The sequence below is a fragment of the Rhinatrema bivittatum genome, chromosome 5 (genome assembly GCF_901001135.1).
Source record: "Rhinatrema bivittatum chromosome 5, aRhiBiv1.1, whole genome shotgun sequence".
Lineage (NCBI taxonomy): Eukaryota > Metazoa > Chordata > Amphibia > Gymnophiona > Rhinatrematidae > Rhinatrema > Rhinatrema bivittatum.
Window position 1 is genome coordinate 171,509,352 of NC_042619.1, and position 1,153,433 is coordinate 172,662,784.

Consider the following 1,153,433-nt stretch of genomic DNA (forward strand, 5'->3'; position numbering starts at 1 on the left):
AAAAACTAAGTCTATTCCATGTTACCATTGCTAATGGCAGTGGCTATTTTCTAAGTCAACTTAATAGCAGGTAATGGACTTCTCCTCCAAGAACTTATCCATCCTTTTTTAAACACAGCTATACTAACTGCACTAACCACATCCTCTGGCAACAAATTCCAGAGTTTAATTGTGCGTTGAGTAAAAAAGAACTTTCTCCGATTAGTTTTAAATGTGCCCCATGCTAACTTCATGGAGTGCCCCCTAGTCTTTCTATTATCCGAAAGAGTAAATAACCGATTCACATCTACCCGTTCTAGTCCTCTCATGATTTTAAACACCTCTATCATATCCCCCCTCAGCCGTCTCTTCTCCAAGCTGAAAAGTCCTAACCTCTTTAGTCTTTCCTCATAGGGGAACTGTTCCATTCCCCTTATCATTTTGGTACAGAGAAAGGTGACCAAAATGATAAAAAGGATGGAGATGTGGCCTCAAGAACTGGACACAATATTCCAAATGAATTTGCACCAATAATTTGATGAGAGGTATTGCCATCTTTTTCTGCTGATTGCACCCCAGCATTTTTTTTATTCTTTACTCACTGCTTGACAACCTTGACATCATCAGATATGCTCATACTCATGACAATTTGATTGTCTTCGGTAAGAATGTGCATTTGTTTTGCACAAAAGTGAAAAATGTGAGAAATAAGACTTTTTTTGGTTCATACAAATGATAAGAACCAAAAAATAGAACTCAGATAAAGATAACATTAAAATATTGTAAAATTAAAAAAAGCAAAAAAGTGGACCTCCAGCAGAAGCAGGCCTTGGCCTAGGCCGGGCCCAACACTGCCTGATCGAAGCTGGGTTCCAGTCACTGAGGCCCTTGGACCCAACTTCAACACTGGAACCTGCCAAGGCAGGGTCCTGGCTTCAGGCCTGGGCTGTGCCTTTTTTCTTTTACATTGAAGTCAAAGGGGCTTTCCCCCATTGACTTCTATGTCAAATGAAAACCAAATTGGATGAATGAACAATATTTTTTATTTGTTCCAAAACTAATTCAATTAATGAGGCACTTACCAAACAAACTGAACTAAATTTTACAAGGTTGGTATATCCCTAGTCTTCATTAATGCAACCCTTGTCATTTAGTGATTCCCTGGGTTTTTGTGCCCTTAGTATATGTTTGTATGTTTTGCACTTATCTTAGCTGGAATGCTCTTATTTATTTATTGGTAGATTACAATGGTACATATATGATCATGACTAAACAGACATCCAATGATATTAAAAGACAGGAAACAGAGAGTAGGGTTAAATGGTCAATTTTCTCAGTGGAAAAGGGTAAACAGTGGATTGCCTCAGGGATCAGTACTTGGACCTGTGCTTTTCAATATATATATAAATGATCCAGAAAGGAATACAACGAGTGAGGTTATCAAATTTGCGGATGATACAAAATTATTCAGAGTAATTAAATCACAAGCAGATTGTGACATGTTACAGGAGGACCTTGCAAGACTGGAAGATTGGGCATTCAAATGGCAGATTAAATTTAATGTGGACAAGTGCAAGGTGTTGCATATAAGGAAAAATAACCCTTGCTGTAGTTACACAATATTAGGTTCCATATTAGGAGCTACCACCCATTAAAAATATCTAGGCATCATAGTGGATAATACTTTAAAATCATCAGCTCAGTGTGCTGCAGCAGTCAAAACAGCAAACAGAATGTTAGGAATTATTAGGAAGGGAATGGTTAATAAAACGGAAAATGTCATAATGCCTCTATATCGCTCCATGGTGAGACCGCACCTGGAATACTGTATACAATTCTGGTCACCGCATCTCAAAAAAGGTATAGTTGCGATGGAGAAGGTACAGAGAGGGGCAACCAAAATGATAAAGGGGATGGAACAGCTCCCCTATGAGGAAAGGCTGAAGAGGTTAGGGCTGTTCAGCTTGGAGAAGAGACGGCTGAGGGGGGATATGATTAAGGTCTTTAAGACCATGAGAGGTCTTGAACGAGTAGATGTGAATCAGTTATTTACACTTTTGAATAATGGAAGGACTAGGGGGCATTCCATGAAGTTAGCAAGTAGCACATTTAAGACTAATCGGAGAAAATTATTTTTCACTCAACGCACAATAAAGCTCTTGAATTTGTTGCCAGAGGATGTGGTTAGTGCAGTTAGTGTAGCTGGGTTCAAAAAAGGTTTGGATAAGTTCTTGGAGAAGTCCATTAACTGCTATTAATCAAGTTTACTTAGGGAATAGCCACTGCTATTAATTGCATCAATAGCATGGAATCTTCTTAGTGTTTGGATAATTGCCAGATTCTTGTGGCCTGGTTTGGCCTCTGTTGGAAACAGGATGCTGGGTTTGATGGACCCTTTGTCTGACCCAGCATGGCAATTTCTTATGTTCTTTCTTAATACTCAAACCACAAAATAAAAAACTTACCCAGACTGTATATATAGGGTGCAAATCTAAAACAACATATTTATAACAAAAAACACAAAACACCTGTCAGGCAGTAGGTGGCATTGCAGCCTATCCTGTTAACCATTGGGGAAAATTTAAGGAGACAATACCATTGATAAAACTTGGGGTAGATTTTCAAAGAGTTACGTGCATTTCTGGTCTTACATGTGCCAGGCCAATTTTCAAAGGCCTGGTCACACGCGTAAATCCCCAGGATGTGCGTAATTCCCAGGGCCTCGGGAAAGGGGCGGGGAGGGGGGTGGGGTGGGGCGGGGCATATGTGTAAGTATGACTGGTTCCATGCGAGTACATAAAGGAGTGTGTATTTTTATATTTAGCTCACAACGTTTTATTGGTATCTCAAAACAGGATTTGAATCCTGTCTTCCCTGGTTTGCACCCTTTTGCTCTAACCGCTAGGCTATTCTGTATTCTTCTACATCACATGTTAGGCATGTTTTGTTTTTGTTTTTTATAACTTCAGAAGACTATTTTGAATATCTATTTTCATATAAAATCTGCTATTATAAATGCATAGTTTTTGTATGTGGGAAGGCTGAGACAGAGGAGGTGCAAGGCTATTCGATGTATCTGCCTATGGTACCTAATACCCTTGCACTTGCACCAGCTGTGTCTGCGCTGGCTCCATGTCAGAAAGCAAGATTCCATCCGGAGCTGTGCTGCTCTGGGTCAGTGGCTGTCTCCAGACTTGGCTGTTTTTGTTTTTAATTTTTTAAGCCCCAGACGAACAGCAGGGGAAAGTGCACAAGGGAGTTGGACAGATCCCCTGGGCTGATTTTTCCCATCTCCAGACCTGTATCATGAGAAGTTTTCCCATCTCTAGACCCGTATGACGAGGAATTTTAAATTATTGATTGACTGTTGGACCCTACTTTGTGAAGCATAGTGGGCACACACTGAACTGCACTTTCTCCTAGGGATGTGAATCGTTTTTTGATGATTTAAAACAATCATCAGATATATTTTAAATTGTCAAAAATTGTTAGAGCCACGATACAATAGCAATTCCCCCGATTTATCGTCAAAAAATCGTAAATCGGGGGAGGGGGAGGGCGGGAAAACCGGCACACCAAAACAACCCTAAAACCCACCCCGACCCTTTAAAATAAATCCTCCACCCTCCCGAACCCCCCCAAAATGTTTTAAATTACCTGGGGTCCAGTGGGGGGGTCCCTGCGCGATCTCCCACTCTCAGGCCACAGCTGCGTTAAGAGAAATGGCGCCGGTGGCCCTTTGCCCTTACCATATGACAGGGCAAAGGTAGCGCCGGCGCCATTTTGGTTCCTGTGACCCGACATCACGAGTGCAGGAGATCGCTCCCGGACCCCCGCTGGACCCCCAGGGACTTTTGGCCAGCTTGGGGGGGTCTCCTGACCCCCACAAGACTTGCCAAAAGTCCAGCGGGGGTCCGGGAGCAACCTTCTGCACTTGGGCCGTATTGCCAATATTCAAAATGGCGCCGGCGCTACCTTTGCCCTCACTATGTTGACATAGTGAGGGCAAAATGGTGCCGGCGCTACCTTTGCCCTCACTATGTCGACATAGATAAAACAATTTTTTAACCTAAAAAACTAAGACGATCAGATTCCACCCCCCCCCCCCTCAGCCAAAATCGATCGTTAAGATGATCGATCACACAATTCACATCCCTACTTTCTCCCCCTTTCCCTCCTGAGCTTCACCCTTTGAATTATTCCAACCTATGACGTTTTCCCTTCCTGAGTGAGACTGGAAGCAGAAGCAGTAGAGTTTTGACAGCTGCCACATGTGGTTGCCTGTTTCTCATCACACTGACTTCTTCTTCTTGATGGTTGTCATTTTTTGGGGTATTTTCTAAAACTGCTTTTATCTAATTCTCATTTCTATTTTCAATTAGGTAGTTTGAGGAAAAAAAATATGGTACCTATCTCCCCCCCCCCCCCCCCAAATAAAAACACATTTCAAGAGGGCAAGCCTCAGTCCAGGAAGATCCACTTTTCCCAGGAGGATGTGAACCTCTTCGCTTTGCTTATCCACCCGAAGGGAAAAAAAACTGTATAATCCTACAGGCTGCTGACCTAATCTGGTGGTGAAAAATACAGCCTGGAGGGCCCTCCAGGAGGAATTCTGTGGAAATAGAAGACCTTAAGAAGAAAAGTGAGAATAGTACTGGTTATTTGGCAGCTAGTTACTAGGGTTTGATCTGAAAAGGTGTTAAGGAGAAGTATCATTAAGAATCAGGAAGGGGAAGTAGCCTAGAGGGCTAATCTTAATATACTTGCAGTATAAATCACTCACTGAAGATTGTTTTGAAGTATGTAATTGCCTTTTAAGCAAAGATCTTTCTCTCTCTCTCTTTCTCTCTCTCTCTCTCTATCTGTATAATATATTAGAAAGTAAGACCTAAGTAAACCTCGGTCCAGAAGGAGTGCTGACAGTAAAATCTTCATTTGCTGGCAGTAAATTAAGATTTGGGCTGAAGTATTTTATTCTTATAACAAAATAAAACAAATCTAACAATTATAATTCAAGGAGGTCTATATAATAATGAGCAGAATGTTACAAAGACTAGGAGACACTCAATGAATGAAGTTACTAATGCATTTAAGACAAATATGAGTAAGTAATTGTTTACTCAATGCATAATTACACTCAGGAATTCATTGCCACAAGTTGTGGTAAAATCTGTTAATGTAGCTTGGTTTAAAAAGGTTTGGATTAGTTCTTGGATAAAAACCATTAAAGTGGACTTGAAAAGAGGATACTGGTCTTGATGGGCCTTTGGTTTGATCCAGTATGGCAAATCTTATGTTCATCTTAAATTCTAAGGTCACTTCTCAAGGCTCCACAAAGAGGACTGGCTAGAGGAGGTCTGCAGAACACTTCATCCTCTCTTACTAGATAAGATAGGTTTTGTGAATACTTGTATGTGATACAATATAGTGTCAAAGAAAAATATAATTGTAATAGTACTGAAATATAGTATGCTTGTGTTTCTTCATGATATCACCCCTCTGTTTCAGATGACTTAAAATATCATATGCTAGTTGCTTTAGTAGAAGCATGTCATATGTAACATTTATTCTTTCTCTTTTCTACTTCATTACCTACCTGTATTTAAGGTTGAAATTTTCTTTTCATTTTGCACAATCCTAAATTATCATGTATGGGAATGCTAGTGGTGCCCACAAATGCCTATTGTCTGTCTGCACATGTTTTAATATATTGTATTTAGTGAACTTTTCAGATGGGTGTGTTTAGAAGAACTACTTGGCTGTATTTGTATGCTTTTTTCTCAACATTATATATAGTCAACTCTTAGTGTTGGATATTTTACAGAACATAACACCATGGAAAAAGGGGCTTCCTGGGCTGAGCCAGGCACCCGGAGCAGCAGCCAACACTGAAGTGGGGCCAGGGCAGGAATCTGTTGCCCCAACCAGTGAAACACCTATCACTTGCAGAGGTCAGTAGTAGTGGGTGGGAGGTGTGTGCTACTATGGCTTACAGGGAGGGTGGTCTCAGTGTGGTGTTGTATTAGGAGCCAAAGATGTAATCAGATCTGAAGCATAGCATTTTTTAATAAGCACTGGATTACTTGATGTTTCCTTTATCATAAAAAGCTGTACTATAGTACTAGCTAGCTGTAACTAACATGTTCCTGAATAATATGCATATATTTCAGAAATCCAATGTCTGTTTAGTACATACAGTGACAGTTCTCCAGCAACAGGGCCTGTGGAAATGTGACTGGTTTGTAAAGTTTTGCCCTTTCAGATGCTTTTTTGCTGCTGTCTCTAACAGGAGTGGGAAGAAGAAAAAAATGTATTTTGTTTTTCGTTTTGCTTTTTGGGAGGGTGGTTTTCCACGAATTTCATTTTGTCTAATGTTTATTCATTTATTTTGTTAAAAAAACAAATAAACTAAAAAAAAAAAAAACAAAAAAAAAAAAAAAAAGAGAAAGAAACGAGACCTCCCATGCTTCCCCAACCATCCCTCCCACCTGAAAAAAAAAACAAAAAACGGGGGCCAGGATCCTCCCCGGCACCTGGTCTGGAGGGGATCCAATCAGTTTTATGCAGTTTTATGCAGGTTGAAAATCTGCCCCATTGGCTAAGTTAGACAGATAAGTTTACCCAGCTAACTAGCCAAGCTGCACAGTGGCTGAATATGGACCTCTATGTGCCAAAATTCACTTTGAAAATACTTAGGTAACTGGCTGAGTACATTTACACATTCATACATATCAAATTATGCCTTCTTTTCAGATGGCATAACTTAACACATGTACATTTATGTAGTTACTTACTTATAAAAATCAAAAGGTTTGCATGTGCATGCTGAATCCACCCCTGGAATTCCTTTCCTCAGGGTCCATAAAAGTGCATGCCAAATTGGGTTGTGTACCAAGCCCGGTTCAGTTTCAGAACCTGCATAAAACTGGGATTTAGGCACATAAATATCTTTGAAAATTATCCCTTGACTCTTGTCTACTACTTAAATGTATAAAATAAATTAATTATTTCCACTATTTACATACAGGCCGATGCAATAAGAGGTGTGGGAGAGCCGGCGCTCCGAGTCATGTGCACACTCTCCCGAGGCGCGCCCAGGCATCTCTCCTGGGCGCACGATTTTGTATTCAAATTAGGTCATACGCTAATAAGGAGTCGGCGGCTGTCAGCGGGTCCAACAACTGACACTTAATTTTAACAGTGTTGGTTATCGAACCCGCTGACAGCCACCGGTTCGGAAAACGGATGCTGGCAAAACTGAGCGTCCGTTTTCGAACCCACCGAGCGGCGGGCAGATTTTTATTTTTTTTTTATTTCTGGTGTCTCCAACTTAATATTACTATGATATTAAGTTGGAGTGTGTACAGAAAAGCAGTTTTTTCTGCTTTTCTGTACACTTTTCCTGGTGCTTTCAAGTTAACACCATTTTTAACATGGTGCCGGCCATCCATTGCTTCTACCATGTGACAGAGGATGGCCAATTACACTGATAGCCTGTCTCATGGTAAGGGCAAAGGGTCATCAGTGCCATTTTGATTACTGGCAGCTGACGGCTCAAGAGTGGAAGATTGCTCCCGGGACCACTGCTGGACCACCAGGCAATTTTGGCAAGTTTTTGGGGGGTCGGGAGGGTGCTGGGGATATAATTAATTAAATTTGAAGGGTTGGGTTGTTTTTGGTTTTTTTTACAACCCCGTTCTAATTAATTAAATTGGAAGGGTCAGGGCGGGTTTTGGATATCGTTTCAGGGGCAGCCAAATTAAAATCGGCCTGAACTGCGGGAAAACAAAATTTCCCACGGTGGGCCGATAATGAAGGCCAAACCAAAAGGTTCGGCCGAATCACATCTCTACTGTTTACCTTTTTCCACTGTGAAAAATGATCATTTAATCCTATCCTCTATCCTGTCTTTTAACCAGTTTGCAATAGGGATGTGAATTGTTTTTTCTAATGAATTGAAATATCGCTCGATATTTCTAAATTCGTTAATATATCTGGTAAAAAAAGAAACGATCACTTTTCCCCCCAAATTTTTGGAAACATCATTTTTCGGGTTAGTGCGTACTAACCCGAAAAACGATTTTTCACTAAAAAAAACCCAACTGGGAATCCTCAGGAAAAGGAGATTTTCCCACAACCAGACGATCCCGAAAGCGGGAACAATTGGGTACCCGATTCACATCGCTAGTTTGCAATCCACAAAAGGACATCTCCTCCTGTCCCATGACTTTCACTTTTTTGAGAAGCCTCTCATGAGAAACTTTGTTAAACACCTTCTGAAAATCCGAATACACCACATCTGCCAGTTCACCTTTATCCATATGCTTAATCACCCCTTCAAAAACATGTAGCAGATTTGTGAGGCAATCTGGCCTACTACATCTTCCTGGTTCACTGTGATTTGGTTCAGTTCATCTGAATCATCACCATTGAAAACTGTCTCCGGAATGAGTATCTCCCCAAAATCCTCTTCAGTAAACATCAAAGTAAAGAAATCAACTAATCTTTCCATGATGGCCGTATCTTCCCTAAGTGCCTCTTTAGGGAGGCACTTAGGGAAGATCATCTAATAGTCCAAACGACTCCCTCGCAGGCTTTCTGCTTTGGTTATATTTTAAAAAGTTTTGTTGTGAATTTTTGCCTCTATGGTCAATTTCTTTTCAAATTCTCTCTTAGCCTGTCTTATCAATGTCTTACATTTAACTTGCCAATGCTTATGCTTAATCCTGTTTTCTTCTGATGGAGCTTTCCAATTTTTGAATGAAGATCTTTTGGATAAAATAGCCTGTTTCTCCTCACTTTTTAGCCCTGTTGGCAATCGTTTGACCTTCCTTCCACATTTCTTAATGCAAGGAATATACGGACTGTGCTTCTAGGATGGTATTTTTTGTTACAATGTCCACACCTTTTGTACACTTTTACCTTTGTAGCTGCATCTTTCAGTTTTTGAACTATTTTTCTCATTTTATCAAAGTTTCCCTTTTGAAAGTTTAGTGCTACAGCCATGGATTTACTTATTGTCCTCCTTCCAGTTATTAATTCAAATTTGATCATATTATAAACATTATTGTCAAGCAGCCCAATCACCATTACCTCTCTCACCAAATCCTGCACTCCACTGAGAATTAGATCTAAAAATTGCTCCTTCTCTCATCGGTTCCTGAACCAATTGCTCCATAAAACTGTCATTTATTCCATTTAGGAACTTTATCTCTCTAGCATGTCCTGATGTTTCACTTACCCAGTCAATATTGGGGTACTTGAAATCTACAAAAATACTAACAGTTAATCGCAATGTACAACGAACCACTTTCCAAAAAGGAAGAGCACACATCCCTTGGTTATGAATCAAAAAACGTAGACTCACCAAACCTTGCCGCCTTTTCCTCTTGTCGGCGTCTGAGCAAGGCTACCGCGAGAATGCTGCTGATTATATGTGATTTATCAACTTCCACCTGTGTGTCTGATTTGACTGACGAGCGGAATTCACATGAAGTGAATCCACTCAATCTCCCTATTAAGTCCATGAGGGTTCACTGTATGTAATTGGTGAATCCAACGTTGTTCACATTGGTAGAGACATTTAATTCTGTCTCCAATGTGCCGCCACTATTTCCAAAATGGTCCATTTAATTTCAGAAAAGGCATGATGGTATTCTGTAAAATGAGCCACAAGAGGTTCCTCAATTCTACCCATTTCAGAATCATGTGCTGTAAAAATAGTTTGCTATGAAACATGTGAATCTGCTTCTTTTAGAATGAAACTCAATAACAGTGTGGATACGAAAAAACTAAACTTCTCAGTGGATAGTCCTGGAGATTCATGTCTGTTGCAGTCCCTGAAGCAGCTTTGCGAAACGTACGTCGGATTGGATCTTTGAAGCACGGTAGCACAGAATTGGATTTACAAAGCATGGCAGTGCTACCAACAAGGACTGAACCTCTGAAGTGCGGTAGCACCCACAATAAATAAGGGAAGTACCGTTCCACATATTTTTAGAAAAATTCACAAAAAAAGAAAAAAAGTACAGTTGTTAATTAAATGAAAGACTTGGACCAATGATTAAACATGACCCATAGCGGTTAAAATATAAGCTAACTTGCTTGTGTACCGTGAGTGTTATGATGGTCACACATATAAATTAACTCATATGAAATATTTCACATAGAAGAAAAAAATCTTGCTTACAACATATTATTGTGGGTACTTGAAATCTCCCATTATTAATGCACTACCAGTTTGGTTAGCTTCCTTAATTTCTCTTAGCATGTTGAATAGGTTCGGCGGCACGCGCAAGCCCCAGGATGCGCGTAAGTCCCGGGGCTTTCCTGGGGGGGGGGGCGTGTTGGGGGCGTGTTGCGGCGGTGTGTCATCCAGGGGCGGGGCTGCGGGTGTGGTTCCGGCCCGGGAGCTTTTCGGGGGCATGGCTGAGGCCTCCGAAGCTGCTCCCGGGCCAGGGAATCCAGTGCCGGCAGCCGGCTGGCGCGCATGAGTTACGCCTGCCTCAGGCAGGCGTAACTTTTATAATAAAGGTAGGGGGGGTTAGATAGGGCTGGGGGAGTGGGTTAGGTAGGGGAAGGGAGTGGAAGGTGGGGGGAGGCGAAGGGAACGGAGGCAGGTTGCACGGATCAGCGCATGCAGGCTGCCGATTTTGCGCAGCCTTGCGCGCGCCGACCCCGTATTTTAAAAGATATGTGCAGCTACGCGTATCTATTAAAATCCTGCGTACTCTTGTTTGCGCCGGGTGCGCGAACAAAAGTACGCGCGCGTGTACTTTTTAAAAATCTGCCCCAATATGTTCAGTGGCACGGCCACACCGCTGAATATATCCAGCTATCTTAAAAGTTAGCCGGATAAGTTTCTCCGTCTAACTTTAGGTCAGGTGTATGGATCAACTAAAGTCAGTCAGGTGTTATCCGATTAATTCTGAATATCACAGGTAGCCGTATAACTTATCCGGCTAACTCAGCTCCTCCTAGTTACGCCACCAGAATGCCCCTGACTTATACGGAAAAAATGTTATAACTTCTGAGTTATGTGGCTAAATGCTTCTGATTATGGACCTTGTAAAATTGCTTTGGAAATACTCAGTAAAGTCTATGATGGTAACTTTCAAATGGGCGAGTGGGCGCACAGTTTTTTAAAATATGCTCACATACGCATGTGTGTTATAAAATAGCCTAGGTGTGCATATGTGTTCACCAAATTTTGCAAGTGGGCACGCACAGCCATGCAAAGTCAGGACTGAGGCACGCAAGTGGGGGAATTTTATATCAGGCGCACGTCCATACCATAACCAGTTTCACCAGTTTGTCCAGTCTAGAACTATGTCCTCAAAACCACCCTAGTTCTTTAGCCTGCTCTCCCCCAACTTATCCCAGATCTCTCAAACCCCCTCATAGATGCCTATTTATTATCAGGTAAATTTTAAAACACTGGTGCCTGTACAAATACAGAGATATGCACGTGGTCAGGCCAGGCGTGCACTGAGTGCATTTTCATAATGGCCTGGCCACGTGGGTTTCTCCCTGTATTCGTGGAAGTGCCGGGTTTTCGAAGAGGGGGAGGGGTTTGAGTGGGGTAGGACCTAGGCATGGGGCTGCCGGGACAGCGCCACAAAGCACTGATGTGGTGAAGCATGCGCCGGCAGGCCGCCCGCATGCACAACTTACTACAGCTCCTGAGCAGAAGTAAATTATAAAACAAAAAATTTTTGATTAGATAGGTGGGGAATAGGGTTCGGGATGGAGAGAGGAAAAGGGAGGAAGGATAAGTAGGGGTTTTTGTATGTTCTCTCCCAGTCTGTTCCTTTATTGTAGTGGATTGGAGGGAACCGCGGAAAGACCTATTTGCGTCACCGCGCATTTTTAAAATAAAATATCCCCTTGCGTGCGCGAGTCGCCATGGCCCGCACATGTGCGCACTGATATAAAATTGGGCATGCATGTGCGCATGGCTATCGTATTTTATAACGTGCACAGTGACACCTGGAATCGCGCACATATGGATGCCAGTGCACGTTTAAAAATCTACCCCTTTTTTAAAAAGCTTACACCTTCTCCACAGCAGAAGTAAAGTTACGTGGCACTGGACATAGGTGCATGCACATCTCTTGGCCCTGCTACTGAACGTCCCCGCCCATGTCCCACCCACACCATACCCCTTTTCCGTTCCACGTGAGATATTCGCATACCGGGAGATGTGTGTGCAGGTGGGTAGCTCTTAATATCAGCTGGACATGCGCATGTCCTACGTGCATGCACATCTCCTGATTTTGGCCTGCGCCCGGCTTTTAAAATTCACCTCTTAAGTGTGCAATGTACATGCAGACTTTACTGCTATGTGAGCTTATGTACATTAACCCCAGCCTTTGAAAATTGCCCAGGGGTGCATTTATAGAATAATGCGCAAAACCAATTTTGCACATTCTTTTACTTGTATTGCATAGAGTCATTCTGGGGATGGAGTTAGGGTGGAGACAGAACTTCTGTACATATTTTCAATTTTCAAAAATACCTGCATTTAATTGCTCCCTAATCCTGAGCAGGTGTAACTTTGTGTGTGTATTTTGATGCCCACTACACACACACCCACACATTTTCATAACAGGTTTATGCACCTAAATCCACTTTTAAAATTCGGGCTTAAGTATGGTGGTAAAAAGCACCCACAGACTTTAGTCTATGTGAGTTGTTTGAAACTTACCATCTTAATGTATTCATTTAGTCATAAAAATGTGATCGAGAGGTTAATGGGGCACTTAGAGAAGATAAGGCCATCGTGGAAAGATTAAACAGTTTCTTTGCTTCGGTGTTTACTGAAGAGGATGTTGGGGAGATACCCTGGCCGGAGAAGGTTTTCATGGGTAATGATTCAGATGGACTGAACCAAATCATGGTAAATCTAGAAGATATGGTAGGCTTGATTGACAAACTGAAGAGTAATAAATCAACTGGACGGGATGGTATACACCTCAGGGTTCTGAAGGAACTAAAAAATTAAATTTCAGATCCATTAGTAAAAATTTGTAACCTATAATTAAAATCATCCATTGTACCTGAAGACTGGAGGGTGGCTAATGTAACCTCAATATTTAAAAAGGGCTCCAGGGGCGATCCAGGAAACTACAGAAGAGTGAGCCTGACATCAGTGCCAGGAAAAATAGTGGAAAGTGTTCTAAAGATCAAAATCATAGAACAAATAGAAAGGCATGTTTTAATGGAACAAAGTCAGCATGGCTTTACCCAAGGCAAGTCTTGCCTCACAAATCTGCTTCACTGTTTTGAAGGAGTTAATAAACATGTAGATAAAGGTGAACCAGTAGATGTAGTGTATTTGGATTTTCAGAAGGCATTTGACAAAGTTCCTCATGAGAGGCTTCTAGGAAAAGTAAAAAGTCATGGGATAGGTGGTGATGTCCTTTCATGGATTACAAACTGTTGAAAAGACAGGAAACAGAGAGTAGGATTAAATGGACAATTTTCTGAGTGGAGGGGGGTGGGCAGTGGAGTGCCTCAGGGATCTGTACTGGGATCCTTACTTTTCAATATATTTATAAATGATCTGGAAAGGAATACGACAAGTGAGGTAATCAAATATGCAGATGATACAACATTATTCAGAGTAATTAAATCAAAGCAGATTGTGATAAATTGCAGGAGGACCTTGTGAGACTGGAAAAGTGGGCATCCAAATGACAGATTAAATTTAATGTGGATACGTGCAAGGTGATGCATATAGGGAAAAGTAACCCATGCTATAGTTACACGATGTTAGGTTCCATATTAGGAGCTATCACTCAGGAAAGAGATCTAGGCGTCATGGTGGATAATACATTGAAATTGTTGACTCAGTTTGCCATGGCAGTCAAAAATGCAAACATAATGTTAGGACTTATTAGCAAGGGAATGGTGAATAAAACAGAAAATGTCATAATGCCTCTGTATCGCTCCATAGTGAGACCACACCTTGAATACTGTGTACAATTCTGGCCACTGCATCTCAAAAAAGATATAGTTGCGATGAAGAAGGCGCAGAGAAGGGCAACCAAAATGATAAAGGGGTTGGAACAGCTCCCCTATGAGAAAAGACTATAGAGGTTAGGACTGTTCAGCTTGGAGAAGAGATGGCTGAGAGGGAATATGATAGAGGTGTTTAAAATCATGAGAGGCCTAGAACAAGTAAATGTGAACCGGTTATTTATTCTTTTGGATAACAGCAGGACTAGGGGCACTCTATGAAGTTGCATGTAGCACATTTAAAACTAATCTGAGAAAGTTCTTTTTCACTCAATGCAAAATTAAACTCTGGAATTTGTTGTTAGTGTAGCCAGGTTTAAAAAAGGTTTGGATAAGTTCTTGGAGGAGAAGTCCATTACCTACTATTAATCAAGTTGACTTAGAAAATAGCCACTGCTATTACTAACATCAGTAGCATGGGATAGACTTAGTTTTTGAGTACTTGCCAGATACTTATAGCCTGGATTGGCCACTATTGGAAACAGTATGCTGGGCTTGATGGACACTTGGTCTGACCCAGTAATAGCCAGTATGGCATGTTCTTATGTTCTTAATATCTTATGTATCCCATTTTGCACAGTCTGAATCATTTAGAGCTAATTTTGTATCAGCTCACATAGGAAAATCAGCGAATGCATGTAGAATTTACACCTATTTTCAAAATGAACTTACATGCGTATGTTTGCATTGAAATTTATCCCACCAAAATTACCCCCACACAATTAGACTAATGTATATGTAGAAATAGTTTTGGAAAAAATTTACATGCACAGTTTTGAAAATCCAAACGTATGTGCATAAGGCCAAACCTCTTCCCAACTTTGACCCCAAGTAAAATCCAGGTAAACTTATATCTCTATGGGATACATGCACCTAGATTTACCCATGTAACGAGCAGGGAATTTTATAAAAATCCATTTCCATGAGTAAAGCCCTGTTGTACTCTAGGAAATTCCTTTGAAAATTACCCTCTTAGAAACAAAATTATTTTGAATCTTGATGAGCCTGTGCAAGGTAAACAGGCAGACATTTTACAATAGTGGCTATAAATCAAGCAAAGAGGGACTGGTTCTCAACCCAGATTAGCAAAGCTGCCTCACAACCTCATGAGCTATTTAGAATTGTGCATTCACTCTCTACCCCTACCTCACATTATCTTATAGGTATCTATGAGTCTTTTGAGCAGGTTGCATCGTTCTTCCTAAAAAAATTGAAAGTTGCATCATTGCCTAAGCCTAATTCATCACTAATTGCTGTTACTCGTAATCTGGAAAACTGCTGGGATAACTTCTCTCCTACTACTAGACTTGAGGTAGAATCTATTGGTAACAAAATAAGGATTCTTATTGCATTGTTGATTCCTGTATGACAGCGCTAATTAAAGTTCTGTGCACTAAGATTAGTGGGCATTCAGCTACCCTGGTTAATGCTTCCTTCAATGAAGGTTTTGTTCCTCTCACTTTAAAATCAGCTGTAATCCATCCTATTTTGAAGAACCCATTTTTAAATCAGCTGAGTTGTCCAATTATCATCCAATTTCCAAATTACCACATTTGGCAAAGATTATGGAAAAAATAGTCCTGAACTAGCTTTAAGATTATATTGAGCAGCATAACCTCTTAGACACAATCCAGTTCAGGTTTCAGGCCTATCTTAACACTGAGACTCTTCGGTTAACGTCTTTCAATATTATCAGGAGATGATTTGACTCTAATGTTAATTTTCTGCTGGTCCACTTGGATGGGTCCACGGCATTTGACACAGTGGATCACGCTATCCTGTTGAGACCTTTGGTTTCTTTGGGTATTATTTCATCTGTACTCTCTTGGTTCTAATCATACCTTTCTTCTTGCTCTTTCTGGGTTTTGATGGGTGATGCTATGTCTGATTCACATAACCTGTCCACCAGTGTACCTCAAGACTCATCTTTGTCTGATATGCTCTTCAACATTTATCTATGACCCTTCTGCGTTGACCTCAGAAAGCTTGGTGTACTGTTCAGTACCGTGTTGCTCCGAAAATAAGACAGGTCTTATATTCTTTTTTAGCTTTGAAAAAATGGTTAGAGCATATTTTCAGGGGATGTCTTATTTTTTTCCATGATTGGTGAATGAGGACAAGGTTAAGCCCGCCTCCTCTTTCATTCACCAATCAGATTCAATTTTTGGCTGAACCTTTTGGTTCGGCCTTCACTATCGGCCCGCCGAAGGAAATTCCATTTTCCTGCGGTTCGGGATGACGATACCCGAAACCCACCCCAATCCTTCAAATTTACTTAATTGCAAGCCCCCATCCTCCCGCCCCCCCAAAACTTGCTGAAATTCCCTTGTGGTCCAGCGGGGGTCCCGGGAGTGACCTCTCACTCTCGGGCTGTTGGCTGCCAGTAATCAAAATGTCACCGATGGCCATTTTCCCTTACCATGTGACAGGCTATCAGTGCCATTGGCCGGCCTCTGTCACATGGTAGGAGCAATGGACAGCCGGCGCGGGCCATCCATTGCTCCTACCATGTGACAGGGACCGACCAATGGCACCAATAGCCCCTGTCACATAGTAAGGGCAAAGGGCCATTGGTGCCATTTTGATTACTGGCAGCTGATGGTCCGAGATCAGGACATCGCTCCCAGGACTCCCGCTGGATCACCAGGGAATTTCAACAAGTTTTTTTTTTTGGGGGGGGGGGTGGTTGTAATTAATTACATTTGAAGGGTTGGGGTGGGTTTGGGTGGATTTTTTTTTATAACCTCCCCCATCTGTCCCCCCGGGTTTTATGTACCCCTAGGGACTTTCGGTAAGTCTTGGGGGGGGGGGGGGGGTTGGGCAAATCTTAGGGTGCAACCACGCGTCCACCTATAACTAGGGCTTATTTTTGGAGTAGGGCTTATATTTCAAGCCCACTCCAAAAATCCTGAAAACTCAAGCTAGGGCTTATTTTCAGGGTAGGGCTTATTATTGGGGAAATATGGTATGTATGCTGATGACATACAGTTCTTCTTCTCTATAGCATCTACCCCTGCAGATGCCTTTCTTAAGCTCTCAAACTGAATGACTGAAATCATTAATTGGTTCTCTTTAAACAGGTTAGCCCTGAACATCAAGAAAACTGAAATCCTGCTCATGACCAGGTCTGAGGTGGCTGGCTTTTCTCTATCTTTCATATTTGAGGATCAGACTATCCCAATTTTCTCACATGCTTGGAACCTAGGGATAACTGTGGATTCCTCTCTCATTCTTCATCAACATATTAATTCCTTAATCAAATCTTCCTGTTTCAAAATGTGTGTGCTTCATTCTGTGAAGCCATTTCTTTGCTCTTCTGATTTTCTTACTATTGCACAAGCTTTGGTTCTCTCATCTTTGGGCTATGGTAACTCTCAAAACCTAGGCTTACCTGTGTCTTCTATTACATTTTTACAATTCATCCAAAATTCGGTGGCACGCCCAGTGACAGGTACCCCAATTTGTGAGCACATTTCTCCAGTTCTGGCTACTTTACATTGGCCCTTCATAACCTTGCTCCACAATGTATTGTTTCTGCTTTTTAGAAGTATCACCCTGTAAGGGTATTACACTCTGCTTCACAAAAACTCTTGGAGATACCATCTCATAAATTAATTAAATTTGCTATATCCCAAATAGAATGTTTTCTGTTGCCACCCTTAGTCTATAGAATAATTTGCCTGATGAATAAGGGTGCATACAGTCTGACTGTATGCTGTAAACATGTTTGTTGTCTATGGCATATACTAGATAGCATCTTCTGCTTGTTGTGAACTCTCTATTGGTTTTCTGTTGCTAATATTGCGCTTGTATGAATTTTTCTGTTGTATTTATTTGTTTTATATTGCTAATATTATTTCGCTTTGTCGTGTTTTAACTGTGTATGTACTGATGTAATCTGCTGAGAATTGTAGATCAGCGGAATATACATTTCTTAAATAACTAAATAAATAGGAGTCTCATTGTAGAATTTTCTAAATGATGATGGTTCTTGGTACACTTCAGTCAGTTTAATGCAAACATTTCTCATTCAGAGCTAGGTGTGTCCAGAATTATAGTTTAATGTGGGATACATTTTAAACTGGAGAAAACATGTCTAGGATAATGTTTTTTTCCCCATTGGGTGAACAACTGCAGTGTTTGAATGGCCTGAGGATCAGCACAGTCTGGATACATCTTCAGCACAAGGTGACTTCCTTGACCTATGTAACTTTCTGGGGTAAGTTAGCCCATTGAGGATTTCAGATCTGTGAGAACTCTTACATAACTTCCATTGTACAGAAGCTTTTTGAGTATGATTAAAATGTTATTAAATATTCAGAAGGGGAATGGAAATATGCTGGGTTCAGCAGCAAACCTATTTCTAGATCTTTGGGGACCTCCGATTTATGGATGTAACTTTCTGAGTTGCACTGATGTGCTACGCTCATTAAACTAATCTCTACCAGATGGTAATGTTCGAAATTGCAATAAAATTCTCTCATTGCAATCAACATTTAAAAATAATTTCCTTGTAGAAAAAAAAAAAAGAAAGACTGAATCTAAAATAATCATTTGGCATTTTGGTAAGTCTGAGGTATCCACAGTAATCTTTTGTTCTATACAAAATGCTTTATTTAACCTTCATGCCTCCATTCAGATAACTATACAAATGCATACATTTAAAGATTTAAACTCTATTTCAATTCACAGCTCAATTCATAGGAAAAATTGAATACAGAAAAAGCAATGCACCAAGAGAATGTCTGAGACGCTATTAAAACTGTAACACTTTTTTTTTTCTTCATTTAAATCTCTGAGAAGAGACTGCAATAATCATCCTATGACAGAATTTCATTAAAAGGGTCTCCCTTTTACATTATCTTCAGGCAAAAGTCACCAGCTTACAGTAAGTGGGGAAAAAAAAAGCTCTGAGTATATTTACAATACATACACTATACATAAATACAAGAACACACTTACAGAAGTTTAATAAACATATCACATAGGTGTTGCCTAAACACTACATAGCCCATAATGCAGCAAAATCAAATTGCTGGGAAACTTGATCTAAAGGAGAAAAGATCTTAGCAAATAAAATCCTTTCAAGCAGAAAACCAAAGCAGGATTTTAAAATGTGAAGAATTACTATGTATATATTTGCTTTTTTGTGTTGGTATTTTACCCTTTAAATATAGCACCTAATATTGACACTCTTAGGGCTTTAATCAAAAAGGACATTTTCCTTTTCTGTGCTCATGGAAAAAGTTCTCCATTAAATAAGGCCCTTATTTGTATAAGGTTGTTAGCCAAAGAGTCTGTCTATTCAATTCTAGTGAAAAGAATGGGATCAAGTTTTGTGTAATATACTAATTCATCAGTTGTAAAAACAGTGCCAGTTTAAACTGATTTTTGTATTCTGATTTTACGTAGGAGGGTTATGCTAAGCAGTGATGTGCACAGTACTGACAGTGTGCAGTTAAAAGTGCAAATATGTGCGCTTGAGAGTACCTCTGAAGAGGCTATTTCGACCAGTTCTTTTGTTTTTTCAGCACAGCGGGGCTAATATTTGAAAATATTTTCTGACTTATGTTCCCAGCACGTAGATTTCTGTTGCAAGAACAGGGCAGGTCCTGGATAAATAGGGAAGGCCTTTCTGTATTCATGCTGCTGAGAACAAAATTGTTTATCCCCCCCCCCCCCCCCCCAAAAAAAAAAAATATTATGAAAAACAAATCATTATAAAATGTGATATAATACAGATTGCTGAGTAATCTTACCTTTTGTAAATGTAATCATAACCTCTATTATATCTGGTGAGATCTGAGTCATGATACAGTGCACATCAGTATAAGAAAGAAGGAAAGAAAACAAACCTGCTTGTTTATTTTCTTGAAGTACCTTCTAGTGAATTTAGGTGAAAGGTGCCAAGTTGAATGCACTAGAAACTGAATTCCTGAACTTATCCCTTGAATAACTACATGTTCATATTCATCTGCTGGCCAGCTAGCAAAGTTAGCCTGATACATTTATCTGGCTAACTTTACAAGGTGTTCAGCGGCATAGGCACACCCCTGTATATACCTGCCTATGTTAAAGTTAGCTAGATAAGTCAATCCAGCTAACTTTAGAGTTGTCAGCCTAGGCAGTGCTCTGAATCACTAGGGTCATTTTTTTAAGGTAAGGAAAGTTCTGGGGATATGGGCTAGGGTGGAAATCCATAACACCATCAGGGATCTATTTTTTTTGTTTAAGGAGGCAGTCCAAGTGGTCCATTTCACCAACAGGACATTTTTTCCTAAGGTGGGAGTGTCTAGGGTGGTGGGGGTCCTGACCTGCTGACATCACAGGGTAAAGAAGTGGGAGTGGGGGGGGGGGGGGGTGAGAGTGGTACTTGCCATGGTCATATAAAAAGTTTCATGTTTCTTTTTAAACAGGCCACCTGCAAGAGCAGTGGAGGGATAGGATGAGGGGGCAGGGGGGTTATGCAGACCCCCCCCTGGATATTTCCACTAGTTTTAAGAGTGGGATGTTCTCAGGGTCGCCATTGCGCATTGCTTTTGGGTGCTTTCGCTGATGTGGCATTTTTTTTCCGAAGGAAAATACCATGGTACCAGCGGGGAAGAATACCATGGGATCTACTGCAGCTTGGCAAAAGAGGTCCTGTGTTTGCCATCTAACTTAGGCGGTCATTCATCAAAATGCATTAGGGTCCTAATGGCAATGATAACACCATATCACAAAATGTGTATGCAAATTTTAATTAAGTGGGAGGAGTAAATGAGGGCTGGTTAACATTGCATGCAATAACATAACACACTATTTACACCTTTTTTCTGGGCATTGAGAGAGAGATTTTTGAACTATTTATACCACTGTAAGAGGGGGCCCTAGTAACTCGGGGTGAGGTTTGTGGGGATGATTTGGGTTTTAGGGGGCAGATTAACATGCACAGTTATACGTACAAATAGCACAGTTACCATCAGTGAAGATTTTATGTGATTTGGAGAGATGAAAGATGAAAGAAGAGTAGATTTGTACCATGTTTCTCTACCTTGCTTGATTGCAGCTAGGTAGATAGTGCATTAAGCTAGGTAGAGAGAACATGGTACAAATCTATTCTTTCACCTTTCATCCCTCCAAATCACATTAAATCTTCACTGATGGTAACAGTGCTATTCGTACATATACATTGTTCACCTTTTTGAGCCCCTACAGAGTTTCTCTCTTGCTCTCTCCACCTTACCAGCAGGCACTTCTGAGCTTGTGATGTGACAATATCATGGGTGTGATAAATTTAACACATGTTGCGGTAAAATAGCTATGCAAAGCAGTACCAGGGAAATTACTCTAACCCTGCCCCTTTTTTTTTTTTTTATTGCAGGCACTATTTCTGCTATACTTATAGCTGTTGGATAAATCTAGGCCTTAGCAAGATAGGTGGCTTTAGCCCGGAACGCCCCTGCCCTGCTTCTGAGCTAGCTGGATAACTATTTGGCTAAACAGTTATACTGCTATCTCAGGGCTGGTTAGTGCGGTAGGCCTTGAACAGCTCAGGCAAGAACAATGAATACTTCCCTACACGATCCTGCCAATGTTCCTCAACCCTGCTCTGGAATGACCACTTTTAATGATGAGAAGGTAATTCATTTTTTGTTCTTTCTGCTCAGACTGCCAACAAAGGTGTCAGTTAGTCTAACCTGGGATGTGAACACCTTGCACTGGGAACTAGATTGAAACCACCAATTCATTTAACATAGCCCATCAAATCATTTTATTTTTATTTAATTACTACACTCCTTTCCAATGACTTTGAGTTACTATTGACCTTAACTGGATTTGAATGATTATGTAATCCTTTGCCAGTTTAATTGAAACATCCAGTTTGTGTAGATCTATTCTTTTCAAAGTCACTCTCCCATGGATACTGCTAAATTTGTTCACTAACCCATGATAACTCTTATTTCATTCCATTATTCTAATGCTATGGTGATATCATATTGTTCTTTTCTTAGGGATTATTATAGTTCTATCTTCATTAATAAATAAAGCCCTTACAATTATTTTTTTAAATCACACTCTTTTGAAATAATAGACTAATGTTGGGTTTACACTTTCTACCAAATGACAAAAGAAAAAATAAAATGTTTCCCAATGTAGAAAGCAAGAAGTTATATTTTATTAAAATCCAAAATCTATAATTTTTAAATAAAACTTGAACAAATATTTGTTTAGAGGCAAAAAATAAAAGAGTTAGTTGCCACCCCTTTATAAAAAATCCACATCTTCTTTGGAAACCTATTTTAATATCTCCATAGAGAAAACACAATCCAGCTAATGCACTGGGTACAGAATAAGAAAAAATACTCTCCATCTGAGAGAAAGCTGGTGAAATTTCAATATCAGTTAATCACTTAACTTCAGTACATATTTATGTGCTTTTCAGAACTCCCCAAGGCGAAAGGTCAATGGGGTACAAACAGGCAGTTCCTAAGGTGATTGCTTCTTCTCATTATATTTTATTTTAAAGTTTGGTTTTACTGGAGAGGAGAGTTGCTCTGCATTGCTGTAGGCAACATTAATGCTCACAAACAGAAGTATTCATTTCATAAGTTAATTGGAAGAAGGTAAATTCTAAGCAATTAAATTTTATGCATTAAAATGTAGAAAAGTATAGGAAAGAGAATTCTTGAATAACAAAAGCTTATTGTGACATTTATGGGAAATGTTTAATCCTTTCTCAATCTGGGCCTGATTTTCAAATGCATTTACATGCTTAAAACTGGGCTTTACATATATAAATTCACTTTAACTGTCTAAGTGGGCTTTTGAAAACTGTAACAATACATGCCATTGAATTGTCCATAGGATTTGCCCGGGTAAATGGCTTTTAAAAATTGCTATAATACTGTTATATTTCCAGGCATAACGCCTTTGAAAATTCACCTGATTATGCACAGATAAGAAAATTCTTAGTACAATAGTCCTATATATTCAATGAGTTTGTATTTGCACTAGTTGAGGACCCTGGACATACATATCTAGGAGAGTGTCTATTCCCTATATCCAGCTGATGAGCAGAGAAGCACTTTGGACATTGACATATTCCTAAAAGTGAATGTCCAAACCTAAAAGAAGCATCCCAAAGAGAAAAGTTTGCTTCTTTTAGGTCAAAGGGCAAAGAAACCTACAGTAACCGGACATTCTGTTAGTCATATGCAAAGAGAGACCAACAGTTTGGCAGTGGACAAAATGTTGTCAAAGCCAGCATTCAATCTTTAATATTCATTCCTGGAGGCAAAACCGGGAATTTTTCATTTGAGCGCTATTTGAATCCACAAGTGAATTTTTATGCATATCCAAATATGTATTAATAGGTGACATAAACTTCTGTGGGTTTTATTCCATGAACTCACAGGCAGGGCCCAGTTAAAATAGTAAAGTTTTAGAAGTAAAATATGTTGTATAATACAGAATCCACATTCAGAAGTACTCTCCTGTTTATAAAAGTTACAATTATAACAGAGCCCCAGTTTTGATAGAAACAATCTATTTTTGAGGTCACATACTTCTAACCTCCTTTGTTTGAAGGTACAACTTCTTAATTTATGCAAACCCCACTCCAAAGTAAACAACTGGGCCTTCAACCTCACTTGTATACAGAGCTTTCTGTTATGCATTTAAAGCTAAGTGTGCCCTTCTTGCTGTGTCAGCCTATTCGTATTATCTAGGGATGAGAAAAACAAAATTAAGACCCGTAGTTCTGTCGCCTATATGAATGTGAAAAACAATCTAGGCTTCAGTCAACTTACATAGAGAAGATGTTGTCAGTGAGTTGACAACAAGATGCCTAAAGGAATGATTTTTAACACAGGATTACCAATATGTTTCATCAAAAGCTGTTTATAAATATGTAATTAATTTAAAATGAAATGTCTGCTTTCTGCATGACAAACCATTAAATATTATGCTATAGTAAATTAATACACAATTAAAAAGCCCTTTGTGTCTGTTTTGAAAGTTCATAAGATCTCCTAGAGCAATGTATTAACAGTCCGCTCTCAATGACCTTTGATAAGCTCAAGCGAGGTTCTGAGCAGACTTTTAAAGGCCCCAAGCCTAGATATGATTGATTATACCTACTGCAGGTTGTCCTGCTTGAAAAGTGCAGAGGGAAGTTTGCCCTCTTAGTTCACTCCCTTCTAACCTAACACTTCTCTGGAAGCTGCCTTATATGGAACATGGCTCCCCTTGATGGTATCTTCTATATCTTAGGTTTTGCCTAAGAGCCAAGGGCATGGGTTAAAAGAAAGAAAGAGAAGCAAAAAGAAAGCAAGACTGTAATGGAGGGCAAGACCCGAAAACAAACCAGGCGTTCTGCTTTCTCCACGAACATCCTATATCCCTGCAATCATTTTATTATGCCCTTTGCAAACTGAACGTTGGACATTCTTGCTATTCAGATGTAGACTTTTTGTTATATAATATCTAGCATTTATTTTTCTTGGGGGAGGGAGTAGCAGGCTGAGAGATGACTTTCTAACAATTTCCTATCTTCTCAGGAAAGATTTTAGAGCTGTTCATGAGTGCTACTTATGAGCTTTGTAGGTATTTTAAGTTTCAGTTTTGTGAGTTCGTGAGTGCTACTTATGAGCTTTGTAGGTATTTTAAGTTTCAGTTTCATAGAAGCAAACTTGACTCTAAAGGCTCCTTCTCTTTAGTTTGAAAGTGTAGTCGAGTCAGTTCACTACCTAAGCTGGAAAAATTGCCACTGATTATATTTGAAAATAAAATATTCCACAGCCATACTGCTGCCACTGCATATGACTTGGTCTTGCCTATTTTTCCTGGGAGCTTGACATAGCTGTGCTACCATTCCATGTAACTTGACTTTCTCGAGTCCCCTGTTTTATGTTTTCCAACATATGAAAAAATATATATAAAAAGGATCCATATCTGTCTCTTTGTCTGGGAGAAAAAAAAACTCTCCAAAGAAGGGATGGAAAGTCACCAAATTTGGCCGTCTGGAAGAAAATGGGAAAAGTTTTGGATGTTTGAAATCAAAAAAAGGTTTAGGTACATGAATCTAACAAAAAACATACATATATAAACCAAAGATGCATCTAAACTTAAACATATATCAAAACTAAATTTAAATACTACATTAATCTAAATTTTAAAGAATTTCCAGATTAAACATAATATTCAAACTTTTTATACATGAAAGCCATCAAATACATAAAAAGAACATGAGGGCCCACACAACACAGACAAAAAACGCAAACCAAGAACATCTTATACCATAACCCCTCAAAAATATCTAAAACATTCCTTTAAGAAATTTATTTCCACTAAGCCAAATTATATCTTAAAATCCCCAAAGGAATGTTGCAAAGTATAGTACATACAGATACTTTCTGTAAATGAGCCAATAATTAGCTCATGTTAAATCTATCTAAAGAAAAAGAAATAACAGTCTTCATAAATCCAAACTGAAATATTCACTCAGAATGAATCCAGAGGCCATTCAATTAGCCACAGGGACTTTACTTGGAAGAATTGTAAAGGACACATTTTATAAGCAAAGTTAAATGTATCTCTATAGGGGGCCACAGTGGCCCCTGTTATTGCTTGTTAATATGTTTCAATACTTGAATGAGATTTTGTGTACTCTTCTTGGCTTTTTGTCTTCAGTTCCCTTCTGGCTGAGGTATATTGATGATAGTTTTATGATTTGGCAAAGTACTGAAACAGGTTTTCATGAATAATTTTCATTTTTGAATAATAGTAATCCAAATTTGTTTTTTACTTGTAATATGGAACGATATCCAGATTCCTTAAAAAAATCTATATGTGAGTCTGTGTTGTAGATGCCATTTTTGAGATCACTATCTTTAGGAAACCTACTGATAGAAATAGCTTGTTTCATTTTGAGAGTTTCCATCCATATCATCTTAATAAAAATATACCTTGTGGGTCAGTTTTTATGGTTGCCTAAGTTTATTCTTCAGTAAGGGAGTTTAATTAAGATCAATGTGGTTATTATGTGAGAATGTTGTTTATAGTGGGGGTTATCCAGAAGGGGTTATAAATGGCTGTTGTATATTAACCGTGATATCTTCTTTCAAAAACCAAACATCCAAGATCAGGATTGCGTGGTGTGTATGCTTCCTTACTTAAGTTGTATACGCCTACAATTGTGGGCCATATTAACAAACATTGGTCCCTGTTACAGGTACATAAGGTATTTGAGCAACTTCTTATATTTGCCTTTAGGAGATCATGTAATGAAGTTAATTGGTTTCTTCTCATTTTTCATTACCATTGGTTGATAGTAATGATCATGGCCATCACTGTTGTGGTCACTATAATGTTTGCCTTTTTTTTTTTTTTTTTTATCAGTTTAGCGATTTTGTCATATAATTTTTGAAAAGCAACACATATTATTGAACATTGTAGTGCCATTTCTAACAATTGGATTGAGGCCCCTTTGAGTCAACATTGGTCTGATTTGGGCCATTCCATTGAAGAAATGCAGTATTTTTTTGTATTACAGCAAGTATTGAATATATAGGTGGTGATATAAACCACATTCTTTTGCACAAAGAACAAAGATGGATTTTTGGACTTGGGTCTCTAAATAGTTTGAACAATAGAATTGAATGGGGCATAATTTTGTAAACATGTGGTGTGTGAGATACAGTATATAATTGGCTGTTGTTTTTGAAAAATGGGTTGTTTCCTTTACATATTTGTTAGGATAGATAAGTGGTGATGGTTGTGTAGATGTGACCGTTGTTTGGAGATGGCAGCGAATGTTGTGGGCATATAACAGTGCTGTATTGTGTTATTTTTCTTTTTTTTTGTTATGGATGTTAGTTAAGTTTATTTTGTGATTTGTATGTTTATGATTTTAGTAAGGACACAGGTGGGGCTGGTAGTAGTATGAGAAGCTTTGTGCGAAACATGTTGAGTTTTTGTTACCGCTGTACCTCCACTTTAGAGTTCCGCCAACTAAAATTCCCATGGCTTATTGAATTGCCTTTGTATTCATCTTGCATAGAGTTTTCAGTTTGGATATATGAAGACTGCTATTTCTTTTTCTTTGGAAAGATTTATCATAAGCTAATCTTTGGCTTGTTCATTCTAAAGAAAGTATCATCTGAGAAATACTTTGCATAGTCCTTTGGGGACTTTAAGAAATAATTTGGCTTGATGGAAACCCATTTCTTAAAAAAACATTTTTAGATTTTTTTCAAGGAGGTTGGCTTATGGTATATGATGTTTGTTTTGTTTGTCTGTGTTGTGTAGGCCCTTATTTGTGTTCTCTTTATATATTTGATGGGTTTAATGTTTGAAATTTTTGAATATGATGTTTAGTTTGAAATTTCATTAAAATTTAGATTGATATAGGGTGAGTTCAAAAATCAGTAATATCAGATCTGCATTTTCATAGAAAGAATTCTGCCAAGTAATCTCCATTGCTTTAGTTTGGGAAGCAGTTAGAGGCTACAGAACACTGGTGATTGGTCCATTGCAAATGTCCACCCACTGCCAAAAGCAGTTTGAGCAGAGCAAGAAAGATAGAAAGAGAGGTACAAGGGAGAAAAAAAATAAAGCAACTGGTGAAGGATGGCACACTCCTTTCACACACACACACTTTTTTCTTTTATAATAACTTGCTAGGATTTCACCCATGTTTTTTTTCTGCCTTTTAAACTATATATGTCAGGGGTAGCCAGCGCCAGTCCTCAAGAGCCACAAACCTGCCTAGTTTTTAGGATATCCATAACGAATATGCATAGGATAGATTTGTATGCAAATATATCTCATGCATATTCATTGTGGATAGCCTGAAAACCAGGTCTGCTGTTGCTCTTGAGGACCAGAGTTGGCCACCCCCAACATATTGTAGTTTACAATATGTTTTTAATATTGTAAACTAGTCCAAGCTTTCTTAAATGGAAGTGTGGTATATCAAACAATAATAATAATAATAAACACCCATCTCAAAACACATGTCCATACACTCTACGTACATCACAATCTGCATACTTCTCAACATGCGCCCACAGACACAAACACATCTCTCTGACACATACATACCCCCCCACACACACACACACAACCTACACATTCCACCACACAGACCCTCACATACAGACACACAGACTCACACCAATAAACACTCACACATACACACCCATCTGAGATTTATCATATTTCATGTATCTGTGCATATTGCTCATGATTCCTTGCTTGCTTTTTAATGTTCGACTTTATACTAGAATGTTTTGTGGTAACTGAAGAAACTGGGATACTGATTCAGCTTTCTCTGGCCCAAATTAATTTGTAGTCTCTAACTGCCTCCCATAAACACTACAGTCTTATCTAAAGTCTCTCTCTCTCTCTCTCTCTCTCTCTCTCTCAGACACACACACACACACACACACACACACACACACACACACTGTACAATTTCCAAATTGCTTCCCCCTTACCCCATGGTTGCAACAAGTGAAACGTTGCAAGAAGTGGAAAACATATACTGAAGCATGGCTTTTGATCAATATGAAATATAAGAAGCCTATCACCTCGTTTTATAAATCTATGTTGGAAAGTATTCCCAAAGCCAAGTTTCTGCATGCTTCCCCCACTTGTTGACTACTGTTCTGAGTAGATGAGCATATAAGATTCCATACTTAATTCAACACCCAGACCCTCTATTACTTTTATCCTACTCCTCCCCAGTCTCTGCTTTTATTACCTACCTCTATTCTAAAATGGCCCAGATTACCCAAAAGGCACACTAAGCTTGTGTCTAGGGTGGCAACGTTCTGGGACAAGCAGGCCAGCTGGACTGAATTTCTCAGCAAAGAACAGTCCTGGATTTCCTACCCAAAGCCCTCCCACCCCAGGCAGGATACAGAGGGAAACAGTGGAGGGTTTGAGGCTGGAGCAGACAGAATAGAGCTGCTCTGCTCCCTAATCTAGCCCCTCCTCTCCTGTCCTGGTGTTGGAGTGAATGTGACAGCAGCAATAGTGCCTAGGAATGACCAAAACATAAATCTGTCACTGGTTCTAAGCATGCTTTAAATTATGTCATGATTTGCATTACTACTACTTTTACTGTTAGACTATTTCAGGCACCTACAGCCATATCAATAAAGGCATATTACCTCAGTGTCTCTCTCTCTCTCCAACTTCATAGAATAACCTAGTCTTTGAATTTCTTTTTTTCTATAGAAAATGCCAACTACTTGATATTTCTTAATTTTTTTTATAACAGTGTATAATTTTAAACATGAAATTTCAAAATTATACAATTATGAATGTTCTTATAGTGTTTATTGTAATAAAAATTAATATGACTATGTTGGTTTACATAATTGCACTTCAGATGATTAAATAATATGATTGTAGTCTGAGTCCTGCAATTGGAAAAGCTATTCCTTGTTTCAGTAATAAATCTGAATTTGAGAGTAACAAAAACATCATAGGAACATATGAGGGAGGTACCTAACTAAGCAAAACAGGTTGATTCAAACTTAATTCTGCCTGGTTTGAGTATTTTAAACATTGGCAGATTTTTCTGCAATCCACAGGAAATATACATCAGATCTTTTGCCATGTATCTCAAGAAAATCCATAATATTCACAACAGATTTATAGGAATTTATAATCTGTGAAAATCTATGGATGTTTTTGAGTGAATCTTCCATTAGGTTTCCAAGGATCCAAATTTTTCCACAGATTTGATAGATTGGTTCACAAACTTCTTGTGCATCCCTATGCCAATCAATTCTGAGATTGTAAATCCTCAAATCAGGGTAGGGGTATTATTGGTGACCTCTCCCACCCATGGAACTTTATAATCACAGAGAGAATGAATATTCTGAATTTGGTTCCTAAGAGGCTGGTTTAAATTCTATTCGGTGGACATGCCCTATTTACCTCCAGAAGTTTAACATGAAACACAAATGAGTTGGCAATTCAGTAATGCATTTCTAGCAATGCATGATCAAGATATATCCTGTAAAGATTAGTGAGGACTGTCCCATAATGTAGTGGAGTTTACTAAGAGCTAATGAATACCTTATACATTAAAAAATTCTTATTAAAAATTTTTATGATATCTGGGTTTCTTGGGGCTTGAGAGCTGACAATAATGAAGTATTTATTGTGTTTTTGAGGCAAATATTTATATAAATAATAATGTTCCAAATTAAGATCTTAGAATTAAAGCGTCACATAGAGAAAGCAGATGTGATTGGTGGTAGCCTTTATCACAAGTTAAATTAATTAAGTCACTTATACTTTTGGAATTGATGCTTTGCATGTATTCTGAAGATGACAGAAGCACAAAGCTATCACCCTAGGAACAGAATTGAAACTATAGTCATAACAGTAGTTCACAAGGATAGATTAATATAATATTTATCTGACAAGGGAAATAGTGCATATAAAACATTACTATTTTTTGGCATTTAAGTTTGAGAAAACAAGCATTTTATAAAGAATACTGACATTAGTATATGGCAAATTCATTAACATTTTAAGAGTACTTTTGCACTGAGAATCAGTAGTCATAGGTGAAGAAAGTACAATTTAGAACTGTATACAGTTTTCTGATTAGTTTAGTGTAACAGGGGAATATCTATTGTATCTCACGTTTTCAACGTACAACTGGAGGCTTTAAAACCGCAACTTCTATTGATTTATATGTGAAGACAGAATAATCAGGAAATACAAAACTGAGATAAATCTATCTAGACATCTAGAAATAATGCCATAAGGAGAATTTGACAGTCAAAAAAACATCTTTTGAGGTTAGAGTTTCCCACTGGCCTTGTTTGGCTCATATCATGACAGGAATGGACTTCATTTGTATGTCAGGGTAAGCTGAGTATGATCTCAATAAATCTTTTCCTATTCTTGGGAGTCCATGTGACTATATCCAGCTCTTTTATTCATTCTAGTACATTCCATGGTCTATTTCCTCCTGCCATGCATTCATGAACAAATTCACTAGCTCTGTGTCTAAATGGGGTTGTCTTTGCCTGAGGATTCTACACTATCACTACCACAATCAGCAGCCTCTAGCAAAAGTATTGCTATCCTTCTGGTTTAGATTAATGCTGTTGGAAATTGGAAATCTGTTTTATGACCTTGAATGGAAGATGGATGCATTTCTTGTAAACACATTTCCTGTATCATTTTATTAAGTCACTAGACCAAAAAGTTAGGTTTTTGTTGATATTCACTATAAATGACTTGCACTACATCCTCTAAAGCAAGGCTTCTCAAACCTGCCTTATTGATACCACAGCCAGTTGAGATTTCAGGATATCCACAGTGAATATGCATGAGATAGATTTGCATACAATGGAAGCAGTGCATGCAAATATGCCTCATGCATATTCATTGTGGTTATCCTGAAAACCTAAATGGATGTGGTATCAATAGGTTAGGTTTGGGAAGTCTTGCTTTAGAGGGTGTAGTACAAGTCATTTAGTGTGAATATTTATTTATTTGTGTGCTTTTAGATACCAAAGTTTGGAGAAGTCCTTCACTCTGGTTTACAGTTATATCAACGTAATACAGTAAACAATAACAGGCATATTGAGCCTAACTTTCAGGTCTAGATAACAAAAAGATGGAGGAAATCAGTTTGCAAGAAATACATCCATCTTCAAGCCAAAGCATTAATCTAAACCAGAAGGAAGGATCGCAATACATTTGCTAGGGGCTGTTGATTGTGGTAGCAATAGTGTAGAATCCTCAGGCAAAGAAAACCCCATTTACAGACATAGAACTGATGACAAGACAGATTTGGGACTCCTTTCACTCAAATATCTTATTGCTATTATATTATGTTAAAAAGGTGTTTGTTTGGATACCAGTAATATGTACTTCTCTAATGTTCCTGGAAATTTATCTGATAGGACAATAAGAAGGACATTGTAAACTTGTGGTGGCTCTCCTGTTTATCATCATGATGCAATTTTGTTTGTTTCAATTATTGGCAAGACAATGTCATACCTATGGGCTGGATTTTAAAAGGGTTACGCGCATAAGGTACGCGCTTGATCCTTTAACCCACCCCCCCCTGCGCGTGCCGAGCCTATTTTTCATAGGCTTGGCGGCGCGCGTAAGTCCCGGGGCTTGCAAAAACGGGTGGTCGGGGGCATGGCCAGGGGGCGTGGTTTCAGATTGGGGGCGTGTTCGAGGGCGTGTGGGCGGTCTGGGGGCATGGCCCAGTGCCCTGACAAAGCGGCCTGTGTCGGGGCCTGCCGCGCCGCGTGCGTAAGTTACTACTGCCCGGAGACAGTAGTAACTTTTCAGATAAAGGTGGGGGGGGGGGGTCTAGATAGGGCCAAGAGGGTGTGTTAGGTAGGGGAAGGGAGGGGAAGATGCAAGGGGGTGGAAGGAAAGTTCCCTCCGAGGCCGCTCCGATTTCGGAGCGGCCTCGGAGGGAACGGGCAGCGCGCGCAGGGCTCGGTGCGCGCAAGTTGCACAAATGTGCACTCCCTTGCACATGCTGACCCCGGATTTTATAAGATATGCGCGGCTACGTGCGTATCTTATAAAATCCAGTGTACTTTTGTTCGTGCCTGATGAGCGAACAAATGTACGCGCGCGCGCTCTCTTTTAAAATGTACCCCCAAATGGTTACTGGAAGTCGTGGCACTGATTTGCCCTATAAAAGACACATCATAGCCTTTGATAATTAGTGTCCAGAACCATTCTGCTATTTACTGATTTAGTTCATTTGGAATAACTACCAAAGAATTACAAATATGACTGCAGGATGTGATTGAGAAACAGCTCTTATCGACATACGGCTGACTGAAATCATTTCTAGAACCAGCTGTACGTGAACAAGTGCCTTGTGCGGAAACTGACACTGGCGACCCACCCTTGGCAGCAGCTCTGGCAGAGACTCCCTCCTTTGATAGTGGCAGTAGCCCTGGCACAGTATACCCATTGTCTCCCCCCCTCCGCTTTCCCCCACCCTCTGCCCAGCCCCAGTCTCCTCTCTGCTCTGTGCTTTTCCCCCTGTCCACAGTGCCCAGCACCCCCTCTCTCCCCCGCAGCATCCTATTCTTTCTCTCTCTCCCTTGTCCTGCCCATCAGCATCCCCCTGTTTTTCTCGCCTTCCCTCTTCCTCCTCATGCAGACTGATCCTTCACCTAACACCATAGACAGAAGCCTCTTTCCTCCTGCACAGCATTTCTGACTCTCCTACTTGCAGACATCATGCAAATGGCCATCATATGCCCGGCAGTGGTGGCCCCTTGAGCACAGCGCCCTGTGCAGCCAAAACTGGCCCTGGTCATTTGAACAATCCCATATTGAAAAGCAGGTTATAAAACTGAATGAAAACAAATGAAATGAACTCAAACTTCATTTTCTTGTTGGATGCTTTTCATCAGGGCAGAGCTCTGATAGCCCCACCAGTCCAGAAGAAAACTGGTATCTTTGTAAGCTGTGATACGTTTTAAAGAACCAACAAAAAAAGATGTTGTACCACACGAGCTTTCAAGACCTCCAAGGTCCCTTCTTCAGCTGTGACTCTGTCACTGTCTTCAGGTGTCATTTCTGAAGAAGAGGCATGTGAGGTCTCCAAAGCTCTTGAGGTACAACATTGTTTTTGTTGTTGGTCCTTTAAAAGGTATCACCACCAACAAAGGCTTCAGGCTGAGAAACAAATGATATTTAGTATTTTCCCTGGTTGTTATAAGTTTATAGGTTAATTCATTGCTCTTGCATTTTTTTTTTTACACTCTGGATCACACTTTATATGCACTGGAATTGTATTGCTGTGTAAAAGTATAGGACCATCTCATGAGCCCTACATGCACCAGAAGAGGCACGTTTACATTTTGTCTTCTCTGATGCCAGGGGTTACACCCTGATCAGAACCATATCTAGTGGGTACATTCTAAAGCCACGACTACCACTTAGCACAGAGTTTTGTTGACACGCAAATAGACTTATTGGCTCAGTTCCCCTGCTATTAGTAAAGTGTGACTACTTGTTTCTGTTTTTAGTTTTTGTTCAAGAGGTAGGTGAGGCCTGATTTTTCAACCAACTTTAGACAGAACCTGTCCAAATTCTTTGCAAAGCACCTTTTATTGTATTAATATAAGACTGCTGTGGCTTTTATTTAGCAGGATGGGGGGAAAGAGCCAGCAAGGGACACAGAATAATTGTCTGCTATGTTAAGCACTTCTTAAGCACTCTTTTAGTACATTTTTGTTTATACTAAGGCATTTTGAGTTTTGACTCAGTCAATTCAGATGGACTGAACATTTCCTTCCCTGCCTCTGATACCCTCTTGGATAAACCAAGTCAAGCGGGCACTCTCTTACATACAGAGTATACTCTGAAATTGTGCAACAAATGTGTTCCTATAGTACTATCGTTGGCCGTGTTTAAGATTTACAAGGCATACTTGAATCATTCTTCAGAGGAAAACCAAAAGTGTTTTTAAACATATTTCAATAGACTATTTACAACTTGTGTAAAATTGTGATTTTCAAAATACTTTTCCACTTTCACATATATTACAGAATATTTAAACTGTTACAAGTACAGTAAAACCTTTGTTACATATTTTAAAGATGCAGTATCCTTAGCTTTCTTATCAAAAAGTTAAATTCTGTTGAAATCCTTCAGTATTTAACATATTTAAGGTACTGATGGGCATGACTTGCTAAACATACATTACATGGTACTATTGCTCAATATGAAACTGTGAAAAATATATCAGTTTTCAATTTTTTATATACATTTTTCAATTATAAAGGCAGGCAAAGGCATGTATAATAATACAAGTTGGTTTCTATTAAAGGGAAACTTTTTTTTTTTCCTAAAGTACATATTTCCAGCTTTTTAGCTGCATTTTTTGAAATCTTGTTTTTTTTTTTCTGTGGGCAAATTGCAAGGGCAGTTTGATTAGATCTGTTATTATACTGAAAAGACATTACTGAATCACTGAGAAACAGAAGAGGGAACTTATACAAACAACATATATCTTCATATTTATACATTTCATAGACTTTCAAAGCATACAGACTGTTACCTTGAAAAACTGTTTAGGGACATATTTTCCTTAAAACTGTGTTGAAAAAACCCTTCTTCATCACTTCTATATTTTCAGGAGGCAGAATTTCACAGTACATGGAATCAGTTCCTGCCATTAATAGCCTCATTCCCTACATAATGTGCTGAATGTGGACTCCGAAGTGTCAATATTGGTATGATAAATATCTGTTAATACTTATTACAAAGTCAACTGAAAACTGTCAGCCAATTACTTTTCTTCATCCTGTCTTACAAGTTCCACCCTCTCTCTTTATTGGGGAGAGGGTAACTTGCAGCTCTACAATGTGAGTCATGTTGAAAGTGAGTGTGTCCATTTATGTTTTACTAACTTGTGATTTTCAATCACCAGCAATAAGCACACATAATCAGTAGGATCCATCCTTCTTGTTGCTGGATGTTGTCTCCAGAGAATCCTGGCTCAGCTTTGTTTAGCTGTTTTTAAACATCCCAGAAACACTCATGAGACACCAGCTCTGACAAGAACAGAGATTCTCAAAATTCATACAAATATATAATACTGTCTGCATATAATCTGAACAAGCTATGGGTAATTTCTTGAGTTTGCACCACACAGTCACACATCTGCAATTGCCATGTAGGGCTCCATTAGTTTCCCTTTAAACGCAGGTAAAATTGATCAGGAGTGCCACTTGATTTTCCCATCATGGATTAAAATCGACATTGCTTTAACAAATATATATTGCACTTATATTTATAACAGAAGTGGTCAGTGTGCCTGTTTCCAGACAGTGCAAACACAATTACTACCAGTAACATTACCAAGTTTGAAATTTCTACAGTAGAGTGCCTTATATCCAAAGCTCTTTTATCTAAAATCCATCATATGGGGGAAAAAAAAATAATGTTCAACTCGTGTTGCATTTTCTGTAAATAAAATATCTATTTTCTGTAAAAATTCAAATACTCAATAAACAGTTGTACTTTACAAAGTCATTGATTCTCAGTTTCTTTGTTAACATATAGGGGAACTTCCATGATTCAGAACAAGCATGGTCATAGCTCTTTCAGATATAAGGTGCTCTACTGTATTAGCAAATCTATCCAATTTTTATCTAAGTGACTGGAACAACTGAAACACAGAATAAGGAAAACTGCATCTTTAGCCTCTGTATAAACTGCCACTCTAATGAACCTACTTTCAAAGTGCTGGAGAGTACTGTTTCAAATAAAGAATAGAAAAGTAAAATGCAATGGCAATTTGAAGTTTAGACAAACCCTACATCAAGGAGCATTAGTTCATTGCTTTTTTCAGAAAATGTTGGCTATTGGACAACCATGACCTGAACAACAGCACTCCCTCAAATCTATTGTAGCATAGCTTCATCGTCTAGGTTTATATAAGCAGACTTCCTGTTTACCCTTCTCACGCAGTAATTGAGAACGAAAGTCTGCTATAATACAGTTTATGGACCAGACAGAAAGAATATGCTCATACTATTTCATTGCTTTAACCATTTTTTTTTTTTAAAGAACAAATGTACAGTGTTTTGTGAAATGGGCACTGTTAACGAAGTATGCACCACTAGGGTGAAAAGCTCCCAAAATTCAGTTTTAGGATCCCATTCCACCCAAATGGCCATACAGCAGATTTATTTGTTAGCCATCTACAGGTTTGAATTTTGGTGGAGCCAAAGTTTACAGATTGCTTTTACCTCAGTATTTGCTTTAAGATCTTCAACTTCTCTCTTCTTCCGAGTTTAAAGTGTGGATACATGGAAACCATTCATTTGTTTGCATGCTGTAATGTTTCCAAATTACAAAGCAGATGAAATAAAAGGTTAAGTAAACTTGAGAGATGCTATTACCACTCATTAATTGCCATTCCTGAGGGCTACAAACAAGGCTGGTTTTGTGATCAGACTTGGTTGTTGTTGTTTTTTGTTTTTTTTTAACTCTTTCTGGTCATGTACCAACTTTCATCAATCAAATCAAAGTCTGGTTTCTGAGATGCAATCCTGGGGGAAAAAAAACATGTTATGTGCTTTTATTTTCAAAAGGGTTTCTTTCATTCTCTGCCTAACGCAAAATCATTTTGGAAAGAAGGCCTTCTGTATCGAATATGCATGGAAGGAGAAGTGGGAGAAATTCCCCCGCAAATATCAATACTTCTGGATTGTTTTCTTTATACAACTTATTCCTTTTTTTCTTTCATTTTAATAATAATGTATTATTGTATTTTGTCTACTTTTATACTTTTTTGAGTCAGATGTGTGCACCATCAGTTTGGATAGACTCTTCCATAAGGTGCTAACCCTTATTTATTTTTTTAATGCAAGTTCCATTCCCCATCACCCCAACTATTCCATGCACATAGGGAAGGCAATAATTAAAGCCATTTCCATGCGTAAACGCTGCTTTACTCACACAAATGGTTTCTTTGATTAATGACCAGCTTCTATATGGGTACAAGTAATTTGGGTATTGTCACCCACATGTATTTGGAGGCAGTCCCAAGGTGACAGTTTGGTTGGGGGAGGCACATGCCCAAATATTTTTGTATACTAAAAATGACCCATGTATCTTTGTGTTGAAAACAGATCTGCACCAAAATGCAGGTGTACATTTGTGCGGGCAATTTTCTATGGGGGCAATAAAGCAAAACTCCTTGCATAGTTTCGCTTTGGTTATTCCAGCAAACCACATGGGTGAAATCTACCTGTTGATACTACAGAAATGTGGGCAGTTTGCTTATGGTTGCCTTAATATTTATTATACACCACCAAATTGGAAAAACTGAAAATGGCTGGTCTGGAAAAAAGTAGCGTGGATGCCGTATTAGTCCACTTGAATGCATGGAAAGAAAAGTCAATAAACATAAAACATGTTTACCCTTTTATTGGACTAACTTAATCCATTTCTCAAATCAATTTTGGGAGTTATCACCCTTATAGCTGAAGTCAACAACTGAGCAAGGGAGTGAGTCAAAATGTAAGGGAATGTGAGCTCCTGAAAGCTGGTTAAGAAATGTAGTGTTGGTCCAATAAAAAGGTATCACCCTTTATACATTTTCTAAAGGTTAATTTTAAAAGCCCTATACAGCCGGGAGATACATGCAGATGTTGTGCCTGCATACGCTGCATGGATTTTAAAACGCACAGGGGCTTGTGCATATCTCCCAGTGCACGCACCAACATGTTTTCTTTAAAAAGGGGCAGGGAATAGGCATGTCTGGACGGCGCATGGGCATTCCAGGATTTTTTTTTAAATGAAATCTGCGTGTAAATACTTATGTGCACAACTGCGAGCCTGGGTCTCTTACCACGTAACTTTACTTCTGCTATGGATGGCCTGTAAGTTGTAAAATAAAAAAGTCTAGGCTAATCAGCGGGGTTTTAAGAGTTGGAGCTAACAGGGTAAAAGCGAGGTGAGTTAGCTAAGGGGTTAGGAAGTCCTATCCTTTACCTGGGTGAACTGGAAACGAACTGGGGAAAGTGGTAATTGCGTCAGCGTGCATGTCTCTTAAAATCCCTCCCCCACTTTATACGGCAGAGGCGGCATTTGCGCACACATGTGCATGCCCATATAAAATTGGGCGCACATGTACGTGCACACAGCCTATTGTATACCATGCACACATATATGCACGTATGTTATAAAATGGTTGTATCCTTTTGTCGAGCCAGCACACGCGTGTACATGTGTGCCCATGCCGCTGTTTATAAGTTACCCATGTTTATTGACTTTTATTTTCATGTGGTCGAGAAAATAATCACAGAAAAGGGATTGAAAACAAGAACATATTCCTAAAATATTATGTCCTATTCAAGAGTCATGTGGTGCTCTGAGGATGCTGCTCCTAACCCTTTGCTAAAAGGGTTACTAACTGCGATTTTATCATGCTCATGCATGCATTTCAAACTGTTCTGACTGTCTGAGATATCCTGGGCAGATCTGTAACTCTTACTACCATTTCAATCAATTTCAATTTAGTTACTGCTCTCGTTTGTATTTTTTTTTTTTTTTTACATTTTAGAACATTAAAATACAGAAATAAAAATTATTACACCCAGTTAAAAATGTTACAACGGCGAGCTTGCATTATTAAGGTTAATTTCATTTTCATTTTGTGCAGTCTTCAGAGCTAAGAACTTGTAGGTATTTGTATGTAAAACATATTGCAAAGGGCTTCCTTGTATACCCTTTATTTCCTATCATACAAAAAATTGTAACCAATAAAAAGTGTACCAAGCCTCTTTGTTATATTTGTCTGGATAAATGGCTAAACATTGTTCTGTTCTCCCTCTAATTTGATTCATATGGTCCTCCTCAGAAATCTAGGGATGATGTGTAGGTTGAAATGATTTGCTTTCAGTCCACATGGTGGAGGGTTGGTGCTTACTCCCTGTGGAGATATCTATGCAGCCCATATGCAAGGTTTTATCTTATTAGAGGATTTGCTCATGTTCTCTTCCCTCCCCCTCTTGTTCTCAAGGGAGGAAATCAGGAGAAAACAGTGCATGGATGATCTCTCCAAAAGCCCACGGAATTTACTGGCTCATGCCAAAAGCATAAAACTGGCGTGATGAGTGAGGCGGAGTTTACCGCTGTGCCTGTGACAGCTTTCCAGCCTTAAAGCAACTGCCTTGGCAGTAAAGGGGAGCTGGACCATTGTGAGGGACCATTCAGGGATATAATGAGAAAGGGGAGTACCCTGAAATGTAACTTTTAGAGAAGGTGTTCAAACTTTTTATTTTTGCTTTCTACAATTTAGGGCCCGTTTCAGATGATCAGGGCACCTGAATGATATGGAAAATATATTAAATCCTTTAGAGCAGGTCAAGTACGCAAAGAGTTATACTATGAAAGAAACTTTCTTCATTATTGCTTTTATCAGCAGGGGGCGCAGCGGTCCCAGTTCTCTGTTGCTTGATTAAGTACATTCATTGCTAGGCCTGGCTTGCCACACCCCCCACGCCTTCTTGACAAAAGGTATAATAACTTATAAATAAGTTTCACTTTCCTAATTCCTTGTAACAAAGCACTGTAGTCGGACGGGAGTGAGCTGCAACGTTGCAAATAAGCAGCCCTTGTGAGGGAGCTCTCAATACACACCAGAAACCTGTCTGAACAGCCTCTACATGACGCCATTAGTTTTTTTGGAGAACAGACCTTGCATGTCAGCTGAAATGTTTGCCCCCCCCATCTTCATTTACAGGCTTCAATAAATAAAACAACAACAGAAGATTACTGCAAGTTGGTTTTCCACAGGGCAAGGCAGGGTGACAAACCGAATGTGATATCTAATTGCCTCCATCACGGCAATATTCTAGTGACTGGCTTTCCCTTTCTTCCAGCGGAACCTTTCCCCGCAGTGTCTTCTTATTTACTTTATAGTGACTGGTAGCACAGGCCAGATTGATTTCTCTCTGTGTAGATTAGATGATCCTCCAAAAAAAGGAACAACAGAAACCAAAAGCACAAAACAAAAAGCACAAATCAAAACAAAATGGACAGCAATCCTCCAGAGATATTTGTGTTACTAGATCTTCAAGTGAGGAGCAGCTCCTGAGGATATTATATCCAACTGCAGAGAAAATACCCAGGCTATAAACTTTACAGGTGCAGGATGGAAAATAATGCCTGTACTTTCAGCATCAAAGTCTCCATCTAACAGGCCCATGTAATGATGTTTTCCGGTCTAGTCATTCTTGGGACTTTGTTTCAGACAGAAAGGAGAAGAGTGGCACTTCCTGTCTTTGTTTCTTTTCTTTTTTTTTTTTTTCCTTCATTGTGGACACTGGCATGTCCTTTCTTGTGAACACTGTAGACTGGGATTCAGCCCTGCTGAACTTGCTGTTAGCTAAGAGAGCCAGCTCTTATGCTTGCCATGATGTGCAGCTGCCTCAAACCAGCATGTGCCTCCGGCGGTGGAGCGCCAAATGATCCGAGCGGGAGAAGCTGCGGTCACAGTCCGCGCACTTGAATGGTTTCACTCCTGTATGCTTGCGGTAATGCCTGGTCAGTTCATCTGAACGAGCAAACTTCCAGGTACAACCTTCCCAGGTACACTTGTAGGGTTTCTCTCCTAGATGAAAAGACAATGACAAAAACATGTGTGAATACTGAATAGTATTAATTTGGGCATACACTGATGATGGCAGGACATAAAAATTACTGGTACTCAGTCAAGCTTCAGAGAACATGGTGTCCCAAGTGATAGTGACAAAACAGGACTGCAGACATCTTTTTATTCATGAAGCATGTATAGAATGTTATTACTGAGGCCTCAAAAAAATAAGTTTTGGAAACCAATGGAAACATTGGTTAGGCTCCTATATTAGCCAGTGAATAGCATTCTTAGGATCTTATTTACAATGCTGGGATTGCAAATACATTCATTAAATACCTAATTCAGCATTTAAAGCATATTAGAATTGCACTGTAGCATATTTGTGGCATTTATAGGGATGAGCAACCAGCCAGAAAATTTGTGTGTGTTTTTTTATTTGTTTTTTGGAGGGGGGGGGGGTTCTAATTGTTTTGGGGGTTTTTTGTTTAATTTTTGTTTTATTTGGTGCTTACTAAATTGAAATAGTATCCACTACATTTCATATGCACTCATGTTTTGGTGTGCACCAGGGCTTAATTTGTGAACAAAAAGGAAGTGGAACTGTAGAGTACGGGTGGGGGTAGAGTAAGGGTTGCGAGTGAACACTCTTTTTTTCTCTGCCCCTCTCCAAACACAACTCACTCACACACACATATATGAAAACATGCTTTCCACTTCCCTTTTCTGTGGGGGAGCTCCAACTTATTTACACTGCCAGCTCTATTGCAATTCAGCAGATCCAAAAAAAGATTGCAGAATGCCCATTCTGGGTCATTCTATCAAATATTAAGCCCTGGGTAACAGACACAAAAAAGAGTTGATTTAATACAAGTTCAAAACTTGTGAGCAATAGTGCCAATCATCAAGGCAAAGGCTGAAGCCTTAATGATTGGCACTACTGCTCACAAATTTCAAACTTGTGCTAATTCATCTCTTTTTTGGGTCTCTTCTTTGTTCTGCAATGTTTGCTTCTGAATCAACCTTCTCTCCCCCTTCCCTGCAGAACAGGAGGGCAGGGCTGGATTAGGGAGCACAGTGACTGTTCTCTGCTTTGTCTGCTCCAGGCTCCACCCCTCTCCTTCCCTCTAAACTGCCTGGAGGGGAGGGGCTGGAACAGAATATCCCTGCTGCTCTGCCTCATAAGTCTGAAAAGAAGTGGTGGAACTCCATTCCAGGCCATTCCCCCCAAAATTAAACCCTGATGTGCATTAAAAAATATTAGTGCACACTAAAAAATGAAAACAAATGAAACAAATGCATATCCCAATTTGGCAATGATAATGTAAGCATTTCCAATATCACAAAGCAAAATCAGACCAACATGAGTAAAATATGAATGAGCTGTCCTGCATGCAGAACAGCTTATTAATATTAAAATAGATGTTCATGGATTGCATTAAACTTGCTTCACAATCTGTCTTTTCCTTTGAAACTTTATTTCTTTAGGAGTAGTTTAGTTAGCTTTCCCCTATGAGAGCATAGGTAGGCTGATTACTGATGCCGTCCAGGCACCACCTCTAAGATGCCTAAAAAAATATATAGAACTGAGTTCATCCCTTGCACCAAAATCCCCATTCCCAAATAACATCCCCCCACCCAGACCAGTATAAACCCCCCACTCCGACACCTCTAACAGAGTTATACTATAGGCTGCAATTATTGTAATAACTAGACATCCTAGCAAAAATATAGATGCTTACATAGTTGGATATGTCTGGTAAGCTACACAGGAAATCTTGGAGGCTTAGTAGTAATGGTAGCTATTTAGAGTTAGCAGCTGGATTTCTCTGGTAGGCTGTACTCACTTTAATAACTAGAAGTCCTAGCAGAAATGCAGGTACTCACGTAGTGAGATCTGTCAGGCACATAAAATAGTTACACATTCCTGATGTCAAGGAAGTTTGCTTGCAAGGAACTAGGAGCTGTGAGGTCCATATTATGTTACTGTCCAGACAGCAAAGTTAGCCAGATAAACTTATCTGGCTAACTTTGGAGGTATATTCAATAGTGCAGCTGTGCTATTGAATACAGCCAGATATCTTAAAGTTAGCCAGTTAAACTTAGCTGCTAACTTTAGGACCACTCTTTGATCCAACCAGACTTAGGCCTGGATTTATCAAAATGCAGTAAATATCACATGAGATAGGAAAAGGGGGTGTGTTTTATGGTAATGCCCTGTTTATCACAAAGTGCACTATCTTTTTTGCACTAAGTCCCACAATTGTTGCAATTCCTACCTACAAACACTGGTTGAGAGAACATTGTCCAAATCTCAATTTTGTGTGAGTTTCCTCACTCCGAAGGTCATCAAATCTTCACAAGAGTGTACTGTTCTGTTCGTACATCTTACTCTGAATGTCAAAGTGGCCACTAACCCCGTCACTACTACCTAACCCTCACCTCGAGGTACTTGATAGGCCTCATATAGAGGTATAAATACTACATACTATAAGGGCCTTATATCTACTCTCTCTCTCTCTCTCGCTCTTTCACTTCAAATAGTAAAAAATCACAAAGCGCAATAAAGCCATATCACACAAATGAAAAAGGTGTAGTTAAAACTGTGCAATATGGAATTGCAAAGCCAGCCCACTTGGCCAAAAACCCCAAACTCCTCCCCTTTTCCAAATTTGCATCGCACCATGCATTATGGTGCTTTTCACATGCATTAAAGGTGTTTTTTTGCATGCGAAAACGCCATAAAGCACTTTGAAAAAATGACCCCTTTAGTCAGCTAAGGTAGCTGGCCAACTCTGAATAATGGATTTAGCTGGATAAGTGCCCAAATATTCATTTAGCTGGCTAACGTCTGAGTGGTGGCTGTGAGTTGGGGTGATGTTAGGGGTGGCAAGCTATGATAGGAGAGTGAATTATGTTTCATAATTATTCTGGTATTACTATTATGCTGTAAACTGTTCTTCAAATTGTGATGATATGGGAATGGATGATAGGGAGAGGAGAAGTTGGAGAGGGTTATATTATTGTTATGCGGTAGGATGATGTGTTTTATATTGTGATTTTTATATGTTGTAAATCACTTTAAGCTCATTTTGTAGTGGTGATAAAGATAAAGATAAAGGTTGTGAAGGGGATCTGAATGACCAGATTCTTGGGCAATGACCACACTTGTATTACTGCCTATATAGATTATTACAGAGCTTTGTGGTTGGACATAAGAAAGGTGAGGTGCAAGAAAGAACTAAATGGGAATCTTGCAAGCTCATCTACCCATGATGGTGGAGTGCCAAGCAGGAAGTCACAAAAGACTGGGAAAAGACAACTATCTTGCAGGCAGTCATACTCTACCTAGTAGCTAGGAGGTATCCTTACCAGTGTAGACAGAATAACTGGTCAGATTGGATAAGCCATTGGTTTTTTTCTACCTTATCTATTGTTTCCATATTTCTACTCTCTACAGAATCTACCCATGAGACTGCAGGTGACTAGGAATATCGCTAATAGGCAAGTTCAATACTGATACATCCAAAGGCATTTCTACCATTATTAACACACCTGAAAGACTACAAAATATTGACTTCCATCAAATTCTACACATTAGACCAACAATGACTCATTCTCTCATTTCAAGTCCTTCTTTACTGAGCACTGTACATCATCTAAGCAATTAACATTTGTGCTCCACCATTTGCAGTATGTTTTATTCATGCAGGAATTCAATCATTTTTGAAATATTTTTTAATTTAAAAAAACTAAGAAGTAATGGCATGTTTAATCATGTAATGAAAATTCTATCAACACATATAAAAATATATATTTCAGTTAAAGGGATATGTGCAAGTGGGAGTAGTATTTCAGTATCATTATTCTGTTCTGTGATACTGTGGCTAGGGTAGATTTCTCAAGAAAAATGTCTCATTAGAAAGATGCCTTGTGGGTTGAAATCCCAAATGGTTATAACCCTTCATGAAAGATAATCAATTTTTACAGAGCAATATGAATGCCAGAGCCAAATAAAATGGCTTATTTACCAAATAGCTTAAAATATGATGATACATAAATACACAAGCCATAATACATACTGGTGTACTGCACACAGTGAGAAATCTGTTTATGGATGAGCTGCAGTTAAATGTTTAATTTACTTAGTCCTACAAACATTTAGAATATTAAATGTGTGTTGGGAAAAAAGTCTGAAACAATTTCGTTTAATACAAAAGCATGATGCCTTTTCTGCTGTGTCCTGTATTACTTTAATAGGAAATGGCCTATACAAGAAGTATGTATGAGAAGAAACAGAACTGATATAGAGTATGCAAGTGTAAACCACCAAAGGAGGTGAGTCTAGTGGTTAAGACAAGGATTCAGGAGAAATCTGTGAATCCAGGAATACCTGCTTTCTGAAATGATTTGCTTATTTATATCTGGGCTAAGTATATTTCTTGTCTGATTTTTGGAATATTTTGTGCCTTTGGGGGGGGTTATTTTACATGTCAAGAAAAGGCCAAAAGTATGTATTACGACTGAAAAAGAAAAAAAAAGTTCATACTTTTCACCAGTGTGTCTGGGGGGCAGGGATTTTTGTAGATTTCATTGGTCTAAAGACCAGCATTTGGGAGGAGACATTTGCCATTGTTTGCAGTTCTTCCTGTGAAAGACAGCTACAAAATATCTGAAAATAAAAACTTTTCCTGCAAGTTTAGTTCCCTCCCTCCCTCCCTTTCTACCCACTCACCCCTGAGTTTACTTTTTTTTATATAGTATTCCCTGGACTCCTAGGTAATCAGCTTCAATTATGCTTCATCTCCCATTAAAAAGTAGTTCCTTACAGCTCAGATAATAGTAACTTAAACTGTCATTATTGCTTGTAAAAATTGCTTTTCATATTCTACCTATTAATCTTTACTGGCTAAAACTAATACTTTTAATTTTTATCTCAAATACCTATTAAAAATCTTTGCTAGAGCCTAAATTCTACCTTGCCTTATCTATATGATTTTAAGGAATTAGTTATAATTTAACAAAATGTCTTTCATTCAATCAACAATTGTAGTGCTTATGTCCAGGTTTCAATACACTCCCCTTCCTTGAACCATCCAGTATCTCTCACCCATTTCCCATAGAGGTTTCAGAAGCCCAGGAAAAAATGGTTTACAGTGGGCTCTGGTAGAACAAGACATGTGGCAAATAGACATACACCTTCCCCAACTTTACAGCATCCTGTGCATAAACCCCCACTCCCAAAATGAGATGTCAGACATCCAGGATTCAAAAACCCAGGAACAATTGGATAACAGTGGGCTCTGGCAGAATAAAGCCTGTGATGAAGAGACACCCACTTTCCTCACTGTTATCCCTTGAATACTGTGTATAATTCTGGTTGCCGCATCTCAAAAAAGATATAGTTGCGATGGAGAAGGTACAGAGAAGGGCAACCAAAATGATAAAGGGGATGGAACAGCTCCTCTATGAGGAAAGGCTGGGCTGTTCAGCTTGGAGAAGAGATGGCTGAGGGGGGATATGATAGAGGTCTTTAAGATCATGAGAGGTCTTGAACGAGAAGATGTGAATCAGTTATTTACACTTTCGAATAATAGAAGGACTAGGGGGCATTCCATGAAGTTAGCAAGTAGCACATTTAAGACTAATCAGAGAACTTTTTTTTTCACTCAACACACAATAAAGCTCTGGAATTTGTTGCCAGAGGATGTGGTTAGTGCAGTTAGTGTAGCTGGGTTCAAAAAAGGTTTGGATAAGTTCTTGGAGGAGAAGTCAATTAATGGCTATTAATCAAGTTTACTTAGGGAATAGCCACTGCTATTAATTGCATCAGTAGCATGGGATCTTCTTAGTGTTTGGGTAACTGACAGGTTCTTGTAGCCTGGTTTGGCCTCTGTTGGAAACAGTTTGCTGGGCTTGATGGACCCTTGATTTGACCCAGCATGGCAATTTCTTATGTTTTTATATAATGCTTTTTCTGCATTGGAGAATGAAGAAACCTCAGCAATAGACTTTGAAGTGATTTCTATACGTGAAGTCACCAAATGCAACTAGAAGCCCTTCAACAAAATCAAATGTCATAAAACAAAGCTGCTACTGCTGGAAGACTCAGTCATCAGAGGAACCAACTTGGGAGCACATTTCAATGGTGACACAACAGCTAAATGCCTTCTAGGATCCTCAGTTAGTAGAAATGCAAACCATATAGTCATCTCATTGAAAAAGAAAGTAGGAACTTTGATATCAGTGTTATCATCCATCTGGGGACCAATGTCCTCAATAGAAATAGTATCCATGAAGTATAAAAAGATTTCCAAAATTTAGGCAAGATGATAAGACACACTGCATAGACTATTGCCTTTTCAGAAGTATTACCTGTTAATGAAAAGGGAAATGAGAAGTTATGTCATATAGATAATTTCAATTATTAGCTCAAAATCTGGTATATAGAAAGTGATTTGGGATACATTGGAGGCTGGGGTCATGTATGGAGCAGTAAAAGGCTATATGGTGACCTACATTTGTCTTTAGCAGGAAGAAGGATGGTAAGTGAGAAATTCAGATAATATATTATCAGACATTTAAACTAAAACATGGAAGTGGCAGGAAATGGCCAATGAAATTGACATGTCACCCCCAAACAATACATTAAGTGAGAGGAAAAAGTAACAAAATAAATCAGCTCAAAAAAGCGGAAAAGTTATATAGGAAGTGCAACAAATCAAGGGAGAAAAATTGGAAAGCTATGACTACAAATGCTTGTAGTTTGGACAAGAAAATTCCACACCTGCAGGCCATAATGGTGGAGGCGGACTTGGACATTGTTGCTGTTACAGAGACATGGCTCACGGATTCTCATGATTGGGTATGGCCATACCGGGCTATAACTTGTTAAGGAAGGACAGAGAGGACAGATAAGGAGGAGGAGTAGCTCTTTATGTCAAAAACAACATCCAAGCAACTGAATTGTAAGGAATGTGGAGTAGAGAAGAAACATTATGGGCCATCCTAAAAAAAGATGATGGCAAATCCATTTTTGCTTAAGAACCTAAGAGCATGCCATACTGGCTCAGACCAAGGGTCCATCAAGCCCAGCATCTCGTTTCCAACAGTGGCCAATCCAGGCCATAAGAACCTGGCAAGTACCTAAAAACTAAGTCTATTTCATGTTGCTGTTGCTAGTAATAGCAGTGGCAATTTTCTAAGTCAACTTAATTAATAGCAGGTAATGGACTTTTCCTCCAAGAACTTATCCAATCCTTTCCTAAACACAGCTACACTAACTGCACTAACCACATCCTCTGGCAACAAATTCCAGAGTTTAATTGTGTGTTGAGTAAAACGAACTTTCTCCGATTAGTTTTAAATGTGTCACATGCTAACTTCATGGAGTGACCCTAGTCCTTCTATTATCTGAAAGAGTAAATAACCGATTCACATTTACCTGTTCTAGACCTCTCATGATTTTAAACACCTCTATCATATCCCCCCTCAGCTGTCTCTTCTCCAAACTGAAAAGTCCTAACCTCTTTAGTCTTTCCTTATAGAGGAGCTGTTCCATCCCCTTTATCATTTTGGTCGCCCTTCTCTGTACCTTCTCCATCGCAACTATATCTTTTTTGAGATGCGGTGACAGAATTGTACATGGTATTCAAGGTATGGTTTCACCATGGAGCGATTCAGAGGCATTATGACATTTTCTGATTTATTCACCACTCCCATTCTAATAATTCCCAACATTCGGTTTGCTTTTTTGACTGGCACAGAACACTGAACCGGCGATTTCTATGATACCTAGATCTCTTTTTTGGGTGGTAGCTCCTAATATGGAACCTAGCATTGTGTAACTATAGCATGGGTTATTTTTCCCTATATGCATCACCTTGCACTTATCCACATTAAATTTCATCTGCCATTTGGATGCCCAATTTTCCAGTCACACAAAGTCTTCCTACAATTTATCACAATCTGCTTGTGATTTAACTACTCTGAATAATTTTGATTCATCTGCAAATTAGATTACCTCACTCATCATATTTTTTTCCAGATCATTTATAAATATATTGAAAAGTATGGGCCCAATACAGATCTCTGAGGCACTCTACTGCCCACTCCCCTGCTTTTAAATGGAAGAACTAGACAGAAATCTGGTTAAAGATATCCAAAAGGTGGGAAAGAAGGGAGAATTGTTGATTGTTGATTTAATCTGCTGGATGTAGACTGGAGAATCCCTTCTGTGGAATCTACCAGAAGTAGAGAGATAGTAGATGCCCTGCAGGGGGCTCTGTTCAAACAAATGGTAATGGAACCCATGAGGGAGAGAGTTATACTCAATCTAATGCTCACATGGGGATAATGTCTCTAATGTCCAGGTGGGTGCCTACTTCAGCACCTGTGATCATGAAACGGTATGGTTTGATATAAAAAATAGAATACAGAGAAGTTATACGAAGACCCGAGTTTTGAATTTCAAAAATATGGACCTTCTCGAAATGGGGACATACCCAGAGATTGAACTAGAAGACAAGAAGAAAATGAGAGAGGTGGAACAACAGTGGGCCAGACTAAAAGGAACAATTACAAAGGCAACAAATCTATATGTTAGAAAACTAAACAAAAGTAAGATCTGGTTCTCAAAGGAGGTGTCTGATAAAATAAGAGCAAAAAGAACAGCATTTAAGAAATATAAAGGATCCTAAAAAGAGGAACACAGGAAAGTATATCTGGTGAAACTGAGGGAGACGAAGAAAGAAATCAAGAAAGCAAAAAGTCAGGTGGAAGAAAGAATTGCCAAAGAGATAAAGCGAGGTGAGAAAACATTTTTCAGATATATCAGAGTAAAGAGAAATGTCCGAAGTGGTATTGTGAAACTGAAAGATGACACAGATCAGTATGTGGAGAGAGACAAAGAAATGGCTGAAATATTAAAAAAATATTTCAGCTCTGTGTTCACTAAAGATGACCCTGGAGAAGGACCATCACTAGTTAACAAGACTGTGGATGGGGGTGAAGTAGATGAACTCTGTTTACAGAAGAGAATGAATGGGAAGAGTTAGGAAAACTGAAAATGGACAAGGCCATCGGGCCAGATGAGATACATCCCAGAATACTGAGGGAGCTCAGAGATGTGCTGGCAGATCCACTGAAGGACCTGTTCAATAGTTCCTTGGAAACGAAAGTAGTGCTGCAAGACTGGAGAAAAACGGTGGTGGTCCCACTTCACAAGAGTGGGAGCAGAGAGGAGGTTGGAAACTACAAGCCACTTAGGCTCACCTTGGTGCTGGGAAAATTATTGGAGACTCTGCTAAAGGAAAGGATGGTGAACTATCTACAATCCAGTGGGTTGCTCAACCCAAGGCAGCGTGGATTCTCCAGGGGAAGGTCCTGTCAGACAAATCTGATTGATGTTTTTGATTGGGTGATTAGAGAATTGGATCAGAGAAGAGTGCCTGATGGGGTTTACTTGCATTTTAATAAAGTTTTTGATACAGTCCCACATAGGAGATTTGTGAACAAAATGAGAAGCTTGGGAGTGGGTGCCAAGGTAGTAGCGTGGATTGCAAAACAGTTGACTGACAGGAGACAGCGTGCAATGGTAAATGGAATTTACTCTGAAGAAAGAACGGTGTTAAGAGGAGTGCCACAGGGATCGGTTTTGGGACTGAATCTGTTCAATATCTTTGTGAGCAACCTGGCAGAAAGGATAGAAGGTAAAATTTGTCTGTCGATGATACTAAGATCTGCAACAGATTGGATACATCTGAAGGAATAGAGAGTATGAAAAGTGATTTAAAGAAAACTTGAAAAGTGGTTAAAGATTTGGCAGATGGGATTCAATGCCAAGAAGTGCAGAGTTATTCATCTGGGGTGCGGCAATCTAAAAGAGTTTTATATGATGGGCAGTGAAAGACTAATACGCACAGACTGGGAGAAGGACCTTGGTGTGATAGTGTCTGATGATCTGAAGAAAATCTAAAAATCTAAATAAATAAGATGGCAAAGCAATGTGACAAGGCAATAGCTAAAGACAGAAGAATGTTGGGCTGCATAGAGAGAGGAATAACCAGTAAGAAAAAAGCAGTGATAGTGCCCTTGTACAGGTCCTTGGTGAGGCCTCACCTGGAGTACTGCATTCAATAAAGGATAAAATTAGGATAGAGCTGGTCCAAAGAAGGGCAACCAAAATTGTGAGGGGTCAGCACTGGAAGACTTAGGAGGAGAGGTTGAATGATCGGAATATGTACAGCCTGGAAGAAAGAAGGTGCGGGGGAGATATGATACAGAACTTCAGATATCTGAAAGGTTTTATTGATACATAATCATCAAATCTTTTCTGTTGGAAAGAAATCAATAGAACTAAGGGTCATGAAATGAAACTCCAGGGAGGACAACTCAGAACCAATGTCAGGAAATATTTCTTCACGGAGAGGGTGGTAAATGCCTGGAATGCCCTTCTGGAAGAGGTAGTGAAGATGAAAACAATCAAGGAATTCAAAGGGGCATGGGATAAATACTATGAATCTAAAATGCTAGAGGATGGAAATTAAGAAAAGAGTGCATGGGGATGACTGGGAGTAACTTGCTGGTGTGGCAGTTGCTTCCCTTAACAATTAAGCCTTGATACTGTTAATGCAACTTCATCATTGCTCTCGTAAGAAAAGGGGAATTAGATTCAGACAGCAACCAACAAGAGCCCGACTTTTATGGTTTGGGGAACAAATAAACATGGAGGTAACTAGCTGATGTGGTGCTTACTATTCTTAATCACTAAGGCCTGGATTCTAGGGATGTGCATTCGTTTTGAACGAATGCGCAATCTGCAACGTATAGGTCCCTATTTGTTGCATTCGTGGGGTTCCGAAACGTATGGCAAACCCCTATGAATGCAACGTATCACTAACAAATAAAACCCCCACCTTCCTGACCACCCCAAGTCTTGCCAAAAGTTCCTGGTGGTCCAGCGGGGGTCCTGGAGTGATCTCCTGCACTCAGGCCATCAGCTGCCGGTATTCAAAATGGTGCCAATAGCCTTTGCCCTTACTATGTCACAGGGGCTACCGGTGCCATTGGTCGGCCCTGTCACATGGTAGGAGCAATGGACGGTAATGGACGGCAGGGACTGAAATCAGGTAAAATTTTTATAGAAAATAATTTTGTTGATTTTTCACAGGTTACCACTTGTGTATTTATGGGTGTGGGAAATGCAATTATGTGATATAAATCTTGCATATATGTAATTTCTGCACCTGAAAAAAAAATATATAATTGCCATATGCAATTATGTATATCGAAATGTCCTTATGTCCTTCCCATTCTTCCCATCATTAGTAAATAATTCAGCCTGGATAACAATCCAGGGTTTACCTGGCATTTACATCCTTTCTTCCGTCCTGTAGAACAGCATTGATTCAGTGGGAAATGTAGTTGACTTTCTTGTTAAAACATTTAATATAGTTTATCAATAAAAGTATTTTTTTTTGCTTTATCTTTTCCTATTGCCAATGCCATTTTAATTCCCATCCCAATCTAACTATAAGAAAATCTTTAGCCCTAAGGGAATTTCATATACTCCCACAACTGCATGTTTTGTGGGTTTACAACCAAAATATAATTAGCAATTTTTGAGCTAAAATAGTATATCTGTGCCTGTGTGTGTTTGTGTATTTGAGCAGATCTTTTAACCACTAAAACTTGACAATACTGAGCCACATCCGTATTATGCAGTAATGATACTATATACATTGGGACCATTGTTAGTACAGAATATTAAGATAATTTTCTAAACTGACAGACAGGAAACAAGTGGATTCTAGTAGCATCAGTGTTCATGACCTAACATTTCAGCATATTATGATCTTCTCCTGTTTCCCTATTTCCCATGCCACAAAGTCTGGTGTTTATTTTTCATGCAGTATGCACTATAGTTAAAAAAAAAACAGAACTGGGTCAAAAATCTCTACATGCCAGGGTGTCAGGCTGGCCACTCTGTACCACAAAGGTTTTACTCCACAGTCAAATCAACTGTTGCAGAGAACATCAAAGAGCAGAGAGGAAAGAATCTGGCACCTACCACAATCAGAAAGCAACTTCAAAGTCAAAGCAACTCAACACAGAAAAGGCTTTATTGTGCAGATAGCAGAAACAAGGTAAAACCCTGACACACTGAGGGAAAATGCATTTCTTTCTAGTGGTTGAAAAATTTAGCCGCAAGCTGAAAAAAAAAATACACAGACTCTTTAGTTGCACAGCTTCCTTCAATGTTTGGCACATGAGGTATGCTCATTCAAAACCCAGTTTTTCCAGGAAGCCCAGTTCTGCTTTAGTACACAAGCCAGTATTCCTGACTTCCTGCTTAGCACTCCCTTCTCCAAGTATCTTGTTTGCACTTGTCAGACCACTTTGAGATACGATTTTTAGGATATGGATCTGCAAAGCCTGAGCCTAGTGGGGCACAATGGTGCTGTGGTGGAGCTAAGGACCTTCGTTTTCAGCTTTAATTTTATTTTTTCCTGGGAATTTCTAATTCTGCTTAGAAAAATGAGAGAAAATCAGTTGATAAAAAATGGGTTGTCTTTTCCTACTGCTTTGTCTCCCATTTATGTTTCTTAAAATAAATAATGAGAAATTCTAGGGAAAAATAAAATAAAAACTGAAAACGAAGAGCCCCTGGTGTATCATATGACTCAAGCAATGATGTTGCTTGCTAGCACTGCATGATTTTTCTTCCATACCCTTCAATGTGTTCCCCCTCCCCCAGGGGTATTTGTGGCTGCTCCTGAGTATACATGGGCAGGGATATTCCGCTCATGATGTCTGGTCCTCCGATATAAAGTATTGCATACAGTAGGGGTGTGCATTCGTTTTCGCCGTATTGGCGATCCGCAACGTATATTGTACTATTCGTAGTATTCGTGGGGAAGCAAAACGTATCGCGATTCCCCACGAATCTTCGCCGAATTATACGGCTACCTAAATAAAAATTTAAACAAACCCCCCACCCAAGACTTACCAAAATTCCCTGGTGGTCCAGCGGGGGGTCCAGGAGCCACCCCCTGCACTCACACCCTCGGTGCCGGTTTCATCATGGCGCCGATAGCCTTTGTCACAGGGGCTACCGGTGCCATTGGTCAGCCCCTGTCACATGGCCATCGGTGCCATCTTGTGCTCCTACCATGTGACAGGGGCTGACCAATGGCACCGGTAGCCCCTGTGACATAATATGGGCAAAGGCTATGGCGCCATTTTGAGTACTGGCATCGGATGGCCGGAGTGCAGGAGGTCGCTCCGGGACCCCCGTTGGACCCTCAGGGACTTTTGGCCAGCTGGGGGGGGGGGCCTCCTGACCCCCACAAGACTTGCCAAAAGTCCAGCGGGGGTCCGGGAGTGACCTCCTGCACGTGTATCTGCCCCCCCATAAATACAAATACCAAATGTAACATATGCAGTCCCGCTTCACATCCCTATTGGGTAGTCCCTACATACCTTGCAAGCATCTCAGCGCAAAAGTATTCACTCGTCACACATTCTCCCCCCCCCCCCCCCCCCCCTGCACTCTTCCACAGCATTCATACATCATAATCACACTCACTGTCACACACCTACACCACCTGCACTCATACTCCGGGCATCACTCACACTCATATGTCACCAAACCCATTCAATAACACAAACAGCTTTCCAAAAAGAAAAACATCTATTACAAAAAAGACAAAGGGAAAAAAAATGAAGTTTGACCCCTCTTCCTGGATTCAGGGGGGTAAGGAGTGGCAGAACACTGATGCTTCTTTTGTGGGGGTGAGGGTCAGGGGGCCCTGATGTCATCTCCAGAAGGGCTCTCTCTATCACTTGTCGCTATGCCAGGATGCAGGGCATGAGCATATTCCAGCAAGGCTACAAGACAGAAAAAAGGCAATCACTGATACTGTTCCATAGACATAACAGAAAGCAACTGGTGTACAGCAGAAAATAAGGCAATGTATACAACTATACCTGCAATAGGGAACATCTTTTTCACTTTAGAGAAAATCCCAGGAAATATATATATAGTTAGATAGATATATCTATATTGCAGGAGTGAGCTACTCTAAGTCTTGATTCCTTACAGTCATATTTTCAGGATATCATTAATGAATATGTATGATAGAGATTTGTATGCATATTGCCTCACTTGAATGCAGATCTATGTATGCATATTAATTAGGGCTAACCTGAAAAACCCAAGAGTTAGAGATTCTAGAGGGCCATAGTTGGGTACCCCTTCTCTTCTGCATGCAAATATCTATCAATCTCTATCTCTGTCTATTTTCTTATGTTCTTATCTATCTATTTATCTTTATCTCTATCTTTATCTATCTATCTATATATCTATAGATGTATATCCCTGCTTCTGTCGATGGCATACAGCACCTGGACTGCAGTTCTTTGGCACTTTGGAAAGGCTCCTGCATCCTGCATGCTCTATGTAGTCAGAAGAAAGGAGGAAAAATCTTAGATACAAGGAGTTAACAGGTAGACTGAAAGACATGAGCAAAATAAACCAAGACAGGATGCACAGTAGATCAAAGACATCCAATGTAACCTAGAAAGACAAAAACAACATGACAGACAATGCTCAGGGAAGAACTCAGCAAAATTACTACTACTACTTAACATTTCTATAGCACTACATGACATACGTAGCGCTGTATAAACATACAATAAAAAAACAGTCCCTGCTCAATAGAGCTTACAGTCTAATAAGACAAACATACAGGACAAGAGACTTGGGGTATAAAGCAAGACAATGTAAGAAAACAAAGTTAGTTAACAAGACTAAAAGTAGACAATCAGACATAAGATTGAAAATCGGTTTCAAAAAGGTGGTTCTTTAGATGGGATTTAAACATGGCAAGAGAGGGAACATGAAGACAAAATCACATACCTTTCATTTGCATGCAGAAGAGAAGGGATACCCAACTATGGCCCTCTAGAATCTCTAACTCTCGGGTTTTTCAGGTTAGCCCTAATTAATATGCATGCATAGATCTGCATACAAATGAGGCAATGTGCATGCAAATCTCTATCATACATATTCATTAGGACTCTTAAGGCTTAGAGTAGCTCACTCCTGCAATATAAGACAATACCTAGGGCTGACTCTTGGGGGTATGGGGCCAGAACAAATATGCCAGAGCGGGGACTTCCAGAGACTGAAGAGCAGGAGGAAGTTCTCTCTCTCCCCTGGAGGTTGAAGAGAGGGGGCAGCTCTGTGTCTGCTGTGCTGAGGTTTCCACCAACACTGGCTGCTGCAAACCTGAGCCCACCAGTGCACTGGAAGAAGCAGTGACTTTAATTGTATCAACAGAAGGGCTAGTATTTACCTGGTGGTGAAGGTGCCTGAAGTTGTGGAGCCCAGGGCAATCACTCCGATTCACCACCACCACCACCCCCTCACCCCCTTAAGGACAGCCCTGTTCAAAACACAGAAAGAAAAGAATGCATACACTCCCAGGCATAAGAGAGAGGGGCAGAAGGAGGCAGCATATATTATGTTAAAGTTGAACCAAATGGCACACAAAACCCAGACAAGAGAACACAACAGATATCACACCAGCATTCCAGGTAGAACCAAACACTACACAAAAAAAGATACTTGCAGACACATACACACAAGGCACCAGGATGATCAACAAAAGGCATGTATAGGAAATACACATGGATTGGCTATCTTTCATCAGTCACAGCTGGCCCTCCATGCCACCAAACCCCAAGGCCATTGGGCACTCTTTTAACTCCACTTCTTCCTCCTGGCATTCAGAAGGCAATGTGCCCTCCTCTGAACCCCTAAAAAAAGGAACAAGCACCTCACAGGATCCAGGTTGGTCTGAAAAAACATAAAAAAGACGACACTTGTTTATGGACCGAGTCCTAGCAAATGCACACCTTTTGCAAGGCAAAGTATTATTCGAGAGAAAAGACTCATTCTCACTAGGTCACCACACGCTGGACCCATCAACAGATCTTATCCTTCTCACACAGAAAGACGGACAAGGCATGCCAGAATTACGAGAATTGGCAGGAGATTCCATCAGGGAACAGATGATCAGGTGCAAGATATCCAGCCGGTGGTGAATGGGGTTTCACAGTGGAAGTGCCGGTCCTGGCTGCCATTATGGTTCTTAATGAGCATGAGATGTCAGTAGGGTGCTGCATTACCAGTTGTGATACCACAATTTAAAGGGACCACATCTGTTTGTGGTGCCTGGATACAGAAGCAGGGATCATGTGTTTTTGGGTGATTATAAGCAGCAACTTTTAGAGAAAGGGCAGGAACAGTGACTGACAACAGACACTCTTTCATCTCCAGATATGTCCATTTGTGTGTGTATGGCATGGTTACCTGCAGATGTAACATGAATTGTTATTCAGAGTTGTGATGGCAGGAGGTATTCAAGCTGTCCTAGCTCAGAGAGCACTGTGCCAGCTTATATATAAGATTGTGTTGCAGAAAGTGGCAGGGTCTTGCTGGAATGGGATACATGAAGGCAGAATCCCCTCTATTACGACACGAACCGCTGTGGATGCAGGATAGGTAATGCGTTTAAGAAGCCCTCTTTTTTGTTTGACAGTGGTCAGGGGCCCCTAGCCTTACTGACCTGTGTGAACGGCGAGATTGTGGGGTCATGACAGCAATGTAGGGGGTGATATTCATATGATCAGTGGAAGGGAAATGTGTACGTCAGTGTTCTCTGCATGCTTTCCCTTCACAGAGAGGACAACTTTGAATAAAGAAACAAATGTATTATTTTCACATCTGGCCTCATGTTGGCATTGCATGCCAGCGGCTCCTCATGTACTGCAGCTTGGTAAAACTTTGGTGGTTTGTTTCCTGACTCTAATCAATTTTCTTTTTTTTGTGAGCGGTAGGATTTTCCCTATTGATTCCTGTGGAGCTGGAGCTGTTTCAGAGGACATGCCAATGAGACAGTGTGGAGGCCGATGTGCGAGCAGCTGGTTTGGGCTTTTGCCATTAGCTCACACTGACATCATGACCTACGCATACTCGTTGTGCTTTTCCAGCCTTTTTTCAAAAGGGAACATTATCACCCAAATAATTTTGCAGAAAGAGCTAATGAAATTCATGCATAAAGACATGAGAAAATTAATTAAATTCCATGGCTCAAAGCAGGGCAGGCACAAAATGCTTGGCTATATTCCCGTTATTGGCCCAAATCACCAGTATTTGGCTTCCTGTGCAGTCTCTCCTATAAAATTATTTTGGGGCCCTACAGTTTTTTCCTGCTTCTCTGGGCTTCCAGCTCAGCTGGAACCGGGACTGGAATTCAGCACCATGAGCCTTCATTTACAGCTACTCAGGAATTTCTTCCCATTATTTGATATCCTCCCCCCATCTCACTTAACTCAGTCATCACGATAACAGTCTTTAGCCTGGGGCCATGCACCAGGGCTTCTTCTGGAACCCTGCAATCTTGGGATCGGACAACTAGATCTCACCATTGTCTGATGACTGTTGTTCCTTCCACCCAAGGGCTATGTGGCAACCCTAGCCCTGGTAAGTGCAAGGGATAAAGGACCTGATCTACGTGTTAAATCCACTGAGCCACCAGACTGGCTCCCTCTGCTCTGACTTTGAATAGCTAGGGGCTATTTTTTCATGTTTGTATTCCTGAATCTTCACTACATCGTCCTTACCGGTCTCAAATTGAAGGAATCAAGATTCTTGGTTTTATTAGAAAGAAACCTGGATCAAGCCTAAGTTTATCTAACCAGTCATTTTATTTTACCAAGGAAATAAGCATTGCAAGTTTCTGTTTGGATGCACTCATACAATAAGTCAGATTTCAATTTTGTATGTGCTTATAGATTGGTAACGTTTGCCTTTAAAAAAAATGCAAAGGTAACTGAACTGTGTCTTCTTTTTGGTTTTATTACCACTGTTGAATGAATAAAATGTTCCTTTATAAATGCTGCTTATTTGTGGCTCTTTTCTTAGTTATCTTTCTTTCTGGATATCTCTTGTATACTTAAGGAATAAATGGGAAATTCATAAACCAGGTGTATCTTCTTTTGAGATGTGCAGGGGAATGTTTTTTGTTTGGTTCCTTTCATTCATTTTCAGATCATTGTTTATTCATGTTTTCTTTTCATGAGCTTGTTTTTTTATTTTTATTCATTTTGGAAAATAGTGTACACTATTCTCAGAGTACATGCTATTTCCAAATAGCATACGCTCTTTTTCTGAAATGAATAAATCCAAAAATTATTGAGATTTTTTGGGGGGATTGTGAATTTGTTTTGGGGTAAAATGAACTAACACAAAAATGAGTGATTTGGTGCAGATTGCATTCACTTTAAAATACATGCACATCCCTAGTCTCCTTTAATGTTGCATAAACATTAATTTACACTCTCAGAGAATATAGTGTAACACTTGACTTTTTTGCTTTTTTTGGTCCTGCAGTTTCCCCCATAAACGTATAAAAGAAAAATCCTTTTCATAAAACTTTCTAGATATCCTCTTAGCATACGGCAACCAATTACAATTATTGCTTTGATAAACTCTTGCCACATAGGTATGCAGTCATCTTCAAAATGTGAGGTGTATAAGCAAGAAAATCACCACCACATCATGGTGTAATTAGCTTTGTTGATAACAAAGTTACCTTTATGACACTCACATGGTTTGGCTGGAGAAATAAGGAGATGATCTTACATTAAGACAAAAACAACAGACAGAACAATTTACATCGGGAATGATTGAACCTTCTTCCTTTCATCTTTTTAGGCTTACTCATTTAAATGGTTTCAGGATGAAAACCAAAAATTGGGTATATGGTATGTGACCACACTTTTTGTGATTTGAATTTCTTTGTCTTTTGAAATATTCTGGCATGCCTGGCTTTATATCTCTCTAGTTCTGGCATGTTTTAAGGGCTTTCTTCTACAGTGAAGAACACCCATTTTGAATTATATATATTATCGGTACTGACTGACATAGCACATGCACACTTTGATGCCTCTCTGTATCACATCTGATGACAAGAACTATAAATAGTCATGAAAGCCCATGTATGGTATCTTTGGTTAATTGCTAGGTTGGTCCAATAAACAGTACCACAACCTTCAAAGAATGCAGTACTTTGCTTTGTAAGAAATAGGCATGGGAGACTGAAACTACACTGTCTTCTTGAGAAAACACATGAGGTGATTTCTCAGTTTATGCCCATGAACTGGCACATTACTTCCAGCCACAGAATGATTGTAGCCCCCTGTAGCTCCAAGGCATCCTGACATTAAATTATTTCCTAATCACGTTTGATGCTACGAGACAAAAAAAATTCCTGATGTAAGAGACAAAAAGATCAGAAAAGGTGCAATAACCAGTATTAGTTCATGGCTGGAGAGGAGTTCTAACTGTGGCGAAGCTATGCCAGTAACTAACATTATCCCTATGTGATTTTTGTATCTGGGGTAGTCGGAGGAGTTTTGATATTGTTGATTCCGCCCAATGCTATAATCCCACTTTTTTGGGGGAGAGCCTTTTTGGGGTAATGGGAATATATAATGTTGGAACATGCCCAGTGCTTCAGTGGGAAGGTGATAGAGGAAGAATGGGTCAGCTGCTAAGGAGAAGAAAGTAAGATAGAGTTTGCTCAAGGATCTCAAGGCAGCAGTACAAGACATTTCCCCAGGATCTCAAAGCAAGATGCTTGAATAGCTGGAGATTCCCTCTGGATTGCACAGAAGGCAATTCAAGCATTTGGCAAAGAGGTTTTGAGGAAGAGATTTTTGGATTTTGACTGCTCAGTGTCTGAAGGAGGGATATACTCCCTGCATACCAAAGGACTGGAATCAGAGATCTTTTGACTTATTTGACCAGTTAATAGATTGGGTGAAGAAAAAAACGTAGGCCAAGGTTGAGGTCACAGTGATCTACCACAGTCTCTGCCTATGAAAGGCTGAGTCCAAGGCATTGGGACCCAGCCTCCAGGCTGGGTCTGGCTGTTGGGCCTCAGTCTAGATCAAGGCCCTGGCATCAGGACCCAGCCTTTATGCCAGGCTGTGACATCAGGCCTGGGCCTATGGTCAGACCTAGGCCTCACCGGCAAATCCCCACCAAACTGAGTAAGTGGGAGCCAGGGAGGGAACCTGGTCCTGGCATTTTTCAGGGTGGGTGGGAGGCCTCGGGGGGCGGGGGGGGCTGTTTTTGTTTTTTTGGCCTTTTTTTTAAATGATTCATTTTTGTTCACACAAATGAAACAAATGAAACATTTCATGAACTGAAATTCGTGGAAAAAAAATCTCCCGAAAACAAAACAAAAACATTTTATTTCCCTGCACATCCCATTCCCTAATCTGTAGTTGGTGTTCAAATAAAAGATAGTCTTTACTTTCTTTTATTTCTTGGTAGTTGACTTACATTTGAAGATTTTGACTTGTTAGAACCCTCTTTTGGATATTTTGCTTGGGGATTTTTCCAGACCAGTTCAGCAAACTGGAACTACAATCTAGTTATCCCACTCTGATTGGTGGGGATATTTTCAACCAGGATGGTCAGAGAAACCATCCGTTTTTTTTTATTGATCACTGGATGTATGTTGATTCTTATTTTTGTCATTTTGACCTGGATCCTCTTCTTTAAGTTTTAGTAAAGACTATCTTTTATTTGAACACCAGCTACAGATTAGGGAATGGGATGTGCAGGGAAATAAAATGTTTTTGTTTTGTTTTCGGGAGGTTTTTTTTCCACGAATTTCAGTTCATGAAATGTTTCATTTGTTTCATTTGTGTGAACAAAAATGAATCATTTAAAAAAAAGGCCAAAAAAAACAAAAACAGCCCCCCCCCCCAGGCCTCCCACCCACCCTGAAAAATGCCAGGACCAGGTTCCCTCCCTGGCTCCCACTTACTCAGTTTGGTGGGGATTTGCCGGTGAGGCCTAGGTCTGACCATAGGCCCAGGCCTGATGTCACAGCCTGGCATAAAGGCTGGGTCCTGATGCCAGGGCCTTGATCTAGACTGAGGCCCAACAGCCAGACCCAGCCTGGAGGCTGGGTCCCAATGCCTTGGACTCAGCCTTTCATAGGCAGAGACTGTGGTAGATCACTGTGACCTCAACCTTGGCCTACTCAAGGCTACCAAGGTGCAGACGCCACAGCCCAGCTCAGAGACCTGCAGCTCCTGATGCTGGGACCACAACTGGACCCAGGCCTGATGCCTGGGCCTTGGCCTAGACTGGAGCCCAAGCCCAAAGCCAATGCCACAGCCTATCCCATAGGCCAGATCCTGATCCCAGGGCCTTGCCTGGAGGCCGAGTTCCGACACATGAACCTCGGTCTAGGTCAGGCCCAGCCTTGGAGCATCTGATATCCTCTTCTTTTTCTCTTCAACTGACACAGTCTGCTGGGGTTGTGCTGGAGTTACTTTTTTGGGTTCAACAACTTTCTGGTCAAGCAGAAGGTAAAGTAGACCCAGGTTAGAGGCAGTGGGGTATAGGTTCATCCTCTTCAGTTGAACAGGGAGCCCCTCTTTGAATCTCTCCTCTGTGAACCCTGGTCCCTTCTTATATCTCTGGATCTTCATTTCTGGCAGCCCAAGATATGTTGCAAATCACCAGTCTAAGGCAAACCATGAATTCTGTTTTCTTTGATTACCAGCCAGCAACAATTTACAATTGTGAGGATGTACAAATTTGCTGAATAATGCAGTGTTCACTGGATACTCAGCCAAGGTATGAAGTACACATGTCAATTAACCAGTATCATAAGGCTTATGACATCATTCTCATACAACTCTACCTTGTCCTCAAAATGTATTTCCCTCCTATGACCAAATTACTACATGGGACATGGGGCTCCCACTCCTAAACTCTTCTGGAGTCACTTGTTCCCCCCAAGTCAACTCTATTTCCATTTTCCTACTCACAGTTCCTTGGGCCACTAGTCGCCTCTCCTCATAGGTCCAGTGTCACTTCTTTCAGTGGTGTGCAGCTCTCTATGGGCTTCTTTATACCCTGGTTCTCCTTGAGGAATCCCTCCACTTGGAAGACCCTGTCTCAGGCAACTCCAGATCATTATCTCAGGGGGAGAAACACTTCTTCCATTCCATGGACTTGGGATTCTTCCCTTCAGGGGAAGAGCTCCTGCAGGGCCCACCCCTCATTGGAGGGGTCCCCGGACCCACCAGCTGACTCCTCTGGGTGCCCAACATCCTGGCAGTTCCTCTCCTCCTCAAAAGCCAAATTCAATAGAGCGGGCCCATTGCACCAATTGGACCAGGTTTTTATACTCTTCTAGGCCACTCTCAAGGAATTATCTCTCCTATCTCCCTTAAGGGGAAACCCTCTTCAAATCCCTTGGTAACTTCAAGATGAAATTTCACAGCTAAACCCATACAACCCAAGGCTCAGTGCTGTGCTAGAAAGCCTTCCAGTAGCTATTCAACAGTACTGTTTGCCTTGAAAACTCAAGATCAAGGATGCGCGAGGTCTCCCCCACCCAAAGTTCCTTGAAAAAATAAGCAAGTAAATGGAGAAGAATGGTGATCCCGTCACATAACAATTATACAAACCTCTATATACTGTACATACTGTATGTTGATGATTTGTCATCTAGAGAGAAGAAAAACACCTACTATGAGAAGTCCACAAAGACTTCAGCAACTTCCACCCCTCCATCAATCTTAATATAGAACACTCCATAATCTAAATACCAATTTCTTCAGTACTATTATATATATATCAAAGAAAATGGTCATAGAGAGGTCAATTTTCAAAAACTATTTAGATGGATAACTTATAAGTTAACACTATAACCACAGACTTGAAATAGATGATAAATTCTGGGTAGGTCGTTTTTACTGGGCTATGTGAACAAAGCTATATGCAAAGCTAAGTAACATGCCTGATTAGATTCGGTATCATGATTTAAAAAAAAAAGCACATTACAGGTGGCATTCACATGAGAGGATTTGCAAAGTAAAAAACATAACAAAAATTAAACATCAGTATTGACCAATGATTAAATATAAGGTGGAATATGAAAGTGAAACTATGCTATACGATGAAGCCTATTATGAAGGTCAATGAAGCCTAGTATATAATATATTCACTTTTAAGGTTCTTGGTGAAGGAAATATTAATTTGGACACTTTTGGTATTCTTTGTGACTATAACTTACAAGTTATCCATCTAAATGGCAGGTTTGGTCATATCTAACCATTTATCTGGCTAAATTATAGTTGAATAAGTCATTATCCGACTTTTAATTTAGCTGGATAAAAAAGAGGCATTCTGGGAATATTCTGGGGTATGGCATAGTTATCCAGATAACTAAGCCAAATTTCAGATCTATCTGGCCTTGTGTGGCCAGATAACTTCCTACTTAACCGGATATCTCCAAAAGATATCTAGTTAAATAAGGATGTGAAGCAAAACAAACAAAAAAATAAAGGGGTCTGCAGTCTGATTCCTCTTGCCCCTCCCTCCCAATTTACATTGAAGTTCTATCAGGCCTTGGACCCCCATATCACACCCCTTCCTAATTATAAAAAATGTTCTGGTATCCACTGTAGGCCCCCTTCTCCGTTGCTCAACCATATAATATGTTTCTGCTGCCGGACCCTCCATCCCCCTTCAAGTTACAAAATGTCACTTGGCAACCTCCTCCAGCCCCCACCCCCAAGTCCCTTCCCTTTCTCCCAAAAGGAAAACAAATCCCCGCTAGGACCGGGTTCCCAATTCACCCATGCCTGGTGATCCAGTGCATTTTCTGTCTATGAGCTACATGTTCGAAGTGTAATCTTGACACTGTTTATGCTTCCAGTGCAGGAAGGGTAGATTTTGAGTTATTTAAATATCTCTATCATAACTCTCCTATCTCACCTTTCATCCAGGGTATACATGTTTAAAACTTTAAGCTTATCCCCATATGCTTTAGAATGAAGTCTACTGACCATTTTAATAGCCACCTTCTGGACCGATTTCATCCTGTTTATACCCTTTTGAAGGTGGGTGGCTCGCGGGAATGACGGCTACTGCCTGGAGATAATACCCTTATTCAATAAACATATACATGGTTAATGCAACTCCAACATTGCTCTAAGCTTCAACGGCAAGAGGAAATGTGGAAAAAAGGATTTGCATTCACAAAAAAGCGGGGAGTAGCTTGCTTGTTACGGTGGTTACTACCCCAAGCCAAATAAGCCTGATACTTCACTTTCAATGCATATCCAGCATAGCTCTCTGCTTCAACAGCAGGGGAGAAAGACTGATACTTCACGCATATCCAGCATAGCTCTCTGCTTCAACGGCAGGGGAGAAAGACCGATACTTCATGCATATCCAGCATAGCTCTCTGCTTCAACGGCAGGGGGAATGAAGAAAAGTGGATCTATATACAGACAACAACCAACCAACAAGGACTGAATTACATAGTCTGTGTAAATAAATAAGCATGGGTGTAGCTTGCTTATTGCGGCGGTTACTACCCCTAACTAATTAAGCTAGATATTTCACTTAGATGCAGTTCAAAACACTGCTCTCTACATTAATGGTGGTGTGGAAGGGAAATAGAACCAAAAGGTTACTAAGAGCCAAGAGAAACAGATAAGTATGAGAAAAAAAAAAGTGAGAAGATTGCTGGGCAGACTGGATGGGCCATTTGGTCTTCTTCTGCAGTCATTTCTATGTTTCTATGTTACAGTCTTCAAAATTGAACACAGTTTTCCAAATGAGATCTCACCACAGACCTATACAGGGGCAATATCATCTCCCTTTTTCTGCTGACCATTCCTCTACATAGGCAGCCACACTAGAAGTGTGCATGGGGCTCCACAAAGTGCATATTTTAAATTGCTTTAAGAGCAAGAGTTCCCCAGAGTGTGTTTAGGTCAGCAGAGGAAAATAACACAGGTAGGAGTAGAGGAGAGGAAGAATGAAGGAGTGGCCTAGAAGTCAGAGCAGTAGATTGAGAACCAGGGAAGCCTACTTCTCACACTGACATTTTTTGTGACCTCAACTTGTCACCACCTTCTAGGGATGTGCATTCGTTTTGAACGAATGCACATCCCTAGAATTGTGCATTCGTTTTGAACGAATGCACAATCCGCAATGTATAGGTCCCTATTTGTTGCATTCGTGGGGTTCTGAAACATATGGCAAACCCCCACGAATACAATGTATCACTAACAAATAAAACCCCCACCCTCCTGACCCCCCCCCAAGACTTGCCAAAAGTCCCTGGTGGTCCAGCGGGGGTCCTGGAGCATTCTCCTGCACATGGTAGGAGCAATGGACGGCCGGCGCCATCTTGTGCTCCTACCATGTGACAGGGGCCGACCAATGGCACCGGTAGCCCCTGTGACACAGTAAGGGCAAAGACTATTGGCGCCATTTTGAATGCCGGCATTCGATGGCCCAAGTGCAGGAGATCGCTCCAGGACCCCCGCTGGACCACCAGGGACTTTTGGCAAGTCTTGGGGGGGTCAGGAGGGTGGAAGGGTTGTAGTTAATTAAATTTAAAGGGTTGGGATGGGGTTTTTTTTAACTTTAATGGGAAACGAATACCATATGAAATTAATGGATGAATCGGGGTCCCCCGAAAACGGATGTAACAGATTTGGGTCCCGACGAATACGAATACCAAATCGAACGTATACGTCCCTGCTGCACATCCCTACCACCTTCCATTGCCTCAAGTACAACCAAGGTGCCTAACTTGCAAACCTATTGCTGGTACAGCTTTTGCATGTGTAAAAGAATGCGTGGAGATCAATTCAATTATTTTATAAACTATGCAGTAAAAGCTGTGCTTTTTATAAAATACTGCACATTTCTACTCCAAAAGAATGTATGTATGTTTCGGTAGCATGAATATTTCTAATGGAAGAAAACATACTTTCTCTACCCATTTTAAAAGCATATGTGCATATATTTTCTGTGCAAAATAACTGTGACACTGTGCAAATAAACACCCAGAATTAAGCATGGAAACAGGTACAAAGTATGATCTAGTACACTGACTTACTAGTTTGCCAATACCCAGGGCCAGTGCAAGGGGATTAGGCGCCCTAGGTGAGCCTTCTCCCTTGCGCCTCCCCCACCTCCTCCCGGTCGTGCCGCCACCCCCAGTCTTGGCCCTCACTCCTACCTCATTCTCGATCACACCCACTGAATGTGTGGTTTTCTGGGTCACGAGCAGGTTGGGCACTGCTTGCGGCCCTCCAATTCTCCACTCCTCTTTACCGCCGCTTGCGGCCCCATATGGCTTGCACCCAGTGGCGCACCAAGGGTCTCCGGCGCCTGGGGGCCAATGCATTTGTGTGCCTCTCCAGCGTCTCCCCCTTAATCCTTCTTGTACTATTTATATGATACATTTATATTTATATGATAATTGAATGATAAGCCAATCATTCAATTGTTCTTTGACCCTGTTACTTGGCACCAAGTTATCTTATAACTGTTAAATGTAAAAGCATTCTTACATGCTAGTTTATGTTATACTGTAAACCGAAGTGATATGTAATTTTCGACATGAATTTCAGTATATAAAAGTGTTAAATAAATAAATAAATAAATAAATAAATACTAATGCTTAAGGTCACAGAAAATCAGTGGCGTCTCTAGACAGAATTTTTTTTTTTTTTGGGGGGGAGCCAAAATGACATTTCTTCACACACCCACCTCTATAGCATGGATCCTGCTTTAAAATTGGTTATAAAAAAAAAGTGTTAATAAAAAAGTCCAAAGGGTCTTCTGCATAATTTTAAAAAGCTGGCCAGTTTCACACTTCTAGTAAAACTACTATAAAATTATTTGATAGCCTCATTCAACTAATTCTATATGGTTATGAGAGTAAAGTCTGGAATATATAGGAAGGAACAGAATGTTAACAGTTCTGTAATACACTGAAATTCCTCCAAACAATGGAGCTTGGATGTTTCCCTTACAGCTCATCATACTAAAAGATATTTTCAAATTCTGTGTCACCTCACAGTAACAGCAGCACAAACACCTTCCACTGCCAGACACATTGTGAACTAACACAAAACCCTGAAAAAAGACACTCAAAATCTAAACTGCAATCCTATCATGAAATAACAGTAACAGCACCAAGGACTCAAACAACAATAACCCTACCTGTGAAAAAGCAAGGGTAAATATTACACTGGGTCCTAGAATACAAAAGCACCACCTGCTGAGGAAACAAAGCAAACCCAATTGCTATAGATCCCTAAACAGACACTATATGCTAGCAGAATCTCTCATCATGGTCACACACACAAAGCAGAGACAGACCCTCACCAAGTACAGAATACAAAATAAAGGAGCACAAATTAGAAAAAAACTGAAATGGAAACCCCAAGAAGCCAGACTCTATGTATTAACAATGGAAAAACAGAACTACCCAGACAAGCTCCTAGTCATTCTCTCTCTCTCTCTCTCTCTCTCACACTCACACACACACACACACACACACACACACACACTGACCCCCCAGGCAGGCAGGCTCCCATTCATTTTCAACACCACTCCCTCCCTACCCCCCAGGCATACAATCATTCATTCTCACACACACACACAGACCCCCAGGCAGGCACCAATTCATTCTCACACACACATACACCACACACAGGCAAGCACCTATTCTCACACATACAAACCCCAGGAAGACACCCATTCATTCTCATACACAGACACACCCTCAGGCAGGTACCCATGCATTCACACACATACACCCCCAGGCAGACTCCCATTCATACACATGCACACACTAAAGGCAGACCCCCCTCTCTTTCTTTTGCCAGCAACCTCGGAGCCTCTCTCATTACTCTGCTGCCACTGTCACTGTTGCCACGTGGCTATTGGGGAGGTGCTGATTGCTGCTACTGGCACTGAAGCCCATTCTGCTGCCTCCTCTGTGCAGGCCCCGTGGACTTCCACTTCCTCCATGCTGATCTCGTACATCGTGAGATCCGCATAGAAAAAGTGCTACTCTTGCACATTCCCAAAGATTACATGTGCCAATCACTAAAATGTGATTTATTTTTTTTACCTTTGCTGTCTGATCTTAGTTTTCTAATCGGTTGGTCACAGGCTTTTTTTTCCCACCTTCCCTTTCTTGTTTTTTTGCCAATTCCTTTTACATTGTCTTTTTTTTATTTCTTTTCTTTCCATCTGTCTTCTTCCCTCAAACACACAGTCAGGTTCTCATTCTCACATACTTTCTCTCTCTCTCTCTCTCTCTCTCTCACACACACACACACACACACAGGCTCTCACTCTCACATGCTCTCTCTCATACAATAATTCATACACAGTCTCTATCTTGCACATGCTGTCTGACTCTCTCACACACAGGCTCTCTCTCACTCCCACATGCTGTCTCTCTCACACACACAGAGGCTCTCACATGCTGTCTCTGCAAACATTCAGGTTCTCACTCCCACACACACAGTCTCTCAACTCACTCTCTCACACACACACACAATCTCTCAACTTATCTCATACATACACACACACACACACACACACACACACTCTACAGACCCTCAGCATCTCTCTTGCCTCTGGGCCTCCTCTTCACGGGTCGCCACAGGATGGGCTCTGCAGCAGCCCTGATCTTCTCAGGCAGCCCACAATGTGGGATCCGTGGTGGCCTTGCTACCCGGACTCCTCCTTTTCTTAGCCCGCTGCGACTTGGGATTCAAGGATGACCATAAACACTGCTCTTCTTCTGCACACAGCTGAAGCTCCTCCTCCTTCCTGCCCTTGCGGCTCTGGCAACATTTTTCTTCCGGGGCCGCGCAGGCAGGAAGGAGGAGGAGCACCTGCAGGTTTGGACATGAGCTCCACCATGGCCCCGTCAGTCTTCCTGCTGTGTGTGTCTGGCCATGTTGGCCATCAGCGACCCCCCCTATGGCCCTGCACCCGTGGGAATTGCCCCCCAACGCAGTACCCCACTGCTCACGCCCCTTAATGCTCAGTGCCCTAGGCCCAGGCTTACTTTGCCTAGTGCTTCCACTGGCCCTGCCAATACCTCCACCAGTTCTCCCAGTCCTTCCCAGTTCACCTAGACCTTCTAGCACTTCACCCTGAATCCCCACCACTTCCCCCAGACTTCCCACCCAAAAACTGCAGAAAAGTCTTGATTTCACTTGCCCCAGTCAATTATCAAGTACAAAAGTATATGAACAAGCTTGGTAATGTAATTGTGTATATCTCTTTCAAAATAGCAACTAGTGCGCATATTTCTTAACCCTATCCCAGCGTGCCCTTAGACCATCCCTTTTATCCCTGGTAAAATGTACACATTACACCAAAATTACACATGTACTCTCAATATTTACGCAATAGCATGCGTGAAACTCCTTTGAAAATTCATTCCATAAATTCTTAAGCCATCCAGGACAGGGAACTACCTACTGTACCTGAACCGTAACGTGCCTTGAGCTTGTCCGGCATGTTATTTTCCATGTAAAATGTATCCAGGGCAAAAGTAGTGCATATGTTTGCGTATACTTTGCTCCATGAAAGCATGAGCATACAGTACATTTACTTTGAAAACTGGTTTAAAGACAGCAGATAAAAAAGTAACTGCAGACTTTGTAGCAAGGCAGGCAGTGCGAAAATCACCCCTTACAAAATAAGACATTGAATTTATGGTTCATTTTGGAAGTCTTTAATACCTTTTGCTGTCAGATCTAATGAGGTTTTTAATACCTGAATACCCTGTTCACAAGTATTCTATCAACTTCAATGACAGGGATCCTGTTAAATGTCTCCAAATGGTGCTGATCCAATTTCATGAGGACCATTCCTGATGACCTCTAATATGGAAATTCCCACTGGACAACATTCTTTCGATATCAAAAGTTATTTCCCCAGGTGTACAGTCACATCTCAAGCAGAGTCTTAAGACTTCTTGAAAGTTCTTGGTCAACACATTTTTTTAGTTGTTTGTCAAATTATGGGACTTGAATATTCCAGAACGGTATTTTCCATAGTCACAGAATGGTAAAAGGTCTTTAGTTGAAGAAAGCTCTGTCTGTATCTGCTGTTCCAGTGCACCACCCAGTGGTTTCTCAAGACCATAATTCATGAAAGAGCTTTAAAGGGAAAATGATGTAAAATACACTCAGATGCACTGTGTGTGTTCTTGCCAAGAGGTCTGTGATCGGGATAAATTCCCAAAATCTATTGCATCTATAATGAGTGTAAGACTGATTGATTTATCTGCATGATTTTTAATCCAGATAAGTGGCATGCTGGATTGTGTTACTCAAGTCTGACAATAAACTGAGATAAGAGAGAACTCAGGGGCTCTTTAAAACATTGGAATTCAGTACTGAAAGGGTAAGGAGGTGCAAAAAAAAGGGAAACTTTGAATTTTCAAGTAATACACAAAATTAGCAAATTTAAAAAACATTTGGTCTAGACTTGTATAATTCTGGTAGCAGTGGTGAGGTGTTCTCGAATGCAGTGAAAAAACTGAATGGTGTCCTTTATTTACACATGTATTCAAAGGGATGATTGCTCAGTGTCCAAGAGCTGTACTGAAAGCACTAGAATACATTTCCCAAACATAGAAGTTGCTACAATTGTTTTCTCCAGTGACAAGAAGTCTCATTTTTACCACTTTCACTGTGGATATTTTTACTTGCCTCTACCGAAGCTCATGTGTAAGTAGAATATTCTTCATTTTTAAAACAAAAGAGCTCTTAAATTTAAATGGTCAGAAAAAGAAAAAAAAACCCAAAAAAATGGTATCCTCAGTGGTAAAATCTCTGTCACCGTAACCTCTTTTAACAGCACACAAGCCAGTGCATTAGCTAAAGGGAAACAGTCTGTTATAATCCAGGTGTTTAATTTATGTGAATTTAGCTCACGCTTTATGATAGGTAGCTCAAATCAAGTTATGTTGACGGTATTTCCCTGTCCCAGAGGGTTTACAATCTAAGTTGTTCCTGAAGCAATGGAGGGTGATGTGGCTTGCCCAAGATCAGAAGGAACATCAGAAGTATTTGAACCCTGGCTTCTTTGGTTCTTAGCTTGCTGCTCTGACCACTAGGCTACTCATCCAAAAACTGGATCATACTAACCCTAGTTAAAGTTAGAATATATTAACAGGATTAAGCTGTAGAGGCAGTGCTGGGCTACTTGCAGATCCTGCCCACCAGCAAAATGGGTACAAGGGGGGGAGGGGAGGTGGGAAAAAGATAGAGCGAGGAGCAAGTGATGTCATCCTGTCGAGCGGCCCCACACCACTGAGCCAATCCAACCCACACATGGCCGCTGGGCTCCACCGGACTTAGCAGCCCTCGCACTGGGGAGGCGGTCCATGTGGTCATAGCTAGGGGTAGACCCATACCATTACAGGGTTGCATTCCTATATATACTGGAGTCCAGCAAGGGCAGAAACAGAAGGGGGGATAAGAGAAGAGCCATATAGGCTCCAGCCTACTCCTCCTTCCTTCCACATTTGGAGTTGCTAGGCTGTTTTCCTACCCATTCACCCTATTTCTGCTTTTGTCTGGGGGAGTGTGCTAGACTAGTTACTATCGGGCCGATTCAGTAAAAACGCGGGAGAGCGGACGAACGCCCGCTCTCCCGGCGCACGTGATTCAATATGTAAATTAGGTGGTGCGGTAGAAACGGGCAAAAGGAGGCGCTAGGGACACTAGCGTGTCCCTAGCGCCTCCTTTTGACCCGGAGCGGCGGCTGTCAGCGGGTTTGACAGCCGACGCTCAATTTTGCCGGCGTCGGTTCTCGAGCCCGCTGACAGCCACGGGCTTGGAAACTGGACGCCGGCAAAATTGAGCGTCCGGTTCTCGGCCTGACAGCCGCCGGCCAAATTTAAATTTTTTTTTCTTCGGGACCTCCGACTTAATATCGCTATGATATTAAGTCGGAGGGTGCACAGAAAAGCAGTTTTTTACTGCTTTTCTGTGCACTTTCCCGGTGCCGGCAGAAACTAGCGCCTACCTTTGGGTAGGCGCTAATTTCTTAGAGTAAAATGTGCAGCTTGGCTGCACATTTTACTTACTGATTCCCGCGTGCATACCTAATAGGGCCATCAGCATGCATTTGCATGTTCAGGGTGCTATTAGGTGCCGCGGGTTGGACGCGCGTTTTCCGCCCCTTACTGAATAAGGGGTAAGGGAAAACGCGTGTCCAAGGGCAGGTTAACAGTGCATTCCGTCGGAGCGCACTGTACTGTATCGGCCTGTATGTTAGCAAGTCCAATTGTTTACATACTAGTTTTGTTTTTATGGACCATAATTTATTGCTTGTCTCTTACCAAGTCATATAATCACAGTCAGGGTGCAGTACCCAAGCCAGGTGTGTGGGGGAAGTGGGGAGAGAAGGGGGGGTGCATGTTTGAGCAATGTCAGCTGATTGCAGGTTCCTAATGGAACAGCTGGGGGGCCCAGCTAGGGAGGGTTAGGTTCTGGTGTAGTATCAGGCTGGTGGCTCCCGCTCTAACCGTGTCTTAGGTCCGAATTTTGGCAGATTAGCTTGCATGGGGCGGGCTGTCCGGTAAGGCAAGACCTAGGCTCATTAATGATCCAATTACAATCTAGCTTACTTCAGGAGAGGGTGTTCGGTCCCAGGGATCTCTCATATCCCTAGGTGCAGTACATTATTATGTTTATCATAAAGTTCAGGCTAGACTCCCTTGCTAAGGTTATAAATTAAGATGCAGTGTTTTCCTTTTCCACTTGATTACTTATGTCAGAGGGCTTCTGGACTCTTGGAAAAGGTTCATGAGGGCTTGGTCAGGTTACAATTGACCCGGTTAGAATGAGACAGAGGGAGAGGGAAGGAGAGGTTTTTTTTTGCTGCTGCAATCCATGATTGCCTACTCAGACTTGCTCAGTCTCATATAGCGTGCTTGAATTTCATAATTCATTGATACCAAATTCTGCATTGCACATCAACTACTACAGATCACAGATATAAAAAGAATGACTCAATCTGCCTGAAGCAAAGTAAGGGCTAAAAAGATTTTCAGTGCATGCAAGTTATGATTATTACTTAAATATATGGTTACCGTCATACCTGAGGGGCAAATACTGTAACTTGCTTGCAAAGAACATGGGGGCTTCTTTTGAACCACAGACATTTTTAACAAACTAAATACAATTTGCTAAGCTAAAATCAGGCAGTAGCCTAGCATCAGTTGACAGCATATCTGCAGCGCCTGAGGATTGCTTACTGGTTCTCTTTTTATTTTGTTACAGAATTGTGTTGTAATTGTGCCTTCGTACACTTGAGACTATTACACTTTTGTGCGTGAGCAGAAGGCGATGCATTTATTTCTCGGCTCTGTATTTCAACGAAAACATGTATTTACAGTTCTCTGGCAGGACACTTGTCAAGCTTTTGCAGAACTTTAACCTTGGCTCTGTTAATGATCATAAGATCTTGTGTACGGTGTCACAAATTCCTCACTTGCAATCCGAGACACTGTGGGACCATTTAGTTCAGGTAGCAGAGAATGTTCACATCTTGTCCAGAAAATCTGTGGGGTTTTCTGTTTCACTGCTTTAGGGCTGAGACTCATTCCAGAGCTCCCCCAAATCCTTAGTGACATTACACACACTGCCCATTGAATGGCAAGGGGAACTCAAACCCTCGTATGTGACAGGATATGTCAGTATCACTGACTTTTGATGAAATTACCGTATGTTGATCTGCTTCTTATACTCTTATGCTGGTGTAATAAAAGGTGTAAGGACCTGCAAAGACCTGACAACTGCTTCTAAATATTGGCCTCATTTACCTTTCATCCTGATACTAAACACCTCCTCCCCTGCTGTCAGGCCTGCCCTTAAGTCTAAATCTCCCCAATTGTCTATTTAGCTTCAGGGGCAGACAGTCTGGCTCCTGTTCAAGTAAACTTGCCAAACAAAGAATATTGCAGGAACAAAGTTTAAAACAAATAAGAAAATTGTAAAAACCTCTTCGGAGAATGGTGGAGAAAATGGAAAATTGCAAAATTCGTAGCTTTTGCAGAAGCATTTCTGTTCCCTTTAATGACTAAACTGTCTTTTCTCAATTGCTGTTATGGCACAGGCAAAGTACAATGGATTTTACAATATTTCCTTAGAACCAGGAATCATGAGATATTCTTATTTCACTGGTTTTCAGCTGATTTCATTTTTTTAACTGAAAGGCTAATCCAAGTCTAGGTTTTACATGCATGGAATTTACAGTTCAGACTTCCTTAAAAAAACAAAAAATAGCACTACATCTATGCAAAGTCAGTTTCAGGCATGAGCTTCCCAAGCTACAGATGAGGACCTCAGATTATGATGGCCCTCTAAATAACAACTTCACTAAATTTTAAGCATGGCTAAATCCTGCTATGCATCTACGTATGGTATGGGGAAAATTCAGGACAGAATCAGCGTGCCAATCATACATAGACCTGGCTTACACCTCTACTGTCTGTTGATCTTAGCTCTTGACAGACTCAACTTGAGCTCTGCATCCTATCTCTGAAATTGTATTCACTGGCTGGGCTACTGCAAAGTTTGGTAACTTTTCATTCTGTTGTATTTTAGAAATTCTGAGACATGAAAAAGCCACACTGAAATCTCTGAAGTCTCATAGTACAGTAAAATTGCTAGATTAGTCATTCTGCACCATGTATAATTATGTTGGACATGTCTTTTACACGAACAAGTCACTTGGAGCTTTTGACCAGACTGTCAAGTCAAGTATTCTAAATTATAAATTGCAATCACTTTGGGCTAGATGAACCAAAGGGTTTTTCCCATTTTGAGTCTGATTTACAAAGTATTTTCTTCTATCCTGAGTCTACTGTGTAGAGACCGCATAGAAATCTCCACTAGATATTTTACCTAGTGTTAAGGCTCAGCATGTAGGTCAGAGCGTATCATTTTGCCACAGTGCCAATGTTGGAGGTTGTTGCAATGGTAGCTTTTTGCCTTTATACAAGCAGGTGATACCTAGGTTCAGTGTGACATTTTGAGTAAAGGAGAAGGATTTGATTTTTGTAATTCCCCTATCCCTACAAAGTATTGGCTCAAAGTCTTTTGCTCAGTAGGTAGTAAGTGAAAAAAAACAACACATTTTCTGACCCACTCCCAGTGAATAGGAAGTACATCTTAGTATTTTGAGGGTATTGAGTATATAGTGATTTTATTTGGGAGGAAGTTTTCTGTCCACCTTTCCTGCCAGTGAGATTGAAATGAGAAAGAAGAAGTATTTCCCCTTTTTGTATTAATATTGGATCTTTTCAGTATGAAGGATCCCAGTTTTTTACGCATGCAAAAACACCTTAACGCGTATGTTAACGCCATAACGCATTTTGAAGAATGATGCGGTTAGCTGGGTGAATATCTGACTATGAACATTTTCTCTTGCTGACCTGCTAAATGTGTCTCCACAAGGTGCACTAATTTAGCCAGTCAGAAAACGGGTGACTCTGAAGGCATTCTTGAAGTGGGTTTTTTATTTAACTGATCAATGCAGATTTTTAGCACTAATCAGATACATTTAGCTGGATAACTCCAATTGAACTAATAGTTTCCCTAAATCAAATTGAACAAATTTTATCTGGATAGAGTAGATTTAGGAAAATGTTCAGCAACCAATATAACATAAGAACATAAGAAGTTGCCATACTGGGTCAGCCCAAGGGTACATCAAGCCCAGCATTCTGTTTCCAACAGTGGCCAATCCAGGTTATAAGTACCTAGCAAGTACCCAACATTAAATAGATCCCATGCTATTAAAGACAGTGGCTATTCTCTAAGTCAACTTGATTAATAGCAGTTTATGGACTTTTCTTCCAGAAATGTATCCAAACATTTTTAAACCCAGCTACACTAACTGCTTTAACCACATCCTCTGGCAATCTAACTGGTTAGGTTAGGCTGAAAATTCAGCTAAAGATAAGGTACCCGTGTGAAATTATCTGTTTATTAGTGCCACCCGGTAGCTTATTAAAAAATGAATACTTAGTGAATCGGGTAATTTGTGCCTAGTAAATTATGTGATGATAGAATTAATTATCAGCTGGGACTGTTTGGCAGGCTGCAAGTATAGTAATAATTAGAAGTCCTAGCAGGAATACTGGTGATGAAATAGTCAGGTCTGTTTGGCAGACTATATATACTTATATATATACTTCATGCTCATTGGGTCAGTGCAATTGGTTGGTGTTGGCAGGGAACCATCCAGAAAGTCCAAAGGGACTAAGGAGTCCAGATAATTGAGAAACAGCTGCACTACTGTTGGTGGCTATTTGGATTATTGTGGGACCCTGTAGTTGGATGGAAGGAAAGGTGAGGGGTGGTGGCTGTGAATTGAAAAGTGGATATCATATGCTCAGCTATTCTGGAGGGTGGCATACAATGAGGAAGAAGAAAAAACCTTCTTGAAGAAGAAATAATATCCTATAGGTGAAGGGTAGCCAACTCCAGTCCTTAAAAGCCAGAATCAGGTCAAGTTTTCAGGATATCCACAATGGATATGAGTGAGATAGATTTGCATATAATGGAGGCAGTACATGCAAATCTATCACATGCATATTCATTGTGGATATCCTGAAAACCAAGCTTGTTTGTGGCTTTCATGGACCAGAGTTGATCACCCCTGCTTTAGGTGGTCACGTTTTATGGTTGGCAGCTAGAATATATTCTTAGCACTGTGGAAAGGAAAAACTGTGAAGATTGGATGGACATGTGATCTTTTTCTGCTGCATCTACTATGATACTATGAAGCTTAGTTCATAGGGCCTTTTGTATAGAGAGTCTGGAAAGAGGTACTGTTGCACAATCCTACCCAGTCAAAGCTTCCTGCGCAATAAGACTGATCAAGAAGCATTTTCATTGCTTCTTGTAAAACATGAGTGTGCTCATTACAGTCATTATTATATCTTGAAACTGCCAAACCAAGTGCAGGAGACTGGTTGGAAAGAGTCACGAACTCCCCAGTAAGGTGAGACTCTGGGCTGCAGATGGTTATATTCAAGTTGCGGTAATTCAAATGAACACCAGCTTCTGCTCCCAAAAATAATAGTTAGGGAATAATTCAACAAAGACTTTTAAGAGTCTTGGGGACAGGGTCACATAAACAGCATTCACATGTTCATAAGTTTTGGGGAAATGACATCAGGAGAGGGCACTGACAGAGTCTTCTCCAAAATAACCTTTTTAGCTAGAAATCCTGGTATGAGGCTCTCTCAAAGATGATTAGCGATGTCTACTTCAGTTTTTCTTCAACAAGCCTAGGGTCAGGTCCAGACCTTGGAGCCCAGGACTCAGAACCTCTTCTTTGTCCTCTTCATTCTTTGGCACATGGAAGCCAAATGACACCGTCCATTTGGGTCACGCCAGAGTTAATTAATTCCGGCGCATTCACCCCAGTGGATGGCACCATTTTGATGTACGGCAATATCTAGGCCCAAATCATTAGCTTAAAATGAAACAAACAAATAAGATTTGTTTCATTCAGGGGCACCCACAATTCATTTCAGAGCTGCCTGAATGAAATGAATTAGCCTTATTCATTGTGTTTTACAATTTTGTTTTAAATGAATGCACATCCCTATTGTGTTATGCATTAATGACATTTACTCTTAAATCGGGCTAGGTAGGGTGTGATTTCAATTTCTTGACTTTAGTCAGAGCTGCCATCTTGCCCAGATTTAGGGAGAAGTCTTAATCACCCTTGGTTTTCGAATCCCCATTCTAATGCATTGTGGAATATGTAGTCCCTGTATCTTTCATTTGAAATTAGCACTACAGGTACAAAAATCCATGGCTGGGGAAAATGTTGTCAAAAGATAGGACCAGCCAGTCTCTCTCCAGGAACCTGGTCACTTGACAGTTCTGATTTACTGCTAGTACTGTTCTGAAGACATGCTCCTACCTGTATGAGTTCTCCGATGAGCTTTCAGGTGGGAGCTTTTGGTGTACACTTTATTACAGCCTTCAAAGTCACACCTATGGATACGTCGCTTCCTGGAATCTGGAGATTCGGACCTCCTCTGGCGTCTTGTGCTCTCAATACTGAATGGTGAAATTGAACTAAAAAAAAAAAAATAGAATGGTTAAAGAAAATATGAATAGAATGCAAACTATGCCATCAATGAAAACCCATACTACTGTTGTAACTTTGTGCGGGGAGAAATCAATCCAAGAGTAATCATAAAAGGCAAATACAGAGCTATCTCTATGATAGGATCCTAATGCTAATTCTTTAAAAAAGAAAATAAAAATGAAAATAAAAACTTCTGCCTACATTTTGGTAAAGGCTATTAATGCATATAGCAATCTGAAGCTCATGTCTATTTTAGCAGGTTCTAATCAAATCAGATACAACAGAAAATTTGTATTTCCTGATTGATAGCAAGATTATATAATACCTGCATATTATAAAGACAAAAAATGTCTTCTGTTTATCTTGAATGTCCTTTGTGTAAGCCACTTAGGGTTTTTAAGCGGGTTATAAATAAACCATAAACCAGTGCATCTCTCTATTAACAAATATCTCTGTCTCCTTGGCCTCTATCTCTTGCATGCAATTCCTTATCTATTATTAAACAGTGACATAATAAGATACCCTTTTCATAGGTGCTCATTTTTATGGTTTATACAATGCTATTCGCATCTGTTTCAACTGTATAATCATTAACTTGCCAAATTCTTCCCTATTTATGCTACAGAATCTCTTTGGTACGGACAGAGAGGACTTGTTAAAGGCAGCAACTAAGCTGTTCTGAGCTTCCAGTGGTATAGGTATATCAATCCCATTGAAGTCAGAACAGTAAAAGAATAATGCTGTTTCACTCTGAATCCTGGTGAAATGCACTTATAGCATTCAAATGCAGTAACAGAGCAATCATGACTTTGTCCATAGCTATACATGAAATTTCATGGAAGTGCAGTAACCATCTCTTTTGCAGATCTTCACATACTGGTGTATGTAATAAGTTTTACATGGTTAGGCTTAAGCAGCAATTCAAAATTACAAGTCAAACTGTATTCACACACTCTTCAGAATACACAGGGCCACAATTTACTAAGCTTTTTTTTCCATATATCTAAAATGGGGGGGGGGGTCCTTAGCATGTAATAAAATAGATCAGAAAATGTCTTATAAAGCATGTGATCTGATTGGTCAATAAGCTGGGCAGCCATTTGTCCACTCTAAAGGACATGTCAAATCAGTGTGTTTTCCTAGCTGTCCTTGAATGAAATGTTGGGAGTTTACTACTGAGTTGTGACAGATCCAGTAGGCTAGTTGGAGACACATACATACACAGAAATCGAAAAAGAAAAACAGATGTGGGCCTGCTTCTTGTACTAAATTTAGAGTCAGACTTAAGAATTGGGATGAAGGCCCCACTACATTATTTTAATATCTATCTATAGAGAGAAAAGATTTTTTTTTGCATTTTTTTGGTTAATGTCCAGAATGCAAGGGTCACACAGAGTGCCCAAGGCAAATCTAGCTTCCCAGACCTTTAATTCTTCCTTCCATTTACCATGACTGTGAGCCACTGGGGTTGCTGGGATTCTACTGGCAGGAAGAAGGACAAGCCTCCGGGGACCCTAGGTGCACAGAGCAGGGATCACTGCACAATCTCTCTAATCCTGCAAGCTCTACTTGATCTTTCTCACAAGAGTACTCACTCCAGTGGATCTCAGCAGGCTTGTGCTCAAACTCAGAAAAAGCAGGCAGGATGCTTGAACTTGTGTTCAAATTAAAAAGTTCACTGTAACTTAAAAGAACTTGATCCAATGAAAAGAATAGAAAATAAAATAAAAATCAATTGATACGGAAGGATTGAAAACTTCAAGAGCCTTAATATCTTTCTCTCTCTCTCTCCAACTCTGAGTCAATGCCCCTTCCTGGTGACAGGAAAGTAGGAAAAATCTCTTCTCCAAAAAGTAGACAGGAAGGTGTCCCATCCAAGAATAAAGAAAAAAACTTCTCCAAAATGGTTCTTACTTCTGGCAACTACAGTCCCCACTTTAACTGGATACAGGGAAAAGTAGCATCCTACTCCAATCCCCTCAGGCAGGAATGTCTGCCCTCCTGAGCTAGGAGCAGGTCCAGGAAAAAAATAATAAACTCTCTCAATAGATAAAAATTCATTCTTTTCTTCTCTACTCGCCCAAGGCAATACCTCCAGGCCATGAGGGCTCTAGCAAGACTACTGTCCTAGTTTTCCCAATTCTGCTGGCTGAGAAGCCATCTTGGAACAACCAGAAAAAAAAACATTCCTTCTAAATACTCCAAAATCCAAAGTACAACCAATCACATATGGCCCCTGTGTGCCACAGAGAGGATGTGTTATATTAAAGATGTGATTTCCTCCTAAGGGAAGTCCTGTAAGGGCTGTGCATTGGGGTTATGGGAAGGTTGCAGTGATAGAGGGTTGTCAGGCATCTATGTGACCTACAGCTGGGTACAACCCTTTGGGCATGATTTAGAGTAGGAGTATATAATCCTTGTTCACATTAGAGCTGGGGCTTCTCCAGAATCACAGATCAACAAGGAGGATTTAGCTGTTAACCTCTCCTGAGGTTATAAGATGGGAGAAGCAGGAGTCAGGTGGCGATACTCTCCAAGTGCCTCAGAAAACCTGAGAGAAGTAAGGAGACAAATGAAGAGCCGAAGGAACTATAAGGAGGGCAAGCAGTACCAGAAGGAATCCTGTGCCTGTGTGGAGTCTCTGAGCAGGGCTGGGAACGAACTGTATCCACCTACAAATGATGGGAGAACGTGTCTTGCAGCTATCCTAGAACTTTTGTGAGTTGTGAACTTTGGGATTAGTAAATGTAAGAAGAGTCTGAGTGCTTTCGGGCCTGGATCCAACCCAGGCTTGGGGCTGAGAGAAGAAGAGAATGAAAGAGTATTTGTGAGAAAAGTGGACCGTGATACTTGATGCTTTTTGTTGCTGGACTCAACTGTGTGATTCACAAGTTATATCTGAAACATAACTCAACCTGAGATTTTTGTATTGGTCTGACCATTTCTTCAGTAAACTAGCTGTCATTCTGATGCACAAATTCTGGAGTGGACATTCGATTTGTTGAAGTGAGTAGAAAATGTGCCCGGCCCTGTTTGGCCTTGCAAGTTGACCTGTCCCCAGCTGGTGGGCCAGGAAAGATTGTTCCTCATCTTGGAGGAATAAGCCCTAAGTCTCCCCAAGGATGAGAAGGTGACCCTTAGGAAAGAGGGTTACACACACACACATTGTACATACTTAAGCTAAACTATACAGGGGGAGCCTGACCAATCCCTGCACCCCAGGTGGAAAAAAATCTAGGGATGGTCCAAAACATGCCAAACAACTTTCCCTAGAAATGGGAAAGAGGAAATAAATGGTAAGGGAAAGAAGGACCCCTTACACATGTTTTTACCTTGTGCCAAAATTATGCCTTTTGTAAAACTTGCTGTGCAAGCTAAATGATTACCTTCAAATTTTCAGCTTTTCTGATGCAGTTTCCTAATTAATTGCCATTTTAGGGATGGAGCTATTTTTTTGGGGTGGGCAAGTGGGGTAAGCAAGATTCATCCCTCATGCAAAATACTGCCAGTTTGGTGGATTTCACAGATTTCCCCATTACTCCTTAACTCTTGACACTTAAAACTTTGAATTCAACAAAAAGTGGGGCCTTTGCTTTGAAAACAAGGGTTTTGTAAGCACTCTCAAGGGCAGTTTTTAAATAAGAGACTATTGCCAACGTTATTTTCAGAATTACTTATACCACGGATCAGAAAGGCATCAATGTGCATTGACTTGCTTGCAAATGTTTAATCTCTGTATGGTAGTGTTACCCTACCAGGGCCAGATACACTTTGATAGTTTTCTGGAGCTTCTAAATACTCTGGGGCCCCTCTAGGATTGCTAACAGATAATTTGGGCTCCCTGATTCTCTCCTCCTATGGGCACACTCCTAGTTTCCCTCCCTTTCCCCTGGTCTCTATTCTCTGCTCTCTCTCATTGACAGTCCCCAGTATCGTCCTCCCCAATCACCATCCCTGCCTTTCTCTCTGCTCCTTCTTTCTCCCTCATTCCTAATTCTTTATACCTGTGTTAGCCTACTCTGTTATGTGATGCAGCTCCAAACAGTCTTCTGGTTTGAATCTTGCAGTATTGGCAGCTCCCATGAAATGACAGGGTTCATACCATGAAACTGGACATGTGTGGCAGAGGAGGTTGAAATTGTATGAAAGAGCAACACTGCTCTCCTGCCAAGACCAGGAGAATGACCAGGGATGGGGGTGGCATGAGGGAAGGAGGGAGAAGGGAGAAGGAATCAAGGGGAATGAGCAGTATAAGGTCATTGGCAATATAACCAAGGCCCAATTAACTTGCATATGGGCCTAGCGCACTAGATCCACCCCTTAAATCTCAGGATCCAGGCTGCAGTCCCAAAGGCCTTTGATGTTAATTTGGCCCAGCACCCTATAAATAGTATGCTAAGAGGGTAATTTTCAAAAGTGTTTACATGCTTAAAACTGGGTTTCTCGTGTGTAAATGCACTTTAAGCGCGTAAATGGGCTTATGAAATTTGCTACAATATATACTACTTTTATGCGTGTAAATAATTAAAAAAATTACCCCCATATTATTTAAACAATATAAATATCTTAATAGCATTCTTTAGTTTAATACTAAACATTAAAATTATATCAATGAGATGTTTATTACAATGAAATGAAATTAAAAACTGGACATATGTTTTATTGGCTTAATATTATTTCATCCATATCCACTGTCAGTGCAGTAGGCAGAGATTACAGATTTATATGGGAAGATTAAGATTTCCTCTTCTTCAATCATCTTGGGTCAGGGTAAGTGTAAGCAAGTCCTAAACCCATTTCTGTCAGGGTTATGACAAAATCTCTATTACATTGATTTCTGTTTCATTTATTTAACTTTGTTACTTTAGATTCATGTTACATTATTTTATGCATTTATAGAGATCCTGTCAGATCTGACTAGGAATAATATAGAATAGTACATTTGTGTGGGGGTGAAACAAAGTAACAGTGTAGGTAGTTAATTCTCTTATGTGGGAGAGAGTATTTGATAGATTCCTCTGCTATATAAAGCCAGACCACCATCTTAGGGTGTGGATCTTCTGTTTTCCTTTCAGAGGCAGCATTCCATCGCTGTCCACTGATTTTTCTATTGTTTAAGTCTTAGTGCCTCAATGGAACTTTTCATTTGGATGGGAATTTATTTCCACCCTCCCTATTCTCTTTTTCTATATTTTTTTTATTGACCGTTCAAGTTCTGAGTATCCATTATCTAGGGTCTCTAGCTATTTTCTTTGCTGCTTTAACATCAAAGGGAGAGGTTTCTTCTCTGAGAAGGAATCTGTAGATCAATATTCAGAGAAGAGATGACTTCCAGTATCCAGAGGAGAAGAAGGAGAGAAGGGAGAAAGAAGTTGGGATGGACCCCCTCTAGGGCCCATGAACGTCTACTGAAGATTTGGAGAAGAGGAGTAACTGGAGTATCATTTTGATACTAGAAGGGAGAAGAGGAGAATAATTGGTGCCATTCAGGTACTGAAGAAAACTAAGGAGTTCAGAGGAGATAACATTAAGAAGGAGGTAGGAGCTATCAGTGTGTTTCATTGTCTAATGACATTAACACTCATCAGTGCTGTGATTATCACTGCTGTGTACAAAAGCTGTAAATTGAGACTTAAGAAATTGCAATGCAAGGGCTTTGAAAGTTATCTTTTCCCCCCACTCAGGGAACCCTGAAGTACAACCTTTTAACATTATAGGACGTTCACCACCTAAACGATGCTTGTGGTACCACTAACCAGGTAAAACCAGCCCAGGGATTACACACTATTTGCATTATATTGCATAGTTATTGTAAAGTAGGGTGACACATAAAAATTAAAATTCATATTATTATTATTTGCTTCTGTAAGGGTTTCACAAGTGCTCCTTACTAGTCACATCAGTCTTCACAGACCCTGAATATGTGATGTCAGAGAGAGTAGGACTGTATCGTGGCTCCTCTTGTAAAGGAGTGTGTTTAACAAAATCCATAAGCCCACTTTGGCTCACGTTCTATTCTTTCAGTTTCCTGTCCTGACAGGGTTGCTGGGCCCTAAGGGTAAGAGATTTGCACGGGACTCAAGGATGATCTTGAAAATGGAAAGGACAGAGAGATGATGAAAAGAAGGAGGCAAGTTAGTCCCTTACTCCTCATACTCTACGGGTTCTGAAGAATGGATTTCGGTAGGAGTCAACTTGAGTCCTGTCAGATTCAGAAATCTATTTGTAGAGAAGATGTTGAAAGAATCTGTCATCACAGACTAATCTGAAGTTGCATCAGGAGGAATTTCCAGTTCTCTTCTGTGAAGGAGTCTGTATCCAGCTTGCAGGTATCATTCAGGAAAAGTGCCCAGAGAGAGTCCCATATAATAGCATTTACTGCCAGAAAGTATATATTTACCAATGACTGTATCTGTATTGAAATGCATTATTCAAAGTATATCTACTGTGAATTTTCACCTGCTAACCAGTTAACCAGTAAAATGATTTATTTCTGAATAGGAGGCGATTTATGTACATGCAGTGTTTTTGGGGTTTTTTTTTAACTGGAAGAATACAGAAGAACACCAGACAGCCTGAAGGCCTTGAAAGATTTTACCTTATCCCTACCCCTCCCCCCCCTTTGGTTGGGAAATGAACCTGGAAGCATTCGTCAGAACAAGGTCGCAGCCCTCCCAAGGGAGCCCTTGCAACAGACTAGCTGGCAGAACAGGAATTATGCATTAAAAGGGGTTGTTTGTATTTTTTTGTGAATTTGAATATTGACCTGTTTCAACAAGAATATTGACTTGTGGGTTGAAGGCGCTTAATTTCGCCTTTTATCTCACATAACCACAAGGCAACCTTATATATAATATATATCTGAACACTCATTTTGGTATTATTGCTTAGTTACATACTTTATAGAGGTAGAAATAACTTTCCATAGAAACATAATTTCTATTACAATTTTCAAGTTGTCATCCTGTTCCTGAATTATCAGCTGGCTTTCAGACTGACAGGGTGCATTTGGTCTTAAGGATTTTAAATGCATTATCTAGAAGGACCAAGGAAAAAGGGAATCACAATGTTCAAATTTCTAGACTTCAATAAAGTACAGGGCAGTAAACATTCTTCAAATAAAAACAAGCTCAAGGATATGAAGTTGGAAGGAGCAAGACTCAGAGGAGACGGGCAGATGTGCATAATTACTGAGAGGATGGCAGACACCTGGAATCATTAACCAGAAGAGGCAGTAATAATCAAAAGAAGAAGAGTTCGGACAGATAGAGAAGGTGGTTGTAAGGATAAAAAAGAGCCACGACCAGAGTGAGGTCTGCAGTGATGGCAGGAAGGGACAATAGGGTACACTGGGTGGTCTGAGAGGTCCTTCTTCCCTATCTACCACTATGATACTGCGGGGGAGGGGATCAATTTACTCAGCCACTGTAAAGCACTGGATTTCCATACTGTTTTACTGAAGAAAATTCCTATGGGATTTACTAAACCGTGATATCCTATGCCCTGTCAGAGGTAAAGAAGCACCTGGGGGTCAGCTGGCACCATTTTCCAAGATAGCATCAGTGAGGTAGGATTGGGATTGCTCCTGCTTCTTCAAGACACCACCACAAACTGGGGAAGATAGGGAAGTGGAACAAGGGGTGATATTTCTTTTTATAAAGGTTTAGGGTTGTAAAATGAAGACTTTTAAAAAACTTACGGGCTGATTTAAAACCCCACCGCATGTAAAAAAATGGGGGGTTATGCGTGCAGACAGGTCTTGTGCATGCTGCGTGCCTTTTAGAAGAGACCCGGTTGCGCAGATAACCCCCGTTGTGCGCACAAGAGCCAGGCCTCTATCAAAGGGCAGTCCCAGGGCAGGGAGGAACAGTCCAGGGGGCGGGGAGGAGCATCCAGGGGGCGGAGCAAGGACCGCCGATACAGCAGCCATTTGCCGCTGTGCTGGGAGATCGTGCACCGGCAGCCTGCTGGTGTGCAGAAGTTATTTCAGGTCGGGCCCAGAAAGCACTCGACGGAAAACAGGTAAACACAAAAAAAAAGGGATTTAGAGGGTAGGGAGGAGAGGGGAAGGGAGATTAAGGTAGGGGGTAGGAAAGTTCCCTCCCAGTCCGCTCCTAAATTGGAGCAGACTGGGAGGGAACTGGGGGGGACCCTCTATCTCGTCGCCGCGCAAATGTGCATAATTTTACTCCCTTGTGCATGCCGCCGGCACATACGTGCGCGGATTATAAAATTTGGCACGTATGTGTGCGTGGCCTATGTATTATATAGCATGCGCGCACTGGTGCGAGCATGTTATAAAATCGGCATGCCCATGGACATGGACATGGACATGCACGCAGACGTTTTAAAATCTACCCTTTAATGTGCTGGGCTGGGGTGGCAGAGAGAACAAGCTCTTGACCCAAGGCCTACCAAAGACATTTTTATGTAGAGAACCCTGTGGGTTCCTACTAAGAGGATTGTTCCATCTTTATTGGGGGGAACAGATATAGCATTATTGTATGTTTTTGCTCCCCCATTTGGGACCCTGAAAAAGTGAGCTCCTAGACTATATAAATCCCTGCCACCATCTTAGGGTGTGGAGTTTTCAGTTGTCCCTCCTAGGAGCTGCATGTCCTTTTACTGCTCCATTTGTATTTAGAGTTTTCCTTAGGTAAAGACGCTTGGACTGAGACCTGGGTGAAGTAAGGAAGAAAGGATGTTTTTGCCTAATTTACCATGCTTTTTGGAAACCTTCTGGTTAGGAGGAGGACATTTTTCTATCCTTTCTTCCTCTGATTTTTGGTTCCATTGCTTAACAACTTTATTGTTTTTCCTGTTTTTCTGAATACTCTAGGGTCCAGGGACTCAGTTTCATTGCCATGTAAAGGACGTGGTGTCTTTCACAGAGAGAGAACCAGTGGACAAGCAATGTACTTGGTGGGGAATGAGTTTTCATTAATTCCTAGAGAGAAGGAGTAAGAGGATGTTGGAAGAAGATCTGTGGCATCCATTTTGGTGTATTCACGACCATCTCATGAAGATAAGCCAGGAGGAGAGGATCATGGAGGTACCATTCAGGTTCAAACAAGGGGATGAGGAGAATATGGAGTTACTGGACTAAAGGTATGAGAAAAAGGATCTTTCACTAACACATCTAAACTGGGATATCATCATATCTACAATTTACTGGGAGTAAGCTTAAAAACTACCCTGGTGATTATAAAGGAAAAAGGATAAATTAAACCATTGGTATTAACAACAGTATACATTGACTAGAAGAATAAAGTCACAAATTTATTGAAAATCTATATCTGTGCCATGAATTGACCATCTGCAAAATAACATTTTTATCAATTGTCATTTAATCAGTAAAAGTTAAGTTGGAAACCATCAATGCTTCCAGCATGATTATTTCTCCTGTTTACAAGAGACTTTAAATGTTAATGTAATTCTTGAACAATGCTCAGGGCCCAGTAAGTAAACCCCCCCCCCCCCCCCACACACACACACATGTAACAGGGAATCTTGGTCATCAGATTTTGTTTAACATAAGAAGACTTTACCAGTTTAAATCTTACTTCCGGTGTGGTCTTTGGGGCTCTGTGATGGGATGCTAGCTCAGGGATTACATTTACAAGGTAAAACCTTTCTTAGGAGCTTGAGGCCCTTTTAAATCAGCAGTCCTGGGGACATCCTCAGGCACTTTAGCATGGCAGTGCTCTGCAGGGGACAGTTATCTACACCCTCTTGAAGTGCAGCTAACTTTCCCCCCAAGTATTGAGGCTTGTGAAGATTTTTCTTGAGTTGTGATTCTAGTTGCCATTCCAATGAACGTTTTTGCATGTAACATGGATCATTAACATGGTGGTATTGAACCTGATTTATGGGCCACTGAAGTTTGCAATAATCACAAATTCCACAAGTTACTTGCGTGTATGTTGTGATAATGCATTTTCCATTGTGATAAACACTCTTTATTATGTTCAAACACAGTATTGCACCATGGTAAATAGGTCCAGGCTCCTATATTATAAATATCCCCATAGCAGTAGAATCAACCTGGGAAGGACACATTTGTTCCTAGTAGTGTGTGTCACCTGAAACATTCTGCAGGTACAATGATATATTTTTTATTAAAGGTTATTTTTATTTTGGAATGATTTATATTTCTATATTAGAGCCTAAGATACCCATATCTGAGCATTTATCCAATGGATTGTTTAGTCTGGTTCTCTTTACTGAAATGCTATAGTCATAAAAGTATCAACTTGTACATTTTTTTACTTTGTATTTCCTATGTCTTTCTGTTTTTTTCCTGGCACTTTCATTTTTACATTTCTACATTTACTAGCGTCCTATTGCATTTCTACATTTACTGTGTCCTATTGCTATTGTTGTTTCATTGTAATACCTTCAGATATTTTGTTGTTTTTAAAAATCTATTCTTCTTTAACATTACCCATTAGCTGTGGAAGTTAGTATCATACTTAAGATGCATCGGGAAGTGGAAAAACATGTTCCTGAAGATGATTAGAACAGCAGCATTCATTTTAGCAAGGTTGATAATGATGGATGTAGGATCCCTGTCAAAGCTTTGAAAAACTTCAGCCACTGGTATCTCAATAGAAGTTACAACAAAATCAGAATGTTCTAAAAGTCAACTTTATTATGTAAACAGCTGGTTACTGCTTGGTTTAAAGAAAGGAGAATACAAACTATCAGCATTTTATGTCAGATCATGAAATTGATTAGCTGTACCTATTTTTTTCAGGCCTTCTGGTAATATTCCAACAGATCATTAAAATTTAGCATCAATCCTTGCCTGTCAGGCATTTGCCAGTCTGAAACTAGCGACCTGGGGTTTTTGAGGGGGTACCACCATTGCTCCTGGAGGATTCTGGCTCCTGGAAACTCTATTTCAACCAATTTGTTACTGGCCGTGCCATGTGCTGCATGTGCATGTGCTTCCCTGTCCTGATTGGCTCAACAGAGGTCATTCCAGGTGGGCCTGGGTATTTCTTCCCTGCCTCTGGCTGTGCTCTTTGCTGTTTCATTGCTTGTTTCTTTGGCCACTATCAATGGTTTGCTCTGCCTCCCAGGTTCCAGGTTCCCTGCACCATTTCTTATCTGCCATGAATTCTGTTACTTTGACTCCTTAGACTATGTGATTCCTGACATTTGCCTGCCTTGGTCTTTGCTTTTCCTTGGACTTTCTGTTTCCTGTATGTTATAGTGAATAAAATAACCTTGTTTAGCTAACTGACCTGGTTTCTGGCCAAGTGTTGGCAGGCTTGTGCTAGCAACGAGCCCAGGGACACAAATTCCTGCCCATGTCTCAGCCTTGGGACTCTCTTGAGCAGATCAATGTTTGCCTTAATAATTTGCTAGATCAGTATCGAGAAATTATATGTGATGACCTCAGTTCTCAATCAGTCTGAAGGTCCTAAGAATTTTCCCCCATAGACACAAAATGAGAAAAAGACTTTAATACATCCGCCAATCTTTAGTGTTAAACATTATTAAAAATTACCCGCAACCCTTGAGTTCACAGGTTTGGGAGAAAGGGCATTTTGATACATTTTCAGATTAATAGCATTTTGAAACAATGTCTAAAGTTAAAATCTAGTAGGGATGAGTGAACTATTCAACACTGAGCTTGAACCAGGGTGATTTCAATTTGATGGGAAAATGATTGGAAAATGTGGATTTCCTCAAAATCAGCTGGGGAAATCCACATCCACTGCTTAGGGAAGTCCACATCAGAACTGTGAATATTCAATATGGATCCATTGATTAGGAGATTATATGGTAATCCTTAGTTTCTACATTTAAGATTTTCTGCAAATCTACATGGAGTTCTTTAGATCTGTAAATTCTTCAATTGCCGATTACTTTAAAAAAGAGATTTATCAAAAATGTTTTTCCAGGTTTTATGAAATGTTTCATTAACCGCTTATGAAGACGCTTTCACAGTCTTTCTTCCTGCCTCCCTGGACCCTTTCCATATCTTTCCAATTCCCTTTTGATGTCATTGTAGCTGTATCTTTGCCTTTTGCTTATTTACAATACCAGTCCTTCCGTTGACAGGGAGTTCAGCTCTAGCTCTCATGTTACCGCCCACCCGTAGACAAAGCCCAATCATAACACTACAGTGCTTTTACTGACAGAGGGACCAGAAACTGGACGAACCAGATCTAGGAGCACTTAAAATAATTATCTAGCATTACGGCATAATCCTATTTGCTTTTTAAGATGCATTACAAATAAAAAAAAAAAGCTCCAAGTAAAGGCTGCGTTTTATAGTCTTTAAATTTTAAGGCTGATGGTAAGATAATCCTCTTACATACAATACTTTTACATCCATCACCAAGCTAACTCACAAAGATAGAAAACATGAAGGGGGTCTTATAAAAACAGAAACATAGACTTTTGAAAGCAATAGTCACTTGCTGATATGCATCTCATAATGCACTGATCTCATTTCTTTCAATGCTGGCAAGACTTTTCAAGGCATTATTTCGTAGTGCGACTTAAAGAGATCCCCTCACCAACCTGAAGGTAAATCATTAAATATTTTTTTCACAGACAATTATTGAAGATTTGAACCTTTGATGCCCTGATTGCTATTCTAGGACTTTAACTACCCTTAATATTACCCTTAATATAACAGCAGGCCACTTTCTGGATTAGCCTTTTGTATGTGCAGCAATTACCTAAAAGTTTTACCGTTCTGTATTTGAAACAGTTGCAGTGCAGGATTATAAAAGTATTATAAATTTCAGCTTTTCTGCTAAGTGATTTGCCTCATTGTAAGGACTGGACACATAACACAATAATACACTGAAAACCTGCTAAAAGGATTTAATGGGCAAAACTGTGCCATGGTAACAACTGAAGAACATATAAGGGGTATTAAATTTATCTTTGCACTCTATGAGGTCTGCATGGGACATCTTTGGAATACATGTTTTTCACACTTTTTTGAGTTGCAAGCCTTGAGCTTACGTGCAAATAATAGATTCCATACAATGAATTTTAGCTTTGGAGAATGACCCCATGTGCAGTCTTATACAATTTCTTTCAGACAGACAAAAAGCTTTATATGTCTGCTAAAGGAAATCCTTAAAATAATAAAATTTTATATGGTCATAAATCTTCCATTAAATGTACTACAGAGGGTTTATAACTTTGTGCTCCTTCAATAAATATTTATTTTAAAAAAGGCAAATTTAAGTGCAGGTCTCAAAAACAGTGAACTTTATTTCTTCTTTAAGTATTCAGTCCATAATATTAATGTAGCTTATATTCAATCCATAGACATTTATCTAAATTAGGTGGATAGACTTATCTGGTTAACTTAGATGGGATAATCAGCTGCATGACTATGCAGCTGAATATCCCCAGATAAGTCGCTACTTAGCCGGATAAGTCTTATCCACCTAAGTTTAGACCTGCTATTAAGCAGGTATAACCTAGAGAGATAATCTATTCAGCTAAGTCTCAATATCGCTACTTAGCCGGATAACTTATCTGGCTAAGTAGTGCTATCCCGTTATGCCCACAAGTTATCCATCTAAAACCGGCTAAGTGCCATTTGATTATAGGTCTTGAGAAGATTTATCAGGATATAGGCTGTCATAACCTATCATGGAATCATGTCTGTCTATAGTTAATGAAATAATACAAAGCCAGCATATAATTAATTCTATATGCATAATGTTCCATTCAGAACAAACAATAAATAGCCTCATTTGTGGCATGTTTGGCATTTGATAGAAACAAATGCACATCCCTATTGGGAACCACTGCTTTAGAGTATTCTGGATGTTAGGAATTGAAGTTAAAACTGCATAGGATTTTGCAGGAGGGATTCAATGTGTGATCTCTGGTGTGTCCTCAGAAAAGTTGCCTGACCAGAGGAAAGGATAGGTAAGTACTCCTTCTTTTGAATTTTTGGGGGACAACATCTAAAAGGAAATAGTATTGAAAATGTGTGTTTCTAAGAGAAAGGACTAGTGAAGGTGTGTGAGAGTTCTCCATCTATTGTGTGAATGTTCTCATGCTTAAGATTTCTGTATATAAAACTGGAAATAGCCTCCTATGACAATATCCAAAAAATTGAGTATTTTTGTATTGGTGGCATTGTTGAAAAAAATTCCTGGACTTCTAGCAGCTCTGGCTGGGCTGCCGTGGACTGAAAAACGAATCTGGCCTGCCCTAGAGCCTATTCAGCCAAGGCCAGTGCCAGATCCCTCCCATTTAAAATGATGGGGTCTGTGAGCTCCCAACCTGGCCCCCACTTACCCCTTCCTGGATCCTGATTGCAAAAGGAGTGAGGTTCACTTGTTCCTGGTGCTTTAAATAGTGCATTAAAAATCTCACTGTCTGCCTGGAGGATGGCACATTTAAATGGGGAAAGACCCGGCTTTCTTTTTTGTTTTGGGTTTTTTTTTTCATTTTTAATGAATTATTTGGTTTGGGAAATGAACCATACCATAAAAAATAAAATTAAACAAACCAAGAAAAATGAAAATAAATCTCAACATGAAAATATTAAGCAAATCTGAAAATAGGTAGCTGCACATCCTTAGTTATCAAGCTTGTCCTGGGGAGCCCTTAGCCAGTCAGGGTTATAGGATATTCAAAGTGAATATGCATGAGATAGATTTGTATGCATTGACTCTATGCTATGCAAATTTATTGCAGGAATTTTCATTTTAGATTACCTAAAAATCTGACTGTCTGTGGGTCCACAAGTACAGGTTTGTGGACCACTGCTCTAGAGGTCCTTCTATTTACTATAGGAATGATCCATTATGGAAACCTCCTAAAGGGATGCTCTAATAAAAGAATCATAAGAACACAAGAACATAAGAAGTTGCCATACTAGGTCAGATCAAGGGTCCATCAAGCCCAGCAACCTGTTTCCAACAGTGGCCAATCCAGGTTACAAGTACCTGGCAAGTACCCAAAGATTAAATAGATCCCATGCTACTGATGCCAGTATAAGCAGTGGCTATTCCCTAAGTCAACTTGAATAATAGCAGTTAACGGACTTCTCCGAGAACTTATCCAAACCTTTTTAAACCCCCAACTACACTAAATGTCCTAATGACATCCTCTGGCAACAAATTCTAGAGCTTAATTGGACATTGTGTGAAAAAGAATTTGTTTCTGATTTGTTTTAAATGTGCTACTTGCTAACTTCTGGAGTGCTCCCTAGTCTTTCTATGGCAGGAGTTCACTGATTCACATTTACCCATTTTAGACCTCTGATGATTTTATAGACCTCTATCATTCGGCTGTAACCTCTTTAGCCTTTCCTCATAGGGGAGCTATTCCAGCCCCTTTTTCATTTTGGTTGCCCTTCTCTGTACCTTCTCCAGTGCATCTATATGTTTTTTGAGATGAGGTGACCAGAATTGTACACAGTATTCAAGGTGCAGTCTCACCATGGAGCGATATAGAGGCATTATGACATTTCCGTTTTATTAACCATTCCCTTCCTTCCCTTGCTTTTCTGAATGCCACAGCACACTAGGCTGATGATTTCAATGTATTATCCACTATGATGCCTAGATCTTTTTCCTGGGTAGTAGCTCCTAATATGGAACTAACATCATTTAACTACAGCATGGGTTATTTTTCCCTATATGTATCACCTTACACTTGTCCACAATAAATTTCATCTGCCATTTGGATGCTCAGTCTTCCAGTCTCACAAGGTCCTCCTGCAATTTATCACAATCCATTTGAGATTTAACGTCTCTGAATAATTTTGTATCATCTGCAAATTTGATTACCTCACTCATGGTATTCCTTTCCAGATCATTTATAAATATTTGAAAAGCACCGGTCCAAATACAGATCCCTAGGCACTTCACTGTTTACCCTTTTCCACTGAGAAAATTGACCATTTACTCCTACTCTCTTTTTCCTGTCTTTTAATCAGTTTGTAATCCATGAAAGGACATTGCCTCCTGCCATCGATAACTTTTTAGTTTACTTAGAAGCCGCTTATGAAAGACTTTGCCAAATGCCTTATGAAAATCCAAATACACTACATCTTCCTGTTCACTTTTATCCACATGTTCATTAACCCCTTCAAAAAAAATGAAGCACATCTGTGCGGCAAGACTTCCCTTGAGAAAATCCATGCTGTCTGCATTTCAGTAAACCATGTCTTTCTATATGCTCTGTGATTTTGATCTTTAGAATAGTTTCCACTATTTTTGCAAGCCTGAAGTCAGGCTCACTGGTCTATAATTTCCTTGATCACACCTGAGGCCCTATTTAAATATTGGGGTTACATTGGGTACCCTCCAGTCTTCAAGTACAATGGATGATTTTAATGATAGGTTACAAATTATAACTAATAGATCTGAAATTTTATTTGTGAATTCCTTTAGAATCCTGGGGTGCATACCATCCGGTACAGTTGATTTGCTACTCTTCAGTTTATCAATCTGGCCTACTACATTTTCCAGGTTCATGGTGATTTGGTTCAGTTCATCTGACTCATCACCCTTGAAAACCATCTCTGGAACTGGTATCTTCCCAACATCCTCATTAGTTAACACAGATGCAAAGATTTCATTTAGCCATACATTTCCCTACACCTGAATAGGTCCATTGCAAAAAAACACATTATTTAGCAAAGAATCCTATAGGTCACTCCACACACATGTTACATGTCTATCCATATGTATAATTATATAGATGGGCAGGCAAAAAAATGTTTCTGGTTACTCATGTTCAGTCAATGTCTACCCATAAATTAATATGGGTGGTCAAACTGCCAGAGATCTGGTTTTTCTTCTAGCCCAGATTATTTGACTCACTCTGTATTTTAGGACAGTGGTAAAATACCTAGGATTTAGATGTGAATTTCATGGAAAAGCTCATATTTGCTTAGATCAGTGGTTCTCAACCCAGTGCTCAGAACACATCCAGCCAGTCAGGTTTTCAGGCTATCCTCAAGAGAGAGATTTGCATGCACATTGTTTGCAGTCTAGCTCATGCATATTCATAGTGGACAGCCCGAAAACCAGACTAGCTGGATGCTCATGTCACCATGTGTCCGGCAACTCCCACATGCCCTTTTGGACACTTGCATTCAGGTCCAATCAGCAATGTCTCTAAATCAAATCAAGGCATACTACAGAAACTTTAGTTATACTCTGAAATGGAGGAATCCCTGGGGGATCATTAAACATGGTAAAGCTACAAGGTTAGGTTAAACATTCTTGACATGACAGTTTGATTTAATCCATACTCCACAGTAATTGAAAAAAATTCAGAATCTGATATTTGAGTTATTCCAAACCATCATATTGGATTATTGCACTCATGGCAGTTTGTTCAAATTATGAACATTTTATAAAGAGCGTAGCATTAAAACTGACAACTATCCTAGCAAATCTAACTGTAAATGTAATTATTTAATAATGTCACATTAGAGCCATTTATTTCTAAAATCATGTTTCATGTAAAGATGCCCTATGTCATGATTGATCATAGTTTGTACTCCCTCAGCATCTGGTTGCTTTTTCATTCATGTTTTAAATATAAATTCTCAGACTCAGTAAACTCTACCAAAAATCAAAAGCATTAATGTGCTTAATTTTTCCAATTATTACATGATATTATTCACAAGGTAACTAGCTAAAATTTACAATGTATGAACATTTTTCAAACCTTTTATCATCTGAGACTCATTTTTCAAATCATGGGTGCACAGAAAATATTGTGAAATCCTGTGACTTTACCCTGTGAGATGTGCATGTTGGGACAGGCTGAAGCAAAGCAGTGTGCATGCATGTTGAAAATTCTGCAGAGGGGTTTTTACAAATTCTAACAAAAATACATAACACGCAATAGTTAAATGGTGACTTCTTAGTAACGAAGTGGTTGTGCCCTTTTATAGTCTATGAATGGATGCCTGAGGGAGGCCTGTAAGCAATGGGGCTTAATAATCAGGTTTAGAGAGAACAAATGCATGAATCATGACAGCCACTGAATGACAGTGCAGGCAGGAATAGCGAGTTAAATTAGAATTAAACAAAGGGGAAACAGAGTGATGGTCACATTAATGATTTCTGTTAAAAAGCTCAGTAGGCAACTGATAGAGTGCTGGTCAGATCTCAAGCAGATAAAGGTCTGAACTTGGACCATAGGCAACCTATCACAGTGCTACAAGATACCCAACTTTGATAAAAGGAAAATGAGATGGTATAGGGATTGTTGGACAACATGAAGTATATACAGGCTCCAGCATCAAATAAGATCTGTGGTACGACAACAGGAAAGGAAAATAAGCCAATCCAATGGGCCATGCAGATTGTATCTGACATAATATTCTACAATATTCAGTTTCTGTAAGTCCTTCAAGCAGATCTGAAAATGTGGGCGTGTCCTCCACTTCTCTTCACTTCCAGGTTGCTGCTCCTCCCCAATGTTGGCTTGTACTATAGTTGCTGTTAATACTGCCACCATTTCTTGTCCCGCCGGAAAGAAACCTTCACCAGGGAATTCTCCTTGAGTGAAACCACCTGCTCTTGGACCTCTTCCTGCACATTTAAGGAAATTGAGTAAACACAACAGTCCTACGTTGCTTATATTGTGCTCACAAGAGGAGACTAGATGCAGGAGAATGGACAAGGCGGATGTGGTTGACACTAGTGCTGAGGAAACTATACATTTCTTAATTCAAAAGATGATAAGGTGGGATAAACTCCAGTATTCTGAAGGAAAATCCAAAATTGAAAAAAATTGATATACTGCACATTAAAATTAAAATGTCAGCACAAAATGTCAAACAAGAATCTATCTTATATTATGTGCAGTTTAAACATTACACTTTAAGAATAAACTTGAGAAGCATAAAACAAAAACAAAATAAAGTTCACAGATAAACCATATATATTATTCTGTTCAGTCTTCAAATAAAATGTAAGGGGACCCTCAAATTTCTCCTTACTAGTGGAGTTTGTCCTTAATTGTAATGGTCATAGTGGTCTCAAAAGACCATGCCCTGCTAGTGTGGGAGTGTGTTAAGAGGTTTGACAGGCCTCAGTAGGTGGGTATTAGTTTAAATAAAACGTTCACCCATGTGATGCAGTAGGAACATGCAGCAGGATTCCTGAGGGTTGGAATCAGGAGAAGCCAGTCTGCCCGTAGCACTGTGAGGGTGCTATCTACCTACGGAGTGCTATTGAGGTCTTTCCATACACAGGGAAAGTACCTGGAGTGGAATCTTCTTACAACTGAGGAGAATCTGGAGAAGAGAGGATTTCCTGTCCAGTGTTTGCAACAGGAAAAACCATGATGAATTGAAGAGATTAGATGTGTTAGAATTTCTTCAGCTGTTATGAGAGCAGGTGGCAGAAGTGCTTATTGAGATGGCATTTGGTCCTTTGTATGAGTATGAAAAAGAGAAGAAATGTCCATTGGCAAAAAAATAATAATAATAAGTGAATCGTGTGCCCGATCGTTTTAACGATCAGGTTCGGATGGTGGGAGAAAAAAATCGGATCGTTAGAGATGTGAATTGGAATCGGTTCCGATTCCAATTCACATTGTTAATTTTTTAGTGAGGCCTGAGCAGATTAAAAAAAACCCACCCCGACCCTTTACAAATGACCCCTTTGCTCTCCCACCCTCCCGAACCCTCCCCAAAATGTTAAATTACCTGGTGGTCCAGTGGGGGGGGGGGTCCCGGTGCGATCTCCAGCTCTCGGGCCATCGGCGCCATTTTGGCTACCACTGATAAAAATGGCGCCGATGGCCCGATAAAAAAACACCCATACTGGCAGTTGATCGCCTTTGCCCTCACTTTGTCACAGGGAGCGACGGTCGCTCCCTGTGACATAGTGAGGGCAAAGGCGATCAACGCCATTTTGAAACCTCCAGGACTTGCACCGAGGGTATGATTGAAGGGATGGCTCCCGGACCCCCCGCTAGACCACCAGGTACATGCAAAAGGTTTTTGGGGGGGGGTCGGGAGGGTGGGAGAAGCAAAGGGGTAATTTGTAAAGGGTCGGGGTGGGTTTTATTTTATCGGGCCATCGGCGCCATTTTTATCAGTGGTAGCCAAAATGGTGCCAATGGCCTGAGAGCGGGAGATCGTGCCGGGACCCCCCCCCCCCACTGGACCACCAGGTAACATTACATTTTGGGGGGGTTTGGGAGGGTGGGGGAGGGTAAGGAATTGGTTTTAAAGGGTTGGGGTGGGTTTAGGGGTTGTTTTGGTGTGCCGGTTTTCCCGCCCTCCCCCAAATAATTCCCGTGCCCTATTTAGCGATACAATACAAATGCCCCTGACAATAAATCGGGGGCATTTGTATTGTATCGTGCACTCTAACGATTTAGAACGATTTTAAAATTATCTGACGATAATTTTAATCGTTCAAAAATGATTCACATCTCTAATAATAAGCCAATGAGTTGCCGGTTGGATAAAAGAGCCAGCCAGAAGCTCAACAGAGTGGGATGAACTGCCTCCAAAGTAGGTTCTCAAGAGGACCTAGAGGGAGAAGTGTTCCTATCCCAAGAGATAACCTGGTAGGCAGGGCAGTTGTGATTTCTGCAGAATGGGACTGAGATTTTTTTTTGTGTTACTATGGACCTTTATTTGCTATTGGATGCACTAGCCATTAATGTGTCACTATTTGGACTTTATGTTACTTGACATTCAGTGCCAGTACACATCCACACAGACGGTTTGGGAGTCTGTGTGGATGTGTACTTGTTTGCTAGGATTAGGGATGTGAATCGTTTTTTGACGATTTAAAAAAATCGTCAGATATTTTTTAAATTGTCAAAAATCGTTTGAGTCACGATACAATAGAAATTCCCCCGATTTATCGTGAAAAATCGTAAATCTGGGGAGGGGGCGGGAAAACTGGCACACCAAAACAACTCCTAAACCCACCCTGACTCTTTAAAACGAATCCCTTACCCTCCCCCACCCTCCCGAACCCCCCCAAAATGTTTTAAATTACCTGGTGGTCCAGTGGGGAGGTCCCGGCACGATCTCCCACTCTCGGGCCATCGGTGCCATTTTGGCTGCCACTAATAAAAATGGCGCCGATGGCCCGATAAAAAAATAACCCACCCGACCCCCCCAAAACCTTTTAAAATTACCTGGTGGTCCAATGGGGGCACGGGGAGCGATCTCCCACTCTCGGGCCATCGGCTGCCACTAATAAAAATGGCGCCGATGGCCCTTTGCCCTTACCATGTGACAGGGTATCCGTGCCATTGGCTGGCCCCTCTCACATGGTAGGAGCACTGGATGGCTGGCACCATGTTTAAAGATGGCACCGGCCATCCAGTGCTCCTACCATGTGACAGGGGCTGGCCAATGGCACGGATACCCTGTCACATGGTAAGGGCAAAGGGCCATCGGCGCCATTTTTATTAACGCAGCCGATGGCCCGAGAGTGGGAGATTGCTCCCCGCGCCCCCACTGGACCACCAGGTAATTTTAATACCTTTTTGGGGGGTTCAGGAGGGTCGGGGAGGGTTTTTTTATTATCGGATCGGGCGCAGCCAATAATCAAAAATCCAATCGGGCCGGGCGATAAAAATTTTAAGATTTGGATCGGAACCGGAACCGATCAGATTCCGGTTCCGATTCACATCTCTAGCTAGGATGATGTGCAGAAGAGCCTTAACAAGGAGAAACACTAGCACCTTGAAGAGTTCAATCTTTTCCCCTCTGTGCAAGAAACCCAGAAGGTCATGTAACCTGCTTCAGGCCCCTGTATCAGGACCGGATTTGGGCAGGGGCTACAACATTATGAAAGGGTCAAGTTACTATCAATTGGAAATTATCTTATACAAAACAGATTAGATAGAAATCACCTAATGTTTTAATGAGGGTAATTTTCAAAGGAACTTCTCTGGTTAAAGTAGTGCTTTAATTGCAGAAATAGCCTTCTGGAAAATTGTGATATGAGCGTAAAATTACACACCCAAGGCCTGATTTTTAAAAACATTACATGTTTAAAAATTGGCTTTTCATGTGTAAATGCACTTTACCTGTTGTAAGTGGGTTTTTGAAATTTGCTAAAATATATGTCATTTAATTGTCCATAGGATTTACCCAGAACCTATATACCCTCGTCATCCAACTTAATAATACTTTCTGGACTTGAAATGTTTAATTCCTGTTTAACATTCACTTTGTTATACTTTTGCACAAATGTTAAGAAAAATGTATACTTTGTAAACCGTTATGATGGCTCTACCGAATGACGGTATAGAAAACCCAATAAATAAATAAATAAATACATAAATAAGTGTAAATGTACTTTGAAAATTGCCACACTAGGAGTTGCATTCACCGTTAAAATCCTTTTGAAAATTACCCTGTGCTATGAAGACTGTATACATATTTTTACGTGCATAGAGAGAGGCATTCCAAGGGGTGAAATCTCGGCGGGGTTGGGACTTGCATCAATACATTGATTTTAAAAAGTATAAAGTCAATTTTAAAACCCGCGCACTGGAGTCCTTGTGCTCGCATTTCCCGACATGCATGCATGGACACACCGGTTTTATAACATGCGCGCATCGACATGAGCGAGTTATAAAGTCCGCTACCTGCGCACACATGCTCACCCGATTTTATATGGGCACGCGCATGTGCGTGCGAGTGCCGACTCATGCACGTAAAGGGGGTAAATATTCTAAGAAGCACATGGCGATGCGATAGGGCTTTTCCTCATTTCCCTCCCAGTCCGCTCCAATAAAGGAGCGGACTGGGAGGGAGCTTCCTAAACCCTCTAGCTAACTTGCCTTCCTTTTCCCTTATCCTCCCTGACCCCTAAAACTTCTCTAACTAACTTTCTTCTTTTGTTTCAATACTTACTTGCTCTTCACAGCTGAATTAGGTTTCACAGACTGGCCAGCTGCTGGCGCGCACTTCAGCGGGTCAGTGCCTAATGGCACTGTCCCAGCCCGTCCATGCTCCACCCATGCCCCTCCCGTACCCTGCCCCCAGCCCGCCCCTTTGCGGTTAGCCAGTTCTTTGGCGCATACCGGGAGATACATGCATGGTCACGCATCTTTGAAAAGGCCCACGGCACGCGCGCGGCCTGGCCATGCAAATATCTTCCAGTATACGTGCGTGTACGATTTTTAAAATAGGGCCGTATGTATGTAAATATTTTCTGCAAGACCATACCCACCAGATATCAAGTGTAATTGTGTGTGTGTTTGTATGTGTGTAGTTTTGCCGGGATAATTTTTAAAGCAAGTTTATGTGTATGAGTCTGCATAGTAGTAGTAGTAGTAGTAGTAGTAGATAAGGTGAAAAGTGATGAAAACCAAAGGGAAGTAGAATGATACCGCACAAGTCTGGATGAAACAAAGTATTAAAAAAGGGGATTGTAGACCAAAAGCTTCTATGTTGAAATGATCATTTCATAATATACCATAATCTGTAAACAGCATGAAGGATTTGACTATTATTTCAACAAGAAATACATCAGGTAGTTAATGACCAAAGGTTATGGAAAAATTGTAATCACAAAACAAAGGTAACATATAGAAAATGGACAAAGCCACTTATTAGCCAGAAAAGCTGTAATTTATCTGGCTATGTGGCATGCAACTGCTCTGAGTATTTTTATTTCTTTAAAAATATACGTGGGGAAATTGTACACACATAGGGGTAGATTTTCAAAGGGGTACGCGCGTACGATATGCACATACCCCCCCGAAAACCTAACCCAAATCCCCCCTGCGTGCGCCGAGTCTATTTTGCATTGACTCGCGGCGTTTCAGGAGCGTGCCGCGAGTGACGTGGCGTTACGGGGGTGGGCCCGGGGGCGTGGTGCCGGCCCGGGGCGTGGTCGAGTCCTCCGGACCAGCCCCTGGGTCGGGTGATGGTGCGCCAGCAGCCTGCTGGCGCGTGCAGATTTACGCCTGCTTTCCGCAGGCGTAAATCTGCCAACAAAGGTAGGGGGGGGTAGATAGGGCCGGGGAGGGGGGGTGGGTTAGGTAGGGGAAGGGAGGGGAAGGTGAGGGGAGGTGGAAGGAAAGTTCCCTCCGAGGCCGCTCCAATTTCGGAGCGGCCTCGGAGGGAACAGGCAGCGCGTGCTGGGCTCGGCGCACACAGGTTGCACAAATGTACACCCCCTTGCACATTCCGACCCCGGATTTTATAAGATACGCGCGGCTACGCACGTGCCTTATAAAATCCAGCGTACTTTTGTTCGCGCCTGGTGCATGAACAAAAGTACGCCCGTGCGTACATTTATAAAATCTACCCCATAACTTACATGCATTTACCCCTGATAAATCACCTTTTACGCATGTAAGTTGGCAGATTTTCCAACATTCGCGCATCAATGAAATTACCAGTTTTACAAATTAGTGCACCAGTTTCCCCTTTGCATCTGAAGGTCATTGAGACCTTCTTCACTCTTCAGCTTGAACTCCATCTAGTTCATCCAGGCCAAGCACCTAATCAGTATTTAACATTAAAGATATTGACTATCACTTACGTCAGATAAAAAGCAGGCAAGTAAGCTGCCAAATCTCCATACATACATTTCTTATAAAATAGCAATTTACACACGTAAATGTTGGCCCTGCCTTGGAATGCCCTAGATTGCCCCATTGTTACATGCATAAATTTCCTCACAAACTCCTACTTATGCATGTATTTTTGAGGTTTATAAAATAGCATATGTGCAAATACATGCAGCTGAAAGCTTTCATGTTCAACAAAACTTCATTTCTTGAAGTTAGCCTTGTCTTTTTTCTAGCAACAGCATGGAATAATTACTTACTTAAAGATATTATATATTACAATATTTTGTATTTAAATTGTTTTTATGTATTTTACTTATTTTATTTTTGCTTATAATCCACTTAGTAAGGGTCTCCTGCATAGGTGGAACAGAAATTGTTGAAAATAAATAAAAATGCTATTTACATGCATTTATGGTAATTTTTACACATGTAAGGTTTTGAAAAATTTCCTTTAAATCTTGAACTCAATAAATGCTTTGGAGAACACACAATAAGGATGATGCTATGTAATAACAGAAGCAATATGTAGGATGTGCCAAAGGAAAATACATATGTTCTCATTGAATTGTTTTTCAAGGTAACTCTTATATTGCTGAATGGAAAATGAGCAACCAGAAAAAAATTTAAGAGGAAAAATTAAAAATTAATCACGTGAACCCGTATATGCATGTATATGGTCATACACAAAAGTTGCTACAGTATTTTATAACCTGTGTGTAAATGATATACACAGATTATAAAATATGAGTACATAAGCATGCAAACATACTCATGTATGTAAAAACTGCAAGCTGCGCTAATTCATAAGTAATGGCACTTATCCATCTAACGTAGCCAGAAAAGTCTGAAAAGCGCTACTTGTCCATCTAAGTAGCAGTTTTTGGACTTATCTAGGTATGTAAGAAAGTGTAATTAAGGTGATTTAATGATCTCTCTCTCCCTTCTAGTACACTTTTTATAGTCTAACCAATTTTTTATTTTTTTGGTTTTCATTGTTCCACATGGAAACAGTTTTTGGGATCATAAATTTAATGGTGTTCTTATATTAGTTTATTTTGTTTTCTAGATACATTGAATTGAACAGAGAGATAACAATAGTTTTTTCAGTAATGGATGGTGGATATAGTGTGAATATACGAACATAAAAAGTGCCATAGTCCATCAATCCCAGCATTCTGTCTCTGAGAGTGGCCAGTCTGGGTCATAAGTGTCACTAAATTAATTAATTAATTAAGTTACAAGTATTTATATCCCACTCCCTCTACAGTTCGGGTTGGGTTACAATAAAAATTCACATAATAAAAACATGTAATCAATAAAATATATGGTCATCACAAAACTGTCTGTGGCAGGAAAAAGGATCCTAAGAGATAAATTCAAATCCTACGTCATAAGGCATTTAAACTAGATGACGGGGATGGCAGAAGGACAATGGAATGTCACCCCTAAATACAAAAACAAAGGAAATGGGTGAAAGGAATAACAAAAGTCAATTGAATAAGGCACAAAACAGGTCCAAGATAAGCAGTAACCTGAATAAGAGAAACTGTAAAGCTATGAGCACAAATCCTTGTAGTCTAGGCAATAAAATCCTAGACCTGGAAGTCCTAATGGTGAAGGTGGACTTGGATATTGCTGCTATTATGGAGACATGGTTCATGGATGCTCATGATTGGGATATGGCCATACTGAGCTATAACGTTTTAAGGAAGGACAGAGAGGACAGAAAAGGGAAACGAGTAGCTCTTTATGTCAAAAACAATATCCAAGCAATTGAACTGCAAAGAATGTGGGGTAGAGAAGAAGTATTATGGGTCATCCCAAAAAAAGAGGATGGTGCATCAATTTTTACTAGAGTAGTTTCCAGGCCTCTGACTCAAGTGGAAGAAATAGACAGAGATCTGGTTGAAGACATCCAAAAGGTGGGAAGGAAGGGAGAAGTGTTGATTGTTGGAGATTTTAATCTGCAAAACGTAGACTCAATTCGGTTTTAGAAAAGCCTCAAGCACCGAATCCCTTCTCATCTCACTGACTGACTACATTATTTTGGGCCTCGATAAAGGACAGGCCTTCCTACTGATCTTATTGGATCTATCGGCAGCGTTCGATACTGTGAACCATGCCATATTACTAAATCAACTAGCGAACATCGGTATTGCAGGATCAGCACTAACATGGTTCAAAACATTCCTAGAAAACAGAGGTTTCAAAGTTAAAATTCACAACAAAGAATCCCCCAGATACCCATCATCACAAGGAGTTCCTCAGGGTTCCTCTCTCTCACCTACACTTTTCAACTTATACCTTCTCCCGCTTTGCCAACTGCTAAACAAATTGAACCTAAAACACTTCATATTTGCCGACAACGTCCAGGTTGTGATCCCTATCAAAGAATCCATCACTAAAGCGCTAGAACTTTGGGAAAATTGCTTTCAAGAAATTAACGAGCTCTTATCCAGCTTAAATCTAATCCTAAACCAATCAAAAAGTGAATTCATTCTAATCTCTCCAGATAACTGCAAAATCACTACAAATCCGCCACCCAACTTGCAAACCTCAAAAGTAAGAGATTTAGGAGTCTCCATAGACAACAGACTAAATTTGAAATCGTTTATCAACCAAACAACCAAAGACTGCTTCCACAAACTGCACGTATTAAAAAGAATAAAACCCCTATTTCACTTCCATGATTATAGAACAGTGCTCCAAGCAATAATATTTGCGAAAATTGATTACTGCAACTCCATCCTACTAGGCATCCCATCATCTCATACTAAACCGCTCCAAATGATACAGAACACCGCAGCAAGAATTCTAACAAACAAAAGAAGAAGAGATCACATTACACCAGTCCTTAAAGACCTACACTGGTTACCTATCCACTACAGAATAATTCATAAATCCCTCACCACAATCTACAAGAATATTCATGGACTGGCTCCACTCCATTTACAAATAGCTCTTAAAAAACACTCCTCCAACAGACCCATCAGGGAAGCATATAGAGAATATCTACAGGTACCACACAACAATACCACCCAACATATAACATTGAGAGATCGGGCCTTCTCCACAGCAGGTCCCCCACTGTGGAACTCCATCCCCCTAGAACTAAGACAGGAACCATGTCTTCAAACCTTCAGGAAAAGACTGAAAACATGGCTGTTCTTGAAAGCATTTCCGGACCCTTAAAGATTCTCTACCATCAAATGCAGCATTACTGATCATTTCCTATTAAACTGAAACAGTCTCTATCTACCAATCATTACAATGTTTTACTTCTCGTTAAACTGTTTATCTTTCCTCTAACTCTAATCCCAGTTAGAATGACCCCGTTTTATTGTAACTTTTTTTTTTTTTTTCTTCCATGCACTTGTTTTACCTTTTAATGTATACTCTTATGTTATTAGTTATTTACGTTATAATGTATTTCTCACCCCTTGTTTTATGTAAACCGACATGATACGAACTCCGTGAATGCCGGTATAGAAAAATACAAATAAATAAATAAATAAATAAATAGACTGGAGAATCCCTTCTGCAGAATCTAACAGAAGTAGAGGGATAGTGGATGCCCTGCAAGGGGATCTGTTCAAACAAATGGAAGGGAGTAATACTCGACTTGGTGCTCACTAATGGGGATGGTGTCTCACTAATGGGGATGGTGTCTCTAATGTCTGGGTGGGTGCCCACCTCAGCACCAATGATCATCAAACGGCATGGTTTGATATTGCAAATATGATATGGAGAAGTCACATGAAGACCCGACTTTTGAACTTCAAAAATAAGGACTTTGTTAAAATGGGGAAGTACCTGGAGGTAGAACTAGAAGACTGGGAGAAAATGAGAGAGGTGGAGCAACAGTGGGCCAAACCAAAAAGGAACAATTACAAAGGCAAATAATCTATATGTTAGAAAAGTAAGCAAGAGAAATAAGAAACCTATCTGGTTCTCAAAGGAGGTGGCTGATAAAATACAAACAAAAAGAACAGTTTTCAAAAAATATAAAGGATTCCAAAAAGAGGAACACAAGGAAGAATATCTGGTGAAATTGAGGTAGATAAAGAAAGTAATCAAGAAAGCAAAATGTTAGATGGAAGAAAGGATTGCCAGAGAGGTGAAGAGAGGTGACAAAACATTTTTCAGATACATCAGAGAAAGGAGAAAGTTCCGAAGTGGTATACTGAAACTGAAAGGTGAAAAGGATCAGAGTATGGAGAGAGATGAAGAAAAGGCAGAAATATTAAACAAATACTTCAGTTCTGTGTTCACTAAAGAGGACCCTGGAGAAGGACCATTGCTAGTTAACAATGCATTGGAGGGGGGTGGAGTTGACAAAATGCCATTTACAGAAGAGAATGCATGGGAAGAGCTAAGAAAACTGAAAGTGTACAAAGCCATGGGGCCTGATGAGGTTCATCCCAGGATACTGAGAGAGCTCAGAGATGTGCTGGCAGGTCCGCTGCATGACCTGTTCAGTAGATCACTGGAAACTAGGGATGTGAATCGTTTTTCAACGATTAAAATTATCGTCCGATAATGTTTATATCGTCTTAAATCGTTATAGAACACGATACAATAGAAATTCTAACGATTTATCGTTAAAAATCGTTAAATCGTGTTAGTGCGCACTAACTCCCCGTTAGTGCGCACTAACTCGATTTAGTGCGCACTAACTGAAAATGATACAAATAAACACTTTCCAGGTCACTGAAGGTCAGTTAGGAATGAATATGAGTTCCTATTGGCTGGCTGCCCTCTTATCTATTGATATTACCAAGGTTACCACTGAGGTGATGGTTGGGGGGATGGGAAATGGAACTGGAAACTAACGAACACCAACAGAAAATGAAACAAAGTGTTCACACTTCCCAGGTCAGTAAAGGTCACTTAGGAATGAATATGTATGTATGTATTCCTATTGGCTGGCTGTGCTCTTATCTATTGATGTTACCAATATGGTTGGGGGGATGTGAAATGGAAACAGTTGGAAGCTTGACAAAAAAAGTAATGTAATGATCAGCACTCACGTGACTAGAACTTGTTTGTTTATTATTTTTGTTAGCAGGCACCTGAAATGCTAGTGCATGTTGAATTTGCCAATCACTGTGCATTTTAGAAAGGTGGTCCTGGCTGGAACTGTACACAGTTCAAATATATGTAATTGATTGTTGGTAAGTGTATTTTTTAAGTAGCCACACTGGCACCAGTATGTTTACTTTTCCTCCTACTTAACTCACTAGCTCAGCTTTGTAAGAAGGGCTTCTCTGCTTGTGTGTTGTTTTTGTTTGGTGTGAGGAGAGCAGAAACATCAGATCTTTATTCAATCTACTACAGTCATCTCTTACAGTGCCCTATCCCTATTAATACCAGGAGTGTTGTGATCTTCCTGCACACAGTGCCCTAACCCTGATACCAGTCTGAGACAGCTCCCTCCCTGCATTACTAGTGAGAGGCTGGCTTCACAGACAGGGGGGAGCTGCCTGACCCTCACTCCTGACTTCCCCCATGTCCCAGCTAGTGAATGGTGTGTGGGTGAGGGGGGGGGGAGCATGGTGAAGTCTGAGACAGCTCCCTCCCTGCATTACTAGTGAGAGGCTGGCTTCACAGACAGGGGGGAGCTGCCTGACCCTCACTCCTGACTTCCCCCATGTCCCAGCTAGTGAATGGTGTGTGGGTGAGGGGGGGGGGAGGATGGTGAAGTCTGAGACAGCTCCCTCCCTGCATTACTAGTGAGAGGCTGGCTTCACAGACAGGGGGGAGCTGCCTGACCCTCACTCCTGACTTCCCCCATGTCCCAGCTAGTGAATGGTGTGTGGGTGAGGGGTGGGGAGGATGGTGAAGTCTGAGACAGCTCCCTCCCTGCATTACTAGTGAGAGGCTGGCTTCGCAGACAGGGGGGAGCTGCCTGACCCTCACTCCTGACTTCCCCCATGTCCCAGCTAGTGAATGGTGTGTGGGTGGGGGGGGGGGGGGGAGGATGGTGAAGTCTGAGACAGCTCCCTCCCTGCATTACTAGTGAGAGGCTGGCTTCACAGACAGGGGGGAGCTGCCTGACCCTCACTCCTCCGGGGTATTGTGATCTTCCTGCACACAGTGCCCTATCCCTGATACCAGGGGTGTTGTGATCTTCCTGCATGCAGTGCCCTATCCCTATTAATACCAGGAGTGTTGTGATCTTCCTGCATGCAGTGCCCTATCCCTATTAATACCAGGAGTGTTGTGATCTTCCTGCATGCAGTGCCCTATCCCTGATATCGGGATGTGTGCAAGAAGATCACAACACCCCCGGTATCAGGAATAGGGCACTGTGTGCAGGAAGATCACAACACCCCCAGTATCAGGAATAGGGCACTGTGTGCAGGAAGATCACAACACCCCTGGTATTAGGGATAGGGCACTGTGTGCAGGAAGATCACAACACTCCTGGTATTAATAGGGATAGGTCACTGTGTGCAGGAAGATCACAATACCCCTGGTATCAGGGTTAGGGCACAAGTTCTAGTCACATTGACTGATCACATTACTTGTTTTGTCAAGCTACCAACTGTTTCCATTTCCCATCCCCCATATACTGTCAGTAGGAAACTTGGTAACATGAATAAATAAGAGGGCAGCCAATAGGAATACATATTCATTCCTAAACTGACCTTAACTGACCTGAAAAGTGTCAAATTGTATCATTTTCAGTTAGTGCGCACTAACTCCAAGTTAGTGCGCACTAACTCCCAGTTAGTGCGCACTAACTCGAGTTAGTGCGCACTAATCGGAAAAAACGATTTTTAACGATTTTTTAACTAAAAAATCGTGCCTAAGACGATTTTCTTGCCCTGCCACACGATTTCTATCGTTAAGACGATATGGAAAACGATTCACATCCCTACTGGAAACAGGATTGGTGCTGAGTGATTGGAGAAGAATGGTGGTGGCCCCACTTCAAAAGAGTGGGAGCAGAGAGGAGGCTAGAAACTACAGACCAGATAGCCTCACCTCAGTGGTGGGAAAAGTAATGGAGACTCTGCTGAAGAAAAGGATAGTGAACTATCTAGAGTCGGGAGGATTGCTGGACCCGAGGCAGCATGGATTCACCAGGGGAAGGTCCTGCCGACAAATCTGATTGATTTTTTTTATTGGGTGACTAAAGAAATGGATCGAGGAAGAGCACTCGATGTGATTTACTTGAATTTCAGCAAAGCTTTTGATACGGTCCCACATAAGAGGCTTGTGAATAAAATGAGAGGCTTGGACTTTTAGGTGGGGAGGGAATGGGGACTTGGGGTCCACTGAATACCAAATGCTGATTATGGAGCTTTGGGGTGGGTGCCGTTGCTGTGCGGGCACTACTGAGGCTTGATGCATCTCCCAGTCTATTAGTTGCTTGACCATGTCCTCCATTTGCCTTTCTCTGTACCTTTTCCAATGCAACTAAATCTATTTTGAGATGCAGTGACCAGAACTGCACAGAATACTTTAGGTGCAGCCTCACCATGGAGCAATACAGAAGTTTTATGACATTCTCCATTTTGTTCTCCATTACTTTCCTAATAATTCCTAATATTCTATTTGCTTTTTTAGACAGCCACACACACTGAGTCAAGAATTTCAAAACATTGTCCACCCAGATCCTTTTCCTGGATAGTAACACCCAATTTGAACCTAGAATCATGTAACTACAGTGTGGGTTACTTTTCCCAATGTGCATCACCTTGCACTTGTAGACATTATATTTCATCTGCCAATTGAATACCCAGTCTTCTGCAATTCTTCACAATCCACTAACAGATTGGAATAATTTGATCACCTCACTCTTTGTTCCCCTTTCCAGATCATTTATAAATATGATCTGGAAAGAGGAACATCTGGGTTTTGTCAGCTTTTACAATCACTTCTCTATTGGGACACTCTAACTTACTTGACTTTTCATTATCCTTTGAAGATACCTTCCATCAAACCATGTGACTACTGGCTTTCCCTCATGTTCTAATCTAAAAGCTGCTCTCACCTTTGTAAGTTAGTGCCAACAGTCTGGGTCCACTCTGGTTAGGTAGAGCCAATACTATCAGAATAGGCTCCCTCTTACCCAGATTGTTCCTCAGTTCCTAACAAATCTAAAACCCTCTTCCATATACCATCGTCTCATCCACGCATTGAGACTCTGGAGCTCAGCCTGCCTTTAGGGTCCTGCACGTGGAATGGGAAGCAATTCTGAGAATGCAACCCTGGAGGTTCTGGATTTCAATTTCTACCTAAGAGCCTAAATTTAGCCTCCTGAACCTTTAAGCCTTGATGAAATCATATGGTGACATCTAGTAGTATCAAAAAGTGAGACTGGCAGTGAATGCATACTCCTTTTTATCTGCTATTTTCCAACTTTCAGTTGAGTGGCTGTGCTAATGAAATCAGTACAATTTTACTCATGTAGAGAGTAACTCTAAGCCTCTATTCCGAGGTTGAAGACCAATGTACAGATGCTTTGAAAATGTTTTCCTTTGAAGCTATCATTACTACACTGTGAAATTATACTGATCAGACTTGCAAAAAACTGTCCAAGCTTGCTCACATGTCAGTATATGCTGAAATACTAGAATGTATACTAAAAGTAAAAACGTTTGTCAAAGTTCAACATGATGTTTTGTTCCTGCCTTCTGGGCTCAATTTACAAGACATCATATGACTTACAAGAACTTAATCCTATTAACATACATGAGATAAAATTATAATGACAACCAATTAGGAAAATGCTATGCAAATTAACGAGCTCATTGGTATGTAAATTGGAGGTATGACCTATTTAATCTACTGTATCAACAATGCTTACTGAAACTGCTTATGAATTGCCTTGCTGGTAATCCCACATTTTCCTGGGATATCCCATACTTTAAATAAAGATCTTTCTTTAAACTGCCGGTATTTAAGTGTTTATTTATAGCTCACAACAACTAGATATCCTTTTGGAGGAGGCCCTGGGAGGAATCATTCGGACACCACTAGAAAAATAGTCTGACACCTTATCATTTATCTCACCTTTTTAGTTGGAGTAAGTGAAGTATTTTTTTAATGGACTATATAGATATTTTTGTTTCTGAGGAGTTAATGCTACTGTAAAATGTTTGGCTTCTGACTGCTTATTGTAATTCTTGCTATGGGAGCTTGTGGAACTTGTTGAAAACCCGTTTTGTGTTTAACCAAATGTGGTAGTATTGGAAGTACCTATCTGAGTTGTGGATGGAATCCTTTCCCAGGATTTGGATTTGTCTGAGGTGGAGTCTGTCAGTGCACTGTTCCTGGACAGAAGAAGCCAAGTACTTGGCGTTGGGGGAGGTTGTCTGTTCATTCATAGAGGCTTGAAATGTCCCTGAAGAAAAGAAACACATCTGGACCCACACCACTACTCCATCTGCTTGACCACCTTTTTGAACCCACAGACCAGTAATGTAAGCTATTGTGGGATTACATATGTGCTTTTGAATTTTCAAAAGCATACATGTAGTTTTTGCCAAGAAAAGTACCTGCAGAAATGTCGCTAGCATTGTCTATGTCACTTCAAATGAAAGCACATCCCTAAAATTTACCCATAATATCTACTGTATTACTTTGGCAAGACATACAAGTCGTCGAGTTAAGTAAGGTTTCCTGGATCCAAATTGTAATGTTCACCTATAGGCTGAAGGAGAAAGGAATAGATGTGAGCTGAGCAGTTTTAAGGTATTGGTAATGTCTGCAGTCTTTGCTGTGAGGACTGTGTTAACTGCATCAAGTATTAGACTTATCTAACTCAGGATGAGTAAATATCTCACACCTGGGATACAAATTGCTCAAATAACTTGTTATAATTTTAGATTGGGACAGTATGCTCAATTCCAGTGGTGGGTGAAAGAAAGTTCACTAATAGTAGCTACCAAATGGATTGGTAAGAAGTGGAAAGTCTTGTTGGAGAAAAGGAATGAACTTGTTTCTGAAGAAATTTCCCACATGTTGAAATGCCTTTTAAATTAAAGGATCAGAAGATCTGTAAAGAGACTGTTCTTTTGCAAATATTTTGCCTTGCCAATTTCATAAGCAAAGGGATTTTACTTTGTGCTATTTTGGTAAGTGAAGTGGTATAAGGGGCCTACAATTCACCAGAGGCCCTTGGAGAGTTATGATCCCCAGCTTCCTATTAAGAAAAGAACCACAGCATTCTTTTAGTCTATCAAGGAGCTGGGGATTACATGGCTACCACAATATTCAACCTTCCAGTTATAAAGTGAATGGATACTGCAAAAGAACTGCGCGTCCTCTTTTAAATCAAATTCTAGTCTGGTGAAAGTCACATCATTTTATTAGTAAAGCATGCTTGCACCATAGGAACACAATGGGAAACATCCTTAAAGCCGAGTCATTTTCTATGCCCTGCTGCATTCCAATAAGACCAGCAGATGGAGCCAACCTACTAAAAATCTCAGTGTCCTGAACCTGTAATAGAGGAAAGGATGAGAATCAGACAACACAGTCAGAAGAGGCTTTCTCTGCATGCTGCATTACACACATATTCACTTCAAAGGTATGATTCTGTAACTCTTGTGTACACATAGAAAATTCTTCTCAGATGATACTGAATAAGCCTAGGTTAGCAAAGGACCTGAACAGAGCTGCTAAAAAGGATCTATTTTTAAAGGGATGTTTTCAGTGTGGGACATTGTATGCCTTCATGGCTTCCTCCCAGCCTACCCTAGGAAAATACTGTAACATTCACCACAGAGCTGAAGGGGAAGGGCAAATACCATCGGTTTCTGTCCCCCCTCCTTGGAGACAAAGGGCAGAGATCAGCCATTCCCTTCTTACCCTGGACATACCCCAACCTATTGTGTCTGAAATCTTATTTCTATTCTCACTCAGGCCGATTCTGTAAGGTCCGCGGGAAAATGGGCGCTCAGTGTTGAGCGCCCGATCTCCCAACACGAGCCCAGCCACCTCTCCTAGGCGCGTGATCCTGTATTTAAATGAGGGGTTGTGCTAAAAGCAGGTGCTAGGGATGATTACAAGCCCCTAGTGCCTCCTTGGCCCAGGAGAGGTGGCTGTCATCGGGTTCAGAAAATCGACACTCAATTTTACAAGCGTCGGTTTTCCGAACCCACTGATAGCCATGGGTTAGGAAAATGGATGCCGGTAAAATTGAGCATCTGTTTTCCTAACCTGACCTTCTCGCACATTTTTTTTAATTTAAATGTTTGGGTTTTTTTACATATTTGGTTCCTCTAACTTAATATCACTAGGATATTAAGTCGGAGGGTGTACAGAAAAGCAGTATTTTCTGCTTTTCTGTACATTTTTTTGGGCTGCTCAGAAATTAACGCCTTGGGCAGCTGTTAATTTCCGAATGTAAAATATGCAGATTGGCCACACGTTTTTTTTTTCAGTATCCCGGGTGAATAACTAATAGCTCATCAACATTCATTTGTATGTGATGAGCACTATTAGTTTTGGGGCAGGGGGGGTTTGTACGTTCATTCATTTCATTCATTTAAAAAATTTATTAAACGCCTAACACAAAAAGGTCTAGGCGATATACATAAGAACATACATAATGATAAAACAAACAAGACACATATAGATATCAGGTTCCATAGGAACTATACCATAATATACCAAGCGAGTATAGGGAAGTTATCCCTATTTGCTAAATAAAATATCACAATAAAACAATCAGAATGATCAAACAATTCACATTTCCATGGGATTATAGTAAAAATAGTTTAGCACATCGAAAACGTGCGTTTTCGATGTGCTAAACCCCTTACTGTATAAGGGGTAGTAAACTGTGGATAAAACAGTGCGCTCAGCTGAGCACACTTTACAGTTTCGGCCTGTTTGTTTGCTCTTAGTCTTCTCTTAAGCTTCTTCTCTGCATGCTCATTCATGCTCTTTTTAAACTTATCTTCCTTTTTTTTTCCTCTTCCTAGCATGTGCTCTCTATCCACAACCTCAGAGCCTGATTTAAGATTTTGGCGTTCGTAGGCATAATGCTGTGGTGATGTCCATTGAAACTGTACCTGCACATGGTCCTAAAGTAAGCAGACAATCCAAGAAAGCACTTGAGCACAAGTGCACTCTGCACAAGTAATTGTTAACACCAAAAGCGCACACGAAACTTTACTTGGTCAAAGTTTTATCTCTCAGAATTTTTTATTTCAGCACGGTGACTCCTTTCATTGAAACACAGTATTTAACAGCAGTCCCCGACACGGACCCGTGTTTCGCCAGTCCGGCTGCTTCGGGGGGATGTTTTAACAACAGTTGTTAAAATATCCCCCCGAAGAAGCCGGACTGGCGAAACACGGGTCCGTGTCGGGGACTGCTGTTAAATACTGTGTTTCAATGAAAGGAGTCACCGTGCTGAAATAAAAAATTCTGAGAGATAAAACTTTGACCAAGTAAAGTTTCGTGTGCGCTTTTGGTGTTAACAACACCTAACGTAAGCAGAAACAGGATCCTCTTTGAGCTGGATATTGGTGCTCTAGGTAGTGGCCTATGTTGCCTATGCCTGAATCCAGGCCTGTGCAGCCTCTCTCTCCACAGCACAGTTTCTTACCTTTTCTTATATCTTTCAGTTTCACACCTCCCATATTTCTGCATCTTCCTTTCCTCCCCTTCTTCACCCCTTCCTGCCTCACTCTTGCATAATCCTCTCTCATTTCACAACCCTTCTCTTAGCTTACCTCCTCCCTCAGCTCCCTTCCCTGTCCTCTTCCATCCTTCTTTCCCACCCGGATTCAGGAAACTGTATTGGCATGACAATTGGCACATGTGCTGTCAAAGTAATACATAAAAGGGAAAATAACTGAAGGTAAAAATGCACTTTGATTATTCCCCTTTCCCCCATTAGTGTGGGTAACAGATCACTCCATTTGATGGCTAGGGAAAAGTGGTGGGATTAGATTGGGGGACAGAAAGTATAAATGGTGATTTCATTTCCAAATGATCACACAAACTTTGTATCTGCTTCTATGCAGGTGCAAAAAAATATGGATGCAAAAGTATTCCCCCCCCCCCCCCCCCCCACACACACACACCTCCATTATATGTACCATCCACATTTTCTAAGAGAAACTGCAGGGACTTTCCCTTTAAAAATCCACTCACAAGCCCATGGTTTCAAGGCACCCGCAGGCCTACAAACTGTCTATGGGGTTTCAAAATTGCCTTTGAAGAAGTTAAAATGCAAGGAGAGAAAAAAATTTCATAATAATGATAATAACAGTGAAATAAAATTTCAGAATACAGAAAGGATATCAACGATTCACTGCCAGATCCCCCATCATCATCATCACGGTATAATCTTAAAATTATTGGAAGGTCAGCAGAAAAGGAAAGAAATATATCAGTTCATGACTTGAACTTCCTTACATCTGACAAGACTGAGAGGGAAGAAGTCAGCATCCCGCTGAGCCAGAGATTTGCCAACTTTAGTGTGGATAGTCTGATCCTGTATCTGGGGCTAGATTAAGGTATAGCAGCAAAGGCACTTGCATAGGATGCCAAATTTTGAAGGTGCTCAACAATGGCCCCAACCCTGCTTTCTAATCTCTGAAGAGGACCCCTCTTCTTCCACTTACCAGTCTCCAAGGGGGATCTCCCATCTCCACCTTTGGATTCCTTAAACTTAAATCTGCCTGTGGATTCTGTAAACAGCAACTGGTAATCTCAAGTTCTTCAGTTCCTGGGCTCATCTAGTCTTGTAGAAGAAAAAAGACCTCCCAGAGTTCTCAGACAGACATATTATGAGTCATGGAGAACATCACAGCATCATTAGCTAGCAAGAAAAGGAAAGAAATCTGCAGCCAAAAAATCTGAGGAAAGAATTGTGCTTTAAGGGCATCACCTCAGAGCCAGGGTGTAGATGTATGGTCATGCTGGGAAGACTATGCTGGATCGATATTGACAAATAGAGACAGTGTTACTGTCATCATGGTAAGGGACAACTTAGGGTCTAGTGATTACTGTATGATGTAGTTCAATATTAAATCTAACCTAAACTGAACCATACTATGACTAGATTCTTGGAGTTCAGGAGAGATGACTTCAAAAGGATGAGTAACAATGTCAAAGAGTCTCTATTGGGATTCCAAGAGCTGACAAGTATGGAGGAATTTGGGTTGACAATAAAAGGGAATATTGAGAAGGCAACAAATATCCATGTAAAGCAAGTTAGCTTGCAAGAGGTAACAGGAGAATGAGAACAATATGGTTGTCAAAAAAGGAAACAAATGGTAAGAGTAGAGAGGTTAGCATTCAAAAATTACAAATAAAAAGCTGAAGAGGTTAGGGCTGTTCAGCTTGGAGAAGAGCTAGCTGAGGGGGGATATGATAGAGGTCTTTAAGATCATGAGAGGTCTTGAACGAGTAGATGTGAATCGGTTATTTACAGTTTCGGATAATAGAAGGACTAGGGGGCACTCCATGAAGTTAGCAAGTAGCAAATTTAAGACTAATTGGAGAAAATTCTTTTTCACTCAACGCACAATTAAGCTCTGGAATTTGTTGCAAGAGGATGTGGGTAGTGCAGTTAGTGTAGCTGGGTTCAAAAAAGGTTTGGATAAGTTCTTGGAGGAAAAGTCCATTAACTGCTATTAATTAAGTTTACTTAGGGAATAGCCTCTGCTATTAATTGCATCAGAAGCATGGAATCTTCTTGCTGTTTGGGTACTTGCCAGGTTCTTGTGGCCTGGTTTGGCCTCTGTTGGAAACAAGATGCTGGGCTTGATGGACCCTTGGTCTGACCCAGCATGGCAATTTCTTATGTTCTTAGTTCTTATGTTCAGAGGAAGAGGAGTACAGGCAAAGTAAAACAAAGGGAGGCAGTGAGGGTGGTTAAAGTGCAAAGGCACAAATAGAAGAGAAAATTGCCCAACTGATAAATAAAAAAGGATGCAGCGAGAGTATTAACTAATTGTAAGTTTGGAGGCATGTGCTGAAATTATACATCCACATTTGTTGACTATTGTTTACTGCTTGACCTAATTCAAATAGCAGCATAAACCAAACAGTCCAGATGATTGCTTCCATAGAGCAGGGAATTACCACCCTGTGTACCATTTACTCAGATTGCAAGGATCTAGCCAGAATCTGAAATGCTGAATGGAGTGTTATTAAGACTTCTGTTTGGCTATTACTGTAGTAGATGAAAATCTGTGAAGTAATCTATATTTTCTAAAATCAGAAACTTTTGTTGAATGCATTATTTATTGGCATCCATTTTTAGGACCTCAATATGGAGAGGTTTTCTCCCATTCTGTGACTATGGAAAACCATTTTCAAAAATAGGGCTTTCCTTTAGCATGCTAAGTCAGCAGGAACATGGCTTAATAGTATTTATAATAGATTCAAAATGGCAAAAGAAAGAAAAGACAATGAAAGCCCACCATTCTTCCTCACCAACATTGACATAATTATAAGAAATGACTGTGGGGTTTTTTTCTCAGTCGCACTCTGATCATCTGAATTCCTGTTTTAAATTCACTACTACTGATCAATCAAGGCCTCGAGAATGCACCTTGCCTAGGAGCCAAATCCCAGTTCCAGTTCTGGGCATGTACTGCCTCCCTCTTGGCATCTCACTCAAACCTGGAAGAACACTGTTGAACAGAACAATATAAATGTCCAAATGTAATACCTCATTTAAGACCCAAACATCTCAGTTCCTGGCTTTATTTCAAAGCGGATTACATTCTGGTACTGTATTCTTTGAAGACAATGGAGAGCCATCAATTACTTTAGAACCTCAGAAGGCCAATGTCTACATCCCTTTCATAATTTGGACAAACAACAGTGCAAGTCTGGCAATGCAAGTCAAACTATAGACCATATAATGAATCACTGTGATCTGTGCTCCTTCAGCGGAGGAAGAGCACTGATTATAAATACTTCCTTCTGAATGCCTTTAATGGCTTGACATTGATATTGATCTAACCCCCATTCCAAGTTATTGGGCTGGTTGAGATCATTAGTATAGGGAAAAGTAGTTATATCACACCTATGTCACTAGCCACTCTGCTGGTTCTTTTGGGTTTGGGGGTGGGAATACAACTGGAAGGCCATCAGTTGTAATGCTTAGTAATTGTTTTACACACTACACAATCATTCATCACTAAATAGTAGCACTGGATGACTGCACCAATTCTAGATTCTCTCTGGAAGTGCTCTGAACCTTCCTCTTCTCACACAGCTGAAAACAAATAAACTCAAAGGGGTACATATTCAGTCACTGTCCATATAGCAAAGTTAGGGCCCTATTTACTAAAGGTTTTCTCTTGTTCTGTGTCTATAGGGAAAATGCTTAGTAAATAGGGCCATTAGTCAAATTTGTCCAGCTAACTCTGGGCATATATTCAACAGTGCAGGCGCACTACTGAATATAGCTGGCTATCTTAAAGTTAGATGGATAACTTTATCTGGCTAACTTTAGGACATCTCTTTGGAGTGACCAGACTTATCCAGATAAGTTATTCAACTAATAGGGATGTGAATCGTGTGCCCGATCGTCTTAACGATCGGGCTCGGCTAGAGGGGGAAAAAAATCTGATCAGTGGTGATGTGAATCGGATTCACATCATTATTTATTTTTTTTAGTGAGGTCCGACCCTTTAAAATTGACCCCTTACCTTCCCCTACCCTCCTGAACCCCCCCAAAACTTTTTACGATTACCTGGTGGTCCAGTGGGGGCGCAGGGACCGATCTCTTGCTCTCGGGCCATTGGCGCCATTTTGGCTGCCACTCAAAAATGGCGCCGATGGCCCGATAAAAAAAAAAACCCCACCCGACCCTTTATAAAGGACCCCTTAGCTTCCCCCACCCTCCCGAGCCCCCCAAAACATTTTAAAATTACCTGGTGATCTAGTGGTGGTCCCAGGAGCGATCTTCCGTTCGTGGGCCGTCAGCTGCCACTCATAAAGATGGCGCCGATGGTCCTTTGCCCTTACCATGTGACAGGGTATCCGTTCCATTGGCCGGCTCCTGTCACATGGTAGGAGCACTGGATGGCCGGCGCCATCTTTAAAGTTGGCGGCGGCCATCTTTACGACGGCGGCGGCCATCTTTAAAGACAGAGTTCGCCATCATTGCCCTAGGGGCTTGGTCATTGAGCAGAAGTGTTATAAACCCTGGCTCTACTGAGCTTGGGGCTGCTCCCGATTGCAAGTGAAAAAGGCTGGTTGGAGCTGTGAGCCTCTCCTAGGATTACAGAAGGGAGCAGCAGGAGTGGGGCATGGATTTTCCTCTAAAAATTCCCAGAGGCCTGTGGAGCAGAAGGAGAGGATTGCAATACAGTCTGGAAGTTAAAAGATAAAACCTGTGTTTAACTAAGGCGAGAACTCATCTGGACCAGGAAACCAAACTGTACCAGAGGGAACTTGTTTTGGGGCTCGAAGGATCCTGATGCTGCACCAGAAGGATTTTTCCTTCCTGTGAGTAACTATTTTGACAACCTAGAAAATTAAAGAGAGGACCAGGGTAAGTTGTGCAAAGTCTGAGGAGAGAAGAGCAACAAAGTAACCAAAGCTACTGTGTTATTTAAGAGGAACTATAAGGAGAAGAGTTAAAGATTTTCTGGAGCTGAAATTCTGTTTCATTTCTGCATCTACCTGAACTGTCACTATGTTAGATTCAGAAGATTATTCAGTAAACTATTTATTTTTTTGGAGCACAACTCGAGTATGGAGAGTGGTTTGTTTGTGTGGAGAGTTTTCAGCCTGTTACTGGCCCTGCAGGTTATCCTGCCCCGAGCTCACGGCCCTGGAGATTTAATTCCCTACCTTGGGATTGTGACTATAATGCTCCCCGAAGCTAGGAAGGTGACCCCCAGCATACAGGGGGTTACTTCCATATATATGTGTTTTTTTAAACTGTACAATAAAGTGTATATGCGTGTTCTTTATGGTTGTGTCTGCTCTTGGGCTGTTTATGCTGAATTTGTATACTACATCTAGCTATGTGATGCTTGCAGAAGGTTCTAATGAGGAGCAGCCCAGCAGTGCTGTGACTGAGATTCACAAATTTGCTAAGTAGGAGAAGCTGCCTAAAACTAATACATCAAATGGAGTTAACTAAAAAAAGAAGGAAAAAAAAAGGGAATCAATGATTTTGTTGGTTTCAGCCACTGCTTGCATTGTCTAACAAAACTGTGCAGCCAGCCTTGAGGCCTGTATACATCTTTTGTTAATAGACGTTAGATTTCAGGCAGAACTACATGGAAACACAGAGCATTAACACCGAGCCTTTGGGCTCCCTGCAGCACAAACTTTAATGATCCTCTTAACTCCAATTGAACTACCATGCCACATATAAAGGACTTGGGAAAACACTGACCTCCATCTATTTTATAGCGAGCATAAAGAATATTTCACCTTTGAGATTTGTTTTACTAAAGATCACTGAAATGATAAGTTTACATCAGTAAATTATCCTTAAGCTCTCCATATAAATTATTGACTGCATCTATGGCCAGGTTGGGGAGTCATAAATCATGAGATGAATTAGACTTTGCTTGCAGTGTTTTTCTGGATTTCTCACTGCTTGTTCATATATAATACATATGTTCTGAGCTAGCCTGGTAGCATGTGCAAGGGCCATGGTTTGATTTCTAGTTGGATATTCAGCTCCCTGAGTTGACCAGGGGTATGGATGATGGGGGGAGGGGGGAGCAGGCATCAGTCATAGCCCCCAGATACAAAAGACTCATGGTCATTGCTCAAGAATTGCATCCAGTGACTGGATTAGGGGCCCAGGCTTCTGGGGCATGGCCCCCAGCTCAGCACCATCCTTATACAGTTACCAGACTTGATGCATTTGTTGGAGGCAATAGAAAATAAGGAAAAATTCCCATGAGGTTCAGAACAAGTCCTGGTTCCTATTGAACTGAAAGCCCAGAGGAGCATATACCTCTGAGTTTATACTTTCTCCATGTGAAACAAAAACATTTTCATTTTATTTTCATTATTGAGGAGGCAGAAATCAAAATGAACTCACTGGTCATTTTTAGGATGTCTCCTCTACTCAGAACATCAACCTCTTCCCTAGATAACTGATCTGGCTGCTGCTGCTGCCCCTTTGGCTAAGGTGTAGATTGAACGCTGTCTCCTTCGTACACTCCTTAGCTTCACCTCAGCATTTATGTGGACAATTTTCAAACTCCGTGAGTGATTTTCCCACTTGTACTTTAACTGCATTTTGAAAGGGAAGCCATACATCTGCTTTCTCCTTCCATATTTTCATAGAGCATGGACACTGAAAAAAATCCACATGCTTTGCACCTGCTCCTCTGTGAGGACGGCCTAGAGGAAGAAAATAAAAAAAAAACAGCGCATGGACTTTCAAAATTGCCGTGCACATGCGCTGTTTTCCTCCCTGGCCTGAACATGCGCAAAGGGACGCCTCCTTTGTAATGCAGATGAAATGTGGATCTTGCACCTTCTCTTCAGCCGGTTTGAGAAGGAAAAGTTTTATTCAGGAGAATTTACTCTGGGTCAACTGGTATTTATCCACATAAAAAGCTTTGAAAATTGCCCTTGCGGAGAACAGTTTTCCAAAGCCATCTCCCCAGGTAAAGACCGATGTAACTGTGTAGAAGGGCTGAATATTGCCCTCCCTCTATGCAACTACAAGCACATACGCTGTTCCACTATGCACATTGTTTTATCTGCATGGAGAGGAGGTATGCTCAGGGAAAGAAAATAGCAGGCAGGAAAATAGCGCATTCAGATTGAATATTCAAATCGACGTGTTATTTTTTTAAGCTTAAATTTTACGAGTTTTGAACAATAAAACAGTTTTATATAACAAAGGCATGTGTACATCGATATAACATAAACAAAGAAGAAATACCCAACACTCCCCCAATTCTCCACCCTCCTAAAATAGAATGCCAAGCCCCACATTTACCTATATCACCCTCTTTGATACTCCCGTTCATACTTCCCCATGTCCCAACTCCTTCTCCTGCCATTAACCTCCACCCCCCCACACACACACACACACAGCTCAGGAAAAGAAAGGAAAAATCAAATCTAAATTCAGGTTTCCATCCATGCCTTATATCCTGAAAACCCGACTGGTTTGCAGCCCTCGAGGACCGGAATTGCCCACCCCGCCTTACAGTCTACTATTTAAAAACCATAAAACAGGCTCCCATAACTTTTTTTACCTTTTCTGACCCATCCTTAATCTTATCTGTCAATACCTCCATTTCTTTCATTGCACTCATGCCCACATACCATTCCTTCAATGCGGGGTAGTCTTTAAATTTCCAATTGCCCAAATAATATTCTTCCCACCAACCACTCTTCTTTATAACACCTCGTTTTCTCCTCCTGCATTATTTCTAGTATCAATATGTAAATAAAGATTCTCAGTTCATCTGGGTTCTGTGTCTTGGTTATTACTTCAACTGATCTCTTCAACTCCCTCCAAAATGTTGCTATAACTGGACACTTAAATATAATGAGGCTGATATTTAGCACTTGTTAGTTGGATAAGTGTTGGCCATTGAATATTGAATATCTGGCTAAGTATATAGGCAGATATCTTGGGGGTGGGCAAAGGGAGGATTGAGGGGGGCTATTTATCCAGTTATCTTAACCAGATGCCTGCTAATATTCAGTCTTATCCAGTTGTTAACCAGATAAGTTAGACCTGCCATGGAATAGGTCTAATTTAGCCAGATTTAACTTATCTGGCTAAGTAGCAATTTGTACTCAGATATTTAATGGCATAGCTGTGCTGCTGAATATCCCATCTAACTTAAATAAATGTTTAGTTTTGATTATTGGTCTCTACATGCGTAAGGTGTCCAATCTCTCCATACTCCCGCCAACACTTCTCAAAATGAGCCGCATCTACAGCACGTAATCTTACGGGAGACAGGCGCTCTCTTTGAATGATACGGTATTTTTGATCAACAATATTTGCTGATTTCCTCCCATTCCACTTCCTCCAAACTTTCATCAATCTCTACCATGTTTTGACTATTGATAGATTATGCATATCCTGTAATCTATGAATAGCTTTATATATCCAATTTATCCACCCTCTCTGAGTACCCTTCCCAAACAGCATTCTCTCTACCAATTTAGGGATTTATAGAATTATCCATTTGTTTTCTATTGCTAATATAAATGCTCCAATTTGAAAGCACCCATATAGTAGCAATTCCTGAAGACCAAACTTCTCATTGAATTTTTCCCATGAACAAAAAATCCCAGCATCAAAAAGCTGTGAAAAAGTCTGGAACGAAGACTCCTATATCATATCCCTTACTTTTTCCTGCTATAATCTTGACAGTTTTGTACATGCTCAAAGAGGTGTATACCCCATAATCCTTTCCTACCCTACCATCTACAATATAATCACCATTTCTTTGAAGCAATTGCTAATCCATACACTCTTTGAACACCTATGCTTCCAAGGGCAACCATAGCTGCTTTAGTTTCCTCTCCGCTGTCTCAAACTCAATCCAGTGCTGGCTAGGTGTGGGGTGGCATCCCCGTGCAAAATAATTAAACAAACCTGCCATATAATACTCTTGAAAATTTGGTAGACCCACCTTACATTCTACCCTTGCCCTCTGTAAAGTTTTAACCCTATTCTGGCATGCTTATTATTCCATAAAATATCACTGATAATTTTATCTAGGTTTTAAAAAAGGAGGATGGGAGGACTAAAGGCAACAGTGTAAATAAATACAAAATATAAAACAGCCAATTCATCCTCACCACAGTTGCCCTTCCCAGCCAAGAAATATATAGACCCCCTTCATCTGCAAGCATCCTCCTTAATCTTGAGAAGAATAATGCCATCATTTAATCATAATTTAATCCCCTAACTTTGGAGTAAAAGGATCCCAAATATTTAATCCAACCTCTGGCCCACTTCAGCAGGCTATCTACCCTAGTTTCCAATTCCCCTGATTTTTGTCTCACGCAACACAAGAATCTCAGACTTGCCTATGTTATCCTTATACTCTGAGATGGCTCCATATTCATGAAGTTTCTCAAATTTGCTGGCAGCGATTTCTCCAACTGTTACATATAACATATCATTATATACTGCAATATTTGCTCCATTTCCCCCTCTCTTATGAATCTGGAGGCTTTGGGGGGATTCAACACAACCCCAAATTCTCCTTTTGTAGATCTGAACCTTTCACAATTTACAATCCTAAAATGTGAGGTTGCTTCCTGGAAAAGCTGCAAGCATTCTAGTGGACAAGCTTACCAGACTCCACTTGGGAACTGGCATCTTTAGTCAACCTCATCGTGCTCCTTTGCAAGCGGCGTGTGTGAACCAGCCTGCCATATCTTGGGCAGAATGCCAGACATGAGCATAGTGCTGTATTTAATCATTTGGGCCACACCATGCTGCCCTAAAGAAAAAGACTCCCTTTTGCCCTAGTGTCAGATATCCAAAATGTGAATTAATTTCATGAGAAAGTCTGCCCTTTATTACAGATGAGCAGGGGAGAGGACAAAGTACCTAGTGTTTAGCATGAACAGTCATATTAATTGGGAATAGACTGTCTTTCTTTTCTTGCAACAATTGTACCTCTAAATAAAGTGCAAATCCTTCAGAAAATAAAGCTCTGAATGGAGATTCATTGTGTCTTCTCTCCCATCGGATGCCCATTTTACCATCTCCAAGACTTAATTAAAAGAATCCAGGTCACTGTGTATAAGCTAACAGCTAAACACCAGTTGTATATGCATCAGACAGACACAAAGGGAACTTAGTGATGGTCAAGGGGAGGAAGAAGGCCACAGATTGACAGAGACCTAAGACAGTGAGGTACAAATGGGCAGATTGAGTGGACCTAGTGGTCCTTATCTGTCAAGATTTAAAATTTTATTGGTGCATTGTATGTTCAGGCATTTCTTGACCTTATTACAAAACTGCATATTAGATTAAATAAGGTATGTCTCAAGTCTATAAGTTCTAGTGCTGGTTGGTATATATTTTATCTTTAACTTTACGTTATTTTACACTGATCTGAAGAAAGGAGTTCATTCTCAAAAGATAGTGTAACCTGCGGGTGGTTAGTCCCAGATAGGGAACCGAGAGCACATACCTCAGTTCAAATTTTTACAGTTCAGTTCTCAAAAATGTGTCAAATCACTCTAAGTGTCCAGAATTCCCTGCAGGGTAAAGAATAACTTCTAGGCCCTATTGTGTTGCTTTACACCAAGTCACCCTTTAAACAGCACTAAAGATCAAGTAAAATAGACTGCAGTAATGATCATGCTGGTCAGCTGGTCTGGTTTCCAACTCAATTTTACTGATGGTTTATAAAATTGAATGAATGTTCAACTCATAACCTTCGGACATGTGAGTAGCAGTAACTAAAGATTTTGTGACAAAGAACATGCCTAAATGTTACAAATTGCCCCCATTTTAAGGAGTAAGCTTCTACAGGAAATTCGCTTAATATCCAATTTCAAGCATTTTAGGAAAGGTCTGAAAACCTTTCTCTTTAAGAATATTTTTATGTAACCAGTATGGAATTCTATACTTAATTTTAATGTTGATGTTTCATGATTATATTTTATGATATTGTATAAGGAGGTGCTGTTCACTGCTGTGAACACTAGCATGGTAACGCTGCAGTATGGATATTTTTGTAAATAAAAATAAATAGATCCCTGGTGTGGACAGTGGACTTTGTGGAAAGCGAGTAAGTCTTCCCCTCGGCCTCCTGGATTAACTTCTGGTCCCTGAGTAGCGATCCCTGGTGGATCCTGACTGATCCTAGGGCTACAGAAGGAAACACAACACCCCTACAGTCCCTGAAGGTGGCCTCTTTTAAGGATGGGGTTACATTAGTATGGTTTTGCTATGATGAATGGGGTTTTATATTTCTTGATTTTATTTGATATTTTATGAGGATTGGTGGTGATTCTCTTTTTCCATTATTGCACTGCATAATACAGTTGCGATTTCTACTTAATGGTCTCTATTTTTGTCCTGTATTTGGTCACAGTCTGTCTGTATTCTGATTCTATGAGGTATTCTGCTAGCATAGGGGTGGCCAATTGGCATCTCATGAGCGTTATGCACTGGCTGTGGCACCAGTGAGTCTCCTGGAGATTGTGGGTGCCAAGAAGGTGCCAAAAGGCTGATGCAGGCTGTGAAAGGGCTGGCAGCAAGCAAGAACTTTAGATAAAGTGGCAGTACTGGGAAAGGGGGCACACACTAAGTAACCACTTGAGCAACAGCACAACAGAGATCATGTGTATGACTGTGTCTGTATCACACAGTGTGAGTGTGTTTGTGCCTTGTTTGTCAGAGAGAGTGACTGTGTATTTGTGCCAGAGAGAGAGTATATTTGTCTATGTGTGTGTGTCTTTATGTCCGAGAAAGTGTGTGTGTGTGTGTGTGCGTGTATCTCTCCTGCCCACTTGTGAAAGGCATGGAGGCTCTCTGTCACTGTGAATTCTGATTCTTGACGTGTGAAAGGCTTTCCGCCCCCCATAGTATAGCTTGCATCAGAGTTTGCATTTCACTGGAGTTTGGCTAGGGGGTGCCAGCAGGCCACTATGAATTTATTAATTCATTCATTCTGGATGGTTTCATTAAGGGAGGTTAGCATCTAACATGGCCTTAGAATCAATAATATAATTGCCTGCAATCCACCCACTGTTGGTCTCCTCACTCCCAACTCTACTCCCCTCAAAAGACCTCTTTACTCCTTCACTCAGCACCAGCTCTCCCTTTCTTATCATTGGCAGCTAAAAGAGAGCGGTGACTAATGCAGAAGCAAGGTGTGACTGATTACAGGGCCTGTGAGCTCAGTGAATGCTCATTAGTTCCAAAGCAGCTCCATCTCCTCTCGCAAGGGTTTTCTTTATCAATACAAAGCCTGTGCAGGAGGAGGAAGTGCCACCATGGGGGTCTGTGAAAATGCACTGGCTTACAGGCGCCCATGCTCACTTATACCCTACTAATGCCACCACCACCACCACCACCACCACCACTCTCTCTCTCTCTCATAGTTGCCAGTGCTGGGAGTGGTGGAAGAGAGAATCAGCTGAAGGACGTATGGGAGCCAAGGTCCATAGTGACAATGGTGCCAATGGTCGGGGGGGGGGGGGGAGGGGGATGAGAGTTGAAGCTGTGGTCCGTGGCAGGGGTGATGGAAATGAATGTCCACAGTGGCAGGGAATTAGCTATTTCTATTTTTTTTATTGGTTGGGGGGGGGGGGGGAACTGAGTTGCCAAACCTAACTCCAGCTTCTCTTTCACTTTTTTTTAACACACTATTGGCACAATTGCTGAAAATAACAAACATAGGGGGTAATTTTCAAAGGAGTTACGCGCATAAATGTAACTACTATTGTAGCAATTTTCAAAAGCCATTTACTCACATAAAGTGCACTTATGCGAATAAATCCTATGGACGATTCAATGGCATATATTGTAGCAATTTTCAAAAGCCCACTTACTCGAGTAAAGTGCATTTACATGCGTAAAACCCAGATTTACGCATGTAAATGCTTTTTAAAATCCGCCCCATAATGTGAAGCTATTTTTCTTTCTTTTGCCCTGATTCATCTGTTGCTTTTTTCTTCTGGTGCTGCCCAAACAGCAGCTATCGTCGATAAGTCTTCCTAGTTTTTTTCCCACGTGACAGGAATTCCAATTAAAGATCATTAAAACTTTGAATATTAGGCAACCACGAGATGAACTTCAGTAATACCAAAAAAACATTTAAGCATTGACACTGATGGATGGTTGTTATGCAATCACTGCCATCTTGGGCATTAGCTGGAAATGTCTCATTTCTGAGAGAAGCCTTTTCTTCTTTGTGTTGCTCTTAGTGGCCTGGGTCTCTGATAGGAGTTCACTTGATACCATGGCACTGAACCAAGCAGTAGAGCATGGCATACCTTGAAACTTTTCAAGAATGAGGACAATAAGAAATGTGAGAATGACATCTCTGGGAATCTTGGAAAATTAAAGAAAAGGAAAAGACTGTAAGCTGAAATCAGGCACTTAAAGACCAAATGATATAATAGTAATTGAAATACAGTTTTACTCAATTTAGTCAAATAACATTTTGCTAAGGTGGCATCTTGTCATTGTCCAGTGAAGGAACTGGACTCTTAGACACAGAGCATCTTATGCAGGAACCTGTCATCTTATTGTAAGTGCTGACTGGAGAATGTGGCTCTTCGAATGACAAGGAAAAATGCATTCATTCTGGGTGGGGGGGGGGGGGGGGGGGAGGGATTATTACCCTGAAGTCCTTATAGTCAGATTGCTTACAAAGAAATTATGTATTCAGTCGAATTTGTAATGTTATGTATGTCACAGAATTATATGAAGAATTATATGTGACTGCTAATGAATAGTGTCTTTGGGTAAATATTAATACAGATACAAATGGGGCACTTACATATATTTGCCTATATAGAGCTGATTTTGTAAAACTGATTTGCATTTCTGAGTAGCTTCTCTCTGTACAGCCAGATCATCACTTTCTCTCACTGGTCTGCAGCTCAGTGAAGAATTTAAGTACTGCCTTTTTCCTCTGGGTGGCAATAGCTTTCTTTTATGTTCCTAGCTATTTTTTTTTGCTTTAAAATTCACACCATGAGAATTGTGTTGTTTTTCCTGAGTTGCTTTGTCCTTAGGTTAATTCTACCCTTTCTCCTCTACCCAAAAAAAGCCAGAGTGCCTGCGTTAGGCAGTGTCAGACAGATGACTGCAGGTACAACCTGTTTTCGAAGGACAGATCCCAGCCCTGCATGGCAGCTGCAAACATACAGAAAAAAATAATAGGAAATGATGTTTTTATCCTGATCACTATCGACTGTATAAGGTTAGACCAAAAATATACAGATAAAAAAAGAAGAAGAAGAAAAAAAAAGGATATGACTCATGATAATTCCAGACCTGATTTGGTGCATGTTGCAGTGGGTGGGTGGGCAGAGGGCATGGGGACAGGCGATAAGAGTATCTGCAGCTTCCTTACTATTCTGAAGACTTAAAAAGGAGAGTAAAATAGTAGCAGTGAAACAGAGCATGACTGGGAATGGAAATAAAATCACCTGTATATGTCTGCTGGATTGGACAATACACTCTGTTTCATCTTGCATACTTTAAATTCTTCAATGCATTTTCAATTTATATTCATATTTGGAGCGAGCTCATTTGATTGGAGGGGGAGGGTTATAAAGACTATGGTTTATCAGTAGGCTCTTTGTTGTCTCTAATGTATCAGGTTTGTAATGAGGGAATAAATAGTTTCTAACCAATGGCTTGCCAGAAATAAAATACTTGTGGACTATCAATCGGGGAAACTTTTCACCGAAGCCGTGACCTTTATGGCAAAGGATAAGCTTACAGTCTTATCTGGTACAATTAAGCAAATCATTATAGTCAAAATCTTCCATTTGCATCGGTTTATCATCATTATGTTGGCTCAGTTGCTAATGCAGAACAACAGCTTATTACAAATGCTAACTGAAAACACTACAAGAGCAGAGATTTACCCCTGACATCACATATACTTAGAAGATTGTATATATCTATATAGTTGTTCATTTTTAGATAATTAAGAATTATGTCTGATAAAAATCAGTCATCGCCCCTGCCCTTAGCAACCTATTATTCACTAGATATTTTGAAGTAAAATTGGAAACTAACTGTCACTGCATCTAAAGTCTAGCTAAGTGTGCTAACAATTGAAAGAGGATATTGGTCTCAGGTATTTTGTGGTTAATCTTGAGCTGTGTATACAGAAAGTAAAGAAAACTGCAGAGGAGAGGATGTAACTAAAATAAAATTCTGCCAGAGACTTCTGGAAAGTTGCAATCTGCCATTCAGGATTCAGTGTTCTAATAGGTGTGCAATTACATCAGCTATAATTAAGCATCTGTCGAATAGCATTCTTAAATGTTATAGAGCTAAATATGTTTGCAAGCATATCTGAGATGGCTACTCTCTAGTTATTTTAATTTCCGTTTGGTAGGCCACATGTACAGAAGTAAACATACTTAGTTAGTTTAAACAGCCCAGAGGGGTTTTAAATTTGCAGGCCCTCTACATTTAGTCAACCTAAATGTAGAGGGCTCCATATTCAAAACACCTAGCTGTTCAATTCACTGACTGTATCAACCTCAGTCTAGTCTACTCAGAATGGTAACAAGACTGAAATGCAAGCTGGGGTGAACTGGGGTGAACTAGCACTAAGGAGACATTAATAATGCAAATGTAACCACTTGGTTAGGGGAGGGTAAATCCTGTCCTGGTTTAATGTTCTTATGCAGTCAGTAGTTGATCAGTTGTTGTAGATCTGCTGTGAATCCTTTACCAATAAAGGCCAACCAGACCTCTCTGTAAATGGGTAATACATTTTTGTGTAGTGCAGACATAGTGTGGATAGAAGGAAACCACTGATTGACCCTACAGCCAAGTTACGATTGGGTGATAAGTCCACATTACTCTAAAAACCTGTGGTTCTAAAACAAGTTTACCTTTATTTATAGGAAGATTATATTTATGTATGCCAATCCACACTTCACAGTTAGAGGGCTTTACAACATTGTGTGCTTCATGAACTGTTACATGGTGAGATGTTCACTCTCCAGGAACCTCCTGCAGAATACGGTAGAACTAATGATCTTAAACCTCTTGGGTTCCTTCATCTCATGCTAAGGACTTTTCTAATTTACTTTACGTGGGCTCAGGGTACACAATCAGCCAAAAGCTGATCCAAATAGGACTTCTTGCTAATACATACCAAGCAATGCCTCCAGAATTACTGTGGAGCACTTGGGCTCCACTTCACAAGATTATAATTTCAGCATGGCAGCTGATTGCCCCTTTCTGGAAGCTTCTGTGGGAATTTATGACTCCCTTAGAAATTTCCGCATAGGGTGGAAGTACCAACAGTGTAGGAACGTAGAACTCCTGGTGTTCCATATTACAGGCAGGTAGAGGTTGATATTCAAAGGGGTTTGTCTGGCTAAGTTTGAGAATTGTCCAGTTGATCCAACCTGGGTAATTCTGGTGGCTGCGAATACAATCCTGAAGTTATCTGATTAACTTTACCTGGGCATAGTCAGCAGTCAATTTATTCTGTTACATCCCACTGAAAATCCCTGCTAAATTTAGTTGGGTAACTTTATCCGGCTAACTTCCCACTCCACACACTGCCAAATATTGTCCTCATAGAGTTATGCAATTACTTTCAGTAGCTATATCAAACTCTATTGTAGCACAATACAGATTTAGGGGTAATTTTCAAAAGGAGTTATGCACGTAAATTTAACTACTATTGTAGCAATTTTCAAAAGCCATTTTCTCGAGAAAAGGGCACTTACATGGGTAAATCCTATGGACAATTCAATGGTATATATTGTAGCGTTTTAAAAGCCCAGATGTACTCGAGTAAATGCTTTTTAAAATCAGGCCCTGGTGTTCCATATTACAGGCAGGTAGAGGTTGATATTCAAAGGGGTTTGTCTGGCTAAGTTTGAGAATTGTCCAGTTGATCCAACCTGGGTAATTCTGGTGGCTGCGAATACAATCCTGAAGTTATCTGATTAACTTTACCTGGGCATAGTCAGCAGTCAATTTATTCTGTTACATCCCACTGAAAATCCCTGCTAAATTTAGTTGGGTAACTTTATCCGGCTAACTTCCCACTCCACACACTGCCAAATATTGTCCTCATAGAGTTATGCAATTACTTTCAGTAGCTATATCAAACTCTATTGTAGCACAATACAGATTTAGGGGTAATTTTCAAAAGGAGTTATGCACGTAAATTTAACTACTATTGTAGCAATTTTCAAAAGCCATTTTCTCGAGAAAAGGGCACTTACATGGGTAAATCCTATGGACAATTCAATGGTATATATTGTAGCGTTTTAAAAGCCCAGATGTACTCGAGTAAATGCTTTTTAAAATCAGGCCCTTAGGTAGAATTTCAGTCTGGTGGACTTTCTGCAAAGGTTAATCCTAAATATTGCTTTAAATGCTATCTCGGCATTCAGACTATTCCCCTTTATTATTATCACTATTTCTTATATTTCTAAAATCTTTCCAGGAGGCAGACATAACCAGTTGGGTGTTCAGGATAACTGTAATTAATATGCATGAGATAGATTTGTAAACATTTGAGACCCAGTGCACGCAAATATGTCTCATACATATTCATTGTGGTAAACATGAAAATCCAATTGGATAGGTGCTCATCCAGGACAAGGTTGGGAAAAACTATCTTATATAATGCTTTTTTTTTAAACTACTAGATAGGGATTTCATCATTATGGGATACATGTACTGGACAAAATAGCAGAGTTTTCCTGAGTGCAATAATATCCTCTCTGTAGGAGAAATTAAAAACTGGGTAGGTGGGTAGAAATGATATCATCATAAGGCCATGGCCAATCCAAGATTACCATAAATTGCTTCAAGTATTGTTGTCCACCCACAGGCTCTCTTCAGTTTGACCCTGAGGAATACTCCTCCATTGGTTCCTCCCCCCCCCCCCCAACCCCTCCTCCTCAGGCTTCCCCCTCCATCCATTTCCGGCTTTCGACTCCCACCAGACTTCACCTCTGCTAGCCCTTTTCCTCCCAAACCTCCATCAGATCCCCTACTCTTTTGCCCCCCTCCAGTTGGATCACTGCTAGTCACCTTCAGCACCTGTTCAGTTCCTGCATCAGATTCTGGCTGTCCAGCATGGCCGTGAAGAAGTGGGGAGGTGGTGTCTTGGAGGAGAGACCAGTAGCGAGAAGATGGTGGCATGTCTTGGCAGCAGGAGCAGCCGCAGTGATGACTGAGATAATCAGGGACAGCAGCAGAGGCCCACTGGGTCACTTTCATTGCCCCTTTCAGGTTGCCATCTTCATTGGCAGCCTATGCTGCCTTATGAATTATGATGACTGCATAATACTAATGAATGGTGAAAAATGAAAGCTTTGAGTAACTAAAGTATCTTCATCTCGCAATATGAAAGATCTTGGTTTCACAATTAGTATCTTGGTATATACTGGTTGAAGCTAAGATGTTATCTGCAGGATCTGTTGGAGAAATTCACCTATCCCAGCCCTCTCTGCTGCTTGAGAGTGATCCTGTTCCAGCTGCTGCTATCTTCACTCCAGGGTTTACCTGCAACCCAGCTCTCTCCTGCTGAAGTCATTGGGGGTTGACAATAAATACAGACCCATTGCAGGTAAGAGGAGACAGCTGCGATGTTATCTGCAGGGCATGTTACAAGGGGAGAAATTCATCCACTGCAGATCCCTCTGCTGCTTGACAGTGTTCCCGACTTCTGCACACTGCTGCAGCTCTGGCATTTACCTACAGTCTCTTCCCCTCTGCAGTTGGAAGGTGTGCCCGGTCCCTGCTTCAGATGCTGCAGTACTGGTACCGATGTGCACCTGCAGCCCAGCTCTCTCCTGCTGAGTTCATCAGAGGCTGACAATAAGCAGAGGCTGTTAATGACTCTCCCTCTGTGCATTCTCATATCTAATTTTTAAGGGGAAACTACCGGATTACTTTGCTTTTGAAAATTAGCTATCAGTACACCTGTACTAAAGTGCATGCAAATTTACTACAATGCAGGCCATTCAAAATTGCTCCCAGGGAGGATAACTCAAACAAATGCATGTAGCAGCATATACGCAGTTATATATCCATGAAAACATCTATACTAGTATTTTATAATATGCGTGTATGATATAAGTGCATTTTATAAAATACCTATACCTCTACCTTGCAATATCCATGCGTACATGCTTGTAGGCTTACATGCAAATACAATCAATGCATTGAAACCACATATATTAATGCATTGAAACTGTATACTTTTCCAACCTGTTTCAAAAATGTATGCATGCAAATTTTGTGGCAGATTTTAAGATGTACGTGCGGGCGTCCATTTGTGTGCACAACCCGGCGCGCACAAATGTATGCCCAATTTTATAACATGCACACGCAGCCACGTGCATGTTATAAAATCCGGGGTCGGCGCCCGCAAGGAGGTGCACACTTGTGCGCGCCGAGCCCTAGGGGAGCCCCGATGGCTTTCCCTGTTCCGAAATCAGAGCAGCCTCGGAGGGAACTTTCCTTCTGCACCCCCATCTTCCCCTCCCTTCCCCTATCTAACCCGCCCCTCCAGCCCTACCTAAATCTTCCCCCTTATCTTTATTTTGATATTTACGTCTGCCTCTGGGCAGGCGTAGGTTGCACGCGCCGGCCAAGCCCCGGCGCGCGATCCCCCGGCCCGGCCGCTGTGCCGGAGGCCCTGGTCCCGTCCCTTTCACAAAGCCCCGGGACATGCGCACGTCGCCGGGCCTATGCAAAATAGGCTCAGCGCATGCAGGAGCGGTTATGCGCGTAAATCCTGAGGATTTACGCGCGTAACCCTTTGAAAATCCGCCCCTTTATGTGCAAAAGCAAAGCAGGACTTATGTAAGTCCTGATTTACATGTGTTAAGTTGGCCAATAGTAAAACATGAAATTAACTAGTTCATCTAGTCTTTCTCCAGGTTATCACGACCAGCCTGAACACCCCCAAGTTCATTCATGTCTCCTATCTGGCCAAAAGTACACAATAAACACATTTAATATCACTTACACTAGATAGTTAACATGAGTGAGTTGGCAAATGTACGCGCATGTCTTTTAAAATAGCATGTGTTGGTCCCATACCAACTTCCCACCTCTGAAAGAAAAAAAAAATGTAGAGCCAGGACCCAACCCTTTCTTGCACCCCCTGGACCTTAAATTCAAGATGGGGCTCCCACAGTGGGGCCGGGGCGCACCCTCACACCCAGTTTGGTCAAACCATTTCCAAAAAATGGCACTGATCTGACTTTGTCCCAGTTATGATACTGTGGCAAAGTCAGGAGACTCGTTCCAGGCCATGTGGCAGAGGTCCAATCTCCAGACTTTGCCCCAGTCACATGGTTGGGGCTAAGTCGGGTTGGTGCCATTTTGGAAAATAGCGCCAATTGGGCTGGGTGCGAGAGTGCAGCCTGGCCCCATCGTGGGAACTCCATCTTGAATTTACTGTTTGGGGGTGCTGTGCCAGTCTTATTCCTCATCCCACACACCTGCCCTCGGACTGACTTCTGGATCCGACCCTGGTCTGAATATTGACCATTCTCGCTTGCTGCCTGCCACTGACCCTTGCCTGGACATTGATCACTCTCGCTTGCCATCTGCCACTGACTCTAGCCTGGCCCTGGACCTACTCTTATGCCATTTCCATAGAGACTTTCATCTAACACCTGCTGGCCCCTGGAACACGAGGTCTCAACCCATGGGGAAAGGGATTGGAATAGGTGAAGCTCCTGTCCAGTCTCTTTCCTGAATAGCTCTGTCAGCTGTTAGTGAGGACCTACGGGACCTACCCTTTAGGTTGAGTCAACCTCACCACAATATCAAGGGTCCACAAATCTTACATAAAATCATTAATTTTTGGGAGTGTTGTTTCGACAGAGGGATTTTTTGTTTTATTAGGATTTGTTGGGGCTATTGGGGTTGACATGATTGAAGTTGGGGGAGATTATTTTGTGGAGAATTTTGGGGGGTTGTGATGATTTAAAATTATGTATTTGTGAGTATGTTGGGTGGTTTTGCATTAATTGTATTTTTTATTATATTGTTCATGACCTTGGGCAGGACTGGTACTTGATGACGCAGTATGATAAGCCGGAAACAGAGAATCCTTCCGATTCTGGATAGTTAACAAATCTTGCTTTAAATCTTGAAGTAATTTCCCCAATGTTTGATTTTGCATCTTAGAGAAATATTATATCTACAATTAAAATGGTGTGTAGATCTTTGAGTCTGATACTTTCACTTCAAGGATTTTTCACTTCCTTTTTTTGTCCTAGAAAGTCTGCCTGTGTCCTAACATTAGACTGCAATTTATTTACTGTAGATTGCAAAGTCTCATTTTTCCAGTCACAGCAACTTCTAAATAAGTAACATTTCACTATAAAATTTCTAATGTAGCTTAGTACAGCAGACTCTCCTTACCTACTACTTAAAACACTGCAGTAGCTCTCTGGACATCTGCAGCTGATTTCTATTATGGGCCCTCTTTGAAATCCCTGACAGTGTTGAACATCATCAGGATTGCTGAAGCCATTGTGGTCAATGTTTAAGAGGAAGCATTTCATCCAGCTTGGGCTTCAGTAGAGCCATTGACCCTCCAAGGTCCACCAGCTGCCATTCATGCTACCCTTGCCCTTGTGCGGCCTCAGAAGGATGCTGAGGATTCACAGCTTCCTAGTGCAGCCTCATTGCTCTTTTTTGTTCAAGTTCAAAATTAAATCAATATCCTAGTTTTCCGTTGTTAATCCTACATATTCCCAAATCTAGCAACATTTGATTTCTATCCTTATTTATCCTGCCTTGGGTTCATATTGTGATGCTGAGAAAGCTGCTGTATGAATTCTGAGGTAGAACACATTGGCTATAATACAGCTTCTTTTCATTATAATACATCAACCCCAAATTATCAATTTGTTGTATTGAGAAGAGTGATAATTTTTTCAGACAAAAATGCTATCATTTTCCATTTATCCTTCTACTATTTCCATTTCTACTATGTTTAAATGAAAAAAGTGATCTTATGCTAACTGCTTGGGAAAAATTAGCATTACAACTTCTTTCCTGCCTGGCGGGTCAGTGAAGATTAAGCAATAGAGCTGTGGTTCTCAAAGCAGCTGTCCTTGGGCCCCTCCAAGCCAGTAAGGTATGTAAGATATCCATAATCAATATGTCTGAGATATTTGCCTACATTGGATGCATTGCATATGAATATATACCATGCATATTTACTTATTAGAAATTGCCTAAAGACTCAGTTGGCTAGGACCAGTGTGAGCCGCACTGCAGTGAAGGACATCAGAGGGTGTAGTTAATGTGATTTTTACACTCTCTCAAACCAAAAAGACACTCAACAAAATTGATTTACATTCAAACTAGACAAATGTGAATAAAGTAGTAATCAACAGTACATCTACAGGAAGTGTTTGTGCCACAACTCAAGGGAAGCAGGTAAAGAGTTAAGCAATTCGAATTAGATAAGAAATCAAGGTTTGATTGGCTCAAACAGGTTTGGATTTCAGATCAGCTAGAACGAATATGCATAGCTATTTGCGTACAGTTTGTCTAAGAACTAGATTTTGGTTACCCAGGAAACTCTATTAGCGGCCCTTGAAGACTGGATGTGTACTCCCCTGTGACATGCTCGTTGTTATCTAATAAATGGTTTGCTAATATCTGAAGCATTTTATTATAACTGGCACTTTCTCTTCAAATCCAGTACCTTAGAGAAAGTATTGATTTCTGTAATTCAAAAAGTGATTTCTATTTTTACTGAATTTATAGTCTCTGGATTAATTACAAACATTTATATATAAATATGATCAGCAGCAGGTAGAGATGGTGGCAGACGCAGGACTGCAAGCTGGTGTTGGGAAGGAGCTGGTGCAGGTGATGGCAGCAATTATAAAACAGATTCTGAGCAAAAGAAGAGCAAAAGTATCAATGCCTAATTGCAAAAATGTCATTTCCAGAGTTCATTAGCCCTGGATCTGGCAGTATTTTTATTTGCTATCAGATGAGACATAAAAATTCAACAGTTACCCTCTCTGTCAAAACGGCACAGTTGCTCCTAGATGGAGAGTAGATAAGTGTGGAAAATTTAAGTTAAATTCAAATCAGGTGAATTTCAACCTGATTTGACTTTGATGGAATTTTTGGATTTTCTCTAGATTAATTGGGGATATTCATGAAAATCTCCTGCTGCAGACCACACAAATCAAGGGGAATTTGACCTCTGATACAGTTTCACTACTTCAAGAAATCCACATCAGAATTTCTTTTTAAAGTACAATAATTAAGTTAATAATTACACAAACATTTTGTGGGTTTATTCAATTATTTTGCAAACATTGTCTTAAAAGTTCATATACCTTTAGTAAAGAGAGTGCACATCTCAGGACAATGGATCTACTAAGTAACTTGCATAAGGCCTCATTGGAAACCCTACTGAGGAGTGTGCCCTATAGAAGGGTTATTCTATATAGAGTAGGCCAGAGAAATGTACCATCTTTGCTGGTACCCACTGGAGATTGCTACAATGGTCCAATCCAGTTATCATATTGGTGGTTGAAGAAGTATTTGAGTTGGAGTTTGAAAGTGTAGGAACGTTTTATTTCCTTCTCCTTAGCATTCGATCTCTAGGCCTGATATTTTGGTGTTTGATCCTTGGTGTTCTTCCAGAGACTAGCTACTAGCTCACAGCAAGGGATTGGTGAGTTAGATCTCTACTATGGTATATTTGTTTTGGAAGGAATTTTGTTCCATCCATTCCTTTCTAAGGAAAGGAAAGATGTTGCCTAAGATCATGTCAAAATCCTAAATTCCTCTAGGTTGTGTCCTTTGTGGAAAGGAGCCTGGTAATATTTTTTGGATAAAAGGGGTTTTGTTTTGTATAACTGGAGGCTATCCTATGATTTTGGGGAGCCTTGAAATTTACCCTATGTTACTCAGCCTGAGGGACTCAGTGCCATATAACAGAAATCTTGTGGAGGAGTAAGCACCCAGTTAGTACCATTTAAAAGGAGAGGAAAGTAGAGCTATCCATCTGGCGATCACCCAGTAGAGACAACAGAGGTATTGTAACTAGAGATGTGAATCGTGTGATCGATCGTCTTAACGATCGATTTCAGCTGGGGGGGGGGGAGGGAATCGGATCGTCGCAGTTTTGTTTTTTTAAATATCGTGTAAATCATAAATCGGGGGAGGGCGGGAAAACCGGCACACTAAAACAACCCTAAAACCCACCCGACCCTTTAAAATAAATCCCCCACCCTCCCGAACCCCCCCAAAATGTCTTAAATTACCTGGGGTCCAGTGGGGGGGTCCCGGTGTGATCTTCCACTCTCAGGCACACTAAAACAACCCTAAAACCCACCCCGACCCTTTAAAATAAATCCCCCACCCTCCCGAACCCCCCCAAAATGTCTTAAATTACCTGGGGTCCAGTGGGGGAGGTCCCGGTGTGATGTTCCACTCTCGGGCCACGGGTGCATTGATAGAAATGGCGCCGGCGCTACCTTCAGGGCAAAGGTAGCACTGGCGCCATTTTGGTTCCTGTCCCCCGACGTCACGAGCATAGGAGATCGCTCCCGGACCCCCGCTGGACCCCCAGGGACTTTTGGCCAGCTTGGGGGGGGGCTCCTGACCCCCACAAGACTTGCCAAAAGTCCAGCGGGGGTCCGGGAACGACCTCCTGCACTCGAAACGTGTTGCCATAATGCAAAATGGCGCCGGCCGTATGGCCAGCACCATTTTGCAATACTCGTTGCAAAATGGCACCGCCCGTATGGCCATATTGCTGTACTGCAAAATGGCACTGGCCGTATGGCCGGCGCCATTTTGCATTACGGCAACACGATTCGAGTGCAGGAGGTCGTTCCCGGACCCCCGCTGGACTTTTGGCAAGTCTTGTGGGGGTCAGGAGGCCCCCCCAAGCTGGCCAAAAGTCCCTGGGGGTCCAGCGGGGGTCCGGGAGCGATCTCCTATGCTCGTGACGTCGGGGGACAGGAACCAAAATGGCGCCGGTGCTACCTTTGCCCTGTCATATGACAGGGCAAAGGTAGCGCCGGCGCCATTTCTATCAACGCACCTGTGGCCCGAGAGTGGAATATCACACCGGGACCCCCCCACTGGACCCTAGGTAATTTAAGACATTTTGGGGGGGTTCGGGAGGGTGGGGGATTTATTTTAAAGGGTCGGGGTGGGTTTTAGGGTTGTTTTAGTGTGCCGGTTTCCCCGCCCTCCCCCTTCCCCTCCCCCTTCCCCCAATTTACGATTTTTGACGATAAATCGGGGGAATTCCTATTATATATCGCCTCTAATGATTTTTGACGATTTAAAATATATCGGACAATATTTTAAATCGTCAAAAAACGATTCACATCCCTAATTGTAACAAGCTACATTGAAGAGAAGAGGAGAGAAGAAATTCAGCAGTGGACCCCATCTATAATGGAAAATCAAATAGGCAGAAACTTGTCATTTACCTGGGTGCAGCACTAAAATCCAGAAAGGAACGGAGGAGGCCTCAGGGTGAGATCCAGGGAAACATAATTCAATAATTAAATACTACAAATAAAAAAAACCAATTGTTTAATTTCTATATTATGGATGCCATAAGGAGGAAATTGTTACATGTGCTGGCCGTGGCAGACCCACGGCCCAGCCTCCTCACCTCTCTCTGTCGAATCCAGTGCCTGGTTCCTCATCCCTGGTGGCGGTGGGCTGCCGCTCCGTCCTCGGGCTGCCTCCGCTGCCTCAGCTTCAGCTACAAATTCCTGTGCTCCGCGGAGAGATGCCGCCATCCAGCGCCGCGCCCCTCTAGGTATGCACGCAAACGCATCACTGACTCTTATGAAGGGCCCGAGGTGGGAACTTGGCCGCGGCCCTGGATGATGACTTCGCTGGAGCTCCGGGACTTAAGGCCGGGCTCGGCTTCCAATGATTGCCTTTGAAACAGGTCTCCACGCTGGTCGTGAACTTGTTGCCTCCTGGTGATTTTCCTGCCTTCCTGGTTCCTGATCCTTGCAAGTTCCCTTTCCTGTTCTCCTTCTTTCCTGCGTTCCTGATTCCTAAACATTTCATCGGATTGCTTTCTCGGATACAACCTCTGCATTGCCTGACTACGCCATTGACTCTCTCCAAGCCCGGACCTCTGCATTGTCTGACTATGCTACCGACTCTCTCCTCGTCCAGACCTCAGCCTTGTCTTGCCACTGCTTCTTGATTGCCACCAGCCCTGACTCCAGCTTGCTCTACAATGCCTCTTCAGTCTACATCCTGGACTTGGCCTATTCAGGCTTTGGCCTGTTCTTGCTTGTGCGCCCCCTGTCTGACTTTGGTTCTATTGGCGCCTGGGTCTCTGGGACTCCGCCTCGTCCAGTACAGACTTCTCCATTCCACTGTTGCTGCCTCTGGGCTGACCTCACTGTCTTTCCATCAAAGACGACATACGGAGGTCCACCTAAGTCCAGCTTGCCCCGGTACCCAAAGGCTCAACCCGCGGGGAATGAGGGCTGGTATTAGTGAAGCACCAGCCGGCCTCTGTCCTTCAGCCCACTCCAATGGGGACCCATAGGATCCCTCCTATGGGTAGCATCAACCACCTCGGCCCAAGGGTCCACCTCCGGTGCAACAGAAATGTACAAAATGCCACATTGTTTATACTGAAGAAGTAACCAGGTATAGTTTTGTTTTAGGTTGGAATACCATATCTGTGTACCAGTTATTTATTTGCACATACATCAATCAATAGTTTGGGTTCTGAAAGTATATTATTCCCCCACCCCAATAGAGAATCCATACTGGTTTGAAAGAGTGAGTCAGATATTCATTCCTGGATTTGAATGTAAGCTCTTCATTTTAGGATGAGCCTGGGAAGGGGTTTCACTTGAATACTACCATCCCAGACTTCTGAAATCCTTTTAGCATCCTTCTGCTAATGTTACTTGAGTTGTTCTATTGAAGCAGTTCAAAATGACAACCTTGCCTCTTCATCTTTCAGTGATGTTTCCTCTTCCTCATCCATGCTATCCACTACATTTACACTTCTCAGAGTTAGCAAGCATCAGTCAACAGCTCCATATCCCCAGGATCATGACACTGCTCCCAATACATCTTGCTTACTGTGTGTTTCTTAGGAACACTGCAATTTCTGTGATGTCATTGTGAGTCAAGAATAGCGTGCCTCTGACACAACAGAAGTGATTCTGGCTAACCATCCACTTATCTAAACAGCAGAGGAAATTATTTATTTTATTTATTTATTTATTTAACAGTTTTATATACCGACCTTCATAGTAAATAACCATATTGGATCGGTTTATATTTAACAAGGGGTATAACTGGAGTAACAATTAATTAATATAGCCATCTTTTGGTAGAGACATTTGATTGCACTGTATGAGTTCTTAGTATAATACATTGATCAAATGGTGTGATGGACCTCAATGGATAAGGAACACAACTATCAACTTGATTTGGAATAAGCTGTCATGTGAATTTTAAAAGCCCTACGTGCGCCAAAGCTGGGAGATATGCACTTGTATTGGCCCAGCGCATGCCGCACAGATTATAAGAAGTGCCTTGGTATGCGTGGATCTCCTGGTATGACAGTAAAAACAATTTTTCATAAAAGGGGCATAGGCTGGGCTTGGGCTGGGCGGGGCATGGGTGTTCCAGGAAATATGAATGAAATCAGCATGTAAGTATTTATGTAACCAGTGTGCACCAGGGTCCCTATCTGTGTAACTTTACGTCTGCTATGGACCGCATCTATGTCATGAAACAAAAAAAACTAGGCTACTCAGTGGGATTTTAAGGGTTGGGGCTAATACGATAAAAGGGAGGCAAATTAGCTAGGGGGTTTAGGAAGCAAACTGTGAAAATGGGTAATTGCATCGGCAAGCATATCTATTAAAATCCCCCCCCCCCCGCCCACACTTATACGATTGAAGTGGCATTTGCATACACATGCGCACTTCAATGTAAAATTGTACCCACATATATGCACGTATAGCAGATTTTATAACAGGTGCACATATATGTCCGTATATTATAAAATTGCTTCATTCATGTACATGAGCCGGCAAACATGCGCACATGTGCTCTCGTGCATAGGTCTTAAAATTCACCTTTGTATGCTCAAGTTACTATATTTTTTCTGCAAAGGCAAATCATGCTGGAGTCGTGTTCCAAACTTAATTTTTTGTATTTACATAATTCATAATGGGTTTTTGAATTGAATACTTATCCTACTACTTCTTACAGATAGCACTGTAGATTCTTACTACCTAATGAACACAAGAATAGGGCAAATCCCACACTCTCAAGTCCAGGGTCCTCTGGAGTCACAACAAAGTCATAGACTGGTTTCCCAACATTGATTCCTGAGCAGGAAAACATGATGTCCTCGTTCTGGTTTTGCCACAGACTGGCAGCAATGTCCCACCAGAATGAGGACTCCTTTTTACTACCACAGATTGGATGATTGGGTTTTCACAGGCATCTGTCTTCCATTTTGGCAATTAACTTCATGGACACTTCTGCCACTGTTTCAGCCTGCTTCACTAATAGTTAAAGAGAGCTTCAGGTGCCATTGAGCAGTTGGCTCAATTTCCTGATTGTTTCTCTCATGATTTTCCTTTCCCAAAGGATGCTGTGCTCGGAATCCTACTCCTGCTATTTTTATAGGAATCTGATTCTTTTATTCGACATGGACTTGAGCCATCTTCCTGGATCTTGACGGCTGCTCTATTCAGATTTCACGCTCCTCCTTTGAGCACTGCATTCCTGTCAGGGACTCAGATGGTTCTGACCCTTTCCATGCCAACTTCTCCCTCCCTGCATACTGCAAACTCTGTAAGGAACTTTCACTCCTTCTCTAGGAAGATAGATTTTGCAGCTATTTTACTAACTGCTCAGCATAAACTCTGAAATCTAACCACATGAGGTTTTACCTCATGAGTATTTCAGGGGAATACCTCTCTTGAATGAAAAGGTTATATTAATGTAGTAGCTAGAAGAACGTAGCACATGCCTGTCAAGTATTAATACTGTTTTGTAGAGATGCAATGTCATACAAATGTGCTTAGGGTTTTCACTGCAAATTACTACCAGTGTCTATGCACATAAATAGAATTGTTCATCACGAGCACTTAGAAAACGTTTTTAAAACCCATTGAGAAGAAAAAACTCACCAAAAGTCAAAATTATCATAGACTATTACGAGAAACTCACTGTGAATTTTGTCTTATCCCACTTATACACATTAAGTGGGATAAGAAAAAATTCAAAGTGGTGGCTTTGCCACTACTTAGCTAGAAAAGTAAAAAAAAAAACTGCTAAGCAGTGCTGTTCCAGACATATCCGACTAACAGGCCAATTCAGTAAAGTCCGCGAGAGAGCAGGCGAACGCCCACTCTCCCGGTGCACGCACAGGCCACTCACCTGTGCGCGCGATACAGTATTCAAATGAGGCCCGGCGGTAGAAACAGGCAAAAGGTGGCGCTAGGGACACTAGTGCGTCCCTAGCACCTCCTTTTTGACAGGAGCGGTGGCTGTCAGCGGGTTTGACAGCCGACGCTCAATTTTGCCGGCATCAGTTCTCGAGCCTGCTGATAGCCACGGGCTCGGAAACCGGACGCCGGCAAAATTGAGTGTCCGGTTTTCGACCCGACAGCCGCCGGCAGACTTCAAATTTTTTTTTCTTTTTTTTCAACTTTTTTTACTCTTCGGGACCTCCGACTTAATATCGCCATGATATTAAGTTGGAGGGTGCACAGAAAAGCAGTTTTTACTTCTTTTCTCTGTACTTTCCCGGTGCTGGAAGAAATTAGCGCCTACCTTTGGGTCGGCGCTAATTTCTGAAAGTAAAATGTGCGACTTGGCTGCACATTTTACTTTCTGAATCGTGCGCGAATAACTAATAGGGCCATCAACATGCATTTGCATGTTGAGGGTGTTAAGGGGTAAGGGAAAACGCACGCCCAATGACAGGTTAACAGTGCACTTCATCGGAGCGCTCTGTACTGTATCGGCCTGAAAGTAAGATAGCCGGATAAGTAAAAGGAAAATGATACTTAGCCAGATAAGTAAGACAGCCAGATAACTAATGGTTGAAGACTTATCCAGCTATCTGATTTATCCAGTTACTTAGCACTTTTTTAAGACTTATCTGGATAAGTCAAAATTTAATTGGATAAGTCATGCCCATCTGCTATATGCACATATTTTTGGTTCTAATTTTAATAATTTACATAAGGAAATTCAGCTTGTGAATTTTCCTTAGCACTTGTGTTTTACACATGTAAATCATCAAATTTTGTAACATGCCCATATAAAGGAAATTTCAAGTTTTACCAATTAGTCCTTTAGTTTGCTCAGTCTATCTCTGGGTCATCAAGACCCCTACTGTTTCTTCAGCAAGAACTCCCCCAGTTTACCCAGTTTCCTCACCTAGTCAATATTTGTCTATAAAGAATTTTATTCTGACTTATACCAGATAATTAGCAGGTGTAAATATATGCAGGTAGTAGGTTTATGCACATCACTTTCACAGATTATAAAAAAAAAAAGCAACCTATATGCATAAATGTTGGACCCGCCCTGGATCGCCCCTGGCTTGCCCCTTCTTTATGTGAGCAAATTTATTTGCATACCATTACTTGTGTGTATACGTTTGAGGTTTATAAAACAGCACTGAACACTGTGGTTTGTACATGGAAATGGCTTGCAGGTAAAAGCATGGGTGAAATGCTCATACGGAGGCGTTCTGGAGAGTAGAGTCTGGGGGTGGTTAGTGTTTACCCACATTCTTTTCTATTTTGAAAAGCACACACGTAAATGCTCTCAGAAAAACTCTGAGCAAATTAGCAGGTATAAACTTGTGTGGGGCTTTATACCAGATAATCTTTAATGCAAACGTACACATATGTTTGCTTTGCAAATTGGTATAAGCTGTCTGTCCAACAGCCCACAAATTTCTGCAGGCTGTTAGAAAATAACTCCCCTCAGGAGCAGATATGACCTTTCCCAGCAATTTGCTCACTCCATTAATGCATATAGTTTTGGTCCAACAATTGGTCTCATGTCAGTAGCTGCAAAGTGAAAATAAAAATCACAACCAAGGCAATTGGGCTTATGGTTTTCCAATATTAATCAAAGTACTTGTACGTATAACTAGTGCCCTTAGGCTACCATGATTCTGGAGGTCTGGGAAAAATCACATAATTAGCCTATTTTTCCATAATTTTACAACTTGTCACATAATCTACAAAGCTGAAGTTCTCCTACTACTTAATTCAGCCTGGAGGCCTGATTCAACTGCTGGCTGTTCTGTCTTAGTTTACTGCTTTAGCCCCTTCTCTCCCAGGCAGCATGCAGAGAACAGGAAGGGAGGGGGTGAGGCTGAGGCTGATGAAAATGGAGCAAAGAAAAATCACTCTGCTCCTAATCCATTCTTTTCCCTCCTGATGCCCCCCCCCCCCCCAACCTCCTGTCCTGAAGGGAAAATGAGAAGGGTGTGATGTCGGAGTGGACATAGCAAGCAATCAAAATGCTTGATCCCTCAAAGATCTCTTAAGACAAACCAAAGATGATTTTGATATGATTCCTGGATGGAGTGATGTCCTTCTACAATAATTTCATTTTTATACAAAGATTCTTATATGGACATACGTGGACAGCCAGCTGACAAAGATCTGATTGTGTGTTGGAAGTCTGCAATGATTCAAGTTCCACAGCTATCTGAGATGGCACTAATTTTAATTAAAAGCTTGACAAACTCTGCTGATGTTGTGCACAACTTTAGCATATGTAAGATGACAAGGGACTTTTTCCCAAAAAATATAAAAGAGAATGGTTGCACTGTATATCAATTCAAAACAAAATTGTTATTTCACAGTTAAAAGTTTATAATGTCTTTTTTTGATAAATAGTTGATGTTTGCATATGAACATTTACCAAAAAATATTGCTTAAAACAATGTGAAAGATTTTCATTAAAAATTTGACTTTTTTCCAAACTATATGCAAAATTATGTAAATTTGCCATATAATTGCCACACTTTGAAACATTTTCTGATTCTTGCAGCAGAATTTTGAAAAATCAGATTCAGTAAACCCGGGGCTATATGTAAGAACATAAGAAAATGCCATACTGGGTCAGACCAAGGGTCCATCAAGCCCAGCATCCTGTTTCCAACAGTGGCCAATCCAGGCCATAAGAACCTGGCAAGTACCCAAAAACTAAGTCTATTCCATGTTACCATTGCTAATGGCAGTGGCTATTCTCTAAGGGGCAGATTTAAAAAACTTGCGCAAGCGCAAACAAAAGTACGCTGGATTTTATAAGATATGCGCATAGCCGCGCGTATCTTATAAAATCCGGGGTCGGCGCGCGCAAGGGGGTGCACATTTGTGCAACCTGCACGCGCCGAGCCCAGTGCGCGCTGCCTGTTCTCACCGAGGCCGCTCCGATTTCAGAGCGGCCTCGGAGGGAACTTTCTTTTGCCCTCCCCCCACCTTCCCCTCCCTTCCCCTACCTAACCCACCCCCCCGGCCCTATCTAAACCCCCCCCTTAACTTTGCACGCGTCAGCCGGCTGCCCCGCTCCATGGTCCGGTCCCGGGGCCTGTTCCGGAGGCCGCGGCCATGCCCCCGGAACACCCCCGGGCCAAAACCACGCCCACGTCGCCACCCCCGAAACGCTGCGCCCTGCCCCCTAAACGCTGCGTCATCTCGACACGCCCCCCGACACGCCCCCGACACGCCCCCGACAGGAAGCCCCGGGACTTACGCACGTCCCGGGGCTTTATGCGCGCCGGTGGCCTATGCAAAATAGGCCGCCGGCGTGTAAATCCGGAAGGATTTACGCGCGCGGGCCTTTGAAAATCCGCCCCTAAGTGAACTTAATAGCAGGTAATGGACTTCTCCAAGAATTTATCCAATCCTTTTTTAAACACCGCTATACTAACTGCACTAATCACATCCACACAATAAACATAGCAAAATATCAAAGTCAGCCAATAGACAGACATCAGTGGCAGCAGAAGGATTCACTGGCATCAGGGCAGGGGGACATTCATTCATTCATTCATTCATTCACTCATAAAGCAGTCCCTAATGTGTGTATACCGCTTGGATATTACAAAAAGTTTCAAATGGAAGGATATAATTTCTCACAAGAATATTTCCTGTCTTTTCTAGTATTGCTATTAGTAAAGCTTGAACAGTATTTCCTTTCTCTAGAGTCTATTTCATACTCTTTACTATAGTATGCTGCCAGTATCTCACCTGCTACAGCAGCAGGCACATCTGCAGTGGAGAACTCAGTCAAACCCAGAGCATTCCTTGCTATGATTCCCTGGGTTCAGAAACCTTCCTCCAGGTTTCCAAGAGATTTTTTCAGTTTCTCAGGGCCTGGAGTGTTGCTGTACAAAGAATGACCGATGTGATATTGGTTCAATAATCAGGCAGCCATGGAGGCAGGCAGTAGGGGTGTGCATTCGTTTTGAACTTATATGTAAAACGCTACTTTTTTTTTTTTTTAACTTAAAAAAGTGATGAGGCGAAAACGATCGGATTTCCAACTTATTCAACATAGCTATGTTGAATACGTTGGAAATCGCGATCGTTGATCCTAAATAAAAATTTAAACCCCTCACCCTCCTTAATCCCCCCCAAGACTTACCAAAACTCCCTGGTGGTCCAGCGGGGAGTCAGGAAGCCATTCCTCTATTCCTTTGCGAGGAGCACGTGACGGCCGCGTCACTCCGACGTGACGCGGCCGTCACGTGGTCCACCGCGGTTCCGCTCCCGGACCCCTCGTTGGACACAAACGGAACTTTTGGCCAGCTTGGGGAGGTCAGGAGGCCCCCCCAAGCTGGCCAAAAGTTCCGTTTGTGTCCAACGAGGGGTCCGGGAGAGGAACCGCAGTGGACCACGTGACGGCTGCGTCACTCCGACGTGACGTGGACGTCACGTGCTCCTCGCAAAGGAATAGAGGAATGGCTTCCTGACTCCCCGCTGGACCACCAGGGAATTTTGGTAAGTCTTGGGGGGGGGGGGGATTAAGGAGGGTGAGGGGTTTAAATTTTTATTTAGGGAACCGGTGCACGTATGGACATAGACTCAACTTATGGAATTCTCCATATGTCCATATTGACCGAAATTGACCCCCCTTTTCGACTTATGGACTTATGAACATAAACTTTTTGTCTGCACATCCCTAGCAGGCAGACATTCTTCTCCCATGTGTGCTCCTCCCTTTTCCTGTATCCTACTGATTTGCAAAATGAGTACCCAGGACCAATAAACCATGGGAGGATGAGAGAATAAAATTGATTGAGAGAAGCTATCTCTACCCTTATTTAGCAGTCACTTACCCAGTAGCATGTGCACAGTCCCTCAGTATTTACTCTGGAGTGAAAGGATGAGAGCAAAAAATAGAGGCAAGAAGGGGAGAAAGGGGCTGGAGAGATCTGAAAGGGAAAGTAAAATAGCATAGGAAAAAAGAGCTCAAAGCATGAAGAGAAGACAAAAAGGGGAGAAAGTGAACAATGTGAAGAAATGGGTGAACTTAGGGGGTCAGGGAGTAAAGAACAAAAGGAAATAGAGAGCAAAAAGAAGGGGATTGGGAGAAATGACAAGGTCACTAAGGGAAGATGAGCTGGAGCATTGAGCATAGGAGGGAGAAAGCAGAGCACATAAGGATGGTAAGGAAAACATAGAAGGGAAAAACGGGGAAGTGAGAAGGAACAGAATAGGGAGGAGAGAAATAGTGACGGGAAGACAAAGAGGCAGGGAGGAAAAAACCCAGAAGAGAAGATAACAATATACTTATTAGTATATTCAGAAGAAAAAAGCCCAGAAGAGATGATAGAAGTGTGCTTATCAGTATATTCAGGAAGAAAAAAGTCCAGAAGAGATGACAGAAGTGTGCTTATCAGTATATTCAGGAAGAAAAAAGCCCAGAAGAGATAATAGCAGTGTGCTTATCAGTATATTCAGGAAGAAAAAAAGTCCAGAAGAGATGATAGAAGTGTGCTTATCAGTATATTCAGGAAGAAAAAAAGTCCAGAAGAGATGATAGAAGTGTGCTTATCAGTATATTCAGGAAGAAAAAAGCCCAGAAGAGATAATAGCAGTGTTCTTATCAGTATATTCAGGAAGAAAAAAGTCCAGAAGAGATGATAGAGGTGTGCTTATCAGTATATTCAGGAAGAAAAAAGTCCAGAAGAGATGATAGAAGTGTGCTTATCAGTATATTTAGGAAGAAAAAAGTCTAGAAGAGATGATTGCAGTGTGATTATCAGTATATTCAGGAAGAAAAAAGTCCAGAAGAGATGATAGCAGTGTGCTTATCAGTATATTCAGGAAGAAAAAAGTCCAGAAGAGATGACAGCAGTGTGCTTATCAGTAAATTCAAGAAGAAAAAAGTCCAGAAGAGATGACAGCAGTGTGCTTATCAGTATATTCAGGAAGAAAAAAGCCCAGAAGAGATAATAGCAGTGTGCTTATCAGTATATTCAGGAAGAAAAAAGTCCAGAAGAGATGATAGAAGTATGCTTATCAGTATATTCAGGAAGAAAAAAGTCCAGAAGAGATGACAGCAGTGTGCTTATCAGTATATTCAGGAAGAAAAAAGCCCAGAAGAGATGATTGCAGTGTGCTTATCAGTATATTCAGGAAGAAAAAAGCCCAGAAGAGATGGCAGCAGTGTGCTTATCAGAAAATTCAGGGAAGGATATATTTATAAATGATCTGGAATGGAATACGACAAGTGAAGTTATCAAATCTGCAGATGATACAAAATTATTCAGAGTAGTTAAATCACAAGCGAATTGTGATAAATTGCAGGAGGACCTTGAGAGATTGGAAAATTGGGCATCCAAATGGCAGATGAAATTTGATGTGGATAAGTGCAAGGTGATGCATATAGGGAAAAATAACCCATGCTATAGTGACACGAAGTTAGGTTCCTTATTAGGAGCTACCACCCAGGAAAGAGATTTAGGCATCATAGTGGTTAATATAATGAAATCATCAGCTCGGTGTGCTGCGACAGTAAAAAAAGAAAACAATGTTAGGAATTATTAGGAAGGGAATGTTGAATAAATACAAAACACAAAATAGAATCTTTATGGGTAGAAATCCCTTGTGTGTCGGGGAAGACTATAGTGATAGGGGTATCTACCGTCCACCTGGTCAAGATGGTGAGACGGACAGTGAAATGGTAAGAGAAATTAGGGAAGCTAACCAAATTGGTAGTGCAGTAATAAAGGGAGACTTCAATTACCCCAATATTCACTGGGCAAATGTATCATCGGGACATGCTAGAGAGATAACATTCCTGGATGGAATAAATGATAGCTTTATGGAGCAATTGGTTCAGGAACCGACGAGAGAGGGAGCAATTTTAGATCTAATTCTCAGTGGAGCACAGGTCTTGGTGAGAGAGGTAATGGTGGTGGGGCCGCTTGGCAATAGTGATCATAATTATTATTATTATTATTTATTATTTTAATTTTTATATACCGAAGTTCTTGTAGGGACTACAAATCACTCCGGTTTACATAAAACGAAGAACTGCTCAACAGAGAGCTGAGCTTTACATGGAACAGTAGAACATATGGAACAGTATAACTGGTTGACAATTTAACATAGATCTAAATAAAGAAATAATAGTTTAACTGGTAATAAATAGGGATGTGAATCGTGTCCTCGATCGTCTTAACGATCGATTTCGGCTGGGAGGGGGAGGGAATCGTATTGTTGCCGTTTGGGGGGGTAAAATATCGTGAAAAATCGTGAAAAATCTAAAAATCTAAAAATCGCAAAACCGGCACATTAAAACCCCCTAAAACCCACCCCCGACCCTTTAAATTAAATCCCCCACCCTCCCGAACCCCCCCCAAATGAGTTAAATAACCTGCGGGTCCAGCGGCGGTCCGGAACGGCAGCGGTCCGGAACGGGCTCCTGCTCCTGAATCTTGTTGTCTTCAGCCGGCGCCATTTTCCAAAATGGCGCCGAAAAATGGCGGCGGCCATAGACGAACATGATTGGACGGCAGGAGGTCCTTCCGGACCCCCGCTGGACTTTTGGCAAGTCTCGTGGGGGTCAGGAGGCCCCCCACAAGCTGGCCAAAAGTTCCTGGAGGTCCAGCGGGGGTCAGGGAGCGATTTCCCGCCGCGAATCGTTTTCGTACGGAAAATGGTGCCGGCAGGAGATCGACTGCAGGAGGTCGTTCAGCGAGGGTTCCGGCGCCTCGCTGAACGACCTCCTGCAGTCGATCTCCTGCCGGCGCCATTTTCCATACGAAAACGATTCGCGGCGGGAAATCGCTCCCTGACCCCCGCTGGACCTCCAGGAACTTTTGGCCAGCTTGTGGGGGGCCTCCTGACCCCCACGAGACTTGCCAAAAGTCCAGCGGGGGTCCGGAAGGACCTCCTGCCGTCCAATCGTGTTCATCTATGGCCGCCGCCATTTTTCGGCGCCATTTTGGAAAATGGCGCCGGCTGAAGACAACAAGATTCAGGAGCAGGAGCCCGTTCCGGACCGCTGCCGTTCCGGACCGCCGCTGGACCCGCAGGTTATTTAACTCATTTGGGGGGGGTTCGGGAGGGTGGGGGATTTAGTTTAAAGGGTCGGGGGTGGGTTTTAGGGGGTTTTAGAGTGCCGGCTCACGATTCTAACGATTTATAACGATAAATCGTTAGAATCTCTATTGTATTGTGTTCCATAACGGTTTAAGACGATATTAAAATTATCGGACGATAATTTTAATCGTCCTAAAACGATTCACATCCCTAGTAATAAATAATATAATCAAATATGATAATATGATCAAATTTGATTTAATGACTGGAAGAGGAACAATGTGCAAATCCAAGGCTTTCGTGCTAAACTTTCAAAAGGGAAACTTTGATAAAATGAGAAAAATTGTTAGAAAAAAACTGAAAGGAGCAGCTACAAAAGTAAAAAAATGTCCAAGAGGCGTGGTCATTGTTAAAAAATACCATTCTAGAAGCACAGTCTAGATGTATTCCACACATTAAGAAAGGTGGAAAGAAGGCAAAACGATTACCGGCATGGTTAAAAGGGGAGGTGAAAGAAGCTATTTTAGCCAAAAGATCTTCATTCAAAAATTGGAAGAAGGAACCAACAGAAGAAAATAGGATAAAGCATAAACGTTGGCAAGTTAAATGTAAGACATTGATAAGACAGGCTAAGAGAGAATTTGAAAAGAAGTTGGCTGTAGAGGCAAAAACTCACAGTAAAAACTTTTTAAAATATATCCGAAGCAGAAAGCCTGTGAGGGAGTCCGTTGGACCGTTAGATGATCGAGGGGGTTAAAGGGGCCCTTAGAGAAGATAAGGCTATCGCGGAAAGATTAAATGATTGCTTCAGTGTGTACTGAAGAGGATGTTGGGGAGGTACCCATACTGGAGAAGGTTTTCATGGGTAATGATTCAGATGGACTGAATCAAATCACGGTGAACCTAGAGGATGTGGTAGGCCTGATTGACAAACTGAAGCGTAGTAAATCACCTGGACCAGATGGTATACACCCCAGAGTTCTGAAGGAACTAAAAAATGAAATTTCAGACCTATTATTAAAATTTGTAACCTATCATTAAAATCATCCATTGTACCTGAAGACTGGAGGATAGCAAATGTAACCCCAATATTTAAAAAGGGCTCCAGGGGAGATCCGAGAAATTACAGACCGGTTAGCCTAAGTTCAGTGCCAGGAAAAATAGTGGAAAGTGTTCTAAACATTAAAATCACAGAACATATAGAAAGATATGGTTTAATGGAACAAAGTCAGCATGGCTTTACCCAGGGCAAGTCTTGCCTGACAAATCTGCTTCACTTTTTTGAAGGAGTTAATAGACATATGGATAAGGGTGAACCGGTTGATGTAGTGTACTTGGATTTTCAGAAGGCGTTTGACAAAGTTCCTCATGAGAGGCTATTAGGAAAAGTAAAAAGTCATGGGATAGGTGGCGATGTCCTTTCGTGCAAACTGGCTAAAAGACAGGAAATAGAGAGTAGGATTAAATGGACAATTTTCTCAGTGGAAGGGAGTGGACAGTGGAGTGCCTCAGGGATCTGTATTGGGACCCTTACTTTTCAATATATTTATAAATGATCTGGAAAGAAATACGACGAGTGAGATAATCAAATTTGCAGATGACACAAAATTGTTCAGAGTAGTTAAATCACAAGCAGATTGTGATAAATTGCAGGAAGACCTGGTGAGACTGGAAAATTGGGCATCCAAATGGCAGATGAAATTTAATGTGGATAAGTGCAAGGTGATGCATATAGGGAAAAATAACCCATGCGATAATTACACAATGTTGGGTTCCATATTAGGTGCTACAACCCAAGAAAGAGATCTAGGTGTCATAGTGGATAACACATTTAAATCGTCGGTTCAGTGTGCTGCGGCAGTCAAAAAAGCAAACAGAATGTTGGGAATTATTAGAAAGGGAATGGTGAATAAAACGGAAAATGTTATAAATCCTCTGTATCGCTCCATGGTGAGACCGCACCTTGAATACTGTGTACAATTCTGGTCGCCGCATCTCAAAAAAGATATAATTGCGATGGAGAAGGTACAGAGAAGGGCTACCAAAATGATAAGGGGAATGGAACAGCTCCCTATGAGGAAAGACTAAAGAGGTTAGGACTTTTCAGCTTGGAACAGAGATGGCTGAGGGGGGATATGATAGAGATGTTTAAAATTATGAGAGGTCTAGAATGGGTAGATGTGAATTGGTTATTTACTCTTTCGGATAATAGAAAGACTAGGGTTCACTCCATGAAGTTAGCATGGGGCACATTTAAAACTAATCGGAGAAAGTTCTTTTTTACTCAACACACAATTAAACTCTGGAATTTGTTGCCAGATGATGTTGTTGGTGCAGTTAGTATAGCTGTGTTTAAAAAAGGATTGGATAAGTTATTGAAGGAGAAGTCCATTACCTGCTAATAAGTTCACTTAGAGAATAGCCACTGCCATTAGCAAAGGGTACATGGAATAGACTTAGCTTTTGGGTACTTGCCAGGTTCTTATGGTCTGGATTGGCCACTGTTTGAAATAGGATGCTAGGCTTGATGGACCCTTGGTCTGACCCAGTATGGCATTTTCTTATGTCCTTATGAAAATGTCATAATGCCTCTGTATCGCTCCATGGTGAGATCGCATGTTGAATACTGTGTACAATTCTTGTCATCGCATCTCAAAAAAGATATAGTTGCGATGGAGAAGATACAGAGAAGGGCGACCAAAATGATAAAGGGGATTGAACAGCTCCCCTATGAGGAAAGACTAAAGAGGTTAGGACTATTCAGCTTGGAGAAGAGGCGGCTGAGGGAGGATATGATGGAGGTCTTTAAGATCATGAGAGGTCTAGAATGGATAAATGTGAATCGGTTATTTACACTTTCAGATAATAGAAGGACTAGGGGGACACACCAAGAAATTAGCATGTGGCACATTTAAATCTAATCGGAGAAAGTTCTCAAAGCACAATTAAACTCTGGAATTTGTTGCCAGAGGATATGGGTAGTGCAGTTAGTGTAGCTGGGTTTAAAAAAGGTTTGGATAAGTTCTTGGAGAAGTCCATTAGCTGCTATTAATTGAGTTGACTTAGAAAATAGCCACTGCTATTGCTAGCTTCAGTAGCATGGGATAGACTTAGTTTTCGGGTACTTGCCAGGTACTTATAGCCTGGATTGGCCACTGTTAGAGACAGGATGCTGGGCTTGATGGACCATTGGTCTGACCCAGTATGACATGTACTTATGTTGATATGAAAAACCCAGAAGAGATGATAGCAATGTACTTATCAGTAAATTCAGGAAGAAAAAACCCCCAGAAGAGATGATATCAGTGTGCTTATCAGTATATTCAGGGAGGAAAAATCCCAGAAGAGAAGATAGCAGAGTGCTTATCAGTATATTCTGGCCCACACATTAATGGAATATTCATCAACCTGTAAAGTTGCAAAGCATGTGAGTACTTTTATATCTTTGTACCTTTAGGGACATTTCAAAGAGGAACTACCTGTATTCATTGACTGATATTTCTGTAGATGCGGTTAGGTAGGGGAAAATACTTGTGTATATTTGAAACATTCATAGTCCCCCCCCTCCCAATGAATGCCTATATTGAAACTGGCTAAACATGGCCCAGTAGTTAAATGACATGCCTATGCTAATCTGCAAAGCAGCAGGGTGATTTTCAAATAGATGCCTGACTACTTTGTGAAGCTAGAATCTTTGAAAACCACTTTCCACAGTGCCAGAAATTGCCATGTAGGTGACAATGTACCTTTCAAACAGATAAGCAAAAAGAAACAGGGAGAGGTTTATCATATTAATAGAACATACCGGCATGAAAGGTGCATTAGAGAAAACATTATAGTTTCTAGAACTCTCAAGGGTGCAAGAAAATACTGAGTGAATTTGTATGAAAGCCTCCCAAGGTAGTTCTTGATTCATAAAATGATTGTTGGTATGTAGGGCTCTCTGTTGACACATCTTGTAATTTGATCAGGTATTGCATTTGAAGTATCATATTGGCCTAGGCCTGTACACTAGCAATCAGGCACCAGGAGCATGTGCTGAAAAGAGAAATAATTGTTTATAAAATCAGCAAAGAACAGGGCTGTCAGTCAACTGACATTGCTGATCTGTTCTATATAAGAACACAACAAGGTGTACCTACAAAAAAGTCAGGGAAACAAAAATAAGGGTTTACTAACTTTTTTTGGAATTGTCAATACTCAGTACTAGGGTGTTCGGTCCACTGTCCATCAATGACAGTGAAAAACAGAGCCCGATAACAATTTTCCCACTGTACATATCCTGCCTAGTTTCCTACCACGTCCGACTCTTGATACCTATTTATGATTGGCTACTGAACCCTTTCGCGTCAATTTTCTAAAGTTAAATGGCTGCCGATTCTAGGTTCGCGTTGCACTCCCAGTGATGCCACCGTCTGAATTACACTAAGGTATGTCGGTATTTTATAATCTCTGGTCATTATTCAATATGTTTTAGTTAATTTAAAGAACAACCAATTGTTATCGGGCTCTGTTTTTCACTCTCTGCTTACTGTACACACTCAGTTAAGTAAGTTACCTCTGCTGCATTTCTTCATACATTCTTTGTGATTTCTCTACTGCGTTCATCCTAACGATATTAAATTTGATCGATTACTGTACCTCTCTGAGCTAAAATGTGAAACAATTGTTAATTTTAGTATTATTTTGTAATTCTTGCCACGCTATTCTTTGAATTGCATGAGTTTAGAGTTTTGCTTGTTACGCTTGGGCTCCGGTCAGGAGGCGTGAACACCACCCAGCAGGGTGGCTCCAGGTGGAGAGAGACAGGAAGCTAGAAACAGTGTCTGGTTCCAGGCTGGGTCAAGGCAGGCAGCAATAAGCAGTGTCTAGTTCAGGCTGGGTCAGAGCAGGCGACAAGGAGCAGAGTCTAAGTTCAGGCTGGGTCAGGGCAGGCGGCAATGAGCAGAGTCTAAGTTCAGGCTGGGTCAGGGCAGGCGGCAATGAGCAGAGTCTAAGTTCAGGCTGGGTCAGGGCAGGCGGCAATGAGCAGAGTCTAAGTTCAGGCTGGGTCAGGGCACAGTAAGCAGGGCAAGGCAGGTCAGAAGGCCCATAGGCCACACACACACAGAAGGCCCGTAGGCCACACACCATAAGCGGGGCAAGGCAGGTCAGAAGGCCCGTAGGCCACACACACACAGAAGGCCCGTAGGCCACACACCATAAGCGGGGCAAGGCAGGTCAGAAGGCCCGTAGGCTCCACACACAGAGACAGAAGGCCCGTAGGCCACACACCATAAGCAGAGCAGGGCAGGTCAGAAGGCCCGTAGGCCACACACACACAGAAGGCCCGTAGGCCACACACCATAAGCAGAGCAGGGCAGGTCAGAAGGCCCGTAGGCCACACACACACAGAAGGCCCGTAGGCCACACACCGTAAGCAGAGCAAGCAGGTCAGAAGGCCCGTAGGCCAGGTGAGAACAACGAGGAAGGAGGCCCGAAGGCTGCGCAAGGCAAGGCAAGGCAAGGAAAGGCCCGAAGGCCGCGCAAGGCTAGAGCAGGGAGCCCAGGTGAGCTCGATGCCGAAGCCCCGAGGCAACTGGCAGGCAGGGTTATAAGGACACACCCAGAGCACAGAGTGGACAGATAAGATGGACTGGGCCTGTCCGGAAAGCCAGCACTAGAGGGACCCCTGGTGGTGAGGCGGTTGCACTGCAGCCAAAACTGTAACATTGCTAACTTGAGTCCCGCACTGTTATCACAGCGATGTTATTTCTCGAATTGCTACATGGTAACCCCTGGTTAATAATATTAGTTTTAACTACATAAAACTAATGGTTATTGGGTTCGATCCCTCACTGTTTACTATATACACCCTGAGAAGTATGTTACCTTCTTGGCGGGTTTCATTTCATTTTTTATTTCTTCACTCTCCCTGCCCCCTTTTTTCAATTGGTTTCACTGATGCCAATTGTAATCCTCCTGTTGGCCACGTCCAGTCTATAACTTCTTTAGTTTATTTCTAGATCATTTGACATGCTGGTATTGTGACATAATGAATCTTGTAAAATTGTAAAATTGTTTAAATTTATCATTGCCGTTTTCCACCTTGTTTATTGTCCACCATATTTTTAAGGCTTCTTTTTTTACTTGATCCATTTTACTTTCTAGAACAACTAAAAATTTTCTGCCTGTCCCTCCGGACGCAGCCTCGCGGCGAAACACGGGTCCGTGTCAGGGGACCCCTCCTTTGCATCTTGAAATGCTGTAATTTACACACAGTGGAGTTGCCATCTAAAATGAAAAAAAACTATACCACAAAGAAGTCTGTGTGGACATTGAATTTATTCTGCACATTTCCTGTTGGTTACTGTTATTATTTGCGTGCAGTAGTGCTCCTATTTGCAATTTAAATATAAAGCATGACATTTCCATGCAATGAGTAAGGTAGCACATACACACACACACACACACATAAACACACACACATATTTAGCCATATAACACCCCGATATTTGAACTCAATTAATATGGTAATTTTGTGTTAGAAAATTGAGTTGCTCTATGTGTGCTTGATATTACTTGTGTACATTTGCAGTTAGGTAAACTACTGATAATTTACCCCAGAATATATCAGCAGATAAGAACTGCATGATCCATGCATTCGAGGCAATACCATAGACCTTATTTGATCCCCAGCTTTACCAGCTTTTGCTCTGTGCTTACCTCATACTATCTTGAATTCTATTATTAGGGGTGTGCAAGACAACAATTTTTGTTTTGAATTATTTTTTCATTTCAGAGGAGGGGTTCATTTTTCAGATTTTTAATGTATTTCTAGGAAGGGGGGGGGTTGTTTTCCAAAGCAAAAAAATAAAATCAGAAAAAAAAACTCCAACCCAAAAAGGGCCTCCCCAAAGCCATCTTGCTTCCCTCTTACCACTACCTTCCAAATTTGTTGGGTCTATGGATCTCCCTGGCCTCCACTTACCCCTTCCATGGGAGTTCCTATGGTGCAAAGGGCAGGAGCAATACCCACTTCCTTCTGCCCTGATTCTCCAGTGCTTCAAAAAAAGCAGCTGGGGGCACCGAGGTTGCCCCCAGCTGGTGACAGACAGGCAACTGAGACAGGTGCCAAAGTGATCTCACTTTGGCACCTGTCTCAGTTGCGGCTGGCACCATTAGGTTGTACACCCATACATTTGTAGGTTTGTACATTTGTACAGCCAGGCGACCTAATGGTGCCAGCCGCACATGAGACAGATGCCGAAATAAGTCACTTTGGTGCCAGCTTCAGGGCTGCTGGCACCATTTTTAAAGCACCAGAGAATTAAGGTAGGAGCAATTAGACATGGCATCTATCCTTTGCACCATGGAAACCCCCCCCCCCCCAATAAAGGGGTAAGTGGAGGCCAGGTAGGCCCCCAGGATTATTTTCAGGGGTGAGAAAAGAGGGTCGGAGGGGCCTGTGGAGGCCTCGACAATGCACAGCTCAATCTAGCTGGATAATCCCGGGCCCCACAGTTATCTTTGCAGAGAGGAAGGGAGAGGGTTGGAGGCCATTTTTATTTATTTATTTTTTTTACAAAACAAGAATACCCCCAAAGTTTAGCATATTTTCATGCAAGGCCATTTTCAGATCATTCCATATGACCTTTGTAAGTTCAGATGTGCAATTCATTTAAAATTAATGCATAGCCTTATCTGCTATTGTTTTTGTCCCTACCACTTCAACTAAGTTGCTGTTCCATACATTTAAAACCCTTTAATGCCAATTATGGAACTATGGCAAATGGCAAAGATGACTTTGTATGCTAAAATCGGTATTAGTGTAGAAAGTTTATTTTTCTTTTACAAATAGCTATTTTAACTTGCATAGTTATTCTCTTCTAAATTCAATAACAATTTCAAATGACAGACTGTGATAGAAATTATGCAAAGTTCATTAGCTATGGCAACATAGTTAAACTAAGGGCACAAACAACTCACAAATTATATTTCGCAAAACATTTAACTATACCTCAATGAGGTGTAGTTAGTTTCTCAATAAAGTTCATAGAAAAAGTGCACACACTGGGGTAGATTTTCAAAGGGTTACGCACGTAACTTACGCGTGTAACCCCGAAAACCTGCCACTGCGCGCGCCTAGCCTATTTTGCATAGAGATGTGAATCGAATCTTGTGTTTGTGTCATTCTTTGTTTTTCGGCTGCCGCTGAAAATGTCGTTTTTTTGCCGTTTGGGTTTTTTTTTCGCGAAAAATTGTTTTTTGAGTTAATGCGCGCTGACCCCCTATTAGTGCGCACTAACTCTCATTAGTGCGCGCTACCTCCTCGTTAGTGCGCACTAATAAAAAATTTTAGATTTTGTTAGTTTTTGTTAGTGCGCACTAATCCAAAAAATGAATTTGTGAAAAAACGGAAAAATCCCAATCATTTTTCAGGGTCCCCAAAACATGCCGAATAGGACAATTTAATTGAAATTTTCCAATTCGGAAAAAACGAATCCACATCTCTAGTTTTGCATAGACTCGGTGGCGCGTGCAAGCCTCGGGAAGCACGTTTGTCCCAGGGCTTAGAAAAAGGGGCGGGAAGGGGTGGGGTCGTGAGCGTGGTGCTGATCCGGGGGAGGTCCCGAGTCCTCTGGCACAGCAGCCGTGCCGAAGGTTCGTGCACCAGCAGCTGGCCGGCTCGCTCAAGATACGCCTACAAGAGGTAGGCATAAAAAATAAAATAAGGTAGGGGGAGATTTAGGTAGGGCTGGGGGCGGGTTAGAGAGCTCTTGATTTTGCAGGTTTTGCTTTTGGTATGAACATTTTCACACTTATGCACCCAAGTCATTTTTATTTGCCATTCAGCAATTATTCTGTATAGCAAAAGTGCAGTGTTAGGCCATAGAAAAACAAATCAATACTCTAACACATTATTTGAGAAGATGCAGTGCAATCTGGGCAATTAGCTTGCAATTCATAATACCGGTCTTCTACTTGCTAGTACATTTAAGTATAGATTCAAAGAGTTTAAGAGCTAAGTATCCTATAAATGAAAGAACCTGAAAGACAAATCAATGTGGGGCATTATTTATTCATGCTCCCTTAATACTTATGAAATTTTATTTTACTCTTCGAGTGCCTTCAAAAATAGATTCCTCTGTCTCTAAAGCAGATTGTTGATGGAGAGTAAGAATATCGTTAACATATCAGAATCCCTAAAATGTACTATGAAATCAACAATTACTATTAAAGGCAGAGCTCAGGGAATGCTAGTAGGAACTTCTTTCTGCAATTACAAAGTTTATATCTCTAAATATAATACGGCATCTGTAAATGGGACCTAAGCGGTCTCCAAAGCTTATGCACTACACTGTCTTTTTCAGTGGTCTTATAAAAAGCTGAACAACCTACAAAGATGCAAGTTAGCCCAGTGTTAGGGCTACTGAAACTGTACTACAAAGCTAACAGTATATATTTAAAAAATGCTCAAGTGATGAACAATAATAAAATCCTGTGAGAAGTCAGAAAGCATACAAAATTATTCGGGAAAACCAATATTCTGAAAGCAGTGTGGTTAATGTAGCTGCGGCTGCTGACTACAGATATTTTCAAATGCAAGAGAATGATGTAAGGTCTCACTGGAGCAGAGAGGCAAACAACTCAAGCCTAGCAATTCGTGCATGATTCTGCATTGTGCATATGATATACTCTATACTGTCCAACATACACACACATCACATCCTTCTAGGGTTTATTTTTGAGGGTGAGGATGGACTGGGGGGAAGGTTGCTAGTTTTCTTGCTCATCACTTTTTAGACTGCAGCATCATAATTAAAATGTAGAAGCTTTCATCAGTGTTTTTCCCATTTTAAATACTACTATTTGGCATCCGTGACAAAACTATTTGCGGCACCGATGCCTGATTTCAGTTTCCAGATAAGTTTATTTATTTATTTGATCTACTGTATTTTCCACTTTCCAGGCACTTCAGAGTGGATTACTTTCAGGTACTGTAGGTGTAGTTCTGGCTTTCCCTTGTGAGGGAGAAATAGAATTGCAGAACTTTACATTGTTTAGCTCAATGTGAAAGTAATAAGAGGTAAATTTAAAGATCCATGCGTGGGCACACAATTGTGAACATTTGCTGGCACGTGCAGACGGCTGCAGCGCTGTTATAACATATGCTTATGTGTTATAAAATCGGCAATACCCGCATATATGTGCACATGATTTTATATCGATGTGCACATATGCCGTCTAGCACACATAAATGTGGGAAATTTTAGTAGCTACACACACTAACGTAATAGCCCTTTCCCCCTGCTCGCTCCCAGTTTGCCCCAGTAAAGGAGAGGACTTCCTAATCCACCTAGCTAACTTGCCTCCTTTTTACCCTATTACCCTCGACCCTTAAAATCCCGCTGACTAGCGTATTCTTTTTTTGTTATGCCGTCCATAGAAGAAATAAAATGACGCTGTCAGGGATCCCAGTGTGCGCATAACTACTTACTCACTGGATTCATGCTACAGACCTGGCCAGCCCATGTCCCGCCCAAACTTTGCCCAGACTATGCCCACACCCTGCCCCTTTTTGGCAAAAAGATTTTTGTGTGCATAATGGGAGATATGCACTAGGCCACGGGCCTTTTAAAATCCTCACAGCATGCGCGGGCCCAAGTAACACGCGTATCTCCCGGTTTTGGCGCACGTAAGCCTTTTAAAATTGACCAGTAAGTATTTACTACTCAAAGCTAGATACAACTCCAGCTTTCATATTCAAATATCTGATAAATTAATACATTCTCTGTTTAAGAAATTCAGTTTAACAAATATTAAAATGAAACCCCATTTAAATGACATGGAAGAGCTGCTTTTATTCATCGATTTCACTTCCATACAGAATACATGGAAGACCCAATGCTTATGAAAATAGAGCAAATATGCATGGTTTGATGCTTTGCTAATGTGTTAAGTACTCACAACTTTCAAACTTGTACTAATTCAACCACTTTCTCTTTAACCTGAAGGGGGTCAATTTTAAAACCCCCCACTTAAATCCATTTTTTAATTTTCTGGGTTGTGCTGGTCTGCATATGGACCTATGCGCAGGATTTACACCAGGGCTAACCAAACCTGTGCTGGGGACTCCAAAGCCAGTTGGGTTTTCAGGATATCCACAATGAATATGCACGAGATAAATTACCATGTTCTGATGTAAGGAACCTCTAATTTCCTTAGCAGAAAGAGTGTACTAAGTAGATGGGGAGGTTCAGAGAGATTTAGTAAACAGTTGGGTTGGTTTTTATTCCCCCCAACAGAGAGCGGCAGATGGTGTGCATCCATCTGGCACCATCCTTTTTATCTAATAGAACATTCCAACTCAAATTGGGCAATCTGATACTTTCCATATTGATACAGGTGTCCTTCAAGGCTCAGCACTCTCGGCAACACTGTTCAACATCTATATGACCTGACTATGCAAATTACTGGCAGATTTAGGAATTACATTCTTCCGTTATGCTGACGACATAAAGTTTTACATCCTCCAGATCAGTAGAAAATACAGTATCAACACTTTTAACCTATATGAAAGCAATACAGCAGGATCTATCGCAACCTAAACTAACTTTAATCCCTAAAAAGACTGAAATCATTTGGTTAAGTAGAAACTCTTCGATAGCTAAACCACTGGCTGTTAGGGATGTGAATCGGTACTGGACTCGTTTCCAGTATCGGGTTCGGGTAAAAACCATGGGAAATCTTCGTTCCCGCGGTTTTTACCGGTTTTTGTCGGCTGTCTCATGCCGAAAAAAAATCCCCACCTGACCCTTTAAATTTAATTCTTTCGAATCCCCCCCCTCAAACTTTTTTAAAGTTCCTGGTGGTCCAGCGGGGGTCCCAGGAACGATCTCCCGCTCTTGGGCCATCAGCTGCCAGTAAACAAAATGGCGCCGATGGCCCTTTGCCCTTACCATGTGACAGGGGTATCTGTGCCATTGGCCAGCCCCTGTCACATGGTAGGAGCAATGGACTGCTGGTGCCATCTTTAAAAATGGCACGGGCCATCCAGTGCTCCTACCATGTGACAGGGGTATGGATTCTGAGTTAAACTTTCAGATGGCAGGATGCCCCTACTTTCTGTTTATTTTTTCTAATTTAATTTAAATGATTTTTTCTGATTTACCCCTGTGGGATCAGCCTTTACATCTGATCCAATTTTGGCTGATTTTTACTCTTTAATCCATATTTTGAGACTATTTCTGTGAGAGACTTGGTATCTCCTGCACAGAGGATTGGGGGACATCCCTATGAAAGGTTTGGATCAGGGGTAGGGAAGATTCTGCTCCTCTCTATCTCACCTGCAGTGGATAGATCAGTCAGTGACCTGATGCAGAAAAGTTTGAACTCTTACTGGTCAATTTTAAAAGGCTTGCACATGCCAAAACTGGGAGATATGTGCGTGTCTTGGATGCGCACATGCCACGCGGATTTTAAAAGGGCCGAGACAGTGCGCGTATCTCCCGTTACGTGCACAAAAAATTTGGGGGGGAAAGGGATGGGGCATGGGCATGGTCTGGACAGGGCATGGGCAGGCCGGGGCTGAGGCATGATTTCTGCGTGTACTGATTTACAAGCGCGCGCCAGGGTCCCCTACCATGTAACTTTACTTTTGCTATGGACAGCGTGTAAGTCATAAAATAAAAAAAAATAGGCTACTTAGCATGATTTAGGGGGTCTGGCCTAACAAGGTAAATGGTAGGCAAAGTAATAGGGGGGATTAGGAAGGCTGATTGGTTAACTCAGTGAACTGGAAATGAACTGGGAAAATGCTCTGGCTTCGGCGCGCATGTTCCCCCCACCCCCCCTTCCGCCAGCAAGGTGGCATTTGAACAGTATACACATGCGCATGTCAATATGAAATTGTGCGCACCTCTATGTGCGAATAGCCAATTTTAAAACAAGGGTGTCTATCTCCTTACTTGAGAGACAAGGACGTTTTTTCCACCCTTCGTGTCTCTTGTTTTGTTTCCCCCCTTGTTTTTGAGACAAAGTCTAATTTTGTTCCATTTGGAACTGATTGGCTTTTGTAACAGGGAGTCAGTTTCCAATCCACCAATGCAGAGTAGTATTTCCCTAAGGAAGAAGAATCTGAGGAGTGTTGTTCAACAAAGGAGAGATGAACCCCCTGGTCCGTACCAAGCGGAAAGAAGCTAAAGGTATTGTTCAAGAGCTGTTGTTTCTATTGAAAGGAGAGTACTCCATTGCTGCTTGCAGAAGGAGAGCTGGAAGACATTGGGAAGACTACAGGAAAGGTAAGAGAATTGGGGCTTGCCATGATCTTTTGAAGAACTGGGACAAAATTCTAACCACAGCACAGTGGGGAGAGGATTGACATACATTTGGGACTCTGAAGTCAGCTTTCATCCTTGGTCAGCTGGAGTAAATGGAAAGGAGAAAGAGATCTAAGTTTAAGAAATTGGCTTTCATGAGTCAGAGACTTTGCTCGAAGAGTGAGGTCACAAATTTATTAAGCTTTCTTTTCCATTGTTGCTCATCAATTTTATGTAAACCTAAATACTGTAAAAAAATCTTCAGTCATTTTAATCAACTATGAGTGAAGAAGTTGGAAAGCACATTGCCTCTCAGTGTGATTTTTGCTATTAAAGACTGTTGAGATTATCTGTGCCATTTATAGAGACTGAGAAAAAGGGCTGTGTACATTGGTGAATGCAAAAGGACGTTGAAACTATGCTTCCCACTACAGGGAGCCCAGGACCTCAGAGTGTGGAAGCTATCCATTAAGAACTAGTAAAGATAGGGTCCATTTCTATTTCTATGTGCCCCTGGGTTCAGTTTAAGGGTTTCATCCTGCCCAGGGCTTAAACTGAGTTTCCATGATAAGCAAATTTATCTCATGAATATTTATTGGGATATCCTGAAAACCTGACTAGCAGTGGGGTCCCCAAGATAGGTTTAGGAAGCTCTGATTTATACCTTCTTTCAGAGAGGTGTAACTTTCTACTTATAAATTTAAATGCATACTTTTAAAACTTGAAAAACTTGAAAGTATGAACCTAAATGCCTTTGCTGTCCCAACTCTGCCCCAGAGCATCTATCATGAGTGCAGGGAAATGTATGTGCAAAATAGTGTACTTTTCTCTGCACACCCCCCCTGGTTTATTTTCAGAAGGCAATTTATGCATATAAATCAGTGTTTATGTATGCAAATGCTTTTGAAAATGACCCTCTTCAAAGACATATTTGTGCTTAAAATTTTTGAGAAGCTCTTCCTACTCTATAGAGGTCTTTAAAATAATGAGAGGTCTTGAACGAGTAGATGTGAATCGGTTATTTACACTGTTGGATAATAGGAGGACAAGGGGGCACTCCATGAAGTTAGCAAGCAGCACATTTAAGACTAATCGGAGAAAATTCATTTTCACTCAACGTACAGTTAAACTCTGGAATTTGTTGCCAGAGGATGTAGTTAGTGCAGTTAGTGTAGCTGGGTTTAAAAAAAGTTTGGATAAGTTCTTGGAGGAGAAGTCCATTAACTGCTATTAATCAAGCTGACTTAGGGAATAGCCTCTGCTATTACTGGCATCAGTAGCATGGGGTCTTCTTAGTGTTTGGGTACTTGCTAGGGTCTTGTGGCCTGGTTTGGCCTCTGTTGGAAACAGGATGCTGGGCTTGATGGACCCTTGGTCTAACCCAGCATGGCAATTTCTTATGTTCTTATGTTCTTATCTGAACAGCAGTAATAGCTAATAGCATTATAAAAATGATAAGCAATAGTAATACTTAGCTTTTCACCATCATGATTCTAAGTAAATCAGAATGCTTTTTGGTTATGTAGTTACATAACTGATTAGGCTAAAAAAAGATTAGAGGTACTTTAGAGCCAGCCATCTTCCAAAAGCTAAAACCTCTCTCTAAAAAGAAATCCAGGGGAAGAAAAAAACACCACATTTGTGTCTAACTTTGAAGAATACTTTAATTTCTTCCTCAACTCCAAATTTGACAACCATTTTCCTAGAGTCTAGCAATATCATCAAACCAGTTATCCCAGTTTCCTTCAAAGCAAAACATTATTCAGTTTTCTTTTCAATGAATTTAGGGCCTGATTCGCTATTGCTTTTCTCCCACTGTGTCAGTCAGTCCCGTAGTGTTAAAACCATGACTTTCTCCAGAATTTTATCATTCCTTCTGAAGATATTGAAATCTAAATCATTTTAACTTTAGAGAATATCCCCTTGTTTTGTTTATCATTCCTGGGTGGCAAGGTCACTGGTAGGGTTGCCAACTGGCTCCAGATTTTCAGAACAGATTGATCCAGTGCTGGTTTTATTCCCTGCTTGCAGATACTTATAGTCTTGTTTTTCTTAGGGAATGCAATGGGGAAATCAGAATAAGTTCCAGCATGCAATGGGGTAAAACCAGGACTGGATCAACCTGTCCTGAAAATCTGGAGCCAGTTGGCAACCGTAGTCACTGGCAAAATCTCCATGAGTTCTATTTATCAAAGTGTATGGAGGAATTAAATCTCTCCTCAATAATTCTCTCTTTTTTTTCTCTCTAAGGAAAGAACCCATTTTCACAAATTTCCAAGCATATATGTCATTGAATTTATTATCTTTCTAGTCTATAGATGTATTTTTCTAATATTTGGATATTGTTTTTGAGGATGGGAATAACATATTCCTAGCTTTGACTGCTGCTTTTTGGCTTTGCACAGTCATTCCCAGGTTATTTTATTACTTGCCATATTTGGCACAGACAAAATTTGTGTCTGTTTCAGAAGTTTTGTCTGGATTCAGATATTCTAATCATTCATCTTATTCTGGTGTCATTTGAAGGTATAGACACCAGATGTAGCTATCATCATTCCTACTTTTCGATCAATGAAACAATTTCCAAATGTTAGATAGAAAACATTTGTGTCACCTAATGAACATTCTTCATCTAGCTTCATTCTATATGAGTTTCAAACACATCTCGTTCAATATATTGGTAACTCAAATGGTATGTGCATTTGAAACTGTGGAAAGGAAAGTTAAATGAGGACTGTATCATGTTTGTCAGTCATGTCGAGCTCTAGTGATTGGTGTGCATCCCTTTTAGTAGTTAATCAGTTATATGATTATAAGTCTCTCCCCCAACAGAATTCTTTGACAACTACACTTTAAACAAGTGTCTATGGAGACACTCTGCAAAACATCTTATTAGCTTCTAAGCAGTCAATGTCAACAGGAATCTATATGCTGTTTATAGCACTTCCTTTTAGGGCCAGTGTAAGAGTATTTGATGCCCTAGGTGAAACTTGAGTCAAGTGACCCCCCTCCCCAATTCACTTATTGACTGCAGCTCCAGCACAGCTCTTCCTCCTACTGGCAGCAGTAGCTCCAGCAGAGTGCTCCCTTCTTTGGCAGAACTTGCTCTGGCACAGCACCACTCTAGGCCTCACCCTGGCAGGATTTTGTTTCCTCAAAAATTTTGATGGTCTAGGCAACCACCTAGTTTGCTTAATGCAAACACCGCCTTGATCTGCCACTATGCTGGCAGGCTGCCTTCTAGGGATGTGCATCCGTTTTCCATGTATTTGTAATCCGCAACTTATTTTGTCCTATCTGTTAAATACGTGGGGAGGCGAAACGCATCGCGACTCCCCACGTATTAAACAGATTTCTGTTTTATTTGGCCTCCTAAATAAAAATGTAAACCCCCCACCCTCCTGACCCCCCCAAGACTTACCAAAACTCCCTGGTGGTCCAGCGGCGAGTCCAAAAGCCATCCCTGCATTCTCACACCTTCGTTTGCCGGTTTCATCATGGCGCCGATAGCTTGTGTCACAGGGGCTACTGGTGCCATTGGTCAGTCCCTGTCACATGGTCACCGGCGCCATCTTGTGCTCCTACCATGTGACAGGGGCTGATCAATGGCACCGGTAGCCCCTGTGACATAGTATGGGCAAAGGCTATCGGCGCCATTTTGAGTCCTGGCATCGGACGGCCGGCATGCACGAGGTCGCTCCGGGACCCCCGTTGGACCCACAGGGACTTTTGGCCAGCTTGGGAGGGCCTCCTGACCCCCACAAGACTTGCCAAAAGTCCAGCGGGGGTCCGGGAACGACCTCGTGCACGCCGGCCGTCCGATGCCAATACTCAAAATGGTGCCGATCGCCTTTGCCCTCACTCTGTCACACAAAGGCAAAGGGCAAAGGTAGGCGCTAGTTTCTGCCAGCACCGGGAAAGTGCACAGAAAATCAGTAAAAACTACTTTTCTGTGCACCCTCCGACTTAATATCATAGCGATATTAAGTCAGAGGTCCCGAAGGGTGTAAAAAGTAAAAAAAAAAAAGAAAACAAATTTAAATTGGGCCGGCGGCTGTCGGGTCGAAAACTGGACGCTCAGTTTTGCTGGCGTCCGGTTTCTGAGCCCGTGGCTGTCAGCGGGCTCAAGAACCGACGCCGGCAAAATTGAGCATCGGCTGTCAAACCCGCTGACAGCTGCCACTCCGGGTCAAAAGGAGGCGCTAGGGATGCACCACCTAATTTACATACTGAATCGCATGCACCGGGCATTCGTCCGCTCTCCTGCGTTTTTTACTGAATCAGCCCATAAGTGTGGTCAGAAAAATGCCTATCCTACAGTTATATGGATAACTTTATCCAGATAACTTTATCTGGGTATTTTCTTCTAAATATCTATGTAAAGATATCCAGGTAACTTTACCCAGATAAGTTTCCTGCACAACGGCCTGCTAAATATCAACTTTCATATTTGCTAGGATAAAAAAAAATAATAAAAACTAAGTTTTGCTATAAAAATCCAAATACCATATTTAAAACAAAAAGTTGATGAATATGTTACTTAAAATCTTAGGGCAGTTAAACTATCTGGAAGGTAAGGGCTGCCTCTGCCATGATTTATGTGAATAAATGTACTTGTGAAGGTCATAAAGCAAGAAGCACTGGAAACTGAAATCTTTTATTTACAGGGCAGGTGCAGACAGCTGCCGTATGCGCTCCCTGACTCTGCCCTCCCCGTGACCCAATGGTATCACCGCCTCCTCTCCCCCTCACAAGACAGCTAATTTAGTCACTGCGTTCCTTGTACTGCACAAAAGCAGCAGATACTACCAATCCATCATGAATGCAATCTAGTTCATTTAGGACTAGATTGCTTTCATGATGGGAGTAAGCTTTAATTTTTTTAACAAGTAGTCGACTATATCAAGCAACGGTTCTACAATTATTCTCGTATTTGCTAACTGTTGAGTTGTCATTACCCTGAGATTGTTGTTGATAAGCTGGTGATGGAGAATGGTGGTGGTGGAGAAATGCATATCAGCTTTCTCTGTTCCATAACCTCCCCCCAAACACACACAGTGTCTCTCTCAATTTCTATTATCTTCCTACTAAAGAAGAGAAGATAGATTATTTTAGTAACATGCTGTTCAGGACCCTCATAATTAGCATAATGTTTAAAAAGTAGACATCATAAAGGTTATATAGCAGATACTATTAAAATATTTCAGAATTTCCTGGTAACCTGTGCCCAGTCTGCAGTAATAGCAATTGAAAGTCAAACTCAAACCAAGTGCATTTTAGCCTGATTCAAGTTTGATGGAATTTTTACATTTTTTCCCAGATTACTGGGGAAATTTGCCAGATTTGTACCAGCACATTTGGGAAGCATTCAAAAGATGTCTGAAAAATCTGAAGCAGATTTGAAAAGTTCAGATATTTTAAAATCTGAAGCAAAGTCTACAATCCCACTAAATCCATTTCAAATTTGTATTTAAAAATTGAAGCAAATTTTCAAATTTGCTTCAGATTCTTGTAAAAACGTTCTAAAAACCAGTTTAAAAAATGTCAAGGTTTGTTGAAATTTTTGATGAATTAATTTTAAAGAAATTCCTCACATATATAATAATGACATTTCTTGTAGGAATCAACAAAGCATCCATAGAAATTAAGGGTGTGTGAATAAATTTATCACTGAAATCTGATATATTTGCCAGTTTATGGTAAATTTTTTGCAGTGTTTTTATAATCTTTAAAATATATTGCTTTGTGGCAAAACATTTGGAATGGAGCTGAATGCATTTTGTCTGTAGTGGTGAATTTTCTATTTCCTATAGTGGATTTTGTTGCAAATTATAACATTTACAAAAGATCTGCCCTGTTACATTTTGATTGCTGAACCTGGGTAGAAATGAACTTAAATCTTTGTAAACATTATAGGCTGAGGAAGAGAAGGGTCCCAAGAATGGTCCTCAAGGGTTGCAAATCAGTTGGGTTTTCAGGATTTCCACAATGAATATATATGAGATTTGTTTGCATACATTGGAAGCAGTGCATGCAAAAAGATCTCACAAATGTTCATTGGGGAAATCCTGAAATCCCAACTGAATTGTAGCCCTTGATGACCATGTTTTTGGAGCTCTGCATTAAGACAGAAACATTCGATAAATACAGGAACCAAACAGGGTCATTATTAGGGTGGTAGTGGTGATACTGGGGTGGGGAGTATTGTAAAACTAGAGTTAAAAATGCCATTGGAAAGATCAAGAAAGGCATAATAAATCAAAATTATTACTTTACTTTTCTTTACTCTGGGACCCATGACAGAACATGATCAGAAACTGGCTTTATTTTATTTTGCAGGTATTTTTAGGCAACCTGGCTTGTTCTCTACCTAATAAATGGTTTATTGAGATTTTAGGCCTAACATAATATTTGCATTGTTGCCTTTTTATACATAAGGTTTTTACTGTTTGAGTACTGGCAGTTAGTGCTGTTTCGGTATGCGAGGTTTTCCTATATTGTAATTGTTTATTCATGGCTTTTTGAGGGCCAAGCCCACACCCAATGCATATTACAAAAAGCCTAATGCCATATGGGTTCCAACTGTTTTTTGTATATTGGGGAAAAGGGACAGAGGGCACGAGATTGATGAAGGGCTGGGGAGGGGTGTATGGATGGGTAGAGAGAATGGAGGGAGCAAGATTGTTGGGAGCTGGGGGGAGTTAGAAGTAGAAAGGGGGCTGAGGGAGCGAGACTGAATCCCCAACTATAGATGACACCACCCGTCACTGGCACTTCGGGACCAGAGTTGCCTACCCCTACTGTAGCAATGGACGGCCAGTGCCATCTTGTGCTCCTACCATGTGACAGGGGCCGAGCAATGGCACCGGTAGCCCCTGTGACATAGTAAGGGCAAAGGCTATCGGCGCCATTTTGAATACCGGTAGCTGACGGCCCGAGTGCAGGAGATTGCTCCAGGACCCCCGCTGGACCAACAGGGACTTTTGGCAAGTCTTGGGGGGGGGGGGGGGGTCAGGAGGGTGGGGTTTATTCGTTAGTGATACGTTGTATTCATAGGGGTTCACCATATGTTTCGTGACCCCTACGAATAAAACGAATATGGCATATACGTTGCGGATTGCCAATACATTGCAAACGAATGCACACCCCTATGCACAATAGCATGTGCGGTGAGTTGAGAAAACCCTCTATTGTTTGATATAGCCATTGAGCCACTTGTTTCACTGAGTGGGTCTTCACAAAAAGTGGCAAGTTTTACATTTCAAGATAAATCACATAAGATTGCATAACATGCACCAATGTCCAGTCCAGTGTTCCAGTTTTGGATAATTATAGTTCAGTCTCAGGTTATAAAATTACTATTCCAAATCAGAAATCGTTTCAATAAGTCTTCAAGCATACACTATCTTTTGCTTAACAACATAAAAGGTGGCTAATCAAGAAATTAGATATTTGGGAATTCAGGTTATGACCAATTGCAAGATCATTTTAAAGCCAATTTTAAGGTTAATTTACTGTAGAAGATAAATGAACTACGTTAGATTGGTTCATGTCTGACCTCCTCACCAGGTAAGATTAATCTCCTATATTTGTTCCTGCACATCTCATGCAATATACCATCCAAAGTATTTATATGTGTCCATGACTATATGTCTAGTTTTACCTGGAATAACAAACTACCTATTGAATTATAGGGGTGTGCATCCATTTTCCAAATATTTGTGATCCGCAACATATTTTGTCCTATCTGTTAAATACGTGGGGAGGCGAAACGCATCGCGACTCCCCACGTATTTAACGGATTTCTGTTTTATTCGGCCACCTAAATAAAAATTTAAACAAACCCTCCTGAACCCCCCCAAGACTTACCAAAACTCCCTGGTGGTCCAGCGGGGGGTCCGGGAACTATCCCCTGCACTCACACCCTCGGTGCTGGTTTCATCATGGCGCCGATAGCCTTTGTCACAGGGCCTACCGGTGCCATTGGTCAGCCCCTGTCACATGGCCATCAGCGCCATCTTGTGCTCCTACCATGTGACAGGGGCTGACCAATGGCACCGGTAGCCCCTGTGACATAGTATGGGCAAAGGCTATCGGCGCCATTTTCAGTCCTGGCATCGGACGGCCGGCATGCAGGAGGTCGCTCCGGGACCCCCGTTGGACCCACAGGGACTTTTGGCCAGCTTGTGGGGGCCTCCTGACCCCCACAAGACTTGCCAAAAGTCCATCAGGGGTCCGGGAGCGACCTCGTGCACGCCGGCCGTCCGATGCCAATACTCAAAATGGCGCCGATCGCCTTTGCCCTCACTATGTCACAGGTACTGACGGTCGGTCCCTGTGACATAGTGAGGGCAAAGGCGATCGGTGCCATTTTGAACACTGGCAGCAGATCGCCTTTGCCCTCACTATGTCACAGGGGCCGACTGTCGGTACCTGTGACATAGTGAGGGCAAAGGCGATCGGCGCCATTTTGAGTCCTGGAATCGGACAGCCGGCGTGCAGGAGGTCGCTCCTGGACCCCCGCTGGACTTTTGGCAAGTCTTGTGGGGGTCAGGAGGCCCTCCCAAGCTGGCCAAAAGTCCCTGGGGGTCCAATGGGGGTCCCAGAACGACCTCCTGCACGCTGGCCGTCTGATGCCAGGACTCAAAATGGCGCCAATAGCCTTTGCCCATACTATGTCACAAGGGCTACCGGTGCCATTGGTCAGCCCCTGTCACATGGTAGGAGCACAAGATGGCGCCGGTGACCATGTGACAGGGGCTGACCAATGGCACCAGTAGCCCCTGTGACACAGGCTATCGGCGCCATGATGAAACCGGCAAACGAGGGTGTGAGAGTGTAGGGGATGGCTTCTGGACTCCCCACTGGACCACCAGGAAGTTTTGGTAAGTCTTGGGGGGGTCAGGAGGGTGGGGGGTTGTAGTTAATTTTAATTTTAGCTGGGACACGAATATAACTCGCTGTATTAACGCATCGAGGCGCCATACAACCGAATGCAACGCATTTGCTCCCTGACGAATCCGAATCACGAATGCAACATATGACGTCCCTCTACACATCCCTATTGTATTATTAATAAGTAAAATTTGTCAGGCTGAATTTTGTTTTGTCATGGTCTTACTGAATTTAAAAATGCATTATTAGGTAGCTAGAATTACTTGTCTAGGTGCTTGGATACAATCAAATCTCCCTTCTCCTTGTTTTTTCTTTCTGAAGCACTTTCAATTAAATGGGTATGAATTAGCATCTCTCCTTGATATCTCAGCTACTTTTCCAATATTCATACTGTTATGTACACTTTACCCTTGCCTTATGCAAGCACCAGAAATGGCCTTGGCTGAGGGCTCCCCAAAGAGCACATGTGTGCACGCCAGGTTATTTCATAACATGTGCACATATGTGTGCGTATGTTATAAAATGGCTGTGTCTCTGAGTGTGGGCTGATGAATATGTGCACATGTGCGCCTGTGCGCCGCTTTGAAAACTATAGTCCCTGAGAAGAGGCATCCTTAGGGTAGAGATGGGGTGGAGTTGTGACTTACATGCACACTTTCTGATTTTAAAGAGTATGCATGTAATTTACCCCAAACAAGTTATGTGCTGCTTGAAGCAGGTATAACTGCATGCAAGGTAATTGGTGCACTTAGCCAATTATCGGAGGATTTTCAAAGTAAAATTATGGGTGGAAGTTCCCTTTGAAAATGTTCAGTAATGTATGCGTGGACAATGTTCATACAGAGACTTTACTTCTATGAGGGCTGTTATAATATTATCTTCCCTAGTGCTATAAGATTTGTTTCTGCTCTATATTTGAGGAATGAATGATATATTCTATGGTTTCTCTTTCTTCTGTATGGATGGCTGAAGCAATTAAGCAGGCTACTTTGCATTTTTGTATTCCTATTTAATCTCTTCATCTATTTCAGTAATTGTATATGTTTTGTTTTATGAAGAAAACATTTTGGGACATTGACTATTGCACAATGTATATATCAAGGGTAATTTTTTAATATTGTGCATAACTCAGCACACACAAACATAAGTATGTGTACCTAAAATCATATAAGACCACTAGGAATACATACAGGAAGCATTGCATCAGCTATCAAATCCACAGTTTTACAAGAAACTTCCAAATTATCCTATATTACATATTTAGCTAATTGTTAAAGGACTTTGGTCATCTGCCACTGACTCTCATTTTATTAATGGAAGGAATTTGATTTTTTTGTCTGAACCATTTCTTATTTTCTAGAAACTGTTATAAAGAATAAAATCACAAAACATTTAGTTAGACATGGTTTAATGGGACACAGCCAGCATGGATTTACCCAAGGGAAGTCTTACCTCATGAATCTCCTACATTTTATTGAGGGGTGAATAAACGTGGAAAAAGGTGAACCAGTAGATATGATGTATTTAGATTTTCAGAAAGTGTTCGACAAAGTCCCTAATGAGAGGCTTCTAAGAAAACTATAAAGTCATGGGATAGGAGGTGATGTCCTTTTGTGGATTAAAAGACAGGAAACAGAGATTAAGAGTAAATGTTCTGTTTTCACAGTGGAAAAAGTTAAACTGTGGAGTGCCTCAGGGATCTGTACTTGGGCCAGTGTTTTTTAAAATATTTATAAATGATCTGGAAAGGGGTATGACAAGTGAGGTGATCAAATTTGCGGATGACACAAAATTATGCAGAGTAGTTAAATCTCAAGTGGATTGTAATAAACTACAGGAGGACCTTGTAAGATTGGAAGACTGGGCATCCAAATGGCAGATGAAATTTAATGTAGACAAGTGCAAGGTGATTCATATAAAGAAAAATAACCCTTGCTGTAGTTACCTGATGTTGGGATCCATCTTAGGAGTTACCAGCCAGGAAAGAAATCTAGGCATCGTAGTGGATAATACATTGAAACTGTCGGCTCAGTATGCTATGGTGGTCAAAAAACAAATAGAATGTGACATAGTGAGGGCAAAGGCTAGTGCCGGCGCCATTTTCAGTACTGGCAGCCGCTAGCCTTTGCCCTCACTATGTCACAGGGGCCGGCCGTCGGCCCCTATGACAGTGAGGGCAAAGGTAGCACCGGCGCCATTTTGAATACTGGCAATACGGCCCGAGTGCAGGAGGTCGCTCCCGGACCCCCGCTAGACTTTTGGCAAGTCTTGTGGGGGTCAGGAGGCCCCCCCAAGCTGGCCAAAAGTCCATGGGGGTCCAGCGCCGGCCATCCAGTGCTCCTACCATGTGACAGGGGCCGGCCAATGGCACAGTTACCCTGTCACATGGTAAGGGCAAAGGGCCATCGGCGCCATTTTTATTAGTGGCAGCCGATGGCCCGAGAGCGGGAGATCACTCCCCGCGCTCCTGCTGGACCACCAGGTAATTTTAAAAGGTTTTGGGGGGGGGGGGGTCGGGAGGGTGGGGGAGGCTAAGGGGGTCATTTTAAAGGGTCGGGTGGGTTTTTTTTTTTATCGGGCCATCGGCGCCATTTATATTAGTGGCAGCCAAAATGGCACCGATGGCCCGAGAGCGGGAGATCGCGCTGGGACCCCCCCCCCCACTGGACCACCGGGTAATTTAAAACATTTTGGGGGGATTCGGGAGGGTGGGGGATTTGTTTTAAAGGGTCGGGGTGGGTTTAGGGGTTGTTTTGGAGTGCCGGTTTTCCCGCCCTCCCCCCTCCCCCGATTTACTACTTTTCACGATAAATCGGGGGAATTTCTATTGTATCGCGACTCTAACGTTTTTTGACGATTTAAAAAATATCTGACGATTTTTTTAAATCGTCAAAAAATGATTCACATCCCTAGTATATACCAACCCCAAACAAATAACTCACTGCCGATTCCAGTAGGGAGTTATCCCCAGAGATAGACTCTCAGCTTGCTTGGAACAGCTGAAACTGAGAGCAAATTCCTCAGGGAAGAAATCCAGAAATACTCCACTAAGAGACAGGAAGCTGGGTTGCTGCAAGTTCAACCCCTGTTGATCAGGATTTCTTCACCTGTCCAAAATCCCTAATGGTACCAGGGCAAGGCCAGGGTGAGATTGCAAAGTACTTGACTTAGGTATTAATACCCAGCCATAATTGCAAATATTTCCCCCAAGGAAGCTCGTGATACAGTAATGAACAATACTTGCATGAACCAGAACTGTCCGCAGACAGGGATATTTCTAAAATGGGAAAGTATAGCTTGCAGACCACAGCAACCAAGAGCAACACCTCTGTTGTGGGCTCCCTTGTCCCCAAACTCCCTCAGCTATGGATACGGTGATAGATTGAAAGGCATTCTCGCCAATTAGATGGACTAGAATCCTCCTCACTGAGGAGGGCCCACAGGTAGAATGACTGGCCAGAATGACTCATTGAGCTCAGCAGGTATCAAGATGACTCCTGGATAGGAGAAACCCTTAAGGTTCACCTAGGAGCTACTCTGAAAAGGCTCCCTTGTGAAATAGCCTACTTGGCCTTAGAACAACCTGAGAAGAGCACTACCACTCGACCGGCTCTCAAAGCTTGCAAGGAACCAAGAGCAATCGCCAGTCAGAAGTGGTGACATCCCTTCCCCAGGAACAAATGAGGGACACCCCTTGTGGGGTAGACAATCAGCTTCCAGAGGGGAACCCATAAAGGTCCCAAAAACCTTTCAACTCTCCTTTTGAGAGTTGAGTTACAATCACTGATCACTGAGGTTCAGAAGCAACCAATCCACTACAAGCAGCTACCCTCAGTTGGGATAGGTCACAGTAATCAATGGAGTAGCCCCAGCAAAATGGTCCAACATCCGCTGCTGCTGTTTGCCGGCTCTGGCTTCCCAGGAAATGCACTAATTTGAAGAATCGAGGCTCCGGCTCAGAGATAAACATGTCAGGGATGGAACCTCTGGGGCTTCCCCACAAAAGGGGTTTATGACAAGGGAGGGATCAAAAGACATATTCCTCTTCCAAGGCTGGAACCCTGGCTTTCTCGGAAAACACAGTCTCTTTTACCAAGGGTTTGGATCCTTGAATGGGTGGGTGGAAAGGTTATCATTTCAGGGCACAGAGTGCTTGAGGTGCCTTTCTCTCTAATCTTTGTCTTCCTGTTCACTGTGGTCAGTAGTGCCAAATAAAGCACTGAAGACTTCTCTGTGGATGTACAAAATGAAAGTCTTTACTGAGATGAATCAGAATGATAAATGGCTCAATTACCAAAGTCCTCAATACCACAGTGGCTTTTCCATTACATACTCTTCCCTCAATCTGTGCACAGGTCTTAAATACCAGACACAGGGAACTTCCACCCTCCAGGCCTTCAATGAGTGGGATCCTTAAGAAGAAATCCCTTTCAAAATTGGTAAAATTAGCAAAAAACAGTCACTGCACAGAGAGTCTAACCCTCTCACTTCCCAGGGGTGGAAAGACTTCAGATAGGGGTCCTCCAGGCTCTAACTTGTTCTTACTCACAGTTAGAAGGTATTCTTTCTTCTATCTCTTGCTTGTCTCTGGATTCCAGATGGAAGGATCCCTGTGGGAGCAGACGGATCCAAGTATACCAGGTCTCAGGCAGAAAAGGGGGCAAAAATCATTCCTCCTGACCAGCAACCAAAATCTATCTTCCCCCAACTCAGTTTCAACACTAGAAGATGCTGCTGCTAGTCACCAACATTCCTCTGATTCCAAAGTAGGTCCCAGCGGGACAGGTCTTCCCTACCTAGGGCCCCCCAAGGGGAGGCTTCCTATAAGACCTTTCCCCAAGCAATACTCTGAAATCTCATAGTCCTCTTACAACATAAAGGTAAAATCCCCAAATTATCTCAAGACAACTGCCCTGCACCTAAGGAGTGGGTAGCAGAAATGGAGTCCCTGACCTGTTCCAGATGTTTCAATCTGGAAGGAACATAGACCTCCAGGAGGCCCAAAATCTAACTTAAGACATACAACTCTCCAAACTCTTCCAAACTCTCAACGAATAGTGTCTCCTTGAGCTCTCTGTAGAGAGCTGCTTTATAACCCACAGAAGGGGACATCCATCTCAGCACCCTCAAAGGGAGAGGCTGTATAGAATAGGTCTTCTCCTAACTACACTATCTGAAACAGGAATTTCCCAGGTCTTACTGGTAAGAGAACAAGGTGTCTGTTACACATGATAATAATGTGACCACACAATCAGGGTTGTTGTTTTGTGTTGTTTTTTTTATCATGCACACACTAAATTTGTTTGCCTCTCTTGTTAAGTGGTATTTTAATATACCCATAAAATTGTTTTGCTAGTGTATGCTAACCTTTTCTTATGCAAGTGCTTTATTGCATAGCCCACTTAGTTACTTTTATATTAGAATCCGACAGAAACTGAATTTTAAGATTTTACAAAAATGTGATTTTTTTTTCTAGATAAGTAAATCAGCATTTTTCCTAATGTTGCACAAGTAACAGAAGACAAAACTTTCTTAGCCGATGGCAAGATGCGTTTAAAATGAGAGCTATTTTTCTTCTACAGTGTCCCTGCATGTAATTAAAATTGATGAAGCCTTGTATGCCTTTTTGAGTCAGAAGCACTGAGTAATTTATTTAGATGTAAGTTGGGGAAACTGGAAATTGATCTAGCACACCAGCTAGCTTTAGCTTGCTTGAAGGTTGAGTTTGTGATTAGATATTTCCTGTTTAGAGTGTCTTGGTTGTTTAATGCTTGTTGATAGAGATTTTCTTTTTGTTAATGCTATATTGTGCCTATTTTGTAATTAATGTTGATTCTCATTAGCTTTTGAGGGCTTATGAGGTAGCCCCTTGTCCTGATTTGGTTGAACACAGGGTTAGATGAGGAGGCCCCATTACCTCCTAGGGATCCTATACTGGTTGAGAATGATTTAATTCTTCAAGGCTCTTAGGGTTGTTTTGTTTTATCCCTTACTTGGGCTCTTCTACTCATCAGGACATTCCAGGTACCCACCACATCACTTAGACAGCAATACAATACTTTTATTTTGAAGTTCCTTACTGGCACTGATGGCAGGCAAAAAAAAAAAGTCTAACAAAAGTGTAGGGAGACAACCAGATTGGACTCTTTGTTTGGTTTCTTGTAGCACAAGATAGTCTTGGGGGAGGGGGGGGGGAGACCCAGGATTTATCATATTTTACATAACTAAGAATATAGTTTGGATGTTGAAATTGTGTTTAGAGTAAATGCCACTGGCTGGCACTTTATAGAGTGAGCAATGCAAAAACTTGTATTAGGTATTGTTGGGTTGTGGGATGTGACGGGTTACTTTAAAACTCTCTATTATGTGATGGGTGAACACAGTTTAGTGGAAAGTATATAAGAGAGCCTTTTGTGCAGGACTTGGCTTTTCCCTTCTTTTCTTTGAGTCCTGCCCTATCTGGCATGGGGCTGACACTGGAAGGGACTTCCAGGATGTGGTGGCCTGGAGTGGCCAGCCTACGGGTTAGTTAGCTCGGGGACCATCTTGGGTTGAATTGGAGCCCTGCAGGGTCTCTTCCCCTCAATGGAAGAAGTCTGATGCTATGAAGGAGAAGATTTTTTTTCTGCTTCCCAAGGAAATGACCAAAGACTGGGGTGAAGACAAGGTGGTTCATCCCTATGAGGAAAATGGCCAGGAATTCAGTAGTTGGGGTAATTTTGAAATGACAAGGGCTCCAGGAGATCCATTACATGAAGAATATGGGGAAATCTATGTGCTATGGGAGTGGAGAAGTGTGGAAAACAAATGGGAGGTCAATAGACTAAGGAGTCATAAGTAGTTCTGGAAATTGCATGTCCTTTTTGGATGTGAATTTTGATAGGGTATATTTTGGGAGAAAAATGGAGTACTTAAGAAGTTGTGAGTAAGATAAAGGGGTGCAGCTTATTCCCTGGAAGGATGTCAAGGCTGGGGTTAAAATGAAGAAGAAGAATCTATCAGAGTGGACTGGGTCCCTTGGGGTATGGGGCTTGGGAGATATGGAGAAACAAAGAGTATGCTATGGGAGGATTGATGAATTAGGAAATGTAAACATTATATTCCTGGTAATTTGTTGGCAGATTTAAAGAATTTTGAAATGATGGCTGAGGGACTTTACTGTAAGCCTTTTGGTGGAAAAAATATGCTACAGTATGGGTGGAAAAATGTGCTACTGAATGCTGAATCCCATGAATTCTGAGTATTCATTATGGCCAATGTTTTACTATCTATTAGGACTCTGATGTATTGCAGCCTCCTCTTCATCACAAGGCCTCAATGAGCTTCAACTCCAGAATTGTCAAAGCTCCCCCTCACTGCTCACACTGCACCCAAGCTTCAGATCCACCTTGCAGTTTCATAGAGTCACTCTTGGCTCCTTGACCTGGCCTCTGTCTCTCTTTCTAAGCCTTGTGGCCTCCAGGCCTTCTGTTCTCCTGTTCCTAGCTCTGTGCCCTTCTCGGGCCTTCCTCGCCTTGTGGCCTCTGAGGCTTCTGATCTCTTATTCCTTGTGCTGTGGCCTTCTCAGGCCTTACCATACCTAGTGGTCTTCAGGCCTTCTTTTACGCTGCCTTTGGGCCTCAGTGTTCCTTGTTCAATGTTATCTTGTCCAACCCTTGTCTAATCCAGTCTGCCTTGCCTAGTTCTGTCCTTGGCTGTTCCGGTTTGGTCTTGCCCCAGTCCCTGTTGTTACTCCCATCGGTCGCAGATGGCTGCGACCACTTCTGCTCACCTTTCTCTCTTCTGCAGTGACTCAATTGTGGAAAGTGGCGGCCTCCACCAGCTACCGCGGACCCTCCTGGCGTTCCCGGGTCGGCGTGGGTGCTGCCGGCCGCCATCTTGATTCCGGGATCACATAGGCGCGCGCACATACAGGTCAGGTTAAGCACTGCTTGGCAGGAACCTCAGGGGCGTCCCCCGCTGATGATGTCTCCACTCCCGGATACTTAAGCCGACCGAACCTGACCACTGACGACTTGGCAAGGAGTTCCCTCATTGCTGATTCCACACCTCATACTATGGACTTCTGTTCCAGCTTCTACTCTGGCGAGACACCCTCTGGGTTACCGCTCCTCAAGGGCCCTTCCTTGTCATGGGCTATCTGCTCCTCGGAGGGCCTTCTGCCTTGGGCTATCACTCTATCCTCATCCCAGGACTACTGCTGGAATGCACCCTGCTGTGAGTACTCTGACTCTTTTGATCTACTCCCTCTCTCTCCAGTGTTCCCCGTGCTGAGGCCACTACTGCATTCATCTGCATAGGACCCTCCTATGTGCACCTTATCCTGGGGAATCTGTGGGAATCCTTTGGCGTACCCCGCGCTGCGGGCCACTACCATCCCTGATCTACATGAGGAACCCCGTTGGTGTACCCTGCGCTGCAGGCCACTACCAAGCCATCTGCACAAGAGGACCTTATCAGCGTATCCTGTTCTGCGGACCATTACCGGATACCCCACCACACAAACATTGTGTTTGCTTTTGCACTACCCGCTCCTTGGGCAGTGTCTCTCTCTCTAATAAAGACTCTATTCCACAGCTGTGTCTGAAGCCTGCCAAGACCTCGCTTCCCAACGGTGAGACTCACAGGGCTCCTCCCTGTGGGTGGTACCATCGCTCCCGTCGGCCCAGGGGCCCACAAACATATCAGAACAGCAAAAGGTACTAGAGACTTTGGCTAACGCCATTAATCAGCTAAGTAATCGGCTAGATGCTGCCTCAATGCCTGCCAAGCCTACTCCTGCTCCGCAGGTGCCATCGTTCTGGCCTTCAGTGCCCTTGTCGGCATCTCCTCATTTTGCAGGTGGCCCCTTGTCCTGTAGGGGTTTTCTGAGTCTATGCAACATGCACTTCGCCTTACGACCTGCATGTTTTCCTGATGTAGCTGTCAAAACTACATATCTTCTGTCTCTCCTGGACGGGAAGGCTTTGGCCTGGGCATCACCTCTTTGGGAGTGGATGGATCCAATACTCAATGACCTGCCGGGCTTTCTTGCTCTATTCCGCTCAGTGTTCGATGACCTGTCTTGCCATTATCTTGTCTGAACCCAGTCTATGTCTGTACCTCATCTTAGTCTTTGTTCTGAGCTTGCCCCAAGAACCAGCCTTGCTCCAGTCTAGCTTCACCCTGATCCAGCCCTGCCCAGCCTTGCTCATGCCTACCCAGCCTGACTCCAGACCAGCCCAGTCTGTTCCAGCCTCTAGCATTGTACAGTTCAGCCCAGCCTGTTCCAGTCTCAGAACAGCCCAGCTTGTTCCAAGTGTCTAGCCTTGTATCAGTGTAGTCCAGCCTGCTCCAACTTCCAGTATGTAGAGCCAACAAAGCCAAGTCCCAGAACCTAAGGGGCCAACCTGTGGGGGCTGGCTAGGCAGAAGATAATCCAAGCTCCAGTCATGCGGTCCTCATTATTCCTGTGAGGTTATTCCCTATTCTCAGCCCAGCTCCCTGTGACACCCTATGCAAGAAATATATGTAGTTGCTGGCAGGAAAAACCCAGAAATAAAGTTTGTGTTTTGTGCATGTGTTCATAGCACTTCATTTGGGCCAGCGCTACTGGGCAACATGGGGTCAGAGTTCATAGAGGGGAGATTGGGGTGATCTCGCTGTCCAGTAAGAGAAAAGAATTGGGGTGAACTGCCACCCCTGCTGTCTCTATACAGGTCCACTTCATGCATTACCTAACTACAGAGTCCACCAAACAAATTTGGGAATATGACCCTTTCCCAAACAGGGAAAACCCCATCATTTTATGTACCCAAGCTTGAGGTTACAAAAGTATACCAATTGCTAGTGCACCAAACAGCTACAGAAAATCCATGAATAACAGAAAATAAATCTCAGTACTTTCAACAGAAATACTCTACCCTACCAATATAGATCAGCTCTACTGCATATGAACCTTTCTCCCTTGTGCCCTCCCAGGGATCTGTTTGAATGCAGTTCTCGTGTTTCCTTTCAGCAACTTCTCAAACTCTGGGAACTTCTGATTGACTCCTCAGCAAGCATGAATGCCTTAAGATTTCTTCCTCAGCTGGTCAGGTCCTTCCCTTCTCACACTCCCACCAAGGATAAAATCCTTTTTGCAGTGAACGCTTCTCTAAACCTTCTTCCAAGACATATGAGGAATTTCAAACACTTCAGCTTTCTTCAGATTTCTTAAAGTTCTCCCTGTTGAACATCGTTTTCCTTCCTAGAAGATCTGGGTTCCTTGAGTCTCATTTCCCTTCACTGGACAGGAATTCTTCTTTCTCCAGACTGTTCTCAGTTGTGAGAAGGTCCCACTCCAGGTACTTTCCATGTCAAAGAAAAGACTTGACTAGCATCATTTTGTGAGGAGGTGGCACCTTCAGACTGTGGTTTACAGACTGTCTTCAACTCCAGTCTCCTACTACATCACATGAGTGCAGGAATTTTATTAAACCAATGGCTCTTCCCAATGGGGATTGTCACAACTCCTTAAACAGTCCTACCTGCACTGATCTCACTAGAAAGGCAGGGTCGTTTGAGACCATGATCTTACACTACTGACACACCAGGTCTGTTGAGACCAATGTCGCCATTACATTTAAGGTCAACTGTTTTAGTAAAAGGCAAATTGGAAGTTCCCCTTATATGTTGAGATGAATGAATTCTTAATGCTGTGATTGATATTATATTTATTTTCATTCTTGTGGTGTCACTTTGCCATAATTATCTTTATTAAATATTTGAAATACTAATATAACCATAAATGTAAAAAAATACATCACTGGTTCAATATGCTATTCTTGCTACAAAGATACTTGGCAGTTCTAAAACAGCATGGACCTATCACTTGTTCTGTGTTATGCATCCAGTTGGTCTCATTCCAAGAAGAGCTAGCTCAGCACACATTTTGAAATGCACTCCCATGCTTGTACACTGCTGAGTTATACACATTAGAACAAATACACAATTTCTTCTAATGGATTTTAGGATGTCCTGGTATAAACAGTGCAGTGCACTAATATAAAAACAGGATTTCATGTCCCAGAATACTAGTAGATAGGAATTGGAAAGCCAGGACTGGGTAAGAAACACACAGACGATGTGAGGCCAGCTTGTAATTATAGCTTAGCATGTTTTGTTTGAAAAACAAAAACAATAAAAAATAAAACAGTATATTGATTTGTCCTTTGCATCCAGGGATGCTAAAAGTCTGGTCTGATTACAAAGGCGGTGAGAATTTAATTCTTTTTAGGTCCTACCTAAAAAGACAGAACAAAATGACAAGGTACTGTGGAGGAGCAAGACAACCCAAGTGCATCAGGAACCTTCCTTGCAAGCTTCCTTCTCTCTGCAGGTGCAGGAGGCTTGGATGGGTTTATGAATATTTCATGTTGTGCAAATGAGGCTTTGGTTGGTGTAGGTTTTGACTCAGGTCACCTGCCTGGCTGATCAGTACATCAAAAGCTGTGTGTGAAAACTGAGAGGATGGAAGGTTACATGTCTCAGGGTAAGAAACAAAATCCACAAGAAATGCATTCCTTCTTCTTGCTTAGCATGCTGACAGTCTGGTTCCTTGGCATTTATTGAGGACTGGAATGTATATTGATTATTCATGAATTTCTTCCTCAGAACTAACTAGGCTCCAGGGTTCCATTTTTTACCTTTTGCACTTAAAAAACTTACCCTGGTAAGAATTTATTTTCTCTTTCTTTTTCCCAAGAGCTAGTGGGAAAATAATACTTTCAAGGGCCTTTCTAAGTGCTGTTGAGCCATACTGGAAAGTGTCCATTTATTATGTCAGCATTTGTTTTGACTTCAGTAAGGTCAGTGAACTTCATTCTAAAAAAAATTGCAGGCTTTCTGAATGCTGAGAGTGTAGATGAATACAGACTCTGATAACAAGGAAAGAGCTCACTTCAAGACAATTTCATGCATTTCCTATTTAAGGAAGTCAATTGCTTTTACGAAGAAACCTTTTCATCTACCGGACCAAACAAAACCCCGAAGAGCATCATCTGTGTAAACTGGAGATTTCTCACAGGCTCTTATGACCAGAACCCTGGCTCTTCCTGCATTTGGCTCTCTCATGTTAAACATATTTTACTGTAATTAAGTGATTACCAGAAAATTATTTGTCTTGTCTGTGCATCTCAACTAGATTGTATGCTCCATGGAGAAAAGACTGTCTCTTTTATATTTCAGTGTATGCCTAATAGTGCTAAAACGTTTACATAGTAGTAGTGTAGTGGTAGAGTGTTTGTTAAGAAAAAATCTTTAAAAAATCCTTATTGGTAAAAAAAAAAAATTAAATTTACGAAGAAATCATTAGATACTTTGGAATTAGCATGAAGGCGGGTATTAAATACATAGCAATTGGTAATACAGCTTCAGAAATACTGCAATTAAAAAAAATTCAATTATTTAATGTATTATCAGATTACATTTGCCATTTACATACTTAAAATTGAACAGAAGATGAAATAACACTTAGGAGCCAATTACTCCTGGGGGAGAATTCTGCACTCAAAAATTTAAAATTCTGCACATAAAATCTTAAAATTCTGCAAAATTCTTCAAAATTCTGCATGCTTTATATTGGTCAAAATAACAAAATATACATGACAGTATATTTATTACATTTAAATTAAGTAATTATTTTAAATGTAATACAGAAAAAAAATTATTATATAAAGATGCAGAGTTTTAAATATTTTGAGCAGAATTTCCCTAGAAGTTCACTGTAAGAGTATCTCTTCCACCTTTTCTCCCTACTCCCCTGGCCAGTCTCCTTTCAATTTGCCCTCTCAGGCCCCAACTCCTCTATCTGCCACTAACTCTCCCCTCCCCCTCTAGGCTCAATCTCTTCCACTCTATCTCCACTTTCAGAGTTTGATCCATTTCTCAGTACTGCCCCTCACACAGGCTCCCCTCTTCCCACTCTCTCTCTCTCTCGCACATACACACAGGCTCCCTCTCTCTAGTGCACATGCACATCCCCTTATACAGGCTCCCTCTCTCTCTGTCTCACACACACACATCCCCTCATAAAGGAGTACATTTTAAAAAACAGCGTGCGTGCGTACTTTTGTTCGCGCAACTGGCGTGAACAAAAATCCGGGGTCGGCACTCATAAGGTGCGCAAAATCGGCAGCCTGTGCGCGCCGAGCCGCACAGCCTGCCTATTCCCTCCGAGGCCACTCCGAAATCAGAGGGGCCTCGGAGGGAACTTTTTTTTTGTCCCCCCCACCTTTTCCTCCCTTCCCCTATCTAACCCACCCCCCCAGCCCTACCTAAATTCCCCCCCTACCTTGTTCGATGACTTGTGCCGGCTGGCCAGGCCCCGACACAGGCCGCTATGTCGGGGCACTCGGCCACGTCCCCGGACCGCCCCGGACCTCAGACACGCCCCCGGGCACGCCCCCCAGACCGCCCATTTTAGCAAGCCCCGGGACTGACACGCATCCTGGAGCTTTGCGTGCGCCGGCGGCCTATGGGCTTTAAAATCTACCCCAAAGGTTCCCTCTCTCTCTCTCATGCACACACATACACACATCCTCATATAGGCTCTCTCTCTCACCCCACCCATATAGGCTCTCTCTCTCACGCGCACACACACACACTCATACAGGCTTCCTCTCTCTCTTGCACTCACACCCACAAAGGATCCCTTTTTCTCTCATGCGTACACCCTCACACAATTTCTCTCTCACATACCCCTGCACACTGTTTCCCTCTCTCACTCATCCCCCCTACACATAGGCTCCCTCTCTCTCTCTCACACACACACACACACACACACACACACATCCCTTCACACAGGCTCTCTTTTTTACACTTACACACACCCTTACACAGGCTCCCCCTCTCACAAACAAACAAGTACCCTCACATATACACAATCTCTTTTTCATACACACCAGCTCCAAATCTCTCACTCATATACATACTCCTTCATAATCTTCTCACATAGGCTCCCTCTCTCTGGCACCCCCACCCACGCACCCTCACACCCGCACCCTCTCTCTCTTTCACCCCCCAATCTTGCAGTCTTGAACACACACACACACACACACACACACAAACACACAGACTCATTCTCACCAGGGCCTGATCCATCTTTGCCATGAGTGGGATGGCCTCCACTCGTGAACGCTGGGCCTGCTTCATCTTTGCCATGAGCAGCACAGCCTCCATTTGTGGTGAAGATGGAACATGCTGCGAGCAGAGCCTGGCCCATTCACAGCAAAGATGGAACAGGCCTCAGCGTTCTGTGAGTGGAAGGCCAACTCACTTGTGGCGAAGAAGGAGCAGGCCCTAATGTTTCATGAGTGGAGCCCATCCTGCTTGTGACAAAAGATAAAGCAGGGCCAGGTGTGCAACAAGCAGGACAGCCTCCACTTGCTGCACACCAGGGCCTGCTCCATCTGCGCCGTGAATGAGATGGCATCCATTCATGACATGCTGGGGCCTGCCAAATTTTACGCAGTTGAGCTGGAGGGGAATTCTGCAGGAATTCTGCACTCTGCAGTAGTGCAGAATTCCCCCAGTAAAAACTTTTTAAAATATATCTGAAGCAGAAAACCTGTGAGGGAGTCAGTTGGACCGTTAGATGATCGAGGGGTTAAAGGGGCACTTAGAGAAGATAAGGCCATCGCAGAAAAATTAAATGATTTATTTTCTTCAGTGTTTACTGAAGAGTATGTTGGGGAGGTACCCGTAATGGAGAAGGTTTTCATGGGTAATGATTCAGATGGACTGAACCAAATCACGGTGAACCTAGAAGATGTGGTAGACCTGATTGATAAACTGAAGAGTAGTAAATCACCTGGACCGGATGGTATACACCCCAGAGATCTGAAGGATCTAAAAATTGAAATTTCAGACCTATTAGTAAAAATTTGTAACCTATCATTAAAATCATCCATTGTACCTGAAGACTGGAGGATAGCTAATGTAACCCCCACATTTAAAAAGGGCTCCAGGGGAGATCCGGGAAACTACAGACCGGTTAGCCTAAGTTCAGTGCCAGGAAAAATAGTGGAAAGTGTTCTAAACATTAAAATCACAGAACATATAGAAAGATATGGTTTAATGGAACAAAGTCAGCATGGCTTTACCCAAGGCAAGTCTTGCCTCACAAATCTGCTTCACTTTTTTGAAGGAGTTAATAAACATATGGATAAAGGTGAACCGGTAGATGTAGTGTACTTGGATTTTCAGAAGGCATTTGACAAAGTTCCTCATGAGAGGCTTCTAGGAAAAGTAAAAAGTCATGGGATTGGTGGCGATGTCCTTTCATGGATTACAAACTGACTAAAAGAGAGGAAACAGAGAGTAGGATTAAATGGACAATTTTCTCAGTGGGAATGGGCAGTGGAGTGCCTCAGGGATCTGTACTGGGACCCTTACTTTTCAATATATTTATAAATGATCTGGAAAGAAATACGACAAGTGAGGTAATCAAATTTGCAGATGATACAATATTGTTCAGAGTAGTTAAATCACAAGCAGATTGTGATAAATTTCAGGAAGACCTTGTGAAGCTGGAAAATTGGGCATCTAAATGGCAGATGAAATTTAACGTGGACAAGTGCAAGGTGATGCATATAGGGAAAAATAACCCATGCTATAGTTACACAATGTTAGGATCCATATTAGTTGCTACTACCCAAGAAAGAGATCTAGGCGTCATAGTGGATTACACATTGAAATCATCGGTTCAGTGTACTGCGGCAGTCAAAAAAGCAAACAGAATGTTGGGAATTATTAGAAAGGGAAAGGTGAATAAAATGGAAAATGTCATAATTCCTCTGAATCGCTCCATGGTGAGACTGCACCTTGAATATTGTGTACAATTTTGGTCGCTGCAACTCAAAAAAATATAATTGTGATGGAGAAGGTACAGAGAAGGGCTACCAAAATGATAAAGGGAATAGAGATGTGAATCGTGTGCCCGATCGTTTTAACGATCAGGTTTGGATGGAGGGAGAAAAAAATCGGATTGTTAGAAGTTTGAATTGGAATCGGTTCCGATTCCAATTCACATCGTTAATTTTTTAGTGAGGCCGGATGGTATACACCCCAGAGATCTGAAGGATCTAAAAATTGAAATTTCAGACCTATTAGTAAAAATTTGTAACCTATCATTAAAATCATCCATTGTACCTGAAGACTGGAGGATAGCTAATGTAACCCCCACATTTAAAAAGGGCTCCAGGGGAGATCCGGGAAATTACAGACTGGTTAGCCTAAGTTCAGTGCCTAAGTTCTGAGCAGATAAAAAAAACCCCACCCCGACCCTTTACAAATGACCCCTTTGCTCTCTAGAGGGGGGGTCCGGGAGCCATCCCTTCAATCATACCCTCGGTGCTGGACTGGTTTCAAAATGGCGACTGCCAGTATGGCGCCGATCGCCTTTGCCCTCACTTTGTCACAGGGAGCGACGGTCGCTCCCTGTGACATAGTGAGGGCAAAGGCGATCGGCGCCATTTTAAAACCAGTCCAGCACCAGCACCAGCACCGAGGGTATGATTGAAGAGATGGCTCCCGGACCCCCCACTAGACCACCAGGTACATGTAAAAGGTTTTTGGGGGGGTCGGGAGGGTCAGGAGGGTGGGAGAAGCAAAGGGGTAATTTGTAAAGGGTCAGGGTGGTTTTTTTTTTTTATCGGGCCATCGGCGCCATTTTTATCAGTGGTAGCCAAAATGGTGCCGATGGCCCGAGAGCGGGAGATCGCGCCGGAACCCCCCCCCCACTGGACCACCAGGTAATTTAACATTTTAGGGGGGTTCGGGAGGGTGGGGGAGGGTAAAGGATTGGTTTTAAAGGGTCAGGGTGGGTTTAAGGGTTGTTTTGGTGTGCTGGTTTTCCCGCCCTCCCCCCAAATAATTCCCGTACTCGATTTAACGATTTTTCACGATAAATCAAGGGAATTCCTATTGTATCGAGTCCCTTACCGATTAATGACAATTTTAAAATTATCGGATGATAATTTAAATCGTTAAAAAACGATTCACATCCCTAAAAGGGAATGGAACAGCTCCCCTATGAGGAAAGACTAAAGAGGTTAGGACTTTTCAGCTTGGAGAAGAGACGGCTGAGGGGGGATATGATAGAGGTGTTTAAAATCAGGAGAGGTCTAGAACAGGTAGATGTGAATCGTTTTTTTACTCTTTTGGATAATAGAAAGACTAAGGGGCACTCCATGAAGTTAGCATGAAGCACATTTAAAACTAATCGGAGAAAGTTCTTTTTCACTCAACGCACAATTAAACTCTGGAATTTGTTGCCAGAGGATGTGGTTACTGCAGTTAGTATAGTTGTGTTTAAAAAAGGACTGGATAAGTTCTTGGAGGAGAAGTCCATTCCCTGCTATTAATTAAGTTGACTTAGATAATAATCACCGCTATTACTAGCAACGGTAAGATGGAATAGACTTAGTTTTTGGGTACTTGCCAGGTTCTTATGGCCTGGAGTGGCCACTGTTGGAAACAGGATGCTGGGCTTGATGGACCCTTGGTCTGACCCAGTATGGCATGTTCCTATGTTCTTTTGTTCTTATGGCTAACCAATGTACTAAAGAGCATGAATATCAGCTGCCAACATGCATAAGTATACGGCTGAATGTTTATTCTCCTGCACACATAAAGAATGAGGGTTACGTGTGTGGCCAGGCCATGCACGCGGCGCGCATCTTCAGAGGGACCCTGTTATGCCCTGAAATGCCAGGCGTAGATAAAGGGGTGGGGAGGGGTGGGCTGGAGGCGCCTATAAAGCGGCCATTTGCCGCTGTGCCAGGGAAACGAGCGCCGACACCCTGCCGGTGCATGCAAGTTAATACTGCTGCAGAGAAGCAGTAACTTGAAAAATTTAAAAAAAAGGTAAGGTAGGGTAGATTTAGGGGGTGAGGATGAGAGGGGAAGGGGAAGGAACGTTAGATAGGGGGTAGAGAAGGACTGGGGGGGGGGAACTGGGGAAGGCCAGAATGTGTCACCACGCAAAATTTGCAGAACTGTACCCCCCTTGCGCGTTGCGCACACTGCACACACAGATTACAAAATATGGCGTGCATGTGCGCACTGCCCAATGATTTCATAACATGCACGTGCCGGCATGCACATGTTATGAAATCGGCGCATCTATGTGTGCGCGCCGCGAAGTGTGCGCACATGGATGCACGCGCGCACCTTAGAAAATCTACTTCATAGTGTTTAACAAGTATATGCACCACAAACAATGGGAATGAGATGCAAATGAAGCATGCTTTACATCAGACTGTAAAGTACGCATGAGAATTGTGTATGTTAATATGGAGCATAATGTAAACATTTGCCAACGCTTTCCCGAAGTGTACATGCATCTGCATTACATTTTGCAAGTATAATTTCTGGCTGCACTAATAGGTAATTAGTTGTTTTGCACACTTTTGCATCTTATTAGCATACATTTTAGATTAATAGAAATGCAAGCTAATTTATGCACATTTAACTGTGCTGTTTATGTGCATTAACTGCTTGTGAAAGATAATACAGCCATTTAATGTGGGTTAACATGAGCATTCATGTTAAAACAAGCTATTTATTCATTCATTCATTCATTCATATAATACATTGTCCATTTTAGTGATCAATATTAGGTATATTGCTGTTGGAAGAAGTCAAAATACACTGATATTCACACAATAGTTCAGTTACATAACTATTTTAACTGGCAATTTACATAAGTCATTTACAATCAGATAATAAATTACAAAGCTAACAACTGTTGACATTTGATGTCACAGTATCAAATAAATTGCATATTGCCGTATGGAGCAGTTTGCAGATATTAGCGCCTAAGCACTAAAGCACAATGTGTACACTAGGGCTGTTTAGTGTGTGCTAAAAGTAGCATGTTAGGCACTAATTTCCTAGCATGCATTCCAAACTAATCCTTCAAGCTAAGGTCATTCTGGGAAAGGTGTGGAGTGGGGTAAATTGGAGCAAAAGCCCTAGGTCCCACACTTTGCAGGGCCCCATGACAGCAGGAAGAGGATGAGGTAGATCAGACAGCCTGACCAACTACACATCTGTTTATACAGAGGAAGGAGTGGCATCTTCCAATATGTTATCCAACATACTGCTGAATAAGAGTGAGGAATAATCAGCCACAGAATCTGCATTTAGTAGCATGCTAAGGAGTGTTTGGTGCCATCGGCTCTCACAGGCCAGAAAGCATGGGGCTGTGGAAGCATTGAACAGTCACAGTCAAACAAGTGCCTAGATGGAAGATGGTGCTGGCTAAGATGTTGGAGGTGGGGGAGGGGGGGAGTGTTGGCTGGGGTCTTATGTGTGACAAAAAGGGCAGTGCTGGAACATGTCTGATGTCCTAAACTGGCCCCAACCGCTCTTCAATTTTAGGAAGACTCCTACCCTTGTCACTCTTCAATCTCTCAGGGGAGCCCCTCTCTAGTTGATTCATCCAGGGCCTAACACAGCTCTAAGGTAAGTCCTGCAATCCTGCATTAGTATGAATGTGTAATAATTTACACAGACCTACATGTTAATGAAGAATCACCATATGCAAATGATGATTGAGCAAGCACAGGTAATATGTATGGCATATTGTCCTCCACCAACTATGGCCAGAAATGTAACACTTACTTTGAACCAGATATTAACATTTTTGAATACATGCTACCTGTTGATATCCCTCATATTTATTTATTTATTTATTTATTTATTTTTAACTTTTATATACTGAGGTTCCTGTATGGGATACAAATCACCTCAGTTAACAAAAAACTGCAACTTCGCACAGAGGCGGTACATAAAACAAGTGAATACAAGAACTGGTTCAGGGAACATAAACTGAATATTCTATAGTATGAAACGGTTCAGGAGACCGCATCATTGAAATTAATGGGAGAGATTATACAATCAAGAATAAAACGGGTATCGTATGCAGGTAAAAAATATTAACTGGTCCAAAATAAAAGGTCTGACTAACATGGGGAAAATGATCAGGATCCTTTCCCCTCTCCGTCATGGTACCATCAGCAACCCTCGTCAAGATCCAGTCTCTCTCTCTCACCCCTGCATCATTATGAGACCTTCCATGCCATGAAGTATATGGGCCCCCCATCAAGCAAACCCACAGTGGCTGGAGTTCCCCTCTCACCCGGCGACGCAGGCGTGGTTTCGGCCCGGGGGTGTTCTGGTGGTGTGGCCACGGCCTCCGTACCAGCCCCCGGGACCGGAACACGGAGCGGGGCTGCCGGCCGGCACGCGCAAAGTTACGCCTGCTGAAAGCAGGCGTAACTTTGCCGACAAAGGTAGGGGGGGGGTTTAGATAGGGCCGGGGTGGGGCGGGTTAGGTAGGGGAAGGGAGGGGAAGGGAGGGGAGGGGAAGGTGGGGGGAGGGCGAAAGAAAGTTCCCTCCGAGGCCGCTCCGAAATCGGAGCGGCCTCCAGAGGGAACAGGCAGCACGCGCTGGGCTCGGCGCACATAGGTTGCACAAATGTGCACCCCCTTGCGTGCGCCGACCCCAGATTTTATAAGATACGCGCCTGGTGCGTGAAGAAAAGTACGCGATCGCGCAAATTTTTTAAATCTACCCCTATATGTGTATCACCCCTATCACTTGAGAGTGGTGAAGTGCCCTAGCAGCATGAGGATTCTGCGCTGGTGTCAGCAGGAAGGCTTTTACATACCTTTTGCCAACAAAAATGGGAATCTCTTGAGAATGGTAAGGATTAATTCTAGAGAGGTAAGAAGGGGCTGGGGATCTCCTGCAGCTAGAGGACTGCTTTGAGAGGGTTCTGGGTACTTGATGGGGCTGCTCATGGTGTGAGAGCTGTTGTTGATGGTGCGAGAGGGGGATGATCTTATTGGGGAGATATTTTGATGGTCTGTGTTTGCGTGGATTGCTGATGGTACCACGGAGGAGGGATATATCCAATATTGATGGGTGTTGGGAGGATAACATTTCCCTCTACTAGCCAGCCCTTTCATTTCAGGCTGCTTAGCATGGGGGATTTTGGCAGCAGTTAGAATTCAAGCTATACTTGTTTGGGTTAGAGTGCATGCTATTACGCTAGGCAGGCAATTGGGCTAAATCTTTTGGCACATGTAGTAGGGCTTTGCCAGTCATGAATATTTGCTCCCGTGTACGTTTTACAGCAATGGGCAGTAGGAGGATTTTTCGATATTTAGGATTTCTCCCCTTGCCATAACCCCACATTTTGGGGGGAGGCTTGTGTGGGATATAAAAATCACCATGAGCATTGCTTAGTCTTCAGTGGGTTAGGAGCTATAAGAAAGGCAGAAGCTAGAGATTTTCCCCGGGTCTCAAGCAACTACAATTGGAGGAAGAGTTTGGAGCTTAGCTGAAGGATCTTTTTTTCTTATCCCTGGAGGTTAGGATGTACAGTTTGGGCTTTTGGATTTTGGTTTAGTCTGGATGGAAGGGCATTCCCTCCCCCTGGGATCCTGAAAGACTGAATTCAGAGAGATGTTTTGCCTGGGCACAAGAAGAAGCAAAGGTGAGAAGAAATGGCTGGACTCGATTAAAACAAGCAAGAGACCTGGATTTTGAGATTTTGGATTACAGATTTTTTACTAACTTGTTGGATTTTCTAATATTTATGGACTTGGGGATACATTTTCCACTTCAGACCCGTGTATGCTGGAGCTGTGCTTCAGTTACGTCACTCTCACTAAGGAGGATATTTTTGATGTGGATGGTGGTGCAAGAGAATGGAGAAAGGGAGACTGGTGAGAAGATATAAAATGAACAAGGAAACCATTGTTTCATTATTCTGATATGTTTGTTGCTATTTTTGATTGCCGTGATTTTGGCCGGGATACTTTTAAGTTAAAGTACACAACTGAATTTAAATCTACCAAGGACTCTGTGTGATTATTTTTGCAGCGCTCCATATGAATAGATGGACATTGGCTTGATTATTTCTTTTTACCCATTCTGATCATTTTTGCTTCCTTGCTCTTACTTCGGACACTCTTGCATGTGATGGGATTCATCCAGCAGGAGTGTGAGCCATCAGACTGAAAGGGCAGTGACCATACCAAGGACCCAGAATGATTTCTTTCCCCCCCACCAGAACAGAACCTTGGAAACCCTTAGCACCCCCGGATGATGTTTGTATGCACAAACAGGGGACCGGCTACATATGCATAGTGCATAGCCCATTAAGTATTGTTTTATTACCCATATTAAAATGTTAGTGCTACACACACATAAATAACATGTGCTAAAAAATGTATTATTCTGTTTATATCTCTTCTTGCAGGCATTTCAAAGCAGATTACATTCGGGTACTGTAGGTATGTCCCTACCATCTGAGGGACATTACAATTTTAGTGCATAGCTCCCAATATGTAGATTTGGTAGATTAGCCTGGTAACATATTATTAGTAGCAGAGTCTAGCCAGCCACCTCCTGGCAATGATCCAGTTGGCTTCTGGTGGTAGTCCAGCTACTCCATAACCTGTAGTGTTTCTACATTGAAACTTATTTCATCTTCCTCCTCTGGTCCTTCACTGATGGTATAGTTCTGGAGCAAGCTCTAGATCAGGTTGTGGCAGACTTGATTATCTCCGTATGGCACATGAGGCAGTTCCTGGCAAAGATGAGTATGCCCATGATGTAGGAGAGGTTTTTAGGCAAGGCATTTCCCCTTACAGACAGTGGCTAGTGTAAAGGTGCATTAGGTCTTCAGGTATTTAACGGAAGGAGAGATTTTAGTTAGTGTCTATTTTGGGGGTTTCTGAATTTTAGTTAAAAATTCAGGTTCACTGATTCTTGTGACTGTTTTACTTCAAACTTCCAGGGCTGTGGCTTCAGAATGATAAAGACATCTGCTGTAGATTTATAACAAGGAGAAACTGAAAATGTTTGACTACAACTCGAAAGCATAGCTGAGATGTGACCGTGACTATAAACAGAGATGGTGAAATGCAGCCCCATAATCTTTTTTTTTTTTTTTTAAAGCAGTTCCCTGCATAGTTTCTGTGGAAAGCCACACGGTAATGTTGCAATCCTCTGTTTTTTTGTATTTCCTTCTTTCGGGTATCTGGAACAAGAGCCAGCTCTCATTTCTAGCTGGTTCAGTCATTTCCGCTAGGCCCCAGCTTGGGAGAGAGCCAAGATCAACAGGTGATCCTTGTAGCTGCAGAACAGCAGGAAGCGGGCTGTATGTGCATGAGACAGTTCAGCAGAGGGGCTGTCTGGCCCGTCTCCACCACTGAGCATAATTAACAGCAACCCCCATGCTGAGCGGAAAATCTGTGCAGAGCAGCTGAGCCATAGAGCAGTGAGCGAAGAAAAGAATGTTAATAAGGAGTCTTGGAAGAATATATGCAGGCCGAGTGCAAAGGTGTATCTGGGTTTTAGTAAAAAGCAACTGTAAAAACCAAAAAAACCTACTAGCTGGATCCTTCAACTTAACAACTTGCCTGGCAGTATCTGGAGCTGTTTGCTCCCTTGGTCTTATTTCTGGGTCACTTGCCTTTCATTTGTCCTTTATTTCTGTAATTGACAGATTTTGTGATAAAAACTGTGCCCTTTTTATGATCCTACATCTATATTTTTAAAAGTCTCCTTTTGAAAATCTACTTATCTGGTGTTCTTGCTTTATTCATACTTTGCTTATGTCAGTGAGAAAGTTGCATGCTTTTCAGATGTACAACAGTGTCCTAATAGCCTTAGATTTATAATGTTAAGGGGGGGGGGGGGGGGGGGGTAATTCAGGGTTACCATGAACAACTACTGGTGGTTTTACCTTCTCTGCAACCATGAATTTGTATGTCCTTTTGTCTATGTATCTCATGCATATTCATTGCTAATATCCTGAAAACCAGATTGCCTGAGTGGTCCCTGAAGACCAGGTTAAGAATCACTGAAATAAAGAACTTAAATAATAGGGAAACTTTACTAATTTTGTTTGACTGCCAACTAAATTATTAAAAAACACAATAGTGTTTTAAGAACTAGAACAAAATATTGTCACTTATAAGTTAATACTAACTGAGCTCCTTATTATAGGAGACAGGGCTTGAAGACTATAACCTATGGGGTAGATTTTAAAAGAAGCGCGATCAGCCTACTTTTGCTTGCGCATCAGACTCAAGCAAAAGTACGCTGGATTTTAGTAGATACGCGCGGAGCCGCGCGTATCCACTAAGGGGCGGATTTTCAGAGCCCTGCTCGCGTAAATCCGCCCAAAACCGGGCGGATTTACGCGAGCAGGGCCCTGCGCGCCGGGAAGCCTATTTTACATAGGCCTCCCGGCGCGCGCAGAGCCCCGGGACTCGCGTAAGTCCCGGGGTTCTCGGAGGGGGGCGTGTCGGGGGCGTGTCGGGGGGCGGGCCCGGTCGTCGCGGCGTTCCGGGGGCGTGTCGGCAGCGTTTTGGGGGCGGGTACGGGGGCGTGGCTACGGCCCGGGGGCGTGGCAGCGCCCTCCGTACCCGCCCCCAGGTCGCGGCCCGGCGCGCAGCAGGCCCGCTGGCGCGCGGGGATTTACGTCTCCCTCCGGGAGGCGTAAATCCCCCGACAAAGGTAAGGGGGGGCTGTAGACAGGGCCGGGTGGGTGGGTTAGGTAGGGGAAGGGAGGGTAAGGTGAGGGGAGGGCAAAGGAAAGTTCCCTCCGAGGCCGCTCCGATTTCGGAGCGGCCTTGGAGGGAACGGGGGGAGGCAGCGCGGCTCGGCGCGCGCAGGCTATACAAAATCGATAGCCTTGCGCGCGCCGATCCAGGATTTTAGTGGATACGCGCGGCTCCGCGCGTATCTACTAAAATCCAGCGTACTTTTGCTTGAGTCTGATGCGCAAGCAAAAGTAGGCTGTTCGCGCGCCTCTTAAAATCTACCCCTAAAATCCTGGATCGGCGCGCGCAAGGCTATCGATTTTCTATAGCCTGCGCGCGCCGAGCCGCGCTGCCTCCCCCCGTTCCCTCCAAGGCCGCTCCGAAATCGGAGCGGCCTCGGAGGGAACTTTCCTTTGCCCTCCCCTCACCTTACCCTCCCTTCCCCTACCTAACCCACCCACCCGGCCCTGTCTACACCCCCCCCTTACCTTTGTCGGGGGATTTACGCCTCCCGGAGGGAGACGTAAATCCCCGCGCGCCAGCGGGCCTGCTGCGCGCCGGGCCGCGACCTGGGGGCGGGTACGGAGGGCGCGGCCACGCCCCCGGGCCGTAGCCACACCCCGTACCCGCCCCCAAAACGCTGCCGACACGCCCCCGCAACGCCGCGCGCTCCGGCCCCGCCCCCCGACACGCCCCCCTCCGAGAACCCCGGGACGTACGCGAGTCCCGGGGCTCTGCGCGCGCCGGGAGGCCTATGTAAAATAGGCTTCCCGGCGCGCAGGGCCCTGCTCGCGTAAATCCGCCCGGTTTTGGGCGGATTTACGCGAGCAGGGCTCTGAAAATCCGCCCCTATATATTTACATTAAGATTAAGAGTTACATTTGTTTATAACTTTTCCCATGCAATGGATACAAATTAAGAGAAGCCTCTTAGTAAGGTTTGCCCAGTGTTGGACCCGTGAATTGTGTGGTTGAGTTGTCATTATTCTTCCTGAGATGTTGAGAAAGGTTCTGTTTTAATTTTAAAATGGCAAATGAGAGATACTGGTAAAAGGTGAAGCCATCTGATTATAATAGAGTAGAGGAATATAGACTAAGATCGTTTCTCCTTCAAGGTCAGGCATGGGAAATTTTTTTCAGCCTGAAGACCAAACTGAGGGCCCAGTCTGGGTTGGGGGACCGACTGGGGGAAGGGTCCCCCTGGGTTCATGAGATCTAACAGTCCAGAGGTTAGCAGTAAAATCACCTTCAGACTGATGGAGAGCTGCAACTACCTCAGGCCAAATGAAACCCTCCACTGGCAAGAGGTGACCCATGGACCATAGTTTCCCCACCTCTATTCTAGGTCACCTAGGTCAGGAAGGTTGTTCCTTTTCATCAGTGGCAAAGCATAAGGTAGAAATTGCAGGTTGAAGAATCATAGCCCAGGAGGCCCACTCTTCCCCTTTTACATCCCCACCTCTCAGAATTCCTGCTGGGCTTCATCTTTCATATGCCGGATCCATAAGCCACTGATCACCTCTAGCATGGCCTCTACCTTTTTCCGAGTCTAGAAACTGCTCTAGTAGTAGTAGTACATGCTGTAAAGAAAGAGGGCAAGAGCACACTATCTCTGCAGCCACCCCACCTTCACACCACAGCACATGTTGTGGGGACAGAAATAGTATGCACCTTCTCTGTCCCCCACAGCAGCTCCTCTTCCTCCCTCTCTACACATCCATGTGCTTCTGGTTTTAAAAAGATAAGGAAGAGCCAGGGCTGTCATGGGCAGATGAAACATAGCTTCTTTATCTGTCCCCATGGCTTATGCTACTACAGTCATGATCTTGATACACTAAAGGAAATGGAGAGAGAGAAAAAACAGTGACCTGGAAGAGGGATGGGGGAGGTGAGAGTCAAAGAGGGAAACCTGAAAATGGAGATTGAGATACAGAGGGAGGATAGAGATCACCTGAGTTTCTGGGCAAGAGGATAAGAGATAATGGGAAGGGGGGGGGGGGGGCGCCTAGAAAAGGGATGATAGAGGTAAGAGACAGAATTAGCCAGACTTAGACATGGGAGTTGAGAGACAGAGAGAGAAAAGAAGAGTCCTGGGTTTGGGGAAATGAGGGGTAAAGAGTCCGAGGGAACAGAGATAAGGAGTTTACAGTGGTGAGAGACAGAAAGAGGGAGTATTTGATGGGTGAAGAAAGGTAGGGTTAGGCTTAGAATTGATATGGAGGTGGGGAGATACAAACAAGATACAAAATTGGAAGACAGAGAGCTGGGAAGAGGGAAGAAACCAGGATGGGGGGCAGAGAGCTTTGAGGAGGAAATAGAAGGGAAAATGGAAGACTGGGAAGGGGAGAAAGACTGTAACAGAAGAAAGTGAGATATAGAAATCAGACATGATAGGATAAGACAGTTGAAGGACATGGAGAAGTGGGCTGAACATGAATAGGTGGCGAAGTAAAGAGGGGCAGAAAACAGAGATGGAGGCAAGTAACATGAGAAGAGAGAAAATAGATGACAGAGAGACAGAGAGTAGAGAGATATGGAGAATGGAAGAAACAAAGAAGGGAAGAAAACAAAGGAAAGAGAGCAGGAAAAGGAATAAGAAGTAGAGCTGTGCATATGTTTTAAACAAATGGAGGAGGAATAGCCTAGTGATTAGAGCAGTGGACTATGAACCAGGAGACCAGGCTTCAAGTCCTGCTGTCGTTCCTTGTGACCTTGGGCAAGTCACTTTACCCTCCATTGCCTCAGGTACAAAAACTTAGATTGTAAGCCCTCTGAGGATAGTGAAATACCTACAGTACCTGAATGTAAACTGGTGTGATATCTCAATTGAGATTGAATGTCGGTATATAAAAATAATAAATAAAATGAATGAGTTGATTTTCAGTTCATAATGAATGAAATTAAATGAAACATCTCATACTGAAAATTCTGAATATTTTTCATGTTATTCTTTTTTATCAACTTGTGTGCAGAAATTGCAAATTGAACATAAAAATGACAATATGTATGTGCAAGTTGCTGAAAATGAATAAACCCAAAAAATCTAAAGGGGAATAATACAAAAGGAAATAAATTAACAAAATACACCAAAAATGGAATAAATGAATCAAACCTAAACCTTTTCCATGCACACCCCTAATAAGAAGCCAAACTGACAGCAAAGGGAAAGTTGAGAACATCGGGGCCAATATTCAAAAAAGTAGAGCTCCTAAATTTCGACCCCTAAATTAGGTTCCTAATGAGGCACCTGTATTCAAGCAAACTTAGGGACCTACGTTTTCAACTGAAAACTCAGGAAAATTTAGGAACCTAAAAGTTAGGTCCCTAAATTTAAGCCTGCTATTCATTTGCCTGGATTTAGACCCCCATACAGGGTCATTTATCAAATTGTGTTAGGGCATTATCACGGGCATTAGGGCCCTAACATCCGAGATAGTGCCATAATACATGCGATAAATAATGTATTGTGAGATACGTATGCACATTTTTAAAATTTAGTCCAAGTGGCAGGAGTTTATGAAAATGAAGGGTGCTTAACGTTGCATGCAATAAGGTAACATACACTATCTTGAGATTTAACTACTCAGAGGTTGGGGAGGGAGAGAGAGAGAGAGCCTCTGGGGAGGCACACATATTAGGCAACTTTTTATACCACTGTAAGATGGGCCATTCTGAACTTGGGGTGAGGTTTTGGTGGTGGCCTAGGTTTGGGGGGGGGGGGGGGCAGTTTTACATGCACAGTGAGAGGTGAATTGTAAAAAGTAGGTTGCCAGTCCTATGCTGGACCTAAACCTGCTGCAGGGGGCTACTATAAATGCATTTCTACTGACAAAATCTGTGTGTGTGTGTGGGGGGGGGGGGGTGTTATGTTTTTATTTTTGTAACATACCATATCACAAATTCATGTGTTATGAAAAGTCTGCTTGATAAGTAAAGATAATTTACTGTCATGATTCAATGACAGATTCCTAGCAATAATGAATATGGTGGAGATCCATTGTTCTGATAGAATAAGCCACCATGAGGCATATCAACTTGAGAGTCTTACTGAAATGAGCTGAAACTGTAAGAAATTTCATCTTGCAATACTAGATAATTTAAATATTATTCAGATGATACTCATAGCATTTATTTTGTAGTAAAGACCACCTTGAGATAACCTACTTAAGATGTTATGTTTAGCAGAATCCTGTGATTTTTTTTCCAAATATAATTTTGTTATTCATAAATCACTAATGAACTGATTTGCCTCATTCATCAGCTTATTAGTAATTTTGCATAATGTTAGAGAATGCTTCTGCAAACACAAAATTATGCAAACAAAAGCGACAAATAGTGCACAAAATTCACATAAATCATTATACATGTTATTGGCTTTTGCATGCATAACTTGTTTGTAAAGCCATTCATGGCTTAGTCCATCGGCCTTCACAAATGTTAAGAATTGAAAATAGCAACGTTAATCCCCCTGACAGCGTTTACTTTCATTTTCCATCTGTGCTCAGCAAACAAGCTCTTTCAGTTACAGTTTTCTACGTACTGCAGGATGGAGGCCCAGGTTCCATATTCTTACATAGATACCTTATTTCTTTTCACCAATTGCTCTCTGGATCTTTACTTCACATGTTCAAATGTGTTCTTTCTCAAGGGTTTTTTTTTTTATCCTAATCCCCGGCAGCAATCAATAACCTTTAACCAGTTAATCATGCCTAAATTCAGCATACAAGTCAAACAATGACTGATTTTCATCAGGAATAATGACAAAGGGCTGCCCAATTATGCTGAATCTTGTTTCCTAGGAAAGCATAGGACTATGTAATAAAATTAATATTTTATGGAGCATCTGCTTTATTCTCTTCTGTTTAACATTTTATTTTACTTGCATATTCTTTAAAATTTTACTTGTTTGCATAAACCTGATGTAAATAACTTACAGAATTGAATAAAGCATCAAGGCTACTATAGCAGCAGTTAATAAGGTTATGAATGGGCAAAATTTTGTTTTTATATTTTTGTATTTTTTTTCATTGTGTTTATTAATTTAATTTTGTTTCATTTCATTATTTGCATAAAATGCATTTTATGCATTTACCCATTTGTGTAGGTTTAGATGTAAATCATTTTTATACTCATAAATATAATTTTACTTGCATAAAAAATGTATGAGCTTAAAGCAATGAAACAAAACAATTGCACAATCCTAGCAGTTAATGAACATCCTTCATTACCTCAAGCAATAGAACTCCTGTACCAGTAATATGCAAGGGGCTCTTATTGAGTGATGCAGAGCTGATGAGAGCCTTTGATAAAAGGAATATTTGTGGCAGTAGAAACCCCTTGATGAGAAGTGGCAGTATTACAGTATATCATTGTGTTATGCTAATTTTAGAGTTAGAAGACTCTGGTTGAAGTCCTAGAAAAGACATATGTTATTCATTACACAGGCGCCCAGCTTGTGGTCCTATTAGATAATGTCTACTATAGTATACAGATGAGTGACTTTGCTACAGTTCTGTATAGGCATTAGCCAATAGCCAGTGGAGGACAATATGGCAATCCCTTTCTAGAGACAATGAGATTGATGTGTTACATGATTTTAAAATTTGTACCTTGCTTCAGTATTTTTTTTGAGGAGCATGTAATAAAATTGTAGCAAATAAATAAATAATTATTCAAAAGGGTGTGTGGTTACGGCAATTAGTGTAACTGGGTTAAAACCAGTTTTGGATAAGTTCCTAGAGAAGTCCATAAACTGCTTTTAATCAACAAGAAATAGTAGCTTGGGATCTGTTTAATGTTTGGGTACTTGCCAGGTACTTGTGACTTGGATTGGCCAATGGCCAGTGCTGGACACAGGATGCTGGGTTTGATGGACCCTTGTTCTGAACCAGTATGCCATATTTATTTATTTATTGTTAATTTTTATATACCGACATTCTTGTATAATATACAAATCATACCGGTTTACATTAAAACAGGAGATGCAGGAATATCTTATGTTCTTATGTTCTTATGTCTGGGTAACTTTTAAGTTTTCAATTTCCTGCCCCTCTTAGTGGTGAAATTTTAGCCAGGTTAAGTCATTATCCAGTTAAAATTTATCCAGATTAAATGAGGTAGAGGGATGTTCTAGAAATATGGCTAATAGATATGAAGCTAGCGCTGATTTAACACTTCACTGGATAAACTTACCCAGGTACCGTAAATCATTGATCAAGTAAATCGCTACCCTAAAGTTAGCCAGATAAATTTTGCTCAGTAACCTTAGTGGGGATATTCAGCAGAATACTTACCTGGCTAGGTTCTACTGAATATCTATTTAAATTCCAAACAAACACCCTCTATTAAATAACAACATGGACTTGTATTAATTATCAACACAATTCATTACATTAATCAAAATTGTCAAAAACTGATTGTATGGAAAGGGCTGGTAGTTTCATTCCAGGCAACACTCAAGGTTGTCAGGGCCTTTATCGCTGTATTCATTAACTGCCAGCCTCCTTCCAATAAGTGACCAATTTTTAAGCAATTTAAAAACACAGTATGCTGAAGAACAAATAATCAAATATTTATAGTCTTTTTCTAATAAACTAACAAGTCAGTATTTGTGAGCGTTGATGAATCAAATGTGGAATAATCTACCATAGCTCTAGGTCATTCACTAAGAAGTTATCTTTATAAGTCCCCAGCATCTAAAATTTATTGTTTAATCTTAGTGCCCTCCCACCATGGCCACATTTCAAATGAATGTCCTTTTTCAGGGGTTGTCACTCCAAAGACAATATGCCGGTGAACAGGATATTCCAGCTTTGGGAAGGATTAGGCTGGCCATCATAGTTGGTGATTTGATTATTAGGAATGTAGACAGCCGAGTGGCTGGTGGGTGTGAGGATCACCTGGTAACATGCCTACCTGGTGCGAAGGTGGTGGACCTCATGCGTCACCTAGATAGGATTTTAGACAGTGCTGGGGAGGAGCCGGCTTCATGGTACATGTGGGCACCAACAACATAGGAAAATGTGGGAGGGAGGTTCTGGAAGCCAAATTTAGGCTCTTAGGTAGAAAGCTTAAATCCAGAACCTCCAGGGTAGCATTCTCTGAAATTCTCCCTGTTCCACACGCAGGTCCCCAGAGGCAGGCAGAGCTCTAGAGTCTCAATGAGTGGATTAGACGAAGGTGCAAGGAAGAGGGATTCAGTTTTGTAAGGAACTGGGGAACCTTATGGGGAAGGGGGAGTCTTTTCCAAAGGGATGGGCTCCACCTTAACCATGGTGGAAACAGACCGCTGGCGTTAATCTTTAAAAAGGAGATAGAGCAGCTTTTAAAACTAGACCAAAGGGGAAAGCCGACAGTCACTCAGCAGCTCATGGTTTGGAGGGAGGTATCTTCAAAGGATACTAATGATGCATTAGAATTAGGGCATCCTGACAGTGAGGTTCCAGTAATAAGAAAAGTAGTCCAAGTGCCTGTAACTAAAAACTCACCTGAGCTAAAAAATTCTAACTTATCCCTAGCAATTAAAAAACAGAATGAAAATACAAACAAAAAACAAACTTTGAAATGTTTGTATGCTAATGCCAGAAGTCTAAGAAGTAAGATGGGAGAATTAGAAAGTATAGCAGTGAATTATGACATAGACTTAATTGGCATCTCAGAGACATGGTGGAAGGAGGACAACCAATGGGATAGTGCTATACCGGGGTACATATTATGTTGCAATGACAGAGAGAAGCACCCAGGAGGCAGTATAGCGCTTTATGACCGGGATGGCATAGAGTCCAACAGGATAAACATCCTGCATGAGACTAAATGCACAATTGAATCTTTATGGGTAGAAATCCCTTGTGTGTTGGGGAAGACTATAGTGATAGGAGTATACTACTGTCCACCTGGTCAAGATGGTGAGACGGACAGTGAAATGCTAAGAGAAATTAGGGAAGTTAACCAAATTGGTAGTGCGGTAATAATGGAAGATTTCAATTACCCCAATATTGACTGGGTAAATGTATCATCGGGACATGCTAGAGAGATAAACCTGGATGGAATAAATGACAGTTTTATGGAGCAATTGGTTCAGGAACTGACAAGAGAGGGAACAGTTTTATGTCTAATTCTCAGTGGAGCAGAGGATTTGGTGAGAGAGGTAACGGTGTTGGGAAGGCTTGGCAATAGTGATCATAATATGATCAAATTTGAATTAATGACTGGAAGGGGGACAGTAAGCAAATCCACGGCTCTCGTGCTAAACTTTCAAAAGGGAAACTTTGATAAAATGAGAAAAATAGTTAGAAAAAACTGAAAGGAGCAGCTACAAAGGTAAAAAGTGTGCAAGAGGCATGGTCATTGTTAAAAAAATACCATCCTAGAAGCACAGTCCAGATGTATTCCACACATTAAGAAAGGTGGAAAGAAGGCAAAACGATCACCGGCATGGTTAAAAGGGGAGGTGAAAGAAGCTATTTTAGCCAAAAGATCTTCATTCAAAACTTGGAAGAAGGATCCAATAGAAGAAAATAGGATAATGCATAAGCGTTGACAAGTTAAATGTAAGACATTGATAAGACAGGCTAAGAGAGAATTTGAAAAGAAGTTGGCTGTAGAGGGAAAAACTCACAGTAAAAACTTTTAAAAATATATCCGAAGCAGTCAGCCTGTGAAGGAGTCAGTTGGACTGTTAGATGATTGAGGGGTTAAAGGGGCACTTAGAGAAGATAAGGCCAATGCGGAAAGATTAAATGATTTCTTTGCCTCGGTGTTTACTGAGGAAGAAGTTGGGGAGGTACCCATACCGGAGAAGGTTTTCATGAGTAATGATTCAGATGGCTGAACCAAATCACAGTGAACCTAGAAGATGTGGTAGGCCTGATTGACAAACTGAAGAGTATTAAATCACCTGGCCCGGATTGTATACGCCCCAGGATTCTGAAGGAACTAAAAAATGAAATTTCAGACCTATTAGTAAAAATTTGTAACCTATCATTAAAATCATCCATTGTACCTGAAGATTGGAGGGTAGCTAATGTAACCCCAATATTTAAAAAGGGCTCCAGGGGCGATCCAGGAAACTACAGACCAGTTAGCCTGACTTCAGTGCCAGGAAAAATAGTGGAAAGTGTGCTAAATATGAAAACACATAACATATAGAAAGACATGGTTTAATGGAACACAGTCAGCATGGTTTGTGAGGCAAGTCTTGCCTCACAAATCTGCTTCACGTTTTTGAAGGCGGTAATAAACATGAATTTTCAGAAGGCGTTTGACAAATTTCCTCATGAGAGGCTTCTAGGAAAAGTAAAAAGTCATGGGATAGGTGGTAATGTCCTTTCGTGGATTACAAACTGGCTAAAAAACAGGAAACAGAAAGTAGGATTAAATGGAGAATTTTCTCAGTGGAAGGGAGTGCCTCAGGGATCTGTATTGGGACCCGTACTTTTCAATATATTTATAAATGATCTGGAAAGAAATACGAGTGAGGTAATCAAATTTGCAGATGATTCAAATTTGTTCAGAGTAGTTAAATCACAAGCAGATTGTGATAAATTGCAGGAAGACCTTGTGAGACTGGAAAATTGGGCATCAAAATGGCAGATGAAATTTAATGTGGATAAGTGCAAGGTGATACATATAGGGAAAAATAACCCATGCTATAGTTTCACAATGTTAGGTTCCATATTAGGAGCTACCACCCAAGAAAGAGATCTAGGCGTCATAGTGGATAACACATTGAAATCATTGGTTCAGTGTGCTGCGGCAGTCAAAAAAGCAAACAGAATGTTGGGAATTATTAGAAAGGGAATAGTGAATAAAACAGAAAATGTCATAATGCCTCTGTATCGCTCCATGGTGAAACCACACCTTGAATACTGTGTACAATTCTGGTTGCCGCATCTCAAAAAAGATATAGTTACGATGGAGAAGGTACAGAGAAGGGCGACCAAAATGATAAAGGAAATAGAACAGTTCCCCTATGAGGAAAGACTAAAGAGGTTAGGACTTTTCAGCTTGGAGAAGAGATGGCTGAGGGGGGATATGATGGAGGTGTTTAAAATCATGAGAGGTCTAGAACGGGTAAATGTGAATCGGTTATTTACTCTTTCGGATAACAGAAAGACTAGGGGGTACTCCTTGAAGTTAGTATGTGGCACATTTAAAACTAATCGGCAAAACTTCTTTTTCACTCAATGCACAATTAAACTCTGGAATTTGTTGCCAGAGGGTGTGGTTAGTGAAGTTAGTGTAGCTGTGTTTAAAAAAGGATTTGATAAATTCTTGGAGGAAAAGTCCATTACCTAGTATTAATTAAATTGACTTAGAAAATAGCCACTGCTATTATTAGCAACAGTAACATGGAAGAGATTTAGTTTTTGGGTACTTGCCAGGTTCTTATGCCCTGGACAGGCCACTGTTGGAAACAGGATGCTGGGCGTGATGGACCCTTGGTCTGACCCAGTATGGCATGTTCTTATGTTCTTATGGCTTTCTAGCCCAATGGCTCATACACTGCAGTGTCCTGATGTAGGACATACATTTGAAACGTGGCCACTTTGGGAGGGCAGTAAGATATTAATTTTTTTGATGGCGGGGACGTATAAAGATAACTGTTTAGCAAATAACCTACAGCTACGGTGGATTATTCCACATTTGATTCAACACTCACACAAATACTGATTTGTTTAGTTTATTAGAAAAAGACTAAGCTTTTGATTTTTATTTTTCATTATTTGTTCTGCTGCATACACTGTTTTTAAATTGCTTACAAATTTTTTTTCAAAAAAAATGGTCAGTTATTGAAAGGAGGCTGGCAGTTAATGATTACAGTGAGAATTACCCTGATAACCCAAAGGTTATCAGTAGTGGAGCCTGGTATGAAACCACCACCCTTTTCCTTACAATGATTTTTTGACAATTTTGATAAATGTAATGAATTGCTTTGATACTTAATACTAGTCTGTTTTGTTGTTTAATAGGGGGTGTTTGTTTGGAAGTTAATGTGTTGGTGTCACACCTTCAAGTGGAGATTTAGCTGTTTGGAATATACATTTACATGGGGGGGAGGGCTCCTAAACTGCAGACCATGGCTGAATTCCAACCGGCCCTTGGCAGCAATGACAGAAGGAGCTTGATCTGGTTCACAGCAGTGATGATAGGAGTTTGATCATGAAACGGCACTGGTAGGAGCCCATGTCACTGCTATCAGCAATTCAAATACTTGAAATGAGAAGTGCAAGTGACAGCATGTCAGAGCAGCATGAGTGGGGCTTGCCAGTGTAAGGCCACCACTGATTGGCAGCATTATCCTTTGTTGGTCTTAGTGTTGCTTGTGCTGGTGAAGCAACGTGGCCGGAAGACAGGGAGAGAGTGTTCAACACAACCATGAGGAGTTTTGGGCCACTGTGGAAGGTGGTGCAGGTCACAGGAAGGAAGTCACTGGTGGTATTGAGCCATGGGTTCTGCAGGGCTGTCAGGAATATACAGGTAAGGATGATGGTTCCTGGAGCACCCAACCATGCTGCCATCACCTTGTATTTGTGGGAAAGAGGGCATGAACATGGTACCTTTAGGATGCAGAGTTCAGAAATTCTCATTATTATAGCCCAGATACCAAATATGAGTGTCTCTCTGTGCATTAGGGTCTCCAGCGGGGATTTTTTCACTAATATTACGAATCTGGCATATTGTTAGAGAGTTGAGTGAGAGGAGGGTAGATGAAAAAATAATGAGAAAGGAGAAGGCAATAGAAAGGGAGTAAGAGTGCATGTGGGGGTTATGTGAAGAAGAGACCCCATATCACTCATAAAAACACCCCATCCAGCCATCCATTCACCCTCCACACTCCCTACTTCCCTTGGTGGACAGATATTAGGGGACAAGCAGGACAGCAAGGTTGCAGGAGGTATGGCAGGGTTGCCAACGATGAAGAAATCTAAAAATATTATTACTGACACTATCTGCCACACCCTGAACATCTTAGATCCCTGCTTCTTGACTTCCCCCTTTCCCAGTATTTCATATCACTGAAATGGCCCCCAACACTTCTCGGCAAATCACTTCAAAAAGTTATCCCTCCCTTCATTCCCCTTCCCTCCCTCCGTTCAGTAAATCTTAAGGAGGATTCCTCCTGCCCCCCGGCCCCCGGGGCCATCTGGGCGATTTGAAGTGTGCTATGTGGTATTTCTTGTGAAAAGTTTAAGAACCCCTAATGTAAAATTACACAGGTAACTTTCCTGCTTCCTGGCTTGCTCAACATGGACCTCAGTGATCATACCTGAGAATTTTCAATTTAGAGTCACTCTGAGATTTTTATCATTTGGAGGGAGGGTGGGTTTAGGCGTGAAAGGGCAGGTCAGGTGGTGTGCACACAAGCTTTCTTCTCTTTCATACAAACATTCTCATACACACTAACTCTCATGCTCTCTCTCTCACATGCATACATGCTCATTTTCACACACATGCTCTATCGCATTCCTCTCAATCTCCCATGCACATGCCCCTCTCACATACATTCCCTCTCCCCACTCCAAACCCACCGGCGGCGGCAACATCCTCCTTAGGGCCCTGCTGCCAATGGGACTCCTCTTTCTTCCAGCCATGCTTTACCCTGCTCCTGCCCTGGGCAGATGGGAATCCCTTTTTCCAGTCATGCAATGCCATCTTCTAATCCTACTGTGGGCTGATGGGATCCCCCTTCTTCCTGCCCTCTGCAGGCCAATCGTAAGAGCAGGATGAAAGAAGGAAGTAGCCAATTAGCCCATGGAGGCAGGAGAAAGGGAAGAGGTATCCAATTGGACGCCTTCCAATCTGTGCAGTTGCACAAGCTACTTTGCTAGCAGCAGGGCACCTGAAATATGTAGGTTTTGCCAGGAGAGCTGGCAATTCCATTAGAATCCCAGAGTCTCATGTCAAATCCAGAGAGTTCCCAGGTTTGTCAATGATTCTAAAATCTGACATCTTCTTGTAACAGTGGCAATAATATGAAGGCTCTTTTTCAATCTAGTAATCGTGATTGTGGTCCTTAAATTCTAGCATGAATTTTAAATTAAATCAATTAGCTTCAGCAAAAGAAAAAAGGCCATTAAGTGCCTGAAACCGCATTTAAAACAGCAAAATTAGCTCCTGCATGTGTGTTTTAGATTCATTAGTCTACTCCCCCTTAGAAACATGAACATGTACATGTGCAGCATATTTATGTGTGCCATATGTATGCTGTATATGCACCACATATTTAAAACATGCTCTAAGCAATCTGTATACATGAGGCACCCATGCATGTTTATAAGTGTTGGTCTCTAACGCAGGCAAAGTTATTTCAAAGAAAAGATCACTTTTCTTACACTGAGAATGAGCTGCTTGGCTACTTTTCCAACAGAAGGTCCAGTGAAAAAGACAGTACCAGTCAAGGAGCGTGTCAAATTTACTAGTTGTAAAATTCCAAAGCATCCAGGGAACTCACTCAGTAGGTTAATTAAGTTGCTTAGGAGGAATGTCTTCCACAGAAATGTTAATGGCATCTGGATCATTCTGTATGTAATTAGAAGGGCTGTATCTTACAGAAGTAGAGACAAGCTAGGAAGGAATGTAAAAGATGTCTGCTTTGAGGCTATAACTCCTGTCTGCAAGATCAAGAAGAAAAGAAAAGGAGAAAAAAGAGATAATAAGGACATGCATGAAGATCCTGAAAGTCCAGAAATTGTGAGGAAGGCCTGTTATTAATGAACCCCGTTTCCACTCCAATGCTGAAAATTGTGCTGGCACATGGTAATTGAGAGCAAACATCAAGATTCTGCAGCAGCCAAAGTTAATCTCAGACTTTGAGGCCGATTTACAAATGGGAAATAAGCTTTGGAAATGCTATTTTGCATGCTAATGCACGTGGGTTTTTGTTTTTTTTATAATGCACACCATTTCCCATTTTAGCATGCAAAGCACTATTTGCTAAGTTTGTCTCCTTCAAAAATAGCCAAATTAAATGCAGGCTTGCTAATGCAAAAGACACCTTTTGAAGTAGAAAATAAGGAAGTTGTACCCACCTGCCGTGCTCAAGGTGATATGGTAGTTAGTGTATTGCATTAGTAATAACAGAATTCCAAAATGTCTGATTTAGCACATTACACCCGGTGTTTTTCTTCATAGTAGAATGGCAGGACACCTGAGCTAAAAGTGAGACTAAAAGGTAAAACTAAAATCTGACATTTTCTTGTGAGGAAAGGTTAATGGGATCAGACAATGAAGTGGTAGAGATGGTGAAGCATAAGGTCGGCAGGCAAACCATTGGCAAGGTATTCGGTGTACCTCAAGCTGAAAGCTATGAGCTAGGGTTTAGCTACTCTGGGCAGGGAGGGGAGGGGAGGGGGTGCATCCTAGCTTGCACACGGCAGGACCCCTGGGACTCAAAATGATATGATACTGGGAAGCTGGCTTATCTTGAACAAAGCAGGCCAAGAGATTTTGGGTGCTGAGTAAGCTGATGGGATTGTCTTGGATACAGAAAATGTGTTCAAATAAAGCTTTACATCCACAATGAATGTTGAAGTTTTTGCAACTTATAATTTGTGAATGCTGTATTTATTTTCTAAATTTATATACCGCATAACCAATAGAGTTTAAAATAAAAGCAGTTCACAAATTTAACACACATAATACAATCCAACATGAAACCAGTACCAACAATACAAAATTACATATACAAATCAAATAACCCAACCACTCCTACTAGAAAGGTGGCATTCTGCCAATTGCCACTGCTATCCCCCACCCCCAAAGAACCTACTATACTCTAGGGCAGGGGTGGGCAATTAATTTTCCCATTGGGCCGCATGAGAAATTGGGATGGTTTTAGAGGGCCAGACTAATATAATTAACTCAGTTCTCAATAGCCCTACTTATGAAAAGACAGCAGTTTACCACCAATGCATGTCCTCTGAGAAAACACAACAAATAAGACCGATACAAACGCTTACATGCTAGCAAAATATCTCATCTCGGTAACAGACACAGAACCGACCTAACATACTCCCAGGATCTGTAGTAATGCACATAAACTAATCCGCACACAGTTACACCTGTATTATGGAATACACTCAAACAGGAGCAACCCTATCTATGAAAAGGCAACACTACAAATATTAAATCAGGTCCTAAAAACCAATACACCTCTTATTAGGAAAACAGAACTAGCAAGCACTATAGATCCCCACACAGAAATAATTGTAAAACTATACTAATAAGCAGAATAAATGTTTCAAAACAGCTATGAACAGAATAACATCCAACAATTAAAAACTCATAAAAACTATTAAACATTCTCCAAACACCAATAAAATATTTCAAAAAAGCAGACATCACACAATTAAAATGGCAGTCAAGAAAAATAAACAAAGCCACATTTACTTACCCCCTCCAGCAGCTCTCCTACTCCCCTTCCCTGCAGGCCGTGGCACACACCAGAAGCAGCAGTAGAAGCCAAGCTCTATACTTATGGTCCTCTTCCTTAGTGCCCATGTCTCTTACACACACACCATACCAGTCATGCCCCCATGACCAGTTTCTGTCTCTCACACACCAATCATCTCCCAAACAGTCTTTGGCACACACACACCAGTCACCTTCCTGAACAGTTTCTCTCATGCCATACACACACACACACTCACACAGGCTTCCCACTCCCGTGTTCTACTTACATATATGGTCTTCTCACTCTCATAATCACTTTCTCTGTCTCTCTCTCTCTCTCTCACACACACACACTCACTCACCAGTCTCTCACTCCCATGCTTGTTCTCTCCACATGCACAGGCTTCTCATTCCCATAATCACTTTCTTTCTCTCTCACACACACATACCAGTCTCTCACTCCCATGTTCTCTTTCAGATATACAGGTTTCTCCCTCCCATGATGTGTCTCACACACACCCAGGTTTCTCACTCCCATGCTCACTCTTCACATGCACAGGCTTCTCATTCCCATAATCACTTTATTTCTCTCTCTCTCACACACACACACACACACCAGTCACCTGATCTCACTCATGCATACACACACACACACAGGCTTCCCACTCCCAAGTTCTCTTTCAGATATACAGGCTTCTCCCTCCCATGCTGTGTCTCACACACACCCAGGTTTCTCACTCTCATGCTCACTCTCTTCACATGCACAGGCTTCTCATTCCCATAATCACTTTCTCTCTGTTACACACACACCAGTCTCTCTCATTTCCATGCTCACTCTCCACGTGCACAGGCTTCTCATTCCCTGAATCACATTCTCTCACATTCACACACACCAGTCTTTTTCTCTCACACACACAGTCACCTTACCAAGCAGTCTCTCTCTCTCATGCATGCACACTCACCCAGGTTTCTCACTCCCACAACTCCAGGCTTCCTTCGCTCATGCTTTCCCACATACCCAGACTTCTCACTTCCATGCTTTTTCTCTCTCACACACACACTCACATCAGTCACCTCCCTGACTAATGTCTCACACTCTCACATACACATCAGTCATCTCCCTGAGCAATCACTTTCATTGTCTCTCACATACATACACACATCAGCTCTCTGACCAGTCAATCACACACAGGCTGGCTGGCTGCTTCTCACTCTCTCTTACTCACTTCCTCTTCCCCCCCCCCGAGCACAAATGGGAGCTGCAGCAGCCCCCGCAGGCCAAGAAAGAAGAATCCCATCGGCCGCGGGAGGCTCATGCTGCTGACTCCTTTCTCGATTACCGGCTGCTTCAACTGCTCGGGGACCGACGCTGCAGCTGACGCGGCACGGCTCTTTCTCCTTCCCGCGCACCACTCCATGTATCACTTCCTGTTCCGGGTCACGGGAGCGGGGTGCAGGCGCAGGAAGAAGAAAAGGCCAGCCGCGGGTGCCACAGCTTCTAACACCGCTGCCGTTACCACTGGGCTTGAATGTGCTGACAGCCCAGCGGCAACGGCAGTGGGAGAGACCGGGAGCGCGCGCCGCGGCCCGGCAAAAAACTCCCACGGCCGGTCCCGGTCTGCGGACCGGTGGTTGGGGACCCCTGAAAAAAGACCACAAAAGGCGGAACTGTGACATACGGTATGTAGGAAAGAAACTCGAGCGAAGGCACGCTGTCCGATTGGCCGGTGCTTGCCCAGCACCGGCCAATCGGGCAGCGTGCCTTCGCTCGAGTCACTCCCTCCCCCCGACCGGACACTGTAAAAAAAACCAGTTCATTCTCCGCTCCCTCGCTCGGCCGGCCAATCGGGGAGCGAGGGAGCGGAGAATGAACTGCTGCCTTCCCTCTGCAAGGGAAGGCAGCGTTCCTCATTCCCCGTCTGCTCTCAGCAGTGGGCGGGCCGGTCACAGACCGTAGGCGGGCCGGATTCAGCCCGCGGGCCGCCCCTTGCCCAGGTCTGCTCTAGGGCCTAATCTCAAACTCTGCACAGCACCAAAAGCCAACCCTAAATCAGATTAACCATACCCCCTCCTTTGAAATCTGTAAAGAAAACAAATGGGCCTTAAATCATTTGAAAATTTTCATATAGCTCAGTTCATTTCTAACCAATGGTGGTAGACTAATCTAGGCAAAAGGGGTAGCTGCTATACAGCCATGCTTAGAACTACTATTAGATCTAAATTTTCATTCATATGAAAATTCCAAGCATGCTTCCTGTATATAAGGAGGGAGAGGGGATGGAATGTCGCAGTTATCTTTATTTTAAGCTTAGAGGATAATTTCAAAAGAACTTCACTCAAGGACATATTCACACGTATATGGGCTCATGTGCACATCCTCATGAATTTTATATCGTGAGTGCACAAGTGCACACTCATCATAAAATATGTGTAACTTTTACGTATACATTGTGTGTGTATGTTCTGTGAACATTTGTGGTTGGTCTTTCATTTACATGCAAATTTGCTCATGTACTATACACATGTATGCTTCTGCAACTTGCAACTTCCAGTTTTTCCAGGGCGCTCTTCTTCTGTGATGTCACCACCCACTCACCAACTAAATTTCACCGCCAGGGAGTCCTCTGACTGGCATCCCTGGTAGTGGAGCATGAGAGGGTATTTTTGCCAATCATTGGTGTGAAGAGGAACCTGAGGGAGCTAAAGCAGGCCTGGAATGGCCTGCAGTGGGAGTTTAATCACTGAGCCACATACCCATATGATGAAAGTAGATTGTAGCTAGTAGGGGTGGAGGCTGGTTAGGATGTGCAAGGGGGGGGGGTCACTAGAGGGGGTTCTAGGGGAATGGGGCTGGGGGCTGGTTAGTATGTGAATGGGAAGTCACTAGGGGGGCTGGTAAGGGTGAGCATGGGGAGTCACTGGGGAGGAGGGGGGGCAGTATGGCCTATAATAGCAGTATAGCCTGTTCAAAAGCAGGTCTAAATTTACCTGGATACCCTAGCTGCATAAGTTTGAATATCATACTTATCTGACTAAGGGCCTGATTCTCAAAGCCGTTTTCCTATCGATACAGAATGAAAAAAAAAATAAGTTATCTGGATAAGAAGATCCTCCCAGTTATGCCCTGGGATGCCTCGTTTTTATTCAGCTACATTTTATCAGGATAATGACTTACCCAGCTAAGATTTAGCCAGAGAAGAGGCTGAATATAGGGCTTTTGAATATCTACCTCAGGATGATCAATATACATGTGTTGTCAATGTAATATAAGAGTGAAATCATAGGCAAGGATAACAAGGGACAACTTAAAACAATAGTCACGAGACTAGTAAAGGTGCAATTATAGGCTAGAAATTCCTCTGAGAAATGTATCACAGTTAAAGGTGGTCCCAATAGCAGAGTAAACCAATGACCTTCTTTCAGAAGGGAGAGATCTGGCTCTGTCGGATACTTTCTGTTACTCCCAAAAGCTGTGTGCTCTCTGTTGTACCAGAGCTATCCCTTTTTAATAAGCTATTCCCGCTAGCTGGACTGACCAGCTTCTTCCCTCATGAATAGGGGTACATGGCAGTCCATGGAATGTCCCTGCTCTGGGGTACTTTTGGGCCTGGTGGTAGCACACCACTTATACTTGCATTAAGGGAGTGCTAAGAGCCATGCTACTCATGTCAGATGTCATTAGAAAACATAGATACATACCACTATGGAAGTCACAGTAACAGCTACAGTGCACATTATATTCCAATTTCTCTGTATAGGTTGAGGACCTGAAGGAGAAGGCCTGAGAGCTGCACTGGAAACAGAGGAGGTGGATGGACTGGCTACATGCCAGGTGGGATGGGGCTAGAGGTAATTTTATAATATGGCCATCAGGGAGATTTTCAAATGATCTGTCTATATCATGTTTCCATCACTTGCCACATTATTGGCCTACCACTCAGCATGGCATGACACTGTCTCTGCCTTCAGCTTATACAAACCATTATGCAATGTTGGCAGAAAAGGACCAAACAGTTCATTCAGTCTGCCCAGCAAGCTTATGGTAGTATCTACTGCGCCATACAAGTCACCTCTATTATCAGTTTCCCAGACCATCAAAGTCAGGGCCCTTGTTGGTTGCTGATTGAGTCCAATTCCCTGTTACCTCTTGCCATTGAAACAGAGTGCAATGTTGGAGTTGCATCAAAAGTATCAGGCTTATTGGATAAGGGTAGTAACTGCTACATCAGCAAGTTACCCCCATGCTTGTTTTCCTAGACTGTACAATTCAATGTCCTTCTTGATTGTTGTCTGAATCTAATTCCCCTTTTCATCTCCCCCCCCCCCACCGTTGAAGCAGAGAGCAATGATGGAGTTGTATCAACAGTATGAAGGCTTATTGTTTAAGGTTAGTAACAGCCACACCAGCAAGTTAACCCCATGCATTCTTTTCTTCATTCCCATCCTCTAGCCTTAAGGGATCCAAGGTGTTTATCCCATGCCCTTTTGAAATCTTTTACTGTTTTTTTGTCTTCACCACCTCCTCTGGAAGGGCATTTCAGGCATCCACCACCCTCTCCATGAAGAATTATTTCCTGACATTGATTCTGAGTCATCTTCCCTGGAGTTTCATTTCATGATCCCTAGTTCTACTGATTTCTTTCCAATGGAAAAGGTTTGTTATTGATTGTGAATCATTAAAACGTTTCACATATCTTAAAGTCTATATCATGCTCCCCTGCACCTCTTCTCCTCCAGGGTATACATATTTAGTAGGGGTGTGCATTCGTTTTGAACTTAAATGGAAAACGCAACTTATTTTTTTTTTTTACTTAAAAAAGTGATGAGGCGTAAACGATCGGATTTCTAACTTATTAAACATAGCTATGTTGAATACATTGGAAATCGCGGTTGTTGATCTAAATAAAAATTTAAACCCCTCACCCTCCTTAATCCCCCCCCCCAAGACTTACCAAAACTCCCCAAGCTGGCCAAAAGTTCCGTGAGGGTCTGGGAGCGGACGCGTGGGGAATCACGTGACATCCGCGTCACTCCGACGTGACGCCGACGTCACATGGTCCATCGCAGTTCCGGGAGCGGACCCGCGGAGAATCACGTGACGCCGCGTCACTCCGACGTGGCGCCGACGTCACGTGGTTCCCCTCGGGTTCGCTCCCGGAACCCTCGTTGGGCCCAAAAGGAACTTTTGGCCAGCTTGGGGGGGCCTCCTGACCCCCCCAAGCTGGCCAAAAGTGCCTTTTGGGCCCAACGAGGGTTCCGGAAGCGGACCCGCGGGGAATCACGTGACGCCGCGTCACTCCGACGTGGCGCCGACGTCACGTGCTCCTTGCAAAGGAATTCAGAAATGGCGTCCTGACCCCGCTGGACCACCAGGGAGTTTTGGTAAGTCTTGGGGGGGGGGGGGGGATTAAGGCGGGTGAGGGGTTTAAATTTTTATTTGCACATATGGACATAGACTCAACTTATGGAATTCTCCATATGTCCATATTGACCGCAAATGACCCCCCCTTTCGACTTATGGACTTATGAACTTAAACTTTTGGTCTGCACATCCCTAATATTTAGGTTCTTCAACTTCTCCTCATAAGTCATTTGATGGAGATCACCCACTATTTTGGTCCCCTTTCTCTGGACCGCCTCCATCCTGTCTCTGTCCCTTTTGAGATACGTTCTCCAGAACAGAACACAGTACTACAGGTAAGGCCTTACCAAGGACCTGTACAAGGAGATTATCACCGCCTTTTTCTTACTGGTTATTAGGGATGTGAATCGGGTGATTGATCGTCTTAACGATTGATTTTGGCTGGGGGGGGGGAGGGAAATCTGATCGTCATGGTTTTTGTTTTTTTTAAATTGTAAAAAATCGTAAATCGGGGGAGGGCGGGAAAACCGGCACCCTAAAACCCACCCCGACCCTTTAAAATAAATCCCCCACCCTCCCGAAGCCCCCCAAAATGTTTTAAATTACCTGGGGTCCAGTGGGGGGTCCCAGCGCGATCTCCCGCTCTCGGGCCACGGCTGCATTAAAAGAAATGGCGCCAGTGGCCCTTTGCCCTTACCATATGACAGGGCAAAGGAAGCGCCGGCGCCATTTTGGTTCCTGTCAGCCGACGTCACAAGTGCAGGAGATCGCTCCCGGACCCCCGCTGGACCCCCAGGGACTTTTGGCCAGCTTGGGGGGCCTCCTGACCCCCACAAGACTTGCCAAAAGTCCAGCGGGGGTCCGGGAGCGACCTCCTGCACGCGGGCCGTATTGCCAATATTCAAAATGGCGCCGGCACTACTTTTTCCCTCACTATGTCGACATAGTGAGGGCAAAAGTCAAAATGGCGCCGGCGCTACTTTTGCCCTCACTGACATAGTGAGGGCAAATTAGTTTAAATGTTAGCAGAAATTTCTAATTGCTTTGTGGAAAATAGATTGATTTTAAATATTACTTTGGCAAAACATGTAAAATTGTCATGCCAATAAAGTTATCTGAATTTGAATAAACCTTGCCACAAAAGGTCATCTAGAACCTTGATGCATGCTTCACAGTTGCATTTCCTTACAGGATATGAATGGTGACAGGCTACTAGAAAGAAAAAAAGCTAGCTAAGCAGAGACAGATTTAGGATTTTGGGATATTGCCCCCTGTAACCCTCCACCCCCCCACCCCAAGGTTGAACAACAATGAGCAGAAGGTATCTAAAATACAGTCCCCTAGTTTCTTGTGGCAGCTTGCGGTAGATTCTATAGGAACATTTTAAAAATTATGAAATAAAAATATTTCTATCTTTTATATTACATCATACAAATAAATTAATTTTACAGTATGTATATTAGTGTAATGTATTTTATTTTTAGTGGTGAAGACAATTAATTTCAAGTATCAGCACAGGGAGGAGACCTCAGAGATGGGGAGAGGAAGAGAAAAAGGCAGCAAATCTTCAGCCAGCCCTGCTGTCCCTCAGATTTTTGCCGCCTTAGGCAAAGGCCTAGTGGGTCTAATAATTCCAGGCCTGAAGCTAATAGTTAAGTTGGAACTTAGCAATCAGCCGGACTAAGAGAAGAGAAAAGGAAAAAATGGAAGAGATTGCACAGGTAAATTAAACATGAACTGTGACATAATTAAAGTTAGAGGAAAACCATACTGTGCCAGCGACCAAACATAAAATCTCACATCAATGAGTCAAATGCCTTTTCTGCATCTAAGCTTAGAACCAGGCCATCAGACTTTGACTGATCAGATAATGCTACGATAAGATGTCATACATTCTTAACACTGTGGCGTCCTTTAACAAATCCAGTTTGTTCTCTGTAGATCAAATTGGAAAACACCAAATTTATTCTACCAGTTAAGCCCGCAGCTAGAATCTTCATATCCATGTTTTTGAGAGATATAGGGCTCTAAGATCCAACTTCTAGGGTATCCTTTCCCTTCTTTGGTAACACTATTATTACCAATTGGCTCGTGTCCGATGAAGAGACCCTTGGCTTACGATGAAGTTGTAAAACACAACAAGAGAAGGCAGTATGGGGAAGTGTAAGATTTTAAAATATTCTGTTCCCAGCACATCAATCCCAGCCGCCTTTCCCAGTTTAAGACTTTGTAACACCCAGAAGATTTCCCCATCATTCACTGGTCTATTTAACTTGTCCACTTGATCTGGAGATAATTTAGGCCATTTAAAGTTTTCAAAGAACCCATTTCTATTTTCTACATCCATATTTTTCTGATTATACAGTACTCTGATAGTACTCTATAAAAATCTCTTAGTAATATCTTCTAGAGATGTGAATCGGAACCGGAATCTGATCGGTTCCGGTTCCGATCCAAATCTTAAAATTTTTATCGCCCAGCCCGATTTGAGTTCTGATTATCTGCTGTGCCCAATCCGATAATCAAAACACCCTCCCGAACACCCCAAAAAGGTTTTAAAATTACCTGGTGGTCCAGCGGGAGCGCGGGGAGCGATCAACGGCTCTCAGGCCATCGGCTGCGTTAATAAAAATGGCACCGATGGCCATTTGCCCTTACCCTGTGACAGGGCAAAGGTAGTGCCGGTGCCATTTTTCGCCATCTTGTGCTCCTACCATGTGACAGGGGCTGACCAATGGCACCGGTAGCCCCTGTGACATATTAAGGGCAAAGGCTATCTGCGCCATTTTGCATACTGGCATCGGACGGCCGGAGTGCATGAGGTCGCTCTGGGACCCCCGTTGGACCCCCAGGGACTTTTGGCCAGCTTGGGGGGGCCTCCTGACCCCCACAAGACTTGCCAAAAGTCCAGCGGGGGTCCGGGAGCGACTTCCTGCACGTCGGCCGTCCGATGCCAGTTCTCAAAATGGCACCGATCGCCTTTGCCCTCACTATGTCACAGGTACTGACAGTCGGCCCCTGTGACATAGTGAGGGCAAAGGCGATCGGTGCCATTTTGAATACTGGCAGCCGATCGCCTTTGCCCTCACTATGTCACAGGGGCTGACCGTCGGTACCTGTGACATAGTGAGGGCAAAGGCGATTGGTGCCATTTTGAGTACTGGCATCAGACGGTCGGCGTGCAGGAGGTCACTCCCGGACCCCTGCTGGACTTTTGGCAAGTCTTGTGGGGGTCAGGAGGCCCCCCCCCAAGCTGGCCAAAAGTCCCTGGGGGTCCAACGGGGCTCTCGGAGCGACCTCCTGCACTCCGGCCGTCCGATGTCAGTACTCAAAATGGCGCCGATAGCCTTTGCCCATACTATGTCACAGGGGCTACTGGTGCCATTGGTCAGCCCCTGTCACATGGTAGGAGCACAAGATGGCGCCAATGGCCATGTGACAGGGGCTGACCAATGGCACCAGTAGCCCCTGTGACAAAGGCTATCGGCACCATGATGAAACCGGCACCGAGTGTGTGAGTGCACGGGATGGCTTCCGGACCCCCCGCTGGACCACCAGGGAGTTTTGGTAAGTCTTGGGGGGGTTCAGGAGGGTGGGGGGTTGTAGTTAATTTTAATTTTAGCTGGGACACAAATAGAAATCGCCGTATTGACGCATCAGGGCGCCATACGGCCGAATGCAACGTATCTGCTCCCCGACGAATCCGAATCACGAATGCAACGTATGGCGTCCCTCTGCACATCCCTACTTTTTACATATCAGGGTTACAATGGCCATCTTCCAATGTTCAGGTACAATGATGATTTTAATGATAGGCTATAAATTAATAGTCATAGCTCTGAAATTTCATTTTTGAGTTCCTCCAGAACCCTGGGGTGTATACCATCTGATCCAGTTGATTTACTACTCTTCAGTTTATCAATCTGGCCTATTACATCTTCCAGGTTCACCGTGATTTGGTTGGGTTCATCTGAATCGTCACCCTTGAAAACCATCTCCAGAACAGGTATCTCCCCAACATCCTCTTCAATAAACACAAAGCAAAGAATTTGTTTAGTCTTTCCGTGATGGCCTCATTTTCCCTAAGTGCTCCTTTAACCCCTCTACTATCTAATGGTCCAACCGAGTCCCTCGCAGGCTTTCTGCTTCGGATATATTTTTAAAAAATTATTATTTTTTGCCTCTATGTCCAACTTCTTTTCGAATTCTCTCTTAGCCTGTTTTATAAATGTTTTACATTTAACTTCCTTTGCTTATGCTTTATATTACATACATATTAAGCTAGCTAAAAGTTTTCTAGCTTTATTGCCATATCAGTAAAGCTGGTACTGAAAGAAGTGGTGCGATTTTGTTAATATCTGAAATAAGTGATAAAATGTGTCACAAGCAACACTACAAATCACTTATTCTGCTCTGTGATGTCTGCAATGTGTCTAGCCTGTGCATTTATAAGTGTTTTCCACATTTGTAAAATATCAGCATTTCTAATTCTATTAACTCTCAATACAGAGACTATTATATGGCCACGCATCATTGCTTTCCCGGCTTCCCAAAATGTTAACTCTAAAATCACTTGATTGGAACTTGTATTCACATAATAACCCATTTTTCTTTTAGATAAACCTGAAAGTTGGCATCAAAACTATAAAACTGGATTCATCCACCAAGAAAAAGGCAAGTGCTTATGCTCCCCCAGCTCCAATCCCAAAGAGACTGGTGCATGATCTGAAATAGAAATTATACCAATGTTAGAACCTCAAACCCTGAGGAAAAAATCCTCTGAAATTTAAAAATAATCCAAATGTGAATACACTTTATGAGGATTAGAAAAAAATGTAAAATCTAACTCACCAGGTTGGAGGGTCCTCCAAATATCCAAAAGACCAAGTTTTTACTTATGAAATTGACCCCTTGATCTTCAACACCAGGCTTGGAAATGTTAGCAGGTTTACAATCCTTTCTGCCATTGCAGCTGTATTAAAGTCACCTCCCACAACCAAAGTATAGCCTGGGAGAGCTATCAGGTTTGCCACAATTTCACTAAAAAAAGATTGAGGTGATGTGTTTGGGGCATACAAATTTTTGCTGGTACAGCATGCCAATCACCATAATATACCATTCCTCAGCATCTTGTATTTAACACTTTACTTGGAACAGCAGTTGCTTATGGACTAGTATGGCTACTCCCCTCTGCCGGCTAGAAAATGAGGAATACCAACACTGCTCCACCCAATCCTTTTACAACTTAGTGTGTTCGTTGAAGCATAGCTCTCTGCTTCAACGGCAGGGGAGAAGAAAAACTGATACTTCACACATATCCAGCATAGCTCTCTGCTTCAACGGCAGGGGAGAAGAAAAACTGATACTACACGTATATCCAGCATAGCTCCCTGCTTCAACGGCAGGGGAGAAGAAAAACAACCAATAAGGGCTGAATAACATAGTCTGGGTAAAACAAATAAGCATGGGTGTAGCTTGCTTATTGCGGCAGTTACTACCCCCACTACCCCTAACTAATCAAGCTTGATATTTCACTTGGATGCAGCTCCATCACTGCTCTCTACATTAATGGTGGGGGTGGAAGGGAAATAGAACCAAAGAGCTAAGAGAAACAGATAAGTATGAGAAAAAAATGTGTGAAGCTTGCTGGGCAGACTGGATGGGCCGTTTGGTCTTCTTCTGCCGTCATTTCTATGTTTCTATGTTTCAGTATCATTTAGGTGTGTATCTCTTGGTGAAACATGAGCTGTGATTTTAAATGCTTAGACATGTTTAATAACTTGCTGCGCTTTACTGGTGAGTGGATTCCATCAACATTATGAGCTAGCAAGTCAACCTTCACCATGTTTCCAACTCAGTGGTGACCAATGTTGGATATATATATATATATATATATATATATAAAACAACCTTAGGCCTACATTTATCAATCTGCAGTAAATATTGCATGTGATAAGAAAGGGGTTGTGTTTATGGTAATAGCCTATTTATCACAATGTGTGTTATTTTACTGCTTCACATAGGTATTACCACAAAGTGTGTTAACTTTTCACACTTTGTGGTAATACCTACATAATTGCATTTTTATATCTGCAAAGTGCTCATTTCAGAGAGAAAGAGACTGAGAGAGAGAGACAGCGAGAGAGAGACTATTTACCTGGCCTTTGTGGTAGTTAGCTATTTATATCTCTATAGGAGGCCCATCTAATAACTCGAGTTGAGATTTAGGTAGTAGTGTAGGGGCCACTTTTACATGCAGAGTAAGTTGTACGTACAGAACAGTACACTCTTCTGAAGATTTGATGTCCTTTGAAGTGAGGAAACTCACACAACAATGAGATTTGTACAATGTTCTCTCAACATAGCTTGATGGACTCTCTATCTAGGTAACATCAAGCTAGGTTGAGAGAACACTGTACAAATCTCATCTTTGTGTGAGTTTCCTCACGCCGAAAAACATCAAATCTTCACAAGAGTGTACTGTTCTGTTTGTACTTCTCACTCTGCATGTAAAAGTGGCCCCTAACCCCTACACTACTACCTAAACCTCACCTCGAGTTATAGTTGGGCCTCCTATAGTAGCATAAATAGCTGCTTACTATGCTGTAACCCCCAGAGGTTCTCTCTCTCTCTCTCTCTCTCTCTCTCTTTCTCTTTCTCTCTCTCTCTCTCTCTCAGTTCCCCAGCCTATAAATACCCAAAATGGAATTTGTAAAAAAGTCATGAGATTGCTTAATGCAACTGAAAAAGGTGCAGTTATTTTCAGTGTTAAAACTGTGTGATATCATGCATTATGGATTCATGAAGCCAGCCCACTTTTGCAGAAATCCCACCCGACTTTCAAAAATTTGCATCGCACCATGCGTTATGGTGCTTAACGCATGCAAAAACACCATAACGCGAGTTGATAAATGATCCTGTTAGCTTCCAGCCTGAGAGACAACCCAGCTGAGCCCTCATCCCAGACAGCCAAACCATTTGTGTAAGTCTGCTTGAATTCATGCTAGATACAATACCCACGACACCCATACCAATACCACAGTTTTCCCTCTTACATTCACACACATTCTCACATTCACACTCCCAAGCAAACTCATATTTGCGTAGTCTTTCCCTCATGAGCAACTGATACTCCCCCTTAATTAACTGCTCCTAGTATCCACAACCCCCATACCTTCCTTTATCTTTAGGGATGCATCCTCTAGTGCCTCCCTTATTTATGCATTATAACACCTACCTGCCAGGCAATTATCCCCATACAGAAACAAGGAAAATATACTTAAACCAAGGAAAGGTAAATAGTTAATATGCATGAAGAACACTAGCATTGGAAAAGCATCAATTACAAAAAACTTGTGAAACTTGGACCCAATATGGTACAAGCACCTCACCAGATCCCACCTACTGTAGCAGAGCTACTGGTGCCCTCATACTTCTTAAGTCCTTGACAGTGGTCTTTTTATTGTCTGATGCCCTTTCTTTTCACATAGCTTGAGATGCACTGTTTATACTTTTTGTGGAGCCATTTGTGAAGCCGTCTACAGAGTAAACTTGGGACCAAACAGATATTATCCAACAAAAAACATACTTTCTTGCATAGCGAATTAATAATTTAAGAGAACAACAAACAAGAGTCTCACCTTACCTGTACAATAAAATGTTTATGTTTATTGAGCCAAATAGTTGGGCCATGAAAAAATGGCCACCGTTTCCCTTCTCTACGCACACTCCACCAGCGACTCGTAAAGAATTAACGGTCACCATCTTGCACAGGCAGAGATGCAATAAATTCCACAACTTCAGTGTATTTGGAGGAATAGAGTACCTTATTCCCATGGTGCACACAAAGCTTGGCTAGGAATAATAGTGAGATGTGAACACCCCTGCGAAACAACTCTGAATAAGGCCCAGATAGCTCTTTTCATATTGCATATTCAAGGAGTTCCTGAGTTCAATATGCACAAAAGATCTTGGTTTTGTGGGCCCAATTAATTATCCGCGCTATCACCAGCCATGGCTTACTGCCAGTATTACGAGGTGAACCCAGACGATGCATATGCTTGCACCACAAACAATCATTATGAAAGATAGGTCCAAGCACTTGAGGAGCCATTGCTCCACAAAATTATACAAATCTTCTTTGTGAAGAGTTTCTGGAAGCCCAACAATTTTTATGTTATTTCACCTTCTCCGATTCTCTTGGTCTTCTATCTGCTTTACACAGGACTCCCATTATTCTCACTGCTATTGCTAGGCTGGACTGGTTCTATAGCAAATCCTCTACCCCTGCAAAGGCTGCTAAACCTGCTATTCCCTGCTCTCCCTTTTCTTCTCAATGGCAAGATGTAATTTTGGGTTTGGATATTAAAAATGAATTAATTTATTGATACTGTAACTGTACTGTCACTGACAGTACCACTCTACTGTGTGTGTGGGAAATTGTCTCACAAACACATAAACAGTGTATGTGTGTGATGTGTGCACTCAGTGCTGACTGGCTCCTTTTCCAATCTACACAAAAAAAGAAATCTGTTAAAGAGAACTAAAAAAACTGACACCCTGGTAAAACTTTTCTTCTTTTCAGTCTGTCAGTATGCTACCCTCATTGCTGTCCTATCTCAGACAAGACAGAGACAGAAAAATCACTAGCACTGCCGCAATCTCCACACTCCCTCCCTCAGTGAAGAGAAAAAGCAGCAGTGCCACAGCCTGTCTTTCTGACACAGTGAGTAAGACCACAGTGAAAAGAAAATCATAAACAGCCATTTACCAGTGTCAATGCCAAATCTTTTTAAAGCTTTTTTTTGAACTCTCAGGGATATTCTCAAAAACAGAACTTTCTTTACCAAGAGCTAGAGAGGAAATGGAGAGTTTCTTGCACATGTCAGACCTTTTAGTGGGAGGACATCAGGGTCACTTGATTTAGATGGCAGCTATAGGCTACATAATAAAATGCTGCACCATGATTTCTCCTCTGTTTGATCTCCATGCCAACTTCTCCTGCCTCAGCTTTGACAAGGCTGTGATGTCACACATGTAAGAGTTGGTTATTCTTACATGTGTGACATCTTCACTGAGGGAGAGAGTGTTTGCTCAGTATACAGCCATAGACTTGAATGTGCCATAGGCTTCAATGAGAAACGAGACAAAAATATTTGCTTCAGTAATAGGACTCCTTTATTCATTTCAGGGACCACAAATGAAATACAAATAGACTCATTTGTTGTGTTTTATTCATTCATTTCAAACAAATGCACATCCCTATTGCATAGCTTTCTCCAGATGAATGGAATGTACTTCTTATCTCCCAATTCAGTCTCCTCCCTTCACTATCCAGCATAGTGGTCCATCTACAAAAGTGACACTGTTCTTCTAAAGACTACATCTCCTCCCCAGAAAAATGAGAATTCATTCCTATAGTAACCTCTAAAGGGTTATTGAGTAGGGATGTGCAATCGTTTTTTCAGAACTTACCTTTCTTCCTAATTCGGAATGGTTTGGGAGAACCGAAAAATGATTGATTTTTTCCAAAATGTCAGAAAAAATTAATTTTTGAGTTATTGCGTGCTAACTCCCGATAGTGTGCACTAACCAATAATAGGGCCCCCCCAAAAAAAAAAACCCCTTGAAAAAACAAAATTCCCGTGGAGGGGCCCAAAACAAAGCCCGAATTAAAATGTTTACCCGAAGCACATCTCTATCATTAAGTCTCTTTAGATGAGAAAATCCTATACTATTTTAAGTTGACAATATCTGAGCTCCTGAATCCAAAAGGGACTTCAGATAAAAGACAAAAATAAAACCAGTTCCAAATAAACTTCTTCCCCAACAACAAAAGAGTCAAAGGTTGGAATCATTAATATGAGAAATTTTATTCTAAACTATACTCCATGGGGTAGATTTTCAAACCGCGCGAATTGGCGTATTTTTGCTGGCGCATCAGCTGCAAGCAAAAGTACGCGGGATTTTAGTAGATATGCGCGTAGCCGCGCGTATCCGCTAAAATCCTGGATCGGCGCGTGCAAGGCTATCGATTCTGTATAGCTGGCGCGCGCCGAGCCGCACAGCCTACCCCCGTTCCCTCCGAGGCCGCTCCGAAATCGGAGCGGCCTCGGAGGGAACTTTCTTTTGCCCTCCCCTCACCTTCCCCTCCCTTCCCCTACCTAACCCACCCGCCTGGACCTGTCTAAACCCCCCCCTTACCTTTGTCGGGGGATTTACGCCTCCCGGAGGGAGACGTAAATCCCCGTGCGCCAGCGGGCCGCTAGCGCGCCGGGACGCGACCTGGGGGCGGGTACAGAGGGTGCGGCCACGCCCCCGGACCGCCCCGGGCCATAACCACGCCCCCCAAAACGCTGCCGACACACCCCCAAAACGCCGTGCCGACCGGGCCTGCCCCCCGACACGCCCCCCTCGCCAAACCCCGGGACTTACGCGAGTCCCGGGGTCTGCGCGCGCCAGTAGGCCTATTGAACATAGGCGCACCGGCGCGCAGGGCCCTGCTCGCCTAAATGTGCCCGGATTTAGGCGGATTTAGGCGGATTTAGGCGAGCAGGGCTCTGAAAATCCGCCCCCATATTTTTTTCCAGGAAACCTAAAGGTCCTCCTCCTAAATATGAAACAAAAGCCAGGAATAAGCATGAAAGCATGCTGCCCCTAAGAAAGGTGACTCAGACTCTATATTTACAAAATGGTGCCTGGGTGTTTTATAGGCAAGGAATCCACCATTAAAACTCTCCTACATAGGACAGCTAGAACCTAATTAAACCCAGTAGGGTTCTCTACACATATATATACCTCTGAGTTAATGTTGCTTTTCTAATTTAATATTCATAGATGAAAGATTGAAAGTATTCTTCCAATGCACAAAAAATATCTTGATTGGCCAAAGTTAAAATAATCTATTTTTTTTATTTATAGAGTTTTATATACCGTCGTTCGGTTTTGCCATCACAACGGTTTACAAGCTTCCATTTAGTTAACAAGCATGCTAAACGGGTTATGTACGTTGTTGTAACCGTGAGGACATGGGATAGTTAACAGATTATTAATGGTATAATGTAATATAGGCTAAAAGTAGATTTCACATAATACACATGGTTTAACAAAAATAATAATAATCGTAGGCTAAAAAGTAGATTTCACATAATATAAATGGTTTAACAGAAATAAGAGTTCTAGAGCATTTGGGTAGTTAACTGTGGGATGGCTTTGACCAAAAGGAGTGATGTGGGTGCTGATGAAGAGTCATTGTGTGTCTTGATAGGCTTGATATGCTTCTTAGCAATCATATATTTAGATACTGCAGGTTGTAAGTTATTTAAAAAACAATAAAACTTATATATAAAGGTTGATGTGATATACATCCTCCATTCCTTCCAATCTGAGGAATTTAACTGAATTGTTTTAATAAAATGTTCTCTTCTGAAAAACTGCTAATAGGATGTGTAAGTAACCTCAGATTTTGAGCTGAGGCATATTCAGTTGTTAGAAGCTGTGGTACATTTATAGTCACAAAACAGAGAAGATAGTAAACTAATATATTGGAATGTGTCCCATCAAAGGAGACTAGTAAATTAAAAAAATTGCTTTCCAGCAATAGCTTCATGCTAGTAATGAACTGATATATGACATGTACATAGCATATTCATATACAGTATATTATAACCTAGCCTCTGAATATATGACTAGTTGAATTATTTTACATTGCCCATGCCAATCTCATTATCTTCCAATTTTACACATTGAAATTCAGAACATTACATCAGCCTGTCCAGCCAGTCTGTCCATATTTCATATCTTATGCAAAATTACAGGCCCCACAATTTCTGGCTGTACCCTCAGTTTCCCCACTACTAAGGATATTAGCTTTACCGTCTTTACTAGGAGACTCTCCTATGCATATATCATCCATATGATGAATAGCTACAGTGCAGTTGCTAAGAGTTACACTGGGAGCACCCAGGATCACCACAGACTGTGATCATAGGCCACATATGGGCCTATTTGAAGATACAAGATAGATGAGAGACCTTGGGTAGGATGGCAGTGTGAAGCGGGGGGGGGGGGGGGGGGGGTGTTGATGGTACCAAGGAGGCACTAGCTCTTTAAATATTTACTGGGGAGGGGAAGAGGAATGGAGGACCTGCACCTTTAAATGCAATTTTTAAAAATCTTGTGGCATTTGAAGGGCCTGCTGGGAGATTAAAGATTAATGGTGGTCTGGTGGGAATCGGGCCTGGAGGCCCACAGTGCTGTCTTTTTTTTTTTTTGAAAGGGGGGTGCCATGCAATACGCAAATTAAGGGGTCGTGCTAGTGCCTCCTTGCTAACGTGACCCCATGGTTACCGGCGGTCTGCCGGCTATGAAAACTGATGCCGAGTTTATCGGTTTTGGTTTTCATTACTGCAGCCGGCCAGTTATGAAAACCAACACCAAGCATATTGGTGTTGGTCTTCTAAGTGGCCGGCAGAGATTTTTTTTTTTCACTTTTACTTTTAAAAAAGTATAGAAAAGCAGTTTTTTCTGCTTTTCTGTACTTTTTTCAGTGCGCTCAGCTATTAACGCCTGTTCCAAGCAGGCATTAATATCTGAGTGATAAATGTGCGTCTGAGACGCACATTTATTTTTTTGCATTTGGAGTGAATGAGTAATAGTCTCATTCACATGCATTTGCATGTGATGAGCGCTAACTCATTCACTCCGTGTCGGACACGTATTAAATAGGCGCTAATCCCCCTATTGTATTAGGGTGTGGATTAGCGCCTATTTAACCCGTGTCCGACAGCAGGTTAAGCAGTGCGCTCTGCTGAGTGCACTGTATTGCATCGGCCCCTATGTGACTGCATTTATTGCATTACATCTTGCTACCATGCTCTAAGTACTCCTCAAGCTTCCTTAAAGCCTTTCTTAATTTCTTTTAACTTCTCCAGTGATAGATCTTAGTTTTATTTGCTCAGCTACAAAATCCTGAATGAACACATTGAAAAGAACTGACCTCAACACTCTTCTCTATGGCATCCTGTTAGTCATCTTCTCCTCTGAGTGAATTACATTTATTGCTACTTTGTTTTGCTAGTTATACCATTCAATTACATCCAAATGTCAAAATTAAAACAAACTGCTGAAGCTGAACATCAACTTAATGGTTGTAATTTGAATGCAGCAGAAATGATTTATGATATTTGACCTAGAGAAAGATGCTCTCAGACAGTTATATGAATTAATGTTTTGGCCCTCCAAATACTCGAGTAACTTTTTGCTTCTAGCATACAAAATCTGTGCTCAGTATACATGAGGTTGGGAAGACTGCACATTAAAATTACCCAGATAGTTCTGAAATCCTGTCAAAATCTACCTAGCATTTTATTGACATAATCATAGAATGCCGTTAACTCAGATTATGAATGGGCTACTATCGTGTCAACAGGCTGCTCCACAGTCCTCTGCCACTCTTCACCCCAAAGCTTTGTACAGGACAATAACACAAAACAGATTATTAGAATGTGAATTACCGGTATATGTAGCCCCACCAGCTAACGAGGCTCAAGGACTCACTGGGGAATGCTGGGGCAACATTTTGTCTCATGCTCCCAGTTTCCTTTCCTGACCCAGGGAAGTGGGGAAAAGGTAAAGTCTTTCAAGGCCCTTAAGCTTCCTGTAGAGTTCTTCTGTTTCTTTCACTTACAGAAACACAGTGCACAAGTTAGTTGTTATTAAAAAATAAATCTTAATGGCAGATAAAAAGTCAAAAGTGGTTCACTAATGAATAGTGCTCATCAATGTAGAAAATAAAGTTCCAGGAGAAAATCATAAATATAGTCACTTGCAAATCGGTACTCACTGGCAAGAAACATAGAAATGATGGCAGAAAAAGACCAAATAATCCACCCAGTCTGCCCAGCAAGCTTATGCCTGTATCTGCTGCACTGTGCAGGTTACCCCCCCATGCTTATCAGACTCCCAGACCGTAAAAGTCAGAGCCCTCAGATGCTTTTTTAATCCAATTTCCCTTAGCTATTGCTGTGAAAGCAGAGAGGAATGTTGGAGTTGCATCAAAAGTATCAGGTTTAGTGATTAAGGGTAGTAAGTGCCAAATCAGCAAGTTACCCCCATGTATATTTGTTCCCCAAACTGTAAAAGCTGGTGTCCTCGGTTATTGGCTGAATCCAATTCTCCTTTTCCCATTTTTCATTAAAGAAGAGAGCAATGATGGAGTTGCATTAACAGTAATAAGGCTTATTTGTTAAGGGTAGCAACTGGCACACCAACAAGTTACCCCCAGTTACCCCTATGCACGCTTTTCTTTATTTCCAACTTCTAGTCTTTAGGAATCCACAGTGTTTATCCCATGCCCCTTTGAATTCCTTCACAACCTCTTCTGGAAGGACATTCCAGGTATTCACCACCAATATTTCCTGACATTGATTCTGAGTCGTCCTCCCTGGAGTTTCATTTCATGACCCCTAATTCTATTTATTTCTTTCCAACAGAAAAGGTTTGTTGATTATGCATCATTAAAACCTTTCCGGTATTTGAAGGTCTGTATATCATATCTCCCCTTCACTTCTTCTCTTCCAGGGTATACATATTCAGGTTCTTCAGCCTCTCCTCACAAATCTTCAAATGTTGACCCCCCTCACCATGTTGGTCACTCTTCTTTGGACTGCCTCTATCCTGTCTTTATCTGCATAGAAACCCTAATGAACTGTGGGACAGGAGATGGAATCTTGGTGCCTACTTGAGAATTTGAGATTGATAAAATGTTATGATTTTTTTCCCTCTGTTTGTCATCCCTTGTCTCTTTTCAAATTTGCAGTGGGATCTCTCAATTCTGCTATTAGATCTTGACCTTTTTTTAGGCTAAGCTCTGAAGAGGTGCAGGTTTAGCACTAGCCTCCTTCTGACCCCATCCTCTATTAGGCCGGAGCTCTTTCACCTTATCATGAAGCCGGTGATTGATCCTAGTAGCCAAAGCCATCAGTTCATCCAGCGAGTCAGGTGTTTCACGAGCGACCAGCTCGTCTTTCAAACGAGTATCCAGGCCTCTGAAGAAGAGGGTTTTCAGGCATTTGGGGACCCAGCAGATTTCGTAGCAAGAGTCTTAAACTCTATTGCAAAATCAGCCAGTGGTCGGTTGCCTTGCTTCAGGTCCACCTGAGCAGAACCAGCAATGGTCACTCGAGCAGGATCATCGAAAACGGATTTAAATAAGTCCAAAAATCCATCTATGTCCTGCAAAATAGGATCCTTGCATTCCCACAGTGTAGAGGCCCAAGACAAAGCCCTTCCATCAAGATAAGATAGAATGTAAGGAGTCTTGGAAAAAGCTGTGGGAAACTGAGAAGGCTGTAATGCAAAATGCATGCAGCACTGATTTAAAAAACCCCTGGTCTTCAGAATCTCTCCCAAGAAACGAACTGGAGCATCCAGCGGTACAGCAGTCTTTAAAGTTACTTCATGTAAATGACCTTCATATCATTGCTGGAATCAGCGCCTTGGGTCTTCTGTGTGTGCAGCTGATGAAACGCTAAAGTAAGTTTCTCCAATGAGTCTTGCTGTTCAGAAATGCACAGGGCCAGGCCTGGAATGGCCCACAGGGCATTGAGCTGCGCTGGATCCATGGAGTTAGCAATCTGTTATTGTTTGTAAGGTTTTGAGTGGACCCTTGGACACAGAGGCTGTTGACCACGCCCATGGGAGCAGGTCCTGTGAGGGGCCACAGGTCAGGATCAGCTTAGGACACACAACACAGATAGATATTTTATTAACAGTATTGAGGAGCCACCAGAGGTGGCAGTAGTGAGTAGAGATGAAGCCTGGCTGGGCCAGTAGTCCCTCAGGGCTCTGGAACAGCGATCCCTCAATGGCTGTGCTGTAGTGAAGAGAAGCTGAGATAGTGAGTACAATGAAGTATATGCAGGGTTCTGGAATAGAGCCTCGTTGGTTGAGTACTCACACAGCAGTTTCTCTCGGTAGGAAACACAGGAGCTGGAGTAGAGGCAGGCCCTCGACGAGCGAGTACCTGGTTCCAGGGAACAGCTCTGAGAGAAGTAGATGGTAACTCACTGATGGTATAGGCAGCGGTATCTTCCAGGCAGAAGTGAAGTCCAGACAGCAAGTCTGGGAACATGGGCCCTCGAGGAGCGAGTACCGGTTCCAGAGAGCAACCTGAAAAAGAAGAGAGAGGCCCCTGAGGAACGGGTACCTCAAATAGAGTAAGTCCAATAATGGAGAGGCAGAGCAGCTAGGTACGGAGATCGAATCCCTTCCGTAAGGAGTTCCTGTAAGATTACCTTTGCTAACTCGATTAGCTAGCAGTAGTGTAGGCTTTTTATATCCGGGATGCGTGACATCATCACAGGGGGACGCCCCTGAGGTTCTCGCCAAAGAAAGTATTTGAAGCAGGGCCGCCTGGCGCGCGTGCCCTAAGGCAGCTGGACAGCATGGCGGGAGGCAGTGCTCAAGCCGGACCGGGGATGCCGGAGAGGATGGCAGGCAGACGCCATGGCAGCCAAACATCCGTCAACCGCGAGAGGAGTCACCAGAGAGGTAAGGAGGGCGGAGTGGAGACGTCGAGCAGCGACAGTCGTAACATGCAGATCTTGTTCCAGTGTTATCTCACAATATATCTTAAACAAATAGGATGCCTCTATCACTCCATTATGCTGGAGGAATTGTGTTCAGGTAGGTTCTTTCCTTCATTTGTGGTAGGAGTGTCCTAGGCATTCTGGAAAGATGTACATGATTGTATTTTTAGGATTGTAAATTTTGACTTACCTTGTACAATTTCTGGCTTTTTATTAGGGGAGGATTTCCAAGGCATTTTTCTAGGAGAAGCTGCTGCTTAATCCAAAGCTTGATACAAGTAGCATAGAGTGTGCCAGCTAGGCATTGGAAAAGATCCTTCTCTCCTACAACATTGAAATGGGTGCATAAGGTATGGGGTATTGTAAGCTTGAAAAATATGACTTTTTAGAATGTATTGTTTTCATTTGACTCTAGGGTAGGAGGTGGGGGAATTTTATTTCTCCCTTTGTATGGGGTCCTTCTGTGAGAAGTAGGGGGCCTTCTTGTTTCTTTCTTTGCTGTACTGTTTCTTTTTTTTCTTGTTTTAATTTAATTTATTGATATTGGGTGATCTGTTTGATATCATGGGTTTCTGATATATATGCTCCTCTCTTCATTTGATTGTATTCTTGTGTTTTAAATGATGAACTGCCTTATGTTTATTATTTCAACTGTTTTTGATAATCAATAAAACTTTTTTAAAATAAAAAAATTATAATAATCCATCATAACAAAAATGCAAAATGCTAATAATAATGTAAGTTAAGCAGGTATTGAAAAGAGAAGAGAAGATAAATAATAAAAACACAAGGCAGACAAGCTAGTCAACAAAACACTGGCAACATAAGAAAATGCAGGGGTCATTGACCTATCCTAGCACTGAAAGAAGAATTTTCAACATGTTATGTGTCTAAAAATTAGCATATACATGCATAAATAGCATGTATCTGCATATAAGCTATTTTATAAACCTCAAACATAGACGCAGAAATATGAGTTCATGTGTAAAAAAGGGGCGTTCTGAGGTGGGGCCAACATTTATGTATGTAAGTTGCTATTTTATAAGAGACTTACATGTAGATTTGGCCACTTAACTCACGTATATATACACTGCTATTTATCTGGCATACAAGTAATATTAAATATCTTTATTGAAAAGTACTGACTGGATGAGAGGTCTGGGTAATCTGGGAGGAATTCAGGCTGAATCCTCAAAGCACAATTAAGCTCTGGAATTTGTTGCCAGGGGATGTGGTTAGTGCAGTTAGTGTAGCAGGTTTAAAAAAGGTTTGGAAAAGTTCTTGGAGGAGAAGTCCTTTAACTGCTGTTAATCAAGTTGACTTAGGAAATAGCCACTGCTATTATTGGCATTAGTAGCATGGGATCTATTTAGTGTTTGGGTACTTGCCAGGTAGTTGTAGCCTGGATCGGCCACTGTTGGAAAAAGGATGCTGGGCTTGATGGACTCTTGGTCTGACCCAGTATGACATGTTCTTATGTTTTTATATTCTTATGAAGGAACAGGATGACCTGATGACCTGAAGAAGAACTGGGCAAATTGGTAGACTAGTTGGTAAAACTGGTACTTTCACTTTTATGTGCATGTTAGAAAATGTGTTGTCTTAACAGGCCTAAAAACCGACTTACCCAGGGTAAGCGCTACTTAAATTTGTATTTAAAATCATAAATATATTATTAAAATTTAAAGTAAAAAAAATGCACGTACAGCAATTCAACACCACTTAGTCACATAATGTTTGACATACTCGGCCTGCTAAGAGATGAACTGCTATTTATCCAGCTAAGTAGCACTTTTTAAGACTTATCTGGCTATGTAGTGGTAAAGCTGCCACTTAGCTGGATAAGTTGTAACTTATCTGGTTAACTTGAATAGCTATTCATGTATAGTTTTTAAATATGAATGAATGTTACAGGAAAGAATCATGCGTGTTTTATAACCCATGCGTATATGATATGTGTTGGCTATAAATTAATGGGTAGATCTGCTTGTTACCATATATAATTGTATATGGGTGCACACAGGCCTTTTAAAATTATCTTCTATAGCTTTATTCTAGGCAAAGACAACCCTCCATAATTACAGTATGGGCATACATCTAACCAGACTATGCTTTCCAACAAGAGTAGACACTAATCACAACCCTCCTTGGATCAGCCCATGAAATATAATGCACTAATCAGCCTAGTATTATATACAATGACACAACACAACTGGCAGATAAAATGCCCATTCTACATATAAAATGGCTTAATCCCCTCTATAATTCAGGGACATTATATTAAGATTAAAATTTTGTACTCAAAGGTTTATACTCCATAATCTCTCAAGAAATATTTTAGATTTTTTCTGGAAATGAAATTGATATCAAAGGATTAAAAATAACAAATTCATAATAGTCCATTTGCTATTGTGCACATAAAATATTCTAGTTCAAAGACAAAATGGGAACATTTCCCTGGATCAAAGAGAGCAATTCAAACATCAAGAGATATCATAAGGACATGATATACCAGCAAATGGGCAATAAAGTCCAAGCAACCACATGAAGACACATGTTCTAAAGATTCACATAGGGTAAAAATCACAAGGCCATTTGGCTACCTGAAAGTCAAAATAGCAGCTTGTAGATATTTGGACATATGATTCACTCACCCTTGAAATAGACTTTGTTGAAACATGGAATGTGTTGCTGTATCTACTTGTTCATCTTCCGATATCTCAAATATTTTAATGGCATCTTCAGAACGTAGACTGCTGTGGGAAATCTACGTATCTCCCCACAAGAGATCATAGACTCACAGAAAGTTGTTAGTGTGGAGAGAACTATACAATTAGGTCCACCATTTATGATGTGGGCCTCTGGGTTCAATATCGGATTTTCCAACCCAGGGGCTATACATGGAATAAAAGAAACAATGGATTTGATTCATTCAAATTTAGGACCTACATGGCTCTAATATCAATTATCAATAAGCCACTTAGTAGCAAAGTTAATTGAGTAATTTTATCTGGTCAACTGAAATTTTAGTGCCAAGCGCACTGTTTAACCCGCAGTCAAACGCGTTTTGGACACGTGTCCACAGCCCCTTATGCTATAAGGGGATTAGCGCATCCAAATGTGTGTCCAATACGCTGTAAAACTAATAGCGCTCATCATATGCAAATGCATGCCGATGAGACTATTAGTCACCCCACATGCAAAAAAAAAAATGTGCAGCCAGTCCGTACATTTTTACACTCAGAAATTAACGCCTGCCCAGAGCATCCCAAAACGTTGTATAGAAAACCAGAAAATACTGCTTTTCTGTACATCCTCTGACTTTATACCATGGCAATATTAAGTCAGAGGAGCAAAACGTTTAAAAACAGTAAAAAAAAAGAGTGCCAGCGATCAGGTTAGGGAAATGGGTGCACAGTTAACCAGTGTCCATTTCTCTAACCCATGGCTGGGCACCGGTTAGGAAAATGGACGCCGATAAATTCAGAATCTGTTTTCTTAACCCTTGGATAGCCGACCTCTCCAGGGTGCCTGCTGCCAAGGAGCCACTAGGGGCACACAATTGATCTTAGCACCTCCTTGTCAGCACGATCCATAATTTAAATATTGCGTGGCGCCCCCAGGAGAAATGCTTAGGCGTGCATTAACAAAGCGGGTACTGTGCAATGAGCACCTGCTTCTGGCACACTTTTTTTGCATTGGCCCCAAAATGTGTATATCTAGATTTAAGACAATAATTTGTGCAACCAAAGTTGTCTGATTAAATAAGAACATAAGGACATGCCATACTGGGTCAGACCAAGGGTCCATCAAATCCAGTATCCTGTTTCCAACAGTGGCCAATCCAGGCCATAAGAACCTGGCAAGTACCCAAAAACTAAGTCTGTTCCATGTTACTGTTGCTAGTAATAGCAGTGGCTAATTTCTAAGTCAACTTAATTAATAGCAGGTGATGGACTTCTCCTCCAAGAGCTTATCCAAATCCTTTTTTTTTAAATTTTTTATTTCTGAATTTTGCAATTATTAAACAAAGAACAAACTTTGTTAAATATGCGGTTACAATAGTAACAAGAAATATTTTTAAGTCACAAAACAAACAAGCTTCAGGAGAAGCAATCATATAATCCCTTATGTTACTATCAAACCATAATAAAGAAATGGGGGGGGGGGGGGAAGTAATTTCTATATTTGAGGAATTAAAGAATATCTCACAAAGAAATAAAGAGGCGACACAATACATTATTGACTTTATGCCCCAGTTCTATCGATGGCACTGTTATGTCTTCTGCTATCTAGGAATTGTTTTAAATGATCAGGGATGAAAAAGACAAAGGTATTGTTAGACATCTTTATAATACAGTGACATAGGTAGCGAAGTAGAAATTTTGCCCCAGTCGCTATTACATCAGGCTTCAGTGTCAAAAACTCTTTACGCCTGTTTTGAGTTGGTCTGACTAGATCTGGAAACACTAATAATCAATATCTCTCTCCGCTTGTGATGAGAAATCCAAATAAATGTACTCTCAAAATTCCGTGCTCTCACCCACTAAAAATGTGTTCAATGAACTATCTTATTTTTATTTATATTACCAATCAGTTTTAATAAAATATATTGAAGAAAGAGGTAAGTTTCATATTACTGGTGCATGCCTCCACGGCCTTGCGCCCTTCTCGTAGTCTAATCATTAACTTGCCTCCTTCCTCCTTTTGTAATTTTTGTGTGTTTTATAAATAATTTTAATATAATGTTTATGTCAAAAAAAAATTTTTAAATCAAAAAGATTTTTAAATCAATTATAATCTCCACTTTGCATAATCGGGGTAAAGCAACTTATATTTTTTCTGTTGCTTTCAATGTCATCTTGACTTTCATTGAATAGCTAAAATTCATGTATCCCTTATGCTCATGGACAATTATATTTCAATCTCCATTAAATTTATGCGCTATCCATCTTAAATGTCCCTACAAGGGTTTTGTGAACGCCGAGTTCCTATATATTAAACTGCCACTGTCCAAATGAAACTATTAGAGACTTATCTCCCGACACAGCTGCGTTTCGGTCTTTCTTCGTCAGGGGAGAATGTCCATTCCTGTTGTCCTTAGTTCATAGTGGATCCAAAATTCATGGCGTTTTTTCAGGCTATCCGGCGTCACTCGGAGCTTGTAAGCCGGAGCTTGTAAGCCGGAGAGAGAGAACGGATAGCCTTGTAAGCCGGAGAGACAGAACGGATAGCCTGAAAAAACGCCATGAATTTTGGATCAACTATGAACTAAGGACAACAGGAATGGACATTCTCCCCTGACGAAGAAAGACCGAAACGCAGCTGTGTCGGGAGATAAGTCTCTAATAGTTTCATTTGGACAGTGGCAGTTTAATATATAGGAACTCGGCGTTCACAAAACCCTTGTAGGGACATTTAAGATAGATGGCGCATAAATTTAATGGAGATTGAAATATAATTGTCCATGAGCATAAGGGATACATGAATTTTAGCTATTCAATGAAAGTCAAGATGACATTGAAAGCAACAGAAAAAATATAAGTTGCTTTACCCCGATTATGCAAAGTGGAGATTATAATTGATTTAAAAATCTTTTTGATTTAAAAATTTTTTTTTGACATAAACATTATATTAAAATTATTTATAAAACACACAAAAATTACAAAAGGAGGAAGGAGGCAAGTTAATGATTAGACTACGAGAAGGGCGCAAGGCCGTGGAGGCATGCACCAGTAATATGAAACTTACCTCTTTCTTCAATATATTTTATTAAAACTGATTGGTAATATAAATAAAAATAAGATAGTTCATTGAACACATTTTTAGTGGGTGAGAGCACGGAATTTTAGATCTGGAAACAGACATACTTTCTGATCATGAAATAGAGCGTTCAAATGTTTAAAGTATGCTTTCATGATTAAGGAAAAATCCTGCTCAGAGTAGCAGGAAATAAACAGTGCAGCTCTATCAACCACCTCCAAAACAGAATTCTCCAAATAATGAGTCAAATTAAGAAATTGAGAATCCGTCTCTCCTCTTTGTTGAGTTGAAACCGTTCTCTGAAGCAGGAAATTTATCTTTTTGAAGGCAGGTATTTTTTCTTCTTGAATCTTTAAGACATCCTTTAAATATCTTCTCAACGTAAGCAGCGGCAATTTTCCCATTATCTTGGGAAAGTTCAAAATTCTAATATTTAGATACCTTAAATAGTTTTCCACTGCTTCCAGTCTACGTGACAGAATAATATTTTCATGAGCCAGACCTCCAGTAATATCTTGGACACTCTTAAGATCTTGCTTTATTACTTCCACCGTTTGTGTCTGTTGTTGTATAACCATACAATCTTCCTTTCTCATTAAATCCAATTTCTTCTCAACATTACCAACAGGCATAGTTTGTTCCCGTAGCAGTTTAGACATACCTGCCATGAACTCCCATAGCGAGTCCATTGTATCCACCTCCGGTTTGATAAAATCCTCGGTCTGCTCGCTAGATGTTCCAGGGAGGCCTCCTTGTACCCCTTCCTCCACTGCGAGGTTCCCTGGGCTTCCAATCGTCCCTCCATCCACAGGCCTGATTTTTCACTTACCCACGGCCGCCTCCGACCCCGACCACGAGGCAGCCCCTGCCGGCCTCCGTCGAACCGAGACGCTGACGACATCCATCTCACCTTCCTCCGCCTCCGAGGGGCACGCCGACCACCTTCAGCCAATCAGGGGACAGCCTTGATTTGGCCTCCTAATTTAAATTGAGAGACACCCAGGCGTCGCGCGCCTAAGGAGCTCGACAAAGGAGCCTGCTCCTTTGTGCGCTCCTTAGTGCACTCCCTTTGTGCACTCCCTATTTGTGGGACCAGTCCTGGTCCCATTCCTCCCAATAGGAGGCCTTCAACTTAGCAAAGGAACCGATGCTACCCAACTACCATACTAGCATGTTATCTATCAACCTATTCATCAGAGTCCGGAAATATAATAGTCCTCGATATAACTGCCGTGACCAGAATCATCCCAGCAACCAGTCAGGCAACCACTCAAGCTCACAGAGGACAAAGCATTCTACCAGCCGAACCAACTAACTTACAAACACTTTCAGCAATTCACCCAAACATCTACTCATACAGATAGACACCTCTCTCTCACCCACTCTCTGACACCTCGTGAATTCCTACAGACTCACACCTCTGGGCCCCAAACCCAGACCCAATCAACCGCATCTCAAAACAAACCTCCACCTGAACCACTCTCACCATGCTCACTTTTAATATCCCAATCATCCACAACCAAAGGCGAACCCCCTTAACTAACTTCACCAACGTCATACAAAAAAGAATCATCCCTATTACGACATCACCATTGAACCAACTTCTAGGCCTCACGCTACTCTCAGTAACTCTCATCAATGCGCAATCCTTAACTAAGAAGACACACATCCTCAATGATTACCTCTTGGATAGCAACCCAGACATCTGCGCCATCACAGAAACCTGGTTAAAAAACTCGGACATTGCATTAACCAATCAACTACCAATTCAGACATACGACATCTTCACCTTCCATAGACTCAAAAAAAGAGGAGGCGGACTTCTTCTAGCCACGAAGAAAGAACTCAGATTGACCGCACATACTATCAAGACAGAATCCAAATTAGAATTGGGTCTAGTCAAATCTAAACACCTACAAATTCTGTTAGTCTACGCTCCCCCGGGAGTTCTAGAAACGGACCCATCACCCCTCGTAGAATCCATAGTGAAACATATTAATGCAGACCTCCCAACAATAATTATGGGGGATTTCAACCTCCACACAAATGCAATACCTCGCTCTACCAACTGTGAAGCTCTCCTCACCACCCTCGGCGCGATGGGATTCACTCAGACCATCAACAGCCCCACACATAAAGCTGGTCACACCCTGGATCAAATATTCATCAATTCGAATTTCACTTGCACAATAGAACCTTCCTGTACCCCAATCCCTTGGTCAGATCATTTCCTAATAGAATCTTCCTTTTCCACACACAAACAGACACACACCTCTCCACACACCTCTACCATTCAATACAGGAAAGCATGTCCTTCTGACATACTCGGCGATCAGCTATCCAAAGAACTCTCCAACCTAGACCTAGCTAATCCTGACTCAGCCCTATCCTCCTGGCAAAAGATTACAGAAACAGTCGCAAACAAATGGTGTCCAATAATCTCCAAATCAATCAACCCAACAAAAAAGGGAAACCAACCTTGGTTCTGCTCGGAACTGAAACAAATGAAACAGGACTTACGCCAGAAAGAAAATAGATGGCGCAAAACCCCAAACAAAACAACCCTCTCTTCATACAAGGGACTCTTAAATCACTACAGGACCGCCATTCTACAGAAAAAGAAGGAGTATTATGCAAACAAAATACACCATTTTCAATATGATGCCCAGGCCCTTTTCGCTTACGTATCACAAATCACTAAATCAACCCCACCACCTATTCCAGATGAACAAGCTCTCTCAAAAGCTATTGAACTCGCTTCTTACTTCCAACAGAAGATCTTAAATACCCTCGCCCTCCTTCCTACAAATACAACTCCCATCAAGTCAGGTGAGAATTCCAATTCTCTAAATAGGCCCAAATTTGACTGTTTCGAATCAATCTCCACCAAAGAGATTGAATCCCTTCTAAAAAAACTGAAACCTGCTAGCCATCCGGCTGACAATATTCCATCGAGACTCCTGCTTCTAATCCCAAACTTGATCTCAGGACCTCTGACCAGCATAATAAACAGCCTCCTATCCCAAGGAAGCTACCCAGACATCCTAAAAACCGCTTCACTCAAGCCCCTCCTCAAGAAACACAATTTGGACCCAAATGTACCAGAAAATTTCAGACCCATCTCTAACCTCCCTTTCGTCGCTAAACTAATGGAGAAACTGGTAAACACACAGCTTTCTGACTACCTGGAAGACCACAAGATCTTACACCCTTCGCAATATGGTTTCCGTAAATCACGCAACACTGAAACCCTCCTCATCTCACTAACAGACCATATTATTATGGGGTTAGATAAAGGACACTCCTTCCTACTAGTCTTGTTAGATATTTCGGCGGCTTTCGACACCGTCAATCACACCATCCTGTTGGATCGCCTAGCAGATATCGGCATCTCTGGATCTGCGTACAACTGGTTCAAGTCCTTCCTCAGCAATAGGACTTACAAAGTCAAAATCAACAATAAAGAGTCACCCCTAACAAAATCTAATCTTGGCGTACCACAAGGATCTTCTTTATCCCCAACCCTCTTCAACATATACCTCCTCCCCCTCTGCCAAATGTTAACAGATCTCAACCTAATTCATTATCTGTACGCAGACGACGTACAGATTCTAATCCCTATAACAGAATCAATCTCAAAAGCGCTCACCCATTGGAATAACTGCCTACTTTCCATCACCAATCTACTCAACAGCTTAAACTTGGTCCTTAACGCTTCTAAGACAGAGCTTCTCCTCATCTCTTCAAATGACAACAATATCCACCAACCAACACCACTCAACTCTCACATCACATGTAAGCAGGTTAGAGATCTTGGGGTGATACTAGACAACCGACTAAACCTAAGGAAAATGGTCAATACAACAACGAAAGACTGCTTTTACAGATTACAGGTCCTAAAACGACTTAAACCTCTCTTATTCTTCCACGACTTCAGGACAGTCCTCCAAGCGCTACTGTTCGCCAAAATAGACTACTGCAGCGCCCTTCTACTAGGACTCCCCAAATCCTCTACTAAACCTCTGCAGATGATTCAAAATGTGGCAGCAAGATTGTTAACCAGTACCAGCCGCTACGAACACATTTCACCAATTCTCAGGAACCTACACTGGTTACCAGTAAATTACAGAATTCTATACAAATCAATCACCTTAATCCATAAAACCATCCATCATCAACTTCAACTTGACCTGGAAATACCTTTCAAACTCTACTCTTCTATCAGACCAACTAGAGACATTTACAAAGGCACTCTTAATGTTCCCCCCACTAAAGCCACACGCCTCGCTATGACCAAAGACAGAGCCTTTTCGATAGCAGGCCCATCGATCTGGAACAGTATCCCATCAAACCTCAGACTGAAGCCATGCCTTTTATCTTTCAGAAAAAGACTTAAAACCTGGCTCTTTCAACAAGCCTTCCCTGAACCACCAGACAATCACTAGTTGGCCTTCATTCCTACCCGGTCTGGCACTCCGCTTCACAAAAGAAAAATTAAATGGACTCTGAGACATTCAGGTTAAAGCACCGTCCTTAAGTTTTTAACTTGTACACTCTATGGTAAAATTCCTTTTACCGGCCTTTCTTCTTTCCAGCTGATTGCAAGCTTCCAAGTTCTCTCCCCCTGTTGATTGTAACTTTGACTTATTCCTACTTACAGTTATCTTTCGTTTACGTGAATTTGTTACTCTAGTTTTTCCCTTTGTTAAATTGTAAACCGATCCGATATGGTAATTTACTATGAAGGTCGGTATAAAAAACTGTTAAATAAATAAATAAATAAAGGTTCTCGGGATAACAGGTCACCAAACTCCGCAGATACTTCCGGGTTAATGATGGAGATCCCAGCATGATCAGGACCTTCGACGGGTGTCCCACCTCTTGCCTGAGCATTCCCCGAAGTTCCCGGAGAGGAAGCCAACGGAGGCGGTCTGGGGTCCAGCGGGGACAGAGTAACATCCCCTGATGAGAGTAAGTTTCCTCCCCTTGCTCCGTCAATGGGGCTTAGCCCCGGTGTGGTTTGTATTGGAACGGCGTATTGAGATATTAACCTCTGCTCCGTAGAAGGACCGGGTTCTGCTGGGTAAACCCGGACCTTACCCTTGCGTTTATGCGGCATTTGAAGTAAGGAAATCCCGGCTAACCAGGTATTAACAAAATTTCAGGAGGAGCAGGAACAAACACGTCCGTTCACGCCGCCATCTTGGACACTCCCCCATCCAATTCTTTTTTAAACACAGCTACACTAACTGCACTAACCATATCCTCTGGCAACAATTTCCAGAGTTTAATTTTGCGTTGAGTGAAAAAGAACTTTCTCCGATTAGTTTTAAATGTGCCCCATGCTAACTTCATGGGGCACATTTAAAACTAATCTTTTAAAACATTTAAAACTAGTCTTTATACTATCCGAAAGTAAATAACTGATTCACATCTACCCGTTCTAGACCTCTCATAATTTTAAACATCTCTATCATATCCCCCCTCAGCCATCTCTTCTCCAAGCTGAAAAGTCCTAACCTCTTTAGTCTTTCCTCATAGGGGAGCTGTTCCATTCCCCTTATCATTTTGGTAGCCCTTCTCTGTACCTTCTCCATCGCAATTATATCTTTTTTGAGATGCGGCGACCAGAATTGTACACAGTATTCAAGGTGCGGTCTCACCATGGAGCAATACAGAGGCATTATGACATTTTCCGTTTTATTCACCATTCCCTTTCTAATAATTCCCAACATTCTGTTTGCTTTTTTGACTGCCGCAGCACACTGAACCGACGATTTCAATGTGTTATCCACTATGACTCCTAGATCTCTTTCTTGGGTTGTAGCACCTAATAAGGAACCCAACATTGTGTAATTATAGCATGGGTTATTTTTCCCTATATGCATCACCTTGCACTTATCCACATTAAATTTCATCTGCCATTTGGATGCCCAATTTTCCAGTCTCACAAGGTCTTCCTGCAATTTATCACAATCTGCTTGTGATTTAACTGCTCTGAACAATTTTGTGTCATCTGCAAAAATGATTATCTCACTCGTCGTATTTCTTTCCAGATCATTTATAAATATATTGAAAAGTAAGGGTCCCAATACAGATCCCTGAGGCACTCCACTGTCCACTCCCTTCCACTGAGAAAATTGCCCATTTAATCCTACTCTGTTTCCTGTCTTTTAGCCAGTTTGCAATCCACATCACCACCTATCCCATGACTTTTTACTTTTCCTAGAAGCCTCTCATGAGGAACTTTGTCAAACGCCTTCTGAAAATCCAAGTATACTACATCTACCGGTTCACCTTTATCCACGTGTTTATTAACTCCTTCAAAAAAGTGAAGCAGATTTGTGAGGCAAGACTTGCCCTGGGTAAAGCCATGCTGACTTTGTTCCTTTAAGTGAAGAATAGTCAGAACACAGTCCAAGTCGAATCAGGTGGCAGTGGAGCGTAGACAAGGGAATCCGTAGGTCGAGGCAGGCAGCAGTGATGCAAGTTGAGGAAGCGGACCAGATGTCAGGACAGGCAGCAGGCTAGCAGAGACTGGAGAGAAACCAAGGATCAGGGCAGGCAGCAAACAAGGGTACCAGGAGCAAAGCCGAAGTCATGAACCAGGAAGACTAGCTGAAGAGGAATCAGGAACTGGAGCAGGAGAACAGGAGCGGAGCAGAAACACGGAGGCTGGGCAGGCAGGATCAGGAACACAGGATCAGGAACGCAGGATCAGGAATGCAGTAACTAGTAATTTAGATGAGTGAACCTTGTTGCAAGGCAAAGCATAGAAGCAGCTGATGGGTTTAAATACCCAGTGGCTTCTGATGTCATCCTAGGGGCCGGGCCAAGGTTTCCCGCCACGGCCCCTTTAAAACCCGAGCCCTTGCGGGCACGTGCACCTAAGGGGCGGGGTTTGCAGCAGGAGCTTGGCGGCATCTCCCTTGTGGAGATGCCGCCACGGAGAAGCCCAGCCATGACCCAGGGAAGGCCGGAGAACGCCGTGACTTGGCAAGAGCTGACAGCAAGGCAGGTGAGAGCCCGGCTGAGTCCCGCGGCCGGGATTCATAACAGTGGATGACACACTAGATTTGCTGGGATGACATTTTTTATCCTGGAATTTTTTACTTTTCGCAGCTGCAGGACCCATGAACAGATAATTTTATAATGAGGTTTAAAACCAAAGTCTCCACAACCAAGCCTGACTATAACAGTGACACTGTAACAAAAAGGGAACATGTTGACATAGACCAATTACAATCTCTTTAGATCCCAAAATTAGATGAGCGTTTTTGTATCAATGTAGATTCTGGAGTCTCAAGATGCTGTAAAACTCTACAAAAAGCTTTAGATGAGCATGCTCCATTAAAAGCTGTTGTCAATAGCATTCCTTAATGGATATCTACTAGGGATGTGAATCGTTTATCTGACGATTGAAAATATCGGACGATATTTTCAAACTCGTCAGATATCGGGGGGTCCCCGATAGCGATAGGAAACCCCACGATTAATTTTGTGGGTTCTCTTATCATTATGGGGGGGGGGGGGGGGTGGGTGGGAAGAAAGGGCACTTAAAAGTAACACAAAAACACAGCCCGACCCTTTAAAATTAGTTCTTTAGTATCCCCCCCCAAAAAAATGTTTAAGTACCTGGTGGTCCAGTGGGGATCCCGGAAGCATTCTGCCATTCTCGGGCCGTCGGCTGCCAGTAAACAAAATGGCGCTGATGGCCCTTTGCCCTTAGCACGTGACAGGGTATCCATGCCATTGGCCAGCCCCTGTCACATGGTAGGAGCACTGGATGGCCCGCGCCATTTTTAAAGATAAAAATAATTTTAAAGATAAAAATTATTTCCCGATGGTCCACGAATCCAAAACTGGAACCGATTCCGGTTCCGATTCACATCTCTAATATCTACAAGTGTTCTTTTGCATTTTAAACTTGATAATTGTTTTTACTATGCATGTTATGTTGTAAACCACTTAGATTTTTAGACAGGCATGCTATAATTTGTTTTATTAATAAATACTCAATATAAATATCTGGTGTACACACTAGCAATGTAAATGATTTTCAGATAGGCAATATGCCAATACTCACATATGCAAAGGCATAGCTATGCTCCCCTCATGGTATAAATTATTAGGGATGTGAATCGTGTCCTCGATCGTCTTAACGATCGATTTCGGCTGGGAGGGGGAGGGAATCGTATTGTTGCCGTTTGGGGGGGTAAAATATCGTGAAAAATCGTGAAAAATCGAAAAATCGAAAAATCGCAAAACCGGCACATTAAAACCCCCTAAAACCCCCCCCCCCGACCCTTTAAATTAAATCCCCCACCCTCCCGAACCCCCCCCAAATGACTTAAATAACCTGCGGGTCCAGCAGCGGTCCGGAACGGCAGCGGTCCGGAACGGGCTCCTGCTCCTCAATCTTGTTCCGGCGCCTCGCTGAACGACCTCCTGCAGTCGATCTCCTGCCGGCGCCATTTTCCGTACGAAAACGATTCGCGGCGGGAAATCGCTCCCTGACCCCCGCTGGACCTCCAGGAACTTTTGGCCAGCTTGTGGGGGGCCTCCTGACCCCCACGAGACTTGCCAAAAGTCCAGCGGGGGTCCGGAAGGACCTCCTGCCGTCCAATCGTGTTCGTCTATGGCCGCCGCCATTTTTCGCCGCCATTTTGGAAAATGGCGCCGGCTGAAGACAACAAGATTGAGGAGTAGGAGCCCGTTCCGGACCGCTGCCGTTCCGGACCGCTGCTGGACCCGCAGGTTATTTAACTCATTTGGGGGGGGGTTCGGGAGGGTGGGGGATTTAATTTAAAGGGTCGGGGGTGGGTTTTAGGGGGTTTTAGTGTGCCGGCTCACGATTCTAACGATTTATAACGATAAATCGTTAGAATCTCTATTGTATTGTGTTCCATAACGGTTTAAGACGATATTAAAATTATCGGACGATAATTTTAATCGTCCTAAAACGATTCACATCCCTATAAATTATATATACCTGTGATCATGCCATAATTTTTATGGCCCTTTCAGTTTTCTAGCTCAGGAAAAATGAATATTACCATATCAGAAAGGCCATCATTCACCCTGACAAATTTAAATAAAAGGTTTTCACATTTAAAAGATCAAACAAATAGGGAGATTTACCAAGCCATAATATTTAATATTACAGGAGGCACAATTTATCATGGGAGGGTTATCCCACCCCCAACAAAGTATTGCGGTATTCATGTTGCATGAATTTTTTTATCACAAGAGAAGCGATAAAAAAATTGTGCATCAAAACTGACCCAAGCTCCCAAATCCCCCCCCCCTCCAAATTTGCTAAAAAGCTCTTGGGGAGGTCAATGGTAACCTGTCCCCCCTCCCCCAGTGCCTATAGAATTGCCCTGACTATGTGAATTAGGTCCTGTCCCCAAACCTTGTCCCTATCACATGCTAGGGGCAAGGTCAGATCGACGCCATTTTGAAAAATGGTCTCAACTGGGCTAAGAGCAAGAGGGTGCTCCAGGGCCCCAGTGAACCCCAATAATGAATTTTGGAACTAAAGGGGACTGAAGGGTGAAGGTCCATGTGCCCCCTCCTAGACCACCAAGGTATTTTTCAAATTGATGGGTGGGGGGGGGGAGGCTTGGGGAGGCCATTAGATCTCAGAGATATGCTTGTATTTGGACCAAAGGGTAGGGGGGGACAGAGGAGACTTGAAGCTTGGAGGAAACCTTGAAGGAGAGCCATTTGTCTTGGGTGGGGGGCTTGTTTTGGATTCATAAGGGGTTAAGAAAGGGGGGGCAAGGCATTATTGCATGTCTTAAAACATTTGTTTACTTGTGGGGATCACCACTGCCTCTAACAGCAGCAAGGATCATCATTGACCCCTGAGCGTGATTTGAGAAGGGGGAAGGAATTGTTTGGGGCCACTTGGACCTTTACATTTTCTGCAGGATAACTGGAGACCCAAGCTAGTATCCCAATACTCCCCTGGGAAAATTACTCCTTCCTCACATGCAATAAAACAACAAGGCTGACTTTTTTCTAAGTCAGCCATTATTTTATTTACTTGAATTGCCAATGCATAAGCTGCTTTGCATGCATTAGGCAATTGTGTTCATGCAAATGCACACAAAGTAACTTACTCCCTTAGGGTGAGGAATACACTGAAAATATTGTGCTATATGTTTGTGATATAGCGATATTGTGTGATAAACGGCATTTAACACGTAATATCACCATATTGTGATTTAATAAATTGCCCTGAAAGGTACTTCTTGAAAGCTTTTCTAAGGTCATGAGGTTCATAATTTTAATATAGAGCATCTCCCTAGTATTGCTGTTTTATGTAGCATGGAAACTGTCCATAGGTGGGATTTTTCAGAATTAAATCACATCTTAGTACAGGCAAACATGTTTTTCTCTTATCCAAATACTAACAAGTTAATTTTCAAAGGAGTTATGTGCATAAAATTTGAATATATGTGTGTCACTAGCTTGTATTCACATACATGCTATTTTATAAACATCAAATGTACACATGCATTTACAGTTCCACTTGTGCCTTTACCTGCACTAAGAAGGGGGCAGGATAGGGGAGTTCTGGGAAAGGGCCCAGAGATTTATATGAATACAGTAGGCAACTTATTCATTCAATTTCATAACAGGGATGTGCAGCTGTAAAGTATTCATTGGATTCGGGATACGTATTCGTCGGGGCCCAGATACGTTGTATTCGATCAAGGGGGGGAAAGACCGATCCGTTAATACGTTGAATTCGGCATTCATTCCCTTTAAATTTAATTAACTACACCCCCCCACCCTCCTGACACCCCCCCCCCCCAAGACTTGCCAAAAGTCCCTGGTGATCCAGTGGGGGTCCTGGAGCAATCTCCTGCACTCGGGCCGTCAGCTGCCAGTATTCAAAATGGCGCCGATAGCCTTTGCCCTTACTATGTCACAGGGGCTACCGGTGCCATTGGTCGGCCCCTGTCATAGGGTAGGAGCACAAGATGGAGCTGGCCATCCATTGCTCCTACCCTGTGACAGGGACTGATCAATGGCACCAGTAGCCCCTGTGACATAGTAAGGTCAAAGGCTATCGGCGCCATTTTGAATACTGGCAGCCAACGGCGTGAATGCAGGAGATCGATCCAGGACCCCCGCTGGACCACCAGGGACTTTAGGGAAGTCTTGGGGGGGTCAGGAGCGTGGGGGGTTTATTCGTTCAGGATTTGTTGCATTCGTGGGGGTTCGCCATATGTTTCGCAAACCCAGGAATGCAACGAATAGGGACCTATACGTTGCCGATTGCGCATTCATTCACAACGAATGCACATCCCTAATAATTAATCAGCACAACTGATATCAGACTCATCTGCTATTATTGGATGGGAAGACTGGATAAACTGGGGGAGTTCAGGATGAATTAGTAGGAGGGTCTCAGTGAACTGAAGATGGACTGGGAGAAATGGAGGAGGTTAGGTAAACATGATTTTAAATATGTAAATCAGGGTTTTATGCATACAAGTAATATTTTTTTTCACACATGAAATATACGCACGTCTGTTTATAAAATAGGTGGAGAAAGTGTGTGCTTTCAAAGCATTGCAAATATTTGTGATTATTGAAATATATGCATGAATGTTGGGGGGTGGATATATGTGCTTTTACATTCTGTGCAGACCAGATATAAGGGGATTATAAAAAAATTTAATTGAACTTCACGTGCCCATATACTGTAGGTGTGTATATGGGGCCATGTGGAGATCTTTGAAAGTTATCCTGTAAGGCTGGATACATGATCAAATACATTTTAACATTTTTTCTAACTTTTTAAGACTGAGAGCTAATTTAATAAGCGAAACAGTTTAAAATGGATGTATTTCTTGCCTTTTCATATTTTCTATTTCTTGTTTGATTTTCAGCGAGGAAGGCATATGAAAGATGAGGCCACCCATATTGAGTTTATATAATTTTATATATTCACTGCTGTGTTGACACATGTTGTGCAAAGCATATAAACTCTCAAAAAAGGAGGTAATTTTAATAGTTATGTGGGGGTAGCAGAAATGAATTAGCATATTCACGTGTAAGTAGCATGAATGCAAATATGACATTTTATTAAACTTGACAATAAAATCGTACTTGCAGTGTCATGCCAATGTGAACAGGGGAAACAAAATGTGGTTAAGAGGCATTCCATGGTGGGGTTTGGAAATACATACACAGGTTTCTATTTCATAAGTGCATACATTACCAAACCTCTCAATACACTTTGACATATGTTAATTGAGTCACACAATTAAAATCAAATTTGTCTTTTATCTGTAGTTTTTGGATGGAAGGTCTGGGAGAACTGATGGTGGGTCAGGGTGAAATACTGGAGGGTCTAGGTGAACTCGTAGAGGTATCGGCAAACTAGTGATTTCAGATATGCACAAACTTTCATATTTTCAGAAGCGCAGTATGCACATACTTTGTAAAATACCTGACTCCACATTTAATGCTGTGTTTTTACATACAAATTGTTACAATTATCATACACATAAAATATACACTTAGGGCCAGATATGAAATCACCTATGCGCGTAAGTGGCCTTACGTACACTGGGCCAATTTTCAAAGGCCCGGCCACGAGCATAAACCACCGGGACGGGTGTAAGTCCCGGAGTTTGTGAAAGGGTGGTCTGGGGGGGGGGAGGGGTGGGGCAGTTTGGGGTGGGGCAGGGTGGAGCTAGAGGCACCCGGCACAGCGAACATTTGCCGCAGTGCTGGGGGATCGCGTGCCGGCAGGGTGCCGGTGAGCACAACTTGCTCCTGCACAGAAGCAGGCGCAACAGGTAGGTTAATGATTTTGGGGGGGAGTTAGGATAAGGATAGGGAGAGGGAAAGATAGAGGAAGAGAGGTCAGGCTAGGGGGTTGGAAAGTTCCCTCCCAGTCCACTCCTTTATTGGAGTGGACTGGGAGAGAACTGGGGAAGGCCCCGATGCGTCGTCATGCACGCAACTTTTTAAAATCTAACCCTTATATTTTTAATGTGAGTTAAGAAAGCATGCATGTTCCTGCATATCCATATGCACTGAAACATATGCACATACTTTCCAGACATGGCATTTTATAAGCAATGAGACTCCCATCAAACAATTTATAAAATGCTAGCATAAATCTCTGCAGGCCCACTTAATGTGCGCAAATTGTATACCGTGATGTTTTGAAAGCTGCGCTCATAACGTACAAGAATATTTCACTCATCTTTAGTAAATATCTCAACAAAGGGTTCAATATTCAAAACTAAACATTTAAATGGCTAATTTAGATTTAGATGGATAATTTATGAGACAGATGGTTAACTTGTGAGTTAGATGGAAAATTTGCCATTTAGAGGGTAATTTATCAAAGGCTTATCGCACGCGATACGGTCGTATAGCATGCGATAAGCCTTTATCGCATGCGAAAAGGCCATTTTCGCGTGCAATAGCATGTAAATTAGTTAGGGGCGGAGTTGGGGCGGGGCGGAGTCGTGGTGGGGAGGGGGCGGAGTCAGAGGTGTCTTCGCTGCCGGTGATAATGTTACTAACATTATCGTCGGCAGTAGCACACCAAACAGCACCACCTTTCATGGTGGCACTATGTGGTGCGAAAGCTGGCAGCCGGCGCACAGCGGCTGCCAAAATCATACCACCGTGGTGCGAAGGCTGCGGGCTTTCACAGGCCCACCCCCCTTCGCCCCCCGTTTTCGCAGGATTCATCATTCTGCAATGAATGATGAATCCAGGCCTTAGATGGATAACTTGTGAGTTATCCATCTAAATGGCTTTGAATATTGACCTCAAAATGTATATAAAGTTTACAGTACTAGGGCAGACATCAAATTGTATAACATCTTGGAAAAATTGCCTAGGTTATCAGAAAATGTGCAAATCAAGATAAAGAGATTTTAAGAGCTAACCAGGTATATGGATGGAAAACTCATTGACGAGTGACTAGAAATTAGCAGAGCTTTCGAGAAGTTCCAGGGCTCACTGTACTGGTGATCTACTGATTGCATGAATAGCAAGACAAACTGTAGTGATCAATAAAATTAGGGATTCTTTATTGGTGTTAGCCCTAATTTTACCGATCACTACATTTTGTCCTGCTTTTCAGCATTATTGATCGGCTTCCGATTTGTTTCTTGGGTCCTACCCTGATTGCATGAATGTCGCATATCTACAGTTAAAATCTTTTTTATATTTCCTTGAAGAAAAATTCAATATAATCATCCTTTCCATTTTAACGTAAGAAGAAAGAAAAGATTCACATGACAGAAAATGTCCTTATAGGAATGTCACATTGAAGTTTATAACAAGGGCTGTTTCTTTCAAATTATAAAAAGAACAGAATTTTTTTCTCTCTGTCTCCTTTCCAGTCTTTACGACCAGGATTTTCACTTTGTGTCACATTGAGTTCTTTCCTCCCATGCAAACAGAAGAAATGGTGTGCTGCAATGTCAATGCCTATGTCTTGTGGAAGACTGTAACACACTTTCTTAGTTTTCCCTTTCATTATTCTGTCATTTCATTGGCTGTCCATGTCAGCTTTTCCCAGCGGGACAATCAAAACACAGCATATAGAAAAGGCCAAAGTCGTGTTCCTCTATAATTTAAAAACTATATAAGACATTACAGTTTTTATATTTCATTCAAGTGGCAAAGATTAGAACAAGCACAGAAAGGGGTATACTATGAATCACCATCATACCAATAAGTACAGTAATAATAGTAATTATATGAGCATAATCCCTTCTAAACCCTTTAGGCTGTAATTGCTTGGGCCTCTTTGGGTCTATATTCATAAGGCAGAAGTTTTTAGAAGTCTGCAGCTAAGGTGATTCAACCTTATTTGTTTTGGGGCTGAGTTACTGTTGTGAGAATTTCTTCAAATGATTTCTACTCTAGAGATAGGAATTCAAACTGGAAGAAAAAAAAAATTGTCAAGGACCTAGCTGATTCGCATTGCAGAAAATTACCTGAGCAAATGTATTTGACATGGAATTAAATAGCAATATTTTTATGAAATTGGCAAAAACTAATAATATGCCTATTTTTGCTGTATTGCTACAACTCTTCTTTTAATTTTAGAAAACTAATTAATCTGCTGAAGAACTAACAAAGTTCACAATTTTTCATAGCTCAGGAGTATTTCTTCCTACAAAAGCTTATAGTAAATAAATTCATGTGTTTGTGAATTTTAGAGAATATTTGAATTTAATCATAAAATAAAAAGCTGAGCTCTTTGCAATTCTAAGTAAAAAGTCTGCAATTATCAGTAGTGCTGCCATTCACAGCAACATGCATTGTCCTTGTGTAAAATAATGTTAAAATCAGAGCCCGAGGTGTCCTATGAAGGGTTTTTCAAAGTCCTGCAGCAATTATATGGCAAATTTTGCAAAAAGATTCACACCTCTGACTATGCAAAAAGGCAATTATTTTAATTAAAAACCATTCATATTGCTTTTTTAAATATTTAAACTATATACAAATAAAAAATGTACCAATTACAAAAATCAACAATTTATCAAGTTGACATATAAGTTACAAACTTTTAACTGTGAAATGTTACTTTTCTTTTGAATTCTGTTCTGTTCCATATCTTTGTGACATTGTGGAAGGGATAGAAGATAAAGTTTTCGTATTTGCGGATGATACTAAGATCTGCGTCAGAGTGGACACGCTAGAAGGAGTTGAGAGAACGAGATGTGAATTAAGAAAACATGAACAGTGGTCGAAGATATGGCAGCTGGGATTCAATGCCAAGAAGTTCAGAGTTATGCATCTGGGATATGGCAATCCAAAAGAGCTGTATGTGATGGGGAGAGGGGTGAAAGGCTGTTGTGCATGGAGCAAGAGAGGGACCTTGGGGTGATAGTGTCTAGCGATCTGAAGATGGTGAAGCAACGTGACACCTAAAGCCAGAGGAATGCTGGGCTGCAGAGAGAGGAATAACCAGTAAGAAAAAGGAGATGATAATCTCCTTGTACAGGTCCTTGGTGAGGCCTCACCTGGAGTACTGTGTTCAATTCTGGAGACCGTATCTCAAAAGGGACAGAGACAGCATGGAGGCGGTCCAGAGAAGGGAGACCAAAATTGTGGAAGATCTCCATCAAATGATTTATGAGGAGAGATTGAAGGACCTAAATATGTATACCCTGGAGGAGAGGGGGTGCAGGGGAGATCTGGTACAGGGCATCAGATACCTGAATGGTTTTAATGATGTACAATCGACAAACCTTTTCCATTGGAAATAAATCACTAGAACTAGGCATCACGAAATGAAACTCCAGGGAGGAATACTCAGAAGCAATGTCAAGAAATATTTCTTCATGGAGAGGGTGGTGGATGCCTGGAATGCCCTTCTGCATGAGGTGGTGAAGACAAAAACATAAAAGGTTTCAAAGGGGCATGGGATAAACATTGTGGATCCCTAAAAGCTACAGGATGGAAATGAAGAAAAGGGTGTACGGGGGTAACTTGTTGGTGTGGCGGTTACTACACTTAACCAATAAGCCTTCATACTGTTGATGCAAATCCATCATTTCTCTCTGCTTCAAGAACAGGGGGAAAGAGGAAAAGAGGAATTGATCTCTACTTCAATGGTAGGGGGAAAGATGAATAGGAGAATTAGATTCAGACATAAACCAACAAGGGCATTGAATTTTATAGTCTGGGAAAACACATAAGCATGGGGGTAACTTGCTGATGTGGCTGTTACTACCCTTAACTACTAAGCCTGATACTTTTGTTGCAACTCCACCATTGCTCTCTGCTTCAACAGCAAGAGGTAACAGGGAATTGGACTCAGACAGCAACTAACAAGGGCCCTGACGTTTACAGACTGGGAAACTAAGTATGGGGGTGACCTGTTCAGTGCAGCAGAAACAGACTCTGAATATTCTGTAATAACTCTCACTAGGACAAAGCAATCTGAATGAAACAATGTGCAATGTGCTCCTTAATATATGGAGCTTCGAACAAGCCGGGATGCCCTCATGTCGGAGCGATGAGGTAGGCACCGCCCAGCCGTCACAATGTTTAACCTCTGTTTGCGAGATGGAGCAACGTGTCACACATTGGCAAAGAGTATAGCAGAAATTGAGTCCTTTTTTTGGCAGCAGGGTAATTTCAAAGGGGCTTTGGCCACCACGGTCACTGGATCTGACACCACCAGACTTCTTCCTTTAGGCTATTCTCAAAGGAAAAGTCTATCGGAACAAGCTTCGCACTGTGGAAGATCTGAAGGAAAACATTCAACGTGAAATTGCTGCTATTCCCCCCAATATGTTTGCAGCCATGTTCAGGAACATGGAGTGCTGCATCGAAATGTGTCTGGCAGAAAACAGCGATCATTTCCAGCATCGCATGTAATGCAAAAGATTACACATACGTCAAGGTATGTAACGTATTTTTTGGTTCAGATTGCATCATCCTAACAGAAGTTACAACATAATATTTGGGGCCTCTTTCGAGGGAATCTTCCATAAGCTTGCTGGGCAGACTCAAGGGACCATTTGGTCCTTTTCTGCCATCATATCTATGTTTCTGTATGTGTGTATGAATTGAACTATTTCAACCATCCTTATTGTTTTCTTGAGAAAATCCTTATCGTCTTTCCAAGTGTATAAGCTTCTGATGCTAAAAATTGTCTCAACATTAGCAGTTTATGATGCTGTTAATTACACAGAAATATATGTGCCCATATATTGGACACATGGTATCAGATTAAAAAAGGGATTGAATTAGCACAAGTTGAAGTTTGCCAGCAGTAGTGTCAGTCAACAAGGCTTCTGTGATTTGAAATTAATGCCTTGTCTGCCAGCTGTGAAACACCAACAGTTGAAGACTTTCAAAACACATCCAGATCTTTGTAAATGGTGTATGATTGGCCTCATATGCAGATATAAGAACCTTTGTACAAAGGTAACATTCTTCTTTAGGGAGATCATGCCATCCATTTATTATTTCAAAAATCTCTCTGGTTAGATAAGGATTTAAGAGATCACTGAGGGATCAATTATTCTGACTGCTTTCTCTGTCCACTCCAACTTCACTTCTCCCCCTCCTTCACTTCAGGACAGGAAGAAAAAGAGGGTTGGTGGGACAATAGAAGAAAGTACCCTGTAGATTGTTTGCAAGGGAAGGGGCTGTAGCAGGAGCAGTGAAAGAGCACAGACTGAAGGTAGGCAGGTTCTCTGCAGCTTTCTTGAAAAGATGAATTAAGATATATAAAAGCTTTCAGGAATGTTGATTCTGTGGCAGATTATAAATTATGTGGCAACAAGCTAATTATACAGTTTCTCCCATGGCAACACAATTGTGGGAGGGTAAGGGCACTGGTTATATTAATAATATATATGAGCAGCAGTGGTATTTCAAATTGTCTATCAGGGTCATTTTAAGGTAGAGTGCGGTCTAGAGCATTCATGAAATATAGGGTTTTCCATAGACCCTACCCACACTGACAAATTGTTATCACCATGATTCCCACACCACTGGGTCCATGATTCCCACACCACTGGGTCCATGAATGACCCAGTGGTGTGGCTAATATTCTTATAATGCAGTTCCATATCCTTTTATAGACCCATGGATCTTTAGGCTTATTTAATACAGGTACTGCGGGGCACCTTTAGTTGCTAGCCCTGTACAGTTCTGCCATTCATACCTGCTTAGAGATGACCATGAATGTCTAGTATTATTGGAGTAATTTTGTAACAGCCTACAAAAATTAAATAGTAAATATGCATATGTTACACCAATTTTCGAAGCAAACTTATGCATGTAAGTTCACTTTGAAAATTATTCCACCAAATCCACCCACATTCAATTACACCTGGTAATTTGTGTGCAGTTTACGTTTTCAAGAAAATTGACCCACATAGTTTTAAAAATAAAAAAAATATATACGTAAATGCAAACCAGCTTTGCCCCCTTGAAGTCCTCTGCTCAGTTCAAATAAACTTACTCATACGTGATACACATACTTTAGCTTAACCCCATATCAGGCCATATCTGTGGGTAAAGTTCTGTTTTACTCATGGAAATGTAGTTGAAAATTACCTTCTCTATGACCAAAAAAGGAAGAAAACACATTCAAATGCACCACATAGCACTGCATAGTAACTTCTATAGTAAAAGATAAGAACATTAATAAATTCATAAAATACAGTTTGGATATGCTGAATCAGCTCTGTCCCCAGTGTATGTTTCAGACAGCCCTGATTGAAAAGTGAAAATTATAGAAACTAAAGTAACAGGCCACCCTCAGTCCAAAGTATAGCAGCCGTGTTGTCTACTGCCTGTAGGCATCAGTTTTCATGTTTTAAGAGCTAATTGTCTATGAATGAATCCTATGTCTCTGGAGCTTGACAGCTGATGGAATAATACTTAAAAAAAAAAAAACACACAGACTTTATAAAAAATGTACCAATAACAAAACTATTTCAAATGATGCAAGTGTGTTAAACCATTCAAAAGCCACAGAATCAACCTAACAGTCTGCAGATGCATTTAAGGAATATTTGCCAGTCATGCAGCTGTTTCACACTTAGAATATTCCTGCTTTCTGCCATGACCTGGATAACCATCACCAGCACTGGTTTATCTAAGTACAGGACCTTTCACCAAAGAAAACCATTCAGTTCAAAACATTTTTCAACTCCCTAAACAAATTGCTTTTACATCATGAAAATTACAACCAATATTCTTGGAAAGTTAAAGGTCAATACCAGAATAAAAGAAACATCTTTTAGTTTACTGACTTGTAAACTTCTATTGCCTGTGCATATTTTACTTTCAAACCTTAACTTTTTCTTCTTCCTGAATATGCATCTTCCAACAAAGTACACTCTACTGAACCTATCCATGAGACTTGCCAATATATCCCTGAAACTAATGAAAATCTTGTAAGTGGCTCCACTATACACAACTTGTAGCTAATCAGAGAAAAGAAAGCACATTTTTCAAATGGGATATGGATGTGTTGTATTAGGCGTTGGAGCACAAGCCAAGGAAACAAATAAACTCTAAAGGGAATAAAACTGAATGGAAAAATGTCAGGATGCATGCAGGCCCAGAGCTAGGATAAAATGTTTGTCGAATAACTGATGAGTGGTGTTTCCATTAGCTACTGAGCATCTTGGCAAGGCTTATCCCACCCTGAGAAAGCGATACTCACTCTTGTACTGCTCTGGCTATGGAAAGAGCCGTGGATCCAGTTTCATTAACACTGTCTAAGGTCACATTTGGCAGGTCATCATCTTCACTGTCACTTTTAATTTGCATGGGAGACAGGCCCCGGGGATCCATTTGTGCTGGAATAAAAAAACAAAACAACATGGATTACAATGAATATAAAGCCACACTAACACCAGCATGTACAATTTTAAAACAATAATGCACTTCTCCATAACATAAATTATATAATGAATGTGTAAAGGATAGGGTATGTGTTATACCATATCTAATGTTTTCATCTGCTTTGACATTTGTTTAGCTTAATTTACATTGTTAAATAGTGTTTTTATGCCTCTCTCTCTTGTCACAATTATTCTTTTATTAGTGCTTCCAATAGCATGCACACATCTTTATACTCTACACTGCTGTGAAACTGTTCTTAAAGAAAAAGTATTAATTTTCACTGTCTCACACAATTTTTACAATCTTATAAACCCCTCAATTATCATCACAATCTATTTGAGATGGAAGGTGGCCATAGATATGGACAAGAGTGATTACTTTATAATTATTAATGGAAGGCGCCCCAGCACAGATGTGCGGGTGCCCAGAATAACTGGGCGCCCGCTGTATCCATACAGGCATCACCACCGCCGTGCCGGGATTACCGGACACGTGCAGAGGGAGGGGGGCCCTTCTCACCCCCTCCCATGGTGCCTGGTTGTAATGGCGCTGGCAGCATCCGGCTGTCGCCAAGAGTGGGAGATCTTTGTCTTTGGGCCGGGGCACTGCTGTTGATGTTGCTCCCCCGGTTGGCCTGGAATTGGGCATGCTGATGTCGTCAGAACATGCTCTGATTTTGGTCCACATGATTGGCTGGGGGAGTGATGCGATGATGTCAGCAAAGGGGGAGGGACCGGCAGAAAACTTAAAACTCACTGGTTCCTCTTTGTTCAGTCTCTTCATCTTCGTCCCCTAGCGTGGCACAATTCCCCGTCCAACCCACCCTTTATTATCCAGTACGAATTGTTAGCAAATTATTGTGGTTCATTGTTATTCTGTCGCAGTAGCGGCGGGCGACCGAGCCCTGGAAAGACTATTGTAGTGCTGGAAGCTGTAAAACCAAGCAGAGAGGTGCCGGTAAGGAAGAGAAGGGCTACAGAAGACGAATGATAGGCCTGGGTATTGGGCCTTGATGAATCAACGGCCAGGCACATTGGTGAGGGGCTCCGGTGGGACCTGCTGCATGGCAGCCTGCCTGGACCCCTTCAGTGATGGTGCTCTGCTGCCGGTTGGGGGCTTGTGGGGAGCGAGACTACCCCCTCACATTTCCTCTTGGGTGGAATGAAACAATGATATCGGCACCTGCACTGTGGCTGAGATTAGGCAGTGGTGGCAGGACTCGGTGCCTAAATTAGACTTCCCTGTAGGGGTCCTCTAATAAATGGAAGTGGCCATTTGCATCTCAATTATGTCTCACATTTTCCTTATATGTGTGTTTAATGTTGGGTTTCGGGCCCGGATGGGCAGGGCGGGATAGAACGAGAGGTATCTGGGCTGTCAGGTTATAGATGATCTCATTGTAATTACACAACTAAACGAGGCTTCATGCCTCAGGAGGTTTCCCTTTGAAAACTGACTTTGCTGGTCCGCAGATACAAAGTGGCCTGGGCCTGCAAGTACTAGAGAGAGGCTGAAAATTGGCCTCTCTCTAACCAAAATACTAATTTTCAATATTTTATATCAGAAAGTTAATGAATTTAAATCATCAACATAACTTAAGTCTATAATCAGAAAAGATTTACAAAAATGGAAGAAACTAAAACCCTGCTTTTTGATATTAAATCAAGCCTGCAGTGGTGGTTACCATACTTGTTTCTCATACAAATGTGCCAACTACAGAAGACACATCTTCATTAAGTTTTGTATGGATTAGCAAAGCAGAAATTGTTCATTTGACCAGCATAATAAGGTTTGTGAAACTACTGAAATCCAACATTCTAATTTCAGATTAATCAAATTTAAACTATTAGATTTGTCACTCCATCTAATAGTTTAAATTTGGCCTTAAGTTGAAACTTGTGCTAGAAGCAAGTTCTGCTCAGGTTCATAGAATGCTAACAAAATTACTGTGGATCCAGTTCATACTTTCCAAGCTGGTGTATATATATACTCACTTGGAAAAGGAAAGATTAATTGGTCAATCCAATTGACTTTTCACTGCCAATTTCCTCTATACAATAGATGTACTCCATTGAAGAGGGTCTGAACTGACCCCTAATATTTGTTTAGAAACTAGAACAGTACTGTATCTTCCAAACAACTGTATTTCAACTTGGAGGCAGTCTTCAAAGGCTTGCTTTGCCATGTCCACTTTGTAGAGAATCCAGGGAATATATAGTAGCTTATTGAAAAGGATCATAAATATGATGACATCATTCTAAATGTCAACATTGCTAAAGTTTTTCCTTATATTTAGTATTATTTTAAATTTGCAGAGTTTTTATGAAACAATATGAGCATCAGTTTTAAGTGGTTAAGAAAGTATTGTTTGACTAGATGAGTATCTGTATCATAAAGTAAAATATATCATATAGGGATGTACAGGGAAAAAAATTTGATTTCATTTTTTGATTTGTTTTCGAGAGGTTTTGTTCCCAAGAATTTCGGTTTGTGGAATGTTTGATTCATTTCATTTGTGTGAAAAAAAAGAAATCAAACATAAAAAAGTTCAAATAAATAAAAATGGGGCTTTCCGGGGCCCCCCACCTACCTGGAAAAATGCCAGGGCAAGAATCCCCACCCGGTTCCCACTTACCCAGTCCGGTGGAGATTCTCTGGTGAGGCCTAGCCATAGATCGAAGGCTCAGCCTTGTGTAGGCTGAAGCCACAGTAGGTTGCTGCGACCTTGGCCTCGGTCTATGCAAGGCTGAAGCCTTGGCCTCAGCCTAGGCAAGACACCTGACCAAAGCTTGACTCTGTGGCCCAGCATGGAGGTGAGGTCCTCAACCCGGACCCAGGCCCAATGCCAGAGCCCAGCCTAGAGGTCAGATCCTGATGCCTGAGCCTTGTCCTAGACCGGAGCTTGGACCCAGGTCTGATGCTGCAGCCTGGCTTGGAGAATGGGTCCTGACACCAGGCCTGGGCCCAGACTGAGATCTGATGCTGGGATCTGGTCCAGAGGCTGGGTTCTGATTCCTGGGAAGCAGCCTAGGCCGAAGCCCAGACTCAGGCCTAATGCCGTGGTCCAGTCCAGAAGCTGGGTCCCGATGCTAGGATCTCAGCCCAGGCCCATTGCCTGATGCCACAATCTAGCCTAGAGGCTGGGTCCCGATGCGGGGGCCTCGACCCGGACCCATGCCTGACCCTACGGCCTGAACCTAGGGTCAGACTCAAGCCCAGAGCCCAGGTCTCACATCTCCTCCAGTGATGTCCTTGTCTTCTTCTTTCTTCTGATGCCATGCACTGGGTTGTGCCAGGGCTATTTAACTCCAGCACATTCACCCCAGTGGACATTGTCATTTTGATGTTTTGACATTGCAGTACAATTGCTGTACATCAAAATGGCGCTGTCCATTTGGGTGAATGTGCTGGCATTAATTAACTTTGGCATGACCCCAGCGAATGGTGTCAGAAGAAATTAGAGGAAGGGAACACTGCTGGAGGAGCTGCTAGACATGGGTTCCAAGCCTGGGCCTGATCCTAGGCTGAGGCCCAGGCATTGGGACCCGGCCTCTGGGCCAAGTCATAGCATTGGGCCTGGGTCTGGGCCAAGTTCACGGCATTAGGACCTGGCCTCTGGACTGAGTTGTGACATCTAGCCTGGAACTGGGATGAGGCTCTGCAATCAAGACACAGCCTCCAGGCCAGGTTGCGACATTGGGCATGGGTTCATGCTCCAGTCTAGGCCAACACCCTGGTGTCGGGACCCAGCCTCCTTGCTGAGTCACAGAGTCGGGTGTGGGTCTGGGATTTGGCCTAGGCCAAGGACAATGTGTCAGGACCTGGTCTCAGGGCTCGGTCCTGGCATAAAGCCTGGATCTGTACCAAGGCATTGGTACTGGGACACGACCTTCAGGCTGAGTTGTGGTTGCAGGTCTCAGTCTGGGCCAAGGCCCTGGCATCAGGACCCTGTATCTGGGCCAGGTTGCAGTGTCAGACCTGAGTCCAGGCCAAGAACCCTGGCATCAGGACCCGGCCTCTGGGCCAAGTCGCATTGTTGGTGCTAGGTCCAAGTCAAGGTCCCAATGGGTGGGTTGTGGCATTGGGCCTAACTCCAGACTCCAGCCTAGGTCGAGGCGCAGGCTTTGGAGCCTGGCTTCTGGACTGGGTCCTGGCATTGGGTCTGGGTTCAGGCCCAGGTCACGAAATCAGGCCTAGGTCTGGGCACCCGCCTAGACTGAGGCCCAGGTATCTGAACCCTGCCTCTGGACTGGGTCACAGCACTAGGCCTGGGTCTGCACCCAGGTCCCAGGTCCCATTAGGCCTGGGTCTGAGCCAAGGTCCCAAATTGGAATCCGCCTATGGACTGGTTTGTGGTGTTGGGCCTGGTTCCAGGCTTTGGGCCTTGGCCTAAGCTGAGGCACCTGCATCATGCTCAGGTGTAGGCCACTGGCCCTGCTTTTGGCCTCAACTTATGCCCTAAGCGAGGCCCTGGCCTCGGGCCTATGCCTAAGCCGGTTGCCTTCATTTCAAATGAATACAATGAATAAAGTTTGTTTCATTTGGAGGGGCCTCCTAATCATTTTGGGTCCCTAAATGAAACAAATTGTCCTCATTTGTCACATTTTAAAATTTGTTTGAAATAAATGCACATCCCTAATATCACATCCTTTCTTATTACTGGAAACAGATTCTTTAAATTATACAGTCAGGATTACATAAATCACAAACCTGAATATAATACATTATATGAAAAATCTCAGGGACCTATGGATTTACTGATGTGATTTGCTGAATTTATCTCATGTGTTGTTGATTTTCCTTCTATGTGGCTATGTTGACATTTTGCTGTCAGTGCTTTGTTTTTATTATGCTTTTATTATTATTACAGGTACTCTGTAAATAGCAGCTAGTTAACACCTGCCTGGGAACTGCTGTTAACTAGTTACTGTGCTAAGTTTTGGCCTTAAGATTCTCGTGCTAACCAGCTCAAAACAATTGGGTTGGTTAACAGTAGAGATTTCCTCCCTCCCATGGAAAATTCAAGCTCCTACTGAGGCATGCCCTTTTTCTTGTGGTAAGAAACCAGTCCCCAACTTGGTGATGAGAAAGTTCCCCGCAAATTACTTGCTACAGAGAAAACACCCTACCCCAAGTTATCAACTCACCAAGAGAGGAACATTTCCCATACACATCAGGCTCCCTTGATCAAGTAAACTCCCCATAAGCCCTTCTGACATCCTTCTAGAAAGTGAGCTTACCATTTGGAGAGTATACAGTCTTCATGGGCAGAAGGGTCAGCAGATCTCGCCTGTATGTTGTGTAGCTCTATATTGAATGGCACTCCTTCGGGTGCTCCTTCTCACTATCACATGATAGTAGTGAAGTGCACCTAATGGTACTATTTGACATATAGCAACACTATGGTACAAAGGCTTTAAGAACATAAGAACATAAGAAATTGCCATACTGGGTCAGACTGAGGGTCTATCAATCCCAGCATCCTGTTTCCAGCAGTGGCCAATCCAGGTTACAAGGACCTGTTAAGTACCCAAACATTTAATAGATCCATTGCTACTAATGCCAGTAATATCAGTGGCTATTGCCTAAGCCAACTTTATTAATAGCAGTCTATGAACTTCTAATGCAGGAACTTATCCAAACCTTTTTTAAACCCAGCCCTAACCACATCCTCTGGCAATTAATTCCAGAGCTTAATAGTGTGTTGAGTGAAAATGAATTTTATCCGATTGGTTTTAAATGTGTTACTTGCTAACTTCATGAAGTGCCCCCTAACTTCATGGAGTCCTCCTCCATTAACGGCTATTAATCAAATTTACTAAGGGAATAGCCACTGCTATTAATTGCATCAGTAGCATGGGATCTTCTTAGTGTTTGGATAATTGCCAGGTTCTTGTGGCCTGGTTTGGCCTCTATTGGATACAGGATGCTGGGCTTGATGGACCCTTGGTCTGACCCAGCATGGCAATTTCTTATGTTCTTATGTTCTTCCCATAAAGATCAGGGACCATCCAGAAGTTTGCCGTGGAAGGGTGCCAGAGTGCTCTGAGGGTGCTTTGATGAAGTGGGTGGAGCTCATGACTCTGGAGTCATTCCTCTACTGGGGAGTTTTGATGACACTAGAAGTATTTTCTCTGCTGAGGAGGAGAGGTTGTTTGTTAACAGAAGAGAGGAATGCCTCAGTGGGGGGGCTTGATCTTGCTATAGGATCAAGGAAAGAAAAGAAGAAATCACTACTACTAACTGACCCATTTAGCTTGGGTCATTTTGCAAGAGAGATTTTGAACAGCAGTAGTATGCACAGCATTTTGGGGGGTTACCATTCAATCGACTAATATTCCCATGCTAGTGTAGTCAAAATTTAATGTGCTGACACTAAAATGATTTGCATACCATGTTAAGTGGTGTTTTAGTATGCATGTTACATGTTTTTGCATGTGCAATTGTTAATTAGTTTTTTATACAAATGTTATTGCTAGATTCCTGGGTGTAAGTAATTTTGAGCATAGCATGTTGTAATTTAAATCAATTCCAGAGATCTGACTTTGAAGCCAAAATGATTTACATATTTGATTGTTTTGTTTATCATTTTAAATTTTTACAGATTCTTCACTGTGCAAATGTTATGTAAACTTGAATGCGTAATGAATGAACGTAACTTGTTTACTGCATAACAATGGTTATTATTAAATGCTTTTCATCTCTTGCTTATCCCATAATAATTACCTCATATCAAGGCACCGAAAAGAAGATGTGCCTCCTACTTAATGATAAAATTAAATTTGCCTTGAAGTGGGCAACCCTAACTACAATAAAAGAGGTGAACTGCTGGGGCTATTTTTATTACAGTGGCCCTGTTCTAGGAAAAAGTCAACTGCTCAAAATTAATTACATTGAACTTGAGAAAGTGACTGATGAGCTCTGTCTCCCTGCTTTTGCTATGCCTTTGAATGCCAACTGGCTGGTTTTCAAGTAGACCTGTCACATTGGCAAAAAAGTATTAAAATAAAAAAGAATTAACATTTAAATTCAAGGTCCATCTATCTTAAAGTCAAACTAGAAAAACAGGTGTATTATATGAGTTCTGAGGTTATTATGCTGTAGCTAGGCATGATTTTTCACATATAAGAGTTTATTTTTATTTTCTTTTTCTATTTTCTTTAGTAACCCAACATGCAATATCAATATTGATTTTTAAAATACAGTCCCCAAACACCAGAGTATGAACATTACTTACTTCACTTTCATTCAAAGATTACGCACAAACTACGAGATTCAATTAAACGTCAATGTTACCCATCTGCACTCTGCTGATGTGGTAGATGACTGAGAACATAATTTTTTTCCTTGGCACAGCCATGTGGGTGTAATGCAGACAGATTTACAAAACTGCCAATGTTTTTGCAGATGGGGGTCCTATGCATGTTAAAAAGTTGAAAGCACTCCGCAACGTGCAAAAACAGGTGCTTGGGTCATTTCCACTGTTTGCATGTTTGCTGCAGGTGGTAAAGATTCACTTGTCTGCCATGTACAAAAGTTTACTAAAATGCCGCATTGATGAGCTACTGCTACGCACTATTCCGTGAAGTTTCCTGCAAATGATTCCTATGGAGCACATTCCATAGCAATCTCTCATGTAAGCAGGCTGCTAACCCACAGGAAATCCCACAGGCTAAACTAGAATATCAGCTCCTATGTTGGAGACTGGATGTATGAGGTAAATAATTAAACTACTCACATTTTGGCAAACCCCATGGGCAGATTTTACCCATGGGGTTTGCTGGAATGATCAAAGCAAAACTACATGGGTAGTTTTTCTCTGATTACTGCCTCTGTAGGCAGTGCCTACAGAAAAGTATCTGCACAAAATTGTGTCTGCTTTTTATTTGTGTACTTTTCCAAGGCATTCTTATGCAGGCAGTTTTGATTATTCAAAACTTCCCATGCAAGTGCCTTCCCTGACCAAACCCCACCCAGGGAATGGCTCTAAACATACACAGATAAAATTAACTGTGCTGCTGGCATGAAAAGCATAATTAAAGTTCATTTATGCAAATAAAACAAGATGTTATACATAAGAAGGGCTTTGGATACACAGATATCATCAGCATGCTTAGTAGTACTCATGGACTGGATACATAGTTATCAGCCTGACTGGAAATATTTTTCAGAATATCTACCATGCCAAGTTGAGTTTTCACAGAATTACAGTCTTGTATAAGGTTATCAAATGTTTAAAGATTTCTGGACTACAAAAGTCCCTTCCTCAACAAATGTCATTGAAATCCATAGGTAAGGCAGGCATTGCCAAAGGAAAGAACGTTCATAAGCATGGAAGCTTCATCTTAAAGCAATCATTAACCTATAAACATCTACTCAACTATTTCACTGTCTTTCTTTTAATGAAATTTAGTTCTGAAGGGAAAACATGGTGCCACTATTTTTATTTCCACAGGCAAATAACCAATTGTACAGCTAGAGAAAAGTGAAAATGATTTTGGGGTCCATGTAAAATAATAGTCTCTATTAACGCGTGACAAATGAATTAGGGTTAATGATGCTAAGTGTGGTTTGCATTTAAGGAATTTTGCTCATTTCTGTGTTTTTCTCATAAATTTCAATGCTGCCTGTGCTCATTCCTGTTATCTCACTGGGAGCATACCATTTGACTTTTTCGCTCTACTCCCACCCTTGGGCCACTATGTGGTCTCCACCAGGTACCAGGGATCTGATCTAATCTTTTGCACTGCCACCTATTTGGCACTGTCCAGAGCTGAGCCCTCCAAAACTGACAAGTTTACAATACAGTATGGAACATGTAAACTTGGCAGTTATGCCCTGGAGGAAGAAAGTGGAGAGGAATGCCATATTTCTTGATATGGATTTTGAACCCTGGAAAACTACTGGACATAAGTGGTTTGAACATGTCAAACAAAACCCTTTGGGCTTAAATACTGAGCTCAGGTTTGCTTAATATACCTTTATGATTGGCAGCTATGACAGGAAACTAAATGCCTGTTTTGCTGACATGAGAAAGTATAAATATACCATGTGATTTCTTTTTGGTCATACAATGGTGCCATTTCCCCATAATACATTTTCAGACATTAAAATCTTTATCAGCAAGTTATACTTTATACAGTAAAACTGTAAGACAAAGAACAAATAATCTTTTCATGAAAGCAGTTTCAGATATCATTGTGATAATAACAGTCAATTTATTCTATAAACAGGTATATACTAAGAGAAAACCTCTGCAGTTATCAATAGAGCATAGAGTTTTACAGAGGCAGTTTTTGAGGATGATTTTCAAAGCCTTTATATGCACAAATTGCATTTATAAATGGTATACGTAAATGGCTGTTCTTAATTTTATCTGAGCCCAGTGTGTCTAAAAGTGCACGCGTAACTGAGTTCTGAGCATGCTTTTATAGGCACCGAGGAGCGGTGATCTGAAGAATGGACTTGGGGATGGAGTTGTGACTTATATATATACTTTCAAATTTGAAAAAGGGATGCACAGAAGCCACACTGCACAAGTTATGCCCTCGCTTGGTGCAGGTGTAACTTTGTGCGAGGTAATCCATGTACGCACTAGGCCAATCACCCGAGGATTTTCAAAGCAACTTTCCAAATGTAAGGTCACTTTCCTCAGAAAAGTCTGCATGTATGATAAAACATAACACTGAATGTAGAAAGAAACAATAACAAGAAGGTCAAAAGATACTAACTGAAGCATGAAGAGAATGAAAGAATCAATACAACGTAATAATTAAGGGAGTCATTCTTTAAAATGCGATATGGCCTTATGTGTGTTAGGGCCTTATCGCGTGTGATAATGCCCTAACACATGTGTCAGCGACCACATCACGGTTATAATTTAAATGAGGGAAAGCGGAGGGGTTAGCGTGTGGTTTGGTTGGGGCTAGGAATTTTTTTTTTCCGGTACCGCTGCGGGCAATGCTTTAGACATTATTGTCAGCAGTAGTGCTGGAAATAACACCAACTTTTACGGTGGCACTATGGCGGCGACAGTGTGTGCTGCGCTGCAACTGCGGCGGGCAAAAATTATAATTATAGTGGAATAATGAATCCCCCAGTAAATGTGAAATCCATTATATTATTTTATTTTATTTTATTTTATTCTTTAACTTTCTTTACTCTTGACCATGTCTTAAACCTTGAGTCAAATGTAGCAGAATAATTTGATTGATAGATGTCAATGCCTATTTATGAAAACTACCTCCTTTACCTGTTACTACATGTTGATTTATAACTATGAATGTTACTATTGTGAACCATTGTGATCTTTCATATGGAACGACGGTATATAAAATGTCTAAATAAATAAATAACACTATTACAATAGCACAGAAACATACTGAACCATAGTTCATTACTCTAATGACTAGATCATACTTCCTACAATAGATGTTTTATGAAACTTTACATGTTTAATGCATTAGAACTTGCTTAGAGGTCTGCTGTCCTACCCTAAAATCAATTATTGCCACCAAAAGATGGCAAAATTTCATGTGCTGGACAGTAGTGAGCAGAATATTTATTTAGTATTATTTATATATTTAGTATTTAGATTCTTCTTGATTTCCCAGCTTTAATTCAAGCATTAAGATGGATTGCAACCAATTTCTAACTGCCACAAAGAGGGCTGGCTCTAAGGCAAATGATACTCACATGTCTTGTATATTTCTATGAAATATATATATTGTACTTTATTTTTTATAATAACAAGCAGAATATTTTCAAAATAATAATACCTTTATTTTTGACATTGCTTGCTGCAATAATAACCAAAGCATGTTACAACATACTAGAATTAAACAACTCTCCAACAAATCCAAATGTTGATAAAATGCTAAAAATCATATACATACCAGTAAACACACAAATTATTAGACCCAATAAATACCAACACTCTTACAAATAACATAATATATATCAAACCTTAAAAATATAATTTAATAGTATATTCTTAAACAATATCTAAGATTCAGTTTTCAATATTTAAAGGAAAAGTATTTAATGAAACACAAGGCAGAACAGTAGTCTTGATGTTCATATTGGGGCGGATTTTCAGAGCCCTGCTCGCCTAAATCTGCCCAAATCCGGGCGGATTTAGGCGAGCAGGGCCCTGCGCGCCGGTAAGCCTATTTTACATAGGCCTACCGGCGTGCGCAGAGCCCCGGGACTCACGTAAGTCCCGGGGTTCTCCGAGGAGGGCGTGTCGGGGGGCGGGCCCGAACCACGCGGCGTTTAGGGGGCGTGCCGGGAGCCTTCCGGGGGCGGGCCCGGGGGCTTGGCTACGGCCTGGGGCGGCCCGGGGGCGTAGCCGCGCCCTCCGGACCCGCCCCCAGGTCGTGTCCCGGCGCGCAGGAGGCCCGCTGACGTGCGGGGATTTACGCCTCCCTCCGGGAGGCGTAAATCCCCCGACAAAGGTAAGGGGGGGGGCTTAGACAGGGCCGGGTGGGTGGGTTAGGTAGGGGAAGGGAGGGGAAGGTGAGGGGAGGGCAAAAGGAAGTTCCTTCCGAGGCCGCTCCGATTTCGGAGCGGCCTCGGAGGGAACGGGGGTAGGCTGCGCGGCTCGGCGCGCGCCGGCTATACAAAATCGATAGCCTTGCGCGCGCCGATCCAGATTTTTAGCAGATACGCGCGGCTCTGCGCGTATCTACTAAAATCCAGCGTACTTTTGTTTGCGCCTGGAGCGCAAACAAAAGTAGGCCTATTCGCGGAGTATGAAAATCCGCCCCTTTATATTCAATATCCCAAAAATAAATAAGTTTACTTAAATCAAAAAATAAACTTAAAACTTGACTTTTCAATCTTTTATCTTAGCAAAGTGCCTCACATTGACTAAGAGATCAAGATTTTAAGCAATTTGATTCTCTATGGATAGTGTGGCATATGGCTGAGTTTTACATCCTACCATGGTAGACTGCAAGTCAGTTTTGATTATTTTTTTATTTTCAGAAGCTACATTCATTACTAGCAACTGTAACTGTAATTGTCAGGAGAAATCACAGTGCTACCCAAACATTTGAGAAGGCATTGCTTACATTCATATCATGTGTATACTACAAAATATCTCATGGGGAGCCTTTTCCAGGAGGTAACATCATGTAAATAGTTTAGCTTATCGCAAAGTTCTACATCTTTAACATCACTAACGGAGAGGGTTCATGAAGAGCCATACAAAATGATGGTAACTTTTAAACAGGCACGTGGGCGCACACGTGCGTGTGTTTGCCAGCTCGCACCCAGGGACGTGAACATTTTGTAACATACGCGCGTATATGCGAGCATGGTATAAAATAAGCTGAACGCATGCATATGTGTGCACAATTTTAAATAGGCAAGTGCCTATGTGCTCAAATGCCGCTTCTATTATGTAAGAGGGGGGATTTTAGTAGACACGCACGCCGACGCAATTACCAGTTTTTCCAGTTCGATCCCAGTTCGCCCAGGTAAAGGATAGGATTTCCAAAACCCCCTAGTTTACTAGCCTCCCTTTTACCCTGTTAACCCCAACATTTAAAACCCCTACTTATCTCTTTACTTTTTTTTTTTGTTTTCTGACTTACACGTCATTCATAGCAGAAGTAAACTTGTGTGGTAGGGTAGCCCTGTACGCACTTGTGTGTGTATTACAGACAAATTTAAAGGTAAAATCCAGGAAGTCCCTTGCCCTGCCTAGAACACACCCTCACCAACCCCTTTTTGGGGCAAGTACACGCATATGAGGGCACCTTTTAAAATCCATGCGGCCTGTGCTGGCCTGACTTGTGCGTGTATTTCCCGATTTTGCCACACATCAGGCTTTTAAAATTCATGTTTATGAATGCAATTCATTTTTTCCTGGTAGTTTCTCTAAATTGCACAAAAATCCACAGATATTTCTCTGAGATTCAAGCTGTTCAAATCATCATTCAACTGATATGTAAGATATGTTGACAAGAGTACAGACGAAATCATGTTTGAACATTTCTTTGTTCTGCCAAACTCTTCGTCATGTCCCCTGTATTTAAATTGTCTTTTCTTGCATCATTGGCTTAGAGGACCCTTGAAAGCTGTTCCAGCATCAAGAGATTCTGCCATCTCCTTAACTGTGATAATTACATAGAAACATATAGAAACAGAAATGCAGGCAGAAGAAGACCAAACGGCCATCCAGTCTGTCCAGCAAGTTTCGCACTTTTTTTTTCTCATACTTATCTGTTACTCTTGGCTCTTAGTAACCTTTTGGTTCTATTTCCCTTCTACCCCCACCATTAATGTAGAGAGCAGTGTTGGAACTGCATCTAAGTGAAATATCTAGCTTAATTAGTTTGGGGTAATAATCGCCGCAATAAGCAAGCTACACCCATGCTTATTTGTTTACCCAGACTATGTAATTCAGTCCTTGGTTGTTGTCTGCATATAGATCCACTTTTCCTCATCCCCCCTGCTGTTGAAGCAGAGAGTTATGCTGGATATGCTTTGAAAGTGAAGTATCAGACTTTCTCCCCTGCCGTTGAAGCAGAGAGCTATGCTGAATATGCATTGAAAGTGAAGTATCAGACTTTCTCCCCTGTCGTTGAAGCAGAGAGCTATGCTGAATATGCATTGAAAGTGAAGTATCAGACTTTCTCCCCTGCCATTGAAGCAGAGAGCTCTGCTGGATATGCATTGAAAGTAAAGTATCAGACTTTCTCCCCTGCCATTGAAGCAGAGAGTTATGCTGGATATGCATTGAAAGTGAAGTATCAGGCTTATTTGGTTTGGGGTAGTAACCACCGTAACAAGCAAGCTACTTCCCGCTTTTTTGTGAATGCAAATCCTTTTTTCCACATTTCCTCCTGCCGTTGAAGCTTAGAGCAATGTTAGAGTCGCATTAACCGTGTGTATGTTTATTGAATAAGGGTATTATCTCCAGGTAGTAGCCATCATTCCCTCAAGCCACCCACTCTTCATTCATGTCTAGACTTTATGGATCCACAGTGTTTATCCCACGCCCCTTTGAAGCCCTTCACAGTTCTGGTCTTCACCACTTCCTCCGGAAGGGCATTCCAGGCATCCACCACATCCATTACATCTGTAAAATTATTGTCTCTATAGAAGGCGATGAACTCAAAGCATGTTTTCATGAGTGTAGTATCATTTGCTATATCCATATCACGGCTTTGCATAGCTTTACTTGTGATATTAACCTGAATTAGTAGGACATATCATACTACAAATGATATTAAACACTTGAAGCCCAACATTGTGCCTTGTAGCAAAGTATGGCATTTACTTGAGATGAGTCTTCTACTTTCTCTAGAGTATCATGTTCTTCTTTAGTTTGTTATTGAATAGCCTTCACACTGTTGATTCAACTTTCCCAGCGAGTAGTACTTGGTGACTTAACAGTACAGCTGGATACATGTTTTTGTCAAGCTTTTCCATCTTTGAACTGAGGAAAAAAACAATACAAGAATGCACTGAAACATACCAAAAAGAGGAAAAACACTGCTTTGAAGATGAAGTGGCATCTGAAACCACTAAATTGAGTGAATAACAGCCATAGGATACATATGAAGCTCATCGGTTAATTGTCAGTATTCTTGCCTAGACACCTTTATTTCTGCCCTTCAAGTTGGTGCCATTGTCATAGCCTTTACCCTGGCAGTCCATGAAGTCTATATTATTCTCTTTTAAGGTGTTCTGTAAAAGTTCTGCAATACCTTCACCAGTTGATTTATCAACTGATTTAAATCCTAAGAAATGTTCCTTTCTAGGATAGTTCCTTTATCTTTGTCTACGATACTCCCAATAAAACAAAACAAAACTTGTCAGTGACTTAAATCAGGAGTGAAATCCAGTATTACATGGAAGTATTTAGCATTTCAAAATCAATTTTTTATGATCTCTAATACTTTTCTTCCTGTTACATTAATTAATTTGCATAATTTAACTGCAATAGTGATCAGTACACTATGAAGGACACACATCTCAAATGTTTCTGCATCATGTCATTATGAAGCTCCACAAATCTTAGAAAATTTCTGTTATTTTCTGTATAACCCCCTCTCCAGCTTAGAGTCCTGGAGGGCAATGGCCCACAAGAGTCCAGGGGCCAGTCCTTCAACTTTCTCCCTCTCTGAAACAGTCTACGGGTCCTAAGACAGGTTCTTTCTAAGGGGGGGGGGGCAGATTAAATCCTCCATGCCCCAAAGTAGCTGGGGTGTCTCTCAATTTGTTGATGGAGGGATGGGGGGGAATAACAAATCTTGTTTAACCTTAAAGAATGTCCGTGCCATAAAAGACTCTGGAGGCTTAGAGTGAGTGTCCAAAAATAAATCTTTACTGTCAGATTTTTTCAATAACTTCCACTCTTTATGACTCCTAACCAAACTACCACTTTGTAAAATGTTGCAGGCTGCTTTTAAATACAGCAGGGGGCTGGCCATTCCAGTAACCTCAGTGGAGGAGCTTTTCTGAATGGTGCATACCTCCCTCTACTACTTTTTCTATCCTAGCTCGAAAAGTTCAGGGTTATGGTCTCTATAGTGATAATTCCAAAGGGTCATCACATCTGTAAACAACTTGTCTCTAAAGCCTTGAAAAGTCAGGTTTGCCTCAACAAAAACAATGTTATAGGTATAAAACACCTAAGAATAACCCTCCAATGCTGTACTTCTCAATTTATAACCCACTGATTCTCAGTATCATTTCACTTATTTAATTTTAATCTTGATTCCATTTTCATCCATGTAAATGTTGCGAGTGCAGGAGAGCGGTCACTTGTTTGGGACACAGTGTGTGCCCTTGGACCACAGCATGAGCCCAGAGGAAAACCCAGGGCATGCGCCATGGCAGGCAAGGCATATCCAAGCATGGCAGACAAGCTGAAGACTCTTCTGGTGTCGAACCTGAATGCACCAGAAGAAACCCAGCAACACAATACTGGTCTCTGGGGTAGCCCTCTGGCCACTTGATAGCCCTTATGGACCTGCCACCTGGGATGGCAGGTGTGACAAGACGGACAGAGGTCAAGGACAAATATTGACTCTGGAACAAGGATGAGACATAGGCACTTGGAAACTTGGACGAGACAAAGGCAATTGGAAACTCAGGCAGGCACTGCCTCTCAGTGCGCCCTACACAGCCCCCATGGGCTGGTTGCGGACCACGCTGTCCCACTGCATGCCCTACACAACCTGAGGAGGTTGGTCATGGACGACGCAGGGAGCAGGATGAGCACAGGACTGAAGCTCAGGAAGAAAGAGGAATCCAGGCAATGCTTGAAGAAAGGTCCAACCGGAACAGGGCTCCAATGACCGGGAAACAGGACACAGGATCAGATACAGATTTATTCACAGGATGGTCACCTGGAGACTGGATAGAGCAGGAAGGGACAAGGCTGGAACTCCTGGAGCTAGGAACTGGAGAAACTAGAACATCCAAAGACAGGAACCGAAGAACTGGAACATCTGAACAACGAGACAGATGAGGATGCAGGATCTATCAAGAGACCAGGAACACAGGACAAAGACAAGGGAGCTCCCATGAAGAACAGAGGACCTTGAAGGAATGAAGATGGACCTCGGAGCCTCCTGGATGGAAGAATAGGAACGGAGCATCCAGGAGCAGACAGCTCCTTGCGAAGGCCATGAGGGACATGAAGGGCCCTTTTATAGGGCTGAAGAGGTGAAAAGGGACTGACATCATCCATCAGGGCTGCGGGGCTTTTCTCGCCATGGGCCCTTATAGAAGATAGGTGCGCTGCATGCCTAGGGGAAGCCGGGGCTAGGAATAGAAGCAGTGGTTTCTTCGAAGCCGTGAAGAACAGAGGACCTGAAGGGAACATTGGCGGCAACAGGCTGCAAAGATGAGGCGGTATCAGCAGCACCCGGGCCTCAGGGGAAGCGAGAACATCGGCGGCCTCCAGGCCGTGAGGGAAGGAAGGCAGCATCAATCATGCCACATGGCGAGTGTCGGTGGCTCCTCCGCCGTGGGGAGAGGGAGGCAGGCTTGGCATCGGTGGCACTCCCACTGTAAGTAGGATGGCAGCATGGACCTAGGGAGGCCGTGGCGGTGGTGGCTCCATGACGCAAGACGGGCAGGCCTCAGCAGCACTCGGGCTGCAGGGAAATGGCATCGGCAGTTAGAGGAGAGAGGCTGCTCACAGTTGGGCCCCATAAGCAGAATTGTAACAGCACCCCCTCCTCAAGCCTCCTTTCTTCAGCTTGGAAGGCTCAAAGTTATAACATCCATACCATCAGGGGGAGATTGAGGGTCCAAGAACTGGAGCTGGAATTCGTTGGTGAGGGACTGAAGCGATGAAATATTCAAAGCTGAAGGCATGGAATGGAGGTAGTCAAAAATTCAGACGAGAACATACCCAAGAACATCACTGAAGGTGCAGATTATACATCTTACTGGATTGCAGGATAGCTGGACTGCATCTTTGGGTTCTTACTTGGATATTTATGTTACCTAGTTCATCATATTATATTATGTTATCTGTTATATGTATGGGCACTGCCCAATGGTTTTTTGTTCACTGTGAACCGATACGATGTGCAAACGGATATCGGTATAAAAGAAATGTTAAATAAAATAAATAAATAATATTGACAATAAAGGTCGTAGGAAAAGGATTGTCCATATACCGTCTTGGAAATGGCAGAGAGATTAGTTGTAGGGTACCTATTCTTGAATTTTCAAAGGCTGAGGCTGAAGTTGAAAAGATAAGGATTTGATCCGCAGGGTTAAAGCTGAGTTGAAGGTTCCTAGGAAGACTAGCACTCCAGTGATTCTACTGTGGATGAAGCTGTAGACAAAGAATCTGGATGACAAGATAGGAAATACCAGTGACCCTTGGCATTTATTGAAGACTGGAAACATTCCAATGGTTGTCCAAGTCCTGGTTCAGCATGGAGTGGCTATGAAGTATTGTCACTAGACAGAGGTTCAAGAACAAGGCTAGAGATTCCAATGTCTCATAGATGATAAAATGTTAGGTCAAGCATGAACTCTTTTGCGTGCGGTTTTCTGATGGCAATAGGCTGAATGAGGTATCTACTTCCAGGTGGTCAAAGAGTGGACTTTACTTCCGGCAACAGACTTAACAAAACGTCTCTGTGCTGGAGTTCGATCATCATGTAGCAGAAGCATAGGTGTTGGTTGAACTCACACTTGATAGAAGAGCTGGGGACAAGCTTGTGAAGAGATGCCATTTTTTTAAAGAGAGGAGTGGCAAGGAACCACTGCCATTAGGGTGTACCTTTATTTATATATTTATTTATAAATATGTCATATTTTGCTTTTAGCTAAAGGTAGGCCCAAGGCATAATTTAAATGGCAGAGGGGAAATAAAATAGCAGGCACACAGTTGAAAATTGAATGTACATGTATCGCTTTCCACCCTCCGTCTAAACATGCCTCCAGGAAAAGCTGTTATTAATGCATCCAGGAGTACATGTGCTATGGCAGTCGGGTGCTAGATGCATTTCAAGGGGGCAATTTTTAGTCAGGCTCTGAGAACTGCTCTTATGTTTTTTTTTAATTTTTTTTAATGTATTACAATTCAAAGAGGAGATACAATATATTGCAAACTGTACTATAGATACTTAATGTATACTGGATTATGGGGTTGCGGAGGTGTTGACTATTTAAAGTTCCTCTTTCACAAACATTTAACCTGTATGGCACCAGGAGTGAAAAGATTGTTGATTTGGTTTGGTTTCCTTTGCACAGTCCTGAAATACTGCTTTCTTTGCTGTTTCCCTGCATGCTTTGTTCAGCTTCCATAGTTAAAATTATAGCATTGTGATGGGAAAAGAGTTAAAGGGCCATACTTTATGGAGTCAAGGGCTTCCTTTCTTCCCTTCCATGCCCAGAGTTGGGAGGTGTAACTTTCCCTCCTGTCTCAGTAAGCACTCCTTTTTCCAGACTCCTGGCTCCCAGACGTGAGAATGAACATTTTCTCAACCTATCCAGGTAACAAGATGCAGTATTAACAGGACCAGAAATGATCTCTGCTACCAGCTCTGCTCTATCTTCAAGGGGGAGCCAGAACTGATTTACACTTCCAGCTATGCTCCGTTTCCAGTAGTTTCAAATTTGTGCTAATTCAATCTCTTGTTCTTTGTTCAGGCTCACCTCCTCCTCTCCTGTTCCCTGCAGGCTGCCTGGAGTAGAGGGCTGGCCTTTTTAAGTCAGAAAAATATGGTGGAACTTCATTCCAGTCCGTTCCAACAGAAATCAAGCCCTGAAAATAAATACTCTTATGCTAAACTGCCTCTTGGCACAACTCAGTTATTTTCTAGGAGTATTTTCACCATAATGTTTATTTTGTTGGAAATGATGGCTCTCAGTGACAAAGCATATGGACCGTGACTGTATCATAAATGCAGGTTTCCATAAATCTCAGGATTTCAGTAACATCTTTCTGTTGAGGCTAATTAATAACACCTATTTGGTCAGTCTCCCTTCCGGACTGTATTACCTCCTGCTGTGAATCCACCCTTATGACAGAAGCTTGTGATCCAGTTAAGGATGATGTCATAAGCAAACTTGTGGCTCTGTGTTACAATAAACAAGGACACAAAAAGGCTCATAATTATTTAAAGCATAAAGGGAAGAACTTTAATGTACTATAGTTTCAAAGTCATATGATAATTTTGTGTTTCAGGTCAGTTTTGTTGCAGTGCTCGCATTTTAAGCCAAGTTTTATGAGAAGGTGAGTTTTTCAATCACAGGACCTCCCCAAAAGAAACTTTCTGACGCGGGAAATAAGAACGAAAAGCTTGACAACAAATGCAATTACAAAAATTGCCGGTGCTATGATGAAATTCTTACAGTCGACATCGACAGCAGATTCTTCAAGTAAGAGAAATAAAAGTAAACATTTTGTTTTCCTAGTCGAAAACAGCGTTGATATAAATTCTTATTCAGTTCACGATTCTCTTCCTGATCAAGATTTAGTTAATAATGAAGATAACTCTGGAATATTGAAAGAAAGAACAATTCCAAATGCATGATAGTATTCTGCATGGTGGCAGCTCTTTCTTGGACTGGACCTGGCTCCTGTAAGCCCCCAAAGCTGCTCTTTTGGCCGCAGGCGCCAGGTGTCCAATTTTAGGCACCTGTGTGACCTGACTTCTAGGATTTTCCCATATTTAACTAGGGTTGCAAACTAGTACCAGATTTTCAGGACAGGTTGATCCAGTCCTGGTTTTACCCCATTCCAGGCTGGGATTTATTCTGATTTTCCTGTAGCATTCCCTAAGAAAAACAAGACTATAAGTACCTGAATGCAGGGAAGTAAAACCAGGACTGGAGCAACCTGTTCTGAAAATCTGGCAACCCTAGGTTTAACTCAACCCCCTTCTCACATTCCCACTATTGATCACCTCTCTCCTCTATTCATGGTCTATCCTCCTCTTTATCATCATCTCTCTTATCCCTCTGCTCATCCTCTCACTCCCCAGTGCATTCCTATCTGTCCCCCTCAAACTTCCTCCCAGTAATACAGTTCAGAAAGAGGGAATATTGTTTTTACCCCTTCTCCAGTCCCAATTGCTCACTCTCATTTCTTCAGTCCCAACTGTTCACTTTCCTGACGCCCAGCAGCCTCCGGCGTTCTCCCTCACCTAAGTCAGATCCTGCCTCCTCAAGGATGGCCGGAGAGGAACCCTATGCAATTGGGTTGCAGTAAACTTTCTCCTGAGGAACGCCTTCAGTGCTGACAGTCCGGCCTCTGTTTGTACTGTGGAGGGTCTGGCAATGACCTAGCCTCTTGCCCAGTGTGACCGGTAAACTCACAGGCCTAGGTCCTGAAGGAGAACTGCTCCTAGGCCTGACCTCCAACTCCTCCTCTAACTCTTCCCATGACCCTTCCGGTAGGATCCCGGGACTTTCACACCCTGGCTCATGTGGACTCCGGGGCAGGGGACAGCTTCACTCTGAAACAACTGGTGAAGCACCTCCAGATTTCCACCTACCATTTCCCAGTATCCTTGGTGCTTCCTTCCATCCAAAGCGAATCACTGCCAGGCAGGGTTACCCACACGACGGCTCTTCTCCAGCTCCGCACAGGTTCTCTACATGTGGAGTCTCTTTCCTTCCACGTCCTAGACAAGGTTGTACACCCTGTGGTCCTTGGTCTACCCTGGCTCCAACTGCACTCCCCTCAATTTGACTGGGCTACGCTGCAACTATCCTGTTGATGTCCATCCTGTCACACCTCCTGCCTTGAAGCTGTCGCTCCCCTATTCTGCCTAGCGACTTCTGTCCTCTCTCCTGGCCTACCACCTCAGTACGCGTCCTATGCTGACGACTTTACTACAACCCCCCACCCTCCTGACCCCCCCAAGACCTGCCAAAAGTCCCTAGTGGTCCAGCGGGGGTCCAGGAGTGGTCTGGGAGTGATCTCCTGAACTTAGGCCATCGGCTGCCAGCAATCAAAATGGCGCCGATGGCCCTTTGCCCTTACTATGTCACTGGGGTCGACCAATGGCAGCGGTAGCCCCTGTGATATAGTAAGGGCAAAGGGCCGTCGGCGCCATTTTGATTACTCCCGGACTGCTCCTGGCCAGCGATGGGAAACCAGTCACCGACCTGTGATGACGACGTCTGGCCCTCCGGCCTATAAAAGGACCACCTCAGCTCCAGCTGACTGACTTGGCAACGAGTTCCTAGGTTCCTGCTTCAGCATTCCTACTTCAGTGTTTCTTGCCTCAGCATTCCTACTTCGGAGGTTTCTGCCTCAGTGAGCTACGTCAGAGGTTCCTACTTCAGCGGTCCTACTTCTAAGGTCCCTGCTCAGCATTCTCTACTTCAGAGGTTCCTGCTTCAGCGGTCCTACTTTTGAGGTCCCTGCTCAGCATTCTCTAGTTCAGAAGTTCCTGCTTCAGGAGTCCCTGTTCATTCTTCCAGCCTCAGCAGACTTCTCTCCACTTCGGGGTGACAGCAGCTGGATCCCTGTCTTTGGCTCTGGCTCCTCCTGGGCCCCATGGGGCTCCAGCCCGGAATTCACCAATGCCTGCTGTCGCTGGCCTTTGACCTCGGACCGGACCTGACCTTCGCTTGTTGCTGCCCACCTTTTACCTTGGACTGGACCTGATGGTTACTTGTTGCTGCCTGCCTTTGACCCCAGATCAAACCTGACCTTCGCCTCTTGCTGCCTGCCTCTGACATCGGACTGGACCTGACCTCTCCTTCATCTAGTTGCCGCCTGCATCGTCCATCTTGGGCCCAAGACCTGACACCTCCATCTTCTGGCTGCTCCCAGGACCAGCCATGCAGAGGACTGCCTAAGACTAGTGGGCCCCGGCATCCAAGGGATCAACCTGCAGGGAACATGGGCTGGTACTGGTGAAGCTCTTGTCTGCTTCTGCTTCCTATCCGGCCTCGCCTCCCGATGGTAGGGACCTGTGGAGCTCACCCTTCACAGGATGCACGAACACCACCTTGGGCCAAGGGTCCACAAACCCTAACAATAAGTACCTGGCAAGTACCCAAACGTTAAGTAGATCCAATGCTACCAATGCCAGTAGTAGCAGTAGCTGTTCCCTAAGGTAACTTGATTAATAGCAGGTAATGGACTTCTCCAGGAACTTATCCAAAACGTTTTTAAACCCTGCTAACTAACTGCCCTAAACATATCCTCTAGCAACAAATTCCAGAGCTTAATTGTGCATTGAGTGAAAAAGAATTTTCTCTGATTTGTTTTAAATGCTAAGCTCATGGAGTGTGCCCTAGTCCTTCTATTATCTGAATGAGTAAATAATCAATTTACATTTACCCATTCTAGACCTCTGATGATTTTATATACCTCTATCAACCCCCCCCCCCCCCCCCCAGCCGTCTCTTCTCCAAGCTGAACAGCCCTAACCTCTTTAGCCTTTCCTTGTAGGGGAGCCATTCTATCCCCTTTATAATTTTGGTCACCCTTCTCTGTACCTTCTCCAGTGCAACTTTATCATTTTTATTTATTTATTTTATTTAAATGCTTTTATAGACCGATATTCGTAAAAACATCATATCAGTTTACATAGAACTAAACAGTAAAAATACAATTTTTGAGATGCGACGATCAGAATTGTACACAGTATTTATTTATTTATTTATTTTTGGTTTTTATATACCGGAAGTTCCTGTATACAATACATATCACTCCGGTTCACATTTAACAGAGATAACTATCGCCGGGGAGGCGGTTTACAAGGAACATATCGTATATAATAAATGGATAATCTAAAATAAAGTACAATCAATTATAAAACAACTAAGATCAACTTAGAACACAACTTGGAACATATAACTGAAGTAATATAAGCAATATGGACATTACATTATTGTTGTAAGACAAGGGTGGTTGTTGTTCTTCTTGCTTTAGCTCTCTGGGAAAGCTTGACGGAAGAGCCAAGTCTTGAGTTTCACTTTAAAAGTAGTGTGGCATGGCTCAAGGCGGAGGTCCGGTAGTAGGGAGTTCCAGAGGGACGGGCCCGCTGTAGATAGAGCGCGTTTCCTCAGGGTAGATTTTGCAGGTTGGGTGATCATTCTGTTCTGGTATGCCCATCTGGTTGGTTTTTTAGAAGAGTGTAGTTGAAGCTGGAAGGTTAAGTTGAGGGGAGAGATGTTGTGTATGGCCTTATGAATCATCATGCAGGTTTTGAACTGAGCTCTGTATTTGATGGGAAGCCAATGAAGATGCTGAAGGATCGGGGTGATATGGTCCCTTTTTTTGGCATTGGTAAGGATGCTTGCAGTGGCATTCAGTACCATCTGGAGTGGTTTGGTGGTGTATGCGGGAAGGCCCTGCAGGAGTGAATTGCAGTAATCTAATTTGGGGAGAATGATGGCTTGGAGTACTGTGCGGAAATCCCTGTAGAGTAGCAGGGGCTTTAGTTTCTTTAGCACTTGTAATTTAAAGTAGCATTCTTTTGTAGTGTTATTTATGAATTTATTGAGGCTGAGTCTGTTGTCTAGTAGTACTCCCAGATCTCTGACTTGAGGTGCGGTGGCATATCCTGAGGTGTCTGGAGAGTTGCTGGATGTTGGCGGGGCAGCTTGATCCGGTGCTATTATAAGGATTTCTGTTTTGTTGGTGTTTAGTATCAGGTTGAGGCTGGATAGAAGATCGTTGATGGATGAGAGGCATTTTTTTCCAGAAGGCCATGGTTTTGTGTATGGTCTCAGTGATGGGGATGAGAATTTGTATGTCATCCGCGTATAAGAAATGGGTGAGCTTGAGGTTAGTAAGTAGCTGACAGAGTGGGAGAAGGTAAATGTTGAAGAGGGTGGGGGAGAGTGACGATCCTTGAGGTACCCCCATCTTGGCTTGGATGGGGTGAGATTCCTTGTTGTTTATCTTAACTTTGTATGTTCTGTTCTCTAGGAAGGACTTAAACCAGTTGAAAGCTGCTCCTGTGATGCCGATGTCTGTTAGTCGTTGTAGTAGGCTATGGTGGTTCACGGTGTCGAATGCTGAGGAAAGATCCAGAAGCGCGAGGAGACAAGGGTGGCCTTTTTCAAGATTGAAGATAATGGTGTCCGTTAGTGTGGCTAATAAAGATTCGGTGCTCTTTTTCTTCCGGAATCCATATTGGTTAGTATTCAAGGTGTGGTCTCACCATGGTGTGATACAGAGGTATTATGACATTTTCCAGTTTATTCACCATTCCCTCTCTAATAATCCCTAACATTCTGTTTGCTTTTTGACTGCCACATCACTCTGAGCTGATGATTTCAAAGTTTATCCACTATGACGTCTAGATCTTTTTCCTGGGTGGTAGCTTCTAATATGGAACTTAACATCGTGTAACTACAGCAAGGGTTATTTTTCCCTATATGCATCACCATACACTTGTCCACATTAAATTTCATCTGCCATTTGGATGCCCAATCTTCCAGTCTTGCAAAGTCCTCCTGTAATTTATTACAATCTATTTGGGATTTAACTACTCTGAATAATTTTGTATTATCTGCAAATCTGATCACCTCACTTGTCGTATTCCTTTCCAGATCATTTATAAATATATTGAAAAGCACCTGTCCAAGTATAGAGCCCTGAAGCATTCCACTGTTTACCCTTTTCTACTGAAAAAATTGACCATTTAATCCTACTCTCTGTTTCCAATCTTTTAACCAATTTGTAAGCCACGAAATGACATTGCTTCCTATCCCATGACTTGTTAGTTTTCTTAAAAGCCTCTCATGAGGGACTTAGTCAAACTCCTTCTGAAAATCACATCTACTGGTTCAACTTTCTCCACATGTTTATTAACTCCTTCAAAAAAATGAAGCCGAGTCATGAGGCAAGACATTCCTTGGGTAAATTCATGCTGACTGTGTTCCATTAAACCATGTCTTTCTATATGCTCTGTTACTCTGATCTTTAGAATAGCTTCCACTATTTTTCCCAGCCCTAAAGTCAGGCTCATTGGTCTATAGCTTCCTGGATCACCTCTGGAGCCTTTTTTAATTATTGGGGTTACATTGGTCATTCACCAGTTTTCAGGTACAATGGATGATTTTAATGACAGGTTACAAAGTTTAACTTAGATCTGAAATTTCATTTTTTAGTTCCTTCAGAACCCTGCGATGTATACCTTCCAGTCCAGGTGATTTACTACAATTTAGTTTGTCAATGTGGCCTACTACATCTGCCAGCTGGTCTCCCATAGTATTACGCCATGCTCCCCACAAGTGTAAGCAGTGGCACTATAAGACACATTGTCTTCTAAACTACATTACTAGTTATAGCAGTTACAGGTACACATCCCTTTTAAAAAAGGCAGAAGCAATTAGCAGCATTTTGTCCTGCTGCTCTGTCTATACCAATGGATTGCTAAACCCATGATGTAGTGTATTCAGGAGAGGGGTGCGTACAGAGCTGGGTCAGAGCAAGTCAGATGTCCTCTCCTCCCAGAATGGTTTGCAACTGCTGAAGTTGGTTAATTTGCAGTGCCTGCAGATCATTTTCTCCCTTCTCCTCTCCTTCTGGCTTCCCACGCCTGTCTGATATTTTGTTTTGCAGATGGCTGAGCTATTCTCCTGCCTCCCCTCTATTCTGGATGCTGACATCAAATTTTTTGAGACCTTGCCCTTCTTTCTGACTAGGCTGGGACATCAAACAAATGAGCTAGAAAGGGCCGCTGTACAAAACTGTGGGAGAAGATTGAAAAATAAGTAACTTTACACAGCACAATGGGTGATTCTGGCAACTACTTGGGCACCCTTCATCTCATAGCTTCCCAGGTATCTGCCCAGTTTGTACTACCCAAGGACCAGCACTGCATACAAAATGTGACTTCCTATGATGTTTTCATGGTCCCATTATATTAATATACAAATTTAGGAGCTAGAAAATACGACCCACCACAAATATACTTCAACAACCAATTTAGGCCATTTGAACCTTGCTTCTGATTTTTTTGGGGTGCAGTCAATCCAAGCCTCAGTGAGTTGAGTGAGTGCTGTGATGACCTATATGAAGTGCTTTTTCTACTTCCTTTTGTTTGTAATTATAGTTATGCAGTATCTAAAATCCCAGTTTAAGACTGGAGTCCACTGAAAGAAACAGAACAATAATGAGATTAGATTTGTGTAAGCATGGAGGTCCTCTAAAAATAATTTTTGATAAATCTATTCATGAATGAAATGAATTATCTTTATTCATATTTTCTTAATAGTTTGCAATCAGTTTTACTGAAGCAAAAGGGAAGAAAAAAAGCATATAATCTTGGAAATATAAAATATAAATGCAAATATCATAAAGGTATTCAGAATAGTAAGTCACATGCAAAAACCTTTGCTACATATTTTAATATATAGTCCTTTTTTGAAACATCACGCAATGTAATGCAAGGTAAACAGAGGATACAAAGCGATCTCACCACATCTCTATCCTACTGTGTCTAAATACAATGTAGTCCCTTTTTGCTTTCTCTTCCACTCTTGGAACTGTTTTAAATTCTACAATCTGAAATGCTTCAGGTATCTCCCATCCCAATAGCGTTGTCTCTACCTACAGTCCAGACTTCTCTTCCCTGTGGTTAGTAACTGCAATGCTATGCTGCCTCTCCTTTCCCAGAACCTCTCCAGCCTGTGCCAGATTAAGCAAGGAGTAGGAGAACCAACAGGCATTTCATATAAATAGCTAATGAAAAAGTATATCCAATCTCAGTTTCTGTACACACACCCACAAACCACGTTGCATAGCTGAGTATAAAAATTTCCACTCTTTTGAACAGAGCCAAAATAACAGCTCACTGAGAAATAGAAACATCAAACATAGAAGATGTTGACAGAAAAGGACTATTTGGTACATGTAGTCTGCCCATTTATACCAGCCTGCTATGCTGCAATAGACTTTATTTTATGTGTGTTCTTCTCCCTCCCTCCAGCACCAAGGTCCCTTTATGTCTTTCCCATGCATGCTTGAATACTGCCACTGTTTTGGCTTCTGTAGAGAATTATTGAGCCAGACAAAACAATCTTCCACAGAATTCCTGTTTCTAATTAAATGCATACAGTCCACTATACTGCAGATTCTATTACAATCAGATTACTTAAGGCTTAGACTCACTTAGTGGCTATTGTATTAACCAGTGTTACCTGCCAGTTTTAATATCCTACGTACCAAATAATGAGATGCATTATTTGGTACGCAGCATAATAAAGAAGGTGTGTGATGCTCATTTGTTTCAAAACAAAATGAAAATCCCAACAAAAATGTTTGATTTGTTGTTACTGAAATAAAATAGCCCTGCAAATGAAAAAGCACTTTTTTTTTTCATTTCATTGCCATTAAAGTCTATGGAGAAGGATTTAGCAATGCATATTTTTTAACAGTCTCAGGATGCCTTGGACCACTGGGGAATGGGGCATGGAGCAGGACCAATCCCTTGTAGGCCATTTTTTTAACTAGGCTATACAATTTGTCTCTTTTTTTTAAAGCTGAAAGTGGCACAAAAAATTAAGCTTGAACAAACATCATTTTCAGACAGGTGTGTGATTGATTTCACAGGGTCAACACACAGATTTGAAGCTCCTTGTTTCAGAGTTGAGATTTCCAGGAAAAGTTGTGAAAAAGAATTGAGAGAAAAATGTGTGCTATCAGTCATTGGTTCAGCACTCTGCTGTGCTACTGCTTGTAATTGGAGTGCACTTTGCAGTGCAGCATTACTAGTAGAAGGCAGGTGTAAGTGCTTACTTTTAGAGAAATATAGTATGTAAGCAGAAGGGATGTACAGCAGAGACGGATTCGTCCCATTCGGTATTCGGATTTGTCAGGACCCAAATCCATTGCATCCATTCTTGGGGGACCCCGATCTGTTCATTAGTTACATATGTATTCATTTCCCAAAAAAAACTCCATCCCAACCCTTTAAATTTAATTTATTACAAACCCCCACCCTCCTGACCCTCCCCCCCCCCCAAGACTTGCCAAAAGTCCCTGGTAGTCCAGCGGGGGTCCTGGAGCGATCTCCTACACTCAGGCTGTCGGCTGCCGGTATTCAAAATGGCGCCGATAGCCTTTGCCGTTACTATGTCATAGGGGTTACCGGATGGCCAGACTCCCCAAGACTTGTCAAAAATCCCTGGTAGTCCAGCGGAGGTCCTGGAGAGAGCTCCTGCAATCAGGCCATTGGCTGTCAGTATTCAAAATGGTGCCGATAGCCTTTGCCCTTACTATGTCACAGGGGCTATCGGAGTTGTTTGATTATTTCAAGATACATATTAGCCAGTTGCATTGTTTCTTCAATTGTGTTTACAATGGGTAACAGTAGTTGTATGTCATCTGCATATATGTAGTGTATTATTCCAAGTCCAACGAGTAGGTGACATACTGGTAGGAGGTAAATGTTAAAGAGTGTTGCGGACAGGGCTGAACCCTGTGGGACTCCTGTTTGTAGTTTAACTTTGTCTGATAGTGTGTTTTTGATTTGTACTTGGAAAAATCTGTTTAAGTATGACTCAAACCAGTTTATTGTTTTGTTATTGAGTCCTATTTCCTTTAGTCTATTGACTAGTATTTTGTGATTTACAGTGTCAAATGCTGCAGAGAGATCCAATAGGATCAGAATATAATGTGTTCCTGTATCAAAGCCTCTTAAGATATTGTCTGATAAAGCTAGTAATAATGTCTCAGTACTGTAGTGTTTGCGGAAACCATGTTGTGCAGGATATATGTTATTACTTTCTAAGTGGTTTTATGGTTGTTTTTGAACTGTTATTTCAATTAGTTTGGCTATTAGGAGTAAGTTGGAGACTGGTCTATAGTTGCTCAGATTTAGTGGGTCAAGGGTTTTTTTCTTAATGATTGGCTTGATTATGGCTCCTTTCAGGATATCTGGCATTGATCCTTCATCTAGGGAAAGGTTGATGATCTTAGTTAACGTTGGAGCTACTGTGTTGGCTAGATTTTTTAATTCCATTAAGGGTATGGTGTCAATTGAGTGAAGAGCAGAGTTCAGTTTTTTTTTTATCATGTTCTCGACTTTACTGAGTGATATCTCTTCAAACTCTGACCATATGTTGATGTCCCTTTTGGGCATCTTAATCTCTTGTTTGGTTGTATTAGGGATTTTTGTTCTTAATTCATTACATTGATTCTCTTGTAGGTTCTGATGATTGTATTGTCGCTGGTGAGGTTTTTTTTACTATGTTAAATAGAGTTCTAGCATTATTTGCAAACTTTTCTATTTCTGAGCTGAAGTATTTCTTTTTGGTTTCTAAAATTACTTTTTTGTAGTAAGCCAGTTGTTTTCTGTATTTTGTTAAATTATCAGTTGTTTTGTTTTTATTCCATTCTTTTTCTTTCTTTCTAAGGATCCGTTTCACTTCTTTGATTTGCTTGTTATACCATGAATTTTTCTGTTTTGGTTCTTTAATGCGGACATTTTTTGGGGGGTTTGTTTCGTTTGCCAAAGTCATGGTTCTGTTTATCCAATTGGATGTTGCAGTGTGGATATTTGTGTAATTGACGTGTGTTAGTTCTTCATGTAATTTGTCTTTTAGAATATCTGTGTTAAAGGGTGGGCGGTATTTGAATTCAGCTGGTTATGGCTTTGTTTCTTTATTGGGCCTGTGTGTTTGATCTGATAATTAATGAGGAAGTGGTCCTACCATGGGATTTATGTGTATTCAGTTTTTATATTTTCTAGGAGGTTACTGTTAATGAATGTTAGGTCTAATGAGTGGCCTGCTTTGTGTGTTGGTTTATCTGTGATAAGTTTGAAACCTAGTGCAGTCATTATATCAATTAGAGTTTGGCAGGTATTTGATAAGGGGTGAACGTCCATGTGAAGGTTAAAGTCACCTAAAATTATTGTAGGTTTAGTTGGGTTTAGATGTGTTGTAAAAAATTCTATTAGTGGGGAGATGTTTAGTTCGAGTAGACTGGGTGGGCAGTAGAACAGACAGATTTGAAAATGGTTGGTGTCAAAAAAGGCAATTTCATGATTTGCTGGAGTCTTGATTGAGAGCAGTTTAGTTTTGAATTTCTTTTCAATGATTAATATTATAACATGCGCGCATATATGCGTATATGTGTACACAATTTTATATCAATGCACGCATGTGCACGCAAATACTGCCTCTACCACGTAAGTGGGAGGATTTTAGTAGACACACGTGCCAATGCAATTACCAGCTTATCCAGTCTGTTCCCAGTTCGACCAGGTAAGGGATAGGACTTCCTAACCCCCCTAGTTAATTAGCCTCTCTTTTACCATTAGTACCAACCCTTAAAACCCTATTAACTAGTAGGGATGTGAATAGTTTTTGAACGATTAAAATTATCATCAGATAATTTTAAAATCGTCCAAAATCGTTAGAGTGCACGATACAATACAAATGCCCCCGATTTATCATCAGGGGCATTTGTATTGTATCGTTAAATAGGGCGCAGGAAAACCGGCACACCAAAAAACCCTAAAACCCACCCCGAACCTTTAAAACAAATCCCCACCCTCCTGAACCCCCCAAAATGTTTTTAATTACCTGGGCCCCAGGGGGGGATCCCGACGCAATCTCCCTCTCTCTGGCCATGACTGCGTTGAGAGAAATGGCGCCGGTGGCCCTTTGCCCTTATCATGTGACAGGGCAAAGGTAGTGCCAGCACCATTTTGGTTCCTGGTTCCCGACATCACGCATCCAGGAGATCGCCCCCGGACCCCCGCTGGACCCCCAGGGACTTTTGGCCAGCTTGGGGAGCCTCCTGACCCCCACAAGACTTGCCAAAAGTCCAGCGGGGGTCCGGGAGCGACCTCCTGCACGCGGGCCGTATTGCCAATCTTCAAAATGGCGCCGGTGCTACCTTTGCCCTCACTATGTCATACGGGCGACCGTCACCCGTATGACATAGTTAGGGCAAAGGTAGCGCCGGGCTTTAAAATTCATCTCTTAGTACATGGGCATTAGCTAACACCTATTAGTGCATAAGCCCCCTAATGAAGGCTAAAAAGCATATTCCAGTCAAGTTGTTCCAGAACTTTGCTTTTAAGTGTTTTTGAAATAAATAAATAAAAGGAAAATAAAGATGCTTGCAGCAGGTGCTTTCATTAATGTACAATTTGCTGCAGATCACTCATGCTTCAGGGCCAGTCACACAAAATAAAGTATGTGCACGGTGTCATTTCAGATATGGGGAAAGGATTTCTTTCTAAGAACATACATCTCAGCTCATCTTAATCTCAAAGATGTCACCCTCTTTAAAATGCATTTACCCTCCTCATCACATTATTTGCCTCTATGCACTTTTATGGCACCGCCCAAAAAATACAAGAATTGTTTGATTATAAGAATAGTATTGAAAATCATAGATGACAATCATTAGTTAACTAATAGGATGAAAAGTGAACAAGGGAAAAACTGCTGGCGATAATGATGAATGAAACAATGTTCACTTTCAGTCTACAGCATGAAATGAGAAAGAATGTCCAGATTATCCTCAATGGGAAAGATGAATTCACAGATACAATATCTAAGAGTGATGTACAAAATTGCTACTTTTCTCTTCTTAGGAAGGAACATACTTGTTCATTGGCTAAATTAAATACTCTTTTATACACTTTTACCACTTCAAATTTTCTTTTCTATCAATAAACTTCAGCTGACATGTAAGGCATCTCCTTTTCATCCAACCCTCCTTGAGAAGTTTCAGATATTGGCATGCAAGATAGGAGGGGTTGACAGCTCATCTGGAAAGTAGATGAATGTGACTGAATAAGGAGAAGGAATTCTTCAGTCAGGCTCACTGTACTCAGGTTTTCGCAGCTATAATTAGGCTAACAAATGTTTAAAGAGAAAGGTGCTATTGTAGTCTTGAAAGCTTGCATCTTTAAATATTTGTAAATCTTCCAAAGGTATCATCTCTGTCAAATTACTTTGATTTTCTTTTGATACATTTATTTTTGATTGGCTTGCATAGCATTCTGTTTCCACTTTTAGGCAAGGATAATTATAATAAAATTGTGCCTTTTCCCCATCCCGAAGCAATTGCAAGTTCAAGAAACAAAGACCTTGCCAAGTTATGTACCTTCAAGGAAGGCTGCATGTATGTTTCTGCAGTGTTTGTAAGGTGAAATGGAAAAAGAATGGGATTCTGTTTGGATGAGCAGCATGACAGGATTCTGAATTAGTGTTGTTGTATAAGCACAGTACTCTTGTAAGCAGCATTCCGCAAGCTGTAGCTTTGCTAATGTATTTCAGTCCCAACTTGCAGTATCATCACTTTTGCAGACTCTTGGGCCTCTTCTATACAGAAATTGCCAATTAAGCCACGTAATGTCAAATTATGTGGTGGGTTTGTAAGCTGGGCAAACATCCAGTAAGATCTAAAATAAGCTGTGTGTTGTATTTACATAAAAATTCAAATTATTATGCAGTCATTTCATGAAAATGACAAGTATGTGAGCACCTACTGTTATTACTAACATCAAACTTTGCTTATTAAATCTTTATAGTTCCAAAAGCAAATATTTAAATCATAAAATTCCAAATACTGAAATGAATTATTGTTCACTTGTGAACATGAGTCTGTGGTTTTATTTTGTTTATTCTTTTTTATGATATATTTATGGATTTTAAAATATATTCAAGCACAATGCTTGAAAAAATAAAAACATGCTACCACACAGTCACTATGTATATAAATCACTTAGAAAATAAAGAAAAATGATAGTAACAATCTCTATGAATGTAGAAACAAGTCTCCAATAGGCAAGAGGGAACTCAGGACACAAGAAAAGGGAGCAAATTAAAATGCCAAAAATTTAAGTAAACCCACAAATTAGGCAGCTGGTTAGTACAATCCCATTATATGGAGTAAGTTAATATAAGCAGAGCATATGACAAAGCAAGAGCAAAGACATATGAAGGGAATGCAGCTACAGATTTAAATGTATTAGGGAAGCGCACAAAAAATTGTTTAGATTGTTTTCTTACATGGAGGTAGGTGTGGTTCATAAGAACATAAGAACATAAGAAAATGCCATACTGGGTCAGGCCAAGCGTCCATCAAGCCCAGCATCCTGTTTCCAACAGTGACCAATCCAGGCCATAAGAACCTGGCAAGTACCCAAAAACTAAGTCTATTCCATGTTACCATTGCTAATGGCAGTGGCTATTCTCTAAGTGAACTTAATAGTAGCAGGTAATGGACTTCTCCTCCAAGAACTTATCTAATCCTTTTTTAAACACAGCTATACTAACTGCACTAACCACATCCTCTGGCAACAAATTCCAGAGTTTAATTGTGCGTTGAGCAAAAAAGAACTTTCTCCGATTAGTTTTAAATGTGCCCCATGCTAACTTCATGGAGTGCCCCCTAGTCTTTCTATTATCCGAAAGAGTAAATAACCGATTCACATCTACCCGTTCTAGACCTCTCATAATTTTAAACATCTCTATCATATCCCCCCTCAGCCGTCTCTTCTCCAAGCTGAAAAGTCCTAACCTCTTTAGTCTTTCCTCATAGGGGAGCTGTTCCATTCCCCTTATAATTTTGGTAGCCCTTCTCTGTACCTTCTCTATCGCAATTATATCTCTTTTGAGATGTGGCGACCAGAATTGTACACAGTATTCAAGGTACGGTCTCACCATGGAGCAATACAGAGGCATTATGACATTTTCCGTTTTATTCACCATTCCCTTTCTAATAATTCCCAGCATTCTGTTTGCTTTTTTCACTGCCGCAGCACACTGAACCGACGATTTCAATGTGTTATCCACTATGACGCTTACATCTCTTTCTTGGGTTGTAGCACCTAATATGGAACCCAACATTGTGTAATTATTGCATGGGTTATTTTTCCCTATATGCATCACCTTGCACTTATCCACATTAAATTTCATCTGCCATTTGGATGCCCAATTTTCCAGTCTCACAAGGTCTTCCTGCAATTTATCACAATCTGCTTGTGATTTAACTACTCTGAACAATTTTGTGTCATCTGCAAATTTGATTATCTCACTCGTCGTATTTCTTTCCAGATCATTTATAAATATATTGAAAAGTAAGGGTCCCAATACAGATCCCTGAGGCACTCCACTGTCCACTCCCGTCCACTGAGAAAATTGTCCATTTAATCCTACTCTCTGATTCCTGTCTCTTAGCCAGTTTGCAATCCACGAAAGGACATCGCCACCTATCTCATGACTTTTTACTTTTCCTAGGAGCCTTTCATGAGAAACTTTGTCAAACGCCTTCTGAAAATCCAAGTATACTACATCTACCGGTTCACCTTTATCCACATGTTTATTAACTCCTTCAAAAAACTGATGCCGATTTGTGAGGCAAGACTTGCCCTAGGTAAAGCCATGCTGACTTTGTTCCATTAACCATGTCTTTCTATATGTTCTGTGATTTTGATGTTTAGAACACTTTCCACTATTTTTCCTGGCACTGAAGTCAGGCTAACCGGTCTGTAGTTTCCCGGATCTCCCCTGGAGCCCTTTTTTAATATTGGGTTACATTTGCTATCCTCCAGTCTTCAGGTACAATGGATGATTTTAATGATAGGTTACAAATTTTTACTAATAGGTCTGAAATTTCATTTTTTAGTTTCTTCAGAACTCCGGTCCAGGTGTTTTACTACTCTTCAGTTTGTCAATCAGGCCTACCGCATCTTCTAGGTTCACCGTGATTTGATTCAGTCCATCTGAATCATTACCCATGAAAACCTTCTCCATTACGGCTACCTCCCCAACATCCTCTTCAGTAAACACCGAAGCAAAGAAATCATTTAATCTTTCCGCGATGGCCTTATCTTCTCTAACCCCTCGATCATCTAACGGTCCAACTGACTCCCTCACAGGCTTTCTGCTTCGGATATATTTAAAAATGTTTTTACTGTGAGATTTTGCCTCTACAGCCAACTTCTTTTCAAATTCTCTCTTAGCCTGTCTTATCAATATCTTACATTTAACTTGCCAACGTTTATGCTTTATCCTATTTTCTTCTTTTGGTTCCTTCTTCCAATTTTTGAATGAAGATCTTTTGGCTAAAATAGCTTCTTTCACCTCCCCTTTTAACCATGCTGGTAATCGTTTTGCCTTCTTTCCAACTTTCTTAATGTGTGGAATACATCTAGACCAGGGGTGGGCAGTTCCGGTCCTCAAGGGCCACAAACCAGTCTGGTTTTCAGGATATCCCTAATGAATATGCATGAGAGAGATTTGCATGCACTCTGCCTCCGTTGTTTGCAAATCTATTTCATGCATATTCATTAGGATATCCTAAAACCTTGACAGGTTTGTGGCCCTCGAGGACTGGAATTGCCCACCCCTGATCTAGACTGTGCTTCTAGAATGGTATTTTTTAACAATGACCACGCCTCTTGGACATTTTTTACTTTTGTAGCTGCTCCTTTCAGTTTTTTTCTAACAATTTTTCTCATTTTATCAAAGTTTCCCTTTTGAAAGTTTAGCACGAGAGCCTTGGTTTTGCACACTGTTCCTCTTCCAGTCATTAAATCAAATTTGATCATATTATGATCACTATTGCCAAGCGGCCCCACCACCGTTACCTCTCTCACCAAGTCCTGTGCTCCACTGAGAATTAGATCTAAAATTGCTCCTTCTCTCGTCGGTTCCTGAACCAATTGCTCCATAAAGCTATCATTTATTCCATCCAGGAACGTTATCTCTCTAGCGTGTCCCAATGATACATTTACCCAATCAATATTGGGGTAATTGAAGTCTCCCATTATTACTGCACTACCAATTTGGTTAGCTTCCCTAATTTCTCTTACCATTTCACTGTCCATCTCACCATCTTGACCAGGTGGACAGTAGTATACCCCCATCACTATAGTCTTCCCCGACACACAAGGGATTTCTACCCATAAAGATTCAATTTTGTATTTAGTCTCATGCAGAATGTTTATCCTGTTGGACTCTATGCCATCCCCGACATAAAGCGCCACACCTCCTCCCGGGTGCTCCCCTCTGTCATTGCGATATAATTTGTACCCCGGTATAGCACTGTCCCATTGGTTATCCTCTTTCCACCATGTCTCTGAGATGCCAATTAAACATAGAAACATAGAAACATAGAAATGATGGCAGAAGAAGACCAAACGGCCCATCCAGTCTGCCCAGGAAGCTACGCAGTTTATCCATTTTTTTTTTAATCTCCCCCCCCCCCCCCCTTTTTCTCCCTCCCACCCATCACTATTGGCTTCCAGCACCCTCCGGCCCCAATTCCCTTCCACCCCTCCACCATCATCATTCACTGCTATACATTCTAATTCTCCCATCTTACTTCTTAGACTTCTGGCATTAGCATACAGACATTTCAAAGTTTGTTTTTTGTTTGTATTTTCATTCTGCTTTTTAACTGATAGGGATAAGTTAGAATATTTTAGCTCAGGTGAGTTTTTATTTACAGGCACTTGGACTATTTTTCTAATTATTGGAACCTCACTGTCGGGATGCCCTAATTCTAATGCATCATTAGTATCCTTTGAAGATAATTCTCTCCGAACCATGCACTGCTGAGTGACTGTCGGCTTTCCCCTTTGTTCTAGTTTAAAAGCTGCTCTATCTCCTTTTTAAAGGTTAGCGCCAGCAGTCTGGTTCCACCCTGGTTAAAGTGGAGCCCATCCCTTCGCAAGAGACTCCCCCTTCCCCAAAAGGTTCCCCAGTTCCTAACAAAACTGAATCCCTCTTCCTTGCACCATTGTCTCATCCACGTATTGAGACTCCGGAGCTCTGCCTGCCTCTGGTGACCTTTGCGTGGAACAGGGAGCATTTCAGAGAATGCTCCCCTGGAGGTTCTGGATTTAAGCTTTCTACCTAAGAGCCTAAATTTGGCTTCCAGAACCTCCCTCCCACATTTTCCTATGTTGTTGTCATTTTAATGTTTATTTCAGTTTGGATCATTTGACAAGCCAATATAAACATTTAAAAACAAAAACCATTATGGGCATCCCTGGCCCTCACTGCCAGGGATGCCCATGGACCATTATGGTCCAGGGATGCCCCTGCCATCCCTGGACCCTCACTGCCAGTTTCCAGGGCCTTCAAAGGCCTCTATGATCCCTCTCTGGCACCCCCAAGCCCCTGTCAATAAAACGGGGCCTAGGCCTAGCTAACTGTGCTGAGTCAACCCAGTATGGTCCTCCCTAGACCCCTCTAGCTCCCCTCCTGCCCCCAGAAATGAGTCAGAGCTGGGGACCTCCTCAATCTCCACTTACCACTTCCATGGTGGTCTTGCTAGAAGAAAGTGGAAGGAGAGATCAGCACCAAAATGGCACCGGTCTCAAGACTGGCCTGGTTCATTTTCTTATACATCCATACAAACATATGGCAGGGGAGAACCTGTTTACAGGGAAAGGATTGTACATTTCCCTTGTATTTTTCCATAGCTTCAACAGTTTACAATAAGGACTGTTGTGCAGTTTGTGTACAGTGTGTGACATCTCTTTAGATGCCACCACAATTGTTGGTTCTTCCAATAATTACACCTTTCAACTTCATCATGGGTCAGTTTGCAGGGCGTGTGGAATGACATACATTTTGTTGTGCCCTTGTAATAAAGCATATGTTAGTAAAACTATATGCAGAGTGGGCACCAGGATGGTGGAACAGAGAAGTTGCTTGAGAAATCAGAAACTGACCACACCTACTGTGGCCCATTGAATATAGTTTGACCATTTCTTTTGAACAAGTATGATTTGGGATCACTGAAATTGTGCAGCCCGATTGGCGAGGTAGTGATTTTGCCAAAAGACTGTTGCAGAGAGAACGATGATAGACTTACCAACTAAAGACATTTCATCCATATGGTTTAAGTTCTGAACTTGACCTTTTATGTTTTTTACATTACATTTTGACAGCATATTATTGTTTTTTAGAGTATGTGATTGTCAGTCACTATTAAACAACCAATTTTTGCAGATGAATTTTTCTCTTGGAATGACTCTAGGGACTTTTAATGCCCCTTTAAGCCCTTTTAAGTTGTTTTTGAAGATTTTTGTCATCAAAGTGAGACAGCCCTCTTATGATGAAAGCATTCAGATCAGTTAAATGACATTCTCCATGCAGCTGATGACATAATGCATGGGATGTGCAAATGTCTTCAAGGACTCCTCTTAATAGAGTGAGATGCTATGCTCTGGTGGGAGCACTGTATCCAGACAAGTTTGGTTTATGACATTTCTCCTGATAAAGTCCTTTGTAAGAAACAATGGCTAATGTCAGGTGATTTAAATGTAGAGACCACTGTTATTTAATTGTGTAAGGTTGCATGGACATTAGTATTTTTATGCTACCGGTTAGAAGAACTGTTGAAATTTTACAACACTATGATGGACAGTTGAACTTTCCAAAAAAGTTTTTTATTTGCTCAAAAACACTCTACTATATAAAAAATAATGATTGAGACTTTCTAGGAGATATATGAATGAGAAATTTGGCTGTGGTTGTAATACACTGCTGACTGATACCTCATTCCCCCTACATGTAACTTTGTGCTTTTCCACATTAGTTTTGATACAATGTCTGAGTATTGTGGTATTGGTGCTCGTCTAAGGTAGATTTGCTGGATCAAACTAAGCAGTGTCCATTTTGACACTTCCCCACCCTCTACTGAATTTGTGGCATTACATGGCCTCAGTTTCTCTCTTTCAACAGAAAATGTAAATCAGGTTACAATATTTACAATAGTTTCTCTTATTCTATGTGAAATACTATACTATGTTATAAGCACAGCAAACATGAAAATATTTTGACCTTTACTCTTTCTCTGTTTGCAGTATAATAGAGTAACTGGGGAGTGCTATGCACCCTTCTGATTGGTAGGAATATACAGGGAGATTCACTTGAAAGAGGCCCCAAATATTCTGTTGTAACTTCCGTTAGGATTGAAGCAATCTGAACCAAAAAAATACGCTACATACCTTGAAGTATGTGTAATCCTTTCATTACATGCGATGCTGGAAGTGATCGCCATTTTCTGCCAGACAAATTTCGACGCAGCACTCCATGTTCCTGAACGTGTCTGCGAGCATATTGGAGGGGGAATAGCAGCAATTTCACATTGGATGTTTTCCTTCAAATCTTCCACAGTGCAAGGCTTGTTCCAATAGACTTTTCCTGTGAGCATACCCCAAAGGAAGAAGTCTGGTGGTGTCAGATCCAGCGACCGCGGTGGCCAAAGCCCCTTTGAAATGACCCTGTTGCCAAAAAAGGGCTCAGTTTCTGCTATACTCTTTGCCAATGTGTGACACATTGCTCCATCTCATAAATGGAGGTTAAATGTTGCGATGGCTGTGTGGCGCCTACCTCATCGCTCCGACGTGAGGTCATCCTGGCTTGTTCGAAGCTCCTTATACTGAGGAGCATATTGCGCATTGTTTCGTTCAGATTGCTTCATCCTAATGAGAGTTATTACAGAATATACGGGGCCTTGTTCGAGTGAATCTCCCTGTATTTAATAATAAATGGGGAGATGATTATATCTCCTTGTCAAAAGAAATAAGCTGAGCCGATTCTGGTTCTACTCCCAGTGCATACATTTCACTGTAGTTCTATTTATCCTAGGAGAAAAAAAGATATCCTATCAGCAACCATTTCATAGAAATATTGTTTCATGATGTATCAAAGTCCTGATACTTTGCTTTCCAGTAGCTAAATGATGCCTGCTATATAAACAGTAAAAGGTCAATTCAGGGTCAGATTTTGAGTAGGGCGACTTGAGTGATCACCCAGGGTGTTGTGTGACAAGGGGCACCACCAGCTCTGGGTCATAACCATTACTATTCCCTGTGGTGTGTGCATGTATGGCTGAGAAGAGTTTTTTAAGAAGCTGCGATTGACACACCTCAGGCCATGCAGACCCAGACTCGGACTTGGCAGGAGAAGCAGCAGGAGCCCATGCCATCACTGTCACCATTCCTTCCCATTTGTGCCAGTCCTGCAAGCATGTTCAAAACTCATGGCTTGGCACTTCCTGTATGCTGATCTGGTGCATTGTGAGATTAGTATACAGGAAGTGCTGACCCACGAGTTTTGTTTGCAGAGCCAGCGCAAATGGGGAGGAATGATGGCCACAGCTTTGTTTCTAAACAAGTATTTTGCCCAGGCAGGAGACTGAAGAATGAGCAGATGCAGTTGTAGCAGTAAGACAGGGCTGAGGGAGGCAAGAGGGAGTTGCTGGGAAGAGGAAAAGAAAGGCAGAAAGCTAATGGTGGGGAGAGAGACAGAGTACGATGGGAAAGAATGGGGGGTTTTAAGAGACAGTGGAGTTTACACTGGGGTAGGTGTGTTTAAGAGGTAGGGAGAGGATGCTGGAGATGGGGAAAGTTTAGAGGCAGGAGAGAGGATGGCGGGGAAGGAGGCAGGGGACAGATGCTATGGATCAGATTAAGAGATGAGGGCAAAGATGCTTGGGGAGTGGGTTAAGGAGGCAGGAAAGGGGATGCTGGGAGAGGATGGAATCTGCCAGCACTGCTCACTTTTAGACAAACCTTGCACAAACCCTCACCCAGGCTAATTCACACCAAGGTCTGGAGAGACAGGGATTTTTTTTTTTTTTTTGGGAGAGGGTGCCGTCAGTGATTTTTGCCCAGAGTAATTTGCAATAGAGCCGGCCCTGGGTCGATTTTCAAAGGAATCCTTTGAAAGCTGACCAGACTCAGTGACTACATTTAGCCTTTATGTTTCATTATGTGGGAAACTTCACCATTTAAATTCTGTGCGGTACAGGAGGCAGGGTTAGGTTAGGGGGTAGAAAGTTAGGTGGCCACTACAGATTTTCAGTGTCAGATACCTAACATGGCTGTCAAAATCTAGGTGCTGCAATAGCAGGCTGATATCTGACTGGCCAGATTACTCCTCTATTGGGGCAGAATGTTAAATACAATCGCAGGTGGCGTGGGGAATAGGTCAACTGCCCCATTTATGTATTTATATTTTTATTTAAAAGTATTTGTTACCTGCTCTTCCAAAAAAAAACATTCGGGGCGAGATAAAAAAAAACATGCATAGCTTATAAAACAACAATAAAAGACAAAGAAACAAATATCTTCTTGTTAGCGAGATGCCACAGAAAACAATTACAATAATAATAATAGGGATCAGAGACAAGGCAGAATGGAAAAACAGCTATTAAGGAGACCACAGTAATACACAGAATGTATAATTTGATGGTTCCATTCATTGGAGAAGGCTTTAGTGAATAGCTGTGTTTTTAATAGTGTGGCAGGCCCTTGGTCAGCCACTAGATGGCCCTAGTTTCCTGCCCATTAGTAACAGCTTAGTTAGATTTTCCATTCCATTTTAGTCTCTCCTATGAGGTTGACTGTGATTGGCTATCCCTAGGGCACTTGGGGGAGCTAGTGGTATAAAGAGTATGGTCATTTTTAGTTGCTCTTGAATAATATGGAGCTATTTTTTCCCTGTCCCCCAATGAGGTGGGCCCACTAACCCAATTTGGTGTTTTCCTGCATTTATAGGATTTTCCTCAACAGTACACTCCCTATCTGAGAGGGTCTGCTTTAGGTTTTTGAACAAGATTTTGAACAGGTGTTTGATTAGTTTTTGCTCTGGGGAACACCCTGTACCCTGACGCATTGCCTTGTTCTCTCCATTTAGTTGACTGTGTATGTTCTTATTGTACCCCATTCTGAATGTAGGAAGAATGGGTAATAAATGTTTTAAATAAATAAATAAATAAATAAATAGATGATGTCATCCATGCTGCCCTATAAAAGGCAGCACTGGTAGAGCAAGTTGCCTCAGCGTGTTCCTAGTTTTCATTACTGCATTCCTGGTCATTGTTCTTGTGGTCCTAATGTTCATTCCTATGGCCCTGGTTTTAATTTCTTCAGTTCCTGGTCTATCCTCATCTTGTAGTCAGTCTACAGTTTTCAGTGTCTTGTGTGTGATCATCTGCTCACCTGTGCTGTTCCTCGCCTCCCTTCCAGCCTATTGATCCTACTTTCCCTCAGATGGATTTCTGGTTTTGACTTCAACCTGCCTGACTTCACCTGAACTCTGCCTGCCACTGACCACTGCCTGACTCTTGAACATGCCTGAACCCCGCCTACCACTGACCACTGCCTGATTTACGACCATGCCTGAATGCTGCCTGCCTCGACCACCACCTGCCTCAGACCCTGGCCTGTGACCCGAACATCTCTCTAGACATACAGCTCATCAGCAGAGGCCCCCACCTAAGACCTGCCAGCCCTGGCATGTGAGGACTCAACCTAAGGGGAATGAGGGCTGATATAGATGGCTGGGAATGATGAAGCTCTAGTTGGGCATTTGCCACAGCCAGCTCCGCCAGCCAATGGTGGTAACCTGCAGGACTCCTCCCCTCAACTTGCGCCAATTCCGCCTTGGCCCAAGGGTCCACATCTGAAACAAAAATTGAGTTGGAAATCATCCAGCTTCCAGCATAATAATTGCTGCTGTCTGTTTTTATGAGATCCTTTGTGCTGTTTACAATGAACCAAAGGGGCTTAGATCCAAACAAAGCAATTCAGGGCTGAAATATTTATCTTCCACCCGGCTCAAAGAATTCTGGAAACTCAAGGTCCAATATTAAAAACTAAATGTTAATGCTTAAGAACATAAGAACATAAGAACATGCCATACTGGGTCAGACCAAGGGTCCATCAAGCCCAGTATCCTGTTTTCAACAGTGGCCAATCTGGGCCATACGAAGCTGGAAAGTACCCAAAAACTAAGTCTATTCCATGTAACCATTGCTAATGGCAGTAGCTATTCTCTAATTGTGTAATTATAGCATGGGTTATTTTTCCCTATATGCATCACCTTGCACTTATCCACATTAAATTTCATCTGCCATTTGGATGCCCAATTTTCCAGTCTCACAAGGTCTTCCTGCAATTTATCACAATCTGCTTGTGATTTAACTACTCTGAACAATTTTGTATCATCTGCAAATTTGATTACCTCACTTGTCATATTTCTTTCCAGATCATTTATAAATATATTGAAAAGTAAGGGTCCCAATACAGATCCCTAAGGCACTCCACTGCCCACACCCTTCCACTGAGAAAATTGTCCATTTAATCCTACTCTCTGTTTCCTGTCTTTTAGCCAGTTTGTAATCCACGAAAGGACATCGCCACCTATCCCATGACTTTTTATTTTTCCTAGAAGCTTCTCATGAGGAACTTTGTCAAATGCCTTCTGAAAATCCAAGTACACTACATCTACAGGTTCACCCTTTATCCACATGTTTATTAACTCCTTCAAAAAAGTGGCGTCCATTGAACATAGCCAGATATTCAGCGGTATATTCAGTGGTTGCCATTTAGCCAGATAAGTTGCTACTTATCCGACTAAGTAGCGCTAAATATCAGCATCTCAGAGTATTTTGACCACCCTTTTGAGAACTGAGCAGTGAATATCTGAACTGAGGTGCTTACCTTCTGACCCCTACTTGAGAATATCCACCTGGGGATTACATCAAGAGTTTACAGTCTATTCAAAACAGATAAACAGGTCAATTATGAGGTTTCATTTATTATGGATGTAGAGACCTCCTGGGATCTCCACTGGATGACTCTAGCTCCCAGCCCATGGTTAGTCATCTAGAGGGACATACAATGCCAAATAGCACCTCTCCCAGAGGCCTGCTAGAATCTGTAGCCCTTAGTCCATGGGGAGGGGGGGAGTGGCGAGGAGAGAGCAGTGTGAGATTAGATTTGGAAGGAGACAGAGGTGTTTAAGTGTGCTTTCCAAGTTTAGGCCCTCAGCCTAGATAAGGAAAGGATGGATACTACCCTGACAGATCTTGGTGACAGACGAGGGAAGAAAGGATTAGAGAGTGGGGTTTTCTTTTTTTGATAATTTTACTAAATGTGAGATTTATTTGTCTGGATACCTTTGCTTTCTGGGAGGTAGCAATCCCTTCTCCAGAAGTGCAGGAGGGACCTGTATACTTCTTCACTCCATCAAGAGGAGATGCACAGACTAGTCATTGAAATATAGTTTGTTTTTCCATCTGATTGGGAAGGAAGTATTTTTCTGCCTCTTTCCTTAGCAGAGCTGGACTGTAAGACCTGTTCCAGTAGAGGCCTTTCCTTCAGAAAGGTCAGCAGTCTGACTTTTGAAGAGGATACTGAAGAAGAAAATTGGGAGACCCCCAACTGGAGTTTCCACTCCTGGGACACAGGACACAAGTAGGTTGGAGTTTGGGAGGGCCCTCTGGACATCCGGTACTGTGGGGAAGGGGATATCTGCCCTGCTTAGAATACCCAGCCACCTGGGTATTCTACTCCATGCTGGTTACATGAGTTCTAAGTTCCAATACCAATGGGCACTTCCATAAAGGGAAATACCTATTAAACCTGTACTCCCATATGGATAAAGGATCTGGATATAACTGGACACTTTATAATTAGCTCCTATTGATTATTCTACAGTCAAGCACTGTAAAATTTATTTTGAACCCTCATCAAGAAAGTCCAGCCTGTTTTGTCAAGGTACCTATCTAAAAGAGCTATAGTAACATGCACACAGAGAAGGTTTACAGTGCCTTGGCCCAGAAGGTTAGCCTTCTCCCCATAGAAAATAATCTACCCCTTGGAGACAGAAGAGTTGAGGAAAGGGCAAAGAAGGTAATCCTGATATTTTATGGATCCTTAGGATACCTTGGATTCCTAGAAAAAGAGCTACATAGAAAAAAGGGATAAAACCACCAGCAAGTGTATGATCAGGTGAACTAGAAGCTAAGATTTAAATGCAGCCTCAAAAAGTTGGGGTTTTAGGCTGCATTTGAATAAGGCCAAATAGGAAGCATGCGTCAGGAAGTCTACTCCAGACATACAGAGCAGCAAAGGGCAAGGCATGGAGTCTGGATTTGTTGAAGGAGAAAGGCATAGATAAGAGTGACTTGCTCAAGGAGTGAAGTTCATGAGGAGAAGTGCAGGTAAAGAGATGAGAGGAGCGGTAATGAGAAGCTGTAGAATGAATGTACTTGTAGGTGAGTATTAAAAGCTAGAAATCTATGTGGGACTAGACAGGGAGCCAATGAAGTGGCTTGACAAAAGAAGTTATTTGTATGCAGTGATATTGGTGGAAGATAACTCACACAAATGAATTTTGAACAGATTGTAGAGAGAGGATGCTTCAGTGGGAGATCTGTGACCAGCAGGTTGCAGAGAGAGATGGTTCAGTGGGAGATCTGTGACCAGCAGGTTGCAGAGAGAGATGGTTCAGTGGGAGATCTGTGATCAGCAGGTTGCAGTAATGAAAGGGGAGGTGATGAGAGCATGGATAAGGGTTTTGGTAGTATATTTAGTAAGGAAGGATAGCAATGTTTTAGAGAAAATATATGTTTTAGCAATGTCTGGGTTTGTGTGTAAAGAGAGGAGTCAAGGATGATTATAGGCTATGGGAACTGGGAGGATGACAGTGCTAGCCACAGAAATAGAGAAAGGAGGACATGGGGAAGTGTGTTTGGGAGAAAAGATAAGAAGTTCTATCATGGACTGTTTAAGGTGACGATGGGATATCTGGGTGGCTATCTCTGACAAACAGGATGAGATATGGAGATGGATTCCTGCTGAAATTTCTGCTGTAGGAGTTATATCTGGGAGTCATCAGCATAAAGATGGTACGGAAATCATGAAAGCAGCTCAGAGTGCTGAGGGAACGCGTATGGAGAGAAAGATGAAAAGAGATTCCAAGACAGAGCCTGGAGGCACACTGATTGATAGTGGGATAGTGGAGTATCTACAGAGAATACAATAAAAGTGTGATGGGGGAAGTAAAAAGAGAACCAAGACAGAATGGAATCCCAAAATCCAAGTGAGGACAGAGTATCAATCAATAGGCAATGATCAACTGTGTTGAAAGCAGAATATAGATCAAGGAGGATGAGGACAGAGTAAAGGCAATTGGACTTGGACAGGAACAGGTCATTGTAGACTTTGGCAAAGATTGTTTCTGTATAATGTAAAGGGCAAAAACCAGATTGAAGTGAATTGAGAATGACTTTAGATGAAAGAAAATCAGGACAGCATAAATGACCTGCACGCTCAAGTACTGTGGATGCAGATAGAAGGAGGGAGATGAGATAATAGCAGGGCAAGTAGGATCCAGTGAAGGGTTTTTGAAGTGTGATATGATCACAGTGCATTTGAAGGCAGTGGAAATAGTTGCAGTTGAAAGTGATAGATTAACAATGCAAAAGATTGGGGAGATAATGACAAGGGAGACAGAGCAGAGAGCTGAGTGGTACAGTGTCAGAGGAACAGGTAGTGAGAGCTGGAGGAGGAGGATAGATGATGTGCATGTTCTTCTGTGGTTTCAGAAAAGGAACAATGGGTTTCAGTGGCCAAAAGAAAAACAGAAATGAAGTAGAGGAAAGGGAGGTGGAGTGTCCTGAAGGAGAACTAATGATTAATCTTGTGAACATTGTTGTGGAAGTATTTCAGCTATTGTCTGGACAGAGAGTGAAGAGGGGCACTGGGGGGAGTTTGGCGGTAAAGGCAGTTTGAGGCAGGTGTTGAGTGTGGCAAAGACAGTGAGGGTTGGAGCAAAGGATTCTGTCAGATGGAATAGTGGTTTTGCCTGGCAAGTGCTTCCAGCAGATTGGAAGGAGGTCAGCATGAATTTGAAAGGTATGAAGTTAGTATGATCATGGAATTTTAGCCTGAAATACTTTGCAGACTGAGCAAGGCTGATGTTTGGTGCATCTTACAGGACAGGGAAGGAGAGAAACAACAGTGTCCAAAGCAGAGGAAATTATAATGTAATATGAAAAAAAACTGCCTCTTCAACAGACTTTGACAACATAATAGAAGAAAAGAGAGATGAAACAGTGATGGAGATGATACAGTTATCAATAATCTGGATATTCATAAATGTTATCAATGTGGGAGGGAGGGTAAAGAGCTAGCTCAGAACATCTACTTCAGAGTGCTTTTCGATACAGCTACTACTTTTGCTACTGGAAGATTTGGGCTTTGTCATATATCAGCCCCTATTGCAGCTGACTTCCTTGCTCTGCCTTCCTCCTTCTCACTGGTTCTGATGACAGTAAGGGGATGAAGTCTCACCCTCCCACTGAGATTCTCAATGTGGGGATGAAATGCCAACTCAGGACCCTGGAGGCACCTCGAACTGGAGATATATGCACTCCATAGTACTCAAGAAAGACAGCAGCAAAGGAGTTCCTTTGTATGCAAGGAGTGATGAGGAGTCGATGATAAATTTCTCATTACAAGAAGGCCATGTTCCTTCTTCTCTGTAACTTGCATCTCTCAGGCCTTTATTTAAAAAATGTAGATGATATTCAGTTTTACATAGTGGTTGATCCATCTTGAGAGGAGAGTTCTCCCATAATCCTCTGCTGCATTTCTGACTATAACATCGGCACAATAAGATGGGTCTGAACATCGCAAAGATGGAGATTGTTGTAGAGCTCCATTGTGGAGATCCAGTGATTTGTCCCATTTTTTTCAAATTGATGACATAATAATTCTATCATTTTCACAGGTAAAGAGTCTGGGCTTAATCATCCATTCCGCTTTGACCTTTACAAAGCAAATCAAAGCAGTTTCATGCACTGGGTTCTACAAGTTCCTTCTGGTGCAAGGTTTGAAGCCTCTATTCAATGCGGTCAATTTTCGAGCAGTTGTTCAGGTATTGATATTATCCACAGCTGTGCTTACTGTAATACTCTATATATTGGTTTCCCATCTAATGCACTTTGCACATTGCAGTTACTACATAATTTAGCTCGATCACAATGAATTAATTGCAGGTTAAAGAATAGAGAATTTCACAAAATGAGGTGGCTATTGAAAATGTGCACTGTCTTGTCACAGCTTGATGGATGGTTGGAATTTCCAACAGGTCTCTTTGTAAAGAGTGCAATGCTTGTGCAGGGATGTAAATGTGCAAGAGAGCATTTACCCAAGGACATGAGTCCACTGCCAATTATTTGTGCACCAACAATAAAAGTAGATAAACATTATAATGGTTGCTTCAGAATAAGACAAAAATCTCCAGAAACTCAGGAAGCCCAGATTACAATAAATATGGTAAGTGAAACAGATGGCTTTTCAAATTTGCTTTAAGTGAAAGAGCACAATGCTTATGCGGGGATGTAAATACACAAGACAGCATTCACCCAAAGATATGAGTCCACTGCCAATAAATTGTGCACCAACATTGCAATCCTATATAAGATCTTTGATTGAATTGGGATCCAATGTAACTGGCAAAACACAGAAGAGCTGTGTTCCTGCATTAAATATCTGTTGATTTATATAAGATTGCAATGTTAGTGCACAATTTATTGGCAGTGGACTCATGTCCTTGGGTGAATATGCTTGCATATTTACATCCCCACATGAGTATTGCGCTCTTCGTAAAGGGGCCTGCTGGTAATTCCAACCATCCACCAGGCTGTGACAACAGAGCGCACATTTTCAAAAGCAGCCCTGGATTTGTATTATTCTCTTTCCTTTGAACTACGTGTAATGAACTGCGTAAAGACATTTAAAGCAAATTTGAAAACCTATCTGTTTCACTTGGAATATTCATTGTGAACTGGGCTTCCTGAATTTCTGGAGTTTTTTGTCTTGTTCTGAAGCAGCTGTATATGCTCTGTAGATTTGTTTTATGTGCTTTTATTATATATAGTTATTTTGTTAACTGCCTTGGGCTATGCAATAGCGGTATATACATTTTTAATAAAATGAAATGAAAAAAATGTGTTGGTGGCAACTGCATAAGACTGTGGAGGAGGATGGTTAAGTGTGAACATTATCAGAAAGCGATCTGCGAGGGGAATAACTGTGGTGAAGAAGTTTAACTTGAGCAGCTAAAGAAAAGGACTAGGTCAAGGCAGTGGCCATGCTGATTAATAGGGATGGAGCAGCATTGTTGGATGTCAAATGAGAAGGTTAAGGCAAGGATCTTAGAGGCATAAGAGTAAGAGCAGTCATCAGTATTGACATTAAATTTGGTAAGGATAAGGGGAAAACGGTTCAAGGAAGAAGGAAAGCCAGAAATCAAAGTCAGTGAAAAAGGTAGGAGGAGGAGGATTTCTCCGGGGGTCGATAAATGACATCTACCTAGAGAGGTAGCGGGGTAAATAGGCAGATAGCATGAACATCAAAGGAAGAAAAAGAATGGGACTGAGGTGGAACAAGAGGTTTAAACCTATAGGAGGGGGACAGAAGCAGCCTGGCTCCACCATCATATCCATTGAAGCGAGGTGTATGGGAGGAAAAGTAACCACCATGGCACAGGACAGCAACTGAAGCAAAGTCCTCAGGGGAAAGCCAAGCCTCAGTCAAAGCAAGAAGATGAAGAATGTGAGAAACAAAGAGGTCATGAACTTATGCAAGCCTGTTGAAAATAGAGCAGGCATTCCAGGGGAAGCATAAGAAAGGGGGAGAAGAAAGAGGAAGGAACAGGATAGGGGTAAGATTGGAGGGGTACTGGTTTGATGTGCACAGAATTTGGATTGATATCCTCACCTGAGAAGACAAGAAGGAGCAAGAGAATACTGAGAAGAGAAGGGAAGTTGCCATGATAGTGATGAGGATGAGATGCTCTCCAGAAGAATGAAAATAGTTGGATAAGATGAAGGAATCTGACATTCAAGAGTAGTGGACAGTGCAGAAGACAGAATGACTGGTGAGGTGAAGAATATAAATATTGCAGTAGAGAATAAGAAGGAAAAAATTAGCATATGGAGAAAGTGAAGCATAGCCATACAAAACAAAGAAAAAGGGTTAAAAAATCTATCAACATGAAATGATAGTGATACACATGCCTTCTGGCAACCCACTGACAAAAAGCACAAGGTGGCAACAGCTCAAGCAGGTTACGGTGGACTGGGAAGTCCACCACAGAAAAAGCTGGGAGAAATATGCAGATGACTTAAAGTCACTAAACTATTCTCTAGTTTTCAACCAAGTAGACTATTGTAACTCTCTCTATCATGGCTTGTCTGTGCATTCCATCAGCTAGTTCCAAATAGTGCAAAACACTACCACCAAGCTTATCTTTGGCAAGATAAAATTTGATAATGTCTTTCTCCTACTTCAGCTGCTGCACTAGCTTCTGGTCTCCTTGCGTGTACAATTTAAAATAGGATGCCTTATGTTTAAGGCTCTTCGTTGGGGAGATCCCCCATATCTTGCCAAGCTTTTACATCTTTACCTGCCCTGGCACACCTTACGATCATCTCAGCATGAGTTATTAAGAAGTCCCTCATTTAAAGAGATTAGATTAAATCTCTTTGGGCCTCATTTTCTAAAGTATCACAGGCCTGCGACACTTTAGGGAATGAAGGGCGGGGGGCCGAAATGGGGTGCAGGCCTGCGCTAGCCAGCAGCGATCGCACCGTCACGGTGCGATCGCTGCTGGTTTCATACCCAATAACACCACCATAGGAGGTATAGCTATTGGGCGCGAACTCGGATGCAAAAAGGGCCTTACCTTTTTGTCGTCCGCGGCGTCTTCGCGGAGTCGGCCCCAGTGATGCCCCGACTCCTCCTCTTCCGGGGCCGACTCCACCCCATTTTGGTATCGCGCGCAAAAAGGGGCATTTCAAGTGCGAAACGTCCCTTATCGCGTGCGATCCGGGTGGAAAATGAGGCCCTTTGTAGCCCCCAATCCCTGTAATTTCTTTTTTCTCACACTCTGGAGAAAGAGATTTTTGGTAAATTCAGGAAAACCCTCAAAACCTACCTTTTCTCAAAAGCTTTTGACATTGAATAGGTTTAATTTTAATTTAGTTTGTATTTATTATGTTTTTGGTTCTTATCGTTTTATTGCATATCATCTCAGTTCCTTAGGGAAGAAATATGATTAATCAAATAAACTAGCTAACTATGATTTTCAAGCTTCACACTTAGGCCTGGATTCTCTAATACCACCGGGCTCTTTGAATTGCGTGGTACAGGGGGGCAGGTGGCGAAGCGGGGGACAGGCCTGCAAAAGTCGGCAGCGATTGCACCTCTGCGGTGCAATAACTGTCGGCTTTTGAACCCAATAGCACCATCATAAAATATTGTGCTATTGGGCATGAAATTGGCAGCGAAAAGGGTTCTTACCTTTTTGCTGTCCGCGATGTCTTCACAGCGTCTGCCCCGGTGCCACTCTGACTCCTCCCGTTCTGGTCTTGATGCCACCCCGACTCCGTCCCCATTTAGTGATTGCACGCGAAAAGGAACTTTTCACGTGCAAAAAGTCCCTTTTCGCATGTTATCTCTTTGGAAAATGACCCTCTTAGCTAGCAAATAGCTGGATGAAGCACAGTTGTAATGGACAAGAGTTCATCACCAAGGAAACTTGGAGAAGTTCCTCCCTATTACTTAACAAGCAACTCAGGATGGCAGCAGACAAATCCCAGTTGGCATATGGTAGATTCAGAAGCCCATCATCAAGGAAGCTAGGAGATGAATGCAGATTGACATAAATCTCCCCAGTTATTAGCAAGTGGCTGGAAGGAGCATGGGTTGGCAGCAGCCAAAACTCAGGTGGGTTGTGTGGACTGAGAAAGCTGGGAGACATCTACAGATGAACAGCAACCTCCCCTTTTGCAATGGAGGAAAACCTGATTTAACCTGAGTCTTTTAGTATTTAGCTATCTAGTCATGTTAGTAATCCTCAGTAGTTAGCATGGAGCTAAATATGCTAAAGTCAGCTTAAATATATTTTATGCAACATGAGAAAAAATGCTATGGCTTGAATATTTCTAAATATCCAGGCATTTATAGAACTAAAGAATTTTGCAACATATAGGACAACATTTTTAGCAAACTTAAATTATAAAATTATAGCCAATGGATTGTAAATTATGAAATGAAATATATATTTTGTTTATGCAGTTAATATTTGGTGCACTATGTTTAGAACTGTATGCTGTGAAACAGTTATCTTTATTTTTTTTTGTATTATTTTATACAAAAAGAACACACATGTCAGAAATGGCTACCCAGGTCTTCCTGTTATTCCACTGATATTATTTAAAGTCATTTACATATTCAGCAATAATGTCTGTCATTTACATGTCCCCTCTTAGATAAGTTTCTTGAGTCAATTTGGGACATGATCTGCTGGTCTTGGATAATTGCTCAAAAAACTAGAGCTGGAATTGCTACTGTGCTTCAAATTGCTACGAAGAAGCAAACAGTTGTTTAATCAACCCATTTGACTCCACTTTGGAAGGCGGGTGCTAGAAAGACAAAAAAATGTCTATCTGCTTTTCTCTGTTGTTGGCATTGTTTGCTCTTAATATGCCTGAGGAGGCATCACATCCCAGGCATATCAAGTGACAAGTTCTTACCTGAGTCTATGAAGCGAGGTACATTTCAGTTTCACAGGAAACTTCTTATTTGACTCATCTTTCATGATGGTTTCTGAGATGATATAACCAGACAAAAAACGGTACCCAGTTCAAACTTTAGGTACCGACATATATATTTCATATATAGACTGAATTAGCCAATTAAGACTGTGTTGGCATGTAAATCCTCTGAAACTACAGAGACACACCTGCCACACTGACCTGTATTAGATCAAAATCATACCAAAAATATGGGAAACAATAGCATAGTATTAGCACATTATATGACGCCTGCTTTTTATGCAAAGAGAAGTAATCCAGCTACATGATTGTTTTCCATGTTTTTTGGTATGATGTATATTTACTCAAAAGAGAATGAGGTTTCCATATTTAGATGTTGCCATACCCAAGATTCCTTGCAATAAAGTCTACAATGGGAGGAAAAAAAATAACAAAAACAAATTTCACAGCAGAGTAGAAAACAATGAGAATCATGGGAAGTCATAGAATTTTAATTTAGATTTGAAGGTAGAAAGCATGGATGTCAAGGAGTAGTTTATTTCAAAGTAATGCAGCAAAGAAAGAAACAATCCAGATGCAGACAGAAATTTGTTTGGTACATGGCAAGATGAATAAAGTACAATTAGAAGAGCTCAGTGAATGAGGAGGAAAATTGCATTCAAAGAAGACAAATAGCAGAGTTGCTTACCTGTAACAGGTGTTCTCACAGGACAACAGGATGTTAGTCCTCACATCTGGGTGACATCATCAGGATGGAGCCCAATCACAGAACACTTTTGTCAAAGTTTCTAGAATTTTGACTGGCACCTAATGGGCATGCCCAGCATAGCACCAACCCTGCATCCAGCAGGGGTCCCCCTTCAGTCTTGTAATATAGCAAAAGTACGTGCGAAAATAAAATAAGAAAACGTAAACGAATCCAACTCCACCGGATGGTGGGCGGGTTTCATGAGGACTAACATCCTGTTGTCCTGTGAGAACACCTGTTACAGTTAAGCAACTCTGCTTTCTCACAGGAAAAGCAGGATAGTAGTCCTCACATATGGGTGAGTACCGAGCTGAGGATGCCCGAGCAATGCACCAAATGCACCCAAAGACGTGCAACAGGCACAACAACAGGGATGGAATTTGGTTAGGAGGGCATCCTGAACCCTAACGGGTCGGTGGAAGGATGTTGGTAAGTCAAACTGAAAATAAGTTGCGTAGAACAGACTGGCCGAAGATGGAATCTTGTCTGCCAACCTTATCTAAGCAATAATGGGCTGCGAATGTATGGAGGGAACTCCAGGTAGCAGCCTTGCATATGTCAGGAAGCGGCACCGAATGAAGGTGCACTACTGATGTCACCATGGCCCTTATTGAGTGTGCTTTCACATGGTCTTGGAGTGGAATGCCTGCTTGCTGGTAGCAAAATGATAGAGTCCGCCAGCCAGGAGGAGAGGGTCTGCTTTCCCACAGGATTTCCAAGTTTGATGGTATCAAACGAAACAAACAATTGAGTGGATTTCCTGTGGGCTGATGTGCAGTCCAGATAGAAGGCTAGATCACGCTTGCAGTCTAAGGAATGCAGAGCCTGTTCTCCTGGATTAAAATGGGGCCTGGGAAAAAAGGTAGGTAGGATAACGGATTGATTAATGTGAAATTCCGATACTACCTTTGGTAAAAATGTAGGGTGGGTGTGGAGCACCACCCTGTCATGCAGAATTTTATTGTAAGGTGGATAGGTAACTAATGCCTGTAATTCACTAACTCTGAGAGCGGATCTGATTGCGAGAAGAAAAACTACTTTCCAGGTGAGATAACGGAGATCACAGGAGTGGAGAGGCTCAAATAGAGGTTGCATAAGCTATCCCAACACTACGTTAAGGTCCCAGGCAGGGGCCAGAGGGCACAGTGGAGGTTTTAAATGGATCAAGCCTCTGTTATAATTAGTGAGGTTTGGGTGGACCCTTGGACACTGTGGCAGCTGACTACTCCGACGGGGGGAAGTCCCATGAGGGGCCACAGGTCAGGCTCAGCTTAGGACACAAACACAGAGATTGATCTTTTATTAGATAATGTGATGAAGCCACCAGAGGTGGCAGTGGTGAGCAGCAGAAGTAGCCCGGCCGGGCTAGTATCCCTCAGGCGCCAGAACAGCGACTCCTCCGATAGCAGTGCTGTAGTGGAAAGAACTGAGAATAATGAGTACAGTGGAATATGCACAAAGCCCCAGTATGGAGAACCCCAGGATAGGGAGAGCAGGCCCTCGAGGAGCGAGTACCTGATCCCTGAGAGCTGAGAGGCTTGAAGGTAATGTACTCAAACAGCGGTTCCACATAGGAGATGGCACTAGGGCTGGAATGGAGGCAGGTCCTCGAGGAGTGAGTACCTGGTTCCAGGGAACAGCTCTGAGGTGAAGATCACTGGTGTTGAAGATAGCAAATCCTTCCAGGCAGAAGAGAAAGTAGGAGCAGGCAGCAAGTCAGGGAACATGGGCCCTCGAGATGCAAGTACAGGTTTCCTGATAGTGGCCTGAAAAGTAAGTGAGGCCCCTGAGGAGCGGGTACCCGGTTAGCGTTAAGAGTCCAATGGAAAATGGGAGAGGCAGAGTAGCTGGGTACGGAGAACGAATCCCATCCATAAGATCACCCTTGCTAACTCAAAGGCTAGCAAACATCGTAGGCTTTAAATATCCGGGCAGCGTGACGTCATCACAGGGGGACACCCCTGAGGTTCGCACCGTAGGAAATAAGAGTGAGGGCCATGCGGCGCACGCACCCTAAGGTACCAGTGGAGCATGGCGGGAGGCAGCGCCCAAGCTGGTCCGGGGACACTGGAGAGGACGGCAGGCAGACGCCGCAGCAGCCAGGTGTCCATCCATAGCGAGAGAATGTGCAAAGAAAGAAAGATAGGCGGAGTGAAGCTGTCGAGAAGGGATGGTTGCAACAGCCTCTCATGAAGCGTGATACTAAGGGTTGTGTCGAAATGGAGACATTTCCTATACCCTTATGGTACGCAGACGCTGCTCTGACATGCACCCTGATAGAGGAAGTTTTCAGGCCTAACTCTGACAGGTGCCAGAGATAGTCTAGGAACCTCGCAGTCGAACAAGTGAAGGGGTCTATGGACATGGAAGTGCACCAGACCATAAACCTCTTCCATTTAGAGCAATAAGACCTTGTTGAAGGCTTTTGTGAAGCCACCAGGACTCGGAATACCGACTCTGAAAGGTTAAGAGGTTGGAGTATTAACCTTTCATCATCTAGGCCGTCAGAGACAGAGCCTGGAGGTTGGGGTGGCGCAGGTATCCATCGTTCTGAGTTATCAGAAGGGGATCCTTCCCCAGGGGAATGTGCCAGCGAATTGATAGGTCCTGGAGGATTGGAAAACACACCTGGCGTGGCCAGTGGGGAGCTATCAGAATCATTAAGCGCTTTTTCCTGCCGGAGCTTCACAAGCGTCTTTGAAATGAGAGGAAGTGGAGGGTACACATAAAGGAGACCGCTGGCCCAGGAGAGGGCGAAGGCATCTCTTGATTGCGAGTGGTGACTGCGAATAAGAGAGCAGAAGTTGTCTACTTTGTGGTTGTGGATAGATGCAAAGAGGTCTATGCGAGGGTAGCCCCAATGTTGGAATATCGAGTCCGCTACCGTGGGATTGAGAGACCACTCGTGCGGATGGAAAGTGTGACTCAGTTTGTCAATCAAGAGATTATCCACTCCTGGCAAGTAGGTTGCTTTGAGGCACATCGAGCGAGAAAGAGCCCATGCCCATATCTGTGCAGCTTCCTGACACGGAGGTAGGAGCCCATTCCCCCTTATTTGTTGATGTACCACATCGCAACCTGATTGTCGGTTTGAATCAGGATGGCTTTGTTTGATAGGCAGTCCTGAAAGGCCTTGAGGCCTGATTGACTTTTTTGACTGGGTAACCAAGGAATTGGATCAAGGAAGAGCGCGCGATATCATATACTTGGATTTCAGCAAAGCTTTTGATACGGTTCCGCACAGGAGACTGGTGAATAAAACGAGAAGCTTGGGAGTGAGTGCAGAGGTGGTGACCTGGATTGCAAATTGGTTGACGGACAGAAGACAATGTGTGATGGTAAATGGAACCTTCTCTGAAGAGAGAGCGGTTTTAAGTGGTGTACCGCAAGGATCGGTGTTGGGACCGGTCCTGTTCAATATCTTTGTGAGCGACACTGCGGACGGGATAGAAGGTAAGGTTTGTCTTTTTGCGGACGACACTAAGATCTGCAACAGAGTGGACACGCCGGAAGGAGTGGAGAGAATGAGACGGGATCTAAGGAAACTGGAAGAGTGGTCGAAGATATGGCAGCTGAGATTCAATGCCAAGAAGTGCAAAGTCATGCATATGGGGAGTGGAAATCCGAATGAACTGCATTCGATGGGGGGGGGGGAAAGGCTGATGTGCACGGAGCAGGAGAGAGACCTTGGGGTGATAGTGTCTAATGATGTGAAGACAGCAAAACAATGCGACAAGGCGATAGCAAAAGCCAGAAGAATGCTGGGCTGCATAGAGAGAGGAATATCGAGTAAGAAAAGGGAAGTGATTATTCCCTTGTACAGGTCCTTGGTGAGGCCTCACCTGGAGTACTGTGTTCAGTTCTGGAGACCGTATCTACAAAAAGACAAAGACAAGATGGAAGCGGTACAGAGAAGGGCGACCAGGAAGGTGGAGGATCTTCATCGGATAACGTACGAGGAGAGATTGAAGAATCTAAATATGTACACCCTGGAGGAAAGGAGGACCAGAGGTGATATGATATAGACTTTCAGATACTTGAAAGGTTTTAATGATCCAAAAACAACGACAAACCTTTTCCATAGGAAAAAAATCAGCAGAACCAGGGGTCACGATTTGAGGCTCCAGGGAGGAAGATTCAGAACCAATGTCAGGAAGTATTTCTTCACGGAGAGGGTGGTGGATGCCTGGAATGCCCTTCCGGAGGAAGTGGTGAAGACCAGAACTGTGAAAGACTTCAAAGGAGCGTGGGATAAACACTGTGGATCCATAAAGTCAAGAGGCCGCCAATGAAGAGTGGGTGACTCGCCAGAATGATGGCTACTGCCTGGACACAATACCCTTATTCAATAAACATACACATGCTTACTGTGACTCCAACATCGCTCTAAGCTTCAACAGCAAGAGGAAATGGAAAAAAGGATTTGCACTCACAAAGAGGGGAGTAGCTGGCTTGTTACGGCGGTTACTACCCCAAACAAAATATGCCTGATACTTCACTTTCAATGCATATACAGCATAGCTCTCTGCTTCAACGACAGGGGAGAAGAATAACTGATACTTCACACATCCAGCAGAGCTCTCTGCTTCAACGGCAAGGGAGAAGAAAAAGGGTTCGCACTCACAAAGCGGGGAGTAGCTGGCTTGTTACGGCGGTTACTACCCCAAACCAAATGTGCCTGATACTTCACTTCACTTTCAATGCATATCCAGCATGGCTCTCTGCTTCAACGACAGGGGAGAAAAAAACTGATACTTCAAGCATATCCAGCATAGCTCCCTGCTTCAACGGCAGGGGAGAAGAAAAAACAACCAACAAGGGCTGTACAACATAGTCTAGGTAAAACAAATAAGCATGGGTGTAGCTTGCTTATCGCGGCGGTTACTACCCCTACTACCCCTAACTAATCAAGCTAGATATTTCACTTGGATGCAGCTCCATCACTGCTCTCTACATTAATGGTGGGGGTGGAAGGGGAATAGAACAAAGAGCTAAGAGAAACAGATAAGTATGAGAGAAAAAATGTGTGAAGCTTGCTGGGCAGACTGGATGGGCCATTCGGTCTTCTTCTGCCGTCATTTCTATGTTTCTATGTTTCTATATGTTTCTATCTGATCGCCCGTAGCTCCAGGAAATGAGACCAGGTTCTTTGAGTCTGCATGTCTTCCACATGTGCACCCCACCCTAGGTTGGATGCATCTGTTGTTAAGACAATTTGAGGTCCTGGAGACTGAAATGGAAGGCCTTGAATGAGATTGGAGTGGTGCATCCACCAAGCTAGAGACAGACGGAGCTGTTTAGTAACCTGGACAATGCTGGACATTGGCTGACAAGCTTGAATCCACTGGGATTTTAGGGTCCACTGCATGGTCCTCATGGCAAGGCGAGCCATTGGAGTGACATGCACTGAGGACGCCATATGACCCAGCAGTATGAGGAAATGACAAGCAGTTGAAGATGCTCGAGTTTGCATGTGATGCACCAGAGAGGTTATGATGAAAGCGCGATCCTGGGGGAGGAAGGCTTTCTCCTGTAGGGTGTTTAGGTCTCCCCTATAAAGGAAAGGGTTTGGGATGGAACTATCTTGGATTTGGGATAGTTGATTAGAAACCCTAAGGAGATCAGGGTATGGATAGTGAGTCGCAGGAAGGCTAATGCATCCTGATGAGTCGGAGCCCTTATCAACCAATCGTCGAGATGAGGGTAGACATACACTCCCTGATTCCTGAGAAAGTCTGCGACCACCCAGGCACTTGGTGAATACTCGTGGAGTGGACGCTAGGCTGAATGGTAGTACACGGTACTGGAAGTGACGAGGGCTGACCAGGAATCACAGGAATTTGCAATGAGAAGGAGTTATGGAAATGTGTGTGTAAGTGTCTTGGAGATCTAGAGAGCATAGCGAATCTCCTCTTTGTAGAAGAAGAAGTAGAGAGCCCAAGGTTACCATTTTGATCTTTTTTTTCTGTAAAAATTTGTTTAGGGTGCAGAGGTCCAGTACCAGACGTACACCACCTAACTTTTTTGGTATCAGAAAATACCAGGAGTAGAACTCTTGCCCCTGTTGGGAGAGAGGCACTGGTTCTATTGCTCGGATTCTGAGGAGGATTGAGACCTCCTGTTTGAGTAAGAGAGAGTGGTCGGAAGTTCCCCATGTCAGCCGAGGTGGGGAGTCCGGTGGAACAGTCAGGAAATTTAGATGGTAACCCTGAGTGACTACCGCAAACACCACTAGTCTGTTGTGACTATATGCCAAATGTTGTTGAAGTGGCAGAGCTGACCGCCGACCGGTATGGATGGAAGAGGAATTTGGTTTACACTCTCTATGAAGGAGTCAAAACCCTGACACTGGCCCAGGCTGAGAGGCTGGCTCAGAATTTTTGGTAAGGTCTGGAACGACGATCTCTAGAAGCCGGAGGATAGAATTTTCTTGGCTTGTAGGCCGCCCTTTTAGCGTCACGCCTGAAAGTTCTCTTTGGGGGTGGATGGAAACTTAGACAGCACAGAAGAAAGCTGGCACAGTATTTCATGATGGTCCTTCAGCTGTGCCACAGTCTCTCAGATTTTTTCACCGAAGAGATTATCGCCTACACAGGATAGATCAGCTAACCTGTCTTGCACTGGTCTTGTCAGGATTTGAACCAGGCCCATCTTCTTGCACTAATACCTGCTGCAGACACTCTAGAGGCAGTGTCAAAAATATCATATGCGGCGCATACCTCGTGTTTTCCAGTATCCAGACCTTTTTGAGTTGCTCTGGTAAAGATTCAGAAAAATCCTGGATCCTCTTAAAAACGTCTCTGTTATACTGAGTCATGTATAACTGGTAAGAGGCAATGCGAGATATGAGCATTGAGCCATGGAAGACACGTCTACCAAAAGCATCCAGGGATTTTTGTTCCTTCCCTGTAGCTATGAAGGAATGAGGTTTTGAATGTCGTGTCTTTTTCTGGGCTGATTCAACAACAACAGAGTGATGATCCAGCTGTGACTTTTGAAATTCTGGAGCTGACTGTACGAGGTAAGTTGCATCTGTCTTACGGTTGACAGGTGGGACTGAACCTGGGTGTTCCCAGTTTCCCTTGAGGAGGTCAATCAGGATTTCATGAATAGGTATAGACATTATCTCCTTAGGAGCATCAAGAAACTGGAGTACTTCCAGCATCTTGTGCTAGAGTCCTCTTCTGTATGAAGTTGAAATGGAATGGTTTCAGACATTTCCTTGATGAAATTAATGAAAGAGAGATCTTCTGGTGGAGAACGTCGTCTTTCATCTGGAGGAGAGGGCTCTGAAGGCAGATCATCGGTATCCTGGGAAGTATCATCAGTCCAAGGATCATAAGGCTGGTCACCAGCTCCCATAGGATCTCCAGAAGGGAGGAATGGTGTTAATCCCAAAGGACCAGGTCTAGGCATTGATAGCATCGGAAGTGGAACTGAGGGCATTGATGAGGGCATCGACGGCATCGATGGAGGCACCGATGGCATTGATGGAGGCATTGATGGCATTGATGGAGGAATTGATGGCATCAATGGAGGCCCCAAAGGAACCGGTAACATCGATAGATGAGTTGGTGGTAAGATCCCAGATGGTGGAATGGGTATCGGTGTTTCCTCTTCATCCAATGATAATGGAATCGGAGTAGAAGGTACTGGATCCACCAGTGCTCTCAGTTCCAGCGGTGGAAGGGCTCCAATCAACACATCCAGTCTACCCAGTAGCAGTGCGAGAGCTACAGGAATCGCATCGGTGACCGGCTCGGGAACCGGCACCGGCATCGATGGAGGTTGGAAGCCTTGAAGTGCTTTTCCGATGGCCTCTTGGATCATCTGATCCAATTCCTCTCGGAGACCTGGGGAGAGTAACCCCGGATCCGGACTAGGAGGCAGCACTGGCGTAGCCAGAGGGTCCACCGGTGTAGGTGGAATCTTGGATCCCTGCACCACTGAAGGTGGGGAACGCCTCAGTGACCCGGTCACAGAAGAGGATGGGGCCTTTTCTGGATGGGGCTTCTTTGTCGGTGGCTCTGTCGATGTCAATGACGAGGGCTTGCCTGCATTGGCGGACTGAGCCTTACGATTACGGTGTCGATGTTTTTCACAATGATCTTCTCGGTCTTTTTCTTGAGGAGGCAAGGAGGCGATCGACACCCTTGGAATCGTCGATGCTGGTCAGGCAGCAGCGGTGTCCCGGTGCTGACGAGAGGTTGATGGAACCGGTTCAGATGAGATCGAAGCTATCGATTGAGCTGGGTTTTCTGACTGAAAGAGAAAGTCCATTTTCTCTAAATGAGCCTTGCGTCCCTTCGGTGTCATTTGGGCACATTTGGCACAAGTTTGGACATCATGGTTGAAACTTAAACACAAAACACAGACCCTATGTGGGTCAGTCAGGTTCATTGTCCGAGAACAATAGGGGAACCGACGAAAACCCGACGCCATGGCTTCGACAAATATTTAGCCGCGGTGTGGTCGATGGCCAGTAGGCCCTGAAGGAATAACTCGACGGGAATCGACCGCAACTAGGGTAAAGCCTTACCTTTCAACCGCGGAGTATAGATATTGATAGGGGGACCCATATGGGGTAACATCTTTTGAAAATTTTGAGAGTTCCGTGAGGAAAATTTCTGTCAGGAATTTGAAGAGAGCTCCTTAAACCGTGTGGCTACTGCTGCGCGGAAAAAAGAAGACTGAAGGGGGACCCCTGCTGGATGCAGGGTTGGTGCTATGCTGGGCATGCCCAGTAGGTACCAAAGTTCTAGAAACTTTGACAAATGTGTTCCGTGATTAGGCTCCATCCTGAAGATGTCACCCATATGTGAGGACTACCATCCTGCTTGTCCTGTGAGAAAAAGTAGTGCAAGACTATAAAGGGATATAAAGGGATCCAGCTTTCAACGTCATAACACCCCAACCCACAGTAAGAGACCTTGGGGTTATCATAGATCAACAACTCAATCTCAAAAAACAGATCAACTCCATCCTCAAAGAAGGTTTCTTCAAGCTTCACATCCTGAAGAAACTCAGACCCCTCCTCCACTATCATGACTTCCGCACCGTCGTCCAAGCCACCCTTTCCTCAAAGCTGGACTACTGTAATGCCCTCTTCTTTGGCCTACCCTCCTCCACCACCAAGCCCTTACAAATGCTCCAGAATGCCATCGCCAGGGTCATCACCAACTCAAGGAAAGCTGATCACATTACCCCAATACTCAAAGAACTCCACTGGCTCCCCATCGCATCCCGAATTCTCTTCAAAATTCTAACCATAGTGCACAAGTCCATCCACTCGCACAATTCCAATTGGTTGGATGAACCCTTTCGTCCTATACGCACTGAACGACCCACTCGCACTGTCAACAAAGGCACCCTCTCCATTCCCCCATTGAAAAAAGCCCACCTCTCCTCTACTAGGGACCGTGCACTATCCATTGCAGGCCCTAAACAATGGAACACCCTCCCTACCACTCTCAGGCTAGAGCCATGTTACGCCAAGTTCAGAAAAAAACTTAAAACATGGCTCTTCCGACAAGCCTACCCTGATTAAGTACACCGACTTCTGCAAGTATCTTGCCTACGCCTTGTATATTCCTGTAAATAGTCCGTTGCAGTTTTTATTTATTGCTTTAATTCCTCCACCTCCTGCTCTTTGTATACTCCTCCTTGTTCGCCCTCCCTGTTCATTGTAATTTCTACCTTTAAAGTTACATTGTAAACCGGTATGATGTATGCATACTAATACCGGTATATAAAAATTTTTAAATAAATAAATAAATAAATAAATAAAATATAACCTAATTCAAAGTTTAGAACAAAATTTTGCAGGGAGCCAAGGGCAATGGGACAGCATAGGAAAAGCAAGATAACAGTAAATAAAAACATTAGAGTAAGACTTAAAGAGACTGAGGGGAAGAGTTTAGAAGGTCAACTAGAAGCCTGCTGTGGTATTCTAGTCATGAGAAAATGCAGAATTCTAGTCATGAGGTAAACAATTTCTGGAGAAGTAAGCATCATTAATAAAAGAACGGGTTGTATATTTTATGAATATTATAGAGAAAAGCACATTCTAGTTAAAGAGCTCTATTGGGTCTCTACTAAGAAGACTGCACCATCAGTAGAAGTGTCTATATTTGTTTAACAGCTCTCTCTTGTGGGCTGCTGTGTTGGTTGCTTCTAACTAACATAAGAGAGGGAAACATCTAGAAAAGGTATGGATTTTCAGTTAGTCTTTCTTGGAGGCAGGATGGTGCTTTTCCTGCTCCTATTTTTCTTCCTTTAGTTTTGGAGAAAGACTACATTGTCTTAAGGATTAAGGCTTGGGCTAACAAAGTAGAAAGGGTGTCTTCATTCCCATTTTTTTCTCAAAGCTTTTTATTAAATTTTTAAATGTTACAGACAGTAAACGAAATATAACACTTGAAACAGGAAGATACCCTCACCCAAGAAGAAGACAGATAAAATACAGTAAGAGATCACATAATGCACTGAGGAGAACAGATGTAAATTCCCCTCTCGGGTCCCAATCCATGCATCCAGCCCCATCCACCCTGTTAACTAACAATTTTTACCAACCAGGCAAATCTTTGATTGTGAGTATCATCTTAGAGATTTACTTTTGGCTATAATGGCATCTCGGATGGCAAAAAACGACAGGGAAAAGGATAAGGCCCACCTTGCTGATTCACCGCAGGATGACGATGCAGGGCTCCTGGACATGGCGTCGACGGCAGCTGTGATAGAAATCAAAACGGCCATAGGGGAAGTTCTCGCACCTAGTAACAAAAGATATCGGCGCAATTGTTGGAGCTTTCGGGGACTTTAGCAGGCTATGAGGCGCAATTTGGTGAAGTGGAACAGCGGATCTCTGATACCCAAGATGGCCTCGCTGCTGCCCAAATGGAGATTGCTCACCTTAAAACTTCTTTACTGAAACAAGAAGCGCGCATTGATGACCTTGAGAACCGCTCCTGCCGATCAAATTTGTGATTTGTCGGTCTGCCCAAGGCCCTAGAAGAGAGAGACCTTTCTGGATTTCTAGAAACATGGCTTTCATGAGAGCTGAGCCTTCCCCAGGTGAATGGCCCTCTCCGCGTGGAGCGTGCGCAAAGGTTGGGGCCTAGCAGATAGCCGACAGACAAGCCCAGGGTGGTCAATGCAAAGATCCTCAATTTTGCGCACAAAGCCGAAATATTGTGCAGTATGTTCTATGGGAAGGTTCTAACATACAACAACAAAAAGATCCTAGTTTTTCAGGACTACTCCACCTCGCACTACTCCACCTCGCACCTTCTTGCAGTAAATTGTTTAATCTGGGGCTTCGGGCCGTCCTGGTCTATCCCACTAAGGTGCGGGTACAGACCCCCAGAGATGTGCACTGGTTCACTGACTCAGAGGACCTTCAGCGTTTCATGGCAGAACAGAGATATCGAGCTCGCCGGGAGATGTACCTTAGTGGAACGTGATTTTTTCTTTGCCTTCCTTGCCCGTTTCATCTGCCTGGTATCTGTAGCCACAGAAGGCTACCCGGGAGTTCAATATTGAGCTCAGACCCTGTGGCCCATTTGGTGGGTCATGACAGTATTTATACTACCTGAACTGAGACTCCTGGCTTGTTTTGAACTAGGCTTTGAATATGGGATCCTGGCACTTTTTTTTAGCTTGGATGTTTTACCTTTTCTGCAAGTTTTCTATTGTTGATCACTGTTACTGTAGCCGGGGCAGGTTTGGTTACCCCTGTGCTTATTTGCAGAATACATCAGAGACTTCTTGTTTTATTACTTTTCTACTATGAACCAAGTTTGATGTCTTAGTCCCCCCTGGTTTCAGGGGGGAAAGGTATTTTGTTCAAATTGTATGTCCCCTTCAGTGGGGAGGTTGCTTTGTGTATACAACAGGGATGGGGCTGGAGCTCAGGACGGAGCCCAGCACGTTTGGTGGTGATCTCCGATACCCCCTAGGGGTATTTTCTGAGAAACGTGAACTTGGGATAGGGGGTAGAGTGAGGGTGGGAAAGGGAAGAAAGGGGGGGGGGGGAGAAATGCTCATCATTTTTCTGTTAAACTGTGTAGCTACCTTGCTCATTCTCTGTGGTCAGCGTTCTTATGTTCGCCTTTTCGCCTGTTAGAAGGGAAGGCCCCTGCTGGGAGGGTCTTCCTTTCATTTTTCAACCATTTTTTATGGTATCTTATATGTCCTCAGGTGAATAGATGATCCAGAATGGATCTCGAATAGTCTCTTGGAATGTTAGTGGTATCCTCTTCCCCATTAAGCGGGCTAAGATTCTGACTACCTTAAAGAGGAAATTTGCAGATATAGTATTTTTACAAGAAACCCATCTCACAGACCTGGAGCATAAAAAATTATGTCAAAGCTGGGTTAGAGCCATATACTTTGCTTCGGCAACTACTAAATCAGTGGATGTCGCGATCCTGGTTCATAAAAATTTGACCCTTACGGTCCAGAAAGAAATTAAGGATCCCCCAGGCCGCTATATAGTGTTGATTGCGGATCTCAATAAGGTTCCTGTAGTTTTATGCAATTTGTATGCCCCTAACACCTGTGATTCAACTTTTTTCAGGAACCTCTATGGTATATTACTGCCCTATGACATGCATATCCTGGTGGTAGGGGGTGACTTCAATGCAGTTAAAGACCCTTTATTAGATGTTTCCCAGTCCATCCCTTCGGAGCGGAGGCCAAGTAAAGGGATTTTATTTTTTGAGCAATCCCTTCATTTGGTTGATGCCTGGAGAACTTTGCACCCCACTGATAGGGATTTCACTCACATATCCAGAGTCCACTCCTCCCATTCCCAGCTCAATTATTTGTTGGTCAGTGCGCATGCTTTTTCCCAAATCACTGATATGGGCATTGAGGATATTATTATTTCTGATCACTTGCCAGTTTTGGATTGAATTTATGGATTCTAACCCTTCTCGAGTGCACCCCCTCTGGCACTATCCATATTTTTTGGCTGAAGATGCCCAATTTCAGGACTATTTGCATACTAAGTGGTCTGATTATGTGTCGATTAATCATGAGTATGCAGATTCTCCCATTCTGTTTTGGTATGCTGCTAAAGCAGCCTTACGTGGAGACATTATTTCTTACTTGGCCCATAGATGGAATACCATGGATAAACACTTAATGGCTTTTAGTGTGCAGTTGCAACAGGCGAAACAGGCACTCCAGGTTGCTCATACTAAGACGAATTGTGTCAATTCAAATTGCCCATAATACTTTAATACATCAAATGACACAAAAGAGTTTGGTCTATTACCAATTTAAACTTTTCAAGTATAGCAGTAAGTCTGGGAAATTGTTGGCAAATTTGGTTAGATCTGTGCGGGACCCCAGGAATGTTGCGGCCCTATGAGACTCCTCGGGTCGAGTGGTTATTGATACCCCAGCCATTGTGGCCACCTTTAGGCAATATTATTCAGAGTTGTATGCTTCGGAGGGGCGGCAGAGTAAGGGATATGCTAGCTTTCGTTTGCACATTCCATTACCTAAGTTAACCTCTGCACAACGGGCCTACTTGAATGAACCCATTACCACTGAGGACGTTACCAGAGCAATTCATCACGCGCCACGTTTAAAAGCCCCAGGCCCAGATGGGTACACAGTGGAATTTTATAAGACCTTGGTAGATTCCCTAAGTCCCCCCTCTAGTGCTGGCATGTAACAAATTGATTCAGTGGGGTGAATACCCTCCACACATTAACTCAGCTCATATTACCCTCATACCCAAGTCCGGCAAGGATCCCATCTTTCCGGCTTCTTACCGGCCCATTTCATTGTTAAATTTTGACCAAAACTTGCTGGCTAAAATATTGGCAGATTGTTGGCCACTATTCTGCCTCTCTTGATTGCTCCAGGTCAAGTGGGTTTTGTGCGACAGTGTTATGCTTTAATAAATATTAAGCTAGTACTAAATGCAATGGCTCTTTGTAACAGGGTGGCAGTGCTCTATCTAGTTGTTAGCTTCGACGCTGAGAAAGCGTTCGATAGAGTGGAGTGGAATTATCTATTTCAATGTTTGCAAGATATGGGGTTTGATGGGCTGTTTTATAAGGCGGTCGCTTTGCTATAAATAGGTCCAATGGTATCCATTATCGTAAATGGTTCCAGGTCCGACCCCTTTTTGATTCATAGGGGGACTAGACAGGGCTGCCCCCTCTCACCGCTCCTTTTTATCCTCACGCTTGAGCCTCTCCTTCTCTCTTTTCAAGCCATTAAAGAGGTTAGGGGGATTAAATTCCAAGAGACTATATTTAAATATGCAGCATTTGCAGATGACATTTTGGTCTTTTTGAAGGAACTAAGATTTTTTATGGAAGTTAAATAAGATCCTGGTGGCTGAAGTTTCAGATAAGTAACTGTTATGTCAATCTTCTCCTGGCCTCCATTCTGAAGGACTTAGCTTGGGGAATTGTACAGAGTTTAATAAAAGGAAAGATAATTGTTGATCTATTTTCATGCCTCATACTAAACGGAAGGCCTGGATTAGGGAGATAATGTCTTCCTCTCTCGTACCCGGACCAACCCAACCTCAGATATCTTCTTTCTTTTTAGCAGCAACCAATGTATTACCGGGGGAAATAGCCGCAGTAGGCTCAGTTCAGGAGCGAGAACCTGCGCTACAGGCTGAAGCCATCTCCTTGAGCCCCGGAGCTCCAATACTCTATCCCCACCAATAGTTTCAAAAGATATTTTTGGAGATTCTCTGTTTGAAGAGAAATCTCTTGTTTCAAATAATCAAACAAATGTGGAATTGGGAATGGGGAACCATGCTGCAGGGGGTGGAAGGGAGGAAGAGCCTAAATTGAATGTTATTTTACCAGAAAATATTACTGAAGTAACTATGGATATACTCTGGGGTGCGATTAAATCCCTTGAGGTGGCAATATTAAAGCTGACTAATATTAACATAGATTTGCATCAAAAAGTATTAGAATTAGAAAAAGTTGTGTCTCAACATAATGTTAAATTGGAGGCTCAAGATAAAAAGTTGGGAAAGATTGAAGCTATTCAAAAAAAATACTTTAAAGATGGAGATGTTAAATTTCAGGAAAATGGAATATATGGAGAATAGTTTAAAATATTCTAATTTAAGGATATTAAATTTCCCTTACTTAAAAACTAAGCTCCCCAGGGAAATGTTTAAAGATTATTTATTACATATCTTGAAAATGCCAAGCCAGTCTATTCCAGCTCTGGCAAAAATATATTATTTAACACAAAGATCACAAACAGGAGACACACCACCAGAGCAATCCATAAATATTTCAGATGTTTTAGAAATAACTACAGAAACTGAGATATTAACAAGGTCAACTTTATTTGTTTCCTTTATTTTTCCATCGGAGAGAGATACATTGTTACGTCAATTTCTTTGAAATAGAGCACAAAAATTCCACGGTCAACAAATTTGGATGTACCCCAACCTGGCAAGAGTGACTCAATTAAGAAGACAGGAATTTCTTAAGTTAAAATCTGAAGCTCTTGCTAGAGAGGCAACATTTTTCCTACATTACCCTTGTAAATGTGAACTATTCTATAAAGAACAAAAATATGTTTTCTATGAGATTCCTGCTTTTCAGGCATTCCTAGATAGCCACCCCCCTAATGCAGCAAATGGATGAGAGCTAATAATGAGATAATGTTGCTTTCTCTGATTATCCTAAATGTAAGAGTGTAGAATATTCTCTTTAATACTTGAATCGCTCAATTATATAGCTAAATCTCCTTCAGTTTTCCTAGAAAACAAATACTGATATATGAATTGTAAGAGGATATATTATTGAGTATAAGTATATAAATGTTATTAATGTTGCTAAATATTCATATTCAGTATATATTACATAACATTGTTGTTTTATAAAAATTGAAACTTGAAAATAAAAAATTGAAAAAAAAAGCAATAAAAAAACTAAAACATCAGAATCAATGGTACAATGACTTTATCAGATCTGCCAAATGAGAACTCAGAAGAAAAGAGAAGGCCTGGCACAAGAACAAAACAACCCCACCACTTAACGCCTACCGAGCACACTTAGCTCACTACAAAAAACTTATTCACAATGCAAAAAAGGAACTCTACTCACAAAAATTAATAAATTCCAACGTAACCCTAGAATGCTCTTCGCCATTATCCAAAATCTCATCAAACCCCCAAATGATCAGAAAACACAACTCTACAAGAACAAAAGCAATAAATTTGCCGAATTCTTTGAGAAGAAAATCAACAACCTAATCAACAACAACCTCAATGGCAACACCCAAATCATCAAAATGCTTACCAATCAAACCCCAAGCTGGTCCAAATTCGAAGAAGCCTTATCACTGGAAATACAATCAATCATAAAAAAAATGAATCCAGCAAATCACCCCATCGACAGCATACCTATGCCAATGATCAAAGCTATAGAAGCTAGCGAAGCATCAATAACCAAAACTATAACCAACATAGTTAACCTATCCCTCGTAGAAGGAAACTACCCGGACTCCTTAAAGTCAGCTGTTATCAAACCCATTTTAAAAAAGACCAACCTAGACCCAAACAACCCACTAAACTATTGACCCATATCTAACCTACCCTTCATCGCCAAAATCATTGAAAAGATCATCCACTCCTAACTATCCAACCACCTAGAAAAGAACAATATCCTATTCCCCACACAATTTGGTTTCAGGAAATACCTGAGCACAGAAACACTACTTCTCTTTCTAAGTGACACTGTGCTCAGAGGCTTTGAAAATGGCCAAAGCTACCTATTAATCCTCCTAGACCTATCAGCCGCATTCGATACCATAAACCACGCAATCCTTATGGATCAACTGACTGAAATAGGATTAACTGAGAAAACTTTGCAATGGTTCTTGTCCTATCTATCACACAGAAGCTACCAGGTATTAATAAATAATACTCTCTTGAAGAAAATAAACCTAAACACTGGTGTTCCCCAAGACTCTGCACTATCCGCAACCCTTTTCAACATATACCTTCTCCCTCTTTGTCACTTTCTAACTGACTTAGGGCTTACCCACTTCCTATACGCAGACAACATCCAAATACTAATCCTAATCCAAAATACTCTGGATGAAACCTACAAAAAAAAGCCTCTCATCTCTCCAAAATAAAACAACTATTAACCAACATGAAACTCACAATAAACATTGAAAAGACAGAAATAATTCTCCTGGATAGGAAAAACACACCATTACCCTTACCACCACTCAACATAGAGAACCAAAAGACAGCAATCTCCCCAGTCTCACATGCTCGTAACTTAGGAGTCATCATCGACAGGGAATTATCCTTCAAGAACCACATCACAAATAAAATTAAGGAAGGATACTACAAACCACTCACACTAAGATGATTAAAACTGTTCCTTACTCCAGATGACTTCAGAACAGTCCTTCAACTACTCATCTTTTCCAACCTGGATTATTGCAACTCCCTATTATTTGGATTACCACTCTCCACCATCCACCCACTACAAATCTTACAAAACACTGCAGCCAGAATCCTCACAGGAACAAAAAAATATGAACATATTACGCCAATTCTCATAGCTCTACATTGGCTCCCAATAAAACATCGAATAGATTACAAAATACTGACACTACTGCACAAAACAATATACGAAGAACAAACCAACTGGTTAAGTAAAACAATAAAAATACACACACCTCAATGAAACCTCCACTTAACCAACAAAGGCCTTCTGAAAATCCCACCTGCACACTCCAAACAACTAACCTCAACCCATGAAAAAGCCATATCCCTCGGCAGTCCCAAACTCTGGAAGACCCTCCCAATGGAACTAAGAACTCAACTAAACCTAAAAACCTTCAAAAAGGAACTTAAAACCTGGATGTTCACCAAAGCCTACCAAAACAACAAATGACTCATACACACCCTCCCCAAAATATAACACAAATCTGGACTGAAACCTCCTCATCCCCACCCTATTAACCTTCATTCAGAACCCCACCATATTCCCCTTGCTACGTTAAGAATATCCCCTCAATCTTAATAATGCTTTAAATGAACGCTGTGGGGCGGATTTTCAGAGCCCTGCTCGCGTAAATCCGCCCAAAACCGGGCGGATTTACACGAGCAGGGCCCTGCGCGCCGGGAAGCCTATTTTACATAGGCCTCCCGGCGCGCGCAGAGCCCCGGGACTCGCGTATAGCCTGCGCGCGGCTCGGCGCGCGCAGGCTATACAAAATCGATAGCCTTGCGTGCGCCGATCCAGGATTTTAGTGGATACGCGCGGCTCCGCGCGTATCTACTAAAATCCAGCGTACTTTTGCTTGAGTCTGATGCGCAAGCAAAAGTAGGCTGATCGCGCTTCTTTTAAAATCTACCCCTGTATGTATAAATGAACGCTGTGGGGCAGATTTTAAAAAACTACGCCCGCGCATACTTTTGTTCGCTCGGCACAAACAAAAGTACACCGGATTTTAATAGATACGCGCGTAGCTGTGCGTATCTTTTAAAATCCAGGGTTGGCGCGCGCAAGGCTGCGCAACATCAGCAGCCTGCATGCACTGAGCCACGCAGCCTGCCTCCGTTCCCTCCAAGGCCGCTCAGAAATCAGAGCGGCCTCAGAGGGAACTTTCCTTCCACCTCCCCCCACCTTCCCCTCCTTTCCCCTCCCTAACCCACCCCCCCGGCCCTAACTAATTCCCCCCTACCTTTATTCCTAAAGTTACGCCTGCCCGAGGCCATGCCCCCGGGCCAGAACCACACCCACGGCCCCATCCCCAGAACGCCCCCGATGACATGCCGGCTGCAACACGCCCCTGACACGCCCCCCCAGGAAAGCCCCGGGACTTACACGCAGCCTGGGGCTTGCGCGCGCCACCGAGCCTTTTCAACATAGGCTCGGCGCGCGCAGGGAAAACGTGGGGCAGGTTTTCAGGGGGGGGGGGGTACACACGTATCTTACGATCGTACCCCTTTGAAAATCTGCCCCTGTATGTATAAAAGAACACTCTATGTACGTCAATGCATCTACTAACCTTCTAACCTTTATCCATCGAAAACTTGTTAACCAATATGAAAACAATGTTAATCCCCATCCTAACCTCTTAACATTTTACCCATCGAAACTTATAAACCGTTATGATGGCGAAACTGAATGACAGTATATAAAACTTGATAAATAAATAAATACATAAATACATGCTTCCACACTCATTGCCAAAAAAGGATAAGAAGGGGCAGAATAAAAGCATGTAAGACAGAATTCCCATACCCATATTGCAAGGCCAACAGGCAAGAGCCCCATTATGTACCAACTTAGCAACTTTAACAGGAGTTCAAATGGCCTTATGAGCAACGAAAAACAGGGATGCACGAATGGCCTTATCTCAAAATTTATGCCACGAACTTGGGTCCAACTCCATATCAAGGTCCTTTTCCCAGATCTTTTCTCTGCCAACACACCATAACCTAATATTGAATTTAAGAAGTTTATAAAAACTAGTAACTTGCCAATTAGAAGAAGAGATGCTTGTACAAATCAGAGAGGCAGCCAAATGCTCAGATAGTCCTGAAATGTCAAATTTTAGTGAAGAAAAACAATGCTTTAGTTGTAGCTAATGAAAGTATTGACTATCAGGAAGGTCAAAATCAGCCTTTCCCACTTTTAAGGAATACTACTGCCTCTCTTTTTGAATTATGTTGAAGGAAGTTTATATCTACACTTTCTTCCCTTTTAGGTCTGCATTGAAGACTGGGTTTTATTTTTGGAAGCCAACTAAATTCCTCTAGGCCAGGGGAATTTAGATACCATCTGTGGAAGAGTTGTTTTTCAGAAGAGTCTCTCACTCATGAAGATCCAGCGACCCTTCAAAGTCTGTACAAAAAAATGGATTTTCATTCATTCCTGGAAGGAAGAGAGATTATGAAGAAAGGAGAACCATGGTACCCGTCCAGTGTTAACCATTACAATATCATGAGGACTTTCTGGCAGAAGATTGGATAAGACATAAGAAGCTTATTCATGACATCTGAATCAAGGTATGAGAAATGAGATTTTGAATTATGCAATCTAGACTAATTCAAGTATCATGTCTGTAAGCTCCGAAACAGCCCCTGATATTGGGATGGGATGGGAAAGAAAAGATCAGAGAAAAACCATCATAACGGAGTCACAGATTAATCATCCAGCATGCTTTTTACTGTTAATGTGAAAGACTGTAATAATAATGCTCAGGGCTATGAAGAGTAATCTCAGCCCACTATGGAAGGTAAAGGAAGTGTGAACTTAATAAGCCCATGAAATTAAAGTGTGCCCTTGGACTCCTTAGAAAGGTTACACTAGAAATATGAGAAGAGAGGTAGAAAGAAGACTCTAGAATGGTGACAAGATTTATGACAACATCAGATAAAAAAAATTAAAGCAACAGGGTTTATTGGAGGGTTAGAAGAGATAAAGACAACCTCATTTTTTGAGACACTAAGCAAACGAAGGTCCATATTCGGACATAGTCTGGATAGCAAAGTTAGCTGGATAAATTTATCCAGCTAACTTTGGAGGTATATTCTATACTGAAAGTGCACTATTGAATATAACTGATTATCTTAAAGTTAGCCAGCTAACTCTGAATATCAGATTTTAGTCAGGTATATATCCAAATATTCATTTAGTTGGTTAACTTCTGAATTAGCAGGCTAAATGCTTTTGAATATGTACCTCAAGGTGCTTTAAGTTTATTCAAAGAGAAGGTGAGGTAAATTTGTGTGTTGTAAATGATACAGTGATTAGTACAGCCATAGAAAAAAACCAGAAAACTCAGACCAGTTAGATTGGAATAAGGAAGGGACTTAAGATCAAGCTCTAGGAAACACAATAGGTAGAGAGGGATCAGAGAATTAATTCTGAAAAAGAAAAGAGAACAAACAAGATATGAGAACCAATCAAGAGAAAGAGCAGAAATACTGAGAAAAGAATAGAATGATCAATGGTGCTGGATAGGGTTGCCAACTGGCTCCAGATTTTCAAGACAGGTTGATCCAGTCCTGGTTTTATTCCCTGCATGCAGATACTTATAGTCTTCATTTTCTTAGGGAATGCAATAGGGAAATCAGAATAAATCTCAGCATGCAATGGTGTAAAACCAGGACTGGATCAACCTGTCCGGAAAACCTGGAGCCAGTTGGCATCCCTAGTGCTGGAAGTAACAAACAGTTCATGAATAAGGATAGAAAAAGAACCAGTAAGCTGAGGTATGAAGAGATGATTAAGAAGGTGAATAAGAACAGAAAGCAGACTGAAAATGGTCCAGAGCTGTGATATTCTTGAGAAAAATTTCAGAGACTCCAAAAATCTCTTGTTAAGTTTTTTTTATGAACACTGGGAGGATAATTTTCAAATAAAGTGCAAGTATATATCCATGTATGTGGCTGCACACATATTTGTTATAGTGTTTTATAATATGAGCATATGATATGTGCGCATCATAACATATGCATAATTCCACCCTATGTGCATAAATACGCTTACGCAGCAATGCATGCAATGCATTGCAACATATCAATGAACTAAACATGCATACTTTACTCACCTATTTTAAATATATATGTGCATATATTTTAAGTGTGAAAGTAAACAGGACCTACTCATGTAATCCTGATTTATACGTGTAAATCGGCCAATTTTAAAACAAGGGCACTTTGAGGAAATTAACTAGTTTACCTCCTAATCTACCGCCTAGTCTTTCTTCAGGTCATTGAGACCCTCCTGGTTCTTCAGCCTAAACTCCCCCCCCCCCCAAGTCCACTCAGACTTCTCACCCTGTCAATACTACACAATAAATATATTTACTATCACATAGATAATGAGTAGGTATAAAAATACATGCGTAAGTTGGAAAATGTACGCATGTAAATGTCTTTCAAAACAGCAACTTACACGCATAATTGTTAGCCCCTTTTTTCACGCATATATATGCACATGAAAGTGAACATACATGTGCATTTTCGACTTTTATAAAATATGGAATATGTGAGTAGAGTTTACATACGCCTTTTAGTGAATATCGTTAAGTGAATCAGAGATAGCAATATCCCTTGATAAGAAATTAGTAGGTTTGATGGCCCCTTTATAAGAAGCTGGTAGTGCATCACATCCAGATCTGACAACAATGAGAAACAGTATAGGAGCTAGTGGTGAATTACCCACTCAAGGACCTACAAAAGAAATGGGAGCAGGTGATAGGGTAATAGAAAAATTATGGGAGAAAAAAAAAGTCAAAAGCAGATACAAATAGAATTCAAAAAGCAATTTTACTAAAATTGGCGCGAACAAAAGTATGCTGGATTTTATAAGATACGCGTCGGCGCGCTGCCTGTTCCCTCCAAGGGAACAGGCGGGGGGGGTGGAACTTTCTTTCCACCCCCCCGCACCTTCCCCTCCCTTCCCCTACCTAACCCACCCCTCCCCCCGGCCTTATTTAAATCCCCCCTAAATTGTTGGCAGATTTACGCCTGCTTTTAGCAGGCGTAAATCTGCGTGCGCCAGCGGGCTGCTGGTGCGCCATCACCCGACCCAGGGACTGGTCCGGAGGCCTCGACCACGCCCCCGGGCTGGCGCCATGCCCCCGGTCGCGCCCCAAACCGCCCCCTGACCCCGGACATGCCCTGGACACGCCCCCTCCCCCACCCCTTTTATGAAGCCGAGGGACTTACGCGCATCCCGGGGCTGTGTGCACGCCGGCGGCCTATGCAAAATAGGCACGCAGGCCCCTTATGTTCTTTATCTGATCCTGGTTCTTTTCATTCCTTATATCACCTATATTGTTAATAAACTTTTCTTATAGAAATCTACTTTTCCATTTTAGCAAGTTAGTGAATGGCTACATCAAATAGGCGGTAAGACCATAAATCAAGGACGAGTAATCTATTATAAGACAAGAACCCTTTCTAAGATGCCTTTTCACATCAGGGACTATCTTACCTGCAACTATAAATTATAGAAGTACTTACAGTCAGCTAGCCCCTTCTTATTTAGTACATTAAACATTTTTTAAGGAAAAACCATTACATTTTAAAAGAAAGATATTGGTAGAAATAAATGAGCTCTCCACATAGAAAATTCCAGTAAAAAGACCAGCCTGACTGTATCCTCTTAAAAGATTAAATAAAAAAAATACACCAAACTCTTCATCAAGGGCTATGATGCCAGATTTGGGGAATAAATCAAGGGAAATAGTACACAGGAACATGAGGGTTGTGATTCTGTATATTTTCATAACTCACTTTTTTGGTCTATCTGGAAAAGCTATTTCTTCTGATACAAATCAGATGAGACTAATAAGGGGTACCTCCAGTGTTAACAACTTTCAACAATATTCTGTATACAAGATATCTGCCAAGTTCTGAATGAGTGGAAAATACATCTTGATTATTCAGTTTTTACATCAGAAAGGAATTACTTTAAAGCTATGCTAATACAATCCATTATTTTCTATTTCCTCACAATTAATTCCATGTCCTTCACATGGCTTTCTTGTCTCACAGTGGATCATGCCAGTTTCTCTCTTTTGCCCACATATTTCATTCATTGGTGTTATATAAAGTGTGTATATTGTACAATACAATCTATAATAGTGTGCACATATGTATTAATATATCTATATATTATCTATATATAATAGCTTAGCAATTTCATATTTGATGATGCTTCATAATTGTTTGCTGAACAAACTTTTAAAAATTCAATCATTTGTAAGCCAATGGAGCCTCCTGTTCTTAGAGAAACAACGTACAGTACTAGCTAAAGATTTGACCATCTGCGGGTAATCACTTCATTTTTTTTTAATTATATATAAATGTCACCTTATCTGGAAGGGATCTAAGCATTATACAGCAGTATAAAAACAAAAAAATACACAATACATAAAAATGTCCAAACAACATAGACATACCAAACATAAATCTGCACAGAGAACACAATAGCCATTTCCAAAAACCAAAAGCTATAATGGAGTCAAACAAACTGGAGATACAGAGATCAACATTTAGCAGGCCTATGAGTGGGAAAGTTACACAGATGACTATACCTGGGCATTCAGCAAAACATAGCCAGATACATGTTGCACTGAATGAACTTGGTTAAAGTTATCTAGATAAAATTATCAGGGCTATTTTAGGCCTGGTACTTTTCTGATCAGACGTATCTGACTAACTTTAGCCAAGTAACACTAAATATCACAAGCTAAATTCTATCTAGGCCCCTAGAACACCTATCTTACCACCTCTGTCTAGTCTGCTCAATTTTGTGCTGCTAATGATTTACCCAGCCAAACGTTAGCTGGGCAACGGGTGGAAATATTCAAATCTTGGATTTTGTCTCGGTAACTCAAATAGTTATCCAGACAAACCCTTTGAATACCAACCTCAATGTGGATATGACTTGACCAATGACTATGAAGGGGAAAAATAAATTTACCATGAATCAGAAGTATTTACAGCTCAACCGTAAAGCCAAGTTTTACAGAACTTTCTTTTTTTCCTTTTAGCTTAGAAGTGTAGCCAAGTGGACCTGCTGCATATGCTAGGATTTTTGCCACTCCTCTCAATTATATCAGAGAATATACCACAGCCCTGCCACTGCTGCATTTTCATTGACCTTTCCTCATCTTCTTGAAAGCCTGACATAGACATACTGCTACTCAGAGAAAGTCAGCTTTATAATGTCCTCTTTTTGACCCTTTACCTTTCTGGGTATACAAACATAGGCTTCCAAACCTAGTTCAAAAAGCTTGCCAATTTCTTGTATCCTTCTATTCCCCTACTACTTTCCATTGTTCATATTCTATTGTGATTTGAGGTTTCTATCACATCTAATTTAATTCAATTTAATTTTGAACTAAAATTTATAAATTGCTATTTATAAGTAAAAACTAAGTAAAAAAAAAAAAGGGCATGCAAATAAAATAACAATAAAATGTATAGAGCAGATATCATCACAATACAGGAGAAATTTACCATTAATAAATAAAAATAAAAATAAACACACATTAGAAGTCATAATCTTCACACAGATACTGACCCTATGCACAGTTTGTCCCTGAATCATAGAAGCCCAGTGCCTCAATCTATACTTTTCTAAAATTAAGCAGGAACAATAACTCATTCCAATAAACTCAAATTGCTGAACTCTTTAAAAATCTATAATTAAAAACTTTTCCTTTGATGAGTTTACTTTTGTGAAAATAGCTAGGCTGTTATCGCTTTTCTAAAAGCAAGATAATGTGTTTCTTCTCTAATCTTTGGGAATGCATTCAGAAAGTGAGGAGTATACAAAAGCATATTCTCTAACTTAGGCCCAGCTACATTTTTGGACCAAGGGAACTATAAGTAGATCTACTTAGCTAGATATTAAAACTTCATCCATGGGTTGGCAACTACAGTCCTAGAGTACCATAAACAAGTCTAGTTTTCACGATAGCCATAAGGAATATGCCTGAGATATATTTGCAAGCTTTGTCTCCATTGTATGCAAATCCATCTCAGGCAAATTCATTGTTGGATATCCTGAAAACTAGACTTGCTTATGGCACTCCAGGATAGGAAAGTTGCCTAACCCTATTCTAGTCTGTTCATACCAACCTAAGATATCTCTTAAATATCCTAGGTGTTCCATCCACTTGGCCCTAAAAGTAAGGGTAATAATCTTAAATTTGACACTATCCCTAATCAGCAACCAATGGAGTTCCTGTAAAAGGGGGAGGAGTGCTCTTTCTCTGTGAGATTTTCCAAATATCACTCCTGCTGTTGTATTTTGCATAATTTGTTACCTATCTATCACATTTCCTGGAAACTCCACTAATAGGTGCATTGTAGCAGTCCAGAGGTAGGCAACTTTGGTTTTAGGGTGCCACAAGTCAGTCAGGTTTTCAGGATATTCACAATGAATATATGAAATTATCTTGGAAACTCAACTGGCTTCTGGCACTCAAGTGGGATAAGAGTAGGGATAAGAGCAGTGAACACACCATAGTTTTTAATAGGGATGTGCAGCAGGGACGGATTCATCCCATTTGATATTCGTATTCGTCGGGACCCAAATCCATTGCATCTATTCTCGGGGGACCCCGATCCGTTCATTAGTTACATATGTATTCGTTTCCCCCAAAAAACCTCATCCCAACCCTTTAAATTTAATTAACTACAACCCCCCACCCTCCTGACCCCCCCCCAAAGACTTGCCAAAAGTCCCTGGTGGTCCAGCGGGGGTCCTGGAGTGATCTCTTGCATTCGGACTGTTGGCTGCCGGTATTCAAAATGGTGCTGATAGCCTTTGCCCTTACTATGTCACAGGGGCTACCGGTGCCATTGGTCGGCCCCTGTCACATGGTAGGAGCAATGGCCGGCCGGCGCCATCTTGTGCTCCTACCATATGACAGGGGCCGACCAATGACACCGGTAGCCTCTGTGACATAGTAAGGGCAAAGGCTATCGGTGCCATTTTGAATACCGGCAGCCGATGGTCCGAGTGCAGGAGATCGTTCCAGGACCCCCGCTGGACCACCAGGGACTTTTGGCAAGTCTTGGGGGGTCAGGAGGGTGGGGGTTTATTCGTTAGTGATATGTTGTATTCGTGGGGGTTCGCCATACGTTTTGCGACCCCACAAATACAACGAATATGGCATATACGTTGCGGATTACCAATACGTTGCCTGTAGTTCTCAACACATCTCTCCTTTTGATCCATATAACATAATATCTCTAATCAAAATAAATTGTTGGGAAATTCATCTAAAAAAAAAAATCCAATTAAATATCCAGGGATAATTATGATTCTACAACATAAAATGTATTTGTGGTCTTACCTTTTGCATGAGTCCTTCCATCCTCCAATAGTGGTACCACTATAGTAGAATTCATATTTCCTGGAGATCTCACAGCTGTATAGACAACAGGTACTGACTGCACCACTACCGGAATGCGGTGAACATGACTCAGTTTGTTGGACTGTAAATTCATGGGGCTTGAAGGCGGTACTGGATGGATAATGTGCAAAAACTGCTGCCCTCCAACACCAGATGCAGAGGCTACAAGAGGACCTGGAGTTAATACTGTTGGTGCAGATGCTGCTGAAGATACTGATGTTATTACTGTCGGGGATGAAGCAGGACGACTGTAAGATGATGAAGTAGAAGACGTAGAAGATGGCGATGATGCAGATGCTGGTATAGAAATAGGTGAAGATGCAGCTCTTGTAGGTGATATTCTGGCTTTGTTTATTGACAAGTCCACTGGCTCAGTTTGCGTTTGAAAATGGTCAGTAGATAACAAATCCTCTGGGGGTTCCGCCTTCATATTATTTAGCAAGAGAGGGACAGCTTCCATGTCTGGGTAGCTATGCACTTTTGGAGACTGTTGGAGGAAAAATTGGACATGCATCAGTTTATGAAAGCTTTAGACTAGAAAAATTTAATTTGTGTTTGCTTTTGTTAAAAAAGTTACTGCAGAAGATGAATGGCAAAACAAACCCTTATGAGTTATGATTGCACCCATAATTCTTTGGCCTCCTCCCAAAGATAAAATTACCTTGTATCCTTAAATGCATATCTGTATATTTGCTCCCCATGCCTCTGTAAAATTGCAGTTTAATTTTGGAGACAATAATAAGTTGTAACAAGACACCCTAATTAAAACATCAACAAATATTTGAAAAACCTGATTGCACTACAGTTTGGTATGAATATTAGAGATGTGAATCGGACCCGGAATCTGATCGGTTCCGGTTCCGATTCAAATCTTAAAATTTTTATCGTCCGGCCCGATTGGGTTTTTGTTTATCGGCTGCGCTCGATCCGATAAACAAAAAACCCACCCCGACCCTTAAAAACCGACCCCTTAGCTTCCCCTACCCTCCCGACCCCCCCAAAAACGTTTTAAAATTACCTGGTGGTCCAGTGGGGGAGCGGGGAGCGATCTCCCGCTCTCAGGCCATCAACTGCGCTAATAAAAATGGTGTCGATGGCCCTTTGCCCGTACCATGTGACAGGGTATCAGTGCCATTGGCCAGCCCCTGTCACATGGTAGGAGCACTGGATGGCCGGCCATGGCCCGTGCCATTTTTAAAGATGGCTCCCCGTGCTCCCACTGGACCACCAGGTAATTTTAAAACGTTTTTGGGGGGGTCGGGAGGGTGGGGGAAGCTAAGGGGTCGATTTTTAAAGGGTCGGTGGGGGTTTTTTTTATTGGGCCATCGGCGCCATTTTTATTAGTGGCATCAAAATGGCGCCGATGGCCCGAGAGCAGGAGATCGGTCCCAGGGCTTCCACTGGACCACCAGGTACTCGTTAAAAGTTTTGGGGGGGTTCAGGAGGGTGGGGGAAGGTAAGGGTTTAGTTTTAAAGGGTCGGGGTGGGTTTAGGGGTTGTTTTGGTGTGCCGGATTTCCCGCCTTCCCCGCAAATCCCCGATTTACGATTTTTCACGATAAATCGGGGGAATTGCTATTGTATCGCTCACTCTAACGATTTTTGACGATTTAAAAAATATCGGACGATTTTTTAAATCGTCAAAAAACGATTCACATCCCTAATGAATATATGAAACCAAATGTAAAAGGAAACTATGATATCATTGGTTAATCATCATTTCTTCCATTATGTGAAGCTGGTAAAGTAGATGAATTGGTATATTCAAAATGAAAAAAAAAATGGTTTCATAACCACAAGGTATGATATGGTAGTTTAGCTTTAAGGCAAAATGGGAATGGAATACATCCCTAAGCTTCTTGATGTTGCCATAGAAACTGAGTTCTATAAGGATTAAAGCTTAGATCTAGTCAGATACTGTTTTGCTCTGGAGGTGACTGGCTTTGTGTATCTCTTTCAGAGCATCAGCATTATAAAAGAAAACAGTGACACTGACTTCCACATAACTGCAGTGTAGTTTTGAAAAATGTATTTATACAGGAAAATGTCATAAATTCTTAAATACTGCAAACCTAGACCCTCCAATCCTAAATTGTAAAAAGGAAACACAGGGCATTTGCTGTCTTCTAATAAACATTTAATAACTTTAATCCTGCTATGAAGGCAGGAAGAAGAACATCTGATGTTCCCAGAAGGAAAGAATGTGGCACTGTTCTTTATTCCCTGTATGGTAGTTTGCTGTACTGAGCTACTACAGGGTAGAATAATGCAAAGCATCTCAGTTATGGTAAACACAACTTTTAATGTACAGCATGTCTCTTTCGATCTTAGTACTAAAACACAATTCACTACTATTAGCTTGGATTTTTTCTTCCTGGTTAACATACTATAAAATAAAATATTGTTATAGAAACAGAATTGCCCCATGTTTCTGCAGCAGCAATGACTATAAGATAGCAAGTACAGTACAACCCTTAACTCCTTTATTTTATTTTACTATACCACCTTTTTCAGATATCTTTCTTTCTTTCTTTTTTTTTTTAACAATGACCTCATTGCTACAGAAATGAAATGTGGCCATGCTTTAAATACTCTCTTTATAAGCTTATGCCACAGAAACCATTTAATCCCTAATTTGGATTGAAATAGTAATGATTCTGACCATGTACAAAAAAAAAATATCATCTTTACTGTAATAAACGAAAACAAAGTTTAGCATGAGTTTACTATTGCTATTCAGCCAGCAGAGTACTCAGGGTGGAAATTAAATTATACTTATTCTAATAAAGCCTCATTTGTGCACTGGCCTTTCATTTTCTGAGCAGATGAATTTTGTCTGGAGGTCACCATGACTGTTTCTCTTTCATACCTATTACTCATACTTTCTAACGATCCAATAAAAATTAATGTTAGCAGTTGTCATAGGGAGCCTAATACAAATCTTTCAGCTTGAAGAAGTAATTTGCAGAGCTTCCTCTCTCCTCGCTGGCATATAGATTTTAACTTTATCTGATATTATTGTGGCTAGCTGGGGCAGAACGGATATTTGTAAAAGCCAGACCCAATGCAAGTTAGACCCCATAACTGGAGCTTATTTTGCTTCACAAAAGACCTCTAAAGTTCATGTAAATGATTAAGCAGTAGCAACAGTAATATCATAAACAGGGAAGATCTGCACTGCTGGCCTTAGATAATTGTTTAGATGAAAGCCTGAGGGTTGAATTTGCAGCCAGCATGCCTCCAGGTTGGGGGGGGGGGGGGGGGGTGGAGGGGTGATACTTTAACTTCTAACAGAATGGGAGGGTCCATCTCCATCTTCTTTGTCCCCTTCATAAATCATCTGTCCTCTACCCCTCTTGGAGGAGGAAATACACGCAGGCATGGTCCCGTACCCCGAGGAATGTGCCTAGTCGAGCTAAAGGAAAATGTGGACCCGGAATTCCCCCCATCATTTGTGTGCATCCCCTTACAGTACCTGTTATTTTAATGTAGGGAGACTGGCAAAAGTTGAGCCTTTATTTGATTTCGAATTGTAGAAGATACTCTGGGTGGGGGAGGGCTGGGATCTGTCCTGGTTGACATGCCTGAGAGATGTGTTGAATGCTTGAACTTTTAGTAATAGTAAATGAAAGAAAGGAGCATTGTAAGATAATGCATGAACATGGTTGGGATTACGTGGTAGGTGTGTGTGTGTGGTAGGGGGGTGCCCTTAAGGATCTGGGGTATGTGATTGGAGGAAATGGTTGAGCCAAAGGTATAAAAGTAAGGAGATCTTGCTCTTTTTTTCCATGCCCTTCTAGGATAGAGCTGGTAGAGGAAGGGACCTCCAGGATATAGTGGCCTAGAGTAACCAACCTGTGGGTGGGTGGGGCCCAGAGACAACCCCAGGATAGGTGCGGGGGGCCTCAAGGGGAGAGGCCCAAGGCCATGGACTGAAGCAGGTTTTCCTCCTTCTGAGGAAACAAACAATGGAGAAAGGAGTGGAGAAGGGAATGGCGAAGCAGATGAAGACAGGGGCTCTGAGGGTAAAGTGCCCCATGAAAGATCCATGGCATGTTGGAAGCCAGGGAAATGTATATACTGCTGGGTACAAGAAGTGGCAACATAATGGAATGGAAGATGGTAGAGAACTGGGGAGTTGTGAGTAGACCTAAGAGAAAATTGTAGGTCCCTTTTGGATGTGAATATTTTTATGAGTAATGGCTTAGGAAAGGAAAGGGAATGGTAACCAGGACCCACAATAAGACATCAAGATACTAGTAGTGAGGGAAAATACAAGTACAGTCATATTCAGGTCGATTTTTAAAAGCATTGCTTGAGCAAAAATGCCACATGTGTGTGTGTAAATGGGCCGTGCACAAGCAACATGGATTTTAAAAAGACACAAAATACATGCATGTGTACCCATATGAGCATGGGGAACACGGTGGTAGAAAAGGGGTGTGGCCTGGGCGTTCCAGGGCAGGGCCAAGACTTACGCACGTACCTCCATATTTTAAAACTGAAAACCGCAATGCATGTACGCTAGATATCTGCATAACTTTACTGCTGCTCCTGATGAGGAGCAAGTCTGTAGAACTCAAGTTGTAGAGCTTACGGAACACGGTGAGGGGTCCAGGTTAACTGGGCAGCATGCAGGGTGAAGAACCAGAGAGGGCTGAAAGACCTCAATATTAACTGGACAAACTGGCGGACTAATTGGAAAACTGGGAATGTGCCCCCTCACACAAACATGTTTTAAAATCTTCTGACATACGCGAGTAAAAGCCGACAGATTTTATGGAAGACACACATGTGTGCTAGCTGTGCTCGAATCACCTCTTAAAATTAGGAGTATACTTTCGCACGGTTGTAGGTGAATTTTCAAAGAAGTTACTCATGTAAATGTAACATACTATAATCGGAATTTTCAAAAGCCACTTACACGTGTAAAGTATATTTATGCAAGTAAATCCTGTGGACAATTCAATGGCATATATTATAGCAATTTCCAAAAGCCCATTTATATGGGTAAAGTGCATTTATATGTGTAAAACCCATTTTTAAGTGCATAAATACTTTTGAAAATCAGGCCCTATGTGCATTTTACAACATACATGGGTAAGTGTGCGCATAATTTACAATTCCTATGTATCTTCACTCGTGCACCAATATACACGTGTATGAGTACACGTGCACTCATTTTACGTTTCCCATCATTCTGTGGGGAATGATAAGGGGGTGATAGGTAACTGACTGTAAGTCTATAAGTGCTTTCAAATATGAGTACCATTCTGTATGAACATAAAGGGATGTTTGGAATCCCATGAATTCTGATTTATTCAGTATTTATAATTGCACCCAATTTATTCTCCTGTAAATAGTGCTGGTTACCTCTAGAAATAAAGTTTGAAGTTGTTGGTTATCTAGAAGTGATGTGTAACTGGGTTTATTATAGTACAGTACCAGCACTAATGAGATGTCATAGGGCTTGGGGTTCATATAGATAATGAGGTTGATGACTCTCCCTGACCAAAGGGTATAACTTTCCTTCCTACTGGGCACTCTGCAGCAGAAGATGCCTAGGGACAGTGTGTATATTATCAAGAATGTCCTCTAAAGGAAACAATTCTTGCCAGAGTAAGATTGCAGAGAACATTTATATGGGAAGGCCATACGCTGGAGGCATTTAATGACCTCTCACCAGTTACCATATGAGAAGTAATAACTAAGCTTCAGAGTGAGAATGAGTGCTACAAATGGCTTTTCCATTTGGTTTTTCAATGTAAATAGCACAAATTTCAAAGACAAAACTCTCAAAGAAGTTAAGATCGTGTTGCACAGAGTGGATTTGATTGCTCCTGATCCTGTAGCGGGAGAGAAGAAGAAGATAGCATCAGCTGCACATCCCCAGCAAGATTTTTCCAAATGACAAAGAGAAACAACAGGAGAATCAAAAACATACTAAATGCTGAAGAAATGTTGAAATAAGGAATCTTATGCAGCTGACATTTGAAGAGGAGATCGCTGCTGTTTTAGCATCTGAAAGTCTACTATGTGATGAGCCTGGACATTGTTAAACAAAGTGAAGATTTATTTTTTTTTTACTTTGTTTATGTTTGCTTGTCTTTTCTCTTGTTCTTCTTTCTCTCTGGTCTGCTGGTATATGGTTGATGTCCTTGGTGAATTAGAGGGCTAAATGTTGATGGGTGAGAGTCAATAATGGTGATTTTTGAGTGGAAGGGAGTGCTTAGGATGGATTGTGTACACTGATTTTGAACATAGGCAGTACATCTGGGTGGTGGTGGGGTTTCCACTGTAGGGATGCTGCCTAGAATGACAGAAAATTGGTGAACAAAGGGAAGGGGGCCTAGGAGTTGGGGCTAGAGGGGTTCTGAAGGGTTGAGAGGGATGGGGAAGAGGGGAGGAGGGGAGGGAATGGATGGTATAGTGGGAGGGGGAGGGCTATATATAGGGGAAGGGATTATAGGAAGAGGGAGTAGAGTACTGGCAGAAGGGATTATGCATGGTGGGATAATATGATCAAATGGCATTGCAAAGGATATTATCACTGAATGTTTAGGGTTTGAATATCCCAGTTAAAAGACAACTGTTGTGTAAGGAGGTTACTAGACTGAACACAACTATTGTCTTGTTGCAAGAGATGCACTTTCAAAAAAGGGATGAGAGATTACTGAAACCCAGGGATTATCCTCAGATTCTCTTAGCATCAAACTGTTTCAGGAATAAACGTGGAGGTGCAGAAATTTTGTTTCATAAAACTTTCAAGGCCTTGACGTGGAAGTTATGAGCAATAGGGAAGGCAGATGCATCTGTGTGAATATGAATGTAGAGGGGGAGATTATTACGATTGTAAACATTTATGCTCCCAGTGTGGATCAGGCAAATTTTATAATGATCTAGTGGTACAGTTGCAATATTTGTCAGGAGGCTTGTTATTTTTGGAGGAAAATTTAACTTAGCCATCAAACCAGCTCTTGACATTTCCTCCAGGGGGATGACGACACACAGTAAACAGAGGGTCAAACAGTGTAAACTGATCGATATATTTAATCTGATGAATGTATGGCAGGTCTTGAATCCAACTTCGAGATGATATACTTTTTATTCAACTCCACACTCCGTCTATTCTAGGATTGATAGGATTTTTGTTACTTCCTCTCTAATGGCACAAGTTAAGAAAGTAGACTGTGAAGCTATGGTTTGAGCAGATCATGCTCCAATGTGGGTGGAGATCACTGGCTTCCAACAACCTATTCAGAGAAAATTTTGGAGATTGAATGACACTTTATTTAGGGTTGAGAAATTAGTTCAAACTATTGAACAGGAAATATGTGATTATTTCAGCTTAAATGGCAATGGAGAGATAAACACTTCAATAGTTTGGGACAGCTTGAAAGTGGTAGTGAGGGGAAAATTGATAGCAAATAGAGATAGAGAGATGTAGGATAAAAGAGAGGGAGAAAGAAGCAAATGATTTGAGATGACTTATTAGAAGCCTAGAAGATAAGCATAAGATAGTGCTGGGGGAATTCTGCACTACTGTGGAGATCAGAAATTGCGCAGAATTCCCCCTGCACAGAATTGCCAAATTCTGCGCAGAAAATGGCAGAGGAGACCCCAGCATGCCACAAACAGAGCGTGTGCCATTTGTGGTGAAGATGAATGCTCTGACGCGCTGTTCACGGTGAAGATGAAGGCCCCAGTGAGAGTGAGTATGTGTAGAGAGGTGTGTGTATGTGTGTGTGTGTGTGTGTCTGAGAGAGAGGGGGAGGGGGTGGGGGAGAGAGGGTGAGAGAGGAGAGGGGAGAGAGGAGAGGTGAGGAGTGGAAGGGTGAGAGAGTAAGCAGGGGGATGAGAGAGCAGAGGGGTGAGCAGGAGGGTGTGAGAGAGAGAGCAGGGGAGGTGAGAGAGCAGGAGGGTGTGAAAGAAAGCAGGGAAGGTGAGAGAGCAGGGGGGTGTGAGAGACTGGGAGTAAGCAGGGGGGTGAGTGAGAATTGGGGGGGGGGGTTAATGTGGGTGCCAGAGAGAGGGAGCCTGTATGAAGAGATTGTGGAGTATGTATGAGTGTGAGAGAGATTGGGAGCTGGTGTGTATGAAAAAGGGATTGTGTGTGTATGTGAGGGTGCTAGTCTATATGAAGTGATTGTGTATGTATGAGAGAGCTTGTGTGAAGGGGTGTGTAAGAGAGAGACATAGGTAGCTTGTGTGAGGGTGTATGCATGAGAGATAAAGGGAGCTTGTATGGGTGTGTATGCGTGAGAGAAAAAAGGGAGATTGTGTGGGTGTCTATGCAAAAGAGAGGGACCCTGTATAAGGGGATGTGTGTGTGTGAGAGAGAGGGCCCTGTATGAGGGGATGTGTGTGTGCGACAGAGTGAGGGAGCCTATATGAGGGTGTGTGTATGTGCACTAGAGAGAGGGAGCATGTGTGTGAGAGAGGGAGGGACAGAAGGAGCCTGTGTGAGGGGAAGTAATGAGAATGGGGTCAAATTCTGAGAGTGGCGATAGAATGGAATGAGTTGAGTCTAGAGGTGGTGGGGAGAGATATTGGCAGGTGGAGCAGTTGGGGCCTGAGAGGGCAAAGTGGCCAGGGGAGTAGGGAGAGCGAGTTGAAGAGACACTCTTACAGTGAATTTCTAGGGAAATTCTGCTCAAAATATTTAAAATTCTTCATCTTTAAGTAATAACTTTTTTCTGTATTAATTTAAATTGTATTTACTTAAAGGTTGTCATGTGAATTGTGTTATTTTGACCAATATAAAGTATGCAGAATTTAAAGTTTTGTGTGCAGAATTTAATAAGAAAAGAGGTTTTAGTACTGCACTGAGGTAGTTAAAAAGGATGAGGAGAAAATTAAAATTGTTGGTGATAGATGAAATAGAGCATCACTTGTGTTTGGTTTGCCAGGTGTATTATGAGCATGGCAATAAATCATGCAGATTACTGGCCTATGAATTAAAAGCCAGGATGACACAAAATCATATCACTCAAATTAAATCTGGGACTGGGATCCCTCAAATTTTGCAATGGTTTCAGGAGTCTTATCAAGAACTCTATTCTAAGGATTGAGGGATAATGAAGGGGGTCATAACTGAAATGTCCTTACCAGTGTTATCACAGGAGCAAAGAGAGGAATTGGTTAGGGAGATTTCTGAAAATGAGATTTTTAAAGTGATAAAGTTTTGATGGTAGTGTCACCAGAGCTGGATGGTAACTCCTGATGTTTTTATAATAGGTTTGAAAATCTGTAGGTCAAACCCTTACAAGACATATTTAACTCACTGCTCAGGGTGGAACTCTTCCGCCGTCAATGCAGAGATTTCAGTTTTCCCGAAGGAAGGTAGAGATAAGATTAGCTGTGGCTTGTATGGACATCTAGAAGTAGATATTCAAAAGACATTTAGATGAATAATTTAAAGTTATCCATCTAAATGGCAAATTTTGGGATTTTTAGCCTCTTATCTGACTAGACTTTAGCCAGATAAATCTAAAATCTAGCCAGATAAAAATAGAAGCCTATTTGGGGCATAACTGGGAGGAATTACTTATCCGGCTAACTTCAGATCTGCTATTGAGCAGATCTAAAGTTAGCTGGTTGTCTTATCTGGCTAACTTTAAACTTATCCTGTATATTCAGCTGCACTGCTGCATCATTGAATATCCTTTAGAAAGTAGTAATTTTTTGCTATGGATACCTAAAGTTATTTATTTGCAACAAACATTTTTTTTTTAAGAAAAATAGTTGGTATACATCATTAGTTTGCATAAAGGACAAATGATTATACATGACCCATTATAGTTGTAAGGAAGCATTCTAAATTTTCCTCAACATGGATGTTATGAAGGCCCATTTCATCACTGTATGGCTTATATAAGAAGCAATGTTTAAAATGTGAATTGAATCCTGGTTTTTCTTTTAATTAAGTGCCAAACATAGCCAGACAAATGCACTGAATTTGAACATGAATATAAACTATGCAACACACATTTAGTATAAATACTACTCTCATGCTCTTAGGCTAATGGAAAATATGTGTACAAAAATATACTTTAACTGTTCAAAATATTATTGTCTTAGACTAATCCTTTACAGTATACAGTCTGAACGATGATACAACTCTGAGAGAAAATCACATAGGTGTTGATTTTCATAAGATCTATCTGGCTAAAATTGGGTTTTACCCAAGTAAATCTTACTCATTCAGAATTCTTCCTTTGACCAGGCTACATTTTTTCAGGTAGTTACCTTCCCAAATTTAGCCTGAAAAGAAAAGGGGGTGAGGTGTTCCTGGGGGTCGGTTTTTAAACTACAGCTGGGTAGCATGATACTCAATACTACCTGGGTAAGTACAGCACCAGAAAACCTAAAGCTGATCACGCAAAAGTGCAGTCAGACTTTCTGCAGACCTGCTTTCTTGTGGTAATAAGCTGGCCACAATTCCCTGGACTGGTTTTAAATTCCCTGGTGTGCAATTAATGAAGAACGTATTACTGATAGACGAGAAAGAGAGACCATCTATCCTGGCTCATTTTTCTTTTTCTCCTCAGACTTTGTGTTTTGTCTGCATGTTCCTACAGCTCTACTGCATATTAACTATAGTACTCTCTGCATGACTGGCAGAGAAACATTTGGCTAGATATAGTACAATCTAATTTGCTGCTCAGAAACTCAAAAACAGTATTTTTCACATAAATTGTAATGTTCTGATGTGCATTCAATATAATATAAGAGTGCTTAATTAGAAGTGGTTGTGGGAGGAACATGAGGTGGTAATTAAACATGTGCATAGCAGGTTGTTCAGATATGAATATGTGTAGTATTTGTAGCTAGTGATATGAGTATTAAATGCAGTATAAGTGAATTATGATTGATAAGATACTGTATCTCTTATATATCACAATACCATTGCTTCAACTGCATGCAGTGCTGGGGATTCGTTGGCCCATCTTTGAGACAACAGGAGGCTGCTCAATAATTATGAGGTGGCATACCTATTGAAAATGTGTTGGCTGCAAGTTTAAGCGTGTGAGCTGTGACTGAGTGGCAGAGAGAAAGGGAGTTAAATTCTGAATGGGTGGAATAGAAAAGAGAAAGCAAGATGTATAGGTTATACTGGAGAATACAGCTCCAAGGAAATATAAAGGCCCTTTTTAAATGGTGAGCGCTACTAAGCCAGCATGAAAAAGCAACTTGGGTATTTCAAAACATCTTTTTGCTTATAAAACTTTCCTTGTAGAGTGTGCATGAATTGTAGTGTATAGCAATTTTAGGTTAGTGTTAGAGAATTGTCTTCAATGCCATTTACGTGTATAAAAAGCGATTTACCAGCAGAAATTGCCCTTCCTCAATGCAACTAGCAGTATGAGCCGAGTTCCACACCATTTTATTTCATTTTATTTATTTAAAAACTCTTCTATACCGTCGTTGAGTTGGATAACCGTCACAACAGTTTACAAAAAGGCACGATAATGAAAAAATATGAGTGGTATAGATTACAGATTAACCATGTGCCATCATAGAACGGTAACAATTTAGTATAAAAACTATGGGCTAGATTTTAAAAGCCCTGCATGGTAAATCCTCCCAGATTTATGTGCGCAGGGCACTCGCGCGGTGGCGCGCCTATTTTGCATAGGCCGCCGGCGCGCACAAAGCCACGGGACTTACGTACGTCCCGGGGCTTCCTAAAAGGGGCGGGAATGGGCGTGTCTGGGGTCAGGGGTGGGCCGGGGCGGGTCCGGGGGTGTGGTGACGGTTTGGGGGCGGGCCAGAAGAGCAGTCCCGAGTCCCCCAGCACTGCGGCCTGTGCCGGGGGATGCGAGGCGGCGCGCGCAAGTTACGCCTGCTTCAAGCAGGTGTAACTTGCCCAACAAAGGTGGGGGGGGGGGGGGATTTAGGTAGGGGCTGGGGTGTGGGTTAGGTAGGGGAAGGGAGGGGAAGGTGGGGAGATGTGGAAGGAAAGTTCCCTCTGAGACCGCTCCGATTTCGGAGCGGCCTCGGACCTTCGCGGCTGGAGACGCCGCACTTCGCGACCCCAGGATCCCAAGATGCTGATGGCTCCACATGGCATCCGCCATTTCCTGCCAGTTTCGCCGCGCGTGCGAGAGCGCTCACTTTGTGCGTCCAGCACCCGGAAGTCGAGCCCCGCCTAGAATGATGACGTCACGCACCCAGGGCGATTTAACCGGCGCCCGGACGCTGTCTCATCGCCTTGCAACGAGGTTCACTACTGCCATGTAGTTCTAAGTTGCGCATCGTCTTCACAGAGTTCCTGTCGCTGACCTTGGATTGCCTTGACTACGCTTTGCCTGCTGCCTGCCTCTGACCCTGGTTTGTTCCTGACTACGCTTTGCCTGCTGCCTGCCTCTGACCCTGGTTTGTTCCTGACTACACTTTGCCTGCTGCCTGCCTCTGACCCTGGTTTGTTCCTGACTACACCTTGCCTGCTGCCTGCCCTGATCTTGGCCTGTTCGTTTGCCCAGCCTGCTGCCTGCCACTGATCTCGGCTCATCCCAGGTCCTGCTTCAGCCTTCAGCTTGCTCCAGTTCCTGCTTGCTACGGAACCCGTTCCAGGTTACAGCGTGTGCCAGCTCCTGCTCGTTACAGACTTTGTTTCAGGCTACGCCTGCTCCTGTTTCCCGCTGGCCACAGTGACTCTGTTGCTTTCCTCCGCCTGCCTCAGTATACGGTCTCCTGCCTACCAAGTACCTTTGGACTTCCTTGCTCTCACCCCTGTCACTGGACTCTCTTTATTGCCCAAGTCCCAAGGAGCCAGAACCCTACGGGCTCCTCCTGGGGGGTTCCTGGTTCCCGGGTGAACACCTCGAGCCTCTGGCTCCGCCTCCCGGCCTACCCTATCACTCGAGGTAGGCCGGCCCAAGGGTCCACTACTTCGCCTGCAGTATTGGACTGCAACAATCTGTGCTTGCGAATATCATTGCCTGTAGAACTGTGCGAAAATTGTTTAGCATTGCATGTTGGCCTCCCTGTTTCAATGATTCACCCTCTGGAAGTCTTGCAGAATTCTGCTGCAAGGTTGATTTGTAAGGCCAAAGATGTGACCATGAGCCCCCAGTATTAATCAATCTTCATTGATTAACATGATGCTTGTGTTTAAAACCTTAAAATCTGAGGGTCCTGGGGGAGGATCCAAGATGGCTCCCTGAACGGAGGCAAACTCAAATGCTCCTGCAGATTCTCCAAACTTTCTTTGATTATCTTAAGATTACAGCTTTAATATGCCACATAAGAGAAAAAGGAAAGTCAGGGTGTATCCACCTGAACCCTAACTTCCCACAGGACAGCGTACAATACCTCAGTTTGCTTCGCCCATATTGCAATCTGGGGTTCCGAGCCCCGCTGGCGGGTTGGGAGGAGGAGTCCCTTCGCCCCCTGGGGAGATATCATTGAACCCCCCCTCCAGAGCCGCAAGTACAGCTAAGAGCAACTCCTCCTTGCGGTGCTGAGCATGTGGAGTCGCCAGTGAGTGATGTCACAATGGGGCGACGCTATCAGGTGGACAGCTTAATGCTGCAGTGGAAAGGGAGAGGTTTCCTTTTCCCCCATGCATCCAGAGGTCTCAGCGAGGAATGGAGAGAGAAGTGAGCCGTCTTCGCAGATGGGAGTAGGAGTAGGAGAAAGAGAGGTAAAAAGTAGGGATGTGAATCGTGTGCCCGATCGTTTTAACGATCGGGTTTGGCTGGGAGGGGGAATCTGATCGTTAGGGATGTGAATTGGGATCGGTTCCGATTTCAATTCACATCACTAATTCTTTTTAGTGAGGCCCGCACCGATAAAAAAAACCCACCCCGACCCTTTAAAATTACCCCCTTAGCCTCCCCCACTCTCCCAACCCCCCCCCCCCCGAAAACGTTTTACACATACCTGGTGGTCCAGGGGGGCCAGGGGGAGCGATCTCCCGTTCCCAGGCCATCAGCTGCGCTAAAAAAAAATGGCGCCGATGGCCCTTTGCCCTTACCATATGACAGGGTATCAGTGCCATTGGCCAGTCCCTGTAACATGGTAGGAGCACTGGATGGCCGGCACCATCTTTAAAGATGCAAATCTCCTATTACAATATCCTGCAAGGTGCGTAATAAAGTATTCTGGAAATATCTATGTATTTTATAATCCTGATCAACTCAGGGAGTTCTTAAACGTTAGAGTGGCTGTCCCTGCAAGTTATAATCTGGAGGGAGGAAGGAAACAGATTATCCTCCCTCCAGATTATACTAGGTATAATCTGGAGGGAGGAAGGAAACAAAGAGGACACAATAATCAGGAAATCTTAATTAAGACAAAGACTCTCCTGAAAAACCATATTTTTATTAATTGCATGAAGAGTAGATCATGCAATTAATAAAAATATGGTTTTTCAGGAGAGTCTTTGTCTTAATTAAGATTTCCTGATTATTGTGTCCTCTTTGTTTCCTTCCTCCCTCCAGATTATACCTAGAAAAAGATTGAGAAATATTGTTTCTTGTGAGATGTAAATTGTACGGATTAATAGATTTCTCCTATGTAATCTCTTTCATTTCAAAGCAAAGGTATATTTGTCTGAATTATAAAAGTTGATAAATAAAAAAAAACAAAAAAAAACATAGAAAGTGGACAGTCTGAAAACTGCCCCTTAAAGATTATGTTTAACAGAAAAAAAACTGAATATATTTAACTTTCAAACAGCCACATGGGCGTATATGTGCGCGCGCATGCCGGCTCGCGCAAATGGATGCAGCCATTTTATAACATATGCGCATATTAGAGGCGGATTTTAAAAGGGCCACGCGCGTAAATCCTTCAGAATTTACGCGCGTGGCCTGTATACCTGTGGAATATTCCTTTTTATGACATTTGATATTCATTAAAACCCAAACATTTCTTGGGGTTCTCATATTTTTTTAGTTCCTTTGTTTGTTACAGAGGAATAGAAATGACAAATGTTTTCTCTGATGACAGAAGTCACTCTCACTTAATTGTGAGGGTTATTTACATTCTCTTGGATAGCCCAGTAGGGGGTGACTTTGGCTGGAAGCCAATGCTGTATTATTTGCTATATTACATTGACAGCCAGTCCACATTACTGGAAAGAAGGAATACGATCATTTTAAGTAATTTTCCATGAAATGCTATTTATATTTAATTAAAAGGACCAGGTTTTTGCATCACAGCTTGGGTGGGAGATACCTGCCTGGAGCCAATGAGGGGCAAGGGATTAGAGGACAGGGAAGAAAAAGAATGGACAGACAGACAGCCATGAGGTAAAACTTTTTATTCTGAAGGGAAAAAAATGGAAAGGGAGTCTTCTTTATTTTCCTGCAGGGAGTTTGTTCCTGTATTCATCCAGCTGAAACAAACATTGCCACTTTGTGTGTGTGTGTGTGTGTGGGGGGGGGGGGTTTAAGCAATTAAATACATTTTTTCCCTTGTTAGGTAAACTTTCTTTTGCTATTTTCTAGTTAGTTTTTCAGTCTTAGAGTAGCTGTTCTCTTACTATTAGTATCACACTAGTTTAATTGCAGGGGAGTTTCTGAAGATTTCTCGCAATGTTATTTAGAGAGGGAATATTATTTCTTTTGTGAGATGCTGGACTTTCATCTCTGAGAAGCAAGTTGACCCCAAGCATCTGCAGCTGTTTCATTAACCTTCTGCATGGCAGAGATTCAAAAACCACATGAGATTTAACTGAGAACTTTTGCAAATATTCTAGACAGAATCTAGATAGGAATTTTAAATCTTTTTTCTTGAACTGATCTTAGATATTGGGTGGGGTAGTGTTATTTTATTGTTTTAACTTACCCAACAAAACTGATTTTTTAAATTTTCCAATGCAAATACTTTTTTTTCTTTTACTATAATGCCACGTCTTTTGTCCTATAGAATATACAAACCCTAATGTGTTATGTAAATCTGCATGAACTGCTTTTGTTTGCATTACTTGCAATAGTAATACCTTGTGTACTTATTTTATTTTATTAGCTGTATGTTATTCTTATTTTCTGATCCAGCCTCTCCTCACCATCCCTGGCAGTACCTTTAGTTGTGTGTGCATGCTACACATAGCTCATTCTAAATCACACAGCTGAGAGCTGGAGTTATTTATGTGGTTCCTCCCATAGGTGGTGGAGGTTTATATTACATAAACATGCATACTGCACACATAAAGAAAAATGACAGATTTTGCAGTGATTTATATTTAAAAGGGAAATATCATCATAGTCTATGGAGGCAAGTGTTAAAGGGAAGAGATATTTAAAAGGGTGATGTCATTGAAGTCAATGAAACTGAATGATTTGGCTTGAAGAGTCTTTTCATGTGGACATCACTCTGGTATTGAGAGTAAGCTGAGGATATGATGTGCATTTGGGTCATCTAATGCAAAATTTGATCCAAATAAGTCAATCTTCAGTTTGGTTCAGGTTCCCTGAAAATTCCAAATCCTTTCCGACTGGTTCTATTGAAGTCTATGGGGGAAGCAAAGTCAGACAGAGCAGAGCCATTTGGAAAAAGGACACAGAAGGAGATACACTAATCATTTTATCACTTTTTCAACCATCCTATTCCTTCTAGAAGCTGTATGGATTGAGTTTATCATATTTTAACCTGAAAGTAAAAATAAGAGCACTTTGAGCAGTTACCATTTTGTTCTCAGGGATTCATCTATTATATCCCAGAGAGAAAAAGAAGAGATTTTGAAGCTCCTTTCTCAAAGATCCAGAGTTAAATGAATGATTAGAAAAATAGCTTTAGATTTAGAGGAGAAAACAAAGTATGCTCTTACAGTCACTGTCACTGGGTCTTAAGCTGTGCTGCTAGCAGCAAGAGAAAGTGTAATTCCTGTCAGAGCATTAAAGTATAACTTTTAGCCAGCAGGGTAAAATTAGTTAGAACATAAGAACATAATATATGCCATACTGGGTCAGACCAAGGGACCATCAAGACCAGTATCCTGTTTCCAAATGTGGCCAATCCAAGTCACAAGTACCTGGCAAGTACCCAAACATTAGATAGATCACAAGCTACTATTGCTTATTAATTACTGCAATAGCAGTTTATGGATTTAACCTTTAGAAACTTATACAAACCTTTTTTAAACCTAGTTACATTAACTGCTGAAACTACATCTTCAGGCAGTGAATTCTAGAGCTTAACTATGCGCTGAGTGAAAAAGAATTTTCTTCGATTTGTTTTAAATTAGTACTTGCTAACTTCATGGAGTGCCTCCTGGTCCTTCTATTACCTGAGAAAGTAAATAACTGATTTACATTAACTTATACAAATCTTTTCATGATTTTGTAGACTTCTATCATATCCCCCATCAGTTGTCCATTCTCCAAACTGAACAGCCCTAACCTCTTCAGCCTTTCCTCATAGGGCAGCCATTCCATTCCCCATATCATTTTGGTTGCCCTTCTCTGTACTTTCTCCAGTGCAACTATATCCTTTTTGAGATGCAGTTACCAGAATTACACACAGTATTCAAGGTGCAGTCTCACCATGGAATGATTCAGAGGCATTATGACATCCTCTGTTTTATTTCCCATTCCCTTTCTAATAATTCCTATTATTCTGTTCGCTTTTTTGATTGCCACAGTACACTGGGTCGAAGATTTCAATGTATTATCCACTATGATGTCTAGATCTTTTTCCTGGGTGGTAACTCCTAAGATAGAAGCTAACATTGTGTAACTACAGCAAAGGTTATTTTTCCCTATATACATCACTTTGCACTTGTCCACATTAAATTTCATCTGCCATTTGGAAGCCCAAGCTTCCAGTCTCACAAGGTCCTCCTGTAATTCATCATAATCTGCTTGAGATTTAACTGCTCTGCATAATTTTGTGTCATCACAAATCTGATCACCTCACTCATCATGCCCCTTTCCAGATCATTTATAAATGTATTAAAAAGCCCCAGTCCAAGTACAGATCCCTGACGGAGCCCACTGTTTACCTTTTTCCACTGTGAAAACTGACCATTTAACCCTATTCTCTGTTTCCTGTCTCTAGCAGGCATACAGTATATGTCAGTGTCTTTAAGAAACATACAGAGAAAGAGATTGATTTTCTCTTGCATCATATGCAGAGTGACCAGTGACTGACTGTGACAGGTAACACCATGCTTTGAGCAAGTGACACTGTAAAAATTGATTGGTCTCCTATCTGTGGGCCTGATTTTCAAAAGCATTTATAGGCATAAAACTGGGGTTTATACATGTAAATGCACTTTACCCATGTTAAGTGGGCTTTTGAAAATAGCTACAATATATGCCATTGAATTATCCATAGGATTTGCTCATGTTAGTGCACATTCACCATATCAATGGGTTTTCGAAATTGCTACAATATATGCCATTGAATTGTCCATAGGATACCCTTGTGTAACTGCACTTTCCACGCATAAATGGCCTTTGTAAATTGCTATAATAACATGTTGCATTTACGCATGCAAGTCCTTTGAAAATTCACCTGTATGTGTGTCCACATGAAGGTGTCTGTTGATTGTAACATTAAAAGCCCCTACTCTAAACCTTGGGTCCTTCATACTTCATGCTTGCTGCCATACCCCTCACTCTATGCCACTGTCGGTGCTCTTTCCCCCTCTTTTGATGCCTTGCTTTGTTCATTCTATCGTTTACATTATTTTGCCCTTCTTTTGGAGCTTCAGGGTGTTCATGCCACTATATGCGCCACTTTCACCCTTGGGCTTTTCATGCCATTGTTGGTGCCCTTTGCCCCTCTTTTGGTGCCATGGGATGTTCATACCTCTCTTAGGGCCTCATTTTCTAAAGTACCGCAGGCCTGCGGTACTTTAGAAAACTGCAGTAATGAGGGGCGGGGGGCCGAAACGGGTGGGCGGTCCTACGCTAGCCGGAAGCAATCGCACCTCCGCAATGCGATCGCTGCCAGCATCGCACCCAATAACTACACAATAGAAGGTGTAGTTATTGGGCGCGAAATAGGCAGCGAAAAGGCCCTTACCTTTTCGCTGTCCGCGCAGTCCTCGCAGAGTCGGCCCCGATGACGCCCCGACTCCTCCTCTTCCGGGACCGACTCCACCCCGATGTAGGCAGCACAGGCGTGCGCTACCTTTGCTAGCTATCGCAGGCTTGCGCTGTTAACGCAAGCCTGCGATAGCCTTGGAAAATAAGGCCCTTAGTGTTTTCGGTTGCTGTTGCTTCTGTTGATTCCCGCCAGCAAGTTTCTTAAAACTTGGATGGAAAGCCCCCCCCCCCCAAATTAGAGTAAAAAATAGGATGCATTGCTTCCCTCATTGACTTTATTAGAAATGAATGAAACAAATGAGCCAAAAGAAAGAAATGAACTTGTGATCCAAACCAAATGAATTGAATGAAACAGGAAACTGAACCTAAAATCCAAACCAAGTTGAACATTTTATCAGTCACATCCCTGTCTGAGAGGTATAATACCTACTGCAGATACGGTATAGTGATTTCCAATAGAATATTATAATCTCATGAGGAATGGAAACTCATGGATGCATTATAGTAATGCACATCCTAGGCACATTACTTTAATAAATAAGGCAAGACATTTTGAAAATATGTGTAAAGAAACAAATCCTTTTACAGTGATCATAAAAACGAGTGATAAAATTGATAAATATTGAATACTTAATGTACTAGAGATACAAACTTATTTATCTATAAAACTTTATATACGATAATCCTACAGTCAGTGCATAATAAGATAAATTGCCAGCAATTTATGTCTACTCTACATTAATGAACAAATATTATATTTTATTGTATGCATGTTTGCATCTTTCATTTATCTATTATAGAAATTAAAATATTATAAGAAAAAGAAAAAAAAATGGTCATGTGGTATTTCAGCAGACAAAATAAACAGTGTTAATGTATATATTCTACTCCCATAACTAAAATGATACATTATACTTTTATAATAAAATACTATACCAATTAGTTTTACACAGAACTGTTACATTAGAATGCAGAACCAACTGTTAATAAAAAGAGATATCATCCAATAAAAAGCTTCAATACCCCACTAGGTTTTGCATTTTAATATCTCAGGACTGAAACTAATCAAAACAATATCTTTTAAACGTTTTTGTTGCTAACTTTATCAGTGTTGCCTTTTGGTTTTGTTTGTCTATTTGTATCAGAGTTGGGCAAGAAAAACATAATTATGCAATGCTAAATCATGCACACTGTCTGAGTATTTGCCCATGCCTGCAGGAAAGGGGATTTGCTGATTGAAATCCAAAACTGACAAACACAAAGCAGTGGACATATAGGTAAAAGAAGAATGTCCTTGCTTTTATCTCTTTTTGTATGACATATATGTCTGAGCCACAGGTAGAAAATATTGAAATAATCAAGAGTTGTAACCTCATGTTCTCCCTGTTCCTTGAAATGAATATTCTTGTGCCCCTATTCTTGATGTGAAGATCATGATGATATCTGGGGGATGCAAATCCCCCTAAAAAAAAATCATGAGGAAAGAAGAGAGTCAAACAAGGCCAATAATGCATTTTATAGCCTAGAGCAGAGGAAGGACTTACAAATCAAATAAATCTCAGTTATACAAAAATGTTACTATATACAGTCCTAATTTTGAACTCAAAATGCAATAACCTGTGAAGACTCTGTCCTCTCATCAAGAAGACAAACCTAATCAAAGTAGTCCATATAGTAGTAACCACACAGCAGGATTAGTATAACATGCTATATAAGAGTCTAACAGATAAGGCCCTTCACATGTTCCAGCTAATGCAAAACTCTGCTGCATGACTGATAAAAGGATGTAAGATGCATGACAATATCACTCTTGTCTTACAAAAACTACACTGGCTAACAGTCCCCTACAGAACCAATTTCAAAGCTCTGGTGCTGATTTTCAAGGCTCTAAGACAGGGCTTCTCAAACCTATCCTGGGGATTCCACAGTCAGTAGGGTTTCCAGAATACCCATAATTTTATTTATTTATTTATTTATTTTAAAAACTTTTCTATACCGTCGCTAAGTTATATACCATCGCAACGGTTTACAAATAGGCACATAGACTAAGGTAAGTAAATGTAGGATATCTTACATTCTAACAGGTGCCAATAAAGTTCGGTTACAATTTCATAATAAAATCATTATTTGAGTAATGTTGGTCAAGTCCAGGTATATTATTGAGTTACTATCGCTTTGAAATATTACTTCTTAAAAGTAGGATTGATTAAATTCATTCTCATCTGCATTACCTTGTACTTTCATTCTCTACCCTCCACACTCTTTAGTGAAGGCTTTTTTAAAGAGCCATGTTTTTAAATTTTTCTTAAAAGTTTTGAGATTATTCTGTAATCTGAGTTCGGGGGGCATCGTGTTCCATAGTATGGGCCCAGCCAATGATAAAGCCCTTTCTCTCACTTGGGTTAATTTTGCTGACTTTACTGAAGGGATTGTTAGTAGTGCTTTGTTTGCTGAGCGGAGGTTTCTTTGTGGAACGTGTACTCGTAAGGCTGTGTTTAGCCAGTCTGCTTCTTTATCATATATTAGTTTGTGTATGGTGCATAAGGCTTTGTATTTTATCCTGTATTCGATGGGTAACCAATGTAAGTCTGCTAGAGTTTCGGTTATATGGTCCCTCCTCTTTTTTCCCGTTAGTATTCTGGCTGCAGTATTTTGAAGTATCTGGAGTGGTCTTATCGATGTGCTTGGGAGTCCTAGTAAGAGTGCGTTGCAGTAGTCAGTGCTAGAAAAGATAAGTGTTTGCAATACTGTTCTGAAGTGGGCAGGTGTGAGTAATGGTTTTAATCTTCTGAGGACCATAATGAATTATGCATGAGATAAATTTGGATACCATGAAGATTTGGTATATGCAAATTTATCCTATGCATATTCATTATGGGTATCGTGAAAACCCGACTGGATGTGGGGTCCCCAGGACAGATTTGGGAAGCTCTGCTCTAACAGGATACAGACCAATTAACTGGAGAGAGAGGCTTTTCTCTTCATGCCTTCAAGACTACTAAGATCCTCACTTAGGGCCGGATTTTCTAAACTACCGCGGCTTCCTGAAACCCGGCGCTAACGGGAGCCGGGGTGGGGGGTGAAGCGGGGGGGCGGGCCCTCGAAAGTGGGCAGCGATCACACCACCATGGTGTAATTGCTGCTGGCTTTCGTACCCAATAGTGCCATCGTAAAAGGTGGTGCTATTGGGCGCGCTCCTGGCAGCGATAAGGGTTCCTACCTTTTTGCCACCAGTGATGTTTCCACTGCGTCCGCCCCAGTGCCGCCCCAACTCCTCCTCTTCCGGTGCTGATGCCGCCCCAACTCTATCCCTATGAAGCTATCGCACATGAAAAGAGACTTTTCGCGTGTGATATCAATAGAAAATGACCCCCTTAGAGACTCTATAAAAACTCTATCAACAGAATATAGAAAAAAAACTAATGACAATCGATGAACGTATTTTGGGAGAAGCAAGTACCCTATGAAACTCTCTCCAGGAAGAATGCCTCGAAATACATCACTACTCTCATTTCTGGAAGCAGATAAAAGCCTGATGACTACCAGCCCTTTAAAATAAACCATGACACTATTATGAGTGCCTGAACATGCTGCTACAACCTATTGCTTTGCTGAAAAGTGTATTTCGAGATTAGTCAATATTGTTGATTTATTTCAAGTTTAGACCTTTCTGGCCATCTTCTTAATACTAAAACTGTTAGACTGCCATTGGTCTCTGATTCTATGCTGCCATTCTAACAGGTTGTACTCCACCTCGCGTGAATTTCTTATTCAAAAAGGCAGGTAATAAGTCCAAATAAATAAATACATTCTGTTTATATACTGGTCCCCTCCAATATTCCTGTATCTGATTATTCACGGAGCTCAGAATTTTGCCTCAGTCAAGTCCTTCATTTAATCTCCTGCAGTCTAGCTTTGTCCCAATCTACATGGATAGCAAACCATTCTTGTATTTAGTGAAATGCCCTTCTTTTCAGCACACTTAAATACTTTACATGCATGTAACTTTAAGCTCCTGCTTCCAGAGCGCTTCAATTCAACAGAATATTAAACAAAAATGTCTTTTTCAATGTATCACTCTGCATTTCTCAAGATCGCCACCAAGTCCTGCTTTCTTTTCTATTTCTTTTTTTTTTTTTTTTTTTTCAGTATACGTTTTAGCCAAAGGGAGCTAGAGTGAGGCTATGAAGACTGCTCAGGAGCTTATGTAAGCTTTCCATTAGTGCTCTAAATCAAATATGCTTGTAAAACATTGCCCAGGGACAAGGGCTTTATTATAGAAGACTAGCCAGTTTTCATTTTAATCTATCCCCAGTGCAACACTAACTTCACACTTATAAGCAGATGTTTAAGTATTAGAAGAACAAAACAATAGGCTGGTCTGACACATCATCTCAAATTTAGGTTACATTGTCCAATCATTCCTATGTTTTTTGCAATGATCTCTGCAAAATGGTCTCAGTTTTCAAGTGACTGGCCTATGACCTAAAGGTATAATTTGTGATCACTACCTAGGTAATTTTCAAAGAAACATATAAATATAATATACTATCATGGCAATTAAGAACACATTGAGAATACTAGAACACTTATCACCGGTAAATGGACTTTTGAAAACTGCTACAAGAGTATGTTACATTTATATTTTCTTTAGAAAATTACCCTGCAATTATTGTATTTAATAATACAAAATATAAGGCAACTACTGGAAGTCTTAATAATCAATATTAAGATTCCTCTGGCATTACCAGTCCTCTTAAAAGCTATTCACTGGGGGAATTTTTGATGTTCAGACTTGTAAAACTTTGCTCAATAAATTCATAAGATATCCAGGCTATCTTGTAGGATCTCTGTCTCACTTTGATGCTCAGCACAATTTTTGCCTGCCTATGAAGTTTACAAGGAATAAAAAACTTGCTGTAGGCTTAGACAACCAGATAATCTAGATAATAACCAATGCATTGAGATTCCAGCTATAACAAGTTTAATGAGACTTTCTTCCTTTTCACAACATATAAGCTTCAGCAACCCTTAGAAATAGTTTACATTCTTTCTACTTGTGCAACAGAGTAACATGGTACATGACAGCAGAAAATGGCTAACTTGGCACATCTAGTGTGCCCAGTTGCAGCTCTTCCACATTACGATGATGAGCATGCACATTTATATTCTTAAGCTAACAAAAGCTTCCTTCTCTTGCTGGGGTAGATTTTATAATTTTGTGTGAGCGTGTACTTTTGTTCACCACCAGGCGCGAACAAGAGTACGCGGGATTTCAATGGATACGCGCGTAGCTGCACATATCCCTTAAAATACGGGATTGGCGCGCACAAGGCTGCCGATTTTGGGCAGCCTGCGCGCACTGAGCCGCGCAGCCTGCCTCCGTTCCTTCCGAGGCCGCTCCAAAATCGAAGCAGCCTCGGAGGGAACTTTCTTTCGCCCTCCCCTCACCTTCCCCTACCTAACCCACCCCCTCGGCCCTATCTAAACCCCCCTACCTTTATCGCCGGATTTACGCCTGCCGGAGGCAGACGTAAATCTGCGCGCGCCAGCAGGCTGCTGGTGCCCCATCACCCGACCCGGGGGCTGTTACGGAGGGCGCGACCACGTCCCGGAACGCCCCCGGGCCGAAACCACGCCTGCGCCATACCCCCGAAACGCCACGTCATGACCGCCACGCCCCCGCCACGCCCCCCGGAACGCCTCTCCATGCAAGCCCCGGGACTTACGCCCGTCCCGGGGCTTGCGCTCACCGCCAAGCCTATGCAAAATAGGCTCGGCGCACGCAGGGGGGGGGTTTGGGATAGGTTTTCGGGGGGTATGCGGGTATCCTACGCGCGTACCCCTTTGAAAATCTACCCCTTTGTGTTTTACTTTTCCTTGTGCTACCTCTGGCATGCATATCAGTCCCAAGCATGCCCAGAATCCTGGGGGGATGGCAAGGTGTTAGCTCTAGGGAAATACAGTGGCAAAGGAAATTCAAGGTGTAAGGTCTGGACATGGAAGCAAGGCTGAGTGGCACGAAGATCCCCAAGATGCAGGGTGGAATTTAGATTTTCTAGTAGAATGGGTTTGCCAAATGAAAAGGTTATTATCATAATTAGTACATCACAAAAGTTTCTCTAATGATTGTGGGCTGGTTATCCAGGAAAGTACTGAGGGCTCAGCCTCTTCCTGATTTTCTGGCTTTGCATGGCACTACTCTACGTTTTATCACATCTGTACATCAGAATGATTTCTCTTGGGCATCTTTTGTGATGTGCTAAGTGTTATAGAAATTAGAAATTAAAAAAAAAATACATACAAGCTAATTAACGACTTTCCAACGTCAAATAATCAAATATTTGAATTTAAAATAAACATTTTTACCTTTTGCCTTTTCCCCACATCATATAGTTCTTTTTTCTCTACTTTCATCTTCTGGCTTCTCCTGACTCCTTTCTCTGTTTTTCATTCCATGTTACTTTTCTTTCTATGACTCTAGCTCCCCTCTCTTCCCATCTGCCTACTCTGCTTCTTCCAAACCTCACCACTTTACACCTCTCATTCTTTTACATCTCATCTATTTTTTACCTCTCACCTCTTATCCCATCTTTTTCCTCCATTCCAGACCTTTATTTCTGGTATCTCCCTCCCTCCCAATCATCGTTCTGTTATTCCTCAACCAGCTATCTCCCCTCTTTCCCTTACCCTCCTCCAGTCTTCCATTTCCCGTTCCCTTTCTCCTGCCTTCCCTGTACCCCCTCCCCACTGCCATGCTCCTTAAATAATTCTTTCCAATTATCCTTTCAATTCTGTCCTGCTCCCCTATCTTTCCTGTGGCACCTTTGCCTCCCTTGCGTCATCCTCTGAACCTCTCCCCTTCCGTTCTTCCCTATGCTACTATTCTTTTGCCCCCTTTTCTCCCTCTCTCGTGATTCTTCTCTTCCACTCCCCTCCCTCTCCCTTGTGGTTCTCCATCCTTTGCTGTACCCTCCTTTCTGCCCTATCCTTTCCCTTCCTCCCTTTCCTGTGCCCCTCATTTCTCTCTCTCTCTCCTCCCTCCATGGTTGACAGGTTTTTAAGCAGCAATAAACAATGTAGTTCTTTTACAAGGCCATGAATTAGCAATTATTACTTTCCTACATGTTCCCTTTCCAGGGAGAACTTAACTTTGCTTCTTAAGTCCCCTCATCCCCCAAGGTAATAACACAGAACGGAAAGCAACCAACTCAGGGTCCTGTCAGAGGTGTACACACACTGATTTAAACAATTTAAAAGACTAATAAAGCCTAAAACACAAAAATAAACAAAGCTATGTTAAAAAAAAGCAGGACTTATCATGCTGTATAATTGTACATATAACAGATGTGAAGACAAAGTGGCTTCAAAAGATGAAAGCTCTTTGAGTTTATGCAGTCGTCAGAGCCTTTTATTTTTCTAGGAGCAGCTCATCTTTGCAGCTCCCCCCTCCCCAGAAACAGCTGCTCTGTGCAGATGTACGGTTTACACAATGGGTAGTGTTGGCCCTGTCCTTGCAGGCTATCCCCATGGTCTGAGCTGCCACTATGTTCTGCTTCTACTCTCCATTCACTTTTTGCAAGTAAGAATCCTCAATTTTTATCCCATAACTTTTTGAAGTCTGTTACCATTTTAGATTCCATCACCCATTCTGGAACGTTATTACAGGTATCTACCACTCTTTCCATGAAAAATATTGACAGTTGTTGTTCTTGAGTCTACCCCCTTGGAGGTTCATATCATGATCCTTAGTTCTACAACTTCTTTCAAAAGGATTTACTTCCTGTGCATTATTAATATTTTTCAGGTATTTAATTGTATCTATCATATTTTCTCAGTCTCTTCTCTCCTCTAAGCGAATATATATTTAGTTTATGAAATCTCATCTCACATTGCATTTGGTGCAAAATCTGTACCCTTTTGGTTGCCTTTCACTGGACCACCTCTAGCTTATCTGTATCCTTTCAGAGATATTGCCTCCAAAACAAAACAAAACAAAATATTCTAAATGAGGTCTTATCAACAACCCACACAGAGACACTATCATTTCTTTTCTTGCTACTAATTCTACTTCTCCCTATGTAACCTAACACCTCTCTGGCTCTAGTCCCTGCCTTATCACACCTATTCTATGCCCTGAGATCATGGGATACTATCACTCCAAGGAAGTGACTAACAAGAAACATATTTATGTTTTGGGATCTTCCAGGTACTTGTGACCTAGACTGGTCATAGTCAGAGACAGACTTTGTTATGAACCAGCATGGAAAATATGTTATGTTCTTGTAGTTGGTGCACATCAACTTCTCACCTCCCATCATGTACCGTTCCCTCAGATTTCTGCACCCAGATGCATACAATTTTTTTGACAAAGTCTTAATTATTAAACATTAAAGGGTAGATTTTCAACTGCCCGCACACATAAATCCAAGCATTTACATGCGTGGCTGGGCCTTGCGCGCACTGGGCAAATTTTCAAAGAGTCCTGGCCATGCACGTAAACGAATAAGTGTTGGGCCTCTTTGAAGGGGTGGGCCAGGGGGGGCGTGTTCTAGGTAGGGAGGGGCAGGGCGGGGGGGGGGGGGGGGCTGGGACAGCGCCATTGTTCGCTGTCCCGAAGACCCGACTGAAGGCGCATGCAACTTCAGGTCGGGATTGAAGCAAGTTGTGTAACAAAGAAGAAAAAAAGAAAAAGGTAAGGTATAGGGTGTGGGGAAGTGAGTGGAAGGGGAAGGGAGGTTATATAAGGGGGTGGGTAAGTTTCTTAATTGGAGCAGACTGGAAGGGAACTAGGAAAGGCTGGAATGTGTCACCACACAGAAATTGCAGAAATCTCTCCCCCCTTGCGCATGCTGCCCACACATACCCGTGTGGATTATATAATCTGGTGCTTATGTGCGCACGGCCCACAGATTCTCTAGCATGTGCTCACCAGCTCACGCATGGTAGAAAATCAGTGAGTCTCCTAAGTGACTCCTCAAGCTTTCTTAGATCATTCTGATTCAGTTTACTCCCTCAGAGTTGTCCACTCTTTTGTAGATCTTGGTGTCATCAACAAAAAGGCACCGTTCCTTCTCACTTCCTTGCTATATTAGGGGGTGCACTGAAAAAGCTTTCATTTTGGTTTTTCTTCATTTCATGTTCTAATCAGTTCAATTTGTTTTATGGTATTTTCTGAAGGATAGTGGACCCTTGTACTGGTTGATGCAAACATACTAGGTCCACACTAGCAGCTGGGGAACGTGCCCTGGATTGGGACTAGACTAGACCTTCACCTATACCAGCCTTGTTCCCCGCAAGTAGAGACTTTGGGTTCCAGGGGCTGGCAGGACTTAGGTGAGGAACCCTCAGGATATATATATATAGAGAGAGTCTGGGGCAAAGCCAAGGTGAGACAGTTACCAGGACTTAGCCAGAGGCTGAGGCAGGTGGCAAGCCTGGTATAGGCAGAGTTCATAGCTGAGGTCAATGGCAGTCAGCAGGCAAGAAGGTAATCTGGGTTCAAGGCAGAGGATAGTGGCAGGTGGCAGGCAAGAGGATAGTCCAGGTCCAAGGCGGATATCAGAACCAAATAGAATGAAGAAAGATCGAGATGAAGGAAAGCCAAGAACAGAGCAGACTGGGCTAGACAAGACAGGCTGAGCAAGGCAGGACAGGCTGGACAAGGCAGGCAAGGCAGGACAGGCTGGACAAGAAGCAGGATCAGGAACAAAAGTAGGAGCAACACACACTGGGGTAGATTTTAAATACTTGCGCGATCGCGTACTTTTGTTCGCGCACCAGGCGTGAACAAAAGTACGCTGGATTTTATAAGATACGCGCGTAGCCGCGCGTATCTTATAAAATCCGGGGTCGGCGCGCGCAAGTGGGTGCAAATTTGTGCAACCTGCACGCGCCGAGCCCAGCGCGCGTTGCCTGTTCCCTCTGAGGCCACTCCGATTTCGGAGCAGCCTTGGAGGGAACTTTCCTTCGCCCTCCCCCCACCTTCCCCTCCCTTCCCCTACCTAACCCACCCCCCCGGCCCTATCTAAACTCCCCCTACCTTTGTCGGCAAAGTTACGCCTGCTGAAAGCAGGTGTAACTTTGCGTGCGTCGGCCGGCAGCCCCGCTCTGTCCTCCGGTCCCGGGGGCTGGTCCGAAGGCCTCGACCACGCCCCCGGGCCGGCGTCACGCCCCTGGGACCACCCCCGAAACGCCGCGGCACGCCCTCAAAACGCTTCGTCATTTCGGGAACGCCCCTGGACATGCCCCCTCCCACCCCTTTTCGAAAGCCCCGGGACTTACGCGCGTCCCGGGGCTTTACGCGCGCCAGCGGCCTATGCAAAATAGGCGCGCCGGTGTGTGAGGGCCCTGCGCACGTAAATCCAGAAGGATTTATGCGCGTGGGCCTTTTAAAATCCGACCCCACTGTGATCAAGCAGCAAGTCTGTTGCTGATACAATCCTTTGGAATGTGGCTGGGCATTTTGTATCCAACCGCATGATGTCATCACTGTGGCCGGCAGCTGGGTTTCCTGCTGCGGGGTCTTTATAAGGCACCATGCCGCGTGCACGTGCCTAGGGGAGCCTGGGAAGCAACATTACGGATGGTGTCATGGCGATATTTCTGCCTCTTTGGAGGCCATTGGCGTCCTGAGGTGAGTGCTGCCAGTCACGAGATGACCCCGCATCTGGTAATCATTATGTTTTCATTATGTTTCTGTTATTTTAGTGCATACTAAATAGAATGCACTAAATAGCTTTAACATGCACTATAACAATTTAACGTGAACTAAAACAGAAACCAAATGATATTTCAATGTTTTTGTTTTGTTTCAGATCAGAAATGACACAAAATGGACAGGGGCAAGATGGCGGTGTGAGCCAGGCTCGTTTGGAAGTGCTCTCCATTTTGTTCGGTTTCCTCAAAGATGCCCCCTAAAAGAAAAGGGAAGGTCCGTGTCTACCCCCCCCCCCCCCCCGACACCTCCTCCCCCACTGGGTAGCGCTTAATAACATCTTATACACCTGGAACAACAACAGTTGAAGGAGTATGTGGCCCCACTGCGATTACCGACAAGGGAGCCTCGGAATCACCAGGGGATGTTACCTTAAGTCCCCCGGATCTTCGTCCTCCACTGGCTCCTGTGAATGCCGGCTTCTTTCTCTTGACCGCGGCACAGAATGGTGACGTCGCTGCTGTGACCGCGGGTGGTGGGGGCCAGAGTGGAGGGTAGCTCATGTTGTCTCTGCTCCCCTCCCTGCTCACCGGAGGCCTCTGGAATTTTGGACTCTGCTGTTTTTGTTCCCACTTCTACACCGACGGAGATCTTGGGAGACTGTGGAGGAGCCGCGGCAGTGCCGGTGAGCGCCATTCCAGAAGCAGATTCTTCTCCTTCTGGATATGTGGGTGAGCTTTTTCATCTTCTACCTACTACCCATCATATTAAATTGGAAAATCTTACTACCAAGATAGAATCACTTGAAACTAAAGTCGACGGTCAAATTAATGTGTTTAAATCTCAAATAGAGACTATGGAGTCTTCTATTTCTAAGACTCAAGCTTGTAATATGAAAATGATCAAAGATCTTGGCAATGTTTGGGGGAAGACCCCTACCATACCTTCAAAACTTATTTTCTTGATAAACCTAGATTTGAAGCTGGGAAAATTCCTTGTATTAGTAAAATGTTTTTCTTGCCAGTTTTAGCTAAGGACAGACCTTTTCAAGAAAATCGTCCTGAGGTGATGGAAAATTTGACTCAATTCCTAGAAGATTCTATAGCTGAGATTTATAAATGAGCTACTCTTTTAGTCTCATTTGTTTCTGAACAGCAATTAAGTGAGGTTATGAAAAGATATTTTAAGAATATTACAGCTTCTTTTCATGGTCAGGCAGCCCGTACTTATCCGGGCTTTGCCCGTGCTACACAGGCAAGGAGACGTGATTTTCTCACATTAAGGCTGCAGATAATATCTTTGGGGTTCTCTTTTGTATTAAGATACCCATGCAAATGTATCATTCGTTCTCTGAATGTTTTGGTTTTTTTCTTCCTGAACAACTCAAATCCCTTATTAATTCCAGGAGTATAACTATTTTGTCTCCTGGTAACATCTAGGTTGGAAGATCCATAAGCAATGTATTGCTATGTCCATGGTAAGGCTGTTTCTTTAACGGTATTATCTCATATCTCCCTTATATCTGCCCCCAACTCTAGGGTATTTCCTTTTGCAAAAATGCTATATCAAGAATGGATTTCATTTTTTAATATTTCCTCTCTCTTTGGATATGTCATTTTTATTTTCTGAAAGTAAGGATTGTCCTGCTTGTAATTGTTAAAAATTAATAAAAGAAAAAAAAATGACACAAAATGAAACAAATGCTATTTCTTTGTCATTTTAAAATAACAGCACATCCTGATGCAATATCACTCACAAAGGTATTAATCAAAAGCCTCCCCCAACTGATCCCAGGTTACTCCACTGTACATTTTTCTCTCATCTGTCATTCAACCATTTTCTATTTCTGAATACCAGGAGAGAAAACCTGAAGCTTGAATGACAGAGATATTAATCACTGATGTTTAAACAATTGCTTAATCTGTCGTTATCATCATCATCATTATTTATTTGTTTTACACTTTTTCCAGCAGAAAGAATTCAAAGTACAATACAAAGGACTAATGTTGCAGAGCAATCTTTGAGAATACAGTATCTTGGAGGGCTAACTGTTTACAAAAAAAGAAAACGTGGGTTCTAGTCATAGATAAATAACTTGGAATTTAAAGTTACAGGTATTGAATGAGGGTGTCATTCTACAATGGGGTAACATATTGAGTTCAGGTTTTTCTCATATATATATATATATATATATATATATATATATACATATATATATACATATATATACAGATAGATAGATAGATAGTTAGATAGATACACACATTATATATACACATGTGAATGTATGGAGTTTGTTAGGGGTAAGACAACTAGGTGTACTCATTGGCAGAGGTCCAGGATAGTGTCTGGAAAAGTGCAGTGGTTATTTCAGAAGGATAAGGTTATTAAGAACATAAGAACATAAGAATGCCATACTGGGTCAGACCAAGGGTCCATCAAGCCCAGCATCCTGTTTCCAACAGTGGCCAATCCAGGCCATAAGAACCTGGCAAGTACCAATAAACTAAGTCTATTCCATATTACCTTTGCTAATGGCAGTGGCTATTCCCTAAGTGAACTTAATAGCAGGTAATGGACTTTTCCTCCAAGAACTTATCCAATCCTTTTTTAAACACAGCTATACTAACTGCACTAACCACATCCTCTGGCAAAAATTCCAGAGTTTAATTGTGTGTTGAGTAAAAAAGAACTTTCTCTGATTAGTTTTAAACGTGCCCCATGCTAACTTCATGGAGTGCCCCCTAGTCTTTCTACTATCCGAAAGAGTAAATAACCGATTCACATCTACCCGTTCTAGACCTCTCATGATTTTAAACATCTCTATCATATCCCCCTTCAGCCGTCTCTTCTCCAAGCTGAAAAGTCCTAACCTCTTTAGTCTTTCCTCATAGAGGAGCTGTTCTATTCCCCTTATCATTTTGGTAGCCCTTCTCTGTACCTTCTCCATCGCAATTATATCTTTTTTAAGATGCGGCAACTAGAATTGTACACAGTATTCAAGGTGCGGTCTCACCATGGAGCGATACAGAGGCATTATGACATTTTCCGTTTTATTCACCATTCCCTTTCTAATAATTCCCAACATTCTGTTTGCTTTTTTGACTGCTGCAGCACACTGAACCAACGATTTCAATGTGTTATCCACTATGATGCCTAGATCTCTTTCTTGGGTTGTAGCACCTAATAAGGAACCCAACATTGTGTAATTATAGCATGGGTTATTTTTCCCTATATGTATCACCTTGCCCTTATCCACATTAAATTTCATCTGCCATTTGGATGCCCAATTTTCTAGTCTCACAAGGTCTTCCTGCAATTTATCACAATCTGCTTGTGATTTAACTACTCTGAACAATTTTGTGTCATCTGCAAATTTGATTATCTCACTCGTCGTATTTCTTTCCAGAACATTTATAAATATATTGAAAAGTAAGGGTCCCAATAGAGATCCCTGAGGCACTCCACTGCCCATTCCCTTCCACTGAGAAAATTGTCTACTTAATCTTACTCTCTGTTTGCTATGGCCAAAGGCTGATTGGAAAAGCCATTTTTTAGGCGCTTTCTGAAGGCTAGCAGGTCTGGGGGTTGTCTATTTTTCAATGTCAACGTGTTCCAGGGGATTCATGGAACATCTCAAAAAGTCTTCTTTCTGGTTCTTGCGAGGTGTAGTTATTTGACAGCAGAGATCACCAGATGTCTTGTGACAGCAAGTGGATGGAACGGGATGCCATATAAGGGGTGAGATGGTCGCTGAGAGATAGGTGTGTTACCTGGGAGGGTCTTGTAGGGTTAGGATTTTGAATTTCTGCCAGTAGAGAGTAGGGAGCAAGTGGAGGGCATTTAGGATAGGCATGCTCCTATTTCTATTTTATTCCTCATTAGTCATGCTGCAGTATTTTATATGAGTTGTAGTCATTTACTGCATTGTTCTTATCCTTCAACATATTCGACAGGAAATCTACTTCATTCTGGAACTCTATACTATGCATGTCCTGTACTATACATTTCCTTGCTCACCTCACATTGGTGATATTTTTCTCACTATGGAGTAAGTAATTAGTTATATAGTGCCATCCATTAAACAACAGGAATACATGAATGTGCTATGGTGATTTCTGCAATAGTTTAGTTCCATTGCTCCTCTGCAAACATATCACATCACTTTCTTCTTATTTTATAATTCATTATAGTTTTGAAAACAAATGCCACCATGCCACCATTTTAATCCAACTTGCAATTTACTTGTATATTTGGGCAGCTTCCTTAGCTCTTTCTGCACTGACCTGATAAAGGGAACCTGGGTCATGAAAGCTATTTGGAAATATATTGCTAGCTTAGCAAAAAGGTATCACCTACAACTTGTTTATTTATCTTTATTTCTGCAGTAATTCCACAAATTTTCACCAAACTCCCTACGGATTACCACTGGAGCCACAAAACAATTCACAACATGTCATGGATTTCTGTTGTGCTGTGGATGGAAGGGAGTGCCAGGGGACGCTCCCCAGTGCGGGTGTGCCCTTGCGGTGAGATGTCCCTGACCCTCGACCGAACCTGCATGCTTCCTTGAGATCACCAACACAATGGTGGTCTCTGAATGGTCCTCTGACTGTTCCAAGCCCTTTCGGACTGCCACTAGGGAGCGGCGGGAAGCAGCAGGTCGGACAGAGGACAACTGGCACAAGACAAGACTCAAACACAGGAAGACGAAGACATCAGGCATGGCAAGGCAGACGAAGACATCAGGACGTTGCAGGACAGACAAAGACTCAGGACGTTGCAGGGCAGATGAAGACTCAAGCATAGCAAGGTACGGACAGGCAAGGCAAGGTAGGGCAAGGCATAGCAAGACAGGCATGGCAAGGCAAGACTAAAACCAATGGCTAAAAGTCCAGAACCTCCAGGCAAACAATGTCCATACTGGCGCCCTACTCAGCCCAGCCGGGCTGAGTCACAGACCACACAAGAAGGCATCAGAGCCACGGAAATCCAAGGACAGGAACAGGCAGGCGACCAGATCCCTCAGGCGCCCTACACAGTCCAGCCGGACTGGTCGTGGATCACACTAAAGGGTAGGACCTGTCCAGGGAAGGAAGACATCAGGCAAGAGCATCAAGTCAAGGCACATCAGGCTTGCGGACATCAAGACAGAGTCAGGAACAAGGCAGGCCAGACAAGAGGTGAGAAGACTCCATGGCACCGTCGGATGGAATGACCCACCATCACCCTACACAGTCCAGCCGGACTAGTCGCGGACCACTACTCAACCCAGCCGGGCTGGTCGTGGACTACGAGGGATGGGTCAGCGGAGCTGAAGACATCAGGAAACAGACGGGCATCAGGACATCAGGAACAGGCAGACAAATGGACGTCAGGAACATCAAGGAAATGCAGAGACCGGAACATGGAACATAGACGAAGACACGGAATCCCACACGGAACAGCGTGCCTAGGAGAAGCAGACATGGTGTCCTAAGGAGGACTTACTCCTTGCGAAGACAAGGAAAGAATGAAGACTGAAGCCTTTTATACTGCAGGATGAGGCGGATCAATCGATGACATCAGAAGTTGACACTCCCTCGCTGTCCCTTTAAGAAGGGAGAAGAGGTACGGCTTCGCCGCTTCGGAGGAAGCAGTGCAGGAGCCCTGGACAGCGGCCCTGCAATGCTGAGGAAGAGAAGCAGGGCCTGACGCTGGAACTTAGGCTTCAGACAGACCCCGGGATGGACCAAAGACGACTTCCTGCTGCAGGAAAGGCCAAGGATGAAGGCCTTTCCCTTCAAGGTAAGGTTGGTGGCCTCCGGGTCACATGGGGATGCCAGTTGGTGGCTTCCTGCTGCACATAGATGTACCCTGACAGCTCCCTGCCGCTGGGGAAGACAGCAGCGACGTCGGCGGCCTCCAGGCCGCTTGAGGGACGGAAGCGCGGCTCCTGCCGCCAAAGGAGAGAGGCGCGGCTCCGGCCATGTGTGCAGCGTTTTGGTGGCCTCTGGGCCGTGAAAGATGCAGGAGCACGGCTCCTGCCGCGAGTGAGATACGTTGGCGGCCTCTGGGCCACAGAAGAAAGAAGGGAGAGAGGTGGAGAGGCGGCCTGTGGCTCCTGCCACAGGCCGAATCGCAACAGATTTCAACCATGTTTTATCCAAGGGTAACACAATTGAAATATCCTGAGGAATTCAAAGTAAATTGCGGTGTACCATGAAACACTCCTAGAAAGCAATAAAAATCAGAGACTGAGATTAGGAGAGGGAGACAATATGTCAAAGCCCAGTATGCTTCCTCCATCCCCATCCTCTAATGAGGTTTTACAAGGGACCTGGGAGGATCAGGCCTCATCCACATGGATCCAGTTTTAACACCTTTTGTTTTCTGGAATTTTGTTATCCAGCCCCCCCCCCCCCCCCCCCCCCCCCAACCAACCCACTACTTCCATCAGTCAGAAGTCACCTCGGAGATATCTGCTCAGGTCTGAGTGACCTCTCTCTTTAGCAGCAGCAATCAGAAGGAGGTTATCCCTCCTGCTCATGTCCAGAGGGACAGCTCTTTTCAGTTGCAGTGACATGAAATGGAAGAGAACTTCTACTTGTGTGTTTAAGGCTTCATTTTTGGCAGCAATAGGTGAAACTTCCAGTTCACTCACACAGTGCTTCTCTCCTCAGCAGTGTTGAAAAGGAGTGAGACCTCCTGCTCCTCAAACAAGGCACCTCTGTTTGACAGCAGGAAGGGGTGAGGCCTTCTACTAAGGTCCAGTGGGGCATCACTTTTTGGTAGCAGCAGCCAAAAGGGTGATGAGGCCGTTCCTCTCTTTGGCAGCAGCAGGAAAAAGGTAAGGCCTGTGACTCAGGTTTGTGGGACTTCTCTCATCAAGAGCAGGGAAAAGGCCTAAGGCATCCTGTGCATAAAATAGTACCCCTCTACTGCATGTGGGCTTTTATAGAGTTTCATCTTTCGTTGATAGCTGCAACAAATTTCATTGATTTTTATTTTATTGATGACATGATGTCATGTCAGCTCATCAGGTTAACTTAACAAACAGAAGGCCAAACAAAAAGGCAGAAGAAAAAGTTAGGGACGATGGCTAGATAGTTGAAATAAAAGCCAGCAGAGGTAGCCTGTAGGCCACTGTGCTTTTTAGTAGAAGGAAGCTGGATAATGTTAATTATAAACAGCCAGTTTTCCGTTACAGATACAGTTTACATTTTGGAGACATAATGCTGGCCCAAGAACAGGACTGCTTTGTATGTAAAATGGCTGTGCTTTATCCAAACAGAAATGTTATGCACCTATCATTTTTAATAGAGCTGCTGTCTACATTCTCCAGTACATATCCCTGTGCACCATAGTCTTTTGTTCAGAAATGTGTGTTGCTATTCAAAAGAGGTTGTGCGTGTGCATGCACAATTATCTTTGAGTGTGGAGCTTTTAGAGATCTGGGAAGGGGAATGTACAGTCTGGACATGTTATAGATGCCCATGTTATATCTGTCAGGAAACCTCTCTAATTATCCACATTCTCCATTCTCCATTATTCTCATTTGTTAATTTATGATTAATGTCTTCCACCGGATTTAATAATGGATTGTTACCCCCGTCAGTTGCAGATGGCTGTGACCACTAATGCTCACCTCTTTCTTTGCTGCCTTGTCATCATTGGGGAGAGTGGCAGCCTCTGCCAGTTACCGCCAACCTTCCTGGTGTTCCTGGGACAGCGTGGGCGCTACTGACCGCCATCTTGCTCGTGGGATCACTTAGGTGCGCACGCACAGAGGCCAGTCTTAAGCACTTCATGGCGGGAACCTTGGGGGCCTCCCCTCTGGATGACGTCTTCACTCTGCTATACTTAAGCTGGCTGGCCCTGACTATTGATGAGTTAGCAAGGAATTCCCTCGTTGCTGAATCTTCTTCACTCTTTCACACTTCCTGTTCCAGTTGCTGCACCTCGGCGTGAGACGCTCTGGGTACCCACTCCTCGGAGGCCCTTCCTCATATCTGGCTATCCATTCCTCGGAGGGCCTTCTGCCTTGGACTGCTGTCTGTTCCCATTCCCCGGGACCTCTCCTAGAACTACCTCTGTGAGTACTTTGACTCTACGGACCACTACTATACCAGCCTTATTATGGGATCCTCTCCGGTGTACCCCTGCCTCGGGCCACTACCATGTCATCTCTAAGTGAGGAACCATTCCATTCTTGAAAATTCAAGACTACCTGACCACTCTGGAATCTCACTTGATATATTTAAAGGATCCTTTGCTTCTTCATGGACAGGAGGGTTGCAATCTCCATCCTTTCAGCACTGCTGACTTGCACTGAATGATGTCACCTAGCAACAAGTGGCATCATTCAGTGTAAGTCAGTGGCACCTACTGCAAAGAAGAACCTCTAAAGTCATCAGGTCCCTCTAACAGCATCAGGAGAGATGATGGACAGGGGGAAGGGTCCTTCATTTCCCTGGGAGGATTCCTGCTGATGGGGAGGGGGGGCAGGGGGGGAAGGGGTTTGTTTAACATATCAATACTGGGCTGAGGATTGCTGCATTTGGATGAGGGGTTAAAATAATGAAGATCATGAGGGGAGTATCAACAGACAGGCAGGGTGATCCCTGGCTCAAGCCTACCTATCCATGTGCTTAGATTAGGCACTTTGTGCTGAAAATCGGCGCTGGATGCCTACATTTCCCCCCCCCCCCCCATCCTAACCCTGCCTACCTGCCCGCTCATTTAAGTACCTTGTGAAATTTAGAACCCTAAATTAAGATGCTCAGTGGTATGAAATTTTCACTTACACAGATCGAGATGCCTTTTGAATATTGACCCCACAATTACTGTCTCACCTTCAAGATGGATTATTAACTGTTTTCCGGTCCAAATTAGAAGCTCATCTTTTCTGCTTGCCTATATTAATGCCTAATTCCTAATATTTTGTTTTGATTCATTAATCGCTTATACTTTTTATTGTGTATTTTTCTTATGGTGAACAATTTTAGATCTAATTCTCAGTGGAGCACAGGATTTGGTGAGAGAGGTAACGGTGGTGAGACCGCTTGGCAATAGTGATCATAATATGATCAAATTTGAATTAATGACTGGAAGGGGGACATAAAGCAAATCTACAGCTCTCGTGCTAAACTTTCAAAAGTGAAACTTTGATAAAATGAGAAAAATAGTTAGAAAAAAACTGAAAGGAGCAGCTACAAAGGTAAAAGGTGTGCAAGAGGTGTGGTCATTGTTAAAAAAATACCATCCTAGAAGCACAGTCCAGATGTATTCCACACATTAAGAAAGGTGGAAAGATGGCAACACAATTACCGGCATGGTTAAAAGGGGAGGTGAAAGAAGCTATTTTAGCCAAAAGATCTTCATTCAAAAATTGGAAGAAAAATCCAACAGAAGAAAATAGGATAATGCATAAGCATTGGCAAGATAAATGTAAGATATTGATAAGACAGGCTAAGAGAGAATTTGAGAAGAAGTTGGCCAAAGAGGCAAAAACTCAAAGTAAAATTTTTTTTAAATATATCTGAAGCAGAAAGCCTGTGAGGGATTCAGTTGGACCGTTAGATGATCGAGGGGTTAAAGGGGCACATAGAGAAGATAAGGCCATCATGGAAAGATTAAATGATTGCTTTGCTTCGGTGTTTACTGAAGTGGATGTTGGGGAGATACCCTTATCGGAGAAGGTTTTCATGGGTAATGTTTCAGATGGACTGAACCAAATCAAGGTGAACCTAGAAGATTTGGTAGGCCTGATTGACAAACTGAAGAGTAGTAAATCACCTGGACTGGATGGTATACACCCCAGGGTTCTGAAGGAACTACAAAATGAAATTTCAGACCTATTTTTAAAATTTGTAACCTATCATCAAAATCATCCATTGTACCTGAAGACTGGAAGGTGGCTAATGTAACCCCAATATTTAAAAAGGGCTCCAGGGGCGATCCAGGAAACTACAGACCAGTTAGCCTGACTTTAGTGCCAGGAAAAATAGTGGAGAGTTCTAAATATCAAAATCACAGAACATATAGAAAGACATGGTTTAATGGAACAAAGTCAGCATGGCATTACCCAAGGCAAGTCTTGCCTCACAAATCTTCACTTGAAGGAGTTAATAAACATGTAGATAGATAAAGGTGAACCAGTAGATGTAGTTGTGTATTTGGATTTTCAGAAGGCATTTGACAAAGTTCCTCATGAGAAGCTTCTAGGAAAAGTAAAAAATCATGGGATAGGTGGCGATGTCTTTTTGTGGATTACAAACTGGCTAAAAGAAGGGAAACAGAGAGTAGGATTAAATGGATAATTTTCTCAGAGGAAGGTAGTGGGCAGTGGAGTGCCTCAGGGATCTATAATGGGACTCGTACTTTTCAATATATTTATAAATGATCTGGAAAGAAATATGTCGAGTGAGATAATCCAATTTGCAGATGATACAAAATTGTTCAGAGTAGTTAAATCACAAGCAGATTGTGATAAATTGCAGGAAGACCTTGTGAGACTGGAAAATTGGTCATCCAAATGGCAGATTAAATTTAATGTGGATAAGTGCAAGGGGATGCATATAGGGAAAAATAACCCATGCTATAGTTACACAATGTTAGGTTCCATATTAGGAGCTACCACTCAAGAAAGAGATCTAGGCGTCATAGTGGATAACACATTGAAATCATTGGTTCAGTGTGCTGTGGCAGTCAAAAAAGAAAACAGAATGTTGGGAATTATTACAAAGAGAATGGTGAATAAAACAGAAAATGTTATAATGCTTCTGTATCCATGGTGAGACCACACTTTGAATATTGTGTACAATTCTGGTCGCAGCATCTCAAAAAATATATAGTTGCGATGGAGAAGGTACAGAGAAGGGTGACAAAAATGATAAAGGGGATGCATCAGCTCCCCTATAAGGAAAGACTAAAGAGGTTAGGACTTTTCAGCTTGGAAAAGAGACAGCTGAGGGGGGATATGATAGAGGTGTTTAAAATCATGAGAGGTCTAGAACAGGTAAATGTAAATCAGTTATTTACTCTTTCGGACAATAGAAAGACTAGGGGGCACTCCATGAAGTTAGCATGTGGCACATTTAAAACTAATTGGAGAAAGTTCTTTTTCACTCAACACACAATTAAACTCAGGAATTTGTTCCCAGAGGATGTGGTTAGTGCAGTTAGTATAGCTGTGTTTAAAAAAGGATTGGATAAGTTCTTGGAGGAGAAGTCCATTACTTGCTATTAATTAAGTTGACTTAGAAAATAGCCACTGCTATTACTAGCAAGAGTAAATGGAATAGATTTAGTTTTTGGGTACTTGTCAGTACAATCTTATGGCCTGGATTGGCCTGTGTTGGAAACAGGATGCTAGGCTTGATGGACCCTTGGTTTGACCCAGTATGGCATGTTCTTATGCTGTTACCTTGAGTAGAGAACCATGTAAAAACATGAAAAATGTATATTTATAAATAAATGATTATGTCACAATAAAATATATGTTCATGATGTATCACTTCTTTATTCAAAACGAGTTCTTTGAATAGAAGAATGTCTCTTTAAGATTGTATGAGTTTCAGATTCCTGTGCCTCCTGACGCAGCCCTTGTGGCAAAACACGGGGTCCATGTCGGGGGACAATTTTTACTGTACTACTTGAACATTTCTAAGGTTTAGGAGTTTTCCTTTTGACTAAAGAAGTGATAGACCATGAACTTGTAAGGACTGTTACTTCTTTTACACTCCCACCTTATTTGATTATATATTGAGTGTGGACTTTTCCTCCGCTTCCTTCCTGACAATAAAATATATTTCATTAACTTTGTTAGTTAAATGGTATTTTGCCTTTATCTATATATGTCAACCTTTATGCCTTTATCTATATGTCAACCATGCCACCCTCCTCAACCGTCTCTCGGACATCAGAATAACAGGCTCACACATGGTTCAAAACTTTCCTTAGTAACAGAGGTTACAAAGTTAAAATCAATAATAATGAATCCCCCCCACTACAATTCTTCACAAGGAGTCCCTCAAGGCTCCTCACTATCCCCAACACTATTCAACATATACCTTCTTCCCCTATGCCAACTGTTATCTAACCTACAACTAAAACATTTCTTATATGCCGACGACATTCAAATTCTGATACCCATCAAAGAATCTATCACAAAAACTCTTAAACACTGGGAATACTGCCTCCAAGAGATCAACAGACTCCTCGCAAACCTAAATCTGATTCTAAATTTGGCCAAAACGGAACTCCTCCTCATCACACCCGAAAACAGCAACTCCCCACAAACTGTTCCAATGAACACCATTGTTACACAAGCAAGAGACCTAGGGGTAGTAATGGACAAACACTTGAATCTAAAAACATTTATCAACAAAAAACCAAGAACTGCTTCTACAAGCTGCAGTTAATCAAAAGAATGAAACCACTCCTACACTTTCAGGACTTCAGAACAGTCCTACAATCCATTATATTCTCCAAGATAGATTATTGCAACTCTATCTTACTGGGCCTCCCGTCCTCTTCCATTAAACCATTTCAGATGCTCCAGAATGCGGCAGCCAGAATCTTGACAAATTCCAGAAGAAGAGACCACATCTCTCCCATTCTAATAAATCTACACTGGCTGCCAATACACTACAGAATCCTACACAAGTCCTTCACCATCATCCGTAAATCCATCCACGCCCTAGCCCCCCTCAACCTCCAAATCCCCCTCAGACTACACACATCATCCAGACCCATCAGAGAAGCCTACAAAGGATCACTGACTGTTCCCCCAATTAAATCTACTCACCATATTACACTCAGAGACCGGGCCTTCTCTACAGCGGGACCCGCTCTTTGGAATACCTTACTACCTGATCTCAGACTTGAACCTTGCCTATTAACATTCAGAAAAAGGCTTAAGACCTGGCTATTTAAACAAGCCTTTCCCAAAACTAATATCCAAGGAGAGATCCTACAGCAATCAAGCACTCCAGAGTCTATAATCCATTGAGAGACCTTACTGCACAATGTAAATAAATTCCATAAAGAGACATTACTGCACAATGTAAATAATCTACCTCTGTAAAGATTGATATTTATTCTTGTCTATTCTTGTCTTCTTCCTCCCCCAGTTTCAACAACCTTGTTATATTGTAACTTTTTACTTCCTCTGCACTGGTTAAAAAGAACAAAGTTATTGCACCCCCTGTTATTTGTAAACCAGCATGATATGATTGTATGATGAATGCCGGTATAGAAAAGCTTTAAATAAATAAATAAAATAAATATTAAATGAAAATGCACATTATTTAAGAGTACATTACAATTATTTTTCTGTATTTTTTTTTATTTTATAATGGCCTGCCCCCAAAGCACACTTTTGTCATATGCGTCAGCGCTGTCTGAGAGGTTCTTCCCTGGCCAGTATATGTAATCTTATTTTAACTTCACAGCAGATAGTGAGATAAAACTGGTGTCCCTGTAAAAAATTTCAAGGCAGTGAACCATTATCACTTCTCTTATGCCTCCCACTTAGACAATTGGCCATGGCCTTTGAGAGGTCTACTTTGGTCTGCACATCAAAAGAAAATCACAAAAATGTTGCATCTTACTAGACAAAAAGAAATAAATCACAGATCTCCTGTGTTACAGTCCCACTCACTGACTTCTGATACTTGCCTTGACTCTCTGCCCAGAAACAATGAGTAGTCTTTCCATAGGAACAGCAGGAGAAGATTAAATTTGATATCAAGATTCTTCCACAAAGCATTCCTTAATCCACTTTATGAGTTGCTTTTAAATCACTGCTAGCAGTTTGCAAAGAAAATTGTTTTGGTTTGATCCCAGTTGCATTCACATTTAGCAAAAGCAAAACAAGTATATATTCTAGTGTGCTTTTTCAAAATAAAACAGATTTATAGATAGATATTCTTGACAATATTTGAATGTTTCCATGCAAAGTAAATATACGAAGCCAAACAAGAGACACAGTTAATGCAGAGTCTGCTAAACCAATAGGAGAAGTACTAGCAACATTATTTTGTAATAACTCAGTTGGCTCTTAGATCTTTCAAGATTCTAACTTTTCATTTCTGTTTTTGCTTCATTTCTAGACGCTGGTCATCCATTGCCCCTACTATGTGACAGGGGCCGGCCAATGACACCACTAGCCCCTGTCACATGGAAGGGATTAAAGGCCACTGGCACCATTTTGGTTAGTGGCAGCTGATGGCCCGGGAGTGGCAGATCAATCCTGGGCCCCCCTCTGTACCACCAGGGCTTTTCGTTAGTCTTGGGGGGGGGGGGGGTCGGGAGGGTGGAGAGGTTATGTTATTTAAATTTGGGTGGGTGGCGCAGGGGGTGGGGGAGTGGTGGCATGTGGTCCTCTCCCTGGAATCTGGACTGTGATTGGGGGCGGGGTGGGGGTGTGGTGCAACCCGGGGGGGGGGGAGGGGGATGGCACAAGACAGAAGGTGCCGAGAGCACCTAATACCCTTGCACCAGCCCTGTATCTAACCAATAACATATTCACATACCAACATGTATTTTCAACTTAGCCAGCTAATTGGTGACAAACGTACAGATAAGTCACACTGACTATTGTAATGCCAGCACAGACTATTGTAATGCCCTGTTACTAGGCCTACCCAACACTACAGTAAGACCTCTACAGATTTTACAAAATGTTGCAGCTAGAATCCTCACTGAAAAAAACAAAAGAGACCACATAACAGATGCACTTGCCACCCTACATTGTCTTCCCATGGAACAAAGAATACAGTTCAAAGCACTGTGCCTAATACACAAACTTATCCACGACGATAAAGCAGAATGGCTGAACACAGCACTTAGAGTACACGTCCCACACAGAAATCTAAGGTCAGCAAACAGAGCCCTCCTTCCCATTCCTTCTGTGAAAACCGCAAGACTTACCCAAGTAAGGGACCGAGCACTGCCTCTAGTCGGTCCCATATTATGGAACTCCATGGCCCTTGACCTTAGACTCCAGAGCAATCATAAACTTTTCAAAACACAGCTCAAAACCTGGCTTTACATACAAGCCTTCAAGAAAGAAAACTGATGCAGGCAATTAATCAAGGATATGCGGCTTAAAGCACCGAATGCCTAATTTAATGCTCCTTACTGAATTAGTTCATCCTATTTTTAACTGTAGTCAACCATCAGGACATATTACCATAAAACACTCAATCCCTCAATTAAATGCCTTTTTGTTACCGAAAACTAATGGCACCCCCTATGTAATGTACGACCCATATTTTTTTGATACAGGTGCCCTATTGTAAACCGTTATGATGGTGAATAACTTAATGACGGTATACAAAAACTCCTAAATAAATAAATAAATAGTGATTTATCCAGCTAAGTAATATAGCCGGATAAGTAAAAGAAAAGTGCTACATAGCTGTATAATTAAGATAGATGGATAACTAGCACTTGAAGACTTATCCAGCTATCTTACTTATACAGCAAAGTAGTACTTATGCGTAAGTGACTTTTGAAAATTGCTACAATACTATTTATATTTAGGCATGTAAATCCTTTTGAAAATTACTCCTTATGTGTGACTTTTTTCCTCTTCATTCCTATTTCCTTTCTCTTCTCTGTTATTGCTAATGGTGTAGTTTCTTCAGCAAGTGTAGTCTTGTTTAAAACTTTTGAAACTTATAATTAAAAAATTTAAAAAATATATTACACTACCCCTGCTCAAAAACTGTCATTCAAAATTAAAACAAACAAATGCTTTGAAACTAACACATTATCAGATACAGTCCTCATATAGCTGAAAATTCTAGCTTGACTTCTTCAGTTTTCTCATGTTTCTGAAAAAACCTTACCCCCTTCTTTTTATTTCGCAACTCCTTCCAGTTTGGAAAACAAACCGCACCACCACAGTAATGCAATCCGAGAAAGTCTATAGTGATGTGAGACTCTAGAAGAATGAGCTGCTGAGAATTGAACAACCATGAATCAAGAAAAAGCGGCTTAAAAATCCCTTGGGTTTTCTATGGAGATGTTAAAATAATCAATATACCTCATCCTAGGTTAGAGATTGCAAAAGGATTACATAATCAACTGGTGTGCAACCACATTCTAGCATTTGTGCACAACATAGTGCTCCTCAGTGCAAATCCCATGTTAATGACAGCATTAATTATTGCCACCCAGCCCCCCATCCCATGCAAAGAGGTCATAGGCTTAATCCATGTTGTTTTTTAGTGCTCAAAATTTAAAGTTCCTCTGGCCAATGTTAGTCTATGGGATTGAACCTGAGTTTGTGATGCAGGGGTTCTGTACTTACAAAATCATATGATCTTGCTCATACTATAGAGATATCTGTTCAAATATCCGGGTATGTTATAACCATTAGTGATTAACAGCCCGAGGTATATGATGGTCACTTTGAGATACTATATAAATATGTACACAGTCTATTTTTGAACAGATATCTCTATAGTAGGGGTGTGCATTCGGATTGACCGCATTAGTAAAACGCAACTCATATTTTTTTTTTACTTAAAAAATTGATTCGACATAAACGATCGGATTTCCCACATATCGAACATAGATATGTTCGATATGTGGGAAATCGCGATTGTTGAGCCAAAATAAAAATATAAACCCCCTCACCCTCCTTAATCCCCCCCCCGACTTACCACAACTCCCTGGTGATGGAGCGAGGAGTGAGGACGCCATTTCTGCAATCCTTGGCGAGAAGCATGTGACGTCGGCGGCACGTCGAGTGACGCCGGCGTCACGTGATTCCCGGCTCGTTCGCGCCGGACGGCTCGTTCGGCCCAAAAAGAACTTTTGGCCAGCTTGGGGGGGTCAGGAGGCCCCCCCAAGCTGGCCAAAAGTTCTTTTTGGGCCGAACGAGCCGTCCGGCGCGAACTTGCCGGGAATCACGTGACGTCGCGTCTGAGTGACGCGGCGCCACGTGATTCCCGGCGAGTTCGCGCCGGACGGCTCGTTCGGCCCAAAAATAACTTTTGGCCAGCTTGGGGGGGTCAGGAGGCCCCCCCAAGCTGGCCAAAAGTTCTTTTTGGGCCGAACGAGCCGTCCGGCGCGAACTCGCCGGGAATCACGTGACGCCGCGTCACTCGACGTGCCACCGACGTCACATGCTTCTCGCCAAGGATTGCAGAAATGACGTCCTCACTCCTCGCTCGATCACCAGGGAGTTGTGGTAAGTCTGGGGGGGGGATTAAGGAGGGTGAGGGGGTTTAAATTTTTTTTTTGCACATATGTACATATACCCAACTCATTGGATTTTTTTTATGTCCATATTGGCCGCAAGTGGGACCCCCTTTCGGACATAAAAAATATGAACATAAAATTTTGCTCTGCACATCCCTACTCTATAGTATGAACAAGATCATATGATTTTGTATATATTCATTTTTTGTATAGATTGGGTTTATTTGAAATGATTGTGGGTTCTGTACTTGGCATTCATGTACAGAAAACCTGATTTGTGTACAAATTCTGTGCATAAGCTGTGTTTTATATGCAAAATCCTCCCCCATGAATTTGTGTGCAGAAATAATGCTTTTTGCATAAATAGAGTTGTAAATCATGTTTTATGCACAGGTCAGTACAGGGGTGGCAGCTAGTCTATGGAGGTCTGCCTGGTGCCAAGCAACAGCAGGCCTCATAGCTGTCTGCTCTTGGCCTGTGGGGATTCTCTAGCCTATACAACTCCCTCACTCCTTATCAGTTGTCACATAGCTGCTGACATGGTGTTATAGCAGCCTGAAAGTAGAAGACATTTTGTTTAGTGTGAAACCTAAAAAAGAGTTTTGTCTAGATTGCCTTTTAAGTGGAGTGAGGACACAAGTAAGGGGCTCAATGCTGAGTCTTGCGGGGTGATTACTGTAACTTCCCCTGAATACAACATAAGTTTTATATGTACACTATATACTCTGGCCATGGCACATGTAGCTGCACATATACGTTCCCTGGAGATGAATCACACCTAGTCCTTTATGTACTTTTCAAGTAGACCTCTGACTAAAGACTTATGTTATGATAGCATTCATGCTAGAGCCAGAGAGAAGGCCCATTGTTTGGTGAAAGGTGATATTTCTTCACATTGGAAGAGGCCAATGGTTTGTTATAGCTGCACTATGATCTTCACATAGCTAGACAACCTATTGGTCCCCAACAGAGCGAAGACATAGCTACTGCACCTCAAGCCAAGCATTTCTACACCTATTATACCAAACTGAGTATGGAGGTGAATACTTACTAACTAATGCCCATCTCCCATACATGCCCATACTCAAGAGTTAGCTAAGAGTATGCTCTCTGGAGAAGACAACTGGAGCTAATTGTGAAGCTCCACAGTAAGGAGCTTTCTGTTTAGCTCTTGCTGTCTTCCTTGGGAGCATTCAATGAGTTTTTTGTTGTAGGCCCTAGGCCATATGGTCTTGCCTGCCAAAAAAGTGCCTAGTTGGCATGGCCAATGGCACTCTAGCATGCATGTGGATCCCAAAACTTTGACCTAGTCAACTCTTAAGACAAAAAGTACATTATGAAAACAGATATCCAGAAAGTGGTTTGTTTTTTTTCAAACCTGTGACCACTTTATTACACAACAAATGTCGGCAACAAATTGAAAACAAGTCAACATCTTTGGTAATCACATTCTGCAAGGACAAGATATATAATACCACATGACTGTAACTGAAATGAACACCATATTGACTGTACACATGTACATACATTGTTCCAAATGGCAACATTATAATTACAGTCTTTCATCTTATCCTTTTGAACAATCATGATTACAGCAAAGAACACAGAAAACAGAAATGGTACACCAATAGCTACAGTACAACTCTAATGTTAGAGTTGATAGCAGCACAACTATATGATGTTAACCAAAAGACCCCAGACAGTCCATGTTGAAAGAGTGCACTAATAGGGGGACATCCTAAGAGCCAAGGCAGCAGAGTTCAACAAGAAGGCCCTAGATAGTCCATGTTGAAAGAGTGCACTCAAAGGGGGACAGACAAAGGGCCAATGCAGCAGAGTTCAACAAGAAGGCAGCAGGACCATGAACAAAGAGCACAGCATGGAGGCAAAGGAACAGGTTAAAATTTAAATATCAAACACTTTAGTAAAAATTCAAGTTTTCAGAATTTTCCTATATTTTAGATAATCACTCTCATAATGCTCGACTTATCTGCAGCCTTTGATACAGTAAACCACAAAATACTACTAAAAAGACTTGAAGAAATTGGATTATGTGACAAAACAATAAACTGGTTCAGATCCTACCTAAACAACAGGTTCTTTCGAGTCCAGATAAAAAACACATTATCAGAAAAATTTAAACTTGAAACAGGAGTACCTCAGGGTTCAGCGCTGTCTGCTACCCTCTTTAACATATATATGCTACCCTTATGTCATCTGCTGGCAGGCCTAGGGATAATATATTACATTTACGCAGACGACATTCAATTAATTCTACCAATAGACGACACAATTGAAAAAACATTAAATCTAACTAACATGTACCTAGACATAATTAAACAACTACTAAACCAGATGGAACTGGTTATCAACATTGACAAAACTGAATTCCTTCACCTTGAGAGAAAACATACTAAAATCATTCAAACACCAATAACCCTAAGAAATAACCAAAAACTTGAGCTAGCCGAAAAAGTAAGGAATCTGTGAGTAATAATGGACCCAGAAATCAACCTGAAGCAACACATATTTATAAAAGTAAGAGAAGGCTACGCAAAACTTATGATTCTCAGAAGATTGAAACCATTACTCACACCTGCTCACTTCAGAACAGTATTGCAAACACTTATCTTTTGTAGCACTGACTACTGCAACGCACTCTTACTAGGACTCCCAAGCACATCGATAAGACCACTCCAGATACTTCAAAATACTGCAGCCAGAATACTAACGGGAAAAAAGAGGAGGGACCATATAACCGAAACTCTAGCAGACTTAAATTGGTTACCCATCGAATACAGGATAAAATACAAAGCCTTATGCACCATACACAAACTAATATATGATAAAGAAGCAGACTGGCTAAACACAGCCTTACGAGTACATGTTCCACAAAGAAACCTCCGCTCAGCAAACAAAGCACTATTAACAATCCCTTCAGTAAAGTCAGCAAAATTAACCCAAGTGAGAAAAAGGTCTTTATCATTGGCTGGGCCCATACTATGGAATACAATGCCACCTGAACTCAGATTACAGAATAATCTCAAAATTTTTAAGAAAAATCTAAAAAATGGCTCTTTAAAAAAGCCTTCACTAAAGAGTGTGGAGGGTAGAGAATGAAAGTACAAGGTAATGCAGATGAGAATGAATTTAATCAATCCTACTTTTAAGAAGTAATATTTCAAAGCGATAGTAACTCAATAATATACCTGGACTTGACCAACATTACTCAAATAATGATTTTATTTATGAAATTGTAACCAAACTTTATTGGCACCTGTTAGAATGTAAGATATCTTACATTTATTTACCTTAGTCTATGTGCCTATTTGTAAACCGTTGCGATGGTATATAACCTAGCGACGGTATAGAAAAGTTTTTAAATAAATAAATAAAATATGTTATTTCATAGCAATGGATCCAAAGACTGAAAAGCAGCTTGATGGTTATTATCTAGTCTAATCTTACTTGGTGGTAGAATATACAGTAACTCTATCACAACTGAAGCAATTGAATAGGATGGTATAGGATCTAGAAATCTGCTAAATAAAGCAGACAGCCCCTACAGCTACATTTAAAACCAATATATACAATTTTGAATCTAATTCTGTAGACCACAGGGATCCAATGAAGCTCTTTTAGTAGTGGAGTTCAATTGTATAACCATTCTTTTCACATTTAAATAGTAGCTTAGCAGCTGTATTTTGAACAAGTCAAAATTTTGAGCAAAGATAATGTATACCCTTGATATAGAGAATTAATAATAAATATGCCTTGAAAGAAAAGCATGTACCGGAACTTGAAGACTGTCCTACCTAAATTACCTTAACTAGCAGAGGATGCATAATTAGTTATTTTATTTAGAAAACCTCATCTACCAGAGAGGCCATAAAATGTTTTTGCATACCTATGCTAAAATTGGTTTTGTGTGTTTTATTTCATAGGCCCCTTAGTCTTTAAAACAGGGCTGAAATAGACAAAGTGATAGCAGCTGATTTTAAATAAAGAAAAATAAATTCTTTAAACAAGCATACTTAATGGTTAGAGGATGCAATGTGACCGAGTCCATCACTAACTACTGATTCAACCACTACCTGCAACACTAGTATCCTTGTTGAAACTGGTCTTACTACACTGGATGCTATCACCCATGTTCAGATCTCAATGTGCTGGGACTGTGTATTTCAGCAAAAGAATGTCAGCTTATGGATAATATCCATTGTGAGAAATGCATATCTGGTAAATTCCCATAGGAAGCATATCAGGGGGCTGCTAGTAGGGGTAGCAAGGCTGAGGAACAGCCATAGAAATGAAGATTTTGTTAAACGTTATATGGAGAGACCTCTAAAGCCATGACTGAGAATCAACTGGAGAGGTCAACAAGGGAAGCAAAGGAAAAGGAAGATCTTTCATCCCATTTACAGAAAAAATGGAAGATAGCCACTTCTAACAGCAGAGAACATACTACCTTTGAGCTCCCATTAATTCAGTCACAGAATCAATATCCAGTCCTAGAAACATTGAAGGAAAAAGACATGCAACACACAGAAGATAAGCAAAACACACTAGAGTCCACAATGAAGAGAAAGAAGGTTGTTGTTGCTGTTGGTGTCTCTCCTACATGGGACAGAGAGAGACCTATCTGCTATAAGCAGGCATGCTGCTCAGGGAAGTGTGCTGCCTGCCAACGGACCAAATCCAAGGCATAACAAAAAGGTTGCTGAAACTTATCAGACTCTAAGACCAGTAACCCACATTGTCATTCATGTAGGCACTGTTGATACAATAAGATACGAGCCTAAACAAATCAGAAGGGCTACATGGAACTCAAAGTATATGTAGTAGAGGCAGGGACACAGGTAATGCCCATGTCTATCCTTCCAGACAAGGGTAAAGGCATAGAAAGGGAAGTTTTATCCTAGAAACAAACATAGAGGCTGGTGTGTGGTATTGATGACAAGACTTTGGATTCTTGAATCGTGAACTCATATTCACTGAAGAAGATCTGTTAAGTAAACATGAGATACACCTTTCAAGAAATGCAAAGAGTGTCTTTGGTCATAGGCTTGCCAATCTAATGAGGAGATATTTAAACTAGGTTCATGGGGGAGGGGGGATGTGACAAAAGCCCATAGGTAAACAATGTGCACAATAATCAGAATTATTATTGGTGCTGGAGCAGTTTACAGAGTCATGTATTAGAGGATGAGTTCACTGAAGAGGTAGTAAATTAGAATGAATGTAAAATAGCAGATGCATATTTAAAAATTAATAGGAAGAGGAACGGGTCTAGTCAAGTAGCAAAAGAGAAGTTGGTGCATTTCCTAATAAGGATCAGATACAAAACAAGAAAGAACTGGGAAAGTGATATGGGCAAATGCTCATAGCTAGCAAACTCATTTGACCTAGAAGTCACAATGATTGAAAAGAACATTGATTTGTTTGCAGTAACTGAATTATGGTTTAGTGATAGTCAGGGCTGAAGGCACATATACTAGGATATATTTTGTTTCAGACAGGACAGGATAGATAAGGAGGAGGGGTAGTTTCTAGTTTTATACATTTAGAACAAAACAAAACCATTCAGATGCCAACAGGCCGATGCAGAAAGGTGTGGTCAGTCGAACACTTTTTGCTAGCATCTCAGCACACATTTTCTAGGAGCAAAACTTACTGCTGATGCAGCAAGGAGTTTTGCATGCAGAAAATGTGCATTCCTAAATGAAAATACTACTTGGAAATACCATGCAAATGGCATTAAGCAGTACTTCCTGATGCAGAGAGTCTGCATCTGGCCAGCACACCTATTTTAGTCTCAGGTCAGGGCTGGAGTTAAGTTTCCAGTGCTATGAAAAAATAGTAGAAAATTAAAAACAAGTTTAAAAAATAATCAGGAACTCTCAAAGTAAGTAGAGATGTGCTTCGTTTTTTTCTACCGGGTCGTTTTTTGACTCGGATACTTCGTGGTAAAATTCGGTTATTCTCGTTAAGTTTTTTTGAAAAACGGAACGAGGAAAACCGAAACCGGGCCAAAAAACGAAGCGGGAAACGAAGCTAAAAAAAAACCCACCCCAAGCATTTAAATTCATTTCCGTACATTACATACAAACTCCCCCCCCAATCCCGATCCCTCCCCAAGACTTACCAACATCCCTGGTGGTCCAGCGGGGTCCCGGGTGCCATTTGTTCCTCCGTGCACATGTGCGCCATTGTCAGCCTTGCTCCTCAAAATGGTGCCGAACAGCCTCTGAACTACTATGTCACAGGGGCTACCGGCGCCATTGGTCAGCCCCTGTTACATGGTAGGAGAACCGACCAATGGCGCCGAAAGCCCCTGTGACATAGTATGGGCAAAGGCTATCGGCGCCATTTTGATTTCTGGCAGCCGACAACGAAATCGCTCCCGGACCCCCGCTGGACCCCCAGGGATAATTGGCAAGCCTTGGGGGGGTCAGGGGCCACTCCTGAACCCCCCAAGGGCCGGCGTCGGCCATCTTTAAAGATGGCGCCGGCCATCCAGTGCTCCTACCATGTGACAGGGGCCGGCCAATGACATGGATACCCTGTCACATGGTAAGGGCAAAGGGGCATTGGCGCCATTTTTTTTTAGAACAGCTGATGCCTGGGAATGGGAAATCTCTCCCCGAGGCCCCCCTGGATCTCTCCTCTCCCGAGGTCCCCCTGGATCTCTCCCCGAGGCCCCCCAAGGCCCCCCTGGACCACCAGGTAATTTTAAAAGGTTTTGGGGGGGTCGGGAGGGTGGGGTTGATTTAAAGGGTTGGGTGGGTTTTTTTTTTTTAGCGTCACGGGCCTCCCTAAAAAAAAAGGGTCGGGAGGGTGGGGGGGTCGATTTAAAGGGTCGGGTGGGTTTTTTTTTTATCGGGCCATCGGTGCCATTTTAATTAGTGGCAGCCAAAATGGCGCCGATGGCCCGAGAGCGGGAGATCGCGCCGGGACCCCCCCCACTGGACCACCAGGTAATTTAACATTTTGGGGGGGGGTTCGGGAGGGTGGGGGAGGGTAAGGAAGTGGTTTTAAAGGGTCGGGGTGGGTTTAGGGGTTGTTTTGGTGTGCCGGTTTTCCCCCCTCCCCCAAATAATTCCCGTGCCCTATTTAACAATTTAGGACGATTTATGACGATAAATCGGGGGCATTTTTATTGTATCGTGCACTCTAACGATTTAGGACGATTTTAAAATTATCTGACGATAATTTTAATCGTTCAAAAACGATTCACATCCCTAATGATAGGTAAAAACAGTAGCAGCAGTAGTGGCATGATAATGGGAAAACTAAATCTAATAAATGGAGACTGGATAATGCCAGCTGCTGAATCAACTAGAAACAGGGAGATTCTTGGGAGAAGACTTTGTGAAACTAAGGAGCTTACTTGTGGCAAAGTGACCCTGGACTTAGTATTGGCAAATTGAGACAGTATTCTTGAGGTTATGGTATGGGGCAACCTGGGACCCAGTAATCATTGTACTGTTTAGTTCTAGATTCCAAAGGTTTAACTTTAAGAAAATGAATGGTTATTTAAAAAAAAAAAAATTACCCCCTAAATGGCAACACTTGCATTTTCAATATAGTCACCACACTTTCTTTTTTGTCACGTTCAAGATTTACCTTCTTATTTTTTTAAGGATGTTACTGATCCAAGACTAATTATTAGACAGTGATGAATTAGCCCCATAATTTGAGCTTAAAGCCTAAAAACAGATAAATAGTACATCAATGTGAAAGAAATATTTGAGATTGAGGAAGTGTGCTCTAAGGATATCTCCATAGCAACAGAAAGGTCCCTACAGATGTCTCCCTTCCAAACTTAATGCAGTTTATGAAAGGCGGCTTGCTATACAATCTGTAATTATCATTAGGTAGAAAAAGGTTGTAAACGTGGGTGGACTGCTTGGCTGATGCTTTCTGACTGATTTGTTCAGAGGAGCTTTGAAATACAATTTCAAAGGAATATTCAAAACCCGAAATCATTCCACTTTGCATCTCAACAGGTGAATCTGTAGCTAATTGCTGCATCTTTACTGAATAAAAGTGAAGTGTCTAGACAAACAGAAAAAAAATAATGAAGACAAAAAAGGACTAATACATACTTTGATATATTACAACTGGCATGACTTGCCTTGACCTTTATTAAGTTCCATCCCCTTTATTCAATTTTCAGCTTCACAAAAGGGAGCTCTAATGATGCTGTGTTTTAAGATTTGATTCAGTACAGTATGTCTAGTGCTGGAACTTATTCTGTGTACCTGGGAGATTGTACCAGACTTCCAGGAGAAAATTAAGAACAGACGTGGGAAAAAAAAATTGAAATGACCCAGCGATACTGCCAAGCCAGACTTGCTGTTCCTCCCAGTGTTGTCTGTGTGTCTTCTCTATACCTGACTGGCATGAGCTTTTGGTGCCCAATTGCATGCCGTTATTGCAGGAAGAAATACATCAGCTCTACATTAGGCAGTAATAATCAGTGATGCCCTCAAGATTTTCTGCTGATGAATACATGACTAGAGTTGGCATTTCAAATTGCAGCTCAGTCAGTAGATGCAAGGTGATATTTATCATTAAGTCAGCTAATAAACTTGATTCTTACTGATGTTGGCTGCTATCTTTTCTATTGCTAAATTGGAAAAAATGCCAGAATAATGTAGCACAAAATCAACTAATTTGTACAGTACTAACATTTAACATGATTTGTCAGTAATATTTGTGAAGATATTTTACATAGTTCTATAAGATCTTCATACCTACTGCAGTATTACTACTATTGTCTTCAGGGTATCATTGTAGACAATTTAGTACTATTAAGATCATTCTTGGCATAGTTAAGTAAGTTTATTTTCAGTCTTTTGTAGACTAATTACTGTAAACTGATTATGCTGTCACAGGGCCTCTGCAATATTAGATTGAATTCTTCTGAAGCTTGGGTGATTTTGAAACTTGCATGTTTACAAACATTTGAATACTGTTCCAAAAAATCTGTTTGCTTTGTGCTATAACTTTTCAAAAGCTGATTTTACCTTTACACAAAGTCTAAACTTTTGATCATAGAAGGATTATACATACTAACACTTACCTGACTTTGAAATGTGATAAAGTTCTGATTTTAATCTCCATAAAGATTATCAACATAAAACACTTTTTGTGGAATTTCAGCAATTATTACAAGTGATGCATCTAAAATCTATGATTTTCTTTCCTGCACACAAAGATGGTCACATTTTGGATCAATTGTTAATCTCTGAAAAATTTAGTGAGACTAATTTAATTTCTCTTTTAGGTAACACAGCTATTTTATAGTCTGATCACAATTTAATTAGTTTTCAATGAAATCTTCCTTTGTTTTTCAAAAGTCACAAAGCTTTGCCGTTTGGAAACAATGTAGAAAACCATTGAACTGTGAAGGGTTTTGTGCTCAGTGGTTACAAAATCCAATACTTTAATACACAACTCTGGTAGATTCATTTTCCTCATTGAACTTAACTATGCAAGAGTTTACTACCATGACATTAAAATATGTGAATAGACAAAATTGGTCTAATCAACAACTAATTCAAAAAAAGCAGGTTTTATGTCAAGTAGAGCAAAAGTGGTGCAAACTTGGGGTGTGCAAGCCAAAGATTTTGTGATGTGCCATTTTGCATCATTTGGGGGCAAATTTTGGTGTCATTTTGGTGTTTTCCCAATTTTTCATTGTTTTTTTGGTTTCAGAATTAGGGCACACTATTTGGAAATAGTGCACTGAAAATGATAGAAAGAAAAATGTGAATTTTTGTGTTTTTCTATCATTCCTGTTAGAATTCAGCTACCTTCCCAAACTTCTAGGCTTTGGGCACACACTGGGGTAGATTTTAAAAAAGTGCGCCTTCGCTTACTTTTGTTGGCGCACCAGGCGCAAACAAAAGTACGCTGGATTTTAGCAGATACGCGCGTAGGCGCGCGTATCTGCTAAAATCCAGGATCGGCGCGCGCAAGGCTGCCGATTTTGTGCAGCCGGCGAGCGCCAAACCGCGCAGCCTGCCTCCGTTCCCTCCGAGGCCGCTCCGAAATCGGAGCGGCCTCGGAGGGAACTCGCTTTCGCCCTCCCCTCACCTTCCCCTCCCTTCCTCTACCTAACCCACCCCCCCGGCCCTATCTAACCCCCCCCCCACCTTTTCCGGGGGATTTACCCCTCCCGGAGGGAGAAGTAAATCCCCGCGCGCCAGCAGGCCGCTAGCGCGCCGAGACGCAACCTGGGGGCAGTTCCGGAGGGCACGGCCATGCCCCCGGACCGCCCCGGGCCGAAATCACGCCCCCGGGCCCGCCCCCAAAACGCCACATCCCGCCCCCAAAACGCCACGCCGATCGGCCCCCGCCCCCCGACACGCCCCCCTCGAAAAACCCCAGGACTTACGCGAGTCCCGGGGCTCTGCGCGCGCCGGCAGGCCTATGGAAAATAGGCGCGCCGGCGCGCAAGGCCCTGCTCGCGTAAATCCGCCCGGATTTACGCGAGCAGGGCTTTTAAAATCCGCCCCACTGTGCGGCAAGGAGCCGCCATTGCACGCTCTGACACATGTGTTACTGTTACTAGGACTCGGTGAAAAGATGCATAGGGCATGTGTGCACATGTGTGCACATGATTCTGCCCACTCTGATGGGAGACTTGGGAGTCACCCTGGCGATGATGTCACATGCTCGAGACTAGTTTAGCCTGCCTGGACTGGCCCCCTTGACTTGGCAACAGGTTCCAGTGCTTTGCTGCTGGCTCTGACCTTGCTTGCTACCTGCTTGGGACTTGGACTGTTCTGGATTCTGCCTATCTTGACCACAGACCCTTCTGGATTCTGTCTGCCTCAACCTCAGACTGTGTTGAATCTTGCTTGTCTACCACCTGCCTAATCCCTGGATTTTTTGCTGGTCTTTGCTGCCTGTTCCATTCAGCATGTGAGTCTCTCTGCCCGTGGTCAAGGTAAACACTAGGAATGTGAATCGGTACCGGATTCATTTCCGGTATCGAGTTCGGGTAAAAACCGTGGGAAATCTTCGTTCCTGTGATTCTTACCCATTTTAATCGGCTGTGTCAAGCCAAAAATAAACAAAAAACCACCCCGACCCTTTAAATTTAATTCTTTCGCATCCCCCACCCTCCCGACCCCTCCCCAAAATTTTTTTAAAGTACCTGGTGGTCCAGGGGGGGTCTCGGGAGTGATCTCCCGCTCTCGGGGCGTCGGCTGCCACTAATCAAAATGGCGCCGATGGCCCTTTGCCCTTAGCATGTGACAGGGTATCCATGCCATTGTCCGGCCCCTGTCACATGGTAGGAGCACAGGATGGCTTGCACCATCTATTAGTTTCTCTTTTAGGTAACACAGCTATTTTATAGTCTGATCACCATTTAATTCGTTTTCAATTAAATCTTTCTTTGTTTTTCAAAAGTCACAAAGCTTTGCTCGTACCATCCATTGCTCCTACCATGTGACAGGGGCCGGCCAATGGCCCACGCCATCCATTGGTCCTTTCTTCCCGCCCCCCCCCTCCCAAAACAATAAGAGAGCCCCATGAAAAATGTTGTGGGGTTTTCCTATCGGGTTTGGGGCCCCCCCCCCCCGAATTCTGACAAGTTTGAAAATAACTTCCGATATTTTCAATCGTAGAAAAACAATTCACATCCCTTGTAAACACTCGGGTTTTCCTGTGCCATGCTTCAGCTACTTTAACACACAGGATCCTCACTGCATAGACTCAGTCTGAAAGGGCTTACAGAGTGGCTGGAGGGCTACCCCTCTGATACCAGGAAGGGATAATCTCCTTAGAGTTTGCTGAGGCCATGGGCCTGGCACAGCTGGCCACAATCCACACCATTCCTGGTATGGTGCAATGAATCTAGCAGCAACAGAATGTACTGGACCAGATCATGGGGGTTTTGGAAGGACTTGCGGCCTGGATGCTGGCACCAAGTAAAGAACCTCCATTACCAACCCCAGCACACCTACTTCAATGCTTTCTCAATTTCCTCCTCTGCCGATGTATCACGGTGACCCACGAGAATGTCGAGGCTTCATCAATCAATTCCGTATGCATTTCACCCTGCAGGCAGCCCTCTTCCCTACTGACAAAGCCCAAGTAACCTTCATATTGGGGCGGATTTCCAAAAGGTTACGAACGCTAGGCCTATTTTCAAAAGGCCTGGTGACGAGCATAAAGCCCCGGGACACTTGAAGTCCTGGGGCTTGCAAAACGGGGTGAGGAGGGGGGTGGGGTGGGGCGGGACCAGAGGCTCCCGGCACAGTGGCCATTTGCTGCTGTGCCGGGGATCACGTGCCGGCTAACTGCCGGCGCACGCAACTTACTTCAGCCCCAGCAAGAGAGGGATAAGAAGCCTCTTATACTATCTGATCTTGCCAGCCTGAATCCTGAAAAGAAGGAGACCAATTCTATGTTCCCATCACCTGTGTCACATGGCAAACCAAGCACCTGCTACAAGCCTACCCCCCCCCCCCCACACACACACACATACAACCCATGCACCAGGTTTCTCAGTACATGCAGTGTCTACAGCTTTATGATGGTAACTAGGGATGTGCAGAGCAAAAGTTTAAGTTCATATGTCCATATGTCCAAAGGGGGTCCCATTTGCGGTCAATATGGACATAAACAGAATTCAATGAGTTGAGTATATGTCCATATGTGCAAATAAAAATTTAAACCCCTCACCCTCCTTAATCCCCCCCCCCCAAGACTTACCACAACTCCCTGGTGGTCCAGCGGGGTCAGGACGCCATTTCTGACCAACTTTGCAAGGAGCACGTGACGTCGGCGTCACGTCGGAGTGACGCGGCGTCACGTGATTCCCCGCGGGGTCGCTTCCGGGATCCTCGTTCGGCCCAAAAGGAACTTTTAGCCAGCTTGGGGGGGCCTCCTGTCACCCCCAAGCTGGCCAAAAGTTCCTTTTGGGCCGAACGAGGATCCCGGAAGCGACCCCCCGTGGAATCACGTGACGTCGGCGCCACGTCGGAGTGACGCGGCGTCACGTGATTCCCCGCGAGTTCCCTCCGGCACCCTCGTTCGGCCCAAAAGGAACTTTTGGCCTGCTTGGGGGGGCCTCCTGACACCCCCAAGCTGGCCAAAAGTTCCTTTTGGGCCGAACGAGGATCCCGGAAGCGACCCCCCGTGGAATCACGTGACGTCGGCGCCACGTCGGAGTGACGCGGCGTCACGTGATTCCCCGCGAGTTCCCTCCGGCACCCTCGTTCGGCCCAAAAGGAACTTTTGGCCTGCTTGGGGGGGCCTCCTGACACCCCCAAGCTGGCCAAAAGTTCCTTTTGGGCCGAACGAGGATCCCGGAAGCGACCCCGCGGGGAATCACATGACGTCGGCGCCACGTCGGAGTGACGCGGCGTCACGTGATTCCCCGCGAGTTCCCTCCGGCACCCTCGTTCGGCCCAAAAGGAACTTTTGGCCAGCTTGGGGGGGCCTCCTGACCCCCCCAAGCTGGCCAAAAGTTCCTTTTGGGCTGAACGAGCCTTCCGGCGTGAACCCGCGGGGAATCACATGACACCGCGTCACTCCGACGTGGCGCCGACGTCACGTGCTCCTCGCAAAGGATTTCAGAAATGGCGTCCTCACTCCTCGCTGGATCACCAGGGAGTTGTGGTAAGTCTTTGGGGGGGGATTAAGGAAGGTGAGGGGTTTAAATTTTTATTTTGGATCAACAATCGCGATTTCCAACTTATTCAACATAGCTATGTTGAATAAGTTGGAAATCCGATCGTTTATGTCTCATCACTTTTTTAAGTTAAAAAAAAAAATAAGTAGCGTTTTACATTTATGTTCAATACGAATGCACACCCCTAATGGTAACCACTCATCACAATCTGCCCAATAGGCTTAGCATTACATACTCCTTTACAGTGCCTGTTCCATGCATCATGGCATTCGCCCAATAACTGGTCAATTTCTTAAGCAACACAACCTCCCTCCATAACTTTCCAAGGGTCTGTGCCCGTACTAGTTGGGGTAGGCAGTACTCCATAATTCAGCCTACTCCAAATCGTTGTTGGTAAAACCTTGGTGCGGAGGGCAGGGCATGGTGAGAACAACAGCCAAATGTAAAGTACAAAATTCAAGTTGTACACCATACTGGAAATGTCACCATGACAACCCAGCAAAGGCTACTGGTGTGCAGCTGCCTACCAACCTTCAACACATTCGTAAGAGGTGAGTTACCTGTGGTACAAGCTAATGCTGTAACTAATGCTGTGCAGCTGAATGTCCGTGGCAGCTGTGCAGTCTGTCCAGCAGAGAAACCCATTACTGAGCCCACACACAGGGAATATGGCAGACCTGCAACATGCAGTGCAGGCTGCTTGTGGGTGTGAGGCTGTACAGAAAATGTTGGTGACTATCTTCCTGATGCCGCAATTACAGCCCACACATAAAGGTGCAGTACCGGCAGTGTGCACAGTGCATGGTTTGGATTCACCTGAGCCATTGTAACAGCTCCAAAGGGGAGGATAGGAATGGGGCCTTTTAGGTTATAAATATGTGCCTCATATATAGTGGATCCTCAGTTTAGGTTCTGTGCCTTGTTTGGCTGTACTGCTTTGGCAGGCCTCTGAAACATGGCTGGAAAAAGACATGCCCTTGGCCAATGACCTGCATACACAACTGCACAAGCCAGTTGTTATGCCACTGATCATGCCCTCCCCCACAACCCTCCCCCTCCCCATTTGGGTGCCATTAGCCACATACCCATAGGCAGAGATGGAATTGAGAGAGAAAAGTGTGTCGTATCTATGAGCGAAGCGTCACCATACAGGCCAAGCATCACCATACAGGCCGGCCTCAAAATGTCAAAGAGGGCCGATTGCCTAAAGAATCGTGGGCCTCTCCTGGGTACCAGACCACCACATCCAGGATGCGCACATTGAGGGAGTAGAAGAGCTTTCTGTTGCGGTTCGGCTCCTCCCTCTGACGGGGTGGAACGATGGCCACATGAGTGCAGTCAATAGCTCTGATGACACTGGGAAAGTGTGTGAAGGCATAGAAACCTCTCTTCAAGTCCATCAAGTCCTGCCTGTTGTGAGGAAATTTTACGTATCGATTAATGTGGTCAGTGACAGCTCGATGACCTGGACAAGACAGTGTGAGAATGTGCTTTGGGACATTCCCCCCACAACCCCTAATGTGGTTTGGAAGGAACCGCTTGCCATGAAATGGAGGGTGGCCAAGAGTTTGGTGAGGCTGGGGATGGCGTGGGACCTTGTGGTGACAGGATCCAGATCCACTCGGATGTCTTCATATAATTCCAGGATTGACCAAGAGCTGAGACGATACCTGCTTACCATAAAGTCCTCAGGCATGCCCAGAAAGGATGTTTGTGGCAGAAAGATATGCTCCCTGTATCTCCTGGGCCATAGCTAGAGGCATGCCTACCGCTGGGCCAGGGCCTGAGCCCGCGGCAGCAGAACCTCTGCCTGATCTGCTGGTACTTCTCTCGGACGTCTTGGAAGTGGCCTTGGCTTTTGTTCTGGTTGTCCTTCTTCCACGTCTTGTCATCTGCAATGAACCTGGCGAGGCATGAAGCATCCTTGTACAACGTGAAAGTGACAAAATGGTGTTAGTTGGTAAAAACCAGTGTCTTTATTGATCCAGGAATATTTGGTAGGTGTGTGGGGATTGTTTAGAGTGTTTATCACACACAATACATGCCGCGATAATACCATAGCCCGCGATACCGCCCATGATCGGAACTTACCCTCAAGAAAAAGGTGTAGCTTGTAATTGATTTCGTCTGTCTTTGCTAATGATAAAATATATTGAACATAAAGGTGTAGCTATTGGCCGCTTTACAGACCCGCGATAGAGAGATAACGTTCCTGGATGGAATAAATGATAGCTTTATGGAGCAATTGGTTCAGGAACCGACGAGAGAGGGAGATATTTTAGATCTAATTCTCAGTGGAGCACAGGACTTGGTGAGAGAGGTAATGTTGGTGGGGCCGCTTGGCAATAGTGATCATAATATGATCAAATTTAATGACTGGAAGAGGAACAGTGTGCAAATCCAAGGCTTTCGTGCTAAACTTTCAAAAGGGAAACTTTGATAAAATGAGAAAAATTGTTAGAAAAAAACTGAAAGGGGCAGCTACAAAAGTAAAAAATGTCCAAGAGGCATTGTCATTGTTAAAAAAATGCCATTCTAGAAGCACAGTCTAGATGTATTCCACACATTAAGAAAGGTGGAAAGAAGGCAAAACGATTACCGGCATGGTTAAAAGGGGAGGTGAAAGAAGCTATTTTAGCCAAAAGATCTTCATTCAAAAATTGGAAGAAGGAACCAACAGAAGAAAATAGGATAAAACATAAACGTTGGCAAGTTAAATGTAAGACACTGATAAGACAGGCTAAGAGAGAATTTGAAAAGAAGTTGGCTGTAGAGGCAAAAACTCACAGTAAAAACTTTTTAAAATATAGCCGAAGCAGAAAGCCTGTGAGGGAGTCAGTTGGACCGTTAGATGATCGAGGGGTTAAAGGGGCACTTAGAGAAGATAAGGCCATCGTGGAAAGATTAACGGGTCGATACAGTAAGGCCATGTTAGAAAGAGTGCGGCATACTGCTCGATACTTTATTGAAATGGCACGCAAATGCAAGCCGCGTCTACGAAGCGTTAGGCGAAGCGTTAGGCCCACACAACCCATTTTACTGTATGGGCGCTTAATACAGCGCCTATACAGTATCCTGGGTGTGCTGGTACCTGTCATTTCAAATGTCATTTCAAATGACATTTGAAATGACAGGCACCAGGAAGTGAATCCCAACTTTAACCCATGAAAACCTAAAAACCGAAAATCCCCTCCTCCCGAAGCGGCTCGACATGTGCTAACTTACCTTTTGTTGCTTTTCAGCCCCTTCCCTTCTCTGCCGCCCTGCGGAGGGGGCAGCCGGCGGCGAAAGCGGCTCGCAGCGGTCAGGCCAAGGAAAGAACGCTTTGCTCTGCTCGTGCCGGAGAGGGCACAGAACAGTGGGCTCTCACCTCACGCCGAGCCAGGAGAACCGGGACCTGCGCTGGGGGGGGGAACGCTGCAAGCCGCTTCACAATTTGGCCGAGCCAGGAAGGAAGGAAGGATTGGGGTGGATGGAGCCCTAGCTGTGGCTGCAGGTGGAGAATGTGAATACAAGGGGAATGGATATGGAAACTTGTGCCAGACTGGACAAGTTGCTTTAATTGGTGGTCATTGTACTGCTGTTGCTGTTGCCGAGCCAGGAGAACTGGGACCTGCGCGGGGGGGACGACTGCTGCGAGCCGCTTTCACCGCCGGCTGCCCCCTCCCGGAGGGCGGCAGAGAAGAGAAGGGGCTGAAAAGCAACAAAAGGTAAGAAAACAACAAAAAGTAATGTCGAGTCGCTTCGAGAGGAGGGGATTTTAGGTTTTTAGAGGTTTCCTTTTGGGGGAAAGTTTGCCGCCTACCCTTACCCCTGCCTCTAACGCAGGGGTAAGGGTAGGCGGTAAGTTAGCAGGTTAAACGCGGGGCAAAATGGCAGGGTAAAATAGCGATAGTCGGGGCGCGCGTTACTGTATGGGAGGGAATAGCTAATTCGATCGTTTACATCTAATATACATGCCGCGTGCGGAAGGGATTACCCGGTGATTTAAAGAGGCAGTAAGGATGGGTTAAAGGGGATAGTGTATAGCAGGTTGGACTAATGCGGCCAAAATGTGAGTAGAAAGCGGGTTAGGAGCAGGGTAACCGCGGCCACACTTTACTGTATCGAGCTGTAAATGATTTCTTTGCTTCAGTGTTTACTGAAGAGGATGTTGGGGAGATTTACCCATAATGGAGAAGGTTTTCATGGGTAATGATTCAGATGGACTGGATCAAATCACGGTTAACCTAGAAGATGTGGTAGGTCTGATTGACAAACTGAAGAGTAGTAAATCACCTGGACCGGATGGTATACACCCCAGAGTTCTGAAGGAATTAAAAAATGAAATTTCAGACCTATTAGTAAAAATTTGTAACCTATCATTAAAATCATCCATTGTACCTGAAGACTGGAGGATAGCAAATGTAACCCCAATATTTAAAAAAGGCTCCAGGGGAGATCCGGGAAACTACAGACCGGTTAGCCTGACTTCAGTGCCAGGAAAAATAGTGGAAAGTGTTCTAAACATCAAAATTTCAGAACATATAGAAAGACATGGTTTAATAGAACAAAGTCAGCATGGCTTTACCCAAGGCAAGTCTTGCCTCACAAATCTGCTTCACTTTTTTGAAGGAGTTAATAAACATGTGGATAAAGGTGAACCGGTAGATGTAGTACACTTGGATTTTCAGAAGGCATTTGACAAAGTTCCTCATGAGAGGCTTCTAGGAAAAGTAAAAAGTCATGGGATAGGTGGCGATGTCCTTTCGTGGATTGCAAACTGGCTAAAAGACAGGAAACAGAGAGTAGGATTAAATGGACAATTTTCTCAGTGGAAGGGAGTGGACAGTGGAGTGCCTCAGGGATCTGTACTTTTCAATATATTTATAAATGATCTGGAAAGAAATACGACGAGTGAGATAATCAAATTTGCAGATGACACAAAATTGTTCAGAGTAGTTAAATCACAAGCAGATTGTGATAAATTGCAGGAAGACCTTGTGAGATTGGAAAATTGGGCATCCAAATGGCAGATGAAATTTAATGTGGATAAGTGCAAGGTGATGCATATAGGGAAAAATAACCCATGCTATAATTACACAATGTTGGGTTCCATATTAGGTGCTACAACCCAAGAAAGAGATCTAGGCATCATAGTGGATAACACATTCAAATCGTCTGTTCAGTGTGCTGCGGCAGTCAAAAAGCAAACTGAATGTTGGGAATTATTAGAATGGGAATGGTAAATAAAACGGAAAATGTCATAATGCCTCTGTATCGTTCCATGGTGAGACCGCACCTTGAATACTATGTACAATTCTGGTCGCCGCATCTCAAAAAAGATATAATTGCGATGGAGAAGGTACAGAGAAGGGCTACCAAAATGATAAGGGGAATGGAACAGCTCCCCTATGAGGAAAGACTAAAGAGGTTAGGATTTTTCAGCTTGGAGAAGAGACGGCTGAGGGGGGATATGATAGAGATGTTTAAAATTATGAGAGGTTTAGAACGGGTAGATGTGAATCGGTTATTTACTCTTTCAGATAATAGAAAGACTAGGGAGCACTCTATGAAGTTAGCATGTGGCACATTTAAAACTAATTGGAGAAAGTTCTTTTTTACTCAACGCACAATTAAACTCTGGAATTTGTTGCCAGAGGATGTGGTTAGTGCAGTTAGTATAGATGTGTCTAAAAAAGGATTAGATAAGTTCTTGGAGGAGAAGTCCATTACCTGCTATTAAGTTCACTTAGAGAATAGCCACTGCCATTAGCAATGGTAACATGGAATAGACTTAGCTTTTGGGTACTTGCCAGGTTCTTATGGCTGGATTGGCCACTGTTGGAAACAGGATGCTGGGCTTTATGGACCCTTGATCTGACCCAGTATGGCATTTTCTTATGTTCTTATGATAATGTGATACTTATCGCACACTGTGCTACCGCCCCCTACTTTACATTTATCCCATCCCAAGTCCTCCCAATTGCATATGCAATTTGCAATAGGTCATTTTAGCGCGTGGCGTGGTAGTATCGCATGCAATACTGCTGTAACGCTTGCAATAACGGCCTGTCACAATTTGATAAATGACCCTGATAGTTTGGCAATGGTAAATTATGCATAAATATTGGATACAATGTAGAACCAGAAACATGTTCTATGTTTCTGTTCTACATTTTTTTTTACATTTTGGAACATCAGTTCAGTGTATTCCTCTAGTTGTTCCTTCTAAAGTTCCTTATTCAGAAAGAAACTCGTTAGCTTTTCTATATTATGCTGGAATGTATACTTGCCTGTTCAAAAAAACAAGGCTTTTGAATTTCTGGTTCTACAGTTTATCACAAAACATGCTATTAATGAGCAGTTATCTAGGATCGGCAAAGTTTTATTAGCTGTCCTTACCATCCAACAGGCATACCTAGGAGAAGTACATAGGAGGGCTATATCAGTTGCTGTTCCTATTCTGTGGGACACCTTGCCTCACTCGATCCATATGACAGGAGATATTAAAAAAAAAATTTAAAATCTAAAAACTTGGCTATCTAAACAAGCAAACAGTGAATTTATGTTATCAAAAAAACAATGAAACAACCAGAAAGGTCATGAATAGGCAAATGATTGACACTGTAAACTGAAAAGGGAAATGATGAATATGTCATACTATTTATGACTGTATTTTTATGTGCACTATATTATTTTATGTTTATGCTTTAATTATGAATGCAATTCCATTAGTCACTATGATCTCTGGAGCGTGCAACCAATAAATAATTTTAAAATAATAAATAAATAAATAAATAAATAAATAAATAATAGTACAAAATTACAATTTAGCTGGATTTACTAATGATATTAGTATTTCAGTATCGTCTTTGGTGAGCCTTAGAATGATGATGGCCTTGGCTCAGAGGATTACCTTGAAATATAAAGAGACTAGTGTTCCATTAAAAGTAGTATGAATAGCAGATGTTCTGAACATGAGCCCTAAAGAAAAGGCTGTGTATTTACATAGGAGATATATTAAACAGTTTATAAATATCTGGAAGAACTGCAGGATATTTTCCATTTGAGATAGATAATGAATATGCATTTTGGCTGTCAACATGTATTTTCTGATTTTGTATTATTTTTAATGAGTGATACTGACTCCTTTTGGTTTTCCTCTTGTTACCTGCTATTCATTTTGTTTAAGTTATAAAATCAATAATAAAATATGGAAGACCATTCTTGTCTTAGAAAACATCATTGCTTGATATAATCCTGAGGCTTCAGCATGCATTTCATCTCCCATGACAATATGTACTCATGTCTACACACAGCACAATATGAATGCAATATGAATGCAAAAAGAATGGACACCTCTAAAAGATACCAAAAGCATCTTTAGGCTCACATTTCATTGAGAAAATATACTGATATCTGTTTTCACTCATGTAAACTATTCTTTTTTCAGGGACACTTCAACCATACTGGATATAATGATTAACTGTAGGCAACTTTGGAATTCACAGAGATGGCAGGCTAATAGGGGTGTGCATTCGTTTTGAACTTAAATGTAAAACGCAACTTTTTTTTTTTTTTTAACTTAAAAAAGTGATGAGGCGAAAACGATCGGATTTCCAACATTCAACATAGCTATGTTGAATAAGTTGGAAATCGCGATTGTTGATCCTACATAAAAATTTAAACCCCTCACCCTCCTTAATCCCCCCCCAAGACTTACCAAAACTCCCTGGTGGTATAGCAGGGAGTCAGGACGCCATTTCTGAACTCCTTTGCGAGGAGCACGTGACGTCGGCGTCACGTCGGAGTGATGCAGCGTCACGTGATTCCCCGCGCGATCGCTCCGGGACCCTCGTTGCACCCAAAAGGAACTTTTGGCCAGCTTGGGGGACCCCCCCAAGCTGGCCAAAAGTTCCTTTTGGGTGCAACGAGGGTCCCCCGGAGCAATCGCGCGGGGAATCACGTGACGCCGACGTCACGTGCTCCTCGCAAAGGAGTTCAGAAATGGCGTCCTGACTCCCTGCTGTACCACCAGGGAGTTTTGGTAAGTCTTGGGGGGGGATTAAGGAGGGTGAGGGGTTTAAATTTTTATTTGCACGTATGGACATAGACTCAACTTATGGAATTCTCCATATGTCCATATTGACCGCAAATGGGACCCCCTTTCGACTTATGGACTTATGAACATAAACTTTTGCTCTGCACATCCCTACAGGCTAATGGTACTTGTATGTCATCTCATCTCATCTTTCGTTAGAAGATACCAGGAAGGCATTTTTTCAAATTCTGCTCTTCCAGGTATGCTATGGCACAAACGTGCCATTTCAGTATAAATGGTCATAAAACAAGAAGAGCAATGTGTCAACTATATACACATTCATACCATGATTCTGTTCATGTTGGGGAGATACTGGTTCTGAAGATGGTTTTCAAGGGTGATGAGTCAGATGAACTGAACAAAATAAATGTGAACCTGGAAGATATAATATGCCAGATTGACAAATTAAAAAATAGCAAATTACCTGGACTGGGTGGTATGCATCCTAGGGTTCTGAAAGAACTAAAAAATGAAATTTCAGATCTATTAGTTAAAATGTTGAACCTATCATTAAAATCATGCATTGTGGGGGAGCGAGAGGAGAAGGAGAGGGCCGCGAGCCAAGCATCCCTGAGGTTACCGCCAAGTAAGGACTTCTTTTAAACAACTGCAGTTTCATGCCATGGACTGCTAAGGAAGCCCTGAAGTGAAATACCTGCGAGTGAACAGACGCCGATCCCGACGCCTGAGGGGGCGTGTCTGACGTCCCGGACATCGGAGGGGGCGTGTCCTCCACTTTAAAATCAGCTGTGGCGTGCTGTCTCCCTGGGGAGCGAGATGAGAAGGAGAGGGCCGCGAGCCAAGCATCCCTGAGGTTACCGCCAAGTAAGGACTTCTTTTAAACAACTGCAGTTTCATGCCATGGACTGCTAAGGAAGCCCTGAAGTGAAATACCTGTGAGTGAACAGACGCCGATCCCGACGCCTGAGGGGGCGTGTCTGACATCCCGGACGTCGGAGGGGGCGTGTACTCCACTTTAAAATCAGCTGTGGTGCGGCGCTGTGACGCCGCCGGCGGGACGCCTAAGCCGCACGCGCCGAAGGGGCGCGCGGCTTTGTCCGGCTTTGTCCGGAAGAGTTTGGGAGTTTGGCTATAAATCCTTGCAGAAAATTTCTTCTCCGAATGGGGAAGAAGAGGAAAGCAAGGAATATGACATCGTCCCCACTACAACCTGTAAGCACCGGCCCAATGGATCAGCATGTCATCCGGCAGAGGTCTGATCCAGGGGAGGAAGGGGTAGGAAGCTTTTCTTTAGCTTCCATAAGCCCAGGTGAAGGACCTACATTACCACCACAGCCAACTGGGAGCCACTCTCCACAGAAGGCTACAGAACTGGTAGGAATTGGCCCCTTGGAAGCCAGATTGGAATTCCAGCCTGGGGACCAAGGTGCTAATAAACCTTTGATTACTATTTTACCTGTGGATTCCATTACAGTTCTTTCAGATAGCAATATTGGGGGGTTTTCCCCAGATAATATTACGTTGTCAGATGTTTGGAAAATAATCTCTAAGTTAGATAGTAATATTTCCAGAATGAACAATTCCTTGTCTGCAGTGATAAATGCTAATGCTGAAAAAATAAATGAGCAAGGGTCTAGGATGGTGATTATAGAAAAGGATATATCTGATTTGAAAGGTAAAATGCAAGTGGTACATTCATCTGAGAACTCGTTTATTAGAGATAGCTTAAATATCCATAGAGAGTTAGAGCGAATGGAGAATATTATGCGTGTAAAAAATCTAAGGATAGTAAATTTTCCTATAACTCGATTACTCTCTCCTATGGAATTATTTAGGAAGTTTCTTAAAGAGATATTGATGTATAAAGATGAAGAAATTCCTAATTTGTCAAAAATATATTATCTAAATAAGAGGAGGGAGGGAACTGCTGCCGATCAGGGTCAGGAGGGTCCTCCAAGTTTGGGTATTTCTACCTTCTTGGAGGACTCTCTTGACACTATTGATAGCAGGGCCACTCTTTTTATTTCCTTTTTATCTGAGTCAGATAAGGATAAGGTGTTCAGAATTTTTTTTCCTAATAGGGAAGTCTCCTTTTGTGGACACAAAATCCAGATTTTTCCGGATGTAGCTAGACCCACCCAAGCTAGGAGAAGGGCCTTTTTATCAATGAAACATCGTGTGATAGCCTTGGGTGGAACTTTCTTTTTGAGATTTCCCTGTTTATGCTATGTGAACTACAAAGGGAAAAAATTTGGGTTTACAGATCCAGCTCATTTGGAGACTTTCCTATTAGACAAATCAGAGTCTAATTTGGGGTTGATAGAGGTAAATAGGTCCTTAAGTTAAAGGTAAATCTCCTTCTCAGTTATATTTGTTTGTGATCTCGATTAGCCCTCTAAAATGGAGGGACATCTAGATTCAGATTTCCTTAAAAATTATGGAGGATGTTCTCCCTCAATTATGATTGATATCACAAGATTATGTTTATGATGCTGTAAGTTCTTAGGATATTGTGATGTACAATATATAATTTCTTTTATGATTGTATCATTGAAAAAAGTAATAAAGAATAAATTAAAAAAAAAAAAATCATCCATTGTACCGGAATACTGGAGGGTGACCAATGTAATCCCAATATTTAAAATGAGCTCCAGGGGTTATCCGGGAAACTATAGACCAGTAGGGGTGTGCATTCGTTTGCAATGTATTGGCAATCCGTAATGTATATGCCACATTTGTTGTATTTGTGGGGGTCAAGAAACATATGGAAAACCCCCACAAATACAACGTATCACTAACGAATAAACCCCCACCCTCCTGACCCCCCCAAGACTAGCCAAAAGTCCCTGGTGGTCCAGCGGGGGTCCTGGAGCGATCTCCTGCACTCGGGCCATTGGCTGCCACTATTCAAAATGGCGCCGATAGCCCCTGTGACATAGTAAGGGCAAAGGCTATCGGTGCCATTTTGAATACCGGCAGCCAATGACCCAATTGCATTAGATTGCTCCAGGACCCCCGCTGGACCACCAGGGACTTTTTGAATACTGACAGCCAATGGCCCGAGTGCAGGAGATCGCTCCAGGACCCCCGCTGGACCACCAGGGACTTTTGGCAAGCCTTGGGGGGGTCAGGAGAGTGGGGGGTTGTAGTAAGGCTGAAACTTGGTTCTGTCATTCCCTATCATGTCCTTGGAAAAACTAACTGCTTCTCACTTTCCTACATTTGATGGTTTGTTCCAGCCATCAAACGCAACACCCTGCCAGGTCATGTCAGGGTCACCAAAAAAATTGTTGAGTACTCCTTTTTGGCTCCACTACTTCCTACAAGTATACGATAGAGTGGCAAAAGCGAGGTCTTCCCCACATCCACATCCTCCTATGGCTGTGAGATCGGATCAAACTGGACCTCATTGATCAGGTGATCACTGCAGAGATTCCTGACCTTGAAGTTGACCCGCTACTCCACCAAATCATTAAGTCAACAATGCTTCATGGACCATGTGGACTCCAAAACAGAAACTCCCCTTGCATGGTAAGCAGATCCTGCAGTAAGAAGAGCCCCCGTCCAATCATCAAAAAAACTCAGACAGGAGATGATGGATAACCCCAATACCGATGTCATGCTCCTTCAGATAGTGGCCACACCATCACCATCAACGGAGTTGAACTAGACAACAGATGGGTGGTCCCTTACAACCGTGTACTCTCCCGAACCTTCCATGCTCATATTAATGTCGAGTTTTGCAATTCTGTAAAATCAATCAAGTACATCTGTAAATACATCAACAAGGGCAGTGACCAGGCCGTATTTGCCCTGGAGAAACAACATGATGAGGTATCATGGTATGAGACAGGGCATTACATCAGCAGCTCTGAAGCAGCCTGGTGCATATTCTGTTTTCCTATTCATGAACATTTTCCCCCAGTCGTTCATCTCGCTGTTCATCTGGAGAACGGCCAGAGGATTTACTTCACAGCTGACAACGTTGTAGAAAAAGTACACAATCCTCCCCAAACAACCATCTTGGAGTTCTTTGATCTTTGCACACAGGATGATTTTGCCAAACAGCTCCGGTACTCTGAGGTTCCAGCCTACTACGTTTGGAAAAATAACCAATTTGTTAGGAGGAAACAGGGACAGCACGTACCAGGCTACCCAGGAGGGAAAAGGGATATAAAAGTCATCGGCAGAGTGTTCACAGTCCACCCAAACAATTTGGAGTGCTATCATCTCAGACTCTTGCTTTATGAGGTCAGAGGGCCCACGTCCTTTCAATATCTTAAAACTGTCACTGGTGTGCTACAACCCACATTCCAGTCTGCCTGTCGAGCACTCAGTCTGTTGGAAGACAATACGCACTGGGACAATACTCTCCAGGAAGCTGCACTCTCACATTCGCCACCTAGGATCCATCAGCTCTTCGCTACTATGTTGGTGTTCTGTCTAATGGCAAACCCCTTAACATTATGGGAAAAACATAAAGATAGTCTTTCAGAGGATATTTGTAGGCAGCTGCAGAGGGAATCTCTCCAAGACGATGTCCAAATACGGTCATCCATAATCTATAACAAATGCCTCACCTTCCTTCAGGATTGGGTACTGGCTATAGGAGGTCAATCTCTTTACAAGTACGATTTGCCCTCACCATCACACGAACATGAACATGCTCAGCTTACCCCAAATATTTCAGAGAGCTGGCTTACAACATCTGTGATCTGGCCAAGACAGTCGACAACAATGAGCCAAGGCTGAATACTGAGCATAGGAACGTCTATCACTAAGTCATGACCAACGTTCACTGTCAAAGTGGCCAAATCTTTTTCCTAGATGCTCCAGGAGGTACTGGTAAAACATCCCTCATCAACCTGTTGCTTGCAAGGGTATGAAGAGACTCAAACATTGCCATTGCTGTGGCTTCTTCTGGCATCGCAGCGATGCTTCTGGAAGGTGGACAGATGGAATACTCTGCCTTCAGGCTTCCTCTCAATCTCAACAACACCAAAATACCTCTGTGCAACTTCTCCAGAGCAACATGGCGCAGGTACTCCGATAGTACAAACTCATAGTGTGGGATGAGTGCACCATGGGGCCTACAGAGGCGGCATTGAGGCTCTCCATAGGACACTCCCAGACATCTGAAACAACAACAGCCTCATGGAAGAGTTGACAGTACTGCTCGCCGGGGACTTCAGACAGACTCTGCCAGTTGATCCGCGGGGGACCCGTGCCAATGAAGTTAAAGCCTCTTTCAAGTCCTGTTACCTGTGCCCCACAGTGAAAGTCCTGTGAGAGTGAACATGAGGGTGCACCTGACAGGTGACATCAAGGCAAGAGAGTTTTCACACCTTCTTTTGGCTATAGGAGATAGTACACTCCATGAACAAGATGGCAAAGTGAAACTGCCGGGAAATCTATGTCACCTGGTCACAGATTTGAAAAGTCTTACACAAAAGGTATACCCAGATCTTCAAAACATCCACATGAAGGACACATTGTGGTTTAGAGAGAGGGCAATTTTAACTTCTACAAATGACATGGCAAACTCTATCAATGACACACTCCTGCAGGCGTTCAGCTCAAAACTTATAAGTCTGTGGACTCAGTCGTCGAAGTTGATGATGCGGTACATTACCCTGTTGAGTTCCTGCACAGTTTCAACCCTCCAGGCATTCCTCAGCACAATCTCATTTTGAAGGTCGGCGCACCATGTTTCTAAGAAATCTACAGCCACCAAAACTCTGCAATGGCACCATACTTCAAGTCAAGTCCTTCCACAGAAATGTCATTGAAGCAATCATTTTCACAGGTTGTGGACGAGGGGAAACAGTTTTCATCCCTCGCATCCCCCTTATACCATCAGAAGTACCCTTTCAATTTAAACGCCTTCAGTTCCCGGTCAGAGTGTGCTTCGCGATGACTATTAACAAATCTCAGGGCCAGACTCTCAAGGTCGTTGGTGTTGACTTGAGGCACCACTATTTCTCGCATGGCCAGCTATACGTGGCCTGCTCTAGAGTCAGCTCAGCTGATAGCCTCATCATACTGCAGCCAGTTGTCACACAGCAAACGTTGTATACAAAGAAATCATTACGTCGTGACAGGCAACTCACAGTACATTCATTCTACATATTCATTTCACATTTTTTAATTACCACTATCCTCACTCTATAATAATAACATGTTCATTTTAAATATATAAACTCCAAAGCCCTCACTCACTCAAAACAATTACTTTTCCACTTGCGTGAAATAAACTCACACGTTTCTATCAACTTCTTCACCGTAGCGAAGCACGGGTATTCTGCTAGTGATAGATATAAAATCATGAGTGGACTAGAACAGGTAAATGTAAATCAGTTATTTACTCTTTCAAAAAATACAAAGTTAGTAAGTAGCACATCCAAAACAAATTGGAGAAAATTATTTTTCCCTCAATGCACAATTAAGCTCTGGAATTCATTATCGGAAGATGAGTTTAAGGGAGTTAGCATAGCTGGGTTTAAAAAACATTTGGACAAATTCCTGGAGAAGAAGTCAATAAATAGCTACTACTTATCATATCTTAACATTATGCTACCAATTGTTCCATGCAACTGTTATTCTATATTATTTAATTATACTGTTCCAAGTAAACCGATACAATGTGCAAATGGTTATCAGTATATAAAATCTGTTAAATAAATAAATAAATAAATACAATGTGCAATATCAGTATGGGATCTATTTACTGCTTGTGTTTGGTATCTTGGCATGTACTTGTGACCTAGACTGGCCATTGTTGAAAACGGGTTACTGGGCCTGATCGACCCTCGGTCTGACCCAATATGGCAAGATCTTGTGTTCTTGGATGTAACTTTCAATGCGACACACAGGTGCACATGCATATGTGTTTATCAGTCCATGCCCAGGGACGCGGTCATTTTATAACATACACACATATATGAGTGCATGTTATAAAGTAGCCTGACCACGCACACATGTGCGTGCAATTTTAAATGGACACACGCCTGTGAGTACAAATGCTGCTTCTACTGATTAAGTGGGGGGATTTTAAAAGCCACACAAACTGATGACATTGGCTGTGTTTGTCTCCAGTTCACCCAGTTAAGTGATAGAACTTCCAAGCCCCCCTAGTTTAATAGCCTTCCTTTTCTCCTTTTAGACCTGATCCTTTAAAGCCCTCTGATGTGTCTAGATTTTTTTGTTTTAAGACTAGAACGTCATCCATAGCAGAAATAAAGTTTTATGGCGGGGACCCTGGTGCGTGCCAGTGCGCATAAGTATTTACGTAATAATTTCAAGTTAAAGTCCAGGAACGCTCATGCCCTACCTAGTCCATGTCCATGCCCTTCCACTTTTAAAAATATTTTCATTTGTGCGCACAGTGGCAAGTATGCATGTTTCTGATTGACTTATAAAATCCACTTGGTAATCACGAGTCCAACTTATTGTTGTGCCTTTTGGTCATGGGCGGCCCTACCTAGATTCACGGCGTCGGGGCCGCTGTGGCAGCATTGGGGAGGCCACTGGAGTCCGTCCCCACTCATCCCCGCTCCTCGACGCGGGTCCCCACGGAGATTGCCGGCGGGGGAGGCGCCCCAGGCCTCCCCTCGCAGCGTCAGGCCACTCTGCAGCCATCCCCGGGAACAAGATGGTCGCCCTGCCCTTAGGCGCGAGGCTGCTCGTCCTCTGAGGATTTAAAGGGGCCTCGTCCTCTAAATTGTCTTTACCTGCTCCTGATGGGCTAGGCGCAGGGAAGTATATAAGGAGACTTCCTCCACTCACTCCTTGACTTGGCAACAAGTCTGCTCACTGCGGTGTGTCTCCTGTTGCCTCGGGTTCCTGGTTCCTGCTTCTTCTTGGACGACCCTTCGGTGTGTGACTTCGGACTGGCAAGCGGTGATCCTTTGGTGTGTGACTTCGGACTGGCAAGCGATATTTCTTCGGTATGTGACTTCAGACAGGCAAGCGGTGACCCTCTGGTACTCAACCTCGGACTTCTTCGACAGACCATCCATCTTCAAGGGCCCACCTTAGTCCCAGTGGCCCAGGTCCCTACGGGCTCCTCCTGGGGGGGGCCACGGGCTTCCAGTGGCGAAGATCCAGTTGGCCCTTGCACCGACTTCACACCTCTTTGACCTCTCAAAGGTCCACCTAAGTCCCAGCGGCCCGGGTCTCTATGGGCTCCTCCCGGGGGGGACGGGGGGACGCGGGCTTCCAGTGGCAAAGATCCAGTTGGCCCTTGCACTGACTTCACGCCTCTTTGACCTCTCAAAGGTCCACCTAAGTCCCAGCGGCCCGGGACCCTACGGGCACCTCCTGGGGGAACCCAGCGGCGAAGATCCAGCTAGTTCCAGCTTCGGTTCTGCCTCGCCACCCGACGGGGGAACCTGAGGAGCCATCTCCTAAGGTCGTACCAACTCCCTGTCGGTCCAAGGGTTCACATTCCTCCTGGTCATAACACTTATCCGCGCATCCCCCAATTGATGTGCACATCGGGCTTTTAAAATTCACCCTTAAATGTTTTCACAAATATCTTTTGAATATCTGCTTTTAATATAGCTACTATTTGGGATTTTGCCTCTATTGATACCCCCCAGAGGCCAAAAAGAATTGGCGTGAATGGAGCCATAGTGATTTGTGGATCATGATCCATAAAAGAGGTAACCTGTGATTCATTTTGATTTTCACAATCCTATTCAAAAGTATAAGAATAGTTGCTCTTGATTTATGGACCTTGCCTTGAAGGGTTTCTGATCTTAACCATGTGACCTGGCCTATTTATAGTGTATGAGTTCTAAGCTATGTCTCTTGTACTTTAAAGCCTATTTCTCAGCACTACCATGCTTCTAAACAGAACAAATTATACAGCCACAATTAGAAATCCTTAAAAGTGCCAAATGCTATCTTTGATTGAATAGGATCCATACATGTGTCACTGTATTAGACTCTTATTGTGAAATAAAATCATGTAATCTGATACTTTGAAAATGAATATTGCTTGGTCTGTTATTATTTACTTTGATTAAATTTGAGAGCCTGGGATACAATAGAGGTAGTGGAATACAAGAACAAATAAATAAATAATAAAAACATTTGCTTTTTTTTTTTCAGGTAAAATGAAATAAAAATTATTCAGATTAAGACAACTGAATATTACATTGTCTGTTGTATCTAATTCAACAACAAAAAATATAGTTTACAACACCAAATGTACAGACTCTGATGATACTACAGCTAAGAAACTCTAATGAAATCCTGAGTTATTCCTATTATGTCTGTTTTATTTATTTATTTATTTATTTTGATTTTTTTTATATACCGATATTCTTACATAAAATGTAAATCAAACTGGTTTACATAAAACTGTAGAAGCAGGAAATATACTTCCGTTGTCAGAGTTCTTGCACTATATATATTGGTATGCAATATGAAATAAAATTATCGGTACTCTAATCTACACCAAGAGCCCAAAGTGACAGCCAAAGAAAGTTCCAACTTGCAATTTCTTTGCACAAAATTGTGTGGTGTTTGGAAACTTCAGATACAATTTGCAAAGTGCAGTTCTCTGTCAGAGAGCAAGAATTGCATCACTGAGGCAATCAGACTCAAACGGTGCACTTGGGAATGAGGCAGATAAGATTCCAGAACATTAGTGCAGTAACTTGGTAAGTAAACTGCAATACTCACACCGTACTTATAAATAACAAGAAGGCATCCCAGGGACATATTGGTCAAATAAATAGGGAATGTGTGGTAGAACTGTTTTTATGGGATTTTTAATTAAAGATCTAAGATAAAATACAGTGGAACTGTTGTTTACTGGTGCATAAAGGCCTATTGAAACACAACAACTACTGTAGTTCAGAAGTAGCAAGGCAGAGGAAGTACTCAAAATAGTTGAAAATGTTATAAGATAACCAGTGGCATACCTAAAGTATTTGGCACCCGGAGTGGATACTTCTTTTGGCACACCCCCTCCCAGATTCACTTCTCTGTCCTTCCTCTCCCCTCACTTCTCCATCCCTCCTCCCCCCGTTAACTTCTCTGTCCCTTCTCCCACCTCCCCCCTCCTCCCTCACTTCTCTGTCCCTGGTTCCCCTCTCCCTCACACAGGCTCTCTCTCTTTTTGTACACACTTTCACATACCCCTTCACACAGCTTCCTCTCTCACACACAAACATGCTCCCTCACTCCCATCCACACACACATGCAGACATACTCTTAGCACACACATAGACACATACAAACTCTCTCACTTCCTACTCCGCTTCCCATCAGATGCACAGCAGCAGCTTTCCCCTTCAGCCCCCGTGACAGATGGGGAGTCTTCATTTTTCTTGAGGTGGCTCTACTTCCTGCACCTGCAGTGGGGAGGGTGGGGGGCAGCGCTGTTGCTGTTCCTCCTGCTTCAGGCCGCGACTGCATGACCTTTCCTTCTTCCCTCCTGCGCGGACCCATCACTTCCTCTTCCAGGCTGCGGGGAGCGGGAAGAAGAAAAGGCTATGCAGTTACCGGCTCCAGACCCATGGCGCTCTAGGCGGTCACCCAGTGCTCCCACTGCTTGCGGCTGCCGACTCCCGGCTGTCACTCAGGGTGGACTGCACCCCCCACACCCATCTTTAATATGCCACTGAAGGTAACTTTAAGAGAATAGGAAATAATGAATTCAGTATCTAAAATAACCAGATCAACTTATTCTACAGTGCAGAATTTATTGGCAGTTCCATCATCTTGGGTATACAGGTTACAACAAACAAGGCTTACTTTTGGAATGATCTGCCAGCAGAGTTGAGAGGACATAGATATTGGACTTTTAGGCATAAATTCAAATCTGTGTTTTTTAAAAAACATTTTCAATAGTCATTTATTATATTGCTTATATTTATATGATTATGGCTATGTTATGTATTGTGTTTTTAGTGTTTGCTTTATATAATATTATGAATGTTTGGTTGTAAACCATACTGAACTGTGATTGAAGGTCGCAGTATATAAAAATTTTAAATAAATAAATAAATACATTTAAACATTTATTCAGCATGCTCAGCATGGCCTATTTATGCCAGAGTGCTAAACACATTGGAGCAAATTTTGAGCAAAATGCCTAACTGCAAAAATACATGAGTACTTGAAAGCCTGTATACAACATCATTTTAATAAAAAGCTTCCCACCTATACACTGCATTTGAAAAGCAGATTGTTATGAGGGCAAATGTACACAGTTTTCTCCTGTTCCATTTGGGGTTCCAGCTCATTTGGATTCGGAGCTGGCATCCGGCACATAGGCTTTCATTTGCAACTAGCAAGGGATTTTTCACACTACATTATACTAGCTCATTTAGCCCAATCATCACAGAGACATTCTTTGGCCAGAGACCATACACATAGACTCCTTCTGAAACTCTGAAACTTAGGGCCCTAAGTTCAGCCACTATGTATTGCTGTTATAAGATGGCTGGGACATACTCCAACCAGCAGCCCTTGTTGGCCTGGGGAGCTGAAGACCTAAATTTTGAATTTATTTTACTTAAAAATCTTACATTCTGCCACCTCCGAATCACTTTGTTTGGCACAAATCACATAATTTACATTCACAGAATAAATAAACAGTATTTTACACATGACAGACAAAACATAATCAAAGTGAAATAAATACTCTTTAAAAATTACATAGCAAAATTACCATATGCCTCTGTAAATAAAATTGCCTTTATTTGCTGTCTCCCTCTTTCTTTTCTTAATTGCTCCAGGAGCGTATTCCATAATATTGGAGTATTGAAAAAGAAAGCATTTTTTCTACATTGCTCAGTTGCATACTGTTGAGGTGAAGGCACCTGAAGCAAATGAGTACTTAATGAGCACAAAGGCCTAGAAGGTGTGTTCCACTTAATGCCTTTTTTCAGAGAACAAGGGTAAATCATATCATATCATGACCAACAACCAAAATTTGCAACTGCTTCTTACAGGCAGCCAATGTAGATCTCTTAAAGCTAGAGTCACATGCTCATATCATGACAATCCTAGCACTATGTAGGCAGCAGCTTGCTGTACAAGCTGTATGATCCTCATAAGGTTATATGGTAGTCCTACCAACAATAATCTGCAATAATTAATGTGACCCAGAACGAGGGACTGAAGTACAATTCAAAATGTTTGCTGGCAGATATGGTTTTACCGAATGCAACAGCTTAAGCTCATAAAAAGCAATGTTTGCCAAATGACATTTTTGTAGCTTGAATGACAACAGGGATGGTAACTTTCAAATCAGAATGCGGGCACACATTGGAGTGTATATGTTGGCCTGCACCCAGGGACATGGCCATTTTAGAACATACTGTTGTGATTCTGCCTGTTATGCAGTCTTCTAACCACCAGAGGCCCTTGGGGAACTGCTCTTATGCTCTCTCCACTCATAGTCAATATGGTCCCATGACTCAGCAGAATCCAAACTATTTAACCCTGCTTCTAGTTATGCTCAGGGCCTTGTCATCAAGTCTGCTCGGCTCCCTGCTTGGCCCCACATTTCTGAATGCTTTGTGGTTTTTCTAAGCCTTCTGTTCCAAGTTTGTTTTCTGGCTTTCCCAAGCCCCCTGCTCTAGCTTGGCTTAGTGACCTTCCTAGGTCTTCTGCTTTTGCCTTGCTCAGTGGCCTCCCTAGACTTCTGTTTTTGCCTTTCTGGTCTAGTCTTTATCTTGTTTGTCCTGAACTGCTCCAGTTCCCAGCTACTCCAGTGCTCCAGGTTCCAGCCTGTTTCAGTATCCTACTCAGTGTTCCAGGTCCCAGCCTGTTTCAGTGTTCCAGCCTGTTCCAGTGTGCCATGCCTCCCTACATCTGGTCCCAGACTCTAGTTCTACACTTGCCTTTGGGTCCAGCCCTAACCTGAGTCCAAGCCCCTGTCTTCTGGCTGCCAAAACCCAAGGGCTCAACCTGCGGGAGAGGTGGCTGATATAGGCTAAAGTTTCCCTAGCTTAGTTCTGTTGCACTGTAGCCCTGGACTATTTCCATGGGGGTTCCCCAGCCTAGTTAGGTCCTCAACCACAACACATACACTCGCATATGCTGAATCCCTCATACTGTGCATTAAACGACCACTGTGCCAGGCACCTCTAGCCCTACCCCCGGACCGCCCTTCCCAGCCCCTTTCAATAACCCCGGGGTTTTACACATGTAGGTGGGCCTTACACATGCCGGGCTAATTTTCAAAGGCTCGACCATACGTGTAAGTACCGGGATTAGTGAAAGGGGTGGTCCGGGGGGGTGGGGTGGTGCAGGGCTAGAGGTGCCCAGCACAGTGACCATTTTAGAACGTACTATTGTGATTCTGCCTGTTATGCAGTCTCTCAACCACCAGAGGCCCTCGGGGAGCTACTCCTACCCTCTCTCCACTCATAGCCACTATGGTCCCATGATTCAGCAGAGTCCAAACTATTTAACCCTGCCTCTAGTTATGCTCAGGGCCTTGTCATCAAGTCGGCTCAGCAACCTATTTGGCCTGCGTGCGCATGTTATAAAATTGTGTGTCCATGTGCGTGTACCAGGTAGCGTGCGTACATGGACGCATGCGTGCAATGTTTTAAAATCTACCCCTTAGTTTTTTGAAGATTCAGCACTAACCCATTTTCAGACAGCCTTCTTAATGAGTGACATAAGATTACAAAATAAAATTAATTTTTTGGTAATTCATTATGGGGCCTATTTTATAAAGGCCCGGTGATGCGCGTAAAGCCCTGGGACACGTCTAAGTCCTGGGGCTTTACAAAAGGGGTGGTCTAGGGTGGGGCCTCTGGCACAGTAAACAATTGCTGCTGTGCTGGGGGATTAGGATAGGTTAGGGGGAAGCCCATGGGTGTCGGTGCATAACTGTGCACCCAGGAGAGGGAGAGAGAGAGAGGGAGAGAGAGAAAGAGCACCTAGCCATAATGCCTGTGGCCCTAGATAGGTGTTTATATCTCTATGGGAGGCCCACCTAGTAACTCAAGGTGAGGTTTAGGTATTAGTGTAGGGGTTAGGCGCCACTTTGACATTCAATGTGAGACGTACGAACAGTGCTTTCTTGTGAACATTTGATGACCCTCAGAGATTTGTGCACTGTTCTCTCAGTCTAGCTTGACATTACCCAGGTAGAGAGTATCCTACATGCTAGTACTGGCACCTTTTTTTTCCAGAAAGAAAACACCAATGCAGTATAATTATGTTTCAAATGTTAAACCAGTGCTTCTTAACCTTCTTCCCATCATGACACACCCGACGGACAACACTCAAATGTATGACACACCGCTCATTACAATCCATGGTGAAATAAAAAAATAAAGGCCCAGTATTACTTTTATTGTTAAGAATGAAATAAGAGAAAAATAAGTACTCTGTCTGAACAGAAATTGCATAAATAGTAAATATCCCATACCAAACAGCACCAACTTCCAGCCAACAGTAACCACCTTACCTAAGAAAAGGCAACACCTAAAATATTACACCGTGCCTTAAAACACCAATATACCTCCTATTATTAAACGGAACAAGCCAGGCTGCTATAGATCCTTAACCAGAAACTTCACGCCAGCAGAATACCTCACCTCCATCACATGTGCAGACCCTCACCTAACAAAGAATAAAGGGACCCTAAAGCATAAAAAGAAACATGCAAACAAAAACTGAACTAGAAACCACAACAAGCCAGGGAGACTGTATGCAGTGTAACAGAGGAAAAAGAGAAACTTCACCAGTCCTCATAAAACAAATCAAGAAATATAAAATCTATAACAATAAAACCATACAAATAAAAAGTACAGCTTATTTCAAAACAGCTGATGATAATTAAAAACTCAAATAAAAAATTTCAGAACACCAATAAAATATTTCAATACAGCAGACACAAAAACCAAATAATTAAAAATAATGATATAAAAATGCTTTGCTCCATACCTGGGAATGTTTGATATCCAGGTGCCCTAAGATTGTTTTAAATTAGCAGGAGGAGGAGGGGGGTTTGCTTGTAACTTTCTCCTCTCTCTCAGTCACACACAATCTCTCTCGCTCACACACACATAGGCCCTCAATCACACACATATACACATGTTCTTTTTCTCTCTCTCTCTCTCAATCTTACACAGGCTCTTAATCACACATTTACATACATGCTGTCTGTCTTTCTCATACTTACACATTGGTTTTCAACCACATACTTACATAATGCTCTCTCTCTTGCACAGGCTCTCTTTCACATAGTTACACACATGCTCTCTCTCTCTCACACACACCACACAGGCTCTCAGTCACACACTTATATATATGCTGTCTCAAAACACATGCTCACTCACTCACTCACTCTCTCTCTACCTTCCCCCCCCCCCAACTGAAGAACAACTGGTTGGAGGATCAGCAACCTCCTCTTCTTCCAACCCTTGCAGCCTCGAGAGAGATGACCTATTGGCCACGGGAGATGACGTTTTTTCTCGTTTTGCTTCGGGCCAATGCTGCATGCACTGGTAAATTACCAAGGTCTCTTCTTCCCCACATGCGCGGCAGCTGTACATCACTTCTTCTGGGCCGCAAAGGCAGGAAGAAGAGACCATGGTACTAGTGCTGCTGACTCCAGTTATCTTGCTACATTCTGCCCGGATTATCAGCATTACAAGCCCGGGTGGAAGAAAAGATTGCATCTCGCTGGGGCAAGGGGATCAGCTGGACCAATGGGGGACCGGGAAATGTGGCGACACACCTGTGTGTGCTTGGTGACACACTGGTGTGTCACGACACACCAATTGCGAACCACTATGTTAAACGATACTATGTATGTCTAAGTGTAAGTTGCCTAGACCTATGGATTGCACTACTGATACATTTTTTAATTAAATTAAATTAAATAATAGTTTTTAGAGATGTGAATCGTGTCCTCGATCGTCTTAACGATCGATTTCGGCTGGGAGGGGGAGGGAATCGTATCGTCGCCGTTTGGGTGTTTAGATTATCGTGAAAAATCGTTAAAATCGTGAACACACACTAAAACCCCCTAAAACCCACCCCCGACCCTTTAAATTAAATCCCCCACCCTCCCGAACCCCCCCCCAAATGCCTTAAATTACCTGGGGGTCCAGCGGCACACTAAAACCCCCTAAAACCCACCCCCGGTACACTAAAACCCACCCTGACCCTTTAAATTAAATCCCCCACCCCAAATGCCTTAAATTACCTGGGGGTCCGTAGCGGCGGTCCGTAGCTTAAATTACCCCCGGGTCCGTAGCTAAATCGGGGAAAGGGGGAGAGCAGGAAATCCGGCACAGTAAATCGTGGTGTCTTCAGCCGGCGCCATTTTGCAAAATGGCCGCCGCAAAATGGCGGCGGCCATAGACCAATACGATTCGACGCAGGAGGTCGTTCCGGACCCCCGCTGGACTTTTGGCAAGTCTTGTGGGGGTCAGGAGGCCCCCCCCAAGCTGGCCAAAAGTTCCTGGGGGTCCAGCGGGGGCCCCTGGAGCGATCTCCTGCCGCGAATCGTTTCCGTACGGAAAATGGCGCTGGCAGGAGATCGACTGCAGGAGGTCGTTCAGCGGCGGTCTGGAACCCTCGCTGAATGACCTCCTGCAGTCGATCTCCTGCCTGCGCCATTTTCCGTACGGAAACGATTCGCGGCAGGAGATCGCTCCAGGGGCCCCCGCTGGACCCCCAGGAACTTTTGGCCAGCTTGGGGGGGCCTCCTGACCCCCACAAGACTTGCCAAAAGTCCAGCGGGGGTCCGGAACGACCTCCTGCGTCGAATCGTATTGGTCTATGGCCGCCGCCATTTTGCGGCGGCCATTTTGCAAAATGGCGCCGGCTGAAGACACCACGATTTACTGTGCCGGATTTCCTGCTCTCCCCCTTCCCCCGATTTAGCTACAGACCCGGGGGTAATTTAAGCTACGGACCGCCGCTACAGACCCCCAGGTAATTTAAGGCATTTGGGGTGGGGGGTTTAATTTAAAGGGTCGGGGTGGGTTTTAGGGGGTTTTAGTGTGCCGGGGGTGGGTTTTAGGGTGTTTTAGTGTGCCGCTGGACCCCTGGGTAATTTAAGGCATTTGGGGGGGGTTCGGGAGGGTGGGGGATTTAATTTAAAGGGTCGGGGGTGGGTTTTAGGGGGTTTTAGTGTGCCGGTTTTCCTGCCCTCCCTCTTCCCCCGATTTACGATTTTTTGACGATAAATCGGGGGAATTGGTATTGTATCGTGGCCCTAACGATTTTTGATGATTTAAAATATATCGGACGATATTTTAAATCGTCAAAAAACGATTCACATCCCTAATAGTTTTAATATGATTAATGAAATATATTCCTAAATTTTCAAAATGTTGCCTAGTTAAATTTGGTCATATTACATGCTGTGAATTGACATGACTTTTTAAAGTCTCCTACATTGTCCATTTGACTGAAATATAATAGTGTGCAATGATGATTGGCAACAACTTGTTTTAGATTAAAGACAATTTTTAATTTAATGCATTAAAGATCAAGTTGTAGGAGAATATGACTGTTACATACTTTAGCTGGGGAAATAAATCATCATATCAATGTGTTCAGATTAAAACAATGTTTTTTTCACATTTATTTCCAATCATAAAAGATATATAACTATAATTTCAGACCTCAATTCATCTTTTCAATAACATTATCCTGAATCTTTGCTGCTGCATAGACAAAGTGGCTTGTAAAATATAATTTTAAAAAGTCCCTCTTACCATAGCATTAGTAGGTTTTCCCATTAGGCTGTATCTAGGTATTACTATAATAATGCTTGAAGATTTTGACTTTTTGGTCATACAGCAAAGTGAAAAATAAAGCATTCTGCAATAGCTAGTAAAATATGTATTGTTATAGCTTAATAAATAATAGGTTAGGCCTCTTCTGTAATTTGATTTAATATGTTTTCAAAATGTAATTATAATATATGAGCTGGAACTTATTTTCTGTAATATAAAGCATATGAACTTTATACATCCAATTTTATACATAGGTTCCGAGTGGTCACACCTAACCACTAGTTGAAAAAAAACATGACATTTCTTCAGGTCAATATACTATTTGAAGTCATAATTCCAAAACCATCTTTCAAAACTTTAATTGTTTTATTGCTATGTGTAAAGAAAAGCCCTACATTTACACAGGAAAGTTAAAATAACCATGGTAAACCATAAGAGCATGAGAAATGAGAAATGTATCTAGGAACACAACTGCATCCCATATACTGTAATAGCTGATGGCTATTTTATGCAAAATAACTTATCCTCATGTTAATATGCATTATCCATTTCATTTAGGAGTAGCGTTGAGATAGACCAGAGAATCAGAGGAGCTCTTCTCTGAGGGTTTGGTTTTTTTTGATCCTTGGAAGCCAGGCAGAAGATATAATATAGACATTTTAATTTTTTAAATAAAAATGTAGTTGTGCTTTCATAGCTATAAGGGTTGTTGATGAGTTCGTAGACCCTTGAGCCGGCTAGAACTGATGATGGCGCACCATGGGAAGGCCCACAGTGGAGGTCATAGCCAGGAGGCGGTTCAAGCCAGGAGACCAGCCAATCTTCACCACTGGAGACCCGAGATCCCCCCCAGGAGGAGCCCTTGAGGATCCGGGCCACTTAGACTTACGGGTGGTCTCCTGAGGGCGAGTATCTGAAGAGTGGCCCAGGAGTACGTAGAGGAGGAAAAGCTGGAACCAGGAGGCCAACCGGAACTTCACCACTGGAAGCCCAAGGTCCCCACAGGAGGAGCCTGTGAGGACCTGAGCCACTTGGACTTAGGCGAGGCCTCCTGGATGGAGCAGTCCGGAAGACGAAGAGCAGGAAGGAGAACAAACCAGGATTCACGGCTGACAGCAGAGACTGAAGACGAATCAAGGTCGAGGCAGGCAGCGAGCAAGATGTCAGGGGACGAGCTGAAGTCAGAAGCCAGAGGACAACAAGGAAGGCTGGAAGGGAAGCAAGGCAGAAACAGCAACTAGCACACTCACAGGAGCTAACCTTATTGCAAGGCGAGGAGTAAGGCTGACTGCAGGGTTTAAATCCCTGCCAGCATCTGACGTCGTTTGGGGGCGGAGCCGTCTCTTCCCGCGCTGGCCTCTTTAAATTCAGTGCCCCAGCGCGCGCGCCTAGAGGAGCGCGGCCAGCTGAGGACGTTGGCGGCGTCTCCCTCGCAGAGGGAGCATTGTGCGAAGGAGCTAGGCAGGCCCAAGTAGGCCTCAAGGATGCCGCTGCCGTGGCGAAGTGTCCTGAGGTAGGTGGGGGACCAGCCCGCAGACCTCCGCAGGTCGGGACCATAACAGTTGTATCAAAAAGACCTACAAAAAATGAATTACATGAGCTCTTGACATCTGTATTACATGGAAGGTATCTTGGGGATGGGGACTCTAAATTTGTAATACCCTGCATATGCACACTTCTTATAAAATATCCTGGCTGCACGCACATGTGCGTAAAAGTTTAAGTGGAAGTGTGCAAGTGAGCATAAATGCCACTTATACCACCTAATAGGGGGATTTTAAAAGGGGAGAATGCCGATGCTATTCCCAGTTTTACCAGTTCATTCCCAGCATGCCCAGTTAAGAGATAGGTCCTCCAAACCCCCTAGTTTAATGTTTAATAACATGGAATTAGATGGATAACTTTAACATGGCGTTAGATACATAGGGGTAGATTTTAAAAGAAGCGCGATCAGCCTACTTTTGCTTGCGCATCAGACTCAAGCAAAAGTACGCTGGATTTTAGTAGATACGCGCGGAGCCGCGCGTATCCACTAAAATCCTGGATCGGCGCGCGCAAGGCTATCGATTTTGTATAGCCTGCGCGCGCCGAGCCGCGCTGCCTCCCCCCGTTCCCTCCAAGGCCGCTCCGAAATCGGAGCGGCCTCGGAGGGAACTTTCCTTTGCCCTCCCCTCACCTTACCCTCCCTTCCCCTACCTAACCCACCCACCCGGCCCTGTCTACACCCCCCCCTTACCTTTGTCGGGAGATTTACGCCTCCCGGAGGGAGACGTAAATCCCTGCGCGCCAGCGGGCCTACTGCGCGCCGGGCCGCGACCTGGGGGCGGGTACGGAGGGTGCGGCCACGCCCCCGGGCTGTAGCCACGCCCCCGTACCCGCCCCCAAAACGCTGCCGACACGCCCCCGGAACGCCGCGACGACCGGGCCCGCCCCCGACACGCCCCCGACACGCCCCCCTCCGAGAACCCCGGGACTTACGCGAGTCCCGGGGCTCTGCGCGCGCCGGGAGGCCTATGTAAAATAGGCTTCCCGGCGCGCAGGGCCCTGCTCGCGTAAATCCGCCCGGTTTTGGGCGGATTTACGCGAGCAGGGCTCTGAAAATCCGCCCCATAACTTGTAAGTTACATGGATAACTTGTCATTTAGATGGACAACTTGTGAGCGATACAGAGACATTATGACATTTTCCATTTTATTAACCATTCCTTTCCTAATAATTCCTAACATTTTGTTTGCTTTTTTGACTGCTGCAGCACACTGAGCCGACGATTTCAAAGTATTATCACTATGATGCCTAGATCTTTTTCCTAAGTGGTATCTTCTAATATTGAACCTAACATTGTGTAACTACAGCAAGGTATATTTTTCCCTATATGTAACACCTTTTAAATGTCAACATTAAATTTCATCTGCCATTTGGATGCCCAATCTTCCAGTCTCACAAGGTCCTCCTACAATATATCATAATCCACTTGTGATTTAACTATTCTGAATAATTTTTAATCATCTGCAAATTTGATAACCTCACTTGTTGATTTCCTTTCCAGATCATTTATAAATATATTGAAAAGCACCAGTCCAAGTACAGATCCCTGAGGCACTCCACTGTTTACCCTTTCCCACTCAGAAAATTGACAATTTAATCCTACTCTCTGTTTCCTGTCTTTTAGTCAGTTTGTAATCCACTAAAGGACATCACCTCCTATCCCATGACTTTTTAGTTTTCTTAGAAGCCTCTCATGAGGGACTTTGTCAAATGCCTTCTGAAAATCCAAATAGACTACATCTACCAGTTCACCTTTATCCACATGTTTATTAACCCCTTCAAACAAATGAAGCAGATTTGTTAGGCAAGACTTCCCTTGGGTAAATCCATGTTGACTGTGTTCCATTAAACCATGTCTTTCTATATGCTCTGTGATTTTGATCTTTAGAATAGTTTCCACTATTTTTCCCAGCATTGAAGTCAGGCTCACTGGTCTATGATTTCCCAGATCACCCCTGGAGCTCTTTCTAAATATTGGGGTTTCATTGGCTACCTTCCAGTCTTCAGGTACAATGGATGATTTTAATGAAAGGTTACAAATTTTATCTACTGGATCTGAAATTTCATTTTTTAGTTCCTTCAGAACCCTAGGATGCATACCATCTGGTCCAGGTGATTTGCTGTTCTTTAGTTTGTCAATCTAGCCTACTACATCTTCCAAGTTCAGTGATTTGGTTTAGTTCATCTGGCTCATCTAATGATCCAACCAATTCCCTCACAGGTTTCTTGCTTCAGATATATTTTAAAAAGTTATGAGTTTTTGCCTCTACGGCCAACTTCATTTCAAATTCTCTGTTTGCCTGTCTTATCAATGTTTTAAACTTAATTTGACAATGCTTATGCTTTTCCCTATTTTCTTCAGATGGATCCTTCTTCCAAGTTTTGAAGGATTTTTTTTGGCTAAAATAGCCTCTTTCACCTCACCTTTAAAGCATGTCGTTAATCATTTTGCCTTCCTTCCACCTTTCTTAATGCGTGGAATACATCGTGGCTGCGTGTCTAGGATTGTATTTTTAAACAATGTCCATGCCTGTTGAATACTTTTAACCTTTGCAGCTGCACCTTTCATTTTTTTCTATCTATTTTCCTCATTTTATTAAAGTTTCCCTTTTGAAAATTTAGGCCTGGATTCTCTAAGGTTACAGACCTTAGAGAATCCGGCGGTAACGGGGGGCAGGGGAGTGAAGCAGGGTGTGGGCCTGCCAAAGCCGGCAGCCATCACACCACTGGCTGCCGGCTTTTGCACCGAATAACTACACCATAAGGTGTAGTTATTCGGTGCGAAACTGGCGGCGATAAGGGTCCTTACCTTTCACCACCAGTGATGTCTCTGCAGCGTCGGTCCCAGTGCCGCCCCGACTCCTCCTCTTCCCGGGCCGACTCTGCCCCAATTTAGGTATCGCAGGCGATCCCTTTAGAGAATGACCCCCTTAGTGTTAGAGCTGTAGATTTACTTATTGTCCCCCTTCCAGTTATAAGTTTAAATTTGATCATGTTATGATCACTGTTGCCAAGGGGCCCCACCACCATTACCTCTCTCACCAAATCTTGCATTCCACTAAGAATTAAATCTAAAATAGCTCCCACTCTTGTTGGTTCCTGAACCAACTGCTCCATGAAGCAGTCGTTTATTACATCCAGGAACTTTATGTCTCTAGCATGTCCTGATGTTACATTTACCCAGTCAATTTTGGGGTAATTGAAATCTCCCATTATTACTGCACTGCCCTGATTTCTCTTAGCATTTCATCACCTGTCTGACTATTTTGTCCAGGTGGATGGTAGTATACTCCTATCACTATACTCTTACCCAACACAGATGGGATTTCTACCCATATAGATTCTACTGAGCATTTAGTATCTTGTATGATCTTTATATTGTTGGACTCTATAGCCTCCCAGATATAAGGTGCTACACCCCCATCAAGTTGATCCTCCCTATCATTGCGATATAATTTGTACCCTGATACAGCACTGTCCCATTGGTTATCCTCCTTCCACTGGGTCTCTGTGATGCCAATAATGTCAATCTCATCATTTACTGATATACACTCTAACTCTCCCATCTTACTTCTTAGATGTCTAGCATTGGTATACATGTATTTGTCCCAAAAAACAACATGGTAGGCGATCCAGTAGAGCATCCATCATACATGTATTTGTGCTCCTAATTTTAAACATTTGCATATATTCCTTAGCACCTTCATGCATGTATGAAGGAAATTACCAGTTTACCAATTAGTCCACCAGTTTGCCAAGTCTATCTCTAGGTCATCAAGACCTCCTTGGTTTTTCAGCCTGGACTCCACCCAGTCAGTATTTAGCTATAAAGAATTTTATTCTGACTTACACCAGATAATTAGCAGGTGTAAATATTAGGGATGTGAATCATTTTTTGATGATTTAAAACAATAATAAGATATATTTTAAATTGTCAAAAATCATTAGAGCCGCGATACAATAGCAATTCCCCCGATTTATCGTCAAAAAATCGTAAATCAGGGGAGGGGGGAGGGCGGGAAAACCGGTACACCAAAACAACCCTAAAACCCACCCCGACCCTTTAAAACAAATCCCCCACCCTCCCAACCCCCCCCCCCAAATGTTTTAAATTACCTGCAGTCTAGTGGGGAGGTCCCGGCGTGATCTCCCGCTCTCGGGCCACGGCTGCGTTAATAGAAATGGTGCCGGTGGCCCTTTGCCCTTACCATATGACAGGGCAAAGGTAGCGCCGGCGCCATTTTGGTTCCTGTCACCCGACATCACGAGTGCAGGAGATCGCTCCCGGACCCCCGCTGGACCCCCAGGGACTTTTGGCCAGCTTGGGGGGGGCCTCCTGACCCCCACAAGACTTGCCAAAAGTCCAGTGGGGGTCCGGGAGCGACCTCCTGCACTCAGGCCGTATTGCCAATATTCAAAATGGCGCTGGCGCTACCTTTGCCCTTACTATGTCATAGGGTTGTTTTGGGGTGCCGGTTTTCCCGCCCTCCCCCGATTTATGATTTTTTAACAAAAAAAACATGACAATCAAATTTCCCTCCCCCCCAGTCAAAATCGATCGTTAAGACGATCGATCACACGATTCACATCCCTAGTAAATATGTGCAGGTAACAGCCGTATGTGCTAGGGATGTGAATCGTTTTCCATATCGTCTTAACGATAGAAATCGTGTGGCAGGGCAAGAAAATCGTCTTAGGCACGATTTTTTAGTTAAAAAATCGTTAAAAATTGTTTTTTCCGATTAGTGCGCACTAACTCTAGTTAGTGCGCACTAACGGGAGTTAGTGCGCACTAACTGGGAGTTAGTGCGCACTAACTGGGAGTTAGTGCGCACTAACTGAAAATGATACAATTTGACACTTTTCAGGTCAGTTAAGGTCAGTTTAGGAATGAATATGTATTCCTATTGGCTGCCCTCTTATTTATTCATGTTACCAAGTTTCCTACTGACAGTATATGGGGGATGGGAAATGGAAACAGTTGGTAGCTTGACAAAACAAGTAATGTGATCAGTCAATGTGACTAGAACTTGTGCCCTAACCCTGATACCAGGGGTATTGTGATCTTCCTGCACACAGTGCCCTATCCCTATTAATACCAGGAGTGTTGTGATCTTCCTGCACACCGTGCCCTATCCCTAATACCAGGGGTGTTGTGATCTTCCTGCACACAGTGCCCTATTCCTGATACTGGGGGTGTTGTGATCTTCCTGCACACAGTGCCCTATTCCTGATACCGGGGGTGTTGTGATCTTCTTGCACACATCCCGATATCAGGGATAGGGCACTGCATGCAGGAAGATCACAACACTCCTGGTATTAATAGGGATAGGGCACTGCATGCAGGAAGATCACAACACTCCTGGTATTAATAGGGATAGGGCACTGCATGCAGGAAGATCACAACACCCCTGGTATCAGGGATAGGGCACTGTGTGCAGGAAGATCACAATACCCCGGAGGAGTGAGGGTCAGGCAGCTCCCCCCTGTCTGTGAAGCCAGCCTCTCACTAGTAATGCAGGGAGGGAGCTGTCTCAGACTTCACCATCCTCCCCCCCCCCCCCTTACCCACACACCATTCACTAGCTGGGACATGGGGGAAGTCAGGAGTGAGGGTCAGGCAGCTCCCCCCTGTCTGTGAAGCCAGCCTCTCACTAGTAATGCAGGGAGGGAGCTGTCTCAGACTTCACCATCCACCCCCCCCCCCCTCACCCACACACCATTCACTAGCTGGGACATGGGGGAAGTCAGGAGTGAGGGACAGGCAGCTCCCCCCTGTCTGTGAAGCCAGCCTCTCACTAGTAATGCAGGGAGGGAGCTGTCTCAGACTTCACCATCCTCCCCCCCCCCCTCACCCACACACCATTCACTAGCTGGGACATGGGGGAAGTCAGGAGTGAGGGTCAGGCAGCTCCCCCCTGTCTGTGAAGCCAGCCTCTCACTAGTAATGCAGGGAGGGAGCTGTCTCAGACTTCACCATCCTCCCCCCCCCCCTCACCCACACACCATTCACTAGCTGGGACATGGGGGAAGTCAGGAGTGAGGGTCAGGCAGCTCCCCCCTGTCTGTGAAGCCAGCCTCTCACTAGTAATGCAGGGAGGGAGCTGTCTCAGACTTCACCATCCTCCCCCCCCCCCCCCTCACCCACACACCATTCACTAGCTGGGACATGGGGGAAGTCAGGAGTGAGGGTCAGGCAGCTCCCCCCTGTCTGTGAAGCCAGCCTCTCACTAGTAATGCAGGGAGGGAGCTGTCTCAGACTTCACCATCCACCCCCCCCCCCCTCACCCACACACCATTCACTAGCTGGGACATGGGGGAAGTCAGGAGTGAGGGTCAGGCAGCTCCCCCCTGTCTGTGAAGCCAGCCTCTCACTAGTAATGCAGGGAGGGAGCTGTCTCAGACTTCACCATCCTCCCCCCCCCCCCCCTCACCCACACACCATTCACTAGCTGGGACATGGGGGAAGTCAGGAGTGAGGGTCAGGCAGCTCCCCCCTGTCTGTGAAGCCAGCCTCTCACTAGTAATGCAGGGAGGGAGCTGTCTCAGACTGGTATCAGGGTTAGGGCACTGTGTGCAGGAAGATCACAACACTCCTGGTATTAATAGGGATAGGGCACTGTAAGAGATGACTGTAGTAGATTGAATAAAGATCTGATGTTTCTGCTCTCCTCACACCAAACAAAAACAACACACAAGCAGAGAAGCCCTTCTTACAAAGCTGAGCTAGTGAGTTAAGTAGGAGGAAAAGTAAACATACTGGTGCCAGTGTGGCTACTTAAAAAATACACTTACCAACAATCAATTACATATATTTGAACTGTGTACAGTTCCAGCCAGGACCACCTTTCTAAAATGCACAGTGATTGGCAAATTCAACATGCACTAGCATTTCAGGTGCCTGCTAACAAAATAATAAACAAACAAGTTCTAGTCACGTGAGTGCTGATCATTACATTACTTTTTTTGTCAAGCTTCCAACTGTTTCCATTTCACATCCTCCCAACCATATTGGTAACATCAATAGATAAGAGCACAGCCAGCCAATAGGAATACATACATACATATTCATTCCTAAGTGACCTTTACTGACCTGGGAAGTGTGAACACTTTGTTTCATTTTCTGTTGGTGTTCGTTAGTTTCCAGTTCCATTTCCCATCCCCCCAACCATCACCTCAGTGGTAACCTTGGTAACATCAATAGATAAGAGGGCAGCCAGCCAATAGGAACACATATTCATTCCTAACTGACCTTCAGTGACCTGGAAAGTGTTTATTTGTATCATTTTCAGTTAGTGCGCACTAAATCGAGTTAGTGCGCACTAACGGGGAGTTAGTGCGCACTAACTCGAGTTAGTGCGCACTAACACGATTTAACGATTTTTAACGATAAATCGTTAGAATTTCTATTGTATCCCTAGTATGTGCATCATTTTGTACTTTATATAATAGCACCTTATATGCGTAAATGTTGACCCTGTTGCGGAACTCCATATGTAAGCAAATTTATTTGTGCACATATGCGAATATGCACAATTTAAGGTGAATTGTAAAAGCACAGCACATGCCAAAATTGGGAGATGCCAGGCATGTAGGGCTTACACACGACCACCATATTTTAAAAGCTGCCTACTTGCATGCATATCTCCTGCTGTGCGCACATCTCACTCAGAATCAAAATGGGGCATGTTGTGGGCATGGCATGGTGTTCCGTGGCAGATCCAAGAGATGTACACGCAAAGACTTATGTGCCTGGGCACACACCCAGGTCTAGTGCCACAAAACTTTACTTCTGCTATGGAGGAGGTGTAACTTTTAAAAAAGCCCTGAGAGGTTCAAAGGGTCTAGGGTAATTGGGGGGAATGCAGGCTATTAAACTGGAGGGGTTTGGAGGAACTAGACATACACTGGATGAACTGGTGAAACTGGTCTTGGCGTGGACGCATGCCTGTTATAAAATTCCCTGGCTTATGTGACTGAAACCCGATGTGCACGGTCGGAAGCACCTACATGCAAAGTTAGGCGCACATGTATGCGCACCTAGATGATTTTATAACGCATGCGCATGTTATAAAATTGCCTCATTCCTGGGTGAACGCCAATGCACCCAGGAAATTTAACATCCCTGTGCATGCATGTACTCATTTTTATATGTGCAACTCTTAAAATTCACCTATAAATCTCATTTGTAATTTTCCTTTTCACAAAACTGCATCCTAAATTTCTGATACTATGCAAGATGACTTTTACTACATTTTTGTTCGGTTATATCACAGATTCAACTATTTCAGAGCTAGAAATAGTGTTGGTTTTCCTCAATAGAGATCGGGCTTTGTTTCCTTTCAGTTTTTTTTTTTTTATAAATACTTTTTTATTTTAAATTTACTTTAGTGGGGACATGGTTCTACAAGTGATCTTATAAAGGACATCCCACTTCATTGAAACAAAGTCATTCATCCCCCCCAAAATGTATTTAGTGGTTCAAAAAAAAAACCAGACTGCAAGGGCCTTGAGAACTTTTACTGTGAGATGAAATCAAATCCCTTAGTGAAAGCAGCACCCTAGGGGAGTCCTTTAACCTACCACAAACACATGAATGCTCAGCACATACTCTGCATGTCTCCTCCACCAAAGGACAAGGAATTGCTGACAAATCAGGGCAGAATTGATTTTTCAGCTTCAGTACACCCTGTCAATAGTAAGGAAGGAAACAAGTGATTACACTGTGATGTCTCCCAATAGTTACTACAGTACCTTGCTCCTAATATGCATAGAAGCAAAGTAAATGATGTATTCAGACCTGCGGCTGTAGGTTCAGGCATACCAGGTATACTGTACCAGGCAATTCCATAAAACTAATAACACAATATATTGTGGAGACCATGCCGTATGCTGACTTTCTTTGTGCACAGCATGTGCTGAGATTTCTAATGCACAGATGTCAGTTTCCGAGGCGAAGCGTAAGCATGCAGAATGCCATTGCACATATAATGTCCCTTAGGAGACTGAACATATGTTGGGCTTGGTGTTAATGATGATGCAAACCCAAAGGATTTCTTTGTCTCCAGTTTAGGAATCATTATCTTGTAACTATAAATGTTCTGATTTATTTCAGTGTATTATGCCTGTTAATCAGGCATAGTTTCAAGTAAAAAGCAGCTACAATTTGCCTGTTCCTGAAATAAATTGCCTAGAACAGAATGCACTTTATCTATTATATATAGATAAAGATACATAGATAGATACATGAAAGAGAAAGGTATGTATATATATATCTGTTCATATTATACAGAGACAGTAGTAGTAATAAACATTTCCTCCATTCTCCTGTGCTTATGTTTAAAAATAATTTTTTTAGCAATTGTGTGCCATTGATAGCCTCAAGACCATACTTGGTAAATTTGGTTCAGGTATTTTCATTGTGAAAGATTGGATAAAAAATGCGCTTTGAAAAATTCTATGACATCCCATCATCATCATATGCTATAGAGGAAAATCATAACCAAAGGGTTAGTGACCCCACTCCCAATCTGTGTGGCTTTTATTTACCTCAGCCTGAATATATTTACACCAACTCAGAGAAAAAGTAACTTTTTTGGGGATCCATGTTTGCCGCACAGCTTCCATTTTCTTTCGTGGGATGAAAAGTCTGACAATTATTCTCTCTTCCCATGGGAAATTATGGGACCTAAGCCCTGCTGCCATTTTTGTGTTTTACTTTTTTGTATTCCATTCGCATGTAAGAGGAAAAAAAAGTATCAGGACAAAAATGACTAAGGGTCCCATTTTGGGCACCTTTCACGCTGCTTTTAAAGAGAGAGCACCACGAGATCATGGCAGTAATCGTTTTAAAAGCATTTTATCGGACCCTACCAGTTATATAAACATTCTCAGTCACAATTAACAAGTGTTCAGGTAAAAAATGTTGTTTTCCTTTTCATTTTGTTTCCTTTTTATTTCATTTCTGTAGATTTTAATTTCTTTTAGGGGTTTTTTTGTTTTAATATTTGCAAATGGTGTACTCTAAACAACAAAAATGACAAAAAAGTGTTCGTTTTTTCTATTGTTGACATCTGCTATGTTATTTCAAATGACTGCACATCTCTAGTCTCCATATATGCCCCTCCATGTCTTTCATATCTCATCCTCATATCCTTTCCCACAGACATACACTACCTGTACCTACATTGTATATAAACTGATACTCCTGAAATCACACCCATTAATCATGCTCACACACCACTAACTTTAGTAAAGAAGATCCAGGACACTAAAGTTAAAAAAAAATACAATAATTTTATTAGGGATGTGCATTTATCCTGGTTCGGGGACCCCTGAAACCCGAACAAATTTTTCCTGAAATTTCAGGAAAATTTCATTTTCGGGTTAATGCGCACTAACCCAAAATTCGGGCCCACCTGAATTTCAAGGCCTGAACCGCGAGAAATACAATATTTCCTGTGGTGGGCTGAAAACGAAGCCCAAACCTTTTGGTTCGGGCTTTGCCCATCCTTAAATGTTACTGTTGAACTTTATGGGAAATAAGGATGCTATTTTTATTCTTTTTTACTACTCCTTGTAGGTTAGTGTTCCCTTGCACAGATCTTCTTCCATATTTCTTTTTTCCTGAGGGTCCTCCTTCTTCCTCTTTAGGAGTGCTGATGTCTCCTGTGGCTGTTCCTGTGCCTGCAGAATGAGAATGTCCAACTGAGGCTGAAAAAGTGAAAGGCCTATCAGAAAGGGCACACCATAGACCCAGAGTCTCCAAACTCAATTTTTGAGGACTCAGGACTGCAACCCAGTCATATTTTCAGGATTGCCACAGTGAATGCATGAGATCTATCTGCATACACTGTCTCCATTGTATGCAGATAGAATCCATGTATATTTATTGCGGAAATCCTGAAAACCTGTTTGGATTGTGACCCTCAAGAACCCAGCGCCAGATTCATTAAGGCTCTTCTCCCATTTTGTGTCTACGGAAAAAACCCTTAGTAAATCAGGTACCAAGTTGTAGGCCTCTGCTATAAATTCAACAGAATCATGGAAATACCAAGCAAGACATTAATTACACAGATAGATCCACCTCCAAAATAGGGTAACCTTTCAACTTCAGGGAAACCCCAGGAAAAGCATTCATGAATACACTGGTGGGAAACCAGTCCTGGAAGGATCACACCATTTCCAGGCCCAATTGCATGGTCTGGGCATTCAGCGAGAAAAAAGAAGTAACAGTTACACAAATATCCATATACAAGATGAGGAAGGCCACAATATCCAGAAAAGAATTAAAAAAATGTTAGAATGGATTGAATAGATGGAAGCAACATTTTACTTGCTCATAAACATCATGTACCTTTCCTTGGCATGCAACAGGGGACATTAAGCTAAGTGCAGGATAAGAACTACTGATCACACTTACCCAAAAAACAAACACACAAGCAACTGGAATGCAATGTATACTGGGTCCTTGACAGACACAAAACAGAGTAGCTGTAATACCAGCATTCCAAACACCGTCACATATTCAGTGACACATATGCTTCCAGGTTGGACAAGGAGAAATATGTGATGGTTAATATTCATGGAGTAGTTATTTTTCATCAGCTATAACTACTCTTTTGAACCCACAAAACTCTGAGGGACCTCTATTAGCCAATGGGAAATCTGTGCCCCAGCACTTGGTTCTTTTGGTAGCTAGGAAGGATGGTGCCTCTCTCTCTTAGGGATGTGCAGAGGGACGCCATACGTTGCATTCGTGATTCGGATTCGTCGGGGAGCAAATGCGTTGCATTCGGCCATATAGCGCCCCGATGCGTTAATATGGCGATTTATATTCGTGTCCCAGCTAAAATTAAAATTAACTACAACCCTCCACCCTCCTGACCCCCCCCAAGACTTACCAAAACTCCCTAGTGGTCCAGCGGGGAGTCCAGAAGCCATCCCCTGCACTCTCACACCCTCTGTGCTGGTTTCATCATGGCGCCGATAGCCTGTGTCACAGGGGCTACCGGTGCCATTGGTCAGACCCTGTCACATGGTCACTGGCGCCATCTTGTGCTCCTACCATGTGACAGGGGCTGACCAATGGCACCGGTAGCCCCTGTGACATAGTATGGGCAAAGGCTTTCGGCGCCATTTTGAGTCCTGGCATCGGACGGCCAGAGTGAAGGAGGTCGCTCCAGGACCCCTGTTGGACCCCCAGGGACTTTTGGCCAGCTTGGGAGGGCCTCCTGACCTCCACAAGACTTGCCAAAAGTCCAGCGGGGGTCCGGGAGTGACCTCCTGCATACCGGCCGTCCGATGCCAGGACTCAAAATGGCGCCGATCGCCTTTGCCCTCGCTATGTCACAGGTACCGACGGTCGGCCCTTGTGACATAGTGAGGGCAAAGGCGATCTGCTGCCAGTATTCAAAATGGCGCCGATCGCCTTTGCCCTAGAATGCATTCTGTTTTGCACATGTTTAGACATAATTTTAGGTGGTTTAGCATATTCCTGATTGCATCTAGGTGGGAGGCTGCTAATGATAGTGCATCTTCTACGTTGGAGGAGATAGGAATAAGGAGTTGTATGTCGTCGGCATACATATAATACGTTACTCCAATGCTCGTTAGAAGTTGGCATAGTGGGAGTAGATATATATTGAAGAGTGTAGCCGAGAGAGCAGATCCTTGTGGCACTCCTATTTCAAGTGGGATTGCTTCAGATGAGTTGTTGTTGATGGATACTTTGAAGAATCTGTCTTTTAGGAACGAGGTGAACCAGTCCAGGGTTTTACCAGTGAGTCCTATGTTTGCTAGACTGGATATTAGCCTTTTGTGGTCAACCGTGACAAATGCTGCGGAAAGGTCGAGGAGTATTAGAAGATGGCCTATTTTGTTCTCAAATCCTCTTAGTATGTTGTTGATAGATTGAGCATTAGAGTTTCCGTACTGAGATTTTTCCTGAAGCCGTGCTGATTGGGATGTAGAATTTTGTAGTTATCGAGGTGTTCATTGAGTTGTTTTAGAACAGTTTTCTCTGTCATTTTTGCTAGGAGAGATAGAATTGAAATTGGGCGGTAGTTGTTCAAGTCATCTGGGTTCAGGTTTTTTCTTTTTAGTATAGGTTTGATTGTTGCTGTCTTTAATTTGACTGGGATCTCCCCTTCTTCAAGGGATTTATTGATAATTGCTGTTACTGTTGGGGCTATTGAGTGTGCAATTTCCTTTAGGTCTCTCGGGATGGTGTCTAGCTGCGTTTATTTTTCTTAGCATTTTTTCTGTTTCCGTTGTGGAGATGGGTTCGAATTAGGGCCATGGCGTTGTGTTTGTTGTGTTTATTTGCATTTCTGCAATCTGGTTATCTAAGATAATGCCAAGATCTCGTACATGTTGAGCGATAGGGAAAGAAGGGGAAAAAGAGTTGATGTCAGTGGTGGTCAAGGTATTAGGGCTGTGTGATATGATAAGGAGTTTAATTTTGGAGGTATTGAGGGCGAGGTTAAGATTAGTGAGGAGATGGTTGATTGAAGTGAGGCAGGTTTCCCAGGTCTTGAGGGATTTGGAAATGGATTCAGTAATGGGGATAAGGATTTGGATGTCGTCTGCATAGATGAAGTAAGTGAGACCTAAATCGGGAAGGAGTTGTCATAGGGGCAGCATGTATATATTGAACAATGTGGAGGAGAGTGAGGAGCCTTAATATTTAAGTCCAGTTACTTCTTTACCTCTCTAATGTTTTTGTAGTTATTTTTTCATTCATGTAACACTGACTTGTGGATTGCAATTTTGTAGTGTCCACTGTTACTCTAAGACAGCATCTTTGGGTCATTTAAAAGGTACCACATCACTTTGTGCTCCCTTGGCACTACTGTAAGATTCCATGTGCTCTTTTATGACAATGAACAGAAGTCTTTATAAAAGGAGCATGAACAATATGAAATTATTCTCAATCTTTTGGCTCCAGATGCAACCATCGTCTGATTACATGTAACCTTATACAGAGTAGGGATACGCAGGAATTGTTTTTGTTTTTCAGTTCATTTTTGGGAGGGTTTTTTTCCTATGAATTTCAGTTTGTGGCTTGCTTGATTCATTTTATTTGTGTGAAAAAAATAAATCAAGGAATTAACCCCCCACCCCAAAAACAGCCAAAAACTGAAAACAAGCCTTCCCTCCCACCTTCCCAGAAATATGCTAGGCACCTGATCTGGTGGAGATTCACTGACTTGGATTAGGCCAAAGCCTCGGACTTGCTTTGAACCTTGGCTTATATCATAGGTGAGACCCTGATTTTGGGCCTACACCTAGGCCCAATGCATTTGTTTAAAATGAAAGAAATGAATAAGGTTTGTTTCATCTGAGGGGCCCCTGATTCGGTTTGGGTCCCTAGAATGAAATGAATTACCTTATTTGTCACATTTTACACTTTTGTTTTAAACAAATGCACATCCTTAATACAGAGAGGAAAGAGCAGGAGATGAGGAAATCTTCCTGTCATATAAGTATAGCCCCTGTTCCATTGGCTACAACAACTCTGAGGCACATTCAAGATGGGTGGGGCAGGTAGACATCCCATACTTCCTTGAGATCTTTGCTGATAGGGGAAAGTTGAAGCCTTTTAAGGCTTTTATGCTGTTTGGAGGTCTTTGGACATATTCCAGTAAAAATAATGCACTGCAACACAGTCTGGTGCTTTTCAGATCTCAATTCTTTATTGGAATAATTCATGAAAATGAATAAAAACAAAAGTGCACACTGAAGAATAGTGCATTACATACACCAAAACCAAAAGCCAGTGGATGGTCCAAAATTTACAATCACTGAAAAATCTTCAAATCCTAGGATTTTCTTCCTCCTCTTTCTCTACACACTAGTTCTGAGGTATTATTAAGAGAATGGGTTCCTCCATGAACTTTCCCCTTGTAAGTACCTGCTTTCTGGTGAGCATATCTCTATAGTCCAGTAGCTGCACTGGAACACTCGCCTAAACAGATGAGCTTCTGAATCCTGCCAAGCAGCAACTCTGAAAGCAGATCACCCAGTAGGGCAGGCCTTGCTCTGACTCCAATCAGGAATCCACTCTCCAAAATTTAAGGCAAATCTTCAGGGAGTATGTAACTAACCTCTATTTCACTTTTCTTCATCTCTATTGGTTTTCTCAGGATCCTCCTCAAACTGCATGAAAATCTCATTCCTACTGGATGGGCTGAGGCCTCTAACCTTGAGTCTTGGCCACCTTTTCAGGATGGAAGACTGGATATAAGAACACAAGTCAAAGTGGGCTCATGAGTTTTGTTATTCACTTTTCTGAAGACACCTCCCATGGGGGTGTCAGGGAACACTACATATTCCTGCTCTCTTTGACCTCATACATTCATGGTCACCAAAGTATAAGTATATTTTGGTGACACCCTTACATAAGTCACTGTCTCAGTGTGTATGTGATAGATGTGGTGCACAAGTTTAGAAGGTCCAGCAGAAAGAGGAATCTAAGAAGTCAGTGTCCCCTGCTTGGGATACTGTGTACAAAGTCTTGTAGGGGAGGTGATGCACATCTGGAATCCTTCTGAGGGACAGATAAGACTCCATTTCTCACTGGCTCTATCCTTGATGCCCTATTTTGGTATGTTGAAGACTTTTGAGAAATGTCAGTCCATGAAATCAGTATAGGTGATGACTATTGATTAGTTTGTGTAAGAAATCCAGTATAGGTGATGACTATTGATTAGTATATGTAAGAAATCCTATATCTCTGTGAACAGACAAGCTGTCAATGTATGGTGGTAAAAACAGATTACATAGATGGAAGGTGTTTTTATGTTTTGTCATGACGATCTTCCATGGTACAGGCTGTTTATCATTATATGTTGCTGAATCATTGCAACTTTTGAACCATTAAAAGCCTTGTCAAATAAATTTCTTGTTAATGTTTCTTTTCTCCATTCTGACCCATGGAGTCAGACTAAACAGGTGATAAGTGTTTCAGAGGGCAAGCATTTTTATATTTTTCTTGTTTGGTACTCTTTGTATTCCCCTTTTTTGTAAGGGACCAATATAATCTGGTGGCTTTGCATGTCCAAAAAGGGATAATAATGTTTATGCATATTTTAATTAGGCTGATAATTCATTTTGTAGCTTGGAGCTTTTACAGTTTATACAAGGTTTCATGTATAAATAATAGAAGAATTCAGTTCTACTTTATACCAATGCATGCATAGATTTTTAGTTCTGATTTTCCTATGGACAATAAACATCTATGGGAAACTCAGAACTACAAATTTATGCATGCAATGGAGTAAAACCTAGATTAGGTTAGGCTGTTCCTTAAGACATGAAGTCATTTGCAACCCTAACACAAAGTCCAAAAAAGTAGGAAGAAACTGCTGGGCCAAAAATAGAAAAACTATATATTGTTATACCAAAACAGTGAATTTTCAAAGAAGTTACATATATAAAAGTAGAATATATCAGAGCAATTTTCAAAGCCCATTTAAGTGCATAAAACCTTTTGAAAATTACTTTCTATGCCTTTTTGGTATTTTTCCCCTTCATATTTGAAACCCCTTCCCAGGTGAGGTACCAGGGTTGCACTGGTAAACATACTGTGGCTTGAGTGCTGAAGAAATACATGCTCTAAGACTCATCCTCAGTGTTGCTCTTTGGCTGGCAGAGCAGCTGTCTCCTCTCCCTTCAGTGGTCTATCTTTCTAGTGCATCTAGGCCTGACTAGCCCCAATGGATGAGGTATCTGAATTTGAATTTACCAGGCAATATTATGCAGCACTAGTCCAGAATGTTACCTTTTCATCCAATTATTTACTGTTAGCTAAACTTTCTTTACACAGTGAAGCCCTTAGGTATTGAAGTTAACTTTCTGCAGGTCAGTGTAGATGTGAATCGGTTATTTACACTTTTGGATAATAGAAGGACTAGGGGGCATTCCATGAAGTTAGCAAGTAGCACATTTAAGACTAATCGGAGACCATGGTGAGACCGCACCTTGAATACTGTGTACAATTCTGGTCACCGCATCTCAAAAAAGATATAATTGTAATGGAGAAGGTACAGAGAAGGGTGACCAAAATGATAAGGGGAATGGAACAGCTCCCCTATGAGGAAAGACTAAAGAGGTTAGGACTTTTCAGCTTGGAGAAGAGACAGATGAGGGGGGATATGATAGAGGTTAAAATCATGAGAGGTCTAGAATGGGTAGATGTGAATCGGTTATTTACTCTTTCAGATAATAGAAAAACTAGGAGGCACTCCATGAAGTTAGCATGTGTCACATTTAAAACTAATTAGAGAAAATTCTTCTTCACTCAATGCACAATTAAGCTCTGGAATTTGTTGCAAGAGGATGTGGTTAGTGCAGTTAGTGTAGCTGGGTTCAAAAAAGATTTGGATAAGTTCTTGGAGGAAAAATCCATTAATGGCTATTAATCAAGTTTACTTAAGGATTAGCCACTGCTATTAATTGCATCAGTAGCATGGGATCTTCTTGGTGTTTGGGTAATTGCAAGGTTCTTGTGGCCTGGTTTGGCCTCTGTTGGAAACAGGATGCTGGACTTGATGGATCCTTGGTCTGACCCAGCATGGCAATTTCTTATGTTCTTTTGTCTTGACTGTAGAGAAGAGTTCTGACAGAAGGCCATCAGATTTTTGTAGGTTATGATACATTTTATTGGCCCAGCCATTAAGATGTTTCAATACATAAGCTTTCTAGATCACATTGGTTCCTTTTTCAGACAGGAATGCAAGATAATGTGATGCTGTGACAATTCACTATACTTGATGTTTCTCTCTTTGTCTCTCGCTCTATACATACACACACACACATACACACACACACACACAGATATATCTTTATTTATTTAGATTTAACTCACAGTTTTTCACTGGTAGCTCAAGATGAGTTATACTCATATACAGTAGATTTTACCCTGTCTCCAGATGGCTTACACAGAAGATAACTTTCAAACATGTATGCATGCGCCCATATACGCGTGTATAATGGCACGCACAATTTCACTATGGTATTTTGTAGCATACTTGTTTCAGATATGCTCATATTATAAAATACACGTGTGTTTGCTACACAACTTGCATGCATACGTAGGCCTAGGCACAAATACATATAATGCATTGAAACCACATATTTCAATGCACTGAACTCACCTACTTTAACCACCTATTTTAAACATATACACACATAAAATTAGGGACAGTAATTTTTAAACAAGCGCGCAGACACATATGTGCGCATATTCATAGGCCCGCACCCAATGACGCAGCCATTTTATAATATATGTGCATCTATGTGCACGTGTTATAAAATAGCCTGACTGCATGGACACATGCCTATGCATGCAAATGCCGCTTCTACTGCGTAATGAGGAGATTTTAATAGACACGCGCGCTGATGCCATTACCAGGTTTCTCAGTTTGTCCAGGCAAGGGGATAGGACATCCAAACCCTCCTAGTTTAAAAGCCTCCCTTCTCCCTTATTAGTCCTGACCCTTAAAACCCTGCTAATCTATTTATCTTTATTTTATTACTTACACATCCTCCATAGCAGAAGTACAGATATGCGGAGGATGTCCCATGTGCGCGCCTGTGCTTGCAAATATTTATGCACTAATTTGAAGTTGATATCCTGGAATGCCGATGCCCTGCGCAGACCATGCCCCTGCCACGCCCCTTTTTGGAGCTTTTCATTTGTGTGCGCAGCAGGAGATATGCGCATAATCGGATGGCTTTTAAAATCCATTCAGTGCATGCCGGCCCAACATATTCATGTATCTTCCAGTTTAAGTGTAAGTCGGGCTTTTAAAATTCACCTTATTGCACAAAAGTAAACAAGGATTTAATCGCACAAGTCCTTATTTGCATGCGTAAACTGCCCAATTTAATAACATGCACTTGTCAAGGAAATTACAAGGTCCATATTCAGTAAGCCGGGAAGTGGAAAAGTTAACTGGCAAAAGTTAGCCAGAATGCTTGTCCCTTGTATTCAGTTAAAGTTAGTCAGATGAATATCCCACTAATCCCCCTAAAATAGCCAGATGACTCAAAAACCTGAATATACTAGCCTACATGTGGCCGGATAATTTAAAAATATAATAGGCTATATTTATAGCCAGGTATGATTTTAAGTTATTTGGCCTTGCACTGGATTTCTTTAAAAAGATATCTGGCAGTGTAGCGCTGTCAAATTCTTAAAACAAAAATGAAATAAAAGGGTCAGCAGCCCAGCCAAATCTTCTCCCTCCTTCCCTCCATCTAAAAGTTGCATCTGGAGCCATCGGACTGTGTTTCCTGCACTCCTGCAAACCTGCAATAACTCTGTTCAAGTGCCCATGTTTGCAGCCAGGTACCCTGCCCCAGTTTTTTCAACTAGGAAAATTGGCTTGCCCCACCCACCCACAGTGATGAAATAATGTGGCAGGCCCACCCATTTCTCCTAATCCTCCCTATTCCCCCACCTGATAACTTCAATTTCCCTGCCAGGAGTGAGGGGCACACTTCCTCACTCCCAGCGCCTCCAGTGCTACTATAACAGAGGCAGAACTGGAAGCGTAAGCTTATGTTATTTCATTTTTGTTTTAAGCATTTGAAAGTGCTACTTAGTCGGATTTCTTTTAAAGATATCAGGTTAAGTAGTTAGTTATTAGGTCATACAAGGCCAGATTATTTTAGGCTTGCTCTGAAGAAGGCCTAAAGTTATCTGGCTAACCTAGATGGAAATACCCAATATTTAGTTAAGTTGGCTGGATAACTAACCCCCTCCTTCGAATGCCCCCAGGTCATTCCTTTTTTATTCACCTAAATTATAGCTGGATAACTATTTATTTGCCATTTAGACAGATAATATTTTAGTTATCTGTCTAAATGGCTTTTGCATATGGACCTCTACCAGTTTTACCAATTAGTCCAGAAGTTCACCCAGTCCTTCTCCAGGCCATTGAGACCCACCTGGCTCTTCAGCTTGAAATCCCTCTGGTTTCAACAGACCTCCCCCCCCCCCCCCCCCCCAGTCAGTACAACACAATAAACATCTATTATCACTTACACCAGATCATTAGCAAACGTAAAAATATGCAAGTAAGCTGGAAAAGGCGAATGTGACTTAGAAAACAGCAATTTATATGTGCACCTGATGGCTCCGCCCCAGAATGTCCCTAGACCGCCCCTTTTTTACATGTGTAAATTCATATGTTACTGTGAACATATGTCCGTACTTTCAGCTTTTTTAAAATATGAAATCCACGGGTAGTAGCTACTCATGCATGTGTAATACTTTTGAAATTTACCTTGTAGGTTGTACATGATGCAATAAAGGGATTTATACAAGATCACAAGGAGCATGAGCAAGATTTGAACACCTGCTTACCTAGTTCTTGTCCTACTGCTCTAACCACAAGGCTGTTTATGGATAGAGCAATGAGCTGATGAGATATAGGCAAATTTATATAGAAAGTGTGTGTGTGTATATATATAGAGAGAGAGAGAGAGAGAGAAAAAAAAATTACAATTTTTTCAGAACAGACAAGTAAACAAATATGAAACACTGAACCACACTTCTTAATTCAAGCACTAAAATTTCAAGCCAAAGCTCTCACCAAATAATTATTACTAAAAAAATCTAAGCTGAAATATTTATTGCTGAACTGTACAGTAAAGCATTAGAGAATTAATGATTAATAAAATAATGTAATCTTCAGTATCTCATCTTGTAAAGTCATTTTCTTTCTTATTGCATTTCTAATCATTCTTCATGGTACATTTTATTTTAATTTTTTTTAGAAGCATTTCATTGACTAGCAACTCCATCCCATTCTGAAATTCTCTCTGACTGATATTCAACTCTGAGAACGAATGATTGCATTTCATCCCCAAACTGTCAATCTCTCTAACTTTTAATACTACACATACATAATTAAACTGCATCTGGCTTCAAGACAGTAGATCATACATTCAGTTCACTTAAGGTGCATTCAGTATTGCAGTATGGGCTTCATTCATCCTAAATGGGGCTCGGAAAAGTTTCCAACAAAATGTGTTTACTAAGATGTTGATTTACCCATGGAAAGGGCAATTTTTAAAGGAATTTCTGCAAGTAAACAGGGGCTTACACATGGAAAATTCTCTTTATATATGTCCCTCCCTCCACTAGGAAAGTATCCACGCTCTCAACAGCATGTGTACTTTCCCCTGAGGGGAAAAGGGCTAATGTGGTCCAGCTGAAGTACATGCCAAGATTTTGTTTCCACCTACAAAGCATGTGGAGTAAGAAATCCCTGCAGCACTGGCCAGTCCATGGATTTATAAAGAGAATCTCCATGGGGAGTTTCTCTTTTAAAAACAGTATCAGCTTGCAGGCCCATGAGTGCAAAGTATTTGCAGTCCTGAAGACTTCCCACATTCACTAAAACTTGCCATTGCAAGACTATAAAGGAAGCCCTGGCAAAAAACTATTTGGCAGATTGGGCAATTACTTTAAACAATATGCTGAGATTTAAAAAAATCTGCCATTGGAGCTTAAACCATGTGGGGCCAATCCAGCTCTGACTGCGGAATGCATGTTTAGCTTTATTAAGAGAAAATAACAAAGAGCCAAAATCGTCCTCTAATGTGACAACCAACAAAATGCAAAAGGACTTCTTCTTATGTTTTTCATATGCCCACGCTAGCTCAATTGAATAATAGTTCAACAAAAGCTTTTTTTGAGAAAAATTATTTTTTGAAAAAACCGCATCAGCAAGCCTGACACCGACTCTGCACTCAGCAAAATCGTTCGGTCTTATCCTCATCTGCACACACACACACATATATATATATTTATATATATATATATATCTTGCTTTTATTTACATTCTGGATTCCATGGTTAGTCAACCACTTCAAAGCAGATTATATTTAGGTACCATGGACATTCACCTGTCCCTAGAGGACATACACTCTAAGGTGACTATTTACTAAAGGTTTTCTCCCAACTTGTGTTTATGGGAAAAATGTTAAGTTAAATAGAGGGCTAAGTTTGTGCCTGAGGCAATGGAGGTGAAGTAAATTGCTCAAGTTCACAAGGTGTGTCGGCATTACTGGCACCAAGCCCTGGTATATGTTTAAATTATCAGTGAGCTCACTATAAATCTCGAAGGTTTATATTTACACTAGTAATTGTGCCTAATAATATACGTGCAATAACAAATACAATTGTCCCCAGACACTCTGAGAGCAACAGACAATGGTAAAGCATGCACGCAGTTCAAATGGGATGTAAAAAAGGGATGCCAGGGTATGGTGATAGCTGATAGGACCATAAATTCAAGGATTTAACACTAGAAATGCAAAACTTGCATTTAACTGTAATCCATAGACTTATGTAGGATTCAGATGAATAAATATATTTTTTAAATGATGATGAATGTCATTGACAGCAAGGTAAGAGCACACATTTATTTATCTATCTATTTATTTATTTATTTATATATATATATTAAGTATAACAATGTACAAGATGCATATGTAAACCCTGAGCTGACAGTCCCAGATAAGGTCCCAGGAACCACACTTCAAACAGTCTTTTAAGTTCAAGTCTTCCCATGATTAAGACCTCTTATTTCAAACTGCACATGCTACCGAGACTCCAACCTTTTCTAAATCAAGTAGACATGAGAACCAACATACAGTCTATGGACTTGTCTCCTTTCAACTACTGCAATTCCCTGTATTTAGGGCTGCCACAAAAGTCATTAAAAGCCCTACAGATGATACAAAATTCTGCGGCTAGGGTTATCACTGAGGTGAGGATGAGGGAGCATATAACTCCATCTCTGATGAGTCTACACTTTTTACCAATAAAGAGGAGAATTACTTTTAAAGTTATTATGTTAGTGTTTAAATCCATTAATGAATTAGCTTCCCCTTCCTTGAATATAATATTGAAATCCTATCAAACTTCTCTGTGTTTAAGGTTTTCATTCCAACATCTTCTGGTTGTACCTTCACCTACAAATATTAAACTCAATGAGATGAGAAAGAGGCTTTTCTTGGTTCAGGGGCCCATGTTATCGAACGCGCTGCCTCTAAAACTAAAAGAAGAGATATCAATACTAAGATTTAGAAAACACCTAAAGGCTTATTTGTTTTTCCAGGCATATGCTAATGCATAGCTGTAGAAGAAACTGTCAAACTAAATGAATAAGTCTAGAGTACTGTGATAAGCTGGGTTTCGGGTTCTGTATCTAAGCTAAATTGCTGAGTAAATGTAAATTTAATGAATGCTATCATGGTGTTTATATTATTTCAATGTTTTATTATTTTAGCTGATTGTGTCTTTTTAAAGAGTTTATTATGAATGCATTTATGTTAAATTGCATAGAATTTTGGATATATGGGATATAAATATTTAAAATAAATAAATATTGATTTTGTCTGACAATCCAGGATTCCCTAAGTGGAGAGAAGATAATCCTTCTAGGTCCTATATGTTGCTTTACTCAAACCCCAAAGCATTTGATTATAAGCTACAACAATAAGCATGCTGGAAGTAGGGATGGTTTACAACATAACTTTTGCTGATGAATGGTGAAATTGATGAAAGTTCTTTATTTCTTTAGTTGTTTGTAATATGATGTTACAAATTTATCCCTAGATTCATCATTCTGACAGAAATCTGGTTCTGGTGGAGTACTGGGAGGATCTTTACATATACACATGTAATTGGGGAAAAAAAAATAAGCATAACTTAAATTTTACCAAATCAACCATTAAGGTTTATTGTTATTTATATACCGTTGTCTCAGCATAGCCTTCACAGCGGTTTACATTTCAATAAATATACAGTGAAGAAATTACAATCAGTTATAAAAGATGAAAGATAAAACAGCAAAATTAACCAAACTCTAATGAAATGCCAGAATTGAGATGGATATAAAAAGTATTTTCAAAGTCACTAATATATAGGCAGGCGACGTCGGGGGCCATAGTGGCCCCTATGAAGGTGCCTTTTGTTTTTTGATACATTTTATCATCAAAACTAAAGAAGTTATTAGTAAAAACAATCCGAGTGAAGGCTTGCTTGCTTGTATGTGACTGAAAACAAATTTTTATAGCCATCTCAATTCTGGCATTTCATTAAAGCTTGGTTAAGATACATCGATGATACACTTCTTGTTTGGGATGGTACTGAAGTCCAATTCTGTATGTTTCTAGATTAGTAAAACTCATGCAACTCTCATTTGCAGTTTTCTGCATCTGTGGATCCAGCTAAAATTGCTTTTTTAGACGTCACAATACATTTCATAAATCATAAGTTCATTATCTCCATACATAGAAAACCTACTGACAAGAATGCATTATTAGTATACATGAGCTGTCACGCATGCCATTTATGCCCCAATATTCCAGTTGGTCAGTCTTTTTGACTGCGCTGACTATGCACTACACAAGAAGAATTTATTTTCAAATCCTATACCATGACCTCTGAATTTTATATTGGGGCTTCCCTGAAAAAGTCAGCAAATGTGCCTTCAAGCATGTTCTCTATATAAATCAGGATCTCCTTTTATAAACCCCCCTCCTTCTGTTGAGGATGTGATTACATGTGTTCTCCCTTATTCACCTATAATCTCATTTAGTCTTCCAAAAGCATCTTTGCTTTGTGATTAAATGTTCACAAAACCTACGAGACAAACTTGTTTCCATTGAAATGAAAAAGAAGGTAGTTTCCAAATCTCACACCCTCTGGCCACTCCCCATGTGGCCATTGTATAGCATGTTCACTTTCTTTAACTATTTCTTCATTTGCAGCTTAAGTTCACATCTGACTGCTCCACCATTGGTGTTGTATTTATTATTCAATGCCCATGCACATTCCTATGTGGGGAAAACTACTCGCAGAATATGCACACGCATATATGAACATTTATAAATGATCTGGAAAGAAATACGATGAGTGAGATAATCAAATTTGCAGATGACACAAAATTGTTCAGAGTAGTTAAATCACAAGCAGATTGTGATAAATTGCAGGAAGACCTTGTGAGACTGGAAAATTGGGCATCCAAATGGCAGATGAAATTTAATGTGGATAAGTGCAAGGTGATGCATATAGGGAAAAATAACCCATGCTATAATTACACAATGTTGGGTTCCATATTAGGTGCTACAACCCAAGAAAGAGATCTAGGTGTCATAGTGGATAACACATTGAAATCATCGGTGCAGTGTGCTGCGGCAGTCAAAAAAGCAAACAGAATGTTGGGAATTATTAGAAAAGGAATGATGAATAAAACGGAAAATGTCATAATGCCTCTGTATCGCTCCATGGTGAGACCGCACCTTGAATACTGTGTACAATTCTGGTCGCCGCATCTCAAAAAAGATATAATTGCGATAGAGAAGGTACAGAGAAGGGCTACCAAAATGATAAGGGGACTGGAACAACTCCCCTATGAGGAAAGACTAAAGAGGTTAGGACTTTTCAGCTTGGAGAAGAGACGACTGAGGGGGGATATGATAGAGGTGTTTAAAATCATGAGAGGTCTAGAACGGGTAGATGTGAATCGGTTATTTACTCTTTTCGATAGTAGAAAGACTAGGGGGCACTCCATGAAGTTAGCATGGGGCACATTTAAAACTAATCGGAGAAAGTTCTTTTTTACTCAACGCACAATTAAACTCTGGAATTTGTTGCCAGAGAATGTGGTTTGTGCAGTTAGTATAGCTGTGTTTAAAAAAGGATTGGATAAGTTCTTGGAGGAGAAGTCCATTACCTGCTATTAAGTTCACTTAGAGAATAGCCACTGCCATTAGCAATGGTTACATGGAATAGACTTAGTTTTTGGGTACTTGCCAGGTTCTTATGGCCTGGATTGGCCACTGTTGGAAACAGGATGCTGGGCTTGATGGACCCTTGGTCTGACCCAGTATGGCATTTTCTTATGTTCTTATGTTCCTGCTTAAAACTCAGCTGGAAGAACGCGCCCCTCATGAAACACTGGCAAGAAGCTCAACATGCCATAGTAGACCTTAGGTTCTTTATTATTGAGACAGGCCACCGATCCCCCATGGTGGTGATTTCTCCCAGTTTCTGACACAACACGAAAAGAAGTGGATCTATACTCTAAATACAATCTCGCCACATAGACTAAATTTCATTATTGACTGGTAAGTGCTTTTTGGACATCCTTCTAAAATTTGGGTTCCCCCCCCCTTCCCTTCCCTTTGTCTCGCCCACAGCCTTCTTCCCCCTTTTCCTTCCCTTCCCTGTTGTAATGCAACAGTGGAATAAATGAAAACCCATCTCACAATGATATTGAAAAATAAATCAGAAGGGCAAGAGAGCAATTTTAGTGGTCCATGTTTTATTCTTCAGTATGAATTCAAACTATCAGATGGTCATGCAATGTACCCTTTGATTTAAAAAAAGTATTTATAGATTTAACATTTCATAATTAGTCACTACATGCCTCTACATTTTAGCAGTGTCAGTAATTGAATTACGCTATCTACAGTAGCTTTCAATTTCTGTCAAGGAGATGTCACCACAAGTTTTTTTCACATAATAATGAAAGAATGGTCACATTCATTTCTTTTACAGAAAATGCAAGTTTGACAGAGAAGTTAGTTTGAATACATTGCAATGCTGTTGAGTGTTTGGCACGTTTAAGTGTTAAGGTGTCTCATTATCTGCAGGAGAATGGAGGAAATCAGTTAGTGACCAGTGAGGGCAATACTCTATTTCTGAATGGAGATTGTTCCAGAAAATTTTTTTTTTCAACTTCAGTGATGCAGCATGAACACTGAACAGAATGATTGCCTGAACATTTATTAACACCCCTGATACAGAAAGCAGAGTTGCTTACCTGTAACAGTGTTCTCCTAGGACAGCAGGATGTTAGTTCTTACACATGGGTCACAACATGAGATGGAGCTCGACAAAAAAAACTTCTGTCAAAGTTCCTAGAACTTTGACTAGCACACTGAGCATGCCCTAATCCATGCGTCCACACAGGGTCCCTCTTCAGTCTCATAACACAGAATTATGAAAAATAAAATAACAAACACAGTCGAAACCCAACTCTGCGGGGTGGCGAGCATGTTTCGTGAGGACTAACATCCTGCTGTCCTAGGAGAACACCTATTACAGGTAAGCAACTTTGCTTTCTCCTAGGACAAGCAGGATGGTAGTCCTCACACATAGGTGAATCCCTAGCTACAGGCTGTCCCCGAAAACGGAAAAGACCAACAAACACCTAAATCGTGCCAATGTGCACAACAACAGGGGAGCTGTTGGTAACATAGGGAGATAGCCTGAACCTGAAAAAAGGGCCATAGGCAGGAAGAGCTGGGTTTAGAGCTGAAAGAGATTCCTGAGAATGGACTGCCCGAAGCTGATGTCACTTCGGTCATCCCTATCCAATAGTGAGAGGCAAACTTGTGGAAGGAACTCCACATCTCAGCCTTGCAGATCTCCTCCATAGGCACAGCCCATTAGTGTGCCACTAAAGTAGCCATGGCTTGGACGGAATAAGCCTTGACATGACCACCAAGCTGCATCCCTGCCTGCACATTACAGAACAAGAAGCGGTCTGCCAACCAGTTGGACAGTGTCTGCTTACCAAACGGCAACTCCCAATCTATTTTTTTCAAAAGAGACAAAGAGTTGCGTGGATTGCCTATGACTTTCTGTCTGCTCCAGACAGAAGGCTAAAGCCCTCTTGCATTCCAGACTGTATAGGGCCTGCTTGCCTTGGAGCAAGGGAGACTTGGGAAAAAAAGGTCAGCAGGACCACTGACTGTTTAAGATGGAACTCCATCACTACCTTGGGGAGGAACTTGGGGTGCATCTGGAGCACAACCTGGTCATGAAAAAACTTTGTATATGGAGGATAAGTCACCAGTGCCTGCAGTTCAATGACTGCATGCTAAAGTGACCGCCACAGAAAGACGACCTTCCAGGTCAGGAGTTTCAGGTCACAGGAGCTCAGTGGCTTGAAAAGAGCCTTCATAAGCTTCAATTATGCTCAAGTGCACCCTAATGGAGTTGATTTTTAAACCAGCCTCCGAGAGGTAAAAGAGGTAATTAAGCAGCTTATGAATGGAGCAAGAGAAAGGATTCAGGCCATGTTACTCACACCACACCAAAAAACATATTCCACTTCAGCCCATAAGACTTCCTAGTAGAAGGCTTTCTGGAAGCTACCAGGACCCGAGAAACATCATTTGAGAGGTCAAGGAGTTGCAGAGTCAGCCTCTCAAAATCCAGGCCATGGGAGACAGGGCTTGGAGGTTGGGATGTCACAACCTGCCCTGATCCTAAGTGATGAGATCTGGAGAAATCCCCAGGCTGATCGGTTCCTGAAAGGAGAGATCCCGCAGGAGTGGGAACCAGACTTGCCTTGGTCGACGTGAGGCTACGGGGATCATGGTCCCCCAATCCTGGCAATGCTTTAAGAGAGTCTTCATCACTAGTGGGATTGGAGAATATGCATACAGAAGTCCCTGACCCCAGCTGTAGGCGAAGGCGTCTGAGGCTGGGACACCGCCCACTCACTACAGAGAGCAGAACTGAGCCACCTTGCTGTTGCCGGGGGATGCAAACAGATCCATGTCCAGGGTGCCCCAGAGACAGAAGATCTGATTCGCTACCGACTGTTTCAGGGACCACTCATGGGGGTGGAATGCTTTACTGAGCTGGTTTGCTATCACAGTTTGTTGCTGCCAAGTGCATGGCTTGGAGCACCATTCCATGGGACAAGGTCCAGGACCAGATATCGACCACCTTCTGGCACAGGAGGAACGATCTCATGCCCCCTTGCTTGTTGAGGTACCACATCACGACCTGTTTGTCTATCTGGATCAGGACCATCCAGCAGGCCAACTGATCCTAGAAAGCCCAGAGGGCATACCTGATCGCTCGGATCTCCAGGAAGTTGATCTGGCATTGTGCTTCCTGAGCGGACCACAAGCTTTGAGTGCAGAGCCCCTCCACATCCATGGTGAGCACAGCCTGCACAGGGGGAGACTGAAATGGCACCCTGCTCTCCAGGTCAGGGAGGGTCCTCCACCAGGATAGAGAGTCCAGAGAGGCTGCATAACCTGGATGTGGACCTGAGCTTCTGAGTGGCTTGATGTTACTGAGACCTCCGAGTCCATTGGGGCCTGTACATATGCAAGGGGGCAAGGGGAGTAACATGGACGGTAGTGGCCATGTGCCCAAGCAGCCTCAACATCTGCTTGGCAGAGACTCGCTGACTATGTTGCACCACTCCCACCAGGAATGCTAGAGACAGCGCCCTGCTGTGGGGTAGAAAGGCTTTCACCTTTGTCATGTCCATCAGGGTTCTGATAAAGTCCAGTCACATTGACGGACTCAGGTGAGACTTTGGGTAGTTGATAATAAACCCCAAGTAATCCAGCACCTGGATGGTTAAGCACAGGGAGCACATTTCCCCCCCTGGGTAGTGCTTTTGAATAGCAAATTGTCCAGGTAGGGAAAAAGCTGCACTCCCCACCTGCACAGGTATGCCCCCACAATGGCTAGACACTTGGTGAAGACCCGTGCTGTGGAGGCCAGGCCGAACGATAACACCCAGTACTAAAAATGGCGTTCACCCACCACAAACAGGAGATACTTCCTGTGACCTCAGAAAATCTCGATGTGGGTATAGGCGTCTTTTAAGTCAAGGGAGCATAGCCAGTCCTGTTTTGCAAGAGGGGAATCAGGGTGCCCAGAGATACCATCTTGAACCTTTCTCTTTTTAGAAACTTGTTCAAGGCCCACAGAAACAGAATGGGATGGAGGCCCCCAGTTTTCATTTGTATCAGAAAATATTGGGAGTAGAAATCCCGTCCCAAATGTCCTGGGGGGACAGGCTTGACTGCCTTGACTGTTACTAGGGAGGAGAGCTCCTGCAAGAGGGTCTCTTGACATGCTGATGGCCCCCAAAAATGGCTCAGAGGAGAATCTGGCAGAACATCCAACAGATTCAACCAGTACCCCCGCCGTACTATGGACAGAACCTACTTGTCTGAGGTGATCACTGGCCACCATCTGCAAAGAATCATAGTTGACCTCCGATAGGGGGGGTCCCACAGTATGGGGATGGGGGGATGGGTGGCTGGCTGTTGCTTCTTGTCCTCCAGTCAAAACACCGTAGTGAGGCTTGGCTAGGGAGCTCGCTGTTGCTTGGGTGCTCACTGCTGCCTGGAACAGCCCCAAGAGCTCACCCTCTGCAGGCAGGAGTGAGATGCAGGCGTAAATATTTCCACTGATGATAGAATGATTGGCATGACCCTTGCTGCGTTGACTTCCTAGCTGAAGAGGAACTGGTGGAAAGATACTGGATGGTCTCATTGTCGTCTTGCAATTGAACCACCACATCCCACACCTTATTACTAAAAAGATTCTCGCCAGTGCACGGTAAGTCAGTGAGCCTCTCTTGAACCTCCGACTGGAGGACTGAGGCTGAGAGCTAAGCCATTCGGCAGGCACCAATGCCGGTGGCTGCGACTCTTTCCACCATTTCAAAGACATTGGGGCGGATTTTAAGAGCCCTGCTCGCCTAAATCCACCCAAATCCGGGCGGATTTAGGCGAGCAGGGCCCTGCGCGCTGGTAAGCCTATTTTACATAGGCCTACCGGCGCGCGCAGAGCCCCGGGACTCGCGTAAGTCCCAGGGTTTTCGGAGGGGGCGTGTCGGGGGGTGTGTTGGGGGGCAGGCCCGAACCGCGCGGCGTTTTCGGGCGTGTCGGGAGCGTTCCGGGGGCAGGCCCGGGGGCGTGGCTACGGCCCGGGGCGGCCCGGGGGCGTGGCCACACCCTCCGGACCCGCCCCCAGGTCGCGTCCCGGCACGCAGGAGGCCCGCTGATGCGCGGGGATTTACGCCTCCCTCTGGGAGGCGTAAATCCCCCGACAAAGGTAAGGGGGGGGCTTAGACAGGGCCGGGTGGGTGGGTTAGGTAGGGGAAGGGAGGGGAAGGTGAGGGGAGGGAACGGGGGTAGGCTGCGTGGCTCGGCGCGCGCCGGCTATACAAAATCGATAGCCTTGCGCGCGCCGATCCAGGTTTTTAGCAGATACACGCGGCTCCGCGCGTATCTACTAAAATCCAGCGTACTTTTGTTTGCGCCTGGAGCGCAAACAAAATTAGGCCTATTCGCGGAGTCTGAAAATCCGCCCCATTGTATGTAGAGCATACCTCATGCTTCCCACATTCGAGGCCATGACATACGACTGCCTGTAAAGCGTCCTGCTGTTGCTGGGGCAGACAGTCGGCCACCTCCTGAACCTGCTTCCAGAGGTTGCGGGAGTACTTCGTCATATAGAGCTTGAAGGAGGCTATGCGAGCTATCACCATAGCACCTTGAAAGACCTTCATACCCAGCACATCCAACACCTTGTGTTCCCTGCCTGGGGCAGCTGAGGCATGGGTGCAGGATCACTTAGCCTTCTTCAGCGCAGACTCAACCATGACCAAGTGGTGGGGGAGCTGATGCTTTTCAAAGCTGATGACATGCTGGACCAGGTACTCCTCATACCTTCCTATTTACAGGCAGAACCAAGAAGGGGTGTTCCCAAATTCTGAGGAGCAGCTCCTTGAAGATGTCATGAATTGGGATGGCCACCACCTTCTTTGGGGCATCCACAAACTGGAGGACCTCTAACAACTTGTGCCGGGCATCCTCTTCTATTAACAACTGGAATAGAATGGCTTCCACCATGGCCCGCACAAAAGCAGCAAAGGTTAGGTCCATGGGAGGGGACCTCCGCCATTCCACTGATGGAGGCGGTCTGAGGGAAGGCCCTCATGATCCTTCGAGGAGGAATTGGAGGTGTGATCACCCCAGGGGTAATAAGGGTCATCATCCTCACTGAATTGTGCTGGTGACAAAGGCCCTGGTCCACCCTATGGTTGAGGCATCATAGGCACTGATGGCCCCGATGGCGCCAACGGATCTACAGGTAAACCCTGTAGGACTGGCCGAGGAGCGGGAAGGTGCAGCGGCACCACCAGCCTCAAAGGGTCTTCCCTATCTGAAGAGTCATGAACCAGGATGGCACTGGGCTGAGGAAGCAATGGTGTTCCCTGTGGCATTGATGGACCCCAAGACACCGGAGCTAGCTGAGTCAGGAGGACGCTGAGAAGGACATTGAGGTCTCCATCAGCAGCTCCAACAGGGAGCTTCATTATACTGACCATATATAATTCAGCAGCACAAGATAAGTAATACAGAAAGATAAGTGGCACAGAAAGAATTTTCAATTTGGAAGTGGACTTTAACACACTCTGCACAAATACAAACAAGTTACCTATTGATTGATGAAGCCTAATAACTCAAGGCTCACAGACATGATAGCTAAATCTTTTATAGCATCGTATGAAGGTAAACTTGATTCTCCTAAGAATTTTCTTTTATAGCAGGTCTTATATTTTGGATGATTTTGATCACATGCTATATACTTTGGGTCTTATATTAAGCTGGTATAAGACAAGCAGGAATAGCAGGGTTACAGAGTTGTGGCTGAGCCCAGGTGGTGGTCCCTGTGGAGGACCAATATTAGGATGGGTAATTGAGATTCCTTTGTGTGAATGTTGATGATTAGGCTAGCTGGAAGCGAGATACAGTAGCAGTAAGGAAAAGTGTTAAACATGTGGAAAGTCCCAGTAGACAAGAAGAGACAACAAAGAGTTGGACAGTAGCTGTTATAACAGGTCAGCTTCTCTGTAAGGCAATGAATGATCCTAATGTTCTATTTTTGCCATCGTAGCGCTTAACAAAGGTACAATGTTTAGACTATGAGTTGCCAACATATTGCTGCAGAAAATATGTGAGTTGCAGTCATGGGCACAGTTGCAGCATCTAGATGGGCAGTAGTGGCTATGTGAGGAGCCCTTCACATTGGTTGAAAGGGAGGAAACCTGGCATATATATTAATTAGATGTCCTTTCCTTTAGCTGCATCCGGCCTGATAGGTAGCCACTCCACCCATTCCTCTTCTGTGTGCCTCAGCATTCAGGCCTTCTTTTTGAGGTCCTCAATCCATTAGGAAAAATAGAAAGAAGTGGAATTAGGTGAACGATGCTACATAAGCCAAACATTCTTGCATATTCCCTTGGCAGAAACATTACTCATCACCCTCCTTTGTGTTGCACTGTCGTGACCTTTTAATCATCTGTGGATGCTGTATGGCTGAACTCAGGTTTAGGAAAGGAATTTTACATTCTTGAGATAAGCTCTTCCTTTTGAGACTCCTTTGTATTAAGCCCCACTTTGGCATTTGGTCTTAGACCATAATAAAATAGGAGATAAATGCAATAAATGTCTTTTTTGCCCCAACAGTTTGTGGAACTGTATTGCTTCCACTTCTTTCCAACTGGCCCATCTCCCTACCAGTGTGTGCTCATTAACCCAGGTGACCTTCTTCCCTCCCTTCTCTAGTCTGTATTACAGCCTGTTGTGTGGAAGAGCCTTCAATTTTCCCACTTAGCTTTACAGCAACATCCACCTTTCCCTATCCTAAATGGCAACTTCTGCATCTATTTCCCTCTAGGCACTTACCCCATGGCAATGGTCTGCTCTTCTATTGTAGCTCCCTCATGGAGCCCTTCCAAGTAGCATGCATGGTGTAGAGGTTGCTCCTGATCCCACAGGTGGGGAAGTGCTCACCCTCATGCTGGATGACAAGGACAGCTATTGTCCTTACATCCCAAAGCATGAAGTTGGATGCCAAGCTGGAGCCTTTATTTTGTTGAGGTGTCTGCCTTAGCGGAACTGGAAAAATAATCCATGTGAAAGTACACATGTGCTTTTGGAGGCAGATATACATGTGTTTTAAAACCTATGTGGCACCTATCACATAGGTTTTAAAATATCTCATAATATCTCCACAGACCCCCTTATGCACACCAGTGATGTGCCCTGCACAGTTTTGTAAGCCCAGCTCTATGAGGTTAAATGCTTTGAAAATCAGGCCCCTAATTTCCTTTTCCTACTCCCAATTCCTTTCTTCTTTCCCCTTTGCTTCCTCTCTCACCTCACATTCTATCAGTCTAGCCTCTTTCCCATTTCCAAAGGTGCATCTTTTCCTTTCATCTATATCTGATCTCCAGTCTATCCTCTTCTCCCTCCCTTCCTTTTCTTCCCCTCAATCTCACTTTCCTTTAATCTATAAACCCTTTCGCCTACATCCCATCCCTCTAATCTCTCCAACCCCATCATCTCACCCTTCCCTCTATTTTCAACCTCTCTTCAAGCTTATAGCTCCTTCACATCTCCTCTTCTACCATTCTTTCTCTTTCCATCCTACATTCTCCTCATGTCTCTAGTTCCTTTTCATCTTTTCTCCTTCTCCCTCTTTCCTTCCCCTCCACCTTTGTCACCTTTTCTTCTCTCCTCTCTGGCTCCATTGCTCTCTCCCCTTCTCCCTGCACTGGTTATTCCTCATCTTCTCTCCATCCTTTTTCCCCTCCCCTCTCCTCTCTTCCCCTCCCTTCCTTCCCTCCCATCCACTTTTCCCTTAGGTTTTTCCCCTCTGTGGCTCTACTCCATCATAGATGTAACTGCCTCTTTCTGCAGCAGTGACCAGGGACAGATTCCTATTCGAATGGCTGCATAGAAACATAGAAACATAGAAATGACGGCAGAAGAAGACCGAATGGCCCATCCAGTCTGCCCAGCAAGCCTCACACATTTTTTCTCTCATTCTTATCTGTTTCTCTTAGCTCCTTGTTCTATTCCCCTTCCACCCCCACCATTAATGTAGAGAGCAGTGATGGAGCTGCATCCAAGTGAAATATCTAGCTTGATTAGTTAGGGGTAGTAGGGGCAGTAATCGCCGCGATAAGCAAGCTACACCCATGCTTATTTGTTTTACCTAGACTATGTTGTACAGCCCTTGTTGGTTTTTTTTTCTTCTCCCCTGCCGTTGAAGCAGAGAGCCATGCTGGATATGCATTGAAAGTGAAGTATCAGGCACATTTGGTTTGGGGTAGTAACCGCCGTAACAAGCCAGCTACTCCTCGCTTTGTGATTGCGAATCCTTTTTTTCTTCACCCCTGTCGTTGAAGCTATGCAGGATATGCGTGAAGCATCAGTTTTTTGTTTTTGTTTTTTTTTTTTTTTTTCCCCCTGCCGTTGAAGCAGAGAGCTATGCTGGAAATGCGTGATGTATCAGTCTTTCTCCCATGCCGATGAAGCAGAGAACCATGCTGGATATGCATGGAAAGTGACCATCAAACGGTATGGTGACCATCAAACAGTATGGTGACGGTATGGTGACCATCAAACGGTATGGTTTAATATCAATAAAAGAATAGGGAAAAGAACCACAAAGAATAGGGAAAAGAACCACAAAGACCCGAGTTTTACAGTTCAAAAACACAGACTTTGAGGAAATGGGTAAGTACCTGGAGGAAGAACTAAAAGGATGGGAGAACGAGAGAGATGTGGATCAGCAGTGGACCAATCTAAAAGGAGCAATCACCAAGGCAACTGCTCTATATGTTAGAAATGTAAAGAAAAGCAAAAGGAAACTGAAACCTATCTGGTTCTCAAAGGAGGTGGCTGACAAAATTAAAGCTAAAAGAACAGCATTCAAGATATATAAAAGATCCCAAAGGGAGGAGCACAAAGAAGCATATTTGAATCAACTGAGGGAGACAAAGAAATTAATCAAGCTGGCAAAAAGTCAAGCGGAGGAGAGGATTGCCAAGGAGATAAAAAATGGTGACAAAACATTTTTCAGATACATCAGCGAAAAGAGAAAGGTCCAAAGTGGTATAGCAAAATTGAAAGGTGGTAATGATCAATGTGTGGAGAGTGACGAAGAAATGGCAGAAATATTAAATGAATACTTCAGCTCTGTGTTCACTAAAGAAGACCCTGGAGAAGGACCATCTCTACACAACAAGAAACTGGAGGGAAGTGGAATAGATGAAAATCCTTTCACAGTAGAAAATGTGTGGGAAGAGCTAAAGAACCTGAAAGTGGACAAAGCCATGGGGCCTGATGGTATTCATCCAAGGATATTGAGGGAGCTCAGAGATGTTCTGGCGGCTCCACTGTGCGACCTGTTCAATAGATCCCTAGAAACGGGAGTGGTGCCGAGTGATTGGAGAAGAGCGGTGGTGGTCCCGCTTCACAAGAGTGGCAACAGGGAGGAGGCTGGAAACTACAGACCAGTTAGCCTCACTTCGGTGGTGGGAAAAGTAATGGAGTCACTGCTGAAAGAGAGAATAGTGAACAATCTACAGTCCGGAGAATCGATGGACCAGAGGCAACATGGATTCACCAGGGGAAGATCCTGTCAGACAAATCTGATTGACTTTTTTGACTGGGTAACCAAGGAATTGGATCAAGGAAGAGCACTCGATATCATATACTTGGATTTCAGCAAAGCTTTTGATACGGTTCCGCACAGGAGACTGGTGAATAAAACGAGAAGCTTGGGAGTGAGTGCCGATGTGGTGACCTGGATTGCAAATTGGTTGATGGACAGAAGACAATGTGTGATGGTAAATGGAACCTTCTCTGAGGAGAGAGCGGTTATAAGTGGTAGGGATGTGCAGAGCAAAATTTTATGTTCATATTTTTTATGTCCGAAAGGGGGTCCCACTTGCGGCCAATATGGACATAAAAAAAATCCAATGAGTTGGGTATATGTACATATGTGCAAAAAAAAAAATTAAACCCTCTCACCCTCCTTAATCCCCCCCCCAGACTTACCACAACTCCCTGGTGATCGAGCGAGGAGTGAGGACGTCATTTCTGCAATCCTTGGCGAGAAGCATGTGACGTCGGTGGCACGTCGAGTGACGCGGCGTCACGTGATTCCCGGCTCGTTCGCGCCGGACGGCTCGTTCGACCCAAAAAGAACTTTTGGCCAGCTTGGGGGGGCCTCCTGACCCCCCCAAGCTGGCCAAAAGTTCTTTTTGGGCCGAACGAGCCGTCCGGCGCGAACGAGCCGGGAATCACGTGGCGCCGCGTCACTCAGACGCGACGTCACGTGATTCCCGGCAAGTTCGCGCCGGACGGCTCGTTCGGCCCAAAAAGAACTTTTGACCAGCTTGGGGGGGCCTCCTGACCCCCTCAAGCTGGCCAAAAGTTCTTTTTGGGCCGAACGAGCAGTCCGGCGCGAACTTGCCGGGAATCACGTGACGTCGGCGTCACGTGATTCCCGGCTTGTTCGCGCCGAACGAGCCGTCCGGCGCGAACTTGCCGGGAATCACGTGACGTCGCGTCTGAGTGACGCGGCGCCACGTGATTCCCGGCTCGTTCGCGCCGGATGGCTCGTTCGGCCCAAAAAGAACTTTTGGCCAGCTTGGGGGGGTCAGGAGGAGGCCAGCTTGGGGGGGTCAGGAGGCCCCCCCAAGCTGGCCAAAAGTTCTTTTTGGGCCGAACGAGCCGTCCGGCGCGAACGAGCCGTCCGGCGCGAACGAGCCGGGAATCACGTGACGCCAGCGTCACTCGACGTGCCGCCGACGTCACATGCTTCTCGCCAAGGATTGCAGAAATGGCGTCCTCACTCCTCGCTCCATCACCAGGGAGTTGTGGTAAGTCGGGGGGGGGGGGGGATTAAGGAGGGTGAGGGGGTTTATATTTTTATTTTGGCTCAACAATCGCGATTTCCCACATATCGAACATATCTATGTTCGATATGTGGGAAATCCGATCGTTTATGTCGAATCAATTTTTTAAGTAAAAAAAAAATATGAGTTGCGTTTTACTAATGCGGTCAATCCGAATGCACACCCCTAATAAGTGGTGTACCGCAAGGATTGGTGTTGGGACCGGTCCTGTTCAATATCTTTGTGAGCGACATTGCGGACGGGATTGAAGGTAAGGTTTGTCTTTTTGCGGATGACACTAAGATCTGCAACAGAGTGGACACGCCGGAAGGAGTGGAGAGAATGAGACGGGATCTAAGGAAACTGGAAGAGTGGTCGAAGACATGGCAGCTGAGATTCAATGCAAAGAAATGCAAAGTCATGCATATGGGGAGTGGAAATCCGAATGAAATGTATTCGATGGGGGGGGGGGAAGGCTGATGTGCACGGAGCAGGAGAGGGACCTTGGGGTGATAGTATCTAATGATATGAAGTCTGCAAAACAATGCGACAAGGCGATAGCAAAAGCCAGAAGAATGCTGGGCTGCATAGAGAGAGGAATATCGAGTAAGAAAAGGGAAGTGATTATTCCCCTGTACAGGTCCTTGGTGAGGCCTCACCTGGAGTACTGTGTTCAGTTCTGGAGACCATATCTTCAAAAAGACAAAGACAAGATGGAAGCGGTACAGAGAAGGGCGACCAGGAAGGTGGAGGATCTTCATCGGATGACTTACGAGGAGAGATTGAAGAATCTAAATATGTACACCCTGGAGGAGAGGAGGAGCAGAGGTGATATGATACAGACTTTCAGATACTTGAAAGGTTTTAATGATCCAAAGACAACGACAAACCTTTTCCGTAGGAAGAAAATCAGAAGAACCAGGGGTCACGATTTGAAGCTCCAGGGAGGAAGATTCAGAACCAATGTCAGGAAGTATTTCTTCACGGAGAGGGTGGTGGATGCCTGGAATGCCCTTCCGGAGGAAGTGGTGAAGACCAGAACTGTGAGGGACTTCAAAGGGGCATGGGATAAACACTGTGGATCCATAAAGTCAAGAGACCGCCAATGTAGAGTGGGTGGCTCACCAGAACGATGGCTACTGCCCGGAGACAATACCCTTATTAAATAAACATACAGATGCTTACTGTGACTCCAACATCGCTCTAAGCTTCAACGGCAAGAGGAAATGTGGAAAAAAGGATTTGCAATCACAAAGAGGGGAGTAGCTGGCTTGTTACGGCGGTTACTACCCCAAACCAAATAAGCCTAATACTTCACTTTCCAAGCATATACAGCACAGTTCTCTGCTTCAACGGCAGGGGAGAAGAAAAGAGGGTTCGCACTCACAAGCGGGGAGTAGCTGGCTTATTACGGCGGTTACTACCCCAAACCAAATGTGCCTGATACTTCGCTTTCGATGCATATCCAGCATGGCTCTCTGCTTCATGGCATGGGAGAAAGGCTGATACATCAAGCATTTCCAGCATAGCTCTCTGCTTCAACAGCAGGGGAATAAGAAAAGCTGAGGCTTCACGCATATCCAGAATAGCTTCAACTGCAGGGGAGAAGAAAAAAAAAAGGATTCACACTCACAAAGCAGGGAGTAGCTGGCTTGTTACGGCGGTTACTACCCTAAACCAAAAGGGCCTGATACTTCACTTTCAATGCATAACCAGCATGGCTCTCCGCTTCAACGGCAGGAGAGAAGAAAAACAACCAATAGGGGCTGTATGACATAGTCTGGGTAAAGGGAATAAACATGGGTGTAGCTTGCTTATTGCAGCGGTTACTACCCCTACTACCCCTAACTAATCAAGCTAGGTATTTCACTTGGATGTAGCTCCATCACTGCTCTCTACATTAATGGTGGGGGTGGAAGGGAAATAGAACCAAGAGTTAAGGGAAAAAGATAAGTATGAGAGAAAAAAATGTGTGAAGCTTGCTGGGCAGACTAGATGGGCCATTTGGTCTTCTTCTGCCGTCATTTCTATGTTTCTATGTTTCTATATTTGGTTTGGGGTAGTAACCGCCGTAACAAGCCAGCTACTCCCCGCTTTTTGAGTGCGAACCCTTTTTCTTCTCCCTTGCCGTTGTAGCAGAGAGCTCTCCTGGATGTGTGAAGTATCAGTTATTCTTCTCCCCTGTCATTGAAGCAGAGAGCTATGCTGTATATGCATTGAAAGTGAAGTATCAGGCATATTTGGTTTGGGGTAGTAACCGCCGTAACAAGCCAGCTACTCCCCTCTTTGTGAGTGCAAATCCTTTTTTCCATTACCTCTTGCTGTTGAAGCTTAGAGCGATGTAGGAGTCACAGTAAGCATGTGTATGTTTATTTAATAAGGGTATTGTGTCAATAGCCATCATTCTGGCGAGTCACCCACTCTTCATTGGCGGCCTCTTGACTTTATGGATCCGCAGTGTTTATCCCACGCCCCTTTGAAGTCTTTCACAATTCTGGTCTTCACCACTTCCTCCGGAAGGGCATTCCAGGCATCCACCACCCTCTCCGTGCAGTAGGTGATTCAACTGGAAAGAGGGAATTACTAGCTAGATCAGGCAGTGAAAGCAGTTACAGGATGGTGCGGTCCTGCCAGAGGCAGCTCATAGGGGATGAAGGCAGTATGCTAAAAATCTTCAGCAAATTCTGCATTTCATTGACAAACTGGGGGGCTTTCCCATTACACTGTGTATTAGGAATGTACACTGCACATGTTTATTTGCAGCTTTCATGTGCAAAGAGAAAACTGACAATGTATCTTATGTTAGTAAAAATATAAACTTTCAAAAATATTGAATCTGTTCATAACATTTGAAGAAACTTCATTATTACAAATCAAAATGAATAGATGTTATTTATGAATAATAAAAACATTTCTGAAAACTATGAAAGTCACAGGTTTATAGCAACAACAGAAGAGCAAAACACATGCAGATTCCTCTTAATAATAGTTTATTAAAACACTCAGCTTCACAGCTGGCAATAAGGAAACAGGAAACCTAACAAGGCAAAGTAACATAAATGATTAAAGTCATCATCCTCACAGAAAAACAGCAAAGTCAATAACCTTACAAAATACTTCTTTTAATATTTTCTCAGCAGGGTGTGGAGTAAGAAAAAACAAGAAAATGAAAAGAAACAATATTACAAAATCCTCAGTAGGATGTAGTATAAAACAAGACAAAAATACTTATAACCAGTCTGAAATACACTATTGACCTTAGAATCAATCAATGTCTAAAAGTGCATCAATATAATGGTTGAATTAATTTGAAATGTTGACGTTTTTAGACTGACACTAATATCCCTACTAGAAACACAAGAGCTAGGATGACAACTGTAAGGCTCAAACCATAGTCTATCCATACAGAAATGCTTATGTGTCCTAAGCATGCTGCATTACTACTACATGCAGAATAGAAGTGTGTAGTAAAGGGGTATACAAGAGGGAAAGAAAGAGGCATGGTCACCATTCTAATCCTAACTCCAAGGCTTACATAGAGTTCAGCTGTACATTTACCTTTTTAGCCATACTCAGTCTAGTCAAACTGATAATGCAGAAAGGGGATGATGCACTTAAGGCAATGAGGAGAAGAGGCCAGGAGGGGATACATTTACATGGCAATTTTTGCCATAAATGAACTGGCGGGTAAAAAAGAGAGAAAGACATATTGAGAGTAATTTTTCAGGGATCCTCAGTAAGGTAAAACAGTGTTTTATGCGCAGAAATGGCCTCTTACAAAATTGCCTGCCCAATATGTAGGTGTACTTGCACGCATATGCCATATGTGATGGCTGGGCGTGTGCATGACTTGGGAAACAGCCAGGAGGATGGAAGGAGGCAGACACACACACACACACATACACACACCCCCCCCAACACACAAAGTTTTATTTACACAATGAAAAAACACATTCCAAAGACTGCTTACCTTAGTAGTCCTTAAAGGCAGTTCCAAAAGCATCAAACATAGGGCCTCATTTTCTAAAGTATCGCAGGCCTGCCATACTAGAAAATCGTGCTAATGGGGATGGGGGGTCGAAACAGGGGGGGGGGCAGTCCTGCGATAGCTGGCAGCGATCGCACCGCGGCGGTGCGATCGCTGCCAGTTTCGCACCCAATAACGCCACCGTGAAAGGTGGTGCTATTGGGCACGAAATAAGACACGAAAAGGCTTCTTACCTTTTCGCTGTCCGCGCCTTCTTTGCAGAGTCGGCCCCGGTGATGACCCGACTCCTCCTCTTCCGGGGCTGACTCCGCCCCCATATCGCTAGTGCACGCTTGCGCTGATAACGAAGACTGCGCTGCTAGCCCAAGCATGCGCTAGCATTGGAAAATGAGGCCCATACTTTGTACGACTGTATGCTGGCTTCCTGCATATACCTTGGAGGCTCCCTAACTCTTCTAAAACATGTCTTCTTATCTTGCCTTGAAGGAATTCTCCATGGGCCCAAAATTCATTGCTGGTTTGACTCTTAAAGAGGACTGGGCCAGATAGCAGTGGTCAGTCCATTAAGGTATTCTGAGGAAATTTCCTATACACTCCCTTACACTATGTTTGTGCATAAATTTACCTAAACTGAGTGGAGGTGTTTCAAGAAGGCAGAGATTGCAATTATGTGTATACTTTTGCATTTTCAAAAGTATGCATGTAAAAATTCCAGGAAAATGTCTACATACAATTTAGTAAGTGTACTTGTGTGTAAGTTGTCTTGGTGGGATAAGTTTCAAAAGATAAAGTATGCACATGTAGAGATCACCTTAGATCTCTACCAGTATCATTACCCAAGAGGAATATTCCACTGATATGGGGAGATAATAGTTAGAATGGCTGTGTAGCCTCCCACCCCACATGTGAAACCTGAGATGGTATGCTCTTAAGTGTATATAAAACTTTGACACCATTTTAGGGTGTGGAATCTTTAGTTGACCTTCACATTAACAACATGTCTAAGGGCTGTTCCCTAGTTTTCTATATTTTTAGGAGAAAAGCCTCTGAGGGTCTCTGGATTGAGACCAGGGTTCAAAACAGGAGACAGAAAGCTTTTATTTTTTAGAAGCACTGTGTCTGAAACAGTGCAGACCATATCTGGAAACCTGTTACAGTTTTGTGTTTCCTGAGATAGATTTTCCACCCTCCTCATCTCATATTTTGGTTTACTTTTTTAAGATTTTATTCTTTTAATATGCCTGAGCATTCACCCAGGGGCTCAGTTATGTCATGTACATGATTGGTGTCTCTCAGTCTAAGAGTACTAGTGGACTGTAAGGAATCCTGGAGGAGGTCTAATCATCTCAAGGAGTTTTGAGGAGAAGAAGAGTAAAACCAGTGCCTCTTGGATACTAAGAATATTGAGGAGGAGAAGGAAGGATAACAAAGACTATCCTATACCTATATCAGTTGGGGATCATATTAGAGCATAAGAACATAAGAAATTGCCATGCTGGGTCAGACCAAGGGTCCATCAAGCCCAGCATTCTGTTTCCAATAGAGGCCAAACCAGGGCACAAGAACCTGGCAAGTACCCAAAAACTAAGAAGATCCCATGCTACTAATGCAATTAATAGCAGTGGCTATTCCCTAAGTAAACTTGATTAATAGCAGTTAATGGACTTCTCCTCCAAGAACTTATTCAAACCTTTTTTGAACCCAGCTACACTAATTGCACTAACCACATCCTCTGGCAACAAATTCCAGAACTTTATTATGCGTTGAGTGAAAAATAATTTTCTACGATTAGTCTTAAATGTGCTACTTGCTAACTTCATGGAATACCCACTAGTCCTTCTATTATTCAAAAGTGTAAATAACCAATTCACATCTACTCATTCAAGACCTCTCATGATCTTAAAGACCTCTATCATATCCCCCCTCAGCCATCTCTTCTCCAAGCTGAACAGCCCTAACCTCTTCAGCCTTTCCTCATAAGGGAGCTGTTCCATCCCCTTTATCATTTTGGTTGCCCTTCTTTGTACCTTCTCCATCACAACTATATCTTTTTTGAGATGCGGAGACCAGAATTGTACACAGTATTCAAGGTGCGGTCTTACCATGGAGCAATATAGAGGCATTATGACATTTTCTGTTTTATTAACCATTCCCTTCCTAATAATGCCTAACATTCTGTTTGCTTTTTTGACTGCTGCAGCACACTGAACCGACGATTTCAATGTGTTATCCACTATGATGCCTAAATCTCTTTATTGGGTAGTAGCACCTAATATAGAACCTAACATTGTGTAACTATAGCATGGGTTATTTTTGCCTATATGCATCACCTTGCACTTGTCCACATTAAATTTCATCTGTCATTTGGATGCCCAATCTTCCAGTCTTGCAAGGTCCTCCTGTAATGTATCACAATCCGCTTGTGATTTCACTACTCTGAATAATTTTTTATCATCCCAAATTTGATAACCTCACTCAACGTATTCCTTTCCAGATCATTTATATATATATTGAAAAGCACTGGTCCAAGTACAGATCCCTGAGGCACTCCACTGTTTACACTTTTCCACTGAGAAAATTGACCATTTAATCCTACTCTCTGATTACTGTCTTTTAACCAGTTTGTAATACACAAAAGGACAGCGCCTCCTATCCCATGACTTTTTAGTTTTCTTAGATGCCTCTCATGAGGAACTTTGTCAAATGCCTTCTGAAAATCCAAATAGACTACATCTACCAGTTCACCTTTATCCACATGTTTATTAACCCCTTCAAACAAATGAAGCAGATTTGTTAGGCCAGACTTCCCTTGGGTAAATCCATGTTGACTGTGTTCCAGTAAACATGTCTTTCTATATGCTCTAACGATTTTGATCTTGAGAATAGTTTTCCACTATTTTTCCCATCACTGAAGTCAGACTCACTGGTCTATAGTTACTTTGATCGCCCCTGGAGTCTTTTTTAAATATTGGGGTTACATTGGACACTCTCCAGTCTTGAGGTACAATGGCTGATTTTAATGATAGGTTACAAATTTTAACTAATAGATCAGAAATTTCATTTTTTAGTTTCTTCAATACCCTAGGATGCATACCATCCAGTCCAGGACTATCCCAAATTGATTGGAAAGGAAGGGAAATACTAATTTTATTAATTGGATTTCTTTTGGTCCATCAATATAGACTGAATTAAGGAACAAAAGTCACATATTTATGAAAAAACTAACTAGTAACAACATCTTTTGAAACATCAAAAGCTGTAATGAACTTATCCATCAATCAACTAAATAATTTATCAGTAAAGTAATGTTGGAAATCACAACTGTTTCCAGCATGCTTATTGCTGAGGGTTACCATTGAACATTTATCAATACTGTTTACTATGAACTTTACAGTGGAATTTGAGTAAAAGCAACACACAGGGCCTAGAACAGTATTCTTCCCCCTGCTCAGGGAACTATGGATTGTCTTGAGAAAATTTAATATCATGGGAAGATTGGAAAGAGACTATGGCCTGGATTTATCAAAAGGGGCATGGTTTATGCTAATAGACAGTTTATTGCAATTTGCCTATGTGAAGAACTTAAGTTAGTGCAAATTGCCAGACTGGTGTATTTGAGAGAGAGATGGAGAGAAAGCACCTAGCTGTAATATCCTCTCCCTAGATAGGTATTTGTATCTCTATGGGAGGCCCACCTAGTAACTCGAGGTGAGGTTTAAGTATTAGGGTAGGGGGTTAGGGGGCAATTTGACATTCAAAGTGAGACATACGAACAGAACAGTGGTCTCTTGTGAAGATTTGATGACCTTCGGAGTGAGGAAATTCACTCCAAGATGATATTTGTGCAAGGTTCTCTCAACCTAGCTTGATGGACACTCTAACTGGGTAATATCAAGCTAGGTGGAGAGAACATTGCACAAATCTCATCTTTGGGTGAGTTTCCTCTCTCCGTAGGTCATGAAATCTTCACAAGAGACCACTGTTCTGTTTGTACATCTCATGTTGAATGTCAAAGTGGCCCCTAACCCCCTACACTATCACCTAAACCTCACTTCGAGTTACTAGGTGGGCCTCCCATAGGGATATAAATACCTATCTAGGGAGAGGACATCATGGCTAGGTTCTCTCTCTCTTTCTTTCTCTTTCTTTCTCTCTCTTCTCCCTCCTAAAACAGCTTAATACTACTGAAAAAGGTGTAGTTAAAATTGGCACTAAGTCTATGCAATAGCACTTCACAGACTGGCAAGCCCACTCCTCCTCTTTTTCGGATTTGCATCACACCATACGATATGGTGCTATCGCATGCATTAACGGGGCTTTTCGCATGCAATAAGCCCTTAATGCATACGAAAACGCCTTAGCGCATTTTGATAAATGACCCCCTATGATTGAGGTAGGGTTCCTGAAGCCTTATCCAGGACTTTCAGCTCAGGGGTTAAACACATATGTATATGTAACCCACCTTGTGAATTCACAGTCTGAATTCAGGGGTCATGGAAATTTCCAGGGCTACACTCCATATCCTGGATCATTTCTCTTTCACTCTTCTCACAATCACTACAGAAGCTAGCCACAGGGAGGCTGGGGTCCAATCCAGTGAGGAGAGATTAAACCTCCAGGGCCCTCGATGCTAGTGGTATTTTCACATAGTCTCACCAACCTTCTGCTTCCCCAAATACTCACTGAGAATCATTTCTCTCTCTCTTATCCTGCAGTCGCTCCACAGGAAACACTCCAAAAATTCAGGCAGAGACAGCAGAGTTGTGTTCAAAATAAAAAGGGAGTTTACTGAAGTTTAAAGAAAGTATCCATGCAAGCACTGCAAAAATCATGATCATCACAAGCAAAATTACAATTCCTTCTCCATCCTCCATCTGAACCAGTGTCATTTCACAATTTGGGAAAAAGAGGAAAAACAGCTTCTCAAAATATCCAAAATCTTCACAGTCTCTTTCCAGGCCCCAAACTCTCTTCAAAAAACCTGCAATTCCCTCTTGATGGTTGAATATATAGGCAGTTTCAAAGTCCATTCAACCCTAGAGGGGGCTCCTCTCCAATACTGGGTAAAATCTCACAAAGATAGGCCTACAACTGGAAATCCAAAAATATCTTAGCTCTTTATTTCTGGACCAAGAGGGTACTGAAATGTGATTTTCTTCTTTGTTATCCCCATAGTAGCAAGTTGGGGGCTCACTGGCATCATCATTAAAAAAAACAAAACAGGAACCAGCTCTAACTTTGAACCAGCAACAAGAACTCAACTACAGAACCACAAACGAGAAACTGAGCTGAGCTGAGCATGCTCTACCCAAGAATATAAGGGGAATCCCTGACTAATCCCAAAACAGGGGGGATGGTCACCACCTGGGTAGAATGTCAAAAATGCAAAACACTTCCACCAGAGGCAAAGAAGGAGAATATTAATAATGGTGCAAAGCTTTGCAGCCTTTTCCTTTGAAAATTGTTGTAACACATGTGCATATTTGCCATCTAATTTATGTGGGCTAATATAAAACTACTCCCTCTGAGTATTGTGTCCATGAAGCAGTTCATCTGATGAGGTGAGGAAAATGGAAAAGGTAAAATGAAGTAAAGAATATACACTGGTTCCACTGCTGTACAGCCACAAGGCTCCAGTATGATGAAGGTAAGGAGAGAGAGAAAAAGCAGAGATTCCCTATTATTGCTCAAGTGAAGACTGACCTCACTTCTACTTGGGCATCTGGACATGGAGGAGAAGATGAATGTGAGAAAGTTTAGTATGGTCTCTTGTAGGAAACAGCAAGAGATAAGAAGGAAAAAAGAGAGGTGGAGGTTATAGCAGGTTAATTCTGCTTCTTACACAGGCAGTTGGAAACTGACTTCTGGTCTCCTTATTCATGAAAAGGGGAAGATTGGGTTTGCTTGTCATTTGAACTGTGGATCTCTAAAGGCTAGAGCATGGAAATGAGTTAAGAGTTCAAGGGGGATAACTTGCTGGTACAGTGGTTACTATTCTTAGCAGAAGGCATGGAGATTATTACCCTTAACCAATACGTTTTGATGCTTTTATTGCAACTTCAAGATTGCTTCCTGCTTAAACAGCAGGGGGAAAAGAGGAAATTAATTCAGATTCCAACCGAGGGCCCCAGCTTCCATGGTCTGGGATACTGATATAACACTAATACAGAGGGCAAATATTAACAGGTTCTCTATTCTCAATAAATGACTACACTTCTAGAGAACTCCACACATGATATCACATCACACTAATATTCAATTATACAAAAATGTTTATTCAAACATATATCATGAGCTCCTATCTAGACAAATAAATACTAACTAACCCATTCACACTATCACATCCACACTCATTCAATCATTAAAACAATCCAATATGATAATCCCCAAATACAGAATGTATCCCACCAATTTTTTAATCCTTATGTCTGATATGCAGACATAAGGGAAAAAGACCAGGACTGCTTCGACAGCCAAGTCCTAAAGGAAACAAAGAAAGCGTGCGTGGGGGTAATTTGCAGGTGTGGTGGTCACTACTCTTAATCAGTAAACATTGATTCTTTTGATGCAACTCCAATGGCGGGGGAAAAGGGGAATTGAATTCAAACAGCAACAAATGAAGGCTCCAACCTTTTCTGAGGAACTGATAAGCTTGAGGATAACCTGCACAGAGCAGCAATTACTACCCTTAACAGAAGGTATGGGATTACTATACTTAACCAATAACTCTGGATGCTTTTGATGCAACTGCTCTCTGCTTCAACGGAGGGCGGTGGAGGTGGAGGGAAAGAGGAATTTGGATTCAAAGACAACCAATATGTCTGGGGTATGATGCGCAGACATTGGGGGAAAAAACATAGGACTGCTTCTATGGACAAGTCCATAAGCAATGCAGATCAAGCAACATTGACTAAAGCATAAGAGTGATCTGCACAGCACAGCAGATACTACCATGGGAAGCTTGCTGGGCAAACTAGCTAAACCATTGGTTCTTTTCTACCATCATTTCTATGTTTCTGTGTGTCTATGAACACAGTTCATTTGCTTGCCAGGATCTTCCATAATGTTTAGGGCAGGGTCAAATATTCCATAGCAGTTTCTTAGGGAACACATCTGACCACTCAGACCATGATCCCTAGAAGCCTGCTTTAAAATAACCAGTTTTAATACTCTTATTTTAACTTTGACAGCTTCCTTATAGAGGGCCAAACTGAAGGAAGAAATTAAAATTGCTTATTGAAAGATGATTGAAAAGTCTTATTTGTCTTTTACTAGGCTGTGGCATAGACCTACGGTGTTGTAACATAAGAACATATGACGTGCTATGATGGACCAGACCAAAGGTACATCAAACCCAGCATTTTGTCTCCAACAATAGCAAATCCAGGTCACAAGTTACCTGACAGATCCAAAGAATAGATCCATTTATTTTTGCTCACTCCCAGGGATAATCAGTGGTTTTCTCAAATCTATCTAATAATGGTTTATATCCAAACCCCCTTTTAAACTCAGCTATGCTAACATGCCTTGACCACATCCTCTGGCAACACTTTCAAAACAATCCAGTAGATTGATAAGATAAGACTTTTAAGTTTGTCAGCTCTATTCAGTTTTCACAGTGATTTGCTTCAGTTTTCTGAATCATCATCATCAAAGAATGTTTCTGATATAGGCATCTCCCCAATATCCTTTTCATTAGAAACCAAAGCAAATAATAATTGTTTATCTGCTATGACCCGTCATCCCTGAGCAGGTCCTTTTACCCCTTGGTCATCTAGTTTCTCAAGTGCCGCCCACATAGGCTTCTTGTTTCAAATGCGCTTGAAAAAGTGTTATTATTAGCTTTTCCTTTTGTGACAAGTTTATTTTCAAATTCTCTTGTTTTACTACAGATGGTAACTTTTAAATTGGCATGTGGGTGTACATGTGCGTGCGTTCGTCAGCCCGCAGCCAGGAATGAGGTCATTTTATAACATACGAGCATATATGCACGCCAGTTATAAAATAGCCTGACCATGCGCACATATGTGTGCAATTTTAAGTGGCTATGCACCTGTGCATGCAATTGACGCTTCTACCGCGTAAGTGGGGAGATTTAAAAAAAAAAAAAAAAACGCACGCACCGACACCATTGGACATTTTTCCAGTTCACCCAGTTCTGGGTCAGGAATTCCAAACCCCCTAGTTTAATAGCCTCCCTCCTCTCTTGTTAGCCCCTGCCTTTAAAACCTCGCTGATCTACCTAGAGTTTTTTGTTTTAAAACGTACATGTCATCCATAGCAGAAGTTAAGTTACTCAGCAGGGGACCCCCGGAGCATGCTAGTATGGGTAAGTATTTACGTGCAAATTTCACGGTAACATCCATGCCCCCGCCAGACCACGCCCACGCCCCGCCCCTTTTCTGAAACCTTTTCTTTGTACATGCAGCGGCATGTGTGCACATATCCTGGTGGCTTTTAATATCTGCTCAGTGCGCTCCGGTCCAACATATTCGCACATTCCCTAACTGATGCATGCGTCAGGCATTTAAAATTCACCTTTCAGAATTTTCCATAGAACTTCCCAGCACTTATGCTCATTCCTATTTCCCTCATTGGATCTACTTTCTGTTTTCTGAAAGATGTCCCTTTGACTTTAACTGCCTCTTTCATTTCAACATTTAACCATACTGGCAGTCAATTGGTCTTCCTTCAACTTGATTTACTACATGGAACACATTTTAATGTAGGCTTCCTTCCAATATATTTTAAAATGACGTTCATACATCTTGAAAAACTTATAACCTTTGCTTCTAATTTCCTTATTTTATCATAGTCTCCCTTTTTAAGGTTTTATGCTTCTGCAGTAGTTTTGTTTAATGCTCTCCCAACAGTGAATCAGTCTAATAACATGTATTTATTTATTTTGCCATTTATAACCCAACCTTTCCAGAAAAGCCCAGGGCTTTAATTGTATTACGATCACTATTGCTAAGCAGGCCAATCAAGGTTACCTTTTGTACCAAGTTCTGCGTTTCACTGAGATCTAATATAGCTCTGCTCTCCTTTCATAGGCTCCAGGATCAGTTGCTCTGTGAATTAGTCATTTATGGTATCAAGAAATCTAACCTCCTTAGCATGCCCTGATGAAACATTTACTCAATCAATACTGGGGTAATTGAAATCTCCCAATATTATTGAGTTGTCAATTTTATTTGCCTTTCTAATTTCTGTTAGCATTTGACTGTCTGATTTGTCACCCTGGCCAGACAGGTGCTATTTTTCTTTTCAGAAGAACCTATTACTTGCCAGTACTCACTGGGGGAAAAAGCACAGGAACCAAGAACAGTGAGTAAATATCAATTGTTTATCACGTTATCTTTTATATTGCAGCCTTACTTAGAGTAGCATTGTAAAGAATCAAGAACACGGAACTTGTAGAGCTAAGCTATACATCTAAAAAATCAATCTACCAGAACATCAACAATTATTTTCTTATGACATCTGAAAATGTCACTCACAAATAGGAGGTAATATTCAAAGGAAAATGCAAATGTAAATGTAACATACTATTGTAGTAATTTTCAAAAGCCCAGTTACCCATGGGGATTGCACTTAACTTGGGTAAAACTTATTGACAATTCAATAGCATATATTGTATCAATTTACAAAGGCTTTTAAAAATTGCTATAATACATGCATGTCAGTAGGTTTATGTGCGTATGTTATAAAATGGGCGCTTCTCTGGAAGCGAGCAGGCAAGCAAGCACACATGCACCTGTGCACCAGTATTAAAGTTAGTCTCAGTGCACTTAACACTGGTGAATGGGCTTTTGAAAATTGCTACAATAGTATGATAACATTTACATTTGCCTTTGAAGATTACCCTGCAAGTATTTAAATTCCAGTTTTGCCTTGGTTAAAACAATTCATAATCATGGATGAAAATGGGTTTTTTCTACATTTTCCACCCCTTCCCTATTGAGGAGCTGCACAGCTTCTCAGCACGTTTCTCTCTGAATCAGGGCCCTGACACGCACAAAGATTTTACTGCAGATCAAAAGAACTAAAGCAGTAGGTCACCAGAGACTATTAAACGATAAACAAATTCACATTCTAAGGTAATTCTACCAATTTATTAGCAACCCTAGCTCCTGCTCCACAGTAGGGGAGGTAATAATGAAGCTTTGTGAAAGAGCAAAGTAAGTGTCTTTTTTTTTTCTATTGCTTTTTCTTCACTTGTGATAAAGACATTAATGCAGCACGGTGTCTTCTTGAGATCTTACAGAATAACCTCTACTACATTTCCCATGCACAATTAAACATGGTTCAATTGAAAAAAAGGAGGCATCTAATTTTACTAATGCTGACACTTAAAAAAAAAAATCGTATATGTGCCCTAGGAACTAGCAAGACTGTATGAACTGTGGAATGACACCATGCCATTCAAGATCAACAGAAGTCACAGCAAATTTCAAAGACTTACCTGGGTAGTGAAAAAAATAACATCACCACCAAGAATGATTCATGCATCTATAGTTAGTGTATTGAAAATGTTATTCAGTTTAACATGTTTCTTGATTGGTACTGAAATAAAATGTATATACACACCCATGGAGCAGATTGTATTGTGTTTTGATGCAAATGGAGTGTTTGTAGCATACGTATAGCTTTCCTTTTCTTCCCTTCATTGTTATGTGGAGTGGTAGTGACAGGAGAGCTCTCATGACCCTCAGGCTGGTGAAGATGGAGATCCTCCGGAATGGTAAATATTCTATATGTTTGGGAGGGTGGGAGGTTAGGAGACACTGGTCTGGACTGAGGGAGAGATGCACTTCATTGGGGGGGGGGGCTCTCCCCAGTGTTAAACGTTAGCGTAATGGCCATGCAGGCATGCCGACATTTAACACCCTGTCCAGAGCAGGTGCTAATAAGCCTTGAGGGCCTCATGCTAATTTGTGCAAGGTATAGTGCATAGGGTGATAATGACTGTTTGCTCATTTTCACCCTAATTTTCATCTCGTTTTGTCTTGTTTGTATGCATGTGCATGCTATTTTTAGATAACATGTTGCGAATGGGTTTAGCTTGCATTCTGGAAAGATAACTTTCAAACAACTCTGAGTGGCGGCATAGATGCACTCATAGGACCACACATAGTTTTGCCGTAGTATTTTATAACCCATGCATATGATATTTGTATACTTTATGAAATATGGTATCTATTTTCTGCAACATACACGTGTATGTAGGCTTACGCGTGATTACATGCATTGCATTGGAATCATGTATATCAATGCATTTTAAAAATATATGTATTTATATTTTACTCATGAAAGAAGTACATACTTCCATAAATCCTGATTTATGCACATAAGTTGGCCAATTTTAAAACATGCATGTGTAACCAGTTTAACAATTAGAGGCAGATTTTATAAATTTGCACGAGCGCATACTTTTGTTCGTGATTTTATAAGATACGCGCGTATCTTATAAAATCCGGGGTCGGCGCGCACAAGGGGGTGCACATTTGTGCAACCTGCGCGCACCGAGCCCGGCGCACGCTGCCGGTTCCCTCCGAGGCTGCTCCGAAATCGGAGCGGCCTCATCTTTCCACCCCCCCCCCCGCACCTTCCCCTCCCTTCCCCTACCTAACCCACCCCCCCCCGGCTCTATCTAAATCCCCCCCCCCACCTTTTGTTGGCAGATTTACGCCTGCTGAAAGCAGATGTAAATCTGCGTGCGCCAGCGGGCTGCTGGCGCGCCATCACCCGACCCGGGGGCTGGTCCGGAGGCCTCAACCACGCCCCCAGGCCGGCGCCACGCCCCGGTCCCGCCCCAAACCGCCCCCTGACCACGGACACGCCCCGGACATGCCCCCTCTCCACCCCTTTTACGAAGCCCCGGGACTTACGCGCATCCCGGGGCTGTGCGCGCGCCGGTGGCCTATGCAAAATAGGCGCGCCAGCGTGCTAGGGCCCTGCGTGCGTAAATCCGGCCGGATTTACATGCGCAGGGCATTTAAAATCCGGCCCTTAGTCTACCAATTTGCCCATTCCTTCTCCAGGTCAAGAAGATCTCCTGGTTCTTTAGCCTCAACGCCCCCTAGTTCACCCAGACTACCCACCCAATCAGTACTGCACAGTAAAAATATTTAGTCTCCCTTACATTAGATAATTAGCAGGTGTAAAATTATGAAAGTAAGTTAGAAAATGTACACAAATGTCTTTTAAAATAGCATCTTACACATGTAAGTGTTGGCCCCGCCCTGGAATGCTGCTAGACCACGCCTTTTTTACTCATGTATCTGTGCACATGAAAGCAAAAATACATGCAAATTTTGACGTTTATAAAATATGGAGCATGTGAGTAGAAGCTACTTATGTGCAAATATGCTACTTTTATGTTTGAAAATTCACCTTTAAGGGTTTACTACATTACACACAATTTTGTGTGCATGCTATGCTTTAGCATACAGGCCCTTATATTTAGACTATCCTATTTAGATTGCTCTCTTTTATAGTGTATATAAAATGCTTTAGTATATACTGGAGTTCCTGCTCTACCTGCAGCAAAATTCAAAAATGGAATGCAGCTGACCTGAGGCTCTATTTTCTCCTTCATATGTGGGGCAAGAGTGAGATTTAAGTCAGCTTGTATCATTTTGAACTTTGGTGACAGTGGAGCAAAAGCAACTAGATATCACTCCTAACCCAGAAGACATTCCACCTTCAGACTGGGTAAGGAGCTCCATGGGCCTCTGCAATCTAAAATTAAGAATAGTCCACAATTTAGCATGCATTGGGTGGGATGTAGGGCTTTTATAAACTCTCCAGGGGATTATGATGGGGCAGGGGCAATGGCTTTCTAATTTTTTGACATTTGATGGGCTGGCAATGCAGCCAAGGTAAATTTAACTCTCTTTAGTAACTACCACAGTTCTCAGTAATAAGTTTGGTATTTGCATATTTAAAACAGGCTCCCATGCTAAAAATAAATGCTATTAATTTTAAGGGAGCCATGTTCACATACCTCATAGATGTTAGCAGCTTTAGTATCTCTGCGACAGCTTATGTGTAAGTTGAACATATAATGTGCCTTAATATGGGAGCTATGGCTAAGGAGGGTTAGTAAATAGATCCCATTGTGAAAAAAAGGTATTAAAATGAAAGAAAAGAAAAAATGTCAACATGAACAATAATCAAAATCATTTTTAAGCTTCTCTCAAATGCTCAGATTATTTTCTCAAATTTTCAGATTTGAGGTAAAAACAGTAGAGGCACAGCTGACTAGCAAGATAAACTTTTCCAGTTAGTTTTCAGGGAATATTACCAGCTATCTTAAAGTTTATCCAACTAACTTTAGGTCAGCGCTTCAGTTCTCCTAAATATTATCTGACTATAGGGTATATTTACTAAGCTGTTCTAAGTGTATAATGTGTGAAGAACATTGTATATCACACAATATACACTTATCGTGGCTATATTATGCAATATTTTCCCTAAAAATTCACCACTTATTGAAATGAGCTGCTTTTCTTGCATAAAATTTGCAAATACTTGCAAAGCATCTCAATGCTACCTAAATTCATACAAATGATGTGACTTGCTTAAATAACGCAAGCTGTGTTATTTTCCTGAAAAGTTAGCTGTGATTCAGAAGTTGTGGCTAACCTTTCTACAGAGCATTGGGACAGCAATGTGACAGGGACAGAGGCCAGGCAGTGCCATTTTGTAAGATGGCGGCATTCGGCCTGGAGTCTAAGGAGTATTCTGGGCCCCACTAGACCAACAAAGACAACATTAGACTAGCACGGACATATTCTAAAGTATGGGGACCTGGAGGGTGGGCCGGGATTTGAATCAGGGGGGGGCTACTTTAGTTGGCAAAGGTAAGGTTTGGGAGGGGGTTTCGAGCATTGCTGCATGACTTTTTTATTTTATTTTTTTTATGTTTTTCCTCTGCTGGCCACCTCTACAGACAGCAGGGGGGATCGTCAACCCAGGCCCCCAAGGGGGGATTTTATAGTCTTGGGTAGGATATTTGGGATTGCTGATGGCTCTTTTAAGAGATGTTGAACCCATGTGAAGGGAACCTCCATTCTGTATTTTTCCAGTTTCCCCAGAATATTTATTCTCATGGAGTTTTTCCATAAGAAAAAATAGTGTGGGAAGCCACCACAATATTTTTTCGTGATAGGGTATAAATACTGTAGCAATGCCCCAACCCCTCACAGTATTTGTCCCACAATACAATTTTGTGGCATAGTAAATTACCTCCTATGCTAGCTGGATATTGCTGAAAATCATTTACATCCAGCTAACCTAGCTGGAGAGCCGATTCTGCCCTGGACACCATGACCCACCCCAGAATTAGCTGGATAACATTTTAGCTCAATAAAAGGTTTTGCAGCTAACTTGTGGTCAGTCAGAATGGCTGGATTTTCAAATCTTGCAACTTGTCCAGCTAAGTCCTAACTTAGTCCTGGATGTTCCTACGGCACAGAGCTCTTTGAATCATGCGGTAACGGAGGGTAGGGGGGCGAAGTGGGGGGTGGGCCTGCGAAAGCCAGCAGCGATCACACCACCACGGTGTTATCGCTGCCGGCTTTCGCACCCAATAGCACCATCGTAAAAGGTGGTGCTATTGGGCGCGCTACTGGCAGCAATAAGGGTTATTACTTTTTCGCTGACAGCGATGTTTCTGCCACGTCCGCCCTGGAGCCGCCCCGACTCCTCCTCTTCCGGTGCCGACGCCGCCCCGATTTAGCTATCACACGTGAAAAGGGACTTTTCACGTGTGATAGGGTTAGAAAATGACGCCCTTAGCCAGACATATGGCACTGAGTATTGGAATCAGCAGTCGTTTACTTTCAGTAAAACCGGCTGAAATTGGCAGCAGATTGGATGTCAGAAGCATTCTATTTTCCAGTTCTTTTTATGAACACTTTTTAAATACTGCATAGAAAATATAGGATTCTGGATATTTTTTTAAAATACATTGAAAACTTAAGGATATTTCTATATTACTCTCAAAAAATGTGCTGTGGTTGAAGCTTAGATGATTCACACTATTGCTCACAAGTTTCAAGCGGGTACTAAGTCAATCCCATTTTAAGTCTATATTGCTTTGAAACACTGGTGTTACTCATTATAATGCTTTTGCCCTTTGGAAAGGAGGGATCAGTACTAGGGTCTTAGTTGCTCTCAACCATGATTGACATAAAATTCATCCTAGGTAGACAAAAAGAAAACATCAGGCTGAGGAGAGACCTGTAGCCTCCGGAAGGTCTGGAAATGATTATCCCCATCATGAAGAAGAATGGTCTAGAAATGTCTGCTTACCCCTTGCTCGGACTCCAGCAGCTCTGCTTTGACTCTGACTGCCGGCATCCCGTCAAGCATTAACATTCTGTTTTCAAAAGCGATGATGCTCTAGAAGAAAAAAAAGAGGGGAGTCAGTTAAATAAATGAGGTAATATGAGAAGGAAAAAGAAGTTCAATTGAAATCAGATCTTTCCAAGTTAATATAAGAATTCCAGGGTAACTAATTTCAAACCCTAAACATAGCAAAATGTTTTATGGAAAAAGAATTGTTGAGAATTTGTTATAACCTGTTTTGGCTTGAAAGTTAAGAAGACTAAATAATGAGCAATCCAGATGTGACTAAAGAAAAAGTTGACATTACACAACCATTTCACATTACTAGAATATTGATACATTTTAAAATTAGACATAACATATATAAGGACATTTTTACTTATTAATGCGTTTTTTGCATAACATTTGGTGCTTATAAAATATAACATTGATTACATAAGTCAGAAAGACTGATGCAAAGTGCTTTATTGTATTTATATATAACAGATAGCTCCAATTTTTGTAATCAATAATCTACCTATTATAACCTAACAAGCATACAACTGAAAAGATGTAGAAAGTAAGAATTCTGTTGGAGGGAAGGATGTGCCACAATCTAGTCTCAGTCTAGAAATAGATGTGTGAACATTGGGAAAATAGGTTCATGAACTAAGTGAAAAGATTTACAATCCACAAATCAATTTTGTTTTAAATGGCATTCTTGATTGTGGATGATGAATTTTTAGGATATTCGTTGTAGATGGAAGGATATAGGATGGGATGGGTTTTATTTTGTAACATTCTTGATGTTATGATATTTCTTATTTTACTATGTAGTTTTATTGTGGATTATGATGGATTATGAGTGTTTGTTTTTTGCCATGGTTATTTATTATTTTGATATTTGTTAATTTGTATGATATGGTATTTTTATTGCTCCTACAACAATGTAAATTGCTTTCAATGATTCATAGAATGGATTAATATGTATAAAATTAAATCATCAAAATAAAAAGAAACATTTTAAGTATGTCAACCTTAAAGATATAAATATTTAGATTCTGACATTGAGAATTTTATATTAAAGTGAAACCAGATTTTGAACGAATGTTCTCTCGACTTACTGCTCTTGGTAAAAGAGCATGCAAAATCAATAGCAGCCTCTTTACAGGCAGAGGTAGATGATTTGATGTGCCAGTTGAAGACAAATGTCCTATTCAGTTATTTGAAAATTGTTTGAAAGAGTTTAAACATACTCTTCATATTTTTACAGAAGAATTGAAACAATAGAAATTAAAGAAGTTTGTACAAGATGAACAAGATTATTGAAAGGATGTGATTTATTTTTGGATGCATCCTAAATCTAAACGCAAAAGCTCACATAAAACAATATTTGATACAGATTTTGATGACTCCTCAAGGGAAGAACTTGGTAAATCAGAAGAGAAACTTAGTATTGATAACTCAGTACTCTCAGGACATTCTAATAGCAAAAATATTTTACAGGGGTAAAGGCCACACAGGGTTTGATTCCAGCCAATTTCTAGAGAAGATTCACAGATGATGGTGTCACCTACAACATTAGAGTAACAGTATTTGACATGGTCAGTCAGTCGGATACAATCAGAGAGTGATCTGCTGTAATTAATTTGTCACAAAAGATATTAATGACATATCATATTACTGTACTTAACAAAGAGCTTTCTTTTGTGCCTTCTAAGAAGTTTAATATGTTTGAAGTGAGTAAGGGCCTCATTTTCCAATATCGCATAGGTAACGCATTAAGGGGTGTTTCCCATGCAAATGAGGCTTTTTTCGTGCAGCAGGGAAACTTCGCGTGCTGTGATGTTTTTGCGATGCACGATAAAACAACCAAAGAATCATTGCACTGCATGAAACAGGCTGTTTCATGAAAGGATTATTGTGGTTCATGACATTTCCAGAGTTCTGCAGGTGGGTGGGAGAGAGTGAGAGAGAGAGAGACTTGCTATAATCTCTACTCCCTAGACAGGTATTTGTATCCCTATGGGAGGCCGACCTAGTAACTCGAGGTGGGGAAACTCACTCCAAGATGAGATTTGGGCAATGGTCTCTCCACCTAGCTTGATAGACACTCTACCTGGGCAACAACAAGCTAGGTGGAGAGACCATTGCCCAAATCTCATCTTGGAGTGAGTTTCCTTACTCCGAAGGCCAGCAAATCTTCACAAGAGACCACTGTTCTGTTCGTACGTCTCATGTTGAATGTGAAAGTGGCCCCAACCCCCTACACTCATACCTAATCCCCACCTTGAGTTACTAGGTGGGCCTCCCATAGGGATACAAATACCTGTCTATGGAGTAGACATTATAGCAAGTCTCTCTCTCTCTCTCTCTCTCTCTCTCTCTCTCTCTCTCTCTCTCTCTCTCTCTCTCTCTCTCTCTCTCTCTCTCTCTCTCTCTCTCTCTCTCTCTCTCTCTCTCTCAAACAGACTGTTATGGGCCTCTAGTGCACAACATATTGCAAATGAAAGGGCTGTGCTAATGATAACTTTACTTGGAAAATGACCCCCTATGTCTTTGGAAAGATTTGTGAACACTTTAAGATTGAAACTTTTTTTTCAAAAGAACCCTGTCACTTCTTTGGATACATCTGTGGTAACTCCTTGATCACGCTGGTGTCCTCCTGGAGCAATTGATCCTGCAATTTATAACTTTATGAAACTGGTATATAAGGATATATATAACAGACACCAATGAGAGGCCCCTCTAATTAGACATACTAGAGAAACAAGCAATGAAAGATTTACAAAATGATAATTTTGAAATAAAGGCGGCAGACAAAGGGGGAACAATAGTGATTATGGATAAAGACATGTATCATACAGAAGCGCTTAGACAATTAAATGACAACAAGTTTTATGTATTATTGGCACAAGATCCTACATCGATCTTGAAACAAGAAGTTGACCAATTATTAAACCAAGGTCTAATGGAAGGTTGGCTAACACAAAGAGAGTTTTTCTTTTTCACAGTCAATTGGTCGCTTGTCCCGGTCTCTTACCATTTGCCTAAGATACATGAATCATTACATCATCCCCCAGACTGGCCAATTATTTCAGCTAAGGGTTCACTTTTGGAACCTTTGTTTATGTTTGTTGATACATATTTGGAACCACTGTTGCCTTTATTAGACTTGTATGTATGAGTTTCAGGAGATGCCATCAATACTTTGCAGAATTTTATTGGACCAATTGATGGTTTAGCATTGGCCATGATTAATTTTGTGTCTTTGTACATGAATGTGCCTCATGATGCAGCCTTAACAGTGCTATATGACGCGTTGTCGATTAATATTTCTATGAAACTTACACTCATCGATTTCATTGTAAAATTGGAGTCATTGGCTTTGAAAGAAAATGATTTTCTGTTTGATAGTAAGTTTTACCAAATTAGTGGCACTGCTATGGGTGCAACTATGGCCCCAAGCATGGCCAGTTTGTATGTAGGAGCTTTCATACAGAAGTGGCTGCCACTAAATCCATATTAGCAACATATTCATTGCTGGCACAGATTTCTTGATGATATCCTGATTTTATGGACAGGTGGGAGCCAGCTTTTTGAACAATTTATAAACTGGCTCAATAGTTATAGTGTACATTTGAGGTTTGCTTTTACTGATAGTGAGACAATTGTTTCATGTTTGGACATTACAATCACTATGCAGGAATTGGACTTTTTCTTTTCAATATTTCAAAAACCCACTGATAGAAATACACTTTTAAAATATTAAAGTTGTCATCCGGTATGAATAAAAGAGATAATATTACTTTTGGGTAGTTTTTGAGATTGTGCCATCTGTGCTCTCCTGTGGGAGAGTATACACTTAGGGGTAGATTTTCAAAGGGTTACGCACATAACTTACGTGCATAACCCCGAAAACCTGCCCCTGTCCACGCTGAGCCTTTTTTGCATAGGCCGGGCAGTGCGCGCAAGCCCTGGAACTCGCGTTTGTCCCGGGGCTTTGAAAAAGGGGTGGAAAGGGGGTGGGCTCGTGGGCGTGGCGCTGATCCGGGGGCAGTCCAGGGGCAGTCCGGGGGTGGGTCCGAAGCCTTCGGCACAGTGGCTATGCCAGGAGATGGTGCGCCGGCAGCCAAACGGCGCACTCAATAAATGCCTGACAGAGGCAGGCATAAAAAATAAAACAAGGTGGGGGGGATTTAGGTAGAGCTGGGGGGTGGGTTAGATAGAGGAAGGAAGGGGAAGGTGGGGGGAGCAGAAGAAAAGTTCCCTCCAAGACTGCTCCAATTTCGGAGCGGCCTTGGAGGGAACGGGAAAGCCATCGGGGCTCCCCTAGGGCTCGGTGTGCACCCCCTTACACACACTGACCTCGATTATAAAATTGGGTATACATTTGTGCGTGCTGGGTAGCGCGTGCGCTCGTTTAAAATTCTGCCCCTTAGACTGAAAGAAATGCCGGACAAGTTAATGATGAGGATATCCTTCATCTGTTGTTAATAAAGCCCTTAAGCATGCCTGTTGGAATGATAGAGAGACTCTTTTGCAGAATCATCGTCATTTCCTAGCGTCTTACTTGTGTTCTTCCTTTTCTGAATCTACATACCAAGCTACTAAAAGTATTAATCAACACTGGTATGTATTACAATTGCATTCTAAATTTCAAGAGAAACCCCTTATAGCTTACCAAAGAGGTAGAAACATTAGAGATAAAACTGTGTGATCATAATTTAAACAACAAAATATGGAAGTTACCTCTTTGGGCACTGGTCATTTTGCATGTGGAGGTTACACTGTATGTCTGCAGGCACACACTAATGTCGACTTACCTTTTGAAAAATTAAGAACTTATAACCCTATAGTGAGAGCCACATGTACTACTAAACAAGTCGTCTATTTATTAAGATGCCCATGCCCAATGTTATACGTTTGTAAAATCACCTGCTTGGTAAAAACACGCATGATTGAACATTGCAGTGCCCTTAGTTGCCAAAAATTAGAGGCCCCTCTGGTTGAACATTGTTTACAGTTTATTCATAGTTTTGAAGATCTATTTTTTACAGTTCTAGAGGAACGTAAAAAGAGTATATGAGGAGATGATCTGAATCAGAAACTGTTATAACGAGAGCAAAAATGGATCTTTACTTTGAATACAGTTACACCTTTTGGCCTTAATAAGAAAGTAGATTGGTTGATGTTTTTTTGAAAATACTTTATTATATGTGTCATGGATCAACTCTCTGTTTATTATTATCAGAAGAAATATATTTATTGGCTTGGACCATAATGACTCAGTGCTCGTTGATTGATCTTGTTTATAGTTTGGTTGAATGGAGTCGTCATCTATTTATTTATTTATAAAATTTTCTCTACCGATATTCGTAGTGACATCATATCAGTTTACAGCATAACAGCAGGTAGAAAGTACAATGAACAGGTATAGGGGGAGGGATTACATAGGAAAAGTAAGCTTAGCAAAGAAATGTAATCATTAAACCAGTAAAACATTAACTTAAATAACAATTATAAATTATAATTATAATTATAGTTAAAATTATAACAGAACTATGTACAAGGGTTCAGTTAAGAGCTGGCATGATGAGTAGAGGAAGAAGCGGAGGGTTGGGATTATTGAGGGTACACTTGTTTGAAGAGCCAGGTCTTTAAGTTAGCTCTGAATTTGGAAGGACATGTTTCGAGCCGTAGGTTAGTCGGTAAGGAGTTCCAGTGTGTAGGTCCAGCTATGGAGATAGCTCGTTCCCTTGTGGATGTGAGGTGAGCTTTTTTTAAGGTGGGCACATGAAGGGTCCCATTATTGGAAGCTCTTGTGAGGTGCTTTGAGCATATGGGTTGGAATGGCTCTTCAAGACACTTGGAATTATGAATGTGTATGGCTTTGTGGATTATGGTAAGGGTTGTATAGATGATACGGGAGGGGATAGGGAGCCAGTGCAGGTCTTTGAGGATGGGAGTGATGTGGTCATATTTACGGGCACTGGATATAGTTTGCACTATTGCATTCTGAAGTAGTTGTAGTGGTTTTAGAGTGGAGGAGGGGAGGCCTAGGAAGAGTGAGTTAAAGTAGTCAAGTTTTGTAGAGAGTGTGGCTTGGATGAAGGTGCGGAAGTCTCTGGTATGCAGTAAAGGTTTTAATTTTTTCATCACTTTGAGTTTGTAGTAGCCTTCTTTGAGGATTTTGTTGATATGTTTTTTTAGGTTCAGTTGCTGGTCAAGTTGAACCCCTAGGTTTCATGTGCAAGGCTGCATTAGATAGGCATTATAGGCAGGATCATTTGCAATGTCGGGTTTGGGGGGAATATGTTGTGAGATGAGGAGCAGTTCTGTTTTTGAGGAGTTTAGGGTGAGGTGGATATTGGAGAGAAGGGTATTTAAGGAGGCAAGACAATTCTTCCAGAATTCAAGGGCAATGGTTAAGGAGTTGCGAACGGGAATAATGATTTGTACGTCATCGGCGTAGAGGTAGAATTTGAGGCCAAGATCTGATAGGAGATGGCAGAGAGGGGTGAGATAGATATTGAAAAGGGTGGATGAGAGGGAGAAGCCTTGGGGAAGTCCTTGAGAGAGAGCATGGTGGGAAGATTCAGCATTGCCTCTGTTAGAAAGATAGGAGGTGAACCATCAAAGTGCATCGCCTGAGAGGCCAATGTCAGTTAGGCGGGAAAGAAGTTGGGTGTGGCTTACAGTATCGAATGCAGCAGAAATGTCCAAGAGGGCAAGGATGAAGCATTGTCCTTGGTCCATGCCTCTGATGAGGTAATCAGAGAGGGAGAGTAGCAGGGTTTCTGTATTAAGGTGCTTACGAAAGCCAAATTGCTAGGTGTGGAGTATATTATTTTCTTCAAGGTAGTCCGTTAGCTGGGAATTGACCACCTTTTCCATGATTTTTGAGATGAAAGGGAGGTTAGAGATGGGCCGATAATTGGCTGGGTCTTGTGGGTCTAGGGAGGGTTTTCTGAGAAGGGGTTTGATCACCGCATGCTTGAGGGGGTCCAGGACAATGCCTGATGAGAGGGAGCTGTTGATGATAGTAGCTAATGGTTTGGCTATGATATCGGGTATCATGAGTAGGGCTTTGGTGGGTATGGTACCTGAGGTATGGGATGCAGGTTTAATCTTTTTGAGGATAGATGTGATTTTGATAGATGAGGTGAGCTCAAGGGAGTCGAGTGCAGCAGGTGTAGACTGTGAGCCCAGTGAGGGATGTTGGGGATCGGGAGGGAATCTAAGAAGGGTATTTGATATTTTGTTGTGGAAGTAAAGGGCCAGTACTTCACTTTTGTTCTTTGCTTCATTATCAGGGATTGGGGGGGGGGTCAGACTTGGTGAGTTTGGTGACATATGAGAAGAGTGCTTTCGGATTGTAGACATAGTCATGTATTTTCGAGGAGTAGAAATCACGTTTTGGAGGATCTGTAACTGTGAAAGGCGGATTTGAAGATGGAGGCTTTCTGAGGAGAGGGGTCTTTCTGCCAGGCTCTCTCTTTTTGTCTGAGATCATTTTTTGTTTGTTTCGGCTCACCAGTATACCAAGGTTTTAGGTTCTTAGCCGCATGATTCAGCTCACTTCTGATGATCGGGCAAGGTTTTTCTGCAATATCTAGGGTGAAATTGCTTCAGGATTCGATTGCAGCATCGGGATTAGTGCAATCAAGTTTGTATAGAGAACTGGAGAAGGTAGAGAAGATCCTCACTGGGGCAGGATTTTCTGTAAGTGATAGTATTATTGGGAGTAGGAAGGTTCAAAGTGGATGTCTTTATTGAGAGAATAGTTTTGATGAGGGAATGGTCTGAACATGGGACAGGGATGCATGAGGGCATGTTAGTGGAGAGGATCCGAGAATTAATGAACAAAAGATCTAGCTTGTGCCCTGCTTTATGAGTGGGAGAGGAGATGATTTGTTTGTATCCAATGGCCTGGAGGGAGTTAAGGAGGGCTTCACAGGATGAGGAGCAGGGGGAGACATCAACATGAAGGTTAAAATCTCCTAGGATAATGGCCAGTGTTTTGATGTTGATGTTGTCAGAGATGAATTTGATAAGGGGGAGGGATTGAGTTCTATGAGGCTGGGGGGGGGGGGGGCGAGTGTAGATGCACCATAGACGAGCATAATGACGTATTGCTTACTGATTGGTCTCTTATAGAGCCTTGATTGTAGTTATAAGGTGCATTCTGTGATTCTTTTAATGAGCCAGTTGCCATATTATTTGATAAGATTGTGCCTGTTCAGGCCACAAGCTAAAGGTGAGGTCGTCTTTCATTTTTTATTTGTCCTATTGTTTAGTGATTTGTATTTGTTTCTGTTTTAGGAATGTGTTCAAAACTTCCCCTAATGCAGCTGTTACAAAACGCCAAACCTTTGGCAAGGTTTGGATTTAAACAGTGGGACTTCTAAAGATAAGTGTTTTTATACTAATTAAATAAAAAGTTGTTTTCAGAACTATAAAAAGGAGATTCTAACTTGGAAACTGGTAAATGGCATGAATTGAATGAGTGGTTACTGATACTGGTTGAAGGCCATTGTAAGCAAGAGCCTGCAGATTAAAACCTAAAACCATTAAAATATTTCTGATTGCAACCCTTCTTGTTTTATTTATTACAACTGCTGATATACAACTTGTTATGAAACAATACTTTAGTAAATTTCCTGTAAAATTTATGGATGAAATAATCAAGATCTTTCCAGATTTAGCCTCAGTTACTCAGATACGTCGTAGGGGGTTTTTATCCCTACGTCAGGAAGCTTTGAATTTGGGATTTACTTTTCTTCTGTTTTCTAAATTCAAGGAAACCCACAACTTCATCCCCAGTAGGCTTATAAAAGTTAATTTAATGCAGGGTTATGCATGTTAAGCCCTATTATTATAAAGATAGTTTCCTCTATTATACTCTCTTTAAATTTAGCAGGATTGGATCTCCTCCCATTATAAATATGATTTTTGGTAACAATGGATAAGAGTTTCAAATTGTGTATGATTAATGTTCTATTTACTTTCTCCATGTATTGCTGAGCTCAAAATGATTGGTTTTTGTTAATATTGAAAATTCATAAATTAAAAATTAAAAAAAAATTATTTCTGATACCATTTTCTCAAGTTGGATCTAAATATTCATATCTTTAAGGTTGATATAGTTGAAATTCTGCTTTTTACTTTGATGATTTAACATTCAAGTTTTTGCTCAGTGTTCCTTATGGTAAAGAAATTAAATAACATGAAATAAAAATCCACGGCAGGATCCAGGTGAAATTAGGCTGAAATTCACTTGGGGCGAGGATTTACTAAGGGGTAAGTTTTAAAAACTTGCGCATGTGCAGCCATGTGCGTGTGCTACCCGGCGCGTGCACAAGGACGCCCAATTTTATAACATGCGCACGCTAGGGTGTGCATGTTACAAAATCGGGGGTCGGCACGTGCAAAGAGGTGCACAATTGTGCAACTTGTGCGCGCCGACACCCGTGACCTTCCCCCATTCCCTTTCAACCCCCAACTTAACCTCCCTTCCCCTTCCCCTAACCCTCCCGCCCCCTAGCCCTCTCCAAGACCCCTCCCAACCTTTATGTTACCTGTTGCACCTGCCTCTGGCTCTGGCCCCGCCTGCCTCGCCCCCTCCCCGCCCCCTTTTTGAAGCCCCAGGATTTTTTAAAATAGGCTCGGTGCATGAAACCCCACCTACGTGCATAAATCCAATGAATTTACGCACGTAGGCTTTTTAAAATCCAGCCCTAAGGCTTTTCTCCCAAACTGTGTCGATGGCAAAAATGCTTAGTAAATAAGGCCCTTGGTTTGATTCTGGGATGTGGAAATCTATACAAGCTTACTTAGAAACACATTATTTTTTCCATTAATGCCACAAATTGTCCCTTTCATTATATCATCAAGAGGAAAGCCAGCACACAGTGGTTTCAATTTATAATCCAGTCACTAGATTCAGTTTAGGGTTATTGATACATTAACTCACTAATTTGACAAAATGATAAACTACAACATTTGACTTTGTAACTATTCAAGTACATTAATTACATATTAGCCTGTAGTAGTATTTTTTCAATTGGAATTCTTGCAGATGAAATTATTAAAGTACATTTTATTTGGAAGCATATTTGATACTTATGATTGGATTAATGACAGTAATTGTGTTACAGATGATAAATTAATTTTAAATTAAAATTCCTACCCAAAGCATCTTCCTTTTCGACATAAAGTAGAAGATGTATTATCCAGCATGCATGGTATCAGTTAATCAAATAAGAATTCATATAAGAAAAACCAAACCCTCATTGTTTAAAAAGCGTTATGTAGTCCTTATTTCTTGAAATCCAACAATTAAATGTATAGTACAGTGAAACAAAAATAGGTAAGCCCAGATCATGCAATGGTCACACTTATAATACCCCCCCCCCCCCCCCCCACACACACACACACACACACTGCTTATTTCCATTCCTCCTGCCATATGTGCTCCTTGCCCTGCGGAACTTCACACCTCTGTGCAGTCATACAGCCCAAAAAACGTTACACAAGATGCATTCCAGATGGTAAAATGCTGGATATATGGAGCTTTTACTATGTGATGAAAAAGATCTTAAATACCTTTTCAAAGAGTAGACATTGATTAAGAGGCTGATATTCTAAGGTGTGCAGAGTTTCACAGAAAAATCATGATTGAACCTGCGTAACTTCTCTGTTGGGACTCGCATGCAGATAATAAGCCCAGAAGAAGTTGCATGCATACACTTCTTATGGGCAACTTCACAACAGTTATCCTTACTGCAAACACTGGCTTGCAAAGACATCTTTGTGTGCCAGTTTTCATAGGATTCTGAGATAATGAGCAGCTTTGCATGATATAGTATTTTAGCAGCCCATTATCGCAGAATTTTCGTAAATTTATTTGCATAGCAAAGTACACATATACGTTTACTACATGTGACAGGGACAACTTTGCAGATGTTTTTGTAAACAGGCCCTACACATGTAAAATATGCAAAAGCCCCAAATGCTAGTATTTCAGTGCATTTTGGAAAGACCTGCATGTTTATAAGAATGCAGGCCCAGGGTTAAGTGGAGAGTAGGAAGGAAAAATGACAGGAAGTGAAACTAGAAGCTCAGGTCACATAATCCAGTTCAAATTCACAAGTGATTTTAATGCAAAGTCATACTTTAATTGACAACCAATTAAATCCACTGATGAAAAAGAAAACCTATTTTACAGAGAAACAATATATGTGTTTTGTTTAGGATACTTTTGTACATCTAATATTCGTTCAAACCTTGCTTTTATTAAAATTAATAATATGAGATCAGTATCACAATAACACAAATTTAACAAATTATGTGCAAATGTGCATCTTCTTGGTCATAGATAAATGCAATTATGAAAATTGTTACACACAAAGATAGTGCATTGTTAATAGCATAATAAACCTAATATATTCAAATAATATATAATATTAATATAGTATATATATATATATATATATTATAATAGTATATAATATATAATATATATAATATGTATAATATATATAATAATATATACTCTTGCTATGATGTTTCTTTTAAAAAGAACCCTAATCACCTCCCTTCCAAGTGACTACAAAAAGGGAGCCCAACTTTCAAAACTAGATGTGGTATAGCATTTGTGCTATACCACATCTAGTTTGGATGTGCAGAGAGGTTAATGCTAGATTTTTGTAAACCACATGGCGAATGTTGCAGTTTATAAAATACAGTGCATTTCTGCTCCAAAAGTACATAAGAACATAAGAAATTGCCATGCTGGGTCAGACCAAGGGCCCATCTAGCCCAGCATCCTGTTTCCAACAGAGACCAAACCAGGCCACAAGAACCTGGCAATTACCCAAACACCAAGAAGATCCCATGCTACTGATGAGGTTAGTTGGTGAATACTGATGCAATTAATAGCAGTGGCTATTCCCTAAGTAAGCTAGATTAATAGCAGTTAATGGACTTCTCTTCCAAGAACTTATCCAAACCTTTTTTCAATCCAGCTACACTAACTGCACTAACAACTTCCTCTGGCAACAAATTCCAGAGCTTTATTGTGCATTGAGTGAAAAAGAATTTTCTCCAATTAGTCTTAAATGTGCTACTTGCTAACTTCATGGAATGTCCCCTTGACCAGTGGTTCTCAACCCTGTCCTGGGGACCCCCCCCCCCCCAGCCAGTCGGGTTTTCAGGATATCCACAATGAATATGCATGAGAGAAAATTTGCATGTATGCATATTCATATTCATTGTGGATATCCTGAAAACCCGACTGGCTGGGGGGGGGGTCCCCAGGACAGGGTTGAGAACCACTGCCCTAGACCTTCTATTATTCGAAAGTGTAAATAACCAAGTCACATCTACTCGTTCAAGACTTCTCATGATCTTAAAGACCTCTATCATATCCCCCCTCAGCCGTCTCTTCTCCAAGCTGAACAGCCCTAACCTCTTCAGCCTTTCCTCATAGGGGAGCTGTTCCATCTGCTTTGTCATTTTGGTTGCCCTTCTCTGTACCTTCTCCATCACAACTATATCTTTTTTGAGATGCGGCGACCAGAATTGTACCTGTGTATGTGAATATTTCCAATGCAAGACAACGTATACTTTCTTTTCCAATTTTATAAACATGCACACATATATTTTTGAGCAAAATAATTATGACGCTATGACAGTAACTTTAAAACTGGCATGCGATTACACATATACATGTGCATAAGGGTGCATGGCCAGATCAGCGGCAATTTTCATATCCTGTGTGCATATGTGGGCATGTTATAAATAATAGCTCTGGTGCATATATGTGTGCTCCTAATTTTAAGCTTGTATGCACACTGCAGCATAAGCTGGCTTTGGGACGCGCAAGTGAGGGAATATTATAACAGATGCGTGTCCAGGCCATGACCAGTTTCACGAGTTCGTCCACCAGTTTGCCAGTCTACAGCTAGGTCCTCCAAACTCTGCTGTTTCTTTAGCCTGCACTGCCCCCAGTTACCCCAGACCCCCATCAAACACTTCATAGATGCCTGGAAATAGTTTTATTAAGACCTACACCTCAGAAATAGCAGAATTAACTTTGCAGTGAAAAAATACTGGGTGTGCACCCAGGCACATAGCTACATGCATGCATATCTCTTGGCCCCGCCATGAAATGCCTATTCCCCACCCACATTCCACCCTTTTTTTTCACAATGAGATATTTGTGCATGTGGGCGGCTTATAAAATCGGGTGGACAAGTGCATGTGCTAGATGTGCGCCCATCTCCCAATGCATCTGGTTTTTAAAATTCACCTTTATGCGAATAGACACCCAGAATGATACATGCAGGAAGGTATTTTATAAAGAATGCATGTATGAAATTACTTAACTGAGTGCATACTTGCAATCACCAGCTCTCTACCTCCCGCGGTTCACCCAGTCCTTCTCCAGTTCACATAGACCATGGAGCACGTTACCCTGAATTCCCAGCAGTTTACCCAGACCTCCCAGTCCACACTGCAGACAGCAGACAAGTCCGATATCCCTTGTGTGAGTCAATTAGTAGGTGAAAAAGTGTACAAAGACATTTGGTAATGTATATGCACATATCTCTTACAAAATAGCAATTACCATGTGTACTTCTGAACGATGCCCCAGAATGCCCAGAGGATGCCCTTCCCCCCCCCCCACACACGCACCTCCCAGTAAAATGTATGTGTGAAACAGAAAATTTCCACATACTGTCACCATAGATAAAATAGCTTAAACATGCATTCTTGCTGTCTACGCACATATATGCTATGTTTACACATGAAACCTCTGAATACACAACTTTATGTGTTATTTAATTATTAACTATTTGTAACAAAATTTGTGAACTGGCAGAATATCAGAAATTGGTAATCAATAAATGAAATAACTAAAGACCTAGATTTATCATTTTTCTATAAATCTAGCAAAAATAGCACCCGCAATAAAAAAGGGGCATGGTTAGGGTAATTTTTGAGATACCACACTGCGCAATATTTTGCCACATTGCATAGTTGGTTTAACGCTCACTGCATTGTGTCTTCGCATACTGCATTGCCTCATCGCATGGCTCATTGCGTCACTGCGGCATGCGGGTTTTTTTTTTCCCTGTATAAATGCAGGCTTCCTGCATGTGCCTCTTTGAGGGTGTGTCAGGAGTTTGGAGAGAAAAGGTAGATAAATGTTGTCGTTGGCTACTTGGAGGTTATTTAGAGTGATTACTGAGTGCATTGTCTTGTCCTCTGTTCCTCTTTACCTTTTTTTGTTGGAGAGAAAATGTTGGTTTGTTAATCCAGTTTGTCTATCTGTTTTTTTGTATGGAGATGGTGAGGAGTAGAGGTGGTGGTGAAGAGTGGAGGTGGTGAGGAGCTATGTATGTGTGTGTGTGTGTGTGTGTGTGGGTGCAGTGAGGAGGGGTGTGTGTGTGTGTCTGTGTGCAGAGGTGTATGTGTGTGTGTGTGTGCTGAGGAAAGGATGGAGCGTGACAGGCATGGAGAGAGAGGAGAGAAGAGGTGTGAGAGTAGGAGGGGGAGGAAGCGGGAGAGGGAGTGGGAGGATGAGGGCAGGAGTGGCAGGGGAAGGAGGAGTAGGGACAGGGGCAAGATTAGAGAGAGGCAGGAAGGAAGGGATAGGAGGATGCGGGCGGAAGAAGGGGATAGGCAGGCAAGTTTGGAGGGAGGAGTAGGGCAGCCTAGGGATAGACAGAGAAGGCAGAGGGGAAGGGAGTTGGTAGGCCTGGGTCAGGAGGGGAGGAGGTAGGGAGAGGAAAGGAGAGCAGGACAGAGAGTGAGGAAAGTGAGGACCTCTCCAGAAGAGGAAGTGGCATCCCCTTCAAGCGGCACCATGGCAGCGCTTCAGGGCCATAAAGTTTAGCATGCACCAGTACCTGCAGCAGTATCTGCACCAGTAGCATGCACCAGTACCTGCAGCAGTACCTGCACCAGTACCTGCAGCACCGACACCCAAACCTGCAGCACCGATGCATGCTGCTGAGATCGCACATATGTGCAGAACTACAGGCCTTGAGGAGGTCTGTAAACTGCCAGAACTGGATCCTATAACAGCAAACATACAAAATATCAATACACTGGTTGTGCCATAAGCAACATGACAAATGTGCTCTCACACAAATCCTCAAAGGATGGCAGAGCAGCCGTCGAAGTCCTCCCCTGCCTATGTGGAGCCAACACCCCCACAGTACTCCCCATCAGGGGACTCACCCAAGGGGTAGGCCACCCAAAGCTATGCCCCCCAAAGTGGCAAGCCACGACATGGTCGGGATCCATGATAAACAGAACCACCTGGCCTACAAGCTCCAAAAAGAAAATTTGTAGGAGAAGCCTGGCCTTGCCTCACAACAGAGTTGCTGTGCCGTCTAGATGGAAGAAGACAGCTGTACTCTCAACCATTTTCTTTCAGCACTAAAAAGGTCTTTTCAATGCTCTGCACATATTCCAGCCTCCTTTAATGCCCCTCCACTCAGTGTCCACCTGCTGCCTCTAGTCATCATGTCTCATCTCCTACTCAATGCTGATGTCTCATCTCATCTCAGCTCCTGCAACTGCTGCCTCCATGCTGCTGGGTCTCCTCCTGGACTTCCTGCCCCCATGCTGCTGGGACTCCTCCTGGGTCTTCTGCTTCTGGGTCTCCTCCTGGGCCTCCTTCTACATTGTCACTTCCTGGGTCACCTGCCTCCATGATGCTAGGTTTTGTCCTGGCCTTCTACTGCATCATCTCCTCATTGACCTCCTGCCTCCATGCTACTGGGTCTCCTCCTGGGCCTCCTGTTGTGTCATCTCCTTCTGGGCCTCCTGCTCCATGCTGCTTGGTCTCCTCCTGAGCCTCCTGCCTCCATGCTGCTAGATCTTCTGCTGGGCCTCCTGCTGTATCCATGCTGCTGGGTCTTCTGCTGGGCCTCCTGCTGCATCCATGATACTGGGTCTTCTGCTGCCCCTGCTGTGTCCATGCTGCACCATCCAGTCCTGGTCCTGCTGCCTTCATGCTGAACTTTGCTGCCTTGCCCCTTAGGCTGTCACCTTGAGTGCACTCTTTCAACATGGACTGACTGGGGCCTTTACTTGAACTCTGCTGCCTTATCCCTTAGGCTGTCCCCTTGAGTGCACTCTTTCAACATGGACTGTCTGGGTGTTTACTTGAACTCTACTGCCTTGTCCCTTAGGCTGTCCCCTTGAGTGCACTCTTTCAACATGGACTGTCTGGGGCCTTTACTTGAACTCTGCTACCTTGCCCCATAGGGCCTAGCTGGCACTAAATGCATGTCTGGCAAGACCACAACATAGAAAGGCCATCAGCAAGCATGGCAATGACATGACGGTCCTGGGAGCAGTAGGGCTATACATTCAGCACTCTGTTCCCTTTACTATGTGGGCATCTAGTAGGCTCATTACCTCTTTAGCTGACAAGATTTTCTTTACCCATAATACAATACACAGACCACTTCATTGCCAGTGGAACAGCAGACCTGGCATGCTCAATATAAGCAGAAGTGACTTATAGCATATGATGCTTAGCCTAGAGCACAGCAGCTCTTCCAGATTCCCCAGGAGTGGTGACATGCATGTCCATCAGCAAGGGCATGCAACCATGAAAGCATGGAAACATGCACAGTGATTTTGACAATTGAACTCTCTGCAAACAATTTGGGGTAGGGCTGCTCAGCCTATGTGCTTTCCCAGTGTTCAGATGTCATTGTTGTACTGTAAGAGCTTGTAGGAATAGGTAAAAGGCCAATACTCAGCATATATTAACTGTTCATACATATGTGCATACACTTGCACCACATTAATGTCATTGATTTATTTATTTATTTTATTTAAGGTTTTTATATACCGACTTTCTTGATACAAATCAAATCAACTCGGTTTACATCGAACAAGCAGTAACTATAAACAACCATTAACCAGAGACAATTTGAAAGGAGTATAAAGTTACATTATAACAAGGATATGTTAACTTGGAGTAAGAAATAAGAGACGGCACGAAAAGGGTATAATATACAATTGATGCAAAGAGCAGTGTTGGAGTTGTATCAAAGTGAAGTATAAGGCTTAATGTTTGAGGGTAGTGTCCGTTGTATCGAGCAAGTTACCCTGATGTTTGTATACTCATAATGCCAGATCAATGCCTTAAGAACATAAGAACATAAGAAATGTATAAGGCACAATGGCGTTGCACGTTCGTGACATCTTCTTATCTGAGTAAGGCTACGTGTGAGGGAAGAGTTGAAGGCAGTAGGTTCAAACACATCTTACCATTGGCCTGTATGACATAAACCTTTGCTCTTGATAGATGTGGATACTGTAAGAGTGGTTAGAAAATAAACTGTGACAATGACATGACCAGTGAAGGGAGGATATCATCTGATCCCTAATCCTGTCCTCACATAGAAACATAGAAACATAGAAATGAAGGCAGAAGAAGACCAATAGCCCCATCCAGTCTGCCCAGCAAGCTTTCACACTTATTTTCTCATACTTATCTGTTACTCCGACTGCTGAATTCAGGGCCCTTATTGGTAACTTTTTGATTGTAATTTCCTTCCACCCCCGCCATTGATGCAGAGAGCAGTGTTGGAGTTGTATCAAAGTGAAGTATAAGGCTTAATGTTTGAGGGTAGTGTCCATTGTATCGAGCAAGTTACCCTGATGTTTGTATACTCATAATGCCATATCAATGCCTTAAGAACATAAGAACATAAGAAATTGCCATGCTGGGTCAGACCAAGGGTCCATCAAGCCCAGCATCCTGTTTCCAACAGAGGCCAAACCAGGTCACAAGAACCTTGTTAGATGTTGGTTGGATGTAAATCCTATTTCTTCATCCCCCCCCCCCCCCCCCCCCCCGCCGTTGAAGCAGTGAGCTGTGCTGGATATGAATTCACTAAGCATGACGTGCATCCTGCTGTACGCACACCAAGAAGCTAACGCAACATACATGACAGACAAGGGCCTCACCTTTTTCACAGTATTATTTATAAATTGCATCCCTAAGTGTAATTGGATGCATGTGTTTTGGGGTGCATGTAAACACCAAGAGGAAGGGTAGCTTGTAAGGAGTTGTGCACATAGTGTCTACGGCACCACATAGCACTGGTGCTTTCAGTAATGGAAGGGATGTAACTAAAACACTGTGATGTGTGCATTACTCTTGCTAAGTATATTCAATTTTTATGACTTGTAACTCCTGTGCTGGCTTGGAAACCATAACATGCAGGCATTTCCTATGATTAGCCTATAGGTATGACCTGCCTAACCAAGGCTATCAATACCTGCATCCATGGCAGTAAGACCAGGACTGGATCTACATATGCTGTCAATGTGGATGCAGTTGCAATTCCTAGTCTGCAGTGGCTCTTTAAGTGACAAGGCTGTGGTGTCAGCTCTGTGTGGCCATGGCCATGTGACAGTAAGCAGACCCAATACAGGGATAGCACCACATATATACATGTTTCAGAAACTTGGAATAAGGCTATATCCAGCAAAATCGGTTACTGAAACCTTTAACTATGTACCTGTACCTTTTACATGTACGTTCTTAATATTATTTCCCATTTATAGCTTTTCTACAGCTGGAGCTCTCAATGTTCCAGGAGGAGCTGGGGTGGCTGCACATTGGTGGGTCAATGTCACACACTTGTGAGCGGTAGAATGGGGACCGCTGGGGAGGGCTGGCAAGGTACACCATGCTGGGTAGCCCACAAAGTGTCGCGCAATACGTGCCTCTTTTAGTGTTACTATCAGGCAGAACACATGATGGCAGAGACATGTGTTTGATGTAATCTTTACTTGCACCACAGTTTTTGCTGTACCATGTACTGCTACATTGTGAAGACAAATGCTGAGTAGGCATACGTGTTTTCTGTTACACAGGGACTTACACATGGTAGCAGTGAGAAAGAAAGATAGTAGCGTGGAAAGGAACAGCAAACATGCTTCTCGACTACCTCCCCTGGAAGGGGAAGTGGTATGTGAGGCCTATCAGGCAAAGTAGCATTCTACAAAGTTTTGCCAAAGCTGGCTGCTCCTCAGCATGCTCTTCTGGCATCGTGCAGGATGACATGGTGGATCTGGGGGAAGATCTGGATGTACCTCCATTCATTAAAGCTCCACCCATCTTGCTCAAATAGCGAAAGTGACTTTTGAGAAGTCCGAAAGTGCGTTCGATGATACATCAGGTAGCACATAAGGCCTCCTTGTACCTCCTCTCTGCTGGCATGTTGGGAATGGCAAAGGGGTTGAGAAAGCTAGGTCCTGCAACTGTACCCAGAATCTCCTGCAGCAATGACAGATTAAAGGCATGAATTAGAGCATTGTCACTTGCGGATGTGAGTGGCAAACCACAGCATCCAGTAAGACTGTATAAGGAAGCCTGTACCTTTGCCGAGCCTTTAAGGGTGATTTGTACAGTCTAAGTGCCTATCATGTTGTTGTAGGTCAGTATATGTACAGGCTAGCTGTAGCATTAAGGAGGGCAGCTGCTCACAACTACTACATCACATGCGGGTATTGGAACTATTGCGTTCCATGCCCTCACATCCCAGCAAAGGCTACTGGTATGTAGCGGCCTACCAACCTTAAAGACATATATAAGAGCTGCCACACTTGTGTTACCTGCAAAAGCCGTACTTCACGGTGTGAATGCAAATGTCCGTGGCAGATGTGTTGTCTGTTTTGCCTAGAAAACCAATTGAAAGCCCACAAACATGGAATATGGCAGGCCACCAACATGCACAGGACACTGCTTGTTGTATAGGTATGTGAGCCTATACAGAAACAGTCTGTGACAATCTTCCTCACACCTCTATAATGGACCACACGTGATGGTGCTGTGCCAGCAGTATGGACAGTTGATGCTGGTGAATCACCTGTGACATGAAAATAGCACCCAAGGGGAGGATAGAAATGGGGCCATTTAGCATATGAAGATGATCTAAGTATATAGTGCCTGCTCACTCAGTGGGCTTTATGTGACATGCATTGTTGGCATCAAAGTTTGCCATGCTCTGAAGCATGGGGATAAAAAGCCATGGCCAGGGCCAATGGGCTGCATACATGACTGTACAAGCCACTTATCATGCCACCAATCCTTTCCTTCCCCGCAGCCACCACCCATTTGGGTGCCATTAGCCACAAACATATAGGCAAAGATGGAATACAGAAAGAAAAGTGTGTCTTACCTACGAGCCAACACGGTAATTAAACAGAGGGAAATCCTAACACAACTCTCTGATATCCTATAAGCTATATTACTTCACAGAGAGACAACATACATAATATAATTTATTATTATTTAGAAAACACAAGGTATTCACCTATCTAAACATTTTAAAATCTAAACTTACACATTCAACCACCATTCACACACCAACATAAAAATTCTGTGTTACACAAACAATTCTGAATTACAATTAACCAATACACATCGTTATTATAATATTAAGACAAAGATTTATTTTATATTGCTTGACTTATTTTGTATATCCTATCCATGTCCTGTCCATGTCCTGTCCAACAAAGGATCTCCTTGTTTCGCCTTCCAATCAGGCTTCCTCAGGGACTTGGTCTCAAAAAAGCCGATTGATTTTCTCCCAATATTTCTGTCTTGAGACCTCTTATGTTTATATCCTTACTAAACAACCAAAAAACAACATACAAAAACTTTATCATTTTCTTCAAAAAGTTGATGAATCCACCAATGACCATTATATTAACCCACAGCTTACCTCTCAGAAAATAGAAATCTCCACACAATTTTTATTCTACCTTCAATATAAGTCAGGGTTATTTCCAAACGGACACCTCTTCCAAAATCAACTTTTGATCACTACAATAAAATAGCCAAGACGTTATATAAACCTTACCCCAGAAAACTATCCCAAACTTTTACCCCATATCCCAATTTACTCACATAACTCAATAATGAAAAACGTTACAACCAAGCATCAACACCGGTTCCAAGCCTCCAATAGTATTCCTCCGATAATTCATAAGCCTTAATTCATTATGGAACCTTGCGTGTGCCTCATTGTATCTATTAAAAACCAACAATAAAACATTCTTTATAACATATCCTTTAAATACAAACTTACCATTTACTTTATAACACTCCTGACCAAAATCGATTCACCTTCGCCATACTTACGTGTGACCTGACGTAACATTCTACGCCGGAAATGAAGTAACGATGTTGAATACCTGAAACTTTATATACTATCCTTCAAACAATTCATTTCTCCACCCCTTCAATTAGTTCTCATTTAGAAAAATGCATGCCATTCAATGGCATCATTTAAACCCAATGGTATAACAGTACGCCAATTAAAAATGAAACGTTGTTCCATTCTTCTCAAAGCTCCGGACAAATCCCCACCATACTTTAATGTAACTTTATTAATCACAAAAAATCGAATCTCATCAACAGAATGATTTTTTAGCACCCAATGTTCTACCAAAGGGGCATGTTCTCGGCGCGTCCTAATGCGACTACGATGCTCAATAATTCTTAAACGTATTGGACGCGCCGTTTGACCCACGTAGATCAACCCACATGGGCAAAGTATGGCGTATACTACACCACTGGAATTGCAATCAAATCTCCCCGGAATCTTGTACGGATGCTTTAAATGGAAATGTTCAAAAACCTTGCACACCATTGCAAAAGAGCAAACCGAACAAGCCTCACATCTAAATTGCCCACAACTATCATCAGGGTCCCTCGGGTCATTATAGTTTCTTAATTGATCACGTAATGACTGGCGCATTACGTGATCAATTAAGAAACTATAATGACCCGAGGGACCCTGATGATAGTTGTGGGCAATTTAGATGTGAGGCTTGTTCGGTTTGCTCTTTTGCAATGGTGTGCAAGGTTTTTGAACATTTCCATTTAAAGCATCCGTACAAGATTCCGGGGAGATTTGATTGCAATTCCAGTGGTGTAGTATACGCCATACTTTGCCCATGTGGGTTGATCTACGTGGGTCAAACGGCGCGTCCAATACGTTTAAGAATTATTGAGCATCGTAGTCGCATTAGGACGCGCCGAGAACATGCCCCTTTGGTAGAACATTGGGTGCTAAAAAATCATTCTGTTGATGAGATTCGATTTTTTGTGATTAATAAGTTACATTAAAGTATGGTGGGGATTTGTCCGGAGCTTTGAGAAGAATGGAACAACGTTTCATTTTTAATTGGCGTACTGTTATACCATTGGGTTTAAATGATGCCATTGAATGGCATGCATTTTTCTAAATGAGAACTAATTGAAGGGGTGGAGAAATGAATTGTTTGAAGGATAGTATATAAAGTTTCAGGTATTCAACATCGTTACTTCATTTCCGGCGTAGAATGTTACGTCAGGTCACACGTAAGTATGGCGAAGGTGAATCGATTTTGGTCAGGAGTGTTATAAAGTAAATGGTAAGTTTGTATTTAAAGGATATGTTATAAAGAATGTTTTATTGTTGGTTTTTAATAGATACAATGAGGCACACGCAAGGTTCCATATGAATTAAGGCTTATGAATTATCGGAGGAATACTATTGGAGGCTTGGAACCGGTGTTGATGCTTGGTTGTAACGTTTTTCATTATTGAGTTATGTGAGTAAATTGGGATATGGGGTAAAAGTTTGGGATAGTTTTCTGGGGTAAGGTTTATATAACGTCTTGGCTATTTTATTGTAGTGATCAAAAGTTGATTTTGGAAGAGGTGTCCGTTTGGAAATAACCCTGACTTATATTGAAGGTAGAATAAAAATTGTGTGGAGATTTCTATTTTCTGAGAGGTAAGCTGTGGGTTAATATAATGGTCATTGGTGGATTCATCAACTTTTTGAAGAAAATGATAAAGTTTTTGTATGTTGTTTTTTGGTTGTTTAGTAAGGATATAAACATAAGAGGTCTCAAGACAGAAATATTGGGAGAAAATCAATCGGCTTTTTTGAGACCAAGTCCCTGAGGAAGCCTGATTGGAAGGCGAAACAAGGAGATCCTTTGTTGGACAGGACATGGACAGGACATGGATAGGATATACAAAATAAGTCAAGCAATATAAAATAAATCTTTGTCTTAATATTATAATAACGATGTGTATTGGTTAATTGTAATTCAGAATTGTTTGTGTAACACAGAATTTTTATGTTGGTGTGTGAATGGTGGTTGAATGTGTAAGTTTAGATTTTAAAATGTTTAGATAGGTGAATACCTTGTGTTTTCTAAATAAATAATAAATTATATTATGTATGTTGTCTCTCTGTGAAGTAATATAGCTTACCTACGAGCCAAGCATCACCGTACGTGTCGGCCTCAAAATTGTCAAAGAGGCCTGATTGGCTAAGTATAAAGGAATTGTGCCTGGCTCCTGGGAACCTGGGCATGATGTCAAGTATGCGCATTCGAGCAACGCAGACCACTTGCATGTTGATGGAGTGGAAGAACTTTCTGTTGTGGTACATCTCCTTTTTCTGACCGGGTGGCATGATGGCCACATGAGTGCAGCTGATTGTTCCGACAACATTGGGAATGTGTGCAAAGGCATAAAACCCTCTCTTCAAGACTATCAAGTACTGCTTGTCACGAGGAAATTAAATGTAGCGAGGAATGTGGTCTGTTACTGCTTCAATGACCTGGTTGAGACAACGTGAGAAAGTGGTTTGGGACATTCCCCCGACCACCCCTACTGTGGTTTGAAAGGAGCCATTTGCCATGAAATGCAAGGTAGCCAACAGTTTGCTGAGGCCAGGCACAGCAAGGGACCTTTCGGTGACTGGATCCCGATCCCCTTGGATATCTTCATATAATTCCAGGATTGCCCAAGAGCTGAGCCGATACCAGCTAAGCACAAAGACTTCTGGCATGCCTAAGCCCACGGGACCCATGGCTCTGCCTGCACTGCTGGCTGTTCACTAGGAGACCTTAGAACAGGCCTTGGCTGTTCTTGAGGGTGTTTGGGTTCCATGTGTTGTTGTCTGTGGTGAGCCTGCTGAGGGGTCCAGTATGCCATAACAATTACACTTGCAAAAAAACAATATGGCTTTACGAAGGTAGAGCAGGTAAAAATGGGTGTTTTCATTGGGCCAGGAAGGCCTGGTAGGTGGGTCCATGATCATAGCTTTTTTTTATTGTGTGCAATAATCACTATGAAAATTGCATGATCCTGATGTGGCACATGATAATTACTTTTTCCATTGTACGGCTCCCAAAAAAGGTGTAGTTATTTCCAGCGATAGATCTTGCGATAATGAACAATAATGTATTGCATGCAGTGCTAGCACACCCCAATTTCCATTAACTCCACCCAAACTCCTCTCTCTTGAATACTAATTTCTATTTTGCATATGCAATGTGTGATACACTATTTATCACATGTATTACAGCATTATCGCATGCGATAACGCCCTAATGTGATTTGAAAAATGACCTAAATGCTGTTATGACAGGTATTAAACCTGTCATAACAGCATCTTATCTTAAAAAGATTTGGGGAAGGGGTCTACTAGACCCCAGGGATTATGGATTTTGATGGGCGTCCTGATACCAGGGTGTTTGTCATTGGTAAAGGGAGTCTGGGGAAGAAAGGTAACTTTGCATCTAATGGGAGGGGGTTAGGGAAGGGGGTGGGGTGTTGCCATGCAATCTTTAATTATTATTATTATTATTTATTTATTTATTTATTTATTTATTTATTTGCTTTTTGGGTCAGTGCCACCTCCCAAGGTGGCAAGGGGGTGGGGAGCTAGGGACTTCTGGGTGGTCATTTTTGGGCTACCTGGCACTTTAAGCTGATGGTGGCCCCAGGCAACGGGGCCACCATTGCACACTATTTGCCATTTCACGGCAATACTTTTTATTGTGGATTTTTTCTGTGTTAAAAGTATCACTGCAATATTGCTGTGATATTTGTCAGGGAGAGAAGAAATATCACAGGAACATCTCCCATTATATTTTACCCTTCCCATGATAAAATACTGAGGCTTGATAAATGACCCCTTAAACAGATCGTACTTGGAAAAAGGTTTATAGGTACAGTTCAATATGTTCAAGATGAGGAAAAAAGTAATACTTGCTTACTGTAAAAGTGATATACAATACTGAATGTGGAAGCTTTGGATGTGTATTTTCATAATGACTGATGGAAATCATTTTGCAAACATGCCTATAATAAGCAGCATAGGAAACTAAGCAAGATGAACACCAAAAATGGCAAAATTGGGTCACATAGAAACAGAACAAGGCTTTGCAGCAGTTCAGTGCTTCTCTTGATGATAGTTTAGAAATCCACAGAGATCTATACAATTCAACACATAGGGGTAGATCTTAAAAAAGTACGCGCGCGCATACCTTTCTTCGCGCAACCGGCGCAAACAAAAGTACGCTGGATTTTATAAGATACACGCATAGCCGCGCGTATCTTATAAAATCCGGGGTCGGCACGCACAAGGCTGAGCAAAATCGGCAGCCAGCACCCTCCGAGGCCGCTCCAAAATCGAAGCGGCCTCGGAGGGAACTTTCCTTCCGCATCCCCCCACCTTCCCCTCCCTTTCCCTATCTAACCCACCCCCCAGTCCTACCTAAATCCCCCCACACCTTTGTTGCACAAGTTACGCCTGCTTGAGACAGGCGTAACTTGTGCGCGCTGCCTCGCCATCCCCGGCACAGCCCGCAGTGCTGGGGAACTCGTGCCCACCCTCCCAGCACTCCCCCGAACCGTCGCCACACCCCCGGACCCTTCTCACACCGCCCCCTGACCCCGGACACGCCCCCAGACACACCCCCGGACTGCCGACACGCCCCTGGACACGATCCCCTTGCGCGTAAGTCCCGGGGCTTTGCACGCGCCGGCACGCCTATGCAAAATAGGCGTGCCGGCGCGCGAGTGCCCTGCGCGCGTAAATCCGGCAGGATTTACGCGCGTAGGGCTTTAAAAATCTACCCCATACTTTTCAAGTATAAGTAGCTACAATGAGATTTGATGATCACCAGTGAACAAGTCCAGAATATTTGTGATGACAGACATACACTATGATCTGTGTGCAAGAAGCCTGAAAATCAGTTAAAAAAACCCCCCAAAACACTGGGTTTCAGTGCAGGTAACACAGAAATTAATCATCCATTCTTTTTTTCCAAAAGGGTGGAGAAGCACAGCTTGAAAGTACAGTGAAAAGTTATGTATGGAAGCTCCAGAACTGAACTGAAATGCATCCAAGCTTCTTTGCTACAAACATCACATGGAGACTGTAATCCATGGCCATTTAGGGTAGGATCAATAAACTGAACGAAGTCACACCTGATAGTCACAATCTTGCTAATCCTCACTTTATATCTGAAGAAGTCCACAGACTGGTTGTGGAATGACTGCAATCAGCTGCACGTTTTCCAACTACAGAATTGTTGCATAGAATCTCTGGAAAGCAATAATGTGAGTCACATTTCCTATGTATGTTCATAACAATATGGGTGATAAGGAATTCATTCAAATCCTGAAGTAAATGAAACTCTTCATTTCTTACAACAAAGCTTCTGATGCACTTTCAGCATGGACACTGCAGGAATGCTATAAACATGATTGTAGTTTAATACTTTCAGTGGGTAAACCACAATCAATTCAACATGCACAGTGGTGGCCAAATGAAATTTCTCGAGGACTGTCTTGTACTGTTGTCATGGATAGCAGTTATTTCAACGAAGATGAGATGACAGAGTCCACAACAAGCCATTGTACAAACGTTATAAAGCAAGACTAATTTCTATTCAACAAGAACAATTCTAGACATAACAATCTTGTTTATATCATAACCTGAAGTTTGGAACAGCTGAGTCTGCCCAGTTATTGGCAAAAATTCTGGGAGTGACAAATTACATTCTCAACCCCAACCATTAAGTTGGGAGGTTAGTGCAGAGGGATTTCTGGTACACTAGTTAACAATCCATGGATTTCTCTTGAAACCAACCTTATTGTCATTATGAATAAGTGGCCCTCTGGCTGCTCTTTGTCCCTCTCAGATTTAAATATCTCATATTAGGATTGATTCAGGCTCCTTCATATGGCACATTATGCCCTCTGTCTTTTTCATTCCTGATTTGTCTTCCTAAATATACAGCTGCTAAATCTACTTACCCATTGTGAGTGCAGCAATCGCTCCCTGATTTCAACCAGTATTAGAAAAGTAATCATCATCCTAAATTTCATCCTAAGAATCTCAAAACATTATTTTCCGTCATAAAATCTTCACCTAAAACATACAAATGTTATATAAATAGACATTGGGGTAGATTTTCAAAGGGTTACTATAAGCACGTAACCCCTGAAAACCTATCCCTACGTGCGCCGAACCTATTTTGCATAGGCTTGGCGGCGTGCGCAATCCACGGGACGCGCGTATGTCCCGGGGCTTTCAAAAATGGGTGGACCAGAGTGGAACCGGGGGCAGGGAAGCAGCCCAGGGGAAGTCCGGGGGCGTTCCCGAGTCCTCCAGCATATTTTACAAGCACAAGGCAGGCCTTTGTAATCTGTATAATCATGTCCTTTTTTGAGCATCAGTTGTTAAACGGAAGTAGTTATGAACCTGATAAATTCTTCAAGCACTTTTCATTTTGTACCAGAACAAAACAGAAATTCTGGCCAGTATTCAGTCCTACAAGTTATTGGAAGATTTGGTTAAGAACATAAGAAATTGCCATACTGAGTCAATTCAAGGGTCCATCAAGCCCAGCATCCTGTTTTCAACAGAGGCCAAACCAGGCCACAAGAACCTGACAATTATCCAAACACTAAGAAGATCCCATGCTACTGATGCAATTAATAGCAGTGGCCATTCCCTAAATCAACTTGATTAATAGCAGTTAATGGACTTCTCCTTCAAGAACTTATCCAAACCTTTTTTAAACCCAGCTACACTAACTGTACTAACCACATCCTCTGGCAACAAATTCCAGAGCTTAATTGTATGTTGAGTGCCCCCTAGTCCTTCTATTATCCAAAGTGTAAATAACCAATTCACATCTACTCTTTCAAGGCCCCTCATGATTTTAAAGACTTCTATCATATCCCCCCTCAGCCGTCTCTTCTCCAAGCTGAATAGCCCTAACCTCTTTAGCCTTTCATCACAGGGGAGCTGTTCCATCCCTTTTATCATTTTGATTGCCCTTCTCTGTACCTTATCCAATACAATTGTATCTTTTTTGAGCTGCGGTGACCAGAACTGTAGACAGTACTCAAGGTGCAGTCTCACCATGGAGCGATACAGAGGCATTATGATATATATAATATGGGGGTCAATTCTCAAATAGTTCACATAGTTATCAAGTATACCAGCTCTTGTAGTATGTACTCTTTACATTAATTTTTAAAGTGGAACAATGCATATTTTACCTTTGAAAGCACAGTCGGGCGGATTTTCAAAGCCCTGCTCGCGTAAATCTGGGCGGATTTACGTGAGCAGGGCCTTGCGCGCCGGCGCGCCTATTTTCCATAGGCCGCCGGCGTGCGCAGAACCCCAGGACGCGTGTAAGTCCCGGGGTTTTCGGAAGGGGGAGTGTCAGGGGCGTGTCGGGGCGGGGCCGATCGACACGGCATCTTCGGGGCGGGGGGTGGCATTTTGGGGGTGGGCCCGGGGACGTGGTTTCAGGCCGGGGCGTTCTGGGGGCGTGGCCGCACCCTCCGGAACCTCCCCTGGGTCCGGTCTCGGCGTGCCAGCAGCCCGCTGGCGTGCGTGGATTTACGTCTCCCTCCAGGAGGCGTAAAACCATGGATAAAGGTAGGGGGGGTTTAGATAGGGCCGGGGGGGTGGGTTAGGTAGAGGAAGGGAGGGGAAGGTGAGGGGAGGGTGAAAGTGCGTTCTCTCCGAGGCCGCTCCGATTTCGGAGCGGCCTCGGAGGGAACGGAGGCAGGCTGCGCGGCTCGGCGCGCGCCGGCTGCCCAAAATCGGCAGCCTTGCGCGCCCCGATCCAGGATTTTAGAAGATACGCACAGCTACGCGCGTATCTTATAAAATCCAGCATACTTTTGTTTGCGCCTGCTGCGCAAACAAAAGTACGCGATCGTGCAGTTTTTCAAAATCTACCCCAGTAAGTATAAAATGTGCAAAAGAAATCGCATACTTTCTACCTGTTCTTTAGTGTGGCCAACCGCAATGGGTAAAATAGCATAAGTACTTATGAAAATGTCATATACCAATTTTTGTTTTGGTTTGTTTTTTTCATTTTACAATTTAAATTTTTTAATTTAAATTTAAATTTAATTAAATTAAATTTAAATTTTGTAAACCATTATGATGGCTTTACCGAATGACAGTATATAAAACTCAACAAATAAACAAATAAATAAATAAATTTTGGGGGAATGCTTTTTTCATTTAATTTATTTTTTTTTCACTTTGGTTCATTTACCTACTTCCCCCTCTCCCCAAAAAAAATTAAAAATAAAGAAAAACCCAAAAAACAGTGCCAAACTTATTTTTTAAAAAATGGGCCTCTGGGAGCCATAGCTTGCCCTTCCTGAGCCCCTCTGACCCCCACTCCCAACCACAAAATGTAACAGGATCTGGCCATCACTTGTGCCATCCTCCAGGCAGACCAATATTTTTAAAGCACAAGAACCCAGGCCATTTTTCACAGAGGATCTGGAAATAGAGAGAGCCAGGGTGGGAGCTCGAAGCTTTAGGTGCTTTAAACAGGTGAATTCCAGGCCAGCCCTAGGCAGGCTCTGGGTAGGCCCTAGGCAGGTTGTAAGCCTTGGGCAGAACCCAACAGGGCAGGATTAGTGTTTTTGGGCCAGGAATGGGGGTAAAAGGGGCCTAGTAAGGCTCAGCTATGGCAGCCAGAAGCTCCTTTTTTTTTTATTCTTTTCAAAATGCCACCCATACAAAAATACCTGAAAATTTTGGGGTATTTTCATAGGAGGCTTTTTCATTTCTTTCCATTACAAACAAACTGAAAATGGCCTTATTTGCTGCATTTTTGCATTTCTTTGAAATGAATGCATATCCCTAAAGTATACATATTATTTTTCTCCTTTGGCTTACGAATACCTCTGGAAACAACTCCTTGCAGCCTGGCTGTAAGTGTGCACCCTATGGAGGACCATGCACACTTGTAACCAGAGTGAGAAGAACACATTTCAGATAATTCATTTTAACAGAGCTGGATTGCTATGAAAATGTGCCTCAGCGTTATAATTATGGAGGAAATGAAAGCATAGATACTTCAGGGCTGATGTACTATAGCATGATGAATTTTGCACAGAAGTTGCAATTTTCAGTGCATACATTTTCCGCAGGGACTCGTAGGCAGATAAGCCCAGTAGCAAACATCTGTAGACATTTCTTATAGATAACAACACAAAAAAGTCAACTACACCTCACTGATGTGCAGTTACCTTTTCAGCATAAACCAGCCTATGAGGCCTTTATGTGCATATTTTAACACTGCAAATACAGTTAATGAACTGCTATGGATGATGTAGCATCACATCAGCCCATTAAGGGGCATATATATAAAGGTATGTTAGGAAATTACTATGCAGTATTACTGTGCAGTAAAAAAAAGTGAACAGCAAAAACCTGCTGAGCGCCCAAACTGGGAAATACACGAAGATGCCGGGTCAGTGCACGCCGAGCAGATTTTAAAAGCTGCCCGAATACACATGTATCTCCTGCTGTGCACACAAAAATAATTTTCTAAAAAAGGGGAGGGGAATGGGCGTGGTCTCGGCAGCTCATGAGTGTTCCTGGATTTCTCAATGAAATCAGCGCGTAAATACTTACACGCACAAGTACGTGCCAGGGTCCCCTCCTGCTTAACCTTACATGTGCTAAGGATGACGGCTAAGTCATAATACCAAAAAAATAAAGGTATGTCAGCAGGGTTTTAAGGGTCGCAGTTAACAAAGGAAAAGGAAAGCTATTAAACTAGGAGGACTTGGAAGTCCTATCCCTTGCCTGGGCGAACTGGGAAAGAACTGGTGAAACTGGCGTGGACGAGCGCCTCTTTTAAAGTCCCCCCACTTACGCAGTAGAAGTGGGATTTGCATGCATATGCATGCGTCCACTTAAAACCGCACCTATGTATGCGCGTGCTAAGCCTATTTTACAACATGCGCACATATATGTGTGTATGTTATAAAATAGCTGCGACTCTGGGTGCAAGCTGGCAAATGCACGCGCACCTGTTTAAAAGTTAATGCAGCAGTAATGCATGATAGTTTCAACCATGCAGAATTTTATCCCTAATATCCCCAAAATGGTAAAGAGCTATAACATGGGAATTGTAGCTAACTTTCCGCAGGAGCATTGGGATGCTAATGCACATCCCAGTGCTCCTGGCCAATTTCTTGAAGGGCCATATTATCGGCCCAATCACCCCTCCCCCCCCACCAATGTGTGTAAACACCACAGGTGTCTTATGAGACTCCTGTACACCCACCCCCATTGTCTCTTGAGGTGGCCTTCAAGTAAAACAAAAAATTCTTAAAATTGTGCAGAGAACATAAGCCCTCCCTACCCAATCTCACCCCTTTGCAATAAATTCTCCCCCCCCAAGCTCCAACATCTCCAACTGTAAAATTGATCCTCACCCCACTCCACCCTAGCACATCCCCTGGGCATACCTGATGGCTTATTGGGACCCCATAGTCTCCCAGAGCACCGCTAGGATCCAGGCCCAGTGATGTCTTCAAATTGGCGCCAGTCAGCCACGATATAAGTGATGCCCCTATTACGTGCTAGGACATCAAGTATATTGCGGCTGGCTGGCACCATTTTGAATGGAGATGGCACTAGGCTCGGAGCCTAGGGAATTCTCTGGGCCCCGCTAATTCACCAGTTATGCCCAGGGGGTGGGTTAGGGTATGTTGTGGATCAGGAGGCATAGGAGGGATTCTACAGCCAGGGAGACAATTTATTGAAAAAGGATGGGGATTGGTAGCGAGCAAATTAATTAACTGTGCAATTTTAAGTAATATGGAGATGGTGGAGGATGGGCGGGGTCTCCCAAAAACACCCCGGGGGTTTTACACATATTGGTGGGGGAAGGATCGATCAGGCCAATAAGGCACTTTAAGAAAATGGCAGCCCTGTGAGAAGGGGCTGCCATTATCAGGCTTTTGGGGCCTCTGCCCAGCGGTATTTTTGCCTATGTTATTTTAGGGGAAATACTTCAGTGATTTACTAAGATGCAATACTGCAGTATTTCCCCCTCTGGGGGAAAATACCACAGCTTAGTAAATGGCCCTCTAACTTAGGTCAAATTTTAGTAAGTGTAAACTTTAGTACATTCATACGTTTCTACATGTGATGACAAAAATTATCTCAAACTCCACCTAACTCAGCCTGCAGGCAAAAGTTGCTGTTTTTAAATGTGAAGCAAATGTTGTGAAATTCAGTGCACTCTGGTACTTCGGCCCCCAGATCTGTGGCTTTTTTGTTTTGAAATATAGTTCAAAAAGTCTTTTCCTAATACATAGTGGGCTTGATTTTCAAAAGCATTTACATGCAAAAAACTAGGTTTTGGATGTGTAAATGCACTTTACCTAAGTGGGCTTTTGAAAATTGCTACAATATATGCCATTGAATTGTCCATAGAATATTCAAGTGTAAGTGCACTTTATGCACGTAAATGGCTTTTGAAAATTGCTAGGATGGGATGTTACGTTTGCATGCATAATTCCTTTGAAAATTCACCTGTTAGTTTGCACTTCATTTTTATTACTGAAATGTGACTGACAGAATTTCCACCCTCCAAAAAAAAAAAAAAAAGTCAGGTTCAAAATAGATCTGTTGGGTCCAAATCATATAGGGAACAATGTTCAAAAAGCCTGTGTAGTTGCAAATTGTGCTTATACGGATACATTTAAAAAAAAAGACGTACGCATGTTATAAAATCCAATACCTGCACTCACTTGTGTGCACGGGTGCCCACTAGCACAGTGATGGGACCGGGCCTACCCCAGTTCCCTAACCCCCTAACTACCCTTCCTCCCTTTTCCCCTCTCTGCCCTGACCCCTAATCCCCTCCTTACTAATCTAATTTATTTTGTATTTTTACTTAATTCCTCTCTGGAGTTGAAGTAAGTTGCGCGCGCAGGCGAGCTGCCAGCCTGTGTTTCACCACCCCGGCTGGTCCCTGCCCTGCACCGCCCAGACTCTGCCCCCCGGCCCTCCTCTTTTTAAATGCCCGGCACTTTCGCGTGTACCGGGTGATATGTGCTTGGCTGGGCCGCTTGGAAAATGCGCTTGATGAGCTCGCGGCCCGACCGCACGCCATGTCTCCAGGGATTTGCGCGTGCCGGGCTTTTAAAATCGGTCCCATAGGTTTTAGATGCATACTTTGCACATGTTTGCACATCTAGCGTTGCACATGTTTGCACATCTAGCGTTGCACATTTTTGCACATCTAGCGTTGCACATGTTTCCACATCTAGCGTTGCACATGTTTGCACATCTAGCGTTGCACATGTTTGCACATCTAGCGTTGCACATTTTTCCACATCTAGCGTTGCACATGTTTCCACATCTAGCGTTGCACATGTTTGCACATCTAGCATTGATCTCTTCAACAGTCAGAAATTACAAAGTATACGAACTAAAAGTGTCTGCCTGCTTTGCACTGGTCCTTTGTACGGTAGTATGGGGGAGGGGGATAATATGCTTACTTTTCCTCCCCAATCCTAAACACACCCACAGGAATGCCAAACGTGCATGCACTGTGGTACCCACTCAAAGATGAGGAGGCAATGATCAGTCAAGCCACGTCACCCAAATAAAATACCAATTTACCCAGGTAAATATCTTTGAAAATTGCTGTTATCTTCCCCCCCCCCCCCAAGGAATTTGTCCTTTTTATTTTGTATTAGGAAAGATTCATGACCGAGAGCACCGCTTGTTTCAGGACTTGTATGATAGCTCAGGGTGGAGGTGCAGAAGCAGCCAGGTTGGCCCATTCTGTCACTCACGTTGTATTTTGCCTGACTTCCATTTTCTGATTCATATGAAGTTTTTACAGCAAGATCAGGAATGGTGTTTGCCATAATAAAGCATCCCTAAGGCTACTCACTTTGTAGACAAAGAAAAATGGACTGATACTGCTTCACATCCCCTGGGAGGTCTTACCCAGACAAGAGCGGAGATTGACTGCCTGGCATCAGAGGAACAGGTAGCAGAAGAAAAAGAGCAATTCAGGAAAAGTAGGTTTAATGAACTGTTAGATTCTGATTACAGGCTAATGTCCCTTTTAGTGCTTTGTACCAATTTATAGCTGATACACTTTAACCATTTTCCCCACTGTCTGTGACAGACTCATTAGATTAAAAAGTGAAAGCTAATCCAGGGCCTTTGAAGTTTTAAAAATGATACATCACGGAAACAGGGCTCTTTCATATACCAATTAGCATATTTAACCTATCCTCTGTTTCTTTATGGCAAGATTTTGTATAAATAAATCTTGGATCCTAAAGGAAGGTGGCAATACATGAGCCCATGCATGCTCGATGGACATGGCAACCCTGTTTCAAATAATCTTTAATATTCTGTCCCTAATGCCCAGTAATATTCATGAAGAGAGGTTTCATCAGAACGACCTATTTGTTGTCCGTTTCTTTTTACCAGGTAGGCATGATCTAGAGGGATGATAAGGGGAACAGGGTTCTGCAGCATGAGTTGTTGCTAGCTAGATTTAAATACAATAGCAAGGATGACATTTCAGGCTCATTCAATTCATATTTCATAAGATTTTAGATTAAAGCATCGCTTTCTAAGCCATCCTATCAAAGTGGTGTAATGTTAGTTCTGCTTTACTTCGAATGCACCTTGCTTCTGTTCTGCATGGTTATGTCACAGAGAGAACAAACTGCTGCAACTTGCCAAGAAAAATCCCAGTTGCATGTATTGTGATGAGAAAAAGCAATCCTATAACTGTGTGTTAGATAATCAATCTTCAGTTAATTAGACCTCAGTAAGAGAAAACAAAATACACTATCCTATGGTGGACAGGAGGGAACACACATCTCTTACAGAAATAGTCACATTTCAAGCAAGAACTAGCAGGCTTTGTCTAATCAGCCAGAGAAAGAAACAGCAAAAAAAGAGAAGTATATGGAAGATTTCTTTTTACTTAAGGGTCCATATTCAGTAGGGATGTGAATCGTTTTTTGACGATTTAAAAAAATCGTCCGATATTTTTTAAATCGTCAAAAATCGGTACAGTGTGCGATACAATAGAAATTTTCACGATTTATTGTGAAAAATCGTTACTCCCGTTAGTGTCCACTAACGGGAGTTATTTGGGGGGAGGGCGGGAAAACCGGCACACCAAAACAACCCCTAAACCCACCCCGACCCTATAAAACTAATCCCTTACCTTCCTCCACCCCCGAACCCCCCCAAAACCTTTTACGAGTACCTGGTGGTCCACTGGGGGCGTGGGGACCAATCTCCTGCTCTCGGGCCATCGGCGCCATTTTGGCTGCCACTCAAAAATGGTGCTGATGGCCCGATTAAAAAAAAAAACCACCCGACCCTTTAAAGATGACCCCTTAGCTTCTCCCACCCTCCCGATCCCCCCAAACCATTTTTAAATTACCTGGTGGTCTAGTGGTGATGCCGGGAGCGATCTCCCATTCTCGGGCCGTCGGCTGCCAATCATAAAGATGGCGCCGATGGCCCTTTGCCCTTACCATGTGACAGGGTATCCGTGCCATTGGCCAGCCCCTGTCACATGGTAGGAGCACTGGCTGGCCGGTGCCATCTTTAAAGAGGCTGCGTCGGGAGGGACACACAGTAAGTCTCAACAAATTCTGCACAAAGTTTACAGAGTTACATGGCAGGAGACCCCTGCCATGTAACTTCTTAAACTTTGTGTAGGAGCCCCCTGCCATGTAACTCCTTAAACTTTGTGCAGGAGCCCCTGCCATGTAACTCTGTAAACTTTGTGCAGAATTTGTTGAGACTTGCTGTGTGTCCCTCCCAACGCAGCCTCGGCGAAACACGGGTCCGTGTCTGGGGACCCTTCTTCTTGAAAACATGGTTGTTATATACAGTGGAGTTGCCGATTTAAAATAAAGAACCCTCCTAGATTTGAAATTCTTTGAATCTTGGACTGTGTAACCCTATACCTAGCACTCTTTTTTGGTGTGTTATTTGTATTCAGAGTGCTAGCTGTGCTTGGATGTTGTTGTGGACTCACATTCCAACTTGTAGGCCATGGGGCCCACTGGGATCACCAGCAAACAACTCCAATCCTCCTAAAATCAAAAGTACTTCCAAACCCATCTTGAGCATGCTCAACCCAATTTATATAGGGGAGCTCGGCCAATCACTGCACAAGGGCAGAGAACATTCTTAGGGATGGTCTAAAAAGACGGACTTTCTCCTAAAGTAAGTACTCTCAAAACAGCTAGATCTAGCTGCCTAATTTCACTACATGAAATTTAACTAGAGCAAACAATGAGCTATCCTAGGGGTGGACATGGATCAGGGAGGGAACATATTTCAACTTGTAGGTCCACAAGTACTTCAGTACTCATATTTTTGTAGATAATTTTTAAAAAGAAACTTCTAGGTATGCAGGTACTGAAGTACTCATGGAACTTCAATCTTAATGTACTGTATTAATTAAAATCATGTCCCCCCCTCCCCCCATGCAGAATATTACCTTTTTTTTCCTATTAATGATTATATCAGACACTTCTACAACATTCATTAATCCATTATTTCCTTTTATAGCTTGGAAGTCACTCAAAGGTAAATTTATAAGGAATTGGGCTCTCTCCTACTTCTGTAAAAGAGCACTTCTCCCTCCTTAGGTTTGTCCCAACAAATTTCAACAAGAGTCTATCCATTCATTTGTTTTCATCCCCCAGAATTCAGTATGGTATTGCAATATAATATTATGGCCCTGGCTGCTTGAACTCATAGACCACTTATATTAGGTGATTTTATATTCATGAAGATATGTCCCTGAAAAGTGCATATACTGAATTTCAAGTTATATTGGATATGGTGCAAATGAAACAAATAATATCTAGCCCAATACATCGGGCAGGTCATATACTTGATTATTTATTAGTGGGAGGCAGTTATGCAAAGGAAAACAAAACAGAATAGATGCCTCAGTCTTTTTTCAATATTTATTAAAACAGAGATGTGTTCACAGGATGCTGGGCATCTCTGTTTTAATAAATATTGAAAAAAGACTGAGGCATCTATTCTGTTTTGTTTTCCTGACGGCTATCATAGATCGCCTACCTCTTTGTTTTCTTGGGCAGTTATGCAAATACAACTTTAATCTCAAATTAAAGTATTGAGGAAATGCTTTGATCTGATAATTATTTGATCAAGTTTTTGTGCTTAGCAATAACAAGAAAAGACATTCAACAAAACAAATTATGGAAATGGGGGAGGAGTCAAGATGGCGGCCTAACACCAGCATTGCTCTGCTCTGCGCTCTCCTTGTAACTTTGTTTCAGCGAATTTATTACCTTCAAAATGCCAGCAAAACAAAGGGGAAAGTGAAAGTCTTCCCCTCGGAACTTCCTCCTTTCTCCGGGCAGCAAACGATCGTGCAATGCTTGGCAACATCTTCATTTTCTGGGCCAGGAGTTCCGGCTGCTGAGGTGAGTGGAGAAGAACTCATCACAGCCTCAGAGGAGGTGTCCCTGAGCCCGCTCGACATCAGACCTCCACCGTCGGAGCAGGAGGGGCCGCAGCAGCTTGTCGGGCAGAGTACCGATGTGGTTTCTTCTGTAGCCGACACCAAGGGAGCACCTGCGGGGCATATACTGCTCCAGAAGGGCTGGAAACTGCAACGGGAGGACCAGGAGGGCTCTCCCCTGATGAAATATCTTATGTAGCAAGCGGTGATCCAGAAACCAGCCACAGTTACTCTTGATTCAATCTGGGACCTTGTTATAAATATGGGCAATGCTATTTCTGATTGCTCTCTCAAGATTTCTACACTATCACAACAATTAGAAACAGTTTTTAAAAACCAGGAAAACCAGGAAAATTCAATCATATAGAAGAAGAGATGAAAGTAATTAAAGGAGTACAAAGTTCTCTAATTCAGGATGGTGCCATCCTGAATAGAAGGACTGAGTATGTTGAAAACAGGTTGAGACACCTAAACCTGTGTTTTCTAAATTTTCCAAGGGTCATGGAGGAATTGTCACTTTTTACTCTAAGGAGATTTTTCCTTGAAAGTCTTGAATTTTCTTTGGAAGTTATCCCCCTCTTGGATAAAGTATATTTTTTACCATTTGGTTCAGGAGTTCAAGCACAGACACAGGCTGTCGATTTGAATAACCTTACAGATTATCTGGAGTCTTCCAATTATGAAGTAACAGAAAGTGCTACGCTACTGGATACTTTCCTAACTGATAGTGACTTGAGTGTAGTTATTAAAAAGTACTTTAAGAAATCTAATGTCTTATTTATGGGATAACCTGGGAGAATTTTCCCGAACTTCTCCAAGACTACTCAAGAAAGAAGAAAGAGCTTCTTAGCTTTGAGGCAGAAAACCCTGGCCTTAGGGGTGTCTTTTTTTTAAGATACCCATGCAAATGTCTGGTCAGGGGAGATAATTTTGTATTTCTTGCACCAGAACAACTTAGAAAGTTCATTGAAGCAAGGAAAATGATATCACCTGCTGGAACCATTATCTAGCCGTGTTATGCTATGTCATTTCAAGTATTTGTTTCTTATATTCTCCTCGATTTAAGTCTGCCTCCCCCTTAGACTGGGGTCTAATGGATACAATGAGTAGTAAGGGAAATATATTCTTTCTTTTTTACCTTGTTTGTTCTGTTAATATTGTTGCTTATTTGATGTATCATGCTTCTGTAGCAAAGAGGATTCTTTGTGAATTATTTTTTAAATTTCAATAAATAATAAATTTGAAAAAAAAATTATGGAAATGGCATCATAATGTGATAAATTATGATAATTTTTGTAATCAGTGGCAGCAGTAAGAGAAGAGAATCCATATGATTCTATGCAGAGGTTGGTAGACACATTCAATGCTTTTGACATCATGGAAAAAGTAGAACTTTTAAAAAAAGATGAAAATCAATAGACGCAACAGGCCTGTTCCATGATATGTTAAAGATTTGCAAGAAAAAAGTGAGCCATCCATCAACTGGAATGAAAATGGAGAAAAAATAAATCATTGGAAAATGAAGCTAATTATGTCTTTGCAGAGATTATATAGAGCCACTTTTAAGCAAAAAAAAAAAAAGGAATTTTACACAAAAAAATGAAATGAGTTAATTAATAGACCTGAGGAAGTATTTCAAATGGTTCAAAAACTGACTACTAAACCATGAATTGGGAACTGTTTAGGAAAAGATTTTTTCCACTTTATGTTAAAAAACACAGTAGTTAAGTCTGATTGATAAAGCCAGACTTGGAGTATCTCCTGGTCAGCCTAGTTTTCAGGATATCTGCAATGAATATGCATGAGATAGATTTGCATGCAATTGAAACAGTGCATGCAAATCTATGCCATGCATATTCATTGCAGATATCCTGAAAACCTAACTGGCTAGGGCATACTCCAGCACTAGATTGATAAACACTATTTTAAGCTATACATTACTTGAAAATTACATGTTGCTGACCACAGTTAACTGAAAAAGTATGTATATACTACACAAATGGCATTGAAGTTGCTCGTCAGCAAAAGTACTTCTTAAGGCAACCAAAATCTTATTAGGAATAGCTAAGGAAGTGCTGATCAGATCTAAATTCAGAAGAAAACAACATGCTTCATTTAGAAAACCAAAATCCATCATGCTCTATTTGCCTAGCCCCAACCTTAGTCAGAAATATCAGATCCAGGGAAGGCAACTTTCTAATAACTTTGTGCGGCCCCATATACATACGTATATGGCTGTATGTAGATCTACTACAATATTTTATAACCTGCGCATATCAGCTTTGTGCAGATTATAAAATACATGTACGTCTATCCCCCAACATACGTTCATATGTTTGATTATGTGCAAATTTCTGCAATACATTGAAAGCATGTAGTTTTCCAACATAATTTATAAAAATAAGTGCGTATATTTTATGCACGAAAAAAACAGAACTTGTTCACAAAAAATCCTGATTTATACGTGGAGGTCAATATAATTTAAAACATGCATGCTGTCGCCACCAGTTCACCCATTTCTTTTCCCAGCCATCGAGACCCCCTTAATTCTTCATCCTCAACTCTGCCCATTTCACCCAGACCTCCCAACCAGCCAATAATAGACAACAAACAATTAGAGATGTGATTCGTTTATCACGAATTAGGCAATTTCAACAAAATTGCCTAATTTGTCGTGAGTCAGGGGCCCCGAATCCTGAAACTGATTTTCCCAGAACTACGAGGAAAATTAGTTTTTTGGGTTTGTACGGGGGGGAGGGGCACATTTTATTTTTTTAAATAAAAAACCACCCCAAGCATTAAAATTCACTGTAATACAACCCCCTCCACCATCCTGATCCCTCCCCAAGACTTACTAACGTCCCTGGTGGTCCAGCAGGGTCTCACAAGGGATTTCTCCCTCTGTACTGTTGGGCTGTCTGGCCTGCCTTGATCAAAATGGCGCCGATAGCCTTTGACCTACTATGTCACAGGGGCTACCGGTGCCATTGGTCAGCCCCTGTCACATGGCCATCGGTGCCATCTTGTGCTCCTACCATGTGACAGGGGCTGACCAATGGCACTGGTAGCCCCTGTGAGATAGTATGGGCAAAGGCTATCGGCGCCATTTTGATTACTGGCATCCGACGGTCCGAGTGCAGGAGGTCGCTCCCGGACCCCAACTGGACCACCAGGGACTTTTGGCAAGTGTTGGGGGACCCTCCTGACACCCACAAGACTTGCCAAAAGTCCAGCAGGGTTCCGGGAGTGACCTCCTGCACTCGGACCGTCGGCTGCCAGTAATCAAAATGGCGCAGATAGCCTTTGCCCATACTATGTCGCAGGGGCTACCGGTGCCATTGGTCAACCCCTGTCACATGGTAGGAGCAATGGAGCCCCTGTGACATAGCATGGGCAAAGGCTATCGGCGCCATTTTGATTACTGGCAGCCGACGGTCTGAGTGCAAGAGGTCGCTCCCGGACCCCGCTGGACTTTTGGCAAGTCTTGTGGGGGTTAGGAGGGTCCCCCCAGACTTGCCAAAAGTCCCTGGTGGTCCAGCAGGGGTCCGTGAACGACCTCCTGCACTCGGACCGTCAGCTGCCAGTAATCAAAATGGCGCCGATAGCCTTTGCTCATACTATGTCACAGGGGCTACCGGTGCCATTGGTCAGCCCCTTTCACATGGTAGGAGCACAAGATGGTGCCAATGGCCATGTGACAGGGGCTGACCAATGGCACCAGTAGCCCCAGGGACATAGTAGGTCAAAGGCTATTGGCGCCATTTTGATCGAGGCAGGCCAGACAGGATGGAGGGAGAAATCCCTCGCGGGACCCCGCTGGACCACCAGAGATGTTAGTAAGTCTTGGGGAGGGATCGGGATGGTAGAGGGATTGAATTTAATGTATTAAAATGAATTTTAATGCTTGGGGTGGTTTTTTTTTTAGCTTCGTTTTCCTGCGTCGTTTTTTGGGCCATTTTCGTTTTTCCCCGTTTAGATTTTGGTCGTTTTTCCAAAAAACTAACCGAGGAAAAATGAACTTTACACCGAAGCGTCTGACTCAAAAAACGACCCGGTAGAAAAAAACGAAGCTCATCTCTACAAACGATATCTGACGAGCCTGATGTCACTTGCACTAGGTAATTGGCAGATGTAAAATTCCACAAATAAGTAAGTTGCTTAATGTAGTTGTGCCTCTTGGTTATGCCCAGGATCATCCATAGACCACTACTTTTTTTTTTGGTGCAGGTAAATATGCACGTGAAACTAAAAATACGCCTGTATTTCCTTTGAAAATTCACTCCATAGTGTTTAGGATTTTCTTAGTACTACTGAACTCAGAGTAAGCCTATTTTTGCTAATATTTATCTTTATAAATATTATATTAAGTGTATCTTAAACTGAAGGAATTGGAAATCAGCACAGGCTTACCAGATAGCTCCATGATATCAGGGAAAGATTTTGCTCCATTGTGTCTATGGATTTACAGTTTCAGTTTCTCTAACAAAGGAAGCATAGAATTCCATGGATGTAGTGACTCAAAGCCAGAATTAGTTCTACCTGTCTTGATGATATTAACATAGGGGCAGATTTTTAAAGTTATGCACGTGGGGTACATTTGTGCACGCTACCCGGCGCGCACAAATGTACACCCAATTTTATAACATGTGCACGCTGCCGTGCGCATGTTATAAAATCCAGGGTTGGCGCGCGCAAGGGGGTGAACACTTGTGCACCTTGCATGCGCCGAGCCCAAGGGGAGCCCCGATGGCTTTCCCCGTTCCATCCAAGGCCACTCCGAAATTGGAGCGGCCTTGGAGGGAACTTTTTTTTCAGTCCTTCCCATCTTCCCCACCTTCCCCTATCTAACCCACCCCCCAGCCCTAACTAAATCCCCCCCTACCTTTGTTTCTGAAGTTACGCCTGCCCGAGGCAGACGTAACTTGCGCATGCCGGCCGGCTGCCGGCGCCATGCCTCGGCACAGGCCGCTGTGCTGGAGCAGTCGGGACCGCCCCCGGACCGCCACCACGCCCCTGGCCCCACCCCTGTACCACCGCCATGCCCCGCCCCGCCCCCGGACCGCCCATTTTGGAAAGCCCAGGACATACCCACGTCCTGGGGCTTGCGCGCGCCACTGAACCTATGCAAAATAGGCTCGGCACGCGCAGGGGTAGGTTTTTGGGGGTTACATACATATCTTACGCGTGGAACCCTTTGACAATCTACCCCACTGTTTATGCTTATTTTTACTTTTATAATTTGTCTGACTTACAAAAAGTGTTCTGCTGCTTTGGTTTTGTTTTTACATATTATATAACTTTTTTTTCTCAAGTTTCCACATAATTGTATCTCTTCCTCTTAGTTTTCACATTAAGTTCTGAGGTCTGCCTTCTGCTACATTGGTCCTATGAGCAGGGTCTCCATGACCTACAGCTGTACCAGAGAAGTTATGTTCACCTGAAGGGTCTGTACTGTGTTGAAGCTAAGTGTGGGAATATTCTAATCCTGGGTGATCTGCCGCCAGTATGAATTTTTCTTTTCACTTCCTTTCATACTTTATTAATGATCATCTCGCTGCGATTTAGTCTACATGATGTTATACAAGTTCACCATGAAAAGATACTCTGCAAGACCTGGTGAGATAAATTTACTCGATTCCATTATTCGCTTCGCCTCAAACCTCTATTCTCTCCCCCTCAGATCTATACTTTGATGTTTTCCTTGGTATATATTATATTTAGACTGATGTATATTGTACGTCTAGAGCATTAGCAGCATTTATTAGGTAATTGTCTTGGTTTAGATTCTCTTTTAGCGTGACCAAAAATATTTCCCTACTCAGACTTTAAGATAAATTTGATGTGATAAATATTTTGTTTTTCTCATGGAAATGCTGGCTTGTGATAGTTTCTGCTGGTACTTGCATACTTTTAAAAAGAGGAAAAAAAAGACTAAAGTTGTGTTTTTAACAGCCCCATGTTGCAATGTTAATTCTTAGCAGTTGTGTAGTAATATGTTAATATCTACAATAATTATTTGGCTATTGGGCTATTGTAGCACCCATTAGAGAGTACAGAGAAGTACATATTGCTGCAATGTTCTTTTGAAAGACACAAATACTTCAGGTAATAGCCTTTCTTTATGGATGTGTTAAAATAGTAATATTGGCAAATGTTGGCATCAGATGGAAACAAAAGGATGATGTGCTCTCTCTTCTATTTGGTTCAGAAAATCTAGAAGAATCAGTGTTCAAGCTTAAATTAGCAAATGGAAAACTTTTGTCTCAGAACAAAGGATTAATGAAGTGATATCTGATTAAATAATATATTACCCATTTGTCCCTGATAGCCAATAAGAGATCAGTAAATGAATACCAATGAGCTTAATTAACCAATAACACTGGTAAAGAAAGAAAGGATCTTTCTTTCTTTTCATGCACAGAGAGCCATATGGTGAGATGAAAAGGATGCAGCCCTGCTTTCGACTGGTAGGAAAAAAAAAAACTGTATGTGTAGGCAGTTTTAAAACTCAAAGAATAATCTTTAAGGGGTGTTTTAATTGGTTGAGAAAAGAGTACTGAGAGCAAGTAATCTGAAACAAGTTTAGGACTGTTGTTTTAAGAGAGAGATTTGAGTAAAGTGATCTAGAGATAACTTTTGCTTATTTTTTAATGTCCAGTTTAGTGAACAGATTTCGATGCATACACTTTTTAGGTCAAGCCAAATGCATTAGAAGGGATTAATCAGAAGAAATATGACAATTTTATTTGGGAACACAGAGCGTTATAATCAGAGTGGGGTGTTTATTCTTTGTGAGTCAAGCCATTTTTGCTGGTTAACATTTAAAGAAGTCATATCAGAAAGATTAAATGGTTTGTTTTGGTGTTTACTGAGGAAAGTGATGGTGAGATATCCAGTCTGGAAATGGTATTTAATGGTAATGATTCACAGGAAGTGAAATAAATCACAGTGAACCTGGAAGATGTAATAGAGCAAATCACCTGGACTGGATGTTATACACCCAGGAGTTGTTAAAGAAGTAATTGAAGATCTATTACTAATAATTTTTAACCTATCAGCATCATCTATTATATCTGAAGACTGGAAGGTGGACAATGTAATGCAGTCTTTATAAAGAGTTCTAGGGAAAATCTGGGAAACTATAGACTGGTAAGCCTGATGTCACTGTGTGGCAAAATAATAGAAACTATTCTGAATAACAAAATTACTGACTATATAGATAGATATGGTTAAATGGAACAGAAACAATATGGATTTACCCAAAGGAAGTCTTGCCTCATGCTACATGTTTTGAAGGGACTAATAAATATGTTGATAATAGTGAGCCAGTGAATATAGAGAATCTGGATTTTCAGGAAGCATTTGACAATGTCCCTCATGAGAGACTCCTGAGAAAATTTAAAAGTCATGAGAAAGGAGGCAATATCCTATTGTGGATTGTAAACTGGTTAAAAGATAGGAAACAAAGAGTAAAACTAAATGGTCAGTTTTCTCAATGGAAGAAAGAGTGCCTCAGGAATCTGTACTGCGACTGGTGCTTTTTAACATATTTATAAATGATCTGCAAAAGGGAGCAAGTGAGGTGGTCAGTTTTGCAGATGACACAAAATTATTACATGTTGTTAAATCACAGGTGGATTGAGAGAAATTACAGGAGGGCCTTGAAAGACTGGGAAACTGGTATGACTTTACCTAGAATACTATGTGCAATTATGGTCACTGTATCTAAAAAAAGATATAGCAAAACTAGAAAATGTACAGAGAATGGTGACTAAAGTGATAAAGGGGATGGAATGGCTCCCCTTTGAAGAAAGGCTAAAAAGATTAAGGCTCTTCAGCTTGGAGAAGAGACAGCTAAGGGGAAATATGATAGAGATCTACAAAATCATGAGTGGAGTAGAATGGGTTAACGTGAATTATTTGTTTACTTGTTCAAAAAATATATAAACTAGGGGGCACTCCATGAAGTTACTAAATAGCACATTTAAAACAAATCAGAGGGAAAAAAACATTATTTTCATTCAGTGTACAATTAAGCTCGGGAATTCATTACCAGAGAATGTGGTTGAGGCAGTTAGTATTACTGAGTTTAGAAAAGGTTTGGACAAGTTCCTGGAGGAAAAGTCTACAGTATAAACTGTTATTAATCAGGTAGACTCAGGGAAAACCAATGCTTATTCCTGGTCATAAGCAGCGTAAAATCTATCTACTATTTGGGGGTTCTGCCAGGTACTTGTGATCTGGATTGTCCAAAATTGGAAAAAGATACTGGGATTGATGGACCCTTAGTCTGACCCGGTATGGCAGTTATTATGCTCTTATGTTCTTAAGACTGGTATGGTCATCTTAATATTTGCTTAGCATATGACGATAACAATATGTGCTGTTTAATCTATGATGTTTTTAGGTGTTTAATAAGCCAGACTTAGCTGTTATGTGTTCCTAGGTGGGAAGGGGAATTCCTGCCTCTAAAACCCAAAGTCCATGCTGAGAGTAAGGGGATCAGAACCTTTGCAGAGAATAGGGTGGAGATGAAGGTGGAGGTGACAAATATTCTATTTTCCTCCCATCCTCCTCTTCCTCATCTCTTTTTCAGCATATGCACTCCTTTCTTTTCCCAGCATCAATTGCCTCTGTCCCCTTTCTTCCTCAGTTAAATTAATTGGTTGGTGAGAGGTAGTCCTGCTACTTCCACTGCCAGCAGAGGGAGAATCGAAGGCAATACCCATGCCAGAAATGATATTTAAAGTGATAATTTAGAAGAACTGAAACAATTCTCTGTGAACCTGGACCAGATGGTATACATCCCAGAGTGTTGAAAGAACTGACAATTGGAACTGCAGAAAAGTATTATTAATTTGTAAACTATCTTTAGAATCATCTACGGTACATGAAGATTGGAGGATTGCCAAAGTAATGCCAAATTTTAAAAAGGGTTCCAGGGATGATCCAGGAAACTACAGATCCCTGAGTCTGACATCAATGCTGGGCAAAATGGTAAAGAACACAATTATTGAATATATAGATAGACATAGTTTAATGGGACAAAGTCAGCATGGACTTAGCCAAGGGAAGTCTTGCCTCACAAATCCGCTACATTTTTTTGAATGTGTAAGTAAACATGTGGATAAAGGTAAGCCAGATGTCATGATACAGGGTATCTGGATTTCCAAAAAACCTTTGACAAAATCCTTCATGAGAGACTTCTGAAGAAATTAGAAAGACATGGGATAGGAGGCAATGTCCTATTGTGGATTGGGAACTAGTTAAAGGATAGAAAACAATTTTCTCAATGGAGAAACGTGAATAGTGGAGTGCTCCAGGGATCTGTTCTGAGACCACTGTTTTTTTAAACATATTTTTAAATGCCTAGAAATGAGAGCAACAAGTGAGGTGATCAAATTTGCAAATAACATAAAATTATTTGTTGTTAATTCACAAGAAGATTGTGAAAAATTGCAAGAGGACCTTGCATTACTGGGAGACTGGGCATGCAAATGGCAGATGGCACTGAATGTGGACAAGTGCAAAGTGATGTACAAAGGGAAGAGTAATCTGAAGTATAGCTACAAAATGCAAGGTTCCACATTAGGATTCACCATTCAGAAAAAGGATCTAGGCAGGCAGTTTGTCTTAATGTATGGTAGTGAGTCTGGAGGCTGAAGCTTATAAGACTCCTTGCTTAATTTTGGGCAGAGGAATATAAGGAAGTGCTTGGAGCTTCTCTTCTATCTCATTTATTCAACAGAAAGTCTATCTACCCCTTGGGATTCTGCCACTTGTCACCTGGTTTGGCCACTGTTGAAACAGGATACTGGGCTTGATGAACCTTTGGTCAGACCCAGTATGGCAAATCTTATGGATGCTCTTATGATCCTTGTTGGCTTTGAATGATGCTGTCTCTTGTTTCTGTTTTTGGTTTCTTGTTTTGTTTAGAGGAATGTTTGTATGTTGTCAAATGGGAGGGATGGGAGTGGAATGCTTTGACTGCTTAGTATGACTTTTCAATAAAGTGATTCTATATTGTGCCAGTGTTTCATAAAAAAGTTAAATCTCATCCATAAACCCAGCATTTTATGTCCCCTCCCCCTCTTCCTCCTTCGCACATACCCCACCACTACCTTCTCATGCATTTCACCCCCTGGGTTCTATCTTTTTTCTTTCTTTTTCTACTGTGGGGGAGCTGTTAACCTTTATAGTGCCCTCTTCTTCCATAATTGAATTCTATAGCATTTTGTAGTACTTTTGCATCAGCATAATATAAAAAGTCATATATTCCACCAGGAGCAATAGAAATTTGGAAACTGAAGAGGTTGTCTGTGCTGTTTACATATGAACCTTTTCCCTGTGCTGAGGACAAAGTCATTGCAGATTGCCAAGAAAGTGTTAAATGACCTGTTTTGTTATCCAACCTGTTTTTCATGATACATGTCAGGTATCTTGGATTGGGTGCTTAGTATATTTTAGGGGAAAAGTTGACCTTTGAGTGCAGCTCTCAAATGAGTGCTTAGGGTGTAACAGTTAATTTTTACATTTCTTAGAGGACTGTACTCCTGGTGTTGAGGCTGGATAGTAAGGCCCTATATGTAATGAATCCAGGCCAGAAGATATCAGTAAGACTCTGATAGACTTAAAGCTATGATTGGAGATTGCTGAAGATTTCTACCTCTCTAGGAAAAATGTAGCACTGGAAAGATTTTAGTTTCCAGTGCTTCCATGCAGAAGTAACTTAAATAATTAATGGTACTATTTGTCCCAATTGGAAATGGAATTGTGAAAGTGTGAGACTTTCAAAAGACAAATGATGCAAGGTACTATGATGACAGTGATTACTGTTTCTTTTAAAATGGTAAGAAATAGCGCAGAAATACCACATTTTTCTCTTTCCTGAAATGTTATTTTTTTCTAATTTCATTCCCATAGAATCAGACAGAGTGAAAAGAAAGGTGGTGGTGCTGTTCAGAAATGGAAAAAAATAAATACACATTGCCTCCCTGACAGGGCGATTTTTAAAAGGAACACGCATGCACTCATAAACGTGCATATCGGTGCATGAGTGCAAAGATGCTGCAATTTTAAATGGTGCATACAAGTACGCACGTATCATTTAAAGTCCCCCTCTCACGTGTACTTCGGCTAGGGCTGTAGCGGCTTTTGCACGCATACGCAGGCAGATTTTAAAACATGTTCGCATGAGGGAAAAACCTGTTTTTTACAAGTAGGCCACCAGTTTGCCCATTTCATATTGAAGTCTTCAAGACCCCTCTGGTTCTTCATCCTGCAAGCCCCCCACTTGACCCCGAACCCTCATGCTGGGCCAAAACAACTTAAAAACCGAGATCTCCAGGCTTGCTCCTCATCAAGACCAGAAGTAAAGTTACGCGGATTACAAGCCAACATACGCCATGGTAAGCTTTCCTAAAATGTGGACTTATGCTCATGAGTCTTGGCCCCGCCCCGGAGTGCTCATACCCATGCCCCGACCCATGTCCCACCCCTTTTGTTCCCCCTCCTTCTTGACGTGCACATGGGTATGTACACACATACTTCGCGGCTTTTATAAATGTGTGGCCCACATGCTAACATGTGAGGCCCAATGTGAGGCCCACATGCGAACATATGTGGCTGTTTTTGCACAATCAACACTTTTAAAATTGACCCGATAGAAAAGAGGAACAACATGGGGCAAAGGGACAACATCCAGAATTACTCCTGCTCTGAGCAAGACCAACTCTATTTGGGAGAAAGGCCTTAAAAATGAATTAAAACTGTGTATCTAGGAAGAGTGTTTCAAAACTACACAAACACTGATGGGATAATTCCTATTGAGAAGTTCTGATATTTGGCTGTTATTTGCTTAGTGGTGGCCCAAACCTCTGGGGATGAATTGATCTCTATCTCACAAACACTTTATCTAAAATACAATAATATTCCTTATAACAATTTTCAATCATATTATATTCATATATCAACAGTTATTCTTGTTTAGTTAGCCTTTCCAAACGGAACTGTAAAAAGAAACCTGGAAAGCAAAAATGGCTGTAGATCAGATAGTGAGGCCCCAATAATTTTCCTTTTACAAGGACATCTGGCAACTCTATCCTGTTTTAAATAGTTTATAATAAGAGCTGGAAAATCCTTTAAAAATGAGCACATGCACTAAAAACAAGTATGTACTACAGAAGAGCACTTAAGGCGGCAAGCTTTTACGGGACAATTAAAACAGGACTAATAGCCCACATGCCACTGGGAAATCCTTTCTGTTCTGATACATTTTCTACTACGATAACCAGTGAGAGCTGCCTTAGGGAAAGACAGCAGCTGTAGGGTACAAGAGAAAAGAGATGAAAATAACGGTAAATTGGAAAGGTGCAGACAGATAAAGCAAATATCCCTTAAAAAAAATTACAACAGTACAAGGCAGATGTTTAATTAGGGCAGCCTCGTAATTACATTTCGACTTTAGGTTTGAAATCCTTCAGAATTAGAAGTCTGATGATGCAGTGAGCTAAATGGCAAAATATCCTCCCGCATGACAAGTTAAGTGATATAGTAACTGCTCTATTATTTCCTAGTATTTGCAAATGAATAAAAATAAAATTTACACAAATCAATAGAACCCACTGGAAGAAAATGCAATGAATAGGAAGCAAAACCAAATGACATCATTTTCATGCCATTATTTGTATTATTATCTCCTCCATATACACAGAAAAGTATAGCATTTTTGAATAAAACGAAGGAATAATGTTAATAGCATAGAATACTTTAATCGACTGACATAGTTTCTTCCTTTTTTGCAAACATCAATGATGCTATCCCATTTTATCATACCATACAATGAATCACTGAAGAACATATAACAAAAAAAAAAAAAAGCAAAAAATCTAGAAAAATTTAAAATATATTATCCTTATTCTAACCTTAGCTGAACTTGGACCAAGAAGGCAGTGTCTTCCTTTTCTGATGCTCAAAAGACACCATCTCTGTATGAAGAAGTATATTTGGTTGAACTCATAAAGTTTGATGAAGGAGGTTTTTGAAGATCTGACACCAGTAAAAAAAAGGTGTTTGATGTCGTAGAGGAGTAAAATCAGGTGGTTGAACATTAACTAGTTCCCTAAAGCTGGAAGTTGGAACTTCTGAAACACGAACCACATTGCATTAGCGTTCTTTTCAATCTGGATCAGCAATCTCTTCAATTTATGTGAACATTTATATGAAACATCTATACAACAGGTTATGGTGTCTTTTCTACATGATTTTCTTTATGAGTGGTTAAGTACCAAGTTTTATTAAGATTCACTAACATAATTTTTAAAAGGTTTAATAGTAAAAAATGTTGTTTGGATGGCAATTTTGAAAAAAAAAAGATTTAAAAAATGGAATGATAATGGTGGGCAGACCTATGATTATAGACTTAAGGCAGTTGAGCAGTTGAGCTTGCAGCAATTCATATTGTCTATTAATATGATGGTCTTTCTATATAAAATGATCTATTTGCTGTGTCTACTGTTAATATTTGATATTATAATTTGAAAGGATTATTTATAAATGTGATTTTGTTTTTTTCCGTTTTTGGACTTTATCTTTGGATCATATAAGAATATAAGAACATAAGATATGCCATATCGGGTCAGAGCATAGGTCCATTAAACCCAGCATCCTGCTTCTGAAAGTGGCCAATTTGGAGCACAAGTATCCATCAGATTCCAAAAACTAGATCCATTACTTGTTTCTCATTTCCAGGGATAAGCAGTGGCTTTCCTAAGTTTATATGTCTAATAATGCTTTATGGATTTTCCTTCCAGTGACTTGTCTAAATCCCTTTTAAACCCAGCTATGCTAGATGCCTTGACCAAATCTTGTGGCAACAAATTCCACATCTTGATTGTGAAACATATTTTCTCCAACTTGTTTTAAAACTGCTACCTGCCAGTTTCATGAAGTCTTAGTACTATTTAAAGCAGTAAATACCAATAATCTATTTACCTGTTCTATTCCACTCATGATTGTAGAGGCCTCTATCATATCCATTCTTAGTGGTCTCTTCTCAAGCTGAAGAGCCTTATCCTATTTAGGTTTTCTTCATAAGGGAGTCATTCCAACCCCATTATCATTTTTGTTGCCCTTCTCTAGTTCTGCTATACTGTATAATTTTTAATATGGGATAACTACAACTGAACATAATACTCAAGATGCAGTTGCACATTGAATCGATAAAGAGGTATTATAATAATTCCCATTTTATTCTCCAAGCCTCTCCAAATAATTCCCAACATTCTATTTGCTTTTTGACCACTGTCATGCATGGAACAGAGGATTTAAACATCTTGTCCACAATGCCACCAAGTTCATTTTGCAGGTTGGTGAATCCTAATATGAAACCCATCAATGTGTACCTATGGTTACACATAGTTAGGATTATTTTTCCTTTTGTGCATCACTATACACTTATCCACATGAAATTTCATCTGCCAATTAGATGACCAGTTTTCCAGATTGGTAAGGTCTTTTTTTAGATCCTGATAGGCAGCTCATGTTTTAACAACTTTGAATAATTTTATATCATTTGCAAATTTGACCAGCATAATTGTAGCTCCTTTTCCAGAGCAATAATAAAAATGTTAAACAGCACCAATCCCAGTGCAAATCCCTGGACCACTCCACTATTCACCTCCTTCTTTTGGGAAAACTGAGCATTTAGTCTAATTTTCTGTATCCTATCTTTTAACCAGTTACCAACCAACAGTAGGCTGTTATCCCCTATCTCATGACTTTTTCATTTCCTGAAGAGAATCTCATGAAGGAGTTTGTCAAATGCCTTCTGAAAATCAAATACATTATATCAGCTGGCTCACTATTATCAATATGTTTATTTATACCTCAAAAAATTCTAATAGATCAATAAGGCAAGACCTCCCTTTGCTGAATTAATATTGGTACTTCCCCATTTAACCAAGTATATCCAAAATAATAACTTCATTTTATAAACATTTTATCAAAAAATCTTAAATGCACCAACATAAAGGTCAACAAAAAATATATGATGTGATTCCTTTTTATTGGACTAACAATACAATTCTTGACTAATCAAGAAATGTCTCACAGAATCTGAAATGTTGACCAGTGCCACTATCAGGCAAAAGGTATATTGTTTGAATCACTACGACATTCTTCTACCTACTTCAATTCTAACTACAGTGGTGAATTTTATTTAGAAAGACTCACCAAGATAAGGTGAGTCTTCTTTGCCTCAGTTTGATCCTGCAGAGAGAAAAATGATATTGGAATTACAGTTCAGTTAGATTATTGATATGTTCCATGGTATATTCTTAAGGGAATTAAAAGAAATAGAAAAGATTAAACAAGATAAGATAGTCAAAGTCTAGAACAGCAGATGTCAAAGGTAATACTGGAGCAGTTATAGTAACATAGTAAATGCTGGCAGATAGTCCAGATGGCACATCCAGCCTGCTGAGTTCCCTTCTTCTCTGGTTCTCTACCACTTTTGGTAGATGAGCATATAAATTCCCATGTTTAAACCATTGTTCCTTCCATGCTTTCTACCTAACTCCTTAACCCTGTTCCTACCAGTGTGCTTTATATTTATTGTAGCCCTCTCAACCTTCGTGCTGTTTCATTAAAAGAAGAAAACCTTCATGTATACTGTATGAACTGCAAAACTTATTTATGTGGGGCTCACTCCCTCAAAATGATATATGCTCGCTCCCAAAAAAATAATTATTCACAAAGGTATACATATATTTTCTTTCTGCTGTGAGATTACTAAATTGAAATAAAAACCTTTCAGGTCATTTTGAATGCCAAGTTTATACCTTTCTTTATAGAATATTTAGAAAGGACATGGTAGGAAGAAAGGGAAGAGGAATGGCACTATATATTAGGGATGTGAATCGTTTTTTGACGATTTAAAAAAATCGTCTGATATTTTTTAAATCGTCAAAAATCGTTAGAGTCGCGATACAATAGAAATCCCCCCCAATTTATCGTGAAAAATCGTTAAATCGGGCACGGGAATTATTTGGGGGGAGGGCAGGTAAACCAGCACACCAAAACAACCCCTAAACCCACCCCGACCCTTTAAAACCAATCCCTTACCCTCCCCCACCCTCCCGAACCCCCCCCCAAAATGTTAAATTACCTGGTGGTCCAGTGGGGGGGGGGGCCCGGCGCGATCTCCCGCTCTCAGGCCATCGGTGCCATTTTGGCTGCCACTAATATAAATGGCACCAATGGCCCGATAAAAAAAAAACCTACCCGACCCTTTAAACTGACCCCCTTAGCCTCCCCCACCTTCCCGATCCCCCCCAAAACCTTTTAAAATTACCTGGTGGGCCGGGGGGGGGCACGGGGAGTGATCTCCTGCTCTCGGGCCATTGGCTGCCACTCATAAATATGGCCGGCCATCCAGTGCTCCTACCATGTGACAGGGACCGGCCAATGGCACGGATAGCATGTCACATGGTAAGGGCAAAGGGCCATCGGCGCCATTTCTTTTAGCGCAGCTGATGGCCTGGGAATGGGAGATCGCTCCCCGCAGCCCCCCTGGACCACCAGGTATGTGTAAAAAGTTTTGGGGGGGGGGTTGGGAGAGTGAGGGGGGCTAAGGGGGTAATTTTAAAGGGTCTGGGTGGGTTTTTTTTTATCGGCGCGGGCCTCACTAAAATAAATTAGTGATGTGAATTGGGATCGGAACCGATCCCAATTCACATCCCTAACGATCAGATTTCTCCCCCCCCCCCCTCAGCCGAACCCGATTGTTAAAACAATCGGGCACACGATTCACATCCCTACTATATATAAAAAACAATATTAAAGAAAGAGAACTATGAGGTTCGAAAGAGGCACTGTGGATTAATCTGAAAACAGGGAATCGGATTTCCATTTATATTGGTGTGATATACAGACCTCCATTGCAGACAGAAGAAATAGAGAGTTAATGGAGGATATTTACAAAATTTCTATGAAATGGGAGGTGCTATTGCTAGGTAATTACAATCTGCTATATGATGATTGGAAGTCCTGGTTGCAGGTGTCATCTAAAAGCAGGGATTTCCTGGATTGTCCGTACATAGATCTGTTGTGACAACTGGTAATGGGACTGACATATAAGGGGGCAATACTGGATCTAGTGCTTATAAAGCGGGGAGAATGTTTCTGATGTCCTAGTGGGGTTTCACCAGGGATCCAGTGATTATCAGATAGTGTGGTTCATTATTAGAGCACAGGCATTGGTGGTTCATTCAAAGCCAAGGATTCTGGATGTCAGGAGAACTTTCAGGCCGGTACAGTACAGTGCGCTCCGAAGGAGCACACTGTTAACCTACCCTTGGACGTGCATTTTCCCTTACCCCTTTTTCAGTAAGGGGCGGAAAACGCGCGTCCAACCGGCGGCACCTAATAGCGCCCTCAACATGCAAATGCATGTTGACGGCCCTATTAGGTATTCCTGCGCGATACAGAAAGTAAACTGTGCAGCCAAGCCACACATTTTACTTTAAGAAATTAGCGCTTACCAACAGGTAGGCACTAGTTTCTGCCGGCACCAGGAAAGTGCACAGAAAAGCAGTAAAAACTGATTTTCTGTGCACCCTCCGACTTAATATCATGGCGATATTAAGTCAGAGGTCCCGAAGGGTAAAAAAAGTAAAAAAAAAAAGAAAAAAAAATTTTAAATGGGCCGGCGGCTGTCGGGCTGAAAACTGGATGCTCAATTTTGCCGGCGTCCGGTTTCCGAGCCCGTGGCTGTCAGCGGGCTCAAGAACCGACACCGGCAAAATTGAGCATCGGCTGTCAAACCCACTGACAGCTGCCGCTCCGGGTCAAAAAGAAGTGCTAGGGATGCGCTAGTGTCCCTAGCGCCTCCTTTTGCCCGTATCTACCGCACCACCTAATTTAAATACAGAATCGCGCGCACAGACGAGTGGCCTGTGCGCGCGATAGGAGAGCGAGCGTTCGTCCGCTTTCCCGCGGACTTTACTGAATTGGCCCGTTTGTTAGGATGGGGGAAGTATCTCAAAGAGTCATTAACTGAATAGGATAAGCTGTGGGAAGAAGAAGACCAGCAGGCAAACCTTTTTTTTGTCAGGAAAGTAAATAAAGTTAAAAGGAAAGAGAGGCCTCTGATTGTCTAGATCAAGTGGTTCTCAACCGGTGAGTCGCGACACACCAGCGTGTTGCCAAGAACACGCAGGTGTGCAGCCACACTTCCTGGTCCCCTGCTGACCCAGCTGCTCCTCCTTCCCAAGCAAAATAGGTCCTCCGCCCAGGCTTAAAATCCTGATAGTCCAGGTGGAACGCGGCAGGACAGCTGGAGTCAACGGCACCGGCATGCTCTCTTCTTCCCGTGCCCGCACCATTTTCTAAGATGGCGCCGGCTGACAATTGCTCCTACCATGCGACAGGGGATGACCAATGGCATCGGTAGCCCCTGTCACATGGTAAGGGCAAAGGGCCACCGGCGCCATTTTGATTCCTGGCAGGCCCGATGGCCCGAGAGTGGAAGATCGCCCCTGGGACCCCCGCTGGACCACCAGGGTTTTCAGTAAGTCTTGGGGGGGGGGGGATTGGGATGGTGTGGGGGGGTTTGTAATCAAATAAATTTGAAGGGTTGGGTTTGTTTGTTTTTTAAATAAATGTACCCCTCCCCCCCCCACGCTAGCCCAAAAACAAATTTTTCACGAATTTCAGGAAAAATCCATTTCAGGATTTGGGTCTCCCGAAACAGGACGAATGCACATCCCTACTGTTAAGTGTTGGAAATTGGTGCTGTTTTGGTGTGGGATGTTTACTATTTATGCAATTTCTGTTCAGACAGAATACGTATCTTTTCCTTGTGTCATTCTTAACAATAAAAGTAATACTGGACCTTTATTTCTTATTTTCGCTGTGAATTGTAATGAGCAGCATGTCACATATGTGAGCATGGTCTGTCAGGTGTATCACAATGGGAAAAAGGTTGAGAACCACTGGTCTAGAAGAATAGCAGAAAAAGTAAAGGAAAAAAGGTGGGTGCAAGACATCACAGAATGAGGAAGATAGACAACAATATCTGGAAAAACTAAGAGAAGCTGGAAAGTAGTCAGGAACGTGAAGACGTAAATGGAAAAAATAGCTAAGACAGTAAAAGAAGGCAACAACTATTTTTAGATATGTAAATGATGGGAGGAAATACAAAAGTAGCATAGTGAGAAGAGGTGAAAAGAGGAATATGTAGAAACTGACAAAGAAAAAGTAGAATTACATAACAAATGTTTCTATTCAGTGTTCACAGAGGAAGGATGTAGAATAGGACTACAGAAAACTGCTACAGATAGGAATGTGATGTGGATCTCAATTCATTTTCAGAAGATTGTGATGAGCTAGCAAAACTATAAGTAAATAAAACAATGGGGCCAGATGTGTTACCTCCAAAGGTATTAAGGGAACTTGAAGAAACTCAAGCAACTCTGCTCTTTGACCTTTTCAACTCTTCTTTAGAGACAACTGTGGTTCCAAAGGACTGGAAACAGGCATATGTGATTCTTCTTTATAAAAATGAAAATAAGGAGAAGTCTTAGAACTGCAGGCTAGTTAGTCTGACCTTGGTGGTGAGTAAACTAACAGAAATACTGCTAAAACAAAGACAAAGTAAACTAATGCACATCACTATGAGTTACATTTAATAATAGTGTGGCACCCCTATCGGGTCTGGCCAATAAATGCTAGTATCTAGAGAAGTGAATCGAAACCGGAATCAGTTCGGATTCCAGTTCCAATTCACATGTGGGTTTTTTTCCATCGGGCCCGATTGGGGTTTTGTTTATCGGCTGCGCCCCAGCCGATAAACAAAAAACCCACCCCGACCCTTTAAAGCTAACCCCTTAGCTTCCCCCACCCTCCCGACCCCCCCCCAAAAAAAAACATTTACAGGTACCTGGTGGTCCAGTGGGGGTCCCGGGAGCGATCTCCTGCTCCGGGCTGTCCTCTCGCTCCCGGGCCGTCGGCTGCCACTAATCAAAATGGCGCCGATGGCCCTTTGCCCTTACCATGTGACAGGGTATCCGTGCCATTGGCCAGATCCTGTCACATGGTAGGAGCACTGGATGGCCGGCGCCATCTTGTGCTCCTACCATGTGACAGGGGCTGACCAATGGCACCGGTAGCCCCTGTGACAAAGTAAGGGCAAAGCCTATCGGCGCCATTTTGAATACTGGCAGCCGATGGTCCGAGTGCAGGAGGTCGCTCCCGGACCCCCGCTGGACGTTTGGCAAGTCTTGTGGGGGTTAGGAGGGTCCCCCAAAACTGGTGGTCCATCAGGGGTCCGGGAGCGAACTCCTGCACTCTGACCGTCGGCTGCCAGTATTCAAAATGGCGCCGATAGCCTTTGCCCTTACTATGTCACAGGGGCTACCGGTGCCATTGGTCAGCCCCTGTCACATGGTAGGAGCACAAGATGGTGACGGCCATCCAGTGCTCCTACCATGTGAGAGGATCCGGCCAATGGCACGGATACCCTTTCACATGGTAAGGGCAAAGAGCCATCGGCGCCATTTTGATTAGTGGCAGATGATGGCCCGAGAGCGGGAGATCGCTCCCTGTGCCCCCACTGGACCACCAGGTAATTTAAAAATGGTTTTGGGGGAGTTCGGGAGGGTAGGGGAAGCAAAGGAGTCATTTTTAAAGGGTCGGTGGGTTTTTTTTTTATCGGGCCATCGGCGCCATTTTTATTAGTGGCAGCCAAAGTGGCGCCGATGGCCAGAGAGCAGGAGATCGGTCCCGGGGCTTCCACTGGACCACCAGGTACTCGTAAAACATTTTGGGGGGGGTTCGGGAGGGTGGGGGAAGGTAAGGGATTAGTTTTAAAGGGTCGGGGTGGATTTAGGGGTTGTTTTGGTGTGCCGGTTTTCCCGCCCTCCCCCCATAACTCCCATTAGTGGACACTAACCCATTAACGATTTTTCACGATAAATTGGGGGAATTTCTATTGTATCGCGCACTCTAACGATTTTTGACGATTTAAAAAATATCGGACAATTTTTTTAAATCGTCAAAAAACGATTCACATCCCTACTAGTATCCCTGTCCTTAGAATACACTTAGAAAGGGAGCCAACCATCCCTTCAGGCCCTCCTACCAGGAGGCTTTGGATTGGGCGAATCAGTGTTATCTAGCCCAGCCATTTTAAGACTCAGGGGTACAGTTAGAGAGAGCAGCTGCAGAGTACAAATATATTTTTTCCGCACTCTGACAGGGCCTCCTGGCCTTGCCCAAATGAGTTTTCTTTTAGAAGAGATCCTTCACCATGCACTCCCTGCCAGAGGGTGTTTCTTATAATTTACAGTGAGAGAGACTTTTAAGCCTGATACCCCTTTGGGGCAAGGAGCTCTCTTCAGGGGACCAAAGACTCTACTCACTGGGAAGGCAAGCACCAGTGTTGGATCCTTCTGCGAGAGACAGAGGGCAGAGAAGCTCTCCAGATTAAGACTTAAAGCATTTTTTGGAACTACTGAGTAGTGGTGAGGGTTTTGGAACCCCCTTCCCCACTGGGATTCCAGTGCTGTGAATAGCCTGGTCCCCAGACTTTTGACCAAGAGAAATCACCAGAATTAACAGCTAAGGAAAATGAGCAACTGACTCAAAGGAAAAGCAAGAGAAGGAGATCCCACCTGGATTTCCCCCCAAGGAATCAGGACAGGCCGGGTGCCCACGGGAAAGAAGATGTCTAAAGGTAGAATTTTTGCAAAGCAAAGGGGACCCATCACTAGGATTCCCACAGCATAGCCGTTGGGGTAGTGCGCACATTTAAAATCACCATGAGCTCTTCCCAGAGATCTGTAATAACCCTGTAACTAAGGTCAGATGTACACTCATCATTTTGGACAAATGGACTTTATTTAACTTTAATAATCAGTAAACTTAATTTTAATACGCAGACCTTGTACTAATTCTTAAAGCCTCAGACCTCATAGGAAGCATCTAAAGAACAGCACATACATTGGTGTCCTTCTTTCATCATCTGGGCCATAAGCAGGAGCTTTCCCCCATAAAAAGAGTCATCCCCCCCAGGGATTAAGAGTCAGTGTGGGAATGTATAGCTACCCGGAGCAGCCTCACAAGATATAAATAAGATTTTGGGCCCTTGGGACTTATCACAACCCGCTAAGAGTTACAATGGTCTAGAGTTTGGCAGCTAATATTTAATGCTTAAAAATGCACGGTCATAAATTTGGGTTGCAAAAACCTGAGGAAGCAGTACAATATAGAGAGTGAATTTCTTCTGTGCTCAAAATAAGAGTGAGATATGAGGGGTGATCACATCTGAAGATATTTACGAGGCCAAACAGGTAGGTAAGATGACAGCAAAAGCCATAAGGATGACTGGTGCATAGGGAGAGGAATAGCCAGCAGGGCAAAAAAGGTAATATTGCCTCTGTATAAGTTTCTGGTGAGACTTTATTGGGAATATTGTGCAAAATTCTGGAGACTGCACCTTCAAAAGATGATAGACCACATAGAGTTGGTGCAGAAAGCAGCTACAGAAATAATGTTCCTCATCATAAATCATATGGAGACAGACTTAAATATCTAAATATTTATACCCTGCAGGAAAGAAGGGAAAACTGGGATATAAAAGTGACATTGAAAAACCTCCAAGAACTAAATGCACAGGAGGCAGAATACTTTCAAAAGAAGACTCTGGAAAAAAAGAGGTCAAGGGATGAAGGTGAAAAGAGGTAAATATTTCTTTATAGAAAGGGTGGTGGACACATGAGCATTCACTGTGGAGGTGGCAGATAAGAGAGTAGTTTCAGAAATCATAAAAGCTTCGGACAAGCTCAGAGGATCTCAGAGGAGAGGAAAGGACTATAAAGCTGAACAGGAGATATGGACAGGCAAACTGGATACGCCATATAGTCTTCTTTATATGCCATCATGTTCTGTTTCTGTTTCTTCATCTGATTATATGTTGTCTATAGTAGAACAACATAGTCTGGTGTTATCAAATACACATTCATAATAGTGATAGAACAATGATATCAATGTCCTTACTACGGTACTATAACTCTCATTTTACATTTTATCACTATCACAGACTCCCACTATCCCACTATCATTTTACATTTTATCACTATCACAGACTCCCACTATCCCACTATCATTTTACATTTTATCACTATCACAGACTCCCACTATCATCAAAATGTACAGTAACCACTACTGCTCTAACTCTATGATTCTGACAAAAAGGGGGGTGGGTGTGGGTGGTCCGGGGCGGTCCGGGAGGAGGGGTGGGGGCATGGCCTGAACCTCCACATCCCGTCGGCCGGCATGCGTAACTTCTTCAATAATGGTATGGGGGGGTTTAGATAGGGCTGGGGGGCGGGTTAGGTAGGGGAAGGGAGGGGAAGGTGTGTGTGTGGGGGGGGGCGGAGGGAACGGAGGCAGGCTGCGCGGCTCGGTGTGCACAAGTTATTTATTTATTTAATTAATTTCTTTTACTATACCGATGCTCAAGACTAGGTCTTATCGTACCGGTTTACAATGTAACTGAGGGGAAACCAATTAACATCAAGGTAGAAAGTAAAGTTACATTAAACAGGGAGCGTAAAACCTGGGCAATGGAAGACAGTACAGAATTTAAACTAAGAAACAATTAGAGAGAGATAAATATATAATCAACAAAAACTATAAGATACGTAAACATAGATTTATCCTAGGCAGTTATTAGCATGGTATGTCCAGTGGGAGAAGGAAAGGGTGAGGTTGGGTGGGGGGGAAGGGGAGAGGGAAAAGAGGGGGGGTAGGGATTAAGGAGGGGTGGGAGAATGAGAGACAGTGATGGTTGAGGAGATCCTTCAGCGGTAGGCTTCTGCGAACAGCCAGGTTTTCAATTTCTTTCTGAATGTTGAATGGCATTGTTCTTGGCATAAGTCTAGGGGAAGTTGTCTTGGGGAAGTTGTCTTGGGGAAGTTGGCGTAAGTCTTGGGGAAGTTGCACAATTGTGCACCCCCTTGCGCGCACCAACCCTGGATTTTATAACATGCGCACAGGTTTTAAAATCTGCCCCAGAAGGCATATCATCCCCATCTTTCGCACTGTGAGAAAGTCAGCCCTCTGGAGGCAGAATAAATACCTACAGTACCTGAATGTAATATGCTTTGAAGTGTCTGAAAGGTGAAATATGAATTAAATAAATACTAATTCTGAACCATCGCTGCTATGATGTCTTTTGCAGTATATCTGGATGCTGCTATTGCCATAACTTTATAATACATTGCAAAGTGCTTCATAATTTTAAATACATAAATAAATTACATCTTTTCCAGTGTATACAGCTATATCACATAACATACATAACATTGTAATATTGTATTGTTGACAGAAAAAGACCAAATTAGTCAATCCAGTCTGCCCAGCAAGCTTCCTATGGCAGCAACTGATATATGTGCAGTTTACCCCAAGTGTCCGCAAAGGGTAGTAGCTGCCACTCTGTGCATGTGGATATCCTGAAAACATAAAAGGCTATGGGATCACTAGAACAGTTTTTGGAAGCACTGGTCTAGCAGAGCCTTCAACACTATAATTATAGTGGAACTGCCTGGATGTGTGGACACTATTGAATAGGACCAACAGATTTTGACATTGCAATAGGGAAGAACTAGCTATAATAACCTCCTCTCTCTCCTCCCTTTCTTTTCTCAACAACACATACAAAATAGCACATGTGCAAAATGAACCCCTATTTATAGTGTATAATAGAAATTTTAAATATGGTGGATTATCATAAATTCTTGCAGAAAATAAGGAAAAGTTTCTTCTATGAGCAAGACTCAAAAAATAGAAGAGAAAAGGGGAATATGCCTGTAACTGTACAAGAGGGATTATTATAATGTTTTATGATTATTTGTTTTGCTATATTTTAGATGTGTTTAAACTGTGCAATGTCTCATTGATACTGTTTTTGGTTTTCTGTTAGGTAATTTATATGATCAACATTGTATAGTCATGAAAACCGAGTTATTGGGATACTGTTGAACCATATCCTATTAATATGGCATGTTATAAATATTTAAATAAATACATTCCTTGAAAATAATTCCCAAGGAATAAGTAATCCATTTCTCATACTATTTGTTAACAAGGTAAAACTATTCATGCATCTATATTAGTAAAGTATCAACATTTCACAATACCATGTTACAGACTATCTTAGCAAAAACGTTACTGAAGTTAAATAGCAAGATGGCTGTGATCATCTATGAAATAGTAAATTAAAGATGCAGTATGTAGTTAGTCACTTCTTGTGCTTCTCCTAAAGTTATTTTTTCTGAACATATTGGACCTTATTCTGTAAAGAAATGTTCTAAATGCAGTGAATAGGAAAAAGTCATTTTTGAGTAAAGATCTTTGACTTTAAAATACTAAAATTGACCTTTGAAATGATGTGTGTGAAGATCATGAGTCCAGATGAAATCCAAGACAGTACAAATTACTGAAGTGTGCAAAGTCCTCATGCAAAATATATTATTCTGGTTCATTGCATCAAAAAGAAAAGTTAAATAAAAAAATAACATGTCACAGAAAAGAATCAAAATAAAAGCATGGATAAGTTACTTGAAGACTTAATATTAGTCTATGAGACAGAGTGTACTGACAACTTCCTCATTCTACCTTACAGGCCGATACAGGACGGTGCGCTTGGCTAACCGCACCATTTAGCCCCCATTTGGCCACGTGTTTTAGACGCGCTATTATTACCCCTTATACTGTAAGGGGTAATAGCGCATGGAAAACGCATGGCCAACCCCCTCAAAACTAATAGCACTCATCACATGCAAATGCATGTTGCTGAGCCTATTAGTTAGTCACCCAAAATAGAGAAAGTAAAATATGCGGCCAAGCTTCTTGAGCGATATTAAGTTGGGGGCCACAAAAATAAAAAAAACAAAACTTCTTTTAAAAGAAAAAAAAAAATCTGCCCGCAGATTGGAAACAGATGTTCAATTTTGCCAGCGTCCGTTTTCCGAACCCGTGGCTGTCAGCGGGTTCGACAACCAACGCCGGTAAAATTAAGCGTTGGTTGTCCGACCCGCTGACAACCGCTTCTTCTGCTAATAAGGAGGTGCTAGGGACGCACTAGTGTTCCTAGTGCCTCCTTATTAGCACCGACCCTAATTTAAATACTGTACTGCATGCCCAGCAGAGGTGCCTGGGCATGCGTCGGGAGAGCGGGCACTCAACACGGAGCACCGGCTCTCCCACCAGTTTTATTAAATCGGCCTGTTAAGGAGCCCGGTTTGTTTTTAACCCAGCCCTCCTTATGGCAGAATGCCATAAGAATCCCAACCTAGAAAGCTTTGGGGAGAGGGGGGCCCAGGGAGATGGCAGGAATTCCTGGTATAATTGTACGGAGTATGTTTACCTGACAACTGATGCTTTTAATTTAATTGGTTTATTATGGTTTAATATTTTTTGGTGTCTTATTTTTAGTTACAGATTACTTTACTTTTTATTTTTAGTTATTTTACTGTCCTCTATGGCTGTGGTTTGGCTCTACTAGCCTGTTTCCAATCTACCACCCAGCTTAAGAGTATGTATGTCAATCAATTGAGAGCATTGCTTAAGAAACGGGATATGACATCACTATCCTCTTTCCCGAGGTTTTGTGATTAAAGATTGAGTTTTTTAGTGCCCTGTCTTTTGAACATTTGCACTCCGTTATGTTGAGCCACAAGGAGATTATGGTGAGTCAATACTTGGTTTAACATAGATCCTATTTATTCACTAAAACGTGCCGGCAAGAGCGTAGTTTACAAAAAACCTAACAGGAGAGATATATACAAAGATTCATTTTAAGTGTTGATATCGAGAGTAAAAGCCCATAGCTTATTTTTGTTAAAGAAATTTTAATTATGAGTTTATACAATTTGAGGCAATTGTTTACTGCTGGGTATCAAACACATTGGGGTAGATTTTAAAAGCCCTGTGCGCAAGCGCATCTATTTTACATAGGCTGCCGGCGTGTGCAAAGCTCCGGGATGCGCGTAAGTCCCGGGGCTCGCTAAAATGGGCAGTCCGGGGGGCATGTCTGCGGTCCGGGGGCATGTCTGCGGTCTGGGGGCATGTCTGCGGTCCGGGGGCATGTCTGCGGTCTGGGGGCGTGGCTGAGTGCCCCAACACAGCGGCCTGTGTCAGGGCCTGGCCAGCTGGCATGCGCAAGTTACGCCTGCCAGTGGCAGGTGTAACTCCATCGAACAAGGTAGGGGGGGGGATTTAGGTAGGGCCGGGGGGGTGGGTTAGATAGGGGAAGGGAGGGAAAGGTGGGTGGACAAAAAAAAAGTTCCCTCGGAGGCCACTCCGATTTCGGAGTGGCCTCCGAGGGAACGGAGGTAGGCTGCGCGGCTCTGCGCACGCAGGCTGCCGATTTTGCACAGCCTTGTGCGCGCCGACCCCGGATTTTAAAAGATACGCACGGCTACGCACAGGTCTTTTAAAATCCAGCGTACTTTTGTTCGTGCCGGTTGCGCGAACAAAAGTACGTGCGCGTGCTGTTTTTTAAAATGTACCCCATTGTTTATATACAGGAAAATGCCAGCTATGAGATCATTCTCATCTAATTTGTTTTGTTTGTAGTAAAAAATATATGAGAGCAACAAAACAATTATCTGTAAGAATGTGATTATAAATATTTTATCTGTTTGTTATGTTTATAGAATGATCACACTAGGATGAGTTCTCATAGCAACATTTCCTTAATATTTTCACACGGTTGAAAAGTGCCGGCTAGAGCGTATATTGCATTTTACATAAAATTTATTGACAGAAGTATATGTATTTGGTGTAAGCATCAGTATGGAGAGTTAAATCCCAAAAGTTATTTTTGTTAAATAACTTTAATTTATGAATTTATGTTCCGATGTTCCGATTTGAGGAGGTTTTTTATTGTCGTGTATTAATCATGTTTGTTTATATACAAGAAAATGCCGGCTATGAAATCCATCTCATCTAATTTAAGTTTTGTTCATATTAAATATAAGAAAGTAATAAAATAATTTCTATAAAAATGTGTTGATGAGTATTATTGGGTAATTTTTTGTGGGTTAAGTCTACAGATATTTCACAATAATGGCATTTCTTGAATATTTTAGATTTTACCACAACATTGGCAGAGGCAGAAGACGTGTAGCTCCCAAAATCAGAACCTCATTATTACTGCTTATCAGGTAATAAGACAGTATTAAAAAAATGGATTCAGAAGAAGAATCTTCTCCTGGATTCCCTCAATCATAGGATAAACAACTAGTGGCTAAAAGCACTTGGTGCCTTTATTCAGTAGCATCAGCTTCCAGTGAAGACTAGCTCTAAGCCTGAACAGACAGCCTCTTCACTTAATAATGCCATATAGAATAGATGTTAGACCTCCTCCAGCCTAGGACTTTCTACCAATTTGGTTGATGCGTTTTGCCCCTCATTTGGAGCCTTGGGGTGTTCCTGACACTCTGGGTGGCTGATTTAAACCTTTCATGATGCTTTGGGGTCTCATACCACTCTTTCAGTTGATGTGACTCTCTGTAACTGCATGGGGGAGGTTCTGCCTCTTGGTGTTTTGTTCCCCTTTCATGGTGCCTTGAGCTGTTTAAGCCACACTTGGTGCCTCTTTGGCTCTCTTGTACAGCCTTGGGGGATTTATGCCACTGTTATTGATGCTCTTTATTTAATATTTTATTAATTTTTATTTTAAAATATTTATTACTTGCACTCTACCAGGATTGAAGTAAGGTGCAATGAAATATCCATAACAAATTTTCAAACACAAACAATTCAATCATTCAATAACAAAACATAAAAAGTTGCTGATGATTTAAAAGTCAGTACTCAGACACAAAGGTACAAAAATGTCTCTAGGAGCATGACATTTGTTGAAATAAAAGTTTTCCATGGGGGAGATTATTCTGTCAGGCCAAATGCTTCCTGGAAGAGGTGAGTGTCTTTTTAAACAATGATATATAATCAAACATCAAGCAAAGAAGGAAAATAGTTCCATACTAATGGATCTGCAAGAGAAAAGATCCTACTGTGGGTTTCAGCAAGATGTGCTAATTTTTGTTAAGGTACCTCTAATAGCCCACAATTAGAGGATTTAAGTGATCGGGATGGTTTGTAGATAGGTAATACAGAGTTAATCTACAAAGGAGCAATATTGTGAATCAATTTATGGATTAACATTTTGGGCTTGATTTTCAAAAGCATTTACTTACTAAAAACCGGCTTTTATATGTGTAAATGAACTTTACCTGTGTAAATGGACTTTTGAAAATTTGCTACATTTATATGCCATTGAATTATCTATAGGATTTACCCATGTTAAGTGCACTTACATGGGTAAATGGCTTTTGAAAATTGCTACAATAGTATATTACATTTACACATGTAACTTCTTTCAAAGTTCACCTGTATGATTTTAAATTTAACCTGCCATAGGACCGGCAGCCAAGGCAAAACAGAAAGTACAGACCTTATATGTTCCCGAACCAGAGCACCAATTAGTAGGCAAACTGCAGAATTTGTAGCGCTCTCAAGAATTTGCAGAGCTCTCAAGAAATTATTAGAGCGGCAAAGAAGAGAGAGTTACAGTAATCAATAGTAGCAGAAATCAGGGCTTGAAGTTCAGTATGAAAATTAGTCGGATCAATTAGTAGTTTTATCCTCCACAACAAACATAGCTTCATAAAAGAGTATATGGGTACATAGAAAGATCAATATCAACAATCACGCCTAAATTACACATTTTAGTTTTAATCGGTATTAATATGCAGTCTTCAAATGAAAATTCAGTAGGAATGTCAAAGAGGGGATTCGGCCCCACTTTTGGAACCTTGGGGTGTTGTGGCCTCTCTTGCTGCGCTTTGCTCCTCTAATAATACCTTAGAAAACTCCTGCCTCTGCCCCAGTGCGGGTCTTTGGCCTCTTCATACCACCTTTGCTGCCACGTTGACATTGTCTTGATGGATTGACATGCCTTCACTCTTCTGATTACGTCTAACGTACCCACAAGTATCATTAAAAATGATTAGAAAAGCCCAATTTGGGAGCCCAAAATAGGCGTCATTGCTTTCCTCATTGACTATAATGATAAGAACAAATAAAACGAATAAACACATTTTCTTGATTTGAAACAAGCCAAATGTTTCAACCTATGAAATGAATAAAACCATTTTTTGACTCTCTGCGCATGCTTACTATGCATGATCTTTTTCTGCATTCCTATGTCTATGTTGTGTGTTCTATAAATGGAGAAAAGTGGTCAGGGTTATGTCTGAGGAAGGAAAGTACACTCCAGATTTTAATTTCGAATGCCCCCATATAGATATAGATACTGAATATATTTTACGACATGAGCTTTGCACCTTCTTTAAAAGCAGGGATAAAGTGTGAGGATTCCAAAGTACTCGTGTTTGCTCTTCTGGTCTGTGTTTTCAACAAAACCTGGAGTGAAAATTTCCCTTTGAAAATGAGCTTGATGATTCATTGACTTGCAATCTCCCTGGGCAGTTTGATAACTGTCCCCATAAAGGGCTATTTCTCCACCTTTCTCCCCCCTTTTCTCCACTCTGTCTCCTCTGAAGAGATTATTAACTGGGATAATTATATCCCATTCTTGGTTTTCATTATACCTGGACTCAGTTGTTGCAACTATATCAAAGTTCAGTTCTGTCGTGGATTGCCTTTTTAACAGAAGGCGTTGGACATTTTCACTCATGACTTTCCCGGATGATGCTCTTTCTTCCCCTTCCCCCTCCTTTTCCTTCTTTCTCTTCCTACTTTTCCATTAACTACTTTAGCAGCTTTCTTCCTCTATTCATGATTTTTGTTTCCTGCATCCACTAACCTCATTTAGGGCTGGATTCATCATTCTTCACAGAATGATGAATCCAGTGAAAAAGGGGGCGGGGGGGGGGGGGGGGGGGGAAGGGGGACAGGCCTGAGAAAGGCTGCAGCTGTTTGCACCCCGGCGGTGCGATTTCTCCGGTTGCGGTGCGGCCGGCTGCAGGCTTTTGTGTGAATAGCGCCACCGTGAAAGGTGGTGCTATTCCCCGTGCTACTGCCGGCGATAATGTTCCTCACATTATTGCCGGCAATGGTGTCACGGCCGACTCCTCTCCCTCCCCACCCCGACTCCTCCCCAACCCTTAATTTGCATTATATCGCATGCGATAAGGCCCTAACACACGCAATAAAGGTTAAGTAAATAACCCCCTTTATTTTGGTCTTTCACATAGTGATGCTACACATATGATAAAGTAACTGTGTACACTGAGCAAGTACAGAAGAAAATAAATTATAGTTCCATTATACACTGAAAGGAACTTTCCAGAGAGTAAATAAACAATGATCCACCAGTTATACCCAATATTCATAGAAATCTTCCCATCTTTTTCAAAGCTTTACAATAGTCCTTCCATTCCATTAGAAATGTATGCACCGCTGAATATATGGGCTAAGTTAGCTGGATAAGTTCATCCGGCTAACTAGCCAAGCTGCACAGCAGCTGAATATGGACTTCCTTGTTTCCAGCATTCCTGGAGTGCTTCAACACATGTATATGGACTATTTTAGCTATGCTAACACTAGAGCTACCTTTTCCTCTTTTTCTTTATTGTATATTCAAATTTAAAATTAAAATAAAATATTATTAACAATACAGGGCAACAGACTTCTCAGATTTTATTTTTTTCTTGATATAGTAATTTTTGGTTTTTAAGTTATGAAAAGTCAAGGAACATTGATTGTTTTCTACAGCAAGAATATTTCATATTAGCAAGAGATCTTCTGACAATTGAAAGACTGCCTTCATTTATGTGTGTGTGTGTGTGTGTGTGTGTGTGTGTGTGTGTCTGTGTTTACATATATATAATAGTTTATTACTTGCTAACTAAGGTAATATGTATGTGCTACTACTGTTCTGTTCCTTTTATTTGAAAAAAGTCAAGAACTCTGTATTGATTTCAGCCCATGTGCCTCCAGGGAATTTTGATGGTTGATTTAATGAAACAAGTTTATTATTCTGAGGCCATGAATGATGGCATTGTTAGTAATGTTATTAACTTGAATACAGTGGATGTAAAATAAAATATATAAAATGAATTATCATGGAACAGATTAACTGTTAAATTGGTTTAAGAAAAAGTTTCAAGAAGTTGATATTATTTCTAGATCAAGGAATTCGAATTATCAAACACTTTTGCTCTGAATGAGCCACATTATTCAAAGATAATCACTTAAACATATCTTAGTTTTGACATCTTCATCTCTTACATTTGTAAACAGATAAAATAGCCAATAGATAGTCTTCTGCTATGCAAATACAACCAGTTATTTCAATTCTCAGAGGTAACCACTGATTTTTCACAGGTTTCCTCATCTCTGTAAAACCCAGATTTTCTGTTTACAGACTCCTCCTAACCACGGGCATTGAAAGACTTTCACAGGAGGGGTTTTGTCTGAACTGTTCAGAATTCCTCAAGACCTCATTCAGCAAGGACTTTCTCTTACTCTGTGCCTATGGAATAAGCACCCTTTGATTCTGCTTGCACTCGCACTGTAACAATGGATTCCTAGCCCTGTCTACTTTATTTCATGAATCAAAATTTTATAAAATAAAATTTTATGTTATGTTATGTCATTGCAAGTGTGCTGCCTGGAAGTGGCAACCAACAAAATAAATTCAAAGCAAGTACAACTCATAAACCTTTGGGCCTCTCTTTCTCTCCGTAAAAAAAAAAAAACCTGCAGTATGAATCAATCACATAAATTATCAGAAATTCAGAGATTTCATATGCATCCTTAGAGGCTACCTTATAATATACATGTGGAAAACTGTATATAATCTGAGAGCATGCAGTTTCTTTTGGCGTTATTGAGATATTACAATTTAGACCTAGGGCTTCTGATTTTAAGCGCTTATAAATTGTAACTTTAGAGGTTCTTTGCTGGTACCAAATATCAGCATCTATTGCTGATTTCATGGCACAGGTACTTTTTCCAGTAGAATAAAATACATACTAGGTAGTGGTGTATTTCTACTTATTTTATTTTATTTTGCATCAGGGGTGTTTTAGAAGGGTTTATCGGTTAAAACCTAAAATCAGAAGCCCTAGTTACACTTCTGTCTATACATATTGGATTTTCCTAGAACACGACTAAAACTTTTGGCAAGGACAATATCCATTTGTTTCGCTACATCTCCACTGGGTGACACCATGTCCTTTATGCTCAATTGCTACTCCAGAAAACACAGTGCCTTGGTGCATATGGTATCACATTATGTATTTTAAATGCAATTTCAATTAAATCTTTACTACATGGCGAGATTGGATGAGAAGGTACATTAAGCAGAGGCGATCTGCAGGTGCAAAAGACAGCTGCAGTAAAGTGAGCTTATTTTTCCCTACTACTATATGAGGAACAATTTCAAGACACTGATAATGCTGGGAAGCAGAGATCAAGCATAAAGTCTTGACTGCTCTGACTAGGAAGGTGAAGAAGCTCAAACACAAGCGGAGAGATGCGGCATCACACTAATCTAGCAATCAGACAGAATAAGGCAGCAGCATGCAAAAGTAACAGAAGATAGGAGGAATATTTCCAGATTATACGGCTAATAAAAATATTGTCTAAGAGGAAATGCTTCAACATTTCGAAGCAGGATTCTACACTTATATGGATAGCGGTCCTAATTTCCTTACTGAAAATAATGTTCATGTGTTACCAATAGCTTTTGTGTAGCAACAATGTTAGAGCCAGATGTGCATGAGCCATGACTGAAATGCTAGATTCTTTGGTCATAAATTATAATCTGTATGAAAGCACATTACTGTTTTCCACAGGTGTGACCCTAGCTGGCTTCAGTAAAGTGTACTGTTCTTTAGAAGGAAGAATTTTCTAGCAATGGGAGGTTTAGGGGTATTAGTGGTATTGTGATTGATAAGAGGATTCTTCCCCCAAAGGGGATAGACAATTTGGGGTATTTTATATGGTGCTTCTATAGTAACATACATTAACATAGTAATTGACAGCAAATAAAGATGAAATGTTCCATCAGGTCTGCCCAGAAAGTTGTTTATGGTAGTAACTGCCTCTCTATGTAGGTTACCCTTAGGCCTTCTGTTAAGGATAGCAACAGCCACTCCATGCATGTTACCCCATGCAGAAATTTTGCACCTAAAGTTAACATAGATTACTCATCTTCTAGCCTCTAGAATCTGCAGTGTTAATCTCATGCCCTCTTGAATTCCATTACTGATCTCGTCTTCACCACCTCTTCCAGGAGGGCATCCCCATGAAGTTCTGGGAAGATTCTAGGGAGTCACTGGAGTTTTGCTAAGAGACGTTTGAAGTATGTGGGCTCTGGGGTGTGTGCATGGGGGGGGGGGGGGTGCGGTAGCCTCAGTGTGGCATTCACCTGTCAGGTCCAGTCATCCACTGAAGAAAGCAGTCTCTCTGACAAAGGCATCAGACCATCTAGAAGGATGAGATCACCTAAACCACGAGGACACCATTTTGTTTGGAGCCAGTGATTTGTAATCAAGGAGATAAGGTTTTCTGACTGTCTTTGGGAACCTAAGGAAGAGAGATCAGAAGTCGTCAACTCGTCATAGTAACTTTTGGGAAAATTCTATTTGGTGACTCAAGCACATGAGAGAGCAACACTTTGAGATTTATAAACTATCTAAGAAGGTATTTCTCCTGTTTATGTGTACTTTTGTACTGTTTACTGATTTTCTGTCTTTTTTGGAATTTGATTCTTGGACTTTCAATAATTTTTTTGCTTATTTAGGAACATAACTTCTTGTGTAAACTACATTTTTTCGTGTGATCTTTTGGGCCCTGCAGATGAATCTTGCTCCCCACAGCACAATCCATGTCTTGATCCCAGAGGCTGCACTGAGGGGGTCAGTGTTCAGCTAAAGATGACCCCCAATTAAAGGGTGGGATGGGTTGTTAAACATGAAATATGTAATAAATACTTTACTCAGTGCAATACTGATAATGGGTATTTTTTTCTCTTGCTATATAAGCATGCACTTACATGTTTACTGCTCCATGGAGGCACCCACGTGACTTTTCACTTCTTACACCACAGGAAACTCACCCCTCTACAGGAAGTAGATGGTAGACTGAGACAGTAACTTTCAGACATGCAGGAGCATATGTACACGTTTGTGTCGGCGTGCACCCAGAGATGCAGTAATTTTATAACACACACACACATACACACATATGTTATAAAATAGCCTAGGTGTGCATATATGTGCGCTCAATTTTGTAAGCTGGCATTCACAGCCACATAAAGTCAGGTTTGAGCCACACAAATGAGGGAATTTTATAACAGGCTTGCATCCACACCATGACTAGTTTCACCTTTTCACCCAGTCTAGAGCTAGGTCATCAAAATCTCCCCTGGTTCTTTAGCCTGCATTCTCCCCAGTTACCCCAGTTTCCTAGAACCCCTCAAACCCGTTACAGAAGCCATTTTTAAACTTACAGTTCCTTCATAGCAGAAGTAAACTTACGTGGCACTGGAACTCAGTGCACACCCAGGTGTGTAGGTGCTTGCATGCATATCTCTTGGCCCTGACCTTGAATGCCCATACCCTGCCCACACCTCATCCACAGTACATCCCTTTTCATTGCAAGTGAGATTTTCGCGTACTGGGAGATGTGTGCGCATGTAGGCGGCTTTTAAAATCAGGTGGACACGCACATGTCCTGCGGGTGTGCACATCTCCCGATTTCGGCACGCATCTGGCTTTTAAAATTCACATTTATGCTGATGCCCTGGAGATAAGGTTTCCATATAATGATATTTGTTTCATTGACCTATGTAGCTTAATAAACTTGTGCAGGATTATAGCTACAAAAATGAATCAAATGAGACATTTACTAGCAAATGCGATTTTACATATAGAGCTAATTTTGGAGATGATTTTCTAACACCCCACTTAAAAACACACATATACTCTATCAATTTTCAAAGTGGTCCTATATGAATAAAATCTATGAAAATTATCCTACCAAATTTTCCACACACAATTAAACCTGTTATTATAAGTTAAATTTTCAAAAGGTTACAGCATGTCAAAATATCATATATGAATGTAAGTAGTATGTATGTGCATGCATGCTAATTTATAAACATCAAGAGTATGTGCATATTTTCAGTCTCATGTTTACATTTTATTGGGAATAAAGGGGGTGGTCTAGGTGTATTCTGGGGTGGGGTTCAGAAGTGCATATAGTAGTTGCTATTTTGTAAGAAGTATACATATATACATTGACAAACTTATTCGTACACTGTTACCACCAACAAACTGACTCTCACAAGTGAAATTGGACTTATCTGTTGTCTGCAGTTTTTAGATCTGGGTGAACAGTCGGGGACTTAAGATGACATGTTAGAGGGAAGGTCTAAGTGAACTGAATAATGACTGGGTGAATGGTGGTGGTATTGGCAAACTGGTCATTCCTAGTATGCATAAGTATTTTGAAAACTGTAAACACATATATATTATAAAATACCCACCTCCATGTATAAATCAAAGTTATTATGCATGCATGTTCTAAGTTTTTTGCATGTATATTTTTAAAATGGGTAAAGTATGTGCTTACTGGCATTGGAAATATTTCTGCATACTGAAACATACGCATGTTCTTTTGGAGCAGAAATGTGTGATGTTTTATAAACCATGCAGCTCCCGCCATACAGTTTATAAAATACTAGCATTCACCTCCATGCACTTATGCACACAAATAGTGGACCCCGGGTCCCTCTGTGTGTAAACTTTTCATGAAAATTCATGTCCGTTCTTTTGATAAGGTAATACTCACAGAGGTCTACTTGCACATCAGGTGGGTAATTTTGTTAAAGGTTATTCCTGCAGGTAAAACACTCTTTTACACACAAAAATGTCTTTGAAAACTGCTCTATCTTTGCTAATTGCACATGATAAATTGTACAGTATGAAATGAGAATTATAAAGAAAAAGGATAAAAACATTGAACTTTATATATGACCTATATAAACATACCTGATTTCACACATACTATAAGGTGATGTACTGTATCAGATACCTTGTAATACTGTTTGTCATGTCTAACTGCAATACTTTGTTTCTAGATAAAACTGATGTAGAAGCTGGTGGCCCAGTTGAGATGCATCACACTTTCATCACTCATTAGCCATCCCTCATCTACATAAGCCATATCCCACTTCACAGCCTTCATTTTCCTTCAGTTTTCCAGGCAAGCAATAAAAGGGTCAGCACCATAGTTCCAAAGGAACATGGTCTGTTCATGCAATCACTGCAGGAGCAAGAGGAACTGGAATCTGCACAAGCCTCCAGTGAAAAGAAGACACTTTTCATGCCCAGATCACCGTTCCTTCTAGCTGAATCTCCTGAGTCCATACTAAGTAGAAGGGTTTGGACAGACTCCGAAAAGGCAGCTAGAAATTGGAAGAGTTAAGCTATCAGGAGATCCCATAAGGGGTGTGCTAACAGTTACTGAATCTGGAGAGCAAGGCATGAATATTTTCAAGCTCATTAGGACCAAGAATCTACACTAGTATGAATGAACTCTCCGGACTGTGCAACAGAATCTACAGGCTCAATATATAGCTGAAATGTATCCTAATTGGAACATGCTAGAGACAATTGATTCCACCTTCCACACATCATTTGTGCTGTTGATGTATGGATGTACAGAACTCTTTCCAAAGGTAACAGATTATTTGAAAGGAACTGGTGCATACAGAAATTAGAATGGCTATGAGACTCAATAGTGTTTAACACTTAATTAAAAATAACTTTACCAACATGATATTGTATTGCCACAGCTCATTTAGATGACACCAACTAACTGACCTGAAATATAGTCAGATATTAATAGAAATCAGAAGTACAGGGAGAACGTCAAGAAATCAAATTATTATGCAAAAAAAAAAAATGTACCAATCTCTGAATTCCATATAATATCATAGATTGATGGGAGTGTCAGGAAAGCTCTAACAGGCCATCCAGGTTAGGGATAGCTTCACATATGCATCCAAAATATTAAGTTGTAAAACACAAAATGAGTCTACATATTATAAATTCAAATAATTATTGTAGTTTTATAAAGCAAAGTTTTTTTTTAAATCTTGCATATGCCAAACTGTTTTTGTGATGATCACCGTTACAGGAAATAGTGAAGTATTTCTGGAAGCAGTCATTTTCTACTTAGGCTCTTTATAATGACATTGAGGCTCGAATATAGAACAGATCCATATTTCAAAAGGAATATTATTGTAAAACAAAAAATAAAAATCCAAAGAAAAAAATAATTAACGTTTTAAGACAAGAACTATGGACAGATATAATCAAAGGTTCTCTTTAATTCTGTCCTTGTTGAAAAAATCCTTGATAAATCAAGCCCTAAGCTCAGTGCTAGTGTAAGGCATCTGCTCTGCCAGTATGTACTAGAATCTATATGAAGCTGTCCTCACAATGAACTCCATAATGCTGCACTGGGGCATAATGCCGAAGACATGAGTTCAGCGATTAGGTCTCACCGCTGTATTTCATCCTGACCTCTCCCCATGAAAACTGCTGTTTTCTCTCTCTGGAAAATTTATGCTGGATCGTTGAAGCTGTAAAAAAGAAGTACCATTATTTATCTGAGTGCATTCACTCCAGCTGAGAGGCTTTACATTCACTGAATACTTTAAAAGGCATCCTAAAGTTAAACTGAGAAAGACCTACAAAAACGAAGCAAGAGAAGACTTCTTCATTTCAGAGCTCTTTAATATAGACAATCATGGAGCTTTGTTTATCTTTTATATTTCTTTTGAGAGATATGGACAGCTGCCAGTAATCATGGTGAACTGACAAGCTGCCAATTCAGATAAGAAATTGGGTGACCTGTAGTTCCAGGTTATTTTATTTTTTTACTTAAAAATGAATAACCTAATAAATAATAAACCATAATAATAAATGTATTATGTACACCTGATTTTGTTCTCATATTGACTGTAAAGCTTGTTGCTGATTTACTGTTTATTGTGAACCGAGGTGATGTTATCAACGTGCCGTGGTATATAAAAAAATACGAAATAAAAAATAAAAACCTCCTCTATCAATATTTCTAGGCGGTTCATGGTATTCCATTCATAATTAAAACCAAAATAATAAAATAATGCAGCAAAAATAAAACAAAATCAGTCATGAAAATACTAATCAGACATAGACCAGTCAAGCTTCTTCCAGGCTTATTGTCTTGGTGACATTATGGCAAGTTACAAAGCAAAATTTAAACAAAATACAATAAATATTAAACAACAAAATCAGATTAATAAGTGTAACATTTGGCCAGCTTCAGGAATGCCCCATGTCACCCTGGACACTGCCTGACAATGCCTCCCTCTCCTCATGGCAAGAACACCGACATTGCTGGCTTTCCCGGCTACACCATACCATTTCCTAAGGCGCGCATTCCTCAGCTTGATTCTAATAGGCACCATGATGGGAAACTGGCGGCAAGGGATGATGACATAAATGTGGGCTGGGGATTTAAACCCCAGCCGTGCTCCAAGATGCAGCCTCAGCAAGAAGTCCTCCTACCTTGTATGCAGTGCATGTTGGTACCTTTCTGTGCCTCATTGTTCTGTCTTGCCTTATTGACCTATCCTGTCTTGCCTCTCTGTTGTCCTGCCATGTACGCTTTGTTCTGTCCTGTTCCTCTGTGTCTTGTCTTGCCCTTCCCTGTCTTGTCTGTCTTGGCCTGGCTCTCTGGTTCTGACTCTGCCTTGGTTTTCAACTTTCCTCCTGGACCTCTTCCTGCCTTTACCCTTGGCCTGGACTTGTATATTACCTATTTGCTGCCTGCCCTGACCCTTGACTTGGACCTGGCTACCATCTGTTCGCTGCCTACCCTAACCTGTGGCCTAGACCAGACACTGACTACTTGCTCCCAGCCCTGACCATTGTCTGTTTCTTGACTTCATCTGACTACTTCTTATGGGACTTATGCCTCAGTCCTGCTGACCCCTGGATCCCAAGGGCTCAACCTGCGGGGAACAGAGCTGGTATATGTTAAGTTCTAGGTCATCCCAGTAAGAGCGAGTCCACCAGCTGTTGGCATGAGCCTAGTAGATTTGCCTACTAGGCTGCGTCAACCACCCCACAGCTCTAAGGGCTCATGTCCATGACAATAAGGCAGACTCCAGTCAAAAAATCTAACTCATCATAAACTGACCAGTCCAATAAGTAACATCTATCAATTCCTACTGAATGATCTATTTGCCAAAAACCAACCTGCCCTTTAATCAAAGCCCATCAATCTTGACTTAAATGATTTTGCCACACAGAATCAACTGAAAGCTTTTATAAACAGCCATGACTTCAAGTATTTTCTGAACATGAAGTAACTGAATAACAAGTGATACCTCATTCCATAGGCTAGGGCCAATGATATTAAAGTCTGACCTTCCTTAGGGGAGAGACAACCAATAGATCTTGTTGAGAGGACCACAAGTTCCATTTTGGTACATATGAAATCAAAAGGTCTTTTAAATAGACTGGACCTTCCCATTCAGGCATTTAAAAGCACCCTAAACATCTTCAATTAAACATGCCACACAAGAGATAGCCAGTGCAATTCTTCCAAAGTGGGGTGGCATTATCTCAAGCTTTAGCACCTCAACATATTCTAGCCATCGTATTCTGAAGGAGTTGAAACCTTCTAAGGCTGCTTTCAGGTAATCCTTGATATAGTGAATTAAAGTAGTTGATTCTACTTATGATTATGCATGGGTATAAGTCGAGAGTTCTGCCATAGATAAAACTGATGCAGTTTTCTGATATATCTTAAAGGAGAATGTGAGGTCCTATTTATTGGAAATTTGGGGAACCAAAGATAACTGGGAATCCTGAAGCACCTTCATATCCTGAATTACCTCTTTTAGCTGCAATTTAATCCCCATAACTGAAGAGAACATCATAAGAGCACTGTCCCATTTAGAGTAGATCTTTACATACCAGCTCAGCAGAAGTCCAGATTTCTTTTATGAATCATTTTTCTAGGTAAATTCAAAGTGATGGATACCAAACAAAAACTACATATATATATATATATACCAAAAAACCCCCTTACATCAACAAATGTATGGGAGACAACTAGCATATTTGTGAGTTCAAAAATATCTCAAAATGAAGTGTGACTTAAAAAGAATCATTCCTTTATTGAAAACTCAATCACCTATCACAATTACACATATTGAATTTTCAACATATCACAAAATGCATACACATTAAAATTTACATAGAGTCCACTAAAATATGTCCCTCAATGCTCTCCTACTTCTTCCCTCGACCTTACCCTGTACGGACCTTGTGCATCCTGATCCCATTGATGTCAATTTAGGTCTTTGTTAGTGAATACACCTCTTACATCAAAAACCTTATATATATTTCTTAGATGGTAACCCTAAGTCTTTTCCAAAAATTATATATCCTTGGTGTATTCCATTCGACCAGTTCTATTATCCATCCCGACAAGGACCTCGTTTTGCCACTGCTGGCTTCTTCAGGGGATACTCTTTTTTAAGACCCAACATCAACAGTTACCCATGGCTCCCACCACTCGTGTCTACAATACATAAAACAATATTACAGAAAACAAAAGTTACAAATTTAACTCATACTGTGATGTGTTTATGCCCTATTTTATCATGTTTATCCAATTACCCCTAACTTATTTCAAACATTAAATATGTTCGAATATTAATTTATGATGCCTAAATGATGATAAATCAACTTTTTCATTTATAAAAATCTTATCCTAAGTCCCACTCCTACCTAAATTTGAAGGAGCGGACTCAGACACAGCACACTCAATTCACTCCGGCTCAATGGCTCCCGTTATTTATCATGAAAAAACTCCCGAATGTGTGGGAGTATCTTAAGACTACACCTGATGTAAAAATATATATCTAATTAATTTTTGAGAGTTTTCGTTAAAATATAGTTCAAAATGAAGGTCTAATATAAAAGATTTTTTTGTTTGAATCATTCAATAGGATTACACTCACATTACACCAAGGATATATAATTTTTGGAAAGACTTAGGGTTACCATCTAAGAAATATATATAAGGTTTTTGATGTAAGAGGTGTATTCACTAACAAAGACCTAAATTGACATCAATGGGATCAGGATGCACAAGGTCCGTACAGGGTAAGGTCGAGGGAAGAAGTAGGAGAGCATTGAGGGACATATTTTAGTGGACTCTATGTAAATTTTAATGTGTATGCATTTTGTGATATGTTGAAAATTCAATATGTGTAATTGTGATAGGTGATTAAGTTTTCAATAAAGGAATTATTCTTTTTAAGTCACACTTCATTTTGAGATATTTTTGAACTCACAAATGTGCTAGTTGTCTCCCATACATTTGTTGATGTAAGGGTTTTTTTTGGTATATATGCTACTTATAGCACTGGTAGAGACGATACTGCCAACAATTTTTTGATTGCTATATATATATATATAAAACAGGAGCATCAAAATAAACAAATAAAATAAATAGAAACTAAATCCACCAAATTACATCTCTTCTCAAAGATCCCCCATTCAGCAGACCAGTTAATAAATTGAGCCAGTTAATATCTGATGCCAATTATCATAGCTAGTTAGATTATGGATGTGATTATCTAAATTTTCAATTCAACTTTATCTAGAAACTGCCATTCCTGTGTTCAATGCAATGTATAAAATCATAAAACATCAACAGAACAGAAACAACAGTTACAAAATATATATATAGAAAACAGAGGTGACAGCCGAACAAAAAAATGCCAATAAAGAAAAAACTGAAACTAAATAAGAATATCCTAGATAGATATTAAAAATATAAGCAAATTAAAACTACATTTTCTGTTGGGCTTCATTTAGGAAACAGTAATATACAGCATTCTGTATAAAAAAACATTTATTTTTTAAAAATCTTGTTTATATTTCTGAGGTGTTTTTCAATACAGCAATAATAATTCAACTGTACATGAATTTGAAATGGATGGCATCTTTTTAAAGCCCAAAGGCTACAAATCTGGGCTTGTGTTTACCTTCGAGACGATCCCAGATGGCAATCAAAGCCGACTGCAGGAATCGCAGCTCTGGTGGAATAATGTCAAACTGTACTAAAACAAATAACCAGCCGATCAATACAAGGTGACAGGCTTTGAGCAGAAAGATTGCCCTTCTGTGACCTGGCGCTGGCCTCTACACACTGAAGATTTAATGAATCGTCAGAAGCACATTGGAAATGTGGTGCTTTGTGCAGGAATTCTAGGATGTATGTGGACAGGATTGATATTAGTGCTATGAGCGCCATCTTCCTATAAGACATATGTTCTGTAGAATATGAAATAGTTTCTGCATGGAATCACTGCTATACTGCAGATGGAAACAATCTCATGGTTCACAGTGCTAGCCCTTTTGCCAGAATATCCAATCTGATAAAAAAAAAATTTAAAAAAAAAAATACACTGAGAATGCACCACACAGAGACACTGGATGTCAATCTGAAAATGAGTGACCACTGTGAAAAATCAAGTCAAAGCAAGGTCTGGGCTGTTCATGGCTACAATGGCACAGTTAGTAGAAAAACATCTGTGCCTTTTTGGTCTGTTACATGGGCACTCACCATTATTCAATGACATTTCTTTATGTTATTTTTTCCACATTATATCCCTTTTCACTTTTCCTACCCTGCACCCCCACCTCCACCCCACTCCCAAAAAAGCAAAAGGCTTGCCCAAGCTGGCCAAGAGTTGGAAGGGAATGTATTTACCTATTTTTTAGTCCATTCCAACCATGCATAGCCCAGGGCAGAGAACATTAGTAAAATTACAATACATTTTCACATTTTAAATGAATACTAAAATACAAGGCTAACCCTCAGTAGCACTTGTGCTAGGAAGGAATTGGTGAAGTAGCAGAAACCACATCTATTCCTTTCATGCTTCTTGAATGCATCCTCTCTGTGAAAGAGGTGAAATGTAGTTATTTATTTATTTACCTACTTATTTGCTTTTTTTATTTATTTGGACTGACTTTTAGCCCACAGGTTCCGATGTACTTGGTATCACTGATCCTGCTCAATCTGAGTTTCTTGTGCCAAAGTACACAAGTGGCTAAGGGCCTTATTTTCCAATATCGCATTGGTAACGCATTAGAGGGCGTTACCAATGCAAATGAGGCTTCTTTCGTGCAGTGGGGAAACATCGCGAAAACATTAGCGCCGCACGCTTAGAAGTGGTTTGGGCAACGTTCTCTCTACCTAGCTTGATGGACACTCTACCTGGGCAACAACATGCTAGGTGGAGAGAATGTTGGCCAAATCTCCGCTTGGAGTGAGCGTCCTCACTCCGACGGCCAGCAAATCTGCACTAGAGACCACTGTTCTGTCCGTAGGTCTCATGTGGAATGCAAAAGTGGCCCCCAACCCCCGACGCTCATACCTAATCCCCACCCCGAGTTAGTAGGTAGCCCTCCCATAGGGATTCAAATACCTATGTAGGGCATAGGCACTATAATAAGGCTCTCTCTCTCTCTCTCTGCAAATGTTACCTTAAATATAGAGATGTGTCATATATATTTTTTGTACCTAGCCAGTTGAATCAGTTCCTTTGTGATAAGTTTGTGCAGTCTGGTTTATCTCTCATCTCCGTCTGGTATAGCTTAGTTCTCTGTCTCACAATGCTAACATATTGTTCTTACTATTATGATGAGTCATTGGAACCTGCTGGTATTTTTGTCCTTTTTATATTTCCTTTGAATTGTGTTATTGAATCCCCATTTTCTTTTAATTTGATATAATTATTCAGTTTTGGATCTTCTCTTCAAGATCGATGTCTTGAATGATATAAATTGAAATCCATAAAGAAATAAAAATTAAAATAAAAAAGAATATTATAGTTTTATATAATTCCCTTATTTTACTAATATTTATTACTATTATTGCTAATGTTAACTCAGACTTCATAGACAATTCTAATAAGATATGAAACCTTATTTTCTTATACCTAGACGTATGCTGAGTTTAATTCCAAAGCAAGCACAATGATGTAGAATAGCAAGGAAAGGCCAAAGGAAGTATTCTAGAGTAAAAATAGCATTACACATAGGATATTATATTCTTGCAGGAATTTTCAGTTTAGCAAGGTAATAGGGATATTCATTTGTTTGAAACAAATGATTAAATGCCTCAAATGAAACCTTTTTATTTTTTCATTTATGGATCCCAGAAAAAAATGGAGGGTGCCCATAAATTAAAATAAAAAATGTTTGCTTTGTTTATGTTTCCCATTCAAGTCTATAGCACATTGAAAAGTGGTGTGGTGTGAAAGCCACAATGACAAACTGGTAACTATAGCAACCAATCCTTGCTTGTGTGAGGTAGCTGCCAGGTCAGAGCTGAGGCAGAGAACTAGGCAAGAAGACAGGGTGAAGAACCAATCAGGGTAAAATATTTTTTAAATTAGCTTATAACTGCAATCTTGAGCAAATGACACGGACATCCTTCCACAGAAAGGTCTGAGCATGTACAAATAAAATCCATTTTCTTTATTGGATTTCACATAGAAAGCTTGTGTTTTTAGAAGCTCTGATAGAGTGAAGGAAAAGCTTTAAAAAAGGAATAGAAGGATTTTGGCATTGGCAAAGGGCATTTTGTCTGCTCTTCACTGCTACAGTCACAGTACTCTCACTCATTGTGATGGAGAGGCAGAGGCATTGCTTTCTGTCTGTTCACTGGGGCAGGGTAGGAAATATAAAAGCAGTCTCAGTAAACAATAAACTGAGAAGACTGGCAAGGCCACACACTTTTTCACTTCATTCTGTCCACAGATCAGCAGTGCAATGCACTGTGCAGTCCAGACAGACAGATACAAATACAATTTTGGAAACGCTGATGCAAAAAATTTCTTGTTTTTAAAAAAATGCTATGAGCTTTGGAAAAATATTGAAAGAAACTGTTCAATAACATAGTAACATAATAATGACAGCAGAAAAGGACCAAATGGTCCATCCAGTCTGCCCAGCAAGCTTCTCATGGTAGTTTCTGCCACACCATAAAGGTTACCCCAACATTTCTCTTAAGGGTAGCAACTGCCAGTCCATGAAAATATTCCCAAGCCTTATGATTTCATGTTGTTTATGCTTTTTGCAGATATCTAACTCTCAGAATAAGTTGTGATTTATAAGTATGGAGCGTGCCATACAAGGCCCTGAAGCAGGAACCTGAAATATAGTACTATGTCGGGTGGTTGTCCAAAGGAAAGCAACTTCTTTTGTTACACATGCTTAAACACTAATGAAGTTTTTACTTGCATAAAAAATTTATTGAGAAAAAGTGGTAGATTTTATCAGTTGCAGCCACGGACCCATGATTATATATTTTGTTGATTACTGCAATTGTTTTATTTTTAAGCCTGTTCATTTAACCTATGGTTGAATTCTGCTACGTTAACTCAGTTTTTTTTTTTTTTTTTTGTATAATGTTTTTATTGAGAACTTTTGAACAAACCCCAGAGAGGCAAACAGTAAGATACAGCCCGATACATATTCAGGTGTAAGCAAGGTTACAGCTTGTACAAAAAGCAGAATAAGCATAAAAACAATACAACAGCCTCCCTAGTACTCTACAAGACAAACAACCAGAAACCAAAATATCTTAACACCTTGCAGCGCCTTCCCTATGTAAAGCCCGTCCCTTCCCTATTTCTCCCCCCCCCCTTACCCCCTTCCCCGTGAGTGGTAGCACCGGCTTTTAAAGCCTCCAGAGAAAGTACAAGCCCCGGCAGAAAGAATGCAGTGATGTAGGAAACAGGTCAACCCATAAGAGACACCCTGAGTCCCATACTGAGCAGACAAATTCCAGACCCGTCAAAGTGTGGAGGGAGTGAGGTAGGTCTGCATTGGGAGCCAAGTGAGCTCAAAGTCTTTCCGTTTTTTATCACAGAATCCTTGACTACAGCGGTATTCTAAGCCATATAGCTTGACCAGATTCCGGAACCAATGTTCATGCAGGGGAACCAGCTCGGACACCCAATGTAGTAGTATTAAACGCTTCCCCACCAAACTGGCCTTCCAAATAAACTGTAGGTGGGCATCAGAAAGCCCCTTAGCGGAGGCAGGGAGAACACCAAAGAGCCACAGCATGGGACATGTGGGGAGGGACCTATTCAGCAAAGAGCAACAAGTCAGCCGAACGGCCTTCCAGAAAATCTGGACCGCCGGGCAATCCCAAAAGTAATGCTCTAGCGATCCCGGGGACAGAGCACATCTAGAGCAGTCCGGAGAATCTGCAATGCCCATTGTGTGGGCCCTGTCTTTGCCAATATAGACCCGTCTCAAGAATTTATAACAGGTTTCTCTATGCAGCACGCAGTCTGAATACTGGGGGATAAGTATAAAGCACTGAATAAATTCCAGTCTGGTGAGGGTAAACGGCTCCCACTGTGCCCATTTCTGATAGACTCCCGTAAACGTATCCCAAATAAAATGCTGAGGGAGAGCCCGGCAGAAGTGTGCTATCCGGGGTTTTTTCCCCGTAGAGGGGAAAATTAAATCATACAAGGCCCAAAAGGCGGCTGAAGGCCCTACCTCCTTTTTCCTTTGCCACAAAAAGCTGCGCAACTGTATGAAGGCATAAGCATCTTGAGCTGGCAACTGAAAAGCGGCCTGCAGTGAAGAAAACTGTTGTAACTGGCCCGTATTTCTATCATAACACTGATGCACCCACACTAAGCCCTTACTCTTCCACCTGTGGAATGTCGAGGGAGCTCCCGCAGGGGGAAACAGCTGGTTATCACAGATTGTCAAGCAAGGAGTCAGTATATTGGTAAGGCCAACCTTGCCACACAAATATGCCCAAGCCTTGCGGCATGCCCCTAAAAAGGGCTGGAGCCGAACCTCAGCCCGTATCCCGTCCCGTGGTATCTGCAAAAGGGGATTCAGAGAAGGGTATGCCCACCACTGCGACAAAGCAGATATTGGCGTGTAAAAGGACGTACCGCCCACAATATCCCGTATATGCCGTAAGAGGCAAGCGAGGTTATATATGCGAAAATTAGGGCAGTTAAGGCCTCCCTTATCCCCAGGTTGCATCAAAACATTAAGTGCGATACGGGCTTTCTTTCTCTGCCAGATAAATTTCCGCAAGACACTATTGAGTTGGGTCAAGTCTCTAGCAGTAAGCCATAATGGTGCCATTTGCATTACATATAGCCATTTGGGCAAAACCATCATTTTAACCAGTTGTATCCTGCCGGTCATAGAAATGGGTAATCCCTGCCACTTAGACAGGAGCTGAGTAGTGGCCCGCAACAGCGGGTCGATATTAACCTTATAGAAGTCTGGGAAAATTACTGGTATTTTAATACCTAAATAGTTCATAACCTTGTCCACCCATTTAAGCGGGAATGGGCCCTGCCAGGTGGGGCGTACCCTCCCCCCTATATCTAAAACCTCCGATTTATCTCGGTTAATTTTTAACCCCGCGAAGCTCCCATATGTCGTTTGGAGCTGTAGTAGGGGCCCCAGAGAGGCGCCAGGGTTAGTGAGGAAAATTAGGATATCGTCCGCGAAGGCAACGACTTTAAACATATGATCCCCTTCACCAAAACCCGTTATTTCTGGCGTGGAGACTATTTTTCTCAATAAGGGGTCGATAGCTAAAATATAAAGTAAAGGGGATAAGGGGCATCCCTGCCGTACCCCCCGCCCTATGTGAACCGCTCCAGATTTGGTTCCATTTGCCACAATGTAAGAGAGGGGTTGCGAATATAGTAAAGTTAGATAGGTAAGGAAGTTACCCCGTATCCCATACCTTGGGAGGACAGAAAACAGATAGGGCCAGGCCACTCTGTCGAAGGCCTTTTCTGAATCAAACCCTATAGCTAGGGCCGGTAAATCCAGCGAAAGGGTTGAGGACATGGCTGATAGAAGCCGGATAATATGGCCACAAGCCGGTCTATTTTTAACAAAGCCCACTTGCGCATTTGAAATAAGGTGGGGTAAGAGGTGCCCCATCCTATCAGCCAAAATTTTTGCCAAAATTTTCAAATCACAGTTGAGTAAAGAAATGGGTCTGTACGAACCCGGCAGTAACGGATCTTTACCCGGTTTCGGCAGGACCGTAATATGGGCTGTGTTAAAATGGCTAGGTAATTTGTTCAACTCTATGGCCGAATTGTAAAACTTAGTCAGAGGCTCAGAAAGGTGGAAACGAAGCATCCTATAAAAATCAAAGGAGAATCCATCCGGGCCCGGCACTTTCGCAGGTTTACTCGTTGCGATAGCACTCAAGACTTCCAAAGACAACACTGGCCGATTGAGGAAATCTAGCTGCGAGTGGGATAGAGATGGAAGCTGTAAACCCTGAAAAAAACTCTCCTCCTCCTGTCCCTCTCCAGGTACCTCTGCTTTGTATAGGTCTTCATAGAAGTGTCTAAATACTTCGCAGATGTCTTTTTTAGAGGAGACCTTACACCCGGTGGTGGATGTCATGGCCGGGATAAACGTTTTCCCCCTATACGAGCGAACTAAATTCGCTAAGTGTTTTCCCGCTTTATTTCCAAAGTGAAAAAAATCCCTTTCTCCCGCCTGGAACACTCTCTGTGCCCGTTGATGAAGCAGTGTATTAAGCTCATTCAGGACACTGAAGTACGTCTTCCGAAGCATAGGTGTCTGACCCCCTGCCATTTCCTTTTTTATGCCGTCTAATTGTTCCTCCAGTTGTAAGACCCTAGCATTCAACTTTCGCTGTCGGGATGCTATGTAGGAAATAACTTCCCCCCGAAGTACCGCTTTAGCTGCCTCCCAATACAGTTGCGGATCCCCCTCATGTTGTTTATTGTGTTTAGCATAGTCGTCCCATTTTTGACATAAAAAGGTCTTGAACGCTTTATCGTCCCGGAGAAAACTGGGAAACCTCCAAAATTTCTCCCCCGGGTCCCTAGCTTGAAATTGCAGGTCTACCCAGAGCAACGCGTGATCTGAAATAGCTTGTGGGCCTATGACCGCAGTCTGAAGGCTATGAAAGCCCCTTGCGGGAACCAAAATATAATCAATACGAGACATGGTCGCGTGCGCCCTTGATATATGGGTGTAATCCCTCCCAGTCGGGTTGAGAGAACGCCAAGAATCCAAAAGAGAGAATTCCGAACACAAAAAAGGGGCGCCCCGGCATGCATAACTCAGAGAGGGCTGTCCCTCAGGGGACTTATCCAAGGTAGGATCCGCAACAATATTAAAATCCCCAGTGACCAATACATAGCCCTTAGCATGTTCCACCAATTGAGAGAGCACATATGTAAAAAAGTCATGTGAATAAGTATTCGGGGCATATAAACAGCAAATCGTAACTAGGGTGCCTTGCAGAGTACCCGAGATGAGTATGAACCGTCCCTCAGAGTCGGTCACTGAGTTAGATATCTGAAAGGAAGCATCCTTGTGTATGAGGATAGCCACCCCCCCCCCCCCCTTCTTCCCCTGAGCAGGCGAAAAGTGGCAGGCTCCTACCCAATTACGCTGCAGTTTACCACTTTCCTTGGCCGAAAGATGGGATTCCTGAATGCAGGCTATGGTAGGGTGGTGTTTTTTAAGTTGCTGTAACACTTTGTAACGCTTAACTGGGGATCCCAGACCTTAACATTCCAGGATATAACCCGGATTCGGTCAGCCATCGGTACAAAAGTGAAGGCCCAGTCTGGGATCTAACTTGGGGACAGCAGAGCTCCCTACAGTTGTTAAAGTCCCTGTCACTAGTGGACACCAACAGGTCCCCTGGAGAACCACCAGCTCCTGGTTAGCTTCATGATCAGCTACCGAGAAGCCTACACATGCAGACAAGCGATCTCTCCATTCATACCTAGAATAGCGTTCGTGCTTCCACTCACTCCCCAACTTCGCCTGTCCCCCCCTCACCCCCTGCCCCCCTCCCTTCCCCCTTTCCCCCATCCCCCACCCGAACCCTCCAACCATAACCATCAATAAGTGAAACAAAACCCACAACAGTAAAGTCCAACACATCAAAAAATCCCTCGTAAGGGATTGGAGATCACGTATAGATGTGGCCAGGTGCCACAGTCCCATGGCGAATAACCCGCCAATTATGTCAAAAGAAGGTACACAGCAGTTCCCTAGGAAGGTGAGTCAGGGAAGACCAGGTAGCCAAGTTGAGCACCCTGCCCGGCACGTCGCGGTCATATTCCTGGTACTTTCCCGACATGCCGCACCAACCCCAGGTCTGTCAGGTGGCCCAAAAACACGGTTCAGCCCCGCACCGGCCCACATATATAGGCGTCCACACGGCAGGCCACCTAACCATTGAAACATGGAAGTCTCCATCCCGCTGTGGGTGAAATTCGCATCCGCGACCCAGGCGCCTGGCCCATCGCAAACCATTATCCGATGTGCGCTCTAATTCGCTTCAGGCCGCACCAAAATCAAAAAGTTGCCAACAATGGGGTTACACAGTACGTGGAGACTGTAACCACCTAAGCCCATCTGGGAAACGTACTTATCCGTCTCTGGCGGTTGCACTGGCTGTCGGGCAGTCGATGTTCTGATGCCATCACCGTCCGTCTTCCATCTCCTGGTGCCACGGCAGATCATACAAGGCCAACCAGAACACGAACTCCCAAAATGGCCGCCGAAGTAGTGAAGATCATTGCAAGTGCGTAGTTATGAAGGTCTGAGCTTCCGCGGGTGTCTCACAGAACACCGTCTGATTGCCATGCCAGTTTTTCAAGCGGGCAGGAAACTGAAGGGAGAATTTCACTTGTTTGTCAAATAGCTGCGAACAATAAGGTGAGAAGCCTCTCCTTTGACCCGACACTTGAGCCGAATAATCCTGGAAGATCTTGATTGATTTGGCATCGTAAGTTAAATCGGGAGTTTTCCAGAACGCCTGGAGAATTATTTGCTTGTGAGCAAAGTTGAGAATTTTTGCGATCACAAGTCGTGGCCTCGTATCTCCCTCCTTCCGCTGACCTAGGCGATGTGCTCTTTCGATCTTAAAATCAGCACCCAGCTCCGGTATATGCAACGCGTCCGGGAGCCAGGATTCTAGAAAGGAGCCTAGGTTCCTTTCAATTAAAGTCTCCGGCAGACCCAAGATCCGAATATTCGACCTCCTTGCCCGATTTTCGAGGTCATCCAGTTTAGAGGCTTGGCTGGTAACTTGCTTTTCCAACGCGTGCAGCTTCGCGGTGAGAGCCAGATTGTCGTCCTCCAGAAGGCTAACTCTCCCTTCCACCCGTTCAAATCTTGGGTTGATGTCCGCCAGCGTCGAGTGCACTTCTGATAGTTGTGCCGATATCGCTGCAAGCTTTAAGTCCAGGGCTTCCATAAGGATGTTCTTGATTTGGTCCGTCATAGCTAGGGAGATATCCCCGCTGGGATGCGGCCCCGGTGAAGCCGCCATCTTAGCTTCACTCGCTTTTGGCTTTTCTTTGTCTTTTTTCCCGGTTTTTAACGGCATCCCCGGGGAAGATCTTTGCATGTAGTTAGTAATGGACATGTACCCCGCTGGCCAGGGGGGTACAGAAAGGTAATGGGCGAGATTTAAAGCCGCGGCTCAAAAAACAGGAGACTGGGGCACCCGGAGCTCTGTCCTCCACGTCCGCCCTTGCTCACCACATCACGTGATCTCAACTCAGTTTTTAGATCTGTATCTTCATAGACTGTCTTTGGTTTTGTTATCCTGTTTTTCCCTTTCCCTTGTTACACTGTATTTTCCACACCTTTTGTTAAAATGTGAACCGGCATGATGTTTTTGACGAATGCCGGTATATAAAAGCAGTTAAATAAAATAAATAAATAAATAAATAAATATATATATGATTCTGTAAATTGTAAGGAATTTTGCAATCGTTCCTCAATATGAGTGCTATCACGGTCCAGACTATTACTACATAGCTTTATTGAGTGAATAAAAGACATTTAGAATATGTTGAATGCCTTTTGATAATGATTTTACGTCAAATGCCAAACTGAAAAACCCAGATGCCCCAACAAAATTGCAAAAAATAAAACCACCAACACAGTGATCTGTAAAAGTTAGTAATCCAAATTCTAAACTATAACTAGCTATAAATAGAATAATTACAAATATCTAAATGCTTATTTTATGATGACTGATTTATTTTAAAATTAATTTTGACAGTATGTGCTTATATTCCTTTTATCTTTACCAGTCAACAAATCATAAAATACTTATCGGCAACCAGAGAGTTTTAGCTCACTATAAATCTGCCTCTTGAACAGTGCCTGACAATTTTTATGCGCTGTTGAAAATGCAATTTTATGGCAGTAACATTATTTGTAATAATATCTTTGTATATATTGATGTCTTCCAATACATCCTGCAATTCTGTCCATTGTCAGTGAGGGCACTGAGGGAGCACCACTGAATATATACTATACCAGGAAAACAGGAACTTCTTTCTAAACTTACTACACAGTAGGGATGTGCAGAGCAAAATTTTATGTTCATATTTTTTATGTCCGAAAGGGGGTCCCACTTGCGGCCAATATGGACATAAAAAAAATCCAATGAGTTGGGTATATGTACATATGTGCAAAAAAAAAATTTAAACCCCCTCACCCTCCTTAATCCCCCCCCCAGACTTACCACAACTCCCTGGTGATCGAGCGAGGAGTGAGGACGTCATTTCTGCAATCCTTGGCGAGAAGCATGTGACGTCGGTGGCACGTCGAGTGACGCGGCGTCACGTGATTCCCGGCTCGTTCGCGCCGGACGGCTCGTTCGGCCCAAAAAGAACTTTTGGCCAGCTTGAGGGGGTCAGGAGGCCCCCCCAAGCTGGCCAAAAGTTCTTTTTGGGCCGAACGAGCCGTCCGGCGCGAACGAGCCGGGAATCACGTGGCGCCGCGTCACTCAGACGCGACGTCACGTGATTCCCGGCAAGTTCGCGCCGGACGGCTCGTTCGGCCCAAAAAGAACTTTTGGCCAGCTTGGGGGGGTCAGGAGGCCCCCCCAAGCTGGCCAAAAGTTCTTTTTGGGCCGAACGAACCGTCCGGCGCGAACGAGCCGGGAATCACGTGACGCCGACGTCACGTGATTCCCGGCAAGTTCGCGCCGGACGGCTCGTTCGGCCCAAAAAGAACTTTTGGCCAGCTTGGGGGGGTCAGGAGGCCCCCCCAAGCTGGCCAAAAGTTCTTTTTGGGCCGAACGAGCCGTCCGGCGGGAACGAGCCGGGAATCACGTGACGCCGGCGTCACTCGACGTGCCGCCGACGTCACATGCTTCTCGCCAAGGATTGCAGAAATGGCGTCCTCACTCCGCTCCATCACCAGGGAGTTGTGGTAAGTCGGGGGGGGGGGATTAAGGAGGGTGAGGGGGTTTATATTTTTATTTTGGCTCAACAATCGCGATTTCCCACATATCGAACATATCTATGTTCGATATGTGGGAAATCCGATCGTTTATGTCGAATCAATTTTTTAAGTAAAAAAAAAAAAAGAGTTGCGTTTCACTAATGCGGTCAATCCGAATGCACACCCCTACTACACAGTACATATCAAACAAACCTATGAAAGGTTCATTTACAGATGCTGAAAAGGTCAGAAGTAAAAAAATAGAACATTTGTTTTCACTTTGGTTTAAAAGTCCAGTGCTTGCAAGGTTTGTCACAGAGTAAGCTTCTAGGACTACACGTGCATTTTTGATAGATTATGCTTATGTGTATTGCATGCTTTGGGCAACAACTAAGGAGTTCTGTTTCCTATAACAGAATTTTCAAGATTCTATGGCAAGAGTTATCAAATTCTATGGCAGATTTTTCAAAATTCAGCGGCAATTATGACACAAAGTTGGATAATTTGCATATATTTGCATATTTAAACATGAAATATATTCTTGCCTTGTACATAAGTCTTTTTCTGACATTTTTGCATCCAGTTTATTTGGTTCTTTTTTAAGAGGAAAAGGATCTTTAGTGATTGGTGCTGGGGAGAAAGGAGGAGAAGGGATCTGGGAACAGGGAGAGAGAGGATCTCAAAGGAGAGAAATGAAGAAGGGGGTCTCATGCAGGAGGGGTACAGAGATAAGGGATGGAGGAGGATAGAAGGACAGAGGGAGTAGAAAGAAATATAATAAGAGGAGGAGGAGGAGGAGGGATAAAGGGAGATCTGGGATCAAGAAAGGAAAGGATGATACACTGACACCACTCCCTGCAACACTGCTGCTGCCTCTCATTCACATTCCATACGTCCTTCAGTTCCCTCACTCACACCCCTCCAATCTCTTCATTCACATCACACCCCATAGCTCCTCAATTCCCTCAATCTCACCACCTCCCAATCCCCTTCTCACACTCCACAGCACTTCTGATCCCCTCACCCACATCACCTCCAATCCCCTTACTCACTCTAGAGGAGGAGTTCTTAGAGGGAGGTGGAGAAGGGGTCACAAGGAGAAGGGCAGAAGAATAAAAGATGGAGGGGATGAAGGAATGGGGAAGTAGGAGTAGCGGGACGAGGGGACAAAAGGAAACAGGGCTCATAGACTGGGGAGGAGAAAGAGGAGGACCCTGAATCAGGAGTATGAAGGAAGATGGATACATTCTCACACTTTTCCTCATTCATTCTCACATTTAACTATACACCACCTCTGATCTCCTCACTAATACAGTCCACACCCCATCTGATCTCCTCACTAATACAGTCCACACCCCCTCTGATCTCCTTTCTTCTTCCCTGGTTAAAGCTAAGTAGAGAAAGAAAGTGGCATATAGTCAGCTCACATTAACAAGAAATCTATAAGGCACTGGAAGCAACAGTGATGCTCTCAGACAGCTTAAAACATTAGAAAATTGGTTCATATGTTTATGCCAATTATTTTAGTCAAGTATACAACCAGAAATGGTAATATTTGTGATAGCAATAATTTATTTCTCTTGCAGTATCAGGATAGAATAATAAAACGAATAAGACTTTTGCAAATAAATCTGCTCACCATTATAAATTTTAAATGTCTTTGTGACTGGAAGTTGTTTGTCTTAAGCATTCCTTCCCCTAATTCTTCCAGCACTGAAGTAATTTTCTACCAAATAGGAAAAATTCCAAGTCAGTGTACCCACCCATCTTTTATCCAGAGTCTACATTTGTTCTGTTCTGGATGTGTACCAATCACTATATAAGTTGAATGTAGAAAAAGAAGTTCATAAGCCATCTAGGGACATGAGAAAATCCATTATAAACCTCATGCTGCTTACATATTGCTTGTTTATTCCAAGTTTTCCCTTCTAAGTATACAGAGACAAATCATTTGTAACTGTATTGGATTTATATAGCATTAGTAACCAAAGAGTTTGAATTTAGAGAAAGAAAAGAGGTGGGACACTCTGATGGCTCAGTATTGCAAGACCTTGCAGGAGATCTAGGTTGGATTTCTGAGTGGGGTTTCTTGCCCTCGGGCCTACTGTGGAGGCTTCAGAGGCACCATTGCACCAGCCATTGTCTCATGACGACACCTAATGCTCAGACTGCGGCTGCTCAAGCACTGAGTTCCAGAGGGAACCACAGTCTGTGGCCCACGGCCAAAGGCCTGTCGCTGCGTGGACTTGAGTGGTGGGATAAAAATGGGGGATAGTCCCCAGGCAGAATACAACCATCTGGTGCCGCAGTCCCACACAGGAAAATGTTTGATCGAAATGACAGCTCAAAGGAGCAGGATGAAACTGCGGGTCCCAAAATAATATCAGTAAACAAATAAGTCAAGGTCAAAATACAGTACAGGAAGAAATGCCAGGCAGCCAATGGACACTGAAGATGTCAAGCAAAGGCATGGTCAGACGAAAACAAGAGTTGTGGCAAAATAAACGGACTAAGGAAATAGGAAATCAAAGCAGAAATAGAAAAATGGCAGTTGGAAAGTGAGTCAGTTTAAAGGGGAAACTGAAGACTGAGGAGGTATGTATAGTGCAAAAACACATTTCGGTATGGTCAGTTGCACTGTATATATGGACCTGCTGAATGTCGTGGTTCGCAGTTACACCAGATTAATTTGCTGCATTCGACAAGTGTTACTATTACTTGTTTTTTCTTAATATATACAGGGACGGAAACTTTGAAACCGATGCGTGGGTGCCCATTTGTGCACATGTGTTGGCTCCACACCCAGGAATGTGGCTATTTTATAACTTGTGCACCTACATGCGCGCATATTATAAAGTAGCCTGGCTGCGCACATGTGTGCACCTAATTTTAAGTGTGCGTGTGCATGGGCGTGCAAATCCCGCTTATACCGTGTAAGTTAGAGGATTTTAAAAGGGGTGCATGCCCATGCCATTCCCAGTTTACCAAGTCATCCACCAGTTCACCCAGTTAACAGCTAGGTCCTCCACCCCCTCCTGGTTTGATGGCCTACACTCCCTTCAGTTAACCCAGGCCCTTTAAACCCCTCAGAAATGGCTCGATCCTTTTATTTTATGACTTCTACATCATCCATAGCAGAAGTAAATTTATGCAGCAGGCAGGGGACCTCAGCGCTCTCTGGCGCTCAGAAATATTTACAAGCGCATCTCATGGCCAGGCCCAGAAATGCCTACGCCCTGCCCAGATGACGGCCATGCCTTACCTCTTATTGGGAATTTTGGATATGTGCACACCACAGCATTTGCATGCACATCTGGGGGCTTTTTAAAATATAGACGGTGCGCGCAATTCCCACTTATTCATGCGCCAATTGATGTGCACGCCATGCTTTTGAAATTCACCTTAAAGGAAATAGTGTAGCTTATTTCGTATCATAAAGAGATGTGCAATGCATAACTTGTGTCAGCTGTGAGATGAATAGCACAAGAAATTCAAACTTAGCTCAACTAAACCCTGAGAGAATTTAAAGTGAAGTAGATATACATATAGCAAATGATCTGGTGTTAATAACTCCAACCTTCCACCCCATCCTGGCCCCCAAGAAACCAAACTGAATGTAGCTTTTGGAAAAATAAAGCTATAGCACAAAGAAAGCTAGGATAAGAAAATATATCTGCAGTAGGGTTCTATCTATGTGTGCTATGCAGAAGCATGAAATGAAGACATGGTTGGAATAGACTAACAGGGAATGGCTGGATAAAATGTGACACAGAGAGCCAGCTCTCCCATCAGCAGAGCCCTATGGATGTCTAAAAAAGTTTAATCACTGGGTTGGATTGAAGTTAGGAGAAGAAAGAAGGTAGCAAGGGACTCAAAAAAAAACACCCCACACCCGAACATTCTTTTTCTTAGGTTTTCAACTTTCTCGGGAATGTTTGTGTTTTAACAAATGCAGCTGATACAATAGCACTTTCAATTTTCTGTGGAATATTGTACATAAAAATTGTCTTTCCAAATCATCACTTCCCACAACACAAAATTTGTCAGAAATAAACAAGGTGGCACTGAAATCCTCAGAACAGTCAAAAAAAAAAAAAGCCAAATTAAAGAAATATGTTAATGTTGAAAGTATAGGATGGCCCATGGCAAAGTAGCCCGCCTCCAATACCAGTGACTTGCCATGAAAAGCTCATATCTGTATTCCAATAATTACAATCCTATTATGTTTTTAAAAATATGTTGAAAGCATGACATTATGATTGGGAATATTTTCTTTGTAACAAGTTATGTTGGATTTGTTACTAGGCATAATGAATTACCTTCTGCCCTATTGTCATTTATAGCAGGGGTTCTCAACCCATTCCTCAGGCTCCACTTAGCCAGTCGGGTTTTCAGGATATCCACAATGAGATAGATTTGCATTCAACTGAAGCAGTGCATGCAAATCTTCCACATGCATATTCATTTTGGATATCCTGTAAACCCGAGTGGCCATATGCTTACTGAGGACTAGGTGGAGAACCACTGATCTATAGCACTGCTTTAAAAAAAAAAAGTGAAGTATACAAGGAGTCAGACTTAACTAAGATGTCTCTTATATTTCGTGCCTACAGGAAGAGGTACTGGGAAATGTGACCCAAAGTCTGTTTATAAACATTAAGAACATAAGACTTGCCATACTGGGTCAGACTGAGGTTCCATCAAGCCCAGTATCCTGTTTCCAGCAGTGGCCAATCCAGGTCACAAGTACCTGGCAAGATCCCAAACAGTAAATAGATTCCATGCCATTAATGCACAGTGATAAGTGGTAGCTATTAAATCAACCTGCTAGTTTTATGTTGGCCATTGGCCAGTCTTGCAAATGTGAATCAATATTTCCCTGTGTTTTGTAGAAGATAATAAAATTTAAATCAGAAGATGGATCATAAAAGGTTACCAATTCCCTAGAAACAGCACTGACCTCAGCTATTATAATTAAATATAACAGACTTCCAGTGTTTTAACTACTGTAGCACATGTGTCCGATTTTATTTTTTTATATCTGGTAAGAGAGCCTTTTCTTTCTTCAGCTCCCCCTAGATTATTTCACTTACTTCAGGTTTTCCACTTTGTGGAAGCGGTTTTCTTTGGCACTTGAATTCAATAGACCTATGTAACCACATAGGATTTTAGCCAAAAGATATTAGCTTTTTTTTTTTCCTTAGGGATGGGAGGAAGGCACAGGGAGAGATGTTTTCAGTTCTTACATTCATTTTGCAGCAAACATGGAATGGTGTCTGGGTGGGAGGGGAGGGAAAGGAGGGAGGAGAAAAACATTTTACCATCAAGCAGAAGGTTCGAGAGAGGGGATGGGAAGATATCACAGGCCATTGTCCAGAATTTCCTCTGCATTGCTTAACTTGCATTCCGATTTCTACTTTATTCATCCTCAGTCTTAAGTTTGTTTGTTTGTTTTTTGCAAGGAGGAGGCACTGCTTTGCTGTATCCATATCTGGGAAAACTGACTGGGCTGTAGTAAGGCATATTGGTGCCTGGTGCAAGAAGGCTATTAGATGTCCGCTCCTGCTCTAATATGTAACATTATTAAGGTCATCATTTACCTCCATGTAATAAGGGATGAGCTCCTCTGGTCCTGGTTTCACTCCATTGTACGCCACAGGGAAAATAGCAGGACTGGATCAGCCCATTCCTCAAAGCAATGGAACTGTATGGTTTCCCTAACATCATTTATTGCAAGTTTGTTAATTACAAGGAAGGGTGTGATACAAGATATCACCAATTACTTAATAAATGAACAGATTTAGCCTTTGTCACTTCCACCTAGAGAAGTAACCAGGGAAAATGCCCCTCTTGGCTCGCCCTTGCAGTCACCCTTTCTTAAAACAAGAATTATGAGTTTTAGAAGTATCTCATTCATAAAACATCTGTTAAATAAAGCTGCATGTATTCACCAATGCTTCAAAGCAAGAGCTCCTTTGTGTAATATTAATAACTCGTTCATCTAAGGTATTTTTTTTTAATTTGCTATTTCTTTTTAGACAGTCTTGCTTGTGAATTAGCTTCCTGCTAACAGAAACGTTTGAAATCCTTTTAGCTCTCTATTGGTCTGGCCATGTGTATTATGTCACTAGCTCACTCAATATCGCAAACCTCATTTTTCTTGTAATTCACCCACAGCATCCGTTAAGACGAAAAGAGCTGCTTCATTAAAACGAGACCAAGGAAAGATGATCCTTTCCCCACTTAATTAAGACAAATAATTTAATTGTGCATCTTTCCTCTTGCATTCCTGTAGAATCATCCTAGTGGAAATCAAAATCTATAAATTATACTAAAGAGTTTAGCAATAAAGATAAATCTCTCCAGAACCCTGACTGAAGTATCCTCATTTCAGGTACCATTTTTTCCTGCTCTTATAACTCATCTTCCCAGACAGCATGTCTGTTCCCTTAGCTCACCAAGGGCTGGAAGACAAGTCCCTCCCGAGACCGAACCTCCTCGGTACTGTTCTTCTACCAAAAGGGCAGCGCTTCTCAACCCAGTCCTCAAGGCGCTCCTAGCCAGCCAGGTTTTTAGATTTCCATGCACTGCTTCCAGTGTATGCAAATCTATCTCCTGCATATTCATTGTGGATATGATGAAACCCTGTCTGGCTAGGTGTGCCGGGAGAACAGGGTTGAGAAGCACTGCAGTAGGGGACTCCAGGGTAGCAACAGCCATCTTCCCATCCCAGGGTCTTAGTAGAGTTGTGGCCAACTCCAGTCCTAGTTTTCAATATATCCGCAATAAATATGCACAAGATACATTTGCACACAGTAGCGACAGTACGTGCAAATGTATCTCATGCATATTCATTGCCGATATCCTGAAAATCAGACCTGTTTGCGGCTCTTTAGAACTGGAGTTGGCCACCACCTGTTTTAGACTATCACCTTTGGGACACCCCAGAGCCCCAGAAATGGCACTCAAACCTCAATCTCCTGCACTGCAGCACACAACACTACAGTCAACACATGCAGCTGGCATGATCATACATTATTTTATATGGCACACTGTATTGGGGAAAAAAATCTCCTTCTCTTTCCTCCAGGCTTTTTACTTTCCCTTGCCCCTTTTATTACAGTATGGGGCGGATTTTAAAAGCCCTGCTCGTGTAAATCCGGGTGGATTTACGCGAGCAGGGCCTTGCGCGCCGGCGCGCCTATTTTCCATAGGCCTGCCGGCGCGCGCAGAGTCCCGGGACTCACGTAAGTCCTGGGGTTTTTTGTCGGGGGCGTGTCGGGGGCGTGTCGGGGGGCGGGGCCGATCGACGCGGCGTTTTGGGGGCGGGACGCGGCATTTCGGGGGCGTTTCGGGGGCATGGTTTCAGCCCGGTCCGGGGGCGTGGCCGCGCCCTCGGGAACCGCCCCCGGGTCGCGTCTCAGCGCGCTAGCGGCCCGCTGGTGCGCGGGGATTTACTTCTCCCTCCGGGAGGCGTAAATCCCCGGACAAAGGTGGGGGGGGGTTTTAGATAGGGCCGGGGGGGTGGGTTAAATAGAGGAAGGGAGGGGAAGGTGAGGGGAGGGCGAAAGCGAGTTCCCTCCGAGGCCGCTCCGATTTCGGAGCGGCCTCGGAGGGAATGGAGGCAGGCTGCGCGGCTCGGCGCGCGCCGGCTGCACAAAATCGGCAGCCTTGCGTGCGCCGATCCTGGATTTTAGCAGATACGCGCGGCTATGCACGTATCTACTAAAATCCAGCGTACTTTTGTTTGCGACTGGTGCGCCAACAAAAGTACGCGAACGCGCATTTTTTGTAAATCTACCCCTATGGCTGTAAACCAGGGATGGGCATCTCTGGTCCTCGAGTGCCTCAAGCCAGTTGGGTTTTCAGGATATCCACACTGAATATTCATGAGCTACATGCCAATGTTCAAAATGGTAAATGAGTAAATCTAACTTAGAATAAATATTGAAAACATTTACTTAGTAACATATTTTAGAGACCTTTTTAAAACCATGGGAAAGTTGAGGCAAGAGAAATGTAGAAAAGTGATTAGTGTATTTGTGGATCCTTATTCTACTTCTGAATTTTTTCTAAATAAGCAAAGCAAGATGCCAAATGGCCTTGCCAGTATTAATGTTCTTCGCAAAAAGATGGAATCGGTATAGTATGTTGCATTTCTGGCATGAGGAAGTAAATGAGAAATGCCAGCAGAGAGTTTAGTAAGAAACCTAAAGGGAGTAGAGAGAGTTCTCATGGCCTACCTGAAAGATAAAAGAGTTTTCCAAGATATTGAGAGAGAAGAGAGACATGAGGGTGGGGTGAATAGACAGTATTTTCTAACTGCAGGAAAGAGAACATTGTTTTCCTCTTTGACATATACAAATATCAAAAAGCGTTTGCAAGCTGTTCCCCTTCTCTGATGAAACAAAAGCCAATGAGCAGAAACTGTAACCGTAACATTTGGAGCTATTATACAAAGGCTAATTCATCTCTCCACTCCATCTCCCTCACCTCCAGGTGCAGACACTCTGCCTGCTGTCCTGCTCCAGTTCATTCTTCCAGACCATTTCCTTGGGAGGTAATGAATTATCCCACCAACCTATTCAGGACATATTCTCCCCCAAGCCCCTTCCCCATTTCCTTCCTTTCTTCCTCATTCTTTACCTGTCTGTCCCACTATATTTTGAAAACTTGGGATCCCAACAGCTACAGAGCCATTGGGACTTGCCCTGGAGAAGGGCATAGGGCCAGGTACATGGCTCTTAATTGTTCCCAGGCTGACTCCCTCTAAGGGTAGACATCCAGAGAAACAACTGAACCTGAAACAGATCAAATATCATCTGTGGATGAGGAAGACTGGATACAATTCAGCCTACCATTTCCGAGCATGGATACATGTAGAATATGAATACCACATCAACAAAGAGCAACCTCATTGGAGGAGATACTTAAAAACGTGTGGGGCAGGAAGATAAGACATAGAAAATATATACAAGAGCAATTAGATATTGGAACCCCCGGATAACAATGGCTGAAGGTGCTATGCAAAAGGAAAATTGATATTTTCAGGAATTCAATGCAAAAGCCTGAATCACTAAGGCTTTTCTTTCATTCTGTGTCTGAGAAACGACCTTGCTAAATCAGGCTCTAAGTACTACTGTTGCCTTAATAGTGTGCTACCAACATAACGTGTATTATGCTCTAAGCTTCAGCAACAGCTAGACTGAGCTAAAGAACTCTGAAGGGAGAATAAATTGCTTTGTCCTTGTTAAGTGCTGCAATAATTTAGATGATCTGTATTTAACAGAAAAGTTATACAGTTTCCTGCATGTAATCTCAAATTCGGATATAGATTTCTTGTATAACAAAGACATGATCACTACTGTATAGAGTACAGCCTGACACCAAAGAAAATAACTGCACAGTTCATTTTCTGAAATGGTTTTGTAGCTGCAATAACCATGAAAGATCAATGTTTCGCAACACCTGTGTAACTTAGAGCTATTTATTGTATGTGTGGAATGACCTGTGTTCATGGTTTATGGATTGTGAGATCTGCAATTCACCAGTTTGTATCAGCCCCATTGAATAGTACAAGTACTCTTGAATTTAAAAATCTAAATTCAAAATCTATGCAAGAAATGTATTTCCTCTAAAAACCTTTTAATCCTTCTGCCTCTTTGTGCTGTTCCCTCTATAATCTCCACCTCATTTGGTTCCAGTCAAGGAAGTAATCCAATCTGAAGGTTTGAATCTGCCCTGAACCGTCATATAAAGAAAAGATGTCTTAACTCAGATGCCCTGTCCAAAATTATAACCAGAAGCTTTCTATAAAGATTCAGAGACAGATCACGTGATGCTGTGAGGAGAGAAGTCGCACAACCTCTCTTCTCGGCGCCCTTCGCCCACTATCTAGCTCCATCTGACCCCCCACGAACATTTTCAACGCCCGCCTGTTTACTTTGGCTTTCTCAGGGTGGTGCTGACTGTTTTTTATATTCATGGCGTCCCGGCAAACTAAGAAGGAGAGAGAGAAAGAAAAAGACCGGGTGAAGCCTTCCGAGACTCCGGCGGAGGGGGAGGAGCAGCCGTTGGACATCGCAACCCAAGCTAACATGGCAGATATCAAGGCGGCGATTCAGGAAACAATTAAACCGGAATTATTATTAATCTCCTCCAAGCTAACAGAGCTGACTAGTTCCATCCAAGCTTTTGAAACGCGAGTCGAGGTAGCTGAACAACGGATTTCGGATTTGCACGATGGCCACTTGTCATTACAACAAGAGCTGACTGAGCTCAAACAAACGGTCCTCAAACACACGGAGCGTATGGAAGACCTGGAGAATCGCTCGCGCCGCTCTAATCTTCGCTTTGTAGGACTCCCGGAAACACTCTCAGACCGTGAGTTACCCAAGATATTAGAGGCCTGGCTCACTACCACGCTCGATTTGGCGCTTGTACATGGCCCCCTGGTTGTCGAGCGCGCGCACCGGTTAGGCCCCAGGCGGCCGGATGATTCCCGACCTCGCGTGGTGATCGCGAAAATGCTGAATTTTGGGCATAAGAATGAAGTCCTAGCAGCGGTACGGCGGGGCAAAGCCTTACAATATGAGAACCACCGAGAACGGCCGCGGACTTTTCCGCGGCCGTTTCTCAGCAGCGCCGAACCATGGCGCCATTGTGCACTAAATTGCATGCGCTGGGGGTTAAGGCCCTCTTGGTGTACCCGGCCCGACTGCGAGTGCCTACCCCAGACGGCGTACGCTGGTTTACTGATCCTGCAGAAGCCGCGAAGTTCGTCGATGAGCGGGCGAAACAACCAGGGCTATCTCCAGAGGCCTCGTGTACATGAGTGCTGTTCCTGGGTGCGGGCTGCGCGCTGAATTCTCACAGTTCTGCTTCCACCAGGCCCGGGCGAGGGCTGTCTTGGGGATTCAGGAAGGTTGCTGTTAACTGTTTACTCCATTTGACTAAGTTTGGTTTATTGCAGGATGCTTTGGAGGTTTCTTGAACGGGACAGCACTGCTCAGTGGTTTTCATTACTTTAATTATTTATTTATTTATTTTGCTCTCGTTAATGCCACTGTTTGGCTCAATGTATTGTTTATTGGGGGACCTTGGGAAGTGCATCGGGGGTCACGATGTTAAAGTTACGGACTTCTTCAGTTCTATTGGGCAATGTTCGTTTTTTCTTTTTTTTTTTGTCCTAGGGTCGATGCTAGATGGGGCTGGGTGGGGGGTGGAGGGTGCCGATTAAGCTCATTAGGTGATCTCGACCTCCATTGGAGGCTTAGAAGGGATGATAGGGTTACCTAATTATGTGGGACGGGGTAGGGGGGGGTGGGATAAGCGTTTGAGGGCGGGTTGTGCGTGGGGTTCACTCCTTGGTTCCGTGTTGTGGGTGGTCCTTGCCGGGAAGGACGCGCAGTTCCTAATGTTGTCCCGCGCGGCGGGCTTATGGTCGTGGGGGCTCCAGCTGGGAGAGTCCTCAGGCCACCGGTGTCTCACCAAGATTGGCGATTTGCTAGTTCGGATTCCGGGGGTAACTTGAGTATGACACACCCTACCTTAAAACTTTATTCTTGGAATATTTGTGGGATTACTTCTCCTTTGAAAAGGAAGAAGATTCTATCAGTCTTAAATAAGAAAGCGGCAGATGTGGTCTTCCTTCAGGAGACCCATCTTAGCGACCTCGAACATCAGAAGTTGCGGCAGAGCTGGGTTGGTAGTGTTTATTTCGCGTCCGCTGCAACACGCTCTGCTGGGGTAGCGGTCTTAGTCCGAAAAACTATACCTCTGCTGGTTCATAGAGAAATCCAGGACCCCCACGGTAGATACCTGATACTAGAAGCAGAGCTTGACCAAAAAAGGTTTATTTTGTGTAACATTTATGCCCCAAACAATCCTCCGTTCTTGTTCTTTCAAAGCCTATATCGAGTGTTATTGCCATATGTGGACCACAACCTGATTATTGGGGGTGACTTTAATTCTGTTCGGGATCCTCTTGTGGACCGGAGCAGTATGACAAGTCGGATATTACCACAGAGTAAGGGTATCCATTTCCTTGAAAAAATGCTACACTTATTGGATCCTTGGCGCCTCCTGCACCCGGGAGAGAAAACCTTTACCCACCTGTCTCGGGCGCACCCGTCCCAGACTCGCTTGGATTACTTTTTTACCAGTACCACTTTGATGAATACTATAGTGCAGGCAGATATCGATGAGATAATAGTATCTGACCATGCACCGATTCTGTTGGAACTCAGTAGGTCGATATCCCTGTCTGGTAGGCGTTGGTGGCGCTACCCATACTACCTGGGGGAGGACCGAGTATTTCAGGACTATTTACGGGGAAAATGGGAGGACTATGTGCACTTTAATAGCGAACATGTTGAGGACCCCGTGCTATTTTGGTACGCTGCAAAGGCGGTATTGAGGGGGGAGGTGATAGCATTTCTGGCCCAAAGACGGAAGTTATTGGATAAACGATTGGTGCTTCTCTCTGCTCAATTGAAATGTGCTCGCCAGAGATTGCAAACGGTTACGACCCCCGAGGCTAGAGCAGAATACTTGGCTGTTCAAACCGAGGTTAATACTTTGCTACATGACAGGGCCAAGAAGGGGTGGACTTATTATCAATATTGACTGTACAGTTATGGGAATAAGCCAGGTAGGATGATGGCCAATCTAGTCCGTTCCCAGAGGGTTTCTCGTCATATCCCGGCTATTTATAATGCTTCGGGTCAGTTGGTACGAGACAATCCCTCGATTATAAACTCATTTCGTGAGTTTTACGCCACTTTATACTCTAACAGGGATGTCAATGGGGAGCGCCTTGAGCAATTCTGCCGTCAATTAAATCTCCCTCAGTTAACGGTGGCACAACAAGATGAATTGAATAAACCCATTTCCGAAGCGGAGGTTCGTCTGGTAATATCCACAGCCAGGAGATATAAAGCCCCGGGCCCAGATGGCTATACGACGGAGTTTTATCAATCTCTGCGAGACTCCATACTCAGCTCCTTGACCGGCGCTTTTAATGCACTGGTAAGGACGGGGTCCTACCCACCTCATACGAACTGTGCCACTATTACTTTGATACCTAAACCGGGGAAAGACCCCCTCAGGCCTGAATCCTATCGGCCGATATCTCTTTTAAATGTGGACCAAAAATTCTTGGCCAAGATTATGGCGGACCGGCTGGCAGTTGTCCTTCCTGAGCTGTTGGGGACGGGTCAAGTGGGGTTTGTTAGGCATCGATATGCCCTCACTAATATTAGGAAAGTCCTCACGGCTATGGCTCTGGGTCAACATGAGGGCATTCCACATTTGGTGGTTAGTTTAGACGCGGAAAAAGCGTTCGACCGAGTGGAGTGGTCATACCTTTTTCATATTCTCCAAAGGGTGGGCATTACGGGTTTTTACCTACAAGCAATACGCCTGTTGTACCAAGATCCTACGGCCTTTATTGCAGTTAATGGTTCCTCTTCGGACTCCTTTGGCATCCACAGGGGAACTCGGCAGGGGTGCCCCCTATCCCCCCTGCTTTTTGTGCTTCAGCTTGAACCTTTGTTGGTGGCTATTCGGGAGGCCCGGACTATTAAGGGCATTCGATTTCAGTCGGAAACATTTAAATATGCAGCATTTGCTGATGATATTTTGGTCTTTCTGACGGATCCTATTCGCTCTTTACCATCCTTGTTGGGGTTGATTTCCGAGTTTGGCTCCTTTGCGGGCCTTAAATTAAACCTGGGGAAATCTGAGGCACTGCCGTTTCCCGCTTCCCTTAAGTCTGACTGGGGACCCTCCTTTCCCCTTTTGTGGGCACCTTCCCAGATTCGGTATTTGGGAGTTATAATTCCGGCCCAGATGTCCTTATTGTATTCCAAAAATATCTCCCATTTAGTAACGTCGACTACAGATAAGTTAGACACCTGGCGTCCTCTCCCTCTTTCATTGTTGGGTCGCCTGAATTTGTTTAAAATGATACTTTTGCCTAAATGGTTATTTATTTTCCAGAATTTACCAATTTTTCTGAAGGCCCGGGATCAGAAGAAATTGGAGAGCGCTCTACGCAAGTTTTTGTGGCGGGGTCGGAGAGCGCGTATCCCCCTCCGCTCTCTACAAAATCGTTGGGGACGGGGTGGGATTGGAGTGCCCAATTTACATTTATATAATGTAGCTGGAAACCTCAGGCTTGTCCGCGATTGGCTCTTGGACGTCCCGACCTACACTAATTTGTCGGTGGACAGAGCTTTGGTAGCTCCGATAGAGCTCAGTTACGTCCTACAGGTGGATGCCTCTAAAATATCATATCCCCCTTTGGTTGAGCTATTACTGTCTCCTCTTCGTCGTACGTGGAGGGTGATGACTCAACGTTTGGGTATCCCTCGGCAGAATGCCTATCTTATGCCGCTCCGGGGTAATCCTGAGTTTTCCCCAGGTTCCTCTACTTTGGGCTTTCGGGATTGGACCGCCCGGGGCATTGTATACCTTGGCCATGTGCTAGATGAAGAAGGGGAGCTCTTACCTTATAAGGAGATAATTGCGAGCTATGGGTTATCTTATAGACATATTTTTCCCTACTTACAGGTGCAACACTATGTACGTTCACTGCCCCGGATGGTTAGGCAGGTCCAATCCTTTACTAAAGTGGAGACACTTCTCGCCCTGTCGGCGCAGAAGGCTCCCACAATGGCTCAATACTATAAGAAGCTTCTGAGAAATGACGTGGAGAGCATCACGGCCACCCTGGCTGCTCGTTGGAATGAAGCGGGGGTTATGGTAGTGACAGCTCAGGGGCTACAACGCTGTTTCAGTCAAATTTCTAGCCTTTCGTCTAATTCATATTATCGTGAAATGATGTTTAAATTTTTGTGGAGAGCCTTTATTCCCCCCCTATATACTGTACACTATCAACTGGGGGCTACTGGGAAATGTGGGCGCTGTCGGGTGGCTGTGGGTACTTTGTATCATATGTTTTGGACGTGTGCTAAGATACGCGCGTTTTGGACTAAGTTGGTGCGCTATTTGGAGGGGCTGCTGTCTGTCCGGATCCCCATTACTAGTACTTTGATATTGTTTGGACAGATCCCACAAACCATGATTCGAGGACGAGGACCACGTTTGTTCCTCCGGAAAGCGTTGGCGGTGGGGAAGAAAATCATTCTGCTGCATTGGCAATCTTCTGAATCACCTCCGTATTGGCAGTGGAGAAATCACCTTCATCAACTGTTACAGATGGATAAACACTGGGCACATACCTCCTTCCAGTGCCAGCGCTTCTTTTTGACTATTTGGGACTCATATATTCAATCTCTTTCACCCCGGATCCGCAGTCATATCTTAAACGACCTTGCCACGAAATGAGCAGGACTCTGCGCTTTTTGCGCTATAGTGGTTAAATGTTGGACCAAGGAGTGGGGGGGGGGGGGGGAGTAAAAGGGGGGGAGAGGGCTTCATTTTGTAATAATTGATGCATTTAGTTTCATGTACTTGGCTACACGGTTTGCTGAGGGAAGTGTACCTCAAATCTACTGCATGTACCTTGTTTGGTTGTGTTTTCTTTTAACCCTGTTGCCTTGTCAAAAATCAATAAAAACCGTTGAATCATAAAGATTCAGACACTGTGAGTGATTTCAGAGGTACAACTGACTCTTAGCTGAACATGCTGTGTGATGCTAGAAATCAAATAAAAAGGAACGCATTCAAACAGCAGTGGAAAAATCTTAATGGTGAGAAAATCCATAACAGTTTGTTTAGATACACAGCAGGCTATATAAACCCAGACATCTCGTTTCCTTTTATGCTGTGCAAGTAGCCATGAAGTAGTTGAAAAAAATGGCTCTGCTGGTATGTACAGTATGCCAAAGAATAATCTTTTCAAAAGTTTCCATAGATATCTAAACTTTAGACTTAAGGCAGCTGGCCGCATTTTTTAGACCAGTGGTTCTCAACCCAGTGCTCAAGACACACCCAGACAGCCTGGTTTTCAGGATATTCACAAGTGTGCTTGAATTTGCCATCAGGGAACAAGCCCGTTAAATTGCCAGTATACACATTGCCAACTCTCCCCTGTCTACCCTTCCTAGAAAATTTGACTGATCCTGATCCAGAGGCAACCGTGGCTGCTTGGAAGGAATGCTTCTCCCCTGCCTGTCTCCCAGATAATCCTTCAATTCCACTTCCAGCCCCTTGTGCCTTATTTGTCATTTGAGTTAACCACTAATTAATATCCTGAGAAACCCATATGACATATTCTGATTCTCCTCCTTTTCCCAGAACTGTTTATCATAATTTAACCATGCCCGCCAATCATAATCCATAGAAGACCAGAGGATTACATCTGTAAAAGCTATCAAAGTGTGATACTGAGATGCCTCACAACACTGGTAAGCCACACAAAACTCCTAATCCAGTTAAAAACATTCCTGGACACTTCCTGGGCATCTCTCCTTGCACTTTTTTATCTTCTTCATCCTGTTCACCTCTTTACCATTCCATCATTGTCACTCCCTTCATGAGGCAAAAGATGTTAAAATGTGTCCTTCTGCAAATTTTTCTTCTCAATGACTTGGAGATGCCCTCCAGTTCAGTTTCTACTGTGCTTAGCAACATTATGCCCAAGATATGAGGAGTTTGTATTCCTTCCAATTTAGGATGCTATCAAAGGGCTGATGGACAAATTTGCCATATTCTCATCATTAGTGGGAGAATCCAAATCCCCTCGCTTGATGTGGCAAAGTCTTCTGTGGTTGCTAACAAAAGTGGTAGAGAGAAACCTGCATGACAAGAACATCTACTCTCACAGATGGCAGAGCTATTTTTCTTATCTTCTGCAGAACATGAGATCAGAAAGATTTCCCTAGCTAAGACCCTTTTCTTGAGTGGAGTCTACCCTACTGTGGATCAGACCAGCTGCTGGAACTTTGTTTGGTCTGCAGACTGGTGAGATCTCTGTGTCAGAGGGATCCCAGACAGCAGAAACTGTTACTTTGAGGCTTGTGAGGTGGCAGTGAATATTAGGGATGTGAATCATTTTAGGACGATTAAAATTATCGTCCGATAATTTTAATATCGTCTTAAACCGTTATGGAACACAATACAATAGAGATTCTAACGATTTATCGTTATAAATCGTTAGAATCGTGAGCCGGCATACACTAAAACCCCCTAAAACCCACCCCCGACCCTTTAAATTAAATCCCCCACCCTCCCGAACCCCCCCCCAAATGAGTTAAATAACCTGCGGGTCCAGCGGCGGTCCGGAACGGCAGCGGTCCGGAACGGGCTCCTGCTCCTGCATCTTGTCGTCTTCGGCCGGCGCCATTTTCCAAAATGGCGCCGAAAAATGGCGGCGGCCATAGACGAAAAAGATTGGACAACAGGAGGTCCTTCCGGACCCCCGCTGGACTTTTGGCAAGTCTCGTGGGGGTCAGGAGGCCCCCCACAAGCTGGCCAAAAGTTCCTGGAGGTCCAGCGGGGGTCAGGGAGCGATTTCCCGCCGCGAATCGTTTTCGTACGGAAAATGGCGCCGGCCATACGCGTATGGCCGGCGCCATTTTCCGTACGAAAACGATTCGCGGCGGGAAATCGACTGCAGGAGGTCGTTCAGCGAGGCGCCGGAACCCTCGCTGAACGACCTCCTGCAGTCGATCTCCTGCCGGCGCCATTTTCCGTACGAAAATGATTCGCGGCGGGAAATCGCTCCCTGACCCCCGCTGGACCTCCAGGAACTTTTGGCCAGCTTGTGGGGGGCCTCCTGACCCCCACGAGACTTGCCAAAAGTCCAGCGGGGGTCCGGAAGGACCTCCTGCCATCCAATCGTGTTCGTCTATGGCCGCCGCCATTTTTCGGCGCCATTTTGGAAAATGGCGCCGGCTGAAGACAACAAGATTCAGGAGCAGGAGCCCGTTCCGGACCACTGCCGTTCCGGACCGCCGCTGGACCCGCAGGTTATTTAACTCATTTGGGGGGGGTTCGGGAGGGTGGGGGATTTAATTTAAAGGGTCGGGGGTGGGTTTTAGGGGGTTTTAATGTGCCGGTTTTGCGATTTTTAGATTTTTAGATTTTTCACGATTTTTAACGATTTTTCACGATATTTTACCCCCCCAAACGGCAACAATACGATTCCCTCCCCCTCCCAGCCGAAATCGATCGTTAAGACGATCGAGGACACGATTCACATCCCTAGTGAATATAACTTTAGAAATTATTTGATGGGGTAATTTTGATCTCAGGAAGGATTTGCCAGGTGAAGTTTTTGAAAAGCAAAGTCGAGTGATTGGAAAACAGGTTGTCATCACTCAATAGAATGATGACCCTTTCAGTGGGCAATTTGGAAATTAAAATGGGAGATCTGAAATCTTTTAAGAATGCAGTAATTAAAGAATCCAATTATTACTAAAATGATTGAAACTGTTGAGAATTATACCCTTCAAAAGAACATCCATATTGTGATTTTTCATGTGTTATTTTGGTTGTGGAATTATTTAAGAAGTACTTGCTAGACTCTACTGTTTTCTTCAGAATTTTTACCTCTTTTGTCAAATCTAGTTTCTATGTGTCATCACAACTAGAGTAATCTCTCATCCAGGATTTTGAGGTATCATACTCAGATGTCATTTCATACAAAGGGACATTATAGTTTTTGTACAGATAAAAATCTGTTCATGCCTCTTTTCTTTTCAAATATTACTAAAATATTTAGGAGTTTGCATGCTAGATTTGTTTCCTGATGTTTTTCACATAATGCAGGTCTGAAGGAAGTAACTTTTAGCCCTGACGTTTCTACATAAGTGCCATTTTTGCTTTAAAATATCCCACTAAATTCTGTATTCCCTATCGTAATAATGCAAGTTATATATTCAGGGCATCAAATCAATAATCTGAGGTTTTTGGGGAAGTATAGAGAATTACCTCCTGGGCCTCATTTCCTAAGTGATAATCATCTCTTTCTCTCTTCAGAGAGCTAGGTGGCCCAATTATTTTTTTGTTTTGTTTTGTTTGAATTTTTTTTTTTTTTTGGTTATAATTAAACTTCTGTGTTGTTGGTTTGTAAAACTGGCAATTGGCCTGCCTTTGTTTCATCTCCTTTTATCTGTTTTCTTTTTTCCATTTTGTTCTTTCTTATTTTTTCCTCTATTATTTTATGGATCTCCTCTTGGACTATGTTCATTTCTTGCCTTGTTTATTCATTTGCTTTTGTTATGCCCGTGTAAACCTGTTTTCATATATTTGTTTGTAACTGACATTTTGAAATTACAGAGGTCAATATTGAAAAGAGTGTTGGCCGCGTAACATTTATGTTAGCTGGACAAACCCAAGTTTCAAATTTCTCACCCTGCCAAATAGCAAAATTGTACTTGGGTCACTTTTTACCCATGAAAAATGTAGCTGCATAAAAACAGGGAGCATGGGGGGCATTCCGGGAATAGGGAAGTTTAGCTAGGTAGCACTGATATTGAGTGCTAGCCAGCTAAACTTACCTTGGTAAGTCTATTCAAACCCAATGCTGTCATAAAGTGACCCGGGTAACTTTACTGAAATAATTTTACTTGACCATATTCAGCAGGAAATGTCCTCAGATAAGTCCTGCTGAATATTTATTTATTCTTTATTTTAGTTTATTTATATCAACAAATCAACAAAAAAACATACACCAAACAAACAAAACAATAAAATAAAAAAATACAATTAAAAAAACAATAACATCTGTTAACTAAATAAGCCTTATAGTAAAATACTGTATAAACAAACATATCCAGGTTAAAGTTACTTGGATAACTTCCCGCTTGTCGCCCCACTTCATTTGGACTTCATAATAGCTAGAAAGGTAAACAAGGTCACTCTAAAACCTTAATCAGGGTACACATGCATTGCCATGCTATACCAGGCTCATTAAATAAAAGAAAAAGAAAATCCAAGGATTTTCACTACCCGGAAACAATTTGCTAAAGAAACAAATTCAAACCAATTTTTAGAAGAGATGATTTTGCAGACAAAGCACACCTGATAAAGAAAAGCAACTCAAAACTGGATATTATCTCATTTGTAACACTTCTAGTACTTTAGATTAGGTTGTTAGGATTTTAGTTTTATTTTATTTTAGTATACATTTTATTGTATTAGGTTACTATATTGCTTTTGTACTGTATTTGTAAAATGTTTTAATTACTTAAATATTGAGATGTTTTACTTCTTTTGATTGTTAACCACTTTGATTACAGTTGAAAGGCAGTATATCAAATAAATGAAATAAGAATGTGAGATTGAAATACTGAACTTCTTTTTAAAAAATGCATGGATTTGGTCTATGATGAAATTTCTATTTAAGCTTGGCAGAGAAAAAGGTGCTGGATACATTCCATCTCCATTCAGACATGTCCATATTTAACTCTTTGCTTTGTAGGGATGTGCAGAGGGACGCCATACGTTGCATTCGTGATTCGGATTCGTTGGGGAGCAGATACGTTGCATTCGGCCGTATGGCACCCCGATGCGTTAATACTGCGATTTCTATTCGTGTCCCAGCTAAAATTAAAATTAACTACAACCCCCCACCCTCCTGACCCCCCCCCCCCCAAGACTTAACAAAACTCCCTGGTGGTCCAGCGGGGAGTCCGGAAGCCATCCCCTGCACTCTCACACCCTCAGTGCCGGTTTCATCATGGCGCCGATAGCCTTTATCACAGGGGCTACCGATGCCTTTGGTCAGCCCCTGTCACATGGTCATCGGTGCCATCTTGTGCTCCTACCATGTGACAGGGGCTGACCAATGGCACCGGTAGCCATTGGTCAGCCCCTGGTCAGCCATTGGTCAGCCCCATTGGTAGTATGGGCAAAGGCTATCAGCACCATTTTGAGTCCTGGCATCAGACGGTTGGCATGCAGGAGGTCGCTCCGGGACCCCCATTGAACCCCCAGGGACTTTTGGCCAGCTTGGGGGGCCTCCTGACTCCCACAAGACTTGCCAAAAGTCCAGCGGGGGTCTGGGAGCGACCTCCTGCACGCTGGCCGTCCGATGCCAGTACTCAAAATGGCGCCGATCGCCTTTGCCCTCACTATGTCACAGGTACCGACGGTCGGCCCCTGTGACATAGTGAGGGCAAAGGCAATCTGGTGCCAGTATTCAAAATGGCGCCGATCGCCTTTGCCCTCACTATGTCACAGGGGCTGACCGTCGGTACCTGTGACATAGTGAGGGCAAAGGTGAACGGCGCCATTTTGAGTACTGGCATCGGACGGCCGGCATGCAGGAGGTCGCTCCCGGACCCCCGCTGGACTTTTGGCAAGTCTTGTGGGGGTCAGGTGGCCCCCCCAAGCTGGCCAAAAGTCCCTGGGAGTCCAACAGGGGTCCCGGAGCGACCTCCTGCGCTCCGGCCGTCCGATGCCAGTACTCAAAATGGCGCCGATAGCCTTTGCCCATACTATGTCACAGGGGCTACTGGTGCCATTGGTCAGCCCCTGTCACATGGTAGGAACACAAGATGGCGCCGATGGCCATGTGACAGGGGCTGAGCAATGGCACCGGTAGTCCCTGTGACAAAGGCTATCGGTGCCATGATGAAACCGGCACTGAGGGTGTGAGTGCAGGGAATGGCTCCTGGACCCCCAGGGAGTTTTGGTAAGTCTTGGGGGGGTTCAGGAGGGTGGGGTGGTCTGTTTAAATTTTTAGTTAGGTGGCCGTATAATTCGGCGAAGATTCGTGTATTCGTGGGGAATCGCGATACGTTTCGCTTCCCCACGAATACTACGAATAGTGCAATATACGTTGCGGATCGCCAATATGGCAAAAACGAATGCACACCCCTATTGCTTTGTTAAAGTTCTAATAAGGTCTGTTTAGGATGAGAAGAAACAAGTTCTTCCAGATACTATTATGCTTTATTTGAGAAACAACTTTTATATGAAATAAAGAGGTTATTTAAAAAAAAATAAAATGATTCTGAAAATTTCAAGACAAGTAGCCATCATTTGGTATGCAGTGGTTTTTTTGACACAAAACTAATTCTTGATTTCTGTTAAATATAACGCTTTTACAATCTTTCAAAACTGCTTAAGCTGTTCCTTTTAATCTGTGCTGAATCTGCTCCCAGGGCAACCTCACAAAAAAGTTGAGTTGTGTCCAATTAGTGATGGTAAGGGTTTCCCATGTGATTTTCACTGTCGCATGGTGGCTGGCAGCTGGAATTCTGGGTTTTGTTTTCTTTTTAGTATATTACATGTTTTCTGTGGTCAGTGTAAGTACATAGTACAAATGTGTATATAACATTACCTCTATGACAGAGATAGAAGAACCGGCCAAATACAGAATCTGTTCTTTCTTACAGGTAAATTCATTGTAATTTAAAAGTGAGTTCAATTACTGTATCTGCATATCAATGGAAAAGAAAATCGCATTCCGTAAGTTTGTTTAATAATCTTATTTCCTATAAACAGAAAGATAATTATTAATCTGTGTTCGTCTACATTTCAGTGTCTTTGTAAAGTCAGTGAGTTTGGTGGTATTCCAAGTTTTTAGTAAATCAGACAGGATATTAAAACATTTTTTACCTCTCTACAAATGCTATACTAAGATGCCTATGCATTAAAGTTTAGCGACTACCCTACGGCCACCTAGCATGAACAAGAATTAGTATGCTAAGCACCAAGGCCATAGTGTATAATGCTAAACCAGGACCAGAAGACAGTGGGTATACACCTAAAGAAGGACATGCCTGCATGGAAATGAGGTAATGTCATATGCAAATTAGGTTTTAGTAGAAGCACAGGTAATAGGCTGGTATTCTCTTCTCCACCTGTAATTACAGTGCTAAAGGCTAAAATTTAATAACTGCCTTAGACCAGTTGTTAATTTTTAGTACTCATGAATTTTCAAGGGCTCAGCTAACTATAAGCATTAAGGGTGACAGAGGAGATGTACAAGAGGTGTCACTGTAAAAGATTACCCACATCTTCTTTCACATCTTCTTGCATTTCTCTTTGGAAAAAGAAAAGAACACGCTGCAAACTCGAGCACTTCAATTATAAATCTGCTTTTATTTAAACAATGCAAATGAATTAGAACATAAGAAAATGCCATGCTGGGTCAGACCAAGGGTCCATCAAGCCCAGCATCCTGTTCCAACAGAGGCCAAACCAGGTCACAAGAACCTGGCAATTACCCAAACACCAAGAACATTCCATGCTACTGATGCAATTAATAGCAGTGGCTATTAGCTAAGTAAACTTGATTAATAGCAGTTAATTGACTTCTCCTGCAAGAACTTATCCAAACCTTTTTTGAACCCAGCTACATTAAGGGGCAGATTTTCAAAGGCTACGCACGTAAAATACGCACATACCCCGTGAAAAATCTGCCCCTGCACACGCCGAGCCTATTTTGCATAGGAGCGGCGGCTTGTGCATGCCCCGGGATGTGTGTATGTCCCGGGGCTTTAAAAAATGGGCAGCACGGGGTGTGGCTGGGGACGTGGTGGTGGGCTGGGGGTGGGGCATGGGGCATGGTGGTGGTTTGGGGGCGGTCCCAAATCCTTCGGCACAGCGGCCTGTGCCGGGGGATGGTGAGCTGTCTCAGGCAGGCGTAACTTCAGAAACAAAAGGTAGGGGAGAGATTTACTTAGGGCTGGGGGGTGGGGGGTGGGCTAGATAGGGGAAGGGAGAGGAAGGTGGGGGGATCACAAAAAAAGTTCCCTCCAAGGCTGCTCCGATTTCAGAATGGCGTTGGAGGGAATGGGGAAAGCCATCAGGGCTCCCCTTGGGCTCGGCGCGCACAAGGTGCACAAGTGTGCACCCCCTTGCACGCACCAACCCCAGATTTTATAACATGCGCGCGGCTGTGCGCGCATGTTATAAAATCGGGCATAGACTTTTTCACGCTGGGTTGCGTGAACAAATCTACGCCTGTGCCTATTTTTTAAAATCTGGCCCTAACTGCACTAACCACGTCCTCTGGCAACAAATTCCAAAGCTTAATTGTGCATTGAGTGAAAAACAATTTTCTCCGATTAGTCTTAAATATGCTACTTACTAACTTCATGGAATGCCCCCTGGTCCTTCAATTATCTGAAAGCCAGTGATAGAAAGTCATTGTTCTGTTTTTCAAGCAAAAGGTTAAAAGAGAACAATGGCTTTCTATCATTATTGTAAATTTAAAAAGTATAATGCAAAATGCTCTCACAAATGAATATAAATGTCCATAAGGCTGCAGTAAGTCAAGGGTAAGTAGCTCTGTAAGATAGAGTAAACTAAAAAGGGATCATCAGAAGGCTGCCACATTCCACCAAGCCTTGGATGTTCCTCTACACCTTTCCATCTCTAGACTGGAATCCTCTGCGTTAGATGCTCCTACTTTGCTTCAATGTGGTGGAAAAGTTTGGAGTAGCTTTGGTAAACAAGGTACATGGTGTTGTTATTGTTTGCCTGGAATCTGTTAGCTGGTTTACAATGATGATCATCTTTGCCATTGCTGTGGTTAGTCTGTCCAATGATCACAGCAGGCATTCAGAGACTTTGGTATCTATGATTTGTATCTGCTTACCAGTTCTTCCAATCTAGGTTGTTCAAATGCGCAGCTCTTTACAGCTTTGGGGACCTCTTTATTGTATCATTATGCTGTTGCTGTGGGGATTCTCATATGATGTGCTGTGAGGATTCTCATATGATGTGGCCTTTCTGAGTCACAGCTGTCTGATTCTTTGCAGAAGGAACTGTTATAGATCTGATAGGCTTGGGCCCGGCAATAACTAAGCCCAGGCCTTTTCATCCTTCAACACGTTCCAGGCTGAATGTCATTTTAGGGTATGAATCGGGCATCAACGATGTGCATGAAAAAGCCTCTTGGATAAAGCTATTGCTTGCATTCTCCAATTTCTCTCTATCAGTGGCTTCTGTGGGGTCCATCTGTGTACGTTTTGTGCTTCGAGGAATTGACTTCAGTAAAGTTACTGGACCTAGAATAATTACAGAGATAAGTAAACTTTACAGTTAAAAAATATGCATTCCTTTTGCTTCCATCAGTAAAGTTATGTTCCTTTACAGAAAAGCCTTTACCCTACAACTCCCCTGCAATACAACCTTGCCAAATGATCCAGGCCCAATTTGCTTCTACCCATCCCAAAAAGGCCTGTACTCAATAGGCTCTCAAACCAGTTGAAAGCTTCTATATCCATTAGGCCTATAATTTTCTAGATGCTCCAAAGACAAATCTGGGCCAGTAGGACAATTCTACAAAGGAATGTTATTAGAGTCTTGCCTGTGTTCCTACTTTATGTTTTGTAATGCAGGTAAGTCACCAGCTTGTCCCTGATGCCTTGTTCAGATTATATCCATGAACTCTGGGAAGTCAATGTTGATGTCCAAACTCAACCTTTCAGTGAGGTGTTGCTCCAGTGATGTGAAGTGAATGCCACAAACACAGCCACCTCTCATATTCTCTGATGAGCACAGATCTTAGATGAATTTTCTTGTAGGCCTTGTTTAATGTCTTCTTAGAGATGTTTCACTTGTACAACTGTTTTGGCTCTGCCTCGGAGGCTGCTGATCTCTGATGCAATTTGTTTTCAAATTCTTTTTCTCGCTGCTAGAAATTTCCATGTGATATATCTGCCAAAGGGCATGCTGAAGTTCATGAGGACAAGTTCAAAAGTGCAGTTATTTTCTTCCTAAGTGAAGTGCCACAACTAGTAGCATAGTTGTCCAATAGTATGGCTGTCCTAGAGTGTAGATAATAGTTAAGCTGTTTTGTTATGTTTTATTTGCTGACTACCAGTCGCCCTCAATTGATTTTTTTTTTGCTTTCAAAGGCTCTAAAAGTAAGAGGTTAAAACTAAATGTCTTCCAAAAATTATTTATAATATTTTGTTTTAGTATTTTCAAATTAAAAGTCAAGAGAATTCTTTTAAATCTACATGAAATCTTTTGACCTTCAAAAATGTATATTTTACTGAACCTCTGCTCTGAATTTGTACATTGTTGTAAATGTGCAGCTGATAAAGGGTATTAATCACAAATGTATTGTGGGTCTGTGGGGCAATAGTAGGTGGCTGTATTGATGGAATAATGCTGAGTTGTTTCAATGTGTTCATTGTTCTATAAAACAATTTATTGTTACTTTAGACTATATATTTTATTGCAATATATATTTTTACCACAAAAGAGACTATGTAGGATATTTATAGGCATATATATACATTGCAAATCTCTTGACTTCTAGTCAACTCACTTGGTGTCAATAATTCAGCTTCAGTCCCAACTGTCTCAGAAGACCTAGTTGGCATATTAAAATGTATGTGTCAGGTGGTTAGGGTGCCTCAACAAATCCTTTAATATTTTGAACATCAAATATAGAAAGGCATCTTATAATCTTAAAATTCCACAAAGCACAATCATTCTTTATACAGGTTTGATTCATATGGAAGGATTAAGAAAACAGTGTAAAATCCTAAGTGTAAAATCAACAAATGAGGACATCATCTGCAGTATAGCACCAGCACTACTGGCACAGAGCTTGAATAAAAAATTTATGATGCAGTAAATTATTTTAACAAATAAAATTACTATTCTTCTCATAAACATGGAATTCAGGGTGTCTGTTATTGTGGCATAAAATGTATATCAATAGATAAGTTTAACGGGACACTGCATTTCCAATTGTCATAGGACATCTATTCTATCAAACATAAGAAGCAAAACAAAAATATAGCCTAAAAAAAACTTTCTAGGAAAGAGATATTTCTTTTTTTAACTTGCCATACAATGATCAAGGACTGGGCAATAATCAAGCCCAATTTGAATGTTTTTGTTTAAGAAGATAAATGTGAGTGTAAAAATAACAACTTCTACATATACGGCCAAATTCTTTAAGGTCATTTTCCCATAGACACAGGATGGGAGAAATGTCTTACTGATTCTAGTCCATAATCATCTTTCTAAATATAGTATTTGCAGAACTGGATGTATAATATAATGACTTTTTAGAATTTTACTATTGACAAATTTTTCTACAAAAGTCTTTAGTATTCAGAATATGAGTTAATAATGAAGAACATATACAAGCGTATAATGTATTTCAAAAGTGCATATTTGTAAACACACACACACACACACACACATATATATATATATATATATATATATATATATATATATATATATATAATCACAGTTAATACCACATACTACCCGATTTTTGTAATCTTATATATATATCTACATATACCAAATATTTCATTTGCAAAGTAATGAAAATACTCAAACATTTCTATAGGCCATATCAATCTCTACCTCTCTGTATATATATGTTTTCTCACCCTAGCTTGATGGACTCTATAACACGGTACCATCAAGCTTGGGCAAGATAGCATAGCAGAAATCTCATCTGTGTGAGACTTTCCACACTCCAAATGATGTTAAATCTTCACTGAGGTGTACTGTGCAATTTGTATGTCTCACTCTGCATGTAAAACTGGCCCTTAAACCCTAAACCACGACAAACACCTCACTTCAAGCTATTAGCTGGCTGTCCAATAGTCATAAATAGTTGAATACTGTGAAGGCTTCCCTGGAGGCTCTCTCTTTCTCCCTCTCTTTCTCTCTTGGCCAAAACACAATTGGCAAAATTTATCACAAATTGTATTTTGGGCATATTGCACAACTTAATACCAGGAAAAAAGGTATAGTTTTTTCTAGCATTAAAACTCTGTGATATTGCCCCTCACTTTAATTAATCCCACCCCTTCCAAAAATTAGCATTTGTGCCATGAGATATTACTATTATCGCTGATGTTATGGCGTTATTGTGTGTGTTAACACCATAATGCATTTTGATGAATGACCCTATATGCCTGTATGACAGCTACAGTGGTTGCCTTATGAACTGTCTTTTTTATTTATTTTATAATGTTTTTATTACAAATTAACATTGATATTAGAACATTCAAATACATATGCTAGTTCTTTCCTACTATTGAACAATTGCTTGTAAAAATAGGGGAAAAAAAGGATTCTATAGAGATTTAGCGGAACACAAATAGCCATACGTCTTACAAAAACTTGTCAACAGGAATACCCTCGGTGTTAATGCTATGTCCCCAAGCTCTATCTATTTTTGTCCAGGGGAAAAACTGCTGGTAATCCTTGTCAGATGAAGTTTCCAGTTGCATGAAACTCCATAATACTAGCACATCTAGGTCATTACAGAGGTCCTTGTAGTTGATATATTAATGGGTTATGATAATCCCTGATGAAATGTGTCTGTGTACCCCAAGGATTCAGTAAAGTGTTCATCTAACAAAAACATTTTTGTTGTGAAAAAAGACTAAGATATGAAAAAGCTTTATATAAAATAAAACATTTATAAATTTTAAAAAAACAAAAGGAAATAGGTGACACCAGGGATTGTCTTATTTTTTTTATTGTCAAGTTTCTTTTGCAGGACAAAGATAACTATTTATATGGAAACTGTTAGTATCTGTCCTTGTATTGCAACTGTCTGGCTTGATTTTCCAAACTATAAGACCAGCGGCTTATACCCCAGCATCAAAAGCAGATAGGCATGGACTGAGCATTTTGTTTCTCCTGTGCGCAGATCTTTAGAGAAGTTGTCAAAAAAAAGAGATCATTAGCTAAATAAAAAGCAAATCTCTTTGTACAGTGTTCCTTGCTCCCAGTCCCTTATGAGTGGAACTTCATGTCAAGAAGGACCGTGTCCCTTTACAAAAATAAATCACATCTCAGCATTCCACAACTATGAAGCATCAGTTTCTGCTAAATCCATTCTGAGGTAGCATGTACTGATAGCTCTACAAAATACAAGGTGCAGGGTTACAAGGAAAGACGTGTTTGTCCATAGTCATATGTGTGTTTATGAATATTTAGGGTCTGGTTCACTAAACTTTTTCCCATAGACTTGTGATGGCAGAAATGTCTTAATGAATCAGACCTTATTATGCTTAAACCAATTAGGATGGAAATGAAATCCTCCAATATTGACTTCTTATATTGGGAGCCCTTCCTTCCATTCAATACAACTGATGGCGCCATTAGGTACTGTCCCGGTGAGGCACACGCCAGCAGCCAGCCAACGTGCAGAACTTACTGGCTGCTCCTGAGAGCAGGTAAGTTCTACAATAAAAACAATAGGTTAGCTGGGGGGGGGGGGGGGTGTTAAGGGTCAGGCAGAGGGGGGAAAAGGGAAGAATGTTAGCTAGGAGTTTTAGGGAAGTTTCCTCCCAGTCTGATCCTTTATTGGAAAGGCCTACTCGTGTTGGCACGTGTTTAAAAAATCCACCCCCACTTGTGCGTGCGAGTTGCCACCCACACATGGGCACACCAATATAAAATCAGACGGGCATGTGTGTGCGGGTATCGGAGTTTAGAACATGCACGCGGCAACGCACATGTTGCGAAATTGGCTCAATCCTTTTAAGATTGACAATTTTGACAGTAACTTTTAAACAGGTGCATGGATGCCCATGTGCGCACACTTGTCAGCCTGCACCCAGGGATGCAGCCATTTTATAACACACCTGTACATATGCTTGCATGTTATAAAATAGCTTGACCATGCACACATGTGTGCACAATTGTAATTGGGCAAGTTCCTATGCATGTAAATGTTGCTTCTACCACATTAGTAGACATGCGCGCCGCAGTTTCCAACTTCCCCAGTTCGTTCCCAGGTCACCCAGGTAAGGGACAGGACTTCCAAACCCCCCCTAGTTTTATAGGCTCCCATTTCCCTGTTAGTTCCTACCTCTAAAACTCTGCCAATCTATCTGTTTTTCTTTATTTTATTACTTAACACGCCCTCCATAGCAGAAGTAAAGTTATGTGGCAGGGGACCCTGGCGAGCAGCTGTGCAAGAATTTACAAACAAATCTGAAGAATAAATCCAGGAATGCCTATGCCCCTTTTCGGAATTTTCCATTTCTGCGCGTAGTGGGAGATATGGGCCTACGCGGGCACCTTTTAAAATCCGCTCGATGCGCACCAGCCCAATATATTCGCATATCTCCCAGTTATGGCATGCGCCGGACTTTTAAAATTCACCTTTAAGTGTTTAGCCACAAATATGACTAAATAAATTTACTTTAAATTAAGACATGTTTCTTTAAATACGCGGATACTATTTGGAATCTCTACCATCAAATCTAGAGCACAGTCCTCAAATCTTTTAAAGAGTCTGTGGACGCCCAGAAAATTCAGCAAAATATAAATGTTACCAATTAACTCTGACAATCCAATATCCACATATTGCTCAAAATATCCGCACTATGACTTGGACTGCTGACAAGTTTAAATGGCTGGTACTATTATTAAAGCATCTTTCATAGAGTAGTTTTAGTTTAATTATACATATTCTTTACTGCTAATGATGACGATGATTACAAGGAAATAAAAAGATTAAAATCAAGAAATGTTATCTAGGATACTGCCAGGAAAAAAATGGTAAGTCTTCAGTCTTGAACTATGTAACAAATGAAAATATATTGATTTATTAACATCCTCATACACCTCAAGTGTTATTATAATGTGTAAGGCCCAGTCAAATCATTTTAATCTGCCAAGAAGAGACTATTACAATATAACATCATTGCTTGCCATGTAGACAATGCTCTGAATTTCCATAGAATATGCATGTTTACTCTTGCAATAGCTAAAAGGGCAGTGGGAAGAAAGTTACTATTTAAAGTCATACTGATTCATACCCAAGGAAGGAAAAGGTAAAATGTTATTCTTTCAGAATGCTGTCAGCAAGTCAGACAAAAGGCTCTGTCTTTTCAAGCAAGCATCTTTTTATGTTAATTTGCAGCTTTGTAAAAAAAAAAAAAAACCAAAAAAAAAAACAACTTGGCAACTGGGATACTCCATTCTGGAACAAGGAAAGAAGTCAGAATCCAGCCCTTATGCAGAAAGAAACTATTGGGTTTCAGCACACAGGCCAGTGGATTGAAACAATAGCTTGTGAGCACCTTGCTTGCTGTCTTTTAGTTAGTTCTGCAGCATGCTTTGGCTACTATAGCTCTTTAGCTAGTTGTTATATTGTTTTGACACCTACCTTTGGTGAGAGCATCAGGTTTCCTGTGGCAGATTATTTTTAAGATTCTGCAGCAAAAGTTAGCAAATTCTGTAGCACATTTTTCTAAATTTTGTGGCAATTATGTGGAAAGTTTGCATAACTTAGCATAAAGATTCACACCTCGGACTGAAAAAAAAAAGTCTTTACTGAAAACTATTCACATTGGGGCAGATTTTCAAAGGGTTACTCACGTAAGATACGCGCGTAGCCCCCGAAAAGCTGCCCCTTCCACCCCCTGCGCGCGCTGAGCCTATTTTGCATAGGCTCAGCGGCGCGCCCAAGCCCCGGGCCGCGCGTAAGTCCCGGGGCTTTCCTGGGGGCCATGTCGTGGCCGGCGCATCATCGTGGGGCGTTCCGTGGGCGGGGCTACGGGCATGGTTCAGGCCCAGGGGCATTTTGGGGGCATGGCCGAAATTTCCTGGACCGGAACATGACGTGCCAGCAGCCAGCCGGCAGCGCGCGCATGTTATAAAATCGGGAGTAGATTTGTTCACGCAGGATTGCGCGAACAAATCTACTCCCGCGTGCACCTTTTAAAATCTACCCCATTGTTTTTAAACAATATTTAAACTATATACAAATAAAAATGGTGACATATAAGCTACAAACTTTGAATGGTGAAATGTTACTTTTGTTTCGAAATAGAATAGTACAACCAGTCTTTTATATTTTCTTGAGAAAGTTCTTGTCACCTTTGTATATGAGGTTATGTATGCTAAAAATGCTCTCAACATCAGCAGTTTGTACTTCTGCTAATTAAAAAGGTATGCACACATATATTAGACCCATGATAACAGACACAAAAGAAGTTGAATTAATACAAGGTTTTAATTGGCTTGGTATTTTATTGTATTAATTCTATTTTTTTATTATGTCATCTGTTTTAATGTATCAAATTAGTTATTGCCTAATATGTATTATTATTATTATTATTAGTGTTTTATTGAGAGCCACACAAAGCGGTGGATATGCGGCATAGAAATGTCTTTAAATAAATAAATAATGACAGTAGTTCCAGTCATCAAGGCTTCAGTGAACTGAAATTAATGCCTTCTCTGCCAGCTGTGAGACAATCTGCAATTGCAGACTTTCAAAAAACACATCCAGATCTTTCTAGATGGTGCATGATTGGCCACATATATCTGCAGATGCATGAACCTCTGAATAAAGATGAAACTCTTCTAAAGGGGCTTCACTCCATCCAGGAATGAGATACAAATCACCTGTGGTTTGATTTAAGAGATCAAAAATTCTGGCTGCTTTCTCTGTCCACTCCACTTTCACCTCTCCCCTCTTGTTCCGTTCAGGACAGGAAGAACAGGGGAGGGGAGAAGGAGCAACAGAAGGAAAGTGGCTGGATTAGGGAGCAGAGTACATATTCTTTCAACTGCTACTGATCCAGACTCACCCTCTACTCCTGTTCTCTACAGGCTGTTTATGAGGGCAGGAGCAAAGAGAGTTGAGATTAATGTTCCCTCTAATTTCTGACAGGCTATGGGGTAGATTTTAAAAGATGCGTGTGTGCGACCATGTGCGAGCTGTTCCCGGTGCGCACACATGGACGCGCTGATTTTATTATTCACGTGCGTATGTATGGGCAGCGCGCGCAAGGGGAGGGGGGTGTGTGCATTTTTGCAAAGTACGCGTGGCAATGCAATCAGGCCTTCCCCAGTTCCTTCCCAGTCTGCTCCAATTAAGGACTGGGAGGGAACAGTTGTGTGCACCAGGTTCACAACTATTTGTGTGCGCACATGTGCTGCACAGCTTAGAGGAAACAGTGGTTGAGACCGAAGGCAGGCGGGTACCCTGTAACTGTCTTCGAAAGGTTGAATAAAAGGTTGGAAAGCTTCAGGCATGCTGATTCTGTGGCAAATTGTCAATTATACAGAAACAAGCTAATCATGTTGTTTCTCCCACAGCCACCCAATCACGTGAGCCTAGAGGAGCTGCCTTTCATCTCTACTTGGGAACCTCTGAGCATACTTTCCTCCTTTGACCGAACCCTGCTCCTTTATTGCTGCAGGTAACATTGCCCATGTGATGAATCCTCAGTGATGGAAGAAATAATTTTCTGCAGCACGTTTTACTCAAGTACACACCTGTTTACTCATGAAAAGACTTTTGAAAATTGTCCTTATGCAGTGCAAGTGCATAAAACAGACAGTATAGTGTTCCACTCTCTTCTTGGGACGCAAGGGCACAGCTAGGAGCAGAGGGACTGACTCGCACCCCATAGGGGTCCTGGGTTCTTCCGACTGGGGTGGGAGGAGGGAGGGGCAAAGACATGCTTTAGAGCCCTTACAGCTCTGAACCTTTTTTTTAACTTCCTGAAGGGAAAAAGAAATCACTTGCAACAATTTGTGGTTGCTCCAAAATTGAATGTTTACTGAGGTGGAATGGTCATGAGTTGATAAAAAGCACATCTGGTAATATCCATTGCAAAAACAAAAAAATCCAGTCACAGAAATCCAGTTCAGCCAGCAGCGATTTGCTCTAGCTCTCAGATCACTATCAGGATACTCTTACTTGATTCGCCAACTCCCTTTTTCATACTGAATCCTCTTTTTCCACTGAATGTGCAGGACAATTTCCCTGCAGCAGAAAAAGATCCCACACTATTGTTTCTCCTCCGAGACTCTCCCTTACAATGCACTCTGGAAGATGTCTCTGCTGGGTGCAGAATCTCTTCAACTGCTGAACACTCACTCTATGGATCTTGGACCACTCTTTATATTTCCACATCTTCACAAACCTTCAGATCTGTGTGAGTCCCGGAAAAGCAGGAAAGAGGGTTTCCCTGAAAAGGAATCTGAACAAGAGTCCGGTCTGAAGCCTCTCACAGCTGCTCCAAGCACACTCCCTTTCTTGGATTCCCAGGCAGTCTGACCTTGAGCCATGGACTGAAGGAAAGAGAGAACAGACAAAACTCCTTGGGTTTTTTTTTTTGAACAGACAAAACATGAGATACCTCCCTTTGACAAGAGTCTGCACCACACCATCTCCCTCTCTCTGACCTATCAATGGAAACAGTTGCCTCACCAGTATGGAACAGTTTTAGGGCCCCTTATCTCATCATGGTAACCATTATAGGGGCAAATGTGAGTATCACTGCATAGTTGCACAGCATGCACACTTTGTGCATGGAGTTTGCAGTCGATTTTCAAAGGGGACCGTACCTGAGTAATTTCACTTTTAAAATTAGCCAGCATAAAGCATGAACATTAAAAGCACCCACATACCCTGTATACCTGATATTTGTGCAGGTGGCCAAGAGGGCGGAAAATTGCTCATGAACATTTGACAGTCAAATGAACTTTCATCTTATAAAAGCACACCCTGGAGAAAGCCTCCTCACAATCCCACAAAAGTAAGAACATATGAATTGCCATGCTGGGTCAGCCCAGCCTCCTGTTTCCAATAGTGGCCAATCCAGATCGTAAGTATCTGGCAGATCCCATAAAGTAGATCTAATTCCTGTTACTCACTCCCAAAAATAACAATAGCTTTCTTTAATGTACCTGGCTATTAATAATGTGTTATGGAATTTTCCTCCAGGAACTCTTTTAAAACCCGCTAAGCTAGTCAACTTAATCATGTAATCTGGCAACAGAAACCCCTTCAGAGTCTGACTTTTACTCCAGAATATAGAGTCTGCCTGTCAAACCCAGACCTGTGACCCCCATGAACCCTAATCCAAACCTAGTAATCCTCCACTATCAGACTGCAGCCTCCTCTTTAATATCTCCAAATCATTATCCAAAATCATACTCCTCCTCAGAGATGAACCTACAATGTCTTTCCGGCATTCCAGAAAGAAGTTTGACTGTCCAGGGTCATTGTCCTGCCAAGACCTCAATTTATGTTCTAGGGCCTCCCAAATCCAGCCCGGCCAGAAAGGCTGCTGCCAGAAAGGAGATATGCTCCTCCTGCCCCAGCTAAACCAAATTCCAAAGAGGACTGGATGATGTGAAACTGAATTATGCCCCAAACATGCATGCAATGTCAAGTTGTCAGCACCATTTTGTATTTAGGGTAGATAGAGCAGGAGAATCAATCCTCCTCCTGCCACTTCATTTTATGGTGACCTTCAAATGGTAAGGTTAGGTCTGAAGGATAGAGCTGAGGACCCAGAGGTTCAGTTGTTTTTCAAAGGAGCGAAGGCATTGGAACACCAGATTTGTTTCTGGAAGGGGTATAATACACTGCTGAGTCCATTACAAGGGGGTACTATGTTTGGGTCAGCATTGGGGAGGGGGAACTAATGCTTGGACTGGGGATCAGAGGGATGGGAAGGACCAACAGGTGGGAACTATGATTGATATGAGTTAAGGGGATGAGAGAGAGGTCCTGATCCAGAATTTAAAACTGAGATTTAAGGAAGCGGGAGAGGAATCCAGCCCAGGGAGATGCAGTATGTTTGGATCGAGGTTTGTGGGGTGGAAGAGAGGTCTACGTTCAATAGGGGAGGGGAACTACTTGGCTGATACAGTAAAATCTGAGGGAGAGCCGGCACTCCAAGGCGAACGCCCGCTCTCCCAATGTGCGCCCAGGCCACTCTTCTGGGCACGTAATCAAGTATTTAAATGAGGGCCAGTGGTAAAAGGAGGCGCTAGGGACACTAGCGTGTCCCTAGTGCCTCCTTTTTGACAGAAGTGGCGGCTGTCAGCGGGTTTGACAGCCAACGCTCAATTTTACCGGCGTTGGTTCTCAAACCCGCTGACAGCCACGGGTTCGGAAAACGGACGCTGGCTAAATTGAGCATTCTTCTTCCGACCCGCGGGCCGATTTTTAATTTTTTTTAAATTTTGGTGCCTCCAACTTAATATCACTATGATATTAAGTCGGAGGGTGTACAGAAAAGCACTTTTTTCTGCTTTTCTGTACACTTTCCTGGTGCTGGCAGAAATTAAAATGTGTGGCTTGGCTGCACATTTTACTTTCTGTATTGCGCGGGTCTAACTAATAGGGGCATCAACATGTATTTGCATGTTGCAGGCGCTATTAGTTTCGGGGGGGGGGGGGGGGTTGGCCGCGCGTTTTCAACTCGCTATTACCCCTTACTGTATAAGGGGTAAAAATAGCGCGTCGAAAACGCGTGGCCAATCGCGGGTTAACAGTGCGCTCACTGTACTGTATTGGCCTGTATGTTTGTATAATGGTTCTGGGGGCAGGTAATGGGCCTCGATCCGGCAGGGAGCTATAACGTTTGGCTTAGAATTTGGAGGAAGGAGTTTAGTAAGGAGGGGGAATGTAGAAGCATAGATTTGCCCCACCCTGAGGGATAGTGCAAAGCACAAGAGATAAACTTTACACGTACATTTGGAAAATCAAATGCACACACACACAATTGTATCCCCTAACCACACAGTGCCCTCTAAAACATCCATATTTTGAGGAGTTAAATAAATGTAGCTGTGTGGTGAAAGTACACAGCTATATTTAGTTGCTATGCCCAGGGTACATTGTTTTCTCCAAGGCCAGTTGAAAAACAATTGTGGCATCCAGGCAAAATAGTGAATGAACTTATGAAATGCTGAAAACAAGCGAACAAACAAAATATGGAAGGATGGAAACAGTTATTTTTAGAGTTAAAGAAAGACAAAGAGGAAAAAAGTATGTTTATTAAATTCAGTTCATTTTCTCAGTTACCCCAGAATGAGCATTCATGGACATTTATGCTCTGCTAAAACTAACAGCAGTGCCTAATTTTGGCTCCAGTACAGGAACAAACACAGAATCACCTCATTAAAGGACCAGATGTACTAACTTTCTCCCCATAGACGCAGACTAGAAGAAAAGCCTTAATAGATCAAGCCCTAAGGAAAAATCTCTGAATAGCCCACGTTGTCTGCACTGTACATAAGCAGTTTCAGCTTCCTTACATTGCAGCCAGTTTTCTAAAAGGAAACCACATGCATTGTTTCCGACTGCCAATTAGCAAGTGCAATGGAGGAGTGCTAAAAGTGCCCCTCCCTCCAGTCTTTCTACCTGCTCTGTGTGCAGAAGGTCAAGCGGGGACAGAACAGCATGCATACATTTGAAAATCAAATGAGCACAGACCATTTACCTTCCTGATCTAAACATACCCGCAGGAAAGCCTCTTTTTAACCTGGCTAAAAGGCATACATGCTATGGAAGACCACGTGGACTTTAAACCAAGCAGGGGGAACGTAAATTTCTATTCATCTCAGTATATGGCTTTGAAAATCATCTATTATGAAGGCAAGATTTTACAGCCATTTATCCAGGGACATCATGTTTCACTGGGTAAAATGGTGACCAGAATGCTACAGAGATCATGTTAACTTGCCCGTATAGTACTCCTTTTTATATCTAGATTATTTTTCTTTCTATATTATGCAGATGTTAAAATAACTGTGTCCACATGATGTAGGGATGGTAACTTTCAAACTGTTATGTGGGCGCACGTTTCCATGCATAAGTCAGTCCATGCCCAGGGACGTGGCTATTTTAAAACTTGTGCGTGTATATGTGTGCAAGTTATAAAATAGCCTAGCCTCACGCACATGTGTGCTGAATTTTAAGTGGGCGCAGGCAAGGACATGCAAAGCTCACTTCTACCGTTTAAGTCAGGGGATTTTAAAAGGGGAGTGTGCCGATGCCATTCCCAGTTTTACCAATTCATCCCCAATCAAGGGCCGGGAGCCGCGTCCACAGTGGGCGCCTGGGAGGATGGACTTCCTTACCTTTAAATTTGAGCGCGCTACAGCAGTGCCGCGCATACGAAGGAGCGCGACCTAAGGGGCCTGCCCCTTGGTGCGCCCCTTGGTGCGTCCCCTTTGGGTTACCCCAACTCTACCTTATACGACTCCAAATCTATGACGCCTCTTGCTGCAACAATTTGAAGTTCAAGCCGTTCCAGAAACTTCTATCCTCCACCATCCTCAACTCACAGCTTCCCAAGGAACTCCAATCCCCTAATTCGCCCAAGAGAAGGGCTCTTACATTTTCTATTCGCCTCATTCTGACTAAGAATACCCCTATTCTTGCTTTACTGGAGACCTTCCTTTCCTCCCTCCTGTCTCCACCCACGCCCTCCCTTGCTGCTTACATGCTGAGACCCCCCTTCCCTCCCTCCCAAAGTGGTTTCTTGTCCCACACTCCCCTACCATTACTCACCGCCTACCTACTCTCAATTCCCAGTCCTCGGCTCCCTGTAAGACTGCTTCATCTCCCACTGTGCAGCATCCATGCACATGCTCCTCATACCCACTATCAAACACTTTCCTCTGGCTCATTACTGCCCCCTCTCCAAATTCCCATGGGAGCAACACAGAAACCTGCTTCCCATCATGACCTCTCCTATTACACAAATACTTGGCCTCACCACCTTCACAATCCTCCTCCTAAATGCACAATCCATCTCCAAAAAACTGCTTTAATAAGCGACTCACTCACTGACGACAAACCTGACATACTAGCCATTACTGAAACATGGCTAAAGGATACCGACACTGCCCTCATCAACCAATTACCGATTGACTCATATGATATCTTCTCTATTCCCAGGCCCAAAAAAAAAGGAGGCAGTCTCCTCCTTGCAGCAAAAAAGGCCTTCAAAATGTCACACAAAACCATTCCCCCACCACACAAATTAGAGATCAGCTACCTAATACGACATTAAGACCACTGCAAATACTTCAGAACACAGCAGCCAGAATACTAACAGGAAAACGAAGAAGGGACCATATAACTGAAACCCTAGCAGAGTTACATTGGCTACCAATTGAACACAGAATTAAATACAAAACCCTTTGTATCATTCACAAACTAATTTATGATGAGAAATCAGATTGGTTAAACACAGCATTACGGGTACACACTCCACACAGGAACCTCCGATTAGCAAATAAAGCACTCCTAACCATTCCATCAGTTAAAACAGCAAGACTGACCCAAGTGAGAGAAAGACCCTATCACTAGCAGGATCCATAATCTGGAACACTGCCTCCAGAGATGCCTCCAGAGATGAGACTACAAAGATGCCTCCAGAGATGCCTCCAGAGATGAGACTACAAAGTGATCTCAAGGCATTCAAGAAAAGTGTAAAAACATGGCTTTTTAAACAAGCATTTTACAAAGAGATGGGTGAAAAGAGCGAAACTAGTCAGGAAAAGACAGAAAGGTACCGACACACAGTACTTAGGACTTTACAGTAAATTAGTCTATGAACTCTACACCACAATAAGCATAAATATGATACTATGTGTAATAAAACTACCCGAGTAAGTACCTTGGTACATCTGGTCATGATCTACTTTGCTAAATGACTATGTATATTGATATATTGTAACCGAACCTTTAATGGCACCTGTTAGAATGTACTATAGTACACTTTTATCGACATTAAATATGTGCCTAAATGTAAACCGTTGCAATGGTATTTAACTTAGCAACGGTATAGAAAGGTTTTTAAATAAATAAATAAATAAATAAATAAATAGATCAGCATATTCACTGCTCCCAATTTGCAAATCTGCCTAGCCTATGCCCCCCCCCCCCCCCAGGGCTCCTTGAAAAGAACCCCTCCCTCCTAATAGAATACATCTCCAAACACATAAACTGTCATGCACCTGCTACTATCCTAGTAGACTTTAACATCCATTTTGATACTACTCCGATCTCTCCACCCTGTGATGCCATACTAACTGCACTAGACGCTCTAGGCTTCAAGCAGATTATTTCTGACCCCACTCACCGAGCAGGTCATACCCTAGACCTCATCTTCACCAACAAACATATTCAATCCTCCTTACCCTTATGCTCCCCTATCCCCTAGTCTGATCACTACCGCATTGACATTACCTGCACTATAAATAAAACCTCTTCTCCCGTACAAATCAATAAAAAAAACTATTCACTTCAGGAGTAAATGCAAACAAGAATACCTAGTTGCTGCCCTTACTACGGAACTCAACAAGCTCGACTTATCTGACACTGAAACTGCTCTTGACTCCTGGAGCCTCTGCACTTACGCTATAGCTAATAAGCTCTGCCCTTTACGAACCTGTGTAACTGACCCAGCTAAAAAAAAAAAACAACCATGGTACACTGCTGAGCTAAAATCTATGAAACACAACCTCAAAAAACTTGAAAGAAAGTGGCGTAAAAATCCCTCCCCTGCACTTCTAAATTCCTTCAAATCCCTCCTCCATTCTTACAGAACAGCTATTGATAAAACTAAAAGAGACTTCTACGCTGACAGAATCCATAGCCTCCGATTCAATCCTCGAGCCCTATTTGAGCTAGTAAACAGCTTATCAAAATCCAGCCCAAATTTCACACTAGACACAGACAATCAAGGCAAGTGTGAAGACCTGGCCACATTCTTCTACAGGAAAATTGACAATATCATGTTTCCCCCCCACACAGGCACCCTCCATACGCCTAGGCAATATTACTAATGCAAGGCTATCTACTCTCGAAACTACTTCCTCATTGGAAATTGAATCTATCTTAAAAAAACTGAGGCCTTGCTCACACCCATTAGACTCCATCCCCACTAAGAACCTCCTCACCATCCCTGACATCCTTGCCAAACCCATCTCTAATATCATCAACAGATCCATCACCCTTATTATAAACATATTATAGAGAAATTTAAAGGTCTCGAAGGAATAAATGCACACGAGAAGTGTTGCGCAGGAGGTGCACCCTGGGGCCGAGATGGGGTTGACACTACCCGCAGGGCAAGCCCTACAGGTCCCTACCATCGGCAGGTGGAGCTGGCTGATTGTCGGAGGCTGGCTGGAGCTTCACCAATACCAGCCCTCGTTCCCCGAGGGTTGAACCCTTGGGTACCGGGGCCGGCTGGAATTGGGTGGGCCTCGTTCCGAGGTATTCTCGGGGATGACGAGGAAGTCAGCCAGGGGCCAGCAGCAGTAGTAGGATTAGGTGGTTTGATCTGGACAAGGCAGAGTCCCAGAGACCCGGGTGCCAATGAGAACAGCAGGCAGATAGAGGGCTCCAGAGTAAGAACAGGCTGAAACCTGAGAGGCCAAGTCCAGAGTGAGTTCAAGAGGGACATCATGGAGCAGGCTGAGGTCAGGGCAGGCGGCAGGCGGCAGGCAAGGAAGTGTGGCAAGACAAGCGCAGATCAAAACTAGAAGTCGGCTGGAGAATGGTCAGGCAAGGCCAAGATCAAACCAGGAGACAGGCAGGAATGAAGTCAGACATAGCAGAGGTCAAAGCCAGGTATCTGTCAGTAGCGTGGTCAGACGTAGCAGAGGTCAAAGCCAGGAATCAATCAGTAGCTGACAAGCAGGGAAGACACGGAAAACAGTAACAGGAACACAGATGAAGCAGGAACCAGGAACACGGAGGAAATGCAGGAACAAGCAACTAAGCACATGACTAGCATGGAGACCTGATGCCAAGACAAGGAAGCACAGGCTGGGCCCAGCCTTAAGTACTGGGACCCAGTGATGTCATCATCTGGGGCCGCCGCAGCCCCTTTAAAAATAGAACCAATGCGTGAGTGCCTAGGGAGATGCGTGGTGCGAGACGGCGGCATCTCTCTACAGACCACGCGGAGAGGCCTCCCGTGGAGCTGACACATCTGCTGTGGAGCTGGGAGCATGGGGAGCAGCCCGGACACGGAGGCAGCTGCCCACGGCCGCAAGAGAGGTAGAACTAGGCGCTGGAGCAGGCAAATGGGGGTAAGAGGGCCCAGCCGTGGGCCGGCCATGGCCGGCACATGCAACAAGAAGGGTCTTTTTAAATAGAATGGAAGTTAGGGAATGAGGGGGCATGGGATGAGAGTGAAAGGGGGTAGACTCAGAAGTAATCTAAGAAAATGTTTATTTACAGAGAGGGTGGTGGATACATGGACAGCCTCCCTAGGGAAAGTGGGATAAGGACTAAATCAAAATTCAAGAAATCATGGGACAAGCACAGAGGATTTCTAAGGGCTAAGAAGGGACTAAAATGTTGAGCAGATGTGAACGGCAGACTGGATGGGCTGAATGGTCTTCATCTGCTGTCATGTTCTATGTTTCTCTATTTGTATTGAAGGTTTATAACTTAATGTTTTAAAATTTGCACTACACTGAGCTATTTCTAGAATATATGACATAAAAATGGAATAAATACATCTGATGTTATATCAAGAAGGAAAAGAGAGCTTGTACCCCTCTGCTACTTAAGCAAAGAGGAAACAAGGAAAAGAGGCTGTCCTGCAATACAACGAGCAGAGCTGTTTGAACTCAAGTACCCAGGGGTGTCCTAGAAATTAAAGGAAGTCCTAAAGCCTATTCTTTAGGAGATCCTGCTAGTATGAAACAAGGAAATCCTGAGAGAGAGATGCTGGTGAATGCAAAATGGAGAAAGCAGAAATATTGATATTGTGTTAGATGATGAAGTTGAATTCTAAGTAAAATTATTCATTGGAAAACCCATCGAGTAAAGAGTGAATTGTCAGAATCCAAGTGATAGCAACAAGGTCCATGGGAGGCAGCTTACCCTTGTATAAATCTTACTGAAGTCTATATTTAGCCACCGTGTGGCTTGGCTAGTTAGCTGGATAAACTTATCTGGCTAACTTAGAACATGTATTCATCTATCTTAAAGCTGGCTGATAAGTTTATCCAGCTAACCTTAGGCTAGGTCTATGGACTGACCAGATTTAGCCAGAGATATCCGGCTAACTCTAAGTATCAGCTAACACAACTCCTCCCAGTTATACCACTGGAACACTGCTAAGTTAGCCAGCTATATTCTAGCTAACTTATTATCTGACTAGAATTTAGCTGAATAAGTGCCCAAGTCTTCATTTGGCCAGATAACTTCTGAGTAATCCAGCTAAATTCTTTTGAATATGGACCTCTATCATTTTCATGAGGCCACTAGCCCTCTATAGATGGTACCCAAAGCATCCTGAGTTATCTCCTGGTTCCATTTCCCTGTCTACAGGTCAGCAGAAGAGCAAGATACACAACCTACACAGACTTTGCTGCTGTAGACTGTACTTAGTTTATTTTTGTTTTCCTGTGGCATTTCCTGTTTATTCATATTGAAACTGGTGCCTTTTTCAGGCCTTCAAATGTTTTTACTGGATTGAAATTTTTAATGTTGATTATTCCTGGGTGTATAAAAATAGTTGTCTAGGCCTTTGGTGTGAATAGGTCCTCTCTCCTTGATACTGGCATGTAATTATCTTTCTAGATGGCTGGCCACTCCATGTCCTACTGTCATAATCATCTTCCTGATGCCCTAACTCCCTGTGCCAGCTTTTCACACATTTCACCACCTTCTGTGCCACCCTTATGCCATCTACCAGCATATCATTCTGCACCCTGAAGACTTCCCTATTATGGAAAACAAAGTGAGTACAGACTTCCCCCTTTTATAGCATCAAGCACTGTTTCCCATAGCCAGGATGGAGCATAAGAAATAGGCACTGCCCCTTAAATAGGTCTTGAGGTGGCATAAAATTTTGTGAGCAAAAGCGCTCATGCAATTGGTGACGCTGGGTTGCACCCTTTAGTGAATCACATGCCAATCTGCAAACCAGACAGAATCATTCATTTGCATAAATAATTTCTCACTAACATACACAAGGCACGCAGATATTTTTTATACAAGAGCATCAAATTTGCTAATCCAAGTGAAGTGCTGGGTAACAATTACATTAGTGAATAGCAAAGAGTTATATAGGTATAAATGACTAATTATTCCCATGTAAGTACCCTTGATTTTTAGTGAATTGGCCCCAAAATGGCTTTAGTTATTGAAGCTCTCGTTAGATACTCAGTACCCAGTTTTTTATTATTTCAGAGTCCTTAAGAAGAAAATGTACAATTCTTTCAACAGCCAGTACCAATTAATTGCTCTTTCTCAAGACTAGAAACAGATAGCAACTTTTGACACCAACCGGATTTCTCCACTGTTATGTCATCTTAAAGAAAAATCAAAGGTGCTCTTTTCATTGTAGATTAAAAAACAGCTTTTCTAACTAAAATCTACTGTCTACCTGTCATAACAAAACTTGAAATATTGAACATTATTGATCATGTCTCACTACATACTCTTAACTAATTATGATACCTATTTGCTGAGACTTCAAACTGCAGCAGCTGAAATGTAACATTATGATATTTTGAACACGGCATGGATTTTCCAAGCACAAACAAAAATTCATGAAAATAAGTATGGATCAGAGACAAAATCTAGACGCTCATGTCTAGGCAGGCTATGTTACATATCAAGTATTCTGAGGTTAATTGAGAAAGCATGGGTCATGCACAGTAAAGCATTCACTATCACAATGGACTATATATAAAATAATACTGTCCCAGTGTACTGCAGAACTACATTACCTTTATGGAAGGGAATGGGGAGTTACACCGACATTAATTTAAATAATTTCAAAATATTGTCTTTCATAACTAAGAAAATGAAAGTAGATATAGGCACAGTATTCTTCAAAAAATTACCTCTACTTTGGAGGTAATTTTCAAAAGTATTTACAAGCGTGTATATATATTGTAGCAATTTTCTAAAGCTCATTTATGCATGGAAAACCTTTTGAAAATTACTTCCTAAGTGCCTCTAGAAAAAAAAAATGTGTATTTAATAAGGATCAAAGAAAGTAATTTGGAATCGAGATTCAGCTGAGGATAGAGGGCCTGTGATGGACACAGAGCATGGATGAAAGCACAAGGGAAAATGAAAGCTGTGAGTCTGATATGCACAAAGGAGTGTAGGGCCATGAAAGATGGAAGGAGAAGTTTTCATTTAGCATGGGACAGAATGGAGAATGAGTGGAAAAAAAAAAAAGAAAGAACAAAAACATAAGCCAGCAACATGGCCCTTTTAATTTGAATTCTGTCATACAGACAGATCCCAGGAAATAAATCCCTGTGGTTTTAAATTGAAACCAAGGGCCTTATTTTCCAGACGGGTCACATGTGATAAGGGACGTTTCGCACGCTAAAAGTCCCTTATCACGTGCGATACCAAGATGGGGGCGGACTCGGCCCCGGAAGAGGAGGAGTCGGGGCGTTGGGGCCCTTTTCGTGTCCTAGTTCGCTCCCAATAGCTACACCTTCTATGGTGGCGCTATTGGGTGCGAAACCACTCCCAGTAGCGATCGCACCGCGGCAGTGCGATTGCTGCCGGCTAGCGCAGGCCCACCCCCGTTTCGGCCCCCCGCCCCTCATTACCTAAAGTATCACAGGCCTGTGATACTTTAGAAAATGAGGCCCCAAGTTTGCTACACATTTTAGGTAGTGCTTCCAAGTATCATGAAGCTACCTATGAGTCTAATCGATAAAGCCAGAGTTAAAAAATGTTTAGTGTATATATTACTAAAAATGTGCTTGCTAAAACACCATTTAATGGGTCATGCACTAAATATTAGCATGTATGATAAAACATACCCTTTATAGTATGTATATGTTATTAGTATGAAGATAAACCAAAAAAACATAGGGAAGTCAATATTTAGAGCTGGCCATTTAAGTTACTTAGAACCTGATTTACTAAGGCTTTTCTCCCATTCTGTTTCTATGGGAAAAATGCTTAGTAAAAGAGGCCCTTAGCCGGATAAAATGTATTCAACTAAGTTATGATGTATATTCAGCGGCACAGTGAAGCCACTGAATATACGCATGTATGTGTGCACTTTGCCGGATAAGTCGGCCCGGCTAAGCTTAGACCTACTTTATGGGCCACCTTCACCTTATCAGTGGGATAGCAGGAGGATATCTCAGGAGCTAGCAGGGCCCTGGAACAACCCCCCCCCCCCCCAGTTGCCATCAAATGTTTCAAGAAAGGGCTGGGGGGAATTCCTGGATATCAGCAGGGAGGTTGCAGGGAATCACTGGGATCAGCTTCAGCTAAATCAGCTTGCCTCTGAATTTCCTGCAGGGCCATCCTTAATCGGGCCAAGGTCAGAGCATTCATAGCAGTAGCTAAGCCAAACGTCTCTTCAGCCAGCCATCTGCTCATTGCTCCTGTACAAATTGTCAGGGCGCACCCAGTTGCTAAAGGTACATTTAGGGAAGGGTGAAACTGAAAATGCTGGATGCACAGCAAGAACACTGCAGGGAAAGGCAAGGCAGAGGTTCAGGAAGACATATCTGAGGAAACTGTTTTTGCAGATCTTAAAAAGTTCTAGGCAGGATGGAAATACTAAGTTCAGAAATTGGAGCATGAGCTTGGATAAAGAACTGGAAGTGGAGTAACACATGATTCAGAGGCAAACAGGTTACACCAAGAATTCTCAGCCCAGTCCTCAGGACACAAACAGCCAACTGGGTTTTTAAGGTATACACAATAAATATGGATAAGATAGACTTGCAAACAATAGAGGCAGTACATGGGCTACAGGTACAGTACATGATCTTTAGGCACAGAGCTGCAGGTGTGAACGGACTCTCACACAGCTCCTCATTAACACAATTAATCAAATACCTACCTCAGCCAAGCACCTATTTTATTTATTTGTTTATTTATTTATTTATTTAGAATCACTTGTTACTGGCTCCCTTCGAAGTCCGGGGTGGGGTACATAAAAACATGCTTAAAAGAAAATTAGCAAATATTTATTAATTTTGATTTTCCTTCTGACTCAGGCAGGAAAAGGTTCTATAACAGGATTTGAGAAAGCTCAAAATCAGGTTCAGGATTTCATTGTGTCAGCAGAGATTGTCTGCTGGCTCTGAGTTTAAACAGGATAGACTGTCATGGGTGGTTCTCCCTTTGGACCAGTTAGAGCAGGGGTAGGTAATTTCAGTCCACGAGGACCACCAACCGGTCGGGTTTTCAGGATATCCTTACTGAGTATGCAGGCAATTGAGGCAGTGTGCATGGGAAATCTATCTCATGCATGCTCATTAGGGATATCCTGAAAATTTGACTGGAAGCCCTCAAAGATCAGAATTGCCCAACACTGAATTATTAGCATCACTGGGTGTATCCAAGCCCTAAATACCTGAAGGACAGGATGAACATTGTTTTTCTTGTTTGCCATATCTATTGTAAATCTCTTTGGTAGAGTCCAATGTTCCATCTCATTTTTGAAAGGTTACATGTGCAAAAATTTGCTTTTGTGCAACTTTTTATAAATTGAGCGCGCAACCCAGAAAACCCACTCCTGCGCGCGCCGAGCCTATTTTGCATAGGCTAGGCGACGCGCGCAAGCCTCGGGATGCACCTATGTACTGGGGCTTTGAAAAAGGGGTGGGAAGGGGGATGGGTGGGGCAGTCCGGGGGCAGGGCGGGGCAGAGCCTCCAGGCACAGCGGCCATTTGCAGAAGGAAAGTTCCCTCCGTGGCCTCTCCGATTTTGGAGTGGCCTCGGAGGGAACGGAGGAAGGCTGTGCGGCTCGGCTTGCGCAAGTTGCACAATTGTGCACCCCCTTGCGCGCGCCGACCCTGGATCTTATAACATGTGCATGGCTGTGCATGCATGTTATAAAATTAGGCGTAGATTTGTGCACACCGGGTTGCACGCACAAATCTACTCCCACGCATAGGTATGAATATCTGGACCACTATGTTTTGCCATGAGCGCAGTCTTCACGACCTCTGTGTGCGTACATGTGCACAGCTAAGGAACAATGGTAGAGTCCCAGTCTGCCATCTATAGGATGCCAGTTTGAGCCCCACTCATCTTGACATATTTGTTGATTGCCTTGACTTTGAGCTCTGTATTAATTTCTTTCATCCATTTTGAACCCAGATATTCATGGATTTGCACCCATGCTAAATGAATCCGAAGATTTGCACTGGCTAATAATACTTCACATAATTTGATTTTCTGAATATTTGCAAAAATCTGAATGCTGATTATTTTTATTGAAAAAAATCAGATGGAAACTATGAAGGTGGTTTGCTATTCCCTAATTTAGAACCACTGAGCTGCTTCAGTGTTCCATCAATGTATTAGCTTGTATATTTTTCTAGAAAAAGACAAGCAAATTTGATATATTGTATTATAAATTACTTCATAGTTTTCCAGAAAACTCTGTGACGTACAGTAGTGAAAAAACACTGTCAAAGTCTTAAATCATTTGTATCACCTATAACCTAACCATAGAATTTCAGGCTATTTGGTTGTTACAGAGATATCGTATACTCATTTATACTGTATTACAGTTTTCTATCATATTTTCTTCCAAGGACAGTTTATTCTGTCTCTGTGGCACTAATCCTTCTAAACTATGCAGTAATGATGGGAAATTAAGAAGAGTATCACAAAACAATAGTTTGCCCTCACATCAGAAGAAAATCTCTTGAATATTTACTTTGTTGCACTGTCTGCCTAATTTTAGGGCATTAACCTTTCTATGCCTCAGATCTTTTGTGTTTTCAAGGTTATATTCTGTGTCCAGTCCATGAAAGGGTTAATAAGTAATTTGTGGACTGAAATTTGAGGATTGCAGGGAAAAATATACTATACTGGAAATGTATGGCAATAACATGAGTACTATGTAGAATAATATTATGATTGCCTCTAAGTATATACAGCTTGCCCAGTCTTTCATATTAAAATGCCCATTGTCATAATACACAGTAATATTAATATATTCAGAAAACCACATCCTAAGATTTTTCATAGACAGATTTTATTGGCAAACACTATCTTTCACCTCAAAAGATATTTGAAAGCTGAAACAAGTGTAAATTGGCATGGGATCTATAACATATTTTGTTATTGCAACAGGTAGTATGTGATAAAGTAAGGCATGTTATCTGCCATAACATAATTTACATGAAAGACATGGAATTGAGAAGGCTTTTGGACTTACACATGTACTTCTATCTTTTAAAAAATATGTGTAAATTTTCCAGAAACTTTTCTGTGCGTATAATAGCAGAGCTGATTTTTGGGTGGTTAAATTTGGTGGAATAATTTTCAAAGGGTATCAATGAGCATAAACACACTTTGAAAACTGAGGTTTGCTGCCTAAGTATAAGCAATCTGTTATAAAATTGCCCGCACAAAGAGTAAATAAAGCACCTTCGAGTATGCAAGGTAAAAGTAAATATCTAAACTTTGTACGCTCAATTCATTTTTCCAACAGTTCAATCCCTAAATCAGAATCTTAATCACAATTACATACCCAGGATTGTAAATTTCTCAGGCCTTATTTATTTGGATTTAGGTCATGCCTTACCACTAGTTGCCAAAGGCAAGTTACATTCAGATACTCTCAGTATTTCCATATCCTCAGAAGGCTTACAGTCTAATGAGTTAATTCTCAAAGCAGTTACACATGTAAAAATTAGCATATACTTAGTAGCTTGTACTCATGTATATGGTATTTTAGATACACCAAAAGTATGCATGTATTTTTTGTTTTGTGCATTCATTTACCCACTCAAGGTGGCTTAGGGGCATTCCGAGGAAGTGTTGAGTAAGTGGACCCTTGGACCGAGGGGGAGATGATGCTACCTGTGGGAAGGAGCCCCACAAGTCCCCACCGTCGGTAGGCAAGGCTGGAGACAGACAGAGACCCCTCTGGACCTTCCCACATTCCCGTTGGGTTGAGCCCTTGGGTGCTGGGGCCGGCTGGAGTTACATGGGGTCTCTTTGAAGATGGAGGCAGGCGACATAACTCGTGGTTGGATTCCAGGCCAAGGGTCGAGGCAGGCGGTGAATCTCATGGTTGGGTTCCAGGCAAAGGGTCGAGGCAGGCGGCGTATCTCATGGTCAGTATCTGATCCGGGGGTCAAGCCAAGGAGATCCAACAAAGCAAGGATGAAGGCAAAGAACACAGGAAGGCAGAAACTCAGGAATGCAGGAACTCAGGAATGCAGGAACAAGCAAATCGCAGCTTACCAGGACTAAGGAGACCGGTTGCCAAGGTGAAGGCTGGAAGCAAGGCCCAGCCTTAAATACACCATTAGCCCCCTCCAATGACGTCAGAAGGGCTGACGTCATTGGAGGGGGCTAATGGTGTTTTCCTGCTGCGGGCCCTTTAAATCTCAGGAGGAGGCATACACACGTGCCTAAGAGAGTCTGTGCAGGAAGTGGTCCGCAGGATCCTTGCCGTGGTGAGGGGAGCAGGAGGTGATGTCGGCTGGTGGCTCACAGCTGCAAAAAGAGCTGGGACGAAGGCTGGTGTCGGCAGGGCTCCCTGCTGCTGCCAGGAAGACCGGGCCTGCTCCTGCTGTGGCATGAGGCCAGTTGCGGGCCTCCACAGCCCGCAAACTTAACAGGAAGTGGCAAAAGCTAAATGTGTAAAGTTTCTATTTTAGAAGAGATTAATGTGAGTACATCTGGCAATTTATTCGCTCAATTTTACATGAACTAATAGAGTTATCAGCAAACTGGTGATTTCAGTTACACACGCATGTTTTAAAATTTACCTACTTCTATGTGTAAATCAGGGTTGTATGCATACAAGTTATATATTTTTGTGTATAAAAGATTGTATACTCATATGTGTTTACAAAATATGAAGGAAAAGTACACACTTCAATGCATTGCATGGATTCGCGCATAACCAAACATATACGCACATGTTGGTATGTAGACATAAGAATGAGTTATAATCTGCATGTAACTGATATGCACAGGTATTAAAATAAGATAATAGATATCTGCATAGCCATACATGCACGTCACATGGAGTAATTTGAAGGCTATTTTCTAAGTTTGTACGTGAGGCAATAGAGGGAAAACTTATTTGCCCAAAGTCACAAGGAGCAACTGCAGGATTTGAACTCTTGCTTCCTCTTAGCTGGATGCTCTAACCACTAATTGAATCTCACTGGATCCAGATGATCATATACTACAACAGATATACTGTCCCATTTGGTAAGCACCCAGTTCCAGTATCACCCTCTCTCATGTAGTGTGAATTAACAGTTAACAGAACAATTTTCCCTGCAAAGAATCCAGATTCTGCATGCTTCCAGAAGACATTGGTGCTGGGATGTCCCAATCAACATCCAGCAAATTGAAATCCCCTAGCAATACCAACACCGCTCTCAAAGCAATATTGTTTATATCCTCCATTAACTCTCTATCCATTTCTTCTGTCTGTGTTGGAGGCCTGTATATTACAACAATATGAAAAGATGTTCCATTCCCTCTTTTCAGATGAATCCACAGTGCCTCCTCCTCCTCACCTCGTAAGCCCTGCAGTTCTGTCGCTTTAATGTTATTTTGTATATATAATCCCTTCCTTCCTACCCAGTTCTTCCTGAGTAGATTGTAGCCCAATATAGCTATATACCAGTCATGGTTTTCCATATAGCCACTATATCCAAGCTTCTTCCATGGTTTCCTCTAGATCCAGGACATTATTTCCCATACTATGAGTATTCGTGTACATAGCTTTCCAGATGTTGCCCTTTTTTCCATTTTTATACATGCATTAAAAGGTCGATATTCAAAAGCTATTTAGATGGATAACTTAAAGATATCCAACTAAATTGGAAAATTTTGGTATACTCAGCCCTCAGCTAGATTTTAGCAAGATAAGTAATTATACAGCTAAAATCTAAGAGGTAGATTTTTTTAAAAGCGCGCAGGCGTACGTGTGCACAGGTGCATCCTGCGTGCACCAACACCCGCGGCCTTCACCCATTCCCTCTCCTACCTATACTTCCCACCCCATCCCCTAACCTTCCCAACCCCTAGCCCTATTGTAACCCCTCCAACCTCTATCGTATCTGCCAGCATGCGATCCTCCGACACAGTGGTAAATGGCCACTGTGCCAGAGGCCTCTGGCCACGCCCCCTTCCCACCCCTTTTTCGAAGACCCTGGACTTAGACACGGCCCGGGGCTTTACGCGCATCACCAGGCCTTTATAAAATAGGCCTGGCATGTGTAAAATCCCCCCCCCCCCCCCCCTACGTGCGTAAATCCTCTAAAAATCCAGCCCTGAGTGAATAAAAAAGAGTCGTTCCAAGGTTGAAACTAGCAGGAGCTAATTATCTGGCTAACCTAGCAGGATAAGTAGCAATATTAAAACTTGTCCAGCTAATTTAGCAATGCTATTAAGTAGGTCTAAAGTTAGCCAGATAACTTATCTGGCTAACTTTAAAATTATCCAGGTATATTCAGCAACATGTCTGCACCGCTAAATATCTCAGTTAAGTTAGCTGGCTATATCTGAATACTGACCTCCTAATCTTAAGGTTTTGATCATCCATCCCTGACAATCCTAGTTTAGAGCCCTTCTCTGTAGGTTTGCTAATCTTTGTTGGAAGATACTACCCCCATTCTTCGACAAGTATACCCCATTTTTTTCTCAGCAATCCTTGAAACATCATGCCATTGTCCTGAAAGCCAAAACGCTCCGCCTGGGTCTTTATCCTTGACAGGGAGATTGGAGGAGAATACCACTTGTTTACCTATGTGCTTTATCCTCTCTCTCAGAGGCAAGAAATCACTTTTGATATAATCTGTGTGGTACCTAACAGTATCATTTGGCCAACATGGATGAATAGCATTAGACAGCAGTCAGTTAGTTGTGGCATGGTTGATGCAGCCTAGCAGACAAATGCACTAGGCCCACACCAACAGCTGGTGAACTCACTCTTACTGGGAGCTGGAGCTTCACCTATATTAGCCCAGTTCCCTGTAGGCTGAACTCTTGGGTTCCAGGGGCCAGCAATGCTTAGGCAAAATTCCCATAAGTAGCAGTCAGATAAAGTTAAGATTTAGGCAGTGGTCAGGGCTTGCAGTGAGCAGACATTATCCAGGTCCAGACCAAGGTCAGGACAGGCAGCGATCCAGAAAACTAATCCATATCCATGTCTAAGCAGGTGTCAGGGCAAGCAGCAATCCAAAAAAGTAGTCAGTATCCATAGCAGAAGTCAAAATCAGGAATCAGGTCAAGACAGAGAAAACAGGGCAAGACAAGACACTGAGGACAAGGGCAAGCAGGGCTGTCAGAGCAAGGCAAGAGAGAAGCATGACAATACAGGAACAAGGCAACAAGGCAAGGCAGGGCAAAAAGGCAAGAAAAGACAGCAAGACAACAAGGTTAGACTGGACAACAAGGCAAAGCAGGACAATGTGGCACAAGAAGGTAGCAACATGCACTGCAAAGTAGGAGGACCTATTGCTGAGGCATTAGCTTGCAGCACAGCTGAGGCTTAAATACTAGAGATGTGATTCAGCTGAACCTTTCGGTTCGGCCTTTGTTATCGGCTGCCAGTAATCAAAATGGCGCCGATGGCCCTTTGCCCTTACCATGTGACAGGCTATCGGTGCCATTGGCCGGCCTCTATCACATGGTAGGATTAAAGAATGGCCAGCACCATTTTGATTAGTGGCATCTGATGGCCCGAGAGGGGGAGATCACTCCCGGGACCCCGCTGGACCACTAGGGACTTTTAGTAAGTCTTGGGGTGTTAGGAGGGTGGGTTTGCAATTAATTAAATTTAAAGGGTTGGGATGGGTTTGGGGTTGTTTTTTTTTTTTTAATGTGCCCTTTCTCCCCCCCCCCCCAAAACGAAAAATGATAAGAAAACCACACAAAATTTTGTGGGTTTTCTTATCATTTCATCGCCCCCCGAAACGCGACTAAATAGGAAATATTGTCTCTATTTCCTATTTCGTTGCAAATGAATGCACATCCCTATTAAATACCCAGCTGCACTGATGTCATCAGGGGGCACCAGAAGAGTTTTTACCACCATAGGGCCTTGATAGAGTAAGTGCGCATGTATGTGCCTGGGGGCGTGGGGCACAACCGACAGAGATCTTGATGGTGGAAACACTGCCACGAGCAAATCTCAGTGGTATCTTGTGAGCCTGGCAGCACTGGGGATAAGTGTGGCAGGTCACGGGATCTTTCCGTGGCCGGCCAAGTGTTACATCAGTAGACTTGTGGATTTTCAGTAATCTTTTTGTAATGTCTTTGATTCTGGCACTAGGAAACAGGACACCTCCCAGGATAAGTCTGGTCATCAGATGGATTCCTTTTTGCCTCTCAAAAGTGAGTCACCAACCATCACAGCTCTCTGCTTCTGAGATGCAGTAGTTCTAGAGCCCACAGATTTGGGATTTGTACACTTCAGTTCCTCCTCATCCTGGGATGATTTCTCCATCTTTGCTTACAGGGCTACATACTAGTTTTTCAGTTCGAGGGAAATTAGAGTTGTGGTGTAGGGCCTAGAAGTTGTAGTAATCTGGGTCCAGCTGTCATTTTGAAGTCCAGTTTAACTTTCCTCTCTGCTTGAGTTTTCCATCTGATGCCTCAATAAGCATTTCATCGATGTTGTCCTCATTTTCCCAGATGCTTCTCAATCTTGCCGCCTCATCTCAGTTCCACTACCTTTTTCCTGAGGGAGTTGATCTGTAGACATCTTTCATTCTGAACCAGTTCCTTACTGTGGATCAGGTTATCTGGCTGGACAGCAGTAGAAGTGGTAACAGCAGTGACAATTTTGGTAATACAATGTTTCCCAGCCATCCTTCAATTGTTGGGAGCTTCTGGTATCTGTTGAAAGAAATACCTAACAAAGTTCTTGCCTTATCCTCAAATGACTTGTAAGTAAATAAGCTAGCCTGTAGAATCTAACTCCACCTCCACACTCAGAATCCCTGCTTGTGGTTCTGTTTGCTTGCTTACTTGATGCTTGAAAGTATGAAGAGTCAAAATTCAGTGCCACTTAGACAGATATGTAAAGACTTATCCAGCTAAGTGGTAGCAATCAAATATCTGGCTGCTTTTAGTGGCTGTCCTTATCTGGATAATTATTCAGTTGGGTAAATATTTATTTTGCTGAGTGGTGGGCAGGAAAAGGGTGTTTCAAGGAGGAGAGACTATCTGATTAACATAGTCAGACAAGTAGCGATATTGAAACTTATCTGGTCTGTTAACCAGGTAAGTTAGACCTGCTATGAGCAGGTCTAAAATTAGCTGGATAAAACTTATCCAGCTAACTAGCGACTTATTCGGGAATATCCAGCAGCATAGCCATGCTGCTGAATATGCCTTAGAGTTAGCCAGATAAGTATTATCTGGTTAATTTACTTAAACATTTTGCTTTGAATATCTACCCCAAAGTATTTTATCTTATTCTTTCAGACTACAATATAAATCTATGAGGTATATAGTTTTGTGTTGCTCCTTCTGTAGAAGGTATAAAAGTAAAGCAGAACAACTAGAAATTATTACCACAAAGATGAAATATGTTACTACCAATCAAAATCACAAGAAATTACTTAATTTGTTCTATTTGCTAAACACACAAAATTACCTAAATCTCTTGCTATCCCTCCCCTTCCTGGTACAAAGCAGTATTTTTCTCCAACTGATGACTAGTAATTTATCCTAATCTATGATCTTAATCTGTTTACCTATGATCGCTAATAGACCTGTTATTTCTTATAATTTTGGTTAGGATTAATGTCACATTTATTTGTCTAAGGTCACTAATAGATTCAGTTATATACAATTTTTGTAGTTAGCTAGTCCACCTTTCTAGAAAACCACTGAAGGATGATATACTTTACTAACAATTAAAAACTATAATATAAAAGCACTTAAATAAACTAATGCATCAACCAAAAATTACATGCAAAATGCATACAAATAGTATTGATATACCCCAAGGAGGTACAACATTTAAACATTGATATATGCACTAATAACATAAATACAATTTTGGGCTAGATCTATAAGTTTTTATGTGCATTTTTTTTTAATATAAGTTTCTAGTTTTTATATAGATACACTTATCTGAAGATTTGTTTGCTGTAGGTTGACTAGTTCAGGAAATGTGTACACAGTCAGGTAAAGTGAATGCATTAGTAATTTCTTTTTTCAAATTAAAAAAACACTGAAAAGAAAATACTTTTTATTGAATTGAGCTCAAAAATTCAAAAGCAAAATACTGATCTAGAGAAAAAACTGAAGAAGCCCTATTGAGGGTGAAACAAGGGGCCTTGTAGGGTTTACATACAAAAAAGGATATTATACTCATATTTTCAACCATCAACTACTGCAACTCCCTACTGATTGGAATACCATCTTCCAACCTCAAGCCTCTCCAAATTTTGAAAAACTTAGCAGCCAGAATTCTGACAGTAATAAAGAAGAATGACCACATAACGCCTATACTGATTTCACTACATACAAAGTATGCAGACCCTATGCACCCAGAAGGTAGAAGCCAAAATTATCAGACATCAGAGTTTGGAGAAGTAGCTAACATTGGTAGTTCTTGTCATTCAAGTACAGATTCTGGAGGACTAGCTTCAAGAATGTGAACAGGTGGTGGTTTGCTGCCATGATGGCAATGCTGGCACAGCCACCTTCCTATATATAAGGGAAAGGTGTAATGACTAAATATCCAGTGAATGTTATCACTTCATGAAAAGGACAGCTATGAGTGAAGGATGCAGAGTATTTTTCTTTTGTAATTGTAGTCCGCCTTTCCAATTTTAACTCAAGGAGGTTTACATTTTTTCAGATACAATAAGTCTTCTCTTTCAAAATGCTTATAATCTAAAATGGGGTGGGGTGACTCTTAGAATTGTTTTGGCGGTAATTGTTAAAGATTTTTTAATCTTGAATTTGAAGTCTGTTCGCACGTTTTGAGAACCACAGAGCATGTTGAGTTGTGTTATTATGAAGGGATTATTTTGAGAATCTAATCTAACATCGGGAAAGAGTTGGGTCTGGCGATTTACTGGACACATCCTTTATTTAAGGAAGAACTGACTGAAGCACTCACGCTGTGTTATGGCCACCGGTCGCGGCAGCCCGCAACCGGGGCCAGCCACTCACCAATTTAGCAGGCCGCCCGCTAGGTGCTGACTGCATCTGTCGTCAAGCAGGTTTCCTCCCGCAGCTGTTTCTGCTGCCGCTGAACATGGCCGCGTCTTTGGCCGGCTTCCTCCTTCGCGTCTGGCTCCTCCCCCGCCGGGCCTTCCTAGAGCTGTGCGTGAGGCAGAAGCTGTACTCTTAAAGGGGCCATGACAGGATGTTGTCATGGCTCCTTCCTGTGGGCACCACCTTCAGGTTTACTATTTAAGGCAAGGTCTGCCCCTCAGACCTTGCCTTGGCTTCTTGGCTCTTAGTTGGTATGTTCCGGTGCTCCGAGTTCCTGTCGTCTCAGTTCCTGGTTCTGCTCCGCTACCTGCTGTTTGGATTCCTTTGGCTTTGACCCGTGGACCGGCTGCTGACCATTCTTTGGCTTTGAACTGTGGACCGGCTGCTGACCTTTCTTCTGGCTTTGACCCTTGGACCGGCTGCTGATCATTCTTCAGGCTTTGACCCTTGGACAGGCTATCGACTACTCTACAAGCTTGGCTCAGGGACATACTTTCGACCAGCTGGAGGCGCCAGCTATCTGGATTATACGACCTGCAGGAGGCGCCTGCATCCAGATTTCCTCTTCAACTTCAAGGGTTCTTCTGAGTTCAGCCTTGCCTTCCGATGGTAGGGACTTGAGAGGGTTTACTCTCTTAAAATAGTACCAACTCTACCTCAGACCAAGGGTCCACCACCCGAGTCGTAACACGCTGCTTATTGTTTCTCAGAGTCTCCTCCACTTACAGTAGAGATTATTTTAAAGTGTTGAGTGGATATATATATATATATATATATATATATATTTCCCCTGAAGAAGCCCTATTGAGGGTGAAACAAGGGGCCTTGTAGGGTTTACATACAAAAAAAGGTTTTATACTCATATTCTCAACCATTGACTACTGCAACTCCCTACTGATTGGAATACCATCTTCCAACCTCAAGCCTCTCCAAATTTTGCAAAACTCAGCAGCCAGAATTCTGACAGGAATAAAGAAGAATGACCACATAACACCTATACTGATTTCACTACACTGGCTTCCAATTAAAGCCCAAATCAAACACAAATCCATGACCATCATACAGAAATTACTAAACAATGAACATCAAGGTCAAATTGGTTTATACATAACCCCCCAGAATCCCCAAAGAAACTTACGCTCAAACAACACAGGCCACTTAACAGTCCCGTCCCCCCCCCATCAGAGATGCTCACTTGACAACAACCAGAGAAAGAGCATTTCCCATTGCCTGCCCTAAAATATGGAACTCCCTCCCAAAAGATTTGAGAACCCAAACTAACCTCAAAACTTTCAAAAAAGATCTAAAAACATGGCTGTTTTACAAAGTCTACATTGATAATCAAACATCACAACATCCAAACATCCAACAGAAATACCAACTGAATCCACGAAATAACTTGTCACCAACCAGCACCAATCAAACCCTTCTCACTCAAGAATGATTTTTTTTTCTGGACTATAAAAAAGATTAACTTTTCGCTTATAATATGTATCCTGTTATACCTTAATTCACAATTGTTAAGAAAATACCTATTGAATCTTGTAAACCATTGTGATGGCTTCACTGAATGATGGTATATAAAACCTCAACAAATAAATAAATAAATAAATACAATTATAATATACTGTAAAAGTGAGTTTACATACAGAAAAGGAAAATTTAATATACTGTATAAGTTTTGTGGGTTGGCAATTTTTTAAGCAGTGCATGTATGTGTGTGTATGCATGTATTGGTTTGATGAATGGATTGGTTTTATAATGAGAGGGTATAATATGTATTACATAGTATTTTATTATATGGGGTGCACTTCAGACATGTTGTATCATGTTTGTATTTTTTGAAACTAATGTATTAATTGCGATAAATGTGGATAGTAATAATTATTTGAACCATTTATGTAGGAATATATTTGAATTATGTATTAGACCTCTGATTATGTATAGTGTAACTTTGAAAGATCTCCATGCAGCATCATAAATGTGCATATATGGACATGTGAACATCTATTATAGTATTTTATAATCTGTGCATATCTGATCCACACAGATTAAAACATATGTATATGCCTGCTCCCCAAAATAAGCACGTATGTTTCAGTATGTGTAAATATTTACAATATATTGAAAGCAAGTACTTTCTCTACCTATTTTATAAACATGTGCATGTATATTTTGCAAGCAAAAATATATATAACTTGTATGCATACATGCAAAAGAAGGTATATTTTAAATTATGCACATGTATTGAGCTCACCAGTTTGCCGATACCTCTACAGTTGATCCAGTCCATCTCCAGTTCACTGAAACCTCCTAGTACTTCACCCTGAACTTTCCCCAGACCTCACACCCAAAAATGGCAAACAGACAAGGTTGCTATCAATTGCACTAATTAATTAGTAGGTGTAAAACTGTGAAAATACTTGCATAATGTAATTGCGTATATCTCTTATAAAATAGAAACTGACATACAAATCTTTTGGCCCAGACCCAGAGCACCCTTAGATGGCTCCCTGTTTGTGCAGGTTAAATGTATGTGTGAAACCAAAAATGTGTGTGTATTTTTGATGTTTATAAAATAGCATGTATGTAAATGCAAGCCACTTATTCACATATATGCACATTTTATGAGAGTAATTCCTTTGAAAATTAACTCTGAAGTGGGTTTATCTGAGACCACAAGAGATATAGTGACATGCCCATGCTCATGTTAATGAGAGAAGCAGGATTTCCATGCTGGTTTTCAGACTATTGCTCTTAATAAGCCACTCCACCCCTTAATGTTTACATTGTTAGTCAGTCTTTCCAAATAATGCCCAAGGTGTCTCAAAGCATCATTTGAAGTAAGGTACAAGAAGTGCCTCATTCACGGATCTCACAAGCTAGGTGGATACTTAAGGCAATGGAAAATAAAGTAACTTACCCAAGGTCTTAAGTAGTAGCAGTGGGGGAAGTTGGATTTGAACCTTGTTTTCTTTGGTTCTCAGCCATTTGCTTAAATCAACAGGCTACTGATTGTATAGCAAGCAAAAAGCATTTTTCTTTTCTTTGGACACTCGTTGGCCTTGCATACCAGCATTTCCTTATGTCTTGAAGCTTGCTAGTGCATTGGCGGTTTATTATCTGACTATGTTGCTGGGGCAAATAAGTGTTTTAGAGAGTATGTAAATGAGGTGAATAGAAGTGTGATCAGATATATTTGACGTTCTGTCTCTAAATTGCACTAACATCATAACCCAAGTATGTTCAGCGTGGTTTTCCCAAATTTTTCTGCACTGGACTGATGTTACCTAAGCAATTTGCATGTTCCAAAAAGAAATAATGAGGCTCAGTGACAGGGGAATGAGACAGCAAATGCATTCTGTGGCTTGGAACAGATCAACCCTGAAATGCCTCATTAAATTTTAATTTTGTCCCTGCACAGCTTCACATGAAGCCTTAGCTCCAGCTTTGAATGGCAAATAGTTTTATTCACCTAAGCCTCCAGCCTGCCCTTAAAATGGATAAATGGAACCCTATGGGCCTGATTTTAAAAAGCATTTCCACACTTAAAATTGGGTTTTACCCATGTAAATGGCTTTTGAAAATTGCTACCATAGCAGTTACATTTACATGTGTGAATCCTTTTGCAAAATAGCTCCTTACAGGCTAATTTTTAAATGAAAGCGCGTGCACCCATACACGTGCGTATCAACACACAAGCAAAGATATGCTGGACTTTTAAATCGTTTGCACACTTGCACGCATATATTTTAAAATACACCAACTGCATATAAGTATGTCTCTAGTTCTAAGAGATTATTCAGAGTGTCCTCCATAGGACTTTGTTGGCTTTTACACGCATATGTAGGCGGATTTTAAAATATGCTCGTGTTTTTCGAATTAGTCCACTAGTTTGCCCAGTTAATGTTGAGGTCTTTCAGAGCCTTGCCGTTCTTCATTCTGCACACCTTCCAGTTGACCCAGATCCCTCACCCTGTCCTGTAAGCCCTACAACTCGAGATCCATGCGCACAGCGGTCTCCAGTTTTAAATTATGCAGTTATGCGTGTAACTGTTGGCCCCTGGAATGGCCATGCTTCACCCCTTTTCCACCTTCTTATTTTTGACACGTATATACCTGTGTACTTTGCAGCTTTTTAAAAATCAGCGTTGCTTGTGCGCGGCCCATGTACACGCGTATGTGGCCACTTTTGTATAGGGAATGCTTTTACAATCTACTAGGGATGTGAATCATTTTCCATATCGTCTTAACGATAGAAATCGTGTGGCAGGGCAAGAAAATCGTCTTAGGCACGATTTTTTAGTTAAAAAATCGTTAAAAAATCGTTTTTTTCCGATTAGTGCGCACTAACTGGGAGTTAGTGCGCACTAACTGAAAATGATACAATTTGACACTTTTCAGGTCAGTTAAGGTCAGTTTAGGAATGAATATGTATTCCTATTGGCTGCCCTCTTATTTATTCATGTTACCAAGTTTCCTACTGACAGTATATGGGGGATGGGAAATGGAAACAGTTGGTAGCTTGACAAAACAAGTAATGTGATCAGTCAATGTGACTAGAACTTGTGCCCTAACCCTGATACCAGGGGTATTGTGATCTTCCTGCACACAGTGCCCTATCCCTATTAATACCAGGAGTGTTGTGATCTTCCTGCACACAGTGCCCTATCCCTTATACCAGGGGTGTTGTGATCTTCCTGCACACAGTGCCCTATTCCTGATACTGGGGGTGTTGTGATCTTCCTGCACACAGTGCCCTATTCCTGATACCGGGGGTGTTGTGATCTTCTTGCACACATCCCGGTATCAGGGATAGGGCACTGCATGCAGGAAGATCACAACACTCCTGGTATTAATAGGGATAGGGCACTGCATGCAGGAAGATCACAACACTCCTGGTATTAATAGGGATAGGGCACTGCATGCAGGAAGATCACAACACACCTGGTATCAGGGATAGGGCACTGTGTGCAGGAAGATCACAATACCCCGGAGGAGTGAGGGTCAGGCAGCTCCCCCCTGTCTGTGAAGCCAGCCTCTCACTAGTAATGCAGGGAGGGAGCTGTCTCAGACTTCACCATCCTCCCCCCCCCCTCCCTTATCCACACACCATTCACTAGCTGGGACATGGGGGAAGTCAGGAGGTGAGGGTCAGGCAGCCCCCCCCTGTCTGTGAAGCCAGCCTCTCACTAGTAATGCAGGGAGGGAGCTGTCTCAGACTTCACCATCCACCCCCCCCCCTCACCCACACACCATTCACTAGCTGGGACATAGGGGAAGTCAGGAGTGAGGGTCAGGCAGCTCCCCCCTGTCTGTGAAGCCAGCCTCTCACTAGTAATGCAGGGAGGGAGCTGTCTCAGACTTCACCATCCTCCCCCCCACCCCCTCACCCACACACCATTCACTAGCTGGGACATGGGGGAAGTCAGGAGTGAGGGTCAGGCAGCTCCCCCCTGTCTGTGAAGCCAGCCTCTCACTAGTAATGCAGGGAGGGAGCTGTCTCAGACTTCACCATCCTCCCCCCCCCCCCTTACCCACACACCATTCACTAGCTGGGACATGGGGGAAGTCAGGAGTGAGGGTCAGGCAGCTCCCCCCTGTCTGTGAAGCCAGCCTCTCACTAGTAATGCAGGGAGGGAGCTGTCTCAGACTTCACCATCCACCCCCCCCCCCCTCACCCACACACCATTCACTAGCTGGACATAGGGAAGTCAGGAGTGAGGGTCAGGCAGCTCCCCCCTGTCTGTGAAGCCAGCCTCTCACTAGTAATGCAGGGAGGGAGCTGTCTCAGACTTCACCATCCTCCCCCCCCCCCCCCCCACCCACACACCATTCACTAGCTGGGACATGGGGGAAGTCAGGAGTGAGGGTCAGGCAGCTCCCCCCTGTCTGTGAAGCCAGCCTCTCACTAGTAATGCAGGGAGGGAGCTGTCTCAGACTTCACCATCCTCCCCCCCCCCCCCCTCACCCACACACCATTCACTAGCTGGACATGGGGAAGTCAGGAGTGAGGGTCAGGCAGCTCCCCCCTGTCTGTGAAGCCAGCCTCTCACTAGTAATGCAGGGAGGGAGCTGTCTCAGACTTCACCATCCTCCCCCCCCCCCCCCCACCCACACCCCATTCACTAGCTGGGACATGGGGGAAGTCAGGAGTGAGGGTCAGGCAGCCCCCCCCCGTCTGTGAAGCCAGCCTCTCACTAGTAATGCCAGGGAGGGAGCTGTCTCAGACTTCACCATCCTCCCCCCCCCCCTCACCCACCACACCCATTCACTAGCTGGGACATGGGGGAAGTCAGGAGTGAGGGTCAGGCAGCTCCCCCCTGTCTGTGAAGCCAGCCTCTCACTAGTAATGCAGGGAGGGAGCTGGCTCAGACTTCACCATCCTCCCCCCCCCCCTCACCCCACACACCATTCACTAGCTGGGACATGGGGGAAGTCAGGAGTGAGGGTCAGGCAGCTCCCCCCTGTCTGTGAAGCCAGCCTCTCACTAGTAATGCAGGGAGGGAGCTGTCTCAGACTTCACCATCCTCCCCCCCCCCTCACCCACACACCATTCACTAGCTGGGACATGGGGGAGTCAGGAGTGAGGGTCAGGCAGCTCCCCCCTGTCTGTGAAGCCAGCCTCTCACTAGTAATGCAGGGAGGGAGCTGTCTCAGACTGGTATCAGGGTTAGGGCACTGTGTGCAGGAAGATCACAACACTCCTGGTATTAATAGGGATAGGGCACTGTAAGAGATGACTGTAGTAGATTGAATAAAGATCTGATGTTTCTGCTCTCCTCACACCAAACAAAAACAACACACAAGCAGAGAAGCCCTTCTTACAAAAGCTGAGCTAGGTGAGTTAAGTAGGAGGAAAAGTAAACATACTGGTGCCAATGTAGCTACTTAAAAAATACACTTACCAACAATCAATTACATATATTTGAACTGTGTACAGTTCCAGCCAGGACCACCTTTCTAAAATGCACAGTGATTGGCAAATTCAACATGCACTAGCATTTCAGGTGCCTGCTAACAAAAATAATAAACAAACAAGTTCTAGTCACGTGAGTGCTGATCATTACATTACTTTTTTGTCAAGCTTCCAACTGTTTCCATTTCACATCCCCCCAACCATATTGGTAACATCAATAGATAAGAGCACAGCCAGCCAATAGGAATACATACATACATATTCATTCCTAAGTGACCTTTACTGACCTGGGAAGTGTGAACACTTTGTTTCATTTTCTGTTGGTGTTCGTTAGCTTCCAGTTCCATTTCCCATCCCCCCAACCATCACCTCAGTGGTAACCTTGGTAACATCAATAGATAAGAGGGCAGCCAGCCAATAGGAACACATATTCATTCCTAACTGACCTTCAGTGACCTGGAAAGTGTTTATTTGTATCATTTTCAGTTAGTGCGCACTAAATCGAGTTAGTGCGCACTAACGGGGAGTTAGTGCGCACTAACTCGAGTTAGTGCGCACTAACACGATTTAACGATTTTTAACGATAAATCGTTAGAATTTCTATTGTATCGTGTTCTATAACGATTTAAGACGATATAAACATTATCGGACGATAATTTTAATCGTTGAAAAACGATTCACATCCCTACAATCTACCGGTACCTCTTAGGTTTTACAGGTATGTTGGTAAAGTAATACATTTCTATATTAACTCCAGGAGACAAGTAACAAGAACACTCTCATCCTGAAAAATGATCAGAAGCCTGATTTCTTAGCACAACTTACAAAATCTTATCCCCATATGAAATTTGCATATTAACTAGAGAAGGGCATTCTTGCCATCAGGTAGCCAGATGGAACCACAATCTGTTAAAAAGAAACAAACACAGATCAATAACTACAGTTTGATTCATCTACTTCAAATATTGTCAAAACATGAGTTGCAAGGAGCCATGTGGACAAAGCTGTGAAAGCAAAATTGATACAGACACCTAAAAATAAAGAAACAAACACCAGCATTGGTTCAATGAAGCAGAATGTCTATGTCCAACCTGATAATTAAAAGCTAATTAGAATGAAATGTCTTCAGTTCCCTTCAGTGAATGGAGTTACAGTATAGCTACACTTCATAGCACCCCACAAGGCAAAGAACTTATAAAATAAATAGCAGTTAAAGAAACATGCTATGAGAAAGACATTTTGTGGTCATGATGTAGTTCACTTGGATATGTAAAAATAAAAAATAAGATACTTTTATTTTTTATTATTAACATAACACATTTACCTCTTGCGAAAGGTGAGGCATCCACAGGTTGCTATCTTACTCTACAACTCTGCAGCTGGATGCCGCAGGTAACTGAATGAGGTTACCCATATTTAGTAGGCATTCTGTTTAGTCAATGCAGGATCCAGCTGATTCCTAAATCAAACCTTAAAGGCAAATTTTATAAGCCCGCCGCGCATTCATTAGGGGATGTGCGAATATGTCGGGCTTGCGTGCACCGGGCGGATTTTTAAAAAGCTGCCAGGATACGCGTGCAAATGCCACACTGCACACATCTTGGAAGTTTTCAAAAACGGGTGGGGTGAGATGTGTGCGTTTTTGAAGCTGAGATGTGTGCGTTTTTGAAGCTGAGATGTGTGCGTAAATACTCACGCGCTCTGGAGCGCGTTGATGCCCCCTGCCGCATAACATTAACTCTGATATGGATGCCATGTAAGTTATAAAACAAAGATAAATAGGCAGATAGGCGGGGTTTTAAGGATCCAGGGATAACTGGGAGGAGTGCAGGCTATTAAACCAGAGGGGTTTGGAAGACCTCTTAACTGGGCAAACAAGGGATGAACTGGTAAAACTGGAAATGAGATTGGCATGTTCTCCTTTTAACATGTCCTGATTTACGTGGTAGAGGTGTCATTTGAGCGCACTTGCATGCACCCACTTAAAATTTGGCACACATTTGCGCGCAGCCAGGCTATTTTATAACATGCACGCATACACATGCACAAGTTATAAAATATGGATTTATCGTCTCAAATCAGTGGAACCTTCTGGCTTAAATGAGAAAATTGAGTGGTACACTCTCATTTAGCTATGTCCTTATGCCCCGCTTCAATGTTCCTTGTCTACACCCCTGGAGATGTCATTTTGGACTCCATGGTTCCCTCCGTTAAAATGGCGACGTCTGTGACGTAGATGTCCTTTTTTGGCTAGTCGTGGGGCAGCCCTTCACAGAGAGAGATCCATCATGGCGTCCAACGACGTCACTCTCCTTTTTTGGATACACGTTTCGTCCAAGATGGCGTCCCTTTATGACGTATATACCCTTATATGGACACACATATCGAATTGGCGCCCTTTTCACCTTTTTAAAGGTCGGCGTCTTTCCTTCCTGCCGCCGCCGATAGAAGTGTCACGGCCGAGCGCATTACCTCCAGTCCAGCATCGTCAAAGTCAGTACTGCGTGAAGGACAGGTACCCTCTCACAGCATAAAACCTATGCTTACAGCTCTAATTTTACAAATTGTGTCTTATTGCATTTACAGAGCTAAACCGAAATGCTAGCGATGCTGCCGCATTAACAAATACTCTTGCATCAGTAAGTGTTCTCCCATACCTCGGCGCCATTTTTTAAAATTAAGTGGTACTATTTATGCACATTGGTTCTTGCTTTTATTTTTCCTTAGTATGGTAAGATTTTCTGGATATCAACAGAGCCCCTGTTGGTGGTACCCGGCCCCCTGAAGAAGGAGGTTTCTCCGAAACACTCAGTGTCGGGGCAACGTCGGAGTCGACCATTTTTCCAACAGCTTTACAAGGCTCATTGACGGACAAGGCAAGATAAGTACACTTCCGGATTTAAGCGTGGGAGCAATCCGTTTACAAGTACTTATAGACTCAATGTGCATAAAAGGGCAGCTTTTTTGGTAAAGCGCCCCTTACATTCAGCCCACTGAGACCAATGATTAAAATGTAATTGAATGCTATCAAAAGCTTACATTAGCTTAGCCTGTTGGCATCTAAATATGAGGTCTCTATGAGCTTATCCACTCATGATATTATTTCAGGATCTTTAATGACGTAGCAAGTTATAAAATAGCCATATCCCTGGGTGCAGTCTGATGAACACGCTCACATGTGTGCCCGTATGCCGGATTGAAAGTTACTGTCCCTGTGAGGATGCTTTCATGTGTCCTGTAGTCTCTAATCTCCTATTATTCTTAATGATTAGACCTTTAGAAACACTTAAATAATTCCCAAGGGTTTGGGAACAAGTTGGACCTTTCCCAGTTGCTCTTCTCTACTTTGGTTTATATTTATCTTCATGTTTGCATATGACAAGACTTTGCATCCGTAGCTTGAGAATGTTATACCCTCCCCAATGCTTCCTATGATGTTGAGAGCTGCAAGTAGTTTTTAGCATATTTAAATGACACAGTAGGATAACTGATAAATGTTTTTAGTGTATTGTCTTAAATTTGGGCTGTTATTATGATAGAAGCATTCTCAGATGACTTAATTCGTCCACTTCCACATGCTGTTGCACAAGGTCCAGTTCCACATGCTGTTGTACTGAGCCACATTAAAACCATCAGATAATGCACATTATTATTAGTCAGTTTTATTGTGCATAGTACCTCAATGTGCTATCAGTTAATTACACTTCTAGACATAGCTTTGTAATTGTATTATTTTTTTTAGATTAGCTAAAGCCTTTTCACTAATAGCTCAAGATGAGCTACATTCAGGTATTTCTCTGTCCCCAGAGGACTTACAAACTAAATATGTTCCTGAGGCAATGGAGGGTGAATTAATTTGCCCATGGTCACAAGGAGGGCAGCATGAGAAGGATTTGAACCCTGGTTTCCCAGGTTCTCACAGCAAAACCAAGAGAAAACCATCAAAAAGGGAACATACAATGAGAAAAGAATGGTAAAGAAATAATCTATAGTGTCAAAAATCTAAATGCACCAGCAACCCTATAACAAGACACAGTATGAAACAGAATTGATACGAGGGGAATCAGACCTTAAGAGCACGATTGATAAACCATCCTGTAATGCCCATAAAACTCAATTGTTTATGCACATACAGTCCAAAGAAAAAATGTGCTACTCTCTTTAGCAGGTGACCTATTGGACCCCTTTTTGAAATTGCACTAAGTGTATTTTTCTTCCCTGAGGAAGGCATTGCCTAATGCCTACCTTGGCCAATATTAGGGGTTCTCTTATTTAATATATAAGATTGCACTTCGTAATGTGGAACAGACCAGTGGTTAGAGAAGTGGGCTGAGAAGCAGCAAAACCAGGATTTAAATCCTGCTGCTCCTCCTTGTGACCTTGAGCAAGTCACTGCGTACTCCACTGTACCAGGTACAAACATGTAAGAAAGTTTTCAAAGGAGTTACATGTGTAAAAATAGCAAATAGGTGCATAAGTAGCATGTAGTCACATACTTACTATTTTATAGGGGTGTGCATTCGTATTGAACATACATGTAAAACGCTACTTTTTTTTTTTTTTTAACTTAAAAAAGTGATAAGACATAAACGATCGGATTTCCAACTTATTCAACATAGCTATGTTGAATAAGTTGGAAATCGCGATTGTTGATCCAAAATAAAAATTTAAACCCCTCACCTTCCTTAAACCCCCCCCAAAGACTTACCACAACTCCCTGGTGATCCAGCGAGGAGTGAGGACGCCATTTCTGAAAGCCTTTCCGAGGAGCACGTGACGTCGGCGCCACTTCGGAGTGACGCGGCATCACGTGATTCCCCGCGGGTTCGCGCCGGAACGCTCGTTCGGCCCAAAAGGAACTTTTGGCCAGCTTGGGGGTGTCAGGAGGCCCCCCCAAGCTGGCCAAAAGTTCCTTTTGGGCCGAACGAGCGTTCCGGCGCGAACCCGCGGGGAATCACGTGACGCCGCGTCACTCCAACGTGATGCCGACGTCACGTGCTCCTTGCAAAGTTGGTCAGAAATGGCGTCCTGACCCCGCTGGACCACCAGGGAGTTGTGGAAGTCTTGGGGGGGGGGGGGATTAAGGAGGGTGAGGGGTTTAAATTTTTATTTGCACATATGGACATATACTCAACTCATTGAATTCTGTTTATGTCCATATTGACCGCAAATGGGACCCCCTTTGGACATATGGACATATGAACTTAAACTTTTGCTCTGCACATCCCTACTATTTTATAAACATCAGAAGTACACATGCATTTTCGGTTTCATGTGCACATTTACCAGTGCAAGAAAGGGGCAGTCTAGGGGCATTCTAGGGCAGTCATGAGGTACATGCAGAAGTTGCTATTTCATAAGAAATTTATGCATATAAATTACCAAAGTAATTTGTACAATTTTACACCTGCTAATTGACTACTTCACGTGAAATATGCACGTAAAGTCTGTGCCATTGAATGATGTTTGTTGTCTGCAGTTTTTGCGTGGTAGATCTGGGTGAACTGGAAGGAGTTCCGGATGATATACTAGAGGGTTTAGGTGAATTGGGAGATGGACTGGGTGAACGGGTGGAGATACTGGAAACTGGTGATTTCAAGTACGCTCACAAATAATTATTTTCAAAAAGGTATATGCATATACTTTAAAATATATCTGCTTCCATGTGTAAATCAAGGTTTTTACCTGTATGTTATATATTTTTTTGCATGTCAACTATACACGTGTATGTTTGTAAAGTAGATAAAGTAAGCTCTTTCATTGTATTTAAAATATTCATTCATTATGAAACAAACACATGTACTTTCAGAACAGAGCAACGCTGTATTTTATACATTGTATAGCAATTCACTGCACAGTTTCTAAAATACTAAGATAAATCATTTTGCATCCACTTATTCCTGCAAATCAGTACCGTGAATAGGTTTGAAAGTTGGTCTACCTGACTGCAAGCCCTCTAGAGATAGGTAAATATCTACTGTATCTGAATGTAACTTTCCTTGAGCTATCAGTGAAAGCGAGTGAGCTAAATGAAAAAAATATAAACTTTTGAAAGATTAAATATCACAGCTCAATTTTTCTATATAATGGGTAAATGACTGAGTTTTAAGAACATTACAAGCTAATTTCTCCTTTGTCAAGCAGGCCATAATGTGTGGTGACATCATTCAATGGCACAGACATGGCCCCAGCTCTCAGGGCTCAGTAAAGACTTGACTGAGCAAATTCAGAAATCCCTGCACGCGTGCATTGCCCCATCAGCCCCTCAGTCTTGTTTCATCCAAGTTACCGCACAGATGTCTTGCCAGTCTCTTTCAGTTTTCTGTCCTTTTTTTATTGACCTAGTTTTTATGCATCATTTTTCTTTTCCAAGCCACTGCTTTGGCATCCCTTAACAGAACTGTTCAGTTCTGCAAAAGAAAAAAAAAAAAGGAGTTAGTGTGAGATGGAGAACTCTGGCACCAAGACGACCATGGTCAGAGGATCCAAGGTCTGCATCTGTGAGCACCAGATTCTCCTTGAGTATCATAGATTCTCATTTAAATTTCCTCTCATTTCATGGGGCCAGATCATAAATCTACTAACTGTTACACATTGAGGTGAGACAGGACTTCCCTGGTACAGGTGCCATCCTTGTTCATGGCAGAGAAGATCCCCATGGTGGTGACCCACATCTGTTATCCAGATATAGCATGGACTAGGGTGCTTTCAATCTCTTTGTTGCAGATCTGTTTTATGGTGTGGCCTGCTAAGGCCCCGTCCTTGCTGGGGTGGAACACCTTGGCGCCAAAGCACAAAAGTCCTGCTATGGTGCAGAAGGAAGTATCTCTGGTGCCATCCATTAGATATGGGAAGTCAAAGGGAGGTCTGTGCATCCAGCGCAGAGTGTCCTAAAGCTAATTGCACCTACAGTTACCATGCAGTCCCAACCTCTTATCTGGCACTGCCAACATGGACATGGCTTAGTGAGCTGCTCTAGGTTAAGAGGATGTCTCTCCTCCAACTCCAGTGCAGAGTTCCCTAGCAGGTGAGAGTCCAGTTATCAGAAGACTTTCTTCATTTCTTTAGATCCTGAAGACTGGAGAGGGAAGTTACAGCCTCTCCTGTACAAGATGAAGGAAATCCTCCCACATACTAGTAATACTCAAAGTCTCCAGAGGCTTGTGCTTCTCCTCAGGGACTTCCATCAGTCAGGGTAAATCCTCTCTCTACAGTCATAGATTCACCTCCTTCAGGGGCATCTATTCATGGATCAAAAGAGGAAGAAGTAGTATCAGTGCTCTCTAGTATCAGTGCTCTCAGAGTTTCTCCTGGAAGGTTCCCCTTCAAAGCAGCAGAGATCTTCACCGTAGTCACCCTCATCATTGTTAGAGTCAATACTCAGCATTCCTCCATGGTCAAAAGAGGAGGAAGACTCCATAAGGATTCCTTACAACCCTTTCCCAGACTTGCCCCAACATACATTTCCCCTGGAAGATCTCTATTATTCACATTTCCTGGATAAACAGGTAAAAGACATGTACATGAAGCGGATAAGATGCTTCTGAAATTCTTTTATATCTTCTATAGCTTGGTGGTTTTCCACCTGTTCCAGTTCTGATGATTCTATCAAAGGTTTCAGTTTCAGTATACTCATTCTGTAGAGTTGGTGAGCTATGATCCAATGCTAAGCATGGATCCCTGGAATACCTTCTTCCCTAACATGTCTAATCTTTGGGTCCTTTTAAGGAGGTTTATTAGGATGACCTTGATTGTGCTTTGTGTGCTTAAATGCTGACTGCACCATTACTGAGTGGTGCGGTAACAGAACCACACGAAAACCTGGGCAGACTTGCACACATATTTCAGATCCAGCCTTCACGCCACCAGAAGGCATGATATTGATATTTGCCACATCCCCATGTATAGATCTTTCAGGAGTCTATGTAGCAGAATGGACACAGTGCTCACACCTTCCTTCTTCCTGACACTGATAGAAATTGTCTTTTACCTGTTTATCCAGGAAATGTGAATAATAGAGATCTTCCAGGGGAAATGTATGTTGGGGCAAGTCTGGGAAAGGGTTGTAAGGAATCCTTATGGAGTCTTCCTCCTCTTTTGACCATGGAGGAATGCTGAGTATTGACTCTAACAATGATGAGGGTGACTACGGTGAAGATCTCTGCTCCTGACCCCCCCAAGGCTTGCCAATAATCCCTGGGGGTCCAGCAAGGGTCCGAAAGCGATTTCATTTTCGGCTGCCAGTAACCAAAATGGCGCCGATAGCCTTTGCCCATACTATGTCACAGAGGCTTTCGGCGCCATTGGTCAGCTCCTGTCACATGATAGGAGCAGAAGATGGCGCCGATGGCCATGTGACAGGGGCTGACCAATAGCGCCGAAAGCCCCTGTGACATGGTCGTTCGGGCTATTCGGCACCATTTTGGCGCGCGGCTTGCACTGGCACGAACTAGGGCACGGAGGGCATGGCAAATGGAAGCCGGGACTCCGCTGGACCACCAGGGATCTTCGTAAGTCTTGGGGAGGGATCGGGATGGGGGGGGGTTGTTATATATGTACGAAAATGCTTAAAATTGTTTTTAAATGCTTGGGGTGGTTTTTTTTTTTCGCTTCGTTACCGATTCGTTTTTCGGTCCGGTTTCGGGTTTCTCGTTTCGTTTTCGGGCAAACGAACCGAAAACGAAACGAGAAGACCCGAATTATACCACGAAGTATTCGAACCGAAAAACGACCCGGTAGAAAAAAACGAAGCACATCTCTACTAAATTAACTTTAAAACTTTAAACGATGGAAGCATGGATGCCCTATGCTGTAATGAAACAAAACTCAACCCAGATTTAAATTCTTATGATTTAAAATGATAAATTAAAACAAAACTACAAATAGACTGCTGCTTTGCAGACTAAAAATTAGTAGGTATATAGGCTGTTATTTTTAAATGTTAAACATGCATTGGGGTCTGTATTCTAAAGGATGTTAGCATTAATGCCCATCTTAAACATGAGTCAATGCAAGTATTAGCTGATACTCATATATGACAGATGTGAATACAAATATTTGCAGTACATTCGTGTTTAAACAAGTTTCCAGATGAAAACTTTGAGGTGAATTTTAAAAGCCCGGCACAAATTTTAACAACCACCCAGATACCCACGTATTTCCCGTTGCGCACACATCTAAGTTTTCGTTCAAAAAGGGGTGGGGCATAGGCATGGCCTGGGTGGAGCAAGGGGCATTCTGGGGCATGGCCAATAGATGTGTGCATAAATACTTACATGCCTGGCAGAACCAGTGGTGCATAAGTTTGCTTATGCTATGGAGGAGGTGTACAGAGAAGGTACAGAGAAGGTACAGAGAAGGGCTACCAAAATGATAAGGGGAATGGAACAACTCCCCTATGAGGAAAGACTAAAGAGGTTAGGACTTTTCAGCTTGGAGAAGAGACGACTGAGGGGGGATATGATAGAGGTGTTTAAAATCATGAGAGGTCTAGAACGGGTAGATGTGAATCGGTTATTTACTCTTTCGGATAGTAGAAAGACTAGGGGGCAATCCATGAAGTTAGCATGTGGCACATTTAAAACTAATCGGAGAAAGTTCTTTTTTACTCAACGCACAATTAAACTCTGGAATTTGTTGCCAGAGGATGTGGTTAGTGCAGTTAGTATAGCTGTGTTTAAAAAAGGATTGGATAAGTTCTTGGAGGAGAAGTCCATTACCTGCTATTAAGTTCACTTAGAGAATAGCCACTGCCATTAGCAATGGTTACATGGAATAGACTTAGTTTTTGGGTACTTGCCAGGTTCTTATGGCCTGGATTGGCCACTGTTGGAAACAGGATGCTGGGCTTGATGGACCCTTGGTCTGACCCAGTATGGCATTTTCCTATGTTCTTATGTTCTTAAAAAAAATAAAAACTAGCCAAAGCTGAGGTGATTTAAGGGTCAGGGGAAACTGGGGCAAGTGAAGGCCAATAAACTAGAGGATTTGGAGGACCTAACTGTTAACTTGGTGAAGTGGTGGGTGAGCTGGTGGAATTGGCAATGGTGTGGGTGCGTGCCCCTTTCAAAATCCCCGTGATTTACGTGATAGAAGCAGTATTTACGTGCATAGGCATATGTCCACTTAAAATTGGATGTACATATACATGGGGTCAGGCTATTTTAGAACACGCATGCATATATGTGCTCAAAGTATAAAATGGCCATATATCTGGAGGTGTGCCGACGCACACGCGCCAAAGAGTGCCTGGGGACCGGTTTGAAAGTTACCATCCCTTTGCGCATGCAAATATGTGCATAATAATCAAAATTATGTAATAATTCCATTAGGTATTAGCACTGGATATATGCACAGAGGTTAATGCAGTCCTTCTAATGCAGGGATTGTAATTACACCTCAGCAGAACATGCAACCCAGTACTTCTCCAGAAAAATTAAGAGATCTTTCTGGTCTGTACCCTTAACCCCTGTCCCTCATCAAACATGCCAAGGTACATGGGAAATCGAGGGACATGGAGGCCCACATTTAACTTGAGGAGGGCTGGGGAGTGGGTGACATATAGTCTCATATGGGTGACATAGGGTGTATGCAAATCTACTGCATGTATATTCATTATGACAATTTTGAAAATCAGACTTGCTAGATGTGCCTCCAGGAGAGAGTTGGGAAACAATAGGCTAGTATTTAGACTTCTTTGTATAGCTTATTCCTAGGAAAATAAGGGAATAGTATTTATATATAACTGAACTTTTCCCTTCTCCTAGAATCGCTGTTCCATATACTGATACCTGACTCTCACTTATCAGACACAAATATCTATCTGTTCTTTCTGCTATTAAAGGTTAAGTAATGAAAGAACAGTTTGCCAATGTACAAGTCTTGAAAACTCCATTAAATAGATAGGAGCCTGATAGATAAAGATTAAATTTCTTTCATTCTTTTCCTCTCCCTAGAGTCAAACGCAAATAGCATAGCCCAACAACAAGTCACCTCATCAGGTTTCAAGATGCCAATCCAGAATTTACAGTTCTTAATCCACATGTCTCTTACCTTCTGTTATGTCATGGTTTAAAAGGTACAATTGCTTCTTAGTTAAAAACTAAACTTTACCATGCCCTTAGTAAGATGTTCATCTACTTCAAAGGAGCAGTACTAGCTAGATTTCCTAAAATAGTAATTTTCTGTTTCTTAGCTCTGTTGCCTCTTTGAATATGTACAATAGTAATAATGAGGACTACAGTGTTGAGTTAGCCAACATCATCTGCCACAGATGATGCAGTCCATTCAAGTGTTACAATAGGTTGCTGGTAGCATTAAATTCTTTGGCTCTAGAAACTTTGCTGCAATCACAGACACATGAGGAGCATAATGAGATAAGGCCATCCAGTGCTCCTACCATGTGACAGGGGCTGGCCAATGGCACGGATACCGTGTCACATGGTAAGGGCAAAGGGCCATTGGCGCCATTTTTATTAGCGCAGCCGACGGCCCGAGAGCGGGAGATCGCTCCCCGCGCCCCCACTGGACCACCAGGTAATTCTAAAATGCTTTGGGGGGGGGTCAGGAGGGTGGGGGAGGCTAAGGGGTCAGTTTTAAAGGGTCAGGGTGGGTTTTTTGTTTATCGGATCGGGCGCAACCAATAAACAAAAAAACAATCGGGCCGGATGATAAAAATTATAAGATTTGAATCGGAACTGGAACCGAACCGATTCCGGTTCCGATTCACATCTCTATTCACTTATATTGTGTGACCTTCACTAGTTACTAAGACAATATTCTGATGCCCCTCTACTGCAGGAGGCTTTAAAAATATTAATTGCATCTAGATGCTATGACCATCATACTTGTCAGTGCCCAGACTTCTTGGAAGAATGAGTGTATGAGTAAGAGGAGGATTTGCTTCCTCATGCAGGAGGTATTGGTGATGCTACCATGCCTATGTAACCCCTTTCTCAGGGCATTCCCTGAAACAGGCATTGGGGTTACATTCAGATGCTGCAGAGCTGAGAAAAACCTGGTTGTAACTCCAGATCAGAATTCTTCCACAGGGAACAGAAAACTATAAAGCCCAGAGGATTACTCATACAATCTCTTAAAAAAAATGTCAAGGCACCTAGTTGTGTTCCAAAAGCATAGTAACATTTTACTGAAATCAAAAAGTCAAGTACAGCAGTATAGGATGGACAGGGTAAAAGACATAACACAGTCCAGATTCAGCAAAAATAGCACTTCATACAGCTTGAGAAAACTGGATGAGAAACAGGGTCTTCTTCCGGGAACCACAAAGTAGGGTTCTTCCCTCCTCCCTCCCACCTTAGATTTCTGTGGAATTAGAAAATCCACTTCTCTCACATAGAAAAATGCAATATCAAAACTACCTGGCTGGTTAAAGAAGAACTGAGTATAGTCCACCTTTCCTCCCTTTCCTCTGGAAAAGTAGATGCAAGACCCCTCCTGGGATCCCATCCAAGTGGATTACAGAGCGAACACATTCTCCCTGCGGGACAAGGAGAGCTAAGAGAGCACAGCACTTTTGTTGCCTCTCTAGCTGTTCTGCTCAATGACCCTCCCAGTGAGTCGTGGAGTCCATTTATTAATTTGGGCAGAGGCCCAGCCTCTAAGGGATGGGTCAGAGAAATCAATCAACATCACTCTACTCCCCCCAAATCTTCCAAATGCTGAAAATGTCTACTTATGGCAAACACTGCAGGGCTTCATAGCACCAAAGAACTGAATTATTTTTTCCTTTTACTTCCTACTGCAGTTGAGGGCTGCTCCGACATGGTGGGGGAGACCAAGCTGAACATTTTTGAGTGCCAGTGAAAGTGAAATACTGAGTGAATAACCCTGAACAGATAATTTTTGCAATATTTCAGTGTCAACCCAAAGCATTTCATTCCACCCTTATTATATTTGTACTGAAATTATAGTGATCCATCAGTCGCCTTTCTCCCAAATCAGGCTTTGATCATGTCACTTCAAAGACCACAGGTTAGAGAGGCTTTACATACCTTTAAACAAGTTCACTTATCTTTAGTTATATGCAAGCTGCAGATATACATCTTAAACCAAATTGCCATTGCTCTATGGATTCTTTCTATTGTATATGAGAGCTGGAATCCTGTATAGTGAATTCTGAGTTTCTTGCTGCAATATGCTGCGCCAAGTCCTCTTGCCTTCCAATTTATACCAGTGCAGTAAAACTCCCGTTATCGTGAATGAAATGTCCACTGAATAATTGCTGGACAAAGCATGCTGTTTCTTTATTTGAACTGAGCCCTTTTTGCCTTTATAATCTATTTATAAAATCAAAAACAAAAATATGAATCTCAGTTACATCATAGCAAAGTGAGATAAACATAATATAAATACTTGTCTATGATTTTCTCTTGTCTGATAGAGATTAGTGAGAAAATTGCTATTTTCTGATATATGGAAAATATTACTATAATAAAGCTTATCATGAAAAAATAAAAGTTCATTATAAGAGTGTTTCATTGTACCTTGACAACCATGGAGAGACTTATAATGAAATACAGTACTTCAGTTCTGTTTCTTTTTACGATTACTCATGAAAAATGCAATAATTGCCAAGGAATGAGTAACTTCTGTAGTACTGTTCTTTATAAAAATACTACCCTGTGGACAGATGGATGATTCATAGCTATAGCTCTGCCAGAAGGTATGTGTAAGCCAGACAAAAGCTGCCAGGAAGAATTTAGAAATCATTCATGTACATAAAAAACAATTAGAGATGGATCAATCCAGGTCTGGTGATTTGTGATTATTTGTCGCCAAATGAAATCATTAATCCACGTTTAAGTCAAGATCATGGTTTTCTGGTCAGAAAAAAAGAGGTTTCCTCTTCAAAACGCCAGAGGAACAAAGGGAGACTCTCTTTACAGGAAATGATAAAGAAAGAGTATTTCTTGTTTCAGGAGGAAACCTGGGAACAGGAGAGTATTTGCGAGCAAGAAGAAAGGGAAAGGGTTTTGCATATATATATATATATATATATATATATATATACACACACACGAGAGATTATGTAGCTCCTATTCTAGATTAAAGACAATTTCCCATATCTCTTGTTATAGGAAGTACGAAGAGAGAATATTTCCTGTTCCAGAGGAGGAAGTAGGAAGCACGTTTCTGGTTCCATAGAAAGAGAGACAGTATATCCTGTTTGGGGAGATCTGAAAAACTGGCAAATAATCAGATCCAGGATAATAATCTGAAAATAAATCTAACTCAAATAGCAGCTAACAGATTGCAAAGCATTTGTAATCTTTAATAAACCACTAATTGAAACGGGCTTGCATTTTTCAGCCATGATTTGTCTCATTGCTATAAAAATCAGAAAAACATTTTAGTTACTACTGGGCAGCTCTGCTTGGTACATTGGCTAATGCTATAGGAATTAAGCATGGTTATCATCCAGCTCCATATTTTCTTTTTAGAACATGCTGAATTAGTACGCATAGGCTTGCAGTTTTGATTTCCCTGATAAATTCAGGAATATAAAAGCCTAACTTTCAAACCTATTCACAGTATTGGATTTGCACATGTAACTGAACACATGGAGATTTATCCTAGTATTTTATAAATGGCACAGCCGGTTGCTGAAAGGTTTATAAAATACAGCGTAATTCTGCTCTGAACGTGCGTGCGTGTGTTTCATAATGCATGAATACTTGCAATACAATGAAAGCGCTAGTTCTCTACCTATTTTATAAACATGAGGGTATCTATTTATGCACAAAGAAAATTATGCATAAAAATCATGATTTATATGCAGATGCAGGTATATTTTAAAGTTTACGTGTATACCATTTTGAAAATAATTATTTGAGTACGTACTTGAAATCACCGATTTGCCAATACATCCGTCAGTTCACCCAGGCCATTTCCAGTTCAACTAGACCCTCTAGTACTTCACCCTAAATTCTCTCCAGTTCACCCAGACATCCCACCCAAAAACTGCAAACAACAGGTAAGACCGGTATCACTTGTGCTAGTGAATTAGCAGGTGCAAAATTGTACGAAAAAGTTTGATAATTTCTACACGTAAATCACTTAGAAAATAGAAACTTCTGAGTGTACTTCTTGATCCCACCCCGGAATGCTCCTAGACCACCTTTTTTGGCACAGGTAAATGAGTGCATGAAACTGAAAATATGCACATGTTTGTGATGTTTATAAACTAGTATGCACATGATGGCCTGCTACGTCACGCACACATATGCAATCTTTCTGCACGCAACTCCTTTGAAAATTCACTGGTAAGTATAGCCATGCAATGTCATAAAAGCAGAACTGGATTAACCTGTCCCAAAAAATACTGCTGTCAGTTAACAACCCTATTTGTAAGGCACATTTGAAAAGAAGTTGTGAGTAAAGACCCTGTTATGTTCAATGGGGTGGCATCAATTTGTGTCATCCTTTGACTTTATCTGTGCAAGACTAGAGCAAAACAGTAACTTTTAAAAATTCACAAGTTTATTTACTAAACATTTCTACTTCATTAATGCATGTTAAATGCCTGCATTAGCATGGAATGTGCATTAAAGCAACATTCATTTCGATTAACACATGTTAACACAAATGCATTATTAGTAATGTGGGGTTTTTCCAGTAATGTGGCTTCTTAAAATAAAATATAAGTGAGCTGATTAAAATGCAAAATTATGCTAAACAGCTCAGCTTGCATTAACACAAAAATCCATGTTAATTTAATCATTAATGCAAAAATTGAGCTGCATGTTATTGCAGTACCTTAACATACTGCTCACAAAAAGACATAGAGCTTTCAGTGAACAGTATATGTATGCACTGCAATTATGCACATTAAAAATGCATATTACCACACATGCTTAACGCATCTTAGTACACTGGCTAATGAGTGCTCTAATCACAAAACCATAGTAACGCTCTGGGGCCTTTTTACTAAATGGTGCTAATGCATAAATGTGTGTTAAACCTGAAATCTGTGTGTTTTCAAAATATGTTTACGTGAGTTAGCAATAATGCTTGTGAGATAACACTGAGAAACTGGGCCCAACCTAAGGGAAATATTAATGAGCTGCATCACATGCTAAGCAGTTCATCAACATCAAGAAGGCTTAACACGGATTGTGATGAACCAGGGAAAGGTATAGTTAACTTCACCAAGAGCATCAGCAGGTCCTCACCTGCCAAGGATCTCTAAAGGAGGAACCCAGCTTCAAGCAAACCCCACCATACCCCAGCACAAAATCCATGCCAAAATAATATAACCCCCTTTGCCTCCCCCCAACATAATCCCCCATTCAAAGATCCTCCCTTTGTCCTCTTCCAGCAGATGCTGGCCTGATAGCACCACTCCCTAGCTCTAAACCTGCCTGAATACTGTAAAAAAAAAAAAAAAGTGCTCTCTCTCCCTTCCCCCACACCTTCCCTTGCTCCAAAAAAGCCACATGATCTTCTGGGCAAGAGCAATGCTCCTGCCAACTGACACCAAGATACAAAAAAATGTGGCCAGCTGACCAAAATGTGGCCGGCTGACTCCTTTGCCATACATATTAGAGGCAACTGGAAGTTGAAGATCAGCTGGCACCATTTTGTATTTTGGAGCTGGTGGGACAGGAGCAATTGGACATCATTCCTGCCTAAGAGAACTTCTGGCTGCCCTGGGTAAGGTGAGATCCAGAAGGGTCTATTTTGCAATGTTAGGGTGGGGAACTAAGTTTAGAGATGGGAGCGTGGCTACTTGGTCAGCCTCTGTTGTGGGAGCCATACGGGGAATCTCTGGAGGGGTACGCCTGAAAGTATCTGAAGAGGTGATCTTATTTAGGGAATGGATTTTGTGCCAGGGAGTGGGCTCACTTGAGGTTAGCTGCCCTTTTAAAGTTCAGGGCCCAGCTGTACAAGGAACAAATGTTCCTACGGCAGAAACCCTCATCCCCCAAATTTGGGTTTCACTAAGAGTTTAATGCCTTTTGTGAATCCCATATTCATGGGGGAACACTAAACTATGTTAAAAATGCACATTAAAGCACATTTTAACTATCTTTAGAAAATAAGCCAGTTTAACAAGAATGTAGATGACATAATGGATTTAAATTAAATTATACAATGCTGCTAAGTCCGCTGAAAGACCTGTTCAATAGATCCTTGGAAAATGGAGTGGTGCCTCAGGATTGGAGAAGGGGGTTTATGGTCCTGCTTCACAAAGGTTGTAGCAAGGAGAAGGGCTGGTGCAAGGGGATAAGACGACCTAGGCACTTTCTGCCTTGCGTCACCCCCCCCCAGTTACGCTGACACACACTCTGCCCCCAGTTACCTGCCCAGTTGTACCGACACCCCCCCCCCCCCCCCCCAGCCATGGCCCCGACTCCTTCCTCTCAGTGTTTTGGGCCTTGAACAGTGGTGGCAAAGAGGAGTGGAGATTCAAATCTCAACGCCTCTTTGCCGCCAGTGCTCGCAGCCCCACATGGCTCGCACCCCCTAATGGTCAACACCCTAGGCCCAGGCCTAGTTCACCTAGTGCTTCCACCAGCCCTGGCAAGGAGGAGGCTGGAAGCTACAGACCAGTTGGCCTGACCTCAAAGTTCTGAAAATGAATGAAGAATAAGGAAAAAATAATGAACTATTTACCATCCAATGTGTTACAGGATCCAAGGCAACATGGCTTTTACCACTGGAAGATCCTCTCAAATGAATGAGATTGATTTTTTTTTAGATTGGATGACTAGTGAATTAGATCAAGAAAGAGCACACAATTTGGTTTACTTGGATTTTAGCAAAGCTTTTCAATTGGTTCCACATAGAAAGCTCATGAATACAATGAGAAGCTTGAAAGCAGGTCCCAAGGTGGTGGAATGGAATACAAATTGGCTGACTGACAGACATCAGTGAGTAGTGGTAAATGGAACCTGCACAGAAGAAAGAAAAATGATAAAATCAGTTCCAGGGCCAATACTGTTCAAGACCTTTGTGAGCGATATTGTGGCGGGATTAGAAGATAAAGTTTGTCTCTTTGCAGAAAACACTAAGATATGCAACGGAGTGGACTCACCTGAAGGAGAAGAGAAAATGAAAAGCAATCTAAGAAAACTCAAAGAATGGTTGAAGGTTTAGCATCTGTGATTCAATGCTAACAAATGAAGAATCACACATTTGGGGGTGCAGTAATCCAAGGAGTTGTTCGCTCTGGATGATGAAAGGTTGATGTACACAGACCAGGAGAGAGATCTCAGGTAGATAGTGTCAAGCAATGTGACAAGACAGTGGCTGAGGGGAATAATCAACAGAAAAAAAGGAGGTGATAATGCCCCTGTACAGGTTGTTGGTGAGGCCTCACCTGAAGTACTATGTTCAGTTCTAGAGACCGCATCTCAAAATGGATAAAGACAGGATGGAAGCAGTCCAGAGAAAGGCAACCAAAATGGTTTGGGATCTACACTACAAGACTTATAAAAGGAGACTAAAGGACCTAAATTTGTATATTCCTGGGGGAGAAGAGAGTCAGAGGAGATATGATACAGTCTTTCAAATACTTGAAAGGAATTATAAGTCACAAAAAAAATCAAACTTTTTTGCAGTGGAAAGAAAATTGTAGAACTAGGCATCATCATATGAAACTCCAAGGTGGTAGACTCAGGAACAATGTCAGGAAGTATTTCTTCACAGAAAGTGTGGTGGATATATGGAATACCCTCCCAGAAGAGGAGGTGAAGATAGGCAGGGTAATGGAATTCAAAAGGGTATAGGATAAACACAAAAGATCCCAAGAAGCTAGTGGACGGAAATGAAGAAATTGGGTAATCTCTATATTAACTCTAGGTGTAACATTTCTGCATGGGAATAACCTTAACAGAATGCCTGGGGGTTACATGCACAGAGCAGACTGGATGGACCATTTGGGTCTTTATCTGCTGTTATTAACTATGTTACTATTATTTGTGAACTCTCACTTTGAAGGGAGGCACTGTGTGAGGTTCATTCCTGAGAAATGGGGAAACAGCGTTTCAAGACCCTTAGGGTGCAGAGATTTGGATTCACATTACACTCTCCAAATGCAGACTTTTGATTGCCAACTAAAACAAAAATCTGGCCTTCCATCCCCTACCCCACTACCTCCCCTCCCTCCATCGATCTTTAGTTTTTGAAACTGGGACGGGACCAAGATCCAATTACAGGATATCAAGGCACAAAAGACTGGGAGGGAGTTAGCATGTGCTCCCCTCCCAGACCCAAAAGTCAGAAGTGGGAGGAGAGAGGAGCACATGCTGGATCTGTCCCTGGCTATCTTGAAAACCTTAATCTGCTATCAGCAGTAGGGATGTGAATTGTTTTTTGACGATTTAAAACAATCGTCAGATATATTTTAAATCGTCAAAAATCGTTAGAGCCGCGATACAATAGCAATTCTCCCGATTTATCGTCAAAAAATCGTAAATCGGGGGAGGGGGAGGGCGGGAAAACCGGCACACCAAAACAACCCTAAAACCCACCCTGACCCTTTAAAACAAATCCCCCACCCTCCCGAACCCCCCCAAAATGTTTTAAATTACCTGGGGTCCAGTGGGGGGGGGGGTCCCGGCGTGATCTCCCGCTCTCGGGCCACGGCTGCGTTATTAGAAATGGCGCCGGTGGCCCTTTGCCCTTACCATGTGACAGGGCAAAGGTAGCGCCGGCGCCATTTTGGTTCCTGGCACCCGACGTCACAAGTGCAGGAGATCGCTCCCGGACCCCCGCTGGACCCCCAGGGACTTTTGGCCAGCTTGGGGGGGCCTCCTGACCTCCACAAGACTTGCCAAAAGTCCAGCGGGGGTCCGGGAGCGACCTCCTGCACGCGGGCCATATTGCCAATATTCAAAATGACGCCGGCGCTACCTTTGCCCTCACTATGTCATACGGCCGTCGCCCGTATGACATAGTGAGGGCAAAGGTAGCGCCGGTACCATTTTTAATATTGGCAATATGGCCCGCATGCAGGAGGTCGCTTCTGGACCCCCTATGGACTTTTGGCAAGTCTTGTGGGGGTCAGGAGGCCCCCCCAAGCTGGCCAAAAGTCCCTGGGGGTCCAGCGGGGATCCGGGAGCAATCTCCTGCACTCGTGAAGTCGGGTGCCAGGAACCAAAATGGCGCCGGCGCTACCTTTGCTCTGTCACATGGTAAGGGCAAAGGGCCACCGGCGCCATTTCTATTAACACAGCCGTGGCCCGAGAGCGGGAGATCGCGCCGGGACCCCCCCCCCCCCCCCACTGGATCCCAGGTAATTTAAAACATTTTGGGGGGGTTCGGGAGGGTGGGGGATTTGTTTTAAAGGGTCGGGGTGGGTTTTAGGGTTGTTTTGGTGTGCCGGTTTTCCCGCCCTCCCCCAATAAAATGATTTTTTAACAAAAAAAACCATGACGATCAGATTTCCCCCCTCCCCAGCCAAAATCGATCGTTAAAACGATCGATCACACGATTCACATCCCTAATCAGCAGTGCTGTGATCGAGCCCCATAATATCCTTGATGTAAGAATAAATGGTGGTTTGCAGGGCAGAGTTGGGGGGGAGTCCATGCTTGTCAGAAGACCAGCAATTGGCAGAAAACCAGTACGTACATTGACCAGTTTTCTGTTCCTTGGTCTTCCTTGAAAAATCCTTCCAGGCTGGCCAAATACCAGCTGATTGGTCACCTTTTTCATAGTGGTGTTTCAAAAAGTCTTTACTGTAACAAAACTTCAATATAAATGCTTTAACAAACAGGGTATTTATTTGGTGAAGAATCTGTCATGATCTCCTTATTTCCATGTGGCAGGTTCTCTGACTGGCAATTTCCAGGGAAATCCTGAACTTTTTAGGAAAACTGATATCTGGAAATGCTGACTCCTTGCATCTCTTTAAATACTGTATTGGTACAGCTCTTCTCTCAAATATGAAGCATCCTGTTGGCATCTTGCCACACTGACTGGAAAAGTCAATATACTCCTCTTTCATTCTGGAAGAACACAGCAGACAGCTGTGTGAGTCCCAGAGCCCCTCCGGACAGCCAACTGGAACTCTCCAATTCCATGGATAGCAATCTTTCCTTCCCTGAAAAATACTCCAGCAAAACTTTCTTCTACTTCTTAGGAACTTGCTCCTGCTTGTTTTTTGTTTTGTTTTTTTTTAATCTTAGGGCATGAACACTAAGAAGTACTGTATAAATGGAAAGCTTCTGCTTTGTATTCCCCTTTCCTTATCATGTTGTACTGGAGCTTACAGATTCTTGCACCTGAGTCTGCAGCTGCCTGTACTCTCTCATACAGAGACCTGTCCTCGCATAACTCTCTGGAACACTAAGGGGCGGATTTTCAGAGCCCTGCTCGCCTAAATCCGCCCAAAACAGGGCAGATTTAGGCGAGCAGGGCCCTGCGCGCCGGTAAGCCTATTTTACATAGGCCTACCGGCGCGCGCAGAGCCCCGGGACTCGCGTAAGTCCCGGGGTTTTCGGAGGGGGCGTGTCGGGGGGCATGTTGGGGGGTGGGCCCGAACCACGCGGCGTTTTCGGGGCGTGTCGGGAGCGTTCCGGGGGCGGGCCCGGGGGCGTGGCTACGGCCCGGGACGGCCCGGAGGCGTGGCCGCGCCCTCCGGACCCGCCCCTAGATCGCGTCCCGTTGCGCTAGCGGCCCACTGGCGCGCGGGGATTTACTTCTCCCTCCGGGAGGCGTAAATCCCCCAACAAAGGTAAGGGGGGGGGTTTAGACAGGGCCGGGCGGGTGGGTTAGGTAGGGGAAGGGAGGGGAAGGTGAGGGGAGGGCAAAGGAAAGTTCCCTTCGAGGCTGCTCCGATTTCGGAGCGGCCTCGAAGGGAACGGGGGTAGGCTGCGCGGCTCAGCGCGCGCCGGCTATACGAAATCGATAGCCTTGCGCGCGCCGATCCCAGATTTCAGCGGCTACGCGCGTATCTACTGAAATCCAGCGTACTTTTGTTGGCGCCTGGAGCGCCAACAAAAGTACGCCTATTCGCGGTTTTTGAAAATCTACCCCTAAGGATCTATAAAAACCCTCACAGGCACATACCACTATGGCACTCACAGAAAGGGGTGCATTTACAAATGGAACATACCACTTACTCTGTATTCCAAAAACAGGTTCTTGCAAATAGAACACATATTAGGGGGGAATCTAAGGGCTTTTTTAAATACTTACAAAAGATACCTATAGAAGGAGGATTAGTCCAATTACTGGCACAGTAAGAGAAGAAAAATGTGTTACCTGGACAGTTGAAAAGCTTAGCATGGACACTTCTGGCTTCTTGTGGGTTGTGACATGGTAGGGTTGTGCAGCCAAAATAATTTCATTTTAGTTCATTTCTCAAGCGCAAACTTTCTCTGTGGTGGCCCCTGTATTTTGTAACTTACTGCCCGTGGTATTGCAACTAATGGAGTGTCCTAAGACCTTGAAGTCTATTTTAAAGACACTCCTGTCTCAGCAAATGCTGACCTAATAATTTTTGAAAGAGGCAAAAAGTAAGCGAACTGTGACAAAGTGCGTTACATCTCTATGATTTCTTGACAGCATTTCGGCGAGTGTCCTTTGAATGTTTTTTTCTAGATTGCCAGTGATTTTATGTTGTCTTTTTGCTTTACATTGGATTATGTATACAGGAGTTGTACATTACTTAGGGCAATTGCATTAACGATTAACAAATAAATCAAATAAATAAATAGGTTTCTAATTTGGGGTTTTTGGGTTTTTTTATTTGTTTTCATTTTGTTTTATTTTTATTCCAGCTTGGTTCATTTGCTGAACTGAAATAAACATTTTAAAAAACCCAAACAGAAAACTAAAATGGGACCTCCTGCCAACTTTGCAGCCACTCCCAGAGCCTCCCCAAGTCCCTCCGTCTCCCCCCAACAAAAAGAAGTGGTAGTAAATAAAGATGCTGGGACCTGGACCTAACTGGTTGGGTTGAGCCCAGTTGGGGCCACTCTGGTCCCCTCTTACTCTGGGAACACTTCCCTGGCCCCCACTTAACCCTTCCTTGGGAGATCCTGGAAGAAAAAAGGGACAGGAGTGATGCCCTTTTGCTTCTGCTCCTGTTGTGACTCTTGAAAAATGGTGCTGGGCTCTCAGAGCAGTATCAAATGGCACCAGTCTCAGAGTCAGCCGGCACAATGTTGACATCAGTTTTGGTACTGCTCTGAGAGCCCAGCACCCTTTTTGAAAGTACAGGACTCTATGGATAGCATAAATGGTGTCTATTACCAGAGACCAGACACTCAATGACACACACAACATATTTTTCCAAAGATAGAAAACTTCATTGTAAATAAACTTCTTCTATTGCGACAGTCTTACATACAGTGCATTTGGCAGGTGATGAGTCAGTACATTTCATTCATGAGATTCAAAAGCGTGCACCTAGTAACTTAATTGAATGCCCCCTAGTCATTGTATTGCTTGAAAGAGTAAACAACCAATTCTCTTTTACCATTCCAATCCATTCATTATTTTATAGACTCTATTATATTTCGGGCTCAGTCATCTCATCTCGAAATTGTGCCCTAACCTCTTTAGCTTTTCCTCATAGGGGAACATTTACATCCCCTTTATCATTCTGGTCACCCTTCTCTGTACCTTTTCTAATTTTACTATGTCTTTTTTGAGATGCAGTGATCAGGATTGCATACAATACTCAAGGTATGGTCACACCATGGAGAGATGCAGAGGCGTTATGATATTCTCGGTTTTATTCTCCATTCCTTTCCTAATAATTCCTAGCATTCCGTTTGCTTTCTTGGTCGCTGTCGCACACTGAGCAGAGGATTTCAACATATCCATGATGATGCCAAAATCCTTTTCCTGGGTGGTCACTCCCAAAGTGAAACATTGCACTGTGTAGCTATAATTTGGGTTGCTCTTCCCTATATGCATCACTTTACACTTGTCCACATTAAATGTCATTTGCCATTTGGATGCCCAGTTTCCCAGTCTTGAAAGAACATCTTGCAATTTCTCACAATCTTCTAGTGATTTAACAATTTTGAATAATTTTGTATCATCAGCAAATTTGATCACCTCACTATTTGGTTCCATATCTAAGTCATTTAAAAAGCAGCGGTCCTAGTACAGATTTCCTCAAGAATCTCAAATGGGGTACTTTGTCAACGCTTTCTGAAAATCCAGATACACTATCGGGCGGATTTTCAAAGCCCTGCTCGCGTAAATCCGCCCAGATTTAAGCGAGCAGGGCCTTGCGCACAGGCGCTCCTATTTTCCATAGGCCGCCGGCGCGCGCAGAACCCCGGGACGCGCGTAGGTCCCGGGGTTTTCGGAAGGGGCGTGTCGGGGGCGTGTTGGGGGCGGGACCCGATGACGCGGCGTTTCGGGGGCGGGGTGCGGTGTTTCGGGGGCGGGACCGGGGGCGTGGCGCTTCTCGCAGGCGTAAATCTACGGACAAAGGTAAGGGGGGGGTTTAGATAGGGCCAGGGGGGTGGATTAGGTAGAGGAAGGGAGGGGAAGGTGAGGGGAAGGAACGGAGACAGGCTGCGCGGCTCGGTGCGTGCCGGCTGCCCAAAATCGGCAGCCTTGCGCGCGCCGATCCAGGATTTTAGAAGATACGCGCGTATCTTATAAAATCCAGCGTACTTTTGTTTGCGCCTGCTGTGCAAACAAAAGTACGCGAACGCGCTTTTTTAAAAAAATCTACCCCTATATGAACTGGCTCACCTTTATCCACATGTTTATTCATGCCTTCCAAAAAATGTAGCAAATTGGAGAAGCAAGACTTCCCTTGGCTAAATTTATGTTGACTTTGTCCCATTAAATTATGTCTATCTATAATTCAGTAATTAAGTTATTTAGAATACTTTTAACCACTTTTCCTGGCACTTACATCAGGCTGTCTGGTATGTAGTTATTTATGTTATTTATTTGTATATCATTTGAGAACTTCCAGGAAAGGCAGTTTTAAATGTAAATTAATTAAATAAATGAAATAGTAGGAGGGATTTGTGTGGCTGGCTGGATGACTGTTTAGGTTTCTGACCGGAGGGTTTGTGATGTTTTATCAGTGTGATTAATCAGCGTAAGCACTGGATGGCCACTCATATTGATTGATCAGTGAAACACCAGTAGGGTTGGTGGGGCTGCTAGCTTTTAATACCAACCAGGAATACACGCTCCACACATACCTATTCTCTTTATCTTCTGGTTCCTCTCAGATACAAGCACACATACACAAGGCTGGATTTATCATCTCAGTGCCTATAGGCAGGGAAGACAAGTCCCTTTCCTAGGATACAATGGTGGTAGGGGATCCCCCACCTCTGAAGAAGCCCTATGGTGATAAGGGAACATTCTCCTCCTCTGTGGGGGTGGCACACTCTCTCTAGCACAGCTCAAACTCAGAAGCATCTTGGCACAGGTGTAGATCAGCAATGATTCTACAGTGTTTCAAATGCCACCAGGATTCTCCTACTTCTTATAGGAGTGGATCTGAGATGAATGCAGCTAGAATGGAAGAGAAGGTGCTCTTTTCAACCTGGCACTCTTAGGCAACTGCCTACTCTACCCGCACATACAAAAACAGACACACATACACAAACTCACACACAACACACAACACACATAACCCTTCACACATGGACTCAAACACAATACACAACCACACATGCAAATTGCATACTCAAATATAAACTGAAACAGAAACAAACACATCACATTTAATATTTATATTAGGTGTGTTTCTGGATTGGTAAATGTTGTCTGTGTGTATGAATTATTATGTTTTTTGGATGTTTATCTGTGAATGGTTGATATGATTTTAATTATTTGTTGTAGATGTATAAGATACATATTTATGTACATTGGTGGATATACTGCATTGAATAAAAGAGATTAGTTTGTGAATTAAAGAATTTTCAATATATCATTTCTTTGAATTGAAAATGATCCCAGCAAAGCTGTTTCATGTGTGTAATTTTGAAGAGAGAATTTACATACATACTTTTAATATCAAAATGTATGCGTACAAGTTCCACCCCAACCCAGACTCCACTCCCTGGAATTCCTCTCTCCTATGCACATAAAAATACAGTGTGCATATAAGTAATTTTACATGCATAGCACAATTTTCTAAAGAGACATTTCTGTGAGCAAAGCCCTACTTTACACACAGAAGTCCCTTTGTAAAATACCCTCCTTCTGTAATGGTACAATCTGCCGAAGATGCCACCCCAAAGCCATGTGCAAGCAGTGCACAGGCAGGGTGAGTCTGATGGGTTCCTGCAAGAGTAAAGACAGATGTCTTCTGCCTGCAATGGTCACCTTCCCCTCGGGTTGAACCCTCCATCTGGCAGGACTTGAACAGAAGAAACAGAAAACCAAAAGCACACAATAAATCAATATAGAACCAAAACCTGGAGAAACAAAAACAACACATCGAAGAAGCACACAACACACATTTGAGCTGCAAAGATATTCACTCATAAATCAGGAAACACAAAAAGGTAAATTTAAAAGCCCGAAACATGCATTAATTAGGGGATGCGCGAATATGTTGGGCTTGCGTGCGCTGAGCAGATTTTAAAAGTTGGCTCGGATACGCGCAGAAATGTCACAGTGCGGAAATCTCAGAAGTTTTCAAAAAGGGGCAGGGGATAGGCGTGATCTGGGCAGGCATGGGCATTTCAGGGCGTGTAGCTGAGATAGCCACGTAAATACTTATGTGCTCTAGCTTGTGCCGATGCTTCCTGCCTCGTAGCTTTACTTCTGCTATGGATGCCATGTAAGTTATAAAATAAAGATAAATAGGCAGATTGGTGGGATTTCAAAGGTCGACGATAATTGGGGGGGGGGGGAGTGAAGGCTATTAAACCAGGGGGGAGGGTATGGAAGACCTCTCTCTTAATTGGGCGAACTAGGGTCAAACTGGTACAACTGGAAATGGCATCAACATTGTGCCCCTTTTAAAATCCCCCAATTTATGGGGTAGAAGCAAGATTTGCATGCACTTGCACATCACCACTTCAAATTTGGTGCACATATGTGCACAGACAGGCTATTTTACAACATGCACACAGGTTATAAAATAGCCATGTCCCTGGGCAAGAGCCAACAAACACACACCTGTGTGCGCCCATGCACCGGTTTGAAAGTTTCCATTATAGAGCACAGACTGAGACAACACCCCCTGGATGAAACCAGAGAGCAAGCCTTCTCTACAGCTGCTCCCTCCCTTTGGAGCTCTTTCCCACCCGATGCAAGATGCCTGAAAGATCCAAAGTTCTTCCAAAAATCCCTCTAGACTTGTCTTTTTTAAGATGGCATTTAACATCTCTTAGCCAACTCTTCCCCTTTTATCTTATTTATTTTGATTTGATTTGATTCCATTTTATTTCAAATGTATTTAATTTTTATTTAAGTTCTCTCTGTATGTGATCATGATCTATGTATGTTCTTGTTCTATGTGATCAGATTTGTGTGTGTTTTTACTGTACCCCGCCCTGCACTATGGAAGGGCAGGCAATAAAATTGTTAAATAAATAAATAAATAAAATGAGGGCCGAACTCTGGCAACCTGATGACTAGAAATACAATAAATATGGATCCAAACAGAAGCAAGATGATCATCAGCAGGAAGGGTGGGACCTAAATTTGGAAGGATTAACCAGATAGTCCCAATCCCCTACAGAGGCTCCTACTGGTAGTTTGCTCCAACATAAGAACAACCTGAGCTAAGCTACCCACAGGCTGGAGGTGGTACCTCACACTGTCTGTAACTCTGTACCTCCAGAGGTGTAGTTTAAAGTTTTTGCATTAAACGTGTATGAGAATGCAGATTTTAATGTTCATTACCACAGCATGATAAAAGCTGAATTCACTAAGGGGCGGATTTTAAGAGCCCTGCTCGCCGGTAAGCCTATTTTACATAGGCCTACTGGCGCGCGCAGAGCCCCGGGACTCGCGTAAGTCCCGGGGTTTTCGGAGGGGGCGTGTCGGGGGGCGTGTCGGGGGGCGGGCCCGAACTGTGCGGCGTTTTCGGGGCGTGTTGGGAGCGTTCCGGGGGCGTGGCTACGGCCCGGGGCGGCCCGGGGGCGTGGCCGCGCCCTCCGGACCCGCCCCCAGATCGCGTCCCGGCGCGCTAGCAGCCCGCTGGCGCGCGGGGATTTACTTCTCCCTCCGGGAGGCATAAATCCCCGGAGAAAGGTAAGGGGGGGGGTGTAGACAGGGCCGGGCGGGTGGGTTAGGTAGAGGAAGGGAGGGGAAGGTGAGGGGAGGGCGTTAGAGGATTCCCTCCAAGGCCGCTCCGATTTCGGAGCGGCCTTGGAGGGAACGGGGGTAGGCTGCGCGGCTCGGCGCACGCAGGCTATACAGAATTCATAGCCTTGCGCGCGCCGATCCAGGATTTTAGTGGATACGCGCGGCTCCGCGCGTATCTACTAAAATCCAGCGTACTTTTGCTGGCGCCTGATGCGCCAGCAAAAGTACGCCTATTCGCGTTTTTTGAAAATCTACCCCTAAATACTTTAGTCCTTTCAGTGAATAGAGTGGTAAATGACTGTGCTGCAATAACATGCATCAAAAATATGCTACCATATGAAATTAATGCATTTTGGTAAACTGACCCTTATATTTAAAAAAAAAAAAAAAATACACATATTATATAATTCGTTTTCAGAAAAAGAAAGCGTTTACCCATGTGAAGTAAGAGTAATTCTAGTGAATGTATGAAAAAGAAAAAACTGATTGGAATCATAATTTTAGCCAGTTTAGTATATATAGTTCATAATACATTATACCTTTCCTGTTGCAAAAACAAATATTATCAGGGAAAAAAAGCATGATTCTTCTCAAAAAATAATAGCATTTTAATATACAGAAATTGAATGTACTATAGTCCATCTGAATTGCTAAGATATTTAGGTAATTCAGATATCTAAAGCTTCCATAGACCTGATGATGAAGTTCAGCAGATGCTCTGCAGACAAGATCTGTTATCACACAACCTTGCATTCAGATCCAACAACCCATTTTCTCAGCTCCCTGCTATTCATAACGAAAGCACCAGTGGAATCTTTCTGGTTTGTTTGAGACTGCGGTTACCCTACAAAGCAACTTCCTGTCTCAGGGCTCACAGGTTGCTAAACTGTGCTGAGTCTGAGCTGCCCCTGCAGGGCTGACCCCTGAATGCACTCGCTCACTAGCACAACAGCTCTGTCTAGTTATGCATTCATGTGAGGCAGCACTTCCATACCAAGGTCCTCTTCTTTTTTCTGATTAGCTTCTAAAAGCATACACCCTTGCCTTCAAATAAATGTGAATCTGCCAGTTGATTTAGTTGGGTTTCATACAGCAAGTTAAAGTGCTTTTCTCAGAACTTAGCACGATAAATCTTGAGAATTACACTTCTTTGGCTCTTAGATCTTGAAATACGCAGTCCAAGTTTAAAGGCTTTTGAAATTTTCTGCTTCCTCTTACTTCTGTAGCATAGTCGTGCAACCTTTCTTGTATCTAAAACCTGAGCTGTGTCAACACAAAATGTCAAATCTGCAAGCTGTAGATCGCACTTACTTCTTATTACTTCTTCAGCTTTTATTTTACTTTCCTGCGTTTTTTGACTGGGGGAGGTGGGCAGAAAGGAGATCAGAAAAGGGGTACCGTTAAACCAAACATTTAGGAAGTCAAAACATTCCATGCATGTAAAATGAGAAGTATTCTTGTGTTTACGGAAGTCAAATGAAAAAAAGACAGATTTAAAAGAAATACAAGTTTTTTAAAAAGAAATATATCCACTCTAATTTTTTAAGGTTTCTGCATATTTTTGGAAGTAAACACTTTCAAAGGATAGTTAACTGAAGGACTGTGTCAATGGAGGAACTATTTAGGAAGTTCAAACATAATCCTAGTATTTTCTCATGGAGTGTGTTGCGATACTACTGCATTTATTTATAACACCACATGATATTGGCTAATTTCAATAAGGCATAATTACATCTTGGAAGAAGCATGTCATAGTCCTAGCAGTATTAGCATCAACCACAATTCTTCCTTTGTAACCTTTAGGAAATGTGACAGTGAACAGCAGTAACAGCACCGGTGGGGGGGGGGAATTCAACCAATCAGATTCCGCCATTGTCTGGCACACCCCCTTCTTGTATTTCTGGTGCAATGTGTACAGGAGTGAGCCAGTGGTCAGTGTGAGCAAGAGACAGCAGTTGGAAGCATCCCATTGCAGGCTGTGAGGGAGCCTTGCAGAACTTTATAAATTAAAAAAATTAAAAAAAAGAAACATTAATTATTAAGCACCTGGTGCTGGTGGCAGTTGAACTGGTGCTGTGGTAGTTTATCTTGCTGTTTTAAATCAAAGTTTGACATACTTTGCTCTGCTCACCTCATGATCAAACAGGCAGTGACAGCTTCAAAGACAGGCCAGCCACAACTATTAGCTTACAGCCTCTTTTTGAAAAAAAAAAATGGCTCTTCATCCTGTTGCACACTTAATAAAGGATTATTTTTCTGCAGTTATGGCAGTCACCATTTCGCTTCTCCTTAGGTTCATCTTATTTTCCCCTCAGCAGTCACTGCAGCTTTATATAGAGAGAGGTGGCTCTGATTAATTGCTTTAGATAATCTATTGGATACCATTCCTCTCATTCGCATGGGATCTTTATGCATTCGCTCCCTATCCACCAAAGAGTTCAGAATCTTAGCTGGGTGGAATATTTACATTCTGTCATGATTAAGCAGAGCACAAAGTACTGCTGGAAGAGCAGAGCTGAGATCATTTCTCTCTCTCTCTCTCTCTCTCTTTACAAGCCTGCACACCCCCAGCTGCCTCCGTGCACTCCGCTGGTGGATTAAAATAGAATGGACTTGATGACTTGACTAGATCTCACAAACAGACAAGCTGGCAGCGTGCTATCATAGCTTTGTTGCTGGGAGAAAGAGGCTTTTTGGTATGAACACTCCCTTTCTGGCCATGGAAAAAGACTTACTTTGGCATTAAATTACCTACAAGGCCACTGTAGTAAATTAAAACATTTAAATTAGGAACAGATTTAACATCTCTAGTCCTATATGTTTCTCACTGTTAATTAGTACCAGACAATTTAGCTTGGGCCCAAAATTTGCATCTGTACTAGGGCTTGTGCAATTCACAAAGTCCCTCCCTGGCCTTGACTTCTCCAAGCACGGCATCTGGTCCTCATGTACCGCAACCAAGCCTAGTTTCTGGGATAGCCACACTGAATATTACTGAGATATTTCTGCTTATTTGATTCATGCAAGGACCCATGTGATGCTGACCGAAGTGAGTCCCTGACAGGCTGGGCAGAGTAGGTTAGAGAGAGAGCTACTTTCTTTGCCCAGCACTCCCACAGATGACTGCTGCAATTAGTCACTAGGGTTGAGCATTTATTTTTAACAAAATGAAAAAAAATGCAAACACCTGCATTTCATTTTAAAATTAAACAAAACATCACCTCAATGAGGTCACTATTAAAAGCCAGTTAGATGGATAACAGAAAGTCAACAAGAAAAAGACAACCCAGAACCATCCAAACCAGCAAAATTACCCCCTCCCTGGCTTTCCACATAATTGCCTTCCTCCAGAGATATCTTACAACCTTCCAGTTGTCTCCAAACTAGAAAGGAGCAGGAGTGATCCCCAGATGCCCCAACCTGCTAAGTTCCAGTTCAAAAATGGCATCAGTCATACAAAAAAATGACAGTTGGACTAAAGGCCAACCTGCGCCATTTCTGAACGAGGAACTGGTGAGGCAAAAGTGAGTAGGGATCTATCCTGCCCCTTTTTACATCACAGACCCCAGCAAGGGCATAAGAGACCTCTGGGATGGTGGAGAGCTTAAGGAGAAGGCCCTAAGAGTGGAGTTAATTTTGCTGTTTTGATGCTAGAGTGGGGTGAGTAGTTTTTTTGTTTTTGTTTTATTTTTATTTATTTTGGTTCAGCAAATGAAATTAAGTGAAATAAACATTAAACAAACCGAAACTCAACTTTTAAAAACATCTGAAACACAAAAATGAGAAAAAAAAAATGTTCCCTGCACGCTCCTATGAGCCATTTCAGTTCTGATACCAGAAGAAATCCTTAGACAGTAACTTTCAAAAGGGCGCAGGGGCACACACTGATGCATGTGCTTCGGAGCTTGCCCAGGGACGTGGCAATTTTATAACATGCACACACATAAGTGCATATGTTATAAAATAGCTTGGCGTGCATATGTATGTGCCCTGTTTTGCAACTGGGCACATACAGCCACGCACATCCTGGTCTGAGCCATGTAAGTGGGGACATTTTATAACCAGTGCGTGTCCACGCCATGACTAGTTTCACCAGTTCGGCCATCAGTCTGTCCAGTGTAGAGCTATGTACTCCATCACCCCCCCGCCCCCCCCCCCCCCCCCAGTTTAATAGTGTGCATTCCCCCCTGTTATCCCAGACCCGAAATGGCATGTTTTGGATTTATTTTAAGTTATACTTCTTCCATAACAGAAGCAAAGTTATGCGTGTGCCCAGGTGCATAAGTATTTGCATGCACATTTCTTGGCCAAGCCCTGTTATACCCATGCTCTACACACATCACGTCCATTTTTGGACCAGAGTGAGATATTCACATATCATAGAAACATTGAAACATAGAAACATAGAAATGATGGCAGAAAAGGACCAAATGGTCCATCCAGTCTGCCCAGCAAACTTATGCTTATAGTAGTATCTGCCGCGCCATGCAGGATACATCCATACTTACCAGTATCCCAAACCATAAAAGTCAGGGCCATCGTTAGTTACTGTATTGAAACCAATTCACTGTAAGTCCTCGCCATTGAAGCAGAGAGCAATGATGGAGATGTGTGTGCAAGTAGGCGGCTTTTAAAATACACCGCACATCTTACATGCACTCGCATCTCCCGATTTGGACATGCAATTGAGTTTTTAAATTTACCTTTCAGGCTTTTCACGAAGTAGAAGTATAGAAGAGAGCTATGAGAGCTCAAAAGAAGGAGCTTTTTATCACTTCTCTCTAACATTAAATATGCAGACCGCATGCCTTAGTGTTACAATGTTGGTGGTCATTCAGCAAAGAGAGGGACTGGTGAGAGAACATAGTACAAAATTTCATCTTTGTTAGACTTTCCTCACTCTAAATTATGTGAAATCTTTACTAAGGTGTAAGAACATAAGAACATGCCATACTGGGTCAGACCAAGGATCCATCAAGCCCAGCATCCTGTCACCAACAGTAGCCAATCCAGGCCATAAGAACCTGGTAAGTTCTCAAAACCTAAGTCTATCCCCTGTTACTGTTGCCAGTTATAGCAGCGTCTATTTAATTAATAGTACTGTGCTATTCATACATCTCATGCTACGTGAAACTAGCCCTCTAAACTTTAAATCATCCCTAAACCACCCCTAATATTTCACCTCACCTTGACAAATTAGGCAGCCCTCCTATAGAGATTTAAATAGGTGCACACAGTGAGGCCCTCCTCATAGGCTCGCTCACTCTCATTGTCTCTCTCAACCCCCCTCCCCCCAAGCCCAAAAATGAACAAAATGCAATTCCAAAACTTTATTGTGAATTGTGTTATGGCCATTTCGGGCATATCGCACAGCTTAATGCCAGGGGAAAAGGTGTAGTTATTTCTGGCATTAAGATCGTGCGATATGTTCCCTAATTTTACTAATTCCTACCCAAAACTCCTCCCCAATCCCGCCTCCCCAAAAATTAGCATTCACGCCATGCACTACAGCATTTTTCACATGCGTTATGGCATTAATGCATGCATTAATGCATTATTGCATGCATTAATGCCATAACGCATTTGGAAGAATGATGCACTATGTTATTTTCTGCATGGGGATACGTGACTGGGGCTTGATTATAATGGGGATGATGATGATTGTTCATTAGATGATTCTATGGGTTTAGTTTAACATCTGTTGAAGATAAGGGATGATTTTTAACTAAGGATGTACATGGTGTCATAGGATGATTAGGGGAGGGTTTCATGGGATAGGGTGATTATCATTGTACCATGCATTATTGTATGTTTGATGAGAAGCATGTTATTAAGTTTTCTTAAATAAATTCATTATTGATATTGTATTTTTGCTAGTTGACTTATTGACTATTTATTTTATCTTTGTTTTGTTTGGATACCTTCAACTGTATGCCACTTTGGATAGACTCTTTTCTTAGAAAATTAAATTAAAAGCACTCATAAATAAAAAGCCCTGATTTCGGGTGAGCTCCCATTCTGTGGGGTCTGTAAGAGTCACCAGAAAGGAGTTCATCATATCATCTCCTGAAATGAAGCTTGAAATGCAATATATATTCCAAAGCCTTCAGAGGCTCCCACAGCAGCAAGAAGTGACTGGTCAGGTCTGCAAGTGGCTTCTGTAAGAGCTACTGAGTTGGAGTTGCCCCACTGGTCAGCTTGCATCCTTCTCTCAGATTTCTGTTGGATCAGCAGGAACTGTTATTCCTTCTCCAAAAGAAGTAATTAATGCTCAGCTATGAAACCTCATGGCCAAGAGGAGGTAACTCTTAGGGGTGTGCATTTGTTTCCTACATATGTAATCCGCAACGTATAGGGCCATATTTGTTGTATTTGTGGGGAAGCGAAATGTATCGCGATTCCCCATGAATACAACAAATCTTCACCAAATTATTCGGCCATCTAAAGGAGCGAGTTAAAAAAAAAAAACACCCTCCTGACCCCCCCCCCCCCCCAAGACTTAGTAAGGTCAAAGGCTATCGGCACCATTTTGAATACCGGCAGCCGAGGGTGTGAGTGCAGGAGATGGCTCCCGGACCCCCCGCTGGACCACCAGGGAGTTTTGGTAAGTCTTGGGGGTTCAGGAGGCTGGGCGGTTGTAGTTAATTCAATTTTAGCCAGGAAACGAATAAGAATTAACGCATGAACGTATCGGGGGCCCCCCTTGCTGAATGCAACGTATCTGCACGCTGACGAATACGAATCCTGAATGCAATGTATGATGGCCCTCTGCATATCCCCAGTAACTCTTACTGGATTTCTCTCCCAGTCATGTATTTTCTCTGGGGAAACAGTTGATAAGTTTCAAGTCCAGGACAAAGCAAGAGAGGACTACTGCTCAGTGGTGAGTGTGTGCAAAGGGAAATTAGAGGCTTTGGAAGGCTTTAACACTGCCTTAATTAAGGATAATAATATCTTTCATTCAAAATTAGAGATGGAGAACTCCATGTAAAATAAGAAACTTTGCTTCCTAAATTTCCCTAGGAAAAGGATGATATCACTATAGGAGATTTTAAAGAATGCTTTCTGGAAGGGCTAAAGATCAGACCAGATGTTTTACTAAAGATTCATAAAGCTTATTATGTTCCTGGATTTGTCTGTCAGATTGATCCAATGGAAGAGGCACTAGATAAAATGAGTTTTGCTATCAGCCTGAACCTGACAAAAATTCTAGGGTCATTAAGAGAATAAACAGTAAACTGAGCGACTTTGATTGCCTCCTTTGCCCTGGAATCAGAAGTCCTGATTTCTTATTTCATGGGCATAGAATTAATGTGTTCCCAGATAATCACTAATCATTCAGGCTGTGCATACAAAATTTCGTTTGCTATATCCTCAGTCTATTTCTATTGAAACATCTTTTTATTTCTTCACAAATAAAATTCTTAACTAGGGAGGGAATATATCTATATATCTATATCTACATAAATAAAAAAATATACTGACCATGGATATTTAAAGTCTTCAAGGTGAATCTGGTATTTTAAGTGATGAGGCTTCAGAAGCTATGAAGAGCTAGTGTTTGTATTTTTTGGGAAATAAAATGGAATAGTTTGCTCATGGTACAATTTTACAGCAGGTTGTTGAACATCCTGTGACATTCCTGTGATATGGCTCTTAACTCCCCTCAGTTAGTAGACTTTACTTTCACATCTCTCCTAAGATTCATTTCTGCTTTTCTTTTTTCCAGATTATGTGATTTCTTTGGTGAGCTGCAAGAAATGTTATTTTATGTTTTCTGTGATGGAAATGTAAATACACATACACAAAAAAAGAAAAAAGACTATTTTGTAACAACTTTGGTTCTGCCAAACCATTTTCCACGTCTTAATAAATAAGACCCTCAAGAAGTAGTTTTAGCACAATTTTCTAATGGTACTAAAGTTGACTATGAAATCTGACACAATTCCTTTTTTGCTCTTATTCTTGTTTTTTTATTGAGCGAAATAGCTTTTTTTGTATGACTATAAGACTATGGGCCGGATTTTAAAAGCCCTGCGCGCGTAAATCCGGCGCGTATCTTATAAAATCCAGCGTACTTTTGTTCACTCCTGGTCCGCGAACAAAAGTACGCACTCGCACAAATTTATAAAATCTACCCCTATGTGTTTTTCTTCACTTTTCTTCTAAAAAGGAATATTCAACTTATAATTGAATATGCCTTCCATCAGTGTTACTCTTCGGCATCAGTAGGAGAAGCAGCCAGCAGTTCTTTCTCTCTCTGGCATAATAGATTCTGGTTATATATATTAATTTTCTTATAAGATTTTCTTATAAGTCAAGTGTCTGAGTCTGTTATTCTCAGTTTTATCAAAAGTGAAGACAGCTGCTTTTCCTGTTGTATTCAGTGCAACAGGATGAATCATCACTTAATGTTGCAAATTTTTAGAAGTCGTCTGTTTCAGCGATGACTGGTACACAAATTTTTAGAAGTCATCTGCTTCAGTGATAAAATATACCATTTTATCGCTGCACTACTAAATATAGCCAGCTATCTCAAAGTTAGCTTCCTAAATATAGCCACCTAACTTTAGGATAGCTCTGTGGCCCGACCAGACTCACTAGGGAATTCATCATTCCGCTATAGCAGAATGATGAGTCACAAAGAAAAAAGAGGCTGGAGGGCGATAGTGTGCATCCGGCCGCATCGTTGTGGTGCATTTTCACCTGCCCCCTCTTACAGTGGTTATAAATAGTAAACATATGTGAGCCTCTACAGAGTCTCTTTCTCTCTCTCTCTCCATCTCCTGAGGTGGATTATGCAGGGTGTGTTGTGGAAAATACCTATGTGGTAGCATGGAAAGTAGCCTAACCACACCACCTTTTTATCATGGTCACTATTTCCGTGATATTTAGAGCAATTTGATAGATCTAGTAGGGATGTGAATCGTTTTAGGACGATTAAAATTATCGTCCGATAATTTTAATATCGTCTTAAACCGTTATGGAACACAATACAATAGAGATTCTAACGATTTATCATTATAAATCGTTAGAATCGTGAGCCGGCACACTAAAACCCCCTAAAACCCACCCCCGACCCTTTAAATTAAATCCCCCACCCTCCCGAACCCCCCCCCCCCAAATGACTTAAATAACCTGCGGGTCCAGCGGCGGTCCGGAACGGCAGCGGTCCGGAACGGGCTCCTGCTACTGAATCTTGTTGTCTTCAGCCGGCGCCATTTTCCAAAATGGCGCCGAAAAATGGCGGCGGCCATAGACGAACACGATTGGACGGCAGGAGGTCCTTCCAGACCCCCGCTGGACTTTTGGCAAGTCTTGTGGGGGTCAGGAGGCCCCCCCAAGCTGACCAAAAGTTCCTGGAGGTCCAGCGGGGGTCAGGGAGCGATTTCCCGCCGCAAATCGTTTTCGTACGGAAAATGGCGCCGGCAGGAGATCGACTGCAGGAGGTCGTTCAGCGAGGGTTCCGGCGCCTCGCTGAACGACCTCCTGCAGTCGATCTCCTGCCGGCGCCATTTTCCGTACGAAAACGATTCGCGGCGGGAAATCGCTCCCTGACCCCCGCTGGACCTCCAGGAACTTTTGGCCAGCTTGGGGGGGGCCTCCTGACCCCCACAAGACTTGCCAAAAGTCCAGCGGGGGTCCGGAAGGACCTCCTGCCGTCCAATCGTGTTCGTCTATGGCCACCGCCATTTTTCGGCGCCATTTTGGAAAATGGCGCCGGCTGAAGACAACAAGATTCAGTAGCAGGAGCCCGTTCCGGACCGCTGCCGTTCCGGACCGCCGCTGGACCCGAAGGTTATTTAAGTCATTTGGGGGGGGTTCGGGAGGGGGGGATTTAATTTAAAGGGTCGGGGGTGGGTTTTAGGGGGTTTTAATGTGCCGGTTTTGCGATTTTACGTTTTTTCGATTTTTCACGATTTTTCACGATATTTTACCCCCCCAAACGGCAACAATACGATTCCCTCCCCCTCCCAGCCGAAATCGATCGTTAAGACGATCGAGGACACGATTCACATCTCTAAGATCTAGGCCTTTGTGGCTGAATTCTAGTCTCCTAACTTATTAGGGGGCAAGAATTTAGTCAGATATTTGTCCAAATATTCATTTAGCTGGCTAACTTTTAAGTTAAAAATTCTATCACGTAACCCTTCTCTTTGAAAAATCAAGGACTATGGCGCCTACCTAATGTGACCACTAGAATACCACTAGAATACCATAAAGTGCCTGCTTATACAAAGTATTTAAGACAATAGTATTGACCTTCATAACAGGCTTCATCGTGGAGTGGTGTCACTTTATAACTCAGCCTTATCAATAATCATTGGTCAATTGAGGTGAACCTATCTATTTTTTTGTTTGTTTTTATATGATATATAAAGTGAATTACATTTTCAACTTAACTTGAATGTTAACGCTGCTTATGTCAATTAAATTGTGAAGCCTTGTGATTCAAACTAGCCCAACATGGCACCATGTTTCAAACGTTAGTTCTTTATCAAGGGCTCATTCTCCAGCGTTAATGATATCTGCTCAAACAATTAACATGACATTTTGGCGTTCTTTTTCCGGATCACTTTATGGTATTCTAGTGGTAACTTTTAAGTTAGCCAGCTAAATGCTTTTGAATATGGACCTCTACATTTCTTCTGCCTAGTGTGTTCTTAGTCTAAAATAATCATCAAGAAGCATTCTCCTTTTTAATTACCATGCACAACTGTAACTCAGAATGTACATTTTCGGTTCAGGGTAGAGACACGTGGAGGGTAATTTTCAGACTCCCCAAGGAGTTTCCCTTGCAAATCCATCCAGCAGGTGCATTGTGGGAAATAAGCAGCAACATATTTTGTGTCTGTATTGCAGCAATGATAAAGTATGTACCAAAACTGAAATCACCTCACATGCTTTTCTTCCCCCTGAGCTAACCAAGCCTCCTTTCCCCTCCATATTTTAGCTCAGTTAGAACCAGGACTGGAATCTGGTACGATGAACCTTACTTCACAAAAGCCAATGGAATTGTTTTCCTCTTTTACAGATACTCTTCCAACTCATATAGCCTGATCGTCACTGCAACAGTCCTCAGCCAGAGGCCATGAAAGAGGATGCCTTACAGAACCCTGCAATCATGGGCCCTAACTCTGGCCATCAGATGCCACTATCGCTTGATGAGTAGGGCTCCCTGCCCTTACGCTCTACTGCTGCTGGCCCAAGGCACAGGAGCATTAACCTAGGAACTGAACCCAGGTCATCCACCTGGAGGTGCTCAGCACTACCATTGAGCTAGCTAGTCAGTCTGTACTGCTATGTTAAGATCCGATTTTGTACTAAAATGCTGGCTCCATAAGCAGATTAAGAATCCGAATTGAATTGGTTAATAAGACAGATTCACAGTTCATCCTCCCTTAAGCCTACATCAAGAGTCATATGTTTTGCTGAACAGGATGCTTCTTGTGTCAGCTAAGAAGGGCAACTAGTGTCTTCCCATCCTCTTCCTTTCTTCTGTTTCTAACACTTCTGCAACCTGTTTACATGTTTATTGCCAGTGATATGAAAACTGATTTGGTTTGTTTTACTAGACATACTTTGCCATTTCTTAAATCATCAATCAGGACAGAAACAGATTCACATTGTTTCTGAGATTACCGGACAGTCACAACCAATTAACAATCAAACCATGTTACAATTCTGAATTTCTATTGAAAGCAGTGTGGCAGGGTTGACACATAAACAATTTACAGTGTGGTTAGCCACCACAGTAAATCTCAATGATTGATACTCAACAGCTTTCCCACAAAGAGCAAACAGTTTAGAAAATGCCATTAATAAACATTTCTTTATTTCAGACCACTTAAAATAAAAAAAAACAAAACCCTTACAAATTGATTTTCTTTCTGAAAATAACAGGTCCATGTTCAGTAGGTCAGTGAGCAGCAAAGTTATTTGAGTAATTTTACACTAACTTTAGCTGTCCTACTAAATACACCTGATTAAATTTAAATTTAACTGACTGGATTCAGAATACAGCTGTTTAAGTAAAAACAAACAAAAGTAAACCCCTTTCAGGCCAGCACATCCAATCCCCCATCCCCTTCACCCAGCTCCCAGATGAGGAATAGCGCCCGATTCCCTCACATACACATACACCAAACCTCCCAAAATTATAAAACAAGTCCTGGCCATAGCACCTCGATTAAAATTAAAGTTTATCTATATAAAGAAAAAATATGTATTATTGATCTAATTTTCTAGGCCAATAATAATCATATATGCATATAAAGATAGCAGCCGCCAATTACTCCTTCGTCCATCGGCCCCTTTAATTTTACCTTGACCAGTCCCTTACCACCCTTCCCTTCTTCAACCTCTCTTAGAGCCGGTGGTATGCTTTTTATGCCGCTGCCCGCTGGATGAACCAAGCAAGGCAGCCCGTCTCCCTGGGCTTGTTCCCGAGCAAGTGCCTTTTTCACCTCCCGGCGCAAACGGCTACCCCGCCGTCATGTGATGACACCAGCACCACTCTTTATCCGGTCCTACCGGCCCGGGTACCCGCCCCCTCGAGCTGCGACATAATTCCAAAGGTTATAATACAATATACTGTGCTTACTAACATCATAAATCTAACAGTGTGTATGAAGGAATACATCAAGTAATTAACATGGTAATTCAGATTTCATATGTAGGAAACAACAAAAACATTTTTTTTTGAAGTTTCTATAGCTATACTTTGAATTCAGGGAGGGTGGGTGGGTGATCTTCTGGCTAATGCGATCATGACCCGGGGCGGGGCCATGACGTTGAATCGCTCGCGGCACTCTCCCGGTCCACTGAGCAGGTAAGATCAAGCGAAAACAAAGGTGGGGGGGGGGGAGGAGGGAGGGGGGTTTGCCTCCCTCGTCCGCCTCTGCTCTTCCCAACCCCCCACCCCCGCTCCACCCTCCGACGTCCTCCGTCAAACTCAGCGCTGCCGTTAAGGGTGGGCTCCTGCCATGAGGCACCGGGCCCACCTAAAAACCAGAATACTTACAATCCTATTCTAAAACAGACATATAAAACATTAAAAACAGCAACTATGCATTCAATCATAACTGGCAAGATGAAAATATTAAAGATCAGTTTCAACTTTTATAAGCATAGTTTCTTGAATTTGCCTATTAAAGTTTCCTGTATCAAAACAGATATCTTTGTAATCATATCCCTTCACTGTTTTATTGGCTTTGGCCCCCTTTTGCACCCAACACCATCTTCCTCACTCATCCAGAGGGGGAGTGTCACGGATTCTGTGACTTGGGAGCAGGAACACACCTGTAGGGTCTCTAAGAGGTTCACCAAGTCCCCAGAAAGAAACCAGTCCGCTCCCAAAGTTGTATTCAAAAACAGAAAGAAATTTTACTGAAGAAAAAAATAAGCAGAGTTCCAGCAGGTACAAACTACAATCAGACATAGTCCAAAATATAAACAATCCAAATCAGCTCACAGTTTCTTCACAAATCTCAAAATCATTGCTTCAGACACAGTTCTTATGCTGCTTCACTCTCTCAACTGAGAATACACCCCACACTTTCTAAGAGCCTTTTTTTTTCTGCTTAGCCCCAGGGAAAATGTACAAACTCCTGGAAATCCTTCAGTGTGGCTGGCTGGCCCAAGAAACGTCTTCCCACTGGCTACTGGAGGTCTAAAATTATTGAGTTAACCCTTGCCATTTGCAGAAGAGATCATTTCTCTTCTACGGACCAAAAACTGGAACCTCAGGCTAGGCCCACATCTCCTTGCTACCCTTCCTGGCTCTCAGCAAGAAAACACACAGAGAGATCTCAAACTCCAAGCCAAAAAATAATAATATTCCTAGAACTCCTCCCAGTGCCTCATGGCAATGCCCTTATACTTCAATTCACCGTTCCCTTTGGGGGGATGGACCCTCCTGCCACCCACTGCTCACCACTGCCTCGCACTGAACCTACCATGGCTGAAATATTCCTGTTAGTATGGGTTAAACACCTTTTCATCTGGTTAAGAGGGAAATGAGACAGTTTAATCTGAAGCTGTGTCACCTCTTCTACTTCTCCTTAGTTGGCCAGTGGAAACTGCCACCTGAGAAGTGCTGCTAATTCCTTTCCTCCCTGTTACTGTGAGCACAAGCCTGGAAAGCTGGAATCTAAGCCAGGAACTGAAATTGGATCTCTTGCCCAGTACTAAGGTCATGCAGATGTCTCCCATCTTTATCAGTATAAATAAAGAATACCATTTGACCCTCTTCCTCTCTGGTGCAGGTGGCCAAGCTGATCCTCTGATTTTTTATTTTATTATTATTATTGTTTTTAATTAAATAACAATCATAGAGTTCCAGTGAAAAAAAGAGAAACTTTTTTTTTTTACCAAATTATTGCTATCGAATGCCTAGATTTATTTTCTTACCTTTAATCGATATGGATCTAAGTTAGTCGGTTTTAAACAAACAGCAGTCTCACTTAGCCAAGGCTAGAAATAAATGATTCCTGAAAAAATATGGTGACCTCTGACTTCCGTAAATCCTCTTGCAAGCTGTATCGGAAGTGCAAACCCTGTCTCTGCTGCTTAAGGAAATTCTTTGTTTGCAGTATTTTTAGAGAAAACAGCCCAGAACAGAATTTCTTTTTTTCCCTTGGAATATGTCAGGGTTTGAACACAGCCTACACTAGCAGTGATGTCAACTGCAGTTAAATAAGAAAACACTTTTTCAAGTATGGCCACACAGAAGCTTCCTTGGTATATTCAGGGAGATATAAGAATTCCTAATACTAACAAACATAACCACAAGGGCCAGAGTATTACAACAAATTACAGAAAATGTTATAACTGTGGAACAAATACCAGGCAGATGTTGCCTGAAGATATTGTAACATAAGCAGCAGGAATGACAATGGGAAACAGGCCATTTGAAGCAGAAAAACAGCAGAATACTGAAAACAAAATCTTTGGTTATCTCTTATGCTGGATTGATATTTTTTGTAATAATCTACAAATAGAAACAAATATTTCTGTTAACATTTTAACACAAAGACCAGTTAGCACAGATAGAACTATTATGCTCAGAAAGTAATGGTATTTTTTTGGTATCCATTAGGAACCCTATGCATTATGCATTTTTCCTATAGACAGAAAATGGGGAAGAACCTTTAGCACATGGATCTCAAAGTCTCACTGCCATTTGACATTTGTATAGTTCAATAAAAGCAACAAGAGTAGCAACAGAAAGTCAATGGGTTTATACTGCCATGAGGCACATTTTATGACATCATTACTACACAAAACTGATTTCAATATTAGTTGAATTATGTATTTAAGTGTTGCATAACATTTAAAAAATGGTATTCTCTTATGGGGGAATTTTAAAAGCATTGCTCACACTAAAAGGCCCCATTACGAGAGTATCTGGACTGCGCATGAGCAACACATAGTTTAAAAGTTGGAAATTATGGGGTAGATTTTCAAAGCAGGCACACGCAAGTTATAAAATCAGGGGTCAGCGTGTGCAAGGGAGTGCACAATTGTGCACCTTGCACGCACCAAGCTGCGCTGCCTTCCCCCGTTCCCTCCGAAATCAGAGCAGCCTGTGAGGGAACTTCCATTCCCCCTAATCTAAGCTTCCCACTCCTTCCCCTAACTTTCCCCACCCCTAGCCCTACTCTAACTCTCCCCCAAAGTCTTATCCTACCTTTTGCGCCTGCCTGGAGGAAAACGCAGGTTGCACGCACCGGCAGCATGCCGGCACGCAATCCTCTGACACAGCAGCAATGGCCGTTGTGTCGGAGGCCTCTGGCCCTGCCCAGGCCCCGCACCCAGACCGCCCCTTTTTGCAAGCCCCAGGACTTACAAACGTCCGGGACTTTAAGTGCATTGCCAGGCCTTTTTAAAATAGGCCCTGTGCATGTAACCCCCCCACGGGTGTAAATCCAGAGGGCTTTTAAAATCCGGCCCTATACGTGTATATGTAGAGCTCGACCAAAAACAAAGGGTGGGAAACGGGCAGAGTGGGCACTCTGCAGCGGGGCGAGGCTAGCTGTTACATGTGTGTGCTGGTCTCTGCAGCACATGGCGAGCTGTTAGCCGTGTATGTGTACTTCTCCTCCTCATGTGCATGCTCGAGCACATCAGGTCTTCATATACTTCTAGTAAGGCCTAGATCGACTGGGTGAGGGGTGTGGGTCAACTGAGAGGAGTGTAGGATGAAGAACCAGAGAGGTCCGAATGACCTCGAGATGGACTGGGCAAACTGGTGGACTAATTGGTAAAACTGGGAATGGTCTTCACTCAAGCATATTTTAAAATCCGCTTCCCTGTTGTGTTAAAGCCAACAAATCCTTAAGGAAGGTACACTCTTTACATTTGCTCGAGTGTATTTTAAATCATATGCTTATACTAGTGCGCATGATTTAAAATTCCAACGTATGTTTGCTCACACACTTGTTTTAATGTTATCATCTCTGTTTTATTTTTTAAAAGACTCCAATATGTCACCTACTTTTATCGACATGGCTTTTGTTTTTGCAGCTGATCATATACTGAATTTCTTACCTTGTATTTCCAGAGTTTTGGAATGAAAATATCTTGTATTATGGTCATTGTTTACTCTAAAATCTAATCTCTAGTGGCCACTGCTTTATTCATGCTGTGGTCATACTTTTGTTATACTGTGTCACAATGGCACTAATGCATCCTTCTGCCACTGAAGAGTACAACAACATTCCAGTTTAATGCTACTCAGGGTGGTGGAAGAAGCTGAGTAGGAAGAAGTTTCAAAAACTTGTATCACTTACTTGCCTCTGGAACAAATTATGAAACGGAGAAGAAAGGCATACTCTGGTGTTTCTGCCTTTTTAAACTAGTGCCTAAATAATGTGTGGCTCCCTATACCACATAGCATGCCTCAGAGAGTGTGTGAACCCCTGTGGTAGAATCCCATTGAACATTGTGAACATTAGAGATGTGAATCGGTACCGGACTCGTTTCCGGTATCGGGTTCGGGGAAAAACCACGGGAAATCTTCGTTCCCGCGGTTCTTAGTGTTTTTCATCGGCTGTCTAGTGCCGAAAAAACCCCCTAACCCACCCCAAACTTTAAATTTAATTATTTCGAATCCCCTACCCTCCCGACCCCCCCATAACCTTTTTGAAGTACCTGGTGGTCCAGCGGGGGTCCCGGGAGCGATCGCCCCTCTCGGGCCATCGGCTGCCACTAATCAAAATGGCGCCGATGGCCCTTTGCCCTTACCACGTGACAGGGGCTATCAGTGCCATTGGCTGGCCCCTGTCACATGGTAGGAGCAATGGACGGCCGGTGCCATCTTCTAAGCACAGCAAAAACTAGAACTGTGTATACTCTAATTCTGCCTCTGTAGCAGCATTGTAAATATTTTTCTATGTAAATAAAAGTCAGACATGTTAGAATGAAAACTTGGAAGTTGTTCGCAATTATTTCTAGCACTGGGTCCATTGATTAGTGCTGTTACAGAGAGGATTTGATCACCCTTTCATTTTACCCTTGGTGCACTACGCCATCTGATCAGTCACTACTTTCATTTGGATTTTAGATTTACTGAGTTGCCTTTCCCGACCCAAGCTCAAGGAAAATTATAATCAGGTACAGTTGGCAGTCCCCTGATCTAGAAGGTTTACAACCTAACCCCTAGATTCATCAAAATACTATAATTATGCATGGATAATGCCCGCGATAAGAAAAAGGGGAGTTTACTGATGGACACTGTACCAGGGTATTATCAAACTCGGGCAAGAGAACATTGTAGAAATCTCATCTTTGTGAGACTTTCCTCACTCCAAATGATATCAAATCTTCATTGAGGTTTTCTGTGCTGTTCGTACATCTCACTCTGCATGTCAAAATGGCCACCAAACCCTAAACCACCACCAAAACCTCATCTCTACTTATTAACTGTCCATCCTATAGTGATATAAATAGTTGAATACCATGAAAGCCGTTCCATGTTTCAATGTTTACTGCAAATTGCATTACAGGCATTTCACACAGCTTAACACCAGGAAAAAAGGTGTACTTATTTCCAGCACTAAAAGTGTGCAATACCATGCATTATGCTATCACATTGTGCACAAAATTCCCTTCATTTTCATTAACCCCTTCCCAATCCTGCCCTTTCAAAAAAATTGCATTCATGCCAAGCACTACCATTGCTATCATATGCATTATGGCTTTAATGCCATAATGCATTTTAATGAATGTCCCTGTCTGTTTGTACCTGAATCAATGAAAGATAAAGTATGTCCATGGGAAAAGTAGTATTAAACCCTGGCTTCCCTGGTTTTCAGCCCACTGCTCTAACCACTATCCTACTTCTCCATTCCACTGCAAGAAACCTTAGATCATCAGGAATTTAGCCCCTAAATAGTTACATAATAAAAGAAATAAAACTGCACGCACAGCTGTACTTTCTCAAGCAAAAATGAAATGAAAGAGTGGTGTTAGGTTTTTAAATCCCATTCTCAACAGTGGATGGCATGAGCTTTGGATTTTCTAACTACCTTATTATTTTACTGCATATGAGGAGCTGCTTACAGTTATCTATGATACCACAGGCATAGGATGCCAATCAGCCGTGCTCTGCATGCTTATCATATGGCTACATGCCCATAGAAAACATTAGGCCAATGGCAGAAGGACAGGCACATAAAGCAAAGCTGAACAGAGCCATTGTTTCATCTTAGTAAAATGATGGAATTATACCACTCAAGGCTCTGAGCCTTGCTTACACTGTAAGCATGATATTTCAGTAAAATATAATCTCGTGTCAGTCTCACAAACCCTGGAGATGGCCTTGGTTGTATTTTATTTTGTTTTGTCTCATGCTGTTCAAGACATTTCAAGGAGAACCATCAAGTCCATTTTAGTAGAAAAATACATATAATTTCTTGGCTACACATTTGCTGTTGGAAGCAGGTAGAATCTAATGTCAATCTTCCTGCAAACTTTCCCTAGTAAATTAATAATAAAACTAACTGTGTCTCTATTCTGGTGTGGGATGGCATACTGCTAGCTTTGTTTAAAATGGCTCTTCTTAGTTTGGAATATTCAGATTGTTTTCTGGCTAGGTTTTCCTTTTGCAATTTTAAAGTATAGCTTGTTGCACAGCTCTCAAATGAGAGAGAGAGAGAGAAAGAGAGAGACTGTTTATAAAGCCCTCATAGTACTTATCTCTATAGGAGAGCCAATAGCTCGAGGTGAGGTATTGGTGGTGGTTTAAGGTTTAGGTGCCAGTTTTACCTGCAGAGTGAGACGTACAAACTGCACAGTACACCTCAGAGCAGATTTGACGTCATTTGGAGTGAGGAACGCAAGAACATAAGAAATTGCCATACTGGGTCAGATCAAGGGTCCATCAAGCCCAGTATCCTGTTTCTAACAGTGGCCAATCCAGGCTACAAGTACCTGGCAAGTACCCAAACACTAGATCCCATGCTACTGATGCCAGTAGTAGCAGTGGCTTATCCCTATATCAACTTGATTAATAACAGTTAATGGACTTCTCCTCTAAGAACTTATCCAAAACTTTTTAAAACCCAGTTTACACTAACTGCACTAACCAAATCCTCTGACAACAAATTCCAGAGCTTAATTGTGTGTTGAATGAAAAACGTTTTCTCCGATTACTTTTAAATGTGTTACTTGCTAACTTTATGGAGTGCGCCTTAGTCCTTCTATTATCTGAAAGAGTAAATAACCGATTCAAATCTACTCGTTCTATACCTCTCATGATCTTAAACACCTCTATCATATCGCCCCCTCAGCAGTCTCTTCTCCAAGCTAAACAACCCTAACCTCTTTAGCCTTTCCACATAAAGGAGCTGTTTCATCCCCTTTATCATTTTGGTCACCCTTCTCTATCTCCAGGGCAACTATATCTTTTTTGAGATGCAGTGACCAGAACTGTATACAGGCCCAGAAAACAGCAAGGTAGGCAATCAACAACGCCGTGAGGAAACAACAAGAGAAATGATGCCCAAAGGTCTTTTCCAAATCTTTAATTGGTGGAGACGTATGTTAATCGTTAAAATAGCCCGACTCTCGCCGAGTTTCGCCACATTCAGTGGCTGCCTCAGGGGCTTAAATGAGAGCACACTGAATAAATCTCAAATTATTTCAAAAGCATCCGCATTACATACCTATCTTAATTGAATACCGTTGCGCTTAATCAATAGAGTGGAGACTGAACACGCTGACCCGCAGAAACACATATGCGGCGCCATTAGAGAATGGAACTGAGAGATGCTTAAGCGCACTGAATGTGGCAAAACTCGGCGCGAGTCGGGCTATTTTAATGATTAACATACGTCTCCACTAATTAAAGATTTGGAAAAGACCTTTGGGCATCATTTCTCTTGTTGTTTCCAGAACTGTATACAGTATTCAAGGTGCAGTCTCACCTTGATGCGATTCATTGTGACATTTTCCATTTTATTAACCATTCCCTTCCTAATAATTCCTAACATTCTGTTTGCTTTTTTGACTGCTGCAGCAGAATGAGCCGACAATTTCAAAGTATCCACTATGATACCTAGATCTTTTTCCTGGGTGGTAACTCCTAATATGGAACCTAAAATCATGTAACTACAGTATGGGTTATTTTTCCTTATATGCAAAGTCTCACAAAGATGATATTTGTACAATGTTCTCTCGCCCTAGCTTGATGGACTCTATAACAGGGGACCATCAAGCTAGGCCGAGATAACATAGTAGAAATTTCATCTTTGTGAGACTTTCCTCACTCTAAATTACATCAAATCTTCACTGAGGTGTACTGTGTTGTTTGCACGCCTTACTCTGCATGTAAAACTGGCGCCTAAACCCTAAACCACCACCAGCACCTCACCTTGAGCTATTAGCTGGTCCTCCTACAGTCATATAAATTAGGGATGTGAATCGGGCTTCGGACGATTGAAAATATCGTCGATATTTTCAAAATCGTCAGAAATCGGGGGCTCCCCCAAAACGATAGGAAAACCCCACGATATTGATTGTGGGGGGTTCCCTTATCATTTTGGGGGAGGGTGGGAAATACGGCACACAAAAATAACCCCTAAACCCACCCCAACCCTTTAAAACTAAACCCTTAGCTTCCCCCACCCTCCCGACGCCCCCAAAAACCTTTTACAGGTACCTGGTGGTCCAGTGAGGGTCCCGGGAGCGATCTCCCGCTCCCGGGAGCGATCTCCCACTCCGGGCCGTCCTCCCGCTCCCGGGCCGTCGGCTGCCACTAATCAAAATGGCGCCGATGGCCCTTTGCCCTTACCATGTGACAGGGTATCCGTGCCATTGGCCAGACCCTGTCACATGGTAGGAGCACTGGATGGCCAGCGCCATCTTGTGCTCCTACCATGTGACAGGGGCTGACCAATGGCACCAGTAGCCCCTGTGACATAGTAAGGGCAAAGGCTATTGGCGCCATTTTGATTGCTGGCAGCCAATGGCCCGAGTGCAGGAGATCACTCCCGGACCCCCGTTGGACCACCAGGGGCTTTTGGCAAATCTTGGGGGACCCTCCTGACCCCCACACGACTTGCCAAAAGTCCAGCAGGGGTCTGGGAGTGACCTCCTGCACTCGGACCGTCGGCTGCCAGTATTCAAAGTGGCGCTGATAGCCTTTGCCCTTACTATGTCACAGGGGCTACCGGTGCCATTGGTCAGCCCCTGTCACATGGTAGGAGCACAAGATGGTGCCAGCCATCCAGCGCTCCTACCATGTGACAGGGTCCGGCCAATGGAACGGATACCCTGTCACATGGAAGGGCAAAGGGCCATCGGCACCATTTTGATTAGTGGCAGCCGACGGCCTGGGAGCGGGAGGATGGCCTGGAGCGGGAGATCGCTCCCGGGACCCCCACTGGACCACCAGGTACCTGTAAAAAGTTTTTTTTGGGGGGGTCGGGAGGGTGGGGGAAGCTAAGGGATTAGTTTTAAAGGGTCGGGGGTGGGTTTTTTGTTTATCGGCTCGGGCGCAGCCAATAAACAAAACCGCGATCTGGCCCGATGCAAAAAAACCCACATGTGAATCGGAACCGGAATCCGAACCGATTCCGGTTCCGATTCACATCTCTAATATAAATAGTTGAATACTGTGAAGAACCCCAGAGGCGCTATCTCTCTCTCTCTCCCCCCCCCCCCCCCCCCCCCCCCAGTCCAGTCCAGAAATGACCAAAATGCAATTTGCAAATTGTGTTATAGCTGTTTCGGGCATATTGTACAGTTTAATGCCAGGGAAAAAGGAGTAGTTATTTCCAGCATTAAAACTGTATAATAGCATGCATTATGCTATCGCACATTGCAATATTGCCCCTCATTTTAATTAATCCCACCCCTTCCAAAAATTTGCATTCGTGCCATGCGAACATCATAACACATTTTGATGAATGACCCTGATAGGTAGCTACACATCGGACACATTTTGGAAGGATGTTATTAATCTGAAAATAGAAGTCAATGATACTACTGTAGTATGCCACACAGTAATGGCAAAATATTATTATGTTTCTTAGGGAAGATTTGCAAAAATGACATACAGAGATTTTGTCTACCATTAATAATATAATTCTAGCAAAAAAAACCCAAACAATTTTGCTAAAATGAACCTGATCAAAACCATCAGAGTTTGGTGTGCCAGTAAGGGGTAACTCACAGTACAGAAGCGGCTGGTAGGCTGGAACAGGTCCAGGACCAGGACAGGAAGGAGTCTTTACCTATATCCAGCTACCTCCTCTTCAGGTTGAGCCTTTTGAGTCTTTAGGGTTCTGGTGGCCAGCTAGACTAGGATGGCCCAAGAACATGGACTTAAGGGCACCCACAAAAGCAAGGCTAACTGCAGAACAAAGGAGATAGAACAAGGTGCCCACAAGAGACAGACAAACCAGAACCAAACAAAAAACAAAACTCAAGCAAGGACACAGAGAGAGCAGACCACAGTAATGGGGCCAATACTAAGAATAATACAGGAACAAGGAACAAAGCGAAGCAGAACTAAGAACCAGAGGCTAGGAACTCGGCAGCCATACTAGGGCTAGAGAGGTCCAATCTGAGGCAGGGAGCAGCACGTGAGGCAGTGGCTACGCTGCTTTAGGAACTAGGCCTATGCAGCTTAGACTGAGGCCTACTAAGGGCCCCTGCTGAAAGGAGGGCCACACAGCAGCCAGGATCCTCACAATATCCCTTGTAAACCGGGGTGATATGTATTCTATACAGGAACTTCCGGTCTAGAAATACTATAAATAAATAAATAAATAAATAAATAATTGGCAAGAGAAGATAATTAGCCTTTTTCATTATGATGCAGCATTACTGTATCTTTTTCTTTCTCTGGAAAATGTATTCTATATACTAGGTCGATGAGTAGGAGGGTAAGGACAATTTGGTGGCATAGGGTATTTCTGTGAGAATGGCAGGTGGTGTCAGGATTGTTATTCTTATCACTTGGGCAAAGGTAGGCATGAGTTGGGATCAAGGGGCAGTTCCCATTGTTTCAGCACAGGGACCTAAATTCTTTAGCTACATCTCTGCCATAAACTAAGCTTGTATGCTCTATATCTATAAGCTTTACAATTCACCTATCTTTCAACATATTTTTTTCATTCCAATCACAAAAAAAAATATTTTCAACAACCAAAGTATAATTCTTCTTAAATTAGAGCAAAAGCAGTATTTTCTATTATTTTTTTTATAACTTTTCATTAAGTCCTATTGTCACTTGTCAATGAAGTTGCAAAGTGATTTCATTTGTAATTTAATCCTAAGAAATCCACATCAAATGAATTTCCAGGCAAAAATAATGTGAGTTACATTTTTAGGATTTTTCTAGGCTAGGCTGCAAAACAAAGATCTAATTGCTGTATTATCCCTATGAAAAAAATTTGAATCTTTGCAAGTAGTGATAGCTTGCTGAACCAATATATAAATTATCAAAGCCACCTTTTTGGATATTCTCAGATTGGTCTAATAAAAGATTTCATAATGAGTAAATTGAAAAGGAAAAATAATAAAAAGAAAAAAATACTGTGTCCATAAAGAGGGAAACAGAATATGCATATTAAACACTTCTACCTACAGACCTTCCTGAGGGTGTAATGAGAGGAGAAGAAGATTTGGCTGCTGGCTGAAGAAGATTGGTAAGTATTGCTAGCTGGGTAATATTGGGAGTTAAGTTTGGGGAGAGGTAAAAGTATGGGGTAAACTAACTTCAAATGTGTGAGTCTTGACTAAAAGTCAAGAAAAGTAATTTCTTTTAGTGTATGTGTTTGTGCCTAATTAAAATAAAAAAAAGACCAGGAAGCTAGGAAAGTTCTTTTCTAGGGTCTGTTTGTGTGCCTTTTGATTAAAAAAGGAGACAGGATGCTAGGTATGCTAGCTGGCATTGAGAGGAGAATATTATCTTGCTGGTGGCTGAAGAGGATCGGTGAGTATTATTTTGGGAAATTTTAAGACTTAAAAGGTTGTGGGAGAGGTGAAAAAGAAGGGCATATTCTTTAGTGTGTGTCTGCCTATAGTAAAAACCAAGCGTAAGGTAGCTAATTCTAGTGTCTGTCTTTCCCTTCTTCCTACCCCACTCCAACCCACCCCTAGCTCATCCTTTGATTTATAGACAAGAGCCACTTGCACATTAAAAATCAAATAGGCTTCTATCTAAAGCACAGGATTGCCCCAGCCTGTATCAAGAGTTAATTATCCCCTTGCAGGTCACTACCAGATTAGTAAGAAATATACCAATACATTTAAACATTCCTACTCAATTAGCAGCCTTAACTTAACTAAGAACACAACAGAATTATAATGAAGTCAGCAGTCCAGCAGCAAGAGGTGGGCCTTCCTGTCTTTTGCATCAAGAAAGCAAGGAATATATAATCATATTGCCCACATTTTGGCAAACCCTGTGGGTAGTTCTTATCTGCGGGTTTTGCCACAATGGTCAAAGCAAATCTGCTCAGGTTGTTTTGCTTTGATTATTGAACTACAAATGTACCCATAAAATTTTTCATCTTCTTTTTGTACAGGTGCTTTATTAAGGCAAATTTATGCAGTTAATTTTGATTATTCAAAAGTACCCAAGGGCGGGCCCCCCCCACCCCCCAACCAAACCCTGCTCCAGGAATACCTCTGAAGATACTTCAATAAATGTTCCTGAATTCCTAACATATACAGATACTTTTACTCGCATACAGGGTAGGCAATAATAAAAAAGCTCATTTGTGCATATACAATGCATTATACCAATGAAAAAGGATTTCATTATTGCCCTGCCCTCTAAAGATTCCATAGCACTAATAACAAATAAACAAGATATAATTTTGATGTGCCCCCAATTATGTTATTGTATGTACGGGTTCATTTTCAAAGACTTTGGTGCCTATTATGTGGATTAAAGTAGAGTTAACCCAACTAAATCTGCATAAGTGGATGTTTAACTATCTGAATGTATGTACTTCCATAGTGCATATATACAAGACCAGATTTAAGATTATGGAGCGCACAGGCAAAGGACTGGGAGCGGGGGTAGGGGGGATGTTGCCCTCGGAAATTCCAGGTCTCCAGTACCTTCAGAATTTGGCGCCCTAGGCATTTGCCTAGGTTGTGTATGACTAAATTTGGTCACATAGAAAAGAGACATTCAAAGGGATGTTTGTATTTGGAATTAATGACACCCCTTTCCAATTCAGGTACCAAAGGTTGGTTCCTGCCCCAGAGGGATTATAATCTAGGTCAGTACCAGAGGCAGTGGAGGGTAAAGTGATTTACCAAACATCTCAAGAAGGGTCAGTGAGAGAAGCAGGATTTGAATCCTGGCTTCTTGGTTATTAGCCACTAGGTCACTACTACTTCAAAGATGTGTTTGTAAACTAAAAGGTGAATTTTAAAAGGCCGGCACATGCATTAATTAGGGGATAACGAATAAGTCAGGCTGGCAAGGGCAAGTGGATTTTAAATGCCGCTGAGACACACGCATATCTTCCGCAGCACACACATCTTGAAAGCTTTCAGAAAAGGTTTGGGCATGGGCGTGCTCTGGGTGGGGCATGGGCATTTCATGGTGTGAAGCTGAGATGTGCACAGAAATACTTAAGTAACCCGGCATATGCTGAGGTCCCCTGCTATGGATGACGTGTAAGTTCAAAAATAAAGAGAACTAAGCAGAGCAGTGGGGAGTGAAGGCTTTTAAACTAACGGGGTTTAGGGTACATATCTCTTAACTAGGTGAACTGGGGATGAACTGGTAAAACTGGGAGTAGTGTTGGCACGGGCCCCTTTAAAATCCCCTGACTTAGATGGTAGAAGCGGGATTTGCATGCCCATGCGCGCTCCCACTTAAACTTTGGTGCACATGTGTGCGCGGCCATGCTATTTTATAAAATGCATGCCTCTATGCATGCAAGTTATAAAGCAGTTGCATCCCTGGGTGCGGGCTGACACATGCACGCTAATTTGTGCCTGCGAAAGTTTAAAAGTTACCATCCCTATGAATTCATTTAATTTTCAAAATGTATGCATGCAGTAGACATGCTGCTAACACCCTAATATTCAAAGTAATATAGTAGATGATGACAGAAAAAGACCTATTGTCTCATCCAGTCTTCCCAAGTACTCCTGTTTACGTTATTAAAGATATATTCTACCTGCCACCCATAGAGTAGAATCACTTGTGAGACATGATTCCTTATCTGAGACAGTTTTTGTCATCATTCTCCTTTGTAATCTACCGTATCGGGGAGATGAGAATACAAGATCTCTTATTTACTTCACCCCGTCTTCCCATGTCTAACCGCAAAGCTTTGTAATAATCCAAATATTCACCAATGCTAGTCTTGCTATTGCTGAATATCCAGCTTCCAAGATCCCCTGCGTAGTCTGCCAGACAGACCCAGCTACTTAACTGTCTGCATTTCTGCTAGGACTTCTAGATATCAATGTACTTGCAGCCTGCCAGACAGATGTGTAGCCAAGCGTATCTTATAAAATCCGGGGTCGGCGCGTGCAAGGGGGTGCACATTTGTGCACCTTGAGTGCGCCGAGCCCTGCACGCACTGCCTGTTCCCTCTGAGGCTGCTCCGAAATTGGAGCGGCCTCGGAGGGAACTTTCCTTCGGCCTCCCCCCACCTTCCCCTCCCTTCCCTTACTAACCCCCCCCCCAAGCCCTATCTACACCCCCCTACCTTTATCACGAAAGTTACGCCTGCCCCAGGCAGGCGTAACTCGCGCGCGCTGGTCAACCGCCACCGCGCAATTCCCCGACCCGGGAGCGATTTCGGAGGCCTCGGCCATGCCCCGACATGCCCTGGGCCGGAACTACGCTCACGGCCATGCCCCCGAATGACGTGTCGCCACGACATGTTCCCCGACACGCCCCCCCAGGAAAGCCCCGGGATTTACGTGCGTCCCGGGCCTTGTGCGCGCCGCCGAACCTATGAAAAATAGGCTCAGCACGCGCAGGGGGGGTTTGAAAGGGTTACTCGCATAACTTATGCGCGTAACCCTTTTAAAATCTACCTGTATGCTACATGCAATACTTGCAGGGATCATATGTACAAGAAGTATGCAGCGCATTGTATTTTTGAGAGATTAGTGTATGCTTTAGATAATATATGTTCAATTGGCTACCTAACAGCAACAGTACATGCATACTTTTAAGCCTGTATAAAAACAAGTTGGTTTTCAAATACAAGATACCCCCACATAGTTATTGAATTTGTGATGTTCTCCATAGGCAATAGAAAAAGAAAAGGGAGGTGATTATCTCATTATGCAGGTTATTGCTAAGAATTCACCTCATTGTATCCAGAAAAATATAGACAGAGCAGAGGCATTCCAGAGAAGGACTAAAAAAATGATGCACAGTCTGCACCGGAAGCCTTAGGAAAAGAAACCTAGGGATCTAAATGTATAGCTTAGAGAAGAGGAGAGCTATCATTGCAAACAAACAGTAGAGGAAGCTATGACAAAATAAAAACTGTTCAAATAAAAAATGATGGTTTTACATCTGGAGAAGGTGTAACTGTTAAAACATTTAAGATCATTTCAAGTTCTTTGGCATTTACACATTTTTGTCTTTTCTATGCAGCTGTGTAAAGGGTCATTTGCAAAGTATATGCTTATTGCTTAGTCCTATAAAATATGTATGAATAAAATAATTACCACAATTCATAGAATATTCAGTCCAATTCTATGAATTTCTGCAAAAAGGCTTTTGACTAGATATCTCCAAGAAGTATCCCAGCTGGCTAGAAGAGCTATGTGAAGTGGGAGCAGCATCCATGACTAGAGTCTAGTGTGTACAAACATAATCTCAGTCTTTGATCACTATTTCCTCCCCAGGAAACATGAGCAGGCTCTTCTCATTCATGAAAAGAAACACATCTGGATTTATTCTTTTCCCTTGCACATTATTGTTCTTCAGGAGACGTGCTTGATTTCCTATTCCAAATACTGCACATATTTACGATGTTGTGATAAGAGATGTGATGGTTTCTTTTACACACTAATATAGCTCAATCAGAACCAGCCTTTCTTGGGCAACATCACCATGAGCTATAATTTGCAACCATCTAGAGTATTTCCCCTTGGCTGGGAGCCACAGGTTGCAAATCCTTCCAGAACTCTGTAGCATCACTTGCCCCAGCTGACCCAGGGCATGAAAGCTGGGTCTGGGAAACCAACCCAGGTCTTCTGCACTGGCCATTAAACCAGCCCAGTCTAATTATGCCTAATACATTGCATTTTAGATAATATATATTAAATTATTCAACTAACAAGGTATCACCAGTATTTTGCAAATTTAGAAATGCACCAAATGTTCCAATAGTACAAACTGAAAAACAAAAATGTACCTATGATTAGACCAGATAAATCTATCCTCAATATAGTTATAAATCTTAAACCAATGTCATATTCATATGTAACTTGGTTCAGATAATAAAGTGTATAGACTATGAAAAAAAAAAAAGCAAGTCAAAGACAAAACCATGCATGGATAACCTGATCTAATAATGCATTGTGCATTGATTTAGTAAAGATATGAAAGTAATTTCATTCACATTAGTCTAGGTTCAAATGAAAACTATGATATACACATTGCCCGCAAACTGAGGCATACAGGCACAAAGAATATAAATCTCATTTAAATAGCTACTTTTTTCTTATGTATATATATTTCAGCAAACTTTTAGATCCACATGGAAACAAACTGTGCAAACTGATAAGTCATATATTGGAACTATGAACAAATGGCTGAAAACAACAAAACAAATTATTTTAAGGAAGGCAATGAACTTCTAAATTTGTGAATATTTTATTTAATTAAATTGAAAAATGAATTAATATTAGGGAGGGATTTATTTATTTTTATTAAAAAATTAATGTTCTATTTTTGTTTCATTCATGGACCCCGAAAAAGAATGAAGTTGTTCCACAAATTTAAATGAAAATGTTCAGCTCATTTGTTTATGTTACCCATTGAAGTCTATGGCCCATTGAAGTCTATGGCTATGTTAAGCCAATAACTATAGCAACCTCTGTAGCTTGTGTGAAATCACTGCTTTCTGGGAGCTGAGGTGAGATGATTTGGCAAGAAGATCATATGGAGGACAAATTATAGTGAACATCTTTTTAACTAGCTTATAGCTGCCATCTAGATCAAGTGAAACCGACATCCTCCCATTGAAAGGTAAGCATGTGTATGAAACTCTCTATTTCTAGTCTTGCAGCTGGTAGAGAAGGATCTCGCTTTGAAAAACTTCCTGAGAGCTCAAAAATTGCTTTAAAAAGTTTGCCTTGGTAAAAGTCTGTTTCTGATTTTCTCTGCTGCAGTGTTCTCACTCACAATATCAGAAAGACAGAGGCAGTGGCACTGTGCTTTTGCTGTTTATTGGGGGAGGGTAGAGTGTGGAAACTAAAGCAATGCTTTTGTCTCTGTCTTTCTGAGTGTCTAGTGCAGTACAGTGAGGTTAACACATTAACAAGCGAAAATAAAGAAAACATTATTTCCAGGCTGTCAATCTTGGTGGTTCTATTTAACTTTCTAAGATTCTATTTTTTTTGTGTGGAAAAGGAATGATTCAGCAGTGCAAAGCACAGCACAGTACACACATATATGTGTGTGTGTCACAGATGTTTCTGCATATTTATTTTTTTATTTATTTAATAGTTTTTATATACCGTGTGAGTATCTTGTCAGTGTTGGAACAGTATCAATAAATACATTCTTTTGTGATATCAATCCCCCAGCAGCATACACCTATACACTGGTTACTGCTTCTGAGGCAATGAAAGCAGTATTTTCAACAACTGATTCTGAGAAAAAAAATCTTATCTGAAATTCCCTAAATCAGAAAATGAAGAGCTTTAGTTTGTAGCATCTTAGCATCCAGTGCAGTGATGGAGGAGATAGATGATACTGACAGTGCTGAGAACAACTTTCAGGAAGAGCAGGCAGTGCAGGTAGAGCATAAGTGATGCCCCTGACAATTCTTTTCATAGTCCAACCGCATCCTCAATTCCAGTGCCAGCATCTGCCCCCAAGAATGTAGAGAAGTGATATCGGAAGACATCCCTGATCTAGAGGCAATTTTAAGTGTGGGAGGACCCACATCTTGTTCACTGTATTTACTGCAGTAAGGATTTCATTCAAGTGAAACAAGTAGGGCATCTGATGAAGGGTGGTATGCAGCATCAACTGCATAAGCAGCATCTGATAGTATTGGCATCAGGGGAGGATGGCAGTACTAGATTCCATTCTGCCACTCAAAGTAGAAGCCAGAGAAAACGGGTTGAAAAGCTGATCCCGTGGCCTCTTTCAGCAGACAGATGGCAGGCCAGCAGCTCCCTGCCATCTGGACTCATAGTGGTAATCTACCATAAAGAAATGAGGTGGAATTCTCTATCACTATCCCAGGGCAACAGATAGGCAGCATCAAAATTAGTAATGAGAGGTATAGGGGAAACAACTGCCCTGGATGGTCAGCCCCTGAAGATATTGGAGAATGTAAGCTTTAAGTGTCTGCTGCCCCCAGTTACAAAGTACCCTTCAGGCCTAAATTTAATAGGCAGGTATACCCACTCTGTACAAGAATTGCCATAGTCACATACAGGCTTAACTGGCTAAGGCAGAAAGGAGCAGCATGCATTTCACCAGCAATATACGGACCAGCGAAATGCTATGCATGCTTACCTCTTCCTGATAGCACACTCATGGGACCTGACCCAGGCAGTGGCAGGCAGGAGCTCTACCGGGGACTGAGCATCAGGATGCAGGTGAGTTGTGCTGCATACCAAGGTGATGGAAAGCCACCATACCTCTTGCAATATTCTAGCAACCACAAGAAAGATGCTGGAAGGCTGACAGCTAGAACAGAGCAGCAGGAATCTTCAGGCAGGTTTCATTGAGAAAGACAGTAGAAAACATTTAAGAACATAAGAACATAAGAAAATGCCATACTGGGTCAGACCAAGGGTCCATCAAGCCCAGCATCCTGTTTCCAACAGTGGCCAATCCAGGCCATAAGAACCTGGCAAGTACCCAAAAACTAAGTCTATTCCATGTAACCATTGCTAATGGCAGTGGCTATTCTCTAAGTGAACTTAATAGCAGGTAATGGACTTCTCCTCCAAGAACTTATCCAATCCTTTTTTAAACACAGCTATACTAACTGCATGAACCACATTCTCTGGCAACAAATTCCAGAGTTTAATTGTGCGTTGAGTAAAAAAGAACTTTCTCCCATTAGTTTTAAATGTGCCCCATGCTAACTTCATGGAGTGTCCCCTAGTCTTTCTACTATCCGAAAGAGTAAATAGCCGATTCACATCTACCCGTTCTAGACCTCTCATGATTTTAAACACCTCTATCATATCCCCCCTCAGTCGTCTCTTCTCCAAGCTGAAAAGTCCTAACCTCTTTAGTCTTTCCTCCTAGGGGAGTTGTTCCATTCCCCTTATCATTTTGGTAGCCCTTCTCTGTACCTTCTCCATCGCAATTATATCTTTTTTGAGATGCGGTGACCAGAATTGTACACAGTATTCAAGGTGCGGTCTCACCATGGAGCGATACAGAGGCATTATGACATTTTCCATTTTATTCATCATTCCTTTTCTAATAATTCCCAACATTCTGTTTGCTTTTTTGACTGCCGCAGCACACTGAACCGACGATTTCAATGTGTTATCCACTATGACACCTAGATCTCTTTCTTGGGTTGTAGCACCTAATATGGAACCCAACATCGTGTAATTATAGCATGGGTTATTTTTCCCTATATGCATCACCTTGCACTTATCCACATTAAATTTCATCTGCCATTTGGATGCCCAATTTTCCAGTCTCACAAGGTCTTCCTGCAATTTATCACAATCTGCTTGTGATTTAACTACTCTGAACAATTTTGTGTCATCTGCAAATTTGATTATCTCACTCGTCGTATTTCTTTCCAGATCATTTATAAATATATTGAACAGTAAGGGTCGCAATACAGATCCCTGAGGCACTCCACTGTCCACTCCCTTCCACTAAGAAAATTGCCCATTTAATCCTACTCTCTGTTTCCTGTCTTTTAGCCAGTTTGCAATCCACGAAAGGACATCGCCACCTATCCCATGACTTTTTACTTTTCCTAGAAGCCTCTCATGAGGAACTTTGTCAAACGCCTTCTGAAAATCCAAGTATACTATATCTACCGGTTCACCTTTATCCACATGTTTATTAACTCCTTCAAAAAAGATTTGTGAGGCAAGACTTGCCCTGGGTAAAGCCATGCTGACTTTGTTCCATTAAACCATGTCTTTCTATATGTTCTGTGATTTTGATGTTTAGAACACTTTCCACTATTTTTCCTGGCACTGAAGTCAGGCTAACCGGTCTGTAGTTTCCCGGATCGCCCCTGGAGCCCTTTTTAAATATTGGGGTTACATTTGCTATCCTCCAGTCTTCAGGTACAATGGATGATTTTAATGATAAGTTACAAATTTTTACTAATAGGTCTGAAATTTCATTTTTTAGTTCCTTCAGAACTCTGGGGTGTATACCATCCGGTCCAGGTGATTTACTACTCTTCAGTTTGTCAATCAGGCCTACCACATCTTCTAGGTTCACCGTGATTTGATTCAGTCCATCTGAATCATTACCCATGAAAACCTTCTCCATTACGGGTACCTCCCCAACATCCTCTTCAGTAAACACCGAAGCAAAGAAATCATTTAATCTTTCTGCGATGGCCTTATCTTCTCTAAGTGCCCCTTTAACCCCTCGATCATCTAACGGTCCAACTGACTCCCTCACAGGCTTTCTGCTTCGGATATATTTAAAAAAGTTTTTACTGTGAGTTTTTGCCTCTACAGCCAACTTCTTTTCAAATTCTCTCTTAGCCTGTCTTATCAATGTCTTACATTTAACTTGCCAATGTTTATGCTTTGTCCTATTTTCTTCTGTTGGATCCTTCTTCCAATTTTTGAATGAAGATCTTTTGGCTAAAATAGCTTCTTTCACCTCCCCTTTTAACCATGCCGGTAATCGTTTTGCCTTCTTTCCACCTTTCTTAATGTGTGGAATACATCTGGACTGTGCTTCTAGAATGGTATTTTTTAACAATGACCACGCCTCTTGGACATTTTTTACTTTTGTAGCTGCTCCTTTCAGTTTTTTTCTAACAATTTTTCTCATTTTATCAAAGTTTCCCTTTTGAAAGTTTAGCACAAGAGCCTTGGATTTGCACACTGTTCCTTTTCCAGTCATTAAATCAAATTTGATCATATTATGATCACTATTGCCAAGCGGCCCCACCACCGTTACCTCTCTCACCACGTCCTGTGCTCCACTGAGAATTAGATCTAAAATTGCTCCCTCTCTCGTCGGTTCCTGAATGTGAAGATGGGGGATTTCAGGGGCTCTGTTCCTTGCACATTTGCTGTACCTGGCAGTGAAGAATGACCTACAGACCATGGCAATCTATTCCTGAAAGACCTGATAAAGAGGTGCAGAAAATGAATGGGGCATTTCAATCAAAGTTTGAAGGGGGGCAGCGTCTCAGTGAGGAGCAGGAAGAATTTGGGATGCTTCATCTGATTCAAAATGTTGACACCTGCTGGAATTCCACCTATATGATGCTGCAGAGGTTACTGGAGTAGTAGACACCCCTTTCTTGATGTGTCTCTGGAAACAGATATAGGTGTGGATCGCCCCCTGAGGCATCACGATTGGGCAATGATGAAGCAGCTGATAGAAATCTTAAGGAAACCACAGAGGATCTAAGTTCCAGAAGCATCACTCTGGGTAGAGGCATCCCTATAGTAAAAGTACATCAGGAAATAGTACAGAGTTTCCATGAGTAAGAGGGAATGGAAGCAGCAGTGTTGCGGTTTGTAGACTCCTTGCATCAGCAGGTGCAAATGACACCGCAACCTTTGACAAAAAGCAATACATACATGCTTATCCCATTTGTAACCCACAGGTAAAAGGGAGTTTCACACTGAAGTAGCAGCATTTCACATACATGAAGGAGATGCTGGTAGCAAGGGTGCATGAACAGAAGCACCAGAGGCAGAGGCACAGTGAGGATGTTGCACAGGAAAGAATGTCTACCCCCAGAGAGTACTGAAAGCATGAGCAGCACCCTGTCTGCTACCATTTCTTTCTCCATCTCAATACGCAAAAGCCATGTTGCCAGCAAAGAACTATCTCACCTGACAGACCTCATAGCTAAAGCTGCTGGCAAGAGAGACCCTCAGCTAACCCCAGCAAAGCAGACCATAGCAGACATTTCTGTGATATGCTATCTCACAGAGCCCATCGAGATCATGGACCCAGATGCACTGGCTTATTTGGCACACAAATCCAGAGTCTGGCCAGATCTAGCCAACATGGTTTAGCACAAATTTTCCTGGCCACCAACCAGCGTGCCCCCTGAACATGTCTTCTCAATGGCAGGGGACATTGCGAACCCTCATCATTCAAGGTTGGCACCAGACCTGATGGGAAAAATTGTTTCTTTTTAAATCAATCTGTCTTTGCTGGGTTATCCAGAATTTGCATGAAAGTGGCCAGATAAATGAAAGCACCTTGGATGTCTTGTTGCTGCTCTACCTAGTAGCCTAGTAGTTAGAGCAGCAGGCTATGAACCGGGGAAACCCGGGTTTAGTCCCACCTCCACGTCTTGTAATCTTGGATAAGACAGTTCATGCTCCATTACCTCAGGTACCAGCTAGATTATAAGCCCTCTGAGGAAAGGGAAATTCCTACAGCACCTGAATGTAATCCACTTTGAAGTGCCATAAAGCAGAATGTAAATAAATAATAATAATAATAATAATAATAATAATAATAATAATGCCACAGATATACCACCTTGGGTGTCCTGATGCTACTATGCCTACCTTCCATGCCCAAGATATAACACCTTAGAGGTCTTGAAACCAATCTACCAAGCTGCCATGCCCCAGATGTACCACCTTGGGGGTCTTGCTGCTGCTATGCCTAGTTGTCATGCTCCAGATACAACACTTTAAGACTTTTGATGCCTTCTTCTTTTTTGGCTGAATGGATAGCTGCTTACTTCCCCCCCCCCTCCCCCACCCCACCTGCTATTATTTTCTTTGTTCTGCTGTGGTGTTCTGGCCGAAAATGAAATGTAAAAAAAAAAAAAAGAATAAAAATTTAAGGGCCGATATTCAGCTGCTAGTTAAGTTATCCGTATATAGCTATCTGGCTAACTTAACGGGGGTATCTTAAAATTAGCCAGATAAGTATATCCGACCAGCTTTAGGACAGCCCTATGGAGTGACCAGAATTAGCCGCATAAGTTAAGCGGCTAACTCCAAATATCAGAGTTAGCCGTATAACTTATGCATCTAACTCTGCTCCACCCAGAAATGCCTCCCACTCGCCCCTGGAACACCATTGACTTATGAGGCTAAATTCTAGCCACACAAGTCATTATGAGGCTAGAATTTAGCTGAATACATCTCTGAATGTCAGTTATCCATCTAAATGCTTTTGAATATCGACTTCATAAGTTTCTCCTCCCAACCCATCTCTTTACCTTATTGTTTTGTTTTCATATCTCTAGGATCCCCACCCCTCCCTTCTTTTGGGTTATTCTGAGGTGCTTTGTCCCCAAAATAAAATTGAAAAAAATTATACCCACCCCACCTCTTTTCTGTTTCTCTATCTTATTCTTTTGTTGTATATCTCTAGTATCCCAGCCTACTTCTCTCGCCCTTGTTCTATTTTGTTTATACTAGGGTCTCTAATCCACAAAAAGAAATAATTAAAAAAATAATAATAATAATTACAAGTGCCTCTTCCCATCCCATCTATTTTTTGTTCTAACCCACAGTAACACTGTAGCACAGTACTTGATGGCAGAAAACGACCTAAGTTTTCCATCAAGTCTGCCCAGAAAATTTAGTTTTATTTTATTTTATTTTAATTGGTTTATTATTTCCTAAGATAGTAACTTCTACTCTGTGCAGGTTACCCTAATTAACATTGGTTACTTCTTTCCTTCATCTCCATCATTTACCCACTAGGGATCCCCTGTGTTTATCCACGACACTTTCCAATCTTCAGAAAAATATGATCCCAGAAACAATAATTAAAGGGGTTCATCACTAGGAGGTCAGTGACAATCTGAAAGGGAACAAGATGTTACCAGAAGGACACAAAAAAGGATGTTTCCTCTTGTTCTGACTGGGGCAAAATGTGCAGGAATAAATGTTTCTCAGAAAAGAAGCAAAGAAATTCAGCTGAGAATGTTTCTGTGTATGAGCAAAGTGACAGTAATATCATACATACAGGGGAAGAACAAAGGGATCCTGTAATTCTGAAATCAAAGAAAAGATCTGAAACTGAAGACACAAAATATACATATACAGACTAGAGATGTGAATCGTGTGCCAGATCGTCTTAACAATCAGATTCGGCTGGGGGGGGGGGGGGGGAATCTGATCGTTAAGATATGTGAATTGGAATCGTTTCCGATTCCAATTTACATCGCTAATTTTTTTTTTATGGAGGCCCGCGCCGCTAAAAAAAAAACAACCCACCCGACCCCTTTAAATCTACCCCACCCTCCCGACCCCCCCAAAACCTTTTAAAATTACCTGGTAGTCCAGGGGGGCCTCGGGGAGAGATCCAGGGGGGCCTCGGGGAGAGATTTCCCGTTCCCAGGCATCAGCTGTTCTAAAAAAAAATGGCGCCCCTTTGCCCTTACCATGTGACAGGGTATCTGTGCCATTGGCCGGCCCCTGTCACATGGTAGGAGCACTGGATGGCCTCATCTTTACTGTATAATACTGTATAATTATACTGTATAATAGGGGCTGATAAGTAAAGATGGCCGGCGCCATCTTTAAAGATGGCGCCGGCCATCCAGTGCTCCTACCATGTGACAAGGGCCGGCCAATGGCACGGATACCCTGTCACATGGTAAGGGCAAAGGGGCATCGGCGCCATTTTTTTTTAGAACAGCTGATGCCTGGGAACGGGAAATCGCTCCCCGAGGCCCCCCTGGATCTATCCTCTCCCTGAGGCCCCCCTGGATCTCTCCCCGAGGCCCCCCGAGGCCCCCCTGGACCACCAGGTAATTTTAAAAGGTTTTGGGGGGGTCGGGAGGGTGGGGTCGATTTAAAGGGTCGAGTGGGGTTGTTTTTTTTAGCGGCGCGGGCCTCCCTAAAAAAAAAGGGTCGGGAGGGTGGGGGAGACTAATGGGGTCGATTTAAAGGGTCGGGTGGTTTTTTTTTTTATCGGGCCATCAGCGACATTTTAATTAGTAGCAGCCAAAATGGCGCCGATGGCCCGAGAGCGGGAGATTGCGCCGGGACCCCCCCCCCCCCCCGCCACTGGACCACCAGGTAATGTAACATTTTGGGGGGGTTCGGGAGGGTAAGGAATTGGTTTTAAAGGGTCGGGGTGGGTTTAGGGGTTGTTTTGGTGTGCCGGTTTTCCCGTGCCCTATAACGATTTAGGACGATTTATGACGATAAATCGGGGGCATTTTTATTGTATCGTGCACTCTAATGATTTAGGACGATTTTAAAATTATCTGACGATAATTTTAATAGTTCAAAAATGATTCACATCCCTAATACAGACTACAGAAAAACCGTCAGTCAAAAGGAAGAAATAAAGGTGCAACAGAAAACATGCACAGACCTGTTTTATTTTCTGAATGTGGGAAAGGTTTCAATAAGAAGAGAGAACTAATGTAACACTAGAAAATCAATATAGGAAAGAGAATGTGTTTAGCTACAGAGCATGGGAAAAGCTTTCTTAATAAAGCAAATCTCACAAATTACCAGGAAAGCCACACCAATTAGGCACCATTGTCATATTCTGATTGCCACAAAAGTTTAAATCAGAAAGCAAATTTCACAAAAAAAATCAAAATTCCACCCAGCAACAAGATCAATTTCAAGTAGGAAATGTAGTAAAAGGCTTATGTCACAAAAATGATACTCATGACAGATCATTCTCTTGTACTAAGTCTGATAAGTGGCAAGTGCTTCAATAGGATGATAATCATCTACCAAGCTACTTTGCCTTGCTGCTATACCCAATATCTTCCACCTTAGAAGTCTTTCTTCCACTCAGCCATACCCAGACCTTTTATCTTGAGGGTGGTTTTGTCATTCTGTGTTGATGTAATAACCCAGACTCTACATCTTGGGGTGTTCTTGCCACTGTGGAGGGCTGCTTTGCCTTGATGTATTGATGCCTTTATATATTGATGTCGCTCTTTGTGCTCTTTTGTTCCTTTATCAGTGCCTTGGGGGATTTTTGGACTCATTTTCTGCTTTGTTCCCCCTTTTTGGTGTCTTAGGATGTTGATGCCACTTTGCCTTTCATGCTGCCTTTGAGGGTTCATGCCATTGTTGTTGGTGTCCTCTTTTAAAATCTTGGGGTATTCTTACCACTCTTGCTGCTTCTTTTCCCCTCCTTCCTGCTGGTAGCCCTTTGCCCCTTTATGGTGCCTCAGGCTATTTATACCACTTTTTATTCACATTGTCACAGTTTAGGTGTCTTGGAGTTCTTTTCCCCTTAATTATTTATTTATTTTATGTACCATCGTTCCAAGTGAAGATCACAATGGTTTAAAAAAAGTAACATTCATTTTTGGGTCATTAAATAATCTGGTGTAACACATACATTGGTACTATACAATATAGTATTAAATGCACTTTGACATGAAACATATTTGATAAGATATATGCATTGCAGCACACAGTTCTTTTACTTCTCGACTGAGGGCGGGTACAAGGATTAGTAGGGTTGGGATTCTGTTTAGCAGTATACATGGTTGTAAGGAGTAGTCAAAAGCTGCTTAGTTCTCTCGTTACTTGGTATTTTTGTTTTGTTGAAATTGTTGCTTCTTCATTCGGTTAGCATTTAAGTTAGATTAGAAATGTTTTTAAACAGCCATGTTTTTAATTCACGTTTATTTTATTTATTTATTTTTAATTTTTATATACCGAAGTTCTTGTAGGGACTACAAATCACTCCGGTTTACATAAAACAATGAACTGCCCAACGGAGAGCGGAGCTTTACATAGAACTGTAGAACATATGGAACAATATAAATAGATGACAATTTAACATAGTGATAAATAAATATTATAGTTTAACTGGTAATACTAGATGACAATTTAACTAGATGACAATAACTAGATGACAATTTAACATATTGATAAAATAAATATTATAGTTTAACTGGTAATACATAAAAATTAAATTATTTAATATAAGCAGTATAACTATTTAATGTAGAATAAAGGCGTATTAACAGTGCCAAATATATATATGAAAATGAATTTTTTGAACTCAAAGATAGTTGTTCAGTTGCAGAGTCTTAAAGTAGGACTTGGTGTGGTGTCCATGATTAGGAGATACCTAATATTTAGGATGTCTGTCCGTCAGAGTAGAATTAAGCGTCTGGGAAGGCTTGTTGGAAAAGGAAGGTCTTAAGTCTTTTTTTGAATTCTTGGTGATTAGTTTCTAATCTTAGATCTGGGGGAAGCGTGTTCCACTGGTGGGGGCCTGCTGAAGAAATCGCTCGTTTGCTCAGTGAAGATTTTATTTGCGGAGCATGCAGTGTTCCTCTGTATGCGCTTCTGATTGGTCTGGAAGAAGTGTGCGGTTGGAGTTGAGAGCTTAATGTGATGGGAGCTAGTTTGTTTGTCGCTTTGTGGATGATAGTGAGTACCTTATAGAGTATCCTTTGTTTAATGGGAAGCCAATGTAGATTACGAAGGATTGGGGTGATATGATCTTTTTTGTTAGTGCTTGTTAGTATTCTAGCCACTGAATTCTGAACCATCTGTAATGGTTTGATGGTGTTGGTGGGTATTCCTAGAAGCAGGGAGTTGCAATAGTCGAGCTTAGAAAGAATGATGGATTGTAGTACTAGCCTGAAATCGGAGAAGTAAAGGAGGGGTTTAAGTTTATTGAATGTCTTTTTTTCTGGGATCAGTCAAATTGTCTCCATTAGTGAGTTGCATATTTTAGGTCCTACTATGGAAAACCTGCAATCACTTATTTGCTTTAGGTGTGTGTTCCAGGATGAAGATACAGTTAATAGTCCTTTGTTTTGTGACCTAAGGGTTCACTGCATATGTTTGAAGCCTCATGCCAATTAGTCCTGGGTTATCGTTGTGGATGATATTAAAGATTACAGTTAAAAGTTTGAAATAGATTCAGTATTTTATCAACAGCCAGTGCAGGGTATGATGTGATCAAATTTCCTGGTTCCAACAAGAATCTCGCCACTGTATTTTGTAGAAGTTGCAGTTTTTTTAATAGATAGGTTGAGAGTCCTAGTAGTAGGGAGTTACAGTAATCTATGTTTGAGAAAATTAAAGATTGTAGGACTGTACGGAAATCTTCGGTAGTTAGTAATGATTTCAATCTATGTAGGATGTGCAGTTTTGTTTATCCTGCTGTGATTATTTTATTTATGTGCCTATTCATAGTAACATTTTCATCTATCTGAATTCCTAAGTCCTGGACTTGATCCAAGGGTGTGATATTAAAATTACAAAGATTTATAAACTGAGGATTAGTGTTAGTTTTAGATTAGAGAGTTCTTGCTGTATTGCCTTCATGTATTTTGAAAGTGTTGATGCTGTATTTTCAAATGATGAGTCAAATGCAATGTAGAAATGAATGTCATTAGCATATAGGAAAAATGTTAATCCAAGATCTATCAGTAATTTTCACAGTGGGAACATGTATATGTTTAATAGGGTTACAGATAGTGCTGATCCTATGGTGTTACCTGTACTGATAAGGAAGGAGTCAGATATATTGTTTCCCAATTTTATTGGAATGTCCTGTTAGATAGGAATGAAGAGAACCATTTGTGTACTCTGCTGTCAATTCCAATTTTCCTTAGTTGGTGACATAGAAAGGTATGATCCACAATGTCAAAGACTGCTATTAGGTCTACTAACATCAAAATATTGGATTCAATGTAATTAAACCCACATAGGACAGGATCAATTAATGATAAGACTAAGGTCTCGGTTGAGCAATTTTTTTCTGAAACCAAATTGGTTTGGATGTAGAATATCATGGTCTTCTAAGTGGTTTTCCAGTTGGTATAATACTGCTTTTTCGAGAATTTTAGAGAAGAAAGATAGGTTGGATATTGGGCAATAATTTTCCCAATCATCAGCTCTACCAGATTTAATTTTAGGGCTTGGTTTTATCACTGCTTGTTTTGCCCCATCTTGGATCAGATCTTCTAAGAACAAAAGATTGATGATGGTTGATATAGTCGGAGTGATTACACTGTTTACAAGTTTCAAAGAATTTGCTGGGATTGGGTGAAGAGGATGTGTAGCAGGCTTGATTTTTTAAATGATTTGACTGACTTCAATTTTAATTACTCTGTCAAATGTGGTCCAATTGGCTTGTTCATGATTTTCATCTGGTTCTTCTGTTTGTGTGCAGTTAGTAAATTGTCTTTTTAGTCTATTGATTTTATCTAGAAATGAAGTTGCATATTCATTGCAGGTGTTCTTTGAGAAGTTGAGGTTGTTTGTGATGGAGGAGGATGGGTCTTTGATTAGGTTTTTTACAACTTTCAAAAATAATTTGGAGTTAAATAAGACTCCATGAATCTGTTTGGAGTAATATTTTTTTTTTTTGCTTTATGTATTAGTGTACAATATTTTGCTAGGAGGGATCTATATTTGGATGAGCGTTTTCGCCATTGTTTCTCATGTTTTCTCAGTGAAATTTTAGTTCATCTTAGCTCATCGTTGTACCATGGCTTCTTCGGTTTAGTGGAGTTTTGTTCATTTTGCAGGATTTTTGTCTGGATTGGGCTTAGATTGTCAGCTATTTCATTGATTATTTTATCCCAGGAGTCAAATGCTGAAGAGGTCTTCTCTTGACTAAAATCGGTAAGTTTGTTTTTAATTGTTTCTGGTAATACTTCTGATTCTATTTTTTTTCTGAAGGAGAAAGATTGATTTTTAATTGAATTTGTATTCATTTGGATGAGGAAAGTTATATTTGCTTTAATTAGTTGGTGGTCGGACCAGGGTAGTATAGTGTGTGTGAGGTACTGATCAGACTATTGTTGCTATTGGCAAAGATCAGATCAAGAATGTGGCCTGCTTTATTTGTGGGATTATTTAGAAATTGTGACCATTCCATTGCTTCCATTGTTTCTAGAAAGGTTTCACAGGCTTTGGTTTTTGGTGTTCTGTCTACATGAAGGTTAAAGTCACCTACTATTAGTGTGGATTCAGGTTATGGAAATGCTTTTGTAAGTATTTCGATAAATGGTGAGCAGTCATTTTGGAGTATTCCATGAGGGCAGTAGACCAGCCCTAAGTTTAGTTGTGCTGATTTTAGTATTACTACCTCATAGAGTGGGTTAATCTCTAATTTGTAAGGTTTTAGTTTGAGGTATTTTTACTGATTATTAATAGTCCTCCTCCTTTAAGTTTAAGTCTAGGGAAGTGAAAGACATTGGAGCTGGGATGTGTTATTTGATGTAGTAGCACATTATCCTTGTTATTCAAACAGGTTTCAGTAATGCAGGAAGGATTTAATTCCTCTAGTACATCATTTATCAGGGGAATCTTTTTTGATAGTGCTTGAACATTCAATAATAGAAGTGTGAAAGTTAGGCAGGAAGATAAAATGGGGGTGTTGTTACTTACTGATGTGAGGCCCATTTTGTATTCTTTTTTTGGTTCTTTCTTGTGGCTTTCCTTGGGATTTCATTTGTTACTCCTGGGGGAATTCTGCGCAAAAAAATTTAAAATTCTGCACACAAAAACTGAAAATTCTGCGCACAAAAACTGAAAATTCTGCAAAATTCTGCAAACTTTATATTGGTCATAATAACACAATTTACATGACAGTCTTTAAGTAATTACATTTTAAATTATTACAGAAAAAAGTTGTTACTTAAAGTTGCAGAATTTTAAATATTTTGAGCCGAATTTCCCTAGAAATTCACTGTAAGAGTGTCCCTTCCACTTGCTCTCCCTACTCCCCGGCCACTTTGCCTTCTCAGGCCCCAACTCCTCCACCTGCCAATATCTCACCCCTTCACCTCTATTGCCAGTCCCAGACTTTGACCCTGTTCTCAGTACTGCCCCTTACATAGGCTCCCTCTGTCCCTCCCTCTCTCACACACACATGTTCCCTCTCTCTAATACACATACACAATCTCTCTCACACACATACACCCTCCTTCACAATCTCCTCATATAGGCTCCCTCTCTCTGAAACCCATGCTCAAGCAATCCCCCAGCCCACTCTCTTACCTCCCATGCTCTCTCTCACCCTCCTGCTCTCTGTCACCCTCCCCACCCCCCCTCTTACCAACCATGCTCTCTGTCACTATCCCCTCTCTCACACATATTATCTCTCACCGGCATGCCATGGGATGCGCTCCGTTTGCGGTGAAGATGAAGGCCCGGTGTACCGGTCGCGGCACATGGGGGCCTTTCCTTTTTGCCGTGAACGGCACACCGGGCCTTCATCTTCACCGCGAAAGTTTGCGGCATGCCAGGGTCTCCTCTGCTATTTTCTGCCTGTCCCGCGATGGCCGCTGTTCTTCCGGTTTTGAATCCTCTTCCGGCGAGGGAAGAAATTGGCGAGGCGATGATGGAAATCTGCGGGAAGGGCAACGAGGGAGGAAATCTGCGGGGTGAGGGAGGAAATCTGCAGGAAGGGGGAATTCTGCATTCCGCAGTAGCGCAGAATTCCCCCAGGAGTAATATGTACCCTGTCCTGATGCAGTTGTGATAGTGTGTTGATGCAGCATTGCTGTGGCTGGATTTATGTGGTTATATGAATTTGTAAGCACTTATAACCACTCAAGGCTCTACTTAGAGTGCACACGAAGGGGAGCACAAAGGGGCAGGCTCCTTTGTTGTGCTCCTTCATCTGCATGACAAGGGCGTACACCCTGTGGCTCAAGCACCTTCGGCGTTGCCACTAGCTTTTTGTTAAGCCCTGCTCCTTCCTGGTCCTGCTGCAGGAGTCGGTGGGTGAGCTGTGGGCTGGTAGTGGGCGGAGACAGCCTCCCTGGTAGCAGTGTCTCGCTGCTGTTGCTGGGGGGAGGGCTCACCTGCTTCCTCAGAGATCCAGCGATGTTCTCCGCTGCCCCTGCCAGTGAGAGGGGTCATTGGAGCGGGGCTCAGTTGCAGGGGGAGGCCTTCAGCGTTGCTGCCGGCTTTTTTTAAGCCCTGCTCCTTCCTGTTCCATTATGATAATGTCTTCCCACATGTTTCATTAGAATTGATGAGAAAACCCCAATTTGGAGCACAAAAATAGGCTGCAGTGCTTCTCCTATTGATTTTAATGTTAAATAAATGAACAAATAAAACAAAATGTTTTTGTTTGAAATATACCAAACAAATGGAGATGACCTACAAAATGATTAACAAACCAAAACAAAAAGTTTGCCTCTGCATATCCCTAATTAATATTATCATATATACATACATACACACATTTACACACACACACACACACACACACGAGTTTTGAAGAATGCAATATAAAATCGGATTTTTTTGAATTTCACAAAAAGCAAAGGTACTTGAAAAATGTGTGTTAACATTATGTTGTATCTCCTCCCTCTTTCAATTATATTAAAAGAGGAAAATGATCAAGCAATGGAAATAAGATATTGTATATGTGAAACCTCCTTATTTTCCTTTCTTTTCTGTTTTTCTTTTTTCACAGGGGACGAATGTATAAAGATACTGCTTGGTGAGGATGTGTAATAAGACCCTAGTGTGAATCCTGAACAAGTATAATTTGAAGCTGTCAGCGTAAGGATTTGTAAAAGGCAGAACACTGCTGAATATAGACTCTGGCTACACCGAAAATAAGCAATAGCAGAATCCTAAGGTTCAGATCTCCAATTAAAAGAGATGTTTGTATTAGGAAAAACTAGAAAACATATTTAAATATATTTTTGTCAAGAGGATTACCAACCTGAAGGTGTGGCTAGAAACCTAGTTGACTGGATATCAGGAAAGAGAAAAATCCAATCAGAAGGGGAGTGGGAGGGCATGCTTTCTCTATGTCTCTCTCTCATTACCATCCTGATTTGTTCTTGCCTTTTTCTATGATTAAGTATATCTATCTGCCTCACATTCTAAACTATGCCACTTTCTTTCTGAAACATATAGGGCATATTCCCCTTTCTGGCCACTTGGCTTGCAGAGCCTACCAGATGGGAAGAGGAGAAACACACACACATGAAGGAATCCCTCTATAACCCTCCTCAATCTCTGAGGTCACCTTCGATGGCTGCAGGGGGTAGAAAGAAAAACTATCTGCAGCTCAGAACTGTATACAAACAGTATTCAATCTAATGGGGCCCAGCAGAAATTACAGGTCCATACCCAAAGGTGTTGTTCAAGAGCAGGGAAATAATTTATTAAAAGGGGAAAAAAATGATAAAGTCCGGACAGTTAGCAGGAAAACAATCGCAAAACAGCCTAAAGAATTACAGAAGAAATCACTAAGTAGTCTCTCAAATTCATCTCAAGTACTTCACAACATACTCCCAGTAAGATCTCTTATCTAAGCCCAAGGTCTTTGGGTAAAGCTCTCTTTTTGGTCAGATACTCAGCAGGCTTCTTTTGTCTCCTCCATAATCCCTGTAGAAAAAAATAGTTTCACTTGACTTCTCTTCACCTCTCTCCATCTGAGACTTCCCCCAGGCAGGATGGTGTCCACTTAGACCTTGGGGCCTTTATCCTTCCAGCTTGCATACAATCGGTACTGGCAGGAGATGCCTCCCAGCTCCTTCAGCAGCCTCTCGGATTTACTACTCCTTGGCTCTGTACCCCTTTCAAGATGTGCCAGATGGTAGATCAGAACCTCTGAGAACCCTTGGACAGGATCCTCCTTCATTCTCTTTCAAAGTTCCAACAAACTCCTACATAATTCCTCTCAAGTGTTTGTGGAAGCACCTTTTATAGCTTCCTCCCAACACATCCCCGTTTGGGGGAAGGAGCCACTTGTCATTCCAAATCCTATGCACACCCCCAAAAAAAACCGCATCTCTGGAAAGTTCCTCATTTTACTGTACATACCCTTACACTTTATAGTAAGGCTTGCGATGCCTTAGATCTCTCAGCCAGGAAGGAGTGGAAGGGCAAAGTGGAAGGCCTTGGTGGAGAGTTGGTTTCCCAGGAAGGGTTATAGATTTATAAGTGGGATGCTAGTGAAGTTTTGGTCCCCTGAGGAGGCTCATGGACCCAACAGCAGAGTGGCAGTGGAGCTTTGGTTCCCCCCAGAAGGTGTGTGGAAGCAGCTGCAGAATGGCAGCAGAGCTTTGATCCCCAAGAAGATTCATGGCCTCAATAGCGGAGCAGTGGTTGAGTTTTTGTATCCCAGGATGGGTGTGCATGCAATAGTAGTCATGACTGTTTCAGTCATCACTGAGATTTGGCATATGGTGGGAAGAAAACAAGGAAAGGTACTTATAGTGGAATAAAAGTTATATAAGAGGTTCCATCTTCAAAGGCCTTGTGGGGATTAATATCCCAATTAGTAAATGTGCTGATTAACATCTTGTAGGAATATATAGTTGTATAATTTAATTAAATATGTAAATACTCCCAGTCCTGTTTACAGTCCTATCTACTTTGGGGTTGTTTCCTGGGGAAAAGGGATGGAAAGCCCATCTGTAACACCCTTTACCCCAGATGGAGGCACCAGGTGTCAAGTATCCAAGGGCCAATGGAGTCTGTTTGAATGGGGCCTCCTGACAGGCCAGTCCCAGATCCAGGAACACCTCTATAAAGTAATTGGGAATGAGAGTGCTACACGTGCATTTCTCTGATATTGCTCGCTAGAAAAGTGACAACTCAGTTTTGATATTCCCTTTTGAAATAGAGGAATTAAAGAAACTCACAATGCCCACTAATGGAGGTAAGCAAGGGAACTATGTATGGATACATAAATAGAGATGTGCATTCGTTTTTGCCAAATTAGACAATTTCAATGAAATTGTCTAATTCGGAATGGATCGGGGGCAATGTAGCCCGAAACAAATTTTTCTGAAATTTCGGAAAAATTTGTATTTCTGGTTAGCGCACACTAACCCCGTTAATGCGCGCTAACTTTAAAACATGAGGGGCAGATTTTCAAAGGGGTACACGCGTAAGATATGAACGTACCCCCCGAAAACCTGCCCCAAGTTCCCCCTGCACGCGCTGAGCCTATGTTGAATAGGCTCGGCGGCGCTCGCAAGCCCCGGGACGCGCATAAGTCCTGGGCTTTCCTGGGGGGCATGTCGGGGACGTGTCAGGGGGCGTGTCGTGACGGCGCGTCATTCGGGGGCGGGGCCGCAGGCGTGGTTCTGGCCTGGGGGCGTTTCGGGGGCATGGCCGAGGCCTCTGAAACAGCTCCCGGGCTGGGGAATCGTGCGCTGGCCAGCTGGCCGGCACACACGAGTTACACCTGCCTCTGGCAGGTGTAACTTTGCAAACAAAGGTAGGGGGGTTTTAGATAGGGCTGGGGGTGGGTTAGGTAGGGGAAGGGAGGAGAAGGTGCGGAGGGAACGGAGGCAGGCTGCGCGGCTCAGCGTGCGCAGGCTGCCGATTTTGGGCAGCCTTGCGCGCGCCAACCCCGAATTTTAAAGGATACACGCGGCTACATGCGTATCTATTAAAATCTGGTGTACTTTTATAAAATCTACCCCTTAGTGCGCACTAACCCAAAAATTGGGGGCCCATGAAAAAAAAAACTCCGAACCTCGGGAAAACCAAAATTTCCCGCAGGGGCCCGAAAACGAAGCCCGAAATGAAAAAGAACAATGCACATCTCTATACATAATAGAGATGTGAATCGTGTCCTCGATCGTCTTAACGATCGATTTCGGCTGGGAGGGGGAGGGAATCGTATTGTTGCCGTTTGGGTGTGTAAACTATCGTGAAAATCGTTAAAATCGTGAGCCGACACACTAAAACCCCCTAAAACCCACCCCCGACCCTTTAAATTAAATCCCCCCCCTCCTGAACCCCCCCCAAATGCTTTAGATTACCTGGGGATCCAGCGGTGGTCCAGAACGGCGGTGGTCCGGAACGGCCCCCTCAATGGCGCCCTCAATGGCGCCGGCCATACGCGTATGGCCGGTGCCATTTTCCGTACGGAAAACGATTCGCGGCAAGAAATCGCTTCCTGAACCCCGCTGGACTCCCAGGAACTTTTGGCCAGCTTGGGGGGGCCTCCTGACCCCCACAAGACTTGCCAAAAGTCCAGCGGGGGTCCGGAACGACCTCCTGCGTCAAATTGTTTTTGTCTATGGCCGCCGCCATTTTGCGGCGGCCATTTTGCAAAATGGCGCCGGCTGAAGACAACAGGATTCAATTGAGGGGGCCGTTCTGGACCGCCGCCGTTCTGGACCACCGCTGGATCCCCAGGTAATTTAAAGCATTTGGGGGGGGGGTTCGGGAGGGTGGGGGATTTAATTTAAAGGGTCGGGGGTGGGTTTTAGGGGGTTTTAGTGTGCCGGTTTTCCTGCCCTCCCTCTTCCCCCGATTTACGATTTTTTAATGATAAATCGGGGGAATTGGTATTGTATCGTGGCCCTAACGATTTTTGACGATTTAAAATATATCGGACGATATTTTAAATCGTCAAAAAACGATTCACATCCCTAATACATAAATACACTATGGGGCGGATTTTAAGAGCCCTGCTCGCGTAAATCCGCCCGGATTTACGCGAGCAGGGCCCTGCGCGCCGGTAAGTCTATTTTACATAGGCCTACCGGCGCGCGCAGACCCCGGGACTCGCGTACGTCCCGGGGTTTTCGGAGGGGGGCGTGTCGGGGGCGTGTCGGGGGCGGGCCCGGTCGTCGCGGCGTTTCGGGGGCGTGTCGGGAGCGTTTTGGGGGCGGGTACGGGGGCGTGGCTACGGCCCGGGGCGGTCCGGGGGCGTGGCCGCGCCCTCCGTACCCGCCCCCAGGTCGCGGCCCGGCGCGCAGGAGGCCCGCTGGCGCGCGGGGATTTACGTCTCCCTCCGGGAGGCGTAAATCCCCCGACAAAGGTAAGGGGATGGTTTAGACAGGGCCGGGCGGGTGGGTTAGGTAGGGGAAGGGAGGGGAAGGTGAGGGGAGGGCAAAGGAAAGTTCCCTCCGAGGCCGCTCCGATTTCGGAGCGGCCTTGGAGGAAACGGGTTAGGCAGCGCGGCTCGGCGCGTGCCGGCTATACAAAATCAATAGCCTTGCGCGCGCCGATCCAGGGATTTTAGTGGATACACGCGGCTCCGCGCGTATCTACTAAAATCCAGCGTACTTTTGCTTGAGTCTGATGCGCAAGCAAAAGTAGGCTGATCGCGCTTCTTTTAAAATCTACCCCTATGAGAGTAATTTTCAAAGGCATTTCCACATATAAAACAGTACTTTACCTATGGAATGTACCTGAATGTAATCTGCTTGGAAGTGCTAAAAAGTGCTATATAAAAAAAAATAGATAGATAGAAAATTTCTCACCCGAAATGTGGATAAACTTACTCATATAGGGGCGGATTTTCAGAGCCCTGCTCGCGTAAATCCGCCCAAAACCGGGCGGATTTACGCGAGCAGGGCCCTGCGCGCCGGGAAGCCTATTTTACATAGGCCTACCGGCGCGCGCAGAGCCCCGGGACTCGCGTAAGTCCCGGGGTTTTCGGAGGGGGCGTGTCGGGAGGCGTGTCGGGGGCGGGTACGGGGGTGTGGCGTTGCGGGGGCGTGTCGGCAGCGTTTTGGGGGCAGGTACGGGGGCGTGGCTACGGCCCGGGGGCGTGGCCGCGCCCTCCGTACCCGCCCCCAGGTTGCGGCCTGGCGCGCAGGAGGCCCGCTGGTGCGCGGGGATTTACGCCTCCCGGAGGGAGGCGTAAATCCCCCGACAAAGGTAGGATGGGGGTTTAGACAGGGCCGGGCGGGTGGGTTAGGTAGGGGAAGGGAGGGGAAGGTGAGGGGAGGGCAAAGGAAAGTTCCCTTCTAGGCCGCTCCGATTTCGGAGCGGCCTAGGAGGGAACGGGGGTAGGCTGCGCGGCTCGGCGCGCGCAGGCTATACGAAATCGATAGCCTTGCGCGCGCCGATCCAGGATTTTAGCCGATACGCGCGACTACGCGCGTATCTACTAAAATCCAGCGTACTTTTGTTTGCGCTCCAGGCGCAAACAAAAGTAGGCTGTTCGCGCTCGTCTGAAAATCTACCCCTAGGCATGTAAGTTTCCCCAGACAGAGCAGAGGCGTTCCCAATGGAAAAGTTGAGAAGAATGGACTTACGCGCCTACTTTTGGATTTTCAAAAGTATATTGTAAATTTTCCTGAAAAATGTCTATGCACAATTTAGCAGTTATAATTGTGTGCAAGTAGTTTGTTTTTTTTTTGGGGGGGGGTAATTTTCAAAGCAAACATATGCTCGTAACTTTTCTTCAAATATTGGTGTCACTTATGTACATGTTAGCTAACTTTTTTAATGCGGACTGTTAAGAAATTACCCCGTGTATGTGTGTATTATTGCCATCCTATTTAATAAACCTTTTCTTTCCCTCCATTTAAACTACTTGTTTCTATTACTCTTCCCACCCTCACCACTCAACTGCCTTGCCACTGTCCATCATAGACTAAAATAGATTGTCAATTTCAACGGAGAGAGAGGAGAATTCCAAGTTGGCATGACAAGCCAGTAAAATTGAGCAATAGCTCATGGGAGGAAAAGTGGCAGCGATAGCAAGCATTGACTTGGGGAAAGAGAAACTGATCATCATATAAGTATACAAGTGAGGGGCAAGCTTCAAGTGGCAGGGGAAAAGATCATGAAGCATCAGCGGGCAAAAAAGTAAAATATACAGTAGGTCAGAAATGTAATGAGAACTCATTAATATCAGAAAATAATTGCTTCTATTCTCTAGTTGCAGCACCAGAAATGACCTGTCAACAAGTTAGGTGAAATCTTCAATTAAACAAAAATAAAGGGACAAGTTAAGCACCTAATATTGATGTGCTCTTAACAACTTAGATATTATATGTTAAATTGATTGGTAATGGTGCAGCAAAGCAATGAAGTGGAAGATTCTGTAAAATTCCAAGAAAAGGCAAAGGAAACAGTTAAAGTTACAGCATTCTGATTATTCATTCATTTTAATTAGTATTTAAAGGGAAAGCATTGCAGCACAACCACTGTGAAACTCATAGACAGTCAAGTCACAGTTAATGGGCATGAATCGTGGTGGGTCGATGGGTGCCATTGAGAATGGAGTGACCGGAACCAACCTGCCGTGAATGTAAAATACTCACTCCTCCCACTTTCATCTATGTGGCGCGACCGCATTAGGGGTCACTCACCAGGCAGGTAGGAGAGGCCATCGGGGTCCACTGCTGGTCAGGTTAGCGCCAGAGCCTTCTTCATGGTATTGGAGGGAGGCTGGGCACAGGAGGAGAGGCAAATCGAGCACCTCGTTCCTTCCTTGGATCTGATGTCATGCCAGCTACTGCTTGGCTGGTGCATTGCATGCCAGGACCTCCCAGCAGCGTGCGCAGCCATGTGATGATGTCAGCGCCAATGGGGAGGCTGAGGATTGGGCTGCCAGTGGCATCCAGGGCAGGACCAGTAATGATTCTAAATTCTGGTGGCGATGGCAGCGGTGATCTGTCTTTTCAGGATTGTTGTCACTAGCCAGCTGTTGTCTCGCTCTCCCAACCTCCTGCATGAACAACCATTTTCATCCTTATGCTTAAGTATACTGTTTGTAAATAGATGATGCCTGTATCAGTGGTCTCTGTTGCAACAGGTGTCTGAGCCTCAGGGGAGGGGGATCATTTGAAAGGAGCACAAGTTGGAGCTACCACGCAACATACCACCAATGACAGATTTAAGATTTTGGTATCCCTAGGCACTGTTAGTGCTGTCGCCCCTTGAAACCCCCCTTTTCTCCCTCCCCCCCCCTGTTGGACAACAGGGGGAGGTCTAAGGTACAGTGCCCCCTAGTTTCCTGCAGCAGCTCCAGGGTATTTCCTGTGGCAAAATTTAAAAATTCTAAAGGAAATTTGCAAACATTTTCATCTTTTACATTACATTATGAAACTAAAGCAGTTTTACACTATATTTATTAGTAAAATTTATATTATTTTTATTGGAAGGCAGAAAAACTTCAGCTAACCTGCTGCCCCCCATATTTCTGCTGCCCTAGCCACAGACCTAGTGTGCCTATTGACAAATCCAGGCCTGCATACCACTGGCAAGGCCTTGAGAGGCCTGGCAGGCCTTGGAGATAGAGCCTAGGAGCAAGTTCGACATCATTGCTTTATATGGCTCCGATGATGGATCACAAATGTTGGTTCAGGGCTCCTGGCTTTGGTAGTGACTCTGTGAGACCGGGTGATGGTCTCGGCCTGATCCCGGCCTACTAAGGGAAGTGTGGTGAGGGGAGGGGCAAGGTGGAATGTAATTTCAGACTCAGCACCTACTTTAGGTTCTTTGTTATACTTTTGTTAAGGTTAATAAATCTGTGGCTATACATTTCCAAAGGCAAATCAAGTATCCTCTCCTCCTTAGCATACTATGATCTGAGGAGGGGAGTGGGAAAGAAGCCCTGGGGAATAGTAGTCCCAGTGCCTCAGTTATTAGTCTTTTCTGCTGCTTGCAATCTGTTAACTCTTTTGTTAATGCAATGTCAATACACTGGCAGTGAAGTTCAATGAAATTAGTATTGTAGGTACTACAGAAAACACAAGTAGAGTAATGGATGCGGAGGTGGTCCTGTAAAATTAAAATATGGAATAACAATGAAAAACAAGATTTTCATATAAGAAAAATAAAATGTTGAGGAAAGTTAAAATACACATATAGGGCCCAATTAATTCCAGAATGGATGCAGAATAGAAAAAAAAACAAACGCCCAGGATTTCTGCAGTATAACTTTATTTCTGCTATGGAGGAGGTGTAACTCTGGAAAACAAAAAAAAATCCAATCATTTCGGAGGGGTTTAAAGGGTCTGGGGTAACAGGATATTAAACCAGGGAGGGGTGGATGACCTAGCTCAACATTGTGCTAACTGGTGGACAAACTGGTGAAAGTGGTCATGGCATGGATGCGCACCGGTTTATAAATACCTTGACTTATGTGGTAGAAACCTGATTTACGAGGCTGGGCACGCGCACACTTAAAACTGTGTGCACATGTGTGTGCAACCAGGCTATTTTATAATGTGCGCCCAAGTTATTAAATGATGGCATATCTGGGCAGGTCCTGGCATATATGCACCAAAGTGCGTCCGTGCGCTGGTTTGAAAGTTACCTTCCCTGTGTAAATCTATTTATGCCCCATTGGCTAATTGCTAAGCTATTTGATCTAATGAAGTTTCCTGAATGACTGATCAGCATTCTAAAAAGTAATCTACACTGACTTCCCCATTCATCTGGAACTGCTTGTTAGCATTTGGGACCACCTGTTCCACTGTCTTTCATTTATTACAAATAACACCTTTTATTGCAATTACCAAGAAACTTTTTCAAAGAGCTCCATTAGGTGAACTCCCTTCTTTCACCAGGTCCAGGGCAGAATATTAAATATATTCAATTAAAAAAAGGGAGAAGAAGGGAACAGGAATTATTGTTCTGTACCCTTCGTGCATTAATGCTACTGGTAGATAAGACTACAAATTGTTTATAAAAAGGAAATCAGCCCATTAGTATCTCAGTTACTAAAAGCTTCTGCTATTGTGTTCATGTTGAAAAAAAGAAAACAGGGTGAATGAGGAGTGAACACATTGCAACCAGTCCAGGATTTTTAACTTTCCATTATTTTTCATATACAAGATTACAACAAGCCTATATCATGACTGAAAAGCAAAAGAAACATTTTAAAAAACCTCCAAAGTAATGCATCAAACAGATAGCTGACAGTCAAGTGAAAGATCCACAAAAAGAGAGCAAGAGAGAAAGAATAAATCACATAAAAATGTAATATTGCAAAATAAAAGAACAGCTATTAGTAAAAGGAAAAAAACAAGTAATCTCATCAGATGTAATTTAAGAAAAATAAAAGGTAAAATCAATTAATTAAATTTACAAACTCATATTCTGCTTTCCATAGCCAGATTGGACCCCTTCAAAGTAGATTGCAACAAAAACATAAAATACAACCATTTCATAAAATACAATCATAAAAGCTTAAATATGCCCTTCTATAAAAACCTATAAACCTAAAATTCACCCTAAATTCGTACTCAGCCATTCTCTAATCACTATCCTCTCAATTAGGGGCCCAAATCCTAAAACTACATCATGCCAGTAGACAGACATCCTGCACTCCCACTATAGCATACCTAAAAAGGTCCTTTAGTGGAAACGGATCTTAACACCCAAAGCATTTTTCACCAGAAATCCACAGAGTTAACTTGAGGAGCACCACCTCTTAAGATCTATTTGGTATTTACATGTGACCCAAATTAGACACTATTGGAAACAGGATGCTGAGCTCCATGGACCATTGATCTGACCCAGCATGGCACTTCTTATGTTCTCAAAATACATATTCCAAATCGTAGCACAAAATTATTCATTTACCAGAATCTCCAATAGAAAAAGAGGTTCCTAGTTTTCTTACCTTGTACACAGAGACAGAAAATGCTTTCTTTTCACTTGTATTAAATAAGAGTCACCCTAACTCTACACTCCATAAACATTTTAGAAATATTATGAAAGAATAGTCACATGACCCCATCCTTATCTGATTCCAATACAAATACAACCAACAGATAGGGTCATTCATTATTTTGCGATGTGCCGGCATTGCATACTAGGGATGTGAATCGTGTCCTCGATCGTCTTAACGATCGATTTCGGCTGGGAGGGGGAGGGAATCGTATTGTTGCCGTTTGGGGGGGTAAAATATCGTGAAAAATCGTTAAAAAATCGAAAAATCGAAAAACCGGCACATTAAAACCCCCTAAAACCCACCCCCGACCCTTTAAATTAAATCCCCCACCCCCAAATAACTTAAATAACCTGCGGGTCCAGCGGCGGTCCGGAACGGCAGCGGTCCGGAACGGGCTCCTGCTCCTGCATCTTGTCGTCTTCGGCCGGCGCCATTTTCCAAAATGGCGCCGAAAAATGGCGGCGGCCATAGACGAAAAAGATTGGACGGCAGGAGGTCCTTCCGGACCCCCGCTGGACTTTTGGCAAGTCTCGTGGGGGTCAGGAGGCCCCCCACAAGCTGGCCAAAGTTCCTGGAGGTCCAGCGGGGGTCAGGGAGCGATTTCCCGCCGCGAATCGTTTTCGTACGGAAAATGGCGCCGGCAGGAGATCGACTGCAGGAGGTCGTTCAGCGAGGCGCCGGAACCCTCGCTGAACGACCTCCTGCAGTCGATCTCCTGCCGGCGCCATTTTCCGTACGAAAACGATTCGCGGCGGGAAATCGCTCCCTGACCCCCGCTGGACCTCCAGGAACTTTTGGCCAGCTTGTGGGGGGCCTCCTGACCCCCACGAGACTTGCCAAAAGTCCAGCGGGGGTCCGGAAGGACCTCCTGCCGTCCAATCTTTTTCGTCTATGGCCGCCGCCATTTTTCGGCGCCATTTTGGAAAATGGCGCCGGCCGAAGACGACAAGATGCAGGAGCAGGAGCCCGTTCCGGACCGCTGCCGTTCCGGACCGCCGCTGGACCCGCAGGTTATTTAAGTTATTTGGGGGGGGTTCGGGAGGGTGGGGGATTTAATTTAAAGGGTCGGGGGTGGGTTTTAGGGGGTTTTAGTGTGCCGGCTCACGATTCTAACGATTTATAACGATAAATCGTTAGAATCTGTATTGTATTGTGTTCCATAACGGTTTAAGACGATATTAAAATTATCGGACGATAATTTTAATCGTCCTAAAACGATTCACATCCCTATTGCATACGGTATTATTTAAATTAGGGGAAGGAGAGGAGTGCGGATGGGGTTTGGGCAGCGTTATCTCCCGGCAGTGCTGCAAGCGATAATGCTTTTCACATTATCACCGGCAGCACCGCGGGAAATAACTACACCTTTTCCCGTTGCGCTATAGGGGCGATAGTGTGCAGTGCACCTGGCTGCCCATTATCACACCCCCCCCCCCCCCCCCGCCCCTTTATTTTTCATGACTCATCATTCTGCTATAAATATAGCAGACTGATGGATCTAAGGGAGAGTTTGTTTTCTTGAAATGATCTCTGGTTATGATTCCAGCTGCTAAGTCATGGAACGCAATTGCTCTTAAGAAGAAGTAGAAAAAACAAAAAGATAATAGGCTTTGGAAATGGCTATTAGGGTAAACTCTCTCTAGATATCTGAAAACTAAGCAGTTCTTGATAAGTTTGGTACTAGAAATTGCTTGCAATCTTGGAAATTTAATAACCATATATTTTTTTATCTAAACAGCATTCAATATTATTTCCACTCTTCAGATGGTAATGAGACTGCCTTTAGCCACCTCAGATTTAAAGGACTGACATTCTCCTATTTGCTTCTCTTGGTTAGTAACACTATGAGACATCATTGGAGGGAACCTTGGTAAGAGTTCACCTCGCTTTGCAAAGACTCCACTATCTCCTTAAGTATGTTAACTTCTAGCAGTAAAGCTTTTTCCAGTCATAAATTGCATACTACAGTGCCCAAGAATATTATTAAAAAGCAGTATATTAACCTTCTGACCTTCTGATATGTGCCTCCAAAGTTAGTAAGGATCTAAGTTCCATAATTGCATCCCTGCAGTGATCTCCACATTATTTATAGAATATGGCCCATAATCAAGTGATATCAACCACACAGGGGACTATGCCTTGGAGTGCATTGAACTCTATGGTGCCTCTGCTGCTTTGAGTGCCATGCTGCCTACAATGCCTCCTTTTGTTGCTTGAGTTAGCACAATCATGCCACCACTGCTCCCATCAGACACCACTGCTCAGTCATCTTCTTCTCCTCAATCTATTTTATTTTTAGAAAGAGAAGTCAAATTAAAACCAGAATACCAGCTAATGAATTACTTGGCTCCAAAGGTTTACCCACTGGCTCTTTGTCATACAGAAAGAAGGGGTGTGCATTCATTTGCAACATTTTAGCAATTCGCAACGTATAGGGCCATATTCGTTGTATTCGTGGGGAAGCGAAACGTATCGCGATTCCCACGAATACAACAAATCTTTACCAAATTATTCGGCCATCTAAAGGAGCGAATTTAAACAAACCCCCCACCCTCCTGACACCCCACAAGATTTGCCAAAACTCCCTGGTGATCCAGCGGGGGTCCAAGAGCCATCTACTGCACTCACGCCGTCGGCTGCCGGTATTCAAAATGGTGCCGATAGCTCCTGTGACATAGTAAGGGCAAAGGCTATCGGCGCCATTTTGATTACTGGCAGCCGATGGCCCGAGTGCAGGAGATTGCTTCCGGACCCCCACCAGGCACGGAGGGAGAAATCCCTCGTGGGACGCGGCTGGACCACCAGGCACGGAGGGAGAAATCCCTCGCGGGACCCCGCTGGACCACCAGGGATGTTAGTAAGTCTTCGGGAGGGATCGGGATGGTGGGGGGGGGTGTATTACAGTGAATTTTAATGCTTGGGGTGGTTTTTTATTTAAAAAAATAAAATGTGCCCCTCCCCCCATACAAACCTGAAAAACTAATTTTCCTTGTAGTTTGGGGAAAATCAATTTCGGGATTCGGGGCCCCCGACCCACAACAAATTAGGCAATTTCAACGAAATTGCCTAATTTGTGATAAACGAACCACATCTCTAATCGGGGCCCCCCCCTTGTCGAATGCAACGTATCTACCCCCCCATGAATACGAATCACGAATGTAACATATGCAGTCCCTCTGCACATCCCTAATAGAAAGATTGATCCAGTCCTAGTTCCGATTCATGGCATTGGTAGACTTATATACTTTATTTTCAATTTCTCAAAGGAAAGTAAGGCTATATCAATACTGTAGTGTGAAAACAGGACTAATTCAGTCTATCCACATGGCACAGCAAATCTAAGACTCTGTGAGAATGCCAGACAGCTGATCATGACATGTTTTACTCTTTCCCTCATAGAACTCAATAACTTGCTTGTGGCTAAGTCATCAATTGAGTGATGCTTTAAAACCCTCCAGTTTATGGCTTTGACTGACAAATCACAGAGGAATAACTGAGAGGATGTGGAGAATGCTACAGTCAACTACCTGTCATTTTTACAGATCAGAATTCAAGAAAGGACGGGATAAGCAGAGAAGATTTGCCAGGAAGAAAGGGCAAAATTGTAAATCAAGGTCCTTATTCAGAAAGGGCTTTTCTCCATTCTGTGTCTATGAAAAACCTCTTTAATGAGTAAGGCCCTGGGATCTGCAGTGCTGTTATCAAGCTATGCATGACCCTGAAAGCTTGCAGCAACTCTCTATTTGAACAAAAAATAAAATGCACAGCTTACTTTTTTCCTTTATTTTGCAATTTCTTTTAGTATTATCTCAGGTTTTGTTCCTTTGGTCAAATTTAGGACACCTGAGAGGCTGTTGGAAGCTTCTGAATCACTTCTCAATCTTCCATTTTAGGATATTTTCAGACTGTGCCCTTGCTAATTTGTGTGCAAGAAATTTTCCAGAAAATGTATGCACGTATTTTTGAAAATGTCGAAGAATGCATGTAAGTCTAAAGCCATACCCAACCCTGCTCCCGGGAACACTTCCCATCGGGTTGGGTAAACTTGTGTGCATATAGGATATAAGCGCATGTGTTTTCCTGCAAATTGGATGGGCATTATCATAGCAAGACATTTCTGTAGGTAAAGTACTGTTTTACCCATGGAACTGCCTTTGAAAATTAAGTCTCGGTTATGAAACCTGTTTAATGGGAAAACATGCAAGTACTAAAGTTATGTCCGACACTATAAAATTTTACCAGGCCACCTATCAATGCAGCTGGTGCCATCCGAGTTAGCACAAACAAGCTGGAAGAGTCATGTTGATAAGGATCCTTTGTTCATGTATTTAATGTAAATTAAAAATAGGCAAACATACTAAAAATTGGTAGTAAAATATAGTTGCAAAATAGAATTTACAAGTCAACTACAGTATTGGGCAACAGACAATGTCCAAGTAAAACCCAAAAATGGGCTAACTGGTGGCCACTGAATATCCGGCTATGTTCAGTGGCCACCACTTAACTGGATAAGTCACTTATCTGGATAAGTAGATAACCAGAGTGTCAATGGGCAGGGAATGGGGCAGCAATACTTATCCGGTTATCTTAACTGGATAAGTGTCTATATTTAACTTTATCTGGTTAAGATAACCAAATAAGTTAAACCTGCTCAACAGCAGATCTAATGTTATCCAGATAAGTTATATATAACTAGAACTTATTTGGTTATATTCAGCAGCATAAACATGCAGCTGAATATCCTTTCTAAATTGTCTGGAAAAACATTATCTAGATAACTTAGATAACTGGGAATCTTTGAATATTGGTGCCTCTATATTTATGGCAAGCTGAAATATTAATGTTCTATTTTATTATGAATATATTCAGCACTCAATTTCAGAGTGATAATTTTAATGCTGTATTTAAGTTTCAGTCTCTCTTTCTTGATTTAATTTTTTTCTGTTTGCATAGTCTATAAATCTAATGTACATAAAGTACCAAGATTAAGGTTGAAACTATGTGCAATCAGGAGGGGGACAGCAACCTTTTTAGAGGTGGCTGATCAAATTTATACTTTGCCCCTCTTACAGTTTTTTTGTTTCATTTTTAATTTGAAAGATATTTTGTAAGCCTGAAAGATATTTTGTAAACCTGAAATTTGAAATCATACCTCCTCCTAAAAAATATCCAAAGCAGATGGGCTCAAACAAATAGGCCAGCTATATCCACTGCTCTGTCATCACATTTGACACAAGCTTTTTAAAAATTTAAATTCCTGAGATGTTCACACTGTGAACTCTCATTTGGATGTACTTCACCAGACAGGTTCTTAAAATTGCTGGAAATATATTATGTTGGGTCCTAGTTACTTAAAGACTGAAAGGAAAGTCAAGTTACTTAAAGACTGAAAGGAAAATCAAGATGAATGTGTCACAGGCAGGGCTGAGATGAAAAGAGATAGCAAGAACCTAAAAATTAAACTCAACCACAAGAACAGCAAACTGCATGCTAAGTGCTTGAGATGCTGTTATGTTTAGGGAAGGATGTCAACCCCTGGGCTGAGATGAGCGATGTCTCCGCCCACAGGGAGGAGTCCTGTGAGCCTCACCTTCAGCAGGTGCAGTATCAGTGGTGTGGCACACAGCTAGAAACAGAACCTTTATTAAATTAGGAGAAGGTACAGAGAAGGGCAACCAAAATGATAAAGGGGATGAAACAGCTCCCCTATGAGGAAAGGCTGAAGAGGTTAGGGCTGTTCAGCTTGGAGAAGAGACGGCTGAGGGGGGATATGATAGAGGTCTTTAAGATCATGAGAGGTCTTGAATGAGTAGATGTGATTCGGTTATTTACACTTTCGAATAATAGAAGGACTAGGGGGCATTCCATGAAGTTAGCAAGTAGCACATTTAAGACTAATCGGAGAAAATTCTTTTTCACTCAACGCACAATAAAGCTCTGGAATTTGTTGCCAGAGAAGGTAGTTAGTGCAGTTAGTGTAGCTGGGTTCAAAAAAGGTTTGGATAAGTTCTTGGAGGAGAAGTCCATTAATGGCTATTAATCAATTATACTTAGGGAATAGCCACTGCTATTAATTGCATCAGTAGCATGGGTTCTTCTTAGTGTTTGGGTAATTGCCAGGTTCTTGTGGCCTGGTTTTTGGCCTCTGTTGGAAACAGGATGCTGGGCTTGATGGGCCCTTAGTCTGTCCCAGCATGGCAATTTCTTATGTTCTTATGTTCTTAAAGTAATGTCTACAGTATTAGCAATAAGGAACACAGTCATGGGCAATGGGAGTTACCCAGAATGAGACACAGTGGAGAAGATCTGGTAGTGGCCTGTGGAGCAGGGTACGCTGGAGATCCCCTCTGGCGAGAGTAGGCACCTCAGGATACAGATCCGGTAGTGGCCCGCGGAGCGGGGTATGCCGAGTAAGTCTATACAGTAGATGTTGGTAGCGATGCCAAACTCGGTCGCAGTCCTGTGCAGATGATGAGCAGGAATACTATAGGGTAGGAATAAAGATAGGCTTTCACTGAAGAATGGCAGTAGTGACCCGAGGATCGGGGTACACTGTGTGGGCTCCTCAGTGTTGTCCAGAAATGATGATGTCTGTAGAAGAACTCACAATAGGTGGTTCCTGGAGCAAGTAGATCAGAGAAGCAGATCAGCAGCAGACAGGCAGGAAGGCCCTCCGAGGAGCGGATAGCCATGAACCCAGGGGAGCCTCCGAGGAGCGGGTACTCAGAGCGTCCAATTGCCAAAGCTATAACAGGAACAGGAAGTCCTTGAATCAGCAGAATACAGCAAGATGGAACTCCTTGCTAACTCGAAGAAGGCAAGGGCTGGCTCCATTAAATACGCTTAGTGGGTTGACGTCATCGGGTGGGGACGCCCCTGAGGTTCCCGCCATGACGTATTCAAATAAGGCCATTGTGCGCGCGCTTGTGCCTAGGTAACTCCAGGTCCAAGATGGCAGCCGGCAGTGCCCACACTGTCCCGGGAACGCCGGAGAGGTCGGCGTGAACTGGCAGACACCGCCATTCTTCCTAGACCAGATGGAGCGGAGAAAAAAAGAGGTGAGCATGAGAGGTTGCAGCTTTCTGCAACCGACAGGTGTAACAGATGCCTCCTACAGATAATTTGCCAGAGGAGCTGGAATGAAAATGACTCTAGGCATATTTCTTAAAATTGATATTATTGATTATGGATTTGCTGGGGTCTATATTCAATGACATTTAGGGCCTCATTTTCCAATATCGCAGTGGTAACGCATGATAACGCATGAGGGGGCGTGTCCCATGCAAATAAGGCATGTTTCGTGCAGCAGGGAAACATCGCATGACGCGATGTTTTCGCCATTTGCGGAAATGGATTCGCAAATCGCGAAAACATCGTGCACCGCGATAAAACAACCAATGAATCTTCACAGTACACGAAAGTGTCCAAATAGCCTATTTCCACTCCTAGGTGCTGCAAGCAACATGTTATATGAAACTGAGAAAAGCGTGTGGATATGGAGAGTGCACTGCAGCAAGGCAGACTGCATGAAGAAAGTTTGTCTAGCCTTGCCTTAGGAAGGGGGCTAAAAAGAAGAACTGTGCTGCTTGGGTTTCAGAGCACTGGAAGATAGAGGCTTGCTGGCTCATAAAGGAGCACAGAAACATAAACCTGAAAACTGCCTTTAAACTAGAGAGGGGCCTTCTTCAGACAAGCCTGGACTGAAGAAGGAACTGTTATATTTAGTACAGTCCGTGCCACTAAGGCAGGGTTTTTTTTTCTTTTAAACTTTTTTTTCCCTTTTAAAGAAAAGAAAATAAAAAGGAATGAAAACACAGTTGTGCACTGTGGTTGGAGCAGGGCATGGTCCAGAATGAAAGTGAAACTGCTAACAAGTGCAGACACCAGAGAGCTTAAAGGCCTGGGCAGTACTACTGAAAACCAGGTTTGGATCCAGTAGGTGTAATGCAGTCCAGGTAGAAGAAGAAACAGAAGCTAGGGCTCTTTAAAAACGAGTAGCCATGTACTTCTATGTAGTGAGAGTTCTCCAGTCCCAAGAGCCAGGTGAGAGGGAGAACCTAAGGCTCGAGGTTTGGCAGCTGGAAAGGCCAGCCAGAATAATGGAGCTAGAGAACCCACTCCCAAGAGGCCAAGCTGGACATGAGAATGGATGCCAGACAGGGAGTGTCAACAGTTCCTGGAGGAGCTAGATCAGTTGTTGGCAAAAATGTCCAGCAGGCTGGCTGAGTTGTGGTAACAGCCTGAGCAGATCACTAGGAATGCACAAAAGGCACAGCAGAAGGCAGTGCAAAAGATTGTATTACCCAAGAGCTCATGGAGGAGATTAAAGGAGTGGCCTAAAGAAAGAGCCTGCACAGATGCCTGAGATAGGTCTCATGAAGAGCCAGGAATGCAGCAGGATGAAGTCTGAGAGGGATGCTGCAGGTAAGACTAAGACTGATGCTACAAGATGTCATGAGGAAGGCCCTGTAGGGTGCCCAAACATTGAAAAGAGCCCTAGAGATGGCAACACTGACTTCCCAGAATGGGACAGTAGCGGGTAGCCTATGAGAGGCAGTATCAAGCAGCCTGAGAGCGGCACTGCCAATGGAAGAGGCCACAAAGGCCATGGAGTCCCTAGGGAGAGGGAATACAGAGAAGCCAGATGGAGCCGCTACCCTGGAGAGCCCAAAAGGAGGGGCCACAGGCAGTCAAGCAAAAGTAGCATGGAGACCCCAGTGAGAAGAGCTGCTAAGCAGCCAATGCATGGCACCATGTTGGAGTTGCTAGAGGGTGCTGATCGTGACAGTGCACAAGAGGAACAAGTCACCACAGAGAGGAGTGAAGAGTACTCACTACACGTCCAAGGAGTCCCACAAGGGTAGAAGTGGAACCCAGAGCTACAGATGGACTCAGATAAAGGACTGTGGGTGTACACTGGGTGAGGGCCGCAGTGGGTAGTAAAAACAATGTTGTCTGGTGTGATCCTAAGGTGTGAGGGTGCTTCTGACTCTAGACCCCCGACTCCAAACCTAGCTGGTGAGAGGCCAGATGAAGGGGAGTGGGATATGTGGCACTTCTCTGGATGGGATCTAGGGGGAAGTAGTGATGCTCAGACCAATGGGTCTAAGCCGAGGGGGATATGTGATGGAGTGACCCCTTTTTCTCCCTTGTTGTATGTGCAGGACCAGGCCAGAGGCCTGGTCCATCTTAAATTCCGCAGAGGGAAAGAGATGTCGGCAGGACCCTGTGGGGCAGGGAAAAGGCCTGATGGCAGGAGCAGCTGCTGAGTATAAGAGAGTAAGCCCAGCTGGATTCAGGAAGCCCCTGCGTCTCCAGGAGATGCTCCTGTAAATCTATCCTGAACAAACCAGAGGGAGTGAGTGTACACTGTCCAGAGGGAAGGCAGTCTACAACCATTTGTGTATAAATGAAAACTGCTGAGGTAAGGCCGCCTGCATTCTGTTAAAGTGTTGTGTATAATTGTTTTGAAAAGGCTGAAATCCATGTGGCTTTGTGCTTCCAGCCTGGGAAACACCACTCGGACTTGCGCATCTCCCTACCCAAGAGAGAAGGAAAGACAGGAGGAAAGATCAGAGAAAGATACAACACAGGCTACTAAAGCTGGTAGATGAAATTCAAAGAATATCATTTGTTGATTTGAGGTTCAAAAAAGGTCTGAGATCAAATGAATGACACTACATCACATAAGAACATAAGATATGCCATGCTGGGTCAGAAAAAGGTCGATTGAACTCAGCATCCTGTCTCTGAAAAGGACCAGTCTGGATCACAAAAACCTGGCATATCCCAAAAAGTAGATCTATTTGTTACTCACTCCCAGGATTAGCAATGGCTTTCCTTAGTCTACCTGATGAATGTTTTATGGACTTTTCCTCCATGAACTTGTCCAAACTACTTTTAAACCATGCTGTGCTAATTGCCTTGACCATGCTTTCCGGCAACCAATTCCAGATAAGTGTTGGTTGGTTTAACACTTTTATTTTGCAACCAAAAAATATAAAAATACATGTGAAAAATGATGATTTCGATATGTTTGAATGGGTGATGATAAAGTTAGCCATGTGAAGTATCATTCAAAAGTAAAAATGCTCTAATATGCAAGCCACATATATGCAGGGCTTATGATTAATCATCCTGTAACAATTTTTATGCCACTCAAACCCACAGTATGTTTTACTATTCTGTTTTAAGTGGTGCAATAATCATGCTATTTTTCTGTTGGTTCAGTAATACCACTTACTCATACCTAGGTATGAAAATCTTTTCATACCTAGTTCCTATCTTCTGCATGTCTTTGTGTAGGGATACAGCAAGACTTAATTTGTTCTTATTGTATCAAAACGGAATAAAAAATTTCAGCATACATTAAAATTAAAGCATAAGGAACACCATGCAATATGGATTGCAATACAAATAGATTCTCTTTTATAATGAGCATTTTAATCCTTCCAGTTTGACCACAATGAGGTCAGATGGATGAGTGCTAATCCTCCATATTATACAGGTTCTCAATCTCTCAAAAGGCCTTCAATTGGAGCCAAATAAAAAGCTGCGTAAAAATATGGTACTATTTTTTTTTAACCCGATTCTTAGAAATCTAATAACTGTCTTGGTCCTGCATAAAAATGAATTCTTTCACAGCTGTGGTACCTCTTGTTCTACTTGAGCTCCCAAAACCATGTGGATAACTTCTGACCACATCTAAAGAAGTAAAGGGTCCTATTATATTTCTTTTTGTGCTTTGCTCTGGACTGCATATCTGAGTCAGGGATCATTAGACTGAAAGAAAATTTTAACAGCTTCAGGACTGTTTACACATTGCTATAGATAATTACTCAGGGGTTGGCGGGAGGAACTAATCATGCTTGAGCATTTTCTATAACTCATCCTTTAACTAATTTATACCATTCTCACAGAAACTGTAGCAAGCCATGGAATGTACCATTATATGTTCTTTTTGCTCTTCTTATCCTCCCAGATATTTCACTTTAGGAAACAGATATAAACACAGTTTTGTTCAACCCAGGATGCTATGCAGTTTGCATACGGTATTTAAAATGATCAACACTAATGTCAAACACAGCAGCATCAACTCAATCAACAAATTTTAAAAAAGAAGAAGATTCACCAATGGAGAAAAGGAATCTTTTCAAACAAGTTCTAGTTATTTCTTAGCATTAATACTTCTAGTGCCTTTGAGCTTCTACTACAGTAAAAATATACTTTGCTTTTCAATTTCTCTTGACAAAAATTGAAATAGTATAAGACTAATTCTTTAAAGGATATTCAATGGCATGACAGGCAACCTTGAGATTGAGCAAATAATAAATATCACCCTGAAAAAAATAGACTTAAATTCATAAGTAACTTTTTTATTTAATTGTTATGCTATAAGCAACAGTATAATTAATTCAGTATTATGTCACCTTCAGAGTCAGTATGGTATTCAGTTATTTGAGAAAATGGTATCGTAAACTGTGGCTAACCTGATTTATATCCCTTAAGAAGAGTGAAAGAAAAGGACAGTCTTAATACTCTGACCTTGTGATGCTACTCTAGGCAAAGTACATTGTATTCCTATACATCATCAAGGATAAAACTACAAAATCAGAAGCTGTACAATGAAGCAAATAGAGTACCACCTTGAAATAAAGGAAAGTATGGTTGAGCTGAAAAGTAGTGCTCAAACCGATTTTTGGGTCCCCCTAGCCAATCTGATTTTCAGGATATCCCTAATGAATATGAATGAGATAAATCTACATACATTGGACATCTAATATAAGCAAATATATTACATGCATATTCATTACGAGTATCCTGAAAACCAGAAAAGCTGGGGTAAGGGCCTGAGGACTAGTCAGAGAACTACTGAGGTAGAATACCAGCTTCTTGTTTACAACACTTATTTCTACTGTTCATGCATAGCTCCATTCTCCAAAGTACTTTGCATATATGACAGACCATATATTATGGTTAATTAATTGGAATTCATTATATGTACCTAGGAAGGAAGAATGATTAAGCTAACTGTGCCAGGATTTGAACATTTTAACCCTATGGTCAGCTGATATCAGGACCTATTATAATTATGAGTGTTATACTGTAATCTGCTTAGTGGCTTAGGCTTATATATATTCAACCTGTACTATATTTAGCATGCACAGTCATATTCACTGTGCTTGTGGCCTGCAGTAGGGCTTTATTAAATATGATTTAATAAAGTCCTACTGCAGGCTCCAGCTAGCATTTTGTAATGTAGGCACAAAAGATAATGCGCCCACATATGTTAAATAGTTGCCTATATAAAGGGGCCTATGGTCCCTTCACTAGGCCTATGCTTCTCCCAGCAAGGAACATATTGAGGTTGGTGGAGTAATGAGTGAACTAAGCTATTTGCTATTAGGGATGTGAATCGTGTCCTCGATCGTCTTAACGATCGATTTCGGCTGGGAGGGGGAGGGAATCGTATTGTTGCCGTTTGGGGGGGTAAAATATCGTGAAAAATCGTGAAAAATCGTGAAAAATCTAAAAATCTAAAAATCGCAAAACCGGCACATTAAAACCCCCTAAAACCCACCCCCGACCCTTTAAATTAAATCCCCCACCCTCCCGAACCCCCCCCAAATGAGTTAAATAACCTGCGGGTCCAGCGGCGGTCCGGAACGGCAGCGGTCCGGAACGGGCTCCTGCTCCTGAATCTTGTTGTCTTCAGCCGGCGCCATTTTCCAAAATGGCGCCGAAAAATGGCGGCGGCCATAGACGAACACGATTGGACGGCAGGAGGTCCTTCCGGACCCCCGCTGGACTTTTGGCAAGTCTCGTGGGGGTCAGGAGGCCCCCCACAAGCTGGCCAAAAGTTCCTGGAGGTCCAGCGGGGTCAGGGAGCGATTTCCCGCCGCGAATCGTTTTCGTACGGAAAATGGCGCCGGCAGGAGATCGACTGCAGGAGGTCGTTCAGCGAGGGTTCCGGCGCCTCGCTGAACAACCTCCTGCAGTCGATCTCCTGCCGGCGCCATTTTCCGTACGAAAACGATTCGCGGCGGGAAATCGCTCCCTGACCCCCGCTGGACCTCCAGGAACTTTTGGCCAGCTTGTGGGGGGCCTCCTGACCCCCACGAGACTTGCCAAAAGTCCAGCGGGGGTCCGGAAGGACCTCCTGCCGTCCAATCGTGTTCGTCTATGGCCGCCGCCATTTTTCGGCGCCATTTTGGAAAATGGCGCCGGCTGAAGACAACAAGATTCAGGAGCAGGAGCCCGTTCCGGACCGCTGCCGTTCCGGACCGCCGCTGGACCCGCAGGTTATTTAACTCATTTGGGGGGGGTTCGGGAGGGTGGGGGATTTAATTTAAAGGGTCGGGGTGGGTTTTAGGGGGTTTTAGTGTGCCGGCTCACGATTCTAACGATTTATAACGATAAATCGTTAGAATCTCTATTGTATTGTGTTCCATAACGGTTTAAGACGATATTAAAATTATCGGACGATAATTTTAATCGTCCTAAAACGATTCACATCCCTATTTGCTATGGCACTCCACTCTGCAAGTGGCCACAATAGTGCAATCAAGGGTTTGGTCAGAGAATCCCCAGAAATTTCTGGTCAAAGAATTTAGAGTGAGAAAAGGAAGTCCAGTCTCTCATCTCTCTGCTGGAGTTTGGAGTTTGAGGAATGGGAGGAGGGGGGGAACCTAACTTCTGCCCCGGTGCAATCAACTGATACTTTAACCCTTTAATGAACTGACTTTGTTAACGGTGGAACATTAGAGGCTGAAAAGTGGATGTATTCTTACCTCCTGTATGTCAAGCTTATTTCCCAAGCCACCTCACTGAACCAAAACATCTGCTTTTTAAAATTATCCTTTGCTGGAGCAGCAACTTCCGCAGTGCTCACAGCCTCCCAGAGTTACCTGGCTTCAATTTCTGCAGTCAGCAGCCAAGTTTATAACCTATTCAAGTCTCCCAGATGGATAGGATCTGTCCACCTCATCATGTAGCTATAACAGATATCGTGATGCTTTCAAGAGAGAAAGAAAAGGGCAACTGCAAATGCAGTTGTATTTAGTCTCAGCTGCAGAGTGCCACTGTGAACTGCAGAATTCAAAATCTTATCTAATGCCAGCAGATATAAACTCTGACTATTCTATTAGTGTTAATAATTTCTAATAGCAGTGAAACCTACTGGAAAGTAGGTTCCTGGTAGAAATTAGGCTTGTGGAGGATTAGGAAAAGGTGAAGGGCTAAATTCACCCAGGCTATTCTTACCTCTCAGTTAATTCCTATCCCTAAGGGACATTTTAATCAAGCCCGTTTTTTAATCAGCCATCTTTCAGCAAGAGTGGTATATATCTTTTATTTGGCCCAAATGTCAAATCGTATAACAGAGGCTATACAGCAGAATTTTAATAGGTCATCTTGTTTGCCCTTTAGGAGGTCAAAGTGAATTTGGGTGAATTGAACACTTTTGGGGATTTGTCAATATAGAATGCAGGGCTGCAAGTCCCAGAATGCTTGTAAACAGAATAGCGGTGGGGTGGGTGGGAGACATGGAGCATGGATCAATCAGCCATGGAGGGGAGGGGTGGGGAGAAGTAGCTGACATAGATTGAAATGAATTGAGAAATAACTAATGGGTTGCCTGGAAGACATGCATAACGTTCTGAGATACCAGCTTTCAAGGCTTCTTACACAGGCAGACTCATAGAAAAGGCTGACAGAGACTTTGCCACTTTAGTTTACTCCTTCCTGTCTTCCAATCATACTGCCTCATTTGGATGCTGGGAACGGGCAGTTCCAAATTAGCAGTAAAGGTCTGCTAAGAATCAAACACATATCACAAGATGAAACAGGGTAATAACTGATAGGGATGTGCAGAGGGACGCCATATGTTGCATTCGGGATTCGTATTTGTCGGGGGCAGATACGTTGCATTCGGGCCCCCGTTACGTTTATGCATTAATTCGTATTCGTTTCCCGGCTAAAACTGAATTAACTACAACCCCCCACCGTCCTGACCCCCCCAAGACTTACCAAAACTCCCTGGTGGTCCAGCGGGGGGTCCGGGAGCCATCTCCTGTACTCACACCCTCCGCTGCCGGCATTCAAAATGGCGCCAATAACCTTTGACCTTCTATGTCACACGGGCTACCGGTGCCATTGTTCAGCCCCTGTCACATAGTAGGAGCAATTGATGGCCGGTGCCAACTTGTGCTCCCCCACAAGACTTGCCAAAAGTGCCTGGTGGTCCAGTGGGGGTCCGGGAGCGATCTCCTGCACTCGAGCTGTTGGCTGCCAGTAATCAAAATGGCGCCGATATCAAAATGGCCGAATGACCGAATGGCGCCGAATCAAACGGCCGAATCAAATGGCGCCGAATCAAACGGCTGAATCAAAATGGCGCCGAATCAAACGGCGCCGAATCAAACAGCCGAATCAAATGGCGCCGAATCAAACGGCCAAATGGCCAAATGGCGCTGAATCAAAATGGCGCCGTTAGCCTTTGCCCTCACTATGTCACAGGGGCTACTGGTGCCACCTAGATTCATCAAAATGCTATAAATATAGCGGAAATAGCATCTGTGATTTAAAAAAAAAAAAAGGGGGGGGCATGGTTAGGCTAATTTTCTTGCTCCTGTATAGGTAGTTTCAACAATGTGCAATACATTTATCACACCCATGTTATTTTTCACATCCACACTGATTAATCTACTGCAGGTGCTACTGACCAAAAAGGTTTTTTTTATCACAATTGCAGTTGAGAGAGAGATAGAGAGACCAATATGTTACTTTACTATTTATATCACTGTCAGAGGGAGCACTTTTAACTCGGGGTAAGGTTTGGGGAGTGGGGTAGGTTTTAGGAGGCAGTTTTACATACACAGTCAGAGGTACAAACAGCAAAGTTGACATCATAGAACATTTTCTGTCATTTGGAATGATGAAAGGTAAAAGAGGAGTTGATTTGTACAATGTTCTCTTTGGGGTCGACTTTAAAAGATGCACTGATTTTATAACAAACGAGCGTCGCAGCGCGCATGTTATAAAATATGACATCTATGTGCATATGGCACCCGATTTTATAATCAGCGCGCGCATGTGCACTTGGGTGTCAATCACGCGTGCAATAGGGGGAATTTTTAAAAAAGATGCACAGCGACGCAGGTAGGCCTTTCTCAATTCCCTTCCAGTCCGCTCCAATTAAGGAGTGGACTGGGAGAGAAATTCCCTAACCCTAACTCTATCCTTCCTCCATCTTCCCCTCTCCTCCCTGACCCCTAAACTATCACTGTCTCCTACTTTTTTTGCTACTTACTGCTCCTTTGGAGCACAAGTAATCTCTGCGCACCGGCCAAGTGCTGGCACATGCTTCCCTGGGACAGCTCTGGCACTTCGGCGCGAAACGGGGGTTACACGCGTGGCCGGGTCCTTTGTAAAATGCGTGCAAGGCCCAGCCACGAGCATAACCCCCCAATCTTATGCGCATCGGGCTTTTAAAATTTGGGTGTCTACCTTGCTTGATGCACTCTCTACCTAGCTGCGTTAAGGCCCTAACACAAAATGATAAATGTTACATGTGATAAATTGGTTGTTACATAGTTCACTTCAAAGTTAGCTAACAGAAGAAAAGTATTGAGCAGGGGGTGCTCTTGAGCAGTGACCAAGATGGCTGCCTAATCCAACTGCTTCGCAAGATTCTAGCTATTTTGGGCCCTCCCACTTTGAATTTTAGAGTGCGCCTCTTCTTTCCGCTATATATTTCATTCTGATTATGTCGGCGACCAAGTCCAGGAAAATCAAAGCTGCCTTCGCAGCCGGCGCTGCTACGAAACGACCTAAACTGGACCATCCATCCCCAGATAAGATGGCCTCTACAAAAAGCATGGCATTGCTGGACCTAGTTTTGGCTGAACTCTGGCTTCTAAAGGATATGCTTCAAAATAATATAAATTCGACTGCTGCCATTAAATCTGACCTTTCAATAGATGTCCCAGAAGTTCGTCTCATTCGCTGCGTGGCTGGAGGGTGTCAACCTCAAACAGAGTCTCTTCTGCTAGCAAAGGCCCTGCTAACATAACTCACCTCAAAATTGGAGCGCCTGCAGAGAGATCTGGAAGACCTGGCTAATCATAATCGTCACACAAAAGTGTGGCTTCTAGGAGTTCCTGAAGGATTGGAAGGATCAGATATTTGAACGTTTCTTAGCACACTGATTCCAACTTGCTTGCAGTTACAATTTGATTTGCTTTTTGAGATCGAGCGGGCACATTGAATCCCTTCTTGACCTATTCAACACTCCAGGTACCCGCGGCCTATTATTTTTAAACTCCTGTGGTACCCACAAGTTCTGGAGGTGCTCGCAGCAGCTCACTCCAAATTGCCAATTGTTTTTCAAGGACACACTCTACTTTTCATTCCAGATCTGGCAAAATCCACCACAGCATGAATGAAGGCTTTCTTGGCATTTCGGCCCCGTCTCCAAGTGTTTGGTGCTCAGTATGGTCTTCTGTACCCTGCGCAAATGCACGTTACTTGCCATAATCAAACCAAAAGCTTTAAGGTGTCTGAAGCCCTGGAAGCATTTCTCTCATCACTGGAATTGGCCCAAGAGATGGTGACATGACTTTCTGGATGCCTGTGACAGAAGTCTTGTTTTTCATTGTCCTGCATGCATTGGGGGTTCTGGGCTTTGGGATCAATTGGCATTCTCAATATTTGACTTCTATTTGTTAGCTTTTCATATAGCCTTTTTGCAGGTTTGCCATTGTTTCTGGCACAATTGCATTGTCTCAGCAATTTTCTCTTTTTTACTTTTTGTGGGAGATGTTTGTTTGTTTTGTTTTTTTTTAATAAATCTGGTCCATTTGGATCTTGTTGGCTTTTGGTTCTGCCCTGAGGCTTGTTTTTCACTCTGAGTTACCAATTGTTTTAGCTATAGCTCCTTGTCTCTATGTTCATCCTACTACATGTTTTTTTTGTTGTTGTTGTTTTTCTTTTTGACAAGCTGCCTGAGTTTTTTTCTTTTGATTGCTCAATGTGGCTTGTTTTTTGAATGGGGAACTTGTGCTATGTATCATTCCCTCTGTTTACTTTATGGCTTCGGTCTCTGCTTTACAGGTAATTTCCCTTAAAGTTAATAGGTTAACACACCCCATCAAATGAAAATTTTTTTTAGCCTATTTTGCACTCCCTACATCCTGACATGGTCCTGCTTCAAGAGACTCACCTGTCTTCCTCTAAGTCTCTTAAACTGAAGCAGGCTTGGGTAGGAGAGGTATTTTTTAGTACGGCAAAACACAAAGAGGGGGTAACCATTTTATTTCATAAGAAGTTAGGTTTCTAGGCATCATGTTCTATAGCAGATCCCGAGGGCCATGGGTCTCAGCGAAGGTCTCCTTTGGGATGGAGCACTTTTTTTCAACTTATACCCCCCCCCCCCCCTAATACTGATGATCCTATTTTTTTCCAAGCCGTTTCCTCACAGCTTTTGGCAAAGGGAGCTTCCCGTCTGATAGTAGGTGGCAATTTCAATCAACCCCTAGATCTTATTCTGGATAAACAATCATCAGTTAGAATTTGCTATTCCAGAGCTCATACAGTGTTACATAATCTAATTGAAGCAACAGATTTGGTGGATCCTTGGTGCCTGTTACACCCTCTGCTAAGGATTTCACCTTTTTTTTTCTGTCCCCCACCTCGCGTTTTCCCACATTGATTATTTTCTAGTTTCTGGTTCACTGATCCCTAATGTCACCTCGGTCTTCATACAGCCTATTTTGGTGTCTGATCATGGAGCGGTATCCATCTCCATTGTCTTACCCTCCCCTATGATGGAAGACCACATGTGGAGGTTTAACTGAGCCTTGTTAGAAGACTCCTCTTTTCAGGAATATTTTAGGGGAAAAACTGAGGAATACTTCCTGTATAATGGAACTCCAGATGTGACCCCTCCTACTGTGTGGGCTACTTTTAAGGCTACCCTCTGGGGTGAGATTTATAGTATTAGGGTTAAGAAAGCGCAGCGGGCTAGGCTCCTAGAGATGTGCGATTCTGTGGCAAAGTTGGAGAAGGTGCATATTTCACATCCCTCTCCTGTTACCCTTTTCCTGCTACAGAAAGCACAGTATTACAAGCTTCTAGGACATCATGCTGGGAAAATGCTTATTACTCAAAAAGTGCAGTACTATGCAGAGAATAATAAATGTGGCCATTTATTGGCTAACTACTTGAAAAAGAAATGGGACAAGAGAAGTAAATCTGTGATTCGATCCCAACATGATGTTCCCTTGTTATCTGATACTGACATTCTGCAAGCTTTTCGTGATTTTTATGCTGATTTGTATGTCTGAATCTACCTCGCCTGCTTCTATTATTCCTGCCTTTTTTTCACAGATGTCTCACTCTACCCTCATGCCGGACCAGAAAGGATGATCAAGAGACTCTATCACTTCGGAGGACATCTCATTGACGTTGGCTACTCTCAAAGGAGTGAAGACTCCAGGGCCAGATGGCTATACAGTGGACTTTTATCGTGCATTTCAGAAGTTGCTGGTCCCAAAACTTCTTTCTTTCTTTGTTACGTTGTCTTGTTATCCTGAGTCTCTTTCTTCTTTTTTGTAAGCCTGTGTAGGGTGCTTCCTAAGCCTGGGAGGGATCCTCAGCTGATTTCCAACCACCATCTGATCTCAATTCTCAATACTGACCATAAGCTTTGTGCTAAGATCCTGGCCACTAGGGTAGCAATGGTTATGGGGACCCTTATTGATTCTGACCAATCTGGTTTTATTAAAAATAGGATTATCTCTAATAATGATCGAATGTTTTTTTCATCTCCAAGAACTGGTGAAGTCATCTTCTTTACCGGTTATTGCTTTGTCTTTGGATGCTGAAAAAGCGTTTGATCGTATTGAATGATCTTATTTATTAGAAGCTCTAAAGTGGTTGGCTATCCATTCTGATCCTGCGATTGAAAGTCTGAAGTTTGGTACTATGATTTATAAGCTTTCTGCTTATGCTGATGATGTCTTGCTCTATCTTACTAATCTCCTCACTTCTCTTCCTCATTTGTTCTCTCTTATTTCTCGCTATTCCCTTTTCTCTGCTTACCAAGTGAATTGGCATAAAACTGAGTTAATCCCTTTAAATTCTCTTGGCGCTTGTGTAGATCTCTCAACAATTCTGTTTCAGCTGTCTGATTAGGGTCTCAAATACTTGGGTGTCCTTTTTTTCAGATACCTCTACCACTGTATCCCACCGCACATGTTATGTGACTCGGTTTTACAATGGTTTTACACTTAACATGGTGGGGATGCCTAGATACTATCAAAATGGTGCTAGCCCCACGTCTAAATTTTATTTTTTCTATGGTCCCTAATTTTTTTCACGCTATTTTTACCAGCAAGTAGACCAAATTCTCATGCGGTTTTTATGGCATCAGAAGTCACCTCGTATCGCCCTCTCCAAATTGAAAGCAGATATGGGTTGCGGGAGGATTAACTTTCTGAATTTGTATAGTTACCATCAAGCTTTTATTTTGCAACAGGGCTATCACTGGTTTTTAGATTTATTATCTTTACCTGATCCCCTTCGCCGGTTACAGATTTAGCGCAATTTGCTTTTTTCCTTTCCCCTTGGAGACAATTATAGGGATGTCTTCTGCTGGTCTTCTCAAAACCCATCCAATTATTTGTTCCACTCATCAGGCTTTTGTGGTGTTTAACCGTTTGGTGTCCTCCCCTTCTCCAGGCACTCCAAGTTAGCTTTGCCATGGTTTCACCCTCATATTCAGGTTGGAGATGCTTCCCTTAATTGGAAACTATGGCAGGTTAATGGTCTTTGGCTCCTTCTGTGGGATGGCTCTTTACTTTCTTTCTCTGAGTTGCATGTTTTTTACTCTCTGTCTCGCACTCAGTCTTATGCCTGGTTACAGCTTAGAGACTGTTTATCCTCAGTCTCGTTCCATTTTCGTCTGGATGATTTTCCCAGTTTATTTGTTTTATATAGGAATTTTGGTGCCATAAGTCATTTAGCCTCTCGTATCTATAAATCTTTTAAGAGTTCCCTGTTTCTTGCCCCCTTTTGGCTTCAATCTTATTGGTGTTTGGAATGTGCTTGTTCCTCTGATGATGTGGATTGGGGGTATTTTTGGTGTTCATCATTACATATCTCACTGTCTTCCACCTTAACTCAGTCTTCTTTTTTTGTCTTCCAGAGAGCGGTGTGGACCCCATGGAATCTCTTCCGAGCTGGCATGACATCCACCCATAACTGTTGGACTTGTTCTCTCCCTAAGGCGATATTATCTCACATGTTGTTCTTTTGCCCCACTGTAATGTCATTTTGGCAACTGGTGTGGGTGATAATTTCCTGGGTTTTACATTTAGATACTCCAATTACTTACCACATAGTTATTCTTTGGGGGACGGCCTTGCCTTTTTCTCTTCCTCCTCCCAACTACAAGTTACTGTTTTTTTCCTAACAGTTATGATTCATCTAATTATGTCCTTCTGGAAACACAGTGATTTACTTAGGGGTTGATTTTCAAAACAGTACGCGGCCAACCATGGGCGTGTGGTTCCTGGCTTGTGCACATGGATGTGCTGATTTTATAACATGTGCACACATGTTATAAAATCTGATGGTTGCGCGTACATATGCTCCAGATTTTAAAATCCACACACACATGTGCGGACGACTAGGGACCAAATTTTACATTAATACACACAGCGACCAATCGGGCCTCTCCCAGTTCCCTCCCATTCTGCTCCAATTAAGGAGCGGACTGAGAGGGAACTTCCCTACCCCCCCCCCCCCCCCCCACCTAACCTTCCTTCCCTTTCTCCTCTTCTCTCCACCCCAACCCTAACCCCTACCTATCTACCCAAAATGTTTTTATTTTTCTACTTACTGCTCCTCCTCTGCCCTGGCCTGCTCCCGGCCCACCCCTTTGGAGAGGCCTGGCATGTTTGCGTATAACAGGGATTATGTGCACGGCCTGGCCCATTCTAAAACCCGTGTGGGCCTTTGAAAATTTGGGCTTAAATGAGCATTTTTGGTGGAACTCTATATGTCTTTTCTGTAAATATGAGAAGGCAGTTGCTATTAAGAGCCGTCGCCTTGCCTCCTGGTGTCGGGTGTGGAAACCGTTAGATGATTATTTTGATTCTCCAGAAATGGTTGCTGGTAGCATGACTTCTATACCATTGTAGTATCACTGTTTGACCAAGCCTTTGTATTTCTTGAGGTGGCTTTCTGCTTTGTCCTGTCCTTTGTAAGTTTGTTTCCTTATTGTCCTTATTGTTGTACTTTTTGTTTCCTGTTAATTGTATATTTGCTAATAAAGAGATTTGAACAAAAAAGAAAAATATTGAGTGGTAAAATAATTCAATCTATAGGAGCCTACTGAACTTGACTAGAGTCATCACACTTACTGATTGACCCTGGATGTGATGTTGTTAAGGCAGGAAACCAAATCCTTTTCTGCTGCTGATTTGCTATGGCAGAGGTAGCATAGCAACTAGAATACATACCTAAAAGACTCCATGATGATTAGCTTGACAGAGGCTAAGTAATTACATGAGTGAGAACAGTATGAAAAGTATCTACCTGGAACCTCAGAATGCTTCTTGGGAAAACTTGAGTGACATTAAGGGCAGGATAACCTAGTTGTAATCAATGCATATATAGGTCTTGGGAAAATTGCTCCCATCCTTCACAACACACACACACACCATGATTGACTCTCTAAGTGCTGCCTTGCTTGTGTTGACGGGCACAGGCTTTTGCATATAACAAATGAAAGTTCCAGAACTTCTTCTTGGCACTGAAAATGAAAATAAAATCTTGGAAAATAACAAAGAAGAAACTTGCAATTAAAAAATATATTTAACATTTACAATGGCATTTTCTTTTGGTAACTTTTGTATATTCTGACTGGCCCCTGATTCTCTGGAACAGAGAAAAAGAGGATAGTTTCCATCTGATTTACTTATTTCCTGCATCTCCTGTTTTAATGTAAACCGGTATGATTTGTATTTGATACAAGAATGTCAGTATATAAAAGTTAAAAATAAATAAATAAATAAATAATTTCTGATTCTTTATTTTATTTCTTCCAGCAGAGGCTTTGGGTGGTGATTACTAGAAAGGGTTGAACTCTAAATACCTCTCAAATTCTCACCCAAACCTTGATCTCTGAAATTAATAATGAAGTACTAACTGAAACCCACAAATAATGTGTACTGAAATGAATATAGTTATTGTCCAATGTGGGTTCTCTCACTCTCTCCTCTCTTCCCCTCCCCCTATGTCTGTCTCTCACCTGTTTCTCTCTTCTCCCAGTCTCTCTCTCTCTCCATCATCCATGTCTGCCTTTTTGCTGCCCAAGCCTTTCTCCATCTGTCTTTCTTTCCCCCTCCTCTCACAGACACTCACTCCCTCTCTCCATCCACACTTTTTCTCTCCCCCATTGCCTCTGATCAGCATTTTGGATCCCCTCACTCTACCCTCGCCCCCACCATCCTCTCCCTTCATTCCCCTCAGGCTCTCCCCCTGCTCTTTTTCTCCCCAACTACCTGCCCCCTCCCTCTCATTACATCCCACCACTCCCTCAGGCTGAAGCTGCCTCTATCTCCCAGCACAACTCAGCTGCAGTTGTCTGGAACAATGTTTGCAGTTCTGTGAAACATGCCAAGGCCCATAGCGGACGTCAGATGCCACATACGTGCACAGATTTCACAGAATATCAGACACTGCATGTCATTATTTGGGATATTTCTGAGGAGCTGGTGAGCGTGCCACACACTGATCTGAAACATCATTGGACCAAAGCAAGAAAACACAAGCTAGAAAAGTTTTAACATGCAACTCAGTAAAAAGTTCCATCATGTTAAAATGAGACAATGTGCTTTGCAATTATTAAGGGCAGACTGAAACTTTTTTTTCAATAACATAGCCTTGGTGCTAGCATGCACAAAAGTGAATGTCCATACAAGCTGCTGGGAAGTCCCCTACTGTTAACTGGTCAGTTAGATAAAGCGATTTCCTAATCTAATCTAATGTTGAGTTTTACAGTATATACCACCTTTGAGGTCCAAAAGACCACCCAATGTAGTTTACAGCAATGTAGATTATATATTCAAATACAAATATATTCAAATAGTAATATAAATTAATATATTTAAAATATATCATAGCTGGTACATCAAAGTTATAAAATTATATTGATACAACCTCTGCATCCAAACCCACTCTCACTGGGGAAATTCACTGCTGCCCTTACAATCCAAAAATCCACCAGTACACTCCCTCCCAATACAAGCTCACATATATAAACCAACCTTTCATTAAATTCAACTTCCCAATAAAATATGTCCCATCCTTTACTACCATCAAACAGCCCCCTCCAGAGCACCGCTTCCCAATTCCATCCCCAGCAAGAATGACAGAAGCCCCTTCCAAGCAACAATCTACCCAGGCCCCCTCCTGTAACCAATCAGTGGTAGTGGCTGCCCCAAGGACAATCCTCACCCTTGAACTTCTCCCCACACCTAACTGGCTGGAGATTGGAAGCCCCAACGACAAATTCCCTCTTCTGGACCCCAGATCAAGGTACCTGTGTGCCATGATGGCTCCCCCTTTATTTATCTACTCATTCTATTTATCATTCATCTCAAGGTAATATACACAGTATGACTATAAAATAAATAAAGTACGCTTAATCAAAACAGAACATCATAACCAAAACCCAGAAAATCAGTAAAACAGAATAAGAATATCATTGTTTAGACAAATGCCTGGGCAAACAGCAAGGCCTTACATAACTTTCTGAACTGAGTCACTAAACCTAATTCCCTGAGGGTCAAAGGTAAGGAATTCTGTATAATGGGGGCACAAGATGAAAAAAAGATATTTTTATAATATCCACATATTTTAACTTAGCAGGGACGTCTAGAAGAAGCTTGTCCACAGAATGAAATTGCCTTGCCGTGTAATGAGGTTTTTGTAAATACATCAGATAATCTGGAGCTAAATCACATAATGACTTTAAAAACTAATCAAAAAACTATGAACTTATACTGGAATGAAACAGGGAGCCAGTGAAATGATTTAAATGCAGAAGTTATACTGTTTAAAACCCAATAACAATTGAGCTGCACTATTTTGTACCATCTGAAGATGAGATAACAGTTTATTCAGTTTCAGTCAGTCTTAAATGTTTTCAAAGTACTAAATCAGAAAGCATATTTAGATCTTTTTGGTTGAAACCCCTGTTGTAAGAGCAGTTATTAACATAGCAGTAGTACCTTTTTTAAGGTCAATAAAAAGTAGCAATGAATATACAACTAGGTACAATAATCTGAAATATCTTTCCAGTCATGGAATATTTTCTTATATACAAAGTCCATTATTAACACTGCTTTTTTTTTTCAGCTGTTTACATGAAAGCAAACAAAGTTCAAAAGACTTCAAAGTGGCACGACTGTTTAAGGCTATATTGTAATATGGCGATGTTGGTCTCTCAAAATAAAATATAATTAACAAACAATTACAATATAATTAACAATTGCTTTATCAGTGCTGCATGGTGTCTTAGCAAGAATCATCTCTTACAGGTAAATATTAATCTGTAAAATAGTTTTTCTCTTGTTGCTGATTGTAATGCAGGCTTTGGGGATATAACAGTCATTTATTTGGTTCAAATTGTTTGTTTTAATTTTTAAGCCAGTTTTGGCCTAATTAAACTGGTAACATCACAAGTACTTAGCTCTTACATAGGACAGCACTGCTGCTGAACAGCAGAGGCTCTATTTGGGTGTTCTAGTGAACAGCTACAGAAAATATAAAATGAACTCAATTATTTTTTTTTTATTTAGGAAATCTGCTTCGCAATCACAAGCAAGCCACAAGGCAGATATATAAATGTTTCCAATATCAGGCTAAGGTAGTAAGGTCTGCCTTAATAAAATCAATCAGTGAATCATTGTAAAGCTTCACTTGGTAGTGAGGCATGGAGACCAGCACAACTGTAATACCTCAGAGAGGACCTGATTTAATTATAACATCCCCATGCACTAATTAACATTTTATCAGTGGCATGCGTACATGGTTTTCTTGAAATGCATATCTTTTTAAGCATGTACAAACATGACGCGTGAAAGAGCACTTCCTTTGGTCTGCTGTCACATTGTGTACCCTTTCTGTTCAATGATTACAAGACATTTATTTTTCCAATTTAGGCATCTAGCTTGTGGCACCCTTACAGAACTTTGCCAGCTGGCAGCACAAAATATTTGACTCCCTATTTCATAATGATATATTGCATAATTTCCTTGTTTTCCTTTTATTTTTATATAATTATAACCTAAATTCTGAACACTTTCCTTGCATGCCAACAAAAATACACCTCAGGAAGGTATGACATTTCCCTTCCTTGAGGCAGTAGATTTACTTCTTATTTATAGAGCGAATAAATGATTAATTATGGGGCCAATGGGCCACACACCAACAATCTATATGATAATAAGGATGGCTATTAATGACATGTAGAACAATTAATTTGTTTCAATATCATTATAAATGAAACAAAAATAAAGACAAGTCTAATTTGAAAAGATATTTGTTATAGTTTTAGCACAGTAGAAATACTTTAGTAAAGCAGATCTACAATTAAATGTACAATTTCACTTACTATCCTAACAGTTCATGAAAAATAGCTGTCTACTAATATTTATTTTTTTCAACAGGCCTCATATGGCCTTCTGTTCAGGGAGAAAGTGTCTTAATGTGCAACAGGAACCACCGAAGAAAAACAGGACAGCGACTGCAGGAAGCAGCAGAGGTGCAATGTCAGTGGCAGGAGATCTTTAAATGGCTCCTCATGTCCCATGAATATTCAGAAGAATTACAGAAGAAAAAAACTGGTAATTTTTCCTGAATATGGAAAACTCAAATGACCCCTGAGGAAAGTGTCTGCCCATGATGGTTAGCAATGGTACCGACTGAAGAAAAACATGCTTCCTATTCAGATCCCTTCAGATTCATGAAGAGAAAAGCTAGAAAAAAATCGGCAAATGTAGATCTGCATCACAAAAATAATAATCAGGCGAGGTAAAATAAGGACTAACAGGCTATTGTAAATGATTCGAAATGGCAATCCATTCAGTAGCAACGTATATACACTATGGGAAAAGGCAGGCATCTGCTACCCCATTCTCCTGCACACTATTTGATCCTGGGAAAAACAAGAGTGGGAAGAAGAAAAACTTTCATTTAATTTTTCATTTTGTTTTTGAGAGTGTTTCACCATGAACTTTATTTCATTTAATGATTATTTAGTTTTAGAAAATAAAATAAACATTAAAGAAAAACAAATGCCACCATCTATCCCTCAGACCTGAAAAAATGCAGGGACCAGGATCCTCCCCAGTACCCAATTATCCCAAGGAGGCCTAGGCCTGGAGGCTGAGTCCTGATGACTAGGCCAAGGCCCGTGCCCGTGCTCAGCCCTGACACTGCAGCCTTGTCCAGAGGCTGGGTCCTGATGCCAGGGCCTCGTCCTGGACCCAGGCCCAATGCCGTTGCCTGGGCTGGAGGCCATATCCTGATGCCGGGACCTGACCTGGAGGCTGAGTCCTAATGCCGGGGCCTTGGCCCAGACCCAGGCCCAACACAGGGGCCTCAGCCTCAACCACAGGCCTAGGCCCAATGGATTACTTTTTTTGTTTCAAAATAAACATGAAATCCAACAAAATTTTGTGGGATTTTCAATTATTTTGTTTTGAGAACATGAGATGAAATAGGAAATGTTGTTTTATTTCCTATTTCATTTGTCTTGAATGAACATCTCTAATAAACAATAAAATGTATTACATTCTAAAATTAACATCTCACAGCATGGTACAAACATAACAAAGCACAACAAAATAAAAAAAAACTCAATCACAAATTCTAAAACATACTATAATTAAGTATAAACAACATATACAATAAAATATCATCTTACTCCACTAACACAATCATATACTAAACAAAAAACAAAAAGCAACAAACAAGATTGAATAATAAATACAACCCCAAACCTTGCTTGAATAACCAAGTCTTACTGCGTTTGAACTGAATAATGTCAGTAAACAACCCCTATTTTACAGGAAGTATTTTCTAAAAAATGGTAGAAAAAAAAAAGGTTAATGCATGATATTTTGTGTGGGCAAGGTGAGCCTTCTTTAAAAAAGGAATAGTAAAATAAACAACTCTTAGCTGCCTAACCAGAGATTATGTCAAACGTTTCCCAACATCCTGTGTTCTTCCTCCCAAGCATATTTGAATGTACAGTATATGTATGTGTGTTTCTTTGTTACATTGCTGCCTGCATCAGTTTATGTCATTGCCTAGTTTAGGTTCTCTGCATGTTGTAGAGCTAACCCATTAAATGTTGCTGAGCTTCTGATTGGATCTGTCACCGTTTTCTCCTCCTCTGTCGGTGTTCCCCTGCTTCTTCCGATTTGTCTAGTGTCCCTCGGAATCCCTGGGAGTCCCTTCTTCCTGCTGAAAGTTCAGTTTGGACCTGGTTCTTGACAAGCTTGCAGCTCTCCAGACTCCTTTGCAGATTCCTAGAAGCATCATTCTTTTCACCTTGCTTCCTTATTTCCTTGCTTCCTTTCCCTCCAGCTGCTGGTTTCTGCTCTCCACTGGCAGTTACAACTTCCTGTATGGCTGCAGCTGTCTGCCTTGACTGAGCTCTCAGAATTTCTCACCACAGCTGTATCAGGTCTGCTGCCTCTGCAGTTACCTTCACTATCATGCCATTCGCAGGGAGTGTCAAACTATTTATCATTCAATAAATGTTTTGGTATTAAGATCTGAGTTCTCTCTGACATTGGAAACTAAGGGGGTCATTCTCTAAAGGGATCGCACACGAAAAGGGACTTTTTGCACGCGAAAAGTCCCTTTTCGCCTGCGATAGGGTGATCGGGGCAGAGTCGGCCCCGGAAGAGGAGGAGTCGGGGCGGCACTGGGGCCGACGCTGTGGAAACATCACTGGCGGCGAAAGGTGAGGACCCTTATCACCGCCAGTTTCACGCCAAATAACTACACATTTTATGGAGTAGTTATTCGGTGCAAAAGCCGGCAGCCAGCGCACCGCAGTGGTGCGATGGCTGCCGGCTTTCTCAGGCCCGCCCCCCCGCTTCGCCCCCCTGCCCCCTGGAATCCAAGTCTAAAAAAGGAAGAGATCTTCCACGAAGAGGTTTAACTCTCTGTATAGGTTCCTAAGCTAGGACATCGGGAGCTGAAGACAGAATACTATGGGCTGCCCAAATTTAAGGTTTTAAAACAAACTATTAATTTTTTAATTGAACATGCCAATATATAGGCAGCAAGTGAAAGGAAAACAGAATTGGAGGTATATGGAATTTGCAACCCATCCCAGAAAGACATACTTTACAATCTGAAAGAGCACAGCTCTCTGCACAATTTTTGACAACAGTAGGACACTGAAAACCAACTGCAAGTTGAATGATTTTTAGAACTGAACCCAGATTTTTTAAGGATGAGATGGATCAAAGCCTCTTTCAACATGGATGGATTTACTCCTTCTGTCAAGGAGGAACTTATAATATAAAGTAACAAATCATAAAGATCAACAAATTATTCAGAATCAGCCAGGTTGGGGCTGGACTAAGTAGCCAAGTAGAAAAATGTATTTTAAATACAATCTCACATAGAATGGAATTTAAACTATGAGAATTCATTAAAACTATTTGCCACTGGCTTACAATTCAGTAGTCAGTATGATCCAATTGTTCCCTAAAGACCTTTTCAGAGAAATGCTTGCTGATTTTTTCACAATTTGCAAGACTGTGTTCTGATTAGAAAAGAGAAGCTAAAGACTGCAAAAAAAAATTTTTACTATTTTAAATAATTCTTTTATGGAATTTCCAACTTCACTAATTCACCCAGAAAAATAATCTTTCTTTGCCAATACAGATTTGGCTAGGTAATCTTGATTACATTTCTGACAAATAATTCTGTCTTCAGGTGACCTAGATTTTCTCCAACACTTTTCCAATTTCTTTTTCGTGACCCACAACTCGGGTGTACCAGGGGAAATCCTATCAACTTGCAATCACACTTCTCTCAAAGGAGCAACTGAATTTTCTGCTCTGGCAATTTCTTTGTTCCAAATATTAACCTGCTACTCAGATTACAAATCACAGCCAAGAAACGGTTTGGGATCAGTCCACCCTTTGAATGAGCTAACTTCTTTATAAATTCATAAGTCTTCAAAGGAAAGTAAGAACAAATCATACTTTTTATCAAGATATGTTCAGGGCAACTTAAAGGATAGATGTCTTGAATCAAGACTTTCAAATTTAATTTCTCCACCGAGGGAACAAAAACCAAAACTAAGCAGTGGCCAGCCATGTCACTTGCTGCACTAACTTTTATCAATTCTGGGAGTTCAGATAAATTCAAGTTTATATGAATATTAAAAAGCACACCAAATCATTAAATTATCTGAAGAAAGGGAGGTATAAAACCAGCTGCAGCATTAGGCAGCCAATAAACAAGGTAAATACTAAAACCCTTGCGTTTGTAACATCATACATTCTGAAACTTCTGGTTGCTGAATTCAGCTTCTCTTAAACAGCAGGAATATCCATTTGTTTGAAACAAATAGATAAAATGCAATGAATAAGTCCATTTTTTTTCATTTATGAACTCCTGAAATGAATGGAAGGTGCCCATGAATGAAATGAAAATTGTTTGTCTCATCCATTTATGTTTCCTATGCAGATCTATAGGGCTATGCTAAGCAAACAACAGGTGCAGGCAGGGTATAACTGCCAAGTCCCTTTATATGCTATCTTGGGGGTCTTGTACCACTCTGCAGCCCTCAGTCATCTAGTTGCTTAAACAGTCAGCTATTCTCAGCACCCACTTCTGAGTCTTCTGAAGACCAATCCGGATCCTTGGAGGGCATGGTCATGTTCCGGTCTAACAAATGGACTGAGGCTGCCTCATTTTTAACCATTCTGTGGCCTCACCAGCAGGATACCATCCCTTGAGAGAAGTGATACTGAAGACAGACTATATATATATATATATATATATACAGACGATAGCAAAACCATCAGTCAGAATGAAGAAATTCAGGCTCAACAGAAAACATGCACAGGAGAGACCTTTTGAATATTCTGAATGTGGGAAGGGTTAGTAGGAAGATAAAACTAATGTAACACCAGAAAATAAACAAAGGGAAAAGACCATGTTCTTCTACAAAATATATGAAAATCTTTCTTCATAAAGCAAATTTCACAAATTACTAGGAAAGTCACTGATTGAGATGCCATTGTAATTTTCTGATTGCGATAAAATTTTCAATCAGAAAGAAAATTTTACAAGAAACTGAAAATTCCACCCAGCAGTAGAGAATGTAATAAAAGCTTATGTCACAAAAATAATTCAGACAGATCATTTTCTTGTACAAAATCTGACATGTGGCAAGTGCTTCAACAGGGAGACAAACATCTCCCATGCCACACTGCCTTGCTACTATACCCCTTATCCTATATCTTAGGTGTTTTTCTTTCACCCAAAATTTGCACCTTGAGGGTCTTGTCACTCTGTCTTACTGCCATACCCCAGACTCTACATCTTGGGGGTCTTGCTGCTCCTCTATCTTGATGCTAGCCCCCTCATGCTATACCTTAAGGGGCAGATTTTAAAACCTTGCGCAAGTGGAGGGAACTTTCTTTCACCCTCCCCCCACCTTCCCAACCCACCCCCCCAGCCCTATCTAAACCCCCCCCCTTACCTTTGTTGGCAAAGTTACGCCTGCTTTCAGCAGGCGTAACTTTGCGTGCGTCGCCGGCAGCCCCGCTCCGTCCTCCGGTCCCAGGGGCGTGGTCCGGAGGCCTCGACCATGCCCCCGGGCCGGCGCCACGCCCCCAGGCCCGCCCCCGAAACGCCGGGGCACGCCCCCTCCCACCCCTTTTCAAAAGCCCCGGGACTTACGCGCATCCCGGGGCTTTACGCGCACCGGCGGCCTATGCAAAATAGGCGCGCCGGCGCGCGAGGTCCCTGCGCGCGTAAATGCTGAAGGATTTACGCGCGCGGCCCTTTTAAAATCTGCCCCTAAGGTTCTTTCTGCCACTCAGCCTTGCTTCCATGCCCAGATGTTATTCCTTGGGGATCTTCTGCCATTCTGTCTTGCTGTCATACCCCAGACTCTTCACCTTAGGGTGTTCTTGCTACTGTGGGTGGCTGTTTTGCACCTTTCATGGTGTTTTGGAGTCTTTCTGCTAAGCTTTGTGCTGCTTTGTCCTATCAGTGTGTGGATTTTATTTCCTGCCACCTTTGATGCTTTGTTACTCATTCATAGTGCCTTAGAATGTTCATATCACTTTTGATGCCACATTGCCACAATCTTAGCACCTTGGAGTATTCTTCCCCCTTATGATAATGTCTGCCCACAAATTTATTTAGAATTGATTAGAAAACTCCAATTTTGAAGCTCAAAATAGGTTGCATTGCTTCCACCATTGTCTTCAATGAGAAACAAATGAAACAAAACATTTTTTTAATTTGACACTAATGATACAAATTGCCATCACACACAGTGGATGAGTAGCCTAGTGGTTAAAGCAGTGGGCAATGAACCAGGATTCAAGTCCCATTGTCACTCATTGTGACCTTGGGCAAGTCACTTTACCCTCCATTGGTTCAGGTACAAACTTAGGCCTAGATTCGCAGTAAATATTGCATGCAATGGGGAAAGAGGTGTGTTTTATGGTAATAGTGCACATTGTGATAAATAGGCTATCTTAGTGCTTTGCAGAGGTATTATCACAAAGTGCATTAACTTTTCACACTTTGCAACAGTACCTACATCTTTGCATTTCCCTACCTACAAAGAGCTTATTTCATTACAGAGAAAGAGACTGAGAGACTATCTGCAAACTTCTTGTAGTAGTTAGCTATTTATGCTACTATAGGAGGCCCACCTAGTAACTCGAGGTGAGGTTTAGGTAGTAGTGTAAGGGTTAGGGGCCAATTTTACATGCAGAGTGAGATGTACGAACTCTTGTGAAGATTTGATCTCCCCCACCCTAAAAATGAAATTTGTGAAAAAGCTGTGATATGGGCATGATATTGCATAGCTTAACACAATTGAAAAAGATGTAGGTATGGCTTCACAAAGCCAGCCTACTTTTGCAGAAATCCCTCCCCTTTTAAAAATTTATATTGCAGCATGCATTATGGTGCTTATCGTATGCATTAAGGCATTTTTCATATGTGAAAATGCCTTAACGCATGCAAAAACACCATAACACGAGTTGATAAATGACCTGGTTAGATTGTAAGCCCTCTAGGGATAGGGAAATATCTACAGTACCTGACTGTAATCTGCTTTGAAATGCTGAAAAAAGTGTGAAAAGCCGAATATAAAAATCTAAATAAAATAATTAAACCCAGCCGCAACTCCAGTAGGCTGTTTTCTTAACAGGTCTCCAGCTTTTGCAGTATATGTTGCTCTGCATTCTTGTTTCCAGCCTTGCTTTGCCTCGACCAGCCTTGATTTCGTTCTTGCCTCGTCTAGCCTTCCTCATCTATCCTCATGCTCTTTCCAGCCTGACCTCCTAGTACTGACCTCTTGCTTCAGACTTAGATCTGACATTTGCCTGCCGCCTAGACCTGACCTTTGCTTTAGACCTGACCAAGCTTGCTTGCTGCCTGCCCTAACCCTTGGCCTGTTCCTGGTATCCCCTGTCTGCTGCTTGCCTTGACCTCGGTCTGTTCTGGGATTTCAGCTTGCTCGACCACCCTAGGGACCCACCTAAGTCCTGCCAGCCGGCAGAACTCAAGAGCTGAACTTGCAGGGGAGGTGGCTGGTATAGGTGAAGCTCCAGGTCATGTTCACCAGCTGTCAGCATAAGCCTCATAGATTCGCTTACGAGGCTGCGTCAACTATGCCACAGCACTAAGGGCTCACAGGCACCACATCCATCACACAAATAGAGGTGACCTACAAAATGAATAAACAAACTGAAATAAAAATGTTGCCTCTGCACATCCCTATTAAACAGTAGACTCCTTATAAATCACTCCTATCCCTCCCCCAACTCTTCTGATCCACTGTACGTTGGTATAAAAATTAAAAAAAAATCTCAGATAAAGAGCGCTGAGATAAAATAATATCAGTCTCAATCACCTATTTCTCGGTTACACAGAATATCCAATTCTTCATCAACTAATAGATCCAATATTAAAGGCAATTTAATCCTTAAAGATCTCACATTCAAAAGAGTCAGATTTAAAGAAGTAGGATCACTGACAGATACAGGACAATTTGGATCCTTATTGAAAGAAGAGACATTGCTGACGTAGAAAATTAACATTTAAAACCTGGGAGCCAGTAAACATTGCTCTCATACTCCATCTCCCTCCCCACCCCCCAAAAAAATATCTGAACTTCAAGGTGAGCTGCCTAATTTGTTTGTTTTGTTTTGCACTGCCTTTTGATTTCACTATAAATTAACACCACTTAAGGAACAGCCAAAGTATGGCTCCTTTTTCCTCTGGCTGTTTCCAAGCCACCACTAGTTGAGTTACTACAATCACTTAAATGCAATCTCCAACCTTCTGATCCTCAACCGGTCACAGCCGTAGTGCACAAAAAAGTGTACAAAGCTTCCTTTTTTACGTAGGAGTTGGTGACTTCACAGAAGGAAACTGGAAATGTACCTGTCCATTTTCTCATCCTCCATCACTGTTTGCAATGGGGTGGGTGTTGGCATGGGTATTGTTTTTGTGAGAAACAAAGTTGACGATGGCAGGCCCTGAAATATTCTAATTGCAGAGTAGGTGGAAGCTATCACTTTGGCAGCTTTTGGGCATGCTTGGGACTGTGGTAGGAAAAGAGTTGAGAGGACAAGTAAACAACTTGGGGAGAGGAGAGAGTTAGTGTTGTGTCGCATAAGGGATTTTGTATGTGTGTATAACTAAATTGGATGAATACCTATTAGGTAGACTGGATCAACTATTTTGATGTTTATCTGCATGAGATGCAAGTGAGATAGCAGGTCACTGCCTGAGCTCCCTTTTGCTTGGCAAGACTCAGTATAATTCAGGCACAATTATTCAAGATTCCCATCTTGTCTTGATGGAAAGGGGATCCAGAAGAACAAGAACCCACACCCTAGATGGAAAAAAGATCTCCCAGACTCAATAGGCTGACTAACAGCTTTAATCACAAAACTGTGAAACACAGGAGACGTTATTCCTCCAAAAAGGGTTCATCTTATTTAGGGAAAAGACCCAACAGCAGGGACAACCTGAGTAGTTGACTGTATTTAAACCTAATTCCTCAAGAGAAGACCACTGAAAACGTATAGCTGTCTGTATTGCTGTTTCCTTTCTGTGTTATCTCTGTGTAGTCCCTGCTTCAAATTCTTCTTGGCAAGAGGGGCTCACACAGGTAAGCTTGGTCCATTTCAGTTCCCATGCTGCCAGGTTCTTCCTGTACAGTGGGAAAAAGACAGGTCTCAAAGCCTTAGGGTTTCTCTGGAGGTCATCTGCAACAGCCCAGTAGGAAAAGCACACACCACCACTACAAGTGCTGTTCAAAATAAAAGCCAGTGACTGCACTTTTAAGGCACCTTCAACACAGAAAAAAATAAAGTTACAAGAAATCACCTCAATCAAATGTAGATCTGCACATCCTGGCAGAAAGCACTTTTATTAAAGAAAATACTCCCTGAGCATGTACCCTGATAGTAGCTTGCAAATCTGGATGCAGCTTTCTGGAATCCAGTAATGAATGTTCCTTAGTAAACAAAGACAAATGAGCTTTTGACTGATGCTTTCCTCGGACAGAAATTCTAGGATGATATTTCCCCCACACCTATCTGCCCTCCTTATGAATCTAGCTAGGAAACTCCACTCTCTTCTCAAATGAAGCAATCTCCCTGGACAGCTAGGAAGCAGGGGAATATACTGCCTTCTTCTTGGAGACAATCTTCTTCAAGAAGTCTCAATGGTCCCCACTGGACTCCAAAACAAAATCTCCCACATTATGAAGGCCTGGGCAAACTGACTTTGGGCCCCAGCCATCTTTCTAGGACAGGAGACACTTCAAAGGAGAGACCTGAAGAACCATGAGGGCACAGAAATTGTGTTAAACTCAAAACACCTGCCACTGAGGAGTGTCTGACACTTCCACCACTCCTAAATCTCTAACCTCAAGCTCATCATCTGTTGAGACTCTGAGGGCTTATAGTAAGAGATCGTTTTATGACCCCCTTATACCTCAAACACATTTAATCTTTCTAAAAGCTTTATTGGCACATAACACAGCACAGCTCACCGAGGGGTCGATTTTAAGATCCGTGCTCGTTGTTCCCAGTGCGCGCACACGGACAAGCCAATTTTATAACATGTCGTCGCCATGCACATGTTATGAAATATGATGTCCACGTCCACATGCGCACCAGATTTTAACATCTGGCCCACGAATCACCCACATCTGGGGGGGGGGGATTTTCAAATTACGCCAGGTGACGCAATCACCCTTTTTCCCAGTTCCCTCCCAGTCTGCTCCAATTAAGGAACGGACTGGGAGGGATCTTTCCTAACTCTAACCCTATCCTTCCTCCCTCTTCCCCTCTCCTCCCCGACCTGTAACTTAACTCTCCCTGGCCCCAATTTTTTTATTTTTATACTTACTGCTCCCCAGGTGCAGAAGTAAACCGCAGATGCCATATAATAGAGCTTTTACTGTGCTAAATTGTTTTCCCCCATAGTCACAGAACAGGGGAAAAGCCTTTCTAAATCAGGGTACATTTTTAGCAGTGTACCTATCTGGAAAGTTATCCATATGGGAATGAATTTTCAAAAGCATATAGATGCATAAAATCCTATTTTGCGTGCATTTATATGCCTTTTGAAAATTACCCCAAGGCTTGTACACTTAAAAGTATAAGGAGAAGCAATTTCACATGAACTTTTACGTGCACTTGAAAAAGGTGTTCCCATGATGCAGTTAGGGTGGGGAAGCTCTCAACAAATGTACTTAAAAAAATCAAACGTATGTACATAAATGTATGCATGAACATTTTACACCTGCTCCTATGCATGCGTGCTTGTACGCAGTGCAAAGATTTGCTTGTACCCGCTAATTTTCAAAGCGGGTCTCACAGATCACTGCTTTGAAAATTAGGGCTAAAGAACACATAGTAGTTTCTACTCCTGGACTTCAGCCCTAAGCGCTATATTCCAAACTTTGGCTCATAATTTTAAGCAGGCATAGAACCTGATTTTCAAACACAAGGTACCTGCATAAACTGTGTTTGAATATTCAATTGTTATGCAACTAAATATAAATGCATAACTTTACCCCCTGCAAAGAGGGTTATAAAGTTATGCACATAAATATTATGATTTTCGAAATTTTTAGTTACATGTGCAAGGCCCCTAGAATGTCCCTTTATGTGGCCAAATTTTAAATCAGGAATATTAAGAACTTGCATATGATGGCTGATATGAACTTTAGTACATACAGGCAGCATATGTGTATAATTATGAATATAAGTCCAGACTAAAGACCTAGATTCATCTTGTTATAAATATAGTGAAAAATAGCGCCCGCGATAAAAAAAGGGGGAATAGGTAGGCTAATTTTCCTGCAACTGCATCAAGCCAGAGAGAGAAAAAGAGAGAGAGCATCTGTGGAGGATCACAAGAAAATTAACTATTTATAGCACTGTAAGAAGGACCACTAGTAACTCGGGGTGAGGTTTGTGGGGGTGGGGTGGGTTTGGGGCGGCAGTTTTACATGCACAGTCATACATACGAACAGCACGGTTACCATCAGTGAGGATTTAATCTGATTTGGAATGATGAAAGTTAAAAGAAGAGTAGATTTGTACCATGTTCTCTCCACGTAGCGTGACTGCAGCTAGGTAGAGAATGCATCTTCACCTCTCTTTCTCTCTCTCACTCTCGCTCTCCCTCTCTCTCAATAGTGTGTTACTTTATTGCACACCACTTTAACCGACCCTCATTTCCATTTACTCTACCCAAACTCCTCCCACTCAAATACTAATTTTAAATACGCATTTTGTGATGCAGTATTTATCATGGGTGTTAGGGCCCTAACGTGCGCGATAACCCCCTAACATATTTGATAAATGACCCTGTAAGCTTTCATTCCTACCTGGTCTGGCTCTCCGTTTCTCAAAGAAAAAATAAATGGACTCTGAGACATTCAGGTTAAAGTACCGTTCTTAAGTTTATTAACTTGTACACGCTATGGTAAAATTACTTTTACTGGCCTTTCTTCTTTCCAGCTTGTTGCAAGCTTCCAAGTTCTCACCCCCTGTTGATTGTAACTTTGACTTATTCCTACTTATTGTTATCTTTCGTTTACGTGAATTTGTTACTCTAGTTTTCTTTTTTCCCTTTGTTAAACTGTAAACCGATCCGATATGGTAATTTACTATGAAGGTCGGTATAAAAAACTGTTAAATAAATAAATAAATATATATCTTTTGTAGTGCAGTCCTTATTTTATTTTGTGATCAAATGGGCTCTCTTTATCCTTCGTGTAAGGCATTTGCGACTGAGCCGAAGACGGTTTTTAAATATATTGCAAGAAATGTAAATGCAGGCTGTATGGTATTCTTCAGGCCATTATTGCCACTTCTGAGAACTAAATGGATGCAGTTCTTGAAACGATTTCTCATGGCACACATCTGAGAGCAGAATGCATTTCAACTGTTTTCAAGACTTTTGTTTTCCCAAAATAACAACCATGCAATCTTTGATGCTCCTGTCGTGAATCCACCTTTGGGATAATTGAGAGAAGATATGATTCAGTTAGATTTTGGGAGGAAAAAAAACAGGCACTAAAACTGTTTTCTACGTTGCACTTCACAGGTCCTATTTATAAAATGATTTTTACAAAGACAACCCAAGAAACACCACCCTTGAGAGGCGGAATTAGTTGGAAGATAAACAAGGTTGGGTCCATCTAATATCTGTATGCGAGACAGGGGAAGAGGAAGTGTCGTGGCCTGCAGAAGATAACACTTCAGTGTCCTGATAACAACATCACAGACACCATGGTGGGGCACATGATCACCTGTAACAGAGAAGGTACTTATCACCAGCCCTACAAAGACAGCCATTTATTTAATTTTATATTAATATTTTTTTTTTCCCCAAAAGGACTAGGTAAAGTAGTCATCTTTTCACAATGGAAAGTTTGTTGCTGAAGACTTAGAGATCTATGAAAATGACAACCCTTTTCTAGATGCTACTGACACTTCAAATAAAAAAAAGAAAATAGCATAAGAACATTGTTCTATGTCTCATTTGTTAAGGAACCAGTAGCAAATCACAGAGAAAAGAAAGAAAACACTGGAAAACTGCCAATTATTTTTTACAAGTGCTGTATTTTGTTTTTAAGTTTAAGAGTGACAGGAATTGTAGGACTGTGCATTTTGGCCCAGACTCTTCTGAGTCCAGCTTGTAATTGATTTTAGGTCTGTGTTGTTTGACAATTCCAAAGTCCTCCGTTAATATGTTTATCTCTTTGAGTTCTATTTTCAGAGTTTGATGATATGTTACAGGAAGTTTGTCTGCAGACTACAAACAGACAGGAGCCACCATTTGTGAACTTCGCTTATGGGTCCTGACTCAGTATGTCATGCCTACCAAATCCTGGACCGGGTACATTTGTTCGCAGGCCAGTGAGTGCACATCTAATGCACACACACATTGAACGGAAAGGAACAATCTAGGTAGGGCCACTCTTCTTTGGAGATGGTGGCTGGGCATTCCTGGAAGGCCATCTCCCACAGCAATTTTTATGTAGTCCTTGATGGAAACTAAAAATGTATAGCCCTCTACACATTTTCCCCATCCCTCCCACATCGTTATTATTGCTTTGTTCTGCAACTACAAAGGTTAGGTCTGACACATTGGAAACAGATGCACCAGATTCAGGTTTCTACACAGTGGGTTTTAATTAGCTCGGAAGAGTTTTTGGGTAAGCTGGATTGGATTTACTGAAACATGAGCCACATCTGAACCAAGGGGAAATAGTCCAGAGCAGCCTAGATTATGTGAGGCACTGCCTCCTTTATATCAGTATTTTGAATTAAGTCTGAGTTAATTTGTTCCTCCTCAAATACATGTTGTTCTAATTTTTTTAAAGGGCCACAGTCTAATAGATCATAAAATAGATCATTATTTTAAAAAATATGGATGTGAAATACTTTTGATAGTATTCTGAGGACTTGATTGAGCCCCACTGGGGTCTTAACAATGGTTATTTGCCGAATCAGGTAAACACAACTATATCCTATGTATAAAAATGGCAGGTGAGAAGCCTCACACTTCTTTGTGGGGTTTTAGGCCAGCCTCTGCTTTCTGGCATGTGTAACAACATGATAGGACCCCTAGAATTCCATACTAATTTGATATGTCCCTTTTATTCAGCATATGATCTGCTCCTAGGAGTTTCCCTTTAGGAGGCTGCCAGAATGGATTGTTCTGCAGTGATATGGGCGATCACCAGAGTTTTCTAGGGAGTTCAGTGGTTAAGAGTTTGAAGTAGCAGTGGGGAAAAAAGGGTGCAGATTGTTCTTACATACAGTGAGCTACAGGAAAGCACGCAGATAACATGGGAGCTGTTATGTGGGCAGGGAGGTGAAGCAACATGCCCAAAGAAGCTTGAAGGTTTGCACCCTATCTTGGAGAGAAGAAAGAAGGAAAGTAAGTCTGAAGCTTTCCAGTCCTGTTGTTCTCTAAGGCCTAGGTCTGTGGATCAGGAGAAGAGATGGAGAGTCTCCCAGTGTAGTGGAAGATGGCTCTCACTCTTGGGATTTTTCTCAAGGAAAGAGAGAGTAACCATCTCTGAGTTATAGTGCATTTTACTGGTGACCAGAAGAGATCTAGAACCCACACAGCAGGACACTATAATTATCTCAAGGGAGAAGGGTTTTTTCATGCTGATTTGTCTGGTTAGTGACTAGTACTAATGCAGCACTACACCATTGGGGAAAATAGGAGTGTACTTACACAGATACCAAAGAGAGTCTATAAGGACACCATGCCAGGGAGCAGCGAGAAGTCCTGTATGAGTGGCTTGTGATGTACAAATGCAAGAAACCTATTCATCTCCAATGTTACTGTTGAAAAAATTGAGTTCTAAGTAAAATTTTGTTGGAACACCACTTTCAAGAGTAAAATGTGATTTGTTAGATTTCAGTGGTTAACCTCAAGGACCTAGAAGTTTATCTTCTCCCCTGCTCGGGAAGAGATGTAAAACCCCAACAAGTGCCTCTGCTTAACAAGGGCACGGGAAAGGGGATACATGCATTAGAAGGAACATTACAATGTGCATGCCTCATTCTCTCTTTCTGGATATCTAAAAGGGGTATGATTTATTAAACTTTTTCCTGTATACAAAGAATAAGGGAAAAACCATAGGAAATCAAGCTCAAAGTCACTCTGCTAATATTAGCAACTTCTGGAATAGGATGAAGGAGGCACATGGAGTATGCTCATGGAGTGGCAGCCTAAAACGTGGACAAGAAACGAAAATGCCTGCTCTCACTTTAATCCTTAATGTAATATCCTCTGAGATGTGGTCCTAACCCATAGAAAATAGAGGAAACTATTCAACATGAAAACACAAAGAAACCTCTTCTTTCTCTTAAAAAAATACAAAAGAAAACTGCAATGCCTTTGAAAAATAAAAAGAATTAACAATTGCAGTCATGAAAGGCAAACAAATGTCCAAACCAAAAGAAAAAAACCTGTTCCTAATTTGGTGCTCTACCATCTCCAAAATGCTTAAGGAGAAGGTCCATACTCACAGTTTGAAAACAAGAAGGGATTCCAGACTCCTCTAAAAATCTTTTGATTTCAGTGCAGGACAAGCTGGTCAAATATTTACCAGGGGGTGGAAACAGGTATACCTCACTTGATAAAACACATTTACTGAAGGAAATTTGGAATCCTGTGCTTTTGAGTGCAAATTTTATTTGTATTTTTCCACTTCTCTGTTTGTTTGGCCCTGCACCATCATCAGTCCCCGTGATTTCCTAATGCAGATATACCTGAAGACTTAACGGCTCTCCTGTCCAAAAAATTGCAAAACTAGCTACTCATATGGCATACATATCTTTCTCTTACTCAAAAGACTCAATACTCATCACTTCCAATGCTCTCATATTTTGACAGTCCACAACAGTATTAAACACAACAACCCAACCCTTAGATTCATCAAAATACTATAATTTTGCATGGATAATGCCCGTGGTAAGAAAAATGGGTGTGTTTATGATAAGTTTAGACTTACTGCACCATGTGCTAACGTAGGAGTAGTATCGCGGAGTGTGTTAAAGTTTTTGCACCCTGTGATACTTGTATTTTGCTACTTGTGAAGTGCCTAGCCAGGCTATTACTATGGGGGGGGGGGGGGAGAGAGAGAGAGAGAGAAAGCCTCTTTATAAGGCTGGCACAGTAGTCAACTATTTATGTCACATTAGGAAGGCCAGCTAATAATTCGAGGTGAGGTTTTGGTGGTGGTTTAGGGTTTAGGGGCCAGTTTGGCATGCAAAGTGAGATGTACGAACAGCACAGTACACCTCAGTGAAGACTGGATGTCATCTGGAATGAGGAAAATCTCACAAAGATGAGATTTCTACAATGTTCTCTCACCCTAGCTTAATGGATTCTATAACAGGGTACTATCAAGCTAGGGAGAGAGAACATTGTAGAAATCTCATCTTTGTGAGACTTTCCTCGCTCCAAATAACTTCAAATCTTTACTGAGGTGTTCTGTGCTGCTCGTACTTCTCACTCTGCATGTCAAACTGGCTCCTAAATCCTAAAACACCACTAAACCTCACCTTGTGTTATTAGCTGGCCCTCCTATAGTGATATAAATAGTTGAATACTGTGACAGCCTCCCTAGAGATATTCATGCCATGCAGTAACAAATGTGTATTAACACATTTTGATGAATGACCCTGCAAGATAGTAAGGGCAGGAACAATAGTCAATGGAGCCTTATCTGCCTCTCAGAAGGCTTCCATCTCTGCCACTTCTTCCAGAGCATGCTTACTATACATGCACTTTGCCTTCCTTAATGCTTACTCAAGGTTGGACCATGAATACTGGCCCACCCTATTCATTACTCACATGAGAAAAGTGAGCTAAGAAAGACTCCTTCTCACTTCCAATTTCTTCTTCCCTATACAGGGAGATTGCATATATTAAGATATTTATAAGGCTCCTAGACTTAATATGTAAACTATTACCTGGCATAGGGAAGGGGCCAAAACACTATGTCCCCCCATGTAGTTAAAACTAAAAGTGAGCCAGTCTAGTAGAGGGCCTACTGGGATTTCAGAGAGAATATCAGAGAGTGAAAAGGAATGTAATAGAGAAGGAGCAGCACAAGAGCTATGCATAAAGAGGAGAAGGGAGACATCCTACTGCAGGAACAATAAGCACGTTTCAATAAGATATAAACAGTAAATTATAGAACGTCCAACGAGTCTAGAAGAAGTGTTAGATGTCAAAAGAACCATATATATATATATATATATATATATTCCTCCATAAGGACCTTCCATATGGAAGGTGCAGTGAGCAGCAGAAACAGCAAAGGAAGATGTTATCTGGAGAGACACCAAACATCTCATAAGAACTATTTTGCCAAGATGCATGATCTTGATTATGCCATGGTGAGGAAATGTAACAGCCCAAATATACTGGCCTAGTGATCTCAAAGGAACAGGACACAGATAGCAGGAGGTCTGGCACCAGCAGGTTTGGACTAAGGATAGCTTAGGTCAGAGAACAGATTATACTAATCAGACTACTAACCTGAAATACTGTTACTGCAATAAACAGACTAGACACATGGTGTGGGAGGAAGGGGTTATAATATAGGGGTAAAATCCCCAGGTAGTTGTGGATGAAGACTTATGGCACCAGGATCCTAGCCCATGTTTCAAATGAGCTGGACTACCAAAGGAGAAGTAGAAAACAGTCAGGTCAAAAAATGTATATTTATACTGTTATTTTTTTTTTAACTATTCAACTGCAGTTGGCACACTGAGGCATCAGGAGATGAGAGACCTGCCTAGGGTTATATGGAAAGCCAATGTAGGAGGGTGGAGTACAACTGTAGTAGTATCTCTTCTGGTACAGCATTCAATTCTCTAAACAAGAGAACACAATTCCTTTCTAAGGGGCCTATTAACTAAAGAACACAAGTATGAATGTGCATGCTAACACATGAGCTAAAACCAGTGCTAAATCAAGTGGCGGCTGGCTGACTGCATGTTAAAATTATATAAATGGGGGGAGGGGGATAATGAACTCAGATTAGCTCAATCCCCCCTTAGTGACAAACCTGTGCAAGTTGGAGTACAATTTAGAACAATCATTTTTATCAAGCTATTTAACATTTTTGTAAGTATTTAGCATAAAGTAAACATGTTACACACAGAAAATGTAAAAAAAATGTATTACTCATACCAATAGTACATACAATTTCAAAAGTGAAGTCCTCCAATTGGAGAAAGGCCAAGACAGAGAAAAAAAAAATGGCATAAATAAATAAATCAATCCTTGCCCTCTGTGCCAAACCAGAGTAAAAAGAAAGCAGCTGTTAACCTTGAAATTAATAAAATTATAAATTGAAAAAAAAAAAAAAGAAAGCAGCTCTTTTACTGCTCAAAATTTTTCTTCAGCTCACAAACAGTAGTCCCACCCATTACCTCCATCCAGTTCCTGATCCCCCACCTCCCCATCCCCTGGTCATCCATCCCCTCCCCCATTCTCTCATACCCTCTACCGTGACTTCGCCCTCATTCTCCTCCCCAACCCCTCACGTATACACACACACACACACACACACACACACACACACACACACACACACTGGCAAGATTAATCTGTCTTACTTCTTGCTGGCTCCATTGCCAAAATCAAAATGGCACTGTTTTGCCGGCACTCTATGCTATGATTCACATGTGCCAAGACTGGACCGAGTCACTAGCTAAGCGATTTGGAGAAGGGGAGAGAGGCTGAATGGAAGTACCAGGTGTTGGATCAGGGGTTGCATTCATACAGTGACATGCCAGGACCATGGCAGCAAGAGCCAAGTGAACCCGCAGTCCACTCTTCCTCCTCCGCCCCCACACAAAATCCTTTAGCCAGCTTTTAATCTCTATGTGCTCACCATGTCATCTTATGTGGATGTAATGAAGATGCAGGCCTGTACCTACATTACTAGTGCTAACTAGCCCTGAAATTCAAATGCAAACTGTGTTTACTCCTTTGTTAAATCTTTCCCAGGTTTGAGTAGTAGTACTACCACGATGTAATGCTAAAGCATCATTCCTCGAACCCCCATATACGCCATGGGGCATGGCCAAGACAGGCTCAGTCTATCCCTTGTGATATAAAGTAACTCAGTAAGCTTAATACAACATCTGGAAGGTATCTGCACTTCATACACAGAAAGTAACTTCATATCCAAAATGAGTCACCGATGTGCCTATGTACAGAGACAGACAAGCAAACTTGATCGGGACAAATTGGAAAATAAGTATTATTAAATGATTCTGAGGTAACCTCTGTCAATAAGAATCAAAATCCAGATGCTATTTCATTCAGAATATAGGACCATGAGTCCAGCTTCTTTGTTGTACATTGCATTCAGATTATCAATTACCTACCTGCTATAGCGCCAGACAAATGGTAGCATAAAAAGTCAGAGAGAGATAGCTAGAGCCAAGAAATGTGGCATGCATCATTCAGAGCACCAGCACTTCTGCTTTAAATCTTTGAGAGAAACATAAGGACTTTTGGGTTGTGGATTGGGTGTGGTGGGAGGAGATGGAAAACCGTGCAAGGAAAATCAGGCTCAGTAATACTGTATTATTTACTTTACACTGGCAATTGGAGGACAGCTTTATTGGAAAGGAGTTAAAAAAAAGAAAAGAAGAATGTTTGCTTTTTAATGGAAACAAGCAATATCTATCTCCTTTTGGCTTACATTAGAAATAATAAAAATAAAACGCCAGCATTGTATGATCATTTGTCTGTGGTTAATGGTTGTTGCTTTGGATTTTCAAAGGTATGTTTCCAGAGAATGTTTTATAACAGCAAGATATATACAGTAAAGACTATACATACATTCTGGTACACCTCATAGTGTTGAAAATGTTATTTTTGGAATCACCTCATTTAAAGCACTTCAACTAAATTCAAAACGCCTCTTCATATTTTTCATTTATATAGTCTTTGAGAAGGAAAGACATCACAGGTTAGCATATGTAAGCAGAAGGCAACTCACAAAAACTGATGCTACAATACAAAATTTCCAGTTTATGGACAGGTAAAACAATTTTGATTTCTCAGGTGCTCATTTACTTTTCTTATCTTGATTGTCTAAGCTTCACTAATTTATTGCAATTCAAAAGTTACACCTTAAAAAAAACAAACCCAAAGGCAGACCAGAGATTCAAAAAATAAATGAACCTTTTATATTACTCTTGTTGCTTAGTAACATTTATTGTAGTAAACCACAAGTGCTAGAAAAGTCCCTTAATCTCAGGAGAGAACCATAACTACCTGGGGAAGGAAAGCTAAAAATTACCTCTGAGAGACAAGTACAAATATTCTACAAAATGTTTTATATATCCTTGCTGTCTCTTTCTCATCTAACTTTGGGCACCGAACCAAATCCAATCTCCCTGTTGAATCCAAAGAAAAAGATTCCCCTCCCCCATAATTGTACAAAGTTCAAATTGTGATCCGAGTAGCCTCACTGTGTAAGTTTACACTACGCCATTTGATGAGTTTACCAGAAATGGACTGTTTAAAAAAAAAAAAAAGAAAGGAAAAAAAACCTCCCTAGACAAAGTTAATTCTTCTAGGCCGCTGGCCTCCCTCCTCTCTACCCCTAGACACACACACACACCCCCAACCCCAAGAAAAAAAGTCTACAGCTAAAAAAAATGGAAACTGATGCAAGTGGAACAAAACTTGGCATGCTCTCCTGAATTTCAGCCTTTATCTCACTGCAACCGCAGTCACTTTAACAATAGGCAAAATCCTGCAAATAACCGGTAACGTTTTTTTCTCATACTCTGTGCGGAACATTGTGTCTCACCATGGTCAGCTTAGGAAAAGGGAGTCTAGGAGATTCCTCCCCCTCCCCCACTTTTCTGTTCGCAGCCTGACTGCAGCTGTAGTAGTAAACAGCCACTGGTAGAGAGGTGAGAAGGTCAAGGTCTGTGTGCTGTAATAACATTCATTTTTCTAAATAGTGTATTTGGTTTCTTAGAAAGAGAAGCATTAAAAAAAAAAAATTCCCTATGCAAGTTAACGCTGGGTCTTGTAAAATGAACAGTTTAATCCTCTATAAAATGTGTACCTGCAGAAAAGTTATATTCATATATCTTGGAATCTCTGTTTATACATATTTATCTTTATTTGACTGATTAAAAAAATGTCTAGGTAATTAAGATTATGAACAGTGTAGTACAAATAACTAAAACTGAACATTATCAACAATTTTTAAAACAATTGCAATATTGATCAAGTATATCACCTTGTGGCAATAAATTAAAGCCTCTCATTGGGAATGCTAAAATTTGCAATTATTCAGTAAAGATATGGTGTGTCATGAAATTTACAGAAGGTTCAGCTCCAGTTCATTTACTGCTGTTGTACACTGAATGTTATTATAACAGAGGTCCTTTGCCAGACTTCTGAGTTGGAGAACAACAGACAAATGGGCCATCAACTGCAATATTTCAGTGTTTCCCAGCCCTCTCCTAGAGGCACACCTAACCAGTGGCATTTTCAGGATTCCCACAATGAATATGCATAAGCTAGATTTGCATACACTGCGTCTGCAATGCATATTCATTATGGGTGTCCTGAAAACGGGGCTGGTTATAGATATGCCTCCAGGAGAAGGCTTGGAAACACTGCAGTATATTACAACAGGAGAGGCATGCCTGATATTAAATTATGGAGCATAAATGAGGTCTGAAAATAGTAAGCCATGTAACTTTTAATGTTTTGAATTCCCTTTGTACCTGGTTGTAATAAATCAATGTTTGTTTTTTTATATATGTGAGTTTTAGAATGTGAATGTCAAGTTACATTTTACAATTGCTACTCCTTCCATCTACATTAAATTGGCAACTATAAAAGGCATTTTGAATCAGCAGTTTAAATGTTATCACGTGAAGAGCTCTTGCACCGCTGTTGGCCTGGAGCTTGCAAAATTCACAGAAAACCATATCCTTTCTGTAAATAACTGTCCTCCCATAAGGGAAAAGGGAATGAGGCAGCCGAGGTAGATTCATAGGGTGAGGTACCCTTGATTGACAGATGTCCACGCTAGGGCTGGGCTTTGCAGAGACTCATCATGTAAATAAGGCTGCCTATTCCCACAAGGTTAGAGTAACAGACAGAATGAAAACATTGCCTAAAACCCAAGAAGCTGCATCACTGCAAAGTAGATTATCACTCGGCGGTGAAAAAATGCACGTCTGCTATACAGAGCCGCATTGTACTTTAGTGCTGGTAAACTGTTTGAGAATGACACCAGCAGCACAGCAATTCTTTAAAAAAAAAATGTTTATCCAGATTACACATTCCTCTGCACTAATGCTTCAACCTGAACACAGTCAGCTTTTAGCAGCCAAATTAAAGCTCTCCCCACGAAAGCATGCAGTACTATCGTCTGTAAAAGAATTATTTATATATTTAAGGGGAGCGCGAGACACAACAAAGGATTTTGGTACCTTTCCCCGTTACACACCTTAAAATACCATTCAACAAAACCAAAATGATATTTTGGGAGTTTATTTTTCAGAGCAGGGGAGGGATGTTGTTCCTTGGTCAAAAGTTTGCAGAAAGTGCCGATTTCAGATCCTACGTTAAACAGCCGAGTATGTTGATACCGCTGGCACAGGAGCCTTTGCACTGAAGCGTACAATAATGTCACGGAGGTCAGCGCTCGGTCCTCACATTACAGCATGCGCGTAAGGCAGGCAAGGGCTCCAGCCTGGCAGAGCCCGGACTGCCTTCGGTACCGGTCTAAATGTAAAGTTCTCCCCTAGTCAGCTCAGGCTAGCTCCAGCTTAATTGGAAATAACAGCCACAGGCCAGCCCTCTGGCTCCTGCTATGAACTCTGCGCTGTTGCAAGTGACAGTTCCACATCATTAGCGAGGACGATGATGAATGCAGCAGCCAGCACAACTACTAATGCCAAGAGTGTCATCACCTGCTTAACCCCTTCAATGCCCCACTAATAACGGAACAGAAAAATAGATAATTTAAACACAACAAAACACGCGATGGTAAAATCAGAGCAACGAAGCACCAACCCAGGACAACATTACTCTTTTTTCAAATCAGCTCTGCCACTACGCAATGTCACATTTGTAAACAGAAACGACTTGACAAGTTTGTTGTTTGTTTGGGTTTTTTTTTTTTTTTTTTTGTTTAAATATATTTAATTCCCTTTTTCCTAAAGTCATCCTGGTTTGTTGTTGTTTTTGCTTTTTTTTTTTTTTTTTGTGGTTTGTTTCTAAAAATCGAAAGCCCCTTGCATATATATAGTGGAAAGCCAAACGCGTCACCGATTCTCCGTTCACGATGAAACACATTTCTCAACATTTGCAAAAATGATTTGACTGACGAAGCAAACATAATAAAACCGATTGGGGCAGTCCTGCCAGATATAGCGAAGGAACATTTTCATTAAAAAGAAACCAACCCCAAAACAAAACAGAATAGGCACAGACCTGAATAGAAGCTGCAGAGCAGTAGAAACTGTTTTCTTTCCCTTATACAGAATCTCCCTCTGTCTCTTTCTCACACACACACATATACACAGAGTCTCCCTCAGCTGCTCTATGCAGTTCTCAGGAAATGAATGGGGCACACAGAGAACTGTTGTACTTGCAAATGACTTACCAGGATCACATGATCTGCTAAATGTAGGGTGGGCCTGTGGGTGGAGGCTTCATAAACAAGAGAGGACAATATACTCTGAGCCCTACCAGAATGCATCGAATTACACAGGGGCCCTGTTGAGGGAGGATTCCGACCAGTCGCTTAGCCTTGAGTGCCTTTTGCTTAGCTTACAAAATGGACCAAAAATATTACTCTTAAGGAAAGAAGCCTTTTTTAATTTAAAAATTAGGAAATTATGTTTAAAAAAAACAAAACAGTCGATCTAGTACCAGATGACAAGCTGCAGATTTTATTGGTATGCAGTTTAGAAGGAAAATACCCCAAACAAATAAGGAAATGAATCATAGGAAAATGTCTCTTACCTCTGAAAGAGCCTTTTAAAACAAGGAAACCTTCCTAGCTTGAGAAGTAAAAGGAAGCACCCCAAAGAAACCTGTATCCTGGTGTTACAGAAATACTATCACACAGCTTTCCTGCAGTTATAAGCATCATCTTCTTTTACCTGACTGTGCTAAGCTTTCTGAGCAAATACATTGGTTTGGTTTTGTGGGTGAGTCTGTCAGATAGTGATAAAGGCAGACAGGTAGTACACCCTAGAAGTACCATAAGATGATGAACACTTTGCAGACAATCATAGGTGAGGGTCCTCCCCCCCCCCCCCTTCTCTCTCTCTCCCCCCCCCCCCCCCCCCCCCCCACCATCCTTCATTTTGTAAAATGTATTCTAACCAGAATTCAAGAACTAAAAGCATGCAGTAACTTAAACACCCTGATGTCCCAGAGGAGTGATATAGACCAAGGCTAGACTAAAGTAGCAGGGTTTGATTCATTACAAACTAAACTCCACAGTTACTCTGTTATGTTTTTGGCAACACTTGATTGCTAGAAAAACCTGATTCCTTACACGGTTGGAGAGGGGAGGGGTCATTTTCAAAAGGATTTTGGTGGGTGAAGTAGAGCTTTACCCACAGACATGGCCCTTTAAAAAGATGTGCAAAATTACACGCTCACATCTGCTTATGCAGGCATTGGGGAATGGCATTCCAGGAGGTGGAGTTTGGGTGGGGCTGGGACTTACGGGGAATACTTTTTGATTTTAAAAAGCATGCACTGAAAGAAAACACAGCACAAAGCAAGTGTGATTGTGTGTGCGTAATTTCCTGGGATACATTTTGAAACTGACTTATCCAGGTAAGAACACTTTAAAAATTGGCGTAACTTATGTGCCTATTTGCTGGCTATCGGGCGCGTGATTCAGTATTTTAATTTATTTTAATTAGAGCCGGCGGTAAAAAGAGGCGCTAGGCACACTAGCGCATCCCTAGCGCCTCTTTTTTGATGGAAGCGGCGGCTGTCAGTGGGTTTGACAGCCGATGCTCAATTTTGCCGGCGTCAGTTCTCAAGCCCGCTGACAGCCATGGGTTCGGAAACCGGATGCTGGCAAAATTGAGAGTCCGGTTTTCGACCCTCCAGCCGTGGGCCCATTTTACATTTTTTTACTTTTTTATGTTTTACTTTTTTAAACTTTTGGGGCCTCCGACTTAATATCGCCATGATATTAAGTCGGAGGGTGCACAGAAAAGCAGTTTTTACTGCTTTTCTGAGCACTTTCCCAGTGCCGGCAGAAACTAGCGCCTACTTGTGGGTAGGCGCTAATTTCTGAAAGCAAAATGTGTGGCTTGGCTGCACATTTTCCTTTCTGAATCGCGCGGGAATACCTAATAAGGCCATCAACATGCATTTGCATGTTGCGGGCGCTATTAGGTTCGGGGGGCTTGGATGCGCGTTTTGGACGCGCTATTACCTCTTACTGAATAAGGGGTAAAGCTAGCACGTCCAAAACGCGCGTCCAAATGCCGGCTAACAGTGCGCTCCGTCATAGCGCACTGTACTGTATCGGCCTGATTGTTATGTGTGATGTTACAAAATTACCTTCTAAAGGGTTGATTAAATCTTAGTGGTCTATACTAAAGTGTGTTAAGACTTATGCACATATTGTGTAATGTTGCAGCCACTGATGCTAACATGGTATTAGCAACCACAAAAGAGGCCACTTTAAAAAATAAAGCAATTGAGTAATTTTTTTAAGGTGAAAATCCATTTAAATACACAAATTTCATAGTAATGAGTCAATATTCATTATTATACTATTTACAAATATATCTGATTGCCTTCTGCCTATTTCAAAATGGGAGGTGGCAAAGCCATCATTTTGGCAAGATCACTCTGCTGCTTCTATTGCTTTCCAGGTTTTTGGGAACGGTATGGAGGGGGGATCAGGCACTTTCAGAGGAAAGGGGGAGAATGCGCTGTGGCTGGGTGGGATAATCAGAAACTTCAGGGGTTTAGAGGTGGGTCTGATACTATGGGGGCAAGCAGAGAATCCTTTCTCTTACTCTGCCACAGAGGCATAACCACAGGTGGGAATCAGAGAACTGTACCTGCTCACAGTTAGGCCGATACAGTACAGTGCGCTCCGACGGAGCGCACTGTTAGCCTCCTCTTGGGCGCGTGTTTTCCCTTACCCCTTATTCAGTAAGGGGAGGAAAACGCGTGTCCAACCCGCGCATACCTAATAGCGCCCTCAGCATGTTGATGGCCCTATTAGATATGCGCGCGGGATACAGAAAGTAAAATGTGCAGCCAAGCCGCACATTTTACTTTCAGAAATTAATTTCTTCCGGCACCGGGAAAGTGCACAGAAAAGCAGTAAAAACTGCTTTTCTGTGCACCCTCCGACTTAATATCATGGCGATATTAAGTCAGAGGCCCCGAAGTGTAAAAAAAGTTAAAAAAAAAAAAATTTGAATTCAGCCCACGGCTGTCAGGCCGAAAACCGGACGCTCAATTTTGCCAGCGTCCAGTTTCCAAGCCCGTGGCTGTCAGCGGGCTCGAGAACCGATGCCGGCAAAATTGAGCGTCGGCTGTCAAACCCGCTGACAGCCTCAGCTCCTGTCAAAAAGGAAGCGCTAGGGACGCGTTAGTGTCCCTAGTGCCTCCTTTTGCCCGTTTTTACCGCCAGGCCTAATTTAAATACAGAATCGCGCGGACTTTACTGTATCGGCCTGTTTGGGATCAGGCCCCCACTCTAAAAGCAGGGTCATTTCCCATCTGAGTCAGCTCATATGTGCAGCATTATATATGAAAAAAGAACTTTAAAGCAACTGCATTGCTGGGTTTATGACCTAAGGGGGAGGCACTGTGGGTTAATCTGGAAAGAGGGAATGAAACATTTATTTATATTTGTGTACTATACAGACCTCCAAATTGATTAATGAAGGATATTTATAATGTAGGCAGCCAAGACTATCTCTTTCCTCCGCCAACGCCCTTTACAAAGTAACCACTCAAACAATGCAGGACAGCAATTGGAATCAACAAGGCCACAGCTTTATTTAACAAACAGCAGTGCCCGAGTCCGAGTATTCCCCCCCCCCCCAATGAACTGATGATGACCATCCGCCGCCTCCCTGCAAGATGATCTCCACTAGTTCACCCACCTAGCAATTCAGCCATGGTTACTCACTCGACCCCCCGCCACCGCCCAGCAAGGAGCTGAACCTTCAGCCCCCGCCACCACCCAGCAAGGAGTCGACCCAGTTGTGTCCTTCTGGCAAATGGAACTTGGCACCTGCCAAGCCATACAATCAATCAGCATGACGCTGTCCCCTAAGTAGGCTCGACCCACTCACCACCCCCAGCTTAGACAAGAACTTCACCCGTACAAATACAATAACAAATAGGGTGGGAGGGAGGGAACTGCGACCGAATGGCAGAGTGAAAAAGAGGGGGGTGAAAGCAGAACCTCCTGTTCACGGAGGTAGCTCCTCCCATCCCTGTCAACTCACTCCCCCAGGAGGCCAATGGGGCTAGAGAGCCCAGCAATTTAAAAAGACGGGCGTGATTCCCGAGAGAACCAAGGCTATAGGCGCGCACATCATCGTGCTCCGCCCAGGGGGTCTCCCCCTCCCACCCCTGATGCAGCACTCACACCGGGAGAGAGCCTGACACCACATTAGGCTCGTGCATGCGGGCACGAGGCCTGCCTGCCCTGTCATATTGTAAGCAGCCAGGACTATCTCTTCCCTCCGTCAATGCCCTTTACAGAGTAACCACTCAAAAAATACAGGACAACAATTGGAATCAACAAGGCCGCCTCGCTGAACGACCTCCTGCAGTCGATCTCCTGCCGGCGCCATTTTCCGTATGAAAACGATTCGCGGCGGGAAATCGCTCCCTGACCCCCGCTGGACCTCCAGGAACTTTTGGCCAGCTTGGGGGGGGCCTCCTGACCCCCACAAGACTTGCCAAAAGTCCAGCGGGGGTCCGGAAGGACCTCCTGCCGTCCAATCGTGTTCGTCTATGGCCGCCGCCATTTTTCAGCGCCATTTTGGAAAATGGCGCCGGCTGAAGACAACAAGATTCAGTAGCAGGAGCCCGTTCCGGACCGCTGCCGTTCCGGACCGCCGCTGGACCCGCAGGTTATTTAAGTCATTTGGGGGGGGGTTCGGGAGGGTGGGGGATTTAATTTAAAGGGTCGGGGGTGGGTTTTAGGGGGTTTTAATGTGCCGGTTTTGCGATTTTACGTTTTTTCGATTTTTCACGATTTTTCACGATATTTTACCCCCCCAAACGGCAACAATACGATTCCCTCCCCCTCCCAGCCGAAATCGATCGTTAAGACGATCGAGGACACGATTCACATCCCTACTTACCAGTGCTTATCTCTGTTGTTGTAGTGGTTGATCATCTGGGATCTAGTGATCACCAGATGGTGTGGTTCAGAATTAGAGTGCATGAGATGAAGTTTCATTCAAAGGCGAGGGTCATAGTCTTCAGGAAAACTACTATCTTAAAATGGGGGAGTACCTCAAAGAGTTGTTAGCTGAATGGGAAAATCTAGGAGAAGCAGAAGAGCAGTAGGCAAAACTAAAAGGGGATATCATAAGGGCAACTAATCTTTTTGTTCGGAAAGTAAATAAAAGAAAGAGGAAAAAGAGGCCACAATGGTTTTCTAAAGAAGTAGCTGAAAAAGTAAGAAAGAAAAGGCAAGAGATTGCAGAAAAAGGAAGACAGGTGATCTGGAAAAATTAACAGTAGCTAGGAAAGTAGTCAGGAATACAAAAATTCAAATAGAGGAAAAAATAGCAAATACAGTAAAATGGGGAGGACAAGACATTTTTAGTTATGTTAATGACGAAAGGAAGTGCAAAAGTGGCATTGTGAGACTCAGAGATGAAAGGGAGGAATATGTAGAGCCAAGAGAGGAAAAAGCAAAATTGCTTAACAAATATTTCTGTTCGGTGTTCACTGTGGAAGGGTCTGGAGCAGGACCACATAAAACTAATTCAAATAAGATTGGAAGTGAGGTAAAACTCAATTGATTTTCAGAACAGTGTGTTTGTGAGGAGCTAACTAAACTTAGGGGCGGATTTTCAGAGCCCTGCTCGCGTAAATCCGCCCAAAACCGGGCGGATTTACGCGAGCAGGGCCCTGCGCGACGGGAAGCCTATTTTACATAGGCCTCCCAGCGCGCGCAGAGCCCCGGGACTCGCGTAAGTCCCGGGGTTCTCGGAGGGGGGGCGTGTCGGGGGCGTGTCGGGGGGCGGGCCCGGTCGTCGCGGCGTTCCGGGGGCGTGTCGGCAGCGTTTTGGGGGCGGGTACGGGGGCGTGGCTACAGCCCGGGGGCGTGGCCGCGCCCTCCGTACCCGCCCCCAGGTCGCGGCCCGGCGCGCAGCAGGCCCGCTGGCGCGCGGGGATTTACGTCTCCCTCCGGGAGGCGTAAATCCCCCGACAAAGGTAAGGGGGGGGGGGTAGACAGGGCCGGGTGGGTGGGTTAGGTAGGGGAAGGGAGGGTAAGGTGAGGGGAGGGCAAAGGAAAGTTCCCTCCGAGGCCGCTTCGATTTCGGAGCGGCCTTGGAGGGAACGGGGGGAGGCAGTGCGGCTCGGCGCGCGCAGGCTATACAAAATCGATAGCCTTGCGCGCGCCGATCCAGGATTTTAGTGGATACGCGCGGCTCCGCGCGTATCTACTAAAATCCAGCGTACTTTTGCTTGAGTCTGATGCGCAAGCAAAAGTAGGCTGATCGCGCTTCTTTTAAAATCTACCCCTTAAAGTAGGTAAGGCGATGGGGTCAGAATGGGTATATCCAAGGGTACTAAGGGAAATTAGAAATATTCTAGCAGCTTCACTGGCTAACTTTTTCAGGCAGATGTGGTTCCTATTCATAAGAGTGGAAGTAAAACAGGAAGACTGGAAACTACAGGCAAGTTAGGCTGAACTCTGTGGTGAGCGAATTAATGAAATTGCTGCTGAAACAGAGGATAGTGCAGTTTCTAGTAGGGATGTGCATTCATCCTAGGTTCGGGAAGCCCGAAATGCAAAGGAATTTTTCCTGAAATTTTATGAAAAATTCATTTTTGGGTTTAGTGTGCACTAAAACAAAATTCAGGTCTCCCTGAATTTTAAAGGCCCAAACCGTAAGAAATACAAAATTTCCCATGGCGGGCCGAAAACAAAGCCCAAACCGATAGGTTCAGCTTCGCACATCCCTAGTTTATAGAATCCAATAACTTACAAGATCCAAGGCAGCATGGTTTTACCAGAGGTAAATCTTGTCAGACAGAGTTGATCAATTTACAGTATTTGATTGCGTGCCCATAAAGTTGGATCAAGGAAGTGTGCTAGATGTAGTGTATTTGGCATTAAGGCATTTGACATTCCACAGAGGAGACATAAATAAACTGAATGCCTTTAGTATGGGTCTTAGACTCACTGAGTGGGTTAGAAACTGGCTGAGTGGGATGTGACAAAGGGTAGTGGTAACTGGAGTTATTACTGAGGAAGGGGGTGTTACTAGTGGAGTGCCTCAGGGATCCATCCTTGGACCAGTTCTTTTCAACATTTTCATGAGCAACATAGCAGAAGTTATGTTGGGAAAGGTTTATCTTTTTGACAATGATACCAACAAGGTGGACAGCCAGGAACATGTGGAAAACATGAGGAGGGATATAGCCAAGCTCAAGGAATGGTCTAGAGTCTGGCAGCTAAATTTAATACTAAAAATTGCAGAGTAATGCATTTAGGATGCAAAAGTCCAAGGGAGACATACAGTATTGGAAATTAAATACTTCTAAGCACAAAGGAAGAGTGGGATCTGGGAGTGATTGTATCCGATGATCTTAAGATGGCCAAACAAATGGATAAAGTGATGGCAAAAGCCAGAAAGATGCTTGGCAGCATAGGAAGAGGAATGGTCAGCCGAAAAAGGGAGGTGATATTGCCCCTGTATAGGTCCCTAGTGAGACCTCATTTGGATTACTGAGTAGAATTCTAAAGCCAAACCTTCAAAAAGATATAAACAGGATGGAGTCGATCCACATGGGTGGCTACTAAAATGATCAGTGGTTTTCATTTTAAAGAATATGGGGACAAATTTAAATATTTAAACATGTACATTCTAGACGAAAGGCAAAATAGGGGAAATATGATAGAGACTTTTAAATATCTCAAAGGTTTTCATGCACAGGAGGTGAGCCTCTTTCAACGGAAAGGAGGCTCTAGAACATGGGATCATGGGATAATGATGAAAGGGTGTCAACTCAGGAGTAATCTTAGGGAATATTTCTTTACAGAGAAGGTAGTAGTTGCATGCAGTGATCTCACAATGGAGGTGGTGGAGACAAAAACAGTATCTGAATTCAAGAAAGGATGAGGTAAATATAGGGGATTTCTAAAGGAGTGATTGGAAATATAAAGCTAAATTAATTGGATGGATGGGCAGACTAACTGCGCCATGTGGTCCTTTTCTGCTGTCATATTTCTGTGTTTCTAGAATTCCTGGAGTCATTGAAATCAGTGCCAGTCCATGATTCCCAGGGATAACTTGAATTTGAAACCTCACGGCCCTTGGGCTGAAATGTGAGATCATCAAAGTCTTTGTTTACTTTTGGCAAATAATTATTTAGCCCTTTTCCTGTCAGCCTCTTTAAACTTCAGGGCTGGGTGGAAACCTATTACATACTTGCTCTTCAGCATCTTGAGAGATTCCCACTTTTATAAAGTAGATGCCTTAACCTCAGAGAGAGAATGTAAGAAACAGCAGAGACAGGCCATGGAGACAGTGAAAAGACAAGAGATTGTGTTGTCAGAAATTAAAAGGCTTTTGTAGCCACTGCCATAAAGAACCACTTAGGATGGACAAGGGATGGGGTGGGGTAGGTGCCCACCCATGTTAACCTTGGCCTTCCTACCCATACCCAATATTCAGTTCTGGCTACACCCCTGCCCTATGGTCAAATATATATTATTAAGCTATCCTGGGTTTACCACAGGTATTATCACTAGTAAGTTTACAAACAATATACCCGTGTTTACAATTAAATATTTTCAATTTTTATTCTTTAACAATCTTTTAAAAATTACATAAAACATACCTGTTTCATCAACCATTCATACCACATGCATTCATTCAACAATGAAATGTTAAAATTTGACAATACAAACTTGTTACACTTTCAACATACAAAAATATTGCAACAATCCCTGCCCTGCCAGGTTCCCTGCAGTTCACATTAACTTATTCCATTCCTTTTAATGAGTTCATTTCAACATGGCAGCCTGGGCATACTTTTAGATACCAAACTTAACATACAGTACAATTTCACATTGCTTTGATTGCTTTCAGTGCTGAAAGAAGATAAAGCCATGGGTAAATAGCCATGTGTTATTCATGTCTCAAATGGATTACTGCAATGCATTATCAGAGTAACAGGTCGATCCAGTAAAGTTCAATTGAAGATTTCTCGTCTGTAACGAGCTCGCTGCGCACAATTCGGACGCGTAAGGCAAACCAGCGATACAGTCTCCAATTTTGCGCATCCGTAGTGCTTCTTAAAACAGACGCGTAACCCTTCCCGCACCCGGCATGTAAATGAACGAATTAGCTGTATAATGAAGGAATTAGCTATTCCCCTCCGATACCGTAAGGCGCGCTCAGGTTCTCTCATTAGTAACGCACTGTTTTGCCGCGGCCGTAACGTGTTAGTTTACCGCCTCCCCCTAGTAGGAGTTAGGACTGTGAGTCTAGTAATAAATCCATCGACACCGCTTAAGATACTCAAAAACAATAAAACACAATTTAAAAAAAAAGCGATACAGAGATGATCGAGAAAATGTAATGATGTGGGACACATAAAACCTGTCAGAAGAAAAAATAAAAATTTTTAAATACCTGTCGGAGGGCCGCGTGGGTCCAGGCGGCGGGAGCCGGGTGGTCGCGTGTTAAATCTAGGCCGCGGGCGGGTGGGCGCCTGTTCCGGGCGGCGGCGGCAGCGGTGGCGGGGGGACACGCGTTAGTTCGAGACGGCCGGCGGGCGGTCGCGTGTTAAATCTAGGCCGGGTCCGCACAGGCGCGCATTCACTGCCGGTGGGGGCTGCCGGGAGAGGCAGCCCCCACCGGCAGTGAATGAATGAATGCGCACCTGTGCGACCCCTGCGATTGGGCGCTCAAGGCGTGACGTCACGGCATGTGACTGCCTTGAGCGCCGAATCGCAGGGGTCGCACAGGCGCGCATTCATTCATTCACTGCCGGTGGGGGCTGCCGGGAGAGGCAGCCCCCACCGGCAGTGAATGAATTCATTCATCCAGGCGGAGGAGCCGGCTGCTTTCGCCACCGGCTCCTCCGCCTGGATGAATGAATTCATTCACTGCCGGGAGAGGCAGCCCCCACCGGCAGTGAATGCGCGCCTGTGCGGACCCGGCCTAGATTTAACACGCCACCACCCGCCGGCCGTCTCGAACTAACGCGTGTCCCCCCGCCGCCGCTGCCGCCGCCCGGAACAGGCACCCACCCGCCCGCGGCCTAGATTTAACACGCGACCACCCGGCTCCCGCCGCCGCCGGCCGCCTGGACCCACGCGGCCGTCTGAAACTAACGCGCGTCCACCCCCCGCCGCCCGGAACAGGCGCCCACCCGCCCGCGGCCTAGATTTAACACGCGACCACCGGCCCCCCGGATCCCGCCGGCCGCCTGGACTCACGCGGCCCTCCGACAGGTATTTAAAAATTTTGATTTTTACACTTCCTGGTACCTGTCATTTCAAATGTCATTTGAAATGACAGGTACCAGCGCATCCTGGTTACTGTATAGGCGCTGTATTAAGCGCCTATACAGTAAAATGGGTTACGCGGCCATAACCCTTCCCTACCGCTTTAAAGCCGCGGCATGCATTTGCATGCGATTAGAGGAGAGTATCGGGGAGTTAGTGAAGAGAACTGTGCGTGCGGGGAGGAAGGGTGCGCCTGACACTACCGCACTGTTTCTACCGCGGCCTTACTGGATCGACCTGCTAATTTGCAACTGGCCACATTGATGTAAAGTCTGTGGGAACATGTTACCTGCAGAATTTACATCAATTTGCAAAAGGAAAGTATATGCACATTTTCCCTTTGAAAAATATCCCATCAAAACTACCCGCACACATTTATACCTGCTATATTTATGTGCAGATTTTTTCTACAGAAAAATATGTATATACTTTTGAAAATGCCAAAGTGCATGAATAATTTCAAATCCCATCCCCGACTCCATCCTCAAGAACACCTCTTCAAACTGCGGATACAAGAAGCAGCATAGAGGCCCCATGTCGAAACTTTAACCCACATATTGGACAGGCAATTATTTCTATAGGTAAAGCACCATTTTACTCATGGAAATGTCTATGAAAATGAATCTCTATAATGTAGATTTTCCACACATTTTATTAAAACATCTTCATTTAGTCTAAACTGCTGCAGCACATATTCTATCTGACTGCAGTTCTAAGGACCATATGAGTTTGGTCCTACAGAATTTGCACTGGCTCCCAGGTTTTTTTTTTTTCCAGACTCAATTTAAGCCTCTTTGCATTGCCTTTAAATCATTTTCTGTAGGGTCACTTCTTTCGCTATAAACCAACTTGTGCTTTGAGATAAAAAAAATGATACGTTTTTCCAATTTCCTCTCTTAAAAGCTGTAGGCTAAGTTGACTCTGTAAGCAAGCCTTTTTTTTCCTTTATTCTAAGGCTTTGCAACTCTCTTCCAAGAGAGGCAAGACTCTCTATTTTGACTTTCTATCATCTAGTGAAGAGTTGATTCTTTGAATAAGCTTCCTTGTGTTAGCCAGAATGCTTTCTTTTTTCATCTTTGTACCTGTCTGGGATGAGTACTGATTCAGTGATTGTTCTTTTTGGAATATTTCCTTGAATTAGCCCCAATGATAATGGAGCTTACTGTTAATATTGGAGCACCTGTTATCCTTTCTAGATGTTACCTGAGGATTGTGCTAATTGGGTTTTTTTTTTCCTTATTTTTTTTATTGGAACATTTGCAGAATATATTCTCCATGCTAATAGCCCTTCATCTAGAACATTTTCATAAAAATTAATGAAAATTTTGCAAAGTTTGGACTAATTATTGTTGTTGTTAAACATTTAATTAAGGGCCTGTTATCCTCCTTTCTGAGAAACTACAACTTTTCAAAGGTTGCTTGTAATGAATATGCCGCCTCATTTTTAGATAAAATTAATAGGTTAAAAAATAATTTTCCTGTCTGTTCTCCTATATGAGCTACTGAGGATTCCCATGGCTTAGTTAAATGGACCACATTTGACAGAGTAACTGATCTTAAAATCAGTCAAATTATTGCTAAAATTAATCCTGCTATTCACACGCATGATCCAATCCCAGGCAGTTCCTTGAAACAAGTAATGCGTCATTACTCCTTAGGGATGTGCAGAAGGAAAAAATGTGTTTCGATTCGGTATTTGTTTCACTGGGACCCAATTTCGTTGCATTCATTTCATAGGGGGGGAAACCAATTCATGGATTAGTTTTATTCCTTTTTCCGATTTCCCATTAAAGTAAATGGAGGAAGTATTTGCAGCCTATTTTTGGCTGCAGAATTGGAGTTTTCTTATCAATTCTGATGAAACTTCTGGGGAGCAAACATCAGAATGAGAAAAGAGCTCCAAGGTACTTATACTGTGGCAAAGTAGCACCAAAGTGGCATGAATAGCCTAAGGCACTTTAAAGGGGCAAAGGAGTACCAGGAGTGGCAAGAGTGCTTTAACAGAAGTGCAAAGCAGCAGCGAGAGTGTCAAAAACATACCACAGCTTCAAAAGAGAGCACCGATAACAGAAGCATGAACCCTCGAAGGCAGCACAACAGGCAAAGTGGCAAGACAGGTGGCACCAACATCCTACAGCACAATGAAGGGGGAACATAGCAAGCAGAAAGACTAGCACCAACACATTGAGGAACCATGATAGTGGCCAGAACACCACAAGGAGCTGAGTGAGTCATCTGGTGTATGGCAGCAAGACAGAGTGGCAGAAAGCTGATAGGGGCAAGACAGGCTGGCCCCGGGGAGAGTTCCCTTTCCTCTGCGCTGGAAAGGGCTCCCTAGAATGGATTCGCCCCTAGAGTGGGGTGTTTCCATTGGCTGGTCTTTTAAAATCACTGGTCTTTTAAAATCTGGTGGAGTTAGCAGATATACAAACGAGAATTTTCAAGGCCGAGGTGGAGGAGGGTGCCATGTGAACAGCAGTTCAACATGGGTCAACAGGTAGTAAGAGACAGGCTGGCCAGCTACCTGGCCCGGGGAGAGTTCCCTTTCCTTTGAGCAGGAAAGGGCTCCCTGGAATGGGTTGTCCTGATGCCAGCTGGGCTATGTCTGGGCTTCCACTCCAAGATAGCCAATCTAAATAAAATTAAAGGAGAGTAGGCCTTGCAGGATCACGTATCTCCTGTATCCAGTCACAAATCCAAAGGTAAGGTGGCATGGGTAGGTATTAGCTTCCACCCCAAATCCCTCTAATATTTTTTTAGAGAGAGGGGAATTGCCCTGGAGAGGGCTGAGAAGTGAGCTGCTAAGGATTGAGCAGCAGCAGCAGTGCTATCGGGGAACATGAAGTTGGCTGGCAGCAGCAATCACAAAAGGGGAGATCATCATCACTGTCAGAGTTTAAATCCCCAGCCATCCCACCCCCGACACTGCCAGCCAGTCAATACCCTCTCCCCCCTGATGGCTCTAACGTCATCACGCAGCCGCACGCTGCCAGGACAGTCCCCTCATGCAGCACTCCATACACGATGGCCACCATGACCCTGGGCCGCAAGAGGGGATGGGAGGCCTTGACTCACTGTCTCCAGCCCTCCCACCTCCCATGCCGGCGTACTGAAGGGGCCAACCAGGTGTTCCCTGAACTATGGCAAGGATCCTCTGCCCCCCCCCCCTCCCCTGCACCTTACAGTAGTGCCACACGGAGGGGAGAGGAGAGGGGGAAGGCAGAGGGGCAAGGAGTCAGTGCCACCCACGGCGGGAAGGCTCCCCAGTCACTCCATAACCAGCAGCGTCCACCCACCCGCAATGGGCCATATTGCAGTGAGGTGGCAGCCACCCATTGTACATTTAAAACTAATAAGAGAAAATATTTTTTTACTCAATGCATCGTTAGGCTCTGGAATTCGTTGCTACAGGATGTGGTGAAAGCTGTTAGTGTAGCTGCATTTAAAGAAGTCTAGGTATAAGGGGGGGGTGAGGGGAAAGGGGAGAGGAGGGTTGGGCGGGGGTCCTCTATACTGCTAATCTGAGTTCTTCTGGATGCAGAGAAGGTGTCAGAAACCCTGCATATTGTTATATGGTTATGCTATTAATAATCAAAATGGTTTCAAATTAAAGTAGGTTTAGACAAGTTTCTAGAGGAAAAGCCCATAAACTATTAATAAGGTGAAGTTGCAGAAATCCACTGCTTATCCCTAGAATAAGCAGCATGGGATCTATCTATCTACCCTTGGGATCCTTCTAGGTACTTGTGATCTGGACTGACCAGTCACCACTGTTAGGAACAGGATTCTGGGTTTGATGGACCTTTGGTCTGACCCAGTATGGCAAATCTTATGTTTTTATGCTGTAAGACATTTTCTTATTGAATACACCAGAAAATGAACAACCAATGTAAATTAAATGGGGCATAGACAATGTGATTTCTAATACCAATTCCAAAAGCATCCTAGCAATGCTGTGTTTTGGACCCGTTGAATCCTACATATAGATTTAGCAGGAAGACCTGCCGGCAGATTTTTGCAGTAGTTGAGATGAGAAATTATCATTGTCTAGACTACTGCAAATAAATCTAGTCATGTAGGGTAAAGATGGATCTCTATAACAGATCACAAAAGAAAAAATGGACTCCTAGAGACAATGGAAATAAATAAGTTGCTGTATTTTGAGGGCTGTATCAAATGTTATCCCAACGCTTCATATAAACTCTCTAGGAGTTAAAGTCACATATCCCAAAAAATAGTGGTGTAATGCCCACCCACAGGACTTCAATTTTACAGACAGTGACTTCTAAATATTTTCTTAACCCTGTTTAATGGAGGCGGTGCTGTCAACTTGAACCCTGGGGATTATTAACTGAATATCACTGCATAGCAGAAGAATTTTAATGCAAGCTTACTGCAAATAGCACAAACTATTTTCCAAAACCCCAATCCCCACCGGGTTATTAAAAGCTGTTGGTGTGGATATTTTTCTTCATATTGCTAAACTTGTGAACTTGTCTTTACAAGATGGAATTATGCCTGAAGTGCATAAACTATCATCAGTTCAACCCAGTTTTAAAAAGGCAGCTTTAGACCCTCAGTTAATAGCCAGGGTCTTCTTTGCCTTTTTTGGCAAAAGTTATAGAAAGTGTGGTGCTTATGCAATGGAAAGATTTTGTTGAGGAAATGGCTGTTCTAAGCCCAATGCAATTTGGGTTTCGAAAAACCCATAATACTGAAACTCTTTTACTGACAATATTTGACATAATTGTACAAGGGTTTGAAAGTGATCAGAATTATTTCCTAGTGTTGCTTGATGTGTCAGCAGATGCAGAGGTTATAAAGATTGGTATTACAGGGATTCTTTTAAAGTGGTTTGATTAATTTCTTAGTGGGCAAATGCTCCAGATAACGTATTGGTGGTAGCTTCTCCAAACAATTTTCATTAAAAACTGGCGTGCCACGGGGCTCAGCCCTTTTCGCAACTCTGGTTAATGTTAATTTGCAAACTGCTCGCAGGGCTGGTTCTTGAATTTCAGGGATCTGTAATTTCTGGTACCTTTCAGCCATTCTAAAGCTCATACATTGAAATTGCTAGAGATTTATATAGGGACGATAAAGAAATGGCTTTTTCAAAATAGACTAGTATTAAACATTTCCAAAAAACAAGATCATTTTTTTGGGGGAGGAGACTGATATCTGTAGAGGTACCTTGATTATATGTTGAGGGTCACATTATTAATTTCTCCATACAGGCACAAGATCTTAGGGTCTTGCTTGATCAAAATCCATCTATGAAGACAAACATTATAGCTGCCTATTACAAGGTGAGATTTTTGCGCCATCTTAAGTCTTTGCTCATATACAACAACTTTTGAACAGTATTGTAGCTGATACTTTTCTCGAGCATTGACTATTGCAACTCACTATTGTTTAGTCTTCCAGAGAATTCTCTGTGGGTTTTACTGCTATTATGGAAATGGGCAGCCCATGTATTGACTGGATGAAGTAAATACGACCAAATAGCCCCAGTTCTTGCTGCACTTCACTGATTACCAATTCATTGGCAAATAAAATTTAAGATTTTATTGTTGATTTTTAAATTGATCAATTAAAATGGCGTACCTCGGCTGGGAGCAAAGTTACGGGTTTGTACACCATCCCATACACTTGGATCTGCAAAAAGGGGTCTCCTTGAAGTCCCAAGTCTACAAGCAGCATATCTCTCTTAAGGTCCAGATTCATTAGGCTTTTCTACCATTTTTGAGTGTATGGGAATAACCCTTAGTGAATCAGTTACTTAGTAAGACACAGTGGGGTCAATTTTAAGACCTGCGCTAGGGCGTACATGTGCACACGCTACCCGGCGTGCACACAGGTACACCCAATTTTATAACTTGTGCGTGCAGGCAAGCGCCAGTTAAAAAATCAGGGGTCGGCGCGTGCAAGGGAGTGCACAATTGTGCACCCCCTTGTGTGTGCCAAGCCCGCACCGAGCCGTACTGCCTTCCCCCTTTCCCTACCCCCCACCCTACCTTCCCTTCCCTTCCCGCCCTTCCCCCCCACCTTTTCTTTTCTTTTGTTATTAAACTTACTTCAGCCCTGGGGCTGAAGTAAGTTGTGCACGCTGGCCAACTGCCGGCGTGCGATCCCAGGTTCAGCGGCAAATGGGCACTGTGCCGGGATCCTCTGGCCCCTTCCCCTGCCCACCCCCAGACTGCCCCTTTTTGCAATTTCCGGGACTTACACACATCCCGGGGCTTTATGCGTGTCGCCGGGCCTTTTGAAAATAGGCCCGGCGCGCGTAACCTTTTGAAAATCCAGCCCAGTGCCTTTTCAATTGCAGGTCCTTTTCTTTGGAATTCCATGCCAGAACAACTTTGCATTATGACAGATATAAGCTTGATTAAAAAAGACACTAGAAGCATGGTTGTATCAACAAGCCTCCAATTGTGTCAAGCAAATGGGGGCAATATCGCCTCCATTTGTGATTTTACTGAGAACATAGGGACAGTAACATTCAAATCAGCAAGCATGTACACATTTGTGCACATACATCAGCCCGCGTCCAGGGATGTGGCCGTTTATAACATACGCACGTATATGCGTCATTTTACAAAATAGCCTGGCTGTGCACACATGTGCGCCAAATTTTAAGTGGGAGCGCGCAAGTGCACGCAAATCCCGCTTCTACTGCAAAATTAGGGGAAATTAAAAGGGGCGCATCAAAACCATTCCCAGTTTTACCAGTTCATCCCCAGTTCACCCAGTTAAGAGATAGGTGCTGCAACCCATGGTTTGATAGCCTTCACGCCGCCCAGTTAGCCCCTACCCTTAAAAACCTGCAGATCTGCTTAGTTTTCTTTAATTTTTAACTTATACGGCATTCATAGTAGAAGTAAAGTTACACGGCAGGGGACCTGATCATGCGCCGGATTGCGTAAGTACTTACGCAATCATCTCAGGTTCACAGCACAAAATGCCCACGCCCCGCCCAGAACATGCCCACACCCCTTCTGAACAACTTTCAAGATGTGCAGGAGGTACATGCGTATCTCAGAAGCTTTTAAATCCGCTCAGTGCACGCAAGCCCGACTTCTTCATGCATCCCTTAATTAATGTACGCATCAGACTTTTAAAATTCACTTCATAGCAAATGTCTTGTGTAACAGGACATGCCATGTGTTGCGGGTGTGGATCCTTGGACCGAGGTGGGGTGTGCACAACCTGAACCTGCAAGGAGAAGCCCTGCAATTCCCCACCATCAGCTGCGGAGCTGGCTGAGGCGGAGGCCCAACTTGGACTTCACCTATACCAGCCCTCTTTCCCCTTAGGTTGAGCCTTTGGGTACCAGGGTCAGCAGATCTTAGGTGGGGGGCCTCTGCTGATGAGCTGGATGTCTGTGGAGATGGTTGGTTCACAGGCCAGGGTCTGGGGCAGGCTGAGTCCAGGCGAACTGAAGACTGACCACAAGCAAATACAAAAACCAGGAACTGGGGAAACAAAGACCAGAAACTGAACAGAAGAAGACCAGGAACACAGGAACAAAGATCAGGAATACAGGCAGAAACACTGCTCTGTTTCGCAGTAGTGGACCTATTACTGAGGAGCCAGTTGCAGGAAGGAAGGGCCTTTTAAAGGCCAAGGCTTGTGAGGTCATCAAGAGGGGCAGCGGGCTTTTCCCACTGCGGTCCCTTTAAATTCAGATAGGAGGCATGTGCGTGCACCTAAGGAGCATGCACCTCACGGGGAAACGTCGACCGCGTTCCTGTCGCAAGTGGAGGTGGCATGTGACCGCGTTGGATAGCGGCATTCCTGTACTGGATCAGGGTAGCGGTAAGAGTGGTGGTCCGTGGGGCAACCTGTGGACCGCCGATCGTAACACCATATTTGGGATGAACAAAGTCTCTCTGAGCTTAAACCATACCAGCAAGAGAATAATTTAGACTCAGTCCAAACAGAGTAGATGGAATATAGGTGTGTTATTTATATAAAGCTAGATTAATAAGATTCTTGTGATTTTATCTGATGTTTTTTGTTTCATGTGCTTTTTGTAAATTGCCTTGACCATTGGATAGGGCAATTAATAAACAGTTTTAAATAAATACAAAAAATAAAAACTATTTTTGCGATTTTTCAGGGATAATTTTGATTTTTTTCAGACAATGAAAGAAAACAAAAATAGTCATTTTCAGTTCAGAATACACATGCTGGAAACGTAAACTTCCATTATTGCTGTCAGAGCAATTCTGGAAGCCCCTGGAGGTAGTACAAGAGTACCATGATCATAGTGATGGAAAGGGGTTTGGGAGAATGCTGGGTGGGGTGGGAGGGTAAGCATTGGGTTTGGGGGGGAAAGGGGGAGGAGGGATGAGGGATGAGGGAGGGCCTAAGGGAAGTATTTTTCTTAATAACTATAGAGGCATAGGTGGGGAAACAGTCTCATACCCCTTTATCGTTTTGGCAATGTTTGGAGGGGCTTGGAAGGGGTGGGGAGGCTCAGATTGGCAAACACCATTTTTATGGTATTGGTGTAGGGGGTCAGGGAATCAGGCTGCCAAACCTGCAAAGCTGTTTTTTTAATTTTACACCAGATTGTCACTTAATTCGTTATATTATTTTGAATGTAGCAGGTTAAGCTTAAAGTTATCTAAAGACATGCTCCCAGAAAACTTTAGACCTACTTATGGTAACATCTGCAGTTAGCTGAATGAATTGTTCAGCTAAATCGAAATATCGAAGTTAGCCAGATAAGTTATCTAGCTAACTCATTCCCATGCCAGAATTGCCCTAAAACACCTATGTTACACAGCTAAATTTTATCCAGAGCTGGCGATACTAAAAAGTTGGAATTTATCTGGATATGATAGAGGTCTTTAAGATCATGAGAGGTCCTGAACAAGTAGATGTGACTCGGTTATTTACACTTTCGAATAATAGAAGGACTAGGGGGCATTCCATGAAGTTAGCAAGTAGCACATTTAAGACTAATCGGAGAAAATTCTTTTTCACTCAATGCACAATAAAGCTCTGGAATTTGTGGCCAGAGGATGTGGTTAGTGCAGTTAGTGTAGCTGGGTTCAAAAAAGGTTTGGATAAGTTCTTGGAGGAGAAGTCCATTAATGGCTATTAATCAATTATACTTATGGAATAGCCACTGCTATTAATTGCTTCAGTAGCATGGGTTCTTCTTAGTGTTTGGGTAATTGCTAGGTTCTTGTGGCCTGGTTTTGGCCTCTTTTGGAAACAGGATGCTGGGCTTGATGGACCCTTGGTCTGACCCAGCATGGCAATTTCTTATGTTCTTATGTTCTTAAGTCAAGTTAGCCAGATAAGTACTTTTGAATACTGACCTTAAATGTTTTAGGATAAAGAGATTATCCAACAATTACATCTTAAAATATGACTACCACAAATAAAAGCATTCATTATTGTTAGTATCAGCACAGCAGTAAGAATGCTTAACTCACCCCTTTCTAAATGGGGATGGGATTATAAAAGATTATGACACAGGAAGAGGGAAACCTACTGGCATTCAGGTTACTGCAACTGTGAATGCCGCTGTTACTGGTAGTGCTGCTGCCGCTGCCAGTCCAGGTATTACTGCCGCTACCATTGTCTGATGAGAATAATGTTTTCTTGGGCATAAAAAGGAGAACTATCTCAATAGAGAGGTACCATGAGACATAAAACCAAAAACAAAATAGGATATAGTAAAGGAACAAAAAATTACTGTGGGAGAAAAGTGCTAAAAAAACTATGGAGAAATTGAAATACACAGTTAATTTGTGGAAAGTAGAAACAGAGAGAAGAATAAATCAATTCAGTAATAAAGGAGGGAAAGAGAGAGAACTAGGGCACAGTCACCAAATTAGAGAAATAATGGACTGCAAGAGAAAGAAGGAAAGATACAAAGAATGAAAACAATTGGGGAGTGGATGAGACTGCAGGCTTTGGAGAGGAAATGAATGTGAGGAATGTGGCAAGCATTCTCTTGTGATCTAATCTACGTAATTTTCTAACATTCGTTCACTGCCACACAATCAAATCAGGAAGCCCACAAAGAAGATTTTGTCATTTAAAAATAAGTATTTTATTTCCCTTCTAAGCCTGGATGATGGCCCCTTCAGCAAAAGCAAGTATATTTATCAAAAAAAAAAAATAAAAGAGAAAAAATGTTATATTTATATGCCCCTGACTGAACTAGGCTCTATGAACCTTTATTGCTCTATTTAGGGAAGGAACTTGCCTTTCCCCTCCTCAAGATCCCTTAGCCTCCTCCCTCCCCTCCACAAAAAGCCTGGAATCATTCTTAGCCAAAATAAAAAATGATTTGCCATCCTAGATTCCAGGGTTTCTCAACCAAGGTTCTTTCTATTCTGTAGGAGTGCCTGCCTCTTAAAACGCTGGACACAGTTCTAGACTTCAGTCATTTTCTAGACAAGTCAAGCAGCACAGCTTGTTGTTAAGCGTCGTGCCCATGGCAGACCCATGGTGCGGCCCTCTCACCTTCTTGTATGGACTCCAGCTCTTGGTTCCTCTTCACTGGTGGTGGTGCGCCACCGTCGCCTCCGGTGCCTCCGGCTCTGCCATGGTCCCCAGTGTTGCCAGCCAAGATGCCATTGCTCATCAGGCCTCTCCACGTGGCCTGCGGAGAGATGCTGTCATCAGCGTTGCGCCCCTCCCTAAGTGCGTGCATGCGCGCGCATCACTAACCCTTTTAAAGGGCCAGCGGTGGGAACCTGTTGCGGCCCCAGATGTTGACGTCAGACTCTTCTGTGTGTATAAGTTCAGGGCTCGCTCCATAGTGTTGCCTTTGCAACAGGTCTCCTCGTACTCCAAGTATTCATTGCTGATAGAGAATCCTCTCTACTTCGTGTTCCTGATTCCTGTGGTTCCCAGTTCCTGTCTTCCTCGTTTCTGTCCTGTCTATGTGTTGGACTGACTCTCTGTATTTCGACTTTGCTACACCTGACTATTCTTCAGCCTATCTCCAGCCCCAGACCTCTGCTACGCCTGCCTTCTCTGTGCCCTGACCACTGCATTGATTGACTATACTTGCCTTCTCATTGCCCTGACCATTGCCTTGATTGACTATGCTACAGACTTCTCGTGTCCAGAATTCTAGATTGCTTGCCACAGCCTCTGCTTGCCACCGGCCCTGATTCCAGCCTGTCAGTGACACCTCCTCTTGCCTATTCCCTGGACATGGACTTACAAGGCTCCAGCCTTTCTTGCTTGAGCACCTCCAGTTACTTTCCGTTCCATTGGCGCCTGAGTTCCTGTACCGAGCCCAGTCCAGGGTAGGACTATGCTACCTATTGATTGCTGTCTCTGGGCTGAACCACCTCTCTTCACAAACCAACCTCAAGGCCCACCTAAGTCCTGCCAGCCCCAGCACCCAAAGGCTCAACCCGCGGGGAACGAGGGCTGGTATAAGTGAAGCTCCAGCGGCCTCTACCCTCAGCCCACTTCACCTGCCGCAACCTGCCTGGGTTGCGTAAGCCCCACCTCGGCCCAAGGGTCCACCTCCAATGCAACACTTGTTCTTCCCTAGACTTCCAGAGAGCTCTGTTTTGTGGCTCTCTCTCAACTCCTTTTCCTTGCACAACTTTTGAAGAAGGCATTAAAACCTGGCAGCTCCATCTGGCAGCCAATCAATTAGTCTGCAGGAGCTGTAAAAGAGGGTTCTAGTCATCCTCTAGCGAATATGCTCTGCCACTTAAAGAAGTTATTCTACAACAAGACAGGAAAAAAGAAATTGGATGAGAATTATACAACATTTTCTAGAGCATGAGAAAGAATAACACCCAGAAAGCAAAATAAAGGGAGATGGTACGAACAAAGGGAGGATACAAGAGTCAAAAGCAGAAAAGAAGAGGAGAAAAGGAAACTAAGGAAATATAAGGGCCTGGACACATAAAAGGAGGTGGTGTAAGAATGTCACAAAAAATCAGGTGTGAAGAAACAGGGAAGTGTACGTACAGCTAAACTGGATACAGCTGAAAGCAAGTTAAAATAGAAAGTTAAGAATAGAAAGGCAGAGATCCTGCTATCCTTGGATCAATGTTACAGGAGTGCTAGGGAGCAGTCCCAAATCCGGAGAGGTTGGTGTGCCCTTGGACCACGGCGTGACTGCAGAGAACTCTGTAGAAATGCCGAGGAAGGTAAGATGTGTCCAAGCACAGGTGAACAGGCTGAAGGCCAGGGACTCTGACCTCTGCCGAACCTGAACACATCAGATGAGACCCAACAACGCAATGCTGGTCTCTAGGGTAGCCCTCCAGCCACTCGATAGCCCTTTCAGACCTGCCATATGGGAAACGGCAAATACGTCAGGACGGCAGAGGTCGAGGACAGACGATGGCACTGGAACAAGACGAAGACTCTTACAATGGGATCAGATGATGGTACTTGAAGACATGGTCATACAACGATACTTGAAGACATGGTCAGACGAAGATACTTGAAGACCCGATCAGACAAAGGTACTTGGAGACACATTCGGGCACAGTTACTTGGAGACATGGTCGGGCGGAGGTACTTGGAGACATGGTTGGGTGAAACATGAGGCAAGAAGGCAAGGCTAAGGCAGGACTGAGGCTAGGCTAAGGCAGGCTGAGACAAGGCTAAGGCAAGGCTGTGGCTAGGCTGAGACAAGGCTGGGGCAAGATGAGGACTCTTGATGAGTGGAAAGTTGGCAGCAAGATAAAACTCAGGATGGAGTGGAATCCGGATAGCATGCTAACTCACACAGCTGGAGAGGAGGCTTCAGTGGCTTGGCGGGCCCTCCGGCAGGTCCACTGATAGCACAATCTGCCGGAGGCTAGGCGAAGCTGGAGCCCAAGACATCGGAGGACAAGGCTTCAAAGAGAACAGCCAGAAAAGGTGAACGCCAAAAGGCGGGACATCTGAAGACAAGACGGCAAGGCCATCTGGAGACAGGACATCAGAGACATTGAAGATGAAGATATCTGAAGGCAGATTCATCTGGGGTATCCAAGACAAGGACATCAGGACTTCGATATTCGAACACCAGACCTTCCGGACTTCAGACCTGCAGGGCACTCAATCAAGAGCATCACGAAGGCACCAAAGGACAGAACAACTGGACATCTAATGAAGAGGACTACTTCAGAAGAAGACATCTGCAAACAGGGGCATCTGAAACAGAGACGTCAGGGGAGACAGGACATCTGGAAGCAAGGTCATCTGTAGATGGGGACAGCTGTAGGCAAAGACATCTGTATACAGGAACTTGGGATCTGACGAGAGACCAAGACATGGAATGAAGATGAAGATGAAGGATCAGGAACCACAAAGGAATTCCCTCGAAGAACAGTATACCTTGAAGAAGCAAGAAGGACTTCGGAGCCCCCTGGTTTGAAGAGCTGGAACAATGAGGAATCCAGGACCAGGCAGCTCCTTGAGAAGGCAACAAGGAACTGAAGACAGAGCCCTTTTATAGGGCTGAAGAAGAAATGTTTTGACATACTGATAACAATATATCTGGTCTGGTTCAGGGGATATTCATCCTTCTTGCATTGATATTTATTCATACTCATGCTTTTTTCCCATCTCTAAATTTCACAGGGCAGAGCTAGAAGTCCTTGGTATAGTAACATAGAAACAGAGTAAATGACAGCAGAAAAAGATCAACTTGGCCCATCCACTCTGCTCAATCACAATTCTTCAACTTTAGGTAAATAAGTATATGAATTCCTATTCTTAACCCTACCGCAGATCCCCCACCCTCCTATGCCTTTCACCTGAATTTACAATCTGTTTCCTATCAATACCCTTCATCTCAGTTCCAAGAATGCCGACCTGATTCGATACTTGTATTGAGAATGTCGGGATATAAAAATCCGAAATAAATAAATAAATAAATAAATAAATAAATGCCTAGAATCTGTTAAAGTGCTGTCCTCCACCACTTCCACTAATAGGTCATTTCAGGCCTTATCATCTTCTACTATGATTCTAACAAGATCAATACTAAATCCAACACCCATGCCCCCTTCCATGTCTTATTCCAAGTTTTCTAATAAGCCTTATAACTAACAAAACTATCAAAACCATTTTCCTGAACATCCAGCCTCCCTATGCTCATTAAAGTTTGGATTTTAACCATGATCACTCTTTGAAGGTTACACCAATGCCTCCTTGAAGGCCTGATGCAGTCATACTACTGCTGTTAGGGGCAGAACAATGAGTTCTGTTCTGGAGATTGTATCTCCAAAAGGTTATAGAGGAGGACCAGAGAAAGGCAACCAAAATGGTGCAAGGTCTGCATCAAAATCCACAAGAGATGAGACTTAAGGAACTAAATATGTATACTATACTTTGAAAGATAAGGAGGTGGGGGGGGGGGCGGGGTGCAGGGTAAGAGACATTTAAATACCAGAAAGGTATTTAATAATGCCCAAGAAATGAACTTTTTTTTACAATGGAAAGGAGTACATTGGAGAACTAGGCATTATGCTATGAAATTCTAAGCATCAGGATGAATGGCAGGAATTTTTTTTCACTCCCAGAATGGATGGTAGAAGCTAAAATGTTTATGAGGTAAATACAGAAGTTTCTTTAGTAATCCTTGGTTGGTAAGCACGTTCTGATTGCTGTAGGATTATTTAAAGTGGACAAGTGGTCTAGTGATTAGGCTGAAAACCAGAAACAAAAGGGTTCAAATCCTGCTGATGTTTGCAACCTTGTGTAAGACATGTAACTCTTTATTGCCAGATACCAATTTAAGGGGCAATTTTCAAAAGGATTTATATGTTTAAAACTGGACTTTATGCACATAAATAGGCTTTTATAAATTGCTACAATATATGCTATTGAATTGTCAATAGGTTTTGCATGCATAAGTCTGCTTTAAGCATGTAAATGGGCTTTTGAAAATTGCTATGATATATGATACTTTTACACACATAAATCCTTTTGTAAATTATCTCCAAGAATTGTAAGCCCTCTCTAGGTTATAGACCTACCTACTGTTCCTGAATAATAACTCACCTTGAGCATGGGTAATAAAAAAATACACATTTATATATCTTATTTAAGGAGTTTTGTAATTCTCTTTTCCACACAGATGTTCATAGTGGACAGCAGATTAAACTAACAAATATATAACAACAAACATCATACAAATGCATTTATAATACTGGCACATAACCTTTAGTAGTGTCAGCTGAAAAGGCGGTGTAGTAGACCTCCCTGAGGTGAATCACTCACTGTTGAAGGTTGACTAGATCAAGTGGATGAATGATTACTACTAGTCCTTTCCCTGTATGATGGAAATGACTTCCAACCAAAAAGGTCAGTCAGCAACATCTGTGGCAGTTCCACAAAGTTTGTTTCTTTACAGGAGAAAAGTTAATGACAAAGTCCAATCTACAGGCAGTTTCTGATTGAGGCTAGCACATAATTCTATCCAAATTTTGGGATTGTGATTCGGGACTAGGATTCCATATTGTTGACCTGGATTTCTCTGTCTCCCTGAGCTGATGTGATGCCACTCCTGAAATCCACCGTTTCAAACCCAATATAAATCGTATTCACAGTTCCCTCTATAATAAGCACCAGAGGTTGTTCCCAAGCACAGGAAAGATATCCTCTGGGATGTGTTGCATTTTTCTCCTGAGGCAAGTGCACTTCCACACATAAAACCTATTGGCAATTCAATAGCATATATCATCACAATTTTCAAGAGCCCACTTACTTGCATAAAGTGCATTTCTGTGTGAACAATCTAGTTTTAACTTAAGCACGTAAGCACGCTTTACTTTTTAAATTTAAAACGTGCATGTGAATCCAAACTCCTCAAAATTCTGCCTCCCTCCTCCAGAATGCCTCTTTATTGAATGCCCAACAATATGCATGAAATTGAGTTATGCATATATTTTTTGAACACAAAGACAGGAAACATTTCTTTTTTTTAAATTAGTTTTTATTCAGCAGAAAGCTGTTATAATTAGTGAGGTTTGGACACTGTGGCAGCTGACCATGCCCACAGGGGGAAGTCCCGTGAGGGGCCACAGGTCAGGCTCATCTTAGGACACACAAACACAGTGATTGATCTTTTATTAGACAATGTGATGAAGCCACCAGAGGTGGCAGTAGAGAGCAGCAGAAGTAGCCCGGATGGGCTAGTACCCCTCAGGAGCTGGAACAGCGACTCCTCCGGTAGCAGTGCTGTAGTGGAAAGAACTGAGAATAATGAGTACAGTGGAATATGCATAAAGCCTCAGTATGGAGAACCCCAGGATAGGGAGAGCAGGCCCTCGAGGAGCGAGTACATGATCCCTGAGAGCTGAGAGGCTTGAAGGTAATATACTCACACAGCGGTTCCACGTAGGAGATGGCACTAGGGCTGGAACGGAGGCAGGCCCTCGAGGAGCGAGTATCTGGTTCCAGGGAACAGCTCTGAGGTGAAGATGGTAGTACTCACTGGTGTTGAAGATAGTGAATCTTTCCAGGCAGAAGAGAAGGTAGGAGCAGGCAGCGAGTCAGGGAACATGGGCCCCCGAGGAGCGAGTACCGGTTTCCTGATAGTGGCCTGAAAAGCAAGTGAGGCCCCTGAGGAGCAGGTACCCCGTTAGCGTTGAGTCCAATGGAAGACTGGAGAGGCAGAGTAGCAGGGTACGGAGAGCGAATCCCATCCGTAAGATTCCCCTTGCTAACTCAAAGGCTAGCAAACATCGTAGGCTTTAAATATCTGGGCAGCATGATGTCATCACAGGGGGACGCCCCTGAGGTTCGCACCAAGTAGGAAATAAGAGTGAGGGCCGCGTGGCGCACGCGCCCTAAGGTACCAGCGGAGCATGGCGGGAGGCAGCGCCCAAGCCAGGCAGGGGATGCCGGAGAGGATGGCAGAGAGATGCCATGGCAGCCAGGCATCCATCCATAACGAGAGGAGATGCAAAGAGAGAAAGGTAGGTGGAGTGAAGCCCTTGGGAAGGGATGGTTGCAACATTACCCCCCTTCAAAGGGTGATCTCCTCTGCAGGTACCAGGTTTTGGTTTCCAAGGATGATGAAACTGATGGAGCATTTCTTTGTCAAGAATATTAGCCAGAGGCTCCCAAGAATTTTCTTCGGGGCCAAAACCTTCCCACGAGAGAAGGTATTCCCAGGTTTTGCCTCATTTGTGGACATCAAGAATGGCTTTGACCTTGTATTCTAGGTCATCTTCTGCATTGACAGGAGATGGTTCCTGAGATTTGGAAGAGAATTCACTGATGATGAGTGGTTTCAGAAGTGAAACATGAACAGCGTTATGGATGTTCAAGCCAGGTGGTAACTTCAGACTGTAGGTAACATTGCCAAGACGTCGGAGGATTGGAAATAGTCCAACATAGTGAGGAGCAAATTGAGAGGAGGGTAACTTCAGTCTAAGGTGCTTAGTGGATAGCCAGACTTTGTCATCAGGTTGAAAGACAGGCACTTTGGAATGATGAGCATCATAAAACCTTTTGGCTCGATCACTCGCTTTGAGTAGCATTGCTTTCATCTGAGTCCATAATTGATGGATTTCTTCAGCAGTGGATTGAGCTGCTGGGGACGTCACTGAGAGCTTCATTGAAAGTGGCGGTGATGGTGAACGTCCATATACAACTTCAAATGGTATTGATCCAGTTGATGTTGCTAGATGAGAATTAATGGCGAATTCAGCCCATGGTAACAGTTCGGTCCAGTTATTCTGATGGCAATTCACAAAGGCCTGAATGAACTGTTTTAGGGTCCTATTCATCCATTCTGTTTGGCCATTAGATTGAGGATGATAGGCAGATGCATAATCTAGAGAGATGAAGAGTTTGCACAAGGCCTTCCAGAATCTTGCCGTGAACTGTGATCCTCAATCCGAGACTATGAGCTTCGGTAGGCCGTGGAGGCAAAATATATGGACTATGAAGAGCTTCGCAAGTTCCGAGGCTGAGGGTAGGCCAGGTAGTGCCACGAAGTGGGCCATCTTGCTGAAGCAGTTGACTGTGACCCAGATGGTATTCATACCTCCAGAAAGGGGAAGATCAACTACAAAATCAGTAGCGATATGTGTCCAGGGCTTTTCTGGAGCTGGAAGCAGGTGCAGCAATCCCCACGGTTGGCCAGAAGTAGGTTTGTGCTTGGCATAGTTGGCACAAGATGCCACATAGGAGAGTGTATCTTCCTTGATAATTGGCCACCAATAATACTTCTGTAGCTTCAGCAGGGTACGGCGTTGACCAGGATGGCCAGCCAGCTTGGAATCGTGCACCCAATAGAGCACTTTATTTCTGAGAGGCTTTGGCACGATGGTTTTACCAGCAGGCACAGAATGAGTAGCCGCTAAGACGACTTTCTTCGGGTCGATTATGTGCTGCGGCTCTTCCGGAATATCCTCCGAGAGAAAGGAGCGTGATAGGGCATCAGCTCTGGTATTCTTGTCTCTGGGGCGATATTTGAGCATGAAGTCAAAGCGGTTGAAAAATAAGGACCATCTAGCTTGTCTATAGTTAAGACATTGCGCATGGCAGAGATACTCTAGATTCTTATGGTCCATAAACATGGTAATTTGATGTTGAGCGCCTTTGAGCCAAGGCCGCTATTCCTCGAATGCCAACTTAGTAGCCAGGAGCTCTTTGTCACCGATTCCATAATTCTTCTGTGCCAGATAGAAACTTCATGAGAAGAAAGAGCAGGGACGTAAGGACTTGGATTCTCCAGTCTGGCTCAGAAGAGCATCCACACCGATGTCAGAGGTGTCGACCTCTACGATGAAAGGCTTGTTGGGGTCCGGATGACTTAGGCATGGTTCTGTGGAAAAGGCAGTCTTTAAATCTTCGAACGCGGAAATTCCCTCCGCAGACCATTTAGAAACATTGGCCCCTTTCCAGGTTATAGCAGTCAAGGGCACCGTTAAAGAAGAATAGTTCTTTATAAAGCTTCTGTAGTAATTGGTGAACCCCAAAAATTGTCTCAGGGCCTTCAGGCTGGTAGGTTGGGACCAATTCTTGATACTTTCTAATTTTTGGGGATCCATTTGGAAGCCATCTTTAGACACAATGTAGCCAAGAAAAGGCACAGAGTCTTTATGGAATTCACACTTGGATAGCTTGGCATAGAGTCGGTGTTCTCGGAGTCTTAGTAGAACTTGCTTGACGTCTTCTAGATGAGTAGACAGATTCTGAGAAAATATCAAGATGTCATCTAGATACACTACAACACTCTTGTACAACAAATCCTGCAGAATGTCATTCATCATTTTCTGGAACACAGCGGGTGCGTTACACAGGCCGAAGGGCATTACTAAGTACTCAAAATGACCATCTTGAGTGTTGAAAGCCGTTTTCCACTTGTCACCACTGCGAATCCTGACTAAGTTGTAGGCCCCCTTCAGGTCAAGTTTTGAAAATATCTTGGCCCCCTGAAGCCGGTCAAACAGCTCTGAGATTAAAGGCAGGGGGTAACGGTCTTTAATCATAATCTCGTTCAGACCTCGATAGTCAATACAAGGACTAAAGGTTCTGTCCTCCTTCCCCACAAGGAAGAATCCTGCGCTGGCTGGCGACTTTGAAGGTCTAATGAAACCTTTCTGTAAATTCTCCTCGATGTACTCAGACATAGCCTTATTCTCTATTGCAGAGAGTGGATAGACACCTCCTTTAAGAGGTTCAGTGTTTGGTTTCAGCTGAATGGCACAGTCATAAGATCTGTGTGGAGGGAGGATGTCAGCAGCTTCTTTGGAAAACACATCACTGAATGATGTGTATTGAGGCAGCAGTCCTGCCATCACTGAAGTTGTAGGTGTTACGGTCCCGGGCCGTGCCCCAGTCCCACTACCTACCTCGGGGATGGCCTGGGCTGTTTCAAGGCCTCCCTGGGCGTGCACTGCCTCCAGCGCGTCTCTCCCTCCTCGAGATAGATGCCGTCGATCTGCTGTGGCTGGCCCCGCCCCCTAGACACACGCACGCGCAGGGATGAGTCCCTCTTAAAGGGGCCAGCGCGGGAAAACTCAATTGAAGATGTCCAGAAGCAGGGTATTTAAACCCTGCTTCTGGACATCTTCAGTGCCTTGCAATGAGATTCACTCAGTCCCCTGAGTTTCTAGTTGCTGCTTTTGGATCTTGATCTTGTCTTCTACTTCTGGCTTCCAACCCGGCTTGTCCATTGACCTCGTCTTCGCTGCCGCCCCTGATTTTAGTTTGGACTTCTGACTTCTGGCTTCTGACCCGGCTCTGTCCTACAACTCTGTTTCCAGATTCTGCCCCTGGCTTTGACTTCAGACCTCTGACTTCTGACTTCTGACCCTGCTTCGTTCCTGGACTCTGACTTCTGTTCCTCCGCCTGTTCAGGTATCCGGTTCTTGCTGGCCCAGGGGATTCTCCTAAGTCCCAATGGCTTGGGCTCCCACAGGCTCCTCCCGGGGGAGCCGCGGGCTTCCCAGGGTGAAGACTCTTCCAGCCCCTTGGGTCCTGCCGTCCTCATCGACCATCTCCTCGGCCGCTGCCTGGATCCTTGGTTGCATAGGGATTATATGAAATGGTATTTTGAGGGATATAACCCCTAGAAATGTATTTTAGTAGCTTCGATATATGCTACTTTTCCATGCATAAATGCTTTTGAAAATTATACCCGTGCATGGAAATCCGCATGCACAAGTTTCGCCATGCCAGGTACAGATATAATTTTGTGTGTGAGAGTTTGTACATGTACTGTATGAGAATTTTCAAAACAAAACTATGCACATATTTTTGCTTTGAAAATCTGTGAAAAATCTTTGGGGGAAAAAAGTACCCCCAGACTTTCCTATCTTTGAAAATTACTTTCTCTGGAGTAATTTTGTATTATTGTGAATAAGTTAAGCTGTCAAATAGGTGTATAAATTACACCCATTTTCAAACTAGACATATGCGTGCAAGGTTGCAAAAGTGTGCGCTCCCAATTATACCTGCTATTTGGCGCACAAGGTTTTGCTGAAATAATTTATGAGCATACATTTTAAAATAAAATGTTATTTTATATGTTTATTGTTCATGCTGTTTTTTAAAGGGCCATTTTTACAGGTAAAGCACTACCTTAGAGAAATCTGTTTGAAAATTAACCTCTTAGAAATAATGTACATGTACAAAAATTAAATTATTGACTGAGGGAAGTGTTAGCTGCAGTTGCCTATGAATGTAAAAATGGAACTGCCAAGAATTAGGGAGGATTTATCTTTGGATGTCTATTATTATTGAGAAATAGAGTGCACATTTTAGGTCTATAACTAGAAAATATGACCCATTTAAGTTTCAAAAGTGACCTTCAGTGGAAAGTAGTGGAAGTCATATCCTCAGTCTTTAATACCAACATTACAGTACATTTTCAAAAAGTGTCCAGGGTTGCTTGGGTAGTCTGTGTTTGTGTGTGTGTGTGCCAATACCTGTGGGTGTAGGGGTCTGAGCTTTTGTGTGTGTGTGTGTGTGTGTGTGTGTGTGTATGCCTCTGCCTGGGTGGTGTCTGACCCTGCATCTGTGTTCATGTATGTATATGGGGAAGCCTGTGCATTGTGGATGGATACCTGTTGCTCTGTGTGTGTGTCTGCCTGTGTGTGTCTGTGTGTATGTCTGCCTCGGTACGTGTGTGTGTTTAGGGGAGCCTGTGCATGTGTGTGTGCCTGTGTGTGTGTGTCTCTGCCTGTGTGTGTATGTTTGTATGACTGCCTCTGTATATGTGTGTGTGTTTAGAGAAGCCTGTGCATGGGTGTGTGCCTGTGTGTTTGCGTCTGCCTGTGCCCCTGTGTGTGTGATACCTGTGTGCATGTTTGTATCTCTGCCTTTGTGGATCTGCCCGTGTTTGTGGATGCCTCTGCCTATTTAGTGGCTGTGCCTGCCTCTGTGTGCATGGGTATGTGTGTTTGGGGGAGCCTGTGCATGTGTGGATACTTGTCTGGGTTTGTGGGTGCCTGTTCCTCTATGTGTGTGTGTCTCTGCCTTTGTGTGTCTATGTATATGTCTGCCTCTGTGTATGTGTGTGTGCTTAGGGGAGCCTGTGCATGTGTGTGTGCCTGTGTGTGTGAGCCTGTGTGTATGTTTGTGTCTCTGTCTTTGTGGGTCTGCCTATGGGTGTGGGTTCCTCTGTCTCTATGTGTATGTGGGTGCCTCTGCCTGTATTTGTGGAGGGGGGCATGTGTCTGTGTGTCTATTTGTGTGCCTGTGTGTGTATGTATGCCTGTAAGTGTGTGTGTGTGTATTTGTGTGTGTATGTGTGTGTATATGCATGCTTGTGTGTGTGTGTCTGTGCCTGTGTGTGTGTATGTGAGTGTGTCTGTGACAGGGTTTTGCAGACAGAGCATATTGTCTTTGCACAATGCAGTTTCTACTGTACTGGGCACCACTGATGGCCACGGAAACAACAGAGTGACCGACCGACCAACCTGCACAAGCTCTTTATATATACAGAGAGAGTGAGTGAGAGATTATCAGTTACTTAAAATCCATGGTTCCATGTTTTCCTTCTCTGACCTTGACCTGCTGCATAAATCTTTTCTATATATGTATATTTATTAAACCTCTGATTTATAATAGAATAAGATCATTACTAAAAGGAAAGTGAATAATTGTCAAGTAAGAAGGCGCTAACTCATAATAGCAGATCAATGGCTCTCAAATCAGTCATTGGGACTACCAGTAGTCATTGGGACTACCACTAATCATCTTAGTTTTCAGAAAATTCTAATTAATATGATGAGATATAATGACATTCATCAACCTGGTTCTTAGACCCAGTGAATGCCTATATATGTTGTTCTGAGGAGAGGTGTTACTATACCTTTTCCACATTCCAAAAAAAGTCAGAAAACCAAACTGACACAAGAATAAGACCCAAAACTGAGCAGATGCCAGTCAGAGTAATGCTTTCAACTTAGCATGTGCATGTTGGCATCAGCCACTAGGTGATAGCCAAGTATATTCTGGCATGGAGAATAATATCTGCTGAACCTTACACATTGCAAGTGAAAGCAATATGGTCAGACCTTTGCTCCAGAATAATCCTGTGTTAACTGTACCTTCTACAGAAGTAATTTTCAAAGGAAAATGTAAATGTAACATACTATCCCAGCAATTTACTCAAGTAAATGCTTTTTAAAATCAGGCTCTCAGTGCGGGTAAATGGGCTTTTGAAAATTGCTATGATAGTATTTAACATTTACATTTTCCTTTGAAAATTACCTTGACTCTGCCTTCACTGACTCTGAATGATGTTGCAACAATTTGGTAACTGGGGTGAGATTTGTCCTGTGAGCTACAGGAACAGGAAGAACTGAAAACTGCTAAAACAATCAACCAGATGAATAAGCCTGTGAAGGCAAGTGGTTGATCTGTGGGAAGCAGCTCAAGCTCACTACATTCACTGCAGATCGAAAGTTGTTGTTTGTTTGTTTTTGTTTTTTTTTAAAAGAAGCTCAGTATGAATCTATTTCATTTCTCAAAATTCTGGAATTGTTGAGATGGAAACAGTGAGCATTACGGAACAGTCTGACCTGAAAAGTTCAGCATAGTGTGATGTGTACACCTCGCATCCTTATTTTCATGTCCAAGCAAATAATATTACAGACAAACTGTGAAAAAATAAAGCTGTTCTGCTGAGTGTTGTGGGATTAACTTCCTACACAATTGTCTCCAGCATTGCCCACTGATAAACCTTAGACATATTTCTCGCTCACATTATCTGAAAACATGCAAAGATTTCAGTTTAAGCAGATGATGTTGGAAGTGATGAATTTCGTGAACCCTTGAGCTGGCTAGGACTGGTGATGACGCACCACGGGGTGCCCGCAGTGGAGGTCGAAGCCGGTAGGTGGCACGGAGAAGGAGACTCAAGGAACTTCATCACAGGATTTGTGCACTCCGCTTGGCCATTGCCTTGAGGGTGAAAAGCTGTTGTAAAGTCCAATTGGACCCCAAATTTCTTGCAGAGTGCTCTCCAGTATTTAGGAAGTCCGTGTAGGTGAAAGATGTGCTGAGTAAAGAGGTTTGCAAGCTCGGGCGCCATTGGTAACTTAGTAAGGGGCACGAAATGGGCCATCTTCGAAAATCTATCGACCGTGACCCATATCACAGTCTTCTCTTTAGAGGGTGGTAAATACACTATGAAATCGGTGGACAAATGGGTCCATGGCTCGGTGGGAATGGGTAATGGATGGAGAAGCACCCAGGGATGGCCAGTCAGAGGCTTCTGTCGGGCACAGGTAGGACAAGAACCGATGTAAAGACGGACATCTTTCTTCACCTGAGGCCATCAGTAGTATTCGGTCAACAGGTCTAAGGTCCAAGTGACCCTCGAATGACCTGTGGTCAAAGAATCATGAGCCCAGGACAGGACTTTCTTGTGCAGGCGAGCCGGTACCACTGTCTTACCCGTAGGGGCCACTTCTGACGCTGCAAGAAGGACCTTGGCTGGATCGAGGATATAACGAGGCGGATTGGGGTTATCCTCCGTCTCTGAAATGCGAGAGAGGGCATTTGCCCAGACGTTCTTGGAAGCTGGTCTGTATCGGAGGCGGAAGTTGAACCGGCTAAAGAAGAGTGACCATCGAGCTTGTCGAGGGTTGAGATGCTGAGCTCGGCACAGGAATTCCAGGTTCTTGTGGTCTGTATAAACAATCACAGGGTGCTGAGCCCCCTCCAGCCACTGGCGCCACTCCTCCAGTGTGAGCTTAAAGGCCAGTAGCTCCTTGCCCCTATACTGTAATTCTTCTCAGCAGGTGAGAACTTCCGAAAGAAATAGGAACATGGTAGGGATTTGCCCTTTGTGGACACCTGGCTCAGGACAGCCCCTACCATGAGGTTGGAAGTGTCTACCTCTACAATAAACTGATGCTGAGGGTCTGGGTGATGAAGACAGACATCTAGAAGAAAGGCTAACTTCAGCTCCTGGAAGGCACTTAACGCCGCCGGGGACCAGTTCTTGGCATCGGCATTAGAGAAGTGAATCGGAACTGGAATTGGTTCGGATTCCGGTTCTGATTCACATGTGGTTTTTTATTCATCGGGCCCGATCGCGGTTTTGTTTATCGGCTGCACCCGAGCCGATAAACAAAAAACCCACCCGACCCTTTAAAACTAATACCTTAGCTTCCCCCACCCTCCCGACCCCCCCAAAAACTTTTTACAGGTACCTGGTGGTCCAGTGGGGGTCCCTGGAGCGATCTCCTGCTCCCGGGCCGTCGGCTGCCACTAATCAAAAGGGCGCCGATGGCCCTTTGCCCTTACCATGTGACAGGGTATCAGTGCCATTGGCCGGACCCTGTCACATGGTAGGAGCACTGGATGGCCCGCGGTGTCCAGATAGTTGGCCATCCTCTCGACTGTCGCCGTTAGGAGATCAAGGCAGAGTTTCTGTTGCTGTAGATACTGGGCAATTCCGAGAATGGCTTTTAGGCCAGCCATGTCCGCTGGGTCCATAGCCTTTCAAACTATTGGAAGTGATGAATTTCATGAACCCTTGAGCCAGCTAGGAATGGTGATGATGCACTGTGGGGCACCCGCAGTGGAGGTCGAAGCCAGTAGGCGGCACGGAGCAGGAGACTGAAGGAACTTCACCACTGGAAGTCCGAGGTCCCCCCGGGAGGAGCCCGTGAGGACCCGAGTATCTTGGACTTAGGCGGGTCTCCTGGATGGAGCAGAACAGGATACCAAGGGTCAGCTGAAGTTGAAGGCCAGGCACCGAAGCTGAAGTCTGAAGTCAGGGATAAGCCGAAGTCTGAAGCCAGGGACAAGCTGAAGTCTGAAGCCAGGAACAAGCCGAAGTCTGAAGCCAGGGACAAGCTGAAGTCTGAAGCCAAGGACGAAGAACAGCAACTAGCAAACTCTGGGAGCAGAGAGAGGAATAGGGCAGGCTTCAGGGTTTAAATCCCTGCCGGCATCTGACGTCCTTCGGGGGCAGAGCTGCAGGTTCCCGCACTGGTCCCTTTAAACTCTGTGCTCCTGTGTGTGTGCGTGCGCACGCGCCTAGAGGGGTGGAGCCAGCAGAGGACGTCGGTGGCGTCTCCCTCGCGGAGGGAGCGCCCCGTGGAGGAACCATCCAGGCCCGAGCAGGCCTTATTGATGCCACTGCTGCCGCGAGGCAATCCGCGGTAAGTGAAGGGACAGTGGGGGTCCGCAGGTCGGAGGCATAACAGATGAAGCAGAACAGCAATGAAGGGCTGCAAGTTCCATCACTGAACTTTGTGGGCAGGCTGCACCCACCCATTTTGGTGAGCCTTTAGAAATGAGGCTGCAAGATTGTGCAGTCTGGGGACTCTGTGCCAAATAACTGCAGCTTTGCTTCCTAGTGAAGGCTGACCTAGCGTGTCCAGATGCTCAAGAAAAGGTCGTTGCACTTGAGCCCACATTACCTCACACTGGAGCAAACAAGTCCAATTCCAATGTGTCGTGTCAATGAAAATACATCATATTCACAATGACCGCAGATTGATTTGGTTGTCAACCTGCAAAAATGTGTGTCTCCCCCCACCAAATACCATGTCGTTACTGATGTAGTAGAAACCATATGTCAAATTCATGCCATTTCAAGGTTGCTGAGAGGCCAATATTCAACAAAGCAGCAACCAAACTAGTTATCCTGCTAAAGTTAGCCAAATAATAGAGATGTGAATCGTGTGATCGATCGTCTTAACGATCGATTTCAGCTGGGAGGGGGAGGGAATCGGATCGTCGCAGTTTGGGTTTTTTAAATATCGTGTAAATCGTGTAAATCGTGTAAATCAAAAACCGGCACACTAAAACATCCCTAAAACCCACCCCGACCCTTTAAAATAAATCCCCCACCCTCCCGAACCCCCCCAAAATGCCTTAAATTACCTAGGGTCCAGAGGAAGGGTCCCGGTGTGATCTTTTACTCTCGGACCTCCGTGCGTTGTAGAAATGGCGCCGGCGCTACCTTTGACCTGTCATATGACAGGTCAAAGGTAGCGCCAGCGCCAATTTGTATTTTTGTCCCCCGACGTCAGGAGCGTAGGAGATCACTCCCGGACCCCCGCTGGACCCCCAGGGACTTTTGGCCAGCTTGGGGGGGCCTCCTGACCCCCCCAAGCTGGCCAAAAGTTCCTTTTGGGTGCAACGAGGGTCCCGGAGCGATCGCGCGGGGAATCACGTGACGCCGCGTCACTCCGACGTGACGCTGACGTCACGTGCTCCTCGCAAAGGAGTTCAGAAATGGCGTCCTGACTCCCTGCTGTACCACCAGGGAGTTTTGGTAAGTCTTGGGGGGGGGGGGGGATTAAGGAGGGTGAGGGGTTTACATTTTTATTTAGGATCAACATAGCTATGTTGAATAAGTTGGAAATCCGATCGTTTTCGCCTCATCACTTTTTTAAGTTAAAAAAAAAAAAGTTGCGTTTTACATTTAAGTTCAAAACGAATGCACACCCCTACAAACCACACATTCTTTGGACGCTAATTTATGGGCACAAATTTATGTAACCCTTAGTGGGGTTTTTTACCTCAAGGCACACAAACATATCTATTTTTCTTCAGGGCTGCTTCGGCTAGAAAATTTACTCCCATGCTTGACTCTTAATCCTGGAAGGATTCTTTTTAGGGGGTAAGTTCTTGCTTTTGGCCCAGACCATGGTGTCTTCCTTCAAAGCGTGTTTGAATAATGTAGATGCATCCCATGACATGAGAGGCTGTGATAAATCAGACAGGACCAGGATATGGGTGCTAAAATAAAAGTTTACTGATTGGTAATTATAAATTAAAGTACATTTGTCAACAATGTTGAAGTTACATCTGACTGCTGGTACACAAATGATTTTCCTCTGTAGTAGGTGTCCTATATTCAAACCTCTGGGTAGAGCACCTTAGTGATATTTACTGTGCAAAGCACACCCAGCAGCTATCCTGGAATCCTATTGGAGGGGTCCCCAACTTCACAATCCTACTTTAGTCCATCTCTTTTCTGGACACCCAGCCCATCCTGGTCGAATAGGTGGATATCCGGTTGGGGTCTCCCCATCTTGTTCTTTCATCTTTAGGTGATATTTCTGGGGGAAAGTAAAGAGGGATCAGACTACTTCAGCATCCCAGAGGGGAAGGGGGATCCAAATACCTCCCCATACCTTTCAGGTCAAAAAAATACTTCTAAAGTTAAAACTGGATACATTTTCTTCCCTCACTGTCTCTCACAGCAGGATCCATCACTGGTGCTTGTCCACTTAGGGATTAGAGTGGGCTTACAGGTCTTTGGTCCTTTTATGAGAGCCCTTTCATCCCAAAAGAGTAACAGGTGTAAAAATCTATCTCGTTTGTAAATTAATAAAATGTCTTTCTGACATGAAGTGCACAATGATGTATCACTTCTAACTGAAATTCCATCTGGGTGATGGAGGGAGTGTAAAATGTAGACATCTTGTCCTTCCAATGCTTTATAAAACTGATCCCAAAGTGTCCTAAAATGGCTGAGCTAAATAGTGTTGAGACATCCAACCATGTCCCTCCAGATGGGAAGGACTGAGGGGGATGGATGGCTCCTTAACAGTGATTTCTATACAGAGAAAGTGACATCTGGTGGGCAACTCTGGGGGGAGGGGGAATTGCCATATTTAAAAAGAGCATATTTTATGAATTTCCTTAATAAGTGTTTTGATAAGTTATTTCACATAGAAGTTGCAAAGTTGTTCCAAACAGGTGTAAATCATGAAAAAGCTCTTTGACTAGCTTTCTGAGATTTTCCCTCTGTATGAAAAACAATACAAAGTATATTATCTTCATCAGATCTCAAGAGAAATTGCATCATCTTCCAAAAAGAAGGACGATCTGGCATCTTGGACTTTTTGCATGCTACAGATCCAGGCATCATACATATGAAAACCATAGCTATAAGTCATGTCCACTGGCCAGGAATAGATACTGATTTTAGACCATGAAAAAATGCAGCACATCACCTTTTATATAATATACTGTGGAAAGTAATGGCAATGGAAATTTTATTTTTATATACTGATTTTTGGATACCATCAAAATGGTGTACAATAATACGTCAGAGCAACATTATAGTAGTTAATATACAGTAAAATAGGGACGGCTAACTCCAGTTCTTGAGAGTCAGCAATAGGCCTGCTTTTCAGGATAGTCACAATGAATATGCATGAGATAGATTTGCATACAATGGAGGCAGTGCATGCAAATCTATCTTCTGCATATTCATTTTGTATATCCTAAAAACCTGGCCTGTTTAAGGCTTTTGAGAACCAGAGTTGGTCACCCCTGCAGTAGAATCTCAAACTAAAATTAATGTATAATAAAATAATTTATATACAATAAAGTAACATAGCCAGAACTTCAATAACAGTAAAACTAATAGACTAAAAAGCTAAGAGAACTAAATAAAAAGCTAAATCATGAAAATAAAAAGCAAGATAGGATACCTATATAACTCTCTTCATCATAAATTGCTATAAAATATGATAAAAGTTATCTAAAAATCTGGGAACAACCAGGATTGCAGAAGCTTCCTAAATTTAAAATATTTATGCTGGGTAGTCAGGTTTCCTTTTATAGACTGTTCAATATTAAGACAAAGAATCTTAAAAATGACTCTGCCATGAACCGGTAACCAGTGAAGTTCCTGAATTAAAGGATGTGGTCAAATTTGGAAGTACCAACGATTAACCTGGCTGCCGTATTTCGAAGTTTTATACCTTTGAAAAGTTATGGCAAATACATAGTCAAGAATATACAGACTTCATGGCACCTAGCCATTGATAAATGTTCTTTATTGTTATTGACTCTTTCTTCAAGTGGTGAGGACATTTCCTCTAAATGCAGCTATCAATGCATTATACCAATTATTTGCAATGCATTACATAACAGGCATCACTGTATCTGCTTATTTAGCTTTCATTTTTCTTTATTTAGAAATTAAAATATCAAGAGCTCTTGATTACAGAAACATGGATGAAATAAGAAAAAAACAGAATATTTTCTACAAAATATAAGAAAAAGAAACATCCATCCCTCTTAGGAAAGAAAGGGGGGGGGGGGAAGGAGAGTCAATATAAGTAAAAACAGTGAAAACACGATGTCAAAGCAGGTGAAAACATTATACAGCTGTACAAGATTATAACATTAATTAACAGATCTGAAACAACAGAAACTTCTGACATTCTGTAAAAGCCCCTTTACTTGCTCAGAGTCAAAGAAAACATGGAGTCATTTTCAAAATGATTTACATGCTCAAAACTGGGGTTTACGCTCGCAGATATGGATATTGCTAACTTAGAAAAATTAAGGTACAACCTTAAGGGCAAAAGTGCTAAATATATTAATACTATTTGGGACCCGTATTTTGCATATTTAGGAACTCCTTAATTATTTCTGAGTTGTAATTATTTGCTTTTTCTCAGTCTCCTTTCCTCTAGGTCCCTTTAGTGATTCTTCTTGCAGTGTAACATTATTGTTATTTGATTCTATGTATATTTTTATGTTGTATGCCTGGAAACTTGCTTTTACCAGTGTAAATGCATTTTATGCATGTAAGTAGGCTTTGGGAAATTGCTACACTTACATAGAAATTAGAAAATAAATTATGCACTCATATCCAGTACCCTTTGTTTCTTAAGTTAAAAAAGCTTTGCATCTCTGCTGGGTTGCCCTGGATAGCGGCAGGAAAAAGAACAATCCTGTCACCAAGAAAAACATTATTTTTAAGCTTGAAAAACAACTGCATAGTTTAATTCTTATCCAGTTCAAAGACATAAGTCACTAAATAATGTGGCCCTAGAGCCTACCTCAGGATGAGAAGTTTGCAACAATTCAGTTAGTCTGGGATTTCTGCCAGTATCCTTGGGGTGCACAGGAATACTCATAATTTGACCGTCATCTCATTTATTAGGAAGAGATATAGCCTTTACAACTGGTGGAATAGACTCCTGGGGAATCTTCAGGAAATCAATGTAAAACTCCCTCAACATCTCTACCAGAGATAACATAGCAGACCTAGAAAAACATTAGTATTCTTAAATTAGATATTCTAGTTTTAATTTTCCAAATTCTTCATTCTTCGACTTTAAACATCCTTATCTTTAAGACAAGGCAGAATAATTATCATGTAACATCCCAAGTTACTCCTCAGTACCAGACATTTTACCATTAAACTCATCAACCCTTTTCTTATTAGACTTAACCTGTGCTTGTAACTCCCTAAGCTTAGAAAAGGAGTTATCAATTCCATCTGTTAATGATTTTTCAAGTCCTTTAATGGCAACTAATAATGTCTCCATTGTGACAGAATTGACAAAGTTTCCAGAGTCTCCTGCATTTTCTGAATTATTAGGAACTGATTCCTCCTCAATTCGAGGCTTTTACCTGCAGGCATCTTCAACTGCCAAAGTAGCTTCAGGCTCAGTCACAAACTCAGCAGTAGCACTAGGAGGAGTATGTTCATCTGGATCAAGGACCAAATGGATACTTCTAGAACAGCACTCAAGTGCCAAGCTGATTGGGCTCAGTAATGGCACCTGAATTTGGACTCAACATAAAGGCCTCAATCAACAGGCCAAAAAAGAAGAAACCACTGGTCCAGATGAGGGGGGGCCTAATGGAGCCTTTCCTCTTTTTCTCCATATCCAATGAGAGGGTTTAGAAAACAATGCAGGAAAAAGCATTACTTACAAACTCCTCATAATCTGCCTCAACACTAATGGTCAGGAGAAAATCACAGCAGGGCTGTGCCCTTTGGCTGCTCGCTGGTGGCTGCATACTGCAGCATATTAGATTTTAGGAACTGAACGTAGTCCTCCCTCCAAGCAGAGATCTCCTGGGCAAGGCAATGATGTTGCAAGAATCAGGTGAGGAGAAACTTCCTTCCTGTAATGGGCTCCCGGAGTCCACAGCGCGCTGGATTTTATGAACTGAACGGTGTATATCCTGGGCAAGGCAGCGATGTTGCAAGAATCAAGGGAGGAGAAACGTCCTTCCTGCAATGGCCCCCTCATTCTATCTGCTAAGAGAGAAACATTTTTGTCTAAAGAACTCTAGTCTGCCACATAACCATTATACTATTTCACCACACATCAGTCAAACTGAGGAAATAGTAGTGCTGACCAGGGGTAAAAGGTATTCTCTGTAGCAGATAATGTGCTAAGGAGAAAGGTGTTAAGAATATAAGAACATAAGAACATAAGAAAATGCCATACTGGGTCAGACCAAGGGTCCATCAAGCCCAGCATCCTGTTTCAACAGTGGCCAATCCAGGCCATAAGAACCTGGCAAGCACCCAAAAACTAAATCTATTCCATGTTACCATTGCTAATGGCAGTGGCTATTCTCTAAGTGAACTTAATAGCAGGTAATGGACTTCTCCTCCAAGAACTTATCCAATCCTTTTTTAAACACTGCTATACTAACTGCACTAACCACATCCTCTGGCAACAAATTCCAGAATTTAATTGTGCATTGAGTAAAAAAGAACTTTCTCCGATTAGTTTTAAATGTGCCCCATGCTGACTTCATGGAGTGCCCCCTAGTCTTTCTACTATCCGAAAGAGTAAATAACCAATTCACATCTACCCGTTCTAGACCTCTCATAATTTTAAACATCTCTATCATATTCCCGCTCAGCCGTCTCTTCTCCAAGCTGAAAAGTCCTAACCTCTTTAGTCTTTCCTCATAGGGGAGCTGTTCCATTCCCCTTATCATTTTGGTAGCCCTTCTGTGTACCTTCTCCATCGCAATTATATCTTTTTTGAGATGCGGTGACCAGAATTGTACACAGTATTCAAGGTGCGGTCTCACCATGGAGCGAATCAGAGGCATTATGACATTTTCCGTTTTATTCACCATTCCCTTTCTAATAATTCCCAACATTCTGTTTGCTTTTTTGACTGCCGCAGCACACTGAACCGACGATTTCAATGTGTTATCCACTATGTCGCCTAGATCTCTTTCTTGGGTTGTAGCACCTAATGTGGAACCCAACATTGTGTAATTATAGCTTGGGTTATTTTTCCCTATATGCATCACCTTGCACTTATCCACATTAAATTTCATCTTCCATTTGGATGAAATTGGATGAAATGTTATGATAGGATGTGTCAGTGGGTGGTAGAGCAGAGTATTAGGGATATACCTTTTAAAGGTTGCTTGCAGAAAATAGCATGTAAATAGCATGTATGTGCATGTATGCACACATTCTATTTAATAAACATCAAACATACGCATGCAATTAAGGGACAGCCTAGGGGCGTTCTAGAGTGGGGCCAATATATATATCCATAAGTTGCTATTTTAAAAGAGAATTACACATGTAGATTTGGCAACTTGAGTAATTTTACACCTGCTAATTATCTTTCCTAAGTGATATCAAATGTGTTTACACTGTATTATTGGCTGGATGGGAGGTCTTTATGAAGCAGGGAGAGTTCAGGCTGAAGAAACAAGAGAATCTCATTAAGCTGGAGAAGGAATGGGCGAAGTGGTGGAGGAATCCAAAAAATATTTATTTTCTTTATGTGCGTATGTCAGAAAATTTGCTGACATACACATAAATATGGATTTATACAGGTTAAGTCCTACTTAATTTTCACACATAAATTATCCCTGCATACAATTTTAAAATAGATTGAAAAAATACCTACATTTTTTGCATCATATACCCATTCAGCACTGCAGTTCAGTGTCACTTAGCCAGAAAACATCCAAGTGGCAGCCGCTCAATGACACATTTAGCCAGAGAAGTCTCTAAAAGCACTACTTAGCCATAGTGATGTTGAGGAGTAGAGATGTTGGAGTGTGAGAGGAAGTAGCACTTTTGATACTTATCTGACTAACTTCACCAAATATATAGCACTTTTTTTTTTAGGCTTATCCAGCTAACTTAGGCCTGGATTTATCAAAATGCACTAAATATTGCATGTGATAGGAAAAGAGGTGTGTTTTATGGTAATAGGCAGTTTATTGCAAAGAGCAGTAATACCTATGTGAAAGGCTAACCTTTTCACACTTTACGATACATTTCAGAATTGCATCTCCTGCATATAACCACTGGGTAGACCATTTTTAGTAGTTTTGAAGCTCCCTGAAAGCCAGCCTAGCTATGTGACAGAGACAGAGAGACAGAGAGAGAGACAGACAGACAGACAGACAGACAGACAGAGACACAGAGAGAGAGAGAGAGAGAGAGAGAGAGAGAGAGAGAGAGAGAGAGAGAGAGAGAGAGAGAGAGAGTCTAGCCCTAATGCTCTCACACTGGATAAGTATTTATATTTCTATGGGAAGCCCTAGTAACTCGAGGTGAGGTTTAGGTATTAGTGTAGGGGTTAGGGGCCACTTTGACATTCAAAGTGAGATGTACGAACAGATCAGTGCTCTCTTGTGAAGATTTGAGGCCCTTCCGAATGAGGAAACTCACCCAAAGATGAGATTTGTTCAGTGTTCTCTCAACCTAGCTTGATGAACTCTCTTCCTGGGTAACATCAAGCTAGGTGCTTTCTCTCTCTCTCTCTCACATAGCTAGGCTGGCTCTCCGGGAGCTTCAAAACAACTACAACCGGCATGGGCAAAAATATCCCAATGTGCAATAAAGCCCTATCACATGGCCCAACACTAATGAAAAAGGTGTAGTTAAAGCCATGCAATAGGGTTTCACAAAACTGTGAGCCCACTCCTCTTTTTCAGATTTGCATTGAACCATGCATTATGGTACTATTGCAGGTGTTAAAGGCGCTTAACGCATGCGAAAACTCCATGTGATTTGGTAAATGACCCTATTAATTATATATTCTCTTGTATCTATACATGTACACAAATGTTTCAGGGTAGATTTATGCCTATTTTATAACTGCACATGTTATAAAATACTAAGACCTAGATTCATCAAAATGCCATAAATATAGTAGAAATAGCACCCATGATAATAAAAGGGCATGGTTTGGCTAATTTTCTGTGTACTACATCACATAGGCAATTCACACGTCACACATTGTGTTATCACATCACATGTTGCATTAGCGCATCATGTGTTGCATCATTTTACACAGCACGTGTTGATTTGTCAGTGGCGTGTTATTTTTCTAGTTTATATAATACTGGCTTACTGCAGCTGCCTATTTGAGGGTGTGCCAGGCATTGGAGAGAGAGGAGAGGAGAGTAGGTGAGTTGGTGGTAGTTGGTAATTGGTTGGAGGTATGAGTTCTAAGTGAGGTGTCCTGTGGCTTATTTCTCATCTGTTTCTCTTTCCCTTTGTCTATTGTCTTGATCTGTGTGTGTGAAAGTTTTTGTTAGTTTGTCCTGTTTGTCTGTCTGTCTTTGTGTTTGGGTGAGGCATGGTGGTGAGGCAGAGGAGGAGAGGCATGGTGGAGTGGTGAGGCGTGTTGGTGAGGTGTGTTGATGAGGTGGTAGAGGAGTGATGAGGCATGGTGATGTTGAGAAGTGGAGAGGTTGAGTGTAAGAGGAAGGGGAGAGAGGAAAGGAGAGGCATGAGGAGAGGAGGAGGAGAAGAAAAGGAAGGACGAGAGCAGGAATACTAGGGGAAGGAGGAGGAGAAGGAGTAGGGACAGGGACAGGAGTAGAGATAGGGAGGGGGAAGGGATAGGAGGAGGCAGGAGGGGGAAGCGGATATACAAGTGAGGAAGATAACAGACTAGGGATAGACAGAGAGGGCAGAGGTGAGGAAGTTGGTAGAGCAGGTGCAGGAAGGAGGGAGGGATGGAAGGGAAAGGGGAATGAGAGCGAGAATCAGGAAAGGGAGGACACCTCTTGGGAAATAGAAGTGGCAGCCCCTTCAGACAGCCAAGCAGCAGGGTGTATTCATCTGAGGGCATTAAAGTTCAGCCCAGAGGACAATGAGATGATCATTGCTGGGGTCCTTGAACATTATGCCATGCTCTTTGGCAACCATGTGGCCAAGACCTTGAGGACATCCAAGGGCTAGATCTGGCATACCTTCACCCAGGCTATCTCAAGGCACAGTGGCATGAAATGCAGTGTGGAGCATGTGGCCCACAGGTTCATGGACATAAAGGCCTAGTTGAAGACAAAGGTAGTTAACTGCAACAAATACATATGGCAGCACCAACAGAGGAGCCCCTTGTCCAATTGTACTCATTCCCATGGAGGAGCGCCTCATCCAATGGCTGGGAATGGATGTGTTCGAGGGCATGGCTAAGCAGCTGGACACCATGTGAGCTGGAGCTGGTAAGTTCACCTCACCTGTAAATGACAAGGCTTGTTACAGTTGTGCACATCATTTGGTGTAAGATGCTCACATTGATTGACATGCAAAGTGCGCATCTATTGCCAAATGGTCCATGTGTGTACCTCTTGGTTTTGGTACTTATGTCTTCTTCTTTGTTTCCACTGCTCTTGCTCAGGACTTTGCCGGTCCCAACCAACAAGCCCCAGGGACCAGCAGTGAAGCCCCAGGGACTAAGTGAAGAAGCAGGGACAAGCTGCACAGCAGAACTTTTATGTACACCCTTGCTTATGGATGCATAGACACAGTTCAGTGAGGAGGATGAGGAGGAGGAGCAGCAGCAGCAGTCTCCTCAGCACAGCCAGATCCTGGAAGCCCTTGGCTCAACAAGTCCACTAAATGTGAGCTTAAACCTGTCAAATTCCATGAAGGAATCCAGCCTGCAGTGGGACACAGTTAAGCCAGCTCAACCTGGCTCCAGCACACCACATGGCCAGCAAGAGGAAGCAGGCACTGAGCCGAAGCAGCCCACCAGCCCCCTCAAGCCACATTTAGAGGCACAAACCTCTGCTCCAGCCATGACGAGCACAGCACCAGCAGCAGCAGCTCCGGCACCGACAAAGGCCTCAATGCACAAGCAGATGGACCAGCTGGAAAGGAGCCATGCTGTTCACCTCCAACACAAATCAGCAGAGCTAGTGCGCCTGAGGAGGGCTGTGAACAGGCAGACCCAGGCCCTGCATGACCAGGTTGCAGCCCATACACAAGCTCTCACCACAGTGGCTACCTCAATAAATAACCTAACCAGCGTCCTGACCCTGTACCTTCCTCAGCAACCCAAGACTCCACGCCAAGTAGCAGTTCCTGGACCGAGAAATGGGCCGGGTAGGCTTCTCAAAGACATGCCACCCCCAAGTGGCAAGCCTTGGCATGGCAAAGGGCCATGAAGGTTCAGAACTGCTGTCCTGTAATGCCTAAGAACAAGACTTGTCAAACAAACCGTGCTGGGACTCTGGATAGAGTACCTGTTCAGGCTAGATGGAAGAAATTTGCTGGACCCATCCTGACTACAGAGTTCCTGTGCTGGCTAGATGATGGAGATGGCCTACTATCTGCCAGTGATGTCCTGCTGTCTACTTCTAATGCCCTTCTCAATGCTCTGTCCATACTCCAGCCTCCTTGATGCCATCTTCAATCACCATCCTGCTGCTGTCTCTTATCATGTCTCATCTTCTGTTCCTGATGCTAATGTCTCATCCTATCTCATCCTGCTGCTGCCTCCATGCTGGTGTCTCTTCTCATCTCATCCTGCTGCTGCTGCTCACATACTAGCGTTTCATTTTATCTCATCCTGCTGCTGCCTCCATGCTGCTGTGTCTTCTCCTGGGGCTCCAGTCTCCATGCTGCTATGTCTTCTCCTAGGGTTACATCTTCTATGCTGCTATGTCTTCTCCTAGGGTTCCTGCCTTCATGCTGTGGTGTCTTCCCCTGGGGATTCTGCCTCTATACTGTGGTGTCTTCTCCTGGGGTCCCTTCCTCCATGCCGCACTTTCAAGACCTGGTCGTTGGCCTCCATGCTGTGCTCTCCAATCCTAGTCCTGCTGCCTGCTACTTATCCTTTGCTGCCTTGGCTCTTAGGCAGTCCCCTTGAGTGCACTCTTTCAACATGGACTGTCTGGGGCAGTCACTTGAACTCTGCTGCCTTGGCCCTTAGCCTTTCCTTTTGAGTGTACTCATTCAATATGGACTGTCTGGAGCCTTTTGGTTAACATCACATACAGGCCGATACAGTACAGTGGGCTCCGACGGAGCGCACTGTTAGCCTGCTATTGGACGCGTGTTTTCCCTTACCCCTTACTCAATAAGGGGAGGAAAATGCGCGTCCAACCCGTGGCACCTAATAGCACCCTTAACATGCAAATGCATGTTGATGGCCCTATTAGGTATGCGCGCGGGATACAGAAAGTAAAATGTGCAGCCAAGCCACACATTTTACTTTCAGAAATTAGTGCCGACCCAAAGATAGGCGCTACTTTCTTCCGGCACTGGGAAAGTGCACAGAAAAGCAGTAAAAACTGCTTTTCTGTGCACCCTCCGACTTAATATCATGGTGATATTAAGTCGGAGGTTCCGAAGAGTAAAAAAAAGTTAAAAAAAAAATTTGAATTTGGCGTATATCGTATAAAATCCTGGATCGGCGCGCGCAAGGCTGCCGATTTTGGGCAGCCTGCGCGCACCGAGCCGCGCAGCCTGCCTCCGTTCCCTCCGAGGCCGCTCCGAAAGAAGATTGTCTGATAAAAGTCAATATTCTGTTACATTATAAAATAGAAAGGTTGGAGACTATATTAGGCATCATACCTTGAGGTTCATTTCCCACAGTTTTCCATTGTAAATTAAAGTTTATTCATTTTTATTTCCACACAGTATTTGTTTAAAAGATATATGATAGAGGTGTTAAAAAATTCCTGAGAAATCTCTTCCCCTGTCCATAGTTTATTATTTACTCCCCCTTTAAAAAGAGAAAGTGGACATTTATTCAAGCTCAGAGCTCTCTGCTCTCATTTGATTTCCTGAATTCAACTCGGGCCTTGGAGGGGGGAGGATGGAAAGCCTTCTGTGGCAAATCTAATTGTAAATTTTAGTTTTGGAGCCAGATAGAGATGGAGTCCTCTGATTGTTTTTTAAACACGGTGAGACCCAATTTCTTAGTTGTAATGCTCATGCTTTTCCAGATTAGCAAAAGCCACACTGAGGAGACAACAATTGATTTTATTCAGTCCTAGAGTACTACAAATGTGTGGGCTGCTCTGGCTTAATTCCCCCTGTAAATGCGATGTGAGGTATAAATCTGTTAGCTATATCTTCTATGACCCCCCCCCCCCCCCATATCTGACTGCCTTTCTCAGTACCAAGGTGAATCAGATGCCTGCAGCAGTCTCCTCACCAACTGCAATTTTCTCTGCTAACCTCTGACGTGCTGACATCCATAGTAAAACTGGTTTCATGAGTCTCTTTAATTTCTTCATGTTATCCTTCTGGGATTTTCCTTGAATATGAATTTGGATTCCCCCCCCCCCCCCGCAACCCCCCCCCCCCAAAAAAAAAACAATGATGGACTGTATCGCATTGAGCATGATTTATTTACTTTTGTTCCATCTTACAAACAGCTGGGTTTTCTTGTGTAAGTCAAAATTGCTATAATCAATGCTTTGTGCACATGCTTTTTTTTCTGGGCTTTATGTCTTATAAAATAAAATAATTAATAGTAGCATAGTTACCCACTATGTTAAAGAAGTACAACAGCATAAGCAGAGCCCAATTTGCCCCCTCCCATATCTCATATGCTTTTACTAAGTATGGTCTTAAAATAATTACATGTATATCTTGTTTGTTATAACAATTACATTTATTTGTATTTCCCTTCAATATGTTGTGAAAATGACTAGTTGAGAGAGAGGAAGATCAGTTTTCGGAATCATGTATTATTATGGTTATTGTTATTTGTACAGTTCTACCAGGTGTACACAGGTTCTTGAAGCTTGCAGTCTGATACAGAAAGAGAAGGATTACAGACAAATTATGAGGAGGGATGAGCTTTATGTTAAAACTGCAGGGTCATCCACAGGGAGTGAGAACCAGAGATAAGATATATGTCTCAGAACTAGGACAGAGGGTGGAGTCTAACTGAAGGCAGGGACCAATTTACCTCAGTAGTTGAATCAGTAGGGAAAATGTTGCCTTTGAAACAATTATATATAAGCAGAGCAGAGCAAGGGGTGGGTGAAAGAAGAATAGGGTGGGAGGGACCATAAATAATGCTACCAGCAGTTTTGCATTCTTTCCCTTCTATGAAACCAAAAATTAGAATTAAAAAACCAAAACAATAGTGCAAGAATTTAAGGAAAGCAATCCATCCACTGCAGCTATGTCAACTAACGTGCCTATCTGGAGGAGAGATCGGCAAGGATATCCCAAATTCAGGTAACTCTTTTATCCTAAATTATGCTACAGGCTTGACTACAACAAGACTGCAAACTCTTTTCTTTTTCACTATGAGCAACAAGTCCCTGACACTGTTTTTGATTTTTTAAGTGGTGCTTGTTCTACAGTCTTTCTTATGCCTGCTCCTTACATTTTTGGCCTTATGAAATGTCTATATTGCCTCATAAGGTGAAGCGTGCAGACAGCTATTCTCCGTGTTGTAGCAGTAAAACCAGTTCCGATTGAATCATGGAGCATGCTGATTTGATTAGCTATGGGCAAATTTAACTCACTCAGTGGAAGTGTTTAATTTCACGGGGTATTATGGCTTATACCATATGTCAATTCAAATATACAGTGCAGCTTGAGGATGATCTGGATCATCAAACAGACCACTTGACTAAATTTATATTCACAAATGCCGTCTTGGTGTTATTACTGCCTTCTCCAAGGCTAAAATATTGTTATTTCCTGAACGGAATAGTACGATTTTGCAAAACAAGTTGTATTTAATTTTAATGCAATTAAAACATGCAGACTTGTGTAATTAGGTACTTTTGTACACATACAGTGAATATACATATGCAACATCATTGCTTAGTTTCAAATGGAAAAATAATTTGCATATATCATTAGTGACGATTCACTAAATCCATACAGGACTTGAAGCTCATTAGCATGTTAACTTCTTTGTATTAATATAAACTGTGTCTCCGGAAACTGCTGAGGCAAATTCTGGATATCATTTATAAAAAGGGATGTCAACTCTGTACAATCACTAATCAGTGGTACCAATGAAGCAGGAGAAATTTAAAATGAAAACAATGAAAACATCTTTTCAAGCAGACCTGAACCTACCTCAAATAAATAAGAAATAAAATGACTTCTGCAGTAATAATATATATTGCACCATGCTCACCACAGAGTTTACTTAAATGCAACAAAGCCTGTTTAAGGGAATAACCATTAAGGGAGCAAATTTTAATAAGCCATACTGCAGCAAAACACCGCCAGTGGTTTTATACCTGGGTGCACTTAGCTAAATTTCACAAAGAAACTCTGCAGGTAATTTCTCTTTGAAAATTGACTAGAGGTATGCAGCTACAACATTACCAGTGTATTTTGCCCCTGCTGTTTCTGTGGCTGGAACTGCCAGGTAGAAATGACATGCATAGAATTAAAAATTCTAAAAGATGCAAAAGCCACAGGGATCTGTTTACCTAACTTACAGGGTCATTCATCATTTCACGTTAAATAGCGCAACGTGGGCGGCGTAGCTATGCCGGCAGCCTGAGCACACGCGTCTCCCTCTCGCTCCCTAGGACCCGGCGGGGTTCATTCAATTTACCGGCTCCCAGATAACAGTCAGAAGTTGCAGAGTGCGTGTCAGCTACCTTCATTTGAAATTTCGAGTTTGTCTGTAGTGATGGTGGGAACGCACCGGTCCTGATCGTGTCGCCGGGGGTGAAGATAAAATGGTGTTGGAGCGCCCCTATATGGAGGGGCTCAGCTCTGGTCTTTCTGAGGTGGCCCTGAAAGAGCTCACCCGGGCTGTCTCAGTTGTGCTTGGAGACCAGCTGCACCGGATTCAAACATCTATGTACAACATTCTGGATCGAATGGAGGCCTATGCGGGGGTGCAAACTACACTTGCGGCCCATGAGGAGTGGATGGCTACACTGGAGGTGGGGCGTGTGAGCTCGGGTTCTGTCACAAAGCCTTAGAAGACAAACTGGATGATTTGGAAAACTGCAGCTGCAGGAACAATCTGTGGATTGTGGGGGTTCTGGAATAGTCTCTGGAGAAGAATTGATCTGACTATTCAAAAAATGGATTCCTGATCAGCTGAAGATCGGTACAGCTGAGTGGCCTATTTTAATAGAGTGTGCGCATTGATTAGGGGCTGGGGGGCCGAATCAGGCACAGCCATGCCAAGTCATCGTTCGCTACCTAAACTATATGGTTAAGGTTAGAATCCTGCAAGCTTACCGGAATTTAAAAAACCTCACATACCTTGAGGATAAACTTCTACTGTTTCTAGTTTTTTCAAAAAAAGTGCAAGCGGCACGTAAAGAATTCTCTCCATATTGCACTCATCTGTATCACTGTGGGAATAAAATTCGCCTTTCAGTTATCCAGTGAGGTTCCGGGTATTTCTCTCTGATGAGACCAAAGTCTTCTCCTTGGCTCCTGCTGTGAAAGAGTTCCTTGATCGGCTTCCAGGATGAGATGGTCATTGAGGCGTCATCTTCCTTCAACCACATTTTTTACATGGCAGAGTGACTTCATTGAGCCTCTTAGGATCAAGGTCCTTTGTCTTTCTGGCACATTTGGAGTTTTTTGAATCTGTTTTTCTTTTTACTTTATTGAACTGGTTACTCCTATGCCCAACCAGTTCTGGAACGATATATTTGTGTGTGTGTGTGGGTTTTGTGTTCGTAGGTAACGCTTTACCTTGCATGAGGGGCCTGTAGTACCTATCTTCGAACCTCACCAGTTCCCGGAGCCCCGGAACTTAGCGAAGAGAGAAGAAAACACCTCTTTGCCAGTTTTTTTCTATTGTGGGGGTGCCCCTGCTGATTGGGGGATTGAGAGTTAATTAGGTTGAATATGTTTGGGGAGTTGGTTTATGTCTGGCTGTTGAGTGTGAATGGGTGTGAATGGGGATGTATGAGTAGTGTCCCACTTGAATCCCAGGTTTCTTTCTCTGTTGAGTATTTCAGATCGTTTCTTTCTCTGTTGAGTATTTCAGATTCTTTGGGGGGGGGGGGGAGGGGAGTGGATCTATGCTGGGGGATCCCACATTCTGTGAATATTTCTATAGTGCTATGCATCTATGCTGTTTTTGTCCCCAATGGCTAAGCTTGTTTTTTCTACTCTGAGACTTACCCTCTCCAATAAAGAGAAAAAAGCTCTTAATGGACCTGCAGAAGCACAGGGCGCAGGTTGCTTTCCTGCAAGAAACCCACCTGGAAGATGGGGAACAATGCAAGCTGCAGCGGGAATGGGTTGGTCATTGTTTTTTCTCATTGTTTACTTCTCGGCAGCATGGAATGGCCATATTGATCAGCAAATGCATTAGCTTCACCTTGACGAAATGTTTGATCCTAATGGGTGCTATATTATTGTGGGTGGGGAACTACAAGGTGTTAAGGTGGTCCTGGTTAATCTTTATGCCCTCAACGTATATTCCCATAGGTTTTGTTTCAGCTCTTTTGGCTAAGGTGTCTGCCTGGCAGGGTCATGCAAAATAGTGGGAGGAGACTTTAATGTGGTAGACAATTCTCTGGTTGATTGCAAGCCATCTAAGACCCCTAAGCAAGCTCATGGGAGTGGGCTTCATATTGCATGTGCTGCAACTAATCAATGCCTGGTGCACTCTGGAGGATAGGGAGTATACTTTCTTTTTCTTATATCCATCATGCTTATTCTAGGCTCAATTATGTTCTTATTTCTGAATTTATTTACAACAAGTTAGTGGTTAGTGAGATTCATGATGTTTCCTTTTCTGATCATGCTATGGTACTGATCAGGATGAACTTACTCCCCATGTCTGCGGCTCAGTTTCGGTAGAAAATGCCTCCCTACCTGTATAATGATAAATGTTTTGCTGTATTTCTCCAAGATAAATGGAAGGAATATATTGAGTTCAATTTGACCCCAGATGTTAATCCTATTGTTTTTTGGCGTGAGGCTAAGGCTGTGCTGTGGGGACATATTTTGGCTTATCACACTCGTGTCAAGTGAGATAGAGATTCAGACATTTTGGCACTCACCAGAAAGATTATGTCATTATGCCGGGCTCATCAGCGGGACTTGGTCAAGGATATGTGGGTGAGTTTGGATGCTGCCCATTGGGAACTGAATTCCCTACTTGATTTGAAAGCCCAACAGAATATTTTATATCTTAAATATAAACTCTACCAGTGGAAGGGCAAGTTGGGTAAATTATTAACCCGGTTGGTGAACGAGACCAGGGTTCGAGTCCCACTGTTGCTCCTTGTGACCTTGGGCAAGTCACTTTACCCTCCATTGCCTCAGGTACAGATTGTAAGCCCTCTGGGGATAGGGAAATACCTACAGAACCTGAATGTAATCCACTTTGAAGTGCTGAAAAATGTGCAAAATGCGGAATATAAATCTACATAAATAAATAGACTCTGCCAGACATCCAAAGGGTCTTATCACTCACATTATGTACAATTCGATAAATCTCACTACAACTTCTATGATATCAGAAGCTTTTGTCTCTTATTATAAGTCATTGTACACAGCTGGGCTACCTAATGTACAGGCTTACTAGGTCTTTTTTTCTGGGCCTGAATCTCCCTGTTTGAAGTTCTCACACCCATGCGCTTTTGGAAATGCTGATTAAGGAAGCAGAAATTCATGGGGCCATCCGACAGCTGAAGCTGCTGAAAGCACCGGGGCCTGATGGTCTTGGACCCAAATTCTATAAACTATTGGGTGATCATACTCTACTGCCCCTAAAGAATATGTTTCAGGCAGCACAGAAGTGGTGGAGAGTTTGATAGAGGACATAACCTTGCCACTGTGGTTCTGCTGCTTAAGCCCAGAAAGGATCCTGCTTTAATCCTGTCTTACTGGCCCATTTCCCTCCTCAACCAAGATATCAAACTACTGGCCGCAGTTTTGGCACAGTGGGTGAATTCAGTGATTACTGAAGTGATTGCCCCGGATCAGATGGGATTTATTAAAGGGTGGCTTTTTATCACTAATCATTTATAAACTTTACTGACTGCCCTTTCTCCTGGGAGTGATAACTCAACTAGTCTTCTCCTTAGTCTGGATGCTGAAAAAGCATTTGACTGGGTGGAGTGGTCTTATTTGCATCAAGTTTTGGAATGTTACAATTTTGGGGATTCTGTGCTGGCCTGGGTCAAACTGTTATATCATTCCCCCCAGGCACAGCTGTTGGTGAATGGGACTTTCTTGGAGGCCTTTCTTTTAGGTAGGGGGACTCGGCAGGGCTGACCTCTTTCTCCATTTGTTTGTCCTTGCTTTGGAGCCATTGGCGATAAAATTGCGAGCTCTTCGCTCATTTCAAGGCATTCAAATTAAGAAAAAAAATTAATACCTTTTCGCTGATGACATGTTGCTCTATGTAAGAAATCCAGTGAATTGTTTAGGGGACATTATTACTGTTATTCATCAGTTTGGCTCCTTCTTGGGGCTTCAGATTAACTATGGAAAGTTGATGGCTTTTCCTTGTCATCTTACTTTACCGGCTATTTGGGATGGCCTTTCAGCAAGAAGGCAGCAGAACCAGGACCAAAGAGTACAGCATGAAGGCAGGGAACCCAGGAGAAGGCACAGCAGCATGGTAGTAGGAGCACCAGGAGAAGACACAGAAGCATGCAGGTGACAGCTGGCTGAGATGAGATGAGACACAGCATCAGGAGCAGCAGATGAGATATGATGAGCCGAGATGGCCTCAAGGAGGCTGGAGTGTGAGCAGAGCCTAGAAGAGGGCATTAGAAGTAGACTGCAAGACTGCAGTGCCACACATTAGACAATCACCATCATCAAGTGCATACAGGACCTTTGTAGTCAGGATGGGCCCAGCAGACTTTTTCCATCTAATCGGCACATGAACTCCGAAATCAGGATGGGCCCAGCAGGCTTCTTCCATCTAGCTGGAACAGGAACTCTGTGCAGAGGCCTGGCCAGACTTGTCCTACAAGTCTTGTTCTTTGGCCTTATATGCCAATTGTTCGGGGGCTTCATGGGCCTTTGCCATGCAGTGGCTTGCTACTTGGGGGCGGCATGTCCTTGGGGGGCCTCTCCCTCTGATGTCCCTCAGAACAGGGACTGCTACGTGGCATTGAGTCCTGTGATGCTGGGGAAGGCACAGGTGCTGGCTCTGGCATTCTTTGGAGAATTTGTGTTATGACAGCGATGAGATTATTTTTAGAAGCTGCCACTGTAGTGAGACTCTGTGCCTGCACTGCCATTTGGGCACATAAGGCCTGGATGTGCCCATTGACAACCCTCCTCAGTTGCCCTAGCTCTTTCCATATTTGGTGTAGCTGCACACAATGACTTCTTTCCAGCAATCTCTCTGCTTTTGTACTGAGGCCAGTGTTGCTGATGGTCTGTTGGGAGTGCTGGTGGCACAGCTGTTTTCTGTGGATGGAGCTGGTGCTGTGTTCATCATGTTGTGAGATGAGGATTTAGCCTCCCAGAAGGGGCATGAGGGGACCTGGTGGGTCTGGTCCGCCTCAGTGTCTCCTGCCTCGTGTTGATGATGTGGTGTGCTGGAGCGAGGTTGCACTGCAAGCAATGTGTCCCATTGCAGGTTGGGTTCATCTCTTAAGCTAGAAAGATTCAAACTCACATTCAGCGGGCTTACTGAGCCCAGGACATCCAGGGGTGTGATGCTGCTGTTGCTGCTTGCCCCTCCTCCTCCTCACTGAAACTGGATCTCTGCATCCATAAGTAAGGGTGCAGTTAACATTCCAGCTGTGCTGCCGGTCCCTGGGGCTTGACTGCTGGCCCTAGGGGCTTGATGGCTGGGTCTGGCAGAGTCCTGGCCGAGAGCTGTGGAAACAAAGAAGACATGAGTACCAAAGCTAAGAAGTACACACATGGAACTTTTGGCATGACATGCACACTTTGCATCTCAGTCAATGTGAGCACGTTATGCCAAATGATGTGCACAACTGTAGGAGCCTTGCCAGTCACAGTTGAGGTGAACTTACCGGCTCTGATGCGCGTGGTGTCTAGCTGCTCAGCCATGCCCTTGAAAACGTCCAGTTCCAGCCACTGGATGAGGCGCTCCTCCATGGGCATGAGCACAATTGGGCTCGGGGTTCCTCCACTGGTCTGCTAGAAGTACTTATTGTGGCTTCAGACCTTCATCTTTAATTGTGTCTTTATATTCCTGTACCTGTGGGCCAATTGCTCAGCAATGCACTGCACACCGCTTCGCCTGGATATTGCCTACACAATGGTGTGCCAGATTTGGCCCTTTGATGCCTTCGAGGTCCTGGATGCACGGTTTCTAAAAAGCAAGGGATAATGCTCGAGGGCCCCAGCGATAATCATCTCATTGTCTTCAATGCTGAACTTGGGAGCCCTCAGCCAAGGGTGTCCTGCTGCCTGGCAGCCAGAATGGAGTGCCACTTCCTCATTCCAGCGAGGTGTCCTCCCCTTTCTTCACCTCTCTCTCTCGCTCCCACTCCTATCTCCCCTCCCTTCCTCCCCCTCCTGTCCCTGCCCTGCAAACTCCCCTTCCCCTTTGCCCACTCTCCCTATCATAGCCTGTCATCCTCCCTCCTTCCGTCCTAATCCTCCTCTCCCCTTCCCCCTCCAGCCTCCTCCTATCCCTTCCCTCCTGCCTATCTCTATTCCTGTCCCTGTCCCTACTCCTACTCCTCCTTCCACTAGCACTCCTGCACTCATCCTCCCTCCTCTCTTCTCCCTCCTCCCCCTCCTCTCCTCACGCTTTCCTCTCCTCTCTCCCCATGGCTCTCACACACCATCCTCTCCACAACACCACTCCTCCACACTGTTCCACACTCCTCACTTCTCCTCCTCACTCCTCTACTCCTCATCCACATGCCTCCTCACTCCTCCACATGCCTTCTTACTCCTCCACACCACCACTCCTCCACACAAAAAGACCAACAGACAATTATGTCAAACAAGCAAAAACGTTCACACACAAATTGACAAATTAGACCAAGGGAAAGGGAAATAGATTATAACAGAAAAAAGGACAACTCACTCAGTAATTGTATGAAAATCTCCAACTATCTCCAAACTCTTCAACAACTCCTCATCCTCTCTCTCCTACTCCCAACACACCCTCAAAGAGGCAGCTGCAGAAAGTGGGCATACATATAACCAAAAAATGGCACAACATGTATAAAACAATGCGAGATGTGGTTAATAGTGTGCAACGCGATGACACGTGATGCGCTAATTGTTGAAACCGTCCCTTCCCGATGGCTGCAATCCTCCTACCTCTCTCCTTTTGCTCCTCCTCTTGCTGTTAATGGATGACTGGCTGCCGCGGCATCTGGCTGCCGTCCTCTCCGGCGTCCCCGGACCAGCTTGGGCACTGCCTCCCGCCATGCTCCATCTGTACCTTAGGGCGCATGCGCCGCGCGGCCCTCACTCTTATTTCCTACTCGGCGTGAACCTCAGGGGCATCCCCTTGTGATGACATCACGCTGCCCGGATATTTAAAGCCTACACTGCTACCCTTTCAGTTAGCAAGGGGAATTCTACGGATGGGATTCGCTCTCCATACCCAGCTACTCTGCCTCCAATCTTCATTGGACTCTTAACGCTAACGGGGTACCCGCTCCTCGGGGGCCTCACATGCTTTTCAGGTTGCTATCAGGAAACTGGTACTCGCTCCTTGAGGGCCCATGTTCCCTGACTCGCTGCCTGCTCTTACCTTCTCTTCTGCCTGGAAGGATTCTCTATCTTCAAAACCAGTGAGTACTACCATCTCCACTTCAGAGCTTTCCCTGGAACCAGGTACTCACTCCTCAAGGGCCTGCCTCCGTTCCAGCCCTGGTGCCATCTCCTACATGGAACCACTGTGTGAGTACATCTCCTTCAAGCCTCTCAGCTCTCAAGGATCAGGTACTTGCTCCTCGAGGGCCTGCTCTTCCTATCCTGGGGTTCTCCATACTGGGGCTTGTTCATATTCCACTATACTCATTTTTCTCAGTTCTTTCCACTATAGCACTGCTACAGGAGGAGTCACTGTTCCAGCGCCTGAGGGATACTAGCCCAGCCGGGCTACTTCAACTACTCATCACTGCCACCTCTGGTGGCTACACAATATGGTTTAATAAAAGATCAATCTCTGTGTTTGTGTGTCCTCAGCTGAGCCTGACCTGTGGCCCCTCACGGGACTGCCACCCATGGGCGTGGTCAGCTGCCACAGTGTCCAAGGGTCCACCCAAACCTCACTAATTGTAACACTAATGCATTGCGGAATGCAATAACGTAGTGCGGAAGGCAATAACATAGCCCACGATGCGGAAATTACCTACATGATGAGGGATTAAGGAAATTAGCATTTCTATACCCCTTTTTTAATTGCAGGCACTATTTTTGCTATATTTATAGCATTTTGATAAATCTAAAGGTAAGTTTGTACCTGGAGCAATGGAAAGTGAAGTGACTTGTCCAAGGTCACATGTAGCCCACTGATCTAACCACTAGGCTACTGCTTCACTCTTCCTGGGTTGGATGGTTCCCATGAATTGAACCCAGGGGCACATAGAAACAGAGATGGACCCTATCTGCTCTCAGTTTCTCCCCATGGATAGCATTACACATCTGAATTCCAATGCTTCCTGTGGGGAAAGCTTAGCTCCAAGGCCCTTTTACAATTAAACACAGTTCAAGCTATTTTCCTTCTCTGGAAACAGCACAGATAATAGTCACATTGTAAAGCAATGTGTTTTCCAACTTCTTTACTGATAGTTGATTAAATGCCTGAAGAGTGAATGGAATGAGTAAACGTCAATCAGTTGTTTACTCTTTTGAAAAGTACAAAAAGTAGGAGACACTCAATGAAGTTATTGGGCAATACATTTAAAACTAAAAAGAGAAAATATTTTTTTTTACTCAATGCATAATTAAGTTCTGAAATTCATTGTCAGAGGATGTGGTGAAAGCCAGTAGTATAGCTACATTTAAAAAAGGTTTGGAAAAGTTCCTGAAGGAAAAGTCCATTAACAATTATTAAGGTAGAGTTGCAGAAATCCACTTCTTATTCTTGGGATAAGCAGCTTGGAATGTGGTGGCATGGTGGGATTCGTGGATGTCAGCATGTCGACAACCAACGCTCAATTTTACCGTCGTCGACAATTGCGAATTTTTACAGTATCGGCCTGAATAGTGGGTAGATGCAGTGTTAAAATTGGAAGTTGGAAGGAGGAGTAGGCTTTCTTCAAAAGCTGAATACTTGTCAAAGAGGATATGAATTGGGGCGCTCTCACGCAGCGCACAAGATGGCAGCTCAAATCTGAAGCTCTGCGAATCCTCGCTCCTAGTTCTGGGAAAACTCAGCGACTTGGCATTTTTTTTTTCTCAAACTAACTCCTCATCTCTTCCTACCTATGGCCACTTCAAAATCAGGAACAATTGAAGTTGCCTTTGCAGCGGCTGCCAGCACGAAGTGATCAAAACAGGATCCTTCGACACCCGATAAGGCCCTGCAATCAAAAAATATGGCATTGGCAGAGCTGGTGTTCATGGAGCTGAAGCAATTGAAAGACAATACAAATTAATATCGACACCACCACATCTATTTGCAGTGACCTACAATCTCTCACCACTCACATGGATGGCTTTCAAGCACGTCTTGATGACACTGAAATGCAGGTCTCTTCCCTTCTCATTTCCACTGCGCCATTGCCTCGATTAACAACGGAGGTAGAACAGCTGAAACAAGCTATGGAGGATCTCTCTAACAGGAATTATCACAACAATATCAGAATCTTGGGCATCCCAGAGGGAGTTGAAGGTAATGACCTATTAAATTTTTCCTGCAATTGGTCCCAGCATGGCTGCAGCTTCAATTCAAACACCCCTTTGAAATAGAAAGGGCCCATAAGATACTGTTCGCGACTGCTTCAAAATGCTAGATATTCTAGACCTATTGGGTTAGATTTTATAATTTTGCGCGAGTGCATACTTTTGTTCGCGCACAAGGCGCGAACAAATGTACGCTGGATTTTATAAGATACGCGCGTAGCCGCGTGTATCTTATAAAATCCGGGGTCGGCTCGCACAAGGGGGTGCACATTTGTGCAACCTGCGCACGCCGAGCCCAGCGCGCGCTGCCTGTTCCCTCCGCCCTCCCCCCACCTTCCCCTCCCTTGCCCTACCTAACCCACCCCCCCGGCCCTATCTAACCCCCCCCTTACCTTTTTTGGCAGATTTACGCCTGCTGAAAGCAGATGTAAATCTGCGCGCGCCAGCGGGCTGCTGGCGCGCCATCACCCGACCTGGGGGCTGGTCCGGAGGCCTCGACCATGCCTCCGGGCTGGCGCCATGCCCCCGGGCCCACTCCCAAAATGCCGCATCATTTACGGAATGCCCCCGACATGCCCCTTTTACGAAGCCCCGGGACTTACGCATGTCCCGGGGCTCTGTGTGCACCGGTGGCCTATGCAAAATAGGCGTGCCGGCGCACGAGGGCCCTGCGCGCGTAAATCCGGCCGGATTTACGCGCACAGGGCATTTAAAATCCGGCCCATTATTTTTAAGGTGCTCAGATATCCTCAAGCTCTCTTGATTTTTGCTGCAGCCAGGAGTAAAGCGCCTGTAGCTTTTCAGGGTCATTCTATTCTTTTTGTCCCTGATTTAGTCAAGAGTACAGCGATGAATCGCAAGGCCCTTCTGGTGCTGAGACCCCGCTTGCAAACTTTGGGGGCGAGATATGGCATGCTGTACCCTGCACAAATGCGAGTCACCTATAATAATCAAACTAAGTTATTCCAAAACCGGAAGGAACTAGAAGAATTCTTGCTCTCTTCTGAACCAGCTGCTTCCATGATCACCTGAACAGTGGGAGACCATTACTATATTTCATGAGACTTTATTGGATATGTTGGTTTTAAACTCTCTACATCCATCCCTTTGTTCTCTTATGGGAGTCTGAGAGGCATGTTACTATGTGTTTTCATAATCTGGGGACAGTCTCCCTTCATTAAGGAGACTGTATCTTCTCATTACGATTTTGGAATTTCCTGATATATCCATTCCTTTTTTTTTTTTCCGAATTCAGGTAATTCATTCTTTGGTTTTCTCGTTTCATACTGGGCAAAAAGCTCTAATAAGGAGCGAGGGAGACGCGGGTAGCCTTTTTTGGTCTGCACTGAGGCTCTTTTTATTTTTGCATTTTGGCTACCCGTGCATTGACTGGGATAAGCCATACTAGGGATGTGAATCGTGTCCTCGATCGTCTTAACGATCGATTTCGGCTGGGAGGGGGAGGGAATCGTATTGTTGCCGTTTGGGGGGGTAAAATATCGTGAAAAATCGAAAAATCGAAAAATCGAAAAACCGGCACATTAAAACCCCCTAAAACCCACCCCCGACCCTTTAAATTAAATCCCCCACCCTCCCGAACCACATCCCTCGCCGGAACATCATTAAAAATCGAAAAATCGAAAAACCGGCACACTAAAACCCCCTAAAACCCACCCCCGACCCTTTAAATTAAATCCCCCACCCTCCCGAACCCCCCCCCAAATAACTTAAATAACCTGCGGGTCCAGCGGCGGTCCGGAACGGGCTCCTGCTCCTCAATCTTGTCGTCTTCAGCCGGCGCCATTTTCCAAAATGGCGCCGAAAATGGCGGCGGCCATAGACGAAAAAGATTGGACGGCAGGAGGTCCTTCCGGACCCCCGCTGGACTTTTGGCAAGTCTCGTGGGGGTCAGGAGGCCCCCCACAAGCTGGCCAAAAGTTCCTGGAGGTCCAGCGGGGGTCAGGGAGCGATTTCCCGCCGCGAATCGTTTTCGTACGGAAAATGGCGCCGGCAGGAGATCGACTGCAGGAGGTCGTTCAGCGAGGCGCCGGAACCCTCGCTGAACGACCTCCTGCAGTCGATCTCCTGCCGGCGCCATTTTCCGTACGAAAACGATTCGCGGCGGGAAATCGCTCCCTGACCCCCGCTGGACCTCCAGGAACTTTTGGCCAGCTTGTGGGGGGCCTCCTGACCCCCACGAGACTTGCCAAAAGTCCAGCGGGGGTCCGGAAGGACCTCCTGCCGTCCAATCTTTTTCGTCTATGGCCGCCGCCATTTTTCGGCGCCATTTTGGAAAATGGCGCCGGCTGAAGACGACAAGATTCAGGAGCAGGAGCCCGTTCCGGACCACTGCCGTTCCGGACCGCCGCTGGACCCGCAGGTTATTTAAGTTATTTGGGGGGGGGTTCGGGAGGGTGGGGGATTTAATTTAAAGGGTCGGGGGTGGGTTTTAGGGGGTTTTAGTGTGCCGGCTCACGATTCTAACGATTTATAACGATAAATCGTTAGAATCTGTATTGTATTGTGTTCCATAACGGTTTAAGACGATATTAAAATTATCGGACGATAATTTTAATCGTCCTAAAACGATTCACATCCCTAAGCCATACCCAGCATTGCTCCTTCATCTCATTCTATTTCATATGAGATGCTTTTTGGTCTATTTTCTGGCAGTTTTTTTTGCTTCCCGAATTTCGGATCTTTTTTCTTTCTTTCTACAACTATTCTTCCTTCTACTGTTTGTGCACAGCAATACTTCTGTCATGGAGGATAGGTTCAGCCTACATAAGATTCTGTATTCTCTATTTTTTCTCATGACGTCTACCATCACATTCTTCATGATCGTATCCCTCAATGTCAATGGTTTCTCGCACCCTATTAAGTGAAAAAAAGTGCTCAATTATTTGTACACTCTCCATACGGACATTGCTCTTATACAAGAGACTCATCATTTGAAACCCTCAAGCTTCGACAACATTGGGTTGGGCAAATCTTTTTCAGTCCCGCTGTGCATAAAAAACAATGCACAGCCATTCTGATTAACAAAAATTTGAATGCTACAGTATCACATCATTCTGCTGATGTAGACGGTAGATGGAACTTTATACAACTTTCCATCCAGAATGAATCCTTTACCATCCTTAATCTCTATGCACCGAATGCCGATAATCCATATTTCTTTCACCATGTCCTTTCCTGACTGCTGGAATTTGACTCTCACAAAGCATTATTGGCGGTGATTTCAACCAACCTTTAGACCCGGTTTTGGATAAACAAACAGAAGCTTGCCTGACCTTCTCCAAATCTACTCGGGCATTACAACACCTTAATACTATGATTGGGCTCTCTGACCTTAGGCACCTTTTAAATCCTACAGGGAAGGAGTATACCTTTTATTCGTCACCACACTCCTCCTACTTATGCATTGACTTCTTTTTAACATCCAACTCTCTAATTCCCAAAATAACTTCAGCAACAATTTGTCCTATTCTTATATCGGATCACGCTGCTATTACTATCACCTGTCACCTCACCCATCCTCTCAATGGCCTTTCATTCTGACGCTTTTGGCGGACTCTGAATTTACCAGCATGATTGAACACCATGTGGTGGAATATTTTCAATTCAACTCCACAGCTGAAGTGTCAGCTAACTCAAATAAACTTCAAGCAGAAGAAATGCATACTCTTTATTGTAACATGATTTATTATTTATTTACCAATATTCAATCTAAGATATCATATTGGTTTACATTCAGGTTGTTATGCTCAAGCTTGTGAACCATTGGCCGACAGGAGGATGGTATACCTTTCGGAAGATCCGTAGGTTCTCTCGTCGGGTGGCGAGGCAGAGCAGAAGATGGGACCAGCTGACCCTTGGCACTAGAGACTGAAGCGACTGCGGAGGCAGTTGAAGAGACGAGAAGAGGAGCTGTGTCTTCACCACTGGATGTCTGCGATCCCCCCAGGAGGAGCCCGTAGGGACCCAGACCACTGGGGCTTAGGTGGACCTTTGAGAGGTCAAGCTATCGGTGCAAGGGCTGACTGGAGCTTCGCCCTGGAAGCCCGCGGTCCCCACCCGGGAGGAGCCCGTAGGGACCCAGACCACTGGGACTTAGGCGGGCCCTTGGAGACGGAAGTCTAGAAGGAGTCCTAGGTCAAGTGCCAGAGGGTCGTCGCTCACCAGTCCGAGGTCATACACCGAGGGATCACCACTTGCCAGTCCGAAGTCACACACCAGAGAATCACTGCTTGCCAATCCAAATTCACACACCAGAGAATCACCATAAGCCAATCCGAAGTCAGGAACTGGGAACACCAAGACATAACAGGAACAAGATCCAAAGCTCAAGGGACTCACCAAAGCAAGCAGACTAGACAGCGCTGGAGGACGTTGCCAAGTCACTGAAGGAGCAGAGGAAGCTTCCCTTTATACTTCCCTTGCTCAGGCTGATCAAGAACAGGTGAAGCAGGTTAAAGGGATCAGGTCCCTTTAAATCAGTAAAGGAGGCGCGGCCTCGCGCCTAAGGATGGTGGCGGCCATCTTTGATTTTCCCCACAGAGGAGAGACGCTGCTGGACGCCACGAGGGGGGAGCAGGACGGCTCCACCTGCAGCGAACAGCACTGAGGGCCATGCTGAAGTGACAGCCTGAGTCAGAGCACTCCCCCAGGGCTCCCACGGCGTACATAGGATCATCTATCTAAGCGGTCGCACAATCCATAAAATCACATACATTCATTACCCTCCATCCATACTAAACATCCATACCCAATCATACCTTCATCATAAAACCCACAAACTGCAAGTATCAATTAATTTTGTTTAGCATATATTATGCACATTATAACCTTAATCACGTGTAGTGCCGCTAACGACGATCTCGTTTCGCCCGTTACCACGGGCTTCCTCAGGGACTCTTTATAATTGCAAGCAAAAATCCTTCTTCATGTAGATAAATTACATATGCTATACTTCTTATGTTCTATGTTCATCAACTTCTTCCATGTAATATTTAACACCATCACACCATCACCGCACATAGATGGGATCCGTAAATATACCCAACGTGGCACTCCTTCACTGCACACCGTATCCTGAGAATTTCACATTTTGTTGCAATTATGTATCTAACACTTCACAATGTATTTTCTCCCGCACTCCGCTGAATCCTTTCAACGATCTCTTAGGGGATATATTATCACCCGCACTCCTCTAAAACTTTTCAACAGTCTCCAGGGGAAAAGAACACTTGTAACAATAACCGATTGCTTTTTAATTGTTTTTAATTGAAGCACAACTGGGACTTAAAATATGGAAAATACCTCAGAAAAATTTTAATTTATGGTTTTGAACATCTAAAAGGGTATTAAAAATTCCTCTTGGAACATTATTTGGGGTTAGATAATTTAAATTTTCAAATTATGGCCATGGATATTTTTGGGGGTGTTTGGGAATGCAGGACACTTAGTGGTGATGTTTAGATGGAGATGGAGTGATCTGAGACCAATTAGTGGGGGGGGGTATGGGACTTTTGAGTTTTATTTTAATGGGCATATTCACATTCATTTTACATTTTGGGTGCTGAGTTGGTTGAAAATAAAGTCCTTCAAGGCCCAGAAAGTATAAAAGCCCTCAGGCTTCCGAAGCCTTCACTTAGGAAACCCCATGGAACCACAATGTTTACCTGAAGCCAACAGGTAGACAGGTCAGCAGTTAATACTTTTAAAAGTTAAAATACAGTAATTATTAGCTACTTAATTCCACTGGGAGAAATTTTAGAGGTACTACAGTTTTTTTTTCACATCATATCTACCTGGACCAAGGGGTTTTGGAATAGGTCTGTGAGTACTGAAGGAGGTATTTAGGTTGGTAGTGAAATCAGCAAGGCAGGAATTTCCTGACAGAAAAAAATCTATCAGTGTCTGGTTAGAACAGCAGGAGAGGCGCTGAGAAGTAAGAAAGAGGGAGTATGTCAATGAGACCCATTTATTGTAGAAAAAAAACACATAAATACAGTTAAGGAACATTTACTGATGTGTGAATGTGTGACTGTAATAGTGTTTATGATAACAGGTAAAAGAGTGTAGTCAGCTTAAAATTAATATAGCTGATCTGTGGTCTTTTAATCAGCTTAAGTAGTTAGCTGAGAGAAAGAAGAAGAGTGAAAAGGTCATTGTGAAATTTTACTTGGTGGGAGCACTGAAGTTTATTATTTAGCCCGCCTTAAGTGTCATAAGTATCCTAAATAAATAGAAGCACTAGGATAAATAAGCCTGTTTGAGCTCAAAGATGAATGGCTTATCTTATCCCAAACTTACACCATTTATGAAAAGGATCTAAATTCCCAGAGAGGGAAAGTATATTGTTTGGTGATCACTGAAGTTAACCAAAGACATGGTGCTGAGAATAAATCTAACTGGACTTTAGGTGATTCATACGTGGGAATTGATATCAGATCAATCCCTAAGTAGATCCAAAAGAGATTAATTTTCTTTCCATAAAAGGAAAAAGAGGTTTCCAGATTCTTTGTTGCCCTAGAATACAAAAATAACTTTGGGCAACAGAATAAATTTTTTAATAAAAGTGGACACTTTAAAAATAAAGCATTAGAAAAACTGAAAGTAACAAAGAGTGAATCTGTTGGTATATGAGGGCATTAGTCTTGTCATTGTTAGTATAAATGGTCACAAGTCACAGTCTCTTGAATTTCACATCCCAACATCTCATGTTACTCATAGATTTGTCTCCTAGTCACAGTTACAGTCACTACATCTCAAGTTTTAATTCCCATGTCTCAGTTCTCTTACTGCCTCTTTAGTTAAGGTATTATAATTATCCTATGATTTTATTAGCTAGTGAAAAAAGTACAACCAACCAGAGAGACATACACTTAAAGCTACACCTGGTGGTCATAGGAAGATAGCATCTCTTTTTAATTTAATGATAGAGTAGTAGGTGGTAAATCTGTGCTTGGATTAGGGAGAGATGATGTGGTCAAGATTAGAGTTCCTGCCTCCATTCTCAAACCATGAATACTAGCTTCATGAGTGAGCTCCTAAAGCTTCTCATCATTCCAGGGTATCTGATTCGCTGCTCTCAAATCTGTGCTTGCTAACTCTGTCTACTAGTTGCTGTTTCGAGGGAATCCAAAGCTAAGTGTGACAATCATCAAACTGAACATTTAAAAGAAAGGGTTTATCGGAAAAAGGATTAATTACAAAGTAAGAGAAAGAGAGAACATATACAATAAGAGTAAAGTGACACAGATATAGTAGTGAGGCATAGAAACACAAGAATACTAACCTGTACTATATTGTTGAAGTGTTAAATGATATTCAGAGAAACCTAAAACATATAAGAAACATAAAGAATCAATTCTTAATGTTAAAACCAGAATATTTATTTATTTTTCTTTATTTGATTTACATATATTGCCCATATCGGGGTTCCATGCTGGGCGGTTTACAGTAATAATGCAACGAACCACATATAAGAGTAAAAAGCCACTTATACAATGAAAATAGGTGTTAAACCCTCATAGGTAAGCAGATAATATAAACTGTTGTGTCCGTCGGTGCCCGACGCCTTTCTCCGCCCTCCTTACCTCTCTGGCGCCTCCCTCTCCATCCGCGGGAAGACTGGCTACCACGGCGTTCTCCTGCCACTTGTCCTTGGGTGTTCCCAGACTGGCTCAATGCTGTAATCGCCATGTTTCATGGAGGCCTAGGGGCGCACGCTCGGCATGGCCCCGATTGAAGTACCTGCATTGGCGCAAACTTCAGGGGCCTCCCCTGAAGATGACGTCACTCGCAACGGATATTTAAGGTCTTGGAAATTGCTAACACATCGAGTTAGCAAGGGTTTCACTACCTGAGCAACTCTGCCTCCTCAGACTTACAAGAGGTACCAGCTCCTTGGGGGCCTCACTCTCTCTTTGTTTTTTCAGGTGACAGTCTGGAACCGGTACTCGCTCCTCGAGGGCCCTGATCCCAGACTTATGTAAAGGGGGTACCCTTTACAATAATTGTAAAATAAAGACTTACCTGATCCTGAAAGTCAGTACGAGGTGATTACAGCGGTTATGAGAGAGCCAGGGGCAGTGACAGCAACAGGGCAGGGGCTGAAGACAACGCTCTGCTGTGCTGCAAAGAACTGCCAGAGGCTGGGAGCTGAAACTGGAAAGGTGCTAAGATAATGCGAGCCTGATTGCTGTGATTAAAACAAACAAACAAACAAACAAACAACAGAGAGAGTATAAGCAACTGGGAAGATGAAAGAACAGCCTGAATTACAACTCTACCAAGATCTACCCAGAACACTGAAGGGAGTTGTCATAATTTACTCACTGCTGAAGCAGACTGATCTCAAGAGGAAAGGAATAAAGGAACCACGTTGTGAGGAAAAGCAGGAAATGCTATACTGACCTGACATCCCCAACACAAGGGGGAGGAAGATTGCCTTGATTACAGGAACCACAGGAGATCAAGAGGGTGCAGTGAATGGGTTAACTTTCTGATCCCAGGAGACAACATTAAACAGGAAACATCGCTGCCATCGCTGAGAACAGAGGCTGAAGTGCTGACGGAGAGTGAAAACTGCTGTTGCCGGAGTGTCTTTCTCATACCTAATCAGACACAGAGAGGAAGATGGAAGAAACCTTTCCCTGCTGTGGTCACTGCCACTGATGAAACAGTCTTTGGTGAGTGCTGTAAAGTTTTTTGTTTTTTTTAAGCTGTGCTGACACTCAGGATCAGAGAAGCCTAAGGGAGAGAAGTAAACAGTGCAGGCACGTTGCAGTGGCAGTTGCTAGTAATGTCATGAACCTCCCAGAATTTCTGAAGGGGGGGCCATCAATTTAGTGAAAAATAAGGAAAATTAGCCAATATTGAACTGAAACAAGAGTAGCATGTAGGTTAGGAAAGGTTAATGACCTGTACAAATGTGGCAAACATCCTCTGAAAAGTCTTTTAATTATTCTATTTGTAATAGTTATTTTTAGACACAGGGGTTAAACAGGGAAGGAACTTACAAGCAGAAACCTTTAAAAAAGAATATAAGGAGTACAGGAAAATAAAAATAAGAACTCCAAGACCAACAGAATTTAAATTAAAAAAATATAAATTTTATTCAACACCTAGGTACATATTAAAAGGTACTGATGAATAAAGGAAAATTAAATAGTAAAGAGACAATTTTTTAAAAGTAAGGAAATGTTTCATGGAAATAAAAAGAAAAGAAAAACCTTTCTAAAAAGAACAATTGGTATAGTCTGCCACCCCTAGAAAACATAGTATGGTCAGGCGCATCATCATCATCAGTTTAGTGTTAAGCCCTATAATCAAGCTAGTAGGAGATGTCGTATCTAGGGACACCTGTCATCGGCTTCCTTGGATACGAGAAAAGAGGCCAGTGTAAGAGCATTAAAACTAGTTAAAGCACAAAGACTGAATTTAAAATTAGTGATCTAATAAAAGTCAACGAAGCTACCTAAAAATAAACAAGGATATCAGTATGTAATAAAAATTTAAAAAGGAACTATCAGACAATATTAAAAGGGAGAAACAATTAGCTCACAGAACTATTTAATGGAATGACATCATCAAAAGCAGGGATAGCCTTGCAATGATAGCAAGTGACAGTTTATAGAGTAAGTCAGTTAGGAGCTAGCCCTTGAATGGAGAGGAACTGCTGAGTTCTCTTCAATTAAGGCCTACTAAGTATAGGAAAATAGAAATGAATATCAGAACAGCTAGGAATGTTTGAGAGATGTTTGTGAAGTGTGAATGTAATGATTTTTATTACAATTTAAGTAAGTTTATATTGGTTTAGTTGACATAATTTATAAGTGACTCCGCGTATTAGTGTCAATTTAGTAAGGGATAGTAAAAAGAAACAAACAATTGAATGAATGTTCCATAACAGCTGTTCTGTAACTTTAGAGTTAGGGATAACAATTATTCTTTATTTTAATGTAGTTAATACAAACAAAGTTTCAGACTAAGCTTTCGGAAGACCAAGGAGCGGTATAGAGAGTGAGTCTTATTTTTTTGAGTTGTTTAAAGAGAGGATAGTAGGAAGAAGAATAAAGAAAGAAGAAAGACATAACTTTTCAATCCTTCGAACCCATCAATACTACTGAGATTCTTTCTACATTGAAGAAAATGAAACCTTCATCTCACCCATTAGACCACATCCCATCCAAACTTCTCCTACTAATACCAGACACAATCTCCAATGCTCTGACAGATATAATTAACTGTTCCCTAGCACAAGGAATATACCCGGACGACCTGAAAATTGCATCAATTAAACCACTCTTAAAAAAACCTAACTTAAATCCTAAGGATCCTACCAATTTCCGTCCTATATCCAATCTCCCTTTCATAGCCAAGGTAATGGAAAAATTAGTTAACTCCAGACTCTCAGACTACCTCGAGGAACATAAAATTCTGTTCCCATCCCAATATGGCTTCAGAAAAGCTTTAAGTACTGAATCTCTACTAATTTCACTGACCAACTACCTCATCATGGGCCTGGATAAAGGTCACACTTATTTACTGATCCTCCTGGACCTCTCAGCTGCCTTTGATACGGTTAACCATTCCACCCTACTAATTCAATTAGCAAACATCGGAATAACAGGAACAGCACTATCGTGGTTCAAATCGTTCTTAGGGAACAGGAAATACAAAGTCAAAATTCACAACAAAGAATCTCAACACTACTCTTCATCTACGGGAGTCCCACAGGGCTCCTCCCTTTCTCCAACGCTCTTTAATATCTACCTGCTCCCTCTTTGCCAACTGCTAACTAATTTAAACCTTAAACACTTTCTTTATGCAGATGACGTCCAGATAGTCATCCCCGTCAAAGAATCCTACACTAAAACTCTAGAATTCTGGGAAACCTGTCTTAAAAAAATTGATGGACTCCTCTCCAACCTTAATCTAATACTAAACTCGTCAAAAAGCGAACTCCTCCTAATTTCATCTGAAAATAGTAACATCGACACAAATCCTTCACCCAATTTACAAACTCCACAAGTAAGAAACCTGGGAGCTATCATTGATAACAGGTTAAACCTAAAAGCATTCATAAATCAAACTACAAAGGACTGCTTCTATAAACTCCAAGTCTTAAAAAGAATAAGACCACTCTTCCACTTTCATGACTACAGAACTATTCTGCAATCAATAATATTTGCTAAACTAGATTACTGCAACTCTTTGCTATTAGGTCTTCCTTCATCTCACACTAAACCCCTTCAGATGGTTCAAAACACGGCTGCAAGAATATTAACTAACACACGAAGAAGAGACCACATATCACCAATCCTCAAAGACCTGCACTGGCTGCCAATTCACTACAGAATCATATATAAGTCCATAACCACTATTTTCAAAGATATTCATCAACACTCTCAGCTCAACCTTCAAATTCCTCTCAAAAAGATTTACGTCCAACAGACCAATCAGAGAGTCCTATAGAGAAACCCTACAAGTACCTCACTCCAAATCCATGAGGCACATAACCACCAGAGACAGAGCTTTCTCCACTGCAGGACCAACACTGTGGAATTCCATCCCACCAGATTTGCGACAGGAATCCTGCCTTCCCACATTTAGGAAGAGACTCAAAACGTGGCTATTCATGAAAGCCTTTCCTGAACTAATCTGAACTTATTCCAATATTATCTAGTCGCTCAGACTTTGCCGTAATCATGCTAATTAATATCTCTACTGCATAAGGACAATACATTAATGCTTTAAGCACATCGTTCCTGGTATATAGGTTCTCTCTATTCAATCCCCTGCTTCTTTTCTATGCTCCAAGTTGTATTACTCCCTTGTTTTATTGTAACTGCATTCCTAAGCCTTTCTCTTGTTGAATGTTTTGTTTTATTATTACTATTAATGTTATTATTATTTATTATTATTATTAGGATCAATGTTATTTTTTACCTTTTTGTTCCCTATCTACTTGTTAATTGTAAACCGACATGATGCGATTTTATCGCGAATGCCGGTATAGAAAAATTTAAAATAAATAAATAAATAAGAAAGAAGATATAACTGGCCAGCAACAAAAGAGAATGTGCAAGAAGAAGAACAGATAAGTAACTTTGCTTAAACACTAGAGTAATAGCCAGGCCTGAGCTCACAGTTCCTATAGCAAGAAGGAAAAGAAAACAAAGACTATCATCCATCATCTGCATATGGACTGTATTATTATCTTTTGGGAACCTAAAGTAAAAAACATATGTAGTTACTTATTCAATATAAGTTGCTATATTATATTGTTTTATATGATCCAGTCTATATAGGATTTCATTTATAACATTTGATCTGTTATAGAAGTAAATTCTATAGAAATAAAAATAATATATTAATATTATAATAGTGAAATTATTCTTTTATAATTTAATGGTAAACTATATTCCTGTGTATTAATCATCAAACTTGTTGCCATGGCTTAACTGACACCACTCGGCCACTAGAAGTCTTCCCACAGGAATTGGTTTGCCAATTCCTGTGGGAACACTTGCTTCATTTACTCTTCTGCCTGGAAGTCTTCACTACCAACTATATCAGCTACATCAGTGAGTTACCATCGTTCTCTCTGAGCTTTCCCTGGAACCAGGTACTCGCTCCTCGAGGGCCTATACTTTCCAGCTCCTGGGCTTCATTGGGACATTGTGTGAGTTTTACCTTCTGCATACCCTGCCTACTCACTATATCTCAGTCTCTCTTCAGCTCAGCCTCCAGGGATCGCTGTTCCAGTATCTGAGGGACTACAGCCCAGCCGGGCTTACCAGCTCACTACTGCCATCTCTGGTGGTTCAGTATACTGTCTAATAAAAGAACTAGTGTGTGTTTGTCTCCTAACTCTGAGCCTGACCGGTGGTCCCGCTCGGGATCATCCCCCGGGGGCGTGGTCATCTGCCACTGGTCAAAGGATCCACCCTCAACTCTCATATATAACAACAGATTGCTAACTACTATCTGATTGCTCCTCCCATCAGGCATCAGATCAATAAGAGATTGCTAACTCCAGCAACTCAGTCCTGAACAGATTGCTAACTCCCTAGCAAACTGCCAACTCAGATCTATAACATAAACGCAAGCGTTTTTTTCAATTTGTTCACTTATTGGTAAAATGTAACAATAGAGTCTGCTCCATATATTTAATCACGGGGTTTGTTAACACTCTATACAAGCATGATGTGCCACTTTGTTCTTGTTTTTTAAATATATTTCTCAAAAATTATTTTAATACTTTTTCTTCTTATTTTCTTTTTTTGCTTTCTTTGATAAACACATATGTATCGCTCCAACACCAAACAAAGCTTAGAAAGACACTTATCCTTTTGTGTAGCGCAAGAGCATGAAACAACCGCTCTGTGACGCCCGACACCGTGAGTGTTTCGGTATCTTCATCAGGGGCTATAAATATCACTAAAAAAAGGAAAACATATTTTGTGTATATCCAAACAATCAGACAGCTTTCAACTCATAGAAATACATACGTGTCTTAGCTGGAGATCAATTGTGTGGCATCGGCATTTTAGCAAATATTCACCATTTTGAAGACTACGTTTGTACAGCATACTTAGATCATGAACTGACCAATCAGAGATGAATTTTGAGTGCATGGGAGCCAATCAAAATGGAAGGAATTTTTTAAATTAGTGATGACCATTCTATATTGTCATTAATCCCTTGAGGAAATTCAGTAGATAGTTTGAAAATCCATCTCTGTTCTTTGTAATTAAGGAGATTATGACTGTCTCCTCCTCTAGAGGAGACAGTCATAATCTGAGGAGACAGTCATCATCTGTCAAAATCTCTAGAGGAGGAGACAGTCATAATCTCCTTAATTACAAAGAACAGAGATGGATTTTAAAACTATATATATATATATAATAGATTGTAGATCAAGCAAGAGACCACAGGGCAATGGTCTAAGGGACAGTGAGAGTAAATGTTTGAGAAAATGACTTTGTGATGATAATATGACTGCATTGTGTTAACTAACAAAATTGTTTACAGTGACTTGAGAAGAAGGAGTACCAGCTACCAGTTTAGTTCTCAATACAATTCATAAATTTTACTGGAGCATTATTTTTTATTTTATTATTTTTTATTCATGTCATTTTTTTAAATGGTGAATCTACTCTGGGTATCCTATCTAGCAAACTATTTCAATTTAACAACTTTTAAGGGAAACATTTGAAGCTCGAAGCCCTTGGCCACCCATGTGACCATACTAAGAAATAGTAGCCCTGCCCAAGTGTTTACACTTTCCTCTGTGGATCTCATTATACTTACCCCTTCCCCCTTCCAGTGCACCTCCCAACTGTCTGTGATGTTGAAGACTACAGTTTGTAGGCTTCTATTATGCTCCATGATGGATAAAATATGACTGGGAGACAGCCAGGGGATTAGGAGGCAGCGGTTGACAATAGGCACAGCTACTCTATAAGAACACAGACAGAGTATGTACTTCTGGTCCCTGCGGCTGCTGGATCTCCCCACAGTACCTCTCTATCAGTTCATGCAAGATAAAGCTGCTGCCTTCTTTGGCCTTCAGCCCTAAGGAATCCCTTACTGTCAGATACAATAAGTGTGCAAAGCATCAGTCCAAGGATTTGCCAAGGCAACTATCATAGAGGTAAATGCATTTATATGTGAGTAAGACAAGCTTGAACTTTATGCAGATGTGGACAGGGAGCCATTGTAGCAACTTGAGAAGAGGGGTCACTTGGTGGTATTGAGAATGAAGAATGGTAAGTCATGCAGCTAAATTTTAAATAGATTGTAGTGGAGAAAGATGGTTCAGTGGGATGCCAGTAAAAAGCAAGTTTCAGTTTAAGTGGGAGGTGATAAGTGAGTGGATGATCATTATGGAAGCATATTTAAAAAGTAATTGATACATTTTGGGGCTCTGCCAGGTTTTTGCAACCCAGACTGGCCGCTGTCGAAGACAGAATGCAGGGCTTGATGGATCTTGGTCTGCCCTAGCATGGCATTTCTTTTCTTATGTTCCCCTGGGAGCTCCCATCACTCACTGCCCTGGTCATGTTGCTGTCACTATCTGTAAACATAAAATCAGGCTACTCCAGATGTTGCTGGTGAAATTAATTCTGCTACTGACCACTTCCTTGGCCAGCTGTGCCTGAATCTGAGCACAGTACTAAGTATTCAGAGTAGGGATTGCCCACCTACTAAATGTTGTCCTAAAAGGAACTTTTGAATTTGGGGTTAAGATGTGCAGCAGTTGCTTAAATCGACATTCTCAACCACTTGTAAGGGCTGTTCTTCCAGGCCAATCATTTACCTGATGGTGTATTTTTTTTAAACACTTTTGATGTTATCTGCCTCTTTTCCAGGGACAGAGATGCAGAGTACCACCCTATCTGTTCCATGAAGATTTGACGATGATGTGCTAGTGGGTGATGCTGGCTTGCCCACTCATTGGAGAAAGGGGCTGGGGCATCAGCTTGAGAGGTGAACTTCCCCTTTCCTGTGGCTTTCTTGCTTCTGCTGGATGGGGTTCCCAGTCTAGCACCGGTCTTCCCTGAATCCAGTATTAACAGGTGCTGATTTTGCAAATGATAAAACTTATCACTGTTTGTAATATGGGCCCAGTACATTCCCTCTGCATAAGTAATTTTCTCGGAGAAGACATTCTGTAAAATTCTGATCCTCCATAAGACATTAAAATGCCTCCATACCTCTTATATCTTGTTGAATTTTCTCTCTGGATCCTTGGGTGCTGCAGCAGGGGCTGAGGTTGAGGGTATACCAGGATGTAAAAGACCAGAAGTGTTTCTATCACTCTTGACTGCTTGCTATTCCTGGGGGTGATCTTGGCTTCAGCAGGATCACTTAATGTTTTTGCCTGCTCTCCAGATACCATGCTAGTAACTAGGTTCTCATAACCCTCCTCAGCTTTCAAAATCCACTTTCTCAAATTCTTCAAATCCCTCACATAATTCATCTGAATGAGTACTTTCTGCAACGATGTGCTGCAGACATTGGTCAGAGTGGAACAGGGAGCATGGTGCTGATTTAGGCTGATATCCTCCTATTCCTTTTACTCCTCCATTTCTGCTGCAGCTCTCTACCGAGCCTGACTTTTTTGCATCACATCATATTAGCAGTGGAGATGGGAGCAAGCAACTGCAATTCTAACTTCTCAGCCAACCCTAGCTGGCCTCCCCCTCCATAAAAAAGGCCTTCTGAGCTTCGTAGGAAGGCCCCCCTGATCTTATCCTATACCCTAGGTCTCTCTGGAGAAATAGGCTTCCATCTTCCTTTTCCATTGCCATTTTTTCCTCTTGATGTCAGTGACATCATTAAATTTATTAAAACAGACCACAAGTGGGTAGGGAATTTTAGTGTTATATTGTTTGTACAACTTTGTTGGAGTTCTCTGAAAATAGATACTTAAAGCCAATGGGGTAGATTTTAAAAGAAGCGCGATCAGCCTACTTTTGCTTGCGCATCAGACTCAAGCAAAAGTACGCTGGATTTTAGTAGATACGCGCGGAGCCGCGCGTATCCACTAAAATCCTGGATCGGCGCGCGCAAGGCTATCGATTTTGTATAGCCTGCGCGCGCCGAGCCGCGCTGCCTCCCCCCGTTCCCTCCAAGGCCGCTCCGAAATCGGAGCGGCCTCGGAGGGAACTTTCCTTTGCCCTCCCCTCACCTTACCCTCCCTTCCCCTACCTAACCCACCCACCCGGCCCTGTCTACACCCCCCCCTTACCTTTGTCGGGGGATTTACGCCTCCCGGAGGGAGACGTAAATCCCCGCGCGCCAGCGGGCCTGCTGCGCGCCGGGCCGCGACCTGGGGGCGGGTACGGAGGGCGCGGCCATGCCCCCGGGCCGTAGCCACGCCCCGTACCCGCCCCCAAAACGCTGCCGACACGCCCCCGCAACGCCGCGCGCTCCGGCCCCGCCCCCCGACACGCCCCCCTCCGAGAACCCCGGGACGTACGCGAGTCCCGGGGCTCTGCGCGCGCCGGGAGGCCTATGTAAAATAGGCTTCCCGGCGCGCAGGGCCCTGCTCGCGTAAATCCGCCCGGTTTTGGGCGGATTTACGCGAGCAGGGCTCTGAAAATCCGCCCCAATAGTTGTAGAAAATGTTTTTTATGAAATGCTAAAAAAAATATAAATATTAAATAATAAGTTTCCTTATGGAGAGAACGAGTGCCATACAAAGCGCTCCCTCTCAAATAATTTTACTGATAGCAAAGCAGTATATAGAATTTATAGCTGTATATTTCCAATCCCTAAACTAGGTAACAATTGTCAAAATTTCTATAATTGACTTTCTATTATAAACAAATAATCTGAATGGCTATATAGAAATTTAATTCTTGTCTTGAATGCAAATGTTTTTTTTAGGGATTTTGCAGTGTTAGTAGCCTTGTGACTGTTCTAAAAATGCTTTTTTATAACTTTAGATGGAATGTCAACTGGCTTTGTCCTTGTTCTAGATATGTTTCTACGACCCTGTGATCCAGTTCTTTCTGTATTTTAATTTTGCTTATAGCATCCAACTGTCTAGGAAAACAAGTACAAGGCTGTAGCACAAATGCCATGTTAAAATATTATATTTGTTAAAGGCTGCTTATGATCAAAAATCAAAACAGGAATAATGACTTCCTGTGTGACATGTCAAAAAGTATTTCACTGCGACTAAGGGCCTATCAGCACCCACATCACCTTAGAGTGGACACACACAGATAGCAGACCAGTCAGTCACATTTGTCTCAAACAGAGCACAGGGAGTGAACTGATGATGCTTGCTGAGAGACTATATACGCTAAGGGGCGGATTTTCAGAGCCCTGCTCGCGTAAATCCGCCCAAAACCGGGCGGATTTACGCGAGCAGGGCCCTGCGCGCCGGGAAGCCTATTTTACATAGGCCTCCCGGCGCGCGCAGAGCCCCGGGACTCGCATACGTCCCGGGGTTCTCGGAGGGGGGCGTGTCGGGGGGGCGGGGCCGGAGCGCGCGGCGTTGCGGGGGCGTGTCGGCAGCGTTTTGGGGGCGGGTACGGGGCGTGGCTACGGCCCGGGGGCGTGGCCGCGCCCTCCGTACCCGCCCCCAGGTCGCGGCCCGGCGCGCAGCAGGCCCGCTGGCGCGCGGGGATTTACGTCTCCCTCCGGGAGGCGTAAATCCCCCGACAAAGGTAAGGGGGGGTGTAGACAGGGCCGGGTGGGTGGGTTAGGTAGGGGAAGGGAGGGTAAGGTGGGGGGAGGGCAAAGGAAAGTTCCCTCCGAGGCCGCTCCGATTTCGGAGCGGCCTTGGAGGGAACGGGGGGAGGCAGCGCGGCTCGGCGCGCGCAGGCTATACAAAATCGATAGCCTTGCGCGCGCCGATCCAGGATTTTAGTGGATACGTGCGGCTCCGCGCGTATCTACTAAAATCCAGCGTACTTTTGCTTGAGTCTGATGCGCAAGCAAAAGTAGGCTGATCGCGCTTCTTTTAAAATCTACCCCTAAGAAGTCTTACACACAAGAATCTGTACACTGTCACAGTGAAAGCAGGAGGTTTTCTTCAAGTCACTGCAGTACATACATTGCAAGAAACAGACAAAAAAATCTGCAACTACTGGCACAATGTCAGCTATAGTGGTAGCCTTACCCTGATGATATACATTATAGCCCTCTCACAGAGATTACAGACTTTCTCCTGCAATTAGGTAGCAACCCAAACCACAGCTAGGCACAGTGTCAGTGACTGTTTCTCTTGCATATTATCATTTTCCTAATCTTTTATTTCATGCTAAACAAGCAGCTTTAAAATCTCTGCCTTCTCTGAGATTTAACATAGGAATGACTGAGAACAAAATAGTCACTGCAAAAGTGCTCAGCATCAAAGAAAATGAAGTCTTGACATGTAGCTGTCAGCAGGGATGGGCTGTTAAAAAATGCTGAAACATGATTGGTTCTGCTCCTCCCTTATCCCATCCCCAATGGAGTCCATTCCATATATTGCTTTGCTTCCTCCATAAACTTTAATGAGACTGCGCTGAGGCAAAAAGGATTCAGATATTCTTGGGACTGTGCCCATTCAGCATGGTTGACCTGAAACAAACGAAAAATCAGCTCCTAACTCAAGTTTTTTCATTTGGATGAAACTAACACACATCTCTATAAAATAACCATGACATATTATGAACATGGAACATTGCCTTACTTTCTAATTACTCAAGGTGTCTCACCCAAGTGCTACAAGTCCTGAAAAGATCCACTGGGAATTATATTTTATTGTGCTATTATGTATGTATGTTGTACCCTGTCCTAAACTTTGAAGGGCATGGGATAGAAGTAAATTTCAAATAAATAAATAAATAAATAAACAAATAAATAATTATCTTTCTTTATAGTGAGAAGAGTGCATGACAGAACACCAAAAGTGACTTTTATGACATTAACTGTGGGTTAATGTAGACGAATGCTATTGATTTCACACAGTAACTCAGGTGCCACAGGTGCCAAGTGAAATGGTGTGCCACAATTGGAAGTGCTTCCGTTCCTTGAATATGCAAGTGAATTAAGACACCCACATGAAGCATGAACATCCTGAATATAGAGGCCAGGTTCTCTGGGTCCTGCCATGATTCCTATAACCTTTCATCTTCCAGCAATTTGAGGCTGGCCTATATGGTTCAGTATAACTGGTGAGAAACTACTGTCTTTTTGTCTCATTTGTGTAATCTATTTATTTTATTTATTTATTTTTATATACCGGTGTTCGATTTTACATATCACATCGGTTTAAATTCCAACTAAAATGCCACTCTCGGGCCGTCGGCTGCCAGTAAACAAATTAGTGCTGTGGCCCTTTGCCCTTACTATGTGACAGGGGCTATCAGTGCCATTGGCCGGCCCCTGTCACATTGTAGGAGCAATGGACGGCTGACGCCATCTTAAAAAATAGCATGGGCCATCCATTGCTCCTACCATGTGACAGGGGCCAGCCAATGGCACTGATAGCCTCTGTCACATGGTAAGGGCAAAGGGCAATTGGCGTCATTTTGATTAGAGCAGCTGATGACCCGTGAGGGGGACATCGCTCCCAGGACCCCCGCTGGACCACCAGGCACTTTAGACAAGTTTTGGGGGGTTGGGAGGGTGGGGGATTATAAATAATTAGATCTTAAGGGTTGGGTGGGTTTGGGGTTTTTTTTTTCTGGGTGCCCTTTCTCCCCACTCCAAAACGATAAGAAAACCACCCGAAAATTTTGTGGGGTTTTCCTATCATTTTGGGGGACCCCGATACATGACAGATTAGAAAATATCGTACGATATTTTCATCTGTCAAAAAAATGATGCACATCCCTATACATGATTGCTTCAACCCTTTTGTGCTTCATTGCAGGTGACATAGTATGCAGTACAGTATCCATCCATGCCTTTTAACTCATGTGGCTTTACCAAGGATGTCTGCAGAACATAATTATCATGAGGCCCAATCATCCATTTGCTATGTTATCAAATGGATGTTGGGACTTTTAAAAATTAGTTTCAGATTCTAGATAAATCAGGACTTTTTCAGTATATGCTGGTGAAGGTTGCAGTGATAGTGATTATCTATGGACTGTTACTTAACAAGCAGTACAACATCAAAAGATAGGAAGCAGAGAGTAGGGCTGAATGGTCAATTTTCTCAGTGGAGAAAGGTAAACAGTAGAGTGCTTCAGGGATCTGTATTTGGACCAGTGCTTTTTAATATATTTATAAATGATCTCGAAAAGGGAACAACGAGTGAAGTGATCAAATTTGCAGATGATACAAAAGTATTCCAAGTTGTTAAATCACAAACAGATTGTGAAAAATTGCAGGAGGATCTTGTGAGTCAGGAAGTCTGGGCATTTAAATGGCAGATGAAATTTAATGTGGATAAGTGCAAAGTGATTTAATGGAGAAAAGTAACTCATACTATAGTTACATGATGTTAGGTTACTTATTAGGAGTTACTCACCAGGACAATAGTGGACAATACTTTGAAATCCTCGGTTCAGTGTCCGGAGGTAGCAGTCAAAAAAGTAAACAGAATGTTAGGAATTATTAGGAAAGGATTGAAGAATAAAACAAGTACACAGGCACGCATACACGTGCATGTGAGAAGACATACTCTGGAATTTAAAATCATGCTCGCACATGCACATGTTTGATTTAAATTATACCTACCGTATGCAAATATGTTCCTAATTTTAAGCCGTTACTTAAGCAAATGTACATTGTGTATCTTCCTTAGGACTTTGTCGGCTTTAACACTCATAGGTAAGCAGATTTTGAAACATGCTTTCACGAAGGACATTCTCAGTTTTTCCAATTAGTCCACCAGTTTGCCCAGTCAATCTTGAAGTCATCCAGACCCCCCTGGTTCTGGATGACCTGGACCCCTCACCCTGTTGTGTTAGGCCTAAAAAGTGATTTCTGCAGACTTATACCTCATCAGGAGCAGCAGTAAATACATGCAATTAACAAGCCACTGCATGCTGTGGGCTCCGGTTTTAAAATACAGATTTACTCTTGTAACCTTTGGCCCCAGAATGACCATGCCCTGCCCATGTCCTGCCTTTTATGTTTAAGCTTGCGTCACATATGCATGGCCCACATACTTGCATATAAGGGCCTTTTAGCGCAAGCAATGCTTTGAAAATTTGGCCCTTAGAGTACTATGTGCAGTTTGATCACTGCATCTCAGAAAGGATACTGTTATTAATCAAGTAGACTTAAGAAATAGCCACTACTTATCACTGCATGATAGCAGCATGGGATCTATTAACTGTTTGGGATCTTGCCAGGTACTTGTGACCTGGATTGGCCACTGTTGGAAACAGGATACTGGGCTTGATGGATCCTTGGTCCGACCCAGTATGGCAAGTTCTTATGCTCTTATCTCCCAGCCAGCAGACATGAGGATGTGGAAGCAAACATTCCATGCCCACTGCAAGAGTCCATAAAAGTACATAGAATAGAAATCAGGTGTGCTCTGAATTCATAGCAGATTATTTTGTCTATATATATATAGGTATAAAATTTGAGTTAGTGTATCAGTGGCTACCAGAGCATTCACAATGCTAACTTATGCTTCCTGTGGGGCTGACCATGGCTATACTGGAAGTGCCTGGGAACTGATCTTTCAGCGATCCCAGGCACATTCTTCAATGGTGGCTTAGAGGAAGGTACGAGGAGTGAGGTGGGGGTGGGATAGCTGGAGGGAGTAGGGGGTGAATAGCATAGGCAGGTGGGAGTGCCAGAGAGAATGGATTAATTTTTTCTTCTCCAGAAAATGAGGGGAAACAGGAGGGGGGATGGCCTGCAACGTTTTACATGTTGGAGGTGTATGGGGGGGGGGGGGGGGAACTCTACAAACAGAGGAGACAATAATTAACAGTGGTGGGGTGGTCGTAATTAAATGAGGAGGCTCACAGCTTTTTTTATTTTTGTCCAACAAGTTGGCCACTTATTTGGCTAAGTGGCAGGTTGTCCAGCCATAGAAGGCGGGATAGCTTTAGACCTTCTCTGAAGCAGGTCTAAAATTATCCGGCTTTTAGCTGGATATAACTGAAATTTACTAAGTTAACCGGATAATTTTAGCAATCACAGAATGCCCCCAGAACACCTCTTTTTGATCTGGCTAAGTTCTGGAGATAAATGAATGTCTGCATAGATGATGTTGACAAGAGCAGTTTGGCTTCTTGGACCATGGGATGATGTTTCAAGGACTGCTGAGCAGAGATGAGGTCCACCTGTCAAAGAAGGGATACAGTATCTTCCAACAAAGCCTGGAAAAACTACTGAGGAAGGCTTTAAATAGAATCATTGGAGATGGATGACGAAAATCCTAAGGTAAGTAAAACAAATTCTTACATAGAAATGGGAGAAAAAAGGGCAATATCTGGAATGCTATAAACTAGGGATGTGAATCGTTTTTCAACGATTAAAATTATCGTCCGATAATGTTTATATCGTCTTAAATCGTTATAGAACACGATACAATAGAAATTCTAACGATTTATCGTTAAAAATCGTTAAATCGTGTTAGTGCGCACTAACTCGAGTTAGTGCGCACTAACTCCCCGTTAGTGCGCACTAACTCGATTTAGGGGTAGATTTTAAAAGAAGCGCGATCAGCCTACTTTTGCTTGCGCATCAGACTCAAGCAAAAGTACGCTGGATTTTAGTAGATACGCGCGGAGGCGCACGTATCCACTAAAATCCTGGATCGGCGCGCGCAAGGCTATCGATTTTGTATAGCCTGCGCGCGCCGAGCCGCGCTGCCTCCCCCCGTTCCCTCCAAGGCCGCTCCGAAATCGGAGCGGCCTCGGAGGGAACTTTCCTTTGCCCTCCCCTCACCTTACCCTCCCTTCCCCTACCTAACCCACCCACCCGGCCCTGTCTACACCCCCCCCTTACCTTTGTCGGGGGATTTACGCCTCCCGGAGGGAGACGTAAATCCCCGCGCGCCAGCGGGCCTGCTGCGCGCCGGGCCGCGACCTGGGGGCGGGTACGGAGGGCGCGGCCACGCCCCCGGGCCGTGGCCACGCCCCGTACCCGCCCCCAAAACGCTGCCGACACGCCCCCGCAACGCCGCGCGCTCCGGCCCCGCCCCCCGCCACGCCCCCCTCCGAGAACCCCGGGACGTACGCGAGTCCCGGGGCTCTGCTCGCGCCGGGAGGCCTATGTAAAATAGGCTTCCCGGCGCGCAGGGCCCTGCTCGCGTAAATCCGCCCGGTTTTGGGCGGATTTACGCGAGCAGGGCTCTGAAAATCCGCCCCTTAGTGCGCACTAACTGAAAATGATACAAATTAGGGATGTGAATCGTGTCCTCGATCGTCTTAACGATCGATTTCGGCTGGGAGGGGGAGGGAATCGTATTGTTGCCGTTTGGGGGGGTAAAATATCGTGAAAAATCGTTTAAAAATCGTTTAAAAATCGAAAAATCGAAAAATCGAAAAACCGGCACATTAAAACCCCCTAAAACCCCCCCCCGACCCTTTAAATTAAATCCCCCACCCCCCCAAACCCCCCCCAAATAACTTAAATAACCTGCGGGTCGTTAAAAATCGAAAAAGCGAAAAACCGGCACATTAAAACCCCCTAAAACCCACCCCCGACCCTTTAAATTAAATCCCCCACCCTCCCGAACCCCCCCCAAATAACTTAAATAACCTGCGGGTCCAGCGGCGGTCCGGAACGGGCTCCTGCTCCTGAATCTTGTCGTCTTCAGCCGGCGCCATTTTCCAAAATGGCGCCGAAAAATGGCGGCGGCCATAGACGAAAAAGATTGGACGGCAGGAGGTCCTTCCAGACCCCCGCTGGACTTTTGGCAAGTCTCGTGGGGGTCAGGAGGCCCCCCACAAGCTGGCCAAAAGTTCCTGGAGGTCCAGCGGGGGTCAGGGAGCGATTTCCCGCCGCGAATCGTTTTCGTACGGAAAATGGCGCCGGCAGGAGATCGACTGCAGGAGGTCGTTCAGCGAGGCGCCGGAACCCTCGCTGAACGACCTCCTGCAGTCGATCTCCTGCCGGCGCCATTTTCCGTATGAAAACGATTCGCGGCGGGAAATCGCTCCCTGACCCCCGCTGGACCTCCAGGAACTTTTGGCCAGCTTGTGGGGGGCCTCCTGACCCCCACGAGACTTGCCAAAAGTCCAGCGGGGGTCCGGAAGGACCTCCTGCCGTCCAATCTTTTTCGTCTATGGCCGCCGCCATTTTTCGGCGCCATTTTGGAAAATGGCGCCGGCTGAAGACGACAAGATTCAGGAGCAGGAGCCCGTTCCGGACCGCTGCCGTTCCGGACCGCCACTGGACCCGCAGGTTATTTAAGTTATTGGGGGTGGGGTTCGGGAGGGTGGGGGATTTAATTTAAAGGGTCGGGGGTGGGTTTTAGGGGGTTTTAGTGTGCCGGCTCACGATTCTAACGATTTATAACGATAAATCGTTAGAATCTGTATTGTATTATGTTCCATAACGGTTTAAGACGATATTAAAATTATCGGACGATAATTTTAATCGTCCTAAAACGATTCACATCCCTAATACAAATAAACACTTTCCAGGTCACTGAAGGTCAGTTAGGAATGAATATGTGTTCCTATTGGCTGGCTGCCCTCTTATCTATTGATATTACCAAGGTTACCACTGAGGTAATGGTTGGGGGGATGGGAAATGGAACTGGAAACTAACGAACACCAACAGAAAATGAAACAAAGTGTTCACACTTCCCAGGTCAGTAAAGGTCACTTAGGAATGAATATGTATGTATGTATTCCTATTGGCTGGCTGTGCTCTTATCTATTGATGTTACCAATATGGTTGGGGGGATGTGAAATGGAAACAGTTGGAAGCTTGACAAAAAAGTAATGTAATGATCAGCACTCACGTGACTAGAACTTGTTTGTTTATTATTTTTGTTAGCAGGCACCTGAAATGCTAGTGCATGTTGAATTTGCCAATCACTGTGCATTTTAGAAAGGTGGTCCTGGCTGGAACTGTACACAGTTCAAATATATGTAATTGATTGTTGGTAAGTGTATTTTTTAAGTAGCCACACTGGCACCAGTATGTTTACTTTTCCTCCTACTTAACTCACTAGCTCAGCTTTGTAAGAAGGGCTTCTCTGCTTGTGTGTTGTTTTTGTTTGGTGTGAGGAGAGCAGAAACATCAGATCTTTATTCAATCTACTACAGTCATCTCTTACAGTGCCCTATCCCTATTAATACCAGGAGTGTTGTGATCTTCCTGCACACAGTGCCCTAACCCTGATACCAGTCTGAGACAGCTCCCTCCCTGCATTACTAGTGAGAGGCTGGCTTCACAGACAGGGGGGAGCTGCCTGACCCTCACTCCTGACTTCCCCCATGTCCCAGCTAGTGAATGGTGTGTGGGTGAGGGGGGGGGGGAGGATGGTGAAGTCTGAGACAGCTCCCTCCCTGCATTACTAGTGAGAGGCTGGCTTCACAGACAGGGGGGAGCTGCCTGACCCTCACTCCTGACTTCCCCCATGTCCCAGCTAGTGAATGGTGTGTGGGTGAGGGGGGGGGGGAGGATGGTGAAGTCTGAGACAGCTCCCTCCCTGCATTACTAGTGAGAGGCTGGCTTCGCAGACAGGGGGGAGCTGCCTGACCCTCACTCCTGACTTCCCCCATGTCCCAGCTAGTGAATGGTGTGTGGGTGAGGGGGGGGGGGGGAGGATGGTGAAGTCTGAGACAGCTCCCTCCCTGCATTACTAGTGAGAGGCTGGCTTCACAGACAGGGGGGGAGCTGCCTGACCCTCACTCCTGACTTCCCCCATGTCCCAGCTAGTGAATGGTGTGTGGGTGAGGGGGGGGGGGGGAGGAGGATGGTGAAGTCTGAGACAGCTCCCTCCCTGCATTACTAGTGAGAGGCTGGCTTCACAGACAGGGGGGAGCTGCCTGACCCTCACTCCTGACTTCCCCCATGTCCCAGCTAGTGAATGGTGTGTGGGTGAGGGGGGGGGGGGAGGATGGTGAAGTCTGAGACAGCTCCCTCCCTGCATTACTAGTGAGAGGCTGGCTTCGCAGACAGGGGGGAGCTGCCTGACCCTCACTCCTGACTTCCCCCATGTCCCAGCTAGTGAATGGTGTGTGGGTGAGGGGGGGGGGGAGGATGGTGAAGTCTGAGACAGCTCCCTCCCTGCATTACTAGTGAGAGGCTGGCTTCACAGACAGGGGGGAGCTGCCTGACCCTCACTCCTGACTTCCCCCATGTCCCAGCTAGTGAATGGTGTGTGGGTGAGGGGGGGGGGGGTGGTTGGTGAAGTCTGAGACAGCTCCCTCCCTGCATTACTAGTGAGAGGCTGGCTTCGCAGACAGGGGGGAGCTGCCTGACCCTCACTCCTGACTTCCCCCATGTCCCAGCTAGTGAATGGTGTGTGGGTGAGGGGGGGGGGGGAGGGTGGTGAAGTCTGAGACAGCTCCCTCCCTGCATTACTAGTGAGAGGCTGGCTTCACAGACAGGGGGGAGCTGCCTGACCCTCACTCCTGACTTCCCCCATGTCCCAGCTAGTGAATGGTGTGTGGGTGAGGGGGGGGGATGATGGTGAAGTCTGAGACAGCTCCCTCCCTGCATTACTAGTGAGAGGCTGGCTTCACAGACAGGGGGGAGCTGCCTGTCCCTCACTCCTGACTTCCCCCATGTCCCAGCTAGTGAATGGTGTGTGGGTGTGGGGGGGGGGGGTGGATGGTGAAGTCTGAGACAGCTCCCTCCCTGCATTACTAGTGAGAGGCTGGCTTCACAGACAGGGGGGAGCTGCCTGACCCTCACTCCTGACTTCCCCCATGTCCCAGCTAGTGAATGGTGTGTGGGTAAGGGGGGGGGGGGAGGATGGTGAAGTCTGAGACAGCTCCCTCCCTGCATTACTAGTGAGAGGCTGGCTTCACAGACAGGGGGGAGCTGCCTGACCCTCACTCCTCCGGGGTATTGTGATCTTCCTGCACACAGTGCCCTATCCCTGATACCAGGGGTGTTGTGATCTTCCTGCATGCAGTGCCCTATCCCTATTAATACCAGGAGTGTTGTGATCTTCCTGCATGCAGTGCCCTATCCCTATTAATACCAGGAGTGTTGTGATCTTCCTGCATGCAGTGCCCTATCCCTGATATCGGGATGTGTGCAAGAAGATCACAACACCCCCGGTATCAGGAATAGGGCACTGTGTGCAGGAAGATCACAACACCCCTGGTATTAGGGATAGGGCACTGTGTGCAGGAAGATCACAACACTCCTGGTATTAATAGGGATAGGGCACTGTGTGCAGGAAGATCACAATACCCCTGGTATCAGGGTTAGGGCACAAGTTCTAGTCACATTGACTGATCACATCCCCCATATACTGTCAGTAGGAAACTTGGTAACATGAATAAATAAGAGGGCAGCCAATAGGAATACATATTCATTCCTAAACTGACCTTAACTGACCTGAAAAGTGTCAAATTGTATCATTTTCAGTTAGTGCGCACTAACTCCCAGTTAGTGCGCACTAACTCCCGTTAGTGCGCACTAACTCCCAGTTAGTGCGCACTAACTCCCGTTAGTGCGCACTAACACGAGTTAGTGCGCACTAATCGGAAAAAATGATTTTTAACAATTTTTTAACTAAAAAATCGTGCCTAAGACGATTTTCTTGCCCTGCCACACGATTTCTATCGTTAAGACGATATGGAAAACGATTCACATCCCTACTATAAACACAAATCCTCGTAACATGGGAAACAAAGTACCAGATCTAGAGGCAGTCATTGAAGAAGCTATCACACAGAAAACCATAACTGGGCTGCATTTATTTATTTATTTAAAACATATTTCTATTCCATGCCTTCCAAAGTTCAGGGTGGCTTACATCGTAACAAGCATAAAAAATTCACTTTGGGGCATATTTTAAAACATACACGTGGGCACACATTTGGGCGCGCAACCCGGCACGCACAAATGTACTCCCGATTTTATAACATGTGCGCGCAGTCATGCGCATGTTATAAAATCAGGGGTTGGAAACATAGAAACATAGAAACATAGAAACATAGAAATGACGGCAGAAGAAGACTAAACGGCCCATCCAGTCTGCCCAGCAAGCTTCACATTTTTTTCTCATACTTATCTGTTTCTCTTAGCTCTTTGGTTCTATTTCCCTTCCACCCCCACCATTAATGTAGAGAGCAGTGATGGAGCTGCAACCAAGTGAAATATCAAGCTTGATTAGTTAGGGGTAGTAGGGGTAGTAACCGCCGCAATAAGCAAGCTACACCCATGTTTATTTGTTTTACCCAGACTGTGTTATTCAGCCCTTATTGGTTGTTTTTCTTCTCCCCTGCCGTTGAAGCAGGGAGCTATGCTGGATATGCGTGTAGTATCAGTTTTTCTTCTCCCCTGCCGTTGAAGTAGAGAGCTATGCTGGATATGCGTGAAGTATCAGTTTTTCTTCTCCCCTGCGGTTGAAGCAGGATATGCATTGAAAGTGAAGTATCAGGCTTATTTGGTTTGGGGTAGTAACCGCCGTAACAAGCCAGCTACTCCCCGCTTTGTGAGTACGAATCCTTTTTTCTTCTCCCCTGCCGTTGAAGCAGAGAGCTATGCTAGATATGCGTGAAGTATCAGTTTTTCTTCTCCCCTGCCGTTGAAGCAGAGAGCTATGCGTGAAGTATCAGTTTTTCTTCTCCCCTGCCGTTGAAGCAGAGAGCTATGCTGGATATGTATTGAAAGTGAAGTATCAGGCTTATTTGGTTTGGGGTAGTAACCGCCGTAACAAGCCAGCTACTCCCCACTTTGTGAGTGCGAATCCTTTTTTCCACATTTCCTCTTGCTGTTGTAGCTTAGAGTGATGTTGGAGTCACAGTAACCATGTGTATGTTTATTGAATAAGGGTATTATCTCCAGGCAGTAGCCATCATTCTGGCGAGCCACCCACTCTTTATTGACGGCCTCTTGATTTTATGGATCCACAGTGTTTATCCCACGCCCCTTTGAAGTCCTTCACAGTTCTGGTCTTCACCACTTCCTTCGGAAGGGCATTCCAGGCATCCACCACCCTCTCCGTGAAGAAATACTTCCTGACATTGGAGCGCGCAAGAGTGTGCAGACTAGTGCAAATTGCATGCGCCGAGCCCTCGGGGAGCCTCACTGGCTTTCCCCATTCCCTCCCCACCTTCCCCTCCCTTCCCCTCCCTGTCCCGCCCCCCAGCCCTAAAGAAACCCCCCCATACCTTTGTTTTGGAAGTTACTTCTGCCAGAGGGATCCCCCTGTACCAGAGTCCTTGGCCACGCCTCCTGGACCATCCCTGAACCGCCCAGCCATGCCTCCGGATCACCACACCATGCCCCCGGACCATCTGCCCCGCCCCGTCCCGCCCCCTGCCCGCCTATTCAGAAAAGCTCCGGGACATACTCGCATCCCAGGGCTTTACGTGCACCACCGTGCATTTTGAAAATAGGCCCGGCTCACTTAACCCCTCCTACGCACATAAATCCTCGAAAATCTGCCTCATAGTGAACAGACAATATGACATACACAATAGTGCTGCAAAAAAAAAAGCTGGAAAGTAATTAAATTGGCAGGAACATTAATTCTGGAAGACTGTTTTAAATAGGTGGGTTTTCAATGTAGTTATACCCAGCTACAGTCCTCTCAGGAAGGACCGGGTAGGAAGCAAGGGAGCAGGTATGGCAATATGTATAAAAAATATTAAAGCAACAGACCTGCAGGGCTTACGAGATAAGGAGGAGGCACTGTGGGTTAATTTGGAAAGAGGAAATGGAAGAGTTATTTATATTGGTGTAATACTCAGACCTCCATCACAGAGGAGATGGTTAGAGATTTAATGGAGGATATTCACAAAATTGCTATGAAAAGGGTGGTACCATTGTTAAAGAATTTCAATTTCCTGGATGTTGATTGGGATGTCTCAGTTGCACTGTCTTCTAGAAGCAGGGAGATCCTGGATTCTCTCCATGAAGAATTGTTCTGTCACTGGTAATGGAACCCTCATGGGAACGGGTGATACTGGACATGGTGATTACCAATTTGGGACAGTATTTCCGATCTTGAAGTTGATCATTAGGTATCCAGTGATCGCCAGATGCTGTGGTTCAGTTTAAAGCACAAGAGATGAAGATTCATGCAAGGGCAAGTATCCTAGACTTCAGGAAAACTAACTTGGCTAAAATGGGGGTGGGGGGTGGGGAGGCAATCTAGGGGAAATATAAGAGCAGAGGGCAAAACTAAAAGGAGATATTATACTATGTGTTTATTTTATGTATGATGTTTTAATGTTTATTGTAACCCACTTATCTTGACTTGTTATTATTGGCAGGATATAAGTATTTGAAATAAATAAATATAAGAGCAACTAGCCTTTTTGTTAGGAAAGTAAATAAAGGAAAGAGGAAAAAAGTGGCCTCTAGGGTTTTCTAAAAAAGTAGCTGAAAAGGTAAGGTAGAAAATGTTAGTATTCATAAACTACAAGAGATCACTGATAGTGGAAGACAGGCAACAATATCTGGAAAAGTTAAGAGAGGCTGGGAAAGTAGTCAGGAATGCAAAATTTCAAATGGAAGAAAAAATAAATATGGTAAAATGGGGGGATGACTTCTTTTTAGATATCTTAGTGATAGAAAGAAATGAGAAAGTGGCATTGTGTGAGATAAAGGGGAGAAATATGTAAAGGTTGATGAGGAAAAAGCTACATTTCTTAACAAATATTTCTGTTTGATAATCACTATAATCACTATGGAAGAGCCTGAGCAGGTTCACATAAATGAGCACAAATATGGTTGGAAGTGTGGTAAAACTCAACTGATTTTCAAAACAGTGTGTTCCTGAGGAGCTAATTAAACTTAAATAGATAAGGTGATGTTGCCAGATGGGCTACATCCAAGGCTATTGAGGGAAGTTAGAGGTCCTGGCAACTCTGCTGACTGATCATTTCTATGCTTCTTTAGAGTCAGGAGCAGTTCCAGAGGACTGAAGTCAGGAGAATGTGGTTCCTATTCATAAAAATGTAAGTAGGGAGGAGGCTAGGAACTACAGGCCAGTTAGTCTTGACCTCTGTGGTGAGCAAATTAATTGGCTTGCTGCTAAACAGAGAATAGTGCAGTTTCTAGAATCCATGATCCAAGGCAGCATGGTTTTATAGATGTAAATCTTGTCAGAGGAATCTGATCAATTTCTTTGATTAGATAACCAAAGAGCTGGATCAAGGGAAAGTGCTTCACGTAATGTATATGGATTTCAATAAGGCTTTTGACACGATTCCGCATGTCAGACTTATTAATAAATTGAACACCCTTGATATGGAATCTAGAGTGGCTGACTGGGTTAGAAACTGGCTGTATAGGAGGCGACAAAGGGTAGTGGTAAATGGAGTTTTCTCTGAGGTGAGGAGCCTTACTAGCAGTCTCAGGGCTCAGTACTGGGGCTGGTTCTTTTCAACATTTTTGTGAGCAACACAGCAGAAGGCTTGTTAGGAAAGGTTTATATTTTTGCCAATGATTCCAAATCTGCAACAGGGTAGGCAGCCAGGAAGGTGTGGAAAACATTAGGAGGGATTTAGCTAAGCTTGAACAATGGTCTAGAGTAGGGGTGGGCAAGTCCGGTCCTCGAGGGCTGCAAACCAGTCGGGTTTTCAGGATACCCCTAATGAATATGCATGAAATAGATTTGCATACAACTGAGGCAGTGTGCATGCAGGTCTCTCTCATGCATATTCATTAAGGATATCCTGAAAACCCGACTGGTTTGCAGTCCTCGAGGACCTGAATTGCCCACCCCTGGTCTAGAGACTGCCAGCTGAGATGTAATGCTAAAAATGCAAAGTAATGTATTTAGGGTATAAAAGTCTAAAAGAGAGATACAGTATTGGGGGTGAAATTCTTCTAAGCATGAAAGCAGAGCCAGATTTGGTGGGGATTGTATCTGATGATCTTAAGGTGGACAAACAGATGGATAAAGCAATGGCAAAAGCCAGAAAGATGCTTGGCTGCATAGGGAGAAATATGCTCAGCAGAAAAAGGGAGGTGATATCATGCATGTATAGGTCCCTGGTGAGACCTCATTTGGAATACTGTGTACAGTTTGGATACTGCACCTTCAAAAGGATATAAACCAGTTGGACTTGGTCTAGAAGGTGGCTTCTTATCAGTGATCTTTGGTCTAAAGTATATGGGGATAGACTTAAAGATCTAAACATGTGTATCCATGTGAAAAAGAGGTGAGGTAGGGAAGATATGATAGAAACATTTAAACAACTCAAAGGTTTGCATGCACAGGAGGCTAGTCTCTTTCAGTGGAAAGGAGGTAGACACAGGAGTAATCTTAGAAATATTTCTTTACAGATAGGGTAGTGGCCTCCTAGAGGAGGTGATGGAGACAAAAATGTTATCTGAATTCTAGAAACTATGGGATCTTTGAGGCAATGATGGGAATTGTAAGGCTAGATAAATTGGATAGATGGGCAGGCTAAATGGACCCTATGGTTTTTTTCTGCCTTCATGCTTCTCTGTTTCTATAGCCAGATAATGACTTATTCAGCTATAATTTAACCAAATAAGTGGCTGAATATAGGTCACCTTTAGAACATAAGAAAATGCCATACTGGGTCAGACCAAGGGTCCATCAAGCCAGGCATCCTGTTTCCAACAGTGGCCAATCCAAGCCATAAGAACCTGGCTAGTACCCAAAAACTAAGTCTATTCCATGTTACCATTGCTAATGGCAGTGGCTATTCTCTAAGTGAACTTAATAGCAGGTAATGGACTTCTCCTCCAAGAACTTATCCAATCCTTTTTTAAACACAGCTATACTAACTGCACTAACCACATCCTCTGGCAACAAATTCCAGAGTTTAATTGTGGGTTGAGTAAAAAAGAACTTTCTCCGATTAGTTTTAAATGTGCCCCATGCTAACTTCATGGAGTGCCCCCTAGTCTTTCTACTATCCGAAAGAGTAAATAACTGATTCACATCTACCTGTTCTAGACCTCTCATGATTTTAAACACCTCTATCATATCCCCCCTCAGTCGTCTCTTCTCCAAGCTGAAAAGTCCTAACCTCTTTAGTCTTTCCTCATAGGGGAGTTGTTCCATTCCCCTTATCATTTTGGTAGCCCTTCTCTGTACCTTCTCCGTCGCAATTATATCTTTTTTGAGATGCGGCAACCAGAATTGTACACAGTATTCAAGGTGCGGTCTCACCATGGAGCGATACAGTGGCATTATGACATTTTCTGTTTTATTCACCATTCCCTTTCTAATAATTCCCAACATTCTGTTTGCTTTTTTGACTGCCGCAGCACACTGTACCGACGATTTCAATGTGTTAACCACTATGACACCTAGATCTCTTTCTTGGGTTGTAGCACCTAATATGGAACCCAACGTTGTGTAATTATAGCATGAGTTATTTTTCCCAATATGCATCACCTTGCACTTATCCACATTAAATTTCATCTGCCATTTGGATGCCCAATTTTCCAATCTCACAAGGTCTTCCTGCAATTTATCACAATCTGCTTGTGATTTAACTACTCTGAACAATTTTGTGTCATCTGCAAATTTATTATCTCACTCGTCGTATTTCTTTCCAGATCATTTATAAATATATTGAAAAGTAAGAGTCCCAATACAGATCCCTGAGGCACTCCACTGTCCACTCCCTTCCACTGAGAAAATTGCCCATTTAATTCTACTCTCTGTTTCCTGTCTTTTAGCCAGTTTGCAATCCACGAAAGGACATCGCCTCCTATCCCATGACTTTTTATTTTTCCTAGAAGCTTCTCATGAGGAACTTTGTCAAACTCCTTCTGAAAATCCAAGTATACTATATCTACAGGTTCACCTTTATCCACATGTTTATTAACTCCTTCAAAAAAGTGAAGCAGATTTGTGAGGCAAGACTTGCCCTGGGTAAAGCCATGCTGACTTTGTTCCATTAAACCATATCTTTCTATATGTTCTGTGATTTTGATGTTTAGAACACTTTCCACTATTTTTCCTGGCACTGAAGTCAGGTTAACTGGTCTGTAGTTTCCCGGATCGCCCCTGGAGCCCTTCTTAAATATTGGGGTTACATTTGCTATCCTCCAGTCTTCAGGTACAATGAATGATTTTAATGATAAGTTACACATTTTTACTAATAGGTCTGAAATTTCATTTTTTAGTTCCTTTAGAACTCTGGGGTATATACCATCTGGTCCAGGTGATTTACTACTCTTCAGTTTGTCAATCAGGCCTACCACATCTTCTAGGTTCACCGTGATTTGATTCAGTCCATCTGAATCATTGCCCATGAAAACCTTCTCCATTACGGGTACCTCCCCAACATCCTCTTCAGTAAACACCGAAGCAAAGAAATCATTTAATCTTTCCGTGATGGCCTTATCTTCTCTAAGTGCCCCTTTAACCCCTCGATCATCTAACGGTCCAACTGACTACCACACAGGCTTTCTGCTTCGGATATATTTAAAAAAGTTTTTACTGTGAGTTTTTGCCTCTACAGCCAACTTCTTTTCAAATTCTCTCTTAGCCTGTCTTATCAATGTCTTACATTTAACTTGCCAAAGTTTATGCTTTATCCTATTTTCTTCTGTTGGTTCCTTCTTCCAATTTTTGAATGAAGATCTTTTGGCTAAAATAGCTTCTTTCACCTCCCCTTTTAACCATGCCGGTAATCGTTTTGCCTTCTTTCCACCTTTCTTAATGTGTGGAATACATCTGGACTGTGCTTCTAGAATGGTATTTTTTAACAATGACCACGCCTCTTGGACATTTTTTACTTTTGTAGCTGCTCCTTTCAGTTTTTTTCTAACAATTTTTCTCATTTTATCAAAGTTTCCCTATTGAAAGTTTAGCACGAGAACCTTGGATTTGCACACTGTTCCTTTTCCAGTCATTAAATCAAATTTGATCATATTATGATCACTATTGCCAAGCGGCCCCACCGCTCATTTAGACCAGTGGTTCCCAACCCTGTCCTGGGGACCCCCCAGCCGGTCAGTTTTTCAGGATATCCACAATGAATATACATGAGAGAAAATTTGCATGCACTGCCTCCATAACATGCCTCTGCTTTTCTATTACTAAGGATGGATTTTAGGAATCATACATTTGATAAACAGGTCCCTGATGCATTTTTATGCTAAAAATAGTTAATTTATTGTATCCAAATCTTGCGTTTTTTTAAATTGTGACAAATAGTCTACTCTAACAGCAGACCTAGCAAGAAATTTTGTGCAATACTTCCAGTTTTCAAGAATGTAGCATTTCAAATGTGTCAGATTTTGTGCTTTATTTTTAACTTTGCCAAGATAGGTTTGCTTGTATTCATGTTTCATCTATCTCATTTACCAAGTGTGTCCGTGAATTAGAACAAAATTGCTATATTTTCCTACTCAGTAATCCAACTTTTGTGCTTTGATCTTTCTAAGTCACAATGTGCTATGCCAGTTCAATGAATTAAGATTCACCTGGGAAGACAGTAACATTTCACGGTGTTTCAAAGATGGTATATCTCATGCTCTGAAATATTGAAGCTGATGAAACTAACTCAAAAGGTAATCTTTGAAATGGTAATTGGCCTTATCGTCTAATGAGTGTTATGCACTTCTAATGATTTTCACTATTGCTTTTATGCAGAAGAAAGGTCAAATGTAAACACTGACATCCTGAAAGGTTAAATTATTTCATCAGTAATTACACATTTTGTGAAGTTGGGTAAGCAGAAGAAAATGGCCAGAGGACCAAATGGTCCAACCTTATGCTAACAGCATAACAGTTTTCTCTTCATGCAAAAATATTGTATCTATAACCAGCTTTGCAGCATGGTAAAATAAACATGTCTTCCTCGTTATAAATATTTATTTATTTCAGTATTTATTCCAAGTTCGCTCAGGGTGGTTTCCACTAAAACATTAAAACAGTCAACATGGAATAGAAGTATATACTCAAGACATAAAATAAAACAATATATCAGTGAACAGCAACCAGCACTTAATAAAAAGGTTTATAAATAATGTTTAAAAGACAAAAGGTCAGTTGATAAATGCACACTTGCAGTAACTTATTCCACCAATCTGAAACTGCATTAAAAAAGTAATGATTACTGATTTTGGGCCATAGCTCAGTCAAAGACTTTTTGGTGGTAGAATCATCAGATACCTACCCGGTTATTACCTCAGTAAATGAGATGAAATGCATTGGATCAACTGCTTAGTCAAATAGGTGCAGAACCTTGTCATGCTGTGCTTTAAATGCCAAGGTTAAAGCTTCACTGATATGATGAAGACAGGATAACTCTTGAAAAATTGTCACAGATGCAAGTTAGCCCAGAGAAAAGGTATCAGTTAAAATGTTTGTTCAGCCTTAATTCCACATATCTAAGTGAATTAATACAGTAATCACAATTCTTTGCTAATGGTTAAAGCTTTAAATTTAATATACTGAGCAACAGGTTTTCACAATTGAAAAGTTTTGCAGATCCAAGGTTTAAAGAACTTTCAATTTGGACATACTTGATCTTTTGTGTGAATTATGATCCCATCCCATTTAACACACAGATGGGGCACTATATGTTGCACTAGGAGTGGACCCTTGGCCTGGTGCAGGATTGGTACGGCCCCCCGGTCAGACCCGGAGAGTGCCTGCCACCAGGAGGCGGAGCACAGGAGGAGACAGAGGCTAGCTGGAGCTTCGCCAATAGCAACCCGGGGTTCCCTCAGGTTAAGCCCTTAGTTACCCGGGCCACCTGGTCTTAAGTGGGCCTTGCAGGGTCTCCGAGAGAGAAAGTTCAAAGGAGTGCCCACTACGAACAAGGGTGCGTGGTCGGTGTTCAGACAAGGAAGTCCAGGGGTCAATCTGGGTGTAGTCAGGTCAAGCAGATGGTCAAGTTCCAAGTGGCAGTCAATTAAGTGATTAAGGCATTGTGCATGATGCAGGTACTCGAGGTTCTTGTGATCTGTATATACCATGATCTGGTGCTGAGCCCCCTTGAGCCAGGGGCACCACTCTTCGAAGGAGAACTTAATTGCCAATAATTCTTTGTCCCCGATTCCATAATTGCGTTCCGCAGGTGAGAAGCAGTAAGAAAAGAACGAACAGAGGTGCAAGGTGTGATTGGTAGAATGCTGGCTGAGGACCGCACCAACTCCGACATCAGATGCGTCAACTTCGACGATGAAGGGTCATCGGGGATCTGGGTGGCATAAGCATGGTTCTCTAAGGAATGCATCCTTAAGTTTCTGAAAGGCCGACATGGACTCGGGCGACCACTTCGAGGGGTTGGCTCCCTTGCGGGTCATGGCCGTGAGAGGAGCAGTCAGTGTGGAATAATGTGGAATGAATGACCAGTAGAAGTAGTAAATTCCAGGAATCTACAGAGCACCTTGAGGGCCCGTTGGCTGGGGCCAGTCCTGGATGCTCTTGGTCTTCTGGGGATTCATCTGGAAGCCCTGACTCGAGACCACATAACTGAGAAAGGGGACAGTCTCCTGTTCGAAGGAACATTTCTCCAGCTTGGCATACAAGTGATTGTCCCTTAGGCGCTGAAGAACATTGCAGACGTCTCGGCGATGATTCTGGAGGTCTCGTGAGAATATCAGGATGTCATCAAGATAGACTATGATGCACTGGTAGAACATGTCTCTGAATATCATTCATCATATTCTGGAACACCGCTGGAGTGTTACAAAGGCCGAAGGGCATTACCAGGTATTCAAAATGGCCATCACGGGTTTTAAAAGCAGTTTTCCATTCGTCGCTCTGGCGTATCCGGACTAAATTGAAAGCCCCTCTCAGGTCCAATTTAGAGAATATTTTGGCCCCCTGAAACCTGTCAAACAGTGCAGAGATTAGCGGCAAGGGGTAATGGTCCTTCTGGGTAATTTCGGTTAAGCCGTGATAAACTATACACAGCTGGGGGAACCATCCTTTTTCACCATGAAAAAGAATCCTGCTCCAGTGGGAGACTTGGAAGGCCAAATGAAACCTTTTGCCAAATTCTCTTGTATGTGGACTGACATAGCTTTAGTCTCCATTAGCGAAAGTGGGTACACCCTTCCGCGAGGAGGCTCTGAGTTCGGTAGCAAATTTATCGCACAATCAAATGAGTGATGAGGTGGTAAGTTGTCCGCAGCCTTCTTCAAAAATACATTGGCGTAAGCGGAGTACTGCAACAGGAGACCCGGAAGAGACTTCATGGTGGTTAGGCAAGGCATAGGTGACACGACCTCCAAACAATCCTTATGACAGGAGTTGCCCCATTGGGATAGTTGTAAGGCGCTCCAGTCAAATTGCGGAGTGTGAAGTTTCAACCACAGTATCCCAAAAACCATCAGGTGGATGGCCTTGTCCAGTACCAAAAAAGAGATGGCCTCTGTGTGCATGGATCCGAAGCGAAGTTGTATGGGGACTATGGAGCAAGTAACTTCGCCAGATAATGGCTCACCTTGAATGGAGGAGAGCAGTAATGGCGTGGGTGTACAGACTGTGGGGATCCGGAGATGCTCCATCAGCTGTCAGAGGATAAAGTTACCACCAGCCCCGGAATCCACTAAGGCCAAGGTGTGAAATTCCAGAGTACCTGAGTTGATGGAAACAGGTAACATTAATGGAGGAGAGGGTGATGTCAGGCCTAGGAGAAGTTCTCCATCAGAACCTAGGCCTGAGAGTTTCCCAGACAGAGTGGGCAGGTGGGGTAACACGTGTCCGGGCTGGCCACAATACATACACAGACCTGAACGTAGGCGGCGACGTTTCTCCCTTGAGGATAGATGGCTCCGGCCCGTCGGTATCAGTTCTTCTTCATCAGTATCTTGCGTAGCAGAGTACCAGTAGCCACCCTCTTGGGTCCTCTGGTCTCGTGCGAGCGTTCCCGAAGACGGCGGTCAATGTGGCTTTCGAGGTCCACGAGAGCATCCATGGTGTCAGGAAGTTCTCAAGCTGCTAGCTCATTCTTGATGCGCGGACTCAGCCCTTCGAGGAAGATTGCACGCAGGCAGCCCAGATCGCAGTGCAGCTCAGACGCAAGGGTCCTAAACTCGATGATGTAGTCGGTAAGGAATCTGGAACCTTGATGCAGGTGCAGTAGTATAAAACCGGCGATAGCCTTACGAGCGGGGTCATCAAAAATGGAGTGGAAGAGGGCGAAGAAGCCCGGCAGACCATGGAGGATTGGGTCCGCTCGCTCCCACAGGGGTGACGCCCAGGTCAACTCCCGTCCATCCAGAAGGGATAGTATATATATGTCTTCTTGGTGACTATGTCAGGAAAGTATGCGGGTTGTAAGGAAAAGTGCATGTTGCACTGGTTCAAGAAGCCCCTACAGGACAAGGGATCTCCTGAAAAATGAGGAGGTGCCGGCAAGGGCACTGGTGGCCGAAACGAAGGCATCTGTGGAGCTGAGCTCAGCTTGGCAGACGTTGAGGCAGTGACCAGCTGGTTATTTAAAAGATTTATGGCATTAGCCAAACTCTCCAAAGCTTTCTGATGACCTGAAATCTGCTGGGCCAGGCTAGGGATGGCCTGGAGGGCCGAGATCTGTGCCAGATCCATGGACTTGGCAATCTGTTAGGATTTGAGGGTAAGTGGGCCCCTTGGCCGAGGCAAGAGATGGTACCGCCCAGGGGAGGAGCCCCACTGAGCCTTACCGTTGGGAGGAGGAGTCTCGGCTACAGGATGGTATACAGCAGAAGTAGAGAAGGAGAAGGAGAGAGAGTGGGTGGCCCCAGGAGGCAGGCCATGAAGTGACAGCACAGGTGCTGACATCAGACTTAGCTCAGGAAAACTGGAGTTAGGCAATAGGTGCAGCACTACCCAAGGAGCGGGGATGCCGAGAGAAAGTACAGTCACTGAAGTTAAATGGGGTCCATAGAGATGGTACACAAAAGGGTTCCTCAGTGGGAGGTCATGGTAGTGATCCGCAGAGCGGGGTACACAAGAGGGTTCCTCTAGGATATCATAGCACTGGTCCACAGAGTAGGGTACACTGGCAAGGTTCTTCTAGCGATATCACATCAAAGGTCCGCAGAGCAGGGTAGACCCGAAGAAGGCTCCTCTAGCGATATCATGGCAATGGTCCGCAGAGCAGGGTACACCAGAGAGGATTCCAACAGAGATATCAAAGCAGTGGTTACTCACAGAGACTGAAGACAAGGTGTAGTTCCGTAGGAAGCCTCAGGAAGCGAGGCAGGTAGGAGTCTGGGTGAAAGGCCCTCCGAGGAGTGGATAGCTGAGAGATGAGGAAGGGCCCCTGAGGATCGGGTACCCAGTAGTCTCACACCATGGAAGCAGGAACCGGAACAAGCACTGAAGCGAGAGTAGGTGGATTCAGCAAGATGAACTCATTGCCAAGTCGTCAGCTATCTGGGCTGGCGGGCTTAAGTATCCAAGCTGAGTGACGTCATCTGAGGGGACGCCCCCGAGGTTCCCGCCATGACGTGGTTAAAGCAGGCCTGAGAGCATACATGCACGCCTAGGGAACCCCGAGGGTAAGATGGCGGTTGGCAACGTCCATGCTGCTCAGGTGGCCCGGGAAAGAGGCAGGAAGGCCGGCGGTAGCTGGCAGAGGCTGCAAGTTTGCCCAACGGAGCCAAAGCAGAGAAAAAGGAGGTGAGCAACTGAGGTTGCAGTCGTCTGCGGCCGTGGAGCGTAACACCTACGAAGCTCAAAAAGAAATGCATTCCAAAATCGTGTAAAGGAAAAAGGAATGACTTGAGTACTAGTGTAAATTAAACTTGCACAGCATAATGAAATATAATGGAAAGAAAATGATGTTCAAAAACACCATGATTGCAGAACAGACATAAATCACAAGTGCCTGTTAGGTTTCTGTCCATTTATCTCAATGAGACACTCTATGCTCGACATGAGAATAGAATAACATTTGTATCCTTATTCAAATGTATCATAAAAAATGAATACTATCTTGTGTAAGAACTGGCACATTCTTAAAGAGGACATAAAAATGGCCCCTTTTATAAAAAGTCTCCCTAGATTTCTATATTGATGTTCTTGAAATATTATTACACATAGCCCTCATTTATTCAAAACTCTGCAGCTATGCACATATCTTCAGATAGTCTCAAATTATAATTAATTCTAGATATAAAAACAATGTATGATTTTAATTTTCTCAGTTCATTTGCTTCTGGGTAAATGGGTACTGTGTGTATTGGGAGGGGCTACCATAGAAATTACATGCACATTCCTTAACACTTTCCCTGACCTTGGCTACAGATTCTATTCTGCAAAATTATTTCTACTGCTTTCCTTTTAAGTGTTACAACCTGAATAAATGTCACCCTGCCTAAAGCAGAAGTAACTGATCTTGGTAACAGTCTAGGACAGTGGTCCCCAAACCTGTCCTGGAGGGCCACTAGCCAGTCGGGTTTTTGGGATATCTACAATGAATATGCATGAGAAAGAAAAGTTACATGTTATGGAGGCAGTGCATGCAAATTTTCTCTCATGCATATTCATTGAGGATATCCCAAAAACCCGACTGGCTGGTGACCCTCCAGGACAGGTTTGGGGACCACTGGTCTAGGAGCTTACAACAATTCAATGAAGTCTTTCTTGTAGACGTCCATACTTCTCATACAATTGCCATCTTCACTCCATTCTTTTTTTTTTCTGTTTTTCTCTTCCTCATTTTATCCCTTCCCGTGATCCCTTTTCAATGTTTACCCATCTCATTTCCAGGGTGTTCTTTGCCAATGATACCACCTACGTGTATCTCTCCCATGCACCCCCTATACCTTAGTGTTTTAATTTTTGTCACACTTTCCGCAGAATTTTTAATCAGCCACGTGTGAAAAAATGGGGGTTACGTGCATGGCGGGGCCTTGTGCGTGTCGCACACATTTTCAAAGGGGCCTGGCCACGCGTGCAATTCCCATTACACGAGAAGTGCCAGGCCCAAAGAAACGGGCGGTCCGTGTGCGGGGAGGGGCGGGACTGGAGGCGGCCAGTACAGTGGCCATTTGCCACTGTGCCGGGGAAGGGACTGCCGGCATATGTAAGTTGCTACTGCTCCAAAGGAGCAGTAAGCAACAAAATAAAAAAAACAAAGGTAAGAGAAAGGGCGCGCCGGCAGGCCTATGGAAAATAGCCCTGCTCGCGTAAATCCAGGCGGATTTACGCGAGCAGGGCTTTTAAAATCCGCCCCTGTTTGAACAGCCTGCATTCTCTCAAGTCTGCAGATACATTTATTTTTACTGCAGACTTTAGTTGGAATTTTGAAAATGGATTTAAGCACATAAGTCCGCTTTAAAAATCTGATGGCAGGTATAACTTTGTGCATGTGGATTTACAGGCCTACTTTCAAATGGGTAGATTTTAAAAAAATTGCTCATTCGCGTACTTTTGTTTGCGCACCAGGCGCAAACAAAAGTACGCTGGATTTTATAAGATACGCGCATAGCCGCGCGTATCTTATAAAATCCAGGATCGGCGCGCGCAAGGCTGCCGATTTTGGGCAGCTGCGTGCGCCGAGCCGCGCAGCCTGCCTCCATTCCCTCCGAGGCCGCTCCGAAATCGGAGCGGCCTCGGAGGGAACTTACTTTCGCCCTCCCCTCACCTTCCCCTCCCTTCCCCTACCTAACCCCCCCCCCCGGCCCTATCTAACCCCCCCCTACCTTTATCCATGGATTTACGCCTGCCGGAGGCAGACGTAAATCTGCGCGCGCCAGCAGGCTGCGGGTGCGCTGAGACCCGACCCGGGGGCTGTTCCGGAGGGCGCGGCCACGCCCCCGGAACACCCCCGGGCCGGCACCACGCCCCGGGCCCACCCCCCAAACGCCGCGCCACACCCCCACACGCGGCGTCACTCGGCGACGCCCACGGCACGCCCCGACACGCCCCATTTCAGAAACCACGGGACTTACGCGAGTCCTGGGGCTCTGCGTGCGCTGGCGGCCTATGCAAAATAGTCGCGCCGGCGCGGGAGGGCCCTGCTCGCGTAAATCCGACCGGATTTACGCGAGCAGGGGGTTTAAAATCCGCCCCAAAATTTTTAAATATGTACATAAATCCTGATTCTGCCCCAGCTCTGCCTTTGGAGCCTTTATATAGTATGGGGTACATTTTTCAAAAAAGTGTGAGAAATCGGAGCGGCCTCAGAGGGAACTTTCCTTCCGCCTCCCCCCACCTTCCCCTCCCCTCCCCTCCCCTCCCTTCCCTTACCTAACCCATCCCCAGCCCTATCTACCCCCCACCTTTATCGCAAAAGTTACGCCTGCTCGAGGCAGGCCTAACTCATGCACGCTGGTGGCCCACTGGCGCGTCATCACCCGACCCGGGGGCTGGTCCTCAGGCCTCAGCCACGCCCCCGGAACACCCCCGGGCTGGCACCACGCCCCCGTAATGCCCTGAACGTCATGCCGCCCCCGACACGCCCCCTAGCAAAGCCCCGGGACTTACGCGCGTCCCGGGACTTGCGCGCACCACCGAGCCAATGCAAAATAGGCTCGGCGTGCACAGGGTTTTTTTTTAAAGGGTTACACACGTAACTTATGCGCGTAACCCTTTTAAAATCCGCCCCTATGTGTGTAAAACGGCACATGAAATTGTGCTCCATGCATACTTTTACATCCGACTATTCTCAAATGGCAACTTATGTGCATAAAACTGGGTTTTATTCACATATGTACCTTTGAAAATTACCCGCATGCTGTCCTAAAAATCTGAAAAGATATCATAGGCACCACATGCAGTGGCACACATATGCCATACACTATGCCTAGTCTAACACCACTGTTAATTTGTCCATTGCATAGCCATTTTGTCAGATCCTTCCAGGTATGGTGATGATAATGATACATATTTACGCACCGAAGCTGAGATAACGGTCCAAGAGGACATGAAAAATCTAAGGGACCAACTGAACAAGTGGTAACAATAGTAACAATAAATTGGGAGTGTATGGGATGAAGTGAGGGATGGGGTTTGGCACAACAGGAACTAGGGTTGTATTACATTGAACATAGCTACAAATATTGAACAAAGTTTTAAAAGACAGAAGGCTTGATAACTGTCCCAAGTAGCCAGATTAGAAAAGAGCATAGAGGCGCTCCATGAAAAGTTTAAAGAAATTAATTTAAACATGGAAGATAAGGATGAAGAATATTTAGAAGCTGCAGATCATTACTACTTCTAATAGTATCATTATTTTAACAAACAATATATCAATGAAATTATGCAGATGGGCCAAACCAACAGTTTTCAAATAAATTCATCCTCATTTACTTTAACACAGTCATCAAAGCAACAACATTCTAGGTTTTTATTATGAATAACGGCAACAAATTGTGAGCTTTATGCTGCATATGCCAAAGGTTCACCATTTGGTGGCCTTCTACATTAAAGAGATATATTTGTTTATTTGAATATTATTCCACTTTTCTCAGGCACTTCAAAGTGGATTACATTCAGGTACCATAGATATATAAAGAGATGCCATTATTTCCATACAAGAGATTGTGAGAAAGAATGAGCAACCCATTCCGATAAATATACCACTTCTCCAACATGGCAAATATTTCTAGCATTTCATATCAGGTCTCCAACAAACAGCAGTAAAGCCACTGGTCACTTAACTGACTTTTTTTTTAAATCCTTTCTTTTGTCCTTTGTCTCTCTTTCGCCTGTAAACCCCATATGGGTCCGAAAATATAAGAGGGTCTGATACATAAACGATAAAAATCAGTCTTTCTAAATTTATTTTGTGAGTTCGGTAAATGGGTCAGGCAGATGGTGAAGAGGATATGGCTAGAGGCAGTGGAAGGGGGATCTATCCACAAAATCCTCCCTCCATGAACTCTGACCCTCTAAAACTCTAATAGTGCTGACCCTAATTAGTCCCAAAGATTCACACCACATAAAGGGTACCAACAAAACTTTTATCGCCTGGTATATCCAGCTAGCAAATATATACACATAACATAAAGTATATGCAAATCTTTTGCTGAATTATTCAGAGTTCATGGGAAATATCAATCAAGACAACTCTTAATAACTATGGAATACTTCCTTTCCACCCATTCTTTTTCCTCACCCCTCATTCCCTCTTTACAACAGAGTATTAAATCCTCCTTACTCTCTTCATTTATTATTGTTCACTTTCATAAGGGACATGTGATTCACCTCCCCAATACCTCTTCCCTACCTAGGGGTTCCTACCTCATCTCCCATATCTTACACTTATTCTCACCCTTCTCACTCACTGAGCTCCTCAAGATGAGTTATGCACTGACCACAGGCACTGACTCACCTCTCCAGGTTCTTGCCTTGGCACATAGTGGTTTCTATGTCTCAATATTGTCTGGATAAGATGTTAGTATTTTGGGAAGAAATGTGTCATTAAATAACTCAGGATCAATATGGCCTCTTCTGTATGTAGTGGTAGAATGTCTTGTATTTAAACCGGAAGTTAGAGAAAGCGTATAATTGATTGAGATTAAGTGATGGTCTGAGCAGGGTATGATCTAGATCAAATTAAGATTAATAATGAGTAAATCTAAAGTATGAGAGAGTTTGTGAGTTGGGAAGTTATTGAGTTGTTTCCAACCCTGTCCCCAAAAGAACTTCAAGCAAGGTTTGTACTGAGGAAGAGAGCAGTATAGCATCAAGAAGAAGATTATCCTAAATCACAGGATATTGAATAGTTAGTGACTGAAGAGAATTTTGGGCCTCTAGTCAGTAGCGTCTTAGCCTCCTATGAGGAGGAAGCAGATGATACTGACAGGGCTCAGATTATACCACTGCAAAGGAGAAGACAACTCCAAACCTGACTTCAGCTTCTTCCCCTAATGATGCCATATGGAAATGACATGAGGGCTCCTCCAGGGATTTCCTCTGGCTTCTCCCTGACTAGGAATTGTACCATTTTGATTGGTGCCCTTTGCCTCTCATTTGGAGCCTTGGAGTGTTGTGCCCACTCTCATTGCTGCTTAGATCCTCTCATGGTACATTGGAGAACTCCTGCCACTGCTGGCAGTGTTTTGTCCCATTACAGTTCCTTGGGTTATTCATACCACATTGGGTGCCACATTGACAAAGACTTAATGCATTGGTGTACCCTTCACTCTTCTAATGATGTTTGCCCACAAGTTTCATTAAAAATGGTTAGAAAACCCCAATTTGGGAGCCCAAAATATGCTGCATTGCTTCCCCCACTGACTTCAATGGGAAGCAAATACATGCATAAAATGAATAAAGAAAACCTTGTTTCATCTGAAATGAACCAACCAATTATTGCTACCTATGTAATGAATAAATGAACTGAAATGAAATTTTTTATTTGTACATCCCTAATAATCTGTACAATTTAAGCCCAGATTTCCAGCTCCATTACCCCTCAGGGCCCAAACCGTAAGGTCTGCAAGTTTAAATTTGGCACTTGGGGATGACAGGGAACCAATGTAACTGGCTCAATAAAAGACTTGCTCTCGTACATTGAGAACGTTTTGTAATTATTTTGGCCATAATGTTTTATATAATTTGAATTTGTGTATGGACCTGTTTGGAAGGACAATATACAAGGCATTACAGGAATCTATGTGGTGACTACTACATAACCATTTTATATGCCTTTGTTCTCAACAAGGGGAATAATTGTCTTACTGAGCATAATATACAATATGTCTGATGCCACTGCAGAAATGTGAGTTTCCAGTGTCAGAGATGAATCCAGACTCATCCCCAGGTTTTTCAGTTCTGAAACATAAAGGACTAAGACCCTTTTAATTTCCAACCCTTAAAAACTCAGTCCTACTGACATTTAGAAAAAGTCTATTCACATTAGCCAGCTGGGCAATTGATGCCAAGCAATCATTCAGCTAATCTCGCATCTCTTAAGGGTTCTTCTCTAGTTGGATGAGAAGCTGAAAATTGTCAGCATATACAGTATGTGGTATATGGGCCCAAAGAACTGGCTGATCCTCCCCAAAGGACTCAAAAATATATTACAGAATAGAGGCAAAAAAGAAGGTCACTGTGGCATATCACAGTATGTACTCCATGGCTCAGAGGTCACAACATTTATGCTGATCAATTGTTGCCTATCTGTCAGGAAAAAAAACTCCAAGTAAAGAAACGACCATGCAACTCTAGTTAATGGCATCTCTTCAGCAGGATGTTATGGATGACTAAATCAAAAGCTCATGAGAAGTCAATGAAAACAATCAATACAAATTCTCCATCATATATATATTGCCTGCAAAGCATAATCTTGCATGAAAACCAAAAGGGTCTCCATGCTGCACCCTGAATCAAAACCAGAATGGCATATATTAAGACTGTTGGTATCTCTCAGAAAAATGGCTATCAAAAAGCAAGTTTATTATCTTGGCAATAAAGGAAACAATAGTAATAGGACAATAAATGTTTCGTTATGAGAGATTCAGAGAAGCAATGTTTATGTTTGGTGTCACTACTGATGTTTTAAAGCAAGCTGGTAACTTGCCTTCGATAAAAGAAGAGGCATTTATAACCTCACCCAGCCAGGACAGAATGTCATCAGACATTGACTTCATGATCCTGACAGGACATGGATTGAGAAAACAAAAAGTTGTTCTGAGCATACCTAATTTTGATTGACACATAGTGTCAATGCAAGCAGTCCAACTCTTGATGGTAGATACTGTCACATTGCAAAATTCTTCCTCCTGACATTTTGTAGCTTAATTATTACCCAGCCCCACCAAGTCTCCAGGTCCCTCTCTGGATCCCCTTGGTAATGGTTAGTCATACCATGGTTTCCATTTTTCTGACATTCTACTTTGCAGTCATTAGAATCTCTCCAGATACTTATGTACAAAACCTCCCTGGAATTTCTCAATTTTAGTTTGAGAAAAAATCAGCAAAGCATTCACAATTCGAGATCACCACAGAGATAACACAGGAAGGATGTGACTTACCCAACAGGGCAATTACAATTTTGAATAGCTCCTTCATATTATTCCCTTCTGCATCAGTCCACCTTCTATAATATTCCTTTATTGCCTGTGTAATAGCAGAGAGATATTGATTAACTGTGGAAGACCAAACAGCCCTCTCGGATGACGTACCAGACCTGTGTCACAGCTTCTCAAGCCATCTAACCATTCTTTTTTATTGTTGTAATTCTTCCTTACACCATGGGACCGTGTTCAAACTTTGACTGGGGACAGATCATACTGGACATATGCTATCAAGAATCCATATTTCATCCTTTTGCCACTGCTCCATCAATATATCAATGGAGAGGATAAAAGTAATAGGGATATCATCCTGCAAAAGATTAAAAAATGATTTGAGTCAACAAACCACCTTTCACATTGTTGACCACAGTCTGGACCCACAGAATAAAAAGTGTGTGGCACCAAAAAGGAAAATTGTAACCAAAATCCTAATAATTTGTATATCAAAACTAAATGGAATGGGATATCACCAAGAGATTTAATAGAAGTATAAATGAGATGTCATATAATTGTGCAAAGCTTGCACTATTAAGAGTGATTAATACTTCAGCACAAAAAGTATAATCATCCTGTAAACTCAAAGAACTGGATGATTTTATTGATTATAACAAAGAAAAGATGTGAGTTGCATACATAATAAAAAATAAACCATCTACTTATATTTCAGGAGAAGAGGATCCAGATGGAGGACCAATGCTTTGATCCCTGAAACACAGGTGGATACACTGGAAATTAGCTTTTGGGTTTTTTTTTTTTTGTTTTTTTTACAAAGGTCCTTGTTAGGGAGCCCTTAGCTAATAAACTTTCTATTTTCAAGGTTGCCCTTTGCTGTGAACACTGCAACATATTATTGCTATGAAGCATTGGGACCTTCCTAGAGACTGTAAACTATCCCTGTTCCTGCTAATCAAAAAAATCAATCAGATTTGGTTGACATGATCTGTCCTTCTTAAAGCCAAATTTCTTTCAGTCCTGCAAAACAAAGAATAGAAAAATGTTCACTATCCTTTCCTTCAGAAGAGTCTCCATTTATTATCCTACCACCGAGGTAAGACTAATGAACCTGAAGTTTCCAACATCCTCTCTGTTACCACTTTTCTGAAGAGGACCCACGTCCTTGCTTTTCCAGGCACACAAAACCACTCACCTCCAAGAAATCTCTCATCTCTCAAGATCTATTGAACAGGTCCTTCAGCAGATTCGCCAGAATCTTTATGAGCTCCTGAGGTATTCTAGAATGCATTCCATCCATCCCCATGACTTTGTACACTTGCTAGTTCCACATAAACTCATCCATAAATGGTGTCATATCTACCCCACTCCTTGTTGTACACTTGCCAACAATTAGTGGCCCATCTCCGAACTCTTCTTCAGTGAATACCAAACAGAAGCATTTATTTGACATTTCTGCTTTTAACTCATCTCTCATTGCAGCTTTTCAACTTTCAATCTTACAATTCCACCTCTGGCCTTCCTCCTTTCACCGAAATACCTGGAAAAAGGATTTGACACCTCATTTTACATCTTTACTTTCTTCCTCTTGTGTTTTGTTACTGTGATTTTTTCCTTGCCTTTTTCAGCTTTACCAAATATTCTTCCCTCTACTCATTTTGTTAAAGATTCTTTGTACTTTTTGATGTTAACCTTTTTGCCCTTACTTTTTCAGGCACCTCTTTGGAAAAACACAGTGGCATAACACAGGTACTCGTGACCTGTCGACAGGCAGGCACTCAGCCTTTGCTCCCCTTACCCTCCACAAATTAGACATGACAACTGTATGGAATAACAAATAAGGCCGCAGTTTATTAAATCTAACCCGAGCCACAGTTAACAATATTCCAAACTTAACTCCCTCCACCTCCACCACCTGCCGCATGCCATTCTTCACTTACCATCGCGGCCCAATGGTAAGCAGCTCGGAGTCCCTCCCCCTTGTCCTTACCCCGCCACGCCATCGGCGAGGGTAAGCTGGCGGCCTGAGCATCGGCCCCTTCTTGCTCTTTAGGCCTTCTCGTGCAGCAGCCCCAAACTGCACGAGCATTACCCCCCCCAGCAACGTGCCCTTCCCCCTTACCACTAATACACACTCAAATATGGCTCGGGTTTCCGCCTACTGCGACAACCACCACAGCAAAAAACACACCAAAGAACCGAAGGGCGGGAGGGAGGGAAGCAAACACCTCTGCCTGCTTCGCTGCCGGATCCCTTAATGGCTGCCCCCAGCTAGCACCGCGCTCCTTTTTCCCTGCCCAATGACAGTGCAGCCTTTCAAAATTTGCTGCACTGCCATTGGCTATCTCTGCTCCTACCTCTCCCGCTCCCCCCCCCCTTCCCCTGCCCCCCCCCCCCTCGGCTTCCGCCCGCCCTGCCTCCGCCCGATCCCGTGTTACCCTCGGCGAACACGGGACGGGCCCGGTTCGCCTTCATTAACACAGGTACTCGTGACCTGTCGACAGGCAGGCACTCAGCCTTTGCTCCCCTTACCCTCCACAAATTAGACATGACAACTGTATGGAATAACAAATAAGGCCGCAGTTTATTAAATCTAACCCGAGCCACAGTTAACAATATTCCAAACTTAACTCCCTCCACCTCCACCACCTGCCGCATGCCATTCTTCACTTACCATCGCGGCCCAATGGTAAGCAGCTCGGAGTCCCTCCCCCTTGTCCTTACCCCGCCACGCCATCGGCGAGGGTAAGCTGGCGGCCTGAGCATCGGCCCCTTCTTGCTCTTTAGGCCTTCTCGTGCAGCAGCCCCAAACTGCACGAGCATTACCCCCCCAGCAACGTGCCCTTCCCCCTTACCACTAATACACACTCAAATATGGCTCGGGTTTCCGCCACTAACAAGGCGACTTAAGTGCCCTTCAGCAACCCGGCAACTTAAGGCCCTTGTTCCCCCACTGCGGCCTAAATATGCAACTGCAACCGAAGAGCTTCCTCCAAGGCATTATTGAATAAGTCCATACCTATGTCGGAAAGGTGGACCCCATCACCCGAGAAATACCCTTCCAAAATGTCCCAGGACCACTCATGGCGGACCCAAAACCCGCCTTCCCGCACCAGCCATTTGCCAATCTGGCGATTTAATTTCTTAACCCCATGTCGCCACATGGGCTCCGTCTGGTGCCGAAGACGAATGATAACGTCAGACCACCCCAATTTAGTAGACGGTAATCGATTCAAAAGGAAAGCTAGGTCTTTCCGAATGATTTTGATGAATTCGCGGCACGTAAGTCTGCCAATATCATTCCCACCCAAATGAAGGACCAGAAACCTGGGGAGTCCAAACGTGTCAACTTGGCCTTGCAGGAAGTCACAGAGGTCGTCCCATTTCATACCCCCCCGGCCCATCCAGCGCACGACGCCCTCGTGTGCATCGACGTTCAGGTGCTCCCCGTACGGCCGCCTCCGGGCGCGTCGTTGCGCCCGATGAACAAAAGAGTGGCCCACGATCCAAGCACAGTCTCTGGGCCGACCGATCCCCTGAAAATCTGAAAGACAAAACACAGGCATTACCTCACGACCCCCAACCGTGCCGCCGCGCACGAGGCGCGCCCCGCCTACCGCCGCACGTAACCCCGGTAGACGGGCGACTTCCACCTGCCCAAGGCGCGAATCCTATCCCCCGCCCACCCCAATTCCGCCGCCGCAGTGGCGGCACCAATCCGAAAGGAATGGGAAGTATAGCACCCCACGTCCCAACCCAAGGTAGCCACGACACGGCGCAACACGGCTGCAAACTGAAACCGGGTTAACGGGGTCCCGTCCGCATGCACGAGGAAATGTCGCCCAACAGGCGGACGCAGTGCCGCGTAGGCCAAAGCCGCTTGCACCGGACACGCCAAAACATGGGGCGCCCGCCGGAGCGTCACCCACGCACCCACCCCGGACTGGTCCGTCTTGGAACGGCGAAGCCGAATCGTAACACAATGAGGATATAACCAGATGTCGCTAGCCAGGAGGCCGTTGGTCCCCACGTCCCCTTTGGAGCGGGCCACGAGTTCCCCCACCCGCAGTGCACCAAAGAACGCCCAGACGAAAGCCACGCGGAACAGCGCCGACTCGTAGGGAGACAGACAAACGCACGGCAAGCCGGCGGAAAGGCGAATGAGGTCAGGGAAACGGATAGGCCGGCGGCGATCATGCCGACGGCCCGCGCTCCTGCCCCAGCCCCCCAATAATTTCCGTACTAAGAAGCTGCAGAGCGGGCTATCGAATCCGGCCAATTTTTGAAAGAAGGCGAAACCTGCCAACTGCCCACGCACGGAGGCCAGGGAAGAACCCCTCCGGCGAGCCCACATTATAAAGCGAGCAACTTCCCCATCCCGCACCGCCCCCCCCGGCCCAACCCAGGGAGAACAAAAATGTAGCCACGTAACGTCTGCCGGAGAGGTACGCCTTCCAGGTGGCCGGAGCGACGGAGCTCCGGATCAGGTCCCATTTCATGCCGTGCCAAGCTTCCAGAGGCGGGCCGGCACCCGTTCTCCCCTCAGGTTCGCGCCCGGGGCCGCTGCACGGAAGGCCTCCCACTTAAAACGAGAGAGAGCGTCAGCAATTAAGTTCAAGGTCCCCGGAACATGTCACGCACGCACTGTCACATTCCATTTGAGGCACAACATCACCAATTCCCGAACTAAAGCCGACACCCTCGGGCACTTAGCCGCGAGCTTGTTGACCACCTGTACAACCCCCAAATTGTCGCACCACCACACCACTCGTTTGTTCGCCAATTCCTCACCCCACAGCGTAAGGGCTACCAGGACCGGGAAAAGTTCCAAGAAGGTAACGTTCCTCACCGTGCCGGACGCTACCCAATCGGACGGCCAACGCGCAGCACACCAGCGACCCCCAAAATACAATCCCAGACCCGACGCCCCTGCCGCGTCTGAAAACAATTCGAGGTCCAAATTGGATACCTCCGCCTCTTGCATTAGGCACACGCCATTAAAGGAGACCAAGAATGCCGCCCAAACCGCCAACTCTGCTCTAACCGCCGCCGTAATCCGAAGAAAATGATGCGGCGCCCGGACTCCCGACGTTCTGGCAGACAACCGACGGATAAATGCACGGCCGATGGGAATGACCCTGCACGCGAAAGTAAGGGAACCAATCAAGGCTTGCATCTGCCGCAATGTAACCTTAGTCGACCCTCGAATCATCGCAACCAACCCCTGAAGCTGCGCCACCTTTTCCGCCGGCAACCGGCAGGACATAGCCCTGGAATCCAACTCGATGCCGAGGAAGGTCAAGGTAGTCGCTGGGCCTTCCGTCTTGTCATGCGCGATCGGAACACCAAGGCGCTCGGCCGTCCGCAGAAAGCCATCTAGCTGCCGGCGACACGTGTCTTCATCGCGAGGCCCCACAAACAGAAAATCATCTAAATAATGGACCGATGCCACGCAGGCCGTGTGCTCCATAGTCGCCCAATGGACGAACGTACTGAACGTCTCGAACAAGGCGCAGGAAATCGCACAACCCATTGGTAGACAACGATCGATAAAATAATGGCCGTCAAAAGAAAAACCGAGCAACGGAAAGGAGGCCGGGTGAATGGGCAACAATCGAAAAGCAGATTCAATGTCCGCCTTAGCCATGAGGGCCCCCGGGCCCGCCGCACGTACAAGAGCTACTGCGTCATCAAAAGAAGCATAGGTAACGGCACAGACCTCCGGAGGGATGAAATCATTCACGGAAGAACCCGCCGGAGACGAAAGATTAAGGATGAGGCGGAATTTACCGGGCACCTTTTTAGGTATGACGGCAAGCGGGGACAAATGCATCGCCCCAAAAGGGGGCACCGCGAAGGGGCCGGCTATCCTCCCCAGCGCGAGCTCATCAGCCAACTTGCCTCGGACAACAGAGGCCAGCCTGGAGGCAGAGCGAGAATTCCGCGCGCGCCCGCCGGAACCGGGGCCAGCATAAGGAATACGGAAACCAGAACGAAAACCGTCGGACAACAACCGGGCTGCCCGACGATCTGGGTAATGCAGCAAACTCGCCTCGAGCTCCGTAAGGATCACAGGCGAGTCTGCCTTCCCGAGGGCCGATGCATCATTTGGGTCCCTTACCGGCCCCAGCCCCAGCTCCCTGGGTGCACCGGAGAGCCGAATGTGATCCCCCGCAGGTAGAGCATGCATGCCGGAATTTACATTCGGGAAAAAGGCATGTGAGTTTATTAAATCGCCAGCAAATATCGGACCCGACCCCCGAACTTTTGCCTCCCGGGTCACCCTTGCGCCCCGCTCCGGTCCGAAAGGACTGCGCCGCGGGGGGGCCTGCAGGATCCGTGTGCGAGAGGGCCCCCGCACCCCCGGCGCGCAAACCCGCCCTGTGAGACATCGACCCTTTATTGGTCATTTGTGTAAGCCATAAGTGGATATCCTGGGACCCCCAGGACATGAACCTGTTCCCGGCCATCTTATCGCGGAACTTCTCATCGTAGTTGAGCCAAGCCCAACCCTCGTAGTCCCGGAACGCCCCAAGGATACTATCGGCATAAGATAACAAGGACCCATACTGTGACGCGTCGTAATGACTAACCACGCTGGCCAGCCGCAGGAAACCGCGAACCCAGTTCACCACGTTCTTAGCTATTCGGGGCCCCGCACTCCTGCGTTTGCTGCGTTTTTTGGCTTTTTTGGACCCCTTCCTGCCCCCTCGACGCCCCTCTAGTAATTTAAAAATGTCAACGAATTTGCGTTTGCGTATGCGCTTGACTAAACGCCTCGGCACTTCCTCCCACAATTCGGTCAAGGACGCTAAGGCGGGATGGCCTGCCTCGCATTTGGGACCTTCGTCGAGGGCCGCACGCGGGCGCACCGAACCATCGCTGGAGTCAGAAGACGAAGAGGAAGACGGCGAGCGGGAGCCGGTCATAGACCGCTTGCCCCCCACTTTGCGCGCGGAACCCCCAGCAACCTTGCCTTCCTTACCTGGTGCCGGCTGCTCCCGGACGACTCGACCCTCATGCAAAACAGGTACCGCACCCTGCGCATCAGCGCCACTGCTCTGCATCCACTCGCCTCCCGTGTGCGCCAGGAGACTCGCCGAATCGAAGGCCCGCCAAGCCTCTCTGCTGGACGGACCAGGGAGATCGTCGTCTGGTGGCGGGAGAAGGGAGGCGCCCGGATCCAGGGCGCCGGGCCTGCCAGGCTGGCGACTGGCAGCATCCTGGCCCTTCCCGCAGGAGGAAATTTTGGCACGCGCGGAGTGTGGACCGGAGACACGCGCTCCAGAAGTAAAAACCTGACCGCCCGAAGGGGGGGGGGCCGGCCCGGACTGCCAGGCGCCCAAGCCCAGGTTAGGTAATGCCTGGGCCTCAGCAGCCACAGGGAGGAAAGCGTAGCCCGCCTGCGCCATGCGCTCCAGGAAGGCAGAGACCACATCTGCCTCGTGTGGCGCACAATGGGCGACAGGAGAGGGCAGGGGGTAAAGGGGACCGGGCGCCGAGGTGCCTGGGGGCCGGGGGGGATCCTGCCCGGCGCGGGGCGGGCGGGGCTTGGCAGCACGGGTCTGTGAGCGGCCTTGCTTCCTGCAGGCAGAGCTCTTAGGGGGCGCCGAACTGCGCACAGGAGGGCTCCTAGTGCGCCTGACCCTGGCAACATGCGGGCCGGAGGTGTAGCGACCACGCACGCTGGCGGTCCGCGGGGGCCCCCGCGGCCGTAGGGGGGGGGGAAGGAGGGGGCAGCCCACGCGGAAGGGGAGGGTCATCCATAGGTGCGGCAGTGACCCGCAGCGCCGACACGGACTGCAAGCGTGCAGCATGGGGACTGGGGGCGTCCATGAGCGGGCGTCCCAGGAAGGTAAATGAGGAAATGGGTCCATACGGCCCGGCGAGTGTAGCAGAGCCGCCGGGAACGGTCGTGGTAGGCCCATGAGGGGGGGGGGGCACACGCTGTAGGCCCCGGGGAGGGTGGGGGTGAGGAGGAGCACGCCGCTGCCTCGGGACCGCTCTCCCCTGAATCAGAGAGGTAGGGGAGGAGAGCAGCGATCGGGCGTGTAGGGGTCAGGGAGGGTGTAGAGGCTACCCCGCTGGCGAACGAACCTGCTGGCGTCGGGGCTGGTTCCTCCCGCGCGGTCGTCAGGCGGCCGGCCCGTGATCTGGCCGGGGGGCGGGAACGCGATACCGCGGTCGGCTTGCCCTCCGGTTTGGATCTGGAACGCCGCATGTTAAGAGATTGGCCAAGGGTTTCGGCACGAAGCAAACACCTCTGCCTGCTTCGCTGCCGGATCCCTTAATGGCTGCCCCCAGCTAGCACCGCGCTCCTTTTTCCCTGCCCAATGACAGTGCAGCCTTTCAAAATTTGCTGCACTGCCATTGGCTATCTCTGCTCCTACCTCTCCCGCTCCCCCCCCCCCCTTCCCCTGCCCCCCCCCCCTCGGCTTCCGCCCGCCCTGCCTCCGCCCGATCCCGTGTTACCCTCGGCGAACACGGGACGGGCCCGGTTCGCCTTCATTTCTTTTCCTTTTATTTATTTTTCTGACTGATATTTGCTGCCTTTATTATAGTTCCTTTTAGTTTAGGCAACTATTCTTATACTTCCAGGGTTGCTTTCACCACTTCTGGGGTCCTATGCCCTCTTTTTTTTTTTCATATATTTGGATTTTAAATTTAATTACTTGCCATTTTAAATACAAGCTCATGGCAGCTTACAGTCATTATAGTACTGCGCGGGGGGCAAGATGGTGGCGTGAGCTGGTCACTCGAATGTTGTGCTATCGTTTAAGATTTTGGAGGAGATGCCTACTAAAAGAAAGGGAAAAGTCCGAGTCTTCCCCTCAGACCCGGAACATCCGACAGCACAGTGACTAATAACATCTTATGTACCTGGGAAGGCAACAGAGTTGGGGGGAGAAACCCCTGCTGCAAGTACCAGCGAGGGAGCGTCAGTCTCGCGGGGGGAGATTACTCTCAGCCCCAAGATCCTTGTTTACCTCTGGCAGTAGTTTCCCCTGACTTCCTGCTGATTGCCGAGTTGCGGAGCTATGACGCGGCTCCAGCGATAGCAACAGGAGGGGGTCAGAGAGGAGGTGAAGCCGCGGCCCTGACACAGCTTATCGAAATCCTGGAGTCATCAGGAACTGAAGGGTTAACCTCAGCACCTCCCATGTCAAATCCGAAGGGAGAGAGGGAGGCTTTGGAAGGAGCAACAGCTGGAGTGAGGAAAGAAATGCTAGCTGGACTCTCACCAGTGGGGAAAATAGGTGAGTTATTCCAGCGTTCCCATTTTCAAATGTCCCCAAAGCCAGCTTCAGTCACACTGGAGGCAATTTGGGATCTAGTAGGGATGTGCAGCAGGGACGGATTCGACCCATTTGATATTCATATTCGTCGGGACCCAAATCCGTTGCATCTGTTATCGGGGGACCGCGATCCGTTCATTAGTTACAGATGTATTCGTTTCCCAAAAAAACCCTCATCCCAACCCTTTAAATTTAATTAACCTCAACCCCCCACCCTCCTGACCCCCCCCCCCCCCCCCCAAGACTTGCCAAAAGTCCCTGGTGGTCCAGCGGGGGTCCTGGAGCGATCTCCTGCACTCTGGCTATCGGCTGCCGGTATTCAAAATGGTGCTAATAGCCTTTGCCCTTACTGTGTCACAGGGGCTGACCAATGGAACCAGTAGCCCCTGTGACATAGTAAGGGCAAAGGCTATCGGTGCCATTTTGAATACTGGCAGCCGATGGCTCGAGTGCAGGAGATCGCTCCAGGACCCCCGCTAGACCACCAGGGACTTTTGGCAAGTCTTGGAAAGGTCAGGAGTCCCCCCCAAGACTTGACAAAGTCCCTGGTGGTGCAGCGGGGGTCCTGGAGCGATCTCCTGCACTCTGGCTATCGGCTGCCGGTATTCAAAATGGTGCTAATAGCCTTTGCCCTTACTGTGTCACAGGGGCTGACCAATGGAACCAGTAGCCCCTGTGACATAGTAAGGGCAAAGGCTATCGGTGCCATTTTGAATACTGGCAGCCGATGGCTCGAGTGCAGGAGATCGCTCCAGGACCCCGCTAGACCACCAGGGACTTTTGGCAAGTCTTGGAAAGGTCAGGAGTCCCCCCCAAGACTTGACAAAAGTCCCTGGTGGTCCAGTGGGGGTCCTGGAGCGATCTCCTGCACTCGGGCCGTCGGCTGCCAGTATTCAAAATGCCACTGATAGCATTTGCCCTTACTATATCACAGGGGCTACCAGTGCCATTGGTTGGCCCCTGTCACATTGTAGGAGCACAAGATGGCGCCGGCCATCCATTGCTCATACCATGTGACAGGTGCTGACCAATGGCACCAGTAGCCCCTGTGACATAGTGAGGGCAAAGGCTATCGGTGACATTTTGAATACCGGCAGCCGACAGCCTGAGTGCAGGAGATCACTCCAGGACCCCCGCTGGACCACCAGGGACTTTTGGCAAGTCTTGGGGGGGTCAGGAGGGTAGGGGTTTATTTGTTAGTGATGCATTGTATTCATGGCAGTTCGCCATACATTTCGTGTCCCCCACGAATACAACAAATATGGCATATACGTTGTGGATTGCTAATACGTTGCAAATGAATGCACACCCCTAGGATCTAGTAGCTGCATCAGGGAACTCTATGGGGGAATATAATAACAAACTGGAATGTCAGTCAAAAAATGAATCCCATGAGGTTCAATTAAGAGAAATGAAACCATGTTTCGAGACAATTGAAACAGATTTACAGAGGTCCCAGGACTGCAATGTAAAACTGATAAAAGACCTCAATACTGTCTCATGTAGGTTGGAATATTTGGAGAATCATATGAGACATTTAAATCTTCGTTTCTTAAATTTTCCAACGATTGTGGGAGAATCTTCTAATGTTACATTGAAAAAGTACTTTCTGGAGATTTTGAAGTTTGAGGAAGGAGAAACTCCTTGTTTAAACACGTTTTTTTTCCTACCTATTTCGGCTGAGAGAATTGCCATCCAAAATTGAACAGAAATTATGGAAAATTTTACTCAATTTCTTGAGGACTCTACGTCTTAGTTCTATGAATGTGCAACACTAATGGTTTCGTTTATAACAGAAAAAGATGTGAGCAAAATCATGAAAAGATATTTTAGGTCTATAGAAGTTTCTTTTCGTGGCTTACAGATTCGTATATATCCTGACTTCGCTCACATCATGCAAGACAGGAGGAGAGAATTCCTAGCTTTGAGAGCTCATTTAGTATCTATGGGATTCTCATTTGTCTTGAAATACCCCTGTAAGTGTGTTGATAAGTCTACAACAGAATGCTTTGTATTTTTCTTTCCTGAGTCGTTGAAATTGTTTATCAATGCAAGGAGGGTTATTATCACCTCCATTGATAATACTAGGACAGAGGATTCTTAATTGTATATGATAGCCTTCTCAAAAACACGTTAAGACTATTACATGCAATTTGTTTTTTTTCTTGTAATATCTCTCCTTGTATACACCCCCTGATTCTTCATGTTACTTTAAAGGAAAATGCATGGTTTTTGGTAATTAGCTCAAATTTATTTTGTTTCATTTGTATTATTGGATTTTTGTTTCCAAAAAGTGAGAATTATCTTGCTGTTTATTGTTAAAATGCTAAAAATAAAATTTAACAAAAAATGTATATACTGCTTCATTCATAAAGAATGCTTGGAGCGGTTTGCAACAATCAGTAAAAACTCAGAAACATGAAAATTAAAGAATCAAAGCTATACTCACTTCTAGGGATGTGAATCGTGTCCTCGATCGTCTTAACGATCGATTTCGGCTGGGAGGGGGAGGGAATCGTATTGTTGCCGTTTGGGGGGGTAAAATATCGTGAAAAATCGTGAAAAATCGTGAAAAATCGCAAAACCGGCACACTAAAACCCCCTAAAACCCACCCCCGACCCTTTAAATTAAATCCCCCACCCTCCCGAACCCCCCCCAAATGACTTAAATAACCTGCGGGTCCAGCGGCGGTCCGGAACGGCAGCGGTCCGGAACGGGCTCCTGCTCCTGAATCTTGTTGTCTTCAGCCGGTGCCATTTTCCAAAATGGCGCCGAAAAATGGCGGCGGCCATAGACGAACACGATTGGACGGCAGGAGGTCCTTCCGGACCCCCGCTGGACTTTTGGCAAGTCTCGTGGGGGTCAGGAGGCCCCCCACAAGCTGGCCAAAAGTTCCTGGAGGTCCAGCGGGGGTCAGGGAGCGATTTCCCGCCGCAAATCGTTTTCGTACGGAAAATGGCGCCGGCCATTCGCGTATGGCCGGCGCCATTTTCCGTATGGAAAATGGCGCCGGCAGGAGATCGACTGCAGGAGGTTGTTCAGCGAGGCGCCGGAACCCTCGCTGAACGACCTCCTGCAGTCGATCTCCTGCCGGCGCCATTTTCCGTACGAAAACGATTCGCGGCGGGAAATCGCTCCCTGACCCCCGCTGGACCTCCAGGAACTTTTGGCCAGCTTGTGGGGGGCCTCCTGACCCCTACGAGACTTGCCAAAAGTCCAGCGGGGGTCCGGAAGGACCTCCTGCCGTCCAATCGTGTTCGTCTATGGCCGCCGCCATTTTTCGGCGCCATTTTGGAAAATGGCGCCGGCTGAAGACAACAAGATTCAGGAGCAGGAGCCCGTTCCGGACCGCTGCCGTTCCGGACCGCCGCTGGACCCGCAGGTTATTTAAGTCATTTGGGGGGGGGTTCGGGAGGGTGGGGGATTTAATTTAAAGGGTCGGGGGTGGGTTTTAGGGTGTGTTAGTGTGCCGGCTCACGATTCTAACGATTTATAACGATAAATCGTTAGAATCTCTATTGTATTGTGTTCCATAACGGTTTAAGACGATATTAAAATTATCGGACGATAATTTTAATCGTCCTAAAACGATTCACATCCCTACTCACTTCCAATTAGGAACAGTAGGTAATGCCCTATCCCAGGGGCTTACAATCTAAGCCAGTATATGAGACAATGGAGAGTTAAGTGACTTGCCCAAGGTCATAAGAAGAATTTGTAGGATAAGTTGGTTTTTAACCCTGACTTTCCTAGTTTTCAGCCCTCTGCTCCAACCACCAGGCTACTATAGACCACCCCCTTCCATTCATTCCTTGACCTCAGCACTCTACTATCCCCCCCCCCCCCCCCCCAAAGTTGGATTAATCTAATGCTTCTGGGTAACTGATGCAACATTCTTTCTCTATGTTGGTTGATGAGAAGACTGCTGCATGCCACCTCCTCATTCTGGCCCATGTAAGCCAACACAAGCACACTTTCCAGCACATGTGGCAGCTGCAAGCATATCTCTACCTTCTTCTGCTCCATGCAGGCCCAAGCAAAGGTGGTGTAAGGTATTTCCTACTTCCAGCCTGTGTGGGTTGGCATGAGTGCAGTGTTAAACGCTTTGCACTATAAGAGAGGGCTGCTACAAAGATATTAGACATCTTAGGTGAGTGGTTTCCAAACTTGTCATGGAGGAGCCCCCAGCCACTCAAGTTTTCAGGATATACCCAATACTTGTGACGGCGACGTTACAGAGCAGAGCTCAAGGACAGTGCAAGAGGAAATGCTAGAAGTATCCTAACAAAGAAAGAAACCCCCCAGAACAAAGCAATGTAAGAATCAAGAGAATTGCAAACCCTAATATGGACAGGGATTGGGTGTCAGAAGGGAGTACTGGGGGTGGGACCTTAGGGAGTTGGGCGGGCCAAGGTCCTTCCCACCTTAGTGCAGGTGGAATAGATAAAGACAGGAAGGAAGTGTGGTTCTACCCTTTAGAGCCACCACAAAGAAGCAGCAGCAGGAGCAAAGAAGTTCAGAAGCAGAGGCGTCGGAGAGACCAGCCTAAGCAGAGCCGCAAAGGAGGTAGGGCACACAAAGTGTTGTGAGAAGGAATGCCAGCAACTAGTTAGCCAAAGTTATCAAGCATCATTTTTCCTTAACTGCAGTGTGAGGGGAGGGTCACTGCAGGGTTGTTAGGCCAGGAGAAATAAATACAACAGTTAAACAATTTAGGTGTTTGTGATTGTGTAAAGCTGCCGCATGGGAGGTTGCCAGCACACCCTATGCAGGGTTGAAGCCTTGCAAGGGCATTGAACTGTTTTTCCTGCTTGCGTGGTCGCAGTGGAAAAAGCAAAGTATTAAGAGAGTTTTGAACATTGGATGTCAGGCCTAGACCTTTCGTGGTGACCAGGGGAGGCTGGCTTTCACATACCTGATTGGGGACTGGACTCTCAGAGCCAGATAAACTCGAGTCATGCTGACAGACTCATGGCTTCACCCAGGAATGATCTGGACATTTTTGCACATGAACTGTTATGGGCGTAAGGCAAGCATGAACAACTGATGATGTTATCTCCTCACCCTCCCATCCCTCATCAAATTTTGGAATGAGAGAATTGTTAGACAGTGAGGGGTAGTGCTGTGGATGAGGATACTGGAGCATCCCGAGCAAAGGGTGCTAATTATTTAAGAGTTTCGCAGAACCTAGGAATCAGGATACTGCAGTGGTAAACTACCAGCTGAATGTAAGCTGTGTTTTGAGGCACAAGATGAGATAGATTTGCATGCCCTATCTCCATTGCATGCAACTTTATCTCATGCATATTCATTGCAGATATCTTGAAAACTGATTAGTACCCCAGAACAGGTTTGGGAACCACTTCTCTAGGTGAACCTTTCACCTTAAGTCCTAAACCCCTCTGATGCTTTCAGGGCCATAGGTTTCCCGCTTTGAGATTTTGATAATTAAACTCAACAGTCATTATGATCCCACTACCACCCTTCACAGAATCCTGTAAAAACACATAATTGGACATAATGCCAGTTAGTCATCATTCTAAATGGCAAAGTCAGCATATTAAAAGACTTATGTTCCTTAATTCTAGCTAGATAATTAATTATTTTGCTAGAATTTAGGCAACTAAGTTGGGGGTCCTTTAGAAAGCAGGCAGGAAACGTTTTGGGGAAGAGCGGGTTTAGCGTATAAGTTAACCTGAGACTGCTCTACTGAATATATCCTGCTATTTAGCTGGATAAGTTAATCACAGGGACAGGGGAGGGGGATTGTCACATTATTTAAGTTTGCTCTTCAATGAAATGGGAGAGGTATCCTTCATGTAAGAGGGAGCTGAGATCATTAAGATTCAAGGAGAGGATGACTTTCAGACATCTTGAGAGGAGGAAGGAGCGAGGGGAGGTAGGCGAGTACTTAGGACCCTGTCCAGGGTCTATATATATATATCTACTGAAGATTTGGAGAAGAGGAATAAGAGATATCATGCTGATACTACAAGAGGAGAAAGCAGCAAGGATGAGACAGGAGATAAAAGACTGTATAAACTGAATTACATCTTGGATACTTCATCTTCAATGGGAGGGAAGCCCTTGCTTTGCCCTGTATCCAGTGGGAGGAAGAAATTAAGTAACAAGAACGGAATCAATTAGATTTAACATCTGACTTTAAGAAAGACTGCATGAAGTCACAAACTTCCTAAAAAACATTTGAACCATCTTAAATGAAAATACATCAGCTGTAAAGACTTTGAATCATCACTTTGCACCTTATCAGTAAAGAATAATGTTGGAAACCATCCCAACTCTTGTGTTTTATTGAGTAGTGACTTTCATGCTTGTTTATGCTGTTATCATCAATATTGTGTGCATGACTATAAATTGGGAACTATATGAATGCAATATGAAGGGCCTTGAAAGGAAACTTTCCCCCTGTGCAGGAAACCTTGGAGTTACATCTTTTGGCTTAATAACAGTGTTCCATTTATGAAATTTGAGACATGGCCTCTAGAACTAGTATCTGGATTCAACCATCACAGGGATTACATATGTAACAGTGTCTGATGCAAATGCCATCTGTGATTTTTGGGGATAGACTGGAAAAAAGTCAAGAAATGCCTACATTTATAAATTAAAAGAAATAAATTCTGCATTTGGTTGAAGATAATCGCTAAAATGACAGGCTCAGCTGAACAAGAATGTTTTCCCTTACTATTCACTATGGGGCGGATTTTAAGAGCCCTGCTCGCCTAAATCCGCCCAAAACCGGGCGGATTTAGGCGAGCAGGGCCCTGCGCGCCGGTGAGCCTATTTTACATAGGCTCACCGGCGCGCGCAGACCCCGGGACTCACGTAAGTCCCGGGGTTCTCCGAGGGGGGCGTGTCGGGGGCGTGTCGGGGGCGGGCCCGGTCGTCGCGGCGTTTAGGGGGCGTGCCGGGAGCGTTTCGGGGGCGGGCCCGGGGGCATGGTTACGGCCCGGGGGCGTGGCCGCGCCCTCCGGACCCGCCCCCAGGTCGTGTCCCGGCGCGCTAGCGGCCCGCTGGCACGCGGGGATTTACGCCTCCCGGACAAAGGTAAGGGGGGGGGCTTAGACAGGGCCGGGTGGGTGGGTTAGGTAGGGGAAGGGAGGGGAAGGGGAGGGGAGGGCAAAAGGAAGTTCCCTCCAAGGCCGCTCCGATTTCGGAGCGGCCTCGGAGGGAACGGGGGTAGGCTGTGCGGCTCGGCGCGCGCCGGCTATACAGAATTCATAGCCTTGCGCGCGCCGATCCAGGATTTTAGCGGATACGCGCGGCTCCACGTGTATCTACTAAAATCCAGCGTACTTTTGCTTGCGCCTGATGCGCCAGCAAAAGTACGCCTATTCGCGTTTTTTGAAAATCTACCCCTATGGGGCGGATTTTCAGAGCCCTGCTCGCTGGTGCACCTATGTTCAATAGGCCTACCGGCGCGCGCAGACCCGGGACTCGCGTAAGTCCCGGGGTTCTCCGAGGGGGGCGTGTCGGGGCGGGCCCGATCCGCGCGGCGTTTTCGGGGCGGGACGTAGTGTTTCGGGGGTGGGCCCGGGGGCGTGGTTACAGCCTGGGGCGGTCTGGGGGCATGGCCGCGCCCTCCGGACCCGCCCCCAGGTTGCATCCCGGCGCGCTAGCGGCCCGCTGGTGCACGGGGATTTACGTCTCCCTCCGGGAGGCGTAAATCCCCCGACAAAGGTAAGGGGGGGGTTTAGACAGGGCCGGGCGGGTGGGTTAGGTAGGGGAAGGGAGGGGAAGGTGAGGGGAGGGCAAAAGAAAGTTCCCTCCGAGGCCGCTCTGATTTCGGAGCGGCCTCGGAAGGAACGTAGGTAGGCTGCGCGGCTCGGCGCACGCCGGCTATACGGAATCGATAGCCTTGCGCGCACCGATCCCGGATTTTAGCGGATACGCACGGCTACGCGCGTATCTACTAAACTCCAGCGTACTTTTGTTTGCGCCTGATGCGCCAACAAAAGTACGCCAAATCGCGCTATTTGAAAATCTACCCCTCTAGGAAAACAAAATTCAAATTGTTTTTTTGTTACGCCCGTCGGTCGCAGACGGCTGCGACCACTAATGCTCACCTCTTTCTTTGCTGCATTGACACCGCTGGGGAGAGTGGCGACCTCCACCAGCTACTGTAGATCTGCCTGGCGTCACCGGGACAGTGTGAGCGCTGCCGACCGCCATCTTGCCTTCGGGATTACTTAGACGCACGCGCATTGGCCAGTCTTAAGCACATCATGGCGGGAACCTCGGGGGAGTCTCCTCTGGATGACATCTTTACTCCATGATACTTAAGCCGGCTGGTCCTGCCTACTGATGACTTGGCAATGAGTTCCCACATTGCTGAATCTGCTTCACTCACTACGGACCTCCCGTTCCAGTTCCTGCACATTTGGCATGAGACGCTTTGGGTACCCTCTCCTCGGGGGCCCTTACTTGTCTCTGGTTATCCGCTCTCAGAAGACCTTATTGCTTTGGACTGCTGCCTATCCCTGTTCCCCAGGGCTTCTGCTGGAACATACGTCACTGTGAGTACCTTGACTCTACAGACCACTGCGGGCCACTACCGTACCATCTCTAATTGGAAACCTCGTCAGTGTACCTCGCGCTGTAGACCTTTACTGCACCTTCTCTAGTGGGAAATCCTCACCGGTGTACCCTGTGCTGCGGGCCACTACCAAATCATCACTACAGAGGAACGTCATTGGTGTACCCCGCTCTGCGGACCATTGCCAGATCTCCAATATTGAGGTATCCCCTCTGGGTATACCCCACCGTACAAACTCTGTGACTTTCTCCTGCACTGCCTGCTCCTCGGGCAGTGCCTCTCTCTCTCTAATAAAGACTCTATTCCACAGCTGTGCCTGATGACTGCTGAGACCGTGCCTCCCGACGTGTGAGGCTCACAGGGCTCCTCCCTATGGGCGGTACCATCTCTCACCTCGGTCCAGGGCCCACATACCTACAAATCTCAACAGTTTTTAACCTCAGTAGCATTGACACAAACTCCCATCATTAATAGACATTTTGTGAAACAATAGACAATTCCACAAAAATGTCACTCACAACCTATAAAGCATACCTGCCATACCAAATTGTACTAATTCCCAGAACCCAACATGAAAAGAGAACACTACAAATATTCCAACAGGCCCTAAAACACCAAGGCACTTTCTGTTGGGAAAGAGAACAAGCTGAACTGCTACAGATTGTACCATTTGGCCAACCATGGGCAGGGTCGCGGCTGGCCTCACTCAGCCCTGGGATGCTGTCAGCATCTTCACAGCTGGTTCCTCTAGGTGTGCGTGTGGGTGACTGGCCAGATCTCAAAGACTCTGTGACATAAACTCAGCTGCATGACCAGAAGATGATGTAATCACTGGTTGGGCATTTAAACCCCAGCTGCACTCCCAGCCAGTGCCTTAGCAACAGGTCCCCGTGCTGTGCCTTGCTTGCAGTGAGTGTTGCTTCTCTTTTCTTATGTTTTTTCCTGTCTTGCTCCAGCCTTGCCTTATTCTAGTCCTGCTCCAGCCTTGCTTTGTTCCTATCCTGCAGGCCATAATGGTGGAGGGGGACTTGGGCATTGTTGCTGGCAGAGAAACACGACTCACTGAGTCTCATGAATGGGTTACAGCCATCTCGGGATATAATTTAAAGAAAGACAGAGAAGACAGAAAAGAGGGAGGAGTAGCTCTTTATGTCAAATACAATGTCCAAGCAACTAAAGTACAAGGGACATGAGGTAGGGAAGAAGCATTATGGGTTGTCCTAAAGAAAGAAAATGGCGCTTCCATTTATACTGATGTGTTCCTCAGTTCTCTGACTCGAACAGAAGAACTGGACTGAGTTTTGATTGAACTCATCCAAAAGATAGAAAAGAAGTGCTGCTCACTGAAGATTTTAATCTGCTGAATGTGGATTGGAGCATCCCTTCTGCTGAATCTGAGAAGTAGAGAGATAGTGTATGCCTTTCAAGGGGCTCTATTCAAACAAATGGTAGTGGAGCCCATGAGGTAGGGTGTGATACTTGACCTAGTACTCACTAATGGGGATAATGTCTCTAAAGTTTCATTTTGGTACCCACCTAAGCACCATCAATTACCAGACAGTCTGATCATGAATATGATATAGAGAAGTTACACGAAGACATCAATTTTGAATTTCAAAAATACAGATTTTGTCAAAATGAGGACATTCCTGGAGGAAGAAATAGAAGACTTGGAGAAAATAGGTGAGGTGGAACAATAGTGAGCCAAATTAAAAGTAGCTATCACAAAAGCAACACATCTATATGTTAAGAAAAGTAAGCAAAAGTGAGAAGTTAAAGAAACCAAACTGGTTATCAGAGGAGGTAGCTGAAAAAAATAAAGGCAAAAAGAACAGCATTCAAGAAGTATAAAGGATCCTAAAAAGAGGAATACAGGGAAGACTACCTAGTTAAACTGAAGGAGACAAAAAAAAAAAAAAAGAAATCAGGAAAGCAAAAGTTCAAACAGAAGAAATAATTACCAAAGAGGTAAAGCGAAGTGACAAAACAATTTTCAGTTATATTAGAGAAAGAAGGAAGGCCCCAAGTAGTATAGTGAAATTGAAAGGTGACAAGGAGCAGTGTGTAGAGAGAGAGATATATATGAAGAAATGGCAGAAATATTTAACAAATACTTCAGTTCTGTATTCACTAAAGAAGATCCTGGAGAAGGACCATTGCTGGTTGACAAGACTATAGACGGGGATGGGATAGACAAAATTCTATTTACAGAAGAGAAAGTATGGGAAGAGCTAGGGAAACTGAAAGTGGAGAAAGCCATGGGGCCTGATGAGGTTCAACCCAGGATACTGAGGGAACTCAGAGATGTTCTGGCGGGTCCGCTGCATGACCTGTTCAATAGATCCCTGGAAACAGATGTGGTGCCGAGAGATTGGGGAGGAGCAGTTGTGGTTCCACTTCTCAAGGATGGTAACAGAGAGGAAGCTGGAAACTCCAGGGTGGTTAGTCTCACTTTGGTGGTGGGAAAATTAAAGGAGACTCTGCTGAAGTAAAGGATAGTAAATTATCTACAATCCAGTGGGTTGCTAGACCTGAGGAAGAATGGGGGAGGTCCTGTCAGACAAATCTGATTGATTTTTTGATTGGATCAAGGAAGAATGTTCAATGTGATTTACTTGGATTTCAGCCAAGCTTTTGATACAGTCCCACATAGGAGGATTGTGACTAAAATGAGAAGCTTGGGAGTGGGTGACAAGGTGATGGAGTGGATTAATCTGGTTGACTGAACATACTCTGAAGAGAGAATGGTGCTAAGTAGAGTGCCCCAGGGATTTGTTTTGGATCCAGTTCTGTTCAATATCTTTTGGAGCAACATTGCGGAAGGGATATAAGGTAAAGTTAGTCTATTTGTGGATGATACTAAGATCTGCACATGGCTGAAGGAGTGGAGAGAATGAAATGTGATTTGAGAATGGCTTCAAGAGTGGTCGAAGATTTGGCAACTGGGATTCAATGCCAGGAAATGGACAGTCATACATTTGAGTTGTGGTAATCCATAAGAGCTGTATGTAATTTTCACTATGCATATTCATATAGATGCTAGTATATAACAGGCTATCTCCACACTAATCTGCAGAACGTCCATGTATTGGCGAGCCTGGTAATGGATCAGTGTCCATTGTACCATTGTAGCAAGATCTTTTTTAATATATTGGCTTTGGCAATACCTGAAGTGGCAGCCCACTGTACAACCACATAGGCTGCACTTCCTAAGGCCAGCCCTTCAGTCGTGAATATCTGCCTAATTGCCATTCTGGTGACTAAGGACCAAACAGGGTTTATTCCTAGCCAATCCACGACTCACAATGAGGTGGATTTTAAAAGGGAGGGGATGGTGGGGGGGGGGGGGGGGGGGGTGAAAGGAACGGGAAAAGCCATTGGGGCTCCCCTAGGGCTCGGCACGCACAAGGTGCACAAGCGTGCATCCCCTTGCGTGCGCCGACCCCGTATTTTATAACATGTACGTGGCTGCACATGTTATAAAATTGGGCATAGATTTGAAAATCTGGCCCAATATTAATATCAGATTTAAACCGGGCATGTGTAATGCTAGGATATACCTCTAAAGAATTTGACACACTTGTTCAGACTTACTTGCAGAATGCTCTTTTCACCCATTATGAGGTTGATTTAAAAACTGTTGCTTGCGGAAAACTACTCACATACACACATATGTGGGCTGCGCACGAGCAATATGGATTTTAAAAGCCGCGATTTACGTGCATAAATACCTTTGCGCATGCCAAAAATAAGGGGGTAGAAAAGGGGCGGGGACAACACTTATGTGCATAACTCCGTATTTTAAAACTGGAGGCCACAGCAGCATCGGCTTGTTAACTGCATAATTTTACTGCTGCTCCTGATGAACAGCAAGTCTATAGAGTTCGCATTTTGGGTTTTCAAGACAGGGTGAGGGGTCCGGGTCGAATGGGGGGCATTTAGGATGAAGAACCAGAGGGTTCTGGAATACCTCGATATTGACTGGGCATACTCGTGGACTAACTGGAAAAAACTGGAGCATGTTTTAAAATCTGCTTTTATATACACGTTAAAGCCAGCAAAGTCCTATGGAAGATATGCAAAGCAGGTTTGCTTGAGTAACCTCTTAAAATGAGGAGCATACTTACACATGGTAGGCATATTTTAAATCATACATATGCAAGTGTGTGCATGATTTAAAATTCCAGTGTATCTCCACTTGCACACTGATACATGCGTGCTCATTTAAAAATTAGCCTGTACGTGTTTTAATTAGGTTTCAGCTGTTGTATCAAACATCTCTCTGCTAAATTAAAATTAATATTCAAATTCTCCCTTCATATGCATTGCAACTTGCTGCTGTCTACTATGATTTTTACACTAGGCTATTGCAGATGTCATATTTATAGCACATGTTGAAAATATTGTTTCTATTTACGTTGACAATATATTTTTCTACATGACTGGCCTCACTCAATCTCAATTGATTTGAAGAAATCCCTGGGCTAAAGGTTAACAGGAGTAGGACAGATTTATCCTTTGGGTGAGACATTTCTCAAAATTTGGACTACATTAACTTATGTATTGTTATTATCACTAGGTCTCATATTTTCTGTTTCAGTGCACAAGCCTCTAGGAGAGGGGTTCTCATCGAGTCCTCAAAACACACCTAGCCAGTCAGGTTTACTGGATATCTGCAATAAACATGCATGAGATAGATCTGTATACAATGGAGGGAATGCATGCACATTTATGTCATGCATATTCATTGTGGATATCCTGAAAACTACAATACTGCCGTGAAGGCTGTATTTTTCTGAACTGGATAGATGGAAAAATTACCATAGAAACATAGAAAATGATGGCAGAAAAGCATCAAATGGTCCATCCAGTCTGCCCAGCAAACGTACGATAGCATCTGCTACACCAAACAAGTCACCCCCTTACTTAATTTCCCAAACTGTCAATCAGAGCCCTTGTTGGTTGCTGTCTGAGTCCAATTCCCTGTTACTTCTGTTACCTCCCTCCCCATGCGCTAGTTTCGCTCTAATAGTGCATACTGCTACTGTTCCTAGTTATGTTATGTTATATTATCCAAGTTGTTCACTCCCTTGTTCATTGTAAGACATATGTTGTCATTGTTTTCTACTTGTTATAATGTAAACCGGAGTGATAAGTAATTCTGTTACCTGAACTTCGGTATAAAAAAGGTTATAAATATAAATAAATAAATATACTTCTTGCTGTTGAAGCAGAGAGCAATGTTGCAGCTGCATCAAAAGTATCAGGCATGTTGGTTAAGGGTAGTAATCACCACACCAGCAAGTTACCCCCATGCTTATTTGTTTTCCCAGACCGTAATGTCCTTGTTGGTTGCTGTCTGAATCTTATTCCCCCTTTCCTCTTTTCACCCTGCTATAAAAGCAGAGATCAATAATGGAGTTGCTTATTGGTTAAGGGTAGTAACTGCCACACCAGCAAGTTACCCCCATGTACTCTTTTTTTCATTTCCTGCCTCTAGCCTTTAGGGATCTACAGTGTTCATCCCATGCCCCTTTGAAATTTTCACCATTTTTGTCTTCACCATCTTCAGAAGGGCATTCCAGGCATCTACCACCCTCTCTGTGAAGAAATATTTCCTAACGTTGGTTCTGAGTTGTCCTCCCTGGAGCTTCATTACGAGACCTCTAGTTCTACTAATTTCTTTCCAATGGAAAAGGATTGTCAATTGTGCATCATTAAAACATTTCAGGTATCTGAAGGTCTGTATCATATCTCCCCTGCAACTCCTCTGTTATGAATCCAGAAGAGGACCCCTGTTCTGAGGTAAGGTTAGCGCCGCCAAAGAGGGAGTCAACCCTCTCTGGTCCCTATCGTCGGAGGGCAATGCTTGAAGGTTTGTCCGTTGAGTAAAGACCGCCCTGGAAGCTCGTGGTTCCCCCAGGAGGGGCCCATAGGAACCCAGCCACTGGGACTTAGGAGACTCCCTCAAGACTGAAGATTGGTCTGGATGCAGGCGCTTCCTGCAGGTCGTTTGATTCCAGACGGCTGGCACCTCCAGCAGGTCGAGTCAGTCCAGGAGTAGAAGCAGAAGAGTGGTCGAAAGCCGTTCCGAGGGTTGAAGCCAGGAGAAGGGTCTGCAGCCAGTCCAGAAGCAAGCCAGGAGAAGGGTCCGCAGCTGGTCCAAGGTCAAGCTAAGCGAAGAACGACAGCCGGTCCAAGGGTCGGAAGCCAAGAATCAGTCCAACAAGGAAGGAGAACAAAAGCGGGATGAAGACCAGGAACGGAGATCCGTAACACCAGCACAGAATCCTGAACCAGAAGCCTCAATACCAAGGCAAGGTCTGAGGAGCAGACCTTGCCTTAAATACCTAGAATGAGGGAGGAGTCTCAGGGGAGAGCCACGACCATTTCCTATCGTGGCCCCTTTAAATCTTATCTGTAGCCGTGCGCGCGGCTCTAAGGCAGCCAGGAAGGGGGAGGAGTCAACTCAGCCCTGTTGGGCTCTGCGGCCAGCCTAGCAGCAGCCAAGGCCTCGGGAAGAACACTGGAGGAGGCTCCCTGCTCCTGCAGGAGCCTCTGGGCCCACCCGACGCTGCGGGTGAGTACCTGGTCCCAGCCACGGGCAGCCGCAGCCGATGGCCATAACATCCTCTCCTCCAGGGTATACATATTCAGGTCCTTCAACCTCTCCTCATACGTCATTTGATGGAGTCCCCCCACCATTTTTGTTGCCCTTCTCTGGACCACCTCCATCCTGCCTCTGTCCCTTTTGAGATATGGTCTCCAGAACTGAACACAATACTCCAGGTGAGGCCTCACCAAGGACCTGTACAAGGGGACCATCACTTCCTTTTTTTTTTACTAGTTTTTCCTCTTTCTATGCAACCCAGCATTCTTCTGGTTTTAGCTATCACCTTGTCACATTACTTCGCCGTCTTCAGATCGCTAGACACTATCTCCCCAAAATAAATCTCTTGCTCCATGCATAACAGCCCTTTACCCCCAAGACATATAGCTCTTTGGATTACCACACCCCAAATATATGACTCTGCACTTCTTGGCATTGAATCCCACCTGCAATATCTTTGACCACTATTCAAACTTCCTTAAATCACATCTCATTCTCTCTACGCCTTCTGGTATGTCCACTCTGTTAAGGATCTTAGTATCATCCGCAAAAAACTACCTTCTATCCCTTCCGCAATGTTGCTCACAAAAATATTGAACAGGACCGGGCCCAATACTGTTCCTTGCATGTCACCGCGTAACACCATTCTCTCTTCAGAGTAGGTTCCATTTACCATCACATGCTGTCTTCTGACTGTCAACCAGTTTGTAATCCAGGCTACCACCTTGGCGCTCACTTCTAAGCTTCTCATTTTATTCACAAGCCTCCAATGCGGGATTGTATCAAAAGCTTTGCTGAAATCCAAGTAGATCACATCGAACACTCTTCCTCGATCCAATTCCTTAGTCACCCAATAAAAAAAAGTCAATCAGATTTGTCTGACAGGACATTTCCCTGGTGAATCCATGCTGCCTCTGGTCCAGCATTTCTTCTGACTGTAGATAGTTCACTATTCTTTCCTTTAGCAGCGTCTCCATACTTTTCTCACCACTAAGGTGAGGCTAACCAGCCTGTTGTTTCCAGCCCCTCTTGTGAAGAAGGACAACACCACTCTTCTCCAATCACTCAGCACTACACCTGTTTCCAGGGATCTATTGAGCCCGGACCAGCCAGCACATCTCTGAGCTCCCTCAGTATCCTGGGATGAACCTCATCAGACCCCATGGCTTTGTCTACTTTCAGTTTTCCTAGCTCTTCCCATATATTCTCTTCTGTAAACAGAGTTTCGTCTACTCCACCCTCCCCTTCATTTTCTTGTTAACTAATGATGGTCCTTTTCTAGGGTCTTCTTTGACTCTAATCTGTTGTAGCAATGTGATTACAATGGTCATACTCCCCATACTTTTATATTCTTTGGAGAACAATATTCAAAAGTTTTATATGGGCAAATGTGGTTAGAAAATTGACCCTCCCCCCCATCCCAGTACCACCATTCTCTTTACTGCAGGAAAAAGTACACATGCTCTTCCATAGCATGCATACTTTTACCAATGGTAAAATAAGCAGAGCTAGATCAAAGGGGAACTATGTGAAATCCCCATGTGTACTTTAACGCATGGACTTTACACCCAATTTACAGTTAACAAAAAGAGTATTACAAACAGGGCCAGTGCAAGTTGATTTGGAGCCCTAAGCAACCTTTGGCCTTGCAAACACGCCCCCCCCCCCCCCTCGCCCCAGGGACTTTCCTAATGGTAGCAGCTCCTACACTCTTTGGCTGCTGGTGGGATGAGTTCTGCTGGCAGCCCAGAGGCTCTCAAACCAGGGGAATTGGAGGACCTATCTCTTAACTGGGCAAACTGGTAAAACTGGGAATGGTGTTGGAGTATGCCTCTCTTAAAATCTCTTGATTTAATTGGTAGAAGCAGGATTTGTGCGCACATGCACACACCCACTTAAAATCTGGCACACGTATGTGCACGGTCAGGCTATTTTATACCATGCGCGCATATGCTCGCATATGTTATAAAATGTCACAGGCCAATGTCTGCGCATAAATATGTGCACGTGCTCTGATTTGAAAGTTATCCCTGTGTAGGTCACATGAGACTTAGAGATTTTATTCCTGAGCTTGTCAATTATGACTATATTATTAAATTATAGTCAATTATGACTATATTATTAAACAGCCAATAAGAGGAGGAGGGACATTACTTGCCCACTCCAAATCCCGATTGTACTATCCCCGTCAAGATTATTGTAAAGGTTTTTCCGAATCAAACAATTACCATAAAACTCTATTCAGAAGCCACTTTGAATATTTCTCTTTATTCATTTGGGGATTCAGTGCTTTTGATATGACACCACTCACTTTTTAGATGAGTTCCTAATTTCTCATGGGCTCCTTCCCAAAGCCATCTTTTCGAAAAACGGCCCATGATGGGGGACCATGAAGCTACTGATACAATTCTTTGGCTTGATACTGATGATTGAACTCTTTTGCTTGCCTATATATAATAAAACTTTGCTCTTGAACTTTACAGACATTGTTGAACCTTGATGTCCCTCCTCTTCTTATTGGCTGTTCATCAACTATTATTATTTTCTTTTCTTATATTCTTAAACACATTTACAATATTTGGAGCCTTCACTATAAGGAACAAGAAGAGCAATCTTCTCATTCTTTTTCCCCTATTGACTGCATCCGGAGAATCCAGCAGACATCTCTTTTTCTCTCTGTCTCCCTGTCTCTCTCTTCCTTTATGAATTCTGGACACTATTGATAATGTCTGCACTTGTGACAATGCTTAGTTTACCCAGATAACTTTAGGGTAACTGATCGGCAGTTCTAATTTTATCCAGCAAATTAAGACAGTTTAGGCTGGAAATTGAAAATATCTGGCTAAATACCTGATTCACTGAGGGTTTTTCTCATAAATACAAAATGGGAGAAAAGCACTGAGGGTTTTTCTCATAGATACAAAATGGGAGAAAAGCATATAAGTAGCTCCACCTCAGATCACCTCATTCCACCTCTCAGTTATCCGGCTGTTTAGCCAGATAAACAGCCGGATAAGTGACAGCTAGGGATTTACATTCATTGGAAACATGTGTAAAATACAACAAATTAAACTAGGGGTATGCAGGGATAAAACATTTGTTTCCTCTTTTAATGTTGTTATTGGTGTATTTTTCTTCACTAATTTCATTTCGTTTAATGTTTATTTTGTTTCTTTAGCTTTAAAAAACACCCAAAAAATGCAATAAAACAAGAAACAGGGCCTCTCGAGACCTCCTGTCCTAATCACCCAGCCCTCCCACCTCCAAAAATGCCAGGGCCAGGTTCCTCCCTGGACCCCACTTATGTGTTTTGTTTTTTTGGGGGGTGGGGGGGGGGATCTGCTGAGGAGGCATAGGCTCAGGCCAAAGCCTCAGCCTTGCGTAGGACTAGTCCATGGTAGGTCGCTTCAACCTTAGCCTAGGCCCTATGCAAAGCGCAGGCTTCAAAACCTAGTCCTGAAGCCAAGGCCTAGGTCTGGCACAGGCCCAACATTTAGGTTTCCCATCCAAGTCTATGGTCCATTGAAAAGTGCTGCTATGCTACACCTTGGGGAATCTTGCTGGCATACCTCTGTTGTACCACCCTAAGGGTCTTACAACCACTCAGCATTGCTGCCATACCCTTTACCTTGGATTCCTGCTACCATTCTGCCTTGCTACACTGCACCTGATATTACACCTTGGGCATCTTTCTGCCACTTTTTCTTGCTGTCCGGAACCTATTTACCTTAAGAGTCTTGCTGCCACTCTGCCTTACTACCATCCATGCCCCTGATGCTACATCTTAGGGGTCTTGCTGCCACTCTCCCTTGCTGCTATTCCCCTTATGCTACATCTTAGGAGTCTTGCTGCCACTCTCCCTTGCTGCTATACCCCTTATGCTACATCTTAGGGGTCTTGCTGCCACTCTCCCTTGCTACTATACCCCTTATGCTACATCTTAGGGGTCTTGATGCCACTCTCCCTTGCTACTATACCCCTTATGCTACATCTTAGGGGTCTTGCTGCCACTCTCCCTTGCTGCTATTTCCCTTTTGCTACACCTTGGAGGAGTTTCTGCCATTCAGCCTTACTGCCATACCACAGTCTTTACACCTTGGGTATCTTTCTACCACTCTACCATGCTGCCATACTCCATACTCTTGCCACTGTGGGTGGCTGCTTTGCACCTCTCATGATGCTTTTGGGTCTTCATGCCACAATTTGTGCTGCTTTGTCCCTTTGTCAGTGCCTGTGGGTTTTTTTCCCTGCACCTTTTCTGCTTTGTTTACCTTTCATGGTGCCTCAGAATGTTCATGCCACTCTTGGTGGCACTTTGCCCCTCTTATGCTGCCTTTGGGGGTTCATGGCACTGTTATTGGTGCCCTCTTTTGAAGCCTTGGGATATTCTTGCCACGTTTGCTGCTGCTTTGCTCCTCTGATGGTATCTTGAAGAACTCGTGCCACTGCTGACACCATTTTGTCTCTTTATGGTGCCTTAGGCTATTCATTTCAACTTTTGGTGCTGCTTTACCACAGTCTTGGTGCACTGGAGTTTTCACTCCCCTTCTGAAGTTGTCACCCCAAAACTCTTATTAGAATTGATTATAAGCCCTAATTTTGAAGCTCAAAATAGGCTGAATTGTTTCCCAATTAACTTTAAAGGAAAATGAATGAAACAAATGAAATAAACAAAACAAATGTTGGGTTTTTTTTGTTTGAAACTAATGAAACAAATATAGGCAACCTATAAAATGAATGAACAAACTGAAGCAAAATTGTTTCCTCTGTACATCCCTAGTGATACATGCTCAGTATGGCTGAATATTCAAATACTGCATGACTGTGAGGGAGCATAAAGGAAAATCCTTCAGGACACCTTAAGGGACCAGCCACAACTCTATCTGGCCCAGTCCTCCTTAAGAACCAGCTCCGCAAGGGATTCTGGATGAAGGATGCTTCCCTCACCATCCTATAAGAAGTTGCGGCCCAGGCAGGAGCCCAGTCTATGCGAAGACTTATGTTTAATGTTTGAGTGCTACCAGAACTACAAGATGAGCTGCATTCTTTTCTGTTTTGCTTTTCACTGTAAATAAAATTGCACATAAGAAAACAACCAGAGCCTGCCTGGTTTTTTTCAAGCTGCTATTATCCAAGCTATCACACTGACAAAGTCAAAACTTAACCATTTTTCTTTTTGGTCTGGTAGTTACTTCCTGATCCATTGGGCTTCCAGGCAGGTCTGGATTGAGATATGAACATAAGAATATAAGAAATTGCCATGCTGAGTCAGACCAAGGATCCATCAAGCCCAGCATCCTGTTTCCAACAGAGGCCAAACCAGGCCACAAGAACCTGGCAATTACCCAAACACCAAGAAGATCCCATGCTACTGACGCCAGTAGTAGCAGAGGCCATTCCCTAAGTCAACTTGATTTATAGCAGTTAATAGACTTCTCCTCCAAGAACTTATCCAAACCTTTTTTGAACCCAGCTACACTAACTGCACTAACCACATTATCTAGCAACAAATTCCAGAGCTTAATTGTGCATTGAGTGAAAAAGAATTTTCTCCAATTAGTTTTAAATGTACTACCTGAGGCCATAATCTTTGTCCAGGTTAAGAGGACCCATAGCATTACCAAAATATGTAAAACTTTAAATTTAATAATTTCTTTTGTATTTAGAGGCCCCTCATAATCTGACACCCTAAGCTGTAGCTGTATCTGACACCCTAAGCTGTAGCTGTAGTTTAAGTAGTTTGTGCCTAAATCCTGCTTCCATCTCAGTCATAACCAGCCTCTGTTGGGCTACAGTGCCATTTGCCTTTATGCATAATCTGCCGGCTGTTTTACATTATTTTAAGCTTCTCATCCCCCTTCTGTCTCTTCAAGCACAATCCTTGGCTATGCACTCTAAATTCTGCCAGTAGGCATCATTGTTGAGCACTGTTTGCCAACCAAGCTGGCTGGCACCAGAGAGTAGAAGTTGAGTCTGTGAATCAGATCCATTCACAATGACAGCACAGAGCACAAGATTTAAATACAGAGGTTATGCAATAGGGACAGATGAGAAAAAGAAATATCAAAAGGGCTATGACAATTAATGGTGTTCAGGAGTGAGCAAAGTAGAATGAGACAGAGAGCAAATGAGAATTTTCCCAACATGTTCTGAAGATGAGACAGGGATCAGAGCAAACAGTGGATGCTTCTTGTAAATAAGGGACAAGAAAAAGAAGGTCTTTCTATTTCTAATAATCGAGAATGAGCTGTGGATTGAAAATGAAGAAGTTGTGAACTGAGCGGACATACATGGGAGAGAAGTTAATAAAGAAGTGAGCATTTGGAGGATAGGACAATTATAACTATGGAAGCACTGAAATATTTAATCAAGGATCTTGAAGTACATACAACAGCAATAGCATTAGCCATAATGACATTTTAATAAAGATAAAGGTGTTTGGAAATAGGATGAAGCAATGTGACTGTGATCTGATTCTTATTACAGTTTTGCTAGATTAGCCTAGGCTGGGATTTCTTTGTCATGGTTTCTGAGTTGAGTGCAACCTAAGAACATAAGAACATAAGAAATTGCCTTGCTGGGTCAGACCAAGGGTCCATCAAGCCCAGCATCCTGTTTCCAACAAAGGCCAAACCAGGCCTCAAGAAACTGACAATTTCCCAAACACCAAAAAGATCCCATGCTACTGATGCAATTATTAGCAGTGGCTATTCCTTAAGTAAACTTGATTAATAGCAGTTAATGGACTTCTCCTCCAAGAACTTATCCAAACCTTGTTCCTTCCAAGTTCACCCCAGTAAAGGAAATAACTTCCTAATCCCCCTAGCTAACTTGCATCCCTTTTACTCCCGACCAGTAAAACCCCGCTGACTACCCTATTTTTTTTTTTATTTCACAACTTAGACGTCGTCCATAGCAGAAGTAACGTTACACAGTAGGGCACTCTGGCGTGTACTTGTGTGCGTAAAGACTTGTGAGCACAATTCATGTTACCTATGTTCCGCCTTTTCATGAAAATCTTTTTTGTGCATGCACCAGGAGATATACGCATACTTGCGCAGTTTTTTAAATCTGCACAGCGCGCACCTGGTCAAGTCACACATGTATCTCCCAGCTTTGGCATGCACAGGGCTTTTAAAATCAACCAAATACTGGGGAACTGCAAAAGTCAACTTAAATTAGTAGGTCTTAAGGTACTTCTTAAACTTCTCAGGGCACAGTTAGAAAGATTCAGGTAGGGTTCCAGAAAATTAAGCTTAGAGACAGAGCACAGTCTTGCGTCTTTCCCAGTCAAGATTATTTGAGAGATTGAATTTCTAACAGACCAGGATCCACAGAGCATAGGGATCTGACGGGGTGGTAGATTTGGAGCACAGAGTTTAATGCAGTCGCTGTATGGGTGTTAATTGACTTATGACTTAAGTTTTAAAAACTTTACCTTCCATTATGTCTGTATCTTTATTTAGGGCCATATATTCTTACTTTCAAGTCTTATTTCTCAAACTTCTGGCATTCACATGCAAATAAATATATTATAAAATGTGTATTCATAACCTGCTTATTAGCATATGATACAGGCAGTTTAGAGTCATTCATACCTATGTACTCTTTTTAAAATCCATCTAGGCTACTTCAACCTTTACCACAGCCTATTCGAATTTCCCTGTTATGCTTGAATCCTCTGAACCATGAAACTATGGGCAATTTAAAGACCGCTCTCTCCCCTTTTCATATGTTACTGTCAGCAGCTGGGTTCCAAAACAACTTAAAAAGAAAAATGATAAAAAACCTAAAGAATGTTGGAGAGGTTGTGTATTCATATAATCTGTCTGTTGACAGGAATTTCAAAATTTCTGGCAACTAGTGCCTAATTTCATGCAGCCAGGTGTACTAAACATTTTTCCTCCAAATACAAATTAGGGAAACGTCCTTTAGTAGACCTCGCTCATGGACAGTGTGTTTACCATAAAAGCTACGAAAAGAGGCAAGCTGGGCCCTACTGAGTGGTGGTTTTGGAAATATATATTTAGATCAAACAAAATTTCTAGAGCTGATTCAGGTTTATCCAGCCTGGCTTAATTACATTTTATAAATGAATGCACCACATTTGTAGTGCAAGCTAGCTTAAAATTTGCATTTGCTTGGTTGACCAGAAGAGTTGGAGGTTAAAGAAGATAATTTCCCATTATCTAAGCAGCTCTTTCACCTAATGAGGTCATTCAAACTGCATCAGATATGTGAATACAAGTGTGATAGGGTAGACAAACTCCACATTTGAAATGGGCAGGACATGGTAAAAAAAAAACAAAAAAACCCTCTGAAGATGTTGACTGCAGAAAGATAATCCATGGGCCTTCTGAGTTCAATTAAAGATCTTTTTGGAGAGTTTTTTTTTTTTTTTTCCTCTTTATGGGTTTTCTTGGGGACAGAGTTTGAAAAAAGAGCTCATAGGCTGGAAGAGGGCAAGCTAGATCCACTACTGTGGTGGGTGATGCCTAGGATAAGTGATGGCAAAGTCTGCTACTAATATCCTAGTGGACCAGTAAATGTTGATGAGAAAAAATATATTCTGCTTTCTCTGTAGTGTATATGCAGATTTTATTTCTGTTCAGGTGCCTGCAAACCCTTTTTGACTTCTCCTACTGCCTCAAGAGAAGTTAGAATGTGCTATAATCTCTGAAATATAGAATCTAGAGAGAAATAAAGACATTGATTTTTACAAGGTGCAGTGCTGCCACAAAAGGATGCAACAAATTTAAGAAACAAGCACATTTATATCTTGAAGAATCTAGAAAGGACTTCACTGTTTCTGAAATTTCTTCAGTAAGCAATGTTTGGAACTAATGAACACAAGAAAGACCAACAGACAAGTGGTTGGATAAAAATAAATAAATCAGAAGATATGTATTAATAAAACAAAGCAATCTAAATAGTGCTATCCCTGACAGGTGGGAGAAGTTGGGAAGTGAGAAAAAATTAAATGAACTGAACAGATGAACTGAACAGAGAAAAAATAGTAACCAAAGCAAACAAATAAAATATTGAAGTCACCATGAAGTCAAAAGGCAAAAATCACAATTGCTAGAAAAGAAAGGAGTTTGTTGATAAAAGCTTCAAAGTCTTTGAAAAGGTGTGAAAGAACTGATGAATAGAATTACAGATGATATAATGTGAAAAATAAAGCATGAATGAGCCAGAAATACAATGAAGGCTTGAAATGAAATCAATTGTGGTATACTTAGGGAGGGTAACTTTTAAACAGGCATGCATGTACCCGTATATGCGTCAATATGAGAGTGTGACCACATATGCATGAATCTTATATCCTCTGCACAAGTGCCACAAATTATATAAAATATACTTAGGGGTACATTTTAAAAAACAGCGCGCATGCGTACTTTTGTTCGCACATCAGGCGCAAACAAAAGTACACTGGATTTTATAAGATAAGCACGCAAGGGGGTGCACATTTGTGCAACTTGCACGCGCTGCCCGTTCCCTCCACCCCCCGCGCCTTCCCCTCCCCTCCCTTCACCTACCTAACCCACCCCCCCTGGCCCTATCTAGACCCCCCCCCACCTTTATTCAAAAAGTTACTACTGCCTCCGGGCAGTAGTAACTTACGCGCGCCAGCTGTCTGCCTGCACGGCAGGCCCCGACACAGGCTGCTGTGTCGGGGCACTCGGCCATGCCCCAGGACAACCCACATGCCCTCGGACACCCCCCGATCTGACACCACGCCCTCTGGCCATGCCTCCGACCAGGGCCGCCATCAGGGCAGTATTCTTGGGCCTGCAGTATGGGGCCCCAGGATCTACTGCCACATATGGGGGCCCGCCGCAGCCGCCAGGGCCTACTGAAACCTGGAGCCGGCCCTGGGTGCGGGCCCCAGAGAAGGGAGAGAATCAATGCTATGCGTGTCTTTTAGACACACATAGCATTGATTTACAGAGCACCGCAGACAGAGACTCGTCCGCGCGCTCTGTCCTGCCAGCGTTCACTGTCTGACGCGGCTGTGACGTCACCGCCGCGTCAGACAGTATGCGCCGGCAAAGCGCGCGGGCCGTCGCTGTCTGCTTGCTGTATGGGGCCTCAAAATTCCTGATGGCGGCCCTGCCCCCGACTGCCCCTTTTTGCAAGCCCCGGGACTTACGCGCGTCCCGGGGTGAGCCTATGCAAAATAGGCTCGGCGTGCACAGGGGCGTTTTAAAAGGGTTACGCGCGTACCTTATGCGAGTAACCCTTTTAAAATCCGGCCCTTAGTGTGTGTATGTGTGCTCCTAATTTTAAGCATTTACATGAGCAACTGCTATTTGCACATTTTCCTTAGGCATTTTCAGCTTTTACACATGCAATTGACCTCATTTTATAATGTGTTGTGTATGCGTGAAGGAAATGGCCAGTTTTTACAGTAAGCCCACCAGTTTGCCCAGTCTATATCTAGGTCACCAACACCCCCCCCCCACCGGTTATTTAGCCTGGACGTCCCCCCAGTTTATCCAGACCCCTCAATGCAGTCCGTATTTAGCTATAAATAGTTTTATTCAGAGAGAGATGTGCATTCGTTTTTGCTAAATTAGGCAATTTCAACGAAATTGTCTAATTTTGCATTATTTCGGGGGCAATGAAACCCAAAAAGAATTTTTCCAAAATTTCGGAAAAATTCATATTTTGGGTTAGTGCGCGCTAACTCCCATTAGTGCGCACTAACATTGAAAAGTTAGTGCGCACTAACCTGAAAATCAGGATCCCAGAAAAAAACCCTCAAACCTCGGGAAAAATGAAGTTTCCTGCGGTTCCCCGAAAATGAAGCCTGAAACGAGACAACGAGACAAACCAATGCACATCTCTAATTCAGAGTTGCACCTGATAAATAGAAGAAGTAAATATGCAAAGATAAGAGCCATATTGTTACAGTTTCAGCTGCTATGCAGCTTTCCCTCCACCAGGAGACCTTGACAAGCATACCCTCCAGGCTGGCCAAGCTCTTCCCTCTTACCTGCATCACACTCAGACTTCAGCCCTACATAACTCTGCCTTGTCAGTCCCAAGATGCTTCTGCATCAAGTCACGCTTGGCTCCCAGCCTAGCCACTCTTGCCTTGCAACCTTCCCAGGCCTATCCTTGCCTTGCTTCTGGCCTCTGGGCCTTCTGACCTCAGCCTTGCCTTGCCTTGCCTTTGGGCATTCTTGTGCCCTTTGGACATTCTTGAATCTTGGTCTGCTTTCTGGCCTGTATAGGTCTAGCCTTGTTCTGTGGCCTATCTAGGCTTCTCCTTGTCCTGCCCCTTGTCCTTCCTGTATCTCTGCCTTCGAGCTTTATGTTCATATTCTGTGTTGTCCTTGTCTTGCCTTGTCCTGTCTTAGTCTGTTCCTCTCTAAGCCTCAGTTCTAGTCTTACTTGCACGTTGATCCTGTCTAAAGCTTCTGTTCCAGGCTTATCTGCACTCTGTTCCAGTCCAAGCCTTTATTCCAGCCTTACCAACATGTCCAAGCCTTGCTTCAGCTGTACCAGACTGTTCAAGCCTTATTCCAACTTTACCAGACTATCCAAGCCTTGCTCCAGCCTTGCTCAGATACCCCGCCACTCCCAGGGTGGTGTTCCCCAAACTCTGCCTGGACTGGAGCCATAACATGTATGTGTGCTGTGTTCACAGGATATAAAATCACAACTTACACATAAGTTTTGACCCTGTTCCAGACCACTCCAGACCCACCCTAAATCCACCCCTTTTTTATGCGATCAAATATATTCATGCATCTGTACTGGAGCGCGTATGTGCAAGGTTTATAAAATAGCGCCAGTGCGAATAAATGCTGCTTGCATACACATCTGCCATTTTATGCACATGTGCTTCTTTTAAAATTCACCTTTAAATTATGTTTATAGGAGTCAAGTATGTATGTTTTACAAATGCTGGTATCCTTGAACATTTGATCAGTAAAATACAACTCTAATTGACGACAATGCTAAAATATAATTTTTCCTTGTTTCATTACAGATGGCAGATCAGAACACTTCAGACCTTTATTTAAACAGACACAGACCAAATGATTCTGAATGGTACTGATTTACCCTGAAAATCTGAGAGGTTTGTAATATAAAAGCGAAAAAAAAAAAATGGTCCACTGGTTAAGACAAAAGGCCAATGGATTCTGGGGTTTTTTTTAGCTTCTAATATGAGAGATAAAAATAAAAATGGAATAAACATCAAATTATCAAATATGCAAAGTATGGTATGCATGCTGAGTGTATTCTCCCTAAATGCAGACTTTGGGACCTGCAGTCCATTATTATTATTATTACTATAGGTATAAATTCTAGGTTTACCTTGTAGAACACAGTTTACTTACAATGAAGTATCAAAGCGTAACGAAGCATTTTCTGTAAAGGAAGCCACTTCCACCCCAACATTCATTTACTAAAATGAACTGATGACATGTTTTATATTGTGATAAACAGGGTAGTAAGCAGTGCACCTTTGTTGGAGGGCAGGAGGGAAGAGGAGGATCGGAGAATTGTAAGACTAGGGCTCCCTCCCTCTACAATATGCTCCAGAAATGATCACTTGTGTCATGGAAACAAAAAGTACCCCCGCCCTAAAAAGACCTGAAAATCCAGCAGAATCCTGAGAAAAATACTTCTTGTGTGCCTTGAGACCACATTCTAAAAACTGAATCAAATGGACTGTCTTAAAAAGAATTCAGGAGTGAGTAATGTCAACACTGTTAAACAGGAGCAGACTACTGTAAATAAATCTGGACGGTAGCAGCATACAATTCTGAAAACTTAATTCAAAGAACCAGATGAACTGAATGGAGGTCAATTTAATCTTTTCATTTTATTTGGCATTTTTGGGTGTTTTACTCACTGATCATCATTTTATTTTAAAAACAAGGTTAAGATTTACTTTTTTTTATTCCAGGCAAAATTAAAAAAAAAAAAAAAAAAAAGTGTCTGGAACAAAGTTGGCAGCTGCACTTAAAATGTGCTCTCAAAGTATACTGAACACTCCCTGGTGTGTTTTACAGTCAGCTGTACAGTTCACACCATACAGCTGCTTTCTCTTCCCAGCAGTGCAGAGGGCTTTCAGCCACCTGTAGATTATGCGAAGATATACAGATCAGGGAATGGAACAGCATTTTCATTTTGTGTTGGATTATCTGCCTAGGGCTGGCTCAAGGCTTAATAATAATGATAATTCCAGCTTTTATATGATGCCTTGCCCAGAATTCCCAGTCGAGTAGGCAAAATTGAATTTTGCTATCTGCCACTATCCCACTTGGTCAGCTCCCCCTTCACTGCCCATTATATATATTATTTACTATACATTTCCAATATTCAAACAGATAAAGCAGTGTGCTTAAACACATAAATCCACAGAGATGGATTTAGGCTGTCACTCCTGATGAATAAATGTGATAAAAATCTATTTTACTCCTGGGTAACAAGGTAGATGACCGGAGAAGGTATGAAGCTGTACAGAGTGTAGGCAAGCCAAGTTGACATAACTGGAAGGTTGTAAACACATATGCCAGTAGTATAAAAAATAACATTTGTTATCTGCAAGCTCTCATGGCAGAGGTAGAACTGGTCTGGATATTGTTGCTATCACAGAGATGTGGTTCAATATGTCCCATGAATTGGGTATAGCCCTGCTGGGTTAAAATCTGGTTAGGACAGATATGGGTGGCAGAAAAGAGGGAAGAGTAGCACTCTTTGTAAGAATAATATCAAAGTAAATGAAATGCAAAGGTTATGGGCAAAGAAGAAGGCACTATGGGCCATCTTGGAAAGGGGTGAAGGTACTTCCAGCTACTCTGGTATGGTCTACAAACTGGACTGCTACAGATTCCTACACTGAAACTACACACTGGCAGAATACCTCACCTCAGTTACATATGCAAAACATGGGCCCTCATCAAATACAGAATAAGAGAGCATGCATTAGAAATAGAAATATACAGATGGAAACTGCATTTGCCTTTGCTCTCCTGTACACAACAACATCACCTCTCCCTTCTGTCTACAGGGAACAGGGAGAGAGGGACTGAATTTTAGCAGGTTCTAACTCAGAAAGAGGAACTGGACAGAGATTTGGCCAAAGATATTCAAAATGCAGAAATGTCAGGGGAGGTGGGGGAGAAGGGGGTTATCATTGCCGGGAGATTTTAACCCACCAGATGTGGATTACAGTATTATGTCTGCACAATCAGTGAGAAGTAGAGATAGTAGACTCTCTTCAAGGGGTTGTGCTCAGACAAAAGAAGATGGAACCAATGAGGGAAGTGTTGATATTGGACCTGGTACTTATGAAAGGAGAAACCTTCTCTAATGTAGATGTACACCTGAACTATAGTGATAATCAGATGATATGGTAATAATATAATGGCCAAGGTGAAGAGGAAGTATACAAAACTCAATGTCCTGGTGGCCATTCTGGGCTTGGGAAGACCATTTGGCTTGAAGTGTTACCTGTGAATGTCAGTGCAGATTCTGTCCCCCTGTGACATCACAGCTACACCTACTGTCATCAGCTCTGACATCACCCATGAACTTTTAAAACTAGCTCTAAATGCCACTAAGTGGCTTGAGCCTTTTAATGGGTCTCTTGGAGGGCCAAGGAGGGGTTAACTGTGAAATACTGTGGTAGATTGTTGGGATGATATGTGGGGGCGAAGGAGGAGAGGGGGAAATAATTTCCACTATGGTGGGTCAAGGTCTGTAAGCTACTAATATTGTTGGCCCTAGACTTCATGGTAAGAAGAGGAGAGATAATATTCAGGTGCTGAGAAGTGTTCCAATTACAACTGGGGAGGGGGCAATGTCTTGGGGATTACTTTGTTTATTGTTTAATGCCTGTTCTATACTGTAAAATATGATGGAGATTCATGACTTAATTGTGGATGAAAAAACGGATTAGATTTTTATTATAGAGATTAATTACAGACAGACAGAAGGGTGCTAATGTCGAAGGTCTGCCCTGATGATTATCAGATTGATTTTTGTTCTCGGGTGGAGAAAAGAACGGAGGGTAGTGGCTATTTTAGATTAGATTAAGCTATTTCTCGACTTAAATGTCGGAGGGATATGAATATTTGTTATAGCTTATGAGGGATCTTACAGTAGGTTTTTTGCTTGTATATCAATCTCCTGGGGTTATGCAGGTTAAATTGAATATTTTATTGGATTATCTTTCTCAGGTAGCACTGAGATTTCCATATTTGGTAATAGTGAAAGATTTTAATTTTCATTGTAATGATTTGTCTTGTTCACTGGTACAAAGATTTGTTAATTATTTAAGCTGCAGTTATTAGTAAATTTTCCTATACAAAAGAAGACAAATATGTTAAGATTTTATTTTTGTCTTGTACCTTATGATAGAGGAATGTAAGGTTAGAATATTGGGGGCTAAACAGTAGGGGTGTGCATTCGGATTGACCGCATTAGTAAAACGCAACTCATATTTTTTTTTTACTTAAAAAATTGATTCGACATAAACGATCGGATTTCCCACATATCGAACATAGATATGTTCGATATGTGGGAAATCGCGATTGTTGAGCCAAAATAAAAATATAAACCCCCTCACCCTCCTTAATCCCCCCCCCCCCCGACTTACCACAACTCCCTGGTGATGGAGCGAGGAGTGAGGACGCCATTTCTGCAATCCTTGGCGAGAAGCATGTGACGTCGGCGGCACGTCGAGTGACGCCGGCGTCACGTGATTCCTGGCTCGTTCGCGCCGGACGGCTCGTTCGGCCCAAAAAGAACTTTTGGCCAGCTTGGGGGGGCCTCCTGACCCCCCCAAGCTGGCCAAAAGTTCTTTTTGGGCCGAACGAGCCGTCCGGCGCGAACGAGCCGGGAATCACGTGGCGCCGAGGCCCCCCCAAGCTGGCCAAAAGTTCTTTTTGGGGCGAACGAGCCGTCCGGCGCGAACGAGCCGGGAATCACGTGACGCCGCGTCACTCGACGTGCCACCAACGTCACATGCTTCTCGCCAAGGATTGCAGAAATGACGTCCTCACTCCTCGCTCGATCACCAGGGAGTTGTGGTAAGTCTGGGGGGGGATTAAGGAGGGTGAGGGGGTTTAATTTTTTTTTTTGCACATATGTACATATACCCAACTCATTGGATTTTTTTTATGTCCATATTGGCCGCAAGTGGGACCCCCTTTCGGACATAAAAAATATGAACATAAAATTTTGCTCTGCACATCCCTACTAAACAGGCTCTTTGGTAAGATCATAAGGTATTAGTTTATTCTTTTGGTTTGCCTGTGAAGCCTGAAAAGTGGAAGTCTTCCAATAAAGGGGAAAATAAATTAGTGTGCAGTAGGGCAGATCAGGAGGTGTTTAATGTGATATTAGAGAAAGAGAAGATACAAATGATTTTTCCTGTGATCTTCTAGTGAAGAAGTGATTTCAAGCAATTGGTGCCACATTAGATCAGATTGTCCCAATGCAATTATAAGTAAAAGGAGAGATAAGCACCTGGAATGGTTTTCTGAACAACTTTGCTCTTTGAAAAGAAAGGTTAAATCTTTAGAATGATGGATTAAGAGGAAGGATCCTGGAACCGTTCCAGCTCATCCTTGGTTCTGCCCAGGAGTTTCATTGCAGACACCATCTGGCCATTCAGGGACATGGCATTGGACTGACTGGGGACTTTAAATCATGGCGATTTGTGGCACGCCGCCATTGGCACGCCTAAGCTGTGTGCCAAAGGGGCACGCCCCTTTTCTCTTTTTTTTCTTCTCTTCTTTCTTTTTTAGACAGAGATGGGGGAGAAACGAAAAGGAAAGTTTTTTCATCTACCAGCTCTACTCCCATTAAAGGCAGACAACGCCATGGAGACTGATGAGATTCATCCCAGGATACTGAGGGAAGTTAGAGATGTTCTGGTGGGTCCACTGCGTGACCTGTTCAATAGATACCTAGAAACGGTTGTGGTGCCGAGTGACTGGAGAAGAGCGGTGGTGGTCCCACTTCACAAGAGTGGGAGCAGAGAGGAGGCTGGAAATTACAGGCCAGCTAGCATCACCTCAGTAGTAGGAAAAGTAATGGAGACTTTGCTGAAGGAAAGGATAGTGAACTATCTACAGTTGGGAGGATTGCTAATTCAAGATGTAAGGGAAGTGGACTCTTGTGCTGTTCTGTGGTTGGGACAACCTAGTAGGCGAACCTACTAGGCCCATGCCAACAGATGGCAGATGTGCTGTGGGTTTGGATAGAGCTAGGGCTTCACTTGTACCAGTATTGTTCCCCACAAATTGAGCTCTTTAGTTCCAAGCCCAGCAGGACAGGCAAGGGTCCCACAGAGCAAAGACAAGGAGAGAGTTGGGGGCCAAGCTGAGGTCAGGATAGGCAGCAAATGGGGAGTCACCAGGTACAGGCCAAAGGTCAGGACAAGTAGTGAGCAGAGCATAATCCAGGTCTGGAGCAAGGGTCAGTGGTAGGTGACAGGCAAGAAAGTGGTCTGTGTCCAAGGCAATGGTCAGAGGCAGGCAGTAGGCAAGAGAGTTATCTGTGTCAGAAGAAAGTAGCAGGCAAGAGAGTAATCCAAGTTCAAGTTAGAGGTCAATTCTAGAAAGCAGTCCAAAACAGACAGGACTGGGAAGACTAGACACAGCCGATAGACAGAGCAAGGCAATGGGTGCAGGGCAACAGGGACAAGATAGCAAGGAAGACAACAACAAGGCTTGGAGCAAGGCAAGACAATGAGGCACAAGAACAAGAATCAAGAGAAACACAGGAGAAGCAAAATGCATTGCTAAGCAGAAGAACCAATTGCTGAGGTGAGATATTGAAGTTGCGGGTAGATTTAAATGCCCAGCTGCATGACTTCATCGGAGAGCACCAGAGCTGAGCTTTCCCGCCACAGAGCCTTTAAGAATCCATGCACTGCGCCCACGTGTTCCTAAGGAATGGCACAGCGTGCTGCCAGAAGAAGTGCTGGCATGCGCATCCATGCCACAAAGAGAGGCCGGAGGCAAATTTGGTGATGGGGATGAAGCTCATGGCATCTTGAGTGAGTGCAGTCAGCCACGGGTCTACCTCATGGTCGGTCAAACGTAACACAAGATCTGCAACTTGGGGCTTAAGTTCATTATTAATGTAAGCTGTATAGGAGAAAGCATATTCCCTGAAGACAACTGTAAAGGATTCTAAGTATATAAGAGTTTAATGTAGTTTGGAATCTAATCTCAAGAGTCAGACATTTTTTAGCAAAAATGCTAAAAATGTTCAGTTGCCTAAAAGAGATGCTCACTTTATCTTAAGGTAGGGAAAGCTTTGATAATAAAGATGAGTCACCTAAAATGCTGAGAAGTAGGTTATTCAGCATACTGAACAGATGCATATATTCAACCAACATTGGCAATTTATTTATTTATTTATTTGTTTATTTAAATATTTATTTAATTAAATGTTTTCTATACCGAAGTTCATTTGCACATCTCATTGGTTTACAGTGAAACAGACAGTTTAACGAGATTTCTGTAACGGAGGAGGAAAAAATAGGGAAATTACATTGTAACAAATTAACATTTCAGGGTAGATAAGTAACAGGTACAGGATAAGGTACAGTTACAGGTGGAGGTACAATTTGTGTAATGATATCATAGACAACTGAATAAAACAAAAATATTTGATTAGTGAAATAAAGACATCTCCAGATATCCACAGTGGAGGCTGAAGACAATCTGCTGCCTGAGGCGAGCGATGAGATGGCATTCCTCCCTACCTCCCAAGGCATGGTGCAGGTCAAATCATCGAAATGTCCAAGGAGAGGGAGAATTCTTGGAGTATGGCCTTTTCAATGATTTAATAGGGATGGACCCAAAAAGCAAAGCGGAAGACGATCCAGTTGGCTATACAGCAGTAAAAACAAAGAGAATCGGTAATTGGAAACGCCCTTTATTTAGTGATGCCCAACTCTGGCCGAGTTTCGCTCTTTTTCATAGAGCTGCCTCAGGGGCAACTGAAACCAAATATAAATCAATTAAAAACACACATTGATCCCTCAGCATCCCTGTTCGACCCAGTTTGTGACAATCAGGCACCACCAAGACCAGTATACCAGGTTTTTCAATTAGGAAAACTATGGAAGAAGAGAGTTTTTTTACATTTTTTTTTACATTTTTATTTCTTTATATTATTATATGTGACTGGTGGTTTGCCTATGTAATCTTACCTTTTAATTTCCATTTTTACTGGTAGTTAGAACCATATTTTGATATTATTAATTTCTCTAAATAGGCAATTGATGAGCTCACATGTTTTTGTGGCAATTGCTTGCTGAGATCTGCCCTGTTCCTAATGAGTAAACATTCATTTTTTGCATGATCTGTATTTTGTTTTCCTAACACAAAGTTCATTTTTTCAACACTACACTGTCTATGTACCAACATGTTACTTATTTATGATTGTTAATTCATTACTTCACATATTTCTGCGTACCATTGTGTTTCTATCACATTTGAATGTTTTATTTTGAGTTATGTGTTTGTACACCTATATATGTTGTTCATTGATTTTAATTCTATGTGTGTTTTTAATTGATTTATATTTGGTTTCAGTTGCCCCTGAGGCAGCTCTATGAAAAAGAGCGAAACTCGGCAAGAGTCGGGCATCACTAAATAAAGGGCGTTTCCAATTACAGATTCTCTTTGTTTTTACTACTTTTCAATGATTTCAAATGCTACAGAAGGGGCAAAGCAGGAGTCAGAGATCTCAGAGGAGTGGTAGATAGAGAGTTCATGATAATATTTCTAGGAAGCTGACAACCCTACCATACTCCCAAGAACTCTTTGACCTGTCTCTCACATTTCCCCAGTATTTGCTTCTTGGAGAAGTGGGAAATTGGTGAATTGTGGGGGTCAATGTGTGGCAGATATTCTGGAGGTTGGTACATGGGTATTAAGCACCCTAGGTGAATCTTAGCCTTGTGCCCCCTCCCTTCCCTGCCCTCACCATACACAATTAAAAATTATGCATTTAAAGTAACAGATTTTACATGTTTATTATTTTTACATGCATTGCTGTGATGTCAAAAAAGTCATATGGAACCCATATGGTATTAGGCCTGTTGTTAAAGTGCATTTGATGTGGGCTTGAATCTCAAAAATCCATGCGTAACCTGAATTACAATTACAATATTATAAATCACCTATTAACTGCCAGCACTCAAGCAATAATAATCCTGTCTATGAAAAGGCAACATTGCAAATATTACACCAGGCCTTAAATCACCAATACTCCTCATTAGGGATGTGAATCGTTTTTCAACGATTAAAATTATCGTCCGATAATGTTTATATCGTCTTAAATCGTTATAGAACACGATACAATAGAAATTCTAACGATTTATCGTTAAAAATCGTTAAATCGTGTTAGTGCGCACTAACTCGAGTTAGTGCGCACTAACTCCCCGTTAGTGCGCACTAACTCGATTTAGTGCGCACTAACTGAAAATGATACAAATAAACACTTTCCAGGTCACTGAAGGTCAGTTAGGAATGAATATGTGTTCCTATTGGCTGGCTGCCCTCTTATCTATTGATGTTACCAAGGTTACCACTGAGGTGATGGTTGGGGGGATGGGAAATGGAACTGGAAACTAACGAACACCAACAGAAAATGAAACAAAGTGTTCACACTTCCCAGGTCAGTAAAGGTCACTTAGGAATGAATATGTATGTATGTATTCCTATTGGCTGGCTGTGCTCTTATCTATTGATGTTACCAATATGGTTGGGGGGATGTGAAATGGGAACAGTTGGAAGCTTGACAAAAAAAGTAATGTAATGATCAGCACTCACGTGAATAGAACTTGTTTGTTTATTATTTTTGTTAGCAGGCACCTGAAATGCTAGTGCATGTTGAATTTGCCAATCACTGTGCATTTTAGAAAGGTGGTCCTGGCTGGAACTGTACACAGTTCAAATATATGTAATTGATTGTTGGTAAGTGTATTTTTTAAGTAGCCACACTGGCACCAGTATGTTTACTTTTCCTCCTACTTAACTCACTAGCTCAGCTTTGTAAGAAGGGCTTCTCTGCTTGTGTGTTGTTTTTGTTTGGTGTGAGGAGAGCAGAAACATCAGATCTTTATTCAATCTACTACAGTCATCTCTTACAGTGCCCTATCCCTATTAATACCAGGAGTGTTGTGATCTTCCTGCACACAGTGCCCTAACCCTGATACCAGTCTGAGACAGCTCCCTCCCTGCATTACTAGTGAGAGGCTGGCTTCACAGACAGGGGGGGAGCTGCCTGACCCTCACTCCTGACTTCCCCCATGTCCCAGCTAGGGAATGGTGTGTGGGTGAGGGGGGGGGGAGGATGGTGAAGTCTGAGACAGCTCCCTCCCTGCATTACTAGTGAGAGGCTGGCTTCACAGACAGGGGGGAGCTGCCTGACCCTCACTCCTGACTTCCCCCATGTCCCAGCTAGTGAATGGTGTGTGGGTGAGGGGGGGGGGGGGAGGATGGTGAAGTCTGAGACAGCTCCCTCCCTGCATTACTAGTGAGAGGCTGGCTTCACAGACAGGGGGGAGCTGCCTGACCCTCACTCCTGACTTCCCCCCATGTCCCAGCTAGTGAATGGTGTGTGGGTGAGGGGGGGGGGGGAGGATGGTGAAGTCTGAGACAGCTCCCTCCCTGCATTACTAGTGAGAGGCTGGCTTCACAGACAGGGGGGAGCTGCCTGACCCTCACTCCTGACTTCCCCCATGTCCCAGCTAGTGAATGGTGTGTGGGTGAGGGGGGGGGGAGGATGGTGAAGTCTGAGACAGCTCCCTCCCTGCATTACTAGTGAGAGGCTGGCTTCACAGACAGGGGGGAGCTGCCTGACCCTCACTCCTGACTTCCCCCATGTCCCAGCTAGTGAATGGTGTGTGGGTGAGGGGGGGGGGGAGGATGGTGAAGTCTGAGACAGCTCCCTCCCTGCATTACTAGTGAGAGGCTGGCTTCACAGACAGGGGGGAGCTGCCTGACCCTCACTCCTGACTTCCCCCATGTCCCAGCTAGTGAATGGTGTGTGGGTGAGGGGGGGGGGGAGGATGGTGAAGTCTGAGACAGCTCCCTCCCTGCATTACTAGTGAGAGGCTGGCTTCACAGACAGGGGGGAGCTGCCTGACCCTCACTCCTGACTTCCCCCATGTCCCAGCTAGTGAATGGTGTGTGGGTGAGGGGGGGGGGGGAGGATGGTGAAGTCTGAGACAGCTCCCTCCCTGCATTACTAGTGAGAGGCTGGCTTCACAGACAGGGGGGAGCTGCCTGTCCCTCACTCCTGACTTCCCCCATGTCCCAGCTAGTGAATGGTGTGTGGGTGAGGGGGGGGGGGGGTGGATGGTGAAGTCTGAGACAGCTCCCTCCCTGCATTACTAGTGAGAGGCTGGCTTCACAGACAGGGGGGAGCTGCCTGACCCTCACTCCTGACTTCCCCCATGTCCCAGCTAGTGAATGGTGTGTGGGTAAGGGGGGGGGGGAGGATGGTGAAGTCTGAGACAGCTCCCTCCCTGCATTACTAGTGAGAGGCTGGCTTCACAGACAGGGGGGAGCTGCCTGACCCTCACTCCTCCGGGGTATTGTGATCTTCCTGCACACAGTGCCCTATCCCTGATACCAGGGTGTTGTGATCTTCCTGCATGCAGTGCCCTATCCCTATTAATACCAGGAGTGTTGTGATCTTCCTGCATGCAGTGCCCTATCCCTATTAATACCAGGAGTGTTGTGATCTTCCTGCATGCAGTGCCCTATCCCTGATATCGGGATGTGTGCAAGAAGATCACAACACCTCCGGTATCAGGAATAGGGCACTGTGTGCAGGAAGATCACAACACCCCCAGTATCAGGAATAGGGCACTGTGTGCAGGAAGATCACAACACCCCTGGTATTAGGGATAGGGCACTGTGTGCAGGAAGATCACAACACTCCTGGTATTAATAGGGATAGGGCACTGTGTGCAGGAAGATCACAATACCCCTGGTATCAGGGTTAGGGCACAAGTTCTAGTCACATTGACTGATCACATTACTTGTTTTGTCAAGCTACCAACTGTTTCCATTTCCCATCCCCCATATACTGTCAGTAGGAAACTTGGTAACATGAATAAATAAGAGGGCAGCCAATAGGAATACATATTCATTCCTAAACTGACCTTAACTGACCTGAAAAGTGTCAAATTGTATCATTTTCAGTTAGTGCGCACTAACTCCCAGTTAGTGCGCACTAACTCCCGTTAGTGCGCACTAATCGGAAAAAACGATTTTTAACGATTTTTTAACTAAAAAATCGTGCCTAAGACGATTTTCTTGCCCTGCCACACGATTTCTATCGTTAAGACGATATGGAAAACGATTCACATCCCTACTCCTCATATTAAGAAAACAGAACAAGCCATGATGCTTTAGATTCCAATACAGAAACTAAGTGTATACCTAAGTAAAAAGGTTGAATAGTTCAACTCACTTACTCACCTTGGAAAGGTGTTGAGGTAGTGTGATTGGGTTTGAATAGAGACCAACATTTGTTAATCAAGAGAGCAGTGAGTCACTCAGGCTGACTAACTGTATTTAGACTGTTTGTATTTCCCATCCCTCGCCCACCCACCCCTAGCTCTTCCCTTAATTTATAGGCAGGTGCCACTTTCACAAAAAAAAAAAAATCAACAAAAACTTTATTGAGAATTCGATCAGACCCCGGTAGGCCACTACCAGACACACAGTGAATTCACTAATACATTTAAAGGACGTTAGACACATTCCTAATCCCAAAGCAACTTAAAACTTAACTAGGAACTGATCAAAATTGAGATGCAGGCAGCAGTCCAGCAGCAAGAGGGGGACTTCCCAGTCTTTTGCATTGAGTGTCACATGTATGATTTTTTACCCACCGGTGAGAAGTTGTACATGTGCATGCGATGCAAAGAGCTCCTGGCTCTCAGAGAACGAGTCCGATCTCTGGAGGCTAGAGTGGCAGACCTGGAGGAGCTGAGGCAGACAGAGAGGTATATAGATGAGACCTTCAGGGACATAGTAGTAAAGTCCCAACTTCAGACTGGCAGCCATGGTGCTGCCTTGGAGGAAGAAGGTCTCATGATGGGAAAGCACCAACCAGGTGCAGCAGGAAAGGATCCTGTAGCAAGGACCTGCTCTCCAGGTGATGCATTGTCCTTTCGCACTGAGGATATCTCCCCAAGGCCTACTGCCCAGGAGGGAAGGGTTAGGTCGGCCATCATAGTTGGTGATTCGATTATTAGGAATGTAGATAACTGGATGGCTGGTGGGCGTGAGGATCGCCTGGTAACATGCCTACCTGGTGCGAAGGTGGTGGACCTCACGCATCACCTAGATAGGATTTTAGATAGTGCTGGGGAGGAGCCGGCTGTCGTGGTACATGTGGGCACCAACGACATAGGAAAATGTGGGAGGGAGGTTCTGGAAGCCAAATTTAGGCTCTCAGGTAGAAAGCTTAAATCCAGAACCTCCAGTGTAGTATTCTCTGAAATGCTTCCTGTTCCACGCGCAGGTCACCAGAGGCAGGCAGATCTCCGGAGTCTCAATGCGTAGATGAGACGATGGTGCAAGGAAGAGGGATTCAGATTTTTTAGGAACTGGGGAACCTTTTCGGGAAGGTGGAGTCTCTTCTGAAGGGATGGGCTCCACCTTAACCAGGGTGGAACCAGACTGCTGGCACTAACCTTTAAAAAGGAGATAGAGCAGCTTTTAAACTAGAACAAAAGGGAAAGCCGACAGTCGCTCAGCAGCGCATGGTTCGAAGAGAGGTATCTTTAAAGGATACTAATGATGCATTAGAATTAGGGCATCTCGACAGTGAGGTTCCAATAATTAGAAAATTAGTCCAAGTGCCTGTAACTAAAAACTCACCTGAGCTAAAAAAATTCTAACATCCCTATCAATTAAAAAGCAGAATGAAAATACAAACAAAAAACAAACTTTGAAATGTTTGTATGCTAATGCCAGAAGTCTAAGAAGTAAGATGGGAGAATCGGAATGTATAGCAGTGAATGATGACATAGACTTAATTGGCATCTCAGAGACATGGTGGAAAGAGGATAACCAATGGGCTATACCGGGGTACAAATTATATCACAATGACAGAGAGGAGCATTCGGGAGGAGGTGTGGCGCTTTATGTCCGGGATGGCATAGAGTCCAAAAGGATAAACATCCTGCATGAGACTAAATACAAAATTGAATCTTTATGGTTAGAAATCTCTTGTGTGTCGGGGAAGACTATAGTGATAGGGGTATACTACCGTCCACCTGGTCAAGATGGTGAGACGGACAGAGAAATGCTAAGAGAAATTAGGGAAGCTAACCAAATTGGTAGTGCAGTAATAATGGGAGACTTCAATTACCCCAATATTGACTGGGTAAATGTGTCATCGGGTCATGCTAGAGAGATAACGTTCCTGGATGGAATAAATGATAGCTTTATGGAGCAATTGGTTCAGGAACCAACGAGAGAGGGAGCAATTTTAGATCTAATTCTCAGTGGAGCACAGGACTTGGTGAGAGAGGTAACGGTGGTGGGGCCGCTTGGCAATAGTGATCATAATATGATCAAATTTGATTTAATGACTGGAAGAGGAACAGTGTGCAAATCCAAGGCTCTCGTGCTAAACTTTCAAAAGGGAAACTTTGATCAAATGAGAAAAATTGTTATAAAAAAACTGAAAGGGGCAGCTACAAAAGTAAAAAATGTCCAAGAGGCGTGGTCATTGTTAAAAAATACCATTCTAGAAGCACAGTCCAGATGTATTCCACACATTAAGAAAGGTGGAAAGAAGGCAAAACGATTACCGGCATGGTTAAAAGGGGAGGTGAAAGAAGCTATGTTAGCCAAAAGATCTTCATTCAAAAATTGGAAGAAGGATCCAACAGAAGAAAATAGGATAAAGCATAAACACTGGCAAGTTAAATGTAAGACATTGATAAGACAGACTAAGATAGAATTTGAAAAGAAGTTGGCTGTAGAGGCAAAAACTCACAGTAAAAACTTTTAAAAATATATCCAAAGCAGAAAGCCTGTGAGGGAGTCAGTTGGACCGTTAGATGATCGAGGGGTTAAAGGGGCACTTAGAGAAGATAAGGCCATCACAGAAAGATTAAACAATTTCTTTGCTTCGGTGTTTACTGAAGAGGATGTTGGGGAGGTACCTGTAATGGAGAAGGTTTTCATGGGAAATGATTCAGATGGACTGAATCAAATCATGGTGAACCTAGAAAATGTGGTAGGCCTGATTGACAAACTGAAGAGTAGTAAATCACCCGGACCGGATGGTATACACCCCAGAGTTCTGAAGGAACTAAAAAATGAAATTTCAGACCTATTAGTAAAAATTTGTAATCTATCGTTAAAATCATCCATTGTACCTGAAGACTGGAGGATAGCAAATATAACCCCAATATTTAAAAAGGGCTCCAGGGGCGATCCGGGAAACTATAGACCGGTTAGCCTGACTTCAGTGCCAGGAAAAATAGTGGAAAGTGTTCTAAACATCAAAATCACAGAACATATAGAAAGACATGGTTTAATGGAACAAAGTCAGCATGGCTTTACCCAGGGCAAGTCTTGCCTCACAAATCTGCTTCACTTTTTTGAAGGAGTTAATAAACATGTGGATAAAGGTGAACCGGTAGATATAGTATACTTGGATTTTCAGAAGGCGTTTGACAAAGTTCCTCATGAGAGGCTTCTAGGAAAAGTAAAAAGTCATGGGATAGGTTGTGATGTCCTTTCATGGATTGCAAACTGGCTAAAAGACAGGAAACAGAGAGTAGGATTAAATGGGCAATTTTCTCAGTGGAAGGGAGTGGACAGTGGAGTGCCTCAGGGATCTGTATTGGGACACTTACTTTTCAATATATTTATAATGATCTGGAAAGAAATACGAATAGTGAGATAATCAAATTTGCAGATGACACAAAATTGTTCAGAGTAGTTAAATCACAAGCAGATTGTGATAAATTGCAGGAAGTCCTTGTGAGACTGGAAAATTGGGCATCAAAATGGCAGATGAAATTTAATGTGGATAAGTGCAAGGTGATGCATGTAGGGAAAAATAACCCATGCTATAATTACACAATGTTGGGTTCCATATTAGGTGCTGTAACCCAAGAAAGAGATCTAGGTGTCATAGTGAATAACACATTTAAATTGTCGGTTCAGTGTGCTGCAGCAGTCAAAAAAGCAAACAGAATGTTGGGAATTATTAGAAAGGGAATGGTGAATAAAATGGAAAATGTCATAATGCCTCTGTATCGCTCCATGGTGAGACCGCACCTTGAATACTGTGTACAATTCTGGTCACTGCATCTCAAAAAAGATATAATTGAGATGGAGAAGGTACAGAGAAGGGCAACCAAAATGATAAGGGGAATGGAACAACTCCCCTATGAGGAAAGACTAAAGAGGTTAGGACTTTTCAGCTAGGAGAAGAGACGACTGAGGGGGGATATGATAGAGGTGTTTAAAATCATGAGAGGTCTAGAACGGGTAGATTTGAATCGGTTATTTACTCTTTCGGATAGTAGAAAGACTAGGGGGCACTCCATGAAGTTAGCATGGGGCACATTTAAAACTAATCGGAGAAAGTTCTTTTTTACTCAATGCACAATTAAACTCTGGAATTTGTTGCCAGAGGATGTGGTTAGTGCAGTTAGTATAGCTGTGTTTAAAAAAGGATTGGATAAGTTCTTGGAGGAGAAGTCCATTACCTGCTATTAAGTTGACTTAGAAAAAAGCCACTGCCATTAGCAATGGTAACGTGGAATAGACTTAGTGTTTGGGTACTTGCCAGGTTCTTATGGCCTGGATTGGCCACTGTTGGAAACAGAATGCTGGGCTTGATGGACCCTTGGTCTGACCCAGTATGGCATGTTCTTATGTTCTTATGTTCTTATACCCCAGCCTATGTCTGACAAATGTGCCTCATCTGGCCGAAACATTCCCGGGCTCTCATCTGACAAATCATGTCGGATATGCAGCCCCTGCACTATGGGCATGAATCTACACATCCACCTATTGATCTTTCTCCTTGGCCTAACCACTGCCTGGTGTGACCATTCCCCTCTTTAAACCCCTTTTGGAGGATATTCAGGACCATATGATGACTGATTGTGGAAACCATCCAGAAATCTCATGAAATCTTTTTGCATTTTTTTGATTCATCTCAACGATCTGTGTAGCTTCCAAATCATTGCCCCCTAGATGGATAATCATAGCAAGGGGGTTGTGAAGGCCTTGCTCATGTGCAGAATAGTTGGCATCAGTTGGTCTTACCTCATCCCCGGTATCCCCTTCCAAATCAGCATCAGGCGATGTGGTGCCATGCCCAGATCCTCACCCAATGGCCGGCCCATAAATCTTTTATATGCCCATTGCACATATGAATGCCCTATTATCCAGACGAAGCACATTTATAACATTGGACCTGGGAACAGAGAAATCAGATTAGTGATTAAGGCAAGAAATATTCTTTTGGTCTAATGTACAACTCGAACCTCTTTGAGTGCAAACTTCCTATAGACATTACCACTGCCGAGTGCAAGCACAGCTCCACAGTCGTGGTGGCCACCCAATTTGGAAGGGGTGTATACTGTAACTTTCCTCAGAAGCCCCAAACTCCTGCAGGGCCAGACAGAGCACCTTCCCAAACTGGTATTGGGTCAACGGGCTATATTAAGCATGTACCAGTAGCTGCCCATCAAGAGGTAAAGCCCTGTGCAATGGATTGGACATATACTTTCCCTGGCTCATCTCTGCAAAACTAATTTGGAAACTTTTGTGCTTTGATCCATTTTGGATCTCTGAATGGTAAGCACTAACTTGTCAGGCCCTAAAGTTTCGCACCTGGCCTAGAAGCTGACTGAGCCACAAACTCACTCACTTCGAGTGCCACAAAGAATGTGAGGAAAAAAGTGCAGCGAAAAAAGCAAGCCTCAAAACTATCAAAGCAAAAACCTTCTAACACCTCAAGTGGGTGGGTCAAAGAGCTGTGTGTGATGGATTGTCTCATATCCAGGAACATGGAAGATGTAGTAGGCTAGATTGACAAACTAATGAGTAGCAAATCACCTGGACCAGATGGTATGCATCCTAGGGTACTGAAGGAACACAAAAATGAAATTTCTGATCTATTAGTTAAAATTTGTAACCTATCATTAAAATCATCCATTATACCTGAAGACTGGAGGGTGGCAAATTTAACCCCAATATTTAAAAAAGGCCCCAGTGGTGATCTGGGTAACTATAGACCAGTGAGCCTGACTTCAGTGCCGGGAAAAATAGCGGAAACTATTCTCGGGATCAAAATCGTAGAACATATAGAAAGACATGGTTTAATGGAACACAGTCAACATGGATTTACCAAGGGAAGTCTTGCCTAACAAATCTGCTTCATTTTTTTGAAGGGGTTAATAAACATGTGGCTAAAGGTGAACTGGTACATGTAGTGTATTTGGATTTTCAGAAGGCATTTTACAAAATTCCCCATGAGAGGCTTCTAAGAAAACTAAAAAGTCATAGGATAGGAGGCGATGTCCGTTCATGGATTACAAACTGGTTAAAAGACAGGAAACAGAGGGTAGAATTAAATGGTTAATTTTCTCAGTGGAAAAGGGTAAACAGTGGAGTGCCTCAGAGATCTGTACTTGGACCGGTGCTTTTATATATATATATATATATATATATATATATATATATATATATATATAAATGATCTGGAAAGGAATACGACGAGTGAGGTTATCAAATTTGCGGATGATACAAAATTATTCAGAGTAGTTAAATCACAAGCAGATTGAGATACATTACAGGAAGACCTTGCAAGACTGGAAGATTAGGAATCCAAATGGCAGATGAAATTTAATTTGGACAAGTGCAAGGTGTTGCATATAGGGAAAAATAACCCTTGCTGTAGTTACACGATGTTAGGTTCCATATTAGGAGCTACCACCCAGGAAAAAGATCTAGGCATCATAGTGGATAATACCTTAAAATCGTCGGCTCAGTGTGCTGCAGCAGTCAAAAAAGCAAACAGAATGTTAGGAATTATTAGGAAGGGCATGGTTAATAAAACGGAAAATGTCATAATGCCTCTATATCGCTCCAAGGTGAGACCACACCTTGAATTCTGTGTACAATTTTGGTCGCCGCATCTCAAAAAAGATATAGTTGTGATGGAGAAGGTATAGAGAAGGGCAACCAAAATGATAAAGGGGATGGAACAGCTCCCCTATGAGGAAAGGCTGAAGAGGTTAGGGCTGTTCAGCTTGGAGAAGAGACGGCTGAGGGGGAAAATGATAGAGGTCTTTAAGATCATTAGAGGTCTTGAACGAGTAGATGTGAATCAGTTATTTACATTTTCGAATAATAGAAGGACTAGGGGGCATGCCATGAAGTTAGCAAGTAGCACATTGTTGCATTCATTGGTCTTCGACGGCTTCGCCCCACCTACCTCTCTCTACTTGCGGCTCCTCCCGCTCACCTTGGACTGATTGCCTCGGCAGCGTCTGTTTGCCTACCTCTCCAGTGTCCCCGGACCAGCTTTGGTGCTGCCTCCCGCCATGCTTCTTCAAGGTACCTCTAGGGCGCACACGTGCATGCCACCCTCTTCTTTATTTCCAGTTTGGTGTGATCCTCATGGGCATCCCCCTGTTCTGATGTCACGACTCCAGGGTATATCTGCCTACTTCATTTGCTAGCTTCATTTGCTAGCTTTACCTACAGCATTGAGATTAACAACAGAAAAAAAGCAATTTAAAGCCGATTTAAAAACTCGGCTGTTTAAATGCGCATTTGCAGAATATGAATCAGCTAACCAGCCTGACCAGAAATAAGCAAACCACTCTGATGAGCTATCCCCTGTAGTTTAATTTCTATCTTAATGTTTTATGATTATGTTATTTATTTAATCTATGATTTTATCTCTCTTAACAGCTAATTTATTCTTTTACCCTATATAGTTTTTAGCTGTTACTATTTATGATCATTGTATTTCTAATCTTTTTTATCATGTGTGAACCGATGTGAAGGCATGTCTGATGTGTCGGTATATAAAAAAAACCAACAAACTAAACTAAACTAAATAGCAACCAGAACTATACGGATGGGATTCGCTCTCCGTTTCTAAGCTACTCTGCCACTCCAGCTCTACTGGAACTCTTACAACTCTTTGGGGTCACTAACGGGGTACCCACTCCTTGGGGGACTCTATGCTTCTTTCAGGTGCTATCAGGAAACCTGTACTCGCTCCTCGAGGGTCCATGTTCCCTGTGTCGCTGCCTGCAACTTCTACCTTCTACTTGGAAGAACTAACTACAGTCATCATCTGTGAGTACAAGAAACATCTCTCTCTACAGTACCGCTTCGCTGGAATCAGGTACTCGCTCCTCGAGGGCCTGCCCTCTGCTCAGGTGCCAGACCTCTTGTCTAGTGCAATCTTGGCTACTGTTAGTGAGTACAATGCTACCGAGTCTCTCTGCTCTAAGGGATCAGGTACTCACTTCTCGAGGACCTGCGCTCCCTGTCTTGGAGCTCTCCTATTCTACTTGGGACTCTGAATGCTAATTCTATTGTGTGCTCATAACTCTCAGTCTCTTTCCACTACAGCACTGCTTACAAAGGAACCATTTCAGCGTTCTGTGAATGGGCTCTACAGGCACAACTCACTACTGCCACCTTTGGTGGTTCCAAATACTGTTTAATAAAAGATTCAAATCTGTGTTTGTCTGTCCGGAGTTTAGCTTGACACTGTGGTCCCTCACGGGACTGTCCCCCATGGGCATGGTCAGCTGCCACAGTGTCCAAGAATCCACCAAACATCAATAACCATAACACACATTTAAGACTAATCGGAGAAAATTCTTTTTCACTCAATGCACAATAAAGCTCTGGAATTTGTTGCCAGAGGATGTGGTTAGTGCAGTTAGTGTAGCTGTGTTCAAAAAAGGTTTGGATAAGTTCTTGGCGGAGAAGTCCATTAACTGCTACTAATTAAGTTTACCTAAGCAATAGCCACTGCTATTAATTGCATCAGTAGCATGGGATCTTCTTAGTGTTTGGCTAATTGCCAGGTTCTTGTGGCCTGGTTTTGGCCTCTGTTGGAAACAGGATGCTGGGCTTGATGAACCCTTGGTCTGACCCAGCATGGCAATTTCTTATGTTCTTATGTTCTTATGCCCCTTTCTCTGGCCAGCCTATCATGAGCCTCCTGACTGGGAATTGGGCAAAGAGGCTAGGGAAGCCCAATGTCCTTGAAATGAATGACTGGCCCGCCAAGCGAATAGCCTCCAAGGATCTTGCTATGCCCCAGATATTGTTGCGCTCCAGGGTGGACCCTTGTCCTGGAGCCATGGAGAATGTCTCCCTGGTAGGGACCAGGAAGCACCTGCCCCCAGGAGGCAGAGCACTGGAGGAGACAGAGGCTAGGATGAGCTTCACTACTGGAAGCCCACGGTCTTCCCAGGTGGAGCCCGTAAAAACCCGGGCCACTTGGACTTAGGTGGGCCTCGCAGGGTCTCCTGGAGAGATGGTAGACTGGCGTGACCATGGACAGCAAAGGAGCATGGTTGGGTTTGAGGCTGGAGATCAGATGGAGCAGGGAAGAGCAGAACAGCATAGGCAATGACAAGGCAAGGGACAGAGCCAGAATCAGAAGACGTGATCAATCAGGCAGAGGTCAAATCTGAAGGTCAGTCCGAGGAGTGGTCAAACAAGCAGGGGTCAGGTTCCTGAGGTCAGACGAGGTCACAGGCAGGCCGAAGTCAAAAGGCAGGCAGCAGGCAGAGTGGTCAAGTGACAAGCCAAAGTCAGAAGGCAGACAGCAGACAGAGTGGTCAAGGAACAGGCCAAGGTCAGTACCAGAGAGAGACAGTCTGAGGGAGACGGACATACAAACACTGGAACAGTAGGACACTGGAACAGTAGGATGCAGGAACAAGGCTGGAACAGTAGGATCCTGGAACAAGACTGGAACGAGACTGGAACAAGGCTTAGGACACAGTGACAATCTAGCACACAATACAATGGAAATGCAGGCAGGAACTTCCTTAAGTAGTTCCTTCAATCAGGGCGCACCGCGGAGCTAGAACCCACCCCTGGCCCTACAAGAGGCTGGGCGGTCTGCGCGTACGCGTAGTGGCATGGCCAATGCCACGGAAGATGCCGAACTCCAGCGTGAGACCTGGTGCGCAGTGGATGGCCCGGCGACTGCTGCTGCGGTAGGCCTGTAGGAGATCGCAGCTGCCGCTAGGGAGGCCAACCCAGGACCTGCAGAGGAGCCAGAAAGGTGAGCAGGCCCATGCGTGAGCTGGACACAGACGGGGCACGTGAACAGATATAAGTAGTAGCAATAGTTTGCGAAAGGATTATTCCTTCTTGATTTGCAGTGTAAGTCAAGTCTGCAAAGAGAATAATACATTTTATTGATTATCATTTAGGGGCTGTAATACTAAAGCACATTAACTTCAGCATTAATTTGTTTTGTAGGTCACCTCCATTTATTTCATTAGTGTCAAACAAAACAAAATTATTTCTTCATTTCATTCATTTTTTTTGTTTCCCATTAAAGTCAAAAGGGGAAACAATGCAGCCAATTTAAACTTCAAAATTAGTGGGAACCCCGCCAGCACATCACTTCTCCGTGCATCGCAGGACCTTCCTGCTGTTGGCAATGGCACTCCTCCCCCTGTTGTCACCCATGGCAGACTGCCCCCCTCATCCCCCCTTAGTATGCCACTGGTCGGCATCAATCATAAACATGAGAACCATCAGCACAGGGTACGAAAATCTCTTACTTGAGATAGCCGCAGGTAATCGCCTGCGCTCTGTACAAATGTTTCCACTGCCCTATCACATGTTCCCTTTTCAATGATGACTGCCTCTATACAAGAGAACCCATACCACATACTGAACACTCGAACCAAAGATGGCCACCGCCATACCAAACACCCTGCACAAAAATGGCCACTGGCTTCATAACGCCCCCTCCCGGTCTTACCCTCCTTGTGTTGCACACCCTAGCCGACACTGAATCCTAAAAATTAGCAACCATGAGACAAAATGATTGCCAAGGCTCTTAGAAGAACACCTCTCCAGATATGTTTGCTGCCCCTAAAACACTGAATACACATGTGGCTGTGGACGGCTCACATAGCTTTCCCCTTTTTAATTTGTTTGTTTTTGACTCTGCGTCTGGGAAGCCCCCTTTCGTGGCTGTCTCCCATGCTCACTTGGAGTGACACAGCATACCTACCTGACACCCCTAACTTAACCATTCCTCCCCATTCATACGTTGGCGCTGATTGCCGCTGCAGGGCTTACTTGTTGCCCAGCCCTTTAAACACTCCTTCATATTTTATTAGATGAACTCCTATAACCTCATACCTCCAATACCAGGGCATGCCTGTCGAAAAATGCCACCTCAAATGCGGCCATTGCTTCTACTGCGCAGCTCTCCAAATGCAGGCGTATCACGTTGGAACACATGTGTCAGTGCACATAAAGGACGCTGGCGGCACGTGACTCTACACCCACCCGTTATGACAATGGCAAATCGGCCCTTAATTCTGCGTACTGGCGCCGCTGGTATGAAGGATAATAAGAAGACCCAGCTGGGTAAGTGAGAGCATGTTCAGACAGTGCCGGAACCACATGCAGTGCTGAAGGGAAATGCGGAGCCCCTACCTGCTGGCTACCATTTTGTATCCCCTCCTTGGCCAATCACAAGTCGTCTCCAACTCCTCCCCCATCCTCAATCCTCCGCTCCTCATCCTGCCCCTCTTTCTTTTCTTAACCTATTTCAACCTACCTGCAGAAAATCCCTCTGGCCTTTTCCGTCCCTGTTGTGCCCTGCTCTCGAGGGATCTGTGACAGGGTCTTTGGCTACAGTAATATTTAAAGCATGTACAATCTTAAAAGTATTAATTAAAAAATTCTTTATGAATGAATCCTAGGCTATATTTAGGTCATAAATCTAGTTAGTTATTTTGTTTGCCTTTAATATAATGATTTATTTGTTTTATTTATATCATAAGTATGTTTTATTTTATTGATTTCTTGTATTATTGATATTCTACTCCACTAAGAGCTTGACTGTGGATTATTGAATTATAAATACTGTATAAATAAATAAGTACATAGTGTAAGCGGTGTGATTATAAAACAGGTGCATGCTGAGCATGCTTAATAAATACTCAAAAATTATTCAAGGTAATAATAAGTTGTCCTTCAATGCACAGCTATTTGCAGCTGTACAGTATGTAACTGCCCTTTGTAAGTGTTTCTAATCCCAGTGAAATAATCATATACAGTTTTAATTATTGAAGCAAATTGGGCTTGACAGTTTAGTACATCATAACGGTTGGAACGAAAAAACCACCAACCTCGAGATCCTATTTCAACTCTCTCTGTGGGATTTTAAGTCACTTAATCTTCCAAGGCTGAGAGTTTGATTATAAATATTTTGGGGTGGGGACAATAAAACTATCTGCCTCTGGTACTTTTTACATTTGGAATGCTATCTGAATAATAAGTGTCAAGTATTGTTAAATCACACTACTTACAAGCCATTGCTCTCAGTAGTTGTAAATCAGGCTGCCCAGTCAGAACATAACTGATCTGAATGATTTAATTGCCACAAACTGTCCTTGCTGCTCAGCAAGACGAATAAAAGAATATTAAGGGGAAAATGTTAAAAAGCTCACCTAAATTACATGGCAAACATGCATGTAAGTTATATCAATTTTCAAAGTTGTGCACAGAAATCCATTTTGGAAACCTTCCCATTAAATTTACCTGTACACAATTCTATCTACTATTAAGTGGAGAGAACATTTTGGGGAAAATGGGTGTACAAATTTACAGCACAAACTCTGCCCATATGTAATAATGTAATCCCTTTTCAATTAGCCTGTATATAGAACGATGTAATGCGTTAACTTAATAAGTTTCTAGAAGTTCTCTGTTAATCTGTTCATCTGTAATAAGTTGTTAAACTGTAAATTGGAGTGAAGGCAGCTTGCTATACCTCGGTATATAAATGATCCTAAATAAATAAATAAATATGAGGGAAACTATAACTTACAATACAGATTTGAATTTAATTATTAAAATATCGGGAATCGGTATCAGAATAAAGAGTGCTTCTACTACAATCTCCTGGGCTCTTGCCCGTAAAGGGCTGCAACCCGTCTCATGTGTACACACCAGTTAAGGACATAAGGACATAAGAACATGCCATACTGGGTCAAACCAAGGGTCCATCAAGCCCAGCATCCTGTTTCCAACAGTGGCCAATCCAGGCCATAAAAACCTGGCAAGTACCCAAAAACTAAGTCTATTCCATGTTACAGTTGCTAGTAATAGCGGTGGTTATTATCTAAGTCAACTTAATTAATAGAAGGTAATGGACTTCTCCAAGAACTTATCCAATCCTTTTTTAAACACAGCTATACTAACTGCACTAACCACATATTCTGGCAACAAATTCCAGAGTTTAATTGTGCGTTGAGTGAAAAAGAACTTTCTCCGATTGGTTTTAAATGTGACACATGCTAACTTCATGGAGTGCCCCCTAGTCTTTCTATTATCCGAAAGAGTAAACAACTGATTCACATCTACCCGTTCTAGACCTCTCATGATTTTAAACACCTCTATCATATCCCCCCTCAGCTGTCTCTTCTCCAAGCTGAAAAGTCTTAACCTCTTTAGTCTTTCCTCATAGGGGAGCTGTTCCATTCCCCTAATCATTTTGGTCACCCTTCTCTGTACCTTCTCCATTGCAACTATATGTTTTTTGAGATGCGGCGACCAAAATTATACACAGTATTCAAGGTGCGGTCTCACCATGGAGCGATACAGAAGCATTATGACATTTTCCTTTTTATTCACCATCCCCTTTCTAATAATTCCCAACATTCTGTTTGCTTTTTTGACTGCCGCAGCACACTGAGCCGACGATTTCAATGTGTTATCCACTATGACGCCTAGATCTCTTTCTTGGGTAGTAGCACCTAATATGGAACCTAACATTGTGTAACTATAGCATGGGTTATTTTTCCCTATATGCATCACCTTGCACTTGTCCACATTAAATTTCATCTGCCATTTTGATGCCCAATTTTCCAGCCTCACAAGGTCTTCCTGCAATTTATCACAATCTGCTTGTGATTTAAGTGCTCTGAACAATTTTGTATCATCTGCAAATTTGATTATCTCACTCGTCGTATTTCTTTCCAGATCATTTATAAATATATTGAAAAATAAGTGTCCCAATACAGATCCCTGAGGCACTCCACTGCCCACTCCCTTCCACTGAGAAAATTGTCCAATCCTACTCTCTGTGTCCTGTCTTTTAGCCAGTTTGTAGTCCACGAAAGGACATCGCCACCTATCCCATCACTTTTTATTTTTCCTAGAAGCCTCTCATGAGGAACTTTGTCAAATGCCTTCTGAAAATCCAAGTACACTACATCTACAGGTTCACCTTTATCCACATGTTTATTAACTCCTTCAAAAAAGTGAAGCAGATTTGTGAGGCAAGACTTGCCTTGGGTAAAGCCATGCTGACTTTGTTCCATTAAACCATGCCTTTCTATATGTTCTGTGATTTTGATGTTTAGAATACTTTCCACTATTTTTCCTGGCACTGAAGTTAGGCTAACCAGTCTGTAGTTTCCCGGATCGCCCCTGGAGACCTTTTTAAATATGGGGGTTACATTAGCTATCCTCCAGTCTTCAGGTACAATGGATGATTTTAATGACAGGTTACAAATTTTTACTAATAGGTCTGAAATTTCATTTTTTAGTTCCTTCAGAACTCTGGGGTGTATACCATCTGGTCCAGGTGATTTACTACTCTTAAGTTTGTCAATCAGGTCTACCACATCTTCTAGGTTCACCGTGATTTGGTTCAGTCCATCTGAATCATTACCCATGAAAACCTTCTCCAGTACGGGTACCTCCCCAACATTCTCTTCAGTAAACACCGAAGAAAAGAAATCATTTAATCTTTCCGTGATGGCCTTATCTTCTCTAAGTGCCCCTTTAACCCCTCGATCATCTAACGGTCCAACTGATTCCCTCACAGGCTTTCTGCTTTGGATATATTTAAAAAAGTTTTTACTGTGAGTTTTTGCCTCTATGGCCAACTTCTTTTCAAATTCTCTCTTAGCCTGTCTTATCAGTCTTACATTTAACTTGGCAACGTTTATGCATTATCCTATTTTCTTCTGTTGGATCCTTCTTCCAATTTTTGAATGAAGATCTTTTGGATAAAATAGCTTCTTTCACCTCCCCTTTTAACCATGCCAGTAATCATTTTGCCTTCTTTCCACCTTTCTTAATGTGTGGAATAAATCTGGATTGTGCTTCTAGGATGGTATTTTTTTAACAATGACCATGCCTCTTGCACACTTTTTACTTTTGTAGCTGCTCCTTTCAGTTTTTTTTCTAACTATTTTTCTCATTTTATCAAAGTTTCCCTTTTGAAAGTTTAGCACGAGAGCCATGGATTTGCTTACTGTCCCCCTTCCAGTCATTAAATCAAATTTGATCATATTATTTGATCATATTATGATCACTACAGCCAAGCGGCCCTACCACGTCATTTACTTCATCCCGCTTAAAATATTTTTCTTTTAAATTTTTGTACTGCTTAGTTATTACTTTATCATTAAATATCAACGTGTGATTAATACCCTAATATTTCCCATCAAGTGAAACTTCAATATTGTTGTCACAACTTATCTCAATTTCTTCAAACTTGACCACTTGGTTTTATGTTGTTCACTGTCACCCACTGCGTTGCTTCTTTTCTTAAATGCCCAACATTGGCAATATTTCAGCATGCGATTCACACCTGCTTCAGGGGCCTTGAAATTACTCCTATGAACAAAAAGCACTTCATTCAACCGACCTCAAATTTTAAAACTCACTTTCTGACTATAGCCCCTTTCCAATGAGACTTACTTTGTAGCTGATCCTGGCTTAACATCAGCAACACAATCATTCAAATCTGGCGCTCAAACGCTTATGCTCGTGATTACCAGAAGTTTGGTATTTAGGCGCTTACTAAGGCTAACATACTGACCATTCAGATGCTCGCTTACATGAACACAGACCAATCAACTTCTTTATTGAGCCCGGCAGGAAAGACTGTGCTCAATTTAAAGATCCATCTTTGTTCTCTTTGTAACAGCCTTTGGTTCACATTACCTCCCCATTCATCTTTATAAACCACCTCTAAAACAGTGCAGTATAAACTTTCAAAAGAATGAGCTTGCTCTATGCAATGTTGTACTAACGGTGCCTCTATCTTATTGTGTTTCAACGCGCTTTTGTGTTCAATCAGGTGCGTTTTAAGTTTTATAGTGGTCTTCCCTATATATATTAGCTCACAAGGGCACCATATTGCATAGACAAGATTTTTTGACATGCAAGATGTTTTCACAATGGGCTTGTATTCCTCAATTTGTTTAGTGGAATGTTAATGTTTAAATGCTCTTGGTGCGCACATTACACAAGAGTTACATGGAATATGGCCTGCTTCCTCTGTTGCTTGTTCTTCTACACATTTGAAGAAAGAATCCACAACCTGGTCTTTGATGTTAGTACCCCATTTAAAAAATATTAGTGGTTGTTCTTTGAACACTGTATACAATTGCAAAACATGCCAGTGAGTCCAGATCCCGAGGCCCGTTCCAAGTCCGGATGTCCGAGAGACCTGATCAGGATATCTGTTCCAAGTAGTTCCATGTTCCAAGATTCTGTTCTAAGCCCTGCAGTCCATTCCAAAAAGTTCCATGTTCCAAGTTCTTTTTTTTTATTTTCTCTTTATTAAAAGTTTCAAATTAAACATAAGCATTAAAGCATGCTATAAATTTCAGATAGAATTATACATTCCTTTCAAACATGAAAATACAAAGGAAAAGAACATGCAACAAACATCCAAAGATATTAGTTGGTTTCTATAAGCATTCAATCCAAACATATTTATTAATTCAACTTCTTCTCTTATCTACCTGATTTTACTATGCAATCAGGGGAGAGCAAAATTTTTGAAATTTATAGGAGCAGAATTTACAAAATCTTAACAAAGAATCTGAAAAAGAGATGGGTTTACTTAATCTATAACAGTACTGCTAGTCGGATCTGGCCTGGATTCACTTTTAAAATTTAATAAAAGTTTCTAGTTGATCTGGTTCCATAAAAACATACCTATTATTTTCGAAATTAAGGATACATTTGCAAGGAAATTTTATCATTATTTTTGCACCCATTTGGCGCACTCTAGGACAGAGTAGAAGAAATTTCTTTCTGCACAATTGGGTTACTTTTATGATATCTGGAAAAATCCAAATTTTCCCTCCAAGATAGATCTTATTTCTATTTCGAAAGAAGCTTTTTAATATCGTGTCTCTTTCCTCAGATATTGCAAATTACACTAAGAGTATTCCTCTTTTCTCAATTTGTTCTTCTTGAGTTGTTTCAAGAAATCTTGTCAGATTTTCCAATAGTGAAGAAGACTCCGGACGCCGACCTCAATCTTCACTGTCCCCCGTCTCGCCACCACTTTCTTTTTTCTCCATCCCAGATATAAAATAAGCCTTCTGAATTTTAGGCAATTATCCGCTGGCAATAGACAATGTTTCCTGAAAAAACTTCTTAAGTTGCTCTTTGGGGGAAATTAATTTACATTTTGGAAAATTAATTATTCTCAGATTATTGTATCTCAAATTATTTTCCAGAAATTCCATTCTTTTCTCTAGCCTAGAGTCTCCTTGAATTAAATCTGAATCTGTTTGATCTGATTTATTTGTAAATCCATTTCTTGTATTTTAGTAGAATTAGATAAAACAACAGAGTTCACTGTATTAAACTGGTCCTGAAATCCTTTTACCATTACTGTTAGAGAAATGATAGAATTTTCAAGGGTAGATATTCCATTCCATAATGAGTCTAGAGGTACATTTTTAGGCTTGTTTAAGAGCTTAATCTCTATAGGATTTACCGGAGTATTTCTCAGTGGTTGTCCCGATCCATCCAGGTCCATCTGGCTCCTTCCCAAGGTGGTGGTCGATGACAGAGAACTGCTTGTACCACTCAGCATGCTGATGTTTAGCTCTCTCAGGGCGATTAAGATCCTTTCACCCTGAGGCTGCCCCGTTGCGCCTGCTACAGAGCCTACATAAGAACATAAGAAAATGCCATACTGGGTCAGACCAAGGGTCCATCAAGCCCAGCATCCTGTTTCCAACAGTGGCCAATCCAGGCCATAAGAACCTGGCAAGTACCCAAAAATTAAGTCTATTCCATGTTACCATTGCTAATAGCAGTGGCTATTCTCTAAGTGAACTTAATAGCAGGTAATGGACTTCTCCTCCAAGAACTTATCCAATCCTTTTTTAAACACAGCTGTACTAACTGCACTAACCACATCCTCTGGCAACAAATTCCAGAGTTTAATTGTGTGTTGAGTAAAAAAGAACTTTCTCCGATTAGTTTTAAATGTGCCCCATGCTAACTTCATGGAGTGCCCCCTAGTCTTTCTACTATCCGAAAGAGTAAATAACCAATTCACTCGAGCGTTTCTTCCATATGCTGCAACACCGGCAGCAAGGGATCCACTGGCTCCAGTGTGTCTCCACGGGCAGGATGGGAAGGAGTAACCAGAGCTCCAGGACTCAGAGATAGCTCGTCGAGTCCACTCCTGCTCCGGTGTCCCAGCCGACTCTCCTGGAGATTCCTCCACAGCACTGAAGAATTCCCGGATCCTCGTTTGAACAGGGATAGGTCCAAGTGGGATTGTGGTTCCCTCCCTTACCTTCCCCTTTCTTTTTGTATGTGGCATATCTGTTTACAGGTAATGAAGAAAGCTTCAAACGTTCCAAATCGGGAGCTCAAACAAACGCGTCCTCACTCTTTGGCACCATTTTGTTCTCCCCTGCTTCCACCATATTCCAAGTTCTGCAGTCCATTCCAAGTCCTGCAGTCTGTTCCAAGAAGTTCCATGTTCCAAGCCCTGCAGTCCATTTCAAGTCCTGCAGTCCGTTCCAAGATGGTCCAAGATGTTTTAAGATGTTCCAAGTTCCTAGTTCCCAGAGGTCTGATGTTTTAAGATGTTCCTAGTTCCAAGTCCCAAGTTCCTAGTTCCAAGAGGTCTGAGAGTCCTTGTCCTGTGTTGTCCCTTGTCTCCCTTTGATGTTGTCCCAGTTCTAATGCTCCAGGTCCGGTGGGACCTGTGCCTCCGGTGATTCCCTGCTTTTATCCATTCCTAGTTCCGACTCTGGAGGATCCAAGGCATTTACACTACCCTGTGCTATGAGACTTCCTGAGCTCGCCCTGATCTCCTCGTGGTCCGTGACCAGCCATCTGGCTGTGTAGGGCACGAAGGGGACAGTGTGTCTGCGACCAGCCTCACGTGCTGTGTAGGGTGCCTGTGGAACTCGCCTTCCTTACCCAAGTCTTCGTTCCAAGTTCCAAATCTTCATCTCTACATTCCAAGTCCCAAGTCTTCATCTCTATGTTTCAAGTTCCAAGTCTTCATCTCTATGTTCCCAGTTACAAGTCTTCACCTCTACATTCCAAGTTCCAAATCTTCACCTCTACATTCCCAGTTCCAAGCCAAGTCTACAGCTCTACGTTCCCAGTTTCAAGTCTTCATCTCTACATTTCCAGTTCCAAGTCTTCAGCTCCATGTCCCAAGTCCCAAGCTCCATGACGTACTCTTCGAGAGTCCCAAGCTCCATGTCATTCTCTTCGAGAGTCCCAAGTTCCAAGTTCCTAGTCCTAGCCAGAGACCTTGTTGAAGCCCTGTGTTCCAAGCTCCGTCCAGCTCTGCTCCTGTGCTGCCCATTTCCACACACACACCTCACCATGGGTGCGACTCATGCCCTGACCTGAGCCACCCTGTGGCCCAAGGGTTCCGCTCTCCCATGAGCCAAGTGATGCATGCCGAGCCCACACCATCGGCCCTTGAAGGCTGCGCTCACAACAATGACGTAACAACTGGTGCGTACATGTGAGACGGGTTGCAGACCTTTGCGGGCAAGAGCCCAGGAGATTGTAGTATAAGCACTCCTTATTCTGATACCGATTCCCGATATTTTAAAAATTAAATTCAAATCTATATTGTAAGTTATAGTTTCCCTCATATGGGCAGAGTTTGTGTAGTTATATTAACAATTGAGGGATTTATGCCAGTTGTTTAATACAATTTTTTGTGATGTACAAATTTACATTCATACTTTTGAAAATCCAAATCTTGTATTCTTGTAAATCCAAATTCTTCCCCACTTCTAGCTATGGAAATGCCTCCACTCAGTCTGGATAGAATTATTCGCAAACAAGCAACACATGTGCAAGTTTATCTGCATATCAGGGAACAGGCATTAAAGCATGCTGCACTCAAGTGCTCACGAATAAAAACATAAAATCCTGCTTTCTATGATTTCTCCTATTAGAATTGTCACAATACTAAATAAGAGGAACCACAGAAAGCAGAATCATGCCGTGCTCAAGGGCTCAACAAAAACAAATCCTCCTTTTAGTATCACCGCAATATAGTAGGAGGAACCATAGAAAACAGCATCCCCAAGTCATGACCCGATCGAAGGAGTGAATAAATAAATATTAAGAGCCAGTCACTTAATATTTATTTATTTAATTTTATTTAACATCTTTTATATACCGGTATTAGTAGGGACATCATACCGGTTCACAATTAAACAGCAGAACTGAAATTACATGATAACAAGGGAGCGTAACTAGGAGGGGGGATAACTTGAGAACAGCATGGAAAAAATAGTTAAAACAACAAGAGGTAACTCAGTAGAGACTTAAGTCGAGGCTTAATGTACAGTATCTTGGGGGCAGACGACCAGGGAGGGGGCGCAAGTAAACAAGGTCCTATTCTGGGTAGGCACGTTTGAATAACCAGGTTTTTAATTTCTTCTTAAATTTAATGGAGCATATAGTGAAGGAGTGAATAAATTAATTTTAAGTGGCAGCATTTATTCACTCCTTCAATCGGGTCATAACTTAGGGATGCTGCTACTTAATATTCACTTACTGATGATTGGTCCATTCACTGTCACATGTCAGTGAAAGGACCAATCCCCTTTCACTCAGTGAAAAGGACCCATCGGGAACAGCCCTGCCGAGGGTGGGGTGGGGTGGGAGGTCTGGCCAGGCTGTTGTGGAGGCACAGCCACTCTCTTGGGCACCGATGCAGATTGCTAGGGATTCACAAGTTATCCATTGTGCATCGCTTTTAGCACGGCAGCTCATTTGCCTATTGCATCAAGTGCCCAGGAGAGGTGGATGTGCGTGCGTTCAAAAAACGTGCACCCAGTTTGGATGTACCTTTTTTACGCGATGTTATCACATCGGCCTGTTAGAGTATGCTAAATTATCGTGACTCCTTATGGCTTTCTAACTCCATGTCACAGTCTGAATAATAGATGGAAGATTAAAGCACAAACGTAGCAAATTATGTAAAGACTAAATTCCATAGCTAGTAGCACTATAGATATAAGTAGAAGCAATAGTTTGTGAAAGGTTTATTCCTTCTTGATTTGCAATGTAAGTCAAGTGTGCAAAGAGAATAATATATTTTATTGATCATCATTTAGGGGCTGTAATTCTAAAATGCATTAGCTTCAGCATTAATATGTGTTAGGAATGGGCAAAAGCAAATTTTTTGTTTTGGTTCACATATTTGTTTTGTAGGCCACCTCCATTTATTTAATTAGTGTCAAACAAAACAAAATTATTTCTTCGTATCATTCATTTTTTTGTTTCCCATTAAAGTGAAAGGGGAAACAATGCAGCCAATGTTGTCAAAATTTGTGTTTTCTAATCAATTCTCGTGAAACATGTGGGTGGACAACATCAGAAGGGGGAAGAGAATTCTATGCCACCAAGACTGTGGTAAAGTGGCACAAAAGTAGCATGAATACTTTAAGGCACTATAAAGGGATAAAAGGCTACCACCAGTGGCAGAGGAGCAAAGAATATCATGAACACCCCAAGGCTTGAAAAGAAGGCACCAATAACAGTGGCATGAACCCTGAAGGATAGCATTAGAGAGGCAACACAGAACCAAGAGTGGCATAAACATCCTAAGGCAATATGAAGAGGAAAGAAAGAAGCAAAGAGGGCAGACAAAACCCCAAACTAATAGGGGCATTTATCAAAATGCATTAAGACCCCAACACATGTTAAATGGGCTCTAATGTGCATTGCTCGCATGATAAATATTGCAATGCAAGCTAGCAAGCAAATTTTATTTTGAATATGCAAGTGGGAAGAGTTAAAGCAAATGTGGGTGACCTACCACATTCCGCGATAGATTAATGCACACTAATGCAGGATTTAACATTAGAAATAATTACACCTTTTTTTGGTGTGGCAGAAGGGAAGAAAAGTTTTTATCGTGTGACCACGGCCATTATCATGGACAGTGGCTATCATTGCACATGATAAAATGAGGCCTTCTATCAGACACACCTACCATGCCCTCCTGGGCCAATCAAAACACCTTTTCTTACCTGGCCTGTCTTCCTAAACCTATTATGTTTGTGGCAAGTTTACTTTTGGGGGATGCAGGCTGCTTCCAAGAACAATAACAACCACAAGAACAGGTAAGGGAAGTTCCAACCCCTCCTAGGGAAGTCCCTGCCCTGGAGCCTGAGCCACTGGCCCTGCAGGGAGAGAGTCAGGGCCCACAGCAGCGCTCAGCTGCAGGCCAGCATGGTGGAGGAGATACATGGAGTGCACCTTTCCTCCATGAGCTTCATTGCTGGCACGCTAGAAGATTATATGGTTAGCAGGTATCATCTCAGCTCTCAGGCTATTCTGGAATTATATGAAGAAATCCGAGAGGATCTGAATCTGGTCATGGAAGGTCCCACACTTTACCGGGCCTCACCAAACTATTGGCCACCCTGCATTTTATGGCATCTGGCTCCTTTTCAAATGACAATAGGGGTTGTCAGGGGAATGTCCCAATCTACTTTTTCCTGCTGTCTGGACCAGGTCATAACAGCTGTATGTGACCGCATGAATCGCTATATAGCATTTCCTCAGGACAGGCAGGACTTGAAGAAAGGCTTTTATGCCATTGCTCTTTCCCAATGTTCTGGGAGCTATCGACTGCACACACATAGCCATCATCCCACCCCATAGCAGGGAGGAGATCTTCCCAACAGAAAGCTCTTGCATTCCATCAACATGTCTGTGACACCTGACTGCGCATCCTTGACGTGGTGGCCAGGTACCTGGGAGCCAAGCACAATTCCTTTATACTTAGGCAAAACTATATTAATTACACAATGTTGGGTTCCATATTAGGTGCTACAACCCAAGAAAGAGATCTAGGTATCATAGTGGATAACACATTGAAATCGTCGGTACAGTGTGCTGCGGCAGTCAAAAAAGCAAACAGAATGTTGGGAATTATTAGAAAGGGAATGGTGAATAAAACGGAAAATGTCATAATGCCTCTGTATCGCTCCATGGTGAGACCGCACCTTGAATACTGTGTACAATTCTGGTCGCCGCATCTCAAAAAAGATATAATTGCGATGGAGAAGGTACAGAGAAAGGCTACCAAAATGATAAGGGGAATGGAACAACTCCCCTATGAGGAAAGACTAAAGAGGTTAGGACTTTTCAGCTTGGAGAAGAGACGACTGAGGGGGGATATGATAGAGGTGTTTAAAATCATGAGAGGTCTAGAACGGGTAGATGTGAATCGGTTATTTACTCTTTTGGATAGTAGAAAGACTAGGGGGCACTCCATGAAGTTAGCATGAGGCACATTTAAAACTAATCAGAGAAAGTTCTTTTTTACTCAACGCATAATTAAACTCTGGAATTTGTTGCCAGAGGATGTGGTTAGTGCAGTTAGTATAGCTGTGTTTAAAAAAGGATTGGATAAGTTCTTGGAGGAGAAGTCCATTACCTGCTATTAAGTTCACTTAGAGAATAGCCACTGCCATTAGCAATGGTAACATGGAATAGACTTAGTTTTTGGGTACTTGCCAGGTTCTTATGGCCTGGATTGGGCACTGTTGGAAACAGGATGCTGGGCTTGATGGACCCTTGGTCTGACCCAGTATGGCATTTTCTTATGTTCTTATGTTCTTATGGCAATTGGGACTCTTTGAACATTTTGAGGATGGCCTTTACGGTGATGGTTGGCTGGTAGGTAAGAGAGATGTTTCTTTCCCTATTCCCTTTCTGGCTATATGTTTTCAGAAAATGGCGTGGAAATGAGGGAGGGGGGGGGGGATGTGGCGGATCTAACAGCATCCCTTACATGACAAGTGGCTTGTAGAGTTAGTTCTATATGCCATTGTGCCAGGGCTTGTTTTTCTCTCCTTATACTGGAGATGCCTGCTAATGTTGTGCGGGCAAACAATGTCCTTGCCATAAAGCTTTGCGTGTGAACAGCTACTACACATGTCTACGGGTTCACTTTTAACATTTGCCTTTTCTACTTCTCACTTGATAATCGCTTGAAATCTCACTTGATAATCACAACTTTTTAGTGTCCACACTGCTGGCACTCCCAGATCAGGTGTTGAGTCAATCAGGATGTCAGGCAGTTTGTCTTGCCTATCACACAGGTAAACCAAAAGCTGTAACCTATGTTTTTTTGGGCCTAGCATATTTATTCACTGTGTCAGATCAGACAAAATTTGTATCTGTGGAGGACATACTGCAGAGCAGCCAGGGTTCATACCACGAGGCAGAGATTTTTCTGCACTGACTTATGTGGCAGCTCTATTGTACTGCTTCAGGGTTTGATGAGTGCTACCACTGGGTAGCCTTAGCTTGGTTGTGAGTGATATTAGGCACACATTTGGTGGAAACCCCAGATGCAGTTTCCTAGTCTGGAAGATCTGACACAGATTAAGCTAGTGCTATAGTGTTCATATAGTGTCAGAGAAAAACATGGCATGGACTTTGGATTGGGAAATAGGCTTTTAAAACTCATGCTAAGCTAGAGCCTAGATTCTGTCTTATAGCATGCTGTGGGTTGCTAGTCATATCTCAAAATCATGGTGGTGTGAATAATGCAGCCATTCTGTCTTTGCCACAGGAAAATCAGGATACAGTTGCAGGACCTGGTTTTCCACCCCCATTGCTATTCCCAACATGCCAGCAGAGACGAGGTACAACGAAGCTTTATTCTCTACCCGCTGTGTCATAGAATGCACTTTCAGAGTTCTCAAAAATAGATTTTGCTGTTTGGACAAAATGGGTGGAGCTTTAATGTATGCCCCATCCAGAGTAGCAGAGATAGTGCTGCTCTGCTGGGTATTCCATAATCTTGCTCTACACCATGGGATACCAGTAGAGATACTTCCTGATCTACTCCAGGAACCCCCATGTCCACCTGCAGAAACCAAGGACACCATGCTAAGTGGCAGCCAGCTTCAGCAAAACCTCATACAATGCTTCTTTGCTTGTTAGGCCTTAACTACCCATTCCTCTTCCATGGAAGGAAGCCCAGCAGAGTGTTTCCTGCTGATCTCCATTCTATAATCATCTTTCTTTTACTCACTGGACCTCTGTCTGTGTCAGTATGTAACAGAAACCACGTATGCCTAGTTAGGTTTCATCTTGACAATGAAGCACGACTATAGTAGAAAAAGTTTACTCAAAGTAAAGATAACACCAAATGCTTGTGGCTAGCCTAATGTTTTCTGACTGTTAGTGAGTCTAAAAGAGGCTTGTCTCGTAATAGTGTTCATGTCAGACTGCCATCACAGAGCTTGGCCTAGCTTGCAGCATTTTGCTTGGTGGGCCTACTCCTTAGACCCTGCACTAACCCTCACATGTGGATAGTGGCAAAGGTCTGATGGAACTCCAGCAGGGCTTTGAACATGGAGCCAAACTGCTCTAGAAATCATAGACGTGAAGTGAACCCATCTGCAAAAAAACAAAAACCATGGTACTCCACTGAGCTGAGACAAATAAAAATGACCTCAGACAAAAGGAAAGAGCCTGGCGCAAAGACCCCACCTCACAAAAAGCTTCTATTTTCAAATCATTCCTACATCACTACAGATCTTCCACACTGAAAGCTAAATGCGACTTCTATGCCGCAAGAATACATGACTACAAATACAACCCTAAAGCCCTCTTCACCTACGTATCCAATCTCACCAAGCCTGCTCCCCCCCCCCCCCCCCCCCCCCCCCCCCCCCCCCGCTGTTCCAGACGAGGCCAGCAGCAAATGTGAAGAACTGGATCTCTGCTTTCACAACACAATTGCAAATATCCTCCTTAGATTCCCCCTGGACCCCCATCCCCTCCCTGTAGGGTCAGGCGCTACCTCTGCTACCTTCAACTCCTTAGACCTTGTCTCATCAACCGAAATCATATCAATCCTCAAAAAGATCAAACCTGCAACATACCCCTCTGACACTATTCCTACTAAAGCCCTCCTCATGATACCTGACACCATTGCCAAACCCATTGCTGACATCATCAATTGCTCCCTCAATTCAGGCATCGTACCCAACTCCCTCAAACATGCAGTGGTTAAACCACTGCGCAAGAAACCCTCATTAGACCCTAAGGACCCTGCTAACTTTCGCCCTATATCCAATCTCCCGTTCATCTCTAAAATTATGGAAAAGTTGTCAACACCCAGTTAACAGACTACCTTGAAACCAACAACTTACTGCATCCCTCCCAATTCAGCTTCCGCAAGTATCTCAATACTGAGACCCTCCTGCTCTCCTTAACTGATAACTTCATCAGAGGCATGGACCAAGGACACTGTTACATCCTTGCCCTGCTGGACATTTCAGCTGCCTTCGACACCATAAACCACAATCATCTCCTCGCCCACCTATCTGACATCAGCCTCTCTGGCTCTGCACTTCAGTGGTTCACCTTCTATCTCGCTAACAGGCAATTCTATTGTTAAGATAGGCAACGCTGAATCCACCTATTACACCCTCTCCCAGGGAGTCCCTCAAGGTTCCTCCCTCTCTTCCACCTTATTCAAAATTTATCTCACTCCCCTTTGCCAGCTTTTAACTGATCTCTGCCTCAAATTCTGTCTTTACGCTGATGACGTGCAAATCATTATACCCATTCAAGGCTCACTTTCTAACGCCCTTGAATTCTGGGGAAATTGCCTTGCAGCTATCAATACTTTACTCACAAAACTCCACTTGGCTCTTAACACCTCCAAAACCGAACTGCTCCTCATCTCTCAACACCTTCCTATTAAACCCGATTTGCTAACGATCCTGCCTACAAAACACTCCACTCACAGCACTGTGCCAGAAACCTCAGGGTTCAGATCGACCAGCAACTGAACCTAAAAAGAAACATCAATACAATCCTCAAGGAGGGTTTCTACAAACTCAATGTCATTTTATTTATTTTCTATTTAAAATCTTTTCTATACCGTCGTTTAGTAATGTACCATCACAACGGTTTACATTTAGGCACGAATAGGTTTGGCTTCTAGGTTATCCATAGTGTGCCAATATTTACGGTTACATAGATCAATAATATACTCTAAATGAGAAGTGGGATGAGGTTACCATTTATATGATTTTCAGGATAATCATATATGTGTATACTGTTTTCATTTAATATTTAATTATGAGTAAAATAAAATAATTCTACTTTTTATATATAGGTGACTTTCAGCTGGAAGAAACTGAAGCCTTTACTTCATGCTAATGGCTTCTGTACTGTCATTCAGGCCACTCCCTCATCTATAATGGACTATTGTAACTCCCTCCTCCTTGGCCTACCCCATTCCTCCATAAAACCCCTCCAATTGCTGCAGAATGCACTAGTCAGAACTATCTCCAATACACGCAAATACGACCACATCACTCCCATCCTGAAAGTCCTCCACTGGCTCCCTGTCCCATCCCGTATCCTCTATAAAACCCTCACCACTATCCACAAAGCCATTTACTCACATAACTCCAACTGGCTTGACGACCCCCTCTGCCTCTCATGCTCCAACCGACCCACTAGAACCTCCAATAAAGTGACCCTCCAAGTGCCGTACTTAAAGAAGGCACACCTCACATCCACGAGAGATGGGCCCTCTCCATTGCTGGCCCCACGCATTGGAATTCTCTACTGACCAACCTTAGGGTAGAATCATGCACTGCGAAATTTAGATCCTTATTAAAGACTTGGCTTTTCAAACAAGCCTTCCCTCAAAACCCTTAACAGCCCCCCTTGCTTCTCACTCCCACAGTTACACCTGATACTATTCTATACTGTACATAGACATTTTATATTATATACTGTACATTGCTGTTATATAACTATATTTATAGCGCTCCTCCATTTGTTGCTGTTCTGTCCTCAAGTTGCCCATTCTCTCTTCTATCCTCGCTTCTCTCTAGTTATATGTATCCTCTCCCCTTTCCCTGTTTATTGTAATTTCCATTCTATAAGTTTGCTGTAAACCAATATGATGTCCCCACTAATATCGGTATAGAAGACTTTCTAATTAAATAAATTTGGTATAGAATAAACTAAATAAACTAATATCGAAATAATATCGAAATAAATAGTATCGAAATAAATAATATCTAAATTAACTAATATCGGTATAGAAGACTTTCTAAATAAATACATTCTAAATAAATAAATAAATAAATAGATAAATAAATAGATCACAAGTAGCTCTGAAGCTTAAAGGCACAGCCTAAAGCTACAGGTTGACAGTTAAAAGTATCAGTCACAGAGTTGCCATTTTACAGCCTCATCCCATAGCTGACATCCATGTGCATTTGAAGATATACACCTGTATATCAGATGCTTTGTGTCACATGGGCCTACAAAGACACTGCTGACAGCCCTTCCTCAGCTGTTTTAGAGCCAGTGTTGACTAGGGATGTGAATCGTTTTTTGCCGATTTAAAAAATCGTCAGATATTTTTTAAATCGTCAAAAATCGTTGAGTCGAGTAACAATAGAAATTCCCCTGATTTATCGTGAAAAATCATAAATCGGGGGAGGGGGAGGGCAGGAAAACCGGCACACCAAAACAACCCCTAAACCTACCCCGACCCTATAAAACTAATCCCTTACCTTCTCCACCCTCCCGAACCCCCCCAAAACTTTTTACGAGTACCTGGTGGTCCTGTGGGGGCACGGGGACCGATCTCCCGCTCTCTGGCCATCGGTGCCATTTTGGCTGCCACTCAAAAATGGCGCTAATGACCCGATAAAAAAAACAACCCACCCAACCCTTTAAAAATGACCCCTTAGCTTCCCCCAACCTCACGAGCCCCCCAAAACATTTAAAAATTACCTGGTGGTCTAGTGGTGGTCCCGATCAGATGTACTTCTTCCTCTAGCTGAACCCGATCGTTAAGACGATCGGGCACACGATTCACATCCCTAGTTTTGACATCAGAGTGCTCACCTAGCAGGCCATAGAAACGAAGAAAGATGAAAAATAAAAAATAGCATAAATGAACTAAATATATCTAAATATATTATACAATAGCAACTTTTTTAAAGTTTTAAAAGTTTTATTTTTACAATATTCTCTTAGTTTCAAACTTCATAATAATTTTGGGTGACTCAAGCCCATAGAAATTAGGAAAAATCAATTCAAAACATAGAAAGTAAAAGTATAAATATTTCGCTTTTACAATACATATAAACAAAGACACTAATACAACCGTTTGATTTATTTTCTTGTTTCTAAGGAGATTGGCGAGAAGAATGAAACAATGAGTCAACATCTCCCAGCTTAACACTTGAGATCTATGCTTTGATGTTTCAGTTACAGGCTTTAGTAAAGCACCTGTCAAAGATTGTGGTATTCCCACAATGCTCACTGGTCATTGCAAGCTAGCATACCTCTTTGGGGTTGCATGTACCCATACACAGATGCACCCTGCTACACCTACCTAGTCATAATTAGGGATGTGAATCGTTTTTTGACGATTTAAAAAAATCGTCAGATATTTTTTAAATCGTCAAAAATCAGTACAGTGCGCAATACAATAGAAATTTTCATGATTTATCGTGAAAAATCGTTACTCCCGTTAGTGTCCACTAATGGGAGGTATTTGGGGGGAGGGCGGGAAAACCGGCACAGCAAAACAACCCCTAAACCCACCCCGACCCTATAAAACTAATCCCTTACCTTCCCCCACCCCCCCGAACCCCCCAAAAACTTTTTACGAGTACCTGGTGGTCTAGTGGGGGCGCGGGGACCGATCTCCCACTCTCGGGCCATCGGCACCATTTTGGCTGCCACTCAAAAATGGCGCCGATGGCCCGATTAAAAAAAAACCCACCTGACCCTTTAAAGATGACCCCTTAACTTCTCCCACCCTCCCAATCCCCCCAAAACATTTTTAAATTACCTGGTGCTCTAGTGGTGGTCCTGGGAGCGATCTCCCGTTCTCGGGCCGTCGGCTGCCACTCATAAAGATGGCACCGATGGCCCTTTGCCCTTACCTTGTGACAGGGTACCGTCCCATTGGCCGGCCCCTGTCACATGGTAGGAGCACTGGCTGGCCGGTGCCATCTTTAAAGATGACCGCCGGGACCACCACTAGAGCACCAGGTAATTTAAAAATGTTTTAGGGGGATCGGGAGGGTGGGAGAAGTTAAGGGGTCATCTTTAAAGGGTCAGGTGGTTTTTTTTTTAATCGGGCCATCGGCGCCATTTTTGAGTGGCAGTCAAAATGGCGCCGATGGCCCGAGAATGGGGGATCGGTCCCCGCGCCCCCACTGGACCACCAGGTACTCGTAAAACGTTTTGGGGGGTTCGGGGGGTGGGGGAAGGTAAGGGGTCAATTTTAAAGGGTCGGGCCTCACTAAAAAAAAAATTAACGATGTGAATCGGAACCGATTCCGATTCACATCTCCAGCGATCAGATTTTTTTCTCCCTCCAGCCGAACTCGATCGTTAAGACCATCGGGCACACGATTCACATCTCTAGTCATAATATCAACTATCATGTACAGAAGACCATTTGGATGTCATGCTGGTTATGTTTGTTTCTCGGGGAGGCTAGAGAAGGATGCTGATCAGACTGTGTGAAAGCAGAATTGGGAATCAGATGAGATAGTATCATGCCTTCACTTGTATTTGAAAGTCACCTCAGAAAAGTGAAGGTCAGAGTCTACTTTCTAATGACTCTAATAGCACTCACATGTCGCCTAAGAAAATATTCACCTCATTGAACCCAACACAAAAGTGTGTTAGAAACTATTTGCCTTGCCTGGCACTTCACAGGTAGCATCTGTCAAATATGGAGATGCCTCAGTGCTGCAAGGCCCTTGGCTGATCCAGCTTAGGGATAGTCATGAGATGCTGTTGTATGTATGAACCTAGAAAATATGCAGAGTAGTTTGTTTGTTGCTATAGCTAGTGTCAGTTACACTCCTTATGCTATCTGTGGCTACCCTTAAAACACATAGGCTGAGGACTATTGGGGTGAACAGCTTGCAGAATGGTCAGTTTCCAAGGTGAGTCACTACCTTTTATGGTTGAAGACCCTTGCTGGTCCACATGGCTACTATGACTTGTGGCCAAGATGGAAGAGTTGCTGTCCTATAGACTGTGTCTCATGTGATGTTTTTCACTTTAACAGTTTGTGGTCAGCAAGGCAGGTGTGCTGATAGACTCTCAGTCATCAGCTCTGTGTGTAGCATAAAGGCTAGAGATGATGTTGTCAGCTGATGACCTCGGGATCCTACATCCTGCCTCATTCTGAAACCTGCCACTGTGCTGAATGTATAGGCCAACTGCTCCCAGAGGTCTCATCTGGTTGGCATGATGGCTTATGCACTTTCTGTGCTGGTCACTTGCAAGATAAACATTTAGTACCACCTGAGGGCTTGAGGGTCTCATGTCAGTACCTCTGACAAAGTGCTTATCATATATGCTTCTCACAGATGTGTGTCATACTGGCAGGTATAGATAATCTTTTGTGCATAGTTAGGACTCTGGGTCTCTCACTAGCAGTTAGGGATCGGGCTGCCACAGACATCAATGATGGTTGATTACAAACAGGCCAAGAACATGCACATTGGCCATATTTAGGTACACAAAGTGCAGGAGGTAGTCTGTACCCAGCTATGGGCCAACAGATCTGTGTGACTGTGTACATCTGGGTGAGTGACGTGCTGTATTAGCCTCTGTCTAGATCTATGTCTGGGGATGATGGCCTCATTGTTCCCTCCCTTACCACAACTATGCATACCTCTAAGTAGGGATGTGAATCGTTTTCCATATCGTCTTAACGATAGAAATCGTGTGGCAGGGCAAGAAAATCGTCTTAGGCACGATTTTTTAGTTAAAAAATCGTTAAAAATCGTTTTTTCCGATTAGTGCGCACTAACGGGAGTTAGTGCGCACTAACTGGGAGTTAGTGCGCACTAACTGAAAATGATACAATTTGACACTTTTCAGGTCAGTTAAGGTCAGTTTAGGAATGAATATGTATTCCTATTGGCTGCCCTCTTATTTATTCATGTTACCAAGTTTCCTACTGACAGTATATGGGGGATGGGAAATGGAAACAGTTGGTAGCTTGACAAAACAAGTAATGTGATCAGTCAATGTGACTAGAACTTGTGCCCTAACCCTGATACCAGGGGTATTGTGATCTTCCTGCACACAGTGCCCTATTCCTGATACTGGGGGTGTTGTGATCTTCCTGCACACAGTGCCCTATTCCTGATACCGGGGGTGTTGTGATCTTCTTGCACACATCCCGATATCAGGGATAGGGCACTGCATGCAGGAAGATCACAACACTCCTGGTATTAATAGGGATAGGGCACTGCATGCAGGAAGATCACAACACTCCTGGTATTAATAGGGATAGGGCACTGCATGCAGGAAGATCACAACACCCCTGGTATCAGGGATAGGGCACTGTGTGCAGGAAGATCACAATACCCCGGAGGAGTGAGGGTCAGGCAGCTCCCCCCTGTCTGTGAAGCCAGCCTCTCACTAGTAATGCAGGGAGGGAGCTGTCTCAGACTTCACCATCCTCCCCCCCCCCTTACCCACACACCATTCACTAGCTGGGACATGGGGGAAGTCAGGAGTGAGGGTCAGGCAGCTCCCCCCTGTCTGTGAAGCCAGCCTCTCACTAGTAATGCAGGGAGGGAGCTGTCTCAGACTTCACCATCCACCCCCCCCCCCCTCACCCACACACCATTCACTAGCTGGGACATGGGGGAAGTCAGGAGTGAGGGACAGGCAGCTCCCCCCTGTCTGTGAAGCCAGCCTCTCACTAGTAATGCAGGGAGGGAGCTGTCTCAGACTTCACCATCCACCCCCCCCCCCCCTCACCCACACCCCATTCACTAGCTGGGACATGGGGGAAGTCAGGAGTGAGGGTCAGGCAGCTCCCCCCTGTCTGCGAAGCCAGCCTCTCACTAGTAATGCAGGGAGGGAGCTGTCTCAGACTTCACCATCCTCCCCCCCCCCCTCACCCACACACCATTCACTAGCTGGGACATGGGGGAAGTCAGGAGTGAGGGTCAGGCAGCTCCCCCCTGTCTGTGAAGCCAGCCTCTCACTAGTAATGCAGGGAGGGAGCTGTCTCAGACTTCACCATCCTCCCCCCCCCCCCCCCTCACCCACACACCATTCACTAGCTGGGACATGGGGGAAGTCAGGAGTGAGGGTCAGGCAGCTCCCCCCTGTCTGTGAAGCCAGCCTCTCACTAGTAATGCAGGGAGGGAGCTGTCTCAGACTTCACCATCCTCCCTCCCCCCTCACCCACACACCATTCACTAGCTGGGACATGGGGGAAGTCAGGAGTGAGGGTCAGGCAGCTCCCCCCTGTCTGTGAAGCCAGCCTCTCACTAGTAATGCAGGGAGGGAGCTGTCTCAGACTTCACCATCCACCACCCCCCCCCTCACCCACACACCATTCACTAGCTGGGACATGGGGGAAGTCAGGAGTGAGGGTCAGGCAGCTCCCCCCTGTCTGTGAAGCCAGCCTCTCACTAGTAATGCAGGGAGGGAGCTGTCTCAGACTTCACCATCCTCCCCCCCCCCCCTCACCCACACACCATTCACTAGCTGGGACATGGGGGAAGTCAGGAGTGAGGGTCAGGCAGCTCCCCCCTGTCTGTGAAGCCAGCCCCTCACTAGTAATGCAGGGAGGGGGCTGTCTCAGACTTCCCCATCCTCCCCCCCCCCCCCCCCTCACCCACACACCATTCACTAGCTGGGACATGGGGGGAAGTCAGGAGTGAGGGTCAGGCAGCTCCCCCCTGTCTGTGAAGCCAGCCTCTCACTAGTAATGCAGGGAGGGAGCTGTCTCAGACTGGTATCAGGGTTAGGGCACTGTGTGCAGGAAGATCACAACACTCCTGGTATTAATAGGGATAGGGCACTGTAAGAGATGACTGTAGTAGATTGAATAAAGATCTGATGTTTCTGCTCTCCTCACACCAAACAAAAACAACACACAAGCAGAGAAGCCCTTCTTACAAAGCTGAGCTAGTGAGTTAAGTAGGAGGAAAAGTAAACATACTGGTGCCAGTGTGGCTACTTAAAAAATACACTTACCAACAATCAATTACATATATTTGAACTGTGTACAGTTCCAGCCAGGACCACCTTTCTAAAATGCACAGTGATTGGCAAATTCAACATGCACTAGCATTTCAGGTGCCTGCTAACAAAAATAATAAACAAACAAGTTCTAGTCACGTGAGTGCTGATCATTACATTACTTTTTTGTCAAGCTTCCAACTGTTTCCATTTCACATCCCCCCAACCATATTGGTAACATCAATAGATAAGAGCACAGCCAGCCAATAGGAATACATACATACATATTCATTCCTAAGTGACCTTTACTGACCTGGGAAGTGTGAACACTTTGTTTCATTTTCTGTTGGTGTTCATTAGTTTCCAGTTCCATTTCCCATCCCCCCAACCATCACCTCAGTGGTAACCTTGGTAACATCAATAGATAAGAGGGCAGCCAGCCAATAGGAACACATATTCATTCCTAACTGACCTTCAGTGACCTGGAAAGTGTTTATTTGTATCATTTTCAGTTAGTGCGCACTAAATCGAGTTAGTGCGCACTAACGGGGAGTTAGTGCGCACTAACTCAATTTAGTGCGCACTAACACGATTTAACGATTTTTAACGATAAATCGTTAGAATGTCTATTGTATCGTGTTCTATAACGATTTAAGACGATATAAACATTATCGGACGATAATTTTAATCGTTGAAAAACGATTCACATCCCTACCTCTAAGAGGGTAGTGTGAATGCATCTTTTTTGCACACACTACCTTTGGACACAAGTGATCCTGCACTCCCACTCTTCACAAGGGGTGCCTTGGAGATATGATTGTATCAGATTGGGAGAAAATGGCCTGACCTTAGTCAAATAATATTCCACCTAGGGCTCACACTGTTTACTCCTTGTTTTGGGGGGGGGGGGGGGTGAGTTGTGAAACTTGCCAGTGTCAGATCTCACATATGGTGTGTCACGTTTCTGGATGAGTATATATCTGCCTGTAGTGTATACCTCCCCCCCCCCCCCCTCGGACTCTGAGGCTCTTCCACATAGTACCTGGAATGGGCCTAATTGTCCTACTATATGGGGGTGTGCATGGTTCCAAGAGGTTCAGCTACCAGGGAGGGTTTGCTGTATTTTGGGGGGGAATTTCCTGTGACCTGCCAGTACACCTAATAGAGGTTCCTTTTTTTGAGACAGTGCTCTATTTATCCTCTCTGTACAACATATCCTGGATACTCAACATAGAGGCTGCCTCTCCAGGCCACATCATTTTTTTTAATGGAAAGTTTTGTTTTGGATATCAACACAAAAGTAATACAAGAGCCAAAGGCAGTAACAAACAGTCATCCATAAATTTTCCTATATAAATCCAAAAACCATCCACCCCAAAGAAAATTGAATTAAATTGTATTAAAATGAAAACAGAAACAAAGACAAAACAAAAAAATTAAATATATAATAGGAACAATTCTTCTCGGGTATAATAACACATCAAATTTAAAAGTGAAGGGTAATCTAAAAAGAAAATCACCTAGTTTTGCCAATGTAGATCACTACGGGTACATCAGTGAGAATAAAACTCATGTTAATTACTAGGGATGTGCATTCGTTTTGAACGAATGCGCAATCCGCAACATATAGGTCCCTATTCGTTGCATTTGTGGGGTTCCGAAACGTATGGTGAACCCCAACGAATGCAACATATCACTAATGAATAAAACCCCCATCCTCCTGACCCCCCCCCCCCAAAAAAAAAACTTGCAAAAAGTCCCTGGTGGTCCAGTGGGGGTCCTGGAGCGATCTCCTGCACTCGGGCTGTCGGCTGCCGGTATTCAAAATGGCACCGATAGCCTTTGCCCTTACTATGTCACAGGGGCTACCAGTGCCATTTGTCAGCCCCTGTCACATGGTAGGAGCACAAGATGGCACCGGCCCCCACTAATGACATCAGGACAAGGGACTATTTAATCCTTGCCCGACTATTAGGACGTCGCCTCGGCAATGGGTCTTACTTTTCCAGAGTGCGTGTTGTCTCTCCTGATGCCTGGCTCCTGGATCCTGAGTCCTGTTCCTGGTTCCTGCATTCCTGATTCCTGATTCCTGAGTCCTGTTCCTGGTCCCTGTATTCCTGATTCCTGTTCCTGGCTCCTGAGTCTTGTTCCTGCCCCACAGTGATATCACGCAATTAACAGCATGAAAGAGAGTGCCCAGAAGTGAAGAGACCAATATAAGGAAGTCGGCCAGATGATGATAAATTCAGAATATATAAAAGTTGTGTATACCATTATAGTATCATGTTTTAACATGGGGAAAATGGGCGAAAGCCAGATATAGATTTATAAGTGGTTGAATCCACAGGGAACCCATGAATATTATATTGTATGGGGTTAACATGAGACACATTGATGTACAGGCCTTTGGGTCATGTGGCTTGTCATTTCCTTGTATCTGGGGTGTTGTTTTTAGAGTATGAATGAGTGTGTGTGAGTGTTGGATTTTAGGACACATTTCTAAAATTATTCAAAGAGTTAAGATAATAAACTTGTGTGCTTTTCTCTTAAAAATTTGGTTTGACAAAAATAAGTTAGTATCAGAAAAAGATTTATCTGTGCTATAAAGGACTTATAGAACTGTGTAAATCAGTTCTGTCTTTCTGCTAATTTAGTAACCGCATCTTCCTGTACATTTTTTACTTTGGCAATGGAATTCTGAAATGCAAGGTTTTTAAATGCCTTGCTAAATAACGTCCAGCTTTATTTCCCCCTTCGAAATACTCCTGTTTAGTCAGTTCAAGCTTATGAGCTAGTTTAGCATCATCTAAAGACTGTAGCTCTAAACGTGCTAAAGATTGTGTCTGCATATGCTCTCGTGATAACTGTGACACCACTGTTAAAAGGTGAGAGCATTTAAGTTCCCTTTCCGTTTTGCAATTTGTGGCATAAGATAGTAAGAGAACCCTCACTACTGCTTTAGAGCACTTCTAAATCACAGACTTAGATGTGGAGGTATGAGCATGTAATCGGAAGTACTTCTGCATCTGCTGACCCAAAACATCAGTAAATATGACATTTTTCAATAAATTTTCATTAAGGCACCAAAATCGCTGGCCACAATCCAAGTCTTTAAATGAGACATCTAATCAAAAAGGAGCATGGTTGGACCAGATAATATTCCCTACATAAACCCCATCATCCGATTTTGCAGTAGTTTATCAACAAGAAAGTAATCAATTCGGGGATAAGACCCATGGGGAGGGGAGAAAAAAGTATAAATTTGGGAGCTAGGATGTCTCTGTCTCCAAATGTCTACGACGATCCATTGAGAAATCAAAGAACAGAGCAATTTCCTTGCCCCGTATAGCTGTGTGAAAGTCAGTTGTGAATTATCTAGCGCTGGGCATTTGGTGAGATTGAAGTGTCCCCCTATGATCAAAAGCCCTTCCATATGAGAAAGCAATACCTCATCGAGCACTTTAAAAAAGGAATGTTCCTCATGAGAGGCTTCTAGGAAAAGTAAAAAGTCATGGGATAGGTGGTGATGTCCTTTCATGGATTACAAACTGGCTAAAAGACAGGAAACAGAGAGTAGGATTAAATGGACAATTTTCTCAGTGGAAGGGAGTGGGCAGTGGAGTGCCTCAGGGATCTGTATTGGGACCCTTACTTTTCAATATATTTATAAATGATCTGGAAAGAAATATGACGAGTGAGGTAATCAAATTTGCAGATGATACAAAATTGTTCAGAGTAGTTAAATCACAAGCAGATTGTGATAAATTGCAGGAAGACCTTGTGAGACTGGAAAATTGGTCATCGAAATGGCAGATGAAATTTAAGTGGATAAGTGCAAGGTGATGCATACAGGGAAAAATAACCCCTATATGCTTCACCTTGCTATAGTTATACAATGTTAGGTTCCATATTAGGTGCTACCACCCAAGAAAGAGATCTAGGCGTCATAGTGGATAACACATTGAAATTGTCAGTTCAGTGTGCTGCGGCATTCAAAAAGGCAAACAGAATGTTGGAAATTAATAGAAAGTGAATGGTAAATAAAACGGAAAATGTCACAATGCCTCTGTATCGCTCCATGGTGAGACTGCACCTTGAATACTGTGTACAGTTCTGGTCGCTGCATCTCAAAAAATATATAATTGTGATGGAGAAGGTACAGAGAAGGGCAACCAAAATGATAAGGGGAATAGAGCAGCTCCCCTATGAGGAAAGACTAAAGAGGTTAGGACTTTTCAGCTTGGAGAAGAGATGGCTGAGGGGGGATATGATAGAGTTCTTTAAGATCATGAGAGGTCTAGAATCGGTAGATGTGAATCGGTTATTTACTCTTTCAGATAATAGAAAGACTAGGGGGCACTTCATAAAGTTAGCATGTGGCACATTTAAAACTAATCGGAGAAAGTTCTTTTTCACTCAACGCACAATTAAACTCTGGAATTTGTTGCCAGAGGATGTGGTTAGTGCAGTTAGTATAGCTGTGTTTAAAAAAGGATTGGATAAGTTCTTGGAGGAGAAGTCTATTATCTGCTATTAATTAAGTTGACTTAGAAAATAGTCACTGCTATTACTAGCAACAGTAACATGGAATAGACTTAGTTTTTGGCTACTTGCCAGGTTCTTATGGCCTGGATTGGCGACTGTTGGAAACAGGATGCTGGGCTTGATGGACCCTTGATCTGACACTGTATGGCTTGTTCTTATGATCAGAATTAGCGGAATATAAGTTTACTATAGTCAAGATGTCACTACACGCTCTAATTTTTATCAAAAGATTTCTGCCACCTGGATCTGAGAGCTGAAAAATTACCTCATGGGTAAGGGATTCAGAAATCAAAATAGCCACCCCCGAATATTTAGTCCCTATAGTGCTAGCTGCAAAGAACTAATGTGGATAATCTTTATGAAAGAGAAGACATTCATATTATTTCTAAAAATGGGTCTCTTGTAAAAAAGCGATAGCTAATTTATGGTATGTGAGTTCTGCAAATAAAAATTGGTGTTTCCTAAACACATTAAGATCCTTTACATTCAGGGATAAAATCCTGGTCACCATTATGAATTACACAAACCAAATTGCAAAACTTTATGTGCTGTATCCTGGTGATATAGGCAACTAGTGTAATCAACCCCTTCAAAAACAATAGTTACATAAAAAAAAACAAATCAAATTTAAACACCTCCACCAAGAAATACCCCAAACCCTGTATGTGATTTGCCCAACCTCCCCAGCAGATCCACCAGCTTCTGGGGAACTAGATGGCCCATTCAAAATGGAAATAGAACTGAGCCCACCCAATCATCCTGCAAAATTATTATGCAAAAAAGAAAACAAATAACCAGCATTGTTTTCCTACATAAAAATTATGAGAATTTGAAACAAGCACTGCATGCCAAACACTGCCTTTTTAATTGTGTGCTAGGATAGAAAGTCCATAGCTATTAGCAATTAGACTCAAAGGAAGTCCAGATGAGCTCCAAAAGGAGGAAATCCTTGATGCTTGTCAACCTGGTCAGACAGAGCTGAGTAGGAATTCTCTCATTGCCTGGATAGCCTCCTGCCTCCTATTCCAATACACTGCCATATCAGATAGTTATCCACCTTTGACGCATCTGCAGCAATCTTAGGAGCAGAAAAGTTGAAAGAAATATTTGAGTACTTAAAAGCTTCCACTGTACCCGTAATGGATTTCACACGAAATGAGGTGCCTTTAACCACAAAAAGCAAGCCAAAGGGAAAGGTCCATCTATATCTGAGATGCGCATCTCACAACACGAGAGTAACTTTGCGCAGTTTGTAGCGCTTACGGAGAATGGAAGGTGCCAGGTCATTAAAAATAGAAATGGAGTAACCTTCCCAAGTCAGTTCTGGCTGCTTTCGTGCCAGCTCAAAAATAAAAGATTTTTGAGTAAAACTATGTAGGCACAGTACAATATCTCTGACTCTGTTATCATTTTTAGAGCCAAGTGCTCCGAGGGCTCTTTCAATTTTTACCGGAGAAAGAATATTGTGACTAGGCATGGCTGCATGTCCTTCTACAATAAGTATATAGGTGCAGATATTCTTCCCAACGGACATCACATCTTTGTATGCATCAGATTCAGGGACCTTCTGTATCCTTAAATTACAGCTCCTGGACCGATTTTCAATGTCTTCCAGTTTTTCTGTCAGTGACACAGCTTCATTTTGTATATATGCTGCACTGTTAAGTTATTTATGGCATCAGCATGGCCATCGACCCAGATGTCAATCTTATCCACACAGGCACCCAAAGCTGCTAAGTCCTCCCGCACCTTGGAGGTTCTTTTTTATGTTGCTTTAAATCTGCTCTGATTTCTAGAAACCAACCTCTCAGTTCATCCCTTGTTGGCAAATTGATGAAATCAGAGACAGGAAAGGGAGCCGATACTATGTCATCTGGAGGCAGGAGGGAAGGGATAGTAGCATTTAGGAGGGGAAGGGGATAGGCAGGCAAGTATGGAGGGAAGAGAATGGCAGGCTAGGGATAGACAGAGATGGGGAGGGGGGGCAGGTGCAGGAAGGGGGAGGAAGGGAGGAGAGAGGGAATTGGGTGCAAGACTGAGGAAAGGGAGGACACCTTTCTGGAAGTGGCACCCCATTTTGGCAGCCAGGCATCAGGGCGCATCCGTCTGAGAGCTTTGTAGTTCAGCGTGGTGGATAATGAGACGATAACCGCAGACTGAGGTCCTGGAGAATTATGTACTAATCTTCAGCATCCCGGTGGCCAAGACATTGAGGGCATCCAAGAGCCAGATCTGGCACACTATTGCCTAGGCTGTATCCAGGTGCAGTGGTGTGAAGTGAAGTGTGGAGCAGGAATTCCACAGGTACCATGACATCAAGGCCAATTGAAAACGAAGGTGTCTAACTGGAACAAATATATATAACAGACCATAGGAGGAGTCCCTTGTCTGATATCATTGACACCAATAGAAGAGTGCCTCATCCAATGGCTAGGACTGGAGGTCTTTGAGTGCATGGCTGAGTGGCTGGACACCATGTGAGCCGGAGCTGGTAAGTTCATCTCACCTGTAAATGGCAAGGTTGCTACAGTTGTCCACATCATTTGGCATAACATGCTCACATTGATTGAGGTGCAAAGTGTGCATTTTATGCTAAATGGTACATGTGTATGTCTTGGCATTGGTACTAATGTCTTCTTCTTTATTTCCATACTTCTTAGCCAGGACTCTGCCAGTCTCAGCCATCAAGCCCCAAGGACCAGCAGCCAAGTCCCAGGGACCAGCAGCGGTGCAGCACTTTTCCAAGCATCATGGATGCATGGACACAGTTTAGCAAGGAGGAGGATGAGGAGGAGCAGCAGCGCCATCCTCCTGAGCACATGCAGATGCAGGAACCTCTCAGCTCAGCAAGCCCTCTCAATGTCAGCTTAAACATTACTGGCTTCATGGAGGAAAATAGCCTTCAGTGGGAGCCAGCTGAACCAGTGCAAACTCTCTCGAGCACATCATATCACCAGCATGAGGCAGCAGGTACTGAATAGAAGCAGCCCACTAGCCCCATCATGCTAAATTTGAAGGCCCAAACTTCAGCTTGTGCCATGAACAGCATAGCACCAGCACCTGCCCCAGCACCAACAGAGCCCCTGATGCATGAATGCCTGGACTGGCTGGAAAAGAGGCATGGAGTCTATCTCCACCATAAGAGTGGGAACAGGGAGGAGGCCGGCAACTACAGACCGGTTAGCCTCACTTAGGTGGTGGGAAAAGTAATGGAGTCACTGCTGAAAGAGAGAATAGTGAACTATCTACAGTCCGGAGAATTGATGGACCAGAGGCAACATGGATTCACCAGGGGAAGATCCTGTCAAACAAATCTGATTGACTTTTTTGACTGGGTAACCAAGGAATTGGATCAAGGAAGAGCACTCGATATCATATACTTGGATTTCAGCAAAGCTTTTGATACGGTTCCGCACAGGAGACTGGTGAATAAAACGAGAAGCTTAGGAGTGAGTGCCGAGGTGGTGACCTGGATTGCAAATTGGTTGACGGACAGAAGACAATGTGTGATGGTAAATGGAACCTTCTCTGAAGAGAGAGCGGTTTTTAAGTGGTGTACCGCAAGGATCGGTGTTGGGACCGGTCCTGTTCAATATCTTTGTGAGCGACATTGCGGACGGGATAGAAGGTAAGGTTTGTCTTTTTGCGGATGACACTAAGATCTGCAACAGAGTGGACACGCCGGAAGGAGTGGAGAGAATGAGACGGGATCTAAGGAAACTGGAAGAGTGGTCGAAGATATGGCAGCTGAGATTCAATGCCAAGAAGTGCAAAGTCATGCATATGGGGAGTGGAAATCCAAATGAACTGTATTCGACGGGGGGGGGGGGGGGGGGGAAAGGCTGATGTGCACGGAGCAGGAGAGGGACCTTGGGGTGATAGTGTCTAATGATATGAAGTCTGCGAAACAATGCGACAAGGCGATAGCAAAAGCCAGAAGAATGCTGGGCTGCATAGAGAGAGGAATATCGAGTAAGAAAAGGGAAGTAATTATTCCCTTGTACAGGTCCTTGGTGAGGCCTCACCTGGAGTACTGTGTTCAGTTCTGGAGACAGTATCTACAAAAAGACAGACAAGATGGAAGCGGTACAGAGAAGGGCGACCAGGAAGGTGGAGGATCTTCATCGGATGACGTACGAGGAGAGATTGAAGAATCTAAATATGTACACCCTGGAGGAAAGGAGGAGCAGAGGTGATATGATACAGACTTTCAGATACTTGAAAGGTTTTAATGATCCAAAGGCAACGACAAACCTTTACCATAAGAAAAAAATCAGCAGAACCAGGGGTCACGATTTGAAGCTCCAGGGAGGAAGATTCAGAACCAATGTCAGGAAGTATTTCTTCACGGAGAGGGTGGTGGATGCCTGGAATGCCCTTCCGGAGGAAGTGGTGAAGACCAGAACTGTGAAGGACTTCAAAGGGGCGTGGGATAAACACTGTGGATCCATAAAGTCAAGAGGCCGCCAATGAAGTGTGGGTGACTCGCCAGAATGATGGCTACTGCCTGGAGACAATACCTTTATTCAATAAACATACACATGGTTACTGTGACTCCAACATCGCTCTAAGCTTCAACAGCAAGAGGAAATGTGGAAAAAAGGATTTGCACTCACAAAGACGGGAGTAGCTGGCTTGTTACGGCGGTTACTACCCCAAACCAAAAAAGCCTGATACTTCACTTTCAATGCATATCCAGCATAGTTCTCTGCTTCAACGGCAGGGGAGAAGAAAAACTGATACTTCACACATCCAGCAGAGCTCTCCGCTTCAACGGCAGGGGAGAAGAAAAAAAAGGGTTCGCACTCACAAAGCGGGGAGTAGCTGGCTTGTTACGGCGGTTACTACCCCAAACCAAATGTGCCTGATACTTCACTTTTGATGCATATCCAGCATAGCTCTCTGCTTCAACGGCAGGGGAGAAGAAAAACAACCAATAAGGGCTGTATAACATAGTCTGGGAAAAAACAAATGAGCATGGGTGTAGCTTACTTATTGCGGCGGTTACTATCCCTACTACCCCTAACTAATCAAGCTAGATATTTCACTTGGATGCAGCTCCATCACTGCTCTCTACATTAATGGTGGGGGAGGAAGGGAAATAGAACCAAGAGCTAATAGAAATAGATAAGTATGAGAGAAAAAATGTGTGAAGCTTGCTGGGCAGACTGGATGGGCCATTTGGTCTTCTTCTGCCGTCATTTCTATGTTTCTATGTTTCTATAGAGCTAGTGTACCTAAGGAGAGTTGTGAACAGTCAATCCCAGGTCCTGTGTGATCAGATGACAGCACACATGCAAACACTAACAATGGTGGCAACATCCTTCTACAAAATGACCAGCATGTTGACTCAGATTCTACAATGCTTACCAGAGCCTCCACCTATGTGTTCCCCAGCATCCCAGGATGCCACACTCCACATTAATCCCTGGCCTGAGAAATGAGCCAGGGGTAGGCCCCCCAAAGAATTGCCACCCCAAACTGGCAAGACACGCCATGGCAAAGGACCATGAAGCTGCAGAACTGGTAGCATATAATGCAAAATAATAGAGATGTGAATCGGAACCGGAATCTGATCGGTTCTGGTTCCGATCCAAATCTTAAAATTGTTATCGCCCAGCCCGATTTGAGTTCTGATTATCGACTGCGCCCGATCCGATAATCAAAACACCTTCCCGAACCTCCAAAAAAGGTTTTAAAATTACCTGGTGGTCCAGCGGGAACGGGGGGAGCGATCTCCCACTCTCAGGCCATCGGCTGCGTTAATAAAAATGGTGCCGATGGCCCTTTGCCCTTACCCTGTGACAGGGCAAAGGTAGTGCCGGCGCCATTTTGAATATTGGCAATACGGCCTGAGTGCAGGAGATCGCTCCCGGACCCCCGCTGGACCCCCAGGGACTTTTGGCCAGCTTGGGGGGGCCTCCTGACCCCCACAAGACTTGCCAAAAGTCCAGCGGGGGTCCGGGAGCGACCTCCTGCACTCGGGCCGTATTACTAGTATTCAAAATGGCGCTGGCGCTACCTTTGCCCTCACTATGTCACAGGGATCTGTACTGGGACTCATACTTTTCAATATATCTATAAATAATCTGGAAAGGAATACGATGAATGAGGTATTCAAATTTGCAGATAATACAAAATTATTCAGAGTAGTTAAATCACAAGTGGATTGTGATAATTTGCAGGAGGACCTTTTGAGACTGGAAAATTTGGCATCCAAATAGCAGATGAAATTTAATGGGGATAAATGCAAGGTGATGCATATAGGGAAAAATAACTCATGCTATAGTTACACAATGTTAGGTTCCATATTAAGAACAACCACCCAGGAAAGATATCTAGGCTTCATAGTGGATAATACATTGAAATCATCGGTTCAGTTTGCTGTGGCAGTCAAAAAAGCAAAAAGAATGTTAGGAATTATTAGGAAAGGAATGGTGAATAAAACGGAAAATGTCATAATGCCTCTGTATTTTTGCGCCAGAGGTGGACCCTTGGGCCAAAGTGGAGTTGATGCAACCCATAGATAGGTCAATACTGTCGGCAAGCGAAGTGGGCTGATGAACAGAGGCCAGCCTGATCTTCACCAATACCAGCCCTCGTTCCCCGCGGGTTTAGCCTTTGGGTGCCGGGGCCGGCTGGACTTAGGTGAGCCACTGTATGTGGTCGATGAGGAGATCATGATCAGCCCAGAGACAGCAGAAGGGTGATGGTACAGTCTTACACTGGACAAGGCAGTGTCCTGGAGACTCAGGCGCCAAAGGAACTTAGGCAGATGGGGCACCCAAGCAAGAGCAGGCAGAAGCCTGAATAGACCAAGTCCAGGAAGTAGGCTGAGGAGGCGTCGAAGAACAGGATTGAGTTAGGACGGGTGGCAATCTGGAAGCAGTTGCAAGCAAGGCTGAGGTCTGATCATGGAGATAGTCAAGCGTAGTCAAATGATTCTGAGGTCTGAGTCTGGAGAGAGGCAACAAAGTAGTAAGGCAATGCAAAGGTCTGAGTCTGGAGAGAGTCAATGACATAGTCAAGCAATGCAAAGGTCTGGATCTGGAGAGATGCAACGGCATAGTCAGGCAATGCAGAGGTCTGGGTCTGGAGAGAGGCAACAACGTAGTCAGGCAATACAGAGGTCCGGGTCTGGAGAGAGTCAACTTTGTGGACAGGTGAAGCAGAGGCCCGGGCTTGGAGAGAGTCAATGGTGTGCTCAGGCAAAGCAAAGTCAAAGTACGTGTAGGCAATACAAGGAAAGGTGAAGAGCAGGAACGTAGGAGCAAGGACTCAGGAACCAGGAACAGTGAGGAACAGGAACATGGGAGTGAGATGAATATCTCAGGAGGCAACAAGTACTCGACAAGCGAGGAAACCGGTTGCAAAGGCAAAACTAGGGAGTAGAGCCTGGGCTTAAATACCGGTGCTCTGCTGATGTCATCATCCAGGGCCATGGCTCGGTTCCCACTGTGGGACCTACTTAAGCATTAGTGATGCATGCGGTGCTGAGTAGCAGCGTCTCTCTGTGGGCCATGCCGAGAGGCCCAACGTGGAGCAATGGAAGTGGTGGCTGGACTGGGAACACCAGGTACTGTAGCTGAGCCGGAGGCACCAGGTGAGGCTCAAGGGCAGAGCTGGCAGCCCACCTCCACCAGAGATGAGGAACCAGAAGCTGGAGTTTCTGCAGAGCGGTGAGAGGACCATGCCGCGGGTCTGCTGCGGACAGCATGCGTAACATGTATTGCTCCATGCTGAAACCGCACCTTGAATACTATGTACAATTCTAGTCACCGCATATCAAAAAAGATTTAGTTGCGATGGAGAAGGTACAGAGAAGGGACACCAAAATGATAAAGGAGATGGAACAGCTCCCCTTTGAGGAAAGACTAAAGAGGTTAGGACTGTTCAGCTTGGAGAAGAGACAGCTGAGGGGGGGATATGATAGAGGTGTTTAAAATCATGAGAGGTTTAGAACGGGTAAGTGAGAATCGGTTATTTACTCTTTTGTATAATAGAAGGACTAGGGGGCAAGCCATGAAGTTAGCATGTAGCACATTTAAAACTAATTGGAGCAAGATCTTTTTCGCTCAATGCACAATTAAACTTTGGAGTTTGTTGCCAGGGGATGTGGTTAGTGCAGTTAGTGTAGCTGGGTTTAAAAAAGGTTTGGATAATTTCTTGGAGGAGAAGTCCATTACCAGCTATTAATCAAGTTGACTTAGAAAATAGCCACTGCTCTTACTAGCATCAATAGTATGGGATAGACTTAGTTTTTGGGTACTTGCCAGGTACTTATAGCCTGGTTTGGCCACTGTTGGAAACAGGATGCTGGGCTTAATGGACCCTTGGTCTGACCCAGTATGGCATGTTCTTATGTTCTTATTTGGATACACTTACAATGTTCTAAAGACCCGAGGCCTGATTTATCAAATCATTTCTCCCCTGGTAAAAACACTTGATATATCTAGTACTTGAACTTGTAAACTGCACTTGGGAATCACGCTCAAGACAATAGTTGTATGTGTTCTTTATTATCGCAATTTTTATTTGAGAAAACTTAGTTGACAATCAGAAAAAAATTGGACTCTATAGACCTATTATCTTCTTTCAGTCTAAGCATCTGTACAACTATAGATATGGTATTCAACATTGAACCACAACTACATCTAGTTTTAGTTTAAAAGAGAAGTCTTTTATCAGATTTTATATTCATTTTCTGCTAAATGTGATAAAAATTGCCCTAATTTCTGAAGGCTCACTTTAAACTCTAGGGTTGCCAATAGGTCAGTGAGAGATAAAGGGCCTCCTCAGTGTTTTATTTTCTGCCATCACGCAAATCTCTCTGTCTCCACGATAGCTAAATCTGAAACTGTATTGCAGGAGAGGGGAGAAGAGCATCAATTAATAAATAAAACTATAGCTATTTTGCATTCCCTCTGCTCTTTCCCTTAAATACTGTAGCATGCTTTCTGAAATGCCAGCCTTATCCTTTAATAAATCCTCCATCCTCATTAATAACTACATGCCATGGCACTGTTCCAAATGTAACTATGGAAGCAATAGACTAAAACCACAATATTATTCTCCATAGAAAACCACATAAGGATGCCCGAAAGCAATGGAATGTACTATACATTCTAAAACCTTCCCGTTTTGCAATTCTGAGGCAGAAAGCATCATCTTAGTGATGCAAGCATCTCTAGCATTTATGAGTCACATATTTCCTTCCAGGAAACCAGTCCTTCCAGATGGACATAAATTATTTTCTCCATTGCTTTTTTCAAAATAAGCTCTTATTGAATTACAAATCAGATGTATTTGTTCCACATTTGTATTGCACAGCCAACCCAGGGTCTTCTTTGGCAGCAACACTTTTTCCTAGAAACATACCATTTTCTCTCTATAATTTTATTGTATCTTAAATTAGCATTTTGGGATAAATACATAACTTTGACAATATTCATTGCAAACTGATTACTGATAATATTTAATGTCATTACAGAAGAAGGAAGAGTTTGAATAAAGAATTATTACACCACAATCTGCAAGACAGAATACTATGTATTTAACAAAGTTTTTTGCGTACTGGACTTTTATTTTCTCTTACTCTCTTCTTTACATTTTATCTGTCAAAATCTCAGTACCTTATATAGCCACTTCTTCATTTCCTCTCATCTTCTTCTTCATCATAAAAATTTTGACCACTATCCTTCCAGTGAGTTTTGTAGGCTCACCTGAGAGTGTCATTTATTCCTTCTTATATTTCATAAATCCACTAACAGTGGATTTCTTGGACCCTTGGGCAAAGGCAGAATTGGCACAACCTGCAGGGTGGCAGGTGGACCCAGACAAAGCAGAGGCCCAGCAGGAGCTTTGCCAATATCAGCCCTCGTTCTCCTCAGGTTGTTCCTTTAGGTGCTGGGGCTGGCAAGTCTTAGGCATTTGTTGATGGCGGATGAGGTCGTCGTAGGGCAGCTGGATGGAAGCTGGTAGAAGTCATGTGTTATCTGGAGACAGGCAGTGCTCAATGGCAGGCAGCGATCAAGCCTATCCAATGGCAGGCAGCAACCAGGTATATTTGAAAACAGGTCATGTCACACCAAATATCCCTCCGAAAGGAAAGGAGGGATGGATAGGCAGGGCAGGAAGACAAGGAGAAGAACAGGTAGGCAACGAGGGAGAGGCTGAAGAACTGATGACAAGAACACTGGAACTGAAGATACGGACTCTGGAAACAACACGCTCTACTCAGAGTAGTGGGACCTGTTGCTGAAGCAAAGACGTGGAGGCCAAGAGGGCCTTTTATAGGCCTGGCTATGTTAGGTCAGCGGGACATGCCACAGGGTTGTTCCCACTGTGGGTCCTTTAAATTCTGCAGTGTCAGGCATGCTTGTGTCTAAGGAGGATCCTGGCAATAGGGATTCAACTGTGTCCAGTTGCGAGGTAAGCCGGTGGCTAGTCGCCATGAAGAGATTAGGGATGTGAATCGTTTTTTGACGATTTAAAATATCGTCCGATATATTTTAAATCGTAAAAAATTGTTAGAGGCGCGATACAATAGGAATTCCCCCGATTTATCGTCAAAAATCGTAAATCGGGGGAGGGGGGAGGGGAAGGGGGAGGGGGGAAAACCGGCACACTAAAACAACCCTAAAACCCACCCTGACCCTTTAAAATAAATCCCCCACCCTCCCGAACCCCCCAAAATGTTTTAAATTACCTGGGGTCCAGTGGGGGGGTCCTGGTGTGATCTTCCACTCTCGGGCCACGGCTGCGTTAATAGAAATGGCGCCGGCACTACCTTTGCCCTGTCACAGGGCAAAGGTAGCACCGGTGCCATTTTGGTTCCTGTCCCCCGACGTCACGAGCGCAGGAGATCGCTCCTGGACCCCCGCTGGACCCCCAGGGACTTTTGGCCAGCTTGGGGGGGCTCCTGACCCCCCCAAGACTTGCCAAAAGTCCAGCGGAGGTCCGGGAGCGACCTCTTGCACTCGTTGCCGTATTGCAAAATGGTGCCGGCCGTATGGCCGTATTGCCGTATTGCAAAATGGCGCCGCCCGTTTGTGTTTCACCAGCACATTTATGCACATAAAAAGAGGGCAGTCTAGAGGTGGGGCCAACAGTTACATACATAAGTTGTTTTAAAAGGCAGGGATGTACATTGGCAACTTATTCTCATTATATTACATTTGCTCATTATCTGTGTAATTGATATTAAACTTGTTTATTGTGTATTTTTGGCTAGGTGTGAGGTCTGAGTGAACTGGGGAGAATTCAGGCTGAAGAACCAGGCGGGTCTTGATGATCTGGAGAAGGACTGGGAGAACTGATGGTATCATTGGTAAACTGATGAATTTCAATTACAGATGCATTATTTTATAACCTACATGCATCATAAAATAGTGTTGTTAACTCCAGCACAACCCCAGCGGATGGCATTAGAAAAAAGAAGAGGACTATAAATAAAACATTTTTTAAAAAAAGAAGAGGACAATGAGGGAACATGAGACCTGGTTTCCAGACCTAAGCCTGACCTGAGGCCGAGGCCCTGGTGTCGGGATCCGACCTCCAGGCTGGGTCGTGTTGTTGGGTCTGGTCTGGATTGCGGCCTAGGCCGAGGCCCAGGCATTGAGATGTGCCCTCCAGGCTGGCTCACAACATCAGGCCCAGGCTAGGCCCAGACTTCAGGATCCGAGGCACAGCCTTCCCATTGGATACCACCAACGGATCAGGTAAGAGATCTCGACATCGCACTCAGGCCTAGGCAGCGGCCCCTACTTTGGGCCTCGGTCTATGCCCTAGGCGAGACCCCAGCTTGAGGCTTAGGCCTAGGCCTAGGTTGAGGCAGTGGTGTCAAGCTAAGGCATAGGCTGTGGCCCCTACTTTGGACCTCAGCCTACGCTTTAAGAGAGGCCCCATCTTTGGCCTAGACTTAGGCCCAATGCAGTAATTTGAAACAAATGCAACAAAAATAAGGTTTGTTTCATTTGGGGGGCCCTTATTCATTTCAGGGCACCCCAAATGAAACAAATTGCCCTTATTTGTTGCATTTTTTAAATTTATTTGAAACAAATGCACATCCTTAGTGCATATTCCATCAACTCTTATACAGTTACACTGGCTACCTCTGCAACAATATATTGAATACAAAATTGGATTAACTCTTTTCAAGCTTTTTAATTTGGGTTCCTGCCCCTGGTCAAATGTTTTATTCAAGTGTATTAGCCCTCATGGTAGCTATGTCCATCCCAAAGAGGAGTGATTGACATTCAACTTTAAAATGTACTTATCTCTTTGTGACAAGGGAGTCTGCCTTCTCAGTTACAGCTCCAATTTTATGGATTCACTTGTCCACATTAAAAGTTATCTGCCATTTGGATGCCCAGTCTTTCAAAATCTTCTTGCAATTTCTCACAATCCTCTGAGTGATTAACCTCAGCAAATGTTATCACTTCACTCATGAAGGGAACAGCACCCCAAATTATAACTACACCATGCAAAGTTCCACATTGGGAGTCACCAAAGTGGAAAAGGATCTAGGCATCATTGTGAATATGTTGAAATCTTCTGCTCAGTTGGGGCAGCAGCCAAGAAAGCAAACAAAATACTAAGAATTAATAGAAAAGGAATAGAGACTAAAACAGAGAATAATATAATGCCTCTGTATCGCTCCACGATGTGACCATATCATGAGTATTGTGTGCAATTCTGGCCATTGCATCTCCAAAAAAGATATAGTAGAATTAGAAAAAGTACAGAGAAGGATGACCAAAATGGTAAAGGGGATGGAACAATTCCCCAATGAGGAAAGGCTAGAGATTAGTGCTTTTCAGTTTGGAAAAGAGATAGTTGAAGGGAGATATGGAAGAGGTCTATAAAATGAGTGGAGTGGAATGGGTAAATGCAAATTGGTTGTTTACTCTTTCAGAAAGTACAAAAACTAGGGGACATTCAATGAAGTTACTAGCAGGCCGATACAGTAAAGCGCGGCCGCAGTTACCCCGTTTCTAACCCGCTGTGTACTCACAATTTCGCCGCGTAAGTCTAACCCGCGATTCACTATCTGCTTTTACCGATCCTTACCGCTTCTTTAACTCGACGTGTATCCCTTTCCGCCCGCGGCATGTATATGTATGTAAACGATCTGATTAGCTATTCCCTCCCATACAGTAAAGTGCGCCCCAACTATCGCCTATTTAACCTGCTATCTTGCCGCGTCTTTAACCAACTAATTTACCGCCTACCCTGACCCTGGCATTAGTGTGGTGAACTTAGCCGCCCAGTCCCAAAGCAACCCAATCCACAGAAAAAAAATGCTTCTCGCACTTAGCCGCCCAGTCCCAAACCAACCCAATCCACAGAAAAAAAAATGCTTCTCGCACTTAGCCACCCAGTCCCAAACCAACCCAATCCACAGAAAAAAATGCTTCTCGCACTTAGCCGCCCAGTCCCAAACCAACCCAATCCACAGAAAAAAAAAATGCTTCTCACATTTAGCCGCCCAGTCCCGAACCAAACCAACCCAATCAAAGCCCCAGCAGAGAGAGACGGAATTTCACAGTCCCAAACTTTCCCCCAGCCCCCGCTCACCTGCCCTGGCCACGGCCTCGCAAGCCCCCAGCAGCAGCAGTAGAAGTAGAAGGGTGGCGAGAGAGAGCGGCTTCAGCAGCCCCGCCGGCGAAGGTGAATACGTGCATGCCTGTAGGTCCAATATGGGCGTACAAGGCAGCAAAGGCGCATGCGCACACGCCGTGACCTCCGATGTCCAGCCGGTCGTGGCGTGTGCGCATGCGCCTTCGCTGCCTTGAGCGCCCATATTGGAACTACAGGCATGCACGTATTCACCTTCGCCGGCAGGGCTGCTGAAGCTGCTCTCTCTCGACGCCCTTCTATTGCTCCTGCTGGGGGCTTGCGTGGCCGCGGCCAGGGCAGGTGAGCGGGGGCTGGGGGAAAGTTTGGGATTGTGAAATTTCGTCTCTCTCTGCTGGGGCTTGGATTGGGTTGGTTTGGTTTGGGACTGAGCGGCTAAGTGCAAGAAGCATTTTTTTTATGTGGATTGGGTTGGTTTGGGACTGGGCGGCTAAATTTCTTCTCTCTCTGCTGGGGCTTGGATTCGGTTGGTTTGGGACTGTGAAATTTCATCTCTCTCTGCTGGGGCTTGGATTAGGTTGGTTTGGTTTGGGACTGGGCAGCTAAGTGCAAGAAGCATTTTTTTTTCTGTGGATTGGGTTGGTTTGAGACTGGGCGGCTAAATTTCGTCTCTCTCTGCTGGGCTTGGATTGGGTTGGTTTGGGACTGTGAAATTTTGTCTCTCTCTGCTGGGGCTTGGCTTGGATTGAATTGGGTTGGTTTGGTTTGGGACTATGAAATTTCGTCACTCTTGTCCGTCCGAAGGAGGGTGCTTTGTTGTGCTCCCTGCCTCCGATCGCCGGCTGCTGGGGCTTGCTGGCACCGGGCGCTCAAGGCAGTGGGGTGTGTAGGAGAACCATCCACTTCCTGGTACCTGTCATTTTGAACGTCATTTGAAATGACAGGTACCAGCTTCATGGACGCGCGTTGGACGCGGCTTGCATTTGCATGCCATTTAAATACAGTATCGAGCGGTAGGTGATCCAAACTGTGCGTGCGGCAAACGCGGGTGCTCCGGGCACTAACGCACCTCTTTCTACCGCACCTTACTGTATCGGCCCGTAGGTGATACATTTAAGACAAATAGGAGAAAATATTTTTTTTTACTGAATGCATAATTCAACTCTGGAATTCATTGTCAGAGGATGATGTGAAAGCTGTTAATATAGTTGGGTTTAAAAAAGGTTTAGACAACTTTCTGGAAGAAATGTCCATAAATAATTTTTAAGGTGGTCTTGGAGAAATTGACTGCTTATTATACCTGGGATAAGCATCATGGAATCTATCAGCCTTTTAGGATCCTGCCAGATACTTGTGACTGGTATTGGCCACTGTTGGAAACAGTATACTGGGCTTCATTGACCTTTATTCTGACCCAGTATAACAAATCTTATGTTTTTATGTCCCACCCTGTTTGTTTGTTGGTTATACTTGGATGTTTTGTCCCCCCCCCCACTCAAAAAAAAGGAAATCATACAAAATTCTACCCAGCAGCAAGATCAATTTTAAGTAGGGAATGTTTATCAAAAAGTGATACTGTTGACAGATCATTCTCTTGTAGTAAATCTGACAAGTGGCAAGTGATTCAACAGGAGGACAGACTTCTCCCATGCCACTCTGTCTTGCTGCTATATCCCTTATCCTACACCCTAGGGATATTTCTTCTACTCAGCATTGTTGCCATGGCAAGACTTTGTACCTAAACTGGTAGATTTTAAAAGGCCAGGGAGATATGCAAGTGTCTCCAGCCAACGCACGCCATGAGGATTTTAAAAAGTAGCCACATATCTTGGTATGTACACAAATGCAAATGACCAAAAAATGGGCATGGAATGGATAGAGTCTGGGCAGAGTCTGGGAGGGAAATGGGCAGTTCAAATCTGTAAGTAAAAATGAGCGCGTAAGTACGTACGCGTGCACAAGCGTACCGGGGTCCCCTGTTGCGTAATATTACTTCTGCTGTGGAGGAGAAGTAAGTAGAAAAACCCTGTTCATCAGGGTTTCAAGGGCTGGGGCAGGTAGGGTAAATGAAAGGCTAGTTAGCTGGGGGCTAAGTAAGTCTTATTGTTTAACTGGGAGAACTGGGAATGGACTGGGGAAATGGGTATTGTCGTCGGCGTGCGGATCTTAAAAAATGTCCCACTTATGCGGTAGACATGGCATTTGTGTGCCTCCATATAAAATTGTGAGCACATGTCCGTGCATCCTGCCAATTTTATAACGCGCATGCATATACAGGCGTATGTTATAAAATGGATGTGTTCATGCCCGTGTGCCGGCAAACACGTGCACATGTGTGCCCGCGCGCCAGAATGAAAGTTACCATCAAAGCGTATTGCTGTGACTCTGCCTTGCTGTCATATCCCAGACTCTACACCTTGGGGTATCCTTGCACTTAGAAGGGGGGGCTGCTTTTTACCTCTTGTGCTGCCTTGGTGTGTTGCTGCCACTCTTTGTACTGCTTTGTCCTTTTATCTGTACCTTAGGTTTTTTCCTAGAACCTTTTCAGTTTCAGTCCCCCTTCATAGTGCCTAAGAATGTTGATGCCACTCTTGGTGCCAGTTTGTCTCTTGTGCTGCCTTCAGGGGTTCATTGCATTGTTGTTGGTGCTCTTATTTGAAGCCTTGGAGTGTTATTTCCACTATTGCTGCTTCTTTGATCCTCAAATTGAAGAACTCCTGCCACTACTAGTACCCTTTTGCCCTTTTATGGTACCTTAGGCTATTCATACCACTTTTGATGCATTGGCATGCCTTCGCCCTTCACTAGTATTATTAGAATTGATGAGAAAACCCCACTTTTGGAGCTAAAATAAGCTGCTTCCCTCTTAGTCTTTAATGTTAAATGAATGAATAAAACAAATAAACATTTTTTTTTCTTTTTAAACTAATGAACCATATGGAGGTGCCCTATAAAATAAATGAATGAACCAAAATGAAATGGTTTTCTGTGCATACCTCTGTTGTTTATATCATTTCAAATGAAAGTACATTTGTAGAAACTTAGACTCTTTTTCAGCCTCAGGATTTAAGGACTGTGGTGCAGTCACTTCTACTATCATATTTAGATTATTTGTAATGCAATTTATTTGAGTCTATGATAGAGAATATAGGCACATTTACAAGTTGTACAACATACAGTGACTCTGGCAGTAGTCGATGGCAATGAGCCTTCCCTCTGCTGTATGACCTCCATTGGCTGCCAGTGACAAGGATAAAGTTCAAGGTTTTGTTGCTGGTATATTATTCTTTAAAATGTATTGGCCCCACTTATTAAGCAGCTAAATTCAAATGCTATGCTCTGGCTAGAGCACTATGCTCCTACAATGAGCTACAGCTATAAATACCCTTGAGTAAGTCTATTTCTAAGGTTAGGTCCAGGGAACACTCCTTTTCATATGTAACTCCTATATGGTGGAACTCTCTGCTAGCATTGCTGAACATTTCTATTTTATACAAGGTCTTTTGAAAGCAATTTAATACATTATTATTTAGTCAGTTAGGCCCTAGCTAGCTAAGAAGGTATGGGGAAGGTCTTCCCTTATTTTGATAGATCTATTTGGAGCAAGGTAGAAATGTTTTCTGGTTATAATGTTGAGGTTATTCCTTTTAATTAGATAATTTGAATTAGGTTAATTGTATGTGGGAGTTTTGAAGATACTCATTTATTTACTTCATTGTGGTTTTCTCACATCAAAATGTGGCATCTCTACATTGATTATATCTTTTCTTATATGGATTTCTTCATTAGTGAAGTTGCATCAATTTATACAGTGGCTACATTTTATTGATGTTAATCTCAAATTTTCTATGCAGTTTGATTACCATAGTTTACCTTTTCTTAATATGTTGATTTTTTAACAATAATCTAATTTGGGAGGTAAATGATATTAAAAACATGAATAAGAATAACTTTTTACAATTCCAGAGCCATCATCCTATTAGATTAAAGACCAGTTTACCAATTCTGCAGCTATATTTGCTCAGATATTATACAATTAAGAGAGTAGCCAATGATTTAACTGAGGTTCTTGAAACAAGGTTATCCTATTACTAGTATCAAGGATACTAGTAATAGAGCTATATATGCCAATAAAAAGCTGTTACTTTTCTTTACTTTCTGCCGCCAGACAATACATTTGTATATGTATTTAGTTACTCTAATAAGTAATCTAAAATTGCTGGGAGTATCTTCAAATGCCTCTATACAAAGTTTTTTTCATATCAACCTAATATTGAATATAGGAGAGGCAGAAATCTTAGAGATATGGTTGAACGATCTATGCTTCCTAGTATATGGGATCCTGAGGAGTTTTCAACCTAGATTACTATGCTTGTGAAAATTGCTCACTGTGTCAAAAAACTGTAAAAGGTCCAACATGGACATCTCCTGTTACCAAAGCTACTTTTATGAGAAACACTTATACCACATGTTTGTCCAGCTATGTTGTGTTTCTCACCTTATGTCCATGCCCATTAATCTATGAGGGGAATTACCAAATGTTCAGTTGGCCATGACTCGTAAAATATTGAAGTTGCTTGAATACAAACAAACAACAGGCACTCATAGTATTTCACTGTGCTTCTTATGGACATAATTTCATTGATCTTCAATAGACAGTCTTACAGCAAATATCTTTATCTCTATGTGGTGGAGATTTGTCCTTATTTATTTATTTATTTATTTAAACAAATTTATATACCGTTTTCCAGTAAGGCTTACTGACCAAAACGGTTTACAGCAGTAAATAACCTTAACAGTTAAAAGGTTAAAATTAATACTAAATAAAACTTAAAACAGTAAAATAGGTATGAATAAAAATACAACATTTTAGGTAATCAATAAAAATAATGATGACTAAACAGAGAATGGCCAATTACATTAAAAAATTTTAAAGTAAGAATAAGTAAAGTAATATAATATAATACAAACTTATTTAGTCTTATTTACTTAGCTAAGATGTTTCTAAATCTTTAAAAGCCTCTTGAAAGAAATAGGTTTTTAAAGCCTTCTTAAATTCCTTCCGGCTGCTTATTAGCCTAAGCAAGTCAGGCAATGCATTCCACAGAATGGGGCCAGCAACCGAGAAAGCTCTATTTCTTGTTATACTCAATGCCGCATTCTTCACTGAGGGAATTTCCAATAAATGTTTTCCTGTAGATCTTAGTTCTCTCTGTGGTTTATAGATATGTAAGGTGAAACACATCCAAGTGGAGTCACTATTGTTCAACAGAGAATGGATTAACATGATGATTTTATAACGAATTCTATATTTAACTATTAAATGATTGGGAACAATTTTGGATATTTACTTTGAAAACAGTCCAACCATCAGTTTTAAATGAAGAAATTGAGTGGTATTAAGTTATTTGATTTAACAGCTCTTACATCAGACTCATCACTTGCCTTTTAAAAGATCTGACTGAGCTCTTTCATCTTTCTGCAGAAAGTATGCTTTAAAGAAGTCCTAAGATGATTGCCTGCAGCTGCATATTGAATTGACAAATGAGTACTCCCCTGATGCAGATGATTTGAAAAAATATTTTAAAAATATTTAAAACATGTTTGGACTTTATATGGATAAGTTTAATACCAATGATTGAAACAAATAGACTGCAGGCATAAATTGTGAATAGCAGGCATGTCTCTGATGGTCTTTACATCAATATTGTAGCTGATTTAAATTTTAAAACAATCATGTGGAGGAGTTTTTTTTTTATCTATTTGGTTTATACCTTATACTCCTAACCTTAGGGACAAGTTAAATTGAGCATTTTACCAGAAAAAGAGCATGTCAAACAAATCTGATTGATTTTCTCAATTGGATGACTAGAGAATTAGATCAAGGGTATACACTGAATTTGGTTTACTTGGATTTCATCAAAGCTTTTGATACAGCCCCACATAAGAGGATCATGAATGAAATGAGCAGTATGAGAATAGATCCCAAAGTAGTGGACTTGAATAGAAATTGATTGACTGACAGATGACAGAGGGTACTAGCAAATGGAATTCACTCAAAGGAGAAGAGTCAATGATAGTGGAGTACCTCAGAGATCAGTTCTGGGACTGGTCTGTTCAATATCATACGGGCCGATACAGTAAACCACGAGGGAGAGCGGGCGCTTGCCCGCTCTCCCGGCGCGCACACAGGACACTCTCCTGTGCGCGCAATTCAGTAACTTAATTTATTTAAATTAGGGCCCGTGGTAAAAAGAGGCGCTAGGGACATTAGAGCGTCCCTAGCGCCTCTTTCTTTACAGAAGCGGCAGGTGTCAGTGAGTTTAACAGCCGATGCTCAATTTTGCCGGCATCGGTTCTCAAACCCGCTGACAGCCACGGGTTCGGAAACCGGACGCTGGCAAAATTGAGCATCTGGCTTTCAACCCGCGAGCCGCGGGCCTATTTTACATTTTTTTTTTTTATTATTTTTAACTTTTTTTAACTTTTGGGGCCTCCAACTTAATATCGCCATGATATTAATTCGGAGGGTGCACAGAAAAGCAGTTTTTACTGCTTTTCTGTGCACTTCCCCGGCGCCAGCAGAAATTAACGCCTACCTTTGGGTAGGCGCTAATTTCTTAAAGTAAAATGTGCGGCTTGGCTGCACATTTTACTTACTGTATCGCGCGGAAATGACTAATAGGGCCATCAACATGCATTTGCATGTTGTGTGCGCTATTAATCTCGGGGGGTGTTGGACGCGCGTTTTCGATGCGCTATTACCCCTTACTGAATAAGGGGTAAAGCTAGCGCCTCAAAAACCGATTAACAGTGCACTCCACCAGAGTGCACTGTACTGTATCGGCCTGTTTGTGAGCAATACTGAAGAAGTGTTAGCTGGAATAGTTATCTTTTTGCAAATGTCATGACACTAATATGCAACAGAGTAAACACATCCCTGAAGGACTGGACAGAATTAAAAGTAATTTAAGAAAGCTTGAGGAGTAGTCAAACATTTGACAGGTTCAATGACAAAAAATTCACAGTCATGCATTTGGAGTGAAGAAATCCAAAGACATGGTATGTGATAGAGTTGAGACAGAAAAGAAACCACAAGTTAGTGGTCTGGATGATCTAAGGTAACAAAGAAGTGTGACAAGGCAATGACTAGAGACAAAGTGTTATGCGTGCCGTCCGCGGATGACCCATGGCACGGCCCCCTCACCTGTCTTCAGTGCCACCAGCCTCTGGTTCCTCCTCGCTGGCGGCGTTGGGCCATCAGCTTTGTCCTCGGGCCTCCCCCGGTGCCTCCGGCTCTGCCACAGTCCCTGGCATCCCCGGTCCTGCTTCCACTTCTCGTCAGGCCTTTCCGCATGGCCCACGGAGAGACGCTGCTACTCACACTGTGCCCCTCCCTGGGCATGCGCTTCATTGACTCTTAAGTAGGGACTGTGGTGGGAATCTAGCCGTTGCCCTGGATGATGACGTCAACTCAACCATAGTATTTAAGTTCAGGCTCTGCTCCCTAGCATTGCCTTTGCAACAGATCTCCTCGCTGGTTGAGTACTCGTTGCTTCCTAGAGATTTGTCTCTACCCTGCGTTCCTGTTCCTTGTTGTTCCTGGTTCCTGTCTCATCGTTCCTACCCTGCTTACGCTTTGGATTGACTTCACGGACTTTAACCTTGCTTTGTCTGACATTGCCATTGATTATCTCCAGACCCAGACCTCCGCTTCATCTGACTACTCTACTACCTATCTCCAGATGTTATGACCGCCGGCCGCGGCAGTCCGCGACCGGAGCCGACTGTCATGACCACCGGCTGCGGCAGTCCGCGGCCGGGACCTAGCACTCACCCGCGGCGTCAGGCCTCTGCTGAGGCTCCTGCAGGAGCAGGAAGCCTCTAACTGCATTCTCCGCATGGCCTGGGTCGTTGCTTGGCCAGCCGCGGGTCTCTGCTCCATGCCGTGACTCCGCCCCCTTCTCAGCAGCTCTAGGGCCGCGCACGCAGCTGAAGACAGGATTTAATGGGGCCACGACAGGAAGTGTCGTGGCTCCCTTCTGAGGCACTTCCTCCAGGGTTTTATATTTAAAGGCAAGGTCTACTTCTCAGACCTTGCCTTGGTATTGAGGTCTGTGCTCTGTTCCTGTGTTGGTGTTCCTGGTTCCATGCTTCGTCCTGCTTCTGCTTCTTCCGGTGGATTGATTCTTGGACCCCTGACTTCGGACCGGTGGTGGCATATTCTGGTATCGACTTGGACTGGCTCTGGACCCTTCTCCTTCTCTGCTCCTGGATCGGCTTTGGAACATTCTCCCGTCTGCTTCTGGACCGGCTTCCGACCCTCCTCTGGACTTCGACTCTTGGACTGGACTAGGACTACTCTTCTGCTATACTCCTGGACTTCTCATGACCTGCTGGAAGTGCCAGCCATCTGGAACCCATGACCTGCAGGAGGCGCCTGCATCCAGACCGGCTTCAATCTTCAGGAGTCTCCTAAGTCCCAGCAGCCATGCCCCTACGGGCCCCTCATGGGGGGTTCATGAGCTTCCAGGGTGAAGTCTTCAGTTCTGCTTCTCCTACAGGCCTTGCCATCCGACGGTAGAAACCGACAAGGGTTAACTTCCTTCTCGGTAGTGCTGACTCTACCTCGAAGCAGGGGTCCACTCTCCAATTAGTAACACCAGACCCAGACCTCTGCTTTGCCTGACTACACTACTGCCTATCTCCAGACCCAGACCTCCGCTTTGCCTACTAAGCTACTGCCTATCTCCAGACCCAGACCGCTTCACCTGATTACCCTACTGCCTGTCTCCAGACCCAGACTTCTGCTTCGTCTCACTATGCTACTGCCTATCTCCAGACACAGACCTCTGCTTCACCTGCCTATAGTACTGCCTATCTCCAGACACAGACCTCTGCATCATCTGACTACACATTGACTATCTCCGTGATTAGACCTCAGTTTTGTGATATATTTAGTGAAGAACATGAACCCCTGGGCTGAGATGAGCGATGTCTCCACACACAGGGAGGAACCCTGTGAGCCTCACCATCAGCAGGCGTTGTCTCAGTGGCGTGGCACACAGCTAAAGGAAGAGACTTTATTGTATGGAAAAAGAAAATAATGTCCACAGTATTAGCAATGTGGAAGTACAGTCCTGGGCAATGGGAATTACCCAGAGTGAGACACAGTGGAGAAGATCCGGTAGTGGCCCTTGGAGCGGGGTACACCATGGATCTCCTCTGGTGAGAGTAGCACCTCAGGATACAGATCCGGTAGTGACCCGCAGAGCGGGGTACGCCAAAGAAGTCTGTATAGTTGATGTTGGTAGCGATGTCAAACCCGGAAGTGGTTCTGTGCAGATGGTGAGCAGGAATACTGTAGAGCAGGAAGGATGAAATGCTCTCACTGAAGAAAGGCGGTAGTGGCCCAAGGATCGGGGTATGCTGTGTAGGGTCCTCAGTGTAGTACAGAAATGAAGATGTCTGTAGAGGTACTCACAATGGATGGTTTCTGGAGCAGGGTAAAATCTGAGAAGCAGATCCAGCAGCAGACAGGCAGGAAGGCCCTCTGAGGAGCAGATAGCCAAGAACGCAGGGGAGCCCCCGAGGAACGGGTACTCAGAGCTTCCAATTGCCAAAGCTGAAACAGGAACAGGAAGTCCTTGAATGAGCAGAGTACAGCAAGACGGAACTCCTTGCTAACTCGATGAAGGCAAGGGCTGGTTTGATTAAATACGCTAGTGGGTTGACATCATCAGGTAAGGACACCCCCGAGGTTCCTGCCATGATGTATTCAAATAAGGCCCTTGCACGCACGCACCTTAGGTAACTCTGGGTCCAAGATGGCAACCGGCAGCACCCATGCTGTCCCGGGAATGCCGGAGAGGTCGGCGTGAACTGGCAGACACTGTCATTCTTCCTAGACTTGATGGAGCGGGGAAAAAAGAGGTGAGCATGAGAGGTCACAGCCATCTGCGACCGACAGGGGTAACACTTTGCTTGACTATGCTATTGACTATCTCCATGATCAGACCTCAGCTTTGCTTGACTACGCTATTGACTATCTCCATGATCAGACCTCACTCAGCCTTGCTTGCCACTGCCTTCAGATCGCCACCAGCACTGACTCAAGCCTACCATTGGATGATTCTTCTGTTTACTCCTTGGATGAGGTTTCTTCAGGCTTTGGCCTACTTTTGCTCGAGCGCTCCCTATCTGCTTTCATTCCATTGGTGTCCGAGTTTCCAGGACATTACCCAGTCTGGAGTAAGACTGTACCATCTCTCATCTGCTATCTCTGGGCTGTACCAACTCCTACTGCAACTATATAAGTCCTGCTGGCCCCGGCACCCAAAGGCTCAACCCATGGGGAACGAGGGCTAGTATAGGTGAAGCCTCAGCAGCCTCTGCCTTTCATCCCACTCCACCTGCCGACAGTGGGGACCTGTAGGTCCTTGCCTACGGGTTGCATCAACCTCACCTCGGCCCAAGTGTCCACCTCCGACGCAATGCAAAGGGATACTAGACTGCATAGAGAGAGGCATAACCAGCATATAAAAGGAGGTGATAATGCCTCAGTTCAGGACACTGGTGAGGCCTCACCAGGAATATTGTGTTCGGTTCAGGAGATTGTATCTAAAAGAAATAAGGGAGAAGCAGTCCAGAGAAATCAAAATGGTGCAGGGTCTGCATGAAAAAGCATGAGATGAGACTTAAGGACCTAAATAGGTATACCCTAGAGGAGAGGAGAAATGGGAGGGGGGGGGGATATGAAACAGACTTTTAAGTATTTGAAAAATATTTAAAATGCACAAGAAACATCCTTTTTTGATGGAAAAGAAGCTGCAGAACTAGAGGTCATGATATGAAGCTTTGGTGTGGTGGTGAGGGGGTATATGCAGGGAAAGGGTGATGGATACTTGGAATGCTTTCCTGGAAGAAGTATGAAGACAAAAATGATGTTGGAATTCCAAAACGTGTGGAATAAACACAGACGATCCCTATGGTGGCTTTTCTGCGTGGGGTGTAACCTGTATGGAATGGCAGTTACAACCTTAAAAAAAGAAGCGGGGGGGGGGGGGGGAGGTAACCTGCATGGAGCAGCATTTCTAACCTAAGGTGAGGAGATAACCTGCACAGAGCGGCGGTTGTACCCTAAACAGCTTGCTGAGGAGACTGGATGGACCATTTTAGTCTTTATCTACTGCCATTTCCTATGTTGCTATGTTTCTTTTCTCCATTGCTATGCTACTTTTCCTCATTTTCTCCCCAAACAACCAACACTCCATTCTCCAGTCAATATGAACTTTACCCAAAGACTCCGTATGAAATGTTTCAGTTAAGATACATTCTTCCAGGTAACCCAATGTGCAAAAAGCGGATGTAATTGGAAACCTTTTCCCACTTATTGCACCTACATAATGAATTACCATGCTACAGAAATGTTCTGCCTTTGCACATTCCCAGGGATAATGAATTAAGGCTGTACTAGCCTCATTACATTTCAAGCAATTCCCAGACACTGCTATTCCCTTACTCTCAAAGACAAAAATATTATACTATGCATGATTCACAATTGCATTTCTTTTAATATTAACATTCTTTGTAAATGTATATGTCCATGGATTATATTTATACAGATCGTCTTCAATTAATGTCACATTTAAATCCTTTTGCCTATTTGTATCTTAGATAGAGCATGGTATTAATGTACTATGTAACTTGTAAATACTGGAAATACCTCTGTTGTCTCTATAAAAGCTTTATTAGTGCTGTAAATCAAATGAGGTATACTTGTTTGCACTTTGATTGAATGTTTTTTGATGTAGCCTGTGAACTGAAAACAAATCTCTCCTCTTAATACTCAAATTACGTAATAATCAAATGGTTCAGTTTGAGCTGTGTTTCATGCAGTTTTGTTACATCTGATATATTAAGCTTTGCAAAATGTGGGTACATTTCTGCAGTGTGAAACACTGGATTACTGACTTTAGGCAAGAGGGACATTTGACTTTTGATATATCTCTGGTTGCAGACCTAACTAGCTAGAATAGAGTTAGCCAGCATAAATGGCAGTTTATCTCATTCAGCTTGTAGTGTATATTTTAGATTTAATGAAGCAACCATCTCTGTTTTCAATGACATGTTGACATAATTTCGTATGTGTCTCCCAAGGATCTTAACAGGCAGCCATGTTATAAAACTCAGAATTGGGAAAATGTATGACCTCCTTTTTCCTTAGGCATCATTAAATTTTGAATTGATAACCTTGTTCTTTTACCTTTTTACAGAAATTTAGTACAGAGTTTGATAATTATTTTAATATAATTTTTTCAGCAAAAACAACAGGATTATTTGTAATATGCATAATATCTTAGAAGCTCTAATCATCTTAATCAGCATAATTCTTCCCTGCAATGTATGTGGAAACCATATCCAACATCTAGTTTCATTTTAATCTTTTGTATTATCAGTTTGAAATAAGCATATAGGCTAGTTTGGGTTTTAGGGATTTTTAATCCAGAATATTTGAAAGTATCTCCTGCCCATTTTAAAGGAAAAGTATTCCATGTCTTCATTAACAAGCCAGTAATGTTTAATGCTTCTAATTTCCCCAGATTCATCTTGAGACCTGAGAAGCTTCCATATGTAGTAATTACCTCTAATGTTACAGGCAAAATTTTCCATGCATTAGATAGAATTGAGAGAATATCATCAGCAAACAGAAGGGTTTTAAGAAAAAAAATATTTGCTACCTAAAGTATTCATTTTTGCTACCTAAAGTATTCATTTTTGCTTCCGGTCTATATATAAGAGGCTCTAAAGTAAAAATTAACAAGAGTGGTGAAAGTGGATGGCCTTTTCTGTTACATCATTTAGATCAAGAGCCTACAAGGGACTTCTATACTATCAGTCATCTGGGCATTAGGGTTTGAGTAAAGATACTTGATCTAATTAAACATTATTCCCTGAAAACCATACCTGTAAAGCACATAATATTAAATAAGTCCACAAAACTCTATCAAATGCCTTCTCTGCATCAAAGCCAATGAGGAGGAACTCTGAAGTTTAACAGCTGCACATTTCTATAGAGCAAACATCATTTATGTACATTAATACTTGATTTTCTGTCATAAAGAAGACCTGCTTTGCATTATATATTTAAGCCTATTTGCTAACACCTTTTTATAGATCTTCATGTCCTGATTTAATAATGAAATAGGTCTGTAAGACTCGAGATCCATTGGCTATCTGCCTAGGTTAGTTATCACTGTGATTATTGCATTTCATAGACTATCTGCATAGATCCCCTAATCACCTATCATACCTGGTCTGATAATATCTTATAAAAGGTTGCATCTAGCCCAGCTGGCCCAGGAGACTTTAGACCTTGGAACCAAATAAATTTCTTATGTCGCAATGGGAGCATTAAGAGTCTCTAAATCCATATGAGACAATTTTGACATCTCTGATTTAGACACAAACTCTTCCCTAATCTCCAAAATATCTTCTACAGTGTAAAGTTGTCTGTAAAATTCACTAAAACCCTGGCAGATTGACAAAATCAGATTAAGATATTTCCCTCCTTTTTCCTTAAGTGATGGAAAACATTTGAGTCATGCTGCGCTCTAATCAAATTCACCAGCATTTTATTTTACTTGTATTTCTGTGCAGAAATAATTTGTGCTTTATTGATTGCATTGTGTTACTTGCCCTCCGGTGCAGCAAATTATTTAAGAGATGCTGTGTTTGAATAGACATTTCTCTTCTCGTCATTCCTGGACGTGACACTTCTTTTATTTTATCCACTTTCTTTTTTTTTTTTTGCTAATACACAATTTATTATTTTTCCCCCACAAACAGCTTTGCCAATTTCCCAAAATGATGTTGGATTATCCATATGTTATTCATTAGTCTATTCATATAGTTTCCCATTTGTCCATCAAGAATTCCTTATTGGATATTCTATGAGTGCCAAGGAGGCATTCTCCAATATTTAATTCCCATAGTTGCTTCAAGCATTATTATTACACAGGAAACTGAACAATAGTCTGAAATTACCATAAGCCTTTATAAGTTTCAAAATTATCTTGTTAGATATCCAGAGGTAATCAATGCAGTTTATGTCTCATGGGTTCTAGCGTTATGAGTAAAATACCTTGTTGTAGGATTTAGTATCCTCCATACATCTATTGATGCCATGGTATTACACAGGAAATGATTCCCTTGTGTTCACTCATGTGCATTTGTATACTGCTCTGGTTGCTAACTATAGATTACTGTAGAGTTTAGGTCACCACTTATTATAATAGTAGTAGCTTGGGCAAATGCTAATATTTGGGTTGTCACTGAGATAAAAATGAATGCATATACTGATAAGGTGCCTATAGAAATGCTACAGTTACCTGCTTACCAAACAACTTTCCCACCACTATGATATACCTACCTTCAGGGTCTGCTACCTATTTTTCCAGCTGAAATGTCACATTTTTATGTATTAAAATTGCAGCCCCACAATTTTTTGTAGATCCAGCTGCATAGAAAAACAAGTGACACCCATTTCTGCTTTAAATTTAAATATTTGTTGTCTATAAATATTACTTGGCCTTAAATGTGAAAGCAGTTCTTCTCTCTTAACTGGTATGCCTGAACTAGCAATATTTCATGTAACATATTTAAGTTGGATCCCTATTCTGCGATATTTGTAAATTAACTAACCAAATAATCATTAAATTATGAATGCTTGTGAGGTCTGCTGTGTCCTAAGCCAAGAAAATGTACTTATGTTTGTATTGTTTTATCTTTTATTAAGCAAATACTCTACTGAAAACATGAATAAATGGAATATAAGAAATTTGACATAAAGTAACTTTGGAACAGCATAAAATATGGTTCCCTTACCAGAAGGACTGAACTCAAATTCTGAGGAGATACAGAGAGAGTATTCAAACAGAGGTTTGGGAGAAGCAGATGATATGCTCAGAGCTTTTATAAACCCCTGACACCATCTTAGGATGTGGCAATTTCTGTTGAATTTTCAGTTAGAGGGCAGCATATTTTATGCTGTTCCAAAGTTAATACTTTCTGGGTTATGTCTCTACATAGAGACTTGGGACTAGAAAGGAGACAAAGAACCTTATCCATGTAGTTTTTGTCAATGATTTGGTAACTGTTTTCGTTGCCAGGAGGATGATGTTTTCCATTCTTCCTGCTTCATGTTGGATTCATTTTGTAAAATATTTTGTCTTTTGTGTTTCTGAGTACCCCAGGGCCAAGGGGCTCAGATGCTGCTGGTTTTAGGAGTGTTGCTTCTATGAAAGGACTGAAGGAGAAGAAGATGAGTCAATAAGGAAGAATAGACTCCCATCCATTTCCAGGGAGCAGAATTTGAGATATGATGTAAGAATGCTGTATAAACTCAGAGAAAAACACCAGGGAAGATTGGTGGGATAAGGTGTCCATCAGATGCCACAAAGAGGAGCTTGAGGATTTTGGAACAGGGATGAGAAACTGGGACTCTATTGTGATTTTTGGAGGTAAATTGGGATTAACTTTTTAATACCAATTCTCCTGGGAGGATTTGAGGAGTAACTGAGACAAGAGAGAATGGGAAACGAGAACTGGAACTTATGGTGTTGGTATTGCATTGGGATAAATACCTTCCCATTCCCATGGGAAGATTGGGAACTGAAATATAGAGTGGATTTCAAAGTAAGGAGCAGTAAAGAGTCAAATCACTAAAGGAAATGGCTAAGAATATTGGATAACTGGTTAATGGAGAAAGTAAGGTCATAAATTTATTGTAACTCAATTTGTCCTAATGAATTGAACAATTTTCGCTTTTGAGTTTATAAAGAATCAATTCACTTTTACAACCTAATCAGTAAAATAGAGTGGGAACCCATACAGTCTCTAACGTGTTCCTTGCTTCTGCCTATGTTGGGAGATCATCAGTGATTTTTACAGAGTCTGAATAGAGGCTGGGATGTGAATAACGCAAAAGGGCCTTGAAGCTAAGCTTCCCCCCACAGGGGATCCTGGACTCTCAGGTGGTTTGGTGAAGTAGTGAGAACTGTGCAAATGGGGTTTAAACTTTGAAATTTGAACTTTTGGGGACAGTATCAGGGTTTTCCTGTTCAGGGGCTACACTAAAATAAATAAACACATAAAAAACAGCCTTTGTCTAATGTAACACATCTTAATAGATAAATTGCACTTTGCACAAATCACATTCCATTCCACTCTCCCTTCCCCAACCAAAAATAATCATAATAAACCAAAACATTAAACTTATTGGATTACAAACCCTATGATACCTTCTCCCCAACTTTGGGGCCAAATCACCATATCAGAGTGTGCAGGTGCAGAATCTTCCTAAACCACCTCACCATGGCAGGATGCTACAGATGGTCTTCATGTGGGATGCTGCCAGTGCTTGCCCCAGGCTCTCCTTAGATGCGCGCCTGACAACATCTCATTTAAAAGGCCAGCAATGGGAAAAGTCCTGCGCGCACTATGATGACATCAGAAGGGAAGGCCTATAAAAGGCCACTGTAGCATCTCCTCCTTGCCTCGGTAACAGGTCTCCTACAGACTCTGTAGTGTGAGTTGCCTCATTGTTCCTTTCTGCATTCCCAAGTTCCTGTGTTCAGTATCTGGTCTTCATCTGGTCTTCAGTTCCTGAACATCACCTTGTCTTCAGTCTCAGTGGTCCTTGTTTCAACTTCAGTTCATTCTCAGGTCTTGTGGTCAGTTATTCAGTTCCTTTTTTCTTTTTCATCTCATCTGTACTCCTGTGCTGCTCCTTGCCTTCCTGCCCCACCTATCCATCCTGCCTTCCCTTGGACGGATTCTCAGTTTTGACTTCGGCCTGCTTCTGGACTTTCTTTGATTGCTGCCTGCCACTGACCACTGCCTGTTACTGGAAACTCTTGCTTGCTGCCTGCTAATGACCACTGACTGTTACTGGAAACTTGCTTCCTTACCACCTGTCACAGACCATTGCCTGTTTCTAGATCTCCTTGAATTCCACCTGCCCAGACCTAACCCTGTCTTTGTCTGCTCCTGCTCACCTCAACTTCATCTATGGATCTTCTGTCCCTCAGCAGAGGCCCCCACCTGCTAGCCCTGGCACCTGAGGGATCAGTCTAAGGGGAACATGGGCTAGTATAGGTGAAGCACAGGAACCAGGCCACAAGAACCTGGCTTCAGCCTCATCCACCTGTGCCAGCCAACTGTGGGGACTTGCAGGGCTCCACCCTGCTAGTTGTGCCAACTCCATCTCAGTTCAAGTGCCCATGTCCATAACAGTTATAAAATTGCTTAGACATGCATATATGTGTGCTTAATTTTAAGCTTGTGCAACGTGCACATCTAGCAGTGTAAGTTGGGTTTGAGCCGTGTGTGTGAGGGAATTTTATAAGAGGTGCACATCCATGCCATGAGCAGTTTCACCAGTTCATCTACCAGTTCTCCCAATCAAGAGTTGGGTCCTCCAAATCCCCCTGATTCTGTAGCTTGCACTTCCCCCAGTTAGCTCAGATCCCTTAAATCCCTCACAGGTGCCCCGAAATAGTTTTATTAAGACTTACACCTCCTCCATAGCAGAGGTAAAGTTATGTGACACTGGACCTGGACACATGCCCAGGCGTGTAGATACTTGTATGCTCATCTCTTGACCCCATCCTGAAATGTCCACACTCCGCCCATACCACACCCCTTTTGTGCACACATCCAGGCATTGATGCAAGTGCCAGATGCATGCCCATTTCCCAATTTTAAGAACATAAGAACATAAGAAGTTGCCATGCTGGGTCAGACCAAGGTCCATCAAGCCCAGCATCCTGTTTCCAACAGAGGCCAAACCAGGCCACAAGAACCTGGCAATTACCCAAACACTAAGAAGATCCCATGCTACTGATGCAATTAATAGCAGTGGCTATTCCCTAAGTAAACTTGATTAATAGCAGTTAATGGACTTCTCCTCCAAGAACTTATCCAAACCTTTATTGAACCCAGCTACACTAACTGCACTAACCATATCCTCTGTCAACAAATTCCAGGTGGTGCGTACCCATCTTTTAAAATTCATCTTTTAATACTGACATTCAGCAAAGAGAAAATTCTTTATTACTAAGATATCATAGCAGCAATGCAGATCACCATAACAGAATAAGGCAAAGGCAGAGTTCAAGAGTTTTTGGGTTGTGCAATAAATTATATATGTTACCTCCCCTAAAAACTACATGCAATGCGTTAGTTTCTTTGGAAGCATAACATTTTTTAACTGGTTATTACTATTATCTTATCTCATATATGCAAATAAAACTGCATTCTTGTAAATCATTAGGCTATGAAGCTGAATATCCCTAAGTTTGGCGCTACTTAGCATTATCCATCTAAGTTTAGACCTAGTACTGAGCAGATATAACCTTCACAGATAACTTATCTGGGTAAGTAGTGCTGCCTGATCTACCCACTGCATGCCCTCAACTTGTCCAGCTAATCAGATAGCCAGACAAGTGACTTAACCAGCTATCTAGCGACCGCTGATCATAACCAGAAATTCAGTGGCTGCTAGATAACTAGATAGCATTTGAATATTGTCCTCATGATTTCTTGTAAATTGACCCAGAGGGTCGAAGCAAAACTTAATGCTGATCTTTGACATACTTTAGCATTCTGGCTAACCTTTAGCTTACTTTAGCATTCTTACAGTCTTGGCTTTTATGCTGATATTATCTTTCTGCTTTTTTACTGCCCCCAACTGGAATGTCTCCACAGAGAATTCTCTCAAAGCACCTTTACATCAGAAGCTCAATCATTCCCCCAGTAACAGCTGAATCATATAAAACATTCAGTTATTGCCGAACTTTTCTGCTGTCACTGCAAAAATTAATATATTGATAAGAGTTATACATTCTTATTTAGAGATATATATTATGTACCCATAAGCTATTGTACTGATCTCTTCTTGAATAAATTCATCAATTACTTGGCACCCAGTCTCTCTCAAAATGCAGACGTGAATGTAGTTTTCAAATCTAAATTAGAGAGTATTGACCACTTGTTTGCCAAATTTAGTTAAATATCACACATTTTTTATATTATCATTTGAATAGTTAAGGTAATTAAAGCATTATTCACAGTAGTTAAATCCCAAATGAATTATGAGTAATTGCAGGAGGACCTTGTAAATAAGGGAAACTGGACACCTAAATGGAAGATGAAATTTAATGTGGACAAGTGCAAATGCACATAGAGAAATAAAATCTTGTGTTTAGATAATACCAGGGTTCATATTAGGAGTAAACATCCAGAAAAAGATCTTGAAGTCAATGGGGACAATACATGGAAATTTGCAGCTCAATGTGCAGCAATATCCAAAAAAACAAATAGAAAGTTCTGAATTATTTGGAAAAGGATAGACAACAAAATTAGGTATATAATAATGCATTTGTATTGATCCATGGTGCAACTGAACATTGAGTATTTTGTACAGTTTTGGTTGCCACATCTCAGAAAAGATATAGCAGAAGTAGAAAAAGAGCAGAGGACATCAAAATGATAAAGGGGATAACATCCATGGAAAGATGTGTCCACGGTTCTTCGGGAGCTGGAAGTGGCTGGAGTAAACCCTAAGGTCACTCAACCAGGGGTTTCTGTTGAGCGCAGGTACTTCAGGAATTGACGTATGCTTTAGCATCAGAGACCATAGTGGGCCACCAGAAGAACTGCTGGAGCAGCGCTAAGGTTCGCACTCACCCTGGGTGACTGGCAAACTTAGAGTCATGTGCCCACTGGAGGACTCTTTCATGGAGTCAACTGGGCACCACAGTTTTCCCAGTAGGAACAGGATGAGTAGCCGAAAGACAAATGCAGGCTGGGTTAATAATATGACCGGGTTCATCGGGTTTGTCTTCAGGTTCAAATGAACATGATAGGGCATCTGCCTGGAGATTTTTCTCTGCCAGGCGGTAGTTAAATCTGGAAAAGAACAGAGCCCATTGGGCTTGATGGGCATTTAGACGTTGGGCTTGGCTCAAGTGTTCCAGATTTTTATGATCTGTGAACACTCTAAACTTATGTTGAGCACCCTCTAGCCATGGGCACCATTCCTTCTTGATGGCAAGTAACTCGCAGTCTCCAATGCTGTAATTTTGTTCTGTAGCAGAGAATTTGCATGAGTAGAAGGAACACAGGACCATAGATCCGGAAGCAGAGCATTGGTTCAGGACTGCCCCCGCTCCAATCGTCGAGGCATCTACCTTAACCAGGAAGGAGCGATTAGGGTCTGGATGATGGAGACAGGATCCTGTTAAGAAAGCCTCTTTGAGGCGATGAAAGGTAGAAATAGCTTCTGGGATCCAGTTTCGGGTGTCTTGACCCTTACAGGTTAAAGCTGTAAGAGGAGCCATCAACGTAGAGTAGTGCGGTATAAAGTGGCGGTAGTAATTCGTGAATCCAAGAAAACATTGAAGTGCCTTCAGGCCCACGGCTTGTGGCCAGTCTTGGATTCCTTTGAGTTTCACAGGATCCATTGAGAACCCTTGTTGGGAAATTATGTACCCCAGAAAGGGCAAGCTGGATTTTTCAAACAGGCACTTCTCCAATTTCACGAACAGATGGTTCTCCTGGATGTATTTCATAATGGCCTTGGTCTCGGAAACAGTCAGGATAAGTACGCCCTCGAGGGGGGTGGGGGGCATGGTCCCAGGTAGAAGATCGAAAGGACAATCAAATCTCCGAAGAGGTGGTAGGAGGTCCACCTTCTGCTTCGAGAACGCGTCTTCGAAGTCTGCGTAGGGAGCAGGTATGCCTGAGGAAGTGGTCACCAGAGCAACCACTGGTGGCGGCGCTACTTTATGAGGACAAATCTGGTGGCAGGCGGAGCCCCATTCTGTGAGCTGAAGAGACCCCCAATCGAATTGGGGGGAGTGAAGTTGGAGCCAAGGTAGTCCCAGAACTACCAGGTGGATGGATTTCTCTAGAACCTAAAGATCAATTTCTTCAGAATGGAGAGCGCCAGTGAGAAGTCGAACTGGCTCTGTGGATAAGGAGATTCAACCGGTTAATGGTTCTCCATAGATTGAAGCAATGCACAAGGAAGTCTCAAGAGGACAGGTATTGATACTCATGAGTTGAATTAGGTTTTTAAGAATAAAATTACCACCTACTCTGGAATCTACCAGAGCAAGGACAGGAAACAATCAAGAGTCCCAGACTATAGTAACAGGCATGGATAGTTGAGGGGCCAGAGATGTTGCGCCCATGTTCACGGCCCCAACTGAACTTAGGCCAGGAAGTTTCCCGGACAGACTGGGCAATTCTATAGGTGATGGCTGGGTGCTCCACAGTACAGACACAGTCCTGTTAGTCTCCGCCGGAGGTGCTCTTCCGGGGACAGACACCCACGACCCAACTGCATGAGTTCATCAGTCTCAGCCACAGCAGAATTCCCACCAGTAGAAGGGTTGGTAGCAGGTGGCGAGTGGGAACGGACCTGAGAGGGTTTCTTGGGCATCTGATTGTCCCAGTGACGCTCTTGGAGACGATGGTCAATTCGGCCTGTTAGATCGATAAGATCCTTGAGAGAGGAAGGGAGCTCTCGTGCTGCCAATTCATCCTTTAGTTGTGGGGAGAGCTCGTCCAGGTAGATAGCTTACAGCCAAGCGAGTTCAGATGCTAAAGTCCGGAATTCAATGGTGTAGTCGAAGAGGCTTCTTTGGCCTTGTCGAAGGTGTAATAGATTAGTATTTGCCACGGCATGCCACCCAGGATCATCAAAGGTTCGCTGGAAGACCTCCACGAACCCAGACAATTCCCGTAGGAGTGAGTGCAATCACTCCTACAGGGGAGAAGCTCATGCCAGAGCCTTCCCTTCTAGGCGAGACAAGATGAAGGTGACCTTGGTTATTTCATCTTGAAAGCTGGAGGGTTGAAGAGCAAACTGCATGTAGCACTGGTTAATAAACCCTCTGCACAGTTTGGAGTCACCGTTGAAATGAGGTGGGGCTGGAAGGACCAGTAAGGCTCTGGAGGAAGAAGTAGATGGCTGTGGAGGAGAGGAAGCCATCAGTGGAACTGAGTTGCTGGACATGGCATCTAGCTATGTATGCAGATGCTCGAGGGAAGCAGCTAGAACCTCTAGAAACTGTTGCTGGTTTTGTACCTTTAAGGCCAGGCCAGGAATAGCCTGGAGGGCATGCGGCTCCGCCGAGTCCATGGCCTTTGCAATCTGTTGCGACGGAGGTGGACCCTTGGGCCAAGATGGGGTTGACGTTACCCGTAGGAAGAGAGGGCTGATGGATGGAGGCTGGCTGGCACTTCACCAATACCAGCCCTTATTCCCCACAGGTTGAGCCTTTGGGTGCCGGGGCTGGCTGGACTTAGGTGGCCTCCGTCAGTGGTCATCGATGGGTGGATCAAGGTCAGCCCAGAGGCAGCAACTAGTGTAGGTATCAGTCTGTACTGGACGAGGTGGAGTCCTGGAGACTTGGGCACCAATAGGAACACAGTTTGACAGAGGGTGCCCGAGCAAGAGCAGGCTGAAGCCTGAATGAACCACATCCAGGACAAAGGCTGAAGAGAGGTCTTTAAGCAAGCTGGGGTCAGGGATGGCAGCAATCTGGAAGCAGTGGCAAGCAAGGCTGAAGTCTAGATGAGGAGAGAGTCAAAAGGATGGTCAGATGAATCAGAAATCTAGGGCTGGAGAGAAGCAATGGCATAGTCAAACAATGCAGAGATCCAGGGCTGGAAAGAGGCAACAGAGTAGTCAGGCAATGCAGAAGTCCAGGCTTGGAGAGAGGAAACGGAGTGGTTAGGCGATGCAGAGATCCAGGGCTGGAGAAAGGCAACGGAGTAGTCAGGCGATGCAGAGATCCAGGGCTGGAGAAAGGCAACGGAGTAGTCAGGCGATGCAGAGATCCAGGGCTGGAGAAAGGCAACAGAGTAGTCAGGCGATGCAGAGGTCAAACCAGGTTAGCAATCTGAAGGGAAGATGAAGGAACAGGAACACAGGAACAAGGAAATAGGAATGAAGGCAATCAGGATTGGGAACCAGGAACTGAAGAGGCAAACGAGTACGCGACTAGCGAGAGGACCTGTTGCAAAGGCAATTTGAGAAAGCAGAGCCCAGGCTTATATACCGGAGCTCTGCCGATGTCATCATCCGTGGCCGCGGCCAGGTTTCTGCCATGGGCCCTATTTAAAGACTAGCTGTGCGCGTGCATGCCTAAGGAGGGGCGCGGCACTGGTCGGGACGGCGTCTCTCCGCGGGCCATGCGGAGAGGCCTGTCACGGAATATCAGGAGCTGCAGAAGAGTCGGAGGCACCAGGGGCGGCCTGAGGACGAAGCTGGCGGCTCACAGCCACCAGAGATGAGGGACCAGATGCTGTATTACTTTGAAACAGGTGAGGGGGCCGAGCTGCGGGTCTTCTGCGGCCGACGCGCATAACAGGAAGTACCTTAACAAGGCATATTTTTTAGCACAATCTGCCAGTATGTCCTTTTCCATAAACTTTAGTGCATTTGGGAAGGACTTCTGACAATGCTGAAAGCTCTTCATCTCCATCCCTGCTGTCCTTTGAGACAGAGATGGAAACTTTGAGGGACATTATTTTTTAGTATGTAGATTCAGGGTAGTAATATGTTTGTCACTGTCACACTCTATGCACTTAATGGCTGCTTTACAGTCTTTAGAGAGGTGATTTGTGGAAGAAAAGCATCTGAAGCATTCCTGATTCCTTGAGCAAGTTTTTACACTCACCCAGTGGCTTTTCTCTGAAATTATGGCACTTCTTTTGAGGGTGAGGTCTCTTGTGCAAAGACATTGTCTGCCTGGATCTTCTACCTTCTTGTTTGTGGCAGTTGGAAGGGTGGAAAGTGTCAACACCATGGGTAAATCTTCTGTTTTGTACACAGCTACACCATACACATATTTTTAAATTGCTATACATTTTAGTTGGAAGAATCAAAAGCAAAAGCTCTGTCACTGATGTATAATAACAGATTGATGAGTTGTTTTATTCTTTGGTATATTAAAGATGAATTTAATAACCTACACTATGTGGAATGCTGTATTTCACTACTTTAATTCAACCTATATTTTAATAAATATATAGGAGGAAATAGAGGAAGGTTTCATATATTGTGTAGGTGTCCCAACACCACTGTTTTGTGGTTATAATCATTAACCATCCTCCTCCTCCATGAAATGTTTTTTAAAGATATTTTTCATAAGTGTTTATGTGTTTCTCTAATCCCGATGAACCTAAGACTCTTCCGTGGCCAACAATGTCAGTAAATTTCTATGCTGACTACGATTAGTAAAGCTTTATGAGAGTTAAACGATACTTTTTTATGGAGAGCAAACGGATCAGACTTCCCCGATGTGTTGTTGGTGTGTCATATACAACCTTTGAAGATAGTCCCGACACAAACTGTCCGTGTTTCAAACGTCCGTCTTTCCTCAGGGGAGATGTTAATGCTGAAAAACCAACTTGCTGGGATCTGAATCTCTCCGTACAATAGTTCCACGAATACTCTCTGCTTTCACTTCTTTAAATGATGTTACTCTGACATCGCCTCCGGAAGGAGTTGGCCATTCACCAAGGATGCATTGCGCTGGTCACATCTGATGCATCAAGCAGAAAACTTGAATCATTTTTCATCACCATTAAGTCCTGCATGAACCTGTGAAAGGTGGAAAAGTAACAATATAGTCCATTTTATATTTTGAACTTTGGGGAGCCTATTTACCCTGCAGGCTGTATGGCAATTTCTTCAAGACTGGCTTTACTCCATAGGTAGTGTCTACATAGCTGAGGCCTGGAAGATATGGGTCAGCTTTAGCTGCCTTGAGTTCCAGTAGTAGATCTCCAAGTTTTTGCAGCTTGTGATTATCTTTGTTTGAGATTTTTGGACAGAACACTCTCAGTTGCTACTGAGCTACCACAGCATTGTTCAAGTCTTTGCAACGTTATAGTCTGGACCACTGAGGGATTATGTATAAACACTGATTTTAGTCTCTTTATACGTTCTGAAGATGCATTCCCTAACCATTTCATCAACAGATTAATCTCTTCACTTGGGGTAATGTTCAGTTCTGAGAATATGCCTTTGAATTTAGATTTCCATGCTCTGTAGTTTTCAGAGTAACCATCGAATTTGGTGAGTCCTATATTGACAAGCACATGATAAATCATGTATTTATCAAGATATGGCATGTCTGAGGCTTCAGTCTATATATAAAATGAAAAACTTGTAAGATACTCTTGGAAGTTATATGCCTTTGGTTCATCACCTGGCATGTGAGTTTTGAATACTAAGGTAGGGCAAGTTTCATCAGGTGCAATCTGGCTGTGTAAAGGATGAGTATCAGGTACTATTGGTGAAGGCAAGGTTGCAACCATATAATGATCCCAATTCATAGGGGGTAATTGAGTGTGGGCATGACGTAGTGTGCGTCTGGGTGCATCGTATCTGAATCTGGAGCCAGTGGTAGTGCTTCCATGGTAGGCCATGCATTGAACTGGTCTCTTTCAGGAGTGATATTTTCTTCATGAGAAGACTGTATTGCCTCAACATTTTCTCATTGTATTGGGAAGGCAAGCTGGAATACCTAGCAGAATGGCTTAGCACATAGTCTCTGGTATGGTGGGCTAGATTCTCTGAGGCAAATTTACTAATCCAGTTCTCCTTAAGGTATTGTCCCACATCCATTTCAAAGATCTCAGGCTAAGCCATGGGTGCGGCTGCTTCCTTTTCTTGTTGTAATATTCTAGGTTAGCTTCCAACTTGGCTTTTTTGCCTGCAGTAGCAGAGGCAGCATTCTGTTCCTGCTCTTCCAACTCTGCGTTCTTGTGGGCAGCAGCAGCAGTGTTCTTCCAAATCTGTTTTCTTGTTTGTAGCAGCAGAAGCAGCAGTGGTGGCAGCCTTCTGCGCCTCTTCTTCCACCTCTGCTCTCTTGCATACAGCAGCGGTAGCAACATTCTGCTCCTTCTCTTCCGCTCTAGTGCTTTCCAGTTTTAAGGCTGCCTCTTTCTTGCTATAAGATGCATATTATCTGTGCAGCTTTTACTTTAGCTCTGGTGGTAGCTGTACTTCTCAAAGATAGGTTTGAGGGCACTGATTTTGAGTAATTTTTGTATCTAGAGGATACGGAGCACTGCAATGCAATTTCTTTGAACATTCCATTTGAGATTCTACTTCTGCTATAATCTCTCTGACCAAACTGTCTCATCCCTGATCAATGGTTTGCTGAAGATCTTGCTGCTACATGCTCTTCTCCAAATGTATCTGTGTTAGGAAAGTGAGATTTTCTCATGACAGGAACTGGTAGCTCCTGGTAATGGACCTAAGCTGGCTCACAGCTTATTTGCTGTGCTTTTAATATCACACATATCGCTCAGTCTTTTTCCAAGCTTTGTCCAATTTCTTATGATTCTGGTCTCTGACAGTTTCATAGTTTTCTCTGTCTTTCTATGTGAGAGTCACAGTTTGCTTAGGCCTTCCACTTTCCTGAATTTGCTGAGGCGGAATTTCAGCCTCTGCAATTTCTGGAGACAGGGCAATGCTGTCTGTAAGCTTAAGTAGGTTTTCAGCCTCTGTAGTTTCTGGAGACAGGGCAGTACTGTCTGTGGGCTTAGATTCTGCCACAATTCACTGCTTATGAGTCTGTAGCACTGGAAATTATTTTGTAGCAAATACTAGTTTTTATGCTGCCCTGTGTAAACAATTACTGTGCTGCCCCCATCCCTCCATTCATTCACTCTCTGTCCTGGGCCCATAAAAAAAGAAAAGCCCAGCTCTCTTCAATGATACAAACTTTAAAACTGTCCCCCCCCCCCCCCCCAAAAAAAAAAAAAAAAAAAGAAAAAACCAAAACCTCATGGCTGATACAAGGGTATTAGGTACCTAGGTGAACCTTTTAGCCTTGCACAATGCCCCCACCAGCCCATTCTACACACACAGTTAAGAGTTAAGAACATAAGAAACATAAGAAAATGCCATACTGGGTCAGACCAAGGGTCCATCAAGCCCAGCATCCTGTTTCCAACAGTGGCCAATCCAGGCCATAAGAACCTAGCAAGTACCCAAAAACTAAGTCTATTCCATGTTACCATTGCTAATGGCAGTGGCTATTCTCTAGGTGAACTTAATAACAGGTAATGGACTTCTCCTCCAAGAACTTATCCAATCCTTTTTTAAACACAGCTATACTAACTGCACTAACCACATCCTCTGGCAACAAATTCCAGAGTTTAATTGTGCGTTGAGTAAAAAAGAACTTTCTCCGATTAGTTTTAAATGTGCCCCATGCTAACTTCATGGAGTGCCCCCTAGTCTTTCTACTATCCGAAAGAGTAAATAACCGATTCACATCTACCCGTTCTAGACCTCTCGTGATTTTAAACACCTCTATCATATCCCCCCCTCAGTCGTCTCTTCTCCAAGCTGAAAAGTCCTAACCTCTTTAGTCTTTCCTCATAGGGGAGTTGTTCCATTCCCCTTATCATTTTGGTAGCCCTTCTCTGTACCTTCTCCATCGCTGTTATATCTTTTTTGAGATGTAGCGACCAGAATTGTACACAGTATTCAAGGTGCAGTCTCACCATGGAGCGATACAGAGGCATTATGACATTTTCCGTTTTATTCACCATTCCCTTTCTAATAATTCCCAACATTCTGTTTGCTTTTTTGACTGCCGCAGCACACTGAAATGACGATTTCAATGTGTTATCCACTATGGCACCTAGATCTCTTTCTTGGGTTGTAGCACCTAATATGGAACCCAACATTGTGTAATTATAGCATGGGTTATTTTTCCCTATATGCATCACCTTGCACTTATCCACATTAAATTTCATCTGCCATTTGGATGCCCAATTTTCCAGTCTCACAAGGTCTTCCTGCAATTTATCACAATATGCTTGTGATTTAACTACTCTGAACAATTTTGTGCCATCTGCAAATTTGATTATCTCACTCGTCGTATTTCTTTCCAGATCATTTATAAATATATTGAAAAGTAAGGGTCCCAATACAGATCCCTGAGGCACTCCACTGTCCACTCCCTTCCACTGAGAAAATTGCCCATTTAATCCTACTCTCTGTTTCCTGTCTTTTAGCCAGTTTGCAATCCATGAAAGGACATCGCCACCTATCCCATGACTTTTTACTTTTCCTAGAAGCCTCTCATGAGGAACTTTGTCAAACGCCTTCTGAAAATCCAAGTATACTATATCTATCAGTTCACCTTTATCCACATGTTTATTAACTCCTTCAAAAAAGTGAAGCAGATTTGTGAGGCAAGACTTGCCCTGGGTAAAGCCATGCTGACTTTGTTCCATTAAACCATGTTTTCTATATGTTCTGTGATTTTGATGTTTAGAACACTTTCCACTATTTTTTTTGGCACTGAAGTCAGGCTAACTGGTCTGTAGTTTCTCAGATCCCTGGAGCCCTTTTTAAATATTGGGGTTACATTTGCTATCCTCCAGTCTTCAGGTACAATGGATGATTTTAATGATAAGTTACAAATTTTTACTAATAGGTCTGAAATTTCATTTTTTTAGTTCCTTCAGAACTCTGGGGTGTATACCATCTGGTCCGGGTGATTTACTACTCTTCAGTTTGTCAATCAGGCCTACCACATCTTCTAGGTTCACCGAGATTTGATTCAGTCCATCTGAATCATTACCCATGAAAACCTTCTCCATTACGGGTACCTCCCCAACATCCTCTTCAGTAAACACCGAAGCAAAGAAATAATTTAATCTTTCTGCGATGGCCTTATCTTCTCTAAGTGCCCCTTTAACCCTTCGATCATCTAACGGTCCAACTGGATATATTTTTTAAAGTTTTTACTGTGAGTTTTTGCCTCTACAGCCAACTTCTTTTCAAATTCTCTCTTAGCCTATCTTATCAATGTCTTACATTTAACTTGCCAATGTTTATGCTTTATCCTATTTTCTTCTGTTGGATCCTTCTTCCAATTTTTGAATGAAGATCTTTTGGCTAAAATAGCTTCTTTCACCTCCCCTTTTAACCATGCTGGTAATCGTTTTGCTTTCTTTCCACCTTTCTTAATGTGTGGAATACATCTGGACTGTGCTTCTAGAATAGTATTTTTTAACAATGACCACGCCTCTTGGACATTTTTTACTTTTGTAGCTGCTCCTTTCAGTTTTTTTCTAACAATTTTTCTCATTTTCTCAAAGTTTCCCTTTTGAGTTATTCATTTATATTTGAGATGAAAAACATCAAAGTATAGTATTCTGAGGTAAAAATATCATTTACATTATTACATGTACTGTTGTGATGCCAACCAGAAATCCTTGCAAAAAAAGCACTTGGAACCCATATGGTATTTGGTCTATTGTGATGTGTGTTGGGTGTGAGCTTGACCCTCTGAAAGCCCAAATATACTAATACACTTCCTATCAGGAAAATGCCTTACCTCAGTCACACATGCAGAACATAAACAGACCCTCATCAAATACAGAATAGAGCAACCAGAAAGTAGAAATACAGACACACAGACAAAAACTGAACTGGAAGCTGCCAGTATCTCTATGCAGTGCAACAATGAAAAAACAGAGCTATCACCATTTCTCAAACATCTAGCAATAAAATCAAGAAATAAAATAAATATATAATCATAATGCTAAATGCATACTAATAATATTTCTCAGAAAGCTGATAAAAAAGATCAAATAATTAAAAACTCATATACAAATTTTTTAAATATCCCAAATACCAATGAAATATTTTAAAACAGCAGATACATCAAATAACACCTGAAAAATAAAACTAAAAAGAATTTTAAAAATTCACGCTCGCCATACTTAGGAACTTTTGATTTACAGTCATGCTGAGATTGTTGTGCATTAGTGGGAGTGGGATGCACAAACTTTCTCCTCTCTTTCTAATACACACACACACACACTCACTCACTCACAAACACACACACACACACACACATACATATATGCAACCCAGGCAGGCTCACATTCATACATCCACCCATTCCAGGCAGGCTCAAGTTCACACACCCATACCTATTTCATACACACACACACACACACACACACACACACACAAGCAGTCCAGATAGTCAGGGTCCATGGGTCATTTCTCCTCCACTGCTGCTCCATACCTTCTTCTATGTGGAGAGCAATCGTTCTGTGGCTCCTCTTCATCATCACACAATAGGAATCAGTAATAATTAATATAATACATTTTAGGGATGTGAATCGTTTTAGGACGATTAAAATTATCGTCCGATAATTTTAATATCGTCTTAAACCGTTATGGAACACAATACAATACAGATTCTAACGATTTATCGTTATAAATCGTTAGAATCGTGAGCCGGCACACTAAAACCCCCTAAAACCCACCCCCGACCCTTTAAATTAAATCCCCCACCCTCCCGAACCCCCCCCCCAATAACTTAAATAACCTGCGGGTCCAGCGGCAGTCCGGAACGGCAGCAGTCCGGAACGGGCTCCTGCTCCTGAATCTTGTCGTCTTCAGCCGGCGCCATTTTCCAAAATGGCGCCGAAAAATGGCGGCGGCCATAGACGAAAAAGATTGGACGGCAGGAGGTCCTTCCGGACCCCCGCTGGACTTTTGGCAAGTCTCGTGGGGGTCAGGAGGCCCCCCACAAGCTGGCCAAAAGTTCCTGGAGGTCCAGCGGGGGTCAGGGAGCGATTTCCCGCCGCGAATCGTTTTCGTACGGAAAATGGCGCCGGCAGGAGATCGACTGCAGGAGGTCGTTCAGCGAGGGTTCCGGCGCCTCGCTGAACGACCTCCTGCAGTCGATCTCCTGCCGGCGCCATTTTCCGTACGGAAAATGGCGCCGGCCATACGCGTATGGCCGGCGCCATTTTCCGTACGAAAACGATTCGCGGCGGGAAATCGCTCCCTGACCCCCGCTGGACCTCCAGGAACTTTTGGCCAGCTTGTGGGGGGCCTCCTGACCCCCACGAGACTTGCCAAAAGTCCAGCGGGGGTCCGGAAGGACCTCCTGCCGTCCAATCTTTTTCGTCTATGGCCGCCGCCATTTTTCGGCGCCATTTTGGAAAATGGCGCCGGCTGAAGACGACAAGATTCAGGAGCAGGAGCCCGTTCCGGACCGCTGCCGTTCCGGACCGCCGCTGGACCCGCAGGTTATTTAAGTTATTGGGGGGGGGGGGGGTTCGGGGGGGTGGGGGATTTAATTTAAAGGGTCGGGGGTGGGTTTTAGGGGGTTTTAATGTGCCGGTTTTTCGTTTTTTCGATTTTTAACGATTTTTAACGATTTTTCACGATATTTTACCCCCCCAAACGGCAACAATACGATTCCCTCCCCCTCCCAGCCGAAATCGATCGTTAAGACGATCGAGGACACGATTCACATCCCTAATACATTTACATGCTACTACAATACCTTACATTTCACATCATGTGTATAATTCTATACAACAGAAAGCATAATATTCTTCAAATTTGTATTAATCTATATTGCACTTTACCCATTTATACAAGATGCATAAGATATACACTTTAATCAATCAAGATGGAAAACCTCATGCACCTTGTGACTGTGGAAATGTCATATTTACATCACATGATATCATACTCTATAATCTTCTGCATATATATCATATCCCTATACCTTTAATATCCCTATATCTTTAATATCCCAAATCCACATTCACACTCATTCATACACCTAAAATACCAACCCACCCATAAAATCCAATTAATGTTTCAATATTCATTCATTATTTATACATCTCATATGTCACTGTATTACATCCCCAGAATTCCAACACTATTAACTCATATTCAGCCTCTGATTCATAATATTCACATTACATTATATGTTATTCTACTCCAATGATATTTCCATACATATATATGTTGTTCCACTCCAAGGATGTTACTATATGTTGTTCCACTCCAATGATGTTTACCCCCCTATTCCAGCGATGTTCACCCCCAGTGATGTTCACCCCAACAAGGTGCCTTGTTTCGCCCTACCAGGGCTTCTTCAGGGGAAGTCTTTAACACAATTTAATCTCCTCGGGAGACAAATTCTTATTCACACTCGAATACTAATCTCAAAAATGCGATTTGCATCCACAATTCCCCGTCAGATCAGTCTCTCATAATTCCACTATTCAAAGCAGTTTAACCCGACTTCATTCCAATTATACTGCCATTCTTCTATATTAGTACCGATGAACAAGCAAAGCTGGAATCCAATATCAGCAACTACTCCAAAGACAGCCGCATATGACTGATTTCTCTTACAGGGCGGAAGACTTCGGTCCGTCTCTCCTCACAAATAAATCTAACTAATTCAACAATTATGGTGCTAGCACGTCCTGTATTTTCATCTCATGAACCATGGGATAAGAACACAGGAAGTGCTAGCACAGGAGTGTTGAATACCAAAGAGCCAGCACATGAGGAGGAGCTGCCAGATGGGCTTCCTCTTCTACTATGGCCTACTACTTCTTCTTCCATCGATGGGACTGGGTCCACCAGTGGCATCATGGACCTCTCCCAGCTCCCAATGTCACCCCCACCAGGTGTGCTGCCTGTACAATTGCATGGTTTGCATACCTGGAGGCACCAGGCCTAGATGAAAGCTGTCAGAGTTCAGATGGTATTGGTTATAGTCTTGTTGTGGATCAGCTGGGTACTGTCTAAGAAGCCACAGTGGTCAGTGGAACAGCGTGTCTGGAGCCTGTCTAATTTTTTGGACTCAACGCTTAGGGCAACAAGAACATTTCAAATCAACAAGAGGTTTTCAAATTTAGTTTATTTGGCTTCTTAAAAGTCAAATGTTCCTGTGAGATGCAATATGCCCTCTATCTGTAATAACTAGCATCTCCTCCAACACAGGAAGAGAGCCTTCTTTTATAATTAAAACATACAGTATTGCCGAAACTTCCAGAAAGGTGTAACCGCCCACAAACACATGATGCTGTTGTCATGACAATCTATCCTGTATAGGAAATGCTTGTGAGGACCTCCCTCAACTAAGAATTCTTCTAACCCTGTTCCTCCTCCCACCATAAAAAAGTTCCTTTATCAATCATGACTTTGCTGGCTTTGTTCTTCTGTTCTTCTCTTGATATTCTTTGTTGTATAAACAGGTAACAAGTCTAGTGTTTGAATAGAAGCTCAGCATGAATTCCATTTCTTGGCACCAGGGTTTACTTGAAAACTGTAACCTCACAGGATCTTCTTTTCAACTGATTTCTGTTCGTTGAAAGAGGCATCTGCAAGACAAAAGCCTGCAGCCTGGACAGTATCTCTGTATTGTGAAGTAAATGGTGCCATTAAATAGGCCTTTTTCCTGTTGTTGCCAGCAAATCTGTCTCAGGGATTTTCTGCAAGTCATGCTCAGAAAAACACTCAAAGTTCATTCACCTTTGACAAGCCATAGTACAGCAGAGGCATCTGGGAATTCTTGGTTATCTGCTCGGCCTATTCTTCAAGCCTGTACTCCATTCCTGGCTTTGATTGTATGTCTGAAACATGGCTGTGAGGAGAGGCCTGGCTGTAGAGATGTAACTACATGAGTAAATTCCCTGTGGGAGCCATTTTAATGTTGCTTCTTTACTAACTTCACAGTTTAATCCCTCATTTTACTATTCTGTCTTCGCTATGCAGATAGCTTAACTCTGTCTTTACTCATAGACAGAGAAGGCAACGTCTTCAACTCCAAATTTTATTAACAAGTAAAATAAATAAAAACTTCTGAATATGCACAATGTGGAAATAACAGCAAACAGAGCAGTCTGGGTCACAGAAATAAAGATAGGTGAAATGAGAATTATTCTTTAGGGCTGACCATAATAGCAGCTGAATCACACAGGCTGGACAAAGCTAGCCAGCGATGACTGAAAACACACATTGGAAAAAACCCAGATACCCCTGTTTCCAAGTCAAAAGTTAACTCTTTAGAATCAGCTGCACTGAATACAGCAAAAGCAGTGAACATGCTGGCTGACCACTAGGTGGCAGTATAACAGTAATCAAACTCTACGTAGAATAAAGCACGAATAACAGCATTAGCAACAGAAACAGAAAGGCTGCTGTGGAACCAGGACAGAACACTGTGAAAGCAGGACAATAGTGAATAAACACAAAGACACCTGGTGAGACTGAACAGAGACCACCACTGGACCAAACCCTGTACCTTTTTCCTGTAGAAAATTACCACTGCCTTTTGTAATCCTTCTGATTTAATCTACCTATGCTGAAGTGGTTTGGTGTTCTGGACCTCCCACTTCCTAAAACTCCAGGGCTTCTTCTACTCTTGAAAAGTGAACTTTTTAACTCCAGTTCATTTCCATACTCTTCACTGCAGCTGAGACAGCCTGTTTGTCTTTCATGTGGGGAATATAAATCTTGTCACAGATGCTCAGTCTCATGTGCATATTTTGAAAACTTTGTCTCCTTCATCTACTTGATCATGACACAAGCTGCCAGAAAGACACCAATTTTTTTGGTCTATGTGTTCTTAATCATCGTGTGGGATTGTTTAGGGTATGTAAATAGAGAATCTGGAATTCCCATAGAATAATTTAAAAAACAGAAGATCCAAAATCACCAAGCACTTTCATGAGAATAGAATTGGACTCCACTAAAATGGAGTCCAGTTGATTATGAAAACCTTGCTAGATTGTAAGAATCAATTAGTAAAGTCAGGCTAGCAAAGACTGTCTGGAAACAGATGTCATCTTTGGTCAATAAAATGTTTTTTAACGTGTTATCCATATGGGAAGAGTACTTCTTAGGTGATTTGCTGCTTTTATATTAAGAGTAAATGAGAAGTATAATTTCATTTGGCTAATGAGAACTAAAAGATGGCTTTGACATGTTATAGATTTTTATTTAATTTTATTGGAATAATAATCTGGCAGAGACCTCTGTATTTCAAATCAAAATCAGGAATTATTTTTCTGATGTGCTAGATAGAAAGGACTTTGGAGACTACTTCCAGGGATTGTGGTCTTCCATACCACAACAGGGCAGCTGGCATAGAGAAAAGATCTCAAAAATATCTTTCCTTGGAACTATTTCTCATAAAGCTGCATTGGTAAAAGGGGAAAAAGAGCTAGCTAACAAGAAGATGATGCTTCAGTCAGACAATATGGGATTAGTAGAGACCATTAAAAAGTAAAGAATTCTTTGATTGTGAATCTCCTTCCAGTAATAGAACTGAATGTTTAGAGTTGGATATCTAATGTCGAGCAACTCATGTGCCAGGAGTACAACATATTTACAACTCATTCTCCTGTTTTAAGTGGTCTTATTTCAAGATGTTGGCAGTAAAAGCAGGGAAGATATGTGTTCTCATCCTGGAAAGCTTCTGAAGGTTTGGATAATCAGAGCAGGGGAGTTATTATCCAGTTCTGCATCTCAAAATAAATAGAGGGGATATACAGAATGCTGACAGATGTTTTTGTATTTTAGCGACTAGAGAAGTGAGTAAAGAAGGGGAGCCATTTGAGTGGAACTTATAGGGCCCAATTCACTATGGGGTAGATTTTAAAAGTTATGCGCAGGCGTAGATTTGTTCGCGCAACGCAGCATGAACAAATCTATGCCCGATTTTATAACATGCGTGCACTGTTATAAAATCCAGGGTCGGCGGGCGCAGCGGGGTGCACAATTGTGCGACCTGCACACGCCGAGCTGAGCAGCCTGCCTCTGTTCCCTCCAAGGCCGCTCTGAAATCGGAGCGGCCTCGGAGGGAACTTTTTTCTGGCCCTCCCCCACCTCCCCCACCTTCCCCTCCATTCCCCAACCTAACCCACCCCCCAGCCCTAACTAAATCCCCCCCCCCCTACCTTTGTTAAGAAAGTTACGCCTGCCTGAGGCAGGCATAATTTGCGCACGCCGACAGGCTGCCGGCGCGCCATTCGCCGCCCCAGGGGCTGGTTCGGAGGCCTCGGCCACGCCCCTGGAGTGCCCCCGGGCCGGCACCACACCCATGGCCCCACCCATAGAATGCCCCCGAATGCCGCACCGCCCCCGACACCCCCCCGACACGCCCCCCCCAAACAAAGCCCCGGGACTTACGCTCGTCCTGGGGCTTTGCGCATGCCGGTGGCCCATGCAACATGCTGTTTGAATACTGTGCTTGACATATGTGATCATCTAGCCAAAGAACGCAGCTGGTTCAAAGCTAAATATATGTTTTTGCCACGTCTGTTTTCCAAATTCAACCAGGAACTTTTCATATCTATTTAAATTTTCAATATTAGGAAAATGGAGTCAACCTGGCAAAGTGGTTTAATGTTATAGTGGATTTTTTAAAAATGAATTTTTATTTAAAGTATTTATTTCTCCTTTACAAGTACAGGACAGAGAATTACTATTATCAACACATGCTACAATTAATTATAAATCTTTAAAAGAACTTTCTGTACATCACAACTGTGTTATTTAATACTTACGTAGATAACAGGTTTATATGTTAGCTTGAACAGTACAGGCGGTTCTTCCTTTGGAAATGTTTGTATAATTATTATTAATAATTAAAGGCAAATATAGCAAGCTTTTCAACTACCTTTGATGAAGTAATCCTATAAAAGGGAATTCAATTTTATTATTCTAATTAGTCCTGCATAAAATGGGTTTAGGTTGGGTAACTTGTTAAGCAGAGTACTCTTGAACAGACAAAAAAAAGTTTTGAAAGTTATGGCTATTGAGAGGGAAATATTACTTAGCACCGCTTTAAAGGTGTCATTTTCACAGCCATTTATTGTTTTATATGCATATTTGACTGTTCTAAAATTCACCCATCCCTCAGCATGTGTAAAAGTGTGTGCATAGCTCGGTTTCAAATGGACTTTTATGTACACAAAGGAGAGGCATTCCAAGTATATATGGGGGGTGGGATGGGCTGAGTTGCTACTTTAACGCACTTTGCGGGAAGTAATTTTTGTGCATATTCAACCAGTTTACTGAATATTTTCAAAGCAACCACATTCACATACATCCGCTTTGGAAAATACTTGGTAAAGTCTGCAAGTGCAATGGATTCCCCCCGCCCCTCCCCCCCCTCTAGATTTTACTGTTATGTGGGCTGTTATAAAATTCCTCTTTAAGAAGGCAATTTTCAGAAGCTATTTTCCCAGGTGAGTAGACTATCTGAAGATTGCCCAGCCCATAACTGTCTAAAAGCATGTGAAGGGATCAACAATGTGTGGGCTTTTAGCTGTGTATAAATTTGGCAGTTTTGGGGGCATGTGTAGGTCAGAGAGGAGAAGTAACACGTGCAAAATACATTTTCAAATCTACTGTATGTGCATTAGTTGCAATGGAAAAAGTACCCACGGTAAAAAGCAGATACAAATCTCTGTGAGTATTTTTTTTCTTGTGCAGTTTTCAAATGGAAAAGCATGCTTGTGCTTTCTCTTTGAGAAATGGTGCAAAACCCACCGGTTAAAGTACCCACAGACTTTTCATCAATACTGGAAGTTTTGAAAGTTGCCCGAAGGTCAATTTTCAAAGCCATTTAGGAGGATGGAAAGAGTTTTTCCTATGTAATTTGCCGTCAGAAAATTGTCCTCCTTTAATACATGCTGTGAAACAATGTGTATAATTTTAACCACATTAGGAGGTAGCATTCCTGGGGAGATGCTATAGTAAGGGGAGGAAAATAACATACATAGGAGGTCATTTTCAAAAGGATTTCTGCACTTAAAAATGGATTTCTGCACATAAATGCACTTTATGCATGTAAGTAGACTTTTGAAACTTGCTATATGTGCCACTGATAGGTTAATGATTATAGCAAGTTTCAAAAGCCCATTTACGTGCTAAGGTGAATTTAAAAGAATTGCATGCATAAAAATTAGCACATGCAAATGCAAGTCTGCTACCCACCCCTCACACTTATTCAAATCTGGGCATGGGGTAGAGACTCTTGTACAGATTTTACAGAAGTACATACATTACACAGACATCCTCCATACCATATTGCACTGCAATATACTTCAACATAATTAATCCTTCATCCATGAACATCCCAGGAGAGCAAAGCAGCCAATTCTTCCTGGGCTGAGTCCAAACCAAGTAGACTCTACACCTGATGTAGGCACTAACATGCAATGGCCTATAGACTCCATCCTGCCAAAGGAAAAGTTAGACCAGCTCCACCAAGAATTATCCACCAGAATTAATGGAGAATGACAAAGAGGATGAAACAGGCCAGCCCTGCCACTGCTGGCTACAGTGGATGCTGCCACCACCCTTACCTGCTAGAGGATTATCCAACCATCCTATGAATAAAATACAGTACATTGTACACAATGCATTAATTCCATCTCCATAGGGGAAGGTGACTACTTTGGGTCTCTGGGCTGGACAACAGATGACTCAATCAGCTCCAAATGAAAGAAACCCAATTCCTGGGGGAAAAAAATAACAATAATATGCTTATGTTACACCTTCTTGGGTCAGCTTCTTGAAATACAGATCTATAAGGTACAGGATGGTCAGCTGGTACCCAACCTACAAAGAAAAATGTAAGCTTTACATGAAAATAATTTAAAATAAATCCAAGGACACATGCGTACATTCACGTTGAAAATTGGTGCAAAATTGGTGGATAAAAAAGTACCTTGGACTTTGTCCTATTGCAGACAGTAAACAAAAATCCCCCTAAAAAGGCAATTGTTGGGCCAGCTCGATGACTCAGTGGCAGTTCTGTGCACTGCCTTGTGGGCAACCTGAGTTTGATTACTAGGCCTAATCTTCTGCTCCTTGGTCCTCTTGGGGCTTAGGGGGAGAGAGTCCCAAGTATCATGCAAGGCCAGATTTAACCTATGGTTGTAGGTTTCTGATAAGACTCCTGATGCAGCCCTAGCGTGGCCAACTGGTTTCAAATTTTCAGAATGGGTTGATCTAATTCTGCTTTTACTCAGTCCTGCTTTTCTTAGGGAATGCAATAGAGAAATCAGACTGAATCCTAGCATGCAATAGGGTAAAAGCAGGACTGGATCAACCTGTCCTGAAAATCTGGAGCCAGTTGGTAACCCTATGCAGCCCCCTGACCATTGCTCATCACTATGATGACTGGGCTAAGTGAGTTGGGGGAGAGGAGAGAGATAAAAATAGGACAAAACCAATCCCCAAGAAGTTGTGAATGAAGATTCATGGCACCAGATCACAGACTTAGTTCTGTTTAAGGTAGAAGCCCACAGGAGCTACAGGTAATGCAAGGTACCACCAAAAAATGCAATTTGTAGATAAAACACTAGAGTCACGCATCACTTTCATCACTATGTAGTAAGTTCTGATCCTTATAGTTAAAATAGTAATTATTTTAATTGGTTCTGTATATTTGTTTATTATTTCTTGACATTTGTTGTTACTTGATATTTTAGTTTTTGTTACTTAGAAATACTGACTATTTTTGTAGATTTTCCTTAGCTCTGGGGCAGAGGTGGTTGCATCTGGAATGAACTAAGATATAAAATTGTACAGTAATAGGATTAGACAAGATATTATTTTATTTTGTTTCATGTATTCAATTTTTTACTTACCTTTCAAAACCTAAAGCATGGTTACAACATAAGCCCAGGCTAGACTCAGAGCATAGAACCGGTGCTGGGGCCCAGCCCAAAGGCCTGGTCCCAACACAGAGGTTTAGACCGTGAGACCTGGTCCCAGTGCCAAGAACTAGGCCCAGAATGAATGGTATCATTTTGATGTACAGTCTTATATTTCTACAGCTATATATCAATATGATGCCATTCACTCCAAGCAGATGTCATCATTTTTCAAGCACCAGGACATGAAGAAGATGTCACGAGACCTGGACCTGGGCCTGGGCCTAGGCCTCAGTGCCGGAAGAAGTCATCAGAATTGGGACACAGCACTGGGCCTAGGTCTTGGTAACAGGACCAGGCATCAAGGCCAGACCCCAGTGCCAGGCCTAAGCTTTGACAAAGAGACCAGGCCTCAGGACCTCAGCGATGGGACCAAAGCTCAGAGTTTGGCCTTGGCACTAGGCCTAAGCCTCAGTGCCAGGATCAGCCCACAGGGCTGAGCTGAGGGTTGGTCCCATCACAGAAGCCTAGGCCCAGTGTCAGGGCTTAGGCCTCAGTGATAGGAGCAGACCCATCCTGGTCTTAGGACTTGGCAACAGGACCAGGTCCCTGAACTGGGCCCTGGCAACAGAAATAAACCAGGAGATGGGACGAGACCTCTGAGCTGGGTCTCAAGTTTAGGCTTAGGCCTCAGTGATGGAAACAGGCCTCTGTTTGGGCCCTAGCACAAGGCCTAGGCCTTAGAATGGAGCTAAACCTTGGCACCTAGTCTGGTATTGAGGCCTAGGTCCACTGAAGGCCTGATAATTATTTTTTTTAATTCATCGAATACGAAAATACTGCCAGGAGCAAGTATCTCTTACCCACTCCTAGTGCTTCCAGTGTATTTCTTGCAAGAAAAGCCCTGGAAATGTAAGCTGTTGGTAGCTTATGCTTTCAGCGCTTCTCATGTCAGAGCAGCACTGAAAGTTCCAGGATCGAGTAAGTGATACCTTGCTTCTGCCAGGGATTTTCAGGATTCGGAAATACGTGTTCTTGAGGTTTTGGTTGGATAAAGTGTGGGAAGGGAGAGTGGGAGGTAGCCTTAGTTAAAAAAAAAACAACAAAATGAGGGGAGAGGAGGGAGGGGGGTTGATCTGTGACCACAGATGATTTTTTTTTTAAGTCTTTGGGGAGCATGGGGGCTGCTCTGCCCAGCAGGACCAGTTAAAACATAATGTAGAGAGGGTTGGGAATTGACCTGCAGGCACACAAAACACTTTATTTTTGCTTTACAGTGCAACTTAACCGGATATCTTTTGAAGATATCCGGTTAAGTGGCAAGTTATCCAGCCACACAAGGCTGGATAGTTTTAGACTTTCAAGACATTCAACAACACACTAAACACTTCTAAACTATCATCATCAAAAAGTTTCAGCATTTGAATTTTTAATTTGAAATTCAACCAAAATATTTTAATAGGTATCAACTCCTTTTGTAAGAGCAGTTCCTATTAGTTTGCTACTGAAAACTAGTATTGTCAATAACATTTTTCTCATTATTTTCCAGTGATAGTCTTTGTTTAGTGCCCTTGTCTCCCCTCTAGATACATCTCTATGCTGGGGGGCACCACTCAATACCAAGGCTTAGTCCTGACTTGGTCCTGAAAGTCCTGACATGGATCCTCAGACAGGGGAAGGATCTACTGTCAGAAACCAAGGCATGTAGCAGGAAACAGTTCCATGGGAGACACTTCAGACAGTTTTTATGTTTCTAAATCATAGAGTTTAATATGAAAACTTTTACACAATAAACAGTGGCAATTTGTACAGACTATTTTACAGTGTTCAAAGTGTACATTTACAGGCAGAATAGGGATTTCTGATCCGTGCTTACAAACTCTTGGGACATCCCTTCTGGAGTTTAGGTTCTCTTTGGATTTGTGCTGGGATTCTTGACTCCCCAAGGACCTTTACATTTTTCCCAAATGCTTTAATGTCTCCTTTGACTCCTTTGGACTAGTGGATGGGGTAGTTATCTCCTTTCTCCTTTCCACTCTACTCATGGCTTGGCACATATGGATAGGTACCTGACATACACGCCTCACCACTCATGCTTTGATTTTTGGTCATTATTGGAATGCAGAGAAGGGTCCTCTTTTCCCATGAAAGATAGGAGTATTCACTGGTATTTTTTTTCATTTTATCTTGTTTGTGGGGGTGATTTCTTTTTTTTTTTGTGTGTTATTTTTGTCTTTCATTTGGATCTAGTGATGGCTATTTTACAATAGCATGCACTAAAACCAAACTCTGCTGCAATTTTTGAATAGAGCCCGGCCTGGGCTTTCTCCCACCCCATGGACCTTCTTGGACTCTCTCACATCCCCCCATGGGTTCCTGTGGGCTCCCCCAAACTCCACCTTAAATCTGAATATCCCCCAGGGACAGAAGCAATCTCCAGTTGTTCCTGTCCCTCTGGTGCTTTTTCTCATAATGATGCCTGCAATCTTTTGATTTATGGCAAATTTTCAAAAGGCTGGAACTATTATGAGAAATAGCACTGGCGGGGCGTGAGTGACTAGGGATCGCTCCTGCCCCTGGGGTTGAGGGGATGGCGAGAGATACCCAGCTTTAAGATTTGTTAAAAGGAAGTCTGGGGGGGGGGGGGGTCTTGTGTGTGTGTGTGTGGGGGGGGGGGGGGAGAACCAGGCAGGGGCCGTGCCGGTGCAAGGGTCCACACCACCTTCGGTAGCGATGACATAATGGCTTCAAGTGATCTCTCATCTCTCTCTCTCTCTTGCACCAACCTGAACCCCACACCTTTAAAAATCTACCCCTTATTATATGACTCTGAAGACTGGAAGCAGGCTTATACCCTCTCCAAACCTGCATCTGTTTCCTGGTGACAAGAGACTGACTTTTTTCTCTTATATATATATAGAAACATAGAAACATAGAAATGACGGCAGAAGACCAAATGGCCCATCCAGTCTGCCCAGCAAGCTTCCCTCATTTCTTCTCCCATACTTATCTGTTTCTCTTAGCTCTTGGTTCTAATTCCCTTCCACCCCCGCCATTAATGTAGAGAGCGGTGATGGAGCTGCATCCAAGTGAAATATCTAGCTTGATTAGTTAGAGGTAGTAAGGGTAGTAACCGCCGCAATAAGCAAGCTACACCCATGCTTATTTGTTTTTACCCAGATTATGTTATACAGCCCTTATTGGTTGTTTATCTTCTCCCCTGCCGTTGAAGCAGGGAGCTATGCTGGATATGCGTGAGGTATCCGTTTTTTTTCTTCTCCCCTGCCGTTGAAGCAGAGAGCTATGCTGGATATGCATCGAAAGTGAAGTATCAGGCACATTTGGTTTGGGGTAGTAACCGCCGTAACAAGCCAGCTACTCCCCGCTTTGTGAGTGTGAATCCTTTTTTCTTCTCCCCTGCCGTTGAAGTTATGCTGGATATGCGTGAAGTATCAGTTTTTCTTTTCCCCTGCCGTTGAAGCAGAGAGCTATGCTGGAAATTTCTGATGTATCAGTCTTTCTCCCATGCCGTTGAAACAGAGAGCCATGCTGGATATGCGTCGAGAGTGAAGTATCAGGTACATTTGGTTTGGGGTAGTAACCGCCGTAACAAGCCAGCTACTCCCCGCTTTGTGAGTGCGAACCCTTTTTTCTTCTCCCCTGCCGTTTAAGCAGAGAGCTCTGCTGGATGTGTGAAGTAACAGTTTTTTCTTTTCCCCTGCTGTTGAAGCAGAGAACTATGCTGGATATGCATTGAAAGTGAAGTATAAGAATGGAGTGATCAAGCTAGTTGAAAGGCATCAGGAATAGAGGAAGATGGAGGTAGTAATTTGGATATTTGGTTTGGGGTAGTAACCGCCGTAACAAGCCAGCTACTCCCGTCTTTGTGAGTGCAAATCCTTTTTTCCACATTTCCTCTTGCTGTTGAAGCTTAGAGTGATGTTGGAGTCACAGTAACCATGTGTATGTTTATTGAATAAGGGTATTGTCTCCAGGCAGTAGCCATCATTCTGGCGAGTCACCTACTCTTCATTGGCGGCCTCTTGACTTTATGGATCCACAGTGTTTATCCCACGCCCCTTTGAAGTCCTTCACAGTTCTGGTCTTCACCACTTCCTCCGGAAGGGCATTCCAGGCATCCACCACCCTCTCCGTGAAGAAATACTTCCTGACATTGGTTCTGAATCTTGGCTCCAAACCCTCTGACTAGAATTTTTCCTTGGTCTCTGACCAACACCTGGACTACACCATTGTGGCCACTCCTAGAGGAGATTGCTATCGCAAATGATTCAGTCTACTCACTACTCTGACAACCTCAATAAGACCTCCAGTGGGAGAAGCAAAGATCTTAAGTGAAAGGTCCAAAGGTTCCTTTATATCTTTAGTAATCCTTCTAACCAGGACTTCTCTTCACTAGAGGCTGCAATGGAAGTTTCAAGTTGGTCTCCTCCAAAATAGTAAGAAATTATAATTGCTAAAAAGATTTGCTCAGGTATGAAGTAGAGATGTTCAGGCCACAAATTATTGTTTCAGTTCATTTCAGTGAGAATTTTGGTTTGTTTTCATTTTGTTTTCTATTTTTTGTTCCATTGTGAGTTTTTTTGTGTTCAGAAGTTTGGGTGCATAATTCTGTAGCTGTCCACACAAAAAAGTACAGAGTGCAAGTGCACAGATTTGTAGTTTCTACACACACTTTCCAATGTGCTCGTAAAATGTACTTTTTGTGCATGCTGCTAGGAATAGTGTACAGAAACTTCCAAAAATAAATGCAAATAAGAATTGTTATTCTTTTCAGAGGCACTGTTGATTAACCTCTAGATTCATCAAAATGGTATAAATTTTGCATGAATAATGCCCGCAATAAGGAAAAGGGGCATAGTTAAGATAATTTTAGAGAACTGCAACACACACTATGCATAGGTATTTTACCACAACATGCATTAAATTTATCATGCCTGTGATATTTTCACTTTGCAAATTGCCCAGAGAGGCATTTCCTTGTTGAGAGAGAGAGAGAGAGAGAGACAGAGACTTTTTATAAGGCTCTCCTAAAAGTCAACGATCAAGCTAGGGCGAGAGTACATTGAAGAAATCTCATTGTGAGTACGTTTCTTCATTCCAAATCACATCAAATTTATTTATTTATTTATTTGTTTATTTGCAGTTTTTATATACCGACATTTGTTTAGTAACCTCACATCAGTTCACAGATAACAGAAACATTGCAGCTGTGAGAACTAGAACAAACATATGCAACAGTGCTTTACAATAAACATTTACAATAATCAATAAACTCACTGATGTGTACTGTGCTGTTCGTACGTCTACCTGTGCATGTAAAACTGGCCCTAAAAACTCTAGACCACCACCTAAACCTCACTTTGAGTTACTAGATGACCCTTCTATAGTGGTTATAAATAGATGACTAATATGCGTGCCATCCCAGAGTCTCTCTCTCTCTCTCTTTCTCTCTCTCTCTCTCTTACTCCTCCACTCTCCCCTGTCTGAAATGGAATTTGCAATATTTATCACAAATTCAGTTTAGGGCATATCATACAGCTTAATGCCAAGAAAAAAGGTGTAGTTAAAACATGTTATGCTATCGCACGCAGCATTAAATTCCCCTCATTTCCATAAATCCTGTCCAAACTCCTTCCCTTTGACAAAAATTTGGATTCACATCTCACCATGCGTTTTCACAGGTGTTAGGGCCTTAACACCTGTGATAATGGCCTAACACATTTTGATGAATGACCCTGTAATTTTGTTCCATCCAGAATGAACCAAAAATCTGCTGTTTTATTCCAAAAGAACGCACATTTGTTTCAAATAAATACAAATCCTTTGTAGGAGGTTTAATATTGGACATAGACAAGGGCTGCTGGATTGTCAATGCATTTTCAGTAGATAACAGCTCAAGATCTGGTCTGTTGCCTTGAAAAAATACCTTGTTTCACTCCTTCATCAATGCCACCATAAAAGACGACTTTTTTAAGCTACAGGTCCTTAACAAACTTTAACCTCTTCTCCATCTCCATGATTTCCGCACTGTCCTCCAAGCAACTATTCTCACAAAACTGGACTATTGCAACTCCCTCATCCTTGGCCTCCCCTTCACCACCATCAAACCCCTACAGATGCTACAAAATGCTACAGCCAGAATTCTTACCAACACCCACAAATCCGACCATATCACCCCTGTCCTCAAAGAACTCCATTGGCTCCCCATCTCCTCCCGCATAACCTACAAAACCCTCACAATCATACACAAAATCCTACATAAGAACATAAGAAAATGCCATACTGGGTCAGACCAAGGGTCCATCAAGCCCACCATCCTGTTTCCACAGTGGCCAATCCAGGCCATAAGAACCTGGCAAGTACCCAAAAACTAAGTCTATTCCATGTTACCATTGCTAATGGCAGTGGCTATTCTCTAAGTGAACTTAATAGTAGGTAATGGACTTCTCCTCCAAGAACTACACATCCACAATATCCATTGGCTTGAAAACTCCCTTCACTTTCTCTCTTCCAACTGCCCCACTACATCCACCTATAAAGGTTGCCTATTAACCCCCCCCCCCACAAGACCACACACCTCATTTCTATGAAACAACGAGCCATATCTACCGCAGGCCCCGCCCTATGGAACTTCATGCCACCTGACCTCTGCTTAGAGCCAAGCATCAAAAATTCAAGAAAAAACTTAAGACATGGCTCTTCAAACAGGCATATGCAGAATAGAATCCATCCCCCTCTCCCCCCCCCCCCCCCCCCCTTGGTTCCTTTCTCCCCTTATTTGCATCACATTGTTTCTTAGTGTTTTAGGTTGAACCATATTCTCCATCCTTTCATTTTGTCCCTTTCTCCTTGTATATGCATTACCTTGTACTATATTATTACCTTGTATTATATTTCAATATGTTGAACCATATTTCTCCTTCCATCCACATTGTCCCTTTCCCCTCGTATATGCATTACCTTGTATTATATTGTTACCTCGTATTATATTTCATATTGTTACCTTGTATTATATTTCAATACGTTGAATAATATTAATTTAATGTAGAACCATTTTATACCTTCTACCCCCTTAATCCAATTCTCCACGTACAGGCATTATTCATATCCTCCTAATTCCAGATTCCCCATACTTCCGTTGAACAGTATTCCATCTCCTTTATACTTGTTAAGACACTTGTTATTGTTAATTAAGGATACAGCATATTGTGTACCCTTGCCCTTCCTGTTCTCCCCCTCCCCTGTTCTTTGTAATTTCTCGTTAAGTTCTATGTAAACCGATATGATGTACTCACGAATACCATTATAAAAAACCCGTTAAATAAGTAAATAAATAAATAAATTGTCACTTTTGAACTAGATGTCTCTAATAGGGTATTTCTGACAGGACCAAATTATTCATTTGAGGTTGATTTGAGTTATTATATTTTAAGTAAATGAGAAGGCAATAAGTAAACTAAAAGGTATGTGTGAATGTTGTGGTCTACAAGTACACCACAGGTGTATTTAATGCTTTCAATCAACCAAGAAGTGCTAATATTGTGCTACAGAATATCATTATGTACCATGGAATGCTTTTTTGTGATCCTATAATGATTATTTTTTTAACTGTTAGGTTTTGTGTTTATGACCTCATAATTGCCAATGTTATGCTTAAAGATTTATTTTGATGGTAATATTTTCAAATCATAATCATTTTAGCTTCCTTTCTGAGTATATCTCAGCAAACTATATATCATTTTTAGCATAGAAAAGGTTTTCATTAGTGCAGAGATTGTGACTACCTGAAGACTCTGTTAAACTTAATCAAATATTGGGAGCCATACTAATTTTAAGTAATAATGCTTTTCGTAATACGCTAGGTCAACAAGGATTATGGGCAAATATCTTTGCAGGAGAAATAACGATCACCCATCCCTCAAACCTTCCTTTAATTTTATTTCAGGAAATATAATCTGTGACAGTGATACTTTGTTGTACAGATACCATTTTCATAGAAGTAGGTAGTGGATCACAGAAGGCAAAAATTCAATCTCTAACCAATATATACTGCATCCAAATAATAAGGCATCTTACGACAACATATTTTCTTTACACAAATTGTGATTTTCAGAGGTAGGAGGTATGGTATTCCCTCACAAAGACAGTAACTTTAATACTGGCATGGGCACATATGTACGCATGTATTGTTGTGTGCCCTGTCCATGCTCAGCCTGCACACGGGCCTGCTCACCTCATCCCAGCTCTGACAGGTCCCGGGCCGGCCTCCCCCCCCTGCTGCTGCTAGCTCGGCTTGGCTGCGGCGTCCCACGATGGCGACCGCCGGGCCTTCCAGCTCCTACCAGGCTTCGCGGCAGGGCTTGGCATCCTCCGTGGCGTCGGCTCACATTATGGGCATGCCAATGTACTCCAACATGTTAGGTACGTCAGCCCCCAATCTCCCTTTTATTGCAAATTACTACCGTGTATTAGCCAATCATCTAAAAATCTGCCTTGTTAAATTCCAAAAATAATTAATCCCAGAAACCTTTCCTAACTCGTACAAGGGAACTCGTACCTTCCCTAACACATTTCCGGTGTAACGTGAGTAACGTGATTTGGATAGCGTCTGATGAGGTATGTGTATTGCTTTCTTTCCTGCTTTCTTGGTTATAATAGAGTTTATTTTCGGGTTGTAGTTTGTGCAATTGGATAAATTTTGTGAAGAAACTCATATCGTATTAAATTGATGAAGAAATTGAAATATAATGACCTGTTATAAGTGTCTGTGACGTGGCAAAAAACATGGGTGTTATAGGAAGTGAGCATTTGATTCTCATGGAGTGGTAAGTTTATACATTTTTGGTTAGATTTAGAATTGTTGTTGTTGGTAGTTGATTAATTAGATTGTTTGATTGTTACAGTGGAATGTTGGAGTGAATGAGTCCCTGATGAAGCCCTAAGAAGTCAGGGTGAAACAAAGATCTTTGTTGGACAGATATAAGGAGTACGGACATAAAAGTGTGGATGGATACAAGGAGTATGGACATAACATTGTAAATTGCAGACAGTGTGAGGATGAGCAGGTATATGCTATGGGCATGGTTAAAAATGTGAATTGCAGTTGATTGTTATAGGTTAGAGTAGTAGTATACCATTTTGTTATAGGAGAAAGCAGCAGTATTAGAAAAATGTTCTTGGATGCAAATATTCAATGTATAACCTTTTTTTTTTTTTTTTTTTTTTTGGGGGGGGGGGGGGTATGACCAGTTATACTGCATGTTTATAACATTGATGGAATTGAGAGAGCCAGCAGCATATTATACATTAAAAATTCTTGTACTAAAAATTCTTGTGATGAAAATATTTAACACAAAAAGGGAGGGGGGGGGGGGTGTTTGGAGCCTGAGATGGGATTGAGATATCTCAAACAAATTTCTCAAGTTTCCCTGCTACTTTTCACTGTGTGTCAGTGCCGCACAAAGAATCCAACAAGATTTAAAAAAAAAAAAAATCAGAACTCCAGTTTAATTTAAAAAAATTGTGTCAATGCAACAGCAGCAAAATCAGCAATAATCTATTAAATACTGTATCTTCTTCTCATCATCATATTTCTACTGATAATAACTCGTATCCTGTCAGTTTGCTGCTTAGTGCTTATCTTCTAACACATTTAGGAACTGATTTACTAATACATGTTAGGAGGTCTTGGTACTAAAGCATGTTAAAACTGGTAGGATAACATGCATTACCTGTCATTTTTAATGACAGCCGTAAATTCAGCTTTAAGGGGGGGAGTTCATAAAATATAGCCGTGCTAAAATGAGAATAAACATTGAGAGTATCCCCTGCAGCCCATGTTAACTAGCCTGGAGAAATGTTAACACAGGCTGGAGACCAGCATGGGGAAGAGGAGGATCATCTGCAAAGCATCCATCCAGAACTCCCTACACCTTGGCACACACTATCCCACCCACCATCCACCTCAAACTAGGAAAGCAGCAGGAGGAGAAGCGTGGCCCTAATTCCATTCTGATGATTCTCTGATCCCATGCTGACTGGTGACTTTTCCATGTTTCACAAGGGTTGTTGCACAAAGCTCCTTAACACCACCTTTCTTCACAAAGCTAAATTTTCCACAGTAAGTTAATGAGCTTGTTATCTTCCAATTTTCATATTTTTATTCATTTGCCATTAATATGATTGCTAGTGCATGTATTGCTCAAAATAACACAAGCACTAACAATAAAGCAGAATAGTAAACATCTCTAGGATTATTTTAACTTCTTTTTTATTAACACTGGAAATCATTTGGATTTTATTCAGAGGGATGCTGTTGGCATTCAGTGTATAGCTAAATAATCACAGAACTCATTTTAATAAAGTGAAAGATAGAAGGAGCAATGTGCTAGCAAAAAGAGTCTGCTAGTTTCAGGGAGACAAGAAGTAATATTTTCAACTTGTATTATAATGAATATATTCAAAATTGACATGGTAAGACAATTAGAGTAATTATTGTAGTGCTTCAGTGGGCAGTTGATGCCAGCCAGAGTCTCTGGTTTCCTGAGGGAGATATTTCAAGATTCTTTGGCAAGAGCTAACAAATTTTGGGGCAGATTTTTCAAAAATCTATGGCAATAATTTTGCAAATTTGCATAATGATTCACATCTCTGACTATGCAAAAATTGTTAATTACACAGAAAGATATGTACACATATATTGGATGCATGATAGATTTAGAAAAAGGGGTTGAATTAGCACAAGTTTGAAACTTGTCAGCAGTAGTGTCAGTCAAGGCTTCTATGATTTGAAATTAATGCCCTGTCTGCCACCTGTGAGAACTCAGCAGTAAGAGACTTCCTAAAACTCATCCAGGTCTTTGTAAATAGTGAATGATTGGTCATAATTGCAGGTACAAGAAAGTTGGTACATAAATGAAATTCTTCTAAAAGGGCATCATCCAGTAATTATATCAAAATCATCCTTAAGAATTTAAGAGATTTTTGAGGGATCAAACTGTTGCAAGCATGGATGGTTCTTGGAGCAGATGTGAGTATGAACCCTTGGGCCATGACACAATCCTGGGATGAGATTCCATTGAATGCGCCATGGGTAGGCAAGTGCATCTGGGCATGGGCTTGGAGACTTGGAACACTTGGAGACTTGGAACACTCACGCCTCTGCCGAACCTGCAAGCATAGGAATGAGACCCAGGAATGAAATGCTGGTTTCGGAGGTAGCCCTCCAGCTACTCTGAAAGTCCTTTCAAACTTGCCACTTGGGAATGGCTTGACCATCAGGACAGATGGAAGTTGAGGACAGTAGATGACTCTGGCAATGAGGACATAGACAAAAAGGCACTGAAGACTTGGAATTTAGACAAAGGCAAAGGTTCAGGTTTGGGTTCAGGTTTAAGATTCAGGCTCAGGTTTCAGTTTCTGATTCAGGTAAGGTTCAGGTTTCAGATTCAGGTTCAGGAATGAGCCCTGTGCTGCAGTGCACCCTACACAGCCCATGGGCTGGTTGTGGACTATACCAAAGACGAGCAGCTCTGGACAAGACTAGGACATGGACAGAAGCTGGCACAAGGAACTCCGAAGACCAGGAACAGGATTCAGGGACTCAAGACTCAGGAACTCAGAACCAGGGATGAGACCCCAGCATTTAAAAACAAGGGACTTACGGAGACTTGATCAGCGAAGATGGACTTGGAGACAGGCCTTGCACCATGAGGTGCCCTATGCAACCTTTAGGCTGGTCGCAGACCATGTCGCTGGCACGCTTGGATGACTAGATGAGGGAGAAGACCTGGAAGGCAGGACTATGAGACAAAGACTGAAACATCAGGAATAGAAGACACAGGGACTGTCGAGAGACCAAGAACAAGGAACAAAGAAACATAGAGGAGCTCCCTCGAAGAACATGAGGATCTTGAAGAAATGAAGATCAAGAACTCCAACAACTCCTGGAGCAAGAGCTGGATCTGGAACTCAGGGGCAAAGCAACTCCTTGTGAAGGCAAGCAGGAAGTGACTAACTAGCTCTTTTATATGGCTGCAGAAATGACATCATCAGGAAGGACTACGAGGCTTTTCCTGCCGAGGGCCCTTTAAATGTTCAAGAGAGGCCTTGCACATGGCTAGGAGATGCCGGGTAGTAGTGGCATGTTGGCAGCATTCCAGGCCATATCATCAGGCAAGGTGGCATTGGGGGTGGCAGGAGAGGATGACATAGTGACCAGGCCACAAACAACAGTGGCAGCATCTGTGGCATCACAAGCCTTGAAGATGGATTCAACGGTGGCTCCCAATCGCGTGGACAACCTGCAGCATCAGGGGTAAGCTAGAGGTAAGCATGCCACTCATGGGCCTGACCTGTGGGCATTATAGGGATGTGAATCGTTTTTCAACGATTAAAATTATCGTCCGATAATGTTTATATCGTCTTAAATCGTTATAGAACACGATACAATAGAAATTCTAACGATTTATCGTTAAAAATCGTTAAATCGTGTTAGTGCGCACTAACTCGATTTAGTGCGCACTAACTGAAAATGATACAAATAAACACTTTCCAGGTCACTGAAGGTCAGTTAGGAATGAATATGTGTTCCTATTGGCTGGCTGCCCTCTTATCTATTGATATTACCAAGGTTACCACTGAGGTGATGGTTGGGGGGGATGGGAAATGGAACTGGAAACTAACGAACACCAACAGAAAATGAAACAAAGTGTTCACACTTCCCAGGTCAGTAAAGGTCACTTAGGAATGAATATGTATGTATGTATTCCTATTGGCTGGCTGTGCTCTTATCTATTGATGTTACCAATATGGTTGGGGGGATGTGAAATGGAAACAGTTGGAAGCTTGACAAAAAAAGTAATGTAATGATCAGCACTCACGTGACTAGAACTTGTTTGTTTATTATTTTTGTTAGCAGGCACCTGAAATGCTAGTGCATGTTGAATTTGCCAATCACTGTGCATTTTAGAAAGGTGGTCCTGGCTGGAACTGTACACAGTTCAAATATATGTAATTGATTGTTGGTAAGTGTATTTTTTAAGTAGCCACACTGGCACCAGTATGTTTACTTTTCCTCCTACTTAACTCACTAGCTCAGCTTTGTAAGAAGGGCTTCTCTGCTTGTGTGTTGTTTTTGTTTGGTGTGAGGAGAGCAGAAACATCAGATCTTTATTCAATCTACTACAGTCATCTCTTACAGTGCCCTATCCCTATTAATACCAGGAGTGTTGTGATCTTCCTGCACATAGTGCCCTAACCCTGATACCAGTCTGAGACAGCTCCCTCCCTGCATTACTAGTGAGAGGCTGGCTTCACAGACAGGGGGGAGCTGCCTGACCCTCACTCCTGACTTCCCCCATGTCCCAGCTAGTGAATGGTGTGTGGGTGAGGGGGGGGGGAGGATGGTGCAGTCTGAGACAGCTCCCTCCCTGCATTACTAGTGAGAGGCTGGCTTCACAGACAGGGGGGGAGCTGCCTGACCCTCACTCCTGACTTCCCCCATGTCCCAGCTAGTGAATGGTGTGTGGGTGAGGGGGGGGGGGGAGGATGGTGAAGTCTGAGACAGCTCCCTCCCTGCATTACTAGTGAGAGGCTGGCTTCGCAGACAGGGGGGAGCTGCCTGACCCTCACTCCTGACTTCCCCCATGTCCCAGCTAGTGAATGGTGTGTGGGTGAGGGGGGGGGGGGAGGATGGTGAAGTCTGAGACAGCTCCCTCCCTGCATTACTAGTGAGAGGCTGGCTTCACAGACAGGGGGGAGCTGCCTGACCCTCACTCCTGACTTCCCCCATGTCCCAGCTAGTGAATGGTGTGTGGGTGAGGGGGGGGGGAGGATGGTGAAGTCTGAGACAGCTCCCTCCCTGCATTACTAGTGAGAGGCTGGCTTCACAGACAGGGGGGAGCTGCCTGACCCTCACTCCTGACTTCCCCCATGTCCCAGCTAGTGAATGGTGTGTGGGTGAGGGGGGGGGGGGGTGGATGGTGAAGTCTGAGACAGCTCCCTCCCTGCATTACTAGTGAGAGGCTGGCTTCACAGACAGGGGGGAGCTGCCTGACCCTCACTCCTGACTTCCCCCATGTCCCAGCTAGTGAATGGTGTGTGGGTAAGGGGGGGGGGGAGGATGGTGAAGTCTGAGACAGCTCCCTCCCTGCATTACTAGTGAGAGGCTGGCTTCACAGACAGGGGGGAGCTGCCTGACCCTCACTCCTCCGGGGTATTGTGATCTTCCTGCACACAGTGCCCTATCCCTGATACCAGGGGTGTTGTGATCTTCCTGCATGCAGTGCCCTATCCCTATTAATACCAGGAGTGTTGTGATCTTCCTGCATGCAGTGCCCTATCCCTATTAATACCAGGAGTGTTGTGATCTTCCTGCATGCAGTGCCCTATCCCTGATATCGGGATGTGTGCAAGAAGATCACAACACCCCCGGTATCAGGAATAGGGCACTGTGTGCAGGAAGATCACAACACCCCCAGTATCAGGAATAGGGCACTGTGTGCAGGAAGATCACAACACCCCTGGTATTAGGGATAGGGCACTGTGTGCAGGAAGATCACAACACTCCTGGTATTAATAGGGATAGGGCACTGTGTGCAGGAAGATCACAATACCCCTGGTATCAGGGTTAGGGCACAAGTTCTAGTCACATTGACTGATCACATTACTTGTTTTGTCAAGCTACCAACTGTTTCCATTTCCCATCCCCCATATACTGTCAGTAGGAAACTTGGTAACATGAATAAATAAGAGGGCAGCCAATAGGAATACATATTCATTCCTAAACTGACCTTAACTGACCTGAAAAGTGTCAAATTGTATCATTTTCAGTTAGTGCGCACTAACTCCCAGTTAGTGCGCACTAACTCGAGTTAGTGCGCACTAATCGGAAAAAATGATTTTTAACGATTTTTTAACTAAAAAATCGTGCCTAAGACGATTTTCTTGCCCTGCCACACGATTTCTATCGTTAAGACGATATGGAAAACGATTCACATCCCTATTATCGAAACACAAACATTCTGACTGGTTTCTTGGACCACTAAATCTTCATACCCCACCATCTTGTTCACTTGAGGACAGGAGGAAGGGGAATTGGGGGAACAAAATAAGGAGGGGGTTCCCTGCAAACTGTTTTGAAGGGAGAGGCCGGAGCAGTAGAGAGTAGACAGACAGGCACCCTGTAGCTTTCTTCAAAAGATTGAATTAAGAGGTGTGAAAGCTTTCAGAAATTTTGATTCTGTAGCAAGTTGTCAAACATGCGGCAACAAGCTAAATATGTGTGTTTTCTTGCAGCTGCACAGTTGTGGGAGGCTAGGTGCATTGATGCCAGCAGTGTATACACATGGAGAGTAGGGATGTGAATCGGGCTTCGGACGATTGAAAATATCGGACGATATTTTCAAAATTGTCAGAAAGTGGGGGCTCCCCCAAAACGATAGGAAAACCCCACGATATTGATCGTGGGGGTTCTCTTATCGTTTTGGAGGAGGGCAGGAAAAACGGCACACAAAAATAACCCCTAAACTCACCCCGACCCTTTAAAACTAATACCTTAGCTTCCTCCACCCTCCTGACCCCCCCAAAAAACGTTTTACAGGTACATGGTGGTCCAGTGGGGGTCCCTGGAGCGATCTCCCGCTCCCGGGCCATTGGCTGCCACTAATCAAAATGGCGCTGATGGCCCTTTGCCCTTACCATGTGACAGGGTATCCATGCCATTGGCCAGACCCTGTCACACCATTGGTAACAGCAACAGCACAATGGTGCTGCTGCTGTTACCAATGGTGATGAGAAAGATAATCCAGCTGGCAGGGAATGACATAGGTTCAGCAATGAGGCATAGGAGAGAAAGCTAGAGGGAAACTCACCAGTAATAACAGTGTACAGGCTAATGAAAATCAGAAATCATTCCTCTGATTGCTGTAGATTTTTCTACCTTCATGTCAGAAAATCCCCATTGAGCAGTGTGCTGCCTATGTCATAAGCACCACAGTAGAGTTATAAGAATCAAAGATATCTATATACTAATCTACATTAAAATCAGTGTATAATGCATGTTATCTACCAGTTTTAATGTGTAATGTGTAACTGTCATGATTCACTCCCTGTGGAAGATGCTGAACACCTCTCCCTTGGCCAAAAGCATCACATTAGTAACATCTTGAAGTCACTTTTTTGCGCCCTATCACAGAAAAACGCCAGTTCAGTTCCCCATAGCACCAGGAACTCCGTCACAGGTGCTGCAGACATTCATAATAGTCAGATTAGCAGTGGTTCCATGCAACCCCCAAAGGCCTTCTATCGTGGTGTACTCTTTTCTTGTCCCATGATCCCAATGTGGTTTGCCTGGCTCCTTCAAGAATAACAGCAAAATGGCTATTGGGTCCCTGGTCCTTTAGTCAGGTCACTCCTCTGGCAGGTTCTAGGATCCATGGCATCAATCCTTCCAGCACGGCCACATGTTCCAGCACCATCTTGTCATCCTGTGCCGTGGCCCTCTCTGCTCCTACTCTCTTCATTCTGCTCATCGTATCTCCCATTTTTTCTACCACAAAATTGTTCATTAATCTTGATCTCAAGATGACCATGGTGGTAAGTATATCTATTATGCAGATTATTGAGCAGTGCAGCCGGTTTGCAGCTGATCTGCAGAGGAGCTCGGACCCTGAGCAATTACTCGTGATTACGTCATTATTGGAAGCGTCTTTGACAGTTTTAATGTTGTCACATCTCATTAGTGTTGTTATGATTGAGTCAGGACTCTATACAGCTGGATCCAGGGCAGAGAGCACTGGAAAGGAAGCATCAAGGGAAAAAGGAGAAGTTAGGTACAAAAGAAAGCTGCTTTAGGGAAAAAGCCATCTATGATAGTAAAACTATATTGTTGTTCTTGGACTTTTTGGCCAAGGTCCTCGCTGGCAGAAAAGAAATGACACCCTATTGCTCGCATTTATACAAACAAGAGATTAAATTTTCTTTGCCATTCGCAGCATGAATTTGGGTACTTCACAAAGGAGAAATAAAGCTAATTACAACCAGGGATGAGGCCAAGGAGTTTATGGAGGGGTAAACAGAAGAATGATAGAAGCAGAGTGGCCTGGTGTTCACATGGTACAGTTCTATAGTCTAGGACAATAACCCAGTTAACTGTTCTATAGGAGATTCCATTGGTATGCTGATTCCCTGTGACCCCCAACAGAAGGGTTTGGGAACACATCAACACTACAGGCAGAAGAATTGGTGATAAGTGCGTGACATTGCAGAGAGAAAGATTCCTGAGCTGTGCAGAGGAGTGATGGACAAGGGAAAGTTTGAGGGGCAAGTGTTTGGTGGGGAGGATGGAAGGGGGGGAGAATAAGTGGGGGCTGTATGACAGGTGTGAATGGAGAAGTGTGTTTGCTCTGCTCTGAGAATGTAGTTGAGCATGACAAGGTGGATGCAGGGGGAGATCTGGGCTGGGGAATCTCCCATCAATATTGGCTATATTCAGTTGCACAATTTCTTTGTCTTTTTATGAGTGATACTGTGATTTGTTCTGTTAATGTTGTGAGTTTTCACTCCCCTCTAAAAAGAAAAAAAGATGCTGCCGCATCTCCAAAAAAGGAAGGCAAATTTTGCTTTTATTCAGGAAACTCATTTAACATATCGTGAGCATAAAAAACTGTGCCAAGAATGGGTGGGGCAATCTTATTTTGCATCATTCACAGATAAACAAAGAGGAGTAGCAATCCTCTTTAATAAGAAAACCCCATTTCAGTTTGAACACAAGGTGAATGATCTAGGGGGAGATAGACATTGATAGTTGGCACGTATGAGCAGAAATTAATACTGCTGAACATATATGCCTTGAACTGTTATTTATATGATTTCTTCTCAGATTTTATTTCCAAGGTATTACAGTGGAAAAACTATATGTTGATACTGGGTGGGGATTTCAATGTAATAGATAACCCGCTCATTGATTGCAAACCCTCCAGGACACCTGAGAAACCATCAAGCTGAGATGGGGATTTTCTACATGGCTATTTCTACAAGCCTTCCCTGAGCTATGACCTCCCCAACCACAATAACTCGCCATGGTCCTCCAGTCAATGTACCCCAGCCCTGACATGGCCTCTGACTCCATATTAGTTAGTTCCGAGTTCTAAGACCTGATACTATTTAGTCATGAATATACAATATTATTACAGTCCTGAGTATATGATCTTATTTATATATTTGATAGTAATAAACACAGGTGGATGGATCGGTGTAAAACCGATTTTTATTGAAGCTTGCCCGACTCTGGCCGAGTTTCGCTCTGAGAGCTGCCTCAGGGGCTTTATAGCCACTTCAAATGGCTTATAACATCACAAAGCTATCACGTAGCAGGGTGAAAGGAGATTTTCGCAGCAGGCTTTTTTTGAAATATGTTCTGATCAAATACTTTTATAAGCAAAGCTTTAAAAGTATTAGTATTGCATTCCTACTCGCCGTTTAGCATTTGTAAACGCAAAGGTGCGAAACTCGGCCAGAGTCGGGCAAGCTTCAATAAAAATCTGTTTTACACCGATCCATCCACCTGTGTTTATTGCTGACAGCCACCTTGGATCGATTACCGGTTTGCTTTCTTGGACCATCCCTATATTTGATAGTATTGAGCCTGAGTTCATATTATTATTTTAATCCTGAGTATATTACCAGATATTATTTATTTCTGAGTTACCCATGCCTTTGGCTCTTCCTCCTCCCAGTTCGAGTGCCCTTGTTTTATTGTAACTTTTATCACTTTTCACCTATTGTTCAGGTTGAAGTTAATGTTATTGCACCATTGTTTCTTGTAAACTGATATGATATGATTGGGATCATGAATGTCGGTATAAAAAAGCTCTAAATAAATAAATAAAATAAAATAAATATTTGTCACAAGAACTACATCTAATTGATGCATAGTAAGGATTACATCTTGATGACTTAGAATTTTCTTTCATCTCTCACCCTCATCAAGTGTATTCAAGAATTGATTATATATTGATATCAGATGTTTTCTTTGATAAGCTTTTGGATAGTGTTGCGTCCGTCGCTGCTTGACGCCCTCACTCCGCCCTCTCTACCTTTGTGGCGACTCCCTCTGGGCCTGATGGACGGCTAGCAGCCGCGGCGTCTTCTTGCCACTTCTCTCCGGCGTCCCCAGACCAGCATGACGCTGTGGATCCGCCATGTTCCTGATGACATAGGGTGCGCGCGCGCTCCCATTGATGTACCAGCAAGGCGAGAACCTCGGGGGCGTCCCCCGAGATTACGTCATCCGCTTCCAATACAAAAGGTCTCAGAATTTGCTAACAGATCGAGTTAGCAAGGATTTGTCTTCGGATTCGTCCAAGCTACTCTGCCTCCTCGGACTTACCAGGGGTACCCGCTCCTCGGGGGCCTTGCTCTCTTTTCTTATTTCAGATTGCAGACAGGAATTGATACTCGCTCCTCGAGGGCCTATGTTCCTGACAATTGTGAGTTAACATCGTGCTCACAGAGCTTCCCTGGAACCAGGTACTCGCTCCTCGAGAGCCTAACCCTTTCCAGCTACTGAGCTTCATTAAGACCTTATGTGAGTTGTCATCTAGTTCTGGCTATGAACACTGCATACCCTGTCTACTCACTGTCTATAGTTTTTCTACAACTCAGCAACCCTGGGATCGCTGTTCCAGTCTCTGAGGGACTTCAGCCCTGCCGGGCATATTAGCTCACTACTGCCACCTCTGGTGGTTCTACTAACCTGTCTAATAAAAGAACTATCTGTGTCTGTCTCCATATCCATATCTCAGGATATCCTCCTGGGGGCGCTGTCATCTGCCATCGGTCCAAGAACCCAGCTATCTACATTCCTTTACAGTCGAGTGTCATCTCCAAGCACTCCGCTGATAACAGATTGCTACTCCTTTCTCATCAGGAGTCTTCAGCTACAGATTCATATTAGATTGCTACTTCCGCAGTCTATACCTTTACAGATTGTTATCTACTCCCTATACAGAGCTGAGTATATCAGATGGCTAACTCCTCCTTCCACAGGAGCCAGCTCATACAGATTGCTAACTCCTCCTTCTACAGGAGCAAAGTGTAACAGATTACTAACTCCTCTCCTCTGCAGGAGTATAACCTATCATTCTTAACTCCTATCTGATTGCTCCGCCCATCCGGCATCAGATTTATAACAGATAGTGAAATGGTAGATCTAGCATTCATAGACCATGCAATGATAATTATTCAGGTCTCACTGGGAGGGGAAGTACCTCCTCCTACATTGTGGTGTATGCCATCTTGGTTTTATGATGACAGAGTTTGTCAAATTTCTGAAAGAATTTTGGGATGATTATAGGAAGCATAATTTCAGATCAGAAATTGGGTCTTTTGGAGCACAGCCAAGGCTGTGCTAAGGAACCATGTGATTTCTTACTGCTCTCATAAAAGGAAATCTGGAAACAAGGAAATCTTGGCCCTTACAAAACAATTAGTTGATTTGAAACAAGTACATGTTCAAAAGATGGAGCCTGCTACTTGTGAGTGCATAAATCAGATTAGAGAGGAGCAAAACTTTATCTTAACCAGCAAAGCTCAAGGAAATATGTGGTTTTATAGATATAAATTATTTAGTGGGGAAATAAATCCAGGAAATTGTTGGTTAGCTTAGTCTGGCAGGAAAAGGCTAAACATGTGATTACTTAGCTAAATGGTTGGAATAAGCCTTGTGTGAAGACGAAAACTATTTTCAAGGCATTTGAATCATTTTTTAAAGTGTTGTTGGCAACTGATCCTATCTCAGAAACGTTTGTTTTTTTCAGCAATTGCCAGTTCCTCAACCAACTGAGTAGCATAAGAGTGCATTAAAAGCTCCAATCTCAGAACTTGACATATGGAGAGTGATCTTACAACTCAAAATGACCAAGGCTCCCAGGTCAGATGAGTTTGACATGCAACTGTACAAAACTTTGGGAAATTCATTTTCTACCACGTGTGGTAGCTTGAGCAGTAGGTGACTTGATAACAACCAGAGGAAACAGGAAGCAGACTCTGGCTGTTCCTTACGTGCACATTATTTACAGTGAAACAAACACAAAACTAATATGGCAGCACACCTTCCTTCAGTCCTTTAAACATAGGAGGTCCTTTCATGCGGAGGCTCTCTCTCTGTTACCCAGGCCCTCTCCTCTTGGCCCTTCCAACTTAACCTAGGCTAGAGGGAACTCCCCTGGACCAGAATCCCTTGTGGTGTTGGTCCTTTATGAGGACTGGGTCAGTTCTTTAAGGTGGTTTGAGGGAGTTTCTTATAGACTCCCTCACACTCCAATTAAAGATATGTTCCATTTGGTCAAAACATGTTGGAAATTTGAGGTAGGACATAACTTGACCACAGTTGTCCTGCTTCCTAAACCTGGCAAAGATGTAAGCTATCCCGAATCCTATCGCCCAATTTTGCTCCTGAATCAGGATACCAAAATATTAATGGCTGTGCTGGCACAGCGAGTGAATGTGGTGATGCAGAGATTGATAGCCCCAGATCAAACGGGGTTCATAAAGGGGAGACTCTCTTCCAAAAATATGGTCAAGGCACTATCGGCCATCTTCTCGACAGCAAGGGATCCCTGGAAGGGCATGCTATTCAGCCTAGATGCTAAACAAGCATTTGATTGAGTGGAATGGCCATATTTGTTTTGGGTCTTAGTAAAGTTAACTTTGGGCAGGAGTTCATGGCATGGATAAAATGACTATACAATAAGCTTCTGGCTCAGATATTGGCCAATGAATCATTGTCTGGTCAATTTGAAATGCATAGGGGCCAAGACAGTTTCCCCTTATTACCCTTGTTATTTATTTTATTTTTGAAGCCATTGGTTATCGAACTAAGACAAATGGATGCATTTGAAGGCATCACTGTGGGGAAAAAGGTATCTAAAATGAGTATGTTTGCAGACGATATGCTACTATTTGTAGGGACCCGGAGAGTAGCCTATTCCTCATTATGGAACAGATTAACTTATTTGGAACCCATTCTGGGTTAAAGATAAAGTATACTAAATCTTAAGCATTTCCATTGGATGAGGCATTAAGAACTGAGTGGCAGGAACACTTTCTGTTTACTTGGGCAGACAGACAGCTGAAATATCTTGGTATTGCTTTGGCGCACTCCATGAAGGCATTATTCAAACTAAATTTTGGAAGAGGGTTAGAAAACATTAAATTGATCTTGAAAAGGTAGAGGCATTTTCCCCCATCCTTAATGGGCCAGAGTGTAGTAATTTAAATGGTCATATTGCCCAAACTGTTGTACTATGTAGAGATGCTACCCATATGGATTATGCAAAAAGATATATACCTTTTGCATAATAAAGATATATACCTTTTATATGGAATGGTAATAGATCCAGAATTAGCTGTCAAACATTGTGAATGGAAAAAGGGATGGGGGATTGGCAGTACCTGTCCTAAGGATATATAATGTTGCATCTCTCCTCCCATTTAGGACTGATTATCTTTTGGCAGTAAATACAATGCTGAGAGTTTGTTGCAAGAGTATTCCAGTGGTTAGAACAAAGGGCTGGGACCCACTGTCGCTCTTTATGATCTTGGGCAAGTTACTTCACCTTCCATTGCCTCGGGTACAGATTGTGAATCCTCTGGGGACAGGGAAATAACCTACAGTACCTGAATGTAATCTCCTTTGAAGTGGCTGAAAGGTGGAATATAAATTAGTTAAATAAATAAATAAATAAATAAATAAATAAATAAATATCAATGTGCTGTACATGTCTAGGGGGTTAGCAGATAACAAGTACAATAATTATTTTTGTCATGGGGCAGATAAAAGAGCCTGGAAATGATAGCAGACAAATCTGTGTCTATATCGCCCTTTATCTCCTTGTCGGGGAATAGAGATTTTCCTGTGGTCCTGAGTTCCCCGATATTCTTTGACTGGGCTGACTAGGGTTTAAACAGCGTGGGACAGTTGTTTGATTCGGATTCTCAGTTAATATTGTCATTTCAAAATCTCCAAGAGGAATGGTCTATCCCAAAATGTCATCATTTAGCCTATCTGCAAGCCATGCATTATTGTATGAGTTTGGGCAGGGCATAGTTGGTGAATCTTACTTTTTCAGAGGAAGAGGAAGCATTTTTTGACACTGTCCCCAGAAACAGTAAAATCGTCTTATGAGTCAGTACTCTTAAAAAATATTTAAAGATGCCTTATTTGATTGTGTTGCCTGCTAAATGGAGTACAGATCGGGGTATTCAGCTGGAGGAAGTGGATATTTCTCAAGGATGTTCACAAGTGTACAAACATATGTCAGTGACAAATCTGAGAGAAATCCAGTTTAAGTTGATTCATCGGAGTTATGAAACTAGAGAGGTGGGGGACAAAAATGAAACTCTGGAACGCTGATACCTGTTTAAAATGTGATACCCAAAGCAGTACATTATGTCACATGTTTATTGGCTGCCATAGGTTATAGGGGTTCTGGCTGCCATAGGTTGTAGGGGTTCTGGCAGCAAGTTTGTAAACTTATAGAAAAGATATTGGACTATACTATTGGTTGGTCGAGTAAGATTATATATTTACCCCTGCTTGTCAGAGATATGAGACTGAAGTGTGGATGGGCAAAGTTTCTGTTCATTTCTTTTTAATTAGCCAAGAAAATGATCTTACTATCCTGGAAGATGACAGACATTCCTACATTTAATTCCTGGACTGGATTAATACAGCATACAGCTCTGTAGGAAATGCAGCGAAACAAAAAAATGCTAATCCGCACCATGCAGTAAAATTGAAGGATGACTTAGAACTATGGCTTAAAGTGTATCAGGCACTGTAATTATCATTCCAGAGTGGAGGAATAATGTGCTGTTGTTATAACATGCTTGAGTGTACATGGGCTATTTATGAAGATACTTTGTTGAGTGAGTGGGTGTAAGAGATATGAATGTGAGTGTGCATGGGAGAGAAAAGCAGGGTTTGGAAAAAATTAAGTTGAACATCTGAAACTGGATTGACATGTTTTGTGATGCTCTTAGTTGTACTGAACTGTAAATTTTTGCTTGTTATGGATAGTCTCATATGATTCAAATAAACAGATTTAAAAAAAATAATAATAATAAAACTGTCAAAGACATTGCACCATGATAATGCTGCCACCTTCGGCAGCTCAGGTTTCCCCATACTAATTGGGCCGAATGAAAGGACTGGTTAATGTGGGGATCCTCCATCCACCTCTACGAAGAAATGCCCTCTGGGTACAAATATGCTCCTTCCCTCCAATGTAGAAAAAGGCCTCTCCTCTCCACCCCGAGCAATTACTTCAGCAGAAAGGAGATTGCCTTCTGCCCAGCCAACACCAAATTCAAAATGGTACTAGTTGAACTTGTGCTGATGGGGTGGATTTGGGCTACACATTAATGTGTTCCCCCACATCAAAGTTAACTGCAAGCAGTTAATTTTAGTGGATTAGGTGGATCATGATAAGGTATTAATGAACTGACTTAAGTATTTTTCCTCATTTGTAACATGTTAGCATTACAGTCAGAAAACCCATTATAACACTAACTCATATTGAAATAGCATTCATTAATGTGCTTAGTACATAGGTTTTAGAGAATGATCACATTAATGCATGTTAATTCATGCATTGATGCTATTGGCCATTGGTACATAGGTCAGAAAGAACTTGATATTACTAGCAACTAGAGATGTGCTTTGGGTTAGAATTTTGTATCAGGCTTCGTTTTGCCCCCACCCCCCCCCACACACACAGGAATTTCAGTGCATGCTAACGGGAGTTAGCATGCACTGACTCCCGTTACTTCATTTTCCATCGAGTCATTTTTTTTTCTCGGCAATTTTTGCCGAAAAAACCCCAAAACACCCAACCCTTAAAATGTAGTTATTTACAACCCCCACCCTCTGTATCCCCCCAAAACTTGCCTAAAATCCATGGTAGTCTAGCAGGGGTCCTGGGAGCAATCTCCCGATCTCGGGCCGTCGGCAGCCAGTAAACAAAATGGCGCTGGTGGCCCTTGCCCTTACCATGTGACAGGGGCTACCGTGTCATTGGTCAGACCCTGTCACATGGTAGGAGCAATGGACGGCTGGCACCATCGATTGGGAGATTGCTCTCGGGATCCCTGCTGGACCACCATGGATTTTAGGCAAGTTTTGGGGAGGGGGTCCGGAGGGTGGGGGGTTGTAAATAACTAAATTTTAAGGGTTGGGTGGGTTTTTTACATTTTTTAAATAAATGAGCCCCTCCCCCCGTGCTAACCTGAACAACAAATTTTCCTTGAGGTTCGGGGAAAATTTGTCCCGGGATTCGGGTCCCCTGAAATATTCCAATTTGGCAAAAATGATTGCACATCTCTACTGCTTATGGCCCAGGTGATGAAGTGCTTCCGTAATCAGTGTGTGTCTGTTTATATGAAATAGAACTGTAGTGCCGCTTGCCTGGGACAGATGAGCAGGACGCAGAACTGGGTGTTCAAATAATAATAATTTACTGATTGTTCCAAAATTTAATCAGTGTCCAACTTGTAAATAAACTGAAAATACAGCTGGAAGTTTCTTCTCTCTGTTTGCATGGTGATGACTCAGGTTTCTAGGGTGATTCCTAATACTCCTGCACTGAGTGTATGAGAGGCCCAGTCTCAGAGGGAAATCCTATTCTATGTGGAATCCCCTTAAGCATAAAACAGTCCTAACTGAGTTCAAGGTTGCCTCTTCTACCCAGCCTGTGCCTGTGTCCCAGGGAGGAGATCCAATGGTGGGCCTCCAATTCTGGTCTTCTTCCTTTTTTTCCAACTCAGTCCCTAGTGACCTTTCAGAGGGAAAAGTCTGTTGCTGCCCAGAGATTAGGCACTACAGCCCAGTCTCCACTGGAGAGGAGAGGTGACAAAAAGCTCCTCTCAAAACACAGGGGAATCATTACTCAAAAATGTCCAAAGAAACTCTGTGATACTTCTGTCACTACTGTTTTTCTCTGACCTAGAAGGGAGCTAGCAGGTCTTCAAAGGCCTGGCCTCTGAAGCAGGGGAATGGCCATCACCAGGAGCACCAGGCTACAACCCAGCAAACAATGCTCAAAAATAGCAAAAATCTTAACCAAGTCTCTTTTTCTAAATTGAGAGGCATCCATACTAGCAAGAGGTAAACAGAAAGGAATATCCTCTCAAAAAGATACTAAGTGAGGGAGTAGGCCTCACTGTAAACAAAATTCCGCGAGGGTTCCTCTCTCTCCAAAGTTTAAACTCAAATGCTACACCTCTTATTATCTTGATCGGTGCTTATAAGAAAGGTCCACCCACTCAAACAGCACCTGGAGGAGGAATTGAATTGTGGTACCCCATCTAGCTGACAGATGGGATGTAAGGGACTTCTAGTGGCTTACCCATACGGGTGGGACACACAAGTTATTAGTCCCAAGCAACATCTTCTTTCCCTTGGCTAGCTTAGTTTACTCTTTGGAAAGTTTGCTCAGCTTCTATTATTGTTCATATGAGTCTGTAGCTTATGAAAACAATGATGACACAGAATGCAGAAACACTGCACTCAGGATAATGATGGATGAAGATGCAGCACAGTACTACAGTGTCACAGGTGTCTGGGCTTGGCAATCAGGGGATGCCCCCAGAGGGAAAGATGCTTACTTGAAAAGACAGGGTGGAGACACGGTGGCAAGGTCAGGAGCAGGAGAGTTACCAGGAAAAACACTGGAGACCAAACTGTGAAACAGGAAGCTTTATGTGCAAGACTGCAGTACATAAATACAAGTGCTGGAATCTTGGAACACAAATATGTCAACCAGAACAAGGTTTGAATAATTATACAAGATCAGGCTTGGAAACAAAACTGTGTGTCTTCTGAGCATGCCTTATATATTGCTGGAACAAAGAGGCATACCCACTGTTGGTCCAATCAGATGGCTGTGGGGGCATGTCTGACTCTCCCAGGAAACAGGACAAATCTACTAGAACTCCTGCAAAAGCCAGCAGCCTCCACAGCACTGCAGCAGGTTCACACCCCAGAAATCTCAGAGTCATGGATTTGAATCCCATAGACTCTAAGATAGAGGTGACAAGAATGCTAATAACATATCTTACCGGGTTCCTAGCTCAATTGACAATACCAAGAAAATGTTTTGATCCTTGTGCATTGGCCTCTTCTGCTGTCGTACCAGTTGGTAAAATGCTTTCATGTAAATTTGTTGATGCTGTCTTGTACCTGCTCAGTTTCATTTCTTATTCTTCTTATACCACTTCCCTTGTGCAACTATTTTGTTAGTTGAAAGTTTAATTTCTCACAGATCTGACCAGAGATAATCCTTAATGAATTAGGTCAACTGTGTGGCAGAAGTGGAAGTAAGGAACTCCAGTGCTGTCATCAACTTTCGATTTTTGAAAATGTAAGTGGGAAAAGGAGTGCTCATCTTTCAAATATATACACCTGTAAAAACCCTTGGCACAAAACTATTTCTGGCACAGTCACGTGCATAGCCAGATGGTAAGGCTATTGGGGTTTTCACTTTAAAAGATGTTATGGAAATAGTTTGAACACCCAGAGTATTTTCACCGTGAAATAAATTAAGATAGAAAAATTATTTAAAAGGCACTTCTATAATCAAATTCATATTTTTATTTTGTTTACAAATGGATAATTTTTCAGGTTTGTTGCGTTCGGCAGTCTGCGAGGCAAGGATACGGAGCACTGCTCTTATCTCTATCCCTGATGCCGAGGAAGATCCCCCAAGCCGCCACACAGCCAATCACAGTGCTCCTGCAGGCCCAACGTGACTTTAGGTGCCGACTTCATTCTGTGCATTCCCTAGATGCACGAAAGTGTGTCTGCCTGGGATTTAAAGGGCCCACGGTGGTAAATCCCCCATGGTGCCCAATTCTGATGTCTCTGCCAGCAGCCCTTAAAAGGGTCCCATTCCAGCAATCCACACCTCAGCAATATTGGTAGAGCGAGTTGCCACTGTGTGTTTCCATGTTCCTGGTTGCTCCTTTGTTCCTGTGTTCCTGTTTGTTCCCACGTTCCAGGTCCTCATCTTCTCAGTGCTGATCCATGTTCCTCAGATCCTTGCCTTCTGTTCTCTTTCATCTTCTTGTGGTCAGTCTTCAGTCCCTTGCCTTTAGTATTCAATCTTAAATGTCTTCTTCCACCCGCCTGTGCTGTTCCTTGCCTCCCTGCCTTCCTCTCCACCCTGTGTTTTCCCTCAGATGGATCTCTGGTTTGACCTCGGCTTGGAACTTTGACTCTAACTGAACTCCACCTGTCACTGTCCACTGCCTCATCCTTGACTCTGTTTACCACCTGCCCCAAATTGCTGCTTGACTCTGGATGTATTCTACCTGCCCAGAACACTGGCCTATGACTCAACGTCCTCAACAGATCTTCTCCTCCACAGCAGAGGTCTGTTCCTAAGCCCTGCCAGGCCCTACACCTGAGGGCTCAACCTAAAGGGAACATGGGCTAGTATAGGTGAAGCTGCAGTTGGGCCTCTGCCACAGCCAACTGCCAGCCAACGATGGGGAACTGCAAGGTCCTCCCTGCAGGTTCCACCAACTCCATCATGGTCCAAGGGTCCAAGCCCGCAACAAGGTTCTTCACTTCTAAAAACAAGTGTAATTATTAAACAAATAAACATTTCAATTATTTCAATATTTTCAATTAGAAATTCATTACTTGTCATGTAGAAAACAATTCTGTATATTCGACTCTTACTTTAATTCTTAAGCACAGTGCTTGAAAAAAAAAAAGGGATCCTTTTTAAGGATTACTTCTCACCTAGATACTATCAGATAAGTATTTATCTTATTTAGTACTCCTTAATTGGAACAAATGTTGAATTTTTAACTGTAATTGAAGAAAATCTGATTCTTTGTATTAACATTTTATCATTTTAGAATTCTACAGGATTACCTTCAGGTAAGTATGAATAGTTTTTGTCTATAATTTTGTTTAACTCTTCAATTACTAACTATGATCTCTTGTTTATCCATGTGTGTTGCACTAGTACAATTTACCAAATTTGTCACAGTTCATTGATGCACTTTTATCTTTATTTTATTTCTGTGTAATAAATTTTGAGAGCACAGCTTGTGAATGCTGGTTAGAGAGTGCTGACCCAGAAATAATGTGAACATTTGGTGGCTTGTTATTGAGGAATAGAGTATGCTGCCTGATGGCGCAGACTGGACTTGGACTACCACTCGTGCTCATGAAGTTTCAGGATACATGGTTTACCTACTACGCTAACTCAAATCAAATCAATAATAAATACTGACTTCCTCACACCGCCAATCTTCCGCAGTTTACAATGTCACTAGTGTGTGTCTTGACAGATAATTGAGACTGGAGTTCTTGGTAACAGAAATAAAAAAATAATTATATTAGCCCTGTCTAAATATGCAGACTTTGTGAGAATTTATAGAGTAAGAAAATTATTAAATGATGATTACTCTCCCTCTCATATTCCATACTCATTTGCCAGTAAAGACAGGAACAAATTGTAGGACTTCTATATTCTAAATTATTTCAAAGATTTATCCTCTAAGAAAACAACACATAAGTACCTTTATCTACAGGTCCTGTAAATAAAACTGTGATACCTTTATCTACAGATAGAATGTACACAATTTGAACTCTATGGGACTTCATGAAATATTTTTTCTCAGATTAGAATGTTTTTCAGTTAAATCAACTCAGAATCAGATCATCAGTCATCAACTTTTCTCACATCCAACTGACTATCAAAGCGGTTAAACACTGAAGACCAGTTATGAAATTAAATTTACTTTAACTAATTCTTATCTCTGTCAGCAATAAAGTTACAAACAAGACACCATCATACACAAAACTAGTGTTTCCTAAGGTGTCTGGGTGCTTTTCCACTTAATCTAGGCCTCTGTGACAGGAACCTGTGGCCTGGTCTCTCGCCTTCAGTCTCCAGTTCGGCTATGCATGCAATTTCAGAATGTGCTCAGTGAAAATCCTCAGCAGAGATCCCTACTTCTCTGATTGATGTCACTTTAGGAAATAGTACTTATCTACTTCAGGAAACCTTAGGGGTAGATCTTAAAAAAATACGCGCGCGCGTACTTTTGTTTGCGCAACCGGCGCGAACAAAAGTAAGCCAGATTTTAAAAGATACGCGCGGCAACGCGCGTATCTTTTAAAATCCGGGGTCGGCGCGCACAAGGCTGCGCAAAATTGGCAACCTGCGCATGCCGAGCCACGCAGCCTGCCTCCATTCCCTCCGAGGCCGCTCCAAAATCGGAGCGACCTCGGAGGGAAATTTCCTTCCGCATCCCCCCACCTTCCCCTCCCTTCCCCTATCTAACCCACCCCCCCAGCCCTACCTAAATCCCCCCCCTACCTTTGTTGTACAAGTTACGCCTGCTTGAAGCAGGCGTAACTTGTACGCGCCGCCTCGTCAGCCCCCGGCACAGGCCGCAGTGCCGGGGGACTTGGGTCCGCCCTCCTGGCCCGCCCCGGACGCCTTGCCACGCCCCGGACCCACCTCGGACCGCCCCCTGACCCCCGGGCACGCCCTCAGGACACGCCCCCGGTCTTCGGACACGCCCCAGGACGTGCCCCCTCCCGCCCCTTTTACGAAGCCCCGGGACTTATGCACGTCCCGGGGCTTTACGCGCGCCGGCGGCCTATGCAAAATAGGTGCGCCGGCATGCGAGTGCCCTGCTTGGGTAAATCCGGAAGGATTTACGCGCGCAGGGCTTTTAAAATCTACCCCTTATTCTCCTAGGAACCTCTTAAAAACCCCTTGGCTAAGGAAACCATCCTCAAAAGAATTTTTAGTGAGCTCAAAGCATTCGCTTTAAGTAATTTATTTATTAAATCTTCCTGTGCTTTGGCTTAATTTGTTATTATTATGCAGAACTGATCAACCATCTGCTTTGCATAGACACTGAAGTGATGTAGCATTGCTATAGCATTGCCATGGCGTGGCCTATGGGATGACTTAAGATTTTTTTTTTTCCTCTCTGAGATCTGAACAGATCTTATTTTTTACCACTTTTTACATTTGTTAAATGAAACCAATGAAAACTCCACTCACATACTTTCAAACCATACCAAATTCTCAGGATAACTTCTTAATAAATGTAATCGGTGTCCTGTGTCTTTTCTTAACCATGTTAGTTATTTTAAGCACTTTTGGTGCTATTTAGTTATTTAGTTATTTAGTTATATTTAGCCCACGACTTTTCATTGTAGCACAAGGAGAGTTTCATTCAAGTACTGTAGTTATTTTATTATAACTTGAGAATGAAATATTTTTTCCCCAAACCAAGGGTCAAAACCATGTTTTTATGATCTCATCTGGTGACCACCATCACCAAACCCCAGTTTCTGAGGTGTTTTATCAATTTTTAATTCCAAGAAACCTCTAGGAAAAATGCATGGAATTACTTGATTAAAACCCTTTTTTGACCCCCAAGTTTTTAATTTGGTCAGGTCAAAAGAACCCTGAAACTAGACCAACACTGTAAAACAAATGAATTTTATTAAATTGCAAAAGTTTAATGAACTTATTGGCATGTCTCCAACACTGCCGCTGCACTCTGGCACCAGCTGCACTGAACAGCATTGCTATATTTTTAAAAATAACTTTGCTGCAGGGACTGGGCCTCTCTTCAGGCCGCCGTGAGCTCCCTAGGCTCCTGCAGCCACTCCTGCCTTCTTTGTGGCCATCTGCCACATCAGGGGAGTGGTACTGATGACATATCAGTTGCTCACTCCAGAATTCCCCAATGGGTGGCCAGTCTCCTCCTCTCATGGCTCCCTGCTGCTTTCAATTTTAATCATGGCTTGGAGCCACTGGTTGCAGAAGGCTGCCTCTTCCTCCAGGCCCCATTTTAAACCCCTGGGGAGATTCCTTCTCATCATCGTGGCTACCAGCCACTGTCAATTCAATTGTGACTTGGAGTCACTAACAGCAGGATTATGCTGCTCCTCCCAACAGCCCACATTAAAAAAAAATAAATCAGGACAATCTCCCATGGACTTTTAAACCACAGAACATCAATGGTCCATCACTCATAGGCCTCCCTGGATCCCAGCCAATTACTCCAGGGCAGGTAATTATTTATATATAGTTGTATCCTTTATTTAAATAATGGTACATTTTAAAGTCCAACACACTTGATTTATTTTCCTTTTTTTCTATCAAAGGTAGAGAAAGCATTTTATGTATCGAAAATATCTACTCCCATAGAGAGGTACAGTCTGTGACCTTAGAACCAAATTGTATTTACAAGGTTGCATCCCAAAAATGAAAGCAAATCACGAGGCTCCCTGGTTACTGTTATGACTTGTAGGTGTGTGGGCCCTGGGCCAAGGTGAGAGATGGTACCACCCACAGGGAGGAGCCCTGTGAGTTCACCGTCGGGAGGCGAGGTCTCAGCGGACGTCAGCCACAGCTGTGGAATAGAGTCTTTATTAGAGAGGTAGAAAGGCACAGCCCACGGAGCAGGAGGTGCAGGAAAAGTATCAAGGTCTGAGCAGAGGGGTATACCCAGAGGGATTACCTCATACGTGGAGATCCGGTAGTAGCCTGCAGAATGGGGTTCACCTAAGAAGTTTCTCCATAGTAGTGATGTGGTAGTGGCCTGCAGCGTAGGGTACACCAGAGTGGTTCCTCACTTAGAGATGACACAGTAGTGGCCCAAGGCATGGGGTACACCGGAAAGGATCCCACAATAAGGCTGGTATAATTGTGGTCCATCGAGTCAAGGTACTCACAGACTTGTAGTTCTAGGAGAGGCCCCGGCGAACGGGAACAGACAGCAGTCCAAGGCAGAAGGCCCTCCACGGAGCGGATAGCCAGAGACGAGGAAGGGCCCCCGAGGAGCAGGTACCCAGAGCATCTCATGCCGAAGTGCAGAAACTGGAACAGAAAGTCCATAAGAGAGAAGCAGATTCAGCAATGAGGGAACTCCTTGCTAACTCATCAATAGGCAGGGCCAGGCAGCTTAAGTACAGCAGAGTGAAGATGTCATCCGGAGGGGACGCCTCCGAGGTTTCTGCCATGATGTGCTTAAGACTGACCTTTGCGCATACACGTCTAAGTGATCCCAAAGGCAAGATTGCAGTCGGCAAGCCCCCGCTGTCCCGGGAATGCCAGGAAGGTCGGCGGTAGCTGGCGGAGGCCGCCACTCTCCCCAATGATGACAAGGCAGCAAAGAAAGTGGTGAGTATTAGTGGTTGCAGCCATCTGCGACCGATGGGCGTAACAGTTACGCATCCTGAATTGTGAATCCCAAAAGCTGAAACCTCATCTCTGTACAATAATGCAGGCTAGAATATGTAAACAATACATTTCATCACAATGCGGTTACATTGTACAATATCTGCTGACAAAATTCTGTATGACGCAGAATATTTAGGAGGCAGAAGAGCAAGGAAGGTTCATTAAAAATTGATTTTCAGTCAGACATCACTGATAGCCTGACTTTCAATCATTCACCTGTAGTTGAGCAAACACATAAGGAAGTTACCAGAGCAAGGCAGGCTGTCTGGAACGTTAAGGAATGCAGAGCAGAATAATCACAACATCATCAACCCAATTCTTCAAGGTAACTGGTCAATAATGCTGTTCTAATTGAATAACTTATCCACAGCTATTTCCCCTGGGAGAATCTACGGTTCATTCTCAGTGTGTAGGCAGATGATGCAGCATATACAATGAAACCCACATATTGTTTTCTTTCCTTTAGATATGCTTGCAGTTGGAATATTTTCCTGCTTTCTTTCATTATTTCATTTTATGTTTTCTCAGGTAATTAAATGTCACAAGGAATCCTTTATGATTTTAGGGATAACTATATTTCATATTTCCATTACAGACTGCATGTTCAGTTTCTCGATACTCATTAAAGCATTGCCCTTAGCAGTCAGACACTATGAGGCCAATTAACTAAAGTACAATCAATTTGTAAGTTACTACGGGCAGCTTGCCGCAATTATGCCTATGTACATTGCACTATGTACTAAGCGAATGAGATGCAAAAACATGGTGTGATTTCATTCTTACCAAATTAACCGTAGGATTTATCATGAATAATGAGCTGCGCCCAGAAAAGGAACGAGGGGCTCTGCCGCACATTATCACCCCCACAGAACCACTGCAAAAGGTGTTGTTATTTCCGGCGCTATTGCCGGGGATAATGTGCAAAACATTATCGCCACAGTGGTACCGGCATAAACATTTCTTTTTACCACACGCAAACCTCGCCCTAACCCCGCTCCTTTCCCTCATTTAAATGTTAAAGTTGTGATGCGGTCGTTATCACGTGCGTTAGAGCGATATTGCAATTTGAAAAATGACCCCCAAAAATCCATATTGCCAGGAAAAATAAACATGCAGTAATCTGATCAAGTGACAGCATAAGTGAAAAGAGCCTGGCCATCAAAGCCACTTATAGGGCTGCGAGAAGATACGGGAAAGCTACTGCAGTGAGAAAAGGAAGGACACAGAAGAGGAAAAAGGAGAAGGTGAGGGGAAGGGGAAGCAAAGGAGATAGGGCAGAGGAACACAGAGAGAAGGGGAGGTAGGGAAGAGGTAGAAAAGAAAACCCTTATCAGCCTGGAATTCTGATTGTAGAAGTGGCAACACAGGCAGTGGATAGCACGGGGACACTGCTACCCAGATCTGCCACATCCTTTTCAGCCCTGAGGAAAATGATCTTCTTGACCAGGTCCTGAAGTACTATGCAGCATTCCCAGGGAAGGAGTCCAGCAAGAGGTCCTCACTGGCAAAAGTGATGTGAAAGGAGATAGCCATGGCTGTCACTAGTCTGGAGATTCATGGCATAGTGTTCACTGATGCTAGAGATGCCACATGGTCGTAGAGTATCTAAAACATTGGTTCATCCTACCAAGACCAGAGGATGAGTCTATGCGCTGTCCAGATCTACATCACAGAGGAAAGGTTGAAGATTATTCTGCACACAGACCAGGTTGAAGTCACAGTATAGGACCAAGAAAACCCTTTTCTTTGCAGCCTGCATGACCTCCACAGCAGTAGTTCTTGCTAAAGGCTCTTCTGTCTCCCTTGCTGTTCTTGGATTCTTTCTTCTCTTTCTTTCTCAAGTCTCATTTCCTTTTTCTCACACCTTTCCTTCTTATCTCTTTCCTTCTTTCTGCCTTATTTCTCACTCCTTTCCCTTATTCTCTTTTCTTCTTTTACCCTTGCTGTTGCAGTCAAAGCACACAAAGAAGCTCCATGTATTAGAAAAACATCATTCTATGGGGTGTGGGTTTTTCACACTCATCTGTCCTTAATGCTACCTCAAGCCAGCAGGCTTTCTTCTGTCTATATAACAATATACAATTAGAGGTAAAAAATAAAAATATTTAGGGCTAGATTTTTAAAAAATATGCACACGTCCAGGTGCGCACGCTACCCGGTGCACGCACATGGACGTATGATTTTATAACATCTCCTTCAGGACACACGAAAGTATTTCTTTCTTTAGAGGCTGTCTCTCTTGCCACTTGTCACCTCCCGGTGCTTGTACACCAGAGGTGTGTCCTTTCTGTTAGGGAAAGCTATTGCTTGTGGCCCAGGCAGAGAGGTGGATCCCTTTGTCAGTGTATAGCTGGTTAATGTGATGCCGATGCTTGGTGGGGAAAGATGTCGTAGGACTCCGATCTGGGTGTTCAAATAACAAACGTTTACGGATTTCTTAAAAAAAGATAATTAATGTCCAGGTGAAATAAATAATGTTACAGATGAGCGTACCATTCTGAAATGAGAGTATCAATATCCTAGATTCTTCAGAAAATCCTACACCATAAGAGAGATACCTTTAGAGGTTGAATTGGATTGGCTCCAGACAGATAGCCAGCCTGTGCCTATATTCCCAGTGGAATATCCTATGGAGGGTCTTCAGGATTATTCCTCTTTCTCCAAGTCTCCCTTACGTGACCCCTCAGTGGGAGAGTCCTGAGATGGAACTTCAGGACTGTGAATACAGCTCCAGTCACAAAAGAGGAGGTGTGGAAAACAGAATCTCCTCAAAACAAAATCAGGATCAAAGATACTTAACAGCAAAACATCTTCTCTGGAGTGATCACTGTCACTGTAGCCCCTTTTTCTTCAGGATAGGAAACATTTCTTCAGTTCCCAGGTTACTGGATCCAGAGGAGGGGAGGTGACCTTTTCCCAGGAAATTCCAGGTTCTCACTTCCAATTTCAAAAATCTTCAATCATAACTCTCAGGGTTGCCTTACACTGACAAGGAGTGCCTGGCAGGGAATTTCCTTAACAAAGAATACCTAAAACGGGGGTAAAGACCTCACTGTTTCTAACATCCTGGCTACTAAGCACCAATTTACCCTAAAGAAACTTCTATGCCATGGGTGGTTTCAAACAAGCCATAAACCTTAGCCTTTTTAATATATTAATACTTATGGCTAACTTACTTACCCCTGGTCCCAAATTCAGGCAAAATCTCTCTGTCCACCTCTAAAGCAGGCTCTGGCTGGAGGTCTGGGGAATGTGGGCAGGGGAGAAGAATTTCTGGGACTGGTCTGGCAGAGCTGGCAGGCTGTCTGAGGGCTTGCTTCCAGGTCTGGTACTGGCAGAGCTACCGGTCTGCGCTCCACTCCTCACCTTCTCAGACTCCATGTCAATGTCCGACCCTAAGCAGGGCGTCTCCTCTCTCCAGTCTCCTGGCCATACCTAGTCTGCTTCCTCCTCGATAGCAGGGGGTGCTGGGCTGCTTCGGGTCTGCCCTCCCTTCTCCTTAATTATTTATTTATTTATTTATTTAACACTTTTCTATACCGACCTTCATGAAAAAATTTCATATCAGATCGGTTTACATGTAACAAAGGGTATAACTTAAACAAGAACAATTCACTAGAAGCGGAAGTTACATATAACAAGGGTAGTTAACTTGGAGGCTAGGCTAGTCAGAGGTATAGGACAGTGTAACTGAAGAGAACTAGAAAAGGCAATGAAACAAAAGAAACGGCGGCTTAATTATAATGTCTAAACATAGCGGGGCGTTAGCCGGTAATTTGCACCTCATCTTATACTTTCCAGCTAATAAATATACATAAACTCATGCATAATCATGTAGTGGGTAGAGGGTCTTTGCTGTATTGCCGGTCTTTTCCCCCCTTCCCTTCTTTTCAAGGGCGGGGGGGGGGGGGGTCCTGCTATGTCAGTATGACAAGCTGTATGTCAGAGTCAGCATTTTCTCCATTTCAGAATGTTCCTTCATCCAAGGGTGGGGGTTCCTCTGACCTCTGGACTTCCCTTGGCCAGTCCATGATTCCTGCTTATGAGCTTAAGTGGCATCATTGTCCCTCTGCCTTGGTTTTATTTACACAGGCTCTTGAAACAGGCAGATCTTGATAAGCATCCGTCAGTGCTGACTTAAAGTTCTCATCTGGGCAATGTTTCTTAGGGATGTGAATCGTTTTTCAACGATTAAAATTATCGTCCGATAATGTTTATATCGTCTTAAATCGTTATAGAACACGATACAATAGAAATTCTAATGATTTATCGTTAAAAATCGTTAAATCGTGTTAGTGCGCACTAACTCCCCGTTAGTGCGCACTAACTCGATTTAGTGCGCACTAACTGAAAATGATACAAATAAACACTTTCCAGGTCACTGAAGGTCAGTTAGGAATGAATATGTGTTCCTATTAGCTAGCTGGCTGCCCTCTTATCTATTGATATTACCAAGGTTACCACTGAGGTGATGGTTGGGGGGATGGGAAATGGAACTGGAAACTAACGAACACCAACAGAAAATGAAACAAAGTGTTCACACTTCCCAGGTCAGTAAAGGTCACTTAGGAATGAATATGTATGTATGTATTCCTATTGGCTGGCTGTGCTCTTATCTATTGATGTTACCAATATGGTTGGGGGGATGTGAAATGGAAACAGTTGGAAGCTTGACAAAAAAAGTAATGTAATGATCAGCACTCACGTGACTAGAACTTGTTTGTTTATTATTTTTGTTAGCAGGCACCTGAAATGCTAGTGCATGTTGAATTTGCCAATCACTGTGCATTTTAGAAAGGTGGTCCTGGCTGGAACTGTACACAGTTCAAATATATGTAATTGATTGTTGGTAAGTGTATTTTTTAAGTAGCCACACTGGCACCAGTATGTTTACTTTTCCTCCTACTTAACTCACTAGCTCAGCTTTGTAAGAAGGGCTTCTCTGCTTGTGTGTTGTTTTTGTTTGGTGTGAGGAGAGCAGAAACATCAGATCTTTATTCAATCTACTACAGTCATCTCTTACAGTGCCCTATCCCTATTAATACCAGGAGTGTTGTGATCTTCCTGCACATAGTGCCCTAACCCTGATACCAGTCTGAGACAGCTCCCTCCCTGCATTACTAGTGAGAGGCTGGCTTCACAGACAGGGGGGAGCTGCCTGACCCTCACTCCTGACTTCCCCCATGTCCCAGCTAGTGAATGGTGTGTGGGTGAGGGGGGGGGGGAGGATGGTGAAGTCTGAGACAGCTCCCTCCCTGCATTACTAGTGAGAGGCTGGCTTCACAGACAGGGGGGAGCTGCCTGACCCTCACTCCTGACTTCCCCCATGTCCCAGCTAGTGAATGGTGTGTGGGTGAGGGGGGGGGGGGAGGATGGTGAAGTCTGAGACAGCTCCCTCCCTGCATTACTAGTGAGAGGCTGGCTTCGCAGACAGGGGGGAGCTGCCTGACCCTCACTCCTGACTTCCCCCATGTCCCAGCTAGTGAATAGTGTGTGGGTGAGGGGGGGGGGGGAGGATGGTGAAGTCTGAGACAGCTCCCTCCCTGCATTACTAGTGAGAGGCTGGCTTCGCAGACAGGGGGGAGCTGCCTGACCCTCACTCCTGACTTCCCCCATGTCCCAGCTAGTGAATGGTGTGTGGGTGAGGGGGGGGGGGGGAGGATGGTGAAGTCTGAGACAGCTCCCTCCCTGCATTACTAGTGAGAGGCTGGCTTCACAGACAGGGGGGAGCTGCCTGACCCTCACTCCTGACTTCCCCCATGTCCCAGCTAGTGAATGGTGTGTGGGTGAGGGGGGGGGGGGAGGATGGTGAAGTCTGAGACAGCTCCCTCCCTGCATTACTAGTGAGAGGCTGGCTTCACAGACAGGGGGGAGCTGCCTGTCCCTCACTCCTGACTTCCCCCATGTCCCAGCTAGTGAATGGTGTGTGGGTGAGGGGGGGGGGGGTGGATGGTGAAATCTGAGACAGCTCCCTCCCTGCATTACTAGTGAGAGGCTGGCTTCACAGACAGGGGGGAGCTGCCTGACCCTCACTCCTGACTTCCCCCATGTCCCAGCTAGTGAATGGTGTGTGGGTAAGGGGGGGGGGGGAGGATGGTGAAGTCTGAGACAGCTCCCTCCCTGCATTACTAGTGAGAGGCTGGCTTCACAGACAGGGGGGAGCTGCCTGACCCTCACTCCTCCGGGGTATTGTGATCTTCCTGCACACAGTGCCCTATCCCTGATACCAGGGGTGTTGTGATCTTCCTGCATGCAGTGCCCTATCCCTATTAATACCAGGAGTGTTGTGATCTTCCTGCATGCAGTGCCCTATCCCTATTAATACCAGGAGTGTTGTGATCTTCCTGCACGCAGTGCCCTATCCCTGATATCGGGATGTGTGCAAGAAGATCACAACACCCCCGGTATCAGGAATAGGGCACTGTGTGCAGGAAGATCACAACACCCCCAGTATCAGGAATAGGGCACTGTGTGCAGGAAGATCACAACACCCCTGGTATTAGGGATAGGGCACTGTGTGCAGGAAGATCACAACACTCCTGGTATTAATAGGGATAGGGCACTGTGTGCAGGAAGATCACAATACCCCTGGTATCAGTGTTAGGGCACAAGTTCTAGTCACATTGACTGATCACATTACTTGTTTTGTCAAGCTACCAACTGTTTCCATTTCCCATCCCCCATATACTGTCAGTAGGAAACTTGGTAACATGAATAAATAAGAGGGCAGCCAATAGGAATACATATTCATTCCTAAACTGACCTTAACTGACCTGAAAAGTGTCAAATTGTATCATTTTCAGTTAGTGCGCACTAACTCCCAGTTAGTGCGCTCTAACTCCCGTTAGTGCGCACTAATCGGAAAAAACGATTTTTAACGATTTTTTAACTAAATAATCGTGCCTAAGACGATTTTCTTGCCCTGCCACACGATTTCTATCGTTAAGACGATATGGAAAACGATTCACATCCCTAATGTTTCTTATCTTTAGCTGTGACAGTGTTTTTATGATTCATATTTGTTGCTTTCAATGGTAAAACATGGGATATCGCTCTACATTACTGAAGTCTTTTTTTTTTTTTTACTACCAATTTACAGTGCCTCTATCTTCTGTGGGTTTGTCTTTGTTTTGATGTAGCCTGATCAATTTATTCTCTAAACATGTGTCAATGTTGGCAATTCTTTCATCTGAACTTGGGTCAAGGGCGATCAGCAATTGATTGTCATCCACATAGAGGTGATAAATAATCTGATAGTTTCTGATGAATCTGCAAAATGAGGGCGGGGGGAGGAATGTAAATATTGAATAATGTTGGTGATAGGATGGATCCTTGTGATACTCCACGGAAGAGAGGGTAGCAATATGATAATAAGTAAGTCTGGATATAATTGTGGCGTAAGGATGTGAGTGAAGTTAGCACTGGTCCTGCTAGTTCTCAGTCCTTAAATCCAGTGATTAGGACTTCATAGTTGATAGAATTATATGCTACAAAAAGGTTAAGGAATTCCAGTTCTTCTTGCCCATGATCTAAGCAGAGATATTTTATCTCCTGATGGATATTATTTGATAACAAAAATGGAATCGCATTGGGACATTTTGTTTGGTGGGAGATTTTATTTAATGAAAACCTGTGTAACAAAGTAAACTATTAATAAGACACTAAGTATGCCCCCCCCCCCCAAACGTGTCTTTTCTTAGTTGGTGTGACCTCATCTGAGGTTCTTTTCATTTTTTGGGTCCCCCATGTTTTATCAACATCTTTTTTTGTGGGCTGTGTCTCAGGGGTATAAATTGTCCCTTGAGCATGCTCATAGTCAGAGGGTTAGGAGATACTAAAAAGTGCCCAGAGAATCAGTCAAGAAGGGCCTTTCCATTCACTGGTGGATTGACCAAGCTGGAGGGTCTTTGCTAGGGATGTGCAGACCAAAAGTTTAAGTTCATAAGTCCATAAGTCGAAAGGGGGGGTCATTTGCGGTCAATATGGACATATGGAGAATTCCATAAGTTGAGTCTATGTCCATATGTGCAAATAAAAATTTAAACCCCTCACCCGCCTTAATCCCCCCCAAGACTTACCAAAACTCCCTGGTGGTCCAGCGGGGTCAGGACGCCATTTCTGAACTCCTTTGCAAGGAGCACGTGAGGTCGGCGTCACGTCGGAGTGACGCGGCGTCACGTGATTCCCCTCGGGTTCGCTCCCGGAACCCTCGTTGGGCCAGCTTGGGGGGGCCTCCTGACCCAGCTTTTGGCCAGCTTGGGGGGGTCAGGAGGCCCCCCCAAGCTGGCCAAAAGTTCCTTTTGGGCCCAACGAGGGTTCCGGGAGCGGACTCGAGGGGAATCACGTGACGTCGGCGCCACGTCGGAGTGACGCGGCGTCACGTGATTCCCCGCGGGTCCGCTCCCGGGCCCAAAAGGCACTTTTGGCCAGCTTGGGGGGGGTTAGGAGGCCCCCCCAAGCTGGCCAAAAGTTCCGTGAGGGTCCGGGAGCGGACGCGTGGGGAATCACATGACGTCCGCGTCACTCCGACGTGACGCCGACGTCACGTGGTCCATCGCGGTTCCGCTCCCGGACCCCTCGTTGGGCCCAAAAGGAACTTTTGGCCAGCTTGGGGGGGCCTCCTGACCCCCCCAAGCTGGCCAAAAGTTCCTTTTGGGCCCAACGAGGGGTCGGGAGCGGACCCGCGGGGAATCACGTGCCGCCGCGTCACTCCGACGTGGCGCCGACATCACGTGATTCCCCTCGGGTTCGCTCCCGGAACCCTCGTTGGGCCCAAAAAGGTTTTGGTAAGTCTTGGGGGGGGGGGGGTTAAGGAGGGTGAGGGGTTTAAATTTTTATTTAGATCAACAATCGCAATTTCCAACGTATTCAACATAGCTATGTTGAATAAGTTGGAAATCTGATCGTTTACGCCTCATCACTTTTTTAAGTTAAAAAAAAAAAAGTTGCGTTTTCCATTTAAGTTCAAAACGAATGCACACCCCTAGTCTTTGCCTCTTGCTAACAGGACTGACCAGAGAGTCTTTGATGCTTTACAGTTGACTGACCAAGGAGTTGCTGGAGAATTGAACAGTGAGGTATTGAGAATAGTGAAGAATTTTGAGACAGTTTGAGAATTGCAGATTTTTTTTGATATTTTTGGACTTTAGTTACTAAAAGAAGGACACTCCTTCCAACTCTTAAAGAGCTGTATCTTGGGGGGTTTTTTGCCTTTGTACCCAGAAATAGCAGAGGACAAAATCTGGATATTATTGATATTTTTGAGAAAAAAATTTGAGGTTATATTTCTACAAAAGGATTTTTCATGATCACTCATCACCATGTTAATGCTGGTTGTCTCAGAAGACTACCCAACCAGTATTTTTTGAGCTGTGCATTGGTTCAGTTACAAGAAGAATAGAGAGTAGATGTGACATCATGGATAAAGAAACCACTGTTTTCCTTATTATGATTTTTCCCATGCTATGTAAGATTTTTGCCATTCTACCATGGACATTTATTTTAAGTTGAAGTAAAGTATTTTTACTTGAACACCATCGTTGAACTCCGTGCTTTATTCCAATGTGTCTTTCCTATCAGAAGACATCCTCTGCTGTGAATATACTGACCAGTTGAGCCATCTGGGGTATGAGCTGAGAATCATTACCTTTTTACCTACCATAGCACCAGGGGCCCAGGAGGTTAAACCTCCTTCCCACCAGGTGAACCCATGTCCCCAGGGACTCTTGTGAGACATATTTTAGTGATCTGGAACTGTGTGACCCCCTTTATTCAGTACACCCCAAATTGCTTTGAATAATTGCAAGGTTAATATTAGTGGATGCACCTGGCAATTAATATCATTTAGGGCTTGCCTAGGCTATTACCCAGGTGGAGTGGATTGAACTTAAGAGATCTATCTAAGAGCTCAGTTGAAGTTGGTTTGAAGAGAAGAGATGCTGAAGTAAATCTTCTTCATACCATCATCCTAGGAGCACTGGATAATAATATGAATTATATTATTTCGCTTGAAATTTTCTCATATTTCATCATTTACAGTTTGAGATTGCCGTGAAAAGGACCCCTGTCCAGTAATACCCAGATAATAGATGGAAATTTTGACCCTGACCACGAATCATGATTTTCTTGCCCATATCAAAAACAGTATCTTGTTCCTCTTGCCCTTCTTTCTTTGGAAACTATCATACAGCTCAGCTACTAAAATCAAAAGTCTGGGTTTCTGCACTTATTTCTCCAAACTATTGTGATTGCAAAGCATATTGGGATTTTGTTTGGATAGAATGTGCTAAGTAAATGCATATTGTTATTGTCATTATATAATATTTAGAATTTACAAATGTTTTAAGATGTAGGTTTTCAAATTACATTTTAAAAACTGGTTAAACAGTAAAATGATTTCTAGAGCAATCAATAGTAACATAGCATTTTACAATCAAAAACCTATACACTCCTTTGCAATTTTAAACAATTCTGCCTTATATTAGTTCTATCTTGGTAGTGTACTTCTAGCACAGAATTGTTAACTATATTTCATGCTCAAGCGACATCATTTCTGTCTAATGCTCCCCATTCAGAATCATGCCTTCTATTTCTACATACTGTAGCTCACAGTATTCATTCATGCATAGAGTAACATGAATTAGATGAAAGACAGAATTTATAGTTTGTGAAAATGACATGTTTTTTCTGCCTGTAAAAAGAAACAAAACAACTCACAGGTGTAGACTGCTCACCATCTTTAAATAGCCAGGAATATACAGCCATAACACCATCTTAGTTGTTTTATTAAGAGTAGTGATATATGTCCATATGTTCTGCAGAACATTTATAGCTCCAGCTTCTCTGTTTTTTAATTTATTTTGAAATTTGTTTTGTACTATTGGAAATAAGCATGACTAAAAGGTCAGACTGAGAGCAAAACTTTAACACCTGCTTTTTCCAGAAGCAGGCGCATGATGCATCAGAGGTGCAAAGTTATTGGCTACGTTAGCAGACTCCTATTTTCTCTTTCTGTAAAATCTCTGCCCAGAAATAGCCATGGAGGGACTCTGTCTTCTCTTTATGACATCTGGCTTTTGAGAAGAATTAAGCACACAAACATGTTGATCAAATATGCTCTTTATAGCAAGAAAGGAAACCAACTTCAAAAAGAGATAAATATGTTGGTTCCTTTTATTATTAAAATCTTATATTTATTTATTTATTTAGCATTTTTCTATACCGGCATTCGTGATTAGAAATCACATCATGCCGGTTTACATGCAACAAGGAGTGAGAACAAAAAACGGAACATAAACAAGTGCAAAGAGATCAAAAGTTACATTGCAACAAGGGTCTTAAAACTGGGAAGAGAATTAGAATAAGAGAGCCGAGCAGTAAGGATTACATTATTTACATTATTTACATTATATTGTGAAGTCTCTTGTAAAATTTGCTATCTCTTATAAAATTGCTATCATTTAGTTCGGATCTGGGAAGGCTTGTTTAAATAGCCACGTCTTAAGCCTTTTTCTAAAAGTCGGTAGGCAAGGTTCTTGTCTCAGATCCGGAGGGATAGAATTCCATAATGAAGGACCAGCTGTGGAAAAGGCTCGGTCTCTGAAAGTTAGGTAGTGAGTGGTTTTGGTTTGGGGAACGCGGAGTGATCCTCTGTAGGCTCCTCTGATGGGTCCAGTGGATGTGTGTTGTCTAAGTGGTATTTGTAAATCGAGCATTGCTTGGTGATGTATAGCCTTGTGGATAATAGTGATGGATTTGTGGATGATTCTGAAGTGTATAGGCAACCAGTGCAGGTTCTTGAGAGTGGGGGAAATGTGATCTCTTCTCCTGGTGTTGGTCAGAATTCTCGCAGCTGTGGTCTGGAGCATCTGAAGGGGTTTGATGGAAGCGGAAGAAAGACCTAGTAAGATAGAATTGCAATAGTCTATCTTAGAAAAAATAACTGCTTGAAGGACCGTTCTGAAGTCTCGCACGTGAAGGAGCGGTTTGATTCTTTTAAGTACCTGGAGTTTGTAGAATCCGTCTTTAGTAGTTTGATGAAGGATTTTAAGTTAAGATGGTTGTCGATAATTATTCCTAAGTCCCTTGTTTGGGTGGTAGGTGGGTTGGTTGGAAGACACGGAGAAGGGTTGCTGTTTTCTGGTGAGATGATAAGAAGTTCCGTCTTAGCCTTATTTAATATCAAGTTTAAACTCGAGAGGAGGAGATTGATTTCTTTAAGACAGAGTTCCCAGAATTCAAGAGTTTTGGTGATGGTTTCATTAATAGGGATCAAGATCTGCACATTGTCTGCGTATAGGAAGTGAATTAGTTTCAAGTGGGTTAGCAGTTGACAAAGCGGAAGAAGATAAATATTAAAGAGTGTAGGTGAGAGGGAGGAACCCTGAGGAACTCCTAAAGATGAGGAATGGCGGGAAGATTCCTTGTTATGGATCTTTACCTTATAGCCTCTGTTGCTGAGGAATGAATTGAACCATGATAGAGCAGTTCCTGAGATTCCTATGTTCGACAGTTGGTTGAGGAGGGTGGAGTGGTTGATGGTATCAAACGCGGCCGAAAGGTCTAAAAGAATAAGTAGGAAGGATTGGCCTTTGTCTAGTCCCATGATGATGTTATCTGTCAGGGATATGAGTAGAGTTTCCGTGCTTAATGCTTTACGGAATCCATATTGTGAGGGGTAAAGTATTTTGTGGTCTTCAATGTAATTGGAGAGTTGAGTGTTGACCAGCTTTTCCATTATCTTGGCAATAAATGGAAGATTTGAAATCGGGCGAAAGTTGTTGGGGTCTTTAGGGTGTAGATTAGGTTTCTTTAAGAGTGGTTTTAGAGAAGCTAGTTTAAGTTCTTCTGGGAAAATTCCCTGGGATAATGAGCAGTTGATGATATCTGCCAGGGTTTTGGAGATTGTTTCCGGTATTAGAAGGAGGAGCTTTGTAGGTATTTGGTCGAAGGGGTGGGAGGAAGGTTTCATTTTCTTAAGTAACAAAAGGATATCAGAGGCTGTGATGGGTTCAAATGATTCAAAGGAGGTTCCTTTGTTTAGTATCTGTAGAGCAGCAGTGAGAGGATTGTTACTGGGGGTCAGTCGCTTTAGCAGGTTAGATATTTTATCTTGGAAGAAAGTAGCTAATTCCTCGGCTTTGGATTGAGCTAGGTCTATGGGAATATCTGGAGTGTTGATGTGAGTCAGGTTGGATACGTAAGCGAAGAGAGCTTTTGCATCAAATACAAGGTCATGTATTTTGCTCGCATAGTAATCCCTTTTTGATTTTAGGGTGGAGTTCTTGTAGTGATGTAAAGCTAGTTTGTAGGCTGCTAAGGTGCTGGGGCATGGGGCCTTGCGCCATTTGTTTTCTTTGTGTCTAAGGCTCTGTTTAAGCTTATGGAGGTTGTTTGAGAACCATGGTTGTCTTTTTGTTGAGTTTGTGTTTAGTTTTTTTGCTGAAAGAGGACATAGTTTGTTTGCTACTGCCTCGGTGATGTTGTTCCAGGATAGGATGGCTGAGTTAGGGTCAGAGAGGTTAAGGTGAGGAAGTTCTGAAGTGAGCAGGTTGTTGAGGTTGCTAGACGAACAGGATCTTCTGTAGAGAAATGAGGATTTCGAAGGGGGATTTTTCCTGAATTGTGTCAGAGAGAAAGTGGCGGTGATTAGTGAATGATCTGACCACGGGACCGGAGTGCAAGAAGGAGGGGAAGTGTATTTGATCCCTCCGTTCACGAAGATGAGGTCCAGGGTGTGGCCAGCTTTATGGGTGGGCTTGTTGACGATCTGATTAAAACCCATAGCTGAGAGGGCAGTGAGTAGAGCCTCGCAATTGGTGGTAAGTGTAGGGTTGTCCACATGTATATTGAAATGTCCTAAAATAATAGCCGGGGATTCTAAATTCAAATGTGTTGTTATAATTTCTACAAAGGGGGAGGCATCTGAGTCCAGAAGACCCGGAGGGGCGTAGACGAGTAGGACTTGGAGTTGGGCTGTTTTGAAAAGTCCTACTTCAAGTTTAGAATCTGATTTGACTGGAAGTTGGGAGAATTTCAAATCTTTTACATACCCAAATCTTGTACATACCCAATAAATTAGAATCTATTTATGTAATATAACATACTTCCATTATGGCAATTTTCAATTAGTACAGATGAAGAGCCCTAGGGATTCATATGTTCTTTTCATTCGTATACATCATGTTTGGTATCCATATTATACTTGCAATAGCTCAGCAATTCCAGAGTGGTTATTCTATTTCCAGCAAGATGCCTTCCTTAATTTAGGATCAATGAGGAGGCTTCACCCTTTTCTAGACATAAAATCTTTTGAAACAGTAATTCATTTTATTGTAATGTCACAGCTGAACTACTGTAATGGCCTCCTTGAGCAACTCATGCATACGTTACAAATTATCCAGAATGTGGCAGCTAGGGTAATGTGGAGATGTCCAAGGCATACCTCTGTAATTCTTGTATTGCATTCACTATACTGATTCCCAATCAGATCACAAACATAATTTTAGATGTTGTCATTAATTTGGGGGGGGGGGGGGGGTTTGAGGGGAAATGACCCCTTATACCTTAAAAAAATAAATTGGAATATTATGTCTATAAGTGCCAATTATATTTGAGCCAAGTGATCCTGCTCTGTCTCCTCTTTTAAAGAGGTGAGTAGAGTTTGACTGAGAACAAGGACCTTTTTAGTAGTAGCTCCCTTCTTATGGAGCAAACTCCACGGAGATCAAGTTGTAAAAGCAATATCTTTCATTTAAAAAAATAATGATGTCATGGACATTTCCTTGGCTCTAATTTTTGAATGTGTCCTGTAGTTTGCTTATTTTGGTTTTCTTATGGAAGCTATATGTGCGTGGAGGCCCCAAATTTTAGATATTTTATGTAGTGGGTATAGACATGATATGATATTGTTTAAGAAGAGGGATTCTAAACCCAGTCCTCAAGACACACTTAACCAGTCAGGTTTTCAGGATATCCACAATGACTATGTATGAGACAGATTTGCATAAATGGAAGCAGTACATGCAAAACATTCTCATGCATAGTCATTGTGGATATCCTGAAAACCCAACTGGCCTAGGTATTTCCCAGGGATGGTCTGAGAATCACTGCTTTAGAACATGGTTTGTTAGATAGTATTTCTTTGTGTGTGGTTTTAAATGTTTTACTAATTTATTATAGTGGTTTATTTGGGGTTTGTGTTGTCATATTGTTTAGTTGTTATATGTATTATATTCTAATGGGTAGATTTTAAAAGCCCTGTGCATGCCAAAAGTGGGAAAAATGCTCATAATTTGAGTCGGCCCGCACCAAGAGGATGTTATAAGGTGCCGATGGGCATGCGTATCTCCTGCTCCGCGTACAAGTGAAAAGTTTCTAAAAAGGGGTGGAGCATAGGCGTGGTTTGGGCAGGGCATGGGCATGTCGGGGCCTGGCCAAACATTGTGCGCATACATGCGCTGGGTTCCCCTGCCGTGTAAATTTACTTCTGCTATGTAGGATGTGTAAGTAGTAAGATATAAAAATGTAGGCCAGGTAGTGAAGTTTTAAGGATTGGGATTAATGGAGGGAAGAGTGCAACAAAATTAGGGGGCTTTGCTAGTCCCTAACCTAGGCAAACTGGAAATGAACTAGGAAAACTAGCTATGGCATCGGCACACGTCCTTATAAAATTTTCCCGACTTATGTAGTAGATGAGGGATTTACGTGCACATGAGTGCATCCATTGAAAATTGTGCACACATGTACGCGGGTGCAGCCTATTTTATAACATGTACACATATACGTGTGCATGTTATAAAATGGACGCATCTCTGGACGCAAGCCGGCAAAAATATGCACATGTGCACCCACTCAGTTGTTTCAGTTACTTTCTTACCTTTTGTACATCATTTGGGTGGTCTTCTCAAGGCTGGGAACGTGGTTTAAAAGAACAATAAAATAAATATGATTTGTATTTCAACCAATTTATTTGTGGAAAATCAAAGGAAAAGAGCTTAAGTCAAAACAGCATTTTGCAGTGTGAGCATGTGACTACAGAAATGGAATATGTCCTAAAATATTTTTGAAACAGAAGTTGGAAGCAGAGTAATTTGATGATTTGAGTCATTCCTTAAAGGTAGAGCTAATTCTGTACTCAGGAAAGGAAGGTTTTGTTCATTTACGTCTGGAGAGCAATTTTGTCCCCAACTCTATTTAATATCTATTTGCAGCCCTTGCTGGATGTTACCTGATCATTTGATCTTAAATTTTACTACTATGCAGGCAATTTACAATCTGCTGACCCCTTGAGTCTGATACAGCAATTTCTTTTAAGAAAATCAGTGTGCTACTGCAATTTCATGTTGGATGAAACTGAATGAGTTTACTCTTAATGCTTCTAAAACTGAGATCCTTTGGGTTAACAGGTCAGGGGTAAATCTGCTAGATCTTCAGGTTAAGTTAGATGGTGAAACTTTTTTTTTTTAACGCTAAGATGGTAACTTTAAAACGAGTCTGTGGGCGCCCATATATGTGCATATGTATGCTCAAGCGCGCATACGCAGGAATTTTAAATCATGCATGCAATTGTGCTTGAGCGATTTAAAATACACTAATCGCTCGTATGCATGCTCCTAATTTTAAGTGATTACATGAGCAAACACAGTTCATGTATCTTCCTTAGGACTTTGTCATCTTTAACACGCGCATGTAAGCGGAGTTGAAATGTGTGTGAAGGACAATCATGGTTTTATCAATTAGTACACCAGTTTGCCCAGTCTAGCTTGAGATCATCCAGGCTCTCGGTTTCTTCAGCCTGCACTCCCCGCAGTTTACCCAGTCCTTTCACCCTGTTGTTTTAGGCCTAAAAAGGCTTACAACTCATCATGAGAAGAAGTACATATATATGGCTAACAGCCCACCACACACTGTGACCACCAGATTTAAAATACAGATTTATGCACATAACTGTAGGTCCCACCCCAAAATGCCACCAAGATACCCTAACTCCGCCCCTTTCCCCCACACATTTGGTTGCTCTTGCACGTTCAGAGACATATATAATTGAGCCATTTTTAAATATGAGTCACTTGTGCTTGGCCCAGACACTTACGTATATGGGCCTTTTAATGTGAGCAACTCTTAAAATTCATCCCACAGTTAAAAGACTAGGAGTGGTTCTGGATCCCACCTTGACCTGAAAGAACATATTCTGTGATGAGTGAAAAATCATGCACTGAAGTATTTCCTTTTCTAATTCACAACTAAAGACTGTTTTACATGCTGAGGTGATGACTCCCATAGATTATTGTAGTTCTTTGCAAGCTTGCCTATGAAGTTACACAGCTGCTAGTCTGAATTTGGGCAGTAGCCTGACAGACCACATTTCCCCTGCTTTTGTCAACTCACATTGACTACAAATCTCCTATAGGTTTTGGTTTAAGATCTACATCCTAATTTTTAAGGTTTTACATTGGTCTGGTTCTCATTATATATCTGAGAAAAATCAAGTGGTATATCCCAGAGTCTAGTCTACAATTTTGTACTGTTTACTGCTCCAACATTTAATGTCTGTTGATTGATTAGTATTTGAACACGTGCCTTTTCATGTGTTACACTAGTTCTTTGGAGCTGGTTACCAAAGGAACTTTGTTTGAAAGTAGATTACCTCAAATTTAGATGATTGCTTAAAGCTCGATTAGTTAGAAAGTTATTTATTTAATTGTGTAGACTCTTAAGTTCTGATAAATTGCCCTGGTTTTTAAAGTTTTGAATTTCAGGAACAGGGGATGCAGTTTTAAGATTGTTTTCTTTTTTTTTCCAGTTTAACATTAGAGTTCATATATTTACCATTTAGATGATGATTCATGTCTGTCACCTACCTCATATTTTGGATCTTGTGGATTATGATTGCTTTTTAGAGTATAATATATACTAACCAATTTTATCTGCAATTGTGTACAATGTATATACATATATATAATTTTAATGGATTTGATTTTGTTTATTGTACAGTATATTGCTTTCAGCCTTTAGGTTAGGTGATAAATTAAGTCTAAATAAATAAGTAAATAAAATGTTACAAGCTGCTATTTTTTGTACTGCAAAAGTAATATTATTCCGGTGGCACAGAAGATAGTTGTCATGCTGCATTCATGCCCACCCACACATACTTACTCCAGCTGTCTAATACACTTTCCTCTACAACTTATAATGAAAAGCATAAAAATAAGAAAATGGTTTGTATAACAAGCCATAAACGCTAACTTTATAAATAACTCTGTCCCATCTACTGGAGTCCCACTCTGTTTTGATTCCTTATTTGTATAAGGCCATTAAAATAATTAAAAGGGGTTTTGTAATTTAAAATATATACTGTTTGATGGCAGATAAGGACATTAAAGTCAATCTGGTCTGCCCAGTTTCCATCCTGTTGCAATATTGATCTCCAGCTTTACTATAATTTCTTCACACTCATAGATCCTATGTGCTTATCTCAGGCTTTGTGCATTCTGTTACTGTTTCTGTCTCCACCACTTCCATTGGGAGACTGTTCTATGCATCTACCAACCTTTCCATGAAGAAATATTTCCTTGGATTGCTACTGCCTTACCTCCTTAAACCTCATATCATGACCTCTTGTTCTAGAACTTCCTTTCCACTTAACCATGCTTACTTTTTATGCATTATTTATACCTTTGAGGCATTTGAATGTTTCTATAATAACCATTCTCTCCGTCCTGAGTAGGGTTGCCAACTGGCTCCAGATTTTCAGGACAGGTTGATCTAGTCCTGCTTTTACTCACCTGTATGTAGGTACTTATTGTCTTTCTTATGGAATGCAATAGGGAAATCAGAATAAATCCCAGCATGCAATCGGGTAAAACCAGAACTGGATCAACCTGTCCTGAAAATCTGGAGCCAGTTGGCAACTCTACTTCTGTGTTGTACATATTTAGTTCCTCAAGATTCATTTCATTAGCTTTTTGGTACATATCTTGCACCATTTTGGTAAAATCTGTTATATCTTATTGGAGATGTATCCTCCGATATTGCACACAAAACCACACATATTGTGTTTGTCTGTTGTTGTTTTTTTTCACTGAGAATAAAAGAGGAAATAAGAAGGCCAATATTCAATAGATTGTTTAGTTGAGAAGTTATCCAGTTAGAGACAGCTGAATAATTTGTTCTGTATATTCAGCAGGATAAGTGGCTGGCTGAATATAAAGTATATGCTTAAAGTTATCCGACTAAATGTAGCTGGATAACTTAAAAACCTAATCAGGTATGGTGAATATAGCCAGTTTAGGTTTCTAAGTTATTCTATCTGGCTTTCTGTGGCCAGATAACTTGCTACTTTTCTGGATATCTTTAAAAGATATCCAGGCAAGTAGCACCGGGACAGAAAAAAATAAATAGGAAATACAGGGCCCTCTGGCCGAATTTCCTCCCACTCATCATCATCAAATTACAAAGAGGCCATAGTGGTCTTGCAATCCCCACCCAACATCACCTCTTACATGTAAGGAATTTACCTTTCCTGCTGTGGATCTTTCCATTCCCCAGCTTTGCAAGAATTCCCCCAGCCGCTCCCCCCATCTTGATAACCTGGCCGCAGCACTCCCACCCCCAGGACCATTCTCCCCCCAAACCTGTAAATGCCATACCAAGAGCAGGATCCAAACTCACCCACTCTGGATAACATGCAGTGAAGCCTCTGTCAAAGCTGCACTGGAAACATAAATCTACACACAATTTCTGCTTTCAACAATATAAGTTGCCCTTCCTCCCTCTCCCAGTTTGACCCTTCCCCCTAATTAACCCTCTATCATCCTTCATGCTGATGGGGAATTTTACATCTCACAGAATGTTTCCCCCAAAAAGGTGGGGTTATAGCAAAGGAAGAAATTCTGAACATCAAAAACTCCCTCCCACTACGCATTCATGGAAAAATACTTGGGAGCAAATATTAGTGACTCGCAATGCCCCGTCCATTCAGGTGTTCCATTGCCATGACCCTGATATTAGGTATGAAATTCAGAACATCATTTTTTCAATGACTCTTCCCATAGGCCTCAGGATAGGTGGAATGGTTTTTGTATCTGCGAAGGAGCTGACAGCATGACCCACATGCTAAAAACTGTGTAGAAGCTCGCAGTTTATATTCTGCCTGAATGTCACATGTATGATGAGGTTCCCATATTGCACTAACCTCTAGGAATAGTACTCATATGGATTTATCATGTGCATGCCATGACAGGAATGAACTTCATTTTTAAATCAAGATATGTTGGGTATGATCCCAATCGTTCTCAGAATTGCTGAATGCTCTTATTAATACTTGCATTGTGTCAATGAAAGCCTCTTTCTGGAACTGGTAAGGTGTGTTGGAATTGCTGATTCTATATTGCAGTGCCCAGGATGCACAACAATTCAATCATTTGTTAGAAAAGCACCTGGAAGTATATATCTCATCTCCTTCCACAGGTTCTGATGACACTCAGCTCCTTATCTTTAGTATCCCTTTGGAGAATTTTTTTTTTTCGGTGGAGGGGGCACTTTTCGAACAGGTCTTTTACACATTTATGGTGGAAGGGTGAGAATCACACTTTTTAAAAAATCTTCAGAGTGCCACTTAAGGAGAAATCTTTTGACAATATCCTGTTAAGAGATAGATTATCTGGCCACACAAAATTGGATTATTGTAGACCTGCTCTGAGGCAGGTCTAAAGTTATCCGGCTAACTGAGGCCTAGATTCACAAAGCTGAAATAAGGCTACAACATGTGTTAAACATAAGGTTGAGGTTTGATCCCTGGACTTTGCCCCGTGATGTGGTAGGGGCAAAGTCACATCATCACCATTTTGGAAAATGGCATTGATTGGCCCAGAGCTAAGGGGCATTCTGCACCCCCATTATACACCAACAATATTTTGGAGAGGTAGGGGGGAAGGAGGTGGGTGGAGAGGGGGTCAGGGTGTCCTCCCAGGACACCAGGGTCTTTTTCTGGTGGGGGTTGGGGGAAAGGCTTGGGGTACCACTAGACCCCAGTAATATTTCATATTTGGACCTGGGGAGGAAAGGGAGAAGTGGGGGAGGGGTTGGGGGGTTGCTGTGGAGGGGGGTGGAAGGGAGAGGGGGATTTACAGAGGAGGGATTGGTTTTTAGGAAAAAAGGGAGGGGTTTGAGAAGGGGTGGGCAAGCACTGCACATTTTGAAAAGTATTATTTAGGGGTGGGGCCAGAGCCACCTTTGATGGGTCTCCAAAGATCCCCAGTGGGAACTGTAGGATTTGGGGAGAGATTTGGGCCACTTGGCATTTAACACGATGTTGGTCCCAGGCCAGATGGGCAGCCAGCACACAAGTAGGCCCATGCCATGGTGCAATTGTTTTGTTGCATGTTTGGCCCGCAATGAAAAACTGTGCCCAGATGGAGCTGTGATATTTTGTCAGGGGAAGGGTCAATATCTTGGGGGACCCCCCCCCCCCACCCTACAATATTTGGCTCTTCAATGATAAAAAAAATTGTGGCTTAGTAAATCTCCACCTTAGCCACTTAGAACTAAAAAATCAGCTAAGTTAGCTAGATAACTTACTCCTGTAGGAAATGTCCCCAGAACGCGCCCCCCCCCCCCCCCCCCCCATGTTATACAGCTAAATTTTAGATGGATAATGAAAAATTGAAAAGTCAACATTTTGCCAATTCTTTTGAACATCGTTCAAGCTCTCTCTCTAACTCTTCTTTCCACCTTCACCATCTATAACTGTCACCATCCCTCACCCTCCCTCCCCTTTCACCTCCCCTCACACACAGCCCCTCATCACCACCTCTGCCCCCTCTCCCCGACATCATTTCTATTTTTTCACTCTTCCTCACATTTCCACCACTTCCTTCCCCCCCCCCCCAGCTTTCTCACACCCTTCTACTGTCATTCCTCTTTCTTTTGAACCCTTTCTACCCCTATTCCTGGCTTTCTCATGCCACTTCTACTCCCTCCCTCTCTCTATTTCCCCCACCCAAGCTCTGGCCCCTCACACCTCTTGCAGAACATGTGGCAGCATGGATCTTGGGGAGCATTAATATTCCAGACAATCCAATTTCATTGCTGACTTCAGGAAGGTGACATCTTCCCCACAGCATAGGTTCCTAATTGTGCTGTTCTCCCCAGCTCTTGCAACATTCACTTCTTTTTATGTCACTGCCCTCAGAAGTATTCACTTCGCTTGCACTGATTCTCCTTCAAATACGTACTTCATGCACTTCTCCCCCAAATATAAATCAATCAGTAAATGGCACACACATATAAGTCAATACAAAAAAAGAAGAATGTGTGGCTCACAATATTAATAAAGTACTGTTCAATACATGAATCCACCAATTGTATTAAGTTATAAGTAACAGGAGGAGTTTTTCAAAATACAATTCACTTCTTGAAAAAGTTGTGAGTTTGCATGGATATCTTATTACTGTTTTTTAATTAAACCTCTTTGTGCTTTTCATCAGTATAAAACAATTCCTATTACCCTTGCTCAGGCTGAAAGCTTTGCAAAGACTAGTTTTCCCTGCAGGATTGCCATTTCCTGCACTGTCTCAGGTACGGCGCATTCAATTCCTATAACTGATTGTTCACATTATACACACGCCTCGATCTGGCACTACTTCTTCATAACGCTAATAACTGTACGGGATTCTTTTCTGGTAGTATAGTATGTCCACCGCAGGATTTCCCAGTCCTGTGCCTTGAATTATGTATGGCGCCTTGATATACTGACTGAACATGATGAGAATCCACTGGTCCCCCTGACGCAGCTTGGGTGCGAAACACTGCCGTGTTAAAAAAGGGGGTTTCTTGTTCAAGAAGTGACTGTATTATTAAAAATTGTTAAGAAATATTGATCTGTATATATTGTTTGCCGCACAATTTTTTCGTTGTAATATTTTTTTATGCCTATCTGCTTTTTAAGAAGGTTATTTTTCTTTTTTTTTTTTCTACTAGTCACCCTGAAAAGGCCAAAATGGAATTAGATGAGCTGAGTCATTCATGCACACATGCTGTAAGTAATGGGATGCTTCGCCAGGACAGATAATTAACACTTTAAAATGGTGCCCTACATAGGTACCTTCTTTACTATATTTTAAGAAATGCAGGCCTTGCTTTTGAAAGTGATGAATTACCACTGTTGATTCCTTATGTGATCTCAATATTCAACTCTGTTGAGAAAGATTTCTACAGCCCCAGGCAAGGTGGTTTCTCCTTCACAATGCACTTCAACTCAGAGCTGAAGAGAAAATGGCTGTAATTAAGCTGAATAACAGCAGGAAAATATTGAAAAACATAAAACAAATTATTTAACAGTCAAGAGAACTTGTCCCTAGCTTTCTACCTGTTAAAAAAAAAATCCTCTACTGACATGAGAATAGCAAAGAGAAAAAAAAAAAAGGAAAGAAAAGAAAAAAATGAATGTTTGATTTTGGTCTGGTTTGTTTCATCCATTTGACTTTATCTTCTACGTAAATGTCCCCCAGTCACATCTCCACATCTCTCTTTATATATATATATATATATATATATATATAAACAGCAGCACAAAAACAGAGGAGTATCTACCAGAGGATGTGCTTGAGGAAAAAGGATAAAAAGAAGGCAATTTCAAACGTCTTGAAGCTTCGCATGGCTTTCTGCAAAAGATGAATAGAGTTTTATAAATGCTGGCTTGTTACTGAATGTTAAGGAAACAAAGTATGCCATAAAAGAGAGTTATATTTTTGCAGTAATAATCAGACATATAGCAGAAAATTGTAAAAGTCATTTATGCAGATATATAGTGATTTACACGAGTAAATGGGCCTGTCTGCAAATTGGCTTCTTTCTATATAGCTAAAAGAATGCTGGATTTTCCACAAAGAGCCTCTGTTGAATTGCATTTAGAGGAGGAGCTCCCAGGGATGTGTTTAGGTTGGAAAAAGACTAACTTGGGTGGAGTGCATTTTCAACTCATTGCACATTGTTCTCTATGGAAAAAAAGTACCCACACGAAAAAGAGATGCAAAAGTCCAAGGGTATTTTTGAAACCAGCAACAAAACAAAAGTACATGTGCACTTTCTTTTTCAAAATCAGGACAATGTCCCCTGGTAAAACATACCTGTGGACTTTGTCCCCCAAGCAGCCATTTGAAAATTGCCTTCATGCAGTGCAGTATCTGTGCAATCCACTATAAAGAAGTGTTTGCAACATATAACCACATTTCCCATGAATGAACAAGAATGTCAACATGTACGCTACCATGATATATCAAAGCTTGACTCACAACCAGGTGAAGTGACTTATTGGACTGTGTTGAATTTGATTTGTTTGGTTTTGCTATTATTGGGAGCCCAATTTGCATCTGCTAAACAATGTGGACCTCATTTTTTAAATTAAAATAATTCTAAATTGTCCTTTCTAAGTCTTAAGGGGCAACACTGGCAATTAGTAGCATTCCGTGTGTAGGCCTTGGAATGAGATCAGCTGCAGGGGCCATGGCCCCACCAAAATTTGGGCTGGCAAGGGCAAGCCAAAAAGCCTTCATCAGGCTGCAAATTCTTTCCACTCTCCCTGCCTCGTCCTGCTGAGAAAATAGAAACGATCTGATCCCTCCCCCTTCTGTGCAGTTTATTGGCAGTGGAAGTTAGGCTTAAAGACATAATGTCTGCCATGAGCAAGCTGAAAAAGGAACATGAGCATATTATCGCCATCTTTACCACCAGACCAACTGCTGCAGTGATCGGTTTTACCTCCAAACCTCCTTCCCTTGCCAATACTGCATGCCACCACCAGACCTGCTTCCTGGTCTTCTCTTGCCACCTGTGTGGAAGTGCCTTCTGATGATGAGGCCGCCGGACCTGCCCTCCTTTCCAGTTACTGTTCACCGCCCCTGACAGAGCAGCCTTCTGTTGCTGACTTCACTGGGGCCCCTGGACCTGCCCTTCCTTGCAACCACTTCTGCAGGCCCCAGACCTGCATTCTGTACTGCTGCCACTGGGAAGCAGGGGGCTAGGGACTGGAGGAGAGCATGAAGAAGAAGAAGAAGAAGAAGTGGGGACAGAATGGAGAGAAAGCAAGAAAGGGAAGGGTGGGAGAGAGAGGTTGAAGAGGGAGGCTGAAGGGAGAGGATGGAGGTGGGGCAGGTTGGAAGAGAACAAGGTTGGGGAGAGAAGGAGGCTGAGGGAAGAGGATGGGACAGGAGATGAGAGCAAGCAGGGAGGGGGATGAGATGGGGAGAGAGGAGAGGCTGAAGGAGAAGAGGGACAGGGGATGAACTGGGATACTGTAGGGGGAGGGGCTGGGGCAAGAAGAAAGAGGAGGGGGCCAAGAAGAGAAGCCTGGTCATTGTTTTTGTTGGGGGTATGTTGGGGCTGCCGAGCTTTCATTGTTTTTCTTGGGGGGGGGGGGGGCAGGCCTCTCTCTCTCTGTCTTCTGTTCCCAGCCCTCCCCACTTACCCCACCAGCTTCCAACTGTAAGCAGGTTTAGGGGTGCAGGGATCTGTCTGCTACAAGACACTGCCAGCTGTCTTCCCACCTTGCTTGTGATCTTAATTCAGGGAAAAGACAACGTGTATTCTCCTCAGAAATAGACTTTTATTTATCAGATTTGGCAGGACATAGCATTTAAAAAATAACAACAATTCCTGTCTCTAACATCCTGGCCACTAAGCACCAGTTTTCCCTAAAGGAAGTAACAAATCATGCCATATACTTTAGCCTGCTTAATTTGTTAATACTTATGGTTGACTTACTTACCCCTGATTCCAACTTCAGGCGATACCTCTGTTCACCTCTGAAGCAGGTTCTGGCTGGAGAGCTGGAGAATGTAGGCACTAGGCAGGGGAGAAGCTTGCTTCCTGGGCTTGGTGCTGGAAGAGCAGGCAGGTGTGCAGGAAGGGGGCTGGCTTCTGGCTCTGATGATTGCCGGCTGTCAGGGCTGGTTCTCACCCTTCCTCGTCTATGACTCCGTGTCACTCTCCGCACTTGAGCCGGGGTCTCCTCTCTCCGATCACCTGGCCACACCTCTTCTTCTCCTTTCTAATAGCAGGGAGAGCTGGTCGGCCTCTGGCCCCTGTTTTGCTTCCAGGAATACTTCAGCACAAGTTCTAGTTCTCTGAGTTTTCTCCCCGGGTTTGTGTTCAATGCTTGTGCCTTCTTTTCTTCAGGGGGTATGTTGCTTGCCTTCTGTCCTCCTTCTTTGAGGGCTGCTCTCCCCCAGGGGGCTGTTCTTTTTTTTTTTGTCTCTCTCTCTTCTTTGCCCCCCTGTCTTATACTTCCCAGTTGATAAATATGCATAAGCTCATGCATAACTTTGTGGTGGGTGGAGGGTCTTTTGCCACATTGCAGATCTTTTTCCCCCCTCCCCATTTCTTCGGGAGGGAGACCTGCCATATTTCATGTCCTTTTCCTTATTCCCATTTCTTTGGTTGGAGAACTGCCATGTCAGTATGCCAAGCTGTGAGTCAGAGTGTTTTTCTCTGTCTCGGCCTGCCCACTCCCTCCAAGAGTGAGGGTCTTTCTGACCTGATACTTGCTTAGGATCTTAAGTTGTTGCCTCTCTGTCTGCTTTATATTTGCACAGGAACTGACAAACAGGCACATCTGATAAGGCATCCTTTACTGTATCAGGAATCTTCATTTTCCACAGCCAAAAGTTTTAACATTCACCTGGGTAAAGTTCCTTCTCTTGCTGTGTGTGACAGTGCCTGGGACCTGTCAGAATTTGGCCTGTACATGGCTAGTATAATTCATAATTGGTGCATTAGTGGTAAACATGAGATCTCTCCCTACATTGTCTCTCCTTCCCTATCCATCTCTTCACCTTTGAACATCTCTTTTCTCCCCCCTACTCCATTCTCTCTTCTCATCCCCTGTCACTCTTCATCCTTGCTCCCTTCGGCCTGCCCCATTTCCCCTCCTCTCTCTTTGGTCTTCCTTCTGCACTTCCTCCTTTCTCTGAGAGAGAGTGAGAGAGTGAGAGTGAGAGAGGCTCTGTATAGAGTCAGTCTGACACTCTTTCTGTATGTACCACTGTAGAGGGGCACTTTTAATCATGGTGGGTTTTGGAAGGTGGGATGGAATTTAGGGGTGGAGGGGTTACAGAAAGATTCTGAACTTCTCTTCTAGTTATAACTAGAGTTACTGCAACTCTAGTTATACATTTTTCATCCATTATAATGACTACAAATCATTAGTGATATCACTTTTACTTGCAATACCTCAGAATATTTCTGTAACCCAACCATCCCTAAACTCCGCCATGCCTTCCGAAACCCACCCTGATTCAAAGTGCCCCTCTACAGTAGTACATATATAGAGAGAGAGTGTCAGACTGACTCTATACAGAGTGTCTCTCTCTCTCTCTCTCTCTCTCTCTCTCTCTCTCTCTCTCTCTCTCTCTCTCTCTCTCTCGTATTAATCAGTAAGTGAAAAACAGTGCAAAAATTGATCACACCTTCCAGAAAGGAGAGTTAATAATACATTACTAGACTAAAAGTACTTTAGAGTAGATTTGCAATAAATGATGCAATGCAAATTCAACATTGAGTATTCCAGTGGGAGGAGTTAATGGTAATGAAGGTTGATAGTACCCAATGTGATAGAGCAAAGCAGGATTTAGTGCAAGAAATAACTATATCTTTCATTTGGTGTATTGTTCTTGCCTTATGGAGAAAATACTTTTTAGAGAGAGAGAGTCTCTGTATAGAGTCACTCTGACACTCTCTATATATGTACCACAGTAGAGGGGCACTTTGAATTGGGGTGAGTTTCAAAAGGTGGGGAGGGGTTTGAAGGGGTAGTATTATAGAAACATTCTGAGATATTGATAATGAAATTGACATCACTAAAGATTTGTAGTCATTATAATGGATGAAAAATATAACTAGAGGAACTCCTTTTCAGCGCCCGCTTTCTTAACACACGCATGGTACCCACTGTTACCAGCAGTCTGCCGGTTATGAACATCAACGCCGATTAGAGATGTGAATCGGAACCAGAATCGGTTCGGATTCCGGTTCCGATTCACATGTGGTTCTTTTTTCATTGGGCCCAATCGCGGTTTTGTTTATCGGCTGCGCCCGAGCCGATAAACAAAAAACCCGCCCCGACCCTTTAAAACTAATACCTTAGCTTCCCCCACCCTCCCGACCCCCCAAAAAAATTTTTTTACAAGTACCTGGTGGTCCAGTGGGGGTCCCTGGAGCGATCTCCTGCTCCCGGGCCGTCGGCTGCCACTAATCAAAATGGCGCCGATGGCCCTTTGCCCTTACCATGTGACAGAGTATCCATGCCATTGGCCGGACACTGTCACATGGTTGGAGCACTGGATGGCCGGCTCCATCTTGTGCTCCTACCATGTGACAGGGGCTGACCAATGGCACTGGTAGCCCCTCTGACATAGTAAGGGCAAAGGCTATCGGCACCATTTTGATTACTGGCAGCCAATGGCCCGAGTGCAGGAGATCGCTCCTGGACCCCCGCTGGACCACCAGGGGCTTTTGGCAAGTCTTAGGAGACCCTCATGACCCCCACAAGACTTGCCAAAAGTCCAGCAGGGGTCCAGGAGCGACCTCCTGCACTCGGACCATCGGCTGCCAGTATTCAAAATGGCGCCGATAGCCTTTGCCCTTACTATGTCACAGGGGCTACCGGTGCCATTGGTCAGCCCCTGTCACATGGTAGGAGCACAAGATGGTGCCGGCCATCCAGTGCTCCTACCATGTGACAGGGTCCGGCCAATGGCACGGATACCCTGTCACATGGTAAGGGCAAAGGGCCATCTGCGCCATTTTGATTAGTGGCAGCCGACAGCCCGGGAGTGGGAGATCACTCCAGGGACCCCCACTGGACCACCAGGAACCTGTAAAATGTTTTGGGGGGAGGGTCGGGAGGGTGGGGGAAGCTAAGGGATTCGTTTTAAAGGGTCAGGGTATGTTTAGGGGTTATTTTTATGTGTCGTTTTTCCCGCCCTCCCCCAAAATGATAAGAGAACCCCCACAATCAATATCATGGGGTTTTCCTATCATTTTGGGGGAGCCCCCGATTTCTGAAGATTTTGAAAATATCATCCGATATTTTCAATCGTCCGAAGCCCGATTCACATCCCTAACGCCGATAAACTCAGCATCGGTTTTCATAACTGCAGCTGTCCGGTTATGAAAACCGACGCCAAGCATATCGGCGTCGGTCTTCAAAGTGGCCAGCAGAGATTTTTTTCTTTTTTTTTTTTCTTTTTTTTACTTTTAAAAAAGTACAGAAAAGCAGTTTTTTAATGCTTTTCTGAACTTTTTTCAGTGCGCTCAGCTATTAACGCGTGCTCCAAGCAGGCGTTAAAAGCTGAGCGATAAATGTGCGTCTGAGATGCACATTTATTTTTTTGCTTTTGGAGTGAATGAGTAATAGCCTCATTCACATGCATTTGCATGTGATGAGCGCTAACTCATTCACTCCGCGTCGGACACACGTTAAATAGGCACTAATCCACCTATTGCATTAGGGGGTGGATTAGTAGCTATTTAATCCGCATCTGACAGCGGGTTAAACAATGTGCTCAGCTGAGCGCACTGTATTGCATCGGCCCCATTTTTTGTGTGTGGCCTGAGTGACTGAAGTTTCTGATCCTCTTGGGTCTAGAAACTAGTGCTGCCCCACCTTCCACCCTCCATTGAAAAAACCTTATTCTAGGGCTATAGCAAGTTTTCCTAGGACTCTGAAGCACCTGAAGGTAGTCACTTGCTCTACATACAGTGAACCCAGTGGAAACAGGGTACATGTATAGTAGGGGTGTGCATTCGTTTTGAACTTAAATGGAAAACGCAACTTTTTTTTTTTTTTTAACTTAAAAAAATGATGAGGCGTAAACGATCGGATTTCCAACTTATTCAACATAGCTATGTTGAATACGTTGGAAATCGCGATTGTTGATCTAAATAAAAATTTAAACCCCTCACCCTCCTTAATCCCCCCCCCCAAGACTTACCAAAACACCCCAAGCTGGCCAAAAGTTCCTTTTTAGCCCAAAGAGGGGTCCGGGAGCGAACCCGAGGGGAATCACGTGACGCCGCGTCACTCCGACGTCACGCCGATGTCACGTGATTCCCCTCGGGTTCGCTCCCGGAACCCTCGTTGGGCCCAAAAGGCACTTTGGCCAGCTTGGGGGGGGTCAGGAGGCCCCCTCAAGCTGGCCAAAAGTTCCTTTTGGGCCCAACGAGGGGTCCCGGAGCGAACCCGAGGGGAATCACGTGACGCCGCGTCACGCCGACGTGACGCCGACATCACGTGCTCCTTGCAAAGGAGTTCAGGAATGGCGTCCTGACCCCGCTGGACCACCAGGGAGTTTTGGTAAGTCTTGGGGGGGGCGGGATTAAGGCGGGTGAGGGGTTTAAATTTTTATTTGCACATATGGACATAGACTCAACTTATGGAATTCTCCATATGTCCATATTGACTGCAAATGGGACCCCCTTTCGACTTATGGACTTATGAACTTAAACTTTTGGTCTGCACATCCCTAATGTATAGTACATTTCATTTCAGGACATTTATCCAAAGCACTTCCCAAACTTCGAAAGAACCAGTAAATCATCATACTGACAGTGATACAGCATATGTTAGGTCTCAGATACCTCAAACAATTTTTAAAAAGATCTGGTTATGAAGATGGGGCTGCTTAAATTCAATGAAGGTAGCATGCTTATAAGAAGAAAGATTTTGAAATATATGAAATCAGTGTGCCATTGCTTTGCTACTGATTAAATCTGAGATATAAATAGCCCATTTGTTCCTTCTTATCTCTGCAGCTATTTCAGACAATGCTAAGCTTCCTGACAAAAGATAAAAATATATCTGTAACTTCTAACTGCATCCTAATTTACTGAACATAAAACATTGCAGAATATCTTTTACTGTACTACTAGCGAAAACTGTTCAGCATTGCTCGAGTTGTTTGGTTCATAACTAATTTTAATTTTAAAATCAAACATAAGTGAAAAAGATAAATATTGTTTTATTTTATTAACTAATTAATAGAAAGCATATAGAAACTACATTGACAGTATATTAGACTTCTTCCATTGTCCAGCTCTTGAGAGCACTACATAGCGATTGTTATAGGAGATTACAAAATACCGTTACATTACAGATCCCTAGGGCACACCACTATTTACTGTCGTCCATTGAGAAAACAGACCATTTAGCCCTACTCTCTGTTTCTTGTCTTTTAACCAGTTTGCAATCCATAAAAATGGCACAGCCATGGGTGGGCTCAGATGTACCCAAATAGGGCTGCCTGACACCGAAAAAAGAAGTATGCAACCTGGCGGCCATGTTTCCCATCCCGCAGTGGCCAAAGAAGAAGAGGACTGCCACAGATCCATCCCATGGCACCTGAAGATAGAGAGGACTGACGTGAACCCCATCCCACAGCAGCTAAGAAGAGGTCTGGCAATGGTGTCTGTGTGCGCATATGTGAGTGAGAGCCTGTGTGTGTGTGTGTGTGTGTGTGTGTGTGTGTGTGAATAGGAGCCTGAGAGAGTGAGAGCCTGTGTGTGTGTGTGTGTGTGTGTGTGTGCGTGTGTGTGTGTGTGTGTGTGTGTGTGTGTGTGTGTGAATAGGAGCCTGAGAGAGTGAGAGCCTGTGTGTGTGTGTGTGTGTGTGTGTGTGTGTGTGGTGTGTGAATAGGAGCCTGAGAGAGTGAGAGCCTGTGTTTGTGTGTGTGTGTGTGTGTGTGTGAATAGGAGCCTGAGAGAGTGAGAGCCTGTGTGTGTGTGTGTGTGTGTGTGTGTGTGTGAATAGGAGCCTGAGAGAGTGAGAGCCTGTGTATGTGTGTGTGTGTGTGTGTGTGTGTGAATAGGAGCCTGAGAGAGTGAGAGCCTGTGTGTGTGTGTGTGTGTGTGTGTGTGTGAATAGGAGCCTGAGAGAGTGAGAGCCTGTGTGCGTGTGTAAGAGCCTGAGAGACAGAGTTTTTCTCAGTGCACCTTCTACAGTTCAGAGTGCCATATGGTGGCCACAGACAGACACGGCAGCTTGACCGACAAGCCTTTTATATGTACTGTATAAAATATTTAAGCTTTTATATAAACATTCAAATATTCACAAATAATAACGTCATCATGTGACATGTAGGAGATCCATTTAATCTCTTCTACTGTATGAAAAACACAAGCATACTTATCCTTTGCACTGTCTCATGAGTTGACAAATGAAGGGAAAAGCTTTCTACAGGATTGAAAGTTTACAAAAGAAAACATAAACTGAGTCAATAAAAGTTGTCAAGCAATCAATGATCCAGTGGATCATGAGATGTAGCACAGAGGCACAATGTTCCTACTGCCATACTTCACTTCTATGTACCACTGGGCAAAGTACAGCCATGAGGGGATATGTTCCCTCACTGCTGTATGACAGCACAAAACCACCATGAATGTACTCATGAGGTCAGCTGATCTTGTTTAGAGGTGGAATTTCTAGCATAACTGCCTGTCAAAAGGATTCTCAGCATAATCCACTGCCATTTGTAGGCCACTGCCTTAAAGAAATAACATTCCTACTACCCAAAATTACAGAGATTTTATTTAAAATAAAAGATTAAAAATAAAGAGGTAAAGTCAAAGAATATTAGTACTACTGGCATTTCCCCTTCATTGGTCTCATTTAGTTTACTGAGAAGACTGATTGAATCTCTCATGCTATATACCATGCACTTAAGATTCACTGCAAAAACAGTGCATTTGATGTGCAAAAATCCATGGGATCAGTGCATGATGGAGTGTGAAATACTGATGGACACTGACCAGGAGAGAAATCTTGGGCAGTGACTGTGTCTCCTTATCTCAATTAAAGTACTGAAACAGTGAGATAAGATGGTAGCCAGAGCCAGAAGGATGCTAGGGAGCATAGGGAGAGGTGAAACTAGGAAATGGTAAAGCCTCTGCAAAGGGCACTGGTGAGACCTCACCTAGAATATTGCATCCATTTCTGGAGGTCTGGAGGTCTCTGAAAGAATATAGACAGGCTGGAGGTGATCCAGAAAAAGGGTACCAAAGGAGTCCAAACCAAAAGCCAAACAAGATGAAACTTGAGGACTTAAATGTGTATACCGTAAAAAGAGGAGAAATGAGAAGGGGATGGGGGTGGGGATAAAATAGAGACTTTCATATACCTTTTTGTTGAGCATTATAATGAGAGCAGGATAATACTATTATATCTTATATTGGTTTTTTTTCTTTTTTCCTAATGTAACTAGAATTGTTGTAAACTCTCATGATGCTTCTGTGCAAAGTTGTTGTTCTTTGTACTGTAAATTAAAATTATAAAAGTACAAATTTTAAAAAATACCTCAAAAGTATAAATAATGCATAAGACGCTAACCTTTTTCAGAGGAAAGAATCTCCTAGGACAGCGCTTTTCAACCTTTTTGATGCCAGGAACCTGCTGGCTACCTTCTTAAATTGACCTGGACCAGAAGGCTACCTTCCACCCACTACACACATACACTAGTGTCTTCCTTGCTGCTGATCTCTTGACCTAAAGGCTGCTGCAGCTCCTGGCCTACAGTTGATCTCTCAGCCTTCTCTCTTCCAACCTCCAATCACCCTCTCTCACCTTTCTCTCTCCCCCAACGACTCTTATTGCTGCTATCTGATCATGGGCCACTACTGCTTCTGGCCTGCAGCTGATATATGGTCTCTCTCTCACCTTCCACTCACCCTACCAACTACCAACCCAGCTAACCTGCTTAGTGTTACTCTCCTTCTCCCTACCCCCCACCAGTGTCTTTCCACCTTCATTTTATTGCTGCTGATCTTTCAGCCCATGACTAATATCTTGGCCTCATGAGCCACTGTAGATCCTAGCATGCCACACAGCACTGAGCATCTCTTGGCTGCATAGACCACCACTGATTTCGTGTATACCAACTGTGGCTGTAGGGCAGGTGGTGGGGAAATTATGACGTTCTCTCCTCTCCCACTGCCCCTCTAGCAGTGCTAGGGGCAGAAGTGATAGCTGGAAGCAGGCAGATTGGCAAAAATGCTTCCATGGATTGGCACTGGTCCTTGGATTGGTGGTATGAGGTTTCAAGGGGCTAAACTCAGGAGCAACATCAGAAAATATTTTTTTAAGAAAGCATGGCATAAATACTGAGGATCCCTAGTTGTGAAGAAGTAAGGGGAAAGCCAAAGATCAATTGTAGTCTATGCATATGGCTACAGAAGCCCTATCCCAGTATCCCTACAAACTTTGGATAGGGAAAAGTTAAACAGAAAGGCTGACTAGGCAACTCCTCCCCAACCTCCCCCCTCCCCAATGTTCCTTGCTGCAGATTTGGAGTGCTCAGTGCCAGCTCCAAGTGATCTCTCCTCCCACCCCATTTCTGAGCAGCTTGCTGGTGGCAGGAGTTATAAGACCCTTAACTTCCACTGCGTGCAAGGTGCTCGGAAAGAGACACATTCCTATGTGCAGCAGGAGCTGCCTGCTGCTACCATAACTAGACCTGACTTCTTCTCTGCTTTTGCCACTGCTGCCGGACCTGTCTGCCATTGCCACTGCCTTCACTACCTACCGCTGTGCTTTTACAAAACCACAGGATGAGTCACAGCTTCTGCCGCCGCCACCACCACAGCCCTCTTCTGTGTCGGTGGCTGTGCCCCAGCTTGACACTGGTGGAGATGTAGAGGTCAGCCAGATGCAGGCAAAGGGTGGGAAGAAAGGGATGAAGGCTGTAAGATAGCAATGGGAAGGAGGTGGGGGCAGAGGAGAGAGAGCAAGAGGGGGAAAGGTGTGGGGGCAGAGGGGCAAGAGCAAGAGGAGAGGAACTGGGAGCAGGAGGGGGAGAAGGAATAGAGGAGAGAAGCTGGAGGCACAATTAAACTCTGGAATTTGTTGCCAGAGGATGTGGTTAGTGCAGTTAATATAGCTGTGTTTAAAAAAGGATTGGATAAGTTCTTGGAGGAGAAGTCCATTACCTGCTATTAAGTTCACTTAGAGAATAGCCACTGACATTAGCAATGGTTACATGGAATAGACTTAGTTTTTGGGTACTTGCCAGGTTCTTATGGCCTGGATTGGCCACTGTTGGAAACAGGATGCTGGGCTTGATGGACCCTTGGTCTGACCCAGTATGGCATTTTCTTATGTTCTTAATTGCCAGGTTCTTGTGGCCTGGTTTTGGCCTCTGTTGGCCAAAAGTCCAGCAGGGGTCCGGGAGCGACCTCCTGCACGCCGGCCGTCAGATGCCAATACTCAAAATGGCGCCGATCGCCTTTGCCCTCACTATGTCACACATAGTGAGGGCAAAGGCGATCAGCACCATTTTGAGACGCAATCGCCTTTGCTCTTTGCCTTTGCGTCTCAAAATGAGACTCAAAATCACCGTCCGATGCCAATATGTGTGACATAGTGAGGGCAAAGGCGATCGGCGCCATTTTGAGACGCAAAGGCAAAGGGCAAAGGCGATTGCGTCTCAAAATGGCGCCGATCGCCTTTGCCCTCACATGGCAGGAGCACAAGATGGCGCCGGTGACCATGTGACAGGGACTGACCAATGGCACCGGTAGCCCCTGTGACACAGGCTATCGGCGTCATGATGAAAAACCAGCACCGAGGGTGTGTGAGTTCCCGGACCCCCTGCTGGACCACCAGGGAGTTTTGGTAAGTCTTGGAGGGGGGGGGGTCAGGAGGGTGCGGGGTTGTAGTTAATTTTAATTTTAGCTGGGACAGGAATTTAACTCGCCTTAGTAACGTATTGACAGATCGACAACTTATGGAATTCTCCATACCTCCGCATGAAACGGAATTGACCCCCCACGAATACGTATCACGAATGCAACGAAAACCTTTCGGCTGCACATCCCTGATACTAGGGATGTGCTTTGACATTTCCTATTTCATTTTGTTTCATTTTCAAAACAAAACACAAGAAAAAAAGATTGAAATGTCATTTATATTTTGTTTTTGTTTTGTGCCACTGCTGCTATTAAAAAAAATAATACATGTCATTTTTTAAAAATCCCCCTAATCCAAGCCTTCTCTTGGCCCCCGAGACTTTCTCTACCTCCTGTGAGGGCCCCCTGGATTCCCCATTACGAATTACCTAGAAAGCAGATAATCCCCTACCCTTTGGGGGGGGGGGGGTAGCAAGAGAAATTCCCAGTTGCTCCAGCCCTGCCGGTGCTGTTTCTCATTATGAAGCTGGGACCTGATTACCTAAGTCTTATCCAACTTGATGAATCAAGTCCTGAGTGTTACAACAATGAAATAATGATATGTAATTTCAAAAAGTTGAAGGTTTCAATTTCCTACTTTAACAGTGATATCCATCAGCAAGTAAAACCCTGAAGTGCATATTAGGAAAGTGAACTGCTAAACTTTTATCCCATAGACACAGACTGGGGAATAAAAGCTTTAGTAAATCAAGTCCTAGATAAATTGCAGTGTTCACTATCCACCAGAGCTCAGAATTCTAAAACATTGTGTTTATTGGGCTATTTTGTATTTGCATGTATAGATATTAAAACTTTCAATGAAAGAATTAATGAACTCAGACTTTAATTATAGGCAGATTTATGTTAGGTTACATGCAAAGAAATCCAGCCATAGGAATGGGCTTGAATGTTAAATGATTGCCCAATCCATGTATTGTTGAAAATAAGTTGCTTTATTCTGTAAATATGAAATTGGGAGTGACTGAAAAATAAAGCATTTTTAGTTGAAATTTGCCAAAATCTATTTCATTTTCCATGGAACAAATGTGTCTAAATGTATACAGTCTGACTGAAAATCTATATTATTTATTCTTTCACCACCTATGATGATGCTGTACTGATGAGTTATTCCTTTTTTACATATCTATAAATAGGTCTGCAGAATACATACAGTACCACTTTGATCAAACTAGTTACATTATCCTGATTATTTCTCCAAAAGAAGGTTTATTCACAGGATTAGTATAATTGTTTCTGCAATATTTAATTCTCTAAACAATTCTGAAAACAAACCAATCCCAATACAGGAGCAAATCCTTGCCTCTGCTTCTGCTTCGAAATCCATGTACATTTAAATAAATAGGCTGTGTCTATTATCTTTCAAGTTTCCATGTCAGTGTTGCTAAGCATCTCTTTCCTTTGATAAACAAGATCATGGCCCATTTAAATATCTAAAGGATACCCACCACAAAAACAGAGTGTTACTATAGAAGCCCATTTCACTCATCTAGGGTAAGATGGCTTTTGTACATGGTTCTGCTTTATCTGATTTTGCTACACATAATACTCCTGCAAATTTCTGTATCTCATGATTATTTTCCACCAGACATGTTATGTTCTAAAGACTGTGGCACAGTTGTATAATATTGTAGACCAAGTGATCATGCACAGCCCTAAAGTGTTCTTAAAATATGAGTGCATACTCACAGGGTTGCATATGTGTCCAAACTAGTGATAGTTTGATGGTAATGTATTATTGAGCCTTTTTGGAAGAACATTTTCCCAATTTAGCAGAAGTAGGTTAAGAAACAGAATATTATTTTTGCATAAAAGTTGATAATGAACTACTCAAAGAGATGTTTACTGTTTAAGAAAATATTTATTTATTGCAGTATAATGTGATCTTCAAATTCTGGCATTGTAGATTTATACTACAGATAGAATCTGCCATATTTTTAAATGAATAAAATAAATAATGCTACTGTTTTCCATGCATGACTGTGAGTTGTAGCTGTGGCCTTTCCGACGATCTGTTATCCAGCACAAATTTATAAATGACTGTTAATAAATTAGAGATGGGTCAGCTGGTTCATGTTACTTGAACAACCTCCTAACTGGTGATTTGGTGCAGCCCCAGTTTTATCAGTGGCAACCAATTTGTCTTATACCTATGAATCCCAGATTGACTCCCATGTTTGACCAAGTTTCAATGAGAGAAATGGTTTGTGAATCAGGTAATTTCTTTCTTTATTTATTGTAATATACTGTATATACCCACTTAATTTATAAAAATGGAATTCATTGCCAAACTGTAGAATGACTGATTCCTGATTTTCCTTCCTTTGGGGAGTCAACGAGTAGGACTGAGTAGGTTGAAGTTGACTGCCCAGGTGTCACATGTAGAGCAATAGAAGAGGATAAGCACAGTCATGGGAGTGACGAGTACAGCAGCAGTGATATCACAAAACAACTTTGATGGATTTCTCTCGTTCACTCCCAAGTAAAGGAGGTGCTGTATGAGATGACAGGAAGAAAGAGATGCTCCGCAAGCAGTGATTTCCTCAAGTACCCCAGCAGGTCTTTGAAATAAAAGAGGCTCAGGTAGTACCTGCTAGGGATGTGCATTTGTTTTAAACAAATTTCAAAATCGTAATGACTAAGGGCAATTTGTTTAATTCAGGAGGATACAAAACAAATTGGAGACCCCTCGAATGAAACAAACCTTATTTGTTGCATTCATTAAAAATAAATGCATTGGGCCATGTCTTAGGCTTCAGCCTGATGCTGGAGTCTTGGTCTGGGTCTGGGCTGCTGCTGGGATCTTGGCCGTCTGGCCGTCTGCCAGTGCCTGATAACAGAAGAATAAACAAACAAATTCTAGTCACATGACTGATGACATAATCACAATAATCACAGACACACTACAGTAGGATTAGAACTTTTGTCAAGCAAATAGCCCTATCCCCCATTCCCATTCCCCATCCCCCCTATATAAAACAATCTGTAAAAAACAGCACCTCGGCTGTTGGTAACCTTGGTAACGAATAAATAACAAGAAGACACCCAATAGGAATACATATTCATCCCTAAATTGACAAAAAAGTGTCAATTTAGTATCAGTTATATTACCGCGCACTAACATATATCAATGCGCACTGTCATACACGTAGTGCGCACTGATACAAACTTACTGCGCAGTATGGTATGGTGGCATTTACTGCGCTCTAAGTCCAGGGACTGTGCACTAACGGATATTCCATGCGCACTAACATCCGTTAGTGCGCAGTAATTCAAAAACCGACTTTAACCCGAAAAGTCATGGAATTTTGATTCTTTTTTCGCGATTGCCGAACAATGACGAATTAGACAATGTCGGTGACATTGCCCAATTCATGAAAAACGAATGCACATCTCTAGCAGCTATATGTTTTTTATTTAATTTATATTCCATCTTTCAGATACTTGAAAGTAGGTACTGTAGGTATTTTCCTTTTCCCACAGGGCTCATAATCTTAGTATGTAGGGTGAAGTGACTTACCCAAGGCCATAAGAAGCAGGACTGGGAGTTGAACCCTGGCTTGCAGCATACTGTTCTAACTACTAGACTATTCCTCTTATCCACTTGCATGTATTATCAATGCATCAGTGTTTTTCTATTATGCCTTCAATTGCATATACTAGAGACAGGAATATCCTTTGCCCTCACTATGTTACTGGGGCTGACGGTCGGCCCCTGTGACATAGTGAGGGCAAAGATAGCGCTGGCGCCATTTTGACTACTGGTAATACGGCCCGAGTGCAGGAGGTCACTCCTGAACCCCCGCTGGACTTTTGGCAAGGCTTGTGGGGGTCAGGAGGCCCCCCAAGCTCGCCAGAAATCCCTGGGGGTCCAGCGGGGGTCCGGGAGTGATCTGCACTCGTGCCGTCGGGTGCCAGGAATCAAAATGGCACCGATAGCCTTGCCTTTACTATGTCACAGGGGCTACTGGTACCATTGGTCAGCCCCTGTCACATGGTAGGAGCACAAGATGGCGCCGATGGCCATGTGGCAGGGGCTGACCAATGGCACTGGTAGCCCCTGTGACATGTAGGTCAAAGGCTATCAGCGCCATTTTGAAACTGGTTCCGAGGGTGTGAGTGCAGGGGATGGATCACGGACCCCCCCGCTGGACCACCAGGGAGTTTTGGTAAGTCTTGGGGGGTTCAGGAGAGTGGGGGGTTGTAGTAAATTTAATTTTAGCCGGGTACTGAATAGTATTAGATGTATAACCGTATCGGGTCGCCATACGGACGTATGCAACGTATTTTCCCCCCAACGAATACGTATCCCGAATGCAACGTATGGCGTCCCTCTGCACATCCCTAAGTTTTACACATGCAAATGCCCTTTGCCCATATAGGTGGGCTTTTTAAAAGTGCTATGATATATGCTATTGAATTGTTTTATTTATTTTTATTTTATTTATTAAGCTCTTTATATACCGTCGTTCAGATTGGCCATCACAACAGTTTCCATGTATAAAACATAAATAACAATAAATTAGATAAAGAACAATTGTTCCTAAAATATAATAAATAAAATAAAATCAAATAGGCAGATAAAAGACAGTAAAATACAATCCTACTAAAACAATTTAAAAATACATTAAAATACTTGATGTATATGCTATAAGTTTCTCCCTCTCAGTTGTTAAGAATTAAGTCCCTCATGTTATATAAATAAATACTTAAAATTAGAATTGTCAATAGGATTTGCCTGTGTTAACGCGGCTAAATGGCTTTTGAAAATTTTTACAATAATATGTTACATTTATATGCATAATTCCTTTGAAAATTAACCTGATGATTGTGAAGAACAAATATATCACTGATTACAATACTGTGTTTGTGGTATATATGATATGATGTTAACATTCTTATTGTACAATGTAGTATCAACCACTCACATACATTAAGTGGTCGATACTTGAACACGTTCCTTTCGATTTGAGAGGAGGGGACTGTGAAGCTAAAGTTAATTTTAGAGAACAGTATTGGATATTTAAACGTGGTTACTCCTCATGGACTTAATGAGGAAAGCAAATGGCACTTGTTACTTACTTGAAGTTTTTTTAAAACACTAATTCTGAGCTGTTTTACTTATGATTGGCTCTTGTAGCCCACGTGATGATATTTATATGGCATTTTTTGCTTTGTGTTGCAGGTACATTGAGAGTGACAAGGCACACAGAGACATTTTCCCTTGATGCAGACTCATCAAAACACGATTCCGTGTCTGGATTTTTGGACATCATAAATCGATTTCATCATGGACACTGATTCTGCAAACTGAACGCTAGTTAGGAAGTTCCCATTGGGCTATTTTTTCATCATGTTTGGAGTAACAGCTCATCTTTTGAGGTCAAGCTAAGTAATTTTTAAGTTCGTATGATTATGAGAAATATAAAAATGTCTTTTTTTAAAAAGTGAGTCTTATGGATAATATGCTCTGTATCTATAATTGAGACCTATGGTTTTGGGTGTTGACATATGAAGGTTCTGTTCAGCACTAGTGGTCATTTTTGTATAGGGTTAGTGTTTGGATTTATTGTTACATCCAAAAACAGCACCACACTTTTTCTTGATACTGCTTGTGAAATGTCTGCAGCAGATCCTTCAAAAAAGTACTGATTCAGATGAATCATATGAGGGCTTCTAGGACTTAGAGGGTATAAAACAGCTAGATCAGAAGATAGGGATTTTATTACTAGTATGCTATCCTCAGTTAAGCAGATAGGCTGAAAGCAATACTGCCAGGGCAAAGAGCACCCCCAGGAAGTGGAGATAGTAGAGTGCTTGAGTGATACACCCAGTCTTTTGCCTCTCAGTCTTCTCTCAACAGCAGCCACAGCAGCAGCAGCCATGCCTGCAGAGAGAGGAAATCCTGTAAGAAATCTGAGGTGAAGGAGGGCCAGTGGTTTGCAAGTACATTCACTGTTGTAAGTATATCAGTTGAGGAGTAATACTGGGCATCTTATAAACAGTGGCATGCAGCATCATTCAAAAACACAATACCCATTACCATGATCTTCAGCTAGGCTTGCCAACTGGCTCCAGATTTTCAGGAAAGGTTGATTCAATTCTGGTTTTACCCCATTGCATGCTGGGATTTATTCTGATTTCCCTATTGCATTCCATAAGAAAAGTGACTATAAGTACCTGCATGCAGGGGAGTAAAGTCAGGACTGGATCAACCTGACTTGAAAATATGGAGCCAGTTGGCAAATCAATCTACAGGGCAGGGCGCAAATACTAACCTAGTGACCCTGCCTGCTCGTTAAAGAAGATGTCACAACAGCAGCAGCAGCAGCAGCAGGAAAGTGCTAAAATATGGGAAGTCATTCTCACAAGTTGAATCCTCGGTCTCGTCCACCAGTGATGTGATATTAAAGCAACTCCTAACCCCACTTCAGTGACAAGCCACCATGGAACAGATGGGGTGTGTCACCACATCACTGTTCTGTAGTAGGAAGTAGGGATGCGCAGGAGAAAAAATTTTGTTTTTGTAATCGGTTTGTTTTCGGGAGTTTTTTTCCCCATAAATTTCGGTTCATGGATTATTTGATTCTTTTTCATTTGTGAGAGAAAAATAAAACAAATAATAAAAAAAAAGGCCCAAAAATGAAAACAAGACCTCCCAGGGCCTCCTGCTCATCCACCTGAAAAAATACCGGGGCAGGGATCCCACCTGTCCCCCACTTACCCAGTCCAGTAGGGATCTACTGGCTTTGGCCTTGTGTAGGCCAAGGGCACAGTAGATTGCCATGACCTCGGCCTACTCAAGGCCGAGGCTTTGGCCTGAACCGAAGGCCAGGTCCCGATGCCTGGGACTAGGCCTAGGCTGGGGCCCAGATCCAGGCCCAACAATACAACCCAGCAGGGAGGCTGTGTCCTGACACTGCAACTTGGCACACAAGCTGTGTCCCGAAGCCAGGGCCTCGGCCAGGAGCTGGGCCTGACTCTGCAATCTGACCCGGAGGTCGGGTCCTGACTCTGGGGCATCAGCCTAGGCTGGGACCTGGACCCAGGTCTGATGCTGTGACCTATCCAGGGCCTCAGTCCAGACCCAGGCCCAATGCCATGACCCGACCTGGAGGCTGGGTCCCAATGCCGGGGCCTCTCCCCGAATCCAGGCTCGATACCGTGACCTGATCCGGAGGCAGAGTCGGATGCCAGAGCCTAGGCCTGGACACTGGTCCGATGCCAGGACCTTGGCCAGAAGGCCGGGTCCCGATGCCTGGGCATTGGCCCAGGGTCAGGCCAAATCCTCGGAGCCCAGGCCTCATAGCCTCTTTTTGGGTCTCTTCCTTCTTCGGCACTTGCAAGCCAAATGATACTATCTGCTGTGGTCATGCTCGAATCATTAGTTTAAAACAAAACAAATAAATAAGATTTGTTTCATTCAGGGGGCCCTCTTCAGGGGCCCCCAATTACTTCAGGGGCCCCCGAATAAAATGAATTAGCTTTATTCATCGCATTTTGCTGTTTCATTTTAAATGAATGCACATCCCTAGCAGGAAGCATGCAGTATCAAAGGTGGTCACATGCTGCATCGGGGAAATGAACGCCCTGGATGCCCCTTACAAATGGTAGAGAATGTGGGATATAAGCAGCTGCTGCAGCTGTTAGCTTCAATTACAACGTACCCTCCCAGACAACATTCAGCAGGCAGTTTATCCACAGCTTGTACATTCAGTGCCTTGTTCACATACAGGCACATCTGGCCAAAGTGAATAGGAGAAGCACCCATTTCTCTATCGACATTTGAAGTAGCTAAAATGCTACACATGCCTACCTTTTCCTAATAACTAATACACACAGGGAGTATTCTGATTTTTCAACATTTATTTATAACAAACTTTTTATTATCATCAATTCTATCTAGACAAATAAAAACTCACTACCACATTCAACACATCCACACACACACCTAAAAACATGTTAAAAACATTTACAATACATTGTGATTGCGAAAATACTTTTAACAATTTCTATGAATTTCAATTTATCATAGCACCATTTATTATATTAACAAATCTTTATTCGCCGTTCACAATGTTGATTTCCATCAAAATGTATCCTCAATGTTAATCGCAGTATGTCCGACAAAAGATCTTTGTTTCTCCCCTCATGGGGCTTCCTCAGGGACTTATGTTCCACTTAAGAGTAATTCACTTTTCAAATAACGATTACCATTGTTCATTTCGTAAACCTTCAAAGTAACTTGTACCACAATCTTCTCCTCAAATTCATCATTTTTGCGTTTTCCAAAAAATTTTTTAATTCATAATTTCTGTGTAGGGTATGCCACCGCATACAACCATACGTCGAACCGTGCATAACAAATGGTGCTATGATAAATTGAAATTCATAGAAATTGTTAAAAGTATTTTCGCAATCACAATGTATTGTAAATGTTTTTAACATGTTTTTAGGTGTGTGTGTGGATGTGTTGAATGTGGTAGTGAGTTTTTATTTGTCTAGATAGAATTGATGATAATAAAAAGTTTGTTATAAATAAATGTTGAAAAATCAGAATACTCCCTGTGTGTATTAGTTATCAAAGTAACGGGAGAGATCTTGAGATTATTTACCCAGAGTATACGTTTACCTTGATGGTTACCTTTTCCTAATGGCATACTGGCAAAAGAATAGGCAGACATCATCAAAAGCTGGGTCTGAGCAGTATGTTACAGGTGGGCTGTGCTGTACACCCAGGTGATAAACAAAAGCCATACAAAAGTGAATACTGGTGGCCTATCTTAGCCAAGGATGTGCGCAAGTATGTATCTGCCTGCACTAATAGGGGTAGATTTTAAAAGCTCTGCACGCGTAAATTCTGCCGGATTTACACGCGCAGGACACTTGCGTGCCGGCGCGCCTGTTTTGCATAGGCCGCCGGCGCGCACAAAGCCTCGGGATGCGCGCAAGTCCCGGGGCTTCGTAAAAGGGGTGGGAAGGGGGGGGACGTGTCGGCAGTCCGGGGTTGTGTCCGGGGGCGTGTCCGGGGTCAGGGGGTGGTCCGAGGCGGGTCCGGGAGTGTGGCAACGGCTCGGGGGCGGGCCGGGAGGGAGGTCTCAAGTCCCCCGGCACTGCAGCCTGTGCCTGGGGATAGCGAGGCGGCGCACGCAAGTTACGCCTGCCTCAAGCAGGCGTAACTTGTACAACAAAGGTAGGGGGGGATTTAGGTAGGGCTGGGGGTGTGGGTTAGATAGGGGAAGGGAGGGGAAGATGGGGGTACGTGGAAGGAAAGCTCCCTCCGAGGCCGCTCCGATTTCGGAGCGGCCTCGGAGGGAATGGAGGCAGGCTGCGTGGCTCGGTGCGCGCAGGCTGCCGATTTTGCGCAGCCTTGCGCGTGCCGACCCTGGATTTTATAAAATCCGGCGTACTTTTCTTTGCGCCGGTTGCTTGAACTAAAGTATGAGCGCGTGTACTTTTTTAAGATCTACCCCATAGTGTGCAAATTAATACCTTTCGCCTGTAACTGCTAGGTGCACTCCACCCTCTACCAATACCCTAGAAGTCCTAGTCTCACTTATATATGGATTTCATCATGAACCTCTCACCCTCCTTGGGGTACATCCTTATCTGGGTAGTTGAGTCCAAGATGGCCCACTTCATTCCTCTAGCTGCCCTACCCACAGCTCTAAATCTCTTCAAACTTCTTCTAGCACATATTTTGCTTACATGGGCTTCCTGAACACATTCTCAGTGACTGAGGAGCACAATTCAGAGATTTTAGCAGGCCCTCTGTAAGAAGTTGGATGTGATTCTAGTTTTCTCATCAGCCTATCATCCCCAATTTATTGGGGAATTGGAGAGGGTCAATCAGATCCTAGAGAACTTCCTAACAGCCTACCTGTTTGCCAGACAGGACAACTGGTTGCAGCTGCTACCATGTGCCGAATTTTGTTGTAGCAACCAAGTCAGCAAATTTTCTGGGCCCTCTTCATTTTACATTATGTTTAGCAACTACCCTAAGAAACCGATACTCCTCCAATTGGCTAGCTGAACTCCAGCAGCAGAGCTGCTCTCATCCAATTTGCAAAAGATTTGACTCAGATTCTCCTTAGGAAAGCAGTTGACTGGTACAAAAAATGTGCAGACCTGAGGCATAAACTTGTTCCTCAATTTGCCCCAGAAGTACCCTCCATAAAATATACTTCAAGATTTATTGAACCCTACCAATTTATAAGGCAATTGAAACCCGTGACCTTCAAGCTCAAAATTTTCCCTTCTCTCCGCATCCCTAACTCTTTCCACGTATCTCTACTGAAGCTGCTGACTCTCAACAGATATTGCAGAAAAAAACAGCTTCCACTCCAGTTTCATTAGTTCTAGACCCAGAGTTTGAGATTCAATAAATAATGGACTCCAAGGTAATGAGAAACAGACTTTATTGCCTAAGCTACTGGAAAGGTTATGCCCCAAGGAGAGGTTGTAGGATCCAGTGGAAAACCTTAAAGTTGAATTTTAAAATCACCTAGATCAGGAAATGTGCACACAAGTCGGGCTTACATGTGCCCACTAAATTTTAAAAGCCGCCCAGATGCGCGTAACTCCCGCTGTGCATACATCTCACTTCATTTAAAAAAGGGGCATGGTCTGGGTAGGGCATGGGCATTTCAGGGTGTGGGCAAGTGATGTGCATGTAAATACTTATGCGCCCCTCCATGTACCAGGTCCACTGCCATGTAACTTTATTTCGGCTATGGAAGAGGTGTAACTTAAAAAAAATGTAGCCATTTCTGCCAGGTTCAAAGGGTATGGGGTAATTAGGGTTTGGAGGATCTGGCTTTTAACTGGGTGAACTGATGGACAAAGTGGTGACAAATAACATTCATAAAATAACTCAGTAAAATAAATGTAAACAAACACAATCAAACTAAACATAATACAATATTATAGCGCAAGTCAATAGTACCTATCAGCGTTCATGGAGACAGCACAAATTAAAGCAAAGCTGGGAGGGGAGGAGAGGGGAAGCTCAAGATCTGGCAAGCACAGTCCAGGCTCTCCTTGCCCTGTAAAAAAACAAAAGGCAAGAATAAGAACCCTCTTCAATACCAGTTTGTTATTAGCCATGTAATAAGGAGCATCCGAAACAGAAACAATACAGATCGGTTCCTCAGACAATTGCACACAAAGGTGCATGCCTCTTTAGAGTGCTCCTTTTGTGACACAATGGCAGCAACACGCTTCCTCCAGTGTGATTAAACATCAAATGTGGGCATGGACATATATTGCAGGTCAGGGGGTTAAGGTTTCATCCTCTGAATTACCTGCCAACCTCTAAAGTGCCAGGAGGGAAAAAACAGAAAAAAATCTCACAGAACCAGGAAGTTTCTAGTTTCACTTTGTGAAATGTCTCAGCAGCTTCTCTCAGGCAGCCTCTGGATTTCATTTAACTGCAGATGCGGGTTTGGCCAGTGACATCAGCTCAGGCTATAACATATTGTGGTATATCCTAAAAAAACCCCACACATACACTATGCAGTTTTTAGCATTATAAGATCTCTTGTTCATTATAAGATCTGCTGTGCATTGGTTATGACTCCACCTAATCCAGAGTAGAACCAGGCTGCTGGCGCTAATCTTTAAAAGGGTGATCGAGCAGCTTTTAAACTACAATGAGGGGGGGAAACCAACAGTCGCTCAGCAGCGCATGGTTCGGAGGGAGGAATCTTCAAAGGATACTAATGAAACAGGAGAGTTGGGGTATCCCAACAGAGAGATTCCAATAAAAACAAAAGTAGTCCATGTGCCTATAAGTAAAGAACCACCTGAGTTAAAGTATTCCAAATCATCCCTGTCAACTGAAAAGCAGGTGTGTTAATACAAATAAAAAACATACTTTGAAATGTCAATTTCAATGTCATTAGTTGGGGGGCGGGGGAGAATTCTCTTTCATTTTTCTTTGTTTTTTCATTTATTTTGAAAATGATTACAATTTAAAGGGGAAAAAAAGCCCCTAACCCACCTTAATGGCAGACCTCTCCCCCTAGACATTGCCTTGACATCTGTGGGTCTATGCAAGGTAGCAGCAAACCCCAGTTGCTCTTGCTCTGCTGTTGCCATATTCCAAAATGGCATCAGCCAACCTAGGGAGAGTTGTCATTGTGTACAGATCATATTGCAGAAGACGCCAGCCTTGGGTCAGCCAGCAACATTTTAAAATACAGCACTTAAGGGGCAGGAGCACCCGAGGATCTCTCCTACCTTATGAAGACCCTCAGGCAGGCTTTGATGTGAGATGGGGGCCCAGAGGGACTAGGGCAACTGGAATCATTTCTGGGTTTTAGAAAAAATTGTAAAGACTTGTTTCAGAGGGAAGGGTATGATGAGTCTAAAATGAAATGTTCATTTTTCTTTTGTATTCAAAACAAAATGAAATGAAATAGGAAATCTCTAATGGAATTTCCAATTTATTTCAAACAAAAGTACTTCCCTATTTATTGGCACTCTAGCTTCCATATTTGTAGCCATTCATGCTATTTCTTGTTTTCATATGTATGCATCAATATAATATCTGTTTGGAGTTCTGATGTAGATCTACAGTGCACAGAAGTATCACAATTTAATTTAATTTGTAATGGCGAGAGAAGCTAATGAATAGCTTTCAAAAACTTTAAATACTTTTTTCTCTGCTGATACTCCTGGGCAAATCACTTCACCCTCCATTGCCTCAGATACAAACTGACAGGATAATTTTCTAAAGAAAATGTAAATGTAACATACTGCCATAGCAATTTTCAAAAGTCCATTTACTTGCATTAAGTGCACTTAAAGATTCATTTTAAAAGCCAGGCATGTGCCAAAATCTGGAGATGGGTGCCCTTGTAGCATATAAGAATTTAAGAACATAATAAATTGCCATGCTGGGTCAGACCAAGGGTCCATCAAGCCCAGCATCCTGTTTCCAACAGAGGCTAAACCAGGCCACAATTACCCTGGCAATTACCCAAACACTAAGAAGATCCTGTGCTACTGATGCAATTAATAGCAGTGGTTATTCCCTAACTAAACCTGATTAATAGCAGTTAATGGACTTCTCCTCCTAGAACTTATCCAAACCTTTTTTGAACCCAGCTACACTAACTGCACTAACCACATCCTCTGGCAACAAATTCCAGAGCTTAATTGTGCATAGAGTGAAAAAGTATTTTCTCCGATTAGTCTTAAATGTGCTACTTGCTAACTTCATGGAATGCCTCCTAGTCCTTCTATTATCCGAAAGTGTAAATAACCAATTAACATCTACTCGTTCAAGACCTCTCATGATCTTAAACGTCTCCATCATATCCCCCCTCAGCCGTCTCTTCTCCAAGCAGAACATCCCTAACCTCTTCAGCCTTTCCTCATAGGGGAGCTGTTCCATCCCCTTTATCATTTTGGTTGCCCTTCTCTGTACCTTCTCCATTGCAACTATATCTTTTTTGAGATGCGGCGACCAGAACTGTACACAGAATTCAAGGTGCGGTCTCACCATGGAGCGTTACAGAGGCATTATGACATTTTCCATTTTATTAACCATTCCCTTCCTAATAATTCCTAACATTCTGTTTGCTTTTTTGACTGCTGCAGCACACTGAGCTGACAATTTTAAAGTAATATCCACTATGATACCTAGATCTTTTTCCTGGGTGGTAGATCCTAATATGGAACCTAACATCATGTAACTACAGCAAGGGTTATTTTTCCCTATATGCAACACCTTACACTTGTCCACATTAAATTTCATCTGCCATTTGGATGCCCAATCTTCAAGTCTTGCAAGGTCTTCCTGTAATGTATCACAATCCACTTGTGATTTAACTACTCTGAATAATTTTGTATCATCCGCAAATTTGGTAACCTAACTCGTCGATTCCTTTCCAGATCATTATATATATTATATATATATATATAGAAAAGCACCTGTCCAAGTACAGATCCACGAGGCACTCCACTGTTTACTCTTTTCCACTGAGAAAATTGACCATTTAATCCTATTCTCTGTTTCTTGTCTTTTAACCAGTTTGTAATCCACGAAAGGACATCACCTCCTATGCCATGACTTTTTCCTTTTCTTAGAAGCCTCTCATGAGGGACTTTGTCAAACGCCTTCTGAAAATCCAAATATACTACCTCTACTGGTTCACCTTTATCCACATGTTTATTAACCCCTTCAAAAAAATGAAGCAGATTTGTTAGGCAAGACTTCCCATGGGTAAAACCGTGTTGACTGTGTTCCATTAATTCATATCTTTCTACATGTTCTACGATTTTTATCTTTAGAATAGTTTCCACTATTTTTCCCTGCACTGAAGTTAGGCTCACTGGTCTATAGTTACCTGGATTGCCCCTGGAGCCCTTTTTAAATATTGGGGTTACATTGGCCACCCTCCAGTCTTCAGGTACAATGGATGATTTTAATGATAGTTTACAAATTTTAACTAATTGATCAGAAATGTCATTTTTTAGTTCCTTCAGTACCCTAGGAGTCATACCATCCGGTCCAGGTGATTTGCTACTCTTTAGTTTGTCAATCAGGCCTACTACATCTTCCAGGTTCACAGTGATTTGGTTCAGTTCGTCTGACTCATCACCCCTGAAAACCATCTCTGGAACTGGTATCTCCCCAACATCCTTATTAGTAAACACGGAAGCAAATAATTAATTTAGTCTTTCTGCAATGGCCTTATCTTCCCAAAGAGCCCCTTTAACCCCTTGGTCATCTAATGGTCCAAATGATTCCCTCACAGGTTTCTTGCTTTGGATATATTTTAAAAAGTTTTTATTATAAGTTTTTGCCTCTATAGCCAACTTCATTTCAAATTCTCTCTTCGCCTGTCTTATCAATGTTTTACACTTAATTTGACAATGCTTATATTTTATCCTATTTTCTTCAGATGGATCCTTCTTCCAATTTTTGAAGGATTTTTTTTGGCTAAAATAGACTCTTTCACCTCACCTTTTAACCATGACGGTAATCATTTTGCCTTCTTTCCATCTGGACTGCGCCTCTAGGATTGTATTTTTAAACAATGTCCATGACTGTTAAACACTTTTAACTTTTGCAGCTGTACTTTTCAGTTTTTTTCTAACTATTTTCTTCATGTTATCAAATGTATGTGTTCACCCTATATAGTAAGCCACCCACGTGCATGCATAAGTCCTGATGCATGAATATCTTGCATTGGGAAAAATGGGGCGAATGTGGGTGTGGTGTGGGAGGGGCATAGGTGCATTGGAGAAGGGCCTAGAAATGTGTATGCAAGTATCTACGTGCCTGTGTGCATGCCCAGGTATATTTGAACATAAAGTTACTTCTGCTATGAAGGAGGTGTAAAGTTTCAATAAAACTATTTCCAGGCATCTCTGAGGTGTTTGAGAGGTCTGGGTTAACTGGGGGGAGTACAAGCTAAAGAAGAAGGGAGTTTGGAGGACCTAGCTATAGACTGGTGAAACTGGTAGACGAGCTGGTGAAACTGGTCATGGTGTGGATGTGTGCCTGTTATAAAATTCCCTCTCTTGCATGGCTCAAAGCCAATATTATGTGGCTGTAAACCATCTGGGGACAGAGAAATACCTATTGTACCTGAATGTAATCTGCTTTGAAGTAGTTGAGGAGTCACAATTGTGGAATATAAATGAAATAAATAAATACAACTCCAAACAATAAGGTGACTAAGAAAAATTTTAATCACTAACTGAACTATCACATTTTTTTGCTAGTACTGATGCCTTAACATTCTGCAAGCCATTAATCATCAGTTAAGCAAATAATGAAATTAATTAAAATCTAATGAAATAAATTGAGGATATCTTGGGATTTGTTTTTCAGCTGTAGGGTTCATATTAGTAGAGCTGTAGAGCTTCCATGTGCAATGAAATATCTTAATTATGTTATTCATTTTCTCAATATGTTTGAAGCTCAAATAGAATGCATTTCAAAGTGAAATGCTGGAACATGAATGAGAAATGCACAGAGCTGAAGGTTACTAGTGTCTTTGGCAAAGAACATGGAAATTACCATTGCCTTTCCTGTTAGAACCTTACATGGTCATAAAAATATCCATCTCACAACTGACCTAATTCAACAATGACATCAGATCCCTTGGGGTAGCCATCTCCTGAGGCTATCTCCTCTCTCTCTCATTCCCAGCTAATCAGGAAGGAAAAAATCATTTAATTCTAAACTGTTGATCATTCTTGTGCTTAAGATTTATTATTTTACTGCCAGAGTACTGCTGTGCCTTTATATTTTCCTTCAGTAAGTAATATTGTTTTCAAGAGCTTTGTAAAAAAAAAGATGAATTATTGATTATTTTAATATCATCCTGAATTTTTTTTTTAACAATTCTCCACTTCATTTCAGTAGAGCTGAGTGGAATTACAAGGAAGTAACAGTGAATGGTATACAGAAATATGGGAAGTCTTATATAATATGTATGGTGAAGTCTGAAAAAAGAACAGAAAAGGATTGTGTTTACATTGCATATTCCCTTCAGAAATTATACATCTCTGAACTCCACAACTCAAAGGTTACATCCTCCTTTCCATTTCCTATTTCATGTACTCACATGGGTACACTATACATTACAGAGCTAATTAATCAAAGGAAGGGTTTAGGGATAGGTAAACTTTGCAAATGCTCTTACCGGTCTTAAACCAGAATGAAAAGCTAGTTATTTGCCTTTGAAACCCTAGGATGTCTCTGACAAATTTAACATCCAAAACTAGAATAAAGAACTGAATACTATATAGCATATTAAATTTCAAAACATATCAAGAGCCAAACAGTTAGGAAACTTAACCATCTGATTGCTAATGAGACCTCATAAATAAAATGGGTAGATGGTTTTGAATTCACTCTGTGGCTTGTCACAAACTTAGGCAGCTACCCAGAGTGATTGCATTCCCACTTAAATATTATAATCATAGGTCTCATATAAACTTTCATACATTGATGAAAAATATATTTGTATAGCTGTAGAATAGCTTAGAAAACCAAAGACACTTATCTTGTTTATAATATAATGCATGCCTGCCCGACACAGCTCATTTTTCAGAAGAGTTCCTTCCTCAGGGGCACCAAAAGACTCGCAATTAAAATGTGTCTTGGTTACAATACACCTGAAATGATCATCATGCCATATTATACTTTAAGCTCTTGGGGATGATCTTTTTCCAACACTACATCCTCTTGTTATTCAACCCCAATCGTACAGGCCATTTAGTGGACATGTTATCCGGCCAAATTTAGCCAGATAACTTGTTCTGCATATTCAGTGTGAAAAAAGCTTGCTGAATATAATTTTTAAGGTTATCCAGCTACATGTAGCCGGATAACAAAAAACCTATTCAACTATATTTGAATATAGCCAGGTAGTTTTCTGTTATGCGGCCTTGTATGGCTGAATACAGTGCTACTTAACCGGATATCTTGAAAAGATATCCAGCTAAATAGTGCTGTCATAAGCAATCCAAAAAACTCCCCAAATAATAGGATAAACAGCCCAATCCCCTCCCTCTCCCCCAAAAATGTATACAAAGGGCCTGTCAGGCAGTTCAAGCATCACCTCCAAACCAATTGTAATCCTTTCAAATTCCCCAATATTTTACCCAGGCCCCTGTCCTGGTTTTTGAAAAATTGAAGCCTAGGCTTACACCCTCCCTTCCCACCCACCCACCGACCGACCCATACAAACCTCCCTTCCTCCCAATCCTTCCCATCCCCCTAGATACCTTATTTTTGCTAGCCAGGAGTGAGGCACCCACTGCCCTACTCCCAGCACCTCCAGCGTGCCTCTGACAGAGGCAACATTGGAAGGGTAAGCTTATGTTAAGCCTCGGCCTTTGTAGGCCTAGGTCACAGTAGGTCACTAAGACCTCAGATTAGGCCCTAGGTAAGGCCTAAGCTTGGAGGCCTGGACCCAATGCATGAGCCTTGGCCTAGGCCGACACCACAGCCCAGCCCAGAGGCCAGGTCATGATGCTGGAGCCTTGTGCTGGACTCAGGCCTGATGCTGGGGTCCAGCAAGGTTACCATGTCCAATGCCTGGTTCTCAGCCTAGGCGATGGCCTGAACCCAGGCCTGATGCCACAACCTGGCCTGGAGGCTAGGTCCAAATGCTGGGGCATTGGCCCGGACCTAGGCCCGACGCTGAGGGCCCAGCCCGGATGACAAGTCCCCTTGCCTGGTATGTGCTGTGGTATCAGGCCTGGCCCAGGCCCTGGCCTAGGCTGAGGCCCAGCTGTCTAGACCCAGCCTCAGGGCCATGATGTGATGTCGGATTTCATATGTATGGGGGGGGGGGGGTTGTTGGGAAATTTTCAGGGCCTGGGCATTTGTTCAGGTCTTGGCCTAATCTCCAGCATGAGGCCAGGGCCTAGGCTGAGACCTCAGCATTGCAATTGGGCATAGGCTGTGGCCCTTTCATTGTGTTGCGGCCTATGCCCAGGCAAGGTCCAGGCTTCAGGCCTAGGCTAAGGTGTCGCAGTTGTATTTAGGTGTAGGCTGGAACCCCTGCTTTTGGTCTCAGTGTACTCCCTAGGTGAGGCCCAGGCCTCAGGCCTAGGCCTAGGCCCAACCTGCAAGTTTTTTTTTTAATAGGTTTTCAAAACAAAACAATATTCTGATGAAATTTCATCGAAATTTAACTCATTCTGTTTTGAAAATGACCCGAAATGAAATAGGAAATTTGGTCTCATTTCCTGTTTTGTTTCTCCTGAATGCTCATCCCTACAAGGTATACGGCCTAGGACTTTTTCTTAATCAAAAACAAGGAAATCAAAAGAAACATTCATCTCTCTCTTGCTCTAAGTTCTAACTAAAAATTCATACTTCAACAAGGGGTCCTGACCTTAAATAGGAACAGGCAGCAGCAACTGCAACAACCTCACAAAGGGGCTATTGTGGAATGAATAATATGCTTCTGGAAAGTGCAGAGGCAACATTTTCATTTCACTTCATTTATTTGTTTCGTAGGTTGTTTGTTTCAAACAAATTCTTCATTTCTTTCATTTTATTATTTCCCATTAATATCAGTGGTGGAAGCAATGTGACCTATTTTGAGCTTCAAAATTTAGGTTTTCTATCCAATTCTAATGAAACTCATGGGTTGACAACATCAGAAGGGGGAAGAGAACTCTAAGGTATCAAGACTGTGGCAAAGTGGCACCAAAAGTGGCCTGAATAATCTAAGATAACTTAAAGGGGCAAAAGGGTACAAATAGTGACAGGAGTTCTCCATGGTACCATCAGAGCAGCAAAGTAGCATAAAGTGTCAAGAACATATCAAGTCTTCAAAAGAGAGCATGGATTACAGTGGCATGAACCCGCAAATGCAACACGAGAGGGACAGAGTGGCAGCAAGTGGCATGAACATACTAAGGTACCATGAAGGGGGAGCAAAGCAGCCAAGATTGCAAAAAAAAAAAATAAAAAACCCAGGCAATCAAAGAGGGACAAAGCAGTACTAAGAGTGGCATAAAGACTCCAAGACACCATGAGAGGTGCAAAACAGTCACCCAAAGTGGCAAGTAAACCCCAAGAAGAGTCTGGGTTATGACAGCAAGGCAGAGTGAAAGCAAGATGCTAAGGTGTAAAGTCTGGTTATGACCGCCAGAGTGAGTGGCAGAAAGAGTACCAAGGTATAGCATGAGGGGTATAGCATCAAGGCAGTCTGTCAGGAAGACATACAAGTTGTAAAGTCTGGGGAATGGCAGCATGATAGAGTGCCAGCAAGACCTCTAAGGTCTGGGGCATGGTAGCAAGACCCCAAGGTAGTACATCAGGGGAATGGAAGCACTGCAGAGTGGCAGCAAGACTCACAAGGTAGTATATCTGGGCCATGGCAGATAGGCAGAGCGGCTTCAAGACCTCAAATGTGGTACATCAGGGGCATGCCCAGGGCCAGATCAAGGGACTATGCACCCATAAGCAATGTGAGAGCGAGCGTTATCCTCCATCGCTCCCTGTGGGGGGGAGAAGGGAGTATGATCCCTAGGGATATACATTTGTTTAAAACAAATGACACATCCAAAATGAATGGAACCCATTTGTGCCATTTGTGGGGCTCAGTAAACAAATGGGGCACTTCCCAGAAATGAAACATATCCTATCTGTTTCATTCATTTAGCTCTCATAGAGTTCTATGGCACTTTAAAACCTATAGAGCCAAAGGATTGTAAGGGAGGTCATGTGGAATCAGGATGCTGGGCTTGATGGACCCTTGGTCTGACCCAGTTTGGCAATTTCTTATGTTCTTATGTTCATAGTAACCAGCCCTTATCTTTGACTCATATGTGACCTTACAGCAGTGGTCCCCAAACCTGTCCTGGAGGGCCACCAGTCAGTCGGGTTTTTGGGATATCCACAATGAATATGCATGAGAGAAAATGTGCATGTTATGGAGGCAGTGCATGCAAATTTTCTCTCATGCATATTCATTGAGGATATCCCAAAAACCCAACTGGCTGGTGGCCCTCCAGGACAGGTTTGGGGACCACTGCCTTACAGCCTTGCCTGGATGTGTCAGCAAGGAGACCAGAATGCCAAATTAACGAAGTAAAGCAGTTTTCCAATTTAGCCTATCACTGCTCTGTGGTTCTGGTGATGCTGATCTACGTTTCTGGGATGTGCAAAGGGACTTTGCATTTCTTCTTAGATTTCATCTGGGAAGGTTGTGCTTTTGGTTGAGTTCTCAGAGAGTGTTCAACTGTGGTTTGCTGTTTGTTAAAACCTAGAAACATTTCAAATTCTTTTTTTCTGCTGTTCCTTTGCACTGGTCTTTGTCTTACTGTCACACTGAGAAAGGAAAGCAGGTGACAGGCTGCTAGTATTGGCAGTTTGGCAAAGCATTTCCTTTCCCTTTGAGGAGAGTGAAAGGCAGGCAGGGTGGGAGAGATTGGGGATCAACTGCATGTTTTTTTCTCTGTCTGGGTCTGCAAAGTGCAGCAAAAAAGCAGGCGGATCCTATGGCTGTCAATAGTGCACAGAGTAGAGCAGTTTAATCTGTGCTGTGTATGTGCGCTACTGAAAAGGATGATACTACATTGTTTCTGTGTGTATACTTCACACTTACACACATAGGGATATAGTCATAGTGTTATACACTAACACTATACATAATCAGTTCAGTTCAATGTAATAAAGATTCAAAAATGTTTGTCATCCAAATCTCTGGTAGACATTGAAGTGACAAATTAAATCACATCATGTCAGAAAGAGGCAGAGGTAAGGGAAGAACGTAGGTGCAAAAGAGGCTCTAAAACAGGGAGTCCCCCACCTAAAATAAAGAGGGATTTTTATTCAAATAAAAATGGCGGGACAGGTAGGAATCTCTAGCCAGAAGAAATTGAAATATGGAGATGTGCCACCACCTCCTGTTTCTAACCCTGTGATTTTGGAAGGGTGGGAAAGGGCAGGCAGAGACGTAGCTGAGCAGTAGAGGTAGAAGTGCAAGTCCTAAAACCAGCAGCAGCACAATCTTCTTTAGGTAGCACTGAAGAGACAGCTGAATCAGAATCTGCTTTTACAGCCTTCCCTATAGAAGAAATCAGACAGCTATTACCTGAAGACACTAGTATTAGAGGATTAGTTACCAGCATCTTAGCCTGGTGCTGTTGGTAAGGGAGAACAGGTGACAGCGAATTTACAGAGCATGACTGATGGCCCCTACCACTGTTTCTCAGGGTTCACTCACCTTCACCTCTACTCCCGTGCCAGCATTATCGACCCGCAGCAATGTAGATAAGGGATCACAAAAGAAACTGTGATCTAGAGGTACTTCCAAATTAATGAGGGCCTGCACTTGGCTCGGTATATTAATTATTGTGCCAAGGATATCAGCCGAAGCAATCAGGAGGGACATATAACAAATGCTGGGATGTTGCATCACCTGCAGAACAGCATCCACTTTGTAAACCAGTAGGGTTAAAAATTAATATGGGGAAGGGTATAATGTTTTTAAATTTAAAAGAAGAGAGAGAACCTGAACATTTATTTGACCTGGCTGCTGGATTTGGAGGCTGTAATAGCCCCTGTTGTAGAGGCAGCCCTGAGATGTCCTGGGACTGGGCTGCACTGCAGGGAAGGCTGCCAGCTGTTTGGAAGCAGTCGTAGGGATTCCTTGCCTCGTGGCTACCGAAGGAAGCCTGTGGTCACTACCCCAAGCAAGCCAGTATTCTACATTGGGTTCAGTTGGGTTAGTCCTAGGCATCGCCAGCAGCAATTGGGCCGCACCAGAATTGTACCACGGGGTCTCTTCCAGTTCACGGTCGAATCTCAGCAATTTAAAAATGAAATTTAAAAATCAGTAGAGTGGATAAATTAAAAAATAATTGCCAAATCTGGGTGGGGAACTCAATAATGCTTCCATATTATTTTGGTAGCTCCGGGTAGGGGGGTCACAAGACCTGGTGTAGAAGGGGTCCTGGAACTTATTTCAAAATTAAAATTATGACAAAATAATTATTGAATGCAGGTTGGGGGGATATCTCCTGGCAGCCAGTGATGCTTTGAAGTCCCAACTTGGTCCTAATCACCCCATTTTAAAATGGGTGCTCAAAACCTCTAAATATTGCAATCTGGACACAAATGATGAGGGTGGCCAGGTGGAGGATCTTAAATATTCTTATTCTGCATTTTGGGATATTTTGGAGGGGTTTATAGAGCCTTAATGAGGTTTGCAGAAGCTGTCGGACACCAGCTGTAAAGGAGAATAAAGCACCAAACACTAGTGAACTTCAATGGAGGAACTGGGGAGATCCTCTACATATTTTATTTTAAGGGAAATCTGAAGGGGAAAACTTAAATTTATTATGGTGTTGTATAAGGTAGATTTTTCTCTATAGTTTGGACCTGGGACACTGGGAAATACTGGAAACCACTTTAAAATCCTCCCAACAGTATTTGAAAGAGAAAAATTGGTTTAAACGTCAAAGTTTTGAAAGAATCCAATTTTATTCCATCTGATCCAGTCCTAATTTCTACCACATTAGACTCCATTTCATAGAAGCACTGTGGAGAATTCCTGTTAGCATCTATGAAAATGAGATAGCCTCACCATTTTGTGTGCTAGTGCTGAGGGGGGTGCTGCGAAGAGGTTGGCAGACTTACACACATGAGTTTCCGAATGATAGGAAACTGATGATCTCACAGGCCTCAGCAACAGGTCTCCCTATTATTAGTAGGGAGAGTTGCTTCAGCATCTTCAGCTCCTATCATCCTTGTCTTCAGTTCTTGTTATCCTTGTCTTCAGTTCTTCAGTCCCTATAGTTCTTGTCTTAAGTTCTCCAGTTCCTGTGTTCATTATCTTCAGTTCAGCATCCTTGCCTTCAGTTCTTCAGTTGCTCTTCATCTCCTCATCTGCCCGCCTATCCTGCTTCTTTTCTTCCTGCCCTGCTTATCTGTCCAGCCTTTCCCATCAGATCAATTCCATGCATGAAGAAAGGTAGAAGGAAGGCAAATCAATTACCAGCATGATTAAAAGGTGAGGTGAAAGAGGCTATTTTAGCCAAAAAGATCTTCATTCAAAAACTGGAAGAAGGATCCATCAGAAGAAAATAGGATAAAGCATAAGGATTGGCAAGTTAAATGTAAGACATTGATAAGACAGGCTAAGAGAAAATATGAAAAAATGTTGGCCATAGAGGCAAAAACTCACAATAAAAACTTTAAAAAATATATCCAAAGCAGAAAGCCTGCAAAGGAGTCAGTTGGATCATCAGATGATCAAGGGGTTAAAGGGGCACTTAGAGAAGATAAGGCCGTCATGGAAAGATTAAACGATTTCTTTGCTTCAATGTTTACTGAAGAGGATATTGGAGAGATACCCATTCTTGAGAAGGTTTTCATGGGTGATGATTCAGATCAATTGAATCAAATCACGGTGAACCTGGAAGATGTGGTAGGCATGATTGACAAACTGAAGAATAATAACTCACCTTGACTGGAAGGTATACATTAGAAAACATTTGTAACATATCGTTAAAAGCATCCAATGTACCTGAAGATTGCAAGATGGCTAATGTAACCCCTATATTTAAAAAGGTATCCAGGAGTGATGTTGCGGTTCTGGCCACGAGCGCCACGACCAGACCCTTACCTCCGTGCTCCTGGACCTACTCCCGCTTCTGGAGGCCTGGTTTGTGCCCTGTTCGGCAGCGTCCCCGCGGGGACTGCACCACCGGGAAGCTTCCCATGGATGCCCTGCTTCTAGGCACGCGCGTACGCCACCTGGACGCTTTTCTAGGCCATTTCCCGCCAGTGGTGACTCCGCCCAGTTCCTGACATCAGACGCCACGGCCTTAATAAGCCAGCCGTGGACACTCAGTCTTTGCCTTGCAACGGGTTTACCTCCTGGTTTCCTGTTGCATTGTGCCCGGAGTGAGTTGCCTTGCTACTCGCTCCATTCCTGCTTGCCTGCTACAGTACCTGCTTGGTTCCTGCTTGCCTGCTACAGTTCCTGCCTGGTTCCAGTACCCAAGCCCTGCTACAGTTCCTGCCTGGTTCCAGAACCCGAGCCCTGTTACAGTACTTATCTACTGTCCTAGTCTGGTTCCAGTTCTCAGTCCTGAACAACAACCTGCCTAAGTCCCAGCGGCCGGGCCCCTACGGGCTCCTCCCAGGGGGGCTTCGGCTTCCAAGGGTGAAGCCGCCTAAGTCCCAGCGGTTGGGCTCCTACGGGCTACTCCCGGGGGAGTACCAGCTTCCAGGGTGAAGAGCACCTCTACGTCCTGCCTGAACATCTGCCTCCCGGCCTGCCACATACTAGAGACATTGACCACCTTTCCCAGTCTCCTGCAGGTCGGCCCAAGGGTCCACTAAACTGAGACTCCATAACAGATTGCAAGGCCATGGACTCGGCGGATGCGCCTGTCCCCTTGGACCTGCCAGAGTTGGCCCAGCAGCTGCAGTATCAACAACAGTACCTCGAGGTCCTTACTGGTTCGGTAGGGGAGTTATCGGCCTGATTGGATGCCAGGGCCTCATCTGCCCCAGAACCAGCACCCGAGGGTCAACACTCTTCAGTGACTCAGCTGCCGGCACCCTCTCGTTACACTGGTGATATAAGGACCTGCCGTGGCTTTCTGAACCAATGTTTTATATGGTTCTCTCTGTTGCCCCGGCAGTTCCCCTCGGATGCGGTGAAAGTGGCATATATCCTGTCCCTGCTTAATGGGAAAGCTTTAATATGGGCTTCTCCCCTTTGGCCTTCCTGCCATATCTCAGACTTTACACCTTGAGGTATTTTTGCCTGTCTGGGGTCTGCTGTGCACCTCTCATGTTCCTTTATATTTATTTTATTTTTTATTTGATTAATAGCATTTTCTTATATCAGTAAAACAAAGTAATATACATAGGAATAAAGAATAAAAGTAAAACTAGTGAAATATATAAATTAAATTTAAATTAAATAGCAAAAATAAACTACTAGGATTGACAAGGAAAATAAACTATATACAAATACAATTAAATAGTATAAATATAATACAATAGGCATCAAAACAATTAAAGTAATTATTATTTAAAAATACATAGAAACTAATAAAAGATTAAACTGGCAACTGATCATAATAAAATAGTTACGCTAAACAAAAAGTCTTGGAAAACAAAAAAGGTCTTTAAAGCCTTTCTGAATTTCAAATAGTCCATTTTGAGATGAAAACACAATGGAAAAGAATTCCAAAGATTTGGTGCTCGATAGGAAAAGTTACTCTCTCTATTTAACTCTAACCCAATATCACGATGGGATGGTAAGACTAATAGCCCTTGTTGAGAAGAACATAGTACATGCCTATTTATTTCTTTATAATTTTTTTATATACTACTTATATTATCAAGCATTCTAAGCCTAGGAAGATAAAGTGTGATAATACCAGAAAGATAGGGAAGAGCTCCCCAGCATGGAGTTTTAAATTAAGACATGCAGTATTGAACTGGATTTGAAATGAAACAGGGAACCAGTGTAAATCCTGATAAAGAGAGGTGACATGATCATATTTGCCTCTATTCATAATTAGCTTGGCCACCGCATTCTGAATCAATTGAAGTCTTCTGATTTGATGCACTGTAAAACCATGAAACATTGCATTGCAGTAATCAAGGCTACTTAGTGGACTATGGGCCTCATTTTCTAAAGTATCGCAGGCCTGCAATACTTTAGGTAATGAGGGGCGGGGGGCCGAAATGGGGGGCAGTCCTGCACTAGCCGGCAGTGATCGCACCACCGTGGTGCGATCGCTGCCGGTTTCGCATCCAATAGCGCCACCATAGAAGGTGTAGCTATTGGGCGTGAAATAGGACGCGAAAAGGCCCTTACCTTTTCGTCATCCGTGGCGTCTTCCCAGAGTCGGCCCCGGTGATGCCCCGACTCCTCCTCTTCCAGGGCCGACTCTGCCCCATCTTGGTATCGCACACGATAAGGGCATTTTCACCCTTATCGCGTGCGATACCAAGATGGTGAGGTAATTGGAATTGGAGCAGGAAGAAACAAGAGTAGGAGTAACTCACATAAATTTTACAGAAAAACTATTTACATAGGGCTGAAATGTCTCTTAATAGTTTTCTTGGTGGTAGTTATTGTTATGAGGAGTCAGTTGTTATGAGGAGTGGTAGTTGTTGTTATGAGGAGTCAGTCATAACCAGAAGTAGATGATACACTCACATAGATTAATAAGAAGGCTCAGTAGCTGGAGAGAGTTAAGCCCTCAAGGAGTGAGTACCTGGTTTCAGGGACAGCTCTGAGAGAGCGATGGTAACTCACAGTTATCTATCTCTGTAATGGTTTCTAGGCAATAGAGAATAGTTAGTATGTTCAGGAACAGGAGCCTCTAGGCGAGTACTGGTTCCTAGGGATGTGAATCGTTTTTTGACGATTTAAAAAAATCGTCAGATATTTTTTAAATCGTCAAAAATCAGAGTCGCGATACAATAGAAATTCCCCCAATTTATCGTGAAAAATCGTAAATTGGGGGAGGGGGAGGGCAGGAAAATCGGCACACCAAAACAACCCCTAAACCCACCCCGACCCTTTAAAACAAATCCCCCACCCTCCCGAACCCCTCCAAAATGTTTTAAATTACCTGGTGGTCGAGTGGGGGGATCCCGGCACTATCTCCCGCTCTCGGGCCATCAGCGCCATTTTGGCTGCCACTAATATAAATGGCGCCGATGGCCCGATAAAAAAACCCCACCCGACCCTTTAAAATGACCCCCTTAGCCTCCCCCCCAAAAAAAAACCTTTTAAAATTACCTGGTGGTCCAGCGGGGGCGCGGGGAGCGATCTCCCACTCTCGGGCCATCGGCTGCCACTAATAAAAATGGCGCCGATGGCCCTTTGCACTTACCATGTAACAGGGTATCCATGCCATTGGCCGGCCCCTGTCACATGGTAGGAGCACTAGATGGCTGGCGCTGGACCCCCAGGGACTTTTGGCCAGCTTGGGGGGGCCTCCTGACCCCCACAAGACTTGCTAAAAGTCCAGCGGGGGTCCGGGAGCGACCTCCTGCAGTCGGGCCGTATTGCCAGTATTCAAAATGGCACCCACGCTACCTTTGCCCTCACTATGTCACAGGGGCCGACGGCCGGCCCCTGTCACATAGTGAGGGAAAAGGCTAGTGGCTGCCAGTACTGAAAATGGCGCCGGCCTAGCCTTTGCCCTCACTATGTCACAGGGGACAACCGTCGGCCCCTATGACATAGTGAGGGCAAAGGTAGCGCCAGCGCCGCTGGACCCCCAAGCTGGCCAAAAGTCTTTTGGCCAGCTGGACCCCCAAGCTGGCCAAAAGTCCCTGGGGGTCCAGCGGGGGTCCGGGAGCGATCTCCTGCACTCAGGCCGTATTGCCAGTATTCAAAATGGCGCCGGCGCTACCTTTGCCCTGTCACATGGTAAGGGCAAAGGGCCATTGGCGCCATTTTTATTAATGCAGCCGATGGCCTGAGAGCGGGAGATTGCTCCCCGCGCTCCCGCTGGACCACCAGGTAATTTTAAAACCTTTTTGGGGGGTTCGGGAGGGTGGGGGAGGGTTTTTGATTATCGGATTGGGTGCAGCCGATAATCAAAACTCAAATCGGGCTGGGCGATAAAAATTTTAAGATTTGGATCGGAACCGATCAGATTCCGGTTCCGATTCACATCTCTACTGGTTCCTATATGCAAACTGAATAAGAACTCATAATATCTGTATATGAAATAACTTCTGAAATACAAGAGAGTCTTTGGAGGGTTTTAGGAACATGGGCCCTCGAGGAGCGAATACCGGTTCCTATCTGCATTGCAATCTGTAATAATAACTCACGATCTCCATACCTGTGATAGCGTCTTAGACAGAAGAGAACCTTCAGAGTTCTAGGAACATGGGCCCTCGAGGAGTGAGTACCGGTTCCTATATGCAACTGGAATAGAAACTCACAATGTTCACGTCTGCAATCGCCTCCAGGCAATAGGGAGTCTTCTGAGTGTTCAGAGACATAGGCCCTTGAGGAGCGAGTACCGGATCCCGTCTTAGCAATCTGAAAACAAGAGGAGAGAGCAGGGCCCCCGAGGAGCAGGTACCCCTGGTAAGTTTGAAGAGGCAGAGCAGCAGAGAATGAAGCGAGTCGAGATGATCCCCACAATCAATCCCTTGCTAACTTGATTCATAATCGTAAGCAAAGACCTTTTATGTTGGAAGCGGATGACGTCACTACGGATGGGACTTCCCTGAGGTTTGCACCCTTGCTGGTACAAACTTCAGAGCACGTGCACGCACCCTACATCATCAGGAACATGGCGGATCCGCAGCGTCAGGCCAGCCCGGGGACTCTGGGAAGAAACGGCGAGAAGAAGCCACGGCAGCAACTGCCCATCAGACCCGAAGGGAGTTGCCTCAGAGGTAGAGAGGGTGGAGCGAGGGCAAGAGAAGGCCCAAACGCAACACACATGAAGAGGAAGGGAAGGATTAGGCTGGAGACCACGGCACCAGCCTTATCCACACCTTCCCAGCCAACATTAGAGGGCTTCTTTGCTCCGGCTATAGTATCAACCCCGGAGGGGAGGTCCGTGGGGATGCCAGGTGAGGAGCACACTATGTCGCCCCTGGACACAAAGACATCTTTAAGCCCTGGGGCACCTGAGACACCCTCCCCCTCAATATGCAGTGTCAACAGAGTGCAGGCTTGGCCCCTACGGCAGATGGAAACCGAGGAGGAGCCGGCAGCGGTGGCTGTATCCGGTTTTGCTGTTGCAGGTCCCGCTGAAGGCGTCGTGGTTCCGGAGGAACATCGGAAGAAGGAGAAAGCCATTATGCAGAGGTGGGCTAAACCGAGCCTGAACGCCGCAGACATCATCTATATGGGGGAGACGACCCGACAAGCGAAATCGAGAGGATTTCAGAGGTTTGTTGGGGAAGCGAGCTAAGCACAAACAGCCTAAAACTGATAAAATCTCAGGAAATAATGCTAGAAACTGTTTGGAACGCTCTAGTCCTGTTGGAAAAATCTATCTCCTCGTTGAATTTGCACTAAGAAACTCGCAGAAAAATATTCAAGAGATAAAACCAGTTTTGAATCAACATGAACTTAAGATTAAAGAATTAGATTTAAAAGTAACAGCAATGCAAGAAGTACAAACACAACTACTGCAAAGTGAATTAGTTTCTTTAAAAAAATGGAAAATATGGAAAATATTCAGAGATTCTTAAGTCTCAGAGTACTAAATTTTCCCTGTGTGAGACTGGTTTCTATAAGAGATCAATTTAAAAAACATAAGAGATTCTTCAAGTTCCAACAAAAGCTAGGCCTCCTATATCAAACATTTACTTTGTATAAAAAAATAAGTGAATAGCAGTCAACTCCAGCTAATTTGCCTTTGAACATTGGTATGGATCTCACAGCATTTCTTGAAACCTCTATGGTCGATCAAGTGGAATATCGGGGAACTCTATTGATTACCTTTGTTTTCCCAGCTGATAGAGACTCCACTTTAAAACTTTTTCTTTGTAACAGAGAAAAATTGTTCTTGGGTCAAAAGATCTGGATATACCCTGATGTTACAAGATCAACATAAATCCGTAGGAAAAAAATGTTAGAAATGTGCCAGGAAGCAAGGCAATTAGGGGCCAGAATAATAATAAGATTCCCATGTAAATGTTTGGTGTATGTAAATAACAATCGTTATGTTTCCTTCGAACTATCACAGCTCCATTATTTTTTGGATAATTATAAGGCTGAGGAAGGTGACCCTTAGCTGGTCCAGGGTATTTAAGAAGTATAAATGCCTCCTTTATTTTCTTTTTTCCATTTCTTAATTGGTATTGCTCTGATAAAATCTTGGATCTCCCCTTTTCCGCTTTCATGTTTATTATGGGTTTAGGAGATTCAAATGGAAATTATTTGCTTGTTTTTTTATTTTTTATAATTTCCTTATTTCCTTATATTTGGTGATACACTTGTGGAGTTGTTTAAATGAAGCTTTGAAATTTGATATTTCTTAAATAATCATGTAAAAAAATTAATAAATAATAAATTAAAATAAAAAACAAAAGCATCAAGGCTTATTAGTAAGGGTAGTAATCCCTTGCCTTCTGTTAAAGGTAGTGAATGCTGCTCTGTGCAGGTTACCCCACCCACCCACTTACTATTATTTCACCAGACCATAAAAGTCTGGGCACTCATTGGTTGTTGTGTAAATTCAACTCTCTTTTTCCCTTAGATCTAATGTTTCTGCCATTCCCTTTCTTGATGTCTGAGTTGCCTGTTTAGGACTTTTAATCCTGATTGATATCACTTAGCATTATCATGATCCTTCTTATGGCAGTAAGAATAGGAGCAACCTGATCAAAAACATCTTTTAAGTTACTGTTCTAGGATTCTATCTTTCGCTGAACCAGAAATTTCTCAGACAGGTGGAAAAACTAGGGCCTATGCCAAGATTCCAAATCTCAGTTTTAGGTAGAATAATAAGCAGAACATGTTGACACAGACAGAAAGTGATCATAATATGATCAGTCCTGGTGAAGGAGGTGTAATTAATGGACTTCACCTGCAGATGATGTACCAAATTTGCTGTGAAAATGAAGTCCAATAAAGGGCCAGCTTTATGTGTGGGCTTTTTAACCCATTGAGTCAATGAGGGATCACACATTGCTGGAAAAAACAAAGATTCATTCATGTTATCTAACTCAACTGCATGCAAATTGAAATCACCCAGTAATAATAGTTGAGAACTTCTGAGAGTGTATTCATTGATTAACATAATAAGATCATGTACTTGTTGCTTGGTAATGGGTGGAGGCTGATAAATTAAGAACAGATTAAATATAGTAGCTTTATGAAATTGAAGAAAAAGAAATTCAATGACAGAATTAGATTTAATAGAAAAGTTTTTGATAGGGAGAACATTCTGAAAAAATAATAGCCACTGTACCTCCCTTATGCTTAGGCCTATCCTGATGAAAGAAAGTGTAATTAGGAGGACATGCTTGTTTAAGACAAGATAAATCTCCTGATTTTAACCAAGTTTCAGTAATAAACAATACATGGAGAGCATGAGTTTGAGAGAGGTCAGCAATTAGAGAGGATTTGCTGACTATAGGTCTTGTATTTATCAAAGCATATTTTATCTGAGAAAGGACAGAACAATTAGAACCAGACAACTTATGTAAGGAGGACAGCTGCACTGGCTGAATAATAGATGTTCTGGGTGCAGAAGGGTATGTAGCTTGACAATATGTGAGTAGAATATTTGCTTCTACCAATGCACACAGTGATATGATTGGCATAACACAATGTAGTCTGTGTAAACCAGAGCAGAATTCAGAAAACAACTAGCAAGATTATAGTTACATAACTCAGCCTGCATGAAGGTGTGCACAAAGGAGCATGCTTCATTATCAAGCTCCTTTGGTGTGCAACAAGGCGTGGTGCCTCTGGAATTCAGATGGGTCTTAAGTGTGAGGGAAAGACCCTGATGTCAGCAGGTGGGCGGAACACAGAGCCAAGGTGCATGGCACTGGAAGTGCAAACAGCAAGCAGATATGAGAAGATAAAACTAACCTGAAATAAACAACAATAGGCTAATTCCAGCAGCAGATAGCAAAAACAGATTCAGGCAGAGGAAATCAGCAGGTAAATGATAGTATTCTTAACTCCAGTGTCAGGGTGGGTCTTAAGTGTCAACGGAAGACGCTGACATTAACAGGTGGACAGAGCCCAAGGCCGAAATTTAGGGCACCAGAAAGGCAAACAGCAAGCAGAGATGAGAAAATAACCCCCCCCCCCCCCCAGGGGTACAGTGCGGTCAATCGCAAAAGGCAGAAAGTTGTCATAACCTCCAAGGCATACAGTACAATTATACACTGCACAAAGGTGTCATAAACCCCAATGCAGAGTGTTGTCAATTACAAATAGTATAAATGTATCATTAACCCCACGCCATAAAGTGTGGTCAATTGCAAACAGTACGAAGGTGTTATAACCCCACAAGCAAAGAGTGCAGTCAATCGCAAACAGCACAAAGGCCTAAGCAGTCTAGACAGTAAGACATAAAACTAGAAAAGAAGTGGGGTGGGAGGAGAAACTTGCTTTTTGTTCTTTTAAAAAAATTATTTTGGGGACAAACCATCCCAATATAACCAAGAAAGAAACAGGGTGGGAGAACTAGGCTGGGAATGTATAGTGGTAGAGCAAAACAGTAAGATGAAGAACAAGAAAAGAAGAACAAGAAAAGAGGAATGGTGGAAGGAGAAAAAACATATGTTTTTTTCTATTTTGGGGACAAAATAGAAAAGAAAGAAATAGGGTGAGAGAACTAGGCTAGGATCCAAACAGCAACAAGATGGAGGCACCAATCCCTCCCCCCCCCCCCCCAAGGTGGTACTTCTGGGGCATGGCAGGTAGGAATAGTGGCAACAAGAGCCCTAAGGTGGTATATCAGAGACATGACAGAGTGGCAGCAAGTCATCTAGGGTTCTTTCAGTCATCTTCCCACTTGCATGTAAATTCTTTAAAGCCCAGCAACGGCAGATAGATTTTCAAAAACACCAAATTTTCATCAAGTCTGGTACTAGCCTGGAATGAAGAGGACTTATGATGTCCCCTGCCATTGAGAAGACACATTCACTGGGCATGCTGGTTGGTGAATAGGAAAGATAGTGCTGAGCTACATTGGCGAGGTCTGCCCAGACTGCCAACTTGTGTACCTAATATGCATCTGTGCACATGTCCTTAAAGGACTCTGTGAGACAGTGCATCACAGAAATTTCTGCTGGGGTTTCCTTTGCTGGGGTGGGCCTAGGGTCTTTCTTGCCAGCTGTTTTAGCTATAGCCCATATCAGATGGTTCTGTACAGGCAACGTGGCTTTGTTTATTGATATGGAGGATAGTGTGATAGCTGATAAGGTGCTGCTCATGCCTGCATTACTTTCTGGAGTGGCCACTCTTTCCTGTACTACATCCCTGCTATACCTCTGCCTTTGGCACTCTTTTTATACACTCTACCTACCAGTATCTTTTCATGTGTGTAAGGCATAGTAGGGACTGGAGGATGAGACTCTTTTTCACCTATGGATCACAAAGTGTGACAAACATATGTATTCTTTTGTGTCAAAGATTTCAGTCTCTTATGAACCTGCTGCTGCAAGAAGTCCACAAACTGTAAAAACTCTACTTCCATTCCCTCTTATTCATGGACATCTTTTACCTTTTCCTCCAGAATATTTCATATAGGAATGACCCTCACCAAGAGTGGTGCTTCAGGAACTCAGATCCTATGTGGCAACCTTAAATTGCTTCAGAATTTCTATCAGCTATCTCATTACTACCCAATCATGATGTCCCAGGGGGCAATTAATACCTATCTCTGTTTCCAGAGACAGATTATGAAGGGTGTCTGCTGCTCCACTAACATCTGCAGCATCATATAGGTGGGATTTCAGTAGGTGCCAACATCTTGAATTAGATGCTTATGAGGCATCCCAAACAATTTTTGCTTCTCATGGAGATGCCTCCCATTCATACTTCAATGGAAATGCCTCACTGTTTTCCTTTACCTCTTTTATAAGATCCTTCTGGAATAGATTCCCATGGTCCTTCGGCCCTAGCCCCAGGGCATCCCTCATTACTAAATACTAGGGATGTGAATCATGAGATCGATCGTCTTAACGATCGATTTTGGCTGAGGGGGGGGGGGGGGGGGGGAATCTGATCGTCTTAGTTTTTTAGTTTAAAAAATCATTTTATCGGGGGAGGGCGGGAAAACCGGCACACCAAAACAACCCTAAAACCCACCCCGACCCTTTAAAAGAAATCCCCCACCCTCCCGAACCCCCCCAAAATGTTTTAAATTACCTGGGGTCCAGTGGGGGGGTCCCGGTGCAATCTCCCACTCTCGGGCCACAGCTGCTTTAAGAGAAATGGCGCCGGTGGCCCTTTGCCCTTACCATATGACAGGACAAAGGTAGCGCCGGCGCCATTTTGGTTCCTGTGATCTGACGTCACGAGTGCAGGAGATCGCTCCCAGACCCCCGCTGGACCCCCAGGGACTTTTGGCCAGCTTGGGGGGCCTCCTGACCCCCACAAGACTTGCCAAAAGTCCAGCGGGGGTCCGGGAGCGACCTTCTGCACTCGGGCCGTATTGCCAATATTCAAAATGGCGCCGGCGCTACCTTTGCCCTCACTATGTCTATGTAGACTATGTAGACTATGTCATATGTAGACATAGTGAGGGCAAAGGTAGCGCCGGCGCCATGTTGAATATTGGCAATACGGCCCGAGTGCAGAAGGTCGCTCCCGGACCCCCGCTGAACTTTTGGCAAGTCTTGTGGGGGTCAGGAGGCCCCCCCAAGCTGGACAAAAGTCCCTGGGGGTCCAGCGGGGGTCCGGGAGCAATCTCCTGCACTCGTGACGTCAGGTCACAGGAACCAAAATGGCGCCGGCGCTACCTTTGCCCTGTCATATGGTAAGGGCAAAGGGCCACCGGCGCCATTTCTCTTAACGCAGCCGTGGCCCGAGAGTGGGAGATCACGCTGGGACCCCCCCCCCCCCCCACTGGACCCCAAGTAATTTAAAACATTTTGGGGGGGTTCGGGAGGGTGGGGGATTTCTTTTAAAGGGTCGGGGTGGGTTTTAGGGTTGTTTTGGTGTGCCGGTTTTCCCGCCCTCCCCCCTCCCCCGATTTACGATTTTTGCCGATTTGCCAATATTCAAAATGGCGCCGGCTCTACTTTGCCCTCACTATGTCTACATAGTGAGGGCAAAGGTAGCGCCAGCGCCATTTTGCCCTCACTATGTCGACATAGTGAGGGCAAAGTAGAGCCGGCGCCATTTTGAATATTGGCAAATCGGCCCGAGTGCAGAAGGTCGTTCCCGGACCCCCGCTGGACCCGCAGGGATTTTTGGCCAGCTTGGGGGGGGCTCCTGACCCCCAACAAGACTTGCCAAAAGTCCAGCGGGGGTCCGGGAGCGACCTTCTGCACTCGGGCCGTATTGCCAATATTCAACATGGCGCCGGCGCTACATTTGCCCTCACTATGTCTACATAGTGAGGGCAAAGGTAGCGCCGGCGCCATGTTGAATATTGGCAAATCAGCCTGAGTGCAGAAGGTCGCTCCCGGACCCCCGCTGAACTTTTGGCAAGTCTTGTGGGGGTCAGGAGGCCCCCCCAAGCTGGACAAAAGTCCCTGGGGGTCCAGCGGGGGTCCGGGAGCAATCTCCTGCACTCGTGACGTCAGGTCACAGGAACCAAAATGGCGCCGGCGCTACCTTTGCCCTGTCATATGGTAAGGGCAAAGGGCCACCGGCGCCATTTCTCTTAACGCAGCCGTGGCCCGAGAGTGGGAGATCACGCTGGGACCCCCCCCCCCACTGGACCCCAAGTAATTTAAAACATTTTGGGGGGGTTCGGGAGGGTGGGGGATTTCTTTTAAAGGGTCGGGGTGGGTTTTAGGGTTGTTTTGGTGTGCCGGTTTTCCCGCCCTCCCCCCTCCCCCGATTTACGATTTTTGCCGATAAATCGGGGGAATTGTTATTGTATCGCGGCTCTAACGATTTTTGATGATTTAAAATATATCTTATGATTGTTTTAAATCGTCAAAAAATGATTCACATCCCTACTAAATACATCAAGTGTGCAAAGCAATGGATACCCTGAAAGCCACTATCTTCCATTTCTCTTATCATATTTTCCCCACAGCATGTCACAAAAATGCCTGCCTGAAGACTCCTGTTATTCCGGTTTAGCTGCCAATCCTCCAGCATCTTTCTTATAGCTGATAAAATATTTCATGAGGTATGGCAACTATCCATCACCTGGGTGTGCAGCACAGCTCCCCTGCACCCTGATGTTCAGTGCCCACTAGAGTTCCTACCTTCTCCTGCCTCATCCAGGTCCCACCAGTGTGTCATCAGAGAGAGAGGTAAGCATGTGTAGCGTTAGTACTGGCCCAGATATCACTACTGAAATGCAAGCTATTCCCATCTGTCTTAGCCAACTGAGCCTGTATGCAACTATGGTATTGCTTGAACCAGGGGGGATAACCTTCTTACTAAATGTTTTTTATGTTTTATCTTTTAATAAATATAGTCTTGGAGGGAACTTAGTATTTGGGGGCTAACATGTGCAGCAGACACTTAAAGCCCACTTTCTCCACTATCTGCAGGGCCTGGTCATCAAAGGCAGTCATTTCCACAGTACTCCTTATTACTTCTTTAGATGCTGCTTGCCTCTTGCTGCAAGACAATGATATGGAACACTACCCTATTTCCTCTATGGTGGGATGCCACTGTGGATGCTGGGCAGGGGGCTGCTAGCCTGCCACCTGTCTGGTGGAAGCAGCCATGCAATCAGCTTGGGGAAAAATCTTCCTCTTTTCAATCCCTTTCCTCTGGCTTTTTCTTGGAGTAGCAGAAGGGCTCACCAGGCTAGTACTGCCACCCTCCCCTGTTACCAATGCTATTGGGTGGTGCTTCTGTAGGTCATTATGCATACCAGTGTTTGTGATATGCCCTACTTGCTTGCCTCAACCGATATATTTTCTGCAGTGAATACCCTGAGAAAAACATGGATCCTCTCTCAATTTAAAGCTCCTCTAAATCAGGGATTTCTTTTGTGATCCATTCTCCACATCCTTGGGAGCTGATGCTGGCACTGGAGTTGAGGTTTAGGGTGAACACTGAGGAAAAATGCCAGAGCATCACTCATACTCTGTCTGTGGTGCCTGATTTTCCTGAGGGTTCCTTTCAATACCGACAATATCGCCAGTCTCCCCCATCACCATAATTGAGACTAAGTCACTTCTGACTAAACCTCCCAAATATTCTTCAGCTACTAGCTCTGATTCAAGGAATTCCACACAGGATTTTTCCTAGGAAGCTGTTGATGAAAATACTGCACCACTGCCTCAGAAGCATTAATGAATGTAGAGGGGTATACTGCTGGTTTTGGCTGTTGCATTTCTGCTGCCCTAGTCCATGTTCCTGCTCTGCTATTGCCAGCCTTGTATGGATCTCTTGCTTTTTTTCTCAGATCTAAAACATAAGAGATAGGAAAATGCAGTACTGACAGATAAGAACATAAGAACATGTCATACTGGGTCAGATCAAGGGTCCATCAAGCCCAGCATCTTGTTTCCAACAGTGGCCAATCCAGGCCATAAGAACCTGGCAAGTATCCAAAAACTAAGTCTATTCCATGTTACCGTGGCTAGTAATAGCAGTGGCTATTTTCTAAGTCAACTTAATTAATAGCAGGTAATGGACTTCTCCTCCAAGAACTTATCCAATCCTTTTTTAAACCCAGCTATACTAACTGCACTAACCACATCCTCTGGCAACAAATTCCAGAGTTTAATTGTGCGTTGAGTAAAAAAGAACTTTCTCCGATTCGTTTTAAATGTGCCACATGCTAACTTCATGGAGTGCCGCCTAGTCTTTCTATTATGCAAAAGAGTAAAAAACCGATTCACATCTACCCGTTCTAGCCCTCTCATGATTTTAAGCACCTCTATCATATCCCGCCTCAGCCGTCTCTTCTCCAAGCTGAAAAGTCCTAACCTCTTTAGTCTTTCCTCATAGGGAAGCTGTTCCATTCCCCTTATCATTTTGGTAACCCTTCTCTGTACCTTCTCCATCGCAATTATATCTTTTTTGAGATGCGGCGACCAGAATTGTACACAGTATTCAAGGTGCAGTCTCACCATGGAGCGATACAGAGGCATTATGACATTTTCCATTTTATTCACTGTTCCCTTTCTAATAATTCCCAACATTCTGTTTGCTTTTTTGACTGCCGCAGCACACTGAACTGACGATTTCAATGTGTTATCCACTATAACACCTAGATCTCTTTCTTGGGTTGTAGCACCTAATATGGAACCTAATATTGTGTAACTATAGATTGGGTTATTTTTCCCTATGTGCATCAGCTTGCACTTATCCACATTTCAACATTTCAACTACTTCTGTGTGAGCTGCCTTCCATGTCTGTCATTCTGCAGCTAAAAATGTCTCTTTTCAGTTTTGGGGCAGAGATTACTTTTTTTTCTCGCTTCTGCTACTATTAGGTTGGGCTGGCTCTGCAGAAAATCCTTTTTCACCCTGCCATTCCCTGCTCTGTCCTTTCCTTTCAGTGGCATGATGGAATTTGAAGTGTCCACTGAGGGTTTAGACATTACAATAGAATTTATTTATTGATACTTTACTACCACTCACAGTAGTAGTCTACTGTGTGCAAAATCTCTGTCACAAACACAGACACATACTGTATACCGTGCATTTGTATGTTCTGCATTGCTGATTGACTCCTTTTCTACATACAAAAAACTGTTATAAAGTTAGAACCAACAGGTCTGACAGCCTGGTAAGACTCTTCACTTGTCATTTTGATGATCTTACTGCACTGCCTTAGATACTTGTATAGACTGAGAGAAAAGCATTGCTTCAATCTCCATATTCTTTCCCTCTTCTAGTGAACAGAGAAAGCACATTGCCACTGACTCTGTCTTTCTATCATAGGGAATGAGACCTTTGCAGCAGAGAAGAAGACAACCAGTGCTTTATCAATACCAAATCCAACCTTTTTAAACCTTTATTTCAAACTCTGAGAGGAATGTGCAGCAGGGATGGATTCATCCCATTCGGTATTCGTATTCGTTGGTTCCCAAATCCGTTGCATCCATTCTCGGGGGACCCCGATCCGTTCATTAGTTACACATGTATTTGTTTCACAAAAAAACCCCCATCCCAACCCTTTATATTTAACTACAACCCCCCACCCTCCTGACCCCCCCCAAGACTTGCCAAAAGTCCCTGGTGGTCCAGTGGGGGTCCTGGAGCCATATCCTGCACTCAGGCCGTCGGCTGCCATGTCACAGGGGCTACCGCGTTGCCATTGGTCGGCCCCTGTCACATGGTAGGAGCACAAGATGGCACCGGCCGTCCATTGCTCCTACCATGTGACAGGGGCCGACCAATGGCACTGGTAGCCCCTGTGTCATAGTAAGGGCAAAGGCTATTGGTGCCACTTTGAATACCGGCAGCCGGCGGCCCGAGTGCAGGAGATCGCTCCAGGACCCCCGTTGGACCACCAGGGACCTTTGGCAAGTCTTGGGGGGGGGTTCAGGAGGGTGGGGGTTTATTCGTTAGTGATACATTGTATTCATGGTGGTTCGCCATACGTTTCATGACCCCCACGAATACAACGAACATGGCATATACGTTGCAGATTGCCAATTCATTGCAAACGAATGCACATCCTTAATATATATGCTGTCACATATACAGGCTATCACTCTCACTCACTTATATGCTGTCATATACAGTCTCTTTCTCTAATTCAAGCTCTCATACACACACAGGTTCTCTCTCACACACACACATGCAGGCTCTCTCCTTCACATACACATGCAGACTCTCTCTCTTTCAAATACACATGCAAGCTGTCACATACACACTCAGGCTCTCATTCTGTCTCACACATACACATGCAAGATCTTTCATACACATTCAGATGCTTTCTCTGTCTCATACATATGCAGGTGCTCTCTCTTTCTCCTACACATGCAGGCATGCTCTCTCAAGCACATGCAGATTCTTTCTCACGTACACATATCCAGTCTCTCATACACACAAACACACACTCTTTGTCTCCCCTTTTCTTCTGGGACTTATCTAAGGCCCCACTGGATAGCCAGCTGCTGGTCTCTGCCAAAGGTAGATTGGAGAGACCACACTAGCAGCACTGTTCCAGGGGAGGGGTGTGTGCCCCACAAGCCTCTTTTCTGGCCTTGGTGAGATGAGTTCTATCGCAACCTCGCTGAGCCATTCTTTGGACTGTGACAGGTGGGCTCTGTCGTGGTCCGGCAGGCCTCTCCTCTGGTCGTGGTGAGTTGGGCTCCATTGCTGCTCCACTAAATCTTTCATCAGGGCCTCGGCAACTCCTCTTCTTTGGCCAAACCCATGAAGCAGAGAAATCACATGACTAGAGAGACCAGCCCACCAGGGAATACCCAATCCCCCGAGAGGCTTTGGAAAGTACCACTGGCGCAGGATGAACTGAATGCTGGGATAAGGTGCCCAATGTTGATGATCCTCAGACATCAGAGACACATATCCCATCCAATTACCCTCAGTTCTATCCATCATATGCCATAAACCCTAAAGAATCACTTTTTCTGAAACCTGTAGCTCTTCCTCAGACACCACAGAATTTGTAAATGAAGGATTAACTACCTTGGGAGTATCATCAAAACTGTAACTCGAAATTCAAAAGAATTATCTTCCTGTTGCTGCAGAAAAATATTTTCGAGTAATCTCCTGTACTTCTAGATTCACTGACAACTCAGCTGATTGTGCTGATCTCTCCTTTACCCAATGTTTAATCAGCCACAAAACCTCCAAAGTAGAATCCCCCTCCGACTCCACCCAGCAAGGAGGTAACCTTACCTTACCTTCCATGGGAGAAGCGCTTCCCACTGAGGAGATTAGAAGGAAACCTTTGGGTAGCGGTGGCTGCTCGTGGCCGCCTGAGCTCTAAGACATTGAAGAAATTGATCTCCCTTCCTCTGGCACCATTGTTTCAGCCTTTCCAGCGGCATTATTAACAGTGGACTGGGGCCTGAAGAAATTATGGAAGTTGAAAATGTTCATTAAAAATGTTAAATTAAACAGCTAAAAGAAGTACAGCTATAATTCAAAAAGTGGCAAAGAAACAAACTGGGCTAACAGTCTTTTCGAGACTGAAATTTCCTTTTTTTTTTGCCAAATCTTAATAGTCTGTCTCCTTTCGACGTAATATAATTTTATAGATCGATTTTCAGTAAACTGGTGAATGTCAAAGTTATACAGATAGTTACCCAGATAACATTAGCTGAATATATCAGTGGAACTTATCTTCCACTGAATAAACTCAGCTAAAATTACCAAATAAACCCTCTCAGGCCAGCAGTGGCCTGATCCCTCTCGCCATCCCCACCCCCCACCAAAATAATCAAAAGAATGTTGCAGGCTGAGAAAGCTGATCCCTTCGTCCTGCCCTCCCCACAAAATAATATAAAAAAAATGTTGGGGAATGAGTGGCCCCATCCCCCCACCTTCCACACTCCATCCAAGTTTTTAAAGATTTGCAGAGGTGGTACAACAATCCATTCTCCCTTCCCCTTCTTAGAAATGTGGGGCACCACTCCTACATCTCAAGGCCCCCAAAGCATTCCTTTACTCCTGTAAGTGGAGGAAAGGCTCTTATCTACTCTCTGGTATAGTTGACAATAGGGATGTGAATCGTTTTAGGACGATTAAAATTATCGTCCGATAATTTTAATATCGTCTTAAACCGTTATGGAACACAATACAATACAGATTCTAACGATTTATCGTTATAAATCGTTAGAATCGTGAGCCGGCACACTAAAACCCCCTAAAACCCACCCCCGACCCTTTAAATTAAATCCCCCACCCTCCCGAACCCCCCACCCAATAACTTAAATAACCTGCGGGTCCAGCGGCGGTCCGGAACGGCAGCGGTCCGGAACGGGCTCCTGCTCCTGAATCTTGTCGTCTTCAGCCGGCGCCATTTTCCAAAATGGCGCCGAAAAATGGCGGCGGCCATAGACGAAAAAGATTGGACGGCAGGAGGTCCTTCCGGACCCCCGCTGGACTTTTGGCAAGTCTCGTGGGGGTCAGGAGGCCCCCCACAAGCTGGCCAAAAGTTCCTGGAGGTCCAGCGGGGGTCAGGGAGCGATTTCCCGCCGCGAATCGTTTTCGTACGGAAAATGGCGCCGGCAGGAGATCGACTGCAGGAGGTCGTTCAGCGAGGCGCCGGAACCCTCGCTGAACGACCTCCTGCAGTCGATCTCCTGCCGGCGCCATTTTCCGTACGAAAATGATTCGCGGCGGGAAATCGCTCCCTGACCCCCGCTGGACCTCCAGGAACTTTTGGCCAGCTTGTGGGGGGCCTCCTGACCCCCACGAGACTTGCCAAAAGTCCAGCGGGGGTCCAGAAGGACCTCCTGCCGTCCAATCTTTTTCGTCTATGGCCGCCGCCATTTTTCGGCGCCATTTTGGAAAATGGCGCCGGCTGAAGACGACAAGATTCAGGAGCAGGAGCCCGTTCCGGACCGCTGCCGTTCCGGACCGCCGCTGGACCCGCAGGTTATTTAAGTTATTTGGGGGGGGTTCGGGAGGGTGGGGGATTTAATTTAAAGGGTCGGGGGTGGGTTTTAGGGGGTTTTAATGTGCCGGTTTTTCGATTTTTCGATTTTTAACGATTTTTAACGATTTTTCACGATATTTTACCCCCCCAAACGGCAACAATACGATTCCCTCCCCCTCCCAGCCGAAATCGATCGTTAAGACGATCGAGGACACGATTCACATCCCTGGTTGACAAGGCCTGGCACTTATATATTTGTAACCCTATCTTTGGGTGGCAGCTAACCATTGATGGGTCCATTAAAGTATTTGTTGTCTCTTTGGGGCTGAAACCCTCCTAACTAGTTCTTTCACAGTATCTCTTTCCCCCAGGGTGTTATGTTCGTGGACTCTTGGGCCAGTTGGGACAGAGGATGGAGTGCTGTAGAAGTCCACAGCGAGTGTCCCAACCAGGAGGCGGTTTGGAGACTCGGAGCAGGCTGAGACACTGGACTACGGTGGAGTCCTATGCGACCAAGGACTCAGTACGCAGTGGGAGGATGGACAACATTGGACCCCGGTGATTGAAGAGTCTTCACCCTGGAGGCCGGCACTCCCCCGGGAGGAGCCCTTAGGAGTCCAGCCACTGGGACTTTTGGAGATTCACCCTGGAAGCCGAAGTACCCCCAGGAGGAGCCCGTAGGGACTCGGCCGCTGGGACTTAGGCGACTCCCTGAAGGTTGAAGATGGTCTGGACGCAGGCGCCTCCTGCAGGTCGTAGGTTCCAGACAGCTGGTGCCTCCAGCAGATCGTAGGTAGTCTTTGAAGAAAATCCAAAGGCCGGTCCAGGAGTCGGAGTCCAAAGAGCAGTCCGCAGCCAATCCAGGGGTCGGTGTCCAGAGAGCGGTCCAAAGCCAGTCCAGGGGTCGGAGTCCAGAAGAGTCAATCCAGCAAGGAGGGCAGAGCAGAAGCGGGACGAAGAACCAGAACCAAGGATGAAGCGGAGAGGAGCCAGGAGACAAGCCGGGTCGGAACGAAGACAATCCAGGAACGCAGCAACACAACCGGAGACCAGGAATCTTGTTGCAAGGCGAAGATCCACTCTGAGCTGCAGGATGATATACCTGCAGCGTCTGACGTCATCCGCCGGCAATCTGTGGTTTTCCCGCGCTGGCCCCTTTAAGAGGGGAGTCCCCCCGTGCGCGCGCGCCTGGGGGGCGGGGCCAGTGATGGGAGTCGGCGGCGTCTCCCTCGTGGTGGAGATGCCGCGGCAGGCAGCAGGGCAGGCCTGGAGGGCTGGAGAAGGCATCTCACGGGCCACGCCGGCCCCGAGGTGAGTGAAGGGACCGGAGCACGGCCCGGTCCTGTAACACAGGGTCCAGATTCTTTGCTGGTGGGGGGTGGGGGGGGGGGAGGGGAAAAGACATCTTTCAGGGCACGAAATGACAGGGATGACTTTTGATGACTTTCCTTTCCCTGGGAGAGGGCTACTTTTCTCTCCCAGTGGGTGCTGTGAATGCCAAAATAAATACACTGGAGCCACAGATTATGTCCCAAAGAAAATACTTTACTTGAGATAAAGCAGGTGAAATATGCACAATTGGATACGTCTTCAACACCACAGGACTCTTTTGATTACAGCCTTTTCCCTCTCTATCTTTGCAAGGGTCTCAGCACCAGTACATGCGAAGTACTGACCCTCTAGGGTTTCAAGTGGGCAGGGTCTCCTTGGTAGGGTTGGAAAAACCCCTTCCAAAGCTGTGAAAAACACAAAAAATGAGGGCTTTCAGTCTAATGCACAGAGATTACAAAAGCCTCTCTCTCCCCAGGGGTGAAGAGTTCAGCTGAGTGTCCTCAAAGTTCTTGATGGTCTCTTACTCACAGTTCGTTGATGCTTCTTCTCTTTTGCTCTCAACCAAATCCCTGATGGGAGAGATATTCTCCGTGACTCACAGCTCTCAATGTCCCCTTGTAGGGCAGGAAGATGGGCAGAAAAATCTTCCTCCCTGTTCTTCTCTTAGCCAAAATCCTTGCTCCTAATGGAAGTTAACCTAGAGTGTCCTTGCATCAAGTCACCACCATACCTCTTTCCTCGTGAAGGATGCAGAGGGGCAGGTCTTCCTTACCCTGGACCCCAGGAACAGGATTCCCCATGCCCTGATCCCAGGTGACAGCCAGGGGTCTCACAAGGCCTCCTACAACAAAAAATACTAATCCCGAAAAACAACCCAGAGTTAAGCCCAGTGGGTAGACCGTAAGTGCAGCCTCTCGACTTTGCTTTGGCTCTCCAGGCAGGGTTTTGCCTGGTTCCCTCAAGTATGCCTGAAAATCAAAGCAAAAAAAAAATTTCTTAAACTGCCACCTAACTCACAATTCAAAGGCACTGCCTCCAGTCTCTCTGCAGACAGTTACTTATAAATCCAATCCTAAAGGGACGGCCATCCCAGCTCCCTCAAAAGGAGGGGATGTATGTAATTGGTACCTCCCCCTATTTACTAAACTCACTATCCCTAGCTAAAGGAGTATCCCAAGGCTGTAATGGTAATGACTCAAAGGGTCTATTACACGTTCATTTATTGACTGCACTGTAGCTAGGATTGGTTCATTCATTGACAGTTGACCAAATGAGTTCTGATCAGGGATTGATCCCTTCACTGACTCTCAGTGCACTACCATATTTAAGATGGGGAACAGAGGAACAGGCTGCTCTGAAGCTACTTTTTTTTTTAACTTGGGGGGAGGGCAGAAGAATGGACTGCTTAGCCCACAATATTCTTTAGATTATTTTGGTGGTGGGGGTGAGGGTTGGGCCACTTAAGCCCATTACTTTTTTTTTTTTTAATTTGCCTGCTATCTTTGGTCAGAATATTCAGCAGCAAACAAGTCCTGATGGGTTTACCTGATTGGGTTTAAGGTCATCCAGGTAAAGTTACACAGATAACTTTAGACCTGCTCTCCAGGATGATCAGATTTACCTGGCTAAACTTAGTCCTCAGAACCATCTCACGCCGCCTCTTTTCTTATTCAGGTAATATCTTACCCAGCTAAAACTTATCTGCTGTGAGGGCAGGATACTTGAAACCCAAGATTTGTCCACCTAAGTCCTAAACTTAGTCAAACAACCTACTGAATATTGACCCTGTAGGTTTACTTCCTAGTTTATTTACATTAAATAATGCATTATTTACCTTCTTTTAGCTCGTCCTGATTTTCAAATAGGCCAGTTTACTTAAGTAAATAACAATTTACCTAGGTAAATGGCTTTGAAAATTGCCCTCCTTATGAATGTTATTGTGGTAGTCCATGCAGTGTTATTTAGTACATATTCCTGATCACAACCTTTATCAATAAAAACAAACTAAGTAATACTACATAGAGTTGAAACCAGTTTTGATCCATTATTTTATGTTGGTAGGTTTTTTATTATTTTTTTTATTGTGTAATTGGCAGAATTTGTATTATGTGGTAGATTAATGATCAATTGTCATTGTGTATCATATGTTAATTATCTATTATTTTAATTGTACATCACTTTGGACAGCTTTTTTTTTTTGAGTTGGGGAACTGATCAAGTAATTTTAAATAAAAGAAAAGAGAAAAGTACCCTTTTTTTGCTGTACAGTAACCTAGAAAGTGATAGAAAAATAGCATGCAGCAGTGCGCTTTTCATATGTAGAGCTTCATAGCTAGTAAAACATTCTAAGTAACATAATTACTGCCTTTCTTCCTCATTTATCTTATTATTTACTTAAAGATTTTTGGGGGGTTTGGGAGGTGGGAGGGGTTTTGTTGCTTTGCATCTCCCACCTATGCTCAGTTTTTACAGTCAGAGCGAACAAAATGATAATGATTTCCTTTTATCTGAATTCAGATCCGAAGGATTTCTGCTCAGGTTTTTTTTTTTTATTTCTTTTTTAATTTCTTCATCCAAGTCAGCAAAATAGCTTCTGAAAGCTGGGAGTTGCCATGGCAACCCCCTGGCAGCTTCCTTGGGCTGTGTTGATTGGGAAGACTGGGTGGGAGGCGGAGGGGCAAGGAGGAAGTAAAGGAAGGTTGTTGTGTACTGCTCTGCACTTCATTAATATGCAAAAACCCTTACTGCAGTGCTGAAGGATCAGCTAATAAAATGCAAACAAAGCTAAGCTTGAGCCTCTAAAACATCTTTAATATATGAGTTGCTCGGTCCAGTGATTCAGGTACTTGGCTCTATGAGAGAACTATTGGTCTGCTAATAATAGCGATAACTATTACTGCAATCAGAAACAAAAGTAACACTGAATATATAGGTGTAGAGTTTTGTCGTTCTGATTTTTCCATTGATTTCCTTTAGAAATTAGAACCACAGATCCATGTGTGCCATGAAGCAAAATCCAGACTGGAGTAGTCTGTTCGGTTGACCTCGGAAGAGTTAGAGCCCTGTGTTATGTGGTGGTTCTGCAATTTTATTCACATCTTGCACATAACTGTTCTTTGCCTAGTCTTTTCTATGTGTTAAAATGACAACATAAAAACATGAATCGCTGAATCAAAGGTTTTCCCAGATGTTGGTTATAAGCACCTTACAATTCATCCTTGCATCTACTGAACTGTTCATAAAACACTGACTTTAATATAATCTGGGTTCATGTCATTACAAATTGAAAATAAACTAACATGGCTAAGGGCCAGGTATAGCAAAGGGTTTTTCCAATTTGGTATCTGTTGGAAAATTGCTTAGTACATAAGATGTTAAAAAGTCTGGTGGAGAGTGGATGTTAGCTAGATAAATTTATCCAGCTAACTTACACCAGAAATTTGGTGGTGCAAGTACGCAATGGGGTAGATTTTATAAATTTGCGCGATTGTGTACTTTTGTTCGCGCACCAGGCGCGAACAAAAGTACGCTGGATTTTATAAGATACGCGCGTAGCTGAAAGCAGACGTAAATCTGCGTGCGCCAGCGGACTGCTGGCGCGCCATCATCCGACCCAGGGGCTGGTCCGGAGGCCTCGACCACGCCCCCAAGCCGGCGCCACGCCCCCGGGCCCGCCCCCGAAACGCCGCATCATGCCCCCGAAATGCCGCAACGCCCCCCGACATGCCCCCGACACGCCCCTTTTACGAAGCCCCGGGACTTACGCGCATCCCAGGGCTTTGCGCGCGCCGGCGGCCTATGCAAAATAGGCGCGCCAGGGCCCTGCGCGCGTAAATCCGGCCAGATTTACACGTGCAGGGCATTTAAAATCCGCCCCAATATGCCTGGCTATCAGGAAATTAGCCAAATAAGTTTATCTAGCTAACCTTAAAACTGCTTTCATGCAGTCTTCTAAGCTAACCACTGGGAGGGGGAGAGAGAGACTAGTAATAATACCCACATATTAGATAGGTATTTATACCTCTATATGAGGCCTACTTAGTCACTCGAGGTGAGGTTTAGGTATTAGTGTAGGGGTTAGGGGCCACTTTGACATTCAAAGTGAGACGTACGAACAGAATAACGCTCGCTTGTGAAGATTAGGTGTCCTTCAGAGTGAGGAAACTCACCCAAAGATGAGATTTGTGCAATGTTCTCTCAACTTAGCTTGATGGACTCTCTACCTGGGTAACATCAAGCTAGGTTGAGAGAACATTGCACAAATCTCATCTTTGGGTGAGTTTCCTCACTCCGAAGGTCATTTAATCTTCATAAGAGAGCTCTGCTCTGTTCGTACGTCTCACTTTGAATGTCAAAGTGGCCCTTAATCCCTACACTAATACCTAAACCTCACCTCGAGTGACTAGGTAGGCCTCATATACCTACCTAGTATGAGCACATTACAGCTAGTTTTTCTCCTTCTTTCTTTCTTTCTTTCTCTCTCCCTCCCTCCCCCCTCCTTAAAAATAGTGCAATAAAGCCCTAACACAGGGCTTAACACAAATGAAAAAGGTGTAGTGAAAGCCATACAACATGGCTTCACAAATTATGAAGCTTGGCCACAACTCCTCCCCTTTTTCTAATTTGCATCATGTTATGGCATTAAAGGCATTTTTTCATGCGAAAATGCCATATAGCACTTTGATAAACGACCCCCTTAGCCAGATAACAACTCTGCCTCTGAAATGATTTTCAGTTATCTAGCTAAAACGCATCTGGCTAACCCTGAGGCATGCAGCAAGTGGAAACTTTTAAATCCAGCAAATTCCAAACAAAAACGCTGAATATTGAATATTAACAGGTAGATTTTAAAAGCATTGCTCATGCAAAAACAGCCCCAAACACATGTATGTGGGCTGTGTGTGAGCAACGTGAATTTTAAGGAGCAGGGAAGTACACGCATACATACCTGTGCGCGTCAAGAATAAGGAGGCAGAAAAGGGGTGGGGAATGGGGTTTCTGGGATGGGGCCAAGACTTACATGCGTAGCTGAGCATGTTACCTGCTTAACTTTACTAATGGTCCTGATGAGGCGCAAGTCTAGAGATTTTGGGCCAGAGAGACCATCTGTTAGAGAGACATTCTGACAGGATGGGTTTGGGAAGAAGGGCAGTGTTACATTGGTCTGCCTAGGGCACACCCTCCCCCCCCCAAAAAAAAAACCAAAACCCACCCTGATTTGAAAGTGCCCCTCTTATGTTGGGAGATTATATAGAGTGCCAGAAAATCTCTCTCTCAATCTCACTTTCATTTGTGAGTACGTGCAATAGGGATATTTTAAATGATACATGTGTACTTGCTTGCATTATATAAAATTACCGTAAGTGTATTTTTACTCATGTGCCCAATAGGCACATAAAATTTACCTGTAAGTGTACATTTTTCACTTCCCAATTTTTATACCAATTCTCAGCAACGTGGTTCAGTTTACCAAACCATGTTAAAATGCAAATACACATTGTTGTATATGAATGTGCATTGTAGTAAAAAAAAAACAAAAAAACACTGAGATTAATGGAGCCTATTTATAAACAATATGAGCATTAACATGTTATAGTAAATAGGCCCCTAAATTCACCCTGGAGTCTAGACTTTTAAGGGTCCTGCTTCCTGATGCCCAAGCAGGTTGGAGGAATAAGGTGCTAATAACTTCATTGTGCTGACAGAGATTTAGCACCTGGAAGATGAGACTAATTACCCCCAAGAGGGAAAGATTACGAAAACCTGTCTCCTTGCCATTATCTCTATATTGGAAAGTAAATAATTTTTGGGTTCAACAATGTTCATAGACTATCATGAGAGCAGAAAATCTTGCAGATAATTTCTGTTTCTGGATATGAATTGAACTTTAGGGATAGCAGAATTCCAACATCACTTTTTATTTGAAAGTCATCTTTGTTTCTCAAAACAGAAATGAAATTAAGCCTGGATGATCCATGTTTGATTGATTCAGTTATCTCGCTGTAACTAGGATCCCCAGGGATCCTGTTTTTGCATGAAGTCAGTCAGATTATTGACTTGGACATCTAGATGTAAAAAATAAGGGTTTAGCTTAATAAAGAAATAAATGTTTTTGTTCTAAAACAATTCATGCTTCTCATAGGGGAAAAGACTAAGAGTCCAACCTCAAGGTGAGTTAAGGCTCTAGGTAAAAAATGGAAATTACAGTTGATATGACTTCTAAAGGCATGGGTACAGTGAGTTCCAGGCACATTCTCTTAAAGAACTACAGGTGGAGCTTGTTAGTAGAGAACTAGTCAAGTTTCAAATTCACTCATACTCCATAGACTCCCTTACTCTCCGAGATTTGCATTTGCTTTTTCTGCAGATAAGTTTCCCTTACAAACTATAGAGTCGATTTTAACAGGTGCACACACACGGAGTTCCCGGCATGCGCACATGGACACGCCAATTTTATAACACGTGTGCGCCACTGCGTGCATAGGGGGGAATGTTCAAATTACGATCGACCTTTTTTCCAGTTCCCTCCTAGCCCGCTCCAATTAAGGAGTGGACTGGGAGGGAACTTCCCTAACCCCCTACCTAACCTTCCTCCCCTTTCCCCTCTCCTCTCCGACCCCTAATCCCTACCTACTTACCCTATTTTTTTTGGTTCTGTAACTTACCTGCTCTGATGAGTAAAAGTAAGTTACGGTGCACACTTCCCCGGGACAGCATTGAATGGTGCTGTCCTGGCTTTCCCCCCTGCTCTGCTCCTCCCCACCCAGACCCCGCCCCCAAGCCTGCCCCTTTGGAGATGCCTGGCTCTTCAGCACATAATGGGGGTTATGTGCGTGGCCATGCCCTTCCGAAAATGGGCACGGTGCATGCAAGGCCTGATCATACATGTAACCCTCGTTATTTACATGCTTGGCCCTTTTAAAATTGGACCGTTAGTGCATAGGTTTTAAAATGCAGAACTCCATGTGTTGATACCTTCCCAGTGCTTTATCCACAGAAACTGGCTTTTAGAAAATTGTCCTCCCTATATGTGGTTAAAAGGATTAACACAGGGCTTCTCTAAGTGTACTTTTGCCTGTAATCCCTTCCTTGGGCACATAAAATAACGAGAGGATCTGATACATTTTCTAATTTATTTAGTGGTTCAGCCAATAGGGCCATGCAGATGGTGAAGCGTATTCTGTCTCTACTATATATTTCCTATATGCAACTTGAACAAACATAAGAACATAAGAATTGCCATACTAGGTCAGACCAAGGATCCATTATGCCCAGTATTGAAGAAATTACTTACCTGATAATTTTGTTTTCCTTAGTGTAGACAGATGGATACAGGACCAATGGGTATAGTGTGCTCCTGATAGCAGTTGGAGATGGAGTCAGATTTCAATCTGATGTCAGCACTACATAAATTTCTGCAGGAAGCTCTGCTCTTTAGTATTCTCCTCGAAAAGCAATTGTGGATATATGTGTGTTTGAATAACTTGATTAACTTAACCTGGTTGACGTGACTTTTAGCTGGAGACCGCCAGTGCACTCAACCGAGAAATGGTGACATCCGGTAAATATGGGTGTCCTAACTAGAGGTAAAGCATGGCTTACTCATGCTTGTCTTGCTCTCGGGAATTGTCACCCGAGGTTTCCGTATTCTGAGCAGCCGTGGGCGGGATACTGAGTCCATCTGTCTACACTAAGGAAAACGAAATTATCAGGTAAGTAATTTCTCCATTTCCTAGCATGTAGCAGATGGACTCAGGACCAATGGGATGTACAAAAGCTACTCCTGAACTGGGTGGGAGGCTGCCCGTGGCCCACTTAGTACCACCCTTACAAATGCTGTGTCCTCCTGGGCCTGAACATCCAGGTGGTAGAACCTTGAAAAGGTGTGAATGGAGGACCATGTCGCTGCCCTACAGATCTCGGCAGGTGACAGCATCTTGGTTTCTGCCCAGAACACTGCCTGGGTTCTGGTGGAATGGGCCTTGACTTGTAGAGGTGGAGGCTTGCCTGCCTCTACGTAGGCTACCTTGATTACTTCTTTGATCCAGCGGGCTATGATTGCCCGCAAGGTCACTTCCCCTTGTTTCTTCCCGCTGTGAAGGATGAATAGGTGGTCCATCTTTCGTATGGATTCCGATCTTTCCAGGTATCGGTCTAGGAGTCTGCCGACATTAAGATGGCGAAGGAGGCGTGAGTCTTCTGAGTCCTTATGCTCATTTGGAGATGGCAGTGAGATGGTTTGGTTTAGGTGGAAATGAGAAACCACCTTTGGAAGGAAGGAAGGGAAAGTGCGTAGCTGTATTGATCCCGGTGTGAATCTGAAGAATGGTTCCCGACAGGAGGGTGCTTGAAGTTCGGAGATGCGACAGGCTGAACATATTGCCACTAGGAATGCAGTCTTCAAGGTCAGGAGCCATAGGGACAGACCGTGTAAAGGTCTAAAGGAAGCCCCCACTAGGAAGTCAAGTACTTGATTGAGATTCCATAGGGGTACCGGCCACTTTAGTGGTGGTCAGATTTGCTTGACCCCTCTCAGGAAGCAGGAGACATCTGGATGGGAAGATAGACTGATGCCATCCACTTTGGCTTTGAAGCAGGCCAGCGCAGCCAGTTGAACCTTGATGGAGTTGAGAGACAACCCCTTCATCAAGCCGTCCTGTAGAAATTCCAGGATCATGGGAATTTTGACTGTCCGCAGAAGGATGTCACAGCCTTCACACCAGGCTTTGAATATTCTCCATATTCGTATGTAAGTTAATGATGTGGAAAACTTGCGTGCTCAAAGCAAGGTGTCAATCACTGCCCCCGAGTATCCGCTCTTCTTCAGGTGAGTCCTCTCAATGGCCAGACCGTAAGTGAGAATCGAGTTGGGTCTTCGTGGAGGATCGGTCCTTACTGGAGCAGGTCCCTGTGTGGAGGTAGACACAGAGGGTTCCCCTCCAGACGTCTTCGCATGTCTATGTACTACGGCCTCCTTGGCCAGTCCGGGGCCACTAGAAGTACTAATCCCCTGTGGTGTTCTATCTTGCGGATGATCCCGCCCAGTAGGGGCCATGGAGTAAAGGCGTATGGCAGGTCTTCCTGTGGCCAGGTCTGGATGAGGGTGTTGAACCCCTGGGATTATGGTTCTCGTCTGCGGCTGAAGAACTTGGGGATTTGGGTGTTGGACTGGGTTGCCAGAAGATCCATGGCTGGAGTTCCCCAGGGATCTGTTATTAATTGGAAGGCTGTGGTTGACAGCCTCCACTCCCCTGGGTTTAGACTTTCCCTGCTGAGGTAATCCACAGCAACGTTGTCTTTTCCCACGATGTGGGCTGCCAAGATCCCTTGTAGGTTTGCTTCCGCCCACGTCTATTTCCAGGGACACCTGTTGGCTTCTGGTTCCTCCCTGTCGATTGATGTAGGCCACTGTTGTGGCATTGTCAGACATGACTCTGACAGATTCACCCCGGAGTCAGTGATTGAATCGAAGGCAGGCTAGTCTGACTGCCCGGGCTTCCAGATGGTTGATGTTCCATCCTGACAGTTCCTGACAATGGGCTCCCCACCCTCGTAGGATCACATCTGTGGTGAGCAAGACCCAGGCTGGTGGGGATAGCCTTACTCCCTTGCTCATGTGGTCTTCTTGTAGCCACCATAGGAGCTGTATCCGTACTTCTGATGGTAACTGGAGGTGGATGGTGTAGTCCTGGGACATCGGGTTCCATCTTGACAGTAGGGAACGTTGTAGTGGTCGCATGTGAGCCATTGCCCATGGTACGACTTCTAGGGTTGATGTCATGAGTCTGAGGACTTGGAGGTAGTTCCATACCATGGGGCAAGAACCGTTCATCAGTTTTCTCAACTGGTCCATCAATTTTCTTCTCCTTGTAGGGGGAAGAATGACCTTGACCTGGTGGTTGTTGAACCGGATTCCCAGGTATTCCAGAGATTGGGAGGGCTGCAGACAGCTCTTGGTTGTGTTGACGACCCATCCAAGGTTCGAGGAGATTCTTGACTCTGGTGGTCATCTGATGACTTTCCTCTGGAGATTTTGTCCTGATAAGCCAATCGTCCAGATATGGGTGAACAAGAATTCCTTCTTTCCTCCACTACGACCATGATTTTGGTGAATGTCCGAGGACTGTAGCTAGCCCGAAGGGTAGCACTCGGCACTGGTAGTGATGGTCCAGGATTGTGAAGCTTAGGAAGCGCTGATGATCGTGATGGACCGGGATGTGCAGATAGGCTTCTGACAGGTTCAGGGAGGTCAGGAATTCTCCTGGCTGTACCGCCCTTATGACCGAGCGTAGGGTTTCCATGCGTAAGTGTGGTACCCTCAGTTAGTGGTTGACCAACTTGAGGTCCAGGATGGGCTGGTACATTCCCTCTTTCTTGGGGACGATAAAATAGATGGAATAGTGTCCAGTATTTCGTTGGTGCACGGGCACCGGTGTTATAGTCTTTAAGACGAGCAATTTGGATAGTGTGGTTTCTACTGCCGTCCTCTTGGAGGGGAAGTGGCAAGGAGATTTCACAAATTTGTCTGGAGGAATACTGTGGAAGTCCAGTAAGTATCCCTCTCGAATGTTGGTTAGGACCCACTTGTCCGACATTATCTCGACCCATCTTTGGTAGAATCGAGCAAGCCTGCCCCTTATGGCTTCTTCCTGTGGATGGGTCTGTTGATTCTCATTGTGGGGTGCGGCTGGGGCCTGGACCTTAGCCGGCTCCCCTCTTGTTGTGTTTGCTCCGAAAGGACTGGCCCCTGCCTGTGGGGCGAGGTGCTTGGTATGGAGTCTTGTACGGTCTGAAGCGCTGTGATCCTCTGCCCCTGGATGTTTAGGGAGAGGGGCATTGGCTTCTCTTGATCTTGTCCTCCGGTAGCCGAAGTACTGGGAATTCACCTCATTTGTTGGCTAACATCTCCAGTTCACTTCCGAACAGGAGGGTTCCTTTAAATGACATTCTCATGAGTTTCGTTTTGGAAGTCGCGTTGGCTGACCAGCTTCGGAGCCAGAATTGCCTTCTGGATGCCACAATGGATGAGATGCCCCTGGCTGAAGTGGCACCAGATCGGAAATCCCATCTGTGAGAAAGGATATTGCTGCTTCTAATGTTTCGACGGGCGTGGTGGTGTTCCTGGCCATTGACAAGCATGCGCGTGTCACCACGGCACAGCAGGCAGCGATCTGTAGTGTCATAGCTGCTGCATCAAATGACTGTTTAAGGATGGATTCCTGATGTCTGTCTTGGGCATATTTGAGCACCGCTCCTCCTTCGACTGGAATGGTAGTGCGCTTTGTGACAGCACAGACCATGGTGTCCACTTTGGGGAACACCAGGAGTTCTTTGGATGAGGGTTCCAGTGGATATAGGGCTTCTAGGGCCTGTCCTCCCTTGAAACTAGCCTCCAGAGTGTTCCATTCCAGGTTGATCAGTTGCTGTACAGCTTGCAGCAATGGAAAATGGCGTGAGGCCTGACGGGGCCTGACCAGAAGAGGGTTCGTCTTTGGCTCCACTGTGGCGCTTGTGCCCGGGATGGCCAGCTCCTTCAGGCTCAGGGACAAGAGGTCTGGTAGTTCGTCTTTGGAGAAGAAACGCATCATGGTTCGGTATGGTTCCATTCCTGGAGGGATTTCCCCTTCCTCCAGGGAGTCTTGATCTTCCTCTGAGGTGTCCATGTCCCCTAAGGTTAGGCTTTGTCTGGGGGAGGCACGTCTCTGGGAGGCCGGGAAGGGCCTGGGAGGTTTGGGTCCTCTAGTGGAGGCTGTGGCTGTGTCACCAGTGGCACCGATTGTGCCTGAATGAAGGTTTGCAGACCCTTAAATAATTCCACCCAGGAAAAGCACAAGATGGCACTGGATGGTAGGAGCACAAGATGGCACTGGATGGCCATCTTGTGCTCCTACCATGTGACAGGGGCTGACCAATGGCACCGGTAGCCCCTGTGATATAGTAAGGGCAAAGGCTATCGGCACCATTTTGAATACTGACAGCTGACGGTCCGAGTGCAGGAGGTCGCTCCCGGACCCCTGCTGGACTTTTGGCAAGTCTTGTGGGGGTCAGGAGGGTCCCCCAAGACTTGCCAAAAGCTCCAGGTGGTCCAGCGGGGTTCCGGAAGCGATCTCCTGCACTCGGGCCATCGGCTGCCAGTAATCAAAATGGCACCGATAGCCTTTGCCCTTACTATGTCACAGGGGCTACCGGTGCCATTGGTCAGCCCCTGTCACATGGTAGGAGCACAAGATGGCACGAGCCATCCAGTGCTCCTACCATGTGACAGGGTCCGGCCAATGGCACGGATACCCTGTCACATGGTAAGGGCAAAGGGCCATTGGCGCCATTTTGATTAGTGGCAGCCGATGGCACGGGAGCAGGAGATTGCTTCAGGGTCCCCCACTGGACCACCAGGTACCTGTAAAAAGTTTTTTGGGGGGTCGGGAGGGTGGGGGAAGCCAACGTATTAGTTTTAAAGGGTTGGGGTGGGTTTTTTGTTTATCGGCTCGGGCGCAGCCGATAAACAAAACCGCGATCGGGCCCGATGGGAAAAAACCCACATGTGAATCTAAACCGGAATCCGAACCGATTCCGGTTCTGATTCACATCTCTATTATATTCTATATGGCTGTAAGCAGGAAAAAAACTACATGTGGAAATTTTGGGTTTAGAGAGGCAGCTGCACTGAGACAAACATAGTTATGAAAAGTCTCCTATGCACTCTGGCGTCCACTTCTGTGAGGTGATCTTCTACCTCCTGGAAACACTTAGTAATATCCATAAAGAGAGCCTGCATTTCTGCAAACTTCTCATAAATTTTCTCAAATCGTCCATCTGGGGCT

General features: G+C 42.9%; 1 protein-coding gene across 1 annotated transcript; it reads right to left on the bottom strand.

Moving 5' to 3' along the window:
• Positions 1-38,986: 38,986 nt before the first annotated feature.
• Positions 38,987-778,630, bottom strand: KLF12 (Kruppel like factor 12). Its single transcript, XM_029603024.1, has 6 exons — positions 778,511-778,630; positions 489,369-489,458; positions 344,604-345,150; positions 264,005-264,140; positions 79,020-79,177; positions 38,987-41,134 (listed from the first exon to the last, which is right to left on the bottom strand). Exons 2-6 carry the CDS (start codon positions 489,432-489,434, stop codon positions 40,953-40,955), a joined length of 1,089 nt encoding a protein of 362 aa, XP_029458884.1. The 5' UTR covers positions 489,435-489,458; positions 778,511-778,630; the 3' UTR covers positions 38,987-40,952.
• Positions 778,631-1,153,433: the final 374,803 nt, after the last annotated feature.

Coding starts and splice junctions, on each gene's coding strand:
- KLF12 (XM_029603024.1), bottom strand. CDS start 489,434: ATGTTAATGCTTGACGGGATGCCGGCAGTCAGAGTCAAAGCAGAGCTG. Junction 79,178..264,004: donor ATAGCCAGAGCAGTACAAGA/GTGAGTATCGCT, acceptor TTTTTTTTTTAG/TTCAATTTCACCATTCAGTA. Junction 41,135..79,019: donor TCATCGGAGAACTCATACAG/GTAGGAGCATGT, acceptor CTTTTCATCTAG/GAGAGAAACCCTACAAGTGT.